This window comes from Rhynchophorus ferrugineus, unplaced genomic scaffold (assembly GCF_030347505.1).
Source record: "Rhynchophorus ferrugineus isolate W39M unplaced genomic scaffold, kcgeb_rfMv2 rfM10, whole genome shotgun sequence".
Taxonomy (NCBI): Eukaryota; Metazoa; Arthropoda; class Insecta; order Coleoptera; family Curculionidae; genus Rhynchophorus; species Rhynchophorus ferrugineus.
The window spans coordinates 26,331,905-27,370,901 of NW_027472589.1; the positions used below are offsets into that span (position 1 = coordinate 26,331,905).

Sequence of the window (1,038,997 nt, forward strand, 5' to 3'; positions counted from 1 at the left end):
CAATATAACTTATTTATATTCAATTATTACAACAGTGTTTCTGTTTTTTTTTTAAATAAATAATTTCAATTATATTTCATAACATTATTATTTTATCTTATTGATATTTATCTTTCTAAATATCTAATACAAAAATTTCTAAATATACGTTACAATACGTGTAAAACACAGTAAAAAATCACATGATGATTGTAATAGTTTATTAAAACTATGAATCTCAGGTAATTTTTCTATTCAGAGCACATTATTATAAAAATCTCATTACAAGATCTAACCATATGTTGACAAATTTTTCAGTAAATGGAGGATATCGAATAAGTTGTTAAGTTGGAAAATAGATGGATAACTAAATATAACATTTGTCAAGTCCCAAAATTTGTAATATTTATTTTACATTTTATTAATGACAAAATAGTGAAGGTATATTTTAAATTACTTCTAATAATTTGTTTTCTAAACTAACAAATTAACTTTATAGTAAAAAATCTATGTATAATATGTATTATTGTCCATTCATTATAACTTATATTTGTATTGGTCAATATGAACATTTTTAGTCTAAATAATTATTTTATTTCTTCTCATATGCTCTATGACAGTGTAGGAATAATAAAAATTATTAACGTTTTATTATAATTTATATATTATTTTTCCAAGGTATATGTATATTTTCTAAAGCATTTTGTTCTGTTTTTGTTTGTGTTTTCATGGTAAAAACTAACAATTACTTGTTGAATTATATATGGAGAAATCTTATGGAGAAAAAGGAGAAATTAATGTGTGAAATAGTTATATTATATCTAATTAATTAATAACATCAATTTCTTCCCTAGGAATTATATTATTAATGTTAATTGGTGAGTACTAAACCTTTTTTTAAAATGTAACATATATTTAACTACATGTATTATTTTCTCCACAATCTAAATTAAGATTAGTACCAATAATATGCATATGAATATTAGTAATTTAAAAATGGATTTTAATTTTTCTTGCAATCTGCAGGGTCACAACACCAAAGGAATAATGTACTAATGAAAATTATCAGGATTATTGTGAAAGTATTTATCCATCACACATATCTCCAGGTAGTGTTCATTATATATGATCGTCACCATTAAGTATTGAGTACCAAAAACTAAGTAATTAAGACATGATTATAGGTAAATATAATATAATTTATTATTCGAATTACAATTTTTTCGACAAAATATGCTATACCTGCTTTTATATACAGTTATCTTTGAAATTATCAATCATCAATAAATTTCTTTGATATAAATTGAATCTGCATTCCATAGCTAAACCTGCAGTTAAATTGAAATAAATTATCAATTATCAATTATCATTCTATATATAGAGAGAGATAAGAAGAAATAGGCTATCGAAATATCCATGGTAAGCAGCTTATTTCTTCTATGTGTTATATTTTTTATTAAGATTTGTAATGACAATTTTGGATGTTTTAATATAACTTTGTTCTTGTTAATGTTATATTATATACTATAGTTTAACTTCTATTTATCCTTACATAAAAACTGATTTTCTTGAATTTAGATATTTGGTATATATTTTGACCATCACTACGATAGGAGGAATTTATTTTCATATGATTATAATTTCCTACTTTGGATCTTTCTTTTACAATATAAATAGTTTAATTTTCTTTCCTATGTTGTAGGATGGTAACAGTATTAGCTACAACAGCATTGGAAGAGGAACTTAACACTGGATTGTTAATGGGTAAATACAAGATATTTTATAATGCAATAATCATAGCTTCAGCACTAATATTTAATATTACAACTTAATATACAGCTCAGTGTATACAAAGCTGCCTATACCAAAAACATTATATAGAAATAAGTATGTTGGGTAGTAACTATCGACTGAAAACAGTCGGAACAGTCGATAGTCAAAAAAATAACGATTGAAAATAGTAATTAATCATAATAATAAGTCATTAATGATAAAATTAATCTATTTATACATAATGTATCAATATTAGTAATTTATTACAATATGTAGTATTCTCCGGCAACTTAGTATACAGCTGATTGTATATAGAGTTGCCAGACTATTATCTTTGTTTAATTTTGTTTTTTTACTTCTTTTTTTGCAACCCATTATACACCTAATATCCTATAAATTGTCATTGAATTTTCAATTTTTATTTTTAAACTTGGATTTACCTACTAATATACCAAAATAATGTATTTATTTGTTTAGAAATTAGGAATAATTGATATAAAATTTCCAATGCTGCTGTATATTAGCACATTTTATTTTTTAATAATTTTTCTGCATTTTTAGGTAAATTATGTCCATAGAAAATATATCTAGGAAAAATTAGAACAGAAATATTCAGTGGAATTTATATCCAAAGTAAGTATACTCTTGTTCTTATTTAATTGTAGGTTTTTCATAATATATTAGTTATTGGAGAAAATATTGTTATAACAAGAAATTCTAGGAGAGATATAAACTCTAAATATATATATATATATATATATATATATATGCTTAGAGTATAGTTAGAGTATATAGAGTATATATATATACATATATATATATATATATATATATATATATATATAATAGTTAATACAATCTGATTGTTCTATTCTCAGCAAAGAATATATTATAGTCAGCCTCTTGAAAAGTTATTTAATTCATGGGATATATTTAAGAAATTGGATATATTTGTAAATGTTTAGTGTTTACATAATGGCGAATGCGAATTTAAATAAAAGTTAAATTTAATATACTATTTTCATACTTTTTTAATTTATTAAATATAATAATATATAAAAATCTTTTTCTGGGTTCAACAATGCATATCTTTATTTTAGAATTTTTCTTTAAATTAATTTTTATAAATTCTTATTTTTTAGAAGGTGATAATGATGAGTACAAATATGCTTCCTTCTGAGTTTACTACCAATTATTTACTTTTTAGGGAGTATTTTATCACAGTCAGGTATGTGTTACAATTAATTTTAAAGACTTTCTTAAAATTAAGCCTAATTGCAACTTGTATATCTCTGTAAATATATAGTAAATACTATACTGAATAGTACTATATGCAAGACACATTTATACATAATATACATAATCTTCCCTTGAAAAATTAACATTCCTTATTCAAATTTTTTAAATGTTTATTAAACTAGGACAAAATGGTGAAGGTAAATTTTTTAATAAAATATTTTATTTTTAATAAAATCTTAAAAACTGACTGGGATTAACTTAAATTATTATTCAAAATATTGTATAAATATACTTGCATATAAATTTAACGGTATTAAAGTCATAGATTCCTCATTTAACATTTATCTGTCTTGGCCTTTTTTATTGTCTATATTTCTGAATTATTATTAGATCAAAATGGTGAAGGAACCGTTTGTGGCTTTATCGTTTTCTCTATGACGCTTTTTACATCAAAGAAGTTTTTGTTTTAATAATAAATTTTGTAATATCTAAAGTTATTTGAAGATATCAGCCTGTGGCTTCTATACTTATGGTTGTTACTATAATCAATTCAATTTTTTGAATTGTCTCTGTATATGTATGTATAAGTATAAATTTCCACTATCCACTAGATATGAATAAATAACAGTTGCTATTATGTGTTGCTATAATATAACAAATAAGTTGGTCATCAGGCAAAGTATAATAACATTTAATAAAAGTTGACACAATATTTATTTTTTTACTGATTGGAAACTTATTAATAAAATTAACCCATATTTAAAATATTCTTAGAATAACAACTTTAACAAAATTTTAGTTTTGGGTCAGAACAAAAAATAATTTAACATAATTTTTTCTGTGTACCTTTTTGTGTTTATCAAAAATATAATTAATTTTTCTTTCCACGTTTTCATATCAATTTTAGTTTAACTTTGGATAATTTTAAAAGATATTTTTGTGCCAAAATTTTGAATATACATGTAAAAATGTATTTTATATAAAAATTTCATTAATATTTTCCTCTATATCTATAAAAAATCATATTTTCATATTCATATTTTTTTAATGAGCACCATGTTCTTTAATTCATTATATATAATATACAAGTTCGTTTTATAACATAACCTAAAACCCCTTTTAAATTCGAAGGATTTTTCTTTCTCATTTTACTAATTAGCATGACTATTGTTAAAAAGATTCAAAAAAATGAAAACTTAAATTTGGTGTATTGAATGTCTAATTGGAAGGACTATATATAACAAATGGCTAAAGAAAAATGAATGTCATAGGAATCTACAGTGTTATAGAAAACTTTATTTAGAACTCAGTATACGTTACAGAAAACTGTAATTTTATATTTAGTACAGTTCCTGTTTTTAGTATAGCTCCTGAAGATGGCACTGCGACTCTTGTAAAATTGAGATTTTTTGGTTGCCTAAATGTGAACAAATTCGAAATAATTTGACAATAGAAAAATGTGAGTTTAAATAATATTTTCTATTCCATAACAGTTCCTATATGTTATAGCGAATCACCATTCAGTTAAAATCAATGACATTTCTATTACACAGTAGAATTTTTTTATAAACTTTGTATGTTTTTCTTATTATACGATATTTTTTCGTTTATATTAATTTCATATTAGAAATTTAATACCAAATACCTAACATTTCAATCTTACTTAATTTACTTCCTAATTCAGTTTATGAAAACCAAAAATCGCTTTTAAAATCGAAGCCTTTTTCCTTCTCATTTTACTAATTAGCATGACTTTGATTTAAAAGCGTCAAAATAAATAAAATCTTAAATTTGGTATATTGGCTGTTTTATTGGAAGGACTATATATGAAAAATGAGTAATGTATTATAGAACACAGTATTATGGAAAAATTTACTTTTAACGCTGTATATGTTACAGCAAACTGTAATTTTATATTTAGTACAGGCTCCTGCAGGTGGCGCTGCATCCATTGTGAAAATTGATATTTCTTTGGTTGCCTATAGTTGGAGAAAAAATTTGACAATAGAAAAATGTGAGTTTAAATAATATTTCCTATTCTGTAAAAATTCTTGTATATTATAACGAATCATCATTCAATGAAAATCAATGACATATCTATCACACAGTAGAATTTTTTTATTAACTTTTTATCACAGAATAAAGAAACTTCTTAAAGAATAAAAAAATTTCTTTATTCTATGCTTTTTATGTTTTTCTTATTAAACGATATTTTTTGTGTTTATTTTAATTTCATATAAGAAATTTAATATCAAGTATCTAACATTTTAATGTTAATATCTGGTTAGTATATAGTTTCTGACGAGTTAAATAATCATTATATAGTGAGTAAACTAGAACTAATTTTGTAAGAATTATGAGTAAGATATAATATTTAATATTAAATTATATATTATTACATGTATAATTTTAAATTTAAATAGAGCCAAATATGCAGCAAGCAATCATAGAATGAGACTAATCATAGACGAAGAAGAAAGTAAGCTGTTAAGGAACTATAAAGAAACAGGTAAATAAATAATTTTCTTCAAGTAGTTTTAATGATATGTCTATTATAAATGTGATTCCTCAGGGTTAAATATAGTTTTCATTGTAATCTAAGAGAAACCACTGTTATTCTTAAACCAATACATAATATTAATATTTTGTTGATCAAATTTAAGCTGTGAATATTTACAATGGACATATCATGCTTAAAACTTATTGGTCTTAATTTTCTCTGTCCCCTTTGACTTTCACAATATACAAATTTTAATATATGTTAATATTTTCTTTCTTTTAAAAATATTAAATTATTGATCCATAGTTCTTTGTTTAATTTTGCTTCGATATGATAGCAAATCAATGCATAAATTAAATTTTTTTTAAAAGACAGTCGTCTTTTATTATATTTAATATTAATAGTGGTTTGTATTACATCATAGTTTTAAGAATTTTAAACTTGAAACTTTGCAGGTTGTTCATGGACTTTAGTACAGTTTTATATGATCGTTTGTTTATTCCATAATTAGCCCTTTTTAGAAAAGTGACCCAAGTTTTTCTCTCAATATCATTTCCTTTGTTCCAGAACATGTCACGTATGTAACATGAGTGTTTACTCTGCTGTGCTGTGGTCGAATCCATGGGTGAAGTAGGATGCCACATCTTATCTATTAGGATGGAAGGTACCATGAGGTGCAGCTCTCGGTGATGCTACTAGTCATGGATTTATATTAAGAGTACTATATTTTTAGAGGCTGGAAAACTATAATTAAAATATTTGTTCATGGTGTGGTATTTTTTTTAACTTAATTATTAATTATTACCGATTAAAAAAGTTGTAATTTTTTTTAAATCGGTACACTTTACAATAATTTTGTTAAATTTCACTTGGATATTATGTACTTTTATTTTTAATATTTAACAATGTGTTTTTTGTATTATGATTGCATTATCCAGAGAAAATATTTAAGAAATAGTAGGAATTAAAATTATTTATTAGATAATATTATTATTATATTGTAATATTATAGTAATGTAATTAAAACGATTTTGTAATTGAAACTTGAATTCTATATTATGCGAAACATTATGCAAAATATTTTTATTGTAACAATATAGATTAGCAAGTTATTGATGCCTAAAACTTTTAATTTTAATCTTAGAGAACCAGTATAAAATTAAGTGTTATTACTGTAGTGTATTTTGTGTCGTCTACATTAAAACATGAAACAATTATTTTAATTATATAATAAAACATAATATTTAATATTAGTTTATACATAAATAAGGCAACAGAGTTTACACAGCCATAACCCAAATTTTAATTCTGTTTTGGATGTATAAATTGATTATACATCATTATTTTAAATGAATAAAAATATGGAAAGCAATGAGGAATTGTCATCCTTCGTTTTATTTTTTATTATGTTAATTTTACTAATAAAACAGTTTTCAAGAACATTTGTTTTTTATTTAAATTTTATACATTTTCCAATGAATTTAATGAATAAGTGGGGACATCTATGTCGAATACCGAAAACTATGATTATTATTTAACAGATTTGTGTGATGACGTTTTATACCTATTACAGAAACCTGTAAGGCCATGACCGTGAAGTTCAGCTATTCAGTTATAGATGGCGCAGTAAATTGTTCATCGACCATAAAAACATCTAGACTGAATAATCATAATTAACTAGATATAAAATTACAAAGAGCATTAAAATTGAATAGGATTTTTAGTTTAATGGCACTAATATATCACGATGATGAAACAAAATCAGCTCTTTCCATTCCTATGCTCCGGATACAAAATTTTATTTTTCGTAAAGATTTTTCGGTGATACAATTCTGCCTTTTTGTTAAATTAATTTTGTCACTCAAAACATAAACAAAATCATCTCCTCGCTCTCGTATGCTCCTGATACAAGATTTTATTTTTCATCAAAAATTATGGCAAACACAACAGACACGCACAAATTTTGTTGAATTTTCGGATTTTCATTAGGAACATAGAAGTATCGAGGAGGTATTTTTAACACCTACTTGGGGTAGATAGAATCTTGAACTTTTGGTGAATTTTGTTTTGAAATTAGTTTCATCGAAAACAAAACAAAATCATCTCCTCGCTCTCGTATGCTCCTGATACAAGATTTTATTTTTCATTAAAAATTATGACAAACAACGGCACGCACAAATTTTGTTGAATTTTCAGATTTTCATTAGGAACATAGAAGTATCGAGGAGGAACACCTTCTTGGGGTAGATAGAATCTTGAACTTTTGGTGAATTTTGTTTTGAAATTAGTTTCGTCATCGAAAACATAAACAAAATCATCTCCTCGCTCTCGTATGCTCCTGATACAAGATTTTATTTTTCATCAAAAATTACGGCAAACAACAGGCACGCACAAATTTTGTTGAATTTTCGGATTTTCATTATGAACAATAGCGAGGATTTTTAACACATACTCCGAATAATCCTGTTTGGTGAAGTTAATTTATAAATTAATTTCCTTACTGAAAAGATTTTACTTTTACTTTTCATGCAATCCAAACTTTTTAACTTAAAATTTCCAGTAAGGAATAGAGTTTAGGGAGGGCAGGTGCTGTTGGATAACGTTGTAGGAATAATAAATAAAACAGGATGTAAAATGATTATTTAGTTTATTTTCTCCATTTGTCAAATTCAACATAGTCCGTTGATGAATAATTAAGAATAATAAAAAGCATGGTGAATGTTGCAAATAATTTAATGAATTCTTGATATGTCGACATATACATAACACAATTACAATTTAAATAATCGAATCAAATTTGTGCCATTTTATTTTAATAGACATCATTATTCAAGTTTGGAATGTTACATTTGGTGGGGAGATATAGTTAAAATTAAATCTAGTTCGGGCATTGATTAATTTTGAACGTTCCTATACGATAATACCTTAAAAACACCATAGAAAGAAACGCTATGGATGACGAGGGCGGTGCCTGTACATTGAGAGAGAGAAATCCAACGAACCAAACGGATTGGCACGTAAAAAAAACGAAAACACAACAACAACTTGACGTACGAAACCGAATAATAGACATTGCTTGCGTCGATTGCTACGATTTATTATTAAATTGCTAGCGTATAAAAAAAAACTCCAAGTAGAAAAATCTAGTGTTCAGTTTGAAGCACAGTTATGTTGTATCAAAAGTTTTTCTTTTTATAATATATTTATTTAAATTTTAGGCGCTAAGAGAGTAACAGACGTGTGTGATTCTTTACATTTGATGATGTGGGGACATTAAGTACCTACAGGTCAGTCTTTCAAATTAAAACGAAACAATACACGTAAATCACTTCAGATGGTTTCGAAGTCGTTGCATACGATGACTCGTTGCGTTACATCAAATATATCAACAAGTATATATACAGTGTGTGGCAAAAACATACCATCAAACATTAAGCAACACTGTCGTACACTGTATATGTATAATCCTCTGATTCTTTTTAAGTATATAATAGTAAAAAAAAAACAAAAATGACTAGTACATATACTGTCGTCATATATAATAGATATAGTCACTTATTTGCAATATACAGATATATATTTTATCTTTAATTCTTTTAAGTCTAAGAACATTGTCTTTTTTATTGTGCAAGTGAGAAAATCTTCAACAAATGTCTTGAAGCATTTTTAGAAAACTCTATTAAGCCACTAAGAAACTTCGATGATTAAGCAACAAGATCCTTCTCCAATATATACTGACGATGCTTCTCGGCCGTCTCGATCAGACGTCCCCGTGTAAGAAATGAGTAACTACCCTACAGATTGTCTCTTAAATTATTAATTAGCTTTTTTTTGGTTTCAGCATATATTAGAGATTATTTTCTAAGACTAACTACAATAATAGATCACATTAAAATAAATAAAGGCTAGATGGAAAGTTCAAAAATACATTCTTCTGCCTAAAAATACAATTTTAACAACCATTCAACCTGGTTCGAACTACTCGGTGAATTTATAGGTTTTGTGATAGTGACGAAACTGAACAAACCTACAAATTCTACCCTAAATAGATCTAGCGCAAAAAGGTTTTGTTTTTAGTTGAACGAATCTAACCAGGCTGAAAATAGAAAATAAGCTAACTAACGCTCTTCCAACTAAAAACATATCACCCTGTGTAGTATATACAAGAACATTGATCCCTTGTGTAAATAATATAGGAATGGTGGTAGGTCCATTCCCTATTGCTCAGGAATATTAAGCGATTTATAATAACCTATTTCTTTTATTGCAAAAGTCTCTGTTTGTTTCGTTTCAGACAGGCGCATATCCCAAGTTCTTTCGCTGCAAGAACATGTGAATCTCCCTGAAGGTCGGTCTCTCCTTGTCGGATCTCTTCCAGCACTCCAGCATCAGGTCATGGATGTCTTTGTGATTCGACGGTCTCGGAAGATATTTGTACTGCTTGTCGTCGCAATGTAGCCTTGCCAAATTTTCCATGATCTCGGGATCGGTGAGGGTGTCGTAGGGTTGTTTCCTACACAGCGTGAGGATCTCCCAAAGGGTCACAGCAAAAGCCCATACGTCACTCTTGGTCGTGTACTTCATTTGATATACCTGCAATTAAAAAAATGCTAACTACAGAGTGTTTATTTGCGAAATTTTCAATTTTGAATGAGTTCTGTGAATGTTACTCTGGAGTACAAATTATTGCAACATCTGCTTTATACATTCCTGTTGCTTTTTTCACGATTGAAATATAGATCAAATATTTAACTTAGTCAAGTTGAGAGCATCTTCCAACTAACCAGTAAAGTTGCTTGACTTTGAGTCTAATCTGCTCTAGCTTTTGTCTAACATGATATATCCAATTTAAGTTGGCCTAAATTAAAAATTGATTAGTTTGTCAGTCAATCATAAACCCTATTTGGACCTATGGGATGAATGTAAAACATCAAACCAATTAATAATCCAACGCAGCCAAAACAAAGTTTTACGATTAATTACCAATGCCTATCGCTACCTAACCAACGAAGAACTGCCTGATGATATCAAAATCAAAGGGATATACGAAGTGATTCAAGATTTCGTCTTAAAAATCAGGTTGCTAAATCACAACAGCGTGTAAGCGGTACAGGTACTTGGCAACACGCAGAAAATCAGAAGATTGAATCCAACCAAACCACACGAACTTGTACGAAGATTAAGTAAGATTGTACTAAGCATATCTAATGTAAGATGTAATTAATAAAAAATATTACTAGGATTGAATTACTACTGCTTAATGAGTAGAAACAAGTAAAAAAGTGAGCAATGAATGCATGGAGATTTCAAGCTTGCGTATGTGGGAATATATGAAAAAATTAAAATTTTACTGCTCTTTTATATTAATATCAACATCTAATTATTAACATCCTAATAATAAAACAAGATATACTAAAATGAAGCATTTAGAAGCATATGATTTCTATTGGACATATCAAAGCTTAAAATTTACAACCAAGTAAATAAGGGAAAATCGATTTCTTTATCAAGTTAATTATGTTCTTATGATGCAAGACTCAAACTATACTGTAAATTATTATTCAGTGATAACAGTGACATCTTAATTAAAAATTTGAGTATATTAACTGAAAATAATAATTTATACTTACAGCTTCCCAAGACATCCAACGAATGGGTAATGGAGTATTACCATCTACTTTGTAATAGTCATTGACGTAGAGTTCATTGTATGTACCATAATCACATATTTTTATTTGATAGGCCTTTCCAATCAGACAATTTCTAGTTGCCAAATCTCTGCAATAAAATATAGGATCAGTAACCGATAAGACTGTCTCTGTGTCTTCGTAACAATTAAAATATTTACCGATGAACGAAATTTAGAGATTCCAAATATCTCATACCGCTAGCTATCTGAGTAGCTATGTATAATAAACAATTGAAGCTCAGAGACTTCACGCCGTAAGGTAGGCCTGACGTGGTTTCACTGGTGATGTGCATCTTGAGGAACTGGCACAAATCACCGTGCTCCATGTATTCCATGACCACGCAAAGTGGCTCCTCCTGACTGCAAATGCCCAGGACTCGAGCTATATTGTCATCGTCTAGGGCGGCCAAAATTCGAACGTCTCTATGAAAGTCTTTCCTGAAACACAAATTACATTTAGTCTTGATAAAATGGCGAAGGCCCCAAAACAAATATCTTACTTTTCTTTATCAGATGCTGTATCACCCAAAAATTTTATGGCTACTAGTCTATTATCGAGTTCTCCCGAGGGATATTCTACTATACCATCAGCCTCCGCAATGTATACCTAATAAATAACAAGTTAACGTTTGCCTTCAAAATGCATTGCTGTACTTACAGTTCCGAATGCTCCCTCTGAGAGTTTGGATAGCATTCGAAGTCGATGACGTGGAAACTCGGGAATTGATGTCTCTTCCAGACGTTTTCGTAATACTGCTAAAGCATCTTGCTGTGTGGGAGACTGAAGTGTAAATATGAATACATAAATGAACTAAAACATGGTATAACTTCATTTTTTTACCCTTTTTGCTTCTGCTCCCTCACTACGTGTACTTCGCAGTGAAACTCGTTGATTTGTCTTCGTTCTTTGATAAGAATTACTATTCATCCTGCCTCTGGTCATCGGTAAGGTATTTTGGTCTGACCCACTCAAGAGAGGCAGTGTGTTTGCCTCAGGTATTGCATAATCATAGTTATCTAAAATACGAGGAAATAAAATGCTGGCTAGATACAAATAATGAAACTAGTACCACAATGGCTTTGGCATTTGTTGGTGTTCGTCATTTCCATTACAACAGGACTGTAACTGTAATATGGAGCAAACTTCATCGCTTGGTAGGGTTCTTGATATGTATTTTCCTCAGGATGTGGAAGTGGTAAAGTTGATCTAAAATGATGGTTTTGTTAAAAGTCTTAAATATTGGTAAAAATTGCATGAGATGTTTACCTTAGGCTTGACTTTGTGGATGATCCTCCATAACATTTCTTGTAGTACTCATCGCCAGAGCTATTTAATTCAGTAACACCATACGCTTCAATTCTATGAGCGTCTTTTTCAGGCACACTGTACAGTCCATCATTATTTTGTACGTGTGGAGGTAATGTGGCATTCGGAAAGTCTAAATTTGAGTTGTTGGGGCTTCGAAGGTACTTTCTTTTCTTTAGTCTGTAAAGAAATAGACAATTACATATACAGATTTTTGGGATATTAATATATATTATAATTCGACGCTGTACCTAAGATTGGAAATTTAAATAAATGGTATATATTTACCTTAAAGTAACTCTAAAACTGAAGTTTATTGGATTCAAAAATCAAAATGGTAGTGAACCAATCAAATTTTATTTTCATTGATAAAGACAATGACAAGTCATTTTGTGGAATGTTGCCTATATTAAAATTATTTTAGAAAAATGAATGAAAAAGTGAATGACATTCTTTACTTTTACTATTGTAGTACTATTATTTTACTACTATTTTACTATTTAATAAAATGAATGAAATTAAGAACTATATTAATAAGACGTTGCCATATGTTTTGAATTTTCAAGTGTATTTGAATGTAATTACTAAAATTCTATTAATTTATTATTATTATGTAGTACTTTTAGTTTGTTTTTAATCTAGAATTTGTGATGGTTTATAGAATTTGCGACAATAAAGTTACTGTTTACTGTAAAAGGTTTTAAATTGAACTTCGATGCTGCAAATATTATTTATTTTTAGGTATATTTTCCTGTAATCTATTGATCCCTATAGATTAATCGGCTTAGCGAAAATTTAGCCTCCTTTTTTGAGGAAAACGGGGGTATCTGGAATCGCGAAATTTGGCACAATTAAAACTTATACTGACGACTGTTATCATCAATAGAAAACTAGTCGAAGTGTGCCTTTGAAATAGTAATTAGTATTTTTAATTCGCTATGTTTTTTTTACTATCGACTGTTTCTATTATTTTCAGTCGATAGTTGCCAACACTATAATAAATAATATAATATATATTTAATATATTTATATCAGGACACGTATTTTTTTATTTGATTATAAAATATAATTGTGATTTACCTGACTAAAAGGAATACGCCGGCGATGAGTAGCAGCAGAAGAAAGATTCCAATCAAAACTATGACCACCAAAGTGGACTCGTTGACGTTATTAGGCACCGGTATCTCCATCTTGTGCTCGTGATCGGAACTGATGCGCACATGAGGCGTGGTGGTCGGTTCCGGCTCCACGGTAAAGTTCCCATGGGCCGTCACCGACTCGAACGACACCTCGCTGACTAGTATCCATTTGGAGGCGAAAAACAGCTGCAGCTTCACGTACTTCCCCACGCGGTGGTGGAGCTTGACGGTGATGTTGCGCGCGTCCTCGAATATCTTGTCCTCGACGTACTCGTAGGTGATGGGCTCGCCCCTGTTGAATCTCTTGCCGCCGATGCTGAACGACACCTTCGCCGCGGAGAAGACCTGCACGTCCTTGGTGAACTGATTGTTGCAGTAGAGGTGCACGGCGGAGAACTCTCTGACGCGGTCGAATTCGAACTTGACCTCGATTGGTCTGTGCTTGGTGTCGTTCTTCCATCCCACCCACGTCTGGCCGTCGTACATGTCAGTTTTGAAGTCGTTGTGGCCGAATCTCCCGTCGGTCAGCTGGCCCAGGCCGTGCTTCAGCTCGTTGCCGTCCCAGACGCCGTCGTAGCCTAGGTCGTAAAATTCCCAGTTGGCCCCGCGCTTATCGCCCTGCGGGATGGTGTAGCTGACGATGCCGTCGGTCCACCTGCAGCCGTAGAGCTCCACGCGCATGCACACCGTCCGCTTGTGGTGGCTGTAGGGGTAAAATCGGATCTTGTTCGCCCATATGGGTGGATCCAGTTGCCGCTTGGCCTCCAGATACGGGTTAATGTTACCGGGAATGACCTGAAATAAAAATGCATGTTAGTTAATGGTGAAGCATTAAAGTTAATGGTGAGTTTCAAATTATTAACAAAATCCTTCGTTCGTTAGCTCTCAAGAAGGTGGATTAACTTCCGAAAGAAAATTGTTCAAATCAGTTTTCTTTTACCACTCGAGCTAGGCTAGCTAGGCGAATACATTAACAGGTCAATTGAAAAGTCTCCGGCCTGACACATAGTTGGCGCTACTAGAATTACATCCATATATTTTTTTGGTTAGCCATAACCCTCAAAAGATGCGTGTATGAATTTGACTGCTGTCGAATTATTAGTTTGTGAATTATAGCATTTTGAGTGAAGAAATATTGCTTTTTGAGGGGAAAAAATACAATTGAATAAAAAACTTGGCTTGATGCCGAGTTTCCGGACACTGCCCCAGGAAAATCAACCATCAAGGATTGGTATGCTAAGTTTAGACGTGGTGAAAGGAGCACCGAAGACGGTGAACGCAGTGGACGCCCAAAAGAGGTTGTTACCTACGAAAAAATATAAAAAATCCACAAAATAATTTTGAACGACCGTAAATTGAAATTGAATGAAATAGCAGACACTGTAAATATATCAACTGAACGTGTACATCATATCATTTGCGAATATCTGGGTATGAGAAAGCTTTGTTCAAAGTAGGTGCCGCGCGAGCTTACTTTAAAATTAATCAAAAACAACGACGAGTTGATGATTCGGAGCAGTGTTTGAAGATGATCAAGCGTAATAAGCCCTAGTTTTGCGTCGATATGTGACAATGGATGAAACATAGCTCCATTATTTCACTCCGAAGTCCAATCGACAGTCATCCGAATAGACTGCACACGATGAACCCGCTCCAAAGCGTGGGAAAACGCAACAGTCGGCTGGCAAGTTTATTGCGTCTGTATATTGGGATGCGTATGGAATAATTGACTGCTTAAAAAAAGGTAGGACCATCAACAGCGACTATTACATAGCGTAATTGGACCGTTTCAAGAAAAAAATCGCCGATAAGATAATGCACTGTGTCCCAAGTCAGTGAGAACGACGGCAAAAATCCATTAATTGGGCTTCGAATTGCTTCCTCATCCACCGTATTCTCCAGATCTGGCCCCTAACGAGTATTTACAGTTCTCAGATCTCAAAAGAATGCCCGCTGGGAAGAAATTCTCGTCGAATGAAGAGGTGATCGCCGAAACTGAGGCTTATTTTTTAAGCAAAGGACAAATCGTACCACAAAAAAAAATTGCCAAAAAAATGTGTTTTATGGTAGGCATGGGACTTTTCAATTGACCTGTTATTTGATGGTCTGAAAGTGTTAGAGTTCAAAAAATAATATTTCTTATGACATTTTTGTTATAATGTTCAGAGATGTAGTAATATAAATTTAAAATGCCTTCTTGAATCTTTGTGGTAATTCGATTTAATGCCATTTAAAAAATGTTGGTGAGTGTTATAGTTTGCGTGTAATTTTATATACAGACATTTGTTACTATAATTAATGTTATATATCAAGAATATTTCTACACTTAAATTGACAATATTGGCAAAACAAACTTTAGTCATGTTAAAATATAATTTTAAAGTGTTTCTTTCTAATCTATTATGAGACAAACATAATAAACTGTATACATTGTGTAATGTATGTAATTCCTAGGTAGAACTAACCGAGCCAGGACCATTAATCAGTAAAAGAAGAATTTCCTCTACACTCTACAGTTATCGAATTCTCTTTCCAAGCTGTCTTTTAGCTGTGATACCTCAAAATAGAATCCTGTGATCTAATTTGGTCAATTACAGACAGTAGGCAGAAGTTTGCCATTCAAAAAAGATTGATGAGTGTTATAGTTTGCATGTCATTTTATATACAGACATTTGTTACTATAATTAATGTTATATATCAAAAATATTTCTACTCTTAAATTGAAAATATTGGCAAAACAAACTTTAGTAATGTTAACATATCATTTTAAAGTTATTCTGGTTCTTACAGACAGTAGGCAGAAGTTTGTCCCAATTAGTTGTACATTTGTAAATACGTTCCTGTAATATTAATTTCTAGACTGTAAAAAATAAATTATCTAATTGTGTTCCTTATTGTTTTAATATATAATTTATTCATATATTCTCTGCTTTGATATATAAACATGTATTACTTCATTTATTATTCGATATTTATATTTATAACATAAAAGCAAAGAAAGCTAGTGTATACTTGTATTTGAATCTCTGAAGCTGTTATTGTTCTGAAAATAATTTTGCTTATTATATTTTTCATAATGTTCAGTGGCAATTGAAAATATCAATAATTTGTCGATTATTGAGAATTAATGGAAACTGTATTTAATTAAATATCATTTAAAAATATTAGTGAGTGTTAGTTACTGGCCCACAGACAGTAATAAAGTCCCAGACCTGCTGGATTTTTACATTTCAAAAGGCATCTCATTAAATCAAATTAGTACAGAAAGCTTGTGCGATCTAACATCTGATCACACTCCAGTATTGTTAACACTGGGCGCGACAATCCTAAGAAAAACAATAAAGCTTAATCTTACCAACAAATATAGTGACTCGGAAAAATTTTGAAAAAAATTTACCCCATTGAAATTAGAGAAATGGTAAAAGAAAGGCGAAAAGTTAGAGGAGTATGGCACAGAACCAGAAATGCTGCAGACAAAACTACTTTTAATGGAATTAGTAATCCGACGATACAAAAGATCAAAGAATATAAACAGAATTGCTTTCAAAAATATATAAGTGAATTAAGCTCAGAAGCAGACAAAGTTTATTCGCTATGGAAAGCAACTCGAAGATTTAAAAGACCAATTATTCGAGTACCGCCGATTAAAAGTGATCGAAATGAATGGGTTCGACGCAACGATGAAAAAGCTGAATTGTTCGCACAATACTTAATTGACATATTTCATTACCTGATGATATAGAATCTACCATGGATACATCTCCTGTTTATCAACCCGATGTAGATCTAAATCTAATTTCTCCTTTGGAAGTTGCCACTGAAATTGATAACCTCAATCCTAAAAAGGCACCTGGAATAGATGGTATTTCACCTGGCTCTTCAAAGAACTGCCACGAAAAGATACATATATGTTATTAGAAACTAATATTTAAACGTGTTAAAAATGTTGTAATAATACCAGATTTCCAGTTTGGTTTTTGAAATCACCATTCAACAATAGATCAAGTGCACAGAGTAACTGCGGCTATTGAAAAGGCGTTTGAAGGAAATAAATACTGCCCTGCAATATTCCTGGATATCTGACAAGCTTTTGATCGGGTTTGACATTTGGGATTAATATGTAATGATTAACTGTTATCGCGTAATTATTGTCAATTGCTGGAGTTATATTTTTTCGGAAGAAAACTATTAAAGTTTATTATTAATAGTTTAAAACTATTTCGGCTGGAGTTCCACAAGGTAGCGTCTTAGGATCTATCCTGTATCTGATCTACACTGCTGACGTACCAACAACAAAAGAAATACTACTTGGAACCTTTGCGGACTGCACAATTATTATGGCAAACAACATATCTCTGCCTAGGGCAGTAGAAGAAGTATAAGTGGCAGTCAAAAAATCTACAAATAGACGAAAATTGAAAAATTCAACTTAATAGCTCCAACTCTGTTCATGCTAATTTTGCATTGCGGTGAAATAACAAAAATTTAATTATATCACTCAATGGATACCCGATTCTTCAAGCACAATCAGATAAATACCTCGGCATCCATCTGGACGGCAGATTAAATTGGAAACATCATATTAGACTAAAAGCAAAACACATTAGAAAAAAAAATAAAACAATTATACTGGTTAGTCGGAAGATACTCTCAACTTGATCTAAAATCAACGAGATTGATTTATCAGACAATCATAAAGCCAATTTGGACGTATGGGGTGCAAATATGAGGTCGCACTAAAAATTCCAATCAACTAGTCATTCAACGCTGTCAAAACAAAATTTTTCGATTAACAGCCAACGCCTATCGCTATGTAACCAACGAAGAACTACACGATGACCTGGAAATCAAATGGATTTACGAAGTTATCCAAGATTTCGCCTTGAAAAACGAAAGAAGATTACTAAATTATACATACTAACGTGAAAGCAATACAACTACTGGATAACGCGCAGGATATCAGAAGATTTAAGCGAAACAAACCATGCGAAATTATATACAGTGTATACCTTTAGTGTAAACTATAGCTTAAGTTATTATAGTTTTATAATTGACGACCACATATTGATATATTTCTCTCGCACTCGCTTTGCTTGTGAATTAATCCAAGTATAAATGAAATATAGTAATAAATTAATTTATAATTAAGATTGTACTAAGCATATCTAATAAAGATGTCAGCAAAAAATATATTTTAATGTTTAATGTTTGAGATTGTTATATGTAAAGATAGCAAATTGTGATTATGTTAACATAAACATGTTATGCTTTTTGAAGTTTGATGACTCGAGGGGTGAAACAAAGATTCAGGATTATTATAGTAAAAAAAAACAATCGCTTTATACTCCTGCATAGCCTACTTGCATAGTCGGTTACCGCCGTCATATCAGACTTTACACATCGTGTTTGAAAAGTTAGTTACGAAGTGTAGAGCACGTTTCTTTTCAGTCGATTCCTTCCGTAGGTGTGGTTCGTTTTAATGAAGTAAAAAAATCGATTCCATCGTGTATACCCACAAGTTGGCGTGACCCAGACCGCCATAGCCGTCTGGATAAACGTACAGGAGTTGGCGTCAACGACGACTACAAACGAACGATCCGTACAGGGAAAATATGGTGTGTATCACTCAAGAAACGAAAGTATTCAAGATGATATTTACTATATATCGTAAATATTATGTTTAATGTAACTTTATGTTTATAAAATATTTAAGGATATTTCGTTATTTATTTATTTAAGTATCAGAAGACGATGAATTATGTGCGGTATTTTAATGTTGTAGTCTGGAAAATATCGGGGGTGTGGTAAGACTTTCCATTTCAGAGCCTTCATGGAGATTCTTGAGCGTTTTATATATGCCACAATGTCATATTTATTTTTAATGTTTTGAATTAATTCTACTTTTTTCGTAAGCGTAGTTGAAGTACTGAAATGATTAATAACATTTTCTTTCGCTAACAGAGATATGACCTATATTTATAGTGGTATTTGAGTACCATATGTTAGAACTATATGTTTTTTTTTGGAACATAAAGGGCAATATACTTCTGTATTTTATTAAAACACTTTTTTGTTCAAAATTGACTTTATCTTTATCCATCAACGTAATCTCCACCAAAAGCCACACAATAATACCAGCGCTCAACTACTCTACCAGCCGAACCAGCTCTAACATTTTAATACCACTTTTTTAGAACGATTTATCCTTTTTCTCAAATAACCCTGTCACCAGTTGGTCTTCACTCAGATGACGATCGTTTTGATTCCGGAGTGAAGTGATGGAGCCATGTTTGATCCATTGTCACATATCGACACAAAAATTCCGGTTTGTTACGTTTAATCATGGCCAAACATTGCTTAAAATCATCAACACGTTGTCACTTTGAACAGAGCTTTCACATAGCCAAATGCTCATGCAATATAAAACCAACACGTTCTTTTGATACCTTTATGATGTTAGCTAACTCACGTAACTTCACTTTTTGGCCATTAAAAAGGATTTTGTGGAATTTTTAAAAGTTTTCTGGTGTTACCACCTTATTTGGACGTCCACTGCGTTCTGTATCATCGGTATCTCTACGTCCACTTTTGAAGTCAGCTAACCAACATTTTGTTGTTGTTCTGATGGAGCGGTATTTTTTTCCATCAAAAAGCAGTGTAAAATTAAAACATGAAATTGTTTGTGATGCATTGTTTTGAAAATAACAAAAGTAGAATCACCCTTGTAATAATTAATGTATAATTTATTAATAAATAATATCACTCCAAATAGCAACAACGCTAAATATCTCGGAATGAATATTGATGCAAAACTTCGTTGGAAGGAACATATAAAGAAGAAAAGAAAAGAACTGGAATTGAAATGTAGGAAAATGTACTGGCTAATTGGAAGAAAATCACAATTATCAATACATAATAAATTGCTATTATATAAGCAAATACTGAAACGTATTTGGACATACGGAGTTCAATTATGGAGATGTTCAATTATCTGAGAGGTATTGTGGGCGCACCCAAATACTATAGGACTGATTACCTACATCGAGACCTTCATATACTCACAGTAAATCAAGAAATCAAGAGAATTGCAAGGGGGCATGAGGAAAGACTCCATTCTCATGAGAATACTGAAGTATTGCAGCTTTTGGATACCACCAGAATGGGAAACAGACTCAAAAGAATCAAACCATCTGATCGTGTGTAGTGTTGTGTAGTGAGGTGCATATAATAAAAAATATAGCAGTAACATGTATGAACATTATTTCACCAGAGACTGAGATAGGGCCTATGGGTCCTCCTAGACATATACCCGGATTTAAGTTCTTGAGAAGATAAATTGTACATTAGTCGACAACGAACTAACAATGCAAGAAATAAATTAAAAAAACTGTCTACTAAGAGAAGATCTCAGTAACTAAACGTGTGGAAAAGGAAGAAAGCTCTTCGGCCACCTACGTGTTATCGGCTCGGTCTGGCAGAACTGTCAAAGAGAAACGGCTAGTAATAAAAACAAGTTAAACACGGGAAACGCTGGTCATTTCCTTTAAAACGCGTAACGTTTGGACCGATAACGGCGGGCGTAAAAAGCCGCGGAACGGGAGTGGAAAAAAATTGGAAGAGATGGGACCAGACGAGAGATGGCGAGGCGTAGATTCCCGGGGGACGTTTACCGCCTTCGCCGGCGCCCGCGGCGTACTCCCGGGGGCGATTTTTCAATTTCATACTTTAAATAAATTTATGTCGGTATTTTAGCCGTGAAAAATACTGCAATTTAGTCGGCCAACGAATGGGATCGTTTTAATATAAGAAAGTGCGCTTTCTTTTTAAAGCGAAACGTGTATATGAACGACCAGAAATTTGCCCATTTGCCGCGGGCCGACGAAGACGAATAACCTTCCGCCGTTCCGTACCGGAGAAGTATCGACTATATAAATATGTCTTTCTCCATTTGTTTTTCTTTCTTTTATATACAGAAGTTGGAGGTGTATTACTGCTTTCCACCAGCGTTGGCAACTATCGACTGGTTAGTAATGAACTAATTTTTACTAGCGAGAAATTGGGAAAAGTACCAAACAACCAGTGATAATAACAACTGATGTATTTAGAAATACAATAAGTTACATTAACAGAACAACACGACGGTTGTTTCAGAACGTTCTTCAACTTCTTCAAGAAAAATACTATCTAGAACGGTCTAGAGAGAAGTTATTCTTAAAACACCTAATAGCCCTCTCTTGTTCTGATCTATATACGAGTTGTTATAAATCTGATTTTCTAGAAACTAATGGGACAATACTCGGTAAATAAACCATATGACCCTCGCCAATACATCGAATTGCTTACACATCTTACTAATTTCTGTCATCGCTTGTCTATCGACAATAGTAGTGAACTCAAGATATATAATGTGTAAAAGCGAGTTCTATTTATTTATATTTTCTTAAAACACAGACATGTACCATTCAAGGAAACCATAAATCGTTCCGAATATTTATGGTATTTGGTATTCCATCACGTAGTTTGATATACAGAAGTTAGCAGCGTATTATTGTTTTCTACCAGCGTTGGCAACTATCGACTGGTTAGTAATTAACTACTTTTTACTAGAGAGAAATTGGGAAAAGTACCAAACAACCAGTAACAATAACAAATGATATATTTAGAAATACAATAAGTTACATTAACAGAACAATACGACGGTTGTTTCAGAACGTTCTTCAACTTCTTCAAGAAAAAAACTATCTGGAACGGTCCAGAGAGACGTTATTCGTAAAACACCTAATAGCCCTCTCTTGTTCTGATCTATATACGAGTTCTTATAAATCTGATTTTCTAGAAATTAATGGGACAATACTCGGTAAATAAACCATATGACTCTCGCCAATATATCGAATTGCTTACACATCTTACTAATTTCTGTCATGGCTTGTCTATCGACAATAGTAGTAAACTCAGGTCATCAAGATATATAATGTGTAAACGCGAGTTCCATTTGTTTACATATTCTCGATATTTTATTTCCTTGAAGGCAAAGATATGTACCATTCAAGGAAATCATAAATCGTTCCGAATATTTATGGTATTTGGAATTCCATCACCTAGTTTTATATACAGAAGTTAGCAGTGTATTATTGTTTTCTACTAGCGTTAGGAATAATCGACTGTTTAGTAATTAACTACTTTTTACTATCTATTATTTTAATCGAGATAAATTGGGAAAAGTACCAAACAAGCAGTAACAATAACAACTGATATATTTAGAAATACAATAAGTTTCATTAACAAAACAATACGGAGGTTGTTTCAGAACGTTCTCTACATAATCAAGTACTATGAATGACTAACTAAAAAACAACCTGGAACGGTCCAGAGAGACGTTATTCTTAAACCACTTAGCAGCCCTTTCTTGTTCCGATTTAGAAACGACTCTGTATAAATCCGATTTTCCAGAAACTAATGGGACAATTCACATTAAATAGACCATATGGTCCTCGCCAATATACCGAATTGCCTACACCTCTTATTAGTTTCAATCACGGCTATAGTTTATCGAAAATAGTAGTGAACTGATCAAGATGTATAATGTGTAAACGCGAGTTCCATTTGTTTACATATTCTCGATATTTTATAAAAATATGTACCATTCAAGGAAATCATAAATCGTTCCGAATATTTATGGTATTTGGAATTCCATCACCTAGTTTTATATACAGAAGTTAGCAGTGTATTATTGTTTTCTACTAGCGTTAGGAATAATCGACTGTTTAGTAATTAACTACTTTTTACTATCTATTATTTTAATCGACTACTTTCTACTTGTTGTTTCTACTACTTGTTTAATTTGCTCGATTTTTTTTTTCTTAAAACACGAAGACATTGACTATTCAAGGAAATCATAAATCGTTTCGAATATCCATGAAAGTGTGGATTGTTTATGTTTTAAAAAAAGGTTTGAACGATAATTTAAAGGAACCAGACGGGATTGCAGCTTCAGCAGATTCTTCTTTGCAGCAGATTTTAATTGTAGAATTTGACGTCTTTGCGAATACTTAGCCATACTTCTTCGAGGGCTGTATTTGCTAGATTTGATATCTTAACATGCCCAAGGGACTTTAGAACTTCATAAACATTAATTTGTAAAGACGCGAAGCTCGATCACTACATTTTTGTTATTCAGTTTATTGTACTGTGTTTTGTGTCGCCCAACTTGAGTTTCATCAAATGGTCAATTTGTCCACAGGGTGTTCTCTTTTATTAACTTGCATTTATTGTTTATTAAATCTCCATTTATGATTCTTCATACTGTTAGGGATCATAGGATTTAAATAGTTTAAAGATAACATACGAGAAGGTCTAACAGAAATTCAAGACATTGCTTTGAAACAATAGAAATCCTGAAAGCGTAAGATCAAATTAAGGAAGATTTCTTATATCATTTTGTGTATAATTATTGATGGATTAAGTAAATTAAAAGAATTGGTTTCAAAAAAATAAATATCGTACAGACTCAACAATTTTATATTTGTTGACACAAAATAATAAATAAATGCAACACAATCATTAGAGAGAAAAAAGTTATTAGTTCAAAACTCTTTTTTCTGTTTGAGCGAACCGTTGCGACAATAAAAGCGACTTCTCTTCAGTTGCGAACTTTTAAAGAATTTATGATGCAGAAATGCTCGTTAATTATAAATTAGTATCACGTAATTAATGGACCTTTCGAAAGATCGATGTCCCAATCGATCACGTTAACCCCTTTCCATCAAATGCAGGCCGATGGCGTTTTAATCGCGATCTCAATCAAGACGTACGAATACAAACGTTCCTGCTGTCCTTAGATATCGAATCGGATGGTTTTATTTTCGTTTTTTTACTGGTAGGGCTTGTTGGTTATGTTATTTTGTATCTCGGTATGTATAACTAACAGTGGCGTGAACTTTAAACTTGAAGTGTACTGATTGACACTGACGGCTAGCTTGATTTCGTTAAGGCTGTTTGGTGCTGCTGGGAATTTGATTACGTTCTAACTTTAAGGGCGTATTCTAGTTTAGAAATTCGAAGGTATCGATAGAAGAATGTATAGAAAATTTTCACACCAACTTTCAAGGGAATCGGTTCAATAGAACTTGAGATATCATGACAACTGTCTCGAAAAAAGCGTTTAGGGTTGGGCATTCAATAATAAAGAAGAGTTTTATGAATGAATCTAAAGTTTTAGTAAATACAGTCGTATAAATTATGAATTTTCTTGAGTAGAATTATGGAACAAAGAGACATGGAAGTTTGTCCGTCGACTGTCTTGGTGGAAACCCACGTTTAATTAAGACGATATCAGTCAAAATTTCTTAGTTATACATTCGAACTATTTTACTAACAATGATAAACTGTTCAATAAGTCGACAGTATTGTAATTAACATTATTATTAATTATGTTACCTTAATGTATAGATATAATATATTATATTGTAGTAACACATTTCATTAAGGGGGTAACATAATGTAGAAATCTGAAGATATCGATATTTTATAGATGTTTTAGTGACACAGTACCTAAAAACAAAATTTTAAACACGTTTTTCTCGAAACTATTGGCCTATAACAGACGATGGTGTCACTGTTTATTAAATCGCATCGGGTACATTCATAACGAACTTTATATTGAAGTCTCACTGACATGTTTCAATCTTCAATATGTGGTAATGTGGAAAGAACACATTTTTTTCAGATCGTTCAAAATGTCTGAATTTGTACCGAGTAAATCGCATTTGCGGGAAGTTTTATTATCTACCTTCAATTTAAAGAAAAAGGCGACTGATGGTCATCAAATGCTGCATAAAAAAAGGCTAAGAGCATTCTGGACCAAAAATTCGAAGACCAGGATTTGAAGGCATTAATCGATGATGATCCGTGTAAAATGTAAGAAGAATATTCACAATTGTTGGGATTTGTTGGTCATCAAATGCTGCGCAAAACTTATCGTAATCATGCTCCGTCGAGTTCAACATGTGAATATTTGTTTCGGCGTTTGACACCGAAGACAAAAGTGGTGATTTTGACACCGAAAGAAAGAATATTGAGAGAAGAATATTCAGAATTGTTGGGAGTAATACAAGAAGCAATTTTCAATCGCTTGAAGGACATGGAAATGATCCAAAAACTAAGATATCATGTACAGTATGAATTGAATCCAAGAGATACTGAATGACGTTTGGTCATGTGTGAAATACTGCTTTAATGGCAAAATTGGAAAGGTTTTTTACATCATGGGAAGTACTACTCCACCCGCCATATTGCTCCGACCTTGCTCCTTCTGATTACTACTTGTTGCAACGATTTGTAACAGTCTAGGAGATATGTCGTTCTTTCGAGATTAAATCTGCAATCTGCCTCAAAGATCGTAAGAAGTAGTGGCTATCGATGGAAAATACTTTGAATAAAATACATTGTCCGACTTTTTATAGGCCTAATAGTTTTTTCACGACGGTTGACATGATCTCAAGCTCTACTGTTACGATTTATATCAAATTCGTTGTGATCCTTCTCTATATACGTTCCCATCGTATCAGTTTCAGCTTTGTTTGAATTCCTAGAGTCTATATAGAGGTTTTAAATAAGAAAAATCGAGGAAATTTTTTACGTGGTCCAACTAATGCTGGTTCTGAGACCACTTTTTAATTGGTTCATTTGAATTTGCCTACAAAGGCATTTCATTAGCCAATTTCTATAACCTGATTGTGTGTTTCTATGGTTTGTTTATGACGCCATTTTTGTGTCTCAATTAAAATCATTAATTAATTGTTATTTGATTCCAAAGTGTTGTGTATCCAGTGTATGTACGGAAATAAAAAAGCCAGACGTCGTTTTCCTTTGAAGAAACAACCCAAGTTAAAATAGATTAAATATGTGTGTGTGAGTTAGCATTACTTTTACCTGATACGTATACAACTATTTATATAGAGCATTTATATTCATATATATTGTTATTTACAGAAATGCAACAGAAGAAATCATGAATATATTACACACAGTTCAAATACAAAAAGTGTCCAAATGGGGCGATGGCAAAATGACATTGAAGGTAAATGTGATATTATATGAAAAGTTTCTGTTACCCTTTAAAAATTTGTTTATAAAGTGTCACATAATAAAAACTTAGTTATTTTGAAGGGGTTTATTTACTTGAAACAAATATATATTGGTTAAGATACTTATAATTAATATCTTGACCTTTAAGGCTCCTTAACCGAGATAACGTTTTCATAAGGATGTTAAAAAATATATTAATGTAAAATAAAATAATACAATTAACCGTTTTAGTTATCCATACCACAATTTTCACAATAACATTGCAAAAATAATTTTAACTTGCCTCCATATGATCTAATAGTGTTGAACAAGTAAGTAAAATATTAACAGACACAGACTTTCATCTGTGTTAATATAGATGTTAGTATAGATCTTATTTAAATTTAAAATTTTTTACAATTTTTATTATATTTGTCAGGAGATATTTGTGTTTTTAATTATCTTATGTACATATATATATATATATATATATATATATATATACATACATATATATAATAGTGTTGAACAAGTAAGTAAAATATTAACAGACACAGACTTTCATCTGTGTTAACATGGGAAAATTTAAAATTTTTTACAATTTTTATTATATTTGTCAGGAGATAGTTTATTGTGTTTTTAATTATCTTATGTACATATATATATATATATATATATATATATATATATATATATATATATATATATACATATATATAATAGTGTTGAACAAGTAAGTAAAATATTAACAGACACAGACTTTCATCTGTGTTAATATGGATGTTAGTATAGATCTTATTTAAATTTAAAAAGGGAAAAAGCATTTTAGACAATTTTTATTATATTTGTCACGAGATAGTTTATTGTGTTTTTAATTATCTTATGTACATATATATATATATATATATATATATATATATATATACATACATATATATAATAGTGTTGAACAAGTAAGTAAAATATTAACAGACACAGACTTTCATCTGTGTTAATATAGATGTTAGTATAGATCTTATTTAAATTTAAAATTTTTTACAATTTTTATTATATTTGTCAGGAGATATTTGTGTTTTTAATTATCTTATGTACATATATATATATATATATATATATATATATATATATATATATACATACATATATATAATAGTGTTGAACAAGTAAGTAAAATATTAACAGACACAGACTTTCATCTGTGTTAATATGGATGTTAGTATAGATCTTATTTAAATTTAACATTTTTTACAATTTTTATTATATTTGTCAGGAGATAGTTTATTGTGTTTTTAATTATCTTATGTACATATATATATATATATATATATATATATATATATATATATATATATATATATATATATATATATATATATATATATATACATACATATATATAATAGTGTTGAACAAGTAAGTAAAATATTAACAGACACAGACTTTCATCTGTGTTAATATGGATGTTAGTATAGATCTTATTTAAATTTAAAAAGGGAAAAAGCATTTTAGACAATTTTTATTATATTTGTCACGAGATAGTTTATTGTGTTTTTAATTATCTTATGTACATATATATATATATATATATATATATATATATATATATATATACATACATATATATAATAGTGTTGAACAAGTAAGTAAAATATTAACAGACACAGACTTTCATCTGTGTTAATATAGATGTTAGTATAGATCTTATTTAAATTTAAAATTTTTTACAATTTTTATTATATTTGTCAGGAGATAGTTTATTGTGTTTTTAATTATCTTATGTACATATATATATATATATATATATATATATATATATATATATATATATATATATACATACATATATATAATAGTGTTGAACAAGTAAGTAAAATATTAACAGACACAGACTTTCATCTGTGTTAATATGGATGTTAGTATAGATCTTATTTAAATTTAAAATTTTTTACAATTTTTATTATATTTGTCAGGAGATAGTTTATTGTGTTTTTAATTATCTTATGTACATATATATATATATATATATATATATATATATATATATACATACATATATATAATAGTGTTGAACAAGTAAGTAAAATATTAACAGACACAGACTTTCATCTGTGTTAATATGGATGTTAGTATAGATCTTATTTAAATTTAAAATTTTTTACAATTTTTATTATATTTGTCAGGAGATAGTTTATTGTGTTTTTAATTATCTTATGTACATATATATATATATATATATATATATATATATATATATATATATATATATATATATACATACATATATATAATAGTGTTGAACAAGTAAGTAAAATATTAACAGACACAGACTTTCATCTGTGTTAATATAGATGTTAGTATAGATCTTATTTAAATTTAAAATTTTTTACAATTTTTATTATATTTGTCAGGAGATATTTGTGTTTTTAATTATCTTATGTACATATATATATATATATATATATATATATATATATATATATATATATATACATACATATATATAATAGTGTTGAACAAGTAAGTAAAATATTAACAGACACAGACTTTCATCTGTGTTAATATGGATGTTAGTATAGATCTTATTTAAATTTAAAATTTTTTACAATTTTTATTATATTTGTCAGGAGATAGTTTATTGTGTTTTTAATTATCTTATGTACATATATATATATATATATATATATATATATATATATATATATATATATACATACATATATATAATAGTGTTGAACAAGTAAGTAAAATATTAACAGACACAGACTTTCATCTGTGTTAATATGGATGTTAGTATAGATCTTATTTAAATTTAAAAAGGGAAAAAGCATTTTAGACAATTTTTATTATATTTGTCACGAGATAGTTTATTGTGTTTTTAATTATCTTATGTACATATATATATATATATATATATATATATATATACATACATATATATAATAGTGTTGAACAAGTAAGTAAAATATTAACAGACACAGACTTTCATCTGTGTTAATATAGATGTTAGTATAGATCTTATTTAAATTTAAAATTTTTTACAATTTTTATTATATTTGTCAGGAGATATTTGTGTTTTTAATTATCTTATGTACATATATATATATATATATATATATATATATATATATATATATATACATACATATATATAATAGTGTTGAACAAGTAAGTAAAATATTAACAGACACAGACTTTCATCTGTGTTAATATGGATGTTAGTATAGATCTTATTTAAATTTAACATTTTTTACAATTTTTATTATATTTGTCAGGAGATAGTTTATTGTGTTTTTAATTATCTTATGTACATATATATATATATATATATATATATATATATATATATATATATACATACATATATATAATAGTGTTGAACAAGTAAGTAAAATATTAACAGACACAGACTTTCATCTGTGTTAATATGGATGTTAGTATAGATCTTATTTAAATTTAAAATTTTTTACAATTTTTATTATATTTGTCAGGAGATAGTTTATTGTGTTTTTAATTATCTTATGTACATATATATATATATATATATATATATATATATATATATATATACATACATATATATAATAGTGTTGAACAAGTAAGTAAAATATTAACAGACACAGACTTTCATCTGTGTTAATATGGATGTTAGTATAGATCTTATTTAAATTTAAAAAGGGAAAAAGCATTTTAGACAATTTTTATTATATTTGTCACGAGATAGTTTATTGTGTTTTTAATTATCTTATGTACATATATATATATATATATATATATATATATACATACATATATATAATAGTGTTGAACAAGTAAGTAAAATATTAACAGACACAGACTTTCATCTGTGTTAATATAGATGTTAGTATAGATCTTATTTAAATTTAAAATTTTTTACAATTTTTATTATATTTGTCAGGAGATATTTGTGTTTTTAATTATCTTATGTACATATATATATATATATATATATATATATATATATATACATACATATATATAATAGTGTTGAACAAGTAAGTAAAATATTAACAGACACAGACTTTCATCTGTGTTAATATGGATGTTAGTATAGATCTTATTTAAATTTAACATTTTTTACAATTTTTATTATATTTGTCAGGAGATAGTTTATTGTGTTTTTAATTATCTTATGTACATATATATATATATATATATATATATATATATATATATATATATATATACATACATATATATAATAGTGTTGAACAAGTAAGTAAAATATTAACAGACACAGACTTTCATCTGTGTTAATATGGATGTTAGTATAGATCTTATTTAAATTTAAAAAGGGAAAAAGCATTTTAGACAATTTTTATTATATTTGTCACGAGATAGTTTATTGTGTTTTTAATTATCTTATGTACATATATATATATATATATATATATATATATATATATATATATATATATATATATATATATATATATATATACATACATATATATAATAGTGTTGAACAAGTAAGTAAAATATTAACAGACACAGACTTTCATCTGTGTTAATATGGATGTTAGTATAGATCTTATTTAAATTTAAAAAGGGAAAAAGCATTTTAGACAATTTTTATTATATTTGTCACGAGATAGTTTATTGTGTTTTTAATTATCTTATGTACATATATATATATATATATATATATATATATATATATACATACATATATATAATAGTGTTGAACAAGTAAGTAAAATATTAACAGACACAGACTTTCATCTGTGTTAATATAGATGTTAGTATAGATCTTATTTAAATTTAAAATTTTTTACAATTTTTATTATATTTGTCAGGAGATAGTTTATTGTGTTTTTAATTATCTTATGTACATATATATATATATATATATATATATATATATATATATATATATATATACATACATATATATAATAGTGTTGAACAAGTAAGTAAAATATTAACAGACACAGACTTTCATCTGTGTTAATATGGATGTTAGTATAGATCTTATTTAAATTTAAAATTTTTTACAATTTTTATTATATTTGTCAGGAGATAGTTTATTGTGTTTTTAATTATCTTATGTACATATATATATATATATATATATATATATATATATATATATATATATATATATACATACATATATATAATAGTGTTGAACAAGTAAGTAAAATATTAACAGACACAGACTTTCATCTGTGTTAATATGGATGTTAGTATAGATCTTATTTAAATTTAAAATTTTTTACAATTTTTATTATATTTGTCAGGAGATAGTTTATTGTGTTTTTAATTATCTTATGTACATATATATATATATATATATATATATACATACATATATATAATAGTGTTGAACAAGTAAGTAAAATATTAACAGACACAGACTTTCATCTGTGTTAATATGGATGTTAGTATAGATCTTATTTAAATTTAAAATTTTTTACAATTTTTATTATATTTGTCAGGAGATAGTTTATTGTGTTTTTAATTATCTTATGTACATATATATATATATATATATATATATATATATATATATATATATACATACATATATATAATAGTGTTGAACAAGTAAGTAAAATATTAACAGACACAGACTTTCATCTGTGTTAATATGGATGTTAGTATAGATCTTATTTAAATTTAAAATTTTTTACAATTTTTATTATATTTGTCAGGAGATAGTTTATTGTGTTTTTAATTATCTTATGTACATATATATATATATATATATATATATATATATATATATATATATATATATACATACATATATATAATAGTGTTGAACAAGTAAGTAAAATATTAACAGACACAGACTTTCATCTGTGTTAATATGGATGTTAGTATAGATCTTATTTAAATTTAAAAAGGGAAAAAGCATTTTAAACAATTTTTATTATATTTGTCACGAGATAGTTTATTGTGTTTTTAATTATCTTATGTACATATATATATATATATATATATATATACATACATATATATAATAGTGTTGAACAAGTAAGTAAAATATTAACAGACACAGACTTTCATCTGTGTTAATATGGATGTTAGTATAGATCTTATTTAAATTTAAAATTTTTTACAATTTTTATTATATTTGTCAGGAGATAGTTTGTTGTGTTTTTAATTATCTTATGTACATATATATATATATATATATATATATATATATATATATATATATATATATATATACATACATATATATAATAGTGTTGAACAAGTAAGTAAAATATTAACAGACACAGACTTTCATCTGTGTTAATATGGATGTTAGTATAGATCTTATTTAAATTTAAAAAGGGAAAAAGCATTTTAGACAATTTTTATTATATTTGTCACGAGATAGTTTATTGTGTTTTTAATTATCTTATGTACATATATATATATATATATATATATATATATATATATATATATATATATATATACATACATATATATAATAGTGTTGAACAAGTAAGTAAAATATTAACAGACACAGACTTTCATCTGTGTTAATATGGATGTTAGTATAGATCTTATTTAAATTTAAAAAGGGAAAAAGCATTTTAGACAATTTTTATTATATTTGTCACGAGATAGTTTATTGTGTTTTTAATTATCTTATGTACATATATATATATATATATATATATATATATATATATATATATACATACATATATATAATAGTGTTGAACAAGTAAGTAAAATATTAACAGACACAGACTTTCATCTGTGTTAATATAGATGTTAGTATAGATCTTATTTAAATTTAAAAAGGGAAAAAGCATTTTAGACAATTTTTATTATATTTGTCACGAGATAGTTTATTGTGTTTTTAATTATCTTATGTACATATATATATATATATATATATATATATATATATATATATATACATACATATATATAATAGTGTTGAACAAGTAAGTAAAATATTAACAGACACAGACTTTCATCTGTGTTAATATGGATGTTAGTATAGATCTTATTTAAATTTAAAAAGGGAAAAAGCATTTTAGACAATTTTTATTATATTTGTCACGAGATAGTTTATTGTGTTTTTAATTATCTTATGTACATATATATATATATATATATATATATATATATATATACATACATATATATAATAGAGTTGAACAAGTAAGTAAAATATTAACAGACACAGACTTTCATCTGTGTTAATATAGATGTTAGTATAGATCTTATTTAAATTTAAAATTTTTTACAATTTTTATTATATTTGTCAGGAGATAGTTTATTGTGTTTTTAATTATCTTATGTACATATATATATATATATATATATATATATATATATATATATATAATAGTGTTGAACAAGTAAGTAAAATATTAACAGACACAGACTTTCATCTGTGTTAATATGGATGTTAGTATAGATCTTATTTAAATTTAAAAAGGGAAAAAGCATTATAGACAATTTTTATTATATTTGTCAGGAGATTATCTTATGTAATTTTAATTATCTTATGTACATATATATATATATATATATATATATATATATATATATATATATATAATAGTGTTGAACAAGTAAGTAAAATATTAACAGACACAGACTTTCATCTGTGTTAATATGGATGTTAGTATAGATCTTATTTAAATTTAAAAAGGGAAAAAGCATTATAGACAATTTTTATTATATTTGTCAGGAGATTATCTTATGTAATTTTAATTATCTTATGTACATATATATATATATATATATATATATATATATATATATATATATATATAATAGTGTTGAACAAGTAAGTAAAATATTAACAGACACAGACTTTCATCTGTGTTAATATGGATGTTAGTATAGATCTTATTTAAATTTAAAAAGGGAAAAAGCATTTTAGACAATTTTTATTATATTTGTCACGAGATAGTTTATTGTGTTTTTAATTATCTTATGTACATATATATATATATATATATATATATATATATATATACATACATATATATAATAGAGTTGAACAAGTAAGTAAAATATTAACAGACACAGACTTTCATCTGTGTTAATATAGATGTTAGTATAGATCTTATTTAAATTTAAAATTTTTTACAATTTTTATTATATTTGTCAGGAGATAGTTTATTGTGTTTTTAATTATCTTATGTACATATATATATATATATATATATATATATATATATATAATAGTGTTGAACAAGTAAGTAAAATATTAACAGACACAGACTTTCATCTGTGTTAATATGGATGTTAGTATAGATCTTATTTAAATTTAAAAAGGGAAAAAGCATTATAGACAATTTTTATTATATTTGTCAGGAGATTATCTTATGTAATTTTAATTATCTTATGTACATATATATATATATATATATATATATATATATATAATAGTGTTGAACAAGTAAGTAAAATATTAACAGACACAGACTTTCATCTGTGTTAATATGGATGTTAGTATAGATCTTATTTAAATTTAAAAAGGGAAAAAGCATTATAGACAATTTTTATTATATTTGTCAGGAGATTATCTTATGTAATTTTAATTATCTTATGTACATATATATATATATATATATATATATATATATATATATATATATATATATATATATATATATATATAATAGTGTTGAACAAGTAAGTAAAATATTAACAGACACAGACTTTCATCTGTGTTAATATGGATGTTAGTATAGATCTTATTTAAATTTAAAATTTTTTACAATTTTTATTATATTTGTCAGGAGATAGTTTGTTGTGTTTTTAATTATCTTATGTACATATATATATATATATATATATATATATATATATATATATATATATATATATATATATATATATACATACATATATATAATAGTGTTGAACAAGTAAGTAAAATATTAACAGACACAGACTTTCATCTGTGTTAATATGGATGTTAGTATAGATCTTATTTAAATTTAAAAAGGGAAAAAGCATTTTAGACAATTTTTATTATATTTGTCACGAGATAGTTTATTGTGTTTTTAATTATCTTATGTACATATATATATATATATATATATATATATATATATATATATATATATACATACATATATATAATAGTGTTGAACAAGTAAGTAAAATATTAACAGACACAGACTTTCATCTGTGTTAATATGGATGTTAGTATAGATCTTATTTAAATTTAAAATTTTTTACAATTTTTATTATATTTGTCACGAGATAGTTTATTGTGTTTTTAATTATCTTATGTACATATATATATATATATATATATATATATATATATATATATATATATACATACATATATATAATAGTGTTGAACAAGTAAGTAAAATATTAACAGACACAGACTTTCATCTGTGTTAATATGGATGTTAGTATAGATCTTATTTAAATTTAAAAAGGGAAAAAGCATTTTAGACAATTTTTATTATATTTGTCACGAGATAGTTTATTGTGTTTTTAATTATCTTATGTACATATATATATATATATATATATATATATATATATATATATATATATATATATATATATACATACATATATATAATAGTGTTGAACAAGTAAGTAAAATATTAACAGACACAGACTTTCATCTGTGTTAATATGGATGTTAGTATAGATCTTATTTAAATTTAAAAAGGGAAAAAGCATTTTAGACAATTTTTATTATATTTGTCACGAGATAGTTTATTGTGTTTTTAATTATCTTATGTACATATATATATATATATATATATATATATATATATATATATATACATACATATATATAATAGAGTTGAACAAGTAAGTAAAATATTAACAGACACAGACTTTCATCTGTGTTAATATAGATGTTAGTATAGATCTTATTTAAATTTAAAATTTTTTACAATTTTTATTATATTTGTCAGGAGATAGTTTATTGTGTTTTTAATTATCTTATGTACATATATATATATATATATATATATATATATATATATAATAGTGTTGAACAAGTAAGTAAAATATTAACAGACACAGACTTTCATCTGTGTTAATATGGATGTTAGTATAGATCTTATTTAAATTTAAAAAGGGAAAAAGCATTATAGACAATTTTTATTATATTTGTCAGGAGATTATCTTATGTAATTTTAATTATCTTATGTACATATATATATATATATATATATATATATATATATATATATATATATATATATATATATAATAGTGTTGAACAAGTAAGTAAAATATTAACAGACACAGACTTTCATCTGTGTTAATATGGATGTTAGTATAGATCTTATTTAAATTTAAAAAGGGAAAAAGCATTATAGACAATTTTTATTATATTTGTCAGGAGATTATCTTATGTAATTTTAATTATCTTATGTACATATATATATATATATATATATATATATATATAATAGTGTTGAACAAGTAAGTAAAATATTAACAGACACAGACTTTCATCTGTGTTAATATGGATGTTAGTATAGACCTTATTTAAATTTAAAAAGGGAAAAAGCATTTTAGACAATTTTTATTATATTTGTCACGAGATAGTTTATTGTGTTTTTAATTATCTTATGTACATATATATATATATATATATATATATATATATATATATACATACATATATATAATAGAGTTGAACAAGTAAGTAAAATATTAACAGACACAGACTTTCATCTGTGTTAATATAGATGTTAGTATAGATCTTATTTAAATTTAAAATTTTTTACAATTTTTATTATATTTGTCAGGAGATAGTTTATTGTGTTTTTAATTATCTTATGTACATATATATATATATATATATATATATATATATATATATATATATATATATATATATATATATATATATATATATATATATATATAATAGTGTTGAACAAGTAAGTAAAATATTAACAGACACAGACTTTCATCTGTGTTAATATGGATGTTAGTATAGATCTTATTTAAATTTAAAAAGGGAAAAAGCATTATAGACAATTTTTATTATATTTGTCAGGAGATTATCTTATGTAATTTTAATTATCTTATGTACATATATATATATATATATATATATATATATAATAGTGTTGAACAAGTAAGTAAAATATTAACAGACACAGACTTTCATCTGTGTTAATATGGATGTTAGTATAGATCTTATTTAAATTTAAAAAGGGAAAAAGCATTATAGACAATTTTTATTATATTTGTCAGGAGATTATCTTATGTAATTTTAATTATCTTATGTACATATATATATATATATATATATATATATATATATATATATATATATATATATATATATATAATAGTGTTGAACAAGTAAGTAAAATATTAACAGACACAGACTTTCATCTGTGTTAATATGGATGTTAGTATAGATCTTATTTAAATTTAAAAAGGGAAAAAGCATTATAGACAATTTTTATTATATTTGTCAGGAGATTATCTTATGTAATTTTAATTATCTTATGTACATATATATATATATATATATATATATATATATATATATATTTTTTTTTTTTTTTTTTCAAATTTAATTGGTCTATGGATACTTTCCATACTTCCATACTCTGAAGTAATTGTATTAAATTATCTTTATATTAAAGAAACTGCTGACCATTTTTATATATTTCATAAATATAATCTTGAACAGAACTAACATCAAGGTGTGTAACTTAGATACTTTCTTTTCGGTGAATCCAAAATTGTATTGTTTTTTTTTGGGGATATTTTATTAATAGTGTCCTTATTAATGTTCAGTGCAGCTGCAACACAATAAAAATATTTCCAATAAAAACCCCATCAGCTTAATATTTAGTAATATCAATACTTACTTATCTACTATTTTACTGGTAAAAACAGTCCCTTATTACCTCATTCCAGTCCGAAGTTTCTGATTAGACACGCAATCTGTTTTTGACTATTTATTTGGCCTCTGCTTCTTCAACCAGTAACCAGAGTGATCACAAATATTAAGAAGCGATTTGAAGTTTATCAAAACAAGCAAAGCACCAAAACAACGTTTGCCGGTTTATAATCTCTCATTGTCACTAATGTTTTGAAGAATTTTCTAGACATCTGACAACCTGGCGACTTTGGCTCATTCGTTTACTTGTTTGAACTAATCAGACGACATTGTGTCTCTTTCTGACTAGAACAAAATGACAAGGAAAATATTGTCTGTTGTTAAAACGAATTTACCAACTGCAACAGGCAATACGTTATACATCTTGATGACGTCAGTTCACTGCTAATATGGATGTCCTTATGTCCAACATGCCCTTTTACCATAATAAAACGAGAAGGAAAAATAGTGTTTGAATTTAAACCGAAACAGCGGTAGGAAATGTTAGATAAAATAAACTAGCTAGATGTTGATATATTAACACAGATGAAAGTCTATTATATATATATATATATATATATATATATATATATATATATATATATATATAATAGTGTTGAACAAGTAAGTAAAATATTAACAGACACAGACTTTCATCATTTTAAAAAGGGAAAAAGCATTATAGACAATTTTTATTATATTTGTCAGGAGATAGTTTATTGTGTTTTTAATTATCTTATGTACATATATATATATATATATATATATATATATATATATATATATATAGTTTGGGTTTTATTTCAAATTTAATTGGTCAGTACAATGGGACGTCAGAGGTGGCTCACGTGATGTGTATGAAATCCTCAACCAATGAAATGCTCAATATTTTCTTTACAGGTCCCTGCAATAGTAATTTGAACTAACCAATAAAATGCGGCGAAATGACGACATACGGATAACTTGGACAGGCTGTAGATTTGGATAGTAGGATAGAATAGAAGAAATCGTGTTTTATTGGTACATATCGCTATCTTCTACTAGGTCCCAGCTCATTTGAGTCATATCATTTAATCTGAATTCAATACAAGGGAATATATCTTTATATCGTATGATGTATCGACAGTGAAGGCCAGTTGAAATAGCGTTCTAGGCCATGAAGTTAGCCATTTCGATTCTCTTAATTGCCTTATGGCGGGGAATCCAGGCAGGAGAAATGTTCTTGTCGGGTCACTGATATTAGACATTAATTGAAGGAGACTGGTTCTTTGTGCGCATCCATTGTGAACGGAAAAGTCAAAACCCCCAAATCTAGATCGTGTATTATAAATTGCTGGAAATTTTCGATTCTAGACACTGATTTTAACTGGAACGACTCTAAATGTATATATAATTCAGCGGTTATCGGAGCTTTTTTTAATAACGACAGAAAAAAAGCCGGGTGGAAAAAAGAACGCTCGTGCATTATATCCGATGGAGGGTTAAATGAGACGACAATGACCGACGCCATCGCCGCCCTCCAGGGCTGGGTGGCGGTCTATTTCGACGCATGAAACGGTATGCGGGGTTTGCACTTATCGGGGGGGCTGGGAAACGGCGCCTAATTTCGCATGGTCACGCAAGGCCTAGTCGACACTTTGACGCCAGCGTTCCCTCGGTTTTTCCACGGAAAACGAGCAGGGGTCTGCCAGCCAGCGCTAAGCCGAACGGTGCCACCCCCTCCGGGCGCCCACTCCCCCAGCCCCACTACCACCGTCGGGCCATCGTCGAAGCCGTTTGCGTTTCTTTGTTTCGATTTTCTTTTATTTTCGGCAGTCAAGGTCATAATTGTGCCTTGGCCTTTGCGCCGTTTTTGCTCGATTTTATTTCCACCCTTACATGAATACACGCATTAGCTGTGGTATTTAATTTTAAAAGAATTTTTATTATTATAAAACATGATGATAGTGGGATATATAGTCTATTGAAAGTAACAGTGAACTCACGCTACCATGATGTTGAATTGCCTGTTAAAGATGTCGGAGAGTAAATGAGTATAATCGTTGAAAACGAAATGAAAATGTTTTTTATAAATTTATAGCGTTATTTTAGGTTTTTTAACCGCTACCTGGCCTCTGGTTTATTTGGGATATAGAAAACCCTTTATACTTGACCATTGGCCAGAAGATAAGGTGATTGGCAAATGCTGTAAACTTTGAAAGTAGGCGTGACATGCATGCCACCTCAAATAGTTCGAACCAAGGTGTTCTAACTCTCTTTCACTCTTTCATTATCTTACACACTTCCAGTTAAATTCGTTAAACTCACAATTCGTGAGGTCAGAGTCGAGAAGTCTAGATAGAGAGAGCCATATGAAAGATTGCCTTGGTTCATTTAAATTGTAATTGGTGCAAATAAATTAAGTAGCGTAAAGTGTTTCATTAATTCGCAAGAAAGTCATAGCTGAAATGAGCAACCAGGGCGCAGAGCGAAATAACAACAATAATCAATTAAAAGGGCTCCAACGTCTAGCTAGTTTACAGTATTTTTCCTTCTCGTTTTATTATGGTAAAAGGGCATGTTGGACATAAGGACATCCATATTAGCAGTGAACTGACGTCATCAAGATGTATAACGTATTGCCTGTTGCAGTTGTTGTTGTCATTTTGTTCTAGTAAAAAAGAGACACAATGTCGTCTGATTAGTTTAAACACGTAAACGAATGAGCCAAAGTCGCCAGGTTGTTAAACGTCTAGAAAATTCTTCAAAACATTAGTGACAATGAGAGATTATAAACCGGCAAACGTTGTTTTGGCGTTTTGCTTGTTTTGATAAACTTCAAATCGCTTCTTAATATTTGTGATCACTCTGGTTACTGGTTGAAGATGCAGAGGCCAAATAAATAGTCAGTCAAAAACAGATTGCGTCGCTAATCAGAAACTTCGGACTGGAATGAGGTAATAAGGGACCGTTTTTACCAGTAAAATAGTAGAAAAGTAAGTATTGATATTACTAAATATTAAGCTGATGGGGTTTTTATTGGAAATATTTTTATTGTGTTGCAGCTGCACTGAACATTAATATGGATACTATTAATAAAATATCCAAAAAAAAAAACAAAATAATTTTGGATTCACCGAAAAGAAAGTATCTATGTTACACACCTTGATGTTAGTTCTGTTCAAGATTATATTTATGAAATATATAAAAATGGTCAGCAGTTTCTTTAATATAAAGATAATTTAATACAATTACTTCAGAGTATGGAAGTATGGAAAGTATCCATAGAAAATTTAGGGATATGCAGCTCTTTGAGGGGTATAAGTCATCACTTCAAACCCTGTAAGAAAATATAGGATTTAAATAGTATAAAGATAACCCACGAGAAGTCCAATTATATTTCTAGACATTGATTTTAAAATAATACAATAATTAAAAGCATATAATAAAATTAATGGAGACTTATTCAGTTATTTCAATTTGTATACAGACACACGTATTTCAAAATGGTATATTAGACCAGCCTTGGCAAAACGCTAAATAAAAGAGTGTAAAGACAGCAACAGTTAAAGTTTTCTGTATCAATAATAACTGTTTTGCAAATATGCCAAATGTTTTAGGGACAATGCAGTGATTAAATGTGATTTTATTCAGAAAAATGTTCACAGGTAGTAACAGAAGAAACTAAGGAGAAATACACTGCTTCTAACCTACAAACTATTGGGGCTGCGTAATTAACTGCAGTTCTAGTAAGTCCTTCGAAAATATATAATATATTGAATATATATAATTTTTGAATTTTGGACAAGAAGTGTTTACAATTCCCATCTCAGAAACGAAGGCGTGTAATGGATCTAATAGATCAATTGCTGTATTTTATTGACAAACTAATGTCATTTCCCCAATTATAACAGCCTTGATTTGTTAGCATAAACATTTGTTTCCAGCTCGAAGTAGAATGCTGTTCGTTCCTGGATCACAGGAGTACAACAATCGTTCAATTTTATTGTACCGTGTTCGGTTTTATTGTATTAGATGTGCATCTCGTTGCTTTCTAGGCTTATCTACTTTATTTCTAGTCACTCTCCAACGCATATGAATTTCGAACACATAAAAGAAAAAAAAGTGGGGGGTTTCAAAGAAATGGTGTAACTTGCTTGACACGATTGACATGATGACAACCTTCCTAGAAAGCCAAATAAAATGAGAGTTCCTAATTTAGAGAAATGCCGCTATTGTACAAAATAAAAAAGTAAATGTTTTACCATTTGTAACGATTTAATTTAGGAAAACGTTTCAAAGATATTGAAGATAGCTTTTAAGAGAGTTTCGAAGAGTATTTAGAGAAGGTTTCGCACCAGATTGCAAGTAAATTGGTGGAAAAAAACTAACTGAAAAAAACTTAAAAAAAAATTAAATTTTTTAAGATCCTTTTAAGGGCATACTCTTAAAGGGTTAAAATTTGAAAATATGAATAAAGCTTAGCTTCTGTAACATCAGCGGGAATTCCTTTTATTAAACCCCAACAAATTATTGTAAGAAACGTTAAACATTAAAATAAATATAAATACAAATAATATACAAATGTGTTATAATCGATTACGTTACTAATTAAAGTATATATTATGACGTTCTCGTCTTCTAGTGGGCTGTAATTCGCCAAATTTCGCTGTCACATAAATGGCCAATCCTAGCGCAATAAAAACAACAATTTTCCTCAATTATTCATGACCGGCCACTAATGCGACTCTTGCGAAACGTGTTTAGATCACAATCGGAGAGTCCACCTCCGGTCTTCATTAAGCTGTACGAAACACAATGGGAAAATGACGACATCCCAGCTTATTCGTCTTCAGCAAAACAAAAAAATAACAAGAAATGAAATTACACCCTACCCAAAAACAATAAAACGAAAATGGCTTCTAATTTTTGCAGAAGTACGCTGCACGACATTCATTATAACAATATGGAGGTTTGGGGGTAATTGACAGTAAAATTGTAACATACAGGGGCAGTTATATAAGTATTCTGGAAGGTTCAACTTAATATAAGTAAAAATATGACAATCAATTCATCCTTTATTTTTATACGTGAAGAATTGATCATTTGATTCTATACATATTGTAGTGTCACACTGTAAAATCACTTTACCATGTCTTCGGGTCCATTCTGGACGTTTTCGATCAATTCATGGTTCAAATTGATCATTTGTTGTCGGTAGCGATTCTCGCCAGCCGATAACCATGAATATTTGTACTTAGGGTTTTCAAAATAAATCCACTTTTCATCACCCGTCACTATTCGAGGCAGAACTGACTTCCGATCATACCTTGGAAGCACCATTTCACTGACGATTTTTCGATGTTCCGTTACCCATCTTCTGGATTTCACCATCGATCGTAATCGGTCGCCAATCATTTCTTGGACCACATTTAACGTTTCTGCCAATTGGTTTTGAGTTTGGGTTAGGTCTTCATCCAATAACTCTTGTAGTGTTGTCTTTCTTTGTTTTGCACCTCGAAATCAGCACTTTTTAACTGTCGAAACCACGCTTCACATGTTTCTAAGATTAGGGAATTCTCACCGTAAGTCTTTACCAGTAAACGACGACTCTCAGCGGCTTTTTTCTTTTGATTAGATTAGAAAGGTATTTCGTCCACGTTTTCAATCACGGAACTTGACATTTTCAAAAAGGTATAAATCTATGACGGTTTTACATTCGCAAGATATAATATGTATAACTTTGAAGCTTGACGTCAGTAAAATAAAATGATATATGTGTCAAATCATAAGAAAACCGATAATGACTTTCCGGTACACCTGGTTCTTTCGGTAAATATATGTCTTACAAGGCCTCAGTTCTATATGTGCAAACGTTTGAACGAATTTTAGTAGTTGGAAGCTCTCGTAGCGTGTTCCTTGAGCCTTCATTGCAATTTCACATTTTTTATAAAGCTATTATAATATAAAATAGATAGCAATGGACAATGTAATTGTTATTTTAAACAATGAAAACTTAAAACAATTAAAAGTCTACAATAATGATAAGTTTTAACTTTGTCACAAAGAAATCTCTTTACTTTATCTTCACTTCATTCGCAATCCAGACCCAAAGAAGCTGCCCTCGTATACAGCAGAAAGCATCGTTATTTTTTACGACCTTTATTTTTCGTCCAATTAGGCTGATTTTTGTTAACGTAGGAGCGGTCATCTGGAGAACACGAAAAGAACATTTTTCGTTTTGTCGTGTTGAAATGTCGACCGGCCTACTCGCATACAATTTTAACAACTCAATATAAAGATAATTTCGTGAATATTCAGATCGTCGTGATGATTGTAAAATATAATTAAAATAATATACCGAGAAATATACTTAGGCAGTACAAGATTTAGAAAAAATCATATGTTTTTTTTTTACTTATAATGTATAAATTCCTTCCTAAGTAATAAACGAACATCTACCCAATATTCGATGTCTTATCTCTTTCCCTATAGATTAAAAGCTTTCTATTAGCTGCAGTTTTGGTGAAAAAGGGAGATGTTCTGTAACTGTTTTCTTACTTTGGTAATTTATTAAACTCAGTTACAAATAAGTTTTAGAATAGGATTTAACGTTAAACCCATAAATTAAGTTTGAAGGATCTTTTTTAATCTTGAAGATTTATTGTGAAATCTTGGTACAATGTATATTATTCAAAGTATTTATCATCGATATACGGATCTAACTTCGAAAAAACGATGTGTCTTTTGAGGTTATTCAAGAATCGAAACTGTTTGCTGATACATATGTCGGAATAAGTACTAATCAGAGAGAGCAAGGTCTGGAGAATACGTCGGGTGCGGTAGAATTTTCTGTTTGAATGCATCCATGTATGTTTTTACCGGTTTTGCAACTTGTTATCGAGCGTTGTCATGCTGAAGAGTAACATAGTCGCGCCTTTGTTCACATTCCTGCCATTTTCGCGTAGTTCTCGGCTCAATCGCATCAATCGCGGTCGATAGCGATTCCCATTAATAGTTGCATAACATTTTAGCAGCTCATAGTATATTACACCAATGCTCTGCTGTTAATGTTGATGCATAACCAAGTGGACTCCATGGTATTTTTCGTTTTGAACTATCGTAATGGATCTACTTTTCATCTCCAGTAGTAATACAATGCAAACAACTTCTGCGATTGTGCTTTTGCAGCAGCTCAACGCCTTTGCCTCTTGGCTTCAATTTATACGGCATATTATATACAAATTTTTGGATCATTTCCATGTTCTATGAGAGATTGAGAGTGAGGCTTCAATATGAAGTTGGTTACAAATGTACTCCATGCGATTTTCACTTTCTTTGGGTTCACTATCTTTCGTCATCTTCATATTTCCATGTGTCTCTTTCTTGGTAATTGGAAACTATATGTAAGTTGTCGCAAATGTAAATGCCAAAAGTCATGGAGTTAGACCTAGAAGGTCCACATCCATGTCATCGAATCATGATATCGAAGCGGAATATTCATGGCATAATATTTTAATGTGTAATATAGCAGAAAAAAAAACAGCAATAGCGAGTAACAGCAATCCTCTTTCTAGATAATGTCACGCTTTGCACACTCAGAAGATGAAAAGGGTACACTGTTGCAGCGCAGTTTTGCTGAACTTGCTGAATATTGCTTTTTTTAATACATTGCCAGAGATACGATATAATGATGGAAATTATTTGATACATGTTTTGATTGTTAATTCAAATTTTATATTCACTTACTATATTTTCTAACATAACAAAAGTTAATGAATTAGAAAGATTTATACGATTTCTTTTTCAATACTGTCTTACTAGTTGAGTATTGTTTTTAGCACTAAATTTATTATTTTGATATAGCGCTTATATTTTAATGTAGTTTAATATTTGCTTGGATATTACAGTACAATTTAGCTAACAACTAATAGTGAGCTTTGGTGAATCATAGCACTACCATTGTGTTTTAATTTATTAGAGTGACATTGCTAGTGCATTATTATACGCTGGCTTTATGTTTTCTGTCAGGAATAGCGTATCTAAATGAAGTAGTTGTCGTTAAAATGGTTGTTGTGGCTAACGAGAGTTTCTGACAAGAACATATTGCATAAATGATGGGATTATATCTATCGACGGTCTCTCCTGTGGTAAAATAATACAAGATATAGAAAGTACTATCGAATTATACACTCTTACAATTTCAGACTAACGAAAAATTATTATAATTTCAGTTACATATTGCAGTTTACAGCTAGCCACTACAGTTGTAATTAAAAAAATTATAATAACATCAAGTCAGGAGACCCTACGTAAACATAAATCTAACTGTTTTATTAAAACTAAAATGCTCGAATAAAATATAAATAATTCACGTAATTAAACACTGATGACGTACAATTAATATTAAATACTATATTTCTTATACTATATACTATATATTATTCCAGTTCGAAATTTTGTTCATCTCACAATATCGCCGAGGTAGAATGGAATATAATTCCGCAAGAAATTTTATAACAGATTATTTTTTTACGATGTATGTTTAGATATATGTAATTTGAAATAGAAAAATCACGAACAATTTTTTTGTTCAGCAGTTTAGAATAAATAAATGTACTCTACAATCTATAAATTAAATAGTCCATAGAGGAAGTTATACAGGTTACTATAAAATTAATAGGGAACTGTTAGAATTGCAAAATGTATCGGAATGCCCTCTTTGGTTTATATTAGAAAGTTCCCATGCCACAATTGCTTTTTAGATACACATTACTGTCAATTAAAACAAAAATTATGTTTATAAAAATGCCACACACTCAGTACAGAAAAAGAGAAACTTTCTTTGAAACAATCTTCTTACCATTTTTATACAGTCTTGGACTACAACTGTTGCAAAACATCTGCAAAATAATTGTTAACACCGATTTATACAGCTTTAAGAATCAATTTATTTATTACATTTAATACAAAATGTTTGATTGAGAATATTTTAGATTAAAGAATATTACTTTAGTTGAATCGATTGAAGGTTCTCAAAGCAAGTGTTATTGTATTGCAGATTAAATATAATTTTGTTAATAATATTTATGTAATATAACCATAGAGATATAGAGATTTAACTTTATAGGAAATTTTGGAGAAACGTTTCGCGACGTCCAACATGTAGATGTCAGTACCTTTAACTTATTACTTGCTTTAATCGCTACGTTATAAGCCGCGACGGGATCTGATTGGCTCATTTCGTTTCTGTGGTACGTTCGTTATTTATTTATTTAAGATTAAATTATTAGTTCATTAGTATATATAAGTCGGCAGTACAAAAGTACACAAGTTTTCATCTCATTGGTCTTTAGTAAATTGTAAAAAGGATGGATATGAGAGCTCTTTAAATAATTTACATTCTATACTAACGGGGGATGACTCTATAATTTAAATGCCAGATGTTCTTATAGGAATAAACGGGTCAAAGTAATATGTTATGCCCCAGAAAATTGTTTTATTATATTATCAGTAGGTCTATTTTAATCTCTTCTTTGAAACTCTTTTATTTTATCCCGCGATATGGCCACATCGATAATATAACATATTTTTGTTAATTATCTTTAAAAAAATGTAAATTCAAAACCTTTTGATTTGAATCTTTGATATATATATATATATATATATATATATATATATATATATATATATATATATATATATACAATAAAAAGAATATAAAAGAAGCTAAAGCAGGTGTACCACAACAAGGAAGTATACTGGGACCTATGCTTTATCTATTTTACACTTGTTATATACCGCAAATGGAAAATATCACGATGGCACAGGCAAGTGACAATATAAATAATTGGACACAAGCTTGGAAAATAAAAATTAATGAAAGTAAATCTGTACCTGTGCAGTTCACCTATAAACAGACCGTACAAGCACCAATAACATTAAATAATACTATCATTCCATATAGCAACAACGCTAAATATCTCGGGATGAATCTCGATGCAACACTTCGCTGGAAGGAACATATAAAGAAGAAAAGAAAAGAACTGGAATTGAAATATAGGAAAATGTGTTGGCTAATTGGAAGAAAATCACAATTATCAGTAAATAATAAACTGCTATAATATAAGCAAATAGTGAAACCTATATGGACATACGGAGTTCAATTACGGGGATGTTCTGCAAAGAGTAACATAAATAAAATAAAAATTTTTCAGAACAAAGTTCTGAGAGGTATTGTGGGCGCAGCCAAATACTATAGGACTGATTACCTACATCGAGATCTTCCGATGCCCACAGTCAGTCAAGAAATCAAGAAAATTGCAAGGGGGCATCAGAAAAGACTCTATTGTCATGAGAATATTGAAATATTGCAGGTTTTGGGTACCACTAGAACAGGACACAGACTCAAAAAAATCAAACCATCTGATCTTGTGTAGTGTTGTGTAGTGCATATAATAAATAATACAGCAGTGACATGTATAAACATTATTTCACCAGAGACTGAGTTAGGGCCGATGGGTCCTCCTAGTTATATACCTAGATTTAAGTTAGTAAAAAGACAAATTGTAGGTTAGTTGGAAACGACTAGTAGCAATGTAATAATTAAATAATAAAAAAATAACTTTCATTAGTTATTTGCATATTTTAAGAAAGCACTATAATGCAAACCAAGAAAAACAACAACGCGCACTATATCAGAAGAGTGAAGCTACCCAAACCACACGAAATTGTTTACTGCATAATTTTTAACATTTAGCACAATAGAATAGTGGTGATAAATTATTTTAAAACCAAGATTGTACTATGCATATATAATAAAAAACAAGAAGAACAAGTTTAACAAGACAATTAACAGAAAAATATTGAAGACCAAGAAGGGAATATATGTTAATAATCATTAACAGTATTCAAGAAGGTAGTAAAAACAGGGAAACATGACTGTTAGATATGTAGATTTTGCAATGAAACTGAAGACAAAGCACATATTTGCGAAACAAATACAACTAGTACTCAAACTACAGAAAATGTAAATTAAGTTACTGGTGTACGAATTGATACCTACACCTATTTGGTCATATGGAATCCAACTACGATGTACCGCTGGCAAGTCTAATGTAGCATTTAACGGTCCCTAGATTTAAGTTACAAAAAAATTTAAAAGTAAAATTATAAAGATAAATTGTAGGTCAATCGGAAACGACTAGTAACAATGTAATAATTAAATAATTTAAAAAAAATTAATATTTTGATGTTTATTAAAACTTAATGGAAATTAAATTGAATTAAATGCCATTTAAAAAGTTTAGTGAGTGTTAAATTTGTTCTGTAATTACATAATACAACTATATTTCTGATTTTATATCGAAAATATTGTTAAATCAAGCTTTGGTAATATTAAAATGTCATTTTGAAGTTATTCTCTTTAGTCTATTATGAAAAACAACATGATTTACTGTATAAATATTGTGGTCGAATTTCGAACACCGGACGATCACTAGTTCGAAATTGTTTTTCAATTAATGTATGGTTACACCACCAGTTACCAGGAAAACATAAAACTTTTGAACAAATCGAACATGATTCAAAAACGACTCGACACGATCGAAGTTAGTTCTAATACGGTTATCGTTATTCATTCCTCATCCTCATCGCCCGATAATCACCGAAAGATTCCGGGGAACGGAACGGGAGATGGGGGAAAAAAAGCGCGAAATATAACGACGCGTAATTTTTTCACTTCTCAGATATTTTCCTCATTTCCCGGAACGTCGTCGTCCTCCACCCTCCTTGCTCGATTGCGTTAACTCAAAATAATGAGGGAGGTTTTTAAAATTCGGGGTGGGGGGGATGGTGGAGGTGGACGCGAAATTGCCGGCACGTAGAAGAATGCTCCGCCCGACAGGGGGTGCAGGGGTCTAGTCTGGAGAATTCGCTTTTAATGAGACATAATCATAGTATATTTACTCCAATATATCCCGGTTATTGTTTTAAAGACGGCGTAAAAACGGGGAGAGGGCGTTATTAATTTTTTCTCGTCGCTGATGGTGGGGGCGGGCCTGTGATTATGGGGAGAATGAAACTAATTAATTATGTTGTTTGTTAGAGTCAATTTAGCGACTGATGGCGGCAATTTCGGACCAGCGTTTGTTCCCTAAGTGAAGTAAATGGCTCTCATTGGAACCGGAAGGATCTGGACGGATTTTCTGGAGTTCCCGTCGTGTCAAGATGTTCAGCGAGCGCTATACGAAATACCGAAATAAATTCAGAAATACCTTTGCTTTGATTAAGATAACAGGTCAATTAAAAAGTCGCCGGGCTGCCATAGTAAAATACATTTTTTGGCAAAATTAGTTTTTTTTATTCGACGTAATTCCCTTCAAGGGTGATACGCTGATTATAGCGACCTTCCAACTTTTCGATACCATTTTTGTAGTACGATTTGTCCTTTGCTTCAAAATAGACCTCAGCTTCGGCGATCACCTCGTCATTCGACGAAAAATTTTTCCCAGTGAGCATTATTTTGAGATCTGAAAACAGGAAATAGTCGCTGGAGGCCAGATCTGGAGAATACCATGGATGAGTAAGCAATTCGAAGCCCAATTCATGCATTTTTGCAACCTTTTCACTGACTTGTAACACGGTGCATTGTCTTGGTGAAGCAGCATTTAATTTTTCTCCAAATGCGGCCGTTTTTTGCCGATTTCGTCCTTCAAACGGTCTAGTAACACTATGTAATAGTCGCTGTTGATGCTCCTTCCTTTTTCAAGGTAGTCAATGAAAATTATTCCATACGCATCCCAAAATACAGACGCCATAACCTTACCAGCCGACTGTTGCCACTCGGATGACTGTCGATTGGACTTCGGAGTGAAATGATAGAGCCATGTTTCATCCATTGTCACATATCGACTTAAGAACTCGGATTTATTACGCTTGATCATTCTCAAATACTGTTCCGAATCATAAACTTGTCGCTGTTTTTGGTCAAAAGTGAGCTCACGCGGCACCTACTTTTGCACAGATCTTTCTCATACCTAAATATTCGTGAATGATATAATGTACACGTTCAATTAATATATTTAGAATGTCTGCTATTTCATTCAATTTCAATTTATGGTCATTCAAAATCATTTTGTGGATGTTTTTAGTGTTTTCGTCGGTAATAACCTCTTTTGGGTGTCCACTGCGTTCACATTCTTCGGTGCTCATTTTACCACGTCTAAACATAGCATACCAATTCTTGATGGTTGATTTTCCTGGGCAGTCAAGCCAAGTTTTTACTTTAACTATATTTTGGCCCATCAAAAAACAATATTTTATCGGCACGCGAAATTCCTTTTTATCCATTTTTATTACAATAACAAAAGTTGCTTCACTTAAAATGCTATAACTCGCATACTAATGATCCGACACCTATCAAATTTACGCATCTTTTGAGTATTAGAGCTAACTAAAAAACATACGGATTTATTTCTAGTAGTGCCATCTATGTGTCAGGCCGGGCACCTTTCAATTGACCTGTTAAACCAGAAATACATAAAAAAAATAAAGTTATCATGTTACAGAAATAAAATTAACATTAATTATTAAACTAAAATTGGAAAATTAGAACTTCCACTAAAATGAAGAAACCACTTGTGTTTATAATAATTTAAGGTAACAGATGTAGATCATTTTCAAAGGGTTCATTATACGGATCTATTCTGCGAAGAATATAACTAACTAACTATTATAAAAGAAAATGGTGCCTTAATACCTTATTAATAAATAAATATCATATATACGTGGTCTATTCAAAGTTTTTTTGTATATACGTCATCAAGATGTTTAATGCCTGCCGCAATTTGTAAATTCGTTTTAGAATCAGACAATATTTTCTTTCTCATATTATTCTAGATAAAAAGAGACACAATGTCTTCTGATTCGTTCGAACACGTAAACGAATGAAAAATATATGCGTATGCAAAATTCTTGAAAACAATAGAGGTAAGGGATTATAACTCGAACCTATAAAGTATTGTGCCTGTATAATTAACTGTAGCTTTTAGATGTACTGTAATGTTCAAATAAATTAGATTTGATAACATTTCTGTTCAATTATTTTATTTTGATTATAATTTTGTTGTATGTCTAAGCCAAACTGAATTAAAACTCAAAGTTGATACGGCAACATAGCGATGTCTTGATGTCACAACAAACGTCTTGATGACGTATGTACAAAATAACTTTGAACAGACTAATTGGGAACAACACTAAATTGGGAGAATCTTACCATAACAAACGGAGGTATTAAGAAAGAAACCTTCAAGTAAAGCAATCGTACCTAATTTAAGGAAAATAGCGAAAATTATATCTATACCCGAAAAACCGTCAAATAATGTCTCGTTTTAAATGTTAATTACCTTATTGCCAGTCATTTCTAAATTATTTGAAAAAAATTCTAAAACATTGAAACCATTAACAAAAGATAACAATATAATCTCAGCACATCAAAGTGGCTTGAACGAAGAAAATTCAACAGACTAACTTCAGAACTATGGGTGTAATTGTAAGATCATAATGAAGACAGAAGAGTTTGTTCTGTCATTTTCCTAAATATGCGCACGCTTCTGGTAAAGAATGATATGAGGGGCTAAATTTTAGATGGGCTTAATTTGAGATTATTGAAGATACTACTTGGACAGTTTGTATGAGGATCCCCATTTGGAATTAAAAGAAATAAAAGCGTGTAGTGCGTTGACGCTGGTCCTTTTCCTGATGTAACTATACTGATCTATTTCAATATAGCAATTGCAACATAAAACAATAGCTGCATTTGATGACGATATTGTCATAATTGGTTTAGGTAAAGACCATGAAGAAGCAGCAATGAAATTGTAACCATCTGTACACAAAATTAACAATTGGACTAAGCAGTGGAGAACCTGTTTGAATGATGATACATATCCCTATTAGAACAAATAGTATCCAAGTACCACAAGGAAAATATTTGGAAACTGCAGAGCGAAGCTGCGCTGGAAGATTCATACAGAGGAAAAGAAACGAGGATTAGATATTAAATTTAAAAAAATGTGTTGGTTATTGGAAGAAATTCTATTCTGTCAAGCAATAAGCAAATATTAAGCCCATAAGGACCCAAAGCATCCAGATATGGGGTTGTGCTAATAGGAGCAATTTGGACACCATCAAACAGGTCATTAAACCTGACCAGAATCTTCTTTGCCATGTTAATATTATTACTTGATGGCGCAGATCGTACAAGATGGCTTAAGAAGATTAAGGCTAGTATAGTGTGGTGTTAGTGCAAAAGCAGAGTACACTATTACTCATTGTATAAGTACTGTTTAGATTGTATTATTTAGTAATATCACTGATTTATTATATTATGTAATAACAAAATAATTGAGTTAATTTAGAACTGCAAACACGTTATTTTACGAAGATGATTGTTCATATTATTCAATTTATATTAGCAGATATGATTTTAAAACTTTACGGATAATAACTTCTAGGAAATATTAATGCGTCGAATATTTGGTTTCCAAGTTTGCTTATCAATTTGTTGCAAAAATGGAGATGATGAAACTGATTTTTCCCTCTCGATGGAACTCATATGCAGCTGACGATATCTGTAGCTGTCTTCGTATATTTAAAGCTCAAAATATCGGCTTAAATATCGGAAACTGTATGTAATAAAACTTAAAAGCCACACAAAATAATTTGCTGTTATCTTAGGATTTAATGAGTTAATTTTTTCTTCGTTTCATTTTCTTGTTCAAATGAGATTATACAATGGGAATATATAGATAATTTATGCCCAATTTCAGTAAGAAATTAGTGTTGGTAAAAAATATAAACCTACCTCCTCCCCTTTAGCGTTGTGATATCGAATCCATTTCTGGAGCCTCGGTCTCCAATACTCCAGCATGTAAGCTTCCGCGTACTCGATACCCTGGCCATTCCCAAAACGACCTTGGGTTTCCGTCGACGTGATGACGTGCACCGTCTTCAGGTCTATTTGGATCCATTCTTCCGGCTCTCGGGTGGCTTGCCGTTGAGGACACCAGGCTCCTCCGTTTTTATCAGTCCTTACTCTGTAATGAAGAGTATCAGTGTTAATTAGTAGGTAATATAATTGTATAACATATGATGGGTAAATATAAATATATGTATATATGTATATATATATATATATATATATATATATATATATATATATATATATATATATATATGTATGTATATATATATATATATATATATATATATATATATATATAATATATAATATAAAAATTATATTTCTGGAAAATAATGTTTGGAATATATGACTTCCTCTGACACAGTAGATGGAACATTTTTGAGATTGCAGTGGTCCCTTTTCTGCAATATTGTTCTCAATTATACTATACATTAGAATAATTTAATACAATTTTAAAAAGTATATAATTCATGAGATGCTTCTTGAGACTGAAGGGTATTATATTTTGCAAATACATTCTTACAATTAGTAGCTGATAGCAATGTAAGGATCGGAATAGTTGTTAGGAGATAGCTAGTGGACTGAAATATGTGAGAAATAACTATTTCTAGGATATATTGATAGATTAATGATATTTCTACAGACTATACAAGTACTAAAATATATATATTAAAATAAGTAAATTTTTTTTAATAATTAATATCAAAGATATAATGCACTGCAACGTATTTTTTTTCTATAAGTTACTGTATCTATTGTCTTATTAAATTTTTACTTAAAGTTGGTTGAAAAGTTTTTCACTGATTTGAAATCAAGGAAATTTTCTAGAGGGCCTACGGCGAATTGTGCGTGTCAAAAATACAGGCCAAATAATGGTTTTCAGTATTAAACCTATTGACTGGCCAGTGAGCAACTTAGACACTACTGCAGAAGACATCCTTTCTTACTCAGTCTGATATATGGCGTGATTGGGATGCTTTTTCCTTATAGAATATTACACTGTGACCCCATAGACAATCAACATGATAAACAATCATACATATCTTAATTAAGCTCTCAGAATAAGCTCTCTCTCGTTCTCAAAAACTATTGAATGATAAAACCATTAACAAAATTAAAGAGGATACATTCTAAAATCTTTATATGACCCCCAGAGATGTCATAACATTATACCATATGTGCTGATCATAAAATATTTCAACGCATCATCGTGTTCACCTTATATGACGACGTATATCTTTGATATCTAAAATAACATTTTCGAGAAAGATATTTTAAGTCAATTAGGAATCTAAAAGAAAATTAGCTGTGTAGTTAAGATCATATTTCTATCATCCTTACAAAAAAAAACGTGTGAAAGGTTATATTAAACCGTAGTATAAAAGAAAATTACGATGAAAGTACGTGTATAATGTTGTAAAATATTAAGAAATAGCCACTGCAAGTCCATTAATATCGATGTGATACAAATATAAGGTAAGACAAAAAGCTGGTATCTCCTAAATAATTATAACGGTTCAATTGAAAAGTCCCCGGCCTGACACATAAATGGCGCTACTAGAATTAAATCCATATGTTTTTTTTAGTTCGCCCTAGCCCTGAAAAGATACGTGTATAAATTATTATCGCGAAAAAAATGGGTAAAAAGGAATTTCGTGTGTTGCTAAAATATTGCTTTTTGAAGGAAAGAAATACATCACTTGATGTCGAGTTTCTGTACACCGCTCCAGAAAAATCAAGGATTGGTATGCTAAGTTTAGACGTGGTGAAATGAGCACCGAAGACGGCGAACGTAGTGGACGCCCAACAGAGGTTGTCACCGATGAAAACATAAAAAAATCAACAAAATGATTTTGAAAGACCGTAAATTAAAATTGAGTGAAATAGCAGACACTCTAAAGATATCAACTGAAAGTGTACATCATATAATTCACGATTATTTGGGTATGAGAAAGCTCTGTACAAAGTGGGTGCCGGACGAGCTCATTTTTGACCAAAAACAATGACGAGTTGATAATTCGAAGCAGTGCTTGAAGATGATCAAGCGTAATAAACTCCAATTTTTGCGTCGATATGTGACAATGGATGAAACATGGCTCCATCATTTCACTCCGAAATCAGTCGGCTGGCAAGGTTATGGCGTCTGTATTTTGGGATGCGAATGGAATGATTTTTATTGACTGCCTTGAAAACGAAAGGACCATCAACAGCGACTATTACATATCAAAGGACAAATCGCACTATGAAAATGGTATCGAAAAGTTGAACTAATTTTGCCAAAAAAATGTGTTTTACTATGGTAGGCCGGGGACTTTTTAATTGACCTGTTATGTATGCCCAAGTAGTGCATTTTACTTTGATTATAGAACATATTCACCTTTTTACGTTAGTTCTTGTTCCCTTCTTGTGTTTCCTTATTAAATCATTTTGATATCTCTGAATTTGCCTTGAGTTTCACTTGTTTGAGTTACTGTCTGTGTACATTTTCCTTTACAAAATTAGATATATTCACTAGATTCTTGCAAAACAGTATTAATTAGTACTAATGATCTCATAAATTCTAACCTAATGCTCATGTTTAACTCTGAACGATTACACAAATATCTATACACATAAATAATTCACTCTCTGTAGTATGATTTTCTACAGTTATGCTCTATTAATTACATAATTACCTTGAGTGTTTTTGTTTTATCACTCTGCGATGGTAATTTTGATTATTAAACTAATAATACATAGACTACTTCATCCTATTGAATAACAAACAACTTTAATTATTTCTTTAAAAAATAGAAACTCTTAATGGGCAAGCAGATAGTGGGAAAGATCTTCATTTACTGTTCTGTAGGAAACTGTATACATCTGTGAATTCTAAATGTACATGTTTGAATTTGTGATTTCTTCTTCTCGTAAATGATCATTCATTGATTATTTGAGTTGTTCCATCATATTTTATTAATGATTTCAAACTCTTATTTAGTATATAAGTAATCATATAAAACATAATAGAAAAGGTTTTTAATACTATATAATGTTTAGATAATAAAACCAGTTCTAAGTACCAGAGATACATCTGTTGGTCAAGCCTTAATTGAGCTTAAATCAAATAAACATGGTATAACAAGATTTGTATTTCAAATCACACACATACAGCTTAGCACTTAACGCGCAAATATAGTCTATTCGAAGTTTTTCTAGTAATGTGTAATGGATATTTGTGACGTCATAGTTCAGTTTGGCTGTGACATGCAAAAAAATTATAATCTAGATAAAATAATTGAACAAAAATGTTATGAAATCTAATTTATTTTAACATTACTGCCTTATTTAATTATACAGAAAAAATAATTAATAGGTAAGAGTTAAAATCTCTTATCACTATTGCTTTCAAGAATTTTGCATACGTCTGACAGCTGGTCGCCGTCCGGTAATCAGGTATAAGTTAAATTATTCAAAATATTAGTTAAATTACTACAGGTTATAAACTGGCAAACATTATTTTGGTCCTTTAATTATTTTGATATATTTTAAGCCGCAATATATCATATCATTTTGTTTGAAAATGCCGAAAACAATAGATATTCAGGGTCACAAATTGATTGCTACTTTAACAGGTTATTTCGAAAAGGATAGAGTTAATGGAGGCCCCCTTTTGCTGGTAAATTCCGATAGAGAGGTAATTATTAATAATATTAAATAAAATAAGTCCATACAATTTTATTGAAAATGTTTTTAGCGGGTTGCTGCCGCGCTACATATTAGTGTGGGTACTGTGAATAACATAACTTATAAAATGAAGAATAAAACGTTAGATTCACCCAAGAAAACCCGTCTACATACAAACTGGGTGATGAATCTTGACTATCTTGATATTGGCTCTATTCGATACCAAATATACGAAATATATAAGAACAGTAAGTACACAAACTATTTTATCCGTATAAACATAATTTAATAAAATTATTTTAGAGAAAATTGTCTGCCTGGAAAGTATACATAAAAGAATTAAAGACATGCAACTTTTTAAGGGATGTAAGACATCCTTTCATACACTCTTACAGGGCATAGGGTTTAAATAGTGTAAAGATAACCCTCGGAGTGGTTTAATGGAACTTCCGGACATTACCTTAAGAATAACTCTATTTTTAAAGGCATAAAATAAGTCCAAAGAAGATAAACTATTTAAATTTGTGTATCTTGATGAAACTTGAATATTTCAAAATGGTTCATTGTGACACTCTTGGCAAGACAATAACAAAAACTGTAAAGACAACAAAAATTGATGGAAAAAGGTAAAAGTTTCCATAGCATTCGATTACGTTTTGTTGGCTATTACATTTATTAATAATTAATTGCAGATATATTGCTGGTCGAGAAGAATATTCCATCAAAAACTCTTTAGATATGTGGAAGGAAGCATTGTCAACCATAACACCTTCAGTTTGGATGAACTCCATAAGATATACATAAGTTATAGATAAAGGGCGGAATCGTGAACATGTTTTAGATAAATTAGAAATTAATAGTTTAGTGATTGTATTGGACAGTGAGTGGGAAAGTTAAAGTGACTGAAGGAAACTTTCGGGATATGTGATAATGCTGTGCAATGCTGGAAATTCCTGAGACAGAGTGATGAGAGTGGAAACAACTAAAGTATGCACATAATTAATTAAATATAACTGTGTATTGTAGGGCGTGAAAGATTTGTCTGCACCGATATGATTGTAATTGTTCAAAATTAAACATGAGCATTAGGTTAGAACGTATGATGAGAGATTGAATACTAACTGTTTTGTAGATATGGTAAATGCATTTGACAGAATTCAGTGATTAATTTTATGAAGAATGGTGTACACAGATAGCAACAGAGGAAATAAAATATGCAGTGATACCAAGATGACTTGATAAGTAAAAACACTATCGAAGGAAACAAGAACTAAACGTAAAAAGGTAAATATGCTCTCGAATGAAAGTAAAATATGTTTCTTAGATATACAATTGTTAATTAGGTGGATTAGGCGTCCAGGGGGATATCACTATATAAAAAACGGGCCTAGAAACTTTACATCAGGGGTTGTGTGGAAAAGAGTTCAATGTAAACAAAACAAATCTAACCTACGAACTATTATAGCTGTGTTCTTAATTGTAGTTTTAAGTCCTTCGATAATATATGTATTAGAGTATTATAATGTTAAAATAAATTATATTGGATAACATTTTTGTTCCATTATTTTATTTAGATTATAATTTTGTTGTATGTCAAAGCCAACCTGAACTAAAACTCAGAATTGATGCGGCAACATTGCAATGTTTCGACGTCACAAATATCCATGACGCATTACTAAAAAAATTTGAATAGACTATACATTTAAAATATGGATTTTCCTAAAGGACCACCATGTACTTTAAACGATATAAATATATGCCTAATAACGTCCATTTTTAATAAACAATACCGAAAAGGCAACCGTTTATGGCATTTAATTTAGAGGAAATACATATTTAATATTTTCATTTTTATTTGGCGGGTGAGCTGCGGTAGCGGGGGGATGGGGGTGGTCGGTGGGTTCCATGTTACAGTCCGGCCGTTCGTTGTTTATTTTCGGTCTGGTGGGACGGGCAATTTTTCAAACGTAATTGTTTAATTCCGGACGCGTTATTTTTTAATTCCGTTCGACGGGCTCTGCGGGGTGGTTTATTAAAAATTCAAGAAAAACGGGCCGGTTAATAAAAGCCCACACAGCGAACACGCAGGAATGGGAAGAATTCCCGTCCGGGGATCTTAAAAGGTTCGTTATTTCTTCGTTCTGCTACTTGCGTAATATTGAATTATGGACGTTTTGTCCTCGTAAAAATATTTTCGGCGGTATTTCGTCGGGTGCCCGTCTCGAGTGTATCAAGTGACGTTATTAATTTGCGTAAATTTAGGTTTAATTTATTCTTAATTTCAATCTCGTATTTGCTTTGTTATTTTTATGTCGCTTAATATGAAAAAAGGCATTTTATGTAATGAAATATATTGTAATTGTTAATAACAGGTCAATTGAAAAGTCCCCGGTCTGATAAATAGATGGCGCTACTAGAATTAAATCTATATGTTTTTAGTTAGCCCTAGCCCTCAAAAGATGCGTGTATAAATTTGACAGCTCTCGGATCATTAGTTTGTGAATTATAGCATTTTGAGTGAAGCAACTGTCGTTATTGTGAAAAAAATGGATGAAAAGGAATTTCAGGTGTTGATAAAATACTGCTTTTCGAAGGGAAAAAATACAGTTGAAGCAAAAATTTGGCTTGATGCTGAGTTTGCGGATACTGCCCCAGGAAAATCAACAATCAAGGACTGGTGTGCTAAGTCTAGACATGGTGAAATGAGCACCGAAGACGGTAAACGCAGTGGACGCCCAAAAGAGGTTGTTACCGACGAAAATATTTTAAAAATCCACAAAATGATTTTGAATGACCGTAACTTGAAATTGAATTAAATAGCAGACACTCTAAAGATATCAACTGAACGTGTACCTCATATTATTCACGAATATGTGGGTATGAAAAAGCTCTGTGCAAAGTGGTTGCCGTGCGAGCTCACTTTTGACCAAAAACAACGACAAGTTGATGATTCGGAGCAGTGTTTGAAGATGATCAAGCGTAATAAACCCGAGTTTTTGCGTCCATATGTAAAAATTGATGAAACATGGCTTCATCATTTCACTACGAAGTCCAATCGACAATAACCCGAGTGGACTGCACATGATGAACCCGCTCCAAACCTTGGGAAAGCGCAACAGTCGGCTGGCAAGATTATGGCGGCTGTATTTTGGGATGCACATGGAATAATTTTCATTGACTACCTTGAAAAACCAAGGACCACCAAGAGCGACCACTACATAGCGTTATTGGAATGGTTGAAGGACAAAATCGCCAATAAACTGCCGCATTTGAAGGAAAAGAAAGTGCTGCTTCACCAAGACAATGCACCGTGTCAAAAATCTATGAATTCGAACTGCTTCCTCATTCTACCTTATTCTCCAGATCTTAGCTCCAACGTATATTTCCTGTTCTCAGATCTCAAAAAAATGCTCGTAGGGAAGAAATTTTCGTCGAATGAAGAAGTGATCGACGAAACTGAGGCCTATTTTGAAGCAAATGAGAAATCGTGCTACCAAAATGGTATCGAAAAGTTGGAGGGTTGCTATTATCAGTGTATCACCCTTAAAGGGAATTATGTTGTATAGAAAAAACTAATTTTGCCAAAAAATGTGTTTTACTATAGTAGGCCGGGGACTTTTCAATTGACCTGTTATAATAACATATATAATTTATAAATATGATGACAAGATATACTTAATAGCTTAGAAAAAAACAAATTACTATAATGGTTAATTTATGTTTTAATGTACACGTTCTAATGCGCTTAAATATGAGAAAAATACCTGAAATAATTGCTCGCTCACTTCGTATAATGACCGAAAATAATAATAACAGGCAGCAGCATAATAACAACGAATAGAGCAACGAAACATCGCTCCCGTACCATCTTCAGCCGGCTCTTGTTCCCGATAGAGAAAAAAAAACCCAGCAAAGAACAGAGAGCAATCCAGACATGGAAAATACGGCTCGCCGCATTCACTTTTAATTAAATACGGACGAAAGTTGTTTCAAGAACTCGATCTCGAGGCCCATTTATGCTGATGAAATATCCAGAAGATCCGGGCAGGATCAGGACGCGACGGCCGGCATGGAAGAGGGGCGCGGAAGGGTGGAGGGGGTCGATGGCGTGCCGGCCGAGTGACGAGATGGTGATCGGGGGGCAGGCGAGGCGCGATGAGGATTTCGTTTGTCTGTCCGCGTTTTCCGGGGACGTGGAGTCGGTCAGTTTCGGGGACAGTTTCCAGGTGAAGAAGTTTCCATGGTGGCCCAAGCGTGAGAGGGATGTCATAATGATGGACAGGCGGATTTGAATAGACTTCTTTTACGAGAAAGGATGATAATGGATCTTCTTTTTCTTCTAATGTTTCGGCGCTAAACATATACAAATATTTAGTCTGTTCAAAGTTATTTTGTACACACTGAGTTTTAGTTCAGTTTGGTTTTTGACATACGACATTCTAATCTAAATAAAATAATTGAACCGAAATGTTATCAAATATAATTCATTTAGAAATCATTTAATTAATTTTTTTCTCATCTAAAAACTACAGTTAATTATACAACCACAATAGTTTATAGGTTAGAGTTATAACCTCTTATCACTATTGTCACACTATATCTATTCTCTCTTATTGGCAAACTTCTTTTACGAGAAAGGATGATAATGGAACTTGTTTTTCTTCTAATGTTTCGGCGCTAAACATATACAAATATTTAGTCTGTTCAAAGTTATTTTGTACACACTGAGTTTTAGTTCAGTTTGGTTTTTGACATACGACATTCTAATCTAAATAAAATAATTGAACAGAAATGTTATCAAATATAATTCATTTAGAAATCATTTAATTAATTTTTTTTTTCATCTAAAAACTACAGTTAATTATACAACCACAATAGTTTATAGGTTAGAGTTATAACTTCTTATCATTGTTGTCACACTATATCTATTCTCTATTATTGGTAAACTTCTTTTACGAGAAAGGATGATAATGGAACTTGTTTTTCTTCTAATGTTTCGGCGCTAAACATATATAAATATTTACTCTGTTCAAAGTTATTTTGTACACACTGAGTTTTAGTTCAGTTTGGTTTTGACATACGACATTCTAATCTAAATAAAATAATTGAACAGAAATGTTATCAAATATAATTCATTTAGAAATCATTTAATTAATTTTTTTTCATCTAAAAACTACAGTTAATTATACAACCACAATAGTTTATAGGTTAGAGTTATAACTTCTTATCATTGTTGTCACACTATATCTATTCTCTATTATTGGTAAATTTCTTTTACGAGAAAGGATGATAATGGAACTTGTTTTTCTTCTAATGTTTCGGCGCTAAACATATATAAATATTTACTCTGTTCAAAGTTATTTTGTACACACTGAGTTTTAGTTCAGTTTGGTTTTGACATACGACATTCTAATCTAAATAAAATAATTGAACAGAAATGTTATCAAATATAATTCATTTAGAAATCATTTAATTAATTTTTTTTCATCTAAAAACTACAGTTAATTATACAACCACAATAGTTTATAGGTTAGAGTTATAACTTCTTATCATTGTTGTCACACTATATCTATTCTCTATTATTGGTAAACTTCTTTTACGAGAAAGGATGATAATGGAACTTGTTTTTCTTCTAATGTTTCGGCGCTAAACATATACAAATATTTAGACTGTTCAAAGTTATTTTGTACACACTGAGTTTTAGTTCAGTTTGGTTTTGACATACGACATTCTAATCTAAATAAAATAATTGAACAGAAATGTTATCAAATATAATTCATTTAGAAATCATTTAATTAATTTTTTTTCATCTAAAAACTACAGTTAATTATACAACCACAATAGTTTATAGGTTAGAGTTATAACTTCTTATCATTGTTGTCACACTATATCTATTCTCTATTATTGGTAAACTTCTTTTACGAGAAAGGATGATAATGGAACTTGTTTTTCTTCTAATGTTTCGGCGCTAAACATATATAAATATTTACTCTGTTCAAAGTTATTTTGTACACACTGAGTTTTAGTTCAGTTTGGTTTTGACATACGACATTCTAATCTAAATAAAATAATTGAACAGAAATGTTATCAAATATAATTCATTTAGAAATCATTTAATTAATTTTTTTTCATCTAAAAACTACAGTTAATTATACAACCACAATAGTTTATAGGTTAGAGTTATAACTTCTTATCATTGTTGTCACACTATATCTATTCTCTATTATTGGTAAACTTCTTTTACGAGAAAGGATGATAATGGAACTTGTTTTTCTTCTAATGTTTCGGCGCTAAACATATATAAATATTTACTCTGTTCAAAGTTATTTTGTACACACTGAGTTTTAGTTCAGTTTGGTTTTGACATACGACATTCTAATCTAAATAAAATAATTGAACAGAAATGTTGTCAAAAATAATTCATTTAGAAATCATTTAATTCATTTATTTTTCATCTAAAAACTACAGTTAATTATACAACCACAATAGTTTATAGGTTAGAGTTATAACCTCTTATCATTGTTGTCACACTATATCTATTCTCTAGTATTGGCAAACTTCTTTTACGAGAAAGGATGATAATGGAACTTGTTTTTCTTCTAATGTTTCGGCGCTAAACATATATAAATATTTACTCTGTTCAAAGTTATTTTGTACACACTGAGTTTTAGTTCAGTTTGGTTTTGACATACGACATTCTAATCTAAATAAAATAATTGAACAGAAATGTTGTCAAAAATAATTCATTTAGAAATCATTTAATTCATTTATTTTTCATCTAAAAACTACAGTTAATTATACAACCACAATAGTTTATAGGTTAGAGTTATAACCTCTTATCATTGTTGTCACACTATATCTATTCTCTAGTATTGGCAAACTTCTTTTACGAGAAAGGATGATAATGGAACTTGTTTTTCTTCTAATGTTTCGGCGCTAAACATATATAAATATTTACTCTGTTCAAAGTTATTTTGTACACACTGAGTTTTAGTTCAGTTTGGTTTTGACATACGACATTCTAATCTAAATAAAATAATTGAACAGAAATGTTATCAAATATAATTCATTTAGAAATCATTTAATTAATTTTTTTTTCATCTAAAAACTACAGTTAATTATACAACCACAATAGTTTATAGGTTAGAGTTATAACTTCTTATCATTGTTGTCACACTATATCTATTCTCTATTATTGGTAAACTTCTTTTACGAGAAAGGATGATAATGGAACTTGTTTTTCTTCTAATGTTTCGGCGCTAAACATATATAAATATTTACTCTGTTCAAAGTTATTTTGTACACACTGAGTTTTAGTTCAGTTTGGTTTTGACATACGACATTCTAATCTAAATAAAATAATTGAACAGAAATGTTATCAAATATAATTCATTTAGAAATCATTTAATTAATTTTTTTTCATCTAAAAACTACAGTTAATTATACAACCACAATAGTTTATAGGTTAGAGTTATAACTTCTTATCATTGTTGTCACACTATATCTATTCTCTATTATTGGTAAACTTCTTTTACGAGAAAGGATGATAATGGAACTTGTTTTTCTTCTAATGTTTCGGCGCTAAACATATATAAATATTTACTCTGTTCAAAGTTATTTTGTACACACTGAGTTTTAGTTCAGTTTGGTTTTGACATACGACATTCTAATCTAAATAAAATAATTGAACAGAAATGTTATCAAATATAATTCATTTAGAAATCATTTAATTATTTTTTTTTCATCTAAAAACTACAGTTAATTATACAACCACAATAGTTTATAGGTTAGAGTTATAACTTCTTATCATTGTTGTCACACTATATCTATTCTCTATTACTGGTAAACTTCTTTTACGAGAAAGGATGATAATGGAACTTGTTTTTCTTCTAATGTTTCGGCGCTAAACATATACAAATATTTAGACTGTTCAAAGTTATTTTGTACACACTGAGTTTTAGTTCAGTTTGGTTTTTCAACATTCTAATCTAAATAAAATAATTGAACAGAAATGTTATCAAATATAATTCATTTAGAAATTATTTAATTCATTTTTTTTTCATCTAAAAACTACAGTTAATTATACAACCACAATAGTTTATAGGTTAGAGTTATAACCTCTTATCACTATTGCTTTCAAGAATTTTACATATATCTGGCCGCCACCGGATGACTTCAACAGGGTCATTCGTTTACGTGTTCCAACTAATCAGGCGACATTGTGTCTCTTTTTAACTAGAATAAAATGAGAAGGAAAATATTGTATGATTCTAAAACGAATTTATAAATTGCGGCAGGCAATCCTTTAAACATCTTGATGATGTATGTACAAAAAAACTTTGAATGGTCTATAAATATATTGGATTGTGAATAAGGAAGAATTTTAGGTTTTCGCCACAGCAACCTAACTGTTAAATTCGGTAGTATTAAAAATGATATTTTCTATTTGGTATTCTTGAATTATTCAGTATACACAGATGCTAATCATGGAAATCTCAAAAACGAATTTTCGGCATTCATTACTTTTCTGGATTAATTTGATTAATCATCAAACGCTATTAGAAACATACAATGATGCTACACCATCAATATAGACTAATTGTTGGTATTTCTTTCAATAGTTTAAAAGTAGTGCAGCAATCTGCAAGACCTATTGGACGAAAACCCAGCTCAAACTCTGAGATTTTCATATAGCTTATTAATTGATGAATCAATCGTATCCAGGCAAATACTTGGATGGCTACCCCAAGAACTGAGACAATTATCCATTTCGAACTGTTTCAATGTCGTGTTTTATTACTTGCCAGGCCAAGAAGAAAAGTTTTCTGTGGCCTATTGGGCCGGGTGATGAAAAATGCTCTCTAAGTTTTTCTTAGTGGTAATCTTACATTCGATATACTTAGTAGAAAATTAATTTAAAAAATTAATTAATTACCTCTGTTCTGTTGTAGTTGCATTAATATACAAGCAAGGCATGTACGGCATAAATACATCAGTATGTATTTCCCAAATTAGAATAAAATCAATCTACTTAAGCTAAAGTTAAAAATATACTTATACACTAAACTATTTCTTGTGGTTTGTTTCACTTCAATCTTCTGATTTCTTGTGCGTGTTGTCTAGTAGCTGTATTGCTTCCATGTTGCTGTGATTTAGCAATCTTGTTTCATGTTTTAGGATGAAATCTTAAATTATTTCGTGTATCCATTTGATTCCGAGCTTATGGTGAAGCTCTTCGTTAGTTACGGAGCGATAAACATTGGTAATTAAACGTAGGACTTTGTTTTGAGTGCGTTGGATTACTAGTTGGTTTGATGTTTTAGTGCAACTCTTGAGACCAACCAGTGCAGTTGCTTGACTTTGAGTCTAATTTGCTCTGCTTTTTGTCTCACATGATATTTCCAGTTTAACCCAATATGGAGATACATTCCGAGGAATTTAGCTGATTCTGCTTGAGGAATTGGGCATCCGTCAAGTGATATAATTAAGTTTTTGTCAATTCGCCGCAACGCAAAATTAACATGGACAGATTTGGAGCTATTCAGCTGTATTTTCCTATCTTTATTTCATTGTAGATCTTGTTGGCCGCTACTTGTTATTTTTCTATAGCCTTAGACAGAGATACATCTTTTGCAATTATAACTGTGTCATCAGCAAATGTTCCAAGTATTGTTTCTGTTGTTGGGATATCAGCAGTATAGAGCAGATATAGAAATGGCCCTAAGACTCTACCTTGTGGAACTCCAACCAAAATAGGTGTAAGTTTTGAGAATACCCCTTCATGTGTGACCCCAAATTTTCTTTCGAAATAGCAATTTACTCATTTTATAGATTAGTCCTAAATACCATACCCGGTCAAAAGCTTGTGAGACATCCAGGAATATTGCAAAGCAGTATTTCTTTTTTTCGAATGCCTTTTCAACAACCGCTGTTACTCTGTGCACTTGGTCCATTGTCGAATGGTGATCCCGAAATCTAAACTGGAAATCTGGTATTTCTATAAACAGTTTAATGCATTTTAATAGTAGATTCTCTAATAATTTTGATATGGCAGGTAGCAGCGAAATAGGTCTGTAAGATCCGGCTTGTTCTGCCGGTTTGTCAAGTTTTTTAAGCATAATTATTCGAGCAACCTTAAAACATTTCGGAATATGCTTCAGTCTCAAACAGCTATTAATGTACTAAGTGGGACACAAAAAGTGTTCTTTAAATTTGGACGTTGGGATCTGGAATGTCAAAGATCGAGTTAATGCTAATGAGAACAGTCTTGCGTGACACCGTATTTTGAAGGTATGAGGAAAGGAAAGATGATTATTAATGTTTATCTGCAACGTTCTCTCTCGTATAAAATCGGATTATATATGTGATCTCTAAAACCCCACGCAGGCAACTGGAACAACGTCAAAAAGCGATAAACCATGTCAAAGGTATTATTAATATCCAGAAAGGCTAGTATCGTGTGTTTGCCATAACCAAAGCCTTTATTGTTATATTGTCCAGATTCACTAACGAATCTGAGGTGGATATGCTATGTATACAACCACATTGGTAGGGACACATATAATTTGTTAATATTAATATCCAATTTAGTGTCCAAACAATTACTCATTATTCAATTATTCAAGGATTTTTGAGAGATGATTGGTGAGCGATATAGGTGAAATAGAAGCTAGGGAACACAGTTTGTTGGATTTGTTGTTGAAAATTCTATGCTTTTCCTCCATATAGATCGGAACCATTTTGTGATCTTGATATTATGTATTTTATAGGTGCAACAGGGCAGGTTGAGAAAGTTTGTAATTAGCAGAAGAAGTATATACTGTTGCCGCTCGAATGGGAAGTTCTCCCAGTGTACTCACTTCTTCAGATCAATGCGGATTTTGACTGGCACTCGGTTAGAAACAACCAACATAGTTTTTCCTTTAAAATAGTGGAAAATGTTTCCATATATATACATTGTATTAAGTTTTCTCGATAATTATCTTTTCAAGCATGCATTAAGTTAATAGAGAGCGAACGGAGCAATTAAATATATTATCATGTGACTAAAAAAATCAGTTTAATTCACTTAACTGATTTAACTTAAGTTAACTTTAACTTTTTTGATTCAATGGCTTTTTAGAGTTTGATTATTTTTCAAGCAGATCTGTAAGGTATTAACAGAAGATTTAACAGTACTAACAACAGGTATGTTAGTTTCGCGAAAGCAAGTATCTGATGTCGGAATGTTGGTGTCATGTTATAAAATTGTTTTAAAAATGTGTAAATGACAAATTTGTACATTAAAATAAATTATTCCTGTATGTATTTTTTATATCTTATATGTAATATATATAATAAATAACAGGCTGTCAGACTAATTGAATTTTTTTCGGGAACATTTTCAACTCAGTTTTCAAAATTCGGCTTAAACTGCGTGCAGAAATGTGTAACTGTTGTCGTACTGTACTGTCGGAAATTGGCATATAAATGATAAATTGTGGTTTTGTGAGGCAGTGGACGATTAGGATATTTTTTACGCAATTTCCGCTGAGTGGTAATAATGGAATGATTATTTTCAATAAGTATTGTCACTATTTCGGCTCGTTCATGTGGTGTATATTTATCCATAATAAAATATGGATGTCTATATAACACAATGGTTAAAGCAAAACTGAGCTAATGGTTACATAACCAAGATGGCGCGCAATAAAAATGGTAACGGGACTTTGCCTCACATGTTAATTTGTATTTCGCGTTTCAACTACATGGGAGAAAGTATGCTTTGTAAGTTGTATTTTAGTTAAACCAAAGCATGCGTTTTGGTCAGCTTTAACTGCAATAATGTGTTATTAATAAAGTCTTGGAGACATAGGGAAGGACCTGCAGAATAAGCATTCGAAAAATCCGGACTTTAGTTTTGAATGCAACATTTCGTCTCTTCCATAGATTCCAGAGTAGAGAAACAAAAACTTCAGCTGTTTGACCTCCTGTTTATTTTTCTCTATTATTGGTAAACTATTATTGCTCCCACCTGATATTCTAAGTTTGTCTCTGCTCGAGTCCTTTGATGTTTTATTTATATGGTCATCTTAAACGCCTTAATAATTGATAACACCCATTGATAGTAGACTTTGGTACAAGAAAACTTTGGTTTAATACTAAAGCCTCTAAAAAGCATCAATAAGTTCCCTTATCACGATGTGAAATCACAAAAAGCTAATACTGTCAGATATACGGTGTTTTGTACATCAAATAGCGTTATGCATCATATTTTACCAGAGTACGGAGTAGCTGAAAATTGTTTGGTCAAATTACGTGGTTTGATAAAGTGTTTCCAGGACAATATTAATGGAGAATTGATACGGAAAAGAACAAAGGTGCGAACACGCTCCACTGTTGTACTACAAATACCGCATATTATTCTTTACCTGCAAGCAATATATCGTAACATTATTAATCATAATTCATACGCTATATAAACGTTCTCTATTATTCACGCCGAACATTATCAAGAGCTTCGCTTTGTTTATAAGATGACAGGTGTCAAATATAAACTTCCACCCGTTCGACGGAAGAGTTATAGGGCTCGCGAATCGCAGCTGTTGCCGTCGAACAGCGCCAGTAACTCTCGCCATATTAAAACAACGTCGAATCGACAAGGATATATTTTAATTACATTCATAACAGGTACATTACCGTAGCTCCGGAACCGGTAATATTTAAATCACAATGTAGCAGTTAATAAGACAAACGAGGGGCGCCAAGAGGGAGGGGGCGGCGTGGGGGGCTGGGAGCGAGACTAAAATAAGCGAAACTACGCTGCCTCCCGGCCCCTTCCACCGCCCCCCGTTACGGAAACGAAATGTTTGTTAATTAGCGAAGTTTAACGTAGACAATGAAGTGTCTAAGCTGGAACGGGACCCTTTAAATATCGGATCGGTGTGACAGAGATGGATGAGAGCGGTTTCGGAAAGGAGAACAGATGTAATATGAAAATTTCGACGTTCGACCGGGCGGGGGGCGAGGCGGGAGTGGGGAGTAACGGTGTGAGAACGGTGTGAATATCGGGGGGTAAAACGCCAAAAACATTTCTATTTGAGAGTACGACGAAAATTGTTTTGTTAGTTCGTTTTGTTAATAACAGCCCTGATTATGGATAACAGAAATTACATTGTCGTACTTTAAACAGTGTTATTATTACATGACCTAACATTTGTAAAAGAAGTAATTATGACTTTTCTATATTTAGACTTTTTATGTAAGTTTAGTATATAAGTTTAGGAAAACTGTACAATTTTTTCTGTTATATAGTTCAGGGGTCTAATTTATTAGACCTTCAACTGATGTTCCTAATATTTATGACATGGGAAAAGAATTATAGCTTGAGACAAAATATAACATCGCATTGTATTAAGTGTACCATTTTGATTGCCTACAACTTAGCTCAAAGAAGAGATAAGTAAGTTTTCATAAAAAGTTTATTTGGTCTGTATATTTTCTTTTTCGTTATGACTGAAAAATTAACTTTATTAACTTTCGGCTCTTTTCAAGGCATTTTTTATGACATTCTGCAACATCTGAGGCAACTGAACATCTGAACTTCTGAACTTCTTGAATTTCGTGACGAATATTGTCTTTAAGATGTTGAATCGTTTGGGGTTTATTCACATAAACTTATGATTTTAAAAAAACCCCATAAAAAGTCTGGGGCTGCTAAATCTGGAGATCTAGCTGACCATGGTAAAACGCAACTTCGCGAAATTAGTCTTCGTGGAAAAACATCATTCAATAATTGAATTGTTGAACTGTGCTGTGTGTGCTGGAAAATTTGGAATCATGCTTGGTACTGTTCAGCAGTAACAGTAACTGCAACGCCTTGGTCATTTTGTGACAAAAATAAATAGTACGTAAATAGTGTCATTATTACGTGACCTAACATTTCTAAAAGAAGTAATTATGACCTTTATATTTTTAGCGTTTTTATAAATGTTACGATGCAGTTTTTAATTATTTATATTTAGGCAGCCGTTTAAATATAAGTTTAGAAAAATTGAAGATTTTTTTTCTGTTGTATAGTTTAGAAGTTTAATTTATTAGACCTTTAACTGATGTTATTAATATTTATGACATGGAAAAATAATTATGGCTTGAGACAGAATATAAAATCGCATTGGATTGAATGTCTGGTGAAACTAAGTCAACCAAAAAAGTTACTGAGTAAAGTACTCTGTCCAATAAAAGGGAATTCCGTCGGCTCATTGTCGACGGATCATGGGAGTTCAAATACCGAGGCTAGACAAAAAGTGTCAGAAATAGACCTGGTACAGGACTCCTTATGGCTTCTATAACCATAAATATTAAGAAGGGCGAAACGCACGTGTTTTAACGGCGTGAGAATTCCTAGCTGGAAGATTATTTCCCACTCCGGAAATTGTGAACCAATCGGGGTAGAGAACAGGGATTCTTCTGCCAGCCTTGAGCATTGACTGAAGAAAGCATTGAAATGAGCATTGAGAAAGAAATAATTTGAATATCAACTTAATTTTTAACCATATCCAGAGCAAGATTAAATGATGATGGGAGGCAAATAATTCAATTTTCCTAACTGATTAAAACAAAATTGTTAACATTCAAATATATGCTATCCAAATACAACATAATACAAGTTTGTGCTCATCAGGACCTGTAGAAATATTGTGTTTTTTTAATGAGGTTTTATTCATTCTCCAACAGGAAGTTGTTTATCTGATAGTACATTTAAAAATCTAGAGTTTATGAAAGAAAATTTTTCTTTTACTGATTAATAAACTGGGATGCATTAGTTCTGTTTTATTTACCTAACATCTGACTGCATTTTGTATTTTAAATACGTGCGAGATAGTATTTGGTAATTTGTATTTAATCAAACAAAGCATGTAGTTTGCCCAGCTCTGTGTATATGTTAGGTGTCATATTATTTTGTTCATCCTCTGTATAGATTTTTCAATAGATATTGTGCTGCAAATAAACAAAATATGGGACCCTCCTCACGGAGGTCTTTCAGTTCGATTCACGAGGACAGAATAGGTAAATTAAAAGTGTCAGTCATACCGTATTGATTTTAAACGTATTCGATATTGGGTATTAGTGGTCGACTAACAAACCGTAAAATATTTGGTAATATTAGATACATCATCGTTTCAAGTAAAAAAAACTACACGTAGGTCCTAACAATACATGAATGGTTACGTGGTAGCGACCCACCGGCGAGCTCTCGAGATATCTGCAAATACAAGAACGGCGTTTCACCTTTGCGATCGATAGCAGACCGTTCTTCTCGTTCATAGAAATTTTATTCGTTTTAGTTGCAATCCAGATTTGCCCCGATCGGAAATAACTATGCAATATTTCAACGCGGGGCCCGATATTCGGAATATCAGCGTCCGCGGAACTTGAATGGAACGAATATAAAATAGAAATCTGACAGATATCGCGTTTTTACACCGTGTTGCTCGCGTTTAATTAAGAGTCTCATTAATTCTCAGTAAATAATATCGCGAATTCGCGCCCGGAGATGAAGAATCGGTTATGGAAATAAAATCTCGACGGTTCTGCTATAATACGAAAGTTTCGGATAATAAAAAAGTAATCAAGGTGCTGAGAAAATACAGGATTACAGTTAGCAAGATTAATAGACACCGCTGACGCTAATAATGTCATATATTTCTTTAAACTGTGTTCTATTTTATTTTCCTGCGTCACTAAAACACCTATATCTTCGAAAATAACTTAAATTTTAACCCATTCATTACCATCTGATTTTCAGTTTGGGTTTCGCTCTGGTTGATCCACAGTAAATCATTTGGTGGTCATAGAGAATGTTATAAGAAATGCTTACTCCGACAGAAAACACCTATTGGCACTATCAGTGGATTCACAAAATGCATTTAATAGAGTCAATAGGTCTTTCATAATTAACAATCTACACTGCTTCGGATTCAGGGGTAATATCCTGGACTTTGTAAAGATTTTCTCAGCAACAGATCTTGTCTGTTCAGGAGGTCCTACTTTATTTGTAACAGTCCTTGATTCAATAACTAAGTTCTTCGCCTCACAAAACGCAGAGCAGAAGGGGAACAACTTGCTGTGTTTATTTTTTGAGTTGATCGGGCTTCAAAATACTAATCGATTATAGGGCATTTTTAAAAATATGTTAAACTCTTAAGCGATCTACGACCAAAAAATATGCAACTAGTTTTAAAAAACTAGTTAGAAAGTTAACTAGAAAAACTAGTTCGCAATTTAGAAGGCCTGAAGGCTTCATTGTCAGGAAACTTATTAATTTGATTAAAAACCGATTCTCAATTAAATGTAATCGCATTATTGTTGCATTTGAAAACATCTGTAATTATCAAGGTGATTTGGAATTATTGAAGGGGAACACATTGTTTTCAATTCATTTATTTAACGTCCTCGTAAGGAAAACTGTAAGGAAATTAATCATTGACATCACAAGATTTTTTTAGTAATATCTTTATTAGATATGCTCAGTACAATCTTAATTACAAATTAATTTATTACTACATTTCATTTGTACTTGGATTAATTCACAAGCAAGACGAGTGCGAGATATATACATCAATATGTATTCCACAATTATAAAATTATAATAACTTAAGCTATAGTTTACAGTAAAGGTATACACTTTATATCCTGCGCGTTGTCCAGTATTTGTATTGCTTCCACGCTAGTATGATTCAGTAATCATCTTTCGTGTTTTAAGGCGAAATCTTGGATAATTTCGCAAATCCATTTGGTTTCTAGGGCATCGTACGGTTGGTTACGTAGCGATAGGCATTGGTAATTAATCGAAGAATCTTGTTTTGACAGCTTTGGATGACTAGTTGATTTGAATTTTTAATCCAGCTCCATATTTGCACCGTAGGTTCAAACTGGCTTTATGATTGTCTAATAAATCAATCTCTTTGATTTTAGAGCAAGTTGAGGGTATCAAAAATAGAGTTGAGTTACCTCTTTCAATAATTACAAATGATCTAAATTTTTTTTTATTACTCTTCGTGAGTCCACAATCTGCCCTATTGGCAATAAGTATTTCTTCTGTTTATATTATATATACATGGCATGTAGAAAATCACTTCATTAAGCAATCTTCTGTATAAAATATTATCTTAATTAATTAGTCTTATTCTAATGCTTATTCTAAACTCTACATATGTCCAGTAATCAGATCAGGTGGTGTTAAACGTTTTAGTCTATGCACTTCACTATCACGTCGCATATTTAGCTGATTAGCGAGTACATTGGGATGCACTGACACTCTTTCGAAGTACTTCACACAAACACGTTGGATTACACTCGTTATAGGTTCTAGAGGAATATCGCGTTGTATCACTTTATTTGAAATATAGTACGGAGCATCAACAATGGCACGCAACACCTTATTTTGGAACCGTTGAATGATGGATATATTAGATTTGCTAGCGGTACCCCATAGTTGAATTCTATATGTCCAAATGGGCTTGAGTATAGACTCATACAGCAATACATTGTTATCTAATGATAACTTGGATTTGCGCCGAATGAGCCAATACATTTGATATAATTTTAGTCCTAGTTGTTTCCGTTTAGAGAGTATGTGCTTCTTCCAGGTTAGGCGTCGATCTAAATGCATACCAAGATATTTAACATGCTCTGCTTGGGGGAGTTGACGATGATTGATATTTACTGGTGGACATGTTCTTCTACGCAGGGTAAACGTTATATGCGTGGATTTTGATTCATTGGCTTTAATGCGCCATGTCTTCAACCATAATTGTATTTGCTCCAGGTGGGTTTGTAGGTTTATTGATGCTGTGACTGGATCTTCATGGGATGCTAAGATTGCTGTATCGTCTGCATATGTTGCCACAGTAGTTATTTTTGTGGTGGGCAGATCAGCCGTATACAGAAGATACAGTACTGGACCCAGTACACTACCTTGCGGAACTCCTGAATATATGGGATTTAATTCGGAATGTTCATCGCCTTGATTTACAATAAAATATCTGTCAGTGAGATACGATTTTAGTAGCTGATAGTCCGGATGAGGGAGAAGTTTCTTATGATCTAAATTAACGTGCTGATGCAAAAGCCAAAAGAAATAGAAGAGGAATTATAAGAGATTTTAAGTGTATTTAAATATTTTTTGTGCATTTCTACTGTTCACAGAAAATATGTATGGTAACTAGTGTTGTCTGAAGTACCATAGATTTCTTTTTTGAGGAGATGACTAAGTTGAGATGATGATTGATGATTTCAATACGTTTCAAGTACTAGAACAGTAGGAATATCGGATGTTTTTATCAAAAACAAAGTGGATGTAACTTTCGTAAAGTTGCATTATGAGCGTTTCGAATGATGGAGGGAGTTCTTCAGTCAGCTTTACCATTCTAACGCACTACATGGTTTAGCAACTCAACTAGTAATTGAAATTTCAGAAATTTCATCTCCTGATGACGAGCTTTAGTGGCTTCGCGTTCTGCTTACGCAAATCTGATGATCGGAGTGTCTACAGTGTACGTGGAAAGGTATAATTGTTCTAATATTGAAACAAGGAAATAGTAACATAATAATAATAAGCCGACAAGAACAGACAGGGTTTATATCGATCGCTTGCTATTGTAAATTTTAAGGGGATTCAGTTACAGAAGGTGCAGAAGTTGGAGTACTCGGGATCAGTAATACAGGAGGATGCTGAACTTAATAAGTCGATTCAGTCAAGCTGGGGGAGCCTTTGTTTTTCTTGGATGGTGGGTGCGCATAGAAGAGCAAGCAATGGAATAATGACGGTAATGTTTTTTAATCGACTTCAAATAAAGAGGAGGTTTCTATGTTCGGCTGTACGTAAATATTTTTTAATGTATGTTCGCCGATTTCTCCGTCAATTATGGACCGATTTTCAAAATTCTTTTTTTAATTGAAAGAGTGTATTTCCGAAGGGAATGAGTCGGTGCCGAGCCCAAACAATACAAAAATAATAATAACATTTTGTGACATATACACAAAATAAAATACGTGTAGTAGATATGTTAAATAATCTTTTTTGTTTATTTTTATTCAGTTATTACAACGATTATTATGTACATATTTTATTTTAACACGTTTTTTTTTTTGTGTTAAAAATCTAAGTTTGATTATTTTTTAGTGAGTTCCTTATTTATTTTTTGAAGTAGGTTCAATTTTTTGTTAAACAAATGCAGTAATTTTAATAGCTTAATTTTCTGAAATATCTAATGTTTGTATTCTTTATTTATAAATTATCTTAAAATGCAGATCTCCTCAGGTTTTAAAGATCTCTCTAGAAGCTTGTGAGCCGTCATTTAATCTAGATGAAGAATTAAATAACCAATATTGTGTTTCCAATTAAAACAGCATTTTAATAACAACTTAACTTTTCTTGGATCATCATTAGTGATGGTTAATCTGCATTATTTATTATCCCATGTTGCTTTTAATGTTAGCATCGCAACCAATATAATATCTTCTCCTTGTAATTACAAAATCATTAATGCAGTTTAATGATTCCTTTTACTAGTTCATTATTAAACCAAATAACTGAATATATCTCGAGATATGCTAATGAATTTAACCGCATGACGTCCAAACGTACCCGTCCGTAAAACTCGATGGTCCTATCTGATCGAAAACTAAAAACAAACAGGCCACAAATTAATTCCGGCTTAATTATGATTAATTCCCACGTCGGAATGCTCCTCCGACTGTCCGTCAATGTTTAGGTGTCGTCTTTGATGGACGGCGTAAAAGAAGTAAAGTGAAAGGCACAAAACATAGAGATATAGACAAAGAGAAATACAGATTTTGACTTAATAGAAAATTTTGGGGAAATGTTTCGCGACGTCCAACATTTAGATGTCGCTACTTTCAACATATTACTTGCTTTAATAGCTATGCTAAGAACCCGACGGGATCTGAATGGTTTACTTCGTTTCTATGATACGCTTATTATTCATTTACTTTAGTTTTCAATGGACCTTACGTTTTTATTCGAAAGAGTGCACTTAAGAAGTGGTCCCATTGGAATAACATGATCCGGTGGGGAAAAGGGGGAAATCGAGGGGAACCCTCAAATTTCAAAGGCTCGTACAAAGTTATCACATATTTTTTATCTAAAATAATCAGATATTTGTGTATAATGTTATTGCTGAGTTGATGTGACGGAAAATTTGAAGTATTTCAGTAGAAAACCTATTGTTTGCTTTTTAGGCATTAACCATATTATATGAGATATCGTGGAAATATTGTATGCAACTACGGTGTAACGGTTAGAGCGTTCAGATAACACACTGAGGTCGTGGGTTCGATTCCCAGTGGGAACAATACGTTTTTGTTCTAATTTGGTTAGAACTTTTCTCAAAGGTAGCGGACCCTGGGACCTGAAACTTTCCTTATTTCAATTTTTGTTTCTATATTCCTATTTTTCCTCATACGGGTTGCAACTTTACTTGGCCTACCCATTGTAATACTTAAAATAACTGCCTAATTTATTGAGTAAATATCTAACACTAAAAGAGAAAAATGAAATATTTTAACTAAAAAACTGAACCGACTTGAAAACATAAATAAGGAACTCACTAAAAGGTAAGAAATAATCAAACACGATTTTTAACACAAAAAAGTTTTAAAATAAAATTTGTACATAATAATCGTTGTAATAACTAATAACCCAAACAATACAAAAATAATAATATACTTTTATGATGTATATACAAAATTAAATTAGGAACAAAACAAATCTAATTTATTGGTCGGCAAGGACATAGTGATCAGTTTGTAGTAGTTAAAATAATGTGTAAATAGATAAATAGATTTAGGTAGATATTAAGTTAAATTGTGTCTATATGGTAGAATATAAAATACGTGCAGTAAATTGGTTAAATAAGATTTTTGTTTGTTTTTATTTAGTTATTAGAACGATTATTATGTACATATTTTATTTTAAAACGTTTGTTTTCTGTTAAAAATTTAATTTTTATCATTTTTTACCTTTAAGTGAGTTCCTTATTTATTACTTGAAGTCGGTTCTATTTTTTGGTAAAATATTTTGTTATAACGTTTAGAGCTTAAATGATTAGTTCATTAGTATATATATTAACATATAAATCGATAGTACAATAAGTAAAATACACTCTCGATGTAGGAAATGTTGTCTACCCGAATGCACCGAAAGTAAAGGAGCACAGAATCGTTTTCTTTCGAAGAATTATTCGTATGTCTTTAAAAAATGGTTGTTAATGTTAAAAATCCTAAACTGAGTGGTAAAATTAAGTATTAACTAAATTAATGATAGTTACAGGGTGTTCTGTTGTTGTAAGTTGAGGTAATTTTGTTCATAATAATAATCATTCAAATATTTATTTTTTAATGTTAGAAATATCCCCTTCCGAAAGAAGCTATGCAAACTGCGATATATATTTATTCTTGTCTCAGTTGTTTGATAGTTGTAACTCCGCTTCGGAATAAACCGAAGCTCAAAACACGAGCAAATTTGGTTCGGAGAAATTCAGTACTGAAATAGTGCAAAATTTTATTGCTCAGGTAAGTTTGCTAACAAATTTGTTAGAGTGCCATCAATTAAACATTTAATATCTACCTGAAGGGGTTCAAAAAAAATTGTGTAATCATCCGAATAAATATATGTTATTGGGCTTAAGGCTACTTAACCAAGATAACTTGGAAAATGTTTTTGGATGTATTAGAGCTCGTGGATTCAGGATTAAACATACTTCGGTTAGTATGTTTGAGAAATTATTATCTGCTCGCCGAGTTCTTGATTATTAGTCTTACTACGCAGGGTGAACGTCAGGTGAGTATATTTTGTCTCATTCGCATTGAGACGTTAGGTTTTCAACCACAAATGAATCTGGTTGATAAGAAATTGAGATGAGTTGATTATGAACGTATTGTATTGTATTAAGTAAATGTGTTTGGGCATTAGTCAGCATACACTGCAGAGTCTAGAGAGAGAACTATCTGACTATAACTTGTTTAAGTTGTTTTAAAAAATATAATTATGGTGCAACCAAAAAAATTGCGATATATTGTCAATAACAGTGGAGAAGAAATGCTACAAATGCTTATCAGATTGGCAATACAATGTCCTTCACAGATGACTATTCAAATATGATCCAAGTGTGTTGGTAACATCACTTATATTATTATAAAACACAAACAAAATACATAATAAATAGCACAATCCCATCATAAGGATATTTATTAAAGCATATATTTGGAATAGAAAACTATTTCCATATTTTACATATACATCTCTATTTAAAACAACTCATTAACATTTTTAATTCACAATTATGGAATATTTATTTTCGTTGTTGTTTTAATGCCACTATTTTAATAAATACGACATTATTTCCTCATAATTACTAAATTACTCCGACAGTATAATGACTTCCTTTAGATACTCGTTATTAGACTATAATAAATACCAAAATATATGCCAGGACGATATGCAAATGAGATCAAAAGAGTTTAGATATTAAAATGAGAATTAATTTGTTTTCGTCCAATTATTTTATAAATAGTGTTGATGTGTAGGTGACTATAACGGAGACTGTTCATAGATATGTTGAGATTGGGATAATTGCTTATAATAATAATTGACTATAATAATAATTGATTATATTAAGAGATCGATTTTTATTTCTAAAACATATTTAGCCAATGTGGTAGAGCAGTAATGAAGGTAATGGTATAGTTCTCCTACTACTGAGGTGGTGGTATATTCGAATTCGGATAAGTAGTAATTGTTTGTAGGTAAAAGACAAATCCGACAAAAATATGTCCCAATTGTTCACTCTCAAAAATCGCGTAAGTAGAAACATTTAAGTTTTTAAGAAACACCTCTAGATTGTGGATACACGGTTCAAAAAGCACCGTTCAGTGTGTTAGGCCACCAAAGGCGGTCTGAAGAAGCCGTGAACTAATATGGTCCTTACACATTTGTATAGAAGCTTGTAGGTAAGGGTATACAGCCACCGAAATATGCATTGCTGTAGCTCAGTTTCTTAGTCGTATGCCAATACAATCTGGAGTTATCAAAATTTGGGAAACCATATAATGGAAATTTGGGTGAAAGCTCAGATCAGGATCATTAAGGGCAAACTTTCAGTCGAAGTTACAGTCGATACGAATAATTTAACTATTTTTGTAAGCTGTTGGTGCTTTCACAACTTATATTTTAATCGAGTTCAAAAAAGAAGGAGGTTCTCTATTTGACTGCATATTTTTTTATGTATGTTCACTGATTTCTCCGTCAATTGTGGACCGATTTTCAAAATTCTTTTTTCATTTGAAAGAGTGTACTTCCGAGGTCTAATTACAGACCAAGACAAGATCTGATGGTGGAGTACGGGGAAATCGAGGGAAACCCTAAAATATCAAAGGCACGTGAAATGTTTTCACATATTCCTTATCTAAAATAATCAGATATTTGTCGCAACTATACAAGTCACAACTCCTCAATGGTTAAGAGTTAGGGGATATTTCTTTAAATATTATGGGGACACACAAACAACCAATTGTATACTTTGAAGTATTACTTATTTATTTTATTACAACAAGTATTTTATTTTAAAATGTTTTTTTTTTGTGCCAAAAATCTAAGTTTTTATTATTTTTTAGTGAGTTTCTTATTTATTTTCTTTTGAAATCGGTTCAATTTTTTTTTGTTAAAAATATTTTTAGTTTATGTAGTGGTTTGTAATTTACATTAGAAGAGCGTTCTTTTCTCGGTCAATTAATATTGATCACTCCTTTTGTCTTAGTTGTTACTGTCTTGGTATAAAATGTGTTTCTTTCAATGAACCGATAGGCAATATATAGAGCAGAAAGTTAAATAGCCAACAAATATAATGAAAAAACACACTTTAATGGGTAATTTCAATTAGAATTGCCATGAAGTTGTAGTTAGTTATACTAGTAAATATATTGATATAAATATTTAAGTGGTCAGTATTCAGAGACGAAAAATATATGGTGTGATTTTGGAAAATCTTCGATTAATTTATGAAATATTTATGATTTTCCTAAAGTTTTGGTATCGACATAATGAATACTCCATTAGACAACAATTGAATAAAACACATCCAAAGGTGAGTTTAAACAATATTATAAGAATTTTGGGCATCATGAATCAAAACCAAAGGATAAAGAAACCAGACCATTTTTTGGTATCTTTTCCTAAATTTTCCCTCCCTTTTTGGGAAAAAACGGAAATATCTAAAGGCGTGAAGTATTGAACGCTAAACATTTATATTGAAGAAGATTTTTAGGCCTAAAATTTGTAATAAATTAAATTTACGACTAAATAAATATATATTTGTGTAATATGCGGTATACATACGTAAATTCCAATAAAACGAAATACGTTAAAATTAAGCAACCTGGAATATTCGTCAAGATCGGTGATACAAAATATATAAACAAAACATTTATGTTCTACTTTCTCTTATTACTCTTATACGGAAGATTATTCGTCGTTTTTGTTGTACTTAAATAAACTGTAGAACTTTAGAAATGAAACATTACACGCTAAAAGGCAGATATAGTTTGACACAATCCCGAAACATAAAATGTAAGCCTCGTATATTCGTTTATATACCCTTTTAATTTGTTTTAAATTCCTTTCAAAGCTCATATTTCGTCATAATGGCATTTCGATTGTTCGTTCAATAACCCGACGCATACACATATAATCATAAAATATAATCAACGATATTTATTTCGATATCATTGTATGAAAAGTCGCTTCTTTTCGCATGTACATATATACGGTGGATTATTCGTGGTTTCTTTTTGATAATGAATATGTAAATATTGTTGAATGTTTATTGATTTATTCAACTTCCTATCGCATAGAGGGATAAACCTAATATCAACACACCAGTTTGGGTTTATTAACAAGCACTCAACAATTGACAAGGTCTACAGAATAGCAGATGTTACTGAAAAAACCTACGAAAGTTAAAAAGTATGCTCAGCTATATTCTTAGATTTAGCACAAGCCTTCGATAAGGTTTGGCATGAAGGCCTTGTTCATAAACAACAGAAAATGCTACCAAAGCAACACACCGAACTATTAAAATCATACGTTACAACCAGAATGTTTAGAGTCAAATAAGAAGAAGCTTACTCTACAATAAAATAATCTAAAGCAGGTGTACCACAAAGAAGTGTACTGGGACCAATGCTTTATCTACTTTACACTTGTGATATACCACAAATGGAAAATATCATGATGGCTACATTTGCTGATGATACGGCGATTATAGCTGACGAAGACAAAAGTGAAGAAGCCTCACGAAAATTACAACAGACAAGTGACAATATAAATAATTGGACACAAGCTTGGAAAATAAGAATTAATGAAAGTAAATCTGTACACTCTCAGTTCACCTATAAGCAGACTGTACAAGCACCAATAACATTAAATAACACTATCATTCCATATAGCAACAACGCTAAATATCTCGGAATGAATCTCGATGCAAAACTTCGCTGGAAAGAACATATAAAGAAGAAAAGAAAAGAACTGGAACTACTGAAATATAGGAAAATGTACTGGCTAATCAGAAGAAAATCACAATTATCAGTACATAATAAATCGCTATTATGTAAGCAACTATTGAAACCTATATGGAGATACGGAGTTCAATTATGGGGATGTTCTGTAAAGAGTAACATAAATAAAATACAAATTTTTCGGAACAAAGTCCTGAGAGGTATTGTGGGTGTACCCAAATACTATTAGGACTGATTACCTACATCGAGACCTTCAGATACCCACAGTCAGTCAAGAAATCAAGAGAATTGCAAGGGGGCATGAGGAAAGAATCCATTTTCATACGAATATTAAAATATTGCAACTTTAGGATACTACCAGAACAGGGCACAGACTCAAAAGAATCAAGTCATCTGATCTTGTGTAGTGTTGTGTAGTGCATATATTAAAAAGTTCAGCAGTGACATATATAAACATTATTTCACCAGAAACTGAGTTAGGGCCGATGGGTCCTCCTAGTTATATACCTAGATTTAAGTTAGCATGAAGACAAATTGTACGTTAGACGGAAACGACTAGTAACAATGTATTAATTAAATAATAATAAAAATTTTTAGATAAATTACGATGATAAAGTGCATTGGCAATAACTTAAGTTATAACTCTACCGTTCTTTTCCTTTGTAATCGACTTGAAATATTTATTTACAAGATTCAATTTAGCTTCTGATAAATGGTAAAGTTTGAGATTATACAAATTTTGATTGTTGTGCTGTACCATTCACATATAAAACATAGCAACTTTGTAAATTCAATTTGTTCATCAAGGAGCATGGAGACAACTTTTAAATTTCCACACAGAATCATCGCAAGAAATTATTATTGTATTAAGGGAGTCTTGAATGTAATAGAAGTCTAGTTAATAGGCATCTATGTATGTTAATACTAAGTGTTTTGGATATATGGCAAATACATTAGGAAGAATGCAGTGATTAAATCTAATTTTATAAAGAAAAATGTACAGAGCATGTAACAGAAGAAACTCTGGAGAAATTTAGATATATCAAAATGACTTAACAAGAAAATACAGGGATGATGGACATAAAAACTAATCGTAAAAAGGCAATATGCTCTCTAATGAAAGTAAAATACATTACTGGGATATACAAATGTTAATTAGGTAGATATGGCCTGGAAATAGAATGCAATGAAAATATAATGAAATACTATTGTGACTGTTTAATTAACTGTAGTTTAAGTCCTTCGGAAATATATGCATTAGATGTATTGCAATGTTAAAACAAATTATTTTTAATAACATTATTTTATTTATATTAGTATATGGTCGTGTTAAAAGTCAAAATAAAGCAGAACTTAAATTTGATGAAAATCGGAAAGTTTTATCGGAAAGAATATATGTGGAGTCTGGGGGACTCGACTTATGAAGGAAAAACTACTAGTTAATAGTTGTTAGTTAGAAATTTTAAAATGTATGCCATGTGTTTTTAAATAAAAAAAATATGTTAATATTAGTGTTGCACCACGTTAGACAAAAAGCAAAACACATTAGAACCAAAATAAAACAACTATACTGGTTAATTGGAAGATACTCTCAACTTGATCTAAAATCAAAGAGGTTGATCTATAATACAATTATAAAGCCAATTTGGACCTATGGGTTGTAAATATGGGGTTGCACTAAAAATTCAAATCAGTTAGTCATACAGCGCTGTCAAAACAAGGTTCATCGATTGATTGATGCCCATCGCTATGTAACCAATGAAGAACTGCACGATGACCTGGAAATCAAATGGATTTGCGAAGTTGTCCAAGATTTCGCCTTGAAACACGAAAGAAGATTACTAAATCATACTAACGTGGAAGCAATACAACTGCTGGACAGCGCGCAGGATGTCAGGAGATTGAAACGAACAAAACCATACGAACTTGTGTGAACATTTAGTGTATATTATTAGTGTAAACTATAGCTATAAGTTAATAATTAATAAATAATTATAATTTTATAATTGAGGAATACATACTGATGTATTTTCTCGCACTCGTCTTGCTTGTTAATTAATCCAAGCATATAGGAAAAATAGTAATAAATTAATTTTAATAATAACAATAATTAAGATTGTACCAAGCGTATCTAATAAAGATGTTATATAAAAAAATATTAGTGTTGGAAACTATCGACTGAAATTGTCTATCGACTATTTAGTAATTGACTACTTTTTACCAGTGACTGTTTTCAGTCCGACTGATTTTGTTACTATTTAGTATCGACTATTTCAGTCGTATTTTTAGTTACTATTTTTGGTTCCACTAGTTTCATTCGACAGTTTTTTAACGTTCTGGTTCTGTTGTCCCAGCCGCGACTTTGATAGATTTATATGTAATATATGTAGTCTTATGATTTTTTTGATAGTTTCCTTGTAAATAACAATCTATTGTATATTAATATTATAGCATTTTGGTACGATATTTTTCAAGATTGTTAATGTAATAGATTAAAAAGTTTAAAATTGAGAATGATAAATAGTAAAATATTTTGAATGTTTTTAGGGCAATAGTAGGTAATATTTCGATTACTCTCTCAATTTTTGTTAAAAAATATTTTCGTTCAATAATAAATAAAACATTTATATCATTCAGATCATTTTTAATTTAATTTCATTGTCATGGATCAGTTTTTTTTCTAAGATTAGGTATATGTTCATTTTTATATAGTATTTAGGGTTATTGTACATCATTAGTTTTTAGATTTTCTATTGTATTGTCTATATTTGTTATAGTATATTATTTAAAAGTAACAATTAACAAATTAAAATGTAATAAAACATTTGTGGGGTATTATTCCATTCTATAGAAAAATTCCATTCCTCTTTGCAGATGCACAGAACATTCAAATATAAAAGTAATTCCACTTCGTTTAAAATTAAATTATAAATTGCATGTTTTGTATTATTATTATAATAGTATTCAGTAATTATTTTTTCCTTTTTTTTTTTAAAGTTAGTTCGTGAAAGAATTTATGCATCTCCGTCTGGCTTATACTACCGTTGGAAAATATAACCACATAAAAAATTAACTGGCCCGAGCAATTATGTCCGTCCTTTCTTCTCTCACAATTTATACAGGAAAGGACTCGTACATCTTCGTCTGACATCAGGAATTGAAAAAAACAGTCAAACCGTGCATTTGACTGAAAATAATAATTAGTATTTTCGCTAGTCTTTTGACTATTTTGACTTTTGATTGTTTCGACTGTTTTGCGACTATCGGTTGTTTCGACTGTTTTCAGTCGATAGTTCCCAACGTTGGTTAATATATTTATTTATGCTTTAGAATAATTGTGTGTTCAATATGTTTTACAAGTTTTTCGGTTTGTTCCTGCAATGGTCCTGTGATTTTCATTAATATAACCAACTTATCATACTAGGTGGACAATTTCCTTTTCGATAGTATCTCTATTTGGTAGTATTGCTAATTTTTGTCACGTTTTTAATCCTTTTTCATATCTTTGTCGGCTTCTCCTTCTCCAATTTACCTTACTTTATTCGCAGTATCTTTCCTCAGTACTAATCTACTATAATCCACTTTAAAAATAAACCAACACACGTCCCACCCTATATTTTATACGGAAAAAATTTACTTGATTATTGTTGCGATAGAATTATCAAACATATTTCATAAAAAACAAATTATTATCCGCCATTCAGGCACGGTTGATACACGAAAACAGTCTTAATATCGTTCTTTGTGCGTATATTGAATACCGTCCTCATTTTAAATAGGAGCGAGCGGTAGCAAAAGAACGTCGAAAAAAAAGAGAGTCGAGCCTTTTGTGAGGGAATTCTTTGGAGGCCCCGGGAACGGGATACATCCCGGTGCGTACGGTATCAACCCCACCTTTAGCGATTATTAAATTTTCGTTCGAAACCCCCGCGTAGTTGTCAGTTTGTGACGGTGCGACGGGGGGCGGGGGAGGACCTGGTGGGGATGGTTTGAGTGAGTATTTGGAGACGTGCGGACCCTCTAGATTGGGTTAGTAAGTTTTTAATTTCATTTTTCAATCCCGGAGCACTTTTCCTTTCCGGGAAACTTTCCCTCACCATACGGGATCGAGTGGCCCTTATCCGGAGACCCTCCCGGTTTATTACAGGCACTCGTTTTTTTTCCTCTTGTTTTGAGCATTCCGTTGGTAGCGTTCGATTCGGAAGTTTCGCTATATTTTCCGGGAGCTTAGGGGGGAGAAGCTTCCTTGCTTGTTTGTCGTTTCGGAGCGACTAGAAAGTAGTCTAAGACATCGTTGTTATTTTGTTTGACGTTGAGAAATAATATTGGGAATTTATTTTGCTAAAAAGTATTTTCATCGTTTGGTACATCGGCTGGCTAAATTCACTGTCTGACTAAACGGTTCCTTCACGAGAATGTTAAATGTTGTTAAAAAATATAGTTCCCCTGCATTTTTCGATATTTCCCATGCCTTCGACAAGGGGTGGCACACTGGAGTGCAGGTTAAATTGAAAAAACTTTTGCTCCACACGCATATGCATATGTATAACATATGTTTACGATACCGTGATCACATCATCACACTATTATCGAATATTAGCCACAAGAATCCAAGAAATTGAAGGGAATTATGTTGAATAAAAGAAAAAATTTTGTCAAAAAAATGTGTTTTACTGTGGTAGGCCGGGGACTTTTCAATTGACCTGTTAGTATATGCTACTGCAGAAATGTTCCATACAAAGTGGCTGAAAGTTTACAGCCAATTTAGTAAGCGAAAAGAAAAAAAAATGGTTTGTATTTTCGCTGTCTGCATTTTGTTCCGATTTGTAGGGTCGTTGTTTGTACAAAGCGGTCCTGTTTACGAGCAAAATTGGATGTAAATTCTCTATTAAAAGCTTTTAGCGAGCTTTTCGGTGGTCACTTGTTCCAGTAACTTTGCTTTCGTTCGACTCTGTCGACGAAAACGGAAACGGATTGAAAAAAAGAACCATAAACATAATGGAATCAATTAGGTAGCTCTTGTATTGTTCTTTTCCTCTTTTGTCTGGTTCAACAATGTCCTTTTGAATACGTTTGTTGTGACTATATCGATGTTATTTTTTTATAAACAACATTGCTTTAACGTCAACTATGATTTTATTAACTATTAGATTCTTGGATGTATTTTGATCAGCGATATCTGTTTGTGAAAAGGAAGTATTAATGTAAACAGTACAGTAAACAGTATACACAAAATATCAGTTTTCCAATCAGTATTATTGAGTTAATTGAATGTAAACTGACGATAATCATGGAGGGTGTAAAATAGCATTTTCGATATTTATTATTTTTGTGGTTTTATTTGAAGATATATGGTGGCAAATATAGTAGTGGCAAATATTGTAGGCAATAAATACATTAATTTGTACATATCATAGAGAGAAAAAAACTAATACCAACATACCAGTTTGGGTTTATTAACAAGCATTCAACAATTGACCAGGTCCACAGAATAATAGGTGTTATTGAAAAAGCCTACGAAAGTAAAAAAGTATGCTGTTATATTCTTAGATATAGTACAAGCGTTTGATAAGATTTAGCATGAAGGCCTTGTTCATAAACTACAGAAAACGTTACTAAAATATCACACCCAATTACTAAAATCATACATTACAGTTAGAATGTTTTACTTAAAAATGTAGGTAAAAAAATTATCCTTTTATCACATAAGCATTTTTTAAATTAAATTAATTGTTTTTCAATATATATTTTAGGTGCAAAATATGTATAACAGATAAAAATTATAATTAATACATAAATTAAGTAGAAAATATGTAGATAAAGTGAAATTAACAATACTAACTAAACTGAACTGAACAGTAATTTGGTAAATATTTTAAACCGCTGACGAGTATTAAGAGGTTTAACGATGAATGCAATAAAAAATGTAAATATATGACAATTCATTGTTTGAATCCTTTGTCAATTACTTCAGTTATTTACTAGATAGACCTAAGTTTTGAGAAGTGAATAGTTCGTATTTATAATCATAATACGTTACTTTTATATAATTTCTATATTGTAAAAAATAAAGTGTCTAATTGTGTTGGTATAATATTCGTCCACTATTTAAGTTCGTATTCATTTAATATTCCCTGAATAAAAATAAATAAGTAAATCACTAAAAGCTAAAAAATAATCAAACTTTGATTTTTAACACAAAAAAGCTACAACGTATAAGAACAAAAAAAACAATAATTGAAAATAAGGAACGCTTGAGGCCCCGGGGTCCGCTATCTAGCCTAGATGTTTGAGAAATGTTCTAACCCAACTAGAACAACAACAAAAAGTTGTTGTCTCCGGTGGGAATCGAACCCGCAGCCCCTGCGTGCGAGCTGAACGCCCTAACCGTTACACGGTAGAAGCAGTTGCTTAAAGCATTTCTATGGCTTCTCCTATGATATGGTAGTGCGTAAAAAACAAACTGCAAACGGCTTTTACACTCAACGACTTTCGATTTTCCTGATGTGATATCTGCTCAACAATAACGTTATACACAAATATCTGATTATTTTAGAAAAAAATAAGTGAAAATTTTGCACGTGCCTTTGAAATTTTAGGGTTTTCCTCGATGTCTCCCCTCCCCCCTAACAGATCCTGACTTGATTCTAATGGGACCACCTCGGAAGTGCACTCTTTCGAATAAAAAAAAGAATATAGAAAATCGGTCCATAATTGACGAAGCAATCGGTGAACATACATTAAAAATATATTTACAGTACAACATAGAACCTCTTCCTTTTTTTAAGTAGGTTAAAAATCTGAAGTCCTCTGAAGTTGTTACAGTTCTGAAAATAATCTTAATCATGATATTTTTGTTATAATGTTCAGTAATAAAAAAGGTTGGGGAACATTAGAGATTTCTTACGGTTAATACATTAATTAATATTATATGTTATATCAAATATGTTTCTGATCTTATAGTGAAAATATTGTCAATACAAGTTCTAGTGATATCAACATATCACTTTTAAGTTATTTTCGTTAGTCCATTATGAGACAAACATGATTAATTTAATAGATTGCGGTAGAATTTCGACCACAGGGTGATCACCAGTACAAACAAAATAGCTCCAAAGGCAGTTTCACTACGGAGCTATCCAAAAGGTTCTCAAATATCTCTAGGGGAACATGATTTGTTAACAGTCATGGATTTATTTAACAATAATATTGCGAATATTATGATGCTTATTGAAAAATGTTAATTAAAAAATTACTAAAAATTTTATTTTAAGTACTTTGATATTTTAACTGTTAATTGTGTTCAAATATGGTTCTTACACTGGGATCGAGCGCTTGTTCAGACACCTGTTCTAAAATCAACGTAGGACTCACGTAGAGGAACGAGAGGGAGGTAACGGAGCGTCTCAGAGCGGGCCGCGAATATATCATTTCGGGTGCCGAAAGCGACGTCGCGCTGTTTGCCGAAGGATTTCCGCCTTTAATTGTGTATTCTGTTAGATTTGAGCGTTTAATTAGGCGAGAGCGACATCGGTTTCGGGCTCGCCAGCTAATCGAATCGCGGAGGCACAAAGAAAGCATCGGGGTTTGTTTGTTCGACAATTAGCAGACTTAATAGGCAAAGCACCGCCAGATAAAAACCCCATTAGCGACCGAACCGCGCTGCCAAGGTGGGGCCGAGGCGGTTGCCGAAGGGGTGTTGTGTAGAGGGGAAACAATTAGGCTTAATTAGCTCGTACATTATCGGGAACATTTTTCGCCTTTACTCGTTTTCCGAATCTATATAATTGAATTATACATTCTACCATCAGGAAAAAAACACATATGGCCAGTACTTTTAAAAATTAATTTTGCCATCTACTGTGTCTTTGTTTCAATATGAATATACTGGATTTGTATTTGATGCTTTATAGAGATGCTTTGTATATGACTATAATGAACATATTTTATATTGTACGACTTATACGGTCCCTATTGTTCTGAAACATCGGTATCTGTGTCTTATAGTTACAGTTTTGAATTTATTGAATTGATTTATTGGAATAAAATTACTTCAAGAAAGTGAATTCAAGCATTATGAAGAACAGACGACATGCCGGCGTTGAAATGATAATTGTTCTGCAGTTACTCGAATCATTCCTTGGTATATTGAAATAGAGTTCGGGCCAAGTTATTGCAGCTGAAGCCGTAATATCATACAAGAAGGATTGAAGGAACACAAGGACTATTCCGTGAACAAATCCAATTGATACATCCTTAGCCTGTAGATTTCTGGAGAAAGCTTCGTAGTTTAGTGTATAAAGTCATCGTCAAGACTTGAAAATATAGAGTTTGGAAATACATAAATTACTTAAACTTCTCTTAATCTAATCGCCTTGAATTTGGGCAGAAGCTTACATCCCTTTCGGCATTCCTTTAAGAGGGCGGTGTTATATCCGATGATTGATATTAATAACTAAGTTAAAATTCTTATTAATTTCTCTACTGTAATTCATTACTGAGTACATTTACACATTTTTTGTGTTACTATAAACACATAGAACTATTGTTCTCAATGTTCCTTTGCCAAAATCCAATATGATTCTGTTGTATAAATGTAATCTAATAATTTGTTAGTTCTAAGACTATCTATGATATTTAAAAACATATTATATTATATTAATTATTAATGATCTAAAAAAGTAATGACGTAGTATATATATATATATATATATATATATATATACTGGATTATTAATATTTCATTAATTTTTTAAAAATTGCCACAGCAACATGCACCAAAAAAAAATTGTATATTCAGAATTTGAGATATTTTGAATGTACTTTCTAATTATTCACCAAATTAATTACAATAAGAGGTGGTTAAATATATTAACAGCGGATTATTGTATTGATCAATGAAAGTGTTTTTATATTTATAAGCATATTTTTAATAAAATATTCTTAATAATATGAATATACTTTTGGAATTAATTTTATAACGTTTGTATTTTGAAGAAAACAAATTTTATTTCAGGCTTATAAGAGAATGTTGTCTTATAATTTGACGTATCTAAATACGTTATTTTAAAGTAATATATATGAGTATGCACAGCGAAGAACTAATAAGTATATAAGAACTAACAATAAGTTTATGCTGAATTTTCTATGTTAATGAAAGTCACTCATTTATATGATTATAATTATACTCAATACATTGAAAGAAGTCTATTTAACCATTTATAAAACAGTAGAGCAGTATGATCTTTATAGGTCAAACTAGCTTAATTGACAATTTTAAAAAATATAATATCTCAAACATATTTTATTTTAATTTACACTAACACTATTCGAACCTCAAAATCTTCCGAGTACTGTTAAAAAATTGGCCAGATTTTAATATAAATAATAATACCTAATATAAATATTATAAAAGGCAACTGTACCATATAAACATTTTTATTTTCTCAATTCCGTATGATCGTACAAATTCTAATTGTGGTCTACTTACCGGCCATGTTGTGGTCCAACGTTTCCACTATCAAACGATGATGATGCAGTTATGTCCGAATCTTTGATAAAACCATTTTCCATGCCCAGTGGTGCAATACATTGGGCTGGAACAAAAACAAATTTAGTGTAAATATATATTTTTATTTCTATTAAAGAAAGGATGGTAATAGTTATTATTTTCAGTAAATTTTATTATCATCTAACAACAATGTTTATATATATTAGCGTTGGGAATTATCGAATGAAAATTACTATTTTCAGTCAAATGCTTGGTTGGACTGTTTATTTCAATTCATTGTGTCAGACGATGATGTACGAATCCTTTCCTGTATAAATTGTGAGAAAGGAAAGGACGGAGATAATTGCCTGAGGCAGTTAATTTTATATGTGCTTATATTTTCCAACGGTAGTATAAGCGAGACGGAGATGTATAAATTCTTTCACGAACTAACTTTAAAAAAGAATTACTGAAAAAAATAATTACTAAATACAATCATCATATTTTTTATTACTCTTCGTGTGACGACGGTTGCGAGTAGACCAAGCATCGTACTCATTTGATCCATTAGTTTGGCCATCATGTTTTCTAATCTAGAGATGTTGCTAGTTTCAGTAGGTTGAGATGTGGTCTCTCGATTTTGTGCTGAACCATTTTCAACCATTTGGGCATAAGTTATGTCTGGTGGGTAGATTGGTAGTTGTGGATTGTTTTTGTTGCTGTTGCTGCCTTTTTTTCCTCAAGGCAGGATAGAGTTTCTGTTGTAGTTGCTTGTAAACTACGCAACCCTTGTAGTTCGCTGGATGATTTCTGTTACAGTTAGCACATTTCACTTTTTCATCGCGAACTTTACGAGTACAATCGCCTGTTTTGTGTTCTCCTGCACATTTTACGCATCTATATGATTTGCGACAGTAAGTCTTTGTGTGCCCGTGCGCTTGAAACCTTGTGAATTGTGGTATAATTCTTTTTATATGTGGTGGTTCGCATTTAATAATATTATTTTCCAATTTGGTGATTTCATACACCGCCTTATTATTTCCATTAGGTTTTATATCAATATAGAACATAGGCAGAGGTTTTTCTGTCGTGCGATGTCGTATATTGTGAACATTTACGACTTCGTGGCCTTTTTCAGCTAGTGCTAGCTTGATGGTGTTAAAGTCCGTCCCATGATGTAACCTTTTTAACACGAATTTAAATGTTCTCTCGGATTTTGGCCTGAATGTATGGTATTGTTTCTTTCATCTAATTCTTTTACAAGAACTTTAAAGTGATCCGCTTCGAACAGTTGAATATTAATTGTTTCATAGCTCACTGTTTTAATTGTGTAGTTCGTAGTAATGGTTTTCAATAGGTCATGGATGTGTTTTATTACTTCTACCTTATAGACTGTTATTGGTGGTGGTTTGGGAACGACTTTTTCAGGGCTTGGTTGTATATTCTCTTCAATTTCTTCCGACAGGTTGCTAAAGCTGTTTTTTGTCTCAATCGGTTTCTGTAACTAATAGTCACTGATTCTTGTTTGTTTCCTCGCGATTTCTTCTTCTGGACTTCTCAATCGTTTTTTGTTAATGACTGTAGTCCATTCTGATGGTGGAGTTTGCGTTATTGCTGATTGTTCTAATCTTATATCAAAGTGTGCAGGTGATTTGGTTGAATCGTTGTGGTTTGCCATTTTTAGATTTTTAATATATTATTTTATTTACTTCCAGAGGATAAAAAAATAAAATAAATACATTGTTTATTTCACGCACTTCATTTTTCACTTACGTTATTTTTTGCATTAGTTTTTGACCAAAAATACTATAAATGAATTTCAAAAGGACTGTTGTAAAATAAGGGGGAAGAATTTTAAAACACTAATAAAAATGAGATGCAGTCTTTTTGTCTGGACACGTAAACACGTATTCACTATACTTTAGGTCTGCTCAGAGAGGGATAGCCGCATCTGTTATGCGTTTTTAATACTCAATTAAATAACCGCAATAAAATACTGGGTTTTTTTAAAAGAAAGGTACCTTTCTAGAGCTTGGAGCATATTGAAAATACGTCTTCACCCTACGAAGGTTGGAACCGAACTATAATCATAATAATAATGCATAACATGCAATTTATAATTTCATTTTAAACGAAGTATAATTACTTTTATATTTGAATGTTCTGTGGATCTGTAAAAAGGAATGGAGTAATACCTCACAAATGTTTTATTATATTTAAATGTGTTAATTTCTATTTTTAAGTAGTACAACAGTTAACAAAATTAACAAAAATCGAGAGGGTAAACGAAATATTATAATATATAGAAATATATAGCAAAATACTACTTATCATTCCCAATTTTAATCTTTACCTTATTACATTAACAATCTTGAAAAATATCTTACAAAAATGCCAAAATATTAATATCAATATGTTGTTATTTACAACTAAAGAAACTAAAAACAAGAAAACTAAAATAAAATCATAAAACTATATATATTACATATAGATTTATGTAAGCATAAATTGCGTACATTTTTCAAGTCGCAGCTAGGACGACAGAGCCAGAACGTTAAAAAACAGTTGAATGAAACAAGTAGAACCAAAAATAGTAACTAAAAGTCCGACTGAAACAGTCGATAGTAAATAGTAACAAAATCAGTCGGACCGAAAATAGCGACTGAAACAGTCACAAAAGTAGTAACATCAGTCGAACCAAAAATAGCGACGGAAAGAGTCGATAGTCAATTTCAGTCGATAGTTCCCAACCCATAAAAGATTTTACTCACAAAAGTTTTTTAGTAATATTCAAATTTGTATCAGAAATAATAATAGCAGATATAAGGACACATATCTCTATAAAAATCTTACAAATGTATTTTATGGGGAATCAGGATGGAGAAATTAATAGAAAATTAGCGCTTATTTAATCAAAATATCGACTACAAGGCCAAATCGTTTTAGTCGTGTGGCAATGCTCTGCGTTTGGTGGGACCAGAGTGGCGTAGTGTATTAGGAACTGTTGAAACCTAGTGAAGGAGTTAATCGTGATCTCTACCGATAACAAATGATGAATTTGAATTATATGGTCAAAAAATCCAGAATGAGTCTGAAGACACGGTCAAAAATCTCACAAATCAAAACCGTTCAAGAAATCATTGAAAGCACTTGGTTGGGATATATTATCGCACCCGCCGTACTCTCCTGATCTTGCTCCATCCTTCTACCAACTCTTCACATCAACTTACTTTTCGACAATTTCGAAGAAAGTAGAAAATGGATCGAATAATGGTTTTGCTCAAAGGATACACGGTTTTTTAGGATGGCATCCATAAAAGGCAAGATCTATAGAATCAAATGAGCAATACTTTGACTAAATGCTTTTTACCATTTTCTTGAAAATTATGTAGTTTTTTCTAAAAAACGATAATGACTTACGGTATATTTGGTAGATGTAGGTGGTATGAAGTTCCCAGAGTTAGTTCATATACAATTTTCACACGGAAGTATACCGGGACCAATGCTTTATCTACTTTACACTTGTAATATACTACAAATGGAAAATATCATGATGGCTACATTTGCTGATGATACTGCGATTATAGCTGTCGGGGACAACGGTGAAGAGGCCTCACGAAAATTACAACAGGCAAGTGACAATATAAATAATTAGACACAAGCTTGGAAAATAAGAATTAATGAAAGTAAATCTGTACATGTGCAGTTCACCTATAAAGAGATCGTACAAGCACCAATAACATTAAATAATACTATTATTCCATATAGCAACAACCCTAAATATCTCGGAATGAATCTCGATGCAAAACTTCGCTAGAAGGAACATATAAAGAAGAAAATAAAAGAACTGGAATTAAAATATAGGAAAATGTACTGGCTAATTGGAAGAAAATCACAATTATCAGTACATAATAAATTGCTATTATATAAGCAAATATAGAAATCTATATGGACATAAGGAGTTCAGTTATGGGATGTTCTACGAAGAGTAACATAAATAAAATACAATTTTTTCAGAACAAAGTCCTGAGAGGTATTGTGGGTGCACCCAAATACTATAGGACTGATTACCTACATCGAGACCTTCAGATCGCCACAGTCTGTTAAGAAATCAAGAGAATTGCAAGGAGGTATGAGGAAAGACTCCATTCTCATACTAATATTGAAATATTGCAACTCTTGGATACCACCAGAACAGGACACAGACTCAAAAGAATCAAACCATCTGATCTTGTGTACTGTTGTGTAGTGAGGTGGATATATTCAAAAATTCAGCAGTGACATGTATAAACATTATTTCACCAGAGATTGAGTTAGAGCCGATGGGTCCTCCTAGAAATATACCTAGATTTAAGTTATCATAAAGACAAATTCTAGGTTAGACCGAAACAACTAGTAACAATATATTGATTAAATAATTTAGAAAAATATACAATTTTTATTAGATTAAATTTGATTTGATTAGATTATATTTAATTTCTCAAGCTTACAACATTTCGAATAACTCGCCTCGTGTACAGCATACGGACTAATGCGGCTGAAAAAAACCGCCTGAAAAAGTTTTTATGTACCTCTTAATTGGGCTATTAGCCGTTTCTTCCGTCTCTCCGTAAAACCGTAATAAAATCGCTCTCAATTTCGCGAATAGCAACAGGATATAACGGCGTAGCGATCCGCTTAGCGGCTTAAACCGGGAAAATCTCCGCGATTTGCCGATTAATAACCAATTTGAGAAGATTGGAAACCGTCGCTACCATTCACGGCTAATCCGAAGTCCCCACAGATCGATGCCTGTTATTCGCGCTTTTGTGCCGCGGCGGGGGAATTACGGCCGATTTTTTTCCCGGCCGTCCTCACGTGAGTTTTTCGAATCCGCCAATTGGCATTATTTACCTGACTGGTAGTATGCGATTATTGCGAGAACGGATAAAAAAACGATTTTCGTATTTCGGTATTTTTCAGTTTATTTATTAGAATTCATAATTGCATTTTTTATATCTTTCGGTATAATTAAGAGTCTCCTTTTTACCAACTAAGGTTTATATAGACTGGACCTACAGTTCACAGGGGCTTCGAACCGAGGTCCTCAGCACTAAGCCTATCCATTAGCGAGTGACCAACTTAGAAATTTTCCCAGAAGACATCCGGTCTTACCCAGCCTGGCTACTGGCGTGACTGGGATCATTTTCCTTGTCGCATGTTGTACTCTTGCCTAAGGACAATCGCAAACATAAATTTACGACCATGCCCCAGCAGGATTTTAACCCGCGACTATTGCAACAATAGAAGGAGCATCTTTAAGGTATGCATTGCAAAATTTGGGATTCTTTGCCTGTGGTCTGTTGTGATGCTTTCTGAGAACCAACGCGTTAAATAACTAGGATGGTAGTGACTCCATTTATTTCACGTGACAGTTTAAAAAACTTATCTCTCTTTTAGTTCTGATCCAATAACAGTAAAATATCTCAAATTGCAATGTTGTTGTCCTGAATGTAATCGGATGGTTTCACTATTTCGGTGATTTCCTTTGCGTATTAAGAATTCATCATTAATTAATTGATTTATTAATTTATTCCAGTGAAAAAATCTTTGAACTCAGACAACTCAAAAATGTGTCATTTTTAATTTAATTTCTTGCAGTTTTGTTTTAGTTTAATTTAAAAAATTACAAATATTTACAAATGGAAATTGAGACCTGTGTAAATTCAAATACTCTAGAGGGATTAGAACTACTACAAAAATAATTTCGAAACAGGACAGAGATTATGGATATATTCAACCCCGTGAAAACCCAGGCCATCATTTTCCATAAGAAGCGTTACGCACTGCGCGTCTCGTAACTTAAGATCGACACCGCAATAATTCCATGATCGACCGGCGGTTCGGTTGGCAAAAAGGTTCGGGGATAGCAAACCTGCTATCTTCTCTGATCTATCCTTCTAGCAGACTTCCCATCTCCATCAAATGCTTATGTTACAAGATGTTAATTCGGTCCGTACTCCTCTACGGATCTAATGTCTACTTCAAGTTTGTTACACCCAACCAGGTTAAACGGCTTCAAGTTTTCCAAAATAAGCTCTTGGGGAGAATATTAAACGCTCCATGGTTTGTCAGAAATAATCAAATTCATAGGGAAACTGACACTCCAGAAATCAAGCACATCATATCTCAATCATTCCACAAACAACAACTCAGCACAAGTTCTTCTGAAAACGCGCTTGTTCGCGAGCTGGTCGACATGCTGGGAGCTTAGCACCGCGTCACCGTCAAGCTTCCCCCCTTTTCCAGGCTGAAACGACCTCATCCGTCGCTACAGTTATAACTTTTGCCCCCATACAACAGTATCCAGTTGTGTGTTAACTCAGGTTTGCGAATCAATAGAATCGCCGGGCCCTCGTGCCCAATAACGGCTGCCCGATCAGCGGCTGCCATATCCCCAAATTTAATGCAGTAGCAGCAGTGATCCACAGGGGTCAACTGTGATGCGGTTTCGGTTTAGTGTATTGGTAAGCCCAGAGGCAGTCCCACATAACCCGGTCCAAGATTATGGATATATACGTCGAGTAGAAATAGAAATTGATCGCTACTTGTGGTGATAAATAGTAAAGAAAACCTAAAAAATTACACATGTTTAAATGCTTTTAAAAGAGAAAAAATCATTTAGTTAGAGGTTTATAAAAGGCGATATGACAACCGAAAATAAAAAAAAATAATTAATAGATGGAGGCAATACTTGTATACAGGTATTGCTTTATGCGAAGGAAACATGTTGATTAACTGATGTATGAAAAAAATTACTCGGGTAAATAAATTGGGTCAAGAAGCAACTGAATTATTTAAAATTACGAAAAATACAAAAAGAATATGGATTAGAGACTTTAGATAAAAATACCCTAATCATCCAGTGCCTCACAAAACCACAATTTATCGTTTTTATGCGAATTTTCGACAGTATAGTACGACAGCAGACAGACCTCGTTCTGAAAGACAACGGATGTCTCGTAACGCTGATAATGTGGCTCTAGAGCGCGATAGTCTCACAGAGTCAAGAGAAACATCGTGGTTCCAGTTACACATTTCTGCATGCAGTTTAAGGTGAATTTTGAAAATTGATTTGAAAATGTTGCCGTACAAAATTCAATTAGTCGAAAAATTGCTACCGAGAGATCCTGATCAACGAGTACATAATGCAATCCTAAGGCTGTCTGGTGAAATTGAAGATATTTTCGTTCAAATTGATAACAAGCGATGAAGCCGAATCTCTTCTCAGTAGCCACGTCAATAAACAGAACAGTCGGTTTTGGGGAACTCTCAATTAATTCATGGAACATCATTGTATCCACTAAAAACAACTGTATAGTGTGGTATTCATGCTGGAAACATCTATGGTCTCTATATATTTGAAAATGAACAAGGTGTTGCAGTTACTGTTACCGCTGAACGTTACCAAGACATAATTCTAAATTTTCTTGTGCCGGAAATGGAAGAGTAAAGAATAGAGCACATGTGGTTTCAGCAAGATGGGGCCAGAGTACACACAGCTCGTTCAACAATTCAATTATTGAATGACCCATGAATGGCCAGCCAGATCTCCGGACTTAACATCATCAGACTTTTTCTTATAGGGTTTTTCAAAATCAAAAGTTTATGTGAATAAGCCCCAAACGATTCAACACCTTAAAGGCAATATTCGTCACGAAATTGAAGAAATTCAGCCTCAGATGTTGCAGGATGTCATGAAAAATGCCTTAAAAAGAGCCGAAAGTTGCATATCGAAGCGCGGTCACCATTTAACCGATATAATTTTTCAATCATAACGAAAAAGAAACGTAGAGACCAAATGAACTTTTTACGAAAACCAAATTTACTTATCATTTCTTTGAGCAAAGTTATAGGCAATCAAAATGGTAGCGGGACTTTTGCTCCACGTTGTTTATATATATATATATATATATATATATATAAATAAATTATATCACAAATATATTAATACTTGGGAACAATATCGTTAATATTCCAATATAACAACTTCCTCGGCTTGACGCTAATGGATATTTGATACCGAACCGAACGAACCAAAAACAAAACTCACATTTTATTACAATAAAAGCCCCATAAAGGAACAGAAAAAACACAGAGTCGATTATGGCTCCCGTATTTATCAATCATAAAACAACAAAACGACATTATGATGGCATTTATACATACAATTCGGTTGATTACGGGGTAAATGCTCTTGTATCGCGTTTTTTTATCAACCTCCGCATACGAATCAATATTAATCAAGATCTGACATTCGGTTCGTTTACCTTCAAATGTTTCGGGAAATGGGACGGTTTTGATACGTCCGGACAACGGCTGGAAATGTAATCATTTTCGGCGTTTACGAGAAAATAATGATGATACTACTGCTCGGAGAAGAAGCCGTGACACTAATGGATATAAAATTGCCGGTCTATTGGAACGTCGATATCTTACTAATAGAAACAGCTTTCTTGCCACATGTATAGAGTCGAGATATTTTACTTAAAATTGTTAGACATTATCAAGTATAATGTAGTTTTCATCAATAGTCATGATAGTGACAGAGAATGTAACAGTAACAAAAAATCACAAATATATTGTGTTCTAATAATATGGATATAGAGATTCTGAAAAATTGTTTTTAAATAAAGTGTGATTAGTCACATTTTAATATGTTTTAGCACACAGCAGATTCTCGATAACGAAAACACTCAATAATGAAAACATTACCTTAACGTAAATACAAAATTCGAACAACGGGATCAAATGGAACGCTCGGTAACGTAAACAACATACACGCTCGATAATGTAAACTGCTCGGTTATTTGACGGTTAAATAGGGCAATCTGTGATTTTTTGCACAAGTTTTTTTCTAGGAATTTAGCACAACGTGATAAAGCGCTTATAGTCTGTTCAAAGTTATTTTGTAAATACGTCATTTAGATTGGTGACGTCAAACGTCGTAATGTTACCGCATCAACTCTGAGTTTTAGTTCAGTTTCTAATATAAATAAAATAATTGAACAAAAATGTTATCAAATAGAATTTATTTTAACATTATAGTACATCTAAAAATTACAGTTAATTATACAGCGACGATAGTTTGTAGATTAGGGTTATAACCTCTTATAATTATTGCTTTCAAGAATTTTGAACACATCTGATAACCGGATGATTTTGACAGGCTCATTCATTGTGTCTCTTTGTAACAAGAATAAAATGAGAACAAAAATATTGTCTGATTCTAAAACGAATTTACAAATTGCAGCAGGCAACAAAATAAACATCTTGATAACGTATGTACAGAAAAACCTTGAATAGACCACAGATACACTATTAAAGCCGAGTGAGATTCTAATATTAAGTATAATTAATTTTTGAATTTAAGTTGGTACATTGCGTACATTCAGCATTTTACGACAGCATTATGTCATCCGCATCCTATAAAAAAACGGAGTCTGCAAATTTTAAAATATTAATTTAAGAAAATACCTACAAAACAATTGGAGTATCGAAGGCAACAATCTTTAACGGTGAGATACTTAAAGAAAGCGCTAAACTGTTAAATGAAAAACTGAGAGACATTTTCGTGGCTAGAGATGGCTAGCTACAACGATTTAAAACAAGATATGGAATTCGGCTGTTGCCTATATCTGGTGATAAATTATCAGCACAATCAGAATTAACACAATATATTATTGGAAAATCTTACCAGAATAAATTAAACATCTGCACCATTTAAAAAGTTCGCTTCGGATAGAAAACCAAAAAAACAACGAATAACGAATTTAGTTTGTATTAATGCTAATTGCTGGCACACAATAAAGCCAATGATAATACGAACATTAAAAAATCCACCATATATATATATATATATATATATATATATATATATATATATATATATATATATATATAAGCACTTTGTTCCTTAGGTACAGTTTCCAGCAGAATAGTACTTCCTATACTATGGAACCTAAACTTTATATTTTAACCAGTCCTATTAAATAATCCTGAAAACATATATAAAGCTTTGAAACAAGTTACACCGCCAGAAGCTGATTCAATTTCGCATTTGACCTGGAATACTCTTAATCAAAAAAAAAACATTCAAAAGTGCTGGAATGAAACATTTCAGGGAGCTTAAAATGTTCTTATATGAACAAAATATTGATATCATGATGGTATCATGTGGGGTTTTATATTAATAATACCAAAAGGCATAGAATTGGTCAAAATAATGAAGGCACATTACATTTATACCATAACTCTACTGGTGAGCCAACATATTGGCCGTCAGATAGAAATAAAATTCCCGATACCATAGACTTTTGTGTTATAGAAAATATTGACACCAAAAACGTGCAAAGCTGAATCATGCTTCAGGCTATCATCTGATCACTCACCAGTTATTATTTACCAGTTACTGTGAACTCAAATATTCTCAACGAAACCAAACCACCTTCTTTGCATAACAACAAAACCAACTGGTCATTATTTAAAGAGATATTAGACAGTTTAATATCTCTAAATTTGCTTCTCAAAACAGAAAGAGACACAGAAATAGCAGCAAAAAATATAACAAAATCTATACAAGAGGCCGCATGGTACGCAACACCTAATAGCGCGACATATCAAAAGTTTAATTATATTTCCTCTATAATTAAACAAAATTGCCTACAAGAGAAAACTGCGAAAAAGCTGGCAACAAATCAGAACAGAAGAAAACAAGAGAAAATTCAACAAGGCCACAAAAAAGCTGAAAGAGCTAATAAATAAGAAAAAAAATCAAGGAATTCAAAACTATTTAGAAAACTTAACGTCAACTGATGCAACGGAATATTCTTTCTCTCTGGAAAGTAACAAAAAAGATTAAAAAACCTCAACAACTTAATCCACCCATTAAAATTGACAACCTGGCCTAGGATTGATAAAGATAAAGCAGAAGTTTTCTCTAAACATTTAAAGACAGTATTTAATTCACACCCGTCCGAAATATCCGCAACAGAAGAAAATAACATAGTTGACCCTCTTAACACAAGTAAAAGAATCAATACTGTTAAGGAAGTAAAAGAATCAATACATAACGAAATCAATTCTAAAAAAGGCTCCTGGTTTTGACCTAATAACTGGAAGAATCTTAAAAGAGCTGTCAGGAAAGTGCAACAAATTAATAACATTCATATTTAATGCCATTCTAAGACTTTTCCTACCACTTGGAAAGTGGCTCAAATCGTTATGATTCCTAAACTTGGGAAAAAATCAGAAGACGTCTCCTCTTATCGTTCTGTTACCTGTGCTAAACTATTTGAAAAATTATACATTAAGAAACTCAATTTGGCGTCCGTAATAAACACAGAACAACAGAACAAATACATAGATTAGTCAACCAAATTAACAAAAACTTAAACGATAAAAATATTGCTCCGCTGCATTTCCCGATATTTCTGAGGCCTTCAACTAGGTTTGGCACACTGGACTGCATGTTAAATTGAAAAAGCTTTTGCCCCATTTTTCAATTTAACATGCAGTGGAACAAAGATAAAGAGATAAATAATAATAGGGAAGAAGGTATGGACAGTGAGGACGTTCCTATTGAGGAAATAAGCGACTGACGCGCAAGCTATACAAGTGCTTAACCAAGTTATAGATTGTGTTGAAAGAAAAGAAGTAGCTTATATTTTGGTTCCTTTTAAATTACGGGCGTGGATATTGAGAGACAATGCTAAAGCCAATTAACGTAGACTAGAATTGCAGAATATTTTTCTTCTAACTGATAAAAAACATTATCGCTATTTAAATATTTGTTTAGTTCATAATAAATAGATGCATATGTATTATTTGTTTCTTTTAATAAAATATGTATTATTTAAATCACTTCAATCACGTTCGTTAATGATAAACACTTCGATAATGTGGTTTGAATTAGTTAGGGATCGTCTGCTGTACTAATAATCTGTTAAAGTAACTCAAACATGATTTCCGCAGTATGTACATTATTCCAACTTGCTGAAGTGTTTCGATTTCATTCTCACCTTTTCTTTGATATTTCATAATTTTAAAATTAGTTAGCCCTACTTATTTGGTACATAGATATTAAATAAATTACATTAATATTTTTAATAATTATTATCACAAGTATATATATATATATATATATATATATATCTATACCTATATATATATATATATATATATATATATATATATATATATAAATATATATATATATATATATATATATATATATATATATATATATATATAAGAGATAATCAAGAGAAGGCTATAAGAATTGCAGTGTGTTTCAACCACATGCAGTGCGTGACGTTAAATCATTATAATATGCCATTGGACGGGAAATGATCATTCTGAATGAAGTTATAAAAGAAACAAAAAATAATATTAGCACAAAAAGGCTCCTGTTTTGACCTTATTACCGGAAAAATGTTAATCGAAATTCGAACAAAAGCAGTAATTGAGACCATCAACCAAATGAATGTTTTATTCAGAAAACAATATATAACATAACAGTATAAGATGGCTGAAGTAATTATGATTTCCAAACCAGGATAGCTAAAGGAAGCAGGAAGGCGCACTATACAAAAAATAAAACATTCCACGATTGATTAGGTTAACAGAATCATTAGAAGAAAATAAAGTTGCTCTATGGTGTATTCGTAAAAACTGTTGCTAACGTTAACAAGGTATATGCTTAAAGACATGAATGCCCCATCATCACCTCAGCTCCGAGGTTCCCCAGCTCTTAGGTAATGATGGCTTAGTTAGAAGATTAAAGAGAGTAAAACCATTTAATCTTCTAGTTCATTGATTTTATAAATAAAATTCAATTCACATTAAAGAGTAATATAGATGTTACGCCTAAACGATCTATCGTAGAATAAGTAGTTTGCAATTTTAAAACCATAGCCAATTAGGATAAAAACTTGTGAAGGTTATTAGTGTTACGTTTACTGGATTTCTCGAACGAATATTAAAAAAATATGGTGATGACAAATATTCTTTATAGACATCACCACGAATGGACAGCACAAGTTTGAAGACCAATAATCTGTTATGGAAATCCATATCAGATACAATTTAATCTAATTTACAAAATCATCATAAAAATAAGTTCTGCGATGACGTTATTCTATAGATACAATGTTAGTTTCATTCGTTTTATACATCGCTTTAGACAAAATAAAACAGAGCACGTCAGTTTTAAAGACAAAAAACTGTACTGGTAAAATGTGATAAAGACATAGTCAATTATAGAGCCTATGCGGACTTATGGGATTCGAACATGTATTGCATCAAATCAATATAACCAAATAGTAATCCAACACTTCCAAAAGACTACTTACTTGCAGAATTTAATCGGAATCAACGAAAAGAAGACAATCCTTGTGGTAGTTAAGATGATTTAGGACAAAGGATCGCAGCTGAAGCTGCAGGACCACAAAAGGTGAATTAAAGCTGCTCAAAGACCCCTAGCCACATACTATTCGAATTAGGAAACATTCAAGCATTTGAAAATCACCACCCACAGGTCAGGGTGTAAGGCCACTAAAGGAAAACTGAGGCTGCTGTGAACTAATATAGTTTACTGGAATTTGGACAAAAGCTTGTAGCAAAGACTTAATTTGTAGTCAACGAAACTTGCCAAATTGGTGGAGGATGGTACAGTCGATACGCAAACATAATTTTATTATTATTAAAAGCAGTCCAGACGGGACAATAACCGTTAGGAGGGAGGGAGCAATTATTAAAACATGATTAATTAAAATAATTTAAAAAAATCAAACACAGTTTGAAAACCGCAGTTCTCTGACAACTAAGCATTAATTATATTATCGTATAGTACTTACATGGATGGTACTTACATGGATCTACAGCGACACATGCAGCAAGGATGGTTAGGAGCCCCCAGAGCTTATATCTCAACTCCATTTCTCGGTCTCTTCGTTTACTATCTCGTCATTTCCACCTGAAACAACACGTTAAAAATCATATATCCGACGCATCATAATTGAAGATTATAGCAGGTACTGCTAAGAAAACACAATATTAGTCAGTACCTTTGTGTTCCGTTATCGAAATATAACCGAGTTTATGATTCATTTGGCTCGATGAATTTTTTTCTGAATATGCAGGTGATAAGAGTAAAACAGACTGTATAAAAATAGTTTAAAATAATAATAGCAATTGTTAGTCGTAAAGATTTCTTATCTCCTAGTCTCGTATCAGATTTGTACATAAACAGGTCTTATCAAATTGCATTTTTTTATTGCTTCAATGAGGTAATGATGAGGTAATGGATAAATAAAAACATGTTTAGGACAGGTCGTTGGTGATTTACATTGAGAGTTCCTGGTGACTTATTGACTGATGTGTCTGATAAGGAATTTAAAAAATATCGATACAAAAAATGCCGATATAAAACCAGGCAAAACTCAGTCACTTAGTCAGTTCTCAATCACAACTATCGATACTTCCTTAACAACATTTCGGAAATGTCGGCTTAAAAATATCGATATATCAATATATAGAGCAAACATATTTAAACGGAAAATACCAATGTTTTTTCAACATTATTTGTGTACGGCTCTTATAGTATATCCATGGTAGAAATGAACATTTTTGTTACATTATTTTATTTGAATTAGAATGTTTTAATATATAAAAGCTAAAATAAACTAGAAGTCTAAGTTAAAAACGGCAACATTGCGACATTTTGACGTCTTAAATTTTTGGATAGGCTATAAATCAAACGAAGAAATCGATATTTTTAAAAGTATGTAGCGACCGCTACGACCCTTTAGACCACCACGCATTCACCTACTCCAAGTTCAAAGGTTGGCAAAGCTGGTGGATTGGTACCATGCGGTTCCCGGCTATAAAAGACCACCACGACGACGTCTCTCTCGTCTAAGGAAACTTAAGCCAGCTTATTGTATTATTTAGTAATTAATACACTAGGTTATTCACTAAGAAATTCCTCCCGACATATTTTTGGAACTAGATTTTTAAAGGTACTATCAGACTAGTTGTTTTTATAGCACTAAACAGTCTCTGGTTTGGGGAATGAATAAAATCTGTTAAAGAAAACAATCTCAAGGCAATAAAAGAGCTGAAAGAGTTAATAAATAAGGAACAAGATCAAGGAATTCAAAACTATTTAGAAAACTTAACGCCAACTGATGCAACGGAATATTCTCTCTGAAAAGTAACAAAAAATATTTAAAAAACTCAACAACATAATCCACCCGTTAAAACTAACAACAATACCTGGGCTAGGAATGATAAAGATAAAGCGGAAGTCTTCTCTAAACAGTTAAAAACAATATTTGAACAATAATAAAACAATATATGAGAAACTTTCTGTTAAGGAAGTAAAACAAACAATAGTTAAAGAAATTAATGCTAAAAAAGCTCCTGGTTTTGACCTAATTACTGGAAGAATCTTTAAACAGCTAAGGCTTAATTACTTTCCTAGCATTTGGGCTCAAATTATTATGATTCTTAAACCTGGGAAAAATCAGAAGACGTCTTCTCTTGTCATCCTATAAGCCTGTTACCTGTGATCCCTAAACTATTCGAAAAACTATACATTAAGAGACTCAAAATAATAAACACGGAACAATAGAACAAATACATAGATTAGTCAATCAAATTAACAAAAACTTAAACGATAAAAAGTATTGCTCCGCAGCATTTCTTGATATTCCTCAGGCCTTCGACCAGGTGTTGCACACTGGACTGCATGTTAAATTGAAAAAGCTTTTGCCCCATACGTACTTTCAGCTTCTGAAATGATACTTCACAGACAGACATTTTGTTGTTAAACAGGGTGACGAATATACTGATCTGCACCCAATATATTCTGGTGTTCTGCAAGGCAATGTTCTTGGACCATCGCTATATCTATCGTAGACAGCTGACCTACTGACCTCAAGAAACACTACAACATATGTTGACTATACAGCGGTTTTATCATCACACGAGGATCCAATATCAGCCACAAGAAACCTCCAACTTCATTTTAACAAAGTCGAATTGTGGTTGAAAACGTGGCGTATCAAAGCAAATGAGACAAACTCTACCCATGTGACCCATGTTACCTAAGGGTAACATGGTACTAAGTACTAACTGATTTTACTAAGGTAAAATTGAAAAATCATGAACTTCGGCAAGCAGATAACGATAAATATCTGGGAATGCATTTTGATCGACGTTTGACATGGAAAAGAAACATATAGTAACAAAACGCAAACAGTTTGGGGTTAAACTAAACGAAATGTACAGGCTGATAGGGCGTAAATCTAAATTATCATTAGATAACAAGGTTTTGCCGTATATGTCGATATTTAGGCCCATTTGGACCTATGTTAATGAACTGTGGGGTACTACTAGTAAATGTAAATAGCTATCCTGCAGAGATTCCAGAATAAAGTGTTGCAAGTCATCGCCGAAGCCCCATATTACGTCTCCAAACAAACCGATTCAGCGCGATATCCCCTTAGAATCCATAACGAGTGTGAATGCGAAGTACTCCTAAAGACTATTAGTGCATCCCAATGCACTCGCCAAACAGTTAAATGTGCGCGATGACAGTGAAGTTCGTAGGCTCAAACGCAAACTACCATACGAACTAATTAATAGACACATAGAGTGAGATTTAATAATCTCTAGAATAAGTTAGAATAATTTTTAGAATAAGTTAGGATAGACTTTAAAATAAGTTAGAATAGTATCAGAATAATATTTAGATTGTAAGTTGTACAGCAGATCACTTACTGAAGTGATCTTCTACATGTCAGGATGGTTATATTATATAACAGAAATCATATAGTAATACTTATTGCCCACGGGCAGATTGTTGGCGTTCTAGGAGATTAATAGAAGACAATCTTTCCACGGATCCTGATGAACATAATCTTATGTTATATTGTATGAACACACTTATTATATTTGGATACTGTTGAACGATGGTAAGCCTTTTACCCTTATTGTTTAAGGAGCTCATTAACTCTAATTCGATTTACATGTCTATTGTTGATCACTGTCCTTGTTTGCAAACACAATAAAATCATCATATTCTTTACTATTACTATTATTTCTGTTACTCCCAGGAATTATTTCATGTCCTTTGTAATTTGCCTCTAATATATGAATTGAAAGATTTTTAATTCTTTGCCTCTCATCTGCTGTGGTGCTTTCTGGCAACTAATACATTTGGTAACTGGGCTGGTAACATGACGCCAATATGGCTCCATTTAATTCAGGTGACATTTCGAATAAACTTATCAAATCATTTTTCTAAGCTCTCTTTTAGTTATGTTGCAATGATAGTAAAATCTGGTATCTTTCTCTCCTAAAAATGGTTTTTGTCTATATCAGTTGCTTAACATGCACTAATAATACATTTTCCCATGAAAACACATTCATTACTGTTCCCAGATCCACCGTATCACACAAAATTTATATACATGAATATAAGAGTTAGATAAGATTACTGGGTTTATTATCTACTGATGCAATCAGTGAAACTAAAATGTATAATTCAGAAATGAAAACGGACCAGTAGAAATGATTAAAAGTTAGAAAAAAGCATTAAAGTACGAAATAAATTGTCATCTCCCTGAAAAATTAAAGCTGTAGCAATTAGTTTGAATACTTCAATGAATTCGTCAAAGTATCCTTGTGTCTTGGCCAGGAAACTGTTGGCCTTGCCCAACTAAATGAAATAAGTCATTTAATTTTGGTTTACTTCTCGTAACTTACAATACAGAATCGTAAAGAGATTTAAATTTTATGCGATATGGATTATTAACTTATTTCCAAGACACTCAAATATCAACCGATTTGGGCTACTTGAAGCCAGGTACTTAAAATATCAATTACAACTACATTATTAAGAATTAATTGAAAAACATTGATTAGAAGTAAATCAAACACTGGCCAACCCGGTCTACACTATAAAGTTCATTAGTTATTCAAGTAAACTAAAAATTGGCGTTTCAACCCCCACACGTTTGATAACCTCAAAAGACCTTCTCCATATAATATATAATAATTTAACGAACTGAATAGACGCGACTGTATTAAACCCGACTATCGAAGCACGAAATCAGGTCAGTGTTTCTCTATAAAGTTCGATTATTTCCAGAGTTTCATTCGTTTTATTCTTGAACTTAATTAAAGTCAGTTCGAGTGAAAAGGTCCCGAAATAAGGCCCACTTTTGTCCCCGTAACTACACCGTCGTTCCTTTTTTTTCTTCGCCTCGGAACCGAGCGAGAAAAAAACACTTTTATTTCCGGCCTCTTTAAATATCCCGAGCCCGTTAATCAAACTCGAAATATAATTCTAACTTTTACGGACGATTAAGCCAACGAAAGGTTCGAAATCTCGTCGGCCGAGCCCCCACGTCACCCCGACCCCTCACGGTCTGTCTTCTGTTCTTGTCGTTTCCCCCCGTTTTTAGTCCAGTAGTATAAGTCACAAAAGAGAGTCGACCTCGGAACGAGCGATGATACAAGTCCGTATATAAACCTCTATTTTAACAATCTAAAAGTTGTTTCAAAAAATCAGACGACAGTAAAAGACAAAAGTCTAGTTCTGGAGAATCATATCATGCGAATAAGGATTTGAATTTACAATGTTGCGAGCTCTTGCAAATTATACGTGCATTTGAAGAATATAATATAAATAGAATAAATTATCGTGAATTTACAAATAAATCTAATATTCCTGTTGAAACTCAAATTAATATTATCAATTAATCTCCTATGATATAAAAAATGCAATATGAAGAAACTTTTATAAACATATTTCATTTTAAAATAATTTTTAAAGGAAAAGAGTGAAAATAAAACAATATCAAATTATTTAACAATATATAAACATTATAATGACAAAACAAAGTTATAGTTATAGAGTAAATTATTCGTACAATTGAAGAGTACCGAGAGTAATATATATTCTCGAATTCACAAATTAGTCCAAAATTACACTTGGAACACAAGTTCAAATTTAACTAAGTTTATCGTTTATTATTTTAACTTTACATGTTATGTATAAGTTATTTAATCTTTTATAAACATATTTATTTAATATTAAAAGAAGGAAATAAAACAACTTGTAAGGTTACAAATATAATGAATTTATCAATATATAAAAACACAAAAACATCCAGTTACCTTCAATTATTTTATTTTAATTATTCAGTAGTATATCTTGCATGCTACTAAAAAAATACCTTCACTGTTTCCTCTTCTATATGCCAAAACAGCACGGTAACCTCTCCGTCAATTCATTCAATAAAAGCAAGGAATGCAATTTGCGACCTATGGATTATGGATTGTGGATTCATGGCTATATTCTTTTAACATTTCATATTGTCCTTCCTTCCTTTATTATGACATAATATATTCTTTCTTTAAGGTTGGGTAGAAAGGTTTAAAGTAGGGTAGGTATTCAGAAAGTAAGATTGTGGCTTGTATAACAACACACATGCTGTATTTTCACCTCTTTTACCCATGCTTGTATTTTTTAAAATTTTGATCCTGTGGAATGGTTTGCTTGCTGGATATTGATGGATTGGATTCATAAATCTTTATGAATCTATAAATTTAGTCTTTCCAAATTGCCACTGCTTAAATTAGATTGAGTTTCATCCAATACAGCATCCCATTGAATTTTAGCAGCTAGTTTGGTTGCAATCATATTTTTGACTCGTTTTAATAACTCTCACCTCTCATCCTTTGATATACTCCTATGGATTCCTTATAGATTACACCAAAATACTTATACTAAAGACATTTCCAACCATAAAAATTTAAATTTAACAGGTCAATTGAAAGGTCCCAGGCCTGACACATAGATGACGCTACTAGAATTAAATCCATACGTTTTTTAGTCAGTCCCAACCCTCGAAAGATGCGTGTATAAATTTGACAGCTATCGGATCATTAGTTTGCGAATTATAGCATTTTGAGTGAAGCAATTTTTGTTGTTGTGAAATTGATAAAAAGGAATTTGGCGTGTTGATAAAATATTGCTTTTTGAAGAGAAAAAATACAGTTGAAGCAAAAATTTGGCTTAATGTCGAGTTTCCAGACACATTGGTATGCTAAGTTTAGTCGTGGTGAAATGAGCACCGAAGACGGTGAACGCAGTGGATGCTCAAAAGAAGCTGTTACCGACGAAATCAGAAAAAAATCCACAAAATGGTTTTGAATGGTCGTAAATTGAAATTGAATGAAACAGCAGATACTCTAAAGATATCAACTGAACGTGTACATCATATCATTCACGAATATTTAGGTATGAGAAAGCTCTGTGCAAAGTTGGTGCCGCACGAGCTGAGTTTTAACCAAATACAGCGACGAGTTGATGATTCAGAGCAGTGTTTGAAGGTGATCAAGCGTAATAAATTATAGCATTTTGAGTGAAGCAATTTTTGTTATTGTGAAATTGATAAAAAGGAATTTGACGCATTGATAAAATATTAGTTTTGAAGGGAATAATACAGTTAAAGCAAAAACTTGGCATGAATAGCATTAAACCCATAGGAAGTGAGATATTTGCAAAAAACGATGTTTTTGACCTTGGACCTTTGATATTTTAAGAAGCGAACACGATGAGATTGAGGTTTTTGACACAATTTTTAGAATGACAAAATAAAGATTTTGTAAGTCCTTACAGCTTATTATCACTAATTTCAAGGTGAGACCCCTCCTGATATGACTGCGCTATTTCGCCGTTCGCCCGCTCCCTCGCAGTCGGAACGCCGTGCGGGCCGTCCCGACCTCCCGTTAAAACATTTCGATTAGCGGGCGACCCCTAACGGATGGAGTTAATAACGCTACGGCCAATGACCATCGACAATTGAGATGTTTTCTCGGCCTTTTATTGGGTTTTCGCGATCAAATTTCGACGCGGTGTCCGTTTGCTCGGCATCTTGACCCTTTTATCGTTCACGCCATCGCGCGGCGGGACAATACGTCGCTCGATTGTCTTTATTTTCTTCTCGCCTCCATTCCGACCGTTTTTCTTAATTGTCGCCCTTGATGGCCGCTATCATATTTCGCCGGATCCGGTTCTAATTGCTTCGGGTGTACGCGGTGTCGTAGCGAAGTGACGAGAAGTTTTTAAAGCAGTTTGTTTTGAAGGAACTAATCACAAAGATAATTATATGTTAAAAGGGATGATATACTTAAAATTTCTATTAACAGAATCATTGTCATCATCAGTCAGTATCTGGTGTTGGGTGAAAAAAGTTGTAGTGATCACTGCGTTCTAAACAAACAAAGATTCTTTTACTTAAAAACTGATGTATTCCAAGAAAGAAGAGGTGATTTGTTGAACGGCGATACGAAGCGACATTGAGGGCAAAACAGACCAACCAGTCTCACTTGTTCATCGTTCAGTCACTCCTCCCTCCTGCGGAAACGTTCACACGGATGTACGTGATCGTTATTCCCTCTGGATAGCTTATAGGTGTTGTAAAATTATGTTTAAGTACCGCCTGCACCTTCGTCCCTCATTGAAGATCTTCGAGACGGCGCTGCTATTACCTAAATTTGCATGGTATTTCTTTATGGCTTCTCAACTATGGTGGCTGCAAATACCAATGGTCTATGATCACTTTGAATTGCACGCATCTGTTCAAATACCATTAAACTATTTTAATTTCTTAAGCATCTAATCTACAGCATCTTCAGTCCACCTTTGGCGTCCATCCATGGGCTAAGGGTATTTTTCAAAGCTTGAATGTTTATTACTTGGAATATAATATGGCTAGAGCACTTATTCATAGAAACGTGTTACTTTCTTGTCGTTCTTAATCACTGTGGCTCCGTTATGAATCACTGCAGCTCTCTCACATGAGCAATATCATCAATTAACATTAATCAAGAAATCGTCCATTCCAGTAAAGCTTCTCTTTCTAGCTCTTGTTTGTGCTTAACATTTTTATTTAATTTGAGATATTTCTGGAGGTCGACTTTTCTGCATAGATATTTCCAATATCGTATTTCTCCTAATTTTCAAATATCCTTCAGTATCTTGGTCAAAGTTTTTTCTTTGAGCTGCTCATTGCCTCTTCATGTACAAACCATTACAATCTGTATCCCTAGATTTGTTCCTGAATTTCAATCCACTATCTTGGGCCGTTGTCAAGGTCCCTTGGGCCATTTCAGCTTATATTTTTAGCCGTCTAAATTACTTACTTCTCCACTATTAATTATTGCACATACTTGAATTCAAACTCTTATTTCAACTGTATGCAGCTGATATTTACAATAGCAGGTAATCCCTAAGTTGTCAGTCCTTTGGATTATTCTTGTCCATTCTCAAAACGCCCTTTTGTTAAAAAACCGCTTCTCTTTTGAAAAAATGTGCAGTGGTAGATTAACCATGGTGATAGATTCATTAATAGATGCTGCAAAATCACTGTACAACATTTTGCGGGCGTTTTTTTTTTGAACAATGCACAGTTCAAATATATCATTTGTTGTTTGTAGCGATCAGTATTAATTGTTTCTCCAGGTTTCAACAGTTCATAAACAATCTGGTCACACCAGGAACAGAGCATTGTATAGCGACTAAAGTAATTTAGCTGTGCAGTCGATGCTTCGTCATTTGATTGTTGATCCATAGTTTTTTCAGTTTGCGATAGTCAAAATAAATCGTCTTTTCATTCGTTAGTATTTATTGTAAAAATGATTTCCTTTCGTGTCTTTCAGGTAACTCTTCAACCACATTTGAATTATTGACACCACGTTTCGCATGTTCTTATAGCTGAAGCATGCTGACCGTAAGTCTCTGCCAGGAAACGATGACTTTTAGATATTAATTTATTTTGATGAAACTAGAAGTCTAATGGGAGTGCCACAAATACCACAAATGCCCGTTTTCAGACACAAAATTCAACAAAGTTGTAGTAGAATAAAATGTATGTAGAATAATACTGGATACTTATGGTTAGAGAAATTTTTGTAGTACGATTTGTCCTTTGCTTTAAAATAGGCCTCAGTTTCGGCGATCACCTCTTCAAATGCGGCCGTTTTTTGGCGATTTTGTCCTTTAAACGGCCCAATAACGCTATGTAATAGTAGCTGTTGATGATCCTTCGTTTCTCAAGGTAGTCTGTTTGTTTCAAGGTCAACTGTTGCGTTTTCCCAGGCTTTGGGGAGGGTTCATCGTGTGCAGTCCACTCGGATGACTGTCGATTGGACTTCGGAGTAAAATGATGGAACCATATTTCATCCATTGTCACGCATCGACGCAAAATCTCGGGTTTATTACGCTTGATCATCTCCAAATAGTACTCCGAATCAATTAACTCGTCGTTGTTTTTGGTCAAAAGTGAGGTCGCGCGGCACCCACTTTGCACAGAGTTTTCTCATACCCAAATATTCGTGAATGATATGATGTACACGTTCAGTTGATATCTTTAAAGTGTCTGCTGTTTCATTCAATTTCAATTTACGGTCATTCAAAACCATTTTGTGGATCTTTTATGTTTTCGTCGGTAACAGCTTCTTTTGGGCGTCCACTGCGTTCACCGTCTTCGGTGCTCATTTCACCACGTCTAAACTTACAAAAAGCATACCAATGTTTCTGGAAACTCGGAATTAAGCCAAGTTTTTGCTTCAACTGTATTTTTTTCCTTCCTTCCAAAAGTAATATTTTATCAACACGGGAACAAAAGTTGCTTCACTCAAAATGCTATAATTCACAAACTAATGATCCGACAGCTGTCAAATTTATACACGTATCTTTTGAGGATTAGGGCTAATTAAAAAACGTATAGACTTAATTCTAGTAGCGCCATCTATGTGCTAGGCCGGGACTATTCAATTGACCTGTTACAATCTGTTATTAACGTTAATATAAAAATAATATCCTTGGGACAATTGATTGCAATGCCAAACAACTTACATTAAAATGTTTGTCAAGCATTTTAAAAACGAATTCATAAAATAGAATATCCAGCATATATGGTTTACAAATTAGAGAAAATATTTCGAAAATGAGTTCAAATCGAATGAAACTATCGACCTCTATTGATTTGCTGATTTAAACTGAGTTGATTTGTTACCATTACAATTGTTTGGAGTTCAGTACTGTAAGGAAATAGATATGAGAAAGTAGCTGGTAAAACATGATATTCATGACATATAAAAAATTGATTATATGTAAACTTCTGCCTCGATAGCTGTATTAATCAGATATTGTTCTTTTGATCACCAGTTGGCCTTACAATTTTTTATGGAGACATACTTATAATAAATTTCAATTAAGTTTATATTATTTTACGGTAAATTTAATAAATGTTGTTTTATAATTCGTGCAAATCTGTTTCCATTATTTATGCTTAAATCAACACGGTACCCACTACACGTTGTATATCTCGAATGTGTAACGATATATTTCCAGTTAATTGCATAGGGCACAAACAACTGTGAGTATTGCAGCGGCATGTATGTTCTGAGGCGACGGTGGTCATTGGATACAGCCGGATGCATGTCGGACAGGTGTGTAGAAAATGTAAATTGTACCACAAGAACAAGGCACTAATGTGGCGGTACCGTATTACGAATATGGTGAAGGGTTCGTGAAAAACTCGCAAAGCCAACATTTGCCACGCGTAAAGCTACATTAAATTAACTGAGAATGGTCTGAAATATACAGTTCTTAAATTGCTGCATGTTTTGAATTACTAAATGTTGCGACTATACGAGGGCTGAGCTAATTTTCATTAAAAACAATCCGTCGCTGAGCACAGGATAAAAGTTAATTGTGATCTGTGGTCTATTCAAACAAGCGATGAGTATACATCATCAATATGTTTAATGTATTGCCTGCCGTAATTTGTAAATTCGATTTAGAATCAGATAATATTTTTTTTCTCATTTTAGCGATGGTAAATAGTCTCCAAGAGATACAATGCTACCTGATACGTTTGAATACGTCAACGAATGCGCCTGCAAAAGTCGTTCGATTGTTACAACAACTACAGGTTATAAACCGGCAAACGTTTTGACGCTTTGCTTGTTTCGATACATATCAAATCGCTGCTTATTATTGACAGATTGTATCTCTAATCAATTAATTAGGACAGGTACGAGATAATGGAGACCCCATCTTGCCAGTAAAAGTCGTTTCGAAGTGAAATTTGAGCAGTAAACATATTTAATGTTAAATATTAAGTTGCAACGGTTATTATTGAAAGTATTTCGGGTGACGAATCACTCATCAGAGGTCAAATATATAAAATGTATAAAAATGGTGAGTAGTTTTTTCAATATTAACATAATTTAATACAATTATTTCAGAGGAAACTGTCTGGAAAATATCCGTAGATAGAGATATGGTATTTGAGGCAGGTACAACATCTCTTCGTACACTGTTAGGTAATATAGAAATTAAATGGTGTAAAGATAACTCACGAAGAGGTCTAATAGAATTTCCAGATATTGTATTTAAAAGAATACAATTTTTAAAAACATATAACAAAATCAAGGATGAATTATTATTTAAATCCGTGTATTTAGATGAGACATGGGTATTTCAGAATGGGACATTGGGTCACTTATGGCAAGATTATATTAAAAAGTGTTAAGACAATAAAAGTTGATGCAAAAAGGTTGAAATAACTATTTATTAGGTATTATTAGCTGTAACTTTTATTAATATTGCATTAATATAATTATTGCAGACTTATTGTTCTTGTTCTTCTTAGAATTGTTGAGTTGGAATGGTTAATAACACCTTTGGTTTGGTTGAACTCGATCGGGCATATTGAAGAAGAAATTAACAAAAGATGAACAAAAGGTGAACCAATGTTAGATAAATTGGAAATTAACATCAAAACGCCTTGACAAGGAAACACACCATCGAAGGACTAACTAAACGTAAAAAGGTAAATATTGCTATCTAATGAAAGTAAAAGTACGTTTCTCAGATATATATATATATATATATATATATATATATATATATATATATATATATATATATATATATATATATCATGGGTGGTGTGGAAAAGAGTTAAATGTAAATATAATAAAACAACTCTAACCTATAAACTATTATGTCTGTATAATTAACTGTAGTTTACGTTATTAATACACACATTAGATATAGTATAACGTTAAAATACATCATATTTGTAAAATAAACATGTTGTGTGTAAAATATGTTAAAACTCAGAGTTGATGCGGCAACATCGCGAAGTTTTGATGTCATAAATCGCAATTACGTATGTTCGTTGATTCCTTGGATAGACTATAGGGGTAAAATATTTTAAAAAATCTTAATTTTACAATAATAAGAAAGATCCGTTTAAAATTTGAATATAGCGACATTTGAATGTTATTGTGAGAAATTATTTTTCCTGGATTTAAATTTCTTAAAGTGTTTATTGCTTTTGTTCCGAGATATATTATCATATGAAAGCATGCAATATGTTGCAGATGAATCGTGTATAAAAAATGTCCAATTCGGATCAGCGGTGATTAGTTTATATGTTTATAGATATGTTCAAAGAAATTGACATATAATATCACTTTCCTTAATTTGAAAGTATTCATCTATTTGGCTGTGGGAATACTAATGATATAATATTTACTTTTCGAAAGTTTAATTTTAACTTATTCCCTTCACTTCCTTGAGAGAGAAACATGATTAACACAATAAAATGTGGTCGAATTTCGACCACAGCGCGATCACTAGATACAATATAAACTATATAACAGGTAAATTGAAAAGTCCCCAGCTTACCATAGTAAAATACATTTCTTGGTAAAATTAGTTTTTTTTATTCATCATAATTCACTTCAAGGGTGACACACTGGTTATGGCGACCATCTAACTTTTCTAGTATTTTTGTAGTACGACTGGTCCTTCGCTTAAAAATAGGCCTCAGTTTCGGCGTTCACCTCTTCATTTGACGAAAACTTCTTCCCAACTTCCATTCTTTTGAGATTTGAGAACAGGAAATAGTCGCTGGGGGCCAGATCTCGAGAATACTGTGGATGAGGAATCAATTCGAAGCCCAATTCATGGATTTTTGCCATCGTTTTCACTGACTTGTGACATGATACATTGTCTTGGTGAAGTAGCACTTTCTTTTTCTTCAAATGCTGCCGTTTTTCGGCGATTTCGTCCTTCAAACGGTCCAATAACGTTATGTAATAGTCGCTGTTAATGGTTCTTTCTTTTTCTGGAAATGATGGAGCCATGTTTCATCCATTGTTACATATCGACACAAAAAGTCGGGTTTATTATGCTTGATCATCTTCAAACACTGCTCCGAATCGTCAACTCGTCATTGTGTTTGGTCAAAAATGAGCTTGCGCGGCACCCACTTTGCACAAAGTTATCTCATATCCAAGTATTCAAGAAAGGCATGATGTACACGTTCAGTTGATGTCTTTAGGTTGTCTGCTATTTCAGTCAATTTCAATTTACGGTAATTCAAAATCATTTTGTGTCAAATCAAATTCAAAATGTTTTCGTCGGTAACAACCTCTTTTGGGCACCGTCTTGATGCTCATTTTACCACGTCTAAGCTTAGCATACCAATTTTTGATGGTTAATTTTCCTGGGGCAGTGTCCGCAAACTCGGCATTAAGCCAAGTTTTTGCTTCAACTGCATTTTTTCCCTTCAAAAAGCAATATTTTATTAATACGCGAAATTCCTTTTTATCCATTTTTTCGCAATAACAAAAGTTGCTTGGCTCAATGATCCGATCACTGTCAAATTTATATACTCATCTTTTGAGGGTTAGGACTAACTAAAAAACATGTGGATTTAATTCTAGTAGTGCCATGTACGTGACAGGCCGGGGATTTTTCTATTGACCTGTTACCAACATTTGTTTCATAATGCAATGGTTTATTTGTGACCACACATTGATAACATATTGGAAAACAATGATTTTTTCTAAAGATCGATCGCAGCGCCGCCAAATTACTTTATATCTACTTGGAAATATTTTTTAAAATCAATAAAGAACGAAGTTTCTTTCAGAGATTTCCTGGTCAAAATAATTACTCGCCTACAACCAAACTACTACATATAACTAAATTATAACTATCACAATAACATACTAGTATATCTATAGATCTATCACGACAATTACCTATTTTGTTACTCGGGCATTGTCATAAAGCACCTTATTTTCCTTTCGTATCGATTGACCCCAATACACCACGACACAACGATACCAAATATGAAGCAGCCAAATTTTATTCGTGCCTCCAATTTGATGTAATTATTTGTTCGCCGTACATGGAAAAGCGCAATCAAGTTTGTTTCGATTTGGTTGTTGTTCTTTAATTCGTTGTCGATGGCACGATAAAATATCAGAACAAGCGAGAGAAAAACAATAGAAAAAAACACGTCAACATTTAGGGGAATAAGTTTATATTTGCGACAATATGGTTTCGTGTCAAAATAACAGTGAAAGTGTGCAAAAGACTCTTTGTAATTTTGTAATACTAGATGTATAAATGTGATAATATTGTCTTGTTGAGTATCTTGATGTTATATTGATTTCAGCTGATATAACATATTTACTACCAATCAACGATGATATGTTGATACAACAGTTGTGCTATTTAGATTTGTTCACAAAACGTCTAAATAGTTACATAATTATATATAAAAAAAGTTTGTTGTGACGGATGACGTCATTTCGCGACTATAGAACATTACGGTGTATATAGACAATTTAAAAATGGACACAAAAATAGGAATACAAACATAAACATAATGAACTAGACACATTAGCACCCATACCAAAGTGGTAATGGTTATTTGGTTAGCAACACTTAACTTAGTGTAGATTCTATGAAGAAAATCGATTTCTCATAGAAATCCGAGAAGTATGTCTGTATTTTCTCCTGCTAAGACATTTTTAATGGTGAATGGTGACAAAAGAGGCTCAGCAAACAGGGTCCAAATCATCAAGTGACCGTGCGAGAGACGACAATGGTCAAATCTCAGTCAATTCACAGCTGGCATGGTAACGAAGGGAAAGAACGCGAAGAGAGGAGAAAAAAATCAACTTTAACCTCAAATAGCCTGTTGTGATTGGTCTCCTGGGCCCACCGACGTTGTACCCCATTCTGTGTGAAACAAAAAACGAATGCGATAAAGTCGGTATGGATACAAATATTTGTGATGGGCAGGGGAGAGGATGTTGCCCATTTAGCCGCATTATACTCGCGCTTTTTTCCCGGTATACCAACGTACCGATGATTGACAGTAAGTCGGTGACCAGGGGATGGTTGAACTTCCGTTCAGTATTTCGGGAGTCGGTAAGAATTAGCCATTCTTTGAAGACTTCAGCGGTCAATACTGAACCCTGTTCAGGGAGCTTGAAACGGAATGTCCGATTGTCCACCACAAATACCACACACACACACAAATAAATGTGACACATGACATAATGTGACTCGAGCCGTCGGTATGGTCGGCCACTAATTAAAAATTGTAGAAAATTAAATAGGCCAAGAGAAAAAAAATGTTTGTAAAATATAAAAAATAATTTTCCTAAATTTCATGTAGTATAATGTAGAATAATATATTAGGCCTATGCATTAATTGTAGAATATAGTAACAAAATATCTTTATGCATTTTGATATATGATATATGATACGATAACTGTTATTTCTATTAAATATCAAAATGCTCATGGATATAATATTGTTATTTTAACAACGGAAGGATTAATTACCTCAACTGTTTTTAAATAAATGTCTGTTCAGGAAAAATTTAATCCGAACACTTCTGATATAAAATTATATTTAGATACATCCACAGCACTATTTATATTTTATTTAGGTTTTTATAATATCGTTTAATTTGGAAGAACCTTCATTATAATTTAGCTTCAATAGCAGGGTTTGTTTGGAATCAGTGAAATCGTGTTCTTGACGTTTAATGATCTATGGTTCAGATTAGAAAGTTTCCTAGATATGATTGATTATGGCCAACTCAAACAGTTTAATTAAATTAAAGATAAATTAAATCACGTTGTTGTGTTGTAATTTGTTGAAATTATTTTATATATGGTACATTTTAGCGTCCAAAACCTACCAGTTCAAATTATCATCCCAATATAAACAGTGCAATATTTAAAAATTATCTAAATTAGTTTCTGAAATATTATATATATATATATATATATATATATTTATATATATATATATATATATATATATATATATATATATATATATATATTATATATATATATATATATATATATATATATATATATATATATATATATATATATATTTGACATCTTTTGCAACAAATTAACACGTTAATACAATAAATAACAATAAAGCGAGTGATAACAAATTTCGGCATTAGCATAATAATTCTATTCGCATTTACAGAAAATGTTCGGATATTCGAAAAAAAAACATACCGCAGGCGAATCTATCGAAAATGCGCTAAATAGAAGTTGCTATGTTCCTATATTAATATAATTATGTAAAAATGACCTATTAATTTATATTAATAATAAGATTAGTTGATAACATATATATGATACTGTAATATAGAGATATGTGCCTATTTATACGATATATAGTCGATATTAGTTGTAATAATATTGATTAATGTGTATTAAATAATTTACGATAATGTTATTGGGAACTATCGTTGGTCCATCGCTTTATTACTTATATATATGTTACGTGGACTGTTTGATAAGTACTTGGTGTCAAATAGACATGTTTGTCGATAAGAAATTGGGTCACCGGCGTATTAATACATTTGGATTTGTTAAAAATATACATCATAATATTTTTTACAATGAGAATCTTATTTTTGAATGGTGTAGTATTAGGAAAATTTCATAAATGCTTCTGTATAAGTGGAGAAGGACTATTCCTATTAAACTGGAACCGATTCGCTGGTATTAAATGAAGCCCTTTGATAATGCTGGAAATAAATGCATAAGATTTGAAGACAGGATACATTAAATATCGGTTTAGAAAATGGTTAGTTAAGTAAGAGAGACAGAGAGCAAAGTAGTTTTGGATTTTAGAGTACTTTGTTCACAATCGCTAAAAATTGAGCAAAATACACATTAAAAAGTGTTAAAATAATATTGTGTTGTTTAATTATTATAGATAACACGAATATATCAACATGACGTTGAATCAAAACAAAAGGTTAATGAATGGAGACGATCGATTGTCCACTGTTTATTATGTTAAGAGTTAATAATTAATATAAATACTTTAAAATAATATTTAACAGTGTTAAAATGGAATCAAGATTATGCCTGGCTTCGTTTCATTGTTATAATAATCAAATGTTTACTAGAGCGTTTTTATAGGTATATATATATATATATATATATATATATATATATATATATATATATATATATATATATATGAACAACTGACATATATACAATATTTATTTATTAATACGGTATTGGGTGACTTTGCTTGGGCTTTATTGCTTTTAAAACAGCTGTAATTTCGGAATTGATAGAGTCAGTAGAGTGAGTAGAGTCGTAGCGTGAAGAGTTTCCACGGGTATGTTATTCTATTCTTGTACCAAGTCATATGGCAATTGCTGCAATGATGTTGGAAATATATTCCTCACTCTCTACTCTAAAATTCCCCATAATGGTTAAGGTCTGACAATTGTGTTGGCCAGGTAATATGTCTTATGATAAGGTTAATTGATTGATGAGGTTTCCCTCATTGGTTGTTCCCCCCTTGGGTGTATAATCACCTTAGAATATGGCAGAGTTTAGCAGCCATCCTAGTTACAGCAAGAACTTTATCATTCAAGATGTCGAGTTATTCATTCACAGTAATCCGGCTAGTGATATGAATGAGAGGACCACCACGATATTGTCGGTCTAACTAACGGAACCTATCCCGCTTAATTGTTGTCATGTCACTGTAGTATGGAGCGTTGGTTTCCTTTTAGGTTTCCATACATAAATCTGAAATTTTGTAAGAAACGATGAAAAGGAAGATTCAATGGATTATACCACATATTCATTCAATCATCAACTGCCTAGGTTTTATGATCGTTGTTTCATTTTTTTCGCGGTTTAGCGTAATAAAGGGTTTCGCAATTGCAGTTAATGTTAGGTTTGTTGAGCTCTCGTTGCACTGTATCATTTAAGTAATAATTATTACTAATAAATTAAGTATTAAGTGGAAACAGTATTATTTACTATTGAGTTCTGCCAAAATATATTATCTGGTTACACTCTTTTTCAATGTTCATCGATCTCTGGCAATTAATTCCTTCTCGTCAATGGTGTTTTACCATGTTTTGGGTGTGCTGTCATTAACGTGGATACTGTCGTTCCTGGAGGAGGGGTTTAAAACAACACAAAATGTCAATTGAAAAGGTCAATTGAAAAGTCCCCGGCCTGACACATAGATGGAGCTACTATAATTAAATCCATATGTTTTTAGTTAGCCCTAACCATCAAAAGATGCATGTATAAATTTGACTGCTGTCGGATCAATAGTTTGTGAATTATAGTAAAAAAAATGGATAAAAGGGAATTGCGTGTTGATAAAATGTTGCTTTTTGAAGGGAAAAAATACAAATGAAGTAAAAACTTAGCTTGACACCGAGTTTTCGGACACTGCCCCAGGAAAATCAACCATCAAGGATTGGTATGCTAAGTTTAGACGTGGTGAAATGAGCACCGAAGATGGTGAACGCAGTGGAAGCCCAAAAGAGGTTGTTAAAGACGAAAACGTTAAATACACGATAAAATTATGAATTGAATGGCCGTAAATTGAAACTGAATGAAATAGTAGACACTTTAAATATATCAACTGAACGTGTACATCATATCATTCACGAGTATTTGGGTATGACAAAGCTCAATGCAAGGTGGGTGCCGCTCAAGCTCACTTTTCACCAAAAACAACGACTAGTTGATGATTCGGAGCAGTGTTTGAAGATGATCAAGCGTAATAAACCTGAGCTTTTGCGTCGATATGTGACAATGGATGAAACACGATTCCATCATTTTACTCAGAAATCTAATCGAGAGTCATTTGAGTGGACAGGATGAACAAGGATGCAAGGTTATGGCGTCTGTATTTTGGGATGCGCATGGAATAATTTTCATTGACTACCTTCAAAAAGGATCATCAACATTGGACAGTTTGAAGGATGAAATCGAAAAATGGCCGCATTTGAAGAAAAAGAAAGTACTGCTTCACCAAGACAATACACCGTATTACAAGTCAGTGAAAACGTTGGCAAAAATCCATGAATTGGGCTTCGAATTGCTTCCTCAATTACCGTATTCTCCAGATCTGGTCCCCAGCATCTATTTCCTGTTATCATATTTCAAAAGAATGCTTAAATTTTATAAAAATTATTTTACAATCATAATAACAATTATTACAATCATTAAATTATTTATAATCATAATAACTAACTATCCTAAAGAACACGCAGAATAAAAGCAGAACTTACTCTCTCGTCCCTCATATTCCAATATATCGGCTTACAGAATTATATACTTATATATTTATGCCATACAAGTCTTTTTGGGTTTTTCAATAAGATCCTCAAACAATGCGACAAAATATTTGATCTTTATTGCTATCATGTCCTTCGTGGAGTGTCCCTTTTATCTTTCGCAATCTTGACAATACCGAACAACAAACAGCAAAGCATATTTACAATCGATATATAAATATACAAGAGAATATCTCTGGTGGAATACAGATAATGCCGATACGTTTTAGTTTTGTTTTACGACAGGTTCGCTATATCTCTAGAACTCTGAAAATAAATGCGTCGACTTTCCGAGTGTTTTTTTTATAGCGACTTCTGAAACTTGGAAAGGTTGTCGGGATTTCGCTCCACGTTGGAAGGAGATTTATCTTGATTTTAGTATCAACAGTTACCTTTCTGACACAGGGTGTTTGTTGTTTAGCTTTATATTAGATGATCGAGTGTAACAGGTCAATTGAGAAGTCCCCTGTCTACCACAGTAAAACATATTTTTTTGGCAAAATTAGTTTTTTTTTATTCAACATAATTTCCTTCAAAGGTGATACGCTGATTATAGCGACCCTTCAAAATGTCGATACCATTTTTGTAGTACGATATGTCCTTTGCTACAAAATAGGCCTCAGTTTCGTCGATCATCTCTTCATTCGGCGAAAAGTTTTTTCCAGTGAGCATTCTTTTGAGAACTGAGAATAGAAAATAGTCACTGGGGGCCAGATCTGGAGAATACGGTGGATGATGAAGGAATTCGAAGCCCAATTCATGGATTTTGCCATCGTTTTCACTGACTTGTGACACGGTGCATTGTCTTGGTGAAGCAGCATTTGCTTTTTCTTCAAATGCGGTCATTTTTCGGTGATTTCGTCCTTCTAATGGTCATAACGTTATGTAGTCACTGCTGATGGTCCTTCCTTTTTCAAGGTAGTCAATGAAATTTTTTACATGCGCATCCCAAAATACAGACGCCATAAACTTGCCAGTCGACTGTTGCGTTTTTCCACGCTTTGTAGCGAGCTCATCGTGTGTAGTCCACTAGGATGATTCTCGATTGGACTTCGGAGTGAAATGATAGAGCAATGTTTCATCCACTACCACATATCAACGCAAAAAGTCGGGTTTATTACGCTTGATCATCTTCAAACACTGCTCCGAATCATCAACTCGTCGTTGTTTTTGGTCAAAATTGAGCTCGCGCGGCACCCACTTTGCAGAGTTTTTTCATATCCAAGTATTCAAGAAAGGTATGATGTACACGTTCAGTTGATATCTTCAAAGTGTCCGCTATTTCATTCAATTTCAATTTACGATCACTCAAAATCATTTTGTGGATTTTTTAAATATTTTCATCGGTAATAACCTCTTTTGGACGTCCACTGCATTCACCGTCTTCGGTTCTCCATTCACCACGTCTAAGCTTTGCATACCATTTTCCTGGGGCAGTGTCCGGAAACTCGTCATTAAGCCAAATTTTTGCTTCAACTGTATTTTTCCCCTCCAAAAGCAATATTTTATCAACACGCGAAATTTCTTTGTATCCATTTTTTTCACAATAATAAAAGTTGCTTCGCTCAAAATGCTATAATTCACAAACTAATGATCCGACAGCTGTCAAATTTATACACGCATCTTGAAATGTTGGCCTTATAACTAAATAAAGGGCAAGGAAATAACAGTATCATATAATCATTGAGCACTACCATTCAATTACCTCAAAGGCAATCTTACCTTGTACTATTCTTCTAGTCTCGCTAGTTATCTAGTGTTAAATTATTATGACATCACGAAGAATTCTCTTGAAATAGCTTTAGCGTGTCTAATTATAATACAGAAAATTATTATTTATTTCAAAGTATCGCTAACTGTTTCTCTTAAATTTGTATCTTCTATTTACCAGATTTACAAGGAAGACCTTGGAAAATTGTTTCGCACCATCTATATTCAAGATGAGGCTTGTTTGAATCGTTATGCTTTCGAAGACATTCAAGCTCAGTGTAAGGTTCTACCTTGGCACCTTATATAATTCCAACCCGCTGATAAAATCCCTACCCATTCATAATGGGCAGTGAGTCCAACTATGACAGTCCCAGTCGTAGACTAAGGGTTCTGTCACCCATAAAATGGCCACCATTAGGGTATTAACAATGGCCATATTAATATAGGTCATTGGCTGTAATCCAGCTATCGCTCAGTGTAAGGTTCTACCTTGGCACCTTATATAATTCCAACCCGCTGATAAAATCCCTACCCATTCATAATGGGCAGTGAGTCCAACTATGACAGTCCCAGTCGTAGCCCAGGGTTTCTGTCACCCATAAATTCGCCACCATTATGCAACATAGACCATTGGCTAGAATCCAGCTGTCACCAAACCATCTATTTTGTTGATTAAATTATTGGCCATGCAGTCTGTCAGTTGAGGAAAAGACTACAAAAAGAAAGAACCGTTAATAGACTACAACATCAGTAGTTTAGTTCGATTACAGTAAATACAATATATACCTATAATCAATAGCCCAATAATCGACAATGCTTCTTTAGATTCGTAATTAGCTATTATTTATAATTTGAAGCTTTTATTCAGTCTGCAGGAATAACAAATTGTAGTTGTTTTCTTGAGTCTATATCATTGAGTCCATACTGCATTCTGAACATAACTATAAATATTTATTATCAGAATATCCTGGATAGATTCCAAATCTTAGATGGTGCTAGTAATCGAGGCAAAGAAGGACGTTTAAACTCAACTTTTTACAAATTTTGTATAACAGAAGGGGTCCTTTAGTTCTGCTGCCTTTTATATTCTACCCTTCTTTCTATTATGCTTTCTATTCTATAAAATAACCAATAAACTTCCTTTGGGATTTCCACACACATAACAAACATAATTAGGATAATATTCGCATTTTCATGGCCTTTTGAAACAAATTTAAACACAAAGTAAAGACGATTACATCTTAAACATGCTTCCTTTAACCGACTGAATTTCATATTTAATATATTCAAAACAATGAAATAAGCTTTAATTTAATCTGTTCATTGGTTCCTCCTAATTAAAGAGATGAAGAAAATAACCTTGACGTAAATACAGCAATAGAAACAAACGCACGGGCGATGTCGTAAAACAAAACTGAAGTTTGTCGATTTTATCCGTGTTTATTGGCTGAAAATATTTTCTTTTGTATTTTTATATCGACTGTAAATACGGCGGCCGTTTGGTATTTTCAAGTTTGCGAAAGGTAAAGGGAAAAGGTCAAAGGGGATATTACCGAAAACGCCCGTTTTTTATCTCATTTTCGGAATGCCTATATATTCTCCCCGGAATGTTACAGCATTAGTAACAGATACAAAACACAACAACACGTCTCCCCCTTTTTATTACTTGGAGAATTATGTCGGAGGACATATTTTGATAAATGGAGTTTTTAACTTGAGGAAATTTGAGTAACGTTGATTGTATTTTACTTTATTGCATTGATTAATACATATGCATGTGAAGAAATATTTCTTAAAATTTTCGCTGTGTAGATTATAGGTGAAAATAATATCATTTTTGTAGTACGACTTGTCCTTTGCTTCAAAATACGCCTCAGTTTCGTCGATCACCTCTTCATTTGACGACAATTTCTTACCAGCGAGCATTCTTTTGAAATCCGGAGAATACGGTGGATGAGGAAGCAATTCGAAGCTCAATTGCACGATGCATTGTCTTGGTGAAGTAGCACTTTCTTTTTCTTCAAATGTGGCCGTTTTTCGACATAATAGTCGCTGTTGATGGTCATTCCTTTTTCAAGGTAGTCGATGAAAATTATTCTATGCGCATCCCAAAATGCCGACGCCGTAACTTTGCCAACCGACTGTTGCCTTTTCCCACGATTTTTCACTCGGATGACTGTTGATTGGACGTCGGAGTGAAATAATGGAGCCATGTTTCATCCATTGTCACATATCGACGCAAAAACGCTGGTTAATTACGCTTCATCATCTTCAAACACCGCTCCGAACCATCAACTGGTCGTTGTTTTTAGTCAAAAGTGAAACTGAGGCCTATTTTGAAGCAAAGGACAAATCGTACTACAAAAATGGCATTGAAAAGTTGGAGGGTCGCTGTAATCAGTGTATCACCCTTGAAGGAAATTATGTTGAATAAAAAAAAACTAATTTTGTCAAAAAAGTGTGTTTTACTATGGTAGGCTGAGGACTTTTCAATTGACCTGTTACGTGCAGAAAAACTGTTCGGCATTCTTCGCTATGTAAAAGTCGCTGTTGATGATCCTTCCTTTTTCAAAGTAGTCAATGAAAATTATTCCATGTGCATCCCAAAATACAGACGCCATAAACTTGTCAGCCGACTGTTGCGTTTTCCCACGCTTTCGAAGGGGTGCAGTCTACTCGGATGACTGTCGATTGGACTTCGGAGTGAAATGATGGAGCCATGTTTAATCCGTTGTCACATATCGACGCAAAAACTCGGGTTTATTGCGCTTGATCATCTTCAAACACTGCTCCGAATCATCAACTGGTCGTTGTTTTTGGTCAAAAGTAAGCTCACGCGGCTCCCACATTGCACAGAGCTTTCTCATATCCAAATATTCGTGAATTATATGATGTACACGTTCAGTTAATATCTTTACAGTGTCTGCTATTGCATTCAGATTCAATTTATGGTAATTTAAAATCATTTTGTGGATTTTGTTTTGATTTGGTTTGATGTTTTCGTCGGTAACAACCTCTTTTGGGCGCCCACTGCGTTCATCGTCTTCGGTGCTTATTTCAGCACGTCTAAACTTAGCATACTAATCCTTGGTGGTTGATTTTCCTGGGACAGTGTCCGGAAACTCGAAATCAAGCCAAGTTTTTGCTTCAACTGTATTTTTTCCCTTCAAAAAGAAATATATTAACAACACGCGAAATTCCTTTCTATCTATTTTTTTCACACTAACAAAAGTTGCTTCACTCAAAATGCTATAATTCACAAAGTAATGATCCGACAACTGTCAAATTTATACACGCATCTTTTGAAGGTTAGGGCTAACTAGAAAACATATTAATTTATTTCTAGTAGCGCCATTTATTTATCAGACCGGGGACATTTCAATTGACCTGTTATGAATAAGTTTAAATGTTCTTTTCTTACTTTATAAGTCTATTAGTTATATGTTATATACCGCAATTACTATGGCTGCCTTGAATTTAAAAAATTGATATGGTGCTTTGAGAAGCAATAGGAGCTGCTTAACATCTATGATTACTCTAATTGTACATGCCGAAGACAGAAACAGTCAGAAACAAATTGCACCTCTATATAAGATTTAATACAATTATTTCAAAGAAAACCGCTAGTCTGAGAAATATCAACAGAAAACAGCTCTTTGAGGAATGTATGTCATCCTTTCATAGACTGTTAGGAAACATTAGATTTAAATGGTGCAATATCTTTACCCACGGAAAGGTCTAACGGGACTTCTAGACGTTGTTCTTAAAGTAAAAATCTTTTTAAGTATTTAATAAAATTAAGAAAACACATGGTTTAAACTAGAAAGACTTTAATAAAAAGAGTGTAAAGATAACCAAAGTTGATGTAAAGATGTAAAATATAAAATAACACATGATTAGGCTTTGTTAGTCATAACATTTTCCAATAAATAATGCTGGAAACAGGAGTTGTTTTCCTTTTTTTTATGTTTTTGCTCTGTGAAAATCACCTGTTAAAGAACTTGAAGGATCTATCAGAAATTGTTATAGACAATGTATCATACTATAGCACACTGGTCGAAAGCATCCTTACAAGTGGATCGACATAGGCTGTAATTAAGCAATGGCTTACAAAACATAAATTAAATTTTGAAGATACCATGTTCAAGAGGGAACTATAGTTTACTCAAAACAGGAGTGACACGAGAGACCTGTCAAAACGTCGTAATGTTGCCGCAACAACTCTGAGTTTTAGTACATTTTCGCTATGACATATAACAAAATTTTAATATAAATAAAATAATGATATAAAATAACATATGATTAGGCTTTCTTATAAATAGTGCTGGAAACAGGAGTTGTTTTCCTTTTTTTATGTTTTTGCTCTGTGAAAATCACCTGTTAAAGAACTTGAAGGATCTATCAGAAATTGTTATAGACAATGTATCATACTAAAGCACACTGGTCGAAAGCATCCTTACAAGTGGATCGACATAGGCTGTAATTAAGCAATGGCTTACAAAACATAAATTAAATTTTGAAGATACCATGTTCAAGAGTGAACTATAGTTTATTCAAAACAGGAGTGACACGAGAGACCTGTCAAAACGTCGTAATGTTGCCGCAACAACTCTGAGTTTTAGTACATTTTCGCTATGACATATAACAAAATTTTAATATAAATAAAATAATGAAACAAAGATGTTATGTATTACAATTTATTTTAACATTATAGTACATCAAATGCATTTACTATCCAAGAATTTAAAACTATAAATAATTATACAGCCACAATAATTTATAAGTTACAGTTGTTTTATTACATATACATTGAACTTTTTTTCCAGACAGTTATAGGTAGGGTTCTTATGTAGAGGTATCCGCTGAAGACCTAATCCACTTAATTAACAATTGTATATCTGAGTAATGTATTTTACTTTCATTAAAGAGCATATTTATGTTTCACGCTTAATTCTTGTTTCTTTCGATACAATGTATCCTTGTAAAGTCATTATTATATTACTATATTTCTCTTTAGTTTAACCTTTTACTACATATATACATCACTCTTGGTAAAACTGCATTTAATCACTGTATTCTCCTTAATGCATTTGCCATATCTGCAAATCATTTACTATTATTTCTCTCCTCATACATGTTAACCAAATGTTCATGTATATTCTGAACAATGACACACATGCTCATAAAGATTTCACACTCTATAATACAATTTCCTACAATTAAAATATATTAATTGTATACTGACTTTAGTTGTTTCCTCTTTCATCATCCGGTATTGGTAATTGTCAGCTTTCAATCATAAACCAACATTCATTAGGTTTTATTCAATCATTGTCACTTTCAGAAACTCGAACCAAGTTAATAACTAAGCTGTTTATTTCTGATCTATCAAAAACTTGCTCAAGATTCTACCATTTGTCAATTTCTTCTTCAATGTGTCTGATCGAGCTCACACAAAGGTATAACACCTTTCGGCAATGCCTCTTTCCATAAATCCAGACAGTTCTGGTTTGAATATCCTTCTCGACCTGAATGTCTATTGCAGTATCCCATATCAATTCAATTGGATTAAATATGCAGTGATAGGGAGGAAGACATAATACTATGTGGCCATAACGTACAGACGTCTATCTATATACCATGTATCTTTTCTCAGGCTTATTTCTAAAAAAGTAAATTACATAAAATGCAATTAAATATTTCATATATATTTACTGAGTAACAATTTGAAATAGTTCATTCTTTAACATGATTTTCTAAACATATTTTATGAACTTTAAGTCAAATCTTAATTGCAGCCTTTGTTGATGCACTTGTTGGGATTTTCCCCACCAGTGTACATATATAGTAGATATGGTGCATTGTACACAACAATAACTGATGGTTCCTCCAAGTTCTTTGAAAGCTGATTTTCAAACTACTGCAAAAACAAATTATGTCTCATTTCCCCACGGTAGTCACCCTTGGACATAGAGAAAAACACTAATTCTGCACCAGGAATAAAAGCATTCCTGTTTCCAGCATATGGAGCTATATATCGGCAATGGATTATTAATAAATGTTATGACCAACGAAAGCTTATAGAGATTTATTCCCCATGTAACTTTTTCCATCAGCTTTTGTTGTCCTTACACTATATTTATTATCATCTTGCCATGTGCGACCGAATGTACCAATCCGAAATATTTCGGCCCTATTTAAATATATAAATTCATATAATAATTCTTCCTTGACTATGTCATATGTTTTTGAAAATTGTATTCTTTTAAAAGCAGTTTCTGGAAGTTCCATTAAACCTCTTCGTCGGTTATCTTTACACCACTTAAATCCGATATTACCCAACAGTGTATGAAGGGATCCCTCAAATAGCTGTATATGTCTTGGCTTTTTATGAATATTTTCCAGACTAACAATTTTCTCTGAAATAATTGTATTATACCTGTTTGGCATAAACACGGTTTCTTTTTGGCGAATTTAAGGTTATATTGTTTTTTATTTTTTGAGATATTTTAGTGACTATGTCCGTACTAATATTCAGTGCAACTGCTCTAACAGCATTCAATCTCTTTTTAAATAGAATAAAATGAGAAGGATAATATTGTCTGAATGTAAAACAAATTTACAACTTTAGACAGACACATATTGACACACGTGTCACTACTGTTTTGAATTGACTATATTTTCAAATTGTTACAATAAATTACTAATATATTTTCTTAGAAGTAGGACTGAAACTATACTACAGATAAGTACTGTTATCGATACTTATGGTTATACCATGTGGTCACAGTTTGTTACAGTTTAGTTACTGACTTGAATAGTGACTCAGAAAGTGGAAGTGACTGAGTGATATTTCCGCGATGTGGGATTATGATCCAATGCCGATAATTATTACGACAGGGTGATGAGAGCGGAAACAACTAGAGATAGTAAAGAGTTAATATAGGAAAATTGCAGAAATCGTATTGTAGAATATGAAATATTTGTGTACATTGATATGTATGTAATTGAGAATATACATGAGCCATATACATAACAAGATTAGAATATATGACGAAAAGATGAATACTAACTGTTTTGCAGATATGGCAAATGCATTAGAGAGAATGCACTGATTTTTATCAAGAAAAATGTTCACAGGTAGTAATAGAAGAAAGCAGAGAGACACTCAAATCAATATAACTTGGCAAGGTAAGATGGAAATACGGAAATTGAAGGAAACAAGAACTAAACGTAATTATGGCTCTATTCAATCTCATATAGATGGATAGATGGCGTGGAAAAGGGTTTAAAGTAAATATAAAAAAACAACTTTAACCTACAAACTATATGGTAAAAACATCGAAAAAGGCGTATAAAAACCGAAACCGAAAACATGTTATAAAACAACCACGCAGAATTACATCAGACCACATCTTATTATGTCCGGAGTATGAGAAACGTTTCCCCGTTTCTTTTGCCGTTATTTTTTCGTTCAAGGCCCTTTCCGGTCGCATCTTACGTAAGTATATTTACATTTTCCGATACGAAAGAAATAAAATTGGACGTTAGGAAATATGTAAATGCGAAATTACTTTTGTGCGCTTAGAAACGTTTGAAGCAGAGTCGGATCGGTCGCGAGCGGTGGGCGACGACGGAGCGACGGTTTCGAGGGGGTAAAAATGTAATTTAAAATTTCAGATGGAAAAGGTATCGGAAACAGCGCCAGGTATCGGCATTTCGTTACCCCGTTTGTATTTTAATCGAAACGGCGCGGGTTTAAAGGGTTTCACTTGATTCCACTTTTCAAAATACACTTGTTTTGATCGAGGATTCGGAATATAATTGAGAAATATCGAAAGATTATTACAGATAGCAAACGAGCAAGCTATATTTATTAGGTTGTTCAATAAGGGTGCAGAGAAGTATCTATTCATCAATAGTAAAACTAAAAATTTGATAACCTCTTAATATTTTAATCCAAAAATTCTAGCAATGGACTAAAAATACAATCAAACGCGAATATTTCAAAGCAATTATTTTTGATGCCCTACACTCATGAGACTCATTGATGATGGTTTACCATCATGGTTTTAATCGAATGTCCATGAATTAACAAAATCTACAGCTTTGAAACTGATATGTGAAGCTGTTACTTCAACTTAATTACTATCAAGTATTGTAGCGATTATAATGAATCAGTTTTTGAAATTGTTATAAATGTAAATTCAACATATGTTATCGGAAACTATAGTTTATCCAATAAAACAGTGAATTCAAATCATCAAAATTTATGTCGTCAAAATGTTGCCGCGTCAACTGTTAAAACAAAACATGGAAAAGTTTAAATGACTGGTAATCTATTATAAAGTGAATTTGATTGGATTTTAAATATTCTCTATTCACCAAATATTTATTATTCTTTATTAAAAGAGATAGATTGGATTCAATATTAATAGGAAATTGAAAAGTATAATTGAGCTAGAGTGGGCAGTCTTGGAAGATGTTAATATCACCATTTTTTGTAGGTAGAATATCCTATTCTGTTACCATCTACCAGTTACACGATAAGCGTTACAATAAGGCGAATTAAACTACAATGAAAGCAAATTTGATTCAACTTTGATTAATCATAAAGGCGCGAAATTTAATTTGTAGATTTGTCTTGCAAATTTAAGCCTTCATTGTTCAACTTAGTAATACTTACTAAACTTGCATATTAATTATATTTAAAGGTTAAAAAGGCGAATTAAATTTCAAATAGTTAGCATTTGTCCTCTTTTTGTACATACCTTTAAAAGTATATATATTTTTCAATTATATGGATGATAATTGAAACCGACTAGACATATTTCAGCAGTTATCTTACCGTAAATTGAATACTCGCCAGCGTATTATACCACCTGGCTCATCTATCTATCATCAAAACTACATTCTGCCCAATCTTAGAGGGCCAGCTATGGATGGAAGATGATGGGTGTTGAGATCTTAAGGTCGTAAAAACTATTAAACCACCGTAATCAGTACTCACAGATTTTCATACATAAAATATATTTATTATAAAGCTTCAATAGTATTTGATGATATTGATATAAAAATATGAACTTTTTGTATACATATAAATATTATTTATGAAAAGTATATTATTATTTACTGAAGAAAAGTTTAAATGACTGATAATCTATTATAAAGTGAATTTGATTGGATTTTAAATATTCTCTATTCACCAAATATTTATTATTCTTTATTAAAAGAGATAGATTGTATTTAATATTAATAGGAAATTGAAAAGTACAATTGAGCTAGAGTGGGCAGTCTTGGAAGATGTTAATATCACCATTTTTTGTAGGTAGAATATCCTATTCTGTTACCATCTACCAGTTACAAGATGAGCGTTACAATAAGGCGAATTAAAGTACAATGAAAGCAAATTTGATCCAACTTTGATTAACCATGAAGGCTCGAAATTTAATTTGTAGATTTGTCTTGCAAATTTAAGCCTTCATTGTTCAACTTAGTAATACTTACTAAACTTACATATTAATTATATTTAAAGGTTAAAAAAGCGAATTAGTTTTCAAACAGTTAGCATTTGTCGTCTTTTTGTACATACCTTTAGAAGTCTATACATTTTTCAATTAAATGGATGAAAACTAAAACCGACTAGACATATTTTAGCAGTTGTCTTACCGTAAATTGAATACTAGCCAGCATATTGTACTACCTGACCCGGGCTATTATCAAAACAACATTCCACTCCATGATTATATTGTATATTCATGTGGAAACTTAATCGGGTAGTTATTTTGTGAACAAAAATGTACCATGAAAACCCGTCATCCGGACGAGTTTTGCACGGAATGTCGGAAAATTACGGTCCGACTGGACCGTGAGTTCCACCTAAAAACCACCGCCCGCCGCCCCGTCCCTCGTCCTCACTCTCGAGTCTCACGCTAATTTACGAGCGGTGCTCCAGTCAAAAACTTGGCCCATCCAATCCGGCGCGGAATTCGGTTCTCTCGTTTAATCGTGCCGCGTTCCCCCTTTGCTTCTTAATTATATGTGCAATAACTGAAAATCTACGAGACGGAAAGGCACGCTGGCCACGCTGGAGCGCGGAACTCTTCGGGAAACGGGCGGGAGAAGCTCTTGCCGGATTTAACATCGTCATAGTTTTCCGTTACCGACTGTCGCGGCCTCGGCTGGTCGGTTCATTCTCGGCTTCGTTCCTTCCGAATGGATTAGTGGCGATTTAAGTTCGGTCGAACAATGGATTCGGTCCAACTATGCTTTGACTACAAAAGAGGCGAATTTAGTTTGTACTTTTCTTTTTGTAAACTTAAAGTTTTGTTTCAAAAATTGGTATATATTTTTTTCTATATTTTATAGCATCCTTTTTACCAACTGGATCTACTGTTTAACATGCTCCTTCGAACCGCGGTCCTCGGCATTGGGGTGCAAGGGTTCTTCCTGCAAGGGAGGAGTCAAACGTCAATCTCACATGCGCGGAGTTATGTCACGCACTGACTCTGTCAACGAGGCTCTGGCGACCGACTAAGGGTGGAATAACCTGATAGAACGGGTGCCAGGTCTAAATGTTTGGTACCGTAGACCAGGGATGGTCCCGCCTTCAGTGGGACTGAAACTGTCATTTGGAATTAAACAAGAGGGATATATTTACTAGTGGGTATAATGCCAAAATGGAAACAATAACTATAGGTGACATAATTAGGGAAAATAATGGCTTGAAGAATTCGAGGGTGTGGTTGAGGGGCATCTACTACATGCGATTGCACACAAGGAATCTAACATCAGGACCTAGTAAGCTGGATAACAGAAGCTTAGTTTCTCTAAGGGCAAAGGCCTGACCGATTTGGACAGGCACGAGGGAAAGCAACATCAGAACTTATCTATGTAGTAACACCTTGTGGACTGTGAAGGTGGTACTAACACAAAATAAGGGAGCATCCTTGGGGAGTATTGCAACTGAATCTTGATACAGGTGGCATCTGACGGGTTATAAGCGATAAATCGGAAGATTTGGGGTGACAACACTTTGAATTTTCTACGAGGAAGACAAGCGCATGTCTCGTGGTACTATTTGTGTAAGTAATGATAGTCGAGAAGATATAGATCGAGAGAGATCGATGATGATCGCACGGTCGTGATCCGTCTAGTTAATCACTAGTAGCGATGAGCGGCTGCTGAGTATTGCGCTTGGATATTTATGGTTCATTATGTCCTCAGCATTGGTGAGGTCAATGCCCGAGTGGCGAGTAAGCAACTTGGAGATCATCCCAGAAGACATACGTTCTTACCCAACCTGGTTACTGGCATAACTTGACCATTTTGGTTGTTGGATTTTACACTCTTATCTTATGGACAATCACTATAGTTATATCATTCAGTTATGAACAATCACAAACTAAACTAACTAAATTAAATAATACAAACAAAAATCACAAGTTATAAACAATTAAACAATTTACGAACCCAACAGTTTTCGAACCTGCGACTATCGCAACATCACGACGACCGTCCTGTCGCCTGCAGCAGTAGTAAACGCACCAATCAAGCCGACAAATAACAGGTCAACTGAAAAGTTCTCGGCCTGACACATTGATGGCGCTACTAGAATTAAATATGATTTAAAATGATTTTGAATGACCGTAAATTGAAATTGAATGAAATAACAGACACTCTAAAGATATCAACTGAACGTGTACATCATATCATTCACGAATATTTGGGTATGAGAAAGCTCTGTGCAAAGTGGGTGCCGCGTTAGTTCATTTTCGACCAAAAACAACGACGAGTTGATTATTCGGAGCAGTGTTTGAAGATGATCAAGTGTAATAAACCCGAGTTTTTGCGTCGATATGTGACAATGGATGAAATATGGTTCCATCATTTCACTACGAAGTCCAATCGACAGTCATCCGAGAGGACTGCACACGATGAACCCGCTCCAAAGCGTGGGAAAACGCAACAGTCGGCTGGCAAGGTTATGGCGTCTGTATTTCTGGATTCGCATTGAAGAATTTTCATTGAATACCTTGAAAAAGGAAGGACCATCAAAAGCGACTATCACATAGCGTTAGTGGACCGTTTGAATGACGAAATCGCCGAAAAACCGTCGCATTTAAAGAAAAAGAAAGTGCTGTTTCACCAAGACAATGCACCGTGTCAAAAATCCATTCGGAACTGCTTCCTCATCCACCGTATTCTCCAGATCTGGCCCCCAGAGACTATTTCCTGTTCTAAGATCTCAAAATAATGCTCGCTGGGAAGACATTTTCGTCAAATGAATAGGTGATCGCCGAAACTGGGGCCTATTTTGAAACAAAGAACAAATCGTACTACAAAAATGTTATCCCTTGAAGGGAATTATGTTGAATAAAAAAACTAATTTTTCCAAAAAAATGTGTTTTACTATGGCAGGCCGGAGGATTTTCAATTATTTACCTATTAGGATCTTTAATCTACCTTTTATGGTTTCATAACTTTGACTATAATACTTTTTCTTGAACTCTACTTAACATCATCAAATAACCGCGGAACGATTACTAACCAACCTCAAGATATTTTGTTTTATTGACAGTTAATTTGGTTCCAGTTAATTGAACAAATTCAAAATAGATGAGCTTGGAACATTATGGATATCACCAGTGTAACGTATAGTGTTCAAAAAAGTTCTTTAATTTTATGACTCTTATTTTGTGGTAAGAAATGGCGACTTATTCATATTCCAAATGATGACCGCCGGCTCAATCCTATTTTAATGCAAATAAAGCCCTATACGTAAACAACTTACTCAATACATTCTCCAGTCAGACATAGATAAACCGTTGTTTCATATATAGCTTGCATCGAAAATCCATATGGCTCGAAAATTAAGAAATAATGGACCAAAATATTGAGACCTGACGAGGAAATATTTGGAATCGGTAATACAGGAGAATCGGCCGAGTTGCAGCAGAATTTACTACTACTTAAGAGAGTACATGGCATTAACATTACAGTCTGTACTAGTTTTTTATCAAAGAAGTCTTGTTCTCAATATTAATAAGGTATTTAAAAGTATAATTGAGCTAGATTCTATAATTGATGGTAGTAGTCAATATCAGTACTATTAAAAGTATTATAAGCTGAATATGTAGCCTTATTTATCTTGCCTTTAAGTGACAAGGTAAATAAGGATCAAGTACAGAAAAGTCACAACTTTGATTAAATCTAAGATAATGGCAAATGTTATGAATTTAGGCTAGAATTGCTGTAGTTTTTTTATTTTCTTTTTGTAATTTAAGCCATGCAAATCTGTAAATTGTAAAAGGTGTGTATATTTTTTTTCAAAGTACTGTCAATTTAACTTATTTACGTTTAATGTACTTGCTTTAATGTACAATGCTTATATACATTTGTTAGTAATATTTAAGTTACTTTCTTTAATCTTGTGTATCAATTTCTTAGTTTGTTTCTTAGGTCTTTGCTTGCATTTCAGGATTTAGAGAGAAGGAAATTGAGATCCCATATTTCTTCCTTAAAAATGTTGTACTGTTCATTCTTGTTGCACTAAGTATTCTCAGTTTTTTACTAAAGTATGTTACTTTGCCAATATTACTACTATCTGTTGTATAACAGATTGTTTAAGTCCAAGTCTGCTTGTCTTTTTCTGATATCATCTTATGAGATGATGATGCCGATTACCTGATTAAAACAATGTTATATTGACACTATCACATTAATATGTAATATTTAAGATTAAAATATATTAATGAAATCAACAACTTCCTCACAAAAATTTGTGGCAAAGTTCAGAAGATCATCAAAGACATGAAAATGAAAGACAAATTGACTAACGAAGGTACAGGCGATATTCATAAATAAATCTTGGACCTTGGTCTTTTCTTCAGGGAAACTGTTGTATAGTACGAAGAACAATGTTCTGGATATTCTGATACATCAATCTGGTTACTTGTGACGTGATGAGATGAAGGATGTGTTTGCACTATAAGGCACTCGTTAACATTAATGAAGAATTGGAATGGTAATCTTGCCTAGACCATATGTTCAATAAATCGCCTATTTAAATAAAATAGTCTCAAAGTAAATTAAAAGTTTTTTGTTTTTATATCGTACACGTTTCATAATTTATGTACGTGTAAGCGAGAAAATAAAAACCGAACCAGACAGATGTATCAGCAATATCTACATATGTACATCAGTTTGGTATAAGAGCCTCATTTGTGAATCCATCCCGATCAATAAAATTTTATTGCCTCATTAATCGAGGATTTACGGCCAGATATGCGCGTATACGAAACGACAGAAATCGCATTTACATACATGCGTTTTTTCCCCGCTTCTTTCTCATCGTCGCTTTCGCGTAATCTAGCGATAATTAGTTCCAGCCCACGCCCGAACGCCCAAGACCAAGACCAGGGTTATTAGGACCGCACTAGGTAATGCGAGGAAATGAGTGAAACACAGAAAAAGATACTGAGAAGCACTATATTGTATTCATAAGTAAATCACCGTCAAAGAAGTTCAACAAATAATAATCCGAGAGATTAATTATAAAAACTCACTTGAACCTGGAAAATATTACAGGAATTATCACATAAGGTGTAATTATAATTCTCATCACTACATAGTATAAAACAAAGTCGCCTTTTCTGTCCCTATATCCCTATGTGCGCTTAAATCTTTAAAACTACGCAACGGATTTTGATGCGGTTTTTTCCAATAGATAGAGTGATTCAAGAGGAAGGTTTATATGTATAATACATGCATAATATACTAAGGCAACATTGCTAATTTTAGAGGTTTCTAACGTGATGTCGTAAATTAACCTATTTTTTAGGCTTATTTAGCAATTAGCAAAAACGCTGCCTAACCCTACGAGTTAGATCAAATTAATGTACTACAGTATTATACACCATAAAAAGGTCTACAAAAAAGTCCGCGATGGTATATGTTTATCTTTTAGGGATAACCCACATTAACCATTTTTATTGTTTACTTTTTACGTGAGAAAATGGCTTATTTACGAAGCTATTTTAAGCAATACGGCATTAATCCTTATCGAATTAAGTACCTTAAATACAGTGTGCAATTAATATAGATCAATATGGTTCCTTACAGGATGTAAATTAAACAAATATTTTCGGAGATATTACAAATTTAAAATTTGCGTTTAAAAATGTGTAATGTAATAAAAATTGTATGAATTTAGATATTCCAAAGATAGCAGGAAATCTTCATAGTAAGTATAGGGGAAGAGGAATTGTTTTACTCCAAATTTAATGTGTGCAGGCCAAGGGCAGTAATGAATGAACCAAAAATACTGGATCGATTTTAATCATGTTTTCATTGAGTGACATAGGCATATATATTTTATGCCCGTGCAAAGTCGGAGCGGGCCGCTATGTTTTTATATACAACGTTCATATTTTTTCTGTAGTGTATTTAATTTAGTATCAGCATTGCACCCGTACGAAGCCGGGGCGGGTCGCTAGTTCTATAATAATTCTCATTATATCTATAATATATCTCAGTATAATAATAATTCTCAAACCAGGGAAACATCTCAACTCTCTGCTACGGCAACATTGTGACGTTTTAACAGATCACGTGGGTATACTGCTGTTTTTAAGTGACTATACGTCCATTTTATCGAGAGAATACCTACATACTAGTACGTTAATTTGAACGCTGAAAATGTTCTATTTATTTAAACACGGTACAAGTACGGATTGATATCCGAAAAGCCCATTATACGTTACAAGCGACAAAAAGTTGAACGCATATATTTCATTGATTCCGAAAATATTAACTAATCAAAATTCATCGAAAAATATTGTTTTGTTTTATATGTCGCGCATTTTCGATAGATTGGCCCGCAGTAATGTTTTTTTCGAATTTCCGAACATTTTCTGTAAAAGTGAATAGGATTATTATGCTAATGCCGAATTTGCTATCACTCGCTTGCAAATATGTAGCTTTTATTGTTATCAGTTTTTAAAATCCTCGTTTTCTAATAGTTAGCGTTTTGATATTAACTAAAAACTTGTTAATATGTTGTAAAATATATCAAATTGTATATATATTTTTATATTTATAAGTCTCCCTTGATGGTTTATTTGGACTAAACCTACTGTTTAACGTGGGCTCCGAACGACGGTTCTCGGCGTTAAGCCTATCGACTGGCCAGTAACCAACCAGGATTGTAGATCACAAGTGAGACAAAAAAATGAACATAAAAAGGTCAAAATACTACAATTGTTCGACCTATGCAGGAGTTGAAGAAGAGCTATGCCCTTTGAATTAATATAGTTAAGCCATGTGTGAAAACTATTCCATTTATCAAAAGCTAATTAAGTTTGGATCTGAAATCTTAGATCTGCACTTAACGATATAGCGAGAAATTACTAGAAAATAAATTAGTTGTAATGGGTGCCATTTTTTTGGTGGAAAGACATTTGATTGTAATTCAGAGGTTTCATATGTAATTTGTATCATTTTAGTATACGATGTCATTGCTAAGAAATAACGCTGTGGCTATAATTTGAATTTTCAACTAGTATAGCAGGTCAATTGGAAAGTCCCCGGCCTACCATAGTAAAACAGATTTTTTTGCCAAAATTAGTTTTTTTCTTCAACATAATTCCGTTCAAGGGTGATACACTGATTATAGCGACCCTCCAATTTTTCAACACCCATTTTGTTGTACGATTTTTCCTTTGCTTCAAAATAGGACTCACTTTTAGCGATCACCTCTTTATTCGACGAAAATTTTTTCCCAACGAGCATTCTCTTGAGACCTGAGATTTGAGAATTGAGATCTGGTGAAGCACGATAAGATAAACCTATTATCACGTTAAATTCTTTAATTATTATATATTTCAATTAATTATTTAAAGTTTTACGTATTTTTAGGATGTACTTTGTATATAATGAGTCTTGTACTACACTTATCGTAATCTGAACGTTCATTTTGTAAATGCAGTTTGGATTTTCTTGGAAACGTCTTAAGCAATCTCTCCTCCCCCATGAGCGACTCCCCTTCTTCCTGCTGCAATCTGGGTACCCGAAACGAAATCTAAACCCTTTGCGATTCCGCCACCACCATCACCGCCCCTCTCGCCTCTCGCCGCCGCCCTACGCTACGTAATTTATCAGGGCGAAAACCGAAGAAAGCGTCCTTCCTGCAACCCAGTAATTTCTCGCAAATGCAGCAGAAACCGCCGAGACAGGCCCGCAAAATCCTGCCATAAGCAGGCCAAGTTGGAACATCAGATGCACATAAAGATAAGCCAAATAGAGGATGTAATTTACGTTGGTGTAAGTCTAGGCATTATATATACTAATTTTTGGGCATATATATATATATATATATATATATATATATATATATATATATATATATATATATATATATATATATATGGAAGACATATATATAGAGGAAATGTATACTGGTAGAAATGTAGACTATTAAGAAAAGCTTGATTAGATAATAGATGTCATCACTTACAATAAATGTTTTAATTATTGCCTTAGTAAAAAGAAACTGGTGATGGCAATTATGGTACGTTGACTTGATGAAAAAATATTTAGGTATAATTGATGAAAAAATATTCTATGTCTATATATAAATAAACAATTACAACGGATTATACTTTATTTAATATTTTATTTTAAATATTAACACATATACTGTCATAAAACATACTTTTATACTATTCATTCTGTTAAAATTGTATTTTAAATGTTAAACTAGCATTACATTGATGGCTATGGGTTAATAATAAAGGTTGTTTGTGCTAAAAATATCTTAATAAAATAACGAATATATATTTTGTTATAATTATTTGCTAACCATTATTCATTAGATTATATTTTTTAAATTAATTTTAAATTATCTTATGAATTAAAATTAAGTTAAATCTGGTAGAAAATAGTAAAACTGTAGATATTTTATTTTAAATTTTAAATCTTGAAAACAATTGTATTTCTTTAAAATAGCGCTGATGAGACTATGTCTATGTCTATGAGACAAGCATTGTATTAAGTATATAGAAACTAATTTTCAAAAATAGTTCTTGCGGTAAATTTCACTAACAGTTCAACCACACATATAACTATTTTAAGACTTAGACAATACTAACAAACCTGGATCTTATGGTATAACTTCTGTGATTTTAGTCCCGACACATATTTTCATATATCATATTTATTATTTTTCTTCATTGCTTTTTAAACCGTTTTAATACGTATCACTACTGTAGCAATTGGTAGTGTTCTAACTCCAGTCCCCAAGTATCCCCAACAAGTGTTTGGACTAAACAATCTTAAGATTGTAATTTTTGTGGAATTTGGTTCATATGTTAACTATTATACTGAGTATATAATTCAATATTATTTCTAAATATTTTTGAGTGATCTACTTCTTCAAATATTGCCTTTTGCGTCTAAAATAACGCTCACATATTTTTGAACCAAATGAAGCTTTAACTTACTGATTTTAATGATCAGGAAACAGAAACTGTCAGCTCCTTAGTCCGTTTAGAGTATATATGAAATCAAGATTACGTGCATAAGACAAAACTTGACATAAGGGTGTAAATATTTTAACAGCGCTGAATTTACAAAGTTCCTTGCATGATTTGGTGTTTTAGACTTCTCGTCTAGGAGCTCATTTTGCTCTTTTTACCTGTATATTGCAACACTCCCTAGAATGAACACATTTTCGACCCTGTATGTTCTAGGTTCTGGCCAAGGAGATTTCCTGAGATGCCATTCCTTGAAACTTAAGCTGAGCCAAAAACCAAGACATGTTGGGACTATTTCAATAATAAAAAAGACCGTAAAAAGAGTTAAATCTATACAAAATAGCTAAATCTACCTAAGCTTTCATAATAGATCGAATTTTTAATATAAATTCTTCCATACGTTTTGAAAACAAATCCTTGAGATCCTCAGTTGGATCCCTTAATATATTATTGCCAATCTCTTAATTTCCTGAATATTTAACGATTTCCAGTGGACGTCCGAAAGTCTCGGTATAAATAATCATTCATATAGTATTTATATATACCTATTAGGACTTTTTCAATTTTATTCATATTATTTTTAGAATATAATTGGATTTCTTAGCTCCATAAAGGTTTTGAAATTTGTATATACAACAGTAACTTATTATGTATTATTATGGATAATTGGGACTTTAATTAAGTTAATCAATTCATTTTCTTTATATATTAAATCCAGTTCTTTATTCACTTCTTAATATACTTCCTCCGATGTTAGTTTTCCATCAATATTGGAATCAATCAAGGGTGATATTTTGAATTCCTGGTATATCTGTATAATTTATATGCTATAATATAAGTAATTAACTACTTATTTTAAAAATAAACAACATATTTGAAAAAATAAACTGGGAGTAAATCACGAAAACTAGAACCGCATGTACTCTATGAATTCGCTCGATGCCTAGCCCGACCCCACTATACCAGCATCAGGACCCGACAGTGGATATAAAGATAAGACAAAATGGTGATTCGAGCGGTTAACACGGGATATAGTTCGGACTACAAAGCCAAGAGATAAGTTAGAGGTCCCGTCCTAATGGAAACAAAATTGTTTTGGATATTAGTCGCGAAATTTAATGGAAATTAGTGGAAATGATAGTGCGGAAAGTTGGAATGGTAATTGGATAGTTGTTACAATCGCGGTCGGGCGGTATGAACGTGGCACATTCCCAGATTGAAGTTGTTGAGGGGAGTTCGAAAACGACGCCGGAACGGGCTTCTTTCGTATGGGTTGAGGAAGTAATGGATTAGTTTGTTACAGCATATTAAAGCATAATATCATAACATTATTAAATTAATATTTTAAATTTGCCTTAAACTTCACAATTTTATTAAAAAATTAGGATAGTTTGCTTAAATCTAACAAAAATATATTAATTTCGTTTTATTTACTGTCAAGATAAGGATACGTTACTTCACAACTATCTTCGGATTTGGCGAATGCGCCTATTATTATTTTTATTATTTCATTTTACTCAATCAGTTTAAAAAAAAAGGTGTTACTTCAAAACCTTCCTTATATATAGCTTCAACATTAAGTCAATTATTTATCAATTCGTTTTATTTAATACGTTTTTAAATAAAATGTGATATTTCCAAGATTTTACCATTTTTATTTAACTCCCGAACCTATTTACTTGCTTATACATACATATATATATATATATATATATATATATATATATATATATATAAATGCATTCTAAAATTCTGGTTTTGTGGTAATATATTACGAGCTATACCACTGAGTCACCAAAATAGAGTCATCATGTTTGAGACCTTACTGATTACTGCTACTTACTGACAGGATACGTTACTTCACAACTATCTCCAAATTTGGCGCATGCGCCTATTAAACTCCATTTATATATATATATATATATATATATACATATATATATATATATATATATATATATATATATATATCTATATCAATGTCTATTAACAATTCTATATAAATCAGATATATAATATCTGATTATTAATCTATTTTCTTCAATAACATTATTTCTATTTGCATCTATTTCTAATCACAGTCATATTCACAGTAAAAGCTACTAATTTAAAAGCTAAATTCACAGCTAATCCAAGCAATCCACTCAAATAGACACCGAAGTGGAATACTGATGCCGATAAAACCTTGTGCATATGGTGGGCTCAGTACGATTCACTCTATTACGAACTGCTGCAAATAAATGAAACTGTTATTGATGAGGCTTATAGACATCAACTGAGTGCCCACTGCCGCAGGACAACGCTTGTCCCATGCGTTACAAAAGCTTTGAAGATCTTCGAATGGAGTCCTGCCGCATCTAGATCCATTAAATAGATATACCTGATACAAGAGTGGTTGAAATATGATGGAGACAAACGCATGTATGTTTTGAAGGTCGTGGCTTGAGTATGTGATAGCTGCGTCCCTTACGAACAGTGTGGCATAGTTTTCGTCGAAAACGCATGTTTCACGCGAGTGCAGTGAGCATGAGTGAACGTTAAGCGCCGACCGACGAATAGTCATTCGTTTTTTAGTGTGAGAAGGTGTTAAAAGGTCGGCAATTTTTCTGAGTTTGCAAAATCAATTCGGTAGTAAGTGCCTCAGTAAGGCTGCAGTGTTTAAACGAGCCAAAGCGTTCAAGGATGTCCGCGAAACCGTCGAGACCGTCAGACAAGGCCAGACAACATTCGCCGGGTAGAACAACTCATTTTGGGGGACTGTAGGATGAATGTTCGAGACATTTCGGTTGAACTCGGCATCATTATTGGTAGTGTAGAGTCTATCATCCACTAACACCTACAATATCGGAAAAAATGGTGCGATGGGTTCCGCGATTCTTCAGTGCAGACATGGATACACTGTTACGCTCGCTAAAGCAAGATGTCGTCTAAAAAGTGGCGGAAAAGGGAGTAAGGGGCACCAGTCAAAGCGAAGACAACCAGGTCCGCAGGTAAGGCGGCAATTCTGACACAGGCGGGGCGTGTTATACGTCGATTTTCTGTGCACCCAACATACCATTAATGCTGCGTACTACTCTAACCTTTTGAAAACATACGTGAGACCCGCTTATCGATCGAAACGGAGGAGCATTCCAGCAGTGCGATTCTTCTCCCAGATAAGGCGAGGATCGCCTCTCAAGCTCGATAAAATATCGGAATTAGGGATGTACTGGAACACACCCCCTATAGTTCGGATTTATCACCCTGCGATTACTACATCGTTGGATGTTGGATCACTGAAAGACCTCGGAGGTCAAAGATTCAACACTGACGACGAGGTAGAGGAGTTCGTGCTCTGGTACATGCGCGTACATGGCTGTCCGAGTTGCCCAAGGAATCCTTCGATACCGGCATCAAAAAACTTCCGGAAAGATGGACAAAATGCGTAACTATTGAGGAGAAATACCTAGAAAAACTGTACATTTTTGTAAATTTTTTCAATAGTAAATAAACGTGTCAGAGTATTTCTTTCGATAATATTTGAACCACCCTCGTATATAATCTATTCAAAATAACAGTAGACTCACATCATCACAAATATATTGCCTGTCGCAATTTGTAAATTCGATCTAGAATCAGACAATACTTTCCTTCTCATTTTACTCCATTTAAAAAGATATACAATGCTGTCTGATACGCTCGAACATGTAACCGAATCAGATTACAAAAGTCGTCCGGTTGTCAAACGTCTGCGAAAATTCCTTAAACTGTTGGTTATAATATTTAGAGTTTATAAACCGGCCGATATACAAATAGTAACAGAACAAACTAATTACATAAACGAAATGACTTTACAAGGAAACACTTCGCGGAAGTAAACAAGAACCAAACGTAAACGGTAAAGAAACTCTCTATTGAAAGTAAGCTACATTACTTGGATATGCAATTGTTAATTCCGTGAATTCAGTCCTCTAGGGGATAACGCAACATAAAAAAATGTTCCTAGAATTCTGTTAGAGCTCTTAACTCGAGAATTCGATTCACCAAATACTTAAGCTTATTAATATATGCATCAAACTCGAAGGACTAATTGGCTTTTAACTGACAATTTAGCAAATTATAAAATATGTTTTAACTCTTTATAGACTTTTTAAAATATATTTTAGAGCCTCTATTTTACCAACGAAACCTTATATGGTCTGGACCTATTGTTTAACGTGGGCTCCGAATCATAGTCCTCGGCATTAAGCCGACCGACTGGTCAGTGGTCTGGTCCTATGATGGGTATCTGATCTTACCCAGCCTGGTTACCGGTATGGCTGGAGTGGTCATGCCTTGTCGGATTTTTCACTGTTGCCTTTTATAATTACATACACAAACATGAAGTACATCCGGGTCCCAGCAGGACTCCAAACCATGATTATCGCCACAGTAGGAGGACCGTCCTATCGTCTTGAACACCGCGCTAACCAAGCCGGTTGTGATAGACTTCATTTACTATTTTTAATCATTAGACATTATGTTAGACGATTTATATTCTATATTTGCACGATATTTGCTTCTTTTTCACATTTCTTAAATATATATTTTTTAACCTAATCTATCTTTTATACCTGGTTCAAACGTTATATCTAATTATATCGAAAGAATCTGAACTACTTTCAAACCATAGACGAAAGAAATATTGCCCATCTATATATACATAATAAATAATAAAAGTATCTAAATATAAAGACGCTAGGAACTCTGCCTCATAAGTGGCGTGGAAAATAATTCAATGTAAATAAAATAAAACACAGCCCTAACCTACAAACTATTATGACTGTATAATTCATTTTAGTTTAAGTCCTGCGATAATATAAAGTTCTTCGCAGTATTAATAACGGCCCATAGTTTAACCGAAATGAGGAAGATATAGAGAAAAATCAGTTTTTGCCGTTTCCGGTTGTACGACTGTATGTCTATGAAAACGATAACTTTTTGTAAGAAATATCTACCGCAGTTAACAGATTGTTTGGCAGATATTAGCAATTGGCAATATTGGCAATTGATAAATATGCCTTATAGACTATTCAAAATAACATTGAACTAACGTCATAAAGATGTTTAACGTTTTGCCTACCGCAATTTGTCAACAGAAAACAACAAACTCTATCTCATAAGAGGCGTGAAAAAGAGTTCAATGTAAATATAATCAAACACAACCCTAACCTACAAATTATTATGACTGTACAATTAATTGTAGTTAAAGTCCCTCGATAATATATGCATTAACTGTACTATAATGTTAAAATAAACTATATCTGATAACATTTTGGTTCCATAGTTTTATTTGGATTAGAACTTTGATATATCACAGCCAAAAATGGACTAAAACTCAGAGTTAATGTAACAACAAAGCGACGTTTCGACGTCTTCAACTTAAATGACGTGAGTTCACTGTTTCGTTAAACAGAGTGTAGGTGCGTATGTACAAGTGTCATTTGGTTTTTATCATCTTTATATTCTATTTATATCTATAGTCTGTTCAAAAATATTTTGTACATACGTCATTTAAATCTGTTACATCAAAAAGCCGCATCTACTCAGAGTTTTAGTTCAGTTTGGCTTTGACATACAACAAAATTCTAATCTAAATAAAACAATTAAACAAAAATGTTATAACCTCTTATCACTATTGTTTTCAAAAATTCTGCATACGTCTGACAACCAGACGAGTTTGACAGGCTCATTCGTTTACGTGTTCGAACTAATCAGACAACATTGTGTCTCTTTTTAACTAGAATAAAATCAAAATGAAAATATTGTCTGATTCTGAAACGAATTTACAAATTACGGCAGGCAATATATTAAAAATCTTGAAGACGTATGTACAAAAAAACTTTCAATAAACTATATTAGTTTATATTTTTATTTATTTATAAAGTATAACATAAATTTCACACCGACTGCTTCCATACCACACCTAATATGAACATACGTTACGTCGGAGGCCTTTATTGAAAAATCCCCATACTTTTCTATCTCGCCTACATATCGCCCCTTCTAAAGCCATCAACCCCGGTTGCTTTCACCCTTCGAGAGTGGACTCCGAAGTTGGTCACGGCGGTCGCTCAAAGTAACCCTCGCAGCCTACTCTGTTAATTAGAAAATGGACCTGCGGGATTTCGGTCTATTCGAAAAATTCGATTCGTGCCCGATTTCTCGGCGCGCAACGACTTAATTGACGTCGTCGAAAAGACGCGGACATTTCCATGCAAATTGAACGAGGATCGCTTTTTGATTTATTGGCCGTTCGACGAAAGCCGCCGATCAGTAGAGTGCAGGACAAATTTATACGTCACCGATGACTAAAAGGCATAAATTAGTTTCGAAATTTGGTCGGCAGTCATCTGTCGGAACGTTTACAAAACTCATCAAAGGAGAAATAATAACGCTTATAGTCTACGCATCTCATTTCATCAACATTTTGAATCACACTCGCTATGGGTTCTAGGGGAATATCGCATTGTATCACTTCATTAGAGACATGCAATACTTTGTTTTGAAACAGTTGTATGACAGCTATAGTCTGTTGAAAGTTATTTTGAACATACGTCATCTAAATTTGCGACGTCGAAACGTCGCAATGTTGCCGCATCAACTCTGAGCTTCAGTCCAGTTTGGCATACAACAAAGTTCTAATCTAAATAAAATAATTGACCAAAAATGTTATCAAATATAATTTATGTTAACATTGTAGTACAACTAAAAACTACAGTTAATTATACAGCCACAAAAGTTCATACGTTAGAGTTATAACCTCTTATCGCTCTTGCTTTCAAGAATTTTGCAAACGTCTGACAACCGAACGACTTTGACAGGCTCATTCATTTACGTGTTCGAACTAATCAGACAGCACTGTGTCTCTTTTAACTAAAATAAAATAAGAAGGAAATATAGTCTGATGCTAAAACGAATTTGCAAATTACGGCAGGCAATACGTTAAACTTCTTGATAACGTATGTAAAAAACAAACTTTGAGTAGACTATATATCAGACTTGCTAGCAAGTTTTTTTATTTAGTTATTTATAGTCGATCCAATACTGTTTTGTTATTTAGCGACTTTCAACAATACTTAATTTTTACGAACATTTATCTTTTATTAATATCTTATACATTTACCTTATCCGTTATATTATAAAATTTTAACGACCTTTATCCCCAGCGATATTCTTCGATTCTACTACGTTATTGTCAGCGAGCTTAGCCCGCACGACTAGCCGTTGAGTTTGTTTGTGCGGTTAAAGCGAAAGCGCAGACAACCTTGCCCGTTCAATCCTATTCTAATGTAAACACGTCACATTAGTGTTGTATTAAACCCTTCATATAGCACTTATACGAAAGAGCTATAGGGAAAGTCAATTAAAAAGTCCCCAAGTGATACATAGATGGCGCTATTAGAATTAAATCCATATGTATTTTTTGTATTTTTTAGTTAGCCCTAACCCTCAAAAGATGCGCGTATAAATTTGACAGCTGTGGGATTTTGAGTGAAGCAGCTTTTGTTATTGTGAAAAAAAATGGATAAAAAGGAATTTCGCGTGTTGATAAAATATTGCTTTTTGAGGGCAAAAAACACAGTTGAAGCAAAAGGTCACTGCCCCAGGAAAATTAACCATCAAAGATTGGTATGCTAAGATTAGACATGGTAAAATGAGCGCCGAAGACGGTGAACGCAGTGGACGCCCAAAAGAGATTGTTACCGACGAAAAAAAGTGACTTTAATAGCAGACACTCTAAAGATATCAACTTAACGTGTACATCATATCAATATTTGGGTATGCGAAAGTTCTGTGCAAAGTGGCTCCGGCGTGAGTTCACTTTTGACCAAAAACAACGACAAGTTGATGATTCGGAGCAGTGTTAGAAGATGATCAAGCGCAATATACCCCAGTTTTTGCGTGGATATGTGACAATGGATGGAACATGGCTCTATCATTTTACTTCGAAGTCCAATCGACAGTCATCCGAGTGGACTGCATACGATGAACCCGCTCCAAAACGTGGGAAAACGCAACAGTCGGCTTACAAGATTACAGCGTCTGTATATTGGGATACGCATGGAATAATTTTCATTGACTACCTTAAAAAAGGAAGGACCATATATTATATAGCGTTATTGGATCGTTTGAATGACGAAATCGCCGATAATCGGCCGCATTTGAAGAAAAAGAAAGTGCTGCTTCACCAAGATAATGGTAAGTGCTTATGCACCGTGTCATAAGTCAGTGAAAACGATGCCAAAAATCCATGAATTGCTTCCTCATCCACCGTATTCTCCAGATCTGACACCCAGCGACTATTTTCTGTTCTCAGATCCCAAAATAATGCTCGTTGGGAAGACATTTTCGTAAAAGAAATCAATGTAATTCCTCAAGTAGAACGAGCTAAATACCTGGGCATCCATCTCCAAGGATATTATCCGATATAAATCCATCCGAAGGTAGATTAAATTGAAAGCAGATAAAACTCAAAATTAAACAAATGTTCTGGTCAGTCAGAAGATACACCCAACTTGACGTTACATTAAATATCAAAGAGATTGATTTGTTAGCCAACAATAAAGGTATAGGTCATCAAACAGACTAGTAACCAAACAGTGGTTAAACTACACGATGGTTTCGAAATCAAATGTATCTATGAAGTCATCAAAGACTCTACACTTAAACATTAAATAAAGTTGCTTAATATAACAGTAACGTGGAAGCTATACAACTACTGGACAACAGCCAAAAAATCAAAAGATTAAAGAAACCAAACCTCACAAATTCGTATAAAGTGTGTGTTGTTATTAAATTAAATTGAGTTATAGTAAATGTATTTTTCTCGAAACTACTTTTTTGAGGGGGTTGACATGATACCTCAAGTTCTACTGTACGGATTTACTAGGAATCTTGTGTGAGCCTTTTCTATACATTCTTAGCGTCTATATTTCCGTTTATAGGCGCTGCGGTTAAGATATCGCGCCACTAAAAGAGTTAATATCTCCGAAAATAATTAGAATTTTGAATCCACGTAAGGGCATATTTCTAAAAGGCTGTTGAATAACTTTGTTCAACAAAATTAAATAATAGTCGAAACGCTGGTTCAATAGAGTTAATTAATAAGCCATAACTCGCGTATCGAGCTCGAAGGACCATCAATGTCCCTTTCGTCTGCCAATTCTATCCGGCTCCAAGAATCATGTTGAATTACTTGACTGAAAGTATACTGTACCTGCCAATTATCTTCCTTTCCCACCAATGGACAATTATAAGGGTTTTTCCAGGTGCCAAATAACGTAGTCCAGGCGGCGGCAATAAAATATAATTAAAAACTAACGGAAAATCTGCCAGATATGATAGTTTCATTTTAATATAGTAGAATGAAAACGGTATTTTGGAAAATAAATGTTATAATTTTATAAACATAATCAACAGTTTTACTAATTTATCTCCTTGACATCCTGAACAAGGGCTATGCTTTCAAAGTATGAAAAAAAATATTTTTTAAAATTTCTACACTAGAATTTCGCTTAAAGTTACGGTAACTTATATTTTATCTCGTATTTAACTCACACTCGTCTTGCTTGTGAATTGAGCCAAATTCAAATCAAAACTAGTAATAGAACATGTTATTTAAAAAATAATGTTTGATGTTAAACACTTTTTGCATCATTGCACTCACTATTATGTTAAGAAGCTATGGAAAGATAACAGTGTTGTTAACAAGGTTTATATAAAAATATCCCAGAAAAAAAGATTCTTTTGTTAACAAGGTCTCAATAAAATGATCCTAATTTTCATATTAAAAATCCTAAAATAGCTTATTTGGTATGTTAGATATTTTTAAACAAATCTGTATATTATTTCATTAACTTTTCCTCATCGGCTTTCACAAACGCGTACCGTCAAATTCCGAACTTTAACATAATTATTACATCCATAAATCACCGAGCAATGATAAACCGCTTCCGTATTTTTCAAATAAATAAAAACAGCAAACTTTTAATGACGTAATTCGTCGGAGGCCGCCCGCCCGTCTCCGCATCGCCCCCTAGCCCATTTTTTGTTTTCCTTTTCCAATGGGCTCAAGATTTCTTCTCGACCTCCCAGTTAGTTAAACCGTTACACAATTACCGAACCCTCAAAACTTTTTTAATAGAATAGGCCCACCGGCCTCCCCCCTTCGGGCCCCTCCCCCTTTTTCGATTCTCGCACCACGTTCTCGCGCCGGCTCGACACTCATTGCACGACCCATTTAGTCAGTCGTTCCTCCGCTTGCTCTCTCACTCCAGCTCTCTTTTTTTCCGATTCGGGTAATTTCGGGTGAGAGCCTCAAAAAGGAGGAAAAAACCGGGGAAAATTAATTATTGTAAAGCTATTTATATTCGTCGGTCTTTCGGCGAAAGAAAAACAGTGACTTCTCGAGGAAAAAGTTGACGTTTTGGCGGAGGGGTTGTCCAAAAGTTTCCCTAATGAGTCTTTCTCGCCTTTTTCTCACTGGCCACTCGTTATATTCGGAGGGATTTTTAATTTTTCTCAATTTGAAGTAAAATTTACAATAGCACTCTCGTTGGATAGCCCCTTTCTTTTTTCAGTTAAGTCATATTTTTTTAGTCCATCATCAAACGTTTGTTTGTCAGGTATGATGATTGAAGCAACTTTAGCTATACATCCCTCGCGTCCTCTAGGAATATGCATTATTGAAAAAGCTACTACCTTAACCACATTCCATAAGTTACGATTAACATTAAGGACAGTTAATCAGGCAGATTCTTCTCTGAGACGTTAAGAAAATATTTTACCAAAATATGAATACCTCTAGGGTTACGCAAGCAGAATTATAATTGCATAAACCGATTATAAAGAAAAAAACCTAATACCTACACACCAATTCGGGTTTATTAACGTACATTCAATAATTGACCAGTTTCGTAAAATAACAGATGTGATACATAAACAGATTCCAAACATATGATATGAAATGATGACAAATGGAAAATATCACGATTATTATTACAATACTACTTTTGCTGATGACACACAAAAATTACAATAGGCAAGTGACAATGTAAATAATTGGACCCAAATCTAGAAAATAAAATTAAAGAAAATATAATCAAATCGCATAACCACCAATAATAATAATTAATAATATCATTCAATATAACAATAATGCCGACTTGGTTGGCATTGTAGTGAAGGCGACAGGACTGTCCTCCTACTGTTGCGATAGTCGCGGGTTCGAATCCTGCTGGGGCATGGTCGTAAATTTATGTTTGTGATTGTTTAACATTTGTGATTGTCCTTAGGCAATAGTGCAAAATCCGATACGGAAAATGGTGCCAGTCACGCCAGTAACCAGGTTGGGTAAAACCAGATGTCTTCTGGGATAATTTCTGAGTTGGTCACTTTAAAATATACATAAAAAATATAGCAATAAAAAAATCCGCCTATGGGTAGGCTTAATGCCGAGGACCGTGGTTCGGAGCCCAGGTTAAACAGTAGGTCCAGTCCAGATGAACTCTGGTTAATAAAAAGACTTTAAAATATGTATTCAAAAGTGTAGCAACAACGAGTATTTCACAATAAATCTTGGTGTTTTCACTAGAAGAGATATGCAAAAAAAGAAAAGGAAAGAACTCGAGTTAAAATATAGGGATATGTATTAGCTAATAGGAAGAAAATCACAATTATCAGTACATAATAAATTGCTGTTAAACAAGTAAACCTATATAGACATACGGAATTAAATTATGGAGATGTTCTGCAAAAAGTAATATAAATATAAGTTTTCCAGAAGAATGTCTTAAGAAGTATTGCACGCCCAGATACTATAGACTGATTACTTATACCGAGACCTTCAGATACCGGTTGTCAAGCAAGAAATCAAGAAAATTGCAAGGAAACATGAGGAGAGACTTCATTATCATGTCAATATCGAAGTAATACAACTCTTGGATAACAACAGAATAGGACAAACTATTTGATCTGGTATAGTTTAGTATAGTGAACTGCATTTAATAGAAAAACAGGTATGTAAAAATGTTGGGAAACGTATAATGTCTATAGTGTTATTCAAGTATACAGTGGGTCAAAATCTATATTAGTGCCTATATGTATATATTTATTATTTTATTTATTAGTTACTAAGATCATTTTTACTATACTGTCTTATCTTCACCTATTGGGTGAACTGTTATTTATATTCTGTATATAGTTTTATTGTTAATTTATATATATTTTTAGACATTTTGCAGAAAATATTTAAGCAAGTATGACAGGCATATTAAAATATTTCTTTAAACCAAAATTAAATAAACGCGAACGTTGACATGTATTAGGCAAGATAATTGATTATACAGTAAACACATACATGTGAAGAGGAGTTTTTTCCAGTTCTTACTTCCCTCCATATAAGCCTATGTCAGACCTAATGCCACCTGGATGTTATTTATTGCATCTGGGAAACAACTCAATACTTGACACTCATTTTGTTTATTGGTGATTACAATTTCATTGCTGCTTCTTTGTGGTTTTTATTACCTAAGGTCAATGTGACAATATCTTCAGCAGAATGTCATACTATACTGTGCATCACTAGACAGATGAAAAGGCGTCTTGTTATATTTTTTTACGTCCGTCCGATCAACTAATCTCAATGTAAGGTTTTGAGGCCCCAAATGGATTAATGTTCATATGTGTCCTGTTGGTAGAAAGATCAGAAGTACAAAAAAAAAGATAAATATATAAATCCGAGGTCTAGAATCGAATGTCACAAGATTGCCTCAGTGCAATATGAAAAAAGACACCCTGTAGACCGACCAGAGCCTACGGAAACTTTTAATGATATAATTCTCTCGAAAAGTCCCCCCAGATCCATTTCCCCTTTTGTTTTTCTTTGGGGCTATTTGAAAGTTTTAAATCCAGTTCTCGTCGGACGAGAAGAAACTATTCCCCAATTAGCGGCCTCTTAGAACTCTTTAATATAACCCCACTCGTTTTATTTATTCTTTCTCTGGCTTTTTATAGCGATAATAAAACCAAAACGAGAGCTCCGCGCCCGATTTTGAGCTTTGTTAAAATTTTATATTTTACTTTGGCAGAATCTGTTTCAATAGATTTTTAAGGGTCTCATTACAACTATTAACAATTTCCCTGACTAGTAATTTTTGTTTGCTATTGTAATTCGTCCAACACTAACGAGTGTCGTAAGTTTCATTCATATTTTTATTAAAATGTTTCCTTCTTGTTCTTATTGATTTTGGACTTATTTTTATTCACTGATTCTATTTTTCTAAAGTAAGTAATCGTAAACATTAAAAGTATAAAACTGTTAAAATAAAATAAAATATTTTCCATAGTTTTCTACAAATCCAATCCATATTCTTTTGATTAAAACAAGTGATAATCAAAAGGAGCTAGGTCCGGCGTATATGCATGTTTCAACAGAACTTCCCATTCGAACTGCAACAGTGTATCCTTTTCAATAAATTGTAGATAGTTGTTATGCTAGAACATTTTCAACTTTTCTGATACCACCATATGGATAGCAAGACTATATAGTCTTCATCTCCATATGGAGATGAATACTCCCTTTTGGTATCGATATGGATGGCTCCTCTGGGTTAACCAATATCTTTTTGCACTTGAAAGTGTCGTAGTATATCCATTTTATCGTCAGTCATAATATGCCACCAAAAACTCTTCGATTTTTGCCCGGCAAGCTTTGAAACCCCAATATGGGAACGGTTCGAAATGGCATTTTCGAAAGCCATTTAGGCTCCTTTAGAATCGTTTTCAACGCATTGAAACATCTGTAAATAGTTCTATGACTAAATGATAAGCAGTTTGAAAGCTCTTTGGGAGTTTTTGTCCATGTATTTGGTTCTCCAAATCAAATAATAAGAGTAAGGAGTACCGAAAATGCAATTTTGATCTTTCGATTGTTAAATCTGAACGAACAACCCAATAAAATTAAGGGAAATTGATTTGTTATGTCGAGAATGTAACAGTTTGTTTAACTTTTTTAATAATTGTTATTGATAATTCATATTTTTATCAATTCGTACCGTTGATCAAAATACATGCGATCAACTAATCGAAAATATATATATAGGACACTATCTTGAGAGCTATCTCGTATAACTTTTAATTCAGAATCGTATATAAACTGTGTTTTAAAAGTGTTTAAAGTGTATGGAAAATTTGTAATAACAATTCAGTTGAACAGTCCCCGGCCTGACACATAGGTGGCGCTATTAGAATTAAATCCATATGTTTTTTAGTTAGCCCTATACCTCAAGACGCTTTGGAGCGGGTTCATCGTGTACAGTTCACTCGGATGACTGTCCCTTGAACTTCGGAGTGAAATGATGGAGCCATGTTTCATCCATTGTCACATATCGACGCAAAAACTCGGGTTTTTTATGCTTGACAATCTTCAAACACTGCTCGGAATCATCAACTCGTTGTTGTTTTTGGTCAAAAGTGCGCTCGCCCGGCACCCATTTTGCACAGAGCTTTCTCATACCCAAATATTCGTGAATGATATGATGTACACGTTCAGTTGATATCTTTAGAGTGTTTGCTATTTCAATTAATTTCAATGTGTGGTCATTCAAGATCATTTTGTGGATTTTAAAATGTTTTCGTCGCTAACAACCTCTTTTGGGTATCCACTGCGTTCACCGTCTTCGCTGCTCATTTCACCAAGTTTACACTTAGTATACCTTGATGGTTGATTTTCCTACTATGAATTACTATTACTAAGATATTACTGTGAATGATTGATTTTGCACAATATATAAAAGTTAATACTTACATTATGCTTTACTCCTCTATGGTAAAACTATTTTGTAGAAGTTGTTGTCCCGTTATTATATGAATTAATAAAATAAAATCAATTACATAAATGCCCAATAGAGACCGGACCCATTCTACGTACAAAATACCGAATTGCAAGCCCGATGGGCGTCCAAAGCGACAGAAAAAAAGTCAAATAAAGACCTGAGATTCGCAGAAATGGCCGAAGATCATTTTCCGGCGGGCTAAATGTTTGGTTTGAACTCCGGCAAGCGTCTCGATATGAATTAAACATGCCGGATATTGATATCCTTCTGTCCGGCTAGTTTGTTCAATCGGTTCGGGCGTCTCGCCCCCGATCCCCTCGAGCCGCAGAAGTTCGAGGATGCACCGGGCCGGGAGGGTGTTAATCCTAAAAATTCATTCGCCGCCGAAACTGAACGGGGCCGACTTTAAATCTGCCCCGAGGGCCGGGAGAGGATGAATTAAGGGAACCGATAGCGGCCGAATCGGATCAAACCGATACGTACTCGGAATGATAATGAGATTTCCGACATTCAATCGCCAAATCGGTTTTAAACGCTGTTTCTTATTACAGGCCAAAGGAGATTGTTGTCCTGCAATTTTAATAAGACTTTCTTTATCACATTTGATCTGATATTCCGGCACAATATCGCTCATTATAAATTTCGAATTCAGTGAAGAGGTTAATTATAAAGAACCGAGTGTGTATATATAGTCTATTCAATTTTTTTTTATATATGCGTCATCGAAATTCGTGACGTCAAAACGTCGCAATGTTACCGCATCAATTCTGAGTCTTAGTTCAGTTTGGTTTTGGCATACAACAACATTCTAATCTAAATAAAATAATTGAACAAAAATGTTATCAAATATAATTTATTTTAACATTATCGTACATCAAAATTCACAGTTTATATCAAGTTTACATTAATTTCTAGGTAAGAGCTAAAACCTCTTCAAGAATTTTGCTTACGTCTGACGACTGGATGTCAAACGTACGCCAAATTATTCAAAATATTAGTTATAATCACAAAACATTGTCTGTATATTTTGTGATTATAATTATTATAAGTTATAAACCGGCAAACGTTATTTTAGCGCTTTGATTGTTTTCATAAATTTTAAATTTCTCCGTAATATATCATATCACTTTGTTTGAATATGCCGAAAACAATAGATATTCAGGGTCACAAATCGACTGCGACTTCAATAAGTTATTTCGAAAAGGAACGAGATAATGAAGGCCCCCTTTTGCCCGTAAATTCCGTTGGAGAGGTAATTATTGATGGTATTGAATACTATAAGTTGCTGCAATTTTATTGAATTTTTTTCAGCGTGTTGCTGTTGTGCTGTGTATTAGTGCAGCTACTGTGAATAACATCGCTTACAAAATGAAGAACAACACGTTAGATTCAACGAAGAAACGTTGACCAACAATCCTGATATTGACTCTATATAATATACGAAATGTATAAGAACAGTGAATACACAAACTATTTTATCGATATAAACATAATTTAATAAAATTATTTCAGAGAAAATTGTTAGTTTGAAAATTATACATAAAAGAATTAGGGAAATGCAGCTTCTTGAGGGATATAAGACATTCCCTTCATACACTCTTACAGGGCATCGGATTTAAATGGTGTAAAGATAACACTCAACGAGGTCAAATGGAACTTGCTTTAAACATAAACATTAACTTGCCAGACATTGTCTTAAAAATAATGCAATTTTTAAAGGCATACAATAAGACCAAGGAAGATAAATTATTTGAATTTGTGTATCTTGATGAAAGTTGGATATTTAAAAATGATTCATAGGGGCACTATTGGCAAAACAGTAACGAAAAAAGTGCAAAGACAACAAAAATTCATAGAATAAGGTAAAAGTTACAATAGCATTTGATTAGGTTTTGTTGATCATAATATTTATTAATAATTAATTGTAGATATATTGTTATTCACGCAGGGAATAAGAAGACTTTTCTCAGACATTTACATGTTACAAAAGAAAGGAAAATGGTTATCATAAGAACTGATTTTTTGAATTCCTGTGGGGCATTGTGATTGGCAATCAAAAGTGGATTTACTATGAAAATCCCAAATGCAGAAGTTATGGGTAAGCCTAGGAGAGCCATCTGCATCAATATCACCTCAGTATTATGTGAAGACAAAATATTTATTACCATATATATATATATATATATATATATATATATATATATATATATATATATATATATATATATATATATATATATATATATATATATATAAACAATTATTACTGAAAAAGTTCAACAAATCTATATTGGAAAGAATTCAGATTGCTTATCTGGATTCAAAACATTCAACAATTGACTTATAGCGTTATTTAGGAAAATAGGAAAAATAATAACTGATAATAAGCAGAAAGATATGGAATAAAAACAACACTATAAAATATTCTCAAATAATATAAACTACGTTACTTTGTAGTTGGTTAAAAACGTAATTAGTGAAGCATTATGAGATCTGCCTAAATATTTTGATTGAGACTGAGGTAACTGTTACGCTAGTAACTTTAGTTAATTGAAGAAATTCTCTCCAAGATATTTTACTAAGATTACAACAAATAGTAGTTTGAAAGTGTATATGAACTTTTCAGCAAAGCGGCTGAACTTTGTCGGATCTAGTCCAGAAAGTTCGTATATCAAGACGGTACTATCTTTACTCATTAGTCGTGTAAAAAGATACATTTTAAATTCATAAGAGCAGGATTAGTATCAAATTTCTTGTTTTTCCAAAGTTTTTATCTGCAATAATACGTTCGTAAATATCAGTTGTGATACTTTAAGCAGATAGAACGTGAAAAAAGCATATCTTTATAAGGAATAATTTTACAATTTAAATTTAGTCTAACATTTAACATAAAATACGCTATTTACTCTACTTACATTTTACTGTAATTGCGTTCTGATACGAACTTACTTTATTTTTATTTAAAATTTAGTATTTCATTTTATAGGGTGAATTATTTAGATTTTTAGTTAGGATTCGAAAAACTACTATTTCGAAGATCGTTTCAAAATGATAGAAAACCTTAAGCTCGAAGAAAAATTCAGTCAGTTAGTAGTCTCAGTTCACTAAAACATTTTTTTTTATTATTTAATTAATATATTGTTACTAGTCGTTTCGGTCTAACCTACAATTTGTCTTTATGCTAACTTAAATCTAGGTATATAACTAGAAGGACCCATCGGCCATAACTCAGTCTCTGGTGAAATAATGTTTATACATGTTTTTTAATATATGCACCTCACTATACAACACTACACAAGATCAGATGGTTTGATTCTTTTGAGTCTGTGTCCTGTTCTGGTGTTATCCTAAAGTTGCAATATGTCAATATTAGTATGAGAATGAAGTCTTTCCTCATGGCCCCTTGCAATTCTCTTGATTTCTTGACTGACTGTGGGTATCTGAAGGTCTCGATGTAAGTAATCAGTCCTATAGTATTTGGGTGCACCCACAATACCTCTCAGGACTTTGTTCTGAAAAATTAGTATTTTATTAATGTTACTCTTTGCAGAACATCCCCATATTTGAACTTCGTATGTCCATATATGTCTCAATATTTGCTTATATAATGCAATTTATTATGTACTGATAATTGTTATTTTCTTCCAATTAGCCAGTACATTTTCTTATATTTCAATTCCAGTTCTTTTCTTTTCTTCTTTATATGTTCCTTCCAGCGATGTTTTGCATCCAGATTCATTCCGAGATATTTAGCGTTGTTGTTATATGGAATGATAGTGTTATTTAATGTTATTGGTGCTTGTACGGTCTGTTTATAGGTGAACTGCACTTGTACAGATTTACTTTCATAAATTTTTATTTTCCAAGCTTGTGTCCAATTATTTATATTGTCACTTTCCTGTTGTAATTTTCGTGAGGCTTCTTCACTATTGTCTCCAACAGCTATAATAGCAGTATCATCAGCAAATGTAGCCATCGTGATATTTTTCATTTGTGTTATATCACAAGTGTAAAGTAGATAAAGCATTGGTCCCAGTACACTTCCTTGTGGTACACCTGCTTTAGCTTCTTTTATTGTAGAGTAAGCTTCTTGCTTGACTCTAAAGTGATATAGGTCTATAGGATTTTATTTCGTTTGGTGACTACCCAGGTTTTGGGATCATTATAATTTCCGCCATCTTCCAAATGTCTGGGAAATGTTTTATTCTAAATGCTGTATTGGTCAAGTTGGTGAGTTTTATAAGTCTCTTTCTTGGTAGTTTTTGTAGTAATTCTCCTGTTATTAAATCGTAGCCTGGTGATTTCCTGGGGTTAATGTCAGTTTTAATAACTTTCGTTAACTCTTTCGGCGCGACTAACTGAATCATCGAATTTTCAGCTCCTATGTCCATTGTCACGTGCCCAATTCCCACATAGGTCTCTTATAGGTGGACTGGGTAGACATGACCGCTTTAGATATTTTGTGGCTTTCCAGAGTGAGTAATCAGTTTCTTTATCATGTGTTAAATTTCTGAGATAGTCATTTATGGTTTTGTTTTTTATTTCCAATATTTCTCTTTTCAGTCTTTGGGTTATATTGTTTAACCTATTGTTATTTTCAGGTGTTCTGTTTTGTTGCCATTTTTTTCGTAACTAAAACCTTGATGAGTTGTTTCGTTAACTATGCTAATTGTTTGTAGATCCTTGAAGTAATAAGATGCTGTGACAAATTCGCGCGTCCAAAATGGTTAACAAAAGAGTTCTACAACTTAATGTTTAAACGATTGATTCTTTCACGTTGGGAATGTAGTGTCTCACTCATCTGAAATCAGTATCGTTTCAAGTATAAATCGACTCAATTAAATCACAACATTTTGTTTCTCAGTAGCGTATTCGGTCTGTGTATAGTCCATATAAATATAAACTCTCCGAAAAACAAATTTTAAGATGGTAATTCATAAAAGCGGATTCGGCAATGCAATGTCTACTAATTTTAATAACAAAAATGTTTCCAAAACACGGCAATCAATTTGTAATGTTCTTAATACCGACGTTCTATCTTTGATGAAATGAAACTTATAATTATTGGTTCGAACTTAGTAAATGAAGATGCGGACTTTCAAAATCTGATGTATAAAGATTCAACAAAATATGAATATATGATGGAAATTTTGTTTTACGAACACTTAGGCACCATTTAAAGTGGTACTATAAACGAACGAAATTGTCCAGAAAAGTTTTTAAGATACAACCAAGCAGTCAAGTTGCCAATGAGACTAAGTAAAAAACAATGGAAAGTATTTCCAATATATACATAAGATACAATATGACTATTATATCATTTTTTCTCTTTTGCTGGTTATCAGTGCACTTAGCACGTGAGGTCTTGTGAGTTTTCCCTTTGACCGTTTAATAATAAACGCAAAGAAGGCTCTGATGCACTAAAAATGTCTGACTAAAAATAATAAATTTGAAATATATTACATATATCTATCTACATCAAAAACCTACATTCGTATGAAATAAAAATCGTGGTAAAGTATTAAATTATCAGTGTCAAGAAATTATCATCAACGTTTAATAAATTACATATTCTAATCACCATTTGACAATAGTGGACGGTACTTTTAATCAGTATTCAATATTTTTAGCCACAAAATAAATTCGAATACATCAATATTTGAATCCACAAAAAGGTCGATTCTTTGTGGCAGGGACACGTTGTATGGAAAAATTAAATGGTTGCTTTTGATATTTTCCTTGCAATTATTCCATATTTTCTCACAATTTAGATCTTCCGTGTTGTAATCAACAAATATTTTAAAACTGAAATTAGACAAAACGCTCTATATATAAATGCCCACAGAAACATTTCTACCTACAAAGCCAACACAAATTAACAGGTAGCAAATGAAGAAGAAGTTGTCAAACAAGTTAAGAGGCTAAAAAGCAACAATGCACCGGGCGAAGACGGAATTGTTACATAACTCTTGAACTCAGCCTACTCAGAGACTGCAAAGATAATGCTATTGGTCATGCAAAATATTTGAAAAACTGAAAAGATTCCTGATGACTGAAGAAGAAGCCTAGACAGAATTGATTGACAGAAATAATTACAGAGGAGTCTCCGTTTTGCCAGTCACCAACAAAATTCTCTGTCAATGACTCCTGGGCCGAACACAACCACTTGAATGTAAAACTGGTGAATATCAGCGGGTTTTAGACCAGGCAGATCTTTTAATTTTAAAGTTGTCAGAAACTTTATAACAGAAAAGTGGTCTGTACATTTGTAGACTTCAAAAAGGCCTATGAATCAGTGGGCCGCAAATTTCTATTCCAATTTATGGAAGAACAAGGTCTGGATTTGAAAACCAACGCAATACTCCGCGACTAGGTATGCGTCATGCATTCCACCGACTGGTTTTAGGTCAGAACAAAACAAATTTTCAGACAAACGCTGACTGGTGTAAAATTGGAGGTGAAGTTTAAGGGAGTAATATCGGAACCCTTCGAAATTAAAACAGGGATGAGGCAAGGTGAGACTGGTGAAAAATGAAGTCGGATCTGAAAATTGACCAATCAATCAAATTAGGAAGAACCAAAATTACGATAGATAATCTGGATTTTGCAGATGACATGGTGATTCTAACTCAGGACACTAAAACACCTTAAGAACAAATAGAGATTCTAAAAGAAACAGCAGAAAAAGTAGGTCTTCAAATTCCATTTCAGAAAACACTGATCATGACTCAAAAAATTAACACGATGTATGTAATATTTATAATCAGTTAAAAGGAAAATATCTCCAGCTATATATATAACTCCAACTCTATTCAATGACATTATCAAAAATAAACCAACACATGGCTTAATTTATAATACCTCTAACATACGCAGATAGATCTGAACGAAAATTATTACTGTAATGTGCAAATTATCAATTGTACTAACTTCGGAAAGTTTGAACGCCAACTCCTGCGAGACACACCGTTGAAAACAGCAAATTATCGTCGGTACTCGTACTTTAAGATTTTCCGACGACCAATTCGCATTCCTGCAACTAATAAATCGAGCTTCGCCCGCAGGAACAACAGGTACAAAAAAACGCGCCCGCTCTCGCACAATTTATGCCTTTGTTTGTACCCGGAGTGAATTATACTATTTTCTCAATCTAAATACAACTTCGCAGCGTGAGTTTTAGGCTCCGTCCTTCTCCCGCCCGTTCGCCAAACCATCCCGCTCTCCTTCACCGACCGACCTCCTCTTCCTCTCTTATAACCTCCTCCTCGGCCTCGGCTTCCTCCATTCCCTTTTTTGTTTAGCGAGTTCACTGCAAGACGTAATTTATTAAAATGGTTTCTTTTGAAAAGACGACGGAAATGTGAAAATTTTATTAAAATCTGATTATTTACTCGTTTGCGGAGAGCTGGAGAAAAGACGGTTTGGGAGAGTGCAGGGGCCAGGGGGTCGGGGATTCCGAGACGGTGGAGAGAATATTAGTAGGGGGATAAAATCTGAGACCGATGCTGTGGAAGTGGGAAGAATTAAATATTCTTACATCTGTACGAATGCGTATTAAATAATAATTTTAGATATGCTATATAGCGCAGAGAGATTATGTTCTTTTTTGAATTCATCTAATTAACTGGAATCTATATACATGTCGATAAAAGAAGACACACTGACATTGGATTGGCAATCGTTTCACAGTTACTGGAAATATTTCTCAACATAGATCAATGGAGCTCTGTCAAGAATGTCGCAGTTCAAGGTCGCCAAAGGTGGATTGAATTCGAAACTATTCGAAATAAGAAAGAGGAATATGACCACCCTTGGCATATGAATTCCTGATACAAGTATCACAGTTCAGGGAGTAAGGCCATCAAAGACGGATTGCAGTAGCACAGTTACTCAGTCGTGAACTATTTGAACCCGGAGGCACCAAAATTTGGGAAACCATTCCACACATTCTATATAATCAATATTTGGATAAATATAGTGCAGCTCGTGATAATCGAAGGCAAACTTAACTTGTAGACGAAGGTACTGGCGATACAAATAATTGTTCATACATTCGTTTGGTTGTATCATCAGGAGGGTGCTTTTATTCCAACTGATTTGAAGGATTTTTATCTTTTTAAATTACGTAAGTCTGCTGTTGATGAGTAATAGGTACACTTGTCTGTGAGAACGGCCCTAATTTTAACCGACTTCAAAAAAGGAGGAGGTTGAATGTTCGGCTATATTATACATATATATATATATATATATATATATATATATATATATATATATATATATATATATATATATATATAAACCGATCTTCAAAATCCTTTTTTATTCGAAAGAGTGCACTTCCGAAATGGTCCCATTGGAACCAAATCAGGATCTAATGGGGAAAAAGTGAGGGGGGGGGTTATGAATCGAGGGAGAAACTCAAATTTCAAAGTCAGGTACAATATTTTCATATATGTTTTGTCTAAAATAATTAGACATTGTTGTACAATGTCATTGCTGAACTGATGTGACGAAAAATCGGAAGTAGTTCAGTGTAAAGGTCAGTCAGTTGCATATGAGGCGTCGTAGAGACGTTGTAAGCAACTGTTTCCATGTGTAATGATTAGAACTTTGAGCTCACACGCGGATGTCGATGACTGAATTCGTAACAGGGCAGCAGCTTTTTTGCTCTAGTTTGATTGGAACATTTGTCAAATCACCTAGACGAGGTAGCGGACCGCGGAGCCTGAAACGTTCCATATTTTCAATCTTTATTTCTTTATTCCTATTTTTCCCCATGCGGGCTGTACTATTACATGGGCTAGCCATCGTAAGTCGGTTCAATTTTATCGTTATATACCATTGACTATTAACAACACTCTTGAAAGTCTGTTCTAATAAGTTTGTATTATATTGATACTAGAATACATTATTATATAGGTCAGCTGTACACTGTAGGACCCACATTGGATATAAAATTTGTTTAACAATTTGTTGTGTTGAAACAGTTATGATTTTTGTTCAAGCAATCACCATGTTTCTGAATCATATAAAAACTTCTAATCGTTTCTGTTAATAGACTTTATTCACCTGAGTATGATTCCAACTATTTCTCAATATTCGTATACTGAGTTACTCTAGAACCAATTATTTAACAAGAAGCTTATATATTTTATATTATTTTTCACAGCTTATTCCCATCTTCTTAGCAAGATTGCGATGTTGTGCAGAAAGAACCATGTTGTTTGACAGGATCCTTTCTTCAATATTTGGAAATCGTATTTCATGCTTCATGGATCTGAACTAGTGGTAATAGAAGGCATTTTGTCTGGTAAGAACGCTAGGTGTAACAAAATTGCACATTCGTTATGCATAATTTAAAATTTTTGGAGCTTTTTGGTCATTATACCGGGTCTTAATAATAACAGATCCTTTCATTTACTGAACTGACGAGGACAGACATCCTCAGTAATAGTTTTTTCTTCAGTTATAGCTGTTAGTAATACTCTACATCTATCTGATCCCATCACATGCACAGCTAGACTATATAGCGATGAATATTCCGCTAAGGTGCCAAAGTGGATAGCTTTCCTGAACTAACCCATGCGTTTAACTTATGCGTTTGGAATTGTCGTAGTAGAAATACTTTTATTCGCCAGTCACAATAAGCCACAGAAGACTTTTCTTCTTTATCTGGTAAGTAGTGAAACCGCGATGGTGATGTATCAAAGCAGAAAACACCTCTTTTTGGATCTTCTCCATCATATGTAAATATCTCGAAATAGTTTTTTTTATTATTTTTTTTTTTATTACTCTTCGTGACTCCACAATCTGCCCTATTGGCAATAAGTATTTCTTATGACTATGTTATATATACAAGGCATGTAGAAAATCACTTCATTAAGCAATCTTCTGTATAAAATATTATCTTAATTAATTAGTCTTATTCTAAAGATAATTCTAAAGTCTACATATGTCCATTAATCTCCGCTTTGTCTACGCACTTCACTAGCATGTCGCATATTTAGCTGATTAGCGAGTACATTGGGATGCACTGACACTTTTTCGAAGTATTTCACACAAACACGTTGAATTACACTCGTTATAGGTTCTAGAGGAATATCGCGTTGTATCACTTTATTTGAAATATAGCACGGAGCATCAACAATGGCAACACCTTATTTTGGAACCGTTGAATGATGGATATATTAGATTTGCTATTGGTACCCCATAGTTGGATTCCATATGACCAAATGGGCTTGAGTATAGACTCATATAGCAATACCTTGTTATCTAATGATTACTTGGATTTGATCCCGATGAGCCAATACATTTGATACAATTTAAGTCCAAGTTCTTTCCGTTTAGAGAGTATGTGCTTCTTCCAGGATAGGCGTCGATCTAAGTGCGTACCAAGATATTTAAGATACTTTGCTTGGGGTAGTTGACGATGATTGATGTTCACTGGTGGATCTCGAAATAGTGGATTCATCAAAATGAAAGTTCTGTTTCTGAAAGAGTTTGTGTTAGGCTTTCGTCCAATGCGTCTCGTAATTCAGTCTTCGAACTATGTTGGTGCTCCAGGCTGTTCCTTGTCAGTGAGCAGTGAGTGTCAGTTTCTGAAGCAGATGATGTTGTACCATCGAGACTTGGCATGTTACCCAATTGATATCGATAATCAAAATAAATGCAAGCATCTGTTTTATAAAGAATCGTTATTATAGCAAAAAGAAACTTGTTCCACATGATGGATATTCAATAACCACGAGGGAACATTAAAACGACGACCCGCGAACAAACGATGAAAGGTGTAATTATCAAGTGCGACCGAAAGAAACAGGTTGAAATCTGAAGTATATCTTTCACCGCCTCGGCGGCGGATTCATTAAAAATTTCCACCTCTTCACCTACCGGAGACGGATGATGAGTTCGCTCCGTCTCGCTCCGGTCCGTTCGTTCTCCGTCTAGTACACGCGCGGCACTTCTCTCTCGCTCTATTAATAATTCGCGAAAAAGGAACGAAAATAAAACGCGCCACCAAATTTGATTAACCACGCTCCTCGGTTATTTACTTTTACGGATTCGAGTTGATTTCGTTCCGCGAGGAACCGCCTTAATTGGACGAATCTCCATTCTCGCTTTTATTGTGTTACGGTTTTCGTTCGTCGAGATTAGGTTTCTTAAGTAGAGTGACAGTTTGATGGAGGAGGGCCGGGCCGTATGGAAGAGGCGACCGGAGAAAAGCGACGGGAAAGGATTAATTTTTCCCTTTTGTCGATTTATCTTGTAAAAGCTACTGAAATCGTCGTCGCCGTTGACACAACCAACATCTCTCCCCCCGTCTCACCCCCCTTTCCCGCCCGCCCGTCGACCGTCCTTGATTAACCACGACGTCGGTAATGTAATGATGCAAATAATTGGATAATGTTTGATGGAAAGGAGAGATGTTGAACGCGAGGCGTAAAACTGATGTCCAAAGCAGAACACCTACAGGAAAAATAAGATTTAGAAGAGGAAATTAAAGAGGAGGCCTCTTGACCATGTTCGGGTCTTTTTTGGAACCACCAGAGCGATGGAGACACAAAAGCAAAATGAACTCCAGGATTTATTGCTTTTGGGTCTCTGCTTCGATCTGCAATTTTGTAGGATACTAAATAATCTGTTGAGCTTCGTATTATCTACATCTATCTTGCAAACTTTCTCTGTCAATAATAGTCAGTCGTTGTGTAGCCACGAGGTGTTTTAACAGATCCAATGACGATATTATACCATCAAGTCCAATGATAGTTTCAATGTTTATAAAGAAACGTTCGTAATTCTTGGTCAATAGTATGTTCCACTGTTGAATTTTGAGCACAATGCCAATCATTGCATCTGGATGGCCCATAAAACACATTTGTAAAAATTGCAGATCTGCATCTGGTAGTGTTAACAGCACTCCTAGAAATGACAATTGTGTCCTTGAATCTATAGTTGTTTAAGACTTTGGTAACTTGTTTCTGATACAAATTTTAATGTTACTAAAAAAAGTATGGTATAACATCATGACGGTGGGCATGGAATTGTACTTTGTAATATGTGTTATGCCAAATAACTTCATGAGGAAACAACTGTGAATCTAGGATAATTGTGAACATTTCACTGCTACAACATAACCCAGTAGATTCACCGCTTTATTTTAGGCATAACAATATTAACAAACGATTGCGATTTCGACTAATGTGTAGTCACTGCATATTCCAACTCGATTCTATAGCTTAGTACAATTTATATAACAGGTCAATTGAAAAGTCCCCGGCCTACCATAGTAAACCACATTCTTTCGCAAAATCGGTTTTTTTTAATCAATATAATTCCCCCCTAATATAATCAATACACTGATTATAGCGACCCTCCAACTTTTCGATACCATTTTTGTAGTACGATTTGTCCATTGCTTCAAAATATACCTCAGTTTTGGCGATCACATCATTCCAGCGAGCATTCTTTTGAGATCTGAGAACGGGAAATAGTCGCTGGGGGCCAGATCAGGATCAGGACGCAATTCGAGGCCCAATTCATGGATTTTTGCTATCGACTTGCGACACGGTGCGTTGTCTTTAGTAAAGTTTTCGTGAAGCAGCACTTTCTATTTCTTCAAATGCGGCCGTTTTTCGGCGATTTCGTTCTTCAAATGGCCCAGTAACGCTATGTAATGGTAGATGGTCCTTCCTTTTTTAAGGTGGTCAATGAAAATTATTCCATGCGCATCCCAAAATACAGACGAAACAACTTTGCCACCCGAGTGTTGCGTTTTCCCACGCTTTGGAGCGGGTTAACCATATGCAGTCCAGTCTCGGATGACTATCGATTGGACTTCGGAGTGAAATAATGGAGCCGTACTTCATCCATTGTCTGTCGACATATCGACGCAAAAACTCGGGTTTATTATGCTTGATCATCTTCAAGCACTGCTCCGAGTCATCAACTCGTCGTTGTTTTCGGTTAAAAGTGAGCTCGCGCGGCACCCGCTTTGCACAGAGCTTTCTCATACCCAAATATTTGTGAATGATATGATGTACACGTTCAGTGGATATCTTTAGAGTGTGTGCTATTTCATTCAATTTTAATTTACGGCCATTTAAAATCATTATGTGGATTTTTTAAATATTTTCGTTGATAACAACCTCTTTTGGGCATGCTCTGCGTTCATCGTCTTCGGTGCTCACTTCACCACGTCTAAACTTAGCATACCGATCTTTGATGGTTGATTTTCCTGGGATAGTGTCCAGAAACTCGGCACAGCAAGCAAGTTTTTTCTACTAATGACCCGACAGCTGTTAAATGTATATACGCATCTTTTGAAGGTTAGGGCTAACTAAAAAATATATGGATTTAATTCTAGTAGCGCCATCTATGTGTCAGCCCGGGGACTTTTCAAATGACCTGTTACTAATCGCGGTAGTTTTAATAGTAATCAACAACAATGCCTATCCTTTGTAATGGTGAAGCTATTGATAACAGTGACAATAACACTTTGTTGTATATCCAAAACCTATTTCAAAGAATGTATATAATTTTGAAAATTTTTTAATAGATATGGAAATGTTATAGAAACCTCCAATCAGTTTATATATTTAGGAGCATAAAAGAAATACAAAAAAATATCTTAATTAAGATTATCTCCTGTTTTAATAATAAACATTTACTTTTGTTTTATGGTACTTATGTTACTATGGTTTAGCATCATCGACTCTAGAGTATAGTTAGAAGAGTCGAGTCTTCTAAAATAGTTATTCTATAGAAAACTTTGAAAAGATAACAATAAAGAGAGGAGAAAGACTCTGGAGCACTCTGAAACACTTTAATAGATACGGAAATATTATAGAAACCTCTAATCAGTTTATATATTTAGGAGCATAAAAGAAATACAAAAAAATATCTTAATTAAGATTATCTCCTGTTTTGATAATAAACATTTACTTTTGTTTTATGGTACATATGTTACTATGGTTTAGCAACATCGACTCTAGAGTATAGTTAGAAGAGTCGAGTCTTCTAAAATAGTTGTTCTATAGAAAACTTCGAGAAGAAAACAATAAACAGAGGAGAAAGACTCTGGAGAGTATAGTATGCGACAGATCAAAAAGTAAAGACAATCCGAATTAGATTGAATTTGCCTTATTTGTCGCGTAACTGAATATTATTACTGTTTTGAGAAATATCTGCGAGGTTGTTTTATACTGCTGAGAAGAAATATTGAATCCAAACATCGTTCAACTGTTAGTTATTTTTTTTATCAATATAATTCCTTGGATATTGTTTACTGACTTGTCATGTACTGTACATTCAGTCGATGTTCTGCTTATTTGTTATTAGATAAAGAACTAAGTCGACCACTCTATATTTTACTGTAAAATAATGAGAATTAATCGATTTAACTCAGACTAATTCTTCCCTTTAAATATATGCCAGTGTTATGTTCCCTAATCAGAGTTAGTTCAAATTCTGTTCTCCGACTCTCAATACAATATATCAACAATTGATATAACACCAATAACAAGAAGATAACATCAACATATTTTTCATAATTTCATAAATCTTCCAAAATTCCAATATGTCCTGCATTTTTAAGTACGAATCGATGAAGCGTGTTAAATCTCCTGATATTGACGAATCGTCATGGCGCTTGGCTCTCGATACGGTCAAGTGTACCACCACAAACAAGAGTCGGAACGATAAAATATACGTGCTCGACGATCTCAACGTTTACGTATTTAATTATGCAGACTGGACACTATTGGACATCGAAACTGATTGCTCCCTAACTCGATAGACATTCATTTTCTCGTTCTGCTTGTTAGCGACCGTCTGTGGCGAATCAGGCGGCATGCAATTCATTAATCCTACCAGGACTACGCGTTGTAATACGGGAGTAAATCCACGAAACAACACACTGTTTCTATTTAAAATATTTTCTTAGATACTGTTTTATAATATTTGAATGTATTCATTTAAAATGTTATTATTATATACGATAGTTTATCGATATACATTAAGGTCAGTAGAATATCGATATATAATAAAGTATTTTTCGACTTCAAAAAATAAATAAGGAACTCATTAAAAATTAAAAATTAATCAAACTTCGGTTCTTAGCAGAAATAAAAAATTTTAAAATAAAATTTGTACCTAATAATCGTTGTAATGACTAAATAAAAATAGTCAAAAACCTTATTTAACTTATCTACTATACGTATTTTATATTCTACTAATAGTAGTATATATAGATATACACAATTTAAAAATTTAACATAATAACATATAACGAACCTCCTCCTTACGTATACAACGAAATTGCTACAAGATAATTGAGCTAAGGATGCTTGTACTGTTGTAGTAAAATCTAGATGTTAGAAAAACTTTATATTTCTATTAATCATTTATTCTAATCATTATTGTCTGTGTTCCTATCTTTCTATCAGCAAGGCGATACTATGTCGAAAGAATGGTGTTGCTTTGGCAGCGATCCAATAATCGACCCAATTCTTAAATATTTCAACACAGTGTGCCAAACAAGCCATGTTGTATCATTCCGAACAACCGATAATTAGAAGATATGTGTACGTGGAGCTTCCCGTTTGGGCACAACTCCTTCACAACTTTTTCTATGTAAGGCCAAGCGTTTCCATGCAATGTTAATTGCTACTGTTGGTCCTTTTTTCAAGATTATGTCGTTAAAATTATTTGACTGATAGACATTTGCAGTAACAGGTCCATTCAATTTTGGTAGAACTTAATATACTAGCAGCAAGATTTTGTGACTATGAATTTGGATCGCTCTCCAGAACTAGCTTGAGCTTAGAATTAGCTTAAAATGCCATTTCCAGTTAATTCATATGGTCCCAATTTTCTCTTGTTTTCTTATTATATGTAAATTGATAGAAATAATTAATTATGAACAATTCTTAATTGCTATGATGAAACACTATCGCCATAAGCTTCTAGAATTATTTAACGCACCTCAACTGAAATAACTGTATGAAATTCAATTTATTTATGTACTGAATAATGCAATAATACTAAAATAAAAACTGTTATTTTACATAGAGGAGTGTTAATACCATTAAATTTAATAGTCAGATTAGGCTTTTTACATCAATATTTCGCCTGTTCGCCAATACATTTCGATGATAAAAATATGTTATATACAAGCATATGATATTTCAATAATTCATAATTAAAATAATGATCTAATTGCAATATTTTAAGAACAAAGTTGAATATGAAAATCATATTCGAGTATGACTTAAATTATAAATAGATGAGATTAAAGGTCTCTATATGACGTATTATTAATAGTTATTTAGTATTATTATGAGGTCTTACGGGGTCTTACGGTACGGTATACAGGCGAAATCTTGGATAACTTCGTAAATCTATTTGATTTCCAAGTCATCGTGTAGTTCTTCGTTGGTTACATAGCGATAGGCATTGGTAATCAATCGAAGAACATTGTTTTGACAGCGTTGTATGATTAGTTGATTTAAATTTTTAGTGCAACTCCATATTTGCACCCGATAGGTCCAGATTGGCTTTATAATTGTATTATAGATCAACCTCTTTGATTTTAGATCAAGTTGAGAGTATCTTCCGACTAACCAGTATAGTTGTTTTATTTTGGTTCTAATGTGTTTTGTATTTTGTCTAATGTGATGTCTGATGTGATGCTTAATCTACCGTCAAGATGGATTCCAAGGTATTTAGCTGATTCTGCTTGAGGAATGGGGCATCCATTGAGTGATATAATTAAGTTTTTATTATTTCGCCTCAATGCAAAATTAATGTGGATAGATTTGGAGCTATTAAGTTGAATTGTCCAAACATTCGTCCATTTGTAGATTTTGTTGACCGCCACTTGCACTTTTGCTATTGCCCTAGGCAGAGATATATCTTTTGACATAATAATTGTGTCGTCAGCAAAGGTTCCAAGAAGTGTTTCTTTTGTTGTTGGAATGTCAGCAGTGGAGAGCAGATACAGGAGAGGTCCTAAGACGCTACCTTGTAGAACTCCAGCCGAGATATTTTTAAATGTCTAGAACGCCATTTCGTGCGATACACTAAATTTTCTTCCGAATAAATATTCAAAGACTCCAGCAATTGACAATAGTTACGCAGTAACAATTTGCTCATCTTACAGATTAATCCCAAATGCCAAACCTGATCAAAAGCTTGTGAGACATCCAGGAATATTGCAGGGCAGCATTTCTTTTCCTCAAACGCTCTTTCAATAACCGCAGTTACTCTGTGCACTTGATCGATTGCCGAATGGTGATTTCGAAAACCAAACTGGAAAGCTGGTATTATTGCAAAATGTTCAATACTTTTAAATATTAGTTTCTCAAATAGCTTTGATATTGCAGGTAGTAGCGAAATAGGCCTGTAAGATTCGACTTGTTCTGCAGGTTTGTCAGTTTTTTTGAGCGTAGTTATTTGTGCCAGTTTTCTAGCATGAAGAACAAAACAAATTAATGACTAACAAAACCTAACGAAATATTATTCTAAATTTTGCCTTTTTCTATCAACTTTTGTTGTTTTTAAAATCTTTTTATTGTCCCAGGAGTAGCCAAAAGTTCCATTTTGAAATAGCCATGTCTAAGCCATTTAACACAAAAGTTGAAATAACAAGTATTCCTTGATTTTGTTATATGCTTTTAACAATTTTATTATTTTGAAAGCAATGTCTGGAAACTCTTTTATAGAAACTAAATTTTTCATGATTTATCTTACATTAAAACTATATACACTATAAACATATCTCTAAGTTTTTTGTGAATACTTCCCAGGCTAACAGTTTTTTCTGAAATCATTGAATTATATTATGTTTATATATCAGAGATTTGGTCACAGTGCCCATTTGAATATTAATTGCAGCTGCAACAAGCTAAACAATATTCCTAATAAATCACTAATAATATAATGAATATTTAATAGTACCAATACTTTGCAAGGCAAGAGGGACCCCCATTATCTTATTCATGTTCCAAATAGCTGATTAGAGACGTAATCTGTTTCGGCCTGACTATTTATTGGCTAGAACATCTTCAATTAGAGTAAACACAAATATTAAACAGCAATTAGAAATTTATTAAAAAAACAAACGACAAAACAACGTTTGCCGGTTTATAATCTATAATTATTACCACTAATGTTCCGAACAATTTTGCAGCCATTTTATAACACTAGACGAATTTTATAGCCTCACTCGGTTACACTGTTGGACTCATCAGACATCATTGTACTTCTTTCTAACTAGAACGAGGTGAGAAGGAAAAATACTGTCTTACTTTACTTAAACTGAAATACATTATACATTGTCATGGCGTTAGTTAGATAGGGATCTAAAAAAGACACAACATGAATGCAATATGGAAGTTTAATGTCTTTCTTGAGATTTTTTGGTATATGCGTAAAATTGTGCACAACTAACAATGAGAACATAACAAGAAAACTATGCCCGTAAAAGTATTAAGTTTATTTAAAACGGTCGCCGAATCGACGATTAGCACCATCTCGGACCCGTTTCCCCCGCCGCGGAAAGCAGCTAAAGTGGTTTATCGTCTCCGGATGATCCCCAGATTTCTGGTGTCTTACCGACAGAATTAGTCTGTCATAACAAAACGCCTTAAATGAAAAATTAATGTTATTTTCCTCGGAGAATCTAATCTGGTTTGCCGCTAACCCGCCGGAAAATAACGAGTTTCGGCCCGTTCTGACGGAAACCAGAAACGGTTCGTTAAAATATAATTTTTAACTGGGTCGTTTTCTTATTCCTCTTCCTCGTCTTCCTCCTCTTCGTTCTCGGGACGGCGGCGATTTTTCTTGAAAATCGTTCCGTTCGTGGAGATTTTTTGTGATCGTTTCAATTGTTCCGTCTACAATTTCGGCCAATTTAAAATAATAGAAATATAAGCAGATGAAGCGGGGGTCTCTCGAACCGTCTAATATACGTCAGATTTTATATGTGATTTTATTCTATTCTGTATAGTTAAGTATTACCTTTTATGATCTTCTGGATTGCACTGTTTTTACCCAAATTTCCATGATACACTCAGTATTGAACGGTTTCGTATGTTTTGCTATTAACTTACGGTCGTATTGTTAACGAAAACGTATATTTTGTTTAAAAGTATTTTATTTTAACGGGAATAATTGGCTACTTGATGGAACGACCGCCCAAATGAAATTGCTGCTAGAATACTAATTTATACAAACGAAACCCTTCATTCTAAACTATTCACACAACACGTCTCCCGATCAGACTATACATCATCATTTCAGATTTCTTTATCAGATTTTTTAGGGGTCATACTAGTCGCGCTATATATCATAATTTTATTGAGGTATATCTTATAAATAAAGTACCCGGTTCTTCAATAGATTTGCATTATTAGCGATCTGAAATCGCCGGTGTAGGTTCTAGAGACATTCACAGCCTCCTCCCTCCACCGTTCGCTATGGCCTCTTTGTTTCGAGAAAATAGCTTTTTCAAGGAGGTACAAAAAGAGCCAGAGTGAGTGGGAATCTGGCGCGTAAGTTATCAAACGCAAACGCAAATGCGTTATCTTGGTGCAAAATTTAATTTTCCTGCTGTCAAACTAGTCTTAAATCACTAACTTTTGTATATTATTGATTGAAAAGTTTATATTAATAATAATATTAAATTATTTGTGTATATTGTTCAGAATACATATGAGCATTTGGTTCGAATATATAAGGGGAAAATTAATACTGTTTTACAGAATGGATAAATGCGTTAGGGAGAATAAAGTGATTAAATCTTATCAAACAAAATTTACACAGACAGTAACAGAAGAAATTAAGAAGAAATGCGACCATATAAAAATGACTTGACAGGTAAACCCAGCAACATCAAGAACGCATTTTCTTCCTTCTTCTAGATAGTGTGCTATTGAGAAATTATCTTCTAATTTCCAAAACTTAAACCACCACTTAATATATTGCCCATATTTTCCATCAATTAAACTTTGGGCTTACAATATTTAAAAATACCCTTTATGGGGACTATAATCTAATATTAATCTGTTAATACTGTTGTATTCACCTTACCAGGTGCTTACATGTATCTTTCTTATCATTTACATTACATTACATTACGTGCTTTTATTATTTTTTCATTCATCATCTTGTTAAGAGATGAAGAGAAACATGTCAGCGAGCCTTATACAAGAGGATGAATTTGCGTTTTTTCTCGCTATTGTTAGCATTTCTCTAATAATTCATGTAATGCAGATTCATTCGGTTTTAGCAGCTTGTAATCCAACTACATTCACCATATTCATACGCAACTTGAGCAAGTAACTCATGACGCTTGAGACTGTGGCAACGTATCAATTTTTTATAGCTTGTCACAGTAGGCCACGAAGGTCTTCTGTTTTTGTCTGACAAGGAATGAAACCAAAAAAAAAAAAGAAATGACTTCGAAAAATAAACACTTTGAAGTTGGTGCCAAGCAACAAATTAGATTTGTTTTATTCGTAATTTAATTTTAAGAACCCAACCGAACCCAAACAGTAATATTAATTTAAATTTGTCTTGTTGCTAATTTAATTTTTTTGTATGTCCAAAATTATATTATAATTTTGTATTGTTTGGGTAATAATATTGTTAATAGATAAATAGGTTTAGCTAGATAGTAAGCTAAACTGTGTATATAGTAGAATATAAAATACGTGTAGTAGATAGGTTAAATAAGTTTTTTGTTTATTTTTATTTAGTTATTACAACGACTATTATGTACATATTTTATTATAAAATGTTTTTTGTGTTAAAATTGTTTTATTTTTCTCTATTTAGTTTTAGATATTTACTCAATAAATTACGCAGTAATTTTATTTAATATTATAATGGGTAGGCCAAGTAAATATGCAGCCCGTATAAGGAAAAATACGGATAAACATTGATTGAAAATAAGGAGCGCCTCAGGCCCCGGGGTCCGCTAGCCGAGGTGATTTAACAAATGTTTTAACTAAACTAGAACAACAAAAAATTATTGTCCGCGCCGGGAATCGAATCTGCGACCTCCGACTAGGAGCTAAACGCTTTAACAGTTACACCAAATAAGTAATTGTCTACTATGTTTCTATACGAGGTCTCATAGGCTATAATTAGTGCTTAAAAAGCAAACTGAATGGCTTTTGCTCTGAATGACTTCCGATTTTTCGTCATATCAACTCAGCAATAATATTATACAAAAATGCCTTTGAAATTTGAGCGTTTCCATCGATTCTCCCCCTTCCCCATCAGATCTTGACTTGGTTCCAGTGGGACCACCTAAAAAAATTTGAAAATTGGTCCACAATTGACAGAGAAATAGGCGAATTTACATTTAAATATATATATATATATATATATATATATATATATATATATATATATATAGATATATATATATATATATATATATATATATATATATATATATATATATATATATATATATATATATATATATATATATATATATATATATATATATATATATATATATATAGCTGAACATAGGACCTCCTCCTTTTTCGAAATCGATTAAAAACAAAACGTTTCAGTGTCGTCATTCTGTAATCATATTTCATATACCATATAATATTAGGAATAAAGGATGGATATCAACATAAACTAAGAATGAAATATATAACACAAAGTCAATGGCATCAGGTAAATATCTAGAACAAAACCTTTTTTATAAGACTGAAGATAAACACATCGATTACACACAAAGTTTCATTCTACTGCAAACACAATTAAATATGTGCTCCGCTTTTATCTAGCTGTGTGTCTTTCTCGATGTACACAAAGATAATGCAAGATAAAACTATTTTCAAAGCTTCTTAAAGGATTATGTTTGTCATGTTATTATTGTTACCATATATAACATGGGACCGTGTTGGTATAGTGGTCTGATAAAACAACGATACCTTTTCAAAACAGAAAATATTTCCGAATATACTTAAACGGCTTAAATAAACACAATCATCAAACAAACTAGACAAACTTCGTGATTCAATATATGATTGATGCTTTTCAATCGCGGATTTTAAATTTTTGTTTTAGAAAGGGTTTTTAAGCTGTACGAGAACATAAGTACATCATTTGACATATCGTATTTAAATTTAAATATTGTTTTACTAAATATAGCATTAAATAATAAAAATAACTATGTATATAAGGGTGGTTTTCGTATTTAATTGAACTTCTGATATTCTTATTGTCCTTGTGGACAAAATGGTTGACAGACTCAACATAATGTATATTATGGGCCATGCATTTTTTAAATAATACATTTGTTTTTATAAAATCTTAAAAATTTGGTATATATTGGATTAAAATTTAGTGTGTATATTAAAAATTTTCATTTATTAATTAAGATCCTATTCGAGTGTTGTCCAAGAGATGCAATACTTCGGTAATGACGTGTTAGTGTGGCCTTTCCTAATACATTTGGGATTCTCTTGATTTCCTGGGCAATAGTCGGTACCTGAAGGTTCCACAACTGGGTTCCATAGAATAACAAATGTCCCATACAAACCAATAGATAATTGATATTTTCTTCTAAGTAACCAGTATATAGTCAATTCAAAACAGTAATGACACGTGTGTCAATGTGTGTCTGTCTAAAGTTGTAAATTCGTTTTACAGTCAGACAGTATTATCTTTCTCATTTTATTCTATTTAAAAAGAGATAGAATGCTGTTAGATAAGTTCGATCATGTAACCGAAAGAGCCTGCAAAAGTTGTCCGTCTGTCAAATATTGTTTTAACGCTTTGTTTTAACGAATTGCAAAAAAACGGCTTTTATTGAAAACATTTTTGTGCGTTGCAATATTAATACGGACACGGTCACTAACATAGCTCAAAAAATAAAAAACAATATAACCTTAAATTCACCTAAAATAAACCGTGTTTATGCGAAACAGATGACGAATCAGCTTGTTGTTAGCTGTATCAGAGATCAAATATACGAAATGTAAAAAACAGTAAGTAGTTTTTTCAATCGAAACATAATTTAATACAATTATTTTAGAGAAAATTGTTAGTCTGGAAAGTATCCATAAAAAAGCAAAACATACAAAGCTATTTAAGGGATGTATAACATCCCTTCAGACACTGTTGGGTAATATAGGATAAGTGTTAACCCACGAAGGGTTTTAACGAAACTTCCAGAGATTGCTTTTAAAAAGAATAGAATTTTTAAAAACATATAACAAAATCAAGGAAGAATTTTTATATCAATTTGTAAATTTAGATGAAACCTGAATATTTCAGAATGGTACATTGGGTCGCTCATGTAAAGATGATAATAAATATAGTGAAAAGATAACAAACGTTGATGGAAAAATGTAAACGTTGGAATAACTATCGGTTAGGTTTTGTCAGTCATAACATTTATTAATTAAATTCAGACAAAATGTAGACATATAGTTTCCTGGTGCAGAATTACTGTTTTCCTCTAAGTCCAAGGGCGACTATCATGAAGAAATAAGCCATAACTTGTTTTCGCAGTAGCTTGAAAATCAGCTTTTCAAGAACTTGGAGGAACCATCAGTTATTGTTATGTACAATGCACCATATCTACCATATATATTACACTAGTGGGGAAAATCCTAACATGTGCATCAACAGAGGCTGCGTTATGGCATCAGAATATTATGTCTTCCTCCCTATCACCGCATATTTAATCCAATTGAGTTGATATGGGTTATTGCAATGGACATTCAGGTCGAGAAGGATATTCAAAGCATAACTGTCTGGATTTATGGAAAGAGGCATTGTCGAAAATAACACCTTTGGTTTTTGTAAGGTCGATCAGACACATTGAAGAAGAAATTGACAAATGGTCTCATATATATACCCTCTCTTCATAGATATATTCAGTTCAAAATCAGGTTCTTGTCTCTTGAAGCATAACGGATGAAAAACCCGGAAATTAAAATTTCTATTAAATACATTTTTAAACATATTATACACTTAAGTGAACAGAGCTACCCATTGATGAAGACAGTTATATCTAGTTTATAAATTTCAACAATTTTAAGAAATAGTAAATAAATTAATTAAGCTAAATAATCGGGACTATGGGTTTATCTGGACTGGACCTACAGTTTAACGTGGGCTCCGAACCACGGTCCTCAGCATTAAGCCTATCCTCCCAGAAGACATCCGGCCTTACCCAGCCTGGTTACTGGCGTGACTTGGATCATTTTCCTTGTCGGATTTTACACACTTGCCTAGGACAATCACAAACATTAATTTAAGACCATGCCCCAGCAGGATTCGAACCCGCGGCTATCGCGACAGTAGGAGGACCGTAATATCGCCTTTACCACTACGCCACCAAGACGGGTATTGATTTTTATTGATTGTATTGCACATGTGTATTGCTATTTGTCTCCTTTATCACTTTTACTTGTAACGAACCAAAGTTTTTAAAGATGACATTAATCCAAAGATCCCCAGTTTATTTAATAACAGGGCGATTGCCACAAAACGACCAAGGAAAGGAATTGTAAAATTCATCAACTTGATCAATATAGAATTTCGACTAAAACATTTCCCAGCCATTTCAAAGTTCATTGTAAAAACTATCAAGGTATAAGTCTCCTATTAGTTATCGCGAAGGTATTTATGAAGATGATACAAATGAACCTTTAAAGAGCTCGCGAGGAGACTAGCTATAAAGAACAGCTGTAGATGGCAGGTACGTAGATTTTTCGATATTCGTGATTTATGAAGAAGCGAATTAGATGTAGAAAGATCTTAAAACTATGTCGAATTATATAAACAATAAAAATAAAAGAAATTTTCCGGTAAATAACCGGCTTTTTTTATCAAACATTACGCTCAAAACCAACGGTATATCTCGAGGCAAACAGCATTAACACGAACCTAACATCAAGATGAAATTAATTCAGCAACATCGCGAAAAAGTGCAAATATCACAGATTAAACGGTGCGGAAAACCCGGCCGGAAAAAGCTTCCGTGAATTCGACTTCTCCCCGGTAATAATATACACCCTCGGCCCCCCAGTAATTTTCATATTTTCCCGTTGTGTAGCGAAAAAACGGCAAACGTATCCGTAATCGTCGTAAAATTTCGCAAATAATTGCGCAAACAGTCTTCGAAAAAAACAATAATGCACCATAAAGGCAACTGAAAGCGTCGTAAAAAGTCGGGATACCGGAAAAAACAAACGACCGACGACGGATTTATATCCAGTTGGCTGTTTGTCGAGGCGGCGATAAAGCCAGACCGTTGGGGGATCTTTCGACGTAAGGACGTTATCGGGTCTACTACACCGGATGATGATTGAGATCCCGATCCGATAGCCGGGTGGCCATAGTTTGATATATCTTTTAATTCCTTTAAAGTAAATGAAGCGCAAAAAGTTCCATTTATATCACGGCGAGTCCTCTATTTTTGTAAAAATTAACAATAGAAGTTGTTATCATTGATATAGAAAAAGTTTTGATTTATGAAGTATTTATATTGCGACAAATATTTCGAACTATATACGTCTAACCAAAAAAGAAAGCAGAATTGTTGACAGTGCAAAAATATGTTTAACAACTGTTAGATTCGACGGTTTGACATTTTTCTGTTTAGTATTATTGAGTTACTTAGTGGGCATAGGTGTTGAAAACTGCATTTTCAAATCCATTAAGCACTTTTAGAAAAATACGTTGATGATCTTCCACCATAATTCAATTAGAAGTCTTTTTTTAATATATTAATATATTAATATATAATCTCCTTTTTACCAACGAGGGTTTATCTGGACTGGACCTCCTTTTTAACGTGGGCTCCGAACCACGGTCCTCGACATTAAGCCTACCGACTGGCAGAAGACAGATCACAAATCATCCCAGAAGATATCCAGTCTTACCCAGCCTAGTCACTGGCGTGACTGGGATCATTTTCTTTGTCACCTTTACCACTGCGCCAACCAAGTCGGCAATTAGAGGTTTTGATTTTAACCTTTAAAGCGGTGATTTTGATGTTAATGATAAAGAAGAGTGTTCGGGTGTTATCCAAGAGTTCCAATAATTCGGTATTGACATGCAGTGTGGTCTTTTCTCATATGAGTTTTTCCTCAGTATCTGGAGGTCTATACTATATAGGTCCATCTGTGGCAGCTGTTAGGAGCTTTTTTCTGCAAACGGTGCATTTTATTCACATTACTTTTCCCACAGATGGGTTCCATACAACACCAACTATTATGTACGAATAATAGATATTTTCTTCTGATTAACTAATATATTTGCATACATTTCATATCCAGTTCTTTTCATTCCGTTTTCTCTCCCAAGACATTTAGTGTTAGCAAATTCAATATGCCGATTTGCTTGATTAATTATTATACTCTAAATCTCGTTATTTATATTGTAATGTTCTTCTGAACATCACAATGTCATTCCCAAATTTAGCCATGATGATATATTTTTGGTCATATCACACGTATAAAGTAAGTTAATTAATGGCATCAATACACTTCCCTGTGGTACACGTCCTTTAGCTTTTATTATTCTAGAATAAGGCCTCCACAATCGAAGTAGTCGATTTAATTAATAGAAAAATCAAGTTCCTCGTTTGAAATAAATATCATAGTTATTGTATCAATCTGTTAAAGATTTGGAACTGTGTGAGTATTATTTATATGTTTTCAATTAAAGTATAGATTTCAGTGGTATATGTATATATATATATATATATATATATATATATATATACATATATATATATATATATATATATATATATATATATACATATATATATATATATATATATACATATATATATATATATATATATATATATATATATATACATATATATATATATATATATATATATATATATATATATATATATATATATATATATACCACACACTTCTATGTGTTAAAACACATCGAAGTAGTCGATTTAATTAATAGAAAAATCAAGTTCCTCGTTTGAAATAAAAATCATAGTTTTTGTATTAATCTGTTAAAGATTTGGAACTGTGTGAGTATTATTTATACGTTTTCAATTAAAGTATAGATTTCAGAATTGATATTGAAAAATATTTGAATTTAAGTAAAACTGTTGTTTGCACATAAATGCGAATGTTTCGACATCGAGGATTCTAAGCTTAAAAAGATTTTGATGTCAATGGCAAGGAATAGTTTGGAGGATTAAACATTTTTGAAGACAATGAATTATAAAAGTTGTCAGACGAAACCTAGACAGCTTAGCAATAAATGAATCAACTGTGTATGGACGCATAGGCGTGACGTATTGAGGCGAAAAAGACCAGCAATAGTGAGTAAAAAACACACAAAATCATTCTTCTTTCATGACAACGCTCGGTCACACTTTGCAAGACTTGTAACACCATTGCAGCTGATTAGTATTTAATCTTTTAGATGTTTATTGATTGTATATACAGTTACGAAATACAGTTTCTAAATGCAGAAATTAATTGGATTCTAAATGTGCGATTATTTGGATGGTTGTTAAAACAACATCGTTCATTCGACACAGTATCACCATATTGTCATAACGATGAGAAAAAGTAATAGACATGATGGAAATAGTTGACCTGATCTATAAATATTAGTTCTTTTAATCTTTTATCTGTTTATGTCTGTGAAATTCCAGTGAATAGTGTTTAAGAAAGTAAAATAATCAATAAATCATTCAAGCGTCTGTTATTAAAAATAACTGTTGGATAATGATTTAGTATGAGTCCAAGTACGAAATGATAGCGTAATGATAAGAAAGTTTGAAAATTGGGGTTTTGAGGTTTTTTTCGTCATTATCAAGATTACGATTTACACTTGTTATAAATGCAATGATATTGTCTACAGAAGAGTAATTGTATTATCTTTTAACATCATTCTCTATGACTGTGATATGACTATGATAGAGTTCAACTGAAAACCCGAAAGAAACATAAGCATTGCTAAGCTGTGAGTCGTTATCAATCACTGAATATAACAAGTGAGAATATAGTTCCGAAAGGAAGTATTTAGGATACTCCAGCTGGGTAAACTTATGCAAAATCTGTTAAATTTCACTAAAAAAAAACTTTGCGATACGAAATGAGTTACTACTATGCCTTTTAAATGGAATGGAACTTTTAACCCACGATTTTGGTTCCCAAATAGTTTAAAAAGATTTCTTAGCATATTATGCTTGACAGCTAACTTATTATGTGCATGTTGCTTCATTCTTACATCTATTCTAACTGTTAACTCTACCTTATTTCTTCAGGTTAATAAGATAACAGGATATGATCGAACACTACATCTAAAAATATCAAAGATGTATCAAACCCTCCTTACAACACAAAGAAAACAGAAATGTTGCAAATCGGGCCTAACTTCAGGAAGAACAATAAAAAATGTTTTTGATAAATAACTAAAGATTCAACAGAACTACCGAGCTTTAATTTATTTAGCTTCATTCTTACACCTATTCTAACTGTTAACTCTACCTTATTTCTTCAAGTTAATAAAATAACAGGATATGACCGAACATTACATCTAAAAATATCGAAGATGTATTTAATGTTGCAAATCGGGCCTAACTACAGGAAGAACAATAAAAAATGTTTTTGATAAATAACTAAAAATTCAACAGAACTACCAAGCTTTAATTAACTATTTAATGTTTATGTTTTTAAAATTACTCTAAGTAACAATATAAAATTAAGGAATCATTCAGAGTTTTCAAGAGTTTTCTATATTTATTTAAATGAATTAAAATATAGAAAAAATATTTATATTAAGTAAAATAGGGAGCACAATACTTAAAAATACTAAAAAATAAATAAGTGTTGATATAACGTCATAATTAATGTTGATTTATGCGAGAGAGAAGTTGCTGAGTGGTTTCAAAAGTTAAAAATGGTGATTTTAATGTCCACTAGTGACTGTATGAAGACGTGGAGTTGCAGGTTCCAGATAGAGAGAAGCCTTTTAAATAAATTATTATAATAAAAGATAATTGGACTATATTTTGCCGTAATACTCGGAAGATGACAAGTTTTGGACTCATGACTTATACAATTTATCTGGGCATTTTTAACATAGTAATCGATTTAATTATATGAAAAGTTTGTAAAAGCAGATGTTACTGATAATATTAACTGATTAAGTATCGACAACTGACGGATCGTCTGCTATTGTAAATCTCAACGGGATCCAGTTAGAGCAAGTACAGGAGGTCAAGCACATTATTGATATCTTTATTTAATATCTATATTGATTCATAGATATGCGTAAAAGAGGGATAATTATTCCAAAGTGATATCAGTATGCTATTAAACTGTAGAAAAAGCAGTGGGTAGTGACGGACAATAATTTGAATAAAACACGTTCTGTTCGACAATAAATGCGTTTTTTTGCTGGAAAGGCGGCAACCTATTTACATATATTTTTGGAGCACTTACACAAAGATATACTTTATCGAAATACTGGATATTTCATAAAAATCACATTAATCTCAATTAAACGAAATAAATCAAGTTACACAGCACCACAATGTACATCTGGACAAGAACCCATTAATCATTACAGACCCCTGGTATGCAATTTTTGTTACAGAACCTAAAAGAAATCTAAAACCGAAAAGGAAGTACTTACATAATTTATAATAACTCTTTATCTTATTTACCGAATACTATAAAAAAAGTTAAGTGCGACAAAAAGACCATTTAATTATACTTCTGTCGCATAGCACATTAATCTTAATTAAAATAAATAAAACTGGGCGACACATGTCTCTCCTATAACAAACATTAAAACTACTCCACGTCGCCGGTCATAATTCATTCATAACTAACCCATAGACGTCAGTAGTGGAATAATTTCATTCGCAACACCGACTGACGCCGAGCTGCAGTGAATACGATTCACGCCATTAACGAAACCTGGTCGTACAATGGAAGCGGTACCGATCAAGGGGGCAAATTCGGGCGCTAATATCGTCGAAGCAGTTGTACAAACGTTGGGAAACACAATGGCAACGAAAGCGCGTTCAAGAGAGACTCGGAGAGGGTTAATTCCGACGTCAGGGAAAACGAACGAAACTTGACAGGCAGCTGCTCGGAGAAGTGACGTTTGCAAGGCTCGAAACGGATTTCGGGCCACATACATATTTAATGTTCTCGCGCTTTCGTCGGCAAAAGGGGAATACTATCGGACTGGAAGAGATTCCTTTTTCTGAAACGATTTCGTTCAATTCAGTATCGGAAATAATGGATTGCGAAAGGCGAACCCTTGCTCAAATATCGAACGAAACGCAATATTGTCGCGGAGTTCTTACATTGTGTCGATAATATATAGTTTTTTTTTATCAGACATGGCCTTCAACATGACGGTACAAACTCCTAGACCTACTTGATCGTTTCTTCATAATATAGTTCGTTCTGGAGACCCTAAAAACCAAGTTTTGCCAACGGACGATAGTCTGCGAACATAAATCGCCACAGGATCCAGTTAGAATGAGTGCAGGAGTTCAGGTATTTGTGTCAATATAGGAGCTTCTGCTTCTCTAAGATGGTGAGCGTGGAAGGCAGAAAGTACTCTTATTAAAATCTATATTAAAATCCGCATCATTCGAACGTATATCTTGCGGATTCTTTTGTAGAGCTCCGATACTTGAACTCCTGAGTACTGTAAGCTTGAGGTTTTTTAAATAAGATTTTTAATGCAAATCCTTCATTTGTTTTTGAGATATCCTCTTGGAAATGAAGTAATTTGTTTAAGATGCGAGTATAGATGCACAGTTGAGGATTAAATTCCGAAACCTAGATTACACTGTCTGTCGAATGAAAGGTGAATGAATTACTCATAAATTTTTCTGTGACGAAATCTACTTTTTTGGTCAAAGACGCAGAGTTTTTCCGAATATCCGAATACCGATTCCGATAATCAAAGACGATCTGGAAAATTAATGACAAGCAAATGATACTGACGTTATCAGAGGCCAAAAGATCTGTGCATCTGTGGCCATCGCCAATCGCAGATTGGTTGAGAAACACGTAATCTTCCCGAGCGCCCTCTATGGATTGATAATGATAAATATATAGTTTTATTTTTAATTAAGTAATATCTCAGTGTACTAAAAAAATACAATCCTAACAGTACTTGATCAATAAGTAATATAGCACAACCCTAAATTACTAAAAACAAAAAAATACTTAGGTAAATAAATACATGTGAGAATGTGGGATGGGCACGTGGTATCTTGGCTACGCCTAAACAGATATTGATCCAAAAGGACGAAATGCTCTAATGAAATGATAGTATGAAGAACAATCGGAAAAACAGACTTAAGAAGGAATACATATAATCGAGAGAAATGCAACACGCAAAATATGGTAAGATGGATCCGAGCACGTAACATGTAATAGCACGTAACACAACAGAGTGTCAAAAATAGTGAGAGATAGCAAACCATTAGCCAGACGACCACTAGGACGGTCCTCAATGAGGTAGAAGGAGTGTTTGTCATGAGCGTTAACACTACTAACTTCTTAAACAAAATATAGATTATAAACAAGCCCGCAGGCTTAGGAAAAGAAGAAGAAGAAAAAAAACCAAAGATTTTCACATCAAAAAATATCAAGTTCAAGTAACTTGTTTACACTAATATTAATGTGTATATTACCACTGTTCTTTGTTTTTAACCTAAAATCACACTACACCAACTCAAAAGACTTGTCTAATGCGCATCGTCAAGAAGCCGAAATGCCTCAATATTCGCATGTTGAAGAAATACTGTCTCCATGAAGGTTACTATTTTGAAAGTAGCAAAGAACATTAACCGCACTCCTCAATACTTTATTCTGAAACCCCTGAATTATATCCAGATTACTCTTCTTGGTGTAACCTCATATCTGGATGATATATATCTATAAATGCAGCAGTATTTTATTGTATGTTGATAGGGCAGAATTTTTCCCAAATAGCCATTACAGTCGTCTAAATAAAACATCCAGTCATCCTTTATTTTTCTTCTTTACACTATCTTTCCAGAGCAGCTTTAGGTTCAGTGTTATGCCTAAATATTTTGCAGATGGAGAGTTAAAGTCACGCAGATAGACAGACCTAATTCAAACTGTCTCTACATTGCTTGGTCCATTGCTTTGCTGCTTCCTCGTGGTATTATACCTATAGCCGTCATAGTAGTATTGTCAGCAAAGATAGTTGTTGTAAGTGACCAGTGTTATATCAAGTAAAAAGCCAATTCCAATACATTATCCTGAAAAATCCTTAATATCCTTAATTTTGATAACATATAGTGACGAGAAAAATACTAATTTTACCTGTATGTATGTATCAATGCAGTATATGTATCAATAATATTTACAGCGTTATTTCTACTTTATAAATCACATTTCACTATACGAATATACAAGAACAAATGCAACAGTGTTATTCACAATGTTTTAATAATTTCGTTTTAATAATTTTAATAATTCTATTATAATTCGCGTCATATATTAAAGAATTGAATTAAATGAGCTTAAAGAAACTAAGTACAAGTTAGTATTGAGTAGCAAGATACTCTCAAAGGACCAACTTAAACAATTAAATGGTTAAAAACTATAAAGTAAACAATATAAAAACTGAGATATAATTCAAATGTTATCTGTAATTATCACACACACAAAACTCCAAAAGATGCTAGGGTGTTTTGATAAGTGTAATAAAATTTCTTAATAAATAATATACATTATGAAACCAAGATTTGACTGAATAAGTACCACCAGAAGTCGCTAGGACCTGTGAGTAAGCTGGGGAAATTCCCATTAGAGCTGCAATAATACAACAGTCACAATTCTTGCAATGAGTAGCCTGGTATTGCCATGCGACATATTAACAGTTTCATTCCATTTTAGCATTTCCTAATACACTGCATCTTGCTGATCCCATCATATATGCGGCAATGCTTTATGGCCATGAATATTCTGCTTCAGCGTTGATATGGATGACTCTTTTAAAATAATTCATAACTTTTTAGTGCACAAATAAGTCTTCCCTTCAGACTGCAAAGCTACGAAATCGCGATGTTGTAACAATTCAAATTGACAGACTGAGTCAATTTCTGTCGTTTACTTCCTTGTGGATATTTCTTAACAGATGTAAGCATCTGGAAACAGTTACATCAATTGCTGAGGTGTTTGAGAGCATGCTGACAGTTTCAGTTGAGTTTTCATCCAATAAGTCTTGCGATTCATTATCTTCGAATTTTGTTGGTTCCAATTTTCTGTACACTTTTAAATCCTTAGAGTCATAACCGACAAGTAGGATATGAAGGAACAGCATCAGTATAAGTTTAAAAAAGGTATCAATGGACTTCGACAACAGTTTTCTTCAAATTAAACAAGAAAAGTAATGAGTGCCGAAGATGAAACTTTGAACGGTTTCCATGATTAGAGTCTCTATATAAGGAATAACTTAACTTTTATGTGTTTTTCGGTATATTAGGTAGATATATATCAAAACTAACAAATTTAACAGTTAGATTAAGTTGTTTAGATTGACATAAAAAAATTTAATGCTTCAAAAATATGATTAGGGTACATGTAAACACGTATTAAATAATTATTCTTGCTTTATTTATTTTTTAAGGGCATTTCTATTTAATTCCAATAAACAATGTTCAATGAGCCAATAATCAAGATATATAGAGTGAGTAGTTGGAAATCGAGATATCGTCATTTTAATAAGAACTTTCGAGATAGAGACCAATCTTTTTCCAATAAAACTTTCTCGGGGAGACGGCACGACGCGATCGAAAGGGAGAGAGATCGGGACCCGCAAGAGAAACGAACAGCATTAGCGAAATGCCCGTTCGACATCCCGATTGTATTTTTGCTTTAATCGCGCTCATTCCCCTGACAGACTCCGGCCTTATATTAAGCTATATAAAACGCTCGTGAAACAAATAGCGGACCCTTAACTACAACTGCTGCCAATCGAGCCGAAAACACCAAGCCAGCGACTTTACAGTCAGTTTATTTCAGCCCTTTTGCCTCCTCCGTTACCCCCTCCCGTCCCCGTCCCGCCGCGACGTTGAATAAATACCCGGTCGGTCGTTTTTTCGGTTGTTTTCCGCAAGAAAAAGAGTCCGATGTCGCCCTCGTCGGGCAATTAGTGCGGTACAACTGCGAATAGTTGTCGTTGATTTGCATCAAACGGCAATAAATGTCTTTTAATTACTTGATGGGATTTAGTGCTGGTGGTTTTGGGGGGCGGGGTAGAATGTATCAAACAGAAAAGATAAACACTGAAGTAAAGCATTGATACAGTGGTAATTAATGATACAATGGTTGCATTCTAGTATCACTCAAAAATAATCAAATATTGGATTTACCAAACTGAATGAACAAAGTTCTTTAATGTATTCTTAACTTTAGCTTAAGTATATTAGCTTGATTTTAATTTTGTAGATACATAGTTATGTATTAATCCCATACTCGCCTTGCTTTTGGCAAATTTTTAAAATATAGTTGTTTTTTATTACTTTTAGTAGTTCCATAATCTGCCCAAGAGACAATAAGTATTTCTTATATTTATATTATACTAGCGACCCGCCCCGGCTTCGCACGGGTGCAATGCTATTACTAAATTAAATACACTACAGAAAAAATATGAACGTTGTATATAAAAACATAGCGGCCCGCTCCGACTTTGCACGGGCATAAAATATATATGACTATGTTACTCAATGAAAACATGATTAAAATCGATCCAGTATTTTTGGTTCATTCATTACTGCCCTTGGCCTGCACGCATTAAATTATTTCCCCTATTCTAATTATTTCCCCTATATATTAATTCCCCTATAGTTACTATGAAGATTTCCTGCTATCTTTGGAATATCTAAATTCATACAATTTTTATTACATTACACATTTTTAAACGCAAATTTTAAATTTGTAATATCTCCGAAAATATTTGTTTAATTTACATGCTGTAAGGAACCATATTGATCTATATTAATTGCACACTGTATTTAAGGTACTTAATTCGATAAGGATTAATGCCGTATTGCTTAAAATAGCTTAGTAAATAAGCCATTTTCTCACGTAAAAAGTAAACAATAAAAATGGTTAATCCCTAAAAGATAAACATATACCATCGCGGACTTTTTTGTAGACCTTTTTATGGTGTACAATACTGTAGTACATTAATTTGATCTAACTCGTAGGGTCAGGCAGCGTTTTTGCTAATTGCTAAATAAGCCTAAAAAAATAGGTTAATTTACGACATCACGTTAGAAACCTCTAAAATTAGCAATGTTGCCTTAGTATATTATGCATGTATTATACATATAAACCTCCTCTTGAATCACTCTATCTATTGAAAAAAACCGCATCAAAATCCGTTGCGTAGTTTTAAAGATTTAAGCGCACATAGAGATATAGGGACAGAAAAGGCGACTTTGTTTTATACTATGTAGTGATATATACATGCCATGTAGAAAATCACTTCGTTATGTGATGTCCTGTATAAAATACTACCTTAATTAATTAGTCTTATTCTAAAGCTTATCCTAAAGTTTATATATGTCCAATAATCAGATCAGATGGTGTTCTTCACTATCACGTCGCATATTTAGCTGATCAGCGCGTACATTGGGATGCACTGATACTCTTTCGAAGTACTTCACAAAACCCATTGAATTACACTAGTTATGAGTTCTAGAGGAATATCGTGTTGTATCACTTTATTTAAAACATAGTACGGAGCATCGACAATTGCGCGCAACACTTTATTTTGCAACCGTGGCATGATGGATATATTAGATTTGCTGGCGGTACCCCATAGTTGGATTCCATATGACCAAATAGGCTTTGGTATAGACTCATACAGCAATACCTTGTTATTTAATGATAACCTGGATTTACGCCCGATTAGCCAATATATTTGATACACTTTAAGTTAGAGTTGTTTTCGTTTAGAGAGCATGTGCTTCTTCCAAGATAAGCATCGATCTAGGTGCATAGTAAGATATTTTGCAGCCTATGCTTGCGGGAGTTGACAGTGATTGAAATTCACTGGTGAAACATGTTCTTCTACGCAGCGTAAAAGTTATATAGGAGATTTTATTTAATTGGATTTAATGGGCTATGTCTTCAACCACAGTTTCATTTGCTCCAGGTGGATCTGTAGGTTCAATGAAGCTGTGGCTGGATCTTCATGAGATGCTAAAATTGCTTTGTCGTCTGAGTATGTTGCCATACTTATTTTAGTTATTTTTATAGTGGGTAGGTCGGCTGTATATAAAATATATAGTATTGGATCCAGTATACTACTTTGCGGAACTCCTGAATATATTGGATATAATTCGGTGTGCATGTGTGATGTAATGTGCATCGCCTTAGCAATTAGAAATAGTGAAAATCCAAATTTCAGTTTATAGTTTCACTCTGATATGCTAGGGGAACGTAAGAGAAGGTTCACAACAAGTATTAGGTGAATCGGTTCTGTAGAACTTGACACATCATGTAAACCGTCGCGAAAAAAGTAGTATCGAGTGAAATGCTTTTAAAATTTCGTTGTTAGATGCCGCGTCACTAGAACAGCTATATATTCTAAATTAACTTAAATTTTTAAAAAATCTCTAATGGGTATACTTTAAAAAAGTTAACTCCTGAAAATATGAATCGATTTTTTCAAATTTCTACACTACAGTACCCTCTTAGCTCAAGGAAATGAAAACCTGTTGATGCTTAGACTAAATATTATAAATAAAAGTCAAAGTAAAATATAGTGTTTGGATCATACAAAAGTTCTGTTATAAATCAAAGAAAATTTCTTAAAATTAAATCTCAATGATGACTGTTATTCGGAGTTCAATTTTTAATGAATTATATGAATGCATTTAATTTCCTGTTGCATACATCCTGCTGAATTTTAGCGGTGGCCTGGGTAATGATGATTTAACAGGCATCGGTCGGTTGTTGATTACTGGCATAGAAGTACGACTTCACGTACGAAATCCCACAATCCTGGTGACTAATGTATATCAACTGTGCCACCTAGCACTGTAATGCTCGCAATGGTTCGTAAACTAAGCGACAAAGTCATCACAATATGAAAGTACAGTCATTTTTATTATTTGACACTGACGCCTAATATAATTAATTTAATAGTAATTTGAAGAACCAAACAGAGATGAATAACTCACTCTCCAAGGAATTACAGTCGCTGAACAAAGAAAAACCGAACATCTCCATTAAGATCGAACATTTAGAAATGAAACTGAATGACCACATTGAGTCCTGACAGAACCTGAATCTAACTTTTATATGGTAGGTTTAATATTTCTGTTGTAGCTTATTTAGCGCCGTGGGACTGTTCTCCTACTGTTGCGATAGTCGCGGGTTCGAATCCTGCTGGTGCATGGTCGTAAAATTATGTTGGCTGCTGGTCCAAAATTTTCATTAAAAGGTTTGTGAATATATTACTACTTGATGAACCTTGAAGAAGAGGTCAAAACTGAGTGTGAACTTTCAGTCGAAGTACAGTTGTTGTTGGGAGATCAAATACAAAATATATCATGCTAGCAACAGTAATTAATGTATCTAAAAACACGAGGTATCGACGTTAAGGCCAAGTTAGGTTAGGTTAGTAGATGCACAACTCTCTCTTCGCTGTTTTACTCTAGCTTTTATTTAAATTTTATGGGCTTTGGCGGTAAATAGTGAAAGGTCTTACATGTCTTAGATATACTGTCCAGGTTTATCGATCATTTTATTCGCAGTTTAGCATTGGACTTCATTAAAAATGGTTTTGAAATCAAAGCATTTCCATCACAACCGATCGATTTATCGAAACAATATTATTCAAGAGTGTTGAGTTCTGCTGTTACTTTTGCCGTGACAGTTTTATGTTGTCTGACCACAATATTTTTAATATTCGTCGGTCTCAGTTTGTTAAGTTTAGGATATGCTCAATGTTCCTCTTCGTCAATGATGATTTGTCACGTTTTGTGTACCCTGTCATTACCGTGGATATTGTCACAATGTTAAGCAATTCAGCTGTTTCTAGACGTCCCCTCTAGCCCAGCATCAACGATTTGGTCCATATCTAAGTCTGCATATTTCAGTTGTCAATCACTTGTTTTAATCGTCGCCAAATAAAGCGTATAATACACTGAAATATAATCTACAAGACTGAGGATGTAAACTGAGCAATAAATACGCGTCGCGGTGTACTATATTACATGGTCTTCATATTATTTTGTTTGTTCCCTCTATATTCATTCATTGTGCATTATTATTGGGATATAGTAATTTTCATCGGTTCCATACTCTTGTGCATTCTGAAATCTTTTCGAATTTCTTGTATTCCTGGCTGTCATTTCAGTGACTAGTACCGAACCGCTATCATTTACGAGAGCAGTTGTTAGATATTATTTTTTTGTTCATTTTATGTTTACATTACTTTCATTACGATTAGTTTATATAACTGTTTAAAACTTAACAGATAATATTAGCAGCAAACTATACAAATATATGAGTAAGGTATAAATTATTAGTAAAATGTGTGTGTGTGTGTGTGTGTGTTTTGTGTGTGTTTTAGTGCCATGAAATTATATCAAAGGTATCGTGCATAAATACAGTCATATTTTCTCTTTTTTTCAGCTTCATCACAGCTACAAGAGCATAAATGTGAACGAAACTCGTGAAGATTACTGTATTCTATTATTATTATATTAGAAATGGCGAAAACATATCGATATTTTTTAAACAAAATTAAATATATTTCTTATACATTTAAAAAAAAGCATTAAATTACTTTTTATAAACTGTTTGAATTGGTACTTTAAAGGTTTAGTACGTTTGGATACTTCGTTTTAAAGGTTTAATTATATAATTTTTGGTACTTATGATATTTATATATATATTGCAAACATCCATATTTTTTTTGCTCCGATGTATCGATATACCTTTATTTAAAAAATATCGATATAATGAAATATCGATATTTTTCTCAGTGACCGACACCCCTAATTAGAAGTGCATGCTTATATTGAAAGATGTGTATATAATAACGACAGCTGTCAGTCAGAAACAGTTATATTGGTGTCGAAGTTACGCTCACATTCTTTTAGTCTTTACATAGCTCCCACTATCACACCCAAGTATTTCACTGTATTAGCGTAAAATATTATTCACGAGCCGTTGACATTGACAGGAAATGTTCTAATATGCTCTTTTACTACTGAAACTCACACGTCTAGGTTTACATTAACTTTATTACACATTTTTTGGATATTTATTTGTTTTATATATATATATATATATATATATATATATATATATATATATATATATATAAATTTAATAATCAGCAGGTGCATTTGATCCAAAGACACTATAGGATATATCTGCTGTGTATACCCACAGCAGTATTATGTAAGTGATGATATAGGATTTGGGAATGTCTAGAATATAGCTGAACACTATTTTTTCACTTCCTTTCATATTTTCGTTTTTCAACTGTATAAATTAGACCGAATACTGTAATGGTATAGCAACAGCAATATTGTGAAGGCAAGAACTGATGACAGAGGATTTGGGAATGTCTAGAATATAGTTGAAGACTATTTTTTCACTTCCTTTCAGATTTTCGTTTTTTAACTGTATAAATTAGACCGAATACTGTAGCGGTATAACAACAGCAGTACTGTGATAACATGAAGAGTTGATATAAGATTTGGGAATGTTTAGAATATAGTTGAACAGTATTTTTTCACTTTATTTCATATTTTCTTTATTCACTTGTATAAATTAGACCGAATACTGTAATGATATAGCAATAGCAATATTGTGATGGCAAGAACTGATGATAGAGGATTTGGGAATGTCTAGAATATAGTTGAACTCTATTTTTTCACTTCCTTTCATATTTTCGTTTTTTAACTGTATAAATTAGACCGAATACTGTAGTGGTATAACAACAGCAGTACTGTGATAACATGAACAGATGATGTAAGATTTGGGAATGTCTAGAATATAGTTGAACACTATTTTTTCACTTCCTTTCATATTTTCGTTTTTTAACTGTATAAATTAGACCGAATACTGCAGTGGTATAACAACAGCAGTACTGTGATAACATGAACAGATGATATAAGATTTGGGAATGTCTAGAATATAGTTGAACAGTATTTTTTCACTTTATTTCATATTTTCTTTATTCACTTGTATAAATTAGACCGAATACTGTAATGATATAGCAATAGCAATATTGTGATGGCAAGAACTGATGATAGAGGATTTGGGAATGTCTAGAATATAGTTGAACTCTATTTTTTCACTTCCTTTCATATTTTCGTTTATCAACTGCATAAATTAGACCGAATACTGCAGTGGTATAACAATTGCAGTACTGTGATGACAAGAACTGATGATAGAGGATTTGGGAATGTCTAGAATATAGTTGAACTCTATTTTTTCACTTCCTTTCATATTTTCGTTTATCAACTGCATAAATTAGACCGAATACTGCAGTAGTATAACAACAGCAGTACTGTGATAACATGAAGAGTTGATATAAGATTTGGGAATGTTTAGAATATAGTTGAACAGTATTTTTTCACTTTATTTCATATTTTCTTTATTCACTTGTATAAATTAGACATAATACTGTAATGGTATAGCAACAGCAATATTGTGATGGCGAGAACTGATGATAGAGGATTTGGGAATGTCTAGAATATAGTTGAACACTATTTTTTCATTTCCTTTCATATTTTCGTTTTTCAATAGCACACATTATACCGAGTGAGTTAATAACAATATTTCACCACATGTGACTCATAACACGTCTTCGAAATAATTTCTCCCCCATGGTAAAATGAATAAACAAATAAACATATATCGAACGTAAACGAATGTACAATTAGGTCTAACCTGGCCGATTCGGTGGCTACAAATTGAAAGCGAGACGTGTTCTGGGGCAGGAGAGTTGGCGTGTTTCGTCCGATCCGGGTGAATTACGAGCTGGATCGTTCGCCCGGCGTTAATGAAACCCAATAAAACTAAAATGGCGGTGTTTTATGGCACATTTGTGGATACCGAAACGTATGGATGGATAAATTTGCGCCCGTTTTGAATAAACAATTATCTTATTTTATAGGTGGGCGTGTTTCGCTACCCGCTTCAGGCTACCCCCAATAATGTTCGACATCTTCATGTCTTTACCGCTCTTGTTGTCGATCAGTTTAATGAGGACAGCGTCGGTTTTAATCACTCGAACATGTATCGACCTGATTATCTGTTTGAATATATCTTTTAGTTTCTAGTTACAACGCTGATGTTTAGGAAAATGTGTTGCATTTCAACAATTTGACAGATTAATATTATTAATATATCAAAAAAAAATTACACAAACTATATATATTTATGCTTAAGAAAAATTTGTTAATTTTAAGTTTTAAAAAATATAATGAATTTTTCTTTATTTTAGCGGGTTAAATATATTAATGTGCAGCATCGTATTGTATCAAATGTCTGGTGAGACTAGGTCATACTATTTTTTTTACGCCTGATTTACCAGCTGAAAACGTTTCCTAGTTGATGTTAACTCAATTTATAAGAGAGGATTGCCCGTGAAGGCGGTTTATTTTGGATTATGAGAACCTTTGGCTGCTTGAAGAACCGATTTTTGGGGAATAGTCTTCAGGGTTACTTTGGGAACGCCTCTGACAGGGATCTGATGTGGGAATTGTTGGAGATAACTGAGGCTGCATGGAATTTCTTGTAGAAGGGGAAAACGAACCGTCTTATTTGTGGTGTGTCATTTTCCCGATCAATTTGGGTATTTCTGACAAACCATGGCGCGTTCAGAATTTGCCTGAGGAGTTTATTTGGCATTACCTGAAGCTTTTCCACTAGTTCCGGCCTGATAAACCGATACCAAGTGTTAGATCCATATAATATGACGGGTCTGATAAGCAGCTTGTAAATCAAAACTTTAATCATCGGAGACAAACTACTTTTTCTGCAGATGAGAGGGTTAAGCACTGTGGCGACACCGTAGCCTTTGGAGATTGCTTTATTTATTTGTGTTGACCATAGGAATCTACGGTCAAAGATGAGGCCGAGATATGTGGCTTTTTGTCGCCACGGGATTGATACTTTTTCCACTATCAGCTGGTAGGCGCGGATGTCATCTGATTGTGAAAGATTATGGCCTGGATTTTTTGGGTGTTGATTTGCAGCCTCTAGAAATTTAACCATACGACTGTGGCATTTAATTGAATTTGAAGTTTCCTCTGAGCGGCATCTACAGAACAAGAACTGGTGAAAAAAGCTGTGTCATCCGCTTATTGGGCAGTTTCAACATCTTTCTTCATTGGGATGTCTGACATGAACAGGTTGAAGAATGCTGGGGCTATTGAGGAACCTTGGGGGACTCCTGCTTTGACTGATTTAGGACCGATCTTTACTTGAAAGGATCTATCCGACAAAAAGGAACGCACTAAAATTATCAGGTCTTCGGGGGTAAACCTGCTTCTATGGCTTTGTGTATTAGGCCGTCGTGCCAAACTTTGTCAAACGCTCTTGTAAGGTTTAAAAGGACCGCGCAGAGCTTGTGCTTTTTCTTCATGGCGAAGTTAATTTCTGCGGGCAATCTAGTGGCCTGATGTGCACATGAATGTTTGGCTCTGAACCCGTCTTGTTCGTCTGGTATGATATGGTTCTGCTCAATGGACCGGTTGAGTGCAAACAGGATCGCTCTTTCAGCAATCTTGGATATTGAACTAAGCATGCTGGTGGTCCTGTAGTCTGAAGGCGAAGAATCTACTCCTTTTTATCGGCATCACGACTGTGTGCATGTTTCCAAATTTTTGGGAAGTGCAGCTGCATGATGGAATTTATGATGTTGGTTAATTTCGAGAGCTGCTTATGTGGGAGCTTTTTGAGTTGGAATACTGAAATCGTATCCAGGTGCCTTTTTGAGTTTAAGATTTCTGATGATTTTTTGTAGCACCTTTGGTGAGACTAGATTGTTTTGGCCATAGTTTGAAGGCGCTATTTTCCCTATTTTAAAAATAATTATCTTCACCATTACTCACTAATTCTATATTATTTCTATTTTACTTCCTTAATTTTATATATTTCTTACATTATTCGTTTAACTAAATCAACTCGTCTTTGCGTTTTAATATGCAAGAAGATAGAAAATAAAGTGTTTGAATTTGAATTGTTGAAAATAAAACTGATCTAAATGTATCATTTAATTGTTATATATTATTGCTAATACACTTTATAGACAGCTAAAGCAACACGTGTATTTATTAGGTGTTCGTATGTTTTTGGGATATTCCTTTAATTTAGAAAGGCATTCATTGCAAAAAATTGATGCAATGTATATTAATTAAAATAGTTTCCATTAGTTTCTATAACTTTTTTCAATATTTGTGTTGAGATGACGGTAGAGTGTTAAAGGAACGATGTTTGTTTGGCAGTGAACAAGTTGTTATCAGAAGACGACATGTCAATATGTCGTTCAAATATTCTTCAGTCAAGAATTCTTTCAGTTTTAGCTGCTCATCATAGACTATACCTTTCTCGTCCCACCAAATGCACAACAAAACTATATATATGGCCATTAATATTATAAAATATTTATTCTCGATCCGATTACTGGTATGGGGTCGATGTGAATTCTCCAATACTTCTTCTCAAAAAGGGGATTTAGATGGTTACGTGATAATGGTTACTGGTTTCACGTGATAACTATTAAATAATGTTTACATCTATTGTGAAATATTTGGATAGGATACATATTCACCACACAGCTATAAAATAACTAATGATTTGCAAATTATCAAGATTGTAAATAAAAACCCATTAAAATGAAATCTAAAAAAAGACGCTTTAACTAGTAAATAATATAACATATTATTTTCCTTCATCTGTTGGCTCTTATTTTTCATTTGTAGTGAAATGATAATTTTATTTTTTATCTTGGATCATATACGCTTGGAAAATAAAAGTCAATGAAAGTAAATCTGTGCATGTGCAGTTCACCTATAAACTGACCGCACAAGCAACTATAACATTAAATAATATTATCATTCCATATAGCAACAAAGCTAAATATCTCAGAATGAAAAAAAGAACTGGAATTGAAATATAGGAAAATATACTGGCTAATTGGAAGAAAATCACAATTATCAGTACATAATAAATTGCTATTATATAAGCAAATACTGAAACCTGTATGGACATATAGAGTTCAATTATGGGGATATTCTGTAAAGAGTAACATAAATAAAATACAATTTTTTCAGGACAAAGTCCTGAGAGGTACTGTATCATCGAGACCTTCAGATACCCACAGTCAGTCATGTTAAACCCAAAATTTGCCCGTTTCCCTTGGATAAACTCCATCAGACTGAAAAAGAAATTAACATATGGTGAAATCGTTAACAAGTTTTCGATAGATTAGACATTAATAATTTGGTAACACAATGATAGTGAAAGAGATTGAATGAAACTTTTTTGTCGTGGGTTTATGTCCCACTGCTGATAATTACCAACACAGAAGAGCAGAAACAACTGAACAGCATCAGTATATAGGATAAATGTAGAAAATCATATTGTAGAGTTCTATATACTTATGTGCATAGGTATTTGTGTAATTGTTTAGAATACGAGATTCACTTTTTATATTAAGACTTCTTAAACTATCTTCTATAAGACTTCTGGCAAACAAATGGCTGTGTAAGAATCAAAATTTACTGTTTTACGATTTTCTAGAGGTACTGTTGCAATATGAACAGTTCTCCCGAAGAAACAGGCTACCATTTTCCTTAAGTGCTTCGTGCGCGAACAACAGTCGACTGCTGCTTACTTTCGGTCTGATACGAATATATCCATGATTCGTCACCTGTCACGATGTTATAAACGTCTTTCGAAGCACCGCTATTGATTTTTTTAAGCATTTTTTGCACCAATCAACACGAGACTTGTTTGAGCGATTGTCAAATTCTGTGGCATCCAACGCGAACATAACTTTCGAACAGCTAAGTTCATGGAAAATAGCATATATGCTAGTGGAACTAATGCTTAGGGTTGCCTTAATCTCACAATAGGTGACATGACGATCTTGATTAATCATTTCGAACACAACATCGATATTTTCTGGCAAAATAGCTGATTTCGGACGACCTTCACGAAACTCGTCGGACAGCGAACTACGACCATGATTCAATTCAGTAAACTAGCGATACATGGTGGTTTTTGATGGAGCTTCATCGCCGAAAGTCAAACTAAGTTGATTGATACACTCTTGTCATAATCCACGTCGAAAATCGTAAAAAATCACCGAACGAAAATGTTCACGATTCAGTTCCATTTTTTGCCGACACGAAACTTTGAACTAAATATAAGATAAATAAATAGCGTCCGTACGACAAAATGTTCTGAGTACGTATATCGTCAAAAATATTAAATTTTACGATGGAACCGTCAGATGGATTGACATGACAACACTGTTGCCAATTCCTGAAGTATAAATAGTGACCCTCGCACACAAGAGCACTGTTTTGCAGATATGGGAATGAATAAATCCAATTTTATCAAGTAAAACGTATACTGGCACAGAAGTACGTACACAATAAAGTACAATAAAGTACCGAAGAAACTCAAGAGAAATTCAGAGATTTCAAAATGACTTAATAAGGATATGCAGAAATGAGAACTAAACGTAAAAAGATAAATATGCTCTCTAATGAAAGCAAAATACATTACTTGGATATGCTGTTAATTAGGTAGATCAGGTCTCCAGGAGGTACCGCTAGATAAAAGAACGTGACTAGAACTCTACCTCATAAGTGATGTGTAAAGAAGTTTAATGTGAATATAATAAAACAACAACAAACAACAAGTCTACCCTATAAATTATTATGGCTGTTTTATTAACTGTAGTTTAGCTCCTTCAATAATATATGCATTATATGTACTATAATGTTAAAATTAATTATATTTTATAACGTTATTTTTGTTCAACTATATTATTTACATTAATATTTTGTTATGTCAGAGTCAAAATAAACGAAAACTTAAATTTGGTGCGGCAACGTTGCATTATAAATTTTGGACTAAATAATGAAAGACTATAATAGATAAAAAGTAATAAGATAACAAAAGTTTATAAAACCAATTGAAAAAAAGCGAATACTAATTTGAAATAATTAAACAATAAACTTTATAAAAAAATAAAGAAAATATATAATAAAATTAAATAATTCGACAGTACACGTAGTAACTTCACAAAATAAACATTATATAAACTAAAACCAAAAAAATAAATTAAATATAAATAAATTAATAACACGGATAATATCAATCATCTTTGTTGGTTAATACGTGTAGTAGATAGGTTAAATATTTTTTTTGTTTATTTTTATTTAGTTATTACAACGATTATTATGTACATGTTTTCTTTAAAACGTTTTTTTTGCGTTAAAAATCTAAGTTTGAATATTTTTTACTTTGTAGTGAGTTCCTTTTTTATTTTTTGAAGTCGGTTCAATTTTTTGTTAAATATATTTTATTTTTCTCTTTTTAGTGTATTATCTACTCAATAAATTACGCAGTTGTTTTATTTAGTGTTACAATGGGTAGATTAAGTAAAGATGCAGACATTATGAGTAGAAATAGGAATAAAGAAACATGCCCTCTCTGTCCATGCTATGGTTATTGCTTAAAAAGCAAACTGTATAACTTTCACACTGAACGACTTTCGATGTTCCGTGATCACATGTACAGCCGAACATAGAACCTCCTTCTTTTTTAAAAACTGGTTACTTTTCATGCGATAAAATTAAATAACACATTTATAAAGCAATAAGGAATAAAACGCCCGTAACGTATAATCATTTCTAAAGTCTCCAATGAAAATCGACCATACATATAAAATAGGACTTTTATTAAACTAAATCGAGTCTTTCTGGTTCTCCTATCCGCGATTAAACCGTTTAAACCGTAACCGTCAGCGTTTTCGCCATTTTATTTCGCAACGATATAAATTTACATGCAATTAACGAAGGCAAACTAAAATAGGAACGTCTGTACTCAGACTGGTAGTAAAAGACTATTTATTATGGTTTATAGACCTCGCTCGCTATTAATATGGTATAAAATAAATGTTGTTCAATATGTCTCTTTATAGGATGTCGTTTTCCTCGAGAGTTTCGTACTGCTTGGGTGGTCAGCTGATTGCGATTTATACGCGCAACTTTAATGATGTCATTCGGTTTCCGCGTCTCTGTTCTTCGCGTTCCTCTCTTTGTGTTGTTTACGGCGTAAAACTTTCGTTTGTCGAAGATTGGGGACGGGATATTGAAGCACTAAGAGGGGTCTGTATCAAATAATTACTGATCAAATCTGTCGCAGGAAACGTTTAGCCGACTAATCTGGACGATTTTATGTCTATAGTTTCAGTGTGTGTGTAATAGGCACTTCACGAAAAAGAGGGGAAGTTTTATGTTACGGCGATGACGGCAAAGAACATATTTTTTTTGAAAGTTCGTTTCTAAACGGGTAGTTAAGCCAATAAAAGGACTTGTATGTTACTAATTATATTTACCCCTATTTAATTGCATTGTTCATAATATAATAAAATGTACAATTTATTGATACTCTTCATAATTATGTGTTTAATATATAATTAAAAAAATACCTTTTGTGCCACACAGTGGTGTAGTTCTATTTTCTCTTGTTACATGTATACATTCCTTAACTTTTATTCTAGGTTTAGGTTATGATTAGTAAAAGAATTTTCGTAAATTACTTTGTTCATTTCCATTTAAATTACTTGCTTGATATTTTCATTTTATTAATGAATTATTTACATTTATAGCGGAGACCAAATTCATGATTTTTTTCCAACTCTAGCATTCATTTCCATCTCCTGGTTCCCGTTACATTGGTGCATTTACTGGTTAATTTTACAATCTCAATTTGGATATTTATTGCTTCTGACGTTCATTATCGTTACGTACTCTAAGTAGTGTATACCAGATGCTCTATTCTCTACCTATATTTCTATGTAGTATATCTGTTTCTTTATGTTAGTTTCTTTCTAATAATTGCTTTTGAATGACCCCATTTCCTTTTTTGTTTCAGTTAAATAAATCAAATTCTGAACTGCCCCAAAATTTATTAGCTATGAACCCACTCCATTAAGTCAGTACAATCAATTCATCCCTCGTAAATAATTTCTAAAAATTAATAAAATATATCGTGTATCATATTATTATTATTATAGTAATATATATAATTTGTGTCACATGGTGGTGTAGCTCTATTTTCTTTAGTTACATGTATACATCCCTTATTTTTTATCCTTGGTTTATATTAGGATTAGTAATTTTTTTGTAAATTTGTAAATTACTTTGTTCACTTCTATTTTACTTGCTTGATATTTTCTTTTTATTAATGAATTATTTATATTTTTAGAGGCGAACAAATTAATGATTGTTTTCCAGTTCAAGTTCTAGCATTAATTTCCATCTCCTGGTTCTCATTAAATTGGTGCATTTATTGGTTCTATTTTTCCAATTTCAACCAAATATCGTTTTTTTAATAATAAAAACTATTTTAAAATTAAGTATTTGATTTGAAAAGTTCATCAAAGCTGATAATGTGCCAAAATCAAAGCAAACTACCCTATGACTAGACTTTTGCTGCTAGATTTTCTTTGAATACTCTTCGTGATTCCACAATCTGCCCTATTGGCAATAAGTATTTCTTATGTCTATATTATATTTACATGGCATGTAGAAAATCACTTCATTAAGCAATCTTCTGTATAAAATATTATCTTAATTAATTAGTCTTATTCTAAAGCTTATTCTAAAGTCTACATATGTCCAGTAATCAGATCAAGTGGTGTTAAACGTCTTAGTCTACGTACTTCACTGTCACGTCGCATATCTAGCTGATTAGCGAGTACATTGAAATATAGTACGGAGCATCAACAAAGGCACGCAACACCTTATTTTGGAACCATTGAATGATGGATATATTAGATTTTCTAGCGGTACCCTATAATTGGATTCCATATGCCCAAATGGGCTTGAGTATTGACTCATAGAGTAATACCTGGTTATCTAATGATAACTTGGATTTGCGCCCGATGAGCCAATACATTTAGATTGCGATGCTAAGATTGCTGTGTCGTTTGCATATGTTATGCCACAGTAGTTATTTTTGTGGTGGGCAGATCGGCCGTATACAGAAGATGCAGTACTGGACCCACTACACTACCTTGCGGAAATTGCGGCCAGATAACTCTCTCAATTAAAGATATATTGATAAAATTAAAAATTAAAATGAAACTGTTAATAAAATGTGTTCGCAGTCTAATTAGCATTGTCGAAACATAAAATAATTCATGAATTTTTTATGTTATTGTTTATTATTAATTGTTGTTTTGTTATAGCTTATGTTTTTGTTATTTTAATTACAATAAAGTTTTCCACGAGTCCAATTACCAATGATGATACTTCAATTTGTTATATTACAAAACGAAAACAATAATAGATAGATGACAAAAGTTTATAGAAATATATGGAACTAAAGAGTGTAAAACTAATTTGAAGCAAATAAACAATAAAATATAAAAAATAAATATAAATGAACTAAATATATATATATATATATATATATATATATATATATATATATATATATATATATATATATATATATATATATATATATATATATATATATATATATATATATATATCAAAATCAAACAATTCTCAATCAAAATAATTCTAATAGATTTGTGCATGGATTAATTAAAATTAATCTTCAATTTTAATTTATTGTGTTTATAGATATTAATAAACAAATATGTTAATTATTTTTAAACCTTTCTTGAAAATACTTTAATGAAAGATCAACTTAAAATAATTAATATTAAATATTATGCAAAAAAATATTATTCCATAACAAAACAAACCTATAACCTACTATTATTTATATTTGTGTAATGATTAATTAATAAGATAAATACAACATATATGCAATTCCAATAAAGTTCTCATTTTTAAAATGTTTGACTTAAGAAATCGCAAACTGTTGACAAACGAATATGTTCTATATATAGTACTAACTTTCAAAATTTCACGAAATTTCAACTAGCAATTTTTAAAAAGTTATATGGTGGCTTTAGTGATACAAATTTTGTCACTTTCAAACAATAGATAAAAAAAATTTATGAGGAATATACTGTTAAAGTCAGAAGGTTAATCAACTAATACTGACTGCCATGCTTCATTTACATGTTAAAATTTTCCTAACAAAATTGACCACAATCTGGTCTTTCAAATAAACACTTACTAAGTCTATAACATATTATTAAAATAGCTCTCGAATTTTTTTTTTTAATTCTACAACAAAGGTACCGCGAAATTAGAGGAGTACTCAAATTTCTATAGAAACTTAGACTGTTTTAATATGAACATACGAGGGGAGATCAAACATAAACGATAATTTTACAAATGTTCTTTGGTTTATGAGGAAGGAGGAACCGGAGTGGGTAGCAGTTGTGCTTGGTTCTATCCGCAGTACAGGCCACAATCTATTGAGAATTTAGAAGCGTATAGGGCGCATGCAAAGCAATGTTTTAGTTTGTTTTATTTGCGGCTACGTGGCTTGAAGTTTATATTTGGCAGCAAAGCTAAATTTGACATATTCAACTTTCAGAAGACTGTTCTAGTAGATAAGAAATCGTAGTAGAGTACGTGTGTTTATATTTGGTGGAAATAATCAGGAACATACAGGATATTTTGGGCTTTTGGTAATTATATACTTCCTATAGAAACAATTTGCTTTTGAAAGCTTTTGTTAAAAGTGTCTCTTTGAAGACTGTCAAAGAAAACTTAAAAAACTTATAAGCTTACGTATTAAATATTCTTATTTTGTTAATTGTGTTTTTTTTAGTTAAATTGATTTGTTTAAATTTGAAGACATCTCTTCAATAATGAAAAACTGATAGGAATCTTTTGTGAGATCTTAAATAAGAGCAAAATGGTTTGTAAGATACATTTTACACTGGTTGACTACAAACCGAAATGTGGAAGTGCGTTTCTTAACAGGGATGCAGTTTCCAGATGTTATTTAAATTGTCTTTTAACTTAAAGACTTAACTTTTGACTTAAAGTCTTTTATAATATTCACTATATGTAACTGATTTAAAAAATGTAACAAGCCCCTATTATAGCTGTGGCATATAAAAAGGAAAACATTGATCCAGATATGTCAGGAGACGTTATTGACTGTAACAGTGAAGTTATTGAAGCCCGGACTTGAAGACTCTTTTTAGTTTGTTGGTGAATAATGTTTCAACTGTTCTATTTAATTTCCAGATAAAACCTAACTTAACAAGCAGTCTGTCCAATATTTTATATCACCAAATGCCTGTATTTTCCAACACAATCAACTGTACTGAGCAATCTCAACGAGACTTGGTTAGAAAGACAATAGTTAGGTGATAGTTTGTTTTGGTGGATGAGAAAACTGAACAGAATAGCTAACATAAAGACAAAAATGAAACATTTTTTATCGCAACATCTAAACATAATACATTATATGGATATGGACTTACAATTATATACTTACAATAAATATTTGTAAAAAAATAATTTAAAAAAAGATTACAAAATAAATAGTCTTCAATATTAATTGTATTGTATAAAAACGTTCCTTATTCACCATTTTATTAAACATTATATATTGAAAAATATAAATAGTTTTTGTCAATTTTTATATTACATTTTAAAATATTGTTAGTATAATATATTGTCATTAAACATAGAAAATTCTATGAATTCTCTTGAAATAATATTACTAATGTAAATTTTACCTATACCTAAATAAAATGTATTTTAAAACTTTTATTGCATTTTTATTTTTACTATTATTACTACTATTATTACTATTACTGCTATTATTATTACTAAAATATTTAAAATTTCCTACTACTTATTTTCTACTTGTCAGTCGCACCCTCTGGTTGCAAATGAACGCTACACTTGTTCACAGCTAATGCATGGGAGATACCCTTCTAATATCTCTAAATTTTGTGGTACAGCCAGTAAAGAGCGCGAGGTAGCCTCGTTTGTTGCACAACACATCATATAGCTTTTATCCAATGAAGGTGCTAAACCATCGGATATTTTCTCTCATTTGAAGGCACAGTTTGGGGATGCTACATTGTCTCAGAATCGAGTATTTACGTGGGTTGGAGAATTCAGGAATGGGCAAGAACGTGTCGAAAATAAAATTCATGATCAACGCCTATGAACAAATCTCCAAATGACAACATTCCTGCTGTTTCAGCATTCAACTTATTGAAGGTGATCGCCAGTCAAGGATTGAAGAAGTATCATCAGAATTGGGTATCAGCTATGGAAGTGTTCAATACATCATTATTAATCAACTTGACTTTAGAAAAATTAGTGCTCGCTGGGTTCTCAATACAAGGTGACAAGGAATAAATTGGAAGAAATGCGCTGGGAAACCTTAGAACGGCCTCCTTATAGCTCCGACTTGTCGCCTTGTAATTATTTATTATAATTTTTTTATTAATATATTTTGAAGTCTCCATTTACCAACTAGGGGTTTATCTGGACTTGACCTACAGTTTGGGCACACACACGTTACTACATGTGGGCTCCGAACCACAGTCCTCAGCATTAAGCCTACCAACTGGCGAGTGACCAACTTTATAAATCATCCCAGAAGACATCCGGTCTTACCCAGCCTAGTACTAACCGTGACTGGGATCCTTTTCCTTGTTGGAATTTACAATCTTGCTTAGGACAATCACAAATATAAATTTATAAGCATGCCCCAGAAGGATTCGAACCCGCCGCTATCGCAACAGTAGGAGGACCGTCATATCGCCTTTAGCACTGCGCCACCAAGCCGGCTGTAATTATTTATTGTCTCTGCCCCTGAAAGAACCACTTGGAGGCAAAATATTTGAAAGCTATGAAGAAGTACTCTTTATGAAGAAGGAATTTTAAACCTTCCAAACCGGAGACAAAAATGCGTAGAGCACGGAGATAACTACATTGAAAAATGTTAAATGTTTAGTTTGTGCGGACCATTGACTAATAAACTTATTTTACAAAATTACCATTCATACTAGGTCTCCCCTAGTATGAGATAATAACTATAAAAAATATAAAGTTAATTAAAGATAATTCGACCATATTATGGCACATAAATTCAATTATTATCAAACATGATGTTACCTGTTTTAATGTAGTCGTTTTAATCGAACTTAAGCCGTAGCTTTGGCCGTAGACTCACCTGAAACAAAGAGAAAAGTTAGTTCGGAACAAAAATTAATGTATTATTAAATGAAATTAAGGTCGGGTATCGACGCGAGCCGCCGCCCCTGGTTCCTACTAAATAAAACAGTTAATTCGCAATTCGGGACTCGCTGTTGGATGGGACCAGGACAAGAGGGTTTCAATTTTTCAACTCTTTTAAATATTAAGTTCTCGAGCGCCGGCGAGCGGGCGAGAGAGCGAGAGATGGCGCCATCTCCTCTCCGTCACCGGTGTGACGTGAGCTGAAAATTTAATGTTCATCTTCGGGCGGGAAATTTGTCGTTTTTTTTTATAACTTTCGGCTTTTACGTAGCGCAGCAGCTAGATATTCGACCCGTTCATCGCCGTATTATTCGCGAGAACAGATATAATTCATAGATATATTCCGTTTTCCAAATATCGTTTGAATTTTAGATGTACAAATAAGCTTTTATGTTCTACAAAAGATTGTCTCATTCCATTATCATTATATCGTAAAATCAGATATCTGTGGAATAACCGAAACTTTGTCTAGCAGTTCTATGTCACTTTTGAATCAATACGATCAAAATCAACAGTTGAGATATGCTGAAGCAACATCACCATACATTTCTAAAACTGTTTGATGGGTTTCGACGACAGATTTATTCAAATAAACAATAAGAGTAACAAATATTGAAAATACAATTTTGAGTGTTCTACGATTAGCGTCTGTAAACACCGAATAACTCAATAAGATTAGATAGAAAATCATTATTTTATGTAGAGGGAGATCATTACCATCAAATAGCCGGTTGGGTTGGCTTATTTAAATTGTTGCTTCGAATTTTTATCAATAGATATCGCTGATCTATAGGCCGCTCTAAAACACATTTATGCACTGTTAGTTGGTTTAAAGGAGTCTTGTATCAAATGATTAACTATTCTCAAAAACAAATAATAACTATTGATTTGACGAACAGATTTTCTGCAGGCAGAAATAAGATATTATTTGCAGTTTCTTAGTGTAATAATGAAACTTTCTTTAAGCTTCACTTGAAATTTTTATTTATTTATTTTTTGGTGTATCTTAAAGTCTGTTTTTACCAATGAGGGTTTATCCGGACTGGACCTATTGTTTAACGTGAGTTCCGAACCACGGTCCTCAAAATTAAGAGTACCTCCTGGTCAGTGACCAACTTAGAGACCGTACAAGAAGACAGACCGGTTGCCGGCACGACTGGGATAGCTATTCCTTGTCGGATTTTCCACTGAATCCTATAAATACATTAACAATTACAATTAAAAACATAAGTATGCCCCAGCAGGATTCGAACCCGCAACTATCGCAACAATGGGTGGACCGTGCTGTCGACACCAAGCCGGCTTAAATGTATGTTGTCATTTGTAATTATATTTATTTTACTGTACTTTAATTGATAATATTACTCGTCGTGCAGTTTGAGCTAATCATTAATCATTATATTTTTGTGTGCCATCGCTCATTCATCGTCAGTAATGACTTACAGCTGACTAATTTCGACTGTAACACTGTAACGACCTGGACACTTAAACTATATTAAATGTACCGGCTTATCAGGTGCAAATACAAGTTATCATTAGATAAGGTATTGGCTATATGAATTAATACTTAATCCTATTTGGTCATGTGGAATTCAACTGTGGGAAACCGCTAGCAGGTCTAATATATCCATCATTGAACGGTTCCAAAATAAAGTGTTGCAGGCCATCGTTGATGCTCCGTTCTATGCTTCAAATGAAGTGATACAACGAGATATTCCTCTAGAATCAATAACCAGTCTAATTCAACGTGTTTGTGTCAAATATTTCGAAAGAGTGTCAGTGCATCCCGATGTACTCGCTAATCAGTTAAATATGTAAGTCGCAGTGTAGTGCGTGGACTAAAATGTCTACGACCATCCGATCTAATTATTGGACAAATATAGACTTTAGAATAAGACTAATTCATTAAAATATATAAGATAAATATAACAAATACTCATTGCCCTCTGGGCAGATTGTGGAAATGTTTACTTTTATTAGGAGTAATATCACTACATAGTATAAAACAAAGTCGCCTTTTCTGTCCCTATATCCCTATGTGCGCTTAAATCTTTAAAACTACGCAACGGATTTTGATGCGGTTTTCTTCAATAGATAGAGTGATTCAAGAGGAAGCTTTATATGTATAATACATGCATAATATACTAAGGCAACATTGCTAATTTTAGAGGTTTCTAACGTGATGTCGTAAATTAACCTATTTTTTTAGGCTTATTTAGCAATTAGCAAAAACGCTGCCTAACCCTACGAGTTAGATCAAATTAATGTACTACAGTATTGTACACCATAAAAAGGTCTACAAAAAAGTCCGCGATGGTATATGTTTATCTTTTAGGGATAACCCACATTAACCATTTTTATTGTTTACTTTTTACGTGAGAAAATGGCTTATTTACGAAGCTATTTTAAGCAATACGGCATTAATCCTTATCGAATTAAGTACCTTAAATACAGTGTGCAATTAATATAGATCAATATGGTTCCTTACAGCATGTAAATTAAACAAATATTTTCGGAGATATTACAAATTTAAAATTTGCGTTTAAAAATGTGTAATGTAATAAAAATTGTATGAATTTAGATATTCCAAAGATAGCAGGAAATCTTCATAGTAAGTATAGGGGAAGAGGAATTGTTTTACTCCAAATTTAATGCGTGCGGGCCAAGGGCAGTAATGAATGAACCAAAAATACTGGATCGATTTTAATCATGTTTTCATTGAGTGACATAGGCATATATATTTTATACCCGTGCAAAGTCGGAGCGGGCCGCTATGTGTTTATATACAACGTTCATATTTTTTCTGTAGTGTATTTAATTTAGTATCAGCATTGCACCCGTGCGAAGCCGGGGCGGGTCGCTAGTAAAAAATAAAAATGTATGTTGCCAATACAATTTATTCGAAAACCCGAAATGTTTTATTTAACAAATTCCCGCGCATATTTGACAGAATGTCTGAGCAGAAAATCAATTAGTTATAGAATTCAAAACCGATCGGTCTATATTCGGTTTAAACTCAATACCGGTGGCCAGGGGTGGAGCGGGAACCGTTCGGATGTTAATTAAAAGATTTTCCCCATAAAAGTTGAGGTGTTTTTAATTAAGGACCGTCTCGGGAAAAGAACATCGGCCATCGGCGGTCCCGGAATCGTCGGTTGTTTAAAGAAGCAACGGAAAAGTACTCGCGAAAAATAATTTTTAATTAATCCATGGGCAGGAAAAAGTTACTGTAAATATTTTGGGCGGGCGGCCCCTTTGACAAAACCGACCACCTATTTTCACAAATTGAATTCTTAAATCTGCTCATTAAAAGTTTTCCTTTTTTTCGTTGTTGTTTCGGAAAACGTTTCTCGTTATTGGCGGCCGTTTTTTTTCTCCCTTATTTTTTGCCATTACCGAAAATGTAATTGAGTTTATTTGAGTTGAATTTATTCTACTTTAGCATGGAGCTTTTGTAAATGATGAAATCATATAAAATATGTTTAACAAAAAAATTTAACCGACTTCAAATAATAAATAAGGACTTCATATAATAAATAAAGACTTCAAATAATAAACTCACTAAAATGTAAAAAATAATCAAACTTAGACTTTTAACACAAAAAAAATTAAATAAAATATACGCCTAATAATCGTTGCAATAACTAAATAAAAATCAGTTTATAGTCGGTACCGTGTCCAAATAATTTTAAAAGTCTAAGTTTGATTTGCATTTTAGTGAGTTCCTTATTTATCTTTCGAAGTTGGCTCAATTTTTTTGTTAAAAATATATTACATTTCTCTTTTTAGTGTTGGATATTTACTCAATAAATTACGCAGTTATTTTATTTAATTTTGCAATGGGTAAGTAGGTCAACTAAAGGTGCAGCCCGTATGAGGAAAAATAGGAATAAAGAAACAATGATTGAAGTTAAGGAACACTTCAGGCTACCTAGTCTAGGTGATTTGACAGATGTTTTAACTAAATAACGAAAAGTTATAGTTATAGCGACCTCCGTTGGGGAGCCAAACGCTTGAACCATTACAACATAGTAGCAGTAGCGTACAATATTTCTACGACGTTATATATACTATAGTTTGTGTTTAAAATGCGCACTGAATAGCTTCTGCATTGAACGACTTTCAATTTTCCATCGCATCAGCCCAGCAATAACATTATACGCAAATATCTGATTATTATAGAATATTTGAAAACATTGTACGTGCCTTTGAAACTGGAGCCTATTCCTCGATCCCCCCCTCTTTCCCCATCAGATCCTACTTTGTCTCGAATGGGACCACCTTGAAGTGGACTCTTTCGTGGAAGTGGAATAAAAAATTATTTTGAAAATCGGCCGATAATTGACGGAGAAATCGGCGAACATACGTTAATATATATATATATATATATATTTATATATATATGTATTCTTTTATTATATATATATATGTATTTTTTTTCACAGTCGGTTAATAAAACAGAGAGCCTTCTAATATTTTTATATCCCATTTGAATTGTTATTTTTTCATCATCGTCAAAAATTATTCTTGAAATATTAGACTTCCAACATTATTTACTAAACTTCGTTACAGATGGCGATCGGCCTCAGCTGCTCTAGCTTCGAACGATGTCAGTCTCGTGTGATTAGATCCCTTTCTATGATCTTGATTCATGTATTTTTCAGGTCTGTCGTTCACCCAATGCTGCGTACAGATCAACCCAACGAAAGCCAATGAATGGGTTTGTTGGGATATTTCTAGTTTTGTTTGGATGGTTTGACGACGGCCAACGAAGGTTTGTTGGCATTCGCATGCAATCCGTAAAGTGTCGGTAACATGAAAAGAAATGAATGGATTCGACGAATGCGGTGTGGACGGTAGGTATACTATAATCTCCGCCGCCGTTGAAACATAGGGATTCACACCCAACGAACGTTTGTTTCTAATAACAAATGAAATATGTCCATTTCATCGACGGTCACCGAATGTTCGGTGGTATCCAACGCCGAATCTCATTCGTTGTCCTTCGTTACTCTTAAATATTAATTTTCTGTGGTTTTTATTGAAACTATTTTCAGCTTGTTACAGCTGCACTGAATAATAGTATGGACACTGCAATATATTAAAAAATAACTGAAAAGAAACCATCCTCATATAAAGCGGCTGACGAATGAAGATCAGCTTGATGTTACCACTATCACAGATCAAATATTTGAAATGTATAAAAATAATGAGTAGTTTTTTCAATATAAACATAAATTAATATAATTATTTCGGAGGAAACTGTTAGTCTGAAAAGTTTCGATGAGGACTAATGGAAGTTCCAGTCATTGTTTTTAAAAGAATACAATTTTTAAAAGTTTACGGTTCAAAGGTCACTCATGGCAAGATAGAAATAAAAATAGTGTTAAGTTAGTTAATAAGTTAGTTAATAAGTTAACTTCATTAAAGTTCATGGAAAAAAGTAAATGTTAGAGTAACAAAGTTTGATGTGTCATAATATTTATTAATAAATCATTGCAGATATATAGTGGTTCATGCTAGAAACAGGAATGGTTAATGGCACCTTCGGTTTGGATGTCTTGGATCAGATACATTGAAAAGGAAATTGGGAAATGATGAAAGGAAAAAAAATACCAACTGTTTTGCAAATATGGCAAATGCATTAGGGAACATTCACTGACTAATTGTATCAAGAATGGTGCAGACAGGTAGTAGCAGAAGAAATAAAAAATACAGTGATATCATAACGACCTGACAAGAAAACACACCACCGAAGGAAACAAGAACAAAACGTAAAAAGGTAAATATGTTTTCTAACGAGAATAAAATAAATTACATGGATTGTTAAATAGGTAGACTAGGCCTCCAGGGGGATACCATTACATAAAAAACGCGCCTAGAACTGTTGAAAATAGTTTAATGTAAATATAATAAAACAACTCTAACCTACAGTTTATTGTGGCTGTATAATTTACTATAGTTTAAATCATTCGATAATATATGGATTAGCTGTACTATAATGTTAAAATAAACTATATATATTTGTACATTTTTGTTTCATTATTTTATTTAAACTAGAATTTTGTTATATATCAAAGCCAAACTGAACTAAAACTTCTGGTTGATACAGCGGTAATCCAATGTTGTTAAAACGTAGTTCTACGGTTAATTATTAATGATTAACGATACGTGTAAACTTGAAATGTTACTAAATCACAGCGATGTGAAAGCAATAAAGCTACTGGACAACGCGCAGGAAATCTGAAGATCGAAATGAACCAAACCACCGACTTATACCAGTATAGTGAATAAAAGTTTAGCCTTAACTTTAGCTTAAATAGAACAATTTAATAATATTTGGGATATACAAGTACAAATAATGTAATAATAAATATGTTTATAAATAAAAATTGTGCCGAACGTATCTAATAAGTCCCTATCCCATGGCCCTAGGAAGTTTCATACCTCGGTCTCCAGTTCGAACGCAGATTCCAATGGTCTGCCCAAATTCAACACGCCATTTGTAAATGAAATGGCGTGTACAGATGATTATTTCCTTTTCTCTGCAGAAAAAACAAAGTCCCAATCCCACAGAAAGTGACGCTGTATAAAATGCTACTCCGTCCAATCTGCCTCAATGGAGCACAGGTGTGGTACAGGTATGTCTCGAAGAGACAACTTGAACTATTACAAGTGATCCAATAAAAAAAAGTCCGTGCGTTACTCAGAGCCCCATAGTTTATGAGGAACGTCAATACACACATCGAATCAGGCATCCCGTCTGTGAAAAACTTCATAAACATGCTCAGTGTGAGGTTTTCCATAGAAACCTTAGAACACGACAACATCTTAATAAAATCCCAATCCGTCCACAAATCCCGGTAGTAAAGAAACTACGGCGGTCCCAGTCGTAACCCAGGGTCTCTGTCGCCCGCAAAACAACCATACCCCAAACCTGAAGCGACATCAGCCGAATACCATTTGGTTCTAGCTGGTCAATCTAGTAAACGAAAAAAAAAAAAGAAACAAAACATTTAACTATTGTTTTATTTCATATTAAGATAGCTGTTTCGGGATTACAGCATTCTCCTCATAATATCATCATCCTTTTTTTCATATCATCATTTAATATTATCAGTTATTTCTCAGAACTACTCACGATAAATTTAGCAAACCAGCATTAGCAGAACTACCATTTGGTTCATATATTTAACCAGATTTTTCTGTGGTAAACATTTGTAGTCCGACCCTCGTATCTTAATTATTAAGCGATTTTCTGGTGATTAATCGTCCCTAGGGTTAATAGTCTGCTCGTTACAAGATCTAAATCTGGTTCGTACAGAGGTCAGTTTATTTACGACTTTTTCAGCGTCCTCAAGCTGACGAGACCATTAAGCGGCAGCGTCGTCTATCGCGCCGTTTATACTTCCTGGATCCCGTCCGGACGATCAAAGGAAGCAATAAAATATTAATTAAAAACATAACCATCCGGCTGCGTTTAAGATATGTGTTCGCGTTCGGTTCGGATCCTTCCTGAACCGCGTTTTATGCAAGCAGTTATGATGGGTGCTTATCGAAACTTTACGACTTGATTAAAGGAAATATGTTAAGCGTATCGACGACTATCCAAACGTTTATTGATTGCTGGATATCCTGATTGTCTGGGTTATTGTTGCCGTAAAAAAATTAATTAAAATGTTGATGATATTTCCGACATTACTAGATGTTATGACTTTATCCAAAAAGTATCATAAAACAAATAATATCGAGATGATAATGTCTTGACGCAATATAGAGTGCTGTAAGGAAATATACATTCATATAAAAGATGACGTTGTTTTACGAGAGTAAAGCAATATATATGGCGATTGTATGTATTTTGATCAAAGATAGCAATTGAAGAAAAGGCATATTAGCGAAAAGTAGCAATGTAAACAACTACTAAATTGGATGGTTCTTACAAAAATTAACAGATTTTCATTTAATATTATTGAGTTATTCAGTGTATACAGTCTCTTATTATTTCTCTCTTACCAAATACTTTTAGAAATTTCGTCATATCTCCAATCATCGTTCTTGGTTCTAATGATTTAAAAGTTAGCTTTAAAATCTTCTAATTGCCTGCGCGTTGTCTAGTAGCTGTATAGCTTCCACGTTGCTGTGATTTAGCATGTGTTTCATGTTTTAGGGCAAAATCTTGAATCACTTCGTGTATCCATTTGATTCCGAGGTCATGGTACAGTTCTTCGTTGGTTACGTTACATAAGCATTGATAATTAATCGCAGAACTTTGTTTTGGGTGCGTTGGATTACTACTTGGTTTGATGTTTTAGTGCAACCCCATTTTTGCAACCCATAGGTCCGAATAGGCTTTATGATTGATTGATAAACCAATATCTTTGATTTTAGATCAAGTTGAGAGTATCTTTCGACTAACCAGAACAGTTGCTTGACTTTGAGTCGAATGTGCTCTGCTTTTTGTCTCACATGATGTTTACAGTTGAACCAACCATGGAGATATATTCCGAGGTATTTAGCTGATTCTGCTTGAGGAATCGGGCATCCATCAAGTGATATAATTAAGTTTTTGTCAATAGGCTCCAAATTTAACGTGGGCAGATTTGGAGCTATTAAGCTGTATTTTCCGGTCTCTAGTCCTTTTGTATACCTTGTATTTCTCTACTTGTATTGTTCCATAGCTACATCTTTTGCCATTATAACCGTGTCGTCAGCAAATGTTCCAAGTACTATTTCTTCTGTTGTTGGGATGTCAGCAATATAGAGCAGATATAATGGTTGTGGAACTCCAGCCGATATAGGTTTAAATGTTCTCTTTCATAATGAGAGACGACTGACATGAGCGAGTGTCATTTATTGTACAGAGAGCTTTGCTATACTGTTTGTTGTTTTGCAGTGATGTTATATATGAATGTCTTTTATTTTCTGTTTAATTTTAAAAATCCTTAACAACAACTATTAACTGTGTGTTGCAACATCGATTATGACTTAATATTTTTGTTCATTTATTATTGATTTAAGTAACTGAAATAGCTTCTTTGGTGGCATAAATTAAATTCCGATAAACTCTATTGTTTCCTTAATAATTAGTAAGACTCATTCGACCAAACCATGGCTGATTTACCTCCACGACCTCGACAAGTAATTAATTTTAATTAACTTTTAAATCGTACGAATGATATTAAAACCGCACTCGTCTTATTAGTAATCTCAATAAGTACTGGTCACTGCAATTTCGTTAACAAGAGTACCTCGCGATAGCTTGTTTTCGAATATTTGTATAATATTTCTATTGATTTAACTGTTACAACCCCAGAGTTGCGCACTAACTAGTTTCACAGCGGTTTAAACCTGTAATATACTGACATGACTGAATATCTAGTTATTAACCTTTACGTTTTTTGTGCTTCAGCTTAAGCTCTTCACATTTCTTCCTTAACATGTAGCTAACACCTGAGTTTAACATCAAGATTCAAGCCAATATTTTGTCAGTATTTCCATACGGGACTACTTGCTGATTTATATTGGCCTCTGATTGATTCTCTTATTTTTTATTTATATTTTCGGTACATAATTGTATTTCAGTAATAGCTGTAATAGTGTAACTTTTCAGTTGTAGATAAGTCCCCAGTATACTACAGATGAAGGACTGGTCCCTACACACTTCCCTGTGGCACACCTGTTTGTATATTCCTCAAGTTACAAATAGGACTTTAACTTTTTTAAATATTGACCAGAGAAAATAATGTCAATTTTATGCTTTAAACCCTCATCAAAAGCTTGGGCAATTGGTGTTATATTTTTCAATGAAAATTTTTAAATAATTTGGACATTGTTGGTAATAGTTATTTTGGACCGTATGGCGCTATTTCATAAGGTGGCTTTCATGGTTTAACATAATTATTGGAACCTTATTTCACAGTTGTGGTATATGTTGTACTCTGAATAAAGCATTTCTTAGGTCGATTATCTTAATTACTTCTTTTCTTGGGGGTTCTTTAATATTATCCCGGTAATAAGGTCAAAACCAGGAGGTTATTTTTCCTTTTTCATTTAAAAGTAATAACTGGAATTCTCATCATTTCCTATCCAATGACGCAGGGTAATAATTTAACGTCATCTACTGTTTGACGTTGAAATATTCTTTCGAGTTGGCCTGCAAATCCTGTAGCTCATGTGCTTTTGAATATGAAAACATTCCATTTTTTGAATTAAAAAAAAAAAACAATATATAACGAAAATGGCCTCCTGGGATGTACTTTATCTAAAAAGAAATAACATTTGACTGAGCAAACTATGAAGTGTTACGTTTAAAATCGACTATAGCATGAGTTCATTAAACAAGCATTTTAAAAGATTCATTATTTTAATTTAACCTATTAGGAAAAGCTGAAATTATTTTTTCCCAGACCTTTTAATATGATTTAAAGTTATTTTTAAACGAACAGTATTATTCAATATTAATTTACGGATTAATATTAAAATACGGAATTTATTCAGTACTTTTGACATTCTCCTCTAAAACCAAACTAAACCCACAACAATTAAATTCAAACACTAATCATCATTTAAATCAATTTTTTGTCTCGAGAAAACCTAAAAAAATCCTTGAACGTTACAGCGATCTCGATAATATTTCTTACAAGAAAGGAAACGTTCTTAAAGCTCCGCTGATTTCGCTTTTGATAAACAAAACGTTGATATTTTTTCTCCTCTGCGTTCTGTGTTTGAGTCCGCGAGCCGTTGCGTCACAAACAGTAATAAGGCCGTTCATTTGTTTTTTGTCCGTTCTCCCTCTATCCCCCGTTCCTCCTCTTCTATTTTTTCTCCAGTTCCTTTGTCTTAAACACGAAACCATAGCCGAAATGCACGGTACGGAACCGTTTCAGTTACGATCAATCACGGAACTGGAAGATTGTCCCGCGTCGATTGGTCGTGGTGATGTCAGTCGACGAGTAAAAGTAGTTCTGTATCAGTTATTTGGTCGGGGATAGATAGATAATCCCTATTCAATGATGCCGGCGTTTGAATGCTGATTTTTTGTTGTCGTTCGAGATCTTTTCGCGATCATTTCATGCGATAATGCTAATAACGTTTAAAGAGAACAAGTGGATGAACAAAGGAGCAAATGTAAGGTGTATTTTTTTAAAACCTTATCGGTATTTTTGATATAATTCGTTAGAAGTACCGTTATTCTATATAAATAACACGAAATATTAATTATATCTATAGCTAAATGATTTTGACGATTCATTATACTTTTTAAGGGGCTATTCCAATCCATATTTTCGAGTCATATTTTAAAATCGTAATTTTTTAAGAAAATGCACTATACATTATTCTATAGTATGAATAGGGTATAGTATAGAGTATAGTAAAGATTTAAATTTTTTACTAGATATCCATACCAAATTTCAAGTAAATCGATTGAGTCGAAATTGAGATATCATGTTAACCGTTTTGAAAATAATTCCTAGAACAAAACGACACTGAAACAGCTATATTATATAATTAAAATGTGAGAAGAATTAAATTAAAATTTTTAGCGACCCTAAAGCATGTCGAGTTTTATATCTTACAGTAGTAGTCTACAAATAAATAAAATATTATATAAAAAATATTATCCCAGATGTTGAGCACGTCCTGGGTGCCACCAGTGACTGCAGACTATCGGAAATGAAGATTTGGTAAGTCCGAGATGTTGGTCATCAACTGGTCACTAGTCATCAAACAGTACAGACGTGACACCATAGATTATCATAGTATCTATGCACAATTTGATTCTGTTAATAAATAACGATGATATTATGTAATTATCACTGTTTTATTTCACCCTACCTCCATTCACCAACTCATAATCCCCAAAATGTAGAAATGCAAGAGGTGCTTTACATGCTTCTTGAAGATGATTACCAAATATTTATAGTTAATATAAAATAATTCGCTCCATATTAGCCGTTGCTAATCCAAATTATTTCAGGCTCCAAACAGAACAGCTTGAAACAATTACAACAACGTACAATTATCCTCTCATCCATCATTGAAAGAGAAAATCATGATAGTGTAAACAGTTATATATGGGTGAAACTAACATCATTGAGAACAGATTGCTTGGCACATATTTCCAAAAACGTTACCAGAATAAAACTTAACATCACTATCAATCTGGACAGGGGTTTTTCTTCGCAACTATGTTTTCAGCTTGAAAAATAGACAGAACCACATATTTTTCCAAACCGAATGAGTAAAAAGGATGTATTAACTGTGTTTATTTTTTAGTTACAATTTTAAGTTACTTGTAAGGCTCCAGATAAAGGTAATCTGATTGTTATCTTTCCTGATCTTTTCCGCTTCAGCAATATTGATGGAATTAACACAAGGACAAGTTTTCTTCTGATCACAATTAAGTTACACTCTCTGCTAGTTAAGGATGGTTTGAAGATTATCTCCAAATGCCAATTTCAAGCTAATAATAACCTTATTTAACGAAGAAAGTTTGTGGAACAACGTCTCATCATCTAAATTGATATAGTCAGAAATAAGTAAATTCCCAGCTAATTATTTGACTGGGAATTTGTTATATATTATTTTATACGTCAGCCCAATTTTACCAATCTTATACTTATTGAGAACCTTTAAAATACTTGTTGAGAGTTGAAAATGTACTTGCTTCATTATTAAGAAGTAACAATCTTTAATAATGAGTAACTTAAAATAATGTAAATAGGCCTCAGTTTCGGCGATAACCTCTTTATTCGACGAACATTTCTTCCCAGCGAGTATTCTTTTGAGATCTGATAACAGGAAATGGTCGCTGGCGGCCAGATCTGGTGAATAGGATGCATGAGGCAGCAATTCGAAGCCCAATTCATGGATTTTTGCCATCGTTTTCACTGACTTGTGACACGGTGCATTGTCTTGCTGAAGCACCACTTTCTTTTTCTTCAAATGCCACCGTATTTTAGCGATTCCGTTCTTCAAACGGTCCAATAAAACTATGTAATAATCGCTGTTGATGGTCCTTCCGATTTCAAGGCAGTCAATGAAAATTATTCCATGCGCATCTCAAAATACAGACGCCATAATCTTGCCAGCTGACTGTTGCGTTTTCCCACTCTTTGGAGCGGGTTAATCGTGTGCAGTCCAGTCGGATGACTGTCGATTGGACTTTGGAGTGAAATGAGGGAGCCATGTTTCATCCATTGTCACATATCGATGCCACAACTCGGGTTTATTACGCTTGATAATCTTCAAACACTGCTCCGAATCATCAATTCGTCGTTGTTCTTGGTCAAAAGTGCGCTCGCCCGGCACGCACTTTGCACAGAGCTTTCTCATACCCAAATATTCGTAAATGATATGATGTACACGTTCAGTTGATATCTTTAGAGTATCTAATTTTTTAAATGTTTTTGTCGGTAACAATCTCTTTTAGACGTCCGTTGCGTTCACCGTCTTCGGTGCTCATTTCACCACGTCTGAACTTAGCTTATCCCTGATGGTTGATTTTCCTGGGGCAGTACCCAGGAACTCGGCATGAAGCCAAATTTTTGCTTTAACTGTATTTTTTCCCTTCAAAAAAGCAACTTTTTATCAACACGCGAAATTCCTTTTTATCAATTTTTTTCACAATAATACAAGTTGCCTCATTCAAAATGATATAATTTACAAACATATGGATTTAATTCTAATAGCGCCATCTATGCGCCAGACCGTTGACTTTTCAATTGGCCTGTTATATATTCGGGTTTAGTATCTCATAATACACCATACCTTGATCTTTTTTATACTTTAAATGATTAATTCCTGAAAAACACTTTCTGTCACTACTTACGCGGTCGCTAAGTCTACGCAGGCACATTAGTTTTCAGCTTGCCCACGTATAATAATAAAAATAATACACTCACTTCATTTACAAGGAATTAGACATCAGTGTAAGGTTAAATGTATGTTTTTTGTCGCGAACCGCCCTCTAAATCAGCAACAAATATCGCATTAATTTTAATTTAATTAATGAAGGGACCGTTGTTCGTAACACGATATCTAAGCGATACAGCGAAATAGTTTTGTAACCCCAACAATGGACCAAATGGAACATTGTATCGGGAAACAATGGAACTGGCGTTTTGGAGGGTATTAATCATAAAATTATTGCCTGAACACTAATGGAAAGCGTCTCCCGCCACCTCGCCGCCCCCCCAAGCCGTCCCGCGCGCCCTCGTGCCGTCGCTTTCGTGGAAAATAGGAATTCTATTTTCGTTATTCCGCAATCGGTTGGTTCTGGTGACAAGCCTTCTTCTCAAACAAAACGGCATTCATTCGCTCAATATATCGGCTCTGTTCGTCTTCTGTAATTATTTTATACGATAAAAAGTGTGTTTTGTTAAAAATTTGCGGCATTTTTTGGTGGGAATCTTCTAGTTTTCTTATGGTATGAAATATTATGTGCTGTAGATTGAGATATACGTATATACTAATATTTCATTTTTAAGTGGTGTGTTACTATGGGTAAAACAGCTATATCTATAATAGTTTAAATTTCGAAAAAATAATTCAAGGTCATATTCTTTGACTTTTGATAAAGATGAGACAAAGGCATGAAAGCATGTCATGGCGTCAACGTCAACGCCTTCTATATAAAATAAAGTCACTTATTTAAGCATTTAGCAGCTATATCTCTGAAAATAGTTTAAATTTCGAAAAAATATTTCAAGGTCATACTCTTTGACTTTTGATAAAGATGAGACAAAGGCATAAAAGCATGTCATGGCGTCAACGTCAACGCCTTCTATATAAAATAAAGTCACTTATCTAAGCATTTCTACTTACTATTAAAATCTTATTTGATTAATAGATAGTTCCAAGTTAAACATGAAGGCACATACTCTAATCTCAAACCTTAATAAGGACTAACCTGCCCTAAAGAAGTGTGTCATTGCCAGTACTTTATTTTCTTTACAACGGCACAACAACTGCAACCTTTTCCCATGGCAATATCAGCAATAGCAGAGACTGTAGAGAGCTCAACCCGGAAACTCCTATCTTCTTCTTCTTCTTGTGATAAAGTTACTATCTGATCCAGTCAACCAATCAACTTTAATAAAGCAAAGTCTATAGACACTTAATTCACATAAAAGTGGATCACGCCACAGCATATCTTTATTAATGGCATATAAGTTCCATATACCAACACAGCAAAATACCTTTGTATGATACTACATGTGAAGCGCGGTGAACTCAACATCAAATTCAGAAAAATGTATTGGTTGCTCGGCCTAAACTCCGAGCTATCAACCTACCACAAGCACAACTAAATATCAACTTATTGTATTTATTGTATGTATGTATGGAATTCGGTTATGGGCCCGCGCCAGTAACACTCCAATGTTAAATTGATTCAGCGGTTCCAAAATAAGGTGCTGAAGTGTATTGTGAATGCGCCTTGCTCTGTGTGCGTTTCTGGCCTCCATGGTGGTCTAGAAATTGATATCGTTACGGACACTATCAGAAGATTTGCAGATTCTCATCAATGAAGGTCCCAGTACCACGTTAACACCGAATGGTCCAGACTTTTAAATGTGCATAATGTCATTAGACGTCTCAAACGAGAAAACCATCTGATTTTGGAAATGTTTGAACACAAAAGTTATTCAGTGGAACACATCATAGTTGTAATTGTTTATTGGTAGGTTCAGTCGGATCACAATGAAAATGAAAATGAAAATGACGGTGAAAAATATGATCAGAACTTGTACAAGAATCTAATATTTTACATTATTTGTTTTCATTGCAAAAATTCTTATGTTGATAGGATATATAGTTTATTCAAAACACCAGTGGACTCACGTCATCAATACGTGCCTGTCGAAAGTTGTAAATTCGTTTTACAGTCAGACAATATTTTCCTCCTCATTTTATTCTGTTTAAAAAAAGGTAGAATGCGGATTGACAAGTTCGAACATGTAACCGAATGAGCCTGCAAACGTCGTCTGTTTATCAAACGTCTGCAAAATTCTTCAAAATATGGGTTATAAACCGACAAACATTATTTTAATAAAATTCAAATCGTCGCGGATTTATTGAAAATATTATTTACGCACGGTCACTAAAATATTTAAAAAAACAATATAACCGAAACGGGTGACGGGTGAACCAAGATCAACTTGATGTTCGCTGTATCCTCAGAGATCAAATATATGAAATGTCTAAAAACAGTAAGTAGTTTTTTCAATCGAAACATAATTTAATACAATTATTTCAGAGAAAATTGTTAGTCTGGAAAGTATCCATAAAAAGCCAAAAGATATATAGCTATATGAGGGATGTAGATCATCCCTTCATATACTGTTGAGGAATATAGGATTTAAGTGGTGTAAAGATAACCAATGAAGGGGTTTAATGGAACTTCTAGACATTACTTAAAAAAAATATAATTATTAAAAACATATAACAAAGTCAAGCATTAATTATTATATCAATTTGTATATTTAGATGAGACATGGATATTTCGGAGTGGTACATAGGGTCACTCATGGCAAGATGATAATAAATATAGTGTGTAAAGACAACACAAGTTGATGGAAAGAGGTGAACGTTGGAATAACTATCGATTAGATTTTGTTAGTCAACTTTTATTAATAATTGATTGCGGAAAATAGTTTTTCATGCTGGAAACCGGAATCGTTTAATACCTGGTGCAGAATTGGTGCTTTCCTCTCCAAGGATGACTACCTTGGAGAACTGAAGCATAACTTGTTTTTGCAGTGCTTCGAAAATAATCTTTTAGAGAACTTGGAGGAACCATCAGTTATTGTTATATTCTAAATATAAATGTTTTTTTTAACTGCATTTTATATAATTTACTTTTTTTGGAAATAAGCTTGAGGAAAAATACATGGCAGATCAGATTGCTGAACGCTATGGCCACAGATTATTTCGCCTTCTTATCACTGTATATCTAGTCCAATTGAGTTGATGTGGGGTATTGCAAAAAATTATTAAAATAGATATTCAGGTCAAGAAGGATATTCAAAGCAGAACTCTCTAGATTTATGGAAAGAAACATTGTCGACAATAACACCTTCGGTTCGGATGAGCTCGATCAGACACATCGAAGACAAAATTGACAAATTGTGGAATCGTGGCATGTTTTTGAAATATTGGAAATAAACAGCTTAGTTATTCACTTGAGCAATGATTCTGAAAGTGACAATGATTGAACAAAACTTAATGCATGTTGGTTTATGGTTCAATGCTGACGACTACCAAGACAGGGTGATGAAAGAGGAAAAAAGTAAAGATCAGTATATAATTAATATAATTTAATTGTAGGAAATTGTATTATAAAGTGTGAAAACTTTATCTACATGTGTGTTTTTGTTCAGAATATGAATGAACGTTTGTTCAAGAAAGATGTATGCATGTAGTAACAGAACAAACTAAGGAGAAATACAGTAATATCAAAATTACTTTACAAGGAAACAAGAATTAACTGTAAAAGATAAATATGCTTTCTAATGAATGTAAAACACATTATTCAGATATACAATTGGTAATTAGGTGGACTGGGTCTTCGAGAGATACCTCTGCGTAAAAAAATGCGCCTAGAACTCTACCTATACTAGTGTGGAACAGTGTTCTTCGATAATATATGCATTAGATGTACAATAATGTTAAAACAAATTATAATAGATAACTTTTTGGTTTCATTATTTTATTAAGATTAGAATTTTGTTATATGTAAAAGCCAAACTAAATTAAAACTCAGAGTTGTTGCAACGTCAACGTTGACCTCATCAATTCAGATCGCGTGGGTTCACTGCTGTTTTGAGTAGATTATATATGTGTCACTTTCTAATTGTACCAAAAATCATATTCAACCACTTGTTATAATTTAAGAGAATAAATATAATACGTTTCGAGCAACGTTAGAAGACCTTTGTTTTAGTTCTTCTGTTTCGGTGAGTGCAATACCAAAATCCATTCTGCTAAAACAATTCATTTCGATATAAACAATCGGAGCGGTCGTTTTTTCTATTCTATCGATGATGAATTCCGATCGACCGCCGACCGACCCGAAATAGAATTAAGCTAATCGCGAGGGTTAACACGATTTTACTTTTACCCGACCTTCTCCGTTTTATGGCTAGAAAAAACAAAGTTTCCGGCAGTGGAAATTTCCATAAATCCAAATGAAAACTGTCACCAGTCGGGCCCCGCGTACCCACCCCCGGGGAGCGAGACATCAAAATTCAGAACCCTCCTCCCTTATAACTATATTTTCTCACATTCGAGCAACACGTATATTTTCCTCCTACCGGGGCGGTACTCCGGAATCGTTTTTCCTGTTTTTATTGGTTGATTTTAACGTTGTCTGTATGTGGTTGGCAAAGAGCTTAAATGAATATATGAATCCTTACCAGAATTATATATTTGTCACATATTTGTCAGTTATGCATACACCGTAGACATTCTGTAGTAATGAATGTAAAATTGTTTCTGGAGCGATGATTAAACAGTTTTAAATATGCAGGATGCAGCCGCTCTATATTATATGAATATGTTAATGTGTTTAAATATATTATTTTATAGATATATTCTTTGTCCAGACACTCTAAAGGACAAGATGCAATGGCATTTTAAAAAAAGACGTTGAATAAATGTTACTTATTGTATATTTTATCACAAAAGTGATTGTGGTTAACTGATTTTTGTAATGTTTGTGATTTGGGAAAAGAGTTAAAAGTTGAGACAATAAAAACATTTTTAACAACCTTATTTAACCTATCTACTACACGTACTACATATATATATATATATATATATATATATATATATATATATATATGCACACTTTCGATATAACAGAGGACAGTGATAGCATAGTACCAGATGATTATCCAACTGATCGGTCGGAGGACTTCCAAGATATTCTTTATGAAAGACAGCAACAGCGCATTCAAGTTATGCAAATTGCGATGAGATATCAAGTGATAATGTCTGACCACGTTCCTGACGACAAGTAGATAATGGATAGTGATGACATAGTTCTATGCACATTGTCGTCAATTACCAAAAATATAAGTATATTATAAAAGGTAATATTTCGATTGAATCTAAACGGCATCAGTCTTTTACTCAATAAGTGATGTAATAATCGTTGTAACAACTAAATAAAAATAAACAAAAACCTTATTTAACCTATCTACTACACGTATTGTATATTCTACTATATACACACAATTCAGCTTAATACCTACCTAAACCTATTTATCCATTTACAATATTATTTTAACTACTACCAACTGATCACTGAAGTCAGTGCCGAGCAACAAATGGGATTTGCTTTATTCGTAATTTAATTTTGTCTATTTGTCACAAAATTGTATTATTTTTGTGTTGTTTAAGCTCAGCACCGACTTCAAACTGATCAGCTAGTAGCAGCCCGTATGTGGAAAAATAGGAATAAAGAAACAATGATTGAAAATAACTAACGCTTCAAGCGCCGGGATCCGCTCGCCTAGGTGATTTGGCAAATGTTCTAACTAAACTAGAATAACAAAAAATTGTTCTCCGTGCCGAAAATCGAACCCACGACCTTCCGTTCGGAAGCTAAACGCTTTAACCATTACATAATAGAAGCTGTAGGACAATATAAACAATATTTCTACGAGGTCTCATATGCTACACTTAGTTTTTACAAGCAAACTAAATGGCTTTTGCACTGAACGACTTCCGACTTTCCACCGCATCAGATCAGCGATAACATTATAGACAATATCTGATTATTTTAGATGAAAAATACGTGCAAACTTTGTACGTGCATTTGAAATTTGATCGTTTGACTCGATTTTCGCCCTTTCCCCGAACAGATCCTGATTTGGCTACAATGGGACCACCTAGGAAAGGCACTCATTGAAATAAAAAGAGAATTTTGAAAATCGGCCGACAATTGACGGAGAAATCGACGAACATACATTTAAAAAAATATACAGCCGAACATAGTAGTAGAACAAATCCTCCTTTTTCGAAGACGATTGATAAATTAAATGAAATGATATTGCATTGTATCATATGTCAGGTGAAGCCAGGTCAAAGTAAGAAAGGCACCGAGCTAACAGAAACCACCTGTCTAACAAGAATTAGAATCGACTAAAGAATTAACAAATTTAGAAAAAAATAAAGAACTAAGAGTAGAATATCAGATTTTGCTGCTGAACAGAATTAGAATGAAGAAGTTACAGAACATGAATTAAGAAACTGTCAGGAGATTCAATATTTAATCTGAATCTGAAATCTGAAAGAAATAATTCAGAAGTAATTTCCGTGCAATTCATAATTCTCTCGCACTACGTATCAATTTAACATCTTAAATTGTATATATTTTTATATTATTAATTAAAAAAACTCGTCTTTGTGCATTAACTTACGCCAAGAAGACAGAAAATAAATTGTATTTCATTTACAACATTGTTTTCTCCCCTTAACATCTCAACATTGTAGTTTATCGAGAAAAAAGCTCTAACGAGATGTTTTGAATTGATCTTTTTAATAAAATAAGGCTATATAAAAGTATTTATTTTACTGCAAAAACGTTGATATATTTATTAAAAAGGCATTTGAATGAAACACAGGTCTGCAACGAAATAGTGGCTTGAGTATTTTCAAATGATTCCTGTGTATTTTGATATGATGAAAACGAACGAGACAATCAACTTCTGTGATGTGTCGAAAGTGGTGCCGTATCTGAAACTGTTGACGTACCTAGTTCTGAATTGGAAAAGAAAGTTCGAAATTGTTTCCCCTGGTGGAGCCAAATGATGATAAGGTTGCTTGGTTGATATGGGACTTGAATATTCTCAAACATGCTGCTGAGTTGCTTGGCTCAATGCTCAAAAGCCGGAATTAACATTTTTCCTGGAGTGTCTTCCTTCAGGTTTATATATCGTAAGAAAGAGTTTCTTCTCTACTTTGAATAAGAGGACGAATTGTTTCTGTTTATTGAACTAATATTGAGGGGTGAGTTAAGTGGATGGGGGCATTTAAGATCCAGATACAACACAATGCGGTCTTTTCATATTTTCATCAAAAAGAGACTTACAAAAATTTGGAACTTTTTGTTTTTTGCAAACTAAAATATGAAAATGGTTGGTAGATGTGCGGCGATTTTAAAGTTTTGCGCATATTACTCCCACAGTAACCTGGGTTTAGCAATGTCCCTTGCTTTTTGTGTCTATAGGATAGCAGAGACTGCGCAAATAATTGACCAAAAATAGTTGACTGCCCAGGGAAAATAAAGTCATCAGCTGCGCATAAAGTTGGAACGGATGAAGTAATTTATAAAACTACTTCCCAAATACGGAGATTGCTCCAAATATATAGTTTCAAAGTTTGGAGGTCTCCCAAAACTAAAGGTGAAGGAAGGTTTTTTCATCCAACGCGATATTAGACAACTACCTGACCTGACTGACCCACAATTAATCACGATCAATGACGGATCCTCTAAAGGAAGAGTAGATTGCTTTTTAGACAGTCATCCCACTAACCGTAACCATAAATAAATACTTAAAAAATGCTAAAAGCATTTCAATCTCTAGGTTGCCTAATGACCTTAAAGTACATTTTCTTCATTCCCATCTCGACTAGACTACTTTCCGCAAAATTAGAGAGATGTGATGTGAGAGTGTAGACCAATGTGAACAATTTCACCAAGACATTAAAGATATCGAAAGAAGATATCAGTCGAAATGCAGTGTCTCAATGATATACTGTCCCAAGAAGAAGCATCCACCAGTCACCAATATATATATATATATATATATATATATATATATATATATATATATATATATATATATATATATATATATATATATATATATATATATATATATATATATTATAAATTTTTTTTTTCTCAGTGAGGCTCGTCTTTCTATATTTTCGCTTGTAGTCTAGTATACTTAGTATACTTTTTAGTAAAAATAAATATAATTATTATAAAAATAATTGTGAAACGTGAGCTTTATTAAACCAAAGCCAGTTCTTAGAAAAACAGACATATTACGAATGTTATTTAATTTTTTGAACAATAATAACATTCTATTGTATTATCATTATTATTCTTAATCATAATAATAATACAATATTCAACCGAATCTGATTAAATATATATGGGAATGTCTGGAAAATTCAGAATAATTGAGTAAGCAAGAAAAGTTATGTGGTTACCGTGCCAGCCCTACCCTTAGGAAAAAACGTGACTATACCTCAAATAGGGTAGGGACCGAAATAACAAATTGATTAATATTTATAACCGGTGGTGGTCGGTGTTAATATGACGTAATACAGAATCGAGCATCATTAAACTAAAATTAGGTCAGATGCCTTACATCAACTATGTGGGAGCTGCGTTGTCTGATATAATAGTATTGCGAAATGGAAGAATAGTTTTAACGAGAAATATAATACATCGAAACGGAAGATGTTTAAACGATTTTATTATTTTTAGTATATAAAGTATATTATATATTTGGCAGAGGAGTTATTAATATGTTTTTATAATTCTTCGTTAGCGTGAACACTTATTGAACACTTAAGAAAAGAATGATGTAGTTTAGATTCAATCAAAATGTTACCTTTACTCATATTTTGGTAAATGACGACAATGTGCATAGAACTATGTCAGTATTGACGCTATCCATATCTGCTTGTCGTCAGAAACGTGGTCAGACATTATCACTTGATATCTCATCGCAATTAGCATAACTTGAATGCGCTGTGGCTGTCTTTCATAAAGAATATCTTGGAAGTCCTCCGACCTATCGATTGGATAATTATCTGGTACTATGCTATCACTGTCCTCTATACATATATACATATACATATATACATATACATATATACATATACATATATACATATACATATATACATATACATATATACATATACATATATACATATACATATATACATATACATATATATATATATATATATATATATATATATATATATATATATATATATATATATATATATGTATGTAGTACGTGTAGTAGATAGGTTAAATAAGGTTTCTATTTATTTATATTTAGTTATTACAATGATTATTATGTACATATTTTATTTTAAAATTTTATTTTTTCTATTATTATTTTTTCATTCTATTATTATTTATTTCTATTATCTATTATTATTTATTTTTTATTATTATTTTTTCTGTGTTAAAAATCTAAGTTTGGTTATTTTTTTAAATTTTAGTGAGTTTCTTATTTATCGGTTAATTCGAAGTCGGTTAAATTTTTTTGTTAAAAAAAGTTTATATTAAAATTATTTGATTATCCGATAACAATTGAAATTCTTGACTTGCCAATTCAAGTCTTTATATATAATTACCTGGCTGTGCAATAAATTGGGTTGCGTTTTATTATTATATAATATTTAATGTTGTGTTTGTTTCTGTTGACGTTAAATTTGGCTTTGCAATAATTTCCAAAGCATCTTGCACAATTGATTGGATCTCATCTAACTAGGGGGGGGTTGATCTTGTTTCTACTACTTTTTGTTTTATATTGATTATTAGGTTGAACTCAGTTAAAAAGTCATCAAATCGAAATTACATCATAGTTTACTTAGTTTTCCTCATATTGACTGCATAGCCAGATATATGTGGAATAATTATTTAAATACAAAAAAGAAAATCTCGCTAAAGTAGAATAATCTCTTAATTATTGGGTAATATTAGTAAAATTACGTTAAATCATAACACTATTCATTATTTTGTATAATCTTCACTAAGCTTTCATAGGCTACGATTAATAAAATGTGTCGATAGAATGAAGGTCAGTTTTGTGACTGTCTGTTCATAAGCCAATTTTAACATTTCTTCGTAGTATTGAATATGTATACTAGCCACCGATCGAAATAAGTAATTAACAGAAAACCTAGTGGGTTATGTTGGATGGAGGAGTGTCTTATTCGAACTGGAGTAGTATAATGCAAAGTACGGACCTATAAATTAATTTTAAAGAATTTAAACCAGATGATGTATTAAATCGGATCGGGTACAATTTATTTGTGATGCACTGAAATGTTTTGAGTTTGTACCGAGTAAATCAGGAAAAAATCATTTGCGGGAATCCTGAGTTTTTGTAATAGGTGAACAAAGTCTATAAATAGTTAAAAAGGGAGGCTCTGTAGCTTATACGCCATAGCGTCTAAACGCTATAATATCATAATGTGCAAAAACTTAACAATAACAACATAAACAAAGACGAATTAAAAAGATGAAATAAATAAATTTGACATTGCTTGTTCTTGTGAAAGTGGCATGTGTTAAAATCATGGCCAACGTCAAGGATATTAGTCTTTGATACTCATACTTAATGCTATATATAGAAATAAACAAACGAGTATTATGACCAAATGAATACACCATCCGAAAACAGAGCGGACAAGAGAGCCCCGAAACTAAAGCAAAAGCGCCGAAATATGTACCAATTTGTCATCGGTTGTGTTTCCGTTACCCGCATCATTTTAACACCAACAGATAGTGGCGTCGCGGCACAATACGTCTCGTTGTTAAAAGCGAAGAACGAACGAACAGAACCAACCTTCCTCGCACAAAAAGCCGCTTGTGGATGGGCTCGTCTTCGGCACGTCCGTACCGAGAGGCGTCCCGGTGAAATGCACGATAAAAATCGATAAAATTCAGGAAGCCACGGCGCGGAATTGTTTCGTTCGATATGAGCCCGTCCGATAATAAAGTTTTAAAAGGATACAATAGCCGTCTGGCAGTGAGAACGCATTGAAAGGTAATGAGTGGGTTTTGCATTTTCGATGAGGTGAAATATGACGGACAAAGACATATTCAATTACCCGGCATGTATATTTTTCGATTATGTATACGAATGTGATCTTTTCATAAACTTAATTGATTTTCTTTTATATAACAGGTCATTTGAAAAGTCCCCGGCCTACCATAGTAAAACATATTTTTTTGCCAAATTAGTTTTTTTTTATTCAACATAATTTCCTTCAAGGGTGAAACACTGCTTATAGCGACCTTCCAACTTTTCAATACCATTTTCGTAGTACGATTTGTCCTTTGCTTCAAAATAGGCCCCAGTTTCGGCGATCACCTCTTCATTCGACGAATATTTCTTCCCATCGAGCATTGAGATCTGAGAACAGGAAATAGTCGCTGAGGGCCAGACCTGGAGAATACGGTGGATGGATGGATTTTTACCATCGTTTTCACCGACTTGTGACACGGTGCATTGTCTTAGTAAAGCAGCACATTTTTTTTTTTCAAATGAGGCCGTTTTTCGGCGATTTCGTCCTTCAAACGGTCTAATAACGTTATGTAATAGTCGCTGTTGATGGTCCTTCCTTTTATAGGGTAGTCAATGAAAATTATTCCATGCGCATCCCAAAATACAGACTCCATAACCTTGCCAGCCGACTGTTGCGTTTTCCCACACTTTGGAGCGGGTTCATCATGTGCAGTCCACTTCGTTGACTGTGGTTTGGACTTCGGATTGAAATGATGGAGCCATGTTTCATCCGTTGTCACATATCGACGCAAAAACTCGCTACAGAACACTGTTCCGAATCATCAACTTGTCGTTGTTTTTGGTCAAAAGTGAGCTCGAGTGGCACCTACTTTGCACAGAGCTTTCTTATACCCAAATATTTGTGAATGATATAATGTATACGTCCAGTTGATATCTTTAGAGTATCTGCTATTTTACTCAATTTCAATTTACAGTCAGTCAAAATCATTTTGTGGATTTTTCTTATGTTTTCGTCGGTAATAACCTGTCTTTAGCGTCCCTGCGTTCACAGTCTCCAGTGCTTATTTCATCACGTCTGAATTTAGCATACCAATCCTTGATGGTTGATTTTCCTGGGGCAGTGTCCGGAAACTCGACATCAAGCCAAGTTTTTGTTTCAACTGTATTTTTCTCTTCAAAAAAGCAATATTTTATCAACACGCGAAATTCCTTTTTATCATTTTTTTTTCACAATAACAAAAGTTGCTTCCCTCAAAGTGCGATAGTTCACAAACTAATGATCCGACAGCTGTCAAATTTATACACGCATCTTTTGAGGGTTAGGGTTAACTTAAGAACATATGGATTTAATTCTAGTAGCGCAATCTATGTGTCAATGACCTGTTATTTTATAGAATTTTCATTACAAAACGTGCACGATCTATTCTGGTTTCATCTTGACAATGTTGGTTAAACCACCACTTTCATTATTTATAAATTATTGTTTGTTGGTAATTGTGACCAATGTTATAGAGTTTGTTCTGCAATATTTTTAGCCGTTGCTCAAGAGTTCGATAAAAATAGGTATGATGTTTAAGATTGTTTAAAGCATAAGATTAAAAGTCTTCCTCTTGAACAATATTCAAAAATTTTAGTCATATATAGCTCACCCATACTTCAGAGTCATATAAGAAGATCCCTACTCTGACTTGAGGAAAATACAATCAGGTGTATCACAGGGTTAGTTATTGGGACCAGTCTCTTATCTGTTGCACTGTTAGGACTAACCTACATTCAATGAAAATGTTGCTATAAACGTAACGTCAGCGTCAGAAACGTAACAATCAGCTATTCCAGAAATACAATGCTGGATAAAATAACGACGCATCAAAATGAATAAAGCATAAGCCATTATATATAAATTAATAAGCTAAACATATGTGGGAATGACCCTTGATGTTAAATTTAGGTGGAAGCCACATGTTAAGAACACTAGCTAAAGGACAAGGAACAACTAGTGATTTTCTAGTCTGAACCTACTGCATAATGTGGGCTCCGAACTATGGATCTCAACACAAAGCCTACCGGCTGGCCATTGATTAACTTAGAGATCATCGCTGAAGATATTCTGTCTTCTTACTCCAGACTGTTTATCGACATAACTGATACCAGTACCCAAAACCGCATCTAGAGCTCTACTTTATAGGTGGTGTATAAAAAATAGTTCACTGTGAATATAATAAAACACAACCCTAATCTGCAAACTAGTAACTGTAGTTTAGGTCTTTCGATAATATATGTATTAGATACACTAACACATTGGCTGAAAAGTCCCGGGTCTAACACATAGATGGCGCTAGTTTTATTGCATTCAGCGCTTTTTAGTCAGTGCTAACCTTTAAAAGAAAGCAGTTGAAATTTTATAATATTCTACTCATAAGTTTGTAAGGTATTATGCTAAGACTGAAAAAAATACCGCTTAAGTAAAGCAATGACTTGAAAAGTGTTACAAGGACTCCGCTCCATCAGAAAAAACAATAAAATGTTGGTTTGTCGAAATCAAACGTGATCGTAGAGATGACGAAGATGTAGAAGGTAGAGGACGTTCAAATGAGGTGGTTACACCAGAAAACATTAAAAAATCCACAAAATAGCTTTGAATGACGGAAAAGTGAAGTTGCGCGAGTTAGCTAACATCGTAAGGATATCGAAAGAATGTGTTAGTTTTATATTGCACGAGCATTTGACTATAGAAATCTCTGTTCAATGTGAATGTGTTGATGATTCTGAGCAGTGTTTAGACATGTTTAAATGTGACAAACTGAAACATCCACCACTTCACTCAATTCATTTTGAGACAAAAGACAAATCGTTCTACAAAAGTGATATTGAGGTTAAATTGTATTTATTGTGCTCAAATGTATTTATTATTTGTATTGAGGATTGATTAACGCGGCCCTGGAATGATTGGTTCTTGTTGGAGATTACGTTGATAAATAAAGACCATTTTGAACAAAAAAAGTGTTTTCATTGTTACGCCCGGAACTTTTATTAGGTAACATTATTTTAGTTTAATTATTTTATCTATATTATAATTTTGTTATATGTCTAAGTAAAAATGAAATAGAACTCAAAAAACATCTAGATGACGCAAGTTCACTGTTTTATTAAATGGACTATATACAGGACAAGTTGTTCAGTGCACACAACGATCTAAAAAAGTAATAGAAATAAGCATAAATATAAAATTATTCTCAAATGATGTAAGTTGCAATACAAGAAAACATCCACCAACTCCTTCTATCCGCCAGAAGAAACCCGCCGCGCGTTGCCCTACAAATCTCCCTCCCGCGTCAGTTTAAAAGGAAATATATCTCATTTTTACGTCCAGATTCGTACGAATAAAACGAGATTTTTGTTTCGTCGTCGTCATGGGCCAGGAGTGCGGAGCCAGGCATCGCGACGCACCTGCCCGGAACGACCTTTATTACCTTTCGCGAGGGTAAGCGAAATAAAAAGAAGAAATCCGAGGGGTAGTTTTGTTTATTCCCTTTCGCAGAACGAGCTATTAGGAGCCTAAGATTAAAGCTCGGTTTTATTTGGTTCGGCACGACAATATTACAAGGAAAATGTTATTTAAATAGGAGGGAGGGGGGGTAGACGGGGAGATAGGAGGGGGCGGCGGAAGAGCGAAGGTTGGGATGGAAGGAAAAAACATAATGTTGTTTGCTTTAGGTCGCACGATTATTCCTTGTAATATTGCTAGCGTGGTACAATAATAGCAGCGCCTAGTCCAATAAAACGCTGTAAATATATTTTTGCCAGGAGTTCTGAATCAATATTTTTGCTGGTTAAATATATATTTAGATTCTTTGTCCCCAAGAAGCTCATTCAGTTCAGCGACGAAATGGCTATCGGCATAGTTTTCTTAAAGTTTGTATTTAATTTAACTGCTTAATTATCTTATTACAAGTTCGATTGAAAAGTAAATCTAGGTTCTTCTAGATTGGATAACTGATTGATAAATTGAATAAATATACTATTTGTATGATAATTATACGTAATAAAGTATTCATCCACAATATAACTACTAATTTCTTTAAGTTCGTCACACCTTCATGGGCGAAATGACTTCAAGTATTCTAAACGAAGCTTTTCAGACAAATCCTGAGTGCTTTTTGGTTCTTCAAGATCTACCAAATTCATCAAACTCATCAGGGAAGGAGATTTATTGCCCAATATATTTGGGAGCTTGGTTTCCAGTGACACTAATTCTTGAGCTTCTTCTTACCGTTTTAGTGAATTTTATTGGCCAGTTTAAAATCCAGGTATTGCAGAATGCAGCTGGTGTAGATCTGCCCCATGCATTCATGTCCATCTATCGATTAAGGGCAAGTATTCCCAATGCTGAGCATGCAGCCTCTTTTGTCTTAGACTAAAATTAACTAACTATAACTAAATATATAGTCAATTCAAAATAGCAGTGACACGAGTGTCAATATATGTCTGTCTAAAGTTGTAAATTCGTTTTACAGTCAGGCAATATTATCCTTGTCATTTTATTCTATTTAAAAAGAGATAGAATGCTATTAGAAAAGTTCGAACATGTAACGGAATGAGCCTGCAAAATTTGTCCGTTTGCCAAACGTCTGAAAATTCTTCAAAGTATTATAATTACGGGTTATAAACCGACAAACGTTGTTTTAACGCTTTGTTTAAATAAATTTGAAATCGCCCCGGTTATTATTGAAAATATTTTTTGCGTCTTGCAACTGCACTGTTAGTACGGACACGGTCACTAAAATATCTCAAAAACTAAAAGACAATATAACCTTAAATTCGCCGAAAAGCAACTGTGTCAAATGTAAAGGTTGAACAGGACAGGTGCTAATGGAACACCTTGCGGGATTCTTGCGGAGATATGTTTTCGAGAGGAGACTGCGTCACCGTCCAAGTATGAATATATCAGGGAGATTAGGTCATTCGGCAGACCAACTGTTAATTAGTCAAGTTGTGCCAAACTTGACCGAAAGCTTTGAAAATATCTAAAAAGATGGCTCCAATTATTTGATGTATTCTTAATGCCTTGTGGATTGTTGCTGCGACGCGAGCAGCTTGATGTAGGCCTGAGTATTTGGCACGGAAACCGAATTCCTCTTTCGGGATTATGTTGTGTGCATCTGTGAAATAGCTTAAAACGTGTAGTATCGCTTTTTGAGCAAGTTAGTTAGGCTTTGACTTCTCTTATAAAGGGTTTCGCAATCGTAACCATTTATATATTAGTTTTGCTTCTGCCGTACTGTTTCTGGCGAAACTATGTTACTCCAGCCTCAAGTCAAGTTAAGCATACGTCGGTCTTTGTCTTAAGTTAACTTTGATTTCGCTGAAGATGTTTTAGTATGATTTATGTGTGCTTTTGTGGCCGTAGATACTGTCGTGAAATGTTAAATAATTCAGCTGTTTCCATCACAGACGATCCCACTAACCGAATTTTTAATGCTGACAACAGATCATACATTTCACCGATCACTTGCTGTAATCGTCGATGAACAAAATTTATAATAATTGCAATATAACCTACGAGCTTTGGCACATACACTGAGCAATACCTACGCGTCGTATTATTTACACGAAAGCAGTGAAATTTTTTTAAAAATTGGAATTCAACAATCTTTAATAAAAGATAATTCCTAAACATTTCTTAGAAAATTATAACATAGATAATAATTTCGAAATAACCAAATATATAGTAACTAGCTTCTTGTCGCAAAATTGCAAAGGTACAATAATTATTGAATAATAAATCAATCCGCGTAATATACCGTAATTTACATTTCATACCACATAATAAAATTAATATTACTCAATAAAATATAATTCACAAATTATTAAATAGTTATGTTCAAATAATTTTATTGATGTACTTGAATTAATTATAATTATTTATTAATGTATTAGTTCATTTAGAAACGTGTTTTGGCCACATGTACTTGTATGAATTTTTATATATTAACGAATCATTTTATTGAAAATATTTTTAAGCTTGTTGCAGTGGCACTGAATATTAGTATAGACACGGTCACTGAAATATAAATACAAAAAAATTACATATATAATATTGGATTCGTCGAAAAGAAACCGTCCTCATATAAAGCGGGTGACGAATCAAGATCAGCTTGATGTTAGCTGTATCAGAGATCATATATACGAAATGTATAATATCAGTAGGTAGGTTTTTCAATCGAAACATATTTTAATACAATTATTTCAAAGAAAATTGTTAGTCTGCAAAGTATCCAGAAAGCTTAGAGCTATACAGTTCTTTGAGGGATGTAGAACATCCCTTCATACACTCTTGGGTAATATTGAATTTAAATGGTGTAAAAATAACCCACAAGAGGTTTAATGGAACTTCCAGATATTGATTTTAATATAATAAAAATTTCAAAAGCATATAATAAAATCAGAAGAAGACATTATTTCTATTTGTGTATTTAGATGAGACATGGATATTTCAGAATGGGACATTTCGTGACCATTGATGATAAAAAAAGGACCGTTAAGACAACAAAAATTGATGAAAAAAGATAAACGTTGGAATAACAATTGATCAGGTATTTTTAGTCATAACATTAATTAATAATTCATTGCAGATATATTGTACTTCATGCTGGAAACAGGAATGGTTAATAACACCTTCGGTTTAGATGAAGTCGATCAGACACATAGAAGGAGAAATTGATAAATGATAGAATCATTAAAAAATGTTAGATTGGAAATTGTAATTGTTCAGAACATACATGAGCATTTGGTTAAAATGTATGAGGAGAGAAAAAATACTAATTATTTTGCAGATATGGTAAATTCATTAAGAGGAATGCAGTGATTAAATCTAGTTTTATTAAGAAATATGTGTATAGATAGTAACAGAACAAACTAAGGAAAAAAGGTAAAAGGTAAATATGCTCTCTAATGAAAGTAAATATTGCTTCATTATAATTCACGAATTATAATTCACAAATTATGAAATAGTTATGTTCAAATAATTTTATTGAGGTACTTAAATTAATTATAATTATGTATTAACGTATTAGTTCATTTAGAAGCATGTATTGGCCACTTGTGCTTGTATGACCTTTTTATATATTAACGAAAGCAACTCTCCATATTATTGAAAATATTTTTAAGAGTGTTGCAGCGGCACTGAATATTAGTATAGACATGGTCACTGAAATATAAATACGAAAAATTTACATATATAATATTGGATTCATCGAAAAGAAACCGTCCTCATATAAAGCGGGTGACGAATCAAGATCAGCGTGATGTTAGCTGTATCAGAGATCAAATATACGAAATGTATAATATCAGTAGTTTTTTTAATCGAAACATATTTTAATACAATTATTTCAAAGAAAATTGTTAGTCTGCTTTAGTTGGTTTTTTGTTAGTTGTTAGTTTGTTCGTTAATTAGATAGATTAGACTTCAAGAGTATACCACTACGGTATGGCAAAGAGTTCAATGTGTATATAATCAAACACAAACCCTAACCTTCAAACTATTTTAATTGTGTAATTAATTGTAGTTTTCGATAGTATATGCACTAGATATAGTACAATGTTAAAATAAATTATATATGATAACAGTATTTCTGTTGATTAGAATTTTGCTGTTTGTCGAAGCCAAAATGATCTAAAACTCAGGGTTGATGCGGCAACATTGCGACGTTTTGACGTTATCAATTCAGATGACGTGAGTTCACTGTTTCATTGAACAGACTATATATATCAACTCATAACAGTGAGTAGTTATGGCTAGAGAAACATGTTACCCTGGCCGGAAAGTAATTACCGACACACCTGGTAATTATTCCATTTGGTTGTTAGTGATTTTGTCTGTTATCAATGATGATTATTTTCTTCAACAAAAATTATTTAAAGAAGTTTTACAAGAAAAATATATTCTTTTTACCAACCAACAATCTAATTCATGTCAGTGACCTGACATTTGTAGTAATTGTTAGGAAGAACATTTATTATGTATATATCAATCAAATTGAATCTAATCTTGATCTGAATGCACAGTGTATCTCTTTCTCATACTTACAAAGAGTTACAGATTTGTATACAGCAAATATTCCAGATATTTCACTGAAAAAGAAATAAAACATCAAATCGGTCAAATAACAAAATCCCAAAACCATTAAAGGTTTGACACTAATGAAAAATTCTCGAAGCGCGGACGTTCCCGCAAGGGGGAACGAAACTGATGTAAACTTTTGTGTTGTATACAAATCTATCGGTCATTTTTCCTGATATCAGACATAACGTATAATGCTCCGTCTTACTGCTGGAAGACGCAATACGAACCAACTGTTGCGACCGTAAAATTTCCATAATGGAACGAAATTTGAGGCACGTCCTTTCTCTTTTTTCGTTTGTTGGGTTTTCTTCTTCGTCGGCCATTCCGGACCTTTTTATCTCGGCAAGGTTTATTATATTACTTTCATTAGTAAGCCTTTTTTTCGTTCTATTATTGCAACATCTCCTACTTCCCAAGTTCGCTTTTTTATGTTTATATTTCGCACGAAAAGCGTAATAATACTCTCCTTTTATTATACGACATATCAAAGCAGTGATACTAGTTGGTGTACCTCTAAAAGGATATCTGACTTACGATTTATATTGTAGATGTTTGTAAATGTATTTTGATGCACTAGAGTAAGGTTGTTCGCTTTTTTAGTTGTTACTTGAATTAAATTTAAGCGGAAAATTTCTCTTTCTGATTTCTCCGTCAATTATGGACCGATTTTACAAATAATTTTTTTATTCGAAAGAGTGCACTATTGAGGTTGTCCCATTGGAACCAAGTCCGGATCTGATGGAGCAAAGGGTCTTAAATCGAGGGAAACGTTCACATTTCAAACGCACACAGAATGCATTCATATATTTTTTATCTAAAATATTCAAACATTTGTGTATAATGTTATTGCTTAACTAATGTGATGGAAAATCTGAGGTCAGCAGGGGCAGTGCAAAAGCCATTCAGTTTGCTTTTTAAGCACCATCTATAGTAGTAATATTGCAGGCAATTGCTTCTATGGCGTAATTGTTAATGCGTTTGGTTCCCAATCGAAGGCCACGGGACCAAATCCCAAAGGGATAACAACTTTTTGTTCTTCTAGTTTAGTTAAAACATTTGTCAAATCACCTAGGCTAGGTAGCGGACCCCGGGGCCTGAAGCGCTCCTTGTTTTCAATCATTGTTTCTTTATCCCTATTTTTCCTCATCCACGCTGCCTCGTTACTTGGCTTAACCATTCTGATATTAAATAAATTAAATACGTAATTTATTCAGTAAATATCTAACACTATCAAGAGAAAAATAAAATATTTTCGACAAAAAAATTGAACCGACTTCAAAAAATAAATAACGAACTAATTAAAAATTAAAAAAAAATCAAACTTAGATTTTAACACAAAAAATATTACAATAAAATATGTACATAATAATCGTTGTAATAACTAAATAAAAATAAACAAAAACATTATTTGACCTCTCTACTACACGTATTTTATATTCAACTATATACACACAATTAGCTTAATACCTACCTAAACCTATTTATCTCTTTACAATATTACTTCAACTACCACCCACTGATCACCTTGTGCTTTCTTTAGGTTACATTTTAAAATAATATATTTACAAAGAAATATGGCTGAGAAAGCCTTGTTGCATTGTGACAGGCTGGGAATGAAATTTTGTAAGACTTAATAAATCACGTAATTGAATTAATGTCTCGAAGATGTCGGAAACTTATACAAATTAAAGTTTTGCAAGAAATTACAAGTGTATTAAATTGTTTTTGATTTTTCACTTTTAATTTCTCCATTTATAGTCAAGAAAAAATGTGCTAGAAAAAGAGCTTTAGAAAAAATCAGAATTATTTCGTTAACGGATTTAGAATTACTTAACAATATTACGCACCCGAATTGATTATCAAAATAACTTAGACAATGCTGGTTATGGGCATTTAAAAGCTTATTCATTTATACACCAGTACTGTAATTACAGAAGTGTTCTATGAGGTATACTTGATTTCTAAACATAATCAAAATTGTATGATACCATTAAGTTTAATTTTAAAACTCTAAATACCGGATGGATGGCATATTTGCTAATATTATGGAGGTTGCAAATCAAGCCACTGAAAATCCAGACCATCATTTTTTATAAGAAGCGTTACCCACTGCGCGTTTCGCAACTTTTTTTTATTACTCTTCGTGATTCCACAATCTGTTCTATTGGTAATAAGTATTTCTTATATCTATATTATATATACATGGCATGTAGATAATCACTTCATTAAGCAATCTTCTGTATAAAATATTATCTTAATTGATTAGTCTTATTCTAAAGTGTACATATGTCCAGTAATCAGATCAGGTGGTGTTAAACGTTTTAGTCTACGCACTTCACTATCACGTCGCATATTTAGCTGATTAGCGAGTACATTGGGATGCACCAACACTCTTTCGAAGTACTTCACACAAACACGTTGGATTACACTCGTTATAGGTTCTAGAGGAACATCGCGTTGTATCACTTTATTGGAAATATAGTACAGAGGATCAACAATGGCACGCAACATTTTGGAACCGTTGAATTATGGATATATTAGATTTGCTAGCGGTACCCCATAGTTGGATTCCATATGACCAAATGGGCTTGAGTATAGACTCATACAGCAATACCTTGTTATCTAATGATAACTTGGATTTGCGCCCGATGAGCCAATACATTTGATACAATTTAAGTCCGTCCAAGTCGTTTCCGTTCAGAGAGTATGTGCTTCTTCCAGGTTAGGCGTCGATCTCAGTGCATACCAAGATATTTAACATGCTCTGTTTGGGGGAGTTGACGATGATTGATATTCACTGGTGGACATGCTCTTCTACGCAGGGTAAACGTTACATGCGTGGATTTTGTTTCATTGGATTTAATGCGCCATGTCTTCAACCATAATTGTATTTGCTCCTGGTTTCGCAACTTAAGATTAACACCGCAACAATTGTTTTGTTGGATAACGTCACGTACCTAGGTCTCCACTTCGACCTAGGGTTCGGTTGGCATTCCCCAATCCAGAAAGGTTCGACGATAGCAAACCTGCTATCTTCTGCGACCTACCACCCATCTAGCAGACTTCCCATCTCCATCAAATTCTTATTTTACAAGATGTTGATTCGGTTCTCCTCTACGGATCTAATGTCTACTTCAAGTTTGTGTACACCCAACCAGGTGGTTCCAAAATAAGCTTCTCAGAAGAATCTTAAAAGCCTCGTGATTTGTCAGAAATAATCAAATTCACAGGGAAACTACCACTCCAGAAATCAAGCACCGCATACAGACAACTTCAACAAATAACAACTCAGCTCAAGTTCTTCTGAAAACGTGCTTCTTCGCAAGCTGGTCGACATGCTGGGAGCTTAGTACCACAGTATCGATACGACAGTATCCGGTCGTGTGTTAAATCTGCGAATCTATAGTTAGTTTCAGTATCTGTTTTTTCGCCGGGACCTCGTGTGCATAAGGGCTGCCCGGTTGCCATATCCCCAAATTTAACGCAGTAGCAGTAGCCACCCACATAGGTCAACTGTGAGGCGGTTTCGGTGTAGTATATTGCGGGCACTCCCACATAACCCGGTGGCATCATATTTTTTATCTAAAATAATCAGATATTTGTGTATAATGTTATTGTTGGGCTGATGAGATGGAAAATCGCTGTCGTTCTGTGCAAAAGCCATTCAGTTTGCTTTCTAAGCACTAGCCATAGCTTATAAGATCTCGTAGAAATATTATAGACAACTGCTTCTATGGTGTAATGGTTAAAGTGTTTAGCTCCTAAACGGAGGTTGCGGGTTCCATTCTCGTCGGGGACTATAACTTTTGGTTGTTTTTAGAAGCGCTCCTTATTTTCAGCCATTGTTTCTTTATTCCTATTTTACCTCATACCGGCTGCTTGATCTATCAATTCTAATATTAAATAAAACAACTGCGTAATTCATTGAGTAAATATTTAGCACTAGAAAGAGAAAAATAAAATATTTTTAACAAAAAAATTGCACTGCCTTCAAGAAATAAATAAGGAACTCACTAAAAATTGAAAAATCAAACTTAAAACAAAAAATATAACATGTATCTAATAATTTTTGCAATAACTAAATAAAAATAAACTAAACCTTATTTAACCTATTTGCTACACGTATTTTTTATTCTACTATATACACAAAATTTAGCCTATACCCACCTAAACTAATTTAACCTATTAACCACCTAAGACTATTTATCTATTTACAATATTATTTTAACTACAACCAACTCGTCACTTCGAAATGGTTGCCGAGCCCAAACGATACAAAAATAATAATATAATTTAGAGACATATACAAAAAATTAAATTACGATCCAAACAAATCTAAATTAATATAACTGTTTTGGTAAGGTAACTGTAAAAAATCGTATTGTACAGTGTGAAAGATATGTGCGTAATTGTTGAGAATATACATGTTTTGCATATATGGTAAATACATTAGAGAGTATGCAGTTATTGGATAAAATTTTAGGAAGAAAATGTACACAGACAGTAACATACGAAACTAGTGATATTTAAACGGCTTGATAAGAAAACACAAGAACGAAAGAAACAAGAACTAAACGTAATAAGGTAAAAATGCTTTCGAATGAAGGTAAAATACGTTACTTGGATATACAATTGTTCATTAGGTAGAAAAAGTAAAAACGCACACTTAAAACAAAGTATTGTGGCTGTTTAATTAACTGTAGTTTAAGTCTGTTAATAATATATACATTAGATATGCTTTAACACTATAAAATTAATTATATTTTATAACGTTATTTTTGTTTCATTATTTTATTCGCAATAGAATTTTGTTATGTCACGAGTTAAAATAAACGAAAACTTATGAACGAATTTGATGCGACAACGTTGCATTATAAATTCCATTTCTAAATTTCTTTTTTTACTGCAAGGGCTATATGTTATATTCTTCAAATATATGTATAATTTACAATAACTGACGACATTGCATATTCAAATTCTGCTCTCTATGCTGGGCATTGCTCTACATAGCTCTTGTGACAGTGCTCAGAACATAAATAGCAATCCTCTACATTGAAAGTAATTTTTAAAACTTCAATTACATTTTTGATTTTTTGACATTTTTACATTTTGACGAAATTATCGAACAATCTAGTAGTATTATCCATGACAAAAAAAAACAATTAACATTCCTTATCTATCGTACATTTTATTTAAAACAATTTCGAATAGCCCGAAGCAAGCTTCCCGACGTTCCTCCATCATCCTCGACGATTTTTTGCGACGTTTCGCAACCGAGCTATTCACGATACGGCCATAAAAAATTACAGACAAAAACGTCGGACGGAGACGAAACCGACGACTCACAAATTTCATGCCATTATGTAAATGTTCCTCCGCCCGATGCAACAGTTGGCCCGGGCCACGTTCGCTCTCCATCCCGATGCCCGCCGCGTCGGCTCCTCCAACGGGTCGTCGTCGAAATCACCGGGAAAATTATTGAACGATGGAACATCTGCTATTTGCTTACTATTTACCGTCGGATGGATATCCGTGTATAAGAGAACGTATGAAAAATGGCGAACGGAGTAAACACGAGACGCGGGAGAGGTGGGGATCGAGGGGGGGCAACGGTCGGGCTGGAGGCAGCGCTTAAATAAAGTCGGAACTTGCTTTGGTCGGAATTTATTCTTGCTTTTAGGGAAATTTATAAGGCAACGTGAACGGCTTCATTTTATTTCGGTGGAGGAGAAGCGAGCTGATGCTCGTTTTTTTTTTGCTTCGGCGAAAGTTTAGCTTTAACGGGTTAGAGAGATTAAATTACTAAGATCTTCGTTTTAAACACATTAATTATTGTTGCTTTAGTTGTTTATTGATTGTTTCTGTGTCATGCTCTGTAAATATAATTATTTCTATCTAGATTGGTAGGATATTGAATCTGTTTTGATGGTTGTCCAATAGATGGGCTATATAATTGGGTATTTATAATTACATTCATGTATAAATATTGATATGTCGTTTAAGTAAACCGATATATTTTATTTAAAAAAAAATAATTTCGCTCTCCAGAATAATATTGATGTTGATAGTTGAAATCATGTTAATCATGAGCTAGAAAATATCAAGATAAATCAGATATATATTTATTATTTTCTCTAGTAAAATTTGCATTAATAATACAGCTAGAAAATATTAAAGTTTATTCGATGTTTCAATACAAGTTACTAAGTCCAAGGCTTGAAAATAGCAAAAACTTTTATTGTTGTATAAAAAGCTATTTTATTTTAGTCTAGACGTCTCACTCATCACACTCTTCAATCCTAACATAAACACACAGTCTTGTTCCCTCTAAAGAAACGACCAAAGAGATGTAGATATCGCCTGTACCATTGTCCGCCAATTTTTCAGTTTTTACGATATTCTGAACAGCACAGTAAAAAGTGAGCTCACGCGGCACCCGCTTTGCACAGAGCTTTCTCATATCCAAATATTCGTGAATGATATGATGTACATATTCAGTTGATATCTTTAGAGTGTCTACTAATTCATTCAATTTCAATTTCAACGATGATTTGTTTAATGTTTTAGTCGGTAACAACCTATTTTGGGCGTCTACTGTCTAAACTTAGCATACCAATCCTTGATGGTTGATTTTCTGGAGCAGTATCTGGAAACTTGGCATCAAGCCATCCAACCATATATATATGGTTTATCAAATCACCGATTTTGCGAAAGATGTTGAACAAAATTAGCGAAGAAATGGAGATACAGCACTTCTAGCGAATATATTATAATTATTATCAACACAACTGCTACAAAAAACACTACTGTTATACTAAAGAAGAGCCAAAAGGTTAAAAAGGTTGTTTATATTCATCATCAATCTAATGCACTAGACATGACACCGTCTAATGTTATCGCGACAGCTTATGTTTTTTACAATTTTTGTCATAAAACAAACTTGAAGATGAAGGCAAAGTGGGTTTTTACTTAACAATATACATATAACATTAATGATAAGGCTATATAAAAATAACGATGCGCATAAAATCCCAATTGGCTTTTTAATACGTTTCAAATGACTGACTGGTATTCAAACGTTCGTTTCAATGAGTGCTATTGTTAATATTTCCGTCAATCGTCGCTTCAGATATCGTAAAATTTTCCTTTATGGTAGTCCCATTATTTGATATATTTCCCGCTATACTTAAGGACTTTCGTCGACCTTCCACTCGAATGGTTATACGGTGGCGTTCCATAATGAACGCCCTATTTAGTTTTTATTATTGATGGATAAAATGGGAGTGGAGTCGTCAGTATTGACTACTCTTTAGTTGCACTTTAGATATTGGTAGGATTATAGAAGCGATGTTGGATGGAAAACATATTTCTCTAACAGATAACAGCTCAATTGAAAAGTCCCTGGCCTACCATAGTAAAACACATTTTTTGGCAAAATCGGTTTTTTTAATCAATATAATTCCCTTCAAGGGTGATACACTGATTATAGCGACCCTCCAACTTTTCAATACCATTTTTGTAGTACGATTTGTCCTTTGCTTTAAAATAGGCCTCAGTTTCTTCGATCGCCTCTTAATTCGACGAACTATTCTTCCCAGCGAGCATTCTTTTGAGATCTGAGAACAGGAAATAGTCCCTGAGGGCCAGATCTAAAACATACGGTGGATGAGGAGGCAATTCGAAGCCCCATTCACATTCATGTATTGTTTTGGTGAAGCACTTCCTTTTTCTTCAAATGCGGTTGTTTTTCGGCGATTTCGTTCTTCAAACGGTCCATTAACGCTATGTAATACTCGCTGTCGATGGTGCTTCCTTTTTCAACGTAGTCAATTAAAGTTATTCCATGCACATCCCAAAATACAGACGCCATAACCTTGCCAGCCGACTGTTGCATTTTCCCACGATTTGGAGAGGGTTCATCGTGTGCAGTTCACTCGGATAACTGTCGATTGGACTTCGGAGAGCAATGATTGAGCGATGTTTCATCCATTGACACATATCGACGCAAAAGCTCGAGATTATTACGCTTGATTATCTTCAAACATTGTTCCGAATCATCAACTCATCGTTGTTTTCGGTTAAGTGAGCTCGCGCGGCTCCCACTTTTTACAGAGCTTTCTCATATCCAAATATTTGTGAGTGATATGACGTAGACATTCAATTGATATCTTTAGAGTTTCTGCTATTTCATTCAATATCAATTTACGGTCATTCAAAATCATTTTGTTGATTTTTTAAATGTTTTCGTCGGTAACAAGCTCTTTTGGGCGTCCACTGCGTTCACCGCGAATAACTATTTTGGACCAATATTGGTGTAATATCCACGCCTGCATTGATTTTCGTGCGCATTAGTTTTTATTTTGCCTTACTCCTAAGATCTTGATTTCAATTATTTGACGGACAGGATTACCATAATGTACGTGAAATAATTAAGGTAATTAAAGTATTTAAATTGATAATCGCACTTTCTGTGCCCCAATATCCCAACAGAGAAAGAAACAGTACTTGGAAGTTTTGCTGACGACACTATCTCTCTCAAGAAGATCTACGTTTGTACGTTGATAATAAAATAAATACACCAAAGAATTATGCACTGGTGGTCAAAGTTTAACTTAATTAACTATAAATTATTGCTCGTTTATTAGTAGTTTATTAGTTTATTCGTAATTTAGGGACTTCTACTTAATGAAATGATTGGAAAAGCTCTATCTACTTACTGTAACATGTCAGAATCCCACATTCTGATTAATTATGTTAACCTATTGTCCATTAGTACGAGATTGGGCCTTTGTGGATCTCTAAAGCAAATCTTGTTATCTGATAATCCTGCGACTCTATTTATAGATTCCTGTTATATATACCCAACGATTTACAATGAATATGGCCCCACATTTTGTTAAGTATTACATTTATATTGAATATGTATATTTTATAGACGATAATTCGTCTGTTAAGCACTGTTTCTTACTATCACATATGTATAATATGTCATGAAAAGTCATTATTAACAATTATTTCATTAAAAACCAGCTGCTGAGTTTTAATATACTTTTAGTATATATTCAATGCACGTTTTGTACCCAACCAACCATTTATATTTTGCAGAAATGGAACAAGTGCTAGAGAAACTTGTTCCATGTTATCTAGGCCTTTTTGTAGTAAGTGAGTAGTGAATATTATTTTTCATTTGGAGAATATTTTTATTTATATATTTACTTATGCTTTTAATTTACACTATAGAAATTGTTTGGATTATAGAAGTGATGTTGGGTGGAAAACATATTTCTCAGTTCCTACCATAGTCCTACCATAGTAAAACACATTTTTTGGCAAAATTTTTTTTATTCAACATAATCAAGGGTGATTATTTTTATTCAAGGGTAAAATTTTTATTTATATATTTATTTATGTCAATTTTGATGAAGTGCACGAATTCTGTATTGGCTTGAAGGAGCTTCAAGTTGACTATTGTCCTTTCGTCGAACTAAAACGTCTAAGAAAGTGGGAAAAATGAAGAGAGTTAATATCGGTGAGGTGAGGAACTAGCTGAGTTTGCTTATTCTATGATTTGAAATGATAAATTTGTCGTCTACGTATATAAACTATCTAGAAATTTTATGTGGGCTGCTACCTGGTTTTCTGTTTCAAAATGTTGAGCTTTGTATCTATACGACCAGGTATAACCTTTGGAAGTTTTCTTCAAAGAAAAATGTCAAAGCCTTTATTCCATAATAAGGAGATTCATAATCATCTTTCTATTATACCATTCATAATTTAACCAGCTGCCAGAAGGTTGAATTCCTTTATTATTTTTATTTATTTATTATTTTGCTCGTAATGTTAAATATTCTGATGAAGATAAAAAATCCACATCATTGATTGACGGGTGGTGGAATTTTATGAAGCTCGCAGTACGGCCAATCTGTGGCCAACAGTGCAATCGATCACTGCAACTAAGGTGGAGCTAAAAGGAGCCAAAATAACACAATAAGAAATACAGCAGGCGACTTTTGCAACAAAGAGGGGGATTATAGAGAAGAACCTAAAGAACCTAGGAAACCTGAAACCAAGATAAACGAAAAGTGTTTATTTCGAGAGAATGAACTTTTAAGTTCAACGAATAAAGAGAGAAAAAATACTGAAGTGATAATATATATATATATATATATATATATATATTTCTGTTAAAATAAAATAACTTTAAAGTAAATTATAATAACTTGAACTTATATGGCTCTTTTTGCAACTCATGAAATATTTAGCAAAACTGAACAAAATATATGATATAAAATCCGCAAATCGATTGTCGATTTATTAAATTTGAGCAAAAATATTAAGGAAAATTAAAAAAAAATTAAAACGCTTGGCTATATAATAAGTTAAAATAACCGGACAATGAAAACTGAACCCATGGATTGTATATATCACCCATTCGAAAACGAACACAATTTAATCATATCGCCAATCATTAAATGACGAATAATACAAACGAAATAAATCTCTCCGAAATGACGACGGTACTTTTCTCCCTCTTCTTTTATTGTCGAAAATCATACATCGATAAAATATAAATAAAACATGACGACTTGAGATCCCTTTGTGCTTTTCGCGGAGAAAAGGAGAGCGAACCGAAGAATTGACTAAGTGTATCATCTTAACGACATCGGAATCACTCTCAATACGTGGATTCTGTCTGAATGGAAACAGGGAAAACGTTAACAGAAAAGAAGAAGATGGCTTCCGAGTGGAAGGAATTGCTATTGTTGTTTGGATACGTCTCGTGTAATATATCATATAAATTTTATATAAAATATAAATATATGAAATATCTTGGGTTGCTTTTTTGACGTTATATTATATATTAAGTGCTCGTTTGTATTTTGATAAGCGATATCTATTGGTGAAAATACGAAGGATCGATGTAAACAAGTGTTAAATTCAATGGTTTTTACTAGCGTTGGGAACTTTCGACTGAAATTGACTATCGACTGTTTAGTAATTGACTACTTTTTACTATCGACTCTTTTCAGTCGCTATGCTCGGTCCGACTGATTTTATTACTATTTACTGGTGACTGTTACTATTTTTGGTCCTACTAGTTACATTCGACTTATTTATAACATTCTGGCTCTGTCGTCCTAGCCGTGATCTTGACAAAAATATACCGAATTTATGCTTACATAGTTTTGTATGTAATATTTATAGTTTTATGATTTTTTGGTAGTTTGCTTGTAAATAACAATATATTGTATATTAATATTGTAGCATTTTGGAACGATATTTTTCAAGATAGTTAATGCAGGGTAATAGTTAATAGGGTAAAAAGATTAAAATTGTGAATCATAAATAGTAAAATACTTTGGACTGTTTTTATGGCAATAATAGGTAATATTTCGATGACACTCTCGATTTTTGTTAAGAAATATTTCCGTTCAATAATAAATAAAACATTTATTTAATTTAAAAAAGCTCTAGTAGTTAGTGTGCGATCTTTTTCAATTATGATCTATTTCAACTTTCTATATTTATTATAGTATATTATTTAAAAATAGCAATTAACATATTAAAATACGATAAAACATTTATGGGGTATTATTCCATTCCATAGAAAAATTCCATTCCTTTTTACAGATCCACACAACATTCAAATATAAAAGTAATTATACTTCCTTTAAAATTAAATTATTAATTGCATGATAACATAGTATTCAGTAATTTTTTTCTATTTCTTTTTTAAAGTTAGTAGGCGAAGGAATATATATATGCAGCTCCGTCTCGCTTATACTACCGTTGGAAGATATAAGCACGCATAAAATTAACTGTCCCAAGCAGTTATCTCCGTCCTTTCCTCCCTCACAATTTATACAGGAAAGGATTCCTACATCTTCAAGATGTCTACATTTTAAGCAAGACTTACTGGGCGAAAACTGAAATAGAAGTTATTCGGAAGAATATCGAGAAAGTTTAGCAGATGATACAGTCCAGACTTTTCCAACATTCAGCCCTTCTGCTTTTTCCTCAAGAATAACCCACTCATTTGCTGCAATCCCTACCTGTAATGACAGCCATATACAGGTGATGAGTTTTCCGTTAATACTACGATATATGGAAACCAAGATCTAGAAGAGCATTCCAGTGACTAAAAAAGGAGCGCCAAAGAATTCTTATGGTTTACGTGTATAAAAAACGTTACCAAACTTACACTTATACCAAAAATAACTTCAGATAGATATTTCGGACATAACCGAGTCATAAAACAATTATTAAAAAGATATCTCCAATTGCTTCATTCATGTTGGATATGGATATCTACTCCCCACTATCTAGTCTAAAACACCCTGTAATGGTTGAGGTTAAGGACTGGGGCTTGTGTCGGTCAGGGAAAATGTTTGATGACATGATGCTTCTCAAACTAATACTGTGTATGTTTACTAATACTTGGCAATGTTTGACAGAAACATGCTATTCATACTTTATCATTGAGGCTGTTGATGTATTCATTCGCAGTAATATGGCCAATGATGTGAATGAGAGGGCCAGCTGAATACTGCGATACAGCCACCTAAATCATACCAAAACCTCCTCTATGCTTGACTGTAGGAAGCAGTAAGTCCGGAATGTAGGCTTCTTTTTGGGATCCTTCATACATAAATCTGTCCTTTGTAGGAAACAATGTAAAGGATGATTCATCGAACCATATCATTAAATATCCTGACTTTATGATCATTACTTATTTGGACCAATATTTTCGCAGCTTAACGTTGGTTTTTGTCATTGAACTTTTCTTTCGCATGTATTATTTGCTCATATTTCAGTTGTAGAATTGAAAAAGTATCTTCGCATGCCAGTTTACCTTTGAATATCTTCTAAACGACATAGCTGGTATTTAAATTTCCTTGGTACAGACAACGTGGAATGGTTTCCCAAATGTTGGCGACCCCATATTCCAATGGTCTATGGCTGAGAAACTGAAATACTCCAATTCGCTTTTGGTGGCCGTTTCACAATGAACTACAACGTTCTGCCAAAATCCCAGTAGACTATGATAGTCCACAGCAACTCTAGCCCGCCTTTGGTAACATTATACTCAGAACTATGATGTTTATATCGGAAGTCTGTAGGCTAGGGGTGTTTTTTAATGCTACCTAATTATAATAGTCTATAGCTAGAAGCCTTTGAGCACTTTTGTGACCTTACGGCTTCGGCTCCGATACTTTTACTCGAACCCCACTTAACTAGTCCAAAGAATATTTCGAATAGCTGTAAAATTATTGCAATCCTGTCTTCTTTTATTGATAATTAACTGAATTCCAGTTAATTGAATGAATTCGATGAAGAACAGCTTTATGGTCTGCCCTGAATGCGCTAATATTTTAGTAAAAAATTCAAAAATTTCAAAGAATGAAGAGACGACTTGTTCAATGACGATACAAAACGACGTTGAGGGTTTTTACATGGCATGGTCCCTTGCACATGACCGTGATGCATCTTATACAGTCCCTAGTTAAAGCCGTAATAGTAGTAGAATAGTAGTACAAAACAGTAGTGATACGCGTGATCAATAAGCGCCTGTCCAAAGTTATAAATTCGTTTTACAGTCAGACAATATTTTTGGTCTCATTTTATTCTATTTCAAAAAAAATGGAATGCTGTTTGAGAAGTTCGAACATGTAACCGAAAGAGCCTGCAAAAGTTGTCCGTTTGTCAAACGTCTGCAAAATTCTTCAAAATAATATAATTACGGGTCATAAACCAGTAAACGTTCTTTTTAAAGTATTTTTTGTGCGTTGAAACGTTGCACTGAATATTAGTACGGACACGGTAACTAAAATATCTCAAAAAATAAAAAACAATATAACATTAAATTCGCCAAAAAGAAATCGTGTATATGCGAAACAGGTGGCGAAACAAGATCAGCTTATTGTTAGCTGTATCAGAGATCAAATATACGAAATGTATAAAAACAGAAAGCGGTTTTTTTTAATCGAAACATAATTTAAAACAATTATTTCAGAAAAAATTGTTAGTCTGGAAAGTATCCATAAAAAGCCAAAAGATATACAGCTATTTGACGGATGTAGAACATCCATTCTTACACTGTTGGGCAATATAGGGTTTAAGTGTTGTAAAGAAAATCCATGAAGGGATTTAATGGAACATCCAGAGATTGTTTCTAAAAGAATACAAATATTAAAAACATATAACAAAATCAAGGAAGAATTATTATTTATATATTCAAATGAGACATGAATATTTTAGAATGTTACATTGGGTAGCTCATGGCAAGATGATAATTAATATAGTATAATGACAACAAAAGTTCATGGAAAAATGTAAACGCTGGAATAACTTAACGATTAGATTTTGTTGGTTTATAACACTTATTAATAATTCCTTGCAGACATATACTTCTTCATGAAACAGGAATGGTTTTATTCCTGGTGCAGAATTAGTGTTTTCCTCTAAGTCTAAGGGTGACTATGTGGCTGTGACTATCATAGAGAAATGAACCATAACTTGTTTTTGCAGTAGTTTGAAAATCAGCTTTTAAATAACTTGGAGGAACCATCAATTATTGTTACGTACAATGCACCATATCTACCATATATATAGTACACAGGTGCAGAATATCACAACAAGTGCCTCAACAAAGGCTGCAATTAAGGAATGGCTTAAAGTACATAAAACAAGTTTCGAGGAAACCATGTTAAAGAATGAACTATTGCAAATTGTTACTTGGTAAATATAAATGAAACAATTAATTGCATTTTATGTAATTTCTTTTTTTAGGAATAAGCCTGAGAAAAGATACATGGTAGATCAGATTATTGAACGTTATGGCCACATAATATTACATCTTCCTCTGCATCACTGCATATTTAATCCAATTGAGATGATATGGGACATTGCAAAGAACTATTACAATGGAAATTCAGGTCGAGGGGGAATTCAAACCAGAACTGTCTGGAATTATGGAAAAAGACATTGCGAAAATAACACCTTTTATTTGTGTGAGATCGATCAGGCACATTATGATTTTATGTATGATAGACACATTATGACGTTTATGGTTTAATTCTGAGAAATACGAAGACAGTGTGATGAAAGAGAAAAAAAGGAAAGGTGAGTATACGATTAATATACTTTAATTGTAGGAAATTTTATTATAGAGTGTGAAAGTTTTATGAGCACGTATTTTATTCTTCAGAATATACATGAACGTTTGGTTAACATGTATGAGAAGAGAAATAATTGTTTTGCAGATATGGCAAATGCATTAAGAAGAATGTAGTGATGATGACAGGTATGATATGATATATACAGGTAGTAACAGGACAAACTAAGGAGAAATACAGTAATATCATAATGACTTTACAAGAAAACATTGCATCGAAGATAACAAGAACTAAGAGTAAAACATAAATATGCTCCCTAATGAAAGTAAAATATGAATGAATTTGATATAATATAATGTTGAAATAAAATATGTTATAATATGTTATAAATTAAATTTTATTATATATCAGAGTTAGGCGCACCGACAACGATTATAATGATAAAGAATCCCTTATTATCACAATTTGCACTCTTGCTGCATTATTTATAACGAACCCTCGATCTGTCTTTTCTTGTTGCAGCAATAGTGATAATAAACAACGACTCATAATAAAATAAGTATTCATAAAAATCCAAAAGATATACAGCTATTTGAGGAATGTTGAACATCCATTCTTACACTGTTGGGCAATATAGGGTTTAAGTGTTTTAAAGAAAACCCATGAAGGGGTTTCATGGAACATCCAGAGATTGATTTTAAAAGAATACAAATATTAAAAACATATAACAATAGTCTTCGAACCCTCGATCTGTCTTTTCTTGTTACAGCAATAGTGACAAACAACGACTCATAATAAATTGAAATATTAAATATTGTATTTGTATTATATACAAAGCCAAGAAAGAAAATATTTATTCTTCATTTATAATTCTTAATTAAACCGGCAAGAATTCAATATTAATTATATAACTCTCGTTTCTTTTATCGCAAAATAATTGCTGCTCGAAATCCGACCAATGAACAGCCGCCCGAAACGGCTGAAAAAGATGACTAATAAAGAGGAAAAAAGGAAGATGAAGAAGCAGGAGAGGAGGAGGAGGAGGAGGAAAAATAACGCCGGGTATTAATAATAGATGCGAGGATATTTTGTCGGTAGGTAGGCGACTGCGAAAGGAAAACCGGAACAAGAAAAATGGGAAATACTTGTTCGGTGGGCTTCTCGGCATCGGTGAAAAATTGATTTTTTGTCGATTAAATTGTAGCAATGAATATTACCGGGGATGAGAGAGAAAGCGCGCGGCTACGCCAATATGTTTCGGGAATAAAAAGGTTTCCGTGTTGGAATAAAACAATCGGTACGCTCGCTCTTTCGTTTTAATTTATTTGATGGTTTCAGTGTTCATACATCACGTTAAAAGCATATATATATATATAAACACATAAAATTCAATTAATTGTTTCATTTATATTTACCGAGTAACAATTTGAAATAGTTCATTCTTCAACATGGTTTCCTCGAAACTTATTTTGTGTACTTTAAGCCATTCGTTAATTGCAGCCTTTGTTGAGGCACTTGCTGTGATTTTCTGCACCAGTGTACTATATGTATGGTAGATATGGTGCATTGTACATAACAATAATTGATGGTGCCTCCAAGTTCTTTAAAAGCCGATTTTCAAAATACTGCAAAAACAAGTTATGGTTCATTTCTCTATGATAGTCACAGTCCATAGTCACCCTTGGACTTAGAGGAAAACACTAATTCTGCACCAGGAATAAAACCATTCTCGTTTCATGAAGAAGTATATGTCTGCAAGGAATTATTAATAAATGTTATAAACTAACAAAATCTAATCGTTAAGTTATTCCAGCATTTACATTTTTCCATCAACTTTTGTTGTTATTATACTATAATAATTATCACCTTGCCATGAGCTACCCAATGTAACATTCTAAAATATTTATGTCTCACTTAAATATATAAATAATAATCCTTCCTTCATTTTGTTATATGTTTTAAATATTTGTATTCTTTTAAAATCAATCTCTGGATGTTCCAAGAAAAACCTTCATGGGTTTTCTTTAAAACACGTAAGCCCTATATTGCCCAAAAGTATAAGAATGTATGTTCTACATCCCTCAAATAGCTGTATATCTTTTGAATTTTTGTAAATACTTTCCAGACTAACAATTTTTTCTGAAATAATTGTTTTAAATTATGTTTCGATTGAAAAAAACCGCTTTCTGTTTTTATACATTTCGTATATTTGATCTCTGATACAGCTAACAATAAGCTGATCTTGATTCGTCAACTGTTTCGCATACACACGATTTCTTTTTGGCGAATTTAAGGTTACATTGTATTTTATTTTTTGAGATATTTTAGTAGTGCAACTGCAACGCGCAAAAAATACTTTCAATAAAAACCGCGGCGGTTTGAAATTTATTAAAACAAAGCGTTAAAAGAAGAAGTTTTGTGGTTTATGACCTGTAATTATATTATTTTGAAGAATTTTGCAGACGTTTCAAATTGGATTAAACATTAATATAAGCAATATATAAAAGCACTCATAAATAAAATATAATACACGAATAAGGAAACGATATAATAAATTATAAACAGAAACAAAATTATAATAACTTATTATGTATTTGTAGTATCTATTATTTATTATTATTTTATCGAAAGAATTTTATTATTAACATTACACATTGGTTTATATTATTATATTAAATGATCAATAGGACATACTAAGAAAACAGTAGATTTTGATTATGCTGAGGACCATTAATTTAATTAAAGTAAATTTTTCCACCTAATAATATCGAATTATCTTGGGATACCGACCAGAGCAATGTGCGTATGCCAAAATCTTTAAACCACGTTGTTGCTATACAGTTAGAAAATGACCGCTTATGTCAAGTTTTTTTCGTTGTAAAAGTATCTTCCTCAGTTTTAGTTTATCTAGTATATTTCAAATAATAGCCAATAAGGTCTATGATAAGGATGTCTCCAACAAACTGATTCAGCTTAGAACCCATAACGAGTGTGATTTGAAGTGTTAGTCTGCAGTACTCTGAAAGACTATTAGTAAATCTGCATTGGGATTTCGCTAAAGAGTTAAATGCGCGCGATAATAGTGTAGTGCATAGGTTCAAACGCAAACTACCATACAAACTGATTAATAGGCATATAGAGTGAGACTTAATAATCTCTAGAATAAGTTAGATTAGTATCTAGAATAAGATTTGGATTATAAGTTGTACAGCAGATCACTTACTGAAGCGATCTTCTATATGTCAGAATAGTTATATTACATAACTGAAATCACATAATAATACTTATTGCCCAAGGGCAGATTGTTGAAGTTCTAAGAGATTAATAAAAAATATATTATTACTATTATTGCACTTACAACTTTAAGGTTTATATTTACTTGTCTATTTTTTTTTAAATTTTGACCAGTGCTTACAGACAGTTATGTTCTTTCTACTGACATCTCTAAATCAATTATCATCATCTATAAACAATCTCAGTGCCGTTTGATGTTTATCTTCCTATTTATCGTCCTAGTCATTCGAAATTCGTAGTTAATTTCATAAAAATATCCGATCAGTGTAAATAAATTCCTGCCGGAGATTTTTTCGCGATGCTTGAGAGGTTTTACGTCATGTAATGGCGAAATACCCGCTCGTTCTGAATTAAAAATCACATCCAAGTGGTAATTTAGTCCAGAAACGACAGCCGAGACTTGTTAATTTTTAAACAGGCTCAGTTTATCTGATACGGAGGCGCCTGACACAAAACACGTTGTATTATTAAGTGCTGTTCATCTACGGGGTCCGTTCGAATAAAAGTGTTATTATAAAACATATATGAAATAAAAATATTCATTAATAATTATGAGATTTTGTTAATATAATAATTAATAGCTGCTATTCGCGAGAGAATTTCCTGTCCCTAATTCTAGAGAAGTCATAGGAGCAACATGAAATCGAGAGTTGTCATGCAGTACTGTTAGATGCAAGATTAGTTTGTTCGCTGGTTGGCTGTACGGTTTGAACAGTTTCTAGATGTTTGTAATAACGCATCCCCTGATGCCACGTCGTACCAGATTCGCAGGAGAACCTATTCTTAGTAAATATCGTTGTTTTGTCGATAACATACTAGGTGTTCAAGAAACTACTTATAATTTCTTTACCAGTGTAGCGACCTCGAGGCATGTCGAATTTTACATCGTGGAATAACGGTCAACAAAGTACTCAGAAATTTAATTCCAGATGTTGAACACGGGCGGGGTGCCAGCAGCGACAACTAGAAAACGATAACGAAAAACTGGCAACCCCGAGACGTTTATTTGGGATGTTATTGAAGGGTATTGCAATCATTCAGTACCCGACCGTCGTTTGGTTTAGACGTGCCACCATCGACTGCTCAAGCCTCGTCTCCAGGTAACACCGCTGTCATCCGTTTTATCTATTTTGTATTTTCCACATTTTTATATTACTTCAATAAATAACGACCACATAATGTAAACACCACTGTTTCATATCGTTTTACCTCCATTCATCGCGCCACATAACTTAACCCAAACCTGCTTTAGCGAAATTTATTATAATACAAGACTATGATATTAATTAAATATTTCAAAATGTCTCTGTATCAATACTAATAAACCTGGAGACTTACTTAAGCTAAAATAAATCTAATGAGAACAACACGTCAATTATTACGTCAACAAAATGTAATATTAAGGCCACCCTTGGCAAAACGCTAATAACAAGTGTGTAAAAAACAAAAGTTGATGGAGAAAGGTAAAAAGTAGAATAACATTTGACTGGGTTTTGCAAATTATAATATTTTTAAATAATTCATTGCAGATATATTGTTTCTCATGATAGAGAAAAATATCGAAAAAAGTGGTCGGCAAAGGCTATAATTAAGGCTTGCAGAACATCAGAACATCAAAACATTCGAAGATACCATGTTAAAGAGTGAAGTATTTGAAATTGTCACTTGGGAAATGTAAATTAAATGTTTGACTGTGTTTCATGTAAGTAATTTTGGGAATTATTGTTAGATTGGAAATTAACAGCTTAGTTATTGATTTGAATAGTGGCTCAGTATGTGACGGTGACTAAATGAAACTTTCAGGATATGGGATTATGATCTAATTCAGACAATTACCAAGACAGGGTGATGAGAGTGGAAACACTAAAACTGAGTATATAATTAATATAGGATGTATAAATGTAGAAAATCATATTGTAGATAGTGCTTTATGTGAGTAGATTTGTATAGAATGTATCAGGAGAGAATACAAACTGTTTTGCAGATATGGCAAATGCATTAGGGTGAACGCAGTAACTAAATTTAATTTTATCGAGGAAAATGTACATAGGTAGTAACAGAAGAGACTAAGGAGAAATACAGTAATATCAGAATGATTTGACAGGCAACGAAGGAAACAAGAACTAAACACAAAAAGGTAAATATGTTCTCTACTGAAAACCAAATGCATTACCTCGATGTACAATAATTAGTTAGGGGGATTATCCCTCTAGGGGATACCATAGGTGGTTTAGAAAATATTTCTATGTAAATATAATAAAATATAATCTTAATCTACAAACTATTATATCGGCATAATTAATTGTAGCTTAAGTCTTTCGATAATATATGAATTAGATGTACTATCCTGTTAAAATAAATTATATTTTATAACATTTTTGTTTCATTATTTTGTTTATATTAGAATGTTGTTATATATCAAAGTTGAAATAAACTAAATGTCAAATTTAAATGCGGCAACATTGAGTCGTTTTAACGTCATAAATTACGAAGAAGTGAGTTCGCTGCTACTTTGGGTTGACTACAAACTATTTTTAAAGGAGAAAACCCGGTATTTCGAACTGCGATTTATTAAATTTACGTCGTCGCTCGAATCGATCTCCAGCTCGCCACTTTTTTTCTTTTCTTTTTTTAATAAACCGAATCCGTACAAGAGGCGACTGGTGTCACCGCAACGAACACAGTCGAGCTCGGTGTGGTTTTCTTTATTATATTTGATCCATGACGTTACTTTCGAAGCCGTCCGTACCGACGAACCGGAGTGAGTCAGTCAGTCGGCCGGTCTCGACGCGAGGATTTTCTACGAATCAGCACGTTGGCGAATCGACAGAAAACAAAAGGCAATTATGACAGGAAGCGCTAGACGGACGGTCCGTGAATAAATTACGCTCGGTCTCCGTAATAAAACCGATGAAGGCTGAAATTTCATTAACAAACCGAAACTGCGATGGAAGAACGCGCCGGAACGAGACCAGAATAACGGCGTTAGAATGTTTCGTGTTTCTGTTTCCACGACGGGGAATTTCAAGAACGAACCAACAGGATATCCCTGCTTTGGACGGGCGAGAAATAGTATCCGCGACCAAAGATATGGTTGGACTTGTTTCAGTCTGACATAACATGTCAATTGAAAAGTCCCCGGCCTGACACATAGATGGCGCTATTAGAATCAAATCCATATGGTTTTTAGTTAGCTCTAACCTCAAAAGATGCGTGTATAAATTTGACAGCTATCGGATCATTAGTTTGTGAATTATGGCGTGGTGGGTACCGCGCGAGCTAACTTTTGACCAAAAACAACGACGAGTTGATGATTCGGAGCGGTATTTGAAGATGATCCAGCGTAATAAACCCGAGTCATCCGCATGGACTACACCCGATGACCTAGCTCCAAAGCGTGGGAAAACGCAACAGTCGGCTGGCAAGTTTATTATGGATGCGCATGAAATAATTTTCATTGACTACATTGAAAAATGAACGACCATCAACGGCGACTATAACATAGCGTTATTGGATCGTTTGAAGAACGAAATCGACGAAAAACGTCCGCATTTGAAGAAAAATAAAGTGCTACTTCACCAAGACAATGCACCGTGTCAAACATCCACGAATTGGGCTTCGAATTTCTTCCTCATCCACCGTATTCTCCAGATCTGCCCCCCAGCGACTATTTCCTATTCTCAGACCTCAAAAGAATGCTCGCCTGGTAGAAATTTTCGTCCAATGAAGAGGAGATCGCCGAAACATAGGCCTGTTTTGAAGCAAAGGACAAATCGTACTACAAAAATGGTATCGAAAAGTTGCAGGATCGCTATAATCAGTGTATCACCCTTGAAGGGAATTATGTTGAATAGAAAACACTAATTTTGCCAAAGAAATGTGTTTTATTATGGTCGGCCGGGGACTTTTTAATTAACCTGTTAAGCTGGTCAAAAATCATCGATCGAAATAATAAATCTCTGCAACAAAGAATCTGTTTTCAATTGATTTCTTGTAGAAGTGAGTTTTGTATGTTTATATTTTCTTTATATTTTTCTTCCTAAATCACAGACAAAGACATGTACCATTCAAGAAAATCATAAATCGTTCCCAATGTTTATGGTATTTAGAATTCCATCTCGTAGTTCGATATTTTAGACCTTTTAATTTTTGGGTCGTTCAAGTGTTTTTTAAAAACATGGTTCGAACGGTAATGAAGGAACCAGGCGGGATTGTCGCTTCCTTTTAATTATATGATTTGTTACCCTTGGGAATACTTACTAACAGAAATAATTACCACGAATGGCAACGTTGTTGGTTTTTCCTCGGTGTTCGTATTTGTCAGTTGTGATCACGTCCTAAGGATGTTAGAACTTCATAAAAGTCCATTTCGAAAGACGCGATGGTCAGAGTCACTAGGTTCTTCATCTCCAATTTATTTTACAATATTTTGTGCCGTCCAAGCTGAGTTTCATTAAATGGTGAGTTTGTTCACAGAGTATTCCAGTTTTCTCTTTTTATTTATCATTTATTATTTATTAGATCTGCATTTATTATGTTCTAATTATTATTTCATATCCATTAGCATTCCTTTCTCATATTTTATTTATTATTTTCCATATTTATTATTTTATACTTATTAGTCTCTATTCATTATGCTCTACTTATTTATTTATTTATCCATCCATCGTTATATATTTTATTCTACTCTATTTTATTATTTCTTCGATTTGTCGTATATCCTCCATAATTTTTAGATTATGACGATGACCGGCAAATCAAAGATAATAGTTTTATGGTTGCAACTGTATATATAAATTATAAACATTCTATTAATAACTGGTAACTAACGTCAAAGTAGCTAAAGTTATTGATGCGTAGTTATGATCTATCTATTGTAGCATACATAAACGCTACCGAAAGAGGTTTCTACTGGCTCTTAGTGGCAGCGTGTCTAGTATGTGCCTTTTTCTCCTGTAGCGACCGCTACAGCCCTTTAGGTCACCACGCATTCACCTACATCAAAGTAAAAGGTTCGCAACGCTGGTGGATTGCTACAATGTTATTCCCGGCTATAAAGGCCCCCACGACGACGTCTCGCTCTCTTTTCTTTTCTCTACCCCCTTGTAATAGTGCCCACTTCCACAGTGCTACCGTACTTCCTTTACCTAACCTAATATCCTGACCATTCTCCCCTGGACTAGATGTATCATTTAATATCGCAATAAACAAATTTTTATTCAACCAGTGTTTTCAGTTCCCGTGCGAATTCCTTACACAAAATAGTAGTGAGTGTTCGGACAAACAATCGCATCGACAACCACACGTTCCGACCGACCAGACGGATATTCCTACACTCCCTTATACGCATTGCACGTCCATCATAGCTGGAGCTGGAGAAGTGAGTGCACTACTAACAGTATTGTTCATTTAATTATTTATATTGAGAATTTAGCTTAATCCTAGCGAGGCCTACTAACAGTAGTGACAGCAGAGCTCGCGCGATACTTGCCTTGATCTCTTGCACGCCATTATTGTTAGTGTTAGGACATAAGCTGGTACGTCGTATGTACTGTGTGCACATGTCATACTTCATCCTAGCACAGTTTATCATTGCTGTCAGTTACCGTTATTGTGTTATAATGACTAATTAATGTTAATGTTTCATGATGATTGTACGTCACTTATTGACTACTATGGACTAAGATTATTGCTAATTATCCTAGTACTTCATTGAGATTATCAATACCTTCCAATACCAGTAATTGTCGATGTGTTCATTTATCGTCACTATTATTATCGATATTATTATAGCTGCTAGTACCGTTATATTTTAATTACTTGACAATAGAAATATCTATCTATGTAACATTTCAATTGTATTTTAATTTCACCTTTGTCATTGAAAATTGGTTGCTCAGGTACGTTCATTATGTTTGCAGCTGGGTCAGCTAGAACATCAAGATCTTGTACGCTTATTGGCATTGTTTATTTTGCTATTTGTTGATATTATATTGTTATATTGTACGTTATATTGTCTTATTAAATATAGTTTTTATTTTATACCCTGGGTTTAAAAACAACCCTACATCTTACGTATTTTAGTATGGTGAAAACGAAAATAATATTGAAAACATTCCAGGACTTCGGGAATCGGTTTACTGCACCCATCTCGAAGGTTTGATGAATGTCGAAAAATGAAAGTCTGGCAAATGCCCATAACGAATATGTTGAATGATTTCGTCGGGGCATTAGAAAAATTGAGAATAGATGCTGAGGAAAATGAAGCGTCTCAACAATATCAGACTGTTGCAGATTCGTCCCACATGCGAAAATGTAGAAAGAGGAGCCTCATTAGGAAAAAGAGACTGTTGGTTGGACTGTAAATGGTTTATAAATAAAATAATATTTTTCTAGTCTATTTTCTTTTATTTTAATATAAAAACTTGTTTGACATAGCTAGTGAAATTGTCATGAAATGTGTCATCTTATGACGAAAAGAAAGTCTAGTAAGTAATTCTTAGTAATATTTATCTAAAATGTGTACAGTAAGTAATTCTTAGTAATATGTACCTAAAATGTGTACCTTTTAAACTGCTTTCTATTTAAAATATATATTACGGGAAAACGTGAAAGAATGAAAAGGTATAGAAAAAACTGTAAGTTTTAGGTAATTTAACAGAAATGACCATAAGATTTGAACCCATTTAACACTAACTTAATATACCTGTTTATCAAGACGGAAATTCCCAAGTGACATATTAACCAATCAGGAGATCTTAACTCTTCTGGGCATTTCATCGACCTAAGGAACATTTTCGGTCCCTTCATCGAGCATAGAGCCAATCGGAGGTCTAGAATAGAAGAACTTGGGATCCACTGAAAACCCATTGTGAATTTGACGGAAAAGCATCGCAGTTTCGAAAAAGTTGTTAACGCATTGTTTCATATTAATCGTAGTAAACCAGAAAGAAAAATACCATATAATTTATTATACTACTACTCATCATGAAGCTTCAGTTAATTATATTATCAACCCATTACTCTATGCCATCGCCCATTCATCGTTAATAATTAGTTACAACCGATTAATTTCGACTGTAACATTCATACTGCTGATGATTTACGACTCACATGGATTGGCTAAAACAATTGACAGTTAGTTAAAATGTTCATATAAACATGGCAAAAAGATCTCTATTAACATATTTACTTATATGTTGTGTATAAGATCGTGCTAACCGAACGATGCCACAATACTGTATGTAGCACACCTGCAGTATCAGCAAAAGATTAATACATGTTGTTTTTGCTTTGTAAATGAGATACGTACTTCAAGATATTAGGTGTTTAAAATATCAGTTTTATTTTTCATCTTGTCTCACGGAAATGAACTTTAAATAAGATCAGTAATCTCAATTATGTCATGTCATAAAGGACAGTGATAGACTAGCGATGCTTCAAAACGAAATCACTTCTGCAGCTGGCCTAAACATAAATATAAGAAATTCTCAATGTGAATAACATGGGAAAGAATATTTACAATTTGCCAAAGAATATATCTCATGGAAAAAAGTGGCGCCATGTAATATTTTCGCTGTATGATTCCTGTGCCCTTTCTGCAAGGTAGTCAGTATGCTCCTATTAGAAGGCAGCCACATAAATAAAACAGATTGGCGATTTAATGATTTAATTTTATTCAATAATGACTTCGGATATAGGGCGTTTGGATTGTGTGGAAATAAGTTTTTAGAAGGAGCTCAAGGAGCCTGTGGCTTCTTCCGTAGATAGAATACACATTACTGTCGGTGCGATAAAGTATTTCTCCTGCGCCTTATCATTGATCAATTTATTAATTTTTTTACCTAACTGTGCTATAGTTTTGTCGCGTGGTTCGGGTATCCCGATTTCACACGGAACCTATAAGTGAACAATAGCCGTTCCTTGTAATGTTTATACGAATGCCACGACTAACCATCATTAGTCCCAGAATCGAAAAGCTAAACATTTATTTTTGTTAACTGTTGTAATACAAAAATATTTCGTGTGCTAAAGTTTTGTCGCAGTGTGTATATCAGGAAAAAGCTTAAACGACAGTGGCTACTAAAACTGATAACTTAAATAAGTAACATGTCTTGAATATTATATTTTACAGTATAAACAAAAAAAGTCTTCATGTAAAACAAATTTCAATTCGTATGGGAAAACCGAAGCAACTGTCATAGCGACCTAGTATAATAGAGCGTGTAGACATTGCTAAATACACAGGTAAAAATAAATAAATAATTAATAAATATTATTATTAAATAGAAATAAATATTAATTTTAGCGATGAAAAAAAGCACACGATGTAAAAGTAACAACCCATGAAGTTAATTAGCAAGTAAAAATATCCGGTAGCGAAGCTGGAAACCCGAAACAATCAATAGATTATTTACAATGCGAAGCTATTTAGAACATCGCGCAAACTCACATATAATATTTTATTGATTACGTAGAGAAAAATTATTCATATACCGCGGCGAACTGAAAACAAAAAAAAAACGGTACACAAGGGTCACGCAATATTACAATAAAATTAAGCATATTTTTCCACAGCTCTCGACCCCCCGCCCCCCGCAAACCCTCGCCGATCGCCGCCCCGCAATTATTTGCTTTAATGATGGCCTCTTTTTACTTTCTTTTCTTTTTTTTTCGTTCTTCGATTCGGCATGATTGTCAGCGATGACTCTCAAGATAAATATCTTGACGTTGCGACATGGTTATAGCAAACAGGGCCGACTGCTATTTTTCTAATAAACAATCGAGGAGGGCTGGTTGTTGGATAAATGGACATCGGCGAGTGACAGGCCGAGGGACAAATTGATATTCTTCGATGTTTGTACGCCAAACAGTTTTTTTTTGTTCCATGTTAGAGGATGAACAAGCGGGTAAAGCTCCTGTTCCAATCGTTATTTCTTTGTTGACACGCAAATTTAATATACATTGAATTATGTACTATCCGCACATACTAAAATTGGTCACGTGTGGGTTTTACTTAAAGTTCCTTGAATAAGTTGGAAGTTTTTGTGATTAAACATTGTGAATGAACAGGCAGTGTAGGCGTCCTAGTAGGATAGTTCATATTTTAAAATATCTACATGTACAGGATTACGTGGAAAAGAATCCTGAGCCCCCTCAAACGTATTGTGAAGCTTTAGTAGTCATATAAGATTTTGCGACTGAAGCATGCGTTAAAAGTGATAACCTAAACCATCAGGCCCTTCGTTTTAGCTTTCTTGAGTTTCCATTCTAGTTCAGTTAAGAGTGACAGTAGTTCGGTGTTAACACAAAAGTTGAGTATTTCCTCAGGTTTTATTGGGAATCTATTAATTTCCTCCTTCCTTTCCTTAAGCTTCATCCCAAGGTACTCAGCGTTGTTACTGCATGGATAGTTGTTACTGTATTTCATATATATTGATATGTCGTAGTTTATTGCTGACTTTTATTCTCCATGTCTGAGTCTACTCATTTATATTATTATTATTTGCTTATTGTAGTTTTCTTGTTGTTTCCTCACTACTGTCCTATTATCTTTTCATGACTTCACGACTGGATGCTGCGTGAAGATTTAGAAAAATTTCTTCATATTTCTTGGTCAACGAAGGGGATTTACAAAGTGACGTGTTTTAAATATTTGAATAAAAACATTCCTGAATAAGCTAAAATGAAAGAAGTAATGTATCATAGTAACCGTAAACTTATCCAGTCAAGTACGTAAATAGTATATATTGACACGACAAGTTCAATACTCTAGGTTGTCTAATGTAATTTAAAGTCCACTTTTTGCAAACCATATTTTTGAATAGTTATACGATGTGTGTGAAGAACAAGAGTAATGGTTTTATTAAGAGATACGGCATCAGGGACGAAGGAATATTAAGATGATGGGTGACTACTGTTGGTTTCTTCATAAAGAATAACAAAATGCATCACATCGGAGAACGAACTATGAAGAAACTTTACAGGAAATAGGAAAAGGAAATACCAAAAATAAGTACCTAATATTTATATTTTAGTAATTTAATATATAAAGAATACATAAGATTATTCAAACGAGTAAAATTGCAGATATTGGGCTGCAAGTAACCCAAAATAAAGACAAAATGTTACACACTATATTCAGGTAGCTGTTTGAAAGTTTGAAAGAATGGATGGAAAATCTATTTTATATAGATAATAAAAACTATATAAAAAATAGAAAAGTTTTTCATCAGATAAAGCAGATATGATGTAAAGTAATGTACACTAGAAAGCATGTTTGCAGAATTCTAATATAAAGAGTGGGCTATTATAGCATACCTTATTGATAATTCTAGAGAATACAACTTTTCAGATAGGCTGAGATAAGAAAATCAATTTAAAGTATATCTCAACGTTATTTTCTAATATATGATGAGATCTTATAGGCACTCTACCGTACCTGGACCCAATATAATTAACCTCATCATTAACCTAGTGAAATTATACCTGTCAATAGTTATAACTTCGGATGATTTATGAAAAATAGTTTTAATTAATTAGTTGTTTTAGTAGCGGCATATTTACTCCTGACCTCGAAATAGTAAGGTCCTTGATTAAATAAGCTAACTTGACTAGGAGGGCTCCAGTATTATAGATGCAATTTGTAAGGATTGCGAAAAGTTGCTTAGTTTTACTCAATAAACGCAGTTTCAATCTGATATATTTTCTACAGAGCTCCAAAATATTTGAACATGTAAATGTTTATAGATCTCAAGTGGAATCAGCTAAATATTTCGGCATCCATCTTGACGGTAGATTAAATTAGAAACATCATGTTAGACAAAAAGGTTAGTTGGTTAGTTGGAAGATACACTCAACTTGACCTAAAATCAAAGAGATTGATTTATCAGACAACCATAAAGCCGATTTGGATCTGTGATGTGCAAATATAGGGCTGCACTAAAAATTCAAATCAACTAGTCATCCAACGCTGTCAAAACAAGGTTCTTCAATTGATTACCAATGCCTATCCCTACGTAACCAACGAAGAACTGCACGATGACCTGGAAATAAAATGTATTGGCGTAGTTATCCAAGATTTTGCCTTAAAACACGAAAGAAGATTGCTAAATTATACTACAATAGAAGCAATACAACTACTGGACAACGCGCAGGATATCAGAGGATTGAAGCGAACCGAACCGAACGAACTTATATAAAGTGGATACTTTTAGTGTAAACTATAGCTTAAGTTATTATAATTTTATAACTGAGGAATACATATTGGTGTATTTATCCCGCACTCGTCTTGCTTATAAATTAACTCAAATACAAATGAAATGTAGTAATAAATTAATTTATAATTAATATTGTACTAAGCATATCTAATATAGATATTATTAGATAAAAATGTAGAAAAATCATCTTGGGTTCCAAACTAAATCTCGTGTGCTCTATCAGTTCAAATAATTTCTAAAGGTATAGGCAACAGTATTCCAAAAAGGTTGGTTCATTCTAGCATTCATATTTTCAACATTTACAAAAAATCACTGGTAAAATGTTTGTATCTTAGAACGCTGACTCAAAAAATTGAGAAACAAATATTAAGTACTTTCACATAATGTAATTTTTTTTGTTACATTATAGTGTTCCCATTCTACCAACTAAGGTTAATTTCAACGGGAGGCACTGCTAAAAGTGGGCTCTGAACCATGGTTCTCACCACTCGAGTTATTAACAATCCTAGGTTTCAAAAAGAGGTACTTAAAATATTTAGAACAGTTCACGTTTTATGCACTCGCCATATCTGCATACATTAATTTCTGTATCTACTGGCCCATGCAACGGATGCAGCTCGATTTTGGTATGACGCAGGTAACATTAAAAAAAACTTGATCCTAATTTATATTGAGAATTTCCTAAGAGGTGACAGAAGTAGTAGCAAGACAATCCTTGATTCTTTTGTTCTGAAATAAACGAATTCTCGACCAACAAACAGACAAATTTAATTTGTGTTTCCCATATAATGTTAGAATAAGTTTTGGGCTTCTACTTTGATTAAAGTGGTGCCTTTGTACGTGGTGGTAGTAATGTATTAAAATTGATGACTTTGACATTTCTCTACCTAAAATAATAGTTTTATATTTAGTATTATTGAGTTATTCAGTGTATATACAGGCTAGTAAGGGAAAACTCGAAATTGCATGTTCGATCTACAATATTTTTGTGTTTTAACTTGAAGAAAGTAGCTATGAAAGCGTATCAAAAACTTTTATAAACTTGTAGTGATTTTGTTCTGTCATATATCAATTCTAGGTTTGTGGTATCAACGATTTGATAGTACTAAATTTGATATCGATCACAAAGGACTGCATGTTAAATTGAGAAAGCTTTTGCCCCATACGCGCTTTCAACTGCTCATACTGAAATCATACCTCACACACAGACATTTTTATTTCAAGACTACTGTTGCAACATATGCTGATGATACAGCGGTTTTATCATCACACGGAGATCCAATATCAGTCACAGGAAACCTCCAACTTCATCTTAACAAAGTCGAATTGTGGTTGAAAACATAGCGTCACAGAACAAATGTCCTACTGTAAAACTGATTAATCATGAACTCCGCAAGTAGACAACATTAAATATCTGGGAATGCATCTTGATGGACGTTTGACATGGAAAAAACAACAGCTTGGGCTTAAACTAAACCAAATGTATTGGCTGATAGGACGTAAATCTAAATTATCATTAGATAACAAGGTTTTGCTGCATAAATCAATAGTTAGGCCCATTTGAACCTATGGTATTGAACTGGTACTACTAGCAAATTTAACATAGATATCCTCCAAAGGTTCCAGAATAAAGTGTTGCGAGTCATCGTCGATGCTCCATATTACGTTTCCAACAAACTGATTCAACGCGATATCCCCTTAGAAACTATTACGAGTGTGGGTCGAAGTGCTAGTGCGAAGTACTCTGAAAGACTATTAGTGCATCCCAATGCACTCGCCAAAGAGTTAAATGTGCGCGACGATACTGAAGTGCGTAGACTCAAACGCAAACTACCATACGAACTGATTAATAGACACATAGAGTGAGATTTAATAATCTTTAGAATAAGTTAGAATAGTATCTAGAACAAGTTAGGATAGACTTAACAATTATAAATTATAAAAAAGTTAATTAATAAAACAAAAAAAAAACAAAGAACGCCCCGGAGGACCAAAAAAGTCCGAAGGCAATATCCAAGACTTATTGGACAAAAACCTTGCTCAAATTCTTAAATAAATTTTAGACAGTTGTAGCAATTGATGAATTCACTGTTTCTAGGCGTTTATCTGAAATAAGAAAGACTTAAAAGAATGGAAAATTGTTATAACACGAACTGACTTAAAATGCTAGTTCGAGACGTTTAAACATCTTAATTACAAGAGTTATGAAGGAGACATTACAGCTCTACTGGAAACTTTAGAACACCAAACAGGATTGAAGATAGATATTTTCTGATTATTCAGATCAATGCAGAATTGTTAGGTTGGCACACGGTTTTAAAATGCTGAAGAAATTCGAAAAAGCACCGATAATAATTAGATCGTTAGCAAACCAACATCGTTTTTTCAACACAGTATATTTCTGAAATGGAGAATATGATATATGCCAGAACGAAGAAATAATACATACAAGCACCTAACAAAAATTCGTTTTATTCCCATAAATGAGCCAGAGTTACTACGTTGTTGAGGATCCGCTAAAATTAAATACCACGCAGCTCATTTCGATTACACGATCATTTTTTGTTTTTGCCACTTGAATAATTCAAACTCAAACAGATGTAATATAATATTTTCGCGAATTAGTTTTTAATTAACGGGCGTGTACGGTTTAATTTGTCGACCGTTTCGCATGTGCGTTCGGACCGGGCGTCGAACATTTTTTCTTTCGACGGGGACGCCGAAACTACCAATTAAATGCTAATGAGAAAATTTTCATCAACAAAAACATTTCCATTTACATTCCTATGATTGTTTTACGTACTGACACTATAAATTGATAAATTTCGGCCCTAATTAATCCGTTATTTATTTTAGATTCCATTAGGGTTTTTTCCCGCGATGCATACAGATCGATTGTGCGAAAAATTGTTTAAAATTAACGCTTCCGTTCACACCACTTTAAATATCATAAAACATTACTCGGAAATTAATTAAAGTTATTTTTCAGATTATCTAATACGTTTCTTCGTTCAATGAGACTAAAAGAGATAACCCATTAGTCCGATCTAAGAAAAACAACATATTTTATAAATTAAGCAAGTAAAAAATTAAAAGATTATCTTTCTTCTCGCAATTAAAGGTATTAATTACGTTAATGAAATTAAGGACATGGTGACTGAGAAACAAAAGCTACGAAAATATAGCAGCAAAATAGATCACCGGTAAAAATTGAATTAAAATATATCAGAGAAAGGCTGAAAAGAGGATGTTAAAAACACATCCAAAATCAACTATCTGTGAGATCTAACACATGATAAGGAAACATATATTCGCTGTGGAAAGTCTATGGGAACCTAAAATGGCCATGTTTACACAGTGCACATATAAGTAAAAATTCAGCAGAAAACAACAATCAATAAAAAAGAAGCATTTGCTGGTTACTTAAAACACACCCTCAAATTCAACGAAAATAAATTTGAAAATGTGACGATCGATCTAGTCACGTAAAAAAAAGTCACCAAAGTTAAAAACATATCAGGCTTTCTATGATTTAATATATTATTTTCCATAAGAAGCGTTACGCACTGCGCGTCTCGCAACTTAAGATCGACACCGCAATACTTCCATGGCTGGATAACGTCACGTACCTAGGTCTTCACTTCGACCGGCGGTTCGGTTGGCATTCCCAAATCTAGAAAGCAATCCAAAAAGGTTCGGGGATAGCAAACCTGCTATCTTCTCTAATCTGCCCTTCTAGCTCCATCAAATTCCCATCTTCATCAAATCCTTATTTTACAAGATGTTAATTGGGTCCGTACTCTTCTACGGATCTAATGTCTACTTCAAGTTTGTTACACCCAACCAGGTCAAACGGCTTCAAGTTTTCCGAAATAAACTCCTCAGAAGAATATTAAACGCTCCATGGTTTGTCAGAAATAATCAAATTCATAGGGAAACTGACACTCCAGAAATCAAGCACTTCATGTCTCACTCATTCCACAGCTCAAGTTCTTCTGAAAACGCGCTTGTTCGCGAGCTGGTCGACGTGCTGGGAGCTTAGCACCGCGTCACCGCCAAGCTCCCCTCCTTTTCCAGGCTAAAGAGACCTCATCCATCGCTACAGTCATAATTTTTGCCCCCAATAACGGCTGCCCGATCAGCGGGTGCCATATCCCCAAATTTAATGCAATATCAGTCGCGATCCACAGAGGTCAACTGTGAGGCGGTTTCGGTTTAGTGTATTGGTAAGCCCAGAGGCAGTCCCACATAACCCAGTCCAACTTGTCACTCCAGGGCAAGTCTCCGCGACCAGGTATGCGTCATGCATTCCACCGCCTGGTTTTTAGGCCAGAATATATATATATATATATATATATATATATATATATATATATATATATATACATTTCGCTATGTATTTTGTATACTAAATAATTTTTAATAAAGGAAATACGACTTTCTAATAGTTGTTTTCAACTCCTACTGCGACTCCTCGCATCAAACTCGTTTATCACCAGCTTTTTTCTAGTTTTTAAGTATCAAAACATTGGATTTCATAACCAGCTGTTCAGCATTCTTTTTTTCACTTCTTTGTTCTATACATTAGTTCGAAGAACTATATTATTTCACTTGCTATAAAATTTCAATGTCATAAGAAAGAAAACTTTTGTGCCGACATAGAAAGTAAAAAGACCTATCTATAGCACAATAAATTGGGATGTTTTTTGGTTCATATTCAAATTGCATTGGGGACTTTTACTTTCATTGGGGAAGGAAAAAAGTTGGTTATTTTTTTACGTTATTTACAACGAAATTATTCATATAAATGCACTAATCAATCATATATGTCTCGATATCGATGCGGTCTCGATCGATGACTTTTTACCACCATTTTAGTAAAACGGTAATCATTGTAAAACGCACTTTCTGGATGTAAAACTGCGCCAAGACATTTTAATAAACCTTTTATAAAACCTTTAAAAATGTTCTTTTAGGCAATAAGGTTTCCTAGCTAATCTCTTAGAGTTTTATATACTATTTCAAACATTGACTGGTCAGAGTTAATTCTCAATCACCCAATATATTAATCACTTTTCGACGAGTGTGTACCACATTCGACGCAATTCCGAAATAAAAAAGAGAAATATGATAAAAACGATCTCATTGTATATCAATTTCTAAGGAGTTATAACTTTTGACTCAGTAAACTAATGACAGTAATAGTAGAACTCCAAACTCACCTAATGTAGAGTAATATTGTTTCAGCAAAACCAGTAGGACGAGAGCTCCATAAAGCAACGTTGCTAACGCTTCATTATGAAGGAAATGATGTAAGGCTCACAAAACCTGGACTTGATGATTGGAAGAATGTGGTATACTCTGATGAACTATCGTCTGCGTTTTTGCTATAAACAATTGGTTTTATCTTTAGGCGCCCCAGAAGAAGCCTACGATCCGGATTGACCGCTTCCTACATTGGATTGGATATTCTCCAGATCTGGCCCCCAGCGACTATTACCTGTTCTCAGATCTCAAAAGAATGCTCGCTGGGAAGAAATTTTCGTCGAATGAAGAGATGATCGCCGAAACTGAGGCCAAAAATAGTATCGAAAAGTTGGAGGGTCGCTATAATCAGAGTATCACCCTTGAAGGCAATTATGTTGAATAAAAAAAATTTACCAAAACACAAAAAAAACACACAAAAAACACATAAAACACAAATTTGGCCAAAAAAATATGTTTTACTATGGTAGGCCGGGGACTTTTCAATCGACCTGTTATATATATCGTCGTCATCGTTAGTTAAAAAATAATTTAGATATTTTAATGAGACACATGATTAATTTCTAAAACCAAAACCAGATAGACCACTCGACTAACTAAAAATAGACTAATTGGATACAACGACTTCTTAATAAAGTTTAATGAATGCTGCTGCTTTATTGTCGAAGATTTCGTTTGCTGTACGTCAACATAACATTGCATGAAGGCCACCAGTCGTTGTTATTTACCGACTTACATAAAATACTTAAAACATTATCTGAATCATTTATGTAAATAGCGAATAATTATCAACTGTGTGTCATGGACTTTCCTTAGACATAACTAATAAATATAAATTTCTTTAATGCTACATCATATAATCAGTTATTTATTATGAATGAATCATGTTTTATGCTTTTGTTCTTTCAACAGTGTTAATATTGAGTATGTCAATATTTCATACAAGTATATAGTTAGCAGCGATATATCACAATCGTTATAACAAGGCACATTTTTTTCAGGTTTTTAATGGAGTTTCTATTACTTTTTATGCTTAGTTATATTCATCCCATAAAGTGCGACTAATACGGCACTGGATATTATAAAAAATTGGTGTGATTTTGTAAATATTTAGTTTATATTATGAGCTTATTAATTAATTTTAAAGAATTTACAATAGGTGGTGTTACTGTGTATTAAACCGCAACGGGTAGATTTGTAATCAACTTCATGATGAAGCCTAACTGACAAGCTTCACTTTTCAATATGTGCAAAGAAGCGACTCTGAATTATCGAATGCTCTGTGAAGCTTATGGAAACCATGTTCCATCAATTTTAACATGTGAATACTGGTTTCGAGGCTATAAAAGTGGTAATTTTTATACGCAAAACAAAGAGGAAAGACAAAAAAAATTCAAGAAGAGGATTTGAAGGCATTACTTGATGAAACAGTTAATGAAAATGCGTTAGAGCAGAGCACTACACGAAAAACAGCTGAAATGCGAGCTAAGACAGAACAATGTTGTTATTCAGTATAACAAAGCCCCACCACATATTGCAACACTAATGAAAACACACCTGTAAAAATTAAAGAAGTGCTACTTCACCCGCCGTATTCTCCAGATCATGCTCCTTCAGATTATTACTTGTTCCGACATATTAGTCGTGACCTATATGAAAAACAGCGGAAATGCGAGCTAAGACACAATAATGTTATGATTTGACCATATGTCTCAAAATCGGTGAAAACATACTGGGAAACCTTAAAATGTGTTGTCAGACTTTGAACCTTCTGATAACTACCTGTTCCGAGATATGAGTCGTGTGAGGTCTGAGCCGTACTTCACTTCTTATGACGATGCTAAAAAATGGGTGGATTCGTGATAAGCCTCAAGATATACACCATTCTTTCTAGATGAAGCCCACAAATGTTTGTACTTCATTACAGCAAAACTACATGCAAAATCTTTTTGTATTATAAAATCAGACCTAATATGAACTACACTGCTTTGCCTGTATAAATGTTTGCTGGTCTTCAAAATCCACTGATAAATATTATTGCCAACAAAGGTAATTGATATGGGTTTTGCTGAAATCATATGTGCTTCATATCTGTATTTTAGTAAATTTATAATACCCAAAGGGCAATATCATATAACCATAACACGTAACAATTTCAGATACCACTTTAAGACAGTTATTTCTTCCGATTATTAAATGTTAAAGAGCATTAAACAAAAAAAAACTATTATGTTGCTTTAAAAACTGTATTATTTTACAGAAAAAAGAGGCGACTGGTTGGACGACAATATAAAGTGACACTGAGGGTTCTAATCTATTAGAAAACAGATCAACACGTCTCACTCGTTCACGATTTAGGTAGTTTTAAAACAGATGACCGGATAGTCTGGGTCGTATTACATAACGTATATAAATAGAATAAATATTTTCAAGAACGTTAAGAGGTTGATTTGAAGGAAATAAAAGCATGCACTTTACAACGCCCGTGATTCGAAATAAAATCATTTATTAGAAAATTGAGTCCTAGTCAAGCCCAATTCTTTGAGCAAGTAAAAATCTTAGAGCTATACCAGATGGTGACAGGTGTTTCAGCAGAAAAATGGTATAATGGAAAATGGTCAGAAGGACTCTTGATTCATCGTAAAATTTCAGTTAATAATAAGAAAAGAAAATGCACAAAATAGAAATACATTACTAGATAGATTTACTGACAATGTAACCCTTTTTAATCCTTTTGTAGTTGTCATTACTACGATAAGTCACTGTCATAAAAAATAATAGGAATTCTGTTCTACAAGGAAAAAATATATGAAGTACATATGTGACACAAATTGTTTTTTGCAATATTTCCATTGGCCAAGACATTAAATGGGAATCTATTTAAACTTGATTTCATTTACTAGTGAAATTTACTATTAGTACTAACATTTTGAATCAAAAATGAAAACTTATGTCGCTAAATATGTATTAACATGCTAAAACCACCCACCCACCGAAATAAATACCAAATTTATTTTTTAGCACGCGCAATAAATCTGTTTAGAATATTCTATATAAAAACTTATGTTAGATATAGAAACGAATCAATAATTTATAAGGCTATAAATCTGGACAAGTGCAGCATTAAAATACTGGAGAATCTCGTCGATACTCCAAAGCTTTATATCGATACCATATATCAGCCAAACATAATTTGCACGTAGAAATATAAAGTTCGTCAACATATACAATATTGAAGAAGAATATTCAGTTTTTCCGCAAGTTACAAAGTTCAAACAGAAACTTTGGAGATTTTGTATTAGTAATCTAGTTTTTGGTTTAACATATTGATTACAAATTAATTGAAAACTATTAGAAGTGTAAATATAAACAAAAACATATGCTTTTTAAGAACGAGTAAGTAAATGAAATAGGAGAATAAACATTACTAGAAATATTTTTACTTAATTAATAATATATTGAACGTATATTGTTAATAAAACTTGCTACGTGCTTCATGAATAAAAATATATAAAAACGTAAGAAATAATAATGATACCAAATAAATAATTCAAATAAATAAGTAAATTATTTTGACATTAAGATAGAGTTAGAACACCAAGTACATAAATAACTGATAGTGCACAATCAAAAAGCAATAACCTAACTATTATCAGTGTCATTATACCATCCAGCATACAGTACTGTTTTGTAAAGTTGTTTTATACTGTAGTTGAAATACGTTCGGTTCTCGTCAGAGAGAATAAATAGTTCGCCTTTAACTAAAAATATCTCTTTGCTGATCTAATAAGTATAAACTATCTACATTAGATACATGATTTAAAGTCACAGAACTTTAATATATTTTATGAAGTATCTGGGTGTACTTTGAACAGCGATATGTATTGATGAAAATGCGAAGTATCAAGTCAAAGAACCGTTAAATTCGATTGTTTTGACAAGTATCTACATAAAATAACAGTGTTTCATGTAATATTAGTGAGTTACTCAGTGAATATAAACGCTAACCATGAAACGCGAAAAAATTATGTTATACAAAGCTCTAACACTCAAAGAACAGTCTTCTTTAGACAGCTTAGCAGTTGATAGAGTTCATTTTGAATCGTTTTAACATCATATCCCTGACAAGGAAGACATTTTTTATGTGACTTAGTAAAAAGTAGTAAGTTAGTCAATGAGAACTATCCATATACTAAAAATATTAAAACTTGTCATAAATATGTAGCCGTAATACTCAACCTACTAAAGATATCTCTATATAGAGATAAAATATTTTATTTGTAATACAAAATGTCAAATAGTATTATGGATTTATTGGATCTTGGTTTTTCGAATCCTAATAATAAACATATGAGAAGGAGATAAGACAAATAACAATGATAAAAGGTTAGTAAAGATACAAAGCTTGTTTGAGAAAAAAATAAAGTAGATCAAACTTAGAATCAAAGAACTGTACTGGTTAGTCTGAATGTCGAACGGATAGTCCCAATTTGGATTATATGGGCTTGTAGGGTGCAAATATGATGGTGCGTTATAACATCAAATTGACGAGTAATCCAAGGCTGCCAAAATAAACCTCTTCAATTAATTACCAATGCTTATTGTTGCGTTACTAGCGAAGAACTGCACGATGAACTTGAAATCAAATGGATTTATAAAGTTACTCAAGATATCGTTTCAAAATGTGAAATAAGCCATTTTTCGAGCGTTTGAATTTTTTCTTTTAGTTGTATATATATGTATATATTGCAAGAAGACCACCAATAGCGAATAACGAAGTCTAAAAAGTAGCAAGGCTAAATGTTGTAAAAGTTATAAAAGATATGTAGCTGTGACTTACTAGTGTACTCATCAGAGCCCTTTATTTTTTGCTGATCGTTTCGCAATGTTACAATTTACAATGTGCAATTTTTTTATAAAGTGAAAACATTATTAAAATGATTGCAAGTTCCTAATAAATGAAAAATCGTCATTATATAATAAGAAACAACATAAAGTAATTTTGTGACGTGATAAAGCTCACATGCACGGAAACGTTTAAATGAGAATTCTTATGTCATCTGTATTCATCAGGCAATCATTTCCCTTCGACTATTACTGGTTCCGATAAGTGACAAATAGTCTGAACAGAACTTTAATTGTTCTGGAAATAACCTGTCACGTCTATATACAAATATATGAGGGTTTTTTTTGGTGAAGATGTCTATAGAAGGACAAAAATATTGAATGAAATAAATAAAAAAATTAATAATGACTTTAACTGACAAAAATGGTGTGATCGCTGATTTGAAAGACCCTGTACAAACATTAAGGGAGGTAGAGCAGCATATGAGACCTATTTCGCGATATTCAAATGCCTATTTTTACTAATTACTATCCAGTTGACCTACTGGTTAAGGTAAACCGGAGATTGGTAATTGGATTGACTGTTATTTGTCGAATTTTACACACTTGTCTATAGAAAACCACGAACATTCTTTAAAAACTTCCATATATGAGTGCAAATCTCTGAAAACATCAAAATATTTAATATATTCATTACATTGAAAGTTAAAATAAATCTCATACAGTTTGATAAACAATCAACAAGTAAAAGAATACATATTTTATTTGCTATTGGTCACATTACCGTATTATTTACACTAGAATGAACTCATGTTTTATTATCATGAACGCAAAGGCGAAGCGGCTTTAGCAATATTTATATTTTACATATTTTATTTAAAATGTAACATCGGCAATATCCTTTACGTATCGATCAATCATTAGAAAGGTGGTTTTTGGTCTTTATTTTATTTATTAATACATTCTCAACAGTCGTCGTCTGTTAACCTAGAATTAGACTCTACAGGAAGTTAGACCAGTTATTTCTTTAGAATAACCAATCGGTTACTTAGCCTCTAAAAAAATAGAATCAAGCGGGTTGATCCTTTTGAGTCTGTATCCTCTTCGAGTGTTATTTAAGAGTAGTAATACATCAGTATTAATACCAGTGCAGTCTTAACTCATGCCTCTCTGCGATTCTTTGCGAACAGACGGTATCTGATTTTTTTATTTTATTTATATTACTTTTCGTAGAACATCCCCACAACAGAAAATCAATGAGTTAAGATTGTACAGGAGGAATTAATATTATTCGTCGGATTTAGCTCCGTTTGATTTTCAACAGCTGATTGACTTAATGATATCCGTCTTGTAAAATGTAAACAAAAAAAAAAGATTATGATTGATCTTCATAAGAATGTAACAATAATGTATTCCCTTTATGCAACATTTAATCATCATAATAACCGTTATCAACAACGATAACACTGCCCTTGGGGAGTTCTGGTGCTTGGAGAGAAGGTAGGGAATAATTAAGTTCGATACCCCCAAAACAAAGCAAAACTAAACGAACCATAAGGGACATAATAATTTGTAATTAATAACATAACATAATTGTTATCAATGCCTTCTCTAAACTAGGGAAATGTACGTCCACTGTTAAATAAGATAATGATATTATAGTTAACATAGTGAATTAGAAATTGTATAATTTAAATACGTCAAAAATATATAAGCTTTTGAGTAACAAAATGTCACTAATATAATTAAAATGAATTTTTTAATCTTATTTAATAAAATAAATAGAAGTTATACGCCACTTATCTATCATCACCATAAAAAAACATCATCATTGTCATGATATAAATATACAGTTAAATAGCTCTTAGTAGGGACAGAAGCTAGGAAGTAAATTAATTCAGCAGTCTTCAAGAATATCGTATAAATGAATTAATAGACATACTATACAATATAATTAACATCATAATACAATATTGCCAAAATAATGTTATGTTCAACATTATTCTTGAATAAGTCAGAATGGTACCAATAACAAACCAATAACGTAATCGTTTTATATTGATGTTTAATATAACTTAATTAATTAATTAAATTAATTACAATTAATATTATAATTAATAATAATAATAATAATAATAATAATATATATATATATATATATATATATATATATATATATATATATATATATATATATATATATATATATATTCAAATAATCATATTAATCATTAATCAATTTTGATATAATTGTATAAAAATATAAATTTTTAACTATTGATAAAAGAAAGTCTTTTAGTACAAATTAAATTACTAAATAGAAATAAGATCACTCTGTGTATTCTCATCATCATCATAATCATGATCTAGAACAATAACATTGCCCTTGGGGAGTGCTAGTGCTTGGAGGAGAAGGTAGGGAATAATTAAGTTCGGTACCCTCAAAACAAAGCAGAAATAAACGAACCACAAGGGACACGATAATTTGTAATAATACTGTAAAATAAGTATGTTTGATAGAAATATGATTATATATAATATTTATATATGTTTTGATATAAATGAATTGATATAAATGAATATTATGAATATCAAATGTTAGATAATTAATGAAATAATTCTTTAATGCTTATTTTTCCAAAGATGTGATGGAAGTTAAAAAACTAAAAACTCAGTTATCTGTATAACAATCACCTATTTACACCACCTTACCATCATCATTATCATCAATTACAAAGATATTGTCCGTTAGAGGAGTATATTGTAATTATTGACATTGGTTTTTTTAGGTATTACTTAAATTAAATAATAGAAACTAAATTAATAATATAACAAAACTACTAGGAACCGATGTTTTATGTAAATCATTTTGTAGATAACGTTATTATGTTCATATCAAATGGTAATTCATGAAAAATTTCATGAATATCTTATTAATATATTTAAGTTCTTGGATCAAGTTAAACAACTTGAAAATAAACATCAGTAATCTATGTAAGAGCCATCGGTTTTAGCAAACTTATCATCCTAATTAATAGTAATACATTTTTTCAATAAAATTTAAATTAAATGATGGAAACTAAATTAATAACATAATTGTTGTTAATCAAAGTATTTTGAATACTAAGGATAAGTACGTTTTCTCTTACGTAGATAATTATATTACGGATAATTATATTATATTGGTAATTAATTATGTCATTAATATTTTATTGATTCCTGTAAGTCTTTTGATTGAAATTAAATCACTAAAAACTAAAATATGTCAGTGACCTATGTCATTATATTTTTCTGTAAAATTTAAGTTAAATAATAGAAACTCACTTAACATAATTGGTGTTAATCAATATATTCTGTAAATTACGGATAAGTACGTCTTCTGTTATTATATTGGTAATTGATTATTTCATTGATATTTTATTGATTCCCGTAGTGACCTATGTCATAGTTTATTTTGTAAAATTTAAATTAAATAATAGAAATTAAATTATAAGCATACCATAATTATTATCAACCAATGTCTTCTTTAAATTAAGGATAAGTACGTTTTCTATTATTCTGATATGATAGATAATGCTATTATAGTCAACATATCATATAGACTAATTATTACAATAACTATTAATACTTCATGGATTCTTTTAAGTATTTTGCTTAAGTTTAAAAAATAACTTGAAAATAAATGTCACTAATCTAAGTAGTAACCACCGGATGAACTAGATGAATAGTATAACATAATTATTCCCAATTAATTGTCTTCTGTAAATTAAAAATAAGCACATTTTCTGTTATGCAGATAATGTTATTAATATATATTTATAATATTGCCCATTTGAGTATATACTAACATAATTAATTTGAGTAAAATTCTAATTAAATAATAAGAACTATACTAATAACAAAACATAAATGTTGTTAATCAATGTCTTCTGCAAATTAAGAATAAACACGTTTTCTGTTATGCAGATAATAATGTTATTATGGTAATATATTGTGCTGGTAATTAACGAAAATAATTCGTTAATACAGTATCGATTCTTTAAAGCTTTTGATTCAAGTTAAAATAATCTAAAACTAAATATCAGTGATCTCAGTAGTAGCCACCGATATATTGCCCTTATGTATATGAAATATAGACACTAAATACCTCAACAAACTGCATAACAATCTAAACCATAAAATCCACGTAGGGCAACTTCGTCATCATCATCAACAAAATAATAACACTGCGTCCCGTTTATGGGGGTGTGGGGCCAAGCATAAAAATCCCAGGTTCGGTACCCGCAAAACGAAACAGAACCAAACCAAACCAAACAAACAAGTCGTCGTCGTCGGCTAACGAGCGACCGAAAACTTCAACATCCGTGATGCGATCGGCGTGTTCCTGGCCGCCTGCGACCTGCAGCCGTTGACATTCTGCCCGCAGCGTGACGCGAGACGAACTGGCCCGCGACGTTGCCCTACCGCCGTCGCGCGATCGGTCAGAAGGCATCGCGGCGCGCGCCACCTCCGCCGCCGACGTCGCCTCCTGGAGCCGTCCCTGTCTGGTGCCGCCGCCGCCGCCCCCCGCCCGGCGGCCTCGTCTTCCGAGGCCCGCCACCACCGGTAGCCAGGACGATATGGATATTTCATATATGTAAGTTGCCGCTCTGAATTTTTCATGCCCGCCCTACAGGTGTGTACGGATGGCGAGGAGGGGTGAGCGGTACAGGGGGGCGGTTGAAGTCGCGCGAGCTCTACATGACGATGGAAGGGTGGTTGTCGATGTGGTCGTTTTAATACTGAGTGATATTTATGCCATTTTCACTATAGTTTATATTTATCCATGCTTAGTAATCTACCATGACCACGATTATTTTTAATGACAATTAAATCTTCATTGGCAATAATCATTTTTAATTAATTATATCTTATAGTTTACGTAGCGATAACAATTGGTAAGTAATCGTAGAACTGTGTTTTGGCTGTGCTATATTAGTAGTTGGTTTGTTGTCTTAGTGCAACCCCATAGGTCCATTTATGATTGACTGATACCCAATTTTTTAAATTTTAGTCAATTTAGGACTTTGTGTCTTATCTGTTTTGTTTTTTGTCTGACATGATATTTGCAATTTAATCCACCATCGAGATATGCATGCCGAGGTATTTAGTTGATTCTGTTTGAGGAATCGGGCATCCGTCAAGAGGTATAATTAAGGTTTGGGCATTTCGCCGCAACGCAAAATTAAGATGGACAATTTTTATTTACAAAGACATACTTTAATTTTTATATTCAGAAATTGTTTCTTTTTTCTTGACTAGGGTTTTATTAAGCAATATTGGTAACGGTTAAACAGTATTATTTTGTTAATTTTCTCTAACTTTTTCCAGTAGCTTTGGTTCTTGTTTGAATTACAATAGCGAGTCTTTCAGAAGTTTTCTAATTTTGTGCTCAAACGTTGTGACTGTGCATATAGTGTTTCGGTTGGAATGTTACTGATTGCTCGATGGGCCTTACTCTATCTGGGGTAAAACACGCGGTAATCACTGTGGCCACCCTGGCAATCAACCTGTTGGAATTGTTACCTGATAGGCTATTAAACTAACTGACGAGGCAGGATATTTTGTTGGCAAGAGCAGCAAAATCTCTCCGGATTTACTCGATCGCGGCGTCTCTGTCGAATCGATGTCGTTGCTGGTGGAGCTAACTGACGAGTTCGTTTTTTCCTCCTTAATTTTCCCACGCTGATGTCTGGGGAGGTGGTGCAGGGATATTTTGAGGTTCCGGTTTTTGACTCTTTGGCGGTGGTAGTTTTTCACATCCTATAAAGTTGGCAGGGTGCTGGTTTTCGCAATTAATATACTTGGTTGGCGTTCTTCTGTCCTTTATGCAGGATCTGGACACATGGTTACAGGAGCATTTCATGCACTGTGGTGTGTCTCGGCAGTTCCTGGAGGAGAGTCAGTATAGCTGGCAGTTGAAGCATTGTGTCCGCTGGCTGGTGCACCTTTGGGGGGCAACTATTAACTCTGGTCCAGCAGGTATTCGATTTTGAATATATGGTACCCGTCTCAGAGCACTATGACCTGAGCGCTTGGAACAGTGACTCCGGCTTATGTTACCGCTTCTGTAAGGATGCAAAGGAGTGGAAAGGATACCTCATCTCCTCCAGAATCTTGTTTGGCCTGATTTTGGGATGGCCTGGGTTGGTGCGTTAATAGTTTAATTAAACGCGCTTTTAATCAACGTGAAATACTTGGAGCGATACATTTGGACTTAACCAAAGCCTTTGACAAGGCCTGGCATAAAGACTTAGTGGCAAAATGCGTCTGATTAGGTTTACCCGAAGATCGAACGGCACTTATCAAGTCTTTCTTGTCAAGACGGTCGTTCCAGGTAAAAAAAATAACGATAATCTTTCTAGCCGGAAGCCTATTGATTCAGGAGCCTCTAACACCCGCGCCTTATATTTTCCTTAATCAGATATTGGAACAAAACGCCAAAGTCGAAACAGCATTATACGCTGATGATAATATCTACTTCTCTTCTTCGAGAGTAGTAGTGCGTAAACAGGACGTATCAAGTCAAATTTCAGAAATCCCAAGTCATCTTCTGCTATAAGAGGCGCTTTCTGCGCCGTGAATTTTGAGTCTTAAAATCGAGGACGCTCTCATTACATGGTCAGATCAAGCCACCTATCTCACTCTTCCCTTCGATCGGTGGTTTTGGTGAAATATACAGGATTGGAATCAATTTGCTGTTTCCTTTCATCAATGGGGCCAACAGGCTTACAATTCCCATCAAGACTCTCCCATATAAGACGCTGATTCGTTCAGTCATTTTATACAGCTTCAGCGTCACCAGATCGTCCAGAATAAAATTCTCATTTTTTAAAATTAATTACATCTTGCATTAGATATACTTAATACAATCTTAATTAACAAATTCATTTATTACTACTGTTCGGTTATACTTACACATTAAGTATATTATTATCAATATGTATTTCCCAAAATAAACTAGAACTAATCTACTTAAGCTAAAGTTAGGAACACATTTATGCAATAAACAAGGTAGTGTGGTTTGAGTCACTCCAATCTTCTGATTTCTAGTAGTGTGTTGTCCAGTAGCTGCATTGCTTCCACGTTGCTGTGCTTTAGCGACCTTATTTAATGTTTTAAGGCGAAATCTTGGATCACTTCGTGTATACATATGATTCCGAGGTCATAGTGCAGCTCTTTGTTGGTTACGTAGCGATAAGTATTGGTAATTAATCGTAGAACTTTCTTTTGGGTGCGCTGGATGAGTAGTTGGTTTGATGTCTTAGTGCCATCCCAAATTTGCACCCCTTAGGTGCAAATCGGCTTTTTGATTGACTGATAAACCAATCTCTTTGATTTTAGGTCATGTTGAGAGTATCTTCCGACTAATCAGTACAGTTTCTCGACATCTTTTCGTTACTTCTCATAAGAATAATCAATTCCCCCTGGTTCAACAGGAACAATAACATTCATTGAGAATTAGATGTCCTCCTAGTTCAAGATTTTATATCCGTTCACTACTTGAGATACAGTTTCACTCCGTCTGAATGTGAATAATAATATGAAGAATGAAGAATAATATTATCAACATTTTTACCTAAATTACTATTCGTGAGGCACTTCTGTGGTTTTAAAAGTAGTGTTATACTAATATGAGAGCCTTAACGATATAGATTTTTTTATGCAAACCGTAAAAATGATATCAAGCATTGTCACGATGGAAGACAATACCTTAGCTGTTGTGTAAAGACTATTCAAAGTTTTTTTAGCAATGTGTCATGGATATTTGTGACGTCGAGGCATTGCAATGTTGCCACATCAACTCTGAGTTTTAGTTCAGTTTGACTTTGAATAATTGAACAAAAATGTTATCCAATCTAATTTATTTTAACATTATAGTATATCTAAAACAACAGTTAATTATAGAGCCACAATACGTTATAGATAACAGTTAAAACCTCTTATCACAATTGCAAGAATTTTTCAGACCTCTGACAGCTGGTCGCCGTCCTGTTGTCAGTTGTACAGACGAATGAACCGGCAAACATTATTTTAGCCCTTAGATTATTTTGATAAATTATAAGTCGCTCCGTAATATATCATATTACTTAGTTTGAAAATGCCGAAAACAATAGATATCCAAGGTCACAAATTGATTGCAGCTTTAATAGGTTATTTCGAAAAGGAACGAGGTAATGGAGGCCCTCCTTTACCGGTAAATTCCGTTAGAGGGGTAATTATTGATGATATTAAATAATATAAGGCCCTGCAATTTTATTGAAAATATTTTTAGCGGGTTGCTGCCGAGCTAAATATGTGGGTACTGTGAATAACATAGCTTATAAAATGAGGAATAATACGTTAGATTCACCCAAGAAACCCCGTCTGCATACAAAGACCAAATATACGAAAGTGTAAGAATAGTAAGTACACAAACTATTTTATCGATATAAATATAATTTAATAAAATTATTTTAGAGAAAATTGTCTGTCTAAAAGTATACATAAAAGAATTAGGGACATGCAGCTTTTTGAGGGATGTAAGATATCCTTTCATACACTCTTACAGGACATAGGGTTTAAATGGTGTAAATACAATCTTCGGAGAGGTTTAATGGAACTTTCAGAAATTACATTAAAAACAATAAAATTTTTGAAGGCATAAAATAAGACTAAGGAAAATAAACTATTTGAATTTGTGTATCTTGATGGAACTTGAATATTTCAAAATGGTTCATTGGAGCACTCTTGGCAAGACAGTAACACAAAAAGTGTAAAGACAAGAAATATAGGTGGAACAAGGTAAAAGCTACAATAGTTTTTACTATATATACTATAGTACTGGTCGAGAAGGATATTCTATCAAAAACTGTTTGGATATGTGGAACGAAGCATTGTCAACCTTAACACCTTCGGCTAGGATGAATTCGATAAGACATACAGAGGAAGTAATTGATCGTGAACATCTTTTAGACAGATTATAAATTAACAGTTTAGTGATTGAATTGGACAGTGAGTTGAAAAGTGAAAGTGACTGAAGGAAACTTTCAGGATATGTGACAATGCTGTGCAATGCCGGAAATTCCTGAGACAGAGTGATGAGAGTGGAAACAACTAAAGGTGTGCACATAATTAAATGAATATAACTGTAGAAAATGGTATTGTAGGGCGTGAAAGATTTGTGTGCACGGATATTATTGTAATTGTTCAAAATTAAACATGAGCTTTAGGTAACTATGTATGAAGAGATAATGAATACTAACTATTTTGTAGATATGGCAAATGCATTAGACACAATTCAGTGATTAATTTTATGAAGAATGGTGTACACAGATAATAGAAAAAGAAATAAAATATACACTGATACCAAGATGACTCGACAAGTAAACATACCATCGAAGGAAAGAAGAACTAAACGTAAATAGGTAAATAGGCTCTTGAATGAAAGTAAAATACGTTTCTCAGATATACAATTGTTAATTAGATGGATTAGGCCTCCAGGGGATACCACTACATAAAAAAACGCGCCTAGAAACTCTATCTTATGGATGGTGTGGAAAAGAGTTCAATGTAAACAAAACAAATCAAACCTACAAACTATTATGCCTGTGTTCTTAATTGTAGTTTTAAGTCCTTCGATAATATATGTATTAGATATACTATAATGTTAAAATAAATTATATTTGATAACATTTTTGATCAATTATTTTATTTAGATTAGAATATTTTTGTATGTTAAAGCCAAACTGAATTAAAACTCACAGTTGATGCGATAACATTGCAATTATTTAACGTCACAAATATCCATGACGCATTACTAAGAAAACTTTGAATAGATTACAATTAGGCCCGCTCTTGTTACAATTACACGGTGTAATCTCTTTAGTTGCCTATAGTGAAGTTGTACATGTAGCTCCATTTTGAAGTCAGTCTAGTTTAATTTTATTTTATGACCGATGCCCTGCTCCATATGGATGCCAATACTGATGATGGAATATGCTTATCTTTTGGACTTTTCACAAATATAGTCGGCTTTTTCAGTGATTAGGAAGGATTAAAACCAGGAGTGTTACTTGTGTAGGAATGTTCGTCTGGTCGGTCGGTTAGAATATGTGGCTGTCGATGCGATTGTTTGTCCCAACACTCAGTAATATTTTGTGGAAGAAATTCGCAAGGGAACTAAAAACACTGGTTGAATAAAAACTCGTTTATTTCGATATTGAATGATACATGTGGTCGATGGGAGAATGAACAGGTTATTCCTACCTAACCGAATAGTCCAGGAATGGACTATTAGGTTAGGTAAAGAAAGTACGGCAGCGCTGTGGAAGTGGTAGTGTTACAAGGGGGTAGAGAAAAGAAAAAAGTCTCATTATTTTCGTTTGAAAAAAGTTTCGTCGTCGTGGTGGTCTTTTATAGCCGGGAACCACATGGTACCAATCCACCAGCGTTGCCAACCTTTGCATTTGATGTAGGTGAATGCGTGGTGACCTAAAGGGTTACAGCGGTCACTACACTCGAAATCGGAATTATCAAATCTTAGTCATTACGAGCAAGTCATTTTAGTGCGAGAAAAACCGCCGAGACTAAAGATTGATACACCACTGGTCGGAAAAAAAGCCACACAACAACACGGAAGCGAAAAAACTAATTTTCATTCCAGTTCCCCGTTATTTCGCCGGCCTTACGATAACGTGTCCCCGCGTCCAGGAATACGCAATAATTAAAATACGATAAAAAGTCCGTATTAACTTGGTTTATGAAACGAACCCGGTTGGTCGGGGAAATGATTTACGCTCGAAACTAAAATATTTCCATCAATAAGAATATCGGCGCTGTCACGCGACTCGTTACGATGGAAATTGTACAGTCAATTGGCTTTTATCGGTAATTTTACCACCGACCGTTGTGCTATTTCAATTAACATAGGTGGTACTTCTTGCGGCTATTGATCGTGCGTTTTAATTGCTTCGCAGAAATTATTAGTGCCGTAACGACGATAAGTTAGCAAGAATAGTAAATTATTGATATTTTAGATGATTACGTACGAGGGCGAGGTTTTAATTATTGATAGCACAAACTTTAATATACCTTTTAAGAATTTTTATTCAAGTTATCGTTGTAAGTTATTGCTATTCGTAATAATGTACTTAAATATAACCTGATTCCATGTTTTAAAAACAAATAACCAGCTGTTTTTAAAAGTACCGTTGAAAAGGATACAGTACTCCACAAATATCTTAAAATAGAGAATAATCTGAGTTTATTTATTTACCTTTTTTAATCGTGATTATTAGATTTAACGTCGAAAATATATATAAGGAGGTAAATAGGTTCAAGAGAAAAATAAAATTGGTGAAATTTTCGAAATACATATCTTATTTAAAAAAGTATCGAACAAAATAAAATAATAAAAATAATTTCTGTATGCCTTTCCATTTTTATAAAAATACCATCTTAAATTAATTTACATATTTGATCAATTAACAAGAACTTTAATTTTGTTAGCAAATTTAATTATTTCAAAGTATCACTGTACACTCTTCCTATATCTTAACAACATTCTATCTAATTTCCTGTTCTCTGAATTTCATAATCTTCGAGTTTAACACTCCACAAGTTCAAACTACATCTGACCTATAAAACAAAATTTAAATCACTACTAAAATATATTATGTTTAAAATAGATGTCTAATTATTACCAGTTACTACAATTTTTGCTACTATTCTTGATGGACAAATCTCATTAATGACTTTTTTTAATAACATCTTTATTAGATACGCTTAGTACAATCTTAATTATTATTATTATTACAATTAATTTATTACTACTTTTCCTATTCCTTGTATTAATCAACAAGCAAGACGAGTACGAGAAAATACATCAGTATGTATTCCTCAATTATAAAATTATAATTATTTATTAATTATTAACTTATAGCTATAGTTTACACTAATAATACACACTAAATGTTCACACAAGTTCGTATGGTTTTGTTCGTTTCAATCTCCTGACATCCTGTGCGCTGTCCAGCAGTTGTATTGCTTCCATGTTAGAATGATTTAGTAATCTTCTTTCGTGTTTCAAGGCGAAATCCTGCACAACTTCGCAAATCCATTTGATTTCCAGGTCATTGTGCAGTTCTTCATTGGTTACATAGCGATAGGTATTGGTAGTCAATCGAAGAATCTTGTTTTGACAGCGCTGTATGACTAACTGATTTGCATTTTTAGTGCAACCCCATATTTGCACCCCATAGGTCCAAATTGGCTTTATAATTGTATTATAGATCAACCTCTTTGATTTTAGATCAAGTTGAGAGTATCTTCCGACTAACCAGTATAGTTGTTCTATTTTGGTTCTAATGTGTTTTGCTTTTTGTCTAACGTGATGCTTCCAATTTAATCTACCGTCAAGATGGATTCCAAGGTATTTTGCTGATTCTGTTTGAGGAATCGGGCATCCATTGAGTGATATAATTAAGTTTTTATTATTTCTTCTTAATGCAAAATTAACGTGGACAGATTTGGAGCTATTAAGTTGAATTTCCCAATCTTTTGCCCATTTGTAGATTTTGTTGACTGCCACTTGCACTTTTTCTATTGCCCTAGGCAGAGATATATGTTTTGCCATAATAACTGTGTCATCAGCAAAGGTTCCAAGAAGTGTTTCTTTTGTTGTTGGAATATCAGCAGATTAATGATTTGACTACTTCCAATAAAACAAGAATAATTTTCTTCTCGGTTCTTGTTATTACGATAGTAAAGGACGACCTAATATTTCCTTAATAGTGGGGGAACTCGTTTAAATACTAGCAAAGATAGTAGTATGAAAACTTATCGATATGTACAACTGTTGTAGAAATGCATGTCCTAGTATATTTCGTTGCATATTGGCAACTGCAAGATGGTCCTCATTCAGATTACTGGCCGGATTACTGCAATTGAATATCTCGATGATAAATTTCTTAGTATTCTTCTTTTTGATATACAACGTGGGCCAAAAGTCCCGCCACCATTTTGATTGACTATAACTTTGTTCAAAGAAAAGATACGTAGGCTTGGTTTTTTTTTTGGTAGGGAAAGTTTATTTGGTCAATACGTTTTTATTTCATCATGATTGAGAAATTATATCGGCTAAATGGTGACCGCGATTCGCTATGCAACTTTCGGCTCTTTTAAAGGTATTTTTCGTGACATCTTGCATCATCTGAGGCTGAAATTTATAAATTTCGTGACGAATATTATCTTTAAGATGTTGCGTTGTTTGGGTCTTATTCACATAAGCTTATGATTTAAAAAAAAACCCTATAAGAAAAAGTCTGGTGCTGTTAAATTCGAATATCTGGCTGGCCATGTGAAATCGCTACTTCGCGAAATAGAGAGTCTTCATGGAAAAACGTTATTCAATAATTCTATAATGAATTGTTGAATGAGCTGTGTGTGCTGTGGCCCCATCTTGCTGAAACCACATGTCCTCTAGTCCTTGCTCTTCCATTTCAGGCACAAAACAATTCCTTATCATATCTTGGTACCATCCAGCAGTAACAGTAACTGCAACACTTTGGTCATTTTGAAAGAAATAGGGACCAATGATGTTTCCAGCATGAATACCACACCATAGAGTTGTCTTAGTGATTGTAATGATGTTTTATGAATTAATTGATGATTGTGTGCCCCCAAAACTGACTGTTCTGTTTATTGACGTGGCCACTGAGAAGAAAATGTTTTTCATCGCTCATTATCAATTTAGACAAAAAATCTTTAATTTAACCAGACAGCCTTAGGATTGCATTACTGTATCCATCTCGTTGATAAGGATCTCTCGGTAACAATTTTTAGACTAATTGAATTTTGTACGGGAACATTTTCAAATCAGTTTTCAAAATCCCCCTTAAACTGCGTGAACAAGTATGTAACTGGGAACCACGTCTCCGAATTGATGTTTCTGGAGAATTTGCAACACTATCGATCACCATAGCCACATTTTCAGCGTTACGACACTTGCGTTGTCTTCCAGAACGAGGCCTGTCTATTGTCGTACTGTCGACGATTCGCATGTAAACGATAAATTGTGGTTTTGTTAGGCACTGGACGATTAGGATATTTTTGATATTACCGCTGAGTGGTAATAATGGAACGATTATTTTCAATAAATATTATCACTAATTCTGCTCATTCTTGGGGAGTATATTTATCCACAATAAAATTTGGACGTCTACACAATACAACGGTTAAAACAAAACTGAGGTAAACGTCACATAACCAAGATAGCGCGCAATCAAAATGCTAGCGGGGTTTTTGTTATTCAATTTCGCTGTTGTAACAATTAAGATTTTCAGTTTCTCGAATAAATAATAAGTGATGAAACAAACTAGTCTACATCTAGGTATCATTAGAATTTTTTTGTTCCTTATTTAGTCATATTAATGTTAAGCTTATGTTCTTGTTGATCACCGAGCAGAGAAAATCGCTGATGTGCCTGCTTTGCCTTGATGTTAACACAACCTCACTATTGTAGCTTTACTAAATACAGATAAATTACGAAACATCAGACAGCAAAACTCGTAGATAGATAATAGATACTGAAAATTAAATTGAGATTAAAGCACACTAAGAAAGTAAGGCCTTGTGTATTATATATGCCCGTCACGAGGAAAAGCAACCTCAATAATTGATATTCCACAAGTATTTAGAAAAATATAACTAAACTAAAGGTATGGTAAGGTCGTTGTGGTCGACCAAGTGACAGCAGATATTATCAAAGTCAGTGGAGAAGCAATATTTCAACAGGTCCGCGTTCTGCCTACACAAAATTGGCAATTGAAATTATTAATTAATACTATTTAGAGAAATAAGATGAATATCTCGCTGGGAAGATATTTTTGTCGAATGAAGAGGTGATCGCTGAAACTGAGGTATATTTTCAAGCAAAGAACAAATCGTACTACAAAAATGGTATCGAAAAGTTTGAGGGTCGCTATAATCAGTGTATCATCCTTGAAGGGAATTATGTTGAATAAACAAAACTAATTTTGCCAATAAAATGTGTTTTACTATGGTAGGCAGGAGACTTTTCAATTGACCTGTTATAATCTCTATTAATTATAATACATTATTATTTATTTCTATAGCTGATTGAAGTTGAAATTTTTGTTGTACTATAAAAACCGTAATAATATAATATTCAACATAATGCATTTTGTTAACTACTGTAATACATGTTATGTTCCAGTACCATTAATAATTAAAATTAATTACTACACATATTCAGGGAAAAATACATTTTGGTAGATTCGGTTGTTAATTTTTAATAATTCCATAACGAAAAAGAAATTAATAATTAATTAATAGCTTTAAAATATATAATTTACTAATAATTATATTATTAAACAAAATGTACGTTTATTATTGCTGAACAAAGAATTTTAAAAAATCATTATATTATGACATTCATATCTTGTTACATTAATTATATATCATTTTTCATTGAAAGCGTGTTTTAATTTTAGTAGTACTGGATATTATGAAATTAAAAATATATGGGATGGTAATATTTCTGTAATGAAATTTTATTGTATTGTGCGTTTTACAGTGTATTGCCTTAAAATGAACTGAAATAAAATTTATACAAATTAAGTTATATGTTAATTTAATAGCTTTACATGGTAAGAAAAAAATTAATATTATGATATGGATTTTTATTTATATTATCTATTTATCGTTATTTTTATGTTCAAACAATAATGAAATTCAATGAGTTAAGTTCATCAAATTTTATAGTGTTCAGATTTGCCATAAGTAATATTCTGCAAACCATTAGTAAAAAGATAAAACTCCATACACTTGGCAACACTGTTATCATGTGAGTCCATGTGACGTTCCATAGTAAAGTTTGACATTTTTGATGATATACGTACTCAGAACATCTATTTGTTTATTTTATATTTAGTTGAAAGTTTCGTCTCGGCAAGAAATGGAACTGAGTCGTGAACATTTTCATGCGATGATTTTTTACAATTTTCGACGTGGATTATCACAACAGGAGTGCATCAATCAACTAAATTTGACTTTTGGCGATGAAGCTCCATCAAAAATCACCGTGAATCGCTGGTTTAATGCATTCAATCGTGGTCGTAGTTCGCTGTCCTACGAGTTTCGTGAAAGTCGTCCAAAATCAGCTGTTGTGTCAGAAAACGTCGATGCTGTGTGCGAAATGATTAAGCAAGATCGTCATGTCACCTATTGTAAGATTGAGGCATCCCTAAGCATTAGTTCCACCAGTATATATGTGAATTTACATGAACACTTAGCTATGCGAAAGTTGCTCAAAAAAAGCTCGTGTCGATTGATGCAAAGAAATGCTTAAAAAATTCAAATGCGGTGCTTCGAAAGACGTTTATAAAATTGTGACAGGTGACGAATCATGAATATATTCGTATGAGCCCGAAAGTAACCAGTAGTCGACTGTATGGGTGTTCCAAGATGAACCAAATCCAACAAAATTTGAAAATGGTGGCCTGTTTCCTCGGGAAAACTGGTCATATTGCTACAGTGTCTCAGTCAGTAAGAACAATACATTCTGATTGGTACACAATCATTTGTTTGCCAGAAGTCTTTGGAGAAATAAGGAAAAGAAACAAGAGACACCGGATTGTTCTTCATCATGACAACGAGAGCTCTCAAACAAGAGACTATTTGAGCACTCAAAACATCAAATTGATGGATAATACGCTGTACAGCACTGATTTGGCACCCAGTGACTTCTTTTTGTTCCCATCCGTGAAGAACTGCATGGTGAACGATTTTCAACGCCCAAAGAAGCTATTGAAGAGTTGGAAAACATGTCTTGAAGATACCTCATTCGGAATTTTTCGATAATAACATTAAGGGATAGAGTATATGGATTTCGGAATGACGTTCTGATGTCTATAATTTCTTATGCCAAAAGAGAACATGTTAAAACCAATCTAAAATTTTTTGGTACGATGAATTCTCCTGATAAAACTCTGACTGTTGGACTGAATAATATTATTTTGGAGTTTTAAGTAAACTGAGTAGATTAAAACATCATCCGAGAGGAAAAAACATTACCATAAATACACTGTATTGAAATAGACGAAATATTTATATAGAATAAGAGAGAGAATTAAGCACTAATTTATTTTTATAAACGCGTGAAAAAAAAATACAGAAAATTAAGTGTGTTAGTATCAAAAGGAGTACCCTGTGCGATGGTGGTGTAATGGTTAGCATAGTTGCCTTCCAAGCAGTTGATCCGGGTTCGATTCCCGGCCATCGCAGAACTTTTTTTTTCGTCTACGACCTCCCCCCTCACCCCCGCTTTAAGTCATCTTTTCTGACGTAAGTATACCTCTCAGGGACTTAATTAATTTTCCGACTAGGACCCTGTACAAAAGGCCTGTTAAATGAAGCGTATGGTAATTATATTTAATTCAAACGAAATCCGCTTATTAGCAAAAGGAAAATAAATACCTCCCCCTACTCTATGACGCTCGACCCGTATTTTCCACGACCGCCGCTCTCCGTCCCTCTCTCCACCCCTCATCGACGATGGCAGGTCCCCCGATTCCCCAAGCTCGGCCCGCTCTCAACGTTAACAAACAAGTCGATCTTAATTTCGCCATGGCAAAATGAGAAATTTCCCAATAAAGACCAGGTATTATTAGATGGGAGACTAACGGCAGTAATAAGCGCACAAAACCGCAGTTCCAACTGCGATATTAACGTCAATTTCTCAGCATGTTTAATTGTTTTCGGAGAGCGATCAACACCGGGTGAACTACCGATATGGGAAACGTGTCGATGTCGTTGGGAATGGGGGGGAACGGAGACCTGTGAGCGGTTGGCTGCCGGAGTATGTCGACGTCTTGCCTTGTGCCTTTTCACCTTCGCATTGATGCGTAATTGTAATAAAGACACTGGTTTGATTTTTTTTTGTCGATGTGAGCATAGACGGCGTCATTTTAAGCTGATTGTTGAGCTTCACCAAAAAAATATCTCTAACAAAAAACTTAACCGACTTCAGAAAATAAATAAGTAACTCACTACAAATTAAAAAATAATCAAACTTAGAGTTTTAACACAAAAAAAAACATTTAAAATTTAATGTGTACCTAATAATCCTTGTAATAACAAAATAAAAATAAACAGAAAGTTTAGTGCTTTAGACTATCTAGTATCCGTATTCTATATTCTACTATATACATATAATTTAGCTTAATACCTACCTAAGGATATTTATCAACATACAATAACAGGTCAATTGAAAAGTCCCCGGCCTACCATAATAAAACACATTTTTTTGGCAAAACTAGTTTTTTTATTAAATATAATTCCCTTCAAGGGTGATACCCCGATTATAGCGACCCTCTAACTTTTCGATACCATTTTTGTAGTACAAATTATCCTTTGCTTCAAAATAGACCTCAGTTTTGGCGATCACGTTTTCATTCGACGCAAAATTCTTCCCAGCGAACATTCTTTTGAGATCTGAGAACACGAAATAGTCGCTGGGAGTCATATTTGGACAATACGATGAGGAAGCAATTCGAAGCCCAATTCATGGATTTTTGCCATCGTTTTTACTGACTTGTGACACGGCACATTGTCTTGGTGAAGCAGTACTTTCCTTTTCTTCAAATGCGGCCGTTTTTCGGCGATTTCGTCCTTCAAACCATCCAATAACGCTATGTATTAGTCGCTGTTGATGGTCCTTCCTTTTTCAAGGTAGTCAATGAAAATTATTCCATGCGCATCCTAAAATACAGACGCCATAACCTTGCCAGCCGATTGTTGCGTTCTCCCATGCCCTGGAGCGGATTCATCGTGTGCAGTCCACTCGGATGACTGTCGACTGGACTTCGGAGTGAAATTATAGAGCTATGTTTCATCTATTGTCACATACCGACGCAAGAACTCAGGTTTATTATGCTTGATCATCTTCAAACACTGCTCCGAATCATCAACTCATCGTTGATTTTGTTCAAAAGTGAGTTCACGGAGCACCCACTTTGCACAGAGCTTTCTCATACCTAAATATTCGTGAATGATATGATATATACACGTTCAGTTGATATCTTTAGAGTGTCTGCTATTTCGTTCAACTTCAATTTACGATCATTCAAAACTATTTTGTGGAGTATTTAAATGTTTTTATCGGTAACAACTTCTTTAAGGCGTCCACTAAGCGTTTAGCGTCTTCGGTGCTCATTTCACCACGTCTAAACTTAGCGTACCGATCCTTGACGGTTGATTTTCCTGGGGTAATATCCGGAAACTCGGCTTCAAACCAATATTTTGCTTCAACTGTATTTGTTTTCTTCAAAAAGCAATATTTTATCAACACGCTAAATTCCTTTTTATCCATTTTTTTCACAATAACAAAAGTCGTTTCACTCAAAATGCTATAATTCATAAACTAATGATCCGACAGCTGTCAATCTTTTGAGGGTTAGGGTTACCCAAAAAGTATATGGATTTAATTCTAGTGGCGCCATCTATGTGTCAGGCCGAGGACTTTTCCATGGACCTGTTATAAGTCGACGCCGAACCCAAACAGTTATATTAATTTATATATGTTTTTTTTTTGGTAATTTAATTTTCTCTGTATGTCACAAAATTATATTATTATTTCTTATCAACAATTCGCGAAAATAGAAGTGGTTTATAAATAATCGGTCTGGATCTTTATCTTCATTTTCATACGATACCCTAGAAAAATATATTAGGAATGACACTGGACGCGAAGCTACATTGAAATGGTCATGTGAAGAAGAAAAATAAGAACTAACCGAAGATATTAAATTGAGATGAATATTTTGGCTATTTGGAATAAATTCTGCCCTGTCACCATACAACAAAGTACTGTTCTACTAGCAAATCCTTAAACCAATGTAGAAGTCTGGCGTCTAGATATGGAGTTGTACCAAGAAGAGCAATCTGGACATAATTCAGTCATTTCAGAATAAAATAATTAGGAGTGCCTTTAATTATTCATTTTAATTCAGTAATAGTGATCTTCATAGAGTTTTGAATATAGACGGCATTAACCAGATAATTAAAAAACGTGATCAGAATAAGGAACAAAGACTTTACCATGTTAATACTGAGGCAGTCCGGATGTTCAACGACGCGGACTCAAGAGAACTAATTCCTTCGAGCTGGTGCAGTGTTCGACAAGTGCAAAAGCAGTGCACAGTGCAAATGTATTCGTTAATATTAGTGCAAGTTGATGGAATCTAAGAGAATTAATCATTTTAACTTCCTTCAATAGTTTGGGATTGTATAATAACATATTAGTCATTGAATAAATATTGTTTATATTGTAATTTTTGGAAATATTACCAAGATAAAATGTAATAAATAATATTACTTAAATATAATCGCTTTATTTTTGTGTTTAATGAATGCACATTCAGGTTGAAAGAGAGAAAATTTTGAAAACCATATGTTGAACAGAGAAACACCTTTTTATAAAATTTTGTTTTATTATTTGAGAACAATTTCTATTTTAAGACCAGCTATCATGCGACGGTCCCATATACCCTAATACCATTCTACTACGCCCTGCTTGTTCCTCTCTATGATTTTCCAGATTCTCAGGAAATATACCCAGGTGACCACGGGAAAAATGTCGTTTTCGAAAGTAGCCGGAAAAGTAAAGTTTTGCGGCATCACAAAACAAGTTCTTTATTGGTAAGTGCTTTATACTTGTCTAGAACATTTTCTACCACTAACGCAAAATCATCTCCAATCTTTAATTTTAGAAACTTTTACAAACTTTTAACTCTTCCATTCTTAGCTTAGGAAAATATCTTAGTTTGATGTATTTCATTATTTTTTCCCCTCTTTGTCGAACATTTTGGCGAACTGTTTCTAACATCTAACTAGGTATATAGCAATGCTGGTGATATATCATATATCATTCCTAATAATCCTAATTCCCAATTTCTACTATCTCGCAGTCCAAAATCAATACAGATCGACCATTTATGTTTATTACAATACAAGTGTAGCTTTTGCCGAACCAATTCAGCTCTTAGTTACCTGCGGATCTATTAAACTGTTGATTTAAACTGAAGAATCATCTTATATCCAAAGTATACCAAAATATTAAAAACTGAAATCAACTTAGTACTTTCATGAATATAATTACAACAACAAGTAACAAGGATTCCTCTTTTGAGCTGTGTAATCAATCAATGTTTTGTTGGGCACAATACTTCCATCATAATAGGTGAATTTGATCCTGATTAATTAAAGAATTCACAACTGTTAAATACATTTCTATAATTCCGTTCAAAGATTGTCCTATTTTCTTCGGTCAATTGATGTTAGTTGATGACACCCACACAATTATTTCGTCACTAGAATTACAAGGAATTTTACGCGAGTATGAAGGAGAGTTTCTTCTATTTCTATTGATTTCAACTTTATGTTTATAACAATTATCTTATTTTTATATCTGACGACGCACACGTCAATTGGCCATTATTGGGTCATCAGAACTACAAAATTAAAAGATGGATTGAAGGTGGCTAAAGACCTCTAGCTATAAACTATTATAATTAGGAAATATCTATGCTTTAAAAAGTACTCTTAGACCGTGGATTCTTCGAACAAGCGTCGCAGTTTAAGTTGAAAGTCCAACAATAGTCGGACTAAGTGGAATAAGTTGCAAAATAACATAGTATATAAGAAGTGCGACAAAAATTGCAGTTCAAGGTGCTCAGTTGTAGACTAGTGGAAACTAGGACAAATATGGAGGACTAGGACGTTTGTGCAGCTGTGTCGAGCTGTGAGAGGTGATGAGTAAAATGTCTAGATATGGGGGTTTAGTGTATATTAAAATAGGATTGATTTGGCAGTATTGTTCAATAACAAGTTGCCACTTCTTTTAGTTAAAAGAAAATAGTTCTCTAGTACATTAAAAGTTTTGGTTTTAAACCCTATATGTATTCATATTTCTTTACTGAATGTACCTATATGCATTTTTAGCAAAAATGCGTTTAAAATTAGAGCATTTTCTCACAAAGGATGGTAAAAATACGTTAACGGATATTTCCAAGGAATGCAGCGCTATTTTAATATTTCCCAGTAAAAATTCATCATCCTAGGAAAACAGAGAAAGAAAAATGATGATGACCATTGGCGGAGAATAATATCATAAAATGACCGTCTGCAAATTAACTCTATGACAACGTGGAAGAATTGTTCTTCATATATAATACAAAGAAATACCGGTAATTTGTATATAATAAATTATATAGTATTGTTTTGATTTAGTTTTTTTACCCAGCTGTATTTGTTGAAATGACAGTCAATCTTATTCAAATTCAAAGATATTTAATTTTAATTGTTATGTAAAAGTTTAAAGTTATCCAAAATCAATGTAATACAAAGGAGGACATTTTAGCAGAAAATATTTTAGTACCAGCGTTACCATTTATATGGACAAATATGTCCATATTTCCTCCTAATATCAATCAACTAATTAAGTTCTGTTACAATTTTATTTGAGTGCATGACAATTGATAAAGGGCTAGCCCAATACACACATTATTAAATTAAAGAAATTAGTGATCTAATATTATTTTAATTAGTATTCCTATAGACTGAAATCGACTATCGACTGTTTAGTAATTGACTACTTTTTACTATCGACTGTTTCAGTCGCTATTTTTGGTTCGACTGATTTTGTTAGTATTTACTATCGACTGTTTCAGTTTGCACAGTAGTTTGCTTGTAAATAACAATATATTGTATATTAATATAGCAGCATTATGGAACGATATTTTTAAAGACTGTTAATGTAATAGATGAAAAGATGATAAGTAGTAAAATACTTTTGACTATTTTTATGGCAATAATAGGTGATATTTCGATTACTTTCTTGATTTTTGTTAAACATATCTCAGTTCAATAATAAATACAGCATTTACTTTATTTAAGAAGCTGTATTAGTTATTGTGCAATCATTTTTAATTATGTCATGAATTAGTTTTTTTTTCTATGATTAGGTATATGTTTAATTCTTATTTAGTATTTATGGTTATTGTACATCTCTAGTTTTTAGGGTTTGTTTAAGTTCTATTATATTGTCCATATTTATTATAGTATATTAATTGAAAATAGAAATTAGCATATCAAAATACGATAAAATATTTGTGGGGTATTATTTTATTCCATAGAAAAATTCCTTTACTTTTTACATATCCACAGCACATTCAAATATAAAAGTAATTCTACTTCTTTTAAAATGAAATTATTAATTGCATGTTAATAGTATTCAGTAATTACTTTTTTCCTTTTCTTCTTTAAGATTAGTACGTGAAGGAATATGTACATCTCCGTCTCGCTTATACTACCGTTATAAAATATAAGAACATATAAATTTAACTGTTCCAAGCTATTATCTCCGTCTTTTCCTCTCTCACAATTTATAACATGAAGGGTTCGGTCAAATTCGTCTGACATCACGAATTGAACAAAACAGTCGAACCGTGCATTTGACTAAAAATAGTAATTACTATTTTCAGTCGCTAGTTTTTTGGCTATCGACTGTTTCGACTGTTTCGACTGTTTTGCGACTATCGACTGTCTTGACTGTTTTCAGTCGATATTTCCCAATGCTAATTTTAATGCTTCTCAATGTATTTTTCCAAAGCATTTTGGCCTAATTTAAAGACATTTTTATAATTTCAATACCAATATTTTTAACATTAAGGATTTCTATGAAAAAAATTGTTCCAATATGATTCTTTATAAATTGTTCACGATAATACCAATGAAGTTTTATTACAACTTCCTTTAAGTTCCTTTAATTTATCTAAGGAATTCGAATATATTTATCCAATATTTAAATTATAAAATTTAATGATCTAATAAATATTTTGATTAGTTTTTCTAAATTAATCTTTTCGGTATATTTCTCCATAACATATTAGCCAATTATATAAATATTTCTTCAATTTTCATGTTAAATTTATTGAAATAATCGTATGTGAGTTTATTTCCACATCGTGGATTTTCAAACATTATACAGGCTAAAAATAGTCTGGATACCATTTATTAACTTACTAATAACATGTTTAGCATTCCTCTATAATTAGAAAACCGAACAGAATAGAAAATATTAATGGAAAACTGAATAATTAAATAGGGAAACAGATAATAACAATATTTTTGTACCGGATCCATTAGTTGAATTGCCTTTTGTATGATTAATTTCTTTTTAATAATGCAATAATGACACTTTTAAATCAGAAATAATATGTTGAACCTCCTTAAAGAGCCTTATATTTGCTGATTCTATTCGATATTTAGTTATATTAGGGTTAGAACCAATAAATACTTGGGATAGATGATATTTGGTAACAATATAAGGTTTATACATCCTATAAAATATTCTTACAAAAAAAATTGAACCAACTTCAAAAAATAAATAAGGAACTCACTAAAATGTAAAAGGTATGTATATAGAAATCGTTGTAATAACTAAATACAAATCACTTTGAAGTCGGTGTCGGTTTACTTCCCATTATCCATCATATCAGTTCAGAAATAATATTACACCCAAATATCTGATTATTTTAGATAAAAATATATGTGAAAACTTTGTGCATGCCTTTGAAATTTGAGGTTTTTCCTCGATTTCCAATGGGACCATCTCGGAAGTGCACTCTTTCGAATAAAAAAGAATGTTGACAATCGGTCCATAATTGACGGAGAAATCGACGAAGATACATTATAAAAAAATATACGGTCGAACATAGAACCTCCTGCCTTTTGAAGTCGGTTAAAAATATGATTTATTCTTAAAACGTTCGGGAATTACTTGGCACAATGAACTTGAGGAGTGGAGTCCTTGGTGGTATTCTGGAGCATTTGATTGTACCAGTCGATGCAATAATTTATTAGTGAGACCAAATCTTATTCATATTATTAAAAATCATCATGCAACCTCTTATATAAGCAAATAGAATTAGTGCATATAGCTGTTTCACTCCCATCTTATGTTCTTGTACTGAAACAATATTTTCTGATCTTATTCTATTATCATTATTAACCGTTGGTAAGCACGCAATACAATTTCGCTGTGACTTGTCTGTTATTTGGAGCCATTTAAACATAAATGCATTTTTAACAGCGGAAAGAAATGAACATGGTGCAGAACATATTACAAAACAAATATTTAGTCTTTCTTGTCGTCAGTACGAACTTCCCTACAATTTGTGAACTTTCTTCGGGCTTCGATGTTGATTTATTTCACATGTTATATCCCTACATGATGAACTTCGATTCGATTGAAAAGGAATTCACAAATGGAAACTCGACAAATATAAGAATTCACTGAGATCTTATGTAAAACAGAAATATCGAACTTATATTAGTTCTCTGTTTAAGGTAAAATGCCAGAGCCAAAAAAAATTCATGATGGCAAGAGATGTTGCGTTATGATAGCCAACATAAATTTACTGCGGAAGTTAGATTTCTTGAATCACTGTGACAACATCGATGATAATATATTTCAAAAAATGTTACTGTTAAAAACAAAAACCCGTCGTTCAAACAAATCCTATTCAATCTAAAATTAGATATGCTTAGCATGATCTTAAATTACAAATATAATTTAATATATTACTACTGTTCTGTTGCACTTGCATTAATACACAAGTAAGGCGAGTATGGGATAAAAAACGTCACTATGTATTTCCCAAATTAAAATAAAACTAATTTATTTAAACTAAAGTTAAGAATATACTTACACTAAACAACTTACACAACTTCCTTAAACAAGCTCGTGTGGTTTGGTTCGCTGCAATCTTAAGATTTCCTGCGTGTTGTCCAGTAGCTTGTATTGCTTCCACGTTACTAAGATTTAGCAAACTTATTCATATTTTAAGGCAAATTCTTGGATCATTTCGTGTATCCATTTGATTCCGAGGTCATCGCGTAACTCTTCGTTAATTACACAGCGAGAAGCATTGGTAATTATTCGTAGAAATTTTTTTTGGATGCGTTGGATTACTAGAAGGTTTGATGTCTTAGTGCAACCCCATATTTGCATCCCACAGGTCCAAATTGGCTTTATGATTGACTGATAAACCAATCTCTTTGATTTTATATCAAGTTGAAAGTATCTTCCGAATAACCGGTAAAATTGGTTGACTTTGCGTCTAATCTGGTCTCCTTTTTGTCTAACATTATGTTTCCAATATAACCTATCATCGAGATATATTCCGAGGCTGATTCTGCATGAGGAATCGGGCGTCCGTCAAGTGATATAATTAGATTTTTGTCATTTCGCCGTAACGCAAAATTAACATGGACAGATTTGGAGCTATTAAGCTGCATTTTATAATCTCCAGCCCATTTGCAGATCTTGTTGACCGTTACTTGTCCTTTTTCTACAGGCCTGAACATATATACACCTTTTACCATGTTAACTTATATACTCAAAGGTTGAATAAACGACAATTAGGAAGACAACAAAATAAATTTTGAATGATATGATGTTGGGAATAAGAAAACCATTTTCATTAGGACTTTGAATTAGTTTTCGTTTGGTTATTTAATGAAAATTAACGTTTCAGTTAACAGAAAAATCCGTAACAAATCCTATATTGTCTCTCTTTCCAATGTCTCTCTTTCAAAAACCAACTTAATTCCTAATCCACTCTAAACAACACAATAAAAAGTGTAATAAAGACAACAAAATTATGGAAAAGGTAAAAGTTTCAAAACTTTCGATAATCATAATATTTTTTAATAATTCATTGTAGACATTGCCTTGCTTTCGTTGTTCTTTGCTATATTGCTTTGCTATTTTGCCATATTGCTCTAATTTGGTTTGATTCAGCTGTTATATTGGTTAAAGAACTATCAGTTATGAATATGGTTAATGCAATATATTATAGCACACTAGTGGAAAAGATCTCAACAAGTAAATCGGCAAAAGCTGTAATTAAGGAATAGCTTGCATAACGTATTAAATATTCAAAATACCATGTTAAAGAGTGAGTATTTGTTGGTATTTGAAAGTAGAATTGATACTTGGTAAAACTTTAAGGGCGTTTTATGAAATTTACGTTTTTTTTAGAAATGGGCTTGAAAAAAGATACATGGTAGATCAGATTGCTGAATAATATGGCCACAGAGCACTATATCTTGCTCCATATCATCGAATGTTCAATCAAATCGGATTGTTATGAACTGAGATAAAGAATTACTACAATAGGCATGCAGGCCGAGAAAGACATACAAGCAAGATCTGTTTGGATATGTAAACAGAAGATGTTTACAATAATACCCTTCTGTACTCTTAAAATTGACAAATGATGGAATTATGTACTAGTCTTAGATTGGAAATTAACAGCATAGTTACTGACTGACTGAGTGGCTCAGCAAGCTCAAGCAAGTGATTGATTAATTTTTAGACGTGGTATTGCGATTCAATACTGAAATGTATCAAGATAAGGTAAATTAATAATTAGTAATTAGTAAAATAATAATAACAACTAAAGTTGAGTATGTAATAAATAAAAAATAATTGTAAAAAACTACATTATATAGTGTGGCAGGTTTATGGTATGTTTGTTCAGAATATACATGTGCATTTGGTTAAAATGATTCAGGCGAGAATAAATACTAACTGTTTTGCAGACATTCCAAAAGCATTATTATAATTTCGTCAAGAAAAATGTACACAGCGAGTAGATTAAAACGTTTAGTACCATCCAACCTGATTAAGGGACAAATGGATTTTTAGAATAAGATACAATAGTAATTAAATTAAATATAATATTAGTTTATAAGTCTGTATTACGTAAATCCCATGAAATACTTATTGTCCATTGGACAGATGGTGGAATTCTAAGAGAATAATAACAAGACCCTATTAAAAAATTGTCGTTCTTTGTCTTAAAGTTTATTTTATGATTTTCCGCTGAGTTATGAACAAAAACGTGAAGAAAATACCTTTTTTTTGGTATAAAGCTTGCATTTGTAATAGTAATCAGACTCATATTTGAATTTTTTATAAAATTTAATTATTTTTAATACATTTAAATATACCGCGCGATCAGAGCGGTGTTTAAACATTCACGCAACGCTGATAGATGGCTCTAGAGTGATACACAACAATCAGGTCTTTTGTACAAATCTAGAGTATCTTAAAATGTCGTCGCGAAAGTGTAAATATGATGCTGATGCATTTTGTTATATATGTGGGCAAATTATTAAAGTTCGAGACGTAATATACGAATTAAATACATCTCACGTTCTACGTGAAGCCTACGAAGCATATTTTAACTGTCCTGTTCGGAATCAAGACAAGACATGGGCTCCACATGTTGCATGCAATAATTGTAAAAGATGTTTGGAAGGTAATCAGAAAATTTTCATTAAATAGTGAATTAAATACAATAGACATATTAAATTCTATTTCTATATTTTAGGTTGGTATCGAGGTGAGAAAAGGCCAATGAAATTTGCAACACCAAGAATTTGACGAGAACCCAAAGATCACGTTAACGACTGCTACTTTCGCATTGTGCATCCGAGCTAAAGATGTAGAAGTAAAAATGCAAAAAACCTATCGAATATCCTGATCTGGAATCCTCTTCTGCTCCAGTCGCACGTGATCTGACACGACCAATACCTGAGGCACCGAAAAAATTATCGCGGAAAATTAGCTCATCTTTTAGTTCTCATACAATTCCGATAAGGAGTTTTTACCTACACCAGATCAACCAAAACACCATCTTATTACTACAGAAGATTTTAATGATTTCATTTGGGATTTAAATTTGCCAAAAAGTAAAGCAGAGATTTTAGGCTCTCGCTTAAAACGGTGGAATTTGCTTGACGATGATGTATCATGGATTAGCGGAATAGGAGTTGGCGCTGCTGGCACCCCGCCCTTGTTCAACATCTGAGATTATATTTCTGGGTATTTTGTAGAACGTTATTCCACTGTGTAAAATTCGACATGCCTCAAGGTCGCTACAACACTTCCCTGTCAGAATTTTATATACAATTATTTTAAGCAAATAAAAATACAAAAATGTATGATAAAATCAAATACAAAATACTGATATACCAAACAAAATATGCTGCATTAAAAGGGCTATGAAACATATGATAAATCGAAACGTTTGTGGTTGGTACGGTTGCGATCTGGTACCGCTGTTGATAACTTCCAGTCCTACAGATACCGTGCTTCATCGTCGCTTTGGCACTTGAATGTGGTCCATCGACGACGTTGAAAACAAGCTATTTTTCGGACAGGGCTCCCGTAATCGACGCTGTGGGAGGATCGATTGTTCGATTCTAGTACCTCGGCGAAGACATGACGAGTCTACGGTGATTACAATCGGTACCTAGCTTCAGGGGCTGTTCTGTGACTAATCCGTAGTCACATACGTTACGGTAATTCAGAAAAAACAAATAACGACGGTATCCGACCGAAGCTGCCCAAAGCCTTTCAAATCAAAATGTCTGCCATTATGACGGAGACGGCGAGCGAAGGAAGACATTTTGATTCAAACATAGCGCTGAAAGAAATGTATAGCCGAGACGCTGATGATTAAACAGTGATGTAAAAATCTCTAAGAGTTCAAAAGATTGTGAAACAAATAAAATTTGGATAAAAAATTTAAAAAAAAATGAATTGGAAATAATGAAATGAAATTTAAGGTACATTGTTCCAGCACTAAAATAAAATTTAATGAGAAGCAAATGTTTGAATGAATGTAATGTCGAAGGAATAATGGTAAAATCGAAAACGAATCGAATTAAAAGTATTGAAAATGTTGAAACAAAAAATATAACGGCCACGTAAAATACACCATGTTTCACCTACCCTCCATTCACGAGTCCAAACCTAATTTTGCGAAACACCACGGGGTCGGGGTCACCACTTTAGGCTAAGTTATATGGCTCGGTGAATGGAAGTAAAACGAAATGAAACGGTGGTGTTTACATTATATAAACGGATGGCAGCGGTGTTACCTGGAGACGAGGCTTGGGAAGTTGATGGTGGCACGTCTAAACCAAACGATGGTCGTTTACCGAATCATTAGAAATATACTTCAATAACATCCCAGATAAAAGTCTCGGGGTTGCCAGCTATTCGTTATCGGGTTCTAGTTGGCGCTGCTGGCACCCCGCCCGTGTTCAACACCTGGGATTATATTTCTGGGTATTTTGTAGACCGTTATTCCACGATGTAAAATTCGACATGCCTCAAGGTCACTACACGTTCTAGCGGTTTGCTAAATAAAAAAGCAAACGTTTTCATGCCCTATATATATTTGTTCCTCTAATTACAGCCTAAAGAATTAGAATAAAATGCTTTAAAATCAAGTCAAGTCAAATATTGTGTTGATCCGTGTAATAAAAAGGACAAAAATGTTCAACTACCAAACAGAGGCGAAACAGATGCCCCTCGTAGAGGCTTTGGCTCCGAAATTTCGAAATGAAAATCTATCGCCATTGAGGGACGACTACTCTACCCAATTAGGAAACGGCAAAACACCACAATCCAAACCGGAATCGACCAATTGCCCCGATATCGAACGGGCTTCGTACGATTCGACCATTAATAAAGATCGATTCATTGGGTGCCAATTATGAATTATTTAAAACTTTCAAGTGCGACCGTTCGTTCGGTCCCAGCCGTTGTCGACTAAATATATTTTCCATTTATCCGGACGGATTTAATATTCCGTCGCTATATTTATAATTTAAGGGTCCTCATATCGACGATTTCGCGTTATTTTTTTGTTTTGATTCCGAAGGGCGGGACGACAATGTGACAGGTCGAACAGTTTCGGCCCCCCACCGCCGAGCGCCTGTCAATTATGTTTATCGTTTCGCGTCGCCATTAGAATTAAAAAATATATACGTATGATACAATTCAATTGGGTGACACTTTAAGCCAACAAATCCGCCGGGATGGTAAACAAAAATGAATTAACCGAAAAAAATAACATATATTGGTTTTAAACGCGAATGTATAGTGAACTGGCATGGGATTATAAACGAGCGAAATCTGTCGGTGTTAATAAAATACAGTTATCGGATTGAATTTATTTTTAAAACATTCTGGCTATCATCAAAATGTAAAAAAAACCGGGGATATGGTAAAAATTACAATTAAAAATAGTTAGTACTATTAGAAATAGTAGAAATATACCTAAAAAAAGTAATAAAAGTATGGAAATTATCATTGTAAAAACTGTTAACTACTCGCGAGGACTATATCTGAAGCAGAAATTATGAGAAACAGTCTAAAATAATTTGATATAAAGCGACAGTCAGAAGGCCAAAAAGTAACAGTAAATTGTTCAAAAATCCAGAATAACGTGAGAAGACATTTAGCTATAACATGAAATAAAAATAAGTGCGAGGAAAAGAGCAGATTGGATATCAAGAGATATATAAAGATAGAAAAGTTGGAAGCTTGGGATAAGAAATAAAGTATGCCAAGTTTATAAACCGATGCCTTGCAAAGAAGCCAGAAATAATCATGCACATCATGCAATATAACACATGGACAAAAAAGTTCCGGTTCTAACATATTTATAGGGCTAATTCTATTGCATTAACCACTTTTTCAGTTAGTTCTAACCTTTAAAATGTTAAAATGTTGTTATTTTCAAAACAATGGATCAAAAAAAATGTTATGTTTTAGTTTTACGCTGCTTGTTGATGGGAAAAAATACTGTTCAAGCGAAGCAATCGTTTGAAATGTGTTATAAGGACTTCACTCCATCGGAAACAAAAATAAAACGTTGGTTTGCTGACTTCAAACGTGGTTGTAGAGACACCGATGATGTGGAACGCAGTCAACGTCAAAACCAGAAAACATTACAAAAATCCACAAAATCGTTTTGAATGATGGAAAAGTGAAGTTGCGTGAGTTAGCTAACATAGTAAAAACAAGAAAGTGTTGACGATAATGAGCAGTGTCGTACGTTCAGCGTATTTGCCAGATTTGTCTCCCTGCGACTACTGACTCTTCGCAGACCTCAAAAAAATCTTCACCGATAAGAAAATTCGGTCGAATGAAGAGGTCATTGCTGAAACTGAGGCCTATTTTGAGGCAAAAGATAAAATCATTCAACAAAAATGGTATTGAAATCTTAGAGCACACTGAAATAATCGCGTGACTCTTGATGGAGATTATGTTGATGAATTAAGCCCATGTGTTAATACATCTTGTTATATGTTGGGAACACTGCCTCTGTGTAAATAATGCAATAATGTATTGCTATGTTTACATGCCAATTCCTGTATATATGTTATATTTCAGCATATAAGGCTTTGATATGCGATGGTTCAAACAAGCGATAGGTGAAATGTGTGAAAACAGCTGAAATGTTTAAAGCTTCACAAGTAATGGATCCACAATAATAACAGCTAAATAATATCAGCTAAAAGGAATAGTTAACTGATATAGATCGACAAACTTAAAAAATGCCAGGCCAGATAAAATAAATCTACAGCGGCAAAAGTGACAGCTAATTCAACTATTCGACGAAAATAGAACGGAACTTCTACAAACATAACATTAATTGATGGGTTGATATTGCGAAACATTTTATAACGGAAGTTAACGTTAACCTGCGCAAGAAGCTGTGTAATGATCATAAAACGTGGACACTATTAGGAAACGTTATTAGGAGAATGTAGTTCACTGAATCATCGTTTACATTGTTTCCTACAAATTGCCGGGTTTATATATAGAAAACCCTAAAAAAAGTCTACAATCTATCTGCTTCCTACAGCAAATCATGGGGAAGATTCCGTTATGATTTGGGCGGCAGTATCATATTATTCAGCCAATCCGCATTACTATAAATCAATATCTCGACCTCATGGATAAAGTTCTGAATATGATTAGTATATTGTTGCCAAAAACATCCAAATTGCAAGATGACAATGCGTACATACATACAGCCGAAAATATTTAATATTGAGTCCTGAGCTGTATTACAGCAAGATGATTCATGCTTCCAAGGTCAGCACAATTGGTAAACCTCTCAATGTGAAAGACTTCGTTGGCCTTCTGGAGCAAGAAAGAAACTTCAGAACGTAGAACTAGAGTAGCTGGCAAACGGGACAAGAACTTGCTCACTCATTTATACTATTTTATTCAACATTCCCTTTCTCACTCGTTAAAAGCCTTGGAAATGACTCAAGAAGCAGGACATTGGCTACCATATTAGAATTAAAGTCTGGAGATGTTGGTCGGCATTTTTCGCATGTCATAAACCATTCCAGTGGCAGAAAAGCATTGGAATTTTGCATCGAATAGCTAATGTAGACGAAAAGGGTATTCGCTATGATAATCCCAAGTGGAAAAAACCCGACAGCGCTTCTACATCCATGAGCTATTCTCCAGATATTGCTGGAGCTGATTTTTGAAATTCCCTTTAAAAAAGCCACTTTATAACAGGGCTAACTGACGAAATTTTTAATGTCTCCTCCGATAAATATCCTCAAAGCTTGTTTCTTAATACAAAGCGTAAATCTAAATTATTATTTCATAACAAGGTTTTGCTGTATAAGTTAATACTAAGACCCATTTGGATCTATGGTATTGACATACAACATAGTCATCCTTCAGAGGTTCCAGAATAAAGTGTTGCGAGTCATCGTCAATGGCACATATTACGTGTCCAACAAACTAATTCAATGCGATATCCCATTAGAACCCGTAACGAGTGTGATTCGAAGATTTAGTGCAAATTACTCTGAAGCACTGTTAGTTCATCCCAATGCACTCGCCAAACAGCTAAATGTGCGCGACGACAGTGAAGTACGTAGTCTCAAACGCAAACTACCATACGAAATGATTAATAGACAGATAGAGTGAGATTTAATAATGTCTAGAATAAGCTAGAATAGTTTTTAGAATAAGGTACGATATACTTTAGAATAAGTTAGAATAGTATCTAGAATAATGTTTAGATTGTGAGTTTATACAGCAGATCACTTACTGAAGCGATCTTCTACATGTCAGTATAGTTATATTGTCTAACGGAAATCATAAAATAATAATTATTGCCCAAAGGCAGATTGTTGAAATTTTAAGAGATTCATAAAAAAAGTGTTTTTAAGTCTGCGAATTTGAATCATCTAGGAAAACGTCTAGTCTATTATACGTGTAATTGTACTTTTGATTATGAATGATTGAGTGTATGAAAAAAATTTATGAAAGGACGATAAAGAAAAAAATATTGCTTAAAGAGTTTCTTAGAAAACAAGAAGTCAAGAAGCTTATATATACCACAAGTAGAAAACTATGGCTACAACAAATCATTGGAATAATGCGGACATTGTGATGTTTAAATATTAATAAACTACATAATTAACACAGTTATTAGACCGAAAATCAAGGTTAAATTTTTGCAAAATTAAACTTTTCAGCAAGGTCATAAAAATGGATTCCCAGAATCACTCTGCATCGTTATTCTAACGAAAGAATGCTCACAATATATTCCTGTAGCATTTGTTTCTTAGATGAGATAGTACACAAAAGCGAATTAATAGAGCAATTGTAATCACACCATTAAAATGACAACATTAAGTGTGGAGTTGATTTTCCGTTGCTTTATATAAGTCTGATTTAGTTCCATATGATCAGACGTCGACGGATTTTGGCTCTCTAAGTCGCACAATATCAACTCATGATTTACTGTGAAATTCGATTCAAATAAAATATCAATAACGGTATTTTCAGCCAAAATTGCCAAAAAGTTGCCAAATTTACAGCTAGGCTATTTGCTTTATAGATGTATTTTATTTTATTTTAGAAAATACATTTAACAAAACTTTCTGACATTAACTTTTATATTTTGTTTTGAGAAAAAAATAGAGTAGATACGAATTTTTAGTATTTCGTACAATATATAGTCTTGCCCTTAGATTTGGCAACACGGCATGATATTGCAAGCCAAGCGTTTCTCTAAAGAAATGAAGATCTACCATATTGCTTTGATAAAACGTTGTGCATTTATTTGTTTAACTGTTAAAGCGTCTGATATGGAATTTTTTAAGTTATATTGTGATGGTCCTTTTTACTTAAAATGAAGGCCTCTTACTTTAACATTTCAGCGTTTTAACAGGATTAAAAATATGGACAGTCAAATGGATGGATTATTAATTTATGGATAAATTAATTAAATGACTTAAATTTTGCAGTGAAAGTAAATTAATATGTCAAGTTTGTAACATGACATATTTAGTAGCAAGAGAAAGAAAGATTTCACCATGAGCTTGCTGTACAACTAAAGCCGATAACAAGAAGGATCATCTGCCTTCTCTGTGCCTCCAATTTAATGAATTTAGTTCATACATACTGAATTTCGGCAGCATCTTTGTCGGATCCATAAAATAGATATTAAACAATCTAATCTATATTTTAAGAATTTGTAAGATTTTGAAAGTTGGAAGCCACAGGACGATTAAAAAAATTGCTTAAAGAGCTTCTTAGAAAACAAGAAGTCAAGAAGCTTATATACCCCCATATAAGAAGTTATCATCAAGGTAGTATTTTGCATAAAACTATTGATATAATTATTATCTTACGAATGAACTTCAGGTAGGGTACGATAAGTTAAGAAGGCTTACAGGCCAAAAATTAATTTGAGTCTGTTTATATAAGTTTTTTTTTGTTAAGAATGTTATAAGACTCAGTACTCAAGCAAATGCAAATAGCCAATATGAAACCCAGAATAATATTCGACAATTGAATTTTGATAAGGTAATAGAGAATTATATATTTAAGTAATTTCAATTAATCGTCCAGTTTATAGGCTCTGCAGAAGTGCAGTAAAATATTGCATACCATTAATCCTGAAAAGGTAAAAGGTAAAAAGAAATATGTAGCTAATACACAGCCCTACTTATGACATCCCAAGCAATACTGAGAATATTCAAATATTTCTAACAGCGGGGACGCGCGCCAGCGCAGTATAGTCAATCTACTGGACCACGATGATTTTTAATGTATTCTGGTGTTTTCTATATTTCAATTAGCAGGCCTCTTGGGCGCTTATACATATTACAAAACCCTTTGTCCTCTCTTGTGTGTAGATTATCAAAAAGTTGTCACGAACGAAATATGTCCTATACTAAATGATTTATGCTCTTTATCCAATCATTATACATATATATATATATATATATATATATATATATATATATATATATATATATATATATATTTATATTTACCTACTAATTAACACTGACACTCTTCATTACAAAGTAAGGACTGATAAAAACGGAGGAGCCTGGTGTCCTCAACGACAAGCCACCCGAGAGCCGGAAGAATGGATCCAAATAGACCTGAAGACAGTGCACGTCATCGCGTCGACGGAAATCCAAGGTCGTTTTGGGAGTAGCCAGGGTATCGAGTACGCGGAAGCTTACATGCTGGAGTATTGGAGACCGACGCTCCAGAAATGGATTCGATATCACAACGCTAAAGGGGAAGAGGTAGGTTTATATTTTTTACCAACATTAATTTCCTACTGAAATTGAGCATAAATTATTTATATATTCCCATTGTATAATCTCAGTAGAACAAGAAAATGAAACGAAGAAAAAATTAACTCATTAAATCCTTAGATAACAACAAATTATTTTGTGTAGATTTTTTAAGTTATATTGCATACAGTTTCCGACATTTAAGCCGATATTTTGAGTTTTAAATATACGAAGACAGCTACAGATATTGTCAGCTGCATATGAGTTCCATCCAGAGGGAAAAATCAGTTTAATCATCTCCATTTTTGCAACAAATTGATAAGCAAGCTTGGAAACCAAATATTCGATGCGTTAATATTTTTTTATTAATATATATTAAATTTAACATTCACGCCACTTCGTAATATTCTTGTAGATGTGTGTAGATTTTTTAAGTTATATTGCATACAGTTTCCGACATTTAAGCCGATATCGTCAGCTGCATATGAGTTCCATCGAGAGGGAAAAATCAGTTTAATCATCTCCATTTTTGCAACAAATTGATAAGCAAGCTTGGAAACCAAATATTCGATGCGTTAATATTTTTTTATTAATATATATTAAATTTAACATTCACGCCACTTCGTAATATTCTTTAATTTCTGTTAATAAAGCTTGACAAATGCATTAAACCATGCCGTGTTGCTCTCTAAAACCAAGATTTTTTTATTAATAACAGGTTTCTTTACTGAACCAAGCACGCAACTATTAGATTAATTACCACTTTCACCTCTAAAACAAAGAAACGTCATCCAAAGATTATTCTTTAGTCAATACTCTAATCCTTAATCACTCATTCTGATATCAGCTTAATAATCTTGAATACTATTTTATTAAAAAAAGTTAGGAGTTAATAAGAGTAATAAGAGATTGTTGAAATGATAAGTGTAGAACTCAGCCATGAAATAAAATATTTTAATAATTTACCATTTTAAAATAGAAATAATAATTAATAATGAATATAACTCACCCCTAATTATCTCGAGGCACTTTCTCCACTCGAAGATATACATTTTCGATCTGTAAATAAAAATAATAACGTTAATAAAAATTAGATTGTGAAATATAATGATGTGCATGTTCTAAAGCTCTGCTATTGGGTCTTAATAACACAGTACTTACATATTTCAAAATTCATATATTAAACACTATAATCTTTATATTCAGTCATAAAGAATAAAAAAATAGCCTTAGATATGAAATGGCACTGCGAAGTAGTAAAATAATTTTAAACCGAAAAATGTATTTTTTTTATCCAAATATTAATAGTTCTTTGGAAGAAAATGCCACTATATAATAAGACTGTTTTAATATTCTAAGTATGTATCAGTGGTTAGTGAGCAACTCGTAAGACTATTCCAGAAATTGAATAAAGCTTCGTATGTATGCAGCAAAACCAAGAACTACCTAACAGGTCAATTGAAAAGTCCCCGGTCTGATACATAGATGGCGCCACTACAATTAAATCCATATGTTTTTTAGTTAGCACTAACCCTCAAAAGATGCCTGTATAAATTTGACAGCTGTCGAATCATTAGTTTGTGAATTATAGCATTTTGAGTGAAGCAACTTTTGTTATTATGAGAAAATGGATAAAAAGGAATTTCGTGTGTTGATTTTTGAAGGGAAGAAATACAGTTGAAGCAAAAACTAAGTTTAGATGTGGTGAAATAAGCACCGAATACGGTGAGCGCAGTGGACCCCCAAAAGAGTTTGTTACCGACGAAAACATTTAAGAAATCGGTAAATTGAAAATAAAAGTAAATTGAAAGTTAGTAAAGTAAAAGGAAACTAAATAAAAGTAGATTGAAAATTGAAAGTGAATGAAACAGCGGACGCTCTAAAGATACCAACTGAACGTGTACATGATATCTTTCACGAATATTTGGGTATGAGAAAGTTCTGAGCAAAGTGGGTGACACGCGAGCTCACTTTTGACCAAAAACAACGACGAGTTGGTGATTCGGAGCAGTGTTTGAAGATGATCAAGCATAATAAAGCCGAGTTCTTGTGTCGATATGTGACAACGGATGAAACATAGCTCCATCATTTCACTCCAAAGTCAAATCGACAGTCATCCAAGTGTACAAGTGGACAGCACAGGATGAACCCGCTCCAAAGCGTGGGAAAACGTAACAGTCGACTGGCAAGGTTATGGCGTCTGTATTTTGGAATGCGCAAGGAATAATTTTCATTGACTACCTTGAAAAAGGAAAGACCATCAACAGCGACTATTGCATAGCATTATTGGGCGAAAAACGGTCGCATTTGAAGAAAAAGAAAGCGCTGCTTCAGCAAGACAATGCACCGTGTCACAAGTCAGTGAAAACCATGGCAAAAATCCATGAATAAGGATTCGAATTGCTTTCTCATCCACCGTATTTTCCAGATCTAGCCCCCAGCGACTATTTCCAGTTCTCAGATCTCAAAAAAATGCTAGCTGGGAAGAAATTTCTGTCGAATGAAGAGGTGATCGCCGAAACTGAGGCCTATTTTGAAGCAAAGGACAAATCGTATTACACAAATGGTATCGAAAAGTTGGAGGGTAGCTATAATCAATGTACCACCCTTGAAGGAAATTATATTGAATAAAAAAAATATTTTGCAATAAAAATTTGTTTTACTATGGTAAGCTGGGGACCTTTCAATTTACCTGTTATAGTCAAAGAAGCAATCCAAACTTTACTTACAAGGTGGACCAAACATCGTTTACAGATCGAAAAGAACCAAACCTTGGGAACTCATGTAATATTCGTGGAAGAAATTGCAAATTGGAAATGTTGAAATTGAAGTAAATTGGGATATTGTTATAGATTTATTTTATATTATTGGTAGTATATATTATTGGACTAATAATAATGTCCATATTTGGTATATTGTAAATAGTATGTATATATTAATATACAGAAAATGTTTTAATCAAAACATATATTTTTAATTTTCCCACTATGATGCTCTCAACTTGATCTAAAATCAAAGAGGTTGATTTATAAGACAATTATAAAGCCAATTTGGACCGATGGGGTGCAAATATGGGGTTTCACTAAAAATTCAAATCAACTAGTCATCCAACACTGTCAAAACAAGGTTCTTCGATTGATCACCAATGCTTATCGCTACGTAAGCAACGAAGAACTGCACGATGACCTTGAAATCAAATGGATTTGCGAAGTTATCCAAGATCTCGCCTTGAAACACGAAAGAAGATTACTAAATCATAGAACGTGGAAGCAATACAACTGTTGGACAGCGCGCAGGATGTCAGGAGATTGAAGCGAACCAAACCATACGAACTTGTATAAAGTGTGTACCTTTAGTGTAAACTATAACTATAAGTTATTTTAATTTTATAATTGAGGAATACATATTGATGTATTTTCTCGAACTCGTCTTGCTTGTGAATTAATCCAAATACAAATTAATTGTAGTAATAAATTCATTTGTAATTAAGATTGTACTAGGCGTATCGAATAAAGATGTTATGAAAAATCCTACTATAAATATTCGCGCGCTCTCCGGTGATTCCGGGGCATATAATTTAATTACGACATTATGTACGGAAGGTATTATTCTATGATGACCACTTTTAATATAAAATTGAATTAAGAACACATTTATCAGGTTTAACTGATTTCTGGTCGCATTCTAATTTTTTTGAAATTAGTTATTATAGTGATAATAAATAACACTAATAAGGTATTTGTTTCTATCCTAATTTGCTACGGTTTCAAAATTACAAAATACTTATTTTACGATAGACACTTTGGTCTTACCAACTGTCACTCTCTTTAGTGTGCACAAGACTAAGCCATTATTATCTAGGAACTGGAGAACCTCAGGACTCATCATATATTGATGGCGCTTACGTTCTATTATAAAGTTAAGCATCAACAATATTTTTTAGTACTCTGTTTTGGAATCTTTGTATTACATTTGTATTGCTCTGGCTGGTACAACTCTAGATATGAGCAGCATAAGTCCACACTCGTTTCAAGACTTTTTGTTAAAGCAAAAGCTTATTTTATACTGACAGTGCTGAATGTCTACTCAACAATTAGTTCAAGTAGTATTTCAGCTTGAGTTCTTTACACTATTTCTTAACATGTGGCTTCCACCTAAGTCTCATGAGCTCATGCCAAGATATTTGGCTTTATTTTCATCATTGCAAGGGGGCATGAGAAAAGACTCTATTCTCACGAGAATATTGAAATATTGCAGCTTTTGGATGCCACCAGAACAGGACACATACTAAAAAGAATCAAACATCAAACTGGCTTGATTCTTTTGTTGGTGAAATCAGTATGCTGTGATTTATTTTGATTCATTTTGATGCGTCATTTTTTTAATCCAACAATCGTATTTCGGAAATAGCTGTTTTTAAGTAGCGAGTGAACAACAGATGAAGGGCTGGCCCTAATACACTTCCCTGCGGTACACCCGCTTGTATCTTTCTCAAGCCAAAGTAGACACCTTGTTGTTTGATTAAAAAAGATCGGTCCAACATCTTTGAGTACTGATTTTTTACTAAAATTGATCCGTAGAAACAATAAAAAACAGAAAAATGAAATTGGTATAAACAAGTCTACCACAAAATATAACAAATCATAACCCACACGGCAGATTGGTACTCTTAACCAATTTACATGAGCCCGAATCGGAACACGAAAATGCCATACACAAACCCCCCGAAGCTCGACGCTGCCCCATCCCCCAGCTCGCCCTTCCGGTCTGCCCGCGACCCACCACAGGCGCTCGACCCTCGTTCAAAAACACATTTCGAGCCGTTTAGTTTTTAATTTGTTTATTTCGATCGCGAAAATCAAGTACGTCCTGTACACAACGGCCTGGCACGTTGGGTGGGGGTGTTTTGAGGAACGGGGGCGTCGGCGATGACGTAGACCGACTGTGCTTATCTGGATGTTTGCGGCTGTGCTCATTTGAGGCCGGCAAAGCAAACACTGCGCCGGGTGATAGGGCTCCGTCGAAGCCGGCGGGGGTGTAGTCCCCCTGGGGGGAGGGCGAGGAGGAGGACGACCGGGACATCCAAATTACAGACCCCGAGCAAATATTTGCGTTTTGTATGGCAAACGGCCCGAAGGCACCGTCACCGCTGCTCTTTGTCGTAAATATGGCCGTATCTTTTTTGTCCAGACGTGGCGCGCGGACGGATGTAAACGATGCTACCGTTTGATTTTCGGGGGAGAGCACCGCCGACTCCGCGCCCCCCCATGTCGTCGAGCGTCTGGTATCACTAGGAATTGACAATGATAAATCGTCACCGATTGAGGAGCGTCGTGCTCATAATTATGCGAGCAATCGGCTTGATAAATGACCAGAATCTATTTCCATTAAATGGGAAACAATCCATAAATTAAAAATTGAATGTTTTCCGGGACGGGGACGCCGCGAGGGTTGCCATAAATCAATTTGGCCGCAAATAAGGGTTATAAACTTAAAAAATATATAGATTTTAGAACAGTCGCAGAAATATTAGAGTACAACTTGTTGGACTAGATTTTTTTATCGGATCATATCACATATATTAGTAAAAAGTAGCGTTGGGAACTTCCGACTGAACTTGGCTATCGACTGTTTAATAATTAACTACTTTTTACTGTCGACTATTTAAGTCGCAATTTTCGGTACGACTGATTTTACTACTTTTTACTATCGAATGTTTCGGTCGTGTACTTTTGTTACTATTTTCGGTTCTACTAGTTTCATTCGACTGATTTTTAACATTCTGGCTGTCGTCCTAGCCGCGACCTTGACAAAAATATGTCGAATTTAAGTTTATACAGATTTATATGTAACAGGTTAAATGAAAAGTTCCCGGCCTAACACATAGATGGGGCTACTAGAATTAAATCCATATGTTTTTTTAGTTAGCCCTAATCCTCAAAAGATGCGTGTATAAATTTGACAACGGATCATTAGTTTGTGAATTATAGCATTTTGAGTGAAGCAACTTTTGTTACTATGAAAAAAATGGATAAAAAGGAATTTCGTGTGTTGATAAAATATTGTTTTTTGAAGGAAAAAATACAGTTGAAGCAGAAACTTAGCCTGATGCCGAGTTTCCGGACACTGCCCCAGGAAAATCAATCATCAAGAATTGGTATGCTAAGTTTAGACGTGGTGAAATGAGCACCGAAGACGGTGAACGCAGCGATGCCCAAAAGAGGTTGTTGCCGACGAAAACATTTAAAAAATCCACAAAATGATTTTGAATGACCGTAAATTGAAATTCAATTAAATAGAAGACACTCTAAGGATATCAACTGAATGTGTACATCACATTTACGAATATTTGGGTACGAGAAAGCTCTGTGTAAAGTGGGTGCCACGCGAGCTCACATTTGACCAAAAACAACGACGCGTTGATGACTCGGAGAAGTGTTTGAAGATGATCAAGCGTAATAAACCCAATTTTTTCCGACGATATGTGACAATGGATGAAATATGGCTTCAGTATTTCACTCCGAAGTCCAATTGACAGTCATCCGAGTGGACTGCACACGATGAACTCGCTCCAAAGCATGGGAAAACGCAACAGTCGGCTGGCAAGGTTATGGCATCTGTATTTTGGGATGCGCATGGAATAATTCATTGATTACCTTGAAAAAGGAAGGACCATCAATAGCAACTATTACATAGCATTATTGGACCGCTTGAAGTACGAAATTGCCGAAAAACGGCCACATTTGAATAAAAAGAAAGTGCTGTTTAACCAAAATAATGTGCCGTGTCACAAGTCAGTGAAAACGATTGCAAAAATCCATGAATTGGGCTTCGAATTGTTTCCTCCTTCACTGTATTCTTCATATCTGGCCCGCAGCGACTATTTCCTGTTCTCAGATTTTAAAATAATGCTCGCTCAGAAGAAATTGTCGAGAAGAATGAAGAGCTGATTGGCGAAACTGAGGCCTATCTTGAAGCAAAGGACAAATCGTACTACAAAAATGGTATCGGGGTTGCTATAATTAGTAAACCCTGAAGGGAATTATGTTGAACAAAAAAAACTAATTTTGCTAAAAAAATGTGTTTTACTATGGTGGGCTGAGGACTTCTCAATTGACCTGTTATTAGTTATTGGATGATCGAACCGGACAATTATTGCGGAGTTCCGTGCTAGCTCTCGAAGAGAACGGTCGTGTCCGGTCCGCCGAACCTACCTGCGCTTCCGAGAATTACCCGAAACTTTCCCTAAGACGGTCGACCCGTTATCACGTTTCACCAGTGCCTACGTAAAAAAAAAAAAAAGCGCCTGTAAGCGCCGAAAAGGCGTTTTTACAGACAAGGCAATGGCGTCATGTACGTCAGAGCCGACGTCGCCTCCTGAACATAATCCCAGTGTTTCAAATTCAAATGGACCATCTTCAGAAGACAGCCGAGAAGTGCTTATAACGGAATTGAGAAAACAGAACGAAGACCTGCGAAAGCAGATAGCTGACCTTAAAACGTTCGCAAAAGCCCAAACAGACGCCCTGAACAAACAGACGGAAAAGCTGGAAAAGAGCGAAAAGGCTTCCGAAGAGCTCAAGGAAGAAATAAAAACTCTCACAGCTACGATAACACAATTCATGAAGCATCAAAGAGATGCCATGGAAGTAAAGATTCCCGCTGCCATAGAAATTCAGTCCCAGACACCAGCTAAACCGACACAACACTTAGACCAAACTGAAGACTCAGAAGACGGTTTCACCTTGGTGGGAAAAAGGAAAAGAGGGCCCGTCACTCCACCTCAGGAAAGCCAGCTGCCGAAGGCCGGCAACAAGGGAAAACAGGCTCCCAAATCACAACCCAATCCGGTAGCCAAGCCAGCCACTAAATCTACCCAATCGAAAGCCAAGGCTAACGTACAGCCTTCGATTACAAAATTTGCCACCAGACCAGTGCAAAACAAGCCGACCACCAAGACGGCCCCACAGCCAGTACCGAAACAAGTTACCACAAGACCAACCCAAGACCAGCCTGCGCAGGTAAGTAGCCAGGTCACTAAACAAGTCTTAACCTCCACAGCAAAAACAGTGCCAACCGTTTCGGCGACTGTTTCTCAAAGTCCCCCAAAGGAAAAAATTCCGCCTATAGTGCTCCGTGATAAGAAGAGGTTCATGGAGCTCATTAGAATTACTAAGGCACAATCAATAGACATTATAACCCGAAATAAAAAGGACGGCATTTTCTTATTCGTCGCCACAAGCGACAATTACCGTAAACTTACTACCCTGCTCGAGGAAAGGAATTACCCTTACCATTCCTTCTGTCATCCGGAGGAGAGAGCATTCCGGGTAATAATAAAAAACATCCCAGAATCACTCTGCATTGACGAAGTACGTGAACTTCTCTTTGATCAAGGCTTCCATCCCAAATTTGTGCAAAGATGGAAATTAAAATCCGGGACAGAACTACCAATTGTTCAGGTAGTTGTCCCTCGCGAAGAGCGACAGATCATATATATGACCAAACTCGGCGTCATCACAGTGAAGGTCGAGGTCCAGAGAGGAAACGGCCAGCCAGTGCAGTGCTTCAACTGCCAGCTTTTCGGGCACTCCAGCTCATATTGCCGAGCCCCCCCACGGTGCGTCAAATGTGCCGGGCATCACGACACTAGATCCTGTACCAAAATCCCAGAAGCACCTCCAAAGTGCAGCAACTGCGGTGAAACTCATACCGCAAACTTCAGCGGTTGCACCTGCCGTCCTGCTCCAAGAAAACCAAAAATTCCGACCGAAACCAGACCTCCACAAGGTTCTGCATGGAGTAACCAAGGTGGCAGAAAGCTAGCCCAAAAATTAGCCAGCGCTACCCAGCCTGCTCCAACTCAAACTCCTGCTCCAACCAATACACCGGACCTTAACTCCACAATGCAGGCGTTTACTGACCCGCAGGCTTTCCTACAAGTGATCGCCCTGGCTCACCAACTTGCTCGTCTTTTTCCAAATGTCGCCGCCTAAGCGGCAACACTTACCTGTCTCTATAACTTTCAGCAGCCTTTAACTCTTCGAAATGGCTGTTCCGAAATCTCTTATACTGATGACATGGAATGCAAATAGCTTACGCGGAAAGCAAGCGGAATTGGAGGACGTCATAACATTCTATGACGTCGACATCGTGCTCATCCAGGAAACTTTCCTGAAACCTTCGCATCGTCTCTCTTTCGAACACTTTTTTGTCTACAGAAACGATAGAACTCCGGGTCGAGGCGGTGGAACCGCCATTCTCGTCAGAAAAGGAGTCAAACACGAGCTCCTTCCATCGTTATCAGTAAACAACTTCGAAACAACCTCCATTAAAATCGATATCCAAGAACGTCCCTTCGTGATTACATCCCTGTACAGGAAATCTTCTGCATTCAACTATGCCGAATACCGATCACTCGTCGAAGGAAAATTTCCGAAAATAATAGGTGGCGACTTCAACGCCCACCACCCCACCTGGGGGTGTTCCAGAGCGAATCCCGCAGGTAACGCCATCGTAGCTCTAAGTGCAGATCTGGGCTACGGTCTTGCCTTGCCAGATGAACCCACCCATCACCCTAGTACAGTCTCTCAAGGCGCAGCAAGAATCCTTGATTTCTTTATTCTTCAAGACGTAAATCGCGATTCCGAAGTTCGAGTCCTTGACGAACTAGACTCTGATCATCGTCCGATCCTTCTCAAACTCGGAAACTGCGCCACCACTCAAGTCCCACTAACAAGATTCAGGAAAAAAACCGACTGGAAAAACTACCAATCTCTTCTCCTGAAACCCGATCCAATTCCGAAAATTAACACACCAGAACACCTCGAGGAAGCCGTACTCAAGCTAACTCGCGATATTCAGTCTGCTCACGAATCTTCCACAGTCAAAATTTCATCACAACCCCAGCCGTGGAAAAACAATCTTCCCGCTTCTCTTAAACGTGAAATTCGCATCAAAAACGGTTTATGCAGATTAGCTCGATTCACCCTTGATGCTGCAGACAAAAGGGAGGCGAACAGAGCATGCAAGAGGGTAAGGGCGGCCGTCTCGACTTGGCGAGCAATGAAATGGAACTCATTTCTCGCGGACCAAAGGCTGGATGGCCCCCCTTCCTTCTGGCGTGTCTCCAAATGCCTCGTGGGGAAGACGCACAATGTCATCCCTCCCCTGAAGTCAGCGGTTACAGGAAATTTTGCAGTCACTGACCAAGAAAAAGTCGAGCTCCTTGCAGAGACCTACGAAGCTCAAATGAAATGCCTCCCACCCGCACAGAACACTAAAACTAAAGACATTGACACTGTCATCAACGAATCCAACTCGGTCAAAAGACCAGTAACTCCCGCCTTTCTTCTCAACCATTTTGTATCTCCAAAGTCTCTACAGACTATGATCGGCAAACTTCAAACCAAAAAATCTCCAGGTTTCGATGGAATATCGATTACCCAGTTAAAAAAGCTCCCGCATAAGCAACTCGCAGAACTGGCAAACATTATTAACTCCATCATGAAACTGCAACACTTCCCGGCGTCTTGGAAACACGCACATATAGCGGTTATACCCAAGAAAGGAGCAAAATCATCTCCATCTGATTACAGGCCTATCAGCCTTCTCAGCGCCATTTCGAAGCTTGCCGAGAGGGCAATACTCTACGCTCTCAACTCTTTCACAAAGGAAAACAACATCATTCCAGATGAACAATTCGGCTTTCGCGCTCACCACTCATCCGTCCATCAAGCTTCCCGTCTGGCTGCACACATCCATCATGCTCTTGACCAACGTAAAAAGCTTGGAGCAGTTCTTCTGGACCTAACCAAAGCCTTCGACAAGGTCTGGCACGACGGATTGTTCGCAAAGTGCGTGCGGTTAGGCCTCCCAGAAGATCTAACCGCTTTCATCAAGTCCTATCTCTCGGACAGATCTTTCCAGGTCAAGATCAGGGCGTCACTTTCCAGTCGTAAACAAATCGATGCTGGCGTACCTCAAGGTTCCCCGCTGGCCCCAGCCTTATTTAATCTCTTTATTTCAGATATGCCGAGAAAAGAGCATATTGACGTCGCCTTTTACGCTGACGACACTGCTTTCTTCACGGCCGCCAGGTTCGAAGTTACAATTCATGAGCGTTTACAGAAGCAGCTCGATCATGCGGTCAAGTGGTTCAAATTCTGGAGGTTGCAAATCAACCCCCTGAAAACCCAGGCCATCATTTTCCACAAGAAGCGTTACGCACTGCGCGTCTCGCAACTTAAGATCGACACCGCAATAATTCCATGGCTGGATAACGTCACGTACCTAGGTCTTCACTTCGACCGGCGGTTCGGTTGGCATTCCCAAATCCAGAAAGCAATCCAAAAAGGTTCGGGGATAGCAAACCTGCTATCTCCTCTGATCTGCCCTTCTAGCAGGCTTCCCATCTCCATCAAATGCTTATTTTACAAGATGTTAATTCGGTCCGTACTCCTCTACGGATCTAATGTCTACTTCAAGTTTGTTACACCCAACCAGGTCAAACGGCTTCAAGTTTTCCAAAATAAGCTCCTCAGGAGAATATTAAACGCTCCATGGTTTGTCAGAAATAATCAAATCCATAGGGAAACTGACACTCCAGAAATCAAGCACTTCATATCTCAATCATTCCACAAACAACAACTCAGCTCAAGTTCTTCTGAAAACGCGCTTGTTCGCGAGCTGGTCGACATGCTGGGAGCTTAGCACCGCGTCACCGCTAAGCTCTCCCCCTTTTCCAGGCTGAAACGACCTCATCCGTCGCTACAGTCATAACTTTTGCCCCCATACAACAGTACCCAGTTGTGTGTTAACTCAGGTTCGCGAATCAATAGAATCGCCGGGCTCTCGTGCCCAATAACGGCTGCCCGATCAGCGGGTGCCATATCCCCAAATTTAATGCAGTAGCAGTAGTGATCCACAGGGGTCAACTGTGAGGCGGTTTCGGTTTAGTGTATTGGTAAGCCCAGAGGCAGTCCCACATAACCCGGTCCAACTTGTCACTCCAGGGCAAGTCTCCGCGACCAGGTATGCGTCATGCATTCCACCGCCTGGTTTTTAGGCCAGAACAAAAAAAAAAAAAAAAAAAAAACAATTATTGCGACTTTAAGCGGTACTGAACTATCGCCGATCGATTCAGCCGATAATCCGATCCGTATCCGCTAATATCGATCAATTATCCGCTCCACTCAAACGAGTCCGCGTCTAATTAACAATCGACGGCGCAAAAAAGAGCGCGGCTAATCGCGTTAGCCGAAATCTCGGCGTCCGTAATCGAACTCGACCCGACTACAAAGCCGTAAACTGCATTAAGGCCGGCGCGTCCCGCTAAAATCCAGCCCGGACACTCTGCCTGCTACCGGCTACCACTCAAAACCGGACCCGCATTTCACTCGTAGTAATCGAGTTAAGCGTCGGCAAAAAGACTGCGACGCGAGCCGCCGCCGTCGGCGTCACGACGCGCCCACCCGAAAGAGAAAACCTATTCCGAATAATTCCGTTCGATGACCGTCTTCTAATATGGGCAGCTGCTTTTAATTTCATCTTCCCCCGGCTGCGAAATTGGGTTTTCCTTTCGGAGTTCCAGAGGGGCGCGGCGCGACTCCAGGGGTGAAGGGGGCAGGTCTTGCGGTCTCTATCGTAAGACCAGTGGGGGCTACGGGGATACCGACCGACCCCTGTTTCAATTTGCTACTATTTCTGGCGGTTGTACGTAATTATTTTATATAGTCGAACATTTTCGTAGGAAATAAGAGCACTGGCGCTTAATGATCGTATTAGTGATTTGCACGTTGTATTTCTGAACTATGGCGCGTTCAAAATAACTGTGAAATCACGTCGTCGAGATGGTTATAATATATTTTTTATCGCAATTTGTAAAATTCTTTTAAAATCAGATAATACTCCCTTTCTCATTTTATTCTAGTTAAAAAGAGATACAATGCTGTCTGATACGGTCGAACATACAATGTGGGGCAGAAGTGCAGCTACCATTTTGATTGCCTATAACTTTGCTCAGAGAAAAGATAAGTAAGTTTGATTTAAATAATAAGTATATTTGGTCTTTACAATTTTTTTCTTTATGATTGAAAATTTATATAGGCTAAATGATGACCGCGATTTGTTATGTAATTTTCGGCTCTTTCTAAGGCATTTTTCATGAGATCCTGCAACGTCTGAGACTGAATTTCTTCAATTTCGTGACGAATATTGTCTTTAAGATGTTGAACCGTTTGGGTCTTATTCATATAAACTTCTGATTTGAAAAAATCCCATAAGAAAAAGACTGCTGTTAAATCCAGAGATCTGGCTGGCCATGCTAAATTGCTATTTCGCGAAAGTAGTATTCGTTGAACGAGTTGTGTGTGCTGTTGTTCCATCTTGCTCAAACTACATGTCCTCTAGTCTTTACTCTTCCATTTCAGGCACAAGAAAAATTCCCATCATGTCTTAGTTCAGCAGTAACAGTAACTGCAACACCTTGGTCATTTTGAAAGAAATAGGGACCAATGATGTTTCCAGCATGAATACCACACCATAGAGTTGTCTTAATGATTGTAATGATGTTTTATGAATTAATTGATGATTGTGTATCCCCAAAACCGACTGTTCTGTTTATTGACGTGGCCAATGAGAAGAAAATGGGCTTCATCACTCATTATCAATTTAGACGAAAAAATTTCAATTTCACCAGACCGCCTTAGGATTGAATTACTGTACTCAACTCGTTGATCAGGATCTCTCGGTAGCAATATTTGGATTAAAATTCGCCTTAAATTGCGTGCAGTAATGTGTAACTGGAAACCATGTCTCCGAAATGATGTTTCTGGAAACTCTTCAACACCATCGCGCACCAGAGCCATATTTCCAGCACTACAAGACGTCCGTTGTCTTCCAGAGCGAGGGCTGCCTGCTGTCGCACGATACTGTCAAAAATTCAAGTGTAAACGTGAAATTGTGGTTTTGTGAGCCACATTAGGATATTTTTGACGCAATTTTCGCTAAGTGGCAATAATGGAACAAGTTTATACACCGACAAATGTTGTTTTAGCGCCTTGTTTGTTTTGATAAATTTCAAATCGCTTCAACCGCAAAGCCATTAGATAGTCAGAGGCCCCTTCAGGTACTATAACTACAAACAACAACAATACCATAGTACAATGATGAATAAAATTCCAACAAGTGAGTCGACAAAGGCTGCAGTTAAAGAATGGCTTGCTCAGTACTAAACTTGTCTAACTTACTTTTCAAGAAATAGACCTAAAATGGTTGATCAGGTGGCTGAACAATATGGTCACAAAGTATTAAGTCTTCATACCTGTCACTTGATATTTAATCCAATCGAATTTATATGGGACGAAACATAGAATAATTACAATAGACATGTTCGTCTAAAGGGATAAAAAATAAAGAACTGGCTAGATATGTGGAAAGAAGCATTGTCTAGATTAACACCTGCAGTTTGGACGACCTCAATCAGCCACACTGAAGAAGAAGTTGGTAAATGGAAGTTGACAAATGGTAGAATCATGAACCAATGTTCGATAGAATGGGAATTAACCGTGTGGCGACCTTGAGGCATGTCGAATTTTACATAGTGACTAGACATGATAGTGATGATAGTGATGGACTCGTTTTAGTGGAATAACGGTCTACAAAGTACCCAGAAATATAATCCCAGATGTTGAATGCGGGCGGGGTATTAGCAGCGCCAACGAAATGATAACGATTATCTGGCAACTCCGAGACCTTTACCTGGGATGTTATTGAAGGGTATTTTCGATCATTCAGTATCTGACCAGCGTTTTTAGACGTGCCACAATCGACTGCCCAAGTCTCGTCAACAGGTACCACCGCTGCCATCCGTTTTATCTATTTTGTATTTTCCACATAATGTAAACAACAGTCATTTCGTTTTGCCTCCATTCACCGAGGCATATAACAGACCCTAAAACAGTTTAGTTGCACACTTGAGTAGCGATATCGAAGGTGACAGTGAATGAATAAAAATTCTGACAATTATCAAGACAGGGTGATGACAGTGAGCTACTAAAACCGAATACGATGAAAACAACTAAGTAAGTATATAGTTAATATAGGATAACTGTATAAAATCGTACTGTAGAGTGTAAAAGATTTATGTATTTAGATAGGTGTGTAATTGTTCAAAATATACAATAACATTTGTTTAAAATGTATTAAGAGAAAAGTATACTAACGGTTTTGCAGATATGATAAATGCATTAAGGAGAGTATAGTGATTAAATCTAGTTTTATCAAAAAAGATTTATACAACTAGTATACAGAACACAACTAACGAGAAATACAGTGATATCAAAATGCCCTTAAAAGAATAATAGTTTTATCTGATAAGAAGAGTTTCAGTGTCAGAGAACCCTGAAGATTTACCTAAATTTAACGATCGAAAAGAGTACCGTCAGTATATAAGAAAGCTATAATTGTTTCTACAGTGAAAAAATATTACTTATATCCGTCTCATTCGAACGCGTATCTTGCGAATTCCTCTGTATGGCTCTGAAACCTAGACCTGGACAATATTACACTCTGACATCTACAAATTTGAACTCTTTGAAATCAGATATTTCAATGGAAAATTGTTTAATGTTTCTACTGTTTCTAATGTTATTACATGTTTCTTTGCGATATTATTATTTCATTAATCATTATTTAATTTATCACATTTTTTGTTAAATTAATTATATTATATTAGATATGCTTTAAGATTAATTTAGAAATTAATTTATTACTACTGTTTTGTTGTACTTGGATTAATATACAAGCAAAGTCAGTACGGGGCTAATATATGTATTTCCCAAAATAAAAATAAAACTAATCTACTTAAACAAAACTTAAGAATACACTTATACACTAAACAATTTCGTGTGCTATGCTTCGCTTCAAACTTCTGTTTTCCTGCGTATTTCTTCCCTGTTGCTGTTGTTTAGCTACCTTATTTCATGTCTTGGATCACTTCGTGCATCCATTTGATTTCGAGGTCATCGTGCTTCATTGGTTACTAATTGATTTGATATCTTAGTGCAACCTCATATTTGCACACCAGGTCCAAATTGGCTTTATGATTTACTAATAAACCAATCTCTTTGATTTTAGGTCATGTTGAGAGTATCTTCCGACTAACCAGTACAGTTGCTTGACTTTGACTCTAATCTGCTCTGCATTTTCTCTAGCATGATGCTTATCATCGAGATATATTCCGAGGTATTTGGCTGACTCTGCTTGAGGAATCGGGCATCCGTCAAGTGATGTAACTAGGATTTTGTCATTTCACCACAATGCAAAATTAACATAGACAGACTTGTAGCTATTAAGATGTATTTCCTAGTTGTCAGTCTGTAGTGCATTTGTAGATTTTGTTTGTCGATTGGCAAGTGGTGATTTCGAAATCCAAACAGGATATAATACGTTTTAATAGCAGTTTCTCAAATAATGTTGATATCGCAGTTATTACAACTACGTAATACCTTAACGACTTTCAGTTCTGTGCTTTTTTAAAAGCATCCCCTCTATTCATGTATCCTGGTAATGTTCATTTTAGCTCGTAATAATGGTAAAAATGTAAGACGACGTAGTTAATTCATGCGAGCGCTCAATGTACGCTTCTAGCTTTAATTTACCATAATTTACGATGGTTTTTCGACATGATGATCCCTTACCGTCTAATACCGAACAATTCCGGCGATATTTTATTCAATAATGATAATTCGAAATTGATCTCTGTTGCCTGAAACAAGTATTAATATATTCTAAGCCTACTATGACGGTATAGATAGTGATGAAATATTTATATTATACTATAGTATTCTGATAAGTTTTCACTCATATTAACATATATTAATCAAGATGTTTTTCATCATTTCCTGCAGCTTTTTCCCATCTTTCTGGCAAGATGGCGATAGCGTGTCGAAAGAAATATGTTGGTTTGACAGCGATCCAATCATCAATATATTTTGGCACATCCTCAGCTTTTCGAAGCCGTGTTATAGTCAAGTCATGTCCCATCGATGAAAGTGCGGAGTGAATACGCTGATGGCAGAATAATTTCCCAACTGAACTACAACAGTTCCCGCAGACCTTTTGCAACGCGTGGCCCAACTTTTTCATGCAAGAGAATGATTTTGAGCTTGTTTCTAGCTAAAGCTGGTCTATTTTAATTTAGTATGCTGTTTGATTTGTTCAAGTGACCTCGGTTGATGTATGCAGTAAAAATTTCGGCTTTAAGAGCTCGCGATGATCTACATCTTGGTAATTTCACTATATACACAGCAAGACTTTGTAACTATGAATATTTCGTTTCGCTGTCGATGTGAAAGGCCCCTCTGGATTAACATTTTTGGTTGTTATTGTCAAAATTGATCCGCTTCTCTTTACAATACGCCACAGAAAATTCTTCTTTTTTGCGTGACAATGAAACAATGATCTTGAAAAGGCTCGAAATGGCATTTTCAGCCAATCGTGTGGTAGCCCTTTTCCTTATATTTACGTATTTCCCATCACATATACACATTTGAAAGAAAATTGCTTGATCAACAGTTAAACTGCTTCAAATTTTTTAAAGAATTTATGTTGAATTTTCTTTCAATATGTCTTGCAATTCATTGTCAACTGTTTTCATCCTCCAGACTATTCTTTATCATACACATCAAAATCATCTCTCTAAATCGTTAGGTTCACAGCTAACAAATAGGATATAATCTGGTAGCATAACCATACGATCCTAAACGTACTTGATGGGCTTCCGTGGCGGATCCCTTCGAACAAAGCAACAAAAGTTTCATGACTGCAATTTTTCTATATAATAATAATAATAATATATATATATATATATATATATATATATATATATATATATATATATATAGTATTAATTTAAAAATGATAATTTGAAAGCAAAACCAACAAAATTAGTTTTCGAAAGTACCTTCTCTCAAATTAATACTGGAAGTTATAGTACATAAATTTAAATTCTTACGTATTGCGTTCTATGTTTTAGATTATGCATATCACAACTAGTACGCTGTAAGCTTTAATCCGCTTAAAGACGATAATAATTTATCCGTAATAGAAGCTAATATTTGCTATACTTCGACTAATGCTTGATACCAAGTAGAATAAGCAGTTAATTAAATGCATTTCTCCACAAAAATGTTACGTTGAAGAAAAACAAATATTGAATGCATTAGATTTACGAAGTGAAGTGAATCGGAACGAATCAGAATAAATCTTAATAAGCACCTTGATTTCGCCAACAAAAGAATCCAGCATAAGCTAGTATATGTAACTAAACGAGTAGTCCCTAGAGTATTGAATTTAAACTATGGCGGAAGCTACATGCCAAGAAAAATGTGAAGAACTCAACAGTACATAGATATTCAACATTGTCAGTATATAATAAGCTTCTACCAGCAAGTGTTCAACTCTGGGGTTTTAATAGCCAAAGCAATAGAAATATACACTGATACTAAAACAAGGTATTGCGAGAAATTATTGATGCTCCTGGTACAATCATAATGAAAATTTACATAAGAAAAATTACAATGAAAAATTGCATTAAGGCAGAAACTGTCGCTAATGTTATTAAGGACTATGCCCAAAGACCATCAACATATCAATATTGAGGTTCTCCAGCGCTCAGAGCTTAAAAGCTCAAGCTTGAAAGTAGTAAAATCGCTTGATCTAGTTGCAGTTATTGGTAAAACTCAGCGCACATTAAGAAGAGTGACATAGATGTGTAGCGACCGTTACGACCCTTCAGGCCACCACGCATTCAACTACAGCAAGTTCAAATCGCAACGCTGGTGGATTGGTACCCCGCGGTTTCCGGGTATAAAAGATCACTATGACGACGTCTCGCTCTCTTTTCTTTTCTCTACCCCCTCTTAACAGTACCACTTCCAGACCGCTAGCGTACTTCCTTTACCTTAACCTAATATCCTATCCATTCTCCCGTCGACCACATGTATCAATTTAAATCGCAATAAACATGTTTTTATTCAACCAGTGTTTTCAGTTCTCGTGCGAATTCCTTCCACAAAATAGTAGTGAGCAACACATTCCGACCGACCGACCAGACGAACATTCCTACAGATGTTAGCTCAAAGTGTCTATTGCTAAATAAGTATTTTGTAATTTTGAAACCGTACCAAATTAGGATAAAAACACATAAATTATCAAGGTTAATTAGTAGATTGCTAATGAAGAGTAATAATTTAAAAGATTTATGACGTCACAATAATAAAGAAATATTATAATTCTTTGAAACATCAGTACAAGAAATGTGTGTTGCTTACTGGCTAGATTGTTGAAACACTAAGGATAATAAAAAACAACCTCATTGTAGTTTTACTAAGAAAACGCTCCAGAGAAAAACAGCAACGGCCTACAACAGCAATAGTAGGCCCCCAATGATTATACCGAATAATCCCCTTAACAATAACATTCGCTCGTTCCAGTTAATGTCGAACGTCCCCCCTCCCCCCGCCGGTCCCCTCGCTCGCCGCACACGTTCGGTTACCTTTAATGGAAAGTCGATATAAACTAAATTATTTTCCATTAGGTCCGTTGCACGTAAATCCGCTAAAACTCCGTCCCATCACCGGCGGATCGACAACAACAACAACGGCAACCGATGGCACGGCGAAAGAAAAAAAAACAACGCGAAATCCTTACGCGGGATCCGAATCCGATTCGAACTTGGCCGGTTTCCAGGAGGAGAGCGCGTCGCGCGAATTTATGCTTTTATAATTGGCAACATCTTAAGAGGTTTAAGAGGCAGCTCGGCCCGTTGGCGTAAATAAAAGCGCGCGCCGTAAATCAGCGGAAAATGGGCCTTTGATGTCCCGGCGACGATAAATACGAGGATTACGCACGAGAGGAACCGTTGAACCTGGCCCGGGGCGTCGGGAGCACCCCGTAGAAGATGCCGCCGCGGTATGGGAAACCGTCCGTCATGCCTGCGACGTTGGCGAAGCCGAAGTGTTCGTCGGTGTTGATTTATTTCCGTTTGATTCTGATTTACCGCGATTTTTAGTATATTGAGATTCAATTGCGAAGGATACTCTGAAGTTCCTTCAAGTTCCAATATATTTTCTGATAAATAGCGTACGTTTCAATGCATTTGTCAATCGTTACCTAACAAAGCATTATTTGACGCAGAAACTGCTTCAAAACTTTTTGACGCTAGTCAAAAATGAAGTTAACTGAAAATATTGTTATAATATCAGTTCCTATGAAGGTAAAAAAGCTATATTTGGCAACATTTTTAGATGTAGTACAAGCCTTCGGTAAAGTATGGCATGACGGCTTTCTTCATAATGTACAGAAATAATATTTCCAAGCAACACACTAGAGTTTGTCTAGAGTCAAACAAGAGGAAGAAGTATATCACAAGGAAGTGTATTGGGACCAATTTTTTACGTACTGTACACATGTGACGATTCTTGCTATAGCCAAGAAGCCGCACGAAATTTACCTTAGGCAAGTGACAATATAAATAATTGGCCTCAAACCTGGAAAAATGAAAATCAACGAAAGTAAATCTGTATATGTACAGTTCACGTATAATCAGTCTGCAAAAGCACCAATAACTCTAAATAATACTATCATCCCATATAGCAACAAGTATCTCGGAATAAATTCAAGAACAAAGTCCTGAGAAGTATAGTAGGTGCACCCAGGTACTAGAGGACTGATTACCTTCATCGAGACCTTCATATATCGACTGCTATTCAGCAAATCATGAAAATCGTAAGGAGGTAGTAAGAAAAACATTCTTATATCAATATCGAAGTATTATAACTCTTGGATAACACCAGAATAGGACACAGGCTCAAAAGAATCAAATTATTAGACCTTACGTAGTGTAGTGTAGTAAGATATGTTTACTAGAAAAACAACAACAACAATCTAAACCGGTCTTTCCAAACAGTATGGTATTTGCCAAGGGACAAAAGGGGTTTACAGAATTATAGAGATCCCAACGCTAAAAGAGAAAACACTCAAGTCCCGCCCTCAATCAAGAAGTTTGGAACCTATAAAATAAAAAACCCGATACAGATGCTCGTTGACATTCTTTCTCTAAGTTTCCACGAGTAGCTGTGTTGTCAACCGTAAATTGTCAATCACTTAATTAAACCATAAATAATCGCATTAGTTTCTGTTAATAGTTACCGTCTAGCTACCCTCAAGTCTCAAATACATAGATATTATTACACCAGAGACTAAGATAGTCCCGATGGGTCCTCCTAGATAAATACTTAGAAGCACCTTAAGTCATTGTAAAGACAAAATGTAGGTTAGTCGGCAACGACTAGTAACAATGTAATAAATAAATATTAAAAAAACCATTTCATGCAAAGGCGCGCTTCGACAGTTTTTCCCTCCATTCGTGACCTAAGACGGAGATGTGTGAATTCCCTCCCGTGTTAATTTTGAGCTCTGAGCTGAAGAAATCAGTTCATTTTAAGTGTCGTAAATGAGAAGGAGAAGTTGTATTCCTTAGTTAAAGTGATAAAATTGCTAGATTCTATTATGTTGCAAAAAGATTTTGAACGATGATGATATGTTTATATATAAAGACATTAACGTTAATCAAGGACATTTTTAAATTATAATTCGTTGAAACTTCAATTAAAGAACATTCAGAAGGCTTGAACAAACATCGAGATGCTTAGATAATCCAGAAAATTAATAAAAAGGTCATTATTGGCATAGGAATAGATGGCAAGGCAACATAAATATATTCAAAAATATTTAACAATTTGTAAATTAAAATGGTATATTTTATACTTAAAGAAAAAGTCAGAAGAAAACTCTCAGTATAAAACTAGTCAGTATAAATCTGATCAGTATAAAACTGATTATTATATATATTCATTAATGTAAACGACTATGAATAAAACCTCAAAATATCTGTAACTTTCAGCGTCAATTGTAAAAACAATCATATTCTTTAAAATTTTAAAATAAAAACGAGCTTAAAGTGACAGCAAGATGAGCTCTTTATTACGCTGATATAACTGATAAACCGTTATAATTCCAATTCTAACCGTAAAATAATCTCGATCAAAGTAGGCAGTATACAAAAGTTTAAAAGATTAATGAGATTAAGAGCTTTTATTGACAGGATTCAATATTGGCATATTTTCGAGAAATTTTTCTGCTTTTTTCTGTATTAATTGGAAATTTACTGAATTGCTCAGTAACTTTTAACATATTAATTTTAAATAGTTCTCACACTAAATGACAATTATCTCGTATTGTGAGTTACAGTTACACATTAAAAGTTATTTAAGAACCCTAGTTAAAAATATTTTTTGTTAATCTATTTAGTGTGTTATTGATTAATGCAGATTCTGATTGATTTTATTGGGTATTTTAAGTATTAAGGTTACTTAATAAGTTATATGGATGAAATAATGGAGATAAATTAGAAACAAATCATGTAAATTGAATTGCAGACTACACAACCAATTGAACTAATAATTTCACAATTCTTTTAAATTTAAATACGCATTATAGTGTTTATTAATTCATTGAATAAAATATGCAACAATGTAACGTCTTATTCTTTCAGCATTTGATGAATTCTTATATTAATTCTTTATTTGATGAACATAACTATTTTTACTGCTATTATAATATTAACTTATTAATATTTCCGTGATTATCGGGACTTCATATCTTCAACTGCATGCTTTTTTATAAATACATACCGATGTTGAAATTGAAATTGAAAAAATAAAACAGAAAATTATGTTTTTTTACAATACTATCACACTAATCTTCTATTAGTGTTAGTGTTTGTAATAACAGGCTGCTTGCCATGCTTTTATATTTATACTAATATAAGTTAGAAAATTCCTTCATATTTTTTGCCGAAAAACGTTATTTAATAATGTCTTCATATGTTATTAACAATAATTATAATATTAAAAATTGTTTTACCAATACACCATCCTTATTTGGAAAATTTGTTAAAATTTTTACTGTGATATGTTTTTTTTTAATTATATTTTAAAGTCTCCTTTTACCAACTATGGGTTTATCTGGACTGGCGATTGAACTTTAGAAATCATCCCAGAAGATATCCGGTCTTACCCAGCCTGGTTGCTGGCGTGACTGGAATCATTTTCCTTGTCGGATTTTAGACTCTTGCCTAGGACAATCACAAAGTTTAAACAATCGCAAACATACATTTACGACCATGCCCCAGCAGGATTCGAACCCGCGGCTATCGCAACAGTAGGAGGACCGTCCTATCGCCTTTACCACTGCGCCACCAAGCCGGCTTTTTTACTGTGATTTGTTTAAATGCACAAACGAAACAATAGTGTTCTGTGTAGACCAAAAATGGAAATGAAAGATAAAAGAAGATGAAAGAAGATGAAAAGAAAGATACATTCAGGGGAATCACTTATGAGCTTTTGCATATCTACAAGAAGGTCTGTTTTTCAGACTCAATGATTATAGATCCAAATGTGGGGTATGTTTTGCCCAAGATAAAATTCCTAGTTGTAATATAAAGAGTATGTTAAGTCTTTCATTATACTCAATCTACATAAATGAATTTAAGTACATGTGCTACTTTAAAATATCGAAAAGGGAAATGAAATGAAATGAATGAAATTGAAATATTTGAATTAGCAGTTGCTCAACCGCTTCGAATCCCTAAAAACCCCTAAAAATAATTAAAAATACAAATGTGTTTTTTCGAGCGAAGTCAATTGAGAGGCTACAGATTGTCTTGAAACAGAAACAGATTGTATCTTTATATTAAAGTTGTAGAAATGGAAAATTTTTCGTTAACTTTAAATGAAGTGGATATGATTTATTAACATTATCTTTAATTTGTTAAAAAAAATATAAAATCAGTGTATTTGGTTACTAAAGGCGACAGGACGGTCTTCATGCTGTTGCGATAGTCACGGATTCGAATTCTGCTGGGACAGGGTCGTATATGTATATTTCTGATCCTCCAAAAGGTAACCGTGTAAAATTCGATAACGAAAATGATTCCAGTCATGCCAGTAACCAGGCTGGCTAAGACCGGATGTCTTCTGGGATGATCTCCAAGTTTGTAATGTAAAAACGAATAATTTTTTAATATAATTTTTTAAATTCATCTCTAAAAAAACGAACAAAAAAGAAACACTTGTGGTTCGAGGGGTTGGAAATCCCAGAATCGACCGTCAGAAAGTTTACGTTAACGGTAAAACATCGATCATATCTTAAGGGTAATTTGATATTTCATTGGTGTGTTTTATGTTTCTGCGAAAATTAAGATATCGGTAAAGAAACTAACAGAGCGAGTTTGTCACCTCTGCTCGACTGCGATCTGCCACCTTTGCAGATACCCAGCGCCAAAAACAATTGCCATAATTGGCACCCTCTTCGAACTGCATTTGCCAAATGTGATAACTTATGCCTAAGGGCTTTTCGAGCTCCATGAAAGTTCATTTATGCAGCCGCGACCGTCAGAGTAACTACGTTTTTCAATCGTGTCGATTATACAGTGTTTTATGCTGCAACCCGAGTTTTCAATATGGTGAGTTTTTCAAAGTATTCCAGTATTCTTTTTATTTTATTTATATTCATTTAACTATTTATTTATCTATTCAGTTATATATTCATTTATCTATTCAGTTATCTATTAATTTATCTATTCATTTATCTATTAAGTTATCAATTCATTCAGTTATCAATTTATTCGGAACCTTCTCCGCTATTTATTTATTTAATTATTATAACTCATAATCACTATAAATCAAAGGTAATAGTTTTATGGTTGCAACTGTAAATATAAATTCTAGTTTCTAATATAGTTTCTACTGGCTCTTGATGGCAGCGTATCTAGCGTGTGGCTTTTAGCTTTCTCCAGTGTACGCATTGCACATTCATCATAGCTGGAGAAGTGAGTGCACTAGTAACAGTACTGTTCATTTATTTATTTATTTATTTTAAAAATTCAGCTTAATCCTAGGAAGGCCTACAAACCTTAGTGACAGTAGATCTCGCGCGTTATCCCTTGATCACATTGCACGTCATTATTGTTAGTGTTAGGATATAAGCTGGTATGTCGCGTGCTATCCCTTCGTACCATGTGCACACGTCATACTTCACACAAGCATAATGTATCATTGCTATCAGATATCGCTATTGTCTTTCATCATTATTCTCTACTGACAAGTTTAGGCATTGTTGTCACTATCGGCATTGAAAACTCAACAGACCGACGTATAAACTTAATTACTAGTCAATTAGCCTTAATTATCAGTATCATCACCGTTGTTAATCAACCCGGCCGTTAATTTTTTTAATAATTATACGGCTGATTTAAATTTCTTTATATCTTACTCTTATTCTCGAAAATAAACCAGGTTTGCAACGAACTCAGGTTCTTTTTTTATCTATTTCAGAACTGTCGCCCGACTATTTCCTCAATAGACGTTTACCTGTTTACTTTTAGTTTAATCGATTTATTGTTGTTTGTAAGTACTTTATTTGATGTTTGTTTTGATTGTGTATAAATTTTCTTGTAACTACAATAAACAAATATCGTTTAAAAAATAATTTATATTTTTTATTTACGCCCACATAATAAAATTCGTTCTACAGTAATTCATCGGTCTGTAGGCTTAATGCCGAGGCCGTGGTTCGGAGCTCGCGTTAAACAGTAGTTTAAAACCACTATAGTATGGCTTGATTGAATAAATATTACCGGAAATATGATATTTTAATGGTGACAAATATCATCGAGTACATAATATTTGCCAATAAAGCTTTGAGTGTATAAAAATATCCTTCACGTTTAATTAATTTTAAATATACTTTAGTTTTCCAGATATTCAAAATACAAACACCAGCATCAGTCTTATAAATAATTCATGGCCATTTAATTAAAATTTACACGGAATACGATATAATTCAATCACCGTCCCAGATAATAACACAGAGAATTTTACAAAACAGTGTCGGATTCGATTTGTATTTCGAACCTCTGTATATCAGGAAGATTTATGCGGCGCAGCGACCGACAGGAAGAAACGACCTGATGATGTGTTCGGGGATCCAGTTACAACGATACTCTATTAATCTGGCGACGGCTAGGAGGTCGATTCTCATCGAGGCCCGCTCGTATTTATAGTCAAAAAACGTTCTTGTATTATGCTGGGCCAATTAAAACTCTCTTAACTCATTATTCACTTTAATTTCCTCACGATTCGTTCGGTTACTTCTTGTATGGGAACCGGCGTTAGTTTTATTTAAATTTCAAGTTCATAATAAATGGTAACTGTTAATTTATCTCGTTGATTCTACTTTTATGGCAAACAAATTCTATTAATATATTTTTTCGATAAATATGGAACATTTTATTATTTGAGTATGCTTTTGACGTTGTCAACAAACAAACGGTCGATTAATCAACTGCTGCAAGTTATTTTCCATCTGAAAGTAATTTTTGCTTTAAATGCACGTTCCTATTTATTATGTTAAAAATTGCCCAGAATATATTGTAATGAATATGTGTCGTGATTTTGATTCACTTGTGTATGTGATCACAACTGTACGAAAGCCTGTTAATTAATTGATGAATGTGTTGACTATATAAGAGGTGAATTGAAAAGTCCCCGGCCTACCATAGTAAAACATCATTTATATACCATATCATTTTTGTAGTACGATTTGTCCTTTGCTACAAAATAGGCCTCAGTTTCGTCGATCACCTCTTCATTCGACGAAAATTTCTTCCCAGCAGCATTCTTTTGAGAACCGAGAACAGGAAATAGTCGCTGGCGGCGAGATATTGGAATACGGTGGATGAGGAAGCAATTCGAAGCTCAATTCTTGGATATTTGCCATGGTTTTCACTAACTTGTGACACGGTGCATTGTCTTGGTGAGGCAGCATTTTCTTTTTCTTCAAATGCGACAATTTCGTACTGAAAACGGTTCAAAAACGCTATGTAATAGTGGCTGTTGATGGTCCTTCTTTTTTCAAGGTAGTCAATGAAAAATATTCGATGCGCATCTCAAAATACGCCATAACTTTGCAGGCCGACTGTTGCGTTTTACCACGCTTTGGAGCGGGTTCATCGCGTGTAGTCCACTCGGATGACTGTCGATTGGGCTTTGGAGTGAAATGATGGAGCCATGTTTCATCCATTTTCACATATCGATGTAAAAACTCGGGTATATTACGCTTGATCATCTTCAAACACTGCTCCGAATCATCAACTCATCGTTGGTTTTGGTCAAAGGTGAGCTCACGGGGCACCCACTTCGCACAGAGCTTTATCATACCCAAATATTCGTGAATGATATGATGTACACGTTCAGTTGATATCTTTAGAGTGTCTGCTATTTCGTTCAGTTTCAATATACAGTCATTCAAAATCATTTTGTAGATTTCTTAAATGTTATCGCCGGTAACAACCTGTTTTGGGCGTTCACTGCGCTCACCGTCTTCGGTGCTCACTTCATCACGTCTAAACTTAGCATACCACTCCTTGATGGTTGATCTTCCTGGGGCAGTTTTCGAAAATTCGGCGTCAAGCCAAGTTTTTGATTCAACTGAATTTTTTCCCTTCAAAAAGCAATATTTTATCAATTTTTTTTCACAATAAGAAAATTTGCTTCAACCAGAATGCTATAATTTACGAACCAATGATCCGGCAGCTGTCAAATTTATACACGCATCTTTTGAGGATAATTTCTAACTAAAAAATATATTACATAACTAAAAACATAATTCTAGTAGTGCCATCTATGTGTCAGGCCGGGGACTTTTCCACAGACCTGTTGTAGTAGTATAACAATCTGATCAGTGCCAGTAATCAAATTAGGTGGTAATAATAGTTTCAGTTTCAGTTAACACTGGGGTGAAACACACCAATAATTTGCATGTATTACTTGCATTATTGTAATAGTAAATAGCATATATATTAAAATATAAAATCCGATATAATTCCGAAAGTGACTCTAACAATCAATAATAATCACTCCTCTCCTCTTACCACTATCATGTTAAACCCAGCATGATATAAGAATTATAAGAATTGTTTTGATAAATTACACAAGTTTAATTTTTTTTACTTTTAACGTTATCTGATGCCCTGAACTCATATATACTATCCGTATATCAAGATTGGTTCTAGTTTTCTAGTTCGCGCATGGTGCCAACACTCTTTACTTATTTAAATTATTGCAACTTACCTTTGTGCTATTATTGTGCTTTGGAAAGCATGAAAATGCAAAGACAGTGTTGCAAAGTCGATTCAAAGTGTATTTGTTAAGCTTGTGGATATTATATGCACGGTAAACAAACACACTCAAAGATATACATATTTGCAGTACTTTGGATTTGATATATAAAACATTGCAATATATCTTGATACCTTAATGATCATAATATACACCTTAATATTCCTTGGATACCGAAATTATTTTGAAATGCCTATATGAACAAAGCTATGCATGTGACCAGTTGGTGAAAATATATTCTTTTCATTTTCTGTGCCTACGTTATGGAGAAGACAGAAAAATCATATAGATGATTGCTACTTTTGCTTGATGAATGTAGTCGGTATAAATGCGAAAAAGAGCACAATTTAAATATCCTGACGTATCAGTATCAAAGCATATTCCACATACGGACAGTGATCGATTGCCTATTTCTCAAGGTACAGTTACAAAAAATGCCTGTTCAACTGCAACGTCTCTTCATCTCTAGTGAGTAATAAAAGCGATTTGAATGCGTTGCTTGCAGAAATATACAGAAATAGATATGAAGCCATTTTACTGTTCTTAAAAAAAAAGAAAATGACATGTGTTTCTGCAATGATATCAAAGCGAATAGCGTTTGTATATATATGGTTCCAAGAATAGTTCACAGGCGGCTATGCCCCACATTGGAAATAAACAAAAAATCTGATTGCTCACGCAGTGCAAACTAAGGAATGTTAATGCGCAGTGCATACAATTTTCGACCAGATCAAACACAATGAGCTTCAATGAAAAATTTGTGGCGATCTAAACATAAATAAAAAATTCGTTGTGATTAATTTTGAAGTATGATTTGATTTGCATATTCATTACAGATTATTCGTTTATTGGTTGGGATGCAATCTCGTTTCAAGAAATTTTGCTGTTCTCTTGTGCATGTGTGATTGTGCCGTTCAGTTGATCACCATGATAAGAGAAAGTTTTGACCGAGTCATACATACATTATGAGCCAGGATAATAAAAATGTTAAAAAACGTTCTCACAGAACATTGTATTTGCCACGTCTTCAAATTAACACTTCACTAACATAAAAAGTACAAAAGCACGGGCATATTTCAAAATATTGTTGACAACTTTAATCACACCGTTAAACACAAATCACTGAATTACAAGCACGCAATCGACAATTTGATAAAAAATTATCACAAGAGTGGAGCTCGAATGTTTCGCAAAATACATTTTCTGTGTTCATATTTTTATTTCTCCCACAAAACGTCAATGACAGGAGCGACGAGCAAGGAGAGCGGATACACCAAGATATATCGAAAATTGGAAGGCTATACCAAGAATTTTGAGATGAAGATATAGTGAGTGATTACTGTTGGACCTTAATACGTGAATCAGATCCCAAACAATGTAAAAGACTCCAGTTCAACCCCAGTTAATGGTCAAAAATTATAAAATAAAGAATCTATCGCATATTTCGAAAACTATAAACAATTTTAAAAGACGAACTGCAGATTTGGATTCAGCTCTCCAATTTGCAAGCAACAGCGGTAGATTGATGAGGTCCAAATCCAAATATATATATATAGTCGAACTAAAAAAAAGTTATTTCTACATACGTCATCAAGATGTTTAATGTATTGCCTGCTGCAATTAGTAAATTCGTTTTAGAATCAGTCAATATTTTTCTTATCATTTTAGTCTAATTAAAAAGAGACACAACGCTGTCCAAACTTGTAACCGAACTAGCCTGTTAAAGTCGTCAGGTTGTCAGGCGTAAGCATTATTCTTCAAGACAATATTGTTAAGAGCTTATAAACCGGTAAACATTATTTTAATGCTTTGCTTGTTTTGATAAATTTGAAATCGCTGCTTATTATCACTCGGATTGAAAATTCCGAAGCCAGACAGAACAGATTGCATCTCTAATTAGTTACTTTGAACAGAAACGAGACAACGGGGGTCTCCTCTTGCCAGTAAAATTCGTTAGATGTAAACATATTTACTGTTAAATATTAATATTCTGTAATATTTATTGAAAATATTATTTAGCATGCGAACTGGACTGAACATTAGTTTGGACACAGTCACTGAAATATCTTAAAAACTGAAAAATATGAGCTTGAATTCATTGAAAAAAGACCGTCCATTTATAAAGCTGGTCGCAAATCAAGATGAGCTTGATGTTAGTTCTATCAGATATTAAACATATGAAACGTACAAAAATAGTGGGAAGCTTTTCAATACAAATATAATATTTCAATACAACTATTTCAAAGGAAACTCTTAGTCTGAAAAGTATCGAAGAGTCCAATTGGAACTTCCCGATATTGTTTTTAAAATAATAACATTTTTAAAAGGATATAATAAAATGAATGAAGACTTATTATTTCAATTCATGTATTTAGATGAGACATGGATATTTCAGAATAGGACCAATATACCCAATGGTCACTCGTGGAAAGATGATAATAAAAATAATGTTATGACAACAACAGTTGATAAAAAATAGGTATATTGTTCTTCATGCGGGAAACAGGAATCATGAATAACACTTTCGGTTTGGATGAACTCTATAAGACATATTGAAGAAGAAATTGACAAATGATGGAATTGGGAACAAATGTTAGATGGATTGGAAATTAACACTTGAATGAAACTTTCTGAATGTAATTTGATTCGAAGGTGCCAATTTCTAAGACAGGGTGATGAGAATGGAAACAAGTAAAGGTGAGTACATAATTGATATAGATAACTGTAGGAAATCTTATTGTAGCGTGTAAAAAAATTATGTGCAGATATGTAATTATTATTAATTTATTAATAAATAATTAGCTAATTATTTTTTACCCTTAAATTAGTATAGGAAAAGATACATCATCCACTAGAGATAGAAAGGTATACTTCAAGATCCTAACGTTTCAAAATATTTATAAAATAGGATTTCAATCTTAGTTTTAGCCATAAGTGGTTAAAATATTCAACTATTTATTTGAAAGAATATCCAAAGTTATGATATTTCTTCCTGTTTTTCTTCTAACTCAACTTTGAACTAAAGATCTTATAGTGCTTATCATGTAATTGTTCAGAATATGCATGAGCATTTGGTTAAAATGTGTCAGGAAAAATAATAACTGTTTTGCAGATAAGGCAAATGCATTAAGGAGAATGCAGTGATTAAAATTAGTTTTTATCAAGAAAGCTGTATACAGGTATTAACAGAACATACGAAGGAGAGATACAGTGATATCAAAATGTCTTTACAAATAAACACTGTACTAAACGACACAAGAACTAAGCGTAAAAGGTAAATATGTACTCTAATGAAAGTAAAATATATTACTAACCATTGTATATCCAAATTGTTAATTAGGTGGATTGGGCTCCAGGGGAGACAACTACAAGCGCACTTAGAACTCTAACTCATGGTCCTATGGAAAAGAGTTCATTGTAAATATAATCAAACACAATTCTAACCTAAAAACTGTTATTACAGTGTACTTAATTATAGTCCATAGTACATATTTATACATAATTATATACATATATAGAATACATAATTATAGTAAATATTAAGTCCTTTGATAATATATGCATTCGATTTACTATGATGTTAAAATAAATTGAATTTAATAACAGTATTTTTGATTAATTATTTAATTTAGATTAGAATTTTGTTGTATGTTAAAGCCAAACTGAACTAAAACTCAGAGTTGATGCGCCAACATTGAGACGTTTTGACGCCACAAATTTACGTATGTACAAAATAACTTTGGATAGACATCATTATTTGCATATCGAAAAGTTCATTAATGGAATACATTAATTAGAACATCACTGGAACATGTGTAGCGAAGAGAAGATTCTCAGGAAGATTATACCGAATAAGAAAATCTGGAGAATCAAAACAAAGGAACTGTTCTTTTCATAATAGCAATTTTGCTTCGATAATCACTTTGATCGACACAATATAACAAAACAAAATCAATTTAATATTTTCCGACCTGAATTATAATGATATTGGAAAGTTTTTTGTAGGCATTATACCATGAACAGGACGAATTCGAAAGGAAAACAATATATCGATAACTAATTTCGAACATGTTCCACATCAAATAAGCGGGAGATTATTCCGTTAATCAATTTTCGGCTGTTTTAAGTCGGATTAATTCCAGGATCAGCGCGGCTCCCCTCACTCCCCTTCTCACGTTTCGTTACGAAATACTTATCGACATCTTAAAACCGCCAGACAACAAACTCGATCTCGACGGGAGGAGAAAGAAGAGCAGAGTTGTTACAACCACCGTCATCCCTCCCTCCATTAACGTGGGGATGGGGGTGGTTTCGAGTTACTCCCGTCGGTTTTTAAGGTATTAAAATATCGAATTTTCTAATACAGATCGCTAAGCCCCTTCGGTAATGTATGGCCTCGATGCTCTTCCCTTAAGGGACTGGTGTATCGGTTGTTTTTTCGGGTCCTTTTTATATCCACCCTTCCCGAGTGCGGCGTCTTAGTTTTCCTTTAAAATTACGATCAATTGTTGTATTTAAATTCGATTCAATTATTTATATACAATGTAGTGGGCATCTGAGATAGCATAGTCACTTATTTTTCTCATTAGAGCGGGAATAATTCATTAGAATGTCACAGTAAAACCTAAACATCATATCGTGGAACGCCAACAGCTTACGCGATAAAAAAGTGGAGCTAGAACTCGTTCTTTCGTCTTCAGGTATCGATGTAGCACTTATCCAGGAGACTCTCCTAAAGCCGTCTCATAGACTCTCCCTTCTAAACTACACGGTTTACAGGAATGACCATGTCCCAACTCACAGTGACGGAACTGCAATCCTAGTCAAAAAGGGAATCAAACACAACCTTCTGCCCTCAATTGTATCGTCACCAAATATCGAATCCACCTCTATCCAGGTAGAAACTCAGGATCGTCCAATCGTCATCACCTCTTTATACAGGAAATGCTCCACACATGACTCGTCTGCCTTCAAAACGCTCTTCGACGGCCTAAACTCAAAAATAATCGGTGGAGACTTCAACGCTCATCATACCATGTGGGATTGCGAGCGCGCAAATCGAGCAAGCAACGATATCGCAAACTTAGGGCTCTGTCTCGCCCTGCCGGATGAGCCTACCCATCACCCCGCTATTGAACAACGGAGCACTCACTTCTCCAGAACATCAATCGTCCTTCTGATGTACAAGTTATTGACGAGTTACATTCGGATCATCTTCCGATTATATTAACTCTCGGGGATTGTTGTGCAATCGAAGTTTCCTTCTTCAAAGCCAGAAAGTAAACCGTCTGGAGGAGATATCAGGAAATTCTCTTGGAATCCAGTCCAATCCTGAAAATTGATCGACCTGACCAACTCGAACGTGCTGTGTCGAAGCTAACTCGAGACATCCAGTCCGCCTATCAGAATTCATCATTCGAAGTTCCATCTTATTCAAACTCTCAAATTGAGCCAGTTCCTAAAGGCATCAAGTCACAGATCCGACTAAAAAATCGTCTCTATCGTAGAGCTCGTGCCACCCTCAACTTGGCAGACAAAAGGGAGGCCAACAGAGTAAAACGAGAAGTGAAGGAAACCATTAAAGCCTGGCGATCCGAGAAATGGAACTCACTTCTACGAACTTTCGCAGTCACCGACCACGAAAAGGCCGAGCTCCTTGCTAAAACCTATGAGGCCCAAATGGAACACCTCCCTCCTGCTACAAATATAAATGCTGCTGAGAATGACGATATCATTAGGAAGGAAAACTCTGTTCGTTCTCAAGTGCCTCCGAATTATCTTTTAAACCATCTAGTTACTCCTAAAATACTCACGCAAATGATCAGCAAGATTTGGAACAAGAAAGCCCTGGTTTTCGATAATATTTCGATAGCCTAACTCAAAAATCTTCCCTACAAGCAGATCGCCGAACTAAGTAATATCATCAATGCCATTCTGAGGCTGCAACACTTTCCTCCCACATGGAAACATGCATTCATCACAGTTATCCCCAAAAAAGGAACTAAGTCATCACCTTCTGACTACAAACCTATCAGCCTACTAAGTTCCATTGTCAAGCTTGCTGAAAGGGCAATTCTTTATGCTCTTAATGATTTTACAAAAACAAACAATATCATTCCAGATGAGCAATTCGTGTTCCGCACCAAACACTCAGCCGTTCATCAAGGGTTCCGCAAAAGGCTCTCCCTGGCACCCGCTCTATTTAATATTTTTGTTTCAGATATCCCTAGGAGACCACAAGTTGAGGCAGCTTTTTACGCAGACGACACTGCTTACTTTGCTTCTTCAAGAGTAGCACCGCATATCCGAAGCAGACTCCAAAACCAACTCGATGAGACGGTCCAGTGGTTACATTTCTGGAGGTTGCAGGTCAACCCGCAGAAAACCCAGGCCATATTCTTCCACAAGAAGCATTTTGCACCGAGCATTTCGCGTCTTTAAATCGAGAACGCCGAAATCCCATGGTCAGAAGAAGCCACCTATCTCGGTCTTGTCTTCGATCGAAAGTTTAGATGGAATTTCCACATTCAAAAGTCCCCCCATAAAGGTCAAGGTATTGTTAATTTGCTGTTCCCGCTTATCAACCGGGTCAGCAGGCTTCCTATCTCTATAAAATCTCTCCTGTACAAGATGCTGGTTCGATCAGTCGTTCTATACGGCTCCAGTGTTTATCTAAAATACATCTCACCCAGCCAGGTGAAACATCTTCGTTCACAGACAAAGAGACGTCCCCCAAATTCACGATTTTATACCGGGGTCGGGGTAATTGAAAATCTTTTTCGAAAACATCACAAGTCCGGATAAATATAGAAATGTTGCCGGATCAGCTCGTTCTATTAATGCAACCAAACTTCCGCCGTACCACCAGCCTCCCCTTCGCCGCTCGCCCTATTTCCTCGCCTCGGCCTTAATCAAAATTAATAACGCCCAAGAAAAAAGTTTCCAGGGGAATTTCGGCAGGAATCGGTACCGGCTGCAAGATAGCAGACAGCTTAGCCCCTGGAAGCAATTTAAATAGCGAATGCATAAACCTTTTAGCAGTTTAAAAGTTAATAATGCCTCCATCCTGGCTCGAAAACCGCGGCTTTTCCTGGTTATTATGATAAACTGATTTAATATCGTTCCCCGGCCTCCGTCCCCGCCACCGCCCGTTTAATAAAAATAGGGCCGCGCGGCGCCGACGCCTACAATTTGTAGTTGTTTATTTTTTTCTTGGCGAAAAATCATTGTGAGTTTTTAACTGTTAGTCGCGAAGGCAGCGAAATTGTTTCGTTCTATTCCGTTGTTTACTTTTCTCTCGTAAATATACATATCCTGAGTAAACATTAAAAATCATCGTGGTCGGGAGATTCGGCTACTTTCGGAACTCTTCGTAAATTCGTCGCCGCAATCTACTTGCCGTAAGCCGAAATGCTAAAGTCGATGTTGCCAAATTTACAGCTGGGCTATTTGCTTTATGGATGTATTTTATTTTAGAAAAATAATATATTTATTTAGCAACAATATATAATAATAGATTAGATACGTTTTTCACTATTTAGTACAATATATAGCTCTTGCTTTATATTTGGCAACACTGCTGGCTGCTGCAAGCTAATCGTTCCTCATAAGAAATGGCGATGTACCGTATTGCTTTGATTAAACGTTGGACATTTATTTGTTTAACTATTAAAGCGTTTGATATGGAATATTTAAAGTTATATGATATATTGTGACGTTCCTTTTTACTTAAAAAGAAGGCCTTTTAGTATAATATTTCAGCGTTTTAACAGGATTACAAAAATGGAGAGTCAAAGGTAGGTTTATTTTAAGTTGTTATAAATAGGATAAATTAATTAAATAACTTAAATTTTGCAGTGAAAGTAAATTAATATGTCAAGTTTGTAACATGACATATTTAGTATCAAGAGAAAGAAAGATTTGACCATGAGCTTGCTGCACAATTAAAGCCGATAACAAGAAGGATCATCTGCCTTCTCTGTGTCTCCAATTTAATGATTTTACTATCCATATATATACTGAATTTCGACAGCATTCTTGCCGGATCCATAATATAGATGTTAAGCTAATCTATATTTTAAGAATTTGTAAGGCTTTGAAAGTTGGAAGCCACAGCACGAAAAAGAAAAAATATTACTTAAGTAATTTTTCAGAAAACAAGAAATCAAGAACTTATATACCAATGTATAAGGAGTTATCATCAAGGTAGTATTTTCCATAAAACTATCGATATTTTTATTATATTACGAATTAATTTTAGTTGGGGTACGATAAGTCAAGAAGAGTTACAGGCAAAAAATTAATTTGGGTCTGTCTATATACGTTTTTTTGTTTTGTTAAGAATGTTATTAAACTCAATATTGAAGCAAATGCAAGTAGACAATATGAATCCCAGAATAATATTCAACAATTAAATTTTGATAAGGTAATAGGAATTTTATATTTAAGTAATTTCAGTTAATCGTCCAATTTACAAGCATTGCAGAGTGCAGGAAAATATTGCATACTGTTAACCCTGAAAAGGCTGTATGATTTGTTGATAAGGAAAAGTAATCTGCCAAAATATCAAAGAAGAGAAAAGGAAACCTAAGCAGAAATAAAAGAAAAAAAAAATATATATATATATATATATCACAAAACAGTATTATTAACATCATTGAGTTTTTAGGTACTTGAATCCTTGATTTCATTAATTATAATGATGTTGTTTTAGACGGTAAGCCATTTTGCCATGAAATAGATTATTTGCCCTTATTTGAAAAAATTTTCTATTGCAACTTTTAATGTATAGTAATTAATTAATAATTAGTGTGAGAAGTATAAAGGACTGTACCTACAAGAAAGTTATTATAAAATTGTATTTATGTATAGTACATTTGTAGTATTGTATATTCAAATATGTGGTAATTTAGTAAATAGTTTATGGCATAATTAAGGTTCATTGTTTTATATCCTTTAATTTATAATTGAAAATTAATATTAAATTTTAAAATATATAAATGAATATAATATAAAAATTTAGTATTATGCTGTATTTTTCTTTTTACCTCCTCTAAATCGTCTCATAAATTAATGTCATGTTCTTACTGTTTTTTAAGGGTTATTTTTACTAACTACATATATACGTATATATAACTATATATATACGGACCACGATGATTTATAATGTATTAACCTGTGGCAGAATAGAATATTCATTTCAAATATATATTATAATACAAGAAAATATAGCTAATATTCAAAGCTAAACATATCTGTTACTAAATTTTTTTGCAATTTATTTTTTAGTTCCCCAATCGTAAAGAGTTTCGATTCAATATTGACAGTTTTGCCATGTGACACTATTGTAGCGGCCTTTGATTTAGGGTACTTTCAGTACTAATAATACTCGTACGCCCCTCTTTCCTTATCTCTTTGTACTTTATAAATTTTATATAACATCAATAAATAACGGTTACATCATATAACCATCACTGTATTATTTCGTCCTACATCCATTCACCGAACCAAAATCCGCAAACATTTATATAATTCCAGATAGTTCCAGTAGAATTAAACAGGATATATATACGAAATGAATAAACACCCGATATATATGTAATACTTATTTACTAATAAGGTGATGAGTAACCTTTTACTTTTAAAACAGTTGCGTGAGTTTCGAACTGAATGTTGTCCCATTATTACACCAAAATATCCGCCAATTTCTTCGATGATGTTAGAGATGGAAATATATTCTTCACCTTGAAAACCCCCCATAACGATTAAACTAGGTAGGTTGAGGCCTGGCGATTGTGCTTAACAAGGAAGATGTTTGATGTTATTCTGATCCCCTCAAACCAAGACTGACCATCATGATGTATGAATGAGTGCTTTATCATTTTCTAATATGACAGTGTCTTGCAACATTATGCTAGTCATAGAAATAACTCAAGAATCATCGAGGATGTCGAGATAATGATTCGCAGATATCTAGCCAGAGCAATAATAATCACGTCCTTGGTGTGCTTCAGAACCACTGGAGATCAGCATTCATTTGATTTGAAAACAAATATATTGTTTTAGGTTCTATGCCTTGGTTTGAATCTTTTATTAATTTTTCGTTAAGTTAAGGTTCCTTTTCCTTATTTTTGTGTATAATTTTAAGGAAATTTGTTGTCATGGGGTAATTTTTATAGCATTTACGGTAAAATGCTATATATTTGCTTAAGTTTAAAACCGAAACATAAATTCTATGATCCAGGATATATATATATATATATATATATATATATATATATATATATATATACTAGCTGACCCGGCAGACAAATAAAATCGACAAATAAAAGACCTGATAATTCGTAATTAATGAATAAATGCACGGTATGAATGAATTTTCATTATTATTTTCGATTAATTACAAATGTTGTTTAATACTTAAAAAACAGAGTTTTCCTGAAATACTGGCTATTTATAAGGTTTCAGTTAGATATTTACGGACACACGCAGTTATGATACAGTTTGTTAATCAATTTAAAGCTTTTTGATAATCTATATTTTTTGTTTTGTTTTGTGGTGAGTAAATAAACAAAGATGACGGTTTTCCGACGCGCGAACACGCGACGTATAATTGTCCATGCGCGAAACAGGGAAACTCCAAGTTGATTCCGCAAACCTCCAACGACTGGCCTTGAGATTTATTTATGGTCATCGCAAAGGTCAGACGTACTGGAAATTGTAAACGTTTAAAATCAAATGGTAATTCCGTTGGTATCATCCGTATACGCGGGATCAACACATCCTCTCTTTTGTATTTTCCCTTTATGATTGTTGCCTCAATAACGTTATTCATCATCTTTTTCACAGCCAGTCTTGTTCCATTGCACAGTCGAAGACGATTAATGTTACGCAGTATGGTGACAACTGATCCTAATTTTAACTCCAAATTGTGAGGTGGTAATCCAGGCAATTCCAGTGGATTTAAAAACTCCGTGGGATAGTTGACTACGTTGTCCTGGTTCATAACGGTGTCGACTAATTTGAATTAACGAACTGCCCTGGAAGAAAATTCTCCATGGTCTCATTGAGATCCTCGACAATCTCCAATCCTCGACTTTTTTCCTCCTGACCATTTTCTAAATGGACTACTCTAGGGTGTCTTTGATTGATCGCAAATGAAACGATACACTAAATTGATTCGTTGCTATTTACATAGCGACCCATCTGGTACTGTGATATTTGGTCATTTGCATTGGTTACAGCGAAGACGGCCATATCGCTACCTTTATTAACATATTTACATATGTAATTTATCGTCTTTACAGAGTTACAATATTCCACATTGATGTGAGTCTTGGGATAATATTGGCGAGTATGGTATGATCCAACGATTGTCTACATCAACATTTTGCCCTCTTACCCTCACAACTACCGATCGCCCATTGTCCGCAACTGATCGCCACGATACAATGGATATCCATCATTTGGGTATCGCTTGGAACACCTGCCGTCAACCATACAGGGAGAATTGTAGTTGAAAACTCCGCAAGCTCCATGTATCATGTGTTTGGTAACTACTGCATGCAATTTTGGGCAACTATGGGAAAGTGGACATGAAATTGTCCTGTAAAATATGTGTAGCGCGAAATGATGTCATCTGGAAACAGCTGTTATATTTCTGAATCTTGGCCAAGAACTGCTTAGAATCATTTCCAATCCCAGAAACTAAAGAGCATAAAGGATCTGGTGGTGGGACCAATTGTAGCAATTTTACTTTGCCTCCAGCACAACATAATCCGGTAGACTCACCACTATTTAATGCCTTGCAATATTTACAAATTATTGTCATTCCCCAATTGTTACCGACTGTCGGCACAATAATCTGTTGCCGCATCATAGTGGAATGCAGCTCGTTCCAGGTTCACAGGAGCACTGTGTCTACGGAATCACTCAATTTTATTATGTCGTGCTCGCTGTTGCTGTGTTTGATATGCACGAACCCGTTGCATTCTAAGCCTATCTACTTAATTGTCACTAAAGAACGCAATTCTGACATAGCAATACGACTATTTTCTTGATCTGTCTCTCTCTGGTTATCAGTGCGGTTAGCACGTGAGGTAGCTCTTCGCACATTTGATTGACTCCGACCACCTAAGTCAGGTCGTCTTCTCCTTGGCATCGTAAACTGTAATTAATCAAAGTGAGAAAATTTCTCTCGCGCTTTGCAGTAAAGTGTCAATATCACAAAGGATCACCGAAGTTAAGAAAGTTCTCGCGCACGTTGTCGGATTCGATCCTCGACATCAAAGAAAAAACTAAATTGTTGTTTTTATTTAATTTCGATAATTTTCATATTTATTCACCTTGTAAACCTTCCCTGGACTTCCACAAATGATTCAAGACGAAAGTTATCAAAATCGGTCCAGCCGTTCTCGAGTTTTCCTTAAGCAAGATGTAAATCCTAACCTCAATTTAAATGATAAATATTTCTTTATGTACATAATTGAATAACAAGAAATTGAGTGAATTGAATCTCGAACCGTAAGTGTATGTTATGCCTCTTTACAAGAAGAAAATTTTGGTGGCTCTTATTTAATTACTGCTGACTATTTGCGCCACAATTCTTATTAATTAACGCTAATAAACCTCGGTAGTGTATTGAATCATTTTCTGCGACTTTTTCCCATCTTTATGAGATAGGGTGTGTAAAGTATTATCCAATCAATAATCGATCCATTTTGCCCTTCAGTAATTCAAAATATTCTGTGGCGACCGCCACGACCCTTTAGGCCACCACGAATTCATCAACAAGTACAAAGGTTGGCAACGCCGGTGGATTGGTACCATGTTATAAGTTCCAGGCTATAAAAGACCATCACGACGACGTCTCGTTCTCTTTTCTTTTCTCCATCCCCTTGTAACAGTACCACTTCCACAGCGTACCGTACTTCCTCTACCTAACCTAATATCCTTTCAATTCTCCCGTCGACCACATGTATAATTTAATATTAAAAATAAACAGTATTTCTTCAACCAGTGTTTTCAGTTCTCGTACAAATTCCTTCCAAAGATAGTAGTGAGTGTTCTGACAAATAATCGCAGCGGCAGCCACACATTTCGACCGACTGACCGACCCGACGAACATTCCTACAATTGGAGACCCCGACGTGATCAAAGTGCCAAACAGGTAAATCAACTCAACATAAGCCACTCAACAGATGCTTGATACGTGCATGGAAGGATAGCACGAGGAACGGAACCCATCAACATCACATGGTCGACGACATCCCACGAGATTAGCCTAATGGACGAAAACCACAGAAGCCCACCATGTATACCATCAACACATGAACACCCTCGCATCACGAAATGGGACACGTAACACACTTATAGGTACCCTCAAACAAAGCTAAACGCCCCAAGACGAACGACGTCCTGCTACAGCTCCGATGGCAGCTGATCCCGTAAAACTCCTCGCTCAGGTTGGGATCCCCATCTCATCAGCAGTCCCCGGGCGTTTGTTTGCGTGATTGCGGGTGCACTCCGGAACTTGCACCACGTAGAGGTACGTTCCATGGCAGTTCCACTAGGAGGGGAGTTATGTGACCGCCACGACCCTTTAGGCCACCACGAATTCATCAACAAGTACAAAGGTTGGCAACGCCGGTGGATTGGTACCATGTTATAAGTTCCAGGCTATAAAAGACCATCACGACGACGTCTCGCTCTCTTTCCTTTTCTCCGTCCCCTTGTAATAGTACCACTTCCACAGCGCTACCGTACTTCCTCTACCTAACCTAATATCCTTTCAATTCTCCCGTCGACCACATGTATAATTTAATATTAAAAATAAACAGTATTTCTTCAACCAGTGTTTTCAGTTTTCGTGCAAATTCCTTCCAAAAATAGTAGTGAGTGTTCTGACAAAATCGCAGCGGCAGCCACACATTTCGACCGACTGACAGACCCGACGAACATTCCCATTTTTAGTCAATATGTGCAATTTAATACTCAATAATATTACATGGAAAACTATTATTTTATATAGAAAAATGTCAGAAGTATTGAATTTAACAGTTAGGAAGGTTGTTTCAATATCGCATTCAATTTCAATTTCATTTTTGCATTTTGTTCAGCAAGATACTGCTGATCATTACAAGCACCAATATTTTAATATCAATCCTCTTAACTATTGTAATTAATGTCAGTAGCTGAGGTATAGTGGAACAACTTCATAATAAGCTTCTACTACCGTTTGATGAGCCTCTACAGTAGATCAAATAGAAAAAATAATGACCAACAGAGATTATTATTTCTGTTTTCTGTGACGATTGGTGTTTTGTAGGTGTAGAAAATAAATAGAATACAATGATAATGGAGAATAGAATATCAGTCATAGCATATAAACATTAAACTAACTACATTTAATATATTTACATAACAGATTACATTGCTAAAAATCTATTCACAGAATTAGGTATTTATTTTTCATAGCATAATTTAAAATATCATCGAACCTGATGCTATAGTGTCCCCTCAACCGTATAAATAGATTTCTATCATAAATCTCCGTCTCAATTAATCAAAATTTACAAACTGTACGACTTTTCGGCGATCGCTCGCAACGATAGACCGCGAAACGGCAAATATTCGAAAATGTAGTGGAAGAACGCTCGTTTTTTCCTCCCTCTCGCTCTCCACGCAGCGCGGCCCCGCTCCGATCCCCCCTCTCTGCGCTTTTAATTATGTCACCATTTATATCTGTCGCATTTTTAGTCGAACGACAAGCCCGCCGAAAATTTATGAACACGATATTTGCGTGGCGCTCTGAAAAGATTCTATGTTATTAATTTCAATCCGCCGATCCGGTCTGGTATGATGCATGATTTCCTCCGCGGCGCGTCTCTTGTCTCGTCTTCTACGGGGTGTTCTGCTCGACGTATTGTCATGTAGGTTGTTCTCTTTTTTAATTTTGATGAAAGGCCGACTTCGGACTTGAGAATTTTGAAACAAAGAAGAGAGAATCTCAAGAGAATAATATTAACACCAGACTTTTTTATTTATTAATAAGGTGTTGAGTCACTATTTGTTTTAAAACACCTGAAATTCTTCGCAAAATAGATTCATAGAGTATCTGAATAGTTTCCATTAGAATGTCGTCTTTTTTCGTGTCCCATTTTTGTACCAAAACTTCCGTCAATTGCTTCAACGTTGTTGGAGATCTGGCAATTGTGCTGGTCAGGAACGATATTTGATGATATTCTAATCCTCCTTAAACCAAGACAACTTTTTTTAACAAGTCGCTACTCTTTTACGTTAAAATTATTTGAATCCCTTACACGTTTTACCACTGGTGCAGTCAGTTGGTGTCCGGGTTGGACTGTTTTCTTTTAAAATTATTCAACTGGTCAGAATCAAAATACTTAGCAAGAAAAGAAACGGACTATCAGGAGCAGAAGACTGGTCAGGTTGAATTAGCAATCGTTCCGCACTGTATTAAGCTGTATGGCCATTAAAAGCCAATTGAAGATGTTCATTGTCGCCTATCAATTTTATTTTATTACTTAATTAATACATTGTTACTAGTCGTTTCCGTCTAACCTACAATCTGTCTTTATGCTAACTTAAATCTAGGTATATAACTAGGAGGAGCCATCGGCACTATCTCAGTCTCTGGTGAAATAATGTTTATACATGTCACTGCTGTATTTTTTAATATATGCACCTCACTACACAACAGTACACAAGATCAGATGGTTTGATTCTTTTCAGTCTGTGTCCTGTTCTGGTGGTATCCCAAAGCTATAAATATTTCAATATTCTCGTGAGAATGGAGTCTTTCTTCAGGCCCCGTTGCAATTCTCTTGATTTCTTGACTGGCTGTGGGTAGCTGAAGGTCTCGATGTAGGTAATCAGTCTTATAGTATTTGGAGGTGCCCACAATACCTCTCAGAACTTTATTCTGAAAAGTTTGTATTTTGTTTATGTTACTCTTTGCAGAACATCCCTATAATTGAACTCCTTATGTCCGTATAGGTTTCAGTAATTGCTTATATAATAGCAATTTATTATATACCGATAATTATGATTTTCTTCCAATTAGCCAGTATATTTTCCAATATTTCAATTCCAGTCCTTTTCTTTTCTTCTTTACATGTTCTTTCCAGCGAAGTTTTGCATCAAGATTAATGCCGAGATATTTAGCGTTGTTGCTATATATCTGCTAATGATTGTATTATATAATGTTATTGGTGCTTGTACGGTCTATTAATAGGTGAACTGCACATGTACAGATTTACTTTCATTAATCCTTATTTTCCAAGATTGTGTCCAATTATTTATATTATCACTTGCCTGTTCTAATTTTCGTGAGTCTTCTTCACTATTGTCTCCGACAGCTAAAATCGCAGTGTCATCAGCAAATGTAGCTATCGTAATATTCTCCTTTTATGGTATATCACAAGTGTAGAGTAGATAAAGCATTGATCTCAGTATACTTCCTTGAAACATACAGGCTTGGGAAAACATTTCTAGAAGATGAATTACTGGTTCCAGCGTAACAGTTCAAGGTGTAACTAAACCAAATCAAAAGCAGACCGAAGTTGCTGTGAATTCAGTGACCTAGTCGACCAAAATTTGGACAGATTACAGGTCAGTATGTATGGCCACTTTAGGCCAACTGTAGAAGCTTAGTTGCTCAGATATGGACACATTTGGTAAGCATTCACCATATACGGTATACCATGGAAATTTTACAAACAACACGGTGCAATATAAAAAAAGGATTAAAGATACTGACAGACAAAGCTACAGCTGCTGTAATTGTTTTACTACAACTGGAACCTGTCCATAATGACCACATAAATCCCCTCTATAATTTCTTCAGAGGCGATACATAGGTTTCGGATAAATCATTATCTTCATAACTATGAGATGCGATGAGTGAAGTGTTTAAAACTAAAGATTTAGTTCATATTAAAATAGGATTAGGGATGTGTCGATGTGGATAGCTCTCCTAGACTAACACATGACTTTAAGCTTTTGGGATTGTAATACCAGAGCATCATTGTCACCATTTCATCGCAATTCGCCATAGAAAACTCTCATAATAGTTCAAAATTTAATGTTCAGTCAGTAGCCATTTTCTCTCCTTTTCAACCTTTCCGTTGCCACATAAACGTCTGGAAAAAGCTGATTCGTTAGAGGCCAGAAAGTTCTTTGAGATATTTTTTTTGTTTCGAATAAGTCTTCGGCTTCGGGCCTCGGCAGCAGATCTTCAAATCCAACAACACAATTGATGGGTATTGAAAACGCACTTTTGAATGCTTAATAACGTGATTAACTGACTAACTCAATGATACTAACTGGAGAACTGTTATATTAGATATATAAATGATAAAACCATGGAATTTGAGAATTAGGTTAGATTATTTTTTTTATATTTTGAAGTTTCCTTTTACCAACTAGGGGTTTATCTGGACTGGACCTACATTTTAACGTGGGCTCACTCGCCTACGTCTTAAGTGGTTTTTTCAAACGAAACATAATTTAATACAATTATTTCAGAGAAAATAATTAGTCTGGAAAGTATCCATAAAAAGCCAAAACATACAGTTATTTGAAGGATGTAGAACATCCCTTCATACACTGTTCGGTAATATAGGATTTAAATCTACTACTTAAGTAGTATAAAGATAACCCATGAAAGGGTTTAATGGAACTTCTTGAGATTACTTTTAAAAGAATACAATTTTTAAAAACATAACAAAATCAAGGAAGAATTATTATATCAATTTACATATTCTGTATAACATCTTATATATTTAAATGAGACAAAAATATTTCAGAATGGTACATAGGGTCGTTCATGGCAAGACGATAATAAATATAGTGCAAAGACAACAACAATGGTAAACGGAAAAAAGTAAACGTTGAAATAACTATCGATTAGGTTTTGTTAATAACGTGATTAACTGACTAACTCAGTGATACTAACTGGAGAACTGTTATATTAGATATATAAATGTTAAAACCATGGAATTTGAGAATTAGGTTAGGTTATTTTTTTATATTTTAAAGTTTCCTTTTACCAACTAGGGGTTTATCTGGACTGGACCTACATTTTAACGTGGGCTCACTCGCCTACCGACTGGCGAGTGAGCAACTTAGAAATCATCCCAGAAGATATCCGGTCTTACCCAGCCTGGTTACTGGCGTGACTGGGATCATTTTAGTTGTCGGATTTTACACTCTCGACTAGAACAATCACAAATATTAAACAATCACAAACATAAATTTACGACCAGCCCCAGCAGGTTTCGAACCGGCGACTATCGCAACAGTAGGGTGGACCTTCCTGTCGCCTTTAGCACTGTGCCACTAAGCCGGCAGTTTAGTCATTTACCAGTTGTTTAGACCGATACCTCGCATTTTCAAGGACATCAATTATATAACTACTGCTTCGTTCGGTAGTAAAAAGAAGCCTCGAATAAAACATTTGATAGCCATTTTTATTTGATGTTTCCCAACGTTAGTTATGATCAAATATGAAGTACTTGACGGCTATGAATGTGACGGCTATAATTTATTGGCCTCTCTTAGGAACGACATACCGAAAACAAACGATTCGTGCAACAAGGGAAAAACTACTCGAAAAAAACACAACAGAACAGTCCAATTTACAATTAGACTTCAACGTCGAGGTCGTAATTATAATAAACCGAATGACGTGTCACGAACAATGTTACACGGTGCTCCGAGGAAAAAAATAAATTAGCGCGTCCCATGGATGGAAATAAATGGACCTAGACGAGAGCGTGTGCGTTGAAAATGATGCATTTAAATTTACATCAAAATAGATGAAAAGGTTTTTGCAAGTGGCGGAGGCATTTTTGGCACAATGGAACTTAATTAGAAGCGGTATTGTTCTGCGTTTAGGGCCGGCGAGGGTGGGGCGATGGTCCGGGGTCGGGGGAGGATGATGTTCTGAGAGCGTCGTATAAATTGGAATATGGCCACTATATCATATATACAGGGCGGTTTTGGTTGGTTATAGGACATCTCAAACCAAATATGCTAGCTACTTGTAATCATGGAAAAACTAGAAATTTCACGGTATAGGCGACCTTGGGGAAATGTTTTGTTTAGTTCAATCAACGGTAGCGCTGCGATCGCAAATTGTGATTGGCTAGTTTAAATTCCTGGTGCCGCCACTAACATGAAATGTGATTGGTCGATCAAATTGTGTGAAATCAGCATTTTCTATGGGCGTCCATTTTTATGTTTGTTGTTTGAAGGTTATGGTTTTTGTTTAGATCACGAAATTTTCGTTTTACGTTGTGCATATTTTCTGTTTTACATTAATTATTATGGAGTAATAATATGAAAATTGATGACAATGCGTCAGTGTAGTAAAAGATGTAGTGTACCGGGGTAAAATTCTACTACGGAAATTAGACATCGTTTCCCAAAGAATAATCTCGCTCTTTTCCAAAAATGGGTTGATCAAGTAAATAGTAGTAAGTTACCTGGATAAACCAAAATGCCAATATATCAACGTGATGGTGTTTGTTATGGACATTTTAGTGAAAAATTTAGAATTATCCTTCCTTCACGAACAGGTATTAGGGTAAATGCATATCCATCATTTGTTTTATCAGGTACATATAAAATTATCTATCTAATACATGTCTGTTTATATATCGTTTGTTTACAGAAATTCAAAACCTTATAAAGATGTTAGTAGTCATAAAATTCAATTAATCTACCAAGTTGTTCGTATGCTGTCAGTGTGACGTCTCTACATAAAAAAGTCTTACAAGAAGGTAACAATTAATATAACTGGATAATTAGTAGTAATAAATACTACTTTTAATTGTAAAATATCCCTAAAATATTTGCAATATTTTAACTTTTTAGAACAATCCGTGTTCAATCATCTTATAGTAGAGGAATTATATATTTAAATTTGATTGCCTTGTTAAGAAAATATTTGTTATGGTGCCATCAATAAATTGAATTGCTACTTTTAGGGGATTTATTACCTTAAAGAAATCTATTTTGTCTAAATTTACAAATAACTACATTTGTTTAACAAATCTTAACCAAGATTGCTTAAAGATTTTTGTTGGATCTATTAGAGGTCATGGAGGTAGAAACAGCATCCTTCCCCTAATATGTTCGAGAAATTTTTAAAAGGGCTCATCACTTCAATTTTTTCACATCATTCTCCCGGAAAATTGTGAAGAAGATGAACATGTTAGATAACTTATATTCTTTTTTAACGGGAGATCTAGGACCACTTGAGGTTGTTAAATCACCAGTTGAGTCTATATTTTCAGTTCCAGAGAATTTTGCTCTGAGGAAAACAAGAGTCTAATATTGTATTTTAGTCTTATTTCAGGCTATTTAACAAAACTTCTGAAAAAGAGACAACATGCAATATTTGTCTATATTCTATATTAAGTAGTTTCATAGATTAAATACTCTAAAATCTAAATATTTTTAAAAAACACATAAATTTTTAGTGCTTCGACTGTCCAATCCATAACGACTTTGAAGACCAAATTTTAAGTTATTATGAGGTGTGATTGTATTTTTGGTTTAATGAGGTTAATGCAATATCAACAGGGAAGGTTTTAAAGTTTACCTTCAATATATCAAGATAAGTTAGAACTCTAATAGATCCCATATAATTGATGGCACTAAACATATATGGGAAGGCGTTATAGAAGAATTATAGATATTTTAATATTGCTTAGAATATATATTTATATTATTTACACTTATGTATATTTGTATAGGATTTTATTTTAATAAATTAATTTTAAAATTTAAATTTGATTTTTATTTAAATACTATTGGCCAATAAATGTGACGTCACAAAATAATCAGGGGAAATGGCAGACCAATCAAAGCAAAGTATTTTCCTTACAGGTTTCTACATAACTATTTTAAACTAACCAATCAAATTCGCGTTGTCAGCGCCGCCAATGATTGGACTAAGCGAAACTTTGCTCCACTACTTACCATTGCAGTTGCACACCCCTGCTTGTAATGTTAAGTCAATTAAAAATAGAAATGAGACGTGTGTCAATATATCTGTCTAAAATTGTAAATTGGTTTTTCAGTCAAACAATATTATCCTTCTCATTTTATTCTATTTAAAAAGAGATAGAATGCTGTTTAACAAGTTCGTTCATGTAACCGAAAGAGTCAGTAAAACTTGTCCGTTTATCAAACGTCTGCAAAATTCTTCAAAATAGTATAATTATAGTTTATAAACCGACAAACGTTGTCTTAACGCTTTGTTTTAATAAATTTCAAATCGCCGGGGTTTTTATTGAACTGTATATTACTACGGCCACGGTCAGTAAAATAAAAAACAATATAACCTTAAATTCACCAAAAAGTAACCGTGTTTATGCGAAACAGGTTACAAATCAAGAACAGATTGTTGTTAGCTGTATCAGAGATCAAATATACGAAATGTAAAAAAAACAGTAAGTAGTTTTTGCAGTCCAAACAAAATTTAATATAATTATTTCAGAGAAAATTGTTAGTCTGGAAAGTATCCGTAAAAAGCCTAAACACATACAGTTATTTGAAGGATCTAGAACATCCCTTCATACACTGTTCGGTAATATAGGATTTAAGTAGTATAAAGATATCCCATGAAAATGTTTAATGGAACTTCCTGAGATTACTTTTAAAAGAATACAATTTTTAAAAACATAACAAAATCAAGGAAGAATTATTATATCAATTTCTTATTTTGTATAACATCTTGTATATTTAAATGAGACAAAAATATTTCAGAATGGTACATTGGGTCGCTCATGGCAAGATGATAATAAATATAGTGTAAAGACAACAACAATGGTAAACGGAAAAAAGGAAAGGTTGGAACGTTGTTAATTATCGATTAGGTTTTGTTAGTCATAACATTTATTAATAATTTATTGCAGACCTATAATTCTTCTTGCTGGAAACAGGAACACTTTTATTCCTGGTGCAGAATTAGTGTTTTCCTCTTAGTCCAAGAGTGACTACCATGGAGAAATGAGCCTTGAACTTTTTTTTGCAATAGTTTGAAAATCAGTTTTTAAAGAACTTATTAATATTATGTGTTATATATATTAGTATTATATTATTATTATGTGCAATGCACCATATCTACCATATAGTACGTAAAGTACACTGGTGGAGAAAATCCTAACAAGTGCGACAACAAAGGCTGCAATTAAGGAATGGCTTAAAGTACATAAAATAAATTTCGAGGAAATCAGGTTAAAGAATGGACTATTTCAAATTATTACTCGGTAAATATATATAAAATATTTAATTGCATTTTATGTAGTTTACTTTTTTAGAAATAAGCCTGCGAAAAGATACATGGTAGTTCTGATTACTGAACGTTATGGTCGCAGAGTATTATGTCTTCCTCATTATCACTGCATATTTAATCCAATTGAGTTGATATGGGGTACTGCAATAGACATTCAGGTCGAGAAAGACATTCAAACTAGAACTGTCTGGATTTATGGAAAGAGGCATTGTCGAAAATAACATCTTGGGTTTGTGTGAGCTCGATCAGGCACATTGAAGAAGAAATCGACAAATGGTAGAACCTTGAGCAAGTTTTTGATAGTTTGGGAATAATAGTTATTAACTTGATTAGTGTTTCTGAAAGTGACTGTGATTGAATAAAACTTAATGAATGTTAATATATATATGGTTAATATGTATATGGTTCAATGCTGACAATTACCAAGACAGGATGAAAACAATTAAAGGTTGACTGAAATGACTTTACAAGGATAGCTTGCATCGAAAGAAAAAAGAACTAAGCGTAAAATATAAATATGCTCTCTAATGAAAGCAAAATACATTACTCAGATATACAATTGTTAATTAAGTGGATTGGGCCTTCGGGGGTACCACTACATAAAAAAATCGCGCCTAGAACGCTACTTATACTAGTGCAGAAAAAAGTTCAATGTATATATAATAAAACAAATCTAACCTACAAACTATTATACCTGTGTTCCTAATTGTAGAGTTTTAAGTCAGTCGATAATATATGTATTAGATGTACTATAATGTTAAAATAAATTATAATACATTACATTTGTTAAATTAAATTTTATACATATTTTTATAACATTTTATTTATATTAAAAGTTTTTTATATGTCAGAACCAAAATGTACAAAAACTCAGAGTTGCGGCAACATTGCGACGTTTTGACAAGTCTCCCGTGTCACTACTATTTTGAATAGACTATATAGCATATCAATTGAAAAGTCCCCGGCATACCAAACATATTTTAAACAGTAAATCATATTTTTCTTGCAAAATTAGTTTTTCTTTCAATCTACATATTTCCTATGCAACGATACTATATTTGTAGTACGATTTGTCCATTGCTTCAAATAGGCCTCAGTTTCGGCGACCACCTCTTCATTCGACGAAATTTTCTTCCCAGCGAGCATTCTCTTGAGATCTAAGAACAGGAAATAGTCGCTGGTTACCAGATCTGGAGAATACGGCGGATGAGGAAGCAATTCGAAGCCTAATTCATGGATTTATGCCATCGTTTTCACTGACATGTACACGGTGCATTTTCTTGGTGATGCATCACTTTCTATTTCTTCAAATGCGGTCGTTATTCAGCGATTTCGTCCTTCAAGAGGTCCAATAACGCTACGTATTAGCCGCTGTTGATGGTCCTTTATTTTTCAATGTGGCCGACGAAATTTATTCTATGCGCAGCCCCAAAATACAGACGCCATAACTGCGTCAGCCGATTGTTGCGTTTTCCCACTTGCGCTTTGGAGCGGGTTCATCGTGTGCAGTTCACTCGGATGACTGTCGATTGAACTTCGGAGTGAAGTGATGAAGCCATGTTTCATCCATTGTCACATATCGATGCAAAAACTCGGCTTTATTACGCTTGACGTAATAACAAGTTGATGATTCAGAACAGTATTTGATCATCTTCAAACATTGCTACGAATCATCAACTCGTCGTTGTTTTTGGTCAAAACTCAGCTCGCGCGGCATCCACTTTTCACAGAGCTTTCTCATACCCAAATATTCGTGAATGATATGATGTAGACGTTCAGTTGATATCTTTAGAGTGTCTGCTATTTTATTCAATTTCAATTTACATTCAATCAAAATCATTTTGTGGATTTTTTAATATTTTCTTCGGTAACAACTTGTATTGGGCGTCCACTGCGTTCACCGTCTTCGGTGCTCATTTCACCACGTCTAAACTTAGCATACCAATCCTTGATGGCTGATTTTCCTGGGGCAGTATCCGGAAATTCGGCATCAAGCCAAGTTTTTGCTTCAACTGTATTTTTCCCTTAAAAAACAATATTTTATCAACACGCGAAATTCCTTTTGATCCATTTTTTCACAATAACAAAAGTTGCTTCTGTCAAAATGCTATAATTCACAAACTTATTATCCGATAGCTGTCATATTTATACACGCACCTTTTGAGGATTAGGGCTAACTGAAAACCGTATGGATTTAATTCTGCTAGCGTCATCTATGTGTCAGAACGGGGACTTTTAATGTAATTAAATACTTTAAGAATAAATTACTTTAATATAATTTCGTTATAATATGAAACAATGACAAAAAATAAAGTATGTAATTATGTTAGTTATTGTTTTAATTAATATATAAAAATGTATTACTTCATTCGATCTTTCATCTTTCTAATTATAACATACAAGTTAATAAAAATCATATATACTTATATTTGATGCTCTGAACCTGTTACAGTTCTGAACATAATTTTACTTATGATATATTTGTTATATGCAGCGATGCAGTTATTTGTACTAATTGCTACTTTGTTGATTAATAATACTTAATGGCAGTTAGATTTAATTAGATGCCATTTTAAAAAGCCAGTAAATGTTAGTTCTTGTGATAGTTTCTTTGTAGGTTACAGACCTTACAAATATAGTTTTTAGGTAGTCAAAATCACAATTTTTAAATTGTTGAAACCAAACAAGGTGTAAACGCCACAAGTTTTTGAAAGTGTTTATTTCATGGGCTGCTACAGTACATGTACATTCTTCAAATGATCCACCAAAAGTAACGTATGAAGGCTGACGATAACCTTATTTCAACTTTATATTTGATTCTACACTAAGATATATCCCCCCAAATTTGACAACGTAACAGAAAAACCCCATATAGCATCGGTAGACTTCTCAGTCCGATTATTCCAATAAAAACGTACAAAATCCCCCGTATATATCACGCTTTCGCGGAAATAAACCCGGTTTCACGTAAAGTAAGGTACCCAGTCAGTCATAGCTCTTAGACGATTACCCTCCCGCCGCCCCCGCTCCTTGTCGCGCCTCCTTTCAGTCGCCCGGAGCCCTCTCCCACCCGCTCACGCACGGCGCATACGAAACACTTGCCGGAAAATCCGGGGCCCCGGGAAAAAAGAGCTTTCCGTGTTTTCCAGGCCGTGCGTGACCCGGCGTTTATTCCAACAGAATAAAAAATATTTTTCGATCAAACACGCAGATCGGCAAAATATTTACAAAGCAGTCGCGCTGCTCTCAACATCAAGTCAATTCGCCGTTGACGACCCACCGGCAGCGACCGGGCCGGCCCCCCGCCCCCCGATCCGACGAGACGCACTCGTTATACGAATTTTCTTCCGTTTGTTCTCTCCTGTTTTGTCCTTTTTTCTCCTGTTTCATCCAGCTAAGAACACGCCATAGCAAAATATTATATTGGGTTTTTTATATAAGGATTTGGAGTGTCGGAGATGTACAGGGGATGGACCAAATAATGTGAACACCTGACATATACACAATATTTATTTATTAGTAGGATGATGAACCACCAATTGCTTTTAAAACAGGTGCTATTATCTCCAGAACAGATTCCTAGAGTATCTGAATAGTTTCCCAAAGAATGTTATAACAGTTGTGTCATTTTCTTCCAATTAGCCAATATATTTTCCTATATTTCAATTCCAGTTCTTTTCTTTTCTTCTTTATATGTTCCTTCCAACGAAGTTTTGCATAAAGATTCATTCCGAAATATTTAGCGTTGTTGCTATATGGAATAATAGTATTGTTTAATGTTATTGGAGCTTGTACGGTTTGATTGTAGAAGAACTGCACCTGTACAGATTTACTATCATTAATTCTTATTTTCCAAGCTTGTGTCCAATTATTTATATCTGTTGTAATTTTCTTGTAGCTTCTTCACTATTGTCACCAACAGCTATAATCACAGTATCATCAGCAAATGCGACCATCGTAATATTCTCCATTTGTGGTATATCACAAGTGTAGAGTAGATGAATCATTGGCTCCAGTACACTCCCTTGTGGTACACCTGCTTTAGCTTCTCTTATTGTAGAGTAAGCTTCTTCTTGTTTAATTCTAAACATTATGTCTGTAATGTACGATTTTAGTAGTTCGGTATGTTGTTTTGGTTACATTTTCGGTAGTTTATGAACAAGGCCTTCATGACAAACCTTATTGAAGGTTTGTGCTACATCTAAAAGTATGTCTGAGCATACATCTTACTTTTCTAGGCACAAACATAAACATCAAAGATTAAAAATGTATTGGGAATTACAGCATCCTCTAGTGTCCATCCTCTCTTATTTAAGGAATGTTTTTGTTTAGAATTTATTCCATTTAAACGAGTATTTGAATAATAAGAGTATCATTATCATAAGAAATTTCTCTAATGCCAACAATTATTTAAGCGATTATTCTTATTATTTTCAAAATAATGACTTATCAGAATTGCCTTGTGGCAATTACTTCAACGATGTGAGACAAGATAATCTACTCCTCACACTCTGCTTTAAAAGCTCCCCTAAGAGTTCAGTTATGTTGAGGTTTAGCAGTTGAGCTACCCAGAGTAGGTGCTTGATAAGATTCTGATACTTTTCAAACCAAGAATGAAGATTTTTGACTCTATGTATGGGATCATTATCATCGTAGAATATGGCAGTCTTTGGCAGCAATATGCTTATCATAACAAGAGCTTCATCACTGAGGATCGCCAGGTATTCATTCGTAGTAATGTGAATGAGAGGACCAGATGAATACTAGGATATTAGATACACAAATCACAACGGAACGGAAGCAAACAGTCCAAATCGCAGCGTTCTTTTGGGGTTTTCCTTACATTTTTTTTTCTAAACCAGCCGTTTGTAGAAACCAAGGCAAAATATTATTCATCGGATCATACCACATTTTTTCAATCATCAAGTGTTCATCAAATCGTCAAGGCTTTATGACCGCTGCACAACTTTTTCCGTAGATGATCTAGAGGAACCGAGTTTTGTATGAAATTAGCTGCTGCAATAAAATCAGAACTTATAAACGTAAGTATGCTTGCAAACATTTACAGTGAATATGCAATATTCGAAAGTATCTGTACAGGTTAGTTCTAACGCTGCAAATGTAGTGATTTTGATGTTAATACCTGCCATTTAGTATTCGAGTCACATAGAATAATATAAATATGAAACAGAACACAGGAACAACTCAAGCAGCATCATTAGATGATAGTCAATTAATCACTTATACACTTTTCATAGTACATACAATAATTGAAAAACAAATACATTTTAATGCCATACAGCTGTTAAGCTCTGAGAGAGGACAAACACCGTGTTAGTACTGATAATGAATAGTTTTGGCAATTATGTATTAGTTCATTCTCTTCCATTGTACCGAAACATTATTATTTCCAAGTAAATGGAAAAATATATTTATTCAAAGTATTGCTTATCTTTCAGAAAATTTATGGATGCCATTACAAAAAAACTGTTTGTCCTTTGAGCAAAACCATTCATTGAGCCATTTTCTAACTTCTTCGAAATTTGTGAAGTGCTGTTTTGCAAGCGTGTGTACCATTTGTGCGAAAAGTTGATAGTCGGACGGAGCGAGGTCTGGAGAGTGCTAGATCATTCAAGTGCTTGCAACGCTTCCTTGACCGGTATTGTTTTATGAGATGGCGCGTTATAGTGCCCTAAAATCACTTTGCCGCGTCTTTGGGCCCATTCTGGATGTTTTTCGATCAATGTATGATTCAAATTGACCATTTCTTGCTAGTAGCCATCATAATTGACAGTTTCCGATTGACCAATTCGTGATACACATATATAAATACAGTTGCTAAAAAAACAATTTGGTCTTCGAGTCGGTCAGTTGATTTCGCTAGGTAATAACCATGATTTTTTGCGCTTAGTGTTTCCAAATAAATCCATGATTGATCACCCATCACTATTCGATGCAGAAATCATTTCCGCCATACTTTTGAAGCAGCTTTTCACAGACAATATATCGATTTTCCATTTTCCTGTCATTCAATTGATATGACACCCATCTTTCCATCTTTTGGATTTTCCCCATTACTACTAATCGGTCTCTAATTATTTATTGGGCCACATTTGACGCTGCTGACAATTATTTTTCACTTTAGGTTGGGTCCTCATCCAATAATCAATCTATTAACAAAAACCGTTCCGCATCTTCGAACGTTTTCGTTCTACCAGAATGTTCTTTATCTTGCACATCGAAATCACCATGTTTTAAGGTTAGAGTAAAAACACCGTAAGTTTCTGTCAACAAACGGTGACTTTCAGCAGTTCGATTAAATAAGAAAGATACCTCTTCAGGCACGAAACTTAACGAACTAACGACATCTGTTCGAAAAACTTGTAATGAACTTCTGGTATATTTGGTACATGAAATAAAGTAATGCGACAAATGGGACACAGAACTTTTGCTTACATTCAATATTTAGGTTGAAATATGTCATTCCGATATTGATATTCCTACATATGTAAATTAGGAAGAAACATATATGTATAATACAAATATATTCCACAAAATAGTTTAAATTTACTTTGTCAAATGGATTCTATATTCAACAGATTGTATACCATATCATTCAAATATACTCTCTGATGAGGAAAGTAAAGTAAATAGTTTTTAGGAAAACAGTCTTTCATGACTTTAAAGTATTGAACAAACGAAAGAAAAATATAACAAAAGCTGAATAATCCAACGTACAAAAACAACAAACTTTTATCTTATTTTATTGAGGGTGAATCTTAAAGAAACAGAGTTTGCTGAAAATATTTGCCCCCGAATAATTTAAACTGAATAGCCAATTGATTAACATCCAATGTATCTGCTTAAATAAAGCTGATTTTAATAAACATAACACATTTTTTGCGTTTTCTTTTCATTCCTTTTTTCATCGCTAACGTATATAAAGCTTAACTGTATATCAAAATATATCGGAGATAAGCATAAAATGGAAACTATGTCAGGAATATTTTCCATATATTTAGGTAAAGAGGAGAAGAGATTTGGGGCAAAAGCTCAAAGATGGGGGAAGCGGTGAAAGGTTTTGTAAAAGTGAACTGAATGTAATGCGCTTACGTTCTGAAAGAAAACGGTTTCTTAATCTAACCTTATAGATCAAGTGGTTAAGGTAGATAGGAGGGCAAGCAGTAAACCAAACTTATGAAAAACAAACACAAACATAAAGATTTCTTGAATTATTTAATTATTATATTGTGACTAGTCGTTTTCGACTAACATCGAATTTGTCTTTATGATAACTTAAATCTAAGTATATATAGGAGGACCCATCGGCCCTATCTCAGTCTCTGGTAGTATTAATTATAGTGTATTTACATGTCACTGCTTTATTTTTATTATATGTACCTCGCTACACAGCACTACACAAGATCAGATGGTTTAATTTTTTTGATTCTGTATCCTGATCTGGTGGTATCCAAAAGTTACAATAATTCTATATTCTCATCAGAATGGAGTCTTTCCCCATGCCCCCTTGCAATTATCTTGATTTGTTGACTGACTGTGGGTATCTGGAGGTCTCGATGTCGATAGTCAGTCCTGTAGTATTGGGGTGTGCCCACAATACTTCTCAGGACATTGTTCTGAAAAATTTGTATTTAGTTTATGTTCCTCTTTGCAGAACATCCCCATAACTGAACTCCGTGTGTCCATATAGATTTCAGTATATGCTTATATATTACCAATTTATTATGTACTAATAATTGTGATTTTCTTCCAGTTAGCTAGTACTTTTCCCTATATTTCAATTCCAGTTCTTTTCTTTTCTTCTTTATATGTCCCTTCCAGCGAAGTTTTGCATCAAGATTCATTCCGAGATATTTCGGATTGTTGCTATATGGTATTATTTAATGTTATTGGTGCTTATACGGTCTGATTATAGGTGAACTGCCCATGCACAGATTTACTTTCATTACTTTTTATTTTCCAAGCTTTTGTCCAATTATTTATATTGTCACTTGCCTGTTGTAATATTCTTGAGGCTTCTTCACTACTGTCTCCGACAGATATAATATCATCAACAAACGTAGCTATCGTAATATTCTCCATATGTGGTATATCATAAGTGTAGAGTAGATAAAGCATTCGCCCCAATAATCTCTCTTATGGTACACCTGCTTTAGCTTCTTTTATTGTAGAGTAAGCTTCTTCTTGTTTAACTCTAAACATTCTGGCTGTAATGTACGATTTTAATAGTTGGGTGTGTTGTTTTGGTAACATTTTCTGCAGTTTATGAACAAGGCCTTCATAATAAATCTTATTGAAGGCCTGTGCTACATACTTCTTAATGTTCGTAGGCACAAACATAAAGATGAATTATTAAAAATGTATTGGGAATTATAACATCCTCTAATGTCCATCCTCTGTTATTTAAGGAATGTTTTTATTCAGAATGTATTCCACCTAAAAAGTGAGATTATTGAATGTCAATTAATAGAGATGGCATGATATTGAACAAGCCCATCTACTTTATGAATATAATGTCTATAACCACCATATCATGAGGATGATGATTGTCATGATTTATCTAATGCCAACAATTAGTTAAACGATTCTTATTATTTTCAAAATAATGAAGAAAATGAATTTCAAGTGTTGATTGAACATTGTCTTTTTCACGAGATATAATTTATTGAAATCATATATTAAAACGGTAGCTTTATATGCATTTTATAGACTTTCCAACAAAGAAATCAAGTATGCAAACTAAACCGCTTGTTACAGAGCCATTCAAGTGCAACGAAAAGGATTTCTTACGTCTATTGTGACAAAGGATAAGACATATATAATTTAAAATATTCTGTGGCAATGCATTCACATCAGAAACCGCATTTCATTGAAGACTATATAAGAAGGCTGAATGAATCAGTTTATATCATAAAATGATGCTTCACTCCTGATGCTGCTGATATTTACAATCTTATATATACCGGTAGTTATTTTGGCAGCTTTGGAAGCTAAATGTTTTAAAAATTATTAATCTTCTTCGGGCATCTTACGATGATATACATGGGAAACTGATGCTTTATGCAAATAAGATGTTGAAATCGGCCACATTGGAAACATCATTCCTCTAAGAAAATAAAACTTATATTAATATAGGATAGAATCCTGAGCCTAGACGATGAGTTAATGAAGGCCACCGATGGTGGAAACCTCCCGCCGACGTCATTAAAGAGACCACTTTTAGCAGTCTTTGATCGCGGTCGAAAGAAAACCCTCCCACCCGCTTTTGAAAATTGCCACCGCGCCCTCCCCCATTATGCGTCGGGTTATTATTCGATATCAGAACAGTCAATCGGGCTTTGGCGTGGTGCGGACACGAAGTTTTTTACTCTGCGGCGTCGTTTTATGGGAAAAAATCGGACGGCAAAAAACGGGGCGACGTAATTTTCGCCAATGTCATTTATAAAGCCTTTTTTAAAAACCGACCGGGGAAGACGAAATAAAAACGGAATTTTAATGAGGCCGAGAGACCGATGGCGTGGCGAGTGGTTCTTGTGGCGAAGGAAAAAAGGTTCATTTACACTTTTCCTACCTTTTTTCCGCGCTCTTGAGAGTATATTTTGGAGGTCTAATGGGTTATTCGATTAATTTTACCCAAATGTTGAGTTTACACTACAGGATCGGTTATCTGTTGGTTTCTTTTTATTGAATGCTATTGAAACTATAGATATTTGTATTGTGGTCAAAAGCGGTGGATGATAACGATGGAAAATATTTATATAAAACATATCGTTATGATTAGAGACTTCAACGCATATACAGGCACAACCTGATCTGGATGAGAAAAGGTTTTATGGATGTTTGGCTGTGCAGAAATTAATGACAATCGTTTAGGTTTGTTATTATTTGCTTCATTAAATAACGTTGTGGACTTCAACGGGAAGTCAATCACGACTGGAGCTACTTGCGGAATCTTACATCGAAACCATAAAAGTCCAGATAGTAAGGCAACTAAACGATACACATCGATAAGACCGAAAATTTAATATGTGAAACATCTGAGTATGCCACTACGGTATATCCAATTTCTCGGCATAAAACACAGCTCTGGATATCCTACGAATGTCTACAGATGGTAGAAGATCGAAAAGAAGCGACTGTCTAATCAATGAAGCAAGAAGATAATCGATCTCGAGAAAGAGCGAAAATAAAATGCCAATGTTAGGTAAAAACTAAAGTTAGGAGGAAAGCCTACTGGAATGGTATGGCCGCTGATTTGAAAGTTGCTGCATCGACACGTGAATATAGAAAGTTGTAGTAAAACATTTAAGAGATCGAGGGGTAACAGACAATCTACCAACAATATTCAAAAAGCAAATAGAACTTTATTAAAATTGCATGATGAGCATCTAGAATGATGGAAGAAGTGCTTGATGTAGCTCTACAATCATGACAGTAAATCCTTTGGTGGGGTTTAGCATTCCATGAGAAATTAACGTCCCAGAAACTAGATTTCTCGATAATGAGCGAACAATGACGGTAATAAAAACAGACAACCGCTGGTGTCAACCAAGTGGCGACAGAAATGACCAAGGCGAGTGGTGAAATATTCTTTGATTATGTGTTACTTGGATGAAAGAAATCGATAGTTCTTCTTATACTGAAAAAAGCTGATAGTAAACATTATACGAACCGTATAGGTATAAGTCTCCTATCAATTATCGGAAAAATTCTTATGAAGTCGACACAAGTCGGGAAGAGCAGCATATATATAGCATTTTGGCAATCCAATAGTATATGGAGAAAGGTATTGGTTATGAAAAGCGTGAGATTGTCGCTTTTATTGATTTCCCCTTTGCTTTGAATTAAAATGTGATAAGCGGGATAGGTTTCAACACGTAAGATTGATTTACAATCCCTCCAAAATAACAGTGAACTGACGTCATCACGACGTCAAATGTATTGCATGTTGCATTTTTAAAGTTAGTTTTAAAATCTTTTTAAAAATATTGTTTCTTATTTTATTGTATCAAATTCGCCTGGTTGACAAATATCATTAATGATAATAATTATAGGTAATTGACCGGCAAACGTTGTTTTCGCTGTTTGTTTTGGTTACTTCAAGCAGCTACTTAATATTTGGGATTATTCTGATGGAAAATGTCAGAAGAAACAGATCCAGTCCCAAATCAGTTAGTTCGAACTGGAACGAGATAATGGGGCACCATTTTACCAGCAAAATGCGTTAGATAGGCTATTTAAAAAATATTTGCTTACAAATCAATTATTATTAATAATGGCGCTGGAATATCTGAAATTAAATATATTTATAATTAAATGTTATAAATAATGGTACAAGTGCTTGACAATCTGAAAATAAATTTCACTAAAAATCTATTGGTTTTACCATTAAATTAATATTTGTACCATTAAAGTACTATTACAATGATATATTAAGTTGCTCGTGTGTTTATTAGAAATGTTTTTAGAGTGTTGCAAGGTGCATCGGATGTTTTTCGAAATTGTGTTCTTGATATAATCATAATTGAACACAATTACAAATATTTTTAGAAAAATTAGTAATAGAATATTCCATCATAAGCTGTTAGGAGACATATGTTTTAAATGGTCTAAATAAAATCCACATAATCTCGTATTCCTAAACTTGAGTATTTCAAAAATGGAACATTGTGCCACTCATGACAAGAGGATAATAAGAAATAGCGTAAAGACAACAATAGTTGCGGTAAACAAAATAGTATATAGAAAAACATTTGATTAGGTTGGTTAGATTATTTGTCATAATATTTTCAATTGTCAAATTCGTTTTAGTTCATGCTGAAAACATGCATAGCTTTATTTCTATTTATTCTTAAAAGGCCAAAGATATTTTTTAGTTTCATTAAAAAATTAACTGTTAAAAAAATGGAGGAATCGCCAGCACACTGGTGGAAAGATATTAACAAGTGAATAAACAAAAGGTGCAAAATTGTCACTCGGTAAATATAAACTAAATGTTTTTGTTTTATGCAATTCACTTTTATTTTAGAAATAAATTTCAAAAAATATACACAATAGCAAAAGATGTCAGAATAACACAGTCAAAGAGTATTACACCTTCATCCCTATTGCATATTTAATCCAGTCGAATTTATAAGGAAAGAAATTGACTTATTCATTCATTCATTTATAACATTGATTCTGACTGTAAAGTGAGAGTGACTGTAATATTTGTGTCATAATATACATGGGCATTTGGTTGGAAAGGATGGCAAGATAATGGATGTTCCTTAAATTCGTTTTCAGATGATATGGAAAATGCATTAGAAGAAATGCAAGGATTCAATCAGAAGATACAGAGGAAATCTGTAGAACTTTGTAGGAAATATGTACATTGATAATAACAGAAAAAATAAGTAGAACATATACTCATAACAAAATGACTTGAACGTAAAACGTGAGATGTAAACAGCATGGAAAGAAACAATAACTCGACGTAAAAAGGTAAATGTGCTCTACCAGTGAAAATTAAATACATTACGTGGATATAAAATTGTTAGTTAGTTGGATTTGGTCCCTAGAAGATACCATTACATAAATCGAACCCGCATACATCATAGGTGGTATGGAAAATAGCTCAATATAGATAAAATAAAACAACCCTACACTACAAACTATGGTGGCTGTATTATTAACAGTTGGTATCTGATTTTTTTGTTTCTGTATTTCAGGAAATTTCCGTATTCCAATGCATCTTTGGGATGTTTATCATTATCATTTGGTAGAATGGAAATACTTTTAAAAATCCGATGGAAAGAAAACTCAGTCCAAAATATTCAAGATTGCTAATGCTACATAGATAATTAATTGAAATCATCAAATAACCAGCTATTCTTGTTTGATTTATACTTAAAGTTTTAAGAAAATGGGCATAATTATCAATCAAATTTAAAAAACGCCCCGATGATGTTTAGTAGATGATAAATATAATTAGAAATTCCGTTCGAAGTTTGTCGGGGCTATTATAAGCCGAGTTAGCGGATTTATATTCCATTCGTCCCGGTCGTTCCCGATCCGGATCCCGCATTTGTATTCTTCGCCCGCCCCGAATTGTATAAGATTTAAATTTTGCGCGAGACAGAATCTATTTCTGCCGGTTTTCTCTAAAAACTTCGTCCCGGAACCGTCAACAAAGTTATAAAATTCGAGTCAGAATCCGACGGAGGCACGGACCGATCCGAGAGACGGTTTTAATCTCGGCCGTCGGAACCCGGAACGCGTCCCCGTCCGCCTGTCCGAAAAACTTTCCTGTGACATCTCCCGATGTCCGCGCGCAAATCTCCGGAGAAATCTCCGCCAGTATTAAGAGGGCTTTCGCCGTTCCGGGATGGGATAGATGTGCCACCGGCGTGTGGACGCGATGAGATCGCGAAGTAAGTCGTTCGGATTTGTTCTCTCGGCCGACGACGAGACAGCATCGGCTTGCCGATGACTGTTGGCGGTTAATATGGCGGGAGCGACATATCATATGAAACGACGTGTGAAAATATATAGAATCAAACAATTATTTTCTTATATTAAAGATCTGATCAAGTAAAAGGGTGAATAGCCGATAACGATAGAAAATATTTTATTAAAAGATTGATATGATTAAAAGTAGATATATTATTAATATGTCATGATTTCTCGGATAGGAAATGGCGTATGTAGCCTCCGGACGAAGAAAGAATTAAGCAAAGTTCTATGTTGATTTTTTAACTAATTTGTATAAGTATATAAAAGAGGTCAATTGAAAAGTCCCCAGCCTATCATAGTAAAACACATTTTTTTGGCAAAATTAGTCTTTTTATTCAACATAATTCCCTTCAAGGATGATACACTGATTATAGCGACCCTCCAACTCTTCGATACCATTTTTGTAGTACGATGTATCCTTTGCTTCAAGATAGGCCTCAGTTTCAGCGATCACCTCTTCATTCGACGAAAATTTCTTCCCAACAAGCATTCTTTTGAGATCTGAGAACAGGAAATAGTCGCTGGGTGTCAGATCTGGAGAACACGGTGGATGAGGAAGCAATTCGAAGCCCAATTCCTAGATTCTTGCCATCGTTTTCAATGACTTGTGACACGGTGCATTGTCTTGGTGAAACAGCACTTTCTTTTTCTTCAAATGCGGCCGTTTTTCGGCGATTTTGTCCTTCAAATGGTCTAATAACGTTATATAATAGTCGCTGTTTATGGTCCTTCGTTTTTCAAGGTAGTCAGTGAAAATTATTCCATGCGCATCCCAAAATACAGACGCCACAACCTTGCCAGCCGACTGTTGCGTTTTCTCATGCTTTGGAGCGGGTTCATCGTGTGCAGTCCACTCGGATGACTGTCGATTGTCTTTTCGGAGTGAATTGGTGGAGCCATGTTTCATACATTGTCACATATCGACGCAAAAACTCGGGTTTATTACGCAAAAGTGAGCTCGCGCGGCACCTACTTTGCATAGAGCCTTCTCATACCCAAATATTCGTGAATGATATGATGTACAGATTATTTTATCATCACGCAAAATTCCTTTTTATCCATTTTGTGACAATAACAAAAGTTGCTTCACTCAAAATGCTATAATTCACAAACTAATGATCAGAAAGCTGTCAAATTTATACACGCATCATTTTAGGGTTAGGGCTAACTAAAAAACATATGGATTTAATTATATTAGCGCCACCTATGTGCGGGCGCGGGACTTATCAATTGATCTGTTATAGTTATTCAAAAGAAATAACTCTAGTCGTTGTATTTTTTACAATTGACAATTTGAACAGTGAATATTGTATTTAACTTATTCCCCATTCCTTATCTCGCCCTAATATTGGATCAAACAACGTCTGAAAGTATATAGACTCGAACCCCTATTCTCTTAAATTAAAGATTTTATTGCATAAAAGGAAGAATAGTCGAAAAAGATATAGAATATAAATATATGTTTTATTAATTTGTGATGTTTTCTTGTATAGGAAATGACGAATGTAGCTTCCGGAAGAAGAAGAAAATATGTAAAGTTCTATGTTGACATTTTAATCTTATTTGTAGTATATTTATAGATATTCAAAAGAAATACCTCTAGTCGTTGTATTTTTTTAATTGACAATTTTAATAGTGAATATTGTATTTAACTTATTCCCCTCTGCTTAACTCACCCTTCACAAGATTGGATAAAAAAAAGTCAGAAAATATATAGACTCCAACCACTATTTTTTTATAGTAAAGGTTTAATTACATAAAAGAAAGAATATTTGATAACGATAGACAATAGAAATATATATGTTATTAATTTGTGATGATTTCTTGGATAAGAAATGACGTATGTAGCTTCCGGAATAAGAAGAAAATATGTAAAGTTCTGTGTAGATTTTATAACTAGTTTGTACGGGTATACTTTTGGGTATTCAAAAGAAATATCACTAGTCATTGTATATTTGTCAATTGAGAATTTTAACAGCGACTATTGCACTTAGCAACTTATTACCTCTTCTTCAACTTGTCCATGACAAGATTAGATGAATCGACATGTGTGAAATGTGAAGAAAATGACATGTGAAGTAGTCGATAACGATGGACAATATAAATACATATTTAATTAAATTGTGATATATTTTTCGATAGGAAACGACAAATGCAGATCCCAGAATAAGAGGAAAATATGTACAGTTCTATGTTCTATGTCTATATTTATTGAATTTGTCTGAAACTGAAGAATATACTTTAGTATAATTGAACTTCATATGTATTTCAACTGTCTTCCAAATTCAAACAAGAATGGATCCATATGTTACAAACTCAATGGAACAAGTATGTTATAGATGTAGTGAAGAATAAAAACTTTGTAATGTGTTTTAAACAATAAAATTGTTATATTTCTTTTCGAAGGACAGAAGATGAAATAGAATCGAAGATCTTAATAATTAATAATACAAGCATTTCTAACTAAAATTTTAGTTTCTTAATTCAAAATCAGAATTATAGAGAATTTACGACTATCAAAATAGAAAATATGAAATTTTAAATTAAAAGAATATGTTCGGTTGGACGTGGACCAGAAAAGTAAACCCCCCGAAGAAGAAGAAGAAGTTGTTTTTCCCGATGCGATTTCCATTAAACATTTTAATTGCGAAAAGTTTTTAAGCCATTTGCTTAATTGTTTTGAAACTGAGTCTTATTTTCCGAGAGGACTTTACGATTGTACCGCCCGCGGCGACATCTTTGGATAATAGTTTGCCGGATTGAATTTGACCGAGATTCGAAATGAAATATTACCGAGAGACATATTTACACTATCATGGAGAATTGTAAAAATTAAAACAGTTTATGATTTATATCTTAGGACATTCAATTAATTTTAAAGGGCTCTCGAATTCTAATATAATATTTTTAATTAATTACATCTTACATTAGATATGCTTAGGGCAATCTTAATTTACAAATTAGTTTATTACTAGTGTTTTGTTATAAGTATAGTGTTACAAGTGCAAGTGCAATTGCAATTGCACGAATAGTCAAGCACGGGCAAATTAAAATAAAACTAATCTACTTAAGCTATAGCAAAGAATACACTTATATACTAAACAAGTCCGGGTAGTTTGGTTCCCTTCCATCTTCTGATTTCCTGCGTGTTGTCCAGTAGCTGTATTGCTTTTTACGTGGCGATGATTTAGTAACCTTATTTCATGTTATCTTCGTAACTTCGTAAATCCACATGATTTCGAGGTTACCGTGCAGATCTTTGTTAGTTACGTAGTGATAAGCATAGTTAATCGATCGTAGAACTTTGTTTTGGGTGCGTCGGATTACTAGTTACTTTGACGTTTTAGTGTAACCCCATATTTGCATCTCTTTAATTTCAAATCAAGTTGAAAGTATCTTACGACTAACCAGCACAGTTACTTGATTTTGGGTCTAATCTGCTTTGCTTTTTGTCTAACATGATGTTTTCAATTTAACCTACCGTCGAGACGTATTCCGAGGTATCTAGCTGATTTTGATTGAGGAATGCGCATCCGTCAAGTAATATAATTAGGTTTCTGTTGTTTCGACGCAACGCAAAATTAACATGGACAGATCTGGAGTTATTAAGCTGTATTTTCCTATCTCTAATCCACTTGTACAACTTGTTGACCGCTACTTATACTTTTCTAGAATCTTAGACAGAGATACATTTTTTGTCATGATAACTATATCGTCACCAAATATTCCAAGTACTGTTTCCTTTATTGTTGGGATATTATCACCAGTATAGGACAGATACAGGAGTGGTCCCAAGATACTACTCTGGGGAACTCTAGTCAAAATAGTGTTAAGGGTTGAGATTGCCCCTTCATGCAAGTTTCTAAATTTCCTTTTGAAATGATATAAATCCCTGATCAATTTTCCTAGGCCATTATTGCCACATATAATATCTTGACAGGTCTTAATACTTAATATTTAAAGACCAAAAGTTGATGGAAAAAGGTAAACGTTGGAATAACTATCGATTAGGTTTTGTTAGTGACAACATCTCTTCATTGTAGACATATAGTTCTTCATGCTGGAAATATGATTTTATACCTGGTGGAGAATTAGTATTTCTCTAATCCAAGGGTAACTACGGTGAAGAAATGAGCCACAACTTGTCTTTGCAATAGTTTAAAAAACGGCTTTTAAATAACTTGGTGGAACCATCAGTTATTGTGATGTATAATGCACCATATCTACCATATAGTACACTGTAGTAGAGAAATAACACTAACTGTTTTGCAGATATTGCAAATGTATTACGGAAAATGCAGTGATTAAATGTAATTTTATCAAGAAATATGAATACAGATAGTAACAGCACAAACTAAAACGAAATATAGTAATATCATAATGACTTTACAAGGATACATTGCATCGAAAGAAGCAAGAACTAAGTGTAAAAGATAAATATGCTCTCCAATGAAAGTATTACTCAGATATACAATTGTTAATTAATTGGATTAGGCCTTCGGGGGCTAAAACTACATACAAAAACGCGCCTAGAACCCTACCGATACTAGTGTGAAAAAAGCTCAATGTATATATAATAAAACCACTCTAACCTATAAATTATTGTAGCTGTGAAATTAATTGTAGTTTTAAGTTCCTCGATAATATATGCATTTGATATACTATAATGTTAAAATAAATTATATTTAATAGAACATTTGTTCAATCATTTTATTTATATTAAAATTCTAATGTACTAAAAGTCAAAGTTGCTGTGGCAACATTGGGACGTTTTGACAAGTCTCCCGTATCACTGCTGTTTTGAATTGACTATAGATAAAGAGAAACAAACTACATAATTTGACCGGTGTGTGTTCACATGGGATAAATAGAAGAAACTATGAGTTATTAACAGTAATTTAGTAAATATTTTAAACCGCCGAAAGGGTTTAACGATTAATGCAATAAAATATGTAACTATATGAAAATTTAAACTTTGAACCTTTTAACGTTGAAGTTTTGAGAAGTCAATAGTTCATTTAATGATTATAACTACATTACTTTGATATAATTTCTATATTATAAAAGATAAAATGCCTAATTGTGTTCACTATTGTATTAATAAATAACATGATAAGCAGATACGTATTACTTCATTTAATATTCCATGTTCATAACTATAACATGATAGTAAATAAAAATAATATATATTTGATGTTCTGAAATTGTTGCAGTTTTCAAAATAATCTTACTCATAATACTTTTGTTGTAATGTTGAGTGACGTAGTATTTTAAACTTATTAATAATTTGTTGATTATTAAAATTTAGTGAAAATTAGATTTAATTAAATGGTTTCTAAAACAGTTAGTGAGTGTTAGTTCTTGGGAGAGTTTGCATACATTCTAGTATATCGATATGTGTTACAGTAATTAATGCTACATATCAATTATATTTCTGTTCTTGTGTTGAAAATATTGTCAAAACAAATTCTAGTAATATTGACATATAATTTTTAAGTTATTCTCTTCAGTCTTCGACTCTAATATCGCAAACACCGCCCGGAAAGGGATTGGAACTCAAAATATTACCCCAGCAAGGTACCAACAGGTATTTTTAAAAGAACGGACATATTTTTCGTATTTTGAAGTGATAAAATCACCTGTTGACAGATCGTTGTTCGCGGCCGGCGCAGATAAAACGCATCGTGCACGAGAGAAAAAAACGGCCACCATCCGAAACATACCTCAATCGCCCCCACTCATGCGCGCCCCACCACTTGGCTACGATTAATAAACCCCCCTCCGCCGTTCTCCCACCCGCCGCTGCCATTGTAAAATTTATTTGGCGTTGTGTAAGCGACTACTCCACGGTGCATGGGCGAATGTTATTAAATTTGATACGAACTTGTTAATCTGCCATTTGCAGAAGCGAGCTCGCCGGCTCGCTCAACCCTCCCAACCCCACCGCGTCTCGCCCGCTCTCCCTCGCATTCTCGCTCTCTCTCTCCCGCGCTCTAGCTCTCCAAACCTATAAATTTAAAACAGTGTAATTAACCGACAAACTGAAGCTTGTCATTCGAAAATTGCGGCGGCTTCGGATGAAATATTTTCCGTCGAGTGGTAACCGTTCGAGTGGGGCGGCGGGGAGACTAAAACCCGGACCGGATCGGGGGGCGAGGGGGGTACGGGGTCTCGCGCCTTTTCCCGTCCGTCCGGACCGGCTCTGCCCCGCCACCGTCCGTCGCCCCGGGACGGCGATCGACGATTTACGAGAGGTCGTTTGCATACCGCTCCTTCGGAGTGGTCATCCGTCTCAATATATCAATACCTACGTATTCCGGTTAATAATGGCGGGGGAATGCGGGGAAGTTTGTTATTTTATCTGTAAAGTTTCTCGCTTTGTTCCATTGTTTCGTCTGAAGTATGCTGGTGAGATGTGAGTGAATTGAACAATCCAACAAAAGAAACTCGCTTTCGACGACATGAAAACATCAAAAGGGTATTCTAGACTAGAGATTTGAAAAAATCGGCTTCAAAATTTAAATTATATTAAGAAATATAGCTTTGTGATATAGCTATATTCTTCTATTATATTTATTATTTAGCCAAACAAAATCTTGCTGGCCAAATCCGGCCTACCACAGTAAAACACTTTTTTTGGCAAAATTGGTTTTTTTTTTAATCAACACAATTCCCTTCAAGGGTGATACACTGATTATAGCGATCCTAGAACTTTTCAATACAATTTTTGTAGTACGATTTGTCCTTTGCATCAAAATAGGCCTCAATTTCGGCGATCACCTCTTTATTAGACGAAAATTTCTTCCCAGCGAGCATTCTTTTGAGATTTGAGAACAAGAAATAGTCGCTGGGGGCCAGATTTGGAGAATACGATGGATGAGAAAACAATTCGAAGCCCAATTCATGGATTTTTGACACGGTGCATTGTCTTGGTGAAGCAGCACTTTCTTTTTTTTTCAAATGCGGCCGTTTTTCGACGATTTCGTTCTTCAAACGGTCCATTAACGCTATGTAATAATCGCTGTTGATGGTCCTTCCTTTTTTTTAAGGTAGTCAATGTAATACAGAAGCCATAAACTTTCCAACCAACTGTAGCGTTTTCCCACGCTTTGGAGTGGGTTCATTGTGTGCAGTCCGTTCGGATGACTTTCGATTGGGCTTCTGAGCGAAATGATGGAGCCATGTTCACATTTCAACGCAAAAACTCGGGTTTATTACGCTTGATCATGTTCAAACACTGCTCCGAATCATCAACTCATCGCTGTATTTGGTTAAAAGTCAGCTCGTGCGGTACCCACTTTGCAGAGAGCTTTCTCATACCCAAATATTTGTGAATGATATGCAGTATACGTTCAGTTGATATCCTCAGAGTGTGTGCTATTTCAATCGCTTTCCATTCAAGTCAATTCAATTGACGGCCATTCAAAATCATTTTGTGTGTTTTCGTCGGTAACAACCACTTTTGGGGATCCACAGATCAAGTTCACAGTCTTCGGTGCTCATTTCACCACGTCTAAACTTAGCATACCAAACTTTGATGGTTGATTTTTCCGGGGCAGTGTCCGGAAACTCGGCATCAAGCCAAATTTTTGCTTCAACTGTACTTTTTCCCTCAAAAAGCAATATTTTATCAACGCGCAAAATTCCTTTTTATTCATTCTTTTCACAACAACAAAAGTTGCTTCACTCAAAATGCTATAATTCACAAACTAATGATCCGACAGCTGTCAAATTTATACACGCATCTTTTGAGGGTAAGGGCTAACTAAAACATATGGATTTAATTCTAGTAGCGCCTATCTAGGTGTCAGGCCGGAGAATTTTCAATTTACGTCTTATTACAAATAGTAAAAACCCAAGTTTTTGTTTATAGTCCCAATAAATTAGTTTTTAATTTAAACTTTATTCTGAAAAATCTGTACAATGTATTTTATTCAAAGAATTGTCCATAGATAGCCGCTCTATTTTTCCATCTTACAGATAATTTGCAGATCTCATCTCGGAAGAACGATGAATCTTTTGAGGCTATCCACGAATCGTTTTCTGATATCTTCATAAGAAGTGCAGCGCGGCTCAGAATCAGCAAGGACAAGGTCTGGGGAATTCAGATTCGATTTTGCAACATGTGGTCGAGCGCTGTCATGCTGAAGAATAATGTTGTTCTGTTTTACTGGGCATCCGGCCATTTTGTCACGGTGCCCCGCTAAAACGCCTCAATTGTAGCCGATAGTGACCCCCCATTGATGGTTTTATCGAGTAATGATTAGTCCCAGTACGAGTTGAACCTGCGTCTATTGTAGCTTTAGAATAGACGCGTGTTTTTATAGATTTCTTATAATTCTCTAATAAAATACCCCGTTAACGTAAACACATATAACTTAGAACTGTATATGATTTTATTTAGCTGTACAGCAATTAAGTTTGAAACGAGATAGGTATTAAGTATACTCCTTGTTTTTTTTATATATATTTTAAAGTCTCCTTTGACCAACTATGGGTTTATCCGGACTGGACTTACCATTTAACGTGGGCTTCGAACCACGGTCCTCGGCATTGAGCCTACCGACTGGCGAGTGACCAACTTTAGAAATCATCCCAGAAGACATCCGGTATTACCCAGGCTGGTTACTGGCGTGACTGGGATCATTTTCCTTGTCGGATTTTACACTCTTGCCTAGAACATTCACAAATTTGAAACAATCACAAACATAAATTTACGACCATGTCCCAGCAGGATCCGAACCCGCGGCTATCGCAACAGTACGATGACGGTCCCATCGCCTTTACCACTGCACCACCAAGCCGGCACTCCTTGTTTTTGATAATATTTTAAGTAGGGAACCAGCATAAAATGTATGAACACCAGAAAATACCAGAAATCAGTGAAGCATTCGAACCAATGTGTTGTTTTTAACGGAGTAGTGAATATTAGATTAAATGTAGACTATATTAGATGCGTTGGTATAAGCATAGAAACTGAGTTATTTTGTTAATAAATAATTTTAGGTCCTTGATAGCTGTCTGAGCTAAATATTATATGAATCATCTCAATGTTATCAGTCTAGAAATATATACAAACTGAACGTAGTAAGCATTTCTGAATTTCTTTTTTTTTTTCAATAAATCCATTATACAAAAAATTAAAATGAGTAATAATAATCATACTACAACTTATTTTTTTGTTAAGTTAATTCGATAATGGACTAACGGATCAAAAACACTTAATAATGTAAAGAAACAATGTATTTTTTCAAAATACCTGAAATAATAGCATTTTGCATATTAACTCATCTATTTTATATATAGCATCAAATTTCGAAATACATCTTGAAAATGTTGTAACAACTTACTGGCCAGTGACTAAGGCCGATATTGTTTCGTTGATTGTTGAAAAATCGTTGACCACGCAGTTTATTCTTCCCGGATGGGAACAAAAAGAAGTCATTGGGTGGCAAATGAGGGCTGGACGGCGGCCCATCAATACGATGTTTTGAGTGCTCAAATAGTCTCTTGTTTGAGCTGATGTGTGAGAGCTCGCATGTCATGATGAAGAACAATCCGGGGTCTCTTGTTTGTTTTCCTTATTTCACCGTAGATTTCTGGCAAACAAATGGTTGCGTACCAATCAGAATTTACTTTTCTACGATCCTCAAGAAGCACTGTTGCAATATGACCAGTTTTCCCGAAGAAACAGACCACCATTTTCTTTGAAGTGCTTCGTGCGCGAACAACTTTTGTTGGATTTGATTTATCTTGGAACACCCATACAGTCGACTGCTGATTACTTTTGGCCTCATACGAATATATCCATGATTCGTCACTTTCGAAGCACTACGATTGAATTTCTTACGCCTATTTTTACACCAATCGACACGAGCCTTTTTTTGAGCGATGTTCAAATTGTGTAGGATCCAAAGCGCACATAACTCTCGCACAGCTAAGTGTTCATGTAAAATCGTATATATGTTGGTGGAACTAATACTTAGGGTTGCCTCAATCTCACAATAGGTGGCAGAGGATCTTGCTTAATCAATTCGCATACAGCATTGATGTTTTCTGGCACAACAGCCGATTTTGGACGACCTTCACGAAACTCGTCGGACAGCGAACTACGACCACGATTGAATTCACTAAACCAGCGATACACGGTGGTTTTTTGACGGAGCTTCATCGCCAAAAGTTAAATTAAGTTGATTGATGCACTCTTGCTGCGATAATACACGTCGAAAATCATCGCACGAAAATGTTCACGATTCCGTTCTATTTTTTGCCGAGACGAAACTTTCAACTAAATATAAGACAATCAAATAGCGTCCGTGCGACCAAATGTTCTGAGTATGTATATCGTCAAAAATGCCAGACTTTACGATGGAACTGTCAAATGGACTCACATTACAACAGTGTCGCCAATTCCCGAAATATAAATAAATAAATAGTGACCCTCGTACTAGATGAAAAATTGCTGTTTTATGTAGAGAAACGTTTAAACCCTATAATTAAAGAGTTGGATTAGGTTGTTTACCAATTCTTTACATTGATACTTGGTATTTTCGCCAGTTGATATAGCTAATCAAAATGTTGATGGACTTAGGCGGTAGATAACACTTTTGGCTTGCTTAGCAATGTTTAGCATGTTCATACACTGAATTACTCAATAATAATAACTGGGAAACTGTTATTTTATGTGGAGACACGTTAAAACTATCGAATTTAAAGATAAGTTAGGGTGTTTAAAAGTTAGTTACATTGATACTTCCGAATTTAACAGTTAGGGTAGTCTGCTTAACATTTGTTCACACTGATACTTCGAATTAGAATATTTCGAAAACTTATATTTCGTATTGGTATTTTTCTACTTTGCGAACATCGATCTATTTCCACACTATATAAACTATATATAAAAAATAAATTACAAAACGACACACGCAGAACAAGACCAAAACAAAAAAAACTATATTATTGTATATAGACGAGACCGTGACCGATCATGGACGATTCGAATTAAGATGCCGGGGCTCCATGGCAAATCCGCAGTCGATGGCCGTTTCCGGTCATTGGGCCCCGTCAGTTCCGGTCCTTCCGCTCCAGGATTTGTCCCTGATAAACGACCGTTGTTCTATCGGAACCAGCAAAAAATTGTATCAAAAAAATGTGGTTAGTTGTCAACGAACCGTGTCGTTATATCTTAATCGCTACATATCAATTTGCGAATGTTTGAGGGTATAGTTAAATACAGCACAATGTCGTATTCTCAGTGTTGTCTAAGAGAGTCTCAATCAATATTGGAAATTCTTGAGTGTGATAAGTACTTATAATCTATTCAAAACAGCAGTGAACGAACGTCATCAATGTGTGCCTGTCGAAAGTTGTAAATTCGCTTTACAGTCATACAATATATTCCTTCTCATTTTATACTAATTCAAAAGAGATATAATGCTTACAATTAGTTAAATATATTATATATATTATAACCGAATCTATATCTGTTATTCACATATTATTAAGTCAATTGAAAAGTCCCCGGCCTACCATAGTAAAACATATATTTTTGGCAAAATTAGTTTTTTTATTAAATAATTTCATTCAAGGGGATACACTGATTGTAGCGACCCTCCGACTTTTCGATACCATTTTTGTAGTACGATTTGTTCTTTGCTTCAAAATAGGCCTCAGTTTCGACGATCACCTCTTCATTCGACTAAAATTTCTCCTCAGCGGGCATTCTTTTGAGACCTGAGAACAGGAAATAGTCGCTGACGACCAGATCTGGAGAATACGGTGGATGAGGAAGCAACACGAAGCCCAATTCATGGATTTTTGCCATCGTTTTCACAGACTTGTGACACGGTGCATTGTCTTGGTGAAGCTGCACCTTCTTTTTCTTCAAATGCTGTCAGCCGACTGTTGCGTTTTCCCACGCATTGGAGCGGGTTTATCGTGTGCAGTCCACTCGGATGACTGTCGATTGGACTTTGGAGTAATATGATGGAGCCATGTTACATCCATTGTCACATATCGACGCAAAAACTCGATTTTATTACGCTTGATCATCTTCAAACACTGCTCCGAATCATCAACTCATCGTTGAGCTGAGCTCGCGCGGCACCCACTTTGCACAAAGTTTTCTCATACCCAAATATTCATGAATGATATAATGTACACATTCAGTTGATATCTTTAGAGTGTCTGCAGCTTCATTCAATTTCAATTTACGGTCATTCAAAATTATTTTGTGGATTTTTTTATGTTTTCGTCGGTAACAACCTCTTTTGAGCGTGCACTGCGTTCACCGTCTTCGGTGCTCATTTCACCACGTCGAAACTTAGCATACCAATCCTTGATGGTTGATTTTCCAGGGGCAGTGTCCGGAAACTTGGAAAAGTTGCCTCACTCAAATTGCTATAATTCACAGGCAGGTGCAGATGTTAGGGCTAACTAAAAATCATATGGATTTGATTCTAATTGCGCCATCTATGTGTCAGGCCGGGGACTTTTCAATTTTCCTGTTATGAATAACGATTACAACAGAATTACTGTGTTGAGTTTTTCCTAGTATAGCTTTATTAGAAAAGCATCAGTCGATCGAAATGGCAGATATCATTGATTAGTGTCTCAAATTGTATAAGAAATCTCGCGTTGAGAAAACATAAATAAAACCAAAATTACATTTTATCTAACCCATTATAAAGAAGGCTTTCCAGACTGTGATCATGATATTTCACTAAAAACTTTCACACCTCTCAATTATCCCATTTTATCAAATTATATATTACGAATCTCATATCTGGTATTCGCTTCTCTTGACATGAAGGTAATCCTAACTGGTATTTATAGTTATTATAATGTTAGATATCATATTTAAGGTTAATTTTAGCTAGCCTTACAGAACATCTAAACTAATACGTTGCTGTTGTGCAGGACTTTGTAAATTCTTCACCCAATGTTCAAACCAGGATTCAAAGTACTATATAGGGTATGTCCTCCATTAGAAATATATTCCAAAAAATTATAGATTTATTTATATTTGAAAATATTTATATGATAAATATGTGTACAACATGGGGAAATATGTCTTCTTCCTACAGCATTCATCCTACTTGCCTCGTCGCATGGCGAGTTGGTTTCGGTCGAGAATTTTTCCATTTTATTTAATTTAACACTAACGTTATTTAACTCAATTAAAATGACATATGGCGGAGGAAAACAAGACAACAACAGTTAAAACAAATAGTTCTTAATGTAAATTTTGTGAATTTTCCCTATTATTATCTATACCAAAGATGATCTTGAGCAGTCAAACACGTAAAGAACTTTTGACCAACCTAGCAGTAGATTAATTAGTGGTCTAAAATGTTTATGATTTGGGAAGGATAAAAAAAAAGTCTGTTCCCCGATGTGATTTATTAAAAAAAAAAGAGTTGCTGCCTTATATGCAAATAGATATACTAGTATAACATAATATAGATATACTAGTATAGTATAAGATTTAAAAAAAATAAGTAGTATCACAACATCTTCGATATTGGGACTATATTGGACATCATTATGAACAGTCATAATCTCAAGTCCTACCTTTATAACAAATTATGCAAAGAATGATGTTCTAGAAGCTGCTTAGATTGAATGTAACCATTAGTTATATCTTATTATCTTAACAAAGTAATGTCAATGAACAATTGTTCCAAGAAGATCAATAATATTTAATAAGAGTAGTTGAATAATCATTATTTGAATTCCACTGGATTTACATGATAGATTATCGCTTACATTGATTCCTTTGACTCTCAGTTACTCATTTTTGTTACGACTCATGGTTGATACACTCTTGAAAACATGCCAAAGAAGCAAAAAATGACTGAAAGGCCATTTCTAAATATTTCTAATATCACAATTCACTTACTTGCCACGTAAAAAAGACGTTTGCGTAGTATAATGACTATCAATTGAAAAGTAAATCTAACCCCCCACCCCCCCTAATAAGGTGGAATTTTCAAAGTTGCCTTAGTTGCTAAAACCGAATGAAACATTGCATTCTTGCGTGACTACGCTCAGCTACACAGTTGCAATTCAGATAAGAAATTCTGCCGTAACATATTCTTCAGATATAACGTTTTTCGATTACATACCTTCGAAGAAGTGGGAAAATGGATAGATGCTTATATCGTTGTCAAACCAACAGTTTTCTTCAGGCACGGGATCGCTATGTTGCCAGAAAGATGGAAAAAATTGTAGAAAAAGATGGAACATATCTTGATTGATATATATTATAGCAATTTTTCTGAAGTATGGAAATGATAAGAATATATGTAACATGTGTAACATATTCTGATTGAGTCAGAATTAATAGAGGTTGTAATATTTCTCAATAAATCCCTATTCAAATGAAGAACTGATAATAAATGGGTGCTATATGAACAATGTACTAACCCTTGAAAGAATTTAACTGTTAAAACATTTTTCAGGCCTAATGAAATAAACGAAAAAAAAACACACACAACATAATAAGAAAGAAACATACGTAACGAAGAAACATCTTAATGAAAATGATCGATGAAAGCACCTCCGTCGCTTATTTTTAAATTGTTTATAAATCCCGACAATTAACGTGTTCGAGTACGTCGAGGAACAATAAGACGTCCTGTCAGTGCAACTTCAATTCATACGGACAGTGACAAGACAATGTTACGAACCGAGCCGATGACGCGAAGCACGTTAACATGACGCCTTTTGATGAATATGTTTATGTCTATTGTCAATAGGAGTAAAAACATTTTCATTATGACGACGATTATAATTTCGACGGCCGTCGTAAGAATTATCGTCGGCCGTTGGATTAAATATTTATACAGCTAGCGACGGATGAAAATAAATAAACCGCACAATATATTATTAATTTTTTAATTTGTATTATCACGCCCCTTTTTATTACGTCGTTGGGAACGGGGTTGTCCGGCCAATTTCGGAGGTGGGTCATCATTTTCGATTTCGTGTCAGCTGGCGGTCCCGTCTAGTGATTAATATTGGTTCATAATGATTAAATTAGTTATGGTATTTAATTTTAAAGGTTGTGTGTGTGTTTTCAATTGTGTATTGTTTTTCGTATCTTAATCTTAGAGTTTAATTTAATAATTTATCTGAATTATTTTATTTATTTATTTATTATTGACCGATTTACTTCAGCTACTGACACTATTTCCTTGTCCTGTATGCTACATTCGCTTTAAGTTTCAGCTATCCTTCGGTTGCCAATACTTCAATACTTTCTTCATTAACTTTCTGCAGTGTATCTGCGAATAGAGAATATCATCAGGACACCAGGTTATATTTTTTGCAAACACTTTTAACATAACTGCATCGACTACAGGGTAGAAAAGTGATGAAGTGATAGGTTCTTGAAATATGATCAAAGACGTTGGCTTATCACTCAACTATAAAGCTTCTTCAGACTATGGGGTATTAATATGGGATTGCACTAAAACTAGTACTAAGACTAGTACAATGTTACCAAAATACAATTCCTCGATTAATTAGTAATCCTTATAAGCATTTTTAATAATATTGTAGCGACCTTGAGGATTGTTGAATTTTCCATCGTGGAATAACGGTTTACAAAATATGCAGAACTATAATCTCAGATGTTGAACACGGGTGGGGTGCTAGCAGCGCCAACAAATATACGATAATGAATATCTGGCGACCCCGAGATGTATATCTGGGAGATTATTGAGGGGTATGTTCGGTCATTCAGTGTCTGACTATGTATCAGTTCAGACGTGTCACCATCAACTGCCCAAGCCTCCACACCCAGCTGCGATCCCTTTTATCTATTTGTATGTTGCACTTTCTATTCTTTCTATTTCTTCAAGATTTTGCAGGAAAAAATGAAAAAAGGTTAATAAACCATACCAATGCATAGATAATACAGTTATTGCATAACACGCAAAAAATCAGAAGATTGGATAGAATCAAACCAGTCAAATTGGTATAGTGTACAAGTTTTAGTTTTTATCTTAAGCAGTCATGTTTAATTTTCACTCATCTCCGCACTCGCCTTGGTTGTGAGTTGAAGATGTCGAATTATAAGCCAATAAAAATATTTTGCTCTAAGTAATACCACAAGGAATGAGATGGACAAAACGATATGTACATCTGACACATACACAGGTTGAAAGGTTTAACCATCATTTGCTATAATTCCTCGTGGCATAGATCGGTAGAGTGCCTGGAAAATTTCCGAAGGAATGTTGTCCTATCCTTGTATCAAAACATCCTCCAATTGCATCAATCCAATGTTGGAGATCAAAATCTACTCTTCACTATCTGGTCCAAAATTCCCCACAACTGTTAAATTATGTAGAGATTTGGATTTTATACTGACCCGAAAAGATCTTTGATGAAATTTTGATGCTCCTGAAACCAAGACTGAACCCATTTGGCTCTGAGTATGGAGACATAATTATATTGGAATATGGCAGTGTTTGACAACACTATACTAGTCATAGTAAGAAATGTATCATTAGAAATGTTGACCTATTCAGTCGCAATAATCCGACCAATGATGTGATTGGGAGGATCGGCTAAATGCCTAAATTATAACGGAAACTCCTCCATGCTTGATATAGGAAGCCGTCCGGATCATAGGCTTCTTCTGGAGCTCTCCGTATAAAAAGCCTGCCGTTTGTAGGAAACAATGAAAGCCATGATTCATCGGACCATACCATATTCTTCCGATTATCAAATGTCCAGGTTTTATGATCGCTATACCAGTTCTATCTCAGCTTAATTATAAAGGGTTTCGTAATACCAACACTAAAATGAATGTTAGCTTTGTGAAGCTCCCACCGTACTTTATTTTGTCGAAACAGTGAGAGATTAGCTGTCATGGCTACAATCTATATATTAATCGGCCTAGCGAAGATTGTGCCTCCTTTGTTTTTTTGGCTTGAATTTTCGGGATTGAAATTTCGTTTGGAATATTTAGGATTAAATTTTTGTGTAATATGCCGTACAAATAAGTAAATTCTAATAAAACGAAATACGCCAAAATCAAGCAACCAAAAAAAAACACAGATACTCTCTTAAAGATCGAATAATGGAATGAGCAGGTAAAGAACGGTGTAATTTTATTTAAAAATGTAGGTAGATAAAGTATTGTTTTATTAAATAAGCCTGGTTTCCTATTAAATTTATTATATTTCTATTTCCCCTTTAGGTGAAAAATATGTGTAAAAGATAAAAATTCTATTAATACAAAAATGAATTAAAGAAAATATGTAAATAAAGTGCAACTAACTGTATAATTTGACGAGATGGAACACATGAAACAAATAGAAGATATTATGGACTATTAACAGTGGTTTCGTAAATATTTTAATCCGCTGATAATTATTAAGAATGTCTAACGATTAATATGATTAAATATACAACAATAGTCAATTCAAAATAGCAGTGACACGAATATCAATCTGTGTCTGTCTAAAGTTGTAAATTCGTTTAACAGTCAGACAATATTATCCTTCTCATTTTATTCTATTTAAAAAGAGATAGAATGCTGTTAGAGAAGTTCGAACATGTAACGGAATGAGCCTGTAAAAGTTGACCGTTTGCCAAACGTCTGAAAAATCTTCAAAATATTATAATTACGGGTTATAAGCCGGTTTTGTTTTAATAAATTGCAAATCGCCGCAGTTTTTTATTGAAAATATTTTTTGCGCCTTGCAGCTGCACTGTATATTAAGTACGGATATAGTCACTAAAATATCTCAAAAAATAAAAAACAATATAACCTTAAATTCCCCAAAAAGAAACCGTGTTTATGCGAAACAGGTGACAAATCAAGATCAGCTTGGTGTTTCAGAGATCAAATATACCAAATGTATAAAACAGTAAGTAGTTTTTTCAATCAAAGCATAAATTAATACAATTATTTCACAGAAAATTGTTAGTCTGGGAAGTATCCACAAAAATCCAAAAGATATACAGCTATTTGGGTTAGTAGGATTTAAGTGGCGTAAGGGTTATCTTTACGAAGGGGTTTAATGGAACTTCCAGAGATTGCTTTTAAAAGAAAACAATTTTTAAAAACATATAACAAAATCAAGGAAGAAATATATCAATTTACATATTTAAATGAGACATGAATATTTTAGAATGGTACATTGGGTTGCTCCATGGCAAGATGATAATAAATATAGTGTAAAAACAACAAAACTTGATGGAAAAAGGTAAGCGTTGGAAAAACTATCGATTAGGTTTTGTTAGTCATAATATTTATTCATTGCAAACATATAGTTCTTCATGCTGGAAACAGGAATGATTTTATTCCTGGTGCAGAATTGGTATTTCCCTAAGTCTAAGGGTAACTACCAGGAAGATTTGAATCATAACTTGTCTTTGCAGTAGTTTGAAAATCAGCTTTTAAAGAATTTGGAGGAACCATCAGTTATTGTTATGTACAATGCATCATATCTACCATATTTTGGTTTATGATTCAATGCTGACGATTACCAAGACAGGGTGATGAAAGAGGAAACCTCTAAAGGTCAGTATACAATTAATATACTTTAGCTGTAGGGAATTGTATTATAAAGTGTGAAAGCTTTATGAGCATGTATGTTATTGTTCAGAATATATATAAACGTTTGGTTAACATGTATGAGGAGAGAAATAACACTAACTCTTTTGCAGATATAGCAAATGCATTAAGAAGAATGCAGTGATTAAATATAGTTTTATCAAGGAAGATGTATACAGATAGTAACAGAACTAAAGAGAAATATAGTAATATTATAACGACTTTACAGGGATACATTGCATCGAAAGAAACAAGAACTAAGCGTAAAACATAAATATGCTCTCTAATGAAAGTAAAATATATTACTCAGATATACAGTTGTTAATTATGTGAATTAGGCCTTCGGGGGATACCACTACATACAAAAACGCGACTAGGACCCTACCGATACTAGTGTGGAAAAAAGGTTAATGTATATATAATATAACAACTCTAACCTATAAATTATTGTGGTTGTAAAATTAAGTTGTTCGATAATAAATGCATTTGATTTACTATAATGTTAATATAAATTATATTTAATAGAATATTTGTTCACTTATTTTATTTATATTAAAATGTTGTTATATGTCAGAGCCAAAACGTACTAAAACTCAGAGTTTCTGCGGTAACATTGCAACGTTTTGACAGTTCTCCCATGTCACGACTATTTCGAATGGACTAGTACGTATAGCATTATTTGCATTATATAGTACGCTAAAAGCGAGTTTTATTTGTTTATATTTTCTCAATATTTTAACATATCAATTTTAAGATATTATTTTTGGTCTATTTTGAGAGATACGTGATTAACTTTATAAATGATGTACGAATTTAGACAACAGGGTTATTCTCTTCTAGTCCTTCTTAATGTTCGTCAGTCTCGGTTGGCTATATTTGGGTTTTACTCATTATTCCTCTTCGCCAATTATGTTTTTCATGTTTGCTGTCAGTATGGTAAATACTTTCTCTCAAAAAATGTTTTCAATTTCACCGATCGCTTGTTTGTTGCAGAACAAAGCCCTACATACGAAAAATAACCTACAATATTTGGCGTGTAAACTGAGCATTATTTATAGTTTATTAGTTACACCTTATTATCTTAAAATAAACTAGTATATTAATGAATTTCCTCGACGGTCTGCCCTCCTAAGTTCAAGCCACGTGCCAACCGAATGGCTAAAAAGACGTGCCCCACAAGGGCAAATAACAGCGGTGCGGTCTAATTCTCACCCTCAGATATACCCCCTCGACCCCCACTGCCGGATTTATTTATTTAACCGGCGCACAAACAGATTTGGCACCGCAGAAAGGTCCGTTTTTGTTTCGCGCCCGTCATTTGCATATAAATCGGTGTTTTCGTTAACTTTACTTTAAATATTTAAAATGTCCGAGAACAGACACGTAACGCGGGTTGCATTTTTAATCCGTCCGCCCGACGATTCTCTTCGGCCGGCGATGCAGAGACGAGTCTAAACGATCCAATGCATATTTTAGACGTTCGTTTGTCCGTGGTCCCCCCGCCTCCTCTCGGAACGGCGATCAATTATGGATGGGGGTCGGTTTTACATCCAGGAGCCGCGTATCTTTGAGTTTTTTACGAGGTCGATCTGGGGTTTTACGGTTCCTTTTCAGTGGCGAGACTTCAGAGGAGAGAAAGAAAAAACGTTAACTTTGGCAGTTGCATAATAAAAAATGTCTGACATCTTCTATTTTTCTATTCTATATGTGTTTCCGATGTAGGAAGTGAATTTAGTAATTTACTCATGTAATATTATTTTTCTTTTTTATTTATTTTACATTAGTATCTTGTTATGTCAGAGTCGAAATAAACCAATAATATCATAAACATAAAAAATCATAAAATCAAAAATTTTGATGACACGCATTGGTTGTTTTATTGAGAGTTCTATGTATTAGAAAGATTACAAGCTGATCTCCATCATAAATCTGTAGAATTCAGAATATTTCTTTATAACAGTCCCATATGATCACCCGACAACCAAACAACCACCTGCTCTAAGAATCTGTTTTTCAGCTCGATTAAAAAACCATTTGTAATACACGAGAGCGGTCGGTCCAGCCGCTGACTTCTTCTCGGACCTTCATTACTCTCCAGCGTCGACGCTTAAGGTGCGTCCACGCCCCCGCCAACAAATCACCGTGTCCGAATCGACGCCCTTCGTGGTCGGCGATCGTTTTGATCATTACGGATCGCCGACAAAGGGCTGCTTCTTCGAAAAAGGACCACCTTGTTTTCGCCGACCGAGGAGAAAGGGACGGGTCTCAACGCGACGTCGTTCTTAACGGCGGATCAGTCACGGGTTGGAACAGTGGCCCCGTTATAGACCTGGAGAAATTTGATTTTCTCTTCTGTCGGAGCTGGAAGACGCTCGTCGAGGTAGGGAACGGACGGAAGGGGGTGTCTGAGGGACGGGGAGGATAGGTTTAGATGCTGCTGCTGCCGGAGGGGACGCGATGGAGACTCCAAAGTTAAATTTAAACTGTCACGTTTTTCATGATTGATGGTGGGTATTGGTCGTCCTTACTATACGAGAATAAACCGTTATAGGGGGTTACTGTCGTTCTAATCGAAAACCTAAACGTTATATAGTCTATTCAAATTTATTTTGTACATACGCCACCTATATTTGTGACGTCAAAACGTCGCAATGTTGCCGCATCAACTTAATTCAAGTTTGGCCTTGATATACAACAACTATTAAATAAAATAATTGAACAAAAATGTCATCAATATAATTTATTTTAACATTATCGTACATCTTAAAACTACAGTTAATTACACAGCATCAATAGTTTATAGGTTAGAGTTATTTATAACCTCTTATCACTATTACTTTCATAAATTTTACGTCTGACAACCGGACAACTTTGACAGACTCATTCGTTTAACTCTTTTTAACTAGAATAAAATTAGAAGAAATATATTGTCTGATTCTAAAGGCAATACATTAAACATTTTGATGACGTATGTATAAAATGAAATGAGAAAGGGATTAGAATACAAAAAGTAGTCAAAAATAGAATACAAACAAAAGTAGTCTCAAGATAAGCACACCGCAATCGTCTTCGAATATTAACAGTCATGATAATGACACACCTGTCTCCTAAAGAAACTGTGTTTTTTAAAGCTTGGGTGTTTCTCGCTGGTAGTAGTTTATGGCTAGAGGTCTTTGAAAACCTTTACCCCACCTTTCGCGACCTTACAACTTCAGCAGTAATCCTTTCGCCTTTTAAATTCACTTAACTATACCAAGAAATGTTTCGAGTAACTACGGAACGACTGCCAATCCAACGTCAACATATCTTCTTTTTTTATAACTAATTTAATTTGCATTAAATGAATAAATTCAAAAGAGGACAGGCTTGATCTCTCCGGACTTCTACCGACAACGCCAGTTATGAATTGAGAATTTATATCTATTCGAAGAACAGAAACCAAAGTGCCTATATCTATATATCTCATTCAGTGTCACAAATAGATAGCTTCTTTAATGAATATTCGCGTCATAATTCATATTAATAGTAATCAGTTTCACGTAAATGTTTCTATCAGAAATAAAAATTATATTGGATTGGTTGGTTTAAAAAGTGAGTAAATTTTCATTTCAATGGTTAATTCCGTGTTTTATATTAGAGATAATGCAGACAATTAAGGGAAACTACACGAGCTAATGTTGAAATTTACGCTTGTAGCTAATAACATCAGTATATGTAAAAATATAAGAAATTACCAAACTATTGATAGCAAATGGATCGCCTACTTTCGTGAATATCAAGTATAGCATAACTTTAGGTACTTGAGGTTTTAATAGAAGAGAAGAGAGTGATATCTACTACTGAAGTAATAATCCGAATCGGCAAAGATGCGTATTGCTAGGCCAATATTACAATCAATACTAATCCACGTATTTATTCATCAATACTACTAGCGCTTATAACGCCAATCCTACTGAACTGCTCAGAGATCGCATGAAAAGCGAACTTATTCGTTTTAATCAGTGGACAGTTAAGGAACTCAGACAGACTATTGACTCAGATTCAGAGCTTCAACTAGATTACAATGGTTAGGATATGTCTATCAAATGAAATGTCACAGCCAACGGCTTTGACAGCTTGGGGATGGGAAGATGTAGAGAACGACTTCGAAAAACCCATATATCAACATTATAGAAAAAGTATCTGAAAAATAGGAGACTAACATTATCCGAGTCCAGCTGTTGCCAGACTTAGTAAGGAATATTCAAAGTCCTGCCAATCAGTAGCATATTGGTTGAGAGGAAGACACTATTCCAGATTATCAGCTATGGGTCGATAATAATTTTATGTATAGATGTTTAAGTAGTTGATAATAATTGATAGAAAAGATATGATAGAAATATTTAGTGATCATTATTCCATTCTTCTTTACAATCAAGTAAAATATATAAAATTAAAAAAATCTAATATGCATCATTCAAAATGAAACTGTTATTTTTAAGGCAATAAACTACAGCAATTGCACATAAAGGTGATTGTTTTGCCGCTTCTTTCAAATTTAGAGGTAAGTTTACGGATAAGCACTCCTATAGGGTGTAGAGGTAGAGGTAGAGATTATAGAGAAACTAACTTATTGTAAGCTGTAAAATAAATATATGTAAGTAAATAAAGTAAATCCTACCTTATATTAAATCCAATGAAGCCTTTCTTCTAACACACACACACACACACATCACTTATTGTACATAGTCCACTAATTGTATGTACTAACTCTCACGAATCCCGAGTAACTCCCGGTCGCGAACTAACGAACTGAGTTAATAAAATATCGCGGATAACGACAACTACAAATCAATTCGAAATAGACGGACTGCGTCTCCATAATGGGGGAACCCCAAGTGGTTATGCAGCTCAGGCCTTACTTTCCTATGTTATAACGAGGCATACCGAAGTTTGCAACCCTATAACTGAAAAACCTTGTCCTAAATCTATTCCAAAAAGATCGCATCACTCCCGATAACTATTATTAACGTAATAAGAACAAAGACGAACATAACGAACAAACCTGGAACAAAAAAAATTATTTTATCAGAGTTATAAGATGAAATATAAGACATCAAGGCTAAACTGAAACATCCCTCACTACATTATATATGTGATGATATGACGTAACTATGTATTTTTCAGATAAATACTATATAAATAAAATTACATACTAAAAAAATATCACTGTATAACTGTAACTAATATTAATTTATTATATGTATCATTCTTCAAATAAAATTATAATGCTTTACATATATTTCAGTTTATCAGGTCAATATTTATTTAACTTATTATTACACAAATACGAAGGCAGTTTGATAAGTCAGTCACATGAGCTCTTCGTTCGAACCTAATTTCTGACCATCCAGTTATTTCCTCAGGTTTAGAACCACAAAATAGTCACAGGGACTAAATCTGGAGAATATGCTGGATGTCAGCCACTTCACGTACTTTCGTCCTCCAATCGTTCCACATCATTTCATGGATTTTATAAACGATTTATGGTATGACGACCTGAACGTTTGGGGTTACTTATACCAGTACCACCACAGCGGAATCTATTAAACCACTTCTTAAATATTGAAATTGAAGATGCAGAATCCTAATAACATCCATCAAACCTTTTTCTGGTCTTAATGACGAATGATTTTTGTGTAAAAAATAATGCTTACAAAATTTTCAAATAATTTTTGTTAAACTTTGAGAAGTTGTCTGCTCTCAATGTCTGTCAAACACAAAGTAAATAACGCAGCTTTCTCAATATCTTACTATTGTTAACTGATTGTTAACTGATGAAAGCTCAGGATAGTAGTAATATATTTAAAATTGTTGCGCGGTAAATTAAAGTCACTGACTTATCACGCTGGCCTCGTATGATTTCAAGACAATAGCTTACCTGTATCTTACCACCTCTAGGGTCCTATTATTGTAGGAAGCACGCCATTCTGAAACAGCAAATTATTGATTGATATTAAATATAGTTAAAATAAATAATGGCGAACGTTGGTATGATTTGCCTCATTTTCGGGATAATAGTAGAATCTGAAGATCACAACCTGCAAAAAATAAATTCAATTTAGACTTGTGTTTCTTAAAATATGACAGAAATATTATTAAAATAAGATCGTCGATGTTGCACAATAGAAGAACATATGTTTTTTATTTTGCCCCTATTCCAGATTGTAGCGGTAGTTGAAGAGACTTGATTTTAACTTCTTGCTATAAATAACCAAATAAAATATGATGATTTTATGCCTGTGATACTGACTTAACCTTTAAAAATGTTGAGATTAGTAACCTAGCGATTAGTAACCAGCAAAGCATGAAAACGCGGCCCCAAAGGCGAGCCTAAGTAGCCCCTAATGGCTAAATCCGTGGTGATTTTTCTTCTACACTCAAAGCAAAGCGAGTGTGTATCAACAGTGAATGGTAGCTACCCCTTATCAGCCCTCTACGGTATTCTTATATACCTGAAAAGAAAAAACGATAGTCATACATATCACAATATTTTCCTAATGAATCATATATATGATATATCATCGTATCATTAATATAATAGGTGTTTCTATACTAAATTCAATGAAGTCCCTCTCCTGACATAATCTCGTCACTTGTAAACTACTAATTGTATTGACTCTGATTGATATCTAACTAACTATCATATTGTTAAAACTCAACCCTATAAGAATATGCTCTTAAGAGAACTTTTGTAAATTGTTTTCGGATATTTAGATGTTCTAGTGACACGACATCAAAAATCGAAACTAAACACATTTTTCACCAATACGAATCAATATTTAATTTGGTGTGAGCCTTTTCTATCTTCTCATTCATTCTACAAACATGCTTATGCCGTAAAGTATCTGTCGTAAAATCCAAAATATCCAAAAGGTACCTTCCTTAGCTATCTCAATAGTCAAAAGAGGTACCTTTTGCATGCTTTCTCCATAAATTTCAATTATTTGATGAAATCCTTTATTTCGTTTCTTCATAGACCTCAACAATCTACACTAATTAAAGTCTGATCAGGATTTAAATTACTGAGGCCAGGTATATAGTTTTATCGCTTTTAACTTTTCTAGCAGGAGTTTTTCGAATACTTTAGATATTACTGGAACCAGTGAAAATGGCCGATAATATTTTAGTTCATTTGGTAATTTTCTAGATTTCGAAATCATAAGTGAAATCATGGTAATTTTCATCGTAACAATGCTACAGTAATCTGACTGTCAAAATCGATGGTTTTGACATTCCCCTACAGAAAATAACAGCATTCGACTTAGTATTATTGAATTATAAGGTGTAATAGACGCTAATCGTGAAGTAACATACGCAAAGCTGTAAAGATTCAAAGTGTTGCGAAGGGCATACATTGTTGCAGGATGAATAAGAAGGATATTATCTTAGCTAGCACACAAAATACACACGAGGAATACGGTATAGCCATATTGCCAGAGAGTTGGGAAAAGTTGTAGAAAACTATGGAAAATATTCTGATTAATATATTTGTATCAATTTTTCTAAATAAAGGACGTTTTAATGTGGAAAAATGATCAGGAAACATACAAGCGTCTAATATTATTAAAATTTAATGTCAAAATTGTATTTTCTAGAAAGATTCTATTCAAAAACCAAATTCTGACACATAATCCGGGAGATATCCCGTTATACCGCCGAAACGCATCCCATAGCGCAGACAACAGATCCCTAATCTCGTAAAGTTCGACAAGGCTGATGCCAAAATTGATATTTACCCGGGCAATACATCATCCCAACTGTTTTTTTAATATCCTTCCGATAACCAGGGACGGAAATTTGCTTAGGTAAAACTGGTTTTCCAGCCTCCTAGCCCTCGTCGCCTCCCCCCGCCCCCCTGCCGCCTCTAACCGCGTCGTTTTTCCTGGCAACCTGATAAGGGGCCCACTAACTATCCGATGGGGGTGACTTCCACGCCGGGAACTGGTCCGCACCCCGTATGTCTATATGGGATTCATTTATCCAGACGTTCTGCGGAATTAATTTTACAGAAGTCGCGTTAATTTGGGGGGCGGATTGATTAATTTTTATGCTGTCGGGGGAGGCTGATGACTGGCAGTATTAAAAAATGTTTAATTGAACGCAATTATTTAAGAAATAATTTCTATGTATTTTTCACCGTAAAAAGGGTTACGATTTTATAATAGTTCGATTAATTCTTGCGAAGAAATATGGCCACGAAGAAATGATGGATAGTGTTATGTGGACAAACAATTAGTTATTGGGGGAATTGTTGAAACACAAAGAAAAATATTTGTAAGAACATGACCAATTCACAATATTCCCACTATATAAAACCGATTGTTAAATATAAATGATATTGAATATTTGATATCTTACTCTCCATTATTCCAAATATTAAATTACTAAAATAAGAAAATTAATTTCTTATTTTTTATATTTATTATCCTTTTTCTTTGTAGCGTTCCTCAAATAGTTCCTCTGATATATTTCTATGATATATATCATTGTTCATTCTTATTCCTTGTATCACCCATCATATTGATATTCTATCATTCCTTCGTCGGTATATTTCTTTAATATCTTGGTAAAATGGTTCCCCATATTCCTCTTTACGCACTTACATTTCCAGACTATACACAAAGTACGCCTTAAAGCCTAACAGACAATGAATAATCTTGAGTTTGTTGTCCATCATATTATTCCTTGGCTGGTCAGTATTATATGTATGTATATATGTGTATATATGTTTTTATATATGTAGTATGCTAATATAAATTCGTACCAAGTTCTCAAGCCATTTTATAACCTAACACTGTCAAAATTATTAATGGTTATTACTACGCAACTAACGAAAAACAACGTCGAAGATTTCAATCAAACAATTATTGCAAAATGACTTGGAAATGAGAAGATTCAAATGAACCAAACCAGATATTAGTTAGATTTAGCAAGTTGACGATGATGTTCATCAACTTGCACTATGTATATTAATTTACTCAAAAAGATTTACAAAGCATAGATAGTAATGATACAATAAAAATATTGTAATATATTAAGAGATTGTACTTACATAATATAACAAACACTTGAAAAAAAAAATGTGTTTACTAACAGATGATCATAATAACAATTATTTTTAAATGTATCATTGCTTCATATTTAGCAGATGTAATATGTCGTCAAATCAAATAAAAAAACATCTCAGTGGTCGAAGACTAATGAAAATGTTATGTTTTTCCATTAAATAAAATATTATATAATATATATAATAATAAAATCATTCTTAAAAGATATTCTAAACTAATTAAGTTACAGAATCGTTAAAGCCTCAATTATATTAACTATAGGAAATTCTATAGAAAACAGTAATATTTTGTAATGGGGTATTCATTTTTGAATTCTCTGGATTAAAAACTGAAATAAGTGATTTTCATATATATGATTATACAAATTATTATATATATACATCATAGTGACTGTGTGTGCTTGAGTGAATACTGATTTCGACGTTTTAAAAATGGTGATTTTAACACCGAAGGCAAAGAGCGTTCTGGCAAATAAAATGAAGACGACGATTTTAAGGCATTACGAAAGTGAAACCATCAATGGAAATGCATTTGAGCACAGCACTACGACAAAAAGGGTCAGAATACAAGCAAAGATACAATAATGTTATTCTTAAGCATGACATCGCTGGACCACCACATGTTACAAAACCGATCAAAACTGACTTAAAATGGAATGTGTTATCCCACTCGTAATATCCTCCAGACCTTGCTCCTTTAGAATACTACTTGTTCCGACATTAGTCGTGACCTGCTGAGAAGCGCGTCACTCCTTACCAAAACTCTCAAGAATTGGTCGATTCGTGAATAACATCAAAAGATACATCGTTCTTTCGAAATTAAATCCGTAAATTGCTTGAAAGATGGGAAAAAGTAGCTACTGTCGATGGACAATAGTTTTAATCAAATACATCGTAGTGATTTTTCATAATATAGCTTCTAATAAAAAAAATCATTTAAAACTAATTTACAGCATATATACCTGGCCTCAATCCTGATCAGACTGTATTTAGTCTGGATTGTTGATGTCTATGATGTAACAAAAAAAAGAGTAATATCAGGACAAGTTCTAAAAAATCTACCAAGAAAGGCAATTATAAAACCCACCAACTTGATTACTCCAGCATTGTTATGATGAAAATTACCATGATTGTACTTATGATTTCGAAATCTAGAATTACCAAATGAATTTTATAGAAAACAGTATATATAATATATATATATATGCAAGAACTCCTATTTGGTCACGTTTGAAATACGTGCTAAGTTCGTCAGTCAAGTCAAGCTTCATTAATGGTTCAAGGTTACATTTTCTGGGTTTCTGAGAACAAATTTCTTCATACTTTTAGTATTCATATGAATCAGTCTTCGGACACGGCAGTAATAATAATTTATTCTTATTCTCTTGTTGTCGTAAAAATATACATAAGCCAAATAAACATTGTAAGTTAATATTAAAATTGAAAATGTTGGTTCCTCCAAATAATTGTAAAGAATTGATAGTTATTGATAGAATACTTAAAATTCCTTTAAGTAAAGCAAGACAGGATATATTGACAGATACCGTGGATATACTTACTAGTGATACAATCATTATTGTGATCAACGTCATCAATAAATCAACACAATTTAAAAAATTTGATACATATTCTATTCAGTACTTATTTATAATTAGATATTATAATAAGAATGGATTTTTTTTAATATTCTTTTTGTGATATAAACAAATTAACTAGTAAAACAATGGGTAAAGTAACTACAAAGACAAAAGAACTCTTCGAGCAATTACCAATTGTAGACTGAAGCTGCTGTGAAGTAACATACCCTACAGGAATTTGTGGGCAGAACTGCAGAAGATTCTGTTTACGGTCACCAAAGGCGGATTGTTGCAGGAAAGTTTCTAGCTGTAGGCAAGTTATTCCATACAGGCTATACCATGGAAATTTAAATAAAAATAGTGGAATTTCAAACTTAATCTTAGGCAAATTGGCTGACGAAGGTTTGCGGTCGATACTCAAGACCACGTACATCCCGTTCTTCAGGAGTGCGGTATTATAGAACTTTTCCAGATCTAATTTCCAGTGCGTGCAAATGTACCTTTTCGTTTATTATTTTATATTATTTACCGAAAATGACGAACGATTCCAGATTCACTTCCAGAGAACATCCCGAATCGATTAGGTATATAGAGATTGGATCGTTCAAAAAGGCACGACGAAAGCGTGGGAAGGGAAAAGTCGCAAAATCGACCCTAATAAGTCCATTAGTCCTCCTCTTTCGCAGGGGCTAACTTTCGAACTGATAACGTCGCCCGAGATATTAGGCCGGCGTGGAAAAGTGGAAATTAACCGAAATCAACGGTAAAAAGTGTTTTAAACTGTCCTCGACGTTGTTATCTTGGTTTTTACGGCGCGGGGAGTCGCCGTCTGCATAATAAACCGTAAAATAACGAAGAGATTTTTTTCCTCTTTGCTCAGCACATAACCCGCCGCCTCGGCCGCCTTCTTGAGCAACCTTTTTACGTCTCATATCTCTATAAAATGTACGGTACATCGGCAATAAAAAAACACAATATCAGATTACGGAATCATAGATATTTTAACGATATGGTTTTTGATCATTCAAAATAAGGTGTTTTTTATACACATTTTAAAGTCTCCTTTTCACCATCAAGGGTTTATCTGAACTCCACCTAAGCCTACCGACTGGCCAGTGACCGACTTAGAAACCATCTCAGAAGACATTCGGTCTTATCCAACCTGGTTACTGGCATGAGTGGAATGATTAATCCTTGTCGAATTTTGTACTCTTGCCTATAGAGACGTTTATAATTACAATCAAAAACATAAAGTACGTCCATCCGAACCCCAACTATCGCAACAGTAGGAGGATCGTCCTGTCGCCTTGCCCACTGAGCCAACCAAGCCGGAAAAAACAAGCTGTTAAGTCGACTACAGCTTTATATGTTTGATTTTTGCACATGTAGTCTTCTTGATAGATATGGGTATGAGGAAAGTTAACAAGAAAACTTAACTTAGATTACGTTCTGAATGGTTCCCTGTTTCTGAACCACATTATGCGGATTCAGCACCTAGTATAGACCTAGATATAGATAATTTATAGTTTTGTCTTGATGCTTAGAGTATCGTCACAACAGCAGGAATACATTCGGGCTGCATACAATTATGTATTAGTCATAGAGAAATAGAGATTTAACTTTATAGGAAATTTTGGGTACATATTTCGTGACGTCCAACACTAGATGTCGCTAGATTTAACTCATCACTTGTTTTAATCGCTAAGCTATAAGCCGCGAAGGGATCCGATTGGTTCATTTCGTCTGTACAGCGCCTTTATTGTTTATTGGTTTCGGGCGCCATTTTCACTGTACCTAACCTAAGGATCAGTATGTTTAGACTTTTATAACGTTTAGAGATTAAGTTATTAGTTCATTAGTATTTATAAGACGGTAGTATAGTAAGTAAAGTGAATTCCCAATCTAGAAAGTGTTGTATACTCGGATGCACAGATAGTAAAGAAATACAGAATGGTTTTACTTCGAAAAAGTATTTAGCTGTCTTTAAAATATGATTGATAATCCTAAAAATCCCAAACTGACTGGATTAACCATTAAAGAAATGAATAACCGTTACAGTGTATGTTATTATAAGTTGAGGTACGTTTATTCATATTAATAATCATATAAAATATCAAATAGTTATTTTTAATTTTAGAAATCAATTCTTCTCTGAAACGACTTACATAAAAGGCCATATACTTTTATTCCTGGATCAATTAGTTGATAGTTCTAAGAGAGGGTTAACCAAAGTTCAATACATTAGGAATTTTGTTGCAAGTCGATCCAGGAATTAAATAGCGCTTAAATTATTGTTAGTTATTGCCCAGGTAAGAACAAATTTGTTAAAGTGAATTAAATATTCAATGATCACCTTGTGGGGGTTCATTTCATTAAAGAAAAAATGTGTAATTTTCCGAATAAATGTATTGGATTAAGGCTACTTAATCAAGATAATTTTGCATTTCTCGATATTTCTCAGACCTTCGACAAGGTGTGGCACACTGGACTGCATGTAAAATTGAAAGAGCTTTTGGCCCATATGCACTTTCAATTGCTGAAATCGTACTTCACAGACAGACATTTTATTGTCAAAAAGGATGACGAATACACCCAATATATTATATAATATATACTGACTTACACCCAATATATTCGGGTGCTCCGCAGGGCAGTGTTCTTGGCCAATTGTTATATTTATTGTATACAGCTGACCTACCGATTTCAAGAAACACTACTGTTGCAACATGTGCTAACAATACAGCGGTTTTATCATCACACGAGGATCATTGGATCCTCGTGTCATCGGCAATGCCCCATATTACGTGTCCAACAAACTGATTCAACGTGATATCCCCATAGAACCCATTCCAACCCAGTGATTCGGAGTTTTGGTACGAAGTACTCTGAAAGACTATTAGTGCATCCCAACGCACTCCCCAAACTGCCATACGAACTGATTAATAGACACACTGAGTAAGATTTAATAATCTCTAGAATAAGCTAGAATAGTTTTTAGAATAAGTTAGGATAGACTTTAACATAAGTTAGAATAATATCTAGAATAAGATTTAGATTATAAGTTGTACAGTAAATCACTTACTGAAGTGGTCTACTATATGTCAGGATAGTTATATTATATAACTGAAATCATATAATAAGATTTATTGCCAACGGGCAGATTGCTGACGTTCTAGGAGATTAATTAAAAAAAATTATCGGCCGTATAGTGAATTCGTTGAGAATGAACAACTTATCGTTTACATGTAATAAAGAAATGTATTGTTCTCGTTCTACTATAACGAAATAACCGTAAAGAGCGAAAGAAACAGCGCGGCGGCAGATTTCAAAAGGAAATCCCGTTTGACGGCGATCGAACGAACCCGGTCGGATTCCCGTATTCCTTCGATGGGAACGACACCTGTTCCGTAGCTCGTAAACCACATCAGCTCCGTCTAATTCTATTGTTGCGGGACCGCACGGCGTGGCCGAGATGAAAGTGGAAACACACCCCCAACAAGCTAAAGCCGCAACTAATGCCGTCTTCGGGGGGGCTTGTGCGTCCCGCGTCCTCCGGGAGTTGCGTAAGGTGATGACGCGGGTTCAAAGGAAAAACCTCGTTCTTTGAGGGCTTTAGGGGTCACGTGGGGTCGCGTATTCGGAGGGTTTATGTACAGTCGAGTCTGGACGGTCAATAAATTGTTTTTCTTTTGTATTTCTCCATGGTGTTTAATGAAGTAACTTCCCCATTACTTTACTTTATAGAATTTGTTATAATGGTAGTGAAATTAGATCTATAAATATATTTAATTTAATGCTGTTTTATCTAACAGAGTACAGCTTCGGATTATTTGTGAGAAATAACTTTAATGAAATAACTTACAGTTGTGGCAGTAAGCAGTTCGCTTAATTAAATTTTGCTACATATTGCTTATTAGTGCTGCAAACAAAACTACTTTTAATAGAATTAGTAATCAGACGAATCAAAAGATCAAAGAATATAAACAGAATTGCTTTCAAAAATATGTAATTAAGCCCAGAAGCAGACAAAGATTATTTCGCTTCGGATTCGCTATGGAAAGCAACTCGAAGATTTAAATGACCAATTATTCGAGTACCGCCAATTAAAAATGATCGAAATGAATGGGTTCGACGCGACAATGAAAAAGCTTGTTCGCACGATACTTAGCTGTCATATTTCAACCTAATGGTATAGAATCCACCATGGATACGTCTTCTGTTTATCAACCCGATGTAGATCTAAATCTAATTTCTCCATTGGAAGTTGCCACTGAAATTGATAACCTCAATCCTAAAAAGGCACCTGGTATAGATGACATATCACATGGATTATTGAAAGAACTGCCACGAAAAGCAATCATCATACTGACATATGTATTTAATGCCTGCCTGAGGCATGTTCCAGAATGCTTTAGCGTGGCACAAATAATTATGCTCAAAAAACCTAACAAACCTGCAGAACAAGTCAAATCTTACAGACCTATTTCGCTACTACTTGCAATATCAAAACTATTTGAGAAACTAATATTTAAACATGTTAAAATTTTTGTAATAATACCAGATTTCCAGTTTGGTTTTCGAAATCACCATTCAACAATCGATCAAGTGCACAGAGTAACTGCGGCTATTGAAAAAGCGTTTGAGGAAAAGAAATACTACCCTGCAATATTCCTGGATGTCTCACAAGCTATTGATCGGGTTTGGCATTTGGGATTAATCTGTAAGATGAGCGAATTGTTACCGCGTAACTATTATCAATTGCTGGAGTCATATCTTGGCAAAATATTGGAAAATTCAAATTAATAGCTCCAAATCCGTCCACGTTAATTTTTCATTATGGCGAAATAATAAAAACTTAGTTACATCAATCAATGGATGCCCGATTCCTCAAGCAGAATCAGCTAAATACCTCGGAATCCATCTTGACCGTTGATTAAATTGGAAACATCACGTTAAACAAAAAGCAAAACATATTAAAAGCAAAATAAAACAACTATACTGGTCAGTCGGAAGATACTCTCAACTTGATCTAAAATCAAAGAGGTTGACTTATAAGACAATTAAAAGGCCAATTTGCACTAAAAATTCAAATCAACTAGTCATACAACGCTGTCAAAACAAGGTTCTTCGATTGATCCAATGCTTATCGCTACGTAATCAAACAAGAACTGCAGGATGACCTGGAAATCAAATGGATTTGTGAAGCTATCCAAAATTTCGCCTTGGAACACGAATGAAGATAAAAGAAAGAGAAAATAAATCATACTAACGTGGAAGTAAAATAACTGCTGGACAGCGCGCAGGCTGTAGCGAACCAAACCATACGAACTTATATAAAGTGCATACCTTTAGTGTAAACAACAGCTATAAGTTTTTATAATTTTATAATTGAGGAATACATATTGATGTATTTTCTCGCACTCGTCTTGCTTGTGAATTAATCCAAGTACAAATGAAATGTAGTAATGAATTAATTTATAATTTAAAAAAATATATTGCTTAATGAGTAGGGCTCGTCATTGAATAAGATCAAATAGCTTGACGGATAATTTTCTTACGTATACTAACTCTTCATTAATTTTGACGTAACTAAATATATCGGCTCTTGTTGAGATGGTCGTATATTTTTAACTTAAAAGCATATTGCATATCTTTTACAACTAGTTATTTTATGTCTAGTAGTTATCCTTAATATTATTCTTTATTTCGATAATTGACTCTTATTGGCGCAATCTACATCCACCAATCTTTGTCCAGCTCGGGTTTTTATTTCTTCAGCTACCTGGTAAATCCACTGTTGTCAAGCAGTAACACTTCGACATTCTTATGTTCACGCAATCTCACTTGTTTTTTTCGCAAATCGTTAATTTTTGCGCTAATTTTTGATACTCTTAGGTATTTATGGAGATCCTCATATTTGAAATTGCATGTTTGGTGAATGGAGGTTGATGAAAAAATTGAAAATTGTTGTAGAATATATTATAAACATATTGAAAATGAAATTGAAAATATTTCAAATATAAGGTTTCGATTAAGCTTGAAGAACATTATAAGACGTGATCATTTTCAAATCTGCATAGTCAATTAGTGCAAGAAAACAATAAAGCCAAATGATAACATTTTAAGAAATACTTGCGTTGAAATAATATTGGAAGTTTTAGGTAGATTAGACTAACGTAATATTCAAAAAGTCATTTTCATTTGAAAAGCTATTTAAACAGGCAATACCGCAACTAACCCGAAAGGAGAACCGAAAAAATAGTTGCGCAGTTCATAGGAAACTAGAGGACTGTGTAACGATTAATGGAAACTATTTGGATGGTGTGATACAAAAAAAAACCAACCATCTGTTAGAGAAAATGCTTCTATACAATAACTTTTATTTTATTTGTAGAATGTCTGTTTTATTAATAACATTTAATTTTAATTTTCTCATATGGCACACTGTATTTATTCTAAACCGCAGCCATTTTTCACTTTGGGTTACAACTGAGAACCGAACAAAAAGAAAAGCGATAAGCAAACATTACTAGAAAGTCGCTTTCCATTTTGAGAGCCATGTAAACAAGCAAAACTGCAACTAGTCCAAAAGGTAGACCTAAAAAGTAGTTGCGCAGTCCACAGGAAACTGATTTCAGTCAGACGACTGTGTAAGGATTAATGGATACTATTTGGATGATGTGTTATACAAAAAAACAGCTCTTAAAGAATGCTATTCTGTACAATAACGTGTATTTTGTTTGTAACGTGTCTGTTCTATTTATTATAGCACCTAATTTTTTCTATAATCTGGAATGTAGTAATTTTCCACTTAGCGTTAAAATCGAGAACCGAACGAAAGCAAAACTGGCCATACCAAAGGCTAGACCTAAAAAATGTTGAGCAGTCCAAAGGAAACTTTTGAAAGGAAAAAAATTCAGATTTAGGGGAGCGTGTAACGATCAATGGAAACTTATTGGAGGTTGTTTTATACAAAAAAAAAACAGCTGTTAGACGAAATGCTTCTATATAACTTTTATTTTATTTGTAACGTCTCTGTTGTTTTATTTATAACACTTTATTTTAACTTTCGCAGTGGATACACTGTATATAATCTCTATAGTCGTAGTAATTTTCGACATTGGGTTAAAATCGAGAACCGAACGAAAGCAAAACTCGCCATACCAAAGGCTAGACCTAAAATAATGTTGAGCAGTCCAAAGGAAACTTTTGAAAGGAAAAAAATTCAGATTTAGGGGAGCGTGTAACGATCAATGGAAACTTATTGGAGGTTGTTTTATACAAAAAAAAAACAGCTGTTAGACGAAATGCTTCTATATAACTTTTATTTTATTTGTAACGTCTCTGTTGTTTTATTTATAACACTTTATTTTAACTTTCGCAGTGGATACACTGTATATAATCTCTATAGTCGTAGTAATTTTCGACATTGGGTTAAAATCGAGAACCGAACGAAAGCAAAACTCGCCATACCAAAGGCTAGACCTAAAAAATGTTGAGCAGTCCAAAGGAAACTTTTGAAAGGAAAAAAATTCAGATTTAGGGGAGCGTGTAACGATCAATGGAAACTTATTGGAGGTTGTTTTATACAAAAAAAAAACAGCTGTTAGACGAAATGCTTCTATATAACTTTTATTTTATTTGTAACGTCTCTGTTGTTTTATTTATAACACTTTATTTTAACTTTCGCAGTGGATACACTGTATATAATCTCTATAGTCGTAGTAATTTTCGACATTGGGTTAAAATCGAGAACCGAACGAAAGCAAAACTCGCCATACCAAAGGCTAGACCTAAAAAATGTTGAGCAGTCCAAAGGAAACTTTTGAAAGGAAAAAAATTCAGATTTAGGGGAGCGTGTAACGATCAATGGAAACTTATTGGAGGTTGTTTTATACAAAAAAAAAACAGCTGTTAGACGAAATGCTTCTATATAACTTTTATTTTATTTGTAACGTCTCTGTTGTTTTATTTATAACACTTTATTTTAACTTTCGCAGTGGATACACTGTATATAATCTCTATAGTCGTAGTAATTTTCGACATTGGGTTAAAATCGAGAACCGAACGAAAGCAAAACTGGCCATACCAAAGGCTAGACCTAAAAAATGTTGAGCAGTCCAAAGGAAACTTTTGAAAGGAAAAAAATTCAGATTTAGGGGAGCGTGTAACGATCAATGGAAACTTATTGGAGGTTGTTTTATACAAAAAAAAAACAGCTGTTAGACGAAATGCTTCTATATAACTTTTATTTTATTTGTAACGTCTCTGTTGTTTTATTTATAACACTTTATTTTAACTTTCGCAGTGGATACACTGTATATAATCTCTATAGTCGTAGTAATTTTCGACATTGGGTTAAAATCGAGAACCGAACGAAAGCAAAACTCGCCATACCAAAGGCTAGACCTAAAAAATGTTGAGCAGTCCAAAGGAAACTTTTGAAAGGAAAAAAATTCAGATTTAGGGGAGCGTGTAACGATCAATGGAAACTTATTGGAGGTTGTTTTATACAAAAAAAAAACAGCTGTTAGACGAAATGCTTCTATATAACTTTTATTTTATTTGTAACGTCTCTGTTGTTTTATTTATAACACTTTATTTTAACTTTCGCAGTGGATACACTGTATATAATCTCTATAGTCGTAGTAATTTTCGACATTGGGTTAAAATCGAGAACCGAACGAAAGCAAAACTCGCCATACCAAAGGCTAGACCTAAAAAATGTTGAGCAGTCCAAAGGAAACTTTTGAAAGGAAAAAAATTCAGATTTAGGGGAGCGTGTAACGATCAATGGAAACTTATTGGAGGTTGTTTTATACAAAAAAAAAACAGCTGTTAGACGAAATGCTTCTATATAACTTTTATTTTATTTGTAACGTCTCTGTTGTTTTATTTATAACACTTTATTTTAACTTTCGCAGTGGATACACTGTATATAATCTCTATAGTCGTAGTAATTTTCGACATTGGGTTAAAATCGAGAACCGAACGAAAGCAAAACTCGCCATACCAAAGGCTAGACCTAAAAAATGTTGAGCAGTCCAAAGGAAACTTTTGAAAGGAAAAAAATTCAGATTTAGGGGAGCGTGTAACGATCAATGGAAACTTATTGGAGGTTGTTTTATACAAAAAAAAAACAGCTGTTAGACGAAATGCTTCTATATAACTTTTATTTTATTTGTAACGTCTCTGTTGTTTTATTTATAACACTTTATTTTAACTTTCGCAGTGGATACACTGTATATAATCTCTATAGTCGTAGTAATTTTCGACATTGGGTTAAAATCGAGAACCGAACGAAAGCAAAACTGGCCATACCAAAGGCTAGACCTAAAAAATGTTGAGCAGTCCAAAGGAAACTTTTGAAAGGAAAAAAATTCAGATTTAGGGGAGCGTGTAACGATCAATGGAAACTTATTGGAGGTTGTTTTATACAAAAAAAAAACAGCTGTTAGACGAAATGCTTCTATATAACTTTTATTTTATTTGTAACGTCTCTGTTGTTTTATTTATAACACTTTATTTTAACTTTCGCAGTGGATACACTGTATATAATCTCTATAGTCGTAGTAATTTTCGACATTGGGTTAAAATCGAGAACCGAACGAAAGCAAAACTCGCCATACCAAAGGCTAGACCTAAAAAATGTTGAGCAGTCCAAAGGAAACTTTTGAAAGGAAAAAAATTCAGATTTAGGGGAGCGTGTAACGATCAATGGAAACTTATTGGAGGTTGTTTTATACAAAAAAAAAACAGCTGTTAGACGAAATGCTTCTATATAACTTTTATTTTATTTGTAACGTCTCTGTTGTTTTATTTATAACACTTTATTTTAACTTTCGCAGTGGATACACTGTATATAATCTCTATAGTCGTAGTAATTTTCGACATTGGGTTAAAATCGAGAACCGAACGAAAGCAAAACTCGCCATACCAAAGGCTAGACCTAAAAAATGTTGAGCAGTCCAAAGGAAACTTTTGAAAGGAAAAAAATTCAGATTTAGGGGAGCGTGTAACGATCAATGGAAACTTATTGGAGGTTGTTTTATACAAAAAAAAAACAGCTGTTAGACGAAATGCTTCTATATAACTTTTATTTTATTTGTAACGTCTCTGTTGTTTTATTTATAACACTTTATTTTAACTTTCGCAGTGGATACACTGTATATAATCTCTATAGTCGTAGTAATTTTCGACATTGGGTTAAAATCGAGAACCGAACGAAAGCAAAACTCGCCATACCAAAGGCTAGACCTAAAAAATGTTGAGCAGTCCAAAGGAAACTTTTGAAAGGAAAAAAATTCAGATTTAGGGGAGCGTGTAACGATCAATGGAAACTTATTGGAGGTTGTTTTATACAAAAAAAAAACAGCTGTTAGACGAAATGCTTCTATATAACTTTTATTTTATTTGTAACGTCTCTGTTGTTTTATTTATAACACTTTATTTTAACTTTCGCAGTGGATACACTGTATATAATCTCTATAGTCGTAGTAATTTTCGACATTGGGTTAAAATCGAGAACCGAACGAAAGCAAAACTCGCCATACCAAAGGCTAGACCTAAAAAATGTTGAGCAGTCCAAAGGAAACTTTTGAAAGGAAAAAAATTCAGATTTAGGGGAGCGTGTAACGATCAATGGAAACTTATTGGAGGTTGTTTTATACAAAAAAAAAACAGCTGTTAGACGAAATGCTTCTATATAACTTTTATTTTATTTGTAACGTCTCTGTTGTTTTATTTATAACACTTTATTTTAACTTTCGCAGTGGATACACTGTATATAATCTCTATAGTCGTAGTAATTTTCGACATTGGGTTAAAATCGAGAACCGAACGAAAGCAAAACTCGCCATACCAAAGGCTAGACCTAAAAAATGTTGAGCAGTCCAAAGGAAACTTTTGAAAGGAAAAAAATTCAGATTTAGGGGAGCGTGTAACGATCAATGGAAACTTATTGGAGGTTGTTTTATACAAAAAAAAAACAGCTGTTAGACGAAATGCTTCTATATAACTTTTATTTTATTTGTAACGTCTCTGTTGTTTTATTTATAACACTTTATTTTAACTTTCGCAGTGGATACACTGTATATAATCTCTATAGTCGTAGTAATTTTCGACATTGGGTTAAAATCGAGAACCGAACGAAAGCAAAACTCGCCATACCAAAGGCTAGACCTAAAAAATGTTGAGCAGTCCAAAGGAAACTTTTGAAAGGAAAAAAATTCAGATTTAGGGGAGCGTGTAACGATCAATGGAAACTTATTGGAGGTTGTTTTATACAAAAAAAAAACAGCTGTTAGACGAAATGCTTCTATATAACTTTTATTTTATTTGTAACGTCTCTGTTGTTTTATTTATAACACTTTATTTTAACTTTCGCAGTGGATACACTGTATATAATCTCTATAGTCGTAGTAATTTTCGACATTGGGTTAAAATCGAGAACCGAACGAAAGCAAAACTCGCCATACCAAAGGCTAGACCTAAAAAATGTTGAGCAGTCCAAAGGAAACTTTTGAAAGGAAAAAAATTCAGATTTAGGGGAGCGTGTAACGATCAATGGAAACTTATTGGAGGTTGTTTTATACAAAAAAAAAACAGCTGTTAGACGAAATGCTTCTATATAACTTTTATTTTATTTGTAACGTCTCTGTTGTTTTATTTATAACACTTTATTTTAACTTTCGCAGTGGATACACTGTATATAATCTCTATAGTCGTAGTAATTTTCGACATTGGGTTAAAATCGAGAACCGAACGAAAGCAAAACTCGCCATACCACAAGCTAGACCTAAAATAATGTTGAGCAGTCCAAAGGAAACTTTTGAAAGGAAAAAAATTCAGATTTAGAGGAGTGTATAACGATCAGTGGAAACTATTTGGAGATTGTTTTATACAAAAAAACAGCTGTTAGACGAAATGCTTCTATACAACTTTTATTTTATTTGTAACGTCTCTGTTGTTTTATTTATAACACTTTTTGTTAACTTTCGCAGTGGATACACTGTATATAATCTATATAGTCGTAGTAATTTTCGACTTTGGGTTAAAATCGAGAACCGAACGAAAGCAAAACTCGCCATACCACAAGCTAGAGCTAAAATAATGTTGCGCAGCCCAAAGGAAACTTTTGAAAGGAAAAAAAATTCAGATTTAGAGGAGTGTGTAATGATCAATGGAAACTATTTGGAGGGTGTTTTATACAAAAAAAAAAACAGCTGTTAGACGAAATGCTTCTATACAACTGTGGCGACCGCCACGACCCTTTAGGCCACCACCAATTCACCATCAACAACTACAAAGGTTGGCAACGCCGGTGGATTGGTACCATGCAGTTCCAGGGTATAAAAGACCATCAGGACGACGTCTCGCTCTCTTTTCTTATCACCGTCCCCCTGTAACAGTACCACTTCCACAGCGCTACCGTACTTCCTTCACCTTAACCTAATATCCTGTCAATTCTCCCATCGACCACATGTATCAATCGTAAGTTAAAATAAACACCTTTGATTCAACCAGTGTTTTTAGTTCCCGTGCAAATTCCTTCCAAAAAATAGTAGTGAGTGTTCTGACAAATAATCGCAGCGGCAGCCACACATTTCAACCGACCGATCGATCCGACGAACATTCCTACACAACTTTTATTTTATTTGTAACGTCTCTATTGTTTTATTTATAAGACTTTATTTTAACTTTTGCAGTGGATACACTGTATATAATCTATATAGTCGTAGTAATTTTCGACATTGGGTTAAAATCGAGAACCGAACGAAAGCAAAACTGGCCATACCAAAAGCTAGACCTAAAAAAATGTTGCGCAGTCCAAAGGACACTTTTGAAAGGAAAAAAAAATTCAGATTTAGGGGACTGTGTAACGATCAATGGAAACTATTTGGAGGTTGTTTTATAAAAAAAAAACAGCTGTTAGACGAAATGCTTCTATACATCTTTTATTTTATTTGTAACGTCTCTGTTGTTTTATTTATAACACTTTATTTTAACTTTCGCAGTGGATACACTGTATATAATCTATATAGTCGTAGTAATTTTCGACTTTGGGTTAAAATCGAGAACCGAACGAAAGGAAAAGCGAGGAGAAAAAACGAAAGAAAAGTCATCATCATTTAACCGTTATAAGTCCACGTCGCGAGCAAAAATGAAGGATTTTTTGCCGTCTTTTCCAGCCCTCCACGCGCACACACACACGCTCGCTAATGGTCCAGGACTTCCACGAAAAATTCCGATGCCGAAGCGGGCGCTGGCGGCAGGAACGAACGTCGACGCGATAGGGCGAAGCGGTGCGGCCGGAGGGGAGAAGGTCGGCGGCAGCAGGAGCAACAGTGGCAAACTGAGAGAGCGGCGTTGGTAAAACAGCCAGCGGCCGGATTAAATCTATGCTATTTGATATTCCGCCGACATTTCTGGGCAGGAAATTATTTTTCCGCTTTATAATATCCAGACAAGGGTACCGTTTGCATTTTAAGTAGCGCGCAGTTTTGATTTCGCGCATTATTCAAGATCGTATCTGGGCGTCGAGCTATTCGCGGAATCTCGCGTTCGATCGTTCGTTATTTATGGATCTGTTATTTCGACTGAGTTCGGCGTGTTATTTTTTCGTTTTTTTTTTATCTCGTATTCTCGTCTTATTGGGGAAAATAAGAAGCTTTTCACATACACAATTAGAAAGTGGATGGTTGTGTTACATATGCAACATATTTATATAGTCAATTCAAAACAATAGTGACACGTGTGTCTATATGTGTCGGTCTAAAGTTGTAAATTCATTTTATAGTCAGACAATATTATATTTCTCATTTTATTCTACTTAAAAAGAGATAGAATGCTGTTAGAGAAGTTCGATCATGTAACCGAAAGAGTCTGCAAAAGTTCTCCGTTTGTTAAACGTCTGAAAAATCTTCAAAATATTATGTTTACGGGTTATAAACTCGCAAAAATAAAAAACAGTGTAACTTTAAATTCATCGAAAATAAACCATGTTTATGTGAAACAGGTGATGAATCAAGATCAGCTTGTTGTTAGCTGTATCAGAGATCAAATATACGAAATATAAAAAACAGTAAGTACTTTTTTCAATAAAAACATAATTTAATACAATAAATAGTGTATATACAATTTAAAAATGAACCCAAATACAGGACTATAAACACCACCATAACGAAGTAGAGGTTCTATCCAGATTGCACACATCTGCATCCATACCGAAGTGGTAGTGGTTATTTGGCCAGTATCTCTAAACTTAGCATAGATGAGATTCTATGGAGAATATCGATATCTCGTAAAAATCCGAGGAGTCTGTCTGTATTTTTTTCTGTGGCATTTTTAACATTTGCATATACCTGCCCATACTTCTAATCTAGGTGAGCCGTGCAAGTGACCGTGAGAGAAACGACAGTGGCCCCATCTCAGTCGATTCAAAATACGGTGACGAAGGGAAGAAACGCGAAGAGAGGAGAAATCACCTTTAATCTCAAAGAGCCTGTCCTGGTTGGCCTCCTCGGCCCAACGACGTTGTACCTCGCTATTTATGAAACTAGATACGAATGGTATAAAGTCGGTATGGACACAAACATCCCTGATGGGTAGGGGAAATGAGGCTGCCAATTTTGCTGCACTATCCGCGCGTTCATTTTCCGGCATACCAACGTGAGAAGGGATACACAGAAAACTTGTTCTAACCCCATTTGGATAGAGGATACGGATAACTGACAGTGAGATGGTGACCAGGGAATGGTTGAACCTCTATTCCAGGAAACATTCGGGTGTAGCCATTCTTTGAATATTTGTGTTGAGATGTACGATGAAGCTTTGAATATCGCGAATAGTTCAGCGGTCAATACTGAACTCTGTTCAAGGAGCTTGAAACGGAATGCCCGGTTGTCCATCACATATCCACTGCCAAGTCCGCTGTGAGATTTGGAGCCATATGTACTTGCGGCCAGGGTAAGATTGGAGAGGTTCATAGAACTTGGACCGAATAACGTACAGACAATGTTCTTTTTTATAAAATTGGCATAATTATTCTATTTATTATTTTCTATTTGTTACTCTCTATTCGTGGTATATCGAATCGTAGTATATTCCTCATAATTTTTAAATTATGATAAAGCAAAGATAACCGTTTCATGCTTGCAACTGTCACTATCAATTATAAGTGTTGGTCAGAGTTATTGATGTGCAATTCTATGTAGATCTATGGATAACAAGCATACATAAACACCACCGAAATTGTTATCTGCTGCCTCTTCGTGACAGAGTACCTAGCGTGTGGCATTTGGCTTTTTCCTTTGTACGCATTGCATGTTCGCCATAGCTGAAGCTGGAGAAGTGAGTGCGCAGTAGCAACAGATTATTGATTATTTATTTATTTGAATTTGTATCTTAATCCTACCGAGGTCCACTAATTTTAGTGGCAGGATCTCGCGCGTTGCCTCCATTGATCGCATTGCAAGTCGAAGCATACCTAAACGGTACCAAATGTGGTTCCTGCCGGCTCTTGATGATAGCGTATCTAGCGCGTTTGCCTCTGGCTTCTTCCCTTGTACCCATTGCACGTTCATCGTAATAGGAGTTAGGAGAAGTGATTATACAATTCCAACAGAGTTGCTTATTTATTTATTTATTTATTTATTTATTTATTTACTAGTATTTACAACCTTATTTATATACTGAAGATTTAACTTTACCCAGGCGAGGCCCTAACCCTATTGGCAGGATCTCGAGCGTCTGATTCCCTTGATCTCATTGCACGTGAATTATTGTTAGTGTTAGGGTATAAGTTGGTACGTTATGCATTACCTTCCCTTGGCACAGTGTGCAATACCGTTAGTTGACGGTGCGTTGTTTGCACAGTATTATAAGCTGCCATTAATATTAACTGTCAGTACCATCATATTTCATTATTACCTGACAATATAAAGATGTTAGTTGGGTATTATAAAAAGTTAAATTAATTTGTATTGTTTTATTTAAATATATATTTTACGACCAGAGTTCAAAATTAACTCTACATACGTCGACGAATAAACAAAGCTTTCCCTATAATCATTATCATTTATCATTTATTTTTGGTATTTGGTTAAAAGAAATTTGCTGCTGAAGCCCGTCAAACATTTTTAAAAACCTATACTGATGCTGCTCATCATATTTCAATTACTCAATGACAAAGAATCGATCGGAGGAAAAGTTTGAAGACAATGAATTGCAACAATGGTTGGGAAAAAATTCAGTTTAAACTATCAAAAAATTTTTAGACCATTTAGTAGTTAACTGTTCCCATATGTTTAAATCCGATGCGAAAGATTCAAATAAAAACAAAATCTATCACACGGCATTTATTGAAAATGTTATTCGCTTACCAAGCAAAAAGTTAAGAGGCTTCTGTAGCGTATTGTAACTGGAAATGAAAAATGAATCTACTACTACAATTATAATTACAAAAAGTCATGGGAGTGCCATTCACATCGACGCCCAAGCGGTATATTCTTGGCCTTCATTCATGGCAAAGCTCGTAACACGTTGCAAGAGTTGTAAAACATATACTATTGCAGCATGGCTTGATTGAAAAGAAGAAGTACGAGAATAGACCAATAATTGTACGAAACCACTGGTAGTTTTTGGATAGGTTATCGTCATGTTACCACAAGATAAAATATTTGAAATGAAGGGAATTTAAAAGCGCATGGTGATGGTATCGAAAAATAGTCCTAATAAGACAAAAGTATTGACAACCAATGGATTGTCCGCCATTACTTTGGAAGTAAAATCTATTTTTGAAATTAATGAAACAAATGAATAATAATAAGCATAATCGACCAAGCCTCAGGAAATTTTGCTTCTCTAAGATGGTGCGTGTGAAGAAGAGGAAGTATTACAATTAATATTAAAATTCGGCCGCTTATGTATGGCTCAGATATTTGTCAAACGAATGCTTCAGAGACTTCAATAGTCAAATGGAGATTTCGAGTAGAGAAATGAGCCAAAAATATAGAAAAGGATCTATTGATTGAGGATGTAAATTAATTGTTATCGATTGTTTAGAGGATTGAACAAAAATATGTGGTTTATTAGACCGAAGGAACGTGAGAGAAATGCTGTGGAACCTATTAAAAAGCTAAAAAACAAGTATACAAGAATAGGTTTCTTAAAATGTTTAAAGTACCTAGAATATAACTGAAGTTAAGATCGCCATATTTAAATATTCTTAACCATTATCCACTAATTACAAAATTTTAAAACTGATATTAAATATTCCTATTTATTTTCAATTACAGTAATTTTTTATTACCAGTATTATATACTCACATAAAGTTTGTTGTTAATTATCCTTTCAAAACCAATTTTCTTCGATGCAGATATATCTGATAATCGAATCATGCATGAATAAAACGCATAGGTAAATGTTCTAGCGTTGCGAAAATAGTAACTAAATAATGATTTATTCATTGCACAAGTTGGAAAGTCTGCAGCACCGCATATCTTATTTAAGCATCTGTTTCTAATTATTATTAAATGAACAAGTATACGTATGCTAATTCATTCGAAATAATTATGTATGACAATAATCATGTTAATTATCTTCAATGTTCCTTAATGTTTATGCATTCACAACGTTGGTAACATACGCGATATCATATAAAAGAACATTGGGTTTGTGTACTATGAAAACGAATTATCTATAAGGACTTGAATTAATTTTAATGCATCTCGTAAATTTAATGTTTTCTCGTGAAAAATTTCAAACAATAGTATTTAATTAAATAATCTCATAGCTAGGAATACACTGTCAGGAGACATCTAATTAAAAACTTTTAGCATATCTTAATGATATTAGACCAGATTCAGACCTGACACTCTAAAACTAATTGTTGCCGCAAGGTTTACAAAATGTTTAACGCCTGATGAATCAGCAACATGGGCATCGTTTGAAAGTATTGTTCAGACACTCGAATACATTTCTCAGATCTCTCAAAATACATCTGCTGTTTTTTTTACAACACATGAGCGCCACGAGCGACGAACAAAGAAAGTGGCAACACAAAAATATGACGATATTCGGAAGACAATAACCAAATATTTTGTTGAAATAGTAGTTTGTTTGTCATTGATTATTAATGTTAAACGTATAAGAGACTCGGTGCAATTTATGTTAATTTCGGGTTTCTACTTTTTAATTCAATAAATGGCCGTTAATGGTCAAAAATAGTAAAATAATTATATTATTGAATATGTAGAAAACTGGAACAATTTTTTTTAAATGGGTTGCTGATTGTAATCCGTCCCCTAATTTACCTTATAAACAGTTTGTTGCGACGTAATTATAGGTTTTACTGATACTTAAATTATACTTATATACGTAACAGGTCAATTGAAAAGCCCCCGCCCTACCACAGTAAAACACATTTTTTGCCAAAATTAGTTTTTTTTATTCAACATAATTCCCTTCAAGGGTTATACACTGATTATAGTGACCCTCCAACTTTTCGATATAATTTTTGTAGTACGATTTGTCCTTTGTTTCAAAATAGGCCTCAGTCTCGGCGATCACCTCCTCATTAGACGAACATTTCTTCCCAGCGATAATTCCTTTGAGATCTGGGAACAGGAGGTAATCGCTGAGGGCCAGATGTGGAGAATACGGTGGATGAGGAAGCAATTCGAAGCCCAATTCATAGATTTGTGCCATCGTTTTCACTGACTTGTGACACGGTGCATTGTCTTGTTGAAGCGTTTTTCCAGCTGTTGATGGTCCTTCCTTTTTCAAGGCAGTTAATGAAAGTTATTCCATGCACATCCCAAAATACAGACGCTATAACCCTGCCAGCCGACTGTTGCGTTTTCCCACGATTTGGAGCGTGTTCATCGTGTGCAGTCCACTCGGATGGTTGTCGATTAGACTTCGGAGTGAAATGATGGAGCCATGTTTCATCCATTGTCATATATCGACGCAAAAACGCGGGCTTATTATGCTTGAACATCAACTCGTCGTTGTTTTTGGTCAAAATGAGCTCGCGCGGCACCCACCTGGCACACAGCTTTCTCATACCCAAATATCCATGAATGATATGATGTTTACGTTCAGTTGATATCTTTAGAGTGTTTTTAAATGTTTTCGTCGGTAACAACCTCTTGCTTCACTCAAAATGCTATAATTCACAAACTAATGATCCGACAGCTGTCAAATTTATACACGCATCTTTTGAGGATTAGGGCTAACTAAAAAACATATGAATTTAATTCTAGTGTCAGGCCGGGGACTTTTTAATTGACCTGTTATCACAAATTCTGGGATATTAGAACAAGCACTATGGTAGGCCGGGGACTTTTCAATTGACGTGTTATGATCATCTGTATCTGTTAATTGCGAGTCTAGCGCCGTATTTAAAGAAATTATTGCGCTGTGACAAGTTTCTCCTTTTAAATAGCAGCGAATTAGCGTATTTTCTGAGGAGTAATTCCTTCCTGCTCTCTATTGGGGATATTTCCGTCTCCCAATACAAGCTCTCCACCGGGCTTGTTCGAAAAGCTCCCTGTGCTATTCTTATCGCTGTATTTAGAGAAGAAGAAGCCGCAGAAATGAAGCATTGACATCCATAATTTAGCTTGGACAGGGTCAGCATTTTGTAGATACACAAAGAAGAAAAATGTGAATGTGACGTAATGAGAAACTCAATGAAAAAATGTGAATTATTATAAACAATTTTGGAACATTCGACATATTTAGTTGAATTCAGTCTCTTCTCGTAAAAATAGTTATAATACTATAATCTTTAATATTAATTAGAATATGTTTATAGAAATTAGCAGGAATCGTATTTAAAAACTATAGTTACTTTTAATACAACAATAAATTTGTTTTTTCTCTTTTATTTTCATGTTCGCTCCGTGAACTTACTGAACGACCCGCCGTAGCGTATACAACAAAATACGGCTGTTCCAAACTGCGAAAGACCAACGTCGTCGGCAGACTCCCCACCGTCTTCGACACGGAGTTCATAATCCTGGCGGATTTGTTTCGCTTTTACGGGGCCGCCGTACGCTGCGGATTTATTTACCGTGGACGTATTTCCGCGTTAGACGGCGCGGCGTCGCGACGTCTCCGGGGAGGCGTATTTCGCGTACGGTTCCGGTTTATATCTTTCTTTATGCCGCCATCGACTTCATATATGTGACATTTTGGGCCGCGGTAAACGATGTATAGTCGAGATGGGAGCGGGGCGACGGGTGTGGGGGGATAACGGCTCCGAAGGGGAGGGGGGTTAACGGCGTGCAGGTGTATCGGTCGTAAAAAGGGTGCGCGGCGAAGCGGCGACGCGACGGGGGGAAGGGGAGGGAGATTCAATGAAATTCCTTCGTTTGCGTTTCGAGTCGTTTCTTTCCACGGTTATTTGTTTTTTTTTTCATAGGGAAAATATATAAATAAATATTTCCTTAACTGATTCTATTATTTCTTGTGGCAAACGAAGGTAGAAAGAGAGAACTGCATGTATTTTTTAACTTTTTTTTTGGTTTTTGTTTACCTAATTTTGCTTCCTCTGTTTTGTTATAGATGGCGTGCAGTATCATGTGTGGTTGTCGATGAGATCGTTTATCGGAACACTCACTACTATTTCGGTGGAAGGAATTCGTACGGGAACAGAAAACACCAGCTGAATAAACACTTTTATTTCATGTGTTAGATACTACATGTGTTCGATGGGAGGATAGAAAGGATATTAGGTTAGGTTAAGGAAGTACGGAAACGCTATAGAAGTGGTACTCTTACAAGGGGTAGAGAAAAAAGAGTACAAATTCATCAGCATTGCCAACCTTTGAATTTAATGTAGATGTAACAGTGGTGGCCTAAAGGGTTGTAGCGGTCGCTACAGTAGTTCAAATAAATATATCATAAACATGACGTAATAGCATAGACTTTTAGAAACTTATGATTTCTGCTCCGTGACATATTAATTGTCGCTTTTGGTTTTAACGACTTAAAAGTGGTGATAAGAACTGTGAGGGCTAGGAATTTCAATCGAAACTTTTTGTTAAAGATGTGGGAGAGATAAATGTGTAAAATTGTTAGTTATGCTTGTAAAATTCTAATAGTCACTTCCCACAATACTGCTTTTATAATATCTGCATTTTTATAGATTTATGGCGGCATTTTGACCTCTTTGGCATTTTGTCGAACAGCATTTGAACATGTTTTGTGACTCTACCTAGCCTCTGACTTATTTGAGATGGAAAAACCTTTATAATTGACTATTGGCTAGAAAAAAAGGTGATTAGCAAATGCAGTATACTTTTGGAGTGAGCGTGACATACATACCACCTTAAATAGGTCGAACCGATGTGTTCTAATCCTCAATACTCTTTCAATTAAATTTGTTAAACTCACAATTCTCGATAATTCGTGAGATCAGAGTCGACAAGTATAGATTCAAAGACTCATATGAAAGCTCGGCTTGTTTCATTTAATTGTAATCAGTGCAAATAAATTAAGTAGTGTAAAGTATTTTTTTTATTAATTTCATTCGCAAACATGTCCAGCTAAAATCGTCAGCTGTGAGCAATCAGGGCGCAAGGGCAATTAGCAACAATAAACAAAAAAAGGAGTTCCAACGGGAGTCTGCTCAGACAGCTATAGAAGAAGTTCTCCCACAACGGAGAGAAAAACTAGTCCAGGTAGTTTTTATTAAAACACTTATTGACGAAAGATCAGCTCAACTTTTAAAGAACGTTCAGACAACATAACGATGGCTACAAAAAAGGGAAAATCGAAAGGAATTGACAGAGAATGCCAACTCGAAACGTTTCAATATCGAGATTGCATGGCTTGCCGGATATAAAAGAAGACTTACCGTACCTAGTGATGATAAGTGGATTTACAACGATAAACCCAAGTGTCAAATGTTATAGGTTAGTAAAAAAGGATCATCCACATCGACATCAAAGCCGAACATTCATTGCCATCAAGTCTTGCTGTGAATATGATGAGATGAAACTGTTACTGCAGAACTGCCGGCGTCAGTTGAACAAATTTAAGGATGTATTGTTGCAAAAAAAATCAACAATAGCGACTAACGATCGGAAACGCATTGCAATAACATACTGAACATGCTGAAGAAGTCAATTCATTTCCATATTGTACGAAATGATGGAAAATACTTTGATTAACATACGTTGTACCAATTATTATCAATAACTATTTTTTTTAAATGAAATCGTTGGAAAAAACCTATAGTGACAAAATGCAATCAGCTTGGGCTCAAACTAAACCAAATGTATTGGCTGAGAGGGCGTACATCTAAATTATCAATAGATAACAAGGTTTTGCTATATTAATTAGTACATAGGCCCATTTCCATAGGCCATAGGACCTATGGCATTAAACTGTGGGGTACTACTAGCAAATCTTACATAGTTATCCTCCAGAGGTTCCAGAACAAAGTGTTGCGAGTCATCGTCGATGCCCGTCGATGATATTAAGTGTCCAACAAACTAATTCAGCGCGATATCCCCTTAGAACCTATAACGAGTGTGATTCGAAGTGTCAGTGCGAAGTACTATGAAAGACTATTAGCACAATGCACAATGCTCATTCCAATGCACTCGCCAAACGGTTAAAAGTGCGCGATGACAGCGTAGTGCATAGGCTAAAAAGCAAACTACCATACGAACTGATTAATAGATACATGGAGTGAGATTTAATAAGCTCTATAATAAGTTGGAATAATATCTGAATAAGTTAGGATATACTTTAAAACTAGTTGAAATATTATCTAGAATAACATATAGATTATAAGTTATACAGCAGACCACTTACCGAGGTGATTTTCTACGTGTCAGGATAGGTATACTATATAAAGGAAATCACATAATAATACGTATTGCCCACGGGTAGATTGTTGAAGTTCTGAGAGATTAATATAAAAAAATGAAAAGGTAAAATCATGACCAGAACACAAGCAAGCACCTAATGCTCTTGTAAATAGATATTAGATTACCCTATTTATATATTTATAATAAATATTATGTAAAACAAATTTGAAGTATTTACGTGATATTTTCTTACACTTACCGTTCTTTTTAAAGGGTGATGCAGGTGTTAGGCCCTGTAAAAAAAGGAAAAAACAATATAGATTTATAAATTAGTTCTTAAAGTTAAAGATAAAAAAACTTTAACACTAATTTGATCGTTTTAAAATAGCGAAATATCATTGGATGCATGAAAGAATTTTAGTATCATTAATAAGATGCCCAAATTTAATTAAACAATAATGAAATATTCCTGTCGCTATAAACTATGTGGCATAGAGACTAAAATTGTTCCTATAGAAGTATAAAAAATTTTTTGGTAGTTTGCTTGTAAATAACAATATATTGTATATTAATATAGCAGCATTTTGGAAAGATATTTTTCAAAATTGTTAATGTAATAGGGTAAAAAAATTAATATTGTGAATGGTAAATAGTAAACCACTTTTGACTGTTTTTATGGCAATAATAGGTAACAATACGATTACTCTCTCGATTTTTGTTAAAAAATATTTCCGTTCAATAATACAATGTGCAATGATTTTTAGTTATGTCACGGATTAGTTTTTTTTTCTATGATTAGGTATATGTTTAAATTTTATACAGTATTTATGATTTATGGTTTATGGTTATAAATATAAAAGTAATTCTACATCGTTTAAAATAAAATCATAAATTGCATGTTAATAGTATTCAGTACTTATCTTTTTCTTTTTATCTTTTTTATATTTTTTAAAGTAAGTACATGAAGGAATATCTCCGTCTCGTTTATACTACCATTGGAAAATATAAGCTCATATAAAATTAACTGCTCCACGCCACTAACTCCGTCCTTTCCTCTCTCACAACTTATACAGGAAAGGGTTCATAGATCATCGTCTGACATCACAAATTAAAAAACAATCGAACCATGCATTTGACTGAAAATATTAATTAGTATTTTCAGTCGCTGTTTTTTTGACTATCGACTGTTTCGACTGTTTTCAGTCGATAGTTCCCAACTCTAATATATATTGTTTACATATAAGAAATAAGTTTCTCGTAACAAAATAAATAAATAAATTTAATTTCTGTTACATTATTACATTCAAATTTATAAATCTGTATCGAATTATGTAATGAACCTTTGAAACTATTTGCATAACGGGCGTTTACGATTATTTATTCATGTGTTTTATTAATATATATTCCCTAATTATTATATTGATACCATAACTTAAATGAAATAGTAACGGAAATAATTTTCATGTAATCACAAACAATTTTTAATATTAATACTAAATATAATTTTATGGTTCATTAGATATGTTCTATGAATATACTAATTACTGTTTTTTTGCTATGTATTAGTTTAATAAAAAAAACAAGGACAATTATTGCTCAACTAATAAGCCCTATAATATAGATATATACTATTGGTAAAGAAATATTGTTGATATAGTCTGTAGATTCAACTTAACATGTCGGTATTGGAATACGCGACAGGTAATTAGACCGAAGGGTTTGATTTTATAAAACTAATTACCGAAGAAGGAAATAAATGATGTTGGTTGTAAATACAAACACGACATCGAAATTATTTAACATCTTGAAAAAAATACTACGTTATTTAAGTGTCTAATGTGGTATTTTTGTAAACTTTGGTACTAAGTATTTGAAGCAATCTCCATCTTTGGGAAGTAATTCTACTAATTCATCAATCCCTATTTTATGAGCAATGGTGGTAAAAGAGCTTTAGCTAGGTGGAGGTACCAATGATTCTTGGAGGATATTTTTTTCACCAACTTTAAGCCCCTCTGGTGTTTTGTATTGTTTGGTTTAGTGTTTAGTATTTTGTTCGGTTTCGGCTATCCCACAGACACAAAAAGCAAGAATTTTTTTTTTAATCCAGCTTGTTGTCCAAGTAACATGCAAAGTCTTTTAAATTAACTTTAAACGTCACAGACCTGATAACCATGACCTCGATATTTTGAATAGCAAAGAGGAATTTCAAGTTTTCGTGGACTTCTATGAACTGGATTCTGTCCAGGAATGAACCTACAGTCACAATTCCACAATTCTTCTAATATTGAAAACGCCCCTTCAATCATTATTCAATCTTTATACCTAAAGGAGTTTTTATTATTAATGATTTAAACGTCGATGGGCAATATTTAATTCTTCGATGATTAAAATACTTCGAATATCTTCGACGTAATTAGCTGTAACGTTTGACATGTATAAAAAGTTAAGTTAAGTTAGAATATAGGCGGGTAAATAGTAAACATTGTGTACACAATAAGAATATAAGCGTCGTAGACTACATATGTAATGTGTAGGAATTAAAATAAGTAAATAAAGTCCAGAAATCGTTCAAAACACAGTTTATTATTTGGTGAACCGAAATCGACGACCGCAGCAGCAGAAGACGATGACCTGAAACAATTGCCCAGTAATGACCAACTCCTCAGAATGCTCATTAGAGACCAAATGGATCAGGTAATGCATGTAATCGACCCAAATTAACTTCGAATAGTAACCTTTTCGATAATTCTTCCCTTTTTAACTGAAACACGTGAGCGTAATGTTAAAACGTCACACGAAACAAACAGAACAACTCCGAGAAAAGTTCGCGTTGACGAAACTTCTTCGTCCGGCCATTCGACCTTTTCGACAAAGTTAAGGGGAACGAGCGGGAAGCGGAGGAGAAGGGCCCCGGCGGCGATTTTTCTCCAGCGCGGGGGCAGGAGAGGGAGGAAGAGCTCGCGGACACGACTACGGCGACGAGGACGAGCAGGAATCTTAACAGATCGCCCTGTCTGCCGAGCAATATTGAAAGTTGCGATGACGGAAGGCCAAAGTAATTTGTTCGGGACGGTCCGTGTATCCATTTCCCGGCTGGCGGCGGGAGAGTTTCGCCAACTCGCGCCCGACGACTCCCCGCTCCTTGCAGTCCCACGTTCGTATTTGTCTTCCGTTCGGGACTGATAATCGGGAGTTGAATTATGAGCGGGTTTTTGTCTTCGTGCTCCGTGCAAACTTTTTTGGATCGTTTGTCGTCGGTAAGTTATTATCATAATTTTTCTGCAGTTCGCGTAGTCTAGCGAACGATACTTTGGTAATAATCCACGGAATATTATCATTTCGTTCGTACAAATGTAAATAATAACAATAATGCACACATTTTATTTAAAATATAAATATAAATACAAAGAATCAAACATAAACGGTAATTTTGTAAAAGAAATTTATTGATCAATGGTATACACAAATTCAACATTTAACATATTTCAATGTAGTCACCTCCGTGCTCTACACACTTTTGCCGCCGACATGGAAGCTTGAATATTGCTTCTTCATAAAGAGTTTGAGGGTGAGTTGTCAGCCAATTGCGCACATACTCGTCCACTTCTTCATTTTTTTTTCGTACAAATCTTTTGCCTCCAAGTGATTCTTTCAAGGGCACAAGCAAAAGATAATCACCAGGTGACAAGTCAGGACTAGGCTGCTCGAGGGTTTCCCAGCGCATTTCTTCCTATTTATTCTTTGTCAAAACTGTGGTGTGTGGACTGGCGTTGTCATGAAGGATGATGACGTCTCGAATGGGCATACCCCGTCGTTTGGTTCGATAATTTATGATGATGCGTGGTGCAACAGACGAAGGTAGCTCGCGTTCACTCATGGCTGTACTACGGATAGAACACTCGACTATCGAATCCTCTAGATCGGAATTACGTGCAAAGCTAAATAGCAATATAACCGTTTATATTTGATTCCCCCCGTAAGTCTAATTAATTGCAGTTTTTGGTTACCGATTTTTCTTATGGCTCATCTTGTTTTGTGACTGACTAGTCACTAATTTTCAGTTATCGGTGAGTTTGGGTAAAGATTTTTCAAATATTAGAACCATATACTGGTTTATACAACGGCTTTAATTGATTTTTGTTTTGTTATATTTTAGAGTCTCCATTATACCGACCAGTGTTTATCTGGAATGGCCTTACAGTTTGACGTGGACTTTAAACCACGGTCCTCGTCATCAAGCCTATCGACTGGCCAGTGACCATCTTAGAAACCACCCCAGAAAACCTCCGGTCTTACTCTGCTTAGTTACTGACGTAACTGGGATGGTTATTCCTTGTCGGATATTTCATTGTTACCTATAAAAACATTTACAATTTCAAACGCAAATATAAAGTACATCCATGCTCCAGTATGATTCGAACCCACGATTATCGCAACAATAGGAAATTCGCACTGTGGCCTTGACCAAACTTGTAACAAGTCAGCACAATGTATTTTATTCAAAGTATTCTCTATCAGTAGTAGCAACTTTTCCACATCTTTCAAGCAATTTACGGATTCCATCTCAAAAAACCTTAGCGACTTTTAGACATGTCGAATTCTACATCTTAGTACAGAGACCTATAAAATACCAAGAGAATATTATCACAGATGTTGAACACGTGTGGTGTGCCAACAACGACGTCCAGTAAACGATAACGAAGATCTGGCAACCCCAAGACGGTTATCTGGGATCTTATTGAAGGGTACTTTGTATCATTCAGTCACTGACCATTGTTCAGTTCAGACGTGCCACCATCCACTGTCCAAGCGTCTCGGCAGGTGAAACTGCGCCGTTCACTTTTCTCTCTCTCATATTTTTTTAAGGTCATTAAAATCGGTCACATCATATAACCACAACTGTTTTACTTTGTCTTACCTCCTTATTCGCTAAGCCAGAATCCCCAAAGAACGATGCCTCTTTTGAGGATATTTACGAATCAACTCATCTTTTGGGGTAAAGCACTATTCAGACAGGTCACGGCTTATATATCGGAACAAGTAGTAGTCAGAAGGAGTAAGGTCTGTATTATTTATGGTTTAATCGAGTAATGTCTTTATATTCTCGTCTTCACCAAATTGTTTTGGCTGTCTAGAATGCTCTTTATCTTCCGTGTCAAAATCACCACTTTTAAAACGTCTAAACCAGTATTCCCATATTGAAAACATTGGAGTATGGTTACCAAAAGCTCCATACAACACCTCATGGCCTTCAGCGGTATTTTTCTTCAGATTGAAGTAAAAAAAGTTAAACTTCACAGAAATGCGATTAACTGGGTACAAATTCAGACATTTTCAGCGCACTGAAAAATATTTTTGTTCACGCTTCAACGAAATACATATACTAAACAGCAGTTGGTCACAAATGTACCATCTGTACCATCTGTAGTAAATCCTGTGAAATCATTATTTTAATATGTTTTTATATTTGTTGTATAACTTAATATTAATTAATCATTAAAATTTCATAAAATATGGGTTATAAGTCGGTAGTAGAGTATTACAAATGTATATATTTTCTTTATAACCTCTTTGCTCTTCAGAATTGGCTATCATGAGAACTTATGTTACTCAGATGGTAAACTTACTCAAAACAAAAATGTTTACGTGTTAAATAATGAGCTAAAGAAGGTGATTTCGGTTTTTCCATATTTCTCAAAGCGGATTTATTATAGTACCATATTATCATATAAGATGGTACTACGTGGTAAAAAAATTGATACAATTCGACAGTATTCCACTAGAAACTATTCTGACACTTTACAAACCTACTCCGTGAAGAACTGCAGCTGTTTTAAAAGAAAATGGTGGCTGAACACCTTATTTATAAATTAATATTGCGTTTATAGCAGGCGTTCATATTATTTTGTCCATTGCCATATATGACATTCGGGAAGAATAAGAAAATATACTTGTAAACAGTAAAATCGTGTTTTTCTTGCCGAATAACAAAGATTGCGGAACAACATAACAATTTTTGAAAAATTTTATATGAATCTATATTTTTGATGAAACTCTATATAAAAAACGTTTTAAAACTATGATATAAATGAATAGACTGACAAAAAAGTGTCTACCTAACTGTTCGAAAAACAATCATCAATAACAAACGACGGTCGTTTTTTCAACGCCGACATGTACAGATGCTTGTTTGCATTATAAATTTGGTATCCCCTTTGCGCCACTTAGGCAAAAATTTTTCTACAGCCACCCTTCGGTCTCTAATATATCTTAAAACAGGACCTGTCGCGTTTGAGAGCTCTTCCCATTCATCAGTCACCGTATCCTGGACAGGGGAGTATTCGCAAACCATCACCATCATATTTTAACAATGTAAAGTGTATTTCTCATTTTGTCAAATTCAATCTTCATTCGAAATTCATATAATGTTAATTTTGTATCCTGCATTGCATGCATAAGTTTTGAAGCTTTAGATAGGATTTATAATAATATTGAATGCAGATAGTTAATCTTAAATAAGTGCACAGTTCATACACTTTTCTATTAATAGTTTTGTACATATTTGGAAGTTAAAAAAATGGTATCTCCTGGATAACAATAACTAATATTATCATTCCATATAGCAACAATTGGAATGAAGAAAGCATAAGTATCAGTACATAATAAATTACGACAAGTATTTAAACACAAGGCCCTAAAAATCATAATAAATGTACCCAGATACTATAGGGACTGATAACTTACACTCAGATTTCATAAACATGAACTATAATCATAAGGAGACCTGTTGCGAGACTCCATTCTCATGTTAATAACGAATTATTGCAATTCATGTATAGTACCAGAACAGGCCATAGATTCAAAACAATTAAACCATTTGATCTTGCGAATTGTAGTGAAGTGAGGTGCATTTAATAGAAAAAACAACAGTGTTAATAATTGCGAAAAAGGAAAAGGCTCTTATATTATAATATATTAATATATATTTAGAATAAAACAAGCACGATATATCACAGAGTTTGCCAATGATGTTTATACTGATTATTTCGAAATTCATATAAAGAATTTCATGCCTTCAGCCTACTGACTAGGGTGGCAAATTTTGCCTTAAAAATATTTTGTTTTACGAAGAAAGTCTCGAAAGTTTGGCAAATAAGATATTTTAGTACTATAGAATGAACCTCTATTCAAACTAAACTTGATAATTTTTACTCACAATTTAATTAATTAATTGCTACAATTTTTGGTACAATTTTTCGAGTTTAGGAGCTTTTCTGTCTCAAATGGGTGAAAAACGATAAGATCTACGATCTACTCTGAGACTATCTATATATCTAATATAGGTCCATCGATCTACATCTTATACGTAGTACATGATTGAGCTTTCCTTACCTTGCATATATAGCCAAAAACTAGCATCAGAAACTATCTACTGAAAACAGTCGAAACAGTCGATTATATTCCTATATAAATTGCGAAAGGGGAAAGGACGGAGATAATTGCTTAGAGCTGTTAATTTTATATGTGCTTATATTTTCCAACGGTGGAATAAGCGACACGGAACTTATTGCTTCACGTACTAACTTTAAAAAAGAAAAGGAAAAACATAATTACTGAATACTATTAACATGCACTTAATAATTTCATTTTACTAACGAAGTAAAATTACTTTTATATCTGAGTGTTGTGTGGATTTGTAAAAAGGGATGGAATTTTCTATGGCATGGAATAATACTCCACAAATGTTTTATCATATTCTAATATACTAATTGCTATTTTCAAATAGTATACTATAATAAATATAGAAAATACAATAGAACTTAAACAAAACCTACAAAATTAAAGATGGACAATAAACATAAATATTAAATATAAATTAAACATATACCAAATCATATAAAAAAAAACTGGCACAAAAACAATTAAACATGACATAATTAAAAATGACCGCACAATAACTACCAGAGCTTTTTTAAATAAAGTAAATGTTTTATTTATTTCTAAACGGAATTATTTTTTAACAAAAATCGAGAGAGTAATCGAAATATTACCTATTATTGCCAAAAAAAAGTATTTAGCTATTTATCATTCACAATTTTAATATTTTTATCCTATTACATTAAGAATCTTGAAAAGTATCAAAATGCTGTTATATTAATATACAATATATTATTATTTACAAGCAAACTATCAAAAAAAATCATAAAACTATATATATTACATATTAATCTATGTAAGTATAAATTGGGTACATTTCTTTAAAGGTCGCGGCTAGGACGACAGATCGAGAACATTAAAAATCAGTCGAATAAAACTGGTAGAACCAAAAATAGTAACTAAAAGTACACGACTGAAACAGTCGATAGTAAATAGTAACAAAATCAGTCGGATCGAAAATAGCGATTGAAAATAGTCGACTGAAACAGTCGATAGTAAAAAGTAGTCAATTACTAAACAGTCGATAGTCGATTTCAGTGGATAATTCCCAGCAGTACCAAAAACTATTTCTTGTGTAATATTCACGTGGGTTCGAAAAATAATCTAGGAAACGACATAATTATTCCCTAGTTCAGAATTAAACTAATAACCGGGAAAAATCTGATCTGATGAGGATAATACAGCACAAATCATATAGTTTGGATTTTATTGACGAAAAAATGCAATTAATATAATTGTGAACTAGGTTATCGAATTATAAGAGGTCAATTGGGTTCCTCACAAGGTTTGCAAGCCTTTTGCTGAGTATTTTCGCTTATGGAAGATAGAAGAACGTCACGGCTTAGATTTTGTTATCCCTACTACGACGCACTAATACTATAGCTACATCCAAAGTTACCATAATGAAATAGTTCGGTAAAGCGTCGAATTAGAAAGGAGAATGTTTTAAAGATATTTTGAAAGCTGAATATGAACAGCTAGAATATTTGAATATGGAAGCTTGGAATTTGTTTGTCTTGATAGTGCAAAGCTTTATAGGTAACGGCAATGCATCAGCTTGGAAATTTTACGAGCAAATGCAAACATGAACTCAAACTGTAGTAGAGAGATTTGTAGTGAGAAATTGAGAAAGTGTTTCCATCAGGCTCTAAATTGATGGAAGATGGGGTTTAAGATATTAGTTAGTGTAAAAGATGTGTCTCGGAAATATTATTTGTTTTACAATGTATTTCTCTATCGAGATCTGTATACGTTAAATATATATTAATTAAACACTAAAAAACACAATTAATAATCTTTTTAAAATTTTGATATTTATTTTTATGTTTTTTTTTCTAAGATTTGTTACTTTTTTAGTATAGTATGAAAATGAAGATTTAGAAAAATAAAATCCGAATATTCCAAAACCAACCAATTAAACCATATCTAAACTACATGCTTTTTCTCTCATATATAAATCAACTTTTCTCTATTCCTGATAACATATCGGTTGGCGATCAATGTATTATAGTATCCTCAATTAATTTCAGTGAATAGTGCTTGTAGTAATGTAGCTACCGTACCCGTCTATTTCGAAACTCACATAAAGAACAAATATAGATGAATAGATTAATACTTATTGAGAAACAACTTACTGAATAATTCAATGAAACGTGTTTCCGATAACAATGGAGTGGAATTGCTTGGAGAGTTCATATAATTAAATTAGAATTTCAAAATTGGTATGAACTAGTATGAAAGTCAGAGAAGGTACCTTTTTGAATTTCTGTAATTTATTATGGTTCAGTTTTAGTATCAAACATATGTAGAAAGCGATAACTGGATGTTGTGCATAGAACAAAGAAACAGAAGTCTCTTTTGATGGATGTCAAACACTAAATGAAATTATGGAAGAAGATAATGAGTGAGAAAGTTTTTGAAAAAGTTTTTAAGTTCATTTGTGCACATTAATTTGAAAGTTTTGAATGTTACTAATCTCTAAAAAAGTCTAAAACGAATATATAGAGTCGATGGTTTAGGAATGGCTTGACCTCTGTAGGAGTAGATTATCTTTTTCAAGGTTACTTCTTGGTTAAATCTGTTATAGTTAACGATATTTACGTTGAAAATAACTGTAGTTGATATGGTAATCCATTGTATATCTAAATATATAAAATAAAGTCGGGTTAATTACTATTTATCACTCAAAAACGGTTATTTTTATAATAAATTAGGTTTGGAACTCTGTTATCTTCCGCAATTGACAGCACACTTCACGTACGCTTATAACTCATCACTACATAGTATAAAACAAAGTCGCCTTTTCTGTCCCTATATCCCTACGTGCGCTTAAATCTTTAAAACTACGCAACGGATTTTGATGCGGTTTTTTTCAATAGATAGAGTGATTCAAGAGGAAGGTTTATATGTTTAATACATGCATAATATACTAAGGCAACATTGCTAATTTTAGAGGTTTCTAACGTGATGTCGTAAATTAACCTATTTTTTTAGGCTTATTTAGCAATTAGCAAAAACGCTGCCTAACCCTACGAGTTAGATCAAATTAATGTACTACAGTATTGTACACCATAAAAAGGTCTACAAAAAAGTCCGCGATGGTATATGTTTATCTTTTAGGGATAACCCACATTAACCATTTTTATTGTTTACTTTTTACGTGAGAAAATGGCTTATTTACGAAGCTATTTTAAGCAATACGGCATTAATCCTTATCGAATTAAGTACCTTAAATACCGTGTGCAATTAATATAGATCAATATGGTTCCTTACAGCATGTAAATTAAACAAATATTTTCGGAGATATTACAAATTTAAAATTTGCGTTTAAAAATGTGTAATGTAATAAAAATTGTATGAATTTAGATATTCCAAAGATAGCAGGAAATCTTCATAGTAAGTATAGGGGAAGAGGAATTGTTTTACTCCAAATTTAATGCGTGCAGGCCAAGGGCAGTAATGAATGAACCAAAAATACTGGATCGATTTTAATCATGTTTTCATTGAGTGACATAGGCATATATATTTTATGCCCGTGCAAAGTCGGAGCGGGCCGCTATGTTTTTATATACAACGTTCATATTTTTTCTGTAGTGTATTTAATTTAGTATCAGCATTGCACCCGTGCGAAGCCGGGGCGGGTCGCTAGTTTATAATAATTGATGTCCACTTTAAACCCATTGTAAATATGATTTGCATTACTGAACGACGTATCTACTGAAGATTGCTACAAACAATTGCTGAGTATCCGTATGGACGTGTCATTGTCGACGAATCTAGCATATTGATTTCAATGAATCCAAATATTTGCAATTTCGTCTCATCGGAAAACTAGCTTATCAACTAAGTATTCCCCAACATCATTGTTAACCACAACAATAACGAGAAATTTTGACGACAAAGAAGCAATATGTGGATGACTTAAATCAAATTCCGAATCAAAGCGTTGGTACTAACGATTCATTCATATATATTTACGGTATAACAAACGAAGACGAAGCCATCAACTATCCAAATAAATATTTAAAGTCCTTGGAAATGGCTGCGGTGGATAGCACAATTAATAACTTATGCTTGACGCAGTAGTTATCATGCTTCGAAATCCAAATTAAGCAAAACTATGGTTTGGGGCTGGCTTGACAGAAAGCCGAGGATTCAGATGATCCCAATCGATATGCCCTTCGAGTTTAAACGAATTGAATTTCAGATTCGTCTTGTATTCACCCACATAAACAAGTGCAGCCAATGCATAACATTTCCTAACATAACTACACATTTATGTACATATCTAAGTATTACTACTATAATATAAGAAAATATCAGATAATTATTTAAGGAACATCAAACAAAAGCTCTTTGTAAATGTAATGTTTACTTGAATTCTCGTCGTGGATAACCCGACTTCATAAAAACAGGAGGTTCAATGTTCGGCTGTATATGTTCTTAATGTATGTTCGCCGATTTCTCCGTCAATTATGGACTGATTTTGATTGATTGATTTATTTTTTATTCGAGAGACTACACCACTTCAGAGGTGATTCCATTGGAACCAAGTCATGATCAGATGGAGGGTAGGGGGGAAAATCGAGGGAATTCCTCAAATTTCAAAGGCACGTACAAAGTTCTCACACATTTTTTAATCTAAAATAATCAGATAATAGTGTATAGTGTCGTTGAACTGATGTAACGAAAAACCAGAAATAGTTTAATGTAATATAAGCAACATATTATTTGGTATAATGGTTAGAGCGTTCAGCTTATATGCGGAGGTGGCGGGTTCGATTCCCGACAGGGGCAACAACTTTTTGTTGTTCTAGTTTGGTTAGGCTAGACTAGGTAGCGGACCCTGGGGCTTGAAGTGTTCCTTATTTTTAATCATTGTTTCCTTATTGCTATTTATGGGCATATGGGCGGCACACTTACTTAGCCTACACATTATAATACTTAATAAAATAACTGCGTATTTTGTTCAGTAAATATCTACAAAAATAGCCCAAATAATACAAAAACAATATTGTTTTGCGACGAAAATACAACAAATTAAATTAGGGACAAAACAAATCTAATTGCCAAATCGGCGAGCCGAAATGGCAAAAGTGGATGTTACCAAATTTACCGTTAGGTTATTCGCCTTATGGATGTAAATTATTTTAGAAAAATCATTTATTAACAAGACTTTCTGACATTAACAATTATATTTTGTCTTGAAACAAAAATAATAATAGATTAGATACGGTTGTTGACTATTTAGTACAATATATAATGTATAGTCTTTGCCCTTATATTTGGCAACACTGCGGGGTACTGCCATCTAAGCATTCGTCATAAGAAATGGTGATAAACGATATTATTCTAATTTATTGTTGAGCACTTATAATTGTTTAACTATTAAAGCGTTTGATATGACGTTTTATAAAGTTATATTCTGACGTTGTATTGTTACTAAAAAGAAGGCCCTTTGGCTTCTAATTAAATGACTAAAATTTTGCAGTGAAAGTAAATTAATATGTTAAGTTTATAATATATTATACTTATGTTACTAGCAAGAGAAAGAAAGTTTTCACCATGAGCTTGTACCACAACTAAAGCTGATGACAAGAAGGATCATCTGCCTTCTCTGTGTCCCCAATTTAATGATTTTAGAATCCATACATACTGAAATTCGGCAGCAACTTTGTCGGATCCATAATATAGATGTTAAATAATCTAATCTATATTTTAAAAGACTTTGAAAGTTGGAAGCCACATGACAATAAAGAAAAAAAATGTTATAGCTTAAAGATTTTTTGAGAGAACAGGAAGTTAAGAAGCTTTTATACCACTGTATAAGGAGTTATCATCAAGGTAGTATTTTCCATAAAACTATCGATGTGATTATTATCTTACGAATGAATTTTAGGTTGGGTGTGATAAGTCAAGAAGAGTTACGGGCAAAAAATTAATTAGAGTCTGTCTATATAGGTATTTTTTTGTTAAGAATGTTATGACTCAATATTGAAGCAAATGCAAGTAGTCAATATGAATCCCAGAATAATATACTACAATTGAATTTTGACAAGGTAGTAGGGAATTATATATTTAAGTAATTTCAATAAATAGTCCAGTTTATAGGCAGTGTAGAAGTATGTTACAGAAAAATATTGCATTAATCTTGAAAAGGTAATTATTTAGAGGATTGTACTTGCTACAGCTGCATGATTTGTTGATAAGGAAGAGTAATCTGCCAAAATACCAAAGAAGAGAAAGTAAACCTAAGAAGAAATAAAAGAAAATACTTGAAAGGGACATATACTAAAAAGGACACAAAATATTAACATCATTGAGTTTTTAGGTACTTGAGTCCTTGATTTTATTAAATATGATGGTTGTTTTTTAGTTGGTAAGCCCTTTTTCTATGAAATATATTAACCTTGCCTTTATTGGGAAAAATGTTCTATTGCAACTTTTATTGTATTGCAATTAATTAGAAATTAGTGCGCGTATAAAGGACTGTATCTACAAGAAAGTTGTTATAAAATTTTTAAAATTAAATAAGTTTAAATTTTAAAATATATAAATAAAAATATAAATTGATATAATATAGAAATTTAGTATTATGCTGTATTTTTCATTTTATTTCTTCTAAAATGTTTTGTAAATTAATGTCATGTTCTTACTGTTTTTTTAAAGGTCATTTTTACTATATATACATATGTGTGGTATATATAGCTTAATATAAAACTAACACTATGCCTATATATATATGTATATATATATATATATATATATATATATATATATATAGAAAATATTCAAATATTTCTAACACTCGGGACGCACGCGCCGGCGCAATATAGTGGATCAACGGACTACGATGATTTTTAATGTATCCTGACTTTTTTACTTTTTAAAGAGTTCCTTATTATTATGACTTATTTTTTGAAGTCAATGCAATTTCTTTGTAAAAAATTTTTAATTTGATGATCTAAAAGGCAAAATTGTATATTTATTAAGAGTTGTAGAGTAATTAATGTTTAAGTTAAAGTTCTGTCATGTTGTTGTTTATTTAGTAATGCTCCGAAGAAGATTCTAATCAAAGCCGCGGCATTAAGAAGCTGACGACTTATTTTAGAGCTAAAATTACAACCAGCTTCTTACCCCAATAAACCTGCTTGGTATTCGGCGACGATGTTTATTTCGCGTCATCCGATATTATTAGAGCGTATTGATTTCGCCGCTCGTGTAACTCGTGCCCTCTGAAAAGAAACAATAAATGGGGCGTTTATGAAGTGTGCAAGTTCGGGAATCGGCGAATCGATACGTGGCCCGAGGCCAGAGGTCCTACCCCGGCCGTCGATTGAAATATTTCGTGTTTCCTTCGGTGGTGCGGCGGGCGGTTTTTCGCCGTTTGATGTGCTCCAAAACAGAAAAGTTATTGTTCTCCGGTTTCTTTGTTTTTATTTATCGGTGGAAAAACTTTCGTCATTATATCGAGTCGGGACGTTGTTTATATCGGTGCGCGGGGTAATATATAATCCGTAATATCGGTGATAAAAAATAAATAACTATTTATTGTGGCGGGTTCCAAAATAATTGTGCTTTTGTTTATTTCATTTTTATTTCGATCAGATTGAATCTGTGGAACTGTGGTTTGGTTATACCCATTTAACGATAAAATAAAAAATATAGTTTTGGTTGTACAGTTTCAAGTAGGCAGGACCGGTTGATTGTTTTCAAGAATAATATGTCCGTATTATATATTGTTAAGGATCTAACATAGATCCTTAATTATTAGATTAATACCACATGTAGTGGAAAGTCTCGGGAGTAACAACGAAAACACCTTTTTGTTTTTTTGGTTCAAAGTTGGCTTCATTTATTAATGTAATCTTCTTCAAGGGCCACGCAATCATTCCAGTACCACTTTAAGATTTCAATACCACTTTTGTATATCGATTTACCATTTGCCTCAAAATAGGCCTGTCAGCAGTTGCTATCCACTCAGATGACAATGGTTTTGATTACCGAGTTTCATATGTTGCCACAAATCGACGCAAAAATTCCGCTTTGTTACGTTTAAACATTGCTAAACACTGCTCATAATCATCAACACGATTTTGTTGTTGATTAACAGTGAGCAAACGCGGCACCCACATTGAACACAGTTTTCTCATAGTCAAATGCTCATGAAATATAAAACCAACACGTTCTTTTGATATCTTTACAACAGTTAGTTGAAAAGTCCCTGGCCTGACACATAGATGGCGCTAATAGAATTAAATCCATATGCTTTTTAACCTTAACCCTCAAAAGATGCGTGTATAAATTTGACAGCTGTCGGATGATTAGTTTGTGAATTTCAGCATTTTGAGTGAAGCAACTTTTGTTATTGTGAAAAAAATGGATAAAAAGGAATTTCGCGTGTTGATAAAATATTGCTTTTTGAAGGGAAAAAATACAGTTGTAGCAAAAATTTGGCTTGATGCCGAGTTTCCGGACACTGCCCCAGGAAAATCAACCATTTGACCAGTTAAACGTCAACGTTAGAAATGAAAATAAAATATAAACAGCTTTGTTGGCTTTAATTGGAATAAAATTCAAAATGCCAATTCACAATAAGATACTGATCTCCAATTAGGTATTCAAAAGAGTATGGTATAGTGCTGTGGAACTGTACCCGGGATAGTAATGTAAGGAAAATTCAAGTTTTCGAGAACAAGGCATTGCATAATGCAGTGGATTCACTCTGGTATGTTATGCACGCAATGAAGCATCATGACCTGGAAATTCCTACAGTCAAGGAAAAAATGAAAAGGTTCGCTAGAGAACACAAGGCCACGCTGTACGTCCATGAAAACCTAGAAGCGCTTCAGCTATTGCATGGACGACACTCTACTCGCAGACTAAAGAGGATTAAAGTCTGAGAACTTATGTGATAGTGCGTGATTGAAGGGTGTAAGATATGAGAACGCAACTATAGATTGTCGCTGGATAGACTATAGTCTGTATTGTAATAATAATTGTCCGCAGCAAATTAATGATTGTCTAGGAGACCAATTTTGATAGTAAATAAATTAAAAAAAAACCTATCCCAACTTTATGTGCAGCGATGGTAAAAGAACTGTATGTGCAAGTACCAATGCTTCTTGGAGGACATCCCTTTCTATAACTTTATGCATCCTCAGAGGCGAACTCTTTTTGTTCAGTGATTTGCTCGGTCCCATAGACAAAAAAGGCAAAGCAATTTGTTAAAGCCAACTTCTTATCCTAGAAACATGCACAAAATTTTAAAATCGGCCTATACTTGCCAACCATGGTCTTAATTCTTAATATTTTAATCCGCAAAGAACCACTTCAGCTGTCTTTAAGGTGTATGGAATAATCTACAAGAATGGAAACGAAAAATGTTGTGTTAAAAATTTAAGTTTGATTATTTTTTAATTTTTAGTAAGTTCCTCATTTATTTTCTGACGTCGGATCAATTTTTTTGTTAAAAACATTTTATTTTTCTCTTTTTAGTGTTAGATATTCACTCAATGAATTACGAAGTTATTTTATTAAGTATTTCAATGAGTGGGCCAAGTAAAGGTGCTGCCCGTATGATAAGAAATAGGAATAAAGAGACAATGATTGAAAATAGGGAGCACTTTAAACCCGGGGACCGCTAACTAACCTAAGTGACTTGACAAATGTTCTAACTAAACAACAACACAAAGTTATTGTCCCCGCCGTGAATCGAACCCGCAACCTCTTTTACACCATAGAAGCAGTTGTCTACGAAATCTTATATGCTATATCTAGTGCTTAAAAAGCAAAATGAGTGGCTTTGGCACTGAACCACTTCCGATTTTCCGTCAAATCAGCTCAGAAATAACACTATACATAAATATCTGATTATTTTAGATAAAAAATATGTGAAAACTTTGTACGTGCCTTTGAAATTTGAGGGTTTCCCTCGATTTCCCCCCTTTTCCCCATCAGATAATGATTTGGTTCCGATGGGACTCAGTGCCAGTATTTCGAATAAAAAAATAATTTTGAAAATCGGCCCACAATCGACGGAGAAATCAGCGAACATTCAAAAAAATATACATACTGTATATATACATTTATTATATTGAAATTCCTCCTTTTTCGAAGTTGGTTAAAACCCGTCGTTGTGAAGCAACACTGCTGAAGGATCATTATTCGTGAATTTATCAAAACATTTTTTGTTCGTTTTAAATATATCAATCACTACATAGTATAAAACAAAGTCGCCTTTTCTGTCCCTATATCCTTATGTGCGCTTAAATCTTTAAAACTACGTAACGGATTTTGATGCGGTTTTTTTCAATAGATAGAATGATTCAAGAGGAAGGTTTATATGTATAATACATGCATAATATACTAAGGCAACATTGCTAATTTTAGAGGTTTCTAACGTGATGTCGTAAATTAACCTATTTTTTTAGGCTTATTTAGCAATTAGCAAAAACGCTGCCTAACCCTACGAGTTAGATCAAATTAATGTACTACAGTATTGTACACCATAAAAAGGTCTACAAATAAAAAAGTCCGCGATGGTATATGTTTATCTTTTAGGGATAACCCACATTAACCATTTTTATTGTTTACTTTTTACATGAGAAAATGGCTTATTTACGAAGCTATTTTAAGCAATACGGCATTAATCCTTATCGAATTAAGTATCTTAAATACAGTGTGCAATTAATATAGATCAATATGGTTCCTTACAGCATGTAAATTAAACAAATATTTTCGGAGATATTACAAATTTAAAATTTGCGTTTAAAAATGTGTAATGTAATAAAAATTGAATGAATTTAGATATTCCAAAGATAGCAGGAAATCTTCATAGTAAGTATAGGGGAAGAGGAATTGTTTTACTCCAAATTTAATGCGTGCAGGCCAAGGGCAGTAATGAATGAACCAAAAATACTGGATCGATTTTAATCATGTTTTCATTGAGTGACATAGGCATATATATTTTATGCCCGTGCAAAGTCGGAGCGGGCCGCTATGTTTTTATATACAACGTTCATATTTTTTCTGTAGTGTACTTAATTTAGTATCAACATTGCACCCGTGCGAAGCCGGGGCGGGTCGCTAGTTACACATAAATCAGTTACCGACCTGTGTAATTAGAATCACAAATAGTAAAGCAGAATATAGGAGTTTCACAAAATACCACAGAATTTCTATTACGAATATAATGTTAATAAAATCGGGTAAATGTTAAATCATTAATCCGTCGAAACTCATTTAATGATTGAAATATCATGAACCGATGTTAATATCTGGAAATATCGTGATAAATATATATACTGATTACGGTAAAGGACCGAGGGCATTCCTTCCAAATAACAATTCTCAATACATCAAATACGTTTTCGGAGACATTATTCGTATTAATAGGCGGAAAATAATCTCGTCGCATGCCGTTATTATTGACAGAGCGGAGAAATAGGGGAGTGAAACGCAGATAGGCAAATATATATCGTAAAATTTGATTTTCGCCCGGAGTGGCTCAATAATTCGACAGTATAGAGAGCGGCGCTTCCATTATTTCCACTTAAACGTCTTGATCTGGAAGAATTCCGACACTGACGTTTCCAGGTTTATACTCGAAAACTCGATTACTCCTCGACACCTTATTGCATTTTATAGAGTGTTTTTTATGGAGAGAAGTTTTTTTCGGTCTCCGGTTTCCCTTCCCCCGGCTTCCTGGAAATGTGATACGATTTTTGAGGCAATATTTGATTAGTGCTGTCGCTACGGTTTCGAAAGTTTGACGGCAGGAATTAAGGACGGAATCATGCGCGGAATGTTTATTTCGAAAGGTGTATCTGGAGGTATGGTATTCAATTTTAAAGGTTCTTCTATAACAATATCGTCAATATATGACTAGAAAATTTCTACATTTTTAATATTTTTTACAAAATCATTTCATATATATAATAACTTAATAATAAAACTATTTATCTTGATATATTGTCCATTTATGTCTATGAATTTACGCTATTTCTCAGATAACATACAAATATCGTTAGGTAAGAAATTTGACAGGATTCGAATTAGCTTATCAATATTAATCTATATATATGCATATATATATATATATATATATATATATATATTAAAAAGTATCTAAAAGTATCTAGGGGTGACACAGGCTCATGCCTCAAAAGCTTTTAATCGGATAAAGCATATGCGACTACTCTACAATTCTAGAGTAGATTGTTAACTGCTGTCATATATTTTCGAACGAAAATTTCAAGTATTCTCAATATTATAAGCCTATTTCGGCTGAGTTCCCTAGGGCAGTGTCTCGGAACTACTCATGTATCTGCTTTATATTGCTGATATCCCAACAGCAACAAAAATCTGTACTTAGATTATATGGCAACAATACAGGTATTATTGCAAAATGTATATTTGTGACTAAGGGGTAGTTAACAAGATCTACAAATTGACCAGAGTCTGGAAAATACAACTCAGAAGAAACATTATAATATTCAATGGACCTGGACTTCCTGGAATATTCGTATTTGAGACTTCCAAACAAACTTTCGACCGGTAATGGGATTTGGGACTAACCTACAAAATGAGTAAAATGCTACTATGGAACTATTGTTAACTTCCAGAGAAAATTTAAAGTGTCACATAAAAGGTATTCTCAAATCAAACAACAATTATTTTCGCTGGAGTTCCACAAGGTAGTGCCTTGGGGCCACTACTGTATCTGCTCTATACTGCTGACATGCCAACAAAAAAAAAACAGTACTTGGAATACTTTCCGACGACACAGTTATCATAGCAAAAGGTACATCTGTGTCTAAGACTGTAGAAACAGTACGATTAGCGGTCACCAAAATGAACCAATGGACTAGAGATTGGAAAATACCGCTTAGTACCTCCCAGCCAGTCCATGCTAAATTTGTGTTGCAGCGAAATGACAAAAACCTAATTATATCATTTGTCGGATGCCCTATTCCTCAAACAGAAGAATAAACTGGAAATATCATGTTAGACAAGAGGCAAAGCAAATCAGACGCAAAGCAAACAACGGTACCGGTTAATCGAAAGAAACTCTCAACTTGATCGAAAATCAAAGAGGTTGATCTGTAATACAATTATAAAGCCAATTTGGACCTATGGGACACTATTATGGGCTTACACTAAATCTTTAAACTAACTAGTAATTCGACGTTTAATTCAATTAAATGAATTTACGAAGTTGTCCAAGATTTCGCCTTAAAACATAAACGTAACGTAAAATACAGTTATTAAATCACAGCAACATGGAAGCAATATCGCTACTAGATAACACTTAGGAAATCATAAGATTAAAGCAAACCAAACCATCCATAAAAAAACCAAACCAAACCATAATCTTGTTTGATTGCCTGTAATTAAGAATTTGTAAATTAAGATTGCACCGAGCATGCCTAATGTAAGACGTAATTAATAAAAATCACTTTAAAACACAGCTCAAAACCTCGCTAAAATACCTTATATACATGCAGGTTCTACTCTAAGCTATTCGTTTTTTACTAATATTTAAACCCTCATTATCATTCCAATTCATAGCCGGCACTTAGGTGTCTACTTTTCAACTAATACGGTAGTATTGGAGCAGCTGGACGAATATCTTAATTAAATCTCACCACTGTGGGCGGTCTTCCGCAGCTGTACTGATCTCAGACAATGTTGGCTTTCTCTTTTCCTCATTGTTTTCTATGATGTGGTCCCTGTTCTTTTGGAACTGTTTGCTATATCTGTCACAGAGGTTTATGAGAAGTTTGTTCACTTTTCAATCAAGAAACTGTTCCTTAATTGTCCATTTATTGTTGCATCTTAAGACAGTAACTTCATCTTTAATACGGTTTAGGAGATAAAGATGTAGATTCTTAGGCATCGCAGTTGATAGACAGTCAAGCTTACAAATATCAGAGTATAATACTTTCGTCTCATGTTTTATTGATCCCAAAAAATTGAATACCCGCACATTAATTCTCAAGCCATATGGTTATGTAGTACGAAATCTATTATAAAGAATACTAAAAGCATCAACGTCTCTACAGTAAATAAAACGCTATCACCAGAGAACATCAGATTTGTCAAGGAGCTTGTGGCATATTGAATGCCACATCCTCTTTAAAATAATATTCACCTCTAGCACTATGTGTAGAGGCGACATCTTCTTGGCGAACACCGGTTCGGGCCTCACATAGATTTGACAAATCATTTCGCATTAGCATACTAATATCTGCTTGCAACATGCGTTCCTACAGAAGTTAGGGTCTAAAACTAAAAACCGGAATCGCACGACTTAACTTTAAGCCATAAACTGGCAGTGCCAAAAAATCTATACAAAAAACTCAATTTGGTCTGAATCCTGTCCGCTCTGTTCGAAATATTTCATCACGAGTCATTTTAAGACTCATTTCTATAATTTGTATTAATATCTTTCCAACGCTACATTTTTGGCGATGACGAAACAGTCTAAAATTATATTAGTACCCATTTTTAGGTGCCGTAGGACAATTATTCGTCTGTTAACTCAAACTTGCAAGAGTCGTTTTATTAACGTAACATTTTAAACCCATCAAATGCAAAAATATATGAAGAAAGACTAAATTCGCCATTTCAATCGAATTTATAACATAAAAAATTCACCGTCAAAGAAGATCAGCAAATAATAATCAGATAGATTAAATGTAAAAAAGCACCTGGATATGATCTAATAACCGAAAATTGTTACAGGAACTCTACCTAGAATGGGGTAAAATTTCTAACATTCATATTTAATGCTATATTACGAACTAAATATTTTTCTACCATATGGAAAGTAGCTCAAATAATAATGATTCTCAAACCAGAGAAAACACCATATTATGTCACCTCCTATTGGCCTATAGGCTTATTATCGATAATCTCAAAAGCTATTGAGAAAAGGTACATAAAGAGGGTGAATTGTTTAATAGAAATAGGAAAGGCCATCCCAAAACACTAATTTGAATTTCTCAATAAGCATGGAACATTTAAACAAGTGCATAGACTTGTTAACAATATAAATATGAACTTAAATGCTAAAATATATTATTCAGCTGCATTCCTAGATATAACTTAGACATTTGATAAAGTACGGCATACGGGATTACAAAGAAACTTCTCCCTCATATGGATTATGAGCCACTAAAATCTTACATCACAGATCTTTATTTTACAAGAAAATTACATGCAATGTATTTAGGAGTTTCGCAAGGTTGTCAAGGTAAATCAAATACAAATGTGGCTGAAAAAATGGCGTAAAAAGCCAACGAAACAAAATCCATATAACTTTTGCGCTGCATAGAAGAACATGTCTACCAATCTATATCAATAATTGTCAAATCCCGCAAGCAGATGATGCTAAATATTATATAAATTGGTATGCACTTAGCTCGATGCCTACCTTGGAAGAAGCACATCCTCGCCAAACGGAAACAGCTTGGACTTAAACTCTACCAAATATATTAGCTTATCGGGCTCAAATAAAGTATTGTGTGCATTGTCGGTGCTCCGTACTATATTTCAAATGAAGTGATAAAACGAGATATTCCTCTAGAACCACTAACCAGTGTAATTCAGTATGTTTGTATGAAGTATTTCGAAACAGTATCAGTGCATCCCAATGTACTCGCTAATCAGCTAAAGGTGGGATGTGAGAGTGTGTAGACTAAAACGTCTAACAGCATCCGATCTGATTATTGAACATATACAGGCTTTAAAATAAACTTCAAAATAAGACCAATTAATTAAAATAGTACTTTGTACAGATCACTTAATGAAGTGATTCTCTACATGCCATGTATATATTATATAAACATACCAAATATTCCCTCAAAAATACCCTCTGGGCAGATTGTGGAACTACTAAGAGTATTAAAAAAGGGTGCAATAAAATATACTACACTAGCGACCCGCCCCGGCTTCGCACGGGTGCAATGCTGATACTAAATTAAACACACTACAGAAAAAATATGAACGTTGTATATAAAAACATAGCGGCCCGCTCCGACTTTGCACGGGCATAAAATATATATGCCTATGTCACTCAATGAAAACATGATTAAAATCGATCCAGTATTTTTGGTTCATTCATTACTGCCCTTGGCCTGCACGCATTAAATTTAGAGTAAAACAATTCCTCTTCCCCTATACTTACTATGAAGATTTCCTGCTATCTTTGGAATATCTAAATTCCTACAATTTTTATTACATTACACATTTTTAAACGCAAATTTTAAATTTGTAATATCCCGAAAATATTTGTTTAATTTACATGCTGTAAGGAACCATATTGATCTATATTAATTGCACACTGTATTTAAGGTACTTAATTCGATAAAGATTAATGCCGTATTGCTTAAAATAGCTTCGTAAATAAGCCATTTTCTCACGTAAAAAGTAAACAATAAAAATGGTTAATGTGGGTTATCCCTAAAAGATAAACATATACCATCGCCGACTTTTTTGTAGACCTTTTTATGGTGTACAATACTGTAGTACATTAATTTGATCTAACTCGTAGGGTTAGGCAGCGTTTTTGCTAATTGCTAAATAAGCCTAAAAAAATAGGTTAATTTAGGACATCACGTTAGAAACCTCTAAAACTAGCAATGTTGCCTTAGTATATTATGCATGTATTATACATATAAACCTTCCTCTTGAATCACTCTATCTATTGAAAAAAACCGCATCAAAATCCGTTGCGTAGTTTTAATGATTTAAGCGCACATAGGGATATAGGGACAGAAAAGGCGACTTTGTTTTATACTATGTAGTGAAGTAATAAAGTAAATATTTTGTTGAACGACAAAACTTATTAAACAACCCGGTATACTTCGGTTTGTTCGAATGAAACAGCAACACGTGAAAGAGAACGCCCTGTACAACCCGCGTTATTGTTTATCACTTCCAACCCCTTCCGCGATAAACACGTAATCGCGCGCATAAATACCGAGGGTTATTTTTCTGAATTTATTTTGATATATATATGAGTGAGTTATTCGGACCCTCTCGCGTTAAAAAATGGTCATCAACAGCATTTGTGATTAATGCTTGTAATCGTTTGGCGATTAGATCTGTATTTAATATGCTGGGGTGCATATGGATGTGGAAATATGTGAAAATAATTTTCTGTTTTTCTATCCGAGATACCTTTTTTGTTATTAACCGAAAGGCATTGACGAGGCTAACGCTAATGAAGAAATCTGTCAAGATTTAATTAAACTACGTTAGGCGTTTGACCATCTGCGCTATATTTACATGTTTTTAAACCACAATATTGAGATTTTCTATTATATTTAGATTTTTGTATGTTACATTAGGCATATATCCTAATATCAACAGCTTTACAAAACCTAAGGAACTATTTAAGATTTATCTGTCGTTAATGTTGTTAGTTTTTCTATATATGAAGACTTAATTTAACTAAAATTAATATACAATTTTTTTTGTGTATGTGTCGTCAAGATGTTTAGTGTACTGTAAATTCGTTTCAGAATCAGACAATATTTCCCTTCTCATTTTATTCTAGTTAAGAAGAGACATAATATTGTCTGATAAGTTCGAACGTGAAACCGAATTAGCCTGTCAAAGTCGTCTGGTTGCTAACGTGCGCGAAATTATTCAAAATATTATAATTATGGGTAATAAACCGGCAAATGTTGTTTTATGGCTTTGTCTTAATTAATCTCAAATCGCCGCGGTTTGAATATTGAAAATATTCTTTAGCATGTTGCGGCTGCACTTAATATTAGTGCGGACACGATCTCTAAAATATCTCACAAAATAAAAAACAATATAACTTTAAATTCTCCAAAAAGAAACCGTCTTTATGCGAAACGGGTGATGATTCAGGATGAGCTTGAAGTTAGCTGTATCGGAGTTAAAATAAACGAAATATATAAAAAAAGTAAGTAGTTTTTTCAATCGAAACATAATTTAATACAACTATTTGAGAGAATATTGAGAGAAATTGTTAGTCTTGAAAGTATCCATAAAAAGCAGAAAGATATGCAGCTATTTGAGGGATGTTGAACATCCCTTCCTACACTGTTAATACACTGGGTAATATAGGTTTAAAGTGCTGTAAAGGTAACCCACGAAAGGGTTTAATGGAACTTGCTGGCATTGCTTTTAAATGAATACAATTTTTAAAAACATAGCAAAGTCGAGGAAGAATTATTATTATTATATCAATTTGTATATTTAGATGAGACGTGGATATTTCGCCTTGAACTTTACCTCATGGGTGGTGTGGAAAAGATTTCAATGTAAATATAGTAAAACAACTCTAACTTACAAACTATTATAACTGCGTCATTAATTGTAGTTCTACGTCCTTCGATAATATATGCATTAGATGTGTTATAATAATAAAATAAACTAAATATGTCTGAAAACATTTTTTATCATAAGTATAGCATAAGCAATAGTGATATGATAAAAGATAGATAACTAGGATTATGTTAGAAAAATAATCCTCATATAACTGGATGCGTTTTATAGAATTTCACTGTGATTTGCCAATAAATATTTTTTAAATATAATTTCTTCTATATAGTATTTATTTCATATTTCAAAATATTACCACACCAAAAGAGAGGAAAACAGGAAGATCACCCACGTCTTGGAGACTTCCAAGAACTAAATAAGAAAAAATAAGCGACGAGAAGCTCTACTTATTACATTAATGAAAAATTGTGACAAACTTGTGAAAGTAAGACAATTTCATTTAGATTTTTTGTCGTTGAATTATATACTAAATTGATAAATTACTATAGTTTAATACATGAAATTCACCAAAACCGTGCTGAGGAAGGCTTAAAATTGCTAAACTATGAAAGTGTCGTGTAGCTATACGAAACATACGATCACAATTTAGAATTTTGCTCGCTTGGATAACTAAGTTATGCTAAAAATATACAGAACACATGTAAGAGATAGATCGCTGCTGTTAGCTACCCAAATATTTATTATAGATAAATGTTATTGGTTTCCCAACGTAAACAAAAAGACTTTTGTTTCTAATGGTGGTTACTTTGTTAAAGAAAAGTTACTTGGCACAAAATTAAGACACTAACAGCGAAAATTACATTCCCATTTCATAAATCCATAGCCGGAGTGTTCATTGTCCAACCAATACGCTGCTATTGGTACAGCAGGACTCTAAACGTTCTTCTAAATGACTAAATCTCGCCACAGTGGTCGGTCGCAATTGTTATGGCCTACGACAAAAGTATCTGTGGCATTCTTTCACTTTTCATTCAACAGACAGGTCCAAACTATTGTAATTTCTTATTTTCAATTTGCTCCGGCCTTCGACAAGGCGTGACACACTGAATTGCATGTTAAATTGAAAAAGCCTTTGCCGCGTACGCATTTTCAACTACTGAAATCATATCTCACAGACAGACATTTTATTGTTAAACAGGGTGACGAATACACTGACCTACACCCAATATATTCGGGTGTTCCGTAGGGCAGTGATCTTGAGCCATTGTTATATATATATATATATATATATATTCTATACAGCTGATCTACCGACCTCAGGAAATATTGTTGCAACATATGCTAACAATATGGTTATGGTTTTATCATCGCACGAGGATTCGTATTAAAAAAGTAGAATTGTGGTTGAAAACGTGGCGTATAAAAGCAAATGAGACCAAATCTACCAATGTGACATTCATCCTTTGTAGAAGAACGTGATCCACAGTAATCGAATAACCATGAACTTCCGCAAGCAGACAACGTTAAATATCTGGGAATGCATTTTGATCGACGTTTGACATGGAAAAAACAAATGGTGATAAAATGCAAACAGCTTGGGCTTAAACTAAACCAAATGTTCATAGGGCGAAAATCTAAATTATCATTAGTGATCGAATGAGTGAGTGATCGAGTAACGATGACAGTGTAGTGCATAGGCTCATACGCACACTACCTACTACTTGTTAACAGTTTGGTCTTTTCTTCATTCCCTCGTTAAATTCTTCATACAGAGAAAATCATTAATATTTAAGGAGAGATAAAAACTGGGATAAAAGAAGCACTATGGACTGGTGTAAAAAGTCATTAAAAGTATAAGTAGCATCATTAAAATTACTGCAACGCATCAACTAATGTCCAAAACATCAAGAAATTAACCAAACATATATTGTATGAAGTTATAACATGCATTAATAATTAAGTATGTTTTCCGTGTATTATTCAGGATAGTTTTCAGCAGATGCATTACGATGGTGACTAAAGGACCGTCCTCCACCCCAACGTGATAACCAATAGATTCGATCAATTCATTTTCCGGTCTAGATAATGACGGCTAACGTTTCCGGAAGGTGGAAAATATCGTGGCGAAGAAAAAGGGCGTCCGAAATTGGGCGGCGGAGCGCGCAAATCCATGCGTTCCTCCCCGATACACAACAATATGATTAATAGACCAGACCGGGGCGGGAATGCTCCTGACGTAGCTGAATTGCACTTTACCTACGATTAATCATCGGGCCCTCTCGTCAGACGGATCCTCGTTTTCCGAACAGCCGAGAAAATTCGTCGGTTAACGTTGTTTTCGTCGACTTCGCCGCCGGTCAATATCGGCTTTGGGCCCGCGTATGAATTTTTCATCGTTTTTATATGATAAAGGAACTAATCACTGTTCGCATCCTCCCTTCCTTTCCCTCATTTCTCTCTTTCTTTTATTTAGATATTTTCCTCTACAACAATCGCTTAGCTTCATTTTAATGCATATATATATATATATATATATATATATATATATATATATATATATATATATATATATATATATAACGCGGAATAAGAAAATGCGGTTATTCAAAACAGGCTTAATTCAGCAACGCTATCTCCATAAAGAGCTACACAATCATTCCACCACGGCTCTAACATTTCAATGCCACTTTTGTAGAACGAAACGTCTTTTGACTCAAAATTGGCCTTTTTAAGTAAAATCTTTGATTCCGGAGTGAAGTGATGGGTCCATGTCTCATCCGTTGTCACAAATCGACGCGAAAATTGCGGTTTGTTACCTTTAAACATAGTCAAATACTGCTCAGAATCATCAACACGTTCTTGTTTTTGGTCAACAGTAAACAGCGACTTAGTGGATTTTTGTTGTTTTCTGATGTTACCATCTCATTTGGATGCCCACTACGTTTTCTGCATCATCGGTGTCTCTACTACCACGTTAGAAGTTAGTAAATAAACTAAAGTTTTGATGTTGTTTCTGATGAAGTAGAGCCCTTATAACACATTCAAAGCCATTGTATATCTTGAACGATATTTTTTCTCATCAAGAATCAGTGTAAAATTAAAACATCAAATTGTTTTGACCTATATTTTACAAAACTAGCGTCATTCTTAGCACAATAACTCACAAAAGTATGAGTAGAACATCATCAAACTTTAACAGCTTTCTTTTGAAGGTTAGCATTCTGGATTTTTTGTGTCTCCATATATATATATATATATATATATATATATATATATATATATATATATATATATATATATATCCAGCTGGACACAAATAAAACTATGACAGAGAAGACCATTTCCGAGAAAATAAGAATATAAAGAAGAACCATTGGGAGAAAAGAAATTCCTATCTCCTATTTACACTAAAAACCCAGGTTGACCTGAAAGGTCCAAGAGTTCCCTATCACAATTGCGGATATAATTGCTGCTGTAGCGGCGGACAGACGAAGGTGGTCAATAAAAAACGAAAGAAAAAATGTCTCTCGCACAGAGTATAAGAATAACTTCACATAAGATTGATTTTGACTACACAAAAACAATAGCTAAAGTGATGCATAAATAAAAAAAAATTACACGAAAAGCAATGTAGAGATCCAAAAACGCTACACACTACAGTGAACCAAGTCAAAGAAACGTCCATATACTAAAACAGACGTTCGCCAAAACCAGACGAGTTAGTACAAGGAAGCAAGACCTGAAGATGGCAGATTAAATTCTGCTGAAACATCGTGTAGACATTAAAGGCCCTTTTAGGAACCAAAGACGGATAAAAGCCTGATGTAGTGTTATATTTAATATTGAGTTTTTCAGTGTATAGAGATGCTAATGATGGTGTGCTCAAAATGGAATTTTCGACATTTATTGTTTGTTTTTTGAAGAAATCTGCTGTCGAAACCCAATAAATGCACCCAGAAAGTTGTAGTGATGGATGCTATATTACATCCCAAGATAAAGGAGGCTTGAAAATAAAGAAAGTTCGACGACGATCAATTTCATACCTTATTGGACAAAACTACAGCTCACACTTTCAAATAATTTTTAGACTGCTTAACTGTGAGCTTCTTCCTGATGTTTATATGCAATGGGAAAAATCCGAATGGAAGGAACACCCTTGTAGAAATGTGGAAATTCCAACATTGCAGATTAACTGCTTGCCAAGGAAAAATTTTGGAGAGTTTTGTTACTGGGGATTAAAAGGAATCTACTACAACAATCCCAAATGCAAATAGTTATGGATCAGTCCAAGAGATTCATCTACATCGACATCGAAGCGAAATATTCATAGCTTTAAAGCTTTGTCAGCCATATGGTAGGATCAGGAAGGACACTCTTCGAAAGAGGCGGATTTTAACCTGCGGCTTCGAGGATTCAGCGTGTTACTTAGTCAGTAGATATAATTTTCTTCTGTTTTACGGATCCCAAGTACCTGAACTCTTGCACTTGCTCCAGCTGGCTCCTGTTAAGGTTTACAATAGTCAGCGATCCATCAATTGTCAGGACATTGATCTTTTTTTCATTAATTCACAAGCCATAAGGTTCTGCGGTGCGAGATATATCAAAGATAATGCTAGAAACCTTAACATCTTTTAAAACGAATATCACTACACTACATAGTATAAAACAAAGTCGCCTTTTCTGTCCCTATATCCCTATGTGCGCTTAAATCTTTAAAACTACGCAACGGATTTTGATGCGGTTTTTTTCAATAGATAGAGTGATTCAAGAGGAAGGTTTATATGTATAATACATGCATAATATACTAAGGCAACATTGCTAATTTTAGAGGTTTCTAACGTGATGTCGTAAATTAACCTATTTTTTAGGCTTATTTAGCAATTAGCAAAAACGCTGCCTAACCCTACGAGTTAGATCAAATTAATGTACTACAGTATTGTACACCATAAAAAGGTCTACAAAAAAGTCCGCGATGGTATATGTTTATCTTTTAGGGATAACCCACATTAACCATTTTTATTGTTTACTTTTTACGTGAAAAAATTGCTTATTTACGAAGCTATTTTAAGCAATACGGCATTAATCCTTATCGAATTAAGTACCTTAAATACAGTGTGCAATTAATATAGATCAATATGGTTCCTTACAGCATGTAAATTAAACAAATATTTTCGGAGATATTACAAATTTAAAATTTGCGTTTAAAAATGTGTAATGTAATAAAAATTGTATGAATTTAGATATTCCAAAGATAGCAGGAAATCTTCATAGTAAGTATAGGGGAAGAGAAATTGTTTTACTCCAAATTTAATGCGTGCCGGCCAAGGGCAGTAATGAATGAACCAAAAATACTGGATCGATTTTAATCATGTTTTCATTGAGTGACATAGGCATATATATTTTATGCCCGTGCAAAGTCGGAGCGGGCCGCTATGTTTTTACATACAATGTTCATATTTTTTCTGTAGTGTATTTAATTTAGTATCAGCATTGCACCCGTGCGAAGCCGGGGCGGGTCGCTAGTAACGCTATAAACAGCGAACATCATATCATGCCGGTTTAAAAGAAATTAAAACGGTCTGAAAAAGTCTGTTATTATACTTATACACTGTGTTTTAAGCCATATTGAAATAGGAGCATCAAAATCGACGTTACTACTGTTTATGTGAGATGAAGAACCATTTTCTTCTGCAATAGAAATCTCACAAATATACAGCAGAATTTTTTTTTGCCTCACAAAATGCAACTATTAATTTAACGCGGTGCCAATATGGGGTTGCACTAAAACATCAACCCAACTAGTAATCCAACGCTTCCAAAACAAAGTTCGACGATTAATTACCAATGTTTATCGCTATGTAACTAAAGAAGAGCTGTACCATGATCTCGGAATCAAATGGATACACGAAGTGATCTAAGATCTCGCCCTAGAACATGAAACAAGGTTGCCAAATCACAGCAACGTGAAAGCAATACAGCTACTGGACAACACGCAAGAAATTATAAGATTGAATCGAACCAAACCACACGAACTGGTTTAATGTATAAGTGTATTAACTTAAGCTTAAGTAGATTATATTTATTCTAATTTGGGAAATGCATACTGATGTATCAATCCCGTAGACGCCTTGCTTGTATATTAATGCAAGTGCAACAGAACAGTAGTAATAAATTAATTGTGTGAATTAAGTTTGTACTAAGCATATCGAATGTAGGATGTAATTTAAAAAAAAATAACTTAACCACCGTTCGCTGAACGTTTTAAAAATAATTATTATAATTATAATCAATATAATCAATAAAATTTGATAATAAGTTCATGAGTACATTAATCAATAGCTGGAAAAGGTGTTGGTATTCAGGAGAGATCCTAAAGGAAGAAAAATAGCTGTGATGTCTAGTCAGACAAAAAAGGGTCCGAAACTAAAAGGACGAATTATGAACGATTAGAACAGCAATCAATATCAAAAACAAAACAAAGTGCTCATGCCTTTTACTGGGCATCACACAATGAGCTAAAGTTAAATAAAACCACACTGATGAATAATTCACTACAAATTAAACAGTAAATTATATATAAGTTACGTATTTCAATACGTAAATATTATATATACCAATAAATTAAGTTTCTATCGACATTTTTAACACTGTCACTGGCTAAAGGGGTCTTCAATATACGCGACGAGTCAAAATGGGTCTATTCCCGTTCGAGATCGTCCCTTTGACTTTCGGTAGATGCTAGACGAGGAAAATCGACTGGTAATTCGTGAGCGGCATCGCATATTCCGCGGTAATTTAAGTCGTAGTCGGGAGCGGGAAGCTTTCACGCGATTGAGTGACGTCCGTGGAAGTCGAACCGACAAAAGATTGAAACACATGTAGAGGAACGCCGCAAAAACAGAAATATAGTGATACAAATCAAGGGCGACCAAAGAGGCAGTGGCGGGGACTTTACCGTCACGTTAATATTAGTAATTTATTTGATTTATGACCACATCAACATATACAGTGTTCTAATATATGCTACAAATAAGCTATTAGTGCATAATAATTGTACAAAAATATATCACTTGACAAAAGTTAGAAAATATCTGTTTCAAGTTTCGATGTCTTCAAGTCAAACCATAGTTAGTTCATAACCAATGATTCTTTTCCAGAACTACTATAAACGATGGTGGATGAAGGAGACTTAAATGATATGCACCAAAGCTTTTGCATAGCTATATGACTCATGATCAAATATAGATTTATATACTGAACCCAAGATGAAGATCAGATGAAAACAGAGAATATGATGAATATAATTGTACATACTATGTAGACTTGCTATAAGAGAAAAAATGGACAGACAACTGCCACAAATGAACTTAATCCACATCATTACTTGTACAGGACCATATGACTGCATGAAGCACTGATGGACAAATAGATGTCTATGCAATTAAAATTAGTTGATAAATAATATGGTTGTGTGTCATTTAGCATAAAACGAGAGCTACGATAGAAGTTTTTTTATGATATTTAGAAGAATCGGTTGCTTAAAATGATTGGAAGAATGAATGGAGAAAAAAAACGATAATGCATATGTAATTTCACAACCAAATCTAACACCATTACTATACACATTATACTATGTTATTACATGTTTCTTAAGTACGTACTTCAAAATAATTAATTCTATAAAATAATGAAGGAGACTGAAGTACTGCAATTCTTCTAACCAAGTATTTTCAAAGAATGTTATGAAGTTATGATATGTGGAGGGCTCTAAGCAACAACAAAGCATATTTTACTTTTAAAACTATTTCATTCTACAGAAAGAAATGGAGACGCCGAACACAAATCAATATTTCTTGGTTGAATATATTGTAACATAAAGCAAACCCCTACGTCTCATTCTTCACACCGTTCAGTCTTGGTAGAAATTCACAGTCTGGTTCCTGTAATACACAAGGCCAGTACAATATATCCACTCCAGAAGATTTTGAGTGAAAAACAGTGACGTACTGTAACCTGCCTTTGGTGACTGTACACCTTGAACTACAAGCTTGGGTCCAAATTCTATGTTCTAGTACTAGGTTCACGGCAACTTAAGCAACTAAAGCGAATGTTAGAATTGGAGGAAAACAAAGAAAGTTTAAGAAACTCTAATTAAAATTGGTTTAACAATAATTATTATTATTATTATTATTATTACCCTTAGTGATTCGACAATATATCCAGTGGTTAATAAATATCTCTCATGATAAATATTATATTCACGATATATAGAAAATCAATTCATAAAGTGAGTAAAATATATTTTTTAAAATCTTACCCTTATCATGTATATAAAAAAAAACAAAATAAACACAAAAAGAAATACGTAGATAATAATGTTAGTTAGTGCAAGAACCTACAATATTCTAATAAAATCTAACAAATTTAAAGACGTTAGGGAAATTTTCAAAAAACATATTTGAAGATTTCAGATACTACATTTTACTCCAAAATGTTCTCAAAGATACTCAAAACATGTCGACTTATAATTGATACATTGCAAAAAAATTATAGAGGATGCATGTATATACAGGAGTTTAAATCACGTCCATTTCTAAAATGTTTAGTGGCTTGAACTACTGCCTATAGTACGCTCCCAACTATGGTCCTCGGCATTAACACTACGACTGCTGAGTGACTAATAATCGACACCAAAACAGAAGACATCCGGTCTCACCCAGCCTATTTACTATGGAAAAGCATACTTTTCCAAATATTCTACAAATATTCATTATATATCATAAACTGTTGACATAGCCACTGCGGCTATCAATAAAGAAGACAAGAAGACTAATTCATTCATTCATTATAAAAATATGTAATATTCCAAAAATATCTTACGCAATCATATATCTCAAACTTTTCCTTCCATAAACATAGATTGTGACGATGCTATATAAATATTATAGATTTAATATAATCTGGCCTTTATGGCTAAATTATTTAGTTGATTATGGTAAAGCTATATTCTAGTTCTTATGAAGGAATTGGAAATAAGCTTTAATTCTATACTGAAAAGGGCAAATTCATTTTGCTAGTCTATAGTCTATTCAATTTATAGTCTACTAGCGACCCGCCCCGGCTTCGCACGGGTGTAATGCTGATACTAAATTAAATACACTACAGAAAAAATATGAACGTTGTATATAAAAACATAGCGGCCCGCTCCGACTTTGCACGGGCATAAAATATATATGCCTATGTCACTCAATGAAAACATGATTAAAATCCACCCAGTATTTTTGGTTCATTCATTACTGCCCTTGGCCTGCACGCATTAAATTTGGAGTAAAACAATTCCTCTTCCCCTATACTTACTATGAAGATTTCCTGCTATCTTTGGAATATCTAAATTCATACAATTTTTATTACATTACACATTTTTAAACGCAAATTTTAAATTTGTAATATCTCCGAAAATATTTGTTTAATTTACATGCTGTAAGGAACCATATTGATCTATATTAATTGCACACTGTATTTAAGGTACTTAATTCGATAAGGATTAATGCCGTATTGCTTAAAATAGCTTCGTAAATAAGCCATTTTCTCATGTAAAAAGTAAACAATAAAAATGGTTAATGTGGGTTATCCCTAAAAGATAAACATATACCATCGCGGACTTTTTTGTAGACCTTTTTATGGTGTACAATACTGTAGTACATTAATTTGATCTAACTCGTAGGGTTAGGCAGCGTTTTTGCTAATTGCTAAATAAGCCTAAAAAAATAGGTTAATTTACGACATCACGTTAGAAACCTCTAAAATTAGCAATGTTGCCTTAGTATATTATGCATGTATTATACATATAAACCTTCCTCTTGAATCACTCTATCTATTGAAAAAAACCGCATCAAAATCCGTTGCGTAGTTTTAAAGATTTAAGCGCACATAGGGATATAGGGACAGAAAAGGCGACTTTGTTTTATACTATGTAGTGATTCTAGTTTTGTTACAATTAAAAACAAGAAGGAACACTTTCAGCAAATAATACTTGTTGGGCTTAAAGATAGTCATGTTTGTTAACTAAAATATATAACATGTGGTCTAACTCGCAAATGCAATTATGAGAAATTGTGAAGAAATGTTGTGTTGTAAATCGGCAGGACTCAATTTGTACAAATCATCAATGTGCAGACATTAGATACTATTAAATCAAATAGTACAACTTACTGCATTTTAATTAAAAACAAGTAAATTAATGAAATGGAGAAAATAAATGGTAAATGAAGTGAAGTGGACACTGTCTAATAAAAAAGGGAGTCGTAGCAAGATGGATCGACGACATCACCAAATTCGGTGAGCCCCACTAGGGGGAACAGGCCACATGTTCGAGACACAAGAACGAGTCATCCCGTAAATCAAAATATTTGCATAAACAGCGAGAAACAATATCAGGAACCTCAGCGAAATCATGAAACCGGCCATATGGTGGCGATCGCCTTCTGTTTTCTTTTGTGCTGCGGTGCTAGCGGTTGCGACACGCCGCCACTGAGCGTTCCGTAGGCCTTTTTATTTATTTATTTGTGTAATTCATGGTGTTTTATACCGAATCGCCTCCCGAGGGGACCGAATCCCGGCCATACGTCACGCCAACACGCGAAAGAAAAAGGGGAAAAAATGACATATCGTTGACAGGTAACTTTCTTCCATTTGGAAACCGTCGCAACGGTAGCTACGTGTCTCCATCAGTTCTTTAATCTTGGTCAAGGTGACGCGACTAACTCAGGTGCGTGCACATATACGCATGTGTATTATTTTCTCATGTTTTATGATGTTATGTTTATTTAATTTATTACAATTTTTTTTAATCTTATTTTATTTATAAGAACAAAAAAAAACAAAAATCAAATATTAACTGGACCATAACCCAAAAAATTCCAAGTTTGAATTTAAAAAAATCTAACCATTTCTCATGCATGTTGAATAGAAGTATTCAAACAAAACAGACCGTTGTTTAAAAGTTACAGAAAGACATGGGCGTGCTTTTGTATAGTTATTTGGAAAGATGGCCCAACTCTATCAAATTTATGGGGATGATATAATAGACATGCATGTTATGACAAATATTAAGCGGTTAGTTGAGGTTAAAAAGTCATTTATTGACAAAATATATATTAATGAAGATAAATTCCATCACTTCCTGCAATCTTTTCCCATCTTTTCGGCGATATCGTGGCAAAAGAACGATCTTGGTTTAACAACAATCGAGTCATCGATCCATTTTCATGCTTCTTTTCATTCACATTTTAAAACCGTGCTCTAACAAAGGCAAGCTTCATCGATATACACAAGCGGTAGTAAGAAGGTAATATATATATATATATATATATATATATATATATATATATATATATATATATGTATATATATATATATATAGAATATAAAGTTGTATTTGTTCAGTTGGATTGGAACACATCTGCAGTAACTCAACAGCACAGCACAGCGCGACTTTATGACATTGAATTCCACTTCGCTGTCGATATAGATGGCTCTCATGGATCAACCCATGATTTTTTTGCTCTTGGGATTGTCATAGTAGATGTCTCTTGGGATTCACTTTTCATCGACAATTACAATACGCTACAGGAAGCTCTTTCCTGCCTGACAAGCAACGAAACCCTGACGTTGAAACGCTTCGAAATAGAATTTGCAGTCAATTCGTGTAATAACCCTTTCCCTCGATTTGAATATTTTCCAGTGCATGCAAACGTACGAAAGCAGTTGACTTATCAATTGCTAAGCTGTAACAAAAATGATGATTTTCCAAAATGAAATTTTGCTCATTACATGCTTATTTTTTATGTAAACTGAATTTGTTAACTGTTATTTGATGTATATTTAACTACAAAAATTCAAGTATGTAAATGTTGAAAGTATTTTATGAATTGTTACTAGTATCATGTAAGAGAGAACTAAGAACAGCTCAAGCAGCTAGGGCCAGGGCAAAATCTTATTAGCTAGATACGCACTACCTTACACGCATTGCTTAACAGATTCAGAGCATCAGAGTATGGCTGAAATAATAGGTATCATTTCGGTTATGTCTAAAACATTATTGGCTAATTATATGTTATGCAATTAATAATTGACCTGTTGAATAATTTGTATATTAAAAATACCCGTAAAGTTAATTGAAATCTAGGAACTCGAAAAAAGATAAAAATTACGAAGCCTAATACTCACGTTTCTAATTCTTCAAATTCCTAATAATGGGAATAAAAATGGTCAAGTTAACAATATGACCATATCCTTTGATTTCAGTTTGCAGGTCATATACAAATACAGCGAATTAGTTTTAACTGTACGCTACGTCGCATAGAACAGTTTTGTTAGCTATATTCGCGTCAAAACCCAAAACTTTTGCTGTTAAATAATTTAATACTGTTGGAAACTTATTGTGAACATGTGACAATATCGATTTTATGTTTTAGACGTAGTAATTTTTATATAGTTGCAACGAATGCCTTGGTCCACGTATATTGTTTGCAGATAAAAGAGATATTTCATGTTGCTTTTCGGACGGGAACTTTAAATATATCTGATAGTCAAAATCAAAAAACTATACCGCTTAGTTGGAAAATACTCCTAACTTGACATAGAGATTCGTTTTTTTATTAATCTCTTAGAACTTCAACAACCTATCCGTGGGCAATAAATATTATTATATGATTTCCGTTACATAATATAACTATCCTGACGTGTAGATCGCTTCAATAAGTGATCTGATGTACAACTTATAATCTAAACCTTATTCTAGATACTATTCTAACTTGTTCTAGAGATTATTAAATCTCACTCTATGTGCCTATTAATCAGTTCGTATGGTGGTTTGCGTTTGAGCCTATACACTACACTCTCATATCGCATATTGAACTGTTTCGCGAGTGAATTGGGATGCACTAATGGTCTTTCAGAGTACTTCGCACTAACACTTCGAATCACACTTGTTATAGGTTCTAAGAGGATATCGCGCTGAATCAGAATGTTGGAGATGTACTATGGACATCTACGATGACTCGCAACACTATATTCTGTAACATCTGGAGGAAGCTATGTTAGATTTGCTAGTTGTACCCCAGATTCAATACTATAGGTCCAAATGGTACTAAGTATTGACTTATACAGCAAAATCTTGTTATCTAATGATAATTTAGACTTACGCTTATCCAGCAATACTGTTTGCGTTTTGTTACTATATGTTTTTTCCATGTCAAACGTCGATCAAAATGCATTCCCATATAAAGGGGGAATGTCACATGGGCAGATTTTGTCTCATTTGCTTTGATACTCCATGTTTTCAACCATAATTCGACTTTGTTGAAGTTGGAGGTTTCTTGTGGCTGGTATTGGATACTCGTGTGATGATAAAACCACTGTATAGGCAGCATATGTTGCAATCGTAGTGTTTCTTGAGATCGGTAGGTCAGCTGTATGCAATAGATATAACAATGGGCCAAAAACACTGCCCTGCGGAACACCCGAATATATTGGGCGTAGGTCAGTGCATTCGTCACCCTGTTTGACAATAAAATATCTGTCTGTAAGGTATGTCAGCAGTTGAAAGTGTGTATGGAGAAAAGCTTTTTTAATTTAACATGCAGTCCAGTGTTCTATATCTTATCGAAGGCCTGAGATATATTGTGAAATGCAGCAATGTTTTTTATCATTTAAGTCTTTGTAAATTTGGTTGACTAATCTATGAATTTTTTCTGTTGTTCTGTGTTTATTACGGAAACCAAATTGAGAGCCAGAAATAATATTTCTCTCTTGTGCGATTATTTTGAGTCTCTTAATGTATAGTTATTCAAAAAGTTCAGATATCACAGGTAACAGGCTTATAGGACGATAAGAGGAGACGTGTTCTGATTTTTTCCCGAATTTAAGAATCATAATGAATTGTTTTTCGAACTTATTTAAGATTACATTTTAAAATATGAATTAAGTCTATTAAATTACAGTAATGTAGGAGCAATACAGTACTGGGCGAGGCCCAGTATATCGAGAGATTAAAGTGAACCAAACTACACGAATTTATACATTATATAAGTGTTACTCTTAATGTATAAATAGGCTTAAATAGTCCAATTTACTTTATTTTAATTACCTTAATACATACTGATGTATTTTTATTATACATATACATCCTTTAAAATTATTTCACAATCCTTGTAATTAATTTTAATTACAAGGATTGTAATTGATTTTATTAATTTTTTTTATTAATTCGAAAGAGAGTAAAATGAGAATAAAAACAAACAACAATCAACAAAGTGATTAAATTTTTCTTAAAGACAACACTTCATTGAAGAAATCAAGTGCCCAACCTTACACAAGATGAATTCTTCTAACTAAAAAACTAGTTCAGCCTCTAATGTAACTATGTAACCTCTATTCAATCTCTCTTGAAGAGCTTCAAGAGCTGTCTAGACGAGAAGCAGGTGTGCTCACGAACATCAAACCCTTCAAAACTAATCAAACTCCTAATGAACGAAAAATATTGAGTTCATGTTATTACTGATACTCTGTATTGTTCAGACTTACATCTCATCGAGCCCGATCTACGTTTAATTAAATTTAAAACCGAGAACGGGCCGTTAATAAATTAATATCAACAATGCCTGACCGAGGCTATTTAACTAATCATAGCGCTCGCCCCATTCAACTCGCCCTTTACCCTACGCGTCCACCCCTTCCCCCTCCTTCCCTGCCATTCCGTGCCGACACCATCGTCATATTCCAGAGGCATTTTTTTAACAGGCCGAGGGAGGTCGAGCGCTGATATGAAGGTATCAAGCTTGTCACTTTGTCAGGACCCGTTACCTGATGACGTACTAACGGAAATTAAACTGTGACGTAGCCATAATTAAAGGGCCACCATTTCTGGTCATATCGTCGAGCATAATGAACCTTTGCGAAGGGCCCTCGCCGTCCACTCATCCCTGTTGCCGCTTTTATTATATTTTCTTGGGATTATTTTATATAATTTAGTCCATATCGTTTTATATTATTCTATCATAGAAAAATAATTTTATTTCAGTACAAAGAATAATTACCTATTACATTAAATATTAGAGCTAAACCCCATCACTCAATGAATATTCGGCCTGAGAAATATATTATTTATGAATTCGACTTTATTATCTCTTAAATTTTAGGATAAATTTAACCCAAGAACTATTAACATAATTCCCTCCAAGGGTAATACACTTATAATAATGACCCTCCAACTTTTCGATACTACTTTTGTAGTACGACTTCTCCTTTGCTTCAAAATAGTCGTCAGTGTCTGTTTGAGATCTGAGAAGAGGAAATAATCGCTGAGTGCCAGGTATGGAGAATACGGTGGATGAGGAAGCAATTAAAAGCCTAATCAATATCAATCAATATCAGCCTTATCAATCCTTGATGGTTGTTTCTCTTGGGGCAGTGTCCGGAAACTCGGCATCAAGCCAAGTTTTTGCTTAACTGTATTTTTCCCTTCAAGAAGCAATATTTTATCAACAGGCCAAATTCCTTTTTATCCTTGTTTTCACAATAACAAAAGTTGCTTTACTCAACATGCATTAATTCATAAACTAATATTCCGACAGCTGCCAAATTCATACACGCATCTTTTGAGGGTTAGGAATAACTAAGAAACATATGGATTTAATTCCAGTAGCGCCATCTATGTGTCAGGCCTGGGACTTTTCAAATAACCTGTTAAGTTATAAATTATAATAGCTGGAATGATATATTGTAACGTATAATTTGATATTAATTACTCTCCAAGAATGGGCCTGTAAGCTATGATGTCATGATATGATTCAGCCCAGAGATTTATTGAATTAATAAATCTAATTTTATAATATACATATAAGTGTGTATTAACCATCATTATTATCAATCAATAGTCAATACTGAGCAAAAGAGTCTACTTATCAACCAATATGCAAAACTTCCAATATTCTTCGCCAAATCTCGTCACTGTTGTGATTGTTGGTTGTGGCCAAACCTTTTTGCCTCAGAAAGTGTCTCTAATTTCAAATCCTGTTCCGGAGCTGTTCTGTCACAAAAGTTTGTGAGCATTAGTTTACCTTTCATTTGACAGACATGTCCTAACAATTGTGGTCTACGCCTCTGGATTTCTTTATCAATTGTGCATTGATTGTTACATCTTAAACAAATTATTTTATTCAGTAAATCTCGAAATTCATTGTCTTCGAAGTTTTTTGGCTCTCCAGGCCATACATTGTCATTAAGATCAAAATAACTATATTTAAGTCGTCGAAAACGATAATTGAATATAGCAGCTGCATCATCATTTCCTTCTAAAAGTAGTTTATGGACTTGGAGAGCAGATTTCCTTAGAAATTAACTTTGTGTCTTGATTTGCGTCTGTATGATATCAATATTTTGTTGATACAAGAACATTTTAGGCTCCCTGGCATGTTGCTGGAGTCCATTAGCATTCCAGGCGGTTATTTCGTTTAGCTGGAATGGTTATTAGTCATTAGGCTAGCTTACTAACGACCACAGTGAGTAAATGCATCATTGTACTCATTTGTTTCATAAGTTTACCTACTACTAGTACTTATAGGTTCAGTGGTGATCGGCGTTGTCTGCGCATTAGGTTAGGTCTGACTGTTAGTTACTGCGTGTGCGTATGAGATATGAGGATGTTGTATTGGTGCATTAGGCGAGGTAAATGATATAGGCTGTAAGTTTCTTTTTTCTCTCTGGATAAGCTTTTATTGCAACACTTTATGGGCTAGTATTCCCTATAATTTGTAGGATGGTCTCCGTTACAGTTGACGCATTTTACTTTATTGTCACGTGTTCTGCGCGTGCAATCATTCGTCGCATGCTATCCTGTGCATTTCACACATCGATATAATTTGCGACAGCATGTTTTTGTATGCTCGTACGCTTGGTTTGGCATCTGGCGCACTGTGGGATGATTTTTTTTGTGTATATAACACATTTAATGACATCATGGTTCAGATATTTAATCTCATAAATATGTTTATTACTTTCTTTAGGCTTCAAGTCAATATAAAATATTAACAGTGGCTCTTTTGTTGCAGGATGTTTAATATTGTGTATATTTACAACTTCGGGGCTCTTTTCAGCTAGGGCTGTTTTAATTGTGTTTGAGTCTGTGGCGTGATGTTTTCCTTTTATGACTAATTTAAATGTTTTTTGAGACTTTGGTCGAAAAGTATGATATTGCGTATTTCTATTGTCTAAATTCTTTATTAACACCTTGCAGAGCGTTCTAGAAGGCACGTCTGCACTCCGAGGTGGATTGAATACTTTATTTTATGTAGAGAATTGTCAAAACCATCGTATTTAATAATTACCATATGTACCAAAAAGTCATTACTGATTTTTTTAACAGATGTCGCTAAGCTACGTAGGCAATGTCATGATTGGACAAATATACATGCAAAGCTATATATGTTATATTTTGCGAAAATAACACCGTTATAGATTTATACCTTTTTGAAAATGTCAAGTCTAGCGCCCCAATACGTGCATTTGCAACAAGCATTACTTTTATTTTTTAATCAAAATTATCGGCGAAAGAAGCCACTGTAAGTAATCGTTTTGCTACCTTTCGAAACAGGTGAGAGGCATCAAAAGTGGTAAAATCGATATGCAGGACAATTAATGCTCTGGCAGACCGAAAATATTTGAAGATGCCAAACTGCAAGGGTTATTGAATGACGACCGAACCTACACTCAAAAACAATTGGCACGAGCGTTAAACATGGCCCACGAAAGACGAAATTAATTTTGCATCGAATAGCGACGGAAAAGTGAATAAGTGCAAAAAATCGTGGTTATCAACTGGCGACCGACTCCACGGCCAAGTGGTTTGACAACAAATGATCAATTTATGCATTGATCGAAAATGACCAGAATGGGTCGGAAGACATGGTAAAGTAATTTTGTGGTCCGATAACGCGCCGCCTCATAACGCAAAAATGGCCAAGGAGGCGTTAGACACACTTGGCTAGAACATATTATCGTACGCGTCCTACCCTCTAGATCTTGCCCCATCCTATCAACTTTGCATTTTCTTGAAAATTTTCTTTTTTTTTTTCGAGAACATCCGGTAATTACTTTCCAGTGCCCTGTCAGTTGCGTCATATTTTAACCATCAATATATGAAAATCACTCAAAACAAAATAGTACACATAATAAATAAACCGAAAACAATTAATATGATATTGTCAAGCCCCCACGTCACCTTCTCGGACCAATAAACGATTATGAACGCCCGGAGGGTCGACGTGCGTGGACCTACGTCGGGAACGTGCCGCGCGTACGGGAAAACCGAAACGAGCGGCAACGTCGGGCCGTGCGCGACCCTCCCGTAACAGTGATTAATGTACCTAGGAACATGTTCCACATCGACCTGTCCATATATCATGACCCGGCCGATACACTATTAAACTGCGTTTTCAATTTTGGAGTTTGTAGTCGTCGGTTTCAGATAGCGATCGCGACGAGCCGACGGGGTGGCGGTAGATTGGCGAACGTGCAAATACGCTCGGTAATTATAACCCGAGGGGGAAGGGGAGGTGGATAAAATATCGCCCGGGGGACCGGGAGGGAGGCGGAGTGCGGTAGGAGAAGTAAACATGGAGAATGAAAGGGTCAGTTCCCTAATGGGAATCGAGCATCCTTTTTCTGTACGGTCATTGTGGAAATGTACATATATTAATCAATTAATTTGGTGTGCTAGTTGTAAGCCATTAAAGTTTCTGTTGAAAAGTCCCCTCACGATCTATTGATGTGTATTGTCACTAAATATTCATGAAATAATTTTAACATGAGTAGCTTCAATAATTTAAAAGCAGTGTATTTTCTTTAAAAAAATATACCATGGTTGTTTCAATACTTCTATGTTAATTAGCCAGTTAAGATGTGCATTTATTTACTTAGGACTCTGACATATAATTTAAATTATATTTTGTGGGCGAAAAAGAAGAAGAATAAATATAAACTAACTAAATAAGTTATACAAAAACACATTTTAACAGATCAATTGAAAAGTGACACATAGATGGCTACTAAAATTAAATCCATATGTTTTTTACTTAGCCCCAACCATCAAAAGATGCGTGTATAAATTTGACAGCTGTTGGATCATTAGTTTGTGAATTATAGCATTTTGAGTGAAGCAACTTTTATTATTGTGAAAAAAATGGATAAAAATGAATTTTGCCTGTTCATAAAATATTGCTTTTTGAAGGGAACAAAATACAGTTGAAGCGAAAACTTGGCTTGATGCCGAGTTTCCGGACACTGCCCCAGGAAAATCAACCATCAAGGATTGGTATGCTATGTTTAGACGTGGTGAAATGAGTGGACGTCCAAAAGAGGTTGTTACCGACGAAAACATTTTAAAAATCCACAAAATGATTTTGAATGACCGTAAATTGAAATTGAATAATATAGCAGACACTCGAAAGATATCAACTGAACGTGTACATCAAATCGTTCATGAATATTTGGGTATGAGAAAGCTCTGCGCAATATGCGTGCCACGCGGGCTCACTTTTGACCAAAAACAACGACGAGTTGATGATTCGGAGCAGTGTTTGAAGATGACCAAGCCTAATGAACCCGAGTTTTTGCGTCGATATGCGACAATAGATGAAATATGACTCTATTATTTTACTCCGTCTAAGTCCATTCGACAGTCATCCGAGTGGACCGCATACGGTGAACCCGCTCCAAAGCGTGGGAAAACGCAACAGTCGACTGGCAAGATTATGACGTCTATATTTTTGAATGCGCATGGAACAATTTTCATTGACTACCTTGAAAAAGGAAGGACCATCAACAGAGACTATTACGAAGCGTTATTGGACGGTTTGAAAGACGAAATCGCCGAAAAACGGCCGCATTTGAACAAAAAGAAAGTGTTGCTTCACCAAGACAATGCACCGTATCACAAGTCAGTGAAAACGATGGCAAAAATCCATGAACTGGGCTTCGAATTGTTTCCTCATCCACTGTATACCCCAGATATGGCCCCCAGCGACTATTTCCTGTTCTCAGGTCTCAAAAGAATGCTCGCTGGAAAGAAATTTTCGTCGAATGAACAGATGATCGCCGAAACTGATGCCTATTTTGAAGCAAAAGACAAATCGTGCTACAAAAATGGTATCTAAATGTTGGAGGGGGCGCTATAATCAGCGTATCACCCTTGAAGGGAATTATGTTGAATAAAAAAATAATTTTACCAAAAAAATATGTTTTACTATGGTAGGCCGGGGACTTTTCAATTGACCTGTTAAAAATAATATAGATTATACTATTACATAAAAATATATATTGTTTTTAAAATACATATTCAAATTATAAACTTTCAAATATTTAATGTAAAAATTATATACACCGAATACATAAGATACAATACAAATGGACAAGTTAAAGAAATAGAAACAAATATGAAATAAGTGAATGGATAAAAACGTCATTAGGCGTACATAGGAGATATAAAATACAATATGAAAGATTGAAACAACATTGAAACAACTACCCATCTTCTTCCATCTACATATTTCAAGTTATAAGAAAATTTCATAAACTGATATCTGGCCCTGCTATCTCTCATATCTCCTATCAGACGAAACATCTTTAGGAAACATTTTGAAACAAAACACTAGCCAACATTCCATTCAAACATATTTGGTTTTGCGTAACACGTGGGCTGAATATCCTGAACTTGATAACATATAGACATATAGATGGCCCTAGTTTTATTACATTCGCCGATTTCCAGTTAGTACTAGCCTTCACAAGAAAGCTGTTAAAATTTCATGATATACTACTCATAAGTTTATGTTGAGAGTTGTTGTTTTTTGTATGTGTTGTGTTAAGAGTGACACTACTTTTGTTATTTTCAAAACAATGGATCAAAAACAATTTTGTGTATTAATTTTACACTGCTTCTTAATGGGGAAAAATAGCGTTCAAGCGAAAAAATGGCTTGAAAAGTATTATAAGGACTCCGCTCCATCAGAAACAATAATAAAACGTTGGTTTGCTGACTTCAAACGTGGTCGCAAGGACACCGATGGTGCAGAACGCAACGGACGTTAAATTAGTGGTGAACACCAGAAAACATCAAAAAAATCCACAAAATCGTTTTGAATGATCGAAAAGTGAAATTGCGTGACTTAGCTAACATCGTAAAGATATTAAAAGAACGTGTTGGTTTTATATTGCATGAACGTTTGACTATGAGAAAGCTCTGCTTAAAGTGGGTGCCCTGTTTGCTCACTGTTGACCAAAAACGAAAAGGTGTTGATGATTCTGAGTACTGCCATATTTAAACGTAACAAACAGGATTTTTTGCATCGATTTATGACAATGGATGAAACACGGATCATCTGACTGGACTGCAACTTGTTACAGGCCTATCTTGAGAAAAAGGAAAAATCGTTCTAGAAAAGTGGTACTGAAATGTTAGAAAGGCAATGGAATGATTGCGTGACTCTTCGTGGAGACTATGTTGATGAATAAAGCCAATTTTGAAGAAAAAAGCGTGCTTCCTTTGTTAATTCCAGGACTTTTCAGTCCGTATATTGTAAGGACGACACCTTTGTTATTTGGAACCATGAATCCAACTAGTTCCTGTTTCATCTAAATTCTCAACAGCCAAACGTCTAATTCCTATAACTATCCAATTCTTTAAATTTTTCTTTTTAATACGTTTTATTTCAACTAAAGGGTAACTGTCAACTAAGAAATTACGTGTACAGGAAAGTATTTGTTGTATTCACAGACAAGTATATCCAAGCTATTCAATCACCAATCACAAAATCTCTTGAATGTATAAGTTCTTTACATTTACATCCGATTTGTTAGAGAAGCAACTTAATCACCTCAGAAGTGTCCTTCCTCAAAAAAAATTTAATCAAAATCCAAAATACATCCAAAAATAACCAAAACAAATTAACTTGTTATCAAATATAGTAAAATTACGTGAAAACGCATATTAATAAAAAATAGTTTATAAACTGCTATTAATACTACTAAAATAAATGAACACTAACCTTTTATAATCATTCTGTTAGTTAACGCTGCACGCTGCACTCTATACAGCTCTGAAAATAAGAAATAATATTTTATATTTCAACATAAATGCAATTAATTATATAATAAGAATATTAGTTCAATTGAAAACTTTGTTGGATAACGGAAGTGAATTTCTTGAAACACAATTTGAGAACAACAATGCGTAGTTATTCATTTAACACTCATATCATCATCAACAACTTTTTTATCAATACTTAACATATCAACACTTAAAATAGTATTATATTTTATTACAAAAGTATTAAAAATATATTTTAATTATATGTACATCTGTTATTTAAATAAATAGACTAGTATCTCGTCTTGGAATTATGCCAACAAATATGTTGCCTGAAATTTGCTTCCTTATTGCAAGTTTAACATAATTGCAGTGATGCAACAGGAGAAGGATCGTGAGGAATTAACTTATGGGGACTAACAATATAACATTTTACAAGAATAAACGTATTAAACCATTTATAGAAATACCTCGGCTGCTGAAAAGGCATTCGAAGAAAAGAAATACCGCCCTGCAATATTCCTGGACGTCTCACAAGCTTTTGTCCGGGTATAGCGTTTGGAATTAATCTACAAAATGAGCAGAGTGCTGTCGCGGAATTACTGTCGACTGCTGGAATAATCATATTTTTCGAAAGAAAATTTAGAATCTCGCATGAATGGGCATTCTCAACACTTTTTTCACATATTTCAGATGGAGTTCCATAGGGTGTAGTGTCTTGGGACCACTTCTATATCTGCTCTATACTGCTGACAAACAAACAACAAAAGAATCAGTACTTGGAACATTTGCCGGCGACACAGTGGTCATGGCAGTACATGTATCATTCGACTGGAAAATACAGCTTAATAGCTCCAAATCTGTCCAGGCTAACTTTGCGTTGACAAAAACTTAATTATATTACTTGACGGGCGCCCGATTTTAGAAGCAGAATCAGCTAAATATTTCGACATACATCTCTATGGATGGCATTCTCAACATTTAAACATATTTCGGATGGAGTTCCATATGGTGTATTGTCTTGGGACCACTCCTATATCTGTTCTATACTGCTGATAAACCAACAACAAAAGAATCAGTACTTGGAACATTTGACGACGACACAGTTGTCATGGCAGTAGATGTATCATTCGACTGGAAAATACAGCTTAATAGCTCCAAATCTGTCCAGGCTAACTTTGCGTGGAAAAAAATTTAATTATATTACTTGACGGATGCCCGATTTCACAAGTAGAATCAGCTAAATACTTCGACATACATCTCGATGGATGGCATTCTCAACATTTAAACATATTTCGGATGGAGTTCCATATGGTGTAGTGTCTTGGGACCACTCCTATATCTGCTTTATACTGCTGATAAACCAACAACAAATGAAACAGTACTTGGAACATTTGACGACGACACAGTTGTCATGGCAGTAGATGTATCATTGGACTGGAAAATACAGCTTAATAGCTCCAAATCTGTCCAGGCTAACTTTGCGTTGACAAAAACTTAATTATATTACTTGACGGGTGCCTGATTTCATAAGCAGAATCAGCTAAATACTTCGACATGCATCTCGATGGATGGCATTCTCAACACTCAAACATATTTCGGATGGAGTTCCATAGGGTGTAGTGTCTTGGGACCACTTCTATATCTGCTCTATACTGCTGACAAACAAACAACAAAAGAATCAGTACTTGGAACATTTGACGACGACACAGTTGTCATTGCTGTAGATGTATTATTGGACTGGAAAATACAGCTTAATAGCTCCAAATCTGTCCAGGCTAACTTTGCGTTGACAAAAATTGAATTATATTACTTGACGGATGCCCGATTTCACAAGCAGAATCAGCTAAATACTTCGACATACATCTCGATGGTAGGTTAAATTGGAAACATCATGTTGAAATCATCATATCAAAGTGAAGCAACTGTACTGCTTAGTCGAAAGATATTCTCAACCTGACCAAAACAAAGTTCTACGATTAATTACCAATGTTTACAACTACGTAACCAACAAAGAGCCGCACGATGACCTCGAAATATATTAAGTGATGCAATATTTCGCATCAAAAGATGAAAGAAGGTTTTACTACATCTCAGCAACGTAGGAGCAATAGAGCTGCTGGACAACACGCAGAAAATAAGAAGATTGAAGCGAACCAAACCACAAGAACTTGTTTAGTGTATAAGTGTATTCTTAACTTTAACTTAAGTAGATTAGTTTTATTTTAGTTTAAGAAATATATACTGATATATTAATCCCGTTCTCGCCTTACTTGTGTGTTAATGCAGGGAACTGTAGTAATAAATTAATTGTAAATCATCATGTAATTGTATTAATACAATGTAATTGATAAAAAAAAATATTAGAGTTACAACACGAGGTATGACGAAATTAACACGGCATTATAAAAAATAAAGATCATCGACGACAATTCACCCGGAACACGAGCCAAATCCGATAATCCTCCGACAATATAAACGTTAAGCCTCTTAATGAAGCGCGAGATAAGGGAAAAAATGGCCCAACAACGATCAGCGACACGAATCCTTAAGCCCTGCTGCAAATTCCTTTTGCCCAGTTACGCACGCCGCTACGATAATCGCCGGCACTCGTTCCTTTCACACAAGAACGACTACTACGACGACAATTCCGTAGTCCATTAACGCAACGTTCATAGGGGAAGGTTTTTTCTTCTCTGTGATCGAAATTACGCCCGGAGAATCGTCATCGTCGTCTATTGAAAAGTGGAAAAGCTTCCCTCCGCCGCGTTTCCCATCTTCAGGTGCCCTCCAGTCGTCTTCCGTTTACGCTGGAGGGCGTTTGCGTGTCTGTCAGTCATTTCGCGAAGTGGCCCCCATTGATTCCATCGAAAAAGCGTCGATATTTTTTATGGAAATCCATCAAATCTTTGAACTCGAACTGTATTCATAACTAAACGTATAAATTTGCGAAGATTCTCAGACATTTTATTATACGAGAGTTCACGAATTCATCAGAAATAAGATTAGTAATAACGTCCTTAAGAAAACATTCGTTTTTATTTTTGTTCCGTGGAAAATAATAAGGCTATGGAATAAAAAAACTTTTTTATTTGAGGAAAATGACTTGTCTCCAAATCGGATGATATTCGTTATGAATCATATAAGAAGGAACAATATAAAAATATCAGGCTTGTAATAAGAATTAACATAATAATACTCTACACCAAAACATTGCCTTATTTTCGTATTATCAGCTGCCAGTTTTCTCTATTTTGTTATATGTATTTAGTACTCTTTTTACCAACAAGGGTTTATTTGGACTGGACCAACTGTTTAACGTGGGCTCCGAACCACGGCAGGGATGCAGAACAAATATCGATATATCGATATTTTCTGAAAAATATATCGATATTTTCGGCCGATATATCGATATTTTATAACCGATATTTGTTCAAAATAAATTAAACATAATTTGTAATAAACCTTTAAAATTGGTACTTCAAATAGTACTTATCAAAAATATCACTAATTTTTAAAAAATGTAGAAAAACAATTTTTTTATACTAATATTTAACGATTTTTATTTTTTCTTAAAAATATCGATATATTTTTTTGTAAAATATCAAATTTTTTACTTGTTAGAAAAAATCTATCGATATTTTATTTCTCAGATATATCGATATTTTTTTAAAAATATCGGAAACTATATATCGATTTTTATAAAATATCGATATATCAAAATATCGATATTTTTTCGGTCGCTAACGCCCCTAAACCACGGTCATCAGCAATAAGCTTACCGATTACCGCAAAAAAATATCACTACTTTTTAAAATATTTAGAAAACAAAATATATGTTCTAAAATAATATTTGGCTACTTTTATTTTTTCTTAAAATTATCAACTGTACGAGGTGGTACCGAGGAGTGTATCCTCGACGTTCCCAAACATCCAAAGTTCCGAGCATAAAGCAATCAGAAGGTAATTTTCAGTTTAGCGCTTGCCCATTTTCATTTATTGAATGTATGTAATAGTCTGAGGAAACAAGCGTGCTTATAAAAGGTCGCAATGCTGGAGCCATCTTTCTAGATGTTTCTGAAGCTTTCGATCAAGTATGGCACAAGTATGGTCTAGTATTTAAAATACTCTATAAAAAAACTTTTTTAATTGAGGAAAATGATTTGTCTCCAAATCGGATGATATTCGTTATGAATCATATAAGAAGGAACAATATAAAAATATCAGGCCAATTTTCTCTATTTTTTATATGTATTTAGTAATCTTTTTACCAACAAGGGTTTATTTGGACTGGACCAACTGTTTAACGTGGGCTCCGAACCACGGCAGGGATGCAAAACAATATCGATATATCGATATTTTCTGAAAAAAATATCGATATTTTCGGTCGATATATCGATGTTTTATAACCGATATTTGTTCAAAATAAATTAAATATAATTTCTAATAAACCTTTAAAATTGGTACTTCAAATAGTACTTATCAAAAATATCACTAATTTTTAAAATATGTAGAAAAACAATTTTTTTATACTAATATTTAACTATTTTTATTTTTTCTTAAAAATATCGATATATTTTTTTGTAAAATATCGATTTTTTTACTTGTTACAAAAAATCTATCGATATTTTATTTCTCAGATATATCGATATTTTTTAAAAAATATCGGAAACTATATATCGATTATTATAAAATATCGATATATCAAAATATCGATATTTTTTCGGTGGCTAACACCCCTAAACCACGGTCCTCAGCAATAAGCTTACCGATTACCGTAAAAAAATATCACTACTTTTTAAAATATTTAGAAAACAAAATATATGTTTTAAAATAATATTTGGCTACTTTTATTTTTTCTTAAAATTATCAACTGTACGAGGTGGTACCGAGGAGTGTATCCTCGACGTTCCAAAGTTCCGAGCATAAAGCAATCGGAAGGCAATTATCAATTTAGCGCTTGCTCATTTTCATTTATTGAATATATGTAATAGTCTGAGGAAACAAGCGTGCTTATAAAACACTATCTTTGCTGGTTTTTAAACGAGTTCAGACCACTTAAGGAAATATTAGAACTTTCTTTCATAACATAACATGTATTTGTTTATACCTTTTTCTCTCGCAGACTATTACATATATTCGACAAAATGAAAATGTGCAAGCGCTAAACCGAAAATTACTTTCCGATTGCTTTATGCTCGGAACTTTGGATGTTTTGGAACGTCGAGGATGCACTCGTCGGTACCACCCCGTATATTTCATGTCTCTCTCCTAATAAACATATCTCTCCTAATATTTACGTGATTATTATATCACTCTTATTAATTTATTATCTCAATATAATGTTAACATTTCCTTTGTTGTAATTATTTAAAAAGACTTTTGATGTATAAGTTAAACCAGTTCGAGTATTTTCTACTATTCTAAATTTACAGCACTGTATACCAAATCTACCCTAAAATAATTTACACACCCTATAAAAATATATGTTAAGCTTCGGATTTAAAGATTTCTGTACTCCCGAAACGCCAGCATATTAATAATAGAATTTCGCGCAACCCAAACCCGTAAATGCGCAGTGATAAACGAGAATATACAAGTGGAACAATATCCCGAGTGGTCGACCTGCACAAATATTTGGAAACATATGCCTTTCCTGGTTAACGTAGGTGTGGCAGATCTCAATTCCTCCGCTTCCTGCCGTCACCACCCCACAGCCACGTTCGACCCCGGCCGCCCGTCCATCCCTCCCCCGCCCTTCTCCTAGCCAGCGCCACTGTTAGCTAGACGGGGATTACCTATTGTAATACCGGCCTAACCAAACTAACTATCCCAACTAAAAGCTACACCTGAGTCCCGTGTATTTCGCTGGTGAGCGAAATTATTAGGTCTACTGCTGGATGCTTATAAATTACGTGATATTAGTGGATTACGGCGGAACTATTTTCATTTTGGGTTAGTGCTCGCGAACGGCGCTGCCGTTGGCCGGACCATCTGGTGTCCCTTTTTCGTGGCGTTTCTTTTGCCGGCACGGAGACGGTATCGTTATTTTTCCGAGCGGGAAAGCTTTTAAAAATAATAAACTTCTCCATCATATCGAAAGAGATAGTGAGGCTCCGTTTAAAGGACTTGTTTGAAAATTGTGGTGGTTAATCATCAGGAGAATCAATAATTGACCAGTGTACTGATTAAACAAATAAAGAAAATATTTAAATAATGCGTCGTCGTAAGTACTTCACCCCGTTTGAATAAATGAGACTTGGATTTACCACTATCAACATAAATTTATTTACTTTAAATTACTCTGAACTGAGTTAGTTTACAGAAAAAGGTAATGGAATGAGTTTTTTTTGAAATAAATTCATAATGTTGTAACATTCAAGACCATGTAGAGTAAGAATTGTTATTTGCTCTCTCTTAGATTGCATACGTTTAGAAATATGCCGGTTTAAAACGATTTTCATCCAATAAATTTGTAAAAATATTATAGCGACGAATAATGTGACTGAAATATTATAATATGTGGAATGTGTCTCAATAGCATTCTTATATCCTGTTCTACTCCAGCGTAATCCCAAGGAACAAAATTGTAATCCTTAATATTACTACTACTAGATTTTTAATACCCATACCAAGAAGATATTTTGTTCTCTGATTACTTGTTTTTATTAGTAATATCACCAATTAACAAAAAAATTATAAATAGTAACTAATTTAATTAATTAACAAGACAAAATATCTAATGACTTTAAACACAAGACTAACATGTCCACGAACGGTTAACGGCTATGGGATTCAAGCATTAAAAAAAAACTAAAAAGAAACAATATTATCAGAAGTACATTAAAAGTTTCAAAGATATAAAATTAAAAATAAAATATTCTTGAGAGATTAATGGAACTATTGAAATATCTTAAATACCCTAAAATATGTCTCTTATAATGCCTTTGTAGGGTTTCTTATATGGCTCGGTGAATGGAGGCAAAACGAAATGAAACAGTGGTGTTTACATAATGTAACCGTTGTTTCTTGAAGTAATATAAAATGTGGAAAATACAAAATAGATAAAACGGATGGCAGCGGTGTTACCTGGTGACAAGACTGGGACAGTCGATGGTGGCACGTCTAAACCAAACGATGGTCGGTTACTGAATGATTGGAAATACCCTTCAATAACATCCAACAAAAACGCCTCGGGGTTGCCAGCTATTCGTTATCGGGTTCTAGTTGGCACTGCTGGCACCCCGCCGGTGTTCAACATCTGGGATTATATTTCTGGGTATTCTGTAGACCGTTATGCCACTACGTAAAATTCGACATGCCTCAAGGTCGCTACACCTTTAAGACGTTACCACCTACCGACCCAAGATTTTATTACCGATAATTTCTAAGAGTGAAAAATTATATACGAACAGACTTAATCATGTTCCACCATCATGTTGGTAGAAGAAAAATTATTCCAGAGCATCATCTTGAGTTTCCTAATAAGCACGGAACTAAAGCATAGACGGGTAATCAAAATAAATATAGACTTAGAAACCAAAAGATCATCTTAGATATTTCTATCATCTTAGTTTCTGTTGCTAAAGTTTCATCTCACAGATAGCCATTTTACCCTGAACAACACAGCACATTTACCGACCAATAAAATTACTACTCTGACAATGTATTCTTAGCATCACACGAAGATCCAATAACAGTGTGAAGGATCCTCCAAGCATACCTCGATAAAATACAATTATGACCGAAAAATGGCGCATTAAAACAAAATCAATCCATGTAACCTTTATTCTACGTAGACGAGCCTGCCCACCAGTGAATATCAATAAATATCAGCTACCCCAGACAGAACATTATCTGGGGAAATATCTTGGCTAAATATCTTGGTATGTATCTAGACCGAAGCCTAACTGGAAACAAGCACACACTTGTTAAATGGAAACAGCTCGAACTTGAAATATATCAAATGTATTGCATATTTCAAAATATAGCTTACGAAAACATGTGAGTTTGGTAATGTTTGTAATGTTAGAGAGCTCAGTTTATATAAGGAATAAAACTATCATCAATCTGGTCAAGTAGAACAGTTTAAAGATGAAGACGAGGATGGTATTTGAAAGAAAAATTTCTTAACAAAAGCACAAAGGCGACAAAGTAATTTTGAAACATTAAAATACTCTATTTTGCAAAATCGGTAACAGGTTCCGTTTGCAAATGAAAGTTGTATTCGTAAAAAGAATGGACAAGACTTTGATAACCTGTACTGTAAACTATTTTTTATAATAAAGCATTCACTAGCAAAAATTCTCAAATAATTTCAAGATGTATTCACATTCATTGAATATGTCAATTAATATTTATTTTAATTTATAAAATAAAATAATTTTTCAGTCTACAGACACCCGATATCACACGGTTATATGAGTGAAAAAATAGTTTAGATAAAAAATTAAATTCCTACGGCTGCACTGGCATCACACGAAGACCCAATAATAGTGTGAAGGATCCTCCAAGCATACCTCGATAAAATACAGTTATGGCTGAAAAATGGCGCATTAAAACAAAATCAATCCATGTAACCTTTGTTCTACGTAGAAGAGCCTGCCCACCAGTGAATATCAATAAATGTCAGCTCCCCCAGGCAGAGGATTATCTGGGGAAATATCTTAGCTAAATATCTTGGTATGTATCTAGACCGAAGCCTAACTGGAAACAAGCACACACTTGTTAAATGGAAACAGCTCGAACTTGAAATATATCAAATGTATTGCATATTTCAAAATATAGCTTACGAAAACATGTGAGTTTGGTAATGTTTGTAATGTTAGAGAGCTCAGTTTATATAAGGAATAAAACTATCATCGATCTGGTCAAGTAGAATAGTTTAAAGATGAAGACGACGATGGTATTTGAAAGAAAATTTTCTTAATAAAAGCACAAAGGCGACAAAGTAATTTTGAAACATTAAAATACTCTATTTTGCAAAATCGGTAACAGGTTCCGTTTGCAAATGAAAGTTGTATTCGTAAAAAGAATGGACAAGACTTTGATAACCTATACTGTAAACTATTTTTCATAATAAAGCATTCAGCTAGCAAAAATTCTCAAATAATTTCAAAATGTATTCACATACATTGAATATGTCAATTAATATTTATTTTAATTTATAAAATAAAATAATTTTTCAGCCTACAGACACCCGATATCACACGGTTATATAAGTGAAAAAAAAGGTGAAAAAATAGTTTAGATAAAAAATTAAATTCCTACAGCTGCACTGGCTTGAAAAGAATGTGACAACATATTGATTAAAAAAAAAGGCTGGTATCAATTGAAACTTTTTAGTCACATTAAAAGAAAACACAACTAGATTACAATCAAAACAACAACTAGCCGGCTTATTGGCGCAGTGGTAAAAGCGATGGGACGGTCCTCCTACTGTTGCGATAGCCGCGGGTTCGAATCCTGCTGGGGCATGGTCGTAGATTTATGTTTGTGATTGTTTAATATTTGTGGTTGTTCTAGGCAAGAGTGTAAAATCCGACAGGGAAAATGATCCCAGTCACGCCAGTAACCAGGCTGGGTAAGACCGAATGTCTTCTGGGATGATTTCTTAAGTTGGTCAATCGCCAGTCGGTAGGCTTAATAAAATAGAAGAAATAATGCAATTTAAAAAATTAGATTACAGACAGGAATGGTTTTTTCAAAATATTATCGCATGCTTGCTAGGAAATTTCGAAAATTATTAACGAAGAAATACGTATTCATGATTTTCTTTAATATTAGGTGCTAATTTATATAAAAAATAATCAGGCAGATTAAAGGCAGATCATCAGAAATTAATATTAAAATATACGCACAATCAATCAAAAATCAATACTGTTAAATCATACAATTAGAAAACCCCGCTAAAAATAATCAAAGCAGGCGTGATTGGATACTACAAGATAAACGTCATTTATATGACAACTCAAAACTTATAAAAAATGTTTTATTGAGATTGGAATTTTATTATATATCAAACTGAAATGGATACTATCATAAAAAATAATACAGAATGTACTATCCAATATACTAAAATACAAACACGCCCCGAAAATGAAATATAAATAACTGAAAAAACCAAACAAAACAAACTGGCTGGTTAAAAGTAAACATTCGAATGACCGGATAAATCCGGATTCAAACTAATATACTATCTGGACTGCCGACTCCTTTTTCATAGAGTACGTCAAGAGAATTCCATAGCATATCTGAGAAAAAATATAAACAAGGCGTTTGCTGCCGTTACGTCACAACACATTTCCTTCCAACAACTTTCACAAAATTACATGAATTCACAGGATGCATCGAAAATACGAAATAACGGATGGTATTAACACAAATTATCATGTATATCATAAAACATAATATTAATTAGTATCTTTATAACCTTATAGCGTTACTGCAATGTATAAGATATTAAAATAGCCCTTTAAAATGTAGTTATTGGAATTGAATAAACTATAATCTAAGGAGGGATATTTATATTTTTCTTACCACTAATATTTCATCCAGACATACTCGGAAAATGTTTTGAAGTGCGTCAAAACACCCGGGAAATCCTAACACGCCCGTCAACTTTGACAATCGACTCACTAATAGACGTTACAACAAAAAAACAATAAGATGTTTGCAAAGCCCCCTGTTTTTTTTTTCGCTCTTTCCCTGATTCGGGTAGATGTATTTCGGATGGCCTATAAATAAGGTGCATAAAAAACCTTGCGAGCATGAACGTATTTGCATAGTACACGACAAGGTCGAAGTCTACGACTTACGTTAAGCTATTTCTTCTATTGAAAACAAATTAATGTACTATTTTTATTATGAATATTTTTCATATTCTGATATTGGAAAATATATAAAAAAATTGAAAAGACCTTGGTTCTCGTGACGTCAAAACGTATTTTATACCAACATATTTAATATGGAACATAACATTAATAACTATATATATTTTTAGAAACATTATATAGCCTTATTCCAGCATTACTAGAACATATAGAATGTTAAAACGGTCCTTTAAAATGCACTAATTGCAATCAAACAAATCACAAACTAACCGGGGATATATATATTTTCCTTACCACTAAAATTTCATCGGAAACCATCTGGCAAAATGTTTTTCAGGCACTTTTGAATTCAATCGCCACGAAATCCAAACACTCCCGTCACTTATGACAATCGAGTCGCATATACGCGTTACAACAAGAAAATACCAATAAGATTTTTGCTAAGCCTACTGATTTTTTCGTTCTTTGGCTGATCCAGGCAGGTGTATTTCGGTTGGCCTATACAAAGGTGTAAAAAAATCCTTGTGAGCATTATGGTATTTGCTTAGTATAGAGTACGACGAGTTATGTCAAGCTATATATTATATTGAAAACAAATTAACGTACTATTTTTATTATAAATAATTTTCATATTTTAATATTGGAAAATATATACAAAATACTGACAAGACGTTGGTTCTCATGACGTCACAATGTACTTTATTCCAACAAATCCATACAGGAAGCATCAAAAATACGAAATAATACATGATATTAGCGCAAAACGTCATATTTATCATGAAAAATAACATTAATAAAAAATATCTAACCTTGTGGCATTACTAGAATATATATAATGTTAAAATAGTCATTTAAAATGTAGCGATTGTAATGAAATAAACTACAAACTAACAGGGGATATTTATATTCCCTTACCACTAACATTTCATCGGAACCCCATTTTTTATGTACTTTTGAGTCTAATCGCCGCGAAATCCAAAAACACTCCCGCCACCGACTGACAATAGAGTTGACAAAAACGCGTTACAAGAAGAAAAAGCCAATAAGAATTTTGCAAAGCCTACTGTATTTTTTCGTTCTTTGTCAGAAACCAGCGAGTGTATGTGGGGTGCTCTATATGGAAGGTGCATTAAGGCCCTACTGTACGGACGTATACGCATTGTGTAGTGTACTACGACTCACGTCAAACCATTTGTTGTATTATAATAAAATTAACGTACTATTTATCTTAAAAATATTTTTAATATAGCAGTACTGTCAAATATATTATGGAATTGGTTTATAATTCGCGATTTTTCCGCTGCTACTTTAATTACAGTTGCATTTAAAATATTTAATAGTCTTTAAATGTATTACTTTAAACATATATATATATATATATATATATATATATATATATATATATATATATATATATATATATATATATATATATATATATATATATGTATGTATACTAGCGACCCGCCCCGGCTTCGCACGGGTGCAATGCTGATACTAAATTAAATACACTACAGAAAAAATATGAACGTTGTATATAAAAACATAGCGGCCCGCTCCGACTTTGCACGGGCATAAAATATATATGCCTATGTCACTCAATGAAAACATGAGTAAAATCGATCCAGTATTTTTGGTTCATTCATTACTGCCCTTGGCCTGCACGCATTAAATTTGGAGTAAAACAATTCCTCTTCCCCTATACTTACTATGAAGATTTCCTGCTATCTTTGGAATATCTAAATTCATACAATTTTTATTACATTACACATTTTTAAACGCAAATTTTAAATTTGTAATATCTCCGAAAATATTTGTTTAATTTACATGCTGTAAGGAACCATATTGATCTATATTAATTGCACACTGTATTTAAGGTACTTAATTCGATAAGGATTAATGCCGTATTGCTTAAAATAGGTTCGTAAATAAGCCATTTTCTCACGTAAAAAGTAAACAATAAAAATGGTTAATGTGGGTTATCCCTAAAAGATAAACATATACCATCGCGGACTTTTTTGTAGACCTTTTTATGGTGTACAATACTGTAGTACATTAATTTGATCTAACTCGTAGGGTTAGGCAGCGTTTTTGCTAATTGCTAAATAAGCCTAAAAAATAGGTTAATTTACGACATCACGTTAGAAACCTCTAAAATTAGCAATGTTGCCTTAGTATATTATGCATGTATTATACATATAAACCTTCCTCTTGAATCACTCTATCTATTGAAAAAACCGCATCAAAATCCGTTGCGTAGTTTTAAAGATTTAAGCGCACATAGGGATATAGGGACAGAAAAGGCGACTTTGTTTTATACTATGTAGTGATATACATATATATATATATATACATATATATATATATATGTATTATGCAATTACTGTCAATAATAATTACTTAATTTTAGTTTAGGCGTAAAATTGCAAATAAATAAAGGTTTTTACAGGTTTTTCGTTTTAGATTTTAACCAGATATGGTTTATTTAGGGATATAGATCTGATCATATATCTGATCATTTTTCTACTTTAAAAAGTCATTTATTGGGATTAATTGGGACAATACATACTAATCAAAATATTTGCCATTATTTTCTACAACTTTTTCTCATCTTTCTCCCGACCCAGTAATTCCGTTAGCTAAAGTAAAAGCGTAAAATTTCTTATATTAGTAACACAAGCTCGGTTAAGTTGTTGTCACTCAATCAAATTAGTGTTAGTTGATGGAGACATGGCACAGAATCAGTATCGGTACGATGTCAACGATACGACGTCGAAAAAAATCGACCGACACTACCGCAGAAGGAACTGCACCAGACATATATTTCCAAATATTTATACAGTCAAAGTGGCCAGACCCGGGCCACTTGGTGAATGTTTTTTTTCCAAATTATACATCCCCCGGTTTGTGTTCCCGGATTAGGGCGCATCCGCACCGAACCAACCACGAAAAATGAAAATATCTTATCGCCCTCAACGAAAACAATACGGTACGTTTTATCGGAAAGAAAAAAACACACACTTGTCTACTCTGGATGGTCGACGCAACGTAAACAACGATCTACCGATGGAATGTGTGATGGGAATCGAGAACGCAGCTGCCGGGGTGAGAATCACCTTTAAAAAGTAACGTTTCGGTGAAAAAAGGAAGTCGCCAAGCACCGGATATTATTTCTACGCGGGTTACAGTTTAGGATGGATACAGGAGATGTGAAACTTGAAACAAACGGTATGGAAGTTGTTAAGTTTGTGTAACATTTACGAAAAAAAAAATATCCACAGTTAAAACAACAGTCATTAGCTCAACACAACATATATTGGGTTAGGTAGCGTTGAATCTGTTTTTGATTAAGATATAAGTAAAGTATGTAAAAAATTAACACATATATGTAACACTATATGAAAGTAGAAGAAAATTTTGAGCTAAGTTCAGATCATATGCCAGTGATTCTGAAGTTGAGCGAAAATATAATAAGAAAAGTAAGAAACCGAATGTTAACAACCTCTACAATCTTAGACAGAAACATATCTGTTCCCATAATAACTGTATCGTCGGCAAATGTCCTAATTACTATTTCCCTTGTTATTCGGATACTAGCAGTGTAGACCAAATATAGGAGTGGCCCCAAGACATTACTATGAGGAAATCTAGCCGAAATTATGTTTAAGTGATGAGAATGTCCCTTCATGTGGGGCTCTTTTTTTGAGAAGATATAATTCCATTAGTTGAAAGTAATTCCACGGTAGCAATTTGTCCATTTGGTAGATTAATCCTAAATACTATACTCGGTTAAAAGTTTAGACGACGTCCAGAAATATTGCAGGGCAGTTTTTTTTTCTTCGAATGTCTGATCAACAACCGCTGGTACTCTGTGTATTTGGTTGATTTTCAAATGGTGATTACGAAATCCAAAGTGGAAATCTTGTCTTTTTATATACGGTCTAATGCGTATTAACAGCAACTTCTTATATAATTGATATTGCAGGTGGCAGCAGAATATGCTTATAAGATCTAATATTGATTGAGATATTGTCAGGTTTTCCTGAGCATAATTATTCCAGCAACCCTAAGACATTCTGGAACATGTTTCAGTCTCAAACAGGCATTGGATATAATGCCAACACGACTATTGCTTTTCATGTCAGAATTGTCAATAAACCAGCTGAAATATCATCAATTTCAGGAGCCTGTTTAGAATTGAGATTGCTGTCGATTTCTGTAGCAACGTCTATTGGAGAAATCAGTTTTCGGTGAATGGAGTTAAAACGAAATGTAACAGTGGTGTTTACATTATGTGACTGTTATTTATTGAAGTAATATAAAATGTGGAAAATACAAAATAGATAAAACGGATGTTACTGTCGGTTACTGAATGATCGAACGTACCCTTCAACAATCTCCCAGAAAAACGTCTCGGGGTTGCCAGCTATTCGTTATCGTGTTCTAGTTGGCGCTGCTGGCACCCCGCCCGTGTTCAACATCTGGAATTATATTTCTGTGTATATTGTAGCCGTTATTCCCCAATGTAACATTCGACATGCCTCAAGGCCACTACAGTAGATATATTATTCGATTGGAATACGTTAGCTAAATATTGTACGAATAATTCAGCCCTTTCATCGTTGCGTTGAACCCATTCATTTCGATCATCTTTAATAGGCGGTACTCTAATAATTGGTCTTTTAAATCTACGAGCTGCTTTCTATAGTGAGTAATCTTGGTTTGCTTCCACGCACTTACATGTTTTGTTGAAGCAACTCCGTTCGTATCCTGTAATTTTTTGATTTGTCTCATTATTAATTCTATTAAATATTGTTTTGTCTACAGCATTTATGGTTCTGTACCATACTTTATTAACATTTCGCCTTTCTTTTATCATACATATATATGTATATAAATATGTATGATAAATACGTATATATAATATATATATATATATATATATATATATATATATATATATATATATATATATATATATATATATATATATATATAGATGTATCATACATATATATGTATATAAATATGTATGATAAATGCTCTCAACTCAGAATGTTCTCAACATTATATTTAATTGTTGGGTCTCAATTTTCATAGAGTCAGAATGTGTTTCCCTTCACGAAATTAACTCTACAAATATTATAAGAATACTATCTATATATTAAGATCAACTTTTAGTTAAAGGCCTCAAAGAGATCCCAGGTACCGGTTAGGGCGATGCGCTAAACCTAAAGTGAACTGAATACATGCAGCAAAACAAAGAACGTTCCAAGTTTCGCCTTTAATATTAATCGAACATTGAAATAAAGAACCCTTTTAAAAATACATTACAAATATTGAACAAAATAGTAAATGAACATTGAAGTAAATGAACAGTTGAAAACAATGAGTTAAAAGGAACTAATTAAGAGTTAAAAGTGTTAGAAACAAAAACTGTTGGAACTATCCAACGAAGTTGCAGATATGCGATTGCATATGCAAGGTCCGTTAGAGAATATCGAGGAGATATAAGAAAAATGATATAAAAATGATTAAAAGTTATATTAAATGAAATTCACCGACGAGGACGAGGACGAGGACCTCTGCAAGTAACAAAATATCAAGGAAACATTGTACAGAACCGCCACAAAAAGAAGCAAGAAGGTAAAATTCTGCTACCTTCCCCTATTAAGGTAAGGAATATTGGTAAGTTGTTGAGTTGATAAAGAAAAGACGAAAAGTTAATAGAGTATGGTACAGAACCATAAATGCTCTAGATAAAACGATATTTAATAGAATTAGTAATCAGACAAATCAAAAAATTACAGGATATGAACGGAGTTGCTTCTAAAAAACATGTAAGTGCGTGGAAGCAAACCAAGATTACTCACTGTGGAAAGCAACTCGGTGATTTAAAAGACCAATTATTAGAGTACCGCCTATTAAAAATGATCGAAATGAATGGGATCTACGCAACGATGAAGGAGCTGAATTATTCGTACAATATTTAGCTAACGTATTCCAACCGAATAATATAATATCTACTGTAGTGACCTTGAGCCATGTAGAATTTTACATCGGGGAATAACGGCTACAATATACCCAGAAATATAATTTCAGAGGTTGAACACGGGCGGGGTGTCAGCAGCGCCAACTAGAACACGATAACGAATAGCTGGCAACCCCGAGACGTTTTTCTGGGAGATTGTTGAAGGGTACGTTCGATCATTCAGTAACCGATCATCGTTTGATTCAGACGTGCCACCATCCACTGCCCCAGTCTAGTCAACAGGTAACACCGCTGCCATCCGTTTTATCTAATTGTATTTTTCACATTTTTTTATATAGCCAATAAATAACGGTCACATAATGTAAACACCACTGTTTCATTTCGTTTTAACTCCGTTCACCGAAAACTGTTTTCTCCAATGGACGTTGCTACAGAAATTGACAACAATCTCAATTCTAAAAAGGCTCCTGAAATTGATGATATTTCAGCTGGGTTATTGAAAATTCTGTCACGAAAAGCAATAAGCATGTTGGCATTATATTCAGTGCCTGTTTGAGACTGAAAGATGTTCCGGAATGTCTTAGGGTTGCTGGAATAATTATGTTCAGGAAAACCTGACAATACCAATTATATAAGAAGTTGCTGTTAATACGTACTAGCGACCCACCCCGGCTTCGCACGGGTGCAATGCTGATACTAAATTAAACACACTACAGAAAAAATATGAACGTTGTATATAAAAACATAGCGGCCCGCTCCGACTTTGCACGGGCATAAAATATATATGCCTATGTCACTCAATGAAAACATGATTAAAATCGATCCAGTATTTTTGGTTCATTCATTACTGCCCTTGGCCTGCACGCATTAACTTTGGAGTAAAACAATTCCTCTTCCCCTATACTTACTATGAAGATTTCCTGCTATCTTTGGAATATCTAAATTCATACAATTTTTATTACATTACACATTTTTAAACGCAAATTTTAAATTTGTAATATCTCCGAAAATATTTGTTTAATTTACATGCTGTAAGGAACCATATTGATCTATATTAATTGCACACTGTATTTAAGGTACTTAATTCGATAAGGATTAATGCCGTATTGCTTAAAATAGCTTGGTAAATAAGCCATTTTCTTACGTAAAAAGTAAACAATAAAAATGGTTAATGTGGGTTATCCCTAAAAGATAAACATATACCATCGCGGACTTTTTTGTAGACCTTTTTATGGTGTACAATACTGTAGTACATTAATTTGATCTAACTCGTAGGGTTAGGCAGCGTTTTTGCTAATTGCTAAATAAGCCTAAAAAAATAGGTTAATTTACGACATCACGTTAGAAACCTCTAAAATTAGCAATGTTGCCTTAGTATATTATGCATGTATTATTATATTATAAACCTTCCTCTTGAATCACTCTATCTATTGAAAAAAACCGCATCAAAATCCGTTGCGTAGTTTTAAAGATTTAAGCGCACATAGGGATATAGGGACAGAAAAGGCGACTTTGTTTTATACTATGTAGTGATTAGACCATATATAAAAATACAAGATTTCCACTTTGGATTTCGGAATCACCATTTGAAGATCAACCAAGTGCAAATAGTAACAGCAATTGTTGAAAAGACATTCGAGGAAAAAAAGTACCCTGCAATATTCCTGGACGTCTTATAAACTTTTGAGCAAGTATAGTATATAGGATTAATCTGCAAAATGGGCAAATTGCTACCGTGGAATTACTTTCAACTGATGGAATCATATGGTTTTGAAAAAAGAGCCCCACACGAAGAGACATTTTCATCACTTAAATCTATTTCGGCTGGAGTTCTACATGGTAGTGTCTTGGAAACACTCCTATATTTGGTCTATACTGCTGCTATCCGAATAACAAAGGAAACAGTGCTAACATGTGCTAACGATGATACAGTTATTATGGGAAAAGATATATTTCTGTCTAAGGTTGTAGAGAAGATGCAGGTAGCAAGATCTACAAATTTACTAGAGACTGAAAAATACAGCTCAACAGCTCCAGATAAGTCCATATTAATTCCATGCATTCCATGTCCATCACTTGACGGACTTTTGGATTGATTGGATTGGGACTTTCTCAATATGTATGAATTTTTAAAAGAATTCTTGTTTTCAAACTAAAACTAAAATGAAATTAACTAAAAGTTGATCGTAATATATAGATATATTCTTGTAATATTTGTAGAGTTGATTTCGAGAAGCCAAAACACATCTTGAGAGTGACTGAGTGACTCTATGAGAATTGGGACCCAAGATTTAAATATAATGTTGAGAGCCTTCTTAACAAAAAGTATATAAACGATTTCAAATAATGGAAGAGTATAATGGATAATAGATCAATTATGAAGGGAATATATATATATATATATATCGTTCATTTATATGTTAATAAAATCTTGACAAATATCAACAATTCATCACTGTAATACGACTTAATAGAAACTTTAACAGCCTTAACTCGATTTTATTTCCGATGTATTTTATTGTTAACGACGTTAGAAGGCGGTCGGAAATAATAACCGAACCGAAATTCGACGTTTTCCATTTTAATTCGGGGGACCAAACGAGAATAATTCGGGACAACGGGACGACTGCGTTCGCGGATTCGCGCCGCTACTCGGGACGCTGAGCGTCTTAATGAGCTGTCAGTTAACGCGGCCACTTCCGAAACCTGCTCGGCGCTCGCTAACTTAATATTCGCCGTCAATTAAATAAGGAAATTCGCGAAAAAGGCGACCCGGACCGAGCGCTAAATATTAAAATCACATCCCGGCCACTTAGACTGTCTTCCATTTTCGTGTTTGAATATGGATGGGGGTCTCGTGAAAGCTACGTTCGCGGTTTTATTTTCTTAAATTCTCTTTCGATTTTTTTAAAATATTCTGATGAAGTGAAGAAAGCTAGTTGGAGATTCATGTCACGGTTTGAGTTTTAACAAAATATAAGGCAGAATTCGAATTGAAATAAAATCTGCTTTAAATTGTCGAGATATCTTGTCGTCGCTTTCTTTGTCTGGGTTGATGAAAGTTCTTTAATTTCTCTTAAAGTCAAATATTGTTTCCGTCAGACGTGATCATAATTATGGATAGAAGAATTCTAATGGCCCATAAATTAGTTTTAAAGGATATTTTTTAATTTGATATTTTATTGTGAAAATTCCATACAATATATTTTATTCAAAGTATTGTCCATCGATAGCCGATACATTATTCCCATATTTCAGGCAATTTATGGATTTCATCTCGAGAGAACCACTTTTGGGTTTCTATATACAAAGTGAAGAGCTGCTAACTAGGCCACAACTCACATATCGGAGTAACTACCACATAATCAAAAGAAACATGGTCTGGAATATACGACCGGTGGCGTAGCACTTACTATTTTCTATCTACTTACTATAACACTTTTGTTTTGGTTCGCCCACTTAGAGTGATACCATGAGTTTTCGTGTTTGAATATGGATGGGGATCTCGTAAAAACAACGTTCCAGGATTTATTTTCTTATTTTCTCTATTGATTTTTTAAAAAATGTTCTGAGAAAGTGAAGAAGGCCAGTTGGAGATTCATATCACAGTTTGAGTTTAAAAAAAATGTAAGTCAGATTTCAGATTGAAATAAAATCTGCTTTAAATTGTCGAGATATCTTGTCGTCGCTTTCTTTGTCTGGGTTGATGAAAGTTCTTTAATTTCTCTGAAAGTCAAATATTGTTTCCGTCAGACGTGATCATAATTATGGATCGAAGAATTATAATGGCCCATAAATTAGTTTTAAAGGATATTTTTTAATTTGATATTTTATTGTGAAAATTCCATACAATATATTTTATTCAAAGTCTTCTCCGTCGATAGTCGTTACATTATTCCCATATTTCAGGCAAATTTATGGATTTCATCTCGAGAGAACCACTTTTGGGTTTCTATATACAAAGTGAAGAGCTGCTAAATAGGCCACAACTCACATATCGGAGTAACTACCACATAATCAAAAGAAACATGGTCTGGAATATACGACCGGTGGGGTAGCACTTACTATTTTCTATCTACTTACTATAACACTTTTGTTTTGGTTCGCCCACTTAGACTGATTCCATCCATTTTCGTCTTTGAATATGGATGGGGATCTCGTAAAAACTACGTTCGCGGAAGATATTTTCTTATTCTCTCCATTAATTTTTTTAAAAATATTCTGAGAAAGTGAAGAAACCCTGTTGGAGATTTATATCACGGTTTAAGTTTTAAAAAAATATACGGCAGAATATAGATTGAAATAAAATCCGCATTAAATTGTCGAGATATCTTTTCCTCGCTTTTGTCGATGAAAGTTCTTTAATTTCTGTTAAAATCAAATATTGTTTCTGTTAAAATCAAATATTGTTTTCGATCGAAGAACTGTAACTGTAATAGGTCAGCTGTGTACAAGAGATATAACAATGGACCAAGAACACTGCCCTGCGGAACACGCGAATATATTGGGTGAGCATCTAATAAATGATTAATATTATACTGAAATTTTGATTATAATTTCTTAAAATTGGGTCATTTTAATTTCGTTTGAATGAGATAAACTCTCAACGAAACTATTTCGAACCCATATACCGAGGTGATCGTTATATAAAAAGCAATTGACACCTATTGATATTAGATAATGTGGCTTTAAAAGGGTACCAATTCATCAAAGCCTGACAAACACAAACGGAATTTCTCGAATCGTTAACGCATTTAGCAGCAATTCGTCAAGTTATTAGACCATACATGACCAACCTGAACAAACAGTATCGGGCGCCTGGGTTTATCAGCATCAGTCTGATACCATTCTCCAGAAACCCCCAACCAAACTGAGAAAAAAACGAACAAACAAGAAACGCTAGGTGTGATGTTTGTTTCCTAAAGCCTAATACCTATAAAATATAGAGAGTATAGAACGGAATCTGAATGGTGAAAAAGTTTTAATTTGTTTTGCTACACGACGCTGCGACTCTCGCCAAATATGAAAACCGGGAAATTTATAATACAGAAATAATAAATATAAAAACGCAATGAAATTACACACATTTTAAGCAAGTATTTCGAAAATACATAACAATATATTTACTTATATTATTTAGAATTTTATATATATCACAAATATTTTTTAAAAAAATTGTTAGAGCAAATTAACACTAATAAACTATTTATTTTAACCTAATTTGCTACGGTTTTTAAAATAAAGTACTTATTCTATGATATACACCATGGGCTTAAGATCTATGTCACTTTTTTTAATATGCACTGAATTTTAATTATAACTTCAGTGAATTGGTTCATATGGTTTTACCCTCGCAAAATAAATATCTTACAAAGATTCCGCAACTGCGAGGATACTCCATGCATGTACCATGATACTCCATGGTACATTCGTCACTATAATCTGCATAAGGACCTGAAGGTAGAAACTGTCGATAACGTTATCAAGACCTATGCACAAAGATATGAACAGAGAGTCTTAAAGACATTATATATAATGCCATGTAAATAAATTGCCTCTTATTAGTGTTGGGAACTATCGAATGAAATCGACTATCGACTGTTTAGTAATTGATTACTCTTTACTATCGACTGTTTCAGACGCTATTTTTGGTTCGACTGATTTTACTACTTTTTAAATAACGACTTTTTCAGGCGTTATTTTCGGTCCGACTGACTTTGTTACTATTTACCATCGACTGTTTCAGTCGTTCTTTTAGTTAAAATTTTTAGTGCTACTAACAACGACTGATTTTTAACGTTCTGGTTCTATCGTCCTAGCCGCGACCAAAAATGTACCCAATGTATGCTTACATAGATGTATATGCAACATATGTAGTTTTTTTATTTTCTGGTGGTTTGCTTGTAATATATTGAATATTAATATTATAGCATTTTGGTACGATAATTTTCAAGATTGTTAATGCAACAGGGTAAAAAGACTAAAATTGGAAATGATAAACAGTAAAATATTTTGACTTTGATATATGGTAATAATAGGTAATATTTGGATTACCCTCTCGATTTTTTTAAAAATATTTCTGTTCAATAATAAATAATAAGCATTTATATCACTTCATTCAGATCATTTTTAATTATGCTATAGATTAGTTCTTTATGATTAGGTGTACCTTTAATTTTTATATAGTATTTATGGTTATTGTACATTTTTAGTTTTTAGGTTTTGTTTAAGTTCTATTGTATTATATATATTTATAATAGCAATTAACACATGAAAATGCAATAAAAGATTTGTGGAGTATCATTCCATTCCATAGAAAAATTTCATTCCTTTTTACAGGTCCACAGAACATTCAAATATAAAAGTAATTCTACTTCGTTTAAAATTAAATTATAAATTGCATATTATGTATAATTATTATAATAGTATTCAGTAATAATTTTTTCCTTCTCTTTTTTAAAGTTAGTTCGTGAAGGAAATTATACATCTTCGTCTGTCTTATACTACCGTTGGAAAATATAACCATATGTAAAATTATCTATCCAAGCAATTATCTCCGCCCTTTCCTCTCTCACATTTTATAAACAAAAGGATTCATACCTCTTCGTCTTATATCGCGAATTGAAAAAAAACTCTCGAACCGTGCATTTGACTGAAAATAGTTATTACTATCTTCAGTCGATAGTTTTTTATCGACTGTTTCGACTGTTTTGCGACTATCGATTGCTTCGACTGTTTTCAGTCGATAGTTCCCAACGCTACATTTCGTTAAACATGAATGATCCACCTTTAATTTCATTTCCACAGTAATATCACTTCATACGAAAACAAGTGTAAAACAGCAAATATATATATAAATGATAAATAACACCTTCGGTTTTTATGAACTCGATCACACTTGATCACACTTATTGAAGAAGACATCGAGAAATCATGGAATTGTGAACAAATAATAGATTGATTGGAAATTAACAGCTTAGATATTCACGTGAATGAAACTTTCTGAATTTGATATGATTCAATGCTGTCTATTTTTAAGACAGGATGATGACAGTGGAAAAAAATTAAAGGTGAATATGTAATTAATATATGGTAACTGTAGGAAATGTTATTGTAGAGTGTAAAAGATTTATGTGCACAAATATATGTGTAATTGTTAGGAATATACACGAGAATTTGTTTAAACTGTACCAGGACAGAAATAGTAGTAACTCTTTTACAGATATGGCAAATGCATTAAGGAGAACGCAGTGTTTAAATCTAGTTTTATCAAGAAATATGTACAGGTACAGATATTAACATAATAATCTAAGGAGAAATACAGTAATATCAAAATGTCTTTACAATGATATACCATATCGAACGACACAAGAACTAAGTCTAAAAGGTAAATATATTCTATAATGAAAATAAAATATATTGCTTCGACATACAAAGGGATAATTAGGTGTATACAACTACATAAAAATGCGCATAAAACTCTTACTCATATGTTTTATGGAAATATAATCTAATACAACCCTAACCTACAAACTATTATAACTCTGTACTTAATTGTAATTTTAAATAATTCGATAATATGTACATTAGATCTACTATAATGTTAAAATAAATTATACTTGATAATAGCATTTTTGTTTAATTATTTTAATTAGATTAGAATTTTGTTATACACTAAAGTCAAACTGAACTAAAATTCAGACAGGGCAACATTGCGACGCAACATAACGTCATAAATTTAGATGGCGTACGTTTAAAACTTCTTTGGATACACGAAGGGACATAAAAATTTTTTGTTTCACATGCGCCCATTTAAGATCGTCTATATTCTCTGTATTTTGTAGTAAGACCTCATCAAACAGGCAATAAAGACAACATTTTGAAACGACAGTAAAAACTTCTCTATCCATGCCTATACAAGTTTCTATTGGCTAGGACTGCATATGCGCACTTGTTCTAATCTAGCCTGACACTTTTCACAACTCGCGTCCTTTTCCACCACACCTCTCGTACCACAGTCTCAGTTGTGATTAGATGTCATTTTTAGGTTAATTTTGTATTTAAATTTTGTTAAGATAATATAAATACTTCATAAGCAAAATTAGCGACAAATAATGCGAAAATAAGTGTATAATGTAATAAGTAATAAGTGTAATAACATCTGTAAAATCAGGAAGACATAAGTATAATAACAAATAGACAGAAAACCTATACAAACACGACCATATTGCATTCTTACCTTTACTATAATCTTCAAGTAAGTTCTGTTTTCATATTATTTAACATAAAAATATATCCTTTGTACCATAACAATCTACAAAATTAGTGTTATAAGATGATAATATTTTACTATTAATTCATACCTTATACACTTATTTTCGCATTATCTGCCGATAATTTTATCTATGAGGTAATTACTTGAGCTCAACAAAAAATATAAATACAAAATTAACCTAGAAATAACATAAAAATATATCCTTTGTTCCATAAAAATCTATAAAATTAGTGTTATAATATTTTTTTTAATAATTCATACCTTATACACTTATTTTCGCATTATCTGTGGCTAGTTTTGCCTATGAAATCATTATATAAATGTAATTACAAAATTAAACTAAAAATGACATATAACCACAACTAAGACTGTGGTACGGAGCGTGTGGTAGAAAAAGACTGGTTTTTTTGGATACATTGTAGGTAGCCACGAAAGGACAAAATAAAATTAAAACTTTGTTTCACATGTGCCCATTTAAGATCGTCTATATTCTCTGTATTTTGTGGTAATAGCTCACCAAGCAGACAAGAAAGACAACACTTTGCGCTACACCTCCTCCCCTTGTACCCCGCTGGGCCCTACTTCACGTCCCGCACCATCGGGGCTTGGTAGGCGCTAGCTCGTTAAAAATTTACTAGTCTTGATTGTGTTCCACGCTTTTTCGGAAGTATCTCATTCATTTTTCAGATGTAGACACAATTTATTACGGGCGCAAGGGCGTGGCCCGCTCCAATGGGAACTGCCGATGTTTGCCAAAACAATTTCGAGAAAATTTCAGTTTACTCTATTTAACGTCTCGCCCTCATTTTTTATTTAAAATAACTTTGAGTCTGCCTTCATTTGTTTTGTGTGTACGCGGTATTATGGGTGATGGTATGTCTACGGTGATATATTAATATTGTTTGAATGAAAAAATAATTCACGTTTTTTGAATTGAAATTTTATCGAACGAATTTTAACAAGCTCTCATCTCATTTGAATAGCATTATATGATAATATAAATATTAGTGTTTAGATGAGTTTTAAAAAAATATTTATTACATTGTTACTAGTGGTTTCCGACTAATCTACAATTTACCTTTACAATAACTTTAATTTTAAAATATATGTTATCTAGAAGGACATATTAACACTACTGTTCTATTAAATGCACCTCACTACATTACACTACACAAAATCAAATGATTTGATTATTATGAGTCTGTATAGTGTTCTGGTGTTATCAATGAGTTGTATTACTTCCATATTGACATTAGAATGGAATGTGCCATCACGTTTCCTTCATTTCTCTTGATTTCCTAGTTGACAATGGGTATCAGATGATCTCGCTGTAAGTAATCAGTCCTGTAGTATCTCGATGCACTTACAATAGATTAGTGCTTTGGAAAACACTCTAATCCGTGGATCTTTGCCATAAACAACAGAATTAATATTAATATAGCTTATAGCAATTTTCACAGAAACTTGTAATTAGGATATACGGCCGGCAAAGGCAGATTGTAGTAACTGAACAACTAGCTGTATACTATTGAAGGTAGAGTCACTAAAACTTGGGAAACATCGTGGTGGAAACATGCATGGCTTTATTCCAGAAGCTGGTAAATAGAAATTGAATGTCTATATTTTATATAATCTACATTTTCTAGAAACAAGCCTGAAAAAAAAAGATATACTGTGGAAAGAAGCACTGTCTACTCGGTTTCGATAAACTCCTTCAGATAAATATAGGAAGTAGAAATAGAGAAATAGGGGAATTGTGAACATATGCTATTATGTACATATGTAATATTGAGTTGTGTTTAGAAGTCATTTAATCGATTAGAAATTAAGAATTTGGAAATTGAATTCAATAGTGATTCTGATAGTGAAAGTGACAGTGACTGAGTTAAATTTTGTGTTTTATGGGCTTATGGCTCAATGTTGATAATTAGGAACATAGATTGATAAGAACTGAAAGAACTAAAGACGAGTATATAATTAACATAGGATAACCGTAAAGTAATCCTATTGTACTGTATGAAAGATTTGTGTGCATAGATATGTGTGTAATTGTTCAGAATATATATGAACATTTGGTTAAAATATGTTAAGAGAGAAAGAATAGTAACTGTTTTGCTGATATGGCAAAGACAGAATGTAACACAGTGATCGAACCTAGTTTTATCAAGAAAAATATATATAGGTATTTACAGAACAAACTAAGGATAAATATAGTGTATCGAAATGTCTTTACAAGGAAATACTGTACCGAAAGACACAAGAACTAAGCGTAAAAGATAAATATGCCCTTTAATGAAAGTAAAATATATTACTGGGATATAAAATTGTTAAAATGATCGACTAGACCTCCAAGGGATACGACTACATAAAAAAACGTTAGAATTATACTTGATAGATAGCGTAGAAAATGGTCTGAATGTAAGTAACAAGTAACATGTAAAACATGAACAGCAACAAGTAATATAACATTAAAATAAATTATACCTTATAAAGTTATTTTTGTCTCACTATTTTATTTGTATTTTGTTATGTTATATTTAAAATAAACCAAAACCTAAATTTATTGCGGTAATATTGCGACGTAATGAAGTCCTCGGCCTGACACATAGATGGCGCTATTAGAATTATATCCATGTTTTTTAGTTAGACTTAACCGTCATAAGGTGCGTGTATAAATTTGACAGCTTCATTTCAGTTCATTACTTTGTGAATTATAGCATTTTGAGTGAAGCAACATTTGTTATTGTGGAAAAAATGTGTGTTTATAAAATATTGCAGACACTCTAAAGATATCAACTGAACGTGTACATCATATCATTCACGTATATTTGGGTATGAGAAAGCTCTGTGCAAAGTGAGTGCCGCGCGAGATCGCTTTTGGCTAAAAACAACAACGAGTTTATGATTCGGAGCAGTGTTTGAAGATGATCAAGCGTAACAAACCCAAATTTTTGCGTCAATATGTGACAATGGATGAAACATGGTTCCATCATTTCACTCTGAGATTCCAATTCACAGATTCCAATCGACAGTCATCCGAGTGGACTTCACACGATGAACAGTCGACCGGCAAGGTTATGGCGTCTGTATTTTGGGATGCGCATGGAATAATTTTCATTAAATACCTTGAAAAAGGAAGGACCATCAACAGCGACTATTACATAGCGTTATTGGACCGTTTGAGTGACGAAATCGCCGAAACCGGCCGTATTTGATGATCTTTTGAACATGCTTCTTCACCAAGACAATGCAGCGTATTACAAGTCAGTGAAAACGATGGCAAAAATCCATTAATTGGACTTCGAATTGCTTCCTCATCCACCGCATTCTGCAGATCTGGCCCCCAACGGCTATTTCCTGTTCTCAGATCTCAAAAGAATGCTCACTAGGAAGAAATTTTTGTCGAATGAAGAAGTGATCGCCGAAACTGAGGCCTATTTTGAAGCAAAGGGCAAATCGTACTATAAAAATGGTATCGAAAAGTTGGAGGGTCGCTATAATCAGTGTATCATCCTTGAAGGGAATTATGTTGAATAAAGAAAACTAATTTTGCCAAAAAAATGTGTTTTACTATGGTAGCCCGGGGACTTTTCAATTGACCTGTTATTTTGATGAAGTGCGTTAGCTGTTTTATTGGAAGTTGTTAGTTGAACTATAGTTGCATAAGCTACACAGTGTGAGTTCCCATATCTACAATAAATTATTCAAAATTTTAAATGGTCCTACTAAGAATGATTTGTATCCAAAATTAACTGTCTGTAGTGTCTGATAACCGTAGAACTTAAAATTTACGTAGGTACACTTATGTATGAACTAATTTTCAAATATTCATCCAACCCAGAACTTTTCAAGCAACAACCATTAACTCGAACAGGTTATAACTCGGATATAGCTCGTAAAGCACTGGCGCGAATAAGTCGTATTGACTGTCACATTAGCGGACCCGTTTAGAATGTGACGCGACGCAAATCGATACTACAAAGACCACATCTGTACCAAGTTGTTTGGGCTTAAGGTTCGTTATGAGCATCGAATTTATTGTGGATTTACATGACAGAATATTAAATCCCCGACATGTAGCTGGATAATCTGTTGATATATCGTTCTCCGAACAATATTTCGTCCGAAATTTATGTCCATTCGATGACGTTCGGAAATAATAAAAGTAAAACACGCCGCGCAACTATTCGCACTTGATTAATATGCCCGTTTAATGGTGATTCATTGTTTGTTATTGTCAAATTTAGTTAGTCGGCTTTTTTAGACGCAGGAAGTTCAACGAAGCTCTATAGTCTATACAAAATTAATTTGTATATACGTCACCTAAATTATTGTGACGTCGAAAGGAGTTTTAGTTCAGTTTGGCTTTGACATACAACAAAATTGTATTCTAAATAAAATTATTAAACAAAAATACTGTTAACTAATATAATTTATTTTAACATAATATAACATATAATAAGTCTAATGCATATATTATCAAAGGACTTCAAAACTACAATTAACCACACAGTTATAATAGTTTGTAGGTTAGGTTTATGTTTGATAATAACTAATTTATTGGTGTTTATTAAATTAGTTATTAGTTATTGGTTTTTATACATTTCATATGTTTAATCTCTGATATAGCTAACATCAAGCCGATCTTGATTTGTTAACCGCTTCGTATGAGGACATTTTTTTTGGTGAATTCAATGTCATATATTTAATTTTTGAGATATTTCAGTGATCGTATCCATACTAATATTCAGTGCAGCTGCAACACGCCTAAACATATTTTCAATAAAAATCGTAGAAATTAATATTTAACAGTAAAAATGTTTACCTCTCTACTCCAATCGGGAGCCTCCATTATTTCGTTTCTGTTCAAAGTAACTGATTCAAGAGGCAATCATTTCTGTCTGGAATCGGAATTTTCAGTCAGAGTAATAATAAGCAGCGATTTGAAATTTATCAAAACAAGTAAAGCATTAAAATAACGTTTGCCGGTTTATAACTTTTTATCACTATTGTATTGAAGAATTTTTCATACGTTTGACAGCCGGACTTTGACAGGCTAGTTCGGTTTATCGTTCGAACTGATCGGACAGCATTGTGTCTCTTTTTAACTAGAATACAATGAAAAGGAAAATAGTGTCCGATTTTGTTATTATTAAATCTGATTATTATCATACATTACAACATCCAAGCATACAAACATCTTGATGATGTATGTACAAAAAAAAACTTTGTATAGACTATATGTTTTCTGCCTTTATTTTCTTGTTAAAAGTCAATTTGCTATAATTGTTTGTTCATTTGTCAACAAAATATATTAGCTCAAATCAAGGTTTAAAAACTTACTGATCTGACTGTTCAAAAAATAAAACTCTCTCTTTTTGTCTCGTCTTAACAATTATCTATAAAATTTGGCTTGATTCAAATTATCCAAATATATTGTATTAGGCCTGTAAAATAGTTTTAAAGGATTTTTTTAAAATTTAAGCTTTATTATGAGAAATCGGTACAATGTATTTTATTCAAGGTATTTCCATCGATAGCCGCTACTTTTTCCCACTTTTTAGGCTATTTGCAGCTTCTATTTCGAAATAACGATGTAGCTTTCGAGGCTATCCACGAAGCGATCTATATTTTTGGCATCTTCATAAAAAGTGAACTGCAGCACGGACAAGTCCCAGCTCATATATTGGAACAAGTAGTAATTAGAAGTCATAGAATCGCCGATGTCATAAAAAATAACTGAAAATTGAGGAAATTCGGTACTTGCCTGCAATCCTAGCCATTGGAGATAACACCACTGAATCAATTGAAAAGCTTACAAATAGCTACTGCCAAAATACAATGCTGGACAAAAAAATTTGCCAATGAGTAATGGCCAATGTATCAAAATAAATCAGTGCATATTGATTTCACCATCAAAAGAATCAAGGACAAGCCAGTATATATGAATCACCAAGTAGTCACGTACGGAAATATAACCAAATATCCTGACATGAGCCTTGTGTTAAATTCAGTTGAAAGCCTCATGTTAAAAAAAAATGTGATTAATTCAACCTGAGGTACAAAAAAATTACAGGTTATTGAGTATATATTCAGCACTGTCAGTATGTAATCAGCTCTTGCTTTATCAACAAATCTTGAAACCAGTGTGGACATATCATACAAATATCATAAAAATATTCCAAAACAAGGTGCTGTAATGTATTGGTGATGCTGCATGGTAATTAACGAATTATTCTTAACGACAATATGGATAAGGACCTAAAGGTAGAAAGTGTCGATAACGTTAGCAAGAACTATGCTCAAAGACATGCATGTTGAGGTATTAAGCCCAAAGCCCAAGCGTTTCTCGTAGGATAAGTATTTTGTAATTTTAAAGCTTTAGCAAATTAGGACAAAACCAAATAGTTTATTAGAGATATTTTAACAGATTTCTATAATAAATAATTGAAAAATTTAGTATTAAAATAGAATTAAAATTGTATAAGTTATAAAATTATTAAAATGACTCCAAGGATATTAAACCGTAAACTTATACGATGTTACAAATTGATAACGTAGATTTTTTCTGGTTGCAAAAAGAGTTTTGATCATATATTATTCTCAGACTGGGAAAAGAATAAGGTTCCATTATTTCTGCAACAGTTTAGATCAAATGGGTGTAAAAATTCTTGAAAATTATACGCATTATAGAAAATAAAACAATGTTCTCTCAAGGTAGGCACCTACTAAAATAGCTCAAAAAATCGTTGAATAAATCTATTTTGTTTCCGCTATTTTGTCGAATAATCATCATGAAATGTATATTCTGAACAATAACACAAATTCTCATAAAGCTTTCACATTTTATAATACAATTTCATACAATTAAAGTATATTATATTAATGGTTTACTTACCTTTAGTTGTTTCCACTCATCACCATTGGTCTTGGTAATTGTCAGCATTGAATCATAAACCAACATTCATAAAGTTTTATTCAATCACTGTCACTTTCAGAAACACTAATCAAGTTAATAACTAAGCTGTTTATTTTCAATCTATCAAAAACCTGCTCAAGATTCTACCATGTATGATCCTATTAATGCATTCCTTGAATAATTCTGTTTTATTTCCGCTATTTTGTTGAATAACGTAGAACTATTTTAATATATCTATAAATACTTTAATATTAATTTAACAATTAAAAAATGATATTTTTGATAAAACTCCGATATTAATTTAACTCTTGGTAATCTTGCGGCTCACCGAAAGGGTCCGACGTGATTTATCTACGAATAAATTAGCATTTATGATTAATCCCATCATCGGGCGATTTATAAGAGATCCCACCGCATAATAGAATAAAAAATTCAATCGTGTACCATCTGGCTCTTGAACAATCACTCCACGGTCGGGCTACCACCGCACTTTTTTCGCTAATATTTGCCCACCCTCCCTTACAAATAACATAAATCCCCTCATAATGATTGTGGGTACACATGAGCCCAGTATTGTATTCGTGGGGTACAGTCTAACCATCTGAGTCTAGCACAATGAGACTTGGGTACATATTGATATTAGAAAGTTTAATATGTGTGTGTAGAGGAAGTAATATAACAAATTAATCAGAAACGTCGTGTTATAAATGAAAAGCCAATTTGCACTACTATTTATTGCATATTATGCAATTAAAAATATAATTTATAACATATATTTTTATACATTATTATTTATAAAATGTTATTATTATTTTTTATTAATCTCCTAGAACGTCAACAATCTGCCCGTTGGCAATAAGTATTATTATATAGTAACAGGTCAATTCAAAAGTTTCCGGCCTACCATAATAAAACATATTTTTTTGGCCCAATCAGTTTTTTTATTCAACATAATTCCCTTCAAGGATGATACACTGATTATAACGACCCTTCAAATTTTTGGATACAATTTTTGTAGTATGATTTGCCTTCGCTTCAAAATAGGCCTCAGTTTTGGAGATCACCTCTTCATTCGACGAAAATTTCTTCCTAGAGAGCATTCTTTGAGATCTGAGAACAGGAAATAATCGCTGGGGACCATATCTGGAGAATACGGTCGATGACGAAGCAATTCAAAGCCTAATTCATGGATCTTTGCCCTCGTTTTCACTGACTTGTGACACGGTGCATTATCTTGGTGAAGCAGCACTTTCTTTTTCTTCAAACACGGCCGGTTTTCGGCGATTTCGTCCTTGAAACGGTCCAATAACAATATGTAATAGTGGCTGTTTATGGTCCTTCTTTTTTCAAGACAGTCAATGAAAATTATTCCATGCGCATCCCAAAATACAGACACATAGGTTGAATAAGTTTTTTGTTTAATTTTATTTAGTTATTACAACGATTATTATGTGCTTAGTTTTGTTAAAAATCTAGGTTTTATTGTCAACTTTTTTGTTAAAAATATATTATTATTCTCTTTTTAGTACTTTTACTACTATTTACTCAATAAATTACGTAGTTGTTTTATTAAGTATTACAATGGATAGCCGAAGTAAAAGTACAGCTCGTATAAGGAAAAATATGAATAAAGGAACAATTATTGAAAATAAGGAACGTTTCAGGCCCTGTGGCCCACTACCTGGTCTAGATGATTTAACAAATGTTCCAGTCAAACTAGAACAAGGAAAGTTGCTGCCCTGTTGGGGATTGAATCTTCGACCACCGCATATAAGCTCAACGTTCATTACACCATAGAAACAGTTGCCTACAACATTTCTACGACGTCCCATATTATAGATTTTGTGTTTAAAAAGCAAACTGAACGACTTTTACACTGAACTACTTCCGATATTTCGTCACATCACTTCAGCAATAACATTATACACCGATATCTGAATATTTTAGATAAAAACCAGGTGAAAACATTGTACGCACCTTTGGAGATTGAGGTTTTCCCTCGATTTCTCCCATTTTCCACATCATATACTGATTTGGTTCCGATGGGCCTATGTCGGAAGTGCATTCTTTCGAATAAAAAGAAGAATATTGAAAATCGGTTGGTAATTAACGGAGAAATCGGCGAACATACATTAAAAAAAAAGTATATACAGCCGAACATAGAACCTCCTCCTTTTTTCAAGTCAGTTAAAAATGGAAAATCAACTTTAGGTGAAAATGATTTGTAAATTCTTTTATAATTGTGATTACTTGAAAAGTCATAAGCGTTGAAACTACAAAAGAATAAAACATTCACTGAAAGAAATAATAGTATTTGGTTTTATCCCAATGATTTGACAATTAAATCAAGAATTTTAAGTAAACTCTATGGAATGCTTCCCAAAGTATATCAGCTGTAGCCGTAAGCGTGTCGTTATCGGGTTCCCAATGACAGAACCAGTGCCGACCGCTACCTTACTAATAATCTCGGTCACCCGAACCATTTAAAAGCTCGGTACACGGGTCGATAATATTTTACAGCCTCCAAAAAACAACAATGGTCAGTCGGGCGCGCTCGTTTATCTTCAGATCCGAAACGTGTTGATGTTAAATGCGTTTTTTATTGTAATGGGAGCCGGAGGCTGACGATGCCGGCGCCCTAGAAGGTGCTCCGGGTTCGCCGAAAGTGCCAGCTCTCGACGGGTGGTCGAGGGGGCTCCGAAGATAGGTCCTCTCGTACCATCATAAATTTTTTGCCGGGGCGCCTACTCCGCTTATTTGTTCGACTTTCTTCTCCCGTCGCTTCTTCTTTTTTTAATTAATAAAAGAAAAGAAATGCAAATGGCCTGTCGATGATGCGGATCGAAATATGGTTGTGGGATGGGGAACTAATTGCGATTGTACCATATATAACAGCGGAGATGGACAAGGTAATATATGGGCATCGGGTGATTTGTATATTTTAAAATATAATCACTTTTTCGTGTTCAATCATGATATCAATACGCAAATCTCAAATATCGAAAAATGACGTTACTTACTGAGAAACAGTGGCATAATATATTTTAATCACAATATTAATCTCTACATATTTCCCCTTTATGGGGATACTGTGTCGAAAGAACGATGGTGGTTTGGTTGCAGCAACCTTTTCATTGAACCGTTTTCTCACTTCATTTTTGAAACAATTAATAATCACAAGGTTCTATGTCTTTGAAAAGTCCCCGGCCTACCATAGTACAAGGGTAATACACTGATTATAGCTACCCTCCAACTTTTCGATACAATTTTTGTATTAAGATTTGTCCTTCAAAGTAGGCCTATATGATAGAAATAGTTCAGATATATATATATATATATATATATATATATATATATATATATATATATATATATATATATATATATATATATCTAGATAAGAATATATATCTAGAAGCAATTCAAAGCCCAATTCATGGATTTTTGCCACCGTTTTCATTGACTTGTGACACGGTACATTATCTTGGTGAAGTATCACTTTCTTTTTCTTCAAATATATATATATATATATATATATATATATATATATATATATATATCTAGAAAAGCAATTCAAAGCCCAATTCATGGATTTTTGCCATCGTTTTCACTGACTTGTGACACGGTACATTATCTTGGTGAAGTATCACTTTCTTTTTCTTCAAATACGACTGTTTTTGGCGATTTCGTCCTTCAAACGGTCTAATATCAATATGCAACAGTCGCTATTGATGGTCGGTACTTTTTCAAGACAGTCAATGAAAATTATTCCATGCGCATCCCAAAATACAAACGCCATAACCTTGCCAGCCGACTGTTGCGTTTTCCCGCGATTTGCAGCGGGTTCATCGTGTGCAGTCCACTCGGATGACTGTCGATTGGACTTCGGAGTGAAATGATGGAGCCATTTTTTTTCATCCATTGTCACATATCGACGCAAAAACTCGGGATTATTACGCTTGATCGTCTTCAAACACTGCTCCGAATCATCAACTCGTCGTTGTTTTTGGTCAAAAGTGAGCCCCCGCGGCATCCACTTTGCACAGAGCTTTCTCATGCCGAAATATCCGTGAATGATATGATGTACATGTTTTTTTGGGATACATGGATTTTTTTAATGTTTTCGTCGGTAACAACCTTTTGGGCGTCCACTGCGTTCACTGTTTTCGGTGCTCATTTCACCACGTCCAAACTTAACATATCAACCCTTGATGGTTGATTTTCCTGGGTTAATGTCCGGAAACTCGGCATTAAGCCAAGTTTTTGCTTCAACTGTATTTTTCCCTTCAAAAAGCAATATTTTATTCATTTCATTTTTATACATTTTTTCACAATAACAATAGTTGTTTCACTCAAAGTGTTATAATTCACGAAGTAATGATCCGACAGCTGTCAAATTTATACACGCATCTTTTGAGGGTTAAGGCTAACCAAAAAACATATGGATTTAATTCTGGTAGCGCCATCTTTGTGTCAGGCCGGGGACTTTTCAATTGATCTGTTAAGAATGCAAAGTAGGATAAAAGTTCTTGTTCGAGAAGAAACACACTTCCACGTTCATTCACAACTTTTGACACGTGCAGAATTTTGAGTCTACAACTCTATAACTCAGTATCGCTGTTCTTCTCTGTAAGAATGTGTCAATAAATCTGTTTAGTTGACGCCCATAGACATCTGCAGTAATAATTTCACAATACACTACGCCTTGTTAATCCCATAATATGAACTTTTTTGGCCTGATTTACGAGCTGAAAATGTTTCTTTGCTGATGGTAACTCAATTTAGAAGAGGGGTTTGACCGCGAAGGCGCTTTATTTAAGGTGTGAGAACCTTAGGTGCCTTGGAGAACCACTTTTGGGGTGTTAGTCTTCGAGATTACAGGATTGGGAACGACTCTGACAAGGATCTGATGTGGGAATCTTTGGAGAGAGCTGAGGTTGCATCGAATTTCTTACATAAGGAGAAAACGAACCGTCTTATCTCTGGTGTGTCAGTTTCCCGTTGAATTATCTGAAGCTTTTCCACTAGTGCCGGCCTGACAAACCGATACCAACTGTTCCAATAGATACAAAATGTAACAATAGATCCATATATCATGATGAGCAGCTTGTAAAGCAAAACTTTAGTCATCGGAGACAGTTTATTTTTTCTGCAGATGAGAGGGTTAAGCACTGTGGTAACACCGTAGCCTTTGTAGATTGCTTTATTTATCTGTATTGACAATAAAAATCTACGATCAAAGATGAGGTCTAGATATGTGACTTTTCGTCCACGGGATTGAGACTTTTTCCACTCTCAGCTGGTAGGAGCGGATGTCTCTCTGATTGTGAAATATATATTGTGGCCTGGGTTTTTTTGGATGTTGATTTGCAACCTCCAGAAATTTAGTTATTACACCGTGGCATTTAATTGAATTTGAAGTTTTTTCTGAGTGGCATCTGCAGAACGAGAACTGGTGAAAAAACTGGTGAGCGGTTTCAACATCCCTCTTCACTAGAATATCTGATATAAAGATGTTGGGGGACTCTTGCTTTGACTGATTTAGGACTGGAGAGTATATTATCGATATTTACTTGAAAGGACCTCTCCGACAAAAAGGAACGTAGTAAAATGATCAGGCCTTCAGGTAAACCTGCTTTGATGGCTTTGGGTATTAGGCCGTCGTGTCAAATTTTGTAGAACGCTTTTGTTGTTTAACAAATTGGTACAACGTTTTTTATCCAAAATACTTTCCATCGTTAGCAATGAGGTTCTAGAGTTTTTGAGGAGATTATTCATACAGATCAAGTAAATGTTGGCTTCTTTGTGATACCAGAAGAGAATGGAGAAACCATCTACCTTAAAATATAGTTAATAAACGTGATATCTATCAGTAGCTAATCTATTTTTAATAAAAACGTTAACTTTTGATATCTCTATCAATTTATTTAATGTCAATCACTCACAGTATGCAACAGTGCTCCGTAATCGATCGATTCGTGTTTTCCATCGTTCTATTTAATTGGAAGGCAGCCCCAAATCATGGAATGCCCAATAATTGTTCGGCCCCGGATCGGAAAATTCCACCATGGAGAAAAATCGGCGATTTTTTTCAGATATTAATAACTGGCCATGTCGTTTCAGAGTTAGCGGGGCCGTGCGGAATTTCGTCCACGGGTAAGGAATAATAACCAGGAAGAATTTTCCGACCAGGGCCAATCAATGTTTTAATAACACATTTATCTACACGCCGTTGCGTTACATTGTTCGGTACACAAGTTCCTTTTATGTCTTTATTTTGTTTATTTTATTTGGTTACTTACCACACTTCTTTCAAATTGCTATTTTTATTCTTTACTTACTTTAAGTTTTTTTTATTAATAACTTAATACTAGAAATTTGTTTTGGGTGCGTTTGATTACTACCCATGTTTGCACCCTATAGATTGGCTGTATGATTGACTGATAAACCAATGCTTTTGATTTTATGTCAAGTTGAGAGTATCTTCCGACTAACCAATAGAGTTGCTTCACTTTGAGTAGAATCTGTTCTGCTTTTTGTCTAATATGATGTTTTTAGTTTAACTTAATCTCGAGATATAATACGAGGTATTTGGTTGATTCTGAGTCTCAACTGACTTGAGTCTGACTACATTGTCACATATCAATGCAAAAACTCAGGTTTATTACGCTTGATCATCTTCAAACACTGCTCCGAATCATCAACTCGTCGTTGTTTTTGGTCAAAAGTGAGCTAGCGTCATCTATGTGTCAGGCCGGGGACTTCTCAACTGACCTGTTATTGCAATCCGAATCCGGTCACTAGATACTTCTCATTGCTGCAACTTTTGTCAACAGGCCCATTTTTCTTCAGGCGTTGGCTAAACAGCTAAATGCAGGACATGCGTAGATATTTTTTTCGTAAACACGGAAAAGTTCTTTCTTATGAGATCTGTAATGATTAGTCAATTTGTTTCTATTTATAGTCAATTTATGGGAACTTTTAGGTAGTGTATAAAGTATTTACGCCATTGGGCTGGATTTATTCTCAATACAACTTGCAATTTGATGTTTTGGATCAATTTCAACTCTTCAGGATATTTATTGATAAATATATTTTAACATTAAAATTATTAGGTGCTTGAATGTATTTTGGGCATAAATATCTATTGGTGAAAATTCGAAATATCAATGGAAACAACTGTTAAACAATATAATATAACTGTTAAATTTAATGATTTTGATATCCATTTGAAAACAGTTTTCCATTTAATATTGGCTACTCCGTCGTATCGCAATGGTTTATTATTGTTATATATAAAAATGGTAATGTTAATGTGAATAAGAGCGGTCTGAAGAACCAACACATTTTGGAGAATTGCAAGACTTGTTGGACGAAAACGCAGCTCAATGTCTCAAAGGTCTTTCAGACAGCTTAGTACTTGATGAATCAACTGTTTTCGGGCATATACCGTCGTCCAGAAAGAGCCAAAACAAACAGATTCAATAAAGAAATTTCATTGTTTGCAAGGCAAAACAAATTAGCGCATTGTGACTGCCTATGAAGAGTGGATATACTAGAACAATATCAAACTTTCGAAGTCATGGGTTGCGTACAGTGATATAATGTATTATACTAAAAAGCTACTAAAAGAAATACTAAAATCGAATGAATAATTCAACAAATTGACCGACGTTTTGTTAAAAAATCAGCACTAGCTAGTAACAGATGTAAAGCTCGTAAATCTTCACACACAACGCTTTCTGATTAACACTTTTTATCAACACAATTTAAAGTGAATAGAATGCATGTAAGTACCTAATATTTGATTGTTCAGTAAGTTAGTATAGCACTTATGTTATTCTATTCATCAACCGCGTTATCAAAATTTTGAATATTAATATTCCATCTCTCATAAGAGCCCTACTGTGCCAATATACTGAGATACGACGTATAAAATGACGATTTTATCTTATCACGAATATTCTATATCAAATAAAATCTACTCATGTGACTTTCACTATCCGTAAAAGCACTTGTCATCCGTTAAATATGAATAACCATGGGGTAGTTCATGGTTATAGCAAACAAAGAATGTTAAATATCTATGAATTCATCTGGATCTATGATTAGATCGAAATAAACATATACTAATAAAGCGCAAACAATTTGGACTTAAACTGAACTAGATGTATTGGCTTGTAGGGCGTAAATCCGCATCTTTAGATGATAAGGTATTACTCTATGTAATTTCTTAGGACTATTTGGACATGTGATATCGAACTGTGAGATACTATTAGCAAAACCATAACAGCCATCCTTCAGAGATTCCAATATAAAGTGTTACATGTTATCGTTAAACTATCAGAAAAGGGTATGAAACTATTAACATTTATATTTAATGCTATGCTACGAACTAACTGCTTCCTTAGCGTCTGGAAAGTAGCTAAAATAATAATGATTCTTAAACCAGGAAAGATACCAGAAGATATGACCTTCGATAATACATTTTCGAGAAACTATACATAAAGAAGATAAACTATATAATAGAAAAAAGAAAAATTATTCCAGAACATCAGTTTGGGTTTCGCAATAAGCATGGGACTATAGAATAAGTGCACAGACTTGTAAACAAAATAAACACTGACCTAAATGCCAAAAGATATTGTTCGGCTGCTTTTCTAGACATATCTCAGGCTTTTGACAAAGTATGGCATACGGGCTTGCAGGTTAAACTAAAGAAACTACTGCCTCATCCGGACTAAAATCATATCTTACTGATAGATATTTTATTGTAAATCAAGGCCATGAACATACCGAATTAAATCCCATATATTCAGGAGTTCCGCAAGGTAGTGTAGTGGGTTCAGTACTATATCTTCTGTATACGGCCGATCTGCCCACCACAAAAAAATTCCATGAAGATCCCGTCACAGCATCAATAAACCTACAAACCTACCTGGATCAAATACAAATATGGTTGAAGACATGGCGCATTAAAGCCAATGAAACAAAACCCAACCATGTAACGTTTACGCTGCGTAGAAGAACATGTCCACCAGTGAAAATCAATCATCGTCAACTACCCCAAGTAGAGCATGTTAAATATCTTGGTATGCACTTAGATCGACGCCTAACCTAGAAGAAGCACATACTCTCTAAACGGAAACAACTTGGACTTAAATTATATCAAATGTATTGGCTCATCAGGTGCAAATCCAAGTTATCATTAGATAACAAGTTATTGCTGTATGAGTCTATACTCAAGCCTATTTGGTCATATAGAATCCAACTATGGGGTACCGCTAGCAAATCTAATATATCCATCATTCAACGGTTCCAAAATAAAGTGTTGCGTGCTATTGCTGATGCTCCGTACAATATTTCGAATAAAGTGATACAACGCGATATTGCTCTTGAACCTATAACGAGTGTAATTCAACGTGTTTGTGTGAAGTACTTCGAAAGACTGTCAGTGCATTCCAATGTACTCGCTAACCAGCTTAATATGCGACATGATAGCTCTTAATGAAGTGATTTTTCTACATGCCATGTATATATAATATAGACATAAGAAATACTCATTGCCTATAGGGCAAATTGTGGAATCGTCAAGAGTAAAAAAAAATTTCACCGTTGACGCCCCATATGGCGGCTGTAACAAAATAATTCAGCGCAACAAAATGATATCCCTCGGGAGCCCATAATGAGTCTGATCCAAAGTGCTAGTATAAAGTACGGTATTCTGAAAGAGTGTCAGTCAGTCTGTCAATTAAATGCGCGCGATGTCCGTGAAGTGCTTAGGTTAAAGCGTTTACTACCATCCGATCTGATTAATAAACATATAGAATTGTTTTTAGAATTACAAAGGATAATGATTAAATTATGTACTAGTTTATAAGTTTGTACAAGGAATCCCGTTCTGAAGCGGTCTTTTACATGTCATTTTATTAACCGACTTCGAAAAAGGAGGAAGTTCTATGTTCGGCTGTGTATAGTTTTTTCTAAAATAATCAGATATTTATGTTTAATGTTATTGCTGAGTTGATCTGACAGAAAATCGGAAGAAGTTAAATGTAATGTAAAAGCCATTCAGTTTGCTTTTTAAGCACTAAATATAGCACATAAGACTTTGCAGAAATATTGAAGACAACTGCTACGGAGGTTGCGAGTTCGATTCCCGGCGGGGACAATAACTTTTTGTTGTTGTTTAGTTAAAACATTTGTCAAATCACCTATGCTAAATAGCGGACCCCGTGGCCTGAAGCCTTCCTTATTTTCAATAATTGTTTTTTATTCCTATTTTTCTTCTAACATTTGTTAAAAAATTTTAACACAAAATAAACATTTTAATAAAAAATAGGTATATAACAATCGTTGTAATAACCATATAAAATAAACAAAAACCTTATTTAAATTATCTACTACACATATTTTATATTCTACTATATACACACAATTTAGCTTAATACCTACCTAAATATATTAATCTATTTACAGTAGTATTTGAAGTACTACCATATGATCAGTTTGAAGTCGGTGCCGAACCCACACAATTCAAATATAATAATATAATTTTGTGATACATAAAAACTTAAATTACCAACAAAACAAATCTAAATTAATATAACTGTTTGGGTTCGAGACTGACATTAAAGTAGTCAGTTGGAAGTAGTTAAAATACTATTGTAAATAGATAATTATGTTTAGGTACGTATTAAGCTAAATCGCGTGTATATAATAGAAAATAAAATACGTGTAGTAGATAGTTAAAATAAGGCTTTTTATTATTTTTATTTATTTATTACAACGATGTATATATATATCGATAAATGAATAATTTAAAAAATCTTCCATGAGTACATAAACGAAATCGAATTAAATCTTGAATTGAAAATATTACAGGGACAATGGGCCTCGTACACAGTGATAGATCTATTACTATAACCTTGAGTCAAAACAAGACGGAAAATGGCATGACTAGGAAGAAAGTCACAGCGTTAGTTTTTTCGAGTAGTAAAAATATTTTATTCATGCGTTATATCCAAACTAATCATAAAAAGAAAAAACCTAATACCAATACACCAGTTTGGGTTTATTAACAAACACTCAACCATTGACCAGATCCACAGAATAACAGATGTAATTGAAAAAGCATACGAAAGTCAAGAAGTATGCTCAGCTATATTCTTAGATGTAGGACAAGCCTTCGATAAGGTTTGGCATGAAGGCCTCGTTCATAAACTACAGAAAATGTTACCAAAACCACACACCGAACTGTTAAAATCATACATTACAACCAGAATATTTAGAATCAACCAAGAAGAAGCTTATTCTACAATAACAGGAGCTAAAGCAGGTGTACCACAAGGAAGTGTACTGGGACCAATGCTTTATCTACTTTAAACTCGTGATATACCACAAATGGAGAATATTACGATGGCTACATTTGCTCATGATACTGTGATTATAGTTGTCGGAGACAATAGTGAAGAAGCCTCACGAAAATTACAACAGGCAAGTGACAGTATAAATAATTGGACACAAGCTTGGAAAATAAGAATTAATGAAAGTAAATCTGTACATGTGCAGTTCACCTATAAACAGACCGTACAAGCACCAATAACATTAAATAACATTATCATTCCATATAGCAACAACGCTAAATATCTCGGAATGAATCTCGATGCAAAACTTCGCTGGAAGAAACATATAAAGAAGAAAAGTAAAGAATTGGAATTGAAATATAGGAAAATGTACTAGCCAATTGGAAGAAAATCATAATTTTCAGTACATAGTAAATTGCTATTATATAAGCAAATATTGAAACCTATATGGACATATGGAGTTCAATTATGGTGATGTTCTGCAAAGAGTAATATTAATAAAATACAAATTTTTCAGAACAAAGTCCTGACAGGTATTGTGGGTGCACCCAAATACTATAGGACTGATTACCTACATCGAGACCTTCAGATACCCACAGTCAGTCAAGAAATCAAGAGAATTGCAAGGGGGCATGAGAAAAGACTCCATTCTCATACTAATATTGAAATAAATTGCAACTTTTGGATAACACCAGAACAGGACACAGAATCAAACTATCAAAAGAATCAAACCATCTGATCTTGTGTAGTGTTGTGTAGTGAGGTGCATATATTATTCAAATTCATTATCTCACCAGAGACTTGAGTTAGGGCCGATGGGTCCTCCTAGTTATATACCTAGATTTAAGTTAGCATAAAGACAAATTGTAGGTTAGATGGAAACGACTAGTAACAATATATTAATTAAATAATATATATATATATATATATATATATATATATATATATATATATATATATATATATATATATATATATGTATCCAAACTAGAAAAACAAACCGAAAATGTTAGATATTATCTTAACGTCTTGGGCTTATCAAATTAAAAAATCTGTGGAAGAAGGCGATATTTACGAAAGAAAAAAGCTCCTGCTAATACAGTTCAAGAAGATACTCTTAATGTTAATTAAATAACGAGGTCAGAAATAGATGGCACTGATAATGATTACTCACGGGCAGATTGTTGAAGTTCTAAGAGATCAATTTAAAAAAATGCAACAGAACAAAAATAATTTAATTAATTTTCCATGACTGACGGTTAATGAATGATACCTTCAAATTATATGCTACAACAGCAAACCTGAAGTGATTCAAAACGTTCAAATACATCTCCTGCAGTTCTTCCTCGCCATCGACCCGACGGAGAGGAGAGGAAAAAAGCTGTTGGTTTTGCGGGTAGCGGGAGAATCGCGCGACGATACTTCCAGATTCAATTATGGGGAACAAAAGGGGCTTCTCGTTCGGTCGCTGTAAATGGCGTACGCCGAACAATTATACCGTTCCGAACAATTCCGCGCCACAAAAGAACGGGGAGCCCGCCCGGTTACTTCTGGAAATTGTTCTAAGCCCGATGCCGTCCAGGGACGTAATCTCGGTTTTTGTTTGATGGTCAATTGGTATTGTTCAGGATAGGCACCAAAATAAACGCATTTGCTTATTGATGCATGCTCTAACAATTTTTAAAATTATTTATCAGAATAATTGAAAAGTACCCGGCCTGACACATAGATGGCGCTATTGGAATTAAATCCATATATATTTTCAGTTAGCCCTAACCCTCAAAAGATGCATGCATAATTTTGACAGTTGTCGAACCATTAGTTAGTGAATTATAGTATTTTGAGTGATGCAACTTTTGTTATTGTGAAAAAAATTGATAAATGAAAAAATATAGTTGAAGCAAAAACTTGGCTGGATGCCGAATTTCCGGATACTGCCATAAAAAAATCAACCATCAAGGATTGATATGCTAAGTTCAGACATGGTGAAATGAGCACCGAAGACGGTGAACGCAGTGGACGACCAAAAGAGGTTGTTTTATTAACAACGAAACAAACGAAAAACATTAAAAAAATCCACAAAATGATTTTGATTGACCGTAAATTGAAATTGAATGAAATAGCAGATGCTCTAAAGATAGCAACTGAATTCCGTATACTCTAACAACAACTCCGTATTCTCCAGATCTGGCCCGCAGCGACTATTTCCTGTTCTCAAATCTCACAAGAATGCTCGCTGGGAAGAAACGTCGAATGAAGAGGTGATCGCCGAAACTGAGGTCTATTTTGAAGCAAAGGTCAAATCGTCAAAATCAAAAATAAAGTCGTACTATAAAAATGGTATTAAAAAGTTGTAGGGTCGCTATAATCAGTGTATCACCCTCGAAGGAATTTATGTTGAATAAAAAAAAACTAATTTTGCCTTCTTTTCAATTGATTTGTTATGTACTATATTGTTAATAGTCGTTGTCGACTAATCTACAATTTATCTTTAGAGTAACTGATATTTAGGAATATATCTAGCAGAACCCATTGGCTCTATCTTAGTCTCTGGTGTAATAATGTTTATGTATTAACACTATTGTTCAATTAAATGCACCTACACAAGATCATGTCTACACTGTGACCTGTTCTGGTGTTATCCAAGAGTAATACTTGAAATGATATGAAAATGGAGTCTCTCGCCATGTCTCCCTCCGGTTCCCTTGATTTCCTGAGTGACTCCTAGTGAACCGCAAGAGCAAAAATAGCCGCAAATCTAGCCATCGTGATATTTTCCATTCGTGGTATATCACATCTGTAGAGCAGGAAAAGCAGGAAATGGCACCAATACATATTTTTATGGTACACCTACTTTAGCTTCTTTACTGTTAAGTAAGTTTTCCCTTGTTTGAGGCTAAACATTCTGGCTGTGTTGCAAGATCAGTGTGTTGTTTCGGCAACATTTTCTGTAGCTTATGAATGGGACCGCCGTGCTAAACCTTATCGAAAGCTCATTCTACATCTAAGAATATCTAGAACATACTCTTATATATTCATAGGCTTCATAGATGTTAACAATAAATGTAATTTATTTGTTTTATTTGTTGATTGGGTGTGAATGCAGTTTTACTTTCAAACCTACAATACACAACTATGATAACTAGGAGAGGGTTCCAAAGACAAGATGCACAGACCTCCTCTATAGGATGTTTCAACCCCATACAGTGGGCTGAACCCCGTGTCACTGAACAGAAAAAGACAAAAATTCCATTGGTAACTCTAACTGAACTTAAAAAAGATATAAAAGGTAATATTAGCGCAGAACAAGCTTCAAGTTCTTTCCTGATTACTACGAACTTCCATGAAAAGCACTAATTAAGATCATCAACCTAATAATTGCTTCATTCAGGCTACAATATGTAACATAACTGTGAAAGAGGTCTGAAGTAATTATGATTCCTAAACCAGAAAAGCCACCTCATGAAACAATCATTCATTTAGAAAGTCATCATTGAAGAAAAGCTTCTTATTCCAGTTCACCAGTTTTATTTTAGAAAGAACATTCCATGATTGATGAGGTTCACATAATCACTGATGCCATAGAAGAAGCAGTAGAAGTGAATATTATTTGTTCTGTTATATATTTATATATTGCTTAAACTTCGATAAAGTTTGGAATGAGGGTTTGAATATTTTGATCCTACTCAATGGAGAAAAAAACAATGAATCGCCCAAAAATTTAGAAATATTTATGGCCGAAATACAATTCGCGCATCAAAATAAATCAATGCATAATCATTACACCAACAAAAGGATTCAGCGCAAGCCAGTATATATAAATCAACAAGTATGGCAGTCCGATATAGAAACATAACCAAATATCTAGGCATGACCACATGTCACTCTCAGGTGGAAGCCAAGTATAAAAAAATGTACTGTTAATGTTACTGGGTAAATATTAACTTTACGTTATAGATTACTTTACCAAAAAATATTGTATTTTTTATATATAACTATTCATTTTGAGAGAACAAAAAAATGTCATAAAGCACTAATAACTTGATATATTTTGATCAGCAATATTTATTGTTTAAAATATGAAGTATCAGTGTAAAGGATTGTTAAACTACTTTTTTTAACATTGACTCGATATTTCATTTGAAGAAATCTACTGCTGAAGCCCACCAAGGCACTGATGGTGACGCCACTCCATCATATTCCAATTGTCTATGTTTGTTGGAATTATTTTGATTTCGACGCTAAAAGTTATAATTTTGTTGCCAATTATAAAGAGCAGCCTGGAGGACCAAAGAAGTTCGAAGACAATAAATTGCAAGAGTTATTAAACGAAAACCCAACTGAAACATTCAAAATATATTGAAAAAGTTTATACGTCGATAAATTAACAGTTTCCACATGTTTACATGCTATCAGAAACATCCAAAATGAGGGAAATTAGCTACTATATGAATTGACTAAATTCTTATGGCACTTTGAACGGTTTAAACTTCCTGGCATCATTGCTTGCTAGAAAAAAGTGTAGAGCGCGACATTCAATATATGAACAAGTCGAGGAAGGGCACTAGGCATTTTTTAGTTTTCTATAAACGAACATTTATATTTTATTTATATAATACATTTTTGTTTGATATTTACTTACTTTAATATCATTTCAAATTAGTATCCATTTAAAATCAAATTATTAGAATTAAGTTACTTTCATCATAAACAAAAGTAATATTTTCTATACACAGTTCATTTATATAGAGGTGAATATTTTCTTGATGTACAATCCCAAGAAAAGTTTTAAAATAAAACTCTTGAGCGTTTCAATTATAAATTAAGAAGGTGTAATCAAAGTTTGAGAGGGTAGGGATAATTTAATTGTGGTTAGGGGTCCAGGAGAGTTTAATTGGTTTCCGGAGGGGTGCATCTGCTAGAATAAAATTCACCGAATTCCTGTTCACAATCAACGAAAGTCTACAGAATTCATTTTCGTGGAAGTTGATTTAATTTGCTTTCACCTGCACGCTTAGGTTGAAAATTCCTTCCAATATTGTGAAAATAACTCTCATGAGGTACCTGTCAACAAGTTACGACATATTACACTATGAACTGTATGGCTCTAATTATTAAGTTCGAAGGGTTTCTTTATCACCATAAAAAGTTTACATTTACTGAGTATTTTTAAAAATATTTTGGACAGTATTTAAATTTAAGAATTTTTTTAATATTATTTAATTATAATATTGTTACTAAACGTTTCCTAATCTACAATTTGTCTTTATAACTTAAATCTAGGTATATAACTAGGAGGACCCTTGGCCCTGTCTTAGTCTCTGGTGGAATAAGGCTTGTACATATCACTGCTCTATTATTTATTAAATACACCTCACTCACAACACTACAAAAGATCAGATGACTTGATCCTTTTGAGTCTGTGTCCTGCTCTGGTGGTATCAAAAAGTTGCAATCATTCAATATTATCATGAGAATGTATTTCCACATATCCCCTTGCAATTCTCTTTTGACTGACTGTGGTTATCTGAAGGTTTCGATGTAGGTGGACAGTTCTGTAGTATTTGGATGCGTCCACAATACTTCTAAGGACTTTGTTCTGAAAAACTTGTGTCTTGTTTATGTTACTCTTTGCAGAACATCCCCATAATTGAATTCCATTTATTACATAGTACAATTAAATAGTACAATTTATTATGTACTGATAATTGTGATTTTCTTCCAATCAGCCAATGCATATTCCTATATTTCAATTCCAGTTCTTTTCTTTTCTCCTTTATACGTTCCTTCCAGTAAAGTTTTGCATCAAGATTCATTCTGAGATATTTAGCGTTGTTTTATATGGAATGATTAATAGTATTAATTAATGTTATTAGTGCTTGAACGGTCTGATTGTAGGTGAACTGCACATGCATATATTTACTTTCCTTAATTTTTATTTTCAAGCTTGTGTCTAATTATTATGTCCAATATTGTCACTTGCCTGTTGTAATTTGTGTGTCTTCTCAATCATTGTTCATTGTATTGCTTCACTTATTCATTATTGTATTCTGCTAGTTGTAATCGCATTATCATCAGCAAATTTAGCCATGGTAATATTCTCCATTTGTAGTATATCACAAGGCATACATTGGCCCCAATACACTTCCTTGTGGTATACCTGGTTTAGTTTCTTTTATTGTAGAGTAAACTTCTTCTTTAACTCTAAACATTCTGGCTGTAATATACAATTTTAGTAGTTCGGTGTGTTGTTTTGGTAACATTTTCTGTAGGTTATGAACGAGGCCGTCATGCCAAATCTTATCGAAGGTTTCTGCTGGTGTGTTGGTATTAGATTTTTTCTCTCTAAATTCAAGAATGAGTTTAGTTATTTTAACTAAACAAAATGGTATCCATTCAAAGCAGTAGCGAGGCACATTTAAGCCCTTCAATATACGGGGGATACATAAACCAATATGAACACCATATTATATAGTACATCTTATTGCATGTTGGCACAGCATCGATTTTACATGCCAAGTCATGTAGGAATTGTATTGTAACTTAGTGTATTATACCTTTTGTTCTGCGACGGTTAAACAGGCAATTGATGAAGTGTGTGATCTTTCAAACTTTTTCAGAGGTTGCAACTGTTTTACTATTTGGACAAAAATAGTACAGTGGCAATCTAACTTTCATAGAAGAACTTGCGATTGCGAAATTTTTTATAACGGAAATCAAGGCTAAGGTATAGAAGAAATGATGCAACTGTACATCTGATGATTGGAAGAATGTGGTATGGTTCCATGAATCATTGTTCAATCAACATTGTTTCCTACAAACGGCCGGGTTCATGTATCGAGAACCTCAAAAAAGCCTACGCTCTAGTCTGCCTGCTTGTTACAGTCGAGTATACAGGGGGTTCCGTTATGATTTGGACAGAAATTTCTCGGTACACAACTGGTACTCTCAATCACATTACTGGACGTATTAATGTGAATGAAATCCTTTCAATTATCGTTAAAGTCGTGCTGGAACCTTTTTATTCCATTGCTAGCGAATCCAGAAGACATTGAGTACACCGTTTGTTGTTAATTATTAATTATATTTTTAATTTGACATTCATTTTTGTTACGTTATGTTTGTCACGATAGAATGACCCATAAAATATCAATGTGACGTATAATTATTGGTTTTTTAAATTGTTAATTTAAAGATACATTAGACATGCTTAGTACAAACTAAATTTAGAATTTATTTTTTTACTACTATTCTGTTATACTTGCATTAAATTTAAATAAAACTACTTAATCTAAAGTTAAGAAAACACTTCTACACTATACAATTTCGTGTGGTTTATTCTCTTCTATCTTCTGACTTCTTGTATGTTGTCCAGTAGCTGTATTGCTTCCACGTTGATCTAATGTAGTAATCTTATTTCATGTTTTAAGGCTAAATCTTGGATCATTTCGTATAAACATTTGATATCGACGTCATCGTGGAGCTCTTCATTGATTACGTAGCGATAAACGTTGGTAATTAATCGTAGAAGTTTGTTTAGACTGCGTTGGATTACTAGTAGGTTTGATATTTTAGTGCAACCCTATATTTATACCGCATACGTTCAAATTGGCTTTATGATTGACTGATAAACCAATCTTCTTGATTTTAGGTCAAGTTGAGAGGATCTTCCGACTAAGCAGTACTGTTGCTTGAGTTTGAGTCTAATTTGCTCTGCTTTTTGTCTCACATGATATTTCCAGTTTAACCTACCATCCATATTCTGAGGTATTTAGCTGATTTTGCTTGAGTAATTAAGTTTTTGTCATTTCACCGCAATACAAAATTAACATGGGCAGATTTGGAGCTATTAAGCTATATTTTTCAGTCTTTAGTCCTATTGACCTAGACTACTTATACTTTTCCTACAGCTTTAGACAGAGATAGATCATTTACCACGGTAACTGTGTCTTCGGCAAATGTCCAAATACTGTTTCTTTTGTTGTTGTGTTATCAACAGTAAAAGGCAGAGCAAATGCAGGAGTGGTTCCAAGATGAGTGTCCAATATGAGAGCTCCATCTATGTAATATGTTTTCAGAAATTGTTCTAATTTCCGGACCCGCTGACTTAGTCCATTGTCGTTCCACGTTATAATTCTTATGAACGAATTACTCGTTTTTGGTTTTCCTTATCTTGTTTTTGGAATTTTGGTAATTCTTCTACCCTATTTGCTAACTGACCGAAATTGTGTCACATTTCGGTCTGAAATTCACTGAGCAATCATGTCGACAATGGTTGGCTCGTGGATTGCAGTTCAGAGATTTTATTTCAATTTGTTTATTGCTAGATTTTTGACGTATTTTGTATTTTTAGTCGATGGAATTGAATTTCTTCAGGATTTTCAATGGCAGATGGCTTTCAAGAGTTTATTGCTGTCGTTTTATTTATCTAAAATTTGATTTTTTTAGTATACTACATACCGTTTATAATTAGCAGAGTGTCCTTCTCCATTGAATAATATATATTCCGTTACTATCCAATAGGTCAATTGAAAAGTTCCCGGCCTGACACATAGATGATGTTACTAGAATAATCAAAAAGGAAGGACCAGCAACAGTGACTATTACATAGCGTTATTGGACCGTTTGAAGGATGAGAAACGGCCGCATTTGAAGAAAAAGGAAGTGCTGCTTCACCAAGACAATACACCGTATCGCAAGTCAGTGAAAACGATGGCGAAAATCCATGAGTTGGGCTTCGAGTTGCTTCTTCATCCACCGTATATATTTTAGTGTGTAACAATGAAAAAGATACATTATTTTGAAGATATTTAAAATACTATTCTGAAAAACCGCTACTATTGTTATTTACATGTTTCTAGACCCTCGTACTTTCACATTCAACTGTAGCCTTAGAAATCCAATTCAAGTTAAATCACATTCCTTCATATTATTAAATAATCTGAATGACGTATTCATTCTAATTTATAAAACGGTTCTAAGAGACCAAGAAGCGAGATGATACATATATCCCGGGCACGGCACAATGACTGTCACGTTGTTTCCCGAAACTGTCCACCGCGTTCGAGGAATTACAGAAATTGGATTCGGCGAAACGGGCTCCGACCCTGTCCATGAGCCTAATCAATCTTGTCCAAGAGCCCGGCCGCTGAAAGAAACGTCTGCTTTCATTTCGGAACAAGTGCGTCGCCGTATTTATTCGTTTCTCATTCGGACAAGAATGGAATCCTCCCGTTTACCAAAACATTCGTCGGATTCTTTTGTATTCGTTCTGCTCGCGAGCAACAAATTATAATGGCAGGACGAAACATAACGGGTCCGTTGTCTCTCGATCTTCCTCCCCCTCCGTACCGGCAATGGGGCACTTATATCGTTGGGAACTATCGACTGAAAACAGTCGAAGCAGTCAATAATTAGAATACCGTTAAACTAGTCCATGATTACTATTACTAAAATATGTTATTTAGCAAAAAAAATTCGTATTTGGAGTATGAGTACAATGGGCTCCATTTATTTTAATATGGAACAGAACATATTTCGATTTTGGCGCAAGCCTAAGAGGTCAATTGAAAAGTCCCTGACAAGACATATAGATGGCGCTACTACAATTAAATCCATATGTTTTTCAGTTAGCCCTAATTCAAAAGATTCGTGTATAAATTTGACAGCTATCGGATCATTAGTTTGTGAATTATAGCATCTTGAGTGAAGCTACTTTTGTTATTGGGGAAAAAATGGATAAAAAGGAATTTCGCGTGTTGACAAAATATTGCTTTTTGAGGGGAAAAAATACAGTTGAAGCAAAAACTTGGCTTAATGTCCAGTTTCCGGACACTGCCCCAGGAAAATCAACCAACAAGGATTGGTATGCTAAGTTTAGACGTGGTGAAATGAGCACCGAAGACGGTGAATGCAGTGGATGCCCAAAAGAGGTTGTTACAGAAGAAAACATTTAAAAAATCCACAAAATTATTTTGAATAACCGTAAATTGAAATTGAATGAAATAGCAGATACTCTAAAGATAGCAACTGAATTACGTACGTTACAACAACAACTCCGTATTCTCCAGATCCGGCCCCCAGCGACTATTTCCCGTTCTCAGATCTCAAAAGAATGCTCACTGGGAAGAAATTTTCGTCGAATTCAGAGGTGATCGCCGAAACTGAGGCCTATTTTGAAGCAAACGACAAATCGTACTAGAAAAATAGTATCGAAAAATTGGGAGTTCGCTATAATCAGTGTATCACCCTTGAAGGGAATTATGTTGAATAAAAAAAACCAATTTTGCCAAAAAATGTGTTTTATTATGGTAGGCCGGGGACTTTTCAATTGACTTGTTATATAACAGAGCCCAATGTACACAGTGCAAAATCCTAAAATATTTAGCTATAAATAATAATCAGTGAAGTGATTCTCGTCGAAGTTGGTAATAAGACCTAATAATAGTTTTTAAAATGTTTCTTGAAATTAATTATGAATTGGATAATTAAAGTTCTGAGTATTTAAGTATTTTTAAAATCCTTTTGACCTTTTGAAATGACTGATATGTTATTTTTAGGGCAAAATTTAGGAATTACACGGAGCATATTAGAACATCTTTGATTGAACCGTTAATTGATTGTAAAAAATCTCTCTCGATTTTCTGATCTGTGGAACTACTTCTTAGAGAATGTAGATTGTGTGTTGTTGCCGCTTTTTTAGTCTGAGTTTTAACAAATAGCCTGAAACTTAGAATAATGAGAAACGTTCAACTCTCGTTTTTCTCAGAGCAATGTCTTATCGATCTAGAAATATAGACTCAACTAGCGATTTCTCAACCTCTGGTGATACCTCGCCCGTTAATAAAGAATGTAAGTTATACCAAGCACCGTCATATTCAGCTTCTTCATCTTCATCTTCAGCGGCCTGAAAGTTTTAAGTGAATATGAACTGTGTAATGCGCTCTAATAGATCCAAAAACAGTACCTAATCAATCTCGCTTAAGATTCCCTAAACAGACATAAGAAGTTGGAAACTCGGCCAAAATATAATAAGTCCCCTTAAAGCAGCAATTAAATTTTAAAATAATGTAAGAAATATTTTCTTAATGGGAAAATAAAATCTGGCACTATTTAAATATACAATAGCTCTATCTTCTATCCTCTATCCAAAATTCTTCGTACAGTGACGGTAAAGATTATTCAGTTCATCCTAATTAACTATTACCTCTTTGGAGGACTTTCTTACACGATGACATCACATCTTTCGAACAGCTGAATAGACTACTCGTATTAACATTTTAACACTATCACTTATGACCGAAAAGAAGTTCTTGCATGGCGTTGAATATTTGGCTTTCTGTATTTTTATATTTTGGACTGCCTGATTGGTGATTGAGTGAGACTGGTTGCTCTTTTTCTAATAGACCCTTAGTGTCAATTTATATTGCCTTTTAACAAGTCAACTCTCCTCCTCTTTCCCTTGTAGGAATGTTCGTCTGGTCGGTCAGTTGTAGGGTCGGTGTTTGTGCTGTCTGTTTCTCCGAACACTCACTACTATTTGTGGAGTAGAAGGAATTTGCACGAGAACTAAAAATACTGGTTGAAGACATATTTGTTTATTTCAATTTAAATTAATATATGTGTTCGACGGGAAAATTGACGGGATATTAGGTTAGGTAAAGGAAGTACGGTAGCGCTGTGGAAGTGGTACTGTTACAAAGGGATAGAGAAAAGAAAAGCGAGCAAGACGTAGTCGTGGTGGTCTTTTATAGCCGGGAACCGCATGGTACCAATCCACCAGCCTTGCCAGCCTTTCAACTTGCTGTAGGTAAATGCGTGGTGGCCTAAAGGATCGTAGCGGTCGCTACATCACTTCCCTTCTAGTGGAGCTGCCGTGGAATTTACCTCCATATGATACAGGTTCCAGAGTGCACCCGCAATTACGCAATGAATCGCCTAGGGACTGCTTATCAGATGGGAATATCAGCCTAAGCGACGAGTTTTGCGGCATCAGTTGCCATCGAAGTTGTAGCAGGACGTCGTTTGTCTTGGGGCGTTCCGATTTGTTGGATGGTACCTATAAGTGTGGTGCCTTACGTGTCTCGTTTCGTAATGCAAGGGTGTTCATGTGTTGATGTTATGCATGATGGGCTTCTGTAGTTCTCATCCATCAGGCTGGTCTCGTGGGATAACGCCGACCATGTGATGTTGATGTGTTTCGTTCCTCGAGCTATCCTTCCTGGCTGGTTTTCCTGTTAGGCACTTCAATCAAGTCGGCATCACCAATTGTAGGTATGTGCGTCGGGTCGATCAGTTGGAATGTGTGGCCGTCGATGCGATTGTTTGTCCGAGTTGTTGGAGTAGAAGGAATTTGCACAATGACTAGAAACACTGGTTAAAGAAATACTTGTTTATTTCAATTTAAATTGATATGTGTGGTCGATGGGAGAATTGGCAGGACATTAGATTTAGTAAAGGAAGTACGGTAGCGCTGTGGAAGTGGTACTGTTACATGGGTGTAAAGAAAAGAAAAGCGAGCAAGACGTAGTCGTGGTGGTCTTTTATAGCCGGGAACCGCATGGTACCAATCCACCAGCCTTGCTAACCTTTCAACTTGCTGTAGGTAAATGCGTGGTGGCCTAAAGGATTGTAGCGGTCGCTACACTACGCTGCACCATTATTTATTGGCAATATAAAAAAATGTAGAAAATACAAAATAGATAAAATGGCTGGCTTGAGCAGTCGATGGTGGCACGTCTAAACCAAACGACGGTCGGATACTGAATCATTGGAAATACCCTTCAATAACATCCATAAACGTCTCAGGGTTGCCAGCTATATGCCTCAAGTTTGCTACAAGCAGAATTATTCTTTGGAAAGTGATATCTCCTTTTTTGTAATAGGTTAATATCTAGGTGCACAACATTTTTTACTGTCAGTGCATTATAATAATTGTTTATGTTGATTAATGATTTAGTAATTTTGTACCAATTAATGTTACAAATGTAGCAATTAATGTAACACAGAAAATACGCAGAAAGTAAATTGAGATTTCTATCTATTTTATGAATTCCAAAATGACAACAAACAGTTAAAATAAACACTCTTTTAACAAACTTAAAAATGATTGCGTTTGCAAAACCAATGATATAATTTTGTTCTAACAATTTAAACTACCCAATCAAACGTTCTTATCGCGGCGCTACCTATGATTGGCTCTGACCAAACCCTTCTATGTTCGAGGATAGTCGGTCTCAGTCGATTGTTCCCAACGCTAGACTCCCATATTAAAAACCATTAGAACGTAGTTTTGACATTAAACAATTTGTCGGTATAGGATAGGATACGCACCAAAAGACAAACAAATGATTCCTTGATATAAAAGATGTCCGAATGTTTCTCGAGCATCATTTTTCAACCGACCGGGACACCTTGTGGATCTATTTTTGGTATCGCGCGCGGGACGGTACCACGTAACGATTTCTCGCTTTACTCCATTCAGTGACGTATTCGTTCTACTTCCTTTGTGCGTGTTATAGAAGTATAATCATTCATTAAAAGAATAACGGTGATAAAATAAGGCACGATTTTGATAAGAGTTTTATATACGAAGACAAATTAATAAATATACAACATTGTTTCCGCCGCTTTCCTATAGAGCGATTAGGGATATGCAGAGCTGGGTAAAATACAAATTACAAGATACATAGTCGAGCTAATCCAGCTCAGCCTATTAACCAGTAATAGAAGATTTTTCTATCATGAACACGACAATTTTAAATGCTCTACCATACAAATAGCCTCTTGTTGGGGAAGAAATAAAAACATCTAAAGAAAACAATCTTTCTACAGGTCCTAATGACTACAAACTTGCGTCATTTCGTATAAACACTCTTTTATATATAGATAGCATTCAAAGATAACTAACTCTAACTCCACTTTTAATGTCTGTCGTTGATCACTGCCTTTGTTCGAAAAAACAATAACATTTTCATCGTCTTTACTAGTACTGCTACTTCTGTTACTTCTAAGCATTATATAAAAGTTTGCGTAATTACTAAGGCATACATTATAAGATTTTGACTATTCCTTCCTCTCATCTGTCATGATGTTTTCTGGCAACAAACGAATTTTATAGTTAGGGTGGTAGTATGACGTCAATATGGCTCAATTTATTTTAGGTGACAGTTGCAGAACTCTTGTAAAGTAATATTTGTATGTTTGTCTCAGTTTTGTTTGTTCAAGTTTTGATTGAACAAAAATATCAATACATGAGACAAATTTTCATTATTTATAGAACGATACATTTAGGGTTTTGTTGTGAAACATCTTAACTTCTTAGTTTATTGTTAAATGGCAGACACTCATTTTGTCTAATATTTAACAGATTGGTACAAAATATAAATACGTAAAACAAAATCGGGTTAGTTACAACACTTACAACTCAAGAACGACTGAAGAGCCGTTAAAATATCGCAAAAATTCACGTTACATTGTATACGGTAATACAGATTACCGTTGAATTGCAAGTTCAATGGAGAATAGTGCAAAAATATCATATACAAATTTACAAAGATATTGAAGTACCATATTGAGTTTTATGACTCTTTAACCAAACCCTTGACGAGTGTACTGATTTTATATTTCTGTCACTAAGCCAGATTAATATCAATAGGGGTATATGACAAAAAACATATTAATAAAAATAAAGAGGATAAATTACAATGATACGGTAAAATCGATTGATCTGAATCATTCCACATCATTCGTCCAATCAGTCATCCCTACCACAAGACTGATAACACAGAAAATGTTAGAAACTCCTTCACTTTACACATTTATTACTAAACTACATATTTAAATTCTGAAGGACGCGAATGACACTCAATGAAAATTTTAAAACCACTACTCTACGAGGGTCACTATTTATATTTCGGGAATTGGCAACACTGTTGCCATGTGAGTCCATCTGACGGTTCCATCGCAAAGTTTGACATTTTTGACGATATACGTATTTTGTCGTACGTACGCTATTTGTTTATTTTATATTTAGTTGAAAGTTTCGTCTCGGCAAAAATGGAACTGAATCATGATATTTTCGTGCGATGATTTTTTTACCATTTTCGACGTGGATAGCAAGAGCGCATAAATCAACTTAATTTGACTTTTGGCGATGAAGCTCCATCAAAAACCACCGTGTATCGCTGGTTTAGCGAATTCAATCGTGATCGTAGTTCGCTGTCCCACGAGTTTCGTGAAGGTCGTCCAAAATCGGCTGTTGTGCCAGAAAACATCGGTGCTGTGGGTAAAATGATTAAGCAAGATCATCATGCCACCTATTGTGAGGTTGAGCCGTCCCTAAGAATTAGTTTCACCAACATATATGCGATTCTACATGAACACTTAGCTGTGCGAAAGTAATATTCGCGTTGGATCCCGCACAATTTGACAATCAATCAGAAGAATTTTCGTGTCGATTGGTGCAAACAAATGCTTCAGAAATTCAATTGCGGTGCCTCGAAAGACGTTTATAAAATCGTGACAGGTGACGAATCATGGATATATTCGTATCAGCCCGAAAGTAAGCAGCGGTCGACTGTATGTTGTTCGCGCACGAAGCACTTTAAAGAAACTGGTGGACTTTTTTGGGAAAACTGGTCATATTGCAACAGTGCCTCTAAAGGATAGAACAGTAAATTACGATTACTACACAACCATTTGTTTGCCAGAAGTCTTCGATGAAATAAGTAAAACAAACAAGGGAGACGGGATTGTTCTTCATCATAACAATGCAAGCTTTCAAACAAGAGACTATTTGAGTACTCAAAACATCGAATTGATGGGTCATCCGCCGTACAGCCATGATTTGACACCCAATCACTTTTTTTTGTTCCCATCCGTGAAGAACAAACGGCGCGGTTAACGATTTTCATCGCCCGAATAAGCGATTGAAGCGTTGAAGCATGTTCTGAAGATACCTCATTCGATCATCGTGGCGAGTATTAACTTTTTTTCCTATTCCCGAAATATAAATAGTGACCCTTGTAGTAACACCATAAACAGGTGCAGGCTCTGGATTTTCCCTCGTATTTATATAAATGGGATACTAACATGTTATCATAAGTAAAATTATAGTTATATCTTAAAATAATCCTTCAAATTTTGTCAGAGCACCGAAATTTTTCAATCAGCTATACAGGTGATTCTAAGTTTCCTATAAGAGCTAATAGTTTCTTAGGGGTTATCAAGATGTTACGATGTTAGTAACAAAGAAGAGCTTAAAGCTTTGAATTCCTCCCAATATCCACTCTAAAATCTGGCTTATAACTTCGACTCTCGAAATATTCTGCCGATATTTTTCTTAACTCGTAGTTCTTCACTTACATAACCTGGCTACTTCTAGAGAAATCTTCATTATCTTCGTCTGAATCCTAAGCTATAAATATATACCGAGAATGATTGATCCTCACCAAAGATTCTATTATAAATTACCAGGACAAATAAAGAGAACGTACAAGCTTTGGCGCATCAAGAAACAATATCACTTGACGGATCCCCGAATTCTTACGCAGAATCGGCATAACGGCTCGGCATCCATCTTGATACTATAAAACTAAAAAAGTAAAGCAGATCAGACTCGGAATCAGAAACTGTACTGGTTTGTCGAAAGATACTCTCTCAATCTAACCTAAAATCAAAGGGATTGGTATATCTGTCGATCATAAAACCAATTTGGACCTATAGGGTGCAAATATGTGGTTGTATTAAAACATCAAACCAACTGATTATCCAATGCTGCCAATATAAAATTCGTCGATTAATTACTCAAATTTATCACTACGTAACCGACGAAGAGTTGCCCGATGACCTCAAAATCGAATGGATATACGGAGAGATCCAAGATTTCGCCTTAAAGATTGAAAGAAGGTTGCTAAATTACAGCAACGGGGAAGCAATATAGCCACACCATTACATACAACCAAACCGCACGAACTTTCATAGTGTATAAGTGTTACTCTTAATTTTAACTTAAGTAGCTTAATTTTATTTTAATTTAGGAAATATATACCGATTTACCTATCCCGTACTTGTCTTGCACAATTGTATTGATACACAATAGAACAGCATCAGTAAATTAATTTGTAAATTAAGATTATACTAAGCATATCTAATGTAAGATGTAATTAATTTTAAAAAAATCAAGAAGCAAGGCTTCTTTTCTCCTGCTATATCTCTATAAAAGAGGTACATATAAATAAAGCTTAATAGATTGTCGATTGGATACTGTCAATTTACTCATTTTCCCGTTATGTTTCCACTGTGAGGAACCTGTGATCTCCGTCTACCACATTTTAACTAATTACAGAAAATTCTTCGGTAGTAGAAGAAGATATGGCTTTTATTGGCACAAATACAAGATTCAAACATACGTTCAATCGAATCATTCTATCCGTTTAATTCATTCGAAATTGTTTTTTACCACAAAATATACCTAAATTATTTGATTTCTTCGAATAACGTAACCTATAAGTATTATATCATTACTAATAATTTTTGATCGTAAAATCTAAAAGCTAAAATGTGATTCTTATTAAGAGTTGTAAGGAATGTTGTGTGTTAAGTTTTGTCCTAGCCGAGTGTGCTACGTGAGGCCTTTCCTTCATCTGATGGAACAAGAAAGACGAAACGATGACGTGGTACCGCCCGCCAATTTAACATACGACATCCATCTTTCCTCGGGAAAACAAACGATGGTGTGACAGGCCATGGCTGACTAAGACAAGTGAATAAATAAAAACATATTCGTGTCGCTGACAGATGCTACACGATTATTGAAAGTTGCCGTCCGCTCGCCGCTGGGAGGCGCTGAGATAAATGGCCGTCCCGAAGTCGGGGGGACCGTCGCGACGCCGCGCGAGCAGTTTTCCTCCGACCAACGAGTACAACGTCGAAACTACCAATTACCGCGTCTAATTGGCATAAAACGGTGCCCGCTTTTGTCCGCATCCGTCTAATTGTGTCGAATTTTACGGCACGTCAGTCGTTGATTGCGTCGGCTACGTAATTGGACCTGTTGCCGGAATATGGAAAAAGGACGAGGCGACGACGATAATCAAGTCCGACTGCGAAGGCGGAAAATACGATAATGGCTCCCGATGAGAACAAATAAATTAGACAAATTCGTGATATGATTCGCCGCGCTAAAGCGGACGAAGATCAAACGCAAGAACCGGACAAATTCCTCTATAATTAATTGGATTTACTAATTAGCTCACTTGCTTCCTCGAATCTCACACTTGCCACACTAAGTGTCTTAAATTATTTATGCCTGGATATATATGAAGTGATTTTTTACTCACTAAGATAAATTTAAATAGGACTGTGAGCTAAAAGTCAGGAAATTACAATATATTCACGATATATTTAAGATTCCTGTTACTTCCTAAAGATGTCTAACATCAATTATCTTTAAAATCAACGGTAAAAAGGTTGTAGAAAAGACTATAGAACACAGTAATAGTTTCATTCGGTTTTAGCAGCTTTGTAACACACCTCAGCTTGATCATCCCAACTTCGGTATATGTCTCTCCTGGACAGACTCATGACTTTTTGCGCTTGATATTGACGTAGGATATTCACTTTTCACTGCCAATCACAATATGCTAGAGAAAACTGCCCTTTTTGCCCGGCAAGTAATGAATACTCGTAATGCTATCTTCAGTTAACTCATGTGATAGAAATGTTCAATCCATTTGGATCTACCTCATAATATTAAACGCCTGGAAATAGTTGATTAGTTAACTGCCATAATGTCTGAAACTTCCGTAGCGACCGTGAGGCGAATATATCCATCATTCAACGGTTCCAAAATAAGGTGTTGCGTGCCATTGTTGATGTTCCGTACTATATTTCAAATAAAGTGATACAACGCGATATTCCTCTAGAACGAGTGTAATTCAACGGGTTTGTGTGAAGTACTTCGAAAGAGTGTCAGTGCATCCCAAGGTACTCGCTAATCAGCTAAATATGCGACATGCTAGTGACTTTTTGCCCTTGATATTGACGTAGGATATTCACTTTTCACTGCCAATCACAATATGCTAGAGAAAACTGCCCTTTTTGCCTGGCAAGCAATGAATACTCGAAATTGAAACGGTTCGTAATGCTATCTTCAGTTAACTCATGTGATAGACATGTTCAATCAATTTGGATCTACCTCATAATATTAAACGCCTGGAAATAGTTGATTAGTTAACTGCCATAATGTCTGAAACTTCCGTAGCGACTGTGAGGTAATATATCCATCATTCAACGGTTCCAAAATAAGGTGTTGCTTGCCATTGTTGATGTTCCGTACTATATTTCAAATAAAGTGATACAACGGGATATTCCTCTAGAACGAGTGTAATTCAACGTGTTTGTGTGAAGTACTTCGAAAGAGTGTCAGTGCATCCCAAGGTACTCGCTAATCAGCTAAATATGCGACATGCTAGTGAAGTGCGTACACTAAAACGTTTATCACCACTTTATCTGATTACTGGACATATGTAGACTTTAGAATAAGCTTTGGAATAAGACAAATTAATTAAAATATTATTTTATACCGAAGACTGCTTAATGACGTGATTTTCTACATGACATGGCTTTATTTATCAACGTACTCTCCATCAAGAGCCACACAATCATGCCAGCACCGCTCTAACAACTTTGTTTTCTTTGCCATATGCGGTCGATTCTTTACTATTTCGGCCTTCAAATACTCGAATAGCGCTATATAATATTTAGTGTTAATGATATTTCCCTTCTCAAGATAGTCGATGAATATTACATCACGCGCATCCCAAAATACCGCGGCCATAACCTTTCCAGCGGATTGTTGTGCTTTCGGGAAAAGGGTTTACTAGTTGCTGTGCACTCAGATGATGATCGTTATGATTCCGAAGTAAAAAGAGAGATCCATGTTTCATTTTTTTTTGTTTTGTTTCATTTATTGTAACATATCGATGCAAAAATTCCGGATCCTTACATTAGACATTGTTAAACACTGCTCAGAGTCACCAACACGTTATTATTTTTGGTCAACAGTGAGCAAACGCGGCACCCTTTTCATAGTCAGATGGTCATGCACTATAAAACCAGTACTTTCTTTTGATATCTTTACGATGTTAGCTAATTCACGCTACGTCACTTCTTCTTCGTCGTCCATTGCCTTCTGCATCATCGGTGTCTCTACGACTACGTCTGAAGTTTTAAGCGAATTAACATTTTACGGATGTTTCCGGTGGAGTCCTTATAATACCTGTCAAGCCATTGCTTCGCTTGAACGGTATTTTCCCCATCAAGAAGCATTGTAAAATCAAAACACGGAATTGGTTTTGATCCATTGTTTTGAAAATAACAAATGTAGTGTCACTCTTAGCCCAATAACTCACAAAATTATGAACAGAATGTCATAAAATTTTAACAGCTTTCTTTTGAAGGTTAGTGCTAACTGAAAAGTCGCGAATGCAATAAAACTAGCGCCATCTATAGGCCCGGGAGTTTTCAGCTCATGTGTTGTAAATTACAGGTAAAATGTTCACACAAACACCTCTTTATCCAAACAAACGTTTCGACAAAACGACGATTTACTTCGAACATTAACTAGTTGAACGGCTTTGTTCGGCCGCCGAGTGCTTTCGAAGGGTCGTATAAATTATAATCCACGATTTACCGAACGTATAACTGCCAATAACGATTCATTGGGCCCCACATGGCGCGCCACGTCATTTTGACAACTTAATCGTGGATATTTCCACCGAAGAATTCGACGTCCGAGTAATGCCGTCCGGATTCGGATCGTAATTAAGTACTGGGGGGCTGGAGGGGACGAGACGTCACGCGAAACGATTTCAATTTACATCGCCCGACCAACGTAAGCTAGCCACGGGGTGTTTTTCTTCGGTTCCACCCCCGGAGGATCTCTTCGGCTTCGCGGAACACGGGGGCGGTTTAAGTCTTTTATTTTTGCGGCACATGGGACCCCGGAAGGGCGGGGGGAGACGACGTGTGAGTCACGGCGGCCGCGAGAAAACAACGGTCCAGGTCCGCGGGGAGTATTAATAAGACTCATTCCGCTAACCCCTTAATGCCTAATGCGTTGTTTCGAGGGTTGCTTATTGCAGCTACTGGGGTGGTTAATGCACTAATATTAGCCTCGGTGAAGAAAACAGAGACGTCATAAAGGCTGCGGCGATGGTTGGAGCTAGGGATGGATTCTCGTAAGTGTAATAAATGAAGGTGGTCTTATTACCTATGGGGTAAAACGGAACATGACGTATTTTTGGGGTCTAATAATATTTAATCAAATTATAATGTAATGTCAAGGGTTAATTTGAAAATGCCAGGTCTTTGAATGAGCCTTGGTCGTTTTACAACATATAATATTAACAGGACTACTGATTTCCCCCTAATTGCTGACTTCGTAGTGAAGTGTTCAAGGTGATGGACTAGTTCTCCTACTATGTAATAGTGGCAATTTACGGTATGAATGTTTTCAATTTATACCTCAGACGAGAAACAAAAATTACTAAAAAAATGGCAACAAAATAGAACACCTGAAATAAAAAAATTTATACAATATAACCCAACGACTTAAAAGGGAAGTACTGAAAATTAAAAACAAATCCATAAATGACTATCTGAGAAATTTAACAGATGATAAAGAAACTGATTATTCACTCAAGAAAGTCACGAAACATCTAAAGCGCTCATGTCTGGACAGTCGACCTATAAGAGACCTATGTGGGAATTGGGCACGTGACGATCACCAAAAAGCAGAAGCATTTGATGAATATCTAGAAAAATCTTATCTTATAATTTGCCGCACATAGAAACTGAAAATTAAATGATTGAATTAGTCACGCCGAAAGAGCCAACCAAAGATAGTAAAACTGACATTAATCCCAGGAAATCACCAGCCTATAATTTAATAAAAGGAGAATTACTGCAAAAAATACCAAGAAAGGGAATCATTAAACACACCAAATTGATAAATACAGAATTTGGATCAAAATATGTACCAGACATTTGGAAAATGACGGAAGTTATAATGACCTCATAACCTGGAAAGTCAGCAAACGAAATAAAAGCCTATAGACCAATATTACTGCTGCCAGTAATATCTAGGTTTTTTAAAAAACTCCTGTTGAAAAGAATAAAACTGATTATAGAGCGAAAAAACCTAATACCAACACAACAGTTTGGGTTTATTAACAAGAAATGAACAATTGACAAGGTCCGCAGAATAACAGATGTTATTGAAAAAGCCTACGAAAGTAAAAAAGTTTGCTCAGCCATGTTCTTAGATGTAGCACAAGTCTTCGATAAGATTTGGCATGAAGGCTTTGTTCATAAATTACAAAAAATGTTACCAAAACAACACACCGAACTACTAAAATCGTAGATTACAGCCAGAATGTTTAGAGTTAAACAAGAAGAAGCTTACTTACTTACAATAAAAGAAGCCAAAGCAGGTGTATCACAAGGAAGTGTACTGGGGCCATGCTTTATCTGCTCTACAATTGTGATATGCCACGAATGGAGAATATTACGATGACTACATTTGCCGATGACACTGCGATTATAGATGTCGGAGGCAATAGTAAAGAACCCACACGAAAATTACAACAGGCAGGTGACAATATAAATCATTGGACACAAGCTTGTAAATAAATCGATGCATGTGCAGTTCACCTACAATCAGACCGTACAAGCACCAATAACATTAAATAATACTATCTTTCCATATAGCAACAACGCTAAATATCTCGGAATGAATCTTGATGCAAAACTACGCTGGAAGGAACATATAAAGAAGAAAAGAACTGGAATTGAAACATAGGAAAATATTTTGTCTAATTGGAAGAAAATCACAATTATCAGTACATAATAAGTTGCCTATTATATAAGTAAATACCGAAACCTATATGGACGTGCGGAGTTCATTATGGGGATGTTCTGCAAAGAGCAACATAAACAAAATACAATTTTTTCAGAACAAAGTCCTGAGAAGTATTGTGGGCGCACCCAAATACTACAGGACTGACTACCTGAAGATTGAAAATAAATACATTACATAGCTGAGTTCAATACAAATATAGTAAAACTACTATAACCTATAAACTGTGACTGTGTTTAATTAATTGTCCTTCGATAATAAATGTATTGTACTATAATGTACTATAATGTTAAAATAAATTATATTTCATAATAGTATTTTTGTTTCATTATATTATCCATATTAGTTTTTAGTCAAACAAATCATTTGCATTTCTAAAATAATTTATATCGATTAGTTATTCGAAATCAAAGATATTTATTTATTAGCGTATTTGGACTTGTGAAAATATGGGGTTGCACTAAAGCACCAAACAGTCTAGTAAACTAACGCTGCTAACTAATGTTCTTGGATTAATTTACAGTGCTCATTGCTATGTAAGCAACAAAGAAATGTTATTTATTATCCACTTTAAACAATAGCTATGTAAAATTTCGCCGTTACACATGAGAAAAGTTTCAACTAGTAGTTTTATGTATATATATATATATATATATATATATATATATATATATATATATATATATATATATATATATATATATATATATATATATTCAGTACCAAATTGAATTACAACTAAGTTTATATTATACCAAATGTATGTAATAAAAGATGAAAAAATCTATATATTTAAGGTGTTTCAATTTTTCAATTACTATATGTTACAAAGGAAGTTATAATCTATTCAAAGTCTCTTTGTACATACATCAACAAGATGTTTAATGTATTGCCTGCCGCAATTTGTACATTCGTTTTAGAATCAGACAATATTTTTCTTCTCATTTTATTCTAGTTAAAAAGAGACAAAATGCTGTCTTATTAGTTCGGACATTTAAACGTATGCGCCTGTCAAAGGCGTCCAGTTGTCAGACGTATGCAAAATTCTTGAAAGCAATAGTGATAAAAGGTTTTAACTCTTACCTATATGTATATTGTATGTATAATTAACTGTAGTTTTTAGATATACTGTAATGTTAAAATAGGTTATATTTCATAACATTTTTATTCAATTATTTTATTTAGATTAGAATTTTGTTGTATGTCAAAGCTAAACTGAACTAAAACTCAGACATGTCCATTTTATATACAAAAAAAACTTTGAATGCATTATATATGTTAATAATTTTTAGAATTACTTATTTTTATCATTTTCAACCATATTTTTGCTGATATCGGAAGCTATATTAGTATAGACAAAATTATTGAACAGAAAACAGAAAAACTGAAATGAAAAGTATAACTACTGATGAAAAGTAAACATATTTTGTGTACTGCTGAATTTAGAAAATATACTGATCGATGCTAATGAATTCCAATGACAATAAATAAAATTGTTCTTTTATATAACATAATTTATATATATATATATATATATATATATATATATATATATATATATTCTTATATAACATAAGATTATTTATATTTTAAACTCCTATGAGGTTTTAAATATCAATCTCCGCATTCTCAGTCATCTGCCTTTATCAATTATTTTATTCTTACAGGAAAACCATAACGAAGAACATACCCCGACAAGTGATAATGATCAAAAATGCGCATATGGTATCCGGAGGATTAATAAATGACTTACACACCCACGCTCATACGAATATAGTGAAGAAATTGTAGATTAATTGTGTGGTAGTTTATATAAGTCCGAGGTTTGAATTGCTTCGAAGGGAGCTCACCTTGAAAATATATGGAAAACTATGGAAAGAAACCGACATCCACTATTTGGATAATGTATTCTGGGACGTGACAAGGAAGATATTTACCTGGAGGGGTTTGGATCGAGGCCAGGGCCTTATTAATTCGTGAGGGTATCTCATATATTAAAGTTTTTTTCGAAGACGTCACCAAATAACGCTTGTCTCAACTGACGCCCATGGCAATTTATTTAAAAACTGATAAAAGATATTGGGAGTCCTGTCATTTAATTTAATTAATTTATAATTAATAATGATTTATAATGGTTCTTATACTGCATGTTTTCAGATCATAATTTCAATTTAAAAATATTTTTAACAATAAAATTGAAGCGACTTGAAAAAATAAATAAGGAACTCACTAAAAAGTTAAAATTAATAAAACTTAGATTTTTAACACATAAAAGATGTTTTAAAATAAAATATGTACATAATAGTCGTTGTAATAACTAAATAAATATAAATAAAAAACTTATTTAACCTATCTACTACATCTATTTTATATTCTACTATATATACACAATTTAGCTTAATACCTGCCTAATTCTTTTCTCTATTTACTATTTTATTTTAACCATTACTAACTAAATTAGATTTGTTTTGTTCATAATTTAATTTTGTGTATATGTCACAAAATATTATTAAATATTATTATTTTTGTATTGTTTGGACTCGGTTGATTATTTTTTACTTTTTAGTGAGTTCCTTACTGATTTTTTGTCGGTTCAATATTTTCTGTTAAAAATATTTTATTTTTCACTTTTTAGTGTTAGATATTTACTCAATACTGAACTGAACTGCTTTCGATTTTCTCTCACATCAGTTCGGCAATAATATTATGCCCAAATATGTGATTATTTTAGATAAAAAAGTATGTGAAAATTTTCTACGTGCTTTTGAAATCCCCATTTGAAATCTTCCTCCCATCAGATCCTGATTTGATTCCAATGGGACCATCTCAAAAGTGTAGTCTCAAATAAAAAAAGAATTTTGAATATCAGTCTAAAATTGACTCTGAATTATAGCATTTTGAGCGAAGCAACTTTTGTTATTGTGAAAAAAATGGGCAAAAAGCAATTTCGCGTGATGATAATATATTGCTTTTTGAAGGGAAAGAATATAGTTGAAGCGAAAACTTGGCTTGATGCCGAGTTTCCGGACCCTGCCCCAGGAAAATCAAGGATTGGTATGCTATGTTTAGACGTGGTGAAATGAGCACCGAAGATGGTGAACGCAGTAGAAGCCCAAAAGAGGTTGTCATCGACGAAAACATTTAAAAAATCCACAAAATGATTTTGAATGACCGTAAATTGAAATTGAATGAATTAGCAGACACTCTAAAAATATCAAATAAAAGTGTACATCATATCATTCACGAATATTTGGGTATGAGAAAGCTCTGTGCAAAGTGGGTGCCGCGCGAGCTCACTTTTGACTAAAAACAACGATGAGCTGATGATTCTGAGCGGCGTTTGAAGATGATCAAGCGTAATAAACCCAAGTTTTTTCATCGGTATGTGACAATGGATGAAACATGGCTCCATCATTTCACTCCGAAGTCCAATCGACAGTCATCCGAGTGGACACACGATGAACCCGCTCCAAAGCGTGGAAAAACAGTCGGCAGGCAAGGTTATGGCGTCTGCATTTTGGGATACACATGGAATAATTTTAATTGACTGCCTTGAAAAAGGAAGGACCATCAACAGCGTCTATTAGATAGCGTTATTGGGCGGTTTGAAGGACGAAATCGCCAAAGAACGACCGCATTTGAAGAAAAAGAAAGTTCTGCTTCACCAAGACAATGCACTGTGTCACAAGTCAGTGAAAACGATGGCAAAAATTTATGAATTGTGCTTCGAATTGCTTCCTCATCCACCGCATTCCCCAGCGACTATTTCTTGTTCTCAGATCTCAAAAGAATGTCCACTGGGAAGAAATTGTCATTGAATAAAGAGGTGATCGCCGAAACTGAGGCCGATTTTGAAGCAAAGGACAAATCGTACTATAAAATTGGTATCGAAAAGTTGGAGGGTCGCTATAATCAGTGTATCACCCTTGAAGGGAATTATGGTGAAAAAAAAAATAATTTTTCCAAAAAAATATGTTTAACTAAAGTAGGACGGGGACTTTTCAATTAGTCTGTTATAAAAGCCTTTTTTTGTAATTTCTCAGTATTTGTCCGATTATTAAATCGCGTTCCACTGATTTCTTTGGGTTGGTATCACTTTTAATAATATTGGAGACCTTTTTTCTATATAACTTAACTTTTCGTAAGGTTTAATGGGAACATTTTAGTACCCACTGATCAGGAATCTTATATACGTGGACTGTGTAAATGATAATAAGGGTTACTATTAATTTCAATGAAAGAAAAGAAACGTCGAAGTGTTATTTGTCCTGGTAGAATTATTAAGAACGCATAGAGATTAAATAAGGAAACATTAATTACTAAATATCAAATAATTTTAACTGACGTATGGTTTCATGCCGCTGAATATTTGGCATTCTAGTAATATTTTATTGGTCGAATATACAGGTCAGAACTTTCCATAGCTTTTATTCTCTTCAATCTCTTTCAATGTCTTCAATTAAATAAATGGCCGTTGAAATTGGTCCTATGATCGATAGACTGTTACTTTCCTTTTAAGTGATTTCGATTAATCAAGGAAAAAGTCGAAAAGACCGAAAAACAACCCTTTTCGCCGCGAACAATGGACGCGGAACCGGCTGACTGCCGGCCCTCCAAACAAAAGGAAAATTCCGTTTTTAATCAGAACCCGTCGAATATTACGCTCTCCCATTTCGCGGTTTCAATTCACCACTTTTGCTAATGACCCCAACAACATCCCCCTCTAGAAGCTTCCGTCTGGTCTTAGATCTCTCCCCGTTCCTTTTTTCTCTTTTCGCGACGCGAAAAAGGGGAGAGAAACTGTCTGCATTCTTTAGGTTTTCGCACCACTTTCTATTCCCCGTTATGAATAGAGAAATGTTTAAAATTACATAAGTAATGGTAATGGCGAATTTTGTTCTGAACATAATACGAGACAAATCCCTTAATCTCCATGTAAGGCAGATGAATCAACGACCTGTGAATATTTGTACATGTTTTAATATCTACAGATATTTCAGCAAGTGTTAAGCAGTCATGGTAAATGGTTTATTTTCTAGAATATTGTTAGCAGTATAAGATCAAATTGAACTTTGTCCTTGAAATCAGTTGATAATTTGGTCCTAGTACCTCTGACAGATTAGTCACATAAAAATAAAATATATACTACTATATCATACTTAATATAAGCGCAATTTTTAATATTTCTAAGGTATTATATTAATTTACATATTCTATATCCAACTATCAGTTACATTAAAGCATTTTTAGTACTCTTTATTATTATACTTCAGAGGTTCAGCGTTATACTTAGTGGGCAATAAGTATATCTTATGATTATACTGTATACGTGTCATATAGAAAATAACTTCAATAAGTTGAAGTTTCAATCTCGTACCTAAAATGTTATCATATTTAGTTAAGACTAACTACTATGTTTGTCAAATAAACAGATCGGATGATGTTAAATGTTTTAGTCTACGCATTTTAGTATCACGTTGCACATTAACTGATTAGCGAGCACTTTGGAGTGCACTAACCTTTTTAAAGTACTTATGTCAAACATTTTGAATTACTTCATTAGAGACATAACATGGAGCATCGACAATATCGCGCAACACTTTATTTTGGAACCGGTGGTATTATGGCTATATTATATTCGTTAACAGTACCCCATAGTTGGATTCCATATAAACAAATAGGTTTAACTATAGATTCGTATAGTAATACTGTGTTAACCAATGATAATTTGGATTTGCTCCCAAAAAGCTAATACATTGCATGTAGTTTAATCCCAAGTTATTTTTGTTAATGTGTAAGTAAAGGGTTCTTCCAGATTAGGTGTCGATCCAGATGCATACCAAGATATTTACCATCATCTTGGATAAGCTGACAATTATTTATATCTACTGGTTCGAGGCATGCTTTCTACCGAGAGTGATATTATGGGTAGATTTTGTTTTGATTGCTTTAATACGCCATGTCTTCAGGCACAGGTGTACTTTATCAAGGTATGTTTGGATGTTCTTTGATGCTGTTATTAAAACTTCTTGAATTGCTAGTATTGCTGTACAGTAGTGGTCTTATGTATATAAAAATATCGGTCCGAAAACCCGTCTTGCGGAACTCTTGAATATATTGGATGTAATTCAGTGTGTCCATGGTCTTGTTTTATAGTGAAATTTATATCCGTAAGATGAAATTTTAAAATATATGAAGTATTTCAAACTGTAATCCTCTTAATGAAATAGAGAAGAGAAGCCTCACTAAAATTCAAGTTCTGACACACTATTTAGATTAATAAACATTGTATAATATACTCTCATGTCTTTATCGAAGAAAATATTCGATAGCTCCTGGATTAAACTGTCATTAGAGCCCTTGTGTTTCCACTTCTACTCCTTTCTACTTAGTAACATCAGTGATTTATGATCTGACGTCACAGTTAAACCACCAGTTAGACATCGAAATCATAAAAACACACTATTGTTTCCAATAACTTTATCTCATTAATGGATCTACAAATAGTTAACAAATAGCCAGTAATAAATGTTCCAAAAAGTGTCGTCTATGTAAGGAATACGCATTTACCGAACAATGACTATTTATAGGATACATTAAAAATCATCGTGGCCCGGTAGAAACAACTTTCTTGTAGATACAGCCGTTTATACTTCACACTAATTACTAATTCATTACAATACAATAAAAGTTGCAATAGAAAATTTTTCCAAATAAAGGCAAAGTTAATATATTTCATGGAAAAAGGGCTTACCGTCTAAACCATCATAAATAATGAAATCAAGGAGTGAAGTACCTAAAAACTCTATGATGTTAATATTTTGTGTTTTATTTTAGTATATTCTATTTTTTTCTATTTTTTCTGCTTAGGTCTGCTTTTCTTTCTCTTTGATATTTTGGCAATTACTTTTGCTTATCAACAAATCATACAGCTATGTATGGATACTAACGAATACGAAATTCACTATGTATGGATACTAAAATCATTAAATTGCAGACACAGAGAAGGCAGATGATCCTTCTTGTTGTGCAGCAATCTCATGGTAAAATTTTCCTTTCTCTTGCTACTAAGTATGTCATATTACAAACTTGACATATTAATTCACTTTCACTGCAAAATTTAAGTCATTTAATTGTTTTATCCTATTTGAAACAACTGAAACTAAACCTACCTCTGACTCTCCATATTTGTAATCCTGTTAAAACGCTGAAATGTTAAAGTAAGAGGCCTTCTTTTTAAGTAAAAAGGAACATCACAATATTACTTTAAAAATGCCATATCAAACGCTTTAATAGTTAAACAAATAAATGTCCAACGTTTAATCAAAGCAATACGGTACATCGCCATTTCTTTTGGGAAATGCTTGGCTTGCAACACCATGCAGTGTTACCATATCTAAGGTCAAGACCATATATTGTACTAAATACTAATATAATGTATCTATTCTTTTTTTTACGAATCCTGCTGGGGCATGGTCGGAAATTGATTTTTGTGATTGTTCTAGGCAAGAGTGTAAAATCCGCCATGGAAAATGATCCCAATCACGCCAGTAACCAGGCTGGTTAAGACCGGATGTCTTCTGGGATGATCTCTAAAGTTGGTGACTCGCCAGTCGGTAGGCTTAATCCTGAGGACCGTGGCTTGAAGCCTACGTTAAATTTTCCTTCAATTATCCAGTCCAGATAAACCTCTAGTTGGTAAAAGCAGACTTTAAGATATATTAAAAAAATATTTATGCTAATTCATATAATATTAATTTGGCACCGACTTCAAACAGATCAGTTGGTAATAGTTAAAATAATATTGTAAATAGATAAATAGGTTTAGGTAGGTATTAAGCTAAATCGTGAGTATATAGTAGAATATAAGATACGTGTAGTATATAGGTCAAATAAGGTTTTTGTTTATTTTTATTTAGTTATTACAACGATTATTAGGTATATATTTTGTTTTAAAATGTTTTTTTTATGTTAAACTATATTTAAGTTTGACTATTTTATAATTTTTAGTGGGTTCTTTTTTTATTTTTTGAAGTCGGTTCAATTCTTTTCTTAAAACTATTTGATTACCAATAGATATCGTTGATCAAAATTGATACAAGTACCTAGGATAAAAAAACTTACAACCATAGGGAAGAGTGCATAACAAATAGTAAGGAATTATTTAGTTTCAACAAATAATAATATATAATACAGCCGAAAATCATCAAGAAACAATGTCTTCTACGTATTTATTTTCAAGAAGTAGATGCGATCTGATTGCCTCTGTACTATTTCTTATACAATGTCGATGTTAGTCTTCCAAACTCAAATGTTTAATATACTCATTGAAAATATTCCTACAGGTGTTGCTGAAATAGAGACAATATGCTGTGAATATAAGAATTGGATTGACTCCAGGCTAATTGTTAAATTAATTAAATTAATTCGTTTTCTATAAAACATAAAGTTGTATTTTCTACATTAAATCGACAACTATTCAAGATATTTACAGATGCAATTTTAACTGATTGATAGAAAGAAATACTATATCTATACTATATACTAAGTCTATGCTTCCAAACTGACGACTTTGGATAGAAAGTATGGTATTACCCTATTTGATAAAATTGATTGAAAAAGCAATGAAGCTCTTGTGAAATATTGACATAATCTACCATATACTGCATCAGGATAATGAAAACTTGCAATTATAAGACAAGGACAATGTTTATGAAATAATAATACAGATAATACTTGACATTGAAATGTTGAATTTACAAAAAAGGCCTTCAAAATTAATTGACCTTCGTCGTGGTCGTTAAAAATAATGTGATATAGCAGAACTAAAGTTGATAAAAGAAAGATTCATTATCCTGGAGATGTTCGTAACCGATAACGAAGGAATTCGAAAAAAAAGGACCGCAACCCCCCTACGCATTTTAATTTAGCCAATAATTTTATCAACAAAATAAGTCATGTCGGACGAGACATCGGCCAATATCTCGGGAACTATTAAATTAAGGCCTCCGCAAAGAATAAATAATTTCGACTTTCGACCGAAATGGCATCGTAAACATTTCCATTTTGAATATGTCGTGACCGAGAGTCGAATTGCGTGATGATACATCATTTCGGTGGGTAAAAGGCGATCTCGGGTCGATCGCTGTTTCAGATCAGCCGGCGGATAAGTCGGCGAATTCGGAATGGGTGAGGGGCACGATGCGAATCAGAAAAAGTGGATTTTGTGAAGGTTCTGACGGCCGAGATATATATTATATTTAAATGGTGTTTATTAAACTCAATTTTCCATAAAACCAAGAAAGCGTTTGTTGAAATGGTATTCGAAGAAAGGAAATACTTCCCTGTAATATTCCTGGACGTCCCACAAGTTTTTGACCGGGCGTAAAACTTGGGATTAATCTACAAAATCGGTAAATTGCTACCGTGGAATTACTGTCGATCGCTTGAATCATATTCTTAGCACTTAAACCAATTTCGACTGGAGTTCCACAGGGTAGCGTCTTGGGCACATTCCTTTATCTGCTCTAAAGTGCTGATATCACAACAACAAAACAAATAGTACTTCGATCATTTGCCGACGACACAATTATCATGACAAAAGATGCATCTCTGTCTAAGGCTGTAGAAAAACTACAAGTAGCGATCAAGAAGATCTGCAAATGGACTAGAAGCTGGAAAATACAGCTTAATAGTTCCAAATCTGTTCATGTTAATTTTGCGTTGCGGCGAAAAGACAAAAACAATCACTTGACGGATGAAGGATCACTTCTTAATGAAGCATAATCAACTGAATACCTCTCGAAGTGCATCGCGATGGTAGGTTAAATTGAAAACATCATGTTGCAATGCAGAGTATATTAGACTCAAAGTCAAACTGTGCTGATTAGTCAGAAGATAGTCTCAACTTGACCTAAAATTAATGAAATTGGTTTATCAGGGAATCATAAAGCCAATTAGGACTTATGGGGTGAAAATATGGGGTTGCACTAAAACATTAAACCAACTAGTAATCCAACGCACCCAAAACAAAGTTCTACGACTACTTACTAATGCTTTTCGCTACGTAACTAACGAAGAGCTGCACGATGAACTCGATATAAAATGGATGTACGAAGTCCTGCAAGATTTCGCCTTAAAACATGAAATAAGGTTGCTAAATCATGCCGACGTGGAAACAATAAAGCTACTGGATATCATGCTTTAAATTAGAAGATTTAGGAACCAACCACAAGAACTTAATTTGAAACTTTTATTTTAATTTGGGTACAACAGAAAGTACAATAGAACAATAATAATAAATTAATTTGTAAATTAAGATTGTACTATGCATACAAAATGTAAGATGTAATTAATTAAAAAATAGAACCAAAAAAAATATTTTTCTTGGTCAAAAAAGGCTTTCACAGAAAGAATTAGTTAGTAAATTGGACTCGACAAAAATGTATTTCACCATATTTCTAGCCTCAACATAAGTTCAAGTACCCAGATACGATCAATTGCAGTCGATACTATCCCCAGTCACTGTTTAAGTTGCTTCTAGTTTATATAACGTGGGGTAAAAGTCCCGGTACCAACTTGATTGCTTATAACTTTGCTCAAAGAAAAAATAAGTAAATATGATTTTCATAAAACGTTTATCTGGTCTTTAGATTTATTTTTCGATATGACTGAAAAATTATATCGGCTAAATGATGACCGCGATTCGCTATGCAACTTTCGGTTCTTCTTAAGGCATTTTGCATGTCATCCTGCAACATCTGAGGCTAAATTTCTTCAATTTCGTGACGAATATCGTCTGTAAGATATTGAATCGTTTGAGGCTTATTCACATTAACTTTCAATTTTAAAAAACTCCACAAGAAAAAGTCAGGCACAGTTAAATCCGGAGATCTGGCGGACTTGAATTGTTGAACGAGCTGTGTGTGCTGTGGCCCCATCTTGCTGAAACCACATATCCTCTGATCCTTGCTCTTCGATTTCAGTCACAAGAAAATTTCGAATCATGTCTTGGTAACGTTCAGCAATAACAGTACGTGCAATATCTTGGCCATTTTTAAATAAATAGAGTCTAATTATGTGTCCAGTATGAATAACACACCATACGGTTGTTTTTAGTGGATACAATGATGTTTCATGAAATAATTGAAGATTCTGTGTTCTCCAAAACCGTTCTGTTTGTTCACGTGGCCACTGAGACGAAAATAAGCTTCATGGTTCGTTATCAATTTAGACGAAAAATCTTCATTTTCGCCAGATAGCTTTAGGATTGCATTACTGTATTCAACACGTTGGTCAGGATCTCTCGGTAGCATTTTTTTGACTAATTGATTTTTTATGTGAACATTTAAAATCAGTTTTCAAAATTCGCCTTAAAGTGCGTGCAGAAATGCATAACTGGGAACCACGTCTCCGAATTGACGTTTCTGAAGACTCTGCAACAGTATCACGCACCAGAGCCACATTTTAGGCTTTACGAGACGCCCATTGTTTTTCAGAAGGAGGCCTGTGTGCTGTTGTACCGTACTGTCGAAAATTCGCATGTAAACGATAAATTGTGGTTTTGTGATGCACTGGACCACTAGAATATTTTTGACGCAATTTCCGCCGAGTGGCAATAATGGAACGATTATTTTCAATAAATATTGTCACCATTTTTGTCAAAATGGTAGCGGAATTTTGTATCACCCTATAGCTGTTCATATATCATATTTTGTAAAATACTACGATTTAATTTTAACACCTAATAAATTACAAGGAAATATTTTATGGTTAAAAGCCGCCATCGATGTATCAATTTGCCTCAAAATATACCTCAAGATCCTCAAACTCGGCATTTATATATGACTTTAGAACCGGATCTTACATTTTAACAATGCGGAACCAAATATAAACTTGCAACATTGTAATTATAATAATGCTCGTTCCGTCGTATAAAAACCGAAATAAGCTCTATTGATTCAGTGACATTTAATTAACATAATAGACACAGTAATCAATCATGAAGACAATTGTAATATTGTGCACAAACACGAGCAATTTGAATCTCAAATTACCACGGTCTGACGTATATTATGATAAATTGCCGCATAAATATCAATAATTTTTTTGATGGAAAAACCGCCCCGAAGAATTTTGTTCCGTTCTGTGTCGTAATTTGATTGTGATGAAGAATGTTCCCAAACGCGGTACAATTATTCTTAATATTTAATTAAATCGCCTTGGCGGTTTACTTTTGTATCTTAAATAATAAAGAATATTTCACGAATCTATATATTTTCCTAATTAATTTAAAAATGTATACAACAAGGAAAACTTTTCTTAATTTATTATAGCAATCCAACAACTTAACACTAATGACGTATTTTTTTATATATGAATTTGTATTTATATTTTTTGCTACGGTTTTGAAATTACAAAATACTTATTCTGCGATAGACACTTTGTGCACTGAGTTTTACTAATAACTTCACTAAACTAGATCAAATGGTTTTACTCTCAGTGATCTTCTAACTAACCCATCATTATCTAGGAGCTGGAGATCTGTTGCGGTATTTCAGACGGCTACGCTTTATCTTTATCATTCTTAGCCCAGGTATTTTTATCATTTTTAAGCGGCTGCTGAGGTATTTTAATACTTTTTGTTACTTTGCAGTGAGAATATTCCGTTGCATCAGTTGGCGTTAAGTTTTCTAAATAGTTATGAATTCCCTGATTTTGTTCGTTATTTATCAGCTCTTTCAGCTATTTTGTTGCCTTGCTGAATTTTCTCTTGTTTTTGACAAAGTTAGTACTAAAATTGCCAAAATTAGAATTAGAAATTAGAAAAGGACGTAGGACGGACTAAATTTATAAAAGTAGGTAATATTTTTGCAAAATTGCAGAACACGCAGAAATTATTATCAGCAGTCGCCACTGTTCTTGAAAGAGGGTCTGTCATGTCGAATACTAAAAAATCATTGTTATTTTAGTTCAAGGAAGTGTACTGGGGCTAATGCTTTTTCTATTCTACACTTGTGATATACCACAAATGGAGAGTATTACGATGGTTACATTTGCTGATGATACTGCGATTATAGCTGTCGGAACAATAGTGATAAAGCCTCACGGGAATTACAACAGGCAGGTTAGAATATAAATAATTGGACACAAGATTGGAAAATAAAAAATAATGAAAGTAAATATGTGCATGTGCACACCGTACAAGCACCAATAACATTAAATGATACTATCATTCCATATAGCAACAACGCTAAATATCTCAGAATGAAACTTGATGCAAAACTTCGCTGAAAGGGTATATAAAGACCAAAAGAAAAGAACTGGAATTGAAATATAGGAAAATGTACTGGCTAATTGGAAGAAAATCACAATTATCAGTACATAATAAATTGCTATTATATAAGCAAATAATGAAACCTATATGGACATACGGAGTTTAATTATGGGGATTTTCTGAAAAGTGTAACATAAACAAAATACAAATTTTTCAGAATAAAGTCCTGAGAGATATTGTGGGCGCACCCAAATACTATAGGACTGATTACCTACACCGAGACCTTCAGATACAGTCATAGTCAGTCAAGAAATCAAGAGAATTACAATGGGGCATGAGGAAAGACTCCACTGAAGTATTGACGCTTTTGGATACCACCAGAACAGGATACAGACTCAAAAGAATCAAACCATCTGAGCTTGTGTAGTGTTGTGTAGTGAGGTGAATATAATAAAACATACAGCAGTGACATGTATAAACATTATTTTACCAAAAACTCAGATAGGGCCTCCTAGTTATATACCTAGATTTAAGTTATCATAAAGACAAATTGTAGATTAGTCGGAAACGACTAGTAACAATATAGTAATTAAATAATAATACAATTTTAGTTCAAACAGATATTTATTGAGTTAATATTAAAATAGCTTACTTCTACAGCCTCCCCCCCCCCACTTCTCACCGGTAATATAAAAGATTCACTCGGCGATCTTCCCGGTTTCCCCCGTCCTTCCCCGTTCAATTATCTCCAGTTCATATTTCATTATGGAATTCGGAAACAACGACTGCCCGAAAAATAAATATTCGCCGGATTACTCGCGCCCAATTTATATCAAACCCTTTCGCGCAGGTTCCCGAGCCCCGAGTCCAAATAAATCAGGATCTTCCGCAGACCGCGATCCGCCAGTCTAATTGCTCGAATTATGATCCTCCCCCACCCCCCCGACCGACCGACCGACCCCGCCGCCCCTCTCGCCATCCGCGCCCCCCTCGACCTCCCTTCGGCTGCCGTTATTAGCGGTTCTTGCACAGTCCTTATTTCGGAATTGAAGCTGTCATCTTTGCTAATTAATCTGCTCTTCTCCGACCGTTTCTTTAATTAAATCCGAGCTGGCAAAAGGAGAATTTTACCCGCCGCAAATCGAGGGGTTGGATCGTGGTCCCCTCCGGCCTCCCGGATCCCGCTCCCGGCCCTCGAAGCGTCGTCGCTTGGCTGATGCCCCATCGGGTTGATCTGTTCGCGTTATTTTTTTTCTGTCGTCTGTTTCAGATGACGCGTTGGTAATAAAATTGTCAAGGAATTGGCTAAGCAATTGCACGGTTTTAATTTATCGGTTTTTTATATATTATATTGACTGTATTACTATTTTTCTGTCCAGACTATGATACTTGAACAATGAAGTAACTAACATAGTACCAAAAATTTATTAATAACGAATAATACTCTCATATCAGACGATTTCTTTGGCGCTGTGATAAATTCAACAACAGGACGGTCTGATGACTAAACTGACGGTAGAAATAATCAAATCCGCGAAACATTGTTTCAATGTCTTCACGCACTGTTTGCAAAATTTGGTGATCGGAAAGAGTGCCATCAGCATGGAGGAAATTGGGCATTAAAAAAAAAGGCTAAAAATGTCGAGAAACAGTTTATGAACCGTTACGATAGTCGTGGGTTCGAATCCTACTGGGATATGGGTGTAAATTTATGTGTGTAATTGTCCTTAGTCAAGAGTGCAAAATTCGATAAGGAAAATGATCCCAGTCACGTCAGTAGTCAGGCTGGGTAAAACCGGATGTTTTCTGATATGATTTCTAAGTTTCTCATTTGCCAGTCGCTATGCTTAATTCTGACGGCCGTGATTCGGAACCCACGTTAAAAAGTCAACAAAAATGTTTAAAAAACAATCATATCTATCATATATTGACAATTCAAAGCCTTTCTCGATGAATTACACTGGAATGAACATATCAAAACAAAAAGAAAGAACCTGAAGTAAAATTTAATAATGTGTATTAATTAATAGGAAAGGAAGATCAGTATAATAATTTATAATAAATAAGCTTCTAGCGCATTCTGATTGAAACTCCCATATAGTCTATTCCTAACAACAACGAAGTCACATCATCAAGATGTTTAATATATTGACTATTGCAATTTGTAAATTCGTTTTAAAATAAGACAATATTTAACTTCTTATTTTATTTCAGTTAAAAAGAGATATAATGCCGTCTGATAAGTTCGAACATGTAATAAGCCTGCAAAAGTCGTCCGGTTGTTATTGTAATATTAATTATGATAACAATAGGTTATAAACCGACAGATGTCTTTTCAACGCTTTGCTTATTTTAAAAAATGAGAAATATAATCTTGGATTCGCCGAAAAGAAACCGTCTTCATACAAAGAGAGATATAAGAGATTAAATATACGAAATGCATAAAAACAGTGATTTTTTCACTAAACATAATTTAATACAATTATTTCAGAGGAAACTCTTAGTCTGAAAATTATCCACAGAAAGCTTAGAGATATGCAGCTCCTTGACGGATATAGAACATCCTTTCATACACTGTTGGGTAATATACGATTTAAATGGTGTAAAGTTAACTCATGAAGAGATCTAATGAATTTTCCAGATATTGCTTTTAAAAGAATAAAATTTTTAGAATCATATAACAATATCAAAGAAGGACTTCGGTTTGGAAAAACTGATCAAACATATTCAAGAAGAAATTGACAAATGGTGGAATTGTGAACAAATGTTAGATAGATTGGAAATTAACAGCTTGAATGAAACTTTCTGAATATGGAATTATGATTCAATGGTGCCAATTTCCAATACAGGGTGACGAGAGTGGAGTATATACATGAGCATTTGGTTAAAATGTATGAGGAGAGAAAGAATCCTAACTATTGTGCAGATATGGTAACTGCATTAGGAAGAATTCAGTGGTTAAATCTAGTTTTATCAAGAAAGATGTATACAGGTAGTAACAGAACAAACTAAGGAGAAGTTCAGTGATATCCAAATGACCTTATTAGAGTATTAGAGGTACTATAATGTTAAAATTAAGTATATTTGATAACTGTATTTTTGAATTATTATTTTATTTAAATTTGAATTTTGCTGTTAGCGCCAATATGAACTAAAACTCAGAGCTGATGTTTCAGCGTGAGTTCACTGTTTTCTTGTTCGGACTCGCTCTCTTTTCTTTTCTCTACCCCCTTGTAACAGTACCACTTCGACAGCGCTACCGTACTTTCTTTACCTAACCTAATATCCTGTCAATTCTCTCGTCGACTACATGTATCATTTAATATCGAAATTAACCAGTATTTCTTCAATCAGTGTTTTTAGTTCTTGTGCGAATTCCTTCCAAAAATAGTAGTGAGTGTTCGGACAAATAATCGCATCGACAGCCACACATTTCGACCGACCGACCAGACGAACATTAATACCAGACGAACAAGGAATCTCTAAAGCGAATAATCTAATTCCTTGTCACCTGTTAGACGTCGTGGATTTATAGTTTATTTTATTGGGTATACAATAAACACTTAATACCATTCACGAAATTAACACAAATTGGTCTAGAGTAGTTCCGAAACGAGCGAACGAACCGACCCATGGAGATTTCGTTTTTACGCGTCTATCGGTGTTGGCGGTTCTGCATGACAATGTCGTCGGCGAGCCCGATTAACCATCGAAGGCAAAAGCGAAGAAAACAACGTTCCCGCGCCGTCGACCGCTAATTAGTTTTCTCGGCGAGGTCCCGTTGCCAAATTAAATAAACTTCAACTCAAAGTTATGTTAATGAAATACGTGCCTCGTCTTGACAAATTCGCCACATCACTCAACGGCGGGCCGGGACGGCAGGGAGGCGAGGGAACGCCGACCGAGAGAGGAAAAAAAGTCGGACGAAAGCTCTCGTCGGTCGTGTCGCCCGCCATCATCCCCCAGTCCTGACACGTAACAGCGACGGGTTAATAAATGCCTTCTGGGACGAGAGACACCATCCGCGGAGGCAGAGGCGTCGCCCGGAAAGCTTCCTCCGGTGGATCTGGCATACATTAAACCTCAGATACGTTATACAGAAGGGAATGTTCGAATCAGCTCATGCGCACAATCGGCTATATTGTTCTTTCTGTTTCTACCTACAGTGCGTATATTAGGTCATTTTAAACCGTTGGTCGAGTGAAAACATCAAATCTAGAATAATTAGATTTGGTTACAGGACAAGTTTATTGTGGATCTTTTCTCACCTTAGTACACCGGGAAAGGAGCGCGCGGAGAGAGCGGCAAAATCGGCAGCCATCATAAATATCTCCTATCACATCCCCATCATAAACATTTGTATTCATACTGACCTTATCCCACTCGTTTCCTGTTTCACCAAGAACGAGGTACACGTTGGCACCAAGAAGCCAACTACAACAGGCTCTTTGATGTTAAAGCCGATTTTTTCTCCTTTCTTCACATCCCTTCCCTTCGTGACCTTCCCGTAGCTCTGAATGGATTGGTATTGTGTTTCCCTTATTTCAGTGTACCACATACTGAACGATAGTCCGCGACTCACCCAGATTAGAGCTAAATATGGGTTGCGAAACTTTAGAAATACCTTAACAGGAGAAAATATCGACAGATTCCTCGGATTTCTACGAGATATTGATTTTCTCCTTAGAATCTAGCCTATGTTAAGTTTAGAGATACTGATCAAATAACCATTACCTTTTCGGTATGGGTGGTGATGTGTGCTGTCTGGATAAAGCCTCTACTTCGTTGTGATTTTGTTTGTAGTCTTTTATTTGTGTCCATTTTTCAATTGTATAAATACTATTTATACTTTTAGTCCCCCTGTTTGTGTAATTAATTTTATTTATTTATTAATTTATTATTTTACATATACACTTTATGTCTGTTCCCCGTCCCCTCTATACCAACACCGTACACGTGTATAGTCGCGAAATGATAATATCCGTCAAAGCGTATGTCGCGATAGCCGCGGGTTCGAATCCTGCTGGGGCATGGTCGTAAATTTATGTTTGTGATTGTTTAATATTTGTGATTGTCCTAGGCAAGAGTGCAAAATCCAAAAAGGAAAATGATGCCAGTCACGCCAGTAACCAGGCTGAGTAAGACCGGATGTCTTCTGGGATGATTTCTAAAGTTGGTCGCTCGCCAGTCGGTAGGGTTAATGCCGAGGACCGCAGTTTGGAGCCCACGTTAAACTTTAGGCCCAATTCAGATAAACCCATAGTTGGTTAAAGGAGACATATAGAAGAACAAAGGTAAATAGGGAATGTAAGGTTAAATTTTATAAATTTAAAATATCCAAATGGCATCAGTTTTTTTATAGTGGAAGTATTAACCGCCAAATTTGTAAAAAAACACTTTCAAGAACATCAAATAGAAGTCGACATATGCCAAAATTTCGCCCCGATATAGCTGCAAATGTCAAACTGATAACAAGAAGCATAAAATAAAACTTATTCTTTTTGTTCAAATAAAAACGTGTGAGAGAAATAATATTTAATTGTATTAGAAGTAATATTAAAGGTAATTATAACTTTTATACACATTTTGTTGTAATTAATGATCCATTAATTTTAGGTGAGTCATTACTGGGGTTTATCCATCAAAACTAGTAGTAAAAATTGTATTAACTGATAAAAATTATACATTTACTTTAATCATGATACATTTTAGTAACGATTGAATTTTTCTTTTATAGGTGAAATGTTGCTAGTAGTTGAATAAAGAAAATATATAACATTAATCATTAATGACACTCTAGTCTAATGGCTACTACTCTGAAGGTGGAAGAGGGAAACAAACAAGGAAAACAGAATATATTTTCATAAAAGAGCATAGGTATTGTTCCATAGGTAAGTTGTTGTTTTGTAAAAATAATGATGTATTGACTGGTGACTTCTTTCAGGTGAAAAATGCAATGGCCTGCAACATAGAGATCTTGCTTTGAAATTGATGAATGACATAAAATTATAGATTATGGACTATCTATAAAAATGTTTTAATATGATCTCTATATAACTAATATGGTGATGTTCATTCATTTTTTTCTCAGACTTGTAACAAACTTTTCTAATAGAATACGACTTAACAGGTAAATTGAAAAGTCCCCGGCCTTCCATAGGAAAACACATATTTTGACATAATTAGTTTTATTTATTCAACATAATTCTCTTCAAGGATAATTCACTTGTCGATACCATTTTTGTATTACAATTTCTTTGCTTCAAAATAGGCCTCAGTTTCGGCGATAATCTCTTCATTCGACAAAAATTTCTTCCCAGCGAGCATTCTTTTGAGATCTGAGAACAGGAAATAGTCGCTGGGGGTGCAGATCTGGAGATTACGGTGGATGAGGAAGCAATTCGAAGCCCAATTCATGGATTTTTGCTATCGTTTTCACTGACTTGTGACACGGTGCATTGTCTTGGTGAAGCTGCACTTTCTTTTTCTTCAAATGCAGCTGTTTTTCGGCCATTTCGTTCTTCAAACGGTCCAATAACGCTATGTAATAATAGCTGTTGATGGTCCTTCCTTTTTCCAGGTAGTCAATGAAAATTATTCCATGCGTATCCCCAAATTCAGACGACATAACATTGCCAGCCGACTCTTGCGTTTTCCCACGCTTTGGAGAGGGTTCATCGGATGCTGTCCACACGGATGACTGTCGATTAGACTTCGGAGTGAAATTATGGAGTCATGTCTCATCCATTGTCACATATCGACGCAACAACTCGGGTTTATAACGCTTGATCACCTTCAAACTCTGCTCCGAATCATCAACTCGTCGTTGTTTTTGGTCAAAAGTGAGCTCGCGCGGCACCCACTTTGCACAGAGCTTTCTAATACTGAAATATTCGTGAATGATATGATGTACACGTTCAGTTGATATCTTTAGAGTGTCTGCTATTTCATTCAATTTCAATGTACGGTCATTCAAAATCATTTTGTGGATTTTTTAAATGTTTTTGTCGGTAACAACCTGTTTTGGGCGTCCACTGCGTTCACTGTCTTTGCTGTTCATTTCACCACGTCTAAGCTTAGCATACCAATCCTTGATGGTTGGTTTTTCTGAGCCAGTGTCCGGAAACTCGGCATCAAGCCAAGTTTTTGCTTGAACTGTATTTTTTTCCCTTCAAAAAGCAATATTTTATCATCACGCGAAATTCCTTTTTATATATTTCTTTTCACAATAACAAAAGTCGCTTCACTCAAAATGCTATAATTCACAAACTAATGATCCGACAGCTGTCAAATATATGCATCTTTTGAGGTTTGGGGCTAGCTAAACGACATATGGATTTAATTCCAGTAGCGCCATTTGTGTGTCGAGGGGGGACTTTTCAATTGACCTGTTATTATTTCAAAATATTTCCCAATTTCAATTTACTTAAAAAATATTTCATAAAAAACTAATGATAATTTTCCATATTACTGTTTTTGCTAGCCTTTAAATTAGTTCTCAGCACTTTCTTTACTATTGTAACATATGTTTGATTATTGCTTTTTAATTTCATTGAGCTAAATTTCTCCATCTAAAATTTCAACACCAGTTACAAATATATGCGCTTGTGCAGAGCTTGCCAGAAGAGTGTTTGTTCCCTCAGACTTGAAAATGCGCATGTGCTAAACCCAAAATTATATTCTGCTTACTGTATGATCTTCTAAACAATCTATGCTAAGAATTCATCCGGCAGATGAAGAGACGCTGCGCGTCGCCCTGGTACGTCACTGGCGTCGCCGGAGCTATTTCGAATGCCGTGTGAAATGCCGATACTTTTAATGGAATTATTGGATGAAATGGTCCGGGCGCGCGAGACTTGAGTATGAAAAAGAACCTGGGTCCGTGTTCGGAAAAATGCCGTCTAGGAAATAGTCTCGCGCATATTGGCGTGATCAGTCATTCGAAAATGTGTCGTGTCGTTTTTTCTGCTCATAAAATGCGCTTGCGAGTGCGTTTATAATCTTGTTTCGAAGGGTGGAGTAGGTTAAGACCATTTTTAACTTCTTGAGCCACATGCACTATCGGAAGTTATACCAAACACTTAAGAAGATTAAGCAATAGGAGTAAATTTACCAATAACAGCACGTAAAGAACAGTTGGAGCCTTCATAAAATCATACAATGGAGATAATTCCTCATGCAGCTCTACAATCATGACCCTTCACAGGGTTTAGCAACTTCACCAGCAATTGGCATTCTAGAAACCTCATTTCCTGATAACGAATGTATGAATTACGAACCGCAAAAATATAATGGAAGTCTGGTAAGGCCGTGTTAGAGGTGAAAGGGGTGCTATAATCGTTTTATTAATTACAATTCTGGTATTCTATGCACTAACCCTCATTTTGGGCGGTTTCAGTAGCTGTAACTGACCAACAAATAGACGGCATTCTCTATGATGCCCAAGCTTCTAGACCGACGTGATATTCGCTATCGATAGCGCTATAATTGCTGATAGTCTCCCCTGACGTCAGAAATCACAGGAAATTTCACAATCACTGATCAAAAAAAAGTCGAGCTAGGAAGCCCAGATGATATCTCCCTCCAGCAGAAAACACGAACCTAAAGACGAGACTGTCATCAACGAATCAAACTCCATCAAAAGACCAGTCACCCTTAACTTTCTTCTCAAGCATCTCGTGACTCCAAAGTCTCTACAGACTATGATCGGCAACCAAACTATGTTTCGACAGAATATCGATTACCCAATTAAAAAAGCTCCGGTAAAAGTATCTCGCAAAACTGGCAAACATCATTAACCCCATCACTAGCAAGAATAGAGCAAAATCATCTCCATCTGACTACAGGCCCATCAGCCTTCTCAGTGCCATTTCGAAGCTTGCCGAGAAGGCAATACTCTATGCTCTAAACTCTTTCATAAAGGAAAACAACGTCATTCCTGACAAACAATTAGGATTTCCGCTCACTATTCATCCGTCCATCAGGCCACCCGTCTAGCTGCACACATCAATCAAGTTTTTGGCCAACATAAAAAGTTTGGAGCAGTCCTTCTGGACCTAACCAAAGCCTTCGACAAGGTATGGCATGACGGTTTGATCGCAAAATGCGTACGATTCGCGATGCGAGATCTTCTGAGAAGCCTAACCACTCTCATCAAGTCCTATCTATCGGATAGATATTTCCAAATCAAGATCTGGAAAATACTTTCCACGCTGGCTTACCTCAAGGTTCCCCGCTGACCCCAGCCTTATTTAACCTCTTTATTGCAGATCTGCCGAGAAAAGAGCACATTGACGTCGCATTTTACGCTGACGACACTGCTTTCTTCCCGGCCTCTAGGCTCTAGGGTACCATACAAGAAGGTTTATAGAAGCAGCCCGATCATATGGTCAAGTGGTTCCAGCTGCGAATCAACTCCCTGAAAAGGCCATCATTTTCCATAAGAAGCGTTACGCACTCCGCGTCTCGCAACTTAAGATCGATACCTTCGATCCATATAATTACGATAGAAAGATTCGGGGATAGCAAACCTGCTATATTTTCTGATCTGCCCTTCTAGAAGATTTCCCATCTCCATCAAATGTTTATTTTACAATATGTTAAGTAGATCCGTACTCCTCTACGGATCTGATGTATACTTCAAGTTTATTACACCCAACCAGGTGAAACGGCTTCCAGATAAGCTATAAGTTTTCCCAGATAAGCTCCTTAGGGGAATTTAAATGCTCCATGGTTTGTCAGAAATAATCAAATTCATAGAGAGACTGACACTCCAGAAATCAAGCACTTCATATCACAATCCTCCCACAAACAACAACTCAGCTCAAGTTCTTCTGAAAACGCGCTTGTTCGAGCTGGTCGACATGCTGGGAGCTTAGCTTTACGTGACCGCTAACTTCCCCTTTTTTCAGGCTGAAACGGCCTCATCCTTCCATGCAGTCATAACTGTTGCCCCATTCGAGTCGTGTGTTAACTCAAGTTCGCGAAGCTATAGTTAGTTTCACTATCTGTTCTTTCTCCGGGTTCTCATGCCAAACAGCGACTGCCCGGTTAGCGAGTGTCATATCCCCAAAATTAATGCCAGTAGCAGTAGCGACCCACAGGGGTCAACTGTGAGGCGGTTTCGGTTTAGTGTAGTGGTAAGCCCAGAGGCACTCCCAAATAATCTGGTCCAACTTGGAACTTCACGGCAAGTTTCAGCCCAAAACAAATTGCTGATAGATGTTGGGGCTTCTGGTATTCTTCGTGATGTATTTCGCAATGCAGGGCCATAGACTTGATAACTAATGAAGAAAAGACCAAAATATTGAAAAGTCATGGATCGTTTCAACAAAGCTCAACGGGATTCAGTTAGAGAAGGTACAGACAATCAGATACCTGAGTTAGTCAGATATAAGGGAGATCTTGTTTCTCAAAAACGGTGCATGGATAGGAACGAAATATTACAATTAAAGTTATTGTTATTCCTTCTACATAACTCAGAGACACGGTTACTGTCTGATATCTGTAAGCTTTAGATGTTAGAAATGAAGTCGTTTGTTTATGATGCGACAGTCAATGCACAGTTGAAAAACACGTAGGAGACGCAGTTTGCAAGGATTGGGATAATAATCTTGTGGTAAGAAATATCAACAAATTCTTCACAGATTTCTATGGCAAAATCCTCTATCGCGACTCGAACAACTACGGAAATGGTATGAGCTTAGCATAAATATCATAGAAAGTGCACAGGTGTACTGGATATGTCTCCTGTCTAGCTGTTTGTTGTCAATAAAATAAACTTGCGAATGGATTTATAATCTTTTAGCATTTAGCATTCCAAGGTAAGTTTTAAACTCTTGAGCTACTGAATGTGCAAATGAGCATTTCCATATAAGTGCAAATGAGCATGTCCTTTTCTTCCTGCACTGATATGATCGCATAATCCTCTTTCATGCCATGATTGTGTGTTTTTGTCATGGATGAGAAAATATGGTCGGAGTACTCCCTATTTCCCAATTTTTCTACTTAGAATAGTTATTGCAAAGACCCCTTTCATTTCTGCCGTTGGAGCTGTTGCTAACACCTCAAAAGTACTATTCAACAAACATATTTTATGTTTGAATTGAGGCCAGATGAAAATAAGCTCAAGTCATGTACTTCAAATAAAATAAAGGGTGTGAGTTGTTCAACTAACGAAATATTCAATCCTAAATATGTAAAATCAAATTATAAATATATTGATAGCATTCAAGGGAGCTTAATTTTAAATCAAATTGCTAATCCATTAAGTCAACTGTACTATTCCATTAGACAAATTAAAAATAATTTAACATTTAAAAATGACTTATTTATAGTATTTATTTGCGGGCTTTGAGTGAAAATTCAAAAAATTTATTAATGAAACTATATGAAACGATATGTTGATTGTATGCTAGAATAAAATGCAATAAAAAGAACTGTAATATAAAATTTAATAGATTAAAATATGTTTTATTTTATAATAATTATTTTACACCCTTTTTTGTGACAAATAACTACAAACGTATGTTTCAAAAATCATTTTTACCGACACTTTATTGTATATATGATGTATTTCAACATTCTAAATATACTGTAATTTAATGAATTTGCTTCGTAGTAGTCTAAATGTAATTGATATTAATAAATTTCTAATATTTTCCAAAACTAGCGACAAGTAGTACGAGATTCTCACTCCTATGTATCCAAAAAAGTATGAATTTGTCCGCGTAATTTAAAATTGATTCAGATTATTACATACCTGCTCAGGCATCCATCATTTTTCCTAGTTTATTACTTCCTTATTTGCGAGCCTGGTGGTTTCTGGAAAATATATACTTCATATTACTATCTTTTGAAAAATAGTTTCAACAACTAATAATGGATAACACTCTCCTAATTTTGCTAATTATATAATGTTAATCATTTTATTTAATTTCGTCGCAAAACGTCGCAGTGTTGCCGCATCAACATTTCAGTTTGATTTTGACATACAAAAATACTCTAATCTAAATAAAATAATTGATCAAAAATGTCATCAAACATATTTAGTTTATTTTAACATTATAGTACATCTAAAAACTACAGTTAATTACATAGCCACAATAGTTTATAGGTTAGAGTTATAACGTCTTATCATTAATGCTTTCAAGAATTTTGCACACGTTTGACAACTGGACGACTTTGACAGGCTCATTCGTTTACGTTTTCGAACTAATCAGACAACATTGTGTCTCTTCTTAATTAGAATAGAATGAGAAGGGAAATACTGATTGATTCTAAAACGAATTTACATATTGCAACAGGCAATATATTAAACATCTTAATGACATATGTAAAAAAAGCTTTGAATAGACTATATGTTACGTCGTGTATCATTTGAAACATTTTCGATACAGACAGTCGGGATTATTTTCACCTAAAATGGTGTTTCCACCTTCATACATATGCAGACTTACATTATATTCTGAAAAATCCCTAATATCCCTTTAGCCCTAAAGCGAATAAACGGTATTGCAACTGAAGCTGTAAGATCATAAAATCTATATTAAAGTTTCTCAAAGACCCATGGTCGTTAATTATGATAATTAAGGTAGAAATATCCTTAGTTCATGGATTTCTTGGACAAAATTTGCAGTTCGGGGTTTAAAGCTATTAAAGATCGACTGAAAGTGCTGCAAACTAAAGTATTGTAGTGAAGTTTGGGCAACAGCTTACAGTTTAGTGTGTATAACCATCAATAACGGGTTGCTTACTGGTAGGTGACACCTAGACAATTAAAGGAATAAACCATCAAAATTATAATAAAATCCTCAATATTTATTTGAATATTCCCACAAATCTATATACATAAAACAATTTAAACATATCTTAGGCAATTTTACATTGGACGAATTCTCCCCTTTTTATTAAAAACAATATCGTAGTGGCTAAATATGCAATAAGCAAGGAAACGAAAATAAAATATGTCATCCAATTATTTCGGGGGGAAAAAAGGGCAACAACTGCAAGAAATAAGCAGCTCCACGAAAATACACCCTTACGATGGCTGATATAGCCGTCGTTCAATATATAATAGACGGGGGGTGAATTTATATTCAATGTGTTCTGGTATTTTGATCGTCTTTTTATGGTACCCCAAATATGAAAATATTTCATGCGTTAGAATCGAATCTTAATTGATTTAGTCTAGACAATATATATATATATATATATATATATATATATATATATATATATATATATAGAAAACAATAACACTATTATTAACTTTAAAAGACAATTTAATTTGGACGGCTTCTCTTCGAACATTTAACGAAAATTTCTCTATGTATTGTCTTGAGATCTGAGAATAGGGAATAGGTGCTGGCGGCAAGATCTGGAAAATATGGTGGATGAGGAAGCAATTCGAAGCCCAATTCATGGATTTTTGCCACAGTACATTGTCTTGGCAAAGTAGTACTTTCTCTTTCTTCAATGCGGCCGTTTTTCGACAATTTCGTCCTTCAAACGGTCCAATAACGCCAACATATATACTAGTCGTTGACGGTCCGTCCTTTTTCAAGGTAGTTAATGAAAATTATTCCATGCGCATCCCAAAATACAGACGCCATAATCTTGTCAGCCGACTGTTGCGTTTTCCCACGGGTTCTTCGTATGCAGTCCACTCGGATGACTGTCGCTTGGACTTCGGAGTGAAATGATGGAGCCATGTTTCATCCATTGTCACATATCGACGCAAAAACTCTGGTTTATTGATCATCGTCAAACACTGCTCCGAATCATCAACTCGTCGTTGTTAGCTCAGAACAGCGATTTCTCATACCCTAATATTCGTGAATGATATGACGTACACGTTCAATTGATATCTTTAGATCCATATCATTCAATTTTAATTTACTGCCATTCAAAATCATTTTGTGGATTTTTTTAATGTTTTCGTCGGTAACAACCTCTTTTGAGCGTCCACTGCGTTCATCGTATTCGGTGCTCATTTCAACACGTTTAAACTTAGCATACCAATACTTGATGGTTGATTTTCCTGGGGCAGTGTCGAGAAACTGGGCATCAAGCCAAGTTTTTGATTCAACTCTATTTTTCCCTTCAAAATGCAATGACTTTTCAATTGACTTGTTATGTCTAGACGCCTAATTTATAATATGTCAATTCTTCACAATTCTTGTAATGTCTATTACTCGTTATTGCAGTTCTTTTTTAGACATTGCTGGTGATTTTAAAGGCTCTTAATATCCTGTACACCTGATCCAACCATATATGCACTGTAAGATTTTTTGACCATGCATATTTCGCTTGGGTGTCGATGTTGATGACTCTAGTGGACTAATTCATAACTGGCGCTTGATACTGACGTTGTAGATCTATCATTCCAACTGCTATACACCACGGAAAACTTTTCTTGTTCCGCTAAATGGTTCAGATATTATTTTCAGCCAGTTCAGCTCAATAATACTAAATGGAAAACAATCAATTTATGTACAGAAATGTCAAAATAATTAAATCTAATGATAATGTTAGGTTGATTAATAGTTATTAACATTAATATTTCGCATTATCACTAACAGATATCTGGTAGAATAACAATGCCGATGTTTCGGATATAAAAATAATCGACTCAATTCAAAAACTGCCATAAAAATGTTGATCAACAATAATTATAGAGATGCAAGTCACATTTGTTATTTTCTAAATTTTACATTTTCAGTTTACGATAAATCCCTTTCGAATAAAATGTTAAAATACAGATAATCCAGCTATTTGAACGTTTGAGTACTTTTATTGTGACATAATTTTATAATAATTTTATGTTAATTGGCACAGAATATATTATCTTTAATTGTTTTAAACAATAAAATTTGCTGCAACATCTATCAACAGGATCGGAGGAGGATTTATTTTTAAATGAAATTCATTCTTCCATTATACATCACAACAAGCAGATCTAATAGAAATCGGTACCAAGTTTGTAGTTAAACTGTAATCATCGGTGAAATCATATTTATTCGATAAGGAGTTGTCGAAACTAATAGTCATAATAGGGCAAAACAAAAATAAGAAGATTCTTCTCTTAAAGCTTACAAGAGAGTATAATATCTGCACCACTAGGGTTTGCCACTTCCTAGTCATTTGCAATTAGCGTTGGCAACTACCGACTGAAAACAGTCGAAACAGTTGATAGTCGCAAAAGAGTCGTAACAGTCGATAGTCAAAAAACAAGCGACTAAAAATAGTAATAACCGTTTTCTGCATAAATTGTAAGAAAGGAAAGGACGGAGTTAATTGCTTGAAGCACTTAATTTTACATATGTTTATATTTTCCAACGGTAGTATATGCGAGACGGAGATATATTCCTTCACGTACTAACTTTAAAAAAGAAAAAAAAATATTGAATACTATTAACATACAATAAATAATTTCATTTTTAACGAAGTATAATTACTTTTATATTTGAATGTTTTGTAGATTTGTAAAAAGGAATGGAAATTTTTCTATGGAAATAAATAATACCCCGTAAGTATTTTAATGTGTTAATTGCTATTTTCAAATGATATACTAAAATAAATATAGACAATACAATAGAACTTAAACAAAACCTAAAAACTAAAGATGTACAATAACCATAAATACTATAAATTGTTATTATTGCCATAAATACAGTCAAAAGTATTTTACTATTTATCGTTCACAATTTTAATATTTTTATCGTATTACATTAATAATCTCGAAAAATATCGTTCGAAAATGCAGCTTAATTAATATAAAATATATTGTTGTTTACAAGCAAACTACCAAAAAAATCATAAAACTATATGTATTACATATAAATCTATGTAAGCATTAATTGGGTACATTTTTGTCAAGGCCGCGACTAGGACGACAAAGCAAGAACGTTAAATATCAGTGGAATGAAACAAGTAGAATCAAAAATATTAACTAAAAATACGACTGAAACAGTCGATAGTAAATAGTAACAAAATCAGTCGGACTGAAAATAGCGACTGGTAAAAAGTAGTAAAATCAGTCGAACCAAAAAGAGCGACTGAAATAGTCGATAGTAAAAAGTAGTTAATTACTAAACAGTCGATAGTTCCCTACACTATTTGTAATATTAGTATTTGTAAGTTGAACAATTAGTATGTATAAAATATTTACAACTTTCAATCATACTATTGATTCTATTTATATACAATACTCAATCCAACGTGTGTTTTATTTAAAAAATAATCTGATACAAAATGCACAATAATAATCAAACAACAGACCAATTAGATATCACTAATTGAATTGATTAATATCTGTATACAAAACAGGAACAAAATAAGGCACTTACTATTTACGGAAGCCCATTATTTCTACATCTTTTTTCCTCGAAACTATTAACATTCCTGTTTAGTTCTGCTATAAAAACATAGCACGAATAGCATTATTTATTTATATGGAACAGTGAAAATGGATGCGTTCATAACAGATGCGCCTGTACAAAAATAAACCTGTGAAGAATTTTCGGAAGAGGACATAGGAAAAATGCATCACGAACATTCAGTAGCACTCATCGGAATCGCTTATAAAACCGACAGGAACAACAAACAAATCATTCGACTTCAATAGAAAGAAAGCTTCGAATAACATTCCTTATAAATATGAGAAAGTGATAAATTATATTGAAAAATATTTTAGTGTCAAATGTTCATGTTTTAATAAATTATGATAATAACACTAAGTAATAACAATAACGTAGTAATATCGCTACATATTAAGCAACACCTCTGCTTTTAACAACTGTTAACCTAACTAACCTAACTATTAAATGCGATGCCTTTTAAATTTTTCGATTTTTTATTTATTTTCTATACCTCTTAAAACGTTGTTAGTAGTCAACACACAACATATTTTAGTATCGATTAAAATTAACGAGGGACATGTGATATACCACAAATGAAAAATATCAAGGTAGCTATATACTCTGATGATACTGCGATTCCTGCTGTCGAAAGTTACAACAGGCAAGTGAAAATATATACAAATGGACTAAAACCTGGAAAATTAAAATTATCGAAAGGAAATCTGTGCATGTGCTGTTAATTTATAATCAGTACTTGTGCGGTCAAGCACCAATCACAATAAATAATACTGTTATCCTATATCTATAGTCTATTCAAAACAGTAGTGACGCACGTCATCAATATGTGGCTGTCGAAAGTTGTAAATTAGTTTTACAGTGAGACAATATTTTCCTTCTCATTTTATTGTATTTAAAAAGAGATAGAATGCTGTTTCGCAAGTTCGAACATATACCCAAATGAGCCAGCAGTAGTCGTCCGTTTATCAAAAGTCTGCAAAATTTTTTAAAATATTATAATTACCGGTTATAAACCGGCAAATGTTGTTTTAACCCTTTGTTTTCAATAATTTCAAATATCCGCTTATTATTACTCTAGTTTAAAATGCTGAAGCCGTAGTCAGTTATTACGAACAGGAATGAGATAATAGGGGGCCCTCTTGCCAGTACAGTGTTACAGAGGTAAACGTTTTCACAGTTATATGTTAATTGCCGCGGTTTTTATTGAAAATATGTCTTAGCCTGTTGCATCTGCACCGAATATTAGTATGGGCATGGTCACTAAAATATCTCAAAAAATTAAAAACAATATAATCTTAAATTCACCAAAAAGAAACCGCCTTTATGCGAAACCGGTGACGAATCAAGATCAGCTTGATGTTAGCTGTATCAGAGTTCAAATATATAAAATGTATAAAAACATTAAGAAGTTTTTTCAATCGAAACATAATTTTATACAATTATTTTAGAGAAAATTGTTAATCTTGAAAGTATCTATAAAAAGTTCAAAGATATGCAGCTATTTGAGGGACGTAGAACACCCCGTCGTACACTGTTGGGTAATATAGGATTTGAGCGATGTAAAGATAACCCACGAAGGGGTTTAATGGAACTTGAATTTAATGAACCAGACATGACTTTTAAGAGAATAAAACATATATTTTAAAAACATATAACAAAATTAAGGAAAACTTATTATATCAATTTGTATAATTAGATGAGACTTGGATATTTTAGAATGGAATATTAGCTCCCTCATGGCAAGATGATAATAAATATAGTGTAAAACGCTATATAGTTATTCATGCTGAAAACAGAAATGTTTTGTTTCTGATACAGAATTAGTGTTTTTAGAATTTAGTGTTTAAGTCCAAGGGCCGCTACCATGGAGAAATGAACCATAACTGGTTTTTGCAGTGGTATGAAAATCAGCTTTAAAGAACTTGGAGAAACCATCAGTTATTGTTATGGATAATGAACCATATCATAGTACAATGGTGGAGACGATCCCATAAAATGCATCAACAAAGGCTGCAATTAACGAATGGCTTAAAGTACCCAAAATAATTTTTAAATAAAACATGTATTCGTACATTTCTAAATTGTTACTTGGTAATTCAACTGAGTTATTATGGGGTATCGCAAAGAATTATTGTAATATACAATCAAACCGAGAAGTATATTCGAACCAGAACTGTCTGGATATATGGAAAGAAGCATTATCGACAACAACACCGATTTCGAGGGTGGTGAAAGCTTTATGTGCATGTGTGTTATTGTTGAGAATATACGTTTGGTTAAAATGTATGAAGAGAAAAATAATACTACTGTTTTGCAGATATGGCAAATGCATTAAGAAAAATGCGGTGATCAAGTCTAGCTTTATCAAGAAAGATGTATACAAGTAGTCACAAAACAAACTAAGAAGTATCAAAAAGTAATATCAAAATGTCTTTACAAGGAAACATTGTACCGAAAGAGACAAGGACTAAGATTAAAACATAAATATGCTCTCTAATGAAATTAAAATACATTACTTGGATACACATTTGCTAATTAGGTGGATTAGGCCTCCAAGGGATACAACTACAAAAGCGCCTCGAACTCTCATAGGTGGTACAGAAAAGAGTTCAATCTAAACAAATCAATTAAATCCTTCGATAATATACGCATTAAATGTACTATAATGTTAAAATAAATTATATTTGATAACAGAATTTTTGTTTAATAATTATATTTAGATTAGTATTTTATTGTATGTCCAAACCAAAATGAACTAACACTCAGAGTTGATACGGCAACATTGCGCCGTTTTGACGTCACAAATTTAGATGACGTATATACAAAGCTTCTTTAGATAGACTATAACTCAATCAAAAATGTCTAATAGATACAAATAGTTCCACAAAAGACATCGAAAGGTTGGGGAATCCTTGGAGTCAATGTATAATAAATCTACGTAGTTGTTATAAAAATTGTTTTTGACCATCTATTTATTGTATGTTCATGAAACCGTTTTCCTTTGAAGATCTTCGAAAAGACACTGTTTCTATCCGAATCTGCATGGTACCTCTCTACGAAATGGTTTTCCACATTTTGGTGACTCCATAGGCCAAATAACATACGGTTAAGACACTAAGCTATTGCAATCCACTTTTGATTACAGTTCACCTCAAATTACAAGCCTCTATACAAATTTCACTGGACTATGTTAATTCATAGCAACTTCAGTCCGCCTTTGGTGGCCTGATACTTCGAACTGTGATGCATGTGCCGGAAATCCACGAACTAAAGATGTTTTTCAACTCTTGAATGTTTCTTACTTGGAATAGTTTACGGCTAAGTGTTAAAGTTCTGCGATACTTTTTCCTCCATTCCAATTAACTACACCAAGAAACGTTTCGTGTAACTGCACAACTATTGCTAATCCAACGTCAACCTTACTCCTTGAACGGCGATATAAAGCGACGCTGAGGGTCTATTAGAAAACAGAGCAACCCTTCTCACTCACTTATACAGGAAATATATTGAGAAATGCGTTAATTACTGTTCCTTATAATTAATAATTATACTGATGACTTACATATTTTACCAAGAAAACTTAACAACGCAAGAGTCGTTTTGCCTTCCAACAAATTGCTCCCTTTCCACTTTATCGCCGACAATTTTCAACCCAACAAAGTAAAAGCATCATTTCCAGGCAGCTGTTTATGATGTATATTACCTGAACTACAATTTATTCTTAATTTACTTTTTGTCGGTGTAGTGCGCGTGGTCATCGTGGCGGAAAAGGCAAGCGTGCAACGGGTCGGTTAGTTTTTCCGAGTGAAATACACGGAAAATGGAAAATAACGATTAGGGCGAGGGGGTCCCGGGACGGGTTCGGAGCGGCAACGTTCGTTAATCTGCGAAGTTTGGGCATTAACGGCGATTATACATAAGGGAAACGATCGAAATCTGGTTCTGGTGATGCTCGAAGTTCCGTCAAATCCGCCCGTTGCTGGTCGGGTCGTAATCATTAATGTTCGAAGGTGAGAACGTCATGTTCCATTTGAACAAGAACGCGGCCCTTTTCTTTATGTCAAATTATTATCGGTTCTACCAAATCAATTAAAGAATGTAGCTTTAATGATATATAAAAAAATAAAAATTATATTAATATAATTCGAATTAATTTTTGTGGCCCATTATTCAGTTCTCATGCCAAATAGCATAACTTATAACATCCTTTTTGAAAATTTAATAAGGCAATAAAAGAGTTGAAAGAGCAAAATGAACAAAACCAAGGCATTCAAGAATACTTAGAAAATTTTACACCAACTGAGATTACAGACTATTCTTTGTGGACAGTAACAAAAAAGCTTAAGAGACCCCAGCAGCATAACCCACCTATTGAAACAAATGAAAATAACTGGGCTAGAAGCAATAAAGAGAAGGCCGATATTTTCTCAAAGCATTTAAAATTTTTTAAACCTTTCCATTTTTTCCTTTCCGCATGAGCTACATAAAGATGACGAAAATAAAATTAATAGCTTTCTAAACTCGTCATTTAAAATGGGTTTACTGCATGAAAAATGAACGGCCAAGAAAGTTAAACCAACAATAATGAGAGAGATTAATATTAAAAAAGATCCTGGTTTTGATCTAATTACCGGTTACATTATACAACAACTATCATAAAAGGGTATAGAACTACTAACATTCATGTTTAATGCTATGCTACGAATTAATTACTTTCCTAGCATCTGTTATATAGCTCTAATATAAATGATTCTTAAAAAATACCAGAAGATGTAACTTCCTACCGGCGTATAAGTTTATTACCGATAATCTCGAAAGATTTTAAGAATCTATACATAAAGAAGATAAACTATATAATAGAAAAAAGAAAAATTATTCCAGAACATCAACTTGGGTTTCGCAATAAGCATGGAACTATAGAAGAAGAGCATACACTTGTAAACAAAATAAACGCCAAAAGATATAAATGATGCTATGAATTAACATAGTCCACTGGAATTTGTATAAAGGCTCGTAATTTGAGGTGAACTTTTATCCAAAGCAGATTGCACTAGCTTAGTGTCTTAACCGTAGATTATTTAGCCAATGGAGTCACCAAAATGTGGAAAATCATTCCGTAGAGAGGTACCATGGAGATTCGGATAGAAACAGTGTCTTTTCGAAGATCTTCAAAGGAAATCGGTTTCATGAACATACAACAGATGGTCAAAAACAATTTTTATAACATCTACGTAGAAATAATAATAACTAAATCCCAAAAAATATTGTTTTTCCTAGACATATCTCAGGCTTTTGACAAAGTATGGCTACGACTTTGCAGGTTAAATTAAAGAAACATCTCTTTCATCCACACTATCAGTTACAAAAACTGTATGTCACTGATAGACATTTTACTGTAAAACAAGGCCATAAACATACCGAATTACATCCAATGTATTCAGGAGTTCCGCAAGGTTTTCAATGTACTATTTCAATGTACTGGGTCCAATACTATATCTTTTATACACAGCCGATCTACCCACCACAAAAATAACTATTGTGGCAACATACGCAGACGACACAGCAAACTTAGCATCCCATGAAGATCCAGCCGCAGCATCAATAAACCTACAAACCCACCTGGAGCAAATACAATTATGGTTGAAGAAATGGCCCATTAAAGCCAATGAAAAAAAACACCCATATAACTTTTACCCTAAGTAAAAGAATATGCCCACCAGTGAATATCAATCACTGTCAACTTCCCCAACCAGAGGATGTTAAATATCTTGGTATGCAATTAGATCGAGGCCTAATCTGGAAGAAGCACATACTCTCTAAACGGAAACAACTTGACTTAAATTATATCAAATGATTTTGAGTATTTGCTCATGCCAACTAAGGGGTACCACTAGCAAATTATAATATATCCATCATTCCACGAAGTATTGCATGCCATTGTTGATACTCCGTACTATGTTTAAAATTAAATAATACAACGCGATATTCCTCTAGACCCTAAGAAAGAGTGTCGGTGCATCCCAATGTACTCGCTAATCAGTTAAATATGCGACGTGATACAGGAAGTACGTAGACTAAAACGTTTAACACCATCTGATCCGATTATTGGACATATATAGATTTTAGAATACGTTTTAGAATAAGACTAATTGATTAAGATAGTATTTTATACAGGAGATGATATATACGAGAGGATAGATAATTAATGAATTGATTTTCTACATGCCACGACTTCAAAAGGAACTAAGGAACTGACTAAAAAGTAAAAAATAAAAAAAAACTTAGATTTTTAACACATGAAAAAACGTTTATAAATGTACGATGTGCCCAAACAGTTATATTGAATTATTGAATTATATTAATTAAATAAAATTATATTATTATTTTAGTATTGTTTAAGGGCACCGACTTCAAACTATTTTTTATTTAGTTATTACGATTATTACCTACATATTTTATTTTAAAACGTTCTTTTTGTGTTAAAAATCTAAGTTAGATTATTTTTTACGTTTTAGTGACTTCCTTTTTCTCTTTTTAGTGTTAGGCATTTACTCAATAAATCAAGCAGTCTTTATATTAAGTATTAAGTATTACAGCCCGTATGAGGAAAAATAGGAACAAAGAAACAATGGTTGAAAGTAAGGAATGTTTCAGGCACTGAAGTCTGCTACCTAGTCTAGGTGATTTGATAAATGTTTCAACTAAACTAGAAAAAAAATCGCTGCCCTATTGGGAATCGAACCCACAATCTCCATCTAATAATTTAACGTTCTAACCATAACATCATTACAACAATTGCCTACAATGTTTATACGACTTCTCTTAAAAACCAAACTGAATGGCTTTTACACTGAACTACTTCCTATTTTTCATCACATCAGTTCAGCAATAACATTATATCCAAATATCTGATTATTTTAGATAAAAAATATATGAAAACATTGTACGCGCCTTTGAAATTTCAGGTTTTCCCCTCGATTTCAACTCCTTCCCCCGCCCCAAGAAATCCTAACTTGGTTCCAATGGGACCACCTCGGAAGTGTACTCTTTCGAAAAAAAAAAAAGAATTTAGAAAATATGTCCATAATTGACGGAGAAATCGCCGAACATACATTAAAAAAATATATACGGCCGAACATAGAACCTCCTCCTTTTTTGAAGTCGGTTAAAAATGAACAAAACCAAGGAGTTCAAAAATATTTAGAAAACTTAACACAAACTGATACAACGCAATATTCCCTATGGAAAGTAACAAAAAAAAAATTAAAATACCTCAACAATATAATCAACCCCTTAATATTGATAAAAATACCTGGGCTAAGAATGATAAAGATAAAGCGGAAGTTTAAAATGATAATTATCACCATTTATCATTGATTTTAGGTCAAGTTGAGAGTATCTTTCGACTAACCAGTAGAGTTGGTTGAGTTTGAGTCTAATCAGCTTTGCTTTTTGTCTAACATGATGTTTCCAATTTAACTTAATATCGAGATGTATGCCGAGGTATCTAGCTGATTCTGCTTGAGGAATCGTGCACCTTTCAAGTGATATAATTAGGTTTTTGTCATATCGCCGCAACGAAAAATTAACATTGACAGGTTTGGAGCTATTAAGCTGTATTTTCCGGTCTCTAGACCATTTGTAGATCTTGTTGACCACAACTTTTACTTTTTCTATAGCCTTAGATAGAGATACATCTTTTGATATGATAACTACGTCAACCGGTAAATGTTACAAGTACTGTTTCTTTTGTTGTTGGGATATCAGCAGTATAGAGCAGATACAGGAGAGGTCCTAAGACGCTACCCTGTCGAATGTCAGCCGAAATAGTATTAAGTGTTGAGAATGGCCCTTCATGCGAGAATAAATTTTGCGTCGAAAGATATGATTCCAGTAGTCGACAGTTATCCCGCGGTAGCAACTTTAGATATACTTATTTTGTAGATTAATTCCAAATGGCAACTCAGTCAAAAACTCGTAAGGCTTGCAGGAATATTGCAGGGAAATATTTCTTTTCGTCGAATGAATTTTTCACAACCGCTGCTGCTATGTGCACTTAGTCGATTGTCTAGTGCTGTTTTCGAAATCCAAACTGGAAATCTGGTATTCCATACATGATTTAATACGTTTTAACGGCAGTTTCTCAAATAATTTTGATACTGTAGACAGTAGCGAAATAGGCCTGTAAGATTCAACTCATTCTATCGGTTTGTCAGGATTTTTTATATATCAAAAATAATTATATAGTACTCAAAGATTTTACATTCTCGACAAGCGACATCTGCCCCTCTAAAGGTATCCATTCAACAAGAAATCAGATATATCTCCAAGACCTATTGTTTCTGAGCCCGATACCTGACGAAATACATCTCTATAAACAATTCCCCGACAATGAAACACCTACTTCAAAAGGTATTTATGTACTTTGGGTGATATTTTCGGGTTAGAACCGAGCACGTGTCACTTTCGAACGGCGAAATGTCAGTAACGCTCTCCCTCGTGTTTGTTTGCGCCCAAACAGAAGAGCATCTTTTTCGGGACGCGGCCTAATAATAATTCGTCGAGGCTTGCGAGATGTCTTTCATGAGTGGAGATCATAAAAGTGCACGGACGGGCCTGTCTCCAGTTGCGCCGACCCACTAGGAGAATTAAATATTTAGATAATGTCTTAAGCGACGTAAACAATCAGTTCTTTTACGTCGGGCGAGTGTTTATTTATCGTTCGGACGAAATTACAAACAGGTCCGTGTCGGGGGTGATTTTAGTGTCGGCGCTCGATCGCTGCGACCGTCAAATTTACGAGAAGCGTTAACTAAACGCCCGCTCCGCGAAGGTATTTTATTGGTCCGTTGGATGGTTAGGTTCTCGTTAACATATCGATGGTTTTTTTATTATTTCCGCCTTGTTTGAAATTATGGAAACAACGACTACCAGAGAAACGGGGTTTATCTTTATTGGTGCTATGTTTAGTTTTATATCTTATGTTCCCATATCTGTACATCTTCTCTGCACCTATTTTTATTACGCCTAGAAAATAATGCTTATCAGTGTTATGTCCGGAGATATTTACATATGTCTGGGGTAGTCTCAATCTCGACCTAAATTAGCTCTTTGTGTAGGTGGAAACTGAGAAACCTATTTCACTGTATTACGCTGTGACAAAAGTGGCTACATTCAAATAGCCTTTTTGGTTTCACAAAATATCCCTTTCAAACTGTAAGGTTGATATTTTTCTGGCCTAAAACCAAGCGATGAAATGCGTGACGTACACCTGGTCACGAAGACTTGCACTGGAGTGACCACACACTAAACTGTAACCGCCTCACAGTTGACTCCTATCGGTCGCTACTGCTACTGCATTAAATTTCGGGATATGGCACAAACCGACGGGGCAGCCGAAAAACTGATAGTGAAACTGACTATAGATTCGCGAACTTGAGTTAACACACAACTGGATGCTGTCGCTCGAGGGCAAAAGTTATAACTGCAGTGACGGATGAGGTAGTTTCAGCTTGAAAAAGGGGGGGTTAGCGGTGACACTGTGCTAGGCTCCCAGCATGTCCACCAGCTCGCGAACAAGCACATTTTCAGAAGCACTTGAGCTGAGTTGTTCTTTGTGGAAGGACTGAGATATGAAGTACTTGAGTTAGTTAAGCCTTCTTGGAGACCTATCCTTCTTGGAAACTGTCGTGCCAGACCTTGTCAAAAGCTTTGGTTATGTCCAGGAGGACTGCTCCAAGCTTTTTAGGTTAATCAAAAGCGTGATGGATGTGTTCGGCCAGACGGTTGACCTGATGGACTGATGAATGGTGAACAGGAAGCCGAATTTTTCAGAAATGATGTTGTTTTGCTTTGTGAAAAAGTTGAGAGAGCGTAGAGCAAGACCCTCTCGGCAAGTTTCGAAATGACACAGTGTAGGCTGACGGGCCTGTAGTTTTATATGAAATGTGTGTAGAGATGAAATATAGTTCATTTTTATTATATATTGTAACAACATTATTTTTTATTTTCGATTGTGTAAAGCTGATTATCACATTGGAATATGGCAGTGTCTGACAGCAATATTTTGGTAATAGTGAATGAGAGGACTAGCTGAATATGATGATATTTTCACCCAAACAACGAGACGATTTTGTAGCTGTTCATCTAATATGTATACATTTGTATTACACCTAGAGAATAATCTCTATAAATGTCATTTCCTGAATGCCTTACACATGTCCGGTGTAGTTCCAATCTTGACCTGAATTAGCTTTTTTATGTTTTTTATCAAATAGCCCTTTTAGATTCACAGTAAGTATGTATGTATTAATTGGCTTAGTGAATATTTGGCACGTTTAAAGCTTATATGGAAGAAGACTTTTTATATGCCCTAGAAAAAATTAATTCCAATTCAACACAAAATATGCCCAAATCAAGCAACAAGGAATAATCCTCAGATCGGTGACGCATTATATATAAACAAATATTTTAGGCTCTGTTTTCACTGGACCTGACAGACCGTTGCCAGCTCCCATTTTAATACCGCAAATTATTCTCCAAGTCTGTTGTACGTAAATCGACTACAGACGTTTAATGTTATGCTGTGACGCAAATTTGACAACACTGCACCGCAAAATGTCAGCAGAAATTTTTTTTTGATCATAAGATAAGTCTGAACGGGTCAAAATAGTAAATGGTTTTATTTAGTTTTGAATTGTTGTTTAAGATTTTGTATTACTTGTAGTTATTCCTGAAATGGAACTATTAAAGAGTTATGGTAGTTATGATTTAACGATTAAGAAAAGTATGATCATATAAAGTTACATTTTACATTATTTTGAGGGACAGCAAATGAATGAGCAAAATTCTAGAATAGCAACAATCCTCTGTGCTCTAATTAGGGGGTATTTAGATTTTCACAAGCAGCTTTTTCAGATTCATAATATAAACATCAATTAATTTACTCTTAATTTTAAGAAGTTTAATTAATCTTATATCTGAGAAAATCAAAAGAGCTAAGAAAAATTGTTCTTGTTTAAGAACTGGTAATAATTGACAAGGTTCGGGAGACATAAGACATGACTGTATTATGGATACATGTAAAATTTTATGGTACAACTCATTCTTTTATCAATTATGCTAGTTATTTACTTTATAGACCACATGCTGTACTGGGTCCAATCCAGGTAAACTCATAGTTGGTAAAAGAAGACTTTAAAATATATTTTTTAAAAAATATATATTTTTATAATATATATATTAACAATATTTTTATCTATAGGGATGAGTTACTGAATTGTTCTTCTACATCTACATCTACATCTTCTACACTAAGGGCAACAAAAATATTTTTATTTAACCTTCTTCAAATGGTGTCAACTAGCGTTGGGAACTATCGAAGAAAACAATACTGAAAACAATCGAAGCAGGCGATAGTCGCAAAACAATCAAAACAGTCGATAGTCAAAAAACTAGCGACCGAAAATAGTAATTACTATTTTCAGTCAAATGTACGGTTCGACTGTTTTTTTTTAAATTCGTGATGTTAGAAGATGTACGAACCCTTTCCTGTATAAATAGTGAGAGAGGAATGGACGGAGATAATTGCTTGGAACAGCTCATTTTATATATGCTTATGTTTTAAAATGGTAATATAAGCGAGACGGAGATGCACATATTCCTTCACGTACTAAGTTATAAAAAAAGTAAAAAATTAATTACTAAATACTATTAACATGTAACTAATAATTTCATTTTAAACGAAGTAGAATTACTTATATATTTGAATGTTCTTAGGATCAGTAAAAACGAATGGAATAATACCCCACAAATGGTTTAACGTATTTTAATATGTTAATTGCTATTTTTAAATAATTTACTAGAATAAATATAGACAATGCATTAGAATTTAAACAAAACCTAAAAACTAAAGCTGTACAATAACCATAAATACATCTTTGTATAAGTAGCGGCTAGGACGACAGAGCCAGAACGTTGAAAATCAGTCGAATGACCTAGTAGAACCAAAAATAGTAACTAAAAGTAGACGACTGAAACAGACGATAGTAAATAGTAACAAATTCAGCAGCAGAAAATAGCGACTGAAACAGTCACTGCTAAAAGGTAGTAAAATCAGTCGAACCAAATATAGCGACTGAAACAGTCGATAGTAAAAAGTAATCAATTACTAAACAGTCGATAGTTCCTAGCACTAGATTTAACCAATTTTTTTCGGCAATAGAAACGGTCATACTCGGCTGTTTTCATGCTTTGCTTTGCGTGATTCTGTCCAAATGAATAGTCGGATATTGAAGATATCGACGAAAAATCAAAACTCCCGTATCATTAAAATCAATTTAAGAAGATTATGGGCAACAATGGGAAACGGTCCGAAAAAATGCACAGTCAGCTCCCTAATCCGTGACGATGTTGCCAGATGGGGCCACATGGCGCGGAATTGTCTGAATGCCGTAAAATTGAATAGGGAACGGGACGACCATTGTCATTAGTCCTGACGTGAAAATTGCTTTCTTTTCATTACGAAGAAGTTAATCTATTAGAAGATATGGTAATATGCAAGCTAAATATAAGATATAATATTCTTATTTATAAATAGAGGCGATATTTTTTAGAGTTGTAGAATCTTGAGTTCGTATAAAACTCTTGAAAATTATTAGGTGCTTGCAAAAAAGTATTTATTGAGAATTATTGGTACACATATTTTAATCAATTATTTTCCGTGTGTCCAAAGAATTATTTTGATTCGTCAGCGATCCAATAATTAATCCATTTTGTAATTTCTTCAGCATTTAAGAACTACAGAGATGCTTTGAAATATATATAAGTGAATTAAACTTGGAAGCAGAGAAGGACTACTCTCTTTGGAAAGTACCTCAGATATTTAAAATAGCGATGATTAGAGTACCGCCTATTAAAACTGATTAAAATAGATAGGTTGAACGCAACGATGAAAGAGCTGAATTATTCGCAGAACATTTAGCTAACGTATTCCAACCAAATGACTTCTACTGTAAATGTAACTGTAACTGTAAATCTAATTTCTCCAATGGAAGTCGCCACAGAAATTGACAACAACCTCAATGCTAAAAAGGTTCCTGGAATTGCTGATATCTCACCTGGGTTATTAAAAGAGCTGCCACGAAAATCAATCATAATGTTGACATATATATTCAATACCTCTTTGCGACTGAAGAATATTCTGAAATGTGTTAGTATTGCTCGAATAATTATGTTTAAGAAAACTGTCAAACCGGCCGAACAAGCTGGACCTTACAAGCCTATTTCGCTGCTATCTGCGATATCAAAATTATTTAAGAAACTGTTCAAAATCACACAGTAACAATAGTTGTTGAGAAGGTTTTTGGAGAAAAGAAATACTACCCTGCAATATTTATAGACGTCTCACAAGCTTTTAACCAGGTATGCCCTTTTGGACTGCCAATTACTGTCGAATGCTGAAATCACATCATTTCGAAAGAAAATTTGAAGCGGCATTCTCAACACTTAAACCTATTTCGGCTGGAGCTTCATAGGTTGATGTCTTGGGACCACTCCTATATCACTATAACTCTATACTATTGATATCCTAACGACAAAAGAAATAGCGCTCTGCCGACGACACAGTTATCACGGCAAAAGGTCCAAGACGAAATAAATATTATAGAAATATTAGTAACTTATATAAAGCGTATATCTTTAGTGTAAACTATAGCTTAAGTTACAACAATTTTATAATTGAGGAATTCATATTGATGTATTTTATCGCACTCGTCTTGCTTGTTAATTAATCCAACTCCATAGGAAAAGTAGTAATAAATTAATTTTTAATTAAGATTGTATTAAGCGCATCTAATATAGATGTTATAAAAAAATAGTCCAAAATTGTAACTACCGTAATTAATTAAAAGCGTATTTAGAGCAAAATAATGGACGATATATTAGTAAAGAACTGACAAAATTATTGATATAAATTATTTATTAAAAATTAGTTCAATATCATTCAAGATAAATTCAATAAGTTATCAATTAACAGAAACATTTCCTTATTTATTTAATACAATATTTTTTGAATTTTAGAAATATTTAGATATATCATTTAGATATTTCGAAAGCAATTTACGAACCTATATTTTTTTACAGCACTGTATAACATATTACTACAATGTATGCATTATTATATTAGTCACATTTAAGAACTAAAGCTCCATTATACACAATGGTCTTATTATTGTATCAATTAAATTAGATGCACCCTCAGAATCTAAAATGAAACATTTAAGAGGGCTTTCTATTTGGGACAACGATACATCCTCTTTTGACATATTGATATATAGCTTTACCGCTAACAAATCTTGTTGGGCGCTGACGTGTCCGTTCTGTGTTTTAGCAGAAAGTTGACATAAAACATGTGCCTTACGCTTTTTAAAATTTTTAACTTTTTATGGTCCTGTTTTCAGTTCATTTATACATCATCGACTTGTACAATCAGTTCCTATGTCAATTAACATCTAAATTGCCTTCATTTAGTTTTTGAGGAGTTATTAAACTAACGTTCAAAAATATATTAAATAATTTTAGTGTTTTGTTAGTTTGTTAAAGAATTTTAGTATGTGTATATTATTTTGTAATAAAAATTAAGAGCAATATAGTAATTTAATATTATGAAGTCACTGTATTTGAAATAATATTATTAAAGTAATTTGTCGCAGTTTTTCTCCATCTTTCTTGGGTTCATCGAAAAGACACCATCCTCATAAAGCGGGTGAATCAAGATTACATTGATATTATCATTATTGTGAAATTTATACAAGCAAATGTAAAACATTAAGTAGTTTTTTTCGATATAAACAAATTGAATACAATTATTTCAGAGGAAAGTCTTATTCTGAAAGGAATCCATAGAAAACTTTAAGATATGAAACCTTTGAGGGATGTAAGGCATCCCTTTATACACTGTTCTAGGATTGTTTTGTTCTATGTCCTATTCTCAAGACAATGCACCATACCACAGCATACAGATGCAAAAAATGCCAACTGTGGATCGTCAAAGCCTATAATTAAGTCCTGCAACTAAGGAATGGGTTACAAAACATAATTTAAGTTTTGAAAAGTTTGTACTGAACTATTTAGGATTGTTACTCAATAAATATAAATAAAATGTTTAATTACGTTTTATGTAATTTACTTTCTTAGAAATAGTCCTGGAAAAAATATATATAGTAGATCAGGTGGCTGAACAACCTGTATTCAACACCTATTGAATAATGTTGAGTATTTGTGTGTTATTGTTTAGAATATACATGAGCATTTATTTACAACGTATGAGGATAGAATGAATACTAACTGTTTTGCAAATATGGCAAATGCATTAGGGTGAATGCAGCGATTAAATCTAGTTTTATCAAGAAATACGTATACAGCTGGTAATAGAACAAACCAAGGGGAAATATATTGCCGTTACAAGAACACTGTAACAAAAGAACCAAGAACTAAACATAAAATATAAATATGCTCGATAATAAAAGTAAAGTACATTACTAGGGTATACAATTATTAATACATTAGGACTCCAAGGAACTTTAGCTTATGGTGGTATGTAAAAGAGTTCAATGTAAATATAACAAAATCACTCTAACTATTGTGACCTCATAATTAGTTACATATAATTTATACTATAATGTTAAAAGAAATTATTATTTTTATTTCATTATTTTATTTACATTAAAGTTTTGTTATAACTCAAAGCCAAGATATACTAGATGTTAAAGTTGATGTAGCAATATTGCTTTTATTGTTCTATTGAATAGACTACAATTTAATTAATATTGGTAGAGGAATTTAAATAAAATATTAATTTTGTTTAAAAAACAGCAATAGTTTCAAATATTACAATAATATTAAGTAATAAAATTAATTTATGATTAATTTAATTTCATCTCGTTCAGTTTTTCATAGCTCTTTTATGTTACAAGTAAAAATAAGCTGATAGAAATAGGAGATAGGAGATGAATAGATTACATGACTATTTTTGAAAAAGCACTTTAAGACTCTGCGCATTTATTTCATTGGGAATAAAAGCTATTTTTACAAAAAAAATCGATTTGAGAGAATAATGTTCTTAATTTTCAAAAAAAATAATAAAAATATTCAGTATGTTTGCTGTAATATGCTGTAATAATTTTGTTTTGTAAAATAATTTGTCTTAGCACTTGATTAATATTATTCTCTATAATATACTCTTGAAATACACTATTCTCATGTTTATCAAGTAGTGATTGTGCTACTGCCTCACATAGGGTTGTTACCTGAATGTATTAATCTTCTTGCTATTGTTATACTAACATCATGTTAGACAAAAAGCAAAACACATTAGAACCAACATTAAACAACTACACTGATTAGTCGGAAGCTACTCTCAACTTGACATAAAATCAAAGAGATTGATTTATCAGACAATCATAAAGCCAATTTGGACTTATTGGGTGTAAATATGGGGTTGCACTAAAAATCAAATCAACTAGTCATCCAACGCTTTCAAAACAAAATTCTTCGGTTAATTACCAATGCTTATCGCTACATAACTAACGAAGAACTGAACGATGACCTGGAAATCAAATGGATTTGCGAACTTATCCAAGATTTCGCCTTGAAACACGAAAGAAGATTACTAAATCATACCAACGTGGAAGCAATAGAACTGCTGAACAGCAGGATGTCAGAAGATTGAATTTAACCAAACCATACGAACTAAAATATAAAGTGTATACCTTGACTGTAAACTATAGCTATAAGTTATTATAATTTTATAATTGAGGAATACATACTGACGTATTTTCTCGCACTCGTCTTGCTTGTGAATTAGTCCGAGTACAAATGAAATGTAGTAATAAATTAACTTATAATTAACATTGTACTAAGCATATCTAATAAAGAATTTATGAAAAAAAATTGCTATACTGATAGTATTTTTACTTAATGTTCCTCAATGCTTCATCACAATTCATGGTTTATATATTTATATATTATATAAAAATTCTAGTGTTCTTTTCAAAATTATTCTTTCAGTTATGGTCACAGAGTAACATACAGTCACCATTGACGAGTCGGTTGTGGGAAAATGAAGTTATTTGCGTTGGTAAATCCCTGTTCAATTTTTTCATTTACTTTATCTTTCCTTTGGTTGTACAAGACCATCTTTTTAAGTGTGAAATATAATACGACCACATACGATCCACATACAATCGAAGGGTGTAAAAATGTGCAAATGTTGTAATACGGAAATGGTGGCTAGGAAATGGTAAATGACGTCAATGTTTCGTAGTGCTTCTGGTAGATGTTTGATTTAACATGGCGAATTTTTAAATGTTAATTTCTGGTAAAATCTTAGTACTACCTTTTAATTTTAAAATACATGTATTTTTAATAATCTCTCTATAATATATTATTATTATAAATCAATATTTTTATAATTCTTTATTACAGTTATCTAGCTATAGGATGGAACAAATCTCAAAGATTTTCTATTACAAAAAAAAACAAAAGAGAACCTGTAAATATGTGCCCGAATGATTGTAGTTGTAACTTGTTTTTCTTCATGCAAAACTACTTTTTTCGAGTAACTAGTATAACCCTGTTTATTGTTAAAAATTGGAATACGATGGCCTCCAATTGGACGGAATAAATCTTATCGACTCTCAAAGAAAAAAAAAAGAGAACCTGCAAATATGTGACGGAACGATCGCAATTGTGACAATCACGTGTCGCTAAGTCGAAATTAATGAGCCGGGGCACGTTTACACGGGCAATAAAGACCCGACAATGTATATTTTGAAGCCAACCAAGCCGACCATTAAAATCAATTGTTGTTCTGGGTCTGAGCGGCGGGCGTAGTCAGTTCAAAAGTAAAAAAGACAAACCGGGCCGGCGCGGCAACGATCACAATGAACCAAACATCCGTGGCAAAAGCGAAATCTCTTCGAGGGCCTGCATGAACGAATCGTTATCTTGAGTCGAAGGGTCAACGAGAGTTCTAATCCGGGTTGGGGTTGCATGTAACGAGGGCCCGGTAACCGGGCTTAATCCCTGGTATTTAGTCGATTTCAGGTTCTAGAAAATTGTTTTCGCCGAACATGTGTTTCGACGTGCGGCCTCGAAAACCGAGAAGAGAACGAAGAGAGCGGAGAGAGAAAAAAAAACGTTCCAACGTTAATTTTCTGTATCCAATTGGCAATTTCGTTATGGCTTATTGGGGGTTTACTGAATTCCCTCGACATAATCTATAATAATTACCAAGCCGTATTGGGTTCGTTTTATTGTGGCGAAAATGGTGGAATCTTTTGTGTTCGGTTTCGGTTTTTAAAGTACCTACTGCCTTATTTATGACGGGCTGTTTAAAATTGGTCATCGTTTAGTGGGAAGTTCTGGGAACGGTGACTGGAACCACAAATTACTCAATATAATAGAAAATAATAATTATAAATAGACATTTTTTGGAATTAATTGCATCTTACATCGTATAACATGGATTATAGAACAAAATAAACAAAATAAACGCTGACCTAAATGAAAAAAGATATTGTTCGGCTGCTTTTCTAGATATATCTCAGGCTTTTGACAAAGTATGGCCCGTATGCCTTGCAGGTTAAACTGAAGAAACTTCTCCCTCATCCGGACTATCAGTTACTAAAATCGTATCTCACTGATAGATATTTTATTGTAAATCAAGGCGATGAACATACCGAATTAAATCCCATATATTCAGGAGTTCCGCAAGGTAGTGTACTGGGTCCAGTACTGTATCTTCTGTATACGGCTGATCTGCCTACCACAAAAATAACTACCGTGGCAACATATGCAGACGATACAGCAATATTAGCATGAAGATCCAGTCACGGCATCAATAAACCTCCAAACCCACCTGGAGCAAATACAATTATGGTGGAAGACATGGCGCATTAAAGCCAATGAAACAAAATCCACGCATATAATGTTTACCCTGCGTAGAAGAACATGTCCACCAGTGAATATCAATTATCGTCAACTCCCCCAAGCAGAGCATGCTAAATATCTTTTTATGCACTTAGATCGACGCCTAACCTGGAAGAAGGATATACTCTCTAAACGGAAACAACTTGGACTAAAATTTTATCAAATGTATTGGCTCATAAGGCGCAAATCCAAGTTATCATTAGATAACAAGGTATTGCTGTATGAGTCTATACTCAAGCCTATTTGGGCATATGGAATCCAACTATAGGGTACCGCTAGCAAATCTAATATATCCATCATTCAACGATTCCAAAATAAGGGTCGTCTTGCTTGTGAATTAATCCAAGTACAAATGAAATGTAGTAATTATAAAAAATCTTACATTATATAATCTTGATTTACGAATTAATGTATTACTATTACTGTGATTTATTTGCATCGATACACAACTAAGACGAGTACGAGGTAAATAAGTCAGTATGTATTTCTCAAATTTAAAATAAGACTAACACTTATACATTAAACAAGTTCGTGTGGTTTGGTTCGCTTCAATCTTCTGATTTCCTGATCTGATCTTCTGATGAAATACTATTTATTTCTAAATATAATTCTAAATATTAATTGAATGGCAAAAAATATATAATGGAAATAGAGCTAGCAACATTCTAGGCTCTCCAATAATTAAATGAATATTTCAGTTCATTTAGTTTTGGTCATCAGATAAAACATAAGAAAAAGCTAAAACAAAAAGACTTTATTTTAGGATAACTGTCATATTATTAACAAATAACCTCTTTAAACAAAACCAGTTTTAGTCATTAACGAAATGATAATTTCCAAAGGGTGATTTCTTAGAATTGGCGATTTTAGTCACTGGTTGTATATTGAATGTAGTCTAATCTTTTTAACATGGGTATACAATTTCAAAAACTACCAGTTTAAAGTTTAGAATACTTTGTGATGTTAATGTAATAGTTACGAAATTTCGAGACAGATTTCTGTCGCATAGAGGAGCGCTATCTATACTTTCAGCTGTGTTGAGCTTTATGCTGATATTATATGCGCCAAATTTCCGAAAAAGCCTAACTGAGATATAAAAGTCAATATTATATTCTGCACACTGATGTGCACTCAGCACACATATTAAGCATGGTGGTGGTAGTGTGTTTAAAGGCTGCGTTGATAAATAATAAGCCCTGTCAGATGATTAAAATTGATCGAAAGCTGAATATGAAAAGTATAGCTGAAAATGATTCAAAGACTTTAAACAAGACAATGATCTAAACCTTCGCGAAAGTATGTCATTAGACGCTATAGTACTGTAGATATACTATAGTAGACACTGAATTCTGAATACTTATATATTAATAGAAGTTAGTAAAATGAATAAAATTCGTTAACAAGTAATTCACAATAAAGGTGACCATTTTGACGACCCCAAAATTTAATTAAATTTTTTAAATTTATACTAAAAGTATTTAGATAACATTAATTAAATGTTTGTCTAAGATTTGATTGAGAGTTGGATAAGTATATGTAATAAGTCATAATTTAACAACAGATTGAAAGGTTGATTTGGTCGAAAAAAAACAATGGATAATGTCTAAAACTAAATTATTCTGTATTAAGGGATAGAGTTCGTGTTTTGTTTTGATCAAATGAAATCTAGTAATTATAGCACAATGGCAGGAACGTATTTTCATTAAACCTGACGTTACACGGTTGATGACTGACCTAATCATGAAGACCATTGTGCCAACCAATTCTCACAAGGGTATTAAAATCATTTCAAGCTTTAGGTAGCGTAATGAGTCTAAAAATAAATTTTCTTCATTCTCGACTCCACTACATTCCGCCAAATTTGGGAGATGTGAGTAAAGAACAAGGTGGCAAGCAACGATTTGACATTAAAGGGATGTATTAAAAATACCAAGGAAAATAGACGGTTTCAATGATATCTGACTAGTGTTGGATCCTTCAAAGAGATGTAGATTTTTGAGAAAACTCTACTTCAGAAATGAAATTTTAGTGGGAAAAGGAAAGCTTTCAGTGTGTACAATGTCGTGACGTCATTAGTTTAAAAATATGTATCATTAATGGAGTGTCAATAAAATAATATTTTTCAAGTTTATTATCTCTTAACTCTTTGTAATAACTTGTTTAACACTTTTACCCAAATTGCCAATAAACGTATCATTCAGTAACAAAAAGAAGTAATTTTCAGGTTCAATGCACCCAAAAACATAAAGACTGCGTAACAAGACCTAAACAGCTCTCAGAAATTTTTATGAGAATAATAGGCATACGAAGTTAACTTAACAGAACAATACGTAAAGAAGTAATTGATTTATTAAGATACACAACTGAGATTTTTACGGAGTTTTTACTTCGAGTGCACAATGTACTTATGTATGATCCCTCATAACAAAGCTAAATCTTTTCAAATCCCAAACTGATTGACGTTGATTAGACATGCGATATTATCGCTCGAATATCCTCCTTTGTCCCGTTCAAACCATCTGAAAAAATCGGCAAGCTGACATCAAACGCCAGGTACACGTACCAGGGTCTGTTACGATAACACAGCCTCTGGGTCTGGTCCCTCTAAATCGCCATTTCATGCACAATCGGGCCCGGTATCGGTCCCATTTAAGCAGATTAAAAGTCGGCACGGCAAAAATACCGACCAGAAATTAAATCAAAACGGAGGCCCCCCTTTCTTCCCAGAGAAACAGGGGAGCCGGGGCAATATTTTATATTCACTTCCGCGCACAGTACGCCGTCATTAATCATCGTTGTTCTTGAGTTTTTCTCGTAGAACGAATACAACCCTCCCCCATTCGATTTTAGGTAGGCCGCGCTTGCCATCCATGTTAGAAACAGAGAAATAATCATAAAAGTTCAAATCCAAGTAAAATACATGACATACCTGATTTTTTTTTCTTTATTATTTTAAAAATATTTAAATTTATCAGCTTCTTGGGCTATTTAGGATCGAGATAATCTAGTTTTTAAATATAGTATACAAAATAATGACATTTAAGTTTAAATAATAAACAATACAAATTGCAATAGAGGGTAATCACTAATCACAGCAGCTGTATCAATCCACGGCCGTTAAAAAGTTGATAAACATGTCCAAATGCTGGGGTTGGACCAGTTGCTCTAATGACCTTGGCATCCCGAGTTGCTGTCTCAGTACTTTAAGCTTTCCATAGTCCAGAAGGATGTGCCTGACACTCTGTTGCATTTGACATTCACCACATTGTGGAGGGTCTCTTCCTTTTAACAAATGCTCATGGGTTAGTCTGCTATGTCCTATTCGCAGCCGAGCAAGGATGCTCAGTTTTGACCTGCTAAGTTATTAATATTAGGAAATTGATGAAAGACCCTCTTGATCTCCCACAACTTATTATTTTCCATAAGAAGATCCCAGTGTAGTTGTTCCAATTTTTTGTATAGATTGTGTTTTGGCGTCTTTCTTACTAAATAGAACGCTTAGTTTAATTGAATCTTCCTTTCTGCTCGCGAGATAGTCAGCTCTTTTCGTTACCGGAAATTCCCCTGTGAGAGGGAACCCATAGATAATTTATCCTTAATCCCCTCCTCTCCAGTGGTGTACGTAGCTCTCTATAGCTATAACTAGAGGGTGGACTGTCTTTACTGAAATCAGACTATCCAAAGAACTCATTGAGTCCGAATTATAAGTACTGATGCGCCTATTAATGACCTATCCAGGGGAGATAGGGCCTTGTAAATGGCCAAAAGCTCCACAGAAAAAATGCTAGTAAGAGTAGGAAGCCAAAAGTGCTCCTCCAATAGACCTGAAGTGTATGCGGCACCCACGAAATCTTCCCGTTTAGAACGATCCGTGTAAATGGTGATTTGGGTAATTCTCCTCAAGTGTCTGGGCAAAGAGCTATTTTACTATGGAGGAGCCAATATATTCTTTACTTAGTACCTTCATGGATAGGTATATACATACCTGATATAATTTTAAATTAATTTTAGAATCATATAAAATTTACACATAGCATATTATATATGGTACCATGAAGCATTATATAAAGGTTAACTTAAATAGGCGAAACCAAGGAAAGAGACCTGAGACTTTTTTAATTGGTTCATTTGAATTTGATTTTTGATTGCTCATTTCTATAACGCTATTATTATTCGCAATTATTATTATTTGATTATAATGTATCTTCAGTCTCAAAAGTATAGTGTATCCAGTGTATGAGCAAAAATAAAAAACTGGACGTCGCTTTCTTGGAAGACATTTCCAGCTCTATTTCAAAAATGCATTGATTAAGCCAAACAGCCCAAGTAGGCTATATTGATGAGCAATGAGCGATTAGCAAAACCAGCTAATTGTACGACTTGATAGTCAAGAGCGTAAATTCACATATAGACTTTAGAATAGGCTATTTTATGTAGAAAATGTGTAACTCATGGGCTGAAAAGTCCCGGGATTGAAACATAGATGGTGCTAGTTAAAATCTCATGATATTCTACTCATAAGTTTATGAGTACAAGAGTAACAATTTCGTGTTTTAATTTTACACTCATTCTTGATGGAAAAACGGACTCGTCATTAGAAAGAACAATAAAATGTTAGTTTGCTGACTTCAAATGTGGTCGTAGTGACACCGATAATGCAGAAAGCGGTGGACATCCAAATGAGGTGTTACCACCAGAAATCAACAAAAAAATTCACAGAATCGTTTTGAACGATTGAAAAGTGAAGATTCGTGAGTCAGCTAATATTGTAAAGATATTAAAAGAACGTGTTGGTTTTATATTGCATGAATACTTGACTATGAGAGAGCTCTTTTCATAGTGCCGTATTTGGTCATTATTGACCAAAAAAAGGAACGTGTTGATAATTCTGAGCACTGCTTGGCTATGTTTAAACCTGACAAACCACATTTTTTGCATCGATATCTGATAATGGATGCGTCATCTGATTGAACAGCAACTGGTCTATTTTGGGGCAAAAGATAAATCGTTCTACAAAAGTCGTATTGAAATAAGAGAGCGGCGATGGCATTATTCTGTGGCTCTTGATGGAGGTTACGTTGATCAATAAAGCCAATTATGACCAAAAATCAAACGCGTTTCCTTTGTTACCCCAGGACTTTTCATCCCACGTGTTATATATACATCGTTCTTTTACAGGAAAATAATACGAAACAGTAGATGAAATCACGAAAATATTACCGGGTTTAAACCCAAAATGTGTCCAAATGGGGCACTTTCTCTTTGACTTAACTCCTCGATTGTACCATAATAAGAGCACATCAGTAATGATCACACGATTTTAAAGTTATGCTTTTGGGCTTTTCAAAAAATACACTTCTAAATATTTTTGAGTGACTAGGTGCCCTCTTATACATTAGAGCGATAAAGCGGTACCTATATTAGTTATCACTTGGGTGGCATCTGGTTTTTCTGAGATTGAACAGCCTTCTCCAGATCTGCCACTACTGGCTACTGAAAATTCGCTGATTGTTGTACGTTTTTAATAGAGAATATCTGTTTTATCTGTTAAAGTAGCGCAGGTTTAGTTCTGTGTTACAAAGATGAAAATGAAGGTGATACAGAATACTCAAGGAATATTGTTGTCAGTTTGATTCAATGAAACAAATTAATAATGAATTATATAGATTTAAATAATCTGCTTTATCAATATTATCAATATGTTTTAGTCAACACACTTCACCATAATGTCGCATAATTAGCGGAAGAGCAACTATATTGGCATGCACTAACACCGCTCTTTCATTGTACTCAACACTTTGGATTACAGTCATTGTGAGTTGCATATTATTGAAGGAATTGTATATTGTATATAGTTTTTGCTACTATTTTTACATCAGTAATGAATACAGTCGGGTTTTAAAGGTAAATTTGAAGAAATGACTCTGTCTGGCTTTCCTCTAAATAGTGACCAGTTAGTCTTATTATTATATAGAGAAGGGTACCTGTGTTTGATGATAAATTTTGAAATTACTGCAATTATTACTGATGAATACTCCAAAGAATTTAAATAACAATATTATTTAAATAAACATATAACAATATGTTCTGCTACCTACAGTTATTTCAATAAAAAGTACAGCACATAAAAGAAAAAATCCAAACATGACCGAAAATAATGAGTCAAAGGTAATTATATCGACATATTTAGTCATCTGAGATTGAACAGTCTTATCTAGATCTGTCAGGATAACTGAAAATTTGCTGAGTAATGCGATGATCTCTTAAACTCGCGAGGATTCTGTTCTGTATAAGAAGAAGCATTACCGAGATGAGTATGAGAATGATATATAACACTCAAAGAATATTGTTGTCGATTTGATCCAGTGGAACAAATTCACAAATTCTTCAAAGGAATATTGTTTATATCCGTAGAATGTTTTCAATTATTACCCATAGAACAATGTACCAGTGTAGGCTATAAGCATTTAATATGACAACTATATACATGACATGTATTGTCTATAATGTGACCATTAATCAGATCAGATAGTGTTAAAGTTTTAGTCAACGAAACCACATTATCATGTGTACATATAGCTAAAGATCAAGTATATTCGGCTGTACTAACATAGCACTGAATATACATTTTATAGTACTGAATACAAACACGTTGAATTAAACTCCTTGTGAGCTCTAAAGGAATGGTAAATGATATATAGTATTTGCTGCTGTTTCTACATCAGTCTCGGTTTTTAAAGGTAAATTCTGTCTAGCTTTTCTCTAAATAGTGACTACTTGGATTTATCATTATACAGAAAAAGAGACTCTTCCTTGACGACATTTTTGGTAAAATATTTTTCCAAAAAAAAAATTGAACCGACTTCAAAAAATAAATAAGGAACTCACTAAAATGTAAAAAATAATCAAACTTGGACTTTTAACACAAAGAAAAGTTTTAAAATAAAATATGTACGTAATAATTGTTGCAATAAATAAATAAAAATCAGTTTGAAGTCGGTATAGTGTCCAGTTATATTAAATTTATAATTTATTTTTCTCTTTTTAGTGTTAGATATTTACTCAATAAATTACGCAGTTAATTTATTAAGTATTACTGTGGATAACTCAAATAAAAATAAAGCCTATATGAGGAAAAAAAGTACAAAGAAACAATGATGTAAAATAAGAAATGTTTCAGACACTGGGGCTACGAAGTCTAAGTGATTTGACGAATGTTCCAACCAAATTAGGAAAAAGAAAGTTGCTGCTCTGCTGGGAATCGAATCCGCGATCTATTATACCATCATATGTTCTAACCACTATACCATAGAAACAGTTGCCCACCATGTTTCTACGAATTCTCATATGATCTGGTTAGTGCTTGAAAAGCAAACTGAATTGCTTTTACACTGAACTAAATCTGATTTTTCATCACACACTCTAACATTTCCCCCCCCCCTTGGGGTTGGTTCTTGGTTCTAATGGGACCACCTCGGAAGAGCACACATTGGAATAAAAAAATAGTTTTGAAAATCGGTCCATAAATATATACAACTGAACATAAAACCTCCTCCTTTTTTGAAGTCGGTTAAAAATATTATTGTAATTATTGATGAATACTCCAAAAAAATTTAATAACAATATTATTTAAATAAATACACGACAATATGCAGAGCTACTGACAGTTATTTCAATGAATAGAACAATGGACAAAAGAGAGAACCCAAACAAAAATGAAAAAAATGAGTAAAAAGGGTTTCCTACTTGAGTTTTATTGAAAGTCATCGCGATTTCTACCTGGAAACGTTCGATTCGAATCCGTCCCGTCGCCCGCTAATACCGAATCGTACGAGATTGTTCGACCCCCTCCTCAAAGAGCACAAAGGATGTTTGCGTTTCCCGACATCGAAAAGTTATTCGGACATCAAAAGCTCCAGCTACGTAAAAAAGGAGCGTTCACTAGGTCGGAAAAAATTTCCTTTAGAAATCGAATGAGGCCGTGTTTGTTTAGATTCGGCACCGGTTTTATTGCTCGATGGGCACCGGTAATGTTGTAGTGGATTTTCGAGTGAATAAAAAAGTTCATTGTATAGGGAAGAGGAGTTCTTATACGAGATTTTAGGTTTTTATTTTAAATATGTTCGGAGTAATTGCCCCTCACAATAACACACTTAACCATTCTTTTATTTCATAGTCAAACTCCAGTCCACTCAGCCAGCTGAGCTTACTAGAAATACCATTAAAGTAAGTCTTAACAAGCATATAAATCTATTTTTCTGAATAAAACCTTTCCCGCCGGCTTGGTGGCGCAGTGATAAAGGCGATGGGACGGTCTTCCTATTGTTGCGATAGCCACGGGTTCGAATCCTGCTGGGGCATGGTCGTAAATTTATGTTTGTTGTTGTTTAAAATTTGTGAATGTTCTAGGCAAGAGTGTAAAATCCGATAACAAAAATGATCACAGTCGCGCCAGTAACCAGGCTGGGTAAGACCGGATGTGTTCTGGGATGATTTCTAAAGTTGGTCACTTGCCAGTCGGTAGACTTAATGGAGGACCGTGGTTGGGAGCCCACGTTAAACTTTAGGCCCAGTCCAGATAAACCTATAGTTGGTAAAAGGAGACTTTAAAATATATAAACCTTGCCCTTCATAAATGAAAATTTGAAATATCATTTATGAGTATTTATCTTCCTGTGCGATATGCACAGCAAGAGTGGTCTTGGTTGCTTTGGGATATTCATAGTAGGTCCGTTTTTCATCGCTGATTACAAATTGCTCGATGGGCACTGATAATGTTGTAGTGGATTATAGAGTGAATAAAAAAAGTTAATTGTATAGGAAACAAGAGTTCTTATACGAGATTTTAGGTCTTTATTTTAAATATGTTTGCAGTAATTCCCCTAACACTAACACACTTAACCATTCTTTTACTTCATAGTTTGAAAGCGTTCATCAGCTGAAAATACCAATAAAATAAGTCAACAATCATATAATCTTTTTTTTCTGAATGGATCATTTTCGTTTATATATGAAAGTTTGAAATTTTATTTATAAAAGTGATCTGAATTCGAACATACTCAAATCTATTGGGTAACGAAATCCAATTCAATTTGTAACATTAACATCGGTCTATATTTCTAGTAACAGCTTTATTGTCTTAATTGTATTTATCGTGCTGCACCATATGCACAGCAATAGTGGTCTTGGATGGTTTAGGATTATTTCAGTAGATCCATTTTTCAGGGCTAGTCAGATAACACTCTTTTTTTTTTCGAAAGAATCTTCGAAATTTTTTGGTCCTCCAGATCGTTTTTGGCCTTTCATATCAAAATCACCACTTTTAGATTGTTTAAACCAAAACTAACAATTGAGATATAATAAAGCGCCGAGTATCAGATATTATTATGTGAAAATGCGAAGTCAGCATTTATCACCATAAGTTTCTGAAAGTAATTGATGAACTATGGAACGAAATAACAAAAGTAATAAATGTTAAAATACAGTTTTGAGCACCCCATGATTAGAGGCTGTATTAACTATAGGATAAGTCAACAATATTGAATGATCAGCGGTTATATTATGTAGAAAAATGTCTAAACTATTGAGTTCAACAATCAGCTTGGGTTATTCAACAGCTGTTATTTACTCTTCATATTTCCACATGATAATATCTGATACTTGGCGTTATCATAATGTCAAGTCGTTGTTTTTGCTGGCCTTAAACTAAATTAGTTTTTTTTATTCAACATAATTCCCTTCAAAGGTGATTCACTGATTATAGCGACCTTCCAACTTTTCGATACCATTTTTGTTCTTTGCTTCAAAATAGGCCTCAGTTTCGTTAATCACCTCTTCATTCGACGAAAATTTCTTCCCAGCGAGCATTATTTTGAGATCTGAGATCTCAGAATCAGATCTGGAGAATACTGTGGATGAGGAAGCAATTCGAAGCCCAATTCTTGGTGAAACAGCACTTTCTTTTTCTTCAAATGCGGCCGTTTTTAGGCGATTTTGTCCTTCAAACAGTCCAATAACGCTACGTAATAGTCGCTCATAAGTTGTAGTTAATGGTCCTTCCTACTTCTAGGTAGTCAATGAAAATTATCCCATGCGCATCCCAAAATACATACGCCATAACCTTGCCAGCTGACTGTTACGCTTTCCCACGCTTTGGAGCGGGTTCATCATGTGCAGTCCACTCGGATGAGTGTCGATTGGATTTCTGAGTGAAAAGATGGAGCCATGTTTCATCCATTGTCACATAACGACGCAAATCTCGGGTTTATTACGCTTGATCACTGCGTTCACCATCTTCGGTGCTCATTTCACCACGTCTAAACTTAGTATATCAATCCTTGATGGTTAATTTTCCTGTTGCAGTGTCCGGAAACTCAGCATCAAGCCAAGTTTTTGCTTCAACTCTATGTTTTCCTTTCAAAATGCAATATTTTATCAATACGCGAAATTCCATTTTATTCATTTTTTTCACAATAACAATGGTTGCTTCACTCAAAATTCTATAATTCACAAACTAATGATCCGACAGCTGTCAAATTTATAGACGCATCTTTTGAGGGTTAGGGCTACCTAAAGAACGTATGGATTTAATTCTAGTAGAGCCATCTATGTATCAGGCCGGGGAACATTTCAATTGACCTGTTATTTTTTCTTGGTTTAACGATGTCAAGAAAACAAAAGAGTTCGGGCAGGTTTCTTACTGTAAATTTGTCAGAGTAAATATGCTATGAGAGAAATCGAGACCAGATCTTAGGTGGTCAAAAATTGACATATTTCCAAGGCGACAGCATGGTCCTCCCTGCTGTAGCGATAGTAGCAGGTTCGAATCTTGTTGGCACTTGGTCGCAAATGCATATTTGTGATTTATGTTTAACATTAGTGATAGTCCTTAGGCAAGTGTGTAAAACCCGATATGAATAAACGATCCAAATATGACACACTGTGTATTGAGCGTCACAGTGGGGACATTGTGGGAGGAGGGTTGGCACGCATTCAGAAGATATGAGTGCGTAGCTCTACAGTGTCTCAGCATGAGTCGATTTAGGATGACCTGGTAGGGTATGGATTTGGAAAGGATAACATAGGAGAAAAGATAAGAAAATCATGATGAAGTCCCAGGCCAACTGGATCAAATTATTGAGCTTAGTTTCAATGAAGGGAAATAGGTCTTTGTATAATATTATGTGCTAGATGTCTGATAGATGATAAAATATTTTTAAAATAAAATCCAAACTAAGTTCTTGCATTCATTATATAATTTAATACGTTATTCGCAACGTGGTATCGAAAACATTTCCAACTCCATCCATTAAAAAAAGACCTAAACCCGAAAACCTCCCTAATTATTCGCTTGTAGTTTCGACAAAATAATCGGGAACTCCGGAAAACTTTAGTCGCGATATCACAGTTCGCTTTTAATTAGTCCGTCAGGGCTGAGTTGCATTTAAATATTTTTTGAAAAGTTCGGAAAAGTCGTCTCATTATAAATTTAAATACTGGACGCTTTGGGATCAGTCCCCTGCTGTTTCCCATCGGCTTGGCTGGACCCCCCCCCTTCCGACCCCCTCCTGCGGCCTTGTTACTGCCTATCTTGTGTCGGTGTCTTTATGTTTGATTTTTCCACTTATTATTCCTGTCATATAATAATCTCATTAATTAGTTTTTATTCATCTTAAGATATTGTAAATTATCAGAATATAATTAAGAATGTGACTCAATTTAAAGTAATTTTTATGTAAAAAGGAATTTTGAGTAGATAGAGCTGTTCAATAAAACAATATTTGATAAATATAACCTAATATAAAATATTTCTGCGTTTATATAGTGTATATTAGCTTAATAAATTATGAATGCTTTAATTACTGATACGAGTACTATCTTCGTTCTTACTTGAAACAGGCTGGCTGTTGTAAAGTCGACAAGACGGTCCTCTTGCTGTTGCGAGAGTTGCGGGTTCGAATCCTGCTAGGACATGGTGGTAATTTATATTTCTGATTTTCCTTAGAGAAGAATGCAAATTCCGAGAAGGAACTTGATCCCAATCGCCCCATTAACCAAACTCGATAAGACCATAAGGCAAGTCACCTAAAATGATCTCCAAGTTGGTCATTTGTCAGTCGGTAGGCTAAATCATCCTCCATAATTAAAAATATTCCAGAAAATCCATTCTGGCTCTTTAACAAATATAGAACAAAACTAGAGGCACACCAAAGAGTTGGTTATTTTTATGTAAAAGGGAATTTTGAGTAGATAGAGCTGTTCAATAAAACAATATTTGATAAATATAACCTAATATAAAATATTTCTGCGTTCATATAGTGTATATTAGCTTAATAAATTATGAATGCTTTAATTACTGATACGAGTACTATCTTCGTTCTTACTCGAAACAGGCTGGCTGTTGTAAAGTCGACAAGACAGTCCTCTTGCTGTTGCGAGAGTTGCGGGTTCGAATCCTGCTAGGACATGGTCGTAATTTATATTTCTGATTTTCCTTAGAGAAGAGCGCAAATTCCGAGAAGGAACTTGGTCCCAATCACCCCATTAACCAGACTTATAAGATCATAAGGCAAGTCTCCTAAAATGATCTCCAAGTTGGTTATTTGTCAGTCGGTAGGCTAAATACCGACTGCCGTGGTTCGGAGCTCACGTTAAACAATAGGTCCAGTCCAGATAAACGCTCGTTGGTAAACAGGTGACTTATACTTAAAATATATATTATATTAAAAAAGGTTCAACATCCATAATTTATATATTTTTATAAAGACAATCTGTTTTGATTATATATAGTTTCAAGCAATTTTAACACTGTCCATGGTCTTAAGAACATCCTCCATAATTAAAAATATTCCAGAAAATCCGTTCTGGCTCTTTAACAAATATAGAACAAAAGTAGAAGCACGGCAAAGAGTTGGTTATTTGTTGGTTTCTTTTTCAAAATAATGTTATACTTATTAATACAAAGTTTGTTTTTCCTTTATTCAGAAAAGCATAACCTCTTATCATTAGGTGCTTGCATGTATTTTTCATCAGCGATATCCATAGGTGAAAATGCGAAGCAATTATTAAATTGTGATGACTATTCTCTATATAAAATGAAAATTTTCGATTTAGGATTATTGAAACCAATCATGTAACGCTCAAAATTGCATTTCCTATATTACTTTTCATTTTATTTTGTGATAATGCTCCGTCATATCCCAATAGTTGGTTTTAGGTGCAATTATTCAATTAAAGTCGTAATTTTAATTTCACTGAAAATGAATGCAATAAATTGCAAGGCTTATTGGACGAAAACCCAATTCTAACTCTCACAACATTTTCTGATAGGTCAGTAATCAACTATTTCCAGGCGTGGCAAAGATCAAAAATGCGGGGAAATGGCTATCACGCAAATTGACTGAAGCAATTCTACTTCACCATTTATAAAACTATACTTATTTAAGGACGGATTTTGTGCGCATATGGTGGATTAAGCAACGTTTACCGATGCAGATGATGCAGCAGATGTCTACTGACGATTATTGAACACATTGAACGACGTATTGTTGCAAAAAAAAGACTACCAACAGCAAGTAGCAGAAACAAAGTTATCCTCTTGCATGACACACATCGCAAGAGTTGTGAAGGATAAAGTGTTGTAGCTCGAATTGGAAGTTCTGCTTCACTTATTCAATTTGATGAAATTTGACTTGGCTAGTGCATATTATTTAAATTCCGACGCAGTGCTGTTCTGACGCAGTGTTGAAATGTCAAAACATGGGCGAAATATTGTAGAAAATCGAAAATATGTTGATTCATATATAATTTAGAGTGGAAAAAAGAACATACTTTATCATTAAGCATCGGTTGTTTTCATAAAAAATAGTCTGAGTACTCCATCAGATTTATAATCCATGAATACAGAAACTCATGGATAAAAACTGCTCTCTAAGATACCTTTCTTTGAAACTTTGAAACTTACTTTTTAGTTTAGTAAAAAAATATAAACTTAAAACTAAATTTAAAAAAAACCGATAGTTCACACTAATTATAATAATTTAATTTCAGTCGTTTTGGTTTTAACATCACTTATATCTCTAACGCCAATATTGTAAAGGCTAATATTCCCACATCATGTTAGACGGAAAGTCGAGAAAATCAGACTGAAAATCAAAGAATTTTACTGGTTCGTCGGAATTATAGGTACAAACCTTTTAATTTATTTTAAAATACTATTTATTTTATAAAGAATGATGTATTTGTTGAATAGCGATACAAAATCTATTCGATTAAAGATTTAAAACTATTCGAACGTATACGAAACTGCCTACGTCTAGTTGTCACACTTATCACCATTCAGTCTTCAAATTCACAATTTTCATAGCGAGGCCCGTTAATTGGCGCGTGATATAACATCTCCCACCTAAAGAAGCGACCAAAAAGATATACGTGGTCGTTGTTCCGTCTGGAGAGCTTATAGTTGAGGTACGTCTGATATCTTCTTCGTCTAACAGTTTATCCTTGATGATTTTCTTAACAGAACTGTTTCCACTAAAATATATACTGTACTACTATAGAACTGATTGGCATATACAATATTCTTTCAGAGTGGGTGTGACATATACGCCACCTTAACTAGGGCGAACCAAGAGGTTCTCATCTATTTGCATCATTATTAAGTTTAGTTTATAATTCACGCCAAGTTATTATTCAAGTAAAATCCATATGGTCAAAGATAGTTTAGGTATTTCCATGTAACTGAAAGATTAATTATAATATACCGTAACTTTTTTTAGTGACTTTTTTAATAGCGAATAGTTGAATAGTGAATCTCCAAGGAATTAATTGATAAGATTAAGATATATTAGTTAATCCTATTGAAACAGCGCCCGATTATTGTTTTATGAATAACACAAAGTTATTCAAGCTGGTCCTTTAACATGGATAGAATTGACAGACAAAAGGGGCATTCATGGTGCTTCGAGCTGGATACGTGGGTTATGCATTATTAACAAGTCTATTGAACCAGCGCTCCAAATATTATGAATTACTCCAATTAACTCAACAACCCTGAACTGCAAGTTAGTTCACAGAAACTTCAGCTCGCCTTTGGTGGCGTTATACTGTGAGCTATGATGTTTGTGTCGCGAATCCACAGACTAGGGGTGTTTTTAAGAATTTGGATGTTTTCTAACTGGAAGAGTGTTATTGCTAAACGGCAGAACGATTGTCAATCTATCGTCAACTTGTCATCTTTTTTGATAATTAATTTGACTCCAGATAATTGAATAAAATCGAAAGAGACCAACCTTATTATCTTCCCGGAATCAATCAATAATAAAACTTGTAAGATGTAATTAAAAATATATTAATTAAACCACATATTTAGCTGCAGTCCTTTTGCCCGAAATTCACTTAACTACAGTAACATATGTTTCGAATTTTACAGATCACTTATGATTCGGGACGGGACGGAATTAATGACACCACTTTGGCCTTGGAACAAAAGAGAAACTTTATTTAGATCCCTGGTATTTCATACAGACTCGATACAAGTAACAGCGCCTTCTACTAACTCTATCTTTTCTATATTGGCCCTAGTATCGACTCAAATCATATATTTAACACCCCATCTCAATTGAAATGTACCAAATAACTTGACCTAATTAAGATATAAACAAAAATACATTTAAATTGCCAGAACAAAACTATTACATTGTACATACAAATTTGTTTTAACTTTAACTTTAACTAAGAACAATTTTATTTCTACATTTCGAGGAGTCTAACTTTTAATTAATGGTTTAATTGAATAAGTTTTGTACAGTTATGTGACAAACAAAGGTCACAACCAATTTTCTGCTATAGACAATTCTCTCTTTGAGCAATCATAGAAATAGTCGCCAAAACACTGTCCAACTTAATATCGACTATTTAGTTTGTTCTTGGGCTGCCAAACATACACATGTATTCGTCTTCGAACGAATTTCTTCCATGTCTCTAGGTTGCTTTTATCAAATGGTATGAATCCATTAAAACTTCCTATTTCTTCATAACTTGCTCCTTCAAGTCAATTTCCACCTTACATTAGTCCATAGTCTTCTGGTATCACTGAAGTATCGTGCTATTTGGTCACCACTATCCAATTTTCTGCTTCTAATATTGTACGTGATTTTATTAATTTTGTTTTCTCCGGTTTTTAACGTTATCACCTTCATCTATTACTTTAGCATCCTTCTTTTTATATTCTTCAACCATTTTATCTAAATCGGCATCATCAATTAAATCCTTAAATATATCTCTTTCAAACCATAATTCTACATTATGAGCTTTCTTCTTTTCTATCTATATCTCTATACTCTAAATCAATTATTAATTTTTTTAAAACATTCTTCACATTTCACATGCTTCCCCTATGTTTTATTATTCTCCTCTACATCAGATTCATCACAATCAAATCCTAATCCATCTTCTTCGGATGAAGCTAAATAATCAGGTTCTTGATCTATTAGTTTATTTAACTCTATCACCTTCAACTGTTGGTGTTTTTTCTGTTGAAGTAAGCAGAGTATAGGCGACATATAGCTCATAGTCGTTTAATTTCCTTGGTCTTGAGGTTTTTCTTCCAGAATTGGTTTCTTCCAATTTAGACAAGATATTTTCATCAGGCCCGTCAGCACTGTCTGTTATCTGCTCTTGAATGCTTTTTTATCATGACTCACATTCTTGTTTTCTTCTTCATCTTGCAAAACTGTCTGCATCGGTTTACTCACAGATTCTTCTTTGTAATTCTCTACGCACGCCTTATATTGGTCTATCTATATATTTTCTAAACGGTATATCTTTTCCAAATTGATCTGTTTAGATGCGATCTTGTAACTAACAAAACTAAGCCTTTTTTATATCTAACCTTTTACTCTTCTATATAGTACCCTTTAAATTATAACTGTAAATTATTTCTCAACTTTTGCTGATGTTACTATTAACTTCAATCGGTGTAACAATCTTCTACGCAGAATTCCTCAAGCAGTCGTTAAATTATGTATTTTTGATGAATCTTTAATCTCTTCTATCTCCTATATTTCCTTTCCAATAAATTGTTTAACTTCATAAAGACTTTCATTTAAATCGACTGTTCGCTCTTCATGTCATCGATTCAAGTTACAGCGCCCTCTACTAACTCTTCTTCCTCTTTTCTACACTGGCTCTTGTATCGACTCAAATCACATCTTTAACATCGAATAACTGTGGAACGGTTGTCAATCCGTCGTCAACCTGTCTTCTTTTTTGATAATTAATTTAATTCCAGTTAATTGAATGAATTCAAAAGAGAACAAGGCTTATGATTTCCCCTAAATCAACAACAATAAAACTTGTAAAGTTTAATTAAAAAAAAGTATTAATTAAACCTCAACTTTATTAAAATTCCGAATACTTTACCGTAACAAGTTCAATTTCGGACCAGAGACAAATGGTTGGACGTTTCACGCAACTTTATCGATTCAAAACAACAATATATCATTGCCCTATTAAAAATACGTTCATTTAATATCAGTTTAACGAGTCGAAATTATAAAACGGTCCCAGCTGCATACACATAAAAGCGGACGAAACCGCTCCGGATCTGTAATTAAAACAGCTGAGTCTTCGCCCGGCCGGCACGGTCTTGCAACTTTTTTCCGTAGTCAGGTGAAAGTTTTCCCTCCTGAATGCTTTCCTATAGCGCCGTTCTCTTTCCGCCCGCTCGTTTCTTCGCTCGGGATACCAGAGGGCGCGCGCGTGTGTGTGTATTGGTCCCGGAAAAGCCGGGGATGGATATAAATGATGAGGCTCGCGGCGAGATCCTACAGTCTCCGGAATGACCCGCAGTTTTTCTTTCTAATGGATGGCTGTCATTTTAAATAAGACCGGCGATTTTTTCGCAGCCGTATCACGAGGGCCGGTGAAACTGTTTTATTAATTAATACGGATGACCACTCTAAATAATTTCGGTTAGTAGATAATCTGTCGGTAGAAGGAGCGATATAGTCACGACAAGACGAGAATTTCTTATTCATCTACTAGTTGACCCCACAGACGTCATCATATATTTGTGCGATGATGTTTCAGCATGTTTTCTGTATGATATCGTCTCATTATTGTGATTTCGTCAAAAACATCCGAGAGTTCTCACATATTTCTTCAATAGCTTGATTTAACAGGTCAATTGAAAACTCCCGGGTCTGACACATAGATGGCGCTACTAAAATTAAATCCATATGTTTTTTAGTTAGCTCTAACCCTCAAAAGATGCGTGTATAAATTTGACAGCTGTCGGATCATTGGTTTGTGAATAATAGCATTTTGAGTGAAGCAACTTTAGTTATTGTGAAGAAATGGATAAAAAGAAATTTCGCGACAGGAGTCTGAGCAATTAATATTCAATTCAAAATGGAATAAATAATATTAATAAATATTTCAAAAAGGTAGTGTTTATTGAACTTCTTTCCGATGCACAATATTGTTAGTTTTGCTTTCTGACGCGAACATAAATAATGTTGGTGGATTTTACGATGTATGTGTTTGATGCCTACCAACAAAGGATAATTAGAATTAGCAATGACAACGCCTAATGCTCAACGCATATATTCAAGAGGTGAGGTATGAAACCCTATGTGATTCTGAGGCATTGAGAGAAACCGTTCGAGGAAATATTTTTATCAGCAACACAAATATGTCTACGAGACGCACATGAAGGTAGTGAAAGATAGAACTGGAAGTGGGATTTTGTTGAAGGACGATCGTACAGCTCAATCAGCGCTCAAGCTGCCATTGAATATGCAAACTAATAAAACTCCAACATACAACCTTTCGAGAAATTCTGATATATGATGAGAGCCAAAATCAGCAGCAAAATCAGTTGATCGCATGCTAGCTGACGAATACTCGATGACATACAAGAAGTCTTTAAAGACATAGACAAACGTATACGCAGATGTTTTAAAACTGCAATTCTAATAATAATAGGTATTTAGAATAAATTATTATTTCTGTTAGTTTTAACCAGTTTTAAAAAAGAATTAATCAAAATAGCAATTTATGGAAATCAACGAATGTAGCCGTTCTCTTGGATTTACCATGGCTCACAAACTCATTTGACCACTGGAGTAACGCAAAACAAAAGCTTCATTTTCTCACTTACTTGCGATATGGACACATAACGTTCGCTGAATTCCTTTTATTTCTGTCCTACTATGCATATCGCGTGTTAGTTTAATAATACTTACTAAAAATTGATAAAACTAAAGTTTTAAATGTAAGATTAAGGCAATCACTAAGAATCAATTAACTGTGATGAACGAAAAACACACTCAACAAACTCAAAGCTGGAAAAACATTCGTATCGAATTGACTCATCGAATTCTATGCTACTTTCTAAATTTTTCATTCGGTAAGTATATTTCAAGTACTACGAGTATTACTCTACTACTTTTTTACCTTCTACTATTGCAACTGCGTATTAGAAAACATTAAAATATCATATCATATATTGTACATCATACATCATATATCACATATTACATATGACATATCATATATCATATTTCATATATCCTATATCCCATATCGTATATCATATATTATACATCATACATCATATAACACATATCACATATGACATATCATATATCATATATTTGTGTGTATGTGTGTATATCATATTGTTGTTTTATGTTTCAGCATGTTTTCTGTATGATATCGTCTCATTGTCGTGATTTCGTCAAAAACATCCGAGAGATCTCACATATTTCTTCAATCGCTTGATTTAACAGGTCAATTGAAAAGTTCCGGATCTGGCACATAGATGGCGCTACTACAATTAAATCCATATAATCCATATAAATTTGACAGCTGTCGGATCATTACTTTGTGAATTATAGCATTTTAAGTGAAGCAACATTTATTATGAAAAAAATGGAAAAAAGGAATTTCGCGTGTTGATAAAATATTGCTTTTTGAAGGGAAAAAATACAGTTGAAGCAAAAACTTGGTTTAATGCTGAGTTTTCGGACACTGTCCCAGGAAAATAAAACATCAAGGATTGGTATGCTAAGGTTAGACGTTGTGAAATGAGCACCGAAAACGGTGAAGGCAGTGGACGTCCTAAAGAGGTTGTTACCGACGAAAACATTAAAAAAATCCACAAAATGATTTTGAATGACCGTAAATTGAAATTGAATGAAATAGCAGACACAGTAAAGGTATCAACTGAACGTGTACATCATATCATTCACGAATATTTCGGTATGAAAAAGCTCTGTGTAAAATGGGTGTTGCGCGAGCTCACTTTTGACCGAAAACAACGACGAGTTGATGATTCGGAGCAGTGTTTGAAGATGATCAAGCGTAATAAACCCGAGTTTTTGCGTCGATATATGACAATGGATGAAACATGACTCCATCATTTCACTCCGAAGTCCAATCGACAGTCATCCGAGTGAACTGCACACGATGAACCCGCTCCAAAGCATGGGAATACGCAACAGACGGCTGGCGAGGTTATGGCGTCTGTATTTTTGGATACGCGTCTGTATTATGGAATACTTTTCATTGACTATCTTGAAGAAGGAAGGACCATCAACAGCGACTATTACATAGCGTTATTGACCTGTTGACTATCGCAGAGCAAATCAGTAATAGACCCAATACATTTACAAGGCTGCAGTGTTGGCAACATGCAACAAGATGTACTATATTGTATGATGTTATATATGTGCCATGATTTTATATAGGAAATAAATCCATAAATATAACTAAAGTATTATGGGGAGTGAAGAGCAGATCATCCATCAGAAAAAGTTCGACACTAGTAGATGGGGTTTTGCCTCTGGACATTAAGTGAATTTTCTGCGGTTTGGTATCGATATTTCTGTTCACGAATATATCGATAGTGTTTTCAAAATATCGAAATCGATATAACGATATTTTTGAAAATTTAAAATATATATGTTTTTCTTCGCAGGTTATCACGCTACGATTTAAGGGATATCCCCTACGACCAATTTAAGATACCATCTGTTCCAAGTTCCGATACTTCCGTGTTCGACGGTTTCATGTTCGCGTTCACCATCGTGACGCTCTCCATCAAAAATCCTCCATTGTGTACGCCAATAGGATGTACCTTTCGGCTTACGAACGTTCAGAGAAACGTTTTGAGACGGGTCGTTCGGAACGGATAATCCGACGGCATTACCGACTGCTTTCGGTATAAAATTGACAGGTCTCTCCTCGATCGCGACGGTATTATTTTGTATTTTTGCCCGATATTCTATTGTGTCGCGATAACGGTCCAGTATAAATAAGACGTCTCATTGTTCGAACATTCGAGATGGCGAAAGGGGCCCGGGGATCGGGTCACAAATCAGGAAAACGATGATGTGGGATTATTTTTCTTTCTGTATTCGCGGCTTTCGTCTCGATCGCGGACGATAAGCGATGCAATGATTCTCGCTATTTCTGTTTATTGTCCGTTGGTAAGCTTTCGGTATTGAACTGAGTTTCGTCGCATTGTTATAACGCGTCGTTATTTCGTTATAAAGGCGATATCGCATTATTTCCTCTGTAAAATATCGATATGGCTGAATCATCCTCGAACGTTTATGGATTTATTTCCTATATAAAATCCTGGCCCATATATTAATCACATACTCATAACATCATACAATATAGTACATTTTGTTACTTGTTGCCAACACTGCTGCCTTGTAAATCTATTGGGTCTATTACTGATTTGTTCTGCGACAGTTAACAGGTCAATAACGTCGCTGTTGATGGTTATGCAGCGACGGATGAGTTCGTTTCAGCCTGGAAAAGGGCGACGTTAGCGGTGACGCGGTGCTAAGCTCCCAGCATTTCTACCAGCTCGCGAACAAGCGAGTTTTCAGAAGAACTTGAGCTGAGTTGCTGCTTGTGGAAAGATTGAGATATAAAGTGCCAGTTTCGCTATGAATTAGATTATTTCTGACAAACCATGGAGAGTTTAAGATTCTCCTGAGGAGCTTATTTTGGAAAACTTGAAGCCATTTCACCCGGTTGGATTTCACAAACTTGAAATAGACATTAGATTGGTACAACAAACCCGCAAAACACATAGATGGCGTTAGTCTTATTGCATTCATCGCTTTTTCAGTTAGTAACAACCTTCAAAAGAAAGCTCTTAAAATTTAATGATATTCTACTCATAAGCTTGTGACTTATTGTGCTAAAAGTGACACTACTTTTGTTATTTCCAAACAAGGCACAAAAAACTATTCTCTGATTTAATGTTATAGTGCTTCTTGGTGGGAAAAAAACTTTTTAAGGGAAGTAGTGGCTTGAAAAGTGTTATTAAGGACTCCGCTCCATCAGAAGCAATAATAAAGCGTTGGTTTGCTGACTTCAAACGTGATGGTAGGGACACCGGTGATGCAGAACGCAGTGGACGTCCAAATGAGGTGATAATATCACAAAACATAAAAAAATCCACAAAATCGTTTTGAATGATCAAAAAGTCAAGTTGCGTGAGTTAGTTAACGTCATAAAGATGTCAAAAGAACGTATTGATTTTATATTACATGAGCATTTGACTATAAGAAAGTTTTGTTCAAAGTGGTTGCCGCGTGTGGAGTGAGCAACAATGTTGACCAAAAACAAGTACGTGTTGATGATTCTGAGCAGTGTTTGCCCATGTTGAAAGTAACAAACCGGAGTTTTTGCATCGATATGTGACAATGGATGAAACATGGATCCATCATTTCATTCCGCAATCACTTCATCCAAACGAACCTCATCTGAGTGGACAGTAATGGATAACAGTTGAGACCTATTGTGAGGCAAGAGATAAATCATTTTACAAAAGTGGTAGTTAGAGCGGCGCTGGAACGATTGTGCGGCTCTTGATGGATAGTACGTTGATGAATAAAGCCAATTTTGAACAAAAAACCGCGTTTTCTTTGTTACGCCAGTTTGTCATGTCATTCGTAGTAACCCGGTCAGTGATGTGAATGATAGGACCAGCTGAATACCACGATATTACCACCCAAATTATAAAGGAATGTCTTTCCTACTTATCTTTAGGAAGTTGTAAATCCGGATCATAGGGTTCTCCATGTCTAAATCCGATTATTTGTAGGAAACAATGTAAACAATGATTCATCACACCATACCATATTCTTCCAATCATGAAATATCCAGATTTTATGATCGTTACATCACTTCTTTCGTAACTTAATTGAGTGCCTTCCATTATGGAAGGTGCCGTAACAGCACAACTTCCAGTAATATTAACTCTGTGCAGTTTACGCCATACTGTTTGTATCGAAACAGTATTAATAAATGAGTGTTGAGTTCTTTCAACTCTTCTGTCGCTCTAATTTTGTGTTGATATGTCTAACAAAGTCTAAAAAATCATCCATTTCACCTGTTCCTTGTTTCCACTGTCATAGATTAAAGCCTATAATACAATTAAATATAATCTAGAAGACTTAGTTTGAAAACTGAGCAGTAAATACGCATCATGTTCTATTCAAAACAGTAGTCAAATACGTGATCTGTCAAAACGTCGCAATGTTGTCGCAGCAACTCTGAGTTTTAGTACATATTGGCTCTGATATATAACAAAAATCTAATCTCGGCAAAATCATTATAGTACATCTAATGCATATGTTATCGAAGAACTTAAAACTACAATTAATTATACAGCCACAATAATTTATTGGTTAGAGTTGTTTTATTATATATACATCGAACTTTTTTCCCCACTAGTATAGGTAGAGTTCTAGGCGCTTCCTTTATGTAGTGGTATCCCCCGAAGGCCTAATCCACATAATTAACAATTGTATATCTGAGTAATGTATTTTACTTTCATTAAACACGATATTTATATTATACGCTTAGTTCTTGTTTCTTTCGATTGCATCGTTGTTTCCTTGTAAAGTCATTATGATATTACTATATTTCTCCTTAGTTTGTCCTGTTGCTACCTGTGTACATCTTTCTTGATAAAACTACATTTAATCACTGCATTCAACTGATTGCATTTGCCATTCTGCAAAGCAATTAGTATTATTTCTTCCCTCATACATTTTAACCAAATGTTCATGTATATTCTGAACAGTAATACACATGCTCATAAAGCTGACACACTCTATAATACAATTTCCTACAATTAAAGTATATTAATTGTATAATGACTTTTAATTGTTTCCTTTTCCATCACCCTGTCTTAGTAATTGTCAACATTGAATCATAAACCAATATTTATTCAAGTTTTATTCAATCACTGTCACTTTCAGATACACTAATCAAGTGAATAACTAAGCTGCTTATTTCCAATCTATCAAAAACTTGTTCAAGATTCTACCATTGTCAATTTCTTCTTCAATGTATCTGATCGAGCTCACACAAACCGAAGGTGTTATTTTCGACAATGCCTCTTTCCATAAAACCAGACAGTTTTGGTTTAAATATCCTCCTCGATTAGATTAAAAATGCAGTGATAAAGAGGAAGCCGTAATACACAGTGGCAATAACATTCAGTAATCTGATCTACTATGTATCTTTTCTCAGACTTATTTCTAAAAAAGTTAATTACATAAAATGCAATTGTGCAATGCGATTCCTTAATTGCAGCCTTTGTTGATATACTTGTTGGGATTTTCTCCACCAGTGTACTATATATATGGTAGATATAGTGCATTATATATAACAATAACTAATGGTTCCTCCAAATTCTTTAAAAGATGATTTTCAAACTACTGCAAAGACAAGTTATGGTTCATTTCTCCATGATAGTCACCTTTGTACTTAGAGGAAAACACTAAATCTGTACCAGGAATAAAACTATTCCTGTTTCCAACATGACAAACTATATATCTGCAATGAATTAATAATAAATGTATAAATAAATATATAAATTGATATAATTCTTCCTCGATTTAGTTATATGTTTCTAAAAATTGTATTCTTTTAAAAGCAATATCTTGAAGTTCCTTAAGATCCCTCAAATAGCTGTATATTCTTTGGCTTTTTATGGATACTTTCCAGACTAACAATTTTCTGTAAAATACTTGTATTAAATTATGTTTCGATTGAAAAAACTACTTACTGTTTTTATACACTTCGTATATTTGATCCCTGAAACATCAAGCTGATCTTGATTCGTCACCTGTTTCGAATAAACACAGTTTCTTTTGGATTAATTTAAGGTTATATTGTTTTTTATTTTTTGAGATATTTTAGTGACCGTATCCGTACTAATATTCAGTACAGCTGCAACGCGCACAAAAATATTTTCAATATAAACCGCGGCGATTTCAAATTTACTACAACAATGCGTTAAAAATTTGCTGGTTTATAACCCGTAATTATAATATGTTGAAGAATTTCGCAGACGTTTAACAAAGGGTCAAATTTTGCAGGCTCTTTCGGTTGCATGTTCGAACATCTCCAACAGCATCTCTTTTTAAATAGAATAAAATGAGAAGGAAAATATTGTCTGGCTCTAAAACGAATTTACAACTTTTGACAGATACATTGGTCACGCGTGTCATTACTGTTTTGAATTGACTATATATTGCATGGTAACTTCTGACGAATTAATGATGCTGGAAGAACATATTCAATAACAGCCCAATGGTGCTTTAAATTTTTGTTTCCAGTAACCGGATACGTCGGGCTGCTGATATTTGACCGGTGAACCGAAGAAGAACATAAACTAATCGAGAACAACCGCTATTAATATTGATTACCTCGCTGTCTCGAAAGAGTTAAAAGACCATCTTCCAGGGATATATTTCACGATTAGGCCCGGTCTTGCCCCCGGGAGAGAAAACACAGCCAGGACGACTTTGTCTGGCGTTAAAAGCCAAAACGTGTTCCAGTTAGTTGGGTCCGGGTGAACGCGCGCGCGTTTGTGTGGGTGTGTGTGTGTGTGAGTGCGGGTGTGAGAGTGAGCGCGGGAGCGTTTGTATATCCGAGACGACACGCTGTTGTTTTAGGTTTGGACAAATGAGCCACCGGAGACCCGATTTTTAGCTTTTAGTCTCGTGAATTACCGGCCCGTGAATGGTACTTGTGTCCATTATAAGGGAGTTGACGGGTTATCATCTAAACGGCGCTAGGCGCGTGAAAGTTGGCGCGATTTACGAGGGTCGGGCGTGGAAGTTGGAGGACTTTTATTTAACCGCAAAGTTTTGTTTTCCTTTATATGTTTTTTGGATGGTGTTATATTGGGTTTATGCCGAAGTTCGTCGACTCAAAAGACTACAAAAGATTTGCAGGGGTCGATAGACAATACTTTATATAAAATACGTTGTATGACCATCCCTGAAAGAAGATCGAAAGTTACAAAAACGCGCTTCAAATATCGACATTGTAGGAATGGTGAAACGAAATCTCTAAAAATTAAAAAAGAAACCACCCATTTGCCTACACTACACTATTGTCAATTGAAAGTCACCGGCTTGACACATAGATGGCGCTACTAGAATTTAATCCATATGTTCCTTGGTTAGCCCTAACCCTCAAAAGGCGCGTGTATAAATTTGACAGACCATCCACCGTATTCTCCAAATCTGGCCCCCAGCCACCATTTCCTGTTCTCAGATCTCAAAAGAATGCTCGCTGGGAACAAATTTTCGTCGAATGAAGAGGTGATCTCCGGAGCCGAGGCCTATATGGAAGCAATCGAAACAAATCGTACTACAAAAATGGTATCGAAAAGTTGGAGGGTCGCTAAAATCAATGTATCACCCCTGAAGAGAATTATATTGAATAAAAAAATACTAATTTTGTCAAAAAATGTGTTTTAGTAGGGTAGGCCGGAGACTTTTCAATTGGCCTCTTATGAGGTTGGCAAGTAATTTTAATTCAAGTATTGTTTAATGTTGTTGAACTTTTATCGAACTCCTCATTCAAGACAAAAAACTCATAATTTAAATTTATTGAAAACAATATTTGGAGTACTTCAATATCTGTTGACACTAATTGACGACCGAAAAGGACACCATCTCCATGGACGATCATCTGGGATAATTTTTCCTATAGGGAATAAAGGGATTGTGAACACTTATGAAGGTATGACTGTTCTATATATTGGAAAATATTTATGAATATCAGACAAAAAAGAGCTCGTGAAAATACAAACCGTAATAAATATTAATACAAATCAGATAACAACCAAACTAGAACAACAATAAAAAGTCGTTGCCCCTGCCGGGAATCGAACCCTCGACTCCGCATGTGTGCTAAACGCTTTAACCTCTACACTACTTGCCTGCAAAATTTCTACGGCTTCCCATATTTATTGTTATATTTATTTGCTTCCCATATATATTGTTTAAATGTATGTTTCTTTCGTCCTCTTCCTCCTTTTTTGACGTAGGTTGAAAAGTCTCGACACCTTAACATAGAAAACGCTGTTAATCTATTTTTATAACAAAACAGCGTATAATGGAATAAGTCTACCCAGAAAATGGACTAAATGATAATGATAGCTGCTATACCCATTATAACTTTATTAACTTTATTATAACTAACTAAAAAAACACAATAATAGCATTTCTATTCGACTATAGTGTCGGTAATGACATAAAAAGCATCAATATATTTATTTAATATAAAAATAAACGCAGACATTTACCATATTGGACAATCCAAGAGAATAAACTCATGAGATTAATGGTACCGACCAATGAACACCTCCTTAAAAGTCACAGAACCAGACACCTCGTCGGGCCGTACCCTTCTTCTTCTTCTTCTTCTTCTTCTTCCATTAGCACTCTCCATTGTGGCCGCGATTCGACTACGATAAGCTTAAAGTGTTGCCCGGCTCCGTTTGCGTCTGAAAGAGGCGCATATCGATCTTCCAAACGATGTTTTTGTTCTGGCGAACAACATTTAAATACAAATACACGTTGTCCGAACAAGGAAATACGATTTCGGCCGCAGATAAAGATGATTTTACGTAAAACGATCGAAGAATGGTGGCCGTCTGACAGCGTCTCTTATTCTTCTCCCGGGACTTTTTTCGCTTATTTCTTATTTCGCTGGAATAAGTCGGCCATTATTCCGCTCTGACTTGTGTATATAAATGGTCCAGTACCGCCGGCCGGTCTGCTCGCCTGCTGCCTCGTAGAAATGGTACGACCGTTTCGACTCGGGCGTTTTGATATGCAGAAAACGCTCGTTCCTGTACATCCGGATAAGAATGTGCGGGAATGTATGTCTCCAGTGATTAGGTTTTTCGTACTGTCTGGTCATTTTACGTACGGAACTATTTTTAACTAAAAAAATTGAACCGACTACAAAAATTAAATAAGCGACTCACTAAAAATTAAATAATAATCAAACTTGGATTATCAGCAGAATTTTTTTTTAAAATAAAATATGTAGATAATAATCGTGGTAACATATAAATGAAATTAAACAAAAATGTTATTTAATCTATCTACTACACGTATTTTATATTCTACTACTACACACAGTTTAGCTTAATACAATATTATTTTAAGCACCACTAGCTGAATACATTGAAATCGGTGTCTAACCCAAACAGTTATATTAATTTAGATTTGTTTTGATGGTAATTTAATTTTTTGTATATGTCACAAAATTATATTAATATTTTTGTATAATATTAGTGCATAAAAAGAAAACTGAATGGCTTTTGCACTGAACGACTTTCGATTTTCCATCACATCGTTTTAGATAAAAAATATCTGAAAAATATGTACGTGCCTTTGAAATTTCAGAGCTTTCCTCGCTTTCCCACCAACAGATCCTGATTTGGTTCTAATGCGACTACCTCGGAAGTACACTTTTTCGAATGAAAAAAGAACTTTGAAAATCGGAGGCCCCCAATTGACGGAAAAATCGGTGAACACACATTAAAAACAATATGTTCCGTTTTCGAAGTGGGTTAAAAAAATGGATTCTTTTTTATATAATTTAATACGACGCCTAACCTGGAAGAAGCACATACTCTCTAAACGGAAACAACTGGGAGTAAAATTATATCAAATATATTGGCTCATCGGGCGCAAATCCAAGTTATCATTAGATAACAAGGTATTGCTGTATGAGTCTATACTCAAGCCCATTTGGACATATGGAATCCAACTATGGGGTACCGCTAGCAATTCTAATATATCCATCACTCAACGGTTCCAAAATAAGGTGTTGCGTGCCATTGTTGATGCTCCTAAAAAATAAAGTGATACAAAGCGATATTCCTCTAGAACCTATAACGAGTGTAATTCAACGTGTTTGTGTGAAGTACTTCGAAAGAGTGTCAGTGCATCCCAATGTACTCGCTAATCAGCTAAATATGCGACGTGATAGTGGAATGCGTAGACTAAAACGTTTAACACCACCTGATATGATTACTGAACATATGTAGACTCTAGAATAAGCTTTAGAATAAGACTAATTAATTGAGATAATATTTTATACAGAAGATTGCTTAATGAAGTGATTTTCTACATGCCATGTATATATAATATAGACATAAGAAATACTTATTGCCAATAGGGCAGATTGTGGACTCACGAAGAGTAATAAAAAATATATATATATAATTTAATAAGCTACTATAGAAGCAAATAATACTAGAATTCAGTTATGAAGATGTTCTGCGAGAATACGAACATAATACATAGATATTTCAGAAAAATATTCTGACAAAAAAATGTGGATGCACCCAGATACTATTTGACCTTTGGACTCCAACTGTCATAGAGAAATTAGGAGATTCGCAACAAGACTATACACCCATGTAAACACCAAAGTGCTGCAAATCTTCGACCACACTGAACTAGGATGCAGATTCAAGAGACCGAAAATGATTGATCTTGTAAAAAGGTAAAAACACCGAAAAGTGCTACTATCTTTTGTTTTATTAGAAATTAAGTAGAACCAAACGGCCTTCCTAGATTTAAGTCACTGTAGAGCCAATTTCTAAGTCAGTCACCAACGACTAATTTTTTTTTAATTAATCTCCAAGAACGTCAACGATCTGCCCGTGGGCAATAAGTATTATTTTATGATTTCAGTTAAATAATATAACTATCTTGGCATGTAGAAGATCACTTCAGTAAGTGATCTACTGTACACCTTATAATATAAATCTTATTCTAGATACTATTCTAACTTATTTTGAAGCCTATCCTAACTTATTCTAAAAACTATTCTAGCTTATTCTAGAGATTATTAAATCTCACTCTATGTGTCTATTAATCAGTTCGTATAGTAGTTTACGTTTGAGCCTATGCACTGTCATCGCGAATATTTAACTGTTTAGCGAGTGCATTGGGATGCACTAATAGTCTTTCAGTGTACTTCGCACTAACATTCAGAATCACACTCGTTAGGGGTTATATGGGGATATCGCGCTGAATCAGTTTGTTGGACAGACCATAGATCCAAATGGGTCTAACTATTTACTTATACAGCAAAACATTGTTGTTATCTAATGATTGATTGATTATATGAAATTATTTAGATTTGGGCCTTATCGGCCAGTACATTTGGTTTAGTTTATTGCGTTTTGTCACTATATGTTTCTTCCATATCAAACATCGATGGAAATGTATTCCCAGATATTTAACATTGTGTGCTTGCGGAAGTTCATGTTTATTCACTTTTACTGGGGGACATGTTATTCTACAAAGGGTGAATGTCATATGGGTAGATTTTGTCTCATTTGCTTTTATACGCCACATTTTCAACCACAATTCGACTTTGTTAAGATGCAGTTGGAGGTTTCTTGTGGCTGATATTTGAACCTGATGATAAAACCGCTGTATCGTCAGAATATGTTACAACAGTAATGTTTTTTGAGGTCTGTAGGTCAGCTGAATACCATAGATACCAACGACAAATAATAATATACTAATTAATTTAAAATGTTATGTAAGGTACCAGGGAAGAAAAGTTACAATATTGTAACAGCATTATTAATAAAAGACTATATATTTAGTATATCTCGAAATAATTAAGAAATATTGGTAAAGAACTATTAATGGATTCATAAAGATATTTAATCAGCAATGTGAAAATAGAAGGATGCTGTGTTCTTTTAGAGAAGGATTTGATTTTTAACAGGCAAATTTCATATCTATATTGGTTTTGGAGAGAACAGTATTAACAATGGAATTGTTCGATATATAACGATTTAAATCCTGATTTGGTTATACTATAGATACAGCAAAGTTTTTCTCGAGATTTAATGTCTATACAAAAAAGCTTTGGCATCTATTTTAGTCTGAGTGTCACTATTAAGACTGAATTGAACTACAAGATTGAATGTCATTACTAAGACGTTAAGTATTGTAAAACCAAGAAATATATATATCCTAACCGAAAAGGAACATTCAAAATAACAAGACATCAATCATTAATAGGTTAAAATTGTACAGCATACTAGGAATAAAATGGTAAAAGCTATGGCATAATAGATATAATAAAGAAATAAATAAATAATCAAATTAATAAAATTAAATAGAGGAAAATTCTCAATGCAAGTAAGGATTCTCTCGAACAGTTAGAAAATATCTAGTATAAAAAAAAGCATGTTGTGGAAGATGTTTTGAGTACAAGTTATCCTAGTTTCACCAACAAGGACCAACGTTCTTTACGTAAGTTAATAGAAATAATCGATTCCACAACAATATACTCGATTCCCCGTTTATTGCGTCGAATTTCTCCAACGCGAGAAACAGCAACGAAAACAATAAATAGGAAACAATGGTTTCCCAGTCCAAGACCATCTTTTCTCGATTTTATTTTCCTATTACCGCCTTATTTACACCGCGGCGTCCTCCGCAACCGTTACCCCGAAATCTATTTGCAGTATTTTCCGGGGACGTGGACTAGTAAAACGCGCGACGTACAAGCAACAGGGCCATTTTCCGTGGCCGTTATTTTTCCGGTACGACACCCGGGGGAGCCGGCTCGCGAAAGGTAGAGTCAATTTGTTTCCAGCACTCCATATTGAATATTCTCGATAAGCGTGAAATTTTAGGGCACGTAGGCCGTTTTAAAATGGGTCGCTCGCTGAACGCGCGGAGGGGCGGTGGCGGGGTATCGGAGGGTTTCGGAACGGAGATCGATCTCGGGTCATTTCGTGTGGAATATTCCGCCTCTTGGAAGCGACAGATAAGGCACTTTATAGGGCAAAAAACTGGGAAGTAACGTGAGTCAATTTCCGTTCCCGGTGAACGGAGGGTGTTCTTCGTTTCTCTTTTCAGTCGAATATGCATGCATAAATTTCGATGCTAAGTTGGAGGTGATGGGAGAAAATGGTCAACGCAACTCCCAAGTAATTGAGAATCGGTACTATAAAACCTTAAACAATCTTATCGTTTTTTTATTAAGTCGTTTTGCCAATTTTCTATTTACAAATCAATCTATACGAAACGAAAACGAAAATTATGCTAAATTAATATTTGATGACTAATATATTCATACTAACTACTAGTTAATATTACTAAAGCTCCTAAATCATCTTAATATTAGTATTAATATTAGAGGAATTACGGCTCTATCATTCTTAGTTCTTTCGTCACTCTAGTGTCCTGTTCTTCGACAACATTAGGCAAAATTATTAAAGCCAACAAGGAAGAGCTTACTCAGTAATATACCTACGATACTTACAATTAGAGATAAAAGCAAAGGTATAAGCTGAAAATTCCCAGCAGTTCCTTGCATTGAAATTGATGGTCAATATTATTATGTCACTTTATATAATTCACATATAATTAAAAAAGTAGCCCGAATAGAATCCTGGTTGAGAATTCCTAGAAGAATATATCGTAATAGCGGTCCACACGACATAGTTACGGCTCGTCAGGTCACTGAAATATCTCAAAAAATGAAAAATATAATCTTAGATTCACCGAAATGAAACCGTCCTCATACGAAACAGGTGATGAATCAAGATCAGTTTGATTTTAGCTCTGTTAAAGATCAAATATATGAAATGTATAAAACACTGAATAGTTTTTTCATTATATACATAACTTAACACAATTGATTCAGAAGAAACTGTTTGTCGGGAAAGTATCCATAGAAAGCTTAAAGATATGCAGCTCTTTGAGGGATGTAGATAATCAATTCATTCAATGTTGGGTAATAATAATACAACCTCCAGACATTCCTTTTAAAAGAATATAACGTATTTAGATGAGACATGGATATATCAGGATGGGACACAAAACCCAACGGTTCCTCATTCTTGTCATGGGAGATAAATAAATAATGTTAAAAAATCAAAAGTTAATGGAAAAAGGTAAACGTTGGAATAACAATTGATTAGCTTTTCACCTAATTAGACATAACACCTCGATTTGGATGCACTCGATCGGACACATTGAAGACGAAATTGACAAATGATGGAATCGTGAACAAATGCTAGATAGATTGGAAATTAAAAGCTACTTATTCACCTGAAAGAAATTTTCTTATTAATATAGGCTTATGGTTGAGTGCTAATAGTACTAGATAGGGTGATGAGAGTGGAAATAGAGTAGAGTGTTAAAAATGTTGTGCATAGAGATATGTTTAGAATTGTTCAGAATATACATAAGCACTTGGTTAAAATGTTTAAGGAGTGAAGGAATTTACATATAATTAAAAAAGTTGCTGGAATAAAACATATAAATAGCAACTAATTAGACATATTTCTATTGTTTGTGATTTATTATTGTGTATAAGTCGCAAAATTATATTATTATTTTTGTATTATTTGGGCTCGACACCGACTTCAAATTGTTCAGTTGGTAGTGGTTAAAACAATATTGTAAATAGATAAATAGGTTTAGCTAGGTATTAAGCAATTAAATTGTCTGTATATTGTGGAGTATAAAATACGTGTAGTAGATAGGTTAATAAAGTTTTTGTTTATTTTTATTTAGTTATTACAACGATTTTTTTGTACTTATTTTATTTTAAAACGTTCTTTTGTATTAAAAATTTAAATTTGATTATTTTTTACTTTTCAGTGAGTTCTTTATCTATTTTTCGGAAGTCGGTTCAATTTTCTTGTTAAAAATATTTAATTTTTCTCTTTTTAGTGTTAGATAATTACTCCATAACTTACGTAGTTACTTCATTAAGTATTACAATGGATAGATCAAGCATAAGTACAGCCCGTATGAGGAAAAATATGAAGAAAGAAACAATGATTGAAAATAAGGAAGGTTTAGGTGATAGGTGATAGTCCAGTCTAGGTGATTTGAGAAATGTTCCAATCAAACTAGAACAACAAAATTTCTGCCCTGTTGGGATATGAATCATCGACCTCCGCGTGTGAGCTCAACGTTCTAACCATTACGCCATAGAAACAGTTGCCTACAACGTCTCTACGACGTTTCACATGATATGTTTTCTGCTTAAAAAGCAAACTGACTGACCTTTACATTGAACTGCTTCCGATTTCTCGTCCCATCGGTTCAGTAATAACATTATACATCAATATCTGATTATTTTAGATACAAAATATGTGAAAATATTGTACGTGCCTTTCAAATTTGAGATTTTCCCTCGATTACCCCCCCTTTCTCCAATTAGATCCTCATGTGGTTCCAATGGGACCACTTCGGAAGTGCACTCTTTCGTATAAAAGAAGAATTTTGAAAAATGGCCGATTATCGAGGGAGAAAACGGCAAACATACATCCACTTCCTCCTCCTCTTTTTTTTTAAGTTAAAAAATAGAACACATAGAGGTCAATTTGAGATCAGAGTATGCTTCTCTAATGAAATTTATACAAGTAGACATACTTGGGGATATGAATTCACAATCCTTATAACTTGATTATTTTGTGAAGAAACAAGAACGTGTTTTAAATTGACTTGATCTTAAAATTGGAAAAAAAATCCAAACCCAAAAATGCATTAATCAAAACTGAAACCGATAAAAACGGGAGAATACACAAACAAGACAGCCATTTATCCTCCCTCGGGAGCCCACCTAATTGAACCAGTATTAATGTGTAATTCATTATTCGCCAGTAACGTTACAAGTTAGACGCATCCGTAAAACAGTCGAACAATGAATCATTGCGGGCGCGCCATTAATTCCTGGAGCCGAGCTCGTCGAAGATGATGGGCTCCCTTTGCCAGATGCGCCCCTTTCCGAAAGCCCGTCGTCGTTGTTTCGCGGAGGAATGTATTCGTTCGTTCGTCTTCATTTGCGTCCTGTGTGTGTGTGTGTGTCTGGGCGTATGGGAAACGATCTTTTGTCGTTCGTTCGTCTGTTTGTTTGTTTGTTTGAACCCGTCTCTATCTGAACGCGAATCGTATCAAACGGTATTATGTTCGAATGTTTGCCGGGAATATCGTTTATCTCTTGCCACTTCCATTATGTAAATCCGCCGCTGGTTTATTAAAAGTAAACAGAAAATATGATTTCTCCTATTTGGACTAGAATATCGAGTTTAACATATGATTCTGATGATTAATGGTCCGAAATAGACAGCATGAAACTGCTTCTTGCCTTGATTTTTGTTTTCTTTTAGAGAATAAGGCATGATGACAGTAATTTTTAATAATAGTAATTCAGGATAGAGAGATTTAAAAAAAACTTATTTTTAAATTACTTTCATTACTAAGATTTTAGAGGAAGTAAAAATACAACGTATTAATAACCATTCAGAAATGTTACCAAATATTGACGTCACTTAGCGCTTCCTAGCCATTATTTCTCCATAGTATCAATTGAATAAGTGAAAACTTTCTGGTACGTTTCAATTTTATTTAGATGTAATGGAATAAGGATTTATTAATATGCAGATGAATATTGACATATTAAAACCTCCGAGTAATTGCTTTTATTTATTTATCGAGTTTCTTACGGTCGAAGTTTCCGTAATTTCTTTACAAAATTATTTTACAATGTTAGCAAAGTACAATATCTGCAGACTAAATTTTAATAGTATACAATGTGTATATCAACAAATCGGGGTATCAATAAAAAAATAAACAAGTGTAAGTAGAAAAATATAGAGCAAAATATGTATATGAAACGGGTAGGTGTACATATAAATAGTATAAAATTCTAAGAATACAAACAGAAAGCACATACATATCTCTGATATAACAGGTCAATTGAAAAATCCCCGGCTTACCATGGTAAAACACTCTTTTGGCAAAATTAGTTTTTTTTATTCAACATAATTCCCCTCAAGGTTGATACACTGATTATAGCCACCGTCCAACTTGTCGATGCTTTTTTGTAGTACGATTTGTCCTTTGCTTCAAAATAGGCCTCAGTTTCGGCGATCACCTCTTCATTCGACGAAAATTTCTTTCCGGCGAGCATTTTTTTGAGATCTGAGAACAGGAAATAGTCGCTGAATGCCAAACCTGGAGAATACGGTGGATGAGGAAGCCATTCGAAGCTCAATTCATAGATTTTTTCCGTCGTTTTCACTGACTTGTGACAGGGTGCATTGTGTTGGTGAGGCAGCACTTTCTTTTTCTTCACATGCTGACGTTTTTCGACGATTTCGTCCTTCAAACGGACCAATAACGTTATGTAATAGTCACTGTTGATGGTTCTTCTTTTTTCAAGGTAGTTAAATTATTCCATGCGCATCCCAAAATACAGACGACATAACCTTGCCAGCCGACTGTTGCGTTTTCCCACGATTTGAAGCGGGTTCATCGTGCGCAGTCCAATCGAATAACTGTCGATTGGACTTCGGAATGAAATGATGAAGCGATGTTTCATCCATTGTTACATATTGATGCAAAAACTCGAGTTTATTATACTTGGTCATCTTCAAACATTGCTCCGAATCATTGACATCTTTAGAGTGTCTGCTATTTCATTCAATTTCAATTTACGGTTATTCAAAATCATTTTGTGGATTTTTTAATGTTTTCGTCGGTAACTCTTTTGGGCTCCCATTGCGTTCACCATCTTCGGTGCTTTTTTCACCACTTAACTTAGCATACCAATCCTTGATGATTGATTTTCATGGGGCAGTGTCCGGAAACTCGCTATCAAGCCAAGTTTTTGCTTCAAATGTATTTTTTCCCTTCAAAAAGCAATATTTTATCAACGCGCGAAATTCCTTATTATCCATTATTTTCATAATAACAAAAGTTGCTTTACTCAAAATACTATAATTCACAAGATAATGATTACTTTGCTTCAGTGACCACACTTGAAGTCATATACTATCGTATAAGAACAATACACACGCCAATCAGGCTGCAAGAACTTGATAAAATGATAATATCCAACCAAACAAGTATTATGGAAATATTTGACTTATACGATAGCAGGTATCCAATTTTAATACTTGTTTCTTTGTATTTAGTATGTTTTCAATAGTTTTGCAACATGTGGTCGACCGTTGTTATGCATTGTTGGGTCTCTGTTATTCGAATGTTGACTTTATGTTTGCACTGTTGGTCGTATTCCGACCGTCTTTCGCGCAGTGCTCAATTGTAATCGACAGCGAACCCCATTGATGCTTTTATTAGTTTTTAGCAGTTTTTGGATCCATGGGTATTCGTCTTTTCCGTTGATGTTGATGCTTGTCCAGGTGATCCTCATGGTATTTTTCGCGTTGGATTATCATAATGGATCCACTTCATCACCACTAACAATATAATGCAAGAAAAACCTTTCTATTCTGCCGTTAAAGTGGCATTTCACATTGGTCTTTTGGTCACAAAGGCCTTTTAATATATCTTGGCTTCAATTCATACGGAATAAAATTTCCAAATTTTGGATCATTCCCATGTTCTTCATAAAATTGGAAAGTTACACCCAACAATTTTGTATATTTATTTTGCATTTTGCATGGATCATCATGGAGTAATACTCTCAAAAACCTCGCCCAGATTTTTTTTTTGGCTTCCCAGAACGTTTTGTGTCTTTGGTGTCAAAATCACCATTTTAAAAATTCGATACAAGTATCGAATCAGTGGAGCATATCTGCCATAAGCTTTAAATAGCATTCAGCCGCAAAAAGTAAATCGATGCCTTTTACTCGGCACAAATCCAAACAATTTTAACGCATTTCAACATGTCTTGTTCACACTTAGGAATAAGTGTAGCCTGTCGGAGAGCTTCAACATAAAGTAGGCCTCAAATTTTATTTTTTTATTAATCTTCGAGAGCGTCAACGATCTGCCCGTGGGCAATAAGTATTATTTATTATTATTAGGCAATAAGCACTCAGAATCACACTCGTTATGGGTTCTATGGGGATACAGTGCTGAATCAGTTTGTTGGACACGTAATATGGAGCATCCACGATGACTCGCAACACTTTATTCTGGAACCTCTGGAGGTTATCTATGTTATATTTGCTAGTATTACCCCACAGTTTAATACCATAGGTCCAAATGGGCTTAAGTATTAACTTATACAGCAAAATCTTATTATCTAATGATAATTTAGACTTACGTCCTATCAGTCAATACATTTGGTTTAGTTTAAGCCCAAGCTCTTTGCATTTTGTAACTATATGTTTTTTTCCATATCAAACGTCGATCGAAATGCATTCCCAGATATTTCACGTTGTCTGTTTGTGGAAGTTCATGATTATTCAGTTTTACTGAGGGACATGTTCTTCTACAAAGGGTGAATGTCACATGGGTAGATTTTGTCTCATTTGCTTTAATACGTCACGTTTTCAACTAAAATTCGACTTTGTTAAGATGAAGATGAAGGTTTCTTGTGCCTGAGATATTGGATCCTCGTATGATGATAAAACCGCTCTATCGCCAGCATGTATTGCAACAGTAGTGTTTCTTGAGGTCGGTAGATCAGCTGTATACATAAGATATAACAAAGGGCCAAGAACACTGCCCTGCGGAACACCCGAATATATTGGGTGTAGGTCAGTGTGTTCCTCACCCTGTTTAACAATAAAATGCCTGTCTGTGAGGTACGATTTCATCAGTTGTAAATGCCTATGGGGCAAAAGCTTTTTCAATTTAACATGCAGTGTAGTGTGCCACACCTTGTCAAAGGTCTGAGAAATATCGAGAAATGGAGCGGAGCAATATTTTTTATCGATTAAATGTTGTTAATTTGATTGACTAATCTATGTATTTGTTCTATTGTTCCGTGTTTGTCACGGAAGCCAAATTGATGGCCTGGAATAATAATTCTCTCCTCTGCGATTGTTTTGAGTCCCTTAATGTATAGTTTTTCGAAAAGTTTAGGGATCACAGGTAACAGGCTTATATGACGATAAGAGGAAACGTGTTCTGATTTTTTCCCGGGTTTAAGAATCATAATTATCTGACCCACTTTCCAACTGCTAGGAAAGTAATTAAGTATTAGCATGACATTAGATATGAATATTATTAACTTGATGCACTTTTCTGAGAGCTCTTTCAAGATTCTTTCAGTAATTAGGTCAAAACCAAGAGCTAGAATTGATTTACTTATGAATTGTTTGTTTTACTTCCTTAAGAGTAATTTTTCCATGTGGCAGATCCATTTGAAACGGAGCGCTAAGAAAGTCAAGTATGTTATTTTCTTCTGTTGCGGATATTTCAGAGGGGTACGGATTAAATACTGTCCATATTTAAAGAAAACTTCCGCTTCCCCTTTATCATTCCTAGCCCAAGTATTGTTGTCAATTTTAATGGGTGGATTATGTTGTGGAGGTTTTTTAATATTAATATTTTTTTTACTTTCCAGAGAGAATATTCCGTTGCATCAGTTGGCGTTAAGTATTCTAAATTATTCTGAATTCCTTTATTTTGTTGCTTATTTATTAGCTCTTTCAGCTCTTTTGTGGCCTTGTTGAATTTTCTCTTATTTTCTTCTGTTCTGATTTGTCGCCAAGATTTTCGCAGTTTTCTCTTTTCGGCAATTTTTTGTTTAATTGTAGATGAAATATAATTAAGCTTTTGATATGTCCCGCTATTAGGTGTTGCGTACCATGCGACCACCTAGTTTGTTATATATTTTGCTGCTATTTCTGTATTTCTTTCTGTTTGAGAACAAAATTTACAATGAAAATACAAACAGAAAATACTTTCTTTTAAAATACAAATTCACGTTGTTGTTTTCTCGGCCACCGAGACGTCCACCGACCATCTACAAGTTAGATATCGCCGAAACGACACATACCGAGGCAAAATCGAAACGAGACAGGCCGTAATCCACTCCGTATATTCCCGGAAAGCCACAAAGGCGTCCCGAACAGCAATATGCACGTCCCCCGGCGCACTATCACCGCCAAGCTCGCAACCGAAATGTCGCAACTATAAAAATTCGATCACTTGATTTCCCTCGAGCACATCGGGACGTGTTTTCCATTTGCCAGCCAGCCAGGACGTAGCCGGAGACCGAAGCCCATCGTCCGGACGCGGACGACGACAGCCTTCGTCTTTAAACACCGTCCGGAGATCGAGACGAGGGCTTGATCACTTATTGTTTGGCCCCTAACCTCATCACACGGTCAAATAATCTAAAGACACCGGCCGGGAAGGGCTAAATACATCAACCCTAATTCGATAAATCAATCGGCGAGGTTGTACGGCCAATTCGGGAAGGGTCCATAACTGAATCAGCTTCAAGGCACGTACAGGTTTAGTGCGGGGACTGATGGATGCGTTTCTGGAGCGAGCTGGGCTGGTTTTTTATGTAAATAACGTCAGGGTTGGGTAGTATTTGAATTAATTGTCATTTCATTAAATTGAAAAAATGTATCTTTGAAAATATATTTGTGTTCCGCTACTTCATCGATAGTTCTCATAGCGAATTGCCCTTGGAGCACTTCTATTTATCGCTAATCACTTTGCACTATGGTTGCTCCCAGCTGATTTCAGCAAGATATTCTTGCGAATTAATGAAATACATTATTTTACACTTAATAGCTCCAGTTTTGTCCATATTAATTTTGCATTGCAGTCCATGGATTCCCGATTCCTCAAGCAGAATCAGCTAAATGCCTCGGAATCCATCTTGTCGGTAGATTAAATTGGAAACATCACGTTAGACAAAAAGCAAAACACATTAGAACAAAAATAAAACTATACTGGTTAGTCGGAAGGTCAACTTGATCTAAAATCAAAGAGGTTTTTCAGGGATAACTGTTACTCTCTTAATTCATTGCAGATATATTGTTCTTCGTGCTAGAAATAGGAATGGCTTTATTCCTTGAGTAGAATTGGTGTTTTATTCCAAATTTCAGAGCGACCACCATGAAGAAATTAACCATAAGTTTTTGCTCCAATTTGAAAACGAGCTGTTAAAAGATGAAATAAGAGGAACTATCAGTTATTGTTATGGAGAATGCACCATACCATAGCATAATCCTGTAAAAGATCCCAACAAGCGTTTCGACAAAGGCTATTACTTAAGAAACTGCTTGCATAACATAAATTGATTTGAGAACACCATGTTAAAGAGTGAAGTATTTTATATTGGTATTTGGTAAATATACATAAAATATGTTATTTATATTTTTTATATATTTATATATATTTTTTAGAAATAGGCCTAAAAAAGTAGAAAACAGTAAAGAAAAAGACATAGAAGCAGGTAGTACTTGAATATGAGGAAAGGAATGTCTAATAACGACTTTCGGTGGACTTGAAATCTACAAATGGTGGAATTGTGACTAGGTTATATTTGAAATTAACAGTGTAGTTACTGAATTCAATAGTAGCTTAGAGCTGAATGAAACTTTCATAATGTGGGATTATAATTCAGTGTTGACAGTTAACAAGACAGAGTGATGAAGGTGGAAACAAGTAAAGGTGAGTAAATATGAGATAACTGTAGAAAATCATATTGTAGAGTGTGAAAGATTTATATCACATAGATATGTGTGTAATTGTTCAGAATATATATGAACATTTGGTTAGTATGTACGAGGAGAGAAATAATAGTAATTGTTTTGCAAATGTGGCAAATATATTAGAGTGAATATAATTTTATCAAGAAAGAAATGTATACAGGTAGTAATAGAAGACAATAAGCAGAATTATAGAAATATCAAAATGACTAGGAAACACATCAGCGAAGGGAAGAAGAACTAAAGATAAAAAGATAAGTATGCTCTCTAATGCGAATAAAGTACATTAGTTGGATATGCAATTGTTAATTAGATGGATTAGGCCTTCAGGGGATACACTAGGTGGTTTGGAAAAGAGTTTGACTTAAACATAATAAAACAACTCTAACCTAAAAACTATTGTGGCTGTATAATTAATTGTAGTTTAAAACTGTCGATAATATTATGCATTATAATAATTTTATATTTTAATATAAATTATATTTTATAAAATAAAAATTCTGTTTCATTATAATATCAGATATCATATCATATCATATCATTTATATCATATCATATATATCATATATATCATATCATATACATATCATATATTAGAATATTGTTATACATCAAAGCCAAAATAAAGTGAGGCAATATTCCAAAGTTTCAACGTCATAAATTAAGATGACGCGAGTTTACTGTTTCATTGGATAGACTATAACATATATAACAAGTCAATTGAAAAATACCCGGCCTACTATAGTAAAACTAATTTTTCGGCAAAATTAGTTTTTTTTATTTAACATAATTCCCATAACTGTTTATAGCAACCCTCCAATTTTTCGATACCTTTTGTGTAGTACGATTTGCCCTTTCCTTGAAAATAGGCATCAGCTTCGGCGAACACCTCTTCACTCTACGAAAATTTCTTTCCAGCGAGCATTCTTTTAGAATATGAGAACAGGAAATAATCGCTAGAGGCCAGATCTGGAGAATATATGGATGAGGAAGCAACTCGAAGCCCAATTCATGGAATTTTGCCATCGTTTTCACTGACTTGTGACACGGTGCATTGTTTTGATTTTCTTTTTCTTCAAACGGGGCCGTTTTCGGCGATTTCGTCCTTCAAACGGTCCAATAACGCTATGTAATAGTCGCTATTGATGTAGTCAATGAAAATTATTCCATGCGCATTCTAAAATACAGACGCCATAACTTTGCCAGCCGACTGTTGCGTTTTCCCACGCTTTGGAACGAGTTAATCGTGTGCAGTTCACTCGGATGACTGTGGATTGGACTTCGGAGTGAAATGATGGAGTCATGTTTCATCCATTGTCACATATCGATGCAAAAACTCGGGTTTATCACGCTTGATCATCTTCAAACACTGCTCCGAATCATCAACTCGTCCTTGTTTTTGGTCAAAAGTGAACTCGCGCGGCACCTACATTGCGCAGAGCTTTCTCATACCCAAATATTCGTGAATGATATGATTCGTTCATTCAGTTCATATCTCTAGAGTATCTGGTATATCATTCAATGTCAATTTACGGTCATTCAAAATCATTTTGTGGATTTTTTTTATGTCTTCATCGGTAACAACTTATTTTGGGCGCCCACTGCGTTCACCGTCTTCGGTGCTCATTTCACCACGTCGAAACTTAGCATACCATCAAGGTTGATTTTCCTGGGGCAGTGTCTGGAAACTCGGCATCAAGCTAAGTTTTTGCTTCAACTATATTTTTTACGTTCAAAAAGCAATGTTTTATCAACACGTGAAATTCCCCTTTATCAATTTTTTTCACAATAACAAAAGTTGCTTCACTCAAAATGCTATAATTCACAAACTAACGATGCGACAGCTGTCAAATTTATACACACATATTTTGAGGGTTAGGGCTAACTAAAAACATATGGATTTAATTGTAGTAGCTCCGTCCATGTGTCAGGCCGGGGACATTTCAAGTGACCTGTTACATATAGATCAACGATTTGATCAAAATCTTCAAAATAACGTAATATAACAATGAGCAGATCACAATCATAATATGGCCATCAACAATAGATGAAATGACTTTGTGAGTTCCTCGAACTTATTGAACATACTAGTGTATCTAGAGTTCAGAACTGTTGTACATCTGATACCGTACTAAATAGTCCCTAGGGGGAGACTCTAGCTCACTTGATAAGGGTGATTTTACTAGTTTACGTACAGTGGCCGTATGCTATATGAGTCTGGCATTCCCCTTTTAATACCTTAAACCACCCCGGGGAAGATCTCCAGTGTACGGGGATGTCGGCAAAAAAGCATAACCATTAGTCTTTCAATGGTTATTCTTTGTATTTCAATATATTCAATTCGTTGGGGTATAGAGCGTAGTAACAAAAGACCCCGGATTGCACCCCTTTTACGGTTCGTATTTTTTAATTTGTTGATTGCATAGCGTTACCGAAGATCGCCAAAGAGGACTGATATTAAAATAAGCGATTAATTAACTTGATATATGTGGTATGTAATTGAAGTGTTATTTGCCGAAGTTATTCATCAGTAAAATATTTTTATTGTAGGTAAAAATAACAATCTGAACCAGCTGTGGTATTTTAAGAGAATGCGGAATGCGGTTTCGTTGTAATCATCATGATTCATAAGTCAGACAACGGTTACGATGTAATATTTGCACACCATTGTTATTTGTTTACAAGTTACAGTAGTTTTAATGAAACATATTTTGATGAAACTGTCTTGCTCGCTAGAAGTAATAATCTTTGTCAAAAATATCGCTGAATCGACTAAGAAATGTTGAATAAAATTTACAGATTTAGATTTCATATATTAAAAACGTATTACCCGCTATTCATAACACAATAATACAATAATTTTAACTGATTTCTATGTCTTTTCGTATCCTGAAAACCAAAATAAAATGCGTATCCTGAAAACCAAAATAAAATGCAAATAAATCTAGAGCGTCAGGAAACGTGTCATTCATAGACCCACCGAAAAGACACTTTAAAGCAGAACTGCTTCGCAATTATTCCATCTCCGTAGATCATTCGGCAAGCCTCAAAGAAAACTTCAAAGATTTGGAATTGTTTTTTCCCAAGTTAGAGTCCGAAGACCATGCCTGGCACCTGTGACGTAAATTTTAAATTTTGTGCAAGTTGCTCGTCAACAAACTGGATTTACCAAACCCCCTTGTTTTTGTATCCACGAGATAGCAGAGACCAAGCATCACTGGACTTAAATGTTCTATTACTACCGCTGCATGTAAAGTTAGGATTGACGAAGCAAATTCTAAAATTATTTCCCAAAGTTGGAGAATACTTCAAATACTCGGTTTCAAAGTTTCCAAACCTCCCTGAAGTAACAGGTCAATTGAAAAGTCCCCGGCCTACCATAGTATACATATATTTTTGGCAAAATTAGTTTTTTTATTCAACATAATTCCCTTCAAGGGTAATACACTGATTATAGTGACCCTCCAATTTTTCGATACCGTTTTTGTAGTACCATTTGTCCTTCGTTTCAAAATAGGTCTCAGTTTCTGCGATCGCCTGTTCATTCGACGAATATTTCTTCCCAGTGAGCATTCTTTTGAGATTTGAGAACAGAAAATAGTCGCTGGGGGCCTGATCGGGAGAATACGGTGGATGAGGAAGCAATTCGAAGCCCAATTCATGGATTTTTGCCATCGTTTTCACTGACTTGTGACACGATGCATTGTCTTGATAAAGCAGCACTATCTTTTTCTTCAAATGCGGCCGTTTTTCGGCGATTTCCTCCTTCGCTAATAACGCTATTTAATAGTTACTGTTTATGGTCATTTCTTTTTCAAGGTAGTCAATGACAATTATTCCATGCCCACCCCAAAATACAGACGTCAAAACCTTGCCAGCCGACTGTTGCGTTTTACCATGCTTTGGAGCCTATACTTTTTGATTGGACTTTGGAGTGAAATGATGGAGTCATCTTTCATCCATTGTCACATATTGACGCAAAAACTCGGGTTTATTACGTTTGATCATCTTCAAACACTGCTCCGAATGATCAACTCGTCATTGTTTTTGGTCAAAAGTAAGCTCGCGCGGCACCCACTTTACACAGACCTTCCTAATACCCAAATATTCGTGAATGATATGATGTACACGTTCAGTGGATATCTTTAGAGTTCATTCCGTTTTAATTTACGGTCATTTGAAATCATTTTGTAGATTTTTTAAATGTTTTCTTCGGTAAAAACCTCTTTTGGGCGTCCACTGCGTTCACCGCCTTCGGTGCTCATTTCACCATGTCTAGACTTAGCATACCAATCCTTGATGGTTGATTTTCCTGCGGCTGTATCCGGAAACTCGGTACCAAGCCAAGATTTTGCTTCAACTACGTTTTTTCCCTTCAAAAAGCAATATTTTATCAACACGCGAAATTCCTTGTTATCCATTTTTTCAATCATCACTCAAAATGCTATAATTCACAAACTAATGATCTGACAGTTGTCAAATTTACACATGCATCTTTTGAGGTTCGGGGCTAACTAAAAAACATATGGATTTAATTCTAGTAGTGCCATCTATGTGTCAGGCCGGATACATTTATATTAACCTATTAAAGATGAAGGAAAAAGTTTTTTGAAAGTGAAAGTCCGTCGGGTGAGATATTAGATGACTTATAATTGACCCACAGTTCACCACGACAAGAGGTCATAGGGACATTTTCAGATAATCATGAACAAACCCTCAAAAGAATGTTAAAAGCATCTCAAGCTTTAGGTTAATTAAGCAGCCTAAAAGTACATTTTCTACAGTTTCACCTCGACTACTTTCTGGAAAATTTGGGAGATATCCTGTGGCAACCTGTTTCAATAAGCTACTGTGTTATTTATCTACTAGACTGTTATTGTATTTTAAACGAGAAAGCTTCAATCTGTGGTTGCTAACTGGTGTTGTCTGGTGTTGTCTGTGGCAAACTAAAGAAACTTCTCCCTCATCCGGACTATCAGCTACTAAAATCGTATCTCACTGACAGACATTTTATTGTAAATCAAGGCGATGAACATACCGAATTAAATCCCATATAATCAGGAGTTCCGCAAGGTAGTGTACTGGGTCCAGTACTGTATCTTCTGTATACGGCTGATCTGCCCACCACAAAAATAACTACTGTGGCAACATATGCAGACGATACAGCAATCTTAGCATCCCATGAAGATCCAGTCACAGCATCAATAAACCTACAAACCCACCTGGAGCAAATACAATTATGGTTGAAGACATGGCGCATTAAAGCCAATGAATAAAAATCCACGCATATAACGTTTACCCTGCGTAGAAGAACACGTCCACCAGTAAATATCAATCATCGTCAACTCCCGCAAGCAGAGCACGTTAAATATCTTGGTATGCATTTAGATCGACGCCTAACCTGGAAGAAGCACATACTCTCTAAACGGAAACAACTGGGACTAAAATTATATCAAATGTATTGGCTCATTGGGCGCAAATCCAAGTTATCATTAGATAACAAGGTATTGCTGTATGAGTGTATACTCAAACCCATTTGGACATATGGAATTCAACTATGGGGTACCGCTAGCAAATCTAATATATCCATCATTCAACGGTTCCGAAATAAGGTGTTGCGTGCCATTGTTGATGCTCCGTACTATATTTCAAATAAAGTGATACAACGCAATATTCCTCTAGAACCTATAACGAGTGTAATCCAACGTGTTTGTGTGAAGTACTTCGAAAGAGTGTCAGTGCATCCCAATGTACTCGTTAATCAGCTAAATATGCGACGTGATAGTGAAGTGCGTAGACTAAAACGTTTAACACCACCTGATCTGATTACTGGACATATGTAGAGTTTAGAATAAGCATTAGAATAAGACTAATTAATTAAGATAATATTTTATACAGAAGATTGCTTAATGAAGTGATTTTCTACATGCCATGTATATATAATATAGACAGAAGAAATACTTATTGCCAATAGGGCAGATTGTGGACTCACGAAGAGTAATACAAAAAAATCTGTGATTGCAGCTTCAATCCCTCTACACGAATCTATTATCGAGACTGGGGATGTCGCATCTCTTGAGCTTCACGTGCTGTTATCCTCCTAATCCACTGCTAGCTCGTTTATATGTTGCGAAAGTCTTCTTTGATACGTTCTGCTATAATTTATTATTTCCTGCTTAAATTCTCGTACACCGAAATGCGGATATATTTACTTTGAGGAATATTAAGCATACTCCTTCAAGCAAAGCCTTCATCTGAAACCCTTCTAATATTTCTATAATGCTGCTTCTTGTTGTGCCCCATAATTGAATGTCATATATCCGAATTGGCTTGATGGTGAATTTATATATCATCATTTCCTTTTGTTGACTCGTTAACTAATACAGTCCAGTATGTCCTTCGGCCAAGTTTACCTATAATCCAAGTAAAGGTCCAAGTATCTTGCATATTCCTGCTGCGGGATGTTTTCATCGTATAATTTACGGCCTGGCAGGTTTTTTTCTCAGAGTATAAGCGACGCTAATAGACTCTGTTTGGTTTGTTTTTATTTTCCATTGTTTAAATCATTTCTGGATTTTGTTCAGTTTGCATTGGGGTTATAATCAAGCTGCTTTCGGGGTCAGAAAGCACTGAAAGGATGGCAGTATCGTCAGCGTCATTGTGCCCTAATTAATTGGAAGGTACGCAATGTAAATCAGGTAAAATACAGTCACATTATGCTGCCTTGTGGGATACCCAAGCATATTTCGTGCAAATTAGAATATTTTTCATTATACGTAAACATGAAGAGATTAAGAAAAAATACTAAGGAAAACAGAGTATCTCAATGTTATAAGACTACTATTGGACGCTACAGAGAGACCTTCCAGATCGTTCATAAAAGCTCAAAGATACAAAGAGAATGTTCATTGGGGAAAAGAAATAGTTTTAGTGTGTACTAGTGAACATATCTTACAATATATGTATCGTTAATAGTTTGTAAATAAAATAATATTTTATGTCAATTATCTTTTATATTAATGTAATCAGCCAAATTACCGAGAAAACGTGTCGTTATATGATAAAAAGAAAGTCATTTTCGGATACAGCAAACCCAATAAACCTCAGTTTAAGTCATAAAATCTAAATAGCTTTTAGATTTGTCTTAAAAACCTGTGTAATTGGTTTAGAAATAGAGCAATTATATTGGATATAGCAATATCGTATAATATTAATTGGAAAACGAACAATATTTTGTATGAGATTCAAAAAGAATGTTTGTTTGGACGACGGTTATTACTTAACAAAAATTTTTTATTGCATAAACCAATTTTGAGAGCAGCGTGCACATAGGGTGTGAACCAACTTCTTTGTATAAGATGCAAATTTACAAAAACGTGAGAAAAGGTTCTTCGAATCCATTCCCAAAATCCAAAATTGTTTTTTTATTTATTAAACTTATATGCGTCTTATGAAAATTATTATTGTTTCTTTTTACTTTCGATTAATTGGTTATATAAATAATATTCGAGCAATTATATCTCTACAGTTTAAGGACCAGATACCATTGCATCCTCAGAACTTTATTGTGTAGTATGGTTTATATACTGAAGATAACATCTACACTATATCGTTAATATTAATTGGCAAACGAACAGTATCTTGTATGAGGTTCAAAAAGAATGTTTGTTTGGACGATAGTTATTACTTAACAAAACATTTTTATTGCATAAACCAATTTTGAGAGCAGCGTGCACATAGGGTGTGAACCAACTTCTTTGTATAAGATGCAAATTTACAAAAACGTGAGAAAAGGTTCTTTGAATCCATTCCCAAAATCCAAAATTATTTTTTTATTTATTAAACTGATATGCGTCTTATGAACATTATTATTATTTCTTTTTACTTTCGATTAATTGGTTATATAAATAATATTCGAGCAATTATATCTCTACAGTTTTAGGACCAGATACCATTGCATCCTCAGAACTCTATTGTGTAGTATGGTTTATATACTGAAGATAACATCTGCACTCATTTGTTTAAAATGAAAATGATCGAAATCATTGTTTAAAAGGCAATGGTTATGGTGAAAATTGCATACATTATAATACTGATAAATAATAAATATTTAATTAACTGGCGATAACATTTAAAACTTATTCATTAAATAGATATAGGTTATTTAACGAACCCAATACTTTTAAAAGTGTCTTATTATTCATATTAAATATCTAATAAAATCCATAATAAGTAGTAGCTGAAAAATAACAATAAGCAATAAAAAATAACAATAAGACGCTGATAATTTGATAAAAAAGTATTTTTTGTACTCACGGCATTTAAGTATTTCTGCTCAAAAGTACTTCTCCTTTAATATCCAACTGTAACAAAAAGAAACGAACGTTATATTCAATATTATGACACTAACATTAATTACACCAAGAAATCAACATTAATCGTGCATTAATTTTTGTAGTTTTATAATAAGTAGTCATATAACAGTCATACAACTATTACCCTCTGAAGAAAAACATGGAAATCAGTCTATATCAATGATTATCCCGCAAGCAGAGGATGATGAATATCTTGGTATGCACCTAAATCGACATCTAACCCGGAAGAATCACATACTCGCCAAACGGAAACAACTTATACTTAAACTCTACCAACTGTATTCGCTTATCGGGCGCAAATGCAAGTTATCATTAGATAACGAGATATTATTGTATAAATCCATACTAAAGCCTATTTGGTCATATTGAATCCAACTATGGGGAACCGTTAGCAAGTTTAATATCATCTAATAACTATCATAATCTAATACCATCATACAACGGTTCAAAATAAAGTGTTGGATCCCATTGTCGATGTTCCGTACCATGTTCCAAATGAAGTAATACGCTGAGAAGATGAACGCTCTAGAACTAATAACGAGTGTAATGCAACGTGTTTATGTGAAGTACTTGGAAAGACTGTTAGTACTTCCCAATGTATTATTGGACATTTATAGACTTTAGAATAAGTTTTAAAATAAGACAAATTAATTAAAACAGTTTAAATTTTAAACAAGACATCACTTAATGAAGTGATTTTCTATATGCCATGTATATATAATATAAAAATAATTGTGGAACTACTAAGTTTATTTGTATATGCATCGTTAATATGTTTAATGTATTGCTTGTTGCAATTTGAAAGTTCGTTTTAGAATCAGATAATATTTTCCTTCTGATTTTATTCTAGTTACTAGCGACCCGCCCCGGCTTCGCACGGGTGCAATGCTGATACTAAATTAAATACACTACAGAAAAAATATGAACGTTGTATATAAAAACATAGCGGCCCGCTCCGACTTTGCACGGGCATAAAATATATATGCCTATGTCACTCAATGAAAACATGATTAAAATCGATCCAGTATTTTTGGTTCATTCATTACTGCCCTTGGCCTGCACGCATTAAATTTGGAGTAAAACAATTCCTCTTCCCCTATACTTACTATGAAGATTTCCTGCTATCTTTGGAATATCTAAATTCATACAATTTTTATTACATTACACATTTTTAAACGCAAATTTTAAATATGTAATATCTCCGAAAATACTTGTTTAATTTACATGCTGTAAGGAACCATATTGATCTATATTAATTGCACACTGTATTTAAGGTACTTAATTCGATAAGGATTAATGCCGTATTGCTTAAAATAGCTTCGTAAATAAGCCATTTTCTCACGTAAAAAGTAAACAATAAAAATGGTTAATGTGGGTTATCCCTAAAAGATAAACATATACCATCGCGGACTTTTTTGTAGACCATTTTATGGTGTAAAATACTGTAGTACATTAATTTGATCTAACTCGTAGGGTTAGGCAGCGTTTTTGCTAATTGCTAAATAAGCCTAAAAAAATAGGTTAATTTACGACATCACGTTAGAAACCTCTAAAATTAGCAATGTTGCCTTAGTATATTATGCATGTATTATACATATAAACCTTCCTCTTGAATCACTCTATCTATTGAAAAAAACCGCATCAAAATCCGTTGCGTAGTTTTAAAGATTTAAGCGCACATAGGGATATAGGGACAGAAAAGGCGACTTTGTTTTATACTATGTACTGAAGACATGCTGGTCGGGAAGGATATTCCATCAAGAACTGTTTGGATATGCGGAAGGAAGCATTGTCGATCACAACACCTTCGATTTGGATGAACTCGAAGACATTCAGAGGAAGTAATTGATAAATGATGAATTGTGAAAATGTTTTAGACAGATTGGAAATTAACAGTTTAGTGATTGACTTGTACAGTGACTCGGAAAGTGAAAGTGACTAAACGAAACTTTCAGGATATGTGATAATGCTGTGCAATGCTGGAAATTCCTAAGACATAGTCATGAGAGTGGAAACAACTAAAGGTATGTACATAATTAATAGAATACAACTGTCCAAAATGATTATAGTTGTTCAATATAAAACATGAGCATTAGGTTAGAATGTCTAAGGAAAGAATGAATACTAACTGTTTTTTAGATATGGTAAATGCATTAGGCCGAATTCAGTGATTAATATTATCAAGAATGGTCTACACAGGTAGTAGCAGAAGAAATAAAAAATACAGTGATATTATGATAACTTGCAAGTAAACACACCATCGAAGGAAACAAGAACTAAACGTAAAAAATGTGAATATGTAAATATAGTAAAAATTTAATGTGTAAATATAGTAATATAAATAAATGTAAATGTGAATATAGTGAAACAACTGTAACGTACAAAATATTATACCTGTGTTCTTAATTGTAGTTTTCACTCCTTCGATAATATATGCATTAGATGTGCTATAATGTTAAAATAAATTATATTTAATAACAGTATTTTTGTTTAATTATTGTATTTTGATTAGAATTTTGTGATAGGTCAAAGTCAAAATGTACTAAAACTCAGAGTTGATGCGGCAAAATTGCGACATTTTGACGTCACAAATGGCGCATATACAAACAAACTTTGAATAGACTATATAATGTATTCTCTGTATAAATTACAGTATGTGAAAGAGTTTAGAAAATTAAAACGATTAATTTACTTGTTTATCAGGGCCTAGGGTTTAGAAAACAATAACTATTAACTATTATTTTGAAAAAAATATTTATTCAAAGGAACAGAGAGGCGAACAAAGTGACAATGAGGGTAAAAACCAAAACCAACTCATCCCACTCGTTCTCCATCAAAAAACTAACACCAACAACGAAAGACGAAATATCGAAAAGGACCAACCGACAAAAGTAGCAGTCCTGCGTTATTGGCAGACCAGTTATCGGCTTTCGAATCCGCTCGTTCAACAAAGGCAGCACGCTCGTCCCCTCTCCTTTCCCACCCCCTCCTACCCATACCATTTATCGGTCTTGGGGGACCGCAAAGGCTTAACGCCTCCGAAAAGGTGTTCGATCATTAATATTCATGGTGAATAATTAAAATCTGAACGAAGCTTTATTTTGGATTATTGGGGTCCGAGCATTCCGCGCGGCAATAATCTTTTCGCCGTGAAAGGTCTACCGGCGGAGCCCATTCTTTTATATTTAGGGAAAAGGGTGAAATATAGACGTGAAATCGATTCTCTCTCATTACGATTCCGAGCCCTTTATTATACTTATGATTATTAATACGAAAATGTACTGTTTGAAGCGTTGTATTCGACGAGATAGGACATATGGAGTTCACGAAAAAACCACCATCCACTACTCTAATGAAATATTGAGCAATATTATTAGCTTTTTTTTCAATATTTTTGCAAATGTTTTACTTATAATTATTAATACGAAATTAATAATTTTATTGGTTATTAATAATAAATTATATTCAATAATTTTTTTATATATATTTTAAACTCTCCTTTTACCAACTATGGATTTATCTGGACTGGGCCTACAGTTTAACGTGGGCTCCGAACCACGGTCCTCAGCATTAAGTCTACCGACCAGCGAGTGACCAACTTTAGAAATCATCCCAGAAGACATCCGGTCTTACCCAGCCTGGTTACTGGCGTGATTGGGATAATTTTCCTTGTCGGATTTGACACTCTTGCCTAGAACATTCACAAATTTTAAACATTCACAAACATAAATTTACGACCATGCCCCAGCAGGATTTGAACCCGCGGCTATCGCAACAGTAGAAGGACCGTCCCATCGCCTTTACCACTGCGCCATCAAGCCGGCATATTCAATAATATTAGTTATTAATAAATAAATAACAAAGTTACTTGAGAATATATTTGATATAAGAGTCACACTCAGATAGCAAAAAAGTTTAAATAATACGCTTGACGTATAAACACTAATAATAGGCGAAAACTGTAGAGGGAGTGAGAGAAGGCTTATTGTTGAGAGAAACAGGAGATCATCTTCGTTGTCATCTCTACTCCGTGCTGTTTACTGGGTGAGAAGTGGCACCGGTAGACATATGGAGGGGATAACTTACCAAGTGATAATAATTGATGTTATAGAGCGGGATAAAAAATGATAAAATTATTAAAATGACTTTTAATGCCACATAATGATAAATAAAAAATAAAAAAAAAATTTGGAGTGGACACCTTATCACTCGGGGGTTTAAAAATAGATAGTACCCGAATCTCAAACCTACTAAATATGCATAAAAAATTTCATAAGAATCGGTCAAGCCGTTTCGGAGGACTATGGGAACGAAAATTGTGATATGAGAATTTTATATATACGATTAAGTTAAGTTGTTAGGTAGATTTAAATTGAGATGGGGTGTTATATATTAAATATATTATTTATATCGATACAAGGGCCAGTGTAGAAAAGGAGAAGAAGAATTAGCACGAGGCGCTGTAATTTGTATTGAGGCTTTTCGAAACTGTATAAAGGACCAGAGATGTAAATATAGTTTCACTTTTGTTCCAAAGCCATAAGTGGTGTTATTACTTCCGACCCGTCCAGAATCATAAGTGATTCGTAACATAACAGGTCAATTGAGCTCTAATCCTCAAAAGATGCGTGTATAAATTTGACAACTGTCGGATCATTAGTTTTGAATTATACCATTTTGAGTGAAACAACTTTTGTTATTGCGAAAAAAAGGGATAAAAAGGAATTTCGCGTGTTGATCAAATATTGCTTTTTGAAGCGAAAAAATACAGTTGAAGCAAAAACTTGGCTTGATGCCGAGTTTCCGGACACTGTCCCAGAAAAATCAAAAATCAAAGTTTAGACGTAGTGAAATGAGCATCGAAAACAGTGAACGCACAAAAGAGGATGTTACCAACGAAAACATAAAAAAACAACCCACAAAGTGATTTTGAATAACCGTAAATTGAAATTGAATGAAATAGCAGACACTCTAAGGATCTCAACTGAACGTGTACATCATATCATTCATGAATATTTGGGTATGAGAAAGCTCTGTGCGAAGTAGGTGCCACGCGAGCTCACTTTTGGCCAAAAACGACGACGAGTTGATGATTCGGAGCAATGTTTGAAGATGATCAAGCGTAATAAACACGAATGTTTGCGTCGATATGTGACAATAGATGAAACATGACTCCACCATTTCACTCCAATGTCCAATCGACAGTCATCGAAGTGGACTGCATACGATGAAACCAGTCGGCTGGCAAGGCTATGGCGTCTGTATTTTGGGATACGCATGGAATAATTTTCATTGACTACCTTGGAAAAGGAAAGACCATCAACAGCGAAATCGCCGAGAAACGGCTGCATTTGAAGAAAAATAATGTGCTTTCACTAAGACAATGCACCATGTTACAAGTCAGTGAAAAGTATGGAAAAAATCCATGACTTGGGCTTCAAATTGCTTCCTCATCCACCGTATTCTCCAGATCTGTCCCTGAGGGACTATTTCCTGTTCTCAAATCTTAAAAGAATGCTCGCTGGGAAGAAATTTTCGTCGAATGAAGAGGTGATCTATGAAAGGGAGACTTATATTGAAGCAAAGGACAAATCATACAACAAAAATGGTAACGAAAAGTTGGAGGGTCACTATAATCAGTGTGTCATCCTTCAAGGGAGTTATATTGAATAAAATAAACTAACTTGGCAAAAAAAATGTGTTTTATTATGGTAGGCTGGGGACTTTTCAATTCACCTGTTATATGCTACATATTGAAATATTTTTACTCGAAAGTAAAGTCACATTGAAACCCATTAAAAATCATCATCATCAGCCAGTTCAGCTTACTCCATCGGCCGCTTAATAGCAACAGCTTCCGATCTAAGTACTAGATAAAGTTGAAAGTTGTTCGCGGTGGAGAACGGGTTCGCGTCTCGCTCGTGAATCTCATTAAATTGTTCGCGTTCGAGAGGTCGACATGTAAATATTTTACGGAGGGCAAACAATTCCAGCCCGTGCCCGAGAAATTTTCCCGGCAGCGCAACGTCTTCGCCTCCAGAATTCGGCACGTTCCTTTATTTGTACGTGTAATGTATCAGATCGAGGAGTTCCCACCGCAGATTTTCGACATGCCAGACGTCTTGTTCCTTTTAGAATATTTACTCTCGAGGCACGACCATCGCGGGATTCGATAGTAAATTTCTAATCCTTTCAGATCGATATTCAATTCAAAATATCCTTTTATATATTCATTTTAACATTCATTATAAACGATGACTACGATGATCGAGATCGAGACTGATGGTAGAAATTCGTTAAAGGCTATTCAGACATGCGGTTGTAAAATTATTTCGACAGGTAAACCCACCTGTCAGCATTAAACATTCAATTTACAATCATTTCTGAATAAAGCATTTAAATAATAAGATAATTTATGCAGAAAGGGTAACATAAATTCGGAAAATGATAATAAAATCAAGTCAAATTACGATGAGTTGCTTCGATAAGAAATATGTAAGTAAGTGAATTAAGCGCGGAGGCAGATAACGATTACTCGCTATGGAAACCAATTCGGAGATTTAAAAAATCATTTATTAGAGTACCGACTATTAAAATCATCGAAGTGAATGGGTTCGACGCAACGATGAAAAAGCTGAATTATTCGCAGAACATTTAGCTAACGCATTCCAACCGAATGATATAGAATATACAATAGAAATAAATACTGCTTATCAGCCCGACGTAGCTGTAAAACTGATTTGTCCAATGGAAGTTGTCACCGAAATTGACAACAACCTCAATCTCAAAAACACTCCTACAATTGATGATATTTCACCTGTATTATTAAAAGAGCTATCACGAAAAACAATCATTATATTAACATATATATTCAATGCCTGTTTGAGACTGAAGCATATTCTTATTAAACGGAATGTCTTAAGGTCTCTCGAATAATTATGCTTAAAAAACCTAACAAACCCGCAGAAAAGTTGGATCTGGCGAAATATGCCTGTAGTATGTCGCTGCTACTATTGCTGGTAAAATTATTTGAAAAACTGTTGTTAAAACGTATAAAACTATTTAAATAATCTAACCATAGAAATACCAGATTTTCAGTGTGGATTTCAAAATCACCACTCGACAATCGACCAAGTACACATAGTAACAGCGGTTGATGAAAATACATTCGAAGAAAAGAAATACTGCCCTGCAATATTCCTGGATGTTTCACAAGCTTTTGACCATGTATGGCATTTGGGATTAGTCTACAAAATCAGAAAATTGCTACCGCGACATTACCGTCGACTGCTGGAATTATATATTTTCGAAAGAAAATTTAGAATATCGTATGAGGTTTTGCCTATTTCGACTGGAGTTCCATAGGGTAGTGTCTTGGAACTATTCCTATATCTGCTCTATACTGCTGATATACCAACAACAAAAGAAACAGTTCTTGGAACATTTGGCGACGACATAATTATCATGGCAAAAGATGGATCTCTGTCTAATGTTCTAGAAAAAGTATAAGTAGCGGTCAAGAAGATCTACAAATGGACTAAAGACTGGAAACTACGGCCTAATAGCTCCAAATCTGTCTATGTTAATTTTGCTTGATTCCTCAAGCACAATCAGCAGGAAACATCATGCTTGACAAGGAGCAGGGCAGATTAAACTCAAAGTCAAGCAACTGTACCGGACCTAAAATCAAAGAGATTAGTATATCTAATGTAAGATGTAATTAATTAAAAAAAATTACGATAACAAATCAATCTCGACAAAAAATAGAAATCAGATGGCGGAAGTAGTATAGAAAGATTGTCCTTTGACAGAAAAATATTTAATATATACTCTAAGCATTTTAAGTTTCGGTTTCAGAAATTATGTATATACTCATCTTTTCACTTTAAAAAGGTATCATTGAGAAAAGCTGGTATAATATATAATAATTTAGATACTTTATATCATTCTACGTACATTTTCTTATTAATTCCCATGTTCTTGAGAGCATGGGGATACCGAAACGATATTGATTTAACAACGATCCAATTATCGAACCATTGTTTCACTTCTTCAGCATTTCAAAACCGTGTGAAGAACCTGAACCAGAGACCAGCTATGTTATGTTTGGCGAGTACATTGGATACGGCGAACTTTCGAACGTGTGGCCGAGCACTGCCATGCAATAGAATAAATTTAAGTTTATTACTCGCTATTGTTTCTTCTACTGTCTGTTCTTCCTTTTTTGCAAGAATAGATCGTTCAATAGACGTCAATAGACTTTAGTAACGAGTTCATTCGATTTTAATAGCTCGTAACATATTTTACCTTCCTAATATTATCATATCCGGAGTAAGGCTTTATGACAATGACTATCTCGCTTCATTGTCGATGTGTATAAATCTTCTTCATTTGGAGATCTCGTACTAGATCCACTTTTCACCACCAGTTACAATACGTCACAAAAATTTTCCTGTTGTTTATAAAAAGAAGAGCTAAGCGGAAAAGTCTGAGTCCGAGTCTGAGATGATTTCTGAGTGGACTTGCTAATAATGCTCATGCCGAGCTGTGGACAGGTACCCGAAACTTAAAAGGGCCTGTCATACAAATGTCTCCGATAAAAAATGAGAATATGAACTGGGCCAGAAATAATCAGAAGAAGGCTATAGAATTAGCAGACCACCTCGAGAAAATGTTTTCTCAGTCTACGGCGTTAAATCATTACCCTGAGCCTTTGGACAAGAAAAGACAAAAATTCGATTTATCCCTCCAAATGTACTTGAAAAATAAATGTTCCTCAAGCTGAAGCCACGAACATCATTATGGCATCAGAGTATTTCTCCCTAAATCTCTTCTTCTAGGTAAGTAGACCTAATATAAAGAGGTATTCCTAAACCAAGGTTAAAGAAATAAAGTTCCCGAATCAACAGCATCCTTCACATCCCCTAGAAATATGCATTGTTGAATATGCTATGGGATGTTAAGAAAAGATTTTACCAAAATATGAACACGTGCTTACTTGCTTAAGACTGGGATCTTTTAAGCGTCCCATTAATACATTTTAAAATAAGAACTTCCTCCTGTCTGTTCAAGATGCAGTAATGCATCAGCTTTTAAAATATTAAGAAAGTTCATTCATTCTTCATTTAAATATATTACTATTCATTGCTTCATTAAATATATATATATATATATATATATATATATATATATATATATATATATACAAAAAGAAATGATCTACCAAAAGAAAAGGATGGGTAAGGAATGTGTGTTCAAGATGCAGTAATGCATCAGCCTTTAAAATATTAAGAAAGTTCATGCATTCTTCATTTAAATATATTACTGCCTATATTTTAATATATGTATCATATTATGTATTTATGTGTTATACAAATAGGATAGCCATTTCACTCTATTATCATATGTACATTTGCGTTTTATGGATCTATTTTATCTGTATCTATCGTATAGTAGAAACCTGTATCTATATTCATATGATTATATATATATATATATATATATATATATATATATATATATATATATATCCACAAATATACAAAAAGAAATGATCTACCAAAAGAAAACGATGGGTAAGTAATGAACAATATGCTCGTAAGTTCCGCTTTGGTTGGAGAAAAAAAGGCCTTTTTAAAATTCCTACTACGTACCTTTCTCTAAGTAGCAGGTGTTCCGACTGAGTTATAGACCCAATTTCGAGTTAAGACTAAAAGTGTGTCGAAAATTCGGAACGATTAAAAAATATACACGGGGAGTTGTTCTCGGTCTCGGCTTCAGTCGATTTTGAGATACAGGAGCGATTTTTCACTCTATACGAGGTGCTTTAGAACAATTGTAACTTTTTATATTTTACAAATAGTGATTATTTTCTATTTTTAAATATCCTAACTGATAGTAATTCAATATAAGTATATTATAAAGAGTCACGGTACAGAAAAAAAAACGAAAAATTATTATGTGGTTGTATGTGTTTTGATAAGCAATATCTGTTGTTGTGACATTTCTCTACGTAAAATAATAGTTTTGTCCTTTAGAATTTCATTTATTATTATTTATTTTAGTATTTTATTCAGTATTGACTCACTCAATGTATATATACGAATAATCATCAAACGTTAAACATTTTCGACAATCACTATATTTGTTGATCCATATGAAAGAATCCTCGGTTGAAATCGATCATCCACTTTTAGAGACTTATGGCAATAGTCAATGTTGGTTTCAAGATTTAAAAGTGGAGTTATTGAGAGAATTGACAAGGAATGGGGAAGAACAGAGAAGATTATGAATTGTAATATTTATTGGACGAAACTCCTAGCTCAAAAGCACTTAAGCGCTTAAGGAAACGTTGATAGATTGAAGAATTTTGAAACATCTTATATCTTAATGAATCAACTTTTTTCCAGATGTTTACATGGGACGAAAAAGACCCAAAATGAGGCAAAATAGGCACTATATAAAAATAAAATTTCAAACTGCTTTTTAGGTAAAAGAAGATTTTTCTGTGAGTAGAGATGAAAACTGCAACCAACCATATGACTATAATTATTGCATGTAGTGGGGCCAACAAGGTGTAGTGAGCAGTTTCATTAAAAATAGAGTGATAGTGACTCAAGGTTCTAATATATATTGAAACTGTTATAGAACTGATTATCATTTGTTCAGATCAATATAGTCAATTGATATCGGATCAAAAGTAATTCATGAATAGTTAGTGTTTTTTAAATATCTTTACTGATATATTCCAGATCGAGATGTCAACAAATAGTTTAAAATGTAACCAGAACATCCTAGTCATCATATTCCTTAATTAATTAATTTTAACTTAATTAAAACACTCCTTAATTTAATTCATGAAGTTAATAATATCTGATTAAAATATTATAACTTAAAATCTACCTACAACTGTCAGATATATAGTTAAATTACCCTTTACATTTATAACATTGAGAACATTTTCCAAACTCACCCTGTATCTACATTCCGTGGCCGTTGTTTCAGCATGTACCTCGGCAGCTTGAGAAATGTCCCCACATTATTCCTAGAGTCAAAATTGCTTTCCCATCGACCACCCGGTTAGAAAAAGGGTTTTTATCCTTGTTGAATGATTTCACCAAATGGCCTCATTCCCTGACAGATAAATACTGCGCTATTTTTTATGTGCGGAGAACTGTGCGCGCCTTTAGATAAATATCAATTGAGAGGTGGATTAATTGCCGTTAAATTTATCAGAATTTACATCATTTTACTGTGAGCTAACTCTTACCGTGAGTCTACTGGAATTTCGGAATTTCTTGAGTAATTTGAGTAGGCGTCGATTATTGGAAACTATTGGAGGGCTATTAGAATATATCACAACATGGGACAGTCTTCCATAGCTTATGGCTAGGAATTAGCTTACCTTTAAGTGTTTTTTTTTTCATACCTCGGTCGAAGATACGTACTTTCGTCCCTAATAACAGCGAAGAAAGTTAAATTTATTCTGTCGCTACAACAAATTGTTTACCGCTGTCCTTAACGTTACTACCTCTAACTTTAAAAATACTCATCAATGTTGCTTTGTCGTCACTCGATTGAATAATCCAGAAAAAATGAACAACACGTTATCATATAATGAATCCACTGACGAGGAATATGTTATACGAGATTTTGATGCAGAAGCGCGATTATACCCAAAATAGGTTGTTACCGACGAAAACATTTAAAAAATCAAAAACAAAATTATTTTGAATGACCGTAAATTGAAATTGAATGAAATAGCAGACACTATAAAGATATCAAGTGAATGTGTACATCATATCATTCACAAATAATCGGGTATGAAAAAGCTCAGTGCAAAGTGGATGCAGCGCGAGCTCACTTTTGACCAAAAACAACGACGATTTGATGATTTGGAGCAGTGTTTGAAAATGATAAATTTTAATAAACCCGAGTTTTTGCATCGATATGTGACAATGGATGAAACATGGCCCCATCATTTCACTCCGAAGTCCAATCGACAGTCATCCGAGTGGACTGCACATGATGAACTCACTCCAAAGCGTGGGAAAATGCAACAGTCGACTGGCAAGGTTATGGTGTCTGTATTTGGGGATGCGCATGGAATAGTTTTCATTGACTATCTTGGAAAAGAAGGACCATCAACATCGACTTTTACATAGCATTATTGGTCCATTTGAAGGACGAATCGCCGAAAAACGGCCGCATTTGAAGAAAAAGAAAGTGCTGCTTCTCCTAGACAATGCACCGTGTCAAAAATCCATGAATTGGGCTTCGAATTTCCTCCTCATCCGCCGTATTCTCCAGATCTGCTCCCAGCGACTATTTCCTCTTCTCAGATCTGAAAAGAATGCTCGCTGGGAAGAAATGTTCGTCGAATGAAGAGGTGATCGCCGAAACTGAGGCCTATTTTACAAAAATGGTATCGAAAAGATGAATAATGTTGAATAAAAAAAAATATTTTTGGCAAAAAATTGTGTTTTACTATGGTAGGCCGGGGAATTTTCAATTGACCAGTTATATAGTGTTAAGTGTAGAGCTAAGTTATCAGAATACAGTGCGATTCATTTAAGTTAGTAAAAAATTGTTCATTAATGTATACAAAATATTAGATTGTGGTGAGATTAAAGATACTTGGATAAAATTCCAAATGGTCTACATATGACAACCTGCTCCTATATAATAAAAATAAATATATATTGAAACCCGCTCGGACTAATAGCTTTTAAAAGTGCGATTGTGTTATCAAGAGCGTTTCCAGAATACTATACTAAAAAACATCGTCAACGTACCCTGGTATCAAATAGGGATATCCATCAGTACTTTCAGATGGAACCAGTTGACCAAACCATCACCAAATTTATTAGTATCACCAAATTTATATGTGAACCTTCATGCACTCCAGGTCATGGACAAAACAAACCTGGTAAAAAGACTTAGAAGATGAAACCTTATGAGTAGAAATACTAGTGGGTGATGACTTTACTTTAATTATCATGTGTTAATTTAAGTGAGAACAAAATTGATCAATGATATGAACAAAAGACTGAAGCTACTTGGACAAAATCTAAAATGGTCTACATATTGGGTAACAAATAGGGACATCCATCAGAACTTTCAAATGGATACTGCAGATCAAACCATCACCAAATTTAACAGTAGCAATAAACAAAAGAAACAATGGATATGAACCATGTGAACCTTCATGTACTACAGCGCATGGACAAAACAAACCCGGTAAGAAGACTCAAGAAGATGAAACCTTATGAGTTAGTGAAATACCAGTGGGTGATGACTTTACTTTAATTATCATGTGTTAATTTAAGTGAGAACAAAATTGATCATTGATATGATCAAAAGACTGAAGCTACTGGGACAAAATCCAAAATGGTCTACATATTGGGTAACAAATAGGGACATCCATCAGAACTTTCAAATGGATACTGCAGATTAAACCATCACCAAATTTAACAGTAGCAATAAACAAAGGAAACAATGGATATGAACCATGTGAACCTTCATGTACTCCAGCGCATGGACAAAACAAACCCGGTAAGAAGACTCAAGAAGATGAAACCTTATGAGTTAGTGAAATAGCAGTGGGTGATGACTTTACTTTAACTATCATGTGTTAATTTAAGTGAGAACAAAATTGATCATTGATATGATCAAAAGACTGAAGCTACTGGGACAAAATCCAAAATGGTCTAGATATTGGGTAACAAATAGGGACATCCATCAGAACTTTTAAATGGATACTGCAGATTAAACCATCACCAAATTTAACAGTAGCAATAAACAAAGGAAACAATGGATATGAACCATGTGAACCTTCATGCACTCTAGCTACTCCAGCGCATGGACAAAACAAACCCGGTAAGAAGACTCAAGAAGATGAAACCTTATGAGTTAGTGAAATAGCAGTGGGTGATGACTTTACTTTAACTATCATGTGTTAATTTAAGTGAGAACAAAATTGATCATTGATATGATCAAAAGACTGAAGCTACTGGGACAAAATCCAAAATGGTCTAGATATTGGGTAACAAATAGGGACATCCATCAGAACTTTTAAATGGATACTGCAGGTTAAACCATCACCAAATTTAACAGTAGCAATAAACAAAGGAAACAATGGATATGAACCATGTGAACCTTCATGTACTACAGCGCATGGACAAAACAAACCCGGTAAGAAGACTCAAGAAGATGAAACCTTATGAGTTAGTGAAATAGCAGTGGGTGATGACTTTACTTTAACTATCATGTGTTAATTTAAGTGAGAACAAAATTGATCATTGATATGATCAAAAGACTGAAGCTACTGGGACAAAATCCAAAATGGTCTACATATTGGGTAACAAATAGGGACATCCATCAGAACTTTCAAATGGATACTGCAGATTAAACCATCACCAAATTTAACAGTAGCAATAAACAAAGGAAACAATGGATATGAACCATGTGAACCTTCATGCACTCTAGCTCACTCCAGCTCATGGACAAAACAAACCCGGTAAGAAGACTCAAGAAGATGAAACCTTATGAGTTAGCGAAATACCAGTGGGTGATGACTTTACTTTAATTATCATGTGTTAATTTAAGTGAGAACAAAATTGATCAATGATATGATCAAAAGACTGAAGCTACTGGGACAAAATCCAAAATGGTCTACATATTGGGTAACAAATAGGGACATCCATCAGAACTTTCAAATGGATACTGCAGATTAAACCATCACCAAATTTAACAGTAGCAATAAACAAAGGAAACAAAGGATGTCAACCATGTGAACCTTCATGCACTCCAGCTCATGGACAAAACAGACCCGGTAAGAAGACTCAAGAATATTAAACCTTTTGAGTTAGTGAAATAGCAGTGGGTGATGACTTTACTTTAATTATCACAGGTTAATTTAAGTTAGAACAAAATTCATCATTGATATGAACAAAAGACTGAAGCTACTGGGACAAAATCCAAAATGGTCTACATATTGGGTAACAAATAGGGACATCCATCAGAACTTTCAAATGGATACTGCAGATTAAACCATCACCAAATTTAACAGTAGCAATAAACAAAGGAAACAAAGGATGTCAACCATGTGAACCTTCATGCACTCCAGCTCATGGACAAAACAGACCCGGTAAGAAGACTCAAGAATATTAAACCTTTTGAGTTAGTGAAATAGCAGTGGGCGATGACTTTACTTTAATTATCACAGGTTAATTTAAGTTAGAACAAAATTCATCATTGATATAAACAAAATATCAGATTGTGATTGGATTACAGGGCCTGTAATGGTCATTTTAAGTTGGTAATAAAAAGAATCGAATAGACGCATGGCGAATGTTTCGAATTTCATTCGTTTGCTTTACGTTCCCGATGGAACACAGGTATGACGGGATTACGGCGCCTCCAGCCTCGAGTGTTACCGTTGATTTTTAATCATCACAAAAAGTCGACGCACAGACGGGCACTGTCTACCCCCTACCACCTCCAGCGCCGCCCCATCGCCGTCCCACGCTTGACGAACTAACGAATTCCTGGCGAATTTTGGATCCTTTTTCACGATCGCGCAACTGTAATGAAAACGCATCCCGAAAACGCCGGCACAGAAACGCGTTACAACAACTCAGGTATGAATTCCATAAGCGGGCCCGGGCTTTTGTACGTCGTCGCCCCTTCAGGACCGTTTAATTAAAATTCCGGCAAAGTTTACCGCGAATATTTCCCGGCCGTCCCTTTCGGGATGGCGGGATGGAGCCGTACACAGCCCCCCTCCCCCTTCGCCGCGCGGACCGCCGGAACTCGTTAAATTCACCCGAAATGTTTCGTTTCGGGTTGCGGTCAAGGAATCCGGCCGTGGGCGGCGTGGCTGGCGGCCGTTTTCGGGGCGGTGTCGATCGTTTGCGGGTCGGTCGGTCTGTCGTTCGAGTTCCGTTTTAGTTTTGGAGAGTTTTTGTCCAGGTTATTGTCAGATATGTATTAGTGAATAGTCGAGATTATGGTTCGGTGAATGGAGGTCATCGTTGTTTATAGTTGATATGGAAATGGAACAAGATACGATAAGGATAAGAAGTTTCCTGAGAGGCACTTGAGTTGTCGGTGATGGGATGTCTGTACTTCATAATGGTCAGTAACTTAACAATCCAGTCTTATCATCATTAGCATTATCAATCCATAGAGTGTTGCGTTTGAAGGGGTGCCTACTACTCAACCCTAACGACATTGTTTCTTGTTACTGGCGCCGCAGCATCTTGGTCCATTTTATTTCGAAGCTGTTATCTGTATCTTCCATCCATAAGATCGATATCGGCATAGAAGTCTGTGACACATTCGTTCACTTTTCATTCGACAGGCATGTCCAAATCATTGTGATGTGCATATCTAACAGGTCAATTAAAAAGTCCCCGGCCTACCATAGTAAAACACATTTTTTGGCAAAATTATTTTTTTTATTCAACATAATTCCCTTCAAGGATGATACAATGATTATAGCGACCCTCTCGATACCAGTTGTGTAGTACGATTTGTCCTTTTAGTCAAAATAGGCCTCAATTTCGTCGATCACCTCTTTATTCCACGAACACAGGAAATAGTCGCTGGATGCCAAATCTGGAGAATACAGTGGATGAGGAAGCGATTCGACGCCCAATCATGCAATTTTTGCCATCGTTTTCACAGACTTGTGACATGGGGCATTGTCTTGGTGAAGCAGCACTTCATTTTTCTTCAAATGCGGCCGTTTTTTGGCGATTTCGTTCTTCAAACGATCCAATAGCGCTATGTATTAGTCGCTGTGGATGGTCCTTCCTTTATCAAGGGAGTGAATGAAAATTATTCCGTGCGCATCCCAAAATACAGACGCTATAGCCTTGCCAGCCGACTGTTGCGTTTTCCCACGCTATGGAGCGGATTCATCGTGCGCAGTCCACTCGGATGATTGTCGATTGGACTTCGGAGTGAAACGATGGAGCTACGATTCATACATTGTCACATATCGACGCAAAAACTCGGGTTTATTATGCTTGATCATCTTCAAACACTGCTCCGAATTATCAACTCGTCTTTGTCTTTGGTCAAAAGTGAGCTCGCGCAGCACCGAATTTGCACAGAGCTTTCTCATGCCCAGATGTTCGTAAATGATATGATATACATGTTCAGTTGATATCTTTAGAGTGTCTGCTATTTCATTCAATTTCAATTTATGGTCATTCAAAATCTTTTTGTGGATTTTTCTAATGTTTTCGTCTGTAAAAACCTCTTTTGGGTGTCCATTGCGTTCACCGTCTTCGGTGCTCATTTCACCACATCTAAACTTAGCATACCAATCCTTGATAGTTGATTTTCCTGGGGCAGTGTCCGGAAACTCGGCATCAAGCCAAGTTTTTGCTTCAACTGTATTTTTTCCCTTCAACAAGCAATATTTTATCAACACGCGAAATTCCTTTTTATCCAATTTTTTCACAACAACAAAAGTTGCTTTGCTCAAAATGCTATACTTTACAAACTAGTAACTCGACGACTGCCAAATTTATAAACCTATCTTTTGAGGGTTAGGGCTAACTAAAAACTATAGAGTGTTGGATATGGATATGGGAGATATGGATTAAATTCTAGTAGGGCCATCTATGTGTCAGGCCGGGGACTTTTCAATTGAACTGTTAATTGTGTTCCACAACTATGCACTGATTGCCGCAACTTAAACGAATAAGTTAATTTTTAATACGATCTCAAACAGTACCTCATCTCAATAAGGGAAAAGTGTTTATAGAAAGGTCCATTGTTACGAATGACACCTGAATTCGAATTAACCGCTGAAAAGCTCTTCGTGTTTTGAGGCAATTGTAGTCAGAGCATTTAATAAGACATTATTTACGATTGCTACAGTAGCTGATGACACTGCGATTCTTGCTGTCTGAGACACAGAAAGTACAAAAAGCAACTGTCACTATAAATAATTGGACATTCACCTACAATCAGACCATACGAGCAACAATAATATTAAGTAATACTATAATTCCATATAGCAACAATGCTAAATATCTCGGAATGAATCTTAATGCAAAACTTTGATGGAAGGAACATATAAAGAAGAAAAGGACTGGAATATTTTGGCTAATTGGACGAATATCACAATTATCATGCAAAACTCGGCTGGAAGAAATATGTGAAAATAGAAAAAGGAAGAACTGGAGTTAAGATATAGAAAAATGTATTAATTAGTTGGAACAAAATTGTTAGTATATAATAATTTGCCGCTCTTGGATAACTGGAATAGGGCAGAGACTTAAAAGAATCAAAGAATTTGATCTTGTATAGTGTAGTCTAATGAGGTGCATTTAATAAGAAAACAGCAAAGTTAATTAAAGCATAAACATTATTACGTCAAAGACTGATGGGTCTTCATATATGTATATCTAGATGTAAGTTATTGTAAAGACAAATTGTAAGTTAGTATAGAATGTAATCAACAATATAAATACATGGCCGGAATATAAAGTCTAACAGTTAAATGTGTAGAATAAAGAGTACATATTGCATGATGACAAGTACAATATGTTAAAGCCATGACAGTGATATGGATGCTAGATACAAAAAATGTAAACGAACATGAATGACATTACATAGATGCGCACTATTATATTTCTAGTAGTAATCCTGTTATGGTTAGAAAATTAATCAGCTTGTCCACGTTCTCCAGTTTCAGGCACTGGCCCGTCGTTTCTCCCAGGTTGACCAACCGTTTCTGCGAGTTCTTCTTCGGCATTGGATTAGTATGTGTTTGGTTAACAATGAGGAATCACATTCGACGCCCAAAACTCATGGGTCAGTTTGCAGTGAGGAATTCTGATACGCAAAAATAAGCTTAAGTTGCGTCTACTGATGTTAGTGGTGTTAAAGCTTTGATAATACTCTTTTTCCACCTCTCAAAGCTTGTTGTTTTCTGTTAGATCCCATATAAGTTCATCTAGATGTCTAAAGATCCTATTAGAGTAGTACGTCATATCACTACCCCAGAAGAGGAAATTTTCCGTAAGTGATCCTTCTCTTTTCTTGGCCAAGTAATTCGTTGTTTCGTTTTAAGTGATCCCAGAGTGAGAAGGGAGCCACATAAAGGTGATAATTTTGCCGGTCCTTTCCAATTTAGAGGTTAGTTCACGAATAAGTACTTGTAACGGCTGTAGAGGTAGAGATGGTTGGAGGTACTTTATCGTTTATCTTACACAATTTGTACTGAAATAAGAGCCTTCTGCATGGTTTTTTAGCCGTCAATACACTCGATGAAATGGGGATCCTGAAGTGTCCTTCCGACATCACCCATGTAAATGCTGACCCCACGTAGTCATTGCTCTTGGAACCGTCCGAGAATATGAAAAAGTGTTCAGGATATTTCTCATTGTTATATCGATTGAATTGGGTGCTGATGTTGCTAGAGTTAGAATTCAGTCAGAAATGGAATAACTAAATTGAAAAAAGTTCAGGGTATACTAATAAAGATACTGATGCAAAATTCTCACACGTTAGATCACCTTTTTTGCTCAAGGCACTGAAGCAAATAAGGACCAGTGAGGAAACTGGAGTGCGACTTACCTCAAAATAGTTTTCTATAATAAAGGAATAAATCGGTAGATATAAAAAGTCACAAAATAAGGAAGAAGAAGAAAGACAAGAATAAGTACGGCTTGTTTATAAAATGTACCACGAATAAGACATTATTGCTTGTAATGTAAGCACTTGTCATCAGTTCTCGAACGAAATATCTCATCGCGATTATAGCATTACCGTGTATATATCTTTTTCCGAGTTATATATAATATGTGAGTAAGCGAACAATGCCGACAATGTCGAAGTAAACAAACCAGACGTAAAGAATCAATTACAGAATGTTAACATAAGCAGAAACTGTTCTGTACAGGCATCGAATGGCAATACTTCCGCACCAAACCGACCATAAAGAACAAATTGCCTTAGCGAACGTAAAATATGTTCGTCGGAACTGCAAACTCTAAAAATAAATAAAATATCACGGATCCTGTCCCGATCCTTCTATAAAACGTTGCCCGTTTCAATTTCGTATGCTGAACGGATGGAGTCTTGCCAAACCTTATAGAGTAGGGCTGTTTTTTAATTACCATAAAATATGCTTGATATCGCGTTATTTATTAAGAATGTTATCAAAGCAAATAAATAATTTTATTCTGTGCAAACACGTATTATACATATGAGATTATTGCATATATTCTAGTCATTTTTTTCGTTCTAAAAAGGCATTTCTTGTGAAAAAGTGGTGCTACATACGCTAATAAAAATATTTACTCACAATTTTGTAATGTAAACAAATGGTAACCAGAAGACGTTTTGTATGGTAAGAAGGTGTGGAAGCATTTTCCAATTGAGCTGCAACAGTGTCATCTGCAATATCTGCGATATTGAGATGAAATTTTCAGTCAATTGGTATAGTATTCGTTTTCATTCATTTTGAACTTTTCCCATCGCATGTAAAGGTCCCGAAACTGTTGATTCATCGACTTCTAATACCGTTGAAATTGTTTTGAGAATTTAAGCCGAGTTTTCATCCAATAAGTTTTGCAATTCATTATAGTCCATCATTTTTACACAGAGAAATATTAAAACTCTCTTATTTATACTGTTTAATAGGTGATACATTGAAACTTTCGTCGTCGACCGAAACGTCTTTTACGCCGACGCATATGACAGAACCGTTTCAATATAGAACCATGTCAAACATCGATCGAAATGCATCCCCGGATATTTAACGTTGTCTGCTTGCGGAACTTCATGATTATTCAATTTTACTGAGGGACATGTTCTTCTACAAAGGGTGAATGTCATGTCGGTAAATTTTGTCTTATTTGCTTTGATACGCCACGTCTTCAAACACAATTCGGCTAAGTTAAGATGAAGTTGGAGGTTTCTTGTGGGTGATATTGGATCCTCATGTGATGATAAAACCGCTGTATCGTCAGCATATGTTGCAACAGTAATATTTCTTGAGGTCGAAGAACACTGCCCTGTGGAACACCCGAATATATTGGGTGTAGGTCAGTGTATTCGTCACCCTGTTTGACAATAAAATGTCTGTCTGTGAGGTATGATTTCAGAAGTTGAAAGTGCGTATGGGGCAAAAGCTTTTTCAATTTAACATGCAGTCCATTGTGCCACACCTTGTCGAAGGCCTGAGATATATCGAGCGCAGAGCGGACCAATATTTTTTATCGTTTAAGTTTTTGTTAATTTGGTTGACTATTCTGTGTATTTGTTCTATTGTTCCGTGTTTATTACGGAAGCCAAATTGATGGTCTGGAATATTATTTCTCTCTCTTTTGCGATTATTTTAAGTCTCTTAATGTATAGTTTCTCGAATAGTTCAGAGATCAAAGGTAACAGGCTTATAGGACGATAAGAGGAGACGTCTTCTGATTTTTTCCCAGGGTTCACAATCATAATGATTTGAGCCACTTTCCAAGTGCTAGGAAAGTAATTAAGTATTAGATTGGCATTACATATGAATACTATTAATTTGATGCCCTTGATATTATTAATGATTTTTGCTGAGAGCTCTTTTAAGATCTTTCCAGTAATTAGGTCAAAAACAAGAGCTTTTCATAATTAATTTCCTTATGTATTGTTTGTTTTATTCCTTTAACAGTAAGTTTCTCATGTGGCAGATCCATTTGAAACGGAGTGTTAAGAAATTCAACTATGTTATTTTCTTCTGTTGCGGATATTTCAGATGGGTACGGATTAAATACTGTATTTAAATGTTTAGACAAAACTTTCGCTTTATCTTTATCATTCCTAGCCTAGCCTATATATATATATATATATATATATATCAAGTCATTCAAAGATTGGAAGACGAAATGTTACGTGCTGTAGTCCAGCATTTGTAGAGTGATTCTATTAAAGTGATACACAACGAGTATAATTCAAAGTGTTACTGTTAAGTATTTCGAAAGGCTATCAGTGTACAATGCTCAATGTATTTGCGAATCACCTAAATCTCAGAGATAACAGAGGAGTATATTGACTAAAACGTTTACTGCCATCTGGTCTAACAATGGACAGATATTAACTTTATAGCACAATTTACAACATATTTGACACTGGAGATAACTTAGTAAAGTGATCTTCTTTGTTATGTATATAAAAATTACTACAAGAAGTACTAAATAATATCATAAGCGACTAAGGATAATAAAAATATTTGAAATTTTTTAGTGCTCACTATCACTATATACTATATTTTTTTACTGCATTTATGTCATCTTGGCTTTCAACTATAGGGCCTCTATTATTATTATATTTGTTCAAGCTTTTTGAATGTTAAAACTTCTTTATTTCAAGTTTCATCGAATAATAATTTTCCTAATAATAAAATATTCCTTATTAACGATATATAAAAATATCATTGTATTTAAAATAGGTGCGATGGTTAAATAGTTGATAAAAATAAACTGTGAAAATACGATAGAATAATTAGTGGTCATTACCCCATTCCTTTTTATATTCATGTCAAATAAATAAAATATAAAAATAATTTTACATCATTAGAAATGAAATTGCTATTTTGAAGGTAATAAATTACAGGAATTATCTCTTTCCTTTTCTTTCCCAAAGTTGCGCAGTTGAAAAAATATAGTAAGCGTGTGTTGGAATGAAATAGAAATAATCCACTTTCTTTTACTATTTTGGGGTAAATAGATATGGCTCGGTGAATGGAGGTAATGACGAAATGAAAAACGAAAATGAAACAGTGATGTTTACATTATGTGACCATTATTTATTGAAGTAATATAAAAATGTGGAAAATGCAAAATAGATAAAACGGATGGCAGCGGTGATGCCTGGAGACGAGGCTTGGGCAGTCGATGGTGACACGTCTAAACCAAACGAGGGTTGAGCACTCTATCAATGGAAATACCCTTCAATACCATCCCAGATAAACGTCTCAGGGTTGCCGCCAACTATTCGTTGTCGGGTTCTAGTTAGCGCTGCTGGCAACACGCCCATGTTCAACATCTGGGATTATATTTCCGGGTACTTTGTAGACCGTTGTTCCACGATGTAAAATTCGACATGCCTCAATGTCGCTACAACACAATTATCTCCGTTTTTGTCCTAAAATTAGTACGGAAAGGAATTCGTACATCGTTACGAATACGTTATCGCTGAATAGAAAAACACTCGAAGTAAGCATTTGACTGAAATAGTAATTACTATTTTCACTCGCCAGTTTTTTTACTATCGACTGTTTCTACTATTTTCAGTGAATACATACGCAATTAAGTATATAACGGGAAGCAGTATGGCTAATATGCACCAAGATGTAATAGATGGCATGGTGTCCATATTATTTTGTTTATCCCCCGTATATTCGAGCAATGTTATTTATTTCCTGCTGATATATGTCTACACCATTGTCACGATATTACCGTCCAGCATTGACGCTTATTACCCGAGCAGAATTTCCGCTTTAAACGCTTTGACGGCATAATTGATAAAACAATAAATAATATTATGACAGGTCCCATCCATCCGGGTCCCGACTCGCCCCCAATGTCCCCTAATTAAATTCAACCCGTTCCAGCGCGGGACCCGGTCCCCGACAAAAATAATAATTTCAAATGCCGCCTAACCGGTCCGGGGATAATACCGAAAAAAAAAAACCAGAGCGACTGACATGGGTCGCGAGGCCTTCCGTCAAACCGTTTGATGGGATTTCCCTGTAAAACCCGTGTTTTTCCGGAGCGAAATGTTTTTTTAATGCGCGAACGTCGAGATTGATCGGCGAACTTTTAAGGGATTACCGCGCGAGGTTACGGGAACGCGTACGGGTTACCTCGAGGACACCGGATCGATTCGGCGCACGATAATTGATCGGGTTTACGGTTCGACTTTGTTGCGGTAAAGAAAATACGAGCGGTAATGGTTTTTTCTTGTAGGTGATAATTGCCGGCGGCTCGAGGAGGAGGGGGATTTTTTCCGGGCGCATAAGGCACGAGTTTCCTTCAGAAGGAGAGCCGTATCTATCGATTATTCCTGCTTGACATCCACCTACCGTAAGCTCTGAGTTATGTTTTCAACCATATGTTTAAGATGGAACTCCATTAATACGGTCTATGCAAAATAAGAGCGAAGTCATGCCATCATGTTTTATGTATTGCCTGTCGTAATCTGTAAATTTGTTTTAATATCAGAGAATAACAGGTTTATTCAACATAATTCCCTTCAATTCTCTAATTATAGCGACCCTCCAACTTTTCGATACCAGTTTTGTAGTACAATTTGTCTTTTGCTACAAGATAAGCCTCGGTTTCGGCGATCACCTCTTCATTCGACGAACATGTCTTCCCAGAGAGCACCCTTTTGAGATATGAGAACAGGAAATAGTCGCTGTGGGCCAGATCTGGAGAATACGGTGGATGAGGAAGCAATTCGAAGCCCAATGCATGGATTTTTGCCATCTTTTTCACTGACTTGTGACACGGTGAATTGTCTTGGTGAAGCAGCACTTTGTTTTTCTTCAAATGCGGCCGTTTTTCGGCGATTTCGTCCTTCAAACGGTCCACTAACGTTATGTAATAGTCGCTGCTGATAGTCCTTCCTTTTTCAAGGTAGTCAATGAAATTATTCCATAACATTGCCAGCCGACTGTTAGATTTTCCCGCGCTTTGGAGCGGGTTCATCGTGTGCAGACTACTCGGATGACTGTCGATTGGACTTCGGAGTGAAATGATGGAATGGAGCCATGTTTCATTCATTGTCACATATCGACGCAAAAACTCGGGTTTATTACGCTTGATCATCTTCAAACACTGCCCCGAATAATCAACTCGTCGTTGCTTTTGGTCAAAAGTGAGCTGATGCGACACCCATTTTGCACAGATCTTTCTCATACCCAAATATTCGTGAATGATATGATGCACACGTTCAGTTGATATCTTTAGAGTGTCTGCTATTTCATTCAATTTCAATTTACGTCATTCAAAGTCATTTTGTGGAGTTTTTAATGTTTTCGTCGGTAACAACCTCTTTTGGGCGTCCACTGCGTTCACCGTCTTCGGTGCTCATTTCACCACGTCTAAACTTAGCATACCAATCCTTGATGGTTGATTTTCCTGGGACAGCGTCCAGACACTCGGCATCAGGCCAGGGTTTTATTTCAACTGTATTTTTTCCCTTCAAAAAGCAATATTGTATTAATACGCGAAAGTCCTTTTTATCCATTCTGTCACAATAACAAAAGTTGCGTCATTCAAAATGCTATAACAAACTAATCATCCGACTACTATCAAATTTATACATGCACCTTTTGAGGGTTAGGAGTAATTAAAAAACATATCGATTTAATTCTAGTAGCCCCATCTATATGTCAGGCCGAGGACTTTTCAATTGACCTGTTATATTCCTTCTCCTTTTATTCTAGATCAAAAGAGACACAATGCTGTACCCACTCAACCTAGAAAAGTCGTTCGGTTGTCGTTGTTTTGATATATTTCAAATCGCTGCTTATTATTACTCTGGTTGAAAATGCCGAAGCCAGCCAGAAGAGATGGCATTTCTAATCAGTTATTTTGAACAACAACGAAATAATAGAGGCTCCCTTTCGCCAATAAAATTCACTAGAGAGGTAAACATTTTTTAGTCTGTTGCAGCTGCACTGAATATTATCAAAAAAATGAAAAAAAAACTGAAATGTATCAAAAAATTAAAAATATGAATTCACCAAGAAGAAACCGTCCTCATGCGAAGCGGGTGACTAATCAAGATCAGCTAGATGTGAGCGCTATCAGAGATTAAATATATGTGGTATATAAAAACAGTGAGTAGTTCTTTAAGTATAAAAATAATTCAGCAATATTACTACTCACTGTTTTTATATTTCCATAGATACTTATCTATGGAAAGTTTAAAGATATGCAGCTCTTTGAGGGATGTAGAGGATGTTCTACACATGTAGAACATCCCTTCATAGACTGTTGGATATCAAAGATTTAAATAATGCAAAGATAACCCACGAAGACGTCTAATGGAACTTCCAGACATTTCTTTTTTAAACAATCAACTAATTTAATTTTTCAACAATTTTTAAAGTAAAGACAGTAAAGACAGTTTGTCAATATAGACAGTTCCTGTAAAGGCAACAAAAGTTGTTGAAGAAGGTAAACATTTTCAAATGATTAGGTTTTATTAATCATAACATTTATGAATAATTCATTGAAAATAAATTGCAAGTATTGTATTGTGAAAACTGTATATGCATAGAATATTGTACCAAAGGAAGTACTAAACATAAAAGGTAAATATGCTCTCTAGAGAAAGTAAAACACATTTCTTCAAAATACAATTGTTAATTAGGTGGATTAGATCTCCAAGAGATACCAAAGGTGGTCGGAAAATGGTTCAATGTAAATATATAAAACTACTCTAAACTACAAACCACTTTAGCTCTATAATTAATTGTAGTTTAAGTCCTTCCATAATATATGCATTAGATGTACTATAATGGTTTTTTGTTAATATCTTAGAACGTCAACAATCTGCCCGTGGGCAATAAGTATTATTATATGATTTCTGTTATATAATATAAGCAGCCTGACATGCAGAAGATCACTTCAGTAAGTGATCTGTTATACCACTTATAACCAAAATTTTCTTCTAGATACTATTCTAACTTATTCTAGATATTATTAAATCTCACTTTATGTGCCTATTCATCAGTTCGTATGGTAGTTTACGTTTGAGCCTACGCACTTCATTATCATTGCACACATTTAACTGTTTGGCGGGTGCATTCGGATGCACTAATAGTCATTCAGAGCACTTCGCACTAGGACTTCGAATCACAGTCTTTATTGGTTGCATGGATGAATGGTTTACCTAGCATGGATCATCGACGATGACTCACACACTTTATTCTGGAACCTCTAGAGGATATCTATGTTATATTTGCTAGTAGTACCCCACAGTTCAATACCATAGGTCCAAATGGGCATAAGTATTGACTAGCTAAACCTTGTTATCTAATAATAATTTAGATTTACGCCCTATCAACCAATATATTTGGTTAAGTTCAAACCTAACTGGTTTGCGTTTTGTCACTATACGTTTTTCCATGTCAAACGTTAACAAGTTCTTCTAAAAAAGGTGAAGGTCACATGGATAAATTTTGTCTCATTTGCTTTGATACGCCATGATTTTAACCACAATTCAACTTTGCTAAGATGAAGTTGGAGGTTTCTTGTGGCTGATATCGGATCCTCATGTGATGATAAAGCCGCTGTGTCGTCAGCATATGTTGTAACAATAATGTTTCTTGAGGTCAGTAGGTGAGCTGTATACAATAAATATGCCGAACACCCGAATATATTGGGTGTAGATCAGTGTATTCGTCACCCTGTTTGACAATAATATCTCTCTCTGAGGTACAATATCAGCAGTTGAAAGAGCGTATGGGGCAAAAGCTTTTTCAATTTAACATGCAGTCCAGTGTTGGTCGAAGTGGTTGTGTCCTTGTCGAAGGTTTGAATTATAATAGTAAAATAAATTACATCTTATAACATTTAAGTTTCATCATTTTATTTATATTAGAATAATGTTATATTAATTTAATGTCTATATTAGAATAATAATGTTTATATTAGAATTTATATCAGAAAAATCAAAAATAAACTAAACATCAAAGTTATTGCGTCAACATTATATGTGACATAAATTTAGATGACGTGAGTTCACTGGTTTATTGAATAGACTATACTAAATCAACATTACGTAGAAATAACAATAGTATTTTCAAATGTAATAATAATCTTTACTAAGAGCTTTTATAACCAATGAAAATTGTTAACGGACTCAAGCAAAGTTTAGTGCGGGCAGGAGAGAGATATGCAAAGGAAAAAGATGCGAAAAAATAACAAATCATCCACCATCGCCTCAGAACTAACGGAAAATCCATAAGACTTCCGAGTGGGATCAAAAAAAGTCACGATCCCATTTTCGGAAACCGATAGTTGAAAGTTTTCTCTCTCTCCCCGGCCGGGCCGCCTTTTTTTTATTGATACAAATGCGTCCGAGTTTCTCCACTTTAACGGCGCGTCATTTCTGATGATGGTCCGCTTACGGTCATCAATAGGGTCGCTCGTAACGACACGCCCGGGAAATCTAAGAGATCGGCGTTGGCGAGGTGGAAAGCCGTTCTCCGCACGGACAATTAAATGACCGTTCTGTTTCTACCTTTTTGAATTTTTCTCCGGTCCCTGCCCATCGGCCCATGTTAATTTTCGGCGGAAAATTGAGAGGAAAAATGAAGGCCCACGGATCCTCCAAGAAGCTAATATACCGTAAATTGTTCAGGAAATATCGGAGAATATCAAAAAATAACAAATATATACAGAGTAACCTTAATAGAACAAGCATTAATATAACAAATTCTTCGATTTAACAATGCAATTTTTTTTCTTACTCTTTGTGATTCCACAATCTGCCCTATAGGTGTAACAAGTATTTCTTATGCCCATTTTATATATACATGGCATGTAGAAGATCACTTGATTAAGCGATCTCCTGTATAAAATATTATCTTAATTCATTAGCCTTATTCTAAAGCTTATTCTAAGGTCTACATATGTCCAGTAATCAGATCAGATGGTGTTAAACGTTTTAGTCTACGTACTTCACTATCACGTCGCATATTTAGCTGCTTAGCGAGTACATTGGGATGCACTGACACTCTTTCGAAGTACTTCACACAAACACGTTAAATTACACTTGTTATATGTTCTAGCGGAATATCACGTTGTATCACTTCATTTGAAATATAGTACTGAACATCAACAATGGCACGCAACACTTTATTTTGGAACCATTGATTGATGGATATATTAGATTTGCTAGCGGTACCCCATAGTTGGATTCCATAGTTGGATCTTTGGTCATACCAAATAGGTTTGAGTATAGACTCATACAGAAATACCTTGTTATCTAATTATAACTTGGATTTGCGCCCGATGAGCCAATATATTTGATATAATTTAAGTCCAAGTTGTTTTCGTTTAGAGAGTATGTACTTCTTCCAGATTAGGCGTCGATCTAAGTGCATACCAAGATATTTAAGATGGTCTGCTTGGGGGAGTTGACGATGATTAATATTCTTCTATGCAGGGTAAACGTTACATAGATGGAGGAGATATCAATTTCAACGGTAATTTTTGATAAGTTTGTAACGAGATGTTTCGGTCTATCTCTCTCTAAATAGCGGCCAGTTAGTTCTATTATTGCAAGGGAAGGGGTTTAACTTTGATGGTAATTTTTGAAGAAAGTATTAGTATTATTGGTGAATGATCCGAAGACAGGTTGAAACATGATTCTGCATGATACTTTTTTGTACCAATATTTTTTGTAATACAGAAATCTATAGTATCTGGTTTTTTATTTCTGTCTGAAGGCCAATATGTTGGTTCACCATTAGATATATTTTGTAAATTATCTGCCTTTATTACTTTTAGCAGTTATCTACCTTTTGAGGTTATGATTCTTGAACCCCACATACACCAAAATATTTTGTATTGTAATATCCTCCGACTATAAATTTATTACCTAGCGTACTAAAGAATTCTTGAAAGTGTTTTGCCTTGTTGTTATGTTTAGGTAGGCAATAAATCGCACATATTGTTAAAGGTCCATGGACTTCCTCTATGGTTATATTAGTTGCTTGCAGGTAGTCTTTGCGGAATTTTTCTTTTTCGAAATGCTTTATATCATCTCGAATGATTATGGCTGTACACAATGCAATATAATGCAAAATATATTTATCGAAAACCTTTTATCCTGTTCAGCTCGATGCAGTTGTAAATCTGATTTCTCCAATAAAAGTTGCCACAGAAATTGAAGCAATATCAGTCCTAAAAAGACTCCTGGAATTGATGATATTTCACCTGGGTTATTGAAAGATCTACAACGAGCAATCATAATGGTGACATGTATATTCAATTCCTGTTTGAGACTGAAGCATGTTCCGGGATGTCTTAAGGTCTGCTTATTTATTGTCTGCTACGTGCGACATCAAAATCATTTTAAAAATCTAGTGTTAAAATGTATTAACCGATTTATAAAAATGCCAGATTTCCAGTTTGGATTTCAAAATCACCTCTCGACAATCGATCTAGTACACTGAGTATCAGCGGTTGTTGAAAAGGCATTCGAAGAAAAGAAATGCTGTCCTGCAATATTCATGGAGATTTTACAAACTTTTGACCGAGTATTGGGGTTGGTTGGCAGTTGGGGTTAATCTACAAAATGAGAAAATTGCTACCGTGGAATTAATACTAATTGCTGGAATCAGATATTTCCGAAAGAAAATTTATTCTCGCATGAATGGGCATTCTCAACACTTAAATCTATTATATATATTATTATATTTTGGGACCATAATTGTATCTGCTCTATGCTGCTGATTCCGCAACAAACAAAAGAAACAATACTTGGAACATTTACCGACGACACAGTTATCATGGTAAAAGATGTATCTGTCTCTAAAGCTGTAGAAAAATACAAGTAGCTGTCAACAATATCTACAAATGGACTACAGACTGGAATATACAGCTTAATAGCTCCAAATCTCTCCATGTTAATTTTGTATTGCGGCAAAATGACAAAAACCTAATTATATCAGTTGGCGGATGCTCGATTCCTGAAACAGAATCAGCTGAAAACCTCGGACTACTTCTCGATGGTTGGTTAATTTAGACATATCATGCTAGATAAAAGCAGACAAGTCAGAGTGGTTAGTCGAAATACAGTCTCAACATGACCTAAAATCAAAGATATTGGTCTATCAGTCAATCATAAAACCAATACAGATCTAGAGGATGCAAATATGGGGTTGCAGGGTTGCACTAAAACATTAAATCAACCATTGATCCAACACGCCCAAAACAAAGTTCTACAATTAATTAAGGAAAAGTTGTACGATGACAAAATCAGCATTGATTCATCAAAATCGCTACCTGCATATTGGCCACATCATGTGTTTACACAGGCGTAGAAGAATGTGTTTTGAAATGGCTAAACCGAGACAAATATATGCACAATCAGAGGCCCTGTTATTCAGAAGAATCCTCAACAGTTCGTAGCAGAATTGATACATGCAGAGTTCTGTGTTAGCAATTAGGTGGCTTAGTAAAGAGAATGTGGTGAAAGTGCAGAAGCAAATAAAGAAATATGTAACGAAAGGAAAGACAAACTTGTTAAGCAGACAGAGAAAATACCTCGACATCCATCTCGTTATTGTACGATTGTACGTTAAATTGGAAATATCACGTTCGACAAGAAATAGGGCAAATAAGACTCAAAATCAAAGAACTGTACTGTTTAGTCGAAGGGTCGTCATAACCCCTCCCTTTAAAGAACTCATCTGATCCATGTTAGGTGTGCAAACGAAGAGACATCAAGAAAGAAATAGCTATCAATAAATTATGTTAAAAAGTCTGATGTAAAACCTCACCATAAAATATCGTCCAGCAACCTTAAAATGTTATCGATTTTGTATCTCTTACCATACTAGTACTATAGATTTGATAATTCTTTGAATTTAATATACTGTTGTGTTCAATTGTCATAACTTCAAACAAACATAATTTTGAATTTTAAGCTAATTATAATTTTATTGTTAATTTAAGCTAATTTCTTTAATACCATACTTGAAATAATATATATAGTACCGGCAATTAATAAAGAACGTAAGCTTTTATTTGTGTAAAGTGCACTTCCACTAGATTCCCCCATGTTTAAAATCAGTTGACTGAAACAGGTAGAACCAACAATAGTAACTAAAAGTATACGACTGAAACAGTCAATAACAAATAGTAACAAAATCAATCGGACCTAAAATAGCAACTGAAACTGTCGATAGTAAAAAGGAGTCATTTACTTAACAGTCGATAGTTGAGTTCAGTCGATAATTTCCAGCACTAGTTTTTTCGTTAAAATTTCTGACCTGAATCTCTAGTACAGATAGTGAAAAAATATGGATATTTTTTGCCAATATATCGATATTTCGCTTATCATAAAATAGAGTACAACAGCCTTGAAATGTTTTCGATTTTGTATCCCTTACTGTACTAGTACTGTAGATTTGATAATTCTTTGAATCTAATATGCTGTTGTGTTGAATTGTCATACCTTCAAACAAATATAATTTAGAAATTTTAAGCTGACTATAATTTTATTGTTAATTTAAGGTAATTTCTTTAATACCATACTTGAAATAATATATATAGTACCGGCAATTAATAAAGAAGGTAAGCTTTTATATGTGTAATGTGAACTTCCACTAAATTCCTCCAAGTTTAAAATCAGTAGAATAAAACAGGTAGAACCAAAAATAGTAACTAAAAGTATACGACTGAAACAGTCAATAGTAAATAGTAACAAAATCAATCGGACCCAAATAGCGACTGAAAACAGACGACTGAAACAGCCTGTGGTAAAAAGTAGTAAAATTAGTCGAACCAAAAATAGCGACTGAAATTGTCGATAGTAAAAAGAGTCGGTTACTAAACAGTCGATAGTTGATTTCAGTCGATAATTCCCAACACTAGTTTTTATGTTAAAACTTCTGAGCTGAATCTCTAGTACAGACAGTGAAAATATATGGATATTTTTTGCCAATATATCGATATTTCGCTTATCATAAAATAGAGTACAACAACCTTGAAAAGTTTTCGATTTTGTATCCCTTACTATACTAGTACTGTAGATTTGATAATTCTTTGAATCTAATATGCTGTTGTGTTGAATTGTCATACCTTCAAACAAATATAATTTAGAAATTTTAAGCTGACTATAATTTTATTGTTAATTTAAGGTAATTTCTTTAATACCATACTAAAAATAATATATATAGTACCAGCAATTAATAAACAACTTAAGCTTTTATTTGTGTAAGGTGAACTTCCACTAAATTCCCCCAAGTTTAAAATCAGTCGAATAAAACCGGTAGAACCAAAAATAGTAACTAAAAGTATACGACTGAAACAGTCAATAGAAAATAGTAACAAAATCAATCGGACCCAAAATAGCGACTGAAAACAGACTACTGAAGCAGCCACTGGTAAAAAGTAGTAAAATTAGTCGAACCAAAAATAGCGACTGAAATTGTCGATAGTAAAAAGGAGTCATTTACTAAATAGTCGATAGTTTATTTTAGTCGATAATTCCCAACACTAGTTTTTATGTTAAAACTTCTGAGCTGAATCTCTAGTACAGATAGTGAAGAAATATGGATATTTTTTGCCAATATATCGATATTTCGCTTATCATAAAATAGAGTACAACAACCTTGAAAAGTTTTCGATTTTGTATCCCTTACTATACTAGTACTGTAGATTTGATAATTCTTTGAATCTAATATGCTGTTGTGTTGAATTGTCATACCTTCAAACAAATATAATTTAGAAATTTTAAGCTGACTATAATTTTATTGTTAATTTAAGGTAATTTCTTTAATACCATACTAAAAATAATATATATAGTACCAGCAATTAATAAACAACTTAAGCTTTTATTTGTGTAAGGTGAACTTCCACTAAATTCCCCCAAGTTTAAAATCAGTCGAATAAAACCGGTAGAACCAAAAATAGTAACTAAAAGTATACGACTGAAACAGTCAATAGAAAATAGTAACAAAATCAATCGGACCCAAAATAGCGACTGAAAACAGACTACTGAAGCAGCCACTGGTAAAAAGTAGTAAAATTAGTCGAACCAAAAATAGCGACTGAAATTGTCGATAGTAAAAAGGAGTCATTTACTAAATAGTCGATAGTTTATTTTAGTCGATAATTCCCAACACTAGTTTTTATGTTAAAACTTCTGAGCTGAATCTCTAGTACAGATAGTGAAGAAATATGGATATTTTTTGCCAATATATCGATATTTCGCTTATCATAAAATAGAGTACAACAACCTTGAAAAGTTTTCGATTTTGTATCCCTTACTATACTAGTACTGTAGATTTGATAATTCTTTGAATCTAATATGCTGTTGTGTTGAATTGTCATACCTTCAAACAAATATAATTTAGAAATTTTAAGCTGACTATAATTTTATTGTTAATTTAAGGTAATTTCTTTAATACCATACTAAAAATAATATATATAGTACCAGCAATTAATAAACAACTTAAGCTTTTATTTGTGTAAGGTGAACTTCCACTAAATTCCCCCAAGTTTAAAATCAGTCGAATAAAACAGGTAGAACCAAAAATAGTAACTAAAAGTATACGACTGAAACAGTCAATAGTAAATAGTAACAAAATCAATCGGACCCAAATAGCGACTGAAAACAGACGACTGAAACAGCCTGTGGTAAAAAGTAGTAAAATTAGTCGAACCAAAAATAGCGACTGAAATTGTCGATAGTAAAAAGGAGTCATTTACTAAATAGTCGATAGTTTATTTTAGTCGATAATTCCCAACACTAGTTTTTATGTTAAAACTTCTGAGCTGAATCTCTAGTACAGATAGTGAAGAAATATGGATATTTTTTGCCAATATATCGATATTTCGCTTATCATAAAATAGAGTACAACAACCTTGAAAAGTTTTCGATTTTGTATCCCTTACTATACTAGTACTGTAGATTTGATAATTCTTTAAATCTAATATGCTGTTGTGTTGAATTGTCATGCCTTCAAACAAATATAAATTAAAATTTTTAAGCTAATTATAATTTTATTGTTAATTTGAGCTAATTTCTTTAATAACATACTTCAAATAACATATATAGTACCGGCAGTTAATAAAGAACGTAAGATTTTATTTGTCTAAAGTGCACTTCCACTACATTCGTAAAAAGGAGTCAATTACTAAACAGTCGATAGTTGATTTCAGTCGATAATTCCCAACACTAGTTTTTATGTTAAAACTTCTGAGCTGAATCTCTAGTACAGACAGTGAAAATATATGGATATTTTTTGCGAATATATCGATATTTCACTCACCATAAAATAGCGTCCAACAACCTTGAAAAGCTATAGAGTTTGTATCCCTTACTATACTAGTATTCGAAATTTGACAATTCTTTGAATCTAATATACTGTTGTGTTGAATTGTCATACCTTCAAACAAATATAAATTAGAATTTTTAAGCTAATTATAATTTTATTGTTAATTTAAGCTAATATATTTAATAATATACTTCAAATAACATATATAGTACCGGCAATTAATAAAGAACGTAAGCTATTATTTGTCTAAAGTGCACTTAAACTAAATTCGTAAAAAGGAGTCAATTACTAAACAGTCGATAGTTGATTTCAGTCGATAATTCCCAACACTAGTTTTTTCGTTAAAACTTCTGAGCTGAGTCTCTAGTACAGATAGTGAAGAAATATGGATATTTTTTGCCAATATATCCATATTTCACTCATCATAAAATAGAGTACAACAACCTTGAAAAGTTTTCGATTTTGTATCCCTTACTATACTAGTACTGTAGATTTGATAATTCTTTAAATCTAATATGCTGTTGTGTTGAATTGCCATACCTTCAAACAAATGTAAATTAGAATTTTTAAGCTAATTATAATTTTATTGTTAATTTAAGCTAATTTCTTTAATAACATACTTCAAATAAGATATATATTACCGGCAATTAATAAAGAACGTAAGCTTTTATTTGTCTAAAGTGCACTTCCACTAGATTCCCCCATGTTTAAAATCAGTCGAATAAAACAGGTAGAACCAAAAATAGCGACTGAAACTGTCGATAGTAAATAGTAAGAAAAACAATCGGGCCAAAAATAGCGACTGAAAACAGTCACTGGTAAAAAGTAGTAAAGTCAGTCGAACCAAAATTCGTAAAAAGGAGTCAATTACTAAACAGTCGATAGTTGATTTCAGTCGATAATTCCCAACACTAGTTTTTTCGTTAAAACTTCTGAGCTGAGTCTCTAGTACAGATAGTGAAAAAATATGGATATTTTTTGCCAATATATCCATATTTTACTCAACATGAAATAAAATAAGATAAAATAAAACAATAAAAAGATTCGCTGGTTTAATGGTAAGTTGATATAAAATGGTAAATACTTATGAACTAAATATGACATTCATTATACGCCAATCAGATTAAATGCATACATAAGTGGGGTCAATTCGATCCAATAATGGAGTAACCCTAACGACTGTCTCAAAGATTTAACTTAAGATTTCGATAAAACAATAATGTTAAATGTACTCTGTTTGAAATATTAAGAGAAAAACAAGACTATATTCTAGCTTTTAAGTGGCTTGTCAACAGGCCAATTAATCTGAAAAACTATGCAATAAATCTGCATGGTAATAGCCAGCAGTGGTAATTGTTTTATATCATTTTATTTGTACGCATACATCATGAATGTTGCTTAACAAGTCTGTAATTGTCTTATCTTTTTGTACTTAATATTAATAATAATTTCAATTTAATTATTAGTTATTTAATCTATTGCTAACAATGCGTATCATCATGCGTCTTAAACATAGCTGTTAAATAGTTTTGTAATTGTTCATTGGCTTGAAGAAATCTGTTGTTGAAGCCTATCGAATATTTCTAGGGACTTATGACGATACTGCTAGTGATATTCCAGATACTTATATGTATTTGATTATTATAGTTTTTCACCCTCGATTTGGATATTTATTACTTTTCCTTCACTATTACTTTCGTTTAGCTTTTGTTCAAGATTTAGCGCAGATGATCTATAAGTTGTTATTATTATATCATAGGTCCTACATTGTCCTACTTCCTCCTAGTCTTGTTTATGTTATTGTTATTTAGTCCATTAATATTATAAAGAAAGATGGGCTTGAACCTTAGCTTTGTCTTAACTGTGCTTGAGTTTGGACTTCATGTTGTCTGCAACTACAATTGGCACTTATCCTGAATATTTCTAAAATTATTCTTACAATATTAATACCTACACTTCTCCGTGCTAATATAACCCATAGTATTTATCTTCTTACTCTGTCAAATACCTTTTCAAAATCTATAATATTTAATTTAAATTTTCAATATCCATTTCTGAGTATAAGTCTTAAATAATATTTATAGCTTTTACTATTAGTATTGAAAATAACACAGATAGAAATAGAGAGTAATACATAATTCTTGTGCTGTGTAAATACCATTGTAAATATCTTTTTGGGGTTGTGCTTTTTGTCGATTTGTTTTATACTAAACATGCAGTCTTGCATAATTCTTCCCTTTGAGCGATTCTGTTAGCATCATATCTACCTCAAATGATTTATCGTATTTTAATATGTTAATTGTTATTTCAAATAATATACTATAATAATAAATATAAACAATACAACTGAACTACAGCATTTTAAATAAAACAAATGCTTTATTTATAATTGAATGGAAATATTTTTTAACAAAAATCGAGAGTGTAATAATATATATATATATATATATATATATATATATATATATATATATATATATATATATACACACACACATATATATATATATATATATATATATATATATATATATATATATATATATACATAATTCTATGTAAGCATAAATTGGAAGGTTGCAGATAGGCAAGAAGCCAGAACGTTAAAAATCAGTCAAATGAAACTAGTAGAACCAAAAATACTAAATAAAATTATACGACTGAAACAGTCGATAGTAAAAAATAGTTAATTGCTAAACAGTCAATAGTCGATTTCAGTCGATAGTTCCCAACACTAGTTTTTACATTAAAACTTCTGAGCTGAATCTCCGGTAGGGATAGCGAAAAAATATGGATATTTTTTGCCAATATATCAATATTTTTGGGACGATATTTTTCGATATATTAACGAGAGTATAAAAACATAAAAAACTATATTAAAAACCTAGGGTTATCGATAGTTTTTGTTTGTCGATTTATCGATATTCTCTAATATATATGGAACTACATATATTTTCCCGGGACCGATATCACCAATCTCTAGTATCATTGGTTTGGTTATAGTATTGTGTGTTGTTACATATAAGGTTATATTATCTGTATTTATCTATTAAATTTAATTTTTATAAGTGGGATTAAGAAGTTATTAATTTGGATATACTGTATTAAATATGATATTGTTATTTGTTCTTGTACTTGTACAGGTTTGATTCAAATACTAGTCGATAATGGATAAGTAAACTAGTTGTGAATATTCTCAAATCACCGAACAATGAACAAGTCAGTGAAAACGATGGCAAAAATTCAGGAATTGGGCTTCCAATTGCTTCCCCATCCACCGTATTCTTTAGATCTGGCTCCCAGCGACTATTTCCAATTCTCAGATCTCAAAATAATGCTGGCTGGGAAGACATTTTTGTTGAATGAAGAGGTGATTGTCGAAACTGAGGCCTATTTTGAAGCAAAGGACAAATCGTACTACAAAAATGGAATCGAAAAGTTATAATCGCTATGATCAGTATATCACTCTTGAAGGAACTTATGTTGAATAATGAAAACTAATTTTGCCAAAAAAATTTGTTTTACTATGTTAGGCTTTTCAATCGACCTGTTATATAAAAATTAATAAACTCTTATAAAGAATAGTAATCTTTTTGGTCAGTAGCATATATTAATGGCCTATAAGTTAAGTTAATTTTACCGCATATATTGTCCATTATATATAACGAATTACAACCGACGATGTTACTATATATTAAATCACATCAAGTATATCTGTAACTAACTTCATGTTAAAGCCTCACTAACTGACTTCACTTTGCAGCATATTCCCTTGCACACATATGTCATTTCAACGAAATGTGAAGAGAAATATTTTCAGTGTGTTGAACATTTCGGAATTTGTATCGAGTAGATCTCATTTGTGGGAACTTTAAGTTTTCTATTTGAATTTGAAAAAAAAGTGACTGAACTTCATGGAATGCTGTGGCTGAAGCTGGCGCTAACCATGCTCCATCGCCTTCAACGGATGAATACTGGTTTCGAGACTTTAAAAGTGGTGATTTTGACAACGAGCGTTCTGAATAGCCAAAAAAAAATTGAAGATGACGATTTGAAGGCATTTCTCGATTTGGATTCATGTAAAACGCAAGGAGAATATTCAGAATTTCTGAGAGAAGCACAAGGAACTATTTCCAATCATTTGAACATGAAGGGAATGATACAGAATCTTAAATATTGAAGAGACATTGAAAGGCGTTTGGTCATATTTGAAATGTTGCTTCGACAATAAAGTTTTTGTGCATCGTATTACTAGCGTTGAAACGTGGATTCTTTACGGTAATCCAAAGCGAAAATTATCGTGGAGACTGGTCATGCATCAACATCAATGACAAAGCCGAATATCCATGACTCCAAGCTAATAATCTATATTTGGTGGATCAGTTTCCTGTTGTATACTATGAGCGACTAAAAGTAATGAAGCCATCAATGGAGCTCTCTGTCGACTACAGTTGGTCCGTTTGAGCAGAGCACTGTGTGAAAAAACAACCGAAACCGGGCAAAAATACGACAATGTTATTATTCAGTATGATTACGCTTCGTCACATGTGAAAACATACCTGGAAACATTAAAGTGGGTACACGACCAGCTATACTCTCCAGAGCTCATTCCTTCTGATTATCACTTGTTCCGACATATGATTAGTGACATGTCTGAGCAATGCTTCACTTACGAGAATACCAAAAAATATGCCGATTCCTAGATAGCTTCAAAATATATACTGTTATTTAGAGATGGCATCCCTAAATTATCTGAAATATCTGGAAAAGTACCTGCTATCGGTAGACATTACTTTGAATAAAACACGTTGTACCAATTTTTAAAATAAAACTTCAAATAAAAAAATCCTTTAAAACTAATTTCAAGGCCCATACAAATTCCAATTTCAATATCGACATTGAAAACAAGACAAAAACCAAATGTAAGCAAAATTCTTTATATGCCGATGAAAACATTTCAAAAGCCACAAACGACAGAAACGCGGCGGTTAGACTTCGGCGACGATGACGCTTCGTCGAATACTGGAGAAGCCCCAGAGTATCTTATCTGGCCTTCCACCAGAACGGTTTTGAATGTGTTAGCGGCATCGATGTGAATATTAGATGGTAGTCTGAGGCAAATAGGTATTTTATTAGTAAATTTAGTACGGCGCGTAACGATATGCCTTTTATATTTATATATGTAATTTTCATTTTTCAACTTTATGGAAAATTGATCTGATGATAAGGTACAGATAAAGATTAAATTTTGATATTTATTGAAACATTTTCATACATTATTAACTAAAATGTTAGGGGCGAAGATTACTGGAGTATAATTCACGAAAGCATCAAAAAATAGGAGGGTCAGTAGCAAAAACTGGATACGTCAGTCACTTTTACGAGACCATGAAAATGCTAGCGATAACAATTCACATTTTTGGCGTAGTCAGAGCTACTATTGTCTCCATACAACAAATCATCCAATAGATGATGAATTTTCCTTATAAAAATATTAATACTTAATAAATTCTGAGCTTGACATGGATTTACTCTATCTAACCTTCCAAGTCCCGTGATGAATATTTTCAGTGACACATTGTCATTATTTGATTCATTACGGTAATTTTCGCGTCACGTCATTTTGCAAGCATTCGAGGAACAATCCAAAATATCCGTTTTTACTAGCATTAGGAACAATCGACTGAAAACAGTCGAAACAGTCGATAGTCAAAAAACTAGCAACTGAAAATAGTAATTACTATTTACAGTCAAATACATGGTTCAACTGTTTTGTTCAATTCCTGATGTCAGCCGAATATGTACGAACTCTTTCCTGTAAAAATTACGAGAGAGGAAAGGATTGAGATAATTGCTTGGAGTAGATCATTTTATATCGGGTTAGATTTCCCAACGGTAGAATAAGCGAGACGGAGATATACATATTCCTTCACGTCCTAACTTCAAAAATGAGAAGGAAACAAATAATTACTGAATACTATCAACATGCAATAATAATTTCATTTTGAACGAAGTAGAACTATTTTAATATGTGAGTGTTCTGTGGACCTGTAAAAAAGAATGGAATTTTTCTATGAAATGGAATAATATCCCACAAATGTTTTATCGTATTTTAATATATTAACTGCTATTTTCAAATAATATACTATAATAAATATTGATAATACAATAGAACTTAAACAAAACCTAAAAACTAAATATGTACAAGAACCATAAGTACTAAATAAAAATTAAACATATACCTAATCATAGAAAAAACTAATTGAGGACATAATTTAAAAAAATCGCACAGTAACTACTAGAGCTTTTTTAATTAAGGTAAATGCTTTATTTATTATTGAACGGAAATATTTTTTAACAAAAATCAAGGGAGTAACTGATATATTACCTATTATTACCATAAAAATAGTCCAAAGTATAAATTGGGTACAATTTTGTCAAGGTCGCGGCTAGGACGACAGAGCCAGAATGTTAAAAAAAGTCTATTGATACAGTCACTGGTAAAAAGTAGTAAAATCAGTCGATAGTGAAAAGTTGTCAATTACTAAATAGTCGATAGTTCCCAAAAACTATTTTTTACGTTAAAACTTCTGAGCTGAATCTCTAGTAGGGATAGCGCATAAATATGGATATTTTTTAACAATTTATCGATATTTCTGGGACAGTATATTTCGATATTTTAATGAATCGAACTTTTAATTATATAAAAAAAAAATTAATTAAAAACCTAGGGTTATCAATAGTTTTTGTTTACCGATTTATCGATATTCTCTAAAATATATGAAAGTACATTATATATATTTTTCCGCGGCCGATATCACCAATCTCTAGTACCACTGGCTCGGTTATCATATTGTGCGTTGTTACATATATAGTTACATTACCTGAATTTATCTATTAATTTTACATTTTATAAGTGGGGTTAAGAAGTCTATTAATTTGGATATCCTATATTAAATACGATATTGTTATTTGTTCTTGTACTTGTACAGATTTGATTCAAATAGTAGTCAATAATGGATAAATAAACTAGTTGTGAATATTCTCAAATCACCGAACAGGCATTTTGAGAAATTTTATCCAGGTGATCTCTTCTATTATGAATTTATTATTATTTTTGCCAATTGGATTTAATTCTTAGCATTTTCTTTATAATTTGGACTAAATTGGGCCTCTAGTAGTACAAGTTCAAGGAAATATCACTCGATGTGCTTTTTGTGATTGGGAAAACATAGAAAGAAAATATTGGAACTAACAACAAAGTTGCAGGCACCTATGTTGGTAAAAATTTTAGCATATCTCTATATTTATATGACCAGGTATTTATAAGACTACATCGAAATGCGAGAGCTATTTTAAAGCCCAGAAAAGTATTGAAATTAAATTTTCATTCAAGCATTTCATAGAAAAAGAAGACTTTGTGAAATAAGATTTACATATACTGATCTACTACCAACTGATGACTTTCAAGTCAGTGACGAACATCAAATTATATCTGTTTTGTTCTTAATTTAATTTTGCGTATATGTCACAAACTTCTATTAGCATTTTAGTATTGTTTTATTTTTTAAAACTTTTTAGTGATTTCCTTATTTATTTTTCGAAGTCCGTTCAATTTTTTTGTTAAAAATATTTTATATTTCTATTTTTAGTGTTAAATATACACTAAATAAATTAAGCAGTTATTTTATTATGTATTAGAATGGGTAGGTCAACTAAAGGTGCAGTCCGTATGAGGAAAAATAGGAATACGATTGAAACTAAGGAACGCTTCAGCCACCGGCGACCTCTACCTAGCCTAGGAGATTTGATAAATGTTTTAACCGCACTAGCAACAATAAAAAGTTGTTGTCCCCGTCGGAGCTGAACGCTTTAACCATTACACTATAGAAGCAACCACCTGAAATTTTTCTACGACTTCTCATATGATATGGTTAGTACTTAAAAAAGAAACCGAATGGCTTTTGCACTGAACGACTTCCGATTTTCAGTCACATCAGCTCAACAATAACATTATACCTAAATATTACAGATAAAAAATATGTGAAAACATTGTACGTGCCTTTGAAAATTGAGGATATCCCTCGATTTTCAGATTCTGCATCAGATCCTGATTTGGTTCCAATGGGACCACCTAGCAAGTGAATTCGAAAATCTTGAAGAAAAATAAGAAAAAAATACAGTCGAACATAGAACTTAGCCTCAGTTCTTGACTTAGATATCAGATGGAATTCATGGTAGGCGTCATATAAACATTATTTAGGTGTTTTATATAAAAAATAAAAATAAAATCTCGGATATTTCCAAGAATTAAAAGGACTAAGCGCGAGAATGCTGACCATCGGAAATTAAAAAAAATCCGAACGGCAGCAACAGCAAGCAGCGGCAGCATGACGGTGGAGGCGGCCGGGTGTTTTCGTTAGAAATTTTAATTTAGTCCGCTGTCTCGCAGCAAAAAAAAAATCGGTAAAAATCCAGCATCGTCTCGATGGAAGCGACCCTTTTAATAAATCGCAAATTCCCCGACGTGAATTCTTGTGATTCAGCGGATTTTTCGACCTCGCTAAAGCTCCTCGAAAATTATATACACCTGTATTGATCCCACCGAATACCTTCACGCTATTGGCTAATTATCGCCTAGGGCGCTTGAATAGAGATCGATTGTTGGGCCGGCAAAAATTACCACGTAAACGATAACAACAGATCCCAAATAAAATTGTTCACATTTGTACAATAGTCATATTATCGTATATTATGCAAAAATACCACATGTTACATTACATATGCTTGTTACAATCTTAATTTATTATTATTGTTTTGTCGAAATTGTATCAATATAGAACCAAGACGAGTGTAGAATAAATACAAGAGTATTTATTACTTGTTTTTTATTCTTGTTGTTTTGTTTGTTTTTTGCAATCTTATATCCTTTAAAGTTTGCTGCATGTCGCCCTCCGCAGTGGACTTACTTTAGCATTTTTAACTTACTGTGATCGACGCCTAACCTGGAAGAAGCACATATTCTCTAAACGGAAACAACTGGGACTAAAATTATATCAAATGTATTGGCTCATTGGGCGCAAATCCAAGTTATCATTAGATAACAAGGTATTGCTGTATGAGTCTATACTCAAGCCCATCTGGACATATGGAATTCAACTATGGGGTACCGCTAGCAAATCTAATATATCCATCATTCAACGGTTCCAAAATAAGGTGTTGCGTGCCATTGTTGATGCTCCGTACTATATTTCAAATAAAGTGATACAACGCGATATTCCTCTAGAACCTATAACGAGTGTAATCCAACGTGTTTGTGTGAAGTACTTCGAAAGAGTGTCAGTGCATCCCAATGTACTCGCTAATCAGCTAAATATGCGACGTGATAGTGAAGTGCGTAGACTAAAACGTTTAACACCACCTGATCTGATTACTGGACATATGTAGAGTTTAGAATAAGCATTAGAATAAGACTAATTAATTAAGATAATATTTTATACAGAAGATTGCTTAATGAAGTGATTTTCTACATGCCATGTATATATAATATAAACAGAAGAAATACTTATTGCCAATAGGGTAGATTGTGGACTCAGGAAGAGTAATAAAAAAAAAACTTACTGTAATTAATTATTAAAAGTTTACCGATGCACCTTAAGAGATATGTTATCATATTTTGTATTAATTACAGCTTATATTAGATATGTTTACATTAGACAATCTTAATTTACAAACTAATTTATTACTAGTGTTCTGTTGTACTTACCTTTTAAGGGTAAATGATATGGCTCGGTGAATGGAGGTAAACGAAGTGAAACAATGGTGTTTACATTATGTAACCGTTATTTACTGGCAATATAAAAAATGTAGAAAATACAAAATAGCTAAAACGGATGGCAGCGGTGATACCCGGAGACGATGCTTGGGCAGTCGGTGGTGGCAAGTCTTAACCAAACGATGGTCGATTACTGAATGATGGAAAAACCCTTCAATAACATCCCAAATAAAGGTCTCGGGTTTGCCAATTATTCGTTATCATGATCTAGTTGTCGCTGCTGGCACCCCGCCCGTGTTCAACATCTCGGATTATATTTTTGGATACTTTGTTGACCGTTATTCCACGATGTAAAATTCGACATGCCTCAAGGTCGCTACACCTTAATACACAAGCAAGGCGACTACGGGATTAATACATCAGTATTTTGGTTTCCCAAATTAAAATAATGCCAAATGACCTCATGGTTTGGAATCATCTGATTTCGTGCGTGTTATCCATTAGCTGTATTGCTTCCACATTGCTGTGATTTAACAACCTTGTTTAATGTTTTAAGACGAAATCTTGTATCACTTCGTGTATCCATTTGATTCCGAGGTCATAGTGCAGCTCTTCATTGGTTACAGGGCGATAAGCATTGGTAATTAATAACTTTGTTTTGGGTGCGTTCGATGATTAGTTGATTTTACTTTTTATTGCAACCCCATAAGTCCAAATAGTCTTAAAATTATTAACCGATCTTTTTAATTTTAGGTCAAATTCTGAGTATCATCCGACAAACCGGTACAGTTCTTTGTTTTTCTGTGTGATGTGCCCTAATTTTTGTTTAACGTGATGTTTCCAACTTAAGCTACCATCGAGATAGATGCCGGGGTATTTAGCTGATTCTGCTTGGAGAATCGAGCATCCGCCAAATAATATAGTTAGGTTTTTGTTTTTCAGCGTACGAATAAATGATTTAATTTGGAGCTATTAAACTGTATTTCTAGTCTCAAGTCCGTTTCTAAATATTGTTAACTGACACTTGCACTATATCTACAGCTATTAAAGAAATATCTTTAATCATAATAACTGTGTCATCGGTTTTGCTGTTAATTGTTATGAATGGTCCCAAGACAATACTCTGAGGGTCTCCAGGCGAACTCTAAGTCATAAATGTCATACGCGATGAAGAGCTTGCGAGACGTCCAAAAATACAAAAGGGGACACAAGGCAATATTTCTTTTCATCAAATGACTTTTCAACAACCTCTGTTAATTTGTGCATTTGGTCGTTGCTTGAGTGAAGGTTTTAACAAGGTAAATACGTTTAAAAGTTCTATTATGGGAATGAAACTTATACCCTTTTAATTCGCCACTGTTATAATATAATACAAAAGTTAACTTTTAGATTTTGAAACAACACAAAATATTTCAATTAATATTATTTCTGTATAAGGCCAGAACTTTACGATGAATTACTTTGTAGTTACGATGAAATTATAAAAGCAGAAAATACGATTCAAGTGCTAACGTATATAATTATGGATGCAGGACTTCCACTGTGATTGGTCATGTGATACTGGGATCTAATTTTGTATCTGTAACTCTTCTTAGGACTTAAAGTTAATGAGCTATTGATGTTTCACAATTGTCTCTATTACTGCGTGGACCTCACTAACACTAACAACTTCTTTATTTACATATAATATCTCGTCGTGGTTATGTGTTCGGCATAAGTTCACTTTAATGATGTTATTTACTATATAATATGCATATATCCAATCATTTTCTCTACCTCATAATTATTAATGCGGCTTTTTAAGTTCAATTAATCTCTTATACTGGATACCGACAACACATAAAATCGTTTTAGGCGTACATAGAAACATCATATTGCTATAGCCAGAAGTACCACCGAGGGGACTAAAAGGTTACTAAACGTTATAAATCACGATGGAGATCAATTTACACACATGTCAATTAAATATTATATACTAGTATTTTGATCGAGAAAAGTATCGATATTTGTATATATATTTTTCTCTAAAAAAGGTATCGATATATCGATATTTTTTTCGGCATCCTTAGCTATTAGTTTAAATATGAGATATAAATGTAAACAAACGTTAAATCAACAGTTGTTAAAGTAACAGTTTTTCTTTTAGTATTATTAAGTTTTTCAGTGTATACAGAAAGGTAATCATGGAAGCTGAATATTGCATTTTTAGCATTTTTAGTTTCAACGATTCTAAAAGTGGTGAGAACTGATTAAAAAAAAAGTTTAGAGGGCCCAAAATGCTCAAGGCAATGAAATATAGGACATATTAGATTAAAACCCAGTTCAAATTCTCAAAGAACCTTCCGACAACTTAGCATACGATGAGAAAGATTCAATAGAAAGTAAATATTCTACCACTATCCCATGTAAATGATATCATGGGTTAGTTAAGGAGAGTCATCCACACCGACACCATTTCGGTGTAATATTCATGGGCATAAAGTTTTGCTGCGTGTATGGTGAAAACAACAAGATGTTCTTATTATCAGCGGCTACTAAGATATCAATTGAACAAATTGAATGACGGCAAGAGTGAAAAAAAAACAGCAATAACGAGCAGCAAACGCAAAATCATTTTCTTAGCTGACAACACCAGCTACACATTCTAGGAGTTGTGAAGAATACACTGCTGCAGCGCCTTCCGATTACTAGATGAGTATAGTCCTGTTAAAAACTTAAATTAAAGAATGATACCCAAAAAAGCACCTAATAAGAATCGCAATAAATACTTATTACATATACAGCGATTTACGCGTAGATTACGGAAATATCAAGGGAAATGTTTGAAAAAATAAACCAATATGCTACGAGAACACCGCCATCATTGTTAATGACTTCTGGAAAAGAAATTCGATTTAAAACGTCATTATATAAACGACAAGCGTCAGAACGAGGGCGTTTAGTAAAACGATCGCAGAACAAACACAACCTAACCCTTTTTCCAACGTGACTTCCTGCAGATCCGTGTCCAGAACCGGATATTAGAGTGTGGAGTTAATGTCTCGCTGCGGCGAAAATTTCACCGGTACGCAACAACAACACCTCCCCCATCCCCAAACGGGCTCACCGTCTTTCCCCTTTCCTTTTAAACATCCTTAATGAGGTCGATTTGTTTCAGATTTGTTACACAATTTTTTTATACTTGTCAGGTTTAACTAAAAATACACTAACATAAATATACATAGAAAAACACGTCATGGTAGCTAATAAGTTTGGGATAAATAATGTGTTAAAGTTCTTATAGCTTCATTCCGTATATAGAATATTCATGAAGGGTGGGGCAAAAATTCCTCTACCATTTTGATTGCGCGCCATTTTGGTTGTGTAATATTTAGCTCAGTTTCGCGTTCACCATTGTATTGTGTAGACGTCCAAATATTATTATGGATAAATATACGCCACAAGAACGCGCTCAGCGGAAAGTGGATCAAAGATATCCTAATCATTCAGTGCCTCATAAAATCACAATTTATCGTTTACAGCAGACAGGTCTCGATCTGGAAGACAACGAACGTCCCGTAACGCTGGAAATGTCGCTCTGGTGCGCGATACTGTTGCAGAGTTTTCAGAAACATCAATTCGGAGACGTGGTTCCCAGTTATACATTTCTGTACGCAGTTGAAGGCGAATTTTGAAAACTGATTTGACAATCTTCCCGTACAAAATTCAATTAGTCCAAAAATTGTTACCGAAAGATCTTCGATCAACGAGTTGAGTACAGTAAGGCAATCCTAAGGCTGTCTGGTGAAATTGAAGATGTTTTGACTAAATTGATCATGAGGGAAGAAGCCCATTTTCTTCTCAGTGGTCACGTCAATAAACATAATAGTCAGATTTGGAGAACACAGAATCCTCAATTAATTCATGAAACATCATTGCATCTACTAAAACAACGCTATGGTGCGGTATTCATGCTGCAAACATCATTGGTCTCTATTTTTTGAAGCCGATCAATGTGTTGCAGTTACTGTTACTGCTGAATGGTACCAAGACATGATTCGAAACTTTCTCGTGCCTGAAATGGAAGAGCAAGGACTAGAGGACATGTGGTTTCAGCAAGATGGGATCACAGCACACACAGCTCTATCAACAATTCAATTATTTAATGACCTTTTCCCACGAAGACTAATTTCACGAAGTGGCGATTTAGCATGACTAGCCAGATCTCCGGGTTTAACAGCACCAGAATTTTTCTTATGGGTTTTTTTAAATTAAAAATGTATATGAATAAGCCCCAAATGATTCAACACCTTATAGACGATATTCGTCACGAAATTATTATTACTTATTACCTTTCTCATTAATATCTTCATACTTAACATTTTTCTTAATTATTACTACACGTCATATGGTGTACATGGTATATATATATATATATATATATATATATATATATATATATATATATATATATATATATATATATATATATATAGTGATGTTGTGAGTGGTAGGATAATCTTAATATGTACTAGTTAAGAGTTTGTTCTATCATAGACAGTCTATGGGTCTATATTTAAAAAATGTTAATTTTTAACATTTTCTTATGATATATGATACTGAGCAGTATACAATAATATATAAGTATGCTCAGAAATCAATCGGAAGGTATAATGTCCGGTAAATACAACGAGACACTCAAGATATTCAAGACCATCATTCATGTAAAAAATATAACGGGCAAACCTTGTTATTATTACCGCATTAATTTAAAAATATTGTTCATGAAACAGTTTGTGTTTTTGTCTTCGAGTAGTGCTCCATTTTTAATAATCCCTCACTGGGAACACTAAATTCCGTTATATTACAACGTCAGATTATGAAGATTAGTCGTAGAACTTTGTTTACCAACCCTTATAGTTACGTAATCAAGTAAGTAAAACACAATGACTTCGAAATCAAATGTGTTTACAAAACTATCCAAGATCTCGTCTTAAAACCTGAAATGAAGTTACTAAATCACAGCAACGCGAAAGCAAAACAGCTACTGGACAACGTGCAGGAAATCGAACCAAACCACACGAACTTGTGTAGTGTATAAGGATACTCCTAGTTATTGTTTAAGTAAGATTTAATTTTAATTTGGAAAATACGTACTGATGTATTTACTCCACACTCGTCTTGCTTGTGTATTGATAGAAATTACGATTAAGACTGTAATTTAAGATGATACTAAACATATCTAATGTATAATCTATTCAAAGTAGCAGCGAACTTACGCCATCAATATGTATAATGTATTGCCTATCGCAGTTTGTAAATTCGTTTTATTACCAGACATTATTTTCCTTCTCATTTTACTCTAGTTAAAAAGAGACACAATGCTGTCTGATACGTTCGAACATGTAACTGAATCAGCCTGCAAAATTCTTCAAAATATTAGTAATAAGAGGGTATAAGTCTTGGCGCTTTGCTTGTGCCTATGAACTGAATTCCTGAATTTCACTCCTAAATTTTTTAATATATGCACCTCACTACACAACACCACATAAGATCAGATGGTTAGTTTCTTTTGAGTTTGTGTCCTGTTCAGGTGGTATCCAAAAGTTGCAATATTTCAATATTAGTATGAGAATGGAGTCTTTCCTCATGCCCCCTTGCAATTCTCTTGATTTTTTAATTTACTGTGAGTATCTGAAGGTCTCGATGTAGGTAATCAGTCCTATAGTATTTGGGTGCACCCACAATACCTCTCAGGACATTGTTCTCAAAATTTTGTATTTTATAAATGTTACTCTTTGCAGAACATCCCCATAATTGAACTCCGTATGTCCATATAGGTTTCAATATTTGCTTATATAATAGCAATTTATTATGTACTGATAATTGTGATTTTCTTCCAATTAGCCAGTACATTTTCCTACATTGCAATTCCAGTTCTTTTCTTTTCTTCTTTATATGTTCCTTCCAGCGAAGTTTTGCATCGAGATTAATTCCGAAATATTTAGCGTTGTTGCTATATGGAATGATAGTGTTATTTAATGTTATTGGTACTTGTACGGTCTGTTTATAGGTGAACTGCACATGTACAGATTTACTTTCATTAATTCTTATTTTCCAAGCTTGTGTCCAATTATTTATATTGTCACTTGCCTGTTGTAATTTTCGTGAGGCTTCTTCACTATTGTCTCGGACAGCTATAATCGCAGTATCATCAACAAATGTAGCCATCGTGATATTTTCCATTTGTGGTATATCACAAGTGTAAAGTAGATAAAGCATTGGTCCCAGTACACTTCCTTGTGGTACACCTGCTTTAGCTTCTTTTATTGTAGAGTAAGCTTCTTCTTGATTGACTTTAAACATTCTGGTTGTAATGTATGATTTTAACAGTTCGGTGTGTTGTTTTGGTAGCATTTTCTGTAGTTTATGAACAAAGCCTTCATGCCAAACCTCATCGAAGGCTTGTGCTACATCTAAGAATATAGCTGAGCATAGTTTTTGACTTTCGTAGGCTTTTTCAATTACATCTGTTATTCTGTGGACCTGGTCAATTGTTGAGTGTTTGTTAATAAACCCAAACTGGTGTGTTGGTATTAGGTTTTTATCTCTATATGATCTAAATCCGATCTTTGTTTTCAACAGGAGTTAAAAAAAAGATAAAGATTAGAATTACATTTGATTAGGTTTTCTAAATCATATTATTTAATAATCATTGCAGATATATTATTCTTCATGCTAAAAGAAGCAATCTAATAAAAGATTGCATCAAGTGGTCGGCAAAAGCAATAATTAAGGATTGGCTTGCAAAACATAAATTAAGTTTCGAAGATTCCATGTTAAAGAGAGAAATATTTCAAATTATAATTTGGTAAATATAAATGGATTGTGTTTATATAATTAACTTTTTTAATTATTGGCCTGAAAAAAGATACACAGTAGTTCAGATGTCTGAACAATATGATCACAGAAATCAATGTCTTCCTCCCTATGATTACATGTTAAAATAAATTATATTTTGTAATATTTTTGTTACAAAGATCTATTTATATTAGAATATTGTTAGCGTTAATTAACTTTATTAAAAATGCGTCAATATTGAGACGTATTGGCGTCACAGATTGAGATGATGTGACCTGATTGCTACTTTGGATAGACTAGATCAGTGTAATTATTTAAAATAACCCCAACCTATAAACTATTGTGGCTGTTTAATTAACCGTACTTTACTATGTTAAGTCCTTCGATAATATATGCATTAGATGTATTACAATGTTAAAATAAATTATATTTTGTAATATTTTTGTTTCCTAGTTTTATTTATATTAGAATATTGTTATTGTTAATTAATTTTTTAATAATGCGGCAATAGTGGGACCTTTTGGCGTCATAGATTGAGATGACGTGACTTTACTGCTATAAAATCCGTGATAGTCAGCTGTTATGCTGTCATTCTTCTCTATTAAAGGGAATTCAAATCGCGAAATGAGAAGACAGATGCAAATTTCAACCCATCCGTCCATACCATACCCATTTGAGTCTTCGTTATTATAACATACAAAGAAAATAAACGAATATTTAATCCATCGCCCTACCTTTCCCCTACGCGAAATAAGTCCACGTCCACAAAAAGACGTCGTCCTCTGAAAACGCCATCGAAATCAACCTGTTCTCTCTTACCCTCTCCATTGTGCTATGACCTTTCCTCCGGGAAAGCAGATGGGACTCGTTTTCTGAGAGGACTTCGTAGAGGGCATCCCTTACAATCATACCCCACACGTACGGTTTTCCCTCCGTACGCCACATGTCGTTCGAATTTACCCGGCACACAATGTACGTACGTTTTAAAATAAATATTTGTTCTCGTCTGACAAGAACCAGTCTACCGGCCGCGACCCAATCATGTCGAAAGCGGCGAGAGCTCGACGGGCGCACGCAATTCGTTTACTTTTAATTCTAATTAAATCGTTTTAAGTGTGCCAGAAAGACACGACCGACATGAAACGTTTTCGGTGTCCCATTGATTCCTGCTGGTTAATTACGACGGGGAAAAGTTTGCTTTCGGTTGTTCGCTTTTAAATAATCAATAAGTTTCTCTACGACTATTCTTAATTTTAGGACGATTTTGACTAGTGACATAGGGCTAGTGTTTGGATTATTCGGTTCTGTTTACGTATGGCAAAGATTTTTTTTTTTTTCTATTTAACATCTTTATTAGATACGCTTAGTACAATCTTAATTATTATTATTATTACAATTAATTTATTACTACTTTTCCTATGTGCTTGGATTAATTAGCAAGCAAGACGAGTACGAGAAAATACATCAGTATGTATTCCTCATTTATAAAATTATAATTATTTATTAATTATTAACTTATAGCTATAATTTACACTAATAATACACACTAAATGTTCACACAAGTTCGTATGGTTTTGTTCGTTTCAGTCTCCTGACATCCTGTGCGCTGTCCAGCAGTTGTATTGCTTCCACGTTAGAATGATTTAGTAATCTTCTTTCATGTTTCAAGGCGAAATCCTGCACAACTTCGCAAATCCATTTGATTTCCAGGTCATCGTGCAGTTCTTCATTGGTTACATAGCGATAGGCATTGGTAATCAATCGAAGAATCTTGTTTTGACAGCGCTGTATGACTAACTGATTTGAATATTTAGTGCAACCCCATATTTGCACCCCATAGGTCCAAATTGGCTTTATAATTGTATTGTAGATCAACCTCTTTGATTTTAGATCAAGTTGGGAGTATCTTCCGACTAACCAGTATAGTTGTTTTATTTTGGTTCTGATGTGTTTTGCTTTTTGTCTAACGTGATGCAGCAAAGAATATGAAAAAGAAAAAGATACACATACCAGCACTGGTACCTATTGGCACAAGTACACACGATTTTGGGTATGAGTAACCAAAATTTGTTTATAAGGTAAATTTGGCGGTTCTATGATTAGTATCTGTCTGTTGATAACTTATTGTAGGAATGTTCGTCGGGTCGGTCAGTCGGTCGAAATGTATGGCTGACGCTGCGATTATTTATCAAAACACTCACTACTATTTCTGGAAGGAATTTGCCCGAGAACTGAAAACACTGGTTGAAGAAATACTGTTTATTTCAATGTTAAATGACATATGTGGTCGACGGGAGAATTGAAAGGATATTAGGTTAGGTAGAGGAAGTACGGTATCGCTGTGGAAGTGGTACGATTACAAGGGGATGGAGAAAAGAAAAGAGAGCGAGACGTCGTCGTGATGGTCTTTTATAGCCTGGAACTGCATGGTATCAATCCACCGGCGTTGTCAACCTTTGTACTTGTTGGTGAATTCGTGGTGGCCTAAAGGGTCGTGGCGGTCGCCACATAACTGGCCTCCTAGTGGAACTGCCGTGGAACGTACCTCTATGTGGTGTAAGTTCCAGAATGCACCCGCAATCACGCAAACAAACGCCCGGGGACTGCTGATGAGATGGGGATCCCAACCTGAGCGAGGAGTTTTACGTGATCAGCTGCCATCGGAGTTGTAGCAGGACGTTGTTCGTCTTGGAGCGTTTAGCTTTGTTTGAGGTTACCTATAAGTGTGTTACGTGTCCCGTTTCGTGATGCGAGGGTGTTCATGTGTTGATGGCATACATGATGGGCTTCTGTGGTTTTCGTCCATCAGGCTAGTCTCGTGGGATGTCGTCGACCGTGTGATGTTGATGGGTTCCGTTCCTCGTGCTATTTTTCCATGCACGTGTCAAGCACCTGTCGAGTGGCTTCTGTTGAGTTGATTTATCTGTTGGTCACTTTGATCACGTCGGGGTCAACAATTGTAGGAATGTTCGTCGGGTCGGTCAGTCGGTCAAAAGGTGTGGCTGCCGCTGCGATTATTTGTCAGAACACTCACTACTATTTCTGGAAGGAATTTGCGAATTTGGAAACGAGAATTGAAAACACTAGTTGAAAAAATACTGTTTATTTTAATATTAAATAATACATGTGATCGACAGGAGAATTGAAAGGATATTAGGTTAGGTAGAGGAAGTACGGTAGCGCTGTGGAAGTAGTACTATTACAAGGGGATGGAGAAAAGAAAAGAGAGCGGGACGTCGTCGTGATGGTCTTTTATAGCCTGAAACTGCATGGTATCAATCCACCGGCGTTGTCAACCTTTGTACTTGTTGGTGAATTCGTGGTGGCCTAAAGGGTCGTGGCGGTCGCCACATTATTAATTACATCTTATATTAGATATTACTTAGTACAATCGTAATTTACAAATTAATTGATTACTACTGTTCGGTTATACTAGTATTAATACACAAGCAAGGCTAGTACCAGATTAATACATCAGTATGTATTTCACAAATTAAAATAAAACTAGCAGCGTTCAATTCACAGCGTTCACCGTCTTCGATGCTCATTTCATCATGTCTAGACTTAGCATACCAATCCTTCATGGTTGATTTTCCTAGTGCAGTGTCCGGAAACTCGGCATCAAGCCAAGATTTTGTTTCAACTGTATTGTTTCCCTTCAAAAAACAATATTTTATCAATACGCGAAATTCCTTTTTATCCATTTTAGTCACAATAACAAGAATTGTTTCACTCAAAATGCTATAATTCACAAACTAATGATCCAACAGCTGTCAAATTTATACACGTATCTTTTCCCCAAACTCCCAATCCCGAGAAAGCGACTCTGTACAAAATTCTAGTCCGTCCACTCTGCCTCTATGGAGCATAAGTGTGGTACAGGTACGTCTCTCAAAGATAAATAACTTGCACTACTCCAAGTGTTCCAATCCAAAAAAGTCAATCCAAATGGTATATGAGGAACGTCAACACTCGAAGAATTTCGGTGTAAGGTTCTCCCTAGGCACCTTAGAACACGATAACACCTTGACAAAATCCCTACCCATCCACAAACCTCGGTAGATAACCAACTACGACAATCCCAGTCGTAATCCAGGGTCTCTGTCGCCCGCAAAACCCTTCACTATGCCATTCAAGAAAAAAATCTCTATGACATTTTGTGTTTGAGATTATTGAAACCTCTTCCTTTTTGCCTCGCAAACAATAAAGGCATAATGATGAAAGATTGAAAAGGACAGTTTCAATGAATTCGTGTAGTAACCATTATTGTTCCTTTTAAATATGCTTTTTAAGTACAAGTGCAAAACTTAGAATTTATTGTTGCACTTGTTTGTTTCTCCAAGTCGTTCTGTATCAATGATATTAGGTTGGTTTAGGCAATAATAGTTTAATATATAAATCTACTATATTGTGTTACATAGGATATAAAAACATTTGTTATTTTATTAATGAAATGGTGAAATCTTAAAAATTACTAACCAATTAATAATATTTGTAACCACTGAGGAAACAATACGTATTGTTCCATCAGATAGTCAACTTCAACGACGGATCATTGCTCATTTTCAGACTCTGTAATACATTATTGTTAAATTGATAAGCTGTTTACATTTCCTACATATCTAATGAGTTAAGCAAATGGCCTTTAACGTCTTCTGAAATAAATCAGATAACCCAAACAATATTTGTCAATGAGCCTATTTGAACTTAATCACGTCCAATTATTCTAAATATCTGGTAAATAGACATAATTCAATTTCCAAGTAAATAAGAAATATTAAAAACAGATATTAATAGGTCTGTTTATATGCATCTGTGTGTTCACAAGTATTTGTTGCTGTGCCGAAAAGAAATTTGTTTTTTTTATTATTATTTAATTAATATTTTGTTTCTAGTCGTTTCCGTCTAAACTACAATTTGTCTTTACGATAACATAAATCTAGGTATATAACTAGGAGGATCCATCGGCCCTATCTCAGTCTCTGGTGAAATAATGTTTATACATGTCACTGCTGAATTTTTTAATATGTGCACCTCACTAGACAACACTACACAAGATCAGATGAGTTTTTGAGTCTGTGTCCTGTTCTGGTGATATAAAATAGTTGTAATATTTCAATATTCGTGTGAGTATGGAGTCCTTCCTCATGTTCGCTTGCAATTCTCTTGATTTCTTGACTGACTGTGGGTATCTGAAGGTATCGAGGTAGGTAATCAGTCCTATAGTATTTGGGTGCGCCCACAATACCTCTCAGGACTTTGTTCTGAAAAATTTGTATTCTATTTATGTTAATCTTTGCGCAACATCCCCATAATTGAACTCCGTAAGTCCATATAGGTTTCAATATTTGCTTATATAATAGCAATTTATTATGTACTAGCGACCCGCCCCGGCTTCGCATGGGTGCAATGCTGATACTAAATTAAATACACTACAGAAAAAATATGAACGTTGTATATAAAAACATAGCGGCCCGCTCCGACTTTGCACGGGCATAAAATATATATGCCTATGTCACTCAATGAAAACATGATTAAAATCGATCCAGTATTTTTGGTTCATTCATTACTGCCCTTGGCCTGCACGCATTAAATTTGGAGTAAAACAATTCCTCTTCCCCTATACTTACTATGAAGATTTCCTGCTATCTTTGGAATATCTAAATTCATACAATTTTTATTACATTACACATTTTTAAACGCAAATTTTAAATTTGTAATATCTCCGAAAATATTTGTTTAATTTACATGCTGTAAGGAACCATATTGATCTATATTAATTGCACACTGTATTTAAGGTACTTAATTCGATAAGGATTAATGCCATATTGCTTAAAATAGCTTCGTAAATAAGCCATTTTCTCACGTAAAAAGTAAACAATAAAATGGTTAATGTGGGTTATCCCTAAAATAAACATATACCATCGCGGACTTTTTTGTAGACCTTTTTATGGTGTACAATACTGTAGTACATTAATTTGATCTAACTCGTAGGGTTAGGCAGCATTTTTGCTAATTGCTAAATAAGCCTAAAAAAATAGGTTAATTTACGACATCACGTTAGAAACCTCTAAAATTAGCAATGTTGCCTTAGTATATTATGCATGTATTATACATATAAACCTTCCTCTTGAATCACTCTATCTATTGAAAAAAACCGCATCAAAATCCGTTGCGTAGTTTTAAAGATTTAAGCGCACATAGGGATATAGGGACAGAAAAGGCGACATTGTTTTATACTATGTAGTGATATAGTCCACCAAATTTTCCCAACAGATGCCTTTTTATAGTGAAAAAATGATACATACAAAAACCTATCACATATTATTTAAATTACAAATTCAGGCCAACTTATTACCGTTGTAACATAGATATGTTCATCTAGTTGGCCGGAATGTGTGGCTGAGGATGCGATTGTTTGTCGAAACCGTTACTACTATTTTGTGGAAGGAATTCGCACGGGAACTGAAAACACTGGTTGAATAAAAACTTGTTTATTGCGATATTAAATGATACATGTGGTCGACGGGAGAATGGACAGAATATTAGAATATTACTCGACCAATTACGAGTAATGGGGAAAATCCAAAAGATGGGTAGATGGGTGCCACGTCAATTGAATGAAAATTGAAGGCAAATGGAAAATCGTCTGTGAAACGCTGCTTGAAATATATGATCGGAACTCATTTCTACATCGAATAGTGAAGGGTGATGAAAAGTGGATTGATTATGAGATTAAGAGTTACTAGTGATCACTACCAAAAATAAAACTATGCACTGAATGGGCCCAAAGACACGGTAAAGTGATTTTACAGCGAGATAACGCACCGGTCATAAAGCAAAACCGGTCAAGGAAACGTTGAGAGCACTTGGGTGGCACATATTATCACATCCGCCATACTAACCAGACCTTGCCCCATCCGACTATCACCTTTTCGCATCAATCGAACACGCACTTGCAGAGCAGCACTTTGCCAATTCTGTTATAAAATGGCTCGATGAATGGTTTTGCTCAAAGTACAATCAGTTTTTTGGGTTGGCACCCATAAGTTGCTTTAAAGATTGGCAAGTTGTTTATAATCAAATGGCCAATGCTTTGAATAAATAAAAAAATAAAAAAACGGTAATGATTTTCCGGTATGCCTGGTAAACAGCATTTGGCTCATGCTAATGCTTGTCTAATGACAAATTTTATAATTTCGATAACATTTTCATTACGTAATAAGTCATAATCTTCACACAACAGCATTTTTCTCTATTACAGAAGATGGTAATTGTTTATTTTAAATGGATTCCAGAGCTTAACATTCACGATACAAGCGCAACAGTATACGAACGATCCATCCAAGCTCCTACCTTTGCCGAAGACCGAAAAGGAAATTGCAACGTATCTGCGCCGTTGCGCGATGGTGGGGAACCGTCACCGATTGGTCGTGATTCAAGCCGATAGAACGGAGGACTGACAGCATTAGTGCTCAGTCGTTACAGCTCGTTTGTGGTGGTTGTTTGACGCGTCGACGCTCGCTCGCACGGACGTAAGCCCGATCGGTAATTCGCGCTCGAGACCGACTATTTTACTTTCATTTTCGAACTCATCATTCACGGTTTAAAAAAAAACGAAAACTGGTGTTAAACAGTGAGTGTATATTGAGTTTTGGATCTTCGAGAGGAGGAACGTTTATTTGGAATTAACTTTGAACAAGGTAAGTTATTGTTGGATGATTTTAAAACAGACTATATCAATTCAATTAAATTATTCAATGATTCAATAATAAACTCTAGAAATCGAAAGGTTTATGAAATTTTTGGACAATATAAATACAATCTCTGAACTTGACTGAAAATAATATAACTAATGCTAAAACTAAACTGAACTGAATTACTGATGCAAACGCAAATTGAATCATATTAATAGTTTAAAAATCGCTAAATGTAGAATCATTCTATTTTTCTTCTAAACAAAACTTCAAATTAATAAAATTAACACTAAATCTCAAGGATTACTCAACAAGACCCTTTTAAAAAGGAATAATAATAATAATAACCAAGCCAATAAAAATTCATAACAGTTTAAAACATTCCTATATATAGAATATCCTTTTTCTTCTAAACTAAGCTGAAAATTAATATAAAATTATTACTAAATCTGAAGAACTACTACTAATAACTTAATATAACTCTTCTCAAAAGGAATAATAGTAAACATCATAACGGAACTCACTAATTAAATACCAAAAGCCCGTTATGCGATTTCAAAGAATAAGTTATTTTGAACTTTTTTTTCATATATAAAGAAAAGTTGGTAATATAGTATTTTTTTTATAAGATATAAGCCTGTGCTTATGAATATTGGAGTATAAAACGACAAAGATTTGGTTCAAGAAATTTAACGTAATAAATCAATATATTCTAATAAATATAAAGTGTGGTAAATAATCAATGAAGCCAAACGTACATATGCTGAAAAAATTTACACTATTTTATATGCAAATTAGCAATTTTAAGAATTACTATATGTAGAAACATCCAAAATATTGTATGGTTTAATACTTTTCAGGACTAATATAAACTAAATAAAAACCACTGATTACGAATCAATCATCAAATCAGTTTTAATCAATTAATCAAATTTAATTTACTAGTCAATATCTTCTAATAAAAATTGTAAAGTACAAAAATATATATAGAATATCCTTTTTCTTCTAAACTAAGCTGAAAATTAATATAAAATTATTACTAAATCTGAAGAACTACTACTAATAACTTAATATAACTCTTCTCAAAAGGAATAATAGTGATATAAGATATAAGAAGATATAAGCCTGTGCTTATGAATATTGGAGTATAAAACGACAAAGATTTGGTTCAAGAAATTTAACGTAATAAATAAATATAAAGTGCGAAATGTTACTTGAAATAATTTGCTATAACTAATGCTGATACTAAACAATTAATGAAGCTAAACGTATATATGCTAGAAAAATTCACATTATTTGGTATCAAAAATCATATCAAATTAACAGTTTAAAAAATTGTTATATGTAGAAATCTACTAAGTAATAAACAGAAACTAAACTAAATGAATAGAATGATAAGTGGTAATACCTTAATAAAGTGCTTTTAAAGAGAAATAACAGTAATGAAGCCAATAGAAATTCACATTATTTTCCATGCAGATTAATATCAAATTTGAGGTTTCAAAAATTCCTATATGTAGAAATATATTTTTATTTTTCTGAACAAAATTAAAATTTAATATAAGTAAGTCTTAAACTGATGGATCTATATCCTACCGAACATTAATATAACTAATAGTTAATCTGAAAGATCACTTGTAATAACTCAAAAAAAACTCTTCTAAAAAGAATAATAATAATGAAGTCAATGGAAATTCGTGTTATTAATAAATAAATATATTCTAATAAATAAATATAAAGTGGGATATGTTACTTGAAATAATTTGCTATAACTAATGTTGATACTAAACAATCAATGAAGCTAAACGTATATATGCTAGAAAAATTCACATTATTTGGTATGAAAAATCATATCAAATTAACAGTTTAAAAAATTGTTATATGTAGAAATCTACTAAATAATAAACAGAAACTAAACTAAATGAATAGAATGATAAGTGGTAATACCTTAATAAAGTGCTTTTAAAGAGAAATAACAGTAATGAAGCCAATAGAAATTCACATTATTTTCCATGCAGATTAATATCAAATTTGAGGTTTCAAAAATTCCTATATGTAGAAATATATTTTTATTTTTCTGAACAAACTTAAAATTTAATATAAGTAAGTCTTAAACTGATGGATCTGTATCCTACCGAACATTAATATAACTAATAGTTAATCTGAAAGATTACTTGTAATAACTCAAAAAAAACTCTTCTAAAAAGAATAATAATAATGAAGTCAATGGAAATTCGTGTTATTAATAAATAAATATATTCTAATAAATAAATATAAAGTGGGATATGTTACTTGAAATAATTTGCTATAACTAATGTTGATACTAAACAATCAATGAAGCTAAACGTATATATGCTAGAAAAATTCACATTATTTGGTATGAAAAATCATATCAAATTAACAGTTTAAAAAATTGTTATATGTAGAAATCTACTAAATAATAAACAGAAACTAAACTAAATGAATAGAAGAATAAGTGGTAATACCTTAATAAATAAAGTGCTTTTAAAGAGAATTAACAGTAATGAAGCCAATAGAAATTCACATTATTTTCCATGCAGATTAATATCAAATTTGAGGTTTCAAAAATTCCTATATGTAGAAATATATCTTTATTTTTCTGAACAAAATTAAAATTTAATATAAGTAATTCTTAAACTGATGGATCTGTATCCTAGCGAACATTAATATAACTAATAGTTAATCTGAAAGATCACTTGTAATAACTCAAAAAAAAACTCTTTTAAAAAGAATAATAATAATGAAGTCACTGGAAATTCGTGTTATTTCATGTAAAATGAAATAAACAGTCTAGAAATTTGCTTATATAAAATAACATTGTCTATATTATAACATTATATAACATTGTATATAAGAAAAATTCGTATATTATTTTTTTATAAAGATATACGCCTGATTATTAATATTGGTCTCGAAAACGACAAAGATTTGCTTCAAGAAACTTAACGTAATAAATCAATACATTCTAATAAATATAAAGTGTGGTAAAGAATCAATGAAGCCAAACGTATATATGCTGAAAAAATGTACACTATTTTATATGCAAATTAGCCATTTTAAGAATTACTATATGTATATGGAACAAAAGGTAGGATGCTGTAGGAAAAAAGGATTCTCTTTGAATGTTTGTAAAAATACACTTCAAGCTAACAATTTATATAATGAGAAAATCTGAATGTTAAAAACTCTCATTATATTTTAAGATAATGAAATCATGGACTACCGAAAAAAAGTTCTACGAACACTCAAGTAACGTCTTGTCAAAATTAATTCATTAAATAACAAAAATCATTAATGCCACTTAAAGACAAAATAATTACTTTTTTTTTAATATGAAATCCACCTGATAACAAAAATTCCCAGAAAATTCTCTTTCAGATTGACTATTAATATAAATGTATATTGATAATATTTCAAGACACTCTATATATTATTTAAAATAGTTAAGCAGCTCAAATTATAAATAGATAGGACTGCATGATAATGAAACAGTCCAGAAATCCAGTAGAATAAATACGAATATATCATCATATTAATATTAATTAAACTCATATTAAAATGACTATAAATAGAGAAACAAATTTATTGTAATTATTTTTGTGTTTAAAAATTACCTATTAGATTTTAATCCAGTGGTATACAACTATTATATTTTTGATATTACCTGAAAAAGATACATGTAAAGTGAAATGTTCTCTAAATAGTTTATATATGTAAGGGTAATTAATAGATAAAAAAAACTTTCTAAAAATAAATTATGTCCATTGACAATAAGTACAGCAAATTAAAACAAAAATATTGATATATTTATAGAAGTTGTAATCAAATTCAATAAATTAATAGATATACAAATTGGTGTTTCGTATTGATATACGTTGCTAAGTTATTAAGGAATCATGCGAAGTGTATTTTCACAAATCTTTATTAGCAATTTCGTAGAAATGTTAATGATTCTGTTATATATAATCAGCTATTTAAAGACTGTTCGGTAGAGACTAAGAGATAAAAATTATTATTTTTATTGATTGTTATAATCATGTCGTCTCCAGCGGGCTTAATGATAAATAAATATTAGGATTAGATTTATTTAAACTTGACATATAGCTTAAAAAATTATAAACCTGAACCGACGATGAAAACTCTATGAAGGGGTATTTGCTTTCGACAATATTTGAAGACGAACTGACTGGCGAGTGACTAAAAGGGGGGTAGAATGTATCCGAAATTATCTAGTCTTGATTACTAGCTCTATAGAGATCACTATATCTTTTCGGTTTCTACTTTAGGCTCATTAGAACAAACTACAGAAAATGGCAAATACATATATGCATATCTATTACGAATTAAGATCTAGGAAAGCTGAGATCAAACAATTAAGTAATAAATTAAGATGATATAAAAAAGTAAACAAAGATTGAATTATCGGTTATATCTACATACTCGAAATATCTATATACAACAAATAAGTGCTAATTAAACTAAAGATTGTCTTGTGAATCCAATAGCAATTTATTTCAAATATCTCATGAAAAACTTGATGATGAAGTTTGTTAATTTAATATTAATAGTTTGTTGACATCTTTGTTGTTATTTAAGTGTTTAACACTGTTTTGGAATCAGGATCAAGGTTTTTTTTATATATTATTCATTAATATTTAACGCACAATGAAATAATAAACGAACAAAAGATACTTTAAAAGCAATAAGGGTCGATTAAATAATGAGTTGTATACAATCTAAATACCTTTTTGAGAATCTATTAACAATGATAATATGATATATCAATGATAATGATATATGTCTTACTAAATTATAGGGATTATTAATTTCTTTATATTTTGTTATCGCGCTAGTTGATTCAGTATATTGAGAAATGGTACTTACCCAGCTACATATCAAATGTTTAGCGTTATCATACAGGATCCTGCAAGAAAAAAGTATTCATAAGTAAATTATAATAATTGACCATATATATATATATATATATATATATATATATATATATATATATATATATATATATATATATATATATATATATATATATATATTATTGACATTTTATTTGATACTGCATTTAGTTGCTTATATATTTTAATCAGCGAGATCTATTTATTACCACTTTTTCGTATCAATTTAGCGTAGCTTTACTGTCACATGGTTCGAAATGCTGAAGAATAAATCAAGTAAAATATTTTGATTAACGTATATTGCACCAATTTTTTAATCCATAACAAATATAATTCAGTGTTAGTGTTAAGTACTTCGACAAAGTGCATCCCCAATGTACTTGAAAATGAACTAAATTTGATATCAGTAAAGGGCTTAGATTAAAACGTTTGGGCAGATTGTTGAATCACTCTTTTAATAAAAAAAACCATTATAAAGTGAAAATCAAGCGTTATTAAAAAAGATTGGAAAATAGCATCATTAAATACCCAATTTTCATCAATATTCGCAATTCTGTATAACTTATAACATGCCTCTTGTCTCTAGGTATTTGATCAACATAATCACTTGGAGTTTTTCGATTTAATTATGTCCATAACATTTTACTTTTTTCTTAATGTGGTAAATATACATTTTACATTTTTCTTGAACACTATTCATATTCATAGTTCACTATTATTAGTACCACAGTTCAGTTCAATTCAATAGACTAAGTGTATAAATCAATAGACTAAGTGTATTTTCTTACGTATATTATACAGACATTCAAAGAAAATCAGGCATACACAAATATTTGATAAATATACATCGTTATCTTTCAATTAATCGTGTTTTGCTTCGATATACTTCACTGTTATCAATGGAACCTTTTTGTTAATCAGCCGTATTGTTGTTATTAAGCTTATTGATGACGATTCGACGTCAAAACAAGACCTCAAATTCAATGGAATATGAAAATAATAAAAATAAAATAACAAGCGACGATGCTAGTATGAAATTTATCAGCCTTCAATGGTTCAGTGACATTAAAACAACATATTTTATATTATCTACTGTTCATGGAAAATAAACGAAGAAACAAGCACGATACAAAATGTTTTGTTTAGTTTTATTGTAGTATTCTCCGTAGTTCGAATTCATACTGGAAATAACTATAGACTTTTTTGAATGAGGATTTATCAGAACTGGACCTACTGTTTAACGTGGGCGTTTAACCACGGTCCTCGGCATTAAACCTATCGACTGGCGATAACTATAGACTTGTTTAAATAGTTAATGGAATACTATTTTAATGAATAAATGGACTGACCAAGAATGAAAAACTTTTCAAAAATTATTTTTTTACATGTTAATATTACGATATTAAAAACAAGTTTAAAATGTTTATTATTACAACATACTCCTGCTTCATTGAATGTTGCTTATTCAGCCCATAGGGAGGCAACTTACAAAGAAGATTCCCATGATTTTTGTTGAACAAAGGGACTTCTTAATTTACAAATTAATTATGATTATGTTGTATTTGCATCAATACACATCAGTATGCATTTGCCAAATTAAAATCAAATTAGCCTACTTAAGCTAAAGTTAATAACAATTTACACTATACAAGTTCATGTGGTTTGGTTCACTTTAATGTTCCAACTTTCTGCTGTCTTTCTTGTGTTGTCCAATCTGTATTACTTCCACATTGCTGTGATTTAGTAACCATATTTCATATTTTAAGGAGAAATCTTTTTAAAGGTTTATAAATATTCTACGAGGAATAAAGACTTCTATATCAACTTTCAGGCAACGAATATATAAAAAAGGAATAAAGGCTTCTAGAAAATATGACGAAATATGATAAATATTATGAAGATATATGGGCAGTGTAACGTAGGTAATATGATCAACAATATCAATTTTCTTTGTGGGATGATGAGCATTTAATTCCATTTCTTGCACAATTATCTTGACTTTGTTCCTTGGAACTTGAAGACACCGATAGGTGTGAAGAGCGAGAATCGAGATATAATAATAATTATAATATAATACGTTATGTTCATATATATAATTATTATATCAATGTATATGTAATTGAATTCCTCCTAAACAGTTGGACCGATTTTAATAACAGTTGTTAGGTGTTTTTATGAGGACTCGAGATTGATTTAGATCCGCAACCGGACCCGGTAAGTGGCGCTGCGATTGATTAGATCCATCAACCAGTTTTCAGAACTTACCACAACAGAATCAACATCCGATTAGATGTTATAGCGACCATATTAGTAGTTTTAGTTTAGTTTTATTGCTCTGCTAGTTTAAGTTTCATCAAATACTTTCGATATTTATGCCTGCTTTTGTTTTACTAAAACTAGTGTCATTGTTTGGAATAAGTGAGTTTAACAATATTAATGAGTTAAAAATCACTTAAAATAGCCTAGTCTATTTATGTTTGGTTCACAATTAGTCTATTATTTTTGGAAACAATAAAGCGTTTGCCGCAAGATATGAATTGAAATGACAAAGACAAATATTTCGAAATCACTAGGAAATGTAAATTGCAGAAACAACAATAATAATGAAGCACATCCGCTTCGGCAGTTATCAAAGTACAATTAGCTGATAAATATTCACAGTTCATTTCGACAAAATAACCATGGGGTCAAGGCCGCAAACAGAGAAAGCACATGGACAATTCATAATGATATATTCTGCATTAAGCAATACACCAATTTTTTGTTATTATATATCTAGTAATATCTTCAAAATAATGGTGTGAATTTATGTTTCTCAAGTTCAATAAATTAACGGAAATTAATAATAGAATTTGTGTTATTTTTCAATATTGTTTCAATAAGTTTAGTCAAAATATCTCATTACACATAAAAATACCGGTGAGGCGTGAGAAGTCAAAAGTAGCTAAATTTGGCGGATAAACTGGATGTTGAAACAATTCGTAGTTTAATTCACTGATTCTAGTGATATTTTTCTGAGCTGCTAATTCTAAATATAATTGAAACTGGACCATTTACACATTTTTTTTTAAAGATCACAGTAATAATCTCAGTATTTCTTTACCAACTTGAAGCTAATCCAGGAACAAAATTCCTTTTGCTATTCTTAGTTTCTTAAAACTCACCATAACAAACATTTTTCCAGTAGCCGAGCCTAAATATGACAGGATTCCTGTAGTCTTTCCTTGTGGTTTCTGGTTATTTTTATTATTTTCCTTCTCTCTTGGGTACTTGTTCGTATCTATAATTCGAGAATACCTGGTAATCACTAATTACAATGTTGGTGTTATCACAGCTCAACAATGGTATTCCATAATCTTAAATTGTTTTAAGTATTTATTATAAGCTTATAAATATACTCTGATATTGATAAAATTGAGTTTTTCTGAAAGAAACTTTATTATTTACGTTATATATAAAAGCAGTTGTTCCAATGTTTTTTATTATTAATAATATCGTATATTTACATTTTTTCTGATATTATGATTTCTGATGTTTAATACTAAATTCAATTTTGATATAATATGTTTAACTGATTTGCTACCCACTTCCAAGTTAGAGGAATAGTTGGAAACGCTTATGCAAAAATTTGTAAAATTGATTTGACATGTTTTTTTCTTCAACCGATGTAAACAATACAACATATTTAGTTCTCATCATCTTCAGACTCCACTGACAGGACAAAACCAACTACATTTACTATGAACTATTATCGAACCATCTTCAAGCGCAACTAGACGGGGCTAGTCACTGTTAAGTAGTGCTAGTCACTGCCTCACTGCAAAAAATAAGAAATTATGGATGCAGAAAAGTAGCGGGATCTAAAGTATGAAAGAGAAGTAAGAAAAAAAGGACAGAAGTATAAAACAGCAGAAAACAACTAATACAAGGGCAAACGATAAAATAAACGTCTTTTGACGTGGAAACATTTGATGACGAAATGAAACAAATGTTTCTAATGGATTTATGGAAAATCCCAAACCTAAATTTATCTCTACAACTTAATCCATACTAATTATTGACAAAGGTCTGATTAGATTGATATAACATGATTATTAAGTACTCATACTAGATAATGATTATCCATATAATTTAATTTCACAAATCACTACATAGTATAAAACAAAGTCGCCTTTTTTGTCCCTATATCCCTATGTGCGCTTAAATCTTTAAAACTACGCAACGGATTTTGATGCGGTTTTTTTCAATAGATAGAGTGATTCAAGAGGAAGGTTTATATGTATAATACATGCATAATATACTAAGGCAACATTGCTAATTTTAGAGGTTTCTAACGTGATGTCGTAAATTAACCTATTTTTTTAGGCTTATTTAGCAATTAGCAAAAACGCTGCCTAACCCTACGAGTTAGATCAAATTAATGTACTACAGTATTGTACACCATAAAAAGGTCTACAAAAAAGTCCGCGATGGTATATGTTTATCTTTTAGGGATAACCCACATTAACCATTTTTATTGTTTACTTTTTACGTGAGAAAATAGCTTATTTACGAAGCTATTTTAAGCAATACGGCATTAATTCTTATCGAATTAAGTACCTTAAATACAGTGTGCAATTAATATAGATCAATATGGTTCCTTACAGCATGAAAATTAAACAAATATTTTCGGAGATATTACAAATTTAAAATTTGCGTTTAAAAATGTGTAATGTAATAAAAATTGTATGAATTTAAATATTCCAAAGAAAGCAGGAAATCTTCATAGTAAGTATAGGGGAAGAGGAATTGTTTTACTCCAAATTTAATGCGTGCAGGCCAAGGGCAGTAATGAATGAACCAAAAATACTGGATCGATTTTAATCATGTTTTCATTGAGTGACATAGGCATATATATTTTATGCCCGTGCAAAGTCGGAGCGGGCCGCTATGTTTTTATATACAACGTTCATATTTTTTCTGTAGTGTATTTAATTTCACCCGTGCGAAAGTTGATTATATGTTCTCCAAAAAACATTTTAAGGTTTTGTAGTTTTTTGATAAAAGTGTCTACAGAATTTGTAACAAGTTGTTGATTATTTAAAAAAATACATTTATATCAAAAAAATTGAACTTTGACTTCAAAAAATAAACGAAGAACTCACTAAAAAGTAAAAAATACTCAAACTTGACACAAAAGAACCTTTTAAAATAAAATATGTACATAATAATCGTTATAATAACTAAATAAAAATAATCGAAAACCTTATTTAACTTATCTACTACACGTATTTTATATTCTACTATATACACACAATTTAGCTTAATACTTACCTAAACCTATTTACCTATTTACAATATTATTTTAACTACTACCAACTGATAATTTTGAAATCGATACGAGCAACAAATTAGATTTGTTTTGTTATATAACATAGAACTTCCTCCTTTTTTGAAGTCGGTTAAAAATAAAGGGGTAATGTAGCTAATGTTTGATACGAGCAACATTTTTTTGTAATTAGATAGGGAAGATATTTGGCGAAGATATATTAAACATTGGTTTTTGTTCTATTTTATTATTGATAAAACTCTTTTTCAGAAGTAGTTCTTATAAGAAGTAGATTTTATCTATTTCTACCTTTTTTTAATCACATTAATCGCTTTATTAACACCTGAACATATAGATGTCGTGATAAATAAAATAAATGATGAATCATGGAGTCCGTAAGTAGAGAAATGCGTCATTTCCGTGAAAGTTACGGGAAGAACAAGTTGCGGGTCGTAAATAACGGTTTTTTCCTCTCCGGTTTCTCGGTCTAATACCTTTCGGCTTCCTACGTTTCGTCTATTAAAGTTCTGAGCCCCCCTGTCATCATCAATTTATATTTATGGCTTTCCGAAAAGGAAATTTTTACTCGGGGGATAAGAGCCGCTCTGGTCCGGCACATTTTTACGAAACAACCAATGGCGGAATGCGGTCTAGACGAATAACAGATGACCTGGTACCTAGTAATGGCATTGCTTTGCCATAACCATATATACTCGTCCTTTTATTTGGTTGTGTTGAATACGAAGCCGGATGTCCATAAATATTCTAACTTACAACTTTTTTCAACATATGGTTATTTTAAATAAATGTTACCAACTATGTTTGGACATAACTCTTAGCGGAAATTTAAATCTATATGAACTACTTTCTTTTTTTTTTGTTATATTTTCAAGTCTTTTATATACCAACCAGGGTTTATCTGGACTGGACGTAGGTCCAGGTTAACTAGTAGTTAACGTGTGCTTCGAACTACGATCCTCGGCATTAAGCCTATCGACTGGCGAGTGGACTTACCATTTTATAAGATTCCACAAATTGCTGGAGAAGAAATTTGCTGATTCTCCACATATTTCCTTAAGTTTTTTTATTTTTTAAATATGTGGAATAAAGTGTAATGTTACATTATAACAATACATTTTTTTCCATATTTTTCTTGCAGCATATTGCTTGATACTTTTCTTGATACTGTCGCTGATATTTTTAATCCCTTCCTTTGTTGCCATTAAAGACACTTTTAGTTTAATGGGGATCTTTCTAATTACATTTTTAAAGACACTAAATTTTCGATAAAGTAAGTAGGAGCAAGGAAAATACAATTTTTATGTTTTTAACCCTAATAGCGTTCACCATCAGTGTTATCTTCATTAGGGTCAAGCCTATGTTGATCAAAATCCAGTATAGCATGAGTTTTATCACTCGTCATATAATTTTCGTGGTATCACAGATTTATGAAACAATTAAAGCTAACAAATTTAAATTAAAGAAAATTAAGCTTCTGAAGAATAATATATGTATCAATACCATAAATCTTACTTTAAAATCATTATGTAGGTTTTTGGGGTTCCTTTGTTTGTAATGCCAATGTTATCAAAATAACCGACAATAAATCACCAATCTACATGAGATTCTCAGAAGATCAGAGAATTTCTCACAAGTTGGCAACGCCGATTACTATTGATTACATTTTTCATTCTACTTCATACACTTTTTGTTATAGTTTTACTGTAATTAGTCTTTTGTTTGTTTGTCCAACATTTATAGTTGCCTTTACAATTTACATATACACTTATACAGGCAAAGCAGCAAAATGTATTGTTGAAACTACGAAGAAAAAATGTAAACAACCTAACTTAACTATTAAATCCCATGGCTTTGAAATGTTTGATCATGGAACGCTCAAAACTGTATTTTGATTTTGAATCGAAAGCTATCACACACTTCTCTTACGCCCCATTAAAAAAATGGATGTAATGCTGTTGCATTATTTGCTTTGAAATGGTTCTTTTGATTGTGTTCAGAAAGACGCCTCAGAAGACCAAAAAATTTTGATTAAAAAAGACGAAAACTCAGCTCAACTAACTATACAATCGTAACAAAATTCAATAAGTGTGTGAGGAAAGCTTATCTTCTTTGTTGTGGGTAATAAGAATGGGTTGATTTTTTAGAAGTTTGTTGGGTATGAAATTACAAGCCATATTGGACTTCACCGAAAATCTTGGTTAAGTCAAAATAATTGGAAAGAGAAAAAATCTACTACAATATTTTCAATTTTTATTCTAATATGACTGCTGTTTGGTATCCTATCAACGTTTGATTAGAGTTATCTTTTTTTTATCTAAAAAAATACAAAGTTACATAATGTATAACCGTGGCACATATCTTTCTTATAGTTTCATTAAAGAGCAGACCACTGTTATTAGTCAAAGTCGTGTAAAGTTGTGTCATACTTAAGTTACCATCTTGATTTTCCTTATATAGAATTGTCGACCAACAAACTACTTATTATTTATCTATTATTTATTAAACTACTACAATCTACTTATTACTTAACATTAAATTTGCTTTATATTATCATAATTTACAAATTAATGCATTACCATTGTTACTGCTGTACTTGCATCAATACACAAGCAAGACAGGTCCGGGATATGTATTTCCAGTATGTATTTCCCATATATTTTTTAAATGTTGCAGACTTTTATTGTGATTAAGAAAAAAATGATATACAAAGACCTGTAATTGAAAAACTGGAATTGACAGGAGAAGAAAACTTCCTAGTATCATTAACTAAAATTTGCGTCAAGTTATACTTCAGTTATATACAGAAAGAGGAGAAATAAACAGAAAGAAAGACTACTCCTAATAAACTACAGTGAACTCCAAGAATTTTGCCTCCTTGGATAATTTTTCAGCATAATGACCTATTGTCCAACGCGACAGCAGTAACTCTTCAGTATTCAATTAATACATAAATTATCAAACACAGTTATAGCATATCCTCATTTGTTATCGGAATGTATAATAATTATTTGGGACTCATATATACGAAAAGGCTTCAATTAAAATAATATATTTTGATAGTTTTCATAGAGGCAGCTGGCAGGACGCTTTTAAATTATTGTATACCATAATTAAACAACATTTCTCAATAATCGATTAATAGCATGACCCTCGTACAATAATGGTAAATAATTGTAAAGAATTCTCATAACATATGAACGAGGGAAGGACATCTGGCCTTTTGGTGACATTTTTCTGATCAAAAATGCACCTCCGATGTTTCATGATATCAAGTTCAGTAATCATTAGCAGGTTTAGAATTTGATCAAAATATAATGATTCAGTATAAGTCCACTAGTTGTTGTTTAAAATATACAACATACTACATAAATATACAACATAAATTATTATAAGGTTTAAATTGGCAATTAAAATATAAATAGGTATATAATATTATGTGTGTTTCTGATATACGTACCTATATGTCAATAGACTAATACATTTGTACTGGTGTGTTGGTATTAGGTTTTTTCTTTCTATGATCGGTTTTATTCTTTTCAATAAGAGTTTTTTGAAAACCCTTAGATATTACTGGCAGCAGTGATATAGGTCTATAGGATTTTATTTCGTTTGGTGACTTCCTGGGGTTAATGTCAGTTTTAATAACTTAATAACTTCATCGAATGTTCAGCTTCCATGTCCGGCAAATTATGTTCAATATTAGTTTCGTTTGGTTTGAAAGTTTTTTCTAGATATTCAGCCAATGCTTCTGCTTTTTGGCGATTGTTACGTGTCCAATTCCCACATAGGTCTCTTATAGGTGGACTGTTTAGACATGAGCGCTTTAGATATTTTGTGGCTTTCCAGAGTGTGTAATCAGTTTCTTTATCATGTGTCTGTTTTTTATTTCCAGTATTTCTCTTTTCAGTCTTTGGGTTATATTGTTTAAACTATTTTTATTTTCAGGTGTTCTGTTTTGTTGCCACTTTTTTCGTTGTCACCAAAAACAAACACCATCGATTCAACCCCAGTTTAACGTGGGCTCATCATTAAGCCTACCGACTGGCGAGTTACCGACTTTAGAAATCATCCCAGACGACATCCGGTCTTACCCAGCCTGGTTATTGGCGTGGCTGCGACCATTTTCCTTGTCGGATTTTACACTCTTGTCTAGGACAATCACAAACATAAATTTACGACCATGCCCCAGCAGGAGTCGAACCCGCGGCTATCGCAACAGTAGGACGGCCGTCTTATCGCCTTTACCACTTCGCTACCAAGCCGAAAAATACGAAAATTAGTATTATATTTTCAAAACAGATTATTTATTCATTGATTACAGTAGAACTGCCGAATATGAAGTACAAGGAACAGTCAAGGAGAAGCAGGCTCAGCAGGTATTACAACTCATTACCTAGTTCTTTAGTTCATCAGAAATGCATATTATGGACTATAACCAATATTAATAACCAATATATGTTTTTAAAATATGGAAAAGTAGGAATTATCTCAACATTACCTTGTGATATCAATTAAAATGTATAGCATCAAATGAATCACCTTACTGAATTTTAAATATCTGTAATTTTATTAAAGATGACTGGTTTCTATTATGGTTATATTTATTTACTTTACAAACTCATATTATTTAAACTGCGTTTATCTCGGTTTAATTTTCATGTTATATAAGCTATAATACAATATATGGTAATCTAATAGCACAAACAAACATGTCAAACGTTTCCGAGCTATTAAAACAAATACGTTATAAAATTATTGAAGGTTACTGCGTGTGAATAACCATTTTGCCTGTCCCACGGTTGCACGGCTGCCACTTGCTGTCAGATTTCGTTCCATATAACGACATCAAAAGGTCAACCCTTGATAATGCCTTAATCAGATTAGCTTCAGCGAAAATGTCAGCCGTCAGAATTATGTCAATTTTTCCTTACTCGCTCGCAACTGTGCGGTGGGTCGTTCTGAAATCAGCTTAAAGGACTTCAAAACGTTACCATTCTTCATTGGAATAATGTAAAACTCAGTCTGTATTGATTGATTGTGATTTTGTTCTTTTCACCAATGATAATGTAAGATTTTATTCAATAAAAGCAAACAATCATTGTAACAGGAAGCCGAGATCAGTTTTGACGATGATATAGGACACAGTCATTTGTTAACGAAAATGGTTTTATTGTTTTTCGAAGTATCCTCGAATCATGATCGATATTCCTTTGCAGGCGCTTGAACCAAACTTTGCAACACTTTTTTCAGTACTACTGAAGTAGCGTTGGACCAATTAAGCCAGATCCAGAGTGAAAATATAGTTCTCACAGATAAATGCTCAGGCAATATCTTATTGATACTCGTTTTGATTGTGCCCAAGGATCTTGAAATGTCATTCCGCGCACAATCGTAATCGTAGAACTTTGTTTTGGGTACGTTGGATTACTTGTTGGTTTGATGTTTTAGTGCAACCCCATATTTGCACCCCATACGTCCAAATAGGCTTTATGATTGACTGATAAACTAATATCTTTGATTTTAGGTCAAATTGAGAGTATCTTCCGACTATCCAGTACATTTACTTGACTTTGAGTCTAATCTGCTCTGTCCGACATGATGTTTCCAGTTTAACCCACCATCGGAATATATTCGGGGGTATTTAGCTGATTCTGCTTGAGGAATCGGGCATCCGTCAAATGATATAATGAGGTTTTTGTCTTAGGTATCTCTAGTCCATTTGTAGATCTTGTTGACTACTACTTGTATTTTTTCTATAGCCTTAGACAGACCTTTTGCCATTATAACTGTGTCGTCAGCAAATGTTTCAAGTACTGTTTCTTTTGTTATTGGGATATAAGCAGTATAGAGCAGATATAAAAATGGTTCCAAGACACTACCTTGTGGAACTCCAGCCGAAATAGGTTTAAGTGTTGAGAATGGCCCTTCATGCGAGACTTTACATTTCATTTCGAAAATATATGATTCTAACAATCGACAGTAATTCCGTGGCAGCAATTTTTGCATTTTGTAGATTAATCCCGAATGCCATACCCGGTCAAGAGCTTGCAAGACATTCAGGAATATTGCAGGGCAGTATTTCTTTCCTTCGAATGTCTTTTCAACGACCGCTGTTACTCTGTGCACTTGGTCGGTTGTCGAATGGTGATTCTGAAATCCAAACTGGAAATCTGGTATTTCTATAAATGGTTAAATTCGTTTTAACAGCAGTTCCCCATATAATTTTGATATCGCAGGTAGCAGCGGAATAGGCCTGTAAGATTCAACTTGTTTTGTCGATTTGTCAGGTTTTTTGAGCATAATTATTCGAGCAACCTTAAGACATTTCGGAATATGGTTCAGTCTCAAACTATATATGTCAACATGATTATTGCTTTTCGTGGCAGATCTTTTAATAACCGAAGTCACTGTAAATAGCACAAATAGAGCTCAAATGACAAAACGTTCAAAAAGTTTATGGTTATAAAAGTCTAACTTTCAACTGAAATCGTCAAATGGAACCTAATAACAAGGCTCAAAATATAAATAGCAACCCGTGAATACAAATGTGAATGTTATGTAAATATTTTCCTTCAAATATTCGCCTATAATAAAATTCAGTGATGCCTATTCCTTGATAATGCCAAATGCGAAGATATTAACATTTCAAAAGCTATATTCGATTTTTAAATATTCTAAATTGTCGGCGCATTCACATTTATTGGGCACGTACGTCTAGTCGCACCATAAGAGGCTTCTTTTTTACATAATCGGATTGGTGCCGTTGAAGGCGTCAGCCGTCAAAAATACGTCAATTTAGCGTCGCCTTTCGATCAAGCACTCTCGAAAATCATTTTATAGACAGCTGCCTGGGTATAGAGATTCTCGAATGCTTTTCAAATGTACGTCATTGAATCCTAAGTCTACAGCTGTTAAAAGATGTTTTAAAAATTTCATTCAACACTTTTCGAACAATCAAGATCATATCTGTCTCGCTAATATGTACTCGCGTGCTGAATTGTTTTTAGATAAGATCTGTAAAGCCTATCTATAATGTGTAATGTACAGAACCTATGGGACGAATATATAAAAGCGTAAAAGCTAATAGTGCGCATCTAAAATACTAAATTACGATACAATGAAATACGGTGAACTATCTGTTTAAATTATAATACTGTAGGAATGTTCGTCGGGTCGGTCAGTCGGTCGAAATGTGTGGCTGCCGCTGCGATTATTTGTCAGAACACTCACTATTATTTTTGGAAGGAATTTGCACGAGAACTGAAAAACACTGGTTTAATAATCACTTGTTTATTTCGATATTGAGTGATACATGTGGTCGACGGGAGAATTGACAGGATATTAGGTTAGGTAGACGAAGTACGGTAGAGCTGTGGAAGTGGTACTATTACAGGGGGATGGAGAAAAGAGAAGAGAGCGAGATGTCGTCGTGATGGTCTTTTATACCCTGGAACTGCATGGTACCAATCCACCGGCGTTGCCAACCTTTGTACTTGTTGATGAAAACGTGGTGGCCTAAAGGGTCGTGGCTATCGCCACAATACATATTGTACAATGTACATTAATATTTCAGCACAAAAATTCGAATTGATAAGGAATAATTGATTTGTTTAATGAATATTCCGGGAGAAATCTATTTCGGGTTTCACAGAATAATGCCTTGAGACCACACCTATATCTGTTCTATACTTCTGATATTCCTACAACAAAATAAACAGTATTTGGAATTGCCGACGACATAGTTATAATGGCAAAATATGTTATTCTGTTTAAATCTGTAGAAAAAGTACGAGTAGCGGTCAACAAAATCTACAAGTGGACTAGAGACTGGAAAATACAGCTTAATTACTTCAAATCTGACCGTGGCAATTTTGCATTGCAGCAAAATGACAAAAACTTAATTATATCACTTGATGGTTGACCCATTTGCCAAGCAGAATTAGCCAAATATCTCGCAGTATATCTCGATGGAACTCGATTGAACTGGAAACATCACGTTAGCCAAAAAGCAGAGCAAATTAGAATCAATGTAAAGCGACTGTACCGGGTAGTCGGAAAATACTCTCGACTTGGCCTAAAATAAAAGAGATTGGTTTATTAGTCAATCGTAAAGCCAATTTGGACCTATTGGATGCAAATATGGGGTTGCACTAAGAGATTGAATTTACTAGTAATTCTACGTAATAGAGTGTTGCACGATGACCTCGAGATCAAATGGATACACGAAGTGATCCAAGATTTCGCCTTAAAACATGAAATAAGATTGCTAAATCACAGCAATGTAGAAGCTACATGGCTACTGGACAACACGGAGAAAATCACAAGACGGAAGACGGAACAATAACGGAAGTGGTTTAGTTTTATTTCATTTGAGAAATACTTACCGATGCATCAATCTCGCCTTGCTTGTCTATTAATACAAGTACAACAGAACTGTAGTACTAAATTCATTTGTAAATTAAGATTGTACTACCTTTCCAGTCTCAGCTACATAAAGATGACGAAAATAAAATTACTAGCTTTCTAGATTCGCCATTTCAAATGGATTTACCGCACGAGAAATTAACGGTCAAAAAAGTTAAACATACAATAATGAGAGAGATTAATATTAAAAAAGCTCCTGGTTATGACTTAATTACTGGCAAAATTTTAAAAGAACTATCAGAAAAGGCTATAAAACTATTAACATTTATATTTAATGCTATGCTACGAATTAATTACTTCCGTAGTATCTGGAAAGTAGCTAAAATATTAATGATACTTAAACCAGGAAAAATACCAGAAGATGTGATCTCCTACCGATTATTGGTAATAAACCTAATAAGTTTATTACCAATAATCTCGAAAGTTTTCGAGAAATTATACATAAAAAAGCTAAACTATATAATAGAAAAAAGAAAAATTATTCCAGAACATCAGTTTGGATTTCGCAATAAGCATGGGACTATAGAACAAGTGCATAGACTTGTAAACAAAATAAACACTGACCTAAATGCCAAAAGATATTGTTCGGCTGCTTTCCTAGACATATCTCAGGCTTTTGACAAAGTATGGCATACGGGCTTGCAAGTTAAACTAAAGAAACTTCTCCCTCATCCGGACTATCAGCTACTAAAATCGTATCTCACTGACAGACATTTTATTGTGTAGGAATGTTCGTCGGGTCGGTCGGTCGGTCGAAACGTGTGGCTGCCGCTGCGGTTATCTATCAGAACACTCACTACTATCTTTGGAAGGAATTTGCACGGGAACTAAAAACACTGATTGAATCAAAGTTGTTTATTTCAACTTGCGATTGATACATGTGGTCGATGGGAGAATGGACAGGATATTAGGTTAAGGTGAAGGAAGTACGGTAGCGCTGTGGAAGTGGTACTGTTACAGGGGGACGGTGATAATAAAAGAGAAAGAGACGTCGTCGTGATGGCCTTTTATACTCCAGAACTGCATGGTACCAATCCACCGGCGTTGCCAACCTTTGTAGTTGTTGATGGTGAATTGGTGGTGGCCTAAAGGGTCGTGGCGGTCGCCACATAACTCCCCTCCTAGTGGAACAGCCGTGGAACGTACCTATATGTGATGCAAGTTCCGGAATGCACCCGCAATCACGCAAACAAACGCCCGGGGACTGCTGATGAGATGGGGATCCCAACCTGAGCGAGGAGTTTTACGGGATCAGCTGCCATCGGAGCTGTAGCAGGACGTCGTTCGTCTTGAGGCGTTTAGCTTTGTTTGAGGGTACCTGTAAATGTGTTACGTGTCCCGTTTCGTGATGCGAGGGTGCTCATGTGTTGCTGGAATACATGATGGGCTTCTGTGGTTTTCGTCCATCAGGCTAGTCTCGTGGGATGTCGTCGACCACGTGTTGTTGATGAGTTCTGTTCCTCGTGCTATCCTTCCATGCACGTGTCAAGCACCTGTCGAGTGGCTTATGTTGAGTCGATTTACCTGTTAGGCACTTTGATCACGTCGGGGTCACCAATTGTAGGAATGTTCGTCGGGTCGGTCGGTCGGTCGAAACGTGTGGCTGCCGCTGCGGTTATCTATCAGAACACTCACTACTATCTTTGGAAGGAATTTGCACGGGAACTAAAAACACTGATTGAATCAAAGTTGTTTATTTCAACTTGCGATTGATACATGTGGTCGATGGGAGAATGGACAGGATATTAGGTTAAGGTGAAGGAAGTACGGTAGCGCCGTGGAAGTGGTACTGTTACAGAGGGACGGTGATAATAAAAGAGAAAGAGACGTCGTCGTGATGGCCTTTTATACTCCAGAACTGCATGGTACCAATCCACCGGCGTTGCCAACCTTTGTAGTTGTTGATGGTGAATTGGTGGTGGCCTAAAGGGTCGTGGCGGTCGCCACAATTGTAAATCAAGGCGATGAACATACCGAATTAAATCCCATATATTCAGGAGTTCCGCAAGGTAGTGTACTGGGTCCAGTACTGTATCTTCTGTATACGGCTGATCTGCCCACCACAAAAATAACTACTGTGGCAACATATGCAGACGATACAGCAATCTTAGCATCCCATAAAGATCCAGTTACAGCATGGAAGAAGCACATACTCTCTAAACGGAAACAACTGGGACTAAAATTATATCAAATGTATTGGCTCATTGGGCGCAAATCCAAGTTATCATTAGATAACAAGGTATTGCTGTATGAGTCTATACTCAAGCCCATTTGGACATATGGAATTCAACTATGGGGTACCGCTAGCAAATCTAATATATCCATCATTCAACGGTTCCAAAATAAGGTGTTGCGTGCCATTGTTGATGCTCCGTACTATATTTCAAATAAAGTGATGCAACGCGATATTCCTCTAGAACCTATAACGAGTGTAATTCAACGAGTTTGTGTGAAGTACTTCGAAAGAGTGTCAGTGCATCCCAATGTACTCGCTAATCAGCTAAATATGCGACGTGATAGCGAAGTGCGTAGACTAAAACGTTTAACACCACTTGATCTGATTACTGGACATATGTAGACTTTAGAATAAGCATTAGAATAAGACTAATTAATTAATTAATAATATTTTATACAGAAGATTGCTTAATGAAGTGATTTTCTATATGCCATGTATGTATAATATAGACAGAAAAAATACTTATTGCCAATAGGGCAGATTGTGGACTCACGAAGAGTAATAATAAAAAAAAAGATTGTACTAAGCATATCCAATGATCCAATAAAAATAGACCGATTTTCAGCCGATTTATTACATAATGAATAAATTTCGATTAATATCCAATGACGCCGAGATGTAATTTCCTCTCGAATCGAGTCCAGGTGCTCGCATCTTCCTCCACGGTCCCCTGTTCCCCCGCCCCCTTACACGCTCGTCCATCTGCGATCTCTAATTTTCCTACGTCTGGGTAACCGATACGGCTTCGAGTTTCGAATTACAATTTGTTTTGATGTAATCGGATAGCGCGGACCCACGTACGTAATGCCAAGGGTGGTACCCCTGTATCCAATTTAAATGAGTTATAAATTTATTTTTATAATTAGAGACGCGTAACCCAAAACTGCGGTGTAATTGTTGCAGTTTCCTTTATGTTTTTCTGATTATTGTTTGCGTCTTAATCAGCGTACAATTCCTCGAAATGAGATAAACGTGGTGCCATTTGGCTTGTTTAACATTAGATTTCCAAATATGATTACGCTAATTTATATAGTGTGTCACCTAAAACTACAATTAGCTCGTCTTTCGAGTAATTTATCGGTTCTTTTCTGTAGATATTTAGTTCTTTTGATTCTATCTTATTATTAAATAAAATTTCAATACTTTTATCCACTATTTTATTATTCACATGTTAAAAAAACAATTATAATCATCTTGGATTAAAAGAAAAAGTTATTACATTATTCTAGTCATTGCCGACTAACTGAATAATGGTTATGAATTAAGTAATTTATGCATTAAGATGAAATGGTTTGATTCTTTTGAGTAGTGTTGGGAACTATCGACTGAAATCGACTATCGACTGTTTAGTAATTGACTACTTTTTACTCTCAACTGTTTTCATTCGCTATTTTCGGTCCGACTGATTTTATTATTATTTACTATCGACTGTTTCAGTCGTGTACTTTTAGTTACTATTATTGGTTCTACTGGTTCATCCGATGTAATATATGTGGTTTTATGTTTTTTCGCAGTTTGCTTGTAAATAACTATATATTGTAAATTAATATAGCAGCATTTTGGAACGTTATTTTTTGAGGGTAAAAAAATAAAATTGTAAATGATAAGTAGTAAGATACTTCTGACTGGCATAATAGGTAATACTTTGGGCTGGTATGATAGGTAATACTTTTTTAATAAACTTTCACGATTTTTGCTCAAGCCTTTTGTTTGTCAAAACTTTTTTCCTAAAATCTTGAAAACTAAAATTAGGTTACGAAGGTTTCAGAAATTGCATCGATTCCGAAAGATTTGAAGAAGTTTTTGCAGTAGCAGTTGTTAAATTTCTTTTAAAAATATTAACTTTAACTAACTATTAACTATTAAATACATTTTCTGATATTCTCTATGATTTCCAGGATTTTAACAAGTGAATGGGGAAAAAATTTACAAAATTGTCTATTAAATGTCATCAATAAAAGACTGGCAATTTTATAAATGAACACGATATGCGGGAAATCCACATTTTTAAATCCTAGATTTAAAAAAGCAGGATTTGGTATTGCAAATAATGTTGAGGCGATAAAAGAAATTATCACAAAAGAGGTATCTTCCATTCTAACTTTAAAAAATACAAATACAGTTCCACAACTCGAAATTCAAGGCACAACTACTGACCAAAAATGTATTGACATCTGGAGATATTTTGATAACAAAATGCAAAGAAAAGTTGAACATGGTAATATTCCGGAACAGTAATTTAAAAATATTTCTGTTAAAAAATAGTATCATTTTTATTTAAAAAAGGTCTGGTAGTTTGTACGATCATTTTTAGGTTCATCATGCATTAGATTTTTCAATGATTATGCACACATTTACATTTTATTTAGTATTTATGGTTATTGAACATCTTTAGTTTTTAGGTTTTGTTTAAATTGTATTGTACTATTTATATTTATTATGCTATGTTATTTAAAAATAGCAATTAATATATTAAAACACGATAAAACATTTGTGGTGTTATTATTCCATTCCTTTTTACAAATCCACAGAACATTCAGTAAAGTAATCCTACTTCCTTAAAATTAAAATTATATTATTTATTACAGGTTAATAGAAATTAGTAATTTTTTTTTAAGTTAACACGTGCATGAATATATCTCTATTTCGCTTATACTACCTTTGGAAAATATAAACACATTTAAAATTAACTGTTCCAAGCAATTATCTCCGTCCTTTCCTATCTCACAATTTATACAGACAAGAATTCCTACATCTTCGTCTGACATCACGAATGAAAAAAAAAACAGTCCAACCATGCATTTTTTTGACTATCGACTGTTTCGACTGTTTTCAGTTGATAGTTCGCAAAGCCACTTTTGAATATATCCAGTGCTGGTGTTATCCAAGAGTTATAATAGTTCGAGATTGAGAGATGGGGCTTGTCTTCATGTCTCCTTCCAATTATCTTGATTTCCTGAGTGATAGTCGGTATCTGAAGTTCTCGGTGTAGATAATCAGTCTTGTAGTCTCTGGTACAATTAGTTTCAATACTTGTTTGTATTATCAATTTATTATGCACTGATAATGATGTGATTTTGTTCCAATTAACCAATATATTTTCCTAATTTTGAACTGCAATTATTTTCTTTTCTTTTTTACATGTTCCTTTCAGTGAAGTTTTGCATCAAGATACATTACGAGATACTTAGCGTTGTTGCTGTATGGAATAATTATTATTATTGGTGCTTATGTGGTCAGACTAAACGTGAACTGCACATGCACAGATATACTTTCTTTAATTTTTCATTTTCCAAACTTAGATTCGTTTTTATGTAGCTTATGAACAAGACTATCGTGTCATAGTTATCGAAAGCTTGTGCTACATCTAAGAGCATAGCTGAACATACATTTTTGAGGTAAAATATAGGTTTTTACAATTATATATCTTATTCTATGCACCTGGTAAATTGATGAGTGTTTGTTAAGAAATCCGAACTGGTGTAGGTGTATTATGTTACAAGTATATTAGCTATATATGGACAGTATGAATACTCAAAATTATAAATGTAAAACACAAATGGAGGGTAAATTACTGACGGTATTTGACGTTTGAAATTATTAATCAGACGTAACCAAAACTGCAGAGTAATTATTGTAGTTTCGTTTATGTTATCTGATATTTTTGTGTTTTTATACACATTATCCTGGAAAGGAGATAAATGTGGCGCCGATTAGTTTATCTAATTTAGACAAGCAAATATGAATACACTAATTTTTGTAATAAAAAAGCTTGGTGGCTTATACAATGAGTCATGAATGCACTCCAAATATAGTATGTCATCTGATACTACAATCTTTATCCATTTTTGTCCCACTCTTCTCCTTGCAACTACATTTAGCGTTGTTCCAAGTTGTGTCAGTATTTACTGTCATCAATAGCATTCATCAATATTAGTTTAAGATAAATTTAGTAACTGGTATTGCCTTTTTGATTTGACAAAAATGGCTTTATTGTTTTTCAAAGTATTCGCAACTTTAATGAATACACTTTTGAATGCACTTGAATCTATTTTCAAAACACTTGTTCCACTCTGATTCGGATCAAGCGTGATACAACGTGAATACATCTTTTCCACAGTGAAATGCTATTGTAATATATTATGGCGCTCGCCATATAAATGCCCAAAGATGACTCAATATCATGGTAAGTCAGTTGGTTAAGATTTTGTGGACAAGACAAGTTGTGGTCAAATGAAAAAACGTTCTGAGTTTATAAAGGTCAAACTTCCGATTGGAAACGTTAAATGAACCCTAATAACATACTAAGTATTACCTAAACCCAATGAATATATCGGGTAGACTGTGATAAAGCTGCTTTACTTAGTTTTACGAAATATTTTTTTTAATTTTAAGTTCGTAATTTATTAACGTTATTTATTAGCTTGATATTATCGAAAAACGCAGTCGACCAATATTTCTTATCATTTAAGTATTTATTTATTCGGGTGACTAATCAGCGAACTTGTTCTATTGTTCCGTGTTTTTTACAGAAAGTATACTGATGCTCTGGAATAATATACCATTCTTCTGTAATTATTTTGAATCTCTTCTTCACTTTATTCCTGGTTTGATAATCATAATGATTTGAGGCACTTGTATGCTGGGAAAGTAGTTGTAACAGAATAAGAGTTCTTTCAAGATTCTTCTAGTAATTAAGTCAAATCTAAGAGATTTTTTAGCATTAATTTCTTTCATCATTGTTCGTTTTCCTCTCCTTGTATTTTTTGGTTCTTCATTATAAATTAACTGTTTCAGGTCTTTAGTTACCTTGTTGATTATTTCCTTGTGTTCTTCTGTTGTTTTTGTTGTTTTTGTTTGTTTTCATTAGTTGTGCATATTATAAAGTTAGCTTTTGGATATCGTGCTCAATTACAGGTCGCATATAATACTACATCTTGTATATTTTTTGTTACAGCTAGATAAATGACAATTAGATACGAACAATAAATGACAATTAGTGAAATATGTTTTCATGTACAATGGATTCCGCTAGTCTAAATCTTCTTGAAAAGATAGGCATTCTTGGTTTTAATAAATAATCAGATATTTCTAATCTGACTTTAAATATTTTTTCTTTTCCATTTGTTATATTATATATATATATATATATATATATATATATATATATATATATATATATATATATATATATAATGTCGCAATTTCACCGCTAGATGAATCAGTGCTATGTAATTATTAACTGTTGACAATTATTATATTTCCATTTACTAAATTTTTTACTTTTAGTACATTTTACTTTGATTCCGTTGTGCTTGAATAAAACGTCATTCCATAAAAACCAAAATAGCACTGCAATATTGTAAGAGGCTCAAGATTTTTCTCTATATAAAGCTGATATACCGAATGTGTTTTACTAACTGGATATTTATTTTATTTATCTATGTAATTGAAACTATTTAAAAACCAGAAGGACAAATATTTTCGATGTGACCTTGGTGATTAAACACACACCTTTTTGTGTAAACAGAAAATTATAGCAAGGGATAATTTTATCAACTGGAATCGCCTGTGAGAGAAAAATGCAATTTTATCGAAGCAATATGGGCGATAATTTTGGTCAAAACAGTTAGATTTTGATAATAATGTGCAAAAAATGTCTCTCATTCTTAATCATAGACAAACAGGTGTGTATTTATTTATAATCTTAGAGGGCTTACCATTAAACTGAACAAACATTTATAAATTATCAATAATTTCTATAAAAAATGAGATAAGTAAAGTAAATTATGGTTTAATTTAAATTTGTATAAAGAAATGATGAATTGAGCGGGGTTATTGCAATATGGAACTAAGTTTTGTTATTTTTCAACATATGGTAATACATAACGGTAAATAATCTTGCATATATTCAAATAAGCTTGAAGTCATTCAAGATCAATCGACAGGAACAAGAAGAGTTGACGTACAAGTTCGGATGTAACAAAATGATTTTGGTTAAATGTTACAAAAATTACGATAATCATTTTGGAAGAACGAAGAATCATCTTTAAACGAAAAATTTTATTGATTCTATTCTTGTTACTTATTGACCAGTATCACCTGGTATAATATCATTTTCACAAAGGACTTTCAGACAGCTTATCAGTTGGTTAATCATCTATCTGTAGCGATGTACATCAGATAGAAAAGCTTCAAAGAAAAATGGCTTATTTCACGTTTTGAAGTGAAATCTTGGATAACTAGTGAAATAATGTTTATACATGTCACTGCTGAATTCTCTTGATTTCTTGACTGACTATGGGTCTCTGAAGGTCTCTAGGTAGGTAATCAGTCCTATAGTATTTGGGTGCGCCCACAACACCTCTCAGGACTTTGTTCTGAAAAATTTGTATTTTATTTATGTTACTCTTTGCAGAACATCCCCAAAATTGAACTCCGTAAGTCCACATAGGTTTCAGTATTTGCTTATATAATAGCAATTTATTATGTACTGATAATTGTGATTTTCTTCCAATTAACCAGTACATTTTCCTATATTTCAATTCCAGTTCTTTTCTTTTCTTCTTTATATTTTCCTTCCAGCAAAGATATATTTAACGTTACGTACGGTCTGTTTATAGGTGAACTGCACATGTATAGATTTACTTTTATTAATTCTTATTTTCCGAGCTTGTGTCCAATTATTTATATTGTCACTTGCTTGTTGTAATTTTCGTGAGGCTTCTTCACTATTGCCTTCGACAGCTATAATCGCAGTATCGACAGTAAATGCAGCCATCGTAATGTTCTCCATTTGTGGTATATCACAAGTGTAGAGTAGATAAAACATTGGTCCCAGTACACTTCCTTGCGGTACACCTGCTTTAGCTTCTTTTATTGTACAGTAAGCTTCTTCTTGTTTGACTCTAAAAATTCTGGTTGTAATGTACGATTTTAATAGTTCGGTGTGATTTGGTAGCATTTTCTGTAGTTTATGAACAAGGCCTTCATGTCAAACCTTATCGAAGACCCGTGCTACATCTAAGAATACACCTGAGCAAACCTTTTCACTTTCGTAGGCTTTTTCAATAACATCTGTTATTCTGAGGACATGGTCAATTGTTGAATACTTGTTAATAAACCCAATTATGATGGAAAAGGACATTACATGATGGAAAAGAGTTGCCAAAAATTGAAGATCGGATCATTTGACGTACCCTGCTGAACTACAGACTGTATTTAGAGAATTGGCCTTCTATTTCATCCATAAACTCAATGATATTATTTCTATTTTTGTACACAACACTAATGTTCACAATTCAATGCATTTTTCAATACTCATTGGGATGAATTACCGAAAAGAACAGTATTATCTTACATATTGCCAAAAGATACACCTTATTAGTTGGGCATATCCATTGGATATTGGGACTATTTCTTTGATTTTAAGTTTGATCTACTCTGCTTTTTTCCTAACATGATGTGACAAAGAAACTTATAAACTTGTATATTTTTACTAACCTTTTATCTTTGTAATTTGTCTTATCTTCTTTCAAAAAAACTCAAAAATAAACTAAAAGCCAATAAGTCGGCAATGCCATTTGTTATTTTATGTTTTTTTTTTATTAAAAAAACTAATTTCTGAACGATCTACGTATCTTCGGTAGGTTAGGTATTACAACTAAACATTATTTAGAATAGTTTTAGCATACATTTGCTTTTGTGTGGTTTGCTAAGAGGATTAGAGGCTTATATAGCATAACTAATATGCCAAGGATTTATAAATAAGGATGTATGCTGATTTCTGATATTGCTGGTACCTGGACCCTTTTATATGTGAATATTTAATATTGCTACCTGTATTTTAGAAAGCATATAGATTATGACTTTTTATTTGAAAAGCTGAATAGAAGTTGCAAGGTAGCAAATGATTAAATATGACGTTGATTTATTAACATTTTGTGAAGAAATCTTCTATTCATCATTCATTAAATCCAAACTAACATATCACAAATCAATCACGGGGAAGTATGGCTCTCATCATAGCCCCGAAAAGCTAATTCAAAGGCTCCACAAATTTTACCGCAATTTATGATTTTTGATAAAACATACCTATTCTGACATATTTGCATTACGTCCTGTATATTTGGTATTGTATTCCAATTGTAAATATTTTTTAAGTTAATTACATTTCACATTAGACATGCTTAATACAATCTTAATTAAAAAATTAAGTTATTACTATTGTTCTGTTGTACTTGCATTAATAAACAAGCATGGCGACTACGGGATTAGTACATCAGTATGTATTTCCCAAATTAAAATAAAACTAATCTACTTAAGCTAAAGTTAAGAATACACTTATATACTAAAAAGTTCATGTGGTTTGATTCGCTTCAATCTGCTATTTTTCTGCGTGTTGTCCAGTAGCTGTATTGCTTCCACGTTGCTGTAATTTAGCAACCTTGTATCATCTTTTATGTCGGAATCTTCGATCTCTTCGTATATCCATTTGATTTCGAGGTCATCGCGCAGCTCTTCGTTACCAAACCAAACCAATCTCTTTGTTTTTAGGTCATCTTGAGAGTATCTTTCGACTAACCAGAATAGTTGCTTGACTTTGAGTCTATCTGCTCGGTTTTTTCTTCAACCTCATGTGTCCAGTTTAACCTACTATCGAGATATATTCCGAGATATTTGGGTGATTCATCTTGAAGAATCGGATATTCGTCAAAGATATAATTAAGTTTTTGTCATTTCGCCGCAACGCAAAGTTAACATGAACAGATTTGGAGCTATTAAGCTAAATTTTCCAGTCTCTAGTCTGTTTATAGATCTTGCTGACCGCTACTTATAGTTTTTCTACAGTATTAAACAGAGATACATCTTTTGTCATGTTAACTGTAAATGTTAACTGTTTCTATTTGTGTATATTGTTAACTGTTTAAATATTGCAGTATTTCTGTTCGTCGAATGCCTTATCACAACCGCTGTTACTCTATATTTATTCAATTCGCAGAATCTAATTGAGCTATAATATTAGGTGAGCCTAGTAATGCAAATATAATTATGAAGATGGATTTTAAAGTTTTCATATCTTTTTATTTTCAAACTCAAGAGCTCGGTAATCCCTATTTCCTTCTTCATCGCTACCAGAAAGTAAGCAGGAAAAACAGTACAACGCATGTTTTTTGTTATTTTCACAAATCCGGTAATTTTTTGAACAAATGTCTCCGTTAAATTTACTTAAGTTTAACTTTTCCCTCTACTTGCACCAGATTTTTCAATAATGATATCTAATAATGGTTTACCTTTTCCTTTAAATTTCAACTTATCCCCGTAAGAATATTTTTAAAAAAATCAGGTTAATTAAATTAAGGACCACTTTCATAGGGAATATTTAGGGAATATACCACTTATTTAATATTATTATTATTCGAAATTCGATCGAAAGTCGCTTAAATTTCCGATAGAAATAATCGATATCACATACGGGCCGGACCAAATGCGTAATTTTGAAAATAAAAAATATTTTTACAAAAAAAATTGAACCGTCTTCAAGAAATAAATAAGAGACTCACTAAAATGTAAAAAACAATCAAACTTAGGCTTTAACACAAAAAAAAAACGTTTCAAAATAATATATGCACATCATAATCGTTGTAATAACTTTTTTTTTATAACATCTTTATTAGATACGCTTAGTACAATCTTAATTATTATTAGTATTACAATTAATTTATTACTACTTTTTCTATATGCTTGGATTAATTAACAAGCAAGACGTTTACACTAATCATACACACTAAATTTTCACACAAGTTTGTGTGGTTTTGTTCGTTTCAATCTCCTGACATCCTGCGCGCTGTCCAGCAGTTGTATTGCTTCCACGTTAGTATGATTTAGTAATCTTCTTTCGTGTTTCAAGGCGAAATCCTGCACAACTTCGCAAATCCATTTGATTTCCAGGTCATCGTGCAGTTCTTCATTGGTTACATAGCGATAGGCATTGGTAATCAATCGAAGAACCTTGTTTTGACAGCGCTGTATGACTTACTGATTTGAATTTTTAGTGCAACCCCATATTTGCACCCCATAGGTCCAAATTGGTTTTATAATTGTATTATAGATCAACCTCTTTGATTTTAGATCAAGCTGAGAGTATCTTCCGACTAACCAGTATAGTTGTTTTATTTTGGTTCTAAGGTATTTCGCTGATTCTGCTTGAGGAATCGGACATCCATTGAGTGATATGATTAAGTTTTTATTATTTCGCCTTAATGCAAAATTAACGTGGACAGATTTGGAGCTATTAAGTTGAATATTGTAATAACTAACTAAAAATCAGTTTGAAGTTTAAATTTCATAAATTTTTTACATTTTAGTGAGATTATTTCTTGAAGAATGGATAGCCCAAGTAAAAGTACAGCCCGTATGAGGAAAAACAGGAATAAAGAAACAATGATTGAAAATAATATATATATATATATATATATATATATATATATATATATATATATATATATATATTGATTACTTGCTTGAATAGAAGACGCTTATTTATATGTTTAATATTATACTATTTAGACAGTACATTTAAATTTTCTGCTTATGGGGTTATTTTTTTATACAATGTAACACTGTGCGGACGACGACAGAAAAAGTAAACGTAAAAATATCAAATATCCTTTCAGGCGTCGCCGCAACACGCCGGTCTGACATCCAATAAAATTTTTCGTTGAAACGTTGATGAATATTTCCAGATCGACTAGGATCCCGCGCGGGGCACCCCCGCCGATACCCTCACGGTCCCGAGATGCTAGACTAAACAAAAATATTCCGTTTCATAAAACACACACCGAACGAGAATCGGCGGTGACAAATAATTTTTCGGTTTGTTTATTTTTAGTATGGATGTTATGAAAGGTCCAATTTGTCCCGACGGGGTGGATCTGTACGGTCTTCTATAGAAAAACGGACCTTGTATTAGCATCTTTTAATATATGATAGACAATAGCCATAAAAAACATAGGTTTAAAACTGATAATGAGTACTACTTGAACGCCCAGTGGTCGAAATTAATAATATACCAATAAAATAAAATATGTAATAAATTCAATAAAAAAAAAGAGAATACTTTAGTAATATATTAGGTTACTAAAACTTGTCTTGGCAATATTTTGAACATGAGATCATTTGAAAGCTTTGCTGAGTTGTTTTGAAAAATATGTGAGTGAGAGAAAAAGACATTCGAAGAAAAGATATATTGCCCTGCAATAGTCCTAGAGATCTCACAAGTTTTTAACCGGGAACGGCATTTGGAATTAATCTACAAAATAAGCAAATTGCTACCACGGAATTACTGTCTATTGCTGGAATCATATATTTTCGAAAGAAAAGTCTCACATACTGTTGATATCCCAACAATGGAAGTAACAGTAGTTGGAACACTGACGACACAGTTATCATGGCAAAAGATGTTTCTGTCTAAAGCTGTAGAAAAAGTACAAGTAGCGGTCAACGAGATCTGCAAATGGACTAGATACTGGAAAATACAGCTTAATAGCACCAAATCTGTCCATGTTAATTTTGCGTTGCGGCGAAATGACAAAAAACTAATCATATCAGTTAACGGATACCCGATTTCTCAATCAGAATCAGATAAATACTTCAGAATACATTTCGATCGAGGGTTAAACTGGAAACATCATATTAGACCGAAAGCAAAGCAGATTTGAGCATCAAAGTCAAGCAACTGTACTGGTTAGTCGGAAGATACTCAGCATGACCTAAAATCAAAGAGATTGATTTATATAATAAAGCTAATTTGGACCTATGGGATGCAAATAAGGGGTTGCACTAAAACATCAGACCAACTAGTAACCCAACGCACCCAAAACAAAATTCTAGGGTTAATTACCAATGCTTATCGCTACGTAACCAACAAAAAGTTGCACGATGAACTCGAAATCAAACGGATATACCAAGGGATCCAAGGTTTCCTTTTGGATGTTTTCCAGTCTATTTATGGGAATAGTTGATTCATCAATTGCTGAGCTCTCTGATAGTTTGAGAATTTCAACTCGATTTTTATTTTTTTTTTAATTTATTATTAACTTTTTGATTATTAAAATCAAAATCACCACCTTGAAATATTTAACACTAAAAGCGATAATTGGGATATGGCACCATAGGTTTCTAAAAGTGTTTGATAGCCTTCGACAACAGATTCGTTCAAATTAAATATCCATAGTAATGAACGTTAAAAAGAGCTATTTTGGGCGTTCCAAGATTAGAATCTCCATATACTTAATGACTCAGTAACACTAAATGAAACACTATTATTTTATTTAGAGAAATATCAAAACCATCGAATTTAACAGTCCTTTACATTTATACTTCCATTTTTAGCAATAGATATGGCTGATGAAAATATATGCAATATTTCCCTAATCGCTTCATAAGTACAAAAAAACACACTTATTATAATAGTAAGTTATATAATATTTATATTATACTGATTATATTATTTACGTGTAAAGCATTAGTACTCATAAATTTATTACTCATCTCATAAAGGAATTAAATCCTATATGTTTTCAAGCAATTGTTTTTTTTGTTTCAGGTGTGTATTAAATCCAGTCCAACAGGCATGGAAGTTCGGTGTGATAATGATGGTGCAACATCAGTAAGGACCTACGGTTTGACTATGCCTTTGTGAAAGATCGAAAACCGCTGTTATTTCGATAACCAATGACACTATATCTGAGTTCACCGCGTGAGTTATTAAGATTTTAAAATATACTATGACATTAGTGAATATTTAAGCACTCAGGACATTATATCAATATTATCTACGAAATTACCTAATTTAATTATTTAATTATTATTTACCTAATTTTATTATTTACCTATTAATTTATTACCTACCTTCTTAGTCTCCCATAAAGTGTTTGCAAAGATTTAGATTTGAAAATAATTAATAAAACAGTAAAACAATTTATATTTAATTAATGTTAACAATTATAACAGGAAATATTTAGAAAACAAGCTGCCATCCATTTTGATCCATTTTGGGAATTATCAACTCTCTTTACGAACAAATTTTGATATAGTATGTGTGGCGACCGCCACGACCCTTTAGGCCACCACCAATTCACCATCAACAACTACAAAGGTTGGCAACGCCGGTGGATTGGTACCATGCAAGTTCCAGGGTATAAAAGACCATCACGACGACGTCTCTTTCCCGTTCTGGCACCTCTTGCTATTTTCTTATTCCTGAAGTTGTTCCATTTGCTAGTTTCCTATTCCTGAGGTTAATTTACCTTGAATTGATCGTTTAACAGCTACGAGTTTCCTTTACGCCTTTTGCTATTTTCGTATTCCTGAAGTTGATTGACCTTGAATGGATTGTTTAACAGCTATGAGCTTCCTTTGTGCCTTCTGATATTTTCTTATTCCTGAAGTTGGCTTGACCTGAATTGATTGTTTAACAGCCACGAGCTTCCTTTGCGGTCAAGAATTGATGAGCCTATGAACAAAACCAGCCAGATTCTTCCCATAATCATTTTTCGGGTTTTGAACCTCTCTTTCCCCCAATTGTAGGAATGTTCGTCGGGTCGGTCGGTCGGTCGAAATGTGTGACTGTCGCTGCGATTATTTGTCAGAACACTCACTACTATTTTTGGAAGGAATTTGCACGGGAACTAAAAACACTGGTTGAATCAAAGTTGTTTATTTTAACTTACGATTGATACATGTGGTCGATGGGATAATTGACAGGATATTAGGTTAAGGTGAAGGAAGTACGGTAGCGCTGTGGAAGTGGTACTGTTACGGGGGGACGGTGATAAGAAAAAAGAGCGAGACGTCGTCGTGATGGTCTTTTATACCCTGGAACTGCATGATACCAATCCACCGGCGTTGCCAACCTTTGTAGTTGTTGATGGTGAATTGGTGGTGGCCTAAAGGGTCGTGGCGGTCGCCACATATGTTTATACTACATTTTATTATATAGCTATTTGCTATATAATAAAATGAATAAAAGGGCACAGTAGCGCCACAAAATAATTTTAAATTCTTCTCTTGAATTGGCAGGATTGTATTTAATAATGTAATTTAGAGAGAACTAATTTGATATTCCAAAGAGAAACAAAAACGTATCATTCTCAACGAGATAGTGCAATGAAACAAGTACGTTAATGACAAAATGTTGACGTAAATACAGTTATAAATAGGAGGGTAGTTACAAAAAAATATCCCTGAAAAATAATTCACAATTTTCGTACAACTTCTTAGCTTTAATTGTATGTACCAGCAACGTATTTCTCGCACTTGAAATAAATCTTCACTCTAGCTAAGAATATTTCTGGAAATTAAATTTTATTCATCAAACTTTTACTCTTCCATGCCTTTTTTGGGAAGGATTTATTTTTGGTGGTATCCACACCATAGTGATATATCTCATACCTATGACTTTAGTACAGAGTTCCCATTTATATTTATTTACTTTAACAGTGTTTTTCTTTATTAAAATTAGGACTTAATCAATATACGGAGTTATTTTTATCTATTGTTTTGATATTAATTAATGATCAGTAGTTGTTTTAGACAAATGCTAGTAAACTATTGGTTGCATTCATCCATATTTTTTTTTGTTTTGTTACTCTTAGTGGTTTCATAATCTGCCCAATAGGCAGGTTTTCTTATGTTAGTCTTATTATAAAGTCTATATATGTCCAACAATCAGATCAGATGGTGTTAAACGTTTTACTCTAGTCACACTTCACTATCACGTCGCATCATTTAGCTGATTATCCAGTACATTGGGATGCATTGACACTCTTTCGAAGTACTTCACACAAACACGTTGAGTTACATTCGTTATAGGTTCTAGAGGTATATGATGTTGTATCACTTCATTTGAAATATAGTACGAAGTATCAACAATCGCACGCAACACTTTATTACACTTTATTAAAAATTAATTTTGGAACCGTCGAATGATGGATGTATTAGATTTGCTAGCGGTGCCCCATAATACCTTATTATCTAATAATAACTTGGATATGCGCTCTATGAGCCAATACATTTGATACAATTTAAGTTCAAGTTGTTTTGGTTTAGAGAATATGTGCTTCTTCCGGGTTAGGCATCGATCTAAATGCATACCAAGATATTTAACATCCTCTGCTTGGGGGACTTGACAATGATTAATATTCACCGGTGGACATGTTCTTCTACGCAGGGTAAAAGTTATATGGGTGGATTTTGTTTCATTGACTTTAATGCGCCATCTCTTCAACCACAGTTCTTTTTGCTCCATGTGGGTTTGTACTTTCATTGATGCTGTGACTGGATCGTGAAATTCTAAGATTGCTGTGTAATCTGCGAACATTACCGTGACAATATTGTCACAGTAGTTATTTTTGTGGTGGGTAGATCGGCTGTATATAGAAGATATAGTATTGGGCCCACACTACCTTGCGTACGATGCAAATACAACAGAATAATAATAATAAATTAAGAATATCTAAATAAGGCATAATAAACTTATTGAGTGATGATATAGTGCTAAATATTTTATATGTTTACAGACACTGTGACATTTAAAATTCCTGCTAAATTAACTCTTTTTTAATTGGAAATCTCGGATATATTTCACTGTTTCCTCTATCTAACATTTCCCGTAACACTAAACATAACGCATCGGTTCTTTAACCTACCATATCTATCTTTTTCATATGGGAGTGAGGGTCTAGTAGGCTAGACTGTTTTGTAGCTTTTTCTGACATCTGCCGTATTTATAATTGGAACCGACATTTTCCCATTTAACCTCCAGCAGGACAACGATTTACGATTCCCACAAGTTTACGGTTGACTATAATTTTTAATAATGTCCGATACGCGTGACGTTACGTATGTTAATGACAGTTTCAATTAATACACAATAGAAAATAATAATCAACAGCCCCATCTATTGTTTTTTTTTTAATATCAGGAAGCAAATTTAATATTTTTTAACGTTATATAATCGAAAAAAATCGTTTTTATATTAACAGCGATGATAGGCAAATTGTACTGCTGGGTAAACGAACGAGTCGCGATTTTTTTAGAACTTGTTTTTCAGCTCGACAATATGATTCACAATTAAGATAACACAGGACTTAACAATGGCTATAATTAACCGACAATTTTATCATTACAGTATTCCATTTAATTAGTCTACTGAACTTGTGTTTTGTTATTGGCGTTTTATTGTTTTGAAATGTGTTTTTGTATTAATTGCTTTGGATTAATTGGCTTTTTATAAATGAATTAATAAAAATAATAGTAACTTTAAATGATATTAATAAGATTACCACTATCCTTCCGTCGTATTTTCCTGGTTAATTCCTGGCTTTATTAAAACTGACTATATATATATGATTCAAAGTATTTTTGTGATATTTTAAAGTCTGCCTTCTGCCAACCAGGGTTTATATGGACTACGGTCGTACCCACCCTGGTTACTACCGTGACTGGGATGGTTATACCTTATTGAATTTTTGACTGTTGTCTGAATTATATCCATGTCTACGGGATTCGAACCCACGACTAGCTATATGAGAACTGTTCTGTCACTTTTAACACTGCAGTTTTCAGGTAAAACATTTTTCAACGCTAATTACTACTTTTTTTTTTGGAGGGACAATTGGAGGGACAGTTAATTTTGTTGTATTTTTGTAAAATTATGAGATTTTTTCAATTACTTTATTGAACTTGTTTTGTTATTGAGATTTTATTGTTTTTGAATATGTTTTTGTTTGGTATCAGTTGTTTTAGATTAATTGGACTTGTGACACGGTGCACTTTCTTAGTGCACGGTCTTGGTGAAGCAACACTTTCTTTTTTTTTCAAATGCGGCCGTTTTTCGGCGATTTCGTTGTTCAAACGGTCCAATAATGCTATGTGCATCCCAAAATACAGACGTCATAACCTTGCCAGACGACTGTTGCGTTTTCCCTCACTTTGGAGCGGGTTCGTCGTCTGCAGTCCACTCGGACGACTGTCGATTGGACTTCGGAGTGAAATGACGGAGTCATATTTCATCCATTGTCACATATCGAAGAAAAAACTCGGGTTTATTACGCTTGATCATCTTCAAACATTGATCTGAATCATCAATTCGTCGTTCTTTTTGATCAAAAGTGAGCTCGCGCAGCACCCACTTTGGACAGAGCTTTCTCATACCCAAATATTCGTGAATGATATGATGTACACATTGAGTTGGTATCTCTAGAGTGTCTACTATTTCATTCAATTTCAATTTACGGTCATTCAAACTCATTTTGTTGATGTTTGAAATGTTCTTTGGTAACAACCTCTTTTGGGCATCTACTGTGTTTACCGTCTTCGGTGCTTACTTCACAACGTCTAAACTTAGCATACCAATCCTTGATGGTTGATTTTTCTAGGAGTGTCTGGAAACTCGGCATCAAGCCAGGATTTTGCTTCAACTGTATTTTTTCCCTTCAAAAACAATATTTTTGTCAACACGCGAAATTCCTTTTTATCCATTTTTTTTCACAATAACAAAAGTTACTTCACTCAAAATGCTGTAATTCGCAAACTAATGATCCGACAGCTGTCAAATTTATACACGCATCTTTTGAGGGTTAGGATTAACTAAAAAATATATGGATTGAATTCTAGTAGCGCCATCTATGTGTCAGGTCATGGACTTTTCAATTGAAATGTTAATTGGTTGGAAAGGCTGTGCTATTTGAAGGTTATACTAATAATATCTAATGTAAGATGTTGTTTATAAAACATGAAAAGCAAGTGACCATAGAGCGACCTTCATCAATATCTTACGCATTTTACCCCAACACCCCAATAATTCGAATTTTTTGACTTGAGGACTAAATCACAGCAAAAGATATTTGAAATTCACATTTCTTTTTAGAAAATAGAACAAGTTATAAAAGATTAACCACTGCCATATTTCCTAACTTGAAATAAGGTTACTAAATCACAGTAATGTGGTACCAATACAGCTACTGAGACTGAACACTGTATTTATCTCGCACTCATCTTGCTTGTGTATTGATGTAAATATTATAGAATAATAGTAACTAATTAATTTGAAAGTTTGTACTAAATGAATACTGAACTAAGAATATCTAGTGTAAGATGTAGCATTAAAAAAAACACATAAATAATGCGACCTGAGATCTTATTTATGCACTAAGCTAGGAATCCTCTATCAGATTTGACTCTATGTAACTCAAAACTCCAATAATTACGAATGTTTTTAATGTTTGACGAATGATATTTGAAGATTACATTTCCTTTCCAGAAAATAAAGAAATATATAAGGGATTAATAACTACTACAATGTGTAGTAACATTATTTTAATGTGATTGTGGTCTTGTCTCTTAACACATATCAATAAGAATGGAAACCATCATATAGTTGATAACATTCGACGAGAATATTACAGTAATTAACCTCAATATTACAGACACATTTTCACTTAACCGCAAACGCACCAAACAAGTTCTGTAATATATCGCATCGATATTTCACGGCATCAGTTTTAATTTACGTATTTCGTAACCATAAGTAATATTTAACGACCAATAAGACACGGGAAAAATCGCCTCCATTTTTTAAATTAAGCGGATTCCCTTTCATCATGAAAATGCTACATAATAAATAAGTAAACATATGTAAAGTGTATAACGTTTAAAATAAATTATTGATCATCAATATTCGAGATAAATGTTCGTTTCAACCTTAAACGCATCGTGAAATATGGCGTCGATAACTCACACCGTTTAATTATTTTTTAATTTATACGCTAATAACTTTGGGATATTTAATAGCCAATTAGTCCGGTTCTTGTTTGAAAACAGTCGGTTCATTTTGATTAAATTATAATGGAATTTCATTATAACAATATCAGAAATAATGATTCTATATATTTTACATAATATTATTTGGCAATTTGCTTCAATACCAACGTTACAGTCATTATTTTCTTATATATTGAAAAAGCATTTGAAGAGAAAATCTCAACTCTATTCTTGGACTTACTCTATGTCTTCGATAAAGTCTAGCAAAGTGACTCACGTATATACTCCATAACATGTTACCGAAACAATACGTTGGACTCTTTTATCTCAACTAGGATATTTAGAGTTAAATAAGAATAAGCTTACTCAACAATGAAAGAAATAAAAGCAGATGTACTTAAAATTAGTGTGTTGAGCCCTATTCTTTACATACTCTATACATGTGATATACCACAAATAACAAATGTTATTATGACCGCATATGCTTATGATTCTGCGATATTTGCTATTGAAGGCGATATCTAAGAAGTAACCAGAAAATTGCAACATACAAGTAACAATATAAATAAGTGCACAGAGACATGGAGAATAAAGATCGACGAGTGTAAATCGGTGCTTATTGTATTCACCTAGAACCATACTGCTCATATGCCAATAAATATAAATAACACTATTATCCCATATAACAGGTAAATTGAAAAGTCCCCGGCCTGACACATAGATGGTGCCACTAGAATTAAATCCCTATGTTTTTAGTTAGTCCTAACCCTCAAAAGATGCGTGTATAAATTTGACAGCTGTCGGATCATTAGTTTGTGAATTTTAACATATTGAGTGAAGCAACTGTTGTTATCGTGAAAAAAATGGATAAAAAGGAATTTCACGTGTTGATAAAATATTGCTTTTTGAAGGGAAAAAATACAGTTGAAGTAGAAACTTGGCTTGATGCCGAGTTTCCGGACGCTGCCCCAGGAAAATCAACCATCAAGGATTGGTATGCTAAGTTTAGATGTGGTAAAATGTGCACCGAAGGCAGTGAACGCAGTGGATGCCCAAAAGAGGTTGTTACCGACGAAAACATTTAAAAAATACACAAAATGATTTTGAATGACCGTAAATTGAAATTGAATGAAATAGCAGAGACTCTAAAGATATCAACTGAACGTGTACATCACACCATTCACGAATATTTAGGTATGAGAAAGCTCTGTGCAAAGTGGATGCCGCGAGAGCTCACTTTTGACCAAAAACAACGACAAGTTGATGATTCGGAGCAGTGTTAGAGGATGATCAAGCGTAATAAACCCGACCCCAAAAACGCAACAGTCGGCTGGCAAGTCTATGGCGTCTGAATTTGGGGGTGCACATGAAATAATTTTCATTAACTTCCTTGAAAAAGGAAGAACCATCAACAGCGACTATTACATAGCGTTATTGGACCATTTGAAGGACGAAATAGCTGAAAAACAGCAGCATTTAAAGAAAAAGAAAGTGCTGCTTCACCAAGACAATGCACCGTGTCACAAGTCAGTGAAGACGATGGCAAAAATCCATCCATAGACCGTATTCTCCAGATCTGGCCCCCAGCGACTATTTTATGTTTTCAGATCTCAAAAGAATGCACCCTGGGAAGAAATTTGCGTCGAATGAAGAGGTAATCGCCGAAACTGAGACCTATTTTGAAGCAAGGAAAAAATCGTTCTACAAAAATGGTATCGAAAAATTGAAGGGTCGATATAATCAAAAAATAATTTTGCCAAAAAAATGTGTTTTACTATGGTAGGTCAAGGACCGGTTAGAATCAACACTAAGGAGATGAATCTTAATGGCAAGTTTCGTAGGAAGGAACATATCAAAAAGAACAGAAAAAAAATCGAATTAAAATACAAAAACCTGTATTGGTTATTTGGAAGGAAATCTGAATTATTCGTACATAACAAGTTGCTGCCGTACAAACAAATACTAAAACATATGTGGGCCTATGGGATTGAGTTATGGGGATGTTTTGCGAGAAGTAATATCAATACAATACAAGTAATTCAGAATAACGTCTTGAGAAGTATTGTGAACACGGTCAGATACTATGTTATATGAACAATTATTTAGCCCGAGATCTTCGGATTCCTGCTATAGAGTGCTTATATACTGCTTCCGTATTGTCGTGCTCTAGTATCCTTATTTGATGTTTTAATGCGAAATCTTGGATAATTTCGTAAACTACTTTGATTTCGAGGTCATTGTGCAGTTTTTCGTTCGTTACGTAGCGAAAAGCATTGGTTAACTAGTTAGTATGATGTTTAGTGCAAACCAAAGTCATAGCGGTTGATGAAATGACATTTTAAGAAAAGAAGCCTTGCAATATTTCTGGACATCTCACAAACTTTTGACAGGGTATGGCATTTGGGACTAATCTACAAGATCAGTAAAATGGTACGGTGGAACTATTGTCAACTTTGAAAGAATGAAGTCTCGCATGAAGGGGCTTTCTCAATACTTAAACATATTTCGGCTGGAGTTCCACAGGGTAATGTCTTGGGACCACTCCTGTATCTGCTCTATACTGCTGGTGTACCAACAATAACAAACAGTATTTGGAATAATATTTTTCGACGACACATTTGTAATAACAAAAGATATATCTGTCTGTCTCTTTGTCTAAGGCTGTAGAAAAAGTACATATAGAGGTAAACAGGTGAATCAATGGATTAGACAAAGGCCTAATTATATCATTTGACGAATGCCGGATTGGTCAAGCAGAATCAGCTACATACCTCGGATACATCTCTATGATTGGGTTAAATTGGAACTATCATGTTAGACAAATAGCAGAGTAGATTAGACTTAAACTCAAGCAACTGTACTGGTTAGAAGGAAGATACTCTCAGCTTGATCTAAAATCAAAGAAACTGTCATAACGCCAGTTTGGACCTATGGGGTGCAAATATGGGGTTCCACTAAAACATCAAACCAACTAGTAATTCAACACACCCAAAACAAAGTTCTACGACTAATTACCAATATTTACCTCTACATAACCAACGAAGAGCTGCACGATGACCTCGAAATCAAATGACTGAAAACTAAGTGATCCAAGATTTCGCCTTAAAATATGAAATGAGGTTACTAAATCACAGTAACGTGGAAGCAACACAGCTACTGGACAACAAGCTGAAAATTAGAAGATCGATGCGACCCAAACAACATGAACTTATGTAATTTATAAGTGTATTCTTAATTTTAACTTAAGTAGTTTTCTTTTAATTTGGGAAATACGTGCTGATGTACTAATCCCGTAATCGCCTTGCTTGTGTATTAATGCAAGTACAATAGAACATTATCAATAAATTGATTTTTAAAATGTAATTAATTAAAAAAAAATTAATCAACAGTCCCAACGATACTTCTAGCTATATTCATAATCTGTCAACGGACATTTTTCGACTAGATTGAATGGACTATACCGACAGACTGTTGTTATTGTTAATTGTTGGGCTGTTAGTCGGACGTGAATGATCAAAACAATGAATAAAAGACAAAGAGGCCGAAATCCATTTGTAAACCTAATAGATTCGGTCGTCCTTTGATCGATAGTCGGGCCGAGAGCGTCTTTCAATTATGATCGGCCGGTATTTTAGTCACACTCGCTGTCGACCCGAGCGCCTCGGACGCCGGGACCACCCACTGGAACCGAAAGACGCCTTTTCCTGTCGCCTCGGGCGCTCTTTTCGTTTTGTTCCGTTCTTTTCGGCCGCGAGCCTGGACCCGCTCGTTCTCCCGACTATAAATCAGCACTTTATTAATGCTCGCGGCCTGTTTGCTCTCGCGCTGCCCATTTCGGATGGAATTTTCGTGGCAAAAATAGTTTTTTTTATTCAACATAATTCTCTTCAAGGGTGATGCACTAATTATAGCGACCCTCCAACTTTTCGATACCATTTTGTAGTACGATTTGTCCTTTGCTTCAAAATAGGCCCCAGTTTCGGCGATCACCTCTTCAAATTTCTGCCCAGCGAGCATTCTTTTAAGATCTGCGAACAGGAAACAGTCGCTGGGGGCCAGAACTGGAGAATACGGTGGGTGAGGAAGCAATTCGAAGCCCAATTCATGGATTTTGGCCATTGGTTTCACTGACTTGTAACACGGTGCATTGTCCTGGTGAAGCAGCACTTTCTCTTTCTTCAAATGCGGCGACTTCGTCTTTCAAACGGTCCAATAATGCTATGTAATAGTAGCTGTTGATGGTCCTTCCTTTATCAAGGTAGTCAATGAAAATTATTCCATGCGCATCCAAAAATACAGACGCCATAATCTTGCCAGCCGACTGTTGCGTTTTCCCACGCTTTGGACTGGGTTTATCGTGTGCAATCCACTCAGATGACTGTCGATTGGACTTCGGAGTGAAATGATGAAGCCATGTTTAATCCATTGTCACATATCGACGCGTTATTACGCTTGATCATCTTCAAACCCTGCTCCGAAACATCAACTCGTCGTTGTTTTTGGTCAAAAGTGAACTCGCGCGCCACCCATTTTGCACAGAGCTTTCTCATACCCAAATATTCATGAATGATATGATGTACACGGTCAGTTGATATTTTTTGATCGCTGATGTATTTTACAGTTAAAACATTGGTTTTGTGCAATCAAAGACAAGAAAAGATAAAAGAAAAAATTGCTTAATATCGATTCGTCGATAGTGACTATTGTGTTACCGCAACTAATATGATAATTTTAAGGAGAATACTTTTATAGAACTGAATGGTTTTGGCAGAATATTGAAGAAGTTTTCAAACTATACCGAGTTTTTGCGCCTTGCAAATTTTAACCACATTTTTCTGCCTTGGAACAAGAATACATAACTTGTTTGGAATTTTAACCCAATGTAAAATATTAGGGACCCTCACACCATCTATACATCTTAGAATATCTAATTGTAACACAAAATTATTGAAATAAAATATAAATAAGACCTGTACCCATACAAACCGTCCATTGCGACTAAAACAACTACGTCACGAGCAGATTTGGAATGCTTTGACGCACATTTAAACTATTTCAATGTTCAAATGTCAATGAAATAATAATCCCATCATACACTAATGTTTGGAAAGTAACAAAGACACAATAAAATTTTATTCGAGTACTAATTCTTATTGTATTTTCTCTTCAATCTTTATCAACTACTTACCGCACCCTTTTACAATAAAATAATAATCTTATTTATCGTTAATCACGAATATTTTAAAATTATTATTCATTGAAATATCAATATAAGAAGTTTTAAGATTCAAAAGGTTTGATTAATTGAAATCGTTTGATATCGAGAAAATTGAGAAAGTCAATCAAAAGAAGACGTAATAGTCGCCAAGATAAGATAAATACAGTAAAAATATTCTGCTATGTATCAATAAAAATGTTGTTTTTTACATTAATTAAATAATTTTGAAAATTACGAGTTTTCAAATGCTGCTATATTATCGAACATCCTTTTTAGATATAAGCATAAATTAGGCACATCATTTACAAGGTTAAGGTTAAGACAGCAACGCCAGAAGGTTAAAATCTCAGTGGTATTAATCTAGTAACGACTCTTTCAGTCTACTGAAGTAGTGGTCGCGAAAAGCAGCCGAATTAACTAGTCACGACTGAAACTAGTTGACCCAAAAGTACTTGAATGAACAGTCGACAGTAAAAATTATTACTGTATCAATTACTGTTACCAGTCGAGTCGTAGTCATTTTCGGTCGATAGTTCCCAACACTAGATGGAACCTAGCGCACTTAACCAGAATATTTTTCGACAATAAAGCTGAGGCTTGCGTCGGATCGATTCCCGGATTGAACACGGTTATTACATTTCCAGATATTTCTTGTTTCGGCTGCGTGATTGGGTTGGCTTTCCCCCTCCCTCCTGCCACGTCGCAGCGGGAGTTTTTCCTTTTTCGATATTTCCTTTGGAGCATGCCAAGTTTCGGAGCCACAGGCTGCCATAAATCGAATGTTTATTTTGCTTATTTGACGATATATTTTCTGTAATTGTGATATATTGGCCAAATTTTTTTTATTTTTATAACATCTTTATTAGATACGCTTAGTACAATCTTTATTATTATTATTATTACAATTAATTTATTACTACTTTTCCTATGTGCTTGGATTAATTAACAAGCAAGACGAGTGCGAGAAAATATATCAGTATGTATTCCTCAATTATAAAATTATAATTATTTATTAATTATTAACTTATAGCTATAGTTTACACTAATAATGTACACTAAATGTTCACACAAGTTCGTATGGTTTTGTTCGTTTCAATCTCCTGCCATCCTGCGCGCTGTCCAGCAGTTGTATTGCTGCCACGTTAGTATGATTAAGTAATCTTCTTTCGTGTTTCAAAGCGAAATCCTGCACAACTTCGCAAATCCATTTGATTTCCAGGTCATCGTGCAGTTCTTCATTTGTTACATGGCGATAGGCATTGGTAATCAATCGAAGAACCTTGTTTTGACAGCGCTGTATAACTAACTGATTTGAATTTTTAGTGCAACCCCATATTTGCACCCCATAGGTCCAAATTGGCTTTATAATTGTATTATAGATCAACCTCTTTGATTTTAGATCAAGTTGAGAGTATCTTCCGACTAACCAGTATAGTTGTTTTATTTTGGTTCTAATGTGTTTTGCTTTTTGTCTAACGTGATGCTTCCAATTTAATCTACCGTCAAGATGGATTCCAAGGTATTTTGCTGATTCTGCTTGAGGAATCGGGCATCCATTGAGTGATATAATTAAGTTTTTATTATTTCGCCTTAATGCAAAATTAACGTGGACAGATTTGGAGCTATTAAGTTGAATTTTCCAATCTTTTGTCCATTTGTATATTGGCCAAATGAATTTATCTGATTTACTTCATTAATTCAACATAACCGGGGTATCAGGCATGGTTAGTCCACAGTGAAACAAAATTGATCGCATAAATACCAATGATTTAAAGAGTTTTGAAGATGTCTAAATCTTGATGAGGCGACAACATCACAGCTGGCAATACAGTGAACTACGCTAACTTGCATATTCAATTTGTTTTGGGTCTGTCTTCTGTAAAAACCATTTTCATAACCAAGATTAACAGTCTTTCTACACTTTATACGTCATTACTAGATATTCAAGATTCACCTTTTTTATTTATAGTTAATTTTAGTAAGATCTAATACAAATAAGGGTCGGATTGAAATTGGACTGTCTCATGCATTGTTCGAAAATTATATAATACAATCCAGACTGTAATTTTTAAAGAAAATATTAGGCGCTTAGATTTCTGCTGATCTTTTTTCTTTTCAATTTAAAAAGGTTTTCATTGAAACACATTTTTTAAGAGGCAAACTTTGCGTCTGTTAATCGCTAAAGGACCAGCACTTTTTGTAACGTACGTCATTCAATTTCTTCAAATGACGTGAATATAGAAATTATGTTCCGGTATCAATGTGGATCGCTCATTATAGGATAGATCATTACAGAACGCAATACAATACAAACAGGACATCTTCTATTTTTTTTGCTTGGCAAGGAACGGGATAAAAAAGTAGCTCAAGGAACTGTTAAAACGCTTCGAAGTAGCATTTTCAGTGAATTTGAATTACCAGTTGATGAGTGAATAATTCACTCATCAACTGGTAAGCTGTCCAAAGCGAAACTCTTCAAAAGCTTCGGCTCAAATGTATTGGCTCATCGGGCGGAAATCCAAGTTATCATTAGATAGCAAGGTATTGCTGTATGAGTCTATACTCAAGCCTGTTTGGTCATATGGAATCCAACTATGGGGTACCGCTAGAAAATCTAACATATTCATCATTCAACTGTTCCAAAATAAAGTGTTGCGTGCCATTGTTGATGTTCCGTACTATACAATACCACGTGATATTCCTCTTGAACCTATAACGAGTGTAATTCAACGTGTTTGTGTAAAGTACTTCGAAAGAGTGTCAGTGCATCTCAACATACTCGCTAACCAGCTAAATATGCGACGTGATAGTGAAGTGCGTAGACTAAAACGTTTAACACCACCTGATCTGATTACTGGACATATATAGACCTTAGAATAAGCTTTAGAATAAGACTAATTAATTATGATATTATTATATACAGGAGATTGCTTAATGAAGTGATTTTCTACATGCCATGTAAATATAATATAGACATAAGAAATACTTATTGCCTATAGGGCAGATTGTGGAATCACAAAGAGTAAAAAAAACATGTAAATGTCTGGTAATAGTTCACTCATCAACTGATAAGCTATGCAAAGCGAAGCTCTTCAAAAGCTTCGGCCTAGTTTTCGTTCAATAAGTTAATGAGTCGTTAAAAATCACCACATGAGTAAATAGTATTATCAAAATCATTGAAATTAAAACCTAAAAGTGAAATCTAATTGAGCATCATAACCATCAGCGTCTAAAACTGCTTGAGAAGCTGAAGCAGTAGAATATCAAAGAATCAAAATCAAAAAACCAAAGTAATTAATGTTGAAAATGTCATATTTTGCATTCCACGATGATATGCCTCTGTATACACTAACTAACTGAATAATGCATTGAATATAACAGTTAAATTTTTTCGTTTAACATTTGTTTATATTGATACTTCTCATTTTAATCAACGGACATCGCAGATCAAAATACTGTAAGAGATAGTAAGAGAAGTAAAAGTAAGAAGAATTTGTTTAGCTTAATTGCTACTTAGACATGCAGTGCAGATCCGAACATGAAGTGTTTATTGGAGAAAACGATGTGTAGCGAACAAGCAAGTCCTCCTTCAATGTTGATTTTCTATTAAGTGCTATGTAAATTTGTCCAAGTAAGTTTTGATTAATTTGACAGCAAGTAGCTGAGTTCTGAAAAGTTATAGTGTATTAGTAGAACCAACGCTTACACCGTCTTTTCAAGAACTTTCAGAGGGTAAACAGGAAATTCTCATATTAAACATACTCTCACCAAAACATATTCAACATATCATCATTTTTGAGGCGCCTCCGTATCAAACCAACCTCCACCAAGAAGAATTATATATCTTTACCAGCTGATTTCTTTATATAAAGTTTTACAGGTATTTTTTAGAGCGATAATTGCTTGTTATCATTAGGAAAACAATTCTAATTTATTCAAGGGCTTCTTCTTTCTATAAACTAAGCATTTTCCCCACTATTAATTTTCCATTTCGTTTTAAATCCCATTTACCTTGAATTCTTCAAATAAATTATAATCGCTGAGAGTAAATCTAACTAGTACGATGTATGTAGAAACAATTTTCATATCAAAACCAGTGACTATTAACTGATTAATTCCTGGAAATTGTTATTTTCGTAGGTGTGGACATCATAAACATAATTGAATCTTTTTGGACTTGATTAAATTACAATTTACCGTTACGACTAACTTATTAATTTCATAAATAACGCGACTAAAGGCTCTCCTGCTAATATATTCAACAATTAACTTAGAGCTATGTCATCCATATCATCGCTATTATTTTTGAAAGGTACAAAATGGCTAAGTGATTTTTTTTCAATATTCTAATAATGGCGAAGTATTTTAGATTTATTAAAAATAACGAACACATTTTACGGACGAACGGCATGTTTTCGTCTTAGCTATTAAATATTGGTTATGGTTGTTGACATACTAATTAAAAAATAATTAAATTACGTCAGATATTGACGTAATATATTACATACGTAACATATTGTTAAATAATATTTCTTTTTCCTTTTCAACACTAAACGTTAATAATATTTAATTAAGTTATTTAAAAGCTTCATATTAATTTTCTGTTTTAGCTCGCCAGAATCATAATAGCACGATGATAAATTAAAATAAACCTTTTATTAACAATAATATTTATCAAATGTAGTATTAGCCTCATCATAAATCTCATCCTTGACGCGAAGCATCAAATCGCATCTAGTATATTGTGGTTTATTAATGATTTAAAACAAGTAACAAAAGACAATAGACGGATGTTAGTCATCAATGAATTAAAAGGATTAAAATTAGGATGATCTGTACATGTACGACAATATCTTGATGTCAGTTTTTAATTAATTGAGGCTTAATCGGCTATAATAAAAAAAACAACAAAAATTAATCTGATCTAAATACTTATAAACTCCAAAGATTGTAAAAGGATCTGGAATGATATCTCAAGAAAATTAATGGAAATAAAGCGAAAGTAATGACGTTAAGAAGATAGAGAAGATAATATCTATGTGAAGAGGTACATAGTCTATTCATAGTTTTTTCGTACATAGAAGATGTTTAATGTATTGTCTGCTGCAATTTGTAAATTCGTTTTAGAATCAGAAAATATTTTCCTTCTCATTTTATTCTAGTTAAAATAAGATAAAATGCTGTGTGATAAGTTCGAACACGTAAACGATTGAGCCTGTCAAAGTCCGGTAGTCAGACGTATGTAAAATTCTTGAATGCAATAATGATAAGAGATTGTACTCTAATATATAAACTATTGGGTCTGTATAAATAAATGTAGTTTCTAGATGTACTATAATATTAAAATAAATTATATTTGATAACATGTTTGTTCAATTATTTTATTTAGATTAGGATTTTGTTGCATGTCAAAGCCAAACTGAACTAAAACTCACGAGTTGCTGCGGCAATATTGGGACGTTTTGACGTTACAAATTTTGATGACGTATGTACAAAATAACTTTGAGTAGACTATACTTATTTAGCGATAAATTCAAATAGCACTATAAATGCAGCATGTGTTCAATTATAAAGATATTGCAAAAATACTTAATATTTACAGGCCAATGTTGACAGTTGGCGATGTATCACATGAGTTATTCTAATATAAGAAAATTCAATCAACTTTGGCCTTGCTTTGGAAATAACACAACTGTCGAGAACGGCTGACTATAAACACATTAAGATGGTGTGCGATGCTAATATGGTAAAATATAGTAAAAACTGAAGAAAAAAGGAAAGTTAGTACTCGAGAAGTACCACATCCTATCTCATTATTATTGCATTCTAGATTATGATTAAAAATGTTAAAAATAAATATCACAAGAGACTGCAAGAGTCCAGTCTTCTATGCAATACCTTCAATGTTATATTCAAATAAATCAAATAACATATATTTTTCTTTCAATAATGATATTATTGCTGAAATAATTTGTCAGATTCAAAGACGCCACAGTAGAGCAGAATTATGTTTTTAAACTACATATAGATCTAGGCAACATATCAGTGGCTTCATTACCTCAAAAGATAAATATAAATAAAAAATTAATTAGTAAAGTAATTCTGTTTGTACTGACACCTAAGAGAACCAAATCTATACTATTACTCCATAAATTAGTTTTAAAGGATTTTTTATAAACTTATTTTGTGAAAAGTCGCTCTAATGTATTTTATTCAAGGATTGTCCATCGATAGTTATTACTTTTTTCCATCTTTCAGTCAACATCAATTTGCGGATTTCATCCCGCAAGAATGATGAATGATGATCTTTTGAATCTATCCACGAATGGTCCCATTTTTTGGTATCTTGGTCACGACTCTTTGTCAAACGACAAAAGACAGTGGACGGATGTTAGTCATCGATAAATTAAATTGATTAAAATTAAGAATATATGTGCACATACGAAAGTATTTTGATGTCACTTTTTAATTAATTGAGACTTGGTCACGCCTCATGTCGGATCAAGTAGTAATCAAAACGAATAAGATCTAGAGAATGCGGCGGGTGGGGTAACACTTCCCATTTTAATGTTTCCAAGTATGTTTTCGGAGGTTTTGCACCATGTGCTCCTACTAAAAGTAACACCGTTATGTCTTTGCTCATATTCCAGTCATTTTTCGGGAATTGCTTTACCCAAAGGTATCAATTGTAATCGATAGTGATCCCCATTGATGGTTTCATTAGCTCAGAATTTTTGCAGCCCATAGTATGCAACACCACGCTAATTACACTAAAATATATTAGATTGGATTTGTGAATATTCGGCTTTACTGTTGATGTTGATGCATGAGCAGATGGTCCCATGATCCTTTTGCTTTGGATTATCGTAATGGATCCACTTTTCGTCACATATAACACAACATATCCTACCTTTTATGTCAATTCTATCTCCTTCAAGCGATTGGAAATGGTTTCTTGTGCTCCCCCAATAATTCTACATATTTTTCTAGCGTTTCAGAGGAATCATCATTGAGTAATGCTTTCAATGCCTTCCTCGTCTTTATTATTTTGGCTGTCCAGGACGTTCTTTGTCTTCGTTGCTAATACCATCACTTTTAAAACGTCGAAACCAATGTTTACATGTTGAGATCGATGGAGGATGATAAACATTAGCCATAAGCTTCAATGAAGTAAAAAAATAGAACTTCCTGCAAATGCGATTTAGTCGGTACAAAGTCAGACATATTCAACGCACTGAAAAATTGTTTGTACGCACCTCGACGAAATGGCACATACTGAAAAGTGAAGCCTATCAAGGAGGCTCCAACACGAGTTGGTTTCAAATGTACCCGATGCCATTTAATATATAGCAATACCAACATGATATATTTCAAATGTTACGTGTTTCCTATATGAATTATTCTAACATTATCTATACAGTGACTCAATTGGAAGTACGAATTAACCGATTTATATCTGATGTGAACATTTAATGCTATGCTACGAATTAATTACTTCCCTAGTATCTGGAAAGTACCTAAAATACTAATGATTCTTAAACCAGGAAAAATACCAGAAGATGTAACCTGACTTATAGGCCGGTAGCCTATACGTTTATTACCGGTAATCTCGAAAGTTTTCGAGAAACTATACATCAAGAAGCCAAACTATATAATAGAAAAAAGAAAAATTATTCCAGAACATCAGTTTGGGTTTCGTAATAAGCATGGGACTATAGAACAAGTGCACAGACTTCTCTAGACATATCTCAGGTTTTTGACAAAGTATGGCATACGGGCTTGCAAGTAAACAACTTCTCCCTCATCTGGACTATCAGTTACTAAAATCGTATCTCACTGATTTATTGTAGATCAAGGCGATGAACATACCGAATGAAATCCCATATATTCAGGAGTTTCGCAAGGTAGTGTACTGGGTCCAGTACTGTATCTTCTGTAAGACATGGCGCATTAAAATCAATGAAACAAAATCCACCCATGTAACGTTTACCCTGCGTAGAACATGTCCACCCGTAAATATCAATCATCGTCAAGTCCCCCAAACAGAGCAAGTTAAATATCTTGGTATGCACTTAGATCGACGCCTAACCTGGAAGAAGCACATACTCTATAAAAGAAAACAACTTCGACTGAAATTATATCAAATGTATTGGCTCATTGGGCGCAAATCCAAGTTATCATTAGATAACAAGTTGTTGCTGTATGAGTCTATACTCAAGCTCATTTCGGCATATGGAATCCAACTATGGGGTACCGCTAGCAAATCTAATATCAAATCCATCATTCAACGGTTCCAAAATAAGGTGTTGCGTGCCATTGTTGATGCTCCGTACTATATTTCAAATAAAGTGATACAACGCGATATTCCTCTAGAACCTATAACGAGTGTAATTCAACGAGTTTGTGTGAAGTACTTCGAAAGAGTGTCAGTGCATCCCAACATACTCGCTAACCAGCTAAATATGCGACGTGATAGTGAAGTGCGTAGACTAAAACGTTTAGCACCACCTGATCTGATTACTGGAGATATGTAAACTTTAGAATAAGATTAATTAATTAAGATAATATTTTATACAGAAGATCGCTTAATGAAGTGATTTTCTGCATGCTATGTAAATATAATATAGACATAAGAAATACTTATTGCCTATAGGGCAGATTGTGGAGTAACAAAGAGTAAAAAGAAATCTGATGTGGAGTCGGCGTTGAGTGTTCAGTAGTTTAGGGGCCATTAAACGGGAATAAAATGAGACCCGTGGCGTCCGAGAACTGAAAAATAGGGAATCCGGGTTGTTTGGAAAGCCGCAGACAGTTTAATACGATCGAACTGCCAAAAAGTATTTTTATTGTGAGATATAACTCAAGCGGTACATGCGCAACATCGTTCCGGGCCGGCGAACATAAATCACGCGGTTAAAACGCCGTATATCAGTCGGCACCGCGTCGCCTTTGGCACTAACAGCCCACTAAACAATTACGCCAGAAATTTACAGGACCGCAGTGTCGTATCCGAACTATTAATTTACCAGCAATGATTTCCAGATGGAAGCAGCGCGTCTTCTTCTTCGTCTTCTTCTGCTCAGCCGAATTCCATTCGTATACTCGTCAACGTCGCCTGTTCGAGTCCGTTCCTGCTGTCGGCTTCCCGTTTCCCGAAGCGGTCACGTGTGCAGCACGTGTCCCCGTTTGAGGAAATTCCACGAAATCCCTTCGTTTTAATGAACGAGCCTCGTTAAAATCGAAAGCGAACCCAAAATATAACACATTTTTCTTTCATTGTTCGTCAATGTCTTTGTCGTGAGCCTAATGTTTTGAATATGAGCACATGCTGATGAACTACAAAAATTACAATTTGATTATATCAAGTCGCTCTATCATCTCCAGTCTGGTACAGGAGAAAATATTCGTAGCATTTTCTTAGTAAAATTTTTTAATAGTTCTTATGAATGTTAGCAACAATGTTATATCATTTTACGGGCAGAACGTTGGTGTCATCAGTGAACAATTTCTGCCATTTCAAGCTTCAGTCCAAGAAAAATAAAATATAAATTGAGATTATCATTAACTGATGAATTACTTATAATTTAAATAAGTAATAGAAATATAGATTAATATATCTCCATCTAAGAAAGAAAAACGCATTGTATATAAAATCGAGAGGAACCCTCAAATTTTAAAGGCACGTATAAAGTTTTCATATATTTTTTATCTAAAATAAACGGATATTTGGGTATAATGTTATTTCTGTTCGTTCAGTGCAAAAGCCGTTAATTTCTTTATTAACACTAACCATATCGTATGAGGAGCCGTAGAAATATTGCAGGTAACTACTTCTATGGTGTGGAGGTTGGAGCGTTCAGCTAGCACGCGTAGGTCGGTGGTTCGATTCCCAGAGGGGGCAACGACTTTTTGTTGTTATAGCTTGGTTAGAACATTTATCAAATCAACTAAGTTAGGTAGCGGACCCCGAGGTCTGAAGCGTTCCTTATTTTCAAATATTGTTTCATTATTCCTATTTTTCCTCATAATGGCTACACCTTTACTTGGCCTACCCATCGTAATACTTAATAAAATAACTGCATATATTAGTGAGTAAATATCTAACACCAAAAAAAAAGAGAAAAATAAAACATTTTTAACAAAAAAGTTGAATCGAATTAAAAAATAATCAAATTTAGATTTTTAACACAAAAAAAAGTTATGTATATTAGAAAAATTAGTACATAATAATCATGTTGTTGAAATTAACATATTGCAATAATTAAATAAAAATAAACAAAAACCTTAGAATTTAGCTTAATACCCACCTAAACCTATTCATACATTTACAATATTATTTTATCTACTACCAACTGATCAGTTTGAAGTCGGTGCCGAGCCCAAACAATACAAAAATAATAATATAATATTGTGACATAAAAAAAATTAAATTACGAAAAAAACAAATCTAATTTATCTTTTTTTGTATATATTTGTTGACCTTTTTACTACAGCTTCTTTTAAATGATTTCAAGTTAATGACAATTGCGAGGATTTTAGAAAGTTCTGTGTTAAAATGAAACGTTGACACGATTTTATGCATATATCGTGGCATTTACATGGATTTTTGTTTCGTTCATACCACAATATTTTAATCAAATTTTTTTTTCAATATTTATATATATAACATATAACATTTTGGCACGTTTCCCAATTGTTATTCTATTCCTATTCATATTTTTGATGCCATCTCTTTGCAGATCCTGGGAAATTTCTGATTTTCTCTACCCAATATATTTCCAACTACTACAGGTTACAGTGAAAAAAAAGTGATAATGAGTATATGTTATAATTTGATGGAAAAAATTCTGTCTATAGAAAAGACATCGAAAAAAATTAGCGTTAACAGAAGTGAATTACAAATATCAATGAGTAAAGTTAAATTTCTAATAAAATATTTTCTTGGTTTGACCTAAGGTTTATGGAGTACTATTTGTGCTAGATTTTTTAATTATTTAATTAATATATTGTTACTACTCGTTTCCGTCTAACCTACAATTTGTCTTTATGCTAACTTAAATCTAAGTATATAACTAGGAGGATCCATCGGCCCTAACTCAGTCTCTGGTGAAATAATGTTTATACATATCACTGCTGAATTCTTTAATATATGCACCTCACTACACAACACTGCACAAGATCAGATGGTTTGATTCTTTTGAGTCTGTGTCCTGTTCTGGTGGTATCCAAAAGTTGTAATATTTCAATATTCGTATGAGAATGGAGTCTTTCCTCATACCCCCTTGCAATTCTCTTGATTCTCTTGATTGACTGTGGGTATCTGAAGGTCTCGATGTAGGTAATCAGTCCTATAGTATTTGGGTGCACCCACAATACCTCTCAGGACTTTGTTCTGAAAAATTTGTATTTTATTTATGTTACTCTTTGCAGAACATCCTCATAATTGAACTCCGTATGTCCATATAGGTTTCAATATTTCCTTATATAATAGCAACTTATTATGTACTGATAATTGTGATTCTCTTCCAATTAGCCAGTACATTTTTCTATATTTCAATTCCAGTTCTTTCTTTTCTTCTTTGTATGTTCCTTCCAGCGACGTTTTTTATCAAGATTCATTCCGAGATATTTAGCGTTGTTGCTATATGGAATGATAGTATTATTTAATGTTATTGATGCTTGTACGGTCTGTTTATAGGTGAACTGCACGTTTACAGATTTACTTTCATTAATTCTTATTTTCCAAGCGTGTGTCCAATTATTTATATTGTCACTTGCCTATCGTAATTTTCATGAGGCTTCTCCACTATTCTCTCCGACAGCTATAATGGCAGTATCATCAGCAAATGTAGCCATCGTAATATTCTCCATTTGTGCCATATTACAAGTGTAGAGGAGATAAAGCATTGGTCCCAGTACACTTCCTTGTGGTACACCTGCTTTAGATTCTTTTATTTTAGAGTAAGCTTCTTCTTTTTTAACTCTAAACATTCTGGTTGTAATGTATGATTTTAATAGTTCGGTGTGTTGTTTTGGTAGCATTTTCTGTGGTTTATGAATAAGGTCTTCAAATACTAATGAGTAAAGTTGAATTTCTAATAAAATATTTTCTTGGTTTGACCTAAGCTTTATGGAGTATTATTTGTGCTAGATAACTCGGGTAAATATAGGGGTGGCAAAAATATTATACGCAGGTATAGGAGGGATCATTTCCTGTCATCCTAACCCCAGATAAAGGTTTCTTTATCTTGCTGAGGTGGGATTTAGTTACAATTTAGATAAGGCTTACAGCTTTATTCTCTATTTGATGGTTTCCTGTTTTCAGTTCATGATGCATGTTATTTGTTCATATTATACAAATAGCTTTGATAAATTTGTATATAGATAAGTATAATCCGTAACAGACCGAAATAATGTCATTTTGTACCAGGTTACAAGAATTTATACAATAAATCATCGTTGAATATGCAACGACACTTGTGATGTTTAAAAATAAAAAGTTTTAATTTACTTTAGAACTATTTTTAGATACGGGCGAAATGTGGCGACTTATTGAATCAACTGTAGAAATGACATCACCGGTTGGATAATATTTTAATGTAAATGAAATCGTTAGCAAACATCATTTGAGTATTATGTGAACAAAAATGTTGATTTTACAAAAAATTGGTACTATTCAACAACGTAATCTCCATCAAGGACCACACGATTATTCCAGCGCTGCTCTAACATTTCAATATCACTTTTGTAGAACGACTTATTTTGCTTTTGCCTCAAAATAGGCTTGTGACCAGTTGCTGTCCACTCAGATGACGATCGTGTTTATTCCGGGGGGAAGTGATGGATACATGTTTCATCCGCTGTCACCTATCGATGAAAAAATTTCGATTTGTTACGCTTAAACATGGCCAAACACAGTCAGTAGCGAGCAAACGCGGTACCCACTTTGAACAGAGCTTTATCATACTCAAATGGTCATGCACCACGTTCTTTATAGATATTTACGATGATAGCTAACTCACCCAACTTCACTTTTTAATCACTCAATACGATTTTCTGGATTTTTTTGATGTTTTCCGGTGTTACCACTTCATTTGGACGTCCACTGCATTCTGCATCATGGATGCCTCTACGACTACGTTTGAAATCAGCAAACCAACATTTTGTTATTGATTCTGATGGAGTGGAGTCCTTATGATACTTTTCAAGTCATTGCTTCGATTGAATGCTATTTTTCCCGTAAAGAAGCAGTATAAAATTAAAACACGAAATTGTTTTTGATCCATTGTTTTGAAAATAACAAAAATAGTGTCACTCTTAGCACAAATTTTAACAGTTTTCTTTTGAAGGCTAGTATTAACCGAAAAAGCGATGAATGCAATAAAACTAGCCTCATCTATGTGTTAAGTCCGTGACTTTTCAGTCCATATATTATCATAAGACGGTTAGCAGTTATTCAAGTTTTCCTTCGAACACAAATCGTTATTATGAGATATTTAAAATTATTCGACGAAAATCTGAAGTAGCACTAACTTTGAGTTAAATGATGTTACTGGGATATCAGAGCCATATGAGAATCTTTGAAATAAGGAAAATAGATACTACATGATCCAAGAGAGATAGTTATCGGAAGATAGTTAATGACATATCACTTTTTATAATTTGGTTTGGTCTATAGCAATCTATAGAAAGTTATGGAAATATTTTCAATATGAGGTTATCAATTAGTTTTAAAGGATTTTTAAAAATTTGTACAGTACAATATTTAACTCGATAATCGTCGATAAGTGTCGATAATCGATAGCCGCTACTTTTTCCTATTTTTCAGGCAATTTTCGAATTCCGTCTCGCAAGAACGATCTATCTTTCGAGGTTATCCTCGAATCGACCTCGACATTTTTATGAAAAGGACAAGTAGAAGATGAGTATCTTCATGAGAAGTAAAGAAACAAGTACTAGTCAGAAGGAGCAAGATCTGCAGAATATGGCGGGTGGCGTAGCACTTCCTATTTTAAGTATGTTTTCACCGGCTTTGCAAGATATTGTCGAGCGTTGTCATGCTGAAGAATAACATTATTGCATCTTTGCCCATATACGGCCGGTTTTCCCGCAGTGCTCGGCCCAAACGCATTAATTGTAGTCGATAGCTATCCATTGATTGTTTCATTAGGTTTTAATAGCGCATAGTATACCACACCAAACCGGTCACGCCAAATACAGAGAATTAGCTTGAAGCCATGGGTATTCGGTTATCAACATCAACGATAGTCCCATGATTTTCACATTGTATAGTCGTAATTTATCCCTTTTTCTTCACAAGCATTCCACACATAAACAAACACATTTCAATTTCCCTTAGCTTCAATTTATAATTTATACGGCACAAAATGCCCAACCTATTGAATAATTCTCATAACCAGCGCTCCGATAGTGCGGCTTAATCGACAGCCTCATCTCCCCTTCACGGATGTTTGTGTCCATACCGACCTTACACCATTGGTATCTTGCTTTACGAATAGCGAGGTACAACGTCGTTGGGCCCAGGAGGCCAACCACAACAAGCTGTTTGAGATTTTTTCTCCACTTTTCGCGTTTCTTCCCTTCGTCACCATGCCATAGCTTCGAATCGACTGAGATTAGTCCACTGTCGTTTCTCGTACGGTCACTTGATGACTTCGAGCCCGCCTGTTCACTGTTAGTTTTGTCACCGTGCCCTTATTTCAGTCCACTACATATTGAACGCTGTCCACGGCTCACCCAGGTTAGAAAGCTTTAGCTAAGTATGGGCTGTAAAATTCTAAAAATGCTTTAACAGGAGAAAATACCGCCAGACAGAAATTGATTTTCTCCATAGAATCTAGCCTATGCTAAGTTTAGAATTACTAATCAACAAACTTATAACACTTCGGTATGGGTGCTGATGTGTGCTGCCTGGATGGAGCCTCTACTTCGTTATAGTTGGGTTTGTAGTTCTGTGTCTGTGTTTATTTAAAAATTGTATCCACACTATTTACTTGTACACACACTATTTTAACCCCCCTGTTTGTGTTATTAATTTTATTTGTTTAATTATATTTGTTTAATTTATTATTTTATCTATACATTTTATGTCTGTCCCAGTCCCCTTTAGATCAATACTGTACTATTGTATAAAAAAATATCATATCCCTTAAGGGATTGGAAATGGTTTGTTGTATTACACCCGACAATTCTGCATATTCTTCTAGAGCTTTACACAGGTTTTCATCGAGTGATGGCTTCAAATCCTCGTCTTCAATTTTCTTGTAGGCGTCCAAACATCTGTTTGTGTTCGGTATCAATATTACGGTATCAATTTTGAAGCCTTGAAGCCAGTACTCATATGTTTGGAGCATGGTTGCTATAATCTTCAATGAGATCCAACCCAATTTTTCTTTAAATTAATGTAAAAAGGTAAAACGTCCCTCAAATACGATTTTTTCGTTACAAATTCAGACATTTTCAAAAACTGTCGTGTTCGCATTTCGACGAAATGACACATACTCTGAGGTTTCCACGTAAATTTGGTTACAAATACACCCGATGCCATTTAATAGACAGTAACACCATCTGTCCTTTAAAATTAATTTATAGGCATAATAAATAAATAGTCGGTGGAGATGCAAGCACGTAATAACTTCACCGGACCAAAACCGTATCTACGATTCAGAACACTGTTTGGATAGAGTTTTTCACATGAAAAAAAGGGAAGAAAAATGTGGGTACTTGGTAATGATGGATGAAACTAGCATCAACCCCCACACTTCTGAATTTAGTGAACAAAAATGATCTAAAGTTACGAAAAATAACTCGTTAGAAAAAGGCTTATTGAGTAATGCGTCACAATCTAAATTCAGACATTGACTCATATTATAGTAGTTAATAGTATTGAATGTTTTTAACACAACCTTGAACACTTTCTGATTCAAGAAATTAATGATGGTGCGGAACTGTGCCATGTTGTTGTCAAACCTCGACATCTGCTGGATACATTATCACATCTCCATTAAATTAATGGATCTATAAGAATAACACGCATATGCAGCACGCAAACTATGTGTCCATTCTTGTCAAATGTTAATAATAACCGAGAAGGAACAATAGGTTTTGTTGGATGAAAATCTTACGGGCCATTGACATACTAGCCCGGTCATATAAGGCAAAAAAGAGGTCAAGAGATAATAAGCTGTAAGTCCGTATAAACCCTTATTTTAGCCTTCTAAAAGTTGTCGAAGTTGTTGCAAGAAATCAAAGATCAAAGGTCATAAAAACCGCTTTTTGTAAATATCCCATTTCCTATGGGCCTATAGATAGATGCTAGTCTATAGATAATACTATTATGACTATTATAGGAAATAAAATTGTCTATAACTTTTGGTTCAAACTGTTTTTTAATACTAATCATATTTTAATTATATACTAATATATACTAATATTTAGAAATAGTGTTGTATACATTGCAGACCGACGTACTTTTCACCTGAAAGAAGCCTCCAGTCAACACATTATTTTTACAAAACAAAAAAAAACATAAATTGTTATTAGATATATTACTCCAACTTTAGCTACTATTTTTGATGGACAAACCCCATTAATGCAGTTATTACTGAACTGAGTATCTAGCTTTTGGTTGACGTATTGTAATTGTAATTGTTAGTTGCAATAAAATGTGTATAAAATATCATAATTACCTTTAATATTACTTCTAGTACAATGCTATATTTTTTCTCTCATACCGTTTGCAACGTTTTTAGTTGAACAAAAAGAATAATTTTCTTTTTTGCTTCCTGTTATCGTTTTGAGATGTGCAACTATATTGACGTGAAATTTTTGGCATATATTGGCATATGCTCCCACTGTAAACAAAATTGATGTTTGAATATTTTACCTTGAACTGTCTTACCTGTGTTTTTCCATATTTATACATAAAACCAATGCATGTTACAACACTAAGAATAACACAATTCAATTATTATTGTTATAGACCTGTTAAGGCATGACAAAATCTAAATATTCCAGATTTTAGATTATTGTTTCCGCTCGACCAACAGCAAATTTCAAAATGACTAATTATACATACTGTCGGTAGAAAAATATATTCGATTAATTAGTTAGGAAAATAACTTCTATACATCGTATTATTTAATGTGACTGAACTACAAAACATAGAGAGTATACAAACATATCCCATGTATTAGCCATAATATCCGCCCAGTAATATCCCATGCATTAGCCGTAAAAAAGTTTTGCATTATTTTGGCACCGGAGACTGTACCAATTTGAGTAGTGGTCTAGTAGGAATAATGCAAAACAATAAAAATTTAAAAAACATATTGTATTTATGTATATCTAACCAGAGATATTAAAAATGTTTCTTTATCAATAATGATATTATTTCAAAGGCGCATTTATAAAATTTTCTAATTTTAATAATAATATATTAAAATTTAACACATTATACAAAACATTTCAAACAAAACAATTTATACTTAAATTTGTGACATCAATATGTCGCAAACGACACCCTGACGACTATGACAAGCTCATTCGTTTACGAGTTTGAAATAATCAGACAGCACTGTGTCTCTTTTTAACTAGAGTACAATGAGAAAGATGCGTGTATAAATTTAACAGCTGTCGGATCATTACATTGTGAATTACAGCATTTTGAGTAAAGCGACTTTCGCTATTGTGAAAAAATGAATAAAAAGGAATTTCGCGTCTTGATAAAATATTGTTTTTGAACAGTTGAAGCAAAAACTTAATGCCGAGTTTCCGGACACTGCTCCAGGTAAATCAACCATCAAGGATTGGTATGCTAAGTTTAGACGTGGTGAAATGAGCACCGAAGACGGTGAACGTAGTGGACGCCCAAAAGAGGTTTTTACCGACGAAAACATTTAAAAATCCACAAAATGATTTTGAATGACCGCAAATTGGAATTGAGTGAAATAGTAGACACTCTAAAGATATCAACTGAACGTGTGCATCATATCATTCACGAATATTTGGGTATGAGAAAGCTCTGTGCAAAGTGGGTGCCGCGCGAGCTCACTTTTGACCAAAAACAATGACAAGTTGATGATTCAGAGCAGTGTTTGAAGATGATCAAGCATAATAAACCCGAGTTTTTGCGTCGATATGTGACAATGGATGAAACATGGCTACATCATTTCACTCCGAAGTCCAATCGAGAGTCATCAGAGTGGACTGCACATGATTAACCCGCTCCAAAGCGTGGGAAAACGCAACAGTCGGCTGGCAAGGTTATGGCGTATGTATTTTGGGATGCGCATGGAATAATTTTCATTGGCTACCTTGGAAAAGGAAGGACCATCTACAGCGACTATTACATAGCGTTATTGGACCGTTTGAAGGACGAAATCGCCGAAAAACGGCCGCATTTGAAGAAAAAGAGACAATGCACCGTGTCACAAGTCTGTGAAAACGATGGCAAAAATCTATCAATTGGGCTTCGAATTGCTTCGCATCAACTGTATTCTCCAGATCTGGCCCCCAGCGACTATTTCCTGTTCTTAGATCTAAAAAAAAAAAGAAATTTTCGTCGAATGAAGAGGTGATTGCCGAAACTGAGGCCTATTTTGAAGCAAAGAACAAATCGTACTACAAAAATGGTATCGAAAAGTTGGAGGGTCCTTATAATCAGTGTATCATCCTTGAAGGGAATTATGTTGAATAAAGAAAACTAATTTTGCCAAAAAATATATTTTACTACGGTAGGCCGGGGACTTTTTAATTGACGTGTTAAGTCTGGTTAATTTCTAGAACAAATGCGACAAATTTAAAATCTTGTTCCTATTCTCTATGTTTTGTGGACTGTACTATCGAGCTATTGGGCATGGGCGCATCATCGTACACGAGCAAAACACCGGACTTTTTGACAGGTTTAATGGGCGTTCCCGCGACACCTAAACCCCCCGGGCTTAAATATTCAAAATTAATTAGGGCTCGGCACGGTTGGACGGATCGCTTACCACCGCGTCAACTTTTGGCTTAATTCCGAGTGATTTAACTACACGAGCGGCACACATCTCCGGACCTGTCGCGAGCGCCTTTCCCGACCAAGCGGATAATTGGGCACGGCTATCCCGTCCCCAAGACCCCGCTCTTCGTGTCGTCGATGCTGTTCATGTCAATACGGTTTTATTTTCGTTTTTTTCTTCTTTCTCTGGTGTTCGTTCCCGTCCTCTCTGACCCGCATATGTTCATGTTCGGCCCGTTCCAAATTTAAAACTGTTTTAAAATACCGGCTTAAGAACCGTCCGTGTTATAATTGGAGTTAACAACGATGGTTTTATCCGTTGATGTGACGGTGATGCTCGCTGGTCGTCAAACGGTCATTTAATTAGGCTGGGGAACTTTTTGTTCGAACCCTTTGGCTTATAGTAAACAGTGGATTAACTATAGAGAGTTTCTCTGTAATAATTAGGTATATATAGAACTGGGAAACATATATTATTTAGTTTAGTTCAAACACAAATTGGAAAATAGTAATTCGCATGTATTTAAAATACGAAATATAAAACGAGTAGTGTATGTAAAATATAAAGTACATTTTTTAACTTATTTATTACATTGTTACTAGTTGTTGCCAACTAACTTACAATGTCTTTACATTAACTTAGGTATATATCTAGGAGGACCTATCAGCCCTATCTTAGTCTCTGGTGTAATAACATTTATGTATTAGCACTATAATTCTATTGTATTTATATTAGTTTTCGAGGAATATCTCCATAATTGAACTCGGAATACCCATGTAGGTTTCAATACTTGCTTCTTTAATAGCAATTTATTATGTGCTGATAAATGTGAACAAGTTTTCTGGAACAAAGTTCTGAGAATGTAGGTGCTCCGATATACTACAGGACTGATTACTTACACTGAGATCTTCACATGCCGATTACCACTCAGGGAATCAAGATAATTGCCCAAGAGACATGAGGGCAGACGCCATTCTCATGTCAATATCGAACTAATACAGCTCTTGTATAACACCAAAACAGGACAGTCAAAAAAACCAAACCACTTGATCTTTTATAGTGTAGCGACCGCTACGACCCTTTAGGCCACCACGCATTCACCTACAGCAAATTCAAAGGTTGGCAACGCCGGTGGATTGGAATCATGCGGTTCCCGGCTATAAAAGACCATGACGACGTCTCGCTCTCTTTTCTTTTCTCTACCCCTTTATAACAGTACCACTTCCACAGCGCTACCGCACTTCCTTTATATTAACCTAATATCCTGTCAATTCTCCCGTCGACCACATGTATCAATCAATATTAAAATAAACAAGTTTTATTCAACCAGTGTTTTCAGTTCTCGTGCGAATTCCTTCCACAAAAATAGTAGTGAGTATTCGGAAAAACAATCGCATCGACAGCTACACATTCCGACAGACCGGACAAACATTCCTACAGTAGTGTAGTGTAGAAATTAATAGAAAACCAGCATATAGTTTATTTATAGTTTACACAGTTATGTTATGGCTGATAGGTCCTAGATATATATCTATATTTAAATTATTGCAAAGAAACATTATTGGTTATTCGACTAGTAACCATCTAATAAATAAATATAAAAAAAAACACTAGACTTTTAAATGTGCTATGAATCAAACAGTCTTTTGTTGAAGTATTAATAAAACCTGCTAAAGAAAGCAGTTTTTCTACAATTCTAATGAGAACACTCTTGAACACTGTATGCACTTATTTTTTATATTTGGCTTTTGGTTTTATCATTTAGGAAGTTCCTCTTCTACCTCTTCATTTATGATGCCTGTGGTTAATAGCTGTCCCTGTTCACAAAAAGAATAAAATCGTCATATTTTTACTAGTACGGCTGCTTCTATTACTCCTACGCATTACTTCATATCTGCCTCTGATGTGATGTGACCTGTTGTGATGCTTTCTAGCACCCCATGCACTTTGCAACTAAAGTGGTAGCATAACGCCGATATAGCCCCATTTATTTCAGGTGACAGTTTAAGAAACTTGTGATGCAACAACAGTAAAACACATATTGTAATCGTACATCCGACGTAACCTAGTTGTTGCATGTATTAAAGTATGTAAAAGTGTGTTATAGTAACAATTGTTGGCCTGTATCTAATATAAAGTTACTGTAGCATTAGTATATTATATAGCAGGTAATTAGTTTCAATACTTCAATTCATTCTTCCAAGTATTTTAGCTCTATGGTCGGGAAAATGGTAATCTTATCCAGTTTATCAAATAAGTCATTTAACTTTTGTTGATTCTCATATGCTGCACTATAGGATCCTAAAGATATTTCTTCCAAATGTGCTTCAACCGTTTTGGGCTGAATAATAAATGTCTTTATGTTGAAATGTATTTTGAAGCTTTTTATAAGCACTTGAAATACTAACCCGAAACACAAAACATCTCAGCGTCAATTGAAATACCAAATGCAAATATGTACTTGTATTTTAATTACAAATAATTGAAGTACAGCACAACCCTTAACGGTTAATATTTGCTTATTATTAAGCAAATCTATTTCATATATAAAAAACAAACTCAATATTGGAAGTCTTGCTTATTATTTTATTATAACAGTTGAGAAATCGTGAGACATTCCATAGTTTAAAATTTTTCTAACTACCTCGTTGAAATAACCTAAATTTTCCATCTAGTCCTCTTCCATATTTTATTATTCCTTTTACTGTCTATTTCATACGTTGCAGTTCAATGTCTTAGATATTTTGATCTACAGGCCGTTCTTTGTCATTTACATCAAAATCACCATTTTTAAATAGCTGAGAGTTAACCTGGTTACTGTTAACCTGTTCACCTGGTTAAATAATAGAAAATTGTAATTTGATATGGATTCTTTTATTGAATTTACGTCAATTAACTTCTGTCTAAAGTCCACTTATTATTTAGATAAATAGCTAATCGGAATCAATGATAATAGAAAGAAAATCCTGTCATTTTTAAACACTTTGAAACCAAATTTCAATCCCAATATTATGCAACAAAATAATTTTGTTCCTTGGAAATGGACTTTCGCAAGTACACAGGGTATGTTTGTTGAAACATTTCCATTTTTGTAAACAATTTTTAAATTAGTTGTTCTTATATTTAACTTATTATTCATATCTCTTATACAATTCAAAAACCAGCAATTTTCAGCAGCATTTTCTTTTAATTAATATTAAAACGCTTTTAGTTACATCTCTGTGGCCTAATATAACGCTGGAAAAATCATTAGTAAGAGTATTTATTAAAAATCCGGCTTTGTGGCGCAGTGGTAAAGGCGATGAGACGGTCCTCCTGCAGTGGCGATAGCCGCGGGTTCGAATCCTACTGGGGCATGGTCGTAAATTTATGTTTATGATTGTTTTAAATTTGTGAATGTTCTAGGCAAGAGTATAAAATCCGACAAGGAAAATGATCCCAGTCACACCGGTAACCAGGCTGGGTAAGACCGGATGTCTTCTGGGATGATTTCTAAAGTTGGTCACTCGCCAGTCGGTAGGCTTAATGCTGAAGACCGTGGTTCGGAGCCCACGTTAAACTGTAGGCCCAGTCCAGATAAACCCATAGTTGGTAAAAGGAGACACTTTAAAATATATTTTAAAAAAATATCATTTAAGTTTAGATGCAAATACATTTAACACCAAACATAGTAACTTTAGTAATAAGATAACAAAATGTGTATTACAGATTAAAAGTTGTCCCTAGTACTATATTATACAATAAGTTAATCATACTTTTATTTGGTATGTGTTTTGATATGTACCAGTGCTAGCAAATGAAACAATAAGAAAATTTACATAATCAGACAGAAAACTTGTTCGTTTTATGTCTGCGTGTGTATTATTCTTTTCGTGTTTTAAATTTGATTGTTATACGATTATTTATTCATCAGGTGTCGGAGTAGTACCTACATACAGCATGATAAAGCTTCCGCATTCAATGTTCTCTTTTACAAATAAGTTATATTTAAATAAATGAACGCTATTGTATTTTTGGTGAGACATGATGAATCTAAAATGGTTAACACCTGAAAGAAGTTATTACAGATTTTGTTCCTTTATTATAACTAATATAATTATATATTTTATTATTATACGACAAATTATTCAGCAGATGCTAAGCTGTAACATCAATGATTGAAAAAAAGTGTGTCATGGTAATTAATCAAAAACAGAACGACAGAAAACTACAGCAATATAAAACAATAATAGAGGGAGCTACTTTAGATTACACTATTGTTACCGCAATAATTCTGATACTAAAAAAATATTAATTTCGTTAAGTTGCTATTAATATATCAAAATAATCAGACGCAATCACCACAAATACTTATGAACGAAACCGTTGATGGGAAGCGCCTTTTAACAAAGCCAGGATGTAGAATAAGGAATTATTTTTGCTAGGACATTGTTTCCGAGAAGCCATTATTAACACCTGACGGAAATCGTTCGGTATGCGCACGTGTGTATGTGTGTGTATTATTCTTCTAGTGTCATTAATCTGATCGCCAATTGATAAATTATACGCCAGATGGCAAGGTGTGACACGAACAGAACACCATTGAACAAGATGACTAAGAGCTCAACTGATATACATACCGAGGAGGAGATAAGGTCAGACAGTGAAATAGATTGCGATGAATAACAGTCTCAACATCACTATTTGATATATATGCCATGGGTTTAATGCTAATTAGGAATGTGCAAAGACATTTTAGTTGGTCTGACTATAAGTTGAGCTGAAGTTGAAGTCTATAGCATATCGTGACTACTATTGAAGTACTATAGTATTTTAAAAAATATAGCTATATCGAAATTAAATCAGAGTATATTGAATTCACCTAGAACTTCTATTATCTCAAAGAATAACAACGCCAAGTACCCTGGGAAGAATATTGACGTAAAAGTTCGTTAAATGAAGCATACGAAAGGGGCAAGGAAATATTTTTCTAGAAGGATACCTAATTTTAAGTCATTGTAGACACAAACTATTGACAAAGTTTGTCGGTAACGACTAGTTTTTTTTTAATAACATATTTGATTAACAATTGTTAATCAAATTAAAATAACAATTATTGGTTGATAATAACAACCAGTCTATTGTATAATGTAGTATTGTATTGTATTTAATATAGACCTTCATTACTTGGTTCTATTTTCCTGCTAATCCTTGTCTGTTCCACTGGCCCAATGCGGTAGATTATTTCAACTCTAACATCATTTTAGCAACCATCAATCCCATTTTATCTTGACTACGGATTGCGGAAAATACTAAACTACAGTCTGAATATCACTATTTGATATATATGCCATTAATTTAATGCTATTAGGAATTTGCAAAGACATTTTTGTTAGTATTGACAAGCAAAGCAATGTACAATATTGGTAATATATAATTAAGATATAATAATATAATATAGAATAGATACTCCATTTTCACATAAGTTAGTGAGAATAGATTACTAAAATACTGTAAGGTATAAAGGGACAATCTGCTGTTGTACTAATTTGGGCAGGTACCGACATTAAACTGACTTTTATTTAGTTATTACAACGATTATTACATAAATATTTTATTTTAAAACGTTCTTTTTTGTTTTGTTTTGTGTTAAGTTTCATTATTTTTTACATTTTAGTGAGTTCCTTTTTTTATTTTTTGAAGTCTATTTTTTTTGTTAAAAATATTTAGTGTTGTCAATTAATAAATATTTAAAACCTAGCTATGATATTTCTTGCCTAACTCCAGTATTTATCCTATAGCCCTTGTACCTTTAATATATGTCGAATTGTGATTGGTTTATATCCCTTATTGTCATCAATATAAAGGTTGTTTCATAAATTATACTAGTTGAGTCATGACATTAATAACACATTAAAAGGTACTACGAATTTATAACCTTATTTAACATATGTTTTTTTTCCTAATTTGTGTATTAATAACGTTCACAAATCATCTCTCTTCGATGTTTTATGGCTTGTTACGCCCTCTCAATATATGTGCGTCTATTTTTCGGGCTCTCTAAATATATGCAAACAAAACACTGTCTCCTACATGACCGAAAAGCTTTTTCACGGATTAGCAGGGCAGGGAATGTTATGTTGTTTTGTAAAAAGGGGCAAAAGCTTACTTTTATTTTTTATCGCCCTGTTTGTGTTTCATGGTCGTTGAAATGGTTTGATTTGATTTTATTTTCGATCTAAACAGTGTCTTTGTTGTCCCTTCCATTTAATCAATTTGATTCTAATAAAAAAACGAATCCTGAATAAAATCGTCGGTATTAATTTTGTACGGGACTAAAATAATAAGAAAATGTATTAAATATTCATTGTTTCTGTGAAAGTTTATTATTGCATCGATTCTCTGCAATATATACTATTGGGGCTATTTAAATTGTGTATAAAAGACTAAATTACTGAGGAAAATATCTCCATATCATCAATAAGATTTTTGAATGTAGTTATAGGTTTGATATATTTTAAACTGCAATGTATTCCAATTAAGGGTTACTGAACATTTAAGCTTCTTTATTGCATCCATTAGAAGAAACATGCATCAGATGGAAAACATGAAAACACATAAATAAGATGGACATAACAAGGAAAACGCGAATTTTTTGTTCAAAATTAGCTTTATTCATCAACGCAATCTCCATCAAGAGCCACACAATCATTCCAACGCCGCTCTAACATTTTAATCCTTCCGTTATCAATCATTTTATCTACGCAAAAATTTCGGTTTGTTACGTTTAAACATAGCCAAACACTGCTCAGAATCATCAACACATTCTTGTTTTTGATCAACAGTGAGTAAACGTGAACGCGAACGTGAACAGAGCTTTCCCATAGTCAAATGCTCATGCAATATAAAACCAACAGAACCAACAGTTATAAGGACAACACTTCGCAAGGCATTGCTTTGCTTGAACAGTATTTTTCCCATCAAGAAGCAGTTAGGCCCGGGACTTTCGGCCCATGTTACTTCATATATGAAAATATTCTTCAAAATGGCTAGTAACGATGATTAGTAACAATAGACATACATATAAGTTACAAAAACTTCTACAGCATTAAATGATTCTAATAATATTGAGTAATATTGACAATTTGTCCAGAAAATTAAAAGCAGTTACTGTTATTGGAAAATGCAGTATAGAAATTATCTGTTATATAATCCACCATTACAGTCGTATAATTCATGAACGATAACTTCACCGGTTTATACAGCTGCTCAACATTGTCAAACTTAACAAAAAGTTTCTGATGGAAATTAAGTGAAGAGAATCGTAATTTGATGATAAGAAGAAGAATTATCAGAATATTAATATTGATAAGCAACATTTTATCGACTACTCTAGTTTCAGCTTTTAACAAGAAAATTACCCTTTGTGGTCGACTTTGTACACAATTTTATTTCTATTAATTTTGTTTCTATTATATATTAAATGAAATATCACTGGTAATCTGAGCAACTAGGAATTCCCTGCGTTTTCTGCAGTTTTAAAAATGATTTTATTGCCTTGTTATCACAATCTTCTGTGACATTAGAATATCTACTGTATTTATCAGATTGCTCTACCATTTCCTTAAAAAAGACGGGATATTTATCAGATATCATCATTTCACCATTGTATATGGTGAGTATTTAGTAAGTAATAATTATTTTGAAACGATTCGTTACTGCATTATTCTCAATATCTAACTTCAAACAATTTTAACTCGAACTTTTTAATTTTCTCCTCACAAATCACTATTTTCTATTTTTAATTATGTATTAAAGTTTTCTGCATCAAGCTAACAATCTTAAAAATCAACCGAGAAACCCCTTCCGATCTTATCCACCCTGTTCATTGTAACCACAGGTTTCATCGTTCATCGACGAATATCATAAAAAAATCACAAATATAAATTAATATTCATTTCTTGGCAAGATTCGAACCCGTAACTCAATAACATCAATAGGTAGGGTGCATAGTTCAATTCAAATCATTATATATTATGATAACTTCAGAAAAAGTGTTATGTATTAGATGCTTACTTTTATGCTTTTTTTTATCAGCGATATCTATTGGTGAATTGTAAATAACTATTAAACAAACTAACCTATAGTCTGTTCAATGTTATTTTGTACATATGTCATTTAAATTTGTGACATCAAAACGTCGCATGTTGCCGCATCAACTCTGAGTTTTAGTTCAGTTTGGATTTGACGTACAACAAAATCCTAATCTAAATAAAGTAATTGAACCAAAATGTTATCAGATATAATTTATTTTAACATTAAACTACATCGAAAAACTACAGCCATACAGTCACAATAGTTTATATGTTAGAGTTACAACCTCTTATCATTATTTATCATTAATTTCCAGAATTTTACATACGGCTGAAAACCGGATGACTTTGACAGGCTCATTCGTTTACGTGTATGAACTTATCGGACAGAATTGTGTCTCTTTTTAACTATAATAAAATGAGAAGGAAAATATTGTCCTATTCTAAAACGAATTTACAAATTATGACAGGCAATATATTAAACATCTTGATGACGTATGTACAAAAAAGCTTTGAATAGACTACAACTATCAAATTCGGCGGTTTTCCCATTTATTTACATAAAATACCAGTTTTCCATTTAGTCTTATTCAGCTATTCAGCTATTCAGTATAGATACAGATGTTATTAATCCGTCTTCGGTTTCAACGGTTTAAAGATGGAGAACAAGAACAACCTGAAGGACGAGACTTCGAAGACAAGACATCGGACGAAATCAAAAACGTAGTAGTTGATGAACCAACTCTTTATAGAAATGTAAATATTTGATAGGAACAATCCGACAGGAAAGGAAAAGATTTGTATGGAAGAAAATTAAACTGAAAAATATTTTGGTTTTTTCAATAAATATTTTTTAAGTGAAAATTTATAGTAATATAAGCACCTGTATATCACAAAAATGTACTTGCCATCCCATTACAAACAAAACTAAATTGTTTTTATAATAAGAAAAATACATTTTAAAGAAAATTGATTAAACAGTTCATATAGAATGTGCAAACAGTAATATATTGCAGCACCTGTTGTGGGATTTCATCAATGTTTCTTTTACTGAAGAACCAGAAATTAAATCAAAGAAATATTTAAAATAAAGCTCGTTGTTTTTATTTAATCAAAACCTCCCAGCTCCGCTTGTTATGGACGATTCTTTTTCTTATTAACGTTCAATGGTGTTCGGGTTATATACAGCGATAAAAGTGTCAAATGTTAATAACCAACATGTGAGCGGGTAATGAAAAATAGGCGAGAGAATGATGGCACTGCCTCGGCGCAAACACTGAAGAAATTATAATAAATTAAAACGATAAAAGGCGCGTTTAGGGTTTTTATGGGCCGTAATCAATTTGGAAGATTATTAATCGTTTCTGGTGATTTCTGTGTCAATTTTATGTTCGGGCGTCTGGTCGAGGTCCGACGATAACGATTCCGTTATGGCGTACAAACGCAGTGATAATTTTGGAGTTTGGGTGGTAACTAACTTTTGGAGTTTAACTCGACACTGGGTGGTATAATGGTCTTGTTTTTGCATCCGAAATTACCAGAAAATATGTACTTGATACTCTAATGACGCCACTAAAAGATAACAGACTGAAGTCGGAGATATAAGGTGCCCTGAAAAAAATCGTATTCCAATATATAAACTAAGTATTAGTGTAAGTATTATTTTTATAAAATATTGTCACTTTCTGGATTCAATCGAAATAATTTATAAACAAAAAGAGTAATAATTTATAAATACATTACTATAAGAAATTAAAGTTTTCTCTGCAATATTTTTAGATGTTGCTCTAGCTTTAGATAAAGTTTGACATGTCATAAGTTAAAGTATTGGATTTAAATGCTTCTTCCTGACCAGTATTTAAAAATTTTAGAGTTATGTATAAACAATATAACTAATCGATACTTCAAAGTCAAACAAGAAGCTTCCACAGGGTTAGTTATTAGGTATAGTCTTTTGTCTGCTGCACACTTGGGATTTGCCTACATTCAACGAAAATGTTTTTGCTACATTTGCAGACAATACTGTAATCCTAACCATAGGAGATAACAACAAACAGTACTGGACAGGAAATTTACATATAAAATGAGTTCATATTGATTTTACCAACAAAAGAATCAAATACAAGCCAGTATATATAAATCAGCAAGTAGTTCCGTATGGAAATGCAGTCAAATATCTTGGCATGACCTTTGGTGTTAAACTCAAGCTGAAGAACTGAAGCAGAAGTACAAAAAATACTGGCTATTCTGGCTGGTATGGAATAAGTTTTGTATTGCCAACAAGTCCAGTTAAAACCAGTGTAGGCCTTTGGTGTTCAACTCTGAGGTTGTCCAGCCAAAGCAATAGAAATATCATACAAGGATTATAAACCAAGTCAGCTTGAGATATTGTTGATGCTTCGTGGTATATTTGAAACGATATAATGTAGATTATATAAAAACCATAATATAGATACACAAAAACCCGACAAGACATAGATGTTAAGCCTATAGTGTCCTAGAATAAGTAGTTTGTCATTTTATGACTGTAGTAAATTAGGATAAATATAGATAGTTTATTATAAATCAAGTTGAAAAGCTTGAATAGAACAAAAAACTTGAACTCTTAGAGATTTATACATCACTGTTTAATCATCAGCGTCTCGGCTAAAAATTTCTTTCGGCTCTATGTTTAATGTCTTCCTTCGCTCGCCGTCTCCGTCATAATGGCAGACATTTTGATTTAAAAAGTTTTGGACAACTTCGGTCGGATACCGTCGTTATTTGTTTTTTCTGAATTACCGTAACGTATGTGATTACGGATTAGTCACAGAGCAGCTCCAGAAGCTAGATATCGATTGCAGTCACCGTAGACTCGTCATGTCTTCGCCGACGTCGTCGAAGAAAATAAGCTACCAGGTCGTCGAACAATCGATCCTCACACAGCGTCGATAACGGGAGCCCTGTCTGAAAAATAGCTTGTTTTCAGCGTCGTCGATGCACCACATTCAAGTGCCAAAGCGACGATGAAGCGACAATGTATGGTATGGTATATCAGTTTACAAATAACGGTCGTATAATGTAAACACCACCGTTTCATTTCGTTTTACCTCCATTCACCGAAACCCTAAAAATTCAAATATTATTTTCAATATATGTTGAAAAGTAGTACAGAGACTATATTGAGTTTATATTTTTTCATAACACTCATAACACATACTTTTCTAAATCTCAGAAAAGCTGAATTCAAACTGCAACAAAAAATAATATCTCTTTGAACACGAACCTGAAAATGATGAGGCTCTTTGTTTCCTGCACAAATATCCTGGATTTTCAATAATATTTCCACAAAATTCAGTCACACCACGTTCTCAATTATGCCGAGTATTTTCAATAAAAGAAACAAATTGAATCAAGGAAATGGGAATTTTCGCGTTGCAATGAAAATGAGGAAATTTGCATCAATATTGTATACGCACAAAGGCGGGAGGGAATATAATACAAAGAAAGCAGTATTGTCAATGCTCACCAAAGATAACACCGATCTACAAAAAAAATTAAAATGTCTTGCCCATTTTATATACATATACATATTAAATGAAACTATAAGCAAGATATTTTTTTTGTAGACCGGTATTATCTTTAGTGAGCTTGTATCTTGATATGTACGTCTATATGAGCTGTTATCTTACTAAAATATTTGCTTTCAAAAAAGTTATAGCCATTTGACTATTTTTAATTTTCCCGCCCTAATCTCGCTCTATACGCGCTGTAGCTGTCGAAAGTGCCAGAAGAGAGCGAGGGGTAGGTAGTGTTTGTAGCATCGCTAATATGTGTACGACAGTCTGTATTTGCATATTACAGAGGTATAACGTGTTTTAAATAGTTTTTACCAGATCAAAATGCGGCGAATTTATTAAAGTAAGAAAAAAAGTACTATTTAAGTACGAATTCAAACTTTTTCGAAGCCTATTAAGCTTGTTTCAATCTACCTGTTAAAAGTCAAAACAAAAAATGAGCACCACATGTGTCAATAACTCTTGCAGATATGTTCTGGAGGGTGAGCTTTATTGTTTTCTTTTTATTGTATCGTTATTGTATGGAACCACTCATTAAATTATGTATTACGTCTTTTTGTAGACTGGTACAGAGGTGAAAATAGAGCAATGAAGTTACCATCACAGAGATTATTATTTCTGCATTGTATATTTACTTAAACCGTCCAAAAAATAAAGCAGAGTTTTTGCTATCACAGTTAAAATAATGGAATTTACTTGATTATAATGTTCGGATACCTAGTACACTGAAAACATGACGGGGGATAATATTTGGGGGTTGTTTACAGAAACGTCTGTTGAACATGTCAGTAAAAGTAAAACTGTTCATTTTCAAATATTTGGACTCTGTTTTAAGACAAATAAATCATAAATGGAAATTCGTTATATTTTTAACCAACTTCAAAAAAAGAGGAGGTTCTATGTGTAAATTAATCAGATATTTGGGTATAGTGTTATTTTTGAACTTATGTCCCCAAAAATTGCAAGTGGTTCAGTGTAAAAGCCATTCGGTTTGCTTTTTAAGCACTAACCATGTCGTATGAGAAGTCGTAGGAACATAGTAGGCAACTGTTTCTATGGCGTAATAGTTAGAATATTAAGCTAACACGCGGAGGCCGCGAGTTCGATTCGCAACAGGGCAGCAACTTTTTTTTCTAGTTTGGTTGGGACATTTGCCAAATCACCTAGAGCGGGCCCCAGGACCTGATACATTCTTTATTTTCAATCATTGTTTCCTATCATTTATTCCTATTTTTCCTCACCTGGACTGCACTTTTACCTGGGCTATCTATTGTACCACTTAATAAAGTAACTGCGCTAACTAACTGCGTTACCTGCATTTTATTGAGTGGATATCGAACACTAAAAAGTGAAAAATAAAATATGTTTACAAAAAATATTGAACCCACTTCAAGAAATAAATAAGGAACACACTAAAAAGTAAAAAATAATCGAACTTTTAACACACAAAAAATAACGTTTTAAAATAAAATACGTACATAATAATCCTTGTAATAACTAAATAAAAATCAGTTCTGTTTGAATTTTATGTCATATACACAAAATTAAATTAGGAATCTAATTTAATATAACTGTTTGGGCGGTACCGGCGGACGGTACCGACTTCAAACGGATTTTTATTTAGTTATTACAACCATAATAATGTACATATTTTATTTTAAAATGTTTTATTTTGTGTTAAAAATCTAAGTTTCATTATTTTTACATTTTAGTCAGTTTCAGTCAGTTCTTTAGTGGTTATTTTTTAGTCGGTTAATTTTTTTTTATAAAAATATTTCTAATAAACCATTTTTATGTACAAATTTTGATTTCTATTGAGTTAGTGTTGTCACACTTAAAACAAAATGCAGAACTAACTATTTCTTGTTGTTATTCTTATGTATTAGTCTTATTTCAGAGTGAAGTAGAGAACCGGGAGAAAATATAGACCGAGAAAGCAGCATTGTTTATACTCATCAAAGATAATTTTCTTTAAACGCTGGTAAAATACATTAAAAATTAGTAAGTCGTTCGTTTCTAGACGGTCGATTTCGCCAGCGAGACACCTCATTTACACACATGGGCCCCATACGGATCCAGTTTCGTAATTGTATCAAAAACTGTTAGGCTGTTTGTGCGACCGATCTGATAAGCATCCAAGGAAAACACTAGATGCTTTGATGCTGGATCGCACATGGTCGCATCGACGAACTGCTGACCATTTGTTTTCCGGTGGTGTTTTTTTTCGGCTAATTTTACTCCAATTAGTGTTTGATCTGGAAGGCGGCATCTCTCGCGAAATTTATCTGTCAGCTCGATCGCTGACGCTTGTTGAGGTTGTGTGAGGTCAAATATTGATATAACTAATAATAATTTCACTTAACACGAATATATTTTACGAATTTTCAATAGGACAAATATGCGATTAACATTCCTGCAACTATAAAGATTATTTTTTAAATTTTTATGCGGAGAATTCAACCTAGTATTGTCTACGATCAAGAATAATAAGATTTTTTTCTAATAACATTTGTTTGATGTGATACATTTATTATACTGAAAAAAAATTGGAAATGTGGGTAACACGAAATATCAATAAATAGTATTACAGACTTTACAATTATTCATAATTATATCACCTTAGACCAACAGCAGAGCAGATGAGGCTCAAAATCAAAGAACCAGTATACTTCTAACTTTCCCGACATCAAATGGATTGGTGTATAATAAAATTGTAAAGTCTAATGATTCAAATATAGGGTTGCACTAAAAAATCAATCCAAGTACGAGGGTCACTATTTATATTTCGGGAATTAGCAACACTGTTCTCATGTGAGTCCATCTGACGGTTCCACCGTAAAATTTCACATTTTTGACGATATACGTACTCAGAACATTTTGTGGCACGGACGCTATTTGTTTATTTATATTTAGTTGAAAGTTTCGTCTCGGCAAAAAATGGAACTGAATCGTGAACATTTTCGTGCGATGATTTTTTACGATTTTCGACGTGGATTATCACAACAAGAGTGCATCAATCAGCTTAATTTGACTTTTGGCGATGAAGCTCCATCAAAAACAACCGTGTATCGCTGGTTAAGTGAATTCAATCGTGGTCGTAGTTCGCTGTTCGACCAGTTTCGTGAAGGTTCGTCCAGAATCGGCTGTTGTGCCAGAAAACATGAATGCTGTGTGCGAAATGATTAATCAAGATCGTCATGTCACCTACTGTGAGACTGAAGCATGCCTAGCCAACCACCAGCATATATGCGATTTTATATGAACATTTAGGTGTCCGAAAGTCATGTTTGCGTTGGATTCCACACAATTTGAAAAACGCTCAAAAAAAGGCTCGTGTCGATTGGTGCAAAAAAATGCTTAAGATGTTTGCTAAAGACGTTTATAAAATAGTGACATATTTCTTTTAATTCTTTCTATTTTTTCTATTTATTTTCTTCCTCTGATTTTGATGATGTTGAAACTTATATCATCCACTTTCGATGAAACGCGGTTAGGGATGAAATATTAGGGGTTACAACTGAGCATATATTCGTCAAGAACCAAGATATAATTGTAATTTTATCGATTGCTAGATGGATGTCGAAAACGTTAATATATAGTGCTGGTTTTAGCTTTTGATGTTTACCAAGGTAGTGGTAACAGCTAGGCTATATTATTTTCTCTATAAAATCACTAAATTTTTTTTGTCATCTATTTTATATTGCGTATATTATACAGGCTTCATTATCGCGTTATTTACCGATTTGTTCATACATGTATGTATTATTCTTCATATCAAATTCTTTTCGATCACAGTACTAAAATTGAATTTTTTTCCAGGTACTTCAATCTTCATAAGAGATTTTTCACAAAACTAGAAGTGACCAAAGCAAGAAATAGTTGGAACTAACGTTGTCTGTTGAATAAGAGGTTAAGGTAGGAAAACTCAACAATTCTAGTTCACAACATACGTAAAAAAATAAATGGACGAAAGGCTTTTGAAGTTTTCGTTTATATTTTCACAATAGATTTAGAGGCTAGTCGCCATTTGCTATAAAAATGTTTAAAAAAAATTTTTCGGAAGGAAGAAATCATATGTTCTTCAACAATGTTTATTGATATGCCGTTAAATATATAAAACCTTTGGAAATTTTAAAACTAACGTTTTAACAGGTCAATTGAAAAGTCCCCGGCCTGACACATAGATAAGCCTCAAAAGATGCGTGTATAAATTTGACAGTTGTCGGATCATTAGTTCGTGAATTATAGCATTTTGGGTGAAGCAACTTTTGTTATTGTGAAAAAAGTGGATAAAAAGGAATTTCGAGTGTTGATAAAATATTGCTTTTTGAATTGTAAAAATACAGTTGAAGCAAAAACTTGGCTTAATGCCGAGTTTCCGGACACTGCCCCAGGAAAATCAACCTTCAAGGATTGATATGCTAAGTTTAGACGTGGTGAAGTGACCACCGAAAACGGTGAACGCGGTGGACACCCAAAAGGGGTTGTTACCGAAGAAAACATTTAAAAAACCCACAAAATGATTTTGAATTACCGTAAATTGAAATTGAATGAAATAGCAAACACTCTAAAGATATCAACTGAACATGTACATCATATAATTTATAAATATTTTGGTATGATAAAGCTCTGTGCAAAGTGGGTGCCGCGCGAGCTCACTTTTGACCAAAAATAACGACGAGTTGCTGATTCGGAGCAGTGCTTGAAGATGATCAAGCGTAATAAACCCGAAATTTTGCATCGATATGTGACAATGGATGAAACATGCCTCCATCATTTCACTCCGAAGTCCAATCGACAGTCATCCGAGTGGACTGCACACGATGAACCCGCTCCAAAGCGTGGGAAAACGCAACAGTCGACTGGCAAGGTTATGGCGTCTGTACTTTGGGATGCGCATGGAATAAGTTTCATTGACTACCTTGAAAAAGGATGAACCATCAACAGCGATTGGACCGTTTGAAAGACGAAAACGCCAAAAAGGGTCGCATTTGAAGGAAAAGAAAATGCTATTTCACCAAGACAATGCACCGTGTCACAAGTCAGTGAAAACGATAGCAAAAATCCATGAATTGGGCATCGAATTGCTTCCTCATCCACCGTATTCTCCAGATCTGCAAAAAAATATGTTTTACTATGGTAGGGCGGAGACTTTTCAATTGACCTGTTACAATACCAAGACATCACTTCAAACAGACCCACCCCCGTATACAAAGAACAGTTAATTGCGTTTTATTAGTGGTTCGAACCACCGAGACGTTCGTGCGCTCGATCGACGTAATATTCCGGCAGAAACATCCATAAAACCCGAACAATACCACCGAAGCGACCGTATAATAAAAAACTACAATTTTTAACTCGTTAATCCACACGCGGGGTAATAATTTGTGCCCCGAACCAAGTCGACCCCCGACCACTTCATGAATATTTAATTGCCCGCCGTGGCCCTCTCTTGCCTCTGACGAAATCTCTCCTGTCTCATTTGTTTACGAGACGAGAAATAAAAACAAAAAAGATCGTGCGCGGCTTCCCCGACCCGGGTCAAACGACCGAACCGATGCAAGAACAACAAACCATCATTGGTAACGATCGTAAACCCATTAAAACCATTTAAATCCGACAATTAATGTCTCCCGGCTTGATTTTGTTTTATGGCGTGCTTTAATAGACGAGTAAATATGGCGTCAAGAGGTCAGAGTTGGAGCAGCGTTATATTCGGAGGGTTACTGATCATTTTATGGATGGATAGATGGATAGATGGAGTCGGGCAGAATACATGACTTACTTTAATTAAAATACAAATTTCAAAATGCTTTTAAGTTGTGTATTTTAAATATAAAATACAAATTACAGACTGGTGGAGGTTATAGAACAATCGTCTACAACATTTCTGGTTCTGTGTCATACTCTTCCTGTTTTTCGTCTTTCTTTTATCAATTCCCTAATAATTCGAAGGGGTAATTTACCTCATTCTGATTTATTTCTTGATGTCTGTGTAGCTTCTTTCGCAGTAGACCGAATTTGTTCAATTATATTTCGGGTTCGCAGCTCAAGATCGTCTACACTAGAGTCTAACGTTTAAACTGATTTGTTCCTGCGTTATAAATCTAAATGTGTCCTAGTTAGTAAATGTGTTAGTGCGCCTAGTGTTAACAATACTGGAGTGTGATCAGATGATAGTTCGCATAAGCTCTCTATTTTTGTTTGATTTAGTCAGATGCCTTTCGAAATGTAAAAGTCCAGTAGGTTTATTACTGTCGGTAGGCCAGTAAGTGGGTTCGCGTCCTGAATGATTGCTTCGAGTCATTCGTTTCCTTTTCCAGGTGCTTATTAATCGTGAACTCCAGGCTGAATGTTTCATATTAAAGTCCACTCCAATAATAAATCTTCACTACATAGTATAAAACAAAGTCGCCTTTTCTGTCGTTATATCCCTATGTGCGCTTAAATCTTTAAAACTACGCAACGGATTTTGATGCGGTTTTTTTCAATAGATAGAGTGATTCAAGAGGAAGGTTTATATGTATAATACATGCATAATATACTAAGGCAACATTGCTAATTTTAGAGGTTTCTAACGTGATGTCGTAAATTAACCTATTTTTTTAGGCTTATTTAGCAATTAGCAAAAACGCTGCCTAACCCTACGAGTTAGATCAAATTAATGTACTACAGTATTGTACACCATAAAAAGGTCTACAAAAAAGTCCGCGATGGTATATGTTTATCTTTTAGGGATAACCCACATTAACCATTTTTATTGTTTACTTTTTACGTGAGAAAATGGCTTATTGACGAAGCTGTTTTAAGCAATACGGCATTAATCCTTATCGAATTAAGTACCTTAAATACAGTGTGCAATTAACATAGATCAATATGGTTCCTTACAGCATGTAAATTAAACAAATATTTTCGGAGATATTACAAATTTAAAATTTGCGTTTAAAAATGTGTAATGTAATAAAAATTGTATGAATTTAGATATTCCAAAGATAGCAGGAAATCTTCATAGTAAGTATAGGGGAAGAGGAATTGTTTTACTCCAAATTTAATGCGTGCAGGCCAAGGGCAGTAATGAATGAACCAAAAATACTGGATCGATTTTAATCATGTTTTCATTGAGTGACATAGGCATATATATTTTATGCCCGTGCAAAGTCGGAGCGGGCCGCTATGTTTTTATATACAACGTTCATATTTTTTCTGTAGTGTATTTAATTTAGTATCAGCATCAGTTTCAGTGTGAATTCCACCGAACAATTTCATCATGTCGACGATGATTAGCTCGTTGGTTACAGTTTCCTGCTTTTTAATTTTAATTTGTTTATCGCTAGATTTTTGCCGTGGGAATTGTATAGTACTCTCCGATGAACAGTCTCTTGTTGGGGAATGAATAATCTTTGTTCTCAAGTCCTGACGAGTTTTCCTGAACACAGTTTCAACTCCACTTAACTACAACAGGAATCGCTTGGGGTAACTGCGGAACTGTTGCTAATCCAACGCCAACCTATCTTCTCCTCTTGATATGGTGAACAGGTTGTCAAGATCAAAATATTGCTTCGTTCACTAATAAATTAAAATACGCCCCAAGCTTTGTCAGGTTTCCTTTATCATACTGCCAAATTAAAATTAATTAAGTGTCATTTGTCACTATTATTGAATTATCTCTAGTGTTCCTCAGTAAAAGCTCTGATTGAACACATGTTATATTACTTCAGTTCAATTTAGAAACTCAATTTGGAAAAAGTGGGTTTTTCTTATTCTTCACTCTTCACTAATTTTTTTTAATTGTCAACATCATCAATTGATTGACGTCTACTGCTGTCAATATTGAACTTGCTCGTGTATTTAAAATCAATTATATAAAATTGCCATAATAAAAGACTTTAAATTACAAATAGGAACTTCATCTTTGTTAAATAATTATTTTCCATATTTGGCTTTACAGTCAGCATGTCTAAAATGCAAACTACGAACCTATTAGGTCTTAGTTGAGCATTTAAACTTCTAATATAGAGCAGGATAACCTTGGAAAATAATTTCTTCATTATATTCCAACACTTTGGCGTATAACCAAAATATTAAGAAATTCTGCTGCTACATAAAATATTTCAACATTCTAGGAAATACTACAGAATGTACCTAATTACACAAATTTTCCAAAAAAAAAAACAGTATTTCCTCAATCTAATAAATGGAAATATTACTTCAGCATTTTTTCTAAAAATTAATTACGCCAAATTTGTCAGTCACGTTAATTTTACACTAATGCGGTAAAACAAAAAGTCAAACTCTGTGCCATATGCACCCATTTAAGATCTCCTTCTTTAATATCTATATTTTGTACGTGCGAGTGGACGTGCATCAAAGACGAGCGGATATTTCAGGTCCAGGCCTCAATAATGGAAACGATCGAGTGCTCGATGTTACTTTTGATGTTGATGTTGCTTCTGGTTCGCTATAATTAATGCCGTTTCCGTGGAATTATTGACGTATTCTCATCTGGTTTTGAAGTATCGGTATTTATAGTTCGATTCGGTATCCTCGTTTTTCTAAGTCGGTGCTATAACTCGAAATTTATACTGTGCTTTCAAACTAAAATATGGCAACTTATAGATAAAGGTGATGGCGAATGGTATTTTAAAATAGAAATTGAGATATACTAGTACACTGTGTCTATTTATAACTTTTTGTACTTATACCTGTGGTGGTGTAGGAATTATATTTGAGGTCCTTTGTATCATGTTCCATATGTACAAATTCGGTAAATTGAATCTGAATGAAATTGCAGACGCTCAAAGATATCAACTGAACGTATACATCATATCATTCACGAATATTTGGGTATGACAAATCTGTGTACAAAGTGGGTGCCGCGCGAACTCACTTTGGACCAAAAACAACGACGAGTTGATTATTCATATATTCATAAAATTAATGCCATTTCCGTGGAATTATTGACGTATTCTCATCTGGTTGTGAAGTATCGGTATTTATAGTTCGATTCGGTATCCTCGTTTTTCTAAGTCGGTGCTATAACTCGAAATTTATACTGTGCTTTCAAACTAAAATATGGCGACTTATAGATAAAGGTGATGGTGATGGCGAATGGTATTTTAAAATAGAAATTGAGATATACTAGTACACTGTGTCTATTTATACCTTTTGTACTTGTACCTGTGGTGGTGTAAGAATTATATTTGATGTCCTTTGTATCATATTCCATATGTACAAATTTGGTAAATTGAAACTGAATGAAATAGCAGACGCTCTAAAGATATCAACTGAACGTGTACATCATATCATTCACGAATATTTGGGTATGACAAATCTGTGTACAAAGTGGGTGCCGCGCGAACTCACTTTGGACCAAAAACAACGACGAGTTGATTATTCATATATTCATAAAATTAATGCCATTTCCGTGGAATTATTGACGTATTCTCATCTGGTTGTGAAGTATCGGTATTTATAGTTCGATTCGGTATCCTCGTTTTTCTAAGTCGGTACTATAACTCGAAATTTATACTGTGCTTTCAAACTAAAATATGGCAACTTATAGATAAAGGTGATGGTGATGGCGAATGGTATTTTAAAATAGAAATTGAGATATACTAGTACACTGTGTCTATTTATAACTTTTTGTACTTATACCTGTGGTGGTGTAGGAATTATATTTGAGGTCCTTTGTATCATGTTCCATATGTACAAATTCGGTAAATTGAATCTGAATGAAATTGCAGACGCTCAAAGATATCAACTGAACGTATACATCATATCATTCACGTACATTTGGGTATGAAAAAGCTGTGTGCAAAGTGGGTGCCGCGCGAGCTCACTTTGGGCCAAAAACAACGACGATTTGATGATTCATATATTCATATAATTAATGCCGTTTCCGTGGAATTATTGACGTATTCTCATCTGGTTGTGAAGTATCGGTATTTATAGTTCGATTCGGTATCCTCGTTTTTCTAAGTCGGTACTATAACTCGAAATTTATACTGTGCTTTCAAACTAAAATATGGCAACTTATAGATAAAGGTGATGGTGATGGCGAATGGTATTTTAAAATAGAAATTGAGATATACTAGTACACTGTGTCTATTTATACCTTTTTGTACTTATACCTGTGGTAGTGTAGGAATTATATTTGATGTCCTTTGTATCATATTCCATATGTACAAATTTGGTAAATTGAAACTGAATGAAATAGCAGACGCTCTAAAGATATCAACTGAACGTGTACATCATATCATTCACGAATATTTGGGTATGACAAATCTGTGTACAAAGTGGGTGCCGCGCGAACTCACTTTGGACCAAAAACAACGACGAGTTGATTATTCATATATTCATAAAATTAATGCCATTTCCGTGGAATTATTGACGTATTCTCATCTGGTTGTGAAGTATCGGTATTTATAGTTCGATTCGGTATCCTCGTTTTTCTAAGTCGGTACTATAACTCGAAATTTATACTGTGCTTTCAAACTAAAATATGGCAACTTATAGATAAAGGTGATGGTGATGGCGAATGGTATTTTAAAATAGAAATTGAGATATACTAGTACACTGTGTCTATTTATACCTTTTTGTACTTATACCTGTGGTAGTGTAGGAATTATATTTGATGTCCTTTGTATCATATTCCATATGTACAAATTTGGTAAATTGAAACTGAATGAAATAGCAGACGCTCTAAAGATATCAACTGAACGTGTACATCATATCATTCACGAATATTTGGGTATGACAAATCTGTGTACAAAGTGGGTGCCGCGCGAACTCACTTTGGACCAAAAACAACGACGAGTTGATTATTCATATATTCATAAAATTAATGCCATTTCCGTGGAATTATTGACGTATTCTCATCTGGTTGTGAAGTATCGGTATTTATAGTTCGATTCGGTATCCTCGTTTTTCTAAGTCGGTACTATAACTCGAAATTTATACTGTGCTTTCAAACTAAAATATGGCAACTTATAGATAAAGGTGATGGTGATGGCGAATGGTATTTTAAAATAGAAATTGAGATATACTAGTACACTGTGTCTATTTATACCTTTTTGTACTTATACCTGTGGTAGTGTAGGAATTATATTTGATGTCCTTTGTATCATATTCCATATGTACAAATTTGGTAAATTGAAACTGAATGAAATAGCAGACGCTCTAAAGATATCAACTGAACGTGTACATCATATCATTCACGAATATTTGGGTATGACAAATCTGTGTACAAAGTGGGTGCCGCGCGAACTCACTTTGGACCAAAAACAACGACGAGTTGATTATTCATATATTCATAAAATTAATGCCATTTCCGTGGAATTATTGACGTATTCTCATCTGGTTGTGAAGTATCGGTATTTATAGTTCGATTCGGTATCCTCGTTTTTCTAAGTCGGTACTATAACTCGAAATTTATACTGTGCTTTCAAACTAAAATATGGCAACTTATAGATAAAGGTGATGGTGATGGCGAATGGTATTTTAAAATAGAAATTGAGATATACTAGTACACTGTGTCTATTTATACCTTTTTGTACTTATACCTGTGGTAGTGTAGGAATTATATTTGATGTCCTTTGTATCATATTCCATATGTACAAATTTGGTAAATTGAAACTGAATGAAATAGCAGACGCTCTAAAGATATCAACTGAACGTGTACATCATATCATTCACGAATATTTGGGTATGACAAATCTGTGTACAAAGTGGGTGCCGCGCGAACTCACTTTGGACCAAAAACAACGACGAGTTGATTATTCATATATTCATAAAATTAATGCCATTTCCGTGGAATTATTGACGTATTCTCATCTGGTTGTGAAGTATCGGTATTTATAGTTCGATTCGGTATCCTCGTTTTTCTAAGTCGGTACTATAACTCGAAATTTATACTGTGCTTTCAAACTAAAATATGGCAACTTATAGATAAAGGTGATGGTGATGGCGAATGGTATTTTAAAATAGAAATTGAGATATACTAGTACACTGTGTCTATTTATACCTTTTTGTACTTATACCTGTGGTAGTGTAGGAATTATATTTGATGTCCTTTGTATCATATTCCATATGTACAAATTTGGTAAATTGAAACTGAATGAAATAGCAGACGCTCTAAAGATATCAACTGAACGTGTACATCATATCATTCACGAATATTTGGGTATGACAAATCTGTGTACAAAGTGGGTGCCGCGCGAACTCACTTTGGACCAAAAACAACGACGAGTTGATTATTCATATATTCATAAAATTAATGCCATTTCCGTGGAATTATTGACGTATTCTCATCTGGTTGTGAAGTATCGGTATTTATAGTTCGATTCGGTATCCTCGTTTTTCTAAGTCGGTACTATAACTCGAAATTTATACTGTGCTTTCAAACTAAAATATGGCAACTTATAGATAAAGGTGATGGTGATGGCGAATGGTATTTTAAAATAGAAATTGAGATATACTAGTACACTGTGTCTATTTATACCTTTTTGTACTTATACCTGTGGTAGTGTAGGAATTATATTTGATGTCCTTTGTATCATATTCCATATGTACAAATTTGGTAAATTGAAACTGAATGAAATAGCAGACGCTCTAAAGATATCAACTGAACGTGTACATCATATCATTCACGAATATTTGGGTATGACAAATCTGTGTACAAAGTGGGTGCCGCGCGAACTCACTTTGGACCAAAAACAACGACGAGTTGATTATTCATATATTCATAAAATTAATGCCATTTCCGTGGAATTATTGACGTATTCTCATCTGGTTGTGAAGTATCGGTATTTATAGTTCGATTCGGTATCCTCGTTTTTCTAAGTCGGTACTATAACTCGAAATTTATACTGTGCTTTCAAACTAAAATATGGCAACTTATAGATAAAGGTGATGGTGATGGCGAATGGTATTTTAAAATAGAAATTGAGATATACTAGTACACTGTGTCTATTTATACCTTTTTGTACTTATACCTGTGGTAGTGTAGGAATTATATTTGATGTCCTTTGTATCATATTCCATATGTACAAATTTGGTAAATTGAAACTGAATGAAATAGCAGACGCTCTAAAGATATCAACTGAACGTGTACATCATATCATTCACGAATATTTGGGTATGACAAATCTGTGTACAAAGTGGGTGCCGCGCGAACTCACTTTGGACCAAAAACAACGACGAGTTGATTATTCATATATTCATAAAATTAATGCCATTTCCGTGGAATTATTGACGTATTCTCATCTGGTTGTGAAGTATCGGTATTTATAGTTCGATTCGGTATCCTCGTTTTTCTAAGTCGGTACTATAACTCGAAATTTATACTGTGCTTTCAAACTAAAATATGGCAACTTATAGATAAAGGTGATGGTGATGGCGAATGGTATTTTAAAATAGAAATTGAGATATACTAGTACACTGTGTCTATTTATACCTTTTTGTACTTATACCTGTGGTAGTGTAGGAATTATATTTGATGTCCTTTGTATCATATTCCATATGTACAAATTTGGTAAATTGAAACTGAATGAAATAGCAGACGCTCTAAAGATATCAACTGAACGTGTACATCATATCATTCACGAATATTTGGGTATGACAAATCTGTGTACAAAGTGGGTGCCGCGCGAACTCACTTTGGACCAAAAACAACGACGAGTTGATTATTCATATATTCATAAAATTAATGCCATTTCCGTGGAATTATTGACGTATTCTCATCTGGTTGTGAAGTATCTGTATTTATAGTTCGATTCGGTATCCTCGTTTTTCTAAGTCGGTGCTATAACTCGAAATTTATACTGTGCTTTCAAACTAAAATATGGCAACTTATAGATAAAGGTGATGGTGATGGCGAATGGTATTTTAAAATAGAAATTGAGATATACTAGTACACTGTGTCTATTTATACCTTTTTGTACTTATACCTGTGGTAGTGTAGGAATTATATTTGATGTCCTTTGTATCATATTCCATATGTACAAATTTGGTAAATTGAAACTGAATGAAATAGCAGACGCTCTAAAGATATCAACTGAACGTGTACATCATATCATTCACGAATATTTGGGTATGACAAATCTGTGTACAAAGTGGGTGCCGCGCGAACTCACTTTGGACCAAAAACAACGACGAGTTGATTATTCATATATTCATAAAATTAATGCCATTTCCGTGGAATTATTGACGTATTCTCATCTGGTTGTGAAGTATCGGTATTTATAGTTCGATTCGGTATCCTCGTTTTTCTAAGTCGGTACTATAACTCGAAATTTATACTGTGCTTTCAAACTAAAATATGGCAACTTATAGATAAAGGTGATGGTGATGGCGAATGGTATTTTAAAATAGAAATTGAGATATACTAGTACACTGTGTCTATTTATACCTTTTTGTACTTATACCTGTGGTAGTGTAGGAATTATATTTGATGTCCTTTGTATCATATTCCATATGTACAAATTTGGTAAATTGAAACTGAATGAAATAGCAGACGCTCTAAAGATATCAACTGAACGTGTACATCATATCATTCACGAATATTTGGGTATGACAAATCTGTGTACAAAGTGGGTGCCGCGCGAACTCACTTTGGACCAAAAACAACGACGAGTTGATTATTCATATATTCATAAAATTAATGCCATTTCCGTGGAATTATTGACGTATTCTCATCTGGTTGTGAAGTATCGGTATTTATAGTTGGATTCGGTATCCTCGTTTTTCTAAGTCGGTACTATAACTCGAAATTTATACTGTGCTTTCAAACTAAAATATGGCAACTTATAGATAAAGGTGATGGTGATGGCGAATGGTATTTTAAAATAGAAATTGAGATATACTAGTACACTGTGTCTATTTATACCTTTTTGTACTTATACCTGTGGTAGTGTAGGAATTATATTTGATGTCCTTTGTATCATATTCCATATGTACAAATTTGGTAAATTGAAACTGAATGAAATAGCAGACGCTCTAAAGATATCAACTGAACGTGTACATCATATCATTCACGAATATTTGGGTATGACAAATCTGTGTACAAAGTGGGTGCCGCGCGAACTCACTTTGGACCAAAAACAACGACGAGTTGATTATTCATATATTCATAAAATTAATGCCATTTCCGTGGAATTATTGACGTATTCTCATCTGGTTGTGAAGTATCGGTATTTATAGTTCGATTCGGTATCCTCGTTTTTCTAAGTCGGTACTATAACTCGAAATTTATACTGTGCTTTCAAACTAAAATATGGCAACTTATAGATAAAGGTGATGGTGATGGCGAATGGTATTTTAAAATAGAAATTGAGATATACTAGTACACTGTGTCTATTTATACCTTTTTGTACTTATACCTGTGGTAGTGTAGGAATTATATTTGATGTCCTTTGTATCATATTCCATATGTACAAATTTGGTAAATTGAAACTGAATGAAATAGCAGACGCTCTAAAGATATCAACTGAACGTGTACATCATATCATTCACGAATATTTGGGTATGACAAATCTGTGTACAAAGTGGGTGCCGCGCGAACTCACTTTGGACCAAAAACAACGACGAGTTGATTATTCATATATTCATAAAATTAATGCCATTTCCGTGGAATTATTGACGTATTCTCATCTGGTTGTGAAGTATCGGTATTTATAGTTCGATTCGGTATCCTCGTTTTTCTAAGTCGGTACTATAACTCGAAATTTATACTGTGCTTTCAAACTAAAATATGGCAACTTATAGATAAAGGTGATGGTGATGGCGAATGGTATTTTAAAATAGAAATTGAGATATACTAGTACACTGTGTCTATTTATACCTTTTTGTACTTATACCTGTGGTAGTGTAGGAATTATATTTGATGTCCTTTGTATCATATTCCATATGTACAAATTTGGTAAATTGAAACTGAATGAAATAGCAGACGCTCTAAAGATATCAACTGAACGTGTACATCATATCATTCACGAATATTTGGGTATGACAAATCTGTGTACAAAGTGGGTGCCGCGCGAACTCACTTTGGACCAAAAACAACGACGAGTTGATTATTCATATATTCATAAAATTAATGCCATTTCCGTGGAATTATTGACGTATTCTCATCTGGTTGTGAAGTATCGGTATTTATAGTTCGATTCGGTATCCTCGTTTTTCTAAGTCGGTACTATAACTCGAAATTTATACTGTGCTTTCAAACTAAAATATGGCAACTTATAGATAAAGGTGATGGTGATGGCGAATGGTATTTTAAAATAGAAATTGAGATATACTAGTACACTGTGTCTATTTATACCTTTTTGTACTTATACCTGTGGTAGTGTAGGAATTATATTTGATGTCCTTTGTATCATATTCCATATGTACAAATTTGGTAAATTGAAACTGAATGAAATAGCAGACGCTCTAAAGATATCAACTGAACGTGTACATCATATCATTCACGAATATTTGGGTATGACAAATCTGTGTACAAAGTGGGTGCCGCGCGAACTCACTTTGGACCAAAAACAACGACGAGTTGATTATTCATATATTCATAAAATTAATGCCATTTCCGTGGAATTATTGACGTATTCTCATCTGGTTGTGAAGTATCGGTATTTATAGTTCGATTCGGTATCCTCGTTTTTCTAAGTCGGTACTATAACTCGAAATTTATACTGTGCTTTCAAACTAAAATATGGCAACTTATAGATAAAGGTGATGGTGATGGCGAATGGTATTTTAAAATAGAAATTGAGATATACTAGTACACTGTGTCTATTTATACCTTTTTGTACTTATACCTGTGGTAGTGTAGGAATTATATTTGATGTCCTTTGTATCATATTCCATATGTACAAATTTGGTAAATTGAAACTGAATGAAATAGCAGACGCTCTAAAGATATCAACTGAACGTGTACATCATATCATTCACGAATATTTGGGTATGACAAATCTGTGTACAAAGTGGGTGCCGCGCGAACTCACTTTGGACCAAAAACAACGACGAGTTGATTATTCATATATTCATAAAATTAATGCCATTTCCGTGGAATTATTGACGTATTCTCATCTGGTTGTGAAGTATCGGTATTTATAGTTCGATTCGGTATCCTCGTTTTTCTAAGTCGGTACTATAACTCGAAATTTATACTGTGCTTTCAAACTAAAATATGGCAACTTATAGATAAAGGTGATGGTGATGGCGAATGGTATTTTAAAATAGAAATTGAGATATACTAGTACACTGTGTCTATTTATACCTTTTTGTACTTATACCTGTGGTAGTGTAGGAATTATATTTGATGTCCTTTGTATCATATTCCATATGTACAAATTTGGTAAATTGAAACTGAATGAAATAGCAGACGCTCTAAAGATATCAACTGAACGTGTACATCATATCATTCACGAATATTTGGGTATGACAAATCTGTGTACAAAGTGGGTGCCGCGCGAACTCACTTTGGACCAAAAACAACGACGAGTTGATTATTCATATATTCATAAAATTAATGCCATTTCCGTGGAATTATTGACGTATTCTCATCTGGTTGTGAAGTATCGGTATTTATAGTTCGATTCGGTATCCTCGTTTTTCTAAGTCGGTACTATAACTCGAAATTTATACTGTGCTTTCAAACTAAAATATGGCAACTTATAGATAAAGGTGATGGTGATGGCGAATGGTATTTTAAAATAGAAATTGAGATATACTAGTACACTGTGTCTATTTATACCTTTTTGTACTTATACCTGTGGTAGTGTAGGAATTATATTTGATGTCCTTTGTATCATATTCCATATGTACAAATTTGGTAAATTGAAACTGAATGAAATAGCAGACGCTCTAAAGATATCAACTGAACGTGTACATCATATCATTCACGAATATTTGGGTATGACAAATCTGTGTACAAAGTGGGTGCCGCGCGAACTCACTTTGGACCAAAAACAACGACGAGTTGATTATTCATATATTCATAAAATTAATGCCATTTCCGTGGAATTATTGACGTATTCTCATCTGGTTGTGAAGTATCGGTATTTATAGTTCGATTCGGTATCCTCGTTTTTCTAAGTCGGTACTATAACTCGAAATTTATACTGTGCTTTCAAACTAAAATATGGCAACTTATAGATAAAGGTGATGGTGATGGCGAATGGTATTTTAAAATAGAAATTGAGATATACTAGTACACTGTGTCTATTTATACCTTTTTGTACTTATACCTGTGGTAGTGTAGGAATTATATTTGATGTCCTTTGTATCATATTCCATATGTACAAATTTGGTAAATTGAAACTGAATGAAATAGCAGACGCTCTAAAGATATCAACTGAACGTGTACATCATATCATTCACGAATATTTGGGTATGACAAATCTGTGTACAAAGTGGGTGCCGCGCGAACTCACTTTGGACCAAAAACAACGACGAGTTGATTATTCATATATTCATAAAATTAATGCCATTTCCGTGGAATTATTGACGTATTCTCATCTGGTTGTGAAGTATCTGTATTTATAGTTCGATTCGGTATCCTCGTTTTTCTAAGTCGGTGCTATAACTCGAAATTTATACTGTGCTTTCAAACTAAAATATGGCAACTTATAGATAAAGGTGATGGTGATGGCGAATGGTATTTTAAAATAGAAATTGAGATATACTAGTACACTGTGTCTATTTATACCTTTTTGTACTTATACCTGTGGTAGTGTAGGAATTATATTTGATGTCCTTTGTATCATATTCCATATGTACAAATTTGGTAAATTGAAACTGAATGAAATAGCAGACGCTCTAAAGATATCAACTGAACGTGTACATCATATCATTCACGAATATTTGGGTATGACAAATCTGTGTACAAAGTGGGTGCCGCGCGAACTCACTTTGGACCAAAAACAACGACGAGTTGATTATTCATATATTCATAAAATTAATGCCATTTCCGTGGAATTATTGACGTATTCTCATCTGGTTGTGAAGTATCGGTATTTATAGTTCGATTCGGTATCCTCGTTTTTCTAAGTCGGTACTATAACTCGAAATTTATACTGTGCTTTCAAACTAAAATATGGCAACTTATAGATAAAGGTGATGGTGATGGCGAATGGTATTTTAAAATAGAAATTGAGATATACTAGTACACTGTGTCTATTTATACCTTTTTGTACTTATACCTGTGGTAGTGTAGGAATTATATTTGATGTCCTTTGTATCATATTCCATATGTACAAATTTGGTAAATTGAAACTGAATGAAATAGCAGACGCTCTAAAGATATCAACTGAACGTGTACATCATATCATTCACGAATATTTGGGTATGACAAATCTGTGTACAAAGTGGGTGCCGCGCGAACTCACTTTGGACCAAAAACAACGACGAGTTGATTATTCATATATTCATAAAATTAATGCCATTTCCGTGGAATTATTGACGTATTCTCATCTGGTTGTGAAGTATCGGTATTTATAGTTGGATTCGGTATCCTCGTTTTTCTAAGTCGGTACTATAACTCGAAATTTATACTGTGCTTTCAAACTAAAATATGGCAACTTATAGATAAAGGTGATGGTGATGGCGAATGGTATTTTAAAATAGAAATTGAGATATACTAGTACACTGTGTCTATTTATACCTTTTTGTACTTATACCTGTGGTAGTGTAGGAATTATATTTGATGTCCTTTGTATCATATTCCATATGTACAAATTTGGTAAATTGAAACTGAATGAAATAGCAGACGCTCTAAAGATATCAACTGAACGTGTACATCATATCATTCACGAATATTTGGGTATGACAAATCTGTGTACAAAGTGGGTGCCGCGCGAACTCACTTTGGACCAAAAACAACGACGAGTTGATTATTCATATATTCATAAAATTAATGCCATTTCCGTGGAATTATTGACGTATTCTCATCTGGTTGTGAAGTATCGGTATTTATAGTTCGATTCGGTATCCTCGTTTTTCTAAGTCGGTACTATAACTCGAAATTTATACTGTGCTTTCAAACTAAAATATGGCAACTTATAGATAAAGGTGATGGTGATGGCGAATGGTATTTTAAAATAGAAATTGAGATATACTAGTACACTGTGTCTATTTATACCTTTTTGTACTTATACCTGTGGTAGTGTAGGAATTATATTTGATGTCCTTTGTATCATATTCCATATGTACAAATTTGGTAAATTGAAACTGAATGAAATAGCAGACGCTCTAAAGATATCAACTGAACGTGTACATCATATCATTCACGAATATTTGGGTATGACAAATCTGTGTACAAAGTGGGTGCCGCGCGAACTCACTTTGGACCAAAAACAACGACGAGTTGATTATTCATATATTCATAAAATTAATGCCATTTCCGTGGAATTATTGACGTATTCTCATCTGGTTGTGAAGTATCGGTATTTATAGTTCGATTCGGTATCCTCGTTTTTCTAAGTCGGTACTATAACTCGAAATTTATACTGTGCTTTCAAACTAAAATATGGCAACTTATAGATAAAGGTGATGGTGATGGCGAATGGTATTTTAAAATAGAAATTGAGATATACTAGTACACTGTGTCTATTTATACCTTTTTGTACTTATACCTGTGGTAGTGTAGGAATTATATTTGATGTCCTTTGTATCATATTCCATATGTACAAATTTGGTAAATTGAAACTGAATGAAATAGCAGACGCTCTAAAGATATCAACTGAACGTGTACATCATATCATTCACGAATATTTGGGTATGACAAATCTGTGTACAAAGTGGGTGCCGCGCGAACTCACTTTGGACCAAAAACAACGACGAGTTGATTATTCATATATTCATAAAATTAATGCCATTTCCGTGGAATTATTGACGTATTCTCATCTGGTTGTGAAGTATCGGTATTTATAGTTCGATTCGGTATCCTCGTTTTTCTAAGTCGGTACTATAACTCGAAATTTATACTGTGCTTTCAAACTAAAATATGGCAACTTATAGATAAAGGTGATGGTGATGGCGAATGGTATTTTAAAATAGAAATTGAGATATACTAGTACACTGTGTCTATTTATACCTTTTTGTACTTATACCTGTGGTGGTGTAGGAATTATATTTGATGTCCTTTGTATCATATTCCATATGTACAAATTTGGTAAATTGAAACTGAATGAAATAGCAGACGCTCTAAAGATATCAACTGAACGTGTACATCATATATCATTCACGAATATTTGGGTATGAGAAAGCTCTGTGCAAAGTAGCTGCCGCGCGAGCTCACTTTGGACCAAAAACAACGACGAGTTGATGATTCATATATTCATAAAATTAATGCCATTTCCGTGGAATTATTGACGTATTCTCATCTGGTTGTGAAGTATCTGTATTTATAGTTCGATTCGGTATCCTCGTTTTTCTAAGTCGGTGCTATAACTCGAAATTTATACTGTGCTTTCAAATTAAAATATGGCGACTTATAGATAAAGGTGATGGTGATGGCGAATGGTATTTTAAAATAGAAATTGAGATATACCAGTACACTGTGTCTATTTATAACTTTTTGTACTTGTACCTGTGGTGGTGTAGGAATTATATTTGATGTCCTTTGTATCATATTCCATATGTATAAGTTCGGTAAATTGAAACTGAATGAAATAGCAGACACTCTAAAGATATCAACTGAACGTGTACATCATATCATTCACGTATATTTGGGTATGAAAAAGTTGTGTGCAAAGTGGGTTCTTTCTGCTCAATATTCTTGCTTCGGTTGGGATTTTTTCTCTTCAGTAGAATCTCCCTGATACCTTTGTCTCAGATTCGCTTAGATATCTGGCCTTCCCCTTTCCCTTCTTACTTCCAGACTCTCTTAACTTATCTTGCTCTTTCCATAGGTTCTATATGACTCTACCAAATTAGTTCCTTCCTATATACACTTATAATATTCCATATTCTTATTCCAGTATTTCTCGTCCTCTTCATCTTTGTTACTTTTCTCTGCTTCTTGGATTTATTTATCTTTATTTTATTGCCTCGCAGGCCACCTTTATATAAGGTCTATATACCGTTCTTTTTTTCTCTTGTTCCATGATGGCCAGCTAGAACTAAATGGTCTTTTAGTGATGTCGCTTCGGGTTCGGGATAGTGAAGTATTTTGTGAGCGATAGAGACCCTGGGTTACGACTGGGATTATCACCAACTACGACAATCGTAGACGTAGATAATGGAGGGTTGTGGTAGATTGTACGATTTTATTAAAGTGTTGTCGTGTTCTAAGGCGCCTATGGAGAACCCTAACACTGAGCATGTTCTTGAAATTCTTAACGAATGGTGAGATGAGTGTTGAAGTTCCTCATAAACCATGGGGCATTGAGCAACTCACTTGCCTCTCAGAGCACCACATCTGTGCTCCGTATACCGTTCTTTATATTTCACTTTTTATCTTGTTGGACATCCATCTTTTTGTTCATAAATTTACTGTTCATGGAGAAGAGTAAATTCATAGATTCCTTCTTTTGGTTTCCATTATTTTCAACATTTTTTCAAGATGCAATCGTGCTTTTTTGATCTAAGCTTTTTTATAATCATTACAGTCATCCTTTTTTTATGTATTCAGTGTTATTTACAAAATGAATACTGATACAGAACTAATATCTCAGATATTGGTTGTAATGATTTTTCTGTTCTGACGCATCTTTAGCAAATGTGTTAAACACATTTAAAAAAAGTTTTTCCCAACATTTGAAATTCAAAACAGTTAATACTGTTTATTAATTAATAAAAATTAAATTTATTCATTAATTAAGTTTTATAAATGCATTCTTGTAGCAATAAGTATTTCTTATATCACCTATTATAATAATTGTTACTAATTGAACCCTATATAATGAAATGGGCCTATGGACCGATGCCATTTGCAATGCCATTTTATACAGGGGCTACTTTGTATATACAAGTTTCTTCATTCAGCTTTGTCGGTAAGTCCAAGTTTGGCAAATATATACTTTTGCTAATTTCAAGTTAGCTGTCATTTCAGATAAATTCCAGGATATTGAGCATCCTTTATTTGAGGGAGTTGCACAATTAATATTCATCAATGAAACTTGTAATCCTCAAAGGTATATGCTATTTTTGGGATTTAGTGCGTCAAAATTTCAGTCATATTCATCGCAATACTGCCAATTCAATCATATTCTAATGAAATGCAGATCCTTATAATGTAAACAAATGATTCGTTAACACACACCAGAAAGATTTTTTAGATTATTTAGTGCCGTATCACTCGCGTTATATAACATATATCAGTTCAAAAAAAATACTTCAGAGCTATTTTCTTATGCCCGTTTTAGTCATACTATAGGACGCCTCTTTACTGAAGTAACCAAAGGGATATACGTCGTCGATGTTCCGATTGGACAGCTTATTATTTGATAATTTAACTACAATAAATTAGAAACATCATCTCTTATATATTTGTCCGTCAGTTTGCTGCTTTTAATACCAATAGCCCAATAAGCCACAGCTCTGTCGCCAGTAGTTCTGTCTTTGGATTATTATATTTCTCCAATAAACATGTTAGTTCACAGCAATTTTAGTCCGCCTTTGGTGGCCTTACATCCTAAATAACTAAGTTTGTGCGAGGAATCCGCGGACTAAGGGTGGGTTTCAAAGCATGAATGTTTCTTAATCGTAATAGTTAACGGCTAGGGGTTTTCCATTATAGAAGCAGATTGAATTGACGTCTTATGACCTGACAGCTTCAATTGATATAGTTTTCCCCGAACTCCATTTAACAATGCCAAGGAATTATTCTGCTAATTACGGAATGATTACTAATCCAACGTCACTTTCAACACCCCTTCCTTTCCTGTAGATCGAGTGCGTTGATTCCAGATAAGTGATAGTAAGTCAAGTCAGTCTTTGATTTTACTTCAAAACTATTTTATATTATAGAAGGACATGGCAAGCTATTGAAACGAAACAAATAAAACCCTAAAAATTAATGTTATCGACAAATTGATCGCTAAAACAAAAAATATTTTAGTTAAACAATGCCACTATTGCAATTATTCTCATAGTTCAACGTCAAAACATTCCGAGTAATCTTGTTATATATACACCGGCGTTATTTAATAGAGAATAACTATATATTCCCCTTCGAACGTATTCCCTAGGTACAAATTGCAACGTCATCACTTTCTACCTCTTCCCCCATCGGGGAAGCATCGAAAAAAGCGAAATAATACACGAAAAAAAAATTAGGATCTATTCAAAGATGTTCGTTCGTTGAACCCGACGATCATTCTAAACGCCCCCGACTCGGTATCGCGTACAGCGGCCGCGCATCAGAATGTACCCGGACGTCTCGTTCCCTATTATACACACACACACCGGTATACAACCGGTAGCTGAGGGTTAATAAGGGTATCTTTTGTAAACTAGATTATGTTAAATATTGGGCTTCTTTCAGTGTGGTAAATTGTTAGAGGGAATGGGAAGGTTCGTTCCTTTATGCGCGCAGGAATTTGAATACCAAATCGGTATCAAAAGAGAGGCCTCGGCCCGAAGAAAAATTGTTCTATAGGCTGTCGTGGGCTGGATGTTATTAAGGTATTTGGGAAAGGGGTGGAGTGGGTCGCGGGGCGACGGAGCTTCGTACAAAACCGTTTCAATCTATAGGAAATGAGTTTGTGAAGGTGAGTTATTATTTATTTCGAAGGAAAAGGAACATAATGCACTGATAACGGAACATATAAAGACGGCGAAGTTTTTCCAAAGAAAAGACACAAACACGTATTATTACATGTTTTCAGTTATTCATATTGCCTTAATAATTACTATTTAAATTCCTCGTTGTTTCAATATTTCACCGACTATCAAAAGCGTGACGATACTTTACTCGTATATTTAGTGAACATAAAAAAGCTAGAATAAATCAATAAATAAACATGTCGCTCATGAAAAGAGCACAAAACCTAGTGTATCGCCAATGGTTTGTCTCTTAGACATTAGCCATTTTACTCTGTGCAATAATAGAACTAACTGGCCCTCATTTAGAGAAAACTTAGACCAAAATATCTCTCTAAACTTACCTTTACAAACTGAAATGGATATAGAAATAGCAGCAACAAATCTTACAAAAAATATACAGGAGGCAGCATATTCCGCGACTCCCAACAGTGAAACATTTCCAAGAAAAAATACACATATATCATGTACAATACAGAAAAAGATAACAGAAAAAAGAAAGTTACGACGAAATTGGCAACAGCAAAGGACTGAAAAGAATAAAAGAAAATTTAATAGGGCCATAAAAGAGCTGATAGATCTAATCCAAATTGAACAAAACCAAGACATTCAAGAATACCTAAAAAACTTGACATCAACTGAGGCTACAGACTATTGGTTGTGGAAAGCAACAAAAAAGCTTAGGAGATCGCAGCAGCATAACCCACCTATTAAAACAAGCGAAAATAATTGGACGAGAAGCAATAAAGAGAAGGCCCACATTTTCTCAAAACACTTAAAAAATGTTTTTAAACCTTTCCAGTCTCAGCTACATAAAGATGACGAAAATAAAATTACTAGCTTTCTAGATTCACCATTTCAAATGGATTTACCGCACGAGAAATTAAAGGTCAAAAAAGTTAAACATACAATAATGAGAGAGATTAATATTAAAAAAGCTCCTGGTTATGACTTAATTACTGGCAAAATTTTAAAAGAACTATCAGAAAAGGCTATAAAACTATTAACATTTATATTTAATGCTATGCTACGAATTAATTACTTCCCTAGTATCAGGAAAGTAGCTAATATATTAATGATACTTAAACCAGGAAAAATACCAGATGATGTGACCTCCTACCGACCTATAAGTTTATTACCAATAATCTCGAAAGTTTTCGAGAAATTATACATAAAAAAGCTAAACTATATAATAGAAAAAAGAAAAATTATTCCAGAACATCAGTTTGGCTTTCGCAATAAGCATGGGACTATAGAACAAGTGCATAGACTTGTAAATAAAATAAACGGTGACCTAAATGCCAAAAGATATTGTTCGGCTGCTTTCCTAGACATATCACAGGCTTTTGACAAAGTATGGCATACGGGCTTGCAGGTTAAACTAAAGAAACTTCTCCCTCATCCGGACTATCAGCTACTAAAATTGTATCTCACTGACAGACATTTTATTGTAAATCAAGGCGATGAACATACCGAATTAAATCCCATATATTCAGGAGTTCCGCAAGGTAGTGTACTGGGTCCAGTACTGTATCTTCTGTATACGGCTGACCTGCCCACCACAAAAATAACTACTGTGGTAACATATGCAGACGATACAGCAATCTTAGCATCCCATGAAGATCCAGTCACAGCATCAATAAACCTACAAATCCACCTGGAGCAAATACAATTATGGTTGAAGACATGGCGCATTAAAGCCAATGAATCAAAATCCACGCATATAACGTTTACCCTGCGTAGAAGAACATGTCCACCAGTGAATATCAACCATCGTCAACTCCCCCAAGCAGAGCATGTTAAATATCTTGGTATGCATTTAGATCGACGCCTAACCTGGAAGAAGCACATACTCTCTAAACGGAAACAACTGGGACTAAAATTATATCAAATGTATTGGCTTATTAGGCGCAAATCCAAGTTATCATTAGATAACAAGGTATTGCTGTATGAGTCTATACTCAAGCCCATTTGGACATATGGTATTCAACTATGGAGTACCGCTAGTAAATCTAATATATCCATCATTCAACGGTTCCAAAGTAAGGTGTTGCGTGCTATTGTTGATGCTCCGTACTATATTTCAAATAAAGTGATACAACGCGATATTCCTCTAGATCTTATAACGGGTGTAATTCAACGTGTTTGTGTGAAGTACTTCGAAAGAGTGTCAGTGCATCCCAATGTACTCGCTAATCAGCTAAATATGCGACGTGATAGTGAAGTGCGTAGACTAAAACGTTTAACACCACCTGATCTGATTACTGGACATATGTAGACTTTAGAATAAGCATTAGAATAAGACTAATTAATTAAGATAATATTTTATACAGAAGATTGCTTAGTGAAGTGATTTTCTACATGCCATGTATATATAATATAGACATAAGAAATACTTATTGCCAATAGGGCAGATTGTGGACTCACGAAGAGTAATAAAAAAAGACATTAGCCATTTTAGACATTGTTTCCATATTAGATATATGCCAATAAATATATCCCCGTCTAAGTCTGTAATAGCTCCAAATCACTTGACGGATGTCTAATTCTTCAAGCTGAATATCTAGCTGATTGAAGTATTTACCTAGGAATATACCTCGATAGTAACTTAAATTTGAAACATCATGTTAGAGAAAAAGCAGAGCAGATTAGACTCGGTCAAGTCAAGCAACCCTACTGGTTAGTACTGGTAACTTGAGTGGAAATATGGGGTTGCACTAAGACATTAAACCAACTAGTAATCCAGCGACCCAAAACAAAGTTTATGCTATGTAACCAACAAAGAGCTGCACGATGACCTGGAAATCAAATGGATTTGCGAAGTTATCCAAGATTTCCCCTTTAAGCGAAGCAAAGCACACGAACCTCTTCAGCGCATAATTGTATTTTTAACTTTAGCTTAAGTGGATTGGTTTTATTTTAATTTGAGAAACATATACTGATGTATTAATCCCATACTCTCCTTACTTGTGTATTAATGCAAGTACAGCAGACCAGTAGTAATGCAAGATGTAGTAATAAAAATATTAAATAGAGTGTACTCTTTTAAATATAAGATTACAGTTTTAAAAATGTTCAGAATTCATTGGACTCTATTATGTTCATGTAATAGTAACAACAGTTCATAAGCACGTAAAATAGTAAACGGAAAACGCGTGTCTGTTGAACAGCGCAGTTCTATTTGTACTGTGAGCCAACTGTGAGTTTGATATAGATATGTACATTGTCGAACACGAACTACTGGAGGAAATTAAGATCGGAAAAGATCTGGCCATTCCAAATTTACAATAAAGCAGCAATACAAGTTTGTAACGATGCTTAACTGCGTTTCAACCACAACAGTAAAGAGATGTTTACTGTTTTCTTGAGAGGATGCCTAGCAGCCACAAAAACTAAATTAACTAATACTCAAAAGACTGGAGTGGGTTTTTATTATAATAATTAATAATATATTTCACAATCAATCTGGATAATCAATATTTGTTTTTTCACCATTAGACCAGAAATATACATAGCAACTAATATGTCAAGTATTGATATGGTACTTTAACATCTAATTTTTAGGTATTTATTTAAAACACATGCAAATAGTGCTCAAGAAAGATCTTATATTGGCTGTATAAATAAGAAAATAAAACTATTATTATTATTTTAACTTATTTTTGATTCGTATTATGAAACATGGCTAATTAAATTAGAGTTGTCGTCCGCTCGATAGTTTTAATAAACCCTTACAATTAAATACCAATTTAAACAGTAATAAAAAAGATTTAAATGATTTTTTATAATGTTTAAGAAATATAATTAATTTTTTTCAAAAAATATCGAAAAATATCGATATATCGATATTTTTTCGGCAACCCTAAATTAAATGTTTTTTTTTTAAATTACTTATACAAAACAACAAACTAAAATGTTTGCATTTAATTTAGATTCCGGAATTTTTGAGTAGACAAAATGAGAAAATTCCTGACTTGACTGAGTCTTACGCAATTGGTGGTCCAGCCCCAAGCCGGAAGAAGAAAATGTAATTTTATTATTCCAATTACCACGATTAACTCGTACGTTTAATAAAAATGAAGATATATATGCTGCATACAAATATTTCTCATACCTAGAATTGTTGTTTTGCTTTACAACACCAGGGTGGTCTTTTATATTTCAGGATTTTTCATAATATAATAATATAATTCAGATCAATTTCAATTTACATACACTTCTGTATACTAATACAAGTAAAAGGCAACCCTCTCAAATTCCTAACAGGTCAATTGAAAAGTCCCTGGCCTGACACATAGATGGCGCTATTAGAATTAAATCCATATGTTTTTTGAAGGGAAAAACACAGTTGAAGCAAAAACTTGGCTTGATGCCGAGTTTCCGGACACTGCCCCAGGAAAATCAACCATCAAGGATTGGGATGCTAAGTTTAGACGTGGTGAAATGAGCATCGAAGACGGCGAACGCAGTGGATGCCCAAATGAGGTTATTACCGACGAAAACGTTAACAAAATCCACAAAATTATTTTGAATGACCGTAAATTGAAATTGAATGGAATAGCCGACATTCTAAAGATATCAACTGAACGGTGTACATCATATCATTCACGAATATTTGGGTATGAGAAAGCTCTGTGCAAAGTGGGTGCCGCGCGAGCTCATTTTTAACCAAAAACAACGACGAGTTGATGATTCGGAGCAGTATTTAAAGATGATCACGCGTAATAAACCCGAGTTTTTGCGTCGATATGTGACAACGGATAAAACATGGCTCCATCATTTCACTTCGAAGTCCAATGGACAGTCATCCGAGTGGACTGCAGACGATGAACTCGCTCCAAAGCATGGGAAAACGCAACAACGCACAGTGCAAGCTTATGCTGTATTTTGGGGTGCGTATGGAATAATTTTCATTGACTACCTTGAAAAAGAAAGGACCATCAACAGCGACTATTACATAGCGTTATGGGACTGTTTGAAGTACGAAATCGTCGAAAACCGGTCGCATTTGAAGAAAATTAATGTGCTGCTTCACAAAGACAATACACCGTGTCACAAGTCAGTGAAAACTTGGGCTTCGAATTGCTTCCTTATACACCGTATTCTCCAGATCTGGCGCCCAGCCATGGTAAGAAATTTTCGTCGGATGAAAAGTTGAACGCCGAAACTGAGGCCTATTTTGAAGCAAAGGATAAATCGTACTACAATGGTGTCGAAAAGTGGGAGGGTCTATGTAATCAGTGTATCACCCTTGAAGGGAATTATGTTGAATAAAAACAATAATTTTGCCAAAAAAACGTGTTTTACTCTGTTAGGCCGGGGACATCTTAATTGACCTGTTACATCAAATATTTGGACCGTTTAACATAATCCCGAAATATAAAAGACAACCCTCGTGTAAAATTTAAACGTGAAACTCGGTTAGATATATAAATTAAACCATAAAGATAATTTATTTGTCTCTTATTCAACTGAGTTTAATTATAATCAAAAGATGCTTTTCGGCTTTTTTCCCTTGACGTCGAAGAATAATGGTGTTAAACTATAATTACACAAAGAACGACTGTGTTTATTATTTGACGTTCCACCCCTCGAGGCGTGCCGTCAAAATAGGAATCTGTTTTGTATTAAACGACGCCGAAAAAACGCTCGGTTCGATCCCGATGAACGATAAAGACCTAATTGGCGTGGGATCTCGACTGGTACCGAACATACTTGACGTCCTTCCTGGCTCTGTCACAGTGGAGATTAGACCAGACGACAAGAGGACTTAAATATTCACCTGAACCATCGGGTAAGGCTGTTTTCCTCGCGTCGCTGAGGATGGAAAACATTTGCATAATAAGAATCGCTGTTGTACATCGATTTTGTTGTTGTGACAAAACGCCAGATACAGAACTGCAGATAACATATCGGAAGTTATCTTCGTTAAGAGAGATTAGTAAACATAGTGCCCCTTAGAAGACGACGAAACGTCGATGTTAATGAATGTTTAAAATTATTATCCAACGAAAAAGTTGTAACTAACTGTACAATCTGATTATTAGATATGAAATGAGGTCTCGTCGAGTAATAAAAGATAAAAAAGTAAATATATATGTTTATATCTCAGACAGAAAACAGCAATTCCAAATTTCTTATCCAATCCAATTGTTACAGCAACTGAAGAAAAAGGAACTAATATTAAATCACGATAGCTACTACAACATTACTTAAAACATAAGGCCGCTTCTTTACAGCTTATAGCAAGAATGCAGGGGTTTAAATATCTAGACTATAACTTTCAGAAAAATTAAACTTAAAATGTATCCTATTGACTTGTTGACACCTTGAAATGCCAGTTATTTTTGTGTATAATAGTAAATATAAACATATCAGAAAACTATACGAGGTAAATAATTATTCTTCATTATTCTAGAAACAAAATGACTGTGTATATTGATATATATATTCTGATTAAAAATGTTGGTTAATTAAATGTTGGTTTTAAAATGTTGTTATAATTCCTGATATTGCGCATTATGTAATTAGAATCTGTCCTGCTATACAAGGGTTGTCTCTTATATTTCGGGGCTAGTGTTTTAAAATAGAATAGAATAATGTATAAATACAAATATGATAATAAATATAACACAAGAAGTTCAGACGAATAAAGGTAAATTATTGATCATTATTCTAGAAACAAAATGGCTCTGCTGTATATCGATAGTCCGTTTATAGGTTACGTAAAATACATGACTGATCAAGCAGAGCTAAAGTTCAACTTATGTTGAAGAATGTTCATACATTTCGGTATGGCCAGGATTAGACCTAATAATAATTGATTTAAATGTGTTCCAGCATTTATAATAATGTTGTAACTAGTCTCAGAAATAAGTGACATAACATTTTCATTATAAACTAATTTATTGTACAACAAAAAGGAACAAATCGCCAATTAAAGATGATAAAAATAATATATAAATTGACATCTAATATATCAGGACATTTATTTAAGGAATCCAAATACCCAGCTGCGTTTTTGAAGAAAATATTCAAATTTCACACATATTTTACATATTATTTCCATGATCACGAATTATAACAAGGATGCGAGAAAATTAAAATGATGCATATATTATTCAAATTGATAATATTAATAATTGATGAAATTAGTATCATCCTAAAACCTGGTGAATCATCAAATAAAATAAAAGCCTATAGATCTGTTTCATTGCTACCTGGGTAACATCTAAGGTATTTGAAAAATTCGTATTGAATATAGTAAGACTATTATAGAGAAAAAAACCTAATACATTCACACCAGTTTGAGTTTATCATTCAACAATTGACCAGATGCATACAATAACAGATGTAATATATTCTATATTCTTAGATAAGCCTTGCTGCTGATTGATTGCTGCTTCATAAGCTACAGAAATTTTAACGACGCATTGAACTATTAAAATCTTACATTACAGCCAGAATGTTTACAATCAAACCAAACTAGCACCAATAACAATAAATATCATTCCATATAGCAACAACGTTGAGTATCTTAGAATGAATCTTGCTGCAAAAATTCGCTGAAAGAAAGATATAAAAAATAATCGAAAAGAACTGGAGTTCAAATGTATTTATTAATTACAAGAAAATCATAATTATCAGTACATAATAAATTGATATTATACAAGCAAGTATTGAAACCTATATGGATATACGGAAATCAATTAAATATATTAAATAAGGTTTCCAGAAGAAAGTCCTGGGAAGTATTGTAGGTGCACCAAGATACTATATGACTGCTTATTTCACATTGAGACCTTCAGATACCGACTGTCACTCAGGAAATCAAAAGAATCGCAAGCAGACATGACGAGAGACAACAAAAATAGCAGTATTAATATATAAAAAAGTATTAGGCCAGAGACTAAGATAGGGCCAATGAGTCCTTCCAGATAGATAAAGACAAATTGTGGATTGGTTAAGTAAATTTAAAAAAATCCTGGATACCCGCTGTTGTAACATATATTCTTAACATATATTCAAGCATAGCGAGTAACTGGTTAAATTGAATAGAAATTCAGATCAACACCTAACAATTACGCTACTAATGACAGAACCAGACCACACGCATCACTCACAACCGGAAAAAACTGGAAGAGCTTCATTCAACATCACTTTTAGTGATCGTAAACATCAATTAATGACCGTTTGAAGGACGAGATCGCGAAAAACGGGCGCATTTGAAGAAAAGGTGCTGCTTCACCAAGACAATGGCACCGTGTCACAAGTCAATGAAAACGAAGGCAAAAATGGTATCGAAAAGTTGGAGGGTCGCTATAATCAGTGTATCACCCTTGAAGCGAATTATGTCAAATTATTTTAAAAAATCCTGGACACCCCCTGTTGTAACGTATATTGTTAACCATATCGACTAAATCGTTAAATTGAATAGAAATCCAGATCAACACCTAACAATTAGCACTACTGATCAGAACCAGACCACACGCATCACTCACAACCGGAAAAAACTGGAAGAGCTTCATTCAACATCAGTTTTAGTGATCGTAAACATCAATTAATGACGTAATATCCTAAAATACGACACTCACGGTAACGAACGTGAAATGACGGCTTGTAACGTCATAAAAAGTCATCTGCGACTAACCATATATTTTCCCAACGAACGAATAAATTAAAATAAAAAATAATAAACGTTCAAAGATGATATTGTGTTGATCACGGAACATAAACCAATGCAATTGGAGTGGATCGGGCCGACGATGTCAGACACAAAACATTTTCTTGAATCTTGAATGGGTCCTAATTGGTTATAAATCCTCATTTCCGTTCGACTGTGAGCGTCTAATTGTCTTCGGGGTATCGTATTGCTGTTAAATGAACGGACAGAGTGTGTATTACCAGAGATAAACATATAAACGCTTTACGAGAACAGATTTCCTGCTGAGACCGACGGGCAGATGAGTCGGAAAAGCAGGCAAAATGATGCTGTGTGGTGGGCGGGGTGTTCAGGTAGACAGAAAACCAACATTGAGCGTTCGGTACGTGATTACTCGTTAATGGTGGAACGATATGAGCTTTTTGTCGAAATTACCTTGTGAAATTGTTCTTGGAACGTGCTCGTTATTTTTTAAGGTACAGTTATTGGAAGTTTTGTTCGTAAAAAAAACCTTTTAACGTCTTACTATTGCATTAAATTGTTTTAGAAATTAGTAAATTGTGTTTGAGAATATTTTCAATGATTTAAAACAATACCAAACTCTGTAACAGCTTAAAAATTCATAAAAAAGTGCGATTTGATAAACATACTATTCGTTTTTTATTGTTATTTCTTTTTATATTAAGACATTCATACCCATTCCGAATCTCCTTTTTACTAATTAGGATTTATCTGGACTGGATCTATTGCTTAACATAGGCTCTTCACCGTTGAACTATTAAGCCAAATAGGCCAAGCTGCAGAAGTGTTTGCTTCTCTATGATACATGGAGAAGGGAGAAAGTATTACAATCAGAAGTAAAATTCACCTCTTTCGAACAACTTTTTGTTTTAGCCCTTTTGTATGATGCAGCGACTATTATAGTGATACATGTGCAAGCTTGAGGACTCTCAAACGCGATACTTAAGGCAAATTCTTCATATTTCTCCCCTAGATCGTACCAGATTATTTTTAATTTATTTATTACATTGTTACTAGTCGTTGCCGACTTAACGTACAATTTGTTGTTACAATAACTTTATCTAGTTCCATATTTACGGAGACCCATCGACCCTATCTTAGTCTATGGTGTAATAATATGTATGTGTTAACATTGCTGTTTTTCTATCTCTTTAAACTACACTATACAAGATCGAATGATTATTTTAAGAATGTGTCCTGTTCTGGTGTTATCCAAGAGCTGTATTACTTTGATATTAACATGGGATTGGAGTTAAAAAATTAAGTTTGGGTCCAATTATTTATGTTGTCATTTGCCTCTTGTAATTTTCGTGTAGGTTCTTCGCTATATATAATTGAATTTATTCCTTTCAACAAGGGTTTTTCAAGTTTTGGGATCCTGATAATTTCAGCCATCTTCCAAACGTCTAGGGAATCTTCTAGTCGAAATTCTGCATTAATCAAGTTGATGAGTTTTATAGTTCCATGTCTTGGTAATTTTTGTAGCAATTTGTTTTCAACTTTGGTTACTTCTTTTGGCGTGACTAATTTAATGAAAAAGAAAGAAAGAATCTAGAAAAAGAATTTAGAAAATTGTACTCATTATGAGTTTCTTTTAATTTGAAGGCCTTTTCTAGATAACCAGCAAATGCTTCTACATATCAGAAATGACTTCAATTGTTTAAGATGCGAGAATCACTGCAAAGCTTAGTAAAAAATCCAATGATGAAGATTACAATGGTTTGGACATCTAAAAAATAACAAAAACAAAATCCCTATTTCTCTACATGCCTCACAGGTTACACCATTTAGTCCGTAACGTAACTCCTCTCCAAAAGAAATAACCAGATGATGTATATTTTCTCCAAGGTGCTCACTCTTTTATAGTTGATATACAATGGTCAGTCTTTCTTCATAAGAATTGAAATTGAAATTGTAAATTGCTGTTCTCATCCATTTTCTTTAGTTTATTTACTCATTTCGTATTCCACGTGTATATTCCCAGATTCGAACCAAAATAAAGTTGTTTCTGTTCGATTGGATGACTAAGTCATGTCGTTCAAGACTCGGATATCAGTATTCAAACGAGCTTCGTGATCGTCTGGCGCTTTATTTCACGTGAATTTTAACCGCGGCGGCATCAATCAAAGCCCCATCGAAGATCGATCGACTGAGATTCCTTCGGTCGGCGTACTCGACACGAATACCGAGCCGAAGGCGGTGGAGGAGGATTCTCGACGAACCGACAGGCGACCGGATGTGTCGACGAGCAATGGAATTGGCACTGTTATTTTTTCGCTCGAATCAATCGGTATTATTCCGATCACTGCACTAGGGCGGTGTGGATGTATCGATCGGAAATGTCGATATTGATATTATTATTTCGATACTTTGAAATATAAGTATATTTTTTGCAAGTGGCGAGAAAAATATCTGAAAAACAAAATATTGATATGTCGTTCCAAAAAAATATCTTTATTTTTTTAAATGTCTAAAAAACGTGTAATTAAAAAACTTTTGGTCAACGAAAACATCAATATGTAGGCCGAAAATATCTATATTTTTACGTTACTTCAAAAACGGAGGGGGTTCTATGTTCGACTGTATATTTTTTTTATATATGTTCACCTAATTTTCAAAATTCTTTTTTCATTCGAAAGAGTGCACTTCGGAGGTGGTACTATTGGAACCAAGTCAGGATCTTATGGTGGAATCCTGGGAAATCGAGGGAAACCCTCAAATTTTACAGGCAAGATTAATGTTTTCATATATTTCTTTTTATCTAAAATAATCAGATATTTGTATATAATGTTATTGTTGAGCTTAGGAGTTAGAGGATATTTTTTTTAAATATTATGGTGATGTACAGACAATTAATTGTATATTTTGTAGTTTTTGCAGGCAACTTCCTCTGTGGTTTGGGGGGGGGGGGCTGATTCACGACTTTTTGTTGTTAATAAGCAAATTTAGAATTTTAACACAAAAAAACGTTTCAAAATAAAACATGTACATAACAATCGTTCTAATAACTAAATAAAAATTCAAAAAAACTTATTCAGCCTATCTGCTATACGTATTTTATATTCTACTATATACACAATTTAACTTAATACCTATCTAAACCTATTTCTTCTCTATTTACGATATTATTTTTACTACTACCAACTGATCAGTTTGAAGTCGGTGCCGAGCTCAAACAATACAAGAATAATAATAATTTTGAGGCATATACACAAAATTTAATTACGAACAAAACAAATCTAATTTGTTGTTAATTCCGACTTCAAACTAATTTTTTTAGAAAAAAATGAGTAGATAGTAATAATCGTCAAATGACCGAAGTCTTATGGACCGCTTAAAATATGTTTGTATAAGTTTAATTCTGTAATTTTTAATTTAATACACATTAAAAATCATTCCCACTATTCTGTTGGATTGTTATCCTTCAAGATCTCGGTTCGCGAACATTCTAATGTTCATGGCATCATTCACTGAGAGCTGGCACGTGACTTTATTTACAATTATATTGCTTTCTTATTTTTTCCAGTGAAAAAAGTTTCTTTTAATAAATTAGTAGTTATCATTTCAGCCTTTTTGTTCGGTGCATGTCTTATGATAAGCGATATCTGTTGGTAAAAATGGGAAATATCGATCTGAAGAACTGTTATATTCGATAGTCATGACATTTATCTACAAACAGTGACAGTTTTCCAGAGTTTTTGAGTTTATATAGAGGCTAATGATGGAACGCTCAGAATTACATTTTCTTGTAACTTTATTACTTTTGTTGTTTGATTTGAACAAACCGAAGTCCATCGACCATTTTTAGAAACTTGTGATGATACTGTTCCGTTCATAGCTCAATTGTACGTTTTGGCTTCAACAATTTAAAAACGGCGATTTTGATGTGATGATAAAGAACGATCTAAATGATTAAAAAAAGTTCCATAAAATAAATAGCAAAATTTAATGGACACAAACCCATATATCATTGTGTTAGAGGTAATTGTAAAATGTATTAAGATTTATCTGTAAAATTGGTATTAACTTCTAATCGATTTCAAGTTTCATTAGTAAATGCAGTTCGTAATGAAGTAATAACCAAAGTAACCAACCAGGCAATAAATATATTAATTTATGAATCAAGAGTAAAAATGAATGTTGTAAAGAGTATCAGGAATTATAAATTAATTTGTAGAATAGATTTGTAGAACCCAAGGTAAATTAGGAAGTAATAGATTAACGAAAGCTATAGAAAACAATTTTATGATGAGCTATTTGCAATGGTGGGATTCCAAAAATTACATAAAATGATAGCTTAAAAGAAATTTACTGACAGGAAAAAATAAAGATAAATAGTGGAATAAATAAGTACCATACAATTTTAGTTAAAAATTTAGTAAAATAAACAGTAATTTGGCAAATATTTTAAACCGCTGATAAACATAAGGATTCATGTAATAAAATATGACAATTTATTCTTGGAACTTTTATCAATAATTTTAATTATTCACCCTATAGACCCAAGATTTTAGAATTCAATGGTTCATTTAATTATTATAAATGCATTATTTTAATATAATTTCTATATTGGAAAATATATGTGCTTAATTGTGCTCGTTATTATTTTAATTAATATAAAAATATACATGTTTAGTTTGGTAACATAAAATCAAATAAAGGCCATGTAAAACTTATATTTGATAGCCTGAAGTTGTTACTGTTCTGAAAATAAACTTACTTATGACACTTTGTTATAATGTTCAGTGATGTAGTAATTTAAACTTATCAATATTTTGTTGATTATTATAACTTAATGAAAATTAGATTTAATAAATACCTGTAGCGACCTTGAGGCATGTCGAATTTTACATAGTGGATTAACGGCCCACAAAATACCCAGAAATATAATCCCAGATGTTGAACACGGGCGGGGTGCCAGCAGCGCCAACTAGAACCCGATAACGAATAGCTGGCAACCCCGAGACGTTTATCTGGGATGTTATTGAAGGGCATTTCCAATCATTTAGTACCCGACCATCGTTTGGTTTAGACGTGCCACCATCGACTGCCCAAGCCTCGTCTCCAGGTAACACTCTTGCCAGCCTTTTTTTTATCATTTGTATTTTTAGATGTAAACACCACTGTTTCATTTCGTTTTACCTCCAATCACCGAGCCATATCAGTTTACCCTAAATACTATTAAAAAAAGGTGATAGTTTTTGAGATTTATATGCAGACATTTCATATTTTAATTAATGTTATATATCAAATATTTCTGTTCTTATATCGAATATATGGCCAAAACAAGTTTTAATATGAAAGAAACATGATTAACTTAATGTGACTTAATTGTGACTACTACTATTACTCACTACTATAGTCATATTAGTCATATTATTATACAAAGAGTTTTAACCGTACATCGATATATACTTCTTAACTAACTTGAATTCCGACAGTCGCTTAGCGATACTAAGGCGCCAAAGCTTGGACATTGGTATTAAAAATTTTAAACCGAATTAAAGGAATTATACCTAAATATAGTGGTGACTCGTTTGCCGTTTTAAGAAGAAAAAAACATTAAACAATTTAATCATTTAGGTAATTTCGGTACGGAAATAGCGCGTAAAAAAACTCGACTCAACTCAAGTAGTTGTACTTAATATGTTTTCAACTGTCTTAATATCAATGTTTAAAAATAGAAACCAGTGTTTAATCTTTTAATTATTAAGATAATTTTTAATAGCTCACAAAACTACAATAACAATTACATCTTCTAAAACGATCACGAATAGTTCTTAATATCTTTTTTACCATTTTGTATATTTACAGTTGGTTATGTAATGATTCATATCAAACCATAGCATAGCGAATATCATTTGAAACTGAATATATCATCTTGTATACTATATATACTAAACAAAAAACCTAATGAAACAAAACTCTGCAATAATTAGACTATCAAATCTCGTTGATTATTAAAGTATTGCTTTTAATTGAATAAAGTGATGGACATTTTATCGAGGTTGGATTTGTACTTTCAACGGTAATTTGAAACCTTTCACCGAAATCAATTAAAAGCAAATTAGTCGCTATTTACTTTTACTAAAAGTGCACAAAAGGCTTGTGGAGCTGGAGACTTTATTATGGCTTGAAAATAATGCATTCCTTGAAATTGCTCTTTCAATTAGGTTTCAAGATAAGATAGTGGTTTTCCTCCTTGTAGTTTCTATTTGTTTTCATAGAAAAACAATGGGAATAAAATGAAGATTCCTGGTTTCTGAATTGTTAAAGACTGGATTGTTAAAAATGTTTCTTTTTAATATTTAAAAATATTTTATTAATATTTTGATATAAAGAGAACAAAATATGATATTGAGTGAAAAAAATATTTCTCTACCTCTCAGAGCTATCCATTTAAGTTAATATAAAAAAAGTAATACAGCAAACAGGAAAATGTTATTATACATATAAATAGAATGTCTAGAAATGTCAATTGAAACAAAACTAATCTATATTTGCAGTCAAATATTTGTCTTGATATAGAAGACAATGTGATGGCCCTTAATTAAATCTCAAAAACTGTCGTTTGTGGACATAAACAAATATACCGAAACGCCAAAATTAGTAATATATTCTATAAGTTTAGTAAAAAAAAGACTTTTAAAAGAACCTACAATTTGTAAATATTTTTGGGTTATAATATTTACATAATTTTTCAATACTTTATCAAATGATAATTAACGTTATTAAAATTCTATTTACACTGAATACTGAAATACATGGAGGATCCAGCTAAAATTGTTAATATTTAACAGAAATATCGTCAACTGTGTAAAGCAAACAGTTGTTTATTAAAAAATGGTTTTTGGTAGTTTTCTCTAAACACTTAAAAACAGAATTTAATCCGTACCCGTCTGAAATATCCGCAACAGAAGAACATAACATAGCTCAATTTCTTAACACTCCGTTTCAAATGGATCTGCCACATCAGAAATTTAATATTAAGGAAGTAAAACAAACAATAGTTAAAGAAATCACTACTAAAAAGTTCCAGGTTTTGACCTAATGACTGGAAGAATCTTAAAAGAGATCTCAGAAAGGTGCATCAAATTAATAGCATTCAATGTTAATGCCATGCTAAGACTTAATTACTTTCCTAGCACTTGGAAAGCTCAAATAATTATGATTTTTAAACCTGTGATCTCTAAACCTCTTGAGAAACTATACATTAAGAGACTTAAAACAATCGCAGAAGAGAGAAATATTATTCCAGACCATCAATTTGGCTTCCGTAGTAAACACGGAACAACAAGAAATACATAGATTAGTCAACCAAATTAATAAAAAATTAACCATAAAAAATATTGCTCCGCTATATTTCTCGATCTATATCAGGCTTTCGTCAAGGTGTGGCACACTGGACAGCATGTTAAATTGAAAAAGCTTTTGCCCCATACGCACTCTCAACTGCTGAAATCATACCTCACAGACATTTTATTGTCAAACAGGGTGACGAATACACTAACCTACACCCAATATATTCGGCTGTTCCACAGGGTACTGTTCTTGGCCAATTGTTATACCTATTGTATATAGCTGACCTACCGATCTCAAGAAACACTACTGTTGCAACACGTGCTGATGATACAGCAGTTGATACAAGAAACCTCCAACTTCATCTTAACAAAGTCGAATTGTGGTTGAAAATCAGGCGTATCAAAGCAAATATCCTTGCATATCAAAAATTGTGCCTCAGTAAAATTGAATAAATATGAACTTCCGCAAGCAAACAACATTAAATATACGGGAATGCATTTTGATCCACATTTAACCTGGAAAAACATATAGTCACAAAACGCAAAGAACTTGGGCTTAAACTAAACTAAACTAAATGTATTGGCTGATAGGGCGTAAATCTAAATTATCATTAGATAACAAGGTTTTGCTGTATAAGTCAATACTTAGGCCCATTTGAACCTATGGTATTGAACTGTGGGATAGACCTAGCAAATCTAATATAGCTATCCTCCAGAGGCTCCAGAATAAAGTGTTGGTGGTCAACAAACTGATTCAGCGCGATATCCCTTTAGAACCCATAACGAGTGTGATTCGAGGTTGTAGTGCAAAATAATCTGAACGACTATTAGTGCATCCCATTGCACTCGCCAAACAGTTAAATGTGCACCATGACAGTGTAGAGCATAGGTTCAAACGCAAACTACCATACGAACTGATTAATACACACAGAGTGAGATTTAATATCTCTAGAATAAGTTAGAATAGTATCCTTTATTTTATAAGTTAGATCACTTAGATCTTCTAGATAATTATATTATGTTATAATAAATAAATAATGTTGTTTAACTCGGAAGTATAATATTTGAAACCTAAGAATCATTGGTGTAACTAGCTGTTGATGTTATAACATCAGAAAAACACATGAACTTGTGTATGTTTATTACCATGTTCAGTATATACTCAGAAAAGATATTAATAATTCTTGTCTTTCTAGTATAATTAATTCTCCTTCTTAGTTGTCATTTATCATTTTACAATCAAGAAATGCAACGTTAATTTAAAAATAAAGAAATTGTAAACAAATAGACACCAAATGATAAAATAATTTTAAGAAATGCAACAATGATAAATTACGAGCGATATTCCCGTATCCAAATAGAACCAATAAACGGGATTTACTCGGCTCTTAAACAAAGCTGAAATGTGTTATTTCGTCGTGACCATAAGCTAGAGCAGCGTTCCACTTCTTTCCTTGAAATTTTTACGACTCCGTGGCGATCGAAGCGGAGAACGCGCTTATAAAGGGTGTTTTCACGGATTTTCTAAGGCGGTAATAAAAATTTTGATTATTTTTATGGATTCTCAAGACGTTCGAGGTCCGTAAAAGTTTTGTTTGGACATTTCCTAACCGTATTATTGATAATTTAAGGCTCAAGTAATTAACGTCGATGCTTAAAACCACCAGAACGAGTCTTTTGGCTTTTTTTCGTTCTTCTAAATCCATTAAATATGATGAGTTTATTTAGTCATTAGTATGGTTAATGGTGGAATTATTTACTTTAAAAAATTACGAGAGTGAAGTAAAGTGGGTATATTGTATCATAATTAAGATCCGAACTTTTAAAGACACCATAAAAGTTTTTAAAGTTATTAAAATAAAGTAAATAATATTTTTAGTGGTTATTTGTGTGAATAATTATATTTCACAAAAAGGTTTCAAACTACAATCTACCTCTGATTACGATTAAGTACTTGCATACATGTTGCTCAACTAAATCTATTGGTGCTACTACTTTTAAAAAACCTACCCTAACCTTGATTAAATTTATTAATATATTATCACTAGTTGTGTTAGACAAAAAGCAAAACACATTAGAACCAAAATAAAGCAACTATACTGGTTAGTCGGAAGATACTCTCAACTTGATCTAAAATCAAATAGACAATCATAAAGCCAATTTGAACCTATGGGGTCCAAATATGGGGCTGCACCATAAAACTTCAAATCAACTAGTCATCCAACGCTATCAAAACAAAATTCTCCGATTAATTACCAATGCTTATCGCTACGTAACCAACGAAGAACTGCACGAGGACCTGGAAATCAAATGGATTTGCGAAGTTATCCAAGATTTCTCCTTAAAACACGAAAGAACATTACTAAATCATATTAACGTGGAAGCAATACAACTACTGGATAACGAACCAACCATACGTTACCAACATCATGTTAGACAAAAAGCAAAACACATTAGAGCTAAAATAAAACAACTACTGGTTAGTCGGAAGATACTCTCAACGTGATCTAAAATCAAATAGACAATCATAAAGCCAATTTGAACCTATGGGGTCCAAATATGGGGCTGCACCATAAAACTTCAAATCAACTAGTCATCCAACGCTATCAAAACAAAATTCTTCGATTAATTACCAATGCTTATCGCTACGTAACCAACGAAGAACTGCACGAGGACCTGGAAATCAAATGGATTTGCGAAGTTATCCAAGATTTCTCCTTAAAACACGAAAGAACATTACTAAATCATATTAACGTGGAAGCAATACAACTACTGGATAACGAACCAACCATACGTTACCAACATCATGTTAGACAAAAAGCAAAACACATTAGAGCTAAAATAAAACAACTACTGGTTAGTCGGAAGATACTCTCAACTTGATCTAAAATCAAATAGGCAATCGTAAAGCCAATTTGGACCTATGCGGTGCAAATATGGGGCTGCACCAAAATAAAACAACTATGCTGGTTAGTCGGAAGATACTCTCAACTTGATCTAAAATCAAATAGACAATCATAAAGCCAATTTGGACCTATGCGGTCCAAATATGGGGCTGCACCATAAAAATTAAAATCAACTAGTCATCCAACGCTGTCAAAACAAAATTCTTCGATTAATTACCAATACTTATCGCTACGTAACCAACGAAGAACTGCACGAGGACCTGGAAATCAAATGGATTTGCGAAGTTATCCAAGATTTCTCCTTAAAACACGAAAGAACATTACTAAATCATATTAACGTGGAAGCAATACAACTACTGGATAATGAACATCTTGCTTGTGAATTAATCCAAGTATAAATGAAATGTAATAATAAATTAATTTATAATTAAGAATACACTAATCATATCTAACAAAGATGTTAAAAAAACTAGTCGTTACCTACCAACTTTGACAACAGTTTATGTCTACAGTGTAAAATTAGGTATTTTTCTAGGAAAACATTTCCTTGCCTCTTTGGCATGCTCCTTTTAACGAACTTTTACGTCAAGATCCATCCAAAGGTACTTGGCATTGTTATTGTCGGAGATAATAGTAGTTCTAGATGAATTCCATATACTCTGATTAAATCTAGTTGATATTTTAGTCTCCATATCTGGGTCCGCTTATTTATATTATTACTTGCATTTTGCAGTTTTCAGGTTGCCTCTTCGCTGTTGTCTCCAATAACAACTATCACAATATCATCATAGAATATATCAGAGTAATATATTTTACTTGTGGTATATCATTTGCATAGAGTACGTAAGGAACAGAATTCAAAACACTGTCTTGCGGTACACCTGTTTTTGTTTTTTTCATTGTTGAGTAAGCTTCTTCTTCTTTAATTCGTAAACATCTTGGCTGAGATGTAGGAGTTTAAGAGTTCAACATATTACTTCGGTAGTATTTTATGCTAGCCTTAGCGAAGGTTTTCGCTGCATTTAAGAATATAGTATGGCAAACATTTTTCAATTCAATGGTTTTGACATTTCTTTACATATTAAATTGAATTTAATAATAATTTTAATAATAGTTTAATTCTTTGTCAGAAAATCGATATATGTCCCTCTCAGTTAATTAAATTTCTGTTCAAAATGCGGACTATATATAATAGTAATGGTCGAAAAAAGTTATAATTAAAAAGGAGCAAAATCTGACGAATATAACGGACAACACTTTAAACCTTTTATATTGTAACGGATTTGGAACATGTGGCTGTACGTTGTCATATTTTTTCTGCCATAATTAGTTCAAATTCATCAATTCCAATCACCACATCACTGATCACATTCGGTTTACAATTCCGTTTCCAATGTTCCGATGCTTTTCGGTTCATTGAAGACATTCGTAGTGATGGAACAATATATAAAGATCTCTATAAATTGTCAGTATCACTCTCATTATGATTTCATATACTTTAAACATCCTATTCCCTATTTTTGAACCGTCTTCACTGATCAAAGTATTCATGGTCAGTTGCTGTCACTTGATTTTGTTGTAATATTTGGTTAATATCATTTTGGTGTTCATAAGTCTTAACTTTGTGGTTATGGATGGTCTTCAATTTCCTGCGTGGTTTGAAAACAACTTTAATATCGTATTTCTCTATTTTCTTGCCAATGAGGTTTGTTGTTGCCTGAAGAAACTGGAAGATCAGAAGGGAACTTCGTTGATCCTACATTTTTCTTCATTCTAAAGATGCAAATTCGTCAGTTGTTTTGGTAAAAAACTTAAGTCGCAAATTATTTAATACAGTTGCCATCTCAGCTGACAAAATATCAGACAGTCGTAGAAAAAGCCTCAAGACCCTCAAGAAAATAAAATACATTTTAACTATAAATCCATTTTTATATCTTCATTCATCAGTGCCCTTACAGATATTATAATTTTGTTAGATTAAAGGATCAGTAGAACTAACAGTGGTATCTGATATAATTCCCGTGATGGTACCAGGACAGCCGTTTGTACTAGCCCATTCTTGACCTAATAAAGGGAATGGGACTGTCTATGAGATTGGAAAGGGGATGCCTATCCAACGTGGGAGGGGCTGTATCTACCATATTGTAAATTTATACTTTTGCCTGAAAATTTGAGTATATATAATTGGATAGTTATTAGATAAATCGAGAAAGATTTGAGATGAATAACTAAAATGTCCAATGTAATATTATTTACTTTATAGTAATATCTTCGCAGTACAAATTATTAAAATAACCAGTTCTTATATCTCTATAATATCGTGTATAAAATAATTTAAAAAAGGGAACAAGATGCTACTCTCTACATTCTCATAATTATGCCCTCCACCTGACTGACTGACCTAAAAACCGCCGTTTCTTTTGTTGCAGGAATGAATATCTGACGTAGGAACCCGCGCGCAGCCACATCATCAAAACGACAACATGATAAACCCGTCAAGGACCGTACAGTTCCTGCTGTTTGCTTTGCTCGTTTGCGGGACAAAAGGAATCGAACCTTGTAAGTATAACGACGATCGAATGGCGACGTGTCTCTTTTTTTCTTCACGTTTCATTAATAGCGGTCACGTAAAAACCATAAAACTGAGGAAGAGTACCAGCTGGGCTTTATGATAACTATTGTTTTAGGTGGAACAAGTTTGACCAACATTAATATTATTTGGATAACGTCTCGTTTTGTCTAATATATTTATACAGACAAAATAATATAAACATATACATAAAATTTCTTTATTAATCAGTTCTATAGTAATAATTATCCCAATACAAAACAACCCAATCAAGTAGGTTCCTACAATAAGATACATCATTAAACTTTATTTGGACGAAAAACAAATATGTACTGCAGTATTAGTAGATGTATCACAAACAGTACAAAGTATTTCACGAATATTTGATATATGAACTAAAAATAATGTTTCCAAAGCAGTATAAAGACATAGTTAATATCCTATATATCCAACAGATTCTTCAAAATGAATATGATGAATATTCTGAATTAAATAATCACCAGCTGACAATAAACTGCTAAATTTTACGAAACTAAAAATCGAATAAAACTCATATTGTTTAAGTACGTTTCTATCAATTTTTGGGTGCAAAAATAAAAGGAAATATAGGGACTATATAGCTCTATCGGCTTCTTGTGAGAATATAAAATGTCAAAAAAATGGCAACACACCCTAATATATTTGTTTTAATTAAAATATAAATAATTAAAAATACAGCAATATTGAATTTTTTTAAATAATTATTAAAAGATTAAAAAATTGTTGAAATATTGAAATGTTGAAATCTTTCAGTGGTATTAGATAAAGTAGTAAAAGCAATAGGATTAATATTAGTAAAAGAAATTAGGAAGTAACTAAATATCAGAGATAAATCAAAAATTCGTTCTAAATGGTCTCCACCAGAATATTGTCCCATTTTTAAAATCAAAACATTTATTATTGTAAGCAACTGCCTCAATAATGTGGAAGACTAGAGAGGTCTGCTAAAAAACCTAAGAGCTGTTTAGGTTTTGAGACGTAATATTTATGTTTTTGGGTGTTCTGAATCCGAAATGGATTTCCTTTTGGTGACAATTTGGGTAACCATGTTAAACCAGTAACTACATTAAAATAAAATATGATGCCGTCTAATGTTTGATCTGGCGAAAACATCTTCCTTCATCATCTTTGGGAAGTGATTTTTCAAATTGCTTCATCAATCTTAACTCTCAATGTGCAGCGATGGTAAAAGAACTTTATATGGAGATACAAAGATTTCTTAGAGGAAGGAGGCTCGGTGGTCAACTCTTTTTGGTCCAGTGGTTTTATTGGTCTATTCTATCCAGTAGATATAAAAAACAAGAGAATTTGGTAAATCCAGCTGTTCGAACAACATGCACAAACTTTTAGGACCATTAAAAACCGCTATTGTGAAGCAGAACTGCTTTAAGGCTTCTTTTTAATGAAAATATGTCGTTGTGCTGTAGCGTATTGAATCTTAAATGTATCTAAAAAATCCTGATATCCTGGACAACCACTGTTATAAAATCAGGTTGAAATCAACAGCTTTTTTGCAGACTGTTTCAATTGATGAAAATTGCACTACATAATATCATATTCTTGTTGTAAAATATAAAATAAATGTGTATAACATCGAGTGAAAGTCTATCGAGTATTAAATAAGTAACTTAAGTTACTTATTAACAAGTAACTCTTAGATATTTTATTCTTTTATCGTAAATATACAGTATATTGATGAATATTTTTGATAAAAACTTTTATAACTTATTTCAAATTCTCTAAGAAATATTAGTACGTAAGAAGGCGTTATAATAATCGTTAGTGCTTTAATTTAGTATTTTTCTAATATTTTGCATAGAAATAATGGGAAGACTCTCTTATTACTCTTAAAATATAATATCATAATATGATTAAGTTTAAGAAACTTACCACGTGAAAATTGATGACTTTCTATGGCAATGCACTGAAAAACAATAATCCACTAATTGTTTATGACACTCGCGAATCCGGATTATTTCCCGCTGATGAAAAAACGAAAACTCAGTTAATAAAATACCCCGAATAACGACAATTGCGAATCTATTCGAAACGGACGGACTACACCTTCACAAAGAGAGAACCCCCAGTGATTGTGCAGCTCAGGCCTTACTTTCCTATGTTATAGTGAAACGAGCCGAAACCCGCAACCTTATAACTGAAAAACCTTGTCCTAAATCCATCTCAAACAGATCGCACACTCCCGAAGATTACTGTTAAAGCGACGGTGACGAAAACGAAACGCAGCGAGCAAACCTGGAACAGAAGAAATGAGATTAGAAAACTTATCCTTTGAAATCCAAGAAGATTTTTTTATGTATGTTTTTACGCCGATTTGTCCGTCAATTGTGGACTGATTTTCAAAATTGTCGGTGGCGATATATATTTTATGATTTACGCACAAAATTAAATTACGAATAAAACAAATAATCTAATTTGTTAGTAGGTAGGTTATACAAGTTTTTTGTTTATTTTTATTTAGTTATTACAACGATTATTATGTACATATTTTATTTCAAAACGTTTTTTGTGCTAAAAATCTATGTTTAATTATATTTTACTTATTTGATTTCCTATTTATTTTTTGAAGTTAGTTCAATTTTTGTGTTAAAAATATTTTTAGCTAGCTTCTTTGATCATAATACATTAAAGTTCACTTGTCTAGCGTTTTCTATACGCTGTAAATATCTCCATATGGCCTTTAACTGAGTTATCTTGCTTATATATATTCTTCTGATACAATATTCACGTCTTTTCTTATTTCTTTACTTCTCTCCTGTTCATGTTTGTTACACCCTTGACTCTTCTGCGGTATTTCATTCCTGCTGCTTGTATCTTACTTTTATACATTTTTTAGAGAATTAAAGTTGTTCTGTAAATTATCTTCTACACTTACATTTTAGATTCCTGCTTGATATTTCCTTTTTATCAATGAATTTGCTATATATAGAGTAGTGTCGTCCATCTCTGGCTTCCATTGCTTCTCATTCATTTCTATAAACAGATACTTAAATGCATTTATTTTACTTGTTCCATTTTTACACTAAATCTAGAGTTTTATTACTTAGGGCTGGGCTCTTCCACCAATTGCAAGATTTTTTTTGTAAAATATTTAGTAACATTTTAGGGAATATTATAAAGTATTGTAAAATTGACAAAAGTAAAATTCATTATTCTTAATTTATCGTTAAGTTAGACTTATAAATAGATATGTTCTGGGCTGATACATAGCAATATATAATCAGAAAAGATATCATAATAATTTGTCCTAAATCATATTTTATCTTAGCTTTTAGCTTCTATACTCTTCAATGACTCATAACTAATATAGGAGACCAAATAGAATTGTTTCCAATTAGAAACGAGTGTTATACAGTCGCTAATAGTAATTTTTCGTAGATATGTTCATGTATGAATCATCTCTATCTATATATAGAGTAATAGGTTGTTTTAGTAAGTTTTCGTAAGTGAAACATAGATAAAAAAGCCGATAGTTATGTATAGTTATAAAAATTACTTCTTCGATTTCGTTTTATTAACCTTACTTCAACCATCTTGCAATTGATGGGCCTTCATTGGAACACTCTAGTGGGTTTTAAAAAATCTGTGACATGTCTCTCATCAAATCAAATGTGTATATTTTAATTTCATGAATATCGTTTTTTATGGAAAAGTAATTTGAGGTGCGAGATGGGAAGAGTAAGAAGTCGGATGGGACAATATCTGGTGTATAAGCTGGTTGTTGAGATGCTTCACACTCTCATACAAGCTCCTAAAATACAGTAATTGTTATCTGAAATGCAGATATGAACTTATTACCAATAAAAATATATTTTCTTTATAAACAAAAATATTAGTCCAAAGACTTACAATAATATTCTGAGTTTATAGAAGATAATTAAATATAAAAGTAACATAGAATTTTTAGTTTTACTGTTGGCTAATAGATGGTCCTCCTCAAACATATTGAACAGCTTAGTACTCCCCTACTTATTGATTATCCCCACACAAATAAAATCCAAATAAACCATCCAGTATAAATTATTTTCTGAAATATTAAAACGCGGATTGTTTGATCGCCGACATACAGTACGACGCGGTATTATCAAACGAAACGCAACACAGACGACACAAAAGCGGGAAAAAAGGGGGAATGCTAAAAAAACCTCGAGGGTTTGCGTCCCCGCCAGGTTCATTACGATTCGTTCCACCTTTTGTCCCGTACTGTCGTCCCCTTTCGTATTCGGATTGATGCGAAACCCGTGCCTTTCCATCTCTCTTCCTGTCGCTCTCCCGTTATTTACCAGCCAAGCGATACGAGACACTTACAACCATTTTTTGACGGTCCTTTTTTTCTCCTCCCTTTTACAGCTCAATGCATCGCTCCATTGGGAATGGAAAGCGGTTCCATTAAAGATGAAGATATCACGGCCAGTTCGTCGTTCGATCACGGAAACGTTGGACCGCATCATGGAAGGTAAGTACGCTTACTTTTTAAGTTAACGTTAGTGTTGGAGAAGAGAGGGAACTTATATTGTTAGGTGCTAATTAACTTGGGATTAATAGTGTTTCGATTTTTGAAATTTTATACTAAATTGATATGCATTATACATTATTTTGATGATATTAAAATTATCAATAACAAGTGTACTTATAATAATTTCCAATAGCAGAAACATTTAGTATATATTTTAAATCGTGTAAAAGTTATGATATGTGAAAGGGTTTCAAACACTAAAACTAGTATTTTACCTAAAGCTTCTTCTTGGTCTTAATAAACGTAAAACTTCGTCTTTAATTTATGGAAATAAGAAACGACTTGTTGAACTGTGCTTTAAAAGAACATTGAGAATTTAAATATATTCGAACATAAACCAAACTGCCGATGACCAGACGACTCGTCACCATCACACAGTAACATAAGAAATCAATCTTGTCTTCGTACACCAGTTTAAAAATTACTTTTTTTATTGATCTCAACTTCTGCAATCTGACTATAAGTATTATCATATGATTTCCGTTATATAATATAACTATCTTGACATGTAGAAGAGATCTGCTCTACAACTTATTCTAGAGATGATTAAATATCACTCTGTGTCTATTAATCACTTCGTATGGTAGTTTGCGTTTGAGCCCATGCACTACACTGTCATCGTTCACATTTAGCTGTTTGGCGAGTGCATTGTATGCACTAATAATCGTTCAGAGTACTTCGCACTAACACTTCCAATCACACACGTTATGGGTTCTACGGGGATATCGCGCTGAATCAGTTTGTTGTACGCGTAATATGGAGCATCGACGATGACTCGCAACACTTTATTCTGGATCCTCTGGAAGATAGCTATGTTAGATTTGCTAGTTGTACCCCACAGTTCAATACCATAGGTCCAGATGGGCCTAAGTAAAATCTTGTTATCTAATGATAATTTAGATTTACGCCCTATCATATCAGTCAATACATTTGGATTAGTTTAAGCCCAAGCTGTTTTCGGTTTGTCAGTATATATTTTTCCATGTCAAACGTCGATCTAAATGCATTCCCAGATATTTAACGTTGTCTGCTTGCGGAAGTTCATGATTATTCAATTTTACTGAGGGACAACTTCTACAAAGGGTGAATGTCACATGGTAGTTTTTGTCTCATTTTCTTTAATACTCCACGTTTTTAACCACAATTCGATATTGATCCTCGTGTGATGATAAAACCGCTGTATCATCAGGGAGGTTTGAGCTGTTCGAGGATAACAATCTGCAGCAATCACGAAAACCCAAGTTAGGAATTTAGTTACTGAAAAATTACTTGAAATCTGTTATATTTCAACGGAAAATATGGCGTCTTGTTGAATTGATGGTACCAACAATAATGTCAATCCAATTCTATATGAAACCCTTATATTGCAAATGTATTACTGGCACATTACATCACCAGACACTACCTCGATTTCTTAATATCCAGGAGAATATACAGTGACGGAATTGATCGCGATATATAACCCCCCTCCTGAAGATCACCTGTATTTTTGTTCACCAGTTCTAAATAGTACTGTTTTCGAAATGTAACAGGTCAATTGAAAAGTCCCCGGCTTACTATAGTAAAACACATTTTTTTGACAAAATTAGTTTTCTTTATTCAAAATAATTCCCTTCAACGATGATACACTGATTATAGCGACCCTCCAACTTTTCGGCACCATTTTGTAGTACGATTTGTCCTTTGCTCCAAAATAGCTCTCAGTTTCGGCGATCACCTTTTCATTCGACAAAAATTTCTACCCAGCAAGCATTCTTTTGACATTTGCGAACAGAAAATAGTCGTTGGGTGCCAGATCTAAAGAATACGGTGGATGAGGAAGCAATTCAAAGCCGAATTAATGGATTTTTGCCATCGTTTTCACTGACTTGTGACACGGTGCATTGTCTTGGTGAACCAGAACTTTCTTTTTCTTCAAATGCGGCCGTTTTTCGGCCATTCCTTCCTTCAACATATTGATTTAATTCTAGTAACGCCATCTATGTGTCAGGCCGGAGACTTTTCCATTGATTTGTTACAAAAAAATCCTTTAAGTTTCTGTATTTAGCAGGTACAATTTGACAAAGACGTTTTATTTAACGTCAGAATAAAACAAATGGGTCGCATAGTGTTATTTATTTTGTTTTCAATACGTAAAAATGACTTCCCATACATTCGATTGAGAAATACTTCTTGTATATACATTCAAAGGTTAAGAAGACTGTCAGTAACGACGTGTCATCGGAACACACACAAAAAAAGAACATTCATTTCCAATTTCGTCCCAAGTATTCATAACGTTCCTTCTCCACCCAACTTCTCTAACTCGCCGAGAACTAACGCGACACGACAAATAGAAAAGAAAACTACGTCTCCGTCGCACACAGGACCATAACAAGTTAATCAGTCCTGAGGACCAATAAAGATCCCCCGGGCAAATATGTCTTCTCTCGAACTCGGTCCCTAAATTCGATTATGCCAGAAAAATAACGTCGAATGAATTATACCATTTTAACTCGGGCTGAAGTTATAGATGGCGCAAATTTACGACCGAGACGACGGTTCTCAGACGGAGAACTTTCCGAAAGTTTACGCCGTACGTCAGTTTTATGTATCTTGCGCGACGATTGATCGGTGACGTCTGACGTTGCTTGTTCGCAGGGTGAGGACGGAGCTGAACGGAGGCGCTTGGTGTCCCCAGACCCAGGCCACGCCGGACATCAGGGAATGGATTCAGATCGACCTGAAGACCGTCCACATGATCACGGCCACCGAGACGCAGGGTCGGTTCGGAAACGCTCAGGGAGTCGAGTTTGCTGAATCGTATATGTTGGAGTATTTCAGGTAAATATTATATCTTTCTTTGAAATTTCATATTAATTGTTAGCATCGTATTAAGCTGCATACGGACCGGGCCAACGAAAGACAACTAATGAGATTCAATGAAACGTACATAAGAGGTCAATTGAAAAGTCCCCGGTCTACCATAGTAAAACACATTTTTTTGACAAAATTAGGTTTTTTATTCAACATAATTCCCTTCAAGGGTGATACACTCATTATAACGACCCTCCAACTTTTTGATACCATTTTTTAGTGCGATTTGTCCTTTGCTCCAAAATAGGCCTCAGACTTGTGACAGGTACATTGTCTTGGTGAAGCAGCTTTTTTTTTATGATATGTGTCAGATCGCAAAGAGCGATATCTGTTAGATAAACTGCTAATAACTTTCTAGTATACCTGGTATAGAGCAATATATATTATGAAAGCTCATAAAGCCATTTTAATTAATGTATCTCTTAATAAAACATAACCTATCCTGATGATTTCATTTTTCCAGTTTCCAACATCGTTGTGACATTCCAAGTACTTATTCTGATATTTTGCATTTTTTTCCTCAATATTTATCTCCCAATTATTTCATCAATTCTTTATTAGCTTGTTTTATTAGATTTTTGGATTCTCTCATGGTTGTTTTTTTACCTCGTCTATATTGTTCTTTGTTATATCTACCATGATTTATTTAACTTTTTTTCCAACTTTTTGTGCTTTCTTTCTCTTTGTTTGCTGTTTGTTCTTGTCTTTGTATTTCTTACCCAATCTCTTTAATTTCTTTGATCTTCTCTCTCAGCTGGGAGTTCATATTATCAAATTTTTTATTATGCTTTATAGTTTTTCCATAGTATCGTTAACGTTGAAAGCATTTTTATGTGATTTTTTCAGATTTTTTCGTTTAGTTTCTTTATGATCCTATTTCTTTTAATATATCGAACCTATTTTCTTGCTAAACCACATTAATTGGATTGGAATGCTTTCAATTGTTCAAAATTATTTGTTTGTTCTCTCTTTTTCATCTTTTGTACTATTCCATTCAGAACATACTCGTCAACACTTTATTCTTTTCTAGATCCAGACTAACTGGATGATTTTGTTAAAAAAAGACATTTTAATACTTATCAACCAGACTCATAGATTGAACAGTGAAAAAATTTCAAAACCTGCAGAATCTTATATTGAATTATCGAAATATTAAAGATTTTCATCATGTTCTACTTTCGAAATATTTTATAGAACCTTTGGGTCAGCTTTCAACTATGGATCAGATCGGGGACTTTTCGATCGATGCGTCAAATTAATAATATCAATGAAATATTGCTGGAACATAATTTTCCGCCCCCCTATCTGTATAAAACAAACACGACAAGAAATACACCAGAGAAAATTACCACATCACAAACCATAACGTGTGTTATTAAAAGCCAATAAAGGTCCTTCGAGCGCCAACGTCAATACGTTATATCCCTGCCTCTTTCAGCCGTTTTATTGGTGCTCGAACACAGTTCCAATATAACAAAACGAAAGAATAATATCGGGTTATGAAAGAGTAAACTTTCAACCCAACGGAATAGTTCGTTTTAATTTAAGAGGCAATTTAGTTGTCTCTGTTTGGTTTTTTTATTGAACAATGATTTCCACAATGTGGCATCAATCTTTCCACTTGATAATATATCAATGTTGATTGAATAGATACATTAAATGACTTCTTCTCGCCCTCTGTCAAATGATAATTAATATTTTTATAATGAGTGGGGAAAATATAATTTAATTTTAGAACTAGAACATCGAGCTTCTTTTGGTTTCCAGTAAATTGATCAAAACTGTTTTATGGTCGATCAGTAACTTGAATCTCCATTTCAATACCTACTAACTGAGTAACCTACCTAGTTTATACAGAATGTTCTAAATATATTAAACAAAGATATGTCATTTTAGAATTATCTGTTAGAAAAAACCGAATTTATTTTTGCCACAAGCTTATTCCTATCACTTTCAATATATCATTCCTATTTTCTATTAGATTGTTGCATTTTTTGTAAGTAGGGTACCAAAAAAATTTAATATGAATGTCTTGCCATATATACGAGGGGGAATCAAATATAAACGGGAATTTTGTAAAACAAATGTATTGTTCTGGTATACACAAACTAAACATTTAAACATTTTTCAATGTAGTCACCTCCGTGCTCTAAACACTTTTGTCACTGATTTGGAAGCTTGAATATTCTTTCTTCATAAAAAGTTTGAGGCAGAGTTGTCAACCAATTGCGCACATACTCCTCTACTTCTTCATTGTTTTCAAATATTTTGCCTCCAAGTAATTATTTCAATGGCACAAACAAAAAATAACCACAAGGTGACAAGTCAGTACCATCAGGAGGATGCTCGAGTCGTTTCAGTGCATTTCTTTCCATTGATTCCTTGTCAAAACTGCGGTGTGTGGCCTGGCGTTCTCGTGAAGGATGATGAGGTCTTAAATGGATATGTCCCGTCGTTTGCTTCGATACGCTATTTTTGTCGACTAATTGGTTTACATGTATTTACGGCTGAGACTGATATAATTACAGTACACATTTTGACAAGTTGTGAATAGATTCAAAAATGTATGAATAGTAAATTAAATGGAATTAGATGGAAGAAAGAACTTAAGAGGGAAGCCAAAAATGTACAAAGTCGCAGTGGTGATATCTGCTAATCGTAATTCAATAGAAAACTGGAAAAAGCAGATGTTTTTCAAAAACTTCATTATCCTTTTATCGAGTTTTATTAGGTGTTTCTATGTATTCTGACCATTTGATCACTTTAGATAAATAGTATGTAATTTAAATTATTGATGACTTATATGCTACTCTTTGCATCTAGGAAATCGTCTGCAGTAACAGTTTCATTCGGTATTAGCAGCTCGTAATATACTACACCATGTTGATAGCAACACATACTCAGCAAGTCTTAATGGTCATGGATATTCCGCTTCGTTGTCGATTTTGATGGATATCCTGGACTAACCCATGACTTAAATGACCTGCTTAAAATTGTAGTAGTGGGTTCACTTTTCACGACCAGTTATAATAGGCCACAGAAAATTTCTTTTTTTTTCGGCAAGTATTGAACCACTTGTTGAATGAAATTTTCGTCATTTCATGAGTATTCATGTAACAGCCATTTTCTCTATTGTAGAATCTCTCCTATCATCACATGTCACATCATCAACACCTGGAAACTGTTGATACATTAGTGACTAAGTTGTCTCGAAGTTCCTTAAGTTGGATTTTCGTTGAATATGCCTTTATTGTTTATTGTTATTGTAATTTATTGTTTTCATAATATATTGTTCATCCAATCCATTTCTTGCCATTGAAAAAAAAGTGTTTGATGTACTTCTATAGTAATAAAAAATGTTTCCATAGCAGATTTTTTGAAATCAATAAACGTAATGAATGTCAAATTTAGCGATATCTTGTAATACTCATACAGATACATATTTTCACCAATTTCTATTGCTGATGCATAACCAGATTATTACAATAAATCCTCAAATTCTGAAATAAAGCTGCAGAAGCATAAGAAATGTGTGCAGTTATTATCACTTTAGATAATTATATAAAATTCAGTGGAATAAGTAATTGTTATTTTAGGAGCTAATATTCACAAGATAAATCATATCAAATTTCTTTATAATATAAAATAAAATTAATATATAGAGCTTCAATGTCTCAAAACGTTGAAATTAAAGTCATGACAAGAATATCAGCAAATTGCAATATAAAAGCTATTGAAGAGAATATTTACTTTTACACACGCATTTAAAAACCATCATTACAATATTTTTTCAGACCATCTCTGAAGAAATGGATTCGTTATCAGAGCAGAAACAACGGCGAGCTCTTAAAGGGCAACATCAACACTTATCTCGAATCCAAGACCATTCTGGACCCTCCTATATGGGCGAGCAAGATCCGCTTCCTTCCCTATAGCTCCCACAAGCGCACCGTGTGTCTGAGAGTGGAACTATACGGATGCAGATGGGTGGACGGTGTTACGGCGTACTCGATGCCGCAAGGAGACAAGAAGGGGAGCAGCTGGGAGCTGTACGACTTCACCTACGATGGCCACTGGGACGGGGAGAAACTCAAGTACGGTCTAGGACAGCTCACCGACGGCGTCATCGCTCCGGACGATTTCAAACTGTCTTTCCATCAGGAGAACGGACAGGGTTGGGTGGGATGGAAGAACGACACCCGCGAAGGTAAACCGGTGGAGATCGTGTTTGAGTTCGACAAGATTCGCGAGTTCACCGCGCTGCATATCTTCACCAACAATCAGTTCACGCGAGACGTCCAGGTATTCAGTGAGGCGAGAGTGTTCTTCAGCGTTGGTGGTAAACGGTACAAAGGGGAGCCCATCACGTTCGATTACATGGAGGACCGTATCTTCGAGAACGCCCGTAACGTCTCCATCAAACTTCATCATCGCGTCGGTCGGTTCGTTAAGGTTCAATTATTCTTCGCGTCAAAGTGGATTTTGATCAGTGAGGTGGCGTTTGACAGTTCTCCACTGGGCGGGAACTTTACCGCGGAAGAGGAACCCGATAGTAACGTCCAAGGGGACCAAACGGTTAGTTTGGGTTCGGATCAACGGAATCCGATAAGTGCCGTGACCAGCACCGGAGGACAATATCTCGGGATTATCGTGGGGATACTCGCTGTCGCCGTGGTGTTGATGATAGCGGTCGTGTGCTACATCGTTTATCAGCAACGGAAATACAAAAGCTCGCCCAGGCCCAGCCAGATCCCGGACAAAGCGGCTCTGTATCGAACACCATCGCTAGGTAAGTCGCTGAATTCTCCGAGTAATAAAAAACCCACTCACCAACACTTACAGAACTCTTTTTTCTAGGTCGTCTCACCACCTCCACGGATTACGCAGACATCAAAGATCCGGAGTACGCGGTGCCGCTGCAGCAAGGCCAACGGTGTCGTACCCCGCCCAACCTGCAGAACTTTTTCCCGAAGGCGCCGTCAATACCACCCTCGGAGCAGTACTACGCGGCCACGGAGATCTGCAGACCCCCCGTGCAATTCACACCCCCGCCGCCGCCGTTAAACACGCCGCCTCCCATGAGACATCAGCCACCGTCAAGTCGGTACTTGGGCGGCAGGACTTTCGTTGGTCCATAATTTATTTTACTGTGATATTTTAAAGGTGGGTACAATCATTTTAACTGTTTCATTCTTGTCTGGTCAAAGAAGTATTAAAATGACACTTGCGTGGACAAAATAATATGAACATCTGACTTATACACAGATTTATTTATTAATAACATGCTAAGCCACCATTCGTTTTTAGACAGCTGGAATTATTTGTGAAATAGGCTCGTAGAATATTTGAATAGTTTCAAAGGGAATCTTATTACATTCTTGAACCAAAACATTTGCCAATTGTTTCAGTTATATTGAAAATGGAAATGTATTCCTGACTTTTTGCTGTAAAACTCTTCATAATGAATCCCTTATGTCGAGGTATAACGACTGTGTTAGACCAGGGAAGATATTTGGTAATATTCATGCAACTTAAACCAAGATTGAATCATTTTGGCTATGTGCAATATGCTAGTCATAGTATCATTGCGGATGTCCAGATATTCATTCGCATTAATCCAGTCACTGATATGAATGATAGGATAAGCAGAATATGACTATAAAACTGTTGATTCATCAACTGCTAATCTGACCGAAAAAGTTCTAGCTGGGTTGTCGACAAAGCTGATAACTGAAATATCAAAGACTGTTTAACACCAATAGATAGAGCAGGTCAAAGTACATGACAGCACCCATTAATAACTACTTTCATAAATAACTTCACTGTTAAATTATTTTATATATAACTATGAACACTTGTTGCAAAATGTTTACGTATTTATTGTTGATAAACGAAAATAAGCTATCAAGGCAGGATCTAAAACATATTTGAATATTTCATCGTCGCTTCTTTGCGAAAATTTGGCCAAATATTCATGAAATGTTATAGCTGAACTAGTCCCATTATGCATCCAATGATGATTAAATCCACAATAAATGTGAGACGGTCTTACACTATTAGTTTACAAACATCGTCAATTTTCACGATATTTGTTTTTATATAAATATGACCACGATTAAAATCAGCAAGCTCTAAAAGGATAAATATTATTTTTTCGATTCTTCATCAACAATAGCTCATTTTAACTTTAAATATACTGAAACAGAGTTAACGCAGATCAAAATATATGAAAGAAGCAATCGAAAATACGTTATACTGAGTAAAAACGTGAATGGAGGTAAGATGAAATGAAACAGTGGTGTTTACATTATGTGACCGTTATTTACTGGTAATATAAAAAATTTAGAAAAATACAAAATAGATAAAACGGATGGCAGCGATGTTACCTGGTGACGAGGCTTGGGCAGTCGATGGTGGCACGTCTAAACCAAACGATGGTCGGTAACTGAATGATGGAAAAACCTCTCGGGGTTGCCAGTTATTCGTTATCGTGTTCTAGTTATCGCTGCTGGCACCCTGCCCGTGTTCAACATCTGGGACTATATTTCTGAGTACTTTGTTGACCGTTATTCCACGATGTAAAATTCGACATGCCTCAAGGTCGCTACACCCAAAATATAAAATTCAGTTTTTCGTTTACTATATATTACCATTGTGACGACTAAAATTATTGAACGTGTATAGTTAAGGAAATGAGATAATACCGAAATATAAGAGCACCCTGTTAGTACATATTATGTATTACGTAGTACATTATATATGTTAAATATATATAGTTCGGAATGCGGCACCATTCCAAAATGTAAAAAGGATCTCACATATAAGAACGTATCAAAATACACTCAAATATTACATATAATTAAAACTGTGCGCTGTGCTGTAAGGCCTTATCAAGCCTATATATAATCCCGAAATATAAAAGGCACCCCTGTCACTATATATTAAATATGATGATTATGTAGACAGATTTAAGACAATGCCGAAATATTAAAGGCACCTCATCTGGTACATATTAAATACGTATCAAAAGACACCGACAATATTGTTGACATTTTCACAGTTTTAGTGATATAATTAATCAATAAATTAACAAAACCACAATAATGACGAATTTAATTTATTGAAGATATCTTAATCAGAAACCAAATTTTCCATATCATAGAGAACAAAGAGTATACTAGCACATCCACTGTTATTAGACCCCAAATTACAGTAGGAGTTAGATAATGTGGGAAATTTAATGATATAATTGGAATGAGAACCGTCAGTTCGAGATTATTTCTAGTATAAATAAAACAGAGTTTTTAATTTAACTAATTTTAGTTTAAATATCTGATATTATAGGAAACGAGGATCGTATAAAATTTGCTTCAGGATGTGTCAAGATTTTATTTTCCATAAGATTATTTAAAGAGTTCTTATTTTATTCGAGAGGATAATTTTCAAATATCTAAGAATAACAATTTCACTGAAATGCGTACATTTTGGTACGCTCCTGGAAAATTTTATCAAGAAAAACGATTATTTGATTAAAATCAAGAGATCTTATATTAAATATTAGATTATAAAGCTCATACAGCAGGTCTTCCTCGGTGAAGTATTATAGGAAGAGAAGACTTTAAATGACAATACGGTCGTAACAGACAATAAAATATATGAAACCAACTCAACAAGCTTATGTTGTAGGCGAGGCCAGTAAAATGTAGGAGGCGTTGAACATTTGTTGGCTGGTATAGAACGGATAAAGAGAAATAGATGCAATTTTGCCAAGGCAGTACTAAAATTTCATCAATTTTTATTAAATCACAAACTTTACTTTATTTCAAACTGTGTGATGCCTGTGTTAGTGAAGTGGGAACTATCGCCTATTCAGTCTCTTAACTGTATTTTACAGTGTACTGTCAGCTCATGATTTTCTACGCTTAAGATCATCAAAATAGATCCAATTTTCATCGCCAATCTGAGAACACATCAGAAAACTATTCATTTCTTGTCTGACAAGCAATGAAATTGAAATGGTTCGAAATGCCATTTCCAGGCAATTCGTGTGATAGCGATTTTTATTAATTTTGAATTTTCCATTGCATTTGAATGCCTGGTAACAGCTGATTCATCTACTGTTATGTCATCTGGGTTTTCGTCCAATATGTCTTGCAGCTTCACAGTTAAGTTAGGTTGTTGTTTACACCGATACACCGATAGCATTTTCACCAATAGATATTATCAATCATAATACACTTAATACGAGAGTCACTATTTATATTTCGGGAATAGAAAAAAAACACATAGTTAAGCTGCGAATATATTTTTATTGTTTTTCAAAGTACTCGCCACGATTATCGATACACTTTTACATACGCTTAAACCAATTTTCAAAGCATTTATTCCATTCCGAATGAGGTGTCTTCAAAACATTATTTTTGAACGCTTCAATAGCTTATTCGGGTGATGAAAATCGTTGACCACGCAGTTTATTATTCACAGATGGGAACAAAAAGAAGTCATTGGGTGCCAAATCAGGGCTGTACGGCGGATGACCCATCAATTCGATGTTTTGAGAGCTGAAATAGTCTCTTGTTTGAGCCAATGTGTGAGAGTTCGCATTGTCATGATGAAGAACAATCCGGGGTCTCTTGTTTGTTTTCCTTATTTCATCGAAGACTTCTGGCAAACAAATGGTTGTGTACCAATCAGAATTTACTGTTATACGATCCTCTAGAGCCACTGTTGCAATATGATCAGTTTTCCCGGAAAAGTGCTTTGTGCGCGAACAACTTTTGTTGGATATGGTTCATCTTGGAACACCCATATAGTCGACTACTGCTTACTTTCGGGCTCATACGAATATATCCATGATTCGTCACCTGTCACGTTTTTGTAAACGTCTTTCGAAGCACTGCGATTGAATTTCTTAAGCATTTTTTTGCACCAATCGACATGAGCCTTTTTTTTTGAGCGATTGTCAAATTGTATGGGATCCAACACGAACATAACTTTCGCTCAATTAAGTGTTCATGTAAATTCGCATATATACTGGTGGAACTAATGCTTAAGGATGCCTCAATCTCACAATAGGTGATATGACGATATTGCTTAATCATTTCGCACACAGCATCGATGTTTCCTGGCACAACAGCCGATTTTGGACGACCTTCACGAAACTCGTCGGATAGTGAACTACGACCACGATTGAATTCACTAAACCACCGATACACAGTAGCTTTTGATGGAGCTTCATTGTCAAAAGTCAAATTAAGTTGATTGATGCACTCTTGTTTTGATAATCCACGTCGAAATTCGTAAAAAATCATCGCACGATAATGTTCACGATTCAGTTCCATTTTTTCCGAAACGAAACTTTCAACTAAATCACTACATAGTATAAAACAAAGTCGCCTTTTCTGTCCCTATATCCCTATGTGCGCTTAAATCTTTAAAACTACGCAACGGATTTTGATGCGGTTTTTTTCAATAGATAGAGTGATTCAAGAGGAAGGTTTATATGTATAATACATGCATAATATACTAAGGCAACATTGCTAATTTTAGAGGTTTCTAACGTGATGTCGTAAATTAACCTATTTTTTTAGGCTTATTTAGCAATTAGCAAAAACGCTGCCTAACCCTACGAGTTAGATCAAATTAATGTACTACAGTATTGTACACCATAAAAAGGTCTACAAAAAAGTCCGCGATGGTATATGTTTATCTTTTAGGGATAACCCACATTAACCATTTTTATTGTTTACTTTTTACGTGAGAAAATGGCTTATTTACGAAGCTATTCTAAGCAATACGGCATTAATCCTTATCGAATTAAGTACCTTAAATACAGTGTGCAATTAATATAGATCAATATGGTTCCTTACAGCATGTAAATTAAACAAATATTTTCGGAGATATTACAAATTTAAAATTTGCGTTTAAAAATGTGTAATGTAATAAAAATTGTATGAATTTAGATATTCCAAAGATAGCAGGAAATCTTCATAGTAAGTATAGGGGAAGAGGAATTGTTTTACTCCAAATTTAATGCGTGCAGAACAAGGGCAGTAATGAATGAACCAAAAATACTGGATCGATTTTAATCATGTTTTCATTGAGTGACATAGGCATATATATTTTATGCCCGTGCAAAGTCGGAGCGGGCCGCTATGTTTTTATATACAACGTTCATATTTTTTCTGTAGTGTATTTAATTTAGTATCAGCATTGCACCCGTGCGAAGGCGGGTCGCTAGTATAAAATAAACAAATAGCGTCCGTGCGACAAAATGTTCTGAGTACGTATATCTTCAAAAATGTCAAACTTTACGATGGAACCGTCAGATGGACTCACATGACAACACTGTTGCCAATTCCCGAACTATAAATAGTGACCATCGTATATAAGAGAATACATAAATAATTTAAAAAAAAAAGTTCTTTCACAATAAATGTTCCCATCTTTAAAAAAAAAGCAACCAACTAATTTGTACTACGAACTCAACATCAGAAAATGTCTAAATAAACTAGTGGAAATAGTTAATTATTAAAACCATTCAAAATTCTTTTCCATTTTCTATTTTTATTACCGCGTATTAAGCCCGAATCTATATTAATGTTTTATTGCTTTTATGACCGAAACATTTTACCTGAACGGGCTAGTTATCGTCCGTTGGACCCCCCAAATGCAGCACAACAATATTCGAAAGCCATTCTTCTCCATTAGCCAAGATAAATCTACAAAAAAATGACCAGTCGTAATAATTTCAGTGCGGAGTCCTCGAGAGATATCGTTCACTTAAAAACCGGGATGTTCGACGAGAACGAACCAACCGAGCTAGCTAATAATAGGAATGGGAGGAAGACGATTCAAAGACGGCTTTTAAGAAATCAGTGTACCAGCATCGGTTTCAATTAAAGGAATCTGTTTTAAATTACCGATGCCGTCTGAACGGGGCCGATAAGATCTGTTTCTGGCCCGAGTTCGGAATAATAACGCACCCGGGCCGTCGTGTGGTCATTGCACCGGGTGAATCTTTCGACAGGAGTCGGATGTTACGAGGCGACTGTGATAAATCCTCGCCACTTCCTCGGGGCGTGACCTCTACTACCAATAACGACATTACAACCCGACTAGATCATAGAAACATGAAAATTGAAGGTATGCTTTATTGATAGCTCAAGTTGAAATACACAGTATATATATATATATATATATATATATATATATATATATCCCCGGCCTACCATAGTAAAACACATTTTTTAGCAAAGATGATACACTGATTATGGCGACCCTCCAACTTTTCGATACCATTCTTGTAGTACGATTTATCCTTTGCTTTAAAATAAGCCTCTCACCTCTTTATTCGACGAAAATTTCTTCAGAATTTTACATACAATTATTTTAAGCAAATAAAAATACAAAAATGTATGAAAAAAAATCAAATACAAAATACTGATATACCAAACAAAATGTGCTGCATGAAAAGGGCTTTGAAACATATGATAAATCGAAATGGTTGTCGTTGGTACGGTTGCGATCTGGTACGGCTGTTGATATCTTCCAGTCCTACAGATACCGTCGCACATCGTCGCTGTGGCACTTGAATGTGGTCCATCAACGACGCTGATAACAAGCTATTTTTCGAACAGGGCTCCCGTAATCGTCGCTGTGGGAGGATCAATTGTTCGACGACGTGGTAGCTTATTTTCTTCGACGACGAAACGTTAGCAATTTTATTACCTCGGCGAAGACTGCAATCGGTACCTAGCTGCTGGAGCTGCTCTGTGACTAATCCGTAGTTACATACGTTACGGTAATTCAGAAAAAACAAATAACGACGGTATCCGGCCGAAGCTGCCCAAATCCTATCAAATCAAAATGTCTGCCATTATGATGGAGATGGCGAGCGAACGAAGACATTATGATTTAAACAAAGCGCCGAAAGAAATGTTTAGCCGAGACAAGTTTTTGTTTTTGGCAAGGATGATACACTGATTATAGTGACCCTCCAACTTTTCGATACCATTCTTGTAGTACGATTTATCATTTGCTTCAAAATAAGCTTCTCACCTCTTTATTCGACGAAAATTTCTTCCCAGCGAGCATTCTTTTGTGATCTGAGAACAGGAAATAGCCGCTGGGGGCTAGATCTAGAAAACACGGTGAATGAGGAAGCAATTCGAAGCCCAATTCATGGATTTTTGCCATCGTTTTCACTGACGTGTAACACGGTGCATTGTCTTGGTGAAGCAACACTTTCTTTTTCTTCAAATGCGGCTGCCGTTTTTCGGCGATTTCGTTCTTCAAATGGTCCAATAATGCTATATAATAGTCCCTGTTGAGGGTCCTTCTTTTTCCAAGGTAGTCAATGAAAATTATTCCATGCGCATCCAAAATTCACACGCCATAACCTTGCCAGCCGACTGTTGCGTTTTCCCACGCTTTGGAGCGGGTTCATCGTGTGCAGTCCACTGTGCGGATGACTGTCGATTGGACTTCGGAGTGAAATGATGGAGCCATGTTTCATCAATTGTCACACGTCGACCAAAAACTCGGGTTTCTTACGCTTGATCATCTTCAAACACTGCTCCGAATCATAAACTCGTCGGTTTTTTTGGTCAAAAGTGAGCTCGCGGCACCTAATTTGCACAGAGCTTTTTATACCCAAATATTCGTGAATGATAAAAAATAAATTGTTCGTTGGTCGATATGTCATCAGGTAATGAAGTAACAGTAATGTCAATGAGATATTGTTGCAATTTCAGTTTCATTTCTAATTTCATATTCTCGCTGAAAAGGAAAGACTAATAGTTAATATACAAATAACAAACACTGACACGAATTATAAACACTAAAGGAGACACTGATAAGCCATGGACACCTAAATTTATTTGTAGCTCGTGCAGAACAAAGCTTTATAAGTTGTCGCTTGGTGAGAATGTATATATAGTAGTGACGAACGTCATCAATATGTGGATGTCTAAAGCTGTAAATTCGTTTACAGTTTTACAGTCAGACAGTAACACAAGTTTTCAAAACATTAATTATAATTTTTCTCGACCGATGCGTATACGAGAAACTCACAGACCAACGTCAATCATCAAAGCCAATAAATCGTTATCAGACAGCGATGCCATAAATCTGTGAAAGCTGCCCGTCGATAATTTCTTACCCGAAACAAGGGCTCCACAGTGTAAAATTAGTCCAATAAAGCACCGAGGAAGTATTTTTAGATTACAAGGGAATACTGTAAAAGCCTTCGCGGTACAGTTTTTGATTTACGGTCTGGCTGTTGGGCGAGAGAACGCGCAGGGTTGGACCAGCGGAGCGGCACCAGCTGGCGAACCGCAAATTCCCGTGAAGGGTAAATCGACTGTCTGTTGTGTGAAGCCACAATACGAAGCATCTCCATGAATAAATGGCTTTTATTACTAGATGCCATGGCGCGGGATTAATGGAATATAATAGTAAAACTTTTAATTGCGCATAAATATAATTGGATTTCGTAATAGAAATATTTAATTACATAGTTATTGTTTTATTTTACATTATCTTTCCGTTTTACGTTTCCAATTAGATCTTTTAATTATGAACGAATAAATTATTGTGTAAAATGTTTCATCAAGGTTTCGATTTTCTTCTGTTTTGTGGGGTTTGGCCGTGTCAATTTTGTGTTGCGGTGAATAAACCAAAACCTAATTGTTTCATTCGAGAGCTGTCAAATTTCTCAAGCAAAATCGGAATTTGATTGAACTGGAATGTAGAAATTGAAGATGATCTCAACTTGACGTAAGATCAAAGAGATTGATTTATAATAAAGTCAAGACTAAGGCGTACAGGGAGCAAATATGGGGTTAGCAAACCGACGGCTAATCCAACGCTGTCAAAATAAAATTTGACAACCTTAAAACCAAACGGATTCACAATGTTATTCAATATTTCGCGGTAAATTACGGAGGAAGGTTATTAGATCACATCAACGTGATAGTAGGAAGTCAAAAGAATGAAGCGAACCAAACCACACGAGCTTGTATAGTAAAATTTAATTCCAAAATGGTTATTTTCAGAAGTATTGCCAATCGCTAACCACTAAAAATTATAAATTTCTGACAATACTGCTGAGATATACCATCTAGTATCGATGGGAATAAGTGTTAATAGAAATGAATAATAAAATAGGTGAGATAGGATTTCCCTTTTAAGAGCTTTCAAAAATATATCGCGGTTTTTAAGTGAAAGTCTTGTTATACCATGATGCAAATTCATTTTGATGCCTTTCTGCTTGATGCTTGGTTGACATTCATTTATTTTAATAATTGGTAGTCATCTGCTATAAATCCCTGAAAATTAATTCACGCTTTTAATATTTTCTCATTCTTTTAAAAATATGACATATATGATGAGAATTTAGTTATTTTATTAATTATATTATATTACTAGCGAACCGCCCCGGCTTCGCACGGGTGTAATGCTGATACTAAATTAAATACACTACAGAAAAAATATGAACGTTGTATATAAAAACATAGCGGCCCGCTCCGACTTTGCACGGGCATAAAATATATATGCCTATGTCACTCAATGAAAACATGATTAAAATCGATCCAGTATTTTTGGTTCATTCATTACTGCCCTTGGCCTGCACGCATTAAATTTGGAGTGAAACAATTCCTCTTTCCCTATACTTACTATGAAGATTTTCTGCTATCTTTAGAATATCTAAATTCATACAATTTTTATTACATTACACATTTTTAAACGCAAATTTTAAATTTGTAATATCTCCGAAAATATTTGTTTAATTTACATGCTGTAAGGAACTATATTGATCTATATTAATTGCACACTGTATTTAAGGTACTTAATTCGATAAGGATTAATGCCGTATTGCTTAAAATAGCTTCGTAAATAAGCCATTTTCTCACGTAAAAAGTAAACAATAAAAATGGTTAATGTGGGTTATCCCTAAAAGATAACATATACCATCGCGGACTTTTTTGTAGACCTTTTTATGGTGTACAATACTGTAGTACATTAATTTGATCTAACTCGTAGGGTTAGGCAGCGTTTTTGCTAATTGCTAAATAAGCCTAAAAATAGGTTAATTTACGACATCACGTTAGAAACCTCTAAAATTAGCAATGTTGCCTTAGTATATTATGCATGTATTATACATATAAACCTTCCTCTTGAATCACTCTATCTATTGAAAAAAACCGCATCAAAATCCGTTGCGTATTTTTAAAGATTTAAGCGCACATAGGGATATAGGGACAGAAAAGGCGACTTTGTTTTATACTATGTAGTGATGTGCTGAAACATTTTTGACTATTAATTTTATTCACTTGTCATCACGCAGTCTCATTTCTGCGCTAATATATGTTCCAAATTCAGTTAGTCACGTTTTTGCTTCTATGACGATCTTTTTTTAATTGACTGTCGATAAACTACTTATTCTCCTACATATTTTAAGTATATTAGCACTATTTTATCTAGATTTTTAATAATTTTGTTTTATTTTGTTTAATGCTAAGCTCTAAACAATTAATGTTGATAATATTCCAATTACGTGATGCTAGTTCGGACCTGATTGATAAGAGTACGACAGTCAGAGTAAGGTTCCTTTTTTAAAAAGTTATTTGGTTAGAGATCACCTGGATGTTTTGGTAAATAAAGTATATCGAAAAATTCGCTCGCTTATACTATTAATATTTAAATAGTATTTTTTATTCAGCGTAACATACACCTAAGGATGTTAATGTTTAATAAATATTATAGATTCAGATAGATACTGTCATAGATATATAGATATGTACTGTATTATTATAATTATTTAACATGGAAAATTGTGTTTTATTAACATTTTATGGATTTGTGCATTGTTTGTATAATATTAACTTATTAAGTTGTGAACTATACTGCAAAAAACGTGGAAAAAACGTAACAGTCGGCTGACATCTGTATTTCGGGGTGCGCATGGAATAATTTTCATTTATTTCCTTGAAAAAGGAAGGACCGGCGACTAAGACGAAATCGCCGAAAAACGACCGCATTTGAAGAAAAAGAAAGTGCTGCTTCACCAAGACAATGCACCGTGTCACAAGTTAGTGAAAACTATGGCAAAAATCTATGAATTGAGCTTCGCATTGCTTCCTCATCCGTATTCATCACCGTATTCTCCAGATCTGGCCCCCAGCGACTATTTCCTGTTCTCAGACCTCAAGAGAATGCTCGCCGGGAAGAAATGTTCGTCGAATGAAGAGGTGATCGACGAAACTGTGGCTTATTTTGTAGCAAAGGACAAACCGTACTACAAAAATGGTATCGAAAAGTTGGAGGGTAGCTATAATCGGTGTATCATCCTTGAAGGGAATTATATTGAATAAAAAAAACTAATTTTGTCAAAAAATGTGTTTTACTATGACAGGCCGGAGATTTTTCAATTGACTTGTTAAAATACAACCCATTCGGCACATTCTACATTCGTTTAAGATGCTGATATCTGTGCACAGTTGAGAAACAAATTCAGAGAGGCAGATTACAACGGATTCGCAAACACTGACAAACCTAAATTTAAAACAACAAACCAACTATATGCTCTTTATAAAATAACCCCAATAACGACCAGACAACAACAAAATTGACTTTATTTAACAACATTAATAACTAAAAATCATATATTAATGATATTTTTTCTTTTTATTTGCAGCTACACCCCGTTAGATGGCGCATCGATTCCCCATAAGGCTGAATAAACCAAATAATGGCTTTTTATCCTCACAATTACGTCGTAGCCGACGAGTATTTTGTATGGTTTGTACGAATTTTGTAACGAAATGTCTGGCCTTGCTTCAATTACCTTATAAACGTTCGAGACAATCCCTTATTAATGAACACTTAACGACGTTGCGACAAAGAGAGCGAGAGAGAGAGAGAGCGACAGAGGAGAGAAAGATAACTAAAAAAATTTAACAACTTTATTTTCTATGTTTGTATAATTTTTCATTGTGGTACTATTGACAAGTATTATTAAATTAGTTAATATTAATGATGTATATAATATATAAGATTTTTGAGACCGTTGCGATACTTGTATAAGACTTATTTCCATATGTACATATCCTGCTAGTATTATCTGTAAATATTTAAGAGAATCTAATGAATATATTAGATCTAAAACAATGGCCCCGTGTTTTGATTTTGTTTTTACGTTTTCTTGTATTCTCCTACTGGACACTCGCACCTCCCAGTCCTATTTTACATGATCCTTTGTCTTAACATTCCTTCTTCTTCGCTACCACCTGCGACCGGGAGACCACCGAATGGTAAGTAAACAATGAACGCTTGTGGCTTGTGTGGGAAATGATTGTGAATGGAATATTGTATTTTATTCTAAAAATGTTCGGTAGCTTGTTTTATTATATTTCCTTTATTGAAATTACTAGGAGTGTAAGTTAATTCTGATGGCCTAATGTATGAAATATCGGGCGATTAATATGGTCCTCCTACGAAGACTACATAGTGCTGTTCTACTGACTAGCAATCTTTCCTCAGTTAGTCGAAGCATTAATTAATATAGTGAAGTGAAATTTGTAACAAAATATCATTGTTGGAGATGTAATGTTACAAAAGGTGGATTGAAAATGTTCAAAGGCCCCTGACCATAAACTGTTTCTAGTAAAAGATATTCATGCTTAGAAAAACATTCCTAGTTCGTGGATTCCCGACACAAGCATCGCAGTTTAGAGTGTAAAACCACCAAGGGTGTACTGAAGTTGCTGTGAACTAACGTAGTCTATTAGACTTTAGGCAGAAGCTTGCAGTTCAGGGTATACGACCACCAAAGGTGGAATTTGGGCAACTATTCCATACATAGTACACCACCGAGATTTGAATGTCACATTTAAATATTTCTGAATATCACAGAAAGTTACTAAAGCCAGACTAACGAACTAAGGTTCAGTCTACTCACAAATAAGTATGCCGTGTGTCGTTTAAACATAGGGGATTGGTTTACGTTAAAATATAATTCTTCCCGTAAAATAAAATTGCTACTGAAGTAAAATAAAAGTTTTTGTTATTTTAAACCCCTCACATTTAATATTTTATATGTATCGTTTTGCTAGAGTATTAAGAATAAATTTCTATATCATTTATAAATAATAAATTGTCCCCGTTAAAAATCCCCAGTAAATGCCGAACATGGAATATAAATACATTAAAAAAGAGGAAATACGATAGTAAATTCGCCCTGAAATGAAGAAAGGTGTATAGAAATACTTTTACTTTTAAAAGTAGAAGTCTTGTGGTTGTAATTACATTAGAACAGCACAAGAAAATTATCGCATTTTACTATATGAAGTAACATTCCAATATTTAACTTAAATTAAAGACACATTTTTAAAATGAACTTCTTACTCACTTGAGTTGTGTCCTGGCAATTTTTTGAGCACAAAAACGAGGAGGATCTGCGACGGAAAGAGGTACCAATCTGAAAAAGAAATTGACATTTGTAAAGATCGCTAACTTAACGCTTTCAAACCATTAACTTCTTGTGTGTACTTCTGTTGTGTACCTTCTTGTATAAATCAACAGTTTTCAATTTATTATTATTCAGTTACTAAGTGTATCCAGAAACTAAAAATTACATTTCCGACATCATTACTTTTGTTGCTCGATTGAATAAATATAGTTCCAGATAATTAATAGTACAATTTCAATTTGAAGTCCATCAAACGCTTTTATAAACATATGGTGATGAGATTTCGTCATATCTCAATTATCGGTTTTGGTTTCGACGATTTAAAAAAGAACCACCACACCTTCGACTACCACACGAACTGACTGAAAATATAATTTCGGATTCATTTCTTGACAGGTGAAATATGAAGAGCTTTCTGTGGCGTATTGTGAATGGAAATAAAAAATTATGTACTGATTATCCAAGAAAGAACAACACAAACAAGTAGAAAAGTCATGGGTTAGTCTACGGGAAGCATCCACATCGACAACGAAGCAAAATCTTCATAATATAAAGTCTTTCGAAAGCCGAATGAAACTATTATTGCGGATGATGTTGCAAAAAGACTACGAATGGCAAGTAACAAAAGTTAAGTGAAGCTAACCAAAGTCATCATCTTGCCTGACAACGTTTGGCCACATATTTCAGGAGTTGTGAAAGATATAGCTTTGCAGATTGATTTGGAAGTTCTGTCGCACCAAGCATAGTTACTAGACATAACATCTTCTGATTACCACTTGTTCCATTCGATGCTTGGCAATGATCAAGGTTTGGTTGGCAAAACAGCGAACAAACACGAAAATGGATCAATGATTGATTAGCTGTCAAACCAACATCATACTTCCTAAAAGTTGGTAAAAAGATGTTGGAAAATGTGTTTATTATTCTACATTGTAGAATATGTTTCAAGTAAATACTTTGATGTAATTGTTTGTAATTTGATGTTGATTTGTAAATATTTTTATTACAATTTAAATATGCACCAGAATATCCATATATTTCTGTCTCGCCCATTTATATTTTCATGCATGTGATTATCTAATATTACTGTAAACGGAAATGATACCTTTTTAAATATATCTGGACTGAACCTACTGTTTAACATAGGCTCCGAATCACGGTCCTCGGCTTAGTGCATATCAACTGAAGTAACAAATTTAGAGACCATTTCAGAAAATGTTGTCGGTCACATACAAACAATTTTCAAATCAATTCAATTTTTTGGTTAAAAATATTTTTTAAATAGTTAATCTGCAACCCGTATGAGGAAAAATAGGAATGAAGAAATAATGATTGAAATTAAGGAGAGCTTTAGCCCCATTGTCCGCTACCAATCCATCTGATTCATCAAATGTTTTAACCAAACTAGAACAGCAACAACAAGTCGTTTCCCTCACCCGGAATCGAACCCGCGATCTACGCATGTATGCTGAACGCTCTAACCACTATACCATAGAAGCAAAAGTAAAAAGAAAACTGAACAGCTTTCGCACTGAACGACTTCCGGTCTTCATATCAGGTCAGCAATAATTTGATTATTTTAGATAAAAAAATATATGAAAACTTCTACACGCCTTTGAAATTTGAGGTTTTTCCTTGATTTCCCCCTTCTCCTCAACAGATCTTGGCTTAGTTCCAATGGGATCACCTCGGAAGTGCAGTCTTTTGACTAGAAAAAGAATTTTGAAAACCGAACACATTGAACATTGAAGCGAACATACATTAAAAAAACAATATATATATATATATATATATATATATATATATATATATATATATATATATATATATATATATATAGTGCATCCATTGGTCAGCAGGATTTGAACCCGCGATTATTGAGTACACAGTACCGTTCTGTTACCATGCCTTCTGCGCCAATCAAGCCGACTGGGAATTACACTAAAATTATTTAATATAAATATTCCGAAAACTTCAAACAATTTTTCTATGCTCAATATTATTAAGAATTGAACGTCTTATATAGGAAATCGTAAAATCTAACCTAGATAATAAATTGTAAAAACACTTTTTTTAAGCAACAAAATAATAAATGGTTTTTTAGATCGAAAAACGTGTTATCTAAATATATCCAATGATATCAGCACGGAATTTCGTTGATCTCTTTTTACAGGTATCAAATATCCGACAGCGACACGTTTTCAGTTACCGAAACAATTGTCCAAGGTTAATCTCGTTAGAGAATGACCATTTTAAACAATGGGAACATTTATTTATCCGGCTCCCATTCTATTCCGACTTGTGAAGCTGCACCCTCGCGCCAAATGTCAAAAGCGAACGCGGCGGCCACTTGCCAACTGTCACCGGTCGTACGAAAAGAGCCTCATCACTGTCGGCTTGGCCATTTGGCCTCACGACTTGGCACGTCCCGACCGAAAGTGGAATCGCCGTATTGTTTATTTCCTGCCGATATCGCTCAGTCATTCCGGCCGACTCTCCGGTTATATTAAGCCTCAAGAACTACAGGTTTGTTTCACGCTTTGCTCATAAATACAAACGATCCGAAAAAAATGACACGAATCGTTAAATCGAGCGTTAAAAACAGATCGTGCAGTTTTACTTTTTATTGTTGAACAGAAAAAGTAACAGGAAATCTAGAGCTTAACAAATAACTTCCGTACTCTTAATAATAATATAGTTAAAAACGTTTAAATTAAGGCGTATAAATTAGTTTTAAAGAATTTTATTTAAAATTTGAAACTTTATTTTGAAGAATCGGGACAATGTGTCTTATTCAAAGTTGTCATCCTTCATGTAACAGGTGAATTAATAAGTGCCCGGCCTACCATAGTAAAACACATTTTTTTCTTGGCAAAATTAGTTTATTTTATTCAACATAATTCCTTTCAAGGGTGATACACTGATTATAGCGACCTTCCAACTTTTCAATACCATTTCAAAATAGGCTGCAGTTTCGGGGATAACCTCTTCATTCGACGACAATTTCTTCCCAGCGAACGTTCTTTTGAGATCTGAGAACCGGAAGTAGTCGCTAGGGGCCAGATCTGGAGAATACGGTGGATGAAGAAGCAATTTGAAGCTTAATTTATGGATTCAACACTTTCTTTTTCTTGAAATGCTGCTGTTTTTCGGCGATTTCCTCCTTCAAACGGTCCAATAACGCTATGTAGTTGTAGCTGTTGATGGTCCTTCCTTCTTCAAGGTAGTCAATGAAAATTATTCCATGCGCATCCCAATATACAGACGCCATAACCTGTCAGTCGACTGTTGCGTTTACCCTTTGGAAAGGGTTCATCGATGACTGTCGATTGGACTTCGGAGTGAAATGATGGAGCCATGTTTCTTCCATTGTCACATATAGACGCAAAAACTCGGGTTTATTACGCTTGATCATCTTTAAACACTGCTCCGAATCATCAACTCGTCGTTGCTTTTGATCAACAGTGAGCTCGCGCCAAACCCACTTTGCACAGAGCTTTCTCATATCCAAATAATCGTGAACGATAAGTTGTACACGTTCAGTTGATATCTTTAGAATGTCTGCTATTTCATTCAATTTCAATTTACGTTCATTCAAAATCAGTTTGTGGATTTTTTAAAATGTTTTCGTCGCTATCAAACAAGTTTTTTGCTTCAACTGTATTTTTTCCCTTCAAAAAGCAATATTTTATCAACACGCGGAATTCCTTTTTATCAATTTTTTTTCACAATAACAAAAGTTGCTTCACTCAAAATGCTATAATTCACAAACTAATGATCCGTCAGCTGTCAAATTTATACACGCATCTTTTGAGGGTAAGTACTAACTAAAGCACGTATTGATTTAATTCTAGTAACGCCATCCGTGTGGCAGGCCGAGGACTTTTCAATTGACCTAATAATTTACAAAATTACTTACTAATTATCTCGAAAGAACGATGTATCTTTTGAGGCTTTCCACAAATCGACCCTTTTTTGCTATCTTCATAAGAAACAAAGCGCCTTTTCGACAGGTCACGACTCATATGTTGAAATAAGTAGTTAGGATTGGAGAGTACCCCACCCACTGTATTTTGTAATGTATGGTCGAGCATTGTTATGCTGAAGAATAACATCGTAGTGTCTTTGCTGATATTCCGGTAGTTTTTCAGGCAGTGCCCGACTCAAACACATCAATTACAGCTCATCAGCTTATAAGCAGAGCATTAGGTTATAATCATGGATATTTGGAATGGCCGTTGATATTAATGGATAACTAGGCAGTCTCCATGATATTTTTCGCTTTGTATTATCGTAATGGATCCATCCTTCATCATCAGTAACAACACGATGTGAAAAGTCTTTCCGATTTTGCCGTTGAAACAGTATTTCATACATAACCCAACACCTTTCAATGTATGTTGCTTTCAATTCATACGCCACGAAATATGCAAGCTTTTGGTACATTCTCATGTTCTACAAACGATTGGAAATTATCTCTTGTGTATGTCTCAGCTACTCTGCATATTATTCTTGCATTTTACACGGGATTCCTTCAATTTTTTTTGGCTACCCAGAGCGTTATGTGACTTCGGTATCAAAATCACCACATTTAAAACATTCACATGTTAAAATCGATGGAGCATGGTTTCCATAAGCCTCACACAGTATTTGATGAATTTCAGTCACCTTTCTGTTTAAATTGAAGTAAAAAATTAAAACTTCTCACAAATGAGACTTACTTTGTTTTCAAACATTTGCTTAGCCATGACAGAACCACTTTTAGATCGTTAAAATAAAACCGTCCATTGGGATATAACGGATCAGTATCACCATTAGCTTCTCAAAGAGTCTATAGGGCTTCGGCACGAGATTTCTTCAAATGAAACAAATATACAAATTAGACGTTCCCTAATTAGCGCATGTTAGACAGATACAACTCAATATACTAAATAGAGAACTTTTAGTTTATCTAGATAATTATAAAAACCATCGAATGCAACAATTGTTACTTTTACTTCGCATTATCACCAATAGATAATACTGACCACAATCAGTACGAATGCTTTCTCCAGGTTTCAACAGTTGATAATATACGACACCAACCTAGAGACCAGAGCGATTTGGCCTTGCAGTCGATGGGTCGACTTCGCCAGGTGATAACCATGTTTTCTTCTAATAACATCTATTTCAACTCATTTGACCCATCTTTAGGATCTCTCCCATCGCTTGTAATTGTCCACAAATTTCGACCCCGCACACGTTCTACATTTTTATCAATTGTTATTGAGTTTGTACTGGGGAAAACGAATTTCGTATTTTCAAATGTTTTCGGCCTACAAAGACGTTCCTATGGTCGAGTATTTTCAAGCATTCAAGATTTCTTTAATTTCTTTCGAAATTGGGTAAGATATCTTGTTATTTTAGTTTGTTACTTAGGTTTTTTCTATTTTTATGTATAATTTTGGAAATTTGTTGTTATGACATTTAATTTCGTAAACAACGACAAACTCCTACATGATCTGCTACATCAAGTTTACGAATAGGAAGGTTTGTTCTTCAGGGCATCTCAAACCAACTAAATGAACTGAAAGAACTGCAAGCAAAAAGTGATATATATTTTTTTATGATTCCACTATTATGCTATATTATTTAAATATTATTTAACATTATTTTACACTGTTGTTTTACACTTACAAACATTAGACTTTTTTATTATCAAAAAAATTTATAAAACCGAGTTTAAGAACAATTCTCATTTATTCTTTCAAACGATTAATTGGGTACAACATCCTGGGTAAAGTCAATGTAAGTTACTGTTGCAATAGTCGCGGGTTCAATTCTTGCTAGGGCATGGATGTACTTTATGTTTGTGATTGTAATTGCAAATGTCTTTATATGCAACAACCATCTCAGTCACGCCAATAAGACGGGATGTCTTCTGAGATGATCTGTAATTTGGTCACTAGCCAGTAGGCTTAATACCGAGGACCGTGGTTCGGAGACCCTCTTAAACAGTGGATACAGTCCACATAAACCCTCGATAAAATGGAGATATAAAATTTTAATATAAAAAAAAGAAAAAAAGTTATCACTGTCAGATAGGTATTTTTTATGTATTATAGAGTTTACACCAATTTTAACTGAAATATTTAATTTAACTACACTATGTGTAGTAGATACACCGGCTTGGCGCGCCTTCAGGTGATTTAAAGGAACAAAACTTGGCCATAACTTTCTACATGAGAGATCGTATTCTTTGTCTATCTATTCTATGGGCATATGTATCAAATAATAGCATTGCATACTTATGGCTAGTGAAATACGTTCAGATATAACAATATTGTATCAGATATAAATACAATACATTTCTACAATGCGCTCGTGGGATTCGAGTGTACAAAAAAAGTGAAAAAGAATATCTTTTACAAGTAATAATAGTCTGAATTTATTGAGTATATATTAATTATAATATTAAGTTAATAAGTATTAGTATATAAGTATATCGATAAGTATTATATTGTCTTAACCTTCCGCCAGTCATCACCGACAATAAATCTTTTATTATTTGAGAAATAACCCCAGCCAAATAGCCTGGATCTGCGACGTGCTCGTCTTTGTCTCCCGGTTCTCTTTCAAGTCTCCTCGCTCCGAAGTCAGTCAAAGAGACTGGGCAAATAACTGAAATTAGTTTGTTTTCGCGAAAGAACAAAGATGGTCGCATCTCCCAGATGTGCAATTTTCTTTAAATTAACAGACCGATTTTACCGGCAAACAGTTTTAATATCCTCGGCAAATATTTTATATTAATTAGTAGGAGAAATTAAAACGGTCGAGGGAAGCGATGGCGGGACCGTTGCAGACAAAAGAGACGTCTAATATTCAGAAAGTGGAGATACGATATGACTTCCGAGGCGAATTCCTTCCGTCTGAAGGAGTGGAAGAAGAGGTCATACGTGTACAGGTTGTTCAAAAAATTTTGTGCTCGATAATTTTTTAATCGTCATTAATTAAAATGATTTTTAGTGTTGTTTCATCATTATGGGTGAGTCTTAATCACTTAACCACTATAATAATGAAAATGAAGAAAAAACTACAAACTAAAGTCCTGAATATCCGAATGTATTGAAATAATTATGACCCAAAGGGTACTCTCTTAATAGCAGTCTCTTGTAACAGTAGAGAAGACCGCCTCTGAGCAGTAGCTCAGTGGTCTAGTGAGTACACTAAACCACACCCTATCAGCTGAGTCTATGACCCTAACTGATACTTCTTACTGATAGTAAGGAGGGTGTCTGTAACCTTTAACACCGTTAAGAGGCGTAAGGGCCAAGCAAGGACATGGCGCTGTTATCACACCATGCAGCTGGCGGTACCTGAGTTAATCGCTCGCCGGAGAAGTTTGATTCAATTTGGACTTAGAGCCTGACGGGGCAGTGTCGCCTGCAATAGTACAAGGCCACGAAGAGCCTTGAGTTATTGGCCTAAAATATCGGCCAGCTCGGTAATACATCATACATCTCGAGTAGAGCTCGGATATAAAATCGTGAATCAGACGTCCCCCAAGCTGTTTCTCTATGAATTTGATTATTCCTGACGAACCTGGGGGCATTGATTATTCTCGTGAGAATCCTATTCTAAAAAATTGAAGACTTTCCACCTGGCTAGGTGAGACGTATTTGAGATGGACACTGGAGTTGTATAGAACGACTGATCGAACTGGCATCTTGTACAGGAGAGATATTATTGAGAGATGAAGGATGCTGGCCTGGTTGATAAGCGGGAACAGCAGATTGACAATACCTTGACCTTTCTCTGACCATCGATTTTCGGTGTTCTCGATTCTAAGACGCGAAATACTCCGTGCAAAACGTTTCTTGTGGAAAAAGATGGTCTGGGTTTTCTGTGCGTTGACTTGCAATCTCCAGATATATAATCACTACACCGTTTCATCGAGCTGTTTTTAGAGTCTGCTTTGAATGTGCGGTGTTACTCTTGAAGAAGCAAAGTAAGCACTGTCGCCTGCATAATAAGTAAATTCTTCATTTTGACACGTACATATAAGCGATTTGACTATTTAAATGTGTAGATTAATATGTTGAATAACGTATATTTAATCACTGTAGCCTACTTTTTGGTACTACGCCACGCGTCCAGTGATGAATATACTCACAGAGATACCGAGACATTTTTCAGAAATCGACTAAGAGAATGTTAGAAATCTATATCTTGAAATGGAAAACTAATTTTGTTGGAAGCTTATCTCCAAGAATGTAAAACAGTAAGATTAAATATTTAATATTAATAATATCAATAATTTGATAAAAAGAATATTGAAATAAAGACTAGAAAATACAGCTTAATAGCTTCAAATATGTTCACGTGAATTTTGCGTTGCGGCGTAATGACTTAAACTTAGTTGTATCACTTGAATAACTCAAGCAGATTCAGCGAAATACCAAAGCCATCCACCAAATTAGCATTTTAATTTATAAATATTATGTTATATAAGAAGCAGAGCAGATCACACCCAAGCGAATGTAATAGTTAGTCGAAAGATACTCAACTGACTCAACTTGACCAAGTATTAAAGACATAATCCAACGCCTGTCAAAATAAAGTTTTTCAATTAATTACCAATGTTTATCACTACGTAACCAACGAAGAACTGCTCGAGGTTTCGCCTTAAAATATATTTTTTATGATTTATAATTAATACATTGTTACTAGTCGTTTCCGTCTAACCTACTAAAATCTAGGTATATAACCAGGAGGAGACATCGGCCTTATCTCAGTCTCTGGTGAAATAATGTTTATACATGTCACTGTTGAAATTTTTAAAATATGCACCTCACTACACAACACTACACAAGATCAGATGGTTTGATTCGTTTGAGTATGTGTCCTGTTCTGGTGGTATCCAATAGTTGTAATGTATCAATATTCGTATGAGAATGGAGTCTTTCCTTATGCCCCCTTGCAATTCTCTTGATTTCTTGACTGACTGTGGCTATCTGAAGGTCTCGATGTGGGTATCAGTCCTATAGTATTTATATTTGTATTTTAAAAATTTGTATTTTATTTATGTTACTCTTTGCAGAACATCTCCATAATTGAACTCCGTATGTCCATATAGGTTTCAATATTTGCTTATATAATAGCAATTTATTATGTACTGATAATTGTGATTTTCTTAAAATTAGCCAGTACATTTTCCTATATTTCAATGCCAGTTCTTTTCTTTTCTTCTTTATATGTTCTTTCCAGCGAAGTTTTGGATCGAGGTTCATTCCGAGATATTTAGCGTTGTTGCTATATGAAATGATACTGTTATTTAATGTTACTGGTGCTTGTACGGTCTGTTTATAGGTGAACTGGACATGTACAGATTTACTTTCATTAATTCTTATTTTCCAAGCTTGTGTCCAATTATTTATATTGTTACTTGCCTGTTATAATTTTCTTGAGGATTCTTCACTATTGTCTACGACAGCTATAATCGCAGTATCATCAGCAAATCCTGATATTTTCCATTTGTGGTTTATCACAATTGTAAAGTAGACAAAGCATTGGTCCCAGTACACTTCCTTGTGGTACATCTGCTTTAGCTTCTTTATTGTAGAGTAAGCTTCTTTTTGTTTAATTCTAAACATTCTGGCTCTAATGTATGAGTTCAGTGTGTTGTTTTGGTAGCATTTTCGGTAGTTTATGAACAAGGCCTTCATGCCAAACCTTATCGAAGACTTGTGTTACTTCTAAGAATATAGCTGAGCATACTTTTTGACTTTCGTAGGCTTTTTCAATAACATCTGTTGTTCTGTGGACCTGGTCAATTGTTGAGTGCTTGTTAATAAACCCAAACTGGTGTGTTAGTATTAGGTTTTTGTCTCTCTATGATTGATTTGATGCTTATCAACAGGAGTTTTTCAAAAACCTTAGATATTACTGGCAGCAGTGATATAGGTCTATAGGATTGTATTTCGTTTGGTGACTTCCCAGGTTTTGGGAGCACCATAATTTCCGCCATCTTCCAAATGTCTGGGACATGTTTTATTCTGAATGCTGTATTGATCAAGTTGATGAGTTTTATAATTCCCTTTCTTAGTAGTTTTTGCAGTAATTCTCCTTTTATTAAATCGTAGCCTGGTGATTTCCTGGGGTTAATATCAGTTTTAATAACTTTGGTTAACTCTTTCGGCGTGACTAATTCAATCATCGAATTTTCACCTTCTACGTCCGGCAAATTATGTTCAATATTAGTTTCGTTTGGTTTGAAAGTTTTTTCTAGATATTCAGCAAATGCTTCTGCTTTTTGGCGATTGTCACGTGCCCAATTCCCACATGAGTATCTTATAGGTGGACTGTGTAGACACGGGCGCCTTAAAATTTTAAATTAAGTTCATGAATCATAGTAATATAGATACAACTCCTGGACAACATGCTGGAAATCAGAAGATTGAAGCGAACCAAACTACATTAACTTTTATATTCTATAAGTATTACTCACTTAACTTTAGCTTAAGTAGTTTAGTTTTATTTTCATTTGGGAAATACATACTGATGTATCTGTCCTGCACTGGTATTGCTTATGAATTGTTGCAAGCACAACAGAACAGAGACTACAGAAAGATACTAATTGAGTGCATGTACATATAAATACATGAATAAAATTTTAATTTAGTTTAGATTGGTTATGATGTTTTGCTTCTTTACAAACTTATAATTCGTTGGGAATTAAATTTACTTAAACATATTGTTTCCATTTGAACAACAATTTATCACAATACAATTACAATTATCAATACTTTAAGACAATTGGAGAAACTGAAAATTAAAAAATTAAATTCAAAACAAAATCAAATTTTCTCAAATTTACTAATGTATATTTCCACTTAGCTAAATATTTTAAAATAATATGAATAAACGCAATAACTGTTTTATTGAAAACATTAATGAAAATGTAAGAAACAAAACAAAGTTTATGTTAAATATCGTGTATTCCAGTATCCAAGCAACACCATCGATATATTAAATTATGTATATTCAAATAGTATTTGTGTTTATTTTTTTACATTTATATGTTTGACGCCATTAATGTACTCTAAACACTTGCATGAATGAGTTTTTCTCTTGTAATTTTATTTTTCATCTAGTAGAAACTATATACTTTTCAATCTCCAAATACGTACAATATTATCTGCAACAGTATCAGTATTTCTTGCTCAATTATTCTTATCAAATGATCGCAGTGTACATTAACAAACCCTATGGAACAGTGTTGGATAACTAGTTATATTTTAAATTATCTGTTGATGCTGCTGATACTGTCTAAAATTCTTATTCATAGTTTTGTTTTAGTTACATTACGAATAAATTTTGTTCCAGTGATATATAGCATACTAACAGATACTTACTGAGGTTAATATATATTGAAAAACTCAATTTGTGATCTCAATTTCGCTATAATTTATTAAATACTTTGATCAGCAATAAATAACTAGTGTTTTATTTTTTTCCAAGTTTCATGACAATTTTACAATCATATGTGCGAATTTGGCAAGAATTTTTTTTCTATTACTCTTGGTAGTACCATAATCTGCCCAGAGGGCATAAAGTATTGGTTCGTTATATTATATATATATATATATATATATATATATATATATATATATATATATATATATATATATATATATATATATACATGATACTCTTGATTACTATTTTAGTTAACTAGTCTTATTCTAAAGCTTATTCTATATATGTCCAATAATCAGATCGGATGGTGTTAGACGTTTTAGCCTACGCAATTCACTGTCACTTCGCATATTTGCTGATTAGCGAGTACATTGGGATGTACTGACACTCTTTCGAAGGATTTCACACAAACACGTTGAATTACACTCGTTATTGGTTCTAGAGGTATCTCGCGTTGTATCACTTCATTTGAAACATACTACGGAGCATCAACAATGGCACGCAACACTTTATTTTGGAACCGTTGTATGAGGAATGTATTAGACTAGCTAGCGGTTCCCCATATTTAGATTCCATATGACCAAATAGGCTTGAATATAGATTTATACAATAATATTTTGTTGTCTAATGATAACTTGGATTTGCGCTCGATAAGCCAATACATTTGGTAGAGTTTAAGTCTAAATTGTTTCCGTTTGAAGAGTATGTGCTTCTTTCAAGTTAGGCATTGATCTAGGTGCATACCAAGTTATTTAACATCCTCTGCTTGCGGGAGTTGATAATTATGAATATAGACTGGTGGACATGTTCTTCTACAGAGCGTAAAAATTATATGACTATCTATGAAATTATATGATTGGTTGGCTTTTATTCGCCATGTTTTCAGCCATATTTATATTTGATTTAGGTGTGATTGTAGGTTGATTGATGCTATGGCCGGATCTTCATGGGAGGCTGAGACTGCCGTGTCGTACGCGTATATTGCCACAGAGGTTATTTTTGTTGTAGGTAGAGACAAGTAAATGAAAACATAACCATAGAATTAAAAGAAAATATAACCAGATGTAGATTGTATAATAAATAATCAAAATATAATCATATCATATTTTGTTCACTTCACTTGCCTGTAATCTACAGAAGAGTAGTGGTAAATTAATTTGTAAATTTGGACTGTACTAAGCTTATCTAATGTAATAAGTTATAACAAAAATCAGACGGTATCTTAACTATGCCTGTTTTAAAATGATACTCGTGTAAATATCATGTTAAATAAAGTTCTGCTTATTAAAAAAAGGTCGAAAATTGTTTCCAACACCTCACGTTATAATATTGCTTATATATTATCGTCATCCTACTTTAATTTAATCCGTAATAAAGCAAGGAACGCCATAGGTGTTGACGTGGCAATAAATCAACCGGAATAAGTAAACAAATAAAACATTTCCAACTCTATTCAGAGCCGCAGACAGATGGGTGATCAGGTAAAAGGGCGAAATTATAATCGGAAATAAAATTTATCGATTTCATTAGGTCGACCGGAACAGTAGCTACGCGTAAGTCATATCGTTTGACCCCCCGTAATATATCCACGCATTAATTTGACCATTTATACGTGAAACTGTCAGCTATTTGGGCGTATTTCGACACAGATATGAGCGCCGAGGGTTAAATCCGATATCCATACGGTACAAAGGGCCTGAACACAAAAGCTATGCCGGTAGCAAAGCGGCAGAAACGACCGAAAGGCCATTGTTGTACATCTGTTGGCCATGGTAGAGGAATCAATTGGGCGAACGGTAGTCGTGGAAGTGTTCCGGATCGGGATGGCCATATGCAAGTCATTATTTTCGCGGGAGAGGTGCTAGAACACTCATTAGGCACGAAAATATGGACCATTAAAAAAATGGCTGTCGGGAAAATGGATACGACAGCCAATTAGGGCGCCGGAGGTGGGATGGTGCGGAACCATCCTCCGTTCGGTCGTGCGCCCGATGTCTGCGAGGGTAAAGTGTCAAAATTGAAATATGTCACTATTTATCATACTCAAAACTAGCGATAGACCGGCGGTTTTCCAAGTACGGCATCTGTGACGAGAACAAGAACCAGATCTTAATCGGCCAAGAAAAGAATTTGGTTGTTATTAATCGATGACGTTATTTTTACTGATGATGTGTCACCATATTAGATGACGCGGTCTCCTATGAGCCCAGTTACATATTAATTGTATCTACATGATATACGCACGGTTTTGTGCTTCTAAACTAATTTATGTTAATGTAAAACAGCTTATTGTTTAATTGACATAAAATCTTAATAATACGTAAATTTTTTAAAACTAATTATTTATTGCATCGGCCCTATCTATTCCGGCTATTTTTCTATTAAATTCAAATCGCTACAGTACAGAAGATCAATTGGTTTGATTCTTTTGAGTTTGTATCCTGTTCTAGTGTTACCCAAGAGCTGAAATACTTCAATATTAACATGAGTTTGGGGTAAGTTATATGGCTCGGTAAATGAAGGTAAAACGAACTGAAACAGTGGTGTTTACATTATGTGACCGTTATTTATTGAAGTAATATAAAAATGTATATATACAAATGATAAATGATGGCTGGCAGCGGTGTTACCTGGAGACGAGGCTTGGGCAGTCGATGATGGCACGTCTAAACCAAACGATGGTCGGTTACTGAATGATCGAAATACCCTTCAATAACATCCCAGATAAACGTCTCTGGGTTGCCAGCTATTCGTTATCGTGTTCTAGTTGTCGCTGCTGGCACCCCGCCCGTGTTCGACACCTGGGATTATATCTCTGGATACTTTGTTGACCGTTATTCCACGATGTAAAATTCGACGTGCCTCAAAGTCGCTACATGAGAATGGAGTCCCTCCTCATAACTCCTGGCCATTTTCTTGTCTTATATCCATAAGGTTTCAATACTTGCTTGTATAATAACAATTTATTATGCAGTGATAATAGAGATTTTCTTTCAATTAAATAATACATTTTCCTATATATGAAACCCAATGAAGTCCATCTTTTTCTTTTTAAAATGTTCCTTGCAGCAAAGTTTTGCATCAAGATTAATATCGGAATATTTAGCTTTGTTGCTATATGGAATAATAGTATTTTATACTCTTATTGGTGCTTGTGTGGTCTTATTATACGTGAACTGCACATGCACAGACTTACTTTCGTTAATTTGTATTTTCCTGGTTTGGGTTCAATTATTTATTGTCACTTGCCTGTTGTAATTTTGGTGTGGCTTCTTCGCTATTCTCTCCGACAAATATCAATCAATATATTAGCAAACGTAGCTATCGTGATATTTACCATTTGTGGTATGTCATAAGTGAAATGTGAAGTGTTGGTAAATAATTGGCCACAATACGCTTCCTTGTGATACACCTACTTTAACTTATTTTATTGTAGAATAGGCTTCCCCTTGTTTGATTATTTTAGTAAGAGTTTGTGTAGCCTATGAACTAGGTAGTTATGTCATTCCTTATCGAAGGTTTGTGTTACATCTAATATAGAATTATTCATAGGCCTTTTCACTTACATCTGTTATTCTATGCATCTGGTCGATTGTTGAATGTTTGTTAACAAACCCAAACTATGTCTGTATGTAACAGGTTTTTTCTCCCTATAATCGGTTTTATTATTTGCACTTCTGGGACCTATTTTAGTTTCTTGCTAGTCTTTGCAGCAATTGTCCTGTTATTAAGACACAAGCTGGTGATTGTTTTAGATTGTCAACTTTGGTTACTTCTTTCGGCATGACTAATTAAATTGTCGAATATTGATATTCTATGTCCGAGAAATGGATGCTCAATATCACTTTCGTTTGTATTGAAGGTATTTTCTAGATGATCATCAAATGCTTTTGCTTTTTGTTGATTGCTGCATGCCCAATTTCTACATAGGTCTCTTATAGGTGGACTGTGACATGTTCATGATCATTTAAGAATGGTATTGATGGTTTTCCAGACCGAATAATATGTTTCTCTGTCATCTCTTTTCGTAGATAGTTATTTATGGATATGTTTTTAATTTTAAAGTATTTCCCTTTTCAATCTTTGGGTTATATTGTTTAAAATATTTTAATTTTCAGATGTTATCGGAAAATTTATTGGTGAATTGGAAGAAAATCACAATTATTAATCACATATATAAATTCAATACAAGTCTTCCGGGCCAAAGACCTGAGAAGTATTGTAGGTGCACCAATATACTACATAATTGATTAGTTACACCGAGACTTTGAAATCAAGAAAATTACAATGACAGACTCCATTCTCATGTCAATATCGAAGCATCAAACCATTTGATCTTGTGTTTTGTAGTGAGGTACATTTAATACAAACGCAGTAAGGTTAATACATAAACGCTATTAAACCAGAGACAATGATAGGGCCGATGGGTTCTAATAGATATATATCTAGGTTTAAATTATTGTAAAGACAAATTGTAGGTTAGTTGACAACGACTAGTAACAATTTAACAAATAAATTTAAACAAAATTCGGATGTTATTATATTTTGTTGGAAGCTATTAAAATTATTTTTACTCATTTTGTTATCATATCAGTCAATTTATTCTTATTTATCTGCGTTGTTTTTTATAATGCAGCTTACTCATGCTATCTTATCTTTATACTGTAATACGCACAGCCGTTACTCGTTTTGCAAATACCCTGCCTCTTTTTTTTCGACTACAGCTAGTAATAGAACCCAACCTGTTCAAATTTCCTCTCCCGTTCCATTTCTTCATCCATGAGTCCTCGTATGTTACAAGTTCCTATTCCTTAAATATTTATTTAAAAATGTTTGTTAATCTATGGTGCTTCCCCTCTTCACCCTGTTAGTTCTCTACGTTTTTCATTCACCATGTCTTTGCCTCGTCGTCATCTCAATATCCCCTCCACGTTTCCCTCCCATCAATTGCTTTTTGAATACCTCCCTCCTATCCTCCTGTTGTTTCTCCGTGATCCATTGATGCCATTGCCTTTATAGTTTTGATTTTCTCCCTTGATCTTATTGCTTCTTTGCTTTATTTTTTATCTTTCCTTCTTATTAATGCATATTCTGTCTTTAGTTGGACAAATTTATTATTATTTTTAATGATTAGTTCCTTATCATTGCTGCTTTCTAATTATATTAGACTTGTCTTTTCTCTAAATTGCCTCACAGTTTTTAATGATAATTCAATTTCTTCCATCTCTTCTTTATTTTTCATAAAAGTATCTATATATTTTTTAATTCCCTCTCAGTCTCTATTTTTAGTTATTATTATTTTTAGTTACTATTACTAGTTAGTTAGATGTTTTAGTGCAACCCCGTATTTGCACCCGTTGGTTTTATAATTGGCTGATAAACCGATCTCTTTGATTTTAGGTTATATTGAGAATATTTTCCGACTAACCAGTACAGTTATTTGATCTTGAGTCTCATCTGATCACCCTGCACATACTCGATTGTTCAGTGGTAATTTCGAAATCCAAAATGAAAATGTGGTATTTCTATAAATGGTTTAATAGGTTTTTTTACAGCAGTTTCTCAAATATTTGTAGATACCACCGATTACCGAAATAGGCCTGTAAGATCCGACTTATTCTCTCGGTTTGTCAGGTTTTCTAAGCAAAATTATTTGGGCAAGCTTTAAACTTTCCAGAACATGCTTCAGTCTCAAACAGGCATTGAATATGTATGTATTTAAAGAAAATTTGTATGTTTTTAATAAAATAATACTGTAAGTTAATTTGGAAAAGCCCTTTTGTGAACTTAGAGCATTTATTCTAATCACCTGCATATATTTTATGTGTATAATATACAGTGTAAAATATTAACTAGAGATTATTAACTAAAAGAAAAACTAGGTATTTTGAACAAATGTGATATTGTGTGATATCTGGGTTATATTACAATAAAAATATTTTTAAGAAACAAAAACCGACTTCAAAAAGTAAACAGGTCAATTGAAAAGTATAAGTATAAAAAGTATAAAAGTATAATATAAAAGCCCCGGTATATCATAGTACACATTTTTAAATTAATTATTAATTAATTCAACATAATTCCACTCAAGGGTGATGCACTGATTATAGCGACCCTCCAACTTTTCGATACCATTTTTGTAGTACGATTTGTCCTTTGCTTGAAAATAGGCCTCAGTTTCAGCGATCCAGATCTGGAGAACGGTGGATGAGGAAGCATTCTCAAGAAGGATTCGAAGCCCAGTTCATGGATTTCTGACAAGGTGCATTGACTTGGTGAAGCAGCACTTTCTATTCAAGGAAGTCTGAAAATTATTCCATGCGCATCCCAAAATACAAACGCCATAACCTTGCTAGCTGACTGTTGCGTTTTACCACGTTTTGGAGCGAATTCATGGTGTGCAGTCCACTCGGATGACTGTCGATTGGACTTCGGATTGAAAGGATGGAGCCATGTTCCATCCATGGTCACATATCGATGCTGAAACTCGGGTTTATTACGATTGATCATCTTGAAACACTACTCCGAATCGTCAACTCGTCATTGTTTATGATCAAAAGTGAGCTCGCGCGGCACCCACTTTGCACAGAGCTTTCTCATACCCAAATATTCGCGAATGATGATATACACGTTCAGTTTATATTTTCAGTGTGTCTGCTATTTAATTCAATTTCAATTTACGGTCATTCAAAGTTATTTTGTTGAATTTTTATGTTTTCGTCGGTAACAACCTCTTTTGGGGGTCCACTGTGTTTACCATCTTCGGTTCTCATTTCACCACGTCTAAACCTAGCATACCAATTCTTAATAGTTGATTTTCCTGGGGCAGCGTCCGTAAACTCGGCATCAAGCCAAGTTTTCGCTTCAACTGTATTTTTTTCCTTCAAAAAGCAATATTTTATCAACACACGAAATTCTTTTTATCCATTTTCTTCACAATAACACAAGTTGCTTCAGTCAAAATGCTATAATTCACAAACTAATGATCCGACAGCTGTCAAATTTATACACGCATCTTTAAAGGGTATCTATGCGCCAAGCTGGGGACTTCTCAATTATCCTGTTATAGTATCAATTACATTTCTCATTCGCTTCCTAAATTCAGTTAATGAAATTGATCTCTTGAATTGCTTCTTTCATATTTCCACCGAAATAATGTCCGGCAGTTTTACCAGAAACGTATTGTGGCATTTATATTGGTAAATTCTGAAGCGGTCCCCCGTATACTTAAACGGCCATTTTCTGGCATTAATATTACCATTATTTCGACAAATCTCCATGTTAATAACCCCGCCGCGTCTTCCAGCCCTTCCGAGCCGACCGAACGACCATTCCCGATGTTTGGTGAACGAAAACAGTACCGGAGATTAGTATCGAAAAACATAATTATGATAATTTTACGACGCTAAGATCCCGACGCTAATAATGCCGCAAGATTAAGGAAGATTCCACGGGGGTACATTACTCGGATGTTGTCCGGCCGCCATCAGATCGTATCTGAGCCGTATATTTAATTTTAGGTCGGAGGGACAGTGGCGGAGTTCGAACGGCGGATAGCGATGATCCGAATGTCAAGATAAGTCACCTTCGACGTACGCCGAAACGTTTGTCGCCGATGGCATGACTAATGGTTGTTTTGACGGCTGCTCTCAATTAGATTATCCGACACTGGAAATGAATTTCGTGGCGTTCGGATCAAAAGAGATGTAGAGAAAAATTGGACTGGGTGTATAAGGTGTCAAAGCCAGTATTCATTAGTCTTGATTTACATAAAATGTTCTGTAGAAATATATTCTTCTATATAGGTCCCATAAAATACTTTAGATAAAATGAATATAAAATCTATATAAGTAAAAATGATATCGCCGAAACCTATACACGCGCATAACTTTAGAACCACTACACCAAATTAGATAATTTTTGTTGTTGTGTTGGTTGTTGTCATGACAAAGGCTGTACAAAATATAATTAAAAAAGATTATGAAATAATGTTTACATTTTAATCCCATAATATAAAGAAACTTGTCAATCAATATCAAAAAAGTAATTGAGCAAGTTGCATGATTTTCACGTTGGCACAAATAAGACAGTTGACAAAACATTGATAGTTTGATATTTTTGTAAACATTGATAGTTTGATATTTTTGTAAAAATTGGTTTTAACAGAAATAGTGACTAACATGTGCAACTAAATTAATACATCCGATCAAGAGAAAAAGAAGGACGAGATTTACAAATGCAGTTAGGTATAAACAATTAAAACAAGCTAATTCAAAATATTACCAAAGTCACACTGAAAAACCTAGAGAAGCTGCTAGAAAATATACCATACACAATCATCATGAAGTACATAAAGAAGCTTTTAGAAAATATAGTCAATTTCATCCTGAAGTATATAGAAAAGTTACTGACTATTTTAATGAATAACTTAAAATGGCAGGACGAACATTTAAAAATGTGGTGTAGTGGCTGTGAAGCTCCCACCCTGAAGCTTTGAATTATGCTCTTATCAATCAGGATCTGCTCTCAGAATATTTTCTATGTACGACTTGTAAATATAATGTATGCCTTCAAATGACAAATCCGGTGTTTGAAAGAGTCTCGTTTATATTAGAACAAGACTGAAATGGCAGTGTTGATTTCCTCACCTCGAAACGCACCTCAACATGTCAAATTGAAACCGAAATCTTGCGTGAACTATCATTTTTATTAATTACATCTTACATTGGATATGCTTAATACAATCTTAATATATAAATTAATTTATTACTATTGTTCTGTTGTACTTGTATTAATACACAAGCAAGGCGAGGGACTAATACATCAGTATGTATTTATATCAGTATACAAATCCACCTGGAGCAAATACAATTATGGTTGAAGACATGGCGCATTAAAGCCAATGAATCAAAATCCACGCATATAACGTTTACCCTGCGTAGAAGAACATGTCCACCAGTAAATATCAATCATCGTCAACTCCCCCAAGCAGAGCATGTTAAATATCTTGGTATGCATTTAGATCGACGCCTAACCTGGAAGAAGCACATAATCTCTAAACGGAAACAATTGGGACTAAAATTATATCAAATGTATTGGCTCATTGGGCGCAAATCCAAGTTATCATTAGATAACAAGGTATTGCTGTATGAGTCTATACTCAAGCCCATTTGGACATATGGAATTCAACTATGGGGTACCGCTAGCAAATCTAATATATTCATCATTCAACGGTTCTAATAATGTTCAATAATGTGTTGCGTACCATTGTTGATGCTCCGTACTATATTTCAAATAAAGTGATACAACGCGATATTCCTCTAGAACCTATAACGAGTGTAATCCAACGTGTTTGTGTGAAGTACTTCGAAAGAGTGTCAGTGCATCCCAATGTACTCGCTAATCAGCTAAATATGCGACGTGATAGTGAAGTGCGTAGACTAAAACGTTTAACACCACCTGATCTGATTACTGGATATATGTAGAGTTTAGAATAAGCATTAGAATAAGACTAATTAATTAAGATAATATTTTATACAGAAGATTGCTTAATGAAGTGATTTTCTACATGCCATGTATATATAATCTAAACAGAAGAAATACTTATTGTCAATAGGGCAGATTGTGGACTCACGAAGAGTAATAAAAAAAAATATCAGTATATGTTTGGTTCATTTCAATATTTTAGCTTACTGCGTGTTGTCCAGTAACTGTATTGCTTTCACCTTGCTGTGATTCATCGTGCAGCTCTTCGTTGATTACGTAGCGATTGTACGAAGCGTTGGTAATTAATCATAGAACTTTGTTTTGGCAGCGTTGGACTACTACTTCGTTTGATGTTTTAGTGCAACCCCATACTTGGAACTCGAAGATCGAAATTGGCTTTATAATTTACGAATATCTTTGATTTTAGGCCAAGTGAATCCGGCTCGCTTTCTTATCCGTATCTCCAATATTTCGAGCTTGATTTTGAATTTGATATGCTCTGCTTTTTGTCTAACGTAATGTTTACAATTTAACCTACCATTTCAATGGATGCCACGATATTTAGCTGATTCCGCTTAAGGAATAGGGCATCCGTCAAGCGATGTAATTATGTTTTTGTCATTTCTTCGCAATGCTAAATTAACATGGAAAGATTTGGCTATTTAGATGTATTTTTCAATCTCTAGTCCATCTGTAGATTTTTTTGACTGTCACATGTAATTCTTCTACAGCCTTGGGCAGAGATATATATTTTGCCATGATAACTGTATCGTCGACAAATGCTCCAAGTAATGTTTATTTTGTTGTTGGGATATCGGCAGTGTAGAGCAAATACGATAGTGCTCTCAAGACACTACCCTGGAGCCACTTTATGCAAGATTTAAAATTTTATTTCGAAAAGATATGACTCCAGCACTTGGAAATAGTTCCGCAATAACATTTTACTCATGTTATAGATTAGTCCCAAATGGCATCCCGGTCAAGAACTTGAGACATCCAGATATGCAGGGCAGTATTTCTTTTCTTCGAATGCCTTTTCAACAACCGCTGTTACTCTGTTCGCATGGTAAATAATTCACTGGTAATTACGAAATCCAGTTTTAATACGTTTTAGTAGTAGTTTCTCAAATAATTGATATCGGAGATAGCAGCGAAATCGGCCTGTAAGATCCGATTTGTTCTACCGGTTTGACATTTTTCTTAAGTATAATGGAACAGGCTTCAATTTCAACCAAATGTTGAATATGCATGTCATTTATATAAAGCGAGTGTATTTTTAATAAAATAACACAGTAAGTTAATTTTGATAAGCCCTTTTAACAAATTCAAAGCATTTATTGTAAGCAACTGCTTAAAAACTGTGTAGAACTAGGTAAGTTGAACAAATGTGATGTAATGTGACAAATGAGACAAAACCTGCATCGGCACTTCAAGTCATTGCAAGAATTAATGACGTCGTCTCTTAAAATCGTCCATAGATTGTGAGGTAAAAAGAGTAATTAGTAAAAATGTGAGACACAGACATAGGTGATAAACAATAGAAACAAAAATTCGTCCCTGATTGTTAAAAAAACGACAGACATACACAGTCTTGACTGAAAGATACAATGGATGAAATCTCTAGAGATAACAGTGTGGTTTATTTGAAATAGATTTAAACCCCCAGTGTCGAATCACCGTTCAACCACAAGAAGCCACCTCTTCCCTTAAAATATAATAATATTTTTAAGTAAAATGAAAGTTTTTGTTGTTAAGCTCTTCACATTTCCTAATTTTATGTCTGGTCTAAAGAAATCAAGCTTTATATTTATCTGTAATATAATTAGAAACGCATATTCCAGTACATCACGTTAGGCAATATCGGAATAGATTACACTCAAAGAACTGTACAGCTTTGATGAAAGATTCCCTCAACTTGATCTAAGATCAAATATATTAATTTATTAGACCACTTAAAGCCTACTTGAACTGTTATATGCAGGATGATGTTAATATGGAGTCGCACTAAAACATCAAACCAACTAGTAATCCGGCGTTGCTAAAATAAGGTTCTTCTATTATTAACCAATGCTTATAGCTACGTAACCAATGACTAACTGCACTAAAACCTCAAAATCAAATAGATTTACGAAATATAAGATTTCGGCTTAAAGCACGACCTAACTTTACTAAATCATAGCAATGCAGCTACTGAATAACACGCACAAAATTAGGAGATTGAAGCGAACCAAACCACACGAAAATGTATAGTGTAAAGTGTTTCACTTAACATTAGCTTATGTAGGGAAATTTAATTATAATTTGAAAAATACATATATAAGTACAACAGGACAGTAGTAATAAATTAATTTGTAACTTAATATTGTACTAAGTAAATCTAATGTAAGATATAATAAAGATAAAACATATTCGAGTTAAAAAATAAAGTAACCTGCTTAAAATACTTCCAGTGTTATACGAGTTTCTGCGAACGAACATTTATTCTCGTTATTTATATAGAAAAAAATAATATTTAACGAGAATAAAACAGAGATTAAATTGAATAACATCATAAAAATGTACGTAGTCCCATAAGCCAGCCTACTCGTGTTTAACAATAAATAATAAACTACTTGTTCCTGAAAAACTCTCGGAGTGAAATCTGCCGCGATAAAAAAAAAGAAACACGTCCTCTGTTTACTACGACGCCTTCGCCAGCTCGCTCCGCGCATCCCATATCCCCCCTCGTATTAAACATACAAAAGACTTTTTGTGGCGCCCTATATGGCGGCGAGAGTGTTTAAATAAACTCGGCGTTCCGTTAAGTCGCTTCTCTTGCGCCTTAAAAACTTGTAAATCTTCAAATCTCCTCGACGACCGCTTGACCACTTTGTTTTGTGTTCACACTTACTATAAAGTGCTACCACGTAACCACTTTTTCTTGTTTCGTACGATAACATCTCTACAAAGACGTACAACTTTCATTCAATTTATTTGTTGTTTACAGTTTATTATTTTTTTACGTAATACAATCTTGATATATAAAACTAGTTCATTACTATTGTTCTTTCGTATATGTTTCCCAAATTAAAATTAAATTAAACTACTTGGCTAAATTAGGAATAACACTTGTACGAATGTTCGTCGGGTCGGTCAGTCGGCCGAAATGTGTGGCTACCGCTGCGATTGTTTGTCAGAACACTCACTACTATTTTTGGAAGGAATTTGCACGATAACTGAAAACACTGGTTGAAGAAATACTGTTTATTTCAATGTTAAATGATACATGTGGTCGACGGGAGAATTGAAAGGATATTAGGTTAGGTAGAGAAAGTAGGGTAGCGCTGTGGAAGTGGTACTATTACAAGGGGATGGAGAAAAGAAAAGAGAGCGAGACGTCGTCGTGATGGTCTTTTATAGCCTGGAACTGCATGGTATCAATCTACCGGCGTTGCCAACCTTTGTATTTCTTGTTGGTGGATTCGTGGTGGCCTAAAAGGTCGTGGCGGTCGCCACATAACTCCCCTCCCAGTGGAAATGCCGTGGAACGTACCCCTATGTGGTGCAGGTTCCTGAGTGCACCCGCAATCAGGCAAACAAACGCCCCGGGACTGCTGATGAGATGGGGATCCCAACCTGAGCGACGAGTTTTACGGGATCAGCTGCCATCGGAGTTGTGGCAGAACGTCGTTCGTCTTGAGGCGTTTAGCTTTGTTTGAGGGTACTTATAAGTGTGTTACGTGTCCCGTTTCGTGATGAGAGGGTGTTCATGTGTTGATGGTATACATGATGGGCTTCTGTGGTTTTCGTCCATCAGGCTAGTCTCGTGGGATGTCGTCGACCATGTGATGTTGATAGGTTCCGTTCCTCGTGCTATCCTTCAATGCACGTGTCCAACACCTGTCAAGTGGCTTATATTGACTTGATTGACCTGTTGGTCACTTTGATCACGTCGGGGTCACCAATTGTAGGAATGTTCGTCGGGTCTGTCAGTCGGTCGAGATGTATGGCTGCCGCTGCGATTATTTGTCAGAACACTCACTACTATTTTTGGAAGGAATTTGCACGAGAACTGAAAACACTGGTTGAAGAAATACTGTTTATTTCAATGTTAAATTATACATGTGGTCGATGGGAGAATTGAAAGGATATTAAGTTAGGTACAGGAAGTACGGTAGCGTTGTGGAACTGGTATTATTACAAGGGGATGGAGAAAAGAAAAGAGAGTGGGACGTCGTCGTAATAGTCTTTTATAGCCTGGAACTGCATTGTACCAATCCAACCTTTGTATTTATTGTTGATGAATTTGTGGTGGCCTAAAGGGTCGTGGCGGTCGCCACACACTTATACACTATTCAAATTCGTGTAGTTTGGTTGGCTTCTTCTTTGGTGACCTTCTGCCTTCAATTGTATCGTCACCAAATATCGAATCCACCTCTATCCAGGTGGAAACTCAGGATCGTCCAATCGTGATCACCTCCTTGTACAGGAAATGCTCCACGCATAACTCGTCTGCCTTGAAAACATTCTTCGACGGCCCAACCTCAAAAATAATCGGTGGAGACTTTCAACGCTCACCATCCCATGTGGTATTACGAGCGCGCAAAACGAGCAGGCAACGATATCGCAGCACTGAGCGCTAACTTAGGGCTCGGTCTCGCCCTGCCGGATGAGCCTACCCATCACCCCGCTATTGGACAACGGGGCACTCCACGCATTCTGGATTTTTTCATTCTCCAGAACATCAATCGTCCTTCTGATGTACAAGTTCTTGACGAGTTACATTCGGATCATCGTCCGATTATATTAACTCTCGGGGATTGTTGTGCAATCGAAATTCCTCACTTCAAGGCCAGAAAAAAAAACCGACTGGAAGAGATATCAGGAAATTCTCTTGGAATCCCTGACCAACTCGAGCGTGCTGTATCGAAGCTAACTCGAGACATGCAGTCCGCCTATCAGAATTCATCATGAGAAGTTCCATCTTATTCAAACTCTTCAAGAGTGAGCCAGTTCCTGAAGGCATCAAGTCACAGATCCGACTCAAAAATTGTCTCTATCGCAGAGCTCGTGCCACCCTCAACTCGGCAGATAAAAGAGAGGCCAACAGAGTAAAACGAGAAGTGAAGGAAACCATTAAAGCCTGGCGATCGGAGAAATGGAACTCATTTCTAGAGGACCAAAGTCTGGATGGCTCCGCAACTTTTTGGCGACTCTCTAAAAACCTCGTAAGGAAGGCGCAAAATGTCATACCCCCCTAAAGTCAGCGGAGACAGGAACAGTATGACAGAATACAATTTGTAAAAATATATAACAGAATTGAGGAAGAATTATATCAATTTATATATTTAAAAGAGCCATGAATATTTCAGAATGGTACATTGGGTACATGGCAAGATGATAATAAATATAGTATAAAGACAACAAAGGTTCATGGAAAAAGATAAACGTTGGAATAACTATCGATTTGGTTTTGTTAGTCATAACATTTATTCATTGCAGACATATAGTTCTTCATGCTGGAAACAGGAATGGTTTTATTCCTGGTGCAGAATTAGTGTTACTCTAAGTCCAAGTGTGACTACCATGAAGAAATGAACCATAATTTGTCTTTCAGTAGTTTGAAAATCAGCTTTTAAAGAACTTGGAGGAACCATCAATTATTGTTATGTACAATGCACCAGATCTATCATATATATATAGTACACTGATGGAGAAAAATGAAAAAGTTCATCAAGAAAGGCTGCAATTAAGGAATGGCTTAAAGTACATAAAATAAGTTTCGAGGAATTCATGTTAAAGAATGAACTATTTCAAATTATTACTCGGTAAATATAAATGAAATATTTAATTGCACTTTATGTAATTTACTTTTTTAGAATTAAGCCTGCGAAAAAGTACATAGTAGGTCATATTACCGAATGTTATGGCCACAGAGTATTACATCTCCCTCCCTATCACTGCATTTTTAATCCAATTAAGTTGATATGGGATATTGCAAAGAATTATTACAATAGATATTCAGGTCGAGGAGGATATTCAAACCAGAACTGTCTGGATTTATGGAAAGAGGCATTGTCGAAAATAACACCTTCGGTTTGTATGAGCTCGATTAGACACATTGAAGAATAAATTGACAAATGGCAGAATCTTGAGCAAGTTTTTAATAGATTGGAAATAAACAGCTTGGTTATTAACTGGAATTGTATTTCTGAAAGTGACTGTGATTGAATAAAACTTTATGTATGTTGGTTTATGATTCAATGCTGACGATTACCAAAACAGGGTGATAAAAGCTTTATGAGCATGTGTGTCATAGTTCAGAAAATACATGAACGTTTGGTTAACATGTATGAGTAGAGAAATAACACTATTTTGCAGATATGGCAAATGCATTAAGGGGAATGCAGTGATTAAATGTAGTTTTATCAAGAAAAATGTATACAGATAGTAACAGGGCAAACTAAAGAGAAATATAGTAATATCATAATGACTTTACAAGGATACATTGCATCGAAAAAAACAAGAACTAAACGTAAAACATAAATATGCTCTCTAATTAAATAAAAGTAAAATAAATAATAAAAGTAAAATACATTACTCGGATATACGTTTGTTAATTAAGTTGATTAGGATAGCAGTGTGGAATATATATATAAATATATATATATATATATAAATATATATATATATATATATATATATATATATATAATAAAATAACTCTAACCTATATATTCTTGTAGCTGTAAAATTAATTCTTATTAAGTTCTTCAATAATAAATGCATTTGATGTACTATAATGTTAAAATAAACTACATTTAATAGAATATTTGTTCAATTATATCATTTATATTAAATTTTTGTTATATGTCAGAGCCTAAATGTACGAAAACTCAAAGTAGCTGCGGCAACATTGCGACGTTCCCCGTGTCACTGCGATTTTGAATTGACTATACATAATATGTAAAATAAAAATTGCACGTCCATTTCGGAAATTGTTAAAGCCCAATTGAGCTTATAAATACTCACCGCTAAATCAGAATTATATCACTCTACGTGTGACTATCGTCTAATGGATCTATAGACGATTAAAACCATTTAACTTAATTAATCAAGTTCGATGAATCACGCCAATATCGCTCCGAACTCTAGAGCGATCATTTACGTATTAATAGGGTAAATCTTAACCGGGCTGAAAGAGAATTAGGCCTAACTGATAACAACAATGACTGGTGCTCGTAGTTTTGGAGGTCAGAACAATTTATATCACGTGCGCGCGCGCGAGTTAAGGCCGGTGGCAATAAGAAGAATTTTAATTGATCGTCTTCGTTTATATATTCAATTTCGATGGTCCATTTAAGAGGAACCGTTAATGTAATAGGGTCATTAAACACGGAATATGTTTGCTATTTATTTCAGTGAAGCTTCCAGTCTTTGGGGCGTCATTAAATTTAAAAATAACCGAAGAAATACTGTTAAAATTGATGTAAATGGCTGATGTGGGAATAAATAAGCGACTTGCTTATCGTAATCATGATATTTTTTGTCGAAAACAACCAATAAGAATATACATGATGTATTAGGTACCTGTTTATATACTTTTTATTTTTTTAAACCTTAAACATACATCATTTTATGACATGGCGGTGCCGTATCGAAAGAACGATTTTGGTGTGTCAACGACGCAATCTTCGGTCCATTTTCACATTTCTTTAGTATTTCGAAACCATAGCAGCCAAGCCATTTTGCATCAATCTGGACAAGTAATAATCAGACAGTGCCATATGTGGTGAGTACATTGTCTCTTTCTTGCTATTGCTGGCAATTTTTACAACAATACGTCATTTAATTAATTCATTTGAGGTTAGAGTGAAATATGTACATGAATGCTTTATAGCCATAAATATTCCGCTTCGATGCCGATGCAGATGGCGCTTTGGACTCATGACTTATTATGACTTTTTGTGCCTGGTTTTCACGTAGTAGATCCACTTTTCATCGCCAGCCCCAATTCGTCACATGAGACTCTTTGTTTTTGCCTGGAAAGCTGTCAAAACACGATATCGAAACTGTTCGAAACGGCATTTTGTATCAAATCGTGTAATAACCATTTTCCCTACTTGTGAATCTTTACCATCGCATCTAATCGTCTGAAACAATTGATAACTAATTTCTAAGCTATGTGAAAGTTTCCTGAGACTTTATGCAGGGTTTTCGTCCAATAAATCCTGCATTTCTTTGTCCTCTAGGCAGTTCTTCGTCATTGATATCAAATTTAAAACGTTAAAATCGCTGAAACTAAAACTGATAATCGGAATATTTTTTTTACTTTTTTTAACATTTTTATTGATACGCTTAGTACAGTCTTAATTTACAATTAATTTATTACTACTTTTCCTATGTGCTTGGATTAATTAACAAGCAAGACGAGTGCGAGAAAATACATCAGTATGTATTCCTCAATTATAAAATTATAACTATTTATTAATTATTAACTTATAGCTATAGTGTACACTAAATGTATACACTTTATATAAGTTCGTATGGTTTTGTTCGCTTCAATTTCCTGACATCCTGCGCGCTGTCCAGCAGTTGTATTGCTTCCACGTTAGTATGATTTAGTAATATTCTTTCGTGTTTCAAGGCGAAATCTTGGATAACTTCGCAAATCCATTTGATATTCAGGTCATCGTGCAGTTCTTCATTGGTTACATAGCGATAGGCATTGGTAATCAATCGAAGAACCTTGTTTTGCAGCGTTGTATGACTAGTTGATTTGAATTTTTAGTGCAACCCCATATTTGCACCCCATAGGTCCAAATTGGCTTTATAATTGTAATATAGATCAACCTCTTTGTTTTTAGATCAAGTTGACAGTATCTTTCGACTAACCAGTATAGTTGTTTTCAGCAAATGTCAGCAGTGTAGAGCTGATACAGGAGAGGTCCTAAGACGTCACCTTGTGGAACTCCAGCCGAGATATTTTTAAATGTCGAGAACTCCATTTCGTGCGATGCTCTAAATTTTCTTCCGAAATCGGAATATGACGAAGCACTATCACCATAAGTTTTCTAAAGTGTTTAATGGGTTTTGATAGCAGATTTCCTAAAATCAAACAACAAAAGTAAGGAATGTCGAGCGTTCAGTGATTAGCGTCTGTATACAGTTAATAACTCAATAATGCTAAATGGAATAATGATATATTATAATGAGGATGTCAAAACCACCCTTTTCAACAATTAGGTTGGGTTGTTGTCTCCATACTTTGCATTTTCACCAATAACATCTCTGATCAAAATACAAGCAAGCACTTAATAAATAAATAACATAAAAATAAACTCCTAAATATGGAATATACGGATTAGTATGGTCTATTTTTGTGCTTTTCCCATAATTGGTCTTTATCTTGATGTTTTCTTGTTTTGAATGTTTTTTAACGGATATTCTACGAAAGTGTTCAAGCCTTTTTGCTAAGATTTCTTAGTTTACGTGGATTATATTTAAAAATTACCAAAACGTTGGAGAAACTCTAAAATTTCTATTCGGCCATACACCAATTCACCCAACCAATCGATTGAAACAAGTAATAATTGCAATTACCGAAGTAAGGTTTACGATTTAAGTATTTGCATATACATTTTCACGAACGAATCTTGGTCGTGGTTCAAAAACAAAATGGTAAAACAATAAACTAAACAGTTAGAGATAAGAAATTTTGGATAAAAAAGGAAAACAATATTTTTCATCAAGGTGTCATCATCTATAACTCAAAAACCTCGAAATCACTAGATTAAAGCACGATTTTCTGCGACATCCCAACTCTTCACTATATTTAAAAGCCTCCAAAAAAATAGTTGAAAACCAGAAGGAGGAATAGTAACACTCAAGTATATATCCACCAAGTCTATATCCACAATTTCTCATATTCTCACTCGAAGGAAAACCACTCATAATTGTAAAATTAATGAAGCAGGTCTACTCAGATTTAGGAGGATTACTAGATAATAAAATATAGTTAAAACCATCTGGTATTTGGTAAAAATAGTATTTTTGTCAGTCTGTTATTCAAAAGTTATAATACTTCGTTGTAAACGTAAAAATGCAGTCTTTCATAATTTTTGTTCGGTATCCTCTTGATTTTCGGTGTGACAATCGGTATCTAAAGGTCTTAGTGTAAATAATCACTCCTGTAGTATCTGTATGCACCTACAATAGTTCTCAGGACTTTGCTTTGAAAAAAATTTCTTTTATTTATATAATTTTACAAGAAACATTCTCGTAACTGAATTTCATAGGTATATATAGATTTTAGAATTTATTTATACAACTTAATTATGTATGCATATTTAATATTTGATCCTGTTATATACGTTCCAAGGTGCTCTTCACAATGAAGATATGCGCATTTCTTTTTGTTCTGGACTAAAACCAGGCTGTGGAATGCATAATGCATACGTGATAGCGGAGACTTGCCCTGGAGTGGCAAGTTGGACCGGGTTATGTGGCACTGCCTCTGGGGTTACCAATACACAAAACCGAAACCGCCTCACAGTTGACCCTTTAGGACGCTACTGCTACTGCATTAACTTTGGGGATATGTCACTCACTAATCGGGCAGTTGTTATTGGGCACGAGGACCCGGCGAAATGACAGATAGCCTGGGTTTTCAGGAAGTTAATTTGCAATCTCCAGAATTTTAACAACTTGACCGCATGTTCGAGCTGCTTCTGTAAACGTTTTTGAATTGTAACCTCCCATCTCGGCATCGTGAAGAAAGCAGTGTTGTCAGCGTAAAAGCGCGACGCCAATGTGACCTTTTCTCGACAGATCTGAAATAAAGAGGTTATGCAATATGCGTAGAGATTCACCTCAAGATGTCAGATTCCCAGACCAGATCAGGCCTTATTGCCAGACCTGACAGTATTATCATTGTGGTACGTTTGATCATATAGGGGTTTTACAAAATAATTTGAACACCATATGTAAAGCATCTATTTATTAACAATTTGTTATAATTTATTAATAAGGAATAGATTTGCAGAATATGTTGTCCCATTCTTGTACCAAAATATCCACCACTTGCTTCAATGATGTTGGAGATGGAAATTTACTCCTAACCCTTTGCTCCAAAACACCCCATAACGATTCAATTATGTCAATATCCGAGCCGTTTTGGCAGCAATATGCTAGTCATAATCAAAACTTCATCAGCTAAATATCACGATATTGCTGGCTATATCATAACTGAACATCCCTCATGCTTATCTGTAAGAACCAAGCAGTCAAGAGCGTACATTTCCTTTGAGGATCTTTATATATAAACTCAATCATTTGTAGAAAACAATGTAAACGATGATTCATTCGGGCATACCACAGTCTTCCAGTCATCAAATGTCCGGATTTCTATCGCAGCCCTTTCGTGAATGTCAGCTTGGTGGAGCTTTCTCCATACTGTTTGTACCATACTATCGAAAAATGTTACTCAGTTCGTTCTGTTCTGTTCTGGCTACAATCCTTTTTAATATTCGTTGGTTTCTGTCAGGTAACTTTCGGTTTCGCACACTATCTCTTTTTGCCGATGATGTTTTACCATGTTTTCTATATGCTGTTATTACCGTGGATACTGTCGCTCATGAAACGTTAACCAATTCAGGTGTTTTCTTCACAGATGTTCCGGCTAGCCGAGTAGCAAAGACTTGCTTCTTTCGAAGTATGATAGATCACATATTTCAACGATTGTTTGTTATAAGAGTCGCAAACAAAATCTTATAATATACTGAATTATAATGTACATACTCCGATTTATTTTGTTTAAACGTCAAATTAAAATTATACATGTACACATAACACAAAACTCAGCAACTAAATGCAATGGAAGTCGTAAAGAAGACCCCAGAAGTTTACGTCGAATGCTCGCGTCTCCGGAAACAGAAACCGATTACAAAGTGGTTCCCTTAACTCATTCAAGAATTTTTTAACAATCATTTATTGTACACGACTTCTCTAGTGTCCATTCAAACGGATTTTGAGATTTATTATCTAGGTGAACAGTTCTCCAAGGCACGGACGAGAACTCGCCGAGGACGCAATTAACGAGGTCCTCGAGAGCCGGCCCAGGAAGATTCACTCGCAATCGACGAGAGGTCGATTTCTTCAGCGTCGGAGGCACGCAAGAGTTTGTACGTTCTCGAACAGATGTCTAAATAAAAGTAGCGGCCCGTTAGATTCGAATATATCAGCCAAATAAGTCGACAAAACGAATCGAATCGGACCTGTTAAGATTTGTATTCATGAATAGTCCGGAGCCATAAATCAGAGATTTCGTATGAATACAATTAGTTTCGTGAAGAAAAATATTTAAATATCGGTTGAGATTGGGCACACACGGGCTTTTTTTTCAATTTTAAATAATAGTGTTTCTACACAAAATATAATATATATATATATATATATATATATATATATATATATATATATATATATATATATATATATATATACATTGTAATATATTTAATAAATAAAGTCGATTCAGTCACTTCAGTGTTAAAAACGGTCTACATCAGGGGTGTTGGTCGCCGAAAAATATATCGATATTTTTTTGGAAAAATAAAAATAGTGAAATAACTAGCCTAAAAAAATATATATTTTTTCTAAATTTCAAAAATACTAAAATGAACTATCGGCCAAAAAGATATCGGACAAAAATATCGATTGTTTTTCACGTTGTAACAAGTTGTACAACCCTAGTTTATTCGAGAGTCGCATAGCATGTGGCATTGTCGTTGAAGAAATCCGTACAACGAAATCGAATAGTTTGGAAGTTTTGGCAGTTTGTTGCACAACCTTGTTTTATATACAACATATTGCAACATTGAATACTTGAAACAATAAAAAAGTAAATCACATAAATAATATTATACTTTGTACAAGTCACAATGTTGGAAAGGCACAGGAAAAAGAGCGACATATACGAACCGATATTAAGGTGCTTTGACTTACCTTTATTCAACAGCCAGTCATGAATCAGCAGGAAAGCCATATCTACAGATGATTTGAAAGAAATTTTCTTCGCCTCGCTTAGTTTTGTATCTACTTTTGTTATTTTAGGGTGCATCACACTTTACAGTCCGAATGTTATTGAAAGATATCTAGTTATATAGTTGTAATAAGTAAGGCAGCAGATCTAGAGATATTACTCGTATAAAAGAAGTACGATATTGGTCTTAGAAACTACCTATATGGTACAACTTTATAGATGATTTTCATACATAAAATTCAGAAAAGTAGTCTTTGGTTTGTTCGTTGTTCATCAACTCGTCGTTGTTTTTGATCAAAAAGTGAGCTCGCGCGGCACCCACTTTGCACAGAGCTTTCTCATATCCAAATATTCGTGAATCATACGATGTATACATTCAGTTGATATCTTTAGAGTGTCTGCTATTTCATTCAATTTCAATTTACGGTCATTCAAAATCATTTTGTGGATATTTATGTTTTCGTCGGTAACAATATCTTTTGGGCGTCCACTGCGTTCACCGTCTTCGGTGCTTATTTCACCATGTCTAAACTTAGCATACTAATTTTTGAAGGTTGATTTTCCTGTGGCAGTGTCCGGAAACTCGGCATCAAGCCAAGTGTTTGCTTCAACTGTATTTTTTCCCTTCAAAAAGCAATATTTTATGAACACGCGAAATTTCTTTTTATCCATTTTTTCACATCATAATAACAAAAGTTGCTTCACTCAAAATGTTATATTGATACAAAAAAGTGTCTCGCAGAATCATGTTTTGATCTGTCTTCTGATCATTCACCAATAATAGTAACACTTTCTTCAAAAATTGCCATCAAAGATAAACCCCCTTCTCCGAGCAATAATAAAACTAACTGGTCCTCATTTAGAGAAAACTTAGACCGAAACATCTCTCTAAACTTACCGCTACAAACTGAAATTGACATAGAAATGGCAGCAATAAACATTGCAAAAAATGTACAGGAGGCAGCATATTCCGCGACTCCTAACAATGAAACATTTCCAAGAAAAAATACACGTATATTATGTACAATACAGAAAAAGATTGTAGAAAAAAGAAAGTTACGATTTAATTGGCAACAGCAAAGGACTGATGAGAATAAGAGAATATTTAATAGGGCAATAAAAGAGCTGAAAGAACTAATTCAAAATGAATAAAACCAAGGCCTTCAAGAACACCTAGAGAATTTGACACCAACTGAGGCTACAGGCTATTTGCTGTGGAAAGCAACAAGAAAGCTTAAGAGACCCCAGCAGCATAACCCACCTATTAAAACAAGCGAAAATAATTGGGCTAGAAGCAATAAAGAGAAGGCCGACATTTTCTCAAAACACTTAAAAAATGTTTTTAAACCTTTCCAGTCTCAGCTACATAAAGATGCGGAAAATAAAATTACTAGATTTCTAGATTCGCCATTTCAAATGGACTTGCCGTACGAGAAATTAACGGTCAAAAAAGTTAAACAAACAATAATGAGAGAGATTAATATTAAAAAGCTCCTGGTTATGACTTAATTACTGGTAAAATTTTAAAATAACTATCAAAAAATGGTATAAAACTATTAATATTAATATTTAATGCTATGCTACGAATAAATTACTTCCCTAGCATCTGAAAAGTAGCTAAAACACTAATGATTCTTAAACCAGGAAAAATACCAGAAGATGTGACCTTCTACCGGCCTATACTTAGCGATAATCTCGAAAGTTTTCGAGAAACTATACATCAAGAAGCTAAACTATATAATAGAAAAAAGAAATATTATTCCAGAACATCAGTTTGGCTTTCGCAGTAAGCATAGGACTATAGAACAAGTGCATAGATTTGTAAACAAAATAAACACTGACCTAAATGCCAAAAGGTATTGTTCGGCTGCTTTTCTAGATATATCTCAGGCTTTTGACAAAGTATGGCATACGGGCTTGCAGATTAAACTAAAGAAACTTCTCCCTCATCCGGACTATCAGTTACTAAAATCGTATCTCACTGATAGACATTTTATTGTAAATCAAGGCGATAAACATATCGAATTAAATCCCCTTATATTCAGGAGTTCTGCAAGATAGTGTACTGGGTCCAGTACTGTATCTTGTATATACGGCCGGTCTGCCACCAATGATAACATGGATTTGCGCCAGATGAACCAATACAATTGATACAATTTAAGTCCAAGTTGTTTCCGTTTAGAGAGTATGTGCTTATTCCAGGTTAGGCATCAATCTAAGTGCATACCAAGATATTTAACTTGCTCTGCTTGTGGGAGTTGACGGTGATTGATATTCACTGGTAGACATGTTCTTCTATGCAGGGTAAACATTACATGGGTGGATTTTGTTTCATTGACTTTAATGCGCCATGTCTTCAACCATAACTGTATTTGATCCAGGTGGGTTTGTAGGTTTATTGATGCTGTGACCGGATATTCATGGGATGCCAAGATTGCTGTGTCGTCTGCATATGTTGCCACAGTAGTTATTTTTTATGGGCAGACCGGCTATATACAACAAGATGTTGCTGTATGAGTCTATACTCAAGCCTATTTGGTCATATGGAATCCAACTATGGAGTACCGCCAGCAAATCTAATATATCCATCATTCAACGGTTCCAAAATAAGGTGTTGCGTGCAATTGTTGATGCTCCGTATTATATTTCAAATAAAGTAATAGAACGCGAAATTAATCTAGAACCTATAACGAGTGTAGTTCAACGTGTTTGTGTGAACTTCGAAAGAGTGTCAGTGCGTCCCAATGTACTCGCTAATCAGCTAAATATGCGACGTGATAATGAAGTGCATAGAATAAAACGTTTAACACCACCTGATCTGATTACTGGACATATGTAAACTTTAGAATAAGACCAATTAATAAAGATAATATTTTATACAGAAGATTGCACAATGAAGTGATTTTCTGCATGCTATGTGAATATAATATAGACATAAGAAATACTTATTGCCTATAGGGCAGATTGTGGAATCACAAAGAGTAAAAAAAAACTTAAAATGCTATAATTCACAAACTAATGATCCGACAACTGTCAAATTTATACACGCTATATTTTATAATATTTTGAGGGTTAGGGCTAACTAAAAACATATGGATTTAATTCTAGTAGGGCCATCTATGTGTCGGGCCGTAGACTTTTCAATTAACCTGTTATAGTGTATAAGTATTATTCTTAACATTAATTAAGGTTTCAATAATAATAAATAAATTTGTAAATTAATATCATATTAAGCATATCTAATATAAAACATAATAATTTTGTAGACATCTTAATAACCATGTCCTATTTAATCGCACCAAAAACCACGGAACTCTGAAATCAGTACTTATGTAACAATGGAGTAAATCTTGGTTATGCTAATACCATAACTGAATGCATAGTATCTATTGATTGCCTAATAGATAATAATACTACTAAAGAAGTTCGGACATTTGGAGGTCACAAGATATTGTACAACGAATGCAATAGATAGGAATATAGGAAAACGTCGGTGACCCTACAAGAATTTCAATTAATTTGATTGATTATTTATTCAATTTCAATTAACCATTTTAGAAAACCGTTAATGTAATAGGTTCTTTTAATAGAACTGTGAGAAGAGTAACTACTGTTGTTGCCGTTGTGCATATAAAATGCTAATTAATATTTCTTCATGGACGTAGTTAATGATATGAAAACTATTTGTGATAGTCGAAATTGGTAAAGGGATAATAAAAATGAATTTTTTATTAATAATAAATAATTTCAACATATACATAAATAAATTGTTATAGACTGAATACTATTTCATGGACATTCGAATTCCAATAATATTCCATGGTCTTTCCGGTCCACTGTTGTATTTTTGGTCACTCTGAGTAACATTTACATTTCTTATCCACTCTTGTGATAGTCACTGTTAGAGTAACGTGTTATAATAAGTGTACAAAATATAAAAACATAAACACAACATTTTAATGAAATTTGTTGTTATGACGTGATTTTTTAAAGTATTTGAAGTAAATATCATTGGTTTGAATGAAAGCACAACAAAAGTGTTGTTTCCCATGATATGGAGTTTCAGATAGGATAAATTATTTTCTAAAGGATTCTGCTCTAACGCAGGAACAGTTTTCTAAAGTAAATAATGATAAACTTAAAGGAATATTTTATGAGGTCCTATATCAAAGTCTCGGAGAGGAAGCTTTAGGCTTTGTATTTCGATCAAATGATAATGGAGCCTACTAGGTTACTAGTTAAGGGCTTTAACCAACCAACTCATGCCATCATTATAAAATACTTGAAATTAACCTGTTACAGGTGTGACATCTATAACAATAAGTACTCAAAAACACACGCTTATTCGACCGCAACGTTGTGTCAAAATTCCAAAGCAAACAGTGAAGTACTTCCGTAGATTTAAGATTTCGAACACACAAACATTTACATTTTTATTTACACGGATAATTATATTCAATAGCAACACTTATAGAGGCAGAGATTATCGAATGGGCGATGATACCATCTTTTAATAACGATGTACTGTTCGAAACGCTTCTGTGAGACAGATGCAACTTGGTAGTATTACAAACACAATTTAACAGCTAAATTGTTTAGAATTTCCACAACTTATATAGATATAACCGTAAAAACCATATGTTTTGTATAAACAGATTAGGTTTTAATTGCATTTTAAACCCATGTGGCCAAAAAACGTCGATAATTAAGGTTATTTTGAAACCACATGTTATTATGTACACACATCTCGTTCTATACAACTATTATATTTACTATGATCCTAGAAATAAAAATAAACAACTTGTAAAAGCCCGATTTAATGATGTATGCGTGTCCGTTATTTTGATTATCACTTAATTTTTATAGTATATATAATCAAATACCGAAAAATAAAAGAAAAAATAAGCGATAAACCGTTACACATCATTTCACAAAAAATATAATTTTCAATTTATTATTTAACAATATCAATTTGATTTTATGAACAAACATTCATCATAAAAAATCTTCTCAGTTATATTCTTAGATGAGTTGTCGTTCGACCTTCGTAGAGTAAAGACGTGTTTGGAGCGACGGTCAGTGTAATAAATTTGAAAGTGTACTACCTGTGCCACAAATGCGATTTTAAAAAATAAGTAAAAACCGTGACGACAATAACAGTGTTAAAACTGCGCGTTAAATGTTTAGTGAAAATGTGTTTAAAACGATGGTCACTGCAATAAAGTAACAAAGGTAAAATTTTGGGGGCTGTTAAGGGTCGGAGGTGCATCATCTGTACCACAAATGCGGCGTTATAACGGTTCTGAAACAAATACCGGTACTGAAATTTTTGTAAAAACGTGAATTAAACTATTCATTAAATAAAAATGATTAATAGAGAGAACCAGAGACTAAATGAGATGGAAACACAATCCTCAACGTCAGGTGAAGCTCATCTGGCACAACAGAATCAAATCTTTTGTCAAGAAAACCATAAGAGAACGCAAAATGAGCAAGCTCTCTATAATGCGTATATTAACGAAAAAACAGCCCGACGGAATCTGGAAATTGCACTAACAAATATGCAAAAACAATTAGATGCACTACAACTCCTAATAAAAAACCAAAACACATACAATCCAACTAGCATTCCCGTAGTGAACCAGTGCACTGAAAACAAATTGCCTGTAAACTATGAAACAGACGAGGAAGAATTGCAAAAAGAAGTAGGCTGGATAACAGTTAAAAGAAATAAGAAACGAAAAGCAAACTATACACCTGAAGCTTCACCACAACAACCAAAAACCATTAAAGCACAAGAATTGAATAAAGAAATAAAAGTGCCGAGACCACCTCCAATTATAGTAAGTAATGTCACAGACTTTGACTTGCTATATGAAACAATGAAAACAAATAATATACTATTTAGAGCAACAACATTAAACAATGGACAAATCAAATTAAACGCCGAATGTCGTAAAACTTTTACGAAAATTGCTGAGTGCTTGGAATTCCTAAAATTACAATGGCACTCGTATGAAGATAAGCAAACCAGAGACATTAAAGTAATGGCAAGAGGGCTTCCATCGACAGCTAAAACTACTAAAATAGTGGAAGAGTTAATAAAAAATGGACTTAAATGTACTGACGTCACAAATATCCTGAAAAAAGAACGAAATAAAAATAACAATGGAGAAATAGTTGTCCAGAAGAAGCCTTTACCACTGTTTATGTTATCATTCCAACATAACACGGACATAAAAGCAATTTATGAAATTAAACAAATTCTAGGAGTCGAAGTAAAAATAGAACCTCTTAGAAAGGCAAATCTTGTGCCACAGTGCAAGAGATGCCAATTACATGGACACACACAAAAATTCTGTAAAAGGGAACCAAGGTGTGTAAAATGCTCAGGAAAACACATCACGGGAGAATGCAAAAAACCCAAAGGAACAAAAGCGAAATGTGCGAATTGCAATGAAGCGCATCCAGCAAGCTACAGAGGATGCGTAGTTGCGAAAACATTCCAAGAGAGAAGAAATAAAATCAGTCAGGCTAAAGAGCAAAAAACAGTGACTCAAAATAAACAACCAAAAATGTACAACGAAGTCAACGATGAAATGACCTATGCTCAAAGCATAAACCAAACCGCTCAAAAAGAAACAAAAAAAGAAGACGTTACAACCAACGAACTGCTATTGAAACTTATAGCAAAGCTGGACAACCAGGAAAAGATTATTGAATCGTTTTCTGAAAGATTACTTAAACTCGAAAACAATAGGGCGGTGGCCTCAAGAACTAAAAATGGCAAGTAAAGACATCCGCATCGCAATTTGGAATGCTAATGGGATTCAGAAACATCACGCTGACCTACAAGTATTTCTAGAATTGCAAAAAATAGATATTTGCTTAATATCTGAAACCCATTTGACAAAGGAATCCTTTATTAAATTTAGAGGATATTACTTTTACCACACCATTCATCCAGCTAACACAGCAAGAGGAGGAAGTGCAATAATAATAAAAAATAATATATGCCATCATCAAGAACCCGGACTCAGTTTAGCAGAAAATCAGGTAACGGCAGTAACTGTTATATCTAGCAAATACAGGGTTACATTAGCTTCCATATATAGCCCTCCAAGATACAACCAAAAAAAAGAAAATTACTTGAATGTTCTAAACAACCTAGGAGAAAAATTTATAATCGGTGGTGATTTCAATGCTAAAAATACAAGATGGGGATCTAGAATGACGACAACTAAAGGTAATGAATTACATAAAGCAGCTGCTGAGCTAGGGTGCAGTTACATGTCGACAGGAAAACCAACTTATTGGCCTACCGATCCAGAGAAAACTCCAGACCTGTTAGACTTCTTTATAGCTAGAAACATAACCACTAACTACATGGAAGTTGAAGAAAATTTTGACTTAAGTTCAGATCACACACCTGTGATTTTGACGCTGAGTGAAAACATTATAAGAAAACAACAAAACCCAACATTAACCAACAAGAGGACAGACTGGGAAGGATTTGTTGAAGAAATAAACAATCGAATTCAACTAAATGTTCCCCTTAAGACAGAAGACCAATTAAATTATGAAACCGAAAAATTCGTTGCAGACATCCAACAGGCTGCTTGGAATAACACTCCAGAAATTAAAACTTCAACCAAAGGAATAAATTACCCGAAAGAAATCAAGGAAATGGTAGCTGAAAAACGAAAACTACAGAAAAAATGGCAGCAAAATAGAACACCTGAAAATAAGAATATCTTAAACAACATAACACAAAGGTTGAAGAGGGAAATTTTGGAAATTAAAAACAATTCCATAAATAACTATCTACGAAATTTAACAGACGACAAGAACACAGACTATTCGCTCTGGAAAGCCACTAAATACCTAAAACGATCCTGTCTACATAGTCCTCCGATAAGAAACATGCATGGAAGTTGGGCACGCAGCAACCTGGAGAAAGCAGAAGCATTCGCTGACCATTTAGAGAAAACTTTCAAACCAAACGAAAGTGAAATTGAACATACTTTACCGGACATAGACGGCGAAAATTCGACAATTCAATTAACAACTCCGAAAGAAGTCACCAACGTTATTAAAACAAACATCAAGCCAAATAAATCACCAGGCTATGATTTAATAACAGGGCAATTGCTGCACAATCTGCCAAGAAAGGGTATTATAAAGCTCACTAACTTAATCAATGCAGCATTTCGACTGAAATATGTCCCAGACGTTTGGAAAATGGCTGAAATAATAATGGTTCCAAAACCTGGAAAATCACCAAATGATATAAAAGCTTATCGACCTATCTCACTGTTACCGATGATAGCTAAGGTATTTGAAAAGCTCCTCTTGAAAAGATTAAAACCAATTATAGAGAGAAAAAACCTAATACCAACACACCAGTTTGGGTTTATTACCAAACATTCAACGATTGATCAAGTGCATAGAATAACAGATGTTATTGAAAAAGCCTATGAAGATAATAAAGTATGCTCAGCTGTATTCTTAGATGTAGCACAAGCTTTCGACAAGGTATGGCACAAAGGCCTCGTCCATAAGCTACAGAAAATATTACCGAAGCAACACACCGAACTATTAAAATCCTACATCACAGCCAGAATGTTTAGAGTGAAACAAGAGGAAGCTTACTCTACAATAAAAGAAGCTAAAGCAGGTGTACCACAAGGAAGTGTACTGGGGCCAATTCTGTACCTACTTTATACATGTGATATACCACAAATCGAAAACATTACAATGGCTACATTTGCTGATGATACTGCTATTCTTGCTGTCGGAAACAATAGCGAAGAAGCAACCCGAAACCTACAACAGGCTACTGACGCTATAAATAAATGGACCCAAATCTGGAAAATACAAATTAACCAAAACAAATCTGTGCATGTTCAATTCACCTATAAACAGGCCGCGCTTACACCATTGACCATAAACCACACTGTCATACCATACAGCAATAACGCTAAGTATCTCGGAATGACACTTGATGCAAAACTACGGTGGAAGGAACATGTCAAAAAGAAAAGAAAAGAACTTGAGTTAAAATATAGAAAAATGTATTGGCTAATTGGAAGAAAATCTCAATTAACTATACATAATAAATTACTTCTATATAAACAAATATTAAAACCTATATGGACATACGGAATACAATTATGGGGATGTTCCGCAAAAAGCAACATAAATCTAATACAAGTTTTCCAGAACAAAGTCCTAAGAAGCATCGTAGGTGCACCCAGATATTACCGGACCATTTATTTACATCGAGATCTTCAGATACCGACTGTCAATCAAGAAATTAAAAGAATTGCAAAGAGACATGAGGAGAGACTTCACTCTCATGTTAATTTCGAAGTATTACAACTCTTGGACAACACCAAAACCGGACGCAGACTCAAAAGGACCAAACCATTTGAACTTGTGTAGTGTGTTGTAGTGTAGTGCAGTGAGGTGCATTAGAAAAAACTCAAAGTGTTAAAACAATTATTATTATGTTAGAGACTATGTAGGACTGATGAGTCCTATTAGATATATACCTAGATTTAAGCTATTATAAGGACAAATTGTAGGTTAGTCGGCAACGACTAGTAACAATGTATATAATTATAAAAAAAAAAAAAAAAAAAAAAATATTCTTAGATGTAATTCGATCTGCCCACCACAAAAATAACTACTGTGGCAACATATGCAGACGATACAGCAATCTTAGCATCCCATGAAGATCCAGTCACAGCATCAATAAACCTTCAAACCCACCTGGAGCAAATCCAATTATGGTTGAAGACATGGCGCATTAAAGCCAATGAATCAAAAGCCACGCATATCACGTTTACCCTGCGTAGAAGAACATGTCCACCAGTGAATATCAATCATCGTCAACTCCCCCAAGCAGAGCATGTTAAATATCTTGGTATGCATTTAGATCGACGCCTAACCTGGAAGAAGCACATACTCTCTAAACGGAAACAACTAAAACTAAAATTATATCAAATGTATTGGCTCATTGAGCGCAAATCCAAGCTATCATTAGATAACAAGGTATTGCTGTATGAGTCTATACTCAAGCCCATTTGGACATATGGAATTCAACTATGGGGTACCGCTAGCAAATCTAATATATCCATCATTCAACGGTTCCAAAATAAGGTGTTGCGTGCCATTGTTGATGCTCCGTACTATATTTCAAATAAAGTGATACAACGCGATATTCCTCTAGAACCTATAACGAGTGTAATCCAACGTGTTTGTGTGAAGTACTTCGAAAGAGTGTCAGTGCATCCCAACGTACTCTCTAATCAGCTAAATATGCGACGTGATAGTGAAGTGCGTAGACTAAAACGTTTAACACCACCTGATCTGATTACTGGACATATGTAGAGTTTAGAATAAGCATTGGAATAAGACTAATTAATTAAGATAATATTTTATACAGAAGATTGCTTAATGAAGTGATTTTCTACATGCCATGTATATATAATATAAACAGAAGAAATACTTATTGCCAATAGGGCAAATTGTGGACTCACGAAGAGTAATAAAAAAAAAGATGTAATTCAAGCTTTTGACAAAAACTTTAGAAAATATTACCAGAGCAACACTAAACTCCTAAGCTTTTATGTTACTTATCAGTCAGAATGTTTATTGTCAATAAAGAGAAAGCCTAATTTATAACAAAAAAATCTAATCTTCTTTTATTCTAAAGAGTACCCTCCCGAAGTGGCCCCATTGGAACCAAGTTAGGGTCAGATGGGGGAAGGGGGGACATCGAACGAAATCCTTAAATATCAAAGGCACGTGCAATGTTTTCGTTGTCATAAACACAAAAAACAAGGAACAAAACAAATCTAATTTAATATAACTGTTTGGGTACGGTACGGATTTCTAAGTTATTTTTATTTAGTTATTACAATGATTATTACATATATACTTTATTTTAAAATGTTTCTTTGTGTTAATATTTTGCATTTTAGTGAGTTCCTTATTTATTTTTTGAAATCGGTTCAATTTTTTTGTAAAAATGTTTTATACATATACCACTAATGGAGAATATCACATGGATACTTTTTTCGATAATACCGCGTTACTTTGTATTCGAGACATCGAAGAAACAACCAGAAAGTTACAACAGAATATCACTATTATTAACTGTAAACAAACAATAAATCTGCACATACAACAATAACAGCGAATAATACTATCATAGCAACATATCATAAACATCTTATAATATATATCACATCATAATATGTATCATTATATATATATCAGACATCATATTAAATAAAAAATACAAAACAAGTATTTTACGATGAATCTCGATGCAAAAAAAAATTAGAAATATAAAAAAATCTATTGGTTAATTCGATATATATTTATATAATAAGTTGCTGCTATAAAAGCATCTTCTTCGAAATAATATATATATATATATATATATATATATATATATATATATATATATATATATATATATATATATATATATATATATAATCGAAATAATATAAATAAAATTCACATTTTTTAGGACAAAGTCCTAAGAGATACCATAGATACATCCAGATATTATATAAGAATGATTACTTACATTGAGACATCACTTACACTGATCATACAGATATATCAAGATCAAGATAATAGCAAAGAAACAAGTGATGAGATTCACACATTTTAATACCGAACCATTGCAACTCTTGGATAACATTCTAGCTGGACACACATTCAAAAGAATAGAATCATTCAATCATCCTGTAGTACAGTAAAAATCTTTAACCCGAGAAAAGCAGTAGTTTTAGTTAATACATGAACATTATTAATATATTAGCTGAATAAGGGGCAAGGGTTCTGCTAGATATATACCTAATATTTCTAATAATTCTAAGTAATAATAATAATGTTTCTATGTAACTGTAAAAACAAATTGTAAGTTAATTGTAAGTAACAAAGACTAATAACAAAGTATTAAGTAAAATAAATTATCAAATCAAAGGCGTATCAAAGCAAATGATATAAAACATACCCATATGACATTCACCCTTTGCTAGAAAAACTTGTCCCTCAGAAAAAATTAATAATTATGAACACTTGCAAGCAGATAATATTTAATATTCAATAATGCATTTTGATCGACGTTTAACATGGAAAAATTATATAGTTACAAAATGGAAACAGCTTGGGCTTAAACTAAACCAAATGTATTGAATGATAGGGCGTAAATATAAATTATCATTAGATAACAAGGTTTTGCTGTATAAGTCAATACTTGGACAATTTGGGCCTATGATATTGAACTGTGGGTTACTAGCATATCTAACATAGCTATCCATGAGAGGTTCCAGAATAGTATTGCGAGCCATCGTCGATGTCCCATGTTATTACGTCTCCAACAAACTAACTCGGCGCGGTATCTCCTTAGAACCCATAATGAGTTCGATTCGCAGTGTTAGTACAAAGTACTTGGAAAGATTGTTAGTACATCTCAATGCACTCGCTAAACAGTTAAATGTGCACCATGACAGTGTAGAGCATAGGTTCAAACGCAAACTAGCATACGAACTGATTAATAGACACGTAGAGTGAGATATAATAATATCTAGAAAAATTCTTTAGAATAAGTTAGGATATACTTTACAGTACAGTTATGATGTACTTGTAGATCAAATCAGTTACTGAAGCAATCTTCTACGTGTCGGTATAGTTATACGAAGGTCACTATTTATATTTCGGGAATAGGGAAAAAAACAAATAGTTAAGCTGCGAATACATTTTTATTGTTTTTCAAAGCACTCGCCACGATAATCGATACACTTTTGCGTACGCTTAAACGAATTTACAAAGCATTTATTCCATTCCGAAAGAGGTATCTTCAAAACATTATTTTTGAATGCTTCATTAGCTGCTTCGGGCGATGAAAATCGTTGACCACGCAGTTTATTCTTCACGGATGGGAACAAAAAGAAGTCATTGGGTGCCAAATCAGGGCTGTACGGTGGATGACCCATCAATTCAATGTTATGAGTGCTCAAATAGTCTCTTGTTTGAGAGCTTATATTGTCATGATGAAGAATAATCTGGCGTCTCTTGTTTGTTTTCCTAATTTCACCGAAGACTTCTGGCAAACAAATGGAAGTGCTTCGTACGCGAACAACTTTTGTTGGATTTGGTTCATCTTGGGATACCTATATAGTCGACTGCTGCTTACTTTTGGGCTCACACGAATATATCCATAATTCATCACCTGTCACGATTTTATAAACGTTTTTCGAAGCACCGCGATTGAATTTCTTAAGCATTTCTTTGCACCAATCGACACGAGCCTTTTTTTGAGCGATTGACAAATTGTGTGGGATCCAACGCGAACATAACTTTCGCACAGTTAAGTGTTCATGTAAAATCGCATATACGCCGGTGGAACTAATGCTTAGGAATGCCTCAATCTCACAATAGGTGACATGACGATCTTGCTTAATCATTTAGCAGACAGCATCGATGTTTTTTGGCACAATACCCGATTTTAGGCGGCCTTCGCGACAACGAACTACGACCACGACTAAATTCACTAAACCAGCGATATACGGTGGTTTTTGAGGGAGCTTCATCGCCAAAATTCAAATTAAGTTGATTGATGCACTCTTGTTATGATAATCCACGTCGAAAATCGGAAATAATCATCGCACGAAATTGTTCACGATTCATTTCCATTTTTTGCCGAGACGAAACTTTCAACTAAGTATAAAATAAACAAATAGCGTCCGTGTGACAAAATGTTCTGAGTACGTATATCGTCAAAAATGTCAAACTTTACGATGGAACCATCAGATGGACTCACACGACAACAGTGTTGCCAATTCGCGAAATATAAATAGCGACCCTCGTATTATACAACGAAAATCATAAAAAATTACTTATTGCCTACGGTCAGATAGTTGAAGTTTTGAGAGATTAATAAAAAAATTAAATTGTGTTATATGTCAAAGCTTGAAAGTTAAAAATTTTGATGTCAAAGCTTGAAAGTTAAAAATTTTGATGGCATAATTTCACTGTTATTTTGAATAGGCTATATAGTTTTTATAGTTTACATAGTTTTTAGAATAAAGCTACAAATTCAAAATGTATACATCCATTAATTAGAAGTATAATACAACAAACTTTAAATAAATAAAACGCAGTAGTCGCCAACAACATCGTGCCGTAGCATAGTCGAGTCGAAACTTCCTAACAAGCAAATAAAAGGGTTCCACGTTACCGGGGCACTACAACTAATTGCATACCTATTCGAAATACGTTTTCTGGCGTAGTTTCGGGAAGGGGATCGATACGACCGAAATCGCGATAAACAGCAGCGCGCGGCAGCCGTCGACCGAGAACGGCGACCAGTCAGCGGCAGCGCGCGTTCCAAGATTAATTTTACGATCTATTTAAATGTTACAAGGCAGGACTAACTAAATATTTAGACAACAGACCTTAACGGCCGTCCGATTTGTTATTCAAAGAACGAGCCTCGTTTATTTCGATGTATTCCCGACCGAAAAGAAAATAAAATTTCGTATAACGGCCTTCGCCATTTGTACGATGGGGCATTTGATGCTTTAGAGATAAGGGACAAAATAATAGAGATTCTCTGTCAATACGAAACTATACTATTAAGTAATCCTTACTAAGTTGTTCAATGGTTATTACGTAGATACTTAGCCCTGTCAGTAACAAATATAAGCTTTTGCTTTACTAACAAGTCTGGTAACCAGTGTGAACTTATGGTGTTCAGCCAGCCAAAGTAATAGAAATATTATACAAATATTCCAGAACACGATAATGCGAAGTATCGTTGCTGCTCCATGCTACATTCGTAACAAAAATCTGAATAGGGACCTGAAGGTAGAACTTGTCGATAACGTTATAAAGGACTATGTCCGAATCTACGAACAGTAGCTCCATGAGCATATCAATGTTGGAGTTTCTCCCGCTCCTTGATAATGAAGGCTTAGTCAGAAGATTAAGTAAAACTCAGTGTAGATTAAATACAGCCACATATATTTTAAGCACAAAGTGTTTATTGTAGAATAAGTACTTAGAAATTGTTATTTTGTTGGATTACTATAATAAATAATTTAAAAAATTAGTCAATAAGTTCTTGGAACATTTGCTCGTTAGAACTAATAAGTCTACGCTATTTCAATTCTTCGTTTTCTTAACCAATTGATTAAGAATGTTAAAGAAAATAGGGTAAACAGGGTACAGTTATGCCATTTTAATTTTAATTTCATCAGTATGCATCTTAGACATATTACAAACATTGCTTACAAATACCTTCATCTTCATATTCATATTAATTTTATACCTACACGCTTATTTAAAAAATTGGGCACGTGACAATCGCTAAAAAGCAGAAGCATTTGCTGAATATCTAAAAAAAACTTTCAAACCAAACGAAACTAATATTGAACATAATTTGCCGGACATAGAAGGTGAAAATTCAATGATTGAATTAGTCACGCCGAAAGAGCTAACCAAAGTTATTAAAACTGACATTAACCCCAGGAAATCACCAGGCTACGATTTAATAACAGGAGAATTGCTGCAAAAACTACCAAGAAAGGGAATTATAAAACTCACCAACTTGATCAATAGAGCATTTAGATTAAAACATCTCCCAGGCATTTGGAATATGGTGGAAATTATAAAGATCCGAAAACGTGGGAAGCCACCAAATGAAATAAGAGCCTATAGACATATATCACTGCTTCCAGTAATATCTAAGGTTTTTGAAAAACTCCTGTTGAAAAGATTAAAACCGATCATGGAGAGAAAAATTCTAATACCAACACACCAGTTTGGTTAACAAGCACTTAACAATTGACCAGGCCCACAGAATAACAGATGTTATTGAAAAAACCTAGGAAAGTAAAAAAGTATGCTCCGCCATATTTTTAGATGTAGCACAAGCTTTTCATAAGGTTTGGCATGAAGGCCTTGTTCATAAACTACAGAAAATGTTACCAAAACTACATACCAAACTATTAACTAGAATGTTTAGAGTCAAACAAGAAGAAGCTTACTTTATAATAAAAGAAGCAAAAGCAGGTGTACCACAAGGACGTGTACTGGGAGCAATGATTCCTCTACTCTACACTTGTGATATACCACAAATGGAAAACATTACGATGGCTACATTTGCTGATGATACTGCGATTATAGCTGTCGGAGACAATACTGAAGAAACCTCACGAAAATTACAACAGGCAAGTGACAATATAAATAAATGGACACAAGCTTGGAAAATAAGAATTAATGAAAGTAAATCTGTACATGTGAAGTTCACCTATAAAAAAACCATACAAGCTCCAATAACATTATATAACACTATCATTCCATATAGGAATATCTTGGAATCAATCTCGATGCAAAACTTCGCTGGAAGGAACATATAAAGAAGAAAAGAAAGGAACTGGAATTGAAATATAGGAAAATGTACTAGATAATTGGAAACAAATCAAAATTAACGGTACATAATAAATTGCTATTATATAAGCAAATACTAAAACCTATATGGACATACGGAGTTCAATTATGGGGATGTTCTGCAAAGAGTAACATAAATAAAATACAAATTTTTCAGAACAAAGTCTTGAGAGGTATTGTGGGTGCACCCAAATACTATGGGATTGATTATCTACATCGAGACCTTCAAATACCCACAGTCACTCAAGAAATCGAGAGAATTGCAAGGGGGCACGAGGAAAGACTTCATTCTCATACGAATATTGAAATATTGCAACTATTGGATATCATCAGAACAGGACACGGACTCAAAAGAATCAAACCATCTGATCTTCTGTAGTGAGGAGGATATAATAAAAAATACAACAGTAACATGTTTAAATAAACATTGTTTCACCAGAAACTGAGATAGGGCCGATGGGTCCTCCTAGTTATATACCTAGATTTAAGTTATCATAAAGACAAATTGTAGGTTAGACGGAAACGACTAGTAACAATATATTAATTAAATAATAATAAAAAAATGTAATTCTACTTAGCCTTCAGTTGACTGAATATCCCTTCATGTTCTTGTCTAATGATATATTCTCAGACGTATTCGGGAAAATAATTGATTTTTTGATGAGAAAATTCTAGGTGACCCCGTATCTCTTCTAATGAAAAAGTAGACAAGATTGTTTCTATTTGCCGTATGCTGTATCTAGGGACACGGCCTTTATAATAAAAGGGAGAAAGGAAAAACACTAGAGTCCTTAAAAAGGAAGATAAATTATCAAGTTTTAGTATATCAGGAAAAATTATTCCTTTTAAAACTATAAACCCATAAAAAAAGTAGAAATAATTTAAAGTTCTATTTATGAATATTAAGGATTATATCGGGGCTAATGAGAAACATAAGAAATGGATACAGAATGAGGAGACCAAAAATCTTAAATTTGATGAAATAAGATGCGGTAGTGTAGTAGAGATAGAAATGGGAATAATATAGTAGATAATGTGAAATCAGTAAAAGGCATAAAATAAAAATGTACCGAAAAACTATTCAATATTCATTTATTTATCCATTTATCCTTTTTTAATGTCATTATAATGATCCACACTCCAATTATTTATACTTCAGAAAATCATTCATAAAAATATTCATGACATAAAAACACAAACAGTTCACAATATATCACAAAATTGTTTTTATAGAAATGTGTACTTGTACTCTTGAGAAAAAGACAATATTTTTAGAAGACTTACAGGTGTAATTCCAATAGCATTATAAAAAAATACCAGATGGTCCTATATATACTTTTTGATATCAAGGAACATGATGTTTATTATTTGCAAAAGCTGTTTATATATTTCAGATAAACTACAAAATAATTTATTTATATATTGGTTGAATTCGGCGCCATTTTATTTGCTATGAAAATATTTTATTAATATATTAGTTACACAAACATTATAAACACGTAATTTGTTTGGTTTATGTTACTTAATATCACAAACGGTTCGAAGGCATGTTTGTACACTATCAGCAAATATTAAAGAATAACCATGACAGTATACATTAAAAATCATCGTGGCGCAGAGATTCGGCTACTTTCGAAACTATTCGTATATTCGTCGGCGCAATCTACTCGCCGCTAGTCGAAATACTAAAAGTCGATGTTGCCAAATTTACAGCTAGGCTATTTGCTTTATGGATGTATTTTATTTTAGAAAAATAATATATAACTTTTATATTTTGTTTTGAAAAAAAAATAGAGTAGATACGTTTTCTTAGTATTTATTATAATATATAATCTTGCTCTTAGATTTGGCAACACTAAATGGTATTGCAAACCAAGCGTTTCTCAAAAGAAATGGTGATGTACCGTATTGCTTTGATTAAACGTTGGGCATTTATTTGTTTAACTATTAAAACGTTTGATAGTTCTTTTTTAAAGTTATATTGTGATGTTCCGTTTTACTTAAAAAGAACACCCTTTAGTTTAACATTTCAGCGTTTTAACAGGATTACAAATATGGAGAGTCAGAGGTAGGTTTAGTTTCAGTTGTTTCAAATAGGATAAATTAATTAAATGACTTAAATTTTGCAGTGAAAGTAAATTAATATGTCAAGTTTGTAATATGACAGACTTGGTAGGAAGAGAAAGAAATATTTCACCATGAGCTTGCTGCACAAATAAAGCCGATAACAAGAAGGATCTGCCTTCTCTGTGTCTCCAATTTAATAATTTTAGTATCCATACATACTGAATTTCGACAGCATCTTTGTCGGATACATAATATAGATATTAAACAATCTAATCTATATTTTAAGAATTTGTAAGGTTTTGAAAGTTAGAAGCCACAGGACGATAAAAAAATATTGCTTAAAGAATTTCTTAGAAAACAAGAAGTCAAGAAGCTTATATACCACTGTTTAAGGTGTTATCATCAAGGTAGTGTTTTCCATAAAACTGTCGATATGATTATTATGTTACGAATGAATTTTAGGTAGGGTACGATAAATCAAGAAGGGTTACAGGCAAAAAATTAATTCGAATCTGTCTATATAAGTTGTTTTTTTGTTAAGAATGTTATAGGACTTAATATTGAAGCAAATACAAGTATCCAATATGAATCTCAGAATAATATTCGACAATTGAATTTTGACAAGGTAATTGGCATTGCAGAAGTGCAGGAATGGCCTGTACTTGCTACAGCTGTGTGATTTGTCGATAAGGAAAAGTAATCTGCCAAAATATCAAAGAAGAGAAAAGCAGATCTAAGCAAAAATAATAGAAAATAGTTGAAAGGTATACATATATATATATATATATATATATATATATATATATATATATATATATATATATGTATATTAAAAACTGATTCGAGATGGTTTCTTAAAAAAAAACAACTCTTTAGTTAGCTTTAGTTTTCAAACTCTTTAGTCCACTTTATTCTTAATTTTGCTTCAAAAATCCTAATTACACCTGAATATAGAAACGAAAAAGGGAACACTGGATGCTTATCTTTTAAATAATTGAAATAAAGCCACGGTGGATAGACGGTAAGCAAAAGAGGAGTATACACAAAACAAAAAGTAGAGATTAGTGGGGCTTTAGAAAACGTCGTTTCCCCCCGTCTGGAACCACACTAAATTCTAATAAAAAGAACCGAATAAGGCATCGAGTTTTTTCTTCCACCATGAATCAGACGCCCAATCCCAACGAAATGACTGGAACAGAAACATCTTTGTTAACTATAACAAGACATGTAGCTAAGATACAAGAGCTTAGGAGTTCAACGTATTGCTTCGGTAACATTTTATGGATTTTATACACGAGTCCCTTATGCCAGAGTTTATCGAAGTGCTACATCCAAGATCCAAGGTATAGCTAAGCAAGCCTTCTCTTCTTCGTAGGTTTTTTCAATAATGTCTGTAATTTTATATAGTCGACCAATTGTAGAATCTTTGTTCATAAAACTGTTGTAAAACTATATATATATATATATATCTAAAAGTAGATATATATATATATATATATATATAAAAGTAGTTTGTAAAAGGGACCAACGAGTTTGAAAGAGAAGAATAACTATATTAAAAGCTGCTTGGAGATTTTCTATTTGCAGAATTATTATTTCTATATTTAATGGAGATTAATTAATCCATTTTTCTAGATCCATTAAAACTTTTTAGTCCACATTATTAGTTCGTTTTGGTTCAAAAACCCTAATTAAACCTAAATATAGAAACAAAAAAGGGAACACTGGATGCTTATCTTCTAAATAATTGATATAAAGCCACGGTGGATAGACGGTGCAAATCTTAGGTTTATATATATGACTGGTTTTAACCTTTTTAACGAAAGTTCAATTACTTTGGATATTACTGGTAGGTGAAATTGTTCGATAAGTACAATTTTTCATTCCAGTTCAATAATTTTATTTTCAATACCTTTCTTGGTAGATAATTTAACACTTGTGCAGATATTGAGGTTGATGTTACTTTTCTACCTAATATAAAACAATTTTTTCTAAGTTTCAATGTTTTTTATATGACAAATTTATTTTTAATCAAGCTAAAATTTAATACAAGTTAAGAGACCATAAACATAAGTTTATGACACTAACATTGTGACTTCACAGAATTAGTTGAAGATGTAAACAATATATATATCAAGTAAAAATTTTTATTTAGTATAAGAAGACATGGTGCTAACCCTAATATTGTACAAAATCAAAATAGATGGTCTTTGTAACTCAATTATTAACGCTGATATTTGGCACCATATTCATAAAAAAACAGATATTTCCAAATTTATAGTCGAAAAGTAGTTTGTAGTAGGGAATAACGTTAGATACAACGAGTTCGTAGAATTAGAGCAGGATACCTATTTTAAAAGCTGCTTGGAGACAATTTCTTATTTGCAGGATCAGTTATATTAAATGAAGAGTAGAAAAAACTATTCATTTTGTAATTTTGCGTATGATAACAAGAAGAATAAGAATAACTTAAAAAAAAAACTAGTTTGTATAATCAGAGTGAGATTCAAATATAATATATGTAAATATTTTCTTAAAACTTTTTCTAGCTCTTGACTATTCACAATATTGTTATTACTAGGTAGAGATATAAGGAATAAGCAGTTCATTATTGGTAAGGGTATTGAAAGAATCAGAGTGAGATTCAGAAAATCAATTATCACTTATTTTATACACAATAATATTTGGGCTTGATTATTTAACAACGTTGGTTACATTCCATACAATAAATGATGACCGGTGGATTATGTTTAACTCAGTTTATATATATATATATATATATATATATATATATATATATATATATATATATATATATATTGATTTAGTTTGAGTGTTGGTTCAAAATGATCGTCGAATGCCTTAGCTTTTTGTTATCCTCTTATATAAAACGTTCAGTCACCTAATAGTTACGCCATTTTTTCTAGATTCATTAAATCTTTTTAGTCAACTTTATATTTTCGTTCAAGCATCCTAATACAACGAAATATGGAGATGAGGGAAATGAACGCTGAATACTTATCTTTTAAATAATTGAAATGAAGCCACGGCGGATAGACGGCAAAGAAAAAAGAAGAATACACAAAACAAAAAGTAGAGATTAGTGGGGTTTTAGAAAACGTCGTATCCCCTCCGTCTCCAACCACACTAAATTCTAATAAAAAGAGCCGAATAAGGCACCGAGTTTTTTCTTCTGCCATAAATCCGATGGTAAAAAAAAGCACACGCCCAATCCCGCCGAAATGACTGGAACAAGAACGAGCCCCTGGAAGCTGATAAATAATAAATACCCCGAAATCGCCCAATACGCCGCCGTGACACAGTGAGAAACCTGTTGTAGGAGCGGAGCCCTAAATTTTCATAAAGCCTCCGCGCGTTAGCCCGGCCCATCCCACGGGAAATTAACCCGAATCTCGTCCTGATCCAGTCCGGATTAGTGTGATTCCGAAATTTCGGGATATTCGGCGTATCCGGGAACGGGCTGCCGGCCGGGAAGAAAGCCCCCGTGACACGGGGCCCGTCGTGCCGAATTACGCTGTCGCAAAGCTCGGGATTTTCTGGTTCTTTCGCGCTCGTTAACGCGGATCGGCACCAGCCAAACGAACAAGATACGTTACTCCACTACTATCTCCGGATTTGTCGCAAGCACACTCTTCTGCAAAGAATAAACCATAGAAAAGAATAAACTATATTGCCTTGCTTTTCTAATGGCGGTACATTCTTTCCGAGTCGATCGGTACAGTCGATCAAGTCAAAACAACAAGAAATCTAGGATATTTATATATTGTGATGCATTAACAAGTCTATAATAATGAAAATTAAATTGTTGTATTATTTTAGGTGGTTTAACATTGGTTTTAAAATATGGAAGGGCGAGGGTAAGTGCAGAATGTAAGGTTATATTTTTGAAAGTTATAAAATCCAAACAGCATCAATTTTATTTATAGTGGAAATGTCAGCTGCCAAATTTATAACTCATCATTTTCAACGACCTGGAATAGGTATCAACATATGCAAAAATTTAATGATAACAAGAAGAGAGAAGAAAATGATTCTTGTTGGGTTGAAAATAGCCAATTCATTAATGAGGTTTGTCCTTCTAGAATAGCAGCAAAAGCTGTAGTAACTGGTAATAATTAGCCATTTATTTTAAGTATAATATATTTTAGTCATCATTTAAATTTTATTTTATAGCTTAGATGTAGCTAGAATTTGTTGAGAGTAAAAGTCGAAGAATTTGAAATACAGAAAAAAGAAAATGGACAGCATTTTGCTAAGATATATGAACAATGTAGAGTGGTACTATGAAATAATTAAATTTGCTAACAAAAATAGATCTGGATAAAGACAAACAAAATAAAAAAGAACTCTCAACGGCACCCTGATGATCTAATGACAAGGAAAATACAATGCATTATTATATAAGAGTATAAGAAAATAAATTATTGTTTTTTAAAAATAATGATGTATTGACTGAGACTTCTTTCACCTTAAAAATGCGGTAATCCATTCATTTTATTCTAGTAAATGTACATGTTAATCGAAAGTTCGAGGTAGACAAATCATTAATGGGGTTTGTGGATCAAGAATAGTAGCGATCATAGTTAGTCATATTTGGAGATTTTTAGGAGAATTTCAATGCCTTCCTATATTGTAGTGGCTTTTTTTATTTGATTTTAACTATATTGGCTGGATTTGATCTAAACAATTTTGGTATTTTTTACGGTAATGTTTATTTATATGGTTCTTGGAGTTCTTGTTAATTGTTCAAATATGTAAATTAATTTAAATTAAACAGAAATTATTATTATTTTTCATTTCATTAGATAACTGTTTAAATAAAATTTGTTATTTCAAAAAAGTTTCAATGTTTATTTGCCTCCTTATAAAAAATGTAAGTAAATAAAGCTGTATGTACGCATGTGCCAAACTCAGATTATTCTTTGTTTTAAAATTAAATGGAGCTCAATATGCGCATGTGCCAAATCCGGAGATATTTGTGAAGTAACGTATCCTCAGACGAACTTATCTAAACATTTCCGTTTCGATCTAGGCGAGATAGGAATGGGTCAGTATCTTAACGGCTGTGCAGATTAAAATAATGAGAATTAACGTAAACTCACTAAAACGGTCTTAGGATTTCGATATTGGCGGGGTTGTCGATATTTGACGAGAATTGGGAAATAAACAGGTGTTTACTGACGTTTGTTTCGTAACTGCATGCTTATTAACATTTAAAAATAATAATATTCATAATTTCTAAAAATTACAACGAGTTCGTAAACATAGAGTAAATAATATAAGGTAGGGCAAAAGTCCCGCTACCATTTGGACGACGTTTAGCTCAGTTTTGCTTTAACCGTTGTATAGACGTCCTAATTTTATTAAGGATACATATACACCACAATAAAGAGCAGAAATAGTGACAATATTTATTGAAAATAATCGTTCCATTATTGACATTCAGCGGAAATTTCGTTAAAAATATCCTAATCGTCCAGTGCCTCACAAGACCACAAATTATCGTTTACATGCGAATTTTCATCAGTACGGACCTCTCCTAACGATGGAAATGTGGCTTGGGTGCGGATAGTGTCGCAAAGTCTCTAGAAACATCAACTAGGAGACGTGGTTCCCAGTTACACATTTCTCCACGCAGTTTAAGGCGAATTTTGAAAACTGATTTGATTGAATGTTCGCGACAAAATTCAATTAGTCCAAAATTTGCTACCGAGAGATCCTGATCAATGCAATCCCAATCTGGTTAAACTGAAGATTTTTCGTCTAAATTGATAATAAGCGATGAAGCCCTCATTTCCCTCTCAGTGGCCACGTCAATAAACAGAACAGTCGGTTTTGGGGAACCCCGACTCCTCAATTAATTCATGAAACATAATTGCATCTCCTAAAAACAACTGTATGATACAGTATTCATAATGGAAACATCATTGGCCCCTATTTCTTTGAAAATGACCGAACTGAACTGTACTGTACCCAGACATGATTCGAAATCTTCTTGTGCCCGAAATGGAAGAGCAACGATTTGAGGACATGTGGTTTCAGCAAGATGGGGTCACAGCACACACAGCTGCTTCAATAATTCAATTATTGAATGAAGTTTTTCCACGAAGACTAATTTCGCGAAGTTGCGATTTAGCATGGCCAGTCAGATCTCCGGATTTAACACCAACCAAACTTTTTCTTATAGGGTTTTTTAAAATCAAAAATGTATGTGAATAAGCCCCAAGTGATTCAACGTCTTAAAGACAATATTCGTCACGAAATTCAAGAAATCCAGCCTCATATGTTGCAGAATGTCATGAAAAATTAAATTTGGCCTTAAAAAGAGCCAAAAGTTTCATAGCGAATCGCGGTCACCGTTTAACCGATATAATTTTTCAATTACTATAAAAAGAAGTAAAGTAAGAATAGGAAAAAGACCAAATAAACTTTTTATGAAAACCAAATGTACTTATCTTTTTTTGAGCAAAGTTATAGGCAATCAAAATGGTAGCGGGGCTTTTGCCCCACGTTGTATAAACACCATCCAATATAGTCAGGGTTCCATTTAAAACCCTTGTAATTAAAATACACAATTGAAATACAAATACGTATTTATAATGAAATCACTTCTTCAGAATGTTATTTGTGTCATTTTATTTCAACCTGACGATTTTGATGATATTTTGCAGTTATTTTTTCAAATACTTGTGGCTTTAAAAGACACGCCAAGAAAATATCGATATATCGATTCAAAAATATGTCGATATTTTTGACCGATATTTCTCTCGCCGGTCGACACTCCTAGTGTCTACAGAAAATAACACTCGATAACTTTCGTAAGTGAAAGAGTGACCACTATACATGTCAATCTTTGTGACACTTAATAGTTATTAATATTAAATATCAATACTTAGTTTATTGTTTGTTGGTATAATCTACGTTTAAGAGAATAATCTACTACGTTACATACAAATTAATTTACGACCAATCATAAATCACAGAAAAAGACTTGAAAGAAATTGCCTTGAATAAGCACAAACGCTTGTTTCTTTTGAAATGAATCCCCTCGTTCATTTCGAGGTTATTAAAAAAGGTCGAATATCGTCGTATTCAATTTATATTCTTTTATGCTATAAAAACGTCAATGGGTACTGTGTTTTTGAATATTGCGAGAACTTAACGTTTTTATTAACTAGCACACGTCTCCATATAAGAAAGGAAGGCATATTTAGGTGTTTTTCACTTACCAGAAACATTAACGAATCGAGTGGTAGAAGAGGAAAACAGATCCACCCATCTGAATCGCCAAACCCAGGTTAAAACTCAACACTTTCTCGGTCATGGAGCTCGAATATTTTGAGGAATTAATTGAAATATTGAAGCTTCAACTTCAGATTATATTTAGGGCAACAATTGTTAACAATAGCACCAAACTTCTACCGACTTTAATGGCCGTACTCTAACGACCGAAATTAAATCGGCCTCAGATTTTAAATTCGAAACATTTTACTGTTATATTTCTGAATATGTACCTTTATTTAAGACTTACAACTAATATAGAGCTTAGAAATAAGATTCGATAAGTTTTTAAAAATCACCTGAAACAAATGGAGCCATATTGTCGATGAGCATCACAACAGATGAGAGGTAAAGAATTAAAAACCTTGCAATTAGAGATTACAAAAAAAAAAACGAAATAATGCCCAGGAGTAACAAGAGCAGTACTAGTAAAGAAGCTGGTGATTTTATTGTTTTTACCGACAGGTACAAGAATCAACCGTATATATCAAAAATGGAATTAGAATTAGTGCACTTGTTAAAAGATAAATGAAAAATGCTTACCATCCTTGAACGCTATCTAAATATAAAACATGTGTTCATACAGGACCTGACATACTCGTCAGGACCTGTAGAAATATTGTCTTCCCTAGCAGGTTTTTAGTCATCCCCCAACACGAGACTGTTTGTTGAAGAATTTACGAAAGATAATTCTTCTTTTACTGATTAGTAGACTAGGTTGGAATAGTTCTATTCTATTTTGTATTTTCTTATTATTATTTTGATTTAAACTAATAGATAAGAATGAATTATGAATAAGAATGTTCACAAATGATTTTTTAATTAACAGATCTTCAGAATCGAAGATTCAGAATTTTTTTTAAATTTTTAACCGGCTTGGTTGGCGCAGTGGTAAAGGCGACAGGATGGTCCACCTACTGTTGCGATAATCGTGGGTTCGAATGAGTGCAAAATCCGACAAGGAAAATGATCCCATTTGCGCCAGTAACCAGGCTGGGTAAGACCGGATATCTCCGGGATGATTTCTAAGTTGGTCACGCACCAGTTGGTAGGTTTAATGCAGAGGACCGTGGTTCGGAGCCCACGTTAAACTGTAGGTCCAGTCGAGATAAACCAGTAAAGTCAGTCCAAATAAAAAAGTAAAAAGGAGACTTTAAAATGTTTAAAAGAAAGGAAATGAAAAAATACATATAAAATTGATAACAAATTGTCACCTAAAGCATCTATAATATAGTTTGAGTCTTGAACAGTAAAAATTAATATTTAGAAATTCATTTTAAAAATAACTTTATTGAGTTAGAATGGGATTCAAAAAATTAAAATGGCTTCTATTTAAAACTGATGACATTAATTTTGTGTAAAATTAACGTAAACCATCATTGTATCTCGTTTGTTAACCTTGATATTAGATTGATAAAAAAAAACATATATTTGCAATTTCTTCGTCTAAAGGGAACAACGAGTTCGTAGAAATAGTGTAGCATCCCAAAAATTAACGTCATATTTGAAACTGCTAATAAATTATCACTTATTTTCTCCAGGTTTAACTTAAACAATCTAAAATTCTTTATTATTATTTATTACTTACAGAATTATTGATATTTAATAAAGATTAGAAAACAAAATAGTTTATTTTGTAATTTTGAGTATGTTAACAAGAAGATTAAGAATAATTAAGAATAATTCTTAAAATAACTAGTTTGTATAATCAGAGTAAGATTCAAGTAATGAAGAAATATATAAAACGCAACTTCAAATTACCATTTATTTGGTAATATATACAAATGTATATTATCTAAATTGCTTAAAACTAAGATCTTGATTATATAATATTAATGGTGTTAGAGATTAAGGAATACTCAGTTCATTATTGGTAATGATATTTTAAGAATCCGTCTTAACAGTATTATTATATTTTGATTATATTGCGTCATCTTTCGCGAAAAAAAAATCAAATTTAGCTTAACACCTGTTACCAATTATATGAATATTTATATCAGCTTGAAATTGATTTAAATGTTGAAATAATATAGGAGATAACTAATATTTAGTAGGTATTATGAAACGATGGTTTTATAATTTCCATAATCATGAATCCATAGCCACTTTTATAATTTTCTGTATTATTATATACCGAGATTAATAATAAGAATATTCATGAGTGCTAAAAAGTTAACGAATTCGTAATAATAGAGGCAAATAAATACATGTTTTCTAAATATAAAAGTAAGGAGGTAAAGAACAAAATTGAAAGCTGAGTATTGTTAAAATATATTCATAATTCGAAAAGGGCTAATATAGATATCAACCCCCGGTTTGGTTGGCGTAGTGGTAAAGGCGACTGGACGGTCCACCTACTGTTGCGATAGTCGCGGGTTTGAAACCTACTGGGGCTGGTCGTAAATGTATGTTTGTGATTGTTTAATATTTGGATTGTCTTAGGTAAGAGTGCAAAATCCGACAAGAAAAATGATCCCAATCACGCCAGTAACCAGGCTGGGTAAGACCGGATGTCTTCTGGGATGATATCTAAGTTGGTCACTCGCCAGTCAGGCTTAATACTGAGGACCGTGGTTCGGAACCCACGTTAAATTGTAGGTCCAGTCCAGATAAACCCTCGGTCATCAAGGTCGAAATAATGTATAAATAAAACAAATAAAACAAAGAATAAAATGGCAGGAGCATATGCAGAAAAACTACTAAAAAGCATTATCAAGATCTAGATGATTGGATGGAGTGAAACATTATTTGCTGAAGACAGACAGAGAAAAAGTGAAAGATAGGTTAATATCATGGAGTTCCTAGAATTAGAGATGTACATACTTAGAAAATTGATATCTCATACACGATACATATAATAAAGGCTCATTTCTTCCTTAAAAATTGATAGAAACTTGATTTTAAACATAAATAAAAAGTGGTTAAATAAATAGATTGTTGAACCACCAATATAAGACATAATATAAGACAAAAATTTGTGATTTAGAGTGATTGAAAAAAGTGATTTTAAGGAGTTACACTGTTTTAACAATTACAATAACAGTTACAGGTCTTAAACAAATCATTAAACTTAGCCCTAAACCAATATAGGACTGCAAAAAACATTTGATTGCAATTAAATAATAAGAGTTTAGTTTTTTCTTACTTTTAGTAGTTTCACAATGTATTTTACACAAACACGTTGAATTACACTCGTTATTGGTTATAGAGGAATATCGCTTTATATCACTTCATTTGAAACATAGTACGGAGCATCCACAATGGCAAGCAACACGTTATTTTGGAACCGTTGTATGATGGATATATTAGATTAGCTAGCGGTTCCCCATAGTTGGAGAATCCACTCACAATCCACTTGATATTTATATAATAATATCTTGTTTTCTAATGGTAACTTGGATTTGAGCCCGATAAGCCAATACATTTGGTGGAGAATAAGTCCAAATTGTTTCTGTTTGGCGAGTATGTGTTTCTTCCAAGTTAGGCGTCGATCTAGGTGCATACTAAGATATTTAGCATGCTCTGCTTGCGGGACTTGACGATTATTGATATAGACCGGTGAACTTGATCTTCTACGCAGCGTAAAAGTTATGAGTGGATTTTGTATCATTGGCTTTTATACGCCATGTTTCCAGCCACATTTGTATTTGATTTAGGTGTGTTTCTAGATTAATTTATGCCATGGCTGGATCTTCATGAGAGGCTAAGGCTGCCGTGTCGTCTACATATGTTGCCGTAGTGGTTATTTTTGTAGTAGGTAGAAGAGCTGTAACAGAAGATATAGTAGTGGACACAGTACACTACTCCTGAATATATTGCATGTAATTCGGTATGTTCATCGCCTTGTTTTACTGTAAAATGACAATCTATGAGGTAAGATTTTAGTAGCTCATAAACCGGATGAGGAAGAAGTTTGTTTAATTTATACCATATGCCATACCCTTACCATACTCCATACAGGAACGCAGGTGAATATATTTTTGGCGTTCAAGTCCATATTTATTTTGTTAACAAGTCTATGCACTTGTTCAATACTCCGTGCTTATTGCGAAACCCAAATTGGTATTCTTGATTGATCTTTTTTTTATTATACAATTGAGCCACTTTGTGTACAATTTCTAAAAATCTATAGGCCGGTAGGAGGTGACATCATGAATAAAAATCATTATTATTTGAGCTACTTCCTAGATGTTAGAAAAATAATTCGTTATAGCACTTAATATGAGTGTGTAATTTCACCCCCTTCGCTTATAGTTCCTGTAATGTTTTTCCGGTTATTGGATCATATGAGCTTAGTTTTCAGTTGAGGTTTTGCGACGTAATGTTTATGTTTTTGAACTGTGTAGTGATATCTTAAAAATGGTTTCCTGTTTGTCATGGGACGATAGGTTTCTGGACAATTTGGGTATCTATATTAAGCGAGTTAGCACAATCTTTGAAATCTTTTCTCCGTCTCTATAATGTCCATAGTTTCATATCCGCGAATGAGCGAGAAACCGTCGAGAATGAGCTGAATGATCGTCGACCGCGAACCAGCATCACACCAGATAACATTCGCCGCGTAGAACAACTCATTTTGGAGGACCGTAGGATGAATGTTCGAGACATTTCGGCTGAACTCGGCATCAGAGATGGTAGTGTAGACTCTATCATCCACTATCACCTTCAATATCGCAAAATAACGGCGCGATGGGTGCCTAAACTGTTAATTTCGGGCAAAAATGTACGACGTTGAAAGTTTGTCGCCGCTTGCTGATGCAATACGAGGCGGAGGGGGATGGTTTTTAACGGGAATCTTCACTATAGACGAGACATGGGTACACTATTACACTCCCGAAGGCAAGATGTCGTCTAAAGAGAGGGGTAGAAGGAGGGAGGAGCGTCAAAGCGAAGACAACCAGGTCCGCGGGTAAGGTTCTGTCTATGGTGTTCTTGGACCAGCGGGGCGTGCTGTACGTCGATTTCCTGCGCACCCAACGTACCATTAATGCTGCATACTACTCTAACCCTCTGAAAACACAGGCTCGATACAAAACTAGGGTGAAAGGTAGTTGAACACTCCCCTACAGTCCAGATTTATCACCCTGCGACTACCATATGTTTGGACCGCTGAAAGAATCCCTCCGAGGTCAAAGATTCAACACCGACGACGAGGTGGGAAATATTCAAACATTTGCAGACCTGTGTTATCAGTAAAGAATTTTGTACTGAAGAAGTTCTAAATTATCTGAAGGAAAGTATATATAAAAGTAAATACAAGTAATTTAATTTATTTAATGCTAAATTAATGAAATATTGATATAAACAACGAGCATACACATATAGAGAAGTAAATTTTTCACCATTAAGCGCACTCTAAATGGGGAACCTCGTCGGCGATCGAGACCACTCAATATACGACCCGGAGTCGGTAAATGTATTGAACACGAACAAGAACAAGTTTTACGAGGAACTGCGGCTGTAACTGGATAACGTGGAATATCTAGAAACGGCAGATTCGCCCATGTTCTCATTAATATGCGACTTCGTTAATACAGAATAATAATTCATGCAAGTGAGATACAAGCTCGTGTATTCTCGGGTATTCGATCATAAACAATATGACAGCGATGAATTTTTTGCTGTCGCTGCGGCCGAGACCGCTGGCTGCGCGAACAATTTGTCTCGGAAGACGTGGAAGACGATTTAATAGGGGACGGTGAGGTTTTTAAGCGTTAGAAGTAGGTTTTTCTTTCACGTTGGACGAAATATGGCACCAGAATAATCGATTACGCTGTCCTAAAATATATATATGTTATATTATTATTAATTAGAAAGTATCACAAATCAATTTTTGAAACGAAGCCCAGCTTGCTATAAAAGGAGACGTAACCTGGAAAATTAGGTCGATGGAGGAAATTTATTTGTAATGCTAGGTGCTTGCATGTATCTTGAGAATTTGTTATCTAACGTGTAGAAAAAACGATGCTGGTTTTGTAGCTCATTCCATCATCGGTCAATTTTCGAACTTCATCAGCATTTCCAAATCATAACCAAGCTATGCTGCAGCGATCTGAACAACAACCTTTCAAGTATATGTTTCACAACTCTTGCAACGTGTAACCGAACTGGTCTGTTCGATTTCTGATCTCTTTTGAAATAATAGGTCGTTCAATTTGTTCAATTGATGTTGGTAGACATCTGCAGTATTAGTTTTATTCGGATTTAGCAGTTCCTGCACAGCAAGACCTTATGGTTATGAATATTCCGCTTCGGTGTCGATATGGAGGGTTCCCCTAGATGAAACAGCGATATAGAAATGGTTCGAAATTATATTTTCAGACTGAAATCAGGTGATTGATTCATCAACTGTTAAGCGGTCTTAAAGTTCTTTGAGGATCTGAGTAGTTTCGTTCGATAAGTATTTAAAAGTGTTGATACTTATGGTGATGCACCTCAGAAGTAGATCTCGTCGAATCGAAGAAGAAAACTGATGAAGGTCGAAATAGTACTGAATAAAAAAGTTTTATTTTACTGTTTCTTTAATACTTTGCCTATTAACCACAGATTGAAACCCCCCAGATTACAGTGCAGTACGTAGCCATTACAGTACTAACTGTATAATGTAAACTCTCTCTTCTATATAGAAGGGAGACTCCTTCTTTAACACTTTCATCCGCCAGCTTGCTTTTGAAGATCTTCGAAACAGCACTGCTTCTATCCGAATTTCTATGAAGTTTTGGCGATTCCAGATTCCAATAGTCTACGACCAAGAAACTTATTTTACTGTTTCTTTAATACTTTGCCTATTAACCAACAGATATCGCTGATCAAAATAAATGCATGCTCTTAATATTAACCCCATTAATACAACACCACCTTAACACCATTATTTTTCCTTTTGTTATAAAAAATAACCTTTAAAATCTCCATCATCATAAATTAGTAATATTTCTTCAAGTAATGCGATATTAGTTCTATAAAACTTCGAATTTTGTTGGTCAAATATTTAAACTGCTAGCACTAATAAAATTCCACTGAATGAAAACGCGATCCTTCCGATCTAAACTATATATTTGCAAATGTTTCTCGTTTGATCATATGTTACCACATTTTTTTCCAGTACCTTTAACTATAATACGGCGTGGGCGTCAAACAGTGAGACTGCTTTGAAGCCTCTTGGAAGAAGAGAAGAAGAAAGAACCCGACTTCCTCTGGTAAGTCTGATATTCAGTAAAATTTGCATCAATAGCTATAGGCACCATTATTTCTACTTTCGACTAGTTTATTTTAGAATCGGATTTAGAGAAAATCTACATATGTAAACATAACATCAAACCATTACTCATAATTTCTTAAATCAAAAAGCCCTTGTCATATCCGAACTAAATTATGTAGAAAATGAAGAGAACAAAATATATATGGCTTGAGGGATATAAGTAAGTTATTCGTAATCAAATGAGCGATAACAATGCTGCAGAAAGGGAGAGCGAAAAATGTTTCCTAGCAGTCTGAAGGAACAAATGCAAGTTATATTCGAATCACACCTAATTATGTATCAAGAACTCCCTATTCCCAAATCTAAAAGGGATCTGCTAAAAGTAACCAGTGTAACACATGTAAAATAGAAGAAACTGAAAGACTGATAAGGTTAAGGGTAAACCACAAGGTTATTTTAGGAAGAAACATCCTGCCAAAATAATCTCAACAAGGACTATAAGACCAATTATATGTGTATATTTAGTTTCAGAGCTCCCGTTTAGAAGATTATATAAATATATGAACAATATATAAGTTATAAAATTCAAAAGAGTTTAGAAAACAAAAATGATTAATTTACTTGAAAAAACCGTTTGGTTTTACGGAAAAAGGCGACAGGTTGAACGACGACACAAAGCGACACTGAGGTTAGTGTGAAAAAAGGTAGAAACCATCGCAACGTCTATTTATTTAGATATACCCCTCGCAACATTATTCAAAATAGATTGAAACCCCTCCGATTACAGTGCAGTACGTATCCAGTGCAGTACTAACTGTAACATTTCCCTTCTAGAGAGTCTCCCTTCTTCAATACCTTCACCCGCCAGCTTGTTTTTGAAGATCTTCGAAATAGCACTGCTTCTACCCGAATTTCCATGAAATTTTGGTGATTCCAGATTCCAGTAGTCTACGACCAAGAAACTGAGCTATTACAATTCATCTTTGATGGCTTTTCACCCTGAAATACAAGTTTCTGTCCAAATTTTAATAGACTATGTTAATTCACAGCAACTTCAACCTGCTTTTGGTGGCTTTATATGTTAATTAATAATTAATATAGATATATCACTTGTAATGCCATTTAAAACAGATAGAGATCCCTCAGATCACAGTGCAGTCTGTAGCCAAAACTAGTCGTATAATATAACATTGTAATGTTTCACTTCCATTAATTCCACTTCCAAATCACTGCCAACACTATGTCAGTAGACGAGTAGTTTCATATTTTGGTTGATATTTCGATTTAATTTACTTTCTACAAGATTGGTACGTTTATCGTACATTATGCGTTGGCTACTGTCCAACCTCATCAGATTCCAAGGTTGTGTTATGTAAATATCAACGGATATAGTTTAATGTCACAAATCCACAATATTACATGCCCTATACTCTGTACACACCATATATTTTAACACACATTCTCATTATGTTTCACTGATGTCCAATGGTCTCTAAGTTGGTAACTAGGCAGTTGCAATAGAAGTACAAATAAGGTCAAGTGATTTTACAACATAAATATACTCGATTTCGTCTCGCCCATGAAAGACATATGGAAATCTATACCGAAAACACCATTTTACCCGCCGGATTCTTCTCTTAAGTATCATATGTTCATTAGATGTGCTAAAAAATGTTTTCGCTATTTCAAATATAAAAAAAAATATAGCTAACGAGAAGAATTGCAATAAATAAAAGACATTAAACTGATTTCTCTCAAATTATATTTACTATTAACCCATAAATCCCAAGACATTCTAATATATTAAGAACTAAGATCCAAACCAAGATATATTCAAAGACCCAAAATATCTGCAAAATATTTGTAATCCTTAATTATATACGACAAATGTTATATTCGTGTAACTTGCATATAGTATATTATAATTATATCACGAATATTAGAATTTTAAAACCACAAGCTACGAGTTCGTACAGTTAGAGATCAAAACCACCTCGTTTTCTGATTATCTAATAAAACCACACGAACGATTTTATGAACCCTCTAGCCACATACATAAACCATCTTGGCGTTCTTCCGGGATATCCGTTCGAAGAACTATAAATCCTTTGGTGATTTAAAAGCCCTTATATTTTATTTCCTTTATTATTACTTAAGTTAGCAAAGAAAGTTAAACTTTTTTAACCTAAAATGTATGCAATTTGTAACAAATCGCCAATATAGTGCCATTAAATATGAAAACAATTAAATCCCTTGAATTTAAAGTTATCGACAAGTTATTTAAGATCGACAAGTGATAATATATTCTGATCACAATTAATATACAATCATTATAGGAAAAGAGATAACTGACCAAGAGTTATAGAAAAAATACAAGTGCCAGTCAACAAGATCCACAAATGCACGACTCACAAAAACTAGTAAATACAGTTTAATAGCTCGAAATAATGACAAAAGCATGCCGATAAGTGATGAATAAATTACAAAAACCTAATAAGATAATCTCAGGGTTGCCCCAATCCTCAAGTGGAATCAGTAAAATCATCTTAATGACAGATTAATTTTGAAACATCACGTTAAACAAAAAGCAGAGAGCTGACTTGCTTCACGCAGTGGTAAAGGCGACAGGATGGTCCTCCTACTGTTGCGATAATGGCGGGTTCGAAACCTGCTGAGGCGTAGTCGTAAATTTATGTTTGTGATTGTTTAATATGTGTGATTGTCCTTTGGCAAGAGTGTAAAATTCGACAAAGAAAACGATCTCAGTCACGCCAGTAACCAAGTTGGGTAAGACCAGATGTCCTCTGGGAAGAATTCTAAGTTGGTCGTTTCTAAGTCGATAGGCTCAATGCCGAGGACTGTCGTTCGGAGCCCACAATAAACTGTAGATCCAGTGCAGATGAACCCTTGTTGGTAAAAAGGAGACTTTAAAATATATTTATAAAAAATGCAGAACAATCCAAAATCCAAAATCAAAGGATTATTCTTGTTAGTCGAAAGATCCTTCCAACTTACAATACATGCTGATGTATTTATCATCATATTTGTGTATTGATACAAGTACAATAGGACACTAGTGATAAATTAGTTTGTAAACAAAAATTGTAATAAGAATATCTAATGTCAAATATAATAAAAAAGCAAATCAAGTAAACAGTAAGTGAACAATTTGGATGAATAACTGTTCTAGAAAAGAAAAACAAGAGGCTGATATAGGCTTTAGAAATAATGAATCAGTTTAATAACTTTTAAACAGATATTGTTCAATCAATTCAGTTTAATTATTTTGGCACACATTATCTCTAGCTTGTCCGATTGTTCATTAAATGCAGATAATTATATAAATCAATTTATGAATCCAATTATTAAGCCAGGATTTATTTGCTCTTTCTTCTAAGTATCATCAAAAGTTATAAATATATTAGTATTTTATCTTCCCCACGATAAAAACATTACAATAGTTGCTCTTAATTTTAACTCAAGTGGTTTAATTTAATTTTAAGTTGACAAATGCATAGTGATACACTCGTTAATTTGATGAAAGAATAATAGAACAATAGTCATAAATTAACTTGTAAATTGAGATTGTAATAAACATATTTAATGTAAGATGTGATAAAAAAATGATCGAATATTATTTTAATTTCCCACAACTTGTTTTGCTACTTGAGTCTCTAAATATATATACTCGTTGGAAAATCATCAATTTAATATGTTAACATATTAATTATTAAAACAATACTTAAGATATTCCTGAAAGGGAACACCTATATAGAGATATTTCTCAAGGGACCATATATTCAATAGAAGATAAATAGTGGAAAACGTACAATCCCAAAAAGAACCGATATATTTAAATATACTTAGATTTGGAACGGGCATTTGACAGGGCAAGAAGAGGTCTTTGATTCATTCGTTTCATCTCACACTCGTCTTGTTTATGTATTGATACAAAAACAACAATAGTAATAAATATGATTTTCGCTGTCTCATTCTGAATAACAGAAGAGGCAATGTCTGATGAATTATAGTAAACGGGATAGAAATGCCCATTTAAAGATTTCAATGTAGGCATATATAGATTCATCTAGCCAAACATCAAGATGTAAATTTACTTCAGTCACGTTCAGATTTTGTTACTACTTTTTGTAACAAAAAAGAGTTTTGTCATGGTTACAGTTTGTTGAAGTATTGTAATTTTGACTTCTATTTCTTTCAGCTCATTGATAGTATCTTAAATGCCCATTTAAAGATTTCAATGTAGGCATATATAGATTCATCTAGCCATAGATCAAGATGTAAATTTACTTCAGTCACGTTCAGATTTTGTTACTACTTTTTGTAACAAAAAAGAGTTTTGTCATGGTTACAGTTTGTTGAAATATTGTAATTTTGACTTCTATTTCTTTCAGCTCGTTGATAGTATCTTAAATGCTCATTTAAAGATTTCAATGTAGGCATATATAGATTCATCTAGCCAAACATCAAGATGTAAATTTACTTCAGTCACGTTCAGATTTTGTTACTACTTTTTGTAACAAAAAAGAGTTTTGTCATGGTTACAGATTGTTGAAGTATTGTAATTTTGACTTCTATTTATTTCAGCTCGTTGATAGTATCTTAAATGCCCATTTAAAGATTTCAATGTAGGCATATATAGATTCATGTAGCCAAAGATCAAGATGTAAATTTACTTCAATCACGTTCAGATTTTGTTACTACTTTTTGTAACAAAAAAGAGTTTTGTCATGGTTACAGATTGTTGAAGTCTTGTAATTTTGACTTCTATTTCTTTCAGCTCGTTGATAGTATCTTAAATGCCCATTTAAAGATGTCAATGTATGCATATATAGATTCATCTAGCCAAACATCAAGATGTAAATTTACTTCAGTCACGTTCAGATTTTGTTACTACTTTTTGTAACAAAAAAGAGTTTTGTCATGGTTACAGATTGTTGAAGTATTGTAATTTTGACTTCTATTTCTTTCAGCTCATTGATAGTATCTTAAATGCCCATTTAAAGATTTCAATGTAGGCATATATAGATTCATCTAGCCAAAGATCAAGATGTAAATTTACTTCAGTCACGTTCAGATTTTGTTACTACTTTTTGTAACAAAAAAGAGTTTTGTCATGGTTACAGATTGTTGAAGTATTGTAATTTTGACTTCTATTTCTTTCAGCTCGTTGATAGAATCTTAAGCAGGGGTTATAATAAAATTATTGAAATTAATAAAAACATAATTACTTAATAAAAGCAGAGGTATCACAAGGAAGTGTATTGAAACCAATTCTTTATCTACTCTACAAATGTTAACACACATGCCAAATGATGATACCATCACCACAAATTGAAATTATCACAAAGGCTGCATTTTCTGATTATACTGCGATTATTGTCGGAGGTAATAGCAAAAAATCTACGCCAAAATTACAATAGGCAAGCAAATAATTCGTCCCAAATCTGGAATATAAAACTTAACTAGAGTAAATCTGTTCTTGTGCAATTTAAGTATAACCAGACCACACTAGCACCAATAACACTAAATAATAATATCATTCTATATAGCAGTACCGCTAAGTATCTCGGAATGTACCAAGAAAATGAACGAACTGGAATTGTTACTACTTTCTGTGAGTAAAAAGTGTTTTGTTATGATTACAGTTTGCCATATTGGCAATGGCTTATGACCGATAAATAAAATGTACGTTTAGTAAAGTGAAATTTTTTCCAAAACAATTCCTGAAGAGTTTTATTTGTTTGAACTCGTTGGTCAAATCCTAAGCTTCACCAGAATGGGGATTTGTCACGAAGCTATGATAAATTCCTTGTCAGCAAACAACAAAGCATTTTTCTCTGCGTCGTTTTCCTCTATTTTTTCCTTGCCGTTGTCCACTCACATTATGGTACAAATAACATACAATGTAAGAAGCGACACGTCCCATACCGATCCTCCCTCGGTCCGAGCCCGCCGCCTTTCTCCCGATAAATCAGCACTGTCGCCTCCGCCCCCCTTCGCCGCCTCCTCGCAAAAACGCAAACAAATAATAGAGTCTATTCTTTGTGCCATTCCCGTTACTCCCGACTATAAATCCTCCATCCCGCTTCAGGTGTCTTAGGGATTCGACTACCGCGGGAGCGGGTCTCAAACTCCGGCGCGAAATTTACATTTAGGTGCGTGCCGCGTCCAAGTCCCGTCCGGATTTATGGTCCCAGTCACTTTCCGAGGATCTGCATCGTATAATACACAGGGGGAGGGCAACGGTTCGGCCCCGAGATTTATTGCGTCGGTACGGAGGCCGAGGAGGCACATCAAGGTAGACGAGAGGTCCGATCATGCTTCACGTGTGTGTGTGTTAGTGCGGGGAGAGGATTCACTGGAACGTCTTACGATGCGTTTTTATTAAATAACGAGAATTTGCGGTTTTGGTCTCTAAATGTAGGAACTCGCTGGAAAATAGTTTTGTTTTAACACTTTTTGAAGATATATACAGGAAGGACCATACATCGAGTATTGATTTGGAAAACAATATAATATTTTTAATAAAAAAATTGAACCGACTTCAAAAAATAAATAAGGAACTCACTAAAAATTAAACAAATAATTATACTTTGATTTTGGACACAAAAAAAGACATTTAAAAATAGAATATGTTCATAACAATCCTTGTAACAACTAAATAAAAATAAACGAAAACCTTATTTAACATATCTACTACACGTATTTCATATTCTACTATATACACGCAATTTAGCTTAATACCTACCTAAACCTATTTACCTATTTACAATATTATTTGAACTACTACCAACTGACCAGTTTGAAGTAGGTGATCAAGTCAAACAGCTATATTAATTTAGATTTGTTTTGTTAGTAATTTAATTTTTTATATAGTGTAACAAAATTATATTATTATTTTTGTGTTTTTTGGACTCGGCACCGACTTCAAAATCATCAGTTTGTAGTAGTTAAAATAAAATTGTAAATAGTTAAATAGGTTTAGGTAAGTATTAAACTGAATTGTGCGTATATAGTACAATATAAAATACATTTAGTAGATAGGTTAAATAAGATTTGTTTATTTTTATATAGTTATTAGAACGATTATTATGTACATATTCTAATTTGTAATGCCTTTTTTGTGTTCGAAATCAAAGTATGATTATTTGTTTAATTTTTAATGAGTTCCTTATTTATTTATATTTTGAAGTCGGTTCAATATTTTAGATAGATATTTACCCTATAAATTACGCAGTTGTTTTATTTAATATTATAAAATTTTTCTACAGTAGTCGACGTTTGACTTTCACATAGTAAAGACGTGCTCGGAGAGATGGTCATTGAAACGAAACAAAAGTGCAACATCTGTGTCACAAATGCGGCGTTAAAAAAAGTCTAACAATAACATTTTAGACTGGTGAAAAAGTGAAAGTGCGATCGGAAAAAAAAGTCAGTACAGTAAAAAATAAAAGCAAAATGCCATAAAATGTTAAGGGTCGAAAACTCAACATCTGAACCACAAATGTAGCGTAAGATAATTTGAAACATAAAAATAACAGTATTATTTCAACAATATGTAAAAAAATATGGAGAATAACACTGCATAAAAAAACAGATAAAATGAGAGCACAAGAATCTAGAACCCAGAACGAACAGGTACTCTACAATGCGTGGATGAACGAAAAGTCGGCGCGAGAGAGTCTTGAAATTGCATTAACCAATATGCAAAAACAAATAAATACTCTCCAGCTACAACTAAATAAACAAAGCTCTGAGGGCAAGGACAAAACAGCGATGAACCAGCAAGCCAACAAAAGCAGTACAATAGTTACATATGAAACAGATGAAGAAGAATTGCAGAAAGAAGTAGGCTGGATAACGATTAGAAATAAAAAAAGAAAAGCAAATAATTCCCCAGGATCTTCACTACAGCAAACAAAAATAAAACAAAACAATGAACAAAATAAAAAAAAAATAGAATGCCCAGACCACCCCTAATTATCGTAAGTAATGTTACCGATTTTGACTTGTTTTACGAAACACTGAGATCCAACTACATAGTACTCAAAGCAAAGATATTAAACAATGAGCAAATAAAACTGAACGCCGAATGTCGTACAACATTTACAAAAATAATAGATTGCTTAGTGTTGCCGTAATGGCACTCTTATGAAGACAAACAAACCAGAGATATCAAAGTTATGGCAAAAGGGCTCCATCAACACCTAAAAGTGAAAAAATTATCGCAGGACTAAACCAAAATGGTCTTAAATTTTTAGAGATCAGGATTAGGATATCGCTGTTGATGGTCCTTCCTTTTTCAAGGTAGTCAATGAAAATAGTTCCATGAGCGTCCCAAAATATAGACGCCATAACCTTGCCAGTCGACTGTTGCATTTTCCCACTTTGGAGCGGTTTCATCGTGTGCAGTCCACTGGGATGACAGTTGATTGGACTTCGGAGTGTAATGATAGAGCCATGTTTCATCCATTGACACATATCGACGCAAAAACTCGGGTTTATTACGCTTTATAATCTTCAAACACTACTCCGAATCATCAACTCGTCGTTGTTTTTGCTCAAAAGTGAGCTCGCGCGTCACCCACTTTACACAGAGCTTTCTCATAAACAAATATTCGTGAATGATATGATGTACACGTTCAGTTGATATCTTTAGTGTCATTTCATTCAATTTCAACTTACGGTCATTCAAAATCATTTTGTGGATTTCTTTAATGTTTTTGTCGGTAACAACCTCTTTTGGACGTCCACCGCGTTCACCGTCGGGGGTGCTCATTTCACCACGTCTAAACTTAGCATATGAATCCTTGATGGTTGATTTTCCTGGGGCAGTGTCCGGGAACTTGGCATCAAGCCAAGTTTTTGCTTCAATTGTATTTTTTCCCTTCAATAAGCAATATTTTATTAACACGCGAAATTCCTTTTTATCAATTTTTTCACAATAATAAAAGTTGCTTCACTCAAAATGCTATAATTCACGAACTAATGATCCAACAGCTGTCAAATTTAAACACACATCTTTTGAGGATTCTGGCTAACTAAAAGGCATGGGTGTAATTCTAGTAGCGCCATCTATGTGTCAGGCCACGGACTTTTCAATTGATCTGTTATGTTTTTAATAATGGTGGATTATATCAGCTTTTGGAATTATTGACATTCTTTGGAAAATTAATCAATTGGTCCAATTCAATCAGCATTTTAAATATTAGTTAATAAATTACAAGTACTCGTAATTTGACAGCAATTAATAAATTTTTGTAATATCTTGCTTTTACCCTCGTCAGTTAAGCATTCATTGAATATGAATATAACTTATACACATGTGAATATTGTGGAAAGTACAAAAGGGAACAATACAAACGGCATGTGAGTCGAAATCTACGCCGGGGATTAGTTCGAATACGTCAAACGGTCAATTTCGATCTGATTAACAACACGGGAAATCAATCGATACCCAGGGTCCGAAAGAATATTTATTCACCCCCTCGCCGGGTCGCTTTCAATGTGTCGTGTTCCTTCGGAGGCTGCGAGCACGAAAGATCCCACCGCCACTCTAATTAAGCATAATATTTTCCGTATTCCACACAAAAGCACGGGGGGCGCCATTATTCTCACGTCAGCTGTCTAATTTTTCGAATTTCGGCGAACGAAGAGCATCGAAACAGCTAGATGCGTTTTCACATCTTTATTCATATATACATACAAATATTTCTTTCAAATATAAATATATAATTTATAGAATATACATATATGGTTACAGTTTATACGAGGATTGCTACTTATGTTTTGAGCCCAATAACGAAAAGAAAAACAGTAATTTATTAACAAAAATGCGTTTCTGCATGCACTTGAATCAATAATCGTAACTAATAGAGAGAAAATACCTACACACCAGTTCGGATTTATTAATAAACATTCGACAATTGATGAGGTTCATAGAATAATAGATGTCAAACTTATGAAGCTAAAGTGGTATTTTCAGCTATTCTTAAGGTACAGAAACTGTTATTGAAACAACAGACTGAACTACTGAAATCTTACATTAAAGCCAGAATATTTAGAGTCAAACAAGAAGAACCCTACTCTATAGTAAAAGAAGTTACAGCAGGTGTTCCACAAGGAAGTGTATTGAGACCAATTATTTACATACCCTGCACATGCGATATACCACAAAAGGAAAATATCGCGAGGGTATATTTGCTGATGACACTGCGATTCTTGCTGTCAGAGACAATAGCCAAGAAGCCACACAAACATTACAACAGGCAAGTAACAATTTAAATAAGTGAACAAAAACTTGGAAGTGTATTACACTAACAACAATTAATAATATTATCACTCTATATAGCAATAACGCTAAGTGTCTTAAAATTATTCTTAAAGCAAAATTTTCGACAAGGCTGCAAAGAACAAACTAAAAAGAAAAAGAATGAACTGGAGTTAACGTATAGCAAAATGTATTGGTCAGTAAATCACATTTATCAATACATAATAAATTACTGTTTTAGAAGCAAGTATTGAAACCTATATGGACAAATAGAATTCTATTATGGGGATGTTCTGCGAAAAGTACTATAAATACAAGGTTTTCAGAACAAAATCCTAAGAAGTATTTTAGGTGCACCCAGATACTGCACTGATTAGTTACATCAAGACCTTCATATACCGACCGTCACTCAGAAAATCAAGAGAATTGCAAGGAGACGTGATGAAAGATTCCATTCTCATGTTAATATCCAGGTAATACAATTCTTGTATAACACCAGATACAGGCTCAAAATAACCAAACCACTTAATCTTGTTCAGTGTAATACAGCAGTATTAATATGTAATTATTCTTACACCAGAGACTAAGATAGGAATGATGAGCACTGCTGCATATAAGCCTAAAGTTTTCCAGAACCTGAGAAGTATTGTAGGTGTATCCAAATACTACAGGACCGAGTCAAAACCCTTTAAGACCGAGACCCTCAGATACCGACGTCACTCAGAAAATCAAGAGAATTGCAAGGAAACACGACGACAGATTCCATTCTCATCCAGGTAATACAATTCTTGTAAAACACCAGAACAGGATACAAGCTCAAAAGAATCAAAGCACTTTATATTGTTTAGTGTAATACAGCAGTATTAATATGTAAATATTCTTACACCAGAGAATAAAATAGGACTGATGGCCTCTGCTGCATATAAGCCTAAAGTTTTCCAGAACCTGAGAAGTATTGTAGGTGTATCCAAATACTACAGGACCGAGTCAAAACCCTTTAAGACCGAGACCCTCAGATACCGACTGTCACTCAGAAAATCAAGAGAATTGCAAAGAAACACGACGGCAGATTCCATTCTCATCCAGGTAATACAATTCTTGTAAAACACCAGAACAGGATACAAGCTCAAAAGAATCAAACCACTTAATATTGTTTAGTGTAATACAGCAGTATTAATATGTAAATATTCTTACACCAGAGAATAAAATAGGACTGATGGGCCCTGCTGCATATAAGCCTAAAGTTTTCCAGAACCTGAGAAGTATTGTAGGTGTATCCAAATACTACAGGACCGAGTCAAAGCCCTTCAAGACCGAGACCCTCAGATATCGACTGTCACTCAGGAAATCAAGCTAATTGCAAGAAGGCATGAGTGCAAAGTCCATTAGAAGTATTACAACTCCAATATTGCCAAAGCCAAAATATAAATAAGAACCCTCGTACAACCGGAGAATAATTACAATTTATTTTTAAGCATAACCGCACTTAAATGATATGACCTTCTTAGAGGACTTTCTTATCTAGCAGCTACAATATTTATATAATTGCTCCTATTTTATTATGAATATGATTTTTAAACTGACTAAAATTCACCATATTTACGTATATTGTTATTTGGTATATTTACACAAAATGTAAAGAACAGCTAAAACCGAGCTAATCTGGAAAATTTTAAATAATAATAATAATATTAAGTTTAGCGTTAAAACATTATTTACATAACTCGATACCGATGATGATCAAGCCACCCATTTAAATGTCAATAACTTTTAACTAGATAAAGAAAGTTAGAAACTATCCATGGATATGTGGTTGAACACAAGCAGCAAAAGTGAAAGCTATTTAAAAAGCTATCAACACTGTTACAACTTGCATGAATAGAATAATAAACGTTACAAATTTCAGGGACTCTATGACGGTGAATCAAAATATCTACAATGAAAATGGTGTTAGACTAATGTGTTTTAGAATATTCTTAAATAACATTGTTAAATTAAAAAGTAAAATATCCACGAAGAACTGGATGTATTTATTGCAACAACATTAGGGCAAACAACAAAACATCAAAGCCACTAAAATATTGATGCTGTTGCCCTATTTTTGGCCTTCACTCATATTGTCACTTCATATTGTGATGTAAAGTAAATCGCAGGAAAAAATTTAAGATAGCTTAAATCTAATTTTAATGTCCTTAAAAACTGTTAAACCGAGAGAAAATGTGGCTCTCTGTTGATGTGACGATAAAGATATATTGGAGCTTTGGGTATTATTTGTTGGTGTATGTAGAAATAGTGAAATATAATCCAAATTAAAGTCAAGCTCTTCCGGATGTTTATTTTATGACTTCTTCCTTACGGCTGCGAGACATTAACATTCTAACATCAAAATATTTCAAATGCAATGCTTAGGACACATTCTGTATATTTGTCTTAAATATCGTATTAAAGACGAAGGAAGTAATTTGATTAAAATATAACATTCAAGGCTCAGTGGAGGAGGAGATCCAAAAATTACTATCAGGCCTAAGTCATTGGACATGTTTCATATTGTAACTAACGTAAATGGCGTCCAAGTCCTGTGGCACCAGCTTTTTGACATCATCCTCAATAAAGTAAGGGAAAATAAACGGTATATCAATATATCATATTAATTTCTATCTAAATTTGTAATCATGTAAGAAAATCATTCTTTCTTTGAAATATTTCATTTGTCAAACAAGATAATTGCTGTGGTGGCCACTTTCCCTCGTTTACATCACTTTTAAACACCTGGAGACAATTATTTAATCTTTAAGGCTCTAGAATATATTTTGAAATTCATCCTTTCGAACGATATTGATCATAAAGACCATTCTCTGTCATTGAACCATTGTCTGTCATTAAATTCACCATTCCTAAATCTTTGAAACTAAAGCCGGAAATTGGGATATAACGGAGCAGCATCACCTTAAGACCCTAAACATGTGTCTAAATAGATTACTTCGAATCACCCAACAAACCTAATGAAAGTCGTAAATGGAAATTTAAGCATTTCATGATTAGCATCTCTATACACTGAAAACATCAAGAAAAGGAAAAGGAAAGTTTCATTTTATAGATAGATATCAAATGTCTTGTAGATAAATGTCAAAATCATCAAATTTAACAATAAGTTTAGTTTATTTAAGAGTTGTGCATTGTTATTTCGCATTTTCACAAAGAAATAAAAAATAATATCTATTTCAAATAATACTGAAAATAAAAACACATCGGGGGCCATTACCAATCTATCGTATTGGTACCTTCTAGGGATTTGCCTATTGTGCAGCCTCGGTAGTCGGTACAACAATGGAAATAGCTCTAAATAGTGGTGGTGAAAGGCACAATAGCTTCAACTGGGCGTGAAATTCGTGATCTGCGTCTGTTATTTCTGGTAAATGTTAGAATATATTCAACTGTTGATGGGATATGAACGAATGGAGTGACGACGGCGTCAAGGGGGTGGGTGGATGAACCGCGAGCTGTATTTCCCCCTTTCATATCAGTCTCCGTAATAGAAAGTTATATGAGTTGATTGGAATTAGTTTGTCGTTTATAGTATACTTAGTACGATAATATAGTTCATAGTCAATATAAATATTTTATTTATATTGTGTAACTTACTTAGATTACATTTTTTATATATTTTATTCAATTTATTGCAATAAAACATGTTAAATGATATAATATTTCAATTTATCTGCTCCGGAGTGATATAAAAACTGAAGGAAATACTAAATTACGGAACTTCAAATCTATTTCATACTTTCTATTAAATACATCTTATATTTACACCATCCTAAATATTATCCATTAATAGATAGTCTGCTAGATAGTTCTATATCGATAATTTTCACTATCAAATAATAAATAATTATATAACCTCAACAAAATTTTGTAAATATAAAATTAAACTAAATTTATTTCCTAACCGTAACCTTGTAAACAACAAGGCGTAGCTGTGAAATCTGTTAAGCTAATTTGGAATAAATACGCATGAGCAGTTCTGACCAATCAACACGCAAGCTGCATATACAGATGTTTTTTTTGGTAATAATGCTATAAGGCTCAATATTGAGACAAGTACAAGTGGCCAACACGAATCCCAGATTAATATCCAACAATTATTAGCTTTGACAAGGTAATAGGGAATTACATATTTAAGTAATTTCAATTAATCGTCTAATTTATAGACATTGCAGAAGTATAGGTGAAGATTCCGTACCATTAGTCTTGAAAAGGTAGCTATTTAGGAAAGTACTGGTTACAACTGTGTAATTTGTTTCTTACGGAATAGCAATATAAATATCAAAGAAGAGAAAAGCAGACTACTTACCTTAGAAGAAATAAAAGAAAATACTTGGAAAGTAGCATATATATTTCATTTAAAGCACATGCATCACGTTAGACAAAAAGCAAAACACATTAGAACCAAAATAAAACAACTATACTGGTTAGTCGGAAGGTACTCTCAACTTAATATAAAATCAAAGAAGTTGATCTATAATACAACTACAAAGCCAATTTGAACCTATGGGGTTGCACTAAAAATTCAAATCAGTTGGTCATACAGCGCTGTCAAAACAAGGTTCTTCGATTGATTACCAATGCTTATTGATACGTAACCAACGAAGAACTGCACGATGACCTGGAAATTAAATGGATTTGCGAAGTTGTGCAGGATTTCGCCTTGAAACACGAAAGAAGATTACTAGATCATACTAACGTGGAAGCAATACAACTGCTGGACAGCGCGCAGGATGTCAGGAGATTCAAACGAACAAAACCATACGAACTTGTGTGAACATTTAGTGTGTATTATTAGTGTAAACTATAGATATAAGTTAATAATTAATAAATAATTATAATTTTATAATTGAGGAATACATACTGATGTATTTTCTTGCACTCGTCTTGCTTGTTAATTAATCCAAGTACATAGGAAAAGTAGTAATAAATTAATTGTAAATTAAGATTGTACTAAGCGTATCTAATAAACATGTTATAAAAAAAATAAAAACATAGAATTTTAAGATTATTGAGTATATAGGTACTCAATAATATATCTACAAGGAAGTTGTTATAAAATGTTATTTATATATAATACATCTGTGGTACTGTATATCCAAATATGTGGTAGTTTTGTAAGGGTTAATATAAAACTTAATACTACGCAGATATTAGTAGAAGTTCGGTTTAAAGTAAAATAGAGAGTAACCCACAGCCTCAAAAGCAAGAATAAGAATATTTAAATGAGCGTTGGGATCTATCTACTGAAAATAGTAGAAACAGTACATGGTTCCAAAACAGCTGAACTAGTCGATAAAAAAATAGCAACTAAAAATAGTAATTACTATTTCAGTCTAATGAACACTTCGGCTGTCTATCTATTCGTGATAATAAACGGAAGTGTACGAATTCCTTCCCGTACTAATTTTGAGACAAGAAGGAATGGAGATAATTGTTTGATTCCCTGTGCTCTATAGATCAGTTCATATTTTATATTGGCAAGTGGCAGTGTGAAAAAAGAATGGAATAATGATACCAAATATATTTAATCGTAAATGACATAATATGATAAAAGTAATTTGGTCTACTTAAATTTCATTCCAACACGTACCTACTTTTGCCATTCTTTGGAAAATAAAAGGAAAAGAGATAATTGCTATAATTTATTAGCTTCAACATAATAGATTCATATTGAATTATGTAAAATTATTTTTATACTCCAAATTTAATTAACCACTTAAATGATTAATTAAATACATAAAAAATTTATATCGTATCTTTCTTAATAATATTATAATTTAATTTATTGTTAATAAGGAATATTTTGAGTTCGAATATTGAAAAGGCTTGAACATCAAGAGACTTTGAAAATGGAAAAAGTCAACCAAAAAAGACCGAACAGTTGGCAAGATAGCATAAATTCAGTTAAAATTTTGCTGTTTATCTATCAAAATGTTGTTCTTTTTACCTTATTATATTTACTTATTAATCTTAAAAATTAGAATCCCAAAAAAATTCTATATTAACATACAGAATATTGTTATTTACTATCTTACTACAAACAAACCATAAAACCATATGTACTACATATAGTCAGTTATATGGTCATTTATGTCCACCTAAACAACTTACTAACCTTTAGACTTAAGAATAGCTAACACAGCATAATTTTACTATAAATGTAAAGGCAGAATGCCTAGATTTCAGTCCCGCCTATTCCTCTGTATTGTGCATATCAGTGTAGTTAAGTCTCGCCTATCCGTTTGTAAAGACTGTCGTTTAAGTACTTCAGTCTCGCCTATCCGTTTGTACTGTACGTGTTTAAGCATAATAAGTCTCGCTTATTGTAATCTTAATCATTGTATTGTATTGTAACAATTGTTGTAAACCTCTTCATTATTATTTTTGAAATAAAGTTTGTTTTTTTTAAAGACATTCTGAGTTTCAAACTTAATTGGCGCAGTCGGTAGGATACTTCCGGAATATCATATAGTTCGCTGTGAATTGTGATCACCGTTTGTATCTACAATTAAGAAGAAAGAACCACCACTCAACGTTGTTACTTCAATTGGAAGGCGGACTCCTGCTTTGGAACTGGACAAAGAATCCCAACCATTAGCAGTTAGCATAAGGAACCAGGACAACTTGGCGTAGCTAGTGTCCAAGGCGTATAGCAGACCAGTCGAGAAGTGAATTCTCCTCGCAGACGGCTTCTACTATTACGACATCAGGAGCAATCCAGAGACGAATACATTACTGTAAGTCACTTATTGGTATAATCCTGATTAATTAAGAAACAAGAAGAATAATAATTATTGAATTGAAAATCTTGATATTTATATAACAATTATTGTAAAAAAGGAAATCCAAGGACAACTTATTCATTAAAAGTTGTATCCCATTGGTGCATTCCATATAATTTCATTGATATTTATATACGATTTATATAACAATTATTGTAAAAAAAGGAAATCCAAGGACAACTTATTCAATAAAAGTTGTATCCCATTGGTGCATTCCATATAATTTCATTGATATTTATATACTATTTTTATATAACAAATATTGTAAAAGGAAATCCAAGGATAACTTAGCTTGATAATTATAGATAGTATAATATAATAATTAAGTTATATCCTATTGGTATATTCCATATATGTATATTGTAATTTCATTATTTTTATAAACTAGTTGTATGAAAAGATTTACGAAAAAATTAGAGGGAATAACATACCCAACTATTAGAAACAGAAATAGAGAAAGCTCCGACGAAAGTTTAGAAAATATTTATTCACACCTAATTAACTTTTTTGATACCGATATGGCAGAATCATTAAGATCAACTGTTCAGTTATTGAAAACATTCGACGGAACTTCATCTAAATTAGATAGCTTTATTAACCAAATAGACACATTTTATGCTCGATATTATACGAATGATCAATCCCAACAAGAATATGTGCTGTTAGCAATCAAATCAAAAATAATTGGTGAAGCTGAAGATTTCATACTTACACGTCCCGATCTAATTTCTTGGGATCAAATTAAAATTGCTCTTCAACAAAAATTCAGTGACCCAATCACTAGATGTAATTTACAACAACAGCTCATCTTCTTGGTGAGAAACAAAAACGAACCATGCTTAGATTATATTCAAAGATTGAAATCCATTAATACCCAAATTAATACTAAGATTTGTACAGAAGTACAAAACTTAGAAGCACGAAACATCTTAATCAAACAAAACGAATTAACAGCTACACAAAATTTACTTGCTAATATATCGAACGAGTTAAGAACTTTATTGATTGTACAAAATCCGCAAAATTTAGATTCCGCGATTGATATTATTACTAATTACGAAATATTGTCAAGTCAAGACAGATTTAAGAATAATTTTACACAGAATTTTGAGTCAAAAAATCAAAACATCAATTTAAAACGTAACTTGTTCCTTAAACAAAATTTGACAACATATCCAAAAAATCAATTCCCTAGTCAACCAATACCCATTAGACCACTACCGGTTAAAACATACTTTCCCCCAGCCTATGCAACATTTGGCAAAAACTTTCAAAAAACTCAAACTCCTTACGTTAAAAGTCAATATCCAAAACCCATGTCAGGTGTTAGTATAACTCCACGACAACCACAACAATCAAACTTTCAACGTCAATATCGAAACCAACCACAACAGTTTAATACCAATCAAAATCATTTCAAAAATCAATACCCTCCAGGTCAACAAAGATTTAAGATAGAAGAATTAACTCACGTCGAAAGAAATTTACCAGAGTCATCCTCAGAATCAAACGACTCTGAAATGAATGATCAACTTAATGATTATCCTTTCCCTTATGATGACCAAAATCCAGAATTTTTATATCCAAATGAAGAAGAACAAAATTACTACGTAAACTTTCCCCCCGAATTAGAAGATAACGAAAATTTTTGTTCACAAGCTTCGGAAAATCATGTCTCCAATTAAATACTTTTCAAGTCAACCAACTTCCTTATATCTATATCCCAAATTTAGATTTAAAATTATTAATTGACACAGGTTCTCATGCCTCTCTGCTTAGACCTTCTATAGCCGAATATTATTTCCCAGAAACAATCAAACCTCATATAACAACACTCCATACTTGTACAGGCAGTCAAAAAGCATTTTCAAAAGCCAGAATTCCTCTATTTCTTAGTTTAGGAATATCCCAATCAGTCAATTTCGTACTATATTCTTTCCATGATTACTTTGATGGAATATTAGGAATCAAAGACCTCAAAAGATTAAATCTAAACATTAATCTAGAAGAAAACCTATTATATAATGACTATCTCAGAATACCATTCTATTTTCGCGAAGACTTCAGTACATTCATTGTAGAAATTCCTCCTAATACAATAAAGAACACAAGATTGTTCACCAATCTTCCTGAAGAATCTTCTTGGTATATCCATGAATATAAAACCGACCAACTAACAATTCAACCCACTATCGTAACAATTAAAAATAACTCTTTCTGCGTGGATATTAAAAATCCAACTAATAAACATCAATCAATTAGGTACTTGATAACAGAACATCCCCAAATGAGTCCATTTAACGAAAATAACTTTGAAATTTATAACTTTGATATTGGAACTAATAATTATTATTATAAACCAAACATAATTGGCGACAAATTAAATTTAAAGGAACTAATTAGACATTCTCATTTAAACCACGAAGAACAAAATAGTCTATTCAAATTATTACAAAAGTACCGTCACGTTTTACATAAAACTGGAGATAAACTGACATTCACGAACGAAGTAAAACATAAGATCAAAACCACTGACGAAATTCCAGTGCATGTTAAGACATACAGATATCCCTATGTCCATAAGAATGAAATAGAAAAACAAATCGCAGAAATGCTTGAAAATAAAATCATACAACCATCGAGCTCACCTTGGAGTTCTCCCGTATGGATAGTGCCTAAAAAACTAGACGCATCAGGACAAAGAAAATGGCGCTTAGTAATTGATTACAGAAAACTTAACGAAAAGACCATCGATGATCGATACCCCATCCCGAACATCTCCGACATTCTCGATAAGTTAGGACGAGCACAATATTTTACAACTTTAGATCTTGCTAGCGGTTTTCACCAAATCGAAATGGACCCAGAATCAATTCAAAAAACTGCTTTTAACGTAGAACATGGTCACTACGAATATCTACGAATGCCATTTGGTCTAAAAAACGCACCTGCTACTTTCCAGCGTACAATGGATAACGTATTACGTGGTCTACAAGGAAAAATATGTTTAGTATACATGGACGACATAATTATCTTCTCAACTTCCCTACAAGAACATTTGGAATCTTTAAGAAAAGTCTTCGATCGCTTAACCTCCTATAATCTAAAAATACAGTTAGACAAATCTGAATTTTTAAAGAAATCAGTAGAATTTCTTGGACATGTAATTACTCCAGAAGGAATTAAACCAAATCCTAAAAAGGTATCCGCAATAAAAAATTTTGAAATCCCGAAAACTCCTAAAGAAATAAAATCTTTCCTCGGATTAATAGGATACTATCGAAAATTTATTAAGAACTTTGCAAAAATCACAAAGCCTCTCAGACAATGTTTAAAGAAAAACTCCAAAGTTAATCACGATAGAGCTTTTATAGAAGCATTCGAAACATGTAAAAATATCCTTATGAATGATCCTATTCTTCAACACCCAGATTTTCAAAAACCCTTTATCTTAACAACAGATGCTTCGAACTTTGCTATCGGTGCTGTATTATCTCAAGGCACAATTGGAAACGATTTACCTATTGCATACGCTAGTCGAACCTTAAGCACTACGGAATGCAATTACTCCACTATAGAGAAAGAACTATTAGCCATAGTTTGGGCAACCAAATACTTCCGCCCTTATCTTTTCGGTAGAAAATTCTCAATAGTAACTGATCACAAACCTCTTCAATGGCTATTTTCTATTAAAGAACCTAACTCAAAATTAGTACGATGGAGATTGAAACTCCAAGAATTCGACTTTACCATACATTATAAAAAAGGAAAGCAAAATCTAAACGCTGACGCTCTTTCCCGTCCTCCTCTTAAACATTCAATTGAAATACATCCTGTAGAAATACCCAAACCTCCTTTAACTCATATCTCAGAAATAAGTGATAGACCAGATGTAAATACTGAAGATCAATACCTATGGCTTGATCGAGTAAAACACTTTTTCGAAACGCAAGAACAAATACCAGTCTTTGAGAAACCAAAAAAGATAAACAATAATAATAGTGAATATGAAATTTGGAACAAAAACTGGATGAATACAGAATACTCAGAAAAAATTCGAGAAATTAAAGGAAACCTCTTCGAACAATCAACAGATTACTCATTAGCGCACTGTGTTGCAGCTGACCTTCGAATGAATAAAGGAATAGCGTGCATATTTAAGCACAAATATAAAAATCAGAAGGAACTATTAGAGAAAAAGGCCAAAGAAGGAGAAATACTTATATGGCCAGATCAAAAAGAATCCCGTAACATATATTATCTAATTACAAAACGAAAATCGGAAGACAAACCAACTTCTATGGAAAACATTAGTCCTTATGAGCGAACATATAAAAGAAAATCACATTCGAAAATTAGCCATCCCAAGATTAGGATGTGGCCTTGACCATCTAGATTGGAAAAAAGTAAAATCTATGATAGAATACATATTTAAAAATATAAGCATTGACATACTTGTATGTAATTTGGAAGAACCAATGATATCGATAAAAGATAAGCCTAAGATCAAGATCATTTCAGATATACAAATTAGACCACCCTACAGTAATTCAAATATTCAAGAGAAATCGCAAAACTCCAATGAATCAAATATCCCTGAAAACGCTCAAGATAATATTTCAGAATCCGATACGATACACACCTCTTTGGAAAATCCTATACTTGGTGCTCCGTATGTGAATAAAAGCATCAACACTTTCAAAAACCAAATCGTTTTTAAATGGACAAATAAGATTAAACCATACGTGGTAAAACAAAACTTGTTTAACGAAAAGAAAAGAACATTTATATTTGTAAATGAAAATCCCACTACGGAAGAAATTCAAAATTTAATTATCAGTTATCTACCTCCAGATACATATTGTCTACACTTCCCATTTAAGGAATTAGAACCACTCATTCTTCGAGTATTCGCAGAAACTTTTAAAAACAATGCTTACAAATTAACTATATCAAACACTCTATTAGAAGATGTAACCAACGCTGATAAACAGAAGGAAATTATCGAAAAATACCACAAGACAAAGACATCTCACAGAGGTATTACAGAAAATATAAAAAATATAAAGCAAACATATTATTGGCCAAGCTTAGAACGAGATGTAATAGACTATATAAAAACATGTGAAACATGCCAGAAGAGTAAATACGAAAGACATCCGTACAAAGTAATTTACAAACCTACACCTATCGGTTCTAAACCCTTTGAACATATATACATGGATATATATACCATATCATCTCAAAAATTCCTAACGATTATAGATAACTTTTCCAAATTTGCCTCTGCTTTTCCTCTAAACGATAACTCAATAGAGATATGTCAAAATCTAATCAAATTCTTTTCTCAACATGGCACTCCAAATATTATTACCACCGACAATGGCACTTCTTTCAAAAATAACCTCCTACAAGAATTATGTAAACTTTACCAGATAGAAATTCACTTTACTACTCCCTATAACCCGAATTCAAACTCACCAATTGAACGATTTCATTCCACATTAAAAGAAAGCTTAGTTGCATTAAAGGACGAACATCGTTCTAAAACAATCCAAGAATTAGTAGACATTGCCCTCTTAAACTATAACAATAGTATACATTCATCGCATGATTACACACCGTTTCAAATAATTAAAGGAAATTTGAATTACCAATTAAATTTCAATAGAAGTCTAAATCAAATGCAGACAGATTACATATTTGATCTATCAAATATTTTCAAAGAACTGAACGAACATATACACTCTAAATTAAATGCAAGAAAAGCAACCACTTTAGCAAAATTAAATAAAAATCGAGAAAACGACCCCGAAATACCAGAAGGCACAGAACAATTAATTCAAACTCCCCATAGGCTACCCACGAAAACTCTCAATCCAAAATTTATCAAAACTAAGTTTACTAATCAACGACATCCAAAAGACGTTAAAAGAGTTAATTAACCAATCATTTCCAGATGAAATCCCTATGGACAATCCTCCTCTTTATAACATATACGTATGGACAATACAAAATAGAAACTCTAACAAACCCAATATTACCAATTGTTCAAGGAACCAGCTTTATAGTAACTGGAAATCACCATGCATATTACCATGTTAATTTAACAAAAATAAAAACCTGTGTAAGACAAATTAAAACAACATTACTTAACATTAACCATACTATAACAAATATAACAACATCATTTAAGGAACTTCTGTTAACTAGAACTAAAAATCTTTTAAATCAAGTCCTTGTCCAAGAACAATTCTTAAGACATTATACTGTAACAAAAAGACATAAACGAGGACTTATCAATGTAGTCGGAACTATTGATAAATATTTATTCGGAACACTAGATGCTAGCGATGGTGAAAGATATGATAATTATATTAAAATATTACAAACGAATCAAGAAATACTTCAACACGACACCATGGCAACGCAAACGATTCTCAAAAACATTTCTAAATCTTTCGATAAAACCATAACAAAAATTAAGACAAATCAAGATAATATATATACTATGATGGGTAATCTTTCTGTAACTATGTCAATGACAACGCTTACTACACACTTTATCCTAACAATGGACAATATAGAAAGTAATTTGCGTATCATATCAGATTTATGCAACAATATACAAACCGCAATCAACTTTGCTGAGACCGGTACCCTACATCACAGCATAATAAAAATCACAGACCTAAATAAAATTATCTTACAGATAAATCCCAAGGCGCGAATCCCATTCGATAACATAATCAAATATTATGAAACAGCACACGCTGACGTTCTAATAAAAAATAGTTTAATCATATTTCATGTTGCGATCCCGTTAATCTCGGACATACCATATACATTATACCACCTTTTTGCTATACCGATTCAAAATCATATTGTATCTATTAAAAATCCTTTCCTTTTATTAAATAAGAATGATTATTTTAATACCCCAGAAAATTGCATTAAAATCGAAGAAATAATATTATGCTCAAAACTTAACTTGAATAAAGATGAAAAATGTATAGTCCAAACTATTAATGCTGAATTCGATCATTGTCCCATGATACCCATATTATATAATCAAACTAGCGTAAGACAACTGCAAGATAACTCCATCATAATTATACCAGCACTTGAAGAAAGAATATCATTATTCTGCCCGAAACAAAATTCTATTGAAATAGTCAAAGAACCCTCAATTATTTTCCCAAAAACATGTAAGGTTAATGTTAAAAATGAACATTACGAATCCCAAAAAATCAATGTAATTAATCTACGGCTTAAATTGCCATCCATAAAAATTAATACTGGTTTATTCCAACAAAATAAACCTGTAAAATTAAAATCAATAAATTTAGAAACTTTGCATAATGATATAAAAGCTGTTGATTCCCTATCAATTCATCCTCTCCATTCTTTTAATGTAGGAGAAGGAATTTCAATTTTAACTATAATTATTATATGTATTGTATTTGTAACTTTAGGAATATATATGTACTTTAAATATATTAAAAAGGACGATGTAAAAATGAGCATAAAACTAGACCCACTCGAGAATGCCACCCCATTCTCTCATACTTAAGGAGGGAGGAGTTATATGGTCATTTATGTCCACCTAAACAACTTACTAACCTTTAGACTTAAGAATAGCTAACACAGCATAATTTTACTATAAATGTAAAGGCAGAATGCCTAGATTTCAGTCCCGCCTATTCCTCTGTATTGTGCATATCAGTGTAGTTAAGTCTCGCCTATCCGTTTGTAAAGACTGTCGTTTAAGTACTTCAGTCTCGCCTATCCGTTTGTACTGTACGTGTTTAAGCATAATAAGTCTCGCTTATTGTAATCTTAATCATTGTATTGTATTGTAACAATTGTTGTAAACCTCTTCATTATTATTTTTGAAATAAAGTTTGTTTTTTTTAAAGACATTCTGAGTTTCAAACTTAATTAGTCTATTCAAGTTTTTTTAGTAATGCATAATGGATATTTGTAAAGTCGAAACATTGCAATGTTGCCGCAGCAACTCTGAGATTTAGTTCAGTTTGGCTTTGACATACAAAAAATTCTAATCTAAATAAAATAATTGAACAAAAATATTATCAAATATAATTTATTTTAACATTATAGTATATATATAACTACAGTTAATTATAAAGCCACAATAATTTATAGGTAAGTGTTAAATACTCTTATCACTATTGCTTTCAAGAATTTTGCATACGTCTGACAGCTGGTCGCCGTCCGGTTGTCAGATGTACGCTAAATTATTCAAAATATTAGCTATAATTACTACAGGTTAAACATTATTTTAGCCCTTTGATTATTTTGATAAATTTGAAATCCCTCCGTAATATATCATATCACTTTGTTTGAAAATGTCGAAAACAGTAGAGATTCAGGGTCACAAATTGATTGCGGCTTTAATAGGTTATTTCGAAAACGAACGAGATAATAGAGTAAATTTCGTTAGAGACGTAATTATCGATGATATTAAATAATATAAATCCCTACAGTTTTATTGAAAATATTTTTTAGAGGGTTGCTGCCGCACTAAATATTAGTGTGGGTACTGTGATAGAATAAAATGTTTGAAAAGGCCGAAAACAATAGAGATTCAGGGTCACAAATTGATTGCGGATTTAATAGGTTATTTCGAAAACGAACGAGATAATAGAGTAAATTCCGTTAGAGACGTAATTATCGATGATATTAAATAATATAAGTCCCTACAATTTTATTGAAAATGTTTTAGCGGGTTGCTGATGCGCTAAATATTAGTGTGGGTACTGTGATAGAATAGAATGTTAAATTCACCCAAGAAAACCCGTCTACATAAAAGTGGGTCTTGACCATCTTGATATTGGCTCTATTCGGGACCAAATATACGAAATGTAAGAAATATATAAGAACAGTCAGTACACAAATAATTTTATCGATATAAACAAAATTTAATAAAATTATTTTAGAGAAAATTGTCTGTCTGGAAAGTATACATAAAAAAATTAGAGACATGCGGTTTCTTAGGGATATAAGACGTCCTTTTATACACTCTTACAGGGTATAGGGTTTAAATGGTGTAAAGATAACCCTCGGAGAGGTTTAATGGAACTTCCAGATATAGCCTTTAAAAAAATCAATTTTTAAAGGCATAAAATAAGACCAAAGAAGATATACTATTATAACAATGTGGCACTCCTGGCAAGGCAGTAACAAAAAAAAGTGTAAAGACAAGAAAAATTGATGGAAAAAGATAAAAGTTACACTAGCATTGAATTAGGTTTTATTGGTTATTATATTTATTAATAATTAATTGCAGATATACTGCTGGTCGAGAAGAATATTCAATCAAAAACTGTTTGGATATGGGGAAGGAAGCATTGTCAACCATAACACCTTGGTTTAGTTGAACTTAATAAGAAATACAAAGAAAGTAATTGATAAGTGTTGGAATCATCAACATGTTTTAGACAGATTAGAAATTAATAGTTTAGTGATTATATTGGACAGCGAGTCGGAAAGTGAGAGTGACTGAAGGTAACTTTTAGGATATGTGATGATGCTGTGCACTGCTGGAAATTCCTGAGACAAAGTGATGAGAGTGGAAAAAACTAAAGGTATGCACACAATTAATTGAATATAACTGTAGAAAATGATATTGTAGGGAGTGAAACATTGGTGTGCACAGATATGATTGTAGAACTTTAGATTGATGTTAGAACCTATGAGGAGAGAATGAATACTAACTGTTTTATAGACATGGTAAATCCAATAGATAGAATTCAGTGATTAATTTTATGAAGAATGGTGTACACAGATAGTACTAGAAGAAATAAAATATACAGTGATACCAAGATGACTTGACAAGTAAATACACCATCGAAGGAAACAAGAACTAAAGAAAAAAAGTAAATATGCTCTCGAATGAAAGTAAAATACGTTTCTCAGATATACAATTGTTAATTAGGTGGATTAGACCTCCAGGGGGATACCACCACATAAGAAAACGCGCCTAGAAACTCTACCTCGTGGATGATGTGAAAAAGAGTTCTCTGTAAACAAAACAAATCTAACCTACAAACTATTATACCTGTGTTCTTATTTGTAGTTTTCGATAATGTATTGTCCTTCGATAATAGATATATATATATATATATATATATATATATATATATATATATATATATATTAGATGTACTATAATGTTAACATAACATACTATTTTCAAGGTTGCGGTTAGGACGGCAAAGAAGACTGTTAAAAATCAATAGAATGAAACTAGTGGTTTCGCAAATAGTAACTGAAAGTATTCCACTGAAATAGTCGATAGTAAAAAGTAGTTAATTACTAAACAGTGGAGAGTGGTCGGCGAGCGCGCGCCGGGGCAGTTTGTTCTATCCACCGGACAATGACGATTTCTAATGTATCCTCTACATGCCCACGTTCCATTTTACATACACGGCCCCTGCACGAAAAAAAGAAAGAAAAGGAGATGCCAAAACACCGACCGCGAGAAAAACAAGAAGAAACGAAGAAGAGGCCGCGGCTTAAGAGGCGAACCGCCGCTCCGTATCGGGTCTGCGCTTTTAAAACGCAAAGTTCTCGACCTTAACGACAAATTATCGCCGGGCCGAGCATAAACTTTTAGATTTATCCGGCAGTTAGTGTCGGGGAGTAAAATACGCTTCGCGAGCTTTAATTTCGTTTTGAGTGCGTACCGTCGGCGCAGTCGTTTACTTAATGAATATACGACCCTCGGGGAGCTGAGGGGGGCGAGGAGAGAGCGAGACGGCCGTTGTGTTCGGACGTCGCGACGTCGGAAAAAGACGCTGACGACCGACACGTCGCGATTTGCGTGAAACAATGCGATAATGGGCCGAGAAGTGCTAAAGCCAAGTTGCGCCGCGCTACATTTTATATTAAGACTCGTTTGATGTCCGTTGTTGATCGTTATTCGAATTAGAAAGATGTTTTATGGCGCTATTGTGTTTTTGTCTTGAGACATACATTATAACGGCGGCATTCTTACTGGCAGACTTGTTCTGTTCGACATTAAGCCATTGTATAACCACCAAACTATCTTGGCGCCCCGAATATTGAATAATTTTTTTAAGATTTCCTTCAAGAACTCAAAGACTTCCTCTTCTCCGTCGTTACTCCCTAGATAATCCTTACCTGTCTTGTGTCCTCCATGAACTGTGTCCCTACCAAATGAACTATCGCTCTTCTATATACTGGGGATGTCGTTTACTATGGCTTTTTATAAACGTATTGTTTGATGTTCCATTATATTTAAAAAGAATGCCTTTTAACAATATTTAACATTTCAGCGTTTTAACAAATATAGGGGGTTAAAGGTAAGTTTAGTTTAAGTTATTACAAATAGGATTTATTAATTAAATGGCTCAAATTTTGCAGTGAAAGTAAACTACTATGACAAGTTTGTAATAAAACATAGTTAGAAATAAGGAAAAGAAACCGAAATGTACGAACATTTCAATTTGACCTTGCTATACAACCAAAACCGATGACAAAAAGAATCATCTGCCCTTTGCCTCCTTAACTTGATGAAATAATGAATGAAACATGAACGTGATTTTATCACCCATACCCATAATTCCGACAGCATCTTTGTTAAATCTATAAGATAGATGTTAAACAATCTAATCTAAATTTTAAAAATTTGGAAGACTTTGAAAGTTGGAAATCACAGGACAATAAAAAAGAAAGATATTATTGTCTAAGGAATTCTTCAGAAAAAATCATTAAAAGTTTAGTATACAGCGGTATAATAAGAAATTGTCCAGGTAGTAATTTACATAAAATTATCGATGTGATTATTATCCTATTACCAATGATAGGAATTACGAATTTTTGGTAGGGTAAATAAGGGTACAACAAGGCAAAGAAGAGTTATGGACAATAAACTAATTGGTAGAGTCATTTTTTTTTGTTAAAAATACTATAAGGCTCAATGTTGACGCAAGTACAATTAATCAACACAAATCCTCGAATATTATCCTACAATCTATGATATGTCAAAGTTATAGAATTATCATGCAACTTTAATTAATCATTCAATTTATAGACGTTACAGTAGAGCAGGAAAAGACTGTATACTATTAATCCTGAAAAGGTCGCTATTTGGGAAAATATTGTACTTGTTACAGCTGTATGATTTCCTAATAAAGAAGAGCGATCTGCCAAAATATCAAAGAAGAGAAAAGCGTACTTTCCTACGAAGAAATAAGTGAAAATACTTAAAATATATATATATTTACAAAAAAAAATACACAAAATCTTAACATTATTGAGTTTTTATTTATTTAAGTTTTATTTATTTTGTTAAGAATTGTGGTGGTTTTTTATTAGCCTTTCTCCATGAAATGTATTAATCTTGCCTTTGGAAAAATGTTCTATCACACGTCTTATTGTATAATAATTAATTAGTAGTTAGTGTGGCGATTAGTAGAATTATAGTTTATTCCGAATAACTCGGTATAAATTCATTTTCAAAGAAACTAACTGAACACCGTCTACTCATCTGGGTCTAAAAATACATAAAAAGTGACAATACCAGGAAAATAACCCATTTGGTCAGCGCCAGTATATCTCTCACTTACAGCTACCGATAATTTTTTGAAAATAATATCGACATCAGGCAAAAAATATATAGGCGACATATTTTCGGCATCCCTACCATGCGAAGAATACATGTGAATGTAAATAATACTAACAAATTATTGAGTATCTTCTATTCTATTCTGTCGTTGTTATTTGTTCTTACACCCCCTAAAATATTTCAGTTATCCTGCACGTATCTTGCTTTTATCTCTCCTTCACAATATGCACCTCTGGCAATCAAATGACATGATTAGCCTGTATATTGCCTTGTACACTAACATTTCCGTTTTGCTTGATATTTATTTTTCGTTAATGAATTTACTATTTATAACGAAGTATAATTTCCTGGTTACACAGTCTTTAGGTAACTATTAATATCTTACATTACAACCAGAATGTTTAGAACCAAACACGAGAAGCCATTAAAATAAGCTAAAGCGAGTATACCACAAGGAAGTGTATTGGTGCCAATTGTTTACCTACTCTATATATGTGATATACTACTAATGGAAAATATCACGATGGCTACATTTGCTAATGACACTGCGATTTTTGCTGTCGTAGATAATAGCGAAGAAGCCGCACTGAAATTATAACATGCAAGTGATAACATAAATAATTGGACCCAAACCTGGAAAATCAAAATTAACGAAAGTAAATTTGTACATGTGCAGTTTACGTAGAATAAGATTGTACTAGCACCAATAACAATAAATAGTACTACCATTCTATGTAGCAACAATCCTACATATCTCGGACTGAATCTGTAAAAATACAGGAAAGTGTGAGGTGCATTTAATATAAAAACAGCCCATGGGTCCTCCTGGATATATACCTAGATTTAAGTTATTGTAAAGATAAATTGTAGATTAGTCGGCACGTCTAGTAACAGTGTAATAAATAAATTTTCAAAAATTAAAGCTTTATCAAGAACTTATCAGAATCAGATGGCTTATTTCTACTCTCAGATCGAAATTATGCAAAATATAATTACTGCTTCCACATATGATATGAAAAATTTAATACATATTCAGATATAAGCATATAAAAATCAATACAATATTTTTCCGCCATATTTATCTTCAAGAAAATAACTGAATATCATTTTTGAGTCTCAAAACAATCTAATAACCTCATTATTTATTACAGTTTATGAACAGAAGCTCTTCCCTTGATTTCCATAGTTTCCCATTACGTTTCGACCTCATTGCTGACGACATGAGAAAAAAAGAGCTATTGTCAATGACTAGTCATAATTTAATTCCCCAAATAAGTCTCAATAATATATCCCATATTTAAATGAGACATACATATTTCGGAATGACGCATTGGGTGGCTCATAACAAGATAATAATAAATATAGCGTAAAGACAACAAAAGTTGATGGAAAAAGGTAAAGGTTGGAATAACTATCGGTTAGGTTTTGTTAGTCATAACATTTAGTAATAATTCAGTGCAGACATATAGTTCTTCATGTCGGAAAAAGGAACTCTTTTATTCCGGGTGCAGAATTAGTGTTTTCCTCTAAGTCCAAGGGTGACTATTATGGAGAAATGAGCCGTAACTTGTTTTTGCAGTAGTTTGAAAATCAGCTGTTAAAGAACTTGGAGGAACCATCAGTTATTTTTATGTACAATGCACCATATCTATCATATATATAGTACAATGGTGGGGAAAATCCCAACAAGTGAATCAACAAAGGCTGCAATTAAGGAATGGCTTACAGTACATAAAACAAGTTTTGAGGAAATCATGTTAAAGAATGAACTATTTCAAATTGTTATTCGCTAAATATATATCAAAATGTTTAATTGCATTTTATGTAATTTACATTTTTAAAAATAAACCTTAAATCCTAGATTAGTCGGCAACGACTAGTAATAACCTAATAAATTAAAAAAAATTAAAGCTTTATCAAGAACTTATCAGAATCAGATGGCTTATTTCTGCTCTAAGATCGAAATGATGCAAAATATAATAACTACTTTTGATATAATACAACATTTGATATGAAAAATTTAAAACATACTCAGATTTACGCATATAGCAATCATGCAATATTTTTCCAGCATATTTATCTCCAAGAATTATAATCGAATGTCATTTCTGAGTCACAAAACAATCTAATAACCTCATTATTTATTACAGTTTATGAACAGAAGCTCTTCCCTTGATTTCCATAGTTTCCTATTACGCTTCGACCTCATTGCCTGCGGCATGAGAAAAAAAAGACGTTATTGTCAATGACTGGTCATAATTTAATTCCCCAAATGAGTCGTTGGGTTTTAATCAAGCGAATAGAACAGCACCACCAACAACAACCCCCCCACCGTCTCTTACCACGCGCACTAAAAGCTCTCGTCCGTTAGTTCTATTAAACATCACCCTTCCCTCACCTACCCGGAAGATTTATAACGTTCGATAACAATTGGTCTGCGTTTCCAGCTCGAGCGAGAAAAAATCGATACGACGTAGACGGGCATTGAAGCAACCACCCAACATTCGGCACGTGCGACTGGAAATCGAACACGTGTACCAATTTCGGCGGTACGAAATAATTCGTTTTATTCAAAGTGGCCGGCCCCTTACGGGAGGGTGCACGGTTCGCGGATGATGACGACGACGACGAAGGACAATGGTACGGTCTAAGTGACTCGGGAGCGGACGGGTATTATTCCGGGACGGATGAGAATGGGATTAGCGGGGATCGGAGTTTTTTTAGTTCGATGGGAATAAAAGTTTTAAAACGTCGGGCTGTTGTAGAGAGCCTGTGGCGAGCGCCGAGGGGGTAGTTCATAAGCTGGAAGACTGATTATTAAAGGGATTATATACAGTATGCACAAATTGTGTTATATATACGTTTTTGTGTTGATGCGCTCGATGATGACTTACTTCTTAATGAAAATGGGATATGTACCCGCTATATTTAACAGGTCAATTGAAAAAACCCCAACCTACCATAGCAAAACGAATTTTTTGGCAAAATTAATTTTTTTTATTCAACATAACAACATAACAACCCCTTCAAGGGTGATACACTGATTATAGCGACCCTCCAATTTTCGATACCATTTTTGTAGTACAATTTGTCCTTTGCTTCAAAATAGGCCTCAGTTTCGGCGATCACCTCTTCATTCGACGAAAATTTCTTCCCAGCGAGCATTCTTTTGAGATCTGAGAGCAGAAAATAGTCGCTGGGGGCCAGATCTAGAGAAAACGGTGGATGAAGGAGCATTTCGAAGGCCAATTCATGGATTTTTGCAACGGTTTTCACCAATAACCCTATGTAATAGTCGTTGTTGATGATGCTTCCTTTTTCCAGATAGTCAATGAACATAATTCCATGCGCATCCCAAAATACAGACGCCATAACCTTGCCAGTCGACTGTTGCATTTTTTTCGACGCTTTGGAGTGGGTTCATCGTATGCAGACCACTCGGATGACTGTCGATTGGCCTTCGGAGTGAAATGATGGCGCCATGTTTCATCCATTGTCCCATATCGACGCAAAAACTCGGGATTATTATGACTGATCATCTCCAAACACTGCTCAGAATCATCAACTCCTCGTTGTTTTTGGTCAAAAGTAAGCTCACGCACTTTGCACACAGCCTTCTCATTCCCCTAATATTCGTGAATGATATGATGTACACGTCCAGTTGATATTGAATGTCTGCTATTTAATTCAATTTTAATATAAGGTCATTTTAAATCATTTTGTGGATTTTTTTAATGTTTTCGTCGCTAATAACCTCTTTTGGGCGTCCACTGCGTTCACCGGCGTCGGTGCTCATTTCACCACGACTAAACTTAGCATACCAATCCTTGATGGTTGATTTTCCTCTGATAGTGTCCGGAAACTCGGCATCAAGTCAAGTCTTTGCTTTTTGGTATTTTCCACTCAAAAAGCAATATTTTATCAACACGCGAAATTCCTTTTTATCCATTTTTTTCACAATAACAAAATCTCTCTGCAAACATTACAATATCGTGTCCAAAAAACGATGTAGGTTTATCAGCTATCCAATCATCCTTACAATTTCGCATTTCTTCAGCATTTCGAAAACGTGTGCCAGCAAAACAATATTGTATCACTCTAAAGAAGTAATAATCAAAGATACTGAGTCTCATAAGCAACCTGGGTGCAGTAAAACCCATTTGGGCTGTAACAGTCTATTCTTCACAACTCTTGCAACGCATATCTAAGAATCGTTATGCAAGAGGATGATTTTGCATCTGTTCCTCGCTGTTACTGCAGCAATACGTCATTAAATATGTTCACTTGGTATCACGCATTACCCATTACATTACATCATCTCCTAATACAGTACACCTTGCTGGTCCCACCATTTGTATCGCCAGCTTCGGCATCAAAGTGGACTAGACTAACCCATGACTTTGTGTACTTGGGATTGTCATAATAGATTCACTTTCTATATTTAGTCACGGTTAGCCACAGGAAACTGTTCTTTTTTGTCCGAAAATCAATGAAACCGCGATGATAAAACTATTCGAATTGGCATTTTCAATAAATTAACCTAGTGCAATCGCTGATAAAAATGCATGCAAGAATTTAATAGTTCGGCTACAAAGCGAGTCGATATCTAGACATCAATGAATGGAGTCAGAATTAATTATTTGGCATGCGAAAGAAATTTTGTTCGTGTATTTCAATGGATCTATATATTATATTAGGTCTAATTATCTCTAAATTGCTAAAACAGTAAACTTAATAGATATTCCTGTAACTTTTTAAAACACATGGACGTTTGTGAGAAAAGATAAGTTTCCATCCAGAAAAATCAAGCGTGGGAAACGAGGTATATGGAACTAGAACATCAACTACTATCAACAACCGTTAGAATATATTGGAATAGTTTTCTGAATGCAGAATTATATTATCCCAAAAAATTAATTCAATAGTTTAAAAGTAATTAATTAATTAATAAGTGCGTTAATAAAAAGAAAATATAGTATTTATAGTATAATAAGTATACAGTAACTGTTTAAAAACATTGTTATAAATATATTAAACTACCTGAGAATTATTCTTTCGCCAATTTGCTAACTCAGAAAGTATGATAGACTAATTTTAAACATTTTCTTCGGTAGAAATAACTAACTCAGACGAAAAGTAACTAAATTATGTATAAAGATTTATTATTGTCATTCATTGATTTATTAAAAAATAATATACTCTAAGAAATAAAAACACATAATTATTCATTACGAAACAGCTTTTAAAAACCCAAGGAAAAGTGTAACGAAATTTACAAATTTATTTTTTTTTCAACATAATTTTTTTCATTATTACTGTAGTTTCATTACTTTTAATACTAAATCCGACACGTTGCACAGAAAGGAGAGCAGATATTCAGCAGATATAAGCGAGCAGGCGATTGGTTTGTTGAAAGATACACCTAACTTACAAAAACCGGGCTATTACTCCAACGCAGCCAAAACAAAGATCTACGATTAAGTACCAACGCTTATCGCTATCTAACCAACGAAGAACTGCACTATGACCTCAAAATCAAATGAAACTAGGATTTTATCTAAGATTTCAGCATAAAACATGAAAGAAGTTTGCTAAATTAAGGTAAGGTTGAAGCACCAGAGCTACTGTACAATACGCAGGACATCAGAAAATTGAAGCAAACCAAACCACAAGAACTTGTATAGTTTATAAGTAATTTTATAAATTTTAGCTTAAGTACGACAATAGTAAAAATTAAGATTACACTAAGGGTGTCTAGTGTAAAACGTAAAAAAAAGTACTAAGAAAATACAAAGTTAAACTAATGATGTTGGAGTACCTAAAAGGTCTATAAATCCGAATACATACTCTTTATTCCTAACTTTGTATCGAGTGACTTTTTATTGACATGTTATTTACAATGAGAAAATAGTTTTTGGTCAAAATTAACAAAAATATTTCAGAAATGATTTTCATGGAGGATATTTTACAAAAAAGTAATACTACTTCTGTTTATTAATAATGGTCATTGATAAATAGAATATAGAAAATTAATTACTAATCACCAAATATTTAACTTATATTTTGTAATTACAATATTAAGGTTTTTTTACTGTCAAAGATGCCAATAAAATGGTTCTAAAATGGTGATAAAATATAATATTCCTTTAATTCAATTTAAAATCGAAATGATAATAGTACGCCTATATATTCATAATTTTAAACTTATTAATTTATTATATTAACGGAAGTAAATCTGTGCATATGCAGTTCACCTACAATCAGACCGTACAAGCAACAATATCATTAAATAATACTACCATTCCATTTAGCAACAACGCTATATATCTCGGAATGAATCTTGATGCAAAACTTCGCTGGAAGGAACATAAAAAGAAGACAAAAAAACTGGAAATGAAATATTGGAAAATATATTGGCTAATTGGAAGAAAATCACAATTATCAGTACATAATAAATTGCTACTATATAAGCAAATATTGAAACCTATATGGACATACGGAGTTCAATTATGCGGATTTTCTGCAAAGCGTAACATAAACAAAAATTGAATTTTTCAGAACAAAGTCCTGAGAAGTATTGTGGGCGCACCCAAATACTATAGGACTGTCTACCTACATCGAGACCTTCAGATACCCACAGTCAGCCCCGAAATCAAGAGAATTGTAAGTGGGCATGAGGAAAGACTCTATTTTCATGAGAATATTGAAGTATTGCAACTGTTGGATCCTACTGGATCACCAGAGCAAGACACAGACTCAAAAGAATTAAACCATCTGATCTAGTGTAGTGTTGTGTAGTGAGGTGCATATATTAAAAAATTCAGCAGTGACATGTATAAACCTTATTTCAGCAGAGACTGAGATAGGGCCGATGGATCCTCCTAGTTATATACCTAGATTTAATTTATCATAAATACAAATTGTAGGTTAGTCGGAAACGACTAGTACTAATGTAATAATTAAATAATAAAAAATATAATATAATAATATAATGTAATATAATACTAATTATATAATTTAATTAATATAATATAATTATAATAATAAAAATTTACCGGAAATGATAAACCTGATAAAGACCCATAAAGAAAAACCCATAAAAATGGAAAATAAATTAAATCATTCACAGTGGAATAAATTACCAAACAATAAGAAGAATTATGTGACATTATCAGCGTAGATTTTAAACTCAAACTTACATACGATGCAACAATTTTCCTGTTGATCGGCGTATAACAGGAAATGTTCGAGACACTGAACAGAAACAGGTAAAATTAGAGCGCCTTTCATCTAAAATAGCATCTCTGTATTCTTTAGCTCTCTTACAAATAAATACCTTCATCGTCATATATTAGATTAACGCAAGAACTTAAAAACAGTTTTAATATTCCCGACTCTTGAGTTTATTACTAATATACTGAGGTAGGTTCTTCGTGTAATTCTTAGTATAAACATATTGTAGATGACTTAATTTTAATAGAATGCTATATATTTAGATGATGCGTATGATGGTTCTAACTTTGATAAATATTACTGCTCAATAATAGAAAAAAATTTAGAAATACTTACGTGTCCTTTGACTTTTGTTGTTCCTTACAAGATTAAAGACACATGTTATCTAAAAACCAATAAAAATTATATATTAATACAGTGATGGTACAGTAGAGTAACAAATATAGAAATATATAATGTACATATCAATATGTTGGATTGGGAATGTTGTTTTTCTCAAATTGAAATGAAATGTTACTAAAAGACATTAAAATAATTCAAAAGTGCAAAGCCCGAGCTATACGGTAGACGCATCTGAACTTTCCAATCAGTCTGTCTTCCTGGCTCAGCCAAGTAGAATATATCACCATGGCTACATTTTCTGATGACACTGCGATTCTTGCTGTCGTAGATAATAGCAAAGACGCCACACGAAAATTGCAACAGGCAAGTGGCAATAAAAATAATTCGATCCAAACTTGGAAAATAAATATTCACTAAAATCTATTCAAAGTTTTTTTGTACATACGTCATCAAGTTTAATGTATTGCCTGCCGTAATTTGTAAATTCGTTTTAGAATCAGACAATATCTTCCTTCTCATTTTATTCCTGTTAAAAGGAGACATAACGCTGTCGGATAAGTTCGAATACGTAAACGATTGAGCCTGTCAAATTCGACGGTTGTCAGACGTATACAATATTCTTGAAAGCATTAGGGATAATAGGTTATAACTCTAACCTATAAACTATTGCGGCTGTATAATTAACTACAGTTTTATATGTACTATAATGTTAAAACAAATTATGTTTGTTCAAATGTTCAAACATTTTTGTTCAATTATTTTATTTAGATTAGAATTATGTCGTATGTCAAAGCCAAACTGAACTAAAACTCACAGTTGATGCGGCAACATTGCGACATTTTGATGTCACAAATTTAAATGACGTATGTAGATAATAATTTTGAATAGTCTATAAATATTGAAACCTATATGGACACACGGTATTCAATTATGAAGATGTTCCAAGAAAACTAATATAAATACAACGCCGTAGTCCTAAAATTGGCATATATCAAAACAGATCGATTATTTGCCACTATTTGCAGGTCCGGTTGGATGTAAAAGGTGAACTAAAGACTGTGAATATTTCATTTTGATTATGATATCAATGAGCTCTCCGAGACTATTTCATTTACTTTAGTTTTAATTTACTTCTTCATTTCGCTTAGCCAATAATGAAACTACACTGGTGAAGAGATTTACTTACAATGGTATTTTCAGCCAATGTCAGTTTATGTCAGTCAGTCAAATCTATCCAAACTCATAGCCTAGTGATTCAGTCAGTAACTCGCCCAGAAGCTTTGTACGTACCTCGACTTGGTTTAGGTCGTCTAGTTCTAATAATAATTGCAATTTATTGTCATTGAATAGCCTAGGTCTTGTGAATCATTTTTTTAATCATCAGTTTTATAATAAATTATCTAAATATATCTTACGTTATATGCTAAGTAAAATATTAATTTACAAATTAATTTATTGCTGTTGTTCTGTTCTACTTGCATTAATAGACAAGTAAGGCGAGTACGGAATTAAGATATCAGTATTTATCTCCAAAATTAAAATAAAACTAATCTACAAAGTTAAGAATACAATTATAAACTCTACAAGTTCATGTAGTTTGGTTCGCTTGCATGGTAAGTGTATTGCTTTCACGTTGCTCTGATTTAGCAACCTTATTTCTGGATCGCTTCGCATATCCATTAGATTTCGAGGTTGCGTAGCTAAAAGAATTAGTTATTAGTCGTAGAATTTTGTATTGGCTGCGTTGCAGTACTAGTTGGTTTGATGTTTTAGTGCAAGCCCGTATTTGCACTCCATAGGTCCAAATCAGCTTTATGATTGACTGATAAACTAATCTCTTTGATTTTAGGTCAAGTCGAGAGTATCTCCCGACTAACCAGTATGGCTACTTGACTTTGAGTCTAATCAGCTACGCATTTTGTCAATCATGAGGTCTCCAACGTATCGAGATATATGCCGAGGTGATTTTTGTGATTTCGTCGCAACGTAAAATTAACATGGAGAAATTTGAAGCTATTAAGCTTCAATCAAAATTGTATTAAAACCATTAAAAACTAATAATAAAATTTATAATACTATGACTGTTTTTAAATAATTTTTCTTAAGCTCAAATAAAATGTATTTCTGATATTTTTTCGCAATTACTCCAAGACAGAACCTAGCAATTAGCGCGTTCCTTCCTTCGGGCCCTTTTTTCGGGATTATATTGGATGTAATTCGGTGAATTCATCGTTTTGTTTTATGGTGAAATATATGAGATTAGTTTTTACTCCAATATGTATAAAAGTGATTATTTTAGCATACTATTTTACAAAATGGCTCTGTGTGCTTCCTCCAAAATCGATTATTAGGAGGTTTACGATATCTGCAAAGCATCGAAAACGTCTTTAGAGTAATTTGATATTTTTTATGGAGCATTTATGTTTTATGGGGAAATATAGATATGTAGATATTTGGCAAAAAAAATTTTTTTTCTGAAATGATGTTCAAATAAAATGTGTCTCTGACAATTTTTTCACAACTCATCCAACACAGAACCTGGCAATTAGTGTGTCCCTTCTTTCGGGCCGTTTTTTCGGAGACCGAAAAAGAAGGAGCTGAAAGAGGACGGAGTAATCTCTTTCGCGAGCATTTTTCAAATTTTATTACGGGAATAACAATAAATTCGAGCGTTTTCGGGTTACGGCGTTTTTATTTGGAAAGTGTTTTTAGTGAACTAAATAATTCAGTGTCACGTTCGAAGCGTGCGATCTCTTTTACCTTCTGGGCAATAACTCGGAAGGGACCCCTGCCGGCGCGTCCCCCGTAACCCCTCACGACCGACGCCGACGCCACCGCCGCGTATATATTATTAACGCGTTTCCATTAAGGACGAACAATGGAGAGAACGGGGAAGAATTGGAAAGGGAGCTGGGCCGTGTCGCATTTTGCCCGATGACTTGTAATTTTTTAATCGTCCCCCGTGACTTAGACCTTCGCGGCTTCATGTAGATTAACGCGCTGCAGCTTGTTAGTTTTATTAGCGAAATGAAAAAGCCAACGTACGAGGGCTATGCGGTAAATTCGAATTTTTATTCACAATTAGTTTCAAATTTTCGACGGCGTAAATATCTAGGGAAGTGTATGAGATAATTCAAAATCAAAGTTATCAAGTTTTAGAGGTCAAAGGAATTAATCAATCTCTTATTTAAACTGGCGCTATCAGCTTTTATGTTAAATAAATTTAATTCGCAATTAAAGTGTTTTAGAGGTCAAAATTTGTTAAATTCGTTACAGCTTCTTAGTTTTATTAACGAAATGAAAAAGGAAACGTACGTGGACTATTCGATAAATTCCCATTTTTATCCCGTTGACAATCTTGTATATAAATCCTCCATGGTTTATATATCGGATTTGTAACTAACGTGTTTTAGAAGCCAAATTTAAATTTTAGTAACTTTATTATGGACGATTTTACTATAAACCGCCACGAGTGGTATTGCGATACTAACAAACAGAGACAATGTAACTAAATGCAGGTGTCATCACCCTCCAAAAAATTATTTAAGCCACAAAATGCTGATAGGATAATATATTTTCCAAACTATGATTCTATAATTGTTTCAAGGTTGGTCACCTGGCTAGTTGGTAAGCTAAGAACTTAGCACCGTAGTTCAGAGTCCAAGTTAAGCAGTGGGTCAATATGTTACATCCATTTTCATATTATATCTGCTAACACACTTTTTTATATCAAATACTCAAAATTATGTTGTCTTAAATACTGAAATATATGAACGTTTTCAGTAACTTTTTTATCATTCATTTGTGATTTCATAAGCCAGGATGAATGACAGACTGGAACAAATGATTGGTAGTAAACAGTGCTTAGTGGCAGGAAGGACAGAAAATAAAATTGAAGCACGCGAGTAATTTTTTAATGACAAAATGTGATCACATTTTGTGCGAACAGTGTGTTGTGTTAAAAGATGATATCGATTGAAATATTAGACTCATTTAAAGCAATTCTTGTTAATAACGTTCCCTAATTATCGTTAGATGATTCAGAGTTGACTGATGAATACACCAGATGCAAAAGATAAGTTGCTTTATAAATTAGTATTGGTTTGATAAATAACTACATGATTTTCTGAGTTCAGATGGACATAATGAACCACTTTTCATCGTCGATCTTAATTTCATTGCAAGATAGCATTCCATATTTGCTTCTAACCCGGTGATCAACATCATCTCGCTTGAATTCGGACGCAACCTTGACAAAACCTGTATTTACACTATATCCATGGCCCTAAAACTGCTTCAAATTGCTTGTCATATGACTCATAAGTTTAGTATATACCCTTCTCCAAAAATCCCTCCCATTTGCCAAACATTTTCATTAAAACAGCATATATCGGTATAAGTTTTAGTCGGTTACAAATTAAACATTAATTAGGAAACAATTCGTTTTTTAACACAATGTTGTTTGCATTTACACAAAATTACATGATTTTTAAGGTTTCTAGCATTAATATGGTTTGAAAAAGTTCTTTAATATGTAGCCTACAAGAATATGAACAAATGAATACCCCATAGTCGGCATTTTTTAAATTACATACATACGTATTAGATGAGTTTAACATAATCTTAATTTACATAGTTATACATCAATACACAAGCAGTACGAGTGCCGGATAAATATATCAGTAATTAAATTAGTTACAATAAAAAAAACATTGCAGAATTATTAATTAGTTTGTAAACATTTTTAACGTAGAGGTTACATAAAGTCTAATGAATCTTACTAGACAAATATCTACTGTTAAACCGGCCTAAAAATAAATTTTAGGTTATTTGGAAGCGCAAATCAATTTTTTTTAATGACTAATTAAAGAATTCAAACCACAAGCTGTTAAAAGGTTCAAAATTGCAATTAAAATATTACAGAACATAAGACCCTTAATATGCAATGCTAACGCTATAGCGGAAGAAGTGTTTCCTGGTTCAGTTCATATCAGACATTAAAGCATGACTCATTAGAGATCCATTTACCAAATTAAAATCGGGCGTCAAAGGTGTCGATGATGCAATTTGTGTGAGTCTTTTCGGTTAGTTTAAGTGTCTGAGGGTGTAACATCGGGCAGTTGTTTATTTGCCGATGCTTGTAGCCCTTAAATGTACCTATTAAGTAAACGAGGATGACTTCAACAAATTTCGGGAAAGTTTCAAAAGGTTTCACGGCTTGTGTACTTATATTTGACTATAAATATTAAGAATTGGTCTGGATTGATTGAATAAATATTAATAGTTTACCTAGATAGATAAATAATAGTCGTTCATTTAGTTTCTTAGTTATAACAGTCTAATATAGTTGAACTAGCAGCTTTGATAATACTATTTATGAATTACTTCTAAACTAATTAAACAATAAACTGGGATAATTATAGCAATATTTTGTACCAACCGAATAGAAAAATAAGTGAGAAAATACCTTAAAAAAAAGTTTACTCAAGAAAATGTAAAGACCCTGTATACCAAAATATGTTTATAACAGATTGTTGCATCAAAAGAACCTTTAGCTTCCTTTGATTCCAGAGTGACGCAACCGTGGACTATCATATGTTAGTATATCTACAATTTGACAGACTTTCACATTTATTTAGTTCAGAGAATCCCTAAATTGAAGTCACTAGTTAAGTATTTCTTTATTAGTATTTAAAATTATATTTTATGGTTAATACACTGGATGGGACATAACTTCTAAGCCGCAATAGTGTATTCGTCACAACTCTTACAACTAAAAGGATTATTTGGTGCCCGTTGTTCGAGGCCTGCCTGATAATCTTTTCTGCTACAATACGTTGTTCATTTTACTTAAATAACACCAGTAGAGATCTGGAATAACAGTTACATTCGGTTTTAGCAGCTCATAACTATATACAACAAAACTTTATCCACAAGAATAATCCGCTCTAATAATTATGTACAAAAACATGACCAACCAGCAGACTAAGCCAGATCTTACAGGCCTATTTCGCTGCTTCAAAAGTATTTGAGAAAACACATTAAACCATTTATAGAAATACCAAATTTCCAGTTTGGATTTCGAAACCACCACATAACAATCGATCAAATGCACAGTGTAAAAGCGAGCGTTGAAAATGCATTCTAAGAAAAGAAATACTGCCCTGTAATATTCTTTGACGCTTCACCAGCTTTTAACCGGGTCTGAAATATGGGATTAATCTACAAAATTGCTACCGCGGAATTACTGTCGACTGCTAGAATCATATATTTTTAGAAGAAAATTTAGAGTCCCGTACGAAGGAGCATTCTGAAGACTTACATCTATTTCGGCTGTGGTTTCCCAGGGTAGTGTCTTGGGAATACACTTTTATCTGCTCTACACTGCTGATATACCAACAACAAAATAAACAGTACTTGGAACATTTTTTGATGACTCAGTTACCATTGCAAGGGATATATATCTGCCTGGCTGTACAAAAAGTACAAGTAGCAGTCAATAAGATCTACAAATGGACCAGAGACTGGAAAGTACAACTTAGCAGCTCCAAATCTGTCCATGCTAATTTTGCGTTACGGCGAAATAACCAAAGCCTAATTCTCTGATATTGAATTGAATCACTTGACAGTTATTCAATTCCTCAGAGTCATCAACATCCTCGTTACATATATCTTTAGAAAAAAAGCAGAGCAAATTAATTTCAAAGTCCAGCAACTACTATTGGTTAGTCGGAAGATACTCTCAACTTGATTTAAAATCAAAGAAATTGGTTTATCAGTCAATCATAAAGCCAATTTTGACCAATGGGATGTAAATATGGGGTTGCACTAAAACATCAAACCCACTAGTAATCGAGTGCAGCCAAAACAAAGTTCTACTGTTAATTATCAATGGATATACAAGGTGGTCCAAGATTTCGCCTTAAACTATTAAATAAGGTTGCTAAATCACAAAAACGTGGAAAAACGTGGAAAGGTGGATGGACAATAGGCAGGAAATCAGAAGACTGAAGCGAACCAAACCACCCGAACTTGTATAGTGTATAAGTATTATTCCAAATTTTAGTTTAAATAGTCTTATTAATAGTCTGATTTAATTTTAATTTAGGAAATACAAACTGATGTATGTCTCCCACACTCTTGTGTGTTGTGTGTTGATGCAAGTACGACAAGAACAACAGTAAAACATTAATTTGTAAATTAAGATTATATTAAGCTTATATAATATAAGGTGTATTTAGTCCATATAATGTTTAAGGCTACGTCGTCAGCTAACAGCCGTTATAAGAGCGCAGCTCTGCCACCATGAACAAACCCGAAAACTAGAACAAATCTTGACACACAGATTTGAAATCTGAATTCATGGCATCAAATAACGTTAAAAGAGTTTTTCATCTGCTCCAAAGTAGATCCAAAAGTTGACCCTATTTTGTAAACTTATGTAGTTAAAAATCTCGAGTTAATCACAACGGTTTTTACATCCTGTTATTTTTTAATCGCCATACGAAAATCACAGCGCAGGAAAAGAACGAAACAATTTTTATCGCTCCACCAAAACGACCCGACAAAAACCGTCCGAAATCATAACCATCGCCACGGAGTGTTGATTATTTTTACCGCGAAACGGACCGCAAGAAAAAGGAGGATGGTGCCATTAAGGCCGCTCTAAAATGCAACAAATGCAATAATAGCGGCGTATCGTCTTAAATCGCTTGCCAAGACCGAGATAATTTGCACGGAATGTCTTTGGTCCGCCGTGGAAAATTATTATCTCAACTCGTGACAGGAAAAGCGGGTCTGCGGCGTCGTTTTGGCATGTCGGCGGCCGGGTCCCGGCTTTCCCGAAAATCCCTCGCTCGTTTCTTTCTCCTTCACCATTTTTTTTTCTTCCCTCTTTCGATTTTCGGAGACTAATTAAGACCAATTATGCACGGCTCGAGAGCGAGAAATAAAGCAGTTTCACCCTTTAGTGTCACGACGCCACGACATATGTTCCTCGAACGGCTTCGTGGTTATTTTAAGCTGCGGTGTTCGGCCACGGTATCAAACTGTAACGACGTGCGTGTAATTAGATGTATAGATAAGTGTTGAGGGGTGCATGTGTACCAAAACAAAGTATATACGTAAATAAACCGAACTATAAATAACGCGTATTGATTAAGTGGAAATATTCAAGACACGGGTAGTTTACCAGAACAGATTATGAAGGCAATATTTTACTCGTACTCAAAATAGATTTGTAATAGTTAGAACATGTTAAACAACCAAAATTGTATAGGTTGTTTGAAAAAAATTGGTTCTATTAATAAAAAAATCTTTGAAATAAAATTTAAAAAAAAAAGATTTTGATCAAATATACTTTCGCTACGAAGAAACTACAGAGAATAGACAAATTAATGTGAACACCATGCAATATAGGTCCTCTTGTTGCATGTTGGCAGTACTGTTTCACTGTCGTTAAAATAAGCGATTAGTGATTGCGACAGCATTTATGATAATGATAGCATACACAAAAACATGGAGGACGAAACCCAAAGTTAACTGAAAGAGAGTGTTGAACATTAAAAAGATTGCGGACAGACGAGATAAAACTACTGCTACAAAAGTGGCGACAGAACGCAACATTCTCTAGAGTAATACTGTTTCAACAAAAATAGTAAGGTAGGAGCTCCACCAAGCTAATGCAAGTTGATTAGAAGACTGTGGTATGGTCCGATAAAAAACCCCAAAAGAAGCCTACAATAAGGACTGCCTGTTTCCTACAGTCAAGCATGAAGGAGGCTCCGATATGATTTGGGTGCCAATGTAGTAATATTCAACTGGTTCTCTCATTCACATCACTGACCGAATTAATGAGAATGAATATCTCGACATCCTCATTCATGAAGTTCTTACTATGACTAGCATATTACTGTCAAACACTGCCATATTGTAAGGTATAGCCATAGATATTGCCCCAAAAAGGTTCAGTTTTCGTTTGAGAAGTATTAGAATACCACACCTTCATAATAGCCAAAGTTCAACATAATTGAGGGGTGCCTTGGAGCAAAGAGTAAGGAGTAGATTCCCATCTCCAACATCATTGAAGCAATTGGCGGATGTTTTGGATCAAAAATGGAACAACATTCGGTTGGGAACTATGATACTCTACTACTCTCTAGGTCTATTCCGCAAAGTGTTATAGCTGCTTCAAAAGCAAATGCTAGCTCAACTTTATTAATACAAATATACTGTGTATATGACAGCTGTTCAACTTTGTCCATCCCCTATAGATCAAAACCGCAATCGACGACACCTCTTTCTTCACGAACACGTCCAATACAGATGACGATCAAGTAAGCTTATAGAAACACCTTGGGACGGTCCAGTAGTTGAAGTTTTGGAGATTGCAAATCAATCCACAAAAAATCGAGACCATCTTCTTCCAAAAGAAGCCAACAAGAAGAAAGTTATTCTTTAAACTCAATACGTGAATCCATCCACAACCATTTTTTCACTTATTTGTTATAATCTTCACAAAAAATTAACAAACGCTCTCCATGGGCTATTTATTATTGATCAGTACAATTGTCGTTGAACGGGTCAAAAGTACGGCGCGTAGGATAGGACTTAAAGCCTAATTCACTTCATTCACTTAATCATTACAAGTTTTCACGCTTCAAACCATACGATGGATGTATGGATCCGAATTCCATGTATGAAACCTTGACAACTTAAAAGCGATTTTATTTGTATTGTTACAGTACTCTGCAAAACATTCTGCTGCTCTATATCCACATAATTAACTGTCCAAGAACTCCATGGAATTTTAGCACTAGTGTGGAAAGGGTGAAACTATCTAATGCTTTCAATGTTGTAACCAAAAAAAATTATTTTCCCAGAAATAGAACCCAAATTATATCGTATGGCTCCAAAACTTTACTTTTTATTAAGATTCTGTAATCAGAACACCATCTATAAGTACGACGCCAACAACAGTGCAATGGCCACAAAAGACGGCTAAGAATTAATGTTGAAAACTCGCCTATACATTCCTTTATCACAAGGTGTCAATTTGGCAGGCAAAACAACAAAAAAACGTTGAGTTTTTTGCATTTGGAAGTGTCGCAGTAGATTCGCTTTTCATTGGCAGTCATAATACGTCGCAGAAACCCTTATTTTTGTCTAGAAAACAATGAAAGCCAATGTTTCACGCTATGAAACGGTTCGAAATCTTTTGGATATCTTCCATCGCATGTAAATATCTACGAACAGTTGGTCATCAAGTGTTAAACTTCCTAAAAGTTCTTTCCTCCAATAAACCATGCAACTCATTGTCTTCGAACTTTTTTAATTCCTTCATTATCAATGACATTAAAACCACCATTGGTTAAAAACGACAATTGGAATATATGAAACTGCAGCAGCATACGTTTCTAAAAGGGTTTAATAGACTTCCGCACAGTTTTATCAGTTTAAAGACCGTGCTGAGCCCAAACAATAGAAAAAAAAATTGACGTAAAATTAAATTATCAACTAAACAAATCTAATTTGTTGCTCGCTGTTGCTAAGTTGGTAGTAATTAAAATAATATTCTAAATAGATGAATAGGTTTAGGTAGGCATTAAGCTAAATTGTATATGTATAGTGGAATATAAAATGCCTGTAGTAGATAAGTTAATAATGTTTTTTTTATTTTTATTTAGTTATTACAATGCTTATTATGTACATATTTTATTTCAAAACGTTTGTTTTTTGTTTTATGTAGAGAAATGCGAAAGCCATCGAATTCAACAGTTAGATTAGTTTGTTAACTGTTGTTTACATTAATAGTTCGCATTTTCATCATGTCAGTGATCTGTGACTGATTAAAATCCATTCAAGTACCTAATAAATATGTCAAAAAATATACTATGCATAAGCGAAGCCGGAAACATATTAAGTGAGGTCTTAGTTACATAAATATCCAATTTTTTTGATTTGTTGGTTTTGTTTCTTGGTTTGATATTTTGTTCCCAATGTCTCTCAAACTTCCCATCTTTGGTGGGGACATGCATAAGCCAAACAGTTTGCCGCCATGTGAGAAAACCACATACACATTTGTAAATACATTTCGCCACATTTCTGGACTGGCTTGTAGACCAGTACAAATAATTTATATTTTAAAAGTGAACAAACCGTTAAGTCTATTTCATCTCATTTATTTTACCAAGTTCTGTCAAAACTAATTTTCAGCTAAAAAAACAACGGTATGAACAAATTTGTAGAGCTATCTAGTTTAAAAATATCTTCCAATAAAATACAAGAACTCACAATATGAAACAGGATATCAACGCGTAATGTATCAAATTGTAAGTTCCCAATGTCTCTCAAACTTCCCATCTTTGGTGGGAACATGCATAAGCCAGACGATTTGCCGCCATGTGAGAAAACCACATACACATTTGTAAATACATTTCGCCACATTTCTGGACGAAGATGACATTTGTAGAGTTGTCGAAAAATATCAAAAATCATATGTGTTTATTGCATATATATATTTAGCAGTAACTAATAAACATGTAGGTACGAATTGTAGGTTAGTCGGAAACGACTAGTAATAATGTAATAGTTATATAATAACAAAAAGATTAATTCTACGAATGGCTTGGAGACCAGTACAAATAATTTATATTTTAAAAGTGAACAAACCGCTATGTTTATTTCATCTCATTTATTTTACCAAGTTCTGCCGAAACTAATTTTTAGCTAAAAAAACAACGGTATGAATAAATTTGAAGAACTATCTATTTTAAAAATATCTTCCAATAAAATACAAGAACTCACAATATGAAACAGGATATCAACTTGTAATGTATCAAATTGTAAGTTCCCAATGTCTCTCAAACTTCCCATCTTTGGTGGGGACATGCATAAGCCAAACGGTTTGCCGACATGTGAGAAAACCACATACACATTTGTAAATACATTTCGCCACATTTCTGGACAAAATCAAAAAATCATATGGGTTTATTGCATATATATTTTCAGCAGTAACTAAAAAACATGTAGGTACGAATTGTAGGTTAGTCGGAAACGACTAGTAATAATGTAATAGTTATATAATAACAAAAAGATTAATTCTACGAATGGCTTGGAGACCAGTACAAATAATTTATATTTTAAAAGTGAACAAACTGTTAAGTCTATTTCATCTCATTTAGTTTACCAAGTTCTGTCAAAACTAATTTTTAGCTAAAAAAACAACGGTATGAACAAATTTCAAGAACTATGTAGTTTAAAAATATCTTCCAATAAAATACAAGAACTCACAATATGAAACAGGATATCAACTTGTAATGTATCAAATTGTAAGTTCCCAACGTCTCTCAAACTTCCCATCTTTGGTGGGGACATGCATAAGCCAGACGGTTTCCCGACATGTGAGAAAACCACATACATATTTGTAAATACATTTCGCCACATTTCTGGACGGAGATGAAATTTGTGTAGTTGTCGGAAAAAAATTTAAAAAAATGGCTTTATTGCATATATATTTTTAACCGTAACTAAAAAACATGGATGCAAATGTATTATAGGTAAAATATAATTGTTCCAGAATTAGATAAAGGGACTGGGAAAGCATTGGCCTGTGGCTAATGGATGAATTAGTAATAAAATAATGTTAAGATGCAATGCATCATCCAATATCAACAGTCGCCGTATTGAATATGATTCAGTGATGATCCATCATCCAAATTCAATCGCTGTGATATTTGCGGGCTATTACAATATCATCGCGTTTAATTAAGAAGAATAGAATATCGGGTATACTGTTGTCACTGATCCCAAAGATTTGAGAACTATTACAGTTTCCGATGCAACTCAACAAGACACAAAGGCACTACCAATATGTGCATAAAATTTTGAAAATATTTGCTTCACAAATGAGAAACTCAGAATAATAATAAGGTCCATAGTCGAAAATACTTCAATAAATAGACTGCAACTAAACACTTTTATTTTATACGGCATTGTAAAACATGCCAAGTGCAACTAGCTTCCTTTTAACTTATTTTGCTAACTTAACCAATTACAGTAGCCACTTTTCTCTAAACTCCGATCCTTTCGTAAAATTATACAGTTCAAAAAAAAACGTTTATAAGCCAATCATTATCGATCCCCCGCCAATACCATAAACTACCAAGAAGGAACCCGGAAAGTAATGGGAAAAGGGGACCGAAGCAAGAAACTCATATTTCAGTCGGGCCTAATGTTTTCCCGGCTAAATTCTGTTTATCTCGATTCCCTCCAAATTCAATAACCCAAACCCGAACCGCGCTACACCTGAAGACCGAGAGGGGGGAAGGCGAGCGGACCCCTCCAGCTTCATTTCGGTCGTCGCTCGCACCCCTCGCGTAGATGGCGCCGACGTTGCCGAAGCGACGCTCGCCGAAACGGTCAATTAAAAGTCGAACGACCACGCTGCGGGCTATGGTTTTGACGTGGACGAGGAGGAATTACAGAAACAGAAGCGGGAACCGTGTTTTAAATTGCATACGAGGAAGTCGGGTATAAAGCATGTCGGCGACAGGGCAGATCGTTTCGATTCGATTTGATTGCGGGGGCCATGGCCGTTTTGTTGTAATAAGAAGTAGCCCGTATCAGCGTAATGGACTGGAGATCGATAAAAGAACTGCCCGTTTCAGAACAATATCATAAATCTAATCAAAACCTTTATTATTAAGTTTTTTAATCGCAGTATTTTTAAACATTTGAATATATTTTTTTTAATATATTTTAAAGTCACCTTTTACCAACTAAGGGTTTATCTGGACAGGACCTACAGTTTAACGTGGGCTCCGAACCACGGGCCTCGGAATTAGGTCTACCGACTGGCGAGTGACCAACTTTAGAAATCATCCCAGAAGACATCCGTCTTACCCAGCCTGTTTACTGGCGTCACTGGGATCATTTCTGTCGGACAATCAATCTTGTCGGATTTTACACTCTGGCCTAAGACAATCACACATTTTTAACAATCACAAACAAAAATTTACGACTATGCCCATGCCTTTACCACTGTATATCACTACATAGTATAAAACAAAGTCGCCTTTTCTGTCCCTATATCCCTATGTGCGCTTAAATCTTTAAAACTACGCAACGGATTTTGATGTGGTTTTTTTCAATAGATAGACTGATTCAAGAGGAAGGTTTATATGTATAATACATGCATAATATACTAAGGCAACATTGCTAATTTTAGAGGTTTCTAACGTGATGTCGTAAATTAACCTATTTTTTTAGGCTTATTTAGCAATTAGCAAAAACGCTGCCTAACCCTACGAGTTAGATCAAATTAATGTACTACAGTATTGTACACCATAAAAAGGTCTACAAAAAAGTCCGCGATGGTATATGTTTATCTTTTAGGGATAACCCACATTAACCATTTTTATTGTTTACTTTTTACGTGAGAAAATGGCTTATTTACGAAGCTATTTTAAGCAATACGGCATTAATCCTTATCGAATTAAGTACCTTAAATACAGTGTGCAATTAATATAGATCAATATGGTTCCTTACAGCATGTAAATTAAACAAATATTTTCGGAGATATTACAAATTTAAAATTTGCGTTTAAAAATGTGTAATGTAATAAAAATTGTATGAATTTAGATATTCCAAAGATAGCAGGAAATCTTCATAGTAAGTATAGGGGAAGAGGAATTGTTTTACTCCAAATTTAATGCGTGCAGGCCAAGGGCAGTAATGAATGAACCAAAAATACTGGATCGATTTTAATCATGTTTTCATTGAGTGACATAGGCATATATATTTTATGCCCGTGCAAAGTCGGAGCGGGCCGCTATGTTTTTATATACAACGTTCATATTTTTTCTGTAGTGTATTTAATTTAGTATCAGCATTGCACCCGTGCGAAGCCGGGGCGGGTCGCTAGTATATATATATTATTACTACTGTTCTTCTGTTGTACTTGCATTAATATACAAGGAAGGCGTGTACGGGATTAATTCATCAGTATGTATTTCCCAAATTAGAATAAAACTAATCTACTTAAGGTAAACTTAAAAATACACTTAGACACTAAACTAGTTCGTGTGGATTGGTTCGCTTCAATCTTCTGATTTCTTGCGCGTTGTCTAATAGCTGTATTGCTTCCACGCTGCTGTGATTTAGCAAACTTGTTTCATGTTTTAGGGCGAAATCTTGAATCACTTCGTGTATCCATTTTATTCCGAGATCATGATGCATCTTCGTTGGTTACGTAGCGATAAGCATTGGTAATTAATCGTTGAACTTTGTTTTGGATGCGTTGGATTACTGTTGGTTTAATATTTTAGTGCAAATCCGCGTTTGTACTCCATAGGTCCAAACAGGATTTAAGATTGACTGATAGATCAAACTATTTGATTTTAGATCAAATGGAGAATATTTTCTATGAATAATAATAAAAAGATGAATTCTACGAATGGCCTGGAGAACTGTATAAATGCTTTATATTTTAAAAGTGAACAAACCCTTAGGTTCATTTCATCTAATTAATTTTACCAGGTTCTGTCAATACTAATTTTCAGCTGAAATAACGATGGTATCAACGAATTTGAAGAACTATGTATTTTAAAAATATCTTCCAAGAAAATATAAAAACTGACTATGTATTTTAAAAATATCTTCCAAGAAAATATAAAGACTGACAATATGAAACAGGATCTTAGCTTGTAAAAGTAAAAACAAAGTTTGTCGATTAATACCCAATTATTGTAACTACATAAGGTACGAAGAACGGCATGATAACCACAAAATTAAATGGATAAAATTATCCAAGATTTTACATTAAAACATGAAGTAAATTCACAGCAACATGGATGTAATACAGACAGTGGACAACGCACAGAAAATCAGAAGATTGAAGCGAACCAAACCATAAGAACCTGTATGGTATAAAGTGTTACTCTATGCTTTAGTTTAAGTAGTCTAATTAAATTTTAATTTGGGATAACAGGTTAATTGAAAAGTCCCTGGCCTGACACATATATGGCGCTACTAGTATTAAAACCATATGTTTTTTAGTTTTTAGGTTTTTTTTTAGGTTTTTACCGAAGATAACATTTAAAAAATCGACAAAATGATTTCGAATGACCGTAAATTGAAATTGAATGAAATAGCAGACACTCTAAAGATATCAACTGAACGTGTACATCATATGATTCAGGTATATTTGGGTATGAGAAAGCTCTGTGCAAAGTGGGTGCCGCGCGAGCTCACTTTTGACCAAAAACAACGACGAGTTGATGATTAGGAGTAGTGTTTGAATATGATCAAACGTAATAAACCCGAGTTTTTGCATTGATATGTGACAATGGATGAAACATGGGTCCATCATTTCACTCCGAAGTCTATTCGACACTCACCCGAGTGGACTGCACACGATGAACCCGCTTCAAAGCGTGGGAAAACACAACAGTCGGCTGGCAAGGTTATGGCGTCTATATTTTGGGATGCGCATAGAATAATGAAAAAGGAAGGACCATCAACAGCGACTATTACATAGCGTTATTGGACCGTTTAAAGGACGAAATCGCCGAAAAACGGCCTCATTTGAAGAAAAAGAAAGTGCTGCTTCACCAAGACAATGCACGGTGCATTCAAATCAGTTAAAACGATGGCAAACATCCATGAATTGGCCTTCGAATTGCTTCCTCATCGACCGTACTCTCCAAATATGGCCCCCAGCGACTGTTTCCTGTTCTCAGATCTCAAAAGAATGCTCGCTGGGAAGAAATTTTCGTCGAGTGAAGAGGTGATCGCTGAAACTGAGGCCTATTTTGAAGCAAAGGGTAAATCGTACTACAAAAATTGGATCGAAAAGTTGGAGGGTCGCTATAATCAGTGTATCACCCTTGAAGGGAATTATGTTGAATAAAACAAACGAATTTTGCCAAAAAAATGTGTTTTACTGTGGTAGGCCGGTGACTTTTCAATGGACTTGTTAAAATATACTGATGTATTCATGCAAGTGTAACAGAACAATACCAATACACAGTAATTAAGATTGTAACAAACATGCCTAATAAATTAATTGTAATTAGTACAATCTAACGTTAAAATAACGCACGAATACGTAATAATTTTCTGTCTAGGAACAAATCAAAAGAGTTGCAAATTGAGCCAGTTACTCGTCTCCATAATTTCAAATGTAAATAATGCATTCTGGGTCGGTCTATAAATAATTTTAAGACCAGAACCAAGGCGTAGATTGAAAGATTCTTACGTTTCGAAAGAGCAATAATAAATATCGGCCTCAAATTCTGACCGATAACAACCGCGCAACCTTCGAAATAATAAACGAACGTTTGGAGTCGGAAAATAAGCAAAATTCCATCCGACAGGGTAAAGAAGTGTGTTTACACCTGCTGCCTACGCCACCGTCCCGTCATTCGGCCTGTGTAATTGCCAGGCTAGCGATGGCAAGAGGCGTAAATCATCGTTACACTGTTAATGTTATTTTCGGAGATCCGAACGCGTCGGCCGTTGGATAATGTCTTCTGGGAAGTTCTAATATCCATAAGTTATTCCGATTATATGAATGTAGCGGGTTTTTTTTCTTTTCGAGCTTAAAATTGCAACTCAAGCACCTGAAGTTCCATACTCATTAATATTGTCCTTTGATTTGAGGAAATCTTATGCCGAAGCAAATCAAACTCTTTTAAAAAAATGTGGTGATGCTGCTCCCTCATATCCCAATAGTCGGTTTTGGCTTCAACGACTTAAAAGTGGCGGTTTTGATGACAATGAAAAAAAAATGGTCTTAAGAACAAAAAAGTCCGACGACAATTTTTTTTATAATTATTTAGTTATTACATTGTTACTAGTCGCTTCCTAACCTACAATTTGTCTTTATGATAACTTAAATCTAGGTATATAACTAGGAGAACCCATCGGCCTTATCTCAGTCTCTGGTGAAATAATGTTTATACATGTCACTGCTCTAATTTTTATTATAGGCACCTCTCTACACAACACTATAAAAGATCAGATGGTTTGATTCTTTTGAGTCTGTGTCCTGTTCTGGTGGTATCCAAATGCTGCAATACTTCAATATTCTCATGAGAATGGAGTATTTTCTCATGGTCCCTTGCAATTCTCTTGATTTCTTGCCTGACTGTGGGTATCTGAAGGTCTCGATGTAGGTAATCAGTCCTATAGTATTTGGGTGCGCCCACCATAACTTTCAGGACTTTGTTCTGAAAAATGTGTATTTTATTTATGTTACTCTTTACAGAACGTCCTCATAATTGAACCCCGTATATCCATATAAGTTTCAGTATTTGCTTATATAATAGTAATTTATTATGTACTGATAAATGTGATTTTCTTCCAATTAGCCAGTACATTTTCCTACATTTCAATTCCAATTATTTTCTTTTCTTCTGCGAAGTTTTGCATAAAGATTAGCTATATGGAATGATAGTATTATTTAATGTCATTGGTGCTTGTATCGTCTGTTTACAGGTTAACTGCACATAGAGTTCCTTGTGCTACACCTGCTTTAACTTCTTTTATTGTAGAGTAAGCTTTCGTTTCTTCGATATGTTGTTTTGGTAGCATTTTCTGTAGTTTATGAATAAGGCCTTCATGCCAAACCTTATCGAAGGCTACATTTAAGAAAATAGTTGAGCATACTTGTTTACTTTCGTAGACCTGCTCAATTGTTCATTGAATTGTTGTCAATTGTCAATTGAATACTTGTTAATAAATCCAAACTGGTGTGTTGGTATTAGTTTTTTTTCTCTATGATCGGTTTTATTCTTTTCACCAGGAGTTTTTCAAAAACCTTAGATATTACTGGCAGCAGTGATATAGGTCTATAGGCTTTTATTTCGTTTGGTGACAACGACAATAGAAAACATATATATAGTCTTTCTTCAAAATAACAGTGAACTCACGTCATCAAGATGTTTAATATATCGCCTGCCGCAATTTATAAATTCGTTTTAGAATCAGACAATATTTTCCTTCCTGATAAGTTCGTCTGATAAGTTCGAATGTGTCTGCCAAAGTCGTGCGGTTATCAAACGTTTACAACAATCTTTAACAGATTGCGTCTCTAGTCAGTTAGTTCGAACAGGAGCTAAATAAGAAGGCTCCCTCTTGCCTGTAAAATTCGTTAAAGAGGTACGTATTTTTAATTTAAATTTATTTAAATATTATGTTAAGTTGCTGCGGCTTTATTGAGAATATTTATTAGCTTTTTGCACTAAATATTAGTATGGACACGGTCACTGAAATATCAAAAAAAAATGAAAAATATAATCCAGGATTCACCGGAAATAAATCGATCTCATACGAAGCGGGTGCCGAATCAAGATCAGCTTGGTGTTAGCTCTATCAGAGATCAAATATATGAAATGCATAAAAACACAGATTAGTTTCTTCAATATAAACATAATTTAATAAAATTATTTCCGGGGAAATTGTTATTCTAAAAAGCATTCATAGAAAGTTTAGAGATATGAAGCTCTTTGAAGAAACAACATAAACTGTTGGGTAATATAGGATTTAAATGGTGTAAAGGTAACCAAGAAGCAGTCTAATGGAACTTCCAGACATTGCTTTTAAAAGATTACAATTTTTAAAAGCATTCAATAAAATCAAGATAGCCTTGGATTGTGATGGAATTTGTGTATTGAGATGAGACATGGATATTTCAGAATGAAACCAATATACCCAATGGTCACTCATGGCAAAATGATAATAGAAATAGTATTAAGGCAACAAAACTTGATAGAAAAAGGTAAAAGTTGGAATAATAACTGATTAGGTTTTATTAATAATATTTATTACTTATTCCTCATGCTGGAAACAAGTAGTTAGTAACACTTTCGGTTTGGATGAACTCGATCAGATAGATTGAAGAAGAAATTTATTAAATGATGAAATCGTGAACAAATGTTAGAGAGATTTTAAATTAACAGCTTAGTTATGGATTTTTTTGAATGAAACTTTCTGACTATGGGATTATTATTCAACACTATCAATTTCCAAGACAGGATAATGAGAGTTGAAAAAACGAACTGTAAAAATATTGTGCGAAAGATGTAAGTTCATAATTATTATATATATTGGTGTGTGTGTGTGCGTGGTCGGGCACGGGTGCCTGCTGGGGCATGGTCGTAAATTTATGTTTGTGATTTAAAATTTGTGAATGTTCTAGGCAAGAGTGTAAAAATCGACAAGAAAAATGATCTCAGTCACGCCAGTAACCAGGCTGGGTAAGACCGGATGTCTTCTGAGATGATTTCTAGGATTCTTGATTTTTTCTGATGATATACCTTTTTCTGGAAATACTTTTTTCAGGACGATTGTCATGATATCTCAAATTATACTGAACTGATTTCCTTGAAATTTGGTTGATCCTATGGATTATTTTATTGATGTTTTCAAATGTCTAGACTAGAATACCCCCTAAATAGATGAGCTTCTTGGTATATTGTACCATATTTCTAAATAACATGAATGATAATAATGTTAAATACGTTACTGTCGTCCTATTAACAGTTTATTAAGAGAAAAATCCGCCCTCATTGATATTAAAATATTTCGTAAGTGTAACTAGGAAATTTTGAATGATATCGTCTCAAATATACACGGGTTTTCACCAAGACAGTCGATAGACAAACATAATTCTACTCAAGATAATTCACAATTTATACCACCGCATTTACTAAAGCTTTAGATACGTTAATAAAGCTCTTCTTTATGATTGAATATCAAACCAAAACACTTTTTTCGAGACAGTTGACATGATATCTCAAGTTCAATTGAACCGACTTCCTTGAAATGAACTTGATTGGTGTTAACTTTCTCTCTACATTCTTCTACCGATTTTAAAATATCTAGACTAAAATATGCCATTAATTAAATGTGTTACTACAATATATTGTATTATATCTATAAATAAAGGTGACATAATAAATAATAATGTTAATTACGTTACTGTCGTCCTATTAAACAGTTTATTAAGGCCAAAATCCGCTCGCCATCGTCGTACATATAATTAAGAAATTTTGACTGACATCGCCTTAACTAGACCCGGATTTTCACCAAGAGAGTCGACAGACAAACTTATATGTCTCTTTGTTCCATAATTCTACTCAAGATAATTTATAATTTCTAACACCGTATTTACTAAAGCTCTAGATGCGTTAACAAAACTCTTCTTTATGATTGAATACCAAACTTAAACGCCTTTTTTGAGACAGTTGACACGATATCTCAAGTTTAACTGAACCAATTTTCTTGAAATTTGATGTGAACTTGTTCTATACATTCTTCTATCGATTTTTCTGATATCTAGACTAAAATACCCCATTAATTAAATGTGTTACTACAACATATTGTATTATATCTATAAATAACGGTGACATAATAAATAATAATGTTAATTACGTTACTATCGTCCTATTAAACAGTTTATTAAGGCCAAAATCCGCTCGCCATCGTCAGTAAAATAATTCGTACGAATAATTAAGAAATTTTGACTGACATCGCCTTAAATAGACTCGGATTTTCACCAAGAGAGTTGACAGACAAACTTCTATGTCTCTTTGTTCCATAATTCTACTCAAGATAATTTATAATTTCTAACACCGTATTTACTAAAGCTTTAGATGCGTTAACAAAACTCTTCGTTATGATTGAATACCAAACTTAAACACCTTTTTTGAGACAATTGACATGATATGTCAAGTTTAACTGAACCGATTTCCTTGAAATTTGATGTGAACTTTTTCTAAACATTAATCTATCGAGTTTTCAGATTTCTAGACTAAAATACCCCATTAATTAAATGTGTTACTACAATATATTGTATTATATCTATAAATAAAGGCGACATAATTAATAATAATGTTAATTACGATACTGTCGACTTATTAAACAGTTTATTAAGGCGAAAATCCGCCCGCCATTGTTAGTAAAATATTTCGTACGTATAATTAAGAAATTTTGACTGATATGGCCTTAACGAGAGTCGGTTTTTCACCGAGACAGTCGAGTTAATTAATACAGGTGGAGGTGACGGGCAAGGCTTAGTCGGTGATCATTCACCGCGCGCGATCATTAGAGCAGTTTTAAACAATTTAGATCTATTTTTGTGGAAATTAATACCGCGCGATATCTTCAATTTATTAGTTTTCATAAACAACCCGCGTTACATTAATATTCCTGACGGCCGTGCCAGTACGCATATTAATTTTAGACGGTACGCGCCTCGAAATACGGCTATTTTCGTGGGGCAGGGCCCGTGATACGGCGACATGGCCGCAGGAAGACTCCTTCATTCATTCATAACTAGCGTTGGGAACTATCGACTGAAAACAGTCGATAGTCAGAAGAGTAGCCGAGTACTATAGTACCGACCAGTTAAATGCACGCTTCTACTGTTTTTATCGTTCTTGATAATGTACGAATTCCTTCCTGTCCTACTATTAAGAGAGGAAGGGACGAAGACTATAGACTAGATATAATAAAAATCACAAAAATAATGATTTATAATAATAATATTAATGAAAATAAATCTGTGCATGTGCAGTTCACCTACAATCAGACCGTACAAGCAGCAATAACATTAAATAATACTACCATTCCATTTAGCAACAACGCTAAATATCTCGGAATGAATATTGATGCAAAAATTCGTTGGAAGAAACATATAAAGAAGAAAAGAAAAGAACTGGAATTGAAATTTAGGAAAATGTAGTGGCTAATTGGAAGAAAATCGCAATTATCAGTACATAATAAATAGCTATTATATAAGCAGATACTGAAACCTATATGGACATACGGAGTTCAATTATGGGGATGTTCTGCAAAGAGTAACATAAATAAAATACAAATTTTTCTGAACAAAGTCCTGAGAGGTATTGTGGGCGTACCCAAATACTATACTATATAACATAGGTACGTGTTAAACCGTACGCACAAACCATTCAGTGCGACCAAAAGATTTCAGTTTAAGCTAAAGCTTTAGCACGCATTTGAAATGTCACTAGTTCAAACATCAATTTTTTTCAAATAGATTTTTTCGCAAATAATTTTTATTCCAGGAAAAGTAACTACGTAGAATTGTCATAAATTAGTTTTTCAAAAATAGTCACTTAGCCTATTGTTTGATTTTCTGGGCAGTAGAGATCATTTCAGTTTCAATAATTTTAAATTATTAATTAGTATTACTTTGAAATTACACAAAAAGGAAAGAAACAATGATCTGAAATATGTTTCATCAAAACTTAATATTTGATTAGTAACAATGACAATTAGAATTACTTTCCGCCGAAACTTCAATATAAAAATCAAAAGGCTTGAAATATCGATTAGAAAATTGAAAAAAGTCAATAAAACAGACCTAATAGTTGCCAAGTTAATATAAATACAATCCAAAGTATTTTTATTCATATTACATTTCATTAATCAACATTATGTCTAAGTTCATTATTATTCAAAGTTTATTTGTATATACGTCATCAAAATGTTTAATGTATTGCCTGCCAGAATTTTTAAATTCGTTTTAGAATTAGACAATATTTTCCTTCTCATTTTATTCTAATTAAAAAGAGACATAATGCAGTCTGATTTGATCGAACATATAAACGAATGAGCTTGCCAAAGTCGTCCAGATGTCAGATGTATTCAAAATTATTGAAAACAATAGTGATTTAGGGTAAATTAGATGGCTCGGTGAATGGAGGTAAAACGAAATGAAACAGTGGTGTTTACATTATGTGACCGTTATTTATTGGCTATATAAAAAATGTGAAAAATACAAATGATAAAACGGATGGCAGAGGTGATACCTGGAGACGAGGCTTGGGCAGTCGATGGTGGCACGTCTAAACCAAACGATGGTCGATCATTGAATGAATGAAAATGCCCTTCAATAACATCCCAGATAAACGTCTCGGGGTTGAAAGCTATTCGTTATCGGGTTCTAGTAGGCGCTGCTTGCACCCCGCCCGTGTTCAACATTTGGGATTATATTTCTGGGTATTTTGTAGACCGTTATTCCACTATGTAAAATTCGACATGCCTCAAGGTGGCTAGACTACTCCCCAGCCAGAATTTTACATCCAATTATTTTGAACAAATAAAAATACAAAGATGTATAAAAAAATCAAATACAAAATATTGATATACCAAACAAAATGTGCTGCATGAGAAGGGTTTTGAAAAATATGATAAATCGAAACGGTTGTGGATGGTACGGTTGCGATCTGGTACGACTGTTGATATCTTTCGGTCCTACAGATACCGTTGCTTCATCGTCGCTTTGGCACTTGAATGTGGTCCATCGACGAAGTTGAAAATAAGCTATTTTTCGGACAGGACTCCTGTACTCGACACTGTGGGAGGATCGATTGTTCGACGACGTAATAGCTTATTTTCTTCGACGACGAGACGTTGACAATTCTGGTACCTCGACAAAGACATGACGAGTCTACGGTGACTGCAATCGGTACTTAGCTTCTGGAGCTGCTCTGTGACTAATCCGTAGTCACATATGTTACGGTAATTCAGAAAAAACAAATAACGACGGTATCCGATCGAAGCTGCCCAAAGCTTATCAAATAAAAATATCTGCCAATATGACTGAGACGGTGAGCAAAGGAAGACATTATGATTTAAACATAGCGCCGAAAGAAATGTTTAGCCGAGACGCTGATGATCAAACAGTGATGTAAAAATCTCTAAGAGTTCAAAAGAATGTGAAAGAAATAAAATTTGGACAAAAAATTTTAAAAAAAATGAATTGGAAATAATGAAATGAAATTTAAGCTTCATTGTTCCAGCACTAAAATAGTCGGGGTTACCACTTTAGGGTAAACTGATATGGCTCGGTAAATGGAGGTAAAACGAAATGAAATAGTAGTGTTTACATTATGTGACCGTTATTTATTGAAGTAATATAAAAATGTGGAAAATACAAAGTAGATAAAACGGATGGCAGCGGTGTTACCTGGAGACGAGGCTTGGAGAGTCGATGGTGGCACATCTAAACCAAACGATGGTCGGTTCCTGAATGATCGAAATACCCTTCAATAACATCCCAGATAAACGTCTCGGGGTTGCCAGCTATTCGTTATCGGGTTCTAGTTGGCGCTGCTGGCACCCCGTCCGTGTTCAACATCTGGGATTATATTTCTGGGTATTTTCTAGACCGTTATTCCACGATGTAAAATTCGACATGCCTCAAGGTCGCTACAATGATAAAAGGTTATAACTCTAATCTATAAACTATTGTGGCTGTATAATCAACTGTAGTTTTTAGATTTACTATAATGTTAAAATAAATTATATTTAATAACATATTAGTTCAATTATTTTATTTAGATTAAAATTTTGCAAAAAACATTGATTTTACCGTCACAAATTTCGATGACGCATATACCAAATATACTTTGAATAGACTATATATTCTTTTTATCCCATTACATTAATAAATAAAATAGGATATTAGAATTAGATATTGGAAATTAGTTTGTATATTGTTTTTTGCAATCATATTACAAGCATAAAACCATATATTTCCATACAATTATAAATTCGACACATCCCTTTCAAGGTTAACGCTAGGACGGCAAAGCCAAGGAACGGAAACTAGCCAGTATAAAACTATTAACGACTGTTTCAGTAGCGAACTTCGACTAGTAGTGAAAAACGGTCGATTGAATTAATCACGACTGAAACTAACCAACTGAAAATAGTCGAATGAAACGGTCGATAATCATTTCGGTCGATAGTTCCCAACGCTATACACAACCCGAAGCGGATCTGGTTTCAATCACAAATAAGTTTATTAGATGCATAGTTCGGAGATATTCAACGGGCGAATTTGTATCTATTAGTACGGAGTCTTTTATAGTACAGATCGTAAAATAATTTTCGTTTTTTTCGTCTGGGACTGAGGTATAAAATATGAGTTTTTTATCGTTTATTATGGCACGATGATGAGGAATAAACAAGCTTGTGTTTTATATCTAGTTTAAACGAATGGTCTTTAATTCGATAATAATTATTCGGGGGAAAAAATTAAGTTTTAAAATGTGTTCCGACACGTGTTTTCATATTATTTATAGTTATTGTATTTTTGATTTTTTTGGATTGTTCTAACTGGATGACGTTAAGAAGAATGCTTAATGAACACATGACATATACACAATTTTAATTTATTAATAAGTTGTTAAGCCTCCATTTTCTTTTAAAATAGTTGCCATTTTCGCGAAATGGATTACTGAGTGTTTCTGTAACGACCGCAACAACCCTTTAGCTGGTAGATTGGTACTATGCAGTTCCCGAGTACAAAAGACCATCACGACGTCTCTTTTATCTTTTCTCCACCCCTTTCTACCACGACGACGTCTCACTCTCTTTTCTTTCCTCTACCTCCTTGTAACAGTATCACTTCCACAGCGCTACCGTACTTCCTCTACCTAACCTAATATCCTGTCCATTCTCCTGTCGACCACATGCATCACTCAATATCATACAAGTTTGTGAACCAGTGTTGCATACAAACTTGTATGCATCAATGTATCTTGTATTATCAAATAGACAAGTTTGTATTCAACCAGTGTTTTCAGTTACCCTGCGAATTCCTTCCACAAAATCGTTCGGACAAATAATCGCATCGACAGCCATATATTCCGACCGACCTGAGGAACATTCCTACAGTAGTAATAAATTAGTTCGTAAATTAAGACTGTAAGAAGGATATCCAATGCAAAAATGCTCATTTGCAATTACTGAACCACTAACAGTTAAAATTCATGTTAAATAATATGGTAATGATGTATTTCATAATACTGTATAGAAAAAAATCAAAAAGAACCATGTTTCCATTCAATCTTTCTTGATCGCTCGGTATACGTCCGCGCCTCGACCCAAAACCACTTAAACGAGCAAACATCCAATTCCGGGTTTATATACGCCGAAATTTAGTAACTGTTTTCAACCGAGAGGAACGCACTCTCGAAGCCTCATTTCGCAAACAAGCCGACATGGTCCCCCCGCCAATATTTCCCGTACCCCATAAAAATCCCATACAATGGGGCTTTCCTCATTGTATAACGACGCCCTACGTCGTTTTTATTACGGGGGGCGTCAGCGTCGGCCCTTGACATATGCCCCTTTCTCACGTTATATCTTGACGGAGCGGGGAAATTACGAGGAAGTGCGGTGGGGTCGGACACGTCGACGCTCTGGAAAAATCACCAGGTGAAAGCGGTCGGTGTTATACGGGAAAATGATGGGTAGTTTTCCTGGAGAATCATGCGAATGTCGGGGGAACTGCATAGACATCGATATCACTGCAAATTACACGTGTTTGACTCAATGGACGCGACAGCATCGCAATTTTTTGGGGCCATTTTTCAGATTTGTTCACTTATGTTTGTTCGGCAGTAAATTTAAAGTAATTTTAATTATTCTTCAACATTATAGTACACGGAAAACCTTAATAGAAAAAAGCTAAAATAATAAATAAGTTTATATTGAGTAATGTAGCTTATAATTCAATATCCACCACTTACGAAGGGGGAATCAAATTTTTCTTTTTTCATTAATCTCCTAGAACGTCAATAATCTACCCATAGGCAATAAGTATTATTATATGAATTCAGTTATATAATATAATTATCCTAACACGTATTCTAGATACTATTCTGACTTATTTTAAAGTATATCCTAACTTATTCTAAAAATTATTCTAGCTTCTTCTAGATATTATTAAATCTAACTCTATGTATTAATTAATCAGTTCGTATGGTAGTTTGGGTTTGAGCCTACGCACTTCACTGTCATCGCGCATATTTAACTGTTTGGCGAATGCATTAGAATGAACTAATAGTCTTTCAGAGTACTTCGCACTAACATTCCGAATCACACTCGTTATGGGTTCTATGGGGATATCGCGCTGAATCAGTTTGTTGGATACGTAATATGGGGCATCGACGATGACTCGCAACACTTTATTCTGGAATCTCTGGAGGATATCTATGTTAGATTTCCTAGTAGTACTCCACAGTTCAATACCATAGGTCCAAATGGACCTAAGTATTGACTTTACAATATATACAATATATTCGGGTGTTCCGCAGGGCAGTGATATTGGCCCATTGTTATATCTATTGCATACAGCTGACCTACCGACTTCAAGGATAACTACTGTTGTAACATATGCTGACGATACAGTGGTTTTATCATCACACGAGGGTCCAATATCAACTACAAGAAAACCTGAACTTCATCTTAACAAAGTGGAACTGTGATTGAAAACGTGGCCTATTAAAGCAAATGAGACAAAGTCTACCCATGTGACATTCACCCTTTGTAGATGAACATGTCCGTCAGTAAAATTGAATAATCATGAACTTCCGCAAGCATACAACGTTAAAAATCTGGGAACTCCTTTCGATCGACGTTTGACATGGAAAAAACATATAGTTACAAAACGCAAACAGGTTGGGCTTAAACTAAACCAAATGTATTGGATGATAGGACGTAAATCTAAATTATCATTAGAGAATAAGGTTTTGCTGTATAAGTCAATACCTAGGACCGTTTGGACGTATGGTATTGAACTGTGAGGTACTATTAGCAAATCTAACATAGATATCCTCCAAAGATAAAATAATAAAGTCTTGCGAGTGATCATCGATGCCCCATATTACGTATACAAAGCACTAGTATATAGTGAAGTGCGTAGGCTCAAACGCAAACTGCCATACAAACTGATTAATAGTCATATAGAGTGAGATTTAGTAATCTCTAGAATAAGCTAGAATAGCTTTTAGAATAAGTTAGTATAGACTTTAAAATAAGTTAGAATAGTATATAGAATAAGATTTAGATTATAAGTTGTACAGTAGGTCACTTACTGAAGTGATCTACTACATGTCAGGATAGTTATATTGTATAACTGAAATTATATCATAATACTAATTGCCCACAGGCAGATTGTTAACGTTCTAGGGGATAAATATTAAAAAATATATATACAGTAAATTAGGTGAAGCTTGAGTTGGACTTGCTAGGGAAATAACAGCCTTCTATCTGTTTAGCAAAAAGAGATTTACAAATAAAATTAAACAAACTGCTGATTGGTCAATGCCAATTTACGCACTCCATCCTAATGAATCGATCTGAGAGACATCTGTACCCCCATTATGAGGAACTAATATCAGTCTCCCATGCTTTGACGAAATGTGGAAACTTATGAAATCAGAAGATATGGCTTGGTTATTGATTATATTAATTTAAGGATGTCCTATTAACTCAAAACCTGTCCAAATTATACGATTTTCTCAAAGAAATCGGTCTTTATTTTAAACTATAATTTTAACCTGTACATAACTTCATATTAAAAAAGTTAAACCGTTGGGAAGGCTCTGAACCAATAATATTAATCAAGCAATATTATTGATTTCACTGATTTTCATTTTGTCATAATTACATTTATTTTAAGTTTTTTTTTTATTTTACTACATTTATAATTATTGTCCAATGCTACTAATTGCACAAAATTAACAAAATAAGAATACAACAGCAATTTAGGACTCTGCAAATGATGTGAAAGGAAACAATATTACCACAACAATTGACCAACCTTATGATCCCTCAACAGAATATATTTAATTTTTGATTTAGTGACTACATTAACATAATTTTTTGTTTCTTACTAGAAATCTTAATAACAAATTACCGCTTATTCCTTTTTTTGTTCAATTCCTCTTTTGGTTAGTATTTCTTATTGTCCAAAATTGTCGATACTTCGTGTATATATATACATATATATATATATATATATATATATATATATATATATATATATATATATATATATATATATATATATATATATATATACACGAAGTATCGACAATCAAGCAATATTATTGATTTCACTGATTTTCATTTTGTCATAATTACATTTATTTTAAGTTTTTTTTTTATTTTACTACATTTATAATTATTGTCCAATGCTACTAATTGCACAAAATTAACAAAGTAAGAATACAACAGCAATTTAGGACTCTGCAAATGATGTGAAAGGAAACAATATTACCACAACAATTGACCAACCTTATGATCCCTCAACAGAATATATTTAATTTTTGATTTACTGACTACATTAACATAATTTTTTGTTTCTTACTAGAAATCTTAATAACAAATTACCGCTTATTCCTTTTTTTGTTCAATTCCTCTTTTGGTTAGTATTTCTTATTGTCCAAAATTGTCGATACTTCGTGTATATATATACATATATATATATATATATATATATATATATATATATATATATATATGTATATATATATATATATATATATATATATATATATATATATATATATATATATATATATGTATATATATATATATATATATATATATATATATATATATATATATATATATATATATATATATATATATATATATGTATATATATATATATATATATATATATATATATATATATATATATGTATATATATATATATATATATATATATATATATATATATGTATATATATATATATATATATATATGTATATATATATATATATATATATATATATATATATATATATATGGACTAAACATATGGACCTGTTAGTATGTAATAGAAGCTCAGCTATATGATGTAGTAGATTTAGTAAATTTGAATAATGGCTCTAAATATTCGAAAAAACCGGGGTGGTATCTAGTGGAGTACTGTAACAAGTGATATTTTTATATTATAATGGTTTCGTTTACATTAGGATTACAAATATGATTGAATAGACAGTGTCAAGGTTGGTATCTCTTGTAATCATTAATTCATTAACCAACTTAATTACCAAGAAAAGTGAAATTAATATTATAAGAGTACAATAACCCATTAATATTGATTACTATAAACAAATATGTTGGGAAAACCCCAATACGAAGCTTGAATAAAAGTAGAACCATTTCATAAGCTTGTCCGTATCAACATTTCTGGCATCCCATACATCTCAGCCGATATAACGGATACCGTCATCAAATCACTACCAGATTAGCTGTCAAAAAACCCATTTTTTCCGCAACACCCTTCGACGGCAACAATAAATCCCGACCCCGGAGCCACGGCCCCCGCCGCGTCCCCCATCCCCCGCCGAAAGAAAAACGCTAATATTATTAAAATCGTAATCATAATTCCGAAAGCTTTCATTTTAATTGCGCTCGTCGTCCGAAATGACCACGAATAATAGGCCGACATTTGTCTTCCATGACACTACCCTATAAAACACCGACCGCCCCCTCCCTGGCCCGGAAAGGCGCGCTCCGCGGGGATCCGACCACCGATGGGGGCAGAGGGGGGGGGTTGGATTTTTCCGGCCCGGTGCTACCTAAATAGAATCTCGCCGATTTTCCCGAAAGTAACGAGGAAAGGAAGTTTGAATGAAGCCGAGGCGCCAAGAAAAAAAGGAAGATGGATAGATCGTTTAACGTCGAGAACAGTTCCAGCTTGTGGAGGCCGGCGTGTACGCTGGGACTTAAAAAGACGGTGACTTTGTCATAATATTTCAGACGAAAATCGAGGGGATTAATTTTTTTTGAAAATTATTAACGACAGACTTTCATTAAATTAATGATCTTTTTAATATCTTCACGTTAAAATGTAGCCACAGCAATAGTGCAAAAATAGAGACGAAGACAACTTTCTCCCTATGTTTTTAGTTAGCCCTAAACCTCAAAAGACGCGTATATAAATTTGACAGCTGTCAGATCATTAGTTTGTGAATTATAGCATTTTGAGTGAAGCAACTTTTGTTATTGTGAAAAAAGTAGATAAAAAGGAACGTCGTGTGTTGATAAAACATTGCTTTTTGAAAGGAAAAAATACAGTTGAAGCAAAAACTTGGTTTTATGCCGAGTTTCCTGACATTGCCCCAGGAAAATCAACCATCAAGGATTGGTATGCTAAGTTTAAACGTGGTGAAAAGAGCACCGAAGACGGTGAACGCAGTGGACGCCCAAAAGAGGTTGTTACCGATGAAAACATTTAAAAAATCCACAAAATGATTTTGAATTGCCATAAATTGAAATTTAATGAAATAGCAGACACTCTAAATATATCAACTGAACGTGTACATCATATCATTCACGAATATTTGGGTATGAGAAAGCTCTGCGCAAAACAACGACGAGTTGATGATTCGGAGCAGTGTTTGAAGATGATCAAGCCTAATAAACCCGAGTTTTTGCGTCGAAATGTGACAATAGGTGAAACATGGCTCCACCATTTCACTCCATAGTCCAATCGACAGTCATCCAAGTGGACTGCACACGATTAACCCGCTCCAAAGCGTGGGAAAACGCAACAGTCAGCTGGCAAGGTTATGGCGTCTGTATTTTGAGATGCGCATGGAATTATTTTCATTGACTACCTCGAAAAAGGAAGAACCATCAACAGCGACTATTACATAGCGTTATTGGACCGCTTGAAGGAAGAAATCGCCGAAAAACGGCCGCAATTAAAAAAAAAGAAACTGCTACTTCACCAATGCAATACACCGTGTCACAAGTCAGTGAAAACGATGATAAAAATCCATGAATTGGTCTTAGAATTGCTTCGTCATCCTGTAGATCTGGCCCCCAGCGACTATTCACAGATCTGATCACTAGCCCTGATCACAGATCTCAAAATAATGCTCGCTGGGAAGAAATTTTCTTCGAATGAAAAGGTGATCGCCGAAACTGACGCCTATTTTAAAGCAAAGGACAAATCATGCTACAAAAATGGTATCGAAAAGTTGGAGGATCGCTATAATCAATGTATCACCCTTGATCGGTGGAATTATGTTGAATAAAAAAACTAATTTTGATAAAAAAAGTGTTTTACTATGGTTGGCTGGGGACTTTTCAATTGAACTATTATATACCTATAAAAATACATACAAATATACAATATATAAATTTTGTATATATAATTCAATTACTTCTTTAAAATGTTATTTGTAACGCTTCCAAAGCAGTATGCTTTGGCAGCAGATTCGTAAATGATACACATTCACATGCTGTATTCTAATACAATAAGCAGAAATAGGCAATATCTGAATTAATTGTATTTAAAATACTTACTTGCTTAATATCTGACCGTGATATATTTGATAGTAGTAGTATAGTAGTTGATATATCAAATACGTATGCTTCAAAATACATTTGAACATAAATTTATTTAGCCATGTTATTATGATAGTAGATGCGTTAACAGAGAACCCAAAATAATATTCGATAGCTTTCGTAAGCAAAATAGCTACTGTTATTATAACTAGAATACTTGGATAAATTACATTCAAGGCAAAAATTGTTACTAGGGAAAACTTTTGCTTATGTAAATGTCTGTACGAATTGCAATTTGAAGAAAAAGAAAGTGCTGTTTCACTAATGCAATGCACCGTGTCACAAGTCAGTAAAAACGATGATAAAAAATCCATGAATTTGGCTAGGCTATTTTATAGCTTTCAATTCATGCCTTAAAGGCAATTTACAAAAAAAACACATGAAATAAGTATGAATAATAAGAGAAATACTAGTAAAGATATTGATTATTGTTTTTGCATAGAGAGACAGTAATGAACCGCAGACCTCAAATATAGAGTTAGAGTTAGCTTCCTAAATGATAAAAGCAAAATGCTTACACATTCAACAATACATATAATATACACTCATACAACATACAGTATATCAAAAATATATGATCATCAGGACCTATAGAAAGAGTGTTTTATTTAGCAGGTTTTATTCATTATCCACCAAGAAGCTGTTCGTTTAACAGTACATTTAGAAATCTAGTGTTCATGCAAGGAAATTCTTCTTTTAGTCAATAGTCTGGTTATTCCTAGTTCTCTCTATGTTATATATGTTAGTCTATTCTATCTTCTTATGTTCTAGCCATTGCGTATGCCTCTCAATTTTTTTTACTGAAATGAGTTTAAGTGTCCCCAATTCTGATACCCATCACTTTAACCGAAAATGATTAGTTCTACAATTACAGGCTGCATGATATATTAATCATAAATATTCATCAGACGACATTATTTTTATTGTCAATGAAAACAAGATATCTGCCAAGAGAAATATAATAAATCTGCCACACAATTCAACAATTTGATTAAATATATATGTGATATATAGGTGCTGGTATGTATTTTGATCAGTAATACCTATTGTCCAAAATATGCAGATTAATATAAATGGCGGTGAAGTTTGATAGCTCTGACATAACTGACTCTATATAAAATAACTGTTTTCTAATCGATACTATTGAGGTATTTAGTATATAGAAAAAAATCATAGACAACGCTAAAACATTATTTCTTGGCCATTATATTTGTTGTTTGATTTGCAAAAATATGCTGCCAATTCCAATCAAACACTTTTAGAAACGTATGATGGTAATACCTTATATCCCAATTACATCACGTTAAATGAAAATCAGAGCAGATTAGTTTCAAAATCAAAGAGCTATAGTAGTGTAACGACCGCTACAACCATTTAGTCCACCACGCATTCACCTACCTCAAATTCTAAGGTTGGCAACGCTGGTGGATTGGTACCATGCGGTTCCCGGCTATAAAAGACCACCACGATGACGTCTCGCTCTATTTTCTTTTCTTAGCCCCCTTGTAACAGTACCACTTCCACAGCGCTACCGTACTTCCTTTACCTAACCTATTATCTGGTCCATTCTCCTGTCAACCACATGTATTATTTAATATCGTAATAAACAAGTTTTTTTTAAACAGTGTTTTCAGTTAACCTGCGAATTCCTTCCACAAAATAGCAGTGAGTGTTTCAATAAACGACCGCATCGATAGCCACAGATTCCGACCGACCACACGAACATTAGTAGTCGGGACATAGTCCCAACATAAAATTAAAGAGATTGGTTTATCTATAAACTATATAGCCTATTTGGACTTATTGGGTACAAATATGAGGCTGCAATAAAACATAAAAACCGATTTGTAATCCAACACTGCCAAAGTTATTCCATCAATTACTAATGTTTAAAAAGTTAAAAAATTATTTAAAAAACTGATTTACGAAGTTATCGTAGATTTGGTCTAAGAACGTGAAATAATATTACTGAATTACAGGAACCAGACACCGTTAAGAAAGCAAGAAAGATTGAAGCAAACCAAACGATATGAAATTGAATAGTGTATAAATGTTAGTTTATTTATCAGTATACGACCAGAGCTTAGTTCTCCAAAATACATTCATAAGTACTTTACATTCGTAAGTCTCGGGGTTGCCAGCTATTCGTTATCGGGTTCTAATTGGCGCTGCTGGCACCCCGCTCGTGTTCAACATCTGGGATTATATTTCTGGATATTTTGTAAACTGCTATTCCACTATGTAAAATTCGACTCAAGCTCGCTACAACTTATTAGTTTTAATTTAACAGATTGTCATGATAAATAATAAAAGGAAATATGATATAAAAGACATGTATTTACCTATGACAACAGATGGACTAGAAATACAGGTAAGTTAACCCGGATTTCCCCTCAAAACATGGAATAAGGTTACTAAATCACAGCAAAATGGAAGCAATTCAACTACTGAAACAAGTGCAGGATATCAGGGAAATGAAGCGAACCAAACTACATGAGCATGTATATTGTATAAGGGTTACTCTTAACTTTATCTCACGTTCAGTTCCAACCTTCGTAGGGTGAAGACGTATTTTCAATACGGTCCAAGCTATAAAAAGATACCTTTCTTTAAAAAAACCAGTATTTTATTACGGTTATTTAATTGAGTGTTAAAAACGCATAACAGATGCGAATTATACGTAAAAAAACTAAACTATATAATAGAAAAAAGAAAAATTATTCCAGAACATCAGTTTGGCTTTCGCAATAAGCATGGGACTATAGAACAAGTGCATAGACTTGTAAACCAAATAAACGCTGACCTAAATGCCAAAAGATATTGTTCGGCTGCTTTCCTAGACATATCTCAGGCTTTTGACAAAGTATGGCATACGGGCTTGCAGGTTAAACTAAAGAAACTTCTCTCTCATCCGGACTATCAACTACTAAAATCGTATCTCACTGACAGACATTTTATTGTAAATCAAGGCGATGAACATACCGAACTAAATCCCATATATTCAGGAGTTCCGCAAGATAGTGTACTGGGTCCAGTACTGTATCTTCTGTATACGGCTGATCTGCCCACCACAAAAATAACTACTGTGGCAACATATGCAGACGATACAGCAATCTTAGCATCCCATGAAGATCCAGTCACAGCATCAATAAACCTACAAACCCACCTGGAGCAAATACAATTATGGTTGAAGACATGGCGCATTAAAGCCAATGAATCAAAATCCACGCATATAACGTTTACCCTGCGTAGAAGAACATGTCCACCAGTAAATATCAATCATCGTCAACTCCCCCAAGCAGAGCATGTTAAATATCTTGGTATGCATTTAGATCGACGCCTAACCTGGAAGAAGCACATACTCTCTAAACGGAAACAACTAGGACTAAAATTATATCAGATGTATTGGCTCATTGGGCGCAAATCCAAGTTATCATTAGATAACAAGGTATTGCTGTATGAGTCTATACTCAAGCCCATTTGGACATATGGAATTCAACTATGGGGTACCGCCAGCAAATCTAATATATCCATCATTCAACGGTTCCAAAATAAGGTGTTGCGTGCCATTGTTGATGCTCCGTACTATATTTCAAATAAAGTGATACAACGCGATATTCCTCTAGAACCTATAACGAGTGTAATCCAACGTGTTTGTCTGAAGTACTTCGAAAGAGTGTCAGTGCATCCCAATGTACTCGCTAACCAGCTAAATATGCGACGTGATAGTGAAGTGCGTAGACTAAGACGTTTAACACCACCTGATGTGATTACTGGACATATGTAGAGTTTAGAATAAGCATTAGAATAAGACTAGTTAATTAAGATAATATTTTATACAGAAGATTGCTTAATGAAGTGATTTTCTACATGCTATGTATATATAATATAAACAGAAGAAATACTTATTGCCGATAGGGCAGATTGTGGACTCACGAAGAGTAATAAAAAAAAAAACTTTATCTCAGGTAGTGTATTTTTTTTTGGGAGCACATTTTGATGTATTTATTTGTAAATTATTAATTGAATTAAAATGTAAATTGAAATTGTTTTAAGCACATCTAATATAAGACATAATTTTTATAGAAGTTCTGAGAATCTTTAGCGCAGAAACACAACATTGGGTTATAAATTTTTTTCTATCAATTCTTCGAACCTTTCAGAACTGATAATAATTTATCTACTTTAATATTTCGTTCTTTATGTTATTGTTTTTGGACGGGACGGATCAGAATGGACGTGGAAGAACGGGCAACGATATTTTTATACCGCCTTTATGACGATAATATGATAAAATAAATTCCAACTTCTGACAGTTATACATTCGCAACAGTATACGACCGGAGCCGTAATAGAAAACCAACAACCATACGAAACTAATATTCCTGAAACTAACAACAAACATTCGAACTATTAAAGTGAAATAGATACGTCAGAAATGAGGTCATATATTAATGCGGTCTCCCCCTCGACGACAAAACCAAATATTAGCGTATTTCCGCCCCCCTCGAGAGGGGGAGAAAAGTAAGAAACTGTTCGGATAAACTTCATCTCTCGATCGGCCATTCTCCCGTATCCGACTTGAAAACTTTAGGATAGTTTTTTTTTGAGAAAATTCTTTTACGGTTATTGGTAATCACCGAAAAATAACGGGAGTATTCCGATAATATTATCGATGTTTGGGAAGTTCCTGAGTACGGTTGATTCTACGGTCAACGAAATATGCTTTTAAAACATTGAAATTATTTAGTTTGGGAAGAACTATTATGGCCGATACTAAAAATAATATAGTTTTATTTTTAATCATTATGAGAAAACTGCAACGGTGTATTGGGATAAGTCGTTTATCTTTTGTATAAACTAGGGATGCCGAAAAAATATCAATATATCGTTATTTTTGAAAAAAGTATTGTGGCAATCGCCACGACCCTTTAGGCCACCACGTTTTCTTCAACAAGTACAAAGGTCGGCAACGCCGGTGGATTGGTACCATGCAGTTCCAGGGTATAAAAGACCATCACGACGACGTCTCGCTCTCTTCTCTTTTCTCCATCCCCCTGTAATAGTACCACTTCCACAGCGCTACCGTACTTCCTCTACCTAACCTAATATCCTGTCAATTCTCCCGTCGACCACATGTATCACTCAATATCGAAATAAGCAAGTGATTATTAAACCAGTGTTTTTCAGTTCTCGTGCAAATTCCTTCCAAAAAGTGAGTGTTCTGACAAATAATCGCAGCGGCAGCCACACATTTCGACCGACTGACCGACCCGACGAACATTCCTACAGTATCGATATTTTTAGTCGATATTTTTTTTGCCCGATATATTTGCAGTCTATATTTTTCGATTATTATATTAAACATTATAAAAACCTATACCTAAATAATTATCTTTAATAAACGTATCAAATTGGTACCTAATTTTAAAGATTATATATATATATATATATATATATATATATATATATATATATATATTGCAAAAAATATCATTATTTTTTTCTCCGATATATCAATATATCGGCATATCGATATTTTTTTAAAAAAATTTAAAATATCGATAATATTCTCAGCGGCCGACACCCCTAGTACATACGGCACTTGCCTACTTTCAATGAAAATTTTGTTGCTACATTTGCAGATGGCACTGTAATCCCAGCCATTAGAAATAACAATACTGAAAAATCTGAAAAGTTACAAACAGCAATCGATGAAATTCAATGCTGGACAAAAAAATGGCGCAATCAATGAATCAAAATAAATCAGTGCATATTGGTTTCTCCAACAAAACAATCAAACACAAGCCAGTATGTATAAGTCAGCAAGTAGTCCCGTATGGTAATATAGCCAAATAACTTGGCATGATCCTTGCTGTTAAACTCAGATGGAAGCAACATGTTCAGAACAGAAGCTGAGGTACAAAATATGTAATAGTTCTTGTATCTATCCAAGAGCATTATTCAACTCTGCCACTATATAATAAACATTTTCTTTACCAATAAATCTCGAAACCAGTGAAGACTTATAGTGTTTAACTCTGGTAAGGTGCTTCGAGATGCTTAATTCTTCAAACTACATTCATAACGAGAACCTGCATAACGACCTAAAGATCGAAAATGTTAATAATGACATCAAGGACTATGTTCAAAGCAATGAGGCACATTAATATTGAGATCCTCCAGCTCTTCTTAGATAATGATGGCTTAGTCAGAAGATGAAAGAGAGTAAAATAATTTGGTCTAGTTCATTGAATTTATAAGGAACACTCAATACACATTAATAAACAGTGACACAGTGAGATGTTAAGCCCTAAGTGTTTATCGTAGAATAAGTACCTTGTAATATTTAAAACTTTAGCAAATTGGGGTAAAAATAAATAGCTTATTAATTTTAATTTGACAGATTGCTATAATAAATAATAAAAAGAAATATGATAAAAGACATGTCCTTTCCTAGGACAATAACTGGTCGACTACTAGAATTAAATCCATATGTTTTTCAGTTACCCCTAACCCTCAAAGATGCGTGTATAAATTTGGCAGCTGTCGGATCATTAATTTGTGAATTATATCATTTTGAGTGAAGCAACTTTTTTTATTGTGAAAAACAAAGACGATTGACATGGAAAAAACATATAACGACAAAGCTCAAACAACTTGGACTTAAACTAAACCAAATATATTGGCTGATAGGGAGCATATCTAAATAATCATTAGATAATAAGGTTTTGCTGTATAAGTCAATATTTTGAGCTATGGTATCGAACTGTGGGGTACAACTAACATATCTAACATAGTCATCCTCCAAAGGTTCCAGAATAAAGAGTTGCGAGCCATCGATGCCCCATATTACGTGTCCAACAAACTGATTCAGCGCCATATTCCATTAGAACACACAACGAGTGTGATTCGAAATGTTAGTGCGTAGTACTCTGAAAGACTATTAAAGCATCCCAAAGCATTCATCAAACAGTTAAATGTGCGAAGTGACAGCATAGTTCATAGGCTCAAACGCAAACTACTTAAACCAAACTAAAGTTAGGATAACAAACTAAAGATAGGAAGTTGTACAGCAGATCACTTACTGAGCGATCTTCTACGTGCCAGTATAATTATATTGTATAATGAAACGCCTATAATAATTTTTATTGCCCACGGGTAGATTGTTGAAGTTCGAAGAGATTAACAAAAAAAAAGAAATTCGCAGATAAAATTAAGGTTTTCGTTTATAATATAATATTTATTGAGCTCCATGTCATAACTATGACAACCCGAGATCCACTCTATCTGATAAAAATAATTTGATTTAAATTAGCATTAAATTGTTTTAAATTGTATTTAAATTGTCATATCATCAGCAAAGGCGACAGTCCTTATATAATATTGTAGGCAGATAACTGATGAAAAGAAGATAAAATACTGGCGTCAACACACATGTGGCACCAAAGCTCTTATCAGTTTAAGATCAGGTTTAACACGGAAGTATCGACTAATCAAATAATATTTTAAGAACAGGTAGATTTTGGGATATTTAAGATCTATATAGTATGCATTTAAGCCAGACTCTGCCAAAATCATGTACCACATCGTTAAAGACATCAGAGCACACATCTTTATTTTCTAGGGATTTTTCGAGATGCGAATTGATGAACGAAAAGAATCAAAGGATTTTACTCAAAACCATTTGTAGCGACCTTGAGGCATGTCGAATTTTACATAGTAGAATAACGGTCTACAAAATACCCAGAAATATAATCCCAGATGTTGAACACGGGCGGGGTGTCAGCAGCGCCAACTAGAACCCGATAACGAATAGTTGGCAACCCCGAGACGTTTATCTGCGATGTTATTGAAGGGTGTTTCTAATGATTCAGTAACCGACCATCGTTTAGTTCAGACGTGCCACCATCGATTGCCCAACCCTAGTCTCCAGTTAACACCGCTGAATGGCAGTTTTATCTATTTTGTATTTTCTACTTTTTTTATATTGCCAATAAATAACGGTCACATAATGTAAACACCACTGTTTCATTTCGTTTTACCTCCATTCACCGAGCCACATCATTTACCCTAAAACTTAAAATTCTGTAGCACCACGCATTCACCTACAGCAAGTTCAAAGGTTGGTAATGCCGGTGCATTGGTACCATGCTGTTCCCGGCTATAAAAGGCCACCATGACGACGTCTCCCTGTCTTTTCTTTTCTTTACCTCCTTGTAACAGTACCACTTCCATAGGGCTACCGCACTTCCTTTACCTATCATAATATCCTGTCCATTGTCCCATCGACCACATGTATCAATTTAAATCAAAGTAAACAAGTATTTCTTGTGTGTACAACTAGTATTTTTAGTTCTCATGCAAATTCCTTCCACAAATAGTAATGAGTGTTCGGACAAACAATCGCATCGACAGCTAGACATTCCGACCGACCGACCAGACGAACATTCCAACAATTCCATATAAATCCAATTGCAAGCCAATAGGAAATGACATCAGAACTCTTCACAGGACGCCAAAACTTGTTTCTAACCTCTCCGATACAAAAATGAAAGACATAAACAAACAAACTTATGCTTACTTCTGTTAATAGCAGGATATTAAAAGAACTAGAAAAAAACGTCGTCGTCTGACAGCGGCCGGGGAAATATTCGAACTTTCCGTGGCGCCGATCATCACGCTTTCATTCATGCCCGCGAGCAAAAAAAAACTAAAAACAAACGCCAAACGGTTTGTTTTTCCAGGGACCGGCCGTTTGAAGATCGAATTTCTCTCTCGTTCGACATGTGTTCCATCGGAAACATTTTATTTCACGTCACAACAGTTACAAGCCGATCACGATTCGTACCATTGAAAGATGCCGTCGTCTTTCGGGCGTTCTTTTTCCCTCTATCTATCCGTCTCTCTCGTTAATTACGTAAGTCTAAACAAACATAGTTTGTTTGAAAATATCTTATCTGATCGACTATTGTTTTTATTAACATTGAGAACCAGCAAATATGTACAGTCGAACCAGTCGATAGGCAAAATAATAGCCGTAATAAAATAATCAGTAAAATAGTAAAAAAGTATGTTGTTAGCGACCCGTAATTGGTTCTGTCAGTTTGGCCGAACTACCCTGGCATGGATTACAAAAGGACTTTTTGGAACGTCGAGGACGTATTCCCCGGCACCACTTTTCATATCTTTCTTACAGTAATAGTAGTGTAGCGACCTTGAGGCATGTCGAATTTTACATCGTGGAATAACGGTTTACAAAATACCCAGAAAAATAATCCCAGATGTTGAACACGGGCGGGGTGCCAGCAGCGCCAACTAGAACCCGATAACGAATAGCTGGCAACCCCAAGACGTTTATCTGGGATGTTATAAAAGGGTATTTCGATTCATTCAATGCTCAACCATAGTTTGGTTTAGACGTACCACCATCGACTGCCCAAGCCTCATCTCCAGGTAATACCGCTGCCATACGTTTTACCATTTGTATTTTTCACATTTTTTATATAGCCAATAAATAACGGTCACATAATGTAAACACCACTGTTTCATTTCGTTTTACCTCCATTCACCGAGCCGCATCATTTACCCTAAAGTGGTGACCCCGACGTGATCTTTCGCAAAATTGGGTTTGGACTTGTGAATGGAGGGTACGTGCAACATGTACGTAATACATGTATGTATTTTACGTGGCCGTTATATTTTTTGTTTCAAAATTTCCAATATTTTTAATTCGATTCGTTTTCGATTTTACCTTCAATATTCCTTTTCATTATATTCCTATTCCTTTTCAAATTCCTTCAGTATTACATTCATTCAAACATTTGTTCCTCATTAAATTTTATTTTAGTGCTGGAACAATGAAGCTTAAACATTTTGATTTGAAAGGCTTTGGGCAGCTTCGGTCGGACACCGTCGTTATTTGTTTTTTTCTGAATTACCGTAACGTATGTGACTACGGATTAGTCACAGAGCAGCTCCAGAAGCTAGGTACCGATTGCAGTCACCGTAGACTCGTCATGTCTTCGCCGAGGCACCAGAACTGCTAACGTAACGTCGAAGAAAATAAGCTACTACGTCGTCGAACAATCGATCCTCCCACAGCGTCGATTACGGGAGCCCTGTCCGAAAAATAGCTTGTTCTCAACGTCGTCGATGGACCACATTCAAGTGCCAAAGCGACCATGAAGCAACGGTATCTGTAAGACCGATATCAACAGCCGTACGACATCGCAACCGTACCAACCACAACCGTTCCGATTTATCATATTTTTCAAAGCCCTTTTCATGCAGCACATTTTGTTTCACACCGAGCCACATTATTTACCCTAAAGTAGTTCTCTTCAGATTTAGGTCTTACTATTGTGTACGTATTGTATTATTTATTGCCTTACATAATATATTTCATTGTTCTCGTTTCTATTGTTATTATTGTAAAAGCGAGTTTTATTTGTTTATATTTTCCCGATGTTTTATTTCCTTGAAGGCAAAGATATTTACCATTCAAGGAAAACATAAATCGTCCCGAATATCTGTGGTACTTAGAATTCCACCAGGTAGTTTTTGATCTTTTAGTTTTGGGTTGTTTATTTCTTTGTTTAAGATTTGCACAATAATGTAAATGAACTGGACCGCTACAACCATTTAGGCCACCACTATTACATCTATATTGGTTAGTAACGCTGGTGAAATGGTATCATGCGGTTCCCGGCTATAAAAAACCATCACGGCGATGTCTCTCTCTAGTTTTTTCTACCCCTCGTAACAGTGCCACTTCCATAATGCTTCCGTACTTCCTTGACCTAACCTAATATCCTGCCCATCCTCCCTTCGAACACATGTAGTATTTAACACATAAAACAAACAAGTTTTTATTAGTAGTTTTTCAGCCGGAGTTTTCTGTTCCCGTGCGAATTCCTTCCATAAAAATAGTAGTGAGTGTTCCGATAAACAATCGCGTCGACAGCCACACATTCAGACCGACAAGATGAACATCCCTACACCGCAATATCCCAAGATGACAATGCGTCGATACACACCAAGAATGTTCAGTCTTGATCTGAGGAAGAGCATCGGCATATCAACAAACATCTTCCTTGGGCAGCATAATCATCAAACCTCAACATGATTGAACCGTTATAGAGATTTTTGGAGCACAGTGAGGACTAGATTTCTATCTATAATATCATTCAAAGGATGTATCTTTTGGTTGAAGAATCGGACAACATTCCGTTGAAAACTATTCAGGTACTCTAAGAATATATTCAGCGAGGAAGTATGCATATTTCGAGTGTCCATATTCAATGCTCGGCCGTCGGATAGAAATAAAATTCCCGATACCATAGACTTTTGTGTTACAAAAAATATTGACACCAAAACGTGCAAAGCGGAATCATGCTTCGATCTCTCATCTGATCACTCACCAGTTACTATAAGAGTCAACTCAAATATTAGCAACAAAACCACCTTCTTTGCGTAACACCAAAACTAACTGGTCCTAATATAGAGAGAAACTAGACAGTTTAATATCCCTAAATTTACCTCTCAAAATAGAAAGAAATAGCAGCAAAAAAACATAACAAAAACTAAACAAGAGACCGCATGGTACGCAACATCTAATAGCGCGACATATCAAAAGTTTAATTGTCTAATCTACGATTAAACAAAAAATTGCTGAAAAGAGAAAATTGCGAGAAAAATGGCAACAAATCAGAAGAGAAGAAAATAAGAGAAAAAAAGGCAACAAAAGAGCTGAAAGAGCTAACAAATAACGAACAAATTCATTGAATTCAAAACTATTTAGAAAACTTGTCCCTAACTGATGCAACGGAATATTCTCTCCGGAAAATAACAAAAATATTAAAAAACTTCAACAACATAAACCACCCATTAAAATTTACAACAATACCTGGGCTAAAAATGATAAAGATAAAGAGGAAATTTTCTCTAGACACTTAAAAACAGTATTTAATCCGTACCCGTTTGAAATACCCGCAACAGAAGAAAATAGCATAGTTGACTTTCTTAACTCTCCATTTAAAGTGGATCTGCCACATAACAAATTGTAGGAATGTTCGTCGGGTCGGTCGATCGGTCGAAATATGTGGCTGCCGCTACGATTATTTATCAGAACACTCACTACTATCTTTGGAAGGAATTTGCACGGGAACTAAAAACACTGATTGAATCAAAGTTGTTTATTCTAACTTACGATTGATACATGTGGTCGATGGGAGAATGGACAGGATATTAGGTTAAGGTGAAGGAAGTACGGTAGCGCTGTGGAAGTGGTACTGTTACAGGGGGACGATGATAAGAAAAGAGCGAGACGTCGTCGTGATGGCCTTTTATACTCCAGAACTGAATGGTACCAATCCACCGGCGTTGCCAACCTTTGTAGTTGTTGATGATGAATTGGTGGTGGCCTAAAGGGTCGTGGCGGTCGCCACATAACTCCCCTCCTAGTGGAACAGCCGTGGAACGTACCTATATGTGGTGCAAGTTCCGGAATGCACCCGCAATCACGCAAACAAACGCCCGGGGACTGCTAATGAGATGGGGATCCCAACCTGAGCGAGGAGTTTTACGGGATCAGCTGCCATCGGAGCTGTAGCAGGACGTCGTTCGTCTTGAGGCGTTTAGCTTTGTTTGAGGGTACCTGTAAATGTGTTACGTGTCCCGTTTCGTGATGCGAGGGTGCTCATGTGTTGCTGGTATACATGATGGGCTTCTGTGGTTTTCGTCCATCAGGCTAGTCTCGTGGGATGTCGTCGACCACGTGATGTTGATGAGTTCCGTTCCTCGTGCTATCCTTCCATGCACGTGTCAAGCACCTGTCGAGTGGCTTATGTTGAGTTGATTTACCTGTTAGGCACTTTGATCTCGCCGGGGCCTCCAATTGTAGGAATGTTCGTCGGGTCGGTCGATCGGTCGAAAAATGTGGCTGCCGCTACGATTATTTATCAGAACACTCACTACTATCTTTGGAAGGAATTTGCACGGGAACTAAAAACACTGATTGAATCAAAGTTGTTTATTCTAACTTACGATTGATACATGTGGTCGATGGGAGAATGGACAGGATATTAGGTACTGTTACAGGGGGACGGTGATAAGAAAAGAGCGAGACGTCGTCGTGATGGCCTTTTATACTCCAGAACTGAATGGTACCAATCCACCGGCGTTGCCAACCTTTGTAGTTGTTGATGATGAATTGGTGGTGGCCTAAAGGGTCGTGGCGGTCGCCACAAAATTTACCGTTAAAAAAGTAAAACAAACAATGTTTAAAGAAATCAATGCAAAAAGAGCTCCTGATTTTAACCTAATTACTGGAAGAATCATTCATACTCAACGTCATGCTGACTTAATTACTTCCCTAGCACTTGGAAAGTGGCTCAAATCATTATGATTCTTAAGCATGGAAAAAAAAAGACGTCTCTTATCCTCTTATCGTGCTATAAGCCCGTTACCTGTGATCTCTAATCCTTTTGAAAAACTATACATTAAGAGACTCAATTTAATCGCAGAAGAGAGAAATATTATTCCAGACCATCAATTTGGCTTCCGTAATAAACACGGAACAACAGAACAAATACATAGTTTAATCAACCAAATTAACAAAAACTTAAACGATAAAAATATTGCTCCGCTGCATTTCTCGATATTTCTCAGGCCTTCGACAAAGTGTGGCACACTGGACTGCATGTCATATTGAATAAGCCCCACATGCCCTTTCAACTGCTGAAATCATACCTCACAGACAGACATTTTGTTGTCAACCAGGATGACGAATACACTGACTTACACCCAATATATTCGAGTATTCCACAGGGCAGTGTTCTTGGCCCATTGTTATATCTATTATATACAGCTGACCTACCGACCTCAAGAAACACTACTGTTGCAACATATGCTGACGATATCGCGGTTTTATCATCACACGAAGAAACCAACTTCATCTTAACAAAGTCGAATTGTGGTTGAAAACGTGGCGTATCAAAGCAAATAAGACAAAATTTTCCCATGTCACATTCACCCTTGTAGAAAAACATCTTCTTCGGTAAAATTGAATAATCATGAACTTCCGGAAACAGACAACGTTCAATATCTGGGAGTGCATTTTGATCGACATTTGACACGGAAAAACTTATGGACAATAGTGACAAAACGCATACAGTTTGGGCTTAAACTAACCAAAATGTATTGGCTGATAGCAATTGGCAAACTACCATACGAACTGATTAATAGACACATATAGTGAGATTTAATAATCTCAAGAATAAGTTAGAGTAGACTTTAAAATACGTTGGAATAGTATCTAGAATAAGATTTAGATTATAAGTTGTACACCAGATCACTTACTGGAGCGATCTTATACATGTCAGGATAGTTATATTATATAACGGAAGTCATATAATAATACCCATTGCCCATGGGCAGATTGCTGAAGTTCTAAGAGATTAATAAAAAAACAATATTGAACGTTCATGTCTGTGATGAATTTCCATTTTTATAAATTGCCATGGAAACGATACGAAATCGAATAACTATATTTGAAACAAATTAGAAGCTGCAGAACTCTCTTAATACTATAAACTGGCTTCAAAAGAAACTTGTGACGATTGCTTCATTTAGTTTTTCACCCAGAAATAATCAATTGTTCACAATAAAGCATTCAATAATAAGAAACTCCCTAAAAATGACTTCACGCTCAATAATTGAAAATCTCCGTAAGACACAGTCTTACTATAAATATAGAAACACGAGTATAACTCAGTTTAATTAACTGTCATAACTGCCATAAAGCAATTATAACCCCGATCCTCATCCGTAGATTATATAATTTTAATATTTTAATTAGAATTATTAGGGGTAAGGCTATCTGGATAATTCACGGTAATAATGATGAAGACAAACAACAGTTTGCTTGTTTTACATTAACCGACGCCGCTCATATATCGCCCTGAATAATTCAGTTTCGGGACCCGTGCCCCGGCCCTCCCGTCCTGCCGCCAAATTATTCCGCAGGTTTAGCGGCCGAGGCTGGAGATGGAACCATTGAATAATTGAAAATTCAGTCTGGTCGTCCAGGATACTGACCGCGGCTGGAGAACACAGTTGCAATATTTAGGTCTGTTGTTGTCGGTGTCGGTGCTACCGGGGCCGTGCGGTGGTTTGCGACGAACTAAATTCCATCCAGGAATCGTTATTATATATATAACAGGTATATTGAAAAGTCCCCGGCCTACCATAGTAAAACACATTTTTTTGGTAAAATTAATTGCTTTTATTCAACATAATTCCCTTCAATGGTGGTACACTGATTATAGTGACTCTCCAACTTTTCGATACGATTTTTGTAGCACGATTTGTCCTTTGCTTCAAAATAGGCCTCAGCTGCGTCGATCACTTCGTCATTCGACGAAAATTTCTTCCCAGCGAGTATTGTTTTGAGTTTTGAGAACAGGAAATAGTCGCTGGTGGCCAGATCTGGAGAATACGGTGGATGAGGAAATAAATCCAATTCATGGATCTTTGCCATCATTTTCACTGACTTGTAACGCGGTGCATTGTCTTGGTGAAGCAGCACATTCTTTTTCATCAAATGCGGCCGTTTTTCGGCGATTTCGTCCTTCAAACGGTCCAATAACGCTATGTAATAGTCGCTGTTGATGGTCCTTTCTTTTCCAAGTGCAGCTTTTTTCATGTGCAGTCGGATACTGTCGATTTGACTTCGGAGTGAAATGATGGAGCCATGTTTCATCCATTGCTACATATCGACGCAAAATCTCGGGTTTGTTACGCTTGATTATCTTCAAACACTGCTCCGAATCATCAACTAGTCGTTGTTTTCAAAAGTGAACTCGCGCGGCACCCACTTTGCACAGAGCTTTCTCATACCGAAATATTCGTGAATGATATGATGTACACGTTCAGTTGATATCTTTAAAGTGTCTGTTATTTCATTCAATTTCAATTTACGATGATTCAAAGTCATTTTGTGGAATTTTCAATGTTTTCGTCGGTTTCAACAACCTCTTTTGGGCGACCACTGCTTTTACCGTCTTCGGTGCTCATTTCACCATGTTTAAACTTAGCATACCCATCGTCAATGGTTGATTTTCCTGGGGCAGTGGCAATATTCAGTGATTAATTTTAGGAAGAATGGTGTACAGAGATAGTAGCAGAAGAAATAAAATATACAGTGATACCAAGATGACTTGACAAGTAAACACACCATCGAAGGAAACAAGAACTAAACGTAAATATGGTCTCTAATGAAAGGAAAATACTTTCCTGAGATACACAATTGTTAATTAGGTGGATTAGGCCTCCAGGGGGATACCACTACATAAGAAACGATATATTTGGATTAGAATTTTTTTCTATATTAAAGCCAAACTAAACTAAAACTCATAGTTGATGCGGCAACATGATGTGTGGCGACCGCCACGACCCTTTAGGCCACCACCAATTCACCATCAACAACTACAAAGGTTGGCAACGCCGGTGGATTGGTACCATGCAGTTCTGGAGTATAAAAGACCATCAGGACGACGTCTCGCTCTCTTTTCTTATCACCGTCTCCCTGTAATAGTACCGCTTCCACAGCGCTACCGTACTTCCTTCACCTTAACCTAATATCCTGTCAATCCTCCCATCGACCACATGTATCAATCGCAAGTTAAAATAAACAACTTTGATTCAACCAGTGTTTTTAGTTCCCGTGCAAATTCCTTCCAAAAATAGTAGTGAGTGTTCTGATAGATAACCGCAGCGGCAGCCACACGTTTCGACCGACCGACCGACCCGACGAACATTCCTACAATTGGTGACCCCGACGTGATCTGAAGTGCCTAACAGGTAAATCAACTCAACATAAGCCACTCGACAGGCGCTTGACACGTGCATGGAAGGATAGCACGAGGAACGGAACTCATCAACATCACGTGGTCGACGACATCCCACGAGACTAGCCTGATGGACGAAAACCACAGAAGCCCATCATGTATACCAGCAACACATGAGCACCCTCGCATCACGAAACGGGACACGTAATACATTTACAGGTACCCTCAAACAAAGCTAAACGCCTCAAGACGAACGACGTCCTGCTACAGCTCCGATGGCAGCTGATCCCGTAAAACTTCTCGCTCAGGTTGGGATCCCCATCTCATCAGCAGTCCCCGGGCGTTTGTTTGCGTGATTGCGGGTGCATTCCGGAACTTGCACCACATATAGGTACGTTCCACGGCTGTTCCACTAGGAGGGGAGTTATGTGGCGACCGCCACGACCCTTTAGGCCACCACCAATTCACCATCAACAACTACAAAGGTTGGCAACGCCGGTGGATTGGTACCATGCAGTTCTGGAGTATAAAAGACCATCAGGACGACGTCTCGCTCTCTTTTCTTATCACCGTCTCCCTGTAATAGTACCGCTTCCACAGCGCTACCGTACTTCCTTCACCTTAACCTAATATCCTGTCAATCCTCCCATCGACCACATGTATCAATCGCAAGTTAAAATAAACAACTTTGATTCAACCAGTGTTTTTAGTTCCCGTGCAAATTCCTTCCAAAAATAGTAGTGAGTGTTCTGATAGATAACCGCAGCGGCAGCCACACGTTTCGACCGACCGACCGACCCGACGAACATTCCTACAGATGCAATGTTTCGACATCATAAATATCCATGACGCATTACTAAAAAAACTTTGAATATACCATAATTCAGAAGTTAGTAAGTCATCCGAATTATTCCTTATAGGAGGCCAAACTTCCTTTTTGAACTCGTCGAATACACGGGAATTGGAAACTGGCGTCATAATATTATTTATAACAACTAATGAGTTCGAGTTTCATTTATTAAGGTCTTTAAGCCTCCTAAAACAAAATCGCATTCGAAATTAAAGGGATAAAAGCATCACCGTTTCATTAAATTTTATAACTTCATAACGAACCAGATAAATTGAATGATAAGCCGCCGTATACCCAACGTTCCCTCTCCCCCGCCGTTCCCCCCTAATTTAATACGAATATATTTCGTTATATGGTTGCGATCCGTCGTCGAGGGCCCCTCGGCGATGACGAGACCGTGAGCGCCGTCCGATTTAGAATTTATTCCGGTGCAGAATAGATCCTCAGAAATCGAATTAAAAAAAGGACCCGCGTCCGTGCATACTAATGCGCCGAAAAACCTCTCGGAAAATCAATAAAACCCCGATTTCCTCTTCATTTGTATTTAAATGAGCTGTTACCTTCCTCTTGGCCGGGCGTACGTTGATAATGGGACCCGCGTGACTCCGGGCCTGGGGCCGATTTAAAATTTTCGATGATTAACAGCTTGTCGTCGTCGCTCATGAATCACGTGCATCGGCCTGGCTGCGCGTGTGTTTGTGTGTGTGTGTGTGTAATTAAACGGGCAGAGACGCGTGAAAATGTAATCCACGGCTTTTTAATCGAATTCCGTCGAACTATCATTTTTCATGATTGGAAAGCTCATCTTGTCCATTTGTTATAAATATGAAGGGCGCAGTGGTAAAGGGGACATGACGGTCCACTTACTGTTGCGATAGTCGCGGGTTCGAATCCTGTTAGGATTGGTCTTAAAATTTATGTTTGTGATTGTTCTAGGCAAGAGTGCAAAATCCGACAAGGAAAATGATCCCTATCACGCCAGTAACCAGGCTGTTGGTCATTCGCCTGTCAGTAGACTTATTGCCGAGGACCGTGGTTCGGAGCCCAAGTTCAGCTGTAGGTCCAGTCCAGATAAACCCTCGTTGGTAAAAGGAGACTTTGAAATTTAAAAAAAAATAAATATGAAGGGTATTGTTAGTTTTTTTTATTTAAAAAGAACATGCCACATATATTACAACTAATTTTCAGTACCTAGTAATATTTCACATCAAAACTTGTCCAACCAAAAGTTTGATGGATGTACCTTCACTTGTGCCCTCCGCATAACTTTAAAACTCGATACTTTTCCCTCGATTAAACTAGTTCAAAGAATTTTCGACCTCCGGTTTGCTTTGACAAGTTTGGGTCATATCGATTGGATTGCTCCAATATACTGAATAATACAACGCGTAAAAATGTAAAACTGTAAAACTTTAAAAACTTAATTGGGTTCACCGTCATTATTAACCGGATTTTTAACAGACAATAATAACGGTGAGTGCAATAAAAAATATTGAACAACGTTTACTAAATATACATTATTTTGTATAATATGTATTATATAAATAGTTTTAAGGCATACCTAACCTCCCCTTATATCCTGACGCACGTAATCCAGCTTTATTAGATCAGAAATGTACCCAAAACCTATTTATTGTTTAATGTCCACTAAATCGGTGTCGTCTGTAAAAATACTCTAGGAACTGATACGACAAAGCCCAATTTACTATTAAACTAATAACTGAAAAGGGCTGGATCTAATGAGGACAATAGCAGGAATCATAAAGTTACAATTTTATTGTCAAAAATGTATAAATAATACAATTGTAAACTAGGGTATAATTTGCAGAGGTGCAGAGTTGTTGCATAGTGGCTGCACTGATCACTGTTTAAAGAAAACGCAATAATTCTTTAAGAACTATAATTTCTGATAACTAGCACAAATGGATCTCAAATCTGATTATTTGTTGCCGTATCTTACTCTGACGTGACAAGTATGGAAAATTTAAAAAAAGATGAAAACATATCTTGTTCTGCTGTTACAGATTTCTGTAGAAGATGCCAATTTAAAATTACATTACGTCAGATATTACTCGAACCCATTCAATACAAAATTAACATAATTTTGTGACATATACACAAAATTAAATTACGAACAAAACAAATCTAATTTGTTGCTTGGCACTGACTTGGCAAAATGATCAGTTCGTAGTAGTTAAAATAATATAGTAAATATATAAATAGATTTAGGTAAGTATTAAGCTAAATTGTGTGTATATAGTAGAATATAATATACACGTAGTAGATAGGTTAAATAAGGTTTTTGTTTATTTTTATTTAGTTACTATAACGATTATAATGTATATATTATATTTTAGAACATTTTTGATAATTATTTACATTTTAGTCAGTTTCTTTTTGCAAAACAACAATATATGAAAATTATATGACGAGTGGTGAGCCCATGCCACGCTGGATTTTGAGCAACAACGAACTTCATGAAGATAACATTGATTATGAATGTTATTGAGATAAACTGTTGTACCAAAATATAAAAATAGTTACGTCCTTACTGTTTAAACTGTCGTTTCTGGAACCTATCGGTGGAGCGAAAATTTAATGTAAATTTAAAAATAGAGAACCCCAATCCATGCCCTATATTACGCCTCCAACAAATTGATTCAGTGGGATATCCCCTTAGAATCCATAACGAGTGTGAATCGAAGTGTCAGTGCGAAGTATTCTGAAAGACTATTAGTGCATCTAATGCACTCGCCAAACAGTTAAATGTGCGCGATGACAATGTAGAAATCACCAGAAATCATATTATAATACTTATTGCCCACGGGTAGATTGTTGAAGTTCTAAAAGATTAATGAAAAAAAAGAGGTGTGTAATGTTATAATAAATTTTGCAAAAGATCGTTTTCATTTTAAAGAACATCTAGTAGTTGCATCACTTTTATTTTGGGAATATTTTGCAGAGTATTGTTGTAAATTTCCTGGGCATAAACTCACTTTTGTTTGTTCCTTTTACCTCACACTTGATAAGAACGATTACGAACTGAACTGTCAGTTGTTTATTCAAGAAATAATTGCAGAACACTAAATGGTGCACTACCTCTTTTCAAATGTTCAATAACAAACAATCTAGGAGACACTTTGAAAGATATTAGAAAATTATTAGTTCCATGACAACATCAGAGGCCGAGAGGTTTTTCTCTATACCAAAGCGCATCAAAACATTTCTCAGAAATTCAAAGGCCGAAATTCGGTTAACAGCTCTTTCAATGCTATCTATTGAAAAACAGTTTATTCCCGAAATAGATAATTTTAATAGCAAAGTAATTACCACATTTCTGAACAGAAAAGAACGTAGGATGGACATAATTTATAAAAATAGGTAATTTTTTTTTGCCAAAATTGCAGAACATCTTAAAAATTTTATCAGGGGCCGTCAGTGAGAAAAATAACAGTGTAGTAAAATAAATTTATTTAAAATTTGTTTCTAATTGGATAAATCAATTTAAAAAATTCGTTTTTCCCGTCCCTCTTAGTTGAACCTAGTAGAGTATAAATTGCTCACAGATTCCCCATACCTGAAACATAATTAATCGCCAGAAATAACTCATATTTTAGAGTTAAACGGGACCGGTGTTCGTAAGTCAGTCATAACATCCTCTTGCGTCGCCAATAAGCTCACTACCACATCCGAAATGTATTTTTCACCAGCGGCTCTCGCTGATTGTCCTCCATTTACCATATCAACGGGACGACAAGAAAAATAACGATTTCCTGGAATCGTCCCGTTTATTTCACGATAACTTTCCCGTCGAATTATTAATAACGCGACATTTCCAACAAATCCATCTCTAATAACGTCGTATTTAGCGAGAGAGAAGAAATAAAAAACAAGGATGATTTACTGCAAGCGGATAAGCTGGTCGCTGCCAGCGTCTGCCAAGATTGTCGGGAGCCTTTGATGTGATAGCCAAAGGGTCGCGTCCAGCGGGGAATAAAAGGCGCGAGGAGAACAGTAGTGGCTAATTCTGGAGAATCCTAATCGCAATCGGTAAACTTCGGTAGAATCCGCCTGATTATGCGACCCTGCTATTTACAAACAATCGAGAGGTTGGAATCAATGTACTACAACAGCCATTTTAAGTTTGATCCTGGCTCTGTATTGCAAGGTTAAGAGCTGTTTGTAGTTTTTTTGTACTTATATTTGTTTTATAGTTATAATTCATAATATCACAATTTATTCCATAATATTCGCTTCTGCAATTTCATAAATTGGCACTGGCAACCCTGCTCTGCATACAAATCAATGATCTTCATGATTACAATTACCATAACATATAACAAGCCAGTTCTTTATTTGAACTTGTTTTTATTTGCATCAGAAATTAATATTTAATATATTTTTCTTTTACTTTGCAAATAACGTTAGTACCCCACTAAGGTCACTATAAATTCATGTTTAACAATCGATATGTCATAAAAATAAAATAAAACCCCCCAATGGCTGCCTAAATTCCCAAATATAAACGGTAGGGAATAGAACGAATAGCGTGACTGTTACTTCACCATAAAACTAACTTTAATTCGTAAATATCAATCAAATATTAATGAAAGGGGGGATACTGTCGCTATAATAGTATAAAAAGCACGAACAATATTTCTGTTTAAACGGAAACTTAATAAGAATACTTCAATTAACTATGAAGAATAAAAGAAGTATTAGTAATTTTTAGATTTATTATGAAAAATTGTATATATTAATGTCTTTCAAAGTAGTATATATACTTTTACTGTTCAACCAAACCGTATTTCTATCTTGTTAACTCATTTTGTCTTGTTTTTTTCTTGTATAACGGCCATTTTCTTTCACTGCCATATTTAAAAATTTCAGTTGTAACTTATATCAACATTCCATAATGGTTTTGTTTCGTTTGAACTTTTAATTGTTCATATTTAAACGTTTTAAAAGCGAAACGTTCAAAAGAAAGAGTTTATGACAAGGATAAAGAAATACTAAAGACGATTACAGAAATCGTGAACCATGGAGATCCTGTATGTTCTGTAAAAAGGGTACAGACGTGGGCAAGAAATTGGAAAAGAAAAACACCATCGTCTGTGAAGAAAGCACTAAAAACTACAGTTAACTATGCAGCCAGAATAATTTATAGGTAAGAGTTATAACCTCTTATGATCGTAGGGGACGAAAAATAGATAAAAATATTTTAACTTGGGTCTCAATGGAAATATAAATTTCTGTGATATTAGGTTAACTTGTAAATTCAAGTTTATTTTATTTTATTTATATTATATTCTTCAAATATACGTATAATTTTCAACAACTGACAACGTTGCAAACTCAAACCCTTGATTCGAGGATTCTCCAGAACTAGACGTCTCCGATGGAGGAGCGACGATGTAAACGTAGTCAGGGATTGGACGGACTGTCGAGTGGGTAGCGGGAGTTTGAACAGAGCCGGGGATATTTATCGGAAAGTGGAGAATTCCTCGGTTATAACTGGTAAAATTGCTATGCACTCGCAAGCTCATGAAGTGGATCGACTGTTTTAAGAAGCTCTTACAAGAAAAAACGAACATATTGACATTGTTGTTCGTGTTCAGCACAGAACTTAAAACATGTCATCAAATAAGCAGTTCAGCAGTTTTCAAATAACCAATCTAACCTATTGCAATACTTTTTCCAGATATGTCTATTACAAAATTCACGTAGTACACAGAAATTCGTATACTATTTGGAATATTTAAATTCCGTAGAAAAAACTTTGTTCTGGTGATGAAAAATGTTTAGTGACTACTGTACAAAATTATAACAGCAGTGCATTTATATCGCATAGTATTTTAGGGTATTATATGGCTCGGAGAATTGTTTGGTGAATTGTTAAAATGAAATAAAACAGTTATGGTTACATTATGTAACCGTAATTTATTGAAGTTATATAAAAAGGTGAAATTACCAAAAAATAAAAAGGATTTACCTAATGACGAGACTTGAAAGAGAAATATTGAGTTCATTTCTAATCAGGTCAATTAGTAAACAGCTTATGTTATTGTGTATTAAAGAGCATCAGATATATTTGTAACCAACTTCATGTGGAAACCTTAGTAGCAGGCTTGACTTTCAACTTTATATGTGTCAAAAACTGATCAATTGAAAAATGCCCGACCTACCATAGTAAAACCATAACCATAATAGTATTCAACATAATTCCCTTCAAGGGTGATACACTGACTATAGCGACCCTCCAACTTTTTGATACTATTTTTGTAGTACGATTTGTCCTTTGCTTCAAAATAGACCTCAGTTTCAGCGATCACCTCTTCATTCGACAATAATTTCTACTCAGCGAACAATCTTTTGAGATCTGAGAAGAGGAAATAGTCGCAGGGCACCAGACCTGGAAAATACGGTGGATGAGGAAGCAATTCGAAGCCCAATTCATGGATTTTTGCGATCGTTTTCACCGACTTGTAACACGGTGCATTATCTTGGTGAAGCAGCACTTTCTCTTTCTTCAAATGCGACTGCTTTTCAGCGATTTCGTCCTTCAAACGTTCGTTTCGTTTTATTCAATACTTTTTTAAATAAAATGTGTTATTTCCAAAACTTTACCATTTTTATTTACTTCCTGAACCTATTCATCGTTTTCACTGACTTGTAACACGGTGCATTGTCTTGGTAAAGCAGCACTTTCTTTTTCTTCAAATGCGACTGCTTTTCAGCGATTTCGTCCTTCAAACGTTCGTTTCATTTTATTCAATACTTTTTTAAATAAAATGTGTTATTTCCAAAATTTTACCATTTTTATTTACTTCCTGAACCTATTCATCGTTTTCACCGACTTGTAACACGGTGCATTGTCTTGGTGAAGCAGTACTTTCTCTTTCTTCAAATGCGACTGCTTTTCAGCGATTTCGTCCTTCAAACGTTCGTTTCGTTTTATTCAATACTTTTTTAAATAAAATGTGTTATTTCCAAAATTTTACCATTTTTATTTACTTCCTGAACCTATTCATCGCTTTCACCGACTTGTAACACGGTGCATTGTCTTGGTGAAGCAGCACTTTCTCTTTCTTCAAATGCGACTGCTTTTCAGCGATTTCGTCCTTCAAACGTTCGTTTCGTTTTATTCCCTACTTGTTTAAATAAAATGTGTTATTTCCAAAATTTTACCATTTTTATTTACTTCCTGAACCTATTTACCCGCTTAATATATTCGACATTAAATCAATTAAAATAATAATCACGATAAGAAATAAGTAAATAAAGCTGTATATACGCATACGCCAAACTCGGATTATTCTGTTTTAAAATGAAATGGAGCCAATATGCGCATGCGCCAAATCCGGAGATGTTGCGGAGTAATGTATCCTCTATTATACAGAATACGGAATACAATTATTTTTTGCGAAGAATAATATAAATACACTACGAGTTTTCCACCGAAAAGTCTTGAGAAGTATTATAGGTACGCCTAGATACAACAGGACTGATAAATTACGCCGAGACCTTCAGATACCTGATGTTTCTCAAGAAATCAAGAAAATTTCAAAGAGACATGAAAAGAGATTCGATTGTCATATCAACATCGAAGTATTACAACTCTTGAAAAACGCCAAAACAGGACACGGTAGTGTGGTATAGTATAGTGAAATGTATTTAATAGAAAAACAATCGTGTTAATACATAAACATTATTACACTAGATACTAAGATAGGGCTGATGGGCCCTCTTAGATATATACCTAGATGTAAGTTATTATAAAGAAAATTGTAGGTTAGTTGGTAGCGACTAGTGACAAATGCAACTAAATAAATGCAATAAATAAATAGTAAATTTTTTTTTAACATTTGAGAAAAATGTGTTTTCCATTTTCATTAATATAGTGGATATCTCAGTAAAATCCTTTATTTAGGAGTTCGGTTCCAACCATCGTAGGGTGAAGACGTATTTTCAATACGCTCCAAGCTCTAGAAAGATACCTTTCTTTAAAAAAAACCAAATATTCTATTACAGTTATTTAATCGAATGTTAAAAATGCATAACAGAAGCGGCTATCCGCCTCTCAGTGGATCTAAAGTGTAGTGAATACGTGTTTACGTAACCAGACAAAAAGACAGCATTTCATTTTTATTAGTATTTTAAAATTATTTCCCTTATTTTACAACAGTCCTTTTGAAATTCATGTATAGTATTTTTAGCCAAAAACTAGTGCAAAAAATAACTCTTGAGTGTAAAACGAAGTGCGTGAAATAAACATGTGTATTTATTTTATTTATTATTATCTTTGGAAATAAATAAAATAAAATATTAACAATCTAAAAATGGTAAACCATAGCGATGCAACTGAATCACCTGCACACTATCATATAAGATTAGAACAATCAGCAATAATGCAAACCCCACAACCAGAATGGACTGCAGTCATTGACAAAAAACGATTGAGAAGACCAGAAGAAGAAATCGCGAGGAAACAAACAACAATCAGTGACTATTGGTTACAGAAACCAATAGAGACAAAAAACAGTCTCAGCTACATAAAGATGACGAAAATAAAATTACTAGCTTTCTGGATTCGCCATTTCAAATGGACTTAACCGCACGAGAAATTAACGATAAAAAAAGTCAAACAAACAATAATGAAAGAAATTAATATTAAAAAAGCTCCTGGTTATGACTTAATTACTGGTAAGATTTTAAAAGGAAAGGGTATGAAACTATTAACATTTATATTTAATGCTATTCTACGAATTAATTACTTCCCTAGCATATGGAAAGTAGCTAAAATACTAATGATTCTTAAACCAGGAAAAATACCAGAAGATGTGACCTACCGGCCTATAAGTTTACTACCGATAAAATGAATGTAATAAATGATGTTACTTTCGAGAAACTATACATCAAGAAGCTAAACTATATAATAGAAAAAAGAAAAATTATTCCAGAACATCAGTTTGGGTTTCGCAATAAGCATGGAACTATAGAACAAGTGCACAGACTTGTAAACAAAATAAATACTGACCTAAATGCCAAAATATATTATTCGGTTGCTTTTCTAGATATATCTCAGGCTTTTGACAAAGTATGGTATACGGGCTTGCAGGTTAAACTAAAGAAACTTCTCCCTCATCCGGACTATCAGTTACTAAAATCGTACCTCACTGATAGACATTTTATTGTAAATCAAGGCGATGAACATACCGAATTAAATCCCATATATTCAGGAGTTCCGCAAGGTAGTGTACTGGGTCCAGTACTGTATCTTCTGTGTACGGCCGATCTGCCCACCACAAAAATAACTACTGTGGCAACATACGCAGACGACACAGCAATCTTAGCATCCCATGAAGATCCAGTCACAGCACCAACAAACCTACAAACCCACCTGGAGCAAATACAATTATAGTTGAAGACATGGCGCATTAAAGCCAATGAAATAAAATCCACGCATGTAGCACTTACCCTGCGTAGAAGAACATGTCCACCAGTGAATATCAATCATCGTCAACCCCCCCAAGCAGAGCATGCTAAATATCTTGGTATGCACTTAGATTGACGCCTAACCGGGAAGAAGCACATACTCTCTAAACGGAAACAACTTGGACTTAAATTGTATCAAATGTATTGGCTCATCGGGCGCAAATCCAAGTTATCATTAGATAACAAGGTATTGCTGTATGAGTCTATATATACTCAAGCCCATTTGGTCACTCAACGGTTCCAAAATAAGGTGTTGCGTGCCATTGTTGATGCTCCGTACTATATTTCATATAAAGTGATACAACGCGATATTGCTCTAAAACCTATGACGAATGTAATTCAACGTGTTTGTGTGAAGTACTTCGAAAGAGTGTCAGTGCATCCCAATGTACTCGCTAATCAGCTAAATATGCGACGTGATAGTGAAATGCGTAGACGTTTAACACCACCTGATCTGATTACTGGACAAATGTAGACTTTACAGAAACAGTTATTGGCAATAGGGCGGGTTATGGAATCACGAAGAGTAATAAAAAAAAAGTTATTTAGGGAAGAATAAACGTACACTAGTAAATTAAATCAACATAATAAATTTTCGTATTCCAACATAATAAGATTGTGAACGTTCAATTCCACTAATTATCCTAAAATATTAATAATCGAAAAAGCACAGTGATAAATTGCATTTCAAATAGAAACAGCCTAAATAATAATCCAAACATTATCAACAAAATTTGCTGCTCGACGAAATATGGGCCTTCAAATAATAAAAATCTTTCTCTGTAGTCTCTATCATGTACCGTATGCAGCAACAGTTAATACTAAAAGATAATCCGAAATAGAATGAAACATTTTTATCTCAGTTGTTATTGCAAAATAACACGGTCCTATTGATGTCTGAATTCATTTTGTTATTAGCAACGAAACAAACGACGACAATTAAAAAATAATAACAGATAATAATAAGGCCTTGCACGTTAATTAGCCGCAGCCTCATACATTTTTCAGATAAACGGTCAGGGTCGATTTATTTCCGTCCGTGACTAGATTATCTCACTGTCAGTACGCGGTACTTTATTGTTCCTGCTACTAATAGTCGTTTATCAATGATGTATGTCGAAACCCGCTGTAATAACTTAGATATATTGATGCATTTGGGTGTCAATAGCTTTAATTTAATAGAAAAATATACATATTTTTGATTTTAGTGTTTCGGTTAATATAATGTGTCAGCTTACGTACATATATCATATTGTATCAACAAGGGATGATTATAAATCAGATCAGATTCAGATCGGGTTCTTTTTTGTGTTTAGTTCATTTTATTTATTATTTTCAGGTTATGAGATTCGAATCCAAATGATTTGTATTCAATATTGAAGGTACTGTCTCTTAAATTGCTGTCGTTGATAAGTTATTCGGTTCTAACTTAATCTTACGGAACTGCATGAGTTTCTTTTAGGTGCTTGTATGTAAATTGTAATTATGTAAAGTAGCAATGTAATGACTATTAAATTTGATGATCTTAATATTTATCTAAACAAATAAAAAGTTTACCATTGATAGTATAACCCAATACTGCATTCTATTAAATTGCATTTTCGAGCTCCATTACTTTTATTGTTTCATTTGAAGAAAAATTGAACAATAGAACAAGTGCATAGACTCGTAAACAAAATAAATATGGACTTAAAAGCCACAAGATATTGTTCAGCTACATTCCTAGACATATATCAGGACTTTAATAAAGTATGGCATACGGTATTGCAGGTTAAATTAAAGAAACTTCTCCCTCATCCGGATTACGAACTTCTAAAATCTTACTCACAGATCGCCATTTTACTGTAAAACAAGGCGATAAACATACCTTCTATACAGAGCATCTATCTACAACAAAAATAACCACAACATACGCAAATGACACGACTGTCTCAGCTTCCAGAAGATCCAGTCATAGCATCAATTAATCTACAAACAGACCTACATCAAATACAAATATGGCTGAAAATATGGTGTATTAAAGCCAACAAAATAAAATCCAATCATATAAGTTTTACGCTCCGTAGAAGAACATGTCCACCAGTCTATATCAATAATTGTCAACTCCAGCAAGCAGAGGATGCTAAATATCTTGGTATGCACCTAGATCAACGCCTAACTTGGAAGAAGCACATACTCGCCAAATGGAAACAACTAAGACTTAAACTCTACCAAACGTATTGGCTCATTGGGTACAAATCCAAGTTATCATTAAATAACAAGATATTATTGTATAAATCTATACTCAAGCCTATTTGGTCGTATGAAATCCTATGGGGAGCCTTTAGCGAGTCTAATATATCAATCATACAACGGTTCCAAAATAAAGTGTTGCAGGCCATTGTCGATGCTCCGTACTATATTTCAAATGAAGTGGTACAACGCGATATTCCTCTAGCACCAAGAACGAGTGTAATTCAACGTGTTTGTGTGAAATACTTCGAAAGTGTGTCAGTGCTTTGGGTGTGCAGTTGGGATCAATGTACTCGCTAATCAACCAAATATGCGAAATGACAGTGAAGGGCGTAGACTAAAACGTCCAGTATCATCCAATCTGATTATTGGACATATATAGACTTTAGAATAAGACTAATTAGTTAAAATAGTATTTTATACCGAAGATCACTTAATGAAATAATTTTCTGACCTGCTCCATCATCATTTTCAACGATGTAAAAGCAGCGATATGATTGATGGATGACAAAGACCATGGATGTCAATGACAAAGAACCACCTCGAAGACGAAATTGTAAGATTTATTGGGCGAAAATCCAAATTAAGCTCTCAAAAAAATTCAGATAGATTCACTATTGATGAAACAACTGTGTCCAGGAGTTTACTGTGCTGATTAGTCTGAAGACACCCTTCACTTGGCCTAAAATCAAAGATATTGGTTTATCGATGAATCATAAAGCCAATTTGAAGTGCGGTACAAATATGGGGTTTGGCTAAAACATCAAACCAACTAGTAATTCAACGCATTCAAAACAAAGTTCTACGATTAAGTAAAAATAGTCTACGTAACCAACAAAGAACTGTACGACGACCTCGAAATCAAACGGATATACGAAGTGATCCAATAACTCCATACCACACGAACATGTTTGGTGTATAAACGTTTCTTTGGTAATACGTCATGGATATTTATGACGTCGAAATATTGCAATGTTGTCGCATCAACTCTGTTTTTACTCTAAAAACTCTGAAAACTCTGAGTTTTTATATTTGATATACATATACATGTATATCATGTTTATATTTGATAAAATTTTCGTTCAATTATTTTATTTAGATTAGAATTCTCTTGTACGTCAAAACCAAACTGAACTAAAACTCAGAGTTGATGCGGCAACATTGCAATGCTTCGACGTCACAAATATCCATGACGCAGTACTGAAAATACCGTACTAGCCTTGCTTGTCTATTAATGCAGTACAGCAGAACAATAGTAATAAATTAATTTATAAATTAAGATTGTACTAAGCATCACTACATAGTATAAAACAAAGTCGCCTTTTCTGTCCCTATATCCCTATGTGCGCTTAAATCTTTAAAACTACGCAACGGATTTTGATGCGGTTTTTTTCAATAGATAGAGTGATTCAAGAGGAAGGTTTATATGTATAATACATGCATAATATACTAAGGCAACATTGCTAATTTTAGAGGTTTCTAACGTGATATCGTAAATTAACCTATTTTTTTAGGCTTATTTAGCAATTAGCAAAAACGCTGCCTAACCCTACGAGTTAGATCAAATTAATGTACTACAGTATTGTACACCATAAAAAGGTCTACAAAAAAGTCCGCGATGGTATATGTTTATCTTTTAGGGATAACCCACATTAACCATTTTTATTGTTTACTTTTTACGTGAGAAAATGGCTTATTTACGAAGCTATTTTAAGCAATAGGGCATTAATCCTTATCGAATTAAGTACCTTAAATACAGTGTGCAATTAATATAGATCAATATGGTTCCTTACAGCATGTAAATTAAACAAATATTTTCGGAGATATTACAAATTTAAAATTTGCGTTTAAAAATGTGTAATGTAATAAAAATTGTATGAATTTAGATATTCCAAAGATAGCAGGAAATGTTCATAGTAAGTATAGGGGAAGAGGAATTGTTTTACTCCAAATTTAATGCATGCAGGCCAAGGGCAGTAATGAATGAACCAAAAATACTGGATCGATTTTAATCATGTTTTCATTGAGTGACATAGGCATATATATTTTATGCCCGTGCAAAGTCGGAGCGGGCCGCTATGTTTTTATATACAACGTTCATATTTTTTCTGTAGTGTATTTAATTTAGTATCAGCATTGCACCCGTGCGAAGCCGGGGCGGGTCGCTAGTATCTAATGTAATTAATAAAAATAATTAATATCTTCATTGAAATAAAATCTTTTAATCTATAAAAAAGACCAGCAAGAAATTCCGCATGAATCCAAATGATCTGTATAAAACCGTGTTGTATTCACTGGTACAATTAACGCGCCATCCGACTGGTACTATCCAAACCCGAGGTCGGAAAGACAAATACCCGCTCTTTCGTTGGTATATGACTAATCTCTCGTAATCAGTGACAGTCGACGATGTACGACACGATCATGTAAAGCATAATCGACCAGGAAAAAAACCGGTTACAGGCTACAACACGACCCTCCGATGACTCACGCCTGCTACCTCCGTACTAACCAGATATAGCATCGCGTAATTTATTTCCAGAGCCGAGCGGCTTAGAGAGGGCACCGTTTTAAGAGCGTAACTTGCGATTTAACAGGAAAAGTCGGCATTTTATCCGACGGTCGCCGCCAAATAAATAATTCCTAATACCTGCAGCCACGTAAATCATAAACAAAGAACTCGGCCCACTCGGGCGCGGAGCGACGAACTTCGGCAGTTTCCGCCTAATTTTGCGATGTTGCCATTTATAAGCGATCGAGAGGTAGAATGTAACGAACTAGGATAGTAGTAAAGCTCAAAACAAAAAGTTCTGGCTATAGTATCACTTAATTGTTTATGTCTAGTATCTGATATTATTACCATATATTTATTATTATATTGTAGTTATTATCATGTCATATTTATATCAAGTTAGCTTATGTGTTATGTTGTTTTTTATGTAAGGTTAATAATGTTGTTGGCTGTAGCTTATTTGATCTTGTACTGTTCATATTTTGATTATAAATAGTATTGATTTGTAAATATTATCAAAAAAGCCTTTCATCACTACATAGTATAAAACAAAGTCGCCTTTTCTGTCCCTATTTCCCTATATGCGCTTAAATCTTTAAAACTACGCAACGGATTTTGATGCGGTTTTTTTCAATAGATAGAGTGATTCAAGAGGAAGGTTTATATGTATAATACATGCATAATATACTAAGGCAACATTGCTAATTTTAGAGGTTTCTAACGTGATGTCGTAAATTAACCTATTTTTTTAGGCTTATTTAGCAATTACCAAAAACGCTGCCTACGAGTTAGATCAAATTAATGTACTACAGTATTGTACACCATAAAAAGGTGTACAAAAAAGTCCGCGATGGTATATGTTTATCTTTTAGGGATAACCCACATTAACCATTTTTATTGTTTACTTTTTACGTGAGAAAATGGCTTATTTACGAAGCTATTTTAAGCAATAGGGCATTAATCCTTATCGAATTAAGTACCTTAAATACAGTGTGCAATTAATATAGATCAATATGGTTCCTTACAGCATGTAAATTAAACAAACATTTTCGGAGATATTACAAATTTAAAATTTGCGTTTAAAAATGTGTAATGTAATAAAAATTGTATGAATTTAGATATTCCAAAGATAGCAGGAAATCTTCATAGTAAGTATAGGGGAAGAGGAATTGTTTTACTCCAAATTTAATGCGTGCAGGCCAAGGGCAGTAATGAATGAACCAAAAATACTGGATCGATTTTAATCATGTTTTCATTGAGTGACATAGGCATATATATTTTATGCCCGTGCAAAGTCGGAGCGGGCCGCTATGTTTTTATATACAACGTTCATATTTTTTCTGTAGTGTATTTAATTTAGTATCAGCATTGCACCCGTGCGAAGCCGGGGCGGGTCGCTAGTACCATTATAATATGAAGAGACATATGAGTAATATCCAATCTAGGTGCGAACCTATTCAATTTTTTATTTAACTTTGCAAATTATATTCAATTCTACAGCAAACTCAGATTCTCAGAACTACAAAAAGCAGATTCTTTAAATTATACAGGTACTAGGCATAAAAGTGATGCTTTGTGTTTGTTGAATTGAAGATGATAAGGGATCGAACAGTGCATTCAGTTAATATGTTGAATTTGAGTGTGTATAATTCTTTAGACCGATTCTTGCGACCGCTACAACCCTTTAGGCCACCATTATTACATCTACATTAAGTTCAAAGGTTGAAAACGTTGGTGAATTGGTACCACGGGATTCCCGGCTATAAAAGTCCACCACGACGACGTCTCTCTCTCTTCTCTCTACCTTTTATAACAGTACCACTTCCATAACGCTTCCATAGTTCTTAATATTCTATCGATCCTCCCATCGACCTCCCAAGTGTTCCGATAAACGATCACATCAACAGCCACACATTCCGACTGACAAGACAAACATTCCTACAATATTATTGTGTGTTTATTAAGGTAAATGGATGCTTATGAAGCAGAGCTAAGGGGGACAACTCATAAAAAAGTATACTTCATGAATGGCGTGGAAAAAAGTGTATCGCTTATTTTTGATATAATATATATATATATATATATATATATATATATATATATTCAGCAAACAAATTCTTTAAATTATACAGATACTAGGCATAAAAGTGATGCTTTGTGTTTGTTGAATCGAAGATGATAAGAGATCGAACAGTGCATTCAGTTAATATGTTGAATTTGAGGTGTGTATAATTCTTTAGACCGATTCTTGCGACCGCTACAACCCTTTAGGCCACCATTATAACATCTACATTAAGTTCAAAGGTTGAAAACGCTGGTGAATTGGTACCACACGGTTCCCGGCTATAAAAGGCCACCACTACGACGTCTCTCTATCTCTTCTCCCTACCTTTTGTAACAGTACCACTTCCATAACGCTTCCATAGTTCTTAATATTCTGTCGATCCTCCCATCGACCACCCGAGTGTTCCGATAAACGATCACATCAACAGCCACACATTCCTACCGACAAGACAAACATTCCTACAATATTATTGTGTGTTTATTAAGGTAAATGGATGCTTATGAAGCAGACCTAAGGGGGACAACTCATAAAAAAGTATACTTCATGGATGGCGTGGAAAAGAGTTTATCGCTTATTTTTGAGATATATATATATATATATATATATATATATATATATATATATATTCTGCCGACTTGTTCTGTTTTCTAATAAATAAAAACCCTGAATTTCGCATTGTATCGTCGTATAATAATTCGCCTCTTCTTTCCGAATATGAATATAATTTATAATTGTATGTGATTAAAACCATTTCCCATTTTATAATTTCTATTAAGTTCTACTGTAATAAAGTTCATCATATTACATTTTGTATAGCATTAGTATCTCGTGGTGACGAAGGCCGGTGTAAACGCAACCGGCGTAGGTTTAACGAAACGAGACGTGGTGACCGCGAAAAAAAACCACGACTCTTCTCCACACAAGAACGTTATTGTAAAGAGGCGGTCGGTTAGCTGAAGTGATTAACGCTCCCGAGATGAAAATAAATAAGATCGTCGCATCCTGCATCCTGCTGGGGTCGGCGCCGTGGCATATTCAGCCACGCACGAAATGTCCGAAAGTGCTAATAAAGTCGTCCCGAATTTGTCTCATTTTTATTCAACGGACGTTGGCTCGTTTTTTTTTTCTTTGCGCAAAACGCGAGTTTCACGGCCATGAATGTTTCTGTTGATATTTGATGCAGGACATGTTTAGGATAAATGCAAAGTCAACTTTAGTTAACTCTGGAACATTATATTAGGATTGGGATACAATATGTAAAGGTACTCAATGGGAACTTAAATGAGCCGTTTCGTAACCATGTTCTGATTGTACGCCTGAATCCCTAGAGGGGCAGAGACATAAACCGCAAGAACAACTGTCAAATTTAGTCGTAAAGTTCATTATTGACAGAAAGTACTCCAATCATTATGCCAGTCCTCCTGAGTGGACAGCTATTAAGACAAGAGTTTAGTTCTGGAGAATCTCCGCAGGCGCACAAAGGTTTGAGTTCGCAACGTTGCCAGTTGTTTAAAATTATACATATATTTGAAGAATATAACATAAATAGGATAAATTATCTTGAATTCACAAGTTGACTGAGTTGATACGGCAACAATGCGACGTTTTGACGTCAATTTAGATGACCTATGTTCAAAACCTCTGGATAGATTATAGATAACTAGCCCAAAAGACCTTTGATGGAGATTTCAACGCACATAGGATCATCGAAATTAAAGCACCTAAGTTAAATCTTTGCTCTAAGTGAAGACTTGAACAAACCACCCTATACTCAGGGTCCCCCAGCACGTAAATCAACCTGTCAACTATGTGTGATGAACTAGAATCGGATCATCGTCGGTTTTTTTTTCTGTGTCGGGAACTGCAACACGATCGAGTTTCCTTACGTCATCACCGACAGGAAAACCAACTAAAAGAAGTACAGAAGTACAAATTTCAAAGATTGACCGTGTGGATCAAATTTAGGAAACAAACGCCAAACTGACTTGAGATATTAAATCTGCTTTCGAAAATTATACTGTTCAAATCATATATCCCTTAAATATATGCTCGTCCTTCTCATATTAAGACATAAATCAGGTTGAAAACCCGATTCAGCAGGAGAGCTCATACTACCTTGAATGCTGGAGACAAAAGTAAGCTTACAGGGAGGCTCAGGACTACGTTTCAGTTGGTGAACGGAATGCATTTCTCACGGACTAAAGACTCTAGTCATTTAAGTGACTCTGTACTCAGCGGAAAGAACTGCAATCGCAGTCACTGACCAATTCTTCGAGTGTATGTGATGAGAACATGAAGGTGAACTGTATTACGAACAGCTAAAACCGAATGAGATTATTACTTCAGTGTCTACCGAGGTTAATTGAACAAGTTAGATGATGCATTGTATGTAGAAAAAAAGAAGAAGAACTAGTAGAAGGCGCTGAAATTTCTATCGAGGCTGTTCAAAAATATATAAAAGACCAACGATGTAAATAAAGTTTCGCTTTTGTTCCAAAGCCATAAGTCATGTATATAGTAGGGAAAGGAAAGAGAAGGGTGTATGCAACAGATGGCGGAATTAAGTTATGGAGCACTATGTTAGAGTAGTCTTGAGTTATCGGTAGGGTAAACAGAAATATTCTAATCAATAGAGAAGTGTTTACTAACGCAGCCGTGTGTAATTTACAAGAACCAATGAAACAATAAAAAATTAGGAACATGGGGACCAACAGAATTATCGGTAGGATAAAAAACCATTGGAGCCGATGAAGAGTTTTTGATTTGCAAGGACCAGAGAAGTAGTGAAAACTAGAAAACATGGAGTCCAACAGAGTTACAGGTAGGATAAAAAAAGACATTGAAACCAACGGGGAAGTTGTTCGTGTATCGATTTGTATTTTTTAAATTAAAACAATATATAAAGGGGGTTTAATTACTGAAACAGGATACGAACAAATATATCAGGCATTGTTTGGCTAAACTGTATGCAAGAAATTGAACAAAATGTTGGAACATAAGATTCAGCGAAGTGATGAACAAGTTACGGTTTAAACTTTATGCAGTCCACTCGGATGACTGTTGATTGGACTTCGGAGTGAAATGATGGAGCCATATTTCATCCATTGTCACATATCGACGCAAAAACTCGTGTTTATTACGCTTGATCATCTTCAAACACTGCTCCGAATCGTCAACTCGTCGTTATTTTTAATCAAAAGTGAGCTCGCGTGGCACCCACTTTGGGCAGAGCTTTCTCATAACCAAATATTCGTGAATAATATGAGGTACGCGTTCAGTTGATATCTTTAAAGTGTCTGCTATTTCATTCAATTTCAATTTACGGTAATTCAAAGTCATTTTGTGGTTTTTTAAATGTTTTCGTCGGTAAAAACCTCTTTTGGGCGTCCACTGCGTTCCCCGTCTTCGGTGCTCATTTCACCACGTCTAAACTTAGCATACCATTCCTTGATGGTTGATTTTCCTGGGGCAGTATCCGTAAACTCGATATCAACCCAAGTTTTTGCTTCAACTGTATTTTTCCCTTCAAAAAGCAATATTTTATCAACACGCAAAATTCCTTTTTATCCATTTTTTTTTTTCACAATAACATAGGTTGCTTCACACAAAATGCTATAATTCACAAACTAATGATCCGACAGCTCTCAAATTTATACACGCATCTTTCGAGTGTTAGGGCAAACTAAAAAACGTACGGATTTAATTCTAGTAGCGCCATCTATGTGTCAGACAGGGGACTTTTCGATTGACCTGTTATTGCACCAAATTTTCTCAGAAAATGCGTTTTTATAGTGAATAACGAAACAGAACACATACAAGCATCTAATAAATGATCAATCCCATGAAATTTCTAATTTTCTCATTATGTACCTTAGTCCCCGCCGGCCTTTCCCGGGCTTGAAGAAAACGCGGGAGTAGGAATTCGAGATTTCCATTTGCGGTATTAAATTCGAAAATGGAATCTCGCGTCGTAAAAGAAACGGAAAAAAGGTGAACGCGTCGGTAGGGGTCGTGGGGACGAGAGGGACGAAGAGGGGTCGGTCCTCCCGAAAAAATATTTTCCATTTCCAAACTTATTATGTACTTTCGCGATTTATATTCATAGAAGCGGATCCAGCATTATGAAACGGATATTATACGTTTTCTTTTGTCGTATTCATAACAAAAAGCCACATATAACGCGTTCCTTTTTTCCACCGATACATCATATCCGAACATAAATATACATAAACGTATAGTGTATACGGTAAGTAATAAAGTTTTCTGCATTATCAACGTTCGCTTTATTAATACGTCGCAGTCATCTTTGACGTAAATCGTTTGTTACTAGTAGCGTTGGGAATTATCGACAAAAAATAGACGAAGCAGTCGATAATCGCAATACCGTCAAACTAGTCGATAGTCAAAAAAACTAGTAATAAAAAATTCCTGCGCATGGGTATTATTTAGTATTTTCTGATATATATATAAATATATATATATATATATATATATATATATATATATATATATATATATATATATATATATATATATATGTGGCGACCGCCACGACCCTATATATATATATATATATATATATATATATATATATATATATGTGGCGACCGCCACGACCCTTTAGGCCACCAGCAATTCACCATCAACAACTACAAAGGTTGGCAACGCCGGTGGATTAGTACCATGCAGTTCCAGGGTATAAAAGACCATCACGACGACGTCTCGCTCTCTTTTCTTATCACCGTCCCCCTGTAACAGTACCACTTCCACAGCGCTACCGTACTTCCTTCACCTTAACCTAATATCCTGTCAATTCTCCCATCGACCACATGTATCAATCGTAAGTTAAAATAAACAACTTTGATTCAACCAGTGTTTTTAGTTCCCGTGCAAATTCCTTCCAAAAATAGTAGTGAGTGTTCTGACAAATAATCGCAGCGGCAGCCACACATTTCGACCGACCGACCGACCCGACGAACATTCCTATATATATATATATATATATATATATATATATATATATATATATATATATATATATATATATATATATATATATATATATATATATATATATATATATATATATATGAAAAAATAACGATTTTCGCATTTTTTGATGTCTTCTGATGTTACCACTTCATTTGGACGTCCACTTCGTACTGCATCAACGGTATCTCCACGACCACATTTAGCATTAGCAAATCAACGTTTCATTGTTGTTTCTGATGAAGCCATTGCTTCGCTTAAACGGTTTGTTTTTTTGTCAAGAAGCAGTAAAAAATAAAAACACGAAATTCTTTTTGATGCATTGTTTTGAAAATAAGAAAGGTAGTGTCACTCTTAGCATAATAACTCATAAACTGATGAGTAGAATATCATGAAATTTTAACAGCTAGCCTTTGAAAGTTAGTACTAATTGAAAAAGCGGTAAATGTGATAAAATTAGGACATCTATGTGTTAGGACGGGACTATTCAACCAATCAGTAAAAAAAAGGAGGTGTTATAATCAAAATTCAAGTATGTAATTCTTATAATCAGTAAATTAAGTATTTTTAATTTACTTATGATTTTATAATTTATAGCTTTTTAGTTTATAATATTTATATTTTAAGTTTTAATGTTTATAATATTAAAGCAATATAAATAAAATTTGTAATATTTGAGGCAAAAACAATGTACAATTAGAAAATAATTTATCGGTTATTTAATGTATTTTTAATATTTAACTACAATTCTTTTTCTTTATTTCTCTGCACTTAGATCGACGCCTAACCTGGAAGAAGCACATACTCTCTAAACGGAAACAATTGGGACTAAAATTATATCAAATGTATTGGCTCATCGGGCGCAAATTCAAGTTATCATTAGATAACAAGGTATTGCTGTATGAGTCTATACTCAAGCCCATTTGGGCATATGGAATCCAACTACGGGGTACCGCTAGCAAATCTAATATATCCATCATTCAACGGTTCCAAAATAAGGCGTGCCATTGTTGATGCTCCGTACTATATTCGAAATAAAGTGATACAACGCGATATTCCTCTAGAACATATAACGAGTGTAATTCAACGTGTTTGTGTGAAGTACTTCGAAAGAGTGTCGGTGCATCCCAATGTACTCGCCAATCAGCTAAATATGCGACGTGATAGTGAAGTTCGTAGACTAAAACGTTTAACACCACCTGACCTGATTACTGGACATATGTAGACTTTAGAATACGCTTTAGAATAGGACTAATTAATTAAGCTAATATTTTATACAGAAGATTGCTTAATGAAGTGATTTTCTACATGCCATGTATATATAATATAGACATAAGAAATACTAATTGCCAATAGGGCAGATTGTGGACTCACGAAGAGTAATAAAAAAATTATTATTTTTATTTCTCACTATAATAAATATTCCTGCTTGGCGCGACCCACGGTGGTTAAGACGAATCACTATTCATTCATTCATCTCATTCTCAAATTTGATTCAATTCTAAACTAAATACATTAAATTTTAGGCATAATTGAGCCACCGAAAACAAAAGTTCACAGAAATAAGACTCTATATGCTTTTTGTGAGCATACCCCATCAAAATCACAGCTCGTTTATTATATAGAGTAATTTCCACAACATTTAAACCGTACAAGAAACATTGAAGCATGA

General features: G+C 33.7%; 3 protein-coding genes, 3 long non-coding RNA genes, 1 other non-coding gene and 1 pseudogene across 13 annotated transcripts; 6 read left to right on the forward strand and 2 right to left on the reverse strand.

Moving 5' to 3' along the window:
• Positions 1-970: 970 nt before the first annotated feature.
• LOC143204338 (uncharacterized) lies at positions 971-2,982 on the forward strand. The gene is made up of 4 exons (XR_013007571.1): positions 971-1,163; positions 1,682-1,743; positions 2,314-2,385; positions 2,895-2,982. It is a non-coding gene; the product is annotated as an uncharacterized LOC143204338 (long non-coding RNA).
• A 1,942-nt stretch (positions 2,983-4,924) lies between these two features.
• Positions 4,925-6,804, forward strand: LOC143204339 (uncharacterized). Of its 2 annotated transcripts, none has more exons than XR_013007573.1 (3): positions 4,925-5,005; positions 5,415-5,500; positions 6,059-6,804. It is a non-coding gene; the product is annotated as an uncharacterized LOC143204339 (long non-coding RNA). The 2 variants fall into 2 exon arrangements; XR_013007572.1 differs by lacking the exon at positions 4,925-5,005 and adding an exon at positions 5,137-5,351 and having other exon boundaries at positions 6,059-6,803.
• A 1,402-nt stretch (positions 6,805-8,206) lies between these two features.
• On the reverse strand, positions 8,207-412,026 carry LOC143203938 (discoidin domain-containing receptor 2). 3 transcript variants are annotated; one of them, XM_076416275.1, is made up of 14 exons: positions 411,938-412,026; positions 325,567-325,616; positions 107,114-107,217; positions 93,204-93,309; positions 54,353-54,584; positions 13,567-14,420; positions 12,448-12,666; positions 12,251-12,387; positions 12,022-12,197; positions 11,839-11,961; positions 11,681-11,787; positions 11,340-11,618; positions 11,122-11,269; positions 8,207-10,084 (listed from the first exon to the last, which is right to left on the reverse strand). In XM_076416275.1, exons 3-14 carry the CDS (start codon positions 107,178-107,180, stop codon positions 9,782-9,784), a joined length of 2,751 nt encoding a protein of 916 aa, XP_076272390.1. In that variant the 5' UTR covers positions 107,181-107,217; positions 325,567-325,616; positions 411,938-412,026; the 3' UTR covers positions 8,207-9,781. The 3 variants fall into 3 exon arrangements, with proteins under 3 accessions (XP_076272390.1, XP_076272389.1, XP_076272391.1); XM_076416274.1 differs by lacking the exons at positions 325,567-325,616; positions 411,938-412,026 and adding an exon at positions 292,159-292,455; XM_076416276.1 differs by lacking the exons at positions 325,567-325,616; positions 411,938-412,026 and adding an exon at positions 107,309-107,364.
• TRNAG-UCC (transfer RNA glycine (anticodon UCC)) lies at positions 305,264-305,335 on the forward strand. The gene has a single exon. It is a non-coding gene; the product is annotated as a tRNA-Gly (tRNA).
• Positions 316,234-316,993, forward strand: LOC143203409 (uncharacterized; annotated as a pseudogene).
• Positions 412,027-413,631: 1,605 nt separating the features above from the next.
• On the reverse strand, positions 413,632-499,879 carry LOC143203947 (uncharacterized). The gene is made up of 4 exons (XR_013007472.1): positions 499,765-499,879; positions 488,598-488,648; positions 441,050-441,083; positions 413,632-413,771 (listed from the first exon to the last, which is right to left on the reverse strand). It is a non-coding gene; the product is annotated as an uncharacterized LOC143203947 (long non-coding RNA).
• Positions 499,880-712,845: 212,966 nt separating this feature from the next.
• On the forward strand, positions 712,846-859,519 carry LOC143203948 (discoidin domain-containing receptor 2). Of its 4 annotated transcripts, none has more exons than XM_076416287.1 (8): positions 712,959-713,095; positions 792,523-792,618; positions 834,779-834,908; positions 839,326-839,431; positions 842,132-842,314; positions 846,142-847,136; positions 847,190-847,510; positions 859,047-859,519. In XM_076416287.1, the coding sequence occupies exons 3-7, from the start codon at positions 834,833-834,835 to the stop codon at positions 847,483-847,485; spliced, it is 1,656 nt and encodes a 551-aa protein (XP_076272402.1). In that variant the 5' UTR covers positions 712,959-713,095; positions 792,523-792,618; positions 834,779-834,832; the 3' UTR covers positions 847,486-847,510; positions 859,047-859,519. The 4 variants fall into 4 exon arrangements, with proteins under 4 accessions (XP_076272404.1, XP_076272401.1, XP_076272402.1 ...); XM_076416288.1 differs by lacking the exon at positions 712,959-713,095 and adding an exon at positions 746,660-746,769; XM_076416289.1 differs by lacking the exon at positions 792,523-792,618 and having other exon boundaries at positions 712,846-713,095; positions 847,205-847,510.
• Positions 859,520-945,465: 85,946 nt separating this feature from the next.
• On the forward strand, positions 945,466-949,241 carry LOC143203410 (uncharacterized; the record flags this gene model as incomplete). The annotated part of the gene is made up of 3 exons (XM_076415529.1): positions 945,466-946,597; positions 946,705-947,209; positions 947,351-949,241. Coding segments are annotated over exons 1-3 (3,528 nt in total), but the record flags the coding sequence as incomplete, so codon positions are not given.
• Between the last annotated feature and the right edge of the window lie 89,756 nt (positions 949,242-1,038,997).

Excerpts from the sequence above, each read along its gene's own strand:
- LOC143203938 (XM_076416275.1), bottom strand. The coding sequence starts at position 107,180 with ATGGAGTTGAGATATAAGCTCTGGGGGCTCCTAACCATCCTTGCTGCA. Across the intron at positions 14,421-54,352 it reads ACAACGCTAAAGGGGAGGAG|GTCATTCCCGGTAACATTAA; the intron begins GTAGGTTTATAT and ends TTTTTATTTCAG. Across the intron at positions 11,962-12,021 it reads AGGGAGCAGAAGCAAAAAGG|TCTCCCACACAGCAAGATGC; the intron begins GTAAAAAAATGA and ends TTTACACTTCAG.
- LOC143203948 (XM_076416286.1), top strand. The coding sequence starts at position 834,833 with ATGATAAACCCGTCAAGGACCGTACAGTTCCTGCTGTTTGCTTTGCTC. Across the intron at positions 834,909-839,325 it reads GACAAAAGGAATCGAACCTT|CTCAATGCATCGCTCCATTG; the intron begins GTAAGTATAACG and ends TCCCTTTTACAG. Across the intron at positions 847,137-847,189 it reads GTATCGAACACCATCGCTAG|AACTCTTTTTTCTAGGTCGT; the intron begins GTAAGTCGCTGA and ends CAACACTTACAG.